Consider the following 1,045,204-nt stretch of genomic DNA (forward strand, 5'->3'; position numbering starts at 1 on the left):
TATTATCGTCTTTATTACAATCTTTTAAACGATCTCTATTGTAGTTGCTTTCTGCATTACGCTAGCACCGCAGAAAGGTTTCTTATACAAATGAGAAATAAATAAAGCTATTTTATGATATGTACATGTCTCAAGTGTGCAGTATTTTTTATGAAATGCAAACGATTGTATAATCACTAGATTATCATGATTAAGAAAGTTTGCGATAAACTATTAGTAAGTGCATTTTTTTACGATATATTTCAAATATCATTGATCTAAAGTTTAGACTGTAAGATTGTCATAAACTAGCTTAGAAATTGTTTAAATAATCTTTTATTATATTTATGCGGCATTATATTTGTATAACTTAAAATATGAAAGTTGAATATAACACATATGACAGATATAAGATCATCAGCATAACAAAAACTATTATTTAATATTTAACTAATGGGCTATTAAAAACCAGGTGCGATTAGCGAAGATTCTTTTTTTTTAATGAGAATCTATTGATTAATTTTATAAATGTACGTTTGAGTCTTGGACCATTATCAGCTAGTAAATCAAACTAAAAAGTGCATACGACTTCCAATGACTCCAGCGATCCTCACGATAGTTAATCGCGACAATTTTTCTTTTGGCTGTAGCTTATAGTTGAGAAAAAAAATACCTGATCACGGCTACTCGATAGTATTACACAACGTCCAAACATTTGATAGTTCGTCGCTCAAACACATTCAACCGAGCATCACAAAGATCAAACTATTAATTGAATTTAGTAACCCATTTCTTATTAGTTAGATATTTAATGTCGCAGAGCCTTAAACTTCGTTTTTTTATTATTTTTAACATAAATAGGCCTAATATTATATTAAATCAATATCAATTCTCTATAAATTAACAAAATATCTATTTTCTTACAACGGATATACTTGCAATAGATATCATTCTCAAAAAATGGAAATATTAAGATATTATAATTTTACAATCAATATACAAAATTGAATATGCACCGTAAAAAATATTATAAATTTATGAGTAATAAGCATAAAATTACACAATAAATTATAGAAATGTATAACATTTTAAATTTATTGTTCATGTAATTTTATATATTATTTTTACAGTAATTATTATAATTATATCTTAATGAACTTTTAAAACATGGGGGGGGGGTAGCAAATCGATAATAATCGATAATAATCGTAAGGCTAATTAATAATTCTGATTATAGATGATGATTTAATTTAAACAGTATTTCGCGGGAGTCTCCTTTCGCTCGAATCGATAATGCCTCGACAAGACTACGAGTTCGTGCTGATACCTGACACATTAATCTTGGGTGGTGCAAACATCCTTAATAATTAGCCACGCTAAGGGAAGTGTCGACATACACTCGACACCGTTATTGCTCTGCGCCTCTCATTCTAACATTTTTCCTTTTAATTGCATTCGCGTATCGTGATCTTTTCGCAATAGCTCCGGAGTGTCAAAGCTCTTGACCATGATCTTAATTTATGCAAAAATTGGAGCTAACGCATGACAGTAAAATGAAAACAGCGTCCTATTTAAGAATTTTTTTTTTAGTTTGAAATGTATGTAGCATGTGATTTTAACTCTAGAAAATTTATAAGTATGTTCAAGATAAACCAATTCGAGTGTTTTACTTGGACGAATAAGTGTTCGTTTTACCAAACGCCTGCCTATCATTAATCAGAGTGAGCCTATAGAAATTTTCATCGGCTTTTAATGACTTCCACGGTTGGAAGTCTGGCGAAATTTAGGTTGATGCAATATCGACATAGCCACATGGCGCTTTGCTTCTGTGAGGCTGCGTTCATTTCGCTTTAAATCCTCAGTTGCGATTTATTAAACTCGAGTTATGCAATGGTAAGAAATAAGTCGTTAATACAATTAATGTGCATCTCTCGTTAACTAATAAATAAGTTATGAATCTCTCGCAAAACACATATATAATTATTTATAAAGTATTTCTAAAATTATGTTATACAACAAAAATTTCTTTGATATATTTAATATTCTTTGATATAAAGTTAAAAATGTCTAAATACATTAAATGTATTATATTAACATAGAACATTTTATTGCATATTATATGTTAATAACCCGTTTTAAACTTAAAATTTTTTGGGGCAAAATATGAATATTTTTATTACAAAATTAAACTAAATAATTTCATATAATTTATTTGTGCCTCTTTGGCATTAATTGCTTTAAATTGTTTTTAAATAATTGTATGAATTAATTGTAATATTTTATTTTAAATATTAAAAATGGGAGACGCTATTATAATGGATATTCCATCAGTATAAGCAATAATATTGTAGTAGTAATTTTATATAACTTAAAATTATATACTATAATATAATTGTTATGCTAGCATAGAAAAATAAAACCGTAGTTAAAGTTGGATTATTGAGTTGGCTTTACTATAGTCGTTCATATCACTGCAACGATCGATTTCCCTTGAAAGTCCGCCGGATGTTCCTCGGTCTTTAGAAATAATAAGCAAAAAAATTACAACGTAAAATATAAATTTAAGGCACTTTCTATTTTCTATTTCTCCTGTAATCTGTACGAATCATTTTTTTTCTCTTGCTGCAGTACGACGTCACACTATTTAACTAAATTCTTGTATTTAGCTCTTTATAATTACTATAATACGATATCTGCTCAGAAGTATAATTGAATAACGAATATCATTTTTTTTCTCAGAGAAAGTTTGCGGAAATAAAGTTTCAGTTATAATATTATTTTGTTCATTATGTTTTTAATCAGTTTTAATAATAATAAATAAATTTATAGTAAATTATACGTATATACAGAGTGTTTCAGGAGGAATGGTTAGTATTCTAGGACATGATTGTACACATTATTTTAAGCAAAAAAGTTTATATAAACATGTGTTCTATTCTGGACGGTTATAAAGATATACCATATTCAGTCTTAAGAACGAATACGATCATTAACTTATTTATATAACAGAACCAAATTCTATGAAACAATTACATAAAATTTTAATTTTATAATATATTTCAATAATTGATTTTAATAAATAAACAATAATTTCAATTATTAATTATTAATAATTTAAATTAATTATTAATAATTTGGGCATGAGTGAATATTAGCCATTTTAATTACAGAAATTAAAAATTTTAAACTGACAGAACTTATCAAACGTGACCTAATGTTTACATTTGTAACCATGGTAACAGAAAACGACGAAAATTTAATATAATTATTTCATAGCCATTTGGTTCTACTAAGTTAATAAATGTATTCGTTCTTAAACTTGAACACATTGTATCTTTATAACCATCCAGAATAGGACACATGTTTATATAAACTTTTTTGCTTAAAATAATGTGTACAATCATATTTTAGAATGCTCACCATTCCTACTGAAATACCTTGTATATATTAAACTTTTATATATTTTCCTTAGAAATTAATTAAAATTCTTACCTTGCTTTAAAAATAAATTTTTAATTATTGATATATATCTTTTATGAAATTTTTACTAACTTTTGAAACGATATATCTTGTAATATAGGATATACGACAATCTATATGTATATTCTTCTTTTATATAATACTCTGTTATAAATCAATGATGATATTAAAATAGTAGTCCAGCATTTTTCAATTTGTCATCGCTCATTGTTTCGAAAGAATTTTATAATATTCCCAAATCATCGAACGATTCGTTAAATATTCATGAGACTTCATCGTGCACAAAAATTTCACATTATGATATGTCTAATCTGATATTCTCTACTATTTCGATTACTTACGGTCATTTATAGACACATATGACATTTTTAAATAAATATTTGATGTTAGGCGGTTATTGATTTATGATATTTTGCGCAAAAGAATATACATATATAGTTTGCGACAAATTGATTAGTCAATTCGTTTTAACATTGCTTTAAGTGCAAGTTAATGATAACGCAAAGTGATTCGATTATTGACTTTATATAATTGTTTAGTCAAATTAATAAATATTTATTGACAATAAATTAAAGTCATCTTATATTCTTTATGGCGTGTTAAGTTAAGAAATGATAAAATTGTCAAAATGATTTAGAAAGTCGGCTATTGAGAACTGTCACCTGGTTATCTAATGATTAAAAGATGTTCTTGTTAAAAATGCAAATTGTGGCGATATACCGTGAGCATGTTGTCAGGGCGATACATTATAGATCATAAATATTTCATGCAATCATTCGCCTTGCATACGATTGCATATTAGTATTTCAGAATATATGATACGCAAGATTCAGGAATAAAATGTTGCCTGGACTGGAAATTTCGGATATTCGGTGATATTTTGCAGCGGTAATCAGTAAACAGCAATGCATTTTTTTTCAACTTTTACCGATATTATTTCAGAAAAGTTGTATGTAATTAAAAAATATTTAATATTAAATGAATTTAATTAATTTAAATAATATTTACAGTTGCGCGTTCAACTAAGTAAGATGTTTATTATAGTGAAAAGACGTAGATTTTTTAAAGTCCTGTTCGCAAAATATCTTTTTTCTTTATTTGTGTTCACGATATATGTTGGAATTTGTTAATTAGGACTAATCAGTTATTAGGACTTTGCTAATTAATTCCGATTATAATTAGAAAACATTCAACGATAACTTTCTTGCTAGGATAAAATAAAATCTTCTACGATAGTATCTAATTTCGAAATTTGTACATGTGCCTACACATGACAAATGAAAAACTTTACTATCGTGCGTCTACTAAACGCAGATCAATGTGTATCGCGATAATGATCTGAGGACACACATTCTCTCTCTCTTGCTTTCTGGATACCTTGTCGGAAAGCTATGATAAAAATGGAAAATCTTATGAGATTCAGTTGAGACATAACCCGGGTGCAACTTTTATGTACTGCTGTCTATATCCAGATTGATCTGTGAGATCGATATATTCACCAGCGTATTTCTGCCGTTCTCAAAGACAGACATTCCGAGTGCTCGATCTACCGTGATCGATCATTACTTCGCCTATTAATCCTCCGTGTAATACAGTCTCGATTTCGTTTTCCCGAAGGAGAATAACGTCAGAGCGAACTAATGAATTTTGATACGGCGACCAGTCGCACTAGAGCAGCTGAATAACTAGACGCGAACAATAATGCGTTACCATAACGTTTATCTCATTATTTACGTATTATTAATGATCGTGAAAATTATCGCTACAGCTATTATGCGGTTGTACACCTCGTGAGAGGTTTTTAATGAGAGGACTATTTTAATCACATTCTTTAAATTATACGCCTTTACTTTCAAATTATTTCTTCTTTCAAATTTTTACACACGCAAAACTTCAATAATTTTGTATCTATAATTCAACTACTATTTTTTACATTTTTCTATACGATTCTGAAGTTTACATCCTGCTTTTGTATACGCATCTGTATAATTATATGATAATTATATGATCTTGCGATTCTTTATTCTAATTATATGTTCTTAGTTGTTCTAGTGCTTCTGTGTGTGTAATTGGAACGAATGTCATTGTCACTTTAAGAATAACCATAATAAAGATAATAATAAGTGGATGTGACCTTAATGCGGAAGTTTCTTCTAAAATATGTGCTTTACGATGCGTAACTCTCTTGCGGTTATAATTTAATAGTTATAATTTAATGAAACAAAAGAATTCTATAATTTCCTCTGAGTAAAATATCTTTTCGAAATTTGTTATAATATGTTAATAAGATAGAAACAAAATTTACGGATTTATTGATTTCATTAAGCAAATTAAATTAAATATAACTCTGCATAAATATAAAAAATTATAGATAACATCTTTTTCAAAAATATTTATTATATATAATATATTAACATTGTGATTGCCTGAATTAGATAAAAACAATATTAGAAAACAGAGGATAAACATTTTTTGGCTAATACAATCAACGTACTATATCTTTGTCCTAGATCTTTTAATATAGGGGTCAACCTTCGTTACAAAAAAGAGAGTAAAAGTGTAGTTGCGCGCATACTAGTGAACTGTCGCAATGATAAATCGATCGTTATATGATTTTATGTATGCGGATGTTAATGTTTTATTTGTTATTATTGATAAATGTGATATTTTATTATACGACAAACAATTTATCTCTGGAATTGATTGCACTTAAAAGTAATTATTGCCGCCAACGATTAAAACTATTTAAAAAATAAAAGAATATGTTTTTAAACATAAGAAAATATTAAAAATATAGTTTTTCGTTTGATAATAAAAATATTGAAAAAACACATGACATAACCTAACGTTATACTGTCTAAAGGGAGACTATAAAATTATGAAAAAATTACTTATCACCGCTAATGATTAAAACTCTTTAAAAATGAAAAAAATATGTTTAAAAATTTTAAAAAAATATTAATAAAATAGTCCTTCGTTTGATAATAAAATATATTGAAAAAACATGTGCATAACGTAACGTTATAATATCTATCTGGCGATCATAAAATTATAAAAAAATCAATTATTGCCGCTACTGATTAAAACTTAAAAAAGTGAAAAATTGTTTTTAAATATAACAAAATATTATTAAAATAGTACAATGAATATTCGTGTAAGCTGATAGATATTAAACGCACAATTATGTATAATCCCTTCTCGAGTGAATACACTTACAGTGCGAATATGAACTATGCCAATAGTTATAGTTTCATGAGCCAATATTCGTCTAGCATTAACTATCGTTTTCTTTGTTTGTCATAATTAACATTCTCTTTATTTTTCATTTCCTATACTTATTCCTGTACTTATATTAGACTAGTTTATTGGTGAAGGTTAAAGCGCGTCGTTCTTCAGTTGCCAAATTAATAACCGTTAGCAACATCATGGATAAATTATATATAACGCTCAAATTAATTCAAATTTCGATTACACATAAATCCCTGATACATTTATATCGAATTTTTACTACGTAACCCTGAAAGTTACAACACTCACCGTTATGGGTGCAATAACGGCACAGTGATCTGATTTAAACTAGGTCCGGTAAATTCTTGGTGGTATCAATGGGTTTCGTATATACGGCTTGACCGGATTATAGATTGACCTTGCATGCATTCTCTTTAGTCTGACTCACAATCAGTTCGATATTGCTCTACCGTTGTCTTGTCTGTCAATCAAAACATCACTCAATACATGTAATTGCTTTATAGAATAGGTAATCCAGGATAAGAGTGACAGTATCGTAAGGCAATCACAAGAACAAACATTACTCACGTGATGGTGTTCTATTGTAATCCTATTGATGACAAAGCAGTAAAATTAATCTTGGCTGTCTGCTTCAAGTGTTATCGTATATTTCGTCTATCTCATTAATTTTTCACGGTGTGTAGATCGCATTTATTTTTTTTTGCACATATTCCAAATTAATTACGATTTAAATATATAACTTATTTCATAAGCATATGTTTATTAATATCTGTTTATTTAATTGTACAATTTCTGGTTATTTCTTAAGTTTCTGTTTCCGAAAATTAGATAACATGTAAGTTTCATCACTCCCTGTCATTATTTATATTGCATTTTATTTTAATAATTAATAACGCTTTTACAATAACGCAATTGTATTAGCGAAGTCATAAATGTCAAATGAATCGGCGCAACAGTATTAGCAGATTCGAATGTCATTACCATTCATGCCTTACTTGGTAGTTCGATATCGATGAATCTTGAAAGTTGCGCAATTATGTTTCCGGAGTTTACATAAACCACGCGCGCACAAGTGCGTGCTTACTATAAGACCTGCTTATAATACTGTAAGAGTTATCTGGCATCTGGTGTGACAATGATTTTACCTACGCAATCTGATCTATTGTGTGCGGATGATCTTATGTAATTCCTCAATCCTCTTTAGTCGTTACATTACTTGGAATATATGAACAGGTTAAAGTTCTTGAATGAATTAAAATTTAATATATGTAAGATCGTATAAAAAAACTCTTTCACTTTCTAAAAAAAAATATAATAATTGTACATATCGTTATAGATTTATATGTATTTCTTTTATAGAGAGAGTCTTTCTTATTAGAGAGAGATTTTACATTAATATTTTTCATCAAACGTGATAAATAATAATTATGGATATAATAAAATATAATAATGTAAAATAATAATAATAAATGTGCATGATGATGGAGAGAGAATTACATTTAATAACTCAATAATTAAAAATAATTATTTTGTTGAAAGTAGCTAAGTTATTATACATGCTCATCCACACACATGTTTACAAGATTTTTATAAGTAATATTTTTTGAAACTATTATACATCATAACAGTCCATCTTCAAGTTGAAGCCAAGACCGTTTGTAATTGTGCAATCGAATTTTTATCCGATTAGGAATTGCGTTGCGTCGTGCAGCAAAAGCGGAGTGTCATTATAGGAAAGCGCTGTTTCCTGAGTACGCGTGTATGATGTTATATGATGTAAAATACGTGAATGTAATGCTTTCACTGAACGTTGATTACTTCCATTGCGGAGAACGATCGATGGGTCAGAGATGTCACGTTCTCGACAAGGTAAAGCATAACTTTCTTCTCAAGGCATGATGACGACTGCTTCTTGGTCGCATCTGACTAACAAGTGTCTAAGCGATTCTTCCAAGCAATCGTATTTAGAAAGGAATATAGCACAACAACATTCATTTTTTGTCAAGGATTCTCTTTTTATCATATGACAGGCGGTCGGAAATCTTGTTGAAAGTCTTTTCTTTAAGTCTCGTTTACATATCAAAAGAATGATTGAAAAGACGAAAGAATAAGTATTAAAGTATATTTATTGATGAAAAAATTGCTAATTTATCTCTCAGCGCACACATTAAAAACTAAATATTCAGAATAATTTAATACGTTTTATAATACTACTAAGTAAGCAATATTTGTTTATCAGTATTTCTTTTATGAAAGCCTTGATGTCATTTAATGAAGCAATAACAATGACTATATAATTCACAATCGGATTTGTTATATTGATGCGTTTTAATGCTTCTTTAACTCAAAGATTTAATAATACAATTTATATCCGACATTGACATTTCCAAAATTTTACCTAGATGATTTATGATCGTATAATTATTATGTACATAAAACGTTTTGATTATTTTTCAAAAGAATTTAAAGAAATGCGTTATAAATTAAACAATAGTTAAACTTTATAATGTCTATGTGAATAACTTTACGAAATTTTATAAAACTTTATTGTTTTTTCTTATTATTATCACTATATATGATTAATTATATAATTATAATAAAAAACAATTAATTAAATTATTTTTTTATAATAAAAAGTGATGAAACGCCTGAAATATGTTTGTATGAGAAACTCGAGTTTTATATCGCTCTGTTTTTTTCGATCATCTGATTCATTATTGAAGAAATAAACTGCGGAGAAAATTAAGAAATATTAAAAATTTTTAAACATAATTAAATTAGATTTCTAAAATCGACATAACGCAAAATAAAATATTACAGAAAAGACACGCTTTTACTAATGTCCAACTAGACCTCGTATTTCTACCTGTATCTTTGACATATGAATACAACAGGGATTCCTGAGTTATACTCACGTGACTTTAACCGACTTGTGACTTGTGATGGAGAAGGTGCACGAGTCTTTATCGACTCGCCATTAAAACCACGACTGTGGTGAATCCGGTGTTGAATAGGTCAATGCACATCTCTCACCATTGTATATTTTACCTAACAGCCACACGTGAGCTGCTTGAGTCGTGTATTAATGGCATATCAAATGCTCGAATGCTCAAAGGCACCTGTGTGTTTAACATTCCCATGCATCTCATACGCAGAATTCTTGTCGCATGAACTTTCCAGGATCTTTCCAAAGTAAGAGAAAAAAAAGAAGATATATATTATTACTATGTATAGTTATCTTCATACTAACATTAAGCAGTATAATCTTTAGTTTTCAAACAGGAAACTAAATTAAATTAGCTGACTGACTTATCATAAAAGTTCTTAGTTTTTGTAGTGAATAATATTCCATGATTTATTTTTTATTTTAAATGTACGGTTATTACATTTTATTAGAAGCATTTTTAAGTACGATATTTACGCATTGATGAATTTCATAAATGCGGAACTTATGAGTCACGTACAAGTGTGATTTTTAATGAATACAGACACATACATATTTAGCATTTATTATGTATTATTTATTGATATATTATATTATATTTAAATTACAATTCTTTAAATAAAAACATAGTTAAGTATTTATTTTAATAAAAAATTTTAATAAAAATAAATCTTAGCAATGCAATGGAATTTGATAGAAACATCTTTAAATACACACACACACACACACACACACACACACACACACACACACACACACACACATCTGTCAATAAAAATTGCGACAATTAATCTGCAAAAGAACGGCGTGGTAACTATTTAAGGAATAGCAATGATAACAGCATTGCACATGATTTATTTTTGAACATGATCATATAAATTATGGCATAATAATAGAACAAAGTCGAATAGATAATATTCGCAACATAAAATACAAAGAGATACGCGCAGATGGCGATGCGTGCAAGGCATAATTAGCAATTGCATGGTATGGAAGTACTTAATATGGATGGTCATAAAGTGCCGCTAAGATGCGTTTAAGCAATAATTTCTATCTTTGAAAGAAAGATTAATTTGAACTGGCCAATGATGTTTTCATCTCGTGTTGCTACCGCTTACGCGCTCATTATTCCAGCACGTGAATGTGCGCTTTTGCTCGCGAGTCATCTGGCGATGCTACGAGCATAAAAACTAACCGTAAACTCATAAAAGATGCGCAACACTTAACGCGATATATAATATTTTTATATTTAGCGAGATTGAGATGTCAGACGTACAGACTTTGTGTCAAACAGTGACATTTTAGCAAATTTAGATACCAGTTGCCTGAGTTTATAAGACAAAGAAAGCCTCTTGGCAGGAGCATTTAATAAAATAAATTATGAATAATTTATAATTACTGAGATAAATTTCAATACACACAACTATATTGTCTTGGAAACAGAAGAATTCTAGTATGCATCAGTGAGCTGAGTGAAAGTGAAAGTACGATTAATGAGACAAATTCGTCTTACTGTGCCGAGTAAATTTCGTTTATTACCAGCGAGAAAGATATAATCACGGACAAAGTGATACACGATGCCTCAAATTGCCAGACGCGCGCAGTCCGCGTATTTTCCTCACCAAACCTAACTGCTTCCTTCATTAGCCCGGCTTTCACGCATGTAGGTAGCGAAGCATCTTTTCCCCCCGCTTTCCATTTTGTTCTCGCGTGCACATCCAATTGACAAAATTATCGCTAGTAAATCAGCGCAGCTATTGATAGTAGTGCAACTTGATCGATCGCCGTCGTTCCTTGAGCGAAAAAAAGAAAGGCTCGATTCCTAGTTTCTCCTTGAAAACAGAACGCGGGTCGATGCCTCTACGTTCGCGCCTATCCGACGAGAGTATCTTATTATCATAATGATGATATTATGATGCCACCTTTGCAGAGGACAAGAAAATGCACGAAACAGATATCGGAGTTAAGAGTCCCTGCATTCTCAACAATCGCCGTCCCAAATGCCAGAACGCTCCTTCTTCCATTTGTCTTTCACCCGCGTGCTGACTCGAGTACCAAAGTATAAATACAATTTTAGCTACGATGCTCGATTCTGTGATCGTTCACCTCAGCGCAAAAGACAGACGGGCGATCTTTGTTTATTACATAGTTCCTTCCCCGATAAATTTGCATAATTGTGCTCACGTGCGGGAATGTATTTCCCTCTTGATGCTGTTAACGCGCGAAGCATACTAATCGTATATACTGACGTATACTTGTACATTCGTCGGGAGAAAAACTTCTCCGTGAATTCTTGACCGATAGCTTTCAACTTAAACGCTCAATCGCGTAATAATCAGATGCGGTTAACAGTTATCTCACGCAAGGATGTAATTTTTTAACAGGATCTTTAGCTGAACGAACAAATAATTCGCGAGATGATGTGTGACTAAACAACTGATACTACTGATTCTGCTGACACTATTTATGAGCATTCTGCGTTTAATTATTGCGATCCGCGTGTAGACGCGAGACGTATATTCAAGTACAATTAATTTTGCTAGAAAAAAATCATGTGTGTTTATAAATGTAAAAATATTACGATAGTTTTAAATTCTTACTTTTCTTACGTTTTAAATTCTTACCTTTTAAAACGAATGAACAATATATATTTGTACACTTTTCATTCTTGAGTCTCATTTTTAATTTCTTTGCGAAATAATTTCTTTTAGTTTAAAAGCCTTTTTTTATAGAAATTGTATTCAGATATCGTTACATTGATACTTGTTGTTAGCAATTATTCGTAGAATTATTATTTCTCATAATTAATCCTGCGAATTTAACGAACAAAATATCTTTTATAATATTTTTAATGCACGATAGAATATGAATGATCAGATTAATAAGGATTTAAAGATCTATCGAGAAGAGCATCGGCATAATAATCGCCAAGAATTATATCGTTAGACAATATCGCTAGATAATATTGTCGATGACAGCTAATCGATTAATAAGATAATATATCGATAATGCACCGACTCGTTTATCCATAATGAGAGATCACGCGTAATAGCTGTACGTGAATCGCTTGCAGACGATATCCACGTGGCGGTCTCGATGCACTTCCTCGAGTTTCTTATCCGATCGCGCAATAAATCGCACTGACGAAGACAAAAAGTTGAAAATTAGAAAAATCAATGACAACCGACGGAATACGCGAGGACGCATACCGATGGGAGCGAGAATCTGATACATGGCATTGTATGTGAGCATTTTAGTTGCACCGAATCGGCATTTAGAACGAAACCTTTTCAGTTGGCACTCCTTCGATCTCTCTAGATGCATCTATTGTTTTGTATATCTCTGATTTCTGTTATTTTCGTTTACTTCGTAATCTATTGGTGGATCAGAAGAAAGTCGGAATTAATAAGTCTTATTTTTTTATATTCGTGATGACTAGTTATTGTACGGTCAACTGAATTATAGTTGTAATGATTATTAGGTTTCCTAGCAGTTATTATGTAAGAAAGAAAATATAATCGCCGAAATAAATATTCGTAACAGGTTACTAGCGTTTTTTTGTTGATAAAAACATCAAGAGCGATGAAACTAATAACTTCTTTTATGATTTTTTCATTTTTTACAACTTTGTTTCAATAAGCGTAGGCAAATATAAGAATAATATTTGGATAAAAAGATCGCTTAGGCAGATTGCGTCACCGCAATTAATTGGTAGTAATTATAATTAGGAGAAACTTTCCGGAGAATTTTTATCGAGATTCCTGACCTGCAGGTTACACTGTCGGCCACTTTATCGAGTCGGAACTCGACTCACCGACTACCGGTTGTGTTTTCTCAGTTTCTGGATTCCAGAGTTGTCGACAGACAGCGGTACACATTTTTCTTATTTGCGGCACGAATGGCAGCACTATTGCGAAATAAATCAGTGACATAAGTATTACATTTATTCGACGTACATCCCCGATGTCTGATCAAATAAAAAAAAATTTATCCTGTGGATGAGAAGATACTCGATTTATTGAATATCTATATAATTCTATATGTACATATATATGTATATATGTATATAATTATAAGAATATATAATAATTATAATATAATTATATATATATATATATATATATATATATATATACTTACATATATGAAAAGTAATTTAAATATACATACATACATATAAATACTGTAAGATTAATGATTACCAAATTATGGCTATTTTCATGATTTCACGCTATTCGTTAGACATTAAAAGTTTATAATTATGATCGATAAAGTTATATTTATGATTTAATTACAACTGGATTCACGTAATTTGTATCACATAGTCTTTGTATATAGTTGTTAAATTAGAATTAATTACTGTAGTAACATATATATATATATATATATATATATATATATATATATAATTATAATAGTTGCTGAAAATGCAACGCGAGATTTAGATTGGTAAGTAAAACTGATAAAATTTATAAGTTTATGTAGAAGATTTATGATGCCTAGTTATGTGACGACACGCACCATTCATAGTAGGTATAGGCGTAATCGTAGAATCGGTTTACTCATTCTTAGACGTAAGAAGGGACCTTCTGGAGATTGCGTCTCGAAACGTTTCCATACAACTGACAGATGTAAACGTACGATGGAATGATCGTATATAGGTGACATTTTATGTCAATATATTTGAGGAATATGCAGATGATATTTGAACCTTGTATTCCTAAATTCGTTTATAATTCAACAATCTAATAAAGAATAAAAGATCTTAGTTGTACGGCTTTTCATTCATACAAGAGCTATCTTAATTACAGAAATTGTATGAAATATTGATTTTAGACATTAATGCTTAGATTAAATGCTAACGTCAGGGACAGTACTGGGAATAGCATGCATTTTGCTTGCATTTTTATTTAAACTTTAAATGCCACATAAAGACGTAAATATATTTAAATGCATCCTAGGAAACCTTGTAAAAATTAATCAAAAAAGGTAATCACATTTACTCTATACAACACTTTCAATTATTTATAAAAATTACTGTCTATTTTACTCTTAATATATTTCAATTTATGTTACCTGCTATGCAACAATATTTATTTTTGATCAGAGAAAAATTTTTACAAAATTTTTCTCTGATCAAAAATAAATTAAACAAACATATTGTAATAATATTTAATATTAGAATTAACAAAGTTTCTCTCATATGTGACAAACATACGGGCATAATTCCACAAGCATGATTCACGTTAAGTGAAGGTAAGAACCTTCCGGCAATTTCACACGGTATGAACGTCGAGATTATTGCGCGATTCCGTGACGCTAAGCTGTTTTTATAGGTGGTACTACGAATTATAATGACAAAGATTACTGCACGTCCTCTTCTACGAGGCAACATGTTGGCAACGACGTCAACGTCAGCGTGATCATTGTTGTTGATTGACGACGTGTCATTTTAAATAGCTCGTGTTCGCTTTTCAGACATATAAGATCAGTCGAATAGGGCCATGGTCGCGGTTAGGTTCGATATTATTGATACTTATTACGGAAGATTTCTTTAACACTTTACATAAGTTGATATCAACGATTGCTATATGTTTTAATTGACCACTCGAGATAAAGACGTTTCTCAGTTTAGTTTATAGTTTTAAGATTATTATTTTTCGAAGTGTGTATATGTGTCAAATGATCGATGATGCAGAAAAATGTCCTTGTCTCGATGTGCCATTAATATGTCCTTTTTAGTTCATGGTTTTTCCCCCACTGTTATTGAATTAAATCACAATAACAGATAATAATTATCGACTACCGAGCGATTCTGCTGACACTATTCATCCGGCGTTTAATTATTGCAATCCGTGTAGACGCATACACAGAATAGTGCTTTTGCAGATGTTCAGCGGTAACCATTTGCAGGAGTGTAATACTCGATGTAGAAATCCGCAAACAAAGAGCTGGCATTTGAATGCCAGCGATTACGACTCGCATCTGGTATGATCGGGTACAGACTTCGTGATCCTCTAGAGAATCAAGACTTCTCTGTTTTAAATTTCCGCTTACAATTTTTAATTTAACTATCAGATATAATCTAACGATAATACTTTAACAAAAATTCGTTAAAAAAGACCTAATATGTAGAATATATTTTTCTGAATAATACGCTGAAAATTGCGCGATATATATATTACAATAAAGTATTGTATATAAAGTATTGTAAAGTATATGGTAATTTTTTTCATTTATTATTTATTATAAATTTTGATTTTATCATATGGAATTATATAATATTCATGAATATTATATAATTTCTTTATTAATTTTCTTTTAAAAATTTTGAAAAGTTATTTAACGCTAATATTTATTAAAAGAATTCCACAATTTGCTTACATATCTGTTCATCCATACGTAAAGCTTTTTTTGCACGTAATCCACTTGTGCAATAATTTGCATATTCTTTTTTTCTTTATCAGTGATAAAAATTTTTTCCGCACACTTATTTCGTATAAGAAATCGCGTGCATCAATGAATTTAATTATACATATATAGACACATATACATATAATATTTGCGCATATGTATATGTATAATGTTTTGTTAGAAAAAGTTGTTTAATTTCTTTTAATAGAACATTTATTTCAATATATAGAATTATAATATATATTAAACGTTATATCACTACTGAAAGATTAATTACTGATCCTAAAAAATCGAATTTGTTCTGATCAGAATTAAGCAAGGATAAAGTACTTATAAACTATTATTGTAACCAGTTTATAGAGAAACAATCATGATTAGCATAATACATAAATATATAATATATATATATACATATATATACATATAATGTTATTATGCGATGGAAATAGAGATGCACTTCATACTTGTCTAAGATAAAGCTTATTATGTGCATATTGTTTGTTATTGCATTTTTTAATCATGCGCGTTATCGCTTATATTATGTATATGCAAACGGTTATTTGTATTTCATCGTTATAAAAACTTGGCACAATTTTTTTCCAAAGTTAAAAAATTGTTCGCGAGGTAAACTCAAATGAGATAAGTGATTCTGTTTCATTTATTACGTTGTATGAGTATATGTACTATTGCAAGCTCGAGTAGTGCAAAGCAAGCAAAAAAACTATTAAAAAGTTTTTTAATGTAATTACACGGAGAAAAAAAATTTTGTTAGTTGTCAGTAATACTATTTGTTGCTATTGCATACATATAAAAAACGATCAAATTATAACCAATTATTCAGTATTACATTTTTTCAGCGTAATAGAAAAATTTTTGCTGACTAACTTTATTTATAGAAATATAAATTCACTGTGAAAGTAAAATAGTCTATTTCTAGTAAGTACTTCTTGCTGTTTATTACTTTGTGATTGTAGGATTAAAAATCACGAAATATGGAGCAAATATATTGCATAGCCAAGAGTTAAAAGAATATAAATGATTCGTAAACACATTTATTTTCTATGTCATTGATTGCTTTAATCAAGCTTTAATCTTAGTTTTTAAAAGTTATCTACATGAAACGCTGATCGACAATTCTATCTATTCTATTATATTTTTCCTATATATATCCTATATAATTCTTCAGCGCAGCTGGTCGATTTTTGGTTAAAATTTTTTTTTTTTAGAGGATACGAGACTATGCTAAACACAATATTATAATATAAACGAAAATTGTTGAATAGTAGAATAATACGAATTCGAAATTGTCATGAAATTAATCTAACTCAGTCAGTTCTTACTTTGTTAATTAAAATTAATTAACATTATATTTCTAAACTTTTTATTCTCGTTGTTGTATTTTTATTTTTTGTGTATTAATTTATTCTCTTTTGAAAACCAAGAGAGAGATATCTTTTCTATAATAATTGCATTTACATATTGTTACATTAATATTTAGCAATATTTCTTAGGTTTATTGTTCATCATCATTGATTTTAAAAAAATTTATTGAGCAAAATATCTTCTGTAATGATTTTAATATGCAAAATAAAATATGGATGATTATATAACTAAAGAAATACTTCTAAAATATTTATAAAAAATACAAAATTACTGCAGTGAGAGTGACTACGTAATGTGTTCGTTTCCTCTCATCAAATCATTTCACATTCATTTCTATTTCCTCGTCATTTTCACCTTTACCACCTACATGCATGCGCATCTGCTTGTATAACAGTGAATAATTTCGTGATGACTTGACCGGCGACCTAACAAACATTCTTTTACTAGAACATATTCCACTAGAAATTGAAGTGCACTCTTCTCTTTGAATCTTTCTACTTAAAGTTTTATGATAGATTAATAGCATTTACATTTTTTGTGAAAAATGCATACTTTTGATAATTGCAATTATTTACATGTATAACTATAATATATATTTATTTACTAATTTATCTAATTATTGTTTTTTTTTAATATTGCAAATAAAGATGTATAATTGCTTTATTTTATGAGAAATTGTGAAAATTTTTTGTATTATTTATGTTTAATAATTAAATAAAATATGAATTTGATGTGATAGCGTTTGTCGAATAAGTTTGTCTGTTTCCACTGTCGATGCATTATTTGTTATCGATAAAGTATCTTCAGTTGGAAGTTAAATGTCTACTGTAGAAATTGTTATGAAATATTCATGAACTTTAAGTTATCTTCAATTTCTTTGGACAAAAAGCTGGCTTTTTAAAAATAAAAAATGCATACTATTTTTAATTTTTGATATTTCAAATATAATCAATATTTCTTTATAAATGATATTTAATAATACAAACGTAAAGTATACGATAATTTTTAAACATGCGTTTTAACATATAATTTATTATTAATTCTATATTTTGCATATTATTACATTATAATTATTCCAACATTTTATAAATATCTCTATTATAATATCATTTGTTTTTTTTCGTAATTGTTTCTTTTATTATAATATTATTTTGGCTTATAAATTTTTTGTTTTATAAATTTATATATGTATATGTATTATTATTAACAGCATATATCTTCAAATTTATTTATTACAATATCTTTAATATTTTTAGAGATAATGATAAATTTTAAAGTATGCTGATTGCCGTAATACATATTAGCAATTCTTAATTTTTCCGAAAAGGAAAAGTTTTGAAAGAAATACTTTAATACATAACGCGTTTATATAATATTTATCATACGATATGAACAATTCTATTGAAAATATAAGTGTACATTTTATCAATTTAATATATATAATAAATTATATTATCATATAGTACTTTTTTACGACACATATAGTTTTAATATTTATATAAAATATAATTTTATTTTAAAAAAAATAATTTTATTATATATTTTTTATATTATTATTATAATATAATTTATCAGAAAAGGATAGTAGAGACATCTCTCTTACATCACTGTAACATTGGAATAACATTTTCCTGAGAACTAGATGGGTATGGATACTGGACATTATTGTAACGTACAATAAAAACACATAGAAGTAAAAATATATTAAATAAATAATTATTTTTATTGCAAATTTTTGTATAAAAAAGTTTATAAATAAGTTCTTAGATATACAATATATAAATATATATTACATTTTGCTAAAGTTATAAATATATAATACTGTGTGAAGTATAAAGATTGAGATTTTTCTATCAATAATGTCTTTCATAAATATTCTATCGTTATGAGTAATCACTTGTCACAAAGGTATACAATAAAATATGATTGTCGCCGTGTGACTGATTATCACAAAATGCAACCGAAAATCTCTAAGAGATATAGTGATATTGGTTACACAATACTTTTCAAAAGGTACAATTTTTTAAATGAAAGTACTGTAAATTCGAATAAATAAATAATTAATAAGTAATCCGCTATATCTACAAGAATAAATACTATGTACTCTAAATGTTCAATTGAGACATGATAATAAATAATAACTTTAATAAATAATTTAGGAAACTTCGATGATATAATGACTAAGGCAACTTCGTAATTTCCAACTTCGAAGTTAATAGTCGCTACGTGATCAACGATTATTATCAATAGCATCGATATTTATATACTGCACAGTTATGCAGATAGTGACGCGCTTTTATGACTATAACAGCAGCAGGTGTCAAATCAATTTACATTGGTTGTATATACTTTCCAATAGCTGATGCGTCTCTTCGCGTGTCTCCGGGTGAGAATAATCGATGATCGTGCTTTAATATTTCTCTTTCTTCTCTCTAATAATTGAATACATGTCTCCAAGCATGTAGGTAGTCTCGGTATTTAAGAAGTACGCCCCAGTCCCTGATGAGTCTTCTCGTGTCATCGACGGGGTTTCGTTCAATACTGTTCATGATACTTCGTTCCACGCGTGTCGGTAGTCGTAAGGACGGTAGGGCAACAATGTGACTTTCAACTTCGCACAGCATCATCGTCAAGTACAATTGAGTCGTCCTAAGAGCGTTCTGAATCTGAATGTTAGGTTCATCTTCGATTAGTTCCTCGAACGCCACAGCAAATTTCTGAAGATCCATGTGCAATTTCGGGAAATGGTTAACAATCTGTAAAAAAAAAATATTAAAATTAGCAAAATTATCGTTTTGCTTTAGATATAGATTTAAGTATTGCGTTTATAATCTGTCTGATTAACATTTATATGCATATTACTTTCTTCGAGATATATGATATATTAATAAATTTGATTTTAATGGATGTAGATTCATCACGTAATTAGAAATAACTTAATTTTTTATTTTATAAAGTAATGTAAGTGACGAACCTGTTAATATCAATCAATTGTAAATACTTTACTTTTCATCCACGTTAGAAATTATTTTATCACATTAATATTTATAAATATTTTGCTCAGTATTATTTTTACAATGTTTTAAAGAAATGTTTAAAATCTTCAGAGAAGAAATTTATAATAGAAAGTAGAGATAGTATAATGTGTAAAAATAAATACTCCAATAATCGTGAATAGAATAATTATTGTGCGATCGATAAAATTTAATTTTTTTGTTTTCGGTTTTATTATCTTTATTATTGCGAAGCGTCTGAGATCTCCATAAAATTCAATTTTCCGAAAAATTTTCCGTACAATTAAAATCACAACGAAATGCAACACCGCGGATCAATGTAGTCCGGTGATCGGGGCGTGGCAGAGAGAGAGAGAGAAAGAGAGAGAGAGAGAGCAGGAAGGAGACTGCGTGCCCGGCATCTGGGCTGGGAAGTCGCGGGTCGCGATATCAGTCTGCGTTATCAGCGTGCTCGCATCGAGGAGGCAGACAAGCGCGATTACGCAGCCGCGCGACCCGGCGAACATGAGTGCATACGTACGGTTCCGTTGCGCGCGCACTGCACGGAAAGACCGCGCTCGCTCCTGTTCGCCTGCTACTTTATAATAATTACCGTCTCATTAAAATTTGTTATTTAACGTTGCGTTAATCAATTGCAACCGGGTGGTCAACGGGCCGGCCGGTTTGAAAACGCGACGGTGGTCTGTGCAACATTGCTCTCTCTTTCCCGCGCGCTCTCGCTATTTATCTTTCACTCGTATGCGATACAGCTTCTTCGCTCTCGGGTTACTCTTTCATTTCTGCTACACGGTAACGACGGTGACAAACGATGAATATTAATGATCGAGAAGAAACTAACGACCTAAGATGTATAACGTTGTTGAGCGATGATGAGGAAATCCGCGTGACGAGAACATCCGAGAGTATGCTGATGTAGCCGAAAATATTGCAATGATAAGTATTATCGTAATATGTAAAATCTTAAAGATTTAATTAAGTTCAGTTTAAAAAAGTTCGTACAAGCTTTCAACGAGAGTTCCGTAATTTTATTATACAACGCCTCTTTATTTATTTAAAATAGATAATTGCAATGTTTTGATGCTAAGAGTACTTGATGAAGAATAAATTGCAGTTTGAAATACTTAATAATGGGAAGCTTAAAACGCTTAAATCGATTCGAAATATCTACAATGTAAAAGAGCAACAATTAAATTCATGCACTTACCGTTTGAGAATTAACATTCTCCAGTCTTTTCACAAGATTTGTGTCCTTTTTGCTGGGTAGCCAGTTGGGTATATATTGGTAATCGTGTATGCCGATTCTAACTCTCTCGTACAAGTAATCGTAGTCTCGATTCAAGTAGTCACTCATTGTCAGCTGATGCTGCAATTTAAGACTCTCGAGATTGGATTTGATGTCTTCTTCCAAATTCTCCAATGAAGTGACCTCCAGGTTGGAATCTTCGCCACATGGCATATGCCATATTGGTAATGTCGACCTGGATATTCTTCTCGGAGCGACGGAAGTGACGGCGAAGATAGCCGAGATGAAGCAAACTTTTTTGATAAACATGTTTAAATTTATTATCGCGAATTTCTTGCGGTTAATCTTTAAAGTTCAATGACGATTCCGTCCAATCGACTTGTAAGATATGCGCGATAAGGCACTGAACAATGTTCTCGATTGATATGAGATCGTGAACTGAGATTGTCAAACTCTCGTTCTTTCTCTTTATATATAGGATTGTGTAAACAATCGAACGTACGCACGCATGTTCGACGTCTCATACGGAGAGCCGGTGGGTTTGCGGCAAAAGTTTCGTCCGCGACTTTTTACTGTTTAGCCGATGAAACTCCAGAAAATCATAGACGAGCCTTCTTCGCTAAAACAGAGATACTTTTTTTAAATATTTTTGAGTCATAATGTCGATACGCCATATGATTTTCTAATGCGTAACGATCGATCGTATAGCTATCTTCGCGTACAATTATCTTTTTCAGTTAATAATAAAATTCTTTTTAATATACTTAATATTAATTTTTTAAAGAAATTTAAAATAAATTTAGAATCACAATTCTTTCTTATACTTTATCTTAAACAATAGAGTGCGTGTATTATTATATGAATGTTTATTTTAATCGATGAATTTACATTTATTAAATATTCTGTATGCATTCAAATTTATCTAAGTGACGTATTCATTTAGACTTAGTAATTACATCTATTGGCTATGCTTCGCGGATCTCGCCTATATATATAAATGTTCCAATTTTCCTCGAAGCATGAACGGTACTTATCATCATGCATTTATGGCATCTGCATGCGCGTCGGAAATACGCGAATTCAGAAATCTTTCGAATGCCACACGCGCTATTCAGACGCAAACACTGTTGTATTTGCATTATGAATCAAATGGGAAAGCCAAGTGTCGTCAAATGAATTGCTAGAGATTCGTCAGCTCATTTCTCTTTCTTTTTTTTAATATTTAAAATAATTATTTCTATTAGAACCTTAATAATTTGCGTAGCTATACTTGAAAAAAAATGGAAAAGAATGAAGCTGAGAAATATTTATAACAGAAGACATCAACTCTTTTTAGCGTCTATTGCATTTATTATGCTCTCCTAACGTTAAGCTATTTCGAGATATAATTATGAAAAATTCGATATATATATATTCTAAATAATTGCAAATTTATTATAGATATAAAAAGTATAAAATCTCATTAAAAAATTTGACAAATACTAAATTGCTACACATTTTTTGCTAAATAGATGATAATATATTTTACTAAATTATAAAAGATAAAATAATTCTTATGCGTATTTCTTTTATCTTGCATATGCAATCAATATCTAACTCCGATCGTCTTCTGATGGCAAACAAGGAATTTTGACGTCAGAAGGTCAATTCTTTCTCGTCGAAACACGAAGGAGATGGTGACAAAAACTTTTGAATGAAGTAGACGTAATGTCTCGAACGTACGTTGACGTATACATATGTACATGATCGTTGTACCGCGTAAAGGATACGCCATAAAAGACGATATTATAATTAGATCGTTCGTGAATTCACCGAACTAAGATTAGAAATCTTCTCACGCCCGATTAAGTTACGACGCGTCGTGACGTATTATTTCGCGAGTGTACATCATGATCGAAGAAAAACAAATAATAGCCCGATTCAAACGCAGACGCGCGCGCGCCATTCTTCGATTTTATATTAAAAAAAATGATATTTAAAAAGAAATAATATAAAGTTTGTTCAGCCGATTAAAACATTAATTTGCTAATTAAATTTTAAAATAATAATATAATAAAAAATTAAAATATAGTAATATGTTGTAAATAATATGTGTGTTATAATACTTTATTTTTGATTAATATTTTTTGACAGAAATCAAAACATATTATTTTTATTTTTATAACATATTATTATTTTTAAAAAAAATTAGTAAATTAACGCTTTAATCAGCTGATTTATGTAAAAAAATATTAATAAAGCGAGAATTTGCTAATTAAATATTCTAGTTTACATATTTATATTTATATTGTGTATGTTATAATGCGAAATAATAAGATTATTCTAATATATGTATGTATTTTATTTGTTACAGGTAGCACTGCGATACACGATTCTGGGGAAGCATCAAGCGACAATGGGGCAACTGTGAGGTATGCAAAATAGAAACATTTTTTCTTGCATTGTTGAGCTGATTATATTACTATTTTAATATTTTTAACATATTATTATTTTAAAATTTAATTAGCAAATTAACGCTTTATTAATATTTTTTTACAGAAATCAGCTGATTAAAGCGTTAATTTGCTAATTAAATTTTAAAATAAAAATATGTTATACAAATTAAAATAATAATGTTTTAAATAATATGTATTATAATACTTTAAATTCTCTCTCTCTCTCTCTCTCTCTCTCTCTCCCTCTCGAATAATATTTTTTGATAGAAATCAGCTTATAACTCAAAAAATATTAATCGAGTTTAAAGTACTATAACATTTTATTTAAAACATATTATTATTTTAATAATATATTCTAATTTTAAAAATTAATTAGCAAATAAATACTGTTATTAACTGATTTCTGTCAAAAAATATTAATAAAGCGTTAATTTGCTAATTAAATTTTAAAATAATAATATGTTACAAAATAGTAATATGTTATAATGTAGCTGCGATTAATATTTTTTAATAGAAATCAGCTAACAGTATTAATTTGCTAATTAGTTTTTAAAATTAGAATATATTATTATTAAAATAATTCTCGATTAATATTTTTGACAGTTATCAGCTGATTTCTATCAAAAAATATTAATCGTAGATAGGCATTATCAAGGACATTATATCATATTATTTACAACATATTACTATTTTACATTTTAAAACATCATATTATTTTAAAATTTAATTAGCAAATTAATGCTTTATTAATATTTTTGACAGAAGTCAGCTGATTAAAGCGTTAATTTGCTAATTAAATTTAAAAATAATAAGATGTTATCAAATGTAAAATAATAATATATATTGCAAAAAATATATTATAATGCCGTATCTGCGATTGATATTTTTGATAGAAATTAGCTGATAACTGTCAAAAATATTAATCGAGTTTAAAGAATTATGACATATTAGTTCAAACATATTATTATTTTAAAAATTAATTAGCAAATTAATTTCTTAATTAGCTGATTTCTGACAAAAAATATTAATAAGGTGTTAATTTGTTAATTAAATTTTAAAATAAAAATATGTTGTACAAATTAAAATAATATGTTTTAAATAATATGTTATAATTCCATAAACTTGATTAATATTTTTGACAGTTATCAGCTGATTTCTATCAAAAAATATTAATCGCAGATACAGCATTATAACATATTATTTACAATATATTATTGTTTTACATTATATATAACATCATATTATTTTAAAATTTAATTAACAAATTAATGCTTTATTAATATTTTTGACAGAAATCAGCTGATTAAAGCGTTAATTTGCTAATTAATTTTTAAAATATAATATTATGTTATAAAAATTAAAATAATAATGTTATAAATAATATGTTGTAGTTCTTTAAACTCGATTAATATTTTTGACAGTTATTAGCTTACTGTCAAAAAATATTAATCGACTTTAAAGTGCTATAACATTTTATTTAAAACATATATATTATTATTATTTTTATAATATATTATTATTTTAAAAATTAATTAGCAAATTAACTTCTTAGTCAGCTGATTTCTGACAAAAATATTAATAAGTTGTTAATTTGTTAATTAAATTTGAAAATAATAATATGTTATAAAATGTAAAATAGTAATATGTTGTAAATAATATGTTATAATGATCTATCTGCGATTAATATTTTTTGACAGAAATTAGCTTACTGTCAAAAATATTAATCGAGTTTAAAGAAATATTATTTTAATTTTTATAACATTATTATTTAAAAAATTAACTCCTTAATCAGCTGATTTCTGACAAAAAATATTAATCGCATAGGTCGCGAAGTCGGAGTTGTCCGGACCGCCGAGCTGAGCCGAGCCGAGCCGAGCCGAGCCGAGCCGAGCCGAGCCGAGCAGAGCCGAGCTCCGCTGGCACGTACGCCGCGATCACCGCCATTACGATTTTGCAACCTTGACGTGCTGCGCGTCCCGTAACCGGCACAAGTCTATTGCTGGTGCATTTTCGGTTGTTCGCGATCAACGTTTGCACGCTCATCGCCGGTCCGTGATAGTACAAGTATGAGTTTAATGTTTCTACATGCTTAATTATCGTACAAAGCCGATCGCGTCGCGAAATCGTGTACCGACATCGTGATCGCGATTGCACGGGCGAGTCCGTTACGCGGGCAACTTCATTACACGGGCGGATCGAATTACCGTTGCGCTTTCGACGCGAATTTCCGGAGTTTTTCGGCGTTGTCGATCCGCGACTTCTACGTCGTTGAATTGTGATATATAAAACATAATGAAATGCAGCGCCCATTTCGTGGAATACCGGCGACTCTTGACCTAACCTAATCTGAGTGCGTCGCGGGGGAGTCGCCGCATCATCGTCGTTCGGTGAGGCCTTCCGGTAAATGGGCCTTGAAAAAAACGGCGACGCGGAAACAGAGCATCGGTTTTATTCGCGCGCGAATAAGCTCTTGCGATTCTCGCGTTTTACCGAAACGCGTCGAAATGTGATATTTAAAATCCGGGCGTCGCCGCGCGTCGCGAACGAAAAAAAAGTAACGCGAATGCAAGTGTTTCGAAGCTTCTTCTGGGAGAAGGAGGAGGCCCGGGGTGGCATCGGGCAACGGCGGAGCAACTACATGGTGAATTATTTATTATTACTATTTTTACTATTAAACTCAATGTAAATAATAATTTTATTTTTCGAAACATCAATTATTTTAAATTTTACTATATAATTTTCATGTATTCATATGTTACAGTTCCGCTGCTGCGCATCGTATCGTCGTGAGAGAGTCACCGCATCATCGTCGTTCGATGAGGCCCTCCGATAAGGGCCTTGAAAAAAGCGGCGACGCGAAAACAGAGCATCGGTTCTATTCGCGCGCGAATAAGCTCTCGCGATTCTCGCGTTTTACCGAAACGCGTCGAAAATGTAATATCTAAAATCCGGGCGTCGCCGCTCGTCGCGAACGAAAAAAATAACGCGAGTGTTTCGAGTGAGTGCCATAAAGGAACGGTGAGAGAGAGAGAGAGAGAGAGAGAGAGAGAGGTCGGTGGCCCAGGGAGGCATCGGGCAACGTCAGAGCAACGATAGGGTAAATATAATTTATAATTTATTTAACTTTTCATTTGTTATTTGTGAGATTATCTATTTATCTTTGCGATAATGATTCAAATTTTACATTGTTGTATAATAATGAATATAAAATATCCTAGATTTTATATTTTGAAATATTTAGAATATTTAATAATAAATATAATCATTTTTAATAATTTAATAATATAATAAATATTTGTATATATACAAAATACAATTTCTACATTGTATCATATTTAAAAGATATGTAGATATAATTATTTATATGTAATGCGTAATTAGATTCTTTGACTATTAAATATTTTAATTAAAATATTTAATAATAAAAATGAATAGTAAAATATTTTAATTTAAATATTTTTTATAATTATTTCTATCTTTCTTTAACAAATATTTCTTTGCAATTTATGTAGTGTTTTAATATCTTAAAGTAAATAACAAAAGTTAACTATGCACATAATATAATCATTTTTTAAAACATTAAAATTAATGTTTAAATTTTCAAATTAATTTTAATATTTTAAAAAATGATTTGAAATATTATAAAATAAATGATTTAAATATTTTAATAATTGTTTTATATAATATTTATACGTTTATATTTTACAGATTAACATGGTCTACAATTCCGCACATCAAACTGGTGAGTGTTGAATTATTTTAAAAAATTTTAAGGTAATGTATTTGTGAAAATTATATCAGAAATATTTTAATACATAGGTATATAAGATAAAAGTATTAGGAATAAACTTTTTTTCTCTGATAATTATAATATAATTTACAATAATAGATGCATCGGTAAAATTCTTTTTATTCTTATTTTAATTCTTGCAAATTGTTTGATATTTAAATTTATCTTTTTTTTATTTTTATACTTATTACACATTAAAAGAATCAAAGTCTCAAATTAATCGTAATATTATATATAAATATATATTACATATATCACAAATTCATTATCTTGAAATGAATGAATTAAGATAAATTATTGTATATGTGTTTAATTTTTGAATGTGTATCATAATAGAGATTTTTTCAACGTGCCTATGCTATAAACATAAAAAATAAGAAATGCTTAATAGTTATTTTATAACACATTTCAATTAATTTAATAGAACGCGCGTTAATAATTAAATTATATCTATTTTTATAATGCGCTAATTTTATTTTTTTCTCCAAATTTATTTATGCAAAATATTTTTAATTTTCAATACTTGGATATTTTAAGAAGTCATTTATTAATAATATAAAAAAAATCGTTATTTTTATAGTAATATCTTATTTTATTAACTATAGTAATAAACATGTAGGTAGATAATTTCATTAAAAAGTAACTCAATATGCTTTTTACAATTATTTTCATGATATAATTTATTCAAATAATGTTATGAAAATAATTGTAAGAAGCTTATTGAGTTACTTTTTAATGGAATTATCTACCTACATCTTTATTACTATAGTTAATAAAATAAGATATTACTATAAAAGTAACGATTTTTTTTATATTATTAATAAATGACTTCTTAAAATATTCAAGTATTGAAAATTAAAAATAATTTTACATTCTTGAGAATTCAAACAAATTTATATCTATTTATTTAAATACATATTCCCTTTCTAAAAAAAGACATGTTAAGTCGATTCTCGCAAGTATTGTTGCATCTTTTCCGCGATGCTGATAGACCGTCTCGATTTGCATTGTGCGTTATATTCGTAGCATCGAGAGGCTGCCATCACGAGGATTAGCAGTTTAACAGTTTGTTTAAAATAAAATAAAATAAAATAATATGTTTTAAATAATATGTTTTAATACTTTAAATTCGATTAATATTTTTGACAGTTATCAGCTGATTTCTGTCAAAAAATATTAATCGCGGACAAAGTATATATTATAGCATATTATATTATTGACAACATATTATTATAATTAAAATAATAATATTTTGTAAGTAATATAATATGTTATAACACTTTATCCGTGATTAATATTTTTTGACAGGAATCAGCTGATAACTATCAAAAATATTAATTGAATTTAAAGTATTAAAACATATTATTTAAAACATATTATTTTATTTAATTTTATTTGGTTTAAACTGTCAAACTGCTAACCCTCGCGATGACCTCTCGATGCTAGGAATATAACGCACAACGCGAATTGAGACAGTCAATCAACATCGTGGAAAAGATGCAACAATACTCGCGAGAATCGACTTAACATGCCTTTTTTAGAAAGGGATTAGTCATACGCTCGAATAAATTCGTGTTATTTATACAATAATATATTTAATAAAAAATTTTATAAAAAATGTCAAACTAAAATTTATAATATAGAACGTGAAATTAAATATAATATTATGATTTATAGTCGATCAAAGTAAAAGAAAATAATAAGTACTTCCGTTCCCAATAGTAAAACAATATGTAAATAAAATATTGTAGAGGATAATTTTTGAATAATTACATATTGTGTAAAATTATGTTGTAAATTAAACATTTATAATTTATTAAATTAATTAGTGGAGTATAATATTTAAGTAAATAGACTGAATTAAGTAGACAAATATTTTAGTGATTTTATGCATTTTACGTAACGAGCAATTTATTAATCCAGTAGCCTCGCAATTAAATTATAGTAGATACATTTAATTTTTATAAACGCAAAGTGCAATGAAGAGCCATTACAACCTATTCACTCTTCGTGTACTCCTATTACAATATTTGATGCGTCTGGGAAATCTTCCTATAGATAATGAAGCTGTGCTATGATGTTGACCTGATCACTTTTACTTACAGAAAAGTAATAATTTAGTGCAACATATATTATTACATAACTTTAAAGCTTTCGATAAAACAGTTACTTAAAAATTCACAATAGTGTGGTAGTTGTCATTATTATAATTACAATTTTGTTATTCTTAAAATAAAATACGGCTGAATATATCTTGTAATAAAAATGTGTTACAAAAAGGTTGTCAATCCTTGTCTAAGATAATACTAAACATCTCTTCTTTTATAAAAAATGATGATCATTTTCGCTTTATGAAAACAGTAATAAAATTGTATGTATTGCAGTATTGCAATATTTATGGCATGTATATACACATAAAGTCTAAATATTAAATGGCAGTAAATATTTAATGGCAGTTATATACAAAAAATTAGCGTTACTATACATATTACTTATCTAATCAACTGCGACTTAAAATATTATTTAAATATCGCTTTACTGCGATGAAAGACAGAGAGAATCATATTTATTGAATTAATTAAATAATAATATTCTTACCTATACACATATTATTTTTCTTTGCTATACATTATGTACACAGAGAGAATTTTCTCTTAGAATTTACCCTAAAAATCATGGTAATCCTGGGATAATATGGTATAAAAACAATTTTATGAGAATTTCTCTGATTAATACTTATCCCAATAAAAATAATAATACCTATTACAATAAAATATAAAATATGTTTGATCAATTTTACTATGGAGTTTAATAAAATTAATCAAACGTGTTTTATATTTTATTGTGATAGATATTATTCTTTTTATTGTGATAAATATTAATCAGAGAAATTCTTATAAAATTCTTTTCGTACCATATTGTCCCACGATTACCATAATTTTCAGAGTAAATTCTAAGAGAAAATTCTCTCAGTGTAGATAAATGACCGAGTTTGCTAAATAGAACGGGAATCCTTCATGTACTCCTGGTACTTCCGGTCAAATGTTCGCTTTTGCACATTCATGTTATTCATGTAAAAGGAGCATTTTACACAATATATCGCTGAATTAAATTATTATGTGAATTATTAAGGTATCTCTGTCATCCAAACTTCAATTCGATACAAAAGACGGGGTTTATTCGAGACGATTACATATAAGAATGACAATAAATAGTATATGCAATGGTAACGTGGTGTATACAATAAATAGAACGCTGTATAAACAGAACGCTGTATAAGTATGCATATACAATCGAATAAATACACTACGTATTTCTACTGGATAAAATGCATAATGTATACTTAAGAGTTTAAGTGCACGTCTACGAGTAATTTGAGTCGCAGCACGTATGCGACAAAATTATGTGTAACGCTAGATAATAACATATTTAAGTATCGTTTCAGTATAAAAAAATCATCAGAAAATTACATATAAATATAAATACATTTTAACCTATCGCAAAGGATCTTGTCACACATGCTGGTGCTCAGGAAAAACTCTAAGTCTCTCGAACGATTCTCTTAAAATTCATAATAATCCTTTGTCACCGCTTTTGACGAACGCTCTCTGATTTAAAGCGAGACGAAAGAAATCATGAAAAAATCCGGAAAAAAAATCAGAATCCTCGGACTTTTGACTCCGCTAAAACGTTTCTCGTTTCGTCTACGGTCATAACGGATTAACTATAAAAGATAAAATTGTCATGTGTTCGCACGACGAGGCGAGATTCTACGGTAAACATATCGAAAAAAAAAGAGGAAAGAATCATCTACGTCTAAATACGTGTCAGTACATATCACGTTATATTTATATATGTATATATGTATGTGAGCACACATATATTCGCCTATGTATAAACGTAGGAACTCTGTACGTCCGCGTACACTCGGGATATCACAGCTAAACAATATTAAGCTCGCCATCTGCTTAGGTATGCTAGGTAAAACTAGAATAAATAGGTTTCACGAACAGCCTAAAAACTCGTCGTTGATCCGTTCACGTTGCTATCGACACCTGCATATATATCTTTTATCTATATATGTCGCAAATTTTGTCGATTTAAGTCGAGTCTCGTGTGTCCGTATGACAAACCGTTTTGATCGTGAGCTTTATAATCTACGTTAGCATATCGATATAAATATCATGCGCGAGACGAGGTCAATCAGACGTGAGAAATGCATTTTTCTCTTTCTCTTTCTCCCTCTTTCTGATACGCATTTCTTTTTTTTCGTTGTCTTCGGATAGCTGAGTGCCTAAGAATGAAAATGGGCTTTTGATATGCCTTTTGCACACGCACGATACGATTACGAGTTTCAGGTGCACTTAGCCGCGGCTGTAATTTATTGGACCGATATTTCATGAATCTATCTCTCGATTCAAGAACATGCACTGGTATTTTGAAACATTTTTATCAATGTTAACTCCACGTCGGTATATATTCTGTATGTTATTAGATATATAATACTGTTCTGAAGTAGATCTTTTAATACTGCGGTCTCTAGTATGCCGTGTATATAAAATATTTGTATTATCATAATCAAAACTTGTTGATCCGACATTACTGGAAAGATATTTATCAAATTAAGCAAAGTGTTCTTCACGGCTCCGTTGAGATATCTAATCTTAATACAATATCAGGCACGATTCTCTATTGACGAAACTTACAGAATATTAAACGAATAAAACTATTTATAAGTATCTGAATGAATGATAGCGACGATGGAATAAATATCAAAATTATGTTAATATGATATAAATATATGTTCGACGCTGTAAAGAGTGGTGTGTCTTTAAACGCTCAACAGATCTTGTCGATATTAAACGCAAAGAAACAGAAAAATGGCTAAAAATAAAGGCTTATCTTAGCTTCGTATTGCCTAAGAGTCCTTTTTTTCATCGCAAAGATTCTTCAGATTCGAAATGTAATGTATACTTGTTTTTACAGATTTTAATTATTCGATAATTAATTTAATTTAATTTAGTTACTTCGCTCCTCGATATTCGATGAAGGAACTATTTCAGTTCAATCTGTTTCCTTATCGTTTTAATCCTCTTTTTCAACGATTTTTTATGTTTTCTCTCGAGAATACACCGTCTTTTAAGTTTTTTCATATGCGTTTCGTTGTGTAATCTAGTTTTGCAAGTGTCGAATTTCGTCGCGTTTAAAACGTTGAGCATTATTAATTTCCAATTAAATAAGAAAGTCTTATAGTTCTTTAACACTCCCGAGTCTTGAATCAACATTTGTGTTACATCTCCCTCTTTACTCCAGAATTTAGATGTTATTATCGTTCTATTTTTCGGTAGGGGAACATCAATTTGCAAATTATACAAAGCGTTCTCGACTTCGCACAGCATCTGCAATGATACAAACAAGGTGTTAATTTTCCACGTTTGCACTTTCACTCGTAAAACACATTTACAAGGTTTATAAACTCAATGCAAACTCAATCGGAATAATAAAAGTTTATATCTCATGCTTGTTAAACGATTAATTTATGAGAGATTCTACCGCGCGATGGAAATGCAAATTTCAATTAATATCGAAGGTGTTGACATAAATCTTGTTAGAATGAGTAATATGCCACAGCTCTTTACCTGAAGGATCTGATTAAATGTTACGTCAATCATCCAGTTCCGAGTGTGTATGATTTCAGTGGCTTCGACACTTGAGTTGAGATGAAATTTTCCAAGTTCATGAAACGTAATGGCTAACCTTTGAAGATTATCGTATAAATGTGGAAGAATACGCTGAGCTTTTCTTTCCTTGTCCAGGCATGAAACTTCATAACAATACCACATGAGCTCCTTCGTAGGCAACCAATTAAACTTGTTCTTGCCATGCATAGCTACAGCATTTTTGTAGATTCCCTATAGAAATATAAAATAACATTTTAATCTCACACATAATCTGATTTAATTACATTACTCCGGATATCTATTAATGTAATAAATTTTTTCAAATTTTTTATAAAATTCTATATACATTTTATCGATTATTTGTGTTACAAGCGTACAATTTATTTATATTTTATTTTGAAGTACATATATATAATTTACTATTGTGCACAAATTATATTCTTGCGCAATATTATATATGATGTTATATTCCATAAATTCACTAAACTGCAGTAATTGTTATATGTATATGAATTATATTTAATGGATATCCGGTATGACATTTGTGGACACAAGTAATTCTTGATTCTGGCATTAATTTCGCGATGGGATATAATCAAATCTGAATATTTATACTGCTCTACGGTATCGGAAATCACGATATCACAAATCTGTGTCTTGGAATGCGATCGCGCATATCCCAGCATAATCTTTAAAGTGATAAAAGTCGATAAACAAAATACATTGCTCTATCCAAGCTGCAATCTGCTGAAATAAACTCGTACGCTCTAGTAGACGATAATATCTGCCATCTCGTTACAACGGCGCGTTATAAAAAAAGTAAAGCCTCTTATATAAATGCATGCCATTCTACGAGGTTCATCAGAACGATATTATAAATACATTTAATAGTAGTCGATGATATTTTTATCGTATATGAGTTTGTTTTGTAACACGATGGAAGCAATTTGTCAACAAGTATAAGAGATGAAAGACGCAGCGCGAGACTCTAAAAAAAGTAATTATGCTGGTTATGCGTGGCACACACCGTAACCAATGCAAATTGCCGACGGAAAGTAGGATTGTGCACAGCAGAGAGACGGGAGACGTGTTGCATTGTGAGCACGTGCGAGTCCCCCTCGAGCAATTGACTGCCCACGCGATTTTACCCCGACGCGATGCCGCGCCGCAATTAATTGCGGAATCGCGGTCGCGAGCGAAGAGCGCTCTCTCGTCTCTCTCTCTCTCTCTCTCTCTCTCACCTTCCTCTCATTTTTGAAACATTGGTAGGAGTAGCGCGCGACTCGCATCTTCATTCGCACTTTCTTCAAGAAGTTGTGCACACTATGTCGCTGCTGCTGTAGATTCGTCGCCACGCTCGTCAGCGTAGTGCCGCAAGGCTGTAACCAGGGTTCCGTGGTGCAGGGCTCCGTAGGGTTGCACTCTACAGAAGTAGGTTGCTCGCACACTGCTGAAACCGAGTTCATCTTCAACCTCCCCAAGATAAGGAAGAGAGTAACTATTCGTGCCACCGAGTCTGTAATCGAAAGTAGAGACCTTCGTCAAAGAAATGTTTAAAGAAAAGTACAGTAAAAACTAAAATTACGAAAATTATTTCTCTTTTTTCTCTCTTTCTCTATTTGTGCGTTGTACATATAAAAATATTGCACACATAGTATTATAATTATTTCAATTTAAAAACTCAATTCATTATTGTTAAGTCAAACTGGATAAATGATTGGCAAATTGAGATATTCGTATAATAGTTGCAATAAATATATAACTCGCTATATATCATGATAAAATGATATTTATATTTATCAAAGTTTACACAACCGATTGTACGATAATTTACTAAAGCCGATAAAGTCAACGGATCACGATTGAAGAAAGGTCGCGCGCTATTTTGTACAACAAGAGTAACAAACGCACATGACGAGAGAAAGAGAGGGATGGAGATCCTTCCGACTTTCACACTCGGCATACCTATATGAATACGTAGGTATCCACCATCGCACCTACGCGTCAATTTAACAGCGACCAATTGCCGCCCCCGCAATAGGAAATGGATTGCAAATCGGAAAATCAAGATTTATTGCATAATTAAACGTCACAGTTAACATCTTTCCTCGTAATACGACACGTCGCAAATTTACCGCGGAGTGGATTTTTCCAAATTTTTTCGCACGCGATTCCGCAACGCTTGTGTGTTAGCCGAGAGAAAACAATATGTGATAATAGATGGATTAAATTATTTCTTATGAGTCTCAGAACAATAACAACTTTATTAAAAGAGCGAGGAGTTGAAAAAATAAAAAAAATAAAAATTTAATTTGTAATCTGTAACAAGAGAAAGAGGAAAATCTCGAAGAAAAGAATACCATATTTTTGTTTTCCCACGCGTATTGTTAAGCTTCGAATGAAATCGGTATCATATAATACTTAGCATTGCGTAAAACGCATCGTATTGAATGCATCGAATCAATTCTTCGATAAATGACATTCAGCATCCGCGAAATCTAATATCGATGCTATAGTAGCGCCGTAAAGACCGACAAAGACTTTATGGACCACTATGCGTGGGCAATTAACGCGGGTTAATAGTTCGTGCGTGCCCACAGAAAATCACGTGTAAATCCATTCGAGGTGACGATATAGACGCTCTCTCAGTTGCGAGGCGTGATGCCAATTCGATGCGATAGTTCGTCGACAATTCGCACGTCGGTCACGCGTGAACTAACGTGCGTGCCACAATCATCGCGCTGACGAAAGCGCACACGCGCAAATAATTGACGTTTCAACGATAGTTTGGAATAGTATCGCGCAGCTTATTCACACTTTCTGTCATTGCCACACACACATTTAAAAATAAAAAATTGCTAAAAATAACCAAGATAAGATATATCAGGCTCATATAAATTAGATTTGAAAAAGTATCTTAATATTTTTTTTTAAGATGAAATATTTAAAAAATCTCTGTTTATATATGTAGTTATGCGATTATCTCATTTGAGTCGATTAAGATTAATCTTAATTACTGTTTCAGTTTGTTGCAAATATCTTACAGTAATTAAAGTAACGAGACCATTTAAATTCGAGATTATCTCGTAAGTTTTTACATGTGATATCGAATTAATCTGGACGGCGTAACAAGTCCCAATTCAATTAACCCGTTAGCGCAAAACACTATAGGAAGTCAGTCGTATGTTGTTGTGTATCTTATCGTAAACTCACGCCTTTTCTTCCGGAATCGCCCCAAGCAGTTTCAAGCATCCTGTATTGTCGGCTATGCACATTGCGTGGGCGTGTGCTAAAGAAGCACCCAATATTATATACACTCTCTAACGACCATCGCCCCCAATTATATCAATTTACGTTCTTACTTACCGATTTCTTGCGTTTATTATCTCGTATCTAAGGGTAGACAGCTACAAAGTATCTTTTGCAAAATTACTTGCTTTTGACAAGCTACGATTTAATTTCGCTTTAGCGCGGTATATCGATAAAATAGATGTATTCTTATAAGAATGAGGTATCACAAATTAGATAATTAGAGATAATTAATCGAAAATTAAAAAATTACTAATCGCTAAAACTAAAAATTATGTCCAAATAATTTTTATGTTTATGTGTTTCTTAGATCTTCGATATCTTGGTTATTACGTAGAATAAAGAGTAATTATTTTTTAAAATAATAGTAGAATTGTCTAAATAAGCTCCTGGCATAAAATAATTGACGATAGATTATAATTAATATAAAATTAATGCAACAACGTGAAAACAAAGCTAAGCTCCGCAACAAAAATAAAATTAAAATGCAATACATTATTTTCTGGTATAATATCCCTGTAATCGCGATCCACCTATGGGTCACTAAATCGCACGCAAGAACCACGTTATTCCTCTATAGGACTTCACCACGTGCAATTATTCGAGGAGGCGCCTCATCCTGTTCTTACTATACACTCTCATTACACGCGATAATATCGATTCGAAACACGCTTCAGAACAAAACGTCCATCATTCATACGGTGAAATTATCCCAAAATATACTTCTTTTCAACCATTCGCATTCCGGGCAGTGTCGTGTCGACAGAGTAGTTGCCTCCGCGGATTTAATGCATGCCTTCCTCGTCCTTCGATATAAGCTCCACCGAGGAGTGGAATCGCGGCTATTCTCCGCGATGGATTCCCCGGATGCCAGTAGTCGGACGATCAGCTCTCGGCCCTCCGGTGATTTGGCGAAAAGGGGGCGGGAAACGGGGAGAGAGAGCGATGCTCTTTTTTTCCGCGGCACAGGACGAAGATTGTTGGTTTTGCAGCACCGGTACCGCGGTGGTGAATGCCCCCAGGGCGGCAAAAGGCGGTTGCTGCTTTCTGGGAACGGATCGGAGTCCCGGCCGCACCAGGAGCGGTGATTGCGTGGTGATTAGCCTCCACCTTCGCCTCTCTTTGGACCGACGAACGTGGAAGACGGTAAAGAGAAAAGGAGCGAAACAGGCGAGGGAGCATACCGCACACACGGGCGGAAAGAGACGCGAGTGAGGGTATCGGGAGATAAAGCGCCAGTATTCATCGTCGTGCGGACTCTGCGCTACGGACGAGTGTGGGAGCGAGGTGCCCGATACACTCGTATCATTCTGGGCTGGCTGCTGGCTTCGTGCATCGCGTATCGCGGAGAGAGAGAGAGAGAGCGAGAACGCCGACGTGCGTTGAAAAGTGCACGCACGCACGGAGATAAATGCGCGGTGAGAAAAGGGAGTAAAGAGAATAGAAGAAATCGCGATATGCGATTAAGTTGTTGCGTATAAGTTGTAAACAAATGTCTCATTTTGCGGAGAGACCGAAATATCATCTATATATGCAATAATTTTCATTGTTCGCCCGAGTGAAATATCGGAGTAAATATACTTGAAATTAATGTTTGAAGAGGCGAGCCATGTAGAAAACCATATTAACTGAGAAATTGTTGCTTGAAAAATAACAAAAAATTACGTTCCGTAAAAAGAAATCATTAGTTAGCGATGACGTATCTTGATAGATATCTAGAGATAGCATACGTGCAAAACGTCACGCGACTGTCATACGCCTTTATCGTGAAAAATGCGCGCCTTTCGTTACTGCAACGTCATTCGTAGAGGTATGTGGGACGCGTAGTCGCGTCTCTTTCTATATTTCTTCTCGAGTGGTACACGCGTATACGTGCTGATATATACGCGTAAGTAATGTTTATGTACCGAAGGAACACACTCTAATTGAACCTGTAGCGAGAATATCAGACGGGTGAACGCACGGCGAGTACCAGATTAGAAAAGATAGAATAGACAGATTATACGTAGTAGCTCGCAACATTTGATATGGTATGCGCATCGGGGATCGTTGGGAACAGTCTACAGAAGTGTCAGATTTCTCCCTCGCTCGAGTTCTGAATCGAGAGGTGATTAAAAAGTCGACGAGAGAGAGAGAGAGAGAAATAAGAAACGGATCCGAGCACATCAAAAGAACGCGACTGAATTAACGCGGCGTGGTATTGATATCGCGGTTAGAGAGCGATAAACACGTGCTAATTACGTTAATAACGAGATTCAATAATATACATGTAAAAGTGATTAACGCGGAGAAATGACATTTGTGTTTCGTTTCCCCAAACGAACTATTAAATCTAAACTGAATGAAAATGATAGGATCATCTGTGACACTCTGGCGCATTGTCTTCAAACTTTGTAATCTCCGATCTTGGACCGGTTTTTTTCTCTCCGCGAGACGCGGTCACCGCAGCTTCCCGCATAGAATTTAGCTTTCGTTGAATATGAATCAGCCAAGGGTGCGTCAGTGCGACGAAAACGTTCGCCAGACGCACAATATCTCCCCCGACTTTCTTCCTGCGAGCCCCGGCCGCAATCATCTCTGCGGACGACTTTGATTTACGAGGTACGCGGGAAAACTCGAGACTCTACCCGCGCGTAAGAGAGTTCGCCAAGTCTCCGCCAATGGGTCCCGACCTCACGGATGCACCAAGCAGATTAGCGGGGAGCGCGCAGATTTGCATTTTGTCTGGTCCAGGGACTACTAGGCGCATCTCGTCCGGGAGGATAGTCTCGGAGGAGGGCGACCCCATCCATAAAATGCCGCTGAGCTGAGGGGTTTTAAGTTGCCAGAGCAGAGAGAGGAGTTGTGCGCGTCAACCTCCATCCTCCTTTACCTCCTCTCGCCAATTCCAGTCTTTATATGCTCCTTTTGTTTTCTCCCTCGAAGGACTTCTAGCCTCGCCACGCGTTCAACTCTCTCGCATCTCTCATCCCTTTAGTCTACCTGCCGCGCGTTGCCGACGCATCGAATTATCGGAGGTGTCTCTATGCTGACGCGTCGTAAAATGTCTGTAATACGCGAGCGAGGCGCCTCGGTGTTACGACGATATGGATCACTGATGTCATACTGACGTCACCCGTCGTTTATATCCAGAGGTGACAACCTACCGTTGGCATCAATGCAAGAGTCGATCTGACACGACGTTCCGTAACATGGGAAAGAGAGATGAGACGGAGGGAAGAGGGAAAACGTAGGAATGCACGCAGTCGGTTAGTATACGGCGTTCAATGTCATCGTTGATTACGTTATCTCGATTCCTCGGCCTGCGATAGGCCGCACACATGTGTATAAGAAAGCGTCCGCGAAGGCTGATTGTATACTATAACGTTAATTACGGTCAAATGGTAGTGCGACGATGGGTTGTAATATCTTTTTTCCTTCCCCTCTCTCCTCTCGCTGTCTTTCTCTCTTTGCTCTGTCATAGTTTTTTTCTCTCCTTCGATTCCTTTTGATAGCAAGGATTACGCAAGTTACGACTTTTTTTTGCCGCGTCAACGAGAGAACGGAGTACTTGCCGTTAAATGACTACTTATGCGTTAGTTCACGTTGCAGGTAAAAGATATCCGATTTGTGAAGTATGCGGGACGCATTTTATACCGTGACGCGCTCCTTGTTTAATCTCATGAATATTTCCTCTGATAAGATGTAAAAGAATACGACGATCTAATCTGACACTGATATATAGACACGTAATAGTGTATATGATATTAATTAATACACAATCTATCTCGAAATTAAAGTATTCGAATTAAGATACGTCTTTTCACAAATCTATAGAAAAATGACGGAAGAAGAAAGAGTCTTCGTTTCTTCTTTTTAATTTTATTCGTACAAGCATATCGAAATTATGATATACTACTATTTCTTTTGTTTTTAGAACGGAAGCTTTGCCGATCGGATTAATTATCTTATCATATTTGCGGCTCAGTGCGTTATATGTTCCGCCGGATCGATATGCATTTATACACAGGGATAAATTATCTTGATCCTAACTTAATAACGGTTTGTAACACATACGTGAACGTAAGAGAAAGCTTGCGCTGAATTATATTGTTAAATTGAGACGGTATAAGAGGATCTCGCGCGGAAAGAAATCGCGTTGTAAGTACATAATCACATTATTACTCCGAACCATTGATGTCTGAGAAGAAGATAATTACGATGTTATATAGAATTATATTCGATAAAATCACATATACAGTATGTAATCCGGAACTTAATTTTTAATGATAGATTTTGTGGCAAATAATTTTTTCTTTTCTTAACAATTTAAAAAAACAATACTCATGATAACAAAAAATGTTTACAATTAAATATTTCTTTAAGAAAATTTTAACATAAAATTCTGAAAAACCGAAAATTTAAAGTTTACAGTTTATTCTTTTATTATATTTTTGTACAAGTTATTATCATATTCTGATGTTGTAACTTTTCACATTTTTATAGAAGAGAAGTCATTTATTTTAATTGATAAGAAACTAACGCAAGTCAGAGACATTAATAATAATAAGATATGTGATTTTAAAAATTCAGATAATTAAATTCTATAATGTGTAAAATCATTTTTAGCATTTTTATATTTAATTAATAATAGTATATATATAATCCATTTCAGTATGTGCCTTTCTGTCGGTCTGGCTCATGCTTAGTTGCGATTTTTCTTAAAAAATATTGAAATATAATAATTCATGCATTTATACATCTATTCAAATAATCATATAAGGAAGTGGCTTATAGCGCAATCTTCAAACTTCCGTTTATCCATTAAATTCGTAGGAAGGGTGCGCACAATGGGTAAGAAACTGGTCGTTCGGTCTCGTCGCAGTCGAGAGTAATTCGCCATTTGTCGCGTAGTCGATTCCGATGTATCTTTTACGAGCGACGGGATAAGGATGCGTTCACAATGCGCAGTCCGTGTTTTCTCTTCTCTGGTTTGTACCATCATCATCGGCTTTGAGATCCCGCGAAAATCATGACTTTGATAACGGCAAGTACACGAGACCAAGGTGACAATATTTCGCCGCAAAACAAGACCGTCGTATACGCGGGACTATAAAAACACGTACATACAGCATGTGTTAAAGAAAGCAGAAACCATCGAGTGACTAACGGCGGGCGGTCTCGGATCGGGAAGGACATAAAATCGAACTCTCACGCCGCGGTCCGTAGAGGACCTTTACGATGATCTCGCGTACCGTGAATATACAGAGACGTCAGCGGGGCCTTCAGATGGAACTAGGTACGTGTATACCACGCCCTTCCGTCGACCCTTTCGACCCTTTACGATTTCCTTGCGTAGTGAAACACGCCAATAACGGCCTCGACCTCAGATCGTAAAAACGGTAGGTTCTGTCATCGCGCGCTCGAGTCACCAAGCATTCGTTAGATTGACAGCAAATACTCCAAGGTCTTAATATACTACGATCGATGAGAGTCAAAGTGACATATATATAGGATATATTTTTTTTGTAATATTATATTAATAATTTTTCTCAATTTTCCTGCATTTAATTAATCCGTGCAACTATTGCATTATAAAAAACAAGCATGTCACGCTCGATGCAACATTTGTGGAAATTCTTATGTACGAAATTCATCACTCAGGTTAATTGATGTTAGAGCCGCAACGTACGTAAGTAGGAGCGCGATCGAGTATGCTGCGAGAGCACGTGATGCCCGTGTGTAATCCGTAATGCACGTGACTCGTTCGGCCGACTAGTGAATTGCGACGCGCGTCGTACATGTGTTTGCGTGAGCGCGTGTTGTACAAGGCTCGTGGTTGCGTCTCGTCGGTGTGTCGTGCCGATCATTGAACCGGCTTCCCAACACAATCGCAGTGAATCAAAGTTGTCGGTGGTCAGGCACGAATCCGGCCCCGCTCTCCACCCACGACATTTGCGCGGAATACGCGAGGCCCGTGTTCGATACGTAACAGATTTTACGAAGCGTCCGCGAAATGAATTCTTTTTGCCGATTCGCTTTCGCAGACGATTGCTGCCTACGCGTTGCCGGCGAGGCTTATACGTATATTGTCTCTTTTTAACGACGCGGCAGTGTAGTCAGTTACGAAACTCGCGTTGCGTTGATAGGTTTAGTCCAAAAGTGCAGATACTAATACAATCAATTCGTTTTCGGGCTGACAAACGGTCGAGACAGATTGTAAAAAATGAATTAAGCATGTAACTGAATATCGTCAGATTAACCCATTTGCAGCGACAGACGTGACAGCTCGTCTGACCCTGAAAGCTATCAAAAAACTTAATCACCTTGCCCAATATTATTTGAAATTATGTAATTTTTACATATGAAAAAGGATATGATATTATATGAAAAAAGATCAAGGATCTATTAAAAAGAAACCTCGACTTGAAACTGGTCGAAGAGTATCAGCTAAACGAGACATCGACACGAACTTTTGCCTATCTTGTATATACAATACTGAATCGGTCCTTTGTTACATTTCATCGCATGTTTTCTTCACCTTCCACCCACAACAGCGCTTTAAGTATCATGACGTCGTGACAATAAGTATCTTCTTCTCCCGCTTGGAATAATAAACTAAGTCGGCCGCGCAGATCGCGGTATGTATTGGTGAACTCACACCCGGTGTTCTACAAAGGATGCGCGATCGTTTTTTGTCAACCTCAAGATCTCGGATCGATCGTTGTGCATCTTGCCTGTGTATCACGACGAGCACATTCAACCCATTCGAGACTCGGCAGCTCCACGTATCGGTATGAATGAACGCATTGCTCATTGCGCGCGCGACCTCAAGGTATAGAGAATAGCAATCAGCCACACGATGGATGATGTCAGGTGGCAAGAGATCACAAACGGGATTTGTCTTCGGCTGTTGCTCAGTGAGTGTTTCGCGATTGACCAAACTTGTCGAGAAACCAATATGCACAGCGATTCTCGTCGTATTTACACAACTAATTAGCTCAATTTTTCCAATTGTGAGAAAATACTTCCAAAGTATTAAAATCGAAGTTTTCAAGAGATGTAGAGTTTACGAGGTATAAACGATAAAAACGTTTTAATCTTACACTGTAAAAAAAATGTAATGTATTACATAAAAATATGTAAAATTACATAAATAATAAGTGTAAAATGTATACATTTTCATTATTTATCGTGTAATTTTACACGTATTATTTATGTAATTTTACAAATTTTTTTGTATAATACATTACATTTTTTTTACGGTGTACATTTATGGCAAGTTGAAATACAATGAATTTTACAATTTAAAACATGCGGAACTAATTAAATCGGAATTAAAGCACGGTAAGCGTTTGATATTACTACTGTGTACGCCCACTTCAGCACGCACTCTACTTCCAAAGCGGTCGGCGCATTAAAGTTTTCCTCTAAAGATGACTGTTTCAAAGAATGAAAGATACGCGTTATAATTTCTACGTGTCGTGCATAGTTGCGGAAGTGAGTATACATTATCGTGGTGTGCCAACGGCAAGCTTCGGGCTCCGTAATTGCTATCGTAGGTGGTGGAATATGAAAGAGTTCGCGGTGGAGCGCCTCGTAAAGCTCGGCTCACCATGCAGCGTGTAATTTAAACATTGCCTCACTTCTGTACCACCCGCATCGCGAACTTCTAAGTTTGTGCGACGAACAAAAGTGTGGTCAACGTAATAGTCTGTTAATGACAATAATTGAGAGTTGATCAAACACATAAAACGTGCTCGTGCGTGTGTATGTGTCTGTGCGCGGATGGAAGATCAGGTTTACAAAATTTCACGAAAGATATGGAGCGCACGTTATCCAATTTAGGATGTTAGGATTCGTTATTAAGCATCGACCGGCTTCAAGCCTGGTTATTAAGCAATCGGTTAGTATATGATTTGCTATAATATCGTTAAATTAAAATCGTCGTTATTTCGATCGGTCAAACACGGCAATCAAGTAAAAACTGATCCCACCGCCTAATGTAATCCTTTAAAGATGTCGGCAAAATGAAGCGTAAAAAGATGTTAAGAAAATGCCGCGGGATATATTAAGAGTCAGAGTCACCTTGAGAAAGCAACGAGAATGATCCGCCGACGCGTCTTAAATGCAGCATAGAAGAAGCTGCCGATACTTAACGCGCTCGTAAATCCGAGTAATTAGCGACTCGTTACGGATAACTAAACCGCGAGTAATTCTAAATTACAATACAGGGAACATTATGTCCTTCGAATTATGAATTAAGTCGAGAGTTCGTTACGATTCTAAAGTAAATCTACCTAACTAACCTATGAATATCTTTCGCGAATGTAGGTAGAAGCAGACGCTAAATAATCAAGTTGTTTAGCTAACGTCTGAGAGCAATCATTATATTTAAAATGTCTGCTACCGACAGAGTGATTGCATAATAGTTTTATTTCTTTTTCAATCGTAGTTTATACACTTGGATATCTAATGTAACTGTTAATATTGTAATTTTGCAAGATAGACGAAAAAATATTTTGCAAAACACGCGTCGTATTTTTTATCTTATACAACAAAGATAATTAAAAAATATCCATTGCATTTTATTTTATCACGTGTATAATTAATTCTGCTACACACAAAGGATTATGTATGTTTATTTCACGCTTATGCGTTTTTGCTCTTTGATTAACATATGCATTATTTGTCGATAATTAGACTTATTAAGTATGATTTTCCCGTTCACGTCACAATGTAATCGCCGGTCCACTTTAGTGTTTGACGCGCGAAGCGTTCATACATGTGCGTTTTTTTTTCTCAGATGTTCGAATAAGATAAAACCATGTTTGCCATGTTTTTCGTGGCATTGCACGAAATCAGCTCAAATAAACGCGTGAGAGATCGAAAACGCAACGCAAAAGTTACCGCGACGTCCGTAAAAATTCCCAACCGATCGCACGTGATCGATTTAATCGAATTGTTTATAAATAATAAATACCTGGAGGTTGTTTCAGAATCGTCATTTCGCGTCCGAGAACGAGATCGAATTTAATTAATAGATAGTAATTGAACACGAGAACATCTGTCAGAAAACTGAATAAGAATATGTATAAAGTTGAAGTTTTATTTCGAGTCTTTGATTTATATATTCGTAAATTATCCTTTCCTGTTTTTCTTTTTCTTTCCACATCTTTGCCTGCGCACGTTTCGCGTCGTTCCTTCGGTTGTAACTAAGTACGATTAACAAATTGCTGCAAAAAGTAACCCCGAGGCCTTGGCCAGATCGTTCGATACTTCATTGCTGACGTATCCCATCAGGATTATATGTAAGCTGACTGCTAATAGATAATTCTTGTGTCTGCAATTTAATTATATTATAAAATTAAAAGAATTAGAAAATTCCAAAATTTTCTAGAATTCTAAAATTTTAATCTAATTTCGAAAAACAAATATAATTAAAGATTGAAAATTAAAAATAATATATGTACTATAATAATAATATACTAAATAGCAAGCTATTAAATAGTCTAGCTGTTTTCTTTCTCTCTCTCTTTCTACATAATTAAATACTTTAATTAGTAGAAATATGTAAAATTTTAATCGATCCGCTTATTATTTAATCGTAATGGAGAAATAAAGAAAAACCAAGGTTATAAATCAAGATGTTAAGTCAACATCTAATGTTAGAGAGAAATATTACTCTATTGTCTGATTTCTATCTTAAATCGGATCTTATAATAGCAGGCATCGGTTAACTGAAAGTCAACGTGATCCTTTCATAAAAGACAATTCGCGGCAGAAAAATCCATTCTATTGCGAGATATACGGTGAATCTTCGACTTTTATATGCATACAGTAATTCTTCGATGTGTCACGCGCGGTCTGAGCGCTGGCATAATATTTTCATTTCACGCTGGAGTGCTCGTCTGTCCCATAATATGTCCAGTGAACCCTGCTGAACCCAAAACCACAACCCAGTACGCGTCCAAGTCGCTCTCGGGACCGTACTTTTCTTTTATTTCCGTTGCAGGACGTAAGTCACTTGGTGACACTAAGGGACGTACAAAAATTTCACGATGTAACTCATCAAAACTTCGTGCTGTGTATTTTATAGGATGTCGCAAAAAAATATCGGCTTAAAAAAAAAAAAGAAAAATTTTACATATCGAATTCAGAAAATGATAATTATTTTGATAATTAGCCAAAAATTGCATCAATCATTACCGTCATTTATCAATCGATCGAAATGAAGAAAACGTCGAAGTGCGCCGCGTCGGCGGAATTAATAACCTTATAATGACTATGAGAACCAGACGAAAATAGAAAATCATAAAATTGCCAGAATTTAAAGCCGGCGGCTCGGCTCGACCTGACAAAAGAGAGAAAGGTTTGCCTGAGAGTTGTTTGACTCTTCCCTCGTTCGTTCCTTCCCACCTCCGTGAGGAATCGCTTTCGTCCCGCGTATACATACGTATATGAAAGTAGTGAACTTCCTTTCGGCGAGGGGGTACCCGCAAGGAAAGACCGCACGACGTACGTGCGACGGACGCGGTACAGACCTGGGACTCCGGAAGACGACCGAAGTGGCGTCGACGCCGCCGCCGTCATCCTCGTCCGCTGGTCCGCATCGTCGCCACTTTCAGCAATGATGGGGGACCACCTCCGGGGCGCGCACGAGTGTTTAATAAACCGGTTAAGGCCCGTCCCCGGATCTGTTTGCCTTCGGCTTTTGTAACTTTACTAGTGTTGTGACTCGAGTCCGCGGAGCCTACATGAAAAAAAAAAGAGGTCCGCGCGATGGTACCCGAGCAAACAGTCCGTGTGTGTCTCGTATCAACACGAGACGCATCTCTATCGGCGGCCGTACCTTCTACAGAGTGGTGGGGAACGTGGAGGTGGAGAACAGACAGTTCTCGGTGACGAATTCAAATTTGTCGTCCCGGAGGTGGTCACCCTTCGGCGGAAAAGTTTTATTAAGTGTAAGAATGCAATTGCATCGCGAATTTGTATGTTATTATATATTTTTTTTAGATCAATGTCTCTAAATACTACTGAGATTATTTAGCATTATTTATATATATATTTAAATCTATTTTAAATAATTTAAGATATAAAAAGAAGGAAAGTACATTTTTTTATATATTTTTTTTATCGACGCAACTCGATATGGGCGAAGTAAATTCTCTTTAACTCTGATTATGAAGTTACTATTGGAGCGTATGGACTAATTATGTGCAGCAAATTAATTGCAAATTAATTCAAGCAATTATTTCTAATGAATTGGAGATCTAAATAAGTATGAGAGATTAAATAGATAGCAATGAGTAAGACTAGTTTGGACGTAGCAATGACGCGGAACAACGGGCTATCGCGGTTGAGAGAACCGCTTTTAATCCGCAGAAAATAGATAGAAATAAATAGATATGATTGAATATAAATTATTCATTGCGGTTAATATCACGTATGTACCAAGATAAGATTGAAAATATAATTAAAATAGCCAATGACATAAATTCTTAGAATTTTTGTCACATATACACTTATGTCAAATAAAATAAATATATAGTTATTCGCTCATGACTTGTTTTCGCATAAATCTATATTATCAAAATATATTCAGTTTATATATGATATATTGGCAATTGGCAGTATTGTATTGTATCATATAAAATTTTGCGTTTTTTTTTTGTAACAAAGATTCGTTTGATAAGAGAGTCAATTCAAGAAATGTTAATGCATCAGTAAATATGTTGACGATATAAAAGGTCGTAGGTAAATTAAACTATTGATATCTATCTTCTTGAGCGCCGGACTGACTGAAGCCAAATAAACACACTGGCAACCTAATCTCATGTACTGACTCATTTTAATGCTTAGTCATTAATTAACGAAACAAGAATATTTTAAGCTTGGAATCACAAACACACTGTAAAATAAAGTTAATTGAAAATAATAAAGAAATAATTAATAACATTTTTTACAAATTATAAATAAAATAATATATAAATATAAAAATAAATAAATATCAATATAAAAATTCTCTGAGAAATGAACACATTATGAATAAAACAAAATATACATTGCACGAATGTTGTATCATTTCCGCAAACAATGACACTATAAATCTTTCGGCTATCAGTCTTTCAGTGTTATATGAGAAATGTTTGCATTGTTATCGCAAGAAAGTAGAGCTTAAATGTATTTGTCGCTTAAGCGCTTGGGATTAAATTAATACAAAAGCTAATGCTATGTCGATTTTAATTTTTACTTTTTTTTCTTCAAAAGAAATATTTTTATATTATCTGCTTTTTTTGAAAATCAACTTAAAATCAAACAAAATTATTTGTATTGTCAACATTGATTAAATGAAATTAATTTTTTGAAATTATCTGATATAAGTATTATGTTTAAAGTATTTATTGTAAAATTATTTTAAATTGTTATCACACAGAAATTATCTGTAATTTAAATTATTTTCTTACTTTAAGCAAAGTTGTGCACCTCACGATAATAATACTTTTAAAGTAATACTTTATATAGTAAATTACTGAAACGTCGCATACAATCAACACCGTAATATAAGCGTAATTACAATATAAACGACGATCTTATATTCTTTTCCTTTAAGTATTACGGGAAGAATAAATGAGAGATGTTTTCTGACAAAAATGACCCTGAATGAAACGAAAAAACAGTTGAGCGCGTTGAGCATAGACTTAATAACCAAAGATTCTAAAGACATGCATTTTTGGTTATAGTTGTAAAAAAGCACGTAAATTCGAAGCGAATGAAAATAATTACATGTTAATGAAATAAATTATAGAGACACGCAGTTGCGCTAAATTATTTTTTCCGTTCGTTATTAAACGCGGCTCGATTATCTTCTTCTTTCTCAATTGACCAGGCAAGATCACTAACCCTCGTTGAATGCAATCGATAAAGATGATAAAAAAAAAAAAAAAAAAACAGCGGATCGTGCGAATTAAGAGAAACGGTATCTTAAACGTTGCGGATTCCTCACGTGTCATTGCGTCATTATATACGTTACAGTAAAACTTGTTGTCGGACGATCGTTTTCTTTCATTCGGTTCCGCGAACTTGCCGCGATAGAAATGCGATTTTCATTCTCCGCGAAAGCGGAATGCGCGATCCTCGCGGAGACGTCAACGCCAGGAGTGAAGTAACGTTTATAATGTATGCCGGCGAGAGAGGAGGAGCGAGACACGCGCCAACGCAGTGTAATATCCGCGAAAACGTTTTCGTCTGTTGTTGGCAAATGTTTGCGCGCGCGTCGAATAGCTCATCTCCGCGAGCGGATGCGAAAGCGAGAAATATATATATATATATATGCGCATTAGAGAAAGTGGATAGAATTCAACAATGTACACACACCGCCTTAGTGTGGCGAGGGCGAAGGCTCCGGCCACCAGCAGATCGAAGATCATCTCTTCCTCGTCCTCCCGCAGATAAGTCCTCGGCTGCTCCAGGCGACAGTTTCCGCTCGCATCCACTCGCGCACTCGTGAATCCCTCCGCGAATCCGGTGATTCCGGAATTGTTTCGAAAAAATGATACTGTTATTGTTCGCTATCGTCCACTGTCACTAGGCGACAAACTGTCACGCGAGGATATCGAAATCCTCGGGATGCACCGAAGTTGCGATACCCAAGAGTCGAAATTACGAAAGATGCACCAAAGTGTTACTGTACATCAGATGGATGTCAAAGTGACATAACAGCGCACTAGAAATCTCCACATCGTCAGAGTTTCCGCAAGATTTTTGCAATCGGTCGGCCTGTTCTCCGTCGGGATGCGACAATTGACACAACGCAACCGGCTGTCAACCTGCGCCACGGTAAGATCCTGGTAGCTGCGGATGATCCCGCCTGTTGACATTCGAGGGGCTAACGCGCGCCTAATCTAGAATCCCTGCTGGAGTTCCCATTGACTCTATGCAGACTTTTCAGAAGAACCACCGGCGCGGTAGACCATTCGGCTTGCCGATCTCGTGGTGACTGAGTGGGTTCCCCGGTTGCGACTTCCAGTTACTCACTCGAGCTCACGGACTCACTATTCACCTCGTCCTCTCGCTCTCGCACGCTCACCGGCACTCGGTCCCACCTCTCTCCCTCTTGCCACTGCCTCCAGCCCCCTTCCGTAGTCCCACCGTAGTCCTCGGCCTGTCAGTACGTCCTCCCTGTCCTCCCACCTGCACGCATGCCACCCTTGCTTCGCGAACTCAGCGTGGGGAGATATACTGTACTCTGGGCTATGCATTTCGACCCCCGGGGGTCACGTCGATTTCATTGCACGAACGAAATGTCATTAGACTCGTCGATCGCTTCGCGGGTCCATGCGATAGATATTTCGAGAGGCGAGGGGGGATTTAATAAAAATTATATAATACAATTGACAGCTAAACACACATTTTTCGAGAATTATCTTATGAAAGATGCGTTAGTTTTAATTAAGCATCAAGATAATTAGCAACAAATTGTAGGTCGAGGATTGGAACGAGAAAAAAATAGTCTCGAGGATTTTTAAAATACATTGATTATAATTGAAGTGCGTGCAAATAAAACATAAATTAAAGCTCGAAATGTCAAAATAATTGCATCTGAATTACTTAGAAACTCGTTGCAAGACAATCAATACGCGTAAAATTTTCGAGATATTATCTTCATATATTGAATGCAATTGTTTCGAATTTGCCGAAGGCATTGTCATATAACGTTAATCAAATGAAGATGTAGTCATTTAGGGAAATAACCGCATCAATATATGTGGAAACCAGGAAAGTAAGTTTCTGTGTCGGGCACGTGGCTCGTAAATCAGTGTTCGCGAAGAAGGTGTATATTCTTGACACAAAATTGATGACTAAGACTTGTTGCGTATATGTGTCTGCTAAAAATGCTTAACATTCAGTCCGTCTAGTCGGTGTTTATATTTAACTTTGCATCTCTCTCTCATTACTTAAACGAGATAATTTGATCATGCTGAAATTAAAATACTTTACACAAATCTTACGCACGCAAATTAAAAATAAAATATCGCGATCGAAAACACCGTGTTACATTGTTGTCAACCATCGTTAAAATTATGCACACACAGTCTCAAATAATTATATAAAAATAGAATTTATTCCGATCATATTATTCTGTTTGCAAATAACGTCCGGTCGAAAGATATCGCACAAGACATGTGATATTTTTATTCTGTTGCTAAGGATGGGAGAGGAATAAAGAATTGCGCGCGCGTGTGCTACGTCATCGATAAGATACACATTCGCGATTAGATGATCGATTTCGATCTCGTCGATACAATTATAACAGCATTGCATACTTATAAATGAAACTACACGCAATATTTCAGATATGAGATGTTTAAGATATATATCGTATTCGTGTTTTCTCGCTATGATTTCCGGCGATTTCGTCCGACACCTATTGAGTTGAATCACTTTTATTGCACGCAAATATTTGCAAGGCGGTATCGTAGCCCGGCGAGAAACCCATGGCCGGTTCCATTAACGCGTGCAAATTATTCGAATATTATGCGCTACAAATTAGACGGCCAGCATCGAGATGGTCCGTCCGCTGTGGGCTCCACGTCGGTGCCGGCAAACGCCTCGGGATTTTAATTTAACGATGTGCGCGCGGTCGCTTAACTCAGGGTCCAGAAACGCGCGGGCTTCCTCAGAGGATCCAGACGTAAGAGGATCGAATTACCGCGCCAATTATAGTGCCACGTCGTTAATTGACCGGTAATCCGTCCTACGACGAAAAGATGTCTGCACGCGAAAAAAAGATGATTTAAAATGCGATTTACCTCGTTAAGATCGAATAGCGACACGATATCTAACCCACAATAGAATTAAAAAGTGTAAATCTAATAGTACATTTCTGAATATTATATACTTTTTTATATGTATACACATGTATAGAGCGATTTGACGTGAAATAGGGAATATATACTTTAACGTAATTAATAAATTAGCATACATATTACATATAATATTGATTTAAAGGTCCAAGGCATCATATAGACAAGAGAAAGTAAAGAATATGTAGTGAAAATGTTAAAACTAATTAAAATTTGTTAATGCACTTACAATTTTAATTTGTCGCGATATATTCTTGCAGTTAAAACTTAATGTATTTTATTAACTTAAATTTTAATTTTGTTAATTTGTTGATATTTTTATCACATATATATATAAATGTCGAATTTCGTCATGTGTATTTTTATCGCGGTTTATTTGCATATCTGAAATACCCTATTTACGTTTTCGCGCCTTATCGAAACGGCATCGAAAGCGGCTGCATTAACGTTATAAAGTTTTCCGATAAGAATCGATGGCGTCGAGGAAAAATTGCGGTGGGCTTCCCCGAGTTTCTGTGTAAATTACCCACTTTTTAACATATTTTTTCCATTATGTAACGTATAACCGACAAAGCTGCAGGCTATTTCCGAGCAACTGGCGCGCTCTTTTTTTTCTCTTTTGATAGGAGAAAATGGAAAATTCTCGCCACGCTCGGCTAACTCTTGAAATCGACCGATCTGTCGACATGAGATACGAGCTTAATCTCACTGTCGATAGTAATGCCGTTTTTGCTAGTGTTGTATACACCAGAACGGAAATGCCTTCCACTCTTGCGATACTTGGTCCTTGGCTCGGTTCACTTATAATTTTTTTATCTATGTCCCACCATCTTTAGAATAATACTCGATCTGATTGGTTAAATCTCATTGCTGACTATTGGTTTTGATTGGTCGGTATTGGATATTATAAGCCTATGTGCGCGAAGGAAGTAGTGTGTGAATGTGTTGCGAGAAATTATTCTATATTATCCTTATTTTTAATTGTCATTTGTTTTTCATTGAATGCAATTTTTTTATTAACTGCTTAAAAGACATTTATAATCTATTCAAGATTTATATCTCATAAAAATTATTGTAATACTTGAAAATAATTATTAGAGATTGACTTAATCAATTGATAAATTTTTTAAATACATATTAACAGAATAGCAGCGCGCAGCTTCGTAAAAATGCTGACAGGAGACTAAGCAGGATTATATGTCAGTATAGAGGGGGCCTTTTTGTTTAATCGTTACTTCCTGCCTCTGTGGATATATCGACTTCGACTTTATTTATCCGGCCTACGATGCGATAAGATTAAGATAAATTTGATCAGTAATTTGATTCACATTTATGCATATGCGTACTTTGCTCATATACTTTGTAATACGTTGCCACGTGAGGAATCATGCGACTTGCATCAATCCGCATCGCGATAAAGACGATAGTCGACAGGTAGCCGTCAAGATGGAATAGGCGCCAAGAAGATGATTCACATAGAGATAAGTGCGACACGTGCAAGTTTATTTATTTATTATGTTATTGTCAATTTATTCAATCGCGTTGATGATGAAGATTTATCTATTACTATTTTGTCGCGGCAAACAATTACGTTACGCAAACGCTGTGCAAACTATTTCATAAAGCCACAAAAGTGAAATTATATATCATCACGATTATGTGAGATACACTGATTGTCAGTAGATGCGACAGAAAAATGAGCGTTTTCAGAGAAACATTGCTGAATGAGTGCATTATACGGTTCTCCTCTTGTGCAAAATCATTCGCACAGTTGCTGTCGGCCGATTTCTTGACTGCAGGCCACTCCGTGGCTTGTTGCAAAGAAAAACGAGATGAAGCGCTGTTTTTCTTTTGACGATGTCGCTTTTCAGAATCAATGCGAGAACAAAGGAACGGCGAGAAATCGCGGTTTCTGCTGGATAACATTAGTGCCGTGATGCTCTGAACGCTTTCCGAAGCATCATGGCGTGAGCAATTTGTCGCAGATGTATTTACGTCAGTCTGATACGAAATGAGCCGTGAAATTTATCCATTCCATTAAAAACGGAGACTTTTTTTCTTAGAGACGTTATTTCTAAAGTGCCGCTATTTCAATGGAGAAAAACGTGCAATTTATACTGAATTATTTGCTGAAATCAGGTTGTTGCAAAGATGCAACATATCGCGATTTAAATGTAAACAAAACATTACAAGAAAGTTTTTTTTATTTACATTTAGTAGACAATTCTTCTTAATTTGATGGCTTTGATCAATATTATTTTATTATATTTTAAAGAAGTAAAATTTAAGTGATCGTGCGATTATTATGATAGTATTTATGATAGTAAATATAAGTAAAGAAGTTATTCATATATGAAATATTTTTTTATTCACACAAGTATCATGTAGGTATCATCAAACGAAAGCATTTTATTACACTATTACGTTTAATTAATTTTAAGAACAATATCGTATTAAAAAGCTTCAACAATGTACATTAAAAAGAATCTTGATTAATAATAAAAAATATTATTTGACGTGCACTCAATAATATTATCATGAATAAAATTACAAATTTATATTCTGTGTATAAAATGCTTACTCTGACGAGACAGGTTCCATTTCTCAGAAATGTTGGTTTGAAACCGAGTATAATCATGCGTCATTCTCACCTAGCCGCATTCTCCTTGCTCGATGTTAATTCCCCTTGTTGACTACTTTGTACTTCTTGATCTCACGTGCCGTAGGACGAGTCACACGCACACGCGGGCGAGTTTAAAGCGGGTCACTCGAGTGATCGAGAGTTGCGATCAGCGCACGCTCCGTAAGGACACTCCCGTCGTATCAGATTAATGAATGACTAGGCTGGAGTGGAACTATGAATGAACTCCGTTTAGCACTAGAGTACTATATATCCGCGCACTTTGTGGGCGTTTTCTGCTCTCGGCCAATAAGAATAAGGCCCTCTACGGAAACTTGCAAACATGAGAGGATACGTCCAAGTTCTTTTTTCTCTTGGAAAATTACACCCAAAACTGAGGGAGAAACAAAAGAAAGAGGGAGAGAAAAGAGAATTGAGATAGAGAGGAAAATCCTTGTATTAATCATCAAATCCTGCAGCAACATCAAACATGTATCACTTTGAGAATATTTTTTCCTATTTGCTAGACTCTGAATTAACTTTGAAAAACAAAATTGTTAACAGAATTACACTTTTTAGCCAAAAATGCAATTGCAATTTTTATTTTAAAGAATTATACCAATTTTACTTCTAAAGACATATGATGCTATAAATTGAAAAGCTGTGATAAAACCTGATGTCTTCGATGATTTCAATGAATAACGGTTTGAAGAATTTATTTACATTTTTTATTTATTTTTCTAAAATTTATTTTAAAAATTTAATAATTAATGCAATATGTGAAACATCTCATGTCTTCTTTGTAATGATTTCGTATAATAAAATGTACATTACTTTTAGAAAAATAACTTCTATTTTACTATATATGTTTCTTAAACTACGCGATTAGGTTGTAGAGTTCAAAATTGTAATACATATCAATTCATTTTCTTTTGCAGAAACTATAAAATTAATATCAAGTTAATACTATTTAGTCATGTATGAATCATATTTATCTTTGCAAAATTTCAGCAGCGTTATCTCGTTATCAGTTACATCATTACTCACACGTACACTGGGTCAATTTCTTAGTAGCGAGTGCATGATAAACATTTTGTCATAGTATATCGTGTGCGAAGTTTATCTTAGAATAAATTAACGTTTCAATTATGTAAAATTCCCATAATTATGCACAACTTCGATTATTCCAAATGGTAGTGTTATGACGCTATTGTATGTTACGACTCTTGCATAATGAATTATTGGAGAAGTGCACGTACATGGAAATATGAACATAACAAGCTATATATGCGCGATTACATATTATAGACATTGCAGTAAATTGTCGGCATTTGTATCGCAACAAATCCTATTCACTGAGATCACCTAGTGATTAAATAAGAGAAAATGTTCCTTGTTCAGTGCAAATGCACTTTGTCTATATATTTAAGTTTTGTACAAAAATGTGAAATATTTAAAAAAATACATTTCAATTTGTAAACATACATAATCTCCGCTAATGATCTCAGGAAGATGAAATTTTGCGAGTAGAAAGTTATTAGAAAAGATAATTCTTAAAATTTAATCAATTAAAAACAGTCAAAATTTTCAAATTAGATTTCTCTTAATAAGCTTTTCTCATCCTGAGATATATACATATGTCGCAGTGCTATATAATTAAGTACTTAATTTTTTTCGATTCTTTATTAAGAGAACCAGCTATATCGAAATCAGGGAAATTACGAGGGTCAGTCCAAAGTAATTTTCTCTATTTTTTTTTCTCCCAAGAAACAACAATGAGCGAACGTTAGAAATTTTTGTTTAAAAAATGAAAAAAAAAATGCAACGGATATCCATTGTCAATATATCAATGAACAAAAGTTTATGGAAAAATGCACGAGCATTCAAATGGTTCGTCGTTGGTGCTCAAGATTTTTGGAAGGAAGCATAGATGTGTGCATGAGCAGTGGCAAGCTTGTCATCGCCACTGGCAACATGGATTATTTGAATGCTCATACATTTCTCTTCAAAAACTTCTGTTAATTGGATGGATATCCGTTGCACTTTCATTTTTTGGCTGCAAAAAATGAAAACGCAATGGATGATCGTCCGTATCTCGTAATCAGACATGCTAAATAAAAATCGCTGGTTTGCGAAAGCGTACTTATAGCAGCGAAGTCGTTTCCGCATTAAATCATACCACTGTTTCCACAAACAAAAATTCCTAAACAAAAGTTTATGTTTTTAACGCCCCAAGGACTCGCCCAGTGTTGTTTCTTGGGGAAAAAAATAGGGAAACTTACTTTGAATTGCTTCTATAGCGTAGAATGCCAAAAAATATTTTCTAACAAAGTGCAGTTCGATTCTCTGAAGGCGGTTTTTTAAATTTCTTTGATCTGCGATTCTCTAGCATGATATATAATATGAGACCACTGGCGACTGCATTATCAAAGTCTATTATATGTCTCCAAGCAAAAGAAGCCTCTCCAGGTTCTCTTGGTTTCCCATAGCGCGATTGTCCATTGTTCTTTCGTTTGTATCTTCTTCAAAGATCTACAGAAAGAGCAGCGATTGGTTTTGCTAACTTATTAATAAATGTGAGGTTTCTTTCTCTTCCCAGTCTTTTCTTCTTCTGCCTGTATAGCCAGATGTTGTAGCGCCAGTATTGTCAAGAATGTTCTTTTCGTTGAAAAACTCAATGGTAGGGAAACGAAAAATCGAAAAAAAATGTTGAATTTTGAAAACAATATTTGAATGTGTAGCCCAGACGAGAGCATCGTCAACATTGTTATCTTTCAGAGAATGTCTTCTAAAGAGTTGCACAAGAAATGCAAATATATGTGTAAAAAATATTCGCACATAAAGCGGATTTTTTATTAGTGATAAATGATAATGTTGACGAGACGAAAAAGAGTAGAGAAATGTTGTGCATAAAATTGATATATATATTGTATGTTATATATACATTTCTAAATGCAACGCGCTTATCGCAGGAGCAAATTACGTCCTGCTGATAAAATTATACTTGATCATCGACGCGTTAACTTGAAATAACGCACGGTTTTAGATCCTGTCGTGATCGCGATTGACTAGGATTCAATTGCTCAGGAAGGCGCAAGATCGTGGCACGTAATAGATTCCACGAACGGATACGGATGATAGGGGTATTGAGATAGTTTGCGAAAATGCGTGCGTTCCTCACGCACACACATACACACATACACACACACCGACTGTTCGGTTAAGACATCGTCCGGCAGCTAGACAGATTGACAGGAGCTGAACCAATTACACGGAATATTATCCCGCCGACGATTTGCACTCCCCTGCAATCACCGTGATTAGTGTTGCGCCGACACTCGCGTACACGCATCTCGTAACGGCGTCTAATTTGTAAACTCTCGTATTACACGCACCTATACACATACGCGCAGTTACGAACTTACATAATTAGATAGGATCATTAGTTTACGGATGCGAAAGAGTTGTCGCGGCCCGAATGTGGCCGCTGCATAACGTAACTGTACGCTGCAAGAATCATTCATTCGTATAAGTGTAAACCTTGAGTATGAAGGCTCTGTCATTTATTTGACTTGATTCCCAGTCTTAATGATTGTTATTAAACAACGTGAGCTGCGTTATGTATACGAATGTGTTTTATGCACCACAGCAAATACGGAATAAGTTTAAAACATGTAATTTTTGTATAAATATAAGCGATGTCTCATTCTAATTATAAAACAATAATTTTATTAACAAAATTATAAAATAAAATTTATTTAATGTATATAAGTTTGCTCGTTTAGAAGTTTGAGATATGTTTATCTACATATATTTAATATAATAATGTGCGAACGCACGTTATAGAAACAAGTTCAAAACAAAATCAATTTTTTTCTTAAAGTTTAAGATTCTAAAAAAATGTGTAAAATATATTTTACTAAAATCCGCATAATTTATACAACTGTACTATTTTATAGAAAATGAGACACAAAAATGAATGTATGTATATCGCGCCGATCTTTTGTAAGTATTTTTTCTTTAAAAAGGTAGATTAGACTGTATCTACTTGTGACATCATATAAGCATTTATATAGGCATATATGTATATTCTTCCAAGTTTGAATATTTTCGAAGAATTATTAAAAAGCACTTTAGAATATGCTCTTATGCTTCTTACGTAAAGAAGATGAGACATTAGTATCAAAAAATTAAGAGAAATATGTTAGAAAAAGATTGAAAAGAAAATTCAATCAAAAATTAAGAAATAAAAATAAAAATTTGTATAGCGATTTTTTTATGGTGATTTAACTTATACGAGCTTTATAGAAAATTTAAAGAGAAGAGAAAATTTATACAGAAATTTTGTTGCACATATTATTAATGCATACTGTATTAAAATTCTGCCATTTTATTTCCATTTATATTTTTAATTATATTTTATTGTAATTCGAATGATGGATATATACTTATATAAATTAAAAATTTATTTGACTTTTCTTAAATAGATATAACTTTTCAAATCATAAAAATCATAAAAGAAAACGTTTTAGACCTATATATATCGTATTTTTACCTAAAAAATACCAATAATTTTGTACAAAATATTAAAAAAAAAACAAATATGTGTGCAAATTTGAAAAATTATATATGCTATAGTATTTCTTTAAAAAATGCTTAAAAACCGTCTTAGAACATGCTCGAAGAATCGAAATTTTTCTTAAAATAACATACATGCGGTTGATTTATCATTACGACGCTTGATTCCGCACATAGCAAAAACCACAAAGTCGTATCGCAAAATCATAGTCGTAATAATGCCAGTGCAATTGCATCGTCTTTCAGTTCGCGACGTTCCACGACAGGCAAGCGAGCAGAGCAGGTACTTACCTGGAAACAGGTAACTACTTATTGTCACCTCTAACGAGGCCGCGGCAAAAACTCAGCTATTCGCAGGTGGGAATGCTGCTAGGTTATGAAAGTATCAATTACCTTCCACGTCCAGTTCCCTAATGAGGGGAACAGAACTACGAAGATTACGAGGGGGTTTGAGAAAACCACGCAGTTGGAGTCCCTAGTTCCGTTTTGATTTTTTTAATCATCGATCGCATTTCAGAGATCGCATTTACAGTCATCGAAAAGCGTTAAGGTTTATTATAATTTTTTAACTTGCATATTTCGCAATTTATCCGAGATATCTAATATAAATTAGATATCTTGGATAATATCATATAAATTAGAGATATCTCGGAGAGATAAATATTATATAATATTACACTATTATTATTTTATGATATATAAAAATGAGCATTTAAATGTATATGTTGAAGGGGGATATAAAATATCTGCTATATTTATCTATTTATAATATAATGATGTCTAATTGAATAAAATATTACTGTGTTTTATTAATATCATTTTTAATTCCAAATTTTGATCGATTTATGACTTCTTCGTGATTTAAATTTCACAATTTTTGTTTCTTAATTTTAGTTAGTTAATGTAATAGGTATAATATGGTATTTATAATGTGTATGATATTATAAAGACCATAAAGATTTTCACATAAATGTTATCTCAAACGACCTACGTAGGTATGGCGTGAACTCTTGAGATTGAAAACCATAGAAGGCAGGATTCGATGCTGTATTCAGTGACGTCATTCACTTTTCTGATGTCCCATTGTTCACAGACAAGCGTATACCGCTAGAAGAAGAAGGCGAGCAAGAGTCGTTGCAATTCGAACTGCAAACCGGTAGGTTTCTGCGGAGAAAGGCGGTAGGTTGGAACACGATCTTTGCGTTGGTCGCATAAACTAATCAGTCAATAAATATTATTAGTAATGATAATGAGAAACTCTCTCTCTGCAAAGTGAAAACATACATATATTGAAAATAAATTGTAATATAAAATATCCGTTTTAAATAGCCTATTTAGATATGTACGATATTTTCGAAGGCAAGATGAAAAGACCAACTTTAATATATAACGAATGCTTATCTCAGGATTAAACTTTCGTAGCATTTAAAGATTATTGGAAAGTTCTCGAATTCGATACGCGTCTCCGATCCAGAATCAATAGAGACCATGACCATGGTAGCGGTGATGTCATCTTCATCAGTGGGAAGGGGTGGGAAGGGGGAAGACTTTCTCTTCCGTGAACTTTCGTACGCGGGCGGTATCTCTCTCTCTCTCTCTCTCTCTCTGTGAGCATGGAGATGTATGTATTTAGCGACACGGAAACCTTTCCATTCATGAATTCAGCCTGTCTTCGGTGGTGGTATAGTTCAATAGCGTGTAAGAGATAAGAGCGTTACGAGATGAATATGCGAGATTGCGTTTAGATCGAGAATATATATGTATGAAACATTTCGGCTGTGCATAATATACTTTACGATGATGTTAATTCTGATATTTTGTCGTAATATTTCTGCGACAACTATATGCGATCGAATACACGCGGGATCATTTCGCGAGACCGAATCGCCTATATATTACTTATTGACATGTCGATTAATGTGCCAAAGAGGTGAGTCAGTGTACTTGCGCGCGACTTTACGACGTCTAGCAGATAAGAGCCGGTGCATTGGCAAATAACGAATGAATCAGCGTTTTCACATTGCTGATGACATTTACGATCTAGTCGTGCGGCGACTTCAGCAGCCACACACATTACGGAAGGCAATAGTAATGTCCTTCCATTTCCGGGTGAGGCATTTTTGGGTCGTAGACATACCGTGTCTACATATATTCGCGTGTCGGTCCTAAGAAAGCAGCGTAGTGATCAAATAGTTCAATATCTGTTTAAACAAAAAGGTTAAATATGAGCTTAATAGAACGTATTATACAGGAAGCGTCAATAATGCTTCCCGAATTAAGCATTTCCGGCTGATTCTTTTTAGAATCAATAATCATGATGCGCGAATATAGCTGTGCACGATATATGTCAGACTCGAAAATGACTAACAGAAGTGGAAGGTATTATTGATGTCTTTTATAAATTACGTCCTATTGATCTTATATTTAACCTCAATAGATGATATAACTGCCAAATTGTTCGATGACGAATTTGACATTGCTGATTCTTCCCAATAGCAGTAGTCATAATGCGCAAATATATCTAAAAACAATGCGTTAGAAAATTATTGACACTTTCTGCAATTTTAATTTTAATGTACGGCATTAGTTTTCGCTTGTTTTACGAACGCTATTAATTCATTGCAATAACATTTAATGCATTTTTTATAGACTTACATATATATAGATTGAAAGACTCTGTCTTTTTTTGGACGAACTCTTGAAAATATTTACATATCTAATCGTGTAAGTGAAAAACCGGTTGGATAATACGGACCATAGCGAGCAATAACATATGGACCCCTTTGAATGCGACTTAAAAAATAAGAAGTAATTCTCAGTGTTCGGTGACTGTACAAATATGCCCGATACATTCTTCATTCGCGACATACGTACATGGATGGTAGAGTTTTATGATGACAGAGTGACGCTATCGATGCGAGCACGGTGGTCGCCGCCGTTTCGAACGCCTCAAATCATTTCATTCTTTTTGATTGTATCAAACGTCAACCGCTATCCAGCCGTCGTCCAACATTCTCAATATCTAATGGCTCGTATTAATCGATACAGCGATTATCTGCATCGCCGGACTAAAGTTGGCCAAGGCACCGATTACGTGACTGAATTAAGTCGCCCGTGGCTGCAATTAATAATGGGATGACACGTCCATTAGCCCAAAGCCGATGCAAATCTGTCTGGATGCCCCGTTGACAAACTTCCACCTCAGATGTATATGTATACATCTTCATAAATATTTTACGGTTTTATATTATAAAGGCAAACATAGAGTAAAATATACATCTCGAATATAGTATCATAATCTACTTCTCTATATAATAAGTAATTTTTGAAAGAACATATCTAATATTTAAAATACTATATAGAACAACACAAGCGCGCGGTATACGCGCGTCATTCTTCGATTTTATGTTAAAAAAGAATGTTTTAAATAATATGTTATAATATATATACTTTAAACTCGATTAATATTTTTTGACAGAAATCAGCTGATAACTGATTAGCTGATATCGAGAATAAGGTATTATAACATATTATTTACAACATATTACTATTTTAATTTTTATAACATATTTAAAATTTAATTTTTACCATATTATTTTAAAAATTAATTAGCAAATTAACGCTTTAATCAGCTGATTTCTGTCAAAAAATGTTATTAAAGCGAAAATTTGCTATTTAAATATTCTAACTTACGTATTGGTATTCATATTTATATTTATATATTTATATTGCAATATAAAAACATTTTTTCTAAACTGTATTGTTTATAGAGATTCGACACACACATATGTATCTACATAATTTGAATATTTTGTTTTCAGATCAATGTGTGCTGTGTACTACAACTCAGCTATTGCACGTAATGGTGAGTGAGAAATTGTTTTTATAACATTTTTATAGCGGTAATGAGGCGTATATAATAATGTTGAAAATATTAAAATACTAATATATTTTAAATATGTTATAATATCTTATCCGCGATTAATATTTTTTGGCAAAAATCAGCTGATAATTGTCAAAAATATTAGTTGAATTTAAAATATTATAGCATCCCTTTCTAAAAAAGGCATGTTAAGTCAATTCTCGCAAGTATTGTTGCATCTTTTCCGCGATGCTGATTGACTGTTTCGATTTGCATTGTGCGTTATATTTGTAGCATCGAGAGGCTGTCATCGCGATGGTTAGTAGTTTAACAGTTTGTTGAAAATAAAATTTAATAGAATAATATGTTTTAAATAATATATTATAATACGTCAAACTCGATTAATATTTTTGACAGTTATCAGCTGATTTTTGTCAAAAAATATTAATCGCGGATAGGGTATAGGGTAAACATATTATTTGAAACATATTATTTTATTTAATTTTATTTTGAACAAACTGTCAAACTGCTAACCCTTGTGATGACAGCCTCTCGATACTATACGAATATAATGCACAATGCGAATCGAGACAACCAATCAGCATCGTAGAAAAGAGGTAACAATATTTGCGAGAATCGACTTAATATGCCTTTTTTAGAGAGGGATTCGATATTTTAATAATTACAATATAAGAAATATGAAAAATTTAAACATGAACATAAGTATCTGAATTCTTTGATTATGATCAAATATAGAAATATTTCTTTTCTATATTGCCAATAACGCAATTATACTTTCCATTCTTATTAATGATATGGTCGTTCCATTATTGTGATAGTGAATCTTGCAATATTATTGCGCTTGAGACTTTATAAGAATAGTCGTACTTTTAATTAACAGCAAGAAGGATTCCGGTCTACGTAACATTAATTAACGTGAATGTATCTTCCGACTTTGCGACGTTAGAACAACGTAATTAGCTTGTTATGATTAACAACGTATTGTCACAAAATTCGTATGAAAAATGTTGGCAGACTCTCTTCTGTCTGTCGGAATCCCGAGTAATTTCGCTACTTCACGTTTTCTCGTTGTAATACGTGAGGCGTGCCAAAGCGCTAAAAATAGATGAAAATTAACGCCGCCGCTTCTCTGCAGGCTGCAGGCATCCCTCGTTGTATATGTATACTTTCGAGTTGCTTGCATGAACGAACGGCTCATCACGGCTCGTTGAAGCATCCTTGCGTCATCGTCGATACGACGTCACGATGACGTCGTGACGACGTTGTATGATCGCGTATAAATATTTGCTCGCGATTGAATCGGATCTTCCGGGAAGAAATTCGCGCACACACCCATTTCACATCACCATAATTGGAAAAGGATCGACCGGAAGCAAAGTATGACACACTCATCCATCTATCATTTCCGATTTTTCACGTAAGACGCAAATTATCGTCTATCTGATAATCTTGAGATACTCGTAGGAAATCCCCGACTTAGCGCATAGCGAAAGAATCTAGCAGTATTCTATTACTATCTGTAATTATGTTGGAGATTCATACTTATGTTATTTTTAATTTTACAAACAACAACTTTTAGCATCATTATATACACGATACTGTACTATTATATAAGAACCACAATTATGATATTTAATTTTACATGTCTTTTATTTCTAATCAAGAGAAAGAATATTTTTTCTGAAAATTATACATTAATATATATGTATGAAAAATAATTTTTAAAGACGATATACGATTATCTTTTAAACGATTTTTTGCACGTAAAGCATCGTATCATAACGTAAAATTCATAAACAGTTTTATATTATTTGCGCGATATTTTTTTTTTAATGAATTTTGCGATTACGACATGATTCTATCGCCTTTGCATGGTGTTTAAGTGCATTGGCGAAAGTCCGCAATCAAGTCTGTGCCGATTGCGTTTAAATGCATAAGTCACTCGTAAAACTAGTCAGCGCTGTATCGTCGCCGCGACTACATAACGAGAATCTCGTGGTAACGTCTCCGTAAAGCACATATTTAAAGACTTTTAAACGAGGCTGATAAAACGATGGATGTGCAACACGTGCGCACTTGCGCTGTGGAACGAATTAATTCCAGACGCGCCGCAAACTAGTTACGATACAACACCAGCGGTCTTGGCAATACACTTGACAGTAGCCGCGATCCTTCACGATCTTCACAATTGATCGGAGAGCTTCCGTGAGACTCCTCTTCAATACAACAGGTTGATTCTCCGCATGGCAGAATACGAGTCATGGGCGCAGGGGCGGATTCACTTCGCGCAGATAAATAATATTTGAGGATTTACAACCGGATATGAATCAAATATATACATTTATCGCTCAAGTGCTTACAATAAAATTACGATAGCGATATATAATCTCTTGGCATATTTTGTCACGCAAATTGATAATCGATTTTACAATAAAATGATAAGGCATAAAGTATCTTATAATAATGAATGTCAGATAAGAGAAGAACGATAAATAATCCGCAACTAGCAGTATTAAAACGTTTGTTAGTATTTGGTAACAATGAATGACGAAAATAAATTCTGTTAATGTTATTAAAAATTACAATATATATATATATATATATATATATATATATATATATATATTGGGTTGTTCGGAAAGTCATTTCGTTTTTTTTGCATGAAAATGAAAGATGAAAAAAACGAAATGACTTTCCGAACAACCCAATATATATATATATATATTTATTTTTTACAGACTTGCGGTAATACTTGTGCGTGATTTTCAGATGCAAAAATTTCGGTTGTCTTACATGGCTTTAAATGGCAAGTTATTTGAAAGATTTTTGTACAAAAAGACTGATGGTGTACATATCGCGTATCTGTATACCGAGCGGTGTGACTGGGTCATCGGCATTTTCGGGTCAAATGCATTATAATAATTGTAAAATAACGAATTTATAATTTGCGTAAATGATACATGATGGTTGCGGCCCTGCAAATTATACGGCATGGCAAAACAATTTCTGTCTGTCATTTTCTCGCGCTCACCGCTCCGCGCGCAGTGGACCCCGTTTTTTGCGCTAATCGTCGAAATTATCCTCGTGAGAAAATCGCGAAAAACGCTACGCTCTCTGTTCAGGTATCTTTCTTTCTCCTCTCGATTCTTTTTCATCCTTTCCTCAGTCAGTGCCGCCGCTACGAGAGAACGAATACGCATAATGATACATCATTTTGCGGGGATTCCTGCTCGTCTTGTTACTCATCGTTTATTGGTGCAAATATTACGGACACCGGATACAAAAGCGACGGTAATGACTTTGGCCAAGAATGTTGATGACACGAAGATAACTTTGTTTTCACAAGAGATGCTGGCTCCTCCCTCGATATTATCTTCCTCGCAATCTGTCTCTCTTGTCTCTATCTTAATTGCACGATCGCTGGACGATTGTCGCGAAACTTTGACGCGATCGGACCCTCGCATCGCTTCTGAAACGACTGACACATTGAAAGAACCCAGTTTGTTCTAGATTTTGTACAAGAGTAAAATAGCACTAAACGTCATAGTCTGACGTTAGTGCTTCGTTATACTTTTATTTTGAAGGCAGAGCCGGGCCTTCGTAGTCTTTACTCGTTTTTTCGTTTCTCTCGCGGATGTGGGCCGGTTGTAATTACATAGGGCCCGTCGGCCGACGAGAGCAACTCCCACTTAAACACACTGCGAGTATTAAATATTAATATGTATTTAAATAAACCTGCGCAATGGAACGCACCTCCAGCGGGCCTAATCTGCGGTCGCCGGAGATCTTCGTCGCGTCGCGTCGCCGAGAGTTCATCATATATAAACGGGCATGCGGGTATTTGAACTTTCCTCGTTGCTCGTTGCACCGTTGCTTGCGGATACGGCGTTTAGAGCGATATTAGATTTACACGACCTCTCTCGCGTCAGGAATTTTATATTTTTATCACGCAGGACGGGATTTTAACGCGCGGCACCGCCGCGTGTTAAGTAACGGCGATGAAAGACGCGTGCGTGTTTCTGTTTAAAACCTCTCAAGGTAGACGGACATATACAGACCAGACATAATAACAAACAAATAAACTGAAGATATATATGCCGTGAATAATAAAAGAAGAGCGATATACGTATTTTGCGCGTTTGCGACATATACATATATGTATTCTTTTCGAATTCGAAAGTACACGTTTTAAACGTGAAAAATCGACTAGTCATCCTTCGGCAGGACGATTGCACGCGATGTTGGGCACGCAAATTGCGCTCGCCAGTGACGTTCTAGGAAAGACCCTGATGGTCTCACGGAATGACGTGCAACCGCGTGAACAATAAGACAAATAATTGCATTATGCAATGCGAATTCGAGATCCCATCTAAGGATTTCCCCTAAGCAAAAGATTCTCGTTACCCAGTGTGTTAAAGATAAATTGTTTAATTTTTAATCCTTTGACGTCATTAATGATTTGTTGACTCTTATTATAAACCCTGTAATATGTATTTTCTTAAAACTTCCCGCAATTATAACAATTATAATTTAGTTCTTGTACGATCATTCTCTAGTGCAATCGTTACTTGCGATGATTTAATATGATGATTAACCTAATATTATAATTTAACGCGTACCTAAATTGTAAAATCGAAAAGTAATTATCACTCGTAATATAATACATTAATATAATTAATAAATTAATAATTAATTTTATTGCTTTGTCATTGAAGACTGATCGAATGATAGCTATAATTACCAATGACGCGTTAAAATTTATCTCCAGACGTCTCAAGATTAAATCTATGTGATTCAGCACTTACAATTAGATCCCTATCCTTATTTAGCGTTGAATGAGGTTGTCTGATTTCAAATCTGTCGAAAATATAAAAATAATAATTAATGTAAACAGAATGTGAACGATTAAACAGCATTCAGCGTTAAATATGTAGAGGAAATGTAGAACTCAGTATTTAGTTGGAGTGTGTGAGATTGATTAATAATGTACGATTTCTCTTAGTCAACGTTTGTATTGCGAGGAATAAACGGAAACGTAAAGCCAGCTGGCAAATAATCGGAGAAAGCCGATCGAGAAATTTGCTGCAATAATAGTTGGTATATCTTACTTTTTATTCTATATTTCCGTAAGTACGATGAGCAACAAGAATAGATGTAAAAACAATAATTGTTGGCAAATGACACATGGTCGATTCGTAATTATTGATTTTCTATCTAGATGCAATCGCAGAATTCTTGGTATGAATGTGTCTGTTAGATTATCAATACCCAATGTATTTGTTAATCATATTCTAAATTAAATATTGATGCTAAAAAATTACTCAATAAATACGAAGCAACGGTACGTAATGATTATCGAGATTTCTCTTTCGTCTTTTACGAACAAGAATCTTGACTTGTAAATATTTAATTAAAAACGATATAAAATCGTCGAATAAATGTTTAGTTTCGTATAGTTGAACATCGATGTTTATATTAACTCTTCAAGAGAAAAAGAAAGTGTTTGTTTTTAATAAAAATTAAAAGTTTAAGTATATAGTGCAGATATATTTAAACACATATTGCTTTTCGAATATTATATAATTCTTTAACATATATGTTTTTATTACATAATTTCTTTCAATATTTTATTTATTATTACTTTATATTTAACAGATTGGTCATTTTCTATCTATCATTCGGTATAAATTTCACAGTAGAAGATACAGAAATGTGGTCATAACTTCTGTAACATCTGGCAAACATAGTCAACATATTTATGAGCGGCTACCACGATATTCTAGTACTCTTACGTCGAAGATGACGATCGTAGGAGATGACGTTGATACGCGCGCCTCGCAATATACATCCGCATAAAGCATAAATGAATCCGGCTAAGCTGGTGGCCGAGAAAAGCGAAAATCTGGAGCCACCTACAATCCCGGTAACCTTCTTGCCCATTGCGAGAATCGATAGTGGCGAACGATCATGAAATGTGAACCACGCTGCGCTGTCGCTGAAAGTATGCGCCCGGTGAAGCAAGGTAGTAGCATTGATACAGAGATATGTAAATTAAGGCCGGCGCATCGGAGTATATAACAGAATAAAAGGAAGGAATGCGAAAGAAAGAGAGATAAAGAGAGAGAAGGTCTCGCGCTAGATGTCTTCCTGGCGCGCGCAAGGATGAACTCGGATAAGAGCGCACTTTATTGCCAGGACGCGCCCACGCTCGAGCTTATTAACCTGCTAACCGTGACGTCACGTCATTAAAATATTTCCCCCCTTGCTAGCCGATTTCGTTCCACGATCTATATAATCTCCAACGGCAACGATAATGTATTAATTTAGTTCTCTGGAAATATAATTTTCTTGTACGCATGCATATTTACCATTTCTTGTAACGACATGAAAAATGACGAAAATTATAATTCTATAAGCAATGTTCATACTTAATCTATAATTCAAAAATTTTATAACTTTAAAATCTACGATTTTATCCTTAAAAAAAAAAAAAAGAAAGAGAGAGACTCCACTCTATACTGCCATGTGAGAATTTTAATGTCAAAAGATTGAAGAAATTATCTTCCAATAAATATGTTTGAGAGAGAATTTTTTTTTATATGAACCTTGAATGTGTTTCATAAATAATTTTTCAACACAGTTTGTTAAATAAATACAATTTTTATTACAATTAAAAAATGCGCGATTCAAATGTCATTTCATCATTCATCATGTCGTTACTCGAACTGTGTCGATCAATTAAACCAGCATCAATATGTCAGGTCCATCGGCGGTGCGCGCAAAAAGAGCCATACGCGTGCCGAGCCCGGTACACGCTGTCGCCGGCGTGAAATATCGTGGCGGCCGATTTTTACGCGCGTCGATGCGAGTTTTATATATTTTTGCTGCCGGCACGGCGACCTCGAGAGAACGGAGAGAAAGAGAGAGACGGCAGCGGCGAATCTCATTCTTATAACGAGGCAACCTCGACGATCTTGCCAATTGCCGCCGGTGGAATAGGTGTTACACGCGCTCCTTCCTCTCGAGTGTCGTAGCGGGAGTTTACGGGCCGACAGTTATTTGTACGCGGCCCTTGGGGCGAGAGAAAGACGGGTCGGCAAAGAGAGAAGATGGAGAGGAGGGTAGCTGCAGCACGCGTGCTGCACACACCCCCTTACGGTATAGCCCCGTCCGCATTCTAGAGATTCTTCAAAGAGTAAATACAGCCGCGCGCGCGCATTGTGCTCGTCGCCGCCGGGCCGATCTCTTCCCTCGTCCTCTTTTCTCGCGAGATATATCTCTCTTTATCCCCTGCTTCCTTCCTGCCATCGTCTCGCTATTCTCTTCTTCTGTGAGTTCACCGGGTTTCTCTTCGGGTTTCTTTTCCCCTTCGTCGCTCTCATCGCGATTATACGCGAAGGCAAACACGACGCTGATTTATCTGCCGGGACTCAGCGGGGACGCGCGCGTAATTTACTGCGACTTAATTGCATTTAATTCAAGCGGCGTAACTGTAAATCACAGAGCGTCGCGCATTGCGCGGGTCAGGAACGCCTGCTGTCGATACGATGTAATTACGTCCATCCTCGCGACTCCGCGAGGAGGCGACGATAGCGATGCCATGCGCGATGCTCGTTAACGAATGATGTATTTTTCCTTTCTATTTGATGATGCATCGATTAATCGCGCGCAGCGTCTTAAAGGAGCGATGAAAATCATCAGAAATTGTGGCGGGCCACATTTCTATTCTGCGGATAATTGTCGCTTATTTTTAATAATTCAACACATGGCAGATTATATCACGTTCTTGCAACACTTTATTGATAAACTTGGTACATATAGTGTAAATTATAAAATGCTGAAAGATATACTAGAATATTTTTCTAGTACTTTTGCGTTCTCTGTGCATTTTATCTTACATTTTATATAATTAATATTCATACGTATAAATCTCTCTAAAAGATAAGAGATTTGAATGAAAATGCATGGTGGCGATAAAACACGTCATCGATTATATAATGATCATTAGCAGTGAAGATTAAGAAAATCCATTAACTGAATAAAGCTTTATATATCGAGATGCAGAATTGACAAACAAAAATTCGATTTTAATACTCATTTTGTTTAAGAGAAAAAAAAATAAAAATATGTTATATTAAATAACTTTAGAGACACAAAAAATTTCTCTAAATTTTTGACAGATATATATTTTTAATTATTTTTTGAACGATTTTATTTATTTGACATTATTAACATGCAACTCCGATTTATAAATCTTACGTGTGCTATGCATCAACGCCGCTCCTTCGCGAGATAGAGCTTCAGCAATGAAGATTCGCGCGATGAGCAACGACGTAGCTCAGCGCGCTTATTAAATTTGCATATCGCAATTTATAGCATGTTGCACGGACATCCACCTCTTCGATCTACGATAGTATTGTCCCACCACTCTGAAAAGAACTCGCACACCATCGCATAACGTTCGGTGCGAACCTGATCGAAAAAAAGTGTGCCGTGCTCCGGTTCCCGGATGGAAGGGTTTTCTTCGCGAATTTTGAGCGTGTCACTTATCGACTGTTCGTGTCAGCGAACGGGCGACAATAATTTTAAGGCACTCTCCTCGTAAATCTAGTCCCAGCGAGAGAACTGGTATCGTACCTCCATTACGCGCCAATTTCTCTTATGGGCAAAAAATGTTGGGATTGGCAACCAATAAGCGATCTCACGGGCGTTACCAAGCTCGAACACGTATATATATGCGGACAGTCACGCATGTACATTTATTTGTATATTTATACGCACACAAATACACGCACATACACATGGATACCAACTGATCTCGATTTGAGCGCAAACGTCGCCTATGCCCGCAAGGGTTTCTAAACTAATTCCATATCGCCGAACGCGCGGCACGATGTCGCTTTAGATGGCGAGAGACTTGACGGCATGCCGGAACTACGGGTGACTTTCAATACGTTTTAACGAGCCCCGACAATTTTTCATAGAATGTAAAATCAGATTGCACTTTCAGGAAAGATATATGCATACGCTCGTAACTGTAATGACACATTTTCATATAATAATTTTACGTGTTAAATGGACTCAACAAGTTTACATCATTATGTCCTTCCGCAATATAATATTATATATAACGTATTTAATTGTCTTGAATTTAATTTTTTTCGAAACTTTTAGTACGCACCAGTGAATGTTCTGAGAAAACTAAGAATGAATATTAACATATAAACTGCTATTAGTTTATTATGTTAATTTTATAGGTGTCACCAAAAAAATTCTTTATGATTTTTTGTGTAACTTCATACTACTTAATATCCTACCTCTATTTCGTATAATATCGATAAATTTTTAACAGTCTCGGAATATAGTGGAAAAATACTTATACGAAATAATTAACTGCGAAAGAGAGTTAGACATGCGCACGTTTAATTATTAATATTTACAATTAATTAAGATTGTGTCAATAAATATAAAGAATGCTTCTAGTGTATTTTTAGTCGTGGTCGTGGAAGTACATACGATTTTGACTTTGACAAATGCATTTGTCATGAACGTTATAAGGAATTATTGATACCGTAACGAGTGTGCGAAATCGCAAAATATCATTAGCGCGTGCAGTAGCGTAGAACGAAAAGAGGCGGCGAATAATTCGTTGGACGCCAAAGGGGACGTAGGCGGCCTCCGGTACCATTTATTTTGCTCTGCGCGCGATAGAACGAGTACTATTCATCTTATCCTTTTCCCTCTCGTCTCGTTTATTCCTTAAGAAGACCGAACGAGATACAGCCGTCGGCGGTGTGGCAATATCGTGGTAAGGTACATATCACAAAGAGCGAAAAGTCAATCGCTAACGGCACGAGCTTTTCTTTGTACGCACGCAATGGTCGCTTGAGAAATCTTCCGCATTTACAGGATTACACATACATATACACATTCGCTGGAAAGTCGATGTATTATAATGTTATCAGGAATGAAATGCAATAAGATAATAAATTCGACTGATACGGATGATTGCAGTAATGCTGATCCCAGTGCGATTGTCTCAACATGTTTACTTTAGTAGGGTATGAGACGCAAATTTATACTGCTCAATAATTTTATTAATATAATATGTAGTTATCTCTTGAGAGATACTATTACAAAGGAGTTGTTCTGTGTCGTAACAAAGAAAATCTTTCAGTAAATCTAGATAGTAGAGACCACGAAATGACTTTATCTTACTTTCGCACCTGTTCGACAATAACCGGATGTCAGGCAGACGACAGTAAAGATACTAAAATAAGAAGGCGGTCTGTCGAATTTTATATGAAAGGGGAGAGGATTGTTTTTATATTAGAAAAACGAGAAAGAGAATCGCAGATTCTTTTTATTACCTGTATATGTCATATATATTGCGCTCTTGAAGTACCGATTGCCATTTTTAATAGGTGTAAAATTGAGTATAGGACACAAATATATAATTGTGATAGATGTGATTGTTGACCGGTAGATAAACTCGTGAATCAGAAATAAATTAGGTCATCGAACGACATTTTCGCGCGGTGACCTCGCTCGAACTTTAGACCTTGGGCCAGATATTATCCTCCAGGATCTCACGATCGATCCCTCCGACAGATGCGACCTTGTTCGTAGGTGCTCCACGAGGTGTAAGGCGGCTCGAGCTAAAAGGGTCGATGACGAGAGAGTTTGGAAATGTGCGTCCCACGTATGTAGGTGAGTTAGTGCAAAGCCATCTTTCCTCGGCGAGTGCGGTCCTCATTCCAGGCCTCGGTATCCAAAGCCGGAGGACTCGGTGCGATTCGATAGGTGTCGTCGGATGACGAAGGGGAGCCGGGGAACACGATGGAAGATGCGGCGGAACGAAGGAGTAAGAGAGATGAGAAGGGTCAGGCTGGGACAGGACGAAAGCTCAGGTGTTCCGTTTCTCGTGCCCGACTCATCCGTGCGACGCACGGTTTGGCGAACTCGTTGTCGGTGAACTGGCGGTCGCACAGTACCCGTCCTCATCTTTGCCCCACTGCTGCATCTCGCGTCCGTCTGCACGCCCACGCCCTAGGAGAAGTCCTTAAGGTCTTTCTCACAGTCGTATGTTGAACTGTTCGCTGCGTTCGTCGTACGGAGTGTCGCTAGGATTGTAAGCGTGGAAACGTCTCAATCTCACGAAAACGAACTTTTGCATCTCAATTATAAAATGCTTTCACAAGTGCGCAAATGTAATGAATAGGTGGAAAAATAATTTTTGAATATGTTTATTTCTCTCCCTTGATTTTACATGGCTTTGTTTAATTGTTCTGATTAATCTTTTGACTTACATACACTGACGTAAGTCTATAAGTACATTTATGTAGATATAAAATGAGCACATATCGATGTTAAATGATTTTGTAATATTTATCATAATTATTAAAATTTCACGAGAATCAAGGTTTAAATAATACATTATGATATTGTCAATCGCATAAGGGTTTAATACAATCAACTGCGATCTCGAACATACAAGTTTTCCGCAAAATACGGAGTGCAAAACCAGTATAATAAAAACTACGGACTGTAACCGGAATAAATGGAAATAAATAGCGAACATGTCCTCAACCAGTTCTTGCAAAATCAATGCGACAAGTAAAGTCCCAGTAGGATTTATTAGATTTCAATCTTCACCGCTGGCATGTGGTCTTTTCTCATTGATATGGACAACCATATTTCTACTTTGACAAACGATTCTGACGAACGTACTAATTACTTGCCGCCATCAATAAAGTCCCTCATTGTGCTCTATACCGGATGTAAGAAGAAACGACTTCCTCGTTGGATGACCTTTTCTTCGTTCGTGTCTTACTCATTAATTTCTTTTCCTTGCGTCTTATAAAATAAAATAAACGTAATAAAATATATCTCGTAGTGTCAATCGGACTTTAGCCTCCAACAAATCGTACATACGCCAACGTCGTCAACACAAACGCGTGTACGCGACCGTGGAGTGTGGATTCACTGCTCGTCGTGCGATTCAATGCGGCCACGGGATATCCGAGAGAAAGAATAAGAGAGAAAGAGCGAGAGAGGGAGGAGAACATGAGCAATTACCACGATGACTGCTCTACATCATCCAACTAGTAATTGTACCCTTACGTGATACGATGTAGTCCTGCACTAATACATAGGAACATGTATCGATAATATACATGTCTTTTGGTGGAACCGGCTGCTTTCGCGTAACTTATTGCCACATGTTTGTACGACGACATATTCGCTAGCGCGTACACACCGTCAATTTGTATATCGTATGAACAAGATATGAAATATTAGTGAATAGGTGTTTAATATTAACAAGGCAGCTAGCAAGATTGAACCGCTCTATATATTGTATGTACATTGAAACTTCATAAAGTATATACATCATTTCAACGCGTCATGACTGGCAATTTCTGATACAATGAAAGCGAAAGCACCGTTATGCTAATTTATTTTCTGAATAATCACTTGCATTACTATTTTTTCAGTTTAATCAGTTTTTTTTATACTGTGTGTTTACCAGGCCATTTTCCTAAATACATTACATATACATAATTTTTTAATTTAATTTCCAACAGAAACTTTAAAAAAAAAAGCTTTGTGAAATATTTATGAATATATTAATTTCTTGCATCATTTTTTTTATTCTAACAATCTAAATTTTAAATTAAATTTAAATGGATCTTATTTGAATAAACTCAATAAGAAATATAAAAAACTGATTTCCTTCACAATAAAATCTCTTAAAGAGCAAGTAATTTGATCTCGTGTGGTTCATATTGTGATCGTATTCTTTCATCGATATTTTATGAATATCTTATGTATCATATACTGTCGAATCCGCTTCGGACGATTGCAATCGCCCCTTTGTGCATACGCCTGATTATTACGCGTCGAAATTGTCGGTAGGTGTTTATCCTTGTAAATTATAATAAACACAAAAGTTTCGAGACGGATCTCTCGAGAGTAACCCGAAACCGCGCGCATCGAGAACGCTTAGAAGGCGTCCGTGAATTGTTCGCATTTACGAGTCGTATATGAATATAGATGGTCGGGGCAGTTTGCTGCATGCTGGATGCATGCGACGAGGTATAATCTTTGTCCTGCACGCAAGGGGACTTTTGAAGAAACGAAAAGCGCGAGAAAGAGTCTGATGAGAGCCGAGGCTGGCACATCTCTCACCGCAAAATTTTATAATCGATTTTAGATCACGTTTATCGCGGTACGATTCGAGGATGTAACAATTTTTTTATATTTATATATCCGTGAAAGAATTAAAATTTTATGTTATTTCTTGCAAATTTAATTTATCGGATTTTATATCGATAAGTTCATATATATCGTAGTTGATATTTTTATAGTCCCTTTTATGATTTTGACTGACGGCGATAACGTTCACCTAAGGCAGATGAGCCATATATCACTGGTGTCCGAAAGAAAATATCTCGCTCAGCTTTATGTCTGATTTTAACCTACGTTTATCATTTGCCGCGTATTTTCTGACACGGCCAATTCATACCCCCACGTACGCTCACTTTTGGTTTTACGATCAATCGAGACTTTATGTCGCTATTACAACGATCACATTACAGACGCGTACACGCGTCTCGACGCAGCCCGGTGAATCACGTGTCCTATTAGCCCACGTGGTCGCCGTCATCGGAAAAAGTTTTGCCGTTTCTTCGATAACGGTGACATTCTCGCAATCGTGACTGGCGAGTCAATTTCAATGCATCAGGAGACATTATGAAGATGTCGATCGCGGATGTGAGTATTCCTCTTACGGAATAAGGGCGCAGGTTATGTCTGCAATTTACATCCGGCTGTTCGTTATGGTGCACACTAAAGTGACAAAAGTAACACGGTTTCTTTCGTGGTGCAAGGCTGAAGGCGGACGTAGATGTATCGCCAGTCGATGAAGATTGCCAACATGTTGTGTGCCTAATGTACTTTCCGCAAGAGCGCATCGAGAGTCTTGAGAGAAAGTTCAATGAATTAGTAAACTTCTGACTATGGAAATTTTCTAATAATAATATAATAGCAAATTAATATAATTTTATACGTATCGGAGAATAATTGGAGAATATACATCAACATCAACTTGTTATCGAAACTATTAAGAATAATATTGCTAATACAAACACCGCTGATTTCACCACCTGTATATGAATGGAAAAAAAATCGACAAGAAAGGGGAATCAGCAAGAGAAGTAGCGAGAAAGAGGAGGAACGATAAAGAGAGAGGTTTGATCCCCGCGAAAGTTGCGACGCCGCAAAGGTACGTGATATCATGTGAGAACATTATAATATCCTCCATTTACTTTCTACAGTCGACGACGCGTTCTCGAGAGCGACCGAGAAGACAGAAATCGCAGTTACGTGCGCCGTGCGTGGACCAATAACAGAAACGCCGTGAAAGTCGACGTTAATTGCCGCTTTTCCCGAATAATAACGAGCGGTCCGGCGCGTAACGCGCATCTCGGGGATAATCATTCGTCGTTAAGACGGATCCATCCGCGCTGCTCTCTTTCGGGATGACGGACCGGATGATCCATATCGCTTCGGTTGCGCCTACACGTCGAGTCTCGCTCCACATTGTCGAGTTTTTACACGCCGGGCCATTAACACTTCCATGACAAATGAAAGCTCCTTCTCTTCCTGCTCGTCATGATGCACCATGCACCGGCACGGATGCAGGCGAGCCGTGCAGGGTATACATACTCATAAACTCATAATGCAACGCCCTCGGAACGAGCAATTACGAGGACGCATGCTCGCGCACGCATTTTGCTGCATTGCGAATTATATCGCGGCGGCACGGATATACGTTATGCTCGAAATTCGCCGCGATAATGAGCGGCTGGGACCACGCGATAACTGCATCTTATGTGCATCTTATGACCCGATTTTATACTCGAGATGTATATGGTACGTCGAGGAGCGACGATGCTCGTAGGTGGCGGTCTCGCACTATTGTATGCTTAAACGATGCTTAAAATTCCAGGGGGTTCGCTATATGCCAAATTCATTCATTGCTCGGAGCAGTTCATATAGTAATAATGTGCATATAGCTTCACCCAGGATATTATGTGTGTAAGTTTATGTCCATATATGTATTTCCATTTTATATAATATTTTGTAGAGAAGATTATTTAACTTTCAATGATAAATAATTTTCGAGTTTGATATTTATTGAAAGTTTGTAACTCTATTGAAATATCTAAAAATATTCTATGTATTATGCATATATTATTCTTGTATAATTCCAACTTAATTTTATCTTGACAATTGTCCCGATGATTAGATGTCTCGCGTTGCACCATAGATATGTAAAATATATACTCCAGTTAAATTAAGATTATAGTAGCTAGGCACATCATCGTTCGATGATGGCGGGACTCTGGTATATGAGATATCTCGGTCCGATGAGTATGGTTAAATTATGACTTCTTGTCAAGATATCAATAGTACTATTACAAGCGGCACGACTTGGCTGATGACATTATCCTGGATAAGTAGTTTGCTGATGGTGTCTATAAATAGGAGTCTTGAAGTATGAAGAGATTCCTCTCGTTGTAATCTAACTGAAAAAATGGCCATCGCAATGCTGTAGCGATAAGTTCATCACTATCATTGATTACGAATCAATAACATGAAGACTAACGAAACTTTTTACACATTCACGAATCGCGATTAAATTTATTAATCAATTGTCTAAATTGCCCTTTTGCGCCTATCTTGTTTCATCCTACACATTATTTGCGACCTCAATTCGTCGATGATACTTTCGCTGAATGACAAATAAATCGCAAGAAAAAAAGGTGAAAGCGCATCGAGTCTTGACTTAAAAATATCTACACTGCATTTATTAATTTTTAACATCTCAAAAGACGAATTTACTTATATAAGTTTTTTTATTTATAATACAAAACGTTCGAAAAGTGTTTCAAAACGTGTTTTACAAAATTTATTATTTATTACAGATGATATTTTTTATTCTTTACATTTAAAAAAATGTTATCTTTGCTTATCTCTTAAATTTTTTATATATATAAAAAAATTACGTTCTTCCTGTTGCACCTTTATTTTTTAACTGTATTTAAAAACAAAAGAAAACACCGCATTACGTATTCCAAAATTTGTAAAATAAAAATACTCATTTGTATGCATTACACGGAGCAGAGACTTATTCTGCTGCAGTATGTTATAGCGCTTTCTGAAAGCGGAGGAAAATAAATACTTTCATCGGGTTTGTCGATAGTTGTGTAATGACAAGGCACTCTTGGATGCTGCAGTTGTTGCACACCTGCGTAATAAGTAACAAGTGATCCGTGCACATTTTCTGCGCCGCGCCGGAGAAACGTTAATAACGCAATGTAAGGGGGACCACCACGCCTTCACTCTCTATGACGTAGTCGCTAACTAGCGAACAACTTCGAAATAATAAAGTAATGAAATTTGCGTAATTTTACATTTAAATATATACAACGATTTTTTAAAAATAATAACATTAGACAGTATAATTTTTGCTTTAAAGAAAAAGAATTATAATAATTGATATAAATATATAAATAAATGTTAAACTTTGTATCTACAAAGAAAGTAGAGACAAATCTGCATTTCATATAATATATTTATTCGATTATAATTATGATTCTAGTAAATATCATTTTTAATATTAAAAGCAATTGCCATAGAAAAGAATTGCTATATCTCAAAATTTCGAACTTTTTTCGAAATTTTTAAATATTTAAATATTAGTCATAAATTTTTAAAATATTTTTTATAGCAGGTTTTAAAGTGATTATTCTCATGTTATTCTTAATATCTACCATTAAAATATATATTTGTTTGAAATACCTTGTACAAAGCTCTTATATCATTCAAATGAAAAATAGAATTAACTTATTGCGCTATTACGTGCAATATTAGTTACAACTTTCACTGTAGTTTTTTAGTTGGTAATCACTTTCAACTAATATATTACAATCAAGCTTAGAAGAATTGTGTGTTGAAGGAGTTTAGTTTCTATTAATAAATTATTTATAAGTTATACGATTTAAATTATGTGCGATTTACTTATTTCCCACGGCAATTTGATCTTTGCGCTAGAAGGTATAATGTTACGAAATGCACTTTTTCAAATATAACTTCACTTATCTGAGCCTATTGTATCCGCACAAGCAAATATTGCGATTTCGATAAAAAAATTTCGAAAAATTTGCAAAAATTCCATTACGATTGATAATTGAGATTATCACCGCCTATCTGCGCACGTTTGTGTACAGAAGGTGTCAATTACCCGAAACGACGGCTTAAAGTCTATATCTACCACGCCTGATAGGATCATAGGATGGATTTTTTGTTATCGAAAGGATCACGACCGGCGATGCGGCCAGACAGGCTGGCAACACATGTCCCCCCCGGGCAAGTGACGTCACTCCTTGTAAACACACATTTTGAATTCTGGTTTCCTACGACGGTCAATCTCGGCTACGACCACGCACCGCATCGGCGATCTTTGAACATCGTATATCCATTAGATCCTTTGATAATGAAAGGCCACAGATTAATTTGGAAATAAGATATGATTTGCATGGTTATCCCGCGTGATAATTTATTTTTCGGGGTCGGGGTTAATAGCTGCGACCAGAGCATCAAGCGAGGGGTTTCACGAAAAATAAACGCAGTAGACAAAACCTGTCAAAATGTTTCATTATTGCAAGCTTGTAAAATAAAATTGCCGATACACATGTTGAAAACAAAATTTTTATTTACTGTATCAGAGTGCAGAATATTTATTATGACATATTTTAGGGAAAAAATTGAACAGCAAAATTACTAAATAAAACAATGAAATGAGAAAAATATGATAAAAAACTAAAAGTTAAAATCTTAAATATTTTTTTTTTATAAAACAAAAATTTATTTTACATAATTACAGAGCGACTTTGTATTGCTAACCGATCACGTATTGCAAGTAATACATCTTGCACAAATACTTCTGCTATTTTATAATCTGGTAATTTGTTGAATTCATTAATAAATGTACAATCACGAGCGGATAAAAATCAGTGTGTACATTTGACAGATTTACAATTTCTGTCTTGAAAATTCAGTAAATTTATTAAGAGTAATTTGATTGAGAAACTGATTAACTGATTTAATTAGCTCTCGGTGACTTTTTAATTAAAATATAATAATAATAACTTAGGCGAGGGATTAATTTAGCGACATAACAAATTGATAGATCGAAATGAATCGCGTAGACACATCACGCGTGTTCGTCAGCCACCTTTGGTACCTCGTAAAATTAGAGCTGATCTAACCGGATAGGATCCCGGTGGCTCCAGTATGCCTACACACGACGGAATCGCGGCCGTTCATAGCACGGTTATCGCAAGTATTGAGTATCAATGATTCACTCTCGGAATCCTCGGCGCGGTGGTCTCCGGTAGACCTGCTGAATGAATCAGCTGATTGCAAAACTAATTTACGCGTTCCCGAAAACGTGGCCGATAAACTAATATTAGATCGTATTGTGTGATCCAACTGTTCGTATGGCGCTATATTTCCTAGTCGTTTTTATGAAGATATATATTTCGCCGATCTCTTTTAAAATAATATATTTTTTTAGGCAATCGGGAAGTTGTTTACTTCTCTTTGATCCTGCCGCCTATCGATGAATACATTGATGCAATCTGACGCAACAATGTGCAGATTGTATAAGTTTATTTTGTCTACTTTTTTGGAAAGGATTAAATTAAGGTAGAACTTGAATCGCAAGGAGATTTGTATCCTAAAAAAAACTGACGATTTAAATGCAAAATTGGAAATATCTAGAAAGATCAGTTATACGATATGATATTATTATATATAAACATCAAAAAACAAAAAAATTAAAGAAAAAAATAATCCCTAAGAGCAATAAAATTTTTTATATATATTTTTAAATCTCTATTTTAGAAGAAGCCAACATTAATTATATCCCAATGCATATTTTTATTATCTTTAAAGATATAAAAGTATCGTTTTGCAGAAACTTTTTTTCAACAAATTGTATCTAAAAAATTTGCGAACTGTTGCAAATTCTTTAGTCTTCGAAAGCAATAATCACACGCGTCATGAATCAGCCGATCGTAATTATTGCGGCAAGATCAGATACGGCTTTCTGCGCCGTTGTTTATCTACGAAAATAAGAATCTGGTGCAATATGTGTTTACGAAGCGAGCCGCGAGCGCTTATATAGCCTATATTGCAGCCATCGTCTACGTTTTCGGCGTTGACAGATTACTGATACGGGAAATATCTAAAGTGATATCCGGTGAACGACGCGACGCATTATGTGCTCAGCACATCACGAGAAATGAAAAGCTTCACCGGGGGTATCCCTGCCTTATTACTTGGAAAAGGGTCGACTTTTTGCCATGCATGCACTTGCGATGATAATGATCGTGCAGGTGACATAGTTCGGACGTGCCGCGATTATGTCATCGGTCGCTCCGGGAACGTTTTGCTGTTACGGTTATACCGCATCAGACTTCCCGTGGATCAGCATCGAGACACCTGCACGAGGCGTTATCGGCTCAGTTTACCCTCTTCTCGCTTCCTCTCATCCTTGGTGCATGAGTCCTTATCGGTGATGTTTACTTTAACTGCGTCATTCATAGCAATGCACCTTAGGCGCTTGCGAATAATCTCGCCAAGCAGAATCACTACATTCTCATCGTATACAATGTTACTGGGAAATCGGTCTAATGATATATAAAATGGATTATCGTTATTAAAACACACCGCGAATAAAAGAATAGTTATATGTTTCACACAAGATTGATGTAACCTCTCGACGAGAATGTTATGACGAAAATTTCGCGGTAGAATGATAAAACTGCAGAAATAGATTTATGATTCAATTCTGTCTGGCGATTGCATGATCGACGTAATAATAGAACGAAATGCTGGTGAATATAGATTGAATTGTACTGGATTCCTGTCGATTTTTATTCGCAACATTTTATTGAATTATCATTAGAAACGCATATGATATATGTATGTTGGCTTATATTTGATGGCTTATTTTATATGATTCATAAATCAGCGCAAAGGTGTATAAATTTAGTTATTTAAGATTTTTATAAAGAAAGGAACGTAACGTTGAAAAATTAATTTATCGATAAAAGATAGCTTCTTAAAAATGTATATCACTCATTTGCTGCAACAATGGCATAACTCAAAAATCAAAAATTTTTGAGTTATTAGTACAGGGATAAAGGTTGCTACATGTACTTATTATTAAATCATGTCTCCTGAAAGATCGCAATTTTTGAGTTATGTCATTGTTGCAGCAAATGAGCGATATGATTTTATATGTATATATATATATATATATATATATATATATATATATGGATTATATGTATATATATATATATATATATATATATGCATATAATTTCGTATATGTTATTTTATATCTGTATTTTATCTATTGTGTATGTATATTATTTTATAAAGTATACAACGCAGATATTACACAATTGCAAGCCGATACCATCACAGTGTAGCTCAAAGCATTCCAAAGCATTGAGATCATTGCTACATCGAATCTATTCATCGATCTTATCAAACATCTCGTATCAACGATTATTATATAGGTAATGTGCGATCGTTATTTGTTATACATAAAGTGAGAGTTGCAATCCTTAGTCTGATAAGCGTCTGTGGAAAATTTTATTTACACGTAATGATATTTGTAAACTCATTGTTATTTGGTTTCCTCGTAAGATTCACATTCGCAAGCAAAGTTTGATGATAATCGGCGGAAGATATGATTTCTTTCTCTCGATTTATCGCAAACGATGATATCGTCAAAACATTCAGACGATCATTGGCCCGGCATTAAGTTTATTCCCTGGTATTGAAAATAGATAGAAACGTATAAAGGAAGAAGGACACACTGTGGACGGTTCACGAAAAGCCACCTGACATGGTCCTAGCATGACGAACTGGTTATATTCACGAAGCGATACTCGATGTCATGCTTTATTTACTCTCCAAACATCTTAATATCGTGCATAGATGTTCCGCCGTCTCCATCTTGTCAGTTATTTCTCTCACGTTTCAGACAGAAATCTTACGATAATAATTAAAATATCTCTTTATACCAATAATTCTGATGGAGAATAGATTATTCATTATTTATAAATAAATAAATATATATACATATCTATTTAAAAATTTAGAAATGTATATATATACATATATATATTTTTATATAATGTGCACAAATTCGATTTTTTTTATCTACATTAAGATTATATATCAAATAAATAATCTTATTAATTAGGTATAGGCTGCAATGATCGAGTAAAAAAAACAGAGAAATTATGCCACTTGGGAGTGATAAAATCTCATTTTTTATCTACTCATATTCAACAATACGTTATAGAAGCATGACGTCATTGTCGTGACTGCACTCACCATCTCGCATTCCTCATGGCTCTCCTCCCCTTCCGAGTTCTCTCGTGAGTGATTATCAATATAAAAATGCGAACCGAATTTTGTACGATAAATCTGGGGGGAATGTGAAGAGCCGCATGTGCCGTCAGGAATACCAATCAGCCGGTCGGACTAGATGTTTGCTCCCGATCTGCATAAAGATCGAGGCACGTCGAAAATTATGCCGAAACACGCTCGTTACGATGCTCTCGTTGCTGCCATCTCAACTTTTTCGTCTTTTTTTTTTATTGGCGCTCAAAGCTTCTCCATCTATACTTCTTGCATTGCCATTAGAAAAAAGAGAAAAAAAATTACATTCTTTTCTTTATAGTTAATTTTTAAATTTTTATAATCTGCAGATGAGATAAAATGTATAGCGGCGTTATTTAATAAAACGGTAAATTTTTGTGAAATTTGCATAATTAAAACGCGAAGAAATATTACTGCAATTATTTGCATCTAAGAAGACATTTTGGTTTTATATAATGAGAGACAATGCTTATATGTTATGTAATTGTTTAGTACTTTTATGTACATGTCTGACCATTCACATTAATGCGCGCATTCATAGGGCGGTACGTGCAAAGTAGGCGACTGTAACCGCGAGTATTCGAAGGCGGTACCAGCTAGTTTGAAATCGTACTTATATCCATCGATGTACAATTATCCAACAGCCATAGTACGCTGCCGAAGGCGAACATCTGGAGCTAGTTGTTCGAGTCTATTTGTCACTCGACGATCATTAAGCAATGTCGCAGACGAAAGGCCGATTGATAAGCAAGCTGGAAATAATTCTTAGTCTCGGATGGGTGTGCCGCAGGAAAAAACAAATAAGTTGTCATAAAAATGTAAATCTTGTCTTAGAAAAAATACTTTTTACTGCAGAGAGAGATCGTGAGATGTGCTAGTTTTTATTGTAGGTATTTCTCGTCAACGATGTGAAGAAGGTGGTTAGATCGACGAAGATAAACAATCTAAATTATGCAAAAACAATATTTTTCATTAAAGTAAAATCAATTAATTATCTAATCTGTTTAATAACTCTCGAGAAAAATGGTAGGGCTGGAGGCAAAAGTCATTAAAATGTATCAGATCGATATTATCGGATTGGAAAGGAGCTTGTAGATGGAAAATTATCCTCTATACACAAGATACATGCTATAATATAAAACACAATTTATCTGGTTGACAAGAATTATTAACGCCTCATATTTGTGAGATCTAGGACAGACTTGACGTAATGAAACGGAATGTATCAGATATTTTTTTAACTTTTTAAACTACACATACTTTGGCATTAATCAAATAGAGATCATTTAAATAATATCTCGATTATGACATGTGGCTTATATTACAACTTTTTAAAATTATTTCAACAAAGTTTAATATATAATTATGATAATTTTAATAAATAAAGAAGATTACAGATTGCTACATGAAACAATTTTCATGGAAATATATTTATACATGTTTATTTATAGGTATATTTACGTTTTTTAAAATTTTAAAGTAACCGTAAAATGATTTTATAGTATTTTTCTCCATTTACTTTTCTAGATTTTACATTCATTTTACATTTATTTAGAAAAATTCATTAGTTCATTTTTATAATTTTTAAAACTAAGAGTTTTATTTTGATGCATATTTGTGTTTATACTATACGAATAATATGCGCGTCTCCGTTATAGAATTCGAAAAGTGCAGTGATGTCGATTTAGACTCTCCATAAATCATGCGATACGTAAAAAAGTGATACTTTTATAACCCACTTGAGGAGACCATCGTCATCAACGTTTGAGCGGATTAACTTAATCACCAGAGAATTCATCTACCTGCGGTTTCTGAAAGTCGAAACGGCCATATGTTAAATCTTGGCCATCGACGTAACTGTCAAGATTTTATTTCAGTAGTGCAAATGTCCAACGTGCGACGAGCCAGACGAAAAGTCATCAAGCGTAAAATGCAAACGCGAGTAATCATCTGCTACGATATCGGCGCATTGCGCACCATTTTTGGTAACGAGTATCATGCGTTTAAGTACCATGTGTGGTGCAATGAAAGTGGATTAGCATTACGTGCACATTGTCATGTTGAAAAACGCGCGACCGTACATTGGACTTTTCGACGCGTAAGAAATCGAGGTTGGCTCAATGGTTCGTTGATTTTACTCTAATCTCTGTTTACGAAGTTCACTATTTTACTCTTTGCATTATATGAATAGCTTTAGGATCGTTTCTTTTATAAAGTACTTTTCCTTGTGCGCAATTCTTATAAGGAATTCAATCGTCTTTCACCGCTGTAACGATATAATGATGAAGATAAAGTTGCAAAAAATAAATGCATAGAGTACAGAAGAATAAATATTGCGATATTATAAATTCTTTATTTCTTTTATACATATAAAATTTTGTTTGTTCTAGCATTTCAAGTAAAATATTGTATATTGTAGGTTCTTGTTAACTTTTTCTCTGCTTTACTTTTTTAAATATAATGATCGATAATAATTAATTATATCTACTCCGTCGACTGTTAAGATGAGAGGACTCAATAATAAACTCTTCGCTGCATTCTTCGAATTTGGGCAGACACAGGATAATTCGATCGGAAGCTCATACAAGTGTGTTAGTAACTAGCAGAAGCTAAAAGAACGACGCGGATCTGGTTCTGAGGTAAAATTCGCTAAGCGGTAAAAAGTTGTTGATTAGAAAGCGGCGTCTTAGAGCCAATTCCGGCCGGCGAGCTCTCGTTCCAATACGGGGAAGAGTCTCAGTTCCGCGGGAGACCAATCACAAAAGAAGACAGGACCGGACGACTAAAGGACCAAGGACATAGCGTAGACGGCCACCCATACCGATTGATCCATGGCCCGGGTTATATTCCCACGTACAGCGCCGCGGGCAGCTGGGTTCTGCCAAAACTTCCAGAGACCCAAATTAAAGCCATTGGCTGCCTCCTACAAACTGTTCATAGCCGGTTCATCGCATTTGTTGCATAATTAAAGGAGCGTCATGTAATTGGAAGCTGCCTTTGTTCTTTCTCTCTCTCTCTCTCTCTTTTCTGTCATTACGCACTTCTCTCGCATTTGTCGATGAACGATAAACTTTAGACAAGTTATTGAAATAGAATTAACAAGGTGAATTAAAAGTAGCGCAATATAAAAGATAGATTGACAAAATAGCGAATTTATTTAGACGCTTAGCTAGAGTGTCTGATCTTGTTGTTTGATCTTTCTTCAAACGCAGACTGGATTCGTGACCTTACAAGGTAGATTTTACGCAGTCATTGCGTGTTCCAACGATTAAAAAGGAGAGAGCGAGCGAGAATATTCTACAAATCATAAAATATGAAATATATCGTTAAAAGATCGTTGAGTTTGGAATCTATTTCGTTGCGGACCGCTGTATAGAGAAAATCATGGAAGAATTTCGTGTCCTTTTGAGAAGGTTAATATAATACTAGAAGCAGCACAAAACGATGACCACGGCTAGGAAAGAAAGATCATCTATTAATATTTTTATTGACCGTAAAAATCACGCTATAACCGAACATCGACTGCGCCATGAAATGGGATTGAAAATGGAGATCTCGATCGTTATCCGTGACAAAGAAGATCGCTGAGAAGTCGATGATCCCCTTATCGGCGAAGCATAAGATTCAAGGTTACAAGCTGTTGAGTTGCTGACTGCTCATTCGTTATGCAGTTTATTATTATTTCGAAGATACGTCGAATTTATAATCGATTGCATTTTAATTGGAATATTGAAATCACTTTCCAAAAATCTTGAGAGGATTAATGCAGTAAATTCTTGTATGATATGATTTTTTGTTGTTGAGAAATGCAGAGAAATTATTAGCGCATTATTTCATTAAACAAAAAATAAAATAAAAATAAAAAATAAATAAAAATTTTAATCATATATATTATATATAAACTAGAACAACACAAGTGCGCGCTACGCGCGCGCCATTCTTAGGTTTTATGTTTAAAAAAGATATTTAAAAAAAATAATATAAAGTTTGTTTAAACTCGATTATTTTTTCTCAGAAATTAGCTGATTAAAGCGTTAATTTGCTAATTAAATTTTAAAATAATAATATGTAAAAAAATTAAAATAGTAATATATTGCAAATAATATGTTATAATATATGTTATAATATCTTACACACACACGTATATACATAATTTGAATATTTTGTTTTCAGATCAATGTGCTGTGTACTACAACTCCGCTATTGTACATATCGGTGAGTGAGAAATTGTTTATTTTATAACATTTTTCTTTAGCGGTAATATGGAGGTGTATATAATATATTGAAAATATTAAAATAGTAACATTTTAAATAATATGTTATATAATATCTTATTCGCGATTAATAATTTTGACAAAAATCTGATAATTGAAAAAATATTAATCGAATAAAAAATATTATAACATCCCTTTCTAAAAAAGGCATGTTAAGTCGATTCTCGCGAGTATTGTTGCATTTTTTCCGCGATGCTGATTGACTGTTTCGATTCGCATTGTGCGTTATATTCATAGCATCGAGAGGCTGTCATCGCGAAGGTTAGTAGTTTGTTCAAAATAAAATAAAATAAAATAATATGTTTGAAATAATATGTTATAATACTTTATCCGCGATTAATATTTTTTGACAGAAATCAGCTGATAACTGTCAAAAATATTAATCGAGTTTAAAGTATTATAACATATTATTTAAAACTAATATTATTATTTTATTTTATTTTATTTTGAACAAACTGTCAAACTACTAACCCTCGCGATAACAGTCTATCGATGCTACGAATATAACGTACAACGCGAATCTTAACAGTCAATGAGCATCGCAGAAAAGCGACAACAATAAACTTCGATATATGCGAGTATCGATTTTACACTTTACGTTATCTTTTTTTATTATATATATATATAAAATCGTTGATAAACCTTCATATCACCTTGTAATATTTGTTGTTTCTAACTTGATTAAAAAATTTTCGATATGATTAAACTTCATTGATCAGTCTTAACACTGTTCAGATTTATGGGTGACATTTAATCGCCGAGTAAAATATGTGTGATGGAACCTAACTTCTCGATGTGACTTGACGTTAGTTGACATATTTGATTATATATACATATATTACACGTTGTATACACGTCGTCAACGCCAGCCGTTGAGAAACTGAGTACATTGAATCCATATATTAGTATGTAAATTATGCAGATCCATGAGACTGTATTAATCGTCGACGTGTTTCTTGGGGGATTTGTCTTATTTTGTTTTGTTACACTTACATAATAAAACACACACACAACAGACTTTTGCTTCCTTATTCATGCGTTCCACTTTGCTTTGCGTATTTAACAATCACGTTGTTAATTATCAACTTTATTTGTCATTTAAATATTGTCTATGTTTATCTTACAACATTGAAGTTCTCATTATGTACATACAATCTATTGTATATCACGATTCAATATCTATATATAAATTTTATTTAAAATATTAATTTTATATAAATATAAATTATCTCTTTTGTGTACTTAAAAAATCGAGATAAGTATTCCTTTAATAACAAGAAAAAAATAAAAATAAAAATAAAATAAATACATAGATAATAGATAGATACATAGATACATAGATAAAAATATATTACGAGAGTTACATTACGAGATAGATCAACTTATAATCTGTAAAACATACTGTTTACATTTTATTGGAGAAGAATCCAAAATACCCAAATTTATAAACATTAATCTCATACTTTATCAAAAGTATATCTTTAATTTGATAAATTATAATATCACAGAAAGTCAACAACCGGAATAAACGTAATAAGCACTCACTTTTCGTGGAAAAAATCGGCAAGGATTTTCATTCTCTCTGTAACACGAGGAAACGATCGCCCATAAAAGTTTTAGGCAAAACGGACCTTTTCGACGATTTATTTAGATCCTTGAACTGGTATCACACGGTCCCGCGTCGTGGAGAAGAGTTATACATATTGTGCGATCTCCCAACATTGGTTCGTGATCTTCTTTTATGAAATTTTAAATCATTCAATTCGGGAATCACGCATTATTTACTACCCATTCGGATACGTTAGGTGACGTGTCCTATGGAAGATCGTGCCCAGGTCAGCCTACACTGCCTGCACAAACCAATGTAAAATATTGTCTTTGGTAGAAAGAGGCAAGACATTTACATGCATTCAACGCAATTTATTGTATTATCGTGAAATCTGATTTATACATCTTATTCGGTAACGCACTGCAATACAATTCACAATCTGACTGGAAATGGGTTTTGCAATCATAAGTATACAGGGCGTATAAGTATTATTCTTTTTTATAAATGAATTTATCGATCCATGGATTGTTTCTTAAATGTTTATTAAATATTCACGTTACATTTTTTCCTGCCTTTTTTTAAAACTGTTATATTATAAAGTTTTTATGCTTTTTTTTTCGCTCTATTTCATATTTAAAAAAACTGTCTCTTTTTTAATAAAAAATTGATGGCTAGCTTTTCATTAATATAAGACGATTTTTAAATAAGAAACCTCAAAACGTAGAAATCTTTATTATCGGTTAAGTATTACATACGATAGTTTCGATGCTTGTCACGGTGGAGACTCTTCCTTGTGCAAGAAGCTTATTTGTTACATATCATAAGTTAAAAAAATAAAATACTCAAATTCTCATTAATGCTTTTGGTTTTTAATTCAATATAGTTATGTAACTAAACGTAAATATTTTAGAAAATCTAATTATATATTGCAATTAATACTTTATACTTTATATTAATGTATTGCATCGTTTCATGTCAGTTAATTGTAAAGAATCATATCAAATATCATTGATATCTCTATACATTTTGTATTCAGATATTTGAATATTAGATTAAGACATTTTCACATCTTAGTAGATATAAAAGATGAAACATGCAATTAACAACAATAATGAAAAATAAAACAACAATTAGAAGTAAATAATTAGCTATATAATATTATATTAATTAATAAAAATATAGCTATGAAATTTTTAAGTAAAGTCATGATAAATGACGATATCCCATGATAAACGATAATACAATCCCACTAAAAAAATACTTTTTTAACCCATAAAAAATATTTAACCCAGAATTGGAAGATATTAATGATGACTATTTATCTATAATTAACATGAATTAGAGATAATCATATGTAACATTAATTTGCAACATAAAATTAACTTTGCATTTAAGCATAATATATTTTATAAGTACATAGATATATATGTATAATAAATAAATAAATTCTGAATAGAGACAAACATAAATGCGTTTAAACCTATAATAACAAAATTAATTTATTTTCATATAATCTAATTAAACATATAAAATTCAGGTCAACATTTTGATTTTAATTTAATTAACAAAGCACACGTATATATATGACGCCTGATACATGCAACCAGATACTCGAAACTGTTTATCAGAAAACAAGTTCTGAGGAGACCTATTATTATAATCGTTAGCAATTTATAGAGAATTGTCTCAAGAGAGACCATTAATATTTAAACACAATCTATGTCACATTTAAATATCAAATTTTAAGTATATATTTACGAAATACACATTATATCATGAAAACATTATTAGAAATTGAGATATTTGTTAAAAAAATTTCAAAAATATATCTTTGCATTATTTTTTACGTATTTATCAAAGCGACTGAATGACAGTAAACTGCTATTATATTTAAGATTATTCAATTCCATCTGCTTTTTTATGACCATACATAGATATGCATAACAGCAACTATCAGTTTGAAATTTCTCACCGGTTACTGTATAAATCTAGTCGATCGCGTCAAGCGCCTTGGGAAAGTATGCCTTATCTACGTTCTTATTTGGTGCCCAGTGTGTGCTTCGAATGCAAAGCTGCCGCCCTTATCATCGCATAAGCATCTCCCGCGAGTTTGTTTTATACGCGATTACTTGATGAGTCATTTCTGTAATTGGGGCATATTTTTTCGAAATTTATTGACGACAGGCCCCAGCAACCGGCGCGGCGGGATTAGCATAAACCGAGGAAGACTTACTCCGCCCGTCTGCCAGCAACGTTTTAACGAGCATAAACTCGCTCGGTTTTATTTATCGTGCGTATTATCAGTCTTTTCTACCTCGCATTTCGCCTTGTGCTCCCACAAGCTTTTGTAACCAGGAGAGAACGCGGCGGCGCCTCTGTTTGACATTTGATCGTACCTTTAACCGACCGACGAGCTTATATCGTAATCTCCCATTTGTGTGTGCATAGCAATATTTTAGAAATTCTAATGTACAATTTATAAATTATGCATAAAGGTCTTTTTTTAAAAATACAAAAATTATAATACAAAAATACACAAATTTTTTCAAGTTATTTATGAATTACTAGGATGCTGGTGTCTAAAAATTATAAAATTGTGATGACAATCATAGTATATTCTTGAAGATATCAAGCGATTAACAATGCATTAACGGTGGCAGGCTAAATACTTAAATTATTATTGAAAAAGAGAATATAATAAGGAGAGAACGTGATTTATATCCGAGAAGATTTCAACCGTGAGACTCTCGAGCCATTCGGAACAGCGACCGGTACTTAACCACGGCACTTTTTCTTTAGCAAAAGTGCTCATCGAATCCGGGGAGATAAATATTCATGTCCTGGGGTCGTTTTCCGCTCATCTTTTGCGGGGTATGCATTAGCGAATGGTCAATCTAGCTTTAGGTCGGTCGATATAAATGGGGTATGAGCGCCTAAATGCGTACAAGGTCGTTATCTTAACGCGGCACCACTAAAAACGGGAAGAAGTGGCAAGAGAGAAGAGGAAGACCGTAAAGAGAGAGATAAAGAGAGAAGAAAAAAGAAAAGAGAAAAGAGAGAGGCAAATAAGAGAATTGGAGGTTGTCGCGTTGGAGAGAGGAGGACTCTCTTGGGATTGAGTTGTCTCAAGGTGCCGGATGAGTCTTCCGTGAGCTCCTCCGGGTAGGTTAGGTATGTTAACAAGTTAGGCGATACTAAGATAAGAATCCTCCGCGATCCTTTGTGGTCTCTCTCTCCACACGGTAACGCGACACCAGAACACAACCTGGACTAAAACCAGACCGTCGCGCCGGCTTCACTCTCTTCCATCTTCGTTCTCCTACTTTGCTGCCTGTTTCGTTCTTTTCTCCCTCTCTTTCTTTTCCACCGACAATCCTCAAAGAGCAGATCGATGTAAGAGCTCAATGAACACGATGCTGGTAGCCGTAGGCAAGCGCCATTTCTCTCATTCATCCTGATGAGAAATCGCGATTCATGAAATTAAATCTTCATTTTTTTGCCGCGTTCTTTTCTCACCACATCAAAGATCTTGATGATGAAGATTTGACCACTTTAATCGTCATCATATAAGTGTGCTATTATTATTATGATAATTTGATGCAGGCTTTTTCAATAATATTAATAAAAATAATTCTGACTACTTTTTATACCATGTATTATATTTTGTAAAAAGCTAATGTTTTACAAAAAGGGATTAAACTTTTTTATAAAACATCGAATGTGTATAAGTCAGTGTTTTATAAAAAGCCTGGACTTTTTGCAAAACTATTGAATTTACAAAAAATAAGCTACATTTGTTATTCAATTTAAAAAAAAAAACACGAAAAATTTCTTTCTATGTATTTACAAAGAAATAATTTTTTTATTGTGCATCTATAAAATATATATTCACGAGCCGATTATTGAGATACAGTATTAATTTAGTAATCGCACTTAAAATATGCACTATTAACTAATTTTTACATTCTCAAATCTGCTAGCACACAAGTATGTTTCCTTCCTAAATTCCTTCTCGAATTGAATGAATTTTAATTTTTTATGTATTGTGTGTGTGTGTGTGTCTGCATAACAAATATTCAAAAAATTTCGAACTGATTGTAATTGAGAAAAGAAAAATAACTCTATCAATAGAGTGATTTTTAAGATCACACCAAGCGGATTTATATATCCACCCTTGTAGATAAATTGCACATGTAAGAAAGTTTCCTGTTAGCGCTTTAAATCATTCTTCTGTACCCATTGAATCAAGTGTTCATTCATTCAATACGATTACTATATGATTTGTCACGTGTATGATAAAAATAGCTTACGATGTATAAAAAATGAATTCCTTAAATTCTTTAAATATCGTAAGTTATTTTTAGCGTATACGTGACAAGTTGTATAGTAATCGTATTGAATGAATAAACACTTGATTTCATTAATGGTATAAAAGGGTGATTTAAAGCGCCAACGGGAAACTTTCTCGCATGTGCAATCCTATGAACGTGGATACATAAACCCGCGCAGCGCAATTTTAGAAATTACTTTACTGATAGAGTTATTTCTTCTCTCTCAATTACGACCGGTAGTTAAAAATTTTTTGAATTTTTATTGTTTTGTAGACACAAAAAATTAAAGTTTATTTAATTTGATTAGGAAGGGAACATATATTTGTGCGCTAGCAGATTTGAGAACGCAAGACTTAATTAACAAATAGTGTGAATTTTAAATGCGAATACTAAATAAATATTGTAACTCAATAATCAACTCATGAATAACTTACCTCTCTGTTAAGTTAACAACTCTACCATCAAAAATCGAAATATCATATAAATATATAAAATACATACATATAAAAATTTTCAATCTATACAAATATATATAAATTTTCAATCTGTAGTAATTGTAATAATTATAAAATGCAAAAACATTACAAAGTATATTACAAAACATATAAAATACAAAAACGAACAAATTAGAGTTAAATCAATTTGAGTCGTCTTTGAAACTAAAGAATTAAAAAGTAAATCATGCTCACTTTGATTTTAAAGGACTCTTAAGAATTCCTAAGCGTAGAAAAAGTCATCGGTTACAGCCATTAAGAAAAATAGATTCGTAAAAGTAATAACATAGAAACATTATTGAATGTTTCAATCCCATAAAACATTTTTTTTTTATGTAAAGCCAAATAATTGAAGATCAAAGAAACTGAAAGCCAGAGTCGCACCAGATATCTGTTATAATTTATTTCAAAATTTATATTTATTTCAAAAAATCATTTTTTATTTCTCATTCAAGTTGATTATCAATTTGTCGTAACAGTACTTTTCACTGCAATTTTGAAAAAGTAGAAATAACTATTTTGTCGTGACAGCTTTTCTCAACGGCATTTTAGAAATCTTGGAAAAAGAAAACACGGTACTATGGACTATTTTTATGGTCTGCTATGAATCGTGTAAATTGTAAATTTACGAGCCTCATAGAAAATAGATCGTCTTCTTGACATCGGCTAAGCATGAATAACGATGTTAACAATAGTGGGAAGTATCGGCATCAAACTGATTTCTCTATTAGCTTTGAGAAGAGAACCCCCGCGGTGTTGACTCACGAGCTCCTTCTTTCTCTTTTTGGGAGGCGCAAGGCCACCTTGGGGCTTTGTGGAATCGCCGCCGCCTTTTGAAACTAAATTTTAATCTTCTTTCTCTCTTTTTCTCGAACTATCAGACACTATAAATTTGTACGTAGGTACCCTCTTTTAGTCACACAGTCGAATAGGAAGCTGGAGAATATCGAATGGTTTGTTGTGTTAAATGTATATATTTTGTTGCACTAAATGCATATTTGTGCTCGTGACCATAATCCGAAGAACGTTAAAAAAGGGTAGGAAACCGAAGAAGAAAGTCTCACCCTCTCGGGAAGACAACATAGCTTCACGTCCCGCCCTTAACCTACCGGTGAGAGATAGTGTTTGGGCTTAAACCGGATCGAGATTATAAGGCTCGATATCGTTCACGATCGCGATGGAACGCGGTCTATTCTTCAGGGGTTAACTGATTTTGACATCCACCGAAATTATCACGCTTTTATGCATACCGCTCCGTCATTGTCGCTCCTGCTTTCTCAGGTACTTTTTTTATCTAGGCATTTAAAGTGGCATCATGCAGTTTGCTTGCAATTAACATGTTTTCAATAATCATTCCGAATCAATCGAATATTTTTCATCTTTTTCTATAAAAGACGTGCGATACTGAGCAATTGATTTCAATATAAAAAAAATTTTATATACATATGTGTGTGTGTGTGTGTGTGTGTGTGTGAATAAAATTGGAGGTGAATTATTGCAATTATTTATTACTTGAAGAAGAGTAGATCGAAAAAATGCAAAAGATAGAAACATACAAACGAGGACGGAGGAAGAGCAGAGGAAGAAAGAAATCAATCGAAATTCCGCCGCCTATAAAAGAAGCCTAGTTCTGTTTGTGTGTCGTGTGCATCCGTGTCTGATCGTGTTTCACGAGATATGTGTTTCGGTATGTGTCTCTCGCGAGTCCGACAACTCAATAGCCGCATACAACAGGGAACAAGGCCCCGTCGTGTTTGGTCCCGACGATGAGATGCCGGGACTACTCAGGTAGACCTCAACAAATCGACAAGGATAACCTGCGAGGATATTCGTCCTCTCTCTCCGGTCTCCGGTGTCTCATCCGAGAGCTAGATCCGACACCCCCTAAACTCACTGGCAGTCGACATTCTCACGCTAATTGGCCGGCAGCGCCCTCCCTGTAATTTCATTAAGGGGTCTCGTGCCCATAGTGAGTTTAAGGCCCCGCCAACGCGCCTTACCCTTATCTTTCTTTTTCCTCTCCACAAATATTTGCCAGCTTTGATGGCTTTACAGAGTTCAACAGAGTCGTGAACTGAAGAATTGGAAGCCGGTATATACTTTACGAGGAGAGTCGTACTTCATGTTAATCCTCCCTAAGCATTTCTATCACTTATTTCCGTTTATCTCGATTCATCACACGCAGATAAATCGACAAATAACGCGATAATCCGCTGAATATATTTTGGATACGTATTTTTAAAAAAGATATTTTATCGATTTTTACTACTATATTGTTAATTAATCTAATTCTTGTCAGTCCGTCTTATGGCGAACGGCATAAAGTCGGAAAGTCGGCAACTACTGTGGACCAATTGATTATGAGCTCACACTACCACATCTGTCATTCTGTCGTCAGGTGAAACGAAAAAGCTTTCGTGCCACTTTACTGTTACATTTTATGTTCTTGTTCTCAGGTAGAAGGCGTATATCTCAATATAGAATGAGTCTTTCTTTTCTTCGAGATCTTCCGGGTTGTGGGGTCCCCTAGGACTCAATGGTGTTCATGAATGGCGCTAAGTCGATATAATGAGTAGGAAAAATATATACTTATATGTGTGTGTGATGAATTATCTTATACTATATTAGATCTTGTACTATATTGAATACGCATTGATGCTTATTGATGCTTTGATTGCTCCGATTTTATGACGATATTTAAAATTTTAAATTTATTTATATCTAACTTCTAATGTTATCGTGATTTCCATTTTGCGCTATTTACATATTATCGCTGAAAAAAGTTCGTGATAACAAAATCTAATTGCTCGACCCATTTGGCTCTCGCGTTAAAAACCAAAGGACTTTTCGCGTCGGATCGTGTGAACAAACGATAAACGTAAATGTTGGTCGCCTCGAAAGGTCTCGCGAATGGGCGATATATGACTTCCTATCGACTTGACTTTACTAAGAGTCAGCGTCATCTCCAGGCTCACGAACCTGTTTATGATTCCTCAAGAGGAGAACCACCAGCAAGATCTCATGGGCGGTCGTTTCGAATGCCTCTTGGTGAACAATGTGCCAGGGTGTGCATACAATTAACCGGCGCGTTGTTGTCGACTTTGCACGTCCTTTGTAATTGCATCGTGTTTTGCTACGTTGTATGGGCCTTCTCGATGTTCTTTTTCACGGTCTATGTGGCCCAAACGTGCCTGAGCATACGATCTGCTTGCTAGCGGAATCGCGAGTGACCATATTCACATCTCACGACGACCGGCGAATGCGCATGGATAAGAATTCTTCGCTTAATATCGTTGCGTTTCTTCTTTCAAATGATGGGGTCATTATTTGGGATCTTTAATAAATAGTCTTGTGTATCGCATATAATTAGTTATTATATTATCATTACATATATCACTGCGTGATATGATATATGTAATATGTAAAATAAAATTTTATTTTAGACGTACATTTTATGGATCCGATTCAAATCTAATGGAAATGTGTATTATTTTAAAACTTGTGCGAATTGTATATTTTTTTACAGCTTTTTTTTTTTTAAGAAAGATAATATGCACATATTTATAATCGCTATTATTTTAATTATTTTAATTATTCCGATTCTACTTATGTAAAATACCTAAAAAGTTAAATTCATTTTATGCTGTACGATAGTTAAGCAAATCTTTTATTTGTACTTTATTATACAGATCGTCGATTCAAACATTCTTCGAGAAACCACCGCCACATTAGGATGGCCTTTAAAAACATTTATTAATGATAAATCTATTATAAACCGGAGATAGCCAATTATTTTGATGATACGGAGGAAATCTTTTCGGGTATTAATTTTGTTCCATGTAATTTCATAAGTGGTTGGCGCCAGTGGATTAAAGCTTCTCGAATGACCGGTCGGCGTTCCTTTTCAGAAAATCGGCAGGTTAAAAATCGGACACAGTCTCCTGGATCTCATAGATCTCAGGAGAAGCATCCGCAACTGGCGAGCCGTGAAATTGCAATTTGCTCGCAGATTATGTTCGCAGATTGTCGAAGTTTGAGAAGCGTGAAACCGAGAGGGTGGAGCGTGACGCCACTTGATGCCGCTACTTAAGCAGCACGAGCGTTTCACGCCATTATGCTTGTGTTGAGAATGTTTTAAGTCATGATGTTTAAGGATATAAATTCATATTAAAGAAATATTACAAACTATATATATATATATATATATATATATATATATATGTATATTATATAGATACGAACAAATACTATAATTTGATGATTAGCGAGAAATTAGTCTTTTTAAATCAAATGTCATATTAAACAATTGTTGTGCATTAAGTGTGAAAGAAAATATTTTTAAATCTAAAAGAAATTTCCGATTGGTGCAACAAATGTGTATAGTAAAAAGCAAGCAATGAATGAAAAAAGATTATTATCAGAGAAAAAAGCAGTATAAGGTATAGCAGTATATAAAAATTAATTAATTATTATTATAGTTACATAACATTTTTGCATTATTTATTAAAGCAAAATAATATCTTCCTTTTGCTTTATTCTCTAGGATTGTTGTCTCTGGATTTTATTAATCATCAAAAAATATAAACTGCCACAAGAGATAGAGTTACAATTTTCAAAATTGTTCTTTCAAGAAAAGTGACAATGATAGGTCTCCGTGTTAGTTTGAGTTATGAATGTATATGTTCGAATCTAGATAATAGGAAGGAAAAAGGAGCTTTAATTCTTTCTACAGGCCGCATTATACTTTACTGCTCGGACCGCTAATATATTATCGCCGCAACGTGATATATTTGACGTGAGTGTCGGAAAAATTAAAGCAATCTTTTTCTGCTGGTATCGCCGGTGGTCCAAGATCGCGAGCCGAAAGCAGGCCTCGTTCATGGTAATCGGAGATGTTGGATACAAATATGTGTGCATTAATAGAGAGCAGTTCTCCTACAACCACTGTTCCACAAGGAGCTCGTCTCAGGTCAGGACGAAGAAAAAAGTATTAATTCGCACGGATGTAATCTTTCTCACTGGTACGCACAATGAATTAAAATTGGGTTCAAATCAAATGAAATTTGAGTACACATCTTAATTCTATTAAATCATCGATATTTCAGGGCAGGGTTAGATTTTACAACAAATAAACAGGGAAAATAGGAGAGAAATAGAAATAGGATAAAACCTAAATCTCCATCGCATTTTCCTATATATGAATTCTGTTTTCTACTGATGGTTTTTTCTTTCATCTCGATTATATATATTTTATCAGACTATTTCTCAAAAAATAAGATGATCAAAATTGTTCGAAAAACTGAGCTCTCCAAGAAATATGAAGTTTTTGTCATTTACTCGAAAAAGATGCAAATAATTTTTATTTATATATTGGCTTGCACCGCGAAAACTTTAGAATAGAGAAAAAAGTGAAATTTCTTATTATAAAAAGGTGAAATTTTATTATGGAATTTTATCTCCACTTTCTCGGTTTAAATTGAAATCTATTTTATATACATACTGCTAGTTTGGCACATATTCGAACTTTACAGAGTCCGCTATTATTTTGTAAATTCTTTTTTTTTATTGTTTTATTTATGCTATATTTATGTAATAGTTAAACAATAAAAAAACTAACTCACGCAGAAAAAAAAAATTGAAATTAAAATTATCAACAGTCTCGAAATATTTAATTTACGATATAATCAAACACTCGAAGATTTGTATAATCTATGCAACGGTGGTCTAGAGCAGTTTAGAGTCTCAATCGCACTTCATGACATGCGTGCTTGTTCGAAACAGCTTTCTCTTTTCGGCTAGATCTAATGTGACAAGCTCTTTGGGATTCCCGATGGTCGTTTCGCGGATGTTAACAAGGCATCAACATGAGTCTCGTGCCTGACTGCGGTCGACAAGTGAAACGATCGAGAGGGTGCGGCAAGACTGACCACGAATGGATGGGATAACACCGATACCGAAATGTTGGATTCGCGGCACATGTTCTTGTAGTTTTTTTTTTTCGTATATTTTTTGTCAAGTATTTTGTCTGCTACTAATCGCTATTTTTGACACGTGTTTTATGATACATCAATCGAGAGTATTTGTTAGTATTCATTTTTCTTGGGAGGTATCATTTGAAAGTGATTTTTATAGGGGCCACCAACAAAGTATATTCATTTCGGACAAAAAGCATTTCCGGACCCATGACATAATTAATTTTTCTTCTCTACATGAAGAATCCATTCCTGAAGTTTTGCCCCGCACTTTTGAAACAACCTGTATATTCGAGCTATGCGAAACATTTCCGCCGCAAGCGCGCTCAAAGAGATTGAATGGATCGCTATTTTCAGAACATAATTTAATATATAATTATATATTCATACATAACACGATTTAGTACTGATGAAACACACACAGCAGCTTATATTGTACTATCGTTTATACATGACAAGATATAATTTTTTGCTAATATTATGTAAAAAATAGGAAAATAAGATTTCCATCGTAATGAGAAGTCGAAAGCATTTTAAGTGGATAAAGATTTATTGCCTTTTGTTAGAATTGTCAAAATGTTAAAAATGAAAGAAAAAATCGATAAAAGGACTAATGCGTATTTACCTGCATTCATCCCCAAGATAATTGTACGCTTTTGTCCCGAAAGACCCCCTATCCCTTCAATTGGCATTTTATTATCTTTTAGCATTATAGTTTGTTTCGTAGTCTTTATCTCATACTTTACGGTCTAAGCACTTATTTATCTGGTTTACAACAGTCACACAACATAGTAAGTTATTTCTTATATATTTCGTTTCGTAAAACGAAATATCCTAATCAAAATAACTTCCTCTAACAATAAAAGAAGGACAATATGAAGGGTTAAGGTTAAAAATATTGATGGCAATTATCTCTTTCTTGATGTACTTTAAAGCACGCAACTTTGGTGGAAATAGAACATACAGAAGACTCTACAAAAATAGTGAAAATTAGAAAGCTTTAAAATTAATTTTCAAAAAAACAACAGTTCTTTGCATTTAATTCAAAATTCTGTGTACGCGTGCTAATTTTGCTTTTGATAATATGTCTTGATAACATATGTATTTCAAAATTATCGAAATCGGGAGGGGTGCCTATCTCTATAATTAACTATCTCTCTCTTATTGTTTCGCAAATATAATAATTCTTTATATTATAAAAAACGATACCGTCATCAAACTGAATGCGTTATCAAATAAATCTCTCTCATACAGAGATACGAGTCTACGAAATTATAGCAAAGAGCACAAACTCAAGATTTTAAATAAAATATTGAAAATTCTTGTTTGTTTCTTTTTATTTTATTATAGCTTGTTGCAAGTTCTATGCATTTTTCGTGCGTTTTCCATAATTTTTTAGCCTTTATCGCAGAAAATCAGATACTTGTGTCAAGAGAAACGTTCTAATCGGTGAAGAATCGTGGTTGCACGTATGTTGCACGTACGAAAGAACGGCAGTAAGGATGTCGCCGTTCGAAAAATGAGAATGCATTACCCCGACGCCTTCTCTCAGAGTTCTTGGCGAGATCGACGTTGGTGGTTCGGCGGATAGCACTGGCGTCTGGATCTGGACGCTATTACTAACATGTGTAGAAGCGAGCAAGAGAGCGTATCGCAGAGCGACAGAGAAAGAGAACTACTCTCCTCGCTCCCAGCATAGGCATTCCAAAACAAAGAGCCCGCGATGCTGGTTCAACGGTGGACAATATGTAAATCAGTGGCTGGCGGTGGTCACGATGTCGCGACCTCGTCGTTCCGCTTCGGGCTACCTTCTCAAACCTTCGCCATCGCCGCTACCAAACCCGCTATTAGACCGACTACATCCTATAGAAGTATAGAAGATATGTAACCATACATATAATGGTCGCCGATGCGAGAAATTTTACAGAGAGACGTGAATGAAAAAAAAAGAGAGAGTGAGGAATTATTTCAATTGTTTAAGAATTATTTCATCGAATGTGGGATTTCACTGAGATCTCAATTACTAATTTAATGAATAATTTTATATATAACATAAATATATTTGATTTCAATGCTTTAATAAATTTTTATATACCAGAATTGAATATAAAAAAATAAATCTTATTTCAAATTCTGATGTCTCATTGTCAGTGCAAACTATAGTTCCTCGCTGGAAATGAATGATATGCATTAAACAAAACTGCTGTTACAACGTAATGTTACATGAAAAGTCACTTTTTCGTGATGCGTTTTACATTGGTGACTTTCGAAAGTGACCACGTTTAATCAATCTTGATGCATCAACTGTAAATTCAAACTGTCTCGTGCATTCATACGATGACGCATGCGCCGGTCAGGATGGCTTTGGTTCCCATGCATTTCGCGAGAATGGTCCACGATATAACAGCTCCATGGTCAACTTCTCGGTCGTCCCTATCTACGGCAATTAGCTGTTAAAAGTGTTCGTGTGTTTCACCAGTTATCGCCGACCCACCCACGTGCCCGAATCTCCCTTCGCATGTTATCTCGCGACAAAATGCATTTCGTTGGACCGGAACAGCTGGCCGAAAACGTGCCCTGAGCTGTCGCGGTATAAACGTGTTCGCTGTACAAGGACGATGCCGAATATTGCGAAAGAACGACATTTCCATAATGCCGATCATTCCCTCTTTATTCGGTCCTTCTTCTTTTTCCCGACCGATATTTACGTCGTGTTCATGCTTCTAGGAAGTGATCTTACGGTTCCCATAAACGGCACCTCTTTTCTTTGAAGCCATCTCACCGCTAACCAGAAGAAACCGCGTCGCAATCACTAACACGGGATGCAGCTCTAAATATACGTAGCTTAGTGTGAGAGAATACTCATTACTTTTAACTTGTCTTTAATATAATGATGTTCGCGAATAAAATATTTTTTTTTTTTTAAATTAGTGTCTTTTTCTCGCTTAAATTCTGACATGAACAAATTAATATTTTTTTACATATTATTAGTATTATATACAGAATTTTACTATAATTGATATTTAATGGGACAATTTTTGGGATATTTAATGTACAACTTTATTATATTAATTGCATATATAGTGGTATGTATTGTACATTACATACATACATATACATAATATCATAATTTCAGATATGTTATAAACAGAATTATATGCAGACGCGCGAAACATATATATCTTGAAAAACGTCAAGTAGTTTAACGTAAAATTGCTATTAATATTTATTAAGTTCTGATGATGCACACATTTCGTTGACGAAGCACGAATAGAGAACCCCTTGTATGATTGTCGACTAACAAGACAAAATTAGTCGTGAAATATATCTAGACTATATTTTATAACGCGTGGTACCCATGATAGGATAGCGAGCAACCTATTAGCACGTCTCTCAATTAGCAGCAGTTAAAGATGACCGTGTGCCATACTCATTTTCCTCAGATTGTGCGAATTAATGATTACTACGAGATTTTATTCCTTAGATATTTTCATGTTTCGTCGTCAAAAAATCAAAATATGATTACTTAACAAAAAAATATTTTGCACAAAAATACGTGTCACAAATTATATTGTCGATTGAATATTTCTGCTTATAAAAATTAAAAAAATTTTTAATAATAAAAAAGACAATATAGTATTTATATAAGATTTTATAAGACGTTGCTGAAAATTTATATAACATATAATCATGAATGAAATTTTTGCTCAAGCGACACTTCATCGGTATAGTGAACTATACTTTTCAAAAGGATACCGCGATGTATCGGTCTTGGGAGGACCGTTCAACTTTTGTCTCGACATTATTGAAAGTTGTTTTAAGGGTCACTAGGAATGTAGCGGGAGGATGCCTTCGGGTATTAGGATAGCGATGAGACGAGGACGGAGAAGGATACAGCGAGTTAGATAGCGAATAACGAAGAAGAATGAAAATAGTGAGTGGCGATTCCCTCTAGCAATCCATGCGGGCGCACTGTCCTAATTACAACGAGGTCTCCTATTTTTTCTTTTTTTTTTCCCTTAACTGAAAGGGACCGAAATATTTGCCTGCGGCAATGGCGGGAGCTAAACGATTTCGGACCGCTCTCAGGATTCATTTAGAGCGAAGTGCAAAAGAATCGTCGTCGATGATAGAACAAACTAGAAGAGACGCCGAAGAATGGTAGAGAGGGAAAAAATAAAAGAGACGCCCTCGAGAAAAAAAAAACGTCGCAGTTTTCAAGCCATTCATATAGCGCCGACCGATCTCTTCTCACGATTCATTCATACCTCGTCGCATGAGAGATTCGATCGTCGATCTTTACCTGCGCCACTGACGGCCGGCGCGCCATTCTTCCTTTAACGCTCCATAGACGGTCTGAAAATTCGGCAGTAGGCGCCGGACTTTAAAATTCCATCGGAGAAGATTCACTGATTCATTCTGTCGATTTCGATTATCTGTTAATCGCTTAGTTTGACAAATATTCTTGGATCTTAAAGTCAGTATTATTAGATGTATTTATTACATTTATTACAAATGGTTGTTGAAGGAATTATACTGTAATATGTAAATCTTATTTTTATTATTTTAATAATTTATACGGGGAAACGTATAAAATACAAAATACACACAAACAAACGCGACATAATATTATAAGTAATAAAAAATATTTTGGAAGAAAATATTTTTCGAAAATAATTTTACAGCAAGAATTTTTCCTCGATACTAAGTGTTATTACGTTTCTTACTTCAAGCAATTATCTCATCTTCTTATACATATATAGAATTCGAAAATCATATCGCTCTTCAGCGGTCAAACGTAGCGTAGGAAGATGGGCTAACGATCTTAATGGCTAGGCAAAACATTGACACCTTGGCGGCGCTCGGGAGACCACCTGGACGAGGATGCCAAAGGGAAGGCGGGCAGGGATCGTTAAACACAGGGTCAGCACGAGAGAAGTGGAAATCCTTATGAGAAAGTAAGTTGGGCGAACGATGACAACGAGCTAACAGCGTGTGCAAACACGGCGGCTTGGGACAGAGCCGTACCCGGTCCGATGATCATGTACTTACGCGTTTCCTCTCAAACACCGACTACGTCGACAGCTCCAGAGACACGGCATCGGACACTGATCATGGGAAACGACAGATTCCGCTTGTTCAGGCTTGGAATGCTTCGAGCTGAATGCTCGAGCAACATGTGCCGATGATCGGAGAATTGTCTCGTTAATATTCAAAAGCAAATAGTGAAATGTGCACAAAGTACATTTACAATTGTATCTTTGGAGCAAGCAAGATTTATTGCATGAATATATTACGTCGATAGTTTCTTTAACTTATCTATTTAGCTTAATAAGCTAATCTATTTGGGTCTATTTTTTAAACATGTACAAATGTTTCGGATACATCTTTTCTAGAGGAAATCGCATTGAGGAGAATGGAAAGAATGACAATGAAGAAACATAACGATAAAATGTTGAACGGTCTTTGGTTTAATATGATACAACTGAGCGGGCATTTCCCGTTCAGAAAAGAGCCCACAAGAGAGCCCACTTCCATATTACATATCCACAATTATAATCCGCAGTTTATTATTATTATTATAGAATCTTATTATCAGATCTGTTCATATACAATATATGTATGAAGCGACCGCGCTGATTAATTTAAATTTAATTTATCGTCTATAACGATGGAACGTGTCTATCTTACTTACTAAAATTTTAGCTTACAATCTTGTATGCGATTATTTTTCATTTATAATTATCGGAACCATTTAATTTTACAATAAATCAGAATATTTACGATCGTATATAGTTTTTTATTTATGTATTACACTTTTTTACAATTGTTCGAGTTGTTTTGAAAAAGACAGAGAGATCGATTGAAGGCGCATGTGCAATAAATTTTGTGATTTTAGAATAAAAAATAATACTTCTGAAATGTGTGAATTAACCTATCATATAAAAAATAAAAATATCACTTTATAATATAAATAGAATATTTAAAAAAATATTATGTTAAATTAAAAATCAGTTATATTTGAAATTACAAATAATAAAGTCACGATACAAAATGATGAATTAAAGCTCGAGATAATATGCCATGTCTTCTCGTTCGTTCTTCTTTTTTTTTTTGCTCTCTTTTTCTCTCTATCTCTTTTTCTTGAAACAAGAGGAAGCAAAGTGGATAATTGTTGTGTGTGGATAATGAATAATTAGTCGCCTGAGGGATGTTCTAGGATGCATATCACAGACGCGATGATACGGAAATAAAAATACACTTTATACGATACGTGTGTGAGCACAAATAATAATTTAATAATGAACGCATTAAAATTGCGTTAATGATAAATGATTGAAACTATGAATCTCGTACGCACATATGCATTTGATTTATAATTTAAGCTTACGAGTTTCTACTAATATGAAAATTAAGTATGATTAGGGGCGTATGACAACATGTGATATCTGCAGGTAATCGCACAGTAACTTTTTCTATTGTGGTCATTCTTTGTGAAAGATAGCCACACGACTACGAGTTATAAGTACAGAATGAATCAATTTTGAAGATTACCGGCATAGGACGTATCAGAATATGACTTTTTCGATTTACAATTACATAAACAAAAATATGTTTATATTACACAACATGTATAAAATATATATCGATAATTATAGACTACAAAACGGCAAAATATTGATCTGTATATAAAATTATAAACTCACATTAAAGAAAAAAATCTTTTTTGATACGCCCTTGCTAATAAATCCTCTACAGCCTCGCATATTATTAAAATGAAAATAATCGATGTAATCGCGATATAAAAAAAGATCGTGTAAAAAGATACTCTTTAAACAGGATAGTATCAAGTAAAACGTATAATACTAGAAAGATCTCATTATGAGTGAAATAATTGCGATCAAAAGTGCAAAATTAACGAGCCTCATTTCTGATTAGTTCTTATACCCTGCGAAGGTATATCGAGAGAAGGAAGCAATATAGCAGCAGCGCGACACGTAAAATGGCTTTTGTCGCATCAATGCGCGTCTTTCTCTTTTTGTGCTATGTTAATTGATATCGTGATAATAAAACTCCGTACACAAATATACATGACCAAAATACGTGTGCACGGAATCTTAATTGTGATATATGTCCTTCTTTCTTCTATACACTAGGCACTTTTAAGCTCAACTAGACACTTTAAATACAAATAATTGGAGTGTATAAAATCTTTATATAAAAATAAAATAAATAATCTGAATAAATATATAGATATACTAATATTATAATTAGTCAATAAATTATTATATAAGATTATGGGGCACACGAATCGCTCGCGAAAAAATCTTTCTAATGATCTTGATATGAAATTCTTCGTCACGTGCACAGCGTAATTTATACACGCAATTTTCTCTGTTCGTTGATCACAAGAGATCGAAAAATACTGTGTTTGATTGTGAACTCTAACAATGTAAATAAATTTTTTCCTATTAAACTATCTTTTTTGCTCAGCTCTTGTTGCTTTAAAGCATTTGAGCACAAATAGAAACTCGTAATGTTAGATAAGTGTTCACATCTTTAAACTGACATGAATTCAATAAACAAAATATTACCTAAATAATTATACTAGATAATCGACTTGAGATTGTTTTATAATGTTTTTCGTGACAGTTCTTACTTTTCTCGAGTGCTCTAATCTCGTGTCTATACTGTGTGTATAATAGCAGGTGATTTTTGCAATATTATTCATATAGAGAGGTATTATAAAGAGAGAGAGTCTCAAGTCTTTAAATGTTTAAAAACTAAACAAATTAAACCGTGCTCGTGTTCAACGTTAATAATCGTAAGAAGAATGTGTATCGAGCGTAACAGATATCACGTTCTTAAAATATTAGATAATCGTGATATGTAGTTGTCTCGAGAGTCATTTGCGTTGAACACGTTGGACGATCGAATCGTTGGACTTATCATACCTACTTTCTTTCTCGCGTATTATAAATCAAATATGAGCGTCGTGGTGTATCTTCGCGCAAAATGATAACGATGTGTGATTATGCGTGTGCATATATGTATATGTATAATCATGAACTATGACGGCGAAAGCCAATGGGCCAATAATAATGCGACTTTTTATTTTTATTTCCCTTTCCCCTTTACGCTGTTCAACTTGACGCATAATGTATCATATTATTAGAGAGTGTGAAGATGGATAGTGAATATTATTGAATTTGTCAAAGATGATCAGGATATTCATCGGTTCGACTATGTTGATCGATTCATATTATCGATCAACAAATAACACGCTTTTTGCTGAGGAGATACATCTCATTAAAATTGTTTCTCAATATGCGAAAATATATCGAAAAAATTCTTTTTTTTTTCAAGGTCTGCCATCTTCCTCTTTATCACCTTAGAAGAGTAGAGCACCCAGCCGCAGTTGCACCGATTTCCCGAGATAGGAGATGGGGAATCGTCGTCTGATAACTCTCTTTTTCTGCCTCGCCACCTTTAGGACTGTAGTAACTGCATGCAGCGCAAGCGTAGGTAAGTGAACACTTCCTTCACGTACTCGAGGCCGTTCATATAGTCACGAAAGATCACCCAGTCTCGCTTGATACGGCACGTCGTGTCACGCCTAAGATTATCTCCTCGATACTCAGGAGGCATGCGGTCTCGATCGACATTTGGCCGTGGCGTTATTCCGCGCTCCATTATAGCATTTTGTATCTCACAGAGAACCTGAAAAAAAAGAAGCATCGAGATATTAAAGATATTTAGAATATTTAACTATATTATTAATTTAATTATAAACAAATAAATATGTAGCGTACAAAAAAATAATATGAGTTTTTTAATAAAAGAGCATCTAGCATTTTAGCAGAAAAATTGCATTAAAAAAATATTTGTAGAATTATGAATTTTGTTAAGTTTATAATCATTAATTTAAAATTGACTACTAAATATATACACTATAAAAGTGTGTCGACGAATATATCTCGTAAATATAAAGGTCAAGATAAACATTGCTAATAATTTTCAATATGCGATGGTTTTTCGCATATTTTTCGCATATTTTTCGCAGTGATGTTTCAGGATTATTATATGCTTTAAAATCGCTGATGCATATAAAAAATAAATACAAAAATACAGAGAACTCCGATATTGTATAAAACTGAGTGCATCGAAAACTATAATAGGAATAGTCGATAAAACGGCATTTTCACCCTTCGGCGATGATCTTTAACGTCTCAAGCTTTACGTGAAAAGCTCGTAAAACTTGGCAAAATACTTTTTATCACACTTGTAGCAACAGAAGAGAAAATCATTCAGGCTGATTGCACATTGGTGCTTGTGACAATTACGTGTACAAAACGATTCTTTTTTTATATACTGCGAAGAGCGACAAATCAAAAATTTGTTGTCCAACTTAATTACTTAAGAAGATAAAAATAAACACTTACACTTCGGAGCTTGAACTCGCATTCCTTGAAATTCTTGGCAAATCCATTGCCTATGATTTCCAGGTCCCAAACCATCTGTTCTAAACCCACCGCGTACAGCTGCATAATTTCGTACGTTTTAACGAGTTCTTCATCCAGCTGAAAATGTATCAATTATGCTATTAATCGTCTGTTTAAAGGCGTTTATTTGTATTTATCAAATGCTTCGTAAAAATATGCATTTCTCAAAAATTATTTTTGTACTATTATTAATATTGTTAGCAAGTTACAAAAAGGGAGCGACATAAAATAATGTTATTGACAATACGTACATCCAACGATTCGAGATATCCCTGATTCAATGGCTCTCCCAACTCCTTGGGTATTGATGAAGGCAGCCAGTGTAAATGTTTTTTTATTAACATCTCGTGAATGCTGTTGAAATCTGTCTTGAAGGTCTCTTTAATCTGCAAAATTAAAGAAGAAAACCGTGGGCGTGATTAGATGCATAGCTTCTCGCAAAAAAGGAGCCGCAACATCGAGGAAAGATGTGCGGAACTATCAAGTTTCCTTCATCGTCATCCTTTTAGTGCGCTATTCTGTGGAAATTTGAGAAAAATTATTCCGCGTAGGCGTGGCACTGTTGCTACTATCGTTCTGCATATCTCTCGTATTTATTACGCACGAGAGTTGATTAAGGTGTATATAAAACAATACGAAATGTGCATATATTTGTGATAGAACGATATATTTGCTTTTTTATTAGGAGTCAATTGTATTTATTATATATAAAAGAGCGAGTCGTTCATTTAGATATTTTATTTTTTATCACCTTTTTAAATGAAATTTCAATTTTATTCTCTTGACAAAAAAAATTAAAAAAAAAAAAAGATTTAGGAAAAATGCAATGCATTTAGCGCTATTTTATCTTGAACAAAGTAGCGCTTGATATTGTAAGAGGATCATTGGATTGGCGCATCGCGCTACTCTTATTGTACTTCCAGGTATTCGTCAATTAATGTCGACACTGGTGCGAGTACTCGATTCGCGGGCTCTCGCTCTAATTTCTCGCGGTAGCGTAGTCGTAACTCGACGCCACTGGATGTCAGCGCGAGTTTAGTCACCGATTACACGTCGTGCACAACACCTTTTACACGATCAGTCTCCCGATATCCCTTGTTCCCGGTACGATGAAAACAGGCAGCAGGCCGTGCGAAACGCGGACGCTGCCTAGTGAATATAACACTCGGCAGTTTGCGTCGGTTCTCTCGATGAGAAAGGGCGCGCGTGCCAGAAACAGCGGCACGCTGACTTTTCGGGAATACCGGGATGGGTCAGCTAACAAAAGCCAGCTTAGTCCTCCTTTACTCAGAAATTACTTGGAAATCCGGGCGCCGGCCGAGACACGCTAATTATCCCATCAGGGATCGCTTACATCGAACGAGTCATTATGAATCATCCACTGAGAGCTGGGAAGTGCCGGTAGAAATAGAAAACTGAGGAAAACACCGTTTTCGCATATTGAAAGTCATTTTTCGTATTTTCTCATTCAGTTTTTTTTTTTTTTTTTTAATATTGTAATGTGATTTGATACAGAAGATTGTTTTAATGTATCTACTTCAACTACGAAGCTTCAAAAAAATTAATAAGAGTCTGCACTGCAATAATTATTATGTAAAATGAGATTTTATCGTATAATAATTATGTAATATGCATTTCGCATTTATTCCGCGATGCGTTCAGCCCTGCAAGCTTGAAATAGGTCATTGGCCTCTTATTATGATAAACAGTTGTGATATGATTCGAAAGATCAAACAACCGTCTTGAAAGAATCACGACATTATTATTCTGCTTTAATACGCTATCCAATAGAGTTTGTGTTTACATGCGAAGAAAGATGATTTAGCATCATTGATCTCGTATCTTGAAGTAATTGTTTTCTGCGCAGATAACACATCGCATGCCCACCATTATCTCAGGCAGGAATGGAAATAATGATCGTATACGATACTACTCTCATGACCTGCAATGCGATAATACGTTCGATCATAAACAACATTCCTGAGAGCTAACACTACCAAAGAACCACGTGTTGCATAGCCTGATAAATCATAAGATCCCAATGTTCTTTGCGCTATCTAATGCATGTATAGTGCCACGACGGAAAAACAAGTTTGTGAGATCATGTGTAGGTTGACGAACGAAAATAGTGGGGCACGTCCGTGAAAAATATAAGTATAATACGTGACAAACGAATTTCTCGAAGATACGACGACGCGGCGCGCAGAGGGTAGCTCATAGTAGAAAGGCGGCATCGCGGTAGTCATTCATTAAATTCATTCCCTCGTTATATAGCATGTTCGATCTCGTGTACCTGCGGGCACTCGTGCGCCGATCGGTGATCGGCCCTTCTCACGCCCCGGTCGTTACGAAAGCATCCAGAAGGATACAAAGATATCTTTTCGGGGCCCCATCACTTTGTATCAAAAAATATTAAATACGATTGGTGGTCGTCCACCGATTGCGTCATCGGCCGTTATTGCTAATAATACCAATAACTCGATATCTCGACCGCAAAGTCTCCTAGACGTGTATAGACGTATAATGAGGGATTTGGTGGGTAATTAAATGAAATTTTACGATAATTTTGTGCAAGCAATCCTCTAATAAATACATTAGCGAGACCTACGTGTCTACCTACGTGTAGAGCTCTCTCTGTTAAGCCCGCGTCTGCCTTTCCTTCTTTCAGGTGCCGAAAAGAACTCGTTTTCATCGTCGCGTTTTATGATGTGTTGGTTACATTCACACAATGATGGCTCTCATTCCGCTCGAGTATATCGATCTTTGGTAATCCTTCGTTTTCACGCGACACCGAGAATGACAAAGTTGCAAAGATAATTATCGTGATCTTTGTTTACGCTCCGAAGAGCTTTGAATCTTTTTCCCTTGTACTTTTTCGCTGCGAGACATATAAATACGAAGAAATTGCGAGAGCAGGAGAGCGAGCAAAGGGGGAGAGGTGATAAAAGCAAGACAAAAAGGAAAGAAGAATTGTCGCTAACAACCACTGGCGGCGGGCAAATCTGTGGCGCGGGTCTTTTGTGCCTCGTAAAAGTCTCGTCGGCCACACTGGGGCACGAATAATCGTAAAACCGAGCTGGAAGCTGGCAGGAAGTAGGCTGGCAAGAATAGGTACGGTCTCTCCGTGCGCGGCGCTGCCGAGGACCCGTCGAAATCAATTAGCCTTTCAGTCTTTCTTCTAGCGCGGCTTCACCGCTGCACCGCTTATTAGAAGTTATAAAATTTCGGTGTGACGGCGATTTCAAGAGCCGATTGAATGGCTCGCAAGTTCGACACATTCTACGAGAAAGATGTAAAGAGAGAGAGAGAGAAATGGTTAAAAATGGGAAATAGAAACTTTCGATCTAAATAAAGTCCTCAGACAACTTTGACACTTTATCGGTAATTTCCAAGGAGCATCACATAAATCGTTGTAGATTTCTTCCGCTATAGAAAAATCGTATCGCGTTTTAATCTCTACAACATTCAAGTAAATTTTTTTTAGAATTTTGTATAGAATAGAGAGATTAAAAATCCGCGATCACGTGCGTTTGAAAAATATGTCATTGCGCAAAGCAGAGACGCGAGCGGAGATCGAAAGGCAGCGGTTATACCATGGTAGAAGAAATGTGTCGTATCGAGACGAGTACATGCACTGGCAGGTTGTATATATCCGGTCTGGGTTTTAGTATGCAAGCGATGTGCCAATGTGGCGTGCCCGTCCGCGGCGGATGAGAGGGGCAGCTTCCGATTCTGATTTATTGGAATCCTTCGCTTCCGATATTTTATCCGATTCTTTCACGTACGAGGATGCAGACGCCGTCGCTCGCGATCACGACGGATTGCAGACGGCCGAACTCGACTTATAAGTTGTTTACAGGCTGTGCATGCAAGGACGTACAATGAACCGTCACGAAACAACGAAAGTTTCACGATAGAGCGAATAAATATATAGCAGAAGAATGAAATGTGCTAGATTCACAATCGAAGATCTACTAGATCAAATGTATTCTAAAGATTCTCAATCATCCAGGAAGCTTCACGGAAAATTCTTTTTTCCAATTGACGAGAGACCGCGACATTTTTTTGCAAATTTTCTTCGCGTTCGCGCCATGAGATACATCGATCGTTTCCTCGGTATCCTTGACTAATCTATTCCTTTCTCTCACAGTCAATAGACGGTTTTTATACTGAACCGATAACGTGTGTCGGAAGATGAAGTCATATTGGATCACTAGACAGTGTGTCGCCGCGTGTCGATATCAAAAGAGGAAGGTGCCCATGAAGTTCTTAGCCTCGTCGTTTCACGACAAGGAGAGGAACCTGACTCTTGTGTCTGCTCAACTGCTATGACTTCACTCCTTTTCCATGCCATTCTTTCTATGTCGCAAGTCGCAAGCGAGAGATTTACACGTGTGCAATTTATTGTCTTTTCTACCAAGGGTAGAAGCGAGTCGCGGATCCATGCGGATATCATATTATGCGCTGACTTGGAAAACATCGGCATCCGGTATCGCTGTGCGATGATGTAACGGGAATGCTTTCTAGCCGCCTTCGGCCGGGGCCCCAGGGCGAGACGGACCCTATAATGTGGAGAGGCATAAATACCCTTTCTCGATGCACGCGACGAATGTTAATTTACTCGGTCATATACTCGCTTCGCCTAGGTAAACACCGTTCGCGCGAGCGGAGGAGGGTCTTTGTGTGGTCTTAACTGATGTTGTTCAACAATCAATCATGGGTGTTTATTTCTGGGTACTATTATTTGGCAAAATGCAGCCATTTAGGAATTAATGTGATTGTTCGCTTTTTCGCGTCTCGTTTGAGAGAATGTGGTTTCTTACACAGCCGTATAACTAAAACATGCTTAGTGAAGATGTAGTATTAGCCTCTCAACTAGACTGCATATGAAAATTATCTCGAATAATCTTTCTCGAATAAAATTTCGCGAAACATCTTCTTTGCTTCTCTGCGGTTTTCAAGTCGATCTCTTTTTTTGAATCGTCTCTAGAGAGAAACCTTGAGGCACCGCTTGGGTCTGGTGCGTGATTTATTGTCCTTGGCCAGAGATAATAAGGTACGATTGGTTGGGAAGATTCTTTCGAAACGGAAATTTTTCTCGCGTATGTATCTGTCTCATAGAATCGATCACATATTACTTTTAAAATTCAAATTGTGTCGCAACTTTTTCCATGAAAATAATAACTGTAATAGAACTTCGTGCAATTTAATAGATGTAATATAATAAATAAAGATATAGAAATTAATTATAAAAATACAATTAATATATTACAGTTTAGCTAAATATCAATTTTTATATTGTAATTTAAAGCATGAATTGTATTGGAAAATCTCTATTGTAGATCTATGCATCTATAAATTTTGGATAATATATTGTATTAATTCTTATTTTTATATTTTTATTGATAACAATAAGAAAAAGCAGAATCAAATTAATGATGCACTTTAAATCAATATGAAGACACGACATTTACAAGATCGAGATCTTTTTCGAAGATCTATAAGACTATGGAACTACGATCGATGTCTGGACGACCGGAAGTACTTATCATAATCACCTTCCGTTTGCAATTCCCTCACTCTATCTGGTCTTCTCCCCCTCTCCCTTATTAATAATTATCGAAAGATGAATTTAATATTGGAGCCAATGATATTGTGATTTTAATCCGCCAAAGTGGATGACAATAATTAAGCACACATGAATAAACTAAAATAAAACTAAAATTCTCGAAGAGGATGACGATGGGAAACAACGCAAAACATCTATTACTTTTATGTATATATTATATTGTATATATTTATTATATATACACTTTCTATATCTATATATATTATTATTCTATTACTTACATAATTATCTCGGAACATTAGCGCATGTGCATACGCATTTGTCGCTTCGATGACTATGCTGTACAGGATTTGATCGTATTTTGGCATAGAGACTTCTTGACCACCTTCCGGATCGTCGGAGACTTCGGAAGGACCACAAGGTTCCACCCACTTCGGGGGACTTTTGATCATTAGCTCTTGAATTATTTCCGGTAATTTTGTTTCACGATAACAAAAATCCATTATTCTTGGATTACCGTGCACCGAAACCGCTAATAGGATCACAATCACACACCCTGAAAACAAAGATGATCGGGTTAGATTTGTCGGCCAAATAATTTTTATGCATACTTTGCATTTAAATTATTGATCATAATGTGGCTTTTAAACTATGACATTAAATATTACGTTAATGAAATATTAAAACATCTCTTTAGTTTCTCTTAAATAAGATTATGATTTAATATCATATATAAAGAATATTTTTATTTTTCTGTGCATGTATGTACAAGTTAAAGTGAGATGAGAATGAGAAATATTTCCTTTCTTGTTCTTTAATTCTCGCATTGCCGACGTGGCATTTTAATGCATATTGCATGGGATATATGTAATAGGAAGTTTTATAGCGATCGCTGAAAACAGTTACGTTAATGCAGGCGTGGCGAATGAACGCCATAAGATTGGAGATCATTTCGCGATGAAGACTTAACTTGCGTAGGGCATTATTAACGGAATTGTCTGCGTATTAAAAAAAACTAAAAGACGAAGATACAGCTCAATATTCGACGGTAATCAACGATTTGACGGTGAGAGCCGCGAGATGCCTGCGTGAAATTATCATTGAGCTTCCGGCTCGTCGGGGCCCTCTACTCTCCTCTGTTTCTTCCACCCTCGGGGATTCACTCGTCGATAGTAAGCGCCTAAATGGTAGATTCCGATCGGGACCGTCTTATGATCATCCGGCAGTTTCAGGATCACCGGTCATCGAATTACGTGCCCGCGAATTCGTCGTCGCATTATTACGCGAGTTACGACCCTTGATGAGAGGCCTCGGATCACGTGCAGCGATATGACGACAAACCATCAACAGTTGCGTACGCATTTGGACGATGTATAACGACGAGAGGCTACCGCATACGACGTGTGTTGTATGCATTTAATCCGTGCCTCTCTCTCTCTCGGTCGCAGTTTCGAAAAGGTCTCGAAAATCCAGCGATAAAGTCGAACAGATATCGTTGCGGAATGTAGCTCCGATTTGAATTCAAATTGTTTCTCGTTCGACATGACACATTTTACGTTTGTCAAGATATTCCAAATTTTATATAATTACCTAAATTTTCACTTCAAATATATCTCTTAAATTAAACATAATTAAAAAAAAAAATATATATATATATAGTCATCATATAATAAATTTATCATAAAAAATATATTTTCTCCCGTTAATTAATTTTATTATCATTACTTAACAAAATATTTAACAATATCATTTCTCGCAAAAAGTGATAATTAGATATGAAGAATGATATTTCTCAAACAGGTGAAAAATATTGTATCAAAGCAAGGTATATCGAAGAGTCGAAGATTCGAGTATCAGATTGACCCTTATCGCTCTCGACAAGATGAATAGTCGCGTGACCAAAAACCGGAGGTGCGTCGTGCCACCCATAGACGCTAACGAATTTAATTTTAATGTGCGTGAACGTATGATGCAGCGTGGCCAGCGGACGCGACGTACGAACAGAGGGAGAGACAGAAATGCAGACGGAGAAAGAGCAAGATGTGGAGAAAACGAGGAGTGGGACGGGGTGTAGGGAGACGCCTCGGACACTTAACGCATATTAATGAGCGGCTCTTAAGTGCGTTTTATGTTGCGCGATGAGAGAGAGCAATTTGCCGTAGGGAAGTTTGCGCCCTAAAGTGACGACGCAAAATCATGTCGGCCAACGACGGCGACACGCGTAACTTTTGACACAAACCCAAGCCACGATAAAATTTTAGTTACACTCGAGAATGCAACGCGAGAATACACTATTAATTTACAAAAAAATCATCACAAGGATGCGATAAGCATTAATTATTGCGCGTTTAATCGTTTGATTCGTTCTGAAATCCGTGCGAGATAGATAGATTATACAATCAGCTGCGATGTGCGAAATAAAACATATACACAGAAGACGAAGTCATATGATCTCTCATATATGTAGGTATATAGTATTGCTGTTGCGTATGAGCACGTTGCCTCGATTTATTATTTGTTTCTATTTCCACAATTAATTGTGGATCGACACACAATGTGTCGATAAAAGTATCTATTTTTGTGCTTTATTTTCATCACGGAAAAAGGGAAAAAATATCTTTGAAGGGAATTGTAGCGGAAAGCGTCCAATTAATGATGTCCGCTAATGATGTTAGAAGAACCATGTACTTACAATGTACTTTTAGTCCATATTTAGCTCGAAAAGGTTTATATCTCGAGAAACGATCATTCACATTGCAAATATTTATATCGTGCCGCAGAGTGTATAGTAATCCATGTAAATCTTAGGGTCTATGATTGTATGTATATATATGTATATCTCCTTATTCGTCGCTCAAAGACATCGTTTACTTTCTCTTATTTCTTTAATTACGCCACCTTGCTCTTTTTTCTCTTAGATACTTAATTGCTGTGCGATTAGTTTTCCATCGGTTAAATTTGTCGGCGGAGAAAGGGATACGAGGTGAAATAGGCGTTCTTTCAGACAAGTTCTTATTCTTGGAGAAAGAAAGAAATTTAAACGGCAGCTAGCTGCTTAGAATTTATTCTCGTATCCACCTAATCCAGGAATGTCGCGGATTTAATTATACTTCGCAAAAGCATGTCGATATGCGGTATGGCGGAAATTCTCATCAATTTTCAGTAGATAATGTATCAAAATAAATTTTTGTATAGAAATGCATAAAACTGAATATTTTTTTACGTATCTCATATTTAGACAAAATATGCAATAGTTTATAAACATTTCAATCTTCTTTTACTCCATTTATTGTCATTCGTGTCATTCTTTCTTACGAGTTTGACGTCATTTTCGAGCAAGCCGATGAACGCATTAGTCATCCGCCTTGTGACGGTCCTCCTTATTGATTCTTCGTTTATAAGTTTGCGAATCTTAAATCTACACTACGCGCTTTATTCTTCGTCTTAACTGTTTTTTACAAAAAACATTCCCGATTCAATTAAAAGTACCTAATAGAAAAACTGTAAAATTTCCTGAAATAAATTTAAAATACATGCCGCGTGTACACGGTTATATTTACTTTTGTCCGCCCACCTGTTGAACCCAGTGGGATTCCTCTACAGGTGGTTTAATGTCAGTTTCCGCAAACTGTTACATGTTCATCTCTTTCAGTCAACTACCGAATCATTTTTCTACTGTGAAATCAAAGACGTTCGACGTCTCACTGCTCATTACAGAGGTGTTAATGCAGCAAAATTTCTTGCAATAAATCAACACTTGTGTAAACTTATGTCAGAAATGATGAGTGAAAGCTTGGGTGACGCTAGATTTTCTTATGGTGATGAAAAATTGACAAAGAATAATCTATAATGAATTGGCATGCGCACACATACGCGTATCACGACCTACCGCAACGCGCTTCGATCCATGGACGAAAAGGGAGTAGCGGGTCGGGTGTAATGGGGTATAATTGTCACAAGCAATGCGAGGACAGTGCGTCATTACCGCATTTTTCACCGTCTTTCTTGCCGGCCGACAGCAGAGATGCGCTTTGCACCGGTGTTCACCGGCTTTGCGAGCCATACTTTTTTCAACGCGGCCGCGAGTTCTTAGGAATTTCGATGGAACGCGTCGTCGTTGAGGTAGGCCCTTGTAATATCGGTGATGTGCAGACGGTATCCGCGAGGAAAAGTATAAAAGAGGGTAAAATGACGTACACGAGTACACCATCTGCTGAATATTTCGTGTCAACATTTTCCTTCAATCAACGTTTATTGATTGATAAAATGTATTCTTTATAAAATAATTATTAGGAACATTATTTATAATGTTACGAAATAAATTTTCTCACTATCGAGAAATGTAGATGAACACACGCAAATAATGGCATGATATTATACAAGAAAGTTGTAAAAGTTGTGATTTTCATGAGCTAATATGAAAGGAGTATAAGATTAACAATTAAAGAAAATATATTTATAGATTTCACAGTGAGTATATTTAAAGCCCGGCATATATATATATATATATATATATATATATGTTCCGAGGGTACTTGTCAGGGAAGGTTCAATGATTAAGATTTCGAGACACACGTGGGTTTTACCGCCAAATCATGATCCGTTTCGGGTGTTTACGCTACTATTATATGTTTAGCTTATCGATATCAGCTGAGTAATAAAAGTTTTTAGTGCTATTTTTGCTTACTAATCAATAATTCTCTCATTCAAGAAAATTGCTCTCGAAAAAAGTTTTCCTGAGTTCTACAGTACATTTGATATTAGATAAATTTTCAAAGTCAGTATGTATACAAGTAGATATATTAGTATATATATATTATATATATATATATTATATATACTGATATATAATTATATCTTTCTCTCTATATATTGCTTGATGTTACAAAAGCTTAATAGTAAGCAAAGGATATAAATGGCAAACTTGATGCAAATAAGCAAATCTTGATACGATTTCTAAATCAATTCGTGGAAAGCCTTGTAACCGGAAAGAGGATACAACTTTTATATTGACATGCTGCGCGAAGATAGAACAGTACATTGTAACAGTCGAAATATTGTTATAATAATTACGTAATGTTATTATGTTGCATTATAACGACCTCGAATTAATGAATGTGTAGCATACAAATATGATAAAATTATTTTTTCATATGTCAATTATATCATTTGCTCGAATTATATTTTCTCCTTTAATATTATTGAACTGTTTCAATACATGATGCTTCTTTTTTAAATTATTATCCGACAATTTTTTAAACGTAAATCTCAATTTAGTTATTTCTCATTAATTGATGTATGTGTTGAAAAAATTAAATTTTAATTATTTTTATAACATTATAAGCGTCAAATATTTATTCCGTGATAAACACAGTTGATAGTAATTTAGACTTACTTAGATACCATGATACCCTGACAGATGTGCTACGAATCGGCCGTATTCCTCGATCGTCATAAAAGGTCGGCGTAAGATGCGAATCGTATGGCAAGAGTCTTTGAGCATGATTATTTCTTTTCGTTCTTGCAATTGTTGCTTCGGTATAACAACTACTTGCAACGTCGTCCTGACATTTAGACGATTTCGACGTTGATTTCGGTTCGTAGCTCTGCGCGGTACGGTCAAGGACCCGATGGGTCGTAGTTCTCTGATCGCGGATGAGTATGACTTCCATCGTTATTGATCAATGGATCATCACGTTTTCCACAATTATCGTGATCATATAACACTTTATCACTCTAGGCGGGCGCGTCTCTCGCGTCAACTATATGTATGTATATGAGTAATAGATACACGTGCGTTATAGATATATGTATATGTACGGATGCCGCGGACGGTGCGTGTGTATGTATGTATGTGTTTGTGCTCCAACGTCCTGTCGTCACCGATTCCGGTCACTTCGCCGAGGGGTTGTCACACTTGAAAAACTGTGCGCACAGAATCACAATCCGTTTGGCACTGGTCCCAGCACACGCGATGCACTGATTCTTATACGACAGGGGACAAGGGGGGTTGTGGGATCCCGAGAGAGAAAGAGGAGGGGGTGGGTGACAAGGTGGCGGGGGTACTAAAGAAGAGGAAGAATCAAAAGGGTACACCGTTAAGGGTGGCCCGTGGAACGCGTTCTCTCCTCTTTTCAGTTTTCCCACTTTTGGTTATCTTTTTCACACCACTACTTTTCCCGCTTTCGACTCCTTTTATCTCTCGTTTCTTCGTCACGCCCTTGCAGCGCTGTTGGCTGGAGATCGGAAAAATAGTCTTGTTACCAAAAATGTCACAGAAGGTCACTAAGGCTTCTTGTCGTTATACATAGGAGGAGCGAACCTCTGTAAGGGAGTGGAAGTGGAGAACTTCTGCCTTGGTCGTACGTAGATCGTCCCTCACTGTTGCACTGTCTTTATCCCTATTCTCTTTTTTTCTTTCTCTCCTTCTTTCTTTTTCTTTCTTTCTGTTCACGACAACGTAACTCTCTTTCACTCTTTCTATCACCTCTTGCGCCAGTGTATGACTGTCAGTGTATGGTACTGTCCACTCAGTCGACCGGTGCCTATATACGATTGTAAAGCCGCCGAAGCACGTGGTCCGCACCCCGCTTTCGGACAATCCTCCCACCATTCTCACCTTCCCTCGATCACCCGCGCTTGGTGTTACTTACTTCTTCCCATCTTCTATTCTTCCTCCTTCTCTTCATCATCAGAGTTGCCGCCACCGCCACCTCCTTTGCGTCCATTATCTCTTTTCCCTCCTCCTGCCTGCTGTTTCTCCAGCGCGGCTCCCTGCCTCCCACCGCCAGGATCTGCGGCGGTTCAGAACTTCGCGACTCATTCATAACTCCCCGCACGACCGACTCACTATCCCCACTCAATCAGCTCCCACCACGCGTACGTAGTAGGCGCTAGTCACCCAACCAAGTGATCCTAACGTCGACTCACAGTCGACCTGTCGTTACATTGTAGTCTCATCTCCCAAATTGGCGATCTTGAGCATTACGAATAGAGACTGGAGAGAAGAGTTTCCTTATACTTGTGCCAATTGATATTCATTGAAGCGGCTGGCGGCCCTTCAATTTTTTGGCTCAAGTATCGCCAATAATTACAACTTTATTCTTTATAAAATTGTCTAAACTATTTTTTAATTTTACATAATTTAGTTCTTTTATCTCATATAATTTTATTTTCTTTATTCTACTGTATTCAATATACGTAAAAGTGAAAATTTAACCCGAAAGAAAAGAGTTTAGATTATATAATTTGAGAAATATATAAAATATATCTAGATAAAAAATCTAATCAAACATTTTAAAATTTTCCAATTTTTTCTTTATTTATTATATGTATACATATATTTATAATATTTGTGTGTATGTATGTGTGTGTGTGTGTGCACACAGTAAATAATATATAATTTGTTCTATGGAAAATAAAATTCACAATACCATCACACAATTAAATCAACATATTTTTTGTGATAGAAAATATATTTCTGACATGTTTACTGATATTAGTATCACTCTAATAATGAGTTAAATATGCAGTTTTCCAACTTTATATTGAAATCATAATTATGTTGTCATTCATGCGAAGATTTTTTTATCGCAGAAATGTATGTAATTGGTCGATTCATATTCTTTATAAAAATCGTGACATATTAATACATATTATTATAGATAAAATAAATTTGTTGACAGAGTTAATTATAGCATAAGATACTCCGATTATAAAGATGTGCGTCAGTAGCACAGTCGTACGCGCGATTCCGCTAATTGTCGCTGTCGACGAAAGCGTGACACCATTCGTTATCCACGGTATGTCGTCGAGAATCTCGTACGTCCGTCGTAGCATCTTTGTAGCATCGAGTTTCGTGATCATTGCGAAGAGTTGATGGCATTAATGAACGGCACTAACGATGGTGAGCAGGGATTCCTTCGCCTTAGCTACGTCAGAACGTGTGCATATACGTTTCCGTAGATAATAACGACACTGACAGTAGACGATGACGTTAATAGCAATTATTACGTTGTTTCATATCATTCTTATGTAATGAGTGTTGATTCGTGTTAGATCGCAAACGGAATGTATTGTTAAAGATTACACCAAGTCTGCAGACTTTTTTGTGAATTTATTGAGCACATATATTTCTTTTTTTTTATCTTGTAATAGAGTGATATCTTATATTGAAAATACTTGTATCTAAGATCGGTATCGTAATTGGCGAATTTTATGTATTTATTTTTTTTTTTCATAGTCCACATTTGTATCATTAATTCGTCATAATTGATATCGTGTTGCGATCAAGTACATCTCGCGCCGATGAAGTTTTCTTACAGAATTGCGGGGAGATTTCTATTTAATCGAGTGATCCAGGTTCTCCTCTCGCGCTTTGAAATTTCCCACTATGGCGTCTGTGCGCTCCCTACTCAAAACGATGTCCATATCCTCTTTTACCTCCCACTTGAAGTCAGTGATGACGTTTCCTTTCACTAGCTCTCGATTGCTTACGCACATCGCTGTACCTTGAACGGATTGAAGTTGGAAGCACCCGCGTATATGACAAGTCCATTTGTACTTAAAGAATTTTCTTACAATGAGTATCGAATCCTTAAAATAGGATATCATCTGACAAATATTTTGGAAAAATCTAGTTTAACATTCCGGATGCGGTTAATTGGAGTTAGACAAAGAGATTTTGGAGAGATTTCTAATTAATTATTGTAATAGAATTAATTCCCATTAATAGTTATGCGCAATGTTGCACGTAAGCTTTTATATATAGTATATATATATATATAGAGAGAGAGTGTAACTGAACAAACATATACGGAGCACATCATCAAATTCTGTGGTCAATTTGGAGATGATTTTTCCTCAGTGAAAATGTCGAGACATCAATAATTTTCAAGTTATCAATGATTGAAAAAAAGAGCTTCTCACAAACTAAACTTTGTAAAGTTAAAATATTTACACAAAACTACATTCTTCAGTTAATTCAGGTAGAGTTTACTTTAATAAAATTTTAATTTAAGGCTTAGTTACAAAGATACAAGATGGTAAAAATTGGGAACATGCAAAAAATGATTCGACATTTCGCTGAGGAAAAATCGTTTCCAAATTGGCCACAGAATCTGATGGTGTGCTCCGTATATGTTTGTTCAGTTACACTCTGTATACATATATATATTTATATAAATTAACTGTATAACAATTATATATCACTTTCAATGTGACGATATGTTACATTTCTATTAACGTTTTAATAATTATTATTGATTATTATTTAGGTACAAGATAAAAATATATTATATGATTAAAAATGATGAAAAGAAACTCATTTTGTTGGCATAATATAATTTCGAAAAAAAATTTTTAACATGCCTATATTAAATAATTATTAAATATTATATAAATAAATAATACAATGAATAAGTAATACAACACATAATTTCTCTGAATTACATCATCAGTCATTTGAAAATGAAGCAGCGAGTGGATTATACCAAACAGTCATTTGTAGTTTTTACTATCGATTGCACCATATAATGTAATCAATGATCAGTGAAATAGAACTTTTATAAGCTAAAATACCTAATTTCTCTCACACTCGATTAATTTTTGATTGATTAATTTTATTTAATCAAATTTTTTAATGTCATCCATCTGTGACAAGTGTTTTAATTACTTTCTTTTCATCTCATTTATTATTTTACTAAAAATTCGTTAAAATGATGACATGGTGAATTTTCTCTCGTCATAGTTATGTAAATCATGATGAAAGTTACAAAACGATTAAAAAACGACTTCTAGACTATTAAGAGATGATCAACAGGTCATGTTCAATTCTCGGTGTTAAGTGTGCCGGATATCAGGTCAGGCTTATCAGGAAATTCCACATATGTAACTATCGAATATAAATTATTACAGATGAGATAGCTTTCATAGAATTCTTATGTAAAACCATTATATAATAATATATAACACATATTAAAGACACATAATAAATTCAATCATAAATTATTGAAGAAATTATAAATTATAATTATAAATTTTTATCTAAACATTCAGCATGTTATATAGCGATAGACATTATGTAAGATAATAATGTTTAATGGTAGTTGGTAGTTTCTCGTCGTCTTAAAAATCAAATTTGCGAGCATTTGCTTGCTTCAGAATTTTCATTTTCTTCACGATTTTGTACGTTTACAAAAAATGACGTTTTGATAATCTTTTGTTTATGAAAACCATATTGATGTGCGGCTACTTATATGCCATCGTATTCGACAAAGTGCAATTCCGCTACGTGACTATCGGTAAGAAATAGTCGTGTCATGATACAACTTATTTAATATTTGCGGATATAGTAAAAATCACGTGACGTTATTGATAAAGCACGCGGCACGGAGGCGTGACCACCGGAAGAGTTCATCAATAAATGACCTAGGTTAATAAGACGACGTCTGCCATTAAATGGCAAACAATGTATGGAATTTATTGGTACAGATTTGTTATGATGAATATTGCCTACCATGTAAGTGTTTGTTTCATATAAAAAATAAGATTCTAATATTTTTTTCAAAATTATTTACTTGCATTTATACAAACATATATCGAAACTAAATTAAGTCATTGAAAATTCTAATAATAATAGAAATAATGTTGCATTTTATTACATTTCTTGTCAAATATGTCATTGTGCAAATTTAATTAAGTATATTTATATCTTTTTAAAGAAATAGGCAAATAATAATGTAATATAAATATTATATATTTAAAACGTGGTTATATTTTTTTTATTTATCGAATTTTTATTAATATTACTATTATATTATATACTAATATTTTTATATAAAATCGGTTTATAAGTACTTGATTTACTTGCACATTGCTTTGCGCATTTAGTTAATAAAGAAGCGTGAGCGAATGACACATTGTATTGAGAGACGCATTTTAATTTGAAGAATGCTCTACGTGACCGCCTTCACGGTTTTGTCTGTCGACTCTTGGCGTAAAATCAAACATTATGAAAGCACTGCGTGATCGTAATACAACGTGATAAAACCGTATATGGAAAAATGATAATGTAATTAAAAACTCGTGTATATTACATAAAAAGATGCAAACGCTTATGAATATTTAAGAGAGAGAGAAGGAAAGAAAGAGAGAGAGAAAGGGGAAGATATATATATATATATATATATATATATATATAATAAATATTTTTTTATAATAAATAATATATATATTAATCATTTTGTGTCCATTAAGTTAACTTAAATTAAGTTTTTGTCAATAAAAATTAGGCAATTTGGAATTTAATAAACATTTAATTTACGGTGAAATATTGCGTTTTACATCGTGTAGGATTTTTTTCTGTACCTTGTTTTTCCATTTTTATTTATCACGCATGATACGATACCGACGTGTTCCCTTCTTCGAACGTACGTGATTTTCTAATAAGAAGGCAAGAATAACGTTTATAACAGCATATATCAAAACTGGGTAGAATATTTAAGGAATTTTCACATAAAAATATTCATTGCAATAGACAGTATTGTCTGAATTTTTATACATTATTGTCCTGAGAATTGCAACATTCAGACAATAAAAATTTTTCTGCGTTATTCTTAGTAATTATTTTTATCATTAATTTTTTTATCATTATGTATATATATTTGCATATATATTTATATCTTATTCAATTTCTAGAAATGATACGGCGAATATTTTTGCTATCTGCCGTGGCAACATATATCGAGATTTATTGTAGGCAAAGAATACATATAAAAATGACAAATAATTTTATTATTCATATGTTTTCTTTCGCAACAATATTTGTTCCAGATCGTATTTTTAAAAGTGATGTTAATCACATAAGCTGGATGGGTCTATATTTGAAGAAATCGATTATATAATTCGTTACGACAATACTATATCCCCTGTTATTAATATGCACGCGTTTCCTTCCGTTTACAGTTCACGACGAAGCAGAATTAAGTGATGACTGGACCGAGTTTACGCAGAAAACGTATACGCAATCGCGTGGTCCAGAAAAAAAATATGAGCGAGAACCAAGCGAAGTTTTTTTTGCTTAATTAATGAGTCAATTTTATCATCTTCGTTTCGTTGGAAACATACGCGTTTTCCGCCGAAAATGAAATGCGCGATGCGCATACGCGAGTTGCGTGTGACGAATCTATCCTTGTCAACTTCTACAAGATTGACACATAGAACTCGTTACTTATGGAAATTAGTCTAATTTCGTATCGCGGTTGGCCATTATGCTCGTATAGTCACGCATCAACGCGTAATGCCCATCATCATAACCGATAATCACTTCGATGGAAATACAAGAGGAGAATCGCGGGAATTGCGCGCAACGGACACGTATATGCAGCGCCGTAGAAAACGGGATATTGTTTCTCAAGGCAATATTGTTTCTCAAAATTTTATAATGCAAGTGTATGTCGAATATACATATCTAACTGTACACACTATCTATCATATACACTTAATCACATGTGTTTCAACCTTTCAATATTAAAAAAAAATTTTAGCATAATTAAAATCTGTTTAATTAATAATGATCATTAATACTGCAATTATATGTCACGTTAATTATATGTTCACATGCAATATTAATTGATACTGCATTATATATATGTAAAATGTGTATTTATTAAATTTTACACAAACAGATGTTATAATAGTAATATAATAATGATGTTTTAATATATTTGCAAAATTTTAGAATCTTATGGATTTCGTGAGTTTTATATATGATTTGTGTATTCGATTCGAATAGCTAGAGATAATCCAGATTTTTTCATTGATGTTTCGTGTATAATGTGTGTGTGTGTGTGTGTGTGTGTTCGGAAATATCATAACTATGAGTTAATCCTCTTTGAGGCGCCATACAGCGAACAAAAGTCTTTTTAGTATAAGATCTTTAGGTATAGGATTAAATAACAAAGATCGTCTGAAAATATGCTTAAAGATAAATCTTAGACATTTTTGGACGAAATCTTTAAATACAAAATCTACCACCTTGAAGACAAGAAAGGTATGACAAATATACAGTAAATAAGTCTTTATTATGTGAAAATATTTTCTGCCGTACCGAATTGCTTTGAAGGATTCCATTCGTAACACAGAATGAAATACTTTCTTTTTCTGAAATTTCTTGTATTGTTCATTTTTCTTTTGAGGAAAATAAATGAGGTAAAATATCTACAAGGCAATACATTTGAAGAGCAATAAATAAGGCAATCCACTTACAGAGCAAAGGAAGGACAAAAATATGATAGAAATAAAATTCAATAATATATTCTCAGTATAAATACGTAATTATTCATTGTTTTTACAACGTACAAAATGCACGAATAATTAATTTATGTTGGTTTACTGTAGCATTTATTATAGTTTACTTATAAAATGTAATGCAAATCTATAAAATTTTATCTTATTTTTTTATAAAGTTGTTTTGTACAATATTATCAATTTGTTTGTATAACAAAACTTTTAAGTGGATTTACATACACACCCATATACACATAAACATCACTTATGTCATGTCTAAGATTATTTATCTATTTAGCCTGGCGCTCTGGATTGCGCATGAATCATGGCATTAATTCTAGAAGAAACGTGCGAGATTTTGAATCATTAATAAAGCAACTAATATAGTAATATTGAATTACAATTGTATGTGCTAGCATAGATTTATACCGCACATATTTCGGATTGCAATAATCTTTTAATCATTTAATCAAATTACCGTGTATATTAAATTCGCAGTTTTATGTTGCTTAAAAAATAGATTATTTTATTTTATAATAACTTGATATGTAAATAATTTTAAAAAAATTGGCATATAGTACACATAAAAAATATTTTTTAAATCCTTGAAAATGTTATTGCTGTAAAATTTTGCTTGCATTAAACTTTTAAAATTGGATTATTTTCAAATTACTAGTTGAAGATACAGACAAGCGGCATTATATTTATTAAAGACAACAACAACAAACGATAAATAGTAATAGATTAGATAAATCCGTGGCGTTTGCAATGCAGAGTTCATTGTACTCGATCGAGTATGATAATCTCAAGTCGCAACCGGTTAGGATTTTGCGCGCGACATTACATTACGCGAGGAAGCGCATTCGAGGCGCGTACAAACGCGCGCGCGCTAAAAAGCGGCGTTTAACCATCCGAAGTGGAAAAGGCGGGGGTAATTTTTCGAAAGAGGCAATTATCGATTCGTGTGGTCCCCGCGATGGCGGCGGTTGCAAGAAGCGGATAGAGACATCGGCCACATTCCAGGGGTACAAAAGGCACGTTGGGACACCGATAGGGACCACGCGGCTTTTTTTCTGTCCCTCTCTTTATCTTGCTCTTTCTACTTAATATTTCGGCCGCACGGGGGGACCACCCATGGACGCTCCCCTAACGCTGAGCGCAATATTCAATGCGATTATACCTGTAGAGGCGAAAACCAAAAAAATATCGGGTCAACCTTTGAAACTCTCCGAGGATTGACCAAAAAGCATACCGCGGCGATCTACGACTTTTGGCAACTTGCCGAACAACCGGAAATATGTATGCACGACCCTTAGAACACACCGATGGTACCTGATAGGCGCCGAGAGAGCAAGTTATGGTGAAGGATTTAAAGTAACATTTAAAATGGCGGCATAAGAAATGCGCACAAGTTTAATATTCAAGATGTAAAAGGATAAATAGTCAGTGATATATTTTGCAATATGTATTATAGACGCATTTCTCTTGCAATATTCTCTCTCTTTCTCTCTCTTTTTAATATTACTAATATTATTAATTTACAATTTATAATAATTGTAATATGTGATGAGAGATTTTATGCAGTCGGCAATTTTGAAAGATGATGGAATTAAAATAGGTGTAAATGAAGAGTTACATCTATTTAAAACATTTCTTCACTTTACTGAATATATCGAAAGGAAAAGCTTGCTTACCGCTTTGAAGAAAGTGAGAAGATTTGACAATTTCTTGACACGTGTCAACAGTCATTAATCCCGCTGTTCATGGCAATGAAGTTTCTCATTTCAAAAGCGTTAGGAATCCTTAACGAAGGAAGTACTCGATGTATCCCAGTAAAATATGTTTAAGAGAATAAGTGATAAATGATATGCAATTGTATGAATTTTGTGGCAATGTAGCAACGCCGTTGGAAAATCCGGAGTTTGAAGGTTGGTAAGGTTCATTTGCTTTCACAAGTCAACGATGTTATGATTACAAGGAAAAAAACAAAAGGGTCGCGTGACGATACATCATACAATATAAAACTCTTATCGATGTTTTGTATTGCGTACCTAATTGCTGGGAAATCCGAATTTATATTTTGATTGGCGAGCGAATTCAATCGCTCATTATCATGTAATTATTTTCTGTAGTCTTTAGATAGATATCTGACATAATGAAGCAAGTTTGTGTGTACATTATTATAATCTTGAATATATATTTATATAAAATTGATAATTAAACATGCATCATTTGGAACGAACTAACATATATTTTTGCAAGCAAGATTATCTAAAAAATTTTATAAATACGTTTAATTATTAAAATTGTTTAATTAATAATAAATATTGTTTAATTAATAAAATTAATGTATGAACTTACGTTCAGATTAATTAATTCCGTTGCTCGATCGAAACATCATTTTCAAAATATGTACGTAAGTCGACTATTTGCGAGATAAGTGCGATATTCTATGTTAACATCCGCTATTTATTGAATGGCACAAACGTATGTACTTTGCGCGTATGCGTCACTATCAACGAAAATTCCATGAATATAAACAATCGGAGAATTTATCCTCCTGATATCACAAGCATTACATATCATTAGTGCATTTAACAATGTTTTGAAATCATACACAATGACGTGTGACGATCAGTGTGCGTCCAGTATCAATCGTGTATTTTTTTGCTATAAATATCCAACGATAAACAAAATTATTTATTTTAAGAATGTCAATACTTAATCATTTGAGAAACTTACAATTAGTTATTCTCAATTATAGCGATCTTTTATTCTTAATATTTAATATTTAATTATCTAATATTTTTTAAAAGCGTTATTTTAAAATATTTTATTGGATTTTTTATTCATGCAAAAAAATATATCATATATTAAAATAAAACTTCTTTAAAAATCAATATTTTTGGGGGGAAAAATTACTAAGTAGTTTTCGTCAAGACATTTTTATTTTTGTTAATAAAAACAGAAAAAATATATTTTGAATGCAACACGTAAATTGTCAATATTAATAAATAATATCGGCTCTCTGTATATCGTGTAGCGGAAATTTGTTCTTGTGGGTTTGATTGGTTCTTATCATACTCTAGTTACAGACGAAATCATGACTTTTGAATTGAACTTCGACTCTCGAAACTCTACTGTCGATTTGACAACAAACTGGTGCCTTATGTGCTATTTTAGTTGATTTCAAGTATACCATAGGTAGGAGGAGGGCATATCTTAGACTTAAAGTGCATCCGCAGCCATGATTGCCAGACATTGCGAAGATATATTTGCATATAATCAAATATAACCGATAAAAATAACTTTAAATTTAAAATATTTTTATAATTATTTAATTATTTTTATATATATTATTTGATATTCAGAAGGCCCGATAAGTAGAAATTAAAACCTACATTTATTATATTGTAGGTATAATTAGCATTAAACATAATCAATTCTCACATCTAATAACACCGTATGAAAAAATGTTTCCTAAACGGAGAATCATACTACGTACAATCATAATACATACAATCTTGTATATAGAAAAAGACTTGAATTAATTTATATGTAGTTTAAATGTTAAAATACTTTATACAGATTTATTGTAACATCTTATAAAGTGTGAATCAATTCTTCAATCCATATATGATATGAATCAACCCTTAACCCCCCATGCTTCCTCCAATCTTTGATTCACTCTCGCCTTCGTCTTGTCTGGTTGTAACCGTCTGCTATTATTTTTAGCGCATGATCACTCCGCCGCGCTAAGACGAGGGGTAAAGGGAAGGGAGCGTTTGTAAGACGGCTCTAATGCCGACTGAGTATATTAGGTCATCCCGCGGGCTTGGCTTGCATAATTATCGGCTCTTCTGTCACCAAAGGCCGACCTGCATATAACGCTGTTGCGTTGCTCTTATACCGCACCCTCAATCGTGGCACTCAGCAACGTGGTATGCGTAAAAATGAACAATGTGCGTGATTTATGAGATCGTATAATAATTTGAGACTTTCTGTTCTATTGAGTAATTAGACATTGGACATTTTAATGAAATCGATTATATGACTACAATTATTATAATATAATAGATTGTGAATTATATGAATTCTTTTTTTACAAACTTATACAAATTTGAATGAATATAATAATATATATTAAATATTTGAAAGAATAATCATTTTATATGTGCATTGCACATACATCTTATAATAAATCGTAATGCTTGAACGTTATTAATCGAAGTTCATTGATTCAAAGGTGTGCAATGACACATTTGGAAACTCCTGCTAACAATCGTTAAATACTCTCTTAAGTCTCGTTAATAAGTCACGAGGAAAGATGCTTCGCTATTCTGTGCAAGTAAGATACTGCAATGTAAGAAAGTCTTACTAGGATTTTCCAATTGTGTCACGAAACAGCTTGTATCAATAAGTATTGAAAAGTCTGGTGCATCAAAGTAAAAAATATGATGTAAAAAATTAAATTAATTATAGTTGATATATCAGCACTTTGTCAGTAAAAAAATCGATTATGATAACATTTTTGTCTACATTAAAAAACCACCTTCTGCGCATACGTTTTGATATATAGTTAAATTTATCTATCGAGAATTAATATAAATTAATATTTATTGATAATATAATACAATATAACTATTAAACAGTTTAATCATTAATATGAGAATATTTTGTAGGTTAAATTAAATATTATTTTTTATGCGAACACTGATGATATTACTTTATTTGCATGTTGCATAAATCTTTAACTACTGGGTTTGCTATATCATAATATCATGAATCTGTAGTACCATGTCTTGATGAGTAAGTCGAGTTCACTCATTAAATTTTCGCCGAAACGTGGAAAAAGCGGGAAAACAGATGAGTCTTGATACATTAGAGCTTTAAAAACTTTCTATTTATACGGACAATGGATAGTATTCTTTTGTATGTCACAGAGTCACGATTTTTGTTATACGGTGTTGTTATATTCTTTTTATATTCTTTTTAATTAGGAATCTCTTTTTCATTTCAATTATGGCATCTAATGATATAATGAATGAAATTAATTTATCTTTATATAAATTTTCAGTTCTAATAGTGTTTTTTTTAATAGGTACCGTAAAATGTAAATATAAAAGTTATTATAAACAACCATGATTTTTTCATATGAAAAATGTGAAGTGTGCAATACAAATATATGAATTTTTGTATCATTCTTTCTCTTAATTCCTATAAACAAATTTATTACGCATATTTGTTATTCGACAGACACATTTAATCTGAAGAAGTAAATAAGTATGAATAAGTTATTGTAATGATATATCAATCAATAACTTGTACTCAATTATTCGCGGAGAATGCATGATATTAACCCATTGCTGAGGTCAATGCAAATGATACTCTCGACGCCTTCGTCTAGACGATATCCTTATTTCCAGTGTTTTTTTCTGAGAAAGTGGTGTTAGAAGTCAATTTTGTGGCTGTCATCTGGTCGCTTCCGGACGTACAATATCCGTCTGTTAGCGGAACTATTCATAAAGATTCTCGGAAGTATAAATGATCAATCGAGGAACCGGATATTTCGAAAGAAATTTACCGTTTATCAAAATAGTTGTCCATCTTAGTTTATAGGTATATATAACTGCATTTTTTTAATTACTTTCAAATAGTTAATAAGGTATTATATTTAAAATATTTTTTTAGGACGAACATTTTTTCCCAGATTAATTTATATATTACAAATATTATCGAATACATTAAATTGCGTGAAATTTATAGTACAACAACCTATCATGATAAATGTGTATTTTCCTATCTATGGGACGCTGTAAGACGATGAAAGGCCACCGATTACCGTGTGCGCTAATGGATATCGCATTTGCATCTCCGATACTGTTGTTTCGCGCGATGCATCGGCGAAGAAATCATTGGCATCAAGGCAAACGACTCACGAGAAAAATTAAACGAACAATACGCGACTCCCTAATCGTCGAAGCTTGACTTCGATGTCACGGATGTCATAATAATAGTACACGTAGCACGTTTTGCGCACTTCGCGCGGATTTTTTTTTTTATATCGAGTGTTTCTGTCTCGTATCTGTCATTTGGCACGCTCCCAATCAATTTCACAGTACGCATCAAACCACAATTTTACATCAACGTCATTCGCATTAGACGCGAGAGAAGATGTTATTTTTCTTCGCTAAATAACGCGACTCATTAAAATGCTATTAAATAATAAAGTAGATTGCGACCGATTACGTTGCGCGATGCTATCACGTAAATCAGAGCTGTCCACGTTTTGCACTTTTCGGCCGATTTCCGAGGCTCACCGCCTAGCGGCCCCCACTTACGCTCGAGACCTTAGCAACTACGGTTATCGGGCCAACCGGGTAACGCGTTGCTAAGGTCTCGAGCGTAAGTGGGGGCCGCTAGGCGGTGAGCCTCGGAAATTGGCCGAAAAGTGCAAAACGTGGACAGCTCTGACGTAAATGACCTTTCCGCAATGTTTGACGTCAGTGCGGTACTGTTTGTGACGGATGTTGCATGATAGATTATGTTACACCGCAAAGATGCTCGCAGAGAATGTGTCGCTGTTAATTCGGCACCGATTCGAGTTTTCTGCGATGCAGAATTCAGATAAAATACGATCGATCGGTCACAAGTGTGACACTTTCGTTTTCCGTGGGCGCTAGAAATGTAGGCGCGAAAATTTCATGTTTCGTGACGACTGCCGCCCACGTGGCCGATCCAACGTCACGAGTGGTACGTCATAGATTTCTCAGACTTGAAGAAGTATTTCGAGCACGTTACCGTTGTCGCGTAACAGTTCTCATCGCAAGAATGTCATCAGCTAACTTTATTCGGTAACGGATGTAAGAGCAACTTTGTCGATTCATTGTCGAAACAGGATGTATCAATGTGTCGTGGAAATTTAATCTCGGAGATAAGGCACAATATTGAGAGGACAGTTATCGTATACACTCGACTGGTATTAATTACACATATAGCATCTATCGCGCGCGAGATAATTCATCTCGCGAAGAATAAGTTTAGATACTTGTGCGTACGCAACTTTGATAAATACCCGTGAGAACATGAATAGATGAAAGTTAAAACAAATAATCATCTTTCAAAATTATATATTATTTGTTTAAAAAAAAATAGCTGACAACGAATGACAACTTTTGCTTTAGACACAATTGTAAAAGAATAATAGCAAAGTATTCAATTGACTTACCTTATCTTCTGTGAAGAAATCTGAGCGGAAAAACGCGATCTGCAACAGAAGAAGATAAACATTGATTGTCGTCAATTTCATAATAGGTTTCTTAAAATATACATGTTTGTCATTGAGTTTTCTCGCGTTGCATGAATTTTTGACGTCTTTCGTCTAGCGGGGATAAACATGAAGATGCGAAGTCCGAGATATTTTAAAGCTTTATGCAACGATTACGTTACACGTCGAGCAGGATATTCTATTGGAATATCCCCCGTTGCATTTATCCTGCGGTCGCTTCGTAAGTCCGTAAGTCAGATTTACCGCTGCTGTAATAGTTGCTTGGCGGAAGAAAAAAAGTAGTCATCCTTCAAGTATGCGGGTATTGTTTCTTAATAATATGCTTTGAATCATGCTCAGTTGGTAGACGAGTCTTCGAGATGCATCGCATTCGATTGTTGTGCCGTGCAATGTATTTATTGATGTCATAGCAAAGGTCAGCTTGCTTTTATTCGTTTTCATGTCCTCTTTCGAAAAAATTATATACCTATCTATAAATTAATTATGTAATAATATAATGTACACTCTTCTGCATTATTAGATGTATTTAAAGAAATACAAAAATACATATACATATACATTATATGTATAGTAATTTTATATTAAAGAAAATATTGAAAGGTGTGTGTGTGTGTGTGTGTGTGCACTAAATTTATTTATATGAGCTAAATAGATTAAATATTCTTATAGCGTAAATAACGAATAGTGGCAAAATTGAAATATATATGAAAAAAGATAAAAAGTAATATTATCTTGGTTCTATCCTAGGCTGGAAGATATTAATTACACACATCGCTTCTTGTCAGATTAATTTTTCTCACGCGAGCAAGACCAGGTGGACCGATAAGGACACTGCAACAGACTCTGTCACATGTGATCAACATCGTAGATGTACTGCACCTGTTTTAGCGACTTCTTCGTAATCACCATAGACTTCTTCAAAGTAAAGGCCAGTTGTGCCTGGGTTTAGGATACCAGTGCAAGAGCAGCGAGTGTAACTGTGTGTATCATTTGTACTTTCCTGACACTGCATACCAAGAAGTCTGTTCTGGTCAGACCATCCGTCTTGATATTCTAACTTATAATGTGTCTCGAATATCTCAATATTAATGTCTATTTTAATTGCAGTTTCATATTTATTCATGTTTATTCTGGTCATATATTTCTTTCGGCGTGCAATTTATGTACATACATAAATATAATTCAAAAAGTATATTCTTTTTCTGTTTGATATTATATTTAAATATATAAAAATATTAATTAATTTGTATATTTATATATAAAAATAATATACATAAATTTTAGTAATGTGTTTAAATCAGACTTTCTTGTGTATGTATGTATAAATCTTATAGATTAAAAGATTTTCTAGAAATACACAGGACACCCTGTGCATGCACACATTACGATCGCACGATGGCACGTGGTCGGAGCAGCCGGTGCACGCTCAAGTATACACTTGTCGCTTGCAGAGCACTGGTATGTACAGATCATTTCCTCCGGATGATTCATCGCTATGCCGATGCCCTTCAGGGTTGAGACGGTGGATCTTTACTTGGGGTCAGAAGATCGCACGATATTATGTTACTCTCTCAGGGTGCACCTGTGCAGCTCACGTCTCAACTCCAATTATACGCGCTTTATTTAGGATGCATTTCAATGGAGATCGTTTCATCCTACTGCCAGTGGTCGTTTCTCTATTTCCTTTTCTTCAGATATTTGTTATTTCTCTCGATAAGATTTCTAGCAAGACCTACGAAACTTGCGCCGCCTTTGATTTCGTACGTTCATTCATGCTTTTATTCAGAGTTAGTCGTATATCGATTAAATTAATGAATTTAAATATTTGTGTCATTGTATTAATTTTTCCAGCTACATTCGTTGTGGTTTATGATGTTATATAATCATGTACAGTTTGATCTCTTAGGAGTCTGTTTGAGTGAACTTTTGTTATCACTTTATCACTTTTGTTATATGACAAACATATAGTTTTGTATTGCTATTAAATAAATGAAAGAACTTGTATTACAATCTTAGTGGCTAGTATTTAATCTTTAATTACGTTATCGATACTCTGGCCACAGTTTGTTATCATCAAAGATCATTTTACTCGGCCGTCTGCTAGCTATCCGTTTCGATACAAAGTGCAAACAGAACTAAGAAGGTTGCATACCAGCGATACGGATGTATTTAAGCCGTTTATTCATGTGCGTACTTATGCAATTTTTTGCATAAGCATCTTTTCGTTATCTAAATAAACTTATTTAATATTTAATTATTATTTAGTTATTTAATTTAATTAATTTAGTTATTTAAATATGAATTCTCAGAGAAATGAAGATAGCCTTTTTTATCTATTTGTTAGTTTTTTTATGGTAAAATAATTTATTAATTTATAAAATAAAATACAAAATGAAGCATATTTCCAAAAATGTTTAAATGAATGTAAAATATAACTTTATTTTTTTTTATTTTTATGAATAGTATAGCTATAGAAAGAATATTTCCGAATGTATATCAAATGGGTGCAATTTTCGTGAGGCGCCGGTCGGCTTTGTCTTCAAGGGCATGCTTGTAAGAGGATTGAACGGCGATAGGATCGCCGAGACCGTTTGTTGATTCATCACGATTCAATTCCAGGAATGCTCCATTCATGTCGGAGCAATGTCTTCGTAAAGGACGCATACACCGAAGGTCTTGCAAAATCGATGTACTAGCTTAAATGTTTTCATAAAGGACGCATAAATAGAAGGTCTTACAAAATCGACGTACCTGTTTACGGAAGAATCATTCTGATCTCATTCCGCAAGCGGTCGTAATCTTAAGGACATGTCTTTCCTAATAACAGAGCGACCAATTTTAAAAATGTCTATTTAGTTTACATTAGCCATTTGGCATAATATCGAAGAAATATTGAATTATCCCTTACATCACGGTATATCGCTATTTTTCGTGTTTTAATTTATTAACTACTAACGTTATAATTAAGTTTAAATAACATAAATGATACAAATATTTTTATTTTGAAAAATATAATCCAGATATGATTATGCTACCTTTCTCAAAGTTATTAAAATAAAAATATATTTTTGTGTAATTTTTGATTACAATATATAAACTATTTTTATTGATTTATATATTTTTTTAAGGTTTCAATAGAATTATTTATTTAATGCATTACTGTCTGTTTTCTAATCGTATACGCATGTTTGTAGATTACATAATAAGAATACGGATTTTCCCTTATTTTATGCCTTCAGACACATGAACTCATTTATGCTTATGATGACGTGGTATACTATTTTTACCAGTCAGAGATTACTCACTCATAGTATCGTAGATTTTCTGTCCATTCAATGGACCTTAAATAAACTTTCAATTATTCTCGTCAAAATTGTCTTCCATAAGTACATGTTTAATACGAAATTATTGCCTGTAATATTTCTGCGTATTTTCACCTACGTAATTGCTTTGGACCGTTTCCAGCGATCCAAGGTATTACGTAGTGTGCCTAATTGTAAGTAAACGGATATAATGTAAAATGCGCTGAAAATTCGGTCGGAACTATTTTGTAAGCCGGAGACGCGGCATGCTTTGAATGCTCTGAATCATTGCGAATGAATTCCCTTCACGATGGGTGGTGGACCACCTTTTTTTCAATCGTTTAGTCACGATACCGCGTCTTTTTGGGATCTTACGCAAGATCGAATCCCGTTACACAGCGCTTCTCTTCTTGATATTTACGTCGCTCTTATGCAAATCTCTTTCTCATTCATGCAATCGTACGTTCCGTCATTCCATGGATATGCGGACATTTCAAGACGGTACTATTGCAAAACATTGTGTAAGCTGTAGATACAATTATTATATTATTTATAATACTATACTAGTAATATTCAGCGCACATTACATTTATTATTTTACTAGAACAACACAAGCGCGCCACTCTTCGGTTTTATGTTAAAAACATGATATTTTTTAAAAATAATATAAAGTTTGTTTAAACTCGATAAATATTTTTTCACAGAAATTAGCTGATTCAATTGCTAATTAAATTTTAAAATAATAATATGTTAAAAAATTAAAATAGTAATATGTTGTAAATAATATGTTATATCTTATTCTCGATTAATATTTTTTAACAGCTGATAACTGTCAAAAATATTAATCGAGTTTAAAGTATTATAACCTATTTTATTTAAAACATATTATTATTTTAAAAATTAATTAGCAAATTAATGCTTTAATCAGCTGATTTCTATCAAAAATATTAATAAAGCGAAAATTTGTTAATTAAATATTTTAGCTTACATATTTATATTTATATTGTGTATGTTATAATTTGCTAATTAAATTTTAAAATAATAATATGGTAAAAGTTATAAAATAGTAATATGTTGTAAATAATATGTTATAATACCTTATTCTCGATTAATATTTTTTCTTTCTAAAGCTACATCTTTTCTTTTTCGAATTTTCTTCGAGTTTTAATTAATTATTAATATTAAGTCATGTATATAGTATCGCGCGCGCTATTAGAATGAAGTTGCCGATGTTTGTAGAATAGCTTCGGCCATTACCGAAACGCCGCGAGTATCAGGCAGTTGGAGCTGCGTCCCGCTGTGATTAATTAGTAAGCATAATCGTTAGAAACGGTTTCTAACCTTTGTATTGTAATATTTATCAATCGCATATCATAATTTCAACGTTAATATGTAGGCGTAATTGTTCGAAACGCATATTTCGCGAAAAATTCGATTCAAAATCTCTTGCCAACATAACCCAACTTAATCTGTAGTCGCGCGCGCGAATGTGTTGCGATCCGTGGATATATTTATCGTTAATTCTAGTTTACATATTTATATTGTGTATGTTATAATGCGAAATAATAAGATTATTCTAATATATGTATGTATTTTATTTGTTACAGGTAGCATTGCGATACACATTGCGATTCACGCGTCGTGTCGGGAGTGTCGTGTAAAGTTTCGCGCGTCGGGAGTGCCGTGTAAAGTGTCGGGCGATCGTAATTATTCGTGTTTTCGTGAGTGCTACCATGGACCAAGAGAGGAGGAGGAGGCCCAGGGAGGCATCGGGCGACAGCGGAGCAACTGTGAGGTATGCAAAATAAAACATTTTTTCTAAACTGCATTGCTTATGAAATGTTCGACACACACATAACATAATTTGAATATTTTGTTTTCAGATCAATGTGCTGTATACTACAACTCCGCTATTGCACGTATCGGTGAGTGAGAAATTGTTTATTTTATAATATTTCTATAGCGGTAATGGGGGTATATATGATATAATACTAAAATATTAAAATAGTAACATATGCTTTAAATAATATGTTATAATATTTTATCTGCGATTAATATTTTTTGACAAAAATCAGCTCTGATAATTGTCAAAAATATTAATCGAATTAAAAATATTATAACATCCCTTTCTAAAAAAGGCACGTTAAGTCGATTCTTGCAGGTATTGTTGCATCTTTTTCGATGCTGATTAACTGTTTTGATTCGCGTTATGCGTTATATTCGTAGCATCGAGGCTGTCATCACGAGGATTAGTAGTTTAACAGTTTGTTTAAAATAAAATTAAATAAAATAATATGTTTTAAATAATATGTTATAATACTTTAAACTCGATTAATATTTTTGATAGTTATCAGCTGATTTCTGTCAAAAAATATTAATCGCGGATAAGGTATATTATAATATATTATTTAATTATAATATATTATTTATTTAAAACTAATATTATTATTTTATTTAATTTTATTTTGAACAAACTGTCAAACTGTTAACCCTCGCGATGACAGCCTCTCGATGCTACGAATATAACGCACAACGCGAATCTTGACAGCCAATGAGAGTACAAGGAAAAGCGACAACAATAAACTTCGATATATGCGAGTATCGACTTTACATATTTTTTTTAGAAAAGGATTTATTAGAAAGTTTTATATGTATTTATATATCAGCAACATTTCTTTTAATTTTCAAACTTTTGCTAAGGTTTGAAAATAAAATTATATACTTAATTAGTAATTCCTTTAATTTTCAAGTTGTCAAATAATATATTTTTTAATAATGAATCTGAGAGGTACATAAATAGAGAACAAATAAATATTTTAAGTAAATGAGCCATTGAGCACTTTCTGATATAGCATAAACATATACATAATTTTGAAGGTAGACCAGAAAAAAAAAATATATATATATATATATATATATATATATATATATATATTAGAGGAAGATTACAAACATATATATTATATATACATATCTCATTTATATATTAACATTAATTTTTAAATATATTTCTAATGCCATTAAAGAAATTCCGAGGAATATATTTAGTTCACAATAACAATGCAATCTCCCAAGATTATTTACGTGTATCGTTGTAATGCATCGCAAGGTCTTTTTTTATCCTATCTGTTATTCATTATAAGGGGAAACACATCTATGTATTATATGCGTAGATGCCAGGCGATCGGTCTTTGCGTAAGACGTCCAGACGATACCGAGGCATAATTATCATTCACTTGAATCATCTCTCCGGCTCTCGCACTGCACAAACACGTCGTTTGTTGCGTCTCAATCCGAGTACTGAGGATCAATTTCGCGGAATTTGCCTTCGACTTTTGATCGAGGCCATTAGAGATTTTATAGCGAGTCGCTCGTAATTTCTGGATTAATTGTTGTGAGTTGACAGAATGAAACGCACGTAAAGATTGTTCGCGTTGTCTTGCGAGGAGAACGAGATTTTTTTTTCTTTTTAAATCGACATTGCGGAGACGACGTAGGTGTTTGGCGCGCAATTTTCACATTCGACATGTCAATGCGGATCGTTGTCTTTTTAATCTCGTACCGACAGATACGAACCGTTTTGTACGACGAATGGTCAGTGACGCGTGACTCACAGGAACCTCAGACTATCAGTGAATTAGCACACCCGTCGTTATTCTCACGCGATTGTAACGTTTGTCGCAAATGTGCGCAGGCCTACATTCCGTTTAAGGACGCATTGTGAGGATATTTTAGGGAAGGGTAAAGTACGATCGATCCTCCCTCTGAGCAACGTAGAGCTGCCTTGCAATCAAATTTGCGTATTCTAAAAAGATTTGATGAAAATTTTTATTTTTGTAATATCTCTGTATTTTATATTTGCAAGGAAATAATTATTTAACGAAAACAAAAAATATTTCTGCACGAGTTATGTAAGACCAAATAATTTTGCTCATTGGCGTTAATGTTGTGACTGACTAAATTGATTAGGATAAGTGTGGTTGAATTAATTAAAAATAAGCTGAATTTGATACAAGCCAAAAAAAGCACAGAGATTTAATCCTATATTATCAACTCAATGATATTAAAATTACTAATAATTATCATAATTTTGTTATCATCATGATTATAAAATCTGTGGTTGTACGATTTACTAGCTGCAGTGCATAGCAGGAGGGTCGTAGGTAAACCCATGCACGCGATTAGCTGAATCATTCCCGCGCGACTCCGAGAAATGAACGAGAGAAGTTTCCCAGTAACCAGATCATCCGCCTTTTAAATCGAAAATATTAAATGCAATCAAGTGATTGTGGCTTATCATGCTCGTCATTATGTTATCACCGTACGAAAGATCGAAAATATAACTTCGCGGGAATAAATAGAAGCATCGTTTACACGTAACGTGTTAAACGTTCGCCCTACTTTAATGCTGTACCAGTTTTGGTTCCTGTTTCTTCTGTCTAGATTCGGTCTTGTCCTTCTGTATAGTTCAACTTAATAGCTATATTTACATTTCACAAATACGAGAGTTTTTCCTTTCCATTTAATATGTTCTCTAAAATGTTCTCAATCTATATGATGATCGCTTCTCTATCAATCAAATTGCACTTCTTTGTTACCTTCATGCACATTACACTTTTGTCTCATAATTTTGAAAATAATAATTATTCAGAAGATTAAAATATACAAATTTTATTATTGTGATATAATTGAGTTCATCAAAATTAGAACAATTTTTCTTAGTTTTCAGATTAAAAATTGAGACAAAAATGCAAAATGAGAAAGGAAATATGTGTATGTGTGTAATAATTAATGAAACGTAACTCAGTGATTGCAATTCATTGAGTAAAAGTGATGGCATACGTGCTATTTCCTCAAACAATATTCCTATCTATGACCTGTGACTCTTTGTTTGCGCAAAGTACAGATGCAACAACACTCGCACAATGCATCGATCTACCGTCCAAATGATTGCACGTCACTATAAATCCACGCGGCCTTGCGACTTGCGCGTGCAACGGCGCAAAAGTTGAATAATACGTTGACTAAATCGTTACGTTAAATAGCTGTGACGTACAGCACGTTATCTCGCAATACTGACCTGTTTTTCGTAATGATCTGTCGGAGAAGGTATTAACATTTCCTAAACTAGTTTATGGACTTATCGCTCGATTTTATGTTTTGTTCGATCACGAACATACAGAGGTTCTATCAGCGCATGTGAATGTACCTGGATAAGTACGATTATCCGATGGGTAAGCAACATGCAGCTAATATATAGAATTATCAGATTGTGAACAATCGCGTGCTAATCCTACATTTCGATCTAATCACTTTTTGGTCTGCAAGAAGAGATAGATCGTGAGTGAAAATTCAGTGTGAGAATTCAAATTATTTAAGTAGAAATTTTCAATTCTTCTGTTGAAGATGGTGGGGGGGGGGGGGGGCTTTTAAACTTATAATTATAAAAGATATAAATAATTATAAAAAAATATGAAAAATATCTATATACATATAGGTATGTATATATAAAAAATTATTCAGTAAAAGAAATTTACTTTTTGTAAAAGCAATATTTCGCGTAAAATATATTAGAAATAGATTTAATTATATATAATTGAGTATTTATTTATTACTGTGAATGAATGCAAAATTATATTGATTCTTTTACTTTAAGTTAATTAGCATAACTATCCTTTCATTCTTAATATAACTAATTAAGTATACTGTAAATTTAATCTAATCATTAGTGATTTATATTCGAATCTGAAACATTTATTAATTCGTTAATGAAATATTGATTAATTCATTAGTGAATAGAAACGTTTTCCTGTCCGTTCGTAGATAAGAGATGGTACTCTTGCGCGGTACTCGCGCGACGAAGAGAATACCAAGTGGCGCTTAAACCCGTGTATGAATCAGTAAGCAAGTGTAACAACCCAATGACGTCAAAGAGATTGCACAAGAAAAAGCATGCCGGTAATCCCAATTCGCCCGATCGATTCCTCGATCGCATGCGAGAGCGATCGAGATTTAAAATTCAGAATGCATCTCCTGGATCCATTACATTGCCCTTCGGGCACCTTCAAAGACTATGATTTAAAGACGCCATAAAAATCTGCGATAGTTCAATCTACAACTAATCTATTAAGATTTATAAACGTGCTTAGTAATGTTGTGAGTTAAAATAATATATTTAATATAATATATTTTAATTTTTTTAAATTATAATTGTGAACTAACGAACAAGAAATTTAATCTACATATGCAAACGTCTACGTATTTATTTACGAAATATTATAGTCAACAAGTTAAAATAATCCCGTATCTTTAATACATGCTTAACACAAACTTTGTTAAAAAAAACAAGATTTCACAATTGAATAAATTATTTTTAATAAAATTATATATATTTAGAGATAATGTTTCAAATAAAGATTTTCTGGAAATTGTTAACATAAAATATGCTTCTTGGAGTAAAATATTGTTTAGAAATAAAAATGCCTGTTGAGCATAGCAAGATGAAATTTTATTGGATTATCTTAAATCTAAGTTTTGTAATTCAAGGTTTGCATCGCGTAAAACCTCGTAGTGAAGGCGGCAATTGTTTTCAGGAATTGCTCCCTGATTCCAATAAATGTACGTCAAATTCTGATATCTCGACCTTTCCTGCTCGCAGTATCGAAAGGTTTCTATTAAAATTATAAAACATTCATGTATCAGTCATAAATTATCGCTTCGCTTCCCACGTTTTCTTAGCAAGACTTAAATGTAAAATTTCCAGCTCGTGGAATCTCCTTTTTCCACAGGAGATATCGTATTTATGATAAGAAAACTGTTCTGACGTCACAAGATCCGCCTTCGTAGATGCTGATTGCGTCGCTATATTTGGTTCATTCGACGAGAAAGTGAACAGAGACAGTCACAAAACAAGTGAAAGTACAACGCAATGAAATCATTATAAATAAACTTTCCAACAAAATCCGCGTTTTACGATCAGTTGAAACACACTTCGGCTGTCAAATCTAAGATTATATAAGAATATGTTCAATTTTTATTGCTAAATTTAAATACTATTTAATTTACTTGTAATAAATTGAAATAAATCAAATTAATCAATATTTACAAATTAGAAAAATATTTTAAAATTTTATATTTTATAATTTTTTTCATATTATGCATACTTTTATATTAAGTTTTAACAGATTTTTGATAATTATAATTTACATATTATATTATTTAAAATGTTTGTGTACATAATTTTTAATTGTTGACATTGATAAGTTTGATCTACCGCAATTTAAATTTCGCTCTAAATACTTCATCAAAACCATACACGAGTAAAATAATATATTGTGGATTAAATTATTAAAGCTCTCTGCAGAAGCGGAAGTCGACGTGCGATCAAAGTATCAAGATTCTTATGACGCGTCTTAGAAGATAATAATACAAAGTTGTGTCACTTCCGCAAACGTTCCAAAGAACTTTGGAAGATTTTGCATTGCGATGTGTCACACGTCAAAAAATTCCTTTGCCTGAACGTATAGCGGCTCTGCGCAATGGAACAGAAGAGCATTATTCATCCATTTACGTAATTAGAATTATCCACATATAACGCAAAATCATTCAACAATCTTAATCGATGTTATTAAACCAGTCGCGATTAAATAGCCATGATATTAACGTGTTAATAACTGAAACTTCTGATCGAGGATCGGAAAACTACAATAATTTTATTTTTTGCCGCTTTTAATTATCCAGGAAACTGCAATTCAGACTGTTATCTTCTTAGGCAACGTTTATTAATATCTCGAGCCGTCTACAAATATTAACGTCATTTGTGACATGTTAGCAACATACCAGTTAGCTTATTGCTGCGTTGCTAATGTCACATTATTGATTAATTTACATGTACAATCGTTTAAAGCTTTATAAGGTGTTTTCTTATCCTATATGAACGTCATTGATCAGGTATTATAAATAGACATAACAAAGATTTTTGTCTTAATTATTGAAGCCTAGATTATACTTGTGTTAAAACATATAAAAAAATTTACGAAATATTATGCGATCTCAGAAGATGCAAAACAGTATATTTGTAAAAAGAGAGATAACTGAAATTTATCATCTTAAGTATACTAATTTTTTCAGAAAACTGAAAATCTTCTGTGTCAATGTGAAAATCAGAAATATATAAAAGATAGTAATTGACACTTAAATTATTCTTTTAATTAATTTCATTGCAGAATTTTTAATTTAGATAATGAAAATAATATAAGAAATAAAATAAAATATATTTACTTAGAATAATAGTATATTAACATTCTTACAAAGAAATGACAAGTTACTCACGACTAATAAATTTTTACAAAAAAAATTAAACAAAATGGAATACAATTGTTTTAAAAAAAATTTTTTAAATTTATAATTATTAATTTTCAAACCTTTTCACGCTTATTTGCGGTTGTGTTCGTTCGTTTGGACCAGTGTTAACGAGCGTTTGTGCGATTGTGCGCATCCACGCGCAACGCATAGGCGCAGCGAATGTGCATGTAGTTAGCTAAAGGCCGCGGTCGAACGCGTGTGCATCGTGCGCGCGTACTCGACGCCGCGCACGCTCTACACGTGTGCGCTTTCTCGCACACGTGCGTCGCACGCGTTCGTGGGTGTGTACGCGCGCGCGCTCGCAGATCGCTTGCTCTTTCCTTCTGTCAGCGAAGACTGGTGACCTTGGCCTCGTGACCATGAGCATCAGTTGATTCGTTATATTAGCGCGAGGGTACTATAGTATTTTATATTTCCTATATATATTCATATTCGTGAAATTTTCTCTATACATATGACGAAAGATGTTTCAAGATGAGGGAGATTTGTCCAAGTGGTTGGAAGGAACCTTTGAAAGCCCCTGTCAACTGAATTTCTCATTTATTAATTCATTAAGACATTTTACAAGAAAAGAATCTGTTAATGTATATAGAATAATTACGAAAGAATCGAAAAGTTATTAATTAATATTTTTTAAGGAATTTGATATTTTATATTTTTAATATGTCGATACTCTGTCTATGCTTCTCACATGAATATGTGAAATGCGAAAGGAAGGAATGATAAGAAAAAATGCAGTAAATTGCTGCTGCAATATGTAAATGATTTTCTTATAAAGTATAATTATATGAAAAAAATTATATTTACAAGCCTGCTTAAGATCAGCAACCATTAGAATCAAATCAGATATAATCGTGTATAATACATAATTTAACATGCTAGATTTCCCATCAGAAATCTCTTTCGAATCTATTCTAATATTAATAGAAAATCGCTTAATTCGCCCAAATTGTCAAATATTCTAAAAAAAGTCATATAAAAATATTCTAAAAAATGTCATATAAAAATATTAATTCGTATTAATTAGTTATACAATAATTATTCATGCATAAAATTTGCAAATTTGCATTTATAGAGAATTTCTCTGGTTTTGGTAATACTAATAATAAGTGTCTAGTAGCAACAGCGAAATGTGATGATTGAGAATAAAAAAACGATCCGTCATATATGTAGGTGGTGATTAGCATGATCGCAGGAATGTAATATCAGGCTGCACAAAAAAATTAGGATGAAACAGGTACAAACTAAGAGTGGCTCGAACGCTACTGCATGAGTCACACTCACGAGTCGTGACTCATGAGAAAATCGCCGGTGGAATCCGTGAAAACGTAAAACTAATCGCGCGCATCCGACATTATATGAATAATATGTACAAACTCTATAGGAAATTTTGATTGTAAACATATTTTTTCCCTCTTTTTTTATCTCTTTTTCTTGTAACGCTGCATACTGATAAACTGATATCGCCTATGCTGAACGAGTAATTCACTTATAATACATTGACAGCGATATATTTCAGATAAAAACAAGAAAATTTGCAGATTACTCGAGACATTAAAATGTTAGCGGAAAAACATGAAAAATGTGAAGAATTGTCTGCATATGCAAAAACTTTGTTATGATGTCACAATCAATTTTATTAAATAATAATAGAGTATACCGTTACACGGATTACTTTTTCGGTGCAAAGTCTTAGGTAATTGCCATTTAGATTTTATAACGGTTTATAATGGTTAAACGCGTTTTATCGAAAAAAATTGTTATTGAAGATTATAATAATTTGCTTTATATTTCATATAAATGTAATTGTATGAATATAAGTTGATTAATTTTAATTACACACTAAATGTGTGTGTATGCTCAGATATTTAAGCGACGCGCAAATATTGAATTTTATAACATGAATCATACATTTATACAATATTATCAATCATATTATTAATCATGCAGATAAATTTATACATATATTATCAATATGATTTATTAAATGATGAAACGAAATTCTCATCTTATGTTGATGCTTGATGCATATATTGATATTTGATATGCAAATTGCATCATGATAAAAGAAAAAAGCTAAATTAAGAATATGTAAATATTTTTACATTTTTTTAACTATATATATTGAAACTATTTTTATTATATTTATATGTTGCATTAAATATTTATATTAAATTTAGCGACTCTCTCTCTAACTAGTTTTTTTTTAAAATTGTATACATAATTAAAAAAAAAAAACTATATATACAATAGAAGTTGTATATATAATATAGACGTTGCCATACATAATATAGAAGAAAAAATTTAATTAGAGTTTAACGAGGATTATGCATTGTCTTTCCAAGATATTAAAGTTTTAATTTAATTTCACTTATTGTTAATAAAGATGCTTTGTGTGAAAATTAAAGTTTAATAGAGGATAGCTTAATAAATGGCGAGGATTCTTTCGGAATTGTTGGATCATCGTATAAAGTATTTATTTTAGCGCTTGGTGTGGCATCATCTGTTGTTTTAATATTTTATTATTTTGCTTATATTTTTTTGAATTTATGTTTTAATAACACAAAATAAAGAAAGAATAGGGAAAGAGAAAAAATGTATTGCTTTATATGATTATTGCAAATACTAACAGAAAGATTCACAGCAACATTTTGCCTAAAAATTTTTTATGCGTTTCCATAAAGCAATAAACGTTTATTCATAATAAATTATTTTTTTATTTATTTATAAAATAGTTAAATAATAAATAATTTGAATTCTGGACCTATGAATGCTTTATGTTGTCAATGGAGACATCTGGAGAACAGATGATTAACCCGTTTGTACACCTACGCAGAAATAGTGAGTCAGATCCTATGCCAGAAGGCACGCATATTAACATAAATAAGAGACGTTTGTATATTTCTGTATGTGTGTATTTGTATGGAAGTTACGTTATAGTAAACTCCTTTACCGATTGACAGATTCTCTTCTATCGACTACAGAAAAAATACGATGCAGCATGAAATTGCGTCGTGAAGAATATGTACATTGTACATACATGAGAATACAAAGTATATACATTGATAGCTTGGTGTTAGAATCATTATCTTTTACGGCGACACGACAATTCGTAATAAATCATGCAGTGCATACTGATAAGCAATTTTAAAAACGCAATATTGATATTACACAGTTACACAAAAGAATTGTAACACAAATTGCATCACTGAGTTACAAATACGAGTTCACTCAAAAGTGATAACAAGCAATCAGACATTGATAATATTCTGTAATTAATTCGAAAGACCATTAGAGCTATATATCGTAAGAATGATAAAAGTAAAATATATATTTATAACATAAAGAAGATATACAAGATATAGAAGATGTGTATAATATCGTATTTTTGCAATTACGTTCAATATTCTAAATTAATTTAAATAATCATTTCAGGAAGTAAAATCGATTCGGTCGATGCTTCAAAAAAATCGCTATAATTAATTTTGCACTTATTTATTAGTAATTTCTTAATAATAATTTTTTAATTGTAGAGTTCAATGTTATATAATTATTAAAATAGAAGGTAGATGACTTGAGTGCATAAGAAAATTATTCTAATTAGAGAATTTTTGACAAAAGATATTAAATTAATCTCAGAAATTTGACTGATGTTGTTGTCGACACAACAAACGAAGATATTGATTCTTACCTTCTTCTAAAATGACTTATATACTAAATGATGTTCTATCTGAATTGATGTAAATAAATAAATGCACAAAAATAGAAATATTACACACTATCCACTAGAAAGAAGAAAAGGGATGAACGCGAGTAGAGACGTCCTGTGCTTACGGCGCCAACACGACGGACTAACTGCATGACATTGCTTCGGGTCGGGCACGACTTATCGATTTTATTCTTGGTGTAGACCTCCGGAAGAATTTGTCCCAATTATCGTTACAGTGCTATCTATTATCGCAATTACTTGTTTAATTCGAATTAAAGAATATCTATTTTTTTTTAATAAAAAACGCGCTAACGAAACGAAAAAAACGAAACTAAATATTATGTAAGAAAATATATACGTCGATAAAGATTTATTTCTCATATAATTGTTGGAAAGTATTATGTACCAATTTGCCAGAAATGCAAGATCGAAGAAAACGTAGGAGGAGTCATTCCGCTCTAGATGATTTTTCTTACGTATAAATATCGAACAAATACAATTAAAATTTTCCGTTGATGTTTCTCTATACTTTTAAATTGATATTACGTTTGTTATGACTTTCTGAGAAGCTATTCGTTTTGTACCTTTAAATATGTCTTAATTGGTCAACATATATCTAGTTCATGTGTTTTTATTCGCCCACACAATATAGTATTAATATATAGTATCAATTAGTAATATCAGAGAAGGTTTCTAGAGAAAGAATTTTCTTTTCGTCATGTATTAAAAATGGACGATATAAAAACAGAAGTAGTTTTAGATAAAAATGCGCACATATATATTTCTTTATGAATTTCGATTTATATGTCATTTCTGACGTAAAACGGAACGTGAATGAGTGAGAAACATTATTTTTACGTGATAATTTTATTATAATATTTTTTGGCTATCACATATTGCATTTAAAACTAAAATTATATATATACATATATTGGTAGGATTATATTATTTTCTGATAATTATTTCCCCTGATTATTTTTACTTCCTGGATAATCTAATACTTTCTTTATACAAGTTTCCTCGCAATTAATCGTCTCAATTTTTTGAATTGTTATGTTTTTGATATACTCTCGATGTATACAACGTATATAAATGTACACATATCACAATACGCAACAAATTTATGAAAATAATTACTGATAAATCATACAAAAAAATTTGATTTTTAACATGTTAGAGATATGAAAATATAAACACACATTGCAAGAAATAATTTTCTTAAGGTCAACATCAGCATGATAAAGCGATACTTGTGATTACGCAAATAAATGGAAACATCCTGAATAATTAAAAGTTGATTTACGATTAGATACGCATATTGAATAAAATAAACTTCTTTTCTTTGTCATTATTAGCAAAATCGCATAAAATTATCGAGTAATTTCTATACTATTCGAGATAGTTTATAGATATTCTGTATAAAGTATATTTTATATTTTCAAAAATATAATAATGAAACAAATTGTGTCGATAATAAGAGTTTTATAAATGATAAAATAAATTAATTTTATATATATCATATCTCTTTTGTATTAGACTAATGTTGCATTATCTTCTGTGTGATTTTGATTTATATTCAATTGTAGATATATTCCTTGACATGCCATGCAATTATTAAATGGTATTTAGGTCGTTCACATGAGACATTTATATTGTCACAATTGAATTCATTTAACATCACTATAAGGTTAATGAATGGCTGCTTTGTACGTGATATCATCTGTGTATCAAAGTCGAAACTAATCGAAAATAAATTTGCTCTTATATAAATCATTAATAAATTTCGAATTTTAAACTACATCTTAAATTTAAATAAAAGCTACCAAGTTTCTAGAAAAACAACAATTTATATTTTTAAGCCTTTTTTATATCTAAATTTTAGAAGTAGCTCTTTTCTATTTTGTTTATATATATAATTAAAAGAAATTAAATCTTTAGCAAATTAAGAAAGCCCCATTTCATTAGTTCCTTATTCAACTGCATTTATTATATTATGTAAATGCTTAAAAAATTGCTTAATATTTAAAAAAATAATATCACACTTTAATTATATATAACTTAGTTATAAAACTTGACTTATTACTTAGTTAGAAAAATTGCAATAATGAATATGAGCATAGATTGGTTTTGATGATCAAGTCGTCAAGTAGTCGTAAGTGTAAAATCAATCACGTGCCAGATCAAATCGATGTCAACTATATATAATTCTTACAATTAGAAACATATATAAATATACAGCACATTTAATTAAAATTCCATAAAATCTTACTTTTTCCTGTATCTCGATCGGATTAGCGTTCCTTGGTACCAAGATTAGTCAAACTACCATAGATCGGAATCTCTTGCACGCAGCTTGAAATCTTCCACGGCGATATGCACAGACAGGAAGCAACCCGACGAACGTGAACGTACTGCGACTTCGCGGCGCGACTCGCGATGTTCCTCACGCAGCTGGGTATCTCCTCAAGGACGGAGTAACGGTGTCACCGGCGCGAACGGCACCGCGGCGTACGATGGATCCACGAGGTGCCTTTTTCACCTTGACCGGTGGACCACGCGGTGATCTTTTCCCTAGGGAGCACTTGCGACGAAAAACCGATACGAGGGCAAAACTTTTTTTTTCGCGAAAGCGCGAGACCCGGAAGTAGCCTAGTGTTGGACTAGGAAGCTCGTGAGTAGCGAACGGAATGATCGTGGCGTAGAATGTACTACCGTGGCGAGAGAGGCCGTGGAGAACAACGCGGTTGAATATATCGGTCTAGCGGTTTGTCGGTATTGGTATGAGCATGTGTAGGTGCCTCCTCCGCGTAATACATAAATATGCGTCTTTAATGTGTGATCGCGTGGTGGGGCCTTCGCACGTGTTCTGTCTCTCTCTGTATTTCTTCTTCTTTCTCTATCTTCCTTCTTCTGAACAAACTTTATATATACATGGAAAGTAGCGTGCAGCGTATGCATGAAACCCACCCACGCAATATATACATACGCGCACGAGATCGTAAAGCGAGGAATGGAGACAGTGAACACGCCAAATTTCTGAATGATAATAAAGTAATATAAATATTTAAATTCGGCTTTTATTTTTATCACAATAATTTTGCTAGAAAACAGACGTTGCGTATAAATTATAGAAGTATGCAACTTATTGTTAGATTGTAAACGTCTAAACATTGCAGATGCTAAATCTCTAAAATGAAGAAATTTGTTATTTAATAACTAAATGAAATAATTTAATTAATAACTAAATGTTTTCTATTTTAATATATTTTAATTTTATGTGATTAAAAATTTATTTAATCCGAATAAACTTCAAGACATTAATAAAAAGATTACATTTTCGCAATTATAGTTTTTTACTGATGAAATATTGTTTATAAAAGCATTTTTTAGAATATCTTTTTCTGCATGTGTAAAAAATGCTATATAATAATGATAATACTATATTTTATTTTAATATCTTAATGAATGCAATCCACATGCAAATAGTACAACAGAGTTGCATAGGAGATGGAAGTTATACCAAGACTTACGTAATAATTGCTAATCAGAATTTACTAACCGCTCTAAAAACATCTATTAACAAAACCGGTTTATGTGCACATAAACTTCCTTATATATATAGTTAGAAACTGTAGAAAAGTTGTGAATTGTTATATCATCTCTATAACATTCAAGATCATCAAAGATCTATATCAGATTAAATTTCCAATGTTTTTTTTTAGTAGATTTAAAATAAAAAAATAATTTTTATTATAAAAAACTTAAATATTTAATTGAATTAATTAATTAAATATAATAATACTATTTAAAGCCAATCGATAAAATATTTAATATTTTTAACAAGCAAAAATTATATTAAATTTAACTACATATTTAAATGTTATTCTCTTTTGTGTTTAATCAAACATGTTACACTTAAAAACTGTTATTATATCTAAAAATTAAATTTCTCAGCAATTAACTATTTGTGGCAGCAATTAACTATTAACTATGTGTTATTACAATCCGTTAATTATTTTCAATTTATAAATATTTAGAAAAAAAAAACTACACGCGCAAACATAAAATCGGTTTGTACAGATACTTATATGAGATATTCCACATATAATTTTTTTCAATTGTTATAAAAATCAATAGCACATTAATTCACTGTACAAAAACATCACAAAAGAAAGAATTCTTATGGTCAATTTAAATTTAAAAATCTGGGAATTTATTTCTAGATAGTCGCTGCTTTTATACATACCTAGATCTAAAATTAAACTAGCACACTTTGAGTCAAACCTACCGATCGTATACTTGGCGTGTTTATTACGAAACGTAAGTAGTACCAAATTAGTTTAGAAAACGCAATAAAATTCTAAAACATAGCTTGTTACTCAATTTGACAAACCAGAAATGTAGGGCATACTTTTTTCATGAGTATATATAATTACATAAATATAATAATACTTTAATAATATAATAACTTCATATATAACTAAATAAATAATTATACAATATTAATTATGTAATGATTATATAAATAAGAAATTTTTTGTTAGGAACAAGAGATAATAAAAAATTTATTTGAGAATATATAACTATCTTGTCTAATCTATTGCATTTTTCTTATATATATATTTTATTTTCGTTTAAATTTATATAGTAGTACTCATGCGACAATAGTCTGAATTTTAAATTAAGGCATAGAGTAAAATAGAAATTGACCATTCTATGCCGCAAATGCTATGTATTGTTCTGTATTGTTCGTGAAGGCATAGACTCTTAAAGTAAATACAATGAATCGCCTAGAGGCCTTCGAAATGTGGTTTCTTAAGAGAATGCTTCGAATTTCTTAGATAGAAAAAGGGATTAACAGGGAAGTCTTATAGAAAGCAAACGCACAAAGCTTCTTCTCATAGTCAAGCGAAGGAAGTTAAACTACTTTGGATACATATTGAGAGGAGATAAATGCCAGCTCCCACAGTTGATAATGAAAGATTGAGGGAATATCCACGAGTGAACCGGGTTTAAAAAGACAGACTAACTTTTTAGGATGGTGGAGAATAGATTCGCATTCGCGCTAGTGATCACTAAAATCGGGGAGATCAGGTACGACACGTGAATAAAGAAGAAGTACTTATATTTACAAATGTAAAATTAGTCTGCGTAGTTATGCGTAGTCATTAATTATTGCGAAAAAATTATTAGTAAAACTGTATTGATCAGATAAATGAGATCAGTACATTCCTGACAAACCTATAATTTTTTTCGCTTGATTGATTTTTCTAGATAATTCTGTTGATATGATACAACATTAGTTATACAATTGTATTTTTGCATGACGTTTTCTATTTTGAATTAAATGGAAATCTACAGAATACAATATTTTATAGGCGTTTTTCTTGAACAATATTGCTGTGCGAGACTGGGGCTTACCTAGCAATTTAATCTAGAAAATCCCATTTGATCTTTGATTGTTGAGATAAACAGAAATAGAAATAGAAATTAATTACGCATGTTTTTCACGTGATCTTATCAGCAATATTGCATCATTAAATCAAACAGTTATTTAATATTAAATTGTGCAATCTTCGATTAATTTCCATATTAATGATTACTTCGATAGAAAAATCAGATGCTGATTAGATATGCTATATGTTTTTATTTGAAATGCAGTAATCAGTGCTTGAATCCTTTATTTTTAGAATAATACAAAATAGAAATAATGTGATTTAAAATTATATTAATAATATCACTGTACTGTATCAATCTCTGCGTTAAACCAATAAGCTATTATTGACGTTAAAGTTTAAATATAATTTTATCATCAAACTTTAGTTAGTCTTTTATTATGTAATAGTTTTAATGAGATCACAATTCATTGTTCGATGCTTACTTCGATTATGAAGACATGCAAATTTTCAAATAATGATAAAAAAATCTTATTTTTAGTACGAAAAAAATTTTATTTATTTTATAAAAATTATTAAAATTTATTTATATATGTTTAAAAAAATTTTATCTAGCCATTATTAATCATTTGCAATAAAAAGTATATAAAATGTACATTTTTCTCAAAGTTGTTAACAAAGTAAAAATTTAAACTATGCGAATTGTGTCGTAAAAATTATATTTATCGAATCTCTTTTCCTTAATTATCTTGATCGCAGTCACACGCGTAGTATAGGTCCGAACCTGTTGATCATTATCGGAAAATGCACGCGCTGCGTATGAATAATTTATTTAGAACTTCAGAACCTAGTGAGCTATTGCCTTATTCGTCAGAAGGCAGTTAGTTTTGGTTCGTTCAGCTTCGTCACTTCGTAGAAAAGCTACGAGGTCGTCTCGTAACTCGATCCCGGGAAGCGATTCCTATGAATTTTCATGATTTGCTAGAATAGACGGCAGTTTACGCGGAACCAGTCCACATTTTCCGCGAGTTTAGTCTCGCACACAGCGCGCGCGGGAAATATCCTATGGGAAATACACCTTGCCCCAGAAAAAAATGAGCAACATTATTCTATATGTACATACTGTTTTCTCTCTCTTTGCATATGCATTATGCAATGCATATGCAATATGTAATAACTGTATTACATGTCAAAATATACATATACATATATACACAGCACATACCCAATAAGCGTATTAATAATCGTTATATTGCTGTGTAGTGTGTATGTTATAATATCTAGTATATGATATAATCTTATGAATAAAATAAATAAATAGGTATATTAAAATATACATGAACAAATATGGTGATGTTTTTCTAGTATAGTAACTTTTTTGTGTGCTCAACATATTAACATAAGCATATAATATTTGATATTACAATTAGAATATTGATAGATATGCAATTTCCTTAAATGCATCAAGTGGTATTATATTTTGTTTCTTTATTCACATATACATTTTTAATTTTTCAAATTTTTTAAGAATACAATTTATAAATTTTGCTCTATCATAAAATATATAACATTGCATCTGGCTGCTATTCTATATGTCAAGTTCTCAGTGACTTTGACGTCGTCATGGGACGATCGATAATATGCTTTTCGAAGAGTACTGTAGAGAATATATCGGTGTTCGTGTATGGTATAAATGGTATAAACCAATGGTAGAACCAGTATTCAACGACGCCACGCCTCAACAGCCTCAGAGAGATCAGTACCTGAACCAAGAAGATGTTGCCAAAGCAGATAAATAATTGTCCTAACAGTCCAGGCCGCTGTCAATACTAATCGTGTCAATATTATAACTACCGCATTTGAATGGTTTAAATGGAATTGTCAAGGAAGTGAGATATTTAAATACTGTAACGGACAAAAACAATACAACATGTAGATTTATTTTCGGGAGAAATATGTACAATGCCTATCAATCTCTAGCGAAGTTTAAAATTAAAAAGAAACTATAGCGCAAATTAATTATTTAAACCAAGATATTCTGGAAGGAAAGACCATACTTCTCCGACGAGCGGAGCGTGCTGCAGAAAATGTGCAACGGGTAGCCATTATTGTTGCAACATCGGAGCAAGATGGTGGACTGCATAGCAGAGCAAAGAAATTAAGAAAATAGGCGAATGATTAAGAAAGATTGACAAGGAAAGGGCTACAAACTGCGAAGGACAAAATTGTAAAGAGAATTACTTAAAATATTTATTATAATAATCTCTGGAATTATAAATTGCAGAACTATAATTATCGAAGATTAAATCTCGTAGCATATTTTGTTTGGTGCGCCATAAGCTTTATTGTGCAATAATAATGCGCAGATTTTGTAATGTTGCAATCAGCATGGTAAGCATTGATTAGTGTTAACAAAGCGATACTATTCTCTTCAGTGAAATCGTTTAAGGTCTCGTGTTGCTCGATTCATAATCGCTGACTCGAAGATTTCAATGTTTCTGGATACAAGTTTATATTTCTTCTGACCAAAGTAATAAAACATGAAATATCGAACATGTTTATATCATATCATACATTTATTCTCAAATAAAAATTCTTTAGCCTAAATATGTGTTTTTAGTAAAAACAAGATAAATATGTTATACTAAAGTAATTTCATATATTTAATTATGTGTAGAATTATTAACTTGTAAAAGTATAAACTATTATGTGCATGTAGTAAAATTAACTTTTAAGAGAAAAAGTAATTAATTTCACATTTGAGAAATAAAAATTAAAAAATTGAAATTAAATATACATTATTTTCGATTTTATTATTGTATGGCAATATTTCTAGTTGTATTTTTTCGATATATAATAAGCTAACCAACTACTTATACATAGTCATACTTTCAAGTGCATTTATGCGACTTTGATTATCACAAAAAATGATATAAAGAGTGGTACCAAAATGGCGGTTGAAGCAAATCATCGCTTATGATTAACACGGACTAACCCGACGGGTTTGCGTGGAATCTGCGGTATGATCTAGCGGTTGTCAGGCGTTTCGCCGAGAACCAGCCGTCTTTCTAGTTCGATACGGAAACATTTGATGTCTGGACCAGCAACATCTTGAAACACACGCACAACAGAGTCTGAGAAAGAAAGTACCAACTACCGGTAGGGTCGATGTCCGGCGAAGGCCGCTAACGATCTTTTCCAAGAAGTTGTCACAACTTGCCGCTCTTCTGGTATCGGGCCGTGTTCACAATTAACAGTAAACTTTGTAATATAATTATTTATGCTCGAAAAAAAGATATAGAGAGATTAATCCTACTGATCGCCCAGCAGTAAATTTTTCAGAATTTTTTTTCGACAGTATAAAGTTTTTTTTATATAATTTTTAAGTTTCTTGTTACACATGAACAAATGTCATATTTTTGTTTGATCCTAAATTTATTCTTTCATCGATATATCAGTTGCCTCATCGATATATCAGTTATCTCATATTAAAAGAAGATATTGATTACAGATGACATTGTGCTATAGATGTTTATACACATAGACGAAGAGTTCACACAAACCAAAAAGTTGTACTTCTCTTATAGCTAAATTTCGTTGCAGTACCTAATATAAATTAGGCTCGTGCACTTGCCTCAATTCTCTTCACTTTCATCAATTCACTTGTTTTCATTTGTCATTATCTTCCTATTAGATGCGTATAGCAAAAATTTAGTACAAGGGATAGCTTTCCATATCAGAAAACTTTATCAGTTAGTTGATATCGTATACAAGAGATAGTTATGTATTACTTTCTTATAAAAAATATCACCAGATTAGAGATAGAAAAAAACTTTGTACTTTTCGTATTTTTTGTTCAATAAAAAAAATTTGACTTAACGATGAACATCGAAGAAATCTCGTACATTAAACATAATAGATCGTCTATCGTGTCTATCATATTTAAGCTGAGGCGTGAATGGTGTGTTATCTACGTCACTTAATTAATTAGAAGAATTAATTAGCATTATCAAGTAGCGTAATTAATATGCACAAGCGAGGCGTCTTCCTCCGGATGTTGATGCACGAAGATGTGATTTTTGGCATCGCCGCACCTTCTTCGACCACCTACGGTGATCGCATCGAATTAATGAGACATCAAACATTACATATCGTAATGCACAATATTAAGAGTCGTTTTTACTGATCAGTGTTGAGTGACATTCTTCAACAGTCTCTCATTCAGTTTCTAAAAATGTATCAATTATTATTTTGACATAGTACAAAAGAACATTTACGCAATGATGCGTACGTGAGACTCCGTCTGATGCCATAGACATGGTATTGCATTCACGATTTACGATGGTTCTCAATGACATTCCATTTAATCTATTCATTCAGCATTCTGTGACAGTTCACTTTATTTGATTTTTATTCATCGATGCAAGCTTTTCTTGTTAAAGCTAAATATAAAATATTAAATACAATAAAATATTGCATAATTTTTTTAATTATCAAAATGTGCGCTATTATTTTGAAAATTATTTATGCATTAAAAATATCGTGCACACAAACATGAATTTTATATTATTTTAATATTGAAAGAGAAGTTATGCTTTGAGAAATATAAGAAATAACATTGATAATAATATATTTTTTTTATAATGACAGATAAATGTATAATCAATGAAATGGCCATTTAACATATCTTTATTAAAATGTGTTCTACAACATTTATTATATTTTATATTAAATCGTTTAATTAAAGGCATTTTCAAATGTAGTAAATAAGAGAGTGTGAAGCCATCAAATATCTTTATATTTTTGGGCGTGGACACACGCACGCGACATTAAATCACATCATTGGAATGAGCACCCATCTTGTGCGAATCCCGACGATCGTTTCCGACAGGAAGTCTGGCCAAAGAGGAAGCCTCGGACTGCGTCAGCAGACGTCGCTCTCTAGCGTACACCTTTCATGCCAGCTCGTGCCGTTTCAACTACATTCAAAACCTTTTGCATTTGCTCGCACGAGTTCGCCGACAAAGAACGTCGCCGCGAAACCCGCGCTGCATTTTTGATCATTCGACGCTCTCTCGTCCGCCTACATAGTTCCTCTGTATTGTTTACTGTTATTTGGAGGTCAGTTGCGACTCGATTAATTCGACAAAACGAACTCTATTTATATTAGTAATTTTCTGTTCTTCCAAATCTCTCAAACATTGAATTGTGAAAAAAATCCTGTTTACTCCGAAAAGAGAAGCTGAATTGCTTTCTCTTTTTTGATGGAATTCGGGTAAGATCGCAAATTCCTGTAAAATTGGCGTTACAAAATAAAGAGTTTTACAAACTATACAATAGACATATGTTTCACGCTCTTGAAGAATTCCGGTGCAAAAATCGGAATAGCCACGCGATTCGCGATCGTCAAATGCCGCCACACCCTTCCGTGCCGCTTCCGCCCTTCGTTGAGAGATGTTTGCAACAAATTGGAATCTCCCTTGCCCTTCCTTTCAGTAATTGGCAAGCGATGCACTGGGCGTTTTTCTCAGTCCGGCCCCGATCCGTAATTGCGACTGACCGACGGACAAACACGCCGTATACACGCATAGATGGAAGTCAACCATCCTGATGTTAAAACGATCAGAAACATTCTAAGCATATTACTTGTTTTCTATCGGCACTAGAAGGTTACAAATAACTGAAGAGCTTATTTTCACAACCAGTTTTATCTATCTCTGCAATTCATTGCTCTATTGCGCAAAAACTTAGCGGTTCATATAAAAATATCCAAAGTATCATCGCTTTATTTAATTTATAATACAAGAATATTTCAAAAAATATATTTCATATATTTTTAAATAATATAATAATGCAGTGGTTTTAATTGGTTGATTACAAAACAGTTTTTTGAATTTCGTTTACTGATGATTGAGAACGCGTTTGCGACAGTAGATCGTTTCATGCGATGACGAGAAAATGCTAGATGAAAACTAGCGATTTGTCGATGCGACTTGTTGTCCTGCGGTTTGTAAAAGCTGCTTCTTTCTTATTTTTTTCGTATTTTTTTTATTTAGTTTGTTTTTCCCCGGATCCTCGACTGGCCGATCGATGACAGATGAAGTGATTGATTTATTCGAGCGGATACAATTGCTTGGCTACTGATTAATTTTTACCGAATGATCTTTTGTGCATAAACTTTCCCGCTTACTTATATACCCCACATCAACTTCTTTTATTCTGACCTAGTGTAACAAATATTAATTTGAAAAATTATTCGAGCGGCTATACATACTGTATAAATTATTATATATTCCGCTTTACATACATCTTTTAGAAAAATAGCATATGTGCTACAAAGATATACGCATAAACAACGAAATACATGATTAGCTCTTAAGTTTCTAAATTTTTTTTTTTTTTTTTTTTTTTTTCAACAGTAATGTCCGTAGCTCATTCAGATCGATCGACATATGATATCGCGCCGCGGCTAGCAATCGCAATGACAAAAACTCGATAAGGTCCAAGTAAAAAGATCACGCACGTGATCGTGTGTGCTGTGCCGTCGTGTATTATTAGCAGGTAGCTTGTTAGGCGGTCGGTTTGTGGATAATGGCAGGTATTACAACACGCGACCGTTATTAACCCCTCTATACATCTCCTTCGGTCGCGTAACGTCACCGTAAGCCCGTCTTTATCTCGCCTTCTCGTTCATTCGCTCTCTAGAGGAACACCCCTATACCGGCACAGACAAGACATAAATCATTATTCATAATAAGCTCTCGCGCGACAAAAAACCCGTACCGACAGATCTTAGCTACGCTAAATAATCGCGGTCGTAGAGTTCTCGCTCCACCGGACATCCCTCCCCCTCTGGTTCTTCGGAAAGTTTCGAGACGATCGTTCCGCAATTAAAGGATGCCGGCGCTCTCGGGATTCGAATGGTTTGTCTTCAACCCATTCTCGAATCTCGTATAAGTGATATTTTATAGAAATATTTCGAAGTAGCACGCGGGTGCGCGCGCTTAATAGAAAAGTTTTGGATATTCTGACATTTTATTCATGTGTTCTTTTTACGTCAGCATTCTTATTTTTATTATGTTAAATTTTTTGACCGATGAAATCAAGGAAATAATTGTAAGTAAAACTTAGGATTAGACTATTAGATTTAATGTCAAATGTCTGTATTTTAGCCGAATACGGTATAAATATAGGTACATCTACTTTCTACAATTCTAATTTGATAGAGTTACTCTCTCGGCGTCAATACGTCTTCGAGTGTTTTCTTGCGGCTGTTCGCGTTTTTTTTTTTTGGACAGACTCCGGGAGAATTCGCGGCAAAGAGGATTTCGTCCGAGCGATTTAGCATGGTGAAGAACACGTCTTTATTTTAGCGGAGGAGGTGCCGGTAACATTCCACGGCGAGGAGGCGCGATGCGGACCGAGAGAACAGAAAAGGACGCGACCCGGTCCACGGCCGCGAGGGGGATCGACGTCCTGGAGGGCGTCGCCGTCCTCGCCGTCTCCGTTCTCCATCACATCGTGTGGGTCCGAGCGTTCCGGACATAGCACCGCGTCCCCGCGATCGTCCGACGTTTTGCTGCATCGCGACCCGAGTTTTTCGCCGGGCTCTCCTCTGGCGGTAACTCGACAGGCCTGGCAAGCCGAGAGTGCATTACACGCAATTAGACGCCAGGGTGGCCCCGAGGTATGTCCGACAAACGGCCTCCTCCTCGCATCCCCCTACTACATTGCGTTGCGTCGTTGCGTTTTCCTCCTCATTTCTCTCTTCGTCGCTTCCATACCGCCCGGTTCCACCCCTTCCCGCTCTCGTTTCCCCTCGGTGACCCTCTCTTATCGGGCTGTCTTTCCTCTTTTCGATTTCTTGAGGAATCGTTTCTCAATTGGACCAAATATTGTAAAAAATTACTGGTGTTTCAAGTCAGCTGTAACATATGTGTACAATTTTATATCTGTCATTTTATTCTATTAAGCAATGTTGCGCCACTCAATAGCTGAATTGCTGATTTTAATTCAAAGTTTATCGATCCCGAAATTTATCGATTTCTTAAAACAAAAACCTGTTCTATAAGTAAATATCATGGGATGCAATATCTAAGTAATCTCTCACAGATTAACAAAAGAAGAAAAATATTCATGCCAAAATTAATGCAAAAATTATTGCGTATGTTCAAATAAGTGTTATGAAAAAAACTTTAAACTGTGCGCATAATTTTTAGATATTTGTTAGATTAAATTATAAACTCGGCAGCAATTTTCCCATCCGTTATTAAACTAAATGGTGGTATTCGATAACTCTAACGCGGTAGTTCTAACGACAAATACGGGTGTGGTATGCGTGTCGGTCTACTGCTTCTGCGTCTACAAAAATAAGAGTCTAATTATATTTGTCTGTGTGCGAACACATGTTTCACGCTTTTGCGGATAGTCAATGGAGGTTGTGACTATTGTCGACTATAGTATAGCACACACCGTGCTGTCGTCGTGTAAGAATGAAATACGAGCTACGTTGTTGAAAGAGAAGAAGAGAAAAAGAGGACGATGACTGACGAGGGACGCGTAGGGAGAGGTGTATAAAAAGCGATGACACCGTTTAGCGCAAAATACACTGATGCGCTTCAAGTGTAATTATCATTGGCGTAATTAATTTAGCTAGAGAGCCGGCATTAATTTACCTCGCTGATTCGATCCTTCTCTCCTTTGCGACAGGAACCCTCTTCTTTTCTATCTTTATACCTGAACTGCAGTTGTGCGCAAGTTTCCTTCTTCCGGGACTGCGCTTTTTTGAGAGTATTCTTTCTCAACCAGTTATTTAAAAAAAAAAAAAACAGCAATAGTTTCTATAAGATAATTTGAACAGTTAGTGTAATATTCTTTCATTGTCATTAAAATGCTTTTTTAATTGTTTAATTATACTATTAAATCGCGTATCATTTAAATATGTTAAACAAATAATTTTTTAAGCATTATTTGTTTAATGGTTTTCTTCCTCTTTCTTGTGTGCAAGGAGGTTCTGATGTACGATTCACATAAAGTTTATATTTACTGTCTATTATTAGAATCTTTACAGCTTATAATCTGAATGACTTTTCTCCAAAGCTATTTTTGTGCAGCACAAATTGATGCAGTGATTGTTAAGTTGCATGCTCGCAAAAACAATTAACAATTTATCCTTTTCACTTGAATGTAAAGGATGTCAATATTTACACGAGTCGAAACGTAGGATACGAAATGACTGTGTAAATAATGTATCGTGAATATATAGATTGCACCATCGTCGACCGATAATTTGCGTTGCAATCTGATTTCCACAATTGGCTTGATAATCGAGGTCGAGTCTACCTTCATTATTAAACGCGTGTATACACTTTACACGCATTGATAAACGAAAACAATTTTTGCAGACTGTAGATGCACGCGATACTTTAACAGAAAAGCAAATTTGCTTGAATGGCGCGAAATTGTGGTTCAGACACGAGACCGTGAAATGCATGTCTCCATGAACTTATTGTTAGTATATTATGGCGACTCATCTCATTGATACTAAACAGGTTGATGAAAGCTTTTTTTTAGCTTTCGTATCTTTTGTTCTGTACGATAATAACTTGAAAATTAAGAAAATTTCGCTTGAGAAATTAATATTGTTAGATTTAATCAGCTATCGTTTTTTTTTTTTTATATTGTAAGTAATAACAGAAATTATAAGATGTTGAAAATAATACTTAACATAATATATTCAATAATAAGTTTAGATAGAACAGTTTATTACATTGAAAAAATAAGTAATACAAAAATAATGAGTCAATACGAGCAAGAAAAGATGATTAATAAGTAAAAATTTTAACGTAGAGTAAGAAAAGGATATTTTTCTTTTCTTTGGCGTTACAGCTCTTGTAAGGTTTTGGCCTAGGTCACACCAAGACCTACAATTTTATCCTGGTTTCGAACAGGCAGATTGATTAGAGTCCTTGGCAAGATATTCTCAGTGATTTGTCATGCCCATTTGCCTGCAGAAAGGCTAACGATCGAATAGATCCAAATGTGTTTCTAACCGAATTTGAATTTGGGTTCTCAGACATAGAGAGCGGACGCACAAATCTCTGTCCCACAGTTGCACATTAAATTTAAGAAAAAAAGCATGCGAAGAATATCTAAAATGATTTATATTATCGTCTTTCAATTGTTTGTATAATATGTATTTGTAACAAAAGATTTGAAATAAAAACTTCGATAACTGTCAAAAATATTAATTGAATTTAAAGTATTATAATATATTATTTAAAACATATTATATTATTTTAATTTTTATAACATATTATTTAAAAAAAATTAATTAGCAAATTAACGCTTTAATCAGCTGATTTCTATCAAAAAATATTAATAAAGCAAAAATTTCCTAATTAAATGTTCTAGCTTACATATTTATATTTATATTTTGTATGTTATAATGCGAAATAATAAGATTATTCTAATATATGTACGTATTTTATTTGTTACAGGTACCATTGCGATACACAGCGCGTCGTGTCGGGAGTGCCGTGTAAAGTTTCGCGCGTCGGAAGTGCCGTGTAAAGTGTCGGGCAATCGTAATTATTCGTGTTTTCGTGAGTGCTATCATGGACCAAGAGAGGAGGAGGAGGCCCAGGGAGGCATCGGGCGACAGCGGAGCAACTGTGAGGTATGCAAAATAAAACATTTTTTCTAAACTGCATTGCTTATGAAATGTTCGACACACACATAACATAATTTGAATATTTTGTTTTCAGATCAATGTGCTGTGTACTACAACTTCGCTATTGCATGTATCGGTGAGTGAGAAATTGTTTATTTAATAACATTTTTATAGCGGTAATATGGAGGTATATAATATGTTGAAAATATTAAAATAATAACATCTTAAATAATATGTTATATAATATCTTATTTGCGATTAATATTTTTGACAAAAATCTGGTAATTGTCAAAAATATTAATCGAATTTAAAATATTATAACTTTCTAAAAAAAAAGGCATATTAAGTCGATTCTCAAGTATTATTGCATCTTTTCCGCAATGCTGATTGACTGTTTTGATTCGCATTGTGCGTTATACTCGTAGCATCGAGAGGCTGTCATCGCGAGGGTTAGTTGTTTAACAGTTTGTTCAAAATAAAATAAAATAAAATAAAATAATATGTTTAAAATAATATGTTATAATACTTTATCCGCGATTAATATTTTTTGAAATCAGCTGATAACTGTCAAAAATATTAATCGAGTTAAAAATATTATAATATATTATTTGAAACTAATATCATTATTTTATTTAATTTTATTTTCAACAAACTGTCAAACTGCTAACTCTCGCGATGACAGCCTCTCGATGCTACGAATATAATGCACAACGCGAATTTTGACAGCCAATGAGCATCGCGGAAAAGCGACAACAATAAACTTTGATATATGCGAGTATCGACTTTACATATCTTTTTTAGAAAAGGATACAATATTACACGGACAATTGAACGACAATATAAATTACTTTAGACATTCTTCGCTATATGCTTTTCTTAATCTACGTCATGGTGAGACACACTTCGGCAAACATAATAAGAACTATATATAATATCATTTAATAGAAAAATCTGTGTAATTGATATTTATTTATTAAGATTGCGCTTAATATATTAAAAAAAAATAAATATGCAAATAATGAGTCAATACGACCAAGCAAAAGTTGTTAATAAATGAAGATTTTTTAAAAAGTACGTAAGATAATTGTTAAAATAATAAACATAAATTTAACAAACATAAATTAAACATTTTGACACTTATTTGTGTCTCTTCTATAAATATATAATATATACATAAAAACTATTCTTTTCTTTTCTGTTATAATAAAATAAGAAAAGAAAATAAAACAAAAATAAAAATAAAATAAGAACAGAAAAGAAAAATATTTATTTTACATTTACTCTATTTTTTTCTTCTTCTTGTCATCCTTATATTTTTTGAGGCAATTTCTTTAGCATTTATTTTCAAAATTTTGTAGATTTAGTTATCTCAAAATATGATCGGCAGAAAATGTGATAAAACAGCTAATCGATTATGCTATACGTTTGAGAGACACAATAGAACCAGCTTCTGATCCAATTAGTGCAGTATCCGATGAACGAACCTATTCGAGGTGGCTGAGCAATTATCGCGATTGAGGCGGCTGTATAAATTTCTCAGTACGAGTCAGGTACAACCGCCGGCAGGTCGGTCTATCTGACCGGACTAACTGTGCACATGCAGTGAATTTTTTCGCGTGGTCGCGCGGTGTTCACTGCCGACACACAGTGTCGCTAAAGGATATTAAATGCCTTCCTTGTAGGCTGGCCGATGATTGCACCGACGACAGTTACTATCTGGAAACTGTCGCCCCCCTCGCGTAAAACGGCAGGGGGCACAAGGCAACTACAGTTAAGCGTTGTCTAGCAAAAGGTTACCTTTGAAGTGACACTGAATATCCGACATATTCTGTGTTCTCACGCCTTTGCTACATCATTTCAGATGATAGCGCAGATAGTATTTGCAAGAGTGTTCGCTCAAGAGATTTATTATGACGGATTTATTATTATGATGAAGCTTTTGTTGAAATCCTTGAGTGACATCTCAAGCTCCATCTTGATCTTTTCAAATAATGTGTATATTTCTGCATTATTTTATGCATATTTTTCATTAAATGTTGTTTGATTAATATGATGTTTATGTGCATTACGTTGTGTATAATATACATGCACAATAATATTTCTGTTATGTATAGCTATTGAAATCGTGGTTTATGATTGTACTTGCATCACATAATCTAGTTACATTGAATATTTTATAGTTGTGTCGCGTTAAGCTTTATTTCGAAATAATACAGTAAGATATATCAAGGTGAGAATTTATTTGGCAACACGCAATGGCACGTGTTTATAGAAAACAACTTTGTATTACCATCGTGAATCTCTGATATTAGATATTATTCGTTATTTGAATCTCGCAGAAAAACGTAGTGATATATAATTATCAATTACATATTACATAGTTCAATTCAGAGTCATTGAAATTGATGACGTTAAAAGAAAGACGTAAGAGAGAATAGTGCTCTGACCTCTTGCGAGCAGAAAAAAATGCAAATTTGCGTAGGAGGATCTGGCTTCTGGCCAAAGATTGCTCTTCTGCTGGCTACTTGGCCAACCGTTTTAAAGTGACTCGCGAATAGCTTTTGGTTATCCTACAACCACCTACAGCACCGCGAGAAGTTATTGTAGTTTGACTAATACGATGTGCGCGCTTCGCCAGAGGCAATATTGATTCGCGTATAGTCATATTGCTATTCGATCAAATGTGTGATCTTCGTGATTCCATGACTTTCGATACGTGAAAATGGAACGAACGTGAAGTTTCTATCACAAATAGAGATTTTTAATCGGTGAATCGTGATTTGTGCGTATTAAATAATATTATTATTATTAAACAATGTGTAGTGTGTTTTTTAAATCAATTTGGAGTAAATGTAATATTTTTTACAATACTAAATAATCCATGGTATGTGAAAACAATAATAATTTTTTGTTAATATAATCTGTGAATGAAAATAATAGTTTTCGTGGGATATAAGTTCGAAAGCAGCATTTATCAAGAAAAGATATTGTCGAGAAAAAATTAATTACAAAATTGAAAAAAGGTATATCTTTAATTATATAATTTTTATATATTTTCGAATAAAGAGAAATTTAAATAAATTTAACATTAAAATAGAGTGCGTAATTTTATAAAATATTTAGAATTATATACTTGACATAAAAACATTCAATCTGACGCATTTATTCAAGTTACTTTTACTATATTTATAATACTAATTATATGGCATGCATACACACTCATGCTTGAGAAAGATTGCATTTCAAAATTTAAGAAATTAGTTCATTAAACTTATGTGTATTATTTCTCTAATATATTTTTTAATTATTTCACAATTTACTCTGATCGAAAAAAAATAAAATTTTTGTCTGATCATGTACAAAACATAGACTAATACACATTACATCATTAAATTCAGTAGTCTATCAAAATTAGATATTTAAATACATTAATATGCAAATGAAACTAAGAGACAGCTAGAAAATATTTGGAAAGATTTTTAACATATTTACTAATATCATGTGTGACAATAGTATTTTATTATCTTCTATATTTTGTTTGAATATTTCTTAGTCAACATATACATTTCTTTATATATTTGCTACTTTGATATAATCCTGATTTGCATCATATATTAGTAGAACAATGCAAAAGTATCGATAATGTTAAATGATTCAAAGCAACTCTGCTAATGATACACGAGCAATCATATTCATGATGATAAAGAATATAAGAATATTCATACTGAAAATTTGTTACCGCAAATTTTATATAGATAATTTATCATTAAGTATACATGAAATTAATAAAGTAATGATTTCTGTTTTATTAATTAATGTAATTAATATTAAATATTATATTAAAAAGATGTTTATTAAAAATAGCTATATTATTAAAAGTTATAATATAAAAGAGAAATGAGTCTTGATTTTACAAAATTTATATAATTTTTTGTTGCGTTGAATAACGCAATATGTTGTAACATACCATATCGACAATAAGACAAGTATTGCGGCGCTCATGAGACTACTGTAAGCCTTGTGCTAAAAATATTTTCTTGATTGTAATGTATAGAGTGCACATAGAGTGATAAAATATAGAACGACTAGAAAATATGCACACATATTAGTCAAAGATGCAATTTGTATTTTTTTTTGTAGTAAAATTTGTGTGGGTGTGTATAATTAATAAATATTTTCATTATTTTCATAATATTCAGTATTTTCATAATATTATTTTTTTAAATTATCATGATTATATTGATTATATAGAATTTATAAATTTTTATATATCAAATTTTTATATCAAATATAATAAATATAATTAATAAATATGTCACACTCGCATCAGTGCTCATTTATAACTTTATAATTTTGTTATCACTATTTTATTAATACGAAAGATATATAAATATACACATTGTTTTTCATTTTTCAAGGATACGTTTTTTTATACTATGGAAGAAGACATTAATTCAGTAAAAAAAGATAATTGTCAAAACTGTAGAAAAAAAGAAAGACCTGGTATAAGAAAATTTTTTAGAAATGGTAAGAAAATACAATTTAAAACATATAATGAGAATAAATATGATAGAAATAGAAAAAAGAAAACAAAAAAATATAAATGTTTTTTTATTAAATAATCAATTTTTTATCATTGTAGTTTGGCGTAGAATAAAGATATTAAATCGTGGAAGCAATCAAAGAGAATCAAATACTAATGAAGTTCATCTGCACTGTATGTATATTTTTGCCTATTTTTTGTATAATAATTGATTTTTTATCAATATTTTTGAAACATGCGTACATTATAAAATGCTTATCATATACTAATAAAAGAATAACAATGTTTATCAGCAGTTGGCACTTAAACCTAAACAAATACAATACAAAATAATTGTAAATTCTTAACTTGCGTATTTATTCATAATTTTGAAATATAATGTAGAATATTTATTAATAAGACTATTAATGTCATAAAATGTTTATTATTTTTTAATAATTTTTGGTAGCATAAAATATTATATATCGCTAGATGTCACTACAAATCATTTTGCTGCGATATCTAATTCTGATCAACAAACGGTAATTAAAATAAAAAAATATCCTTTCTATAAAAAAAATTATTATTTATTTAATATTAATTAACACGTATCAATTCGTATCAAACAAATAATTTCTTATACATGAAGAATAATTTCTCTAAATTACATTACATTAAAATCAATAATTATTATGTGTTTTAATTTTTTAAATTTGCATATACTAATTATTTTTACTATAAAAAAATGTTAATTCTTACGGATTAATATTACACTTTAAGATAAAAAAATACTGCAATGATAGAAAAATTTATAATCTTGTTTTTTTGTACATTATATTTTATAAAAAGAAACACACATCATTTCTTTCTTTATATATCAAATGCATTTAAATAAAACTAACAAATTAATCAGAAAAGATTTGCTACTTGATGTATATTATGAATACACATTAGTATGTTATATTATTTTTCTGCTTTGAAAATGTCTGATTGTGTAAAATATTTTCACTTTTTAATGTTCTACAAATACATGATGCTACTAAAATGCGATATTTTTGATGACATATTGCTAATGATACTACTTCCACAAAACTTTTCAATATATCGATTTATCATTTCTATATGTATATATGTAGAATACATATAAAATATTCAAATATTCCAAAAGTTTAGCACTCGTAGTCGAGAGTTTCCATGCGGTTCAAGTTTGCAGTTATACTTAGAGTACACTGTTAAATTTGTTTATGAAAATCTAATGTAAATAGATGCATAAACTGTTATTGCATCCATATGTAATGTTCCAGACTCGGGTATTTTTTCTATAAATAATAGATTCTAGAAACTAATATAAATATAAATATACATATAATCACAGAATAAAATACGATAGAAAAAGAGAAAGAAATTTCTTTGATATATTTTATACAATTAAATAAAACAATAAATATATAGCAATATTAATTAGAATTATAGAAATTCGTAACAAATACTGAATTTAATATTTTGCAAATTTATATAATTTTTATTTAATTAACTTTTACACATTTTAAACATAATTTTGAAATATTATATATATATGTATTATAATTATTTATTAAATATTCTATTAAATATTTAAAACTTTTTAAAAATAGAACATTGCATATTATAAATACAATAACGTGAATTATATTATAAAGACAATAAACTGGAATCATTATCGCGAAGATAAAATGACCAATTAATCTTTTACAAATAATAAATAATAAAATAAAATAAATTAAATTAAATTATAATAAATTAAATTTAATGGTAAATTAAATTGTTCATCTTAAAGTTGTTCGCTGTTTTTCTGGATTTTTTTTTCTGTTTAGCCTTTATTACATCGTGATTATACTCATGCAACAATCACTTGCGGAAATACAGTTAATAGGATCGCTTCGATACGCTTATCGAGTCATTAATTTATAATTATAATACACATAGGAAATGATTGCATTTCTCCAAGAATAATCCACATTGATACACGCGATGTTCCCGATTGAATTCGCCTCGAATGACAAGTTCAGCATGTTTATCAACAATAACATACTATGTGTCGCAAAAGCCAAATATTGTATGAAAATTAATTCGTTATCACGTTCCAAAAATATTTAACATATTTTATAATATAATATAAATTAGAAATATCTCGATATTTATGCAGTTATAGCTATATTTTACAGTAGTTACATATTTAACAGCACTGTCTGTTTGCTATCTTTATTGCAGAAAAATAAAGTAATAGCGTTACAACATTGTAACTGCCAGTAAAGTCTTTTCCATTTTTTTTCTCTTATTTTTTTCTTGTCCTAAGATATCTGAATTACCAAGCAGTTGCCATGATACTACATGTATTTATCTCCATCCTAGCGGTCTTCTTATCTAACAGAAACGGCTTCCACGTTTCGCCAATAATTCCAACCAGGTGCCACAACTTAACTTCGCCTTTGGAGCGAAAATGAAAAAATCATGTCGATCCTTAACTGTTTATAGCTATGCCTTCCATTGTTTTTTTCTTATCATTTTAGTTGATGGATGACCATAAATAAGGCGAAACGTCATCCGAGAAATTACGCTATTGAAATTCTTTATGTGCCTTATATAGCCTATAAAGATTCCACTTTTTACGATTTCAAGTTAATTTGCATAATTAAATACGGCGTTTGAATATAAAGGATTAAATTGTGCTGTGCACATAATTTACAATTTCTTTCTTAACGATATTTTATATATTTTAATAATTAATTTTTCGAAGCCCTAATTTAATGCCATTTTTCGAACTATTATTCGCATTTTATCTTTCTATGTTTTCAGTCTTAAAATTGAAATATTTATTATTCTTTTAAATATGCATTCTTGCATTATTGCTCTCGTTATTAAACATTGATAGGTAAAAGCTATGTATACATGTATATAAAATAATATAATGTAATCAACGTGCAAATTGCGGAAGCTCAAGAAACTCGGGAATTAGCTTTAATCATAATAATGCTGAATTTAACTAAATAGCAGCAAGTAGGATCGTTTTCTGTACTCAAAGGTGTTTGCGATGTCTCGTATCTCATCTTTGTTTCGCTCCCATCTCCTTTTGACGGAATGCTGTAAACAAGCAACAATCGTGTTACATCCTCAGGGTAGATTATCCTACTCGAGGGTGCTTTTACAACCATGTCGGCCGAGATCTCTGCGAACATGTCGCAATCACATGAGTTTGCAGCCGTTTATGTACTAAGCGCATGCTGAATTATGAAGAGCACTTCATTGTTTGAAAAATTCGTGAGTGAAATAATCCCACGTAAAAGCACTTGAATAAAGAAATGTGTTGTCGTTTATATGTTTATTAGTATTTGAAATGCGCAAGCAGGAAATGGTTCAGTTCTTTGTTACTGCTTTAACAATTATTAAATATGTTATAAAAAGAAAAGTAAAATAAATAGAGATAAAATTTTTTATTAAATAAATAAAATATATTTTTTAATACTGGTGATAATAATATGTTGCGTATAATTTTAAAAGTGATAGATATATAACATTATTGAAATATTTTAATAAATATTTGAAATTACTAATATAAATATTTTTGAAATAAAAAAGAATCTTAACATCTTAACATCTTTTATTTTGTAGCTTTAAATTTGATGAAAAATTATTTGATTAATATTTTCTAAAATATCAATCTATATTTTACACTTTTTAATTTATTCTAACAGTTGCACGGAACAAACTCTAATTGTTTAATCGTCTATCTTTATAATAATTTACAAAAACAATTTTGAAATATATGGTTATTATCATTACAAAAATATACTGTTACGATATAGTGATAAAAATTATTTAGATGATTAAATCAACATCATAATTGACTTTTTGAACGCAAATCGATAATGATAAACAGAATATACTTGTCAACTTTTTATAATAATCAAACAAATATTATGGATGTTAAATTTGATACTTGATGGAGGTAAGGATTATGTCCCCGAGGCCTTTCACGTTTTACGATTTCAATTTCCCTGCTTCGTTGCCGTCAATGATTTTCGCAAAGTGTGCTGTGGCTGACAAAAACCAAATGGAAGTAGAGAATTGCAAAGAGAGATAAGCCATATTCATCCGCTTTTCTCAATGTTTAAGAAATATACATGTAAAAAATATATAAAAAAATATATTAAAGCAGAATCCGTGATCTACTTATTGTCTTTTCTTAAGTGGATTGCCATTGAAGGGAAAAATTTTCATCATATTAAAAAAAAATTGTTTGTGCCATTTTTGGCTCAATAGTTTTGTTTATAAATTCCATTGTATTGTGTAAAACTCACAATGGAATTTATAAACAAAACTATTGAGCCAAAAATGGCACAAACAATTTTTTTTTAATATGATGAAAATTTTTCCCTTCAATGGCAATCCACTTAAGAAAAGACAATAAGTAGATCACGGATTCATTTAGCTTTGGCATCGTGAGAGAATAAAATTCTTTCTTCTAACGCTATTGTTTAGCTTTAAAATATGCTATTTTATTTTTACAAAATTGTAGCTCCTCAAAGTATGTATATTAAACAATATAATTATATACCTATATCAAAGTTTGCAATGGTAACTCACAACAAGAGTATCATGAACGTATCTTGATGTATATACATATATACGATCTAAGATCGCTACCAATTATAATTGTATTCCGTATCAAAGGGAGAAGCGCATTCCATTTGATATGCTGCGGTCTAAATTGGTCTCGTAATTGCCCTGTCATTGCCACGATTCAAATTTTCGTTGGCAACCGGTAGCTTTCACATTAAAGCCACTGCGGTTATCGTAAATTGGGGCAGACCTGAGAGGGTATGCGGCGTTCAGAGATTTTGCCACTTGGGAACTTCCGGTATCGCGGTATGGCAATACAGTTTGAGAGGCAGATTAAAACTGACCCTGGAGGCTTAGAGCATTGACTTCCAAAATGCTTTAACCTTTGCCACCTGAATATTCTACATCTACCCTATTATTATCGGCTTTTGTTCAAAATATATTATTATACGATTCTTTTTTATAAAAAAATGTCTTGCACAATTTGACAAATATAGTAAAAACATCATATTTTTAAATGTATACATATTGTCATTATTTTCAACGTGAAATGTAAATAATATTCCCGATCGGATCGCTGTCAATCAGAATTTGTCGGCTTGAGATTTATTTTATTAGCAGGAATATTTCCACAATACACGACGAGTTCTGTTCCGCGCTCCTCTCGATTTTCTACACAGCTTTAGTCAGCACTTTATCACCTTCATCTCCCAAGAAAACTTTCGCAATTAATGCCGTGACAGCTAGAGAATGTTAATTTGAGTAAGTTACCGTCAACGATAACGGGAACCGTCTTTTCACTCGCGGCACCGATAATGCGATTACGGGATAAGATGATTTGTGTGCCAGGTCTCTCTCTCTTTCGCTCTTCGAACAACTATGTGCCAAAAAATATTTCAGAGCGATCCTCGTAGTTATCGGAAATCGACTTTAAAGTCATCAGGATACTTTTTATTTCTTTTTGAACATTAGGCGACTCAAGATACATATATGTATGTATATTCATGATCGGACCGAGCGATTTTTCGTTATCTTAGTACCGCGTACGTTTCTGGAAGCTCCCCTTTAAACGAGACGCGCGGAATTTCGCTCTACATTTTTGGCGAAACTTCGAACGCCAACATATGCGTCGCGTCGGCGGATTCATCGCATGATGTATTCTAAGCACGAACAAGTGGGCTACGTATCATCGATTTCTCGATGAGAATAAAATCCATGAATATAACGGCAGCGCTTGGTATATATCGAACGTCGCGCATTGCATCTTTGAAAATTGGCGGATGAAGAGAATAAAATGATCGTACAATTTTATTGGAAATCTCGATAGTTATTCGTGCTTACTTAGCCAGACGCAAAATCGTTCCCTGATTTCATCGGATGCTGCTATATCCGTCACCGCAAATTACAGTCTGCCATCTAATGCGCATGAAAAGGAACGACCGTGCAATGAAGTGCTATATTCGTCGACAATGTGGCGAGACAGATGACGAGAAATGTATGAGATATATTTTCGAACTTGCGGATTTGAAACTTTTTAATAGCTACAAAAAGCTAAAAGTTGATATTACTTATCAAAAGTTATTGGTGGTTGGTTATTGATAAATCAATAAGAGTACTTGTTAAATTTTTTTAAATAAACGAATATTTTGATACACGCGATTGTGCTGTTATTGCTATTATTATTGCACGATACGATCATATGATACATTAACATATATTTTTTTAGTAATAAGATACACCAATGTCATATATGATTTTTGAGAAATAATTAATTATTCACATTAGTTTATTAATTAATTACATACTATACAAATTACTATTTATTAATTGCTATCTAATTTGCAAAGAAAAAACACATATTTTTAATTTGCTAAGAGAAAACACATTTTGTTTTGTCATTATTTGCTTGTGATAAGATTATCTTAGGTAGGTTTTATAACAGTTAGTATTATAAATAATATAATTGACAAATATTTTTTATGTTATAAACACACATGCGTGTTGAGTTCGGTGCTGTGTCGCACTGCGCTATGTTTTTTTTTATTATGTAGTTTAACAAATATTTACGTTTGCATATATGTATGACAAAAATTAATTCTCACGCATTTTATATTTTCCCGCACACCTCTCTTGGTATCTATATAAATCTGTTTACAACATAAAATTCAATCAACGTATTTTATTAGATATTGCCCACACTATCTCTCATAAAAAAACTTTTTCGAAAAAATCTCTTCTGGCTGGAAGTGACTTGAAAAATGTGAATAGTGTAATAAAATTCGTTTTATAGTTTTTTATGTTTATATGAAATGCTATTATCTTTATTTATTTTAGACGAAATAAGCTGTTATAAAACGGCATTATTATTTTATTTGCAAACTATGTCAAAGAATATGTATTTCAACATATTAGCATAAATGTGACTGGTTATCAAAAAATGTAATAAAATTGCCTGAAATAATATAAATTCAAGTCACTCTTATAGTAAAATTCAAAAGCAATTAAAACTAATATGAAAAATATATTGATCAACTTTCTGGCTATTCATACGGCCATTGTACGAAAGATATTTAAATTATTTAATCACTACACAAACAGATTGTTTGACATAACATTACAGTGCATCCGTTATTTGAGCTATAGAAATCTATTAGTATCTTTATTGCACATTATTCTAATATCTTTGTCTTAAGGCTACATTATTCTCTTAAAATATATATTAATATTTTAGTTCTATGTGGAAGATTATTTAATGTCTTTACACTATTAAAAATATTGTTTATTTATAATATATATTAAAATATAATTCTAAAGAAAGCATATGTTGAGAATAAAAAATAATAAAAAAACGTCATTTATGTATTGCACTGATTGCGAGTTTCTATCATGTATTATACAGACCAGTAAGTAAATGTCATTACCATGATGGCTGTCGACGTTCTGCAAGAGATTTAAAATTGTGCACACATATGTTCATGTCATAGTGATATGATTCAATACAACTAGGCGTCACGAGTAGAACCGGAAGATAGAACCGGAAATAGACGCAATTTCGTGAAAGATTCGTTTGACAACCTCAAAAAAAATATAAAATTTTTACTGAGGAATGGATCTCGCTGTATGCTCGAGATCCAGGAAATATAAACGGAAATTATAGTGGTTTGGTAAAATTTCGATAAGAGAATTTGCACATACGTTAAAATTGAATTATTTGAAAGATGTCTGGTCGACGTTTGTTTTAATAATTTGGAAAATATAATTTGTTAGAATTTTTAACGATGCAAAGCTAGATAGAAATTTGAATTTCATGTATAGCAAACAATTTCGATTTTGATTTGCAATTCTATAGCATTAAAATCTTGATAGACCCGTAGATTTATTCTGAATGTATATTTTTCAGTGAAATTATTTTTTTTATGTATATCACTATACACAGAGAGAATTTTCTCTTAGAATTTACCCTGAAAATCATGGTAATCGTGGGACAATATGGTATGAAAAGAATTTTATGAGAATTTCTCTGATTAATATTTATCACAATAAAAATAATAATATCTACACGTTAAAATATAAAACATGTTTGAGTAATTTTACCATGCAGTTTAGTAAAATTACTCAAACATGTTTTATATTTTAATGTGTAGATATTATTATTTTTATTGTGATAAATATTAATCAGAGAAATTCTCATAAAATTCTTTCCATACCATATTGTCTCACGATTACCATGATTTTCAGGGTAAATTCTAAGAGAAAATTCTCTCCGTGTACATATTTAATGTTTATTTGTAATAATTTAAACTTATAACTAAATGTAAAACTAAATTTCTTTCTATTTATAGCAAAATTATAAACTGTAAGAAATATTTTGATTATATTTTTATATATGATAACAGATTATAAACTATAAGAAATGTTGATTCATCATGCTGTTATGTTAAATAATGGAAGCACTATTTTATTTGACAAAACAGTACATTCTCATAGTTAAGCGAAACAAAACAGCTTTGAAACAGCAAGTTTCGTAGACTCGACCTTTTGAAAGATGCACGACGCAAACTTTCATCGTGTCATTACTGTTAAATGACATAAATGGAAACGACGAAGTTTGATTTTCTCTCTTCTACGGAACCTCATCCTCATTATTAATTACTTTCCTTTTATCGTTGCTCTATTTTACCTCTCTAATACATACGTATACTGTAACATGTGATAATAAATAATGAAATTTTATGCGATTATCTTAAAAATTCAAATTAATGATTTTTATGATAAAGAGGAAGATCTTTTTGATAGTTAGTGAGTTAAAAATTAGAACAAAATGTTTGTGCTATATTGAATGTTGAGTTTGATTCAACTTATTATATGATTTCAAATTTTAGTATATTGAAGTATAGCTATTCTCTCAGAATTCGCTGTAGAATCTTAATGACATATTAATGACATTATATTAATGACACTATTATATTTATAATATCTTTGTGACATCTCTAAATCACAAAATATTACAAAATTATTGATATTAATAGTATTATTGATATTTTTTGCAAACACCAATATTTATTTGTTATATCAAAAGTATAGATGCTTAAAAATATAAATAATTTATTATTATAAGCTTTATTAAATTATTATTATAACTTGAATTGTGATGAACATTATGTACATAAAGATATTCAAGATGCATTTAACTGTTGCGAGCTTATAGCTACAAAATATAATTCTTATCGTAATAATTGGATATCATTCTCTAATTTCATTTATTTATTTTTTTATACAATATATTTTTTTACATACCATTTTATTAAATATCGGCACTTGGAACAGCGAATGGATGCCTGATTCCTCGTTATATCAGATAATTGAATTTCTCCTTGTTTGGTCTGACCCTAGAGGATTATCGGCAAAGATTCCAATAAATTACTCGGTCTTCAGACTCACCTACTTTTCTTCAGAGTTTCATTCTTTGTGTGAAACTGTTCGCATACCGATAACGATTGGGCGTCATTTTATTGACCATGATAAATCGAATAGAATGTCATATTAGATTATGGCCATTATTCTTCATCAAATTCTTTTGGATCATAATTTCCATAAAATTAGATCATAAGAGATTATTCTTTATTTAATTTTATTTTTAATGTTACTACTAAATTACACGTAATAATTTTATATTTAGCATTTCATAAACATTCTATGTATATTCTAAAATTTTTCCAGCAATTGTTTTTGCATTATAGTCCGTATTTGAAAAACATTTATAAAAAAAATTATAAATGAGAAAAGCGGATTATATTTATTCTATTTATCTATAATTAATAAATTATTTAAAAAAGTCGTAACAATTGTTATATGTAAATGTTATATGTATTTCTTTGCAGACGTCTTATAATTTATATTCCATTTGTGAACACACATACGGACGCTGCATAAAAATGCCGAACAACTGGTCTTAATGCATGAAAATCTGCATTACAAACAACGAGTTATCCGGTTTTTCGAGCAACCTGTATTTTTCGCGTTTTTGCATTCGCATTTGGTGCAGCTGCGAGTCCAAAGTAGATTGTAGTTTTTATTATCACAAGATAAATATTGTTCTCACCAGATGCAGATAGAATGCATTCGAATATCGTATTCCAAATTTTAGAATTTTATTTCAATTGATAATAGTTGACATAGTATAGACGCAATTAAACAACATAGTATACGGCGCAATAAAATTCTATTTTTTTATAAATCTAATAAATTTTCATGTATAAATGCTTTTAAATAACTAATATAAACAGTAATAAATCTATCTTACATATTGTTACTATCTATTCTCTTATCATGATATTATAAAATTTATTAGTCGTTTATAATATATTTTGCATACACCTTTCAGTTTGTTAGTAACAAATGTGTACGATGTTAATAATTTATTTTTCGGATGACAAAACTTAGCATTATAATCGTAAATTTATCACACCTTATTGCCGTGATGTAATGAATGATATTTATTATTTATGTATGGATGGAGCTATATTTTTCAGGGAAAACTAATTTAATGTATTAGAAGATTAATTGTCCACATTTGTTAGATCTAACAAGTTTGCGAATATTGTAAATGTGAGAACACGAGTATCTGACAAGATGACACAATATAGATCTCTTGATTAAAAACAATAGAAGAATTGTTCTAAAAATCTCGTCAATTAAATTTTCAGCAAAAAAGTAATCTGCCTGACGAATTTTTCCAAAAAGTACGTGCATTCATGCGTAACAGTGAGAGCTATAGTTTTGTCATTGTAATGGATAATCGATATTTGCACATCGCATCACGCCAGATGCAACGCGTGCTCAGCTGTGCATCCAACGAATCGCTTAGCCGGATCTAAAACCGTATGCGAACGTGACGATATTGCCGAGTGTGACTGACAATTTGCGAAAGCTTGTGTGAGACCATGGCTTCCGTTTGTTCTCATCTTAGACCGCTATCCAGAACTGAGACTTAGCCTTGCAAGCATAAAGGAATGTTGAAGAAGCGATATCTTTTCAAAGGCATATTTCGCTAGTTTGTGCAAGAAATGTTTGAGCATAAAATGGAAAAGGTTTTTCGTATATACAAGATTAAATACATTTTCTCGATATATTACATAAATATTTAAAGATAATTAATGTTATTAATTTCTTTTTATCTTAATTTGGCATTGAAAACAAGAAATCAAATTCAGATATATGGCATAATTAAGGCTAATTAATAAATAATAATTGCTAATTTGTTGTTATACTTCCAAATTTGTAATTATTTCTACCAATTAAACAATTAATATTAAAGATGTTGAGAGATTTAATATTATGCTAGCATTCCTACATTAAAAAAAAATTATCAGTATTATTATTAGTATTTTTATCTTTAAAATTAATATTTTGTTAATTGGAAAAAGTAATAAATTCTGGAATTAAAGCAATAAGTTGAAAATAAATTTGCATTTAATTTTGCCAACTTTATATCCAACTTTGTCTTTTCATGATAGAATTATCAAATTAGCGAAGAATAATTTATTTTGAACAATCATATTTAAATTTAAACGGCAAATAAGAGCCGTTTTGATTTATTTTTATCACTATTTATTTTGAATTTTTTAAATTGAATCATGTTTTATATGAATTATAATAATCAATATTTTTCAGTGTCTTTTTTATTTAATTTAATAGCATTTGAGCAGAATTTAATTAAAAGCCAAGTTTTGTAAGTTCAAATAGAAGACACTCCTAAAATTACATCACATAAGAGATTTACTTGAAGAGTAGTTTGGGGACAAGAGATTTGTTCTAGTTATCTGTATGCCAAACATGACTCTAAACAATGGAGATCCTTAATTTGATCTAAACTACTGAAATCTTATTATCTACTAACTCAAGTTACCAATGAGTTGATTATTTCGGAAATGATGTAAGCACAGAGTTGTGGAAGTTTTGCTAAATTACATAGCTTTAGTACATGTCTTAATTTTCATTGAAGTTTATAACAAATTATTTCGAATATTTATTATTATATCATTTCGAATACTTATACACTTATATACTTATCTTATTGATTAAATATTATATGTATATATATATATATATATATATATATTAAAGATTTTTTGCGTTTTATGTATTGATGTAATTAATTGCTTAATACGTTTTCTAAACATTTATATGATAATGTTTTATTTCTTATAGGAATTTAAATAAGACATTCTAATATTATATCATGCATAATTATTCATATCTGTTTATGCATACTATCATATATCATATTTAATGATATATTTAACTTAGAATATTTCAAATTACAAGAGTAAGTAAATTGAAATTTCGTTTTCATATTTAATGAGTCATGGCAATGTAAAAATGACGGTAGTCGTTTTAAATAAATGTTATTGTATTGCAGAAAAAACTTTTGTAATAATCAGTGTTTGTTATAATCGGTCAATTAAAAATACAATCATTAATAGTATTAAATATAATATAAATATATCAATATACTATGTTTCGTTGAAAACATTTTCGTTTAATTATATATTTTTCTTGATATTTTATTCTACGTTCTACTGTAACATAATCTCTCGTGAAACTATTGAAAGTTTGTTACACAGAGCACTATTTTACTTCGAAAAACTCTATTTCAACAACGAAAAAGAGAGACTGATTGAGATTGAACTTTCGGCGAGATTGCAATTACGGCTTCTCCGACGTAGAATCCGAAACGCCTTCATAGCACCTCGTAAATGGAAGCTTTATTTAGGGAGTCTGCGTGGCTGACAGTTGTCGTAACTCAATACACGGGCTCTACTGAACTGTTCAGTAGATCAAGTAGACCTCGTATGAGGCGGATGCGCCAGTCCCATTGTCCCATGTATCCTTTGATCGTGGTATTTCACAGGTCACAAGTTAACGGGCTCGCACGATGTTAAATGTTACCATTTCACGAAGTCATTAACCATGCTTTTGACATTTCAAAGTATAGGGCAGAATCACATTCGCGTTTGCGCATTCTCATAGCACCTGATGCAAATTTATAGTCGACCATTTGCTAACAAATTCGCTACCCACATAGGGCTGATGACACGTTGAGCTCTTCTACTAGACGAGAGTCGTATGTATGTAGCCTCCGTTCAAGTAGCCTCTCGTTCAAGAAACATTTAAATCAAGAAACATTCCACTAATTTTGTATTTAATGTGATTAATTGGTGCATACTTTACACATATATCGCATAAATTTAGAATAAATAAAACTAAATTTTGCAGACCGATAAACACATTTATGAATGAAAAACTTTCATTTATTTTTTATGTATACATCGTGAATAAAGATTTACAGAAATTAAATATGTTTTTTTAGTCTCAAAATAAAAAAATACATGTACTTAATTATTTTTCTCGTAGATATATTTGTGATAAATAATTTGTGTATTATATATGTTAAAATAAATTTAAAAAATATCCAAATTTACATTTTTTTCATCTAACACTAAAAGTAAAATTTTTTTAAACATTTAGTTTATTTTATATGCAATAATATGTTTATAGTAATTTTTTTATATTAGTTTTCTCGAAAAAACTAAAAACTAAAATCTTTTTCTTTTGGATGTAAACTTGAGAGTGTGAAATTCATTCTCCTACATCTCGCTGCTGCAGAGTTTTGCTATAAATATTTTTCTTCCTACTTTCCTTCGGTACAACTTTTATTATCTGAAATCGACCGATTTTCATCTTCTCTAATTTTGCCGCTTTTCTCGTCTCGCTTACGTCGTCATGACACAGTGAGCTTTTTCTCTCATCACGTCATATGGACGCCCGTGGCAACAAGTTGCTTAGCAACAGCGTTCCACCTTTTCTGGTTAGCCACTAGAACTATTGCTGACGCCGATATGCTTTCATTCCCATTTATCCTCTCGATCCTCCTTTGGCTATTTTACGTAATTTACACTTCGTATCGACTAGTTTCTCCGACGCAAGCTTTTAGTAATGTGCTGCTGATCGGCGGAACTGTGTTAGCAGACCTTATCACTCTTTGAAATTTGCCGTGTCAGAGCGCGAAATACTTTTACTGATGATCCACGAACATCGTATCTAGATATCACTGACGAGTTAGATGATAAGAAATGATCTCGCTTTCGCAGAGAATGATCCCCTTGGGAACTTTTATGTGCAGGAATGAAGGAAAAGAAGAGAGAGAGAGTTATTTAAGGTTTCTTCTCCGCAGCAGTTTGGTGGAATGAAAGTTTTATCCCACTTTTTTTACTCGTGACCTTAACGGTAATTTAGGAAACGTGACGATTATTTGGCGAGTTTTTAGTTAAAAATACAATAATTAGATTAAAAAGATATAATACTTAGATAAAAATAAAATATAAACTTCATAACCTTCGAATAAATTTCTAAATGTCTGTTATAATATATCATATCTCATAACACAAAGTGAAGATATAAATAACAAGTAATAAATATATTTTATATATTTAATAGGTAAATAATCCTAGATATAAAATAAAATATTGAGATATAAATTATATATATAATATAAATTATAAGATATAATATTTTAATCAAACAAAGAAGTTAAATTATCATATAATATTCTGTTATATATATATATGTATATTGGTGCACTGGCGGATCCTGGGGGGGGGGGGGGGGGTTTAAACCCCCTTGCAAATAAAAGAAACAGTTTTGCTGAATTTGTTTAAAAAATATAAATAAAGAAAAACAAACATTAAAGAGCTATCGACGTCGTTGATCCTGGAATAAAAGCTAATCATGAAACCAAAAATATTAAATAAAATAATTTTGCAATCCCCGCCCCCCATTATCGACGTCAGGATCCGCTAGTGTATTGGTGCATTGGTTTTTTTTCTCAATTCTATTACCAGAAATTATTTCTTAAATCCATATCGACTTTCTTTTACTGTATAACAATAAGTTTTTATCGTTTTGATCAAGTGATCAAATGGTTGCATTTTCTTCTTCGTATTGTTTAAGAAATTTATTTTGATATGTCAGAAGCAAATAATCTATTCACAGAGTAGAAACATAATGGAAATATCGACGAAAAATCCAAGTCATATCGACATTGATATGTTGTTATGTACGAGAATCATGAATCTACCGGAATGCATGAAAAAAATCTGTAAAAGTTTACTTGACAAAGTGCGGTCTACTGTGAAGTCATTACAAAGACGAATTGTTCGAATGTAAAAGTGGGATTGATATAAAAGATATATGACTGTATTTTATAAATCTTCTTCTGTGACAAATTACAACAGATTTAATTCTATATTTATGATCTTCCACGGAATGATATTCTAGCTTCACACACACCTACCATTTCGTATGCTTTATAATATATCTTTCAGCTAATGAAATTGTGTAGTTAAATACATTCTTTTGATCTGACCTCTTTTCATATATTTGTGCACTATCTGTGCAAAATCTCTGCGTATCAAATACGAAATGTCCTGAAAGTATTCATTCACGTGAATTTTATCTAGTAGTTTATCTAGTAGTTAGATTCTATCAGAGAGCTTTCTTATTTTCGCATTTACATAATGATGATTATCTTCCCTATTATACTAATATGGAAAAGGAATTGAAACTATTTATCTTTAAAACTATATACCAACGAAGGAATAAAATGGAATTTTTTGAATTATTTAGAATTTTACCTTTTATTTAAGTAATTTTAATAAAATTTGCCAATTGGAATTTCGTATTAGGAAATTATTAAATTAGAATCAGTTTATGAATATTATGTTTTTCTTAATTGCATTATGTTATTGTTAAAGCGACATATTTTCGATAATTTGTATTATGTCAATGTTATATATAATTAAAAAGATACCTGTATTCTTTTTGTAAAATGTATGCTGTCATGAAACTTTTAGTTTAGGATAGATTGCTCATAAATATATAAATGACAAATGCGGAAAAATGCATATCGTAAAATTTTAGTTTTTATATTAATATTTATATTAATTTAAAATTTTTTAATTTAAAATTTAATTAATAAAAGAACTTGAATTACATATCAAATAATAACGTATCAAATAATAAAACATAAAGTAAAGAAATATTGAGTTAATAAAATAACCATAATTCACGATTTTCCATAATTTATATCAAGATAGAGAATTATTATATGTTTTATTAGCAATGATGATCTGAATTAACAAGAGCTGCTATTCACGGATTTTGCAAAAATCGTACAAGATATACATATCAATATGTGTAAAATCATATTTTGAATGGTATTGTATATTAAAAATCAAGTTATGAGAGAATAAGGATAGGTTCTCATAGCGTACATACTTATATAACTTTATATTCATATTGATATTGAATGGATAAGCATAGCAGTGCTTCTACTGCAATTAGCAGTAAAAGCACTGCGTTAATTTTGTGCAGATTCGAGTAAAGCTGGAATAATATAATTTTTTTGTGTGGTTTTTTTATACTGAGATATGAAAAAAAAGAAAAGAGGAAAATGTATAAAAGAGTACATAATTATATTTTTTATAAGTTCTTTGGATATAATAATTATTATAAAATCACTGAAAACATAACACTTTCAAAACAACACGTTACTAAACCAACTAAACCAAACTAATTCTTATTTGCTCGATGTCAGTTTATAACATGTAGAAGCGTATATACATATATATATGCACTATAAAAAACTATTTAAAAATTTTTCTTTATAGGTCGGTTTCTAAAATTTATTCAAAAGAATGACTTTACATATATTGATAATATAATATCTTCTACCATTCTTGTAAATTTTGTAAAAGTTGATAAAGAGCAGCGCATAACTTTCTCTTGTAAATTATATTTTTATATTATTACAACATATTATGATTGACTTACTTATGTTTTTATGTCATAATATAATACGATTATTAATAACGTCAATAATTATAACATTTACACTTTATATCTAAAATTATGATTTATAAAACATATATTAACATGTTTCTTGTTAATTCGAATTTCTGCAGTTTATCTCACAATCAGTACTTCGTATCTTATCGTAAAAAATTAGTAGCAAAAATTATAATAATTAATGTTTTATCGATTCATATTCTGCAGTAAAACATGTGTGTGTAATACCTAAGTTATTATTATAAAACATTTATATATTGATTTTCAAAGTGTCACATTGCCGTCATACATAAGCGCGGTACACATTTCACTTCGTTAAACACGAAAGATATACGACTACGATAACGATATCTCGTAGGACGTGCAAATTTTAGGAAGCGCGTTACGATACTGGCCTTTTCACTGTATGTAATCGGGTTATGTCAGATTGTTGATGTTTTGACTCATACATCATTGTGAAAGGAAACAATATTTATGACATGCAATATATCGCCATATACCACATGCATTGTAATAAAATCTACATAATGTTTATCTTCTGCATATTTTCATTTCATTGCGCGCAGATTCTATAATAAATTAAAACAAGTGCAACATTTATTTATATGTTACATATATATAAATAAAACCTACCTCTTATTATACATATATCTATAAATATTTACAACCAAATTAATTTTTAAAATATTTTGTATCTAAAAAACAGGTGAATAAAATCTCTATAATTATATACATGCATATACACATTTTATGATATTTTTTATATTAATTTTTATACGTATAATATAGAATATATTATACAAATACATATATAGGTATATATATATATATATGCATTACTTACATACATAAAATTAAAGTTTTATGTTAAATGTATGTAATTATTTCTTTGTCAACAGTTTGAATTTACGTGAAGATTTTAGACATATTTTTCAATTTATAGGATTTTTCCGCGCGCGGGTCTATAATTAGGTATTAATTGCACATGTATAACTGATTAGTAAATTGTTATTATGCAAATACGATACATAATACACTAATTTGCATAAGATATAAAGCTCGTTAGATGCACAAACCAATCATGAAGACACGGATTTCTCTTATGAAAGCTGTCTGATTGCTTCATTCGCCCATCCATTATATCTCAGATTTTATGTAAATGGGTGCAACCCCTACCCTTGCTAGTCCCCTAAACTAGTTATACTTCGTCTTAAATGTTTCGCAAGTAACTAAACTGTTAAACTGTCATTTTGCGTTACATTTGATTCATTAAATTAATATCTCTTGCATAATACAATATTTTATTATATTTTATAAAAAAAGAATTAAATGAACAAACAATTAAATATTATACAATTTCACACAGACACTAAAATAATCTGTTAAATTTGTTTTATATGTAAAATTTTTTACATTTTACATTTTATTTAAAACAATTGTTTTAAAAGAATGTTTTAAAGAATTGTACACTTTTTTAACAGTATTCTTTATTAAAAGAATTAATCAACATTTAATAATTTTTATAAACACAATCTCCCTATTCTCCAATAAATTACAATTTAAAATAAATTTATTTATGATAATTTTACTACGATGTTGTATTTTTCCAGTGCTCTTTAAAAGGAAAACTCATCAAAGAGCGATAAATATTTAGATAATACGCTAAATGGTTTAATAAACGCACGTGGATTTTCGTAATTAATGTTATACATGTGATTAACGGTAATGTAATATAGCAAGACATATATCCGGATGCATATTCATTGTTTCTTATTGTAAGTTTGCATTTAAACGTTGCATTCAAATGCTTATCGTATATTCATAATCTGATCTTTATGACTATCCAAGTAGTACATTCAATTATGATAAAGTTCGAAATCTAGTCATCATCATTTAGTCATGCGTTTTTCTGTTTCTCTAATTTCATAAAATAGCATGTCGATTTTTTAACGTATTTCTCTCCATTCTGTATCGTAAAATATAATAACGTAAAGTTAATTTTGGATATAAAAATAATTTATTTAATTTATTATTAAAAATAAGATTTTTATTTTTGTTTATATAAATAAATATATATATATATATTTACGTGAAGTTTTTAGACATATTTTTCAGTTTATAAGGTTTTCCTGCGCGCGAGAGTATATTAGTTAGGTATTAATTGAGTTGCACATGTATAACTGATATATATTTAACATTCCAATCTTAATTTAAGTTTAATTTAGTTTAATATTTAAGCTGTACAGTTTTAAAACATTTAAAAGCAGCAAATAAATATTAGAATCTTTTTCCTCTTTTTCGTAGCAGGAAGTGTATGTATGTGTGTGTGTGTGTTTGTATTTATGTGTTTGTATGTAGGGTACTCAAAGATACGACAAACATATCTCGTTGGGGACATATTAGTGTAGAAAGTACGACGATAAATCTTTTTGACAGTCGAAATCTTCTCCGAAAAACATTGAAGGTCTCGTTTCACAGGTCATTTATCTCTCGTTATACCGCGTGAAAATCGAATGTCGACACGGAATGCATTTTGCAATTTTCAGTAAAAGTAATATGTTTCATCATATCTCATGTAAAGCCATCTTTCTTATTGTTAATTCTACGAATCTACCTATAATGTTTTATTATGTTTTTCTTTTTTCAACTTTTAAACCCCAAAACTTTTTTAATTTATCGGTAATTCTACTTATTTATTTACAATTATGACGCAATAATCAAATTGTTTGATTTATCAATCTTAAAGACACTGACTACTTTCCTTCTTTTATTTCTCGATCTAATTAGCGTTTATTTACCTCTCGTTAAAGTCTTTCTTATGTTTATATATATTTTCACGAACTTGTTTTTCTTATTCTAACTTTTACGTTTTTCCTCGACGTCTGGAAATAGCTATCTTAATTTCACAACGAGAAATCCTAATACTGATGCGATGTGATTAAGGCGCACGTGGTGCTCTTATTATATATGTCATGTCCCAAAATACCTGAACATTATTGATAAGGTACATTCCGATGACTTTAAGAATAGATATTTTTATGAGCAAGAATTTTTATAGTACAACATATATATAACAGTATAAAATAAATTTTTAGATAAATTTAGTTATAAAATAAATTTTTATCTTATATTTCAACATAATTTAAAACATTTTTTTATTTTCTTTAAAATTATTTTATTTTAGTTACCGTACACGAAGAAAACTTGTCTTATTGGTTTTAATTACTTTTTTGTTTTGGAACATTTATAAATTGTCAACAATATTATATAGCTTTTATTGAAAAAAGAATATTAGAAAAAAGATATAAAAATTTTATAATTTCTTTATTCTTTAGATTCTAATTTATTATTTTCGTAAATTAGTATTCAATTAATTTTATCTTCGTAAATTAATAAATAGTAAATTTATTAGATTAATTTCATTATTATTATTATGTCTGTACAATGGCCTTTTCTACTTTTATTTTTAAATTTTATCGTATATTTAAGCTGTCTAAGCATGTATTAAAACTCAAGTACGTCAGCACGTTCGGAGCACCGCATTATCTTCGTGATAGAGAAGCACTTCTCATTGTGGAAAATCAGCACTCAGCAGTTTGACAACCCAATATACGAGTACCTAGTATATTCTGGATCAGCAAATGCCTTTGACAATGCACATGAAAGAATTAGTATTCTTAAATAAAATATCTTTTGATATTCCCAAGAGCTATACTAAATAAGAGGAGTTATTCTTTTCAAAGATTTTCTATGTAATATTATATATATAAAATAAATTATATATGTATATTAATTTATTTCACGAAAAATAGAATAAATTTTGATGTGAAGTAATTTAAGAAGAAATCACACATCGCGAAAGAGAAAAAGAAAGAGATTTTTGTTACATTATATATTTTTATCTGTTTAAAAATATGTGGAGATATTGATCGCAACTCTTCCAAAGCAATATTTGTTTCACTAAAGTACTTTTACCGTCTTTGAGCGTATCTTGAACTCACAATCAGACTTGAAGCAACTTCCTTCTCGAAAGGTCAAAACTTTGTAGTGGCTAAGAGAATGAAAAACAAGTCCGACAGAGGAAGCATTCGATAAATTACGTAGTTAGAGGCAGGTCGCACGCGCGCTTCCACAGACCTCGACTTTAATGATATTAATAGCATCTGTGGACACTATTAATCATTAAAGGTGTCACAGAAACGAGAGATAAAATTTCATATGTGCACAAGTATATAAGGCGCATTATCCTAATATTTTGATGAGGAATTACTGTGTAAAAGATAATAACTGATTGTACAATTAAGTTTATTACTCACCGAGACCGACGCGCAGCAGCGGAATTGATGACATTGAAGCTACGTTTTTCTGTAACATATAAGTATAAAATTTAAATTATAGTAGCGCTTCAAAATAAATAATACCTTAAAAAACTATTATTATACGCGCCGAATTTTCTATTCAATGCATATAGTAATAAGCAGATATATAATGAAGTAATTTTATAAATTCTGAAAAAATTATTATAGGGAGAAAGAGAGAGAGAGAGAGAGAGAGAGAGAGAGAGAGAGAGAGAGAGAGAGAGAGAGAGAGAGAGAGAGAGAGAGAGAGAGAGAGGCTTTTATAGAATTTTTATATAAAATTATTTTTCCGTAATGCTTTCTTATTTAAATTGTTCAAATAAATAAAAGTTATTATTAATTTACTGCTGAAATATTTTACGTATTATAAAATATATATGTAAAAAATATATACCGATATATACTATATTTTTTAAATTATTAATTATTAATTAAACAATTAATATATCAGAAGGCATTTTATTACATTAATCGTTTGATCCTGCGATTCGTGTCTTGATGTGATGCACGATTTCTCAAGTAGCATAATTAAATTAAATTAAATTTAGATCGCCAAAAAATTTAAAGTGCTAAATATATTTGATTTCAAGCATTGTTAAAAAATAATTATTGTCCGTAAAGATTACAACAAAATAATTATTTCTAATTTTTATCCTTATCGCTTTGATTCGTACTTGAAATAATAAATGAAAAAAAATCGCGAAAAATATGCACTTCGATAAAGATGAGTATGTTATTAAAGTTTGAAATGCACAGATCTTTAAAGTCTCTAAAATATAGCCAAGCACAATAGAACAATATAAATAAAACGAAAAATAACTCAACTAGGATTAAAGCAGAATAGTGGCAACTTAATACTGTTTCGAGATTTCCAAGTGCACGCGTCAGCCATAAACTCTCATGAAGTTCTCTGAAGATCTTAACTTACTATAACTACCATATCTCTATATAGACACTTACCGCACACGCCGATCCAACTATTCACTGTTGCATTACAGACCTTATTCGATCGTACTTGCTCGTTTTGGCCTTTCGCTGTCGGCAAATCTGGCCGTCTAACTTTGGGAATCTGCCAAATCTCTATGGACGAGTAATCTCCATCTATCCTATCGCTTCTCACGTGCGAGGGTAAGTGCTGTTTCGACGTATTCCGTATATCGAAGGATTCAACGCTCTCAATTATACAGAATAACCGATTAGTTCCATATTTTACGAAAACGTCGTTGTGTGTGTATGGCTAGAATTTCGTTCTAATCGTAGATAATCCTCAGATCTCTTACACACTCAAAGTTATGTTTATAGCATCGTGGGAATGCACTTCTGTTTAAGAAGTCATTTTATGACGATACATACATTTATTTTTTTTATAAGAAACAGTTATGATATGATATCGATAATACTTAAATTTGATTCTCATAATGATGTACATGTGACTTAATAAAATTCACGCTTTTATATGAAAATATTGTTATCAATAAATATATAGCATTAATTTATAAAAAAAAATTATTTAATGTATTAAACTTAAAGCTTTATTACAAATTCCTTTCAAGCCTGTCTAACGAGATATAAGAAACACAAATAAGGTTGTGTGTGTGAGAGAGTACTAATATTAATCTTTCGGAAGCCCTTAAGATGTTCCTTGAAAGATAAAATTACTTCCATGTTTTCCCTTCAAATTTTAGGATGTCGCAGAGAAATCAGTATTATATTACTGCTTCGTGACAAATAATTGAAATTTATTAAATTCTTGACGCGGAAATTTCAATTTACTAACTTTTAGCAATTTTAGCTTTTATCGTCTACGAGTTCTTACGCATAGATTATTCATTCATTTCCAAAAGTGAACAGTCTGCATCAGTAGGCGTTGCAAGTAGCAATTTCATCAACATATACTTGCTAGCTTTCTCTTGTTTCCTGTTTCTAGCATTTGCATCGAAATTAATGGATTAAATCTCTGTATGCGCAACACCTGCAGTATAATGATTCAGTCAAACAAAATCCTGATATTATACTGAGATCAAAACACAACTCGCGCTATATCAATGAAAGCTCGCAGCTGTCATCTGTGACCTTTTTCTGTGTCTGTTCGCCACGTAGTTTTATATAATGATACTTGGATTATCATGGCACGAACAAATATTCGCGTGTTTCGATCACGTCAATGCAAAAGATACCTTCGGCATTATCAGATGTTAAATATTTCAAAGATTGAGACTCACAGTCTCTCATATTGATTTCACATAAAAGCAGGCATTAAGAGAAATCCCAAGGCATTAGATTTGGAACAATAGCTGTCACCAGGAACGTATGCGACCGTTTGACACTCGAAAGTGGAACATGGGAATAATAAAAAAGAATGAATATTTTAGACGATAGCCGGGAAAGCGACATATCTTTGTACTTGTCTAAAAGAAAACAGAAATCTAGTAAATTCGATTGGTTAGATAGTGTGATTCAGCAATTGCATTATATATTCTATTCTATTTTATTGATCCAAAACGCTAGGATATATATTCCTAAAATAATTCCGTGCACTTTTATGTTATTTATAATAATAATAAAAAGTTTTAAAATATTTACTTTGTTTAATGGTATATAGTTCGCAAAAACAATTTTTATAGTATTTAAAGTATTTAAAGTATTTACAGTTAAATGTAAATTACTATTATTTATTATATAAATATGAAAACATTTCATTTTTTGATAAGAAAATGAGTAAAAGATCTCTTTATTTCAAATATATTTTTATATTAAAACTTTGATTTGTGAATGACGAATAAGATTGAATTTTTTTTTCTCTTATTAGAATTCTATATCCATCAATATTTAATTTTCATTCAAAAATGAAATTACTCACGGTAAAATGCGGCCATGATCCGATTTGTATCGATTGATCATATTATACACACACGTGCGCTCGCTGTTTCTATGTTTTGCCAATTTATAAATATTTCGAGCAAAGTATTTGTGGCAAGAATAAAAACCTCTTTTTTGTCACAGTGAATTGTGATCTCAATGTCGCGATAAGAAAACCACGAAGAAATTTAAGTTTAATGGAGATCTGATTCTCCCTCGTTCAACAATGCCACAGCAAGTGATAACGAAAGCGTCGCGAATTGTTTCGGGAAAACGATAAGCATTCGATTTCGGATATCGCTTTATTCAATCGAAAATCGGTTTTGGTTTTACTTCCTTATTTTACGGCAGCTATTGTTTCCGATATCGATAAAACCCGATAAAATAAATCGTGTCGTATTCTGTATTATCCGCATATATAGATTGACAGGTCTATTAAGTTACTGTCCGCTTGCTACAGCAGTAATAGAACGTTGTTTACCGCTTCTGATAACAGATATGCCAAAGTAGAATATTATTTTTTTTTTACAGTAGTAACGATATCTTTTCGTGGAGAGGAGTCAAGTTTTATACGCTGCTTCAGATTGTCGTTAAGATAGTCGATAAGACACCCTTTCCTGCAGTTTCCAATTACTTCGAGCTTTTACTAGAAAGAAATGGCTCGTCGATTAATGAATGGATGTGATATTCATAAATATCGGCTTGTGCAATTAAACGTTCCGCGACAGTTCCAGTTTTAGCATTTTTCGCAGTTCGTAATAGCGACAGAATAAATTATATCATGCGCAATAGTAATTTTATTTAAATATATATATATATATATGTATACACATACATATATGTACATAGAAAATATATATACATATATAGAAAATATAATCGATTCTCTCTCTGAACCGATGATGATCGATGGATCCAATTTAAAAGCTGTTACTGCAGCTTTGCAAATTTCTAATTGACTTCAACTTATATGGTCAATAAAATTTGCAAAAACATAACAGATAATATCAATTTTATAAAAATTAAGCATATTGAAAGCAATGAAATAAATCGCATGTAAATCAATCTAATCAATCTGTCAATTGAAGTTTGTTATTATAAAGTTGCACATTATCTCGTAATGTCAAATTTTCTGCATTTTTTAATTAAAATTTTCTGTGGTGTAGCAAGAGTTGAGTTTTTTCTTAGAAAAATTTTATTTTTTAGTTATTAATATTTGATTTAACTATATTCAACATTGATTTCATTAATAGACGTATGAGGTAATTAAGAAGTTCCTTAGGAGAGAAAATGAGAAGTTTGCTGCGCGGAGATCATAATTCAAAGATCGACGAGAGATAGAAGATACTTAAAACTTTTAACCGTGATACTTGCTTCCTCAACTTTCTTTACAGATAGTCTTATTTTGTTTTTTGTCGGAAGTTTAAGATCCGTCCGATAGACTCTGTCGATCGTTAAGTTAAGGTGAAATATCTTAGGATTCGTAAATCGTAAAGGAAAACTCTCTTTTCAAACTCGATCCTCTTTCCTCCAGTATGGCAAGCCCACTACTATAAGCGCACATTGTAACTTACGCTATGGCATACAAAACATCGTAAGAGTGAAAGAAACTTCGATCGGACACGAATGAAACCAATGAGCTTAGCAACGCGTGAAGGGGATAGCCGCTGAAAAGATCCTAGCAGAAAAGTTTACGTGCTCCAGAGAATAATGTGATAAACTGAAAAAAAAAGAGAGATGAATACTGGAAAAAAGCGTGCGTTCTAAAAGTTGCAAACTTTCAACGTTTTTTTTTTTTTTCGCGTTTAAGACTTGTATATTATAGAGGCTCGGGATGCAAATTAGTGATCGAGTAAAAAATTTTGAGTTTTGAACAAAAGCGCAAAGTTTGCACAGCTGATTCAGACGCACTTAAGAAAGAAACTATAGTTAAGATATTGTAAATTAAAATTATTTAAATATTCGTAAAACTACATTTAAAATAACTTAATAAATATGTAATAAATAAAATTTGATGACTAGCCTACGCACAATATATTGATTTTCTCGTGACAAGACAATTATCAGTCAAATCAAATGAGTTGTCGCTTATGGACGTCAATATTAATTACTTCTATATTTATTCGGAAAATCCTATATTATAGTTACTGATTAATAGAAATGAAATATACACAAAATATACATCCCACAGTTAAAATTTTGCGTTTCATTTTTTTTTAGCGATGTATTAATAAATAAATACATAATGACCTGTAAATGTTTCAAATAAAAGAAAATAATATGGGATAGGTATAAGAGTATCAATGGCCTTTGATGAGTAAATTGAGAACTTCCATCTCGAGTTAAATTGATTCAAGGATGTCTATAATTCTCTTATTTTTTGAATATGATACACGTAAACTATATTTGCAATATTTGCATTTCATTAAAGCGATGAATACAGTTTGCTCGTTTTATCGATATTCCTGAACCACTTTCCTCGAAGTAAAAACAAAATTTTTTGTATTTTTTATCTTATATGATTTGAAAGTAAAGGATCATAAAATGAGATAGTTGTCTATATTTGTTATTACTAAATGCAACGAAATTTATCGTAAATATTTTTTTCTCAAAGAAATAAAAAAAAACTATATAAGTTACGTTATTAGTAAAAAAAATATTTTAATTCCGTCTCTTGTTTTCCAAGAAAGAGGAGGAATAAGGTATAATTAAACTGATATATCACAATAGACAGTCGACTATTTTTATCTCCTGATAAGAATCTTTGAAAATACATAAAATATAAAGATTATTTTAAAAGAGAAAACTAAATTATTTTTTGTGTTTAAATTATTGATAAATAAGTATACACTTTTATAGAGAATAAAGCCATGTGGTTGTGTGCAAAGTGAATTCTATTAAGTACATCTTATCGCAAAGTACAAAATCTCCGTCGTTTCGCATTTTCTTGTTACACGTTGAAACTAAAGACTTGGTTAATACGACGAGAGTTAAATAAAACCAGTATAAAAGAAAGTCACTGGAAAGTTGCTAGAATTATTTTGTGGAAGCCCAATAAAATTGTCGACTCCCGTAAAAATGTTTGTGTAAATGTGTATAATACTTTATTTATTTCCTATATTTATATATTTCCTAAAAATCATAGTCATATTAAAACAGAAAAATAAAATATCTATACAAATATAAGGATCAAAAAATAATTTCTATGAACTTATTTGCATGCAATCTAATTTTGTTGATATTAAATTTTGTATCTGACATCAGAATGATGATATATATAATTGGCAACTGTCTGTTAAAATGTTACAATAATAATATATAAATGTTATTAAAAAACATTAATAGTAATATTAATAGTAATAATAATAACATTAATACAAATGTGACTGGATGTGACAAAGCGATATGCCAGGCAAATCAAATTTTAAGTTCGTCCGTGATGAATAAAAAATCAGAGGTCTTTGACAAGAGAAGTTTACCGATTATTTTTGTTTGTAATACTATTAAATTATATTGTAAAGCATTTCACACCAGTATTACGCGCGTGTTTTGCGTGTTCAGTATCAGCAAAGCTTATGTTTTTGCCATTTCCTAGATAAGGGTTATCTGCGCATATCTCTCTCGAAAACCCATGTGCGTTTTCCGGAGCGGCATGAACTAATAACTGGAATGGATAACACTTCGCACATTTAACATCTCTTAATGTCTATTGCACATTATCAGTATTGCGTTCTATGTTTCTTCTCTAAAGAAAACAAACCGTAACACATTGAGTGGTTATTTTTTGCAAAAATTCTTATAGTATCTATTAATTATTCAGTGTTGACGCTGGTGCATATTTATCTTCAGCCACATTACGAACAAATCAAAATAAGACAATGTTTGATTTTAGTTATTTTTGGGTTTGAATTCTCTGGATTATAATTTTGCTGATAATTATAAACAATATTTATTTATGCAGTAATAAAAATGATAAAAATTATAATTTAACAAAAATGGAAAAAAAGACAGAACAAAAAGGAATCTCTTTTCCTTTATTTTTTGTTCTTTTTGTTAATATTTATATCATTAATTATTATTTTTACATTTTATACATATATCCTATATCCAAACATATGTTTAATAATTATATCAAACATTTATATAAATTTATTAGAATTAGAATTAGAATTATATAATAATATCTTTTTTATCAAATTTTCATGCGTTTTGCAAAACGTTTAGTCAACGTTTGTTTAAGTTCTATCAGAATAACAGTTCTCTTTTTTCTTCTAAATACTGCAAAAGTTCTCTGAGTATTTCCTTGGCAGCTATTTCCCGTGATTCGCCACATTCGACTCTTTTGCGATCGTCTTTTTCTGTATAAAAAATGTTTCATTTCTCTCACGATTGCTCTAGTAACCCTTAAACTACCATCCGGAATATCAATTGATTTTTGTTCAACGTTGTTGTATGATACATCGGTCAGATATACTGATATATATAATAATAGTATAATGTGCAATTTTATTTTCTTTAATAAATTTTTCGGGGGCTAAGAAAGAATTCAAGTGTGTGTATAACATTTAATTTTTAGAAAATAGATAGCATTATTTCTCTTATATTATACATAAATTAATTTCTTATTTTTTTCTCAAAAATAATTATTAAAAGGTGGTATTAATTTCAGTTTACTTTCGAGTTTGATTTTATCATGCTTTTTCACGAAACTTTCTACCCTGTTTCGCAAAGTAAAGTCTCAAATATGTTTCAATATAGAAATGATATAATACTTTCGTTTGACCTAGTATGCCGAGCCAGTCCTTTGTGAGGAAGAATTGCGCATTCATGGAAAAAGTAGAGTGCGCCTTATACGAAGGGTAGATTGGTATGTCGAAGTTTTTATGAACGTATTTATGAATTTTTATTCAATCTGACAGAAAAAAATAGATTATTGTTAGATTCTGTACTTAAAAAACGATAATATACCTTTATTTTATTGCTTTATACTGACTAATTCATTAAATTGCAATTATTTCGCGAAATAATTAACGGATCTACGCACACACTAATATAAATACTCATATAATATTAAGAAATAGATTTAATTACGCTTATTGCGCTACACAAAAGACATCGTTATACCTCGGAATACGTAGTAGATGGCGGATTATAGGCTGAGTATTTCACTTGATCGCGCAACGGAATTTCCTTCCGTCCCCATTTCATGGAAATTATATGGCTTCGAGCGACTAGTGATTTTGAAGCGTCTCGTTGACGACGTAAATACCGTAATGCAATTACACGGTGATGCGAAATGAGAATTACGAATGGATTTCATTTCACACATTTTGAGCAATATCATAGTCGTGATGCGGTCATCATGAAAATCCTGGGAGATTTGCATGTGAGGCATCCAATTACCGATATGAGATTGCAAGGGAACGCTTTTATGCATGGACTTTTAGAAAAAAAACTACGATTCTTAAAAAAGAAATGCTTACAATCCGCTCTTTCATTTACACGTGTTTAAGTTATTATCCCAATACGATTGTTGAGCGTTTTTATGAACTTTGTTGCACTTTACATAATTCTGAAAATATCAGAATGCAAAAATATGGATTACTATCTCTATTTCTCAATTGCTATTTCTCAATGCAAGCAGATTATATATTCGGCAAAACGCGAAAAAGAAACGTTTAGAGTACTCAGCTGTATTATACCAAAACCCAATTCAGTCAGTTTCTGGATACGAAGTGCTCCGGGAATATGCGTATGCATCTTACGATAAAACGCCACTCGCAGGCATCGCAAGTGCACTCTGCCACTCTGCGTGAATGCTATAGAGAATAAGAGAAAGGTGTATTTTGTGTGTTAAAATATAAATTTTATATCTCCTTGGATTAAAGTAACAATAATATAAGTGAATACAACCGTGTTAATAGCCGGCTTTTATCTACATCTATTTTGAAATTTTGTGAATCATTAAACGTATATTCGTTTTAATTAATAGACCATTAAAATTTCATAATAAAATCTGAAATTTTTAATTTTTATGTTTAGTTTTTTTTTAGTTGAGTTTTGTATTGCGCGAAATTATGTGTTATTATGATCGAAAGATCATGGTGGAATGCATTTTGTGGTTGACTGTGATTCGAGAAGATTATCATTGATCCCAGTTTATACCAGCTTAAGGGGTGGAAATGGTCTCAAGTGTCTGAGCGAAATCGTTATTGGAAACCGTTCTTCGTTAACCGCTTTAATGGGCTATCTTTTCAGCCAAATTTCCCGACTGCTTAAAATCACCAGAGATCTATCATTACGGAAAATATCTAAAATCAAGATGTCAACTGCTCCTATAATATAATATGAAGAATAATTACGTTTAACTACTATTGTAAAACATACAATGCATTTATTCTAAAAAAATATATTTTGCTCGGTAAATATCTGAATTAAAGTTTGATATCAGAAAAAAAGGTTTCTTTAAACTTTGTAATATATATATATATATATATATATATATATATATATATATATATAGAGAGAGAGAGAGAGAGAGAGAGAGAGAGAGAGAGAGAAAACATCTGCAAAGTTATAGCTTATTGCGACCCCTTTCGTTATCTCTCTCAAACCTTCAAGAAATCTACTCTACTTCGTTCCCAATGGAGCATTTTATTCTCTTCGCCCATTTTCGACACCCCACTAACCCTGAATCACAGATAGCACCGTAACCATCGGTAATTTTGAAGAAAGAATAAGCGCGCACATATTTTTCAGGATTTCTGATATAAAATTATGCTGATTCTCTTGATTTTCTTGATAATAATTTGTTATAAAGATTTATTTAATTTGCGAATATGATTATCAAGGAGAACTCAGAATTTAATCAAATAAAAACATGGAAAAATAGGTATAGATTTATAATAATTTTATTCAAATAACTGTTATCAATATTTCACACAGCTTAGTATCTTTATTCAACATAATATTTACATACATATAACTGTGCAAGATGTTTATTGAGAAAATACAAAAAGTAAACGGAACTGAATTAAAATTGTGGTTGATTTGAGAAATAGATCGAAAACAGAATCGAAGTAAAGAACTGCGAGTCAAACTGACTGAAATAAATCTGATTAAAACTTATCATCTTATTAAGATAATAACATCTTATTAAGATAATAGCATTTGATTGAAAGCAGAGATTGGAGATTCAGTACTTACAATAGTTAATTATAAATGATCGGATTTCTTTCTCACAATTCTAGCTTTTTAATATTACAAACAAATAAGTTAAGAATTTTTTAAGTGGATAAAAACCGCAATTAGACATTATGTTGATGTAGTTAAATTATTAAAAAATATATGTTAAATCAAGTCTGAAACATAAGAAATAATAAGATAACAGAAGCAAATAAATAAAATAAAATTAATCATAAACATAGGACAGTTTTATTTCATCTTTAGCTTATTAATATACAAGATATTTGATTTTGAATTAATAAAAATTTGCATGTAAAAGATAAAATCTTATTAGTGGCTATAATTTTAATTATTTTTCAAAATAATTAATTATTTGAGAAATTCTATATCCGCGGTTTATTTACATTTATTAGTCAAAGGACTAGGTTTAATTAAATGAGCGACTTCGAAAACTTTGAAGCAACGTCGTAGTAACTGTGCCAAAAATTTGGGCGTTTAAGTATATATATACAACTTTAAATTGCCCCTGCATTTTGAACCAAAACCACGCATTCGATATTTCAAACGTTCTGAACCGGAAAATTTTTGCAACGTGATTCAAATTGCAAATCGATGCTGTGACTGTTTCGCGACAAGTAGTAGTAGTATATATGTACACGCGAGACCTGCGTCGACTATTATGCGGTGCCACGAGATTCCGCTCTCGACGAGCGTTTCGTGGCAAGTGGCGGTGGGATTAAATTCGAGGGGGGAAAAAAAAGAAGAAACAGGTAACGCTAAAGATAGATAGCAGATAGATGAAAATGTGGAACGGACTCGTGAGCGAACACCAAGGGGGAGAACACAATTCGAGGTGTCGAGTGCCAAAGGACCGACTGGCCACGCTTCACAGACGTCCCTAGTGCGCAAGGGCGTTGGCGCTGACGACGGTACTGGAAGTGTCGGGGGGGTTCTGGGAGCTTTGGAGCTTCATGACGGGGTCGGGGATGCGAGGGAAAAACGAGAGTAGAGTAGGGGATGGTTTGAGGAAACCGTGGGGTGGGACACAACCGGAGACGACTCTGCTCCCAGTCGCTCAGTCCGCGCCCCGACACGCAATCACACGCGCACTTCTTGTTTAAGGACGACGGAGTGTTATCGTCGTTCTTAGGCTCCGGGGGTTTTTTTTAAATCGGCACGAAATTCCCGCCGCCGTTAATCTAAGATCAGTTCGGGAAAATTTTCGCTTTTCAATTTTCTCGTCGTCGATCCTCGACAATATCTGACGTTTTAATTTCACTGGTGAGTAAGAAGATGATAGTCGATAACGTCGTATCCGATCCGCGCGTCCGTACGAAAAGTAGTGAGACTTGCGGTGCCTTCTACGCGACAGCTGCTGCATAAAAAGTTCAACGAGAAACTTTCCAACTTTTCTAGTATTTCTCTTTATTACGCCGTTCAGACGGCCACGTTTATTTTCATGTGGCTAGAAATATTATGTCGCATTAATGAGAAATTGATCATAAGACGCGGTAAAGCATGATAATTCACTTCTCTTTCATCTTCGTCAGAAAGAGAATCTCATGTTACCCCTAGAATTATCCTCGTAATTATAATGACCACACGTCGTCTCCAGGTTTCATCCTGCTAATGGAAGAACTGGTGGGTTTGCTTTATTCTCGAAAGAAATAAAAAAGTCGTGCTACCGTCCGTGTTAATGAAACTCTTACAATTTCGTGCACGATAAAATTTCAGTGAAAAATTCTCTAAGCAAAATAGATTGTCGTACGATTGTTTAACGACGGTTTTTCATGTCAATACTACTAGATTAATACAAACAATAGAATACATAGTATTTGATGAATAAATAATGTTTTGTTCTGCAAAAGAATTAAATTTAATTTTTTTCTGCATTGCAGTTTAATTATAACATTCTTATAATTGATAAGACAATAGGAACAATTTTGTGTATGTGTTTGTGTTAAATGTTTTTCTATAAGAATTTAGAATAATTATTTTTTTTTAAATAGAGATTACATTATTAAAAAAATATATATTTTTTGCATTTTTATAGATTGTTTAAATGTTATCAATATTTTCTTTTGTATTAAATATTGATGTCTGAACATAACTTGTCTAAATTCTTCATAGAAGTACATAAAAAGACAAGAACTATACACGCAAAAAAATTTCTAGATGTCGCAACAAAAATTATCGCTATTTTTTGTATCTGATAGAATATCGTTTGTCACAGATAGAATTATCGTTTGTCACAGATAGAATTTTTTAGTTCTGTCTCTGTCATTTAGATTGATTACGTGCAAAATATATACGATATTGCAATATGTGCTAATCATTTGTCTACCTCAGTTAATTTTTTGCACCTAAAAAATTTTTGCTACAATTGCAAAACCATTTTTTTGAGTGTACTTATTACGCAGACGCATATGATATTTCTAACTCTTACGCGCGCATTTGTATTCTATCTCTTACCACTTTGATATGTTATGAAATTCGCATATCGAGATTTTAGAAGAAAATCTTATTTTAGGAAGCTTAACAAGTTGATAAATTTCTTACGAAAAATAAAATTAAATTTCACGATAAATATGCTCTCTTATAACAAGAATTTCTCATTAACTTATAACAAGAATAATCCATATATTGTTGGCAATAATTGATATAAATTGATATAGATGTACATTATATGTACATCTATATCAATTTATATCAATTATTGCTTATTCTGTACTTAGGAAAGAAAGAATTAATTAATATGACACATACATATATATAACATATTTACAGTTGCATTTTATGATAATACATACACATTGATAGAAATGTATTTACATGAAAGAAGATGTATTTTAACTCTTGTTTTAATTTCAATTAGAATAACAAAAATAATCGAAATTATTAAATCATTTAATATTGATCTTTTCATAGGAGCTTCTTATTGATTTTTTTTATAGATAAAGTTGTCATGGAAAATAATTTTAGATCAAATTTCCAATATGTTAATAGTGCGAGTCAGAATTACACCGAAATGTGATTAGAATATTTATCCATTTTCTCGTAAAAAGAAATATTAATGGTGTATCGTAAATATATTTGCCAATGCTTTTATTGCATCTGGTTACTTTTGTAATACACACTCATCTCTGTCGTCTCAAATTCTGAAAAATATATTATAAATATTTGCAAATCAAATGCGTGCAAAATGCGTAAGACTAAAAAAGCAAAAGACTTAAAGAACAAATGGCTAATATTGACAAAAATTATTAATTACGATTGATCAGTCACGTCCTAGATTTAAATACAATATTAATTTTCCTGTAGCCTTTGAACTATGTTGATACTTTTTAATTAAAAAAAATAAACTAATTATAATTTGATAAATTATTTATATAAAATTTTGTACGCATTAGTAACAATAAATATATTTACGTTTATTTTATAATAGTATATTTATGATTAGTTGAAGTATGAGAAAATTATTAACGAGTTAGTTCGCCCATTAGTACGGAATGTCTGTCGCTTTATAGTTTCACACGATCGTATTTGCTGCAGAAAATCCATTTGCTAATTGGAGAGTTCTGCCATTTACGAAATCAAATATGAATGGCGAGTAAGATTCGTTTACAGAAATTAGCATTTCTCCGCTAAAGCTTAACATTAATAAATTATTATTGCGCATCGATCAAGTTCATCGACGTGTACGTTGTATAATTATCAGAGATTTGATTTATATGCAGAATATCTTTAGAGCTATCAATCTACTTTCCATTTATATGATACAGAATTTTTACCTTATACAAAAAATTGTATCGAAAGTAAGACAAATGTTTATTATGTTATAAGACTATATCTATGTCATGAAAAAAACTAAAATTTTCTTACACATTTTATGATATTTGTAGTAGTCTTGCTAAATTAATTTTACACACAGTTATTGTCAAAATTTAATAAATATAATAGCACTTTATATATTTGATGATTTCTGCTGGTGCTTTCATTATTTAATTCTTAAAGAGAGAGAGAAATAATTTATATATATTTAAAATGATAAGTTTTATTTACATATATAAAAAGTGGTTTTATTAACATACATAAAGTGCATACGTCCAATCTTAGTTTGTTTTTACGAGCTCGTAGTAATTTTATGGACGGTTGGCAAGCAAAGATCCCAAGTGTAAGCCGGAAACTTTCTTGAACTGCCTCGGACCGCTCATCTCCCTGCTGTCCAAACTTGATTCATCTAAGTTTGCTCGATGAGATTTGCTACCCGAAAAGGCATGAATTTTACGAATTGATTCGAAAATTTGGTAGAATTATTTTGCACGTTCGCAGTTTATTATTTTAAACGAAAGTTTTCGATAAGGTGCGACAGCTGTTTCGTAAACGTGACGTTTCCAATGCATGACGTCAGCTCGTTGATTAAAAAAAAGAGAACGGAGATTTTGTAGTCAAAGATCACGAGTATCACAAAGGGATTGAAAAGAGTGAATCGACGGGTTATTATTGAAAAAGTTATAATTCACCCACGCGCCGTTTGACAAAGCTAATTCATACCACCCGTTTTTTCTCGTCTGATCGAGTATTTTAATTGTCGGCAACCCCTCTTGTTCTCCACCTCATTGTGCTTTCTTTTGCGCTACAGGACTGGCTTAATTGAGTCTCTCCGCTCATTCTTTGTCCACGCAGAGAACTCCACAAAGAGGGGTAGTCCATGTTACAAGTTACAAGTTCGATGACTTTGGAGATTTTATTGTTTGCATCGAGATTTAATTATCATAGAAACAGTTCTTATTGATATATATATATATATATATATATATATATAACTTTTTCAATGTTTTATATTTAGCTCTGATATTCTTAAGATAGAAATTATTTATCATTAATCAATTTGAAAGTTTAACAATAAGTTCTGTGAATGTAAAGTAATGAGAAGGAAAAGAGAGCCAAAATAATTACATTTAAAGAGATTGGCATACTTAATCTATACCTGTAATATAAATCGATAAAAGAGACGAATCAGATCGGGGCCAGGCTCTGAAAACGGTATCACAAATTTAATTTTTAATAGGGAGTCTGGATTTGTTCAATCTTTTCTATATCCTCTCTGCTCGTCTTCCACCTTATATATGCTACTACTTGTAGACCGATTTTTTACAAAAAAAGATTATTATCGTATGACCCAGATCGCTTTAGTATGCAGGTGACACATACACACACACAACATTACTTGAGCAAAGAGAAATTCAATTTCTGAAGAATACGCTCGGGTATGATGTTAATCTGCAAGCCGTTTCCCGAATAAATAAGACCTCTCTGCGATTCCATGCATATCCCAATTAACACCTTAAAGTATTCAAATAATGAAATGTATACTTAAACTGTAAAAAGAATCATTACAAATTTTTACAAAATAGATTAACGCAAATATATTTCTTAATATGTTTACAGTTGTGGAATGAAAATCATAATCATATATTACTGTGTATGCAAATAAAACTGTACATTAAGTTATGCAAATATAAACAGATATTATAAATAAATGAAGTGAAGACAAAAATAATTTTTTTTAATAATAAGTTTTTAAATTAGTAATCTTATACAGTATTAGTATTTAAAGTATACTCAGTCGAAATTTATAATAGTTGACGCTTTTCAAGTTTTTCCTAAGTTATCAATTTAAATTACATAATCTAGAATAATAATTTAATGTTATTGAAGGTTATTGAAAATGAGGCGTTTTTATGGAGAAAATTAGCCAATCTACTTTATATGAGATTCTTAAAAAGAAAGTTAATAAACGGCTTTAGGGATTAACTGTAGAGATGCAAAAAAATTTGTGATTGCAGTTAACTAAAAATTTTACGTAGATTAAATAAGAACACTTATTTAGATTAAATAAAAAAAGCACACATTATTTCTGTCATTTACTTAACATGATTACACTTGCCAAACTTTTATTTTCAATTATGTGAATATTTTATCTTAGAATTATGTGTGCACATTAAAATCAATTTATTAATTTTACTTTAAAATAAGCATTTTATTTGTTATATTTATAGATCGAATCAATTCTTGCATATTAAAACATGTTTTATTTTAATTATCTTCGCGAGCACGTGTACAGCGTTGATAACATCTTATTGTATATTTGGAAAGCCAGTAACTTTAAATATTATACACAAATTTTAGTATTTTGTTCACAGATATACTGAGTATCAAATAAAAAATATTATGTAATTTTTTTAAAATAATATTATATTTGACTTCTATGATTCTTATTTTCTTTTAACATACACTCATTAAATTATTATGTATTTTTATTAATGTAGATTATACATTAAAAAAGTCATTAAAAAAAAGATTATACATACAAATGCATCATACAATTTTTTACTCAAGGAAAGTAAATATGCTTATTTTTATAAATATTATATTTTCAAAAATTATGTATAAACATTTGTTTCACGAGATATGATAATTACAAACAGATGAGATAATTACAAATAAAGTAATATTTTTTATGTGTAACATTACTTTTCTAATGCATCTTTTATAATGAGATTAAATACTAATTGTATATGTATTCGACGCAATATGTGTCTTTTACTTCAATTTCGACAGAATTATATAGGTATATAAATCAGCGCTCCTACTTCTAGAGCGAAATAAGGACGCTATTACTGCGATTGTTACTTCCAATATCCTGTCGAGATTGAGGGTGGCTACTTTGATGAAGATATTTTGCCGAGACGTATTTATGATCTTTTTCTTGAAAAACAAGGAAACTTATATATCGAGAAAACGTTTACTGTCAATTACTTACGATTGAGAATTACGTGATAGTTCTGCGAGAACAATTTTCCTAGCAGGCCATCGGTAGTGTTATCTTTCGTTACGTCCTTTGCATATATTCCAAGGACTAAATGTTCTGATCTTCACTGTGTTGCATAATGCAATAGCTGTCATGCTTCTTGATCGGTCGGTTTTGCTTCTATTTCAATTAATGCTTATTGATTCGATCACGAATTGTGTTATTACGCCGTATTGTAATTTGCATGAAAATTCGTCAGCCTAGCTTGTCACGAAATGTCATTGATTGACGGAATGACAATGGAGACTGTGATATATATTTCCTGAATATTAAATACATTAATACAGATACTTGCGTTATGAGGACATCAAAGTTTCATACGCAATCAATTTGCCTTTCTATTACTTATTATGATAATAACTATTTTTATTTGGAAGCAGTACAAATATAATTATTTATTAAATATATAATGTTTTAAAATTAATTTTAATTTATTTTGCATTTAAAATGCAGGAAAGAAACACAGTGTGTTATATGCAAAAATTATAGAAATCTGATAATTGAGGATGATCTTTTGATCGATATTAATATACATATATACTTGATGTGTTTTTATATTTTATTCTACATACACTCAAGTGGAATATTATAACAATATTTTTACCTAAAAAATAATAAAATATAAAAATAAAACAATAACAGAGGATAACATTTTTTAAATATCTAAGTTTTGTGATATGTTTTATAACATAAAGCAACCCAACACACGGAAACGATCACATTTACCGTCCTGAACATTGAATCGCCAATTAAAGCATTTTATAGGCCATGACATAAACTCAACGAGACAATAGAGAAGATGTCTACTTCGGAGATCTATACCGTAAAGCAAAAATAACAAAATACTAGAACAATAAAAATGAGGTAAAGCTCATACTGCTCGGCTATTTGAGTAAATGATCCATAAAAGCTGTGTACTTCTGACAAAGCATTCCATGTGCAATGCATTATTCGTTCGTCATTCGTAAAAAGTTCGGTTGAAACTGATGAAAATTGATTTAAGATCAGCTACAGTTCACTCTAGAAATTAGTAGAATTTGATAAGAATGCAGAACAGATCTATTGATCTATTGGTCTTTGTTTGATTACAAATACTAGTTCGATCGTAGGCGCAGCATTAAGACGTCAAAGTTCTCGAAGGATTTTATAAGGATTTAGAGGAATCCTGGACCATTCTGTACAGAATACCACTTCGATAAGAAATAGAAACAACGAGCAGAAGCGGAAGGAAGTAAAGCAAAGCGGAGAGCAAATAGAAGGAAGAGAATAAAACGAGAAATAAACAAATCGAGAATAAAATAGAGAAAAATAGAGCAAGCATAACTGAAATGTGGACCGCAGCAGAGATTTTATCTCTTGTACCTCGAACACTGTTCTCGCGTTTATTTCCTTGCCTTCTCTTTTTTTTCTTCTTGTCAACGTGTATGTTTTATTTATAATTATTGCATCGTGTTGACCGGGCATCAACGATTTTAATTATTTATGCATGTTGCACTCGGGGATTATTCGTGCGTGCCGTCCAGCGCGGTGGAATTTTGTCAAATCAAGAAAAAATGTGTACATACACGCGTGCGTCAACGAATGTTTTTTATTGTCTTCCGCAGTTTCATTGGTGTGCATAAATTCCTGGATGGATCGTTCGCATTATTAACGAATTCATCGAAATTATCGAAGCATTATCAACGTTACAATTACTTGAATGCGTATACATGCATATTCATCGTTTCGTATATTGGTACACATCATTAATATTTCCGATTAAACGTCGTTTTGGCGGGCTGTCAGGTACACTGCGTTCGCGTCGTATAATTAAACTCAGTAACGAGGCACTTCGACGATTTTATGTAATTAATAACACATTTGACAGTACGCGTGAACGCGAAGTCGATCGTTGTTGCATTTCTGATTAGCCCTATTACGAATGAGTCGATTTAAAGTTTTTCCGCTGGCCATTCTGTTTTCCGTTGACAGATCTCGCAAGCAGTTGTGAGAAAAGAGAAAGGTAATATCTCAAATATTTATGAATGCCGTTTGTTATGGGAGCCTCTTTGAAACTGAAAATCTTCAAGATTTTATAGGATATTTCCGTCGCACATTTTGCTTGCTTCCTGACGCTCAGTCATTTATATCTGTCAGTGACATTTATACTTTACAAATTGGTACGTAATTTTTTTGCATGCTGCAGAAAATGGTCGTTCTCTCTAATTTTTATTTGAGAGAAGACAAGCTATAATTTCCCCAGTGAATGTAAATTCTGACGTTTTCGTTTGACAAAAAAATTTAATTTATTATATTTGGAAGATGTATAAAAAATATCGTCATATGTAAATGATTTATAATAGTAGTAAAAATAAGTTTATAGAACTTTTGACAATATATTTTATAGAATGATTAATTTCTATGGATTCAATTTTATATAACATCACTGCGGTAATATATTCTTTAAAAGCACCAATTAACTCCTTTTATATAACATATGCGCATAGATTTCGTATGGATATATTTTAAACAATTTCTATCCGAAATATACTACAACTGAAATGCAAAACGGGAACGTAAACGATGATATATTTACTTTTCATGCAAATGAAAAGTACATACACATGGTATTATTTATCTCAATATGGCATAAAACAATACAAAATAACTGAAAGAATATATAAAACGAATCGATGCGTTTAAATTTAATATAAAATGTCAAGAAAGATGATAAATGATGACGAATTCCGGTTAATGTGTCGACATAGGCCGGAGAAAAAAGTTTGAACATACTGTACGAGGAATAATGTAACAGGTGGCTCGCTCTAACTTCGCTAAACATGCATTCACATAACTTTCCCGCACACACACACAAAGACATGCTATTTGTAAAATCCGGCAAATTGATATGAAATTATATATTCTCTGTGTTAATATATCCTGTAAATATATCTCTATAAATATTGATTGTCAAAATTCAAATTTGTACAAACATTTTATTAATATTATATATATAATAAAAAAGATTTCTTGTTTATTATTTTTATTAGGATTTCTTTAGTTATTTATTATTATAAATTGTATTAATGAGTAAAAAAATACTTTATTACAGATATTGAAAATTTTTTGTCATTCACATTGCTTATATTTTAGAAGAATATAATAATTGCACTACATATAAAAACAAAAAATAGTTTTGATATGTAAAAATATTGTAGATATATATAATTTCATATAAATACAATGATTAACGAGAATTCACATTACGAAGCATTTATCAGCGCGCCAAGTATGTAAATATGTAAATATGTACATACAGAAGTAATTTTACTCTCTTCAAAAACAATTTCCACAGAAGATTTCATTAGGCAATTTTGTCAGAAACCTACAGAAGTGTGATTGATTGCGCGCACGCGGATTGCTTAAACATTCATGCGTAAATGTGTACGCGGACGCGCTAAATCCATAGAGGCAGCATTATGTATGGCTTAAGAATGACAGGCTAAAGCCCGAGTTTCCGCCGCTAAATGTTATATCAGGGTAAAAGATAATGGCATTCCTTATAAGGGTAATTCGTAACCATGATTCTTCAAAATTAATGTAAATTGAATTAAATATAAAAAAATACTTTTAAACTTTAACAGTATGTAACAATAATTAATAGTAATTATTATTTGTTCCATCTCACTCTTAAATAAACGAACCGAATAATGCGCTTAAGCGATTTATATATAACAACTGATAGGTATATAAATAAATACATCCAGGGTTGCTTCGTCGGCGCTCGATGTCTCTCTACACATAAGGCCTTCTTTTTCTCTTATATTGTCAGAGTCGTCAGAGTTCGTTGATTCACACGTACTCGCGAAAAATTTATACAGTTTATTACGTGCAACACTTTGCACGACACTCCCGCACTTGAACGCGCGTTATTTTGAACAAAATTCACGATAAAAACGGACGCGACACTTTATATAGCACTCTCGAATTCTACGATCGCGAAGCAATATGCTATTTTGCGCGAGGATCCCATTTTGAGTCGACGAGGTAATTTTGAACAAGGATTAAGCGCAAAGTGGAAAAGAACAAAATCGATAAATGGGATCGACGCAAATGGTATCTGCATCGACTCTTCTTTCAGAATATATTCAGATCTCAAAGTGACTCGAACTCGCTTAGATATGATTTGATGATATCATAGAGGCTTAGAAACGTTATGATATCGCAAAAATTGTGTCAAGTTGTTCTAGCCAGCTTATAGCGAAACATATATGTAAGTCTTCAAGGTGTAGAAAAAAAGAAGCTGTGATGTAGATTATACAGAAGATATCATATAATGACATCATTATGTATAATATTTGATAAGAAATAAGACGGGACTAATAACAATCTTACCCCTATCCTTATAGATAGGCAATCAATCAAATGAACGACTTATCAGAATATAGCATGCTATCATTGAGCATTATTTAGTAACGTTCAATGAGATTCAATCTTATTCCATCGACATCGAAAGTACGACTTTTGATAATAATAATACCAAATTAGGATATCAAAGATGTGACGAACTATTATTACTGGTATACTTTATAACTTATTATTGGTATTATTGGAAAACTAAAGTACTAATATACGCTCAACATATTAAATGCGTTCACTACATACCTATGATTTATTTCCGACAATGCTATGTATTAGGTATATTTAGATTCCTCTTCAGGATATCTTTCAGGTATCTACTGAGCCCTCCCAATAACGTCAAGATGTATTTCTTGAGAAAGTTATATTTTCTTTGTAATATTATATAATATATAATTTATAATTTATTTTATCGTTAAGTGATTATATTTACATCACATTTTAATAATAATATAAAAGAATAAATATATAAATTAAAAAATGAAAGATAAATGTTCATAGATTAGTTACAATAGTGAAATATCTAAAATAGTTAGAATATAATTAAATTATAATTATTTGCCGATTGTTTACACAGTAGATTTCGATTAAATAAATCTCGCGATAAACAACAGTACTTTATATACCGTAAGAAAATAAGCGCTAAATGTAAATTAATTTATTGTCGCCACACACACACAAAATATTATAATGCAATATACAGAATAAATTCATGCGGAATATTCTGTTGCTTGATTTTCAAATTAATTATTAATTAAACGATTGATATATTACTATTTTATATTATTTTAATGTATTTAATTTAATTACTTTAATTAATCATATGATTTGTGTTTTATTACGCGATCTCAATATGAATGATAAATAATAAAATAATTATTATAAAAAGAGATACAAAATAATCTTTATAAAAAATTTTATAATTTATAATTTTTATCTCTGTCACTTCTTCTTTTTCTGTTTGAAATAATTTTACGGAATACGCGCTTCGATAATAATTTGTTAGCGCTTCGAAATATTCAACATTGTTGTAAACTATGTAAGAAAATAAATGGCACGTGTAGAGCGCACTTTATAATATTTTAGTTATTATATAAAATATATGTATATGTTACATAATGTAAATTATAATTTTATCAAAAGTGTTGCGAATGTAGAACTGTATTTGTGTTTATAATTGATTTCTAATATTTCTCACACAAAGATATAACTATTTAGACTGACAATTAGTCACAAGCAGTACAAGTTGAAATTAGTAGAATGAGAAATGCTATTATCCTAATCTCACAAAGTTGTATATTTCATTAATTTTAGTTTCAAACATCAACACATTTCTGCGCACAAACAAGTACAATAATAATGGCTATTAATATATCATTGTTACTATAATTGTAATATCCGAAGAGAATCGTACTTATTCATAGAACTCTCTAGAAAAGCATAAGTTTCATTTCAGAACGAAGTTAGGAACTGTAAATAAGGGCGTTATAAGTTTTCTGAATTTTGCTAGGAGTACTTACAAGAAATGAATCGGAAGCGTCTCTCTTAGATTTTGATAAGCTTTAGATATGTTGTAGTCTAGATCAATATAAGAGATACGTATATTTTATTATTTATTCTAATATGGCCATTAAGGAGTAAAACGTGAAAAAAATCAGTTTTTTGAGCGAATAATGTTGAAACAATAAAAAATTTTTTAAAATGTTTGAAATACAAGTTTTATAGTTTTTAATGTACTTTATAATCGGATTTTTTTGGCAAATATTTTATTTTGCGAAATCCTCCACTCTCTAGAATTAAAAAAAATTTTTTAATCTTATTTTATGATATATCTAATACCAAATTTAATAATATATGTATAATAAAAATATATTCCAAAACTGCATTTTCAGAAATAAACAAAAAATACTTCTATATCGCTATATCTATCCCATTTGTATTTTATTTTATATGGCACATATTTCTCATGGCGATAGCTTTTCTTTGTAATCTCACAGATAACGATGAACAAATAATTCACATATCAAAATTTATGTAAATATATGTATATAATAAGTAAATTTATAATAAATAGTTTCATTGTATAATAAATAGTGTATATTATAAGTAAAAATGTACATATTACACAATTCTTTTATATTATATATTTATATATTATAACAGATATTTTTTAACAATAAATAATTTACATATATAAAAAAATATGTTTTTATGCACTAAAAACTTGAAAAATACTTAAAATAAAAACATATTAATACATTACAAATACTAATCATATTAGAATAAATAAAAAAAAATATTTGTTTTATATTTTAGACTACAATATACCCGTAGCTTATCAAAATTAAAGAGAAACACTTCCCTTGTTAGTACAAAGATAAGGATCTATTTACTTATGGGTGAAAGAAGAGGGGCAATAAAAAGCGAGGGTGTATAAAAGCAGAGAAGTTTCCATAAGCCAGAGAAATATGATTTGATTTAAGATCAGCAAGAATTTCAAATTATGCTAATGTGTGTACGGTACATTGCCGTTGATATGTTGCTGTTACTCTCATGTATCGGAAAGGCGTTATTCAAGATAGTAGATTGCACGCATTAAATCGTGACACCTATTAATTATCAAGGCAACCTATAAATTTTGAACTTTTTTAATGGCAGCGTAAATTTCGAACAATATATTACATGGTGGTCCTGTCAATTTCGAGTGGCCCGCGTTGAGAGAATGATAAATAGCGCGCGTAGGAGCATTTTTTTTACCGAACTTTTTGTGAGTTTCAGCATTTCATTGATCAAAAGTTTAATTAAGTATGAAAAGCAATTGAAATTTTCTCTTATGAATCTCTCGTGAATTGCACATGATAAATTGAATTTATTAAGTTGGGGCTTTCTATTCTTTACTTATTTTAGACATTGCTTGAGTGAAGATTGATTCATCTAACTTTTACAAATGCTCGAGAACTTCTATTTAAAACTTTATTTAATTTAAATTGCAGACATTTCGATATTTTGACTCTCGTTTAAATAATATAATAATTTTGAATGAGTGCGTGTATAATATATATCTGAATTAATTTCACTTCTTTAATTATGAGGAAAAATATTATTTCAATTATTGTCTAACATTTACAAATATGATTTTTTAGGAACTGAAATTTTGATATAATCATGTGATGATATAGTATCGTATCTATACTATATTCTCGTTGCAACAAGTTTAAATATTTCAAAAGTTCACCAAAGCTTATCTTGCCCTACATTTGAACTTCTATACACTTGAAACTATGTCTTTTATCATAAATTCGGCCGAATATATGGCTGTTAAGGGAAGAAATACAGGTGCATATGCATACAAAGGTTATCCTATAAGGTGTTTCTATAATACTATTTTTCTCGAATGTGACTACACAGGTAAAACTTGTTTACTATTACTGTAAATAAAGGAAAAACTTTGAAATTTGTAAGCTTTTGTTATAGAACATTCAAATTCCGAGTAAAATCTATTAAATTTCCATAGAAAAAAAAACTGAAATAAGTTGGTCAACAAGAAAACCTTTATTAGTAAATAATCACAACTATAAATTTCACAACTAAAAAGTAGGTAATTATCTTTAATTTAAAACATGAGTTTGAAGAGAAATATATTTTTATTGTTACTTAACTCGACTTCGAAAAAGAGATATATTATTTTTTTTCTGTTATTTTATCAATGCTTTTTAATTTAAATTCCGTGTTCGAGCAATTTTAATTAAACAGAAAATTGTTTTATAATACAATGCTTCGAGCCAAGTAATATTTAAATTATTATTCTAATATTTTTTATCCAAAGCATAACATTATTATTAAAAATTATTAAAAACAAACAAGAAATTAATATAATGTCTCTCTCCGAAAGTTTGCACGATTATTAAATTTTTGAATATTAAATATGTATTTTCTTTATTCCGTTTCTTTGTATATTTATTTCAACAAATTTCTTTGATCAGCGGCTGCTTCGAATAAACGACTAATTGTAAGCGTAGAAATACAGAAAAGCAATATTTAATAATCGTGCACAGAAATAGACGTGTAAATATTTTTCAGTGTCTTTCGCAAATAAGTATCTCGCGTAAAAATATAAAATATAAAAATTTTCACTAGTAAGCTATATTGATCGAAATGCATCAACACGGATTACATTTCATTCACATTCTTACTATCGTCGTAACATTTGTTACGACTTGTTGTTGACTTGAACTTCATAGCTTAACTGTTTACACTCCGAGAGCGCACTAGCACTTTTTCAATGATGTCTCTACCGCTTTTCAAATATTATAAATTAAAAGGTTAAATATCTATTTTTTGTATAACCTCGCGAGTTATTTATAATAAAATTGGCTCCAGATGGTAGTTTCATTACGCCAGTAACAAAAACCAAACCATTGGCAGCAAATAGAACGCTACGGTAACATATGTTGGTTCCAAATGAAAAACCAGAAATCGCGATACTCGTGGAACAACTGATGGCTAATGTAATCTTCGTTAATTCACTGCGGTTGTGTATTATCAGATTTAATTTATAGCTCCACAAGTATGCGCAGCATGACGCGTAACACACAATTAGTATCGACAGTGGGGTGCGCGAATGGTATTGATTTTACAGATTTATATCCGTTCTTTTGTTCACACGAACGTAACTATTATAAACTATAATAATGTGACGTCAATAAGCAAACATTATTCAATAACGGGAATATTCTATGCAATTTAATCCAAAATACATTTAAAAAATAAATTTTCATAAAAGATATCTTTTACTTACACTTTTTTCCATTTTTTAGAAAATATAAAATATATTGCAAATTGTATTATAATATAGAATATGATACATCTAAAATCATATAAAATACGTATGAAAATGTAAAATCAGAAAACATAATCTTTTCTCAATATAATTTGATTTGTTTTATATTTAAAACACATGTGACAGAGATATATATTTTTATAATCAAAAATTACAAAAATTATATTATAAATTTATTAGCAATAATTATATGAAATATTTAATATGTAATATTTTACATGATATATACATCTTCTGGTATTTATTTCATTAAATGTGCATATACATATACATGTATATGCACAGTATTTTGCATATAGGCATATGTTTAAATTATTTGTAATTAAAAAACTTTCTTTTAAAATCTCTTTCTGTTATCTGCTATCTATCAATCTATAGATAAAATGCAATAAAAAAATATAAGACTTATTTTTATACAATATATGTTCTATTATAACTATTTGATTGGATTTTGGAAGATAAAAAAGAGAGAACAATTACAAAAAATATATCAAATACTTAATAAAAAAATATAAATAATAATATAAGTATTAATTAAAATGTCAGTATTATAGAGCTTTATTGCAAATTTGAATATTAGTATTGCAAAACAAATCAATATTAGAGGATTAGAGGTTTGAATCAAATCTTTATATTTCTTTAACTCCAGTCCACGTACTTTCTTAATGAGAAGAATTATAATATCAAAAGAGAGATATTGGTAATGTTAAATTTCGCAAACAATATATTGCACCTAAAGGAAAATCTTGCATATGCGTTGCAAACCGCGAAGCTAAACTTTGAGCAGACCTACTCCCACGTAATGTTGTGTCGTGAATGTTGGGAATTTATGAGAAGCCGGGATGAGCCGCGTTCCCCTCGGAGCCTTGGAAGCGTTCTCGATTTATCGGGCTTATGGGGAATCTAAGCATCGCCAAGGTGTCGTTCGAACGTTCTACTTTCACTTTGCATGTAAAACTAGCAATCAATTTCGTTTAATTGACACTGTGAGTAATGTCACATCTTTTTACAATATTTCCATAAGAATAATGATTAAGATTTTCATTTTGGACCTTTAATTTTCTTTCAATCTTTACATAAATAATGATTAAAGTTAATTAACGTCAATGAAACCGAAAGCAAAATCAAATAACTTGAATTCAGTTGAAAAAATTAACGTAATATTTATTATATTTATAAAACATATTTGAGTTTAAATTATTATAAATTATTATAAACTTTTCTTTGATAAATCAACTTAAATAATTATATTAACTAAATAATTATAATTATATTAACTAAATATAATAGTTAATATATGATATAGTTTTGTATAAATTTTTTTCGAAGAAGCAGATTTATTTAAGAAACATTTTTGTTTATTTGTTTGAGATTACTTATATTTATCGAAGATTGTTTTAAAGCGTTAAATAATATAAACATATGTTATATTCGCGAATATTTTTGCAAATTATTAAAAAATACGCAACCATGTAAATTTTAATATTATTTTATAAAGTTTTATTTACACATCTCGTTTTCTTTAATAAATATGTTTTTATAAAGCAATGGAAAGAAATAAATTTAAAGAATAATAAAATTATAATAACATAAAAAAATAAGTTTTTTAATACAAACTTTCTCTAATTAGAATTAATTTTATTTTTATCAGTGCGTAAAGCAAACAATGCATCGTTTGCACCGCGATGCTTAATTTTTTTCCCGTTTCTAGGCAACGAAAAAAAGAGAGCTTTCATTTCAATCAGTTCTCGTTGTGGATGAAACGAGGTCGATCGCATGGCTGATAGTATGATTGGGTTTGCGTACCATAGAGTAAAGCCGATCAATGATTGATTAGTCGATTTTTCTACAATAGATTTCGTTATAGAATTGTACAAAAGAGGAATAGAAAGTGAAAATATATACAAATCGTGAAAATTGTCCGTATATCTTTTTGTAAAATAATTTAAAATAAAAACACATATAATGAGTCACAGATTAAGCTAATACTTTGATATGAAAACTATATATATATATATATAACATGCTAGATATTTTTAATTATATTCCACAAACTGAATAAATTGACCTATATCAATGATATTTAATTCTAAACATCCACATAAATGTTTAAAATCAAATAATCAGTCAAATAATGAATTCAACGAGTTATAATTATCAAATAATAATCTCGCTCGTATTGAATATATTGTATTGTCTTAAATATCACGTAATATAAAACTTACCAGAAAAGTGTCGCTAACGTCGGTGATATGTCAAAGTTTTTCAATTTTGTTTTCTTACTCGTGTGTTGAAAATGTCGCTACAGAAACATACGTCTTGGAAGAAACAAATGACGTCGTTACAGGGTATAGACGAACAGGACGATACATCACTATCTACGATAGAAAAATACGCATCACATTTTTTCGTCGTTATGATGACAGACTCAACGGCGAAACGTCACAACGAGAGTTAAACGTAGGCCCCGGTAAATTGACAAGTCAGGCGACAATAATGGATCATGGTAAACGAGAAATTTGTCATGCGGTTTTCTTTAGCTATTTTGTGGTTGATAAATCTCGTCCGTACACGCAACTATATGTAACACCCAATCTTCATTAGCGTCACTAATGTGCCGATGGTTATCGATAATGAGCGAAATGTCACTATGTTATACATCACGCTTCTTGATTCTGCTGTCCAATAATGCGATAGATACACAAAGAAATCCAAATATTTTATATAATTTTTAAAATATGCGTTATTATATAGAATGTTTACACGTATTACGACTTTGATTTTTGCAATGCATCTTTTTCAAGTTTCAACTACAAAACTGCATAAAACTGTACATACTGCAATAAACCGGAAAGAATTTAAGATTCATGGTTTCATCAAAACTTTTGTACTTTAAGTATAAATTTATGTTATATATTATATATTATATATTATATATTATATTATATATTTTATATTATATTTGAATTGAATATGTAATGTATATTTTTATGATAATATTATATATACAATACGGTCTATAATATGAATTTTATTTTCTATCTCCGAAACTTTATACTCAAATCAGTCAATCAGGACACACGTTCATGTTCTTCTATTGAGATTCGTGCATTGCATATGATATACTCATAGAGAAAGATGGAGTATGTAAAAAAGACAAATATGAATTTCAATATGGCATCTCCCGAAAAGAAAAGAGATTTTCAATCTTTTATTTAAAGAAGATGAGCAGCTCTCTCTCTCTCTCTTTCTCTGAAAAATTGCAAAGGACCCCACACCGGTCATAGGGGGAAAATGTCTTTCTGCGGATTTGGCTAATTTTTGGATATGTTGTAGTTCTCGTCATTCTGATGACAATTATTGTTTAGAGTCGTATAAAGACAACGGATGTATGTAGTACAGTCCAATCTATGTGGATTTATAATGTATGTCAATTATAAAAGTGGACATATAATGTGTATGTATAAGTTGAATATATATTTATTGATATTATATATATAGTTTATAACATCCGTTGTCTTTATACAACTCTTAACAATAATTATCATCAGTGCAGTTAAGAATTGAAGAAGAAAAATCCATCCTTCTTTATTTCAAGTCGAAAAACTTATATTTTTACATGTTAAATCTGGACCTTTCAGGGCTTGTAGCACGAAAACGGCTCATTAGATCATTCTGCCCATTATTGAGACATTTGTTCAGAATGACGAGAACTACAACATATCCAAAAATTAGCTAAATCCGCAGAAAGACATTTTCCTCCTATGACCGGTGCGGGGTCCTTTGGCAACATAAAAAAATATGCTTTTTAGCTATATTACTTAAATATATATAAATCTATAAATCAAACTTTGTTTAAAATTACATTTATTAAAAGTGTAGAAATAAATACAATATAGTTACAGCTTTTATAATAACTGTAATTGCGACTTCTCCTATATTTATATTGAATCTATCTCTTTGTAACCTAGTTTTTGCACGACTCGGACTCTTAATAAAAAAAATGAATTACATACACATACACACACGCACGCACGCACGCACGCATTATTATTATTACATTATTATTGTGTGTGTGTATACCGACATAAAAGGCAATAGTTAATATACTTATGCTTATTATTTACGAACAAAATTTGCTACATTTCTATTTAATAGGTATATATAATTTTACATTAATTAATATTAAATAATATTATTACAGCATCAAACCCACTCGTAATCCGATCGTATCAAGCTAACAACACTATAAATAAATAGCTCGGTCAGTAGAATAAAGTGTGACAGAAGAAAATAATATATAATGTATAATGTATAATAATTTCATACTTTTGTATTAAATATTTATGAGGAAACTTTGAAATTGATAGGATCTTTTTTTGGATCTACAAAGCAAATTATTTTTGTTAATTACAGTGCGATTAAAAACTAAAAGTTTAAATTCACAAAGGTGACTCATTATAGAATGAAAACTCGTTAGAAATGCTTTGCAAGTTCTATAATACGATCAAATTATTTTCTAATATGTATTCAAGAACGTTAGTGTCAGCGATAGATAAATTACTATATAGTTTAATAATTTGCGAATAATAATTAAAATTTGCATGAAATATTCTGAAATACTACTGTCTCTCTACATTATTTTACGCTGAGCTTACATTTTTTTGAAATAACAAGTTTTTCGCAATGGTTGACGTTCTTTCAACCATTGCGGGCAGCATGCAAAAATTTAAACGCTTATTTAATTAAATTCGCTTTAAAAAGATTGTCTTAATAATTAAATATTATCATACTCAGAGATATAAGATGTATGAATCTCGAGAGATCATGCGAAATAAACTGTGAAAATGACAATATTATTTTTCGAATGTTTCATAAAATACTATATCTCGTCACTTTGTCTTTAAAGAGTTGTCTTTAAAGAGTTCTATGTACATAAAAGCTTCGAATACATCATATATATAACATACATTTTATAAATAAATAAAAACAATTTTTATAACATGCTTCAAGAATAGTTAACGACACTCTATACAATGTGTCATACAAAATTGAGAGTTTTTAAGCGATTTTATATAATTAATTTCTTTTGTTTTGTTCACTCGAATACAGAAATTACGAAGTTTCTGCGGTATACCGAACAAGAATACATGATAGAAATTTACTTGCGAAGTATATCTATTATGTCCGTCGTATCATTTATACAACATAATGCAGAGTGCATCAAATATCTCTTGCATACATTTATTTATGTCTACTTTTGTTATTATGCCTTAGCAACATTTTCTCGTAATTTGTAAATTGTTGATATCCGTGAATTTGTTGCGATTTGTTACATAACTTGTCTTTATTCAGAAGAAGTGTATGTTTTATCAATCTTCTGCATTCTTTTATATTTGAAAATAATTTTGTATATTTTATATTTATATCTCTATACTAATTTACAAAAATTTCTATATATAAATTTAAACGCAAATTAATAAATTATATCATGTAATATTCAATTAAAATTATTATGGGTTTATTATTTACTGTTATGTTATATTTAATAATAGATTATATCAATTAAAGACAGTTGTTTTAAACCACAATTATAAGTTATAGAAGTATTGTTTTAAATAAAAATATTTTTTAAATATTAACGTTGCATTTTTGCTTTTTGTTTCAGGTGAGTACCGAGCATATATTGTCATCTGGTGTCTAAGACTAAAATATAGTTTCAAAATATTTTGGAAAATACGTAAGATATAAGAATATATACTTTTTAAAGAATGCATGCACGGAAATATTAATGCTACTAAAATTTTCCTGTCTATCATTTTTGACAAGATATTAATGCTAATAATGCGGACAGGTAATGTTGAATCATTTCCATCTCTAAAGTTCTCTGGGTAGATTAAAGTTCATTGAAATGATCGATAAGAATTCGTCGGCCTTGCATTATATACAGCTTGCTGTAGACGTACGATCCTATAAGTCTATCAGAGGAATGTGTCTTGGCTTGATTCCAAATCTAAAATGCACTTCGTACGGTAAAATCAACAAAGGATTCACGATCGAACCAAGACGACTGTTCTTACTCTTCCGGTCGGCTATCATTACCGGTAATGGTAAGACATATTGTTTCGACGATACTTAAATGTCTTGCGTACTTTGTAATTTGCACCCGTATCTAAAATATCTCAATGCACTTTTTGTCATAAAATACTTTCCAGACAAATTGACTATATATATAGATATATATAAACATTCTATACACAATAAACATATTATCTTAATATATGTATTATCTTAACACAAAAGGAAATTATTTTGAGAAAATTGATTTTACTTAGAATTTATCGTACATTATTAATTTATTAGATTTTTCGAATTTGAAATGGAAAAATAAAGATAATTAAATTTGATACGGAAAAAATAAGTTAAAAAAAAAATTTAAACATTTTTATAGATAAATTATTTCTTATTGTACTTCTTTTCTCTTTTACAAATAGTTTCTTAAAAAGTTATTTCAAAAACTCGAAGTTTATGTTTTTGTAGCGAAAAGAAAGCTTTTCATTGATATTATATCTATCAAGTATCTAACAAGTATCGTTAAGTCAATGTACTACGTCACTTAACTTAGCTGTATAACCAGGAAATGGCAGTCAGACAAAACAGAACGCTTTTATTCGAAAGCTCTTAAAATGAGATATATATGAATCTTCTTGAGATATATGAATTCTCTTCTGAAAATATATTTATTACATAACTTTATCTCAATCCGTCAAACTATTTTGAAAACGCAATATTTTTTGTATAACACTAAATATATTTATAAACGATACAAAATTTTAAACTTATAACCATTTTTCTATAAATACTAAAAAATGACTAAAAAATTAGCGTATATGTAATATTCCTATTAAATATATTATTAACTATATTAAAAAGATAAAAATTTTACATACGAGAATTCTTAAATATTTATATTTATTCATAAACTATTATTTTTACAAAATAAAAATAAATAAAACAAAAAAGTAGCAATACATTATTATTGACATATAAAAATATCTAAATAAAAAATGATGAAAAAAATAGTGAATTGTGTGACAGACGTTATTTTTTATTAAACCGAGGTAGAGATGAATGATAGGAGTATAGTAGCAAGTCACCCGTTAGGAGTGCATACTGAACCGATATGCAATATCATCAATCAAATGAGATTTCGGCTTCAACGAGAATGGCATCATATGATGCGTAAAATCATTGATGCAGGATAGATGATCTCTCTGATCTTATATGATGGATTGACTTAACTTTTCTATGTTGCATCAATAATTTTGACATACATTTAACATACATTTTAATTAAGTTTTGTTAGTTAGAATTTCCGGTATTTATCGTTTTATAAAGATCAAGAATTATATAACGCGTTTATAACACGTAAACACCAGGAATGCTCTTGAATATATACAAGCGCTTCATCACGTTCATTAAAGAACTTGCATGCATTCGCAAGCGACTGCGAGACTGAATTGAAGTACCAGAACTTGTTCCGTATGTTGCATAGCTACCATACAGTAATTTTTGAGTCACGAGAGTCTCTCTTAACATAAATGTTGTTATTTGTAAAATTATTACGAACTGCTTGCATAAGCAAATTATAATTTTGCTCTGCTTTATGTACCTATTTCATTTTTATTTAATAGAATTATGGTACATTTACTAATTTTACGTTGTAAACATATGTATATAAAATTTAATTAAACCGAAATACTAAAGAATATCAAACAATTTTTTAATAATTTAATATTTTTACATTATCTTTTTACATTATCTTTATATATAATTATTAAATTATAATGATTAATATTATGACAATGAAAAAGAAATTTATTTCATGTATTTAAAATATATTTATTATAAAAATTGCATATGCTTTTTAATTTGTTAGTTGTGTAATAACCTCGTATAGTGCGTGATATTTTTATTTTCTTTGAAGGACGTATTTTCAAGTAAAGTAAATCGATAAAGGTGCTTGTATACGCAACTTTACTTCTACCACTACATTTTCGCTGTCCGATCGTTTCATATTACGACTTAACAACGCGGAGATTTTTTACAAATCTTCTCACGTCATTAATTTGTGAAAATTGTCTGTTAGGCTTATTTATTGCTTTCGTAATTGAAACTTTAAAGTGAGATATAAATCATATTTAATTATGTCTCTAATAATGTTTAAACAAACGGAGCAGAGGATTAAAATAAAGTAAAAGGACTAACACAAAATTTTAAAATATCTAATATAGTTATCGTGCTCTACACGTTTAGCCACAATTACAATTGTATCAAAAAGTATTTCTTAGTTCCATATATAGAATTATACCAATTCTCTATTACGGTTCAGTAAAATTATTTATTATGTAGCATATATGTTTTTACTCAATCGGAAAAAGTATACTATACATCTAAGTAAATTATTTTTATATAGAGAGTATTATTTGATTCAACAATTATTTAAGATTAATCAAGACTTCTTTTTAATTAATTGTATCCACATATTATTCAAAATATAAATATGAAATATGAAATTGGAAAATTATTCTGAGCAATTCTGATTAATAATATAATTTGCATATATTTTTGGCTATTACGCATCATGAGATAAATTTATCATGCCTGTGCCTTATTGCTTGCTAACCAGAGAACCTGAGGTGTTTATTAGTATTAAACGTCACTGTTACATAGATGGTAACAGACGGGCGCTTAGCGCCATATCTCTATCGTAATCAAGGAACATGTTGCGCCCAGGAAGCAGACTTCACTGAAGATAAAATTGGCTGTGTCGTAGCATGCTGTGCCTAGATGCATGCACGCATGATATGTTCACGCCCATGTTACCTTGTAATTTGTTCCAGCCATGCTCGAGCAAAGGCATGAAAAAGTAAAAGCCCGCGAGATGGAAGAATGATAATATTAGTGGATATAATATAAAAGTAGAGGCAGTACAAATTTTTCTACCTCTACTTGAAAATGGAAATTTTGTTCACATACAGTTCTTTACCCTTCCGTAATACTAATATCTATATCTTTAGTAATCTTTAGTAATCTTTATTATTACATTCTTTAAACTTTATTTCACAATTTAATTAATATAGGTATTGTTACTTAAAATATTTCCTTCTTTTTTAAATAAATTTTTCGATTTTTAATTTGTTTGTGCTTTAAATACTTAAATTTGTTGTAAGCTTCAGTAAAGTTATTTAAATTCTTGGATTAAAGGTTTACTAATTTTTATTTAAATAAATTATGAACATATTTCTTCAATTCTTATTTAGATATATATGGATATGATATAAATATATGTCACACATATATCGAAGCAAAAGAGCATACGCAGTACAAAAAAAAAAACAATAAATATTATTCACGAATGCCTTCGAGATATTTGAAATGATGCATAGAAAAGATAGCAAACACTAGTGATCAGCCGACAGAAAAATGTATTTAAATGAAGCTATTCAATAAGAACACTTTAATCAAAACCTACGGCGCTGTCCTTTGAATTTCCCATACTCACGCCAGCTCAACTCAACACTCGACCTATTAATTTTTCAAGTCAGCAATTTACCTCCCGCTACTTCCTTTTTCTTTTCCATGGCTCACTCTATTTGTTCTTCTCTACGCGAAAAGGCTTCGTCCACTCAGGGTGGTTCTAGAGCAGCACTTAGCCGACTGCCACGTTGACGAAATGAATAAAATCGCATCGTTGAACACGATCGATCCGAATATTTTCATCCATGGCAAATGCGATTTTAACACTGCAAATTCAATAATCTCTGATTATGTTTGGATTTATATTAGAATAAAAATATAACGCGCATGTATGTGTGTATGTCTCTGTGTGTATGTGTATAGTATGATGTGCACAAACAGTGAACATTATATTTAAGAAAAAAAAAACTGAAGCAAAAACTTGCACAAAAAGATTTGATGCATCTTATTCTTAATTTTGATATATTGTTAAAACATCATATTTTTTAATAATAATTGTTTTAATAAACAAAGCTTTGAATATTTTAATCAATAAAATAAAAAATTATTTAACAATATAACAACATAAAATACTAAGCACATAAATGGTGTAGTGTGTAAATTATAGCGTAACATAAAAAACGTGCGTTTATATGTTATTATATCGGTTTAATTTTAAAGCGATAAGTACCATAAAAAAAAAAGATATCGTAAGAGATCTCTATCCACTCTATCTTCCTATACATTTACTAATCCGTAATACTTGGCAGCAAAGTAACATCAACAATAAATGTACTGGCACCTATTCAAAACATTCCTCCTTTGAGCAATTCTCTCTTTGTCAAGTTCTTTTAGTAACCGTTTTAGCGGTTTCTCACATTTCAGATAAATTGTAGACTTGAATACGTAAATACTCTGCGATGCAAAAAAGTGTTATTAACACTAATAGTGTGATATTATTACATGTCGCATAATATCTAAAGCAATAGTCTGATTTTTTCGACATTAAACTACATATGTCAAGTTCAATGCATAGAAACATGCAACTAAATTCTTTTTAATTTATTATATATATATTCCGTTTTGTATAATTTAGATTTTATTTATTTTAAGAAAATAGTTTTGATTATTATTTATTCTGCTGCACAATTGCGCGTTTTTCTTTTGTCATGTTGTATATTTGTAATTATGTAATAATAAAATATTTAATATTCAATTATGCTATTCATGTGTGCATGATCTACATTATCATGATCTCTATATATCTCTATATATCATAAAGCAGATTTCAATTTAATAAGAAAGAATATAAAAGAAAGAAAATAAAAAGTTATTTTAATATAAAACAAAAATAATAGAGAAAATATATGTATATGCAATACTGCGACTATATATATACATTTTTTTATTATGCAAAAATTTCTCTCAAATATTTTATATAATCAAAATTGTTTTTAAAAATAATTTAATATATAGAAGTATGTTTTTTTTTTTCCCAAATATCAGCTCTCGAGAATAATGGTCCTGGAAGTAGCGTTATAAAGCAGAGTAAAGTGTAATATAGTGCGCACTTTCTTAATCTTTCAACAGTTCTATTATTCTTCAGTTTTCACACATTCATATGACAGCACAAGGCAGAAAATGGTAGCGTCCCCCGTTATCTACTCTGAGAATAATATCCGGTAGATTCGAAATGATAATCTTCCTTCAGAGAAGAATTTCACACAGTATATTCCGAGATGAAGGGCAATTCTTTCACCAAGCTATAACGGGAAATAATTCAGTCAATCCGGGACGACGCTTTCGATTGTTCCAATTTCTATATTCTCATTTAAATACACCACTGTACTCCAGAAACAGCTTTACCCATTTTATCGTAAAACACACAAGTTTATACCAAAATAATTAACGATCGAAGATTACAATAGAAAGAGATGACAAAGCATTCACTACGAGTATGCCCTACATATGTACAATAACTGCAAGCAGTTTAAATAATATATAAAACCTTTTCATTAATTTATAAAGAATAAAATACTTCTATAAATATCTATATATTAATTAAAACACAAAAAATAGTTTTAATTCTTAATTTATATTATAAAAATATAATAAACAAATTAAGTATTATTTTTCTTAACATATACACATAAAAATACTATATTTAATATTTTATTTTTTATATAGAAAATTCTAACAATGTAGTAAAATTTATGAAAAAAATTAATTAATTATACAGTCACACATACATAATGTCATGCATGCGATATATATCAAACTTGACGAGAGTTTATAATTTATATATTTACATAAACAAACAGGGAACGATGCGCGAAACAGTATCAATATTACATTAACATATATACGTACTTTCTGTCGTTAGTTTGATGTTACTCTTGTGGTCAATAATTTATTTATGAGACTACAATTCACTTATACATGTTGCGCATATATGTTCGTCAATATAAATTACTTTTCTTAATAATTATAGTCATAACTTTCAACATATTATATATATTGTATACTTAATGCTTATAATCAAGTAAGTATAAAACTACGTGAAAAATACTGATAGATAAATATTTATTTTTTGTTAATAGTGAGCTTGCATGAAAAAGTTGACAGGATAAGAGAGAGTAGGGTCGCGAACTAATCTTCGTCGGGATGCTTTTTCGTAGGTTTTCCACTTTTCAACGGATAATCTTAAATCAGAAAGCGCGAGATCTCAAACGATCATCCTACCTTCGGCTTTCAACCATGCGAGGAGAAATATAGACGATCAGAAATATTAAACCGAGGAAATCCAATATCTCACAAAACCCTTTGACAATTTTTTACGGGAATATACTCTATCGTTTGTAAGATGTATGAATATCAGAATCGATAAAAATGTAAGTCACACATTTGGTCTTCTTTTTTCTTTCCTTTTTTATCGTGACGTGAGGATTCTTTCTGTTTCCTCTGTAATAAAGAAACAATCCTGAAAGGTAAAATTGAACATTTTCAAAAGTTGCCGCATATACAATTCGATGAGAAACGAAGGTTGAAAGCGCGAAACAAGATGAACGTAGGATCCATTTGTCGAAACCGAAAAAAGCTGGAAAAAACGGACGAGACTGATGTCCTCTCATCGGAACATCGATGAAAAATAGTGAAAGCACTCGCAACGTTATGTACAGTCGTTGTCGGACAGAAGTGACGAATTGCGATGAATCGATGCTTTCTCGATCATTACTTCGTTATCAAGACACACAATCAAACTGTCTTAATAAACGCTATTTTAAAGCGTAAAACCCATGATAATATAATTATTTTACACATATTATTTCAATGTACTTTAAATTTTTATTATTTGATAAAAACATATAAAAATATATAAAAATATATAAAAATATATAATTTTTTTAATTCTAAAATGTTTTAATTTGTGTGAACAGTTGTAAAACTATCTTTATTATTTTATTTAACATATAATAATAAATTAATAAAAATTTAAGAGAGATATGTGTGAATATTAATAACATATAATAAATCTATATTTTTTCATTAATTCGACTTTTTTACATTTAGCTTTATAATATTGAAGATATCATATATGAAACATATAATTGTTTCTTTTTCGTTCGGCAAAGTCGGCCATTCGTGGAAAAGGGCGAAAATCCCGAGTGAATTTTCACGGTAGTAAAGTTTGGGTTTCATTCTGCAGGGCATATTGGGTGAGTTTTTATTACCATATACTATACATCTCAAGAACAAATCATAGCTATATGTGTGTTATTGGTCAGTGATATGTACGGAAAGGTAAATATTACACTTTCATTCGTTCTATAGGGAAGCGATTTGGATTTTGTCTTTTCACGAAATCTTGGGTCATTTGATTTATATTACAAACATATTATGTATGATATAATGATGGTTTTGTAAATTTGTACTCAAATCATGATTACAAAATAGTGATACTTTTATACATAAATAAAAGAAGAAATTTTGACAAACTTATAACCATGTAACCGGGAAATGAAGTTTTGTTTCGCTTTATAAAAATCTCTGTGTCACAACAGTAAGGAATATTTTATTTAAGACAGTTTCTGAAAGCTCTCTGGGACTCTCTGTGCTATTCGTAGCTGTTCGTTATTTATAGTACTAGCTTTTACGAAACATTGGCATTGATTCAATTATGATCGACGTTTCAGAAAACAAGTGTTTCTTTAGGAGCGAAATTTTAAAACAAGCATTTCTTTTATTTGATTTGTTTTTTAAGAGATAAGCCAAATCGGGCAAAAGCTACACCAAATTTTGAAATTAGATAGTTAAGTAAAAAATTATTTTTAAATATTAATTATAGCAAAATTGACATATTTTTATTCAATCAAAACAATTACTGTTAAAATATTATGTGTATTATATTATATTTTATGCAAACTTCATGTAAATAATTTATTGTTTTTTTTATTTAAAAATTATAGAAACTGTCTATATTCAAGAATCTAGTAGAAATTATATGTATCTCATAAGGAGTGTCGTATTTCATTGAATCATCTCACAATATTACCTTCTCGTTAACGAGTATACGTATGTTGACTGATAAATAATGCAACACAACTTCAAAGCCAACTATTGCCTTTCTCTCACGTTCTCTTCCTATGCATAATAACTTTAGTTTCTACTTGATTCTGACGTTTGATTATACGAATAAATAATTTCTAGTTTAATGTTGACAAATCTTGATATTGAGTGATATGACGTTATACAATGTCATAATTATGCATATACAATTGTAAGACATTACAAACCGCGTATCAAAAAATTGAGTAATAATTTTTTAATAGTTTTCTCAATTATAATTAAATATCAAGTATATATAAACTTGTGAATTATTTTTCAAAGCACTACACATACATGAGACGAGTAAAATGTTTGTGATTCTGGGCCATAGCGCCGTAGATTCCAGTCATTTTCTCAAATTCTGGGTCAATGCATCAGAATGTGAACACGATTCCTGCCATTATGTCATTTTCACATCATTGTCTGTATGTTTATGTTTATTGTATATTTATTTCAAGAAAACTATATGTGAATATAAAGTAATGATCATAAACTTTATGATCATTATTTTATATTACAATATCTAAGATTATCTTTTTAAAGCAGGGTTTATTGCATTTTTATGGTGCATTTCTATATATGTAGTTTTTCTATAATTATTTGTATATACATATATACAGTATATATGTATAAAACAACCTGATAAAATATAAATGATCGATATGCCTAGTTTATTTTTATGAAAAATATAGTACGTTGATATAGTACTTTAAAAACTGATAATGTTTATGATAGATCATCTATCAATTTTATTTAAACAACTTGCAGTACATTACAAACGATTAAATTAAACCAACATTATAGCTCGATAAATATATTAGATAAATAATCCTTAAATAATTTATAATTTACAAAACGTGAGAAAAAGAAAGATTACTTATTATTTATTGTTTTCATTGCATGTAATAAAATATGTAAAAAAAATAAAATTTTGCAATATCTTTGTGAATAATTCATGCAGCAAAAATATTAGATACTTTAAATTAATTTTAATACATTCACGTATTTCAAATAAATTTTATATATTGTCCAGTTATATATATACATATATGTATACAGTTGATAACTGTTAGACGACAATTTTCCGTAAAGATAGCAATATATGATTCTAGCATAATTATCTCATTTTTAACAACGATTAATGACTATATAGATTATATGTGTGTTTATGCAGTAAAAAAGTTTGAATTCTCTTTATATCTAATATATTAATCATTTTAATTGCTGGCTAAATTACGATGGCATATTACAATGTATATTATATTATACAATGTAAGCTAGTGTAAAAAGAGAAATATTTTCCTATGTAATATGATACAATACATAATAGTATATACGCGTTCTGAATAAAAATCAAGAGAAAGCATCAAATTAATTTTTATTTGGAACATGTACCTGGTCTCATTTATCTTTTTTTTTTTTTACATTGAGAATATATTTTTTTTCTACCATAATAATTCAGAAGGAGACTTTATCACATTTTAAACCATAAAGGGAGTTAAAGTTTTATTATACGAAATAAATTCCATAATCTATGGTTCATACGAATATTGATTTCCTTTTCATAGACGTTTCAGATATTAAAATTATTTTTATCTATACAGAGTAATTTATTTAATCTTATTTAGGATATATATATTTGTGTATGTATGTGTAATTTGCTGAAATGTTACATATCTCTTTACTGATTATATAAATCGCAGTCGCAAATTAAATTGATATAAATTCTCACAGAAATCTCGTACACATTGATATCACGCCGGCACCGTGCATTTTATTGAGCCTCGCAATACTTGAAATCAAAATAGTATTTTTATTATTTATGGATCGAAACGTCTATCACGTAGTAATATTGATAAGCGGTCACGTTAAAAACCACTTTTTCTAAATATTTGCCATGGATAAACATATCGGCATTATTGTACAATTTTTTTTACATTAATTAAAGAAATTAGCTCAAGCTAATACAAGAATTTCACATTTTAAAAAAACGCTACATGTGATACTAACAATAAGTAACATGAGATAATTGAATCCTGAAAAATTGATGAGCAAATGAAAAAATTATTACGGACATATTTACAAAAAGACCTGTGTTTTATTTTACCTTATAAGCAATACATTTTGTTGATATATGACAAAATCAGTCTAAAATGCATGACACAAGCAGCTGTTGGATATTTTTGATAGCACATTTGTCTGCTATAGACAGCTCAATTTATGAAATGTTCGCTTTTCAATTGAAAAGCATTTCCAAAATGAAATGCATTTCAGCAATGATTAACGCACATTCATTGCATTCGGCACATATACCTACTTACCTGATTTATTTTTCACAAATCCATCTGACGCATTTGCGCGCTCAATTTTGACTAAAACTCTATAGATTCGACAGTTTGCTGTGAACAGCGACTAATGCATTGCAAAAGCGTAAAATTCATATTTTCCAACAGAATCTTTAAAATTTTTGTACAAGATAAAATATATTATATTTAGACCGTAACACATGTTAAGTATCTGTATTAAATAAAGTCTATTCATCGATTGATCTAGTTTAGTATTATTTGGTAGCCATAAATTTTCAACATAAAAACACTTTTTTAGATCAAAACAATCATTTTATTGTCTCAAAAAAATTCTTGTACATATGTTTATCGATTAATACTCAATAATTTACTCAAATGCGTATTGCATAACTCGACTGTTTATTCGTAGATCAACGAAGTTACGTTTCGGAAACGTTCGCGAGTGAAACTCAATGACTCAAAAGCCAATCGACACCATTCAATGTTATATTTATCGGATGATATTGCATATAGAGAGATCCGAAATTCGTATCGCGGACGACTGCTCTCCACTCTCGTTCATCCATATAATTTATTCTAATAGAAACTCGGGCGAAAACGCCAGACAAACAGGCAGCAAAATTACATCTCGTCCATCAGAATACAGAAGTGACTGTAATGAAAGGCTGTTTAGCGTTACAAATTAGTTCATATAGATGCGAAAAGTACACAAGCATTCGACTATAAAGTATCCTATAGTGTGTGTAAAAATACTATTTAAAGTGCTATTATACACGAATAATTTCCAAGATTAATATACATATAATAAAAAGTTAAAATATAAAAATAAAAGATACAAAAAGAATTAAGCGCAAAACATAGTTTTTTTGAAGGATTAATGCATTTAGAATTATGTTTTTCTTAAGTTTTTAATTTAAATAAGTATTGAAAGAATAATTTTCAAACATGTGTGTTAAGTCTGCATGATTTCTATATTATCTTATGCATAATATGATTGTTAAATACGATATAGTCTATATATAAGTAAGAAAATAGCGTTATATATAGAATTGCACACAAGTGCAAAGTGTCAGATACCAGAAAAATTATTCACTCGTTAATTTTTTTTACAGTCACGAAGCAAATAATTCCGCTTCCATTGAGTGCCTACACGGGTCATGGCGCAATTAGTTAGCTTCCCAACTTTAAAAATGTCACTCCTTTCTCCTTACCACATCTACGCACAGTCCATGACGCGCAAAAACTGAATGCTTTTTTCTTAATTATTTAATGCAATAAACACATAACTCGGATAATTAACAATGACGTACTGCGTGCGAAAGATATAATTTTTTATCTGTCAGTTGCAATACTCACAGCTTTTTCCAAACTCAAAGAATAAGCTGCGATACAAATAGATGAACATTGCTACATATATACCTGTGCGGTAAAAGATGATATTAACGATATGAACGATAATAAAGACAAGCAAAGTGCTTTTGAATGGTACTACGCTTTTAAATAATTCTAGGAGGAAAATGATGTATGCGGTTTTTTTTTTTTTTTTTGTAGATTTACCTCTCTGCAGCAATTTTGTTTTGAGGTAGTCTTAAATATATTTTGTTAATTTTAAACATTTTAATATAGAATATAAAGTATTTAGTTGAAATATATTAACTTATTACAAAGCTAAAATATAAAAATGACGCACGCGTAACATTATGTGCGTAATATTATGTTATAACGTTATGTGTATGTATAAAAAAAAGATTAATAATTTTGATTTTAATTGCATATCTGCCACCACTAGACCGAGATGATGGAGTTAAATGTGCGCAAAGGGTTAATGTGGAAAATTTCGTATTTAGTACATATATGTATCAAAAGCTAAAAGCTTGCCATGCGAGAGACTTCTTCATTCACAGACACAAAATTTTCATTCGAGAATCTCTTTGCGGACACTTCTTTCTAGCTGCATTATAAATTTAATTCGTTTGATATTTTATGCAAAAAAGGAGAATTGTGACGACATCGAGAAATTTTAGTGCTCGTCTTCATCCATCGTTATGTAAAAGTCCATTAAAATGTCTAGTCCATATGTTGCTTACATATACATATATTCTCGGGGACATCATGACATTTCTATCATCGATTTACGATATATATTTCTCTGATGTCAGAAGTAGGCCGTTTGCTTAAGTGGTTATCGATAATCACAAAGGATCGAGACGCAATAAAAATTTTCATTGTTAATCAAATTTAAAAAAATGTTTTTATAATGCAAAAATATATAGATATGCTGCGGTGGAAATATTAAAACAAAAAATTAAATATTAATAAAATGTATAATAAAATATAATAAATATTAAAATATGTTGTATACCTTTCTTTGTAATACATTAAAATGTTTTTTATTTTTTATATATCGCTAGTAAATTAATCAACAGGGTAAATTAATCGACCACACTAGCCAATGAATTTGTCTAAGTTATGACTTTATCGACCATATGGTTGTGGTCTTTATAAAGTATAACTTGAAATTATTAATTACAAATTTTTTCTTAAGGAAGGGTCTGAATAGCTTAGAGGTAAGAGCAGTCGCCCGGAAAGCGAAAGACTCGGGTTCGATTCCCGATTCAGCGACTTTCGGACCAATATTTTTCTCACTTAAGAAAAAATTTGTAATTAATAATTTCAAGTTATACTTTATAAAGACCACAACCATATGGTCGATAAAGTCATAACTTAGACAAATTCATTGGCTAGTGTGGTCGATTAATTTAACTACCCTGATAATAAATATTAATAAAATGTATAATAAAATATAATAAATATTAATAAAATATTAATTATTAAATAATAATAATTGAAGAGATAATTATTTTTTTCATGTGTATTTGTAATTTAAAAGTTAGTTTTTTTATCAAGGATTATGAAATTACATCGGAATTAGTTTTTTTCGAAATATATTAGCGTTGTTATGTTTGATTATGTAACATAATATTTTAATAAATCTGTTGTTTGTATGACTATTAAAATATACTAAAATTAATTCTGCATTTAGTTGATTAGTTCTTAAAAAGATTATCAACGATCTTTTTAGAGAAAAATTTCTCGTAAAATTATCATTAATAATTAATCCGACAATTAACATACATACATATTGAATTAAAGACTTTTTGCATATTCATGTCATTCTCAACTTCGTCTTATTGCTTTAACTTGATTTATAATTAGTTCGAGAGGCACGCCCTTGGAACAAAAAGTGAGTAACTTTATTCTCTATTCAGACGATGGGCAGTGCTTCCTTACAATTAGACTACAATACGACAAAAGAATGCATTTCATTTCCGACTAATTATCTTCTGCAGAACATACTTTCTACTTAGAATTACGAAACTTTAAGACATAAATAATTGATGAGACTATCGCTCTCAAATGCTCAAGTATTACTAAAAGTATTACTGCAGTTATAAATTTCTATTTCTATTTCCTAATTAAATTATTGTAATTGATAACTAATTAGCAATTTAATTAATTTGTATTCTTTTTGTATTTTTAAAAATTCAGAAAAAATTGTTTTATATCTTCTCTATTAATTTCATATTAATAGAGAAACGTAAAAAAAATAATAAAATAAAATAAAAGAGCAGACTTTAATATTTAGACCAGTTTAGGCTTTACATATAGATATGATCGCGTTTATGTTAATAATTTATAAGATTTCCGTTTTAATCTTATTAAAGGAGCTTTTGGCAAAACAGTTTAATGCGACATTATGTGTGGACAATTTGACCTCGGAATTTCGCGCAAACACTTAACAGTGTTTCGCAACCTCAAAAAACAAATAGGTACTTGATCGAAATCACTTTGCCGAAGGTCGGGCAATTATGTGCGCTGGACCCGAAAAATCAATCCACAATTCACAATGAATTTCGCGTGCGCTTTACGGTGACAACAAAACGATATTACTTCGATCTATGTGTCAATTACAGACGTAATTGTATATCGAGTATACAGTATGTGAGTATTGACTGATATCAATAGCGACGGAATCGTACAATGCAGAGTTATCTATCAGTTAGGCAAAATATCAATGTCACTCGACCGAATTGATACATGTTGGTTTAAATCCTGCTGTCGCCACAATCCAACAATACGTTTAGGGAATGTTATATCGATTATTCACGCACAGCGGAATATCATGTATTTTGCGCCACGTGTCTCCATAAGATATTAAGAATTTATATATTTTCCATATAAGAAAGAAACTTCTTTATTCGTAAGGATAATGTAAATCTCGTATATTCTACTTTGTTAGAAATTTCATTATTAGAATAATAATAAAAACATTTTAATTTTATTTTTATTTGTATAATTTAATTAAAAATAAAATCTTTCACAGATTCACACAATTTTTATTAGAATATTAAAAAAATAAATTTTTTTTATTCTACACAACATATAAACATAGCAAATCACACATTAAATCATAATTAAATACTTCTAAAGAGATTTTTGTTTTAGAAATAAGATATATAATTATTAAGATATCTGAATATACAATAAATTAACATATAATATTGTTGTTATAACTTATTATTAATTCTTATAGTTATATAATTAGTTAATACACTTTTCTAATTTTCGATATATAAGTAAAAAAAATGCACTATTAGTTAAAGAAAAGTAATTGTGTATTTTATATATTTCCAGACATATCGAAATTTACTTTCTCTAAATATACATACGTATAATATTCTTATTTAACGTTATTATTTGTATAAAAGTCACCTAATTCACAGAGACAATTTCAGACAAGATCTTACTTGATTAATTAGCCCATGACTTCTACAAAATTTGAATGATTCGCGCTAGTTAAGCTATATATAGTTTCAATTTATTTTAACCATAAAATCAAGTCGTTTAATATTGACAAAAGTTAAAATTAATAAAGCAGATACTTAAAACACGTGTATACAAATCTTGTGTCATTGTCTTGCAGCATTAAAAAAATATTTGAGATAAATACAATATTTTTTAATTTATTATATACACGATAGAATAACTTTACAATATTTAATATAATTTTTGTTTTATCAATTACATAAAAGTTAATATTCTTATGCATAGGGATTTATACTTAATATTAATAGAACATATTAATTAAATATTATATATCTATATTTTCTCTTTTACAAGATATTATGTTCATTACATGTTACAAAAAATTCAGGGAATTAGAAACTCACAGAAATCAATATTTAATATTATTAATCGAATATTTTATTTATTTTTTCTCTCTTTTATTGTATTTATCATATGTTAGAAGAAATTTAAAGTACGTTAAAAGAAATATCCTAAAAACAGATAAATATAATGTAAAACAATCATATTTTTTAAAGAACATTTATTTAAATAAAATAATCACTATATTAATCTCAATACATTTTTGCTAATGATTTTTAAATAAATAATTTTTATTTTGTAAAAAATCTACAGTTTATGAATTAATTGCATTTTTATCGACTTTTTATTTCAAAATATTTTTTCTTTTAAAAAATTATTTAAATATTTGAAAAAATAAAAATCAATTCTAAATAAGTCTGGCGAGTATGAAAGATGCTATAAAATCTTATATTTCAATTTGTTTAATTTCTCGATAGTTCTTATTAAAAAAGATGTCCTATTAATCAATACTGATTATTTGATTTTTAATTTTTTATATAGTTTTTATGTATTTGTGTTACTTGCTGACAATACGTTTCCGCTGTGATTGAAATTCTATGGTAATAAAGAATAGAATATCTCACCCTTCACAGTCCATCAAATTGTTAGCATCTTTTTTTTTCGAGTGCGGATTAAGCGATTTGGAGCTTCAGCTTTGTCTAGCTACTGTGTAGATAGCTTTCTGTTGTCATAGAGAACCTATTTTTTGTCACAAGTGATTATTCTATCTAAAAAAGAATCTATACCGTTATTGAGAAGAGATGAACTCGTTCAATCTGTTCAATTTATGCTTATTGATCAATTGATGAGGTGCCTACCCATTTGTCAAGTTTTTTTCACTCTTCCAATAACAGTGGCGAGAGATAATTGTATGATAAACATCCAATCTTTCTGCAAGTTATCGTAAAGTTTGGCGAGGATTTTCTTCCACTATACTTTTTAAAATAGCGTCGTTTGAAAGAAACCTCAACATTATCACTTGGTTTATTTTTAAGAGACAAATCTCTGGAATGAATTTTTTAAACGAACGCAGAATACAGTTCATTCATTAGCAGTATTTTCACAAGAAACCTTGTTACGAGCCGCTGCAGTTGCATTATTCTCCAATTTAAGTAAAGTAAAATTTATGTAAAGTTTATGTAAAGTAAATTACTTAAAAAATTTTTTTAATTTATTATAATTTTGTGTGATCAGCTTAAAAACACTCAAATTATAAACTTGAAAAATCAAATTACAGCAGATTGACAGCTTAAGCTTAAACGATCAACTTTTAAATAATATATATTATCTTACATTGTTAAAAACAAGAATAAGTATTGCTAATGTGAAAATAAAAAAATGACACTTGATATGTATTAATGTTTAAAGTTAAAAAATAATTGAGCTTAGCATTTGTTACCCAATTATAATCGCTAGTGGATTGTAAGTCGTACGAGTGTGCTAGAGAGTAAAGCATAAAAGGTAAGATGTCCATAACGATGAGCAAGGGTGGTGAGAACCCACCACCTGTTGCCATGGCTACCGTCGACGAGCACCGGGATTTGCGTCAGTTTCAAACTGTGAAGCAAACGATGCTCCCCTTTGGATCGATTATTCTATCGATCAAAATTTTGTAACAATATCGAATCTTTAATTATTATTATTGCTTCTACATGAAAATAATGTCATAAATACTCTATTTCAAAATATTATAATGTACATTAATTATATATATATATATATATATATATATATATATATATATATACCGGGTGTCCCATTTTAAAGGATCCATTCAAATATCTCAGAAACACTGCGTTAAATAAAAAAATGTTTTCTACAAAAGTTATAGGGTTTCGAGGGGGACATAACAGTAATATTCATATGACCTTGGGCGGCGTCTCCAAGGTCAAGTGAAGGTGAGAATAAATTTTTTAAATGGAAACCCATATTTTTTATTATAACATCTTTTTCTACTAATTAATTTGAACAACTTTTATCTGAAGCATTTTTTTATTTTCTTCAAAATTCATTCTCACCTTTACTTAAGGTTAATCTTCACTAACCTTGGAGACGCCGCCCAAGGTCAAATGAATATTACTATGTTATGTCCTCCTCGAAACCCTACAACTTTTGTAGGAAACATTTTTCGATTTAACGCAGTGTTTCTGACAATGAGATATTTGAGTGGGTCCTTTAAAATGGGACACCTGGTATATACAATATATATATATATATATATATATTTATTTATACATAAATGCATATAAAAATATATAAATATAATAAAATATTTATTTATTTATGCCTTTTAATATATAATTAATTTTATTATAATCGATTATATATCTAAATAATTAATTTACAAATGTCATTTATTTTCAGTCGTTTATATTAAAAAATTATCACTTATTCAGTATTTTGTTGAAGAAATATTGATTCCGAATTCCTAAGGGATGTATTATTAAAATAAAGATTAAATTTTTAAGCAATTTTATATATGTTTAATATATAATATTCTATATTTTTTAAATATAATGTGCACGATGATATGTGCATGGAAACAACAATCTCGCTACAATAGTTCATGTATAAGTAATTTCTACCGGTTTTATCTTATCAGCGAACAATGATATGACAGCTATATAAAGTTATTGCAGCGATGAAATAAGGATTCAAGGAAGATTACAGTACGATCAGCGAAATAAAAGATTTATTATAAGGATTATCTTCTACTCGTTATCAACAGTTTCAGTTTTTTTTCGCATTTCTCTCTCTCTCTCTCTCTCTCTCTCTCTCTCTCATTCACGTTTTACCAATGATTATCTACCAAGATTATCAAACTTACGAAGAAAAAAGAGAACACCGATTTCTCTTAATTACATCGCTTTGCGCTTTCTATTAGTTCCACGAAACCTTTACGACTCGAATTTCATTAACGTATGAATAGAATGCAATCTGTGATCTTGTTTTGATACAGGATTGCAATCAGAACACGATTGACGGCAGACTTTATAAAACCACATAGTCAAGCTTTACACTTTTTTGCAATTTGTCGAAAAAAAGAAACAAAGCAGCATATGATCATATTGCATTCAGATCATATATATAAGGAATAGAACGTCAATATTGCAACACATTATTAAATTATATAAAAATATAGAAATTAAGAAGTAATATAAAATCGTATTTTACCAATAAATGTAATTTTATACATATATTATATGTTTCTCAATTTTCGTGTTTTCGTGTTTTTGTTTGACTTGTACTGAGTTAAATGTTCTTTTTGCTTACGTTTAGTAAATATTTTAATAGAACTTATTTTCTGAATATTTTTAATGGAAAAATTTATTTTATTCGACGCTTTGATTTATCTGAAAATTTTATGTAATTTAATGTGCGTCTACTCTCGTAGTAAATGCAAACTAATTAAGATAAGGCAAAGTTGAGTCTTTTTTACATAAAATTGATCATAAAAAGAAAAGAAGAAAAGAACGCACAATATAAAGATATAAGAAAAGAAGCTGTCAATTAAAATTGCAATTTTAAATTTCACAATAGATAGTTTGCGAAATAAATGCAGTATAAAAATCGCTTTCAAAACTTTAGATGAATTTTGCGAAGTATCAAAAGAACGTGAAAATGAGATAAGAATAGTAGTTATACTCTATAAATGACTAAATCATCTCACAGTAATTACTCGTTTTATAATTCTACCTTGCTTCAAATTTGATTCAGATAATGTTCTTATGCATTTTAAATAAGAAAACGCATATATTATCCATTCTTGCATCTCTAATTTTTAATTGAGTTCTTCATTATCTCATCTTCTTCGTCGTTCATTTTTTATTTCGCACACACATTCGCATTTGATATATTTATATAAATGTATTTGTTCAGTTAGGTAGTTATTCTTATGATAGCTCTCTTCTATTAACTTCTTTTTTAATTATTTTAATTAATTTTATAGTTGTGTTTTATTATAAATTGCATAATTATCTCCATTTAAATTTATACATATTTAAACACTGATTAAATGTCCCTATATTATTATGATTTATTATGATATAATAATAAAATAAAATATTATTATCTTTTAAGTATCACTTTTTTCTCTTACATTTATATTTCTTTCTTAGACTTTTGATTTAATATAAAGTCTAAATTTATATTGTATGGTGTAGTAATTGTATTGTGTAAAGAGTACTATATATTATAATGCATATATATGTTGACCCTAAATCTACTGCCCCTAGATCTCTTGCAATCGTTTGCAGGAAACGCAAGAAGAAATTAACGTTTATTTAGATACTTTTATTAATCTTTATTTATTAGATTTTTTAAAAGAACATTGACAAAAATTAAAATTAATTTTACAAATAATTAATTTATATATTTATGTAGAAAATACATATAGGAAAATGAAAATACAATCTTCAATGTTACAAAAAAGTTAATGTAAATTAATAAGTAATTAGAATTTTATTATATATATGTATATTGTATATACATAAATTTTTACATTTAATGAGATTTTTTTTCATAAAACATTTGTGATAGACATGCTTTGTTAGTTTTGTAAAGTATTTTTATTATAATAATATCTTATAAAACACAATATGCGCAAAATTTCTTGAAAACTGTTTGAAGATTATTTGTTTATATATATATTGCGTATTTTCTTCAAGACAGTTTCATGGTTAATTTCTTACAACATCTTCTGTCTCCCTAGCTTGTGTGTTTTAGCTCAGAAATAGTTGAAAAAAAGGCACTACATAAACTTGAAATAAGAATTTTTCTAGTCGACGAATAACACCTCAACATTTCTCTCTTGCGTATTGAGCGTGAAAAAGTATATCTTTTTCCACGTAGATACATTCACATTTTCTGTGTCGCAAATCCATAAGACACATCTTAGATGCATTGTAGAATATTTACATCCGTGTCAAGATTTACATAGAAATTTAGGTAAATGTATATTCTATCTTACGGATAGTTCCTTTGACCCGAATCGGTAGTGGTAACACGCTTTTATGAGAGCGCCTTTATAGAGAATTCGTGCCCTGCGTTTCATATCCGGATGCACATGACGCGTCTGCAATTGCATATCAATTTGTAGTAGCAATCCTACCAGCTATACTACGCAACGAACCAAGAACAAGGTATCCATAATAATCGTGTTCGCCAGGTAAAACACGATAAGATTTCCATTGCTTATGCCAAAGACGGAATATATCTGCTTATAAAAATTTCTGTATTTCTCTCTGTTTTTCTCTGTTTCTTTCTCTGCAAATATCCTTCATTAGCCTGAACAAAATAAAAGAAATGACACAAAAAGAAAAAGTAAATATCGAGCATTCAATCATTAAGAAGATAAATATTTAAATTAAAAAATTTTGAAAATAGCATAATAAAATGCGTTTGCAAAAAAGTTATAATTTATTCCTGAATTAAACATATCAAAAATCATTTAAAATTATTGTAAAAGATGTACGCGCATGCATAAAATATTTATATATAAAAAAAGTTAGATATCACGTTGCATTTGTAGGATATAGGTATTATAAAAATTGATTTTGTTTTTACAATAATTTTAACTATTTTGTTTTTACCGTGGCTGTGTTTATAAAAAGACTTACAGTATATCTCTACAAAAAATTTCTTTACTTCAGAACATTTATATTTTTCCTTTATACGAGATCCACTCGAGCGTTATCGGAAGTTGCTATTGGTCCGAAGACAAGTGATGCGTCCGTGTTTTAGTCGTGGAATAAAACGGGGCAAATAACTAGAAAGAACGGAAACACAACAGACACACACACAGTATTGCGAGAAATATACAGCAATGGCAATATTTCTAGAGATCAAACGTTCTAAAGAAACATAATTTTTCTGTTTATCATATGAATTATAGGTAAGATATAAGTAAAACAATCTTAAGTTTAAAATTATTTATGTAGATAGATAAAAAACTATCTATATAGAAAAACGATAAACATTTTATAATGCTTTGAAAGATTCGTAGTTTTTATCTGAATCATATTGTCTATATAAATAAAAAAATATGAAGTGTTGATTTAAAGCGAATATTGTTTGACGAAAATATATGATATATTGTCTGTTCAATTATTTATAACATTATCGAAAAATAATGACATATTTGTCTATACATTTTAACGATTTAATATCTTAAGACAAGATATTGAAAACTTTGAAAGTGAATCATTGTTCATTCCACGATGTAAGGAGATTCACAGTTTATATCAACTCTAACAAAAAAGATCAAGCTCAGTGCCAGGGAATAAAGCCTTTACTTAATCTGGCTTGTAAAAGAAAAATGGAGATGAGATATTTTCTCATGAATAATACGAGCATCAAGGAAAGCTTATTATCTATTCAATAAATGCAATTATATGATATTTTCATGCCGATATATTCAGAAATGATGTGATATAATATAATGTTATATATATAATACATGATTGTGTAATCAACATTATTTAAAGCATTGTCGATGACAAATTTTGTAAACTAATTAAAAATTAAATTTTTAAACTCAAATATTGTGTGTATGTGTGTGTGTATTATTACAAATCAGAGAGAGATGTATAAGAAAAATGCTCTACATTTCTGAATTTATTTTTTATTAGTTTGCTAATCTCTCTTAAAAATAAAAATTTGCTTTTATATAAATAATATCAAATTAATTATATATCCTCTGAAAAGCACCGATTTAAATCCGCAATACTTAAGTCGCCTATCTCTTCGAGAATCGACTATAAACCTTGTTCACTTGCCATCCTCGATATGGGAATTTTCATCTTTCTTCTTTCACTCATCTAAACCTTTCGGATCCATCATCAAAGCGCGTCCATTTTTCTGTCTGACGCGACGGTTGGATACTGCGAGGGTCACTTTCGGCATAAATCGAATTCAATGGCCTTTCGAATGAATGAAATAATGCGGGAAAAACTATAACCCATTATCCATTTATTGCGATACAAACAACAATAAATTATTTCCATAACAAACGCGCCCTCTTCAAATTATTGATTTATTTAAAGTGGCTGTCTGATACATCCGCGTATGATTTCATATCTCTGTGTTATATTTGATAAATGCTATGTGTGACGTTTATTTTCATTTTCAATATCGTGTCTGTGGTTGAATGTAAAGAAAAAATTTACACCGAGATCATGCCAAGGGCTACATTTGACAATTTCTTTTGTTATCTTATAAATGTATCATGTTGCGTATACATGACATTATATTGGAAATATCAGAAAATAGTATCACTGATCGTGTAAACTGTTCAGAGTTTGCAATTTTGTAACTCTTTATCTTGATTTTGTGATTTATCTTTATCTAATTCGGCTATAAAGGGAACAATGCAAACCAACGATTTATTTAAGTAAAGAAAATAAGATGCAACACAGGTTTTTGTGATTAAAAATCGAATTCGATATATGTAACAGAGAATTTTATATAAATAACTTTCTAAAATAATAAAAATAAATAGTTTTTAAAAGTAATAGAATAATTAATAATAAGATATTATATTTTATATTCTAAATTAAAATTTGGACAATGTGGAATATATATGTTTATAAAAAATTGATATATTAACACAACATTTTATTTAATAATTTATATTTACATTTAAACTATTCTGTAGCGCTTGTGAGTTTTACGAAAATTACGACATAGCATGTGTATTGTAATTAAATTCAAATAGATTGACAAAGTCAACATTTTCTTAAAATTAAGAAAATGTATATTATTAATATACATATAATGTAATGTTAATATATGTAGGCACATTTTTAGATTATGCTTTAATAGATAGTAGAAGATGTTAATTTTATTTCGTTATTATTTTATTATGTTTATATTGAAAGAAATAACTGGCATTGAACCTTACGTTTGCCTTCATTACCGCTTTAAAACATATTATCTGTAAGCGATGTAAACTTCTTGCTAATTTGTTTATAATACTCTCTGCAGTAATGAGATTCTTCCAAACGCTACATAGTAACATGGTACAATGAAACTCGACTATAATCATGTATTCACAGATAATGTTTACTCTATGCAAATTCAAGAGGATAAACTCAAACCCTTCCTAGGAAGCTATTGTGATATACGAAGTTGATTTTATCTCTCTCATGTTATATTTTGATTTGATTAATTAAATATATTATTTATTGCAAAAATTGTTGTCTGTAAAGAGATAAATTCTCTAAAACTTATATAATATGTGAAAATTATTTTTTATATGTTACTTATTTTTTAATATTTTTTTCTTTATTTTGCAAATGCTTTTAAAGTGCAATTTAAAAATACAGTTTTAATTATGTTTTTTTACAGTTTTATTGTATTTGGTTTCATAAAAAAAAAACAATTTGTTCTGTCAATTTAAAAATAATAAGTTTTAATAATCTTTATTAAAAAAAAAATAAATGCTTTAAAATGGCATATTACCAAGCGATAATGTATATGCAAAAATTGTAATTATATTACAGATTTTTTTATTTTATTGTTTATATATATATATTTTTATATTATTTTTAATTAGAAGCTAAAAGAGATTATTGTGTATTGTGTTATGTATAAAATTAAACTTACTTTTTATTTATTTTATTATTTTGTTTATTTATAATTTATATTTCATATTTTTGATGGTATTAAAAAGTAAAATTATAAATATATTATAATTAAATAAATTTAAAAAATACTACTTTTATTTATTGAAATCTATTTAACATATTTATTGAAATAATTTGAAATATATACGTAAGAAACAAAGTATTGCAATCACGTCTTTTACGAAAGGAAAACCTCGATGTGAATTCATCAATAAAAATTGTCCATGAACCCAACTTTGCAAAGCATACAACTGGCAACTTTCGAATTGCTTCGACCTACATTCATTTAAAATGACAACGAATCAAAACCTCTTTGCAAACTGTGATTTTTTTAGTGAATAATGACAATTGTCTCTATATGTTTAGTTGAATGTAATATAAATTACTTTATGACTGAAATTTACTCTTAAAAAATCATGTTAAATTGATACTCAAATCTATAACGTTCTTTCAAAAATCTCAAAGTTTATTGTTGCTTCTTTGAAGCTCATTGGCTGTTTTATTGTGAGCAACTGTTATCATATAATTTTATTCCTCTCGAAAAATGAAAATTTATTTTTATAAATATACCGTCACTTTGATACGTTTACGAATTATTAATAATGAAAATTGATGACATTGAAGCTACGTTAATCTGTAACATACAAGTATGAAATCCAAGTTATAGCAGCGCCCGAACTAATAAATATTTTTAAAAATTATTATTCTACGCGCCGAATTTTCTATTTGATGCATAAATAATAAACAGAAATAATTTTATTTTTATTTTTTTTTGAATAATTTTATAAATGTGATGGCTTTCTTTTTAAGAGAAACTTTTATAGAATTTATATAAAGTATTTTTTTTCTAATGCTTTCTTTTTTCTGTGTGTGTGTGTGCTTTAAATTGTTTAAATATACAAACCAAATTAATGCACATGCACAATTTATATAACTAGAACAACACAAGCGCGCGCTACGCGCGCGCCATTCTTCGGTTTTATGTTTATTAAAAAATAATATAAAATTTGTTTAAACTCGATTAATATTTTTTCATAGAAATCAACTGATTAAAGCGTTAATTTGGTAATTAAATTTTAAAATAATATGTTAAAATATTAAAATAGTAAAATGTTGTAAAATTGTAAATAATATGTTATATCTTATTCTCGATTAATATTTTTTGATGGAAATCAGCTGATAACTTTCAAAAATATTAATCCAGTTTAAAGTATTATAACATATTATTTAAAACTAATATTATTATTTTTTTAAATTTTATTTTAATAGTACATTGATTACAGAATTATTTGGTACCAAGCAGACACCAGCGTACAAATTTTTTAACTTGATATACATAAAATAAGGTTGCGTCGCATAGGGTCAGCGGTAAAAAGTATCGATTTCCAATATTTTAAGACGAGCCAAAAATTCATCGATTATACATTTTAATAGTACATTGATTACAGAATCTTTTCGTACCATGCAGACACCAGCGTACAAATTTTTTAATACGATAAACATAAAATAAGGATGCGTCGCACAGGGTCCGCGTCAAAAAAGTATCAATTTCTAATATTTTAAGACGAGCCAAAAATTCATCGATTATACATTTTAATAGTACATTGATTACAGAATCTTTTGATACCAAGCAGACAACAGCGTACAAACTTTTTCATTTGCTATACATAAATTAAGGATGCGTCGCATAGGGTCAGCGGCATAAATGTATCAATTTCTAATATTTTAAGACGAGCCAAAAATTCATCGATTATACATTTTAATAGTACATTGATTACAGAACCATTTGGTACCAAACAGACACCAGCGTACAAATTTTTAAATACGATAAACATAAAATAAGGATGCGTCGCACAGGGTCCGCGTCAAAAAAGTATCGATTTCTAATATTTTAAGACGAGCCAAAAATTCATCGATTATACATTTTAATAGTACATTGATTACAGAATTATTTGATACCAAGCAGACACCAGCGTACAAATTTTTTAATACGATAAACATAAAATAAGGATGCGTCGCACAGGGTCAGCGGCATAAATGTATCGATTTCCATTATTTTAAGACGAGCCAAAAATTCATGGATTATACATTTTAATAGTACATTGATTACAGAATTATTTGATACCAAGCAGACACCAGCGTACAAATTTTTTAATACGATAAACATAAAATAAGGATGCGTCGCACAGGGTCAGCGGCATAAATGTATCGATTTCCATTATTTTAAGACGAGCCAAAAATTCATGGATTATACATTTTAATAGTACATTGAGTACAGAATCTTTTGGTACCAAACAGACACCAGCGTACAAATTTTTTAACTTGATATACATACAATAAGGTTGCGTCGCATAGGGTCAGCGGTAAAAAGTATCGATTTCCAATATTTTAAGACGAGCCAAAAATTCATCGATTATACATTTTGATAGTACATTGACTACAGAATCTTTTGGTACCATGCAGACACCAGCGTACAAATTTTTTAATACGATAAACATAAAATAAGGATGCGTCGCACAGGGTCCGCGTCAAACAAGTATCGATTTCTAATATTTTAAGACGAGCCAAAAATTCATCGATTATACATTTTAATGGTACATTGATTACAGAATCATTTGGTACCAAACAGACACCAGCGTACAAATTTTTTAACTTGATATACATAAAATAAGGTTGCGTCGCATAGAGTCAGCGGTAAAAAGTATCGATTTCCAATATTTTGAGACGAGCCAAAAATTCATCGATTATACATTTTGATAGTACATTGACTACAGAATCTTTTGGTACCATGCAGACACCAGCGTACAAATTTTTTAATACGATAAACATAAAATAAGGATGCGTCGCACAGGGTCCGCGTCAAAAAAGTATTGATTTCTAATATTTTAAGAGGAGCCAAAAATTCATCGATTATACATTTTATTAGTACATTGATTACAGAATCTTTTCGTACCATGCAGACACCAGCGTACAAATTTTTTAATACGGTAAACATAAAATAAGGATGCGTCGCACAGGGTCCGCGACAAAAAAGTATCAATTTTTAATATTTTAAGACGAGCCAAAATTTCATCGATTATACATTTTAATAGTACATTGATTACAGAATCATTTGGTACCAAACAGATATCAGCGTACAAATTTTTTAACTTGATACATAAAATAAGGTTGCGTCGCATAGGGTCAGCGGTAAAAAGTATCGATTTCCAATATTTTAAGACGAGCCAAAAATTCATCGATTATACATTTTATTAGTACATTGATTACAGAATCTTTTCGTACCATGCAGACACCAGCGTACAAATTTTTTAATACGATAAACATAAAATAAGGATGCGTCGCACAGGGTCCGCGTCAAAAAAGTATGGATTTCTAATATTTTAAGACGAGCCAAAAATTCATCGATTATACATTTTAATAGTACATTGATTACAGAATCTTTTGGTATCATGCAGACACCAGCGTACAAATTTTTTAATATGATATACATAAAATAAGGATGCGTCGCATTGGGTCAGCGGTAAAAAGTATCGATTTCCAATATTTTGAGACGAGCCAAAAATTCATCGATTATACATTTTGATAGTACATTGATTACAGAATCTTTTGGTACCATGCAGACACCAGCGTACAAATTTTTTAATACGATAAACATAAAATAAGTATGCGTCGCATAGGGTCCGCGTCAAAAAAGTATCAATTTCTAATATTTTAAGAAGAGCCAAAAATTCATCGATTATACATTTTAATAGTACATTGATTACAGAATCATTTGGTACCAAGCAGACACCAGCGTACAAATTTTTTAATATGATATACATAAAATAAGGATGCGTCGCATAGGGTCAGCGGTAAAAAGTATCGATTTCCAATATTTTGAGACGAGCCAAAAATTCATCGATTATACATTTTAATAGTACATTGATTACAGAATCTTTTGGTACCAAGCAGACAACAGCGTACAAACTTTTTCATTTGCTATACATAAATTAAGGATGCGTTGCATAGGGTCAGCGGTAAAAAGTATCGATTTCCAATATTTTGAGACGAGCCAAAAATTCATCGATTATACATTTTATTAGCACATTGATTACAGAATCTTTTCGTACCATGCAGACACCAGCGTACAAATTTTTTAATACGGTAAACATAAAATAAGGATGCGTCGCACAGGGTCCGCGTCAAAAAAGTATCAATTTCTAATATTTTGAGACGAGTCAAAAATTCATCGATTATACATTTTGATAGTACATTGATTACAGAATCTTTTCGTACCATGCAGACACCAGCGTACAAATTTTTTAATACGGTAAACATAAAATAAGGATGCGTCGCACAGGGTCAGGGGCATAAATGTATCGATTTCCATTATTTTAAGACGAGCCAAAAATTCATTGATTATACATTTTAATAGTACATTGAGTACAGAATCTTTTGGTACCAAACAGACACCAGCGTACAAATTTTTTAATACGGTAAACATAAAATAAGGATGCGTCGCACAGGTTCCGCGTCAAAAAAGTATCAATTTCCAATATTTTGAGACGAGCCAAAAATTCATCGATTATACATTTTAATAGTACATTGATTACAGAATCTTTTGGTACCAAGCAGACAACAGCGTACAAACTTTTTCATTTGCTATACATAAATTAAGGATGCGTTGCATAGGGTCAGCGGTAAAAAGTATCGATTTCCAATATTTTGAGACGAGCCAAAAATTCATCGATTATACATTTTGATAGTACATTGACTACAGAATCTTTTGGTACCATGCAGACACCAGCGTACAAATTTTTTAATACGATAAACATAAAATAAGGATGCGTCGCACAGGGTCCGCGTCAAAAAAGTATCAATTTCTAATATTTTGAGACAAGTCAAAAATTCATCGATTATACATTTTATTAGTACATTAATTACAGAATCTTTTCGTACCATGCAGACACCAGCGTACAAATTTTTTAATACGATAAACATAAAATAAGGATGCGTCGCACAGGGTCCGCGTCAAAAAAGTATGGATTTCTAATATTTTAAGACGAGCCAAAAATTCATCGATTATACATTTTAATAGTACATTGATTACAGAATCTTTTGGTATCATGCAGACACCAGCGTACAAATTTTTTAATATGATATACATAAAATAAGGATGCGTCGCATAGGGTCAGCGGTAAAAAGTATCGATTTCCAATATTTTGAGACGAGCCAAAAATTCATCGATTATACATTTTGATAGTACATTGATTACAGAATCTTTTGGTACCATGCAGACACCAGCGTACAAATTTTTTAATACGATAAACATAAAATAAGTATGCGTCGCATAGGGTCAGCGGTAAAAAGTATCGATTTCCAATATTTTAAGACGAGCCAAAAATTCATCGATTATACATTTTAATGATACATTGATTACAGAATCATTTGGTACCAAACAGACACCAGCGTACAAATTTTTTAACTTGATATACATAAAATAAGGTTGCGTCGCATAGAGTCAGCGGTAAAAAGTATCGATTTCCAATATTTTGAGACGAGCCAAAAATTCATCGATTATACATTTTATTAGTACATTGATTACAGAATCTTTTCGTACCATGCAGACACCAGCGTACAAATTTTTTACTACGGTAAACATAAAATAAGGATGCGTCGCACAGGGTCAGCGGCATAAATGTATCGATTTCCATTATTTTAAGACGAGCCAAAAATTCATGGATTATACATTTTAATAGTACATTGATTACAGAATTATTTGATACCAAGCAGACACCAGCGTACAAATTTTTTAATACGATAAACATAAAATAAGGATGCGTCGCACAGGGTCAGCGGCATAAATGTATCGATTTCCATTATTTTAAGACGAGCCAAAAATTCATGGATTATACATTTTAATAGTACATTGAGTACAGAATCTTTTGGTACCAAACAGACACCAGCGTACAAATTTTTTAACTTGATATACATACAATAAGGTTGCGTCGCATAGGGTCAGCGGTAAAAAGTATCGATTTCCAATATTTTAAGACGAGCCAAAAATTCATCGATTATACATTTTGATAGTACATTGACTACAGAATCTTTTGGTACCATGCAGACACCAGCGTACAAATTTTTTAATACGATAAACAAAATAAGGATGCGTCGCACAGGGTCCGCGTCAAAAAAGTATCGATTTCTAATATTTTAAGAGGAGCCAAAAATTCATCGATTATACATTTTATTAGTACATTGATTACAGAATCATTTGGTACCAAGCAGACACCAGCGTACAAATTTTTTAACTTGATATACATAAAATAAGGTTGCGTCGCATAGAGTCAGCGGTAAAAAGTATCGATTTCCAATATTTTGAGACGAGCCAAAAATTCATCGATTATACATTTTGATAGTACATTGACTACAGAATCTTTTGGTACCATGCAGACACCAGCGTACAAATTTTTTAATACGATAAACATAAAATAAGGATGCGTCGCACAGGGTCCGCGTCAAAAAAGTATTGATTTCTAATATTTTAAGAGGAGCCAAAAATTCATCGATTATACATTTTATTAGTACATTGATTACAGAATCATTTGGTACCAAGCAGACACCAGCGTACAAATTTTTTAATACGATAAACATAAAATAAGGATGCGTCGCACAGGGTCCGCGTCAAACAAGTATCGATTTCTAATATTTTAAGACGAGCCAAAAATTCATGGATTATACATTTTGATAGTACATTGATTACAGAATCTTTTGGTATCATGCAGACACCAGCGTACAAATTTTTTAATACGATAAACATAAAATAAGGATGCCTCGCACAGGGTCCGCGTCAAACAAGTATCGATTTCTAATATTTTAAGACGAGCCAAAAATTCATGGATTATACATTTTAATAGTACATTGATTACAGAATCTTTTGGTACCAAACAGACACCAGCGTACAAATTTTTTAACTTGATATACATACAATAAGATTGCGTCGCATAGAGTCAGCGGTAAAAAATATCGATTTCCAATATTTTGAGACGAGCCAAAAATTCATCGATTATACATTTTATTAGTACTTTGACTACAGAATATTTTGGTACCATGCAGACACCAGCGTACAAATTTTTTAATACGATAAACATAAAATAAGGATGCGTCGCACAGGGTCCGCGTCAAAAAAGTATCGATTTCCAATATTTTAAGACGAGCCAAAAATTCATCGATTATACATTTTAATAGTACATTGATTACAGAATCATTTGGTACCAAACAGACACCAGCGTACAAATTTTTTAACTTGATATACATACAATAAGGTTGCGTCGCATAGAGTCAGCGGTAAAAAGTATCGATTTCCAATATTTTGAGACGAGCCAAAAATTCATCGATTATACATTTTAATAGTACATTGATTACAGAATCTTTTGGTACCAAACAGACACCAGCGTACAAATTTTTTAACTTGATATAGATACAATAAGGTTGCGTCGCATAGAGTCAGCGGTAAAAAATATCGATTTCCAATATTTTAAGACGAGCCAAAAATTCATCGATTATACATTTTATTAGTACATTGATTACAGAATCTTTTCGTACCATGCAGACACCATCGTACAAATTTTTTAATACGATAAACATAAAATAAGGATGCGTCGCACAGGGTCAGCGGCATAAATGTATCGATTTCCATTATTTTAAGACGAGCCAAAAATTCATGGATTATACATTTTAATAGTACATTGAGTACAGAATCTTTTGGTACCAAACAGACACCAGCGTACAAATTTTTTAACTTGATATACATACAATAAGGTTGCGTCGCATAGAGTCAGCGGTAAAAAGTATCGATTTCCAATATTTTGAGACGAGCCAAAAATTCATCGATTATACATTTTAATAGTACATTGATTACAGAATCTTTTGGTACCAAACAGACACCAGCGTACAAATTTTTTAACTTGATATAGATACAATAAGGTTGCGTCGCATAGAGTCAGCGGTAAAAAATATCGATTTCCAATATTTTAAGACGAGCCAAAAATTCATCGATTATACATTTTATTAGTACATTGATTACAGAATCTTTTCGTACCATGCAGACACCAGCGTACAAATTTTTTAATACGGTAAACATAAAATAAGGATGCGTCGCACAAGTTCCGCGTCAAAAAAGTATCAATTTCTAATATTTTAAGACGAGCCAAAATTTCATCGATTATACATTTTAATAGTACATTGATTACAGAATCATTTGGTACCAGACAGATATCAGCGTACAAATTTTTTAACTTGATATACATAAAATAAGGTTGCGTCGCATAGGGTCAGCGGTAAAAAGTATCGATTTCCAATATTTTAAGACGAGCCAAAAATTCATCGATTATACATTTTATTAGTACATTGATTACAGAATCTTTTCGTACCATGCAGACACCAGCGTACAAATTTTTTAATACGATAAACATAAAATAAGGATGCGTCGCACAGGGTCAGCGGCATAAATGTATCGATTTCCATTATTTTAAGACGAGCCAAAAATTCATGGATTATACATTTTAATAGTACATTGAGTACAGAATCTTTTGGTACCAAACAGACACCAGCGTACAAATTTTTTAACTTGATATACATACAATAAGGTTGCGTCGCATAGAGTCAGCGATAAAAAATATCGATTTCCAATATTTTAAGACGAGCCAAAAATTCATCGATTATACATTTTATTAGTACATTGATTACAGAATCTTTTCGTACCATGCAGACACCAGCGTACAAATTTTTTAATACGGTAAACATAAAATAAGGATGCGTCGCACAGGGTCCGCGACAAAAAAGTATCAATTTCTAATATTTTAAGACGAGCCAAAATTTCATCGATTATACATTTTAATAGTACATTGATTACAGAATCATTTGGTACCAAACAGATATCAGCGTACAAATTTTTTAACTTGATACATAAAATAAGGTTGCGTCGCATAGGGTCAGCGGTAAAAAGTATCGATTTCCAATATTTTAAGACGAGCCAAAAATTCATCGATTATACATTTTATTAGTACATTGATTACAGAATCTTTTCGTACCATGCAGACACCAGCGTACAAATTTTTTAATACGATAAACATAAAATAAGGATGCGTCGCACAGGGTGCGCGTCAAAAAAGTATGGATTTCTAATATTTTAAGACGAGCCAAAAATTCATCGATTATACATTTTAATAGTACATTGATTACAGAATCTTTTGGTATCATGCAGACACCAGCGTACAAATTTTTTAATATGATATACATAAAATAAGGATGCGTCGCATAGGGTCAGCGGTAAAAAGTATCGATTTCCAATATTTTGAGACGAGCCAAAAATTCATCGATTATACATTTTAATAGTACATTGATTACAGAATCTTTTGGTACCAAGCAGACAACAGCGTACAAACTTTTTCATTTGCTATACATAAATTAAGGATGCGTTGCATAGGGTCAGCGGTAAAAAGTATCGATTTCCAATATTTTGAGACGAGCCAAAAATTCATCGATTATACATTTTATTAGTACATTGATTACAGAATCTTTTCGTACCATGCAGACACCAGCGTACAAATTTTTTAATACGGTAAACATAAAATAAGGATGCGTCGCACAGGGTCCGCGTCAAAAAAGTATCAATTTCTAATATTTTGAGACGAGTCAAAAATTCATCGATTATACATTTTGATAGTACATTGATTACAGAATCTTTTCGTACCATGCAGACACCAGCGTACAAATTTTTTAATACGGTAAACATAAAATAAGGATGCGTCGCACAGGGTCAGCGGCATAAATGTATCGATTTCCATTATTTTAAGACGAGCCAAAAATTCATTGATTATACATTTTAATAGTACATTGAGTACAGAATCTTTTGGTACCAAACAGACACCAGCGTACAAATTTTTTAATACGGTAAACATAAAATAAGGATGCGTCGCACAGGTTCCGCGTCAAAAAAGTATCAATTTCTAATATTTTAAGACGAGCCAAAATTTCATCGATTATACATTTTAATAGTACATTGATTACAGAATCATTTGGTACCAAACAGATATCAGCGTACAAATTTTTTAACTTGATATACATAAAATTAGGTTGCGTCGCATAGGGTCAGCGGTAAAAAGTATCGATTTCCAATATTTTAAGACGAGCCAAAAATTCATCGATTATACATTTTATTAGTACATTGATTACAGAATCTTTTCGTACCATGCAGACACCAGCGTACAAATTTTTTAATACGATAAACATAAAATAAGGATGCGTCGCACAGGGTCCGCGTCAAAAAAGTATCGATTTCCAATATTTTAAGACGAGCCAAAAATTCATCGATTATACATTTTACTAGTACATTGATTACAGAATCATTTGGTACCAAACAGACACCAGCGTACAAATTTTTTAACTTGATATACATACAATAAGGTTGCGTCGCATAGAGTCAGCGGTAAAAAGTATCGATTTCCAATATTTTGAGACGAGCCAAAAATTCATCGATTATACATTTTGATAGTACATTGACTACAGAATCTTTTGGTACCATGCAGACACCAGCGTACAAATTTTTTAATACGATAAACATAAAATAAGGATGCGTCGCACAGGGTCCGCGTCAAAAAAGTATTGATTTCTAATATTTTAAGAGGAGCCAAAAATTCATCGATTATACATTTTATTAGTACATTGATTACAGAATCTTTTCGTACCATGCAGACACCAGCGTACAAATTTTTTAATACGGTAAACATAAAATAAGGATGCGTCGCACAGGGTCCGCGACAAAAAAGTATCAATTTTTAATATTTTAAGACGAGCCAAAATTTCATCGATTATACATTTTAATAGTACATTGATTACAGAATCATTTGGTACCAAACAGATATCAGCGTACAAATTTTTTAACTTGATACATAAAATAAGGTTGCGTCGCATAGGGTCAGCGGTAAAAAGTATCGATTTCCAATATTTTAAGACGAGCCAAAAATTCATCGATTATACATTTTATTAGTACATTGATTACAGAATCTTTTCGTACCATGCAGACACCAGCGTACAAATTTTTTAATACGATAAACATAAAATAAGTATGCGTCGCATAGGGTCCGCGTCAAAAAAGTATCAATTTCTAATATTTTAAGAAGAGCCAAAAATTCATCGATTATACATTTTAATAGTACATTGATTACAGAATCATTTGGTACCAAGCAGACACCAGCGTACAAATTTTTTAATATGATATACATAAAATAAGGATGCGTCGCATAGGGTCAGCGGTAAAAAGTATCGATTTCCAATATTTTGAGACGAGCCAAAAATTCATCGATTATACATTTTAATAGTACATTGATTACAGAATCTTTTGGTACCAAGCAGACAACAGCGTACAAACTTTTTCATTTGCTATACATAAATTAAGGATGCGTTGCATAGGGTCAGCGGTAAAAAGTATCGATTTCCAATATTTTGAGACGAGCCAAAAATTCATCGATTATACATTTTATTAGCACATTGATTACAGAATCTTTTCGTACCATGCAGACACCAGCGTACAAATTTTTTAATACGGTAAACATAAAATAAGGATGCGTCGCACAGGGTCCGCGTCAAAAAAGTATCAATTTCTAATATTTTGAGACGAGTCAAAAATTCATCGATTATACATTTTGATAGTACATTGATTACAGAATCTTTTCGTACCATGCAGACACCAGCGTACAAATTTTTTAATACGGTAAACATAAAATAAGGATGCGTCGCACAGGGTCAGCGGCATAAATGTATCGATTTCCATTATTTTAAGACGAGCCAAAAATTCATTGATTATACATTTTAATAGTACATTGAGTACAGAATCTTTTGGTACCAAACAGACACCAGCGTACAAATTTTTTAATACGGTAAACATAAAATAAGGATGCGTCGCACAGGTTCCGCGTCAAAAAAGTATCAATTTCCAATATTTTGAGACGAGCCAAAAATTCATCGATTATACATTTTAATAGTACATTGATTACAGAATCTTTTGGTACCAAGCAGACAACAGCGTACAAACTTTTTCATTTGCTATACATAAATTAAGGATGCGTTGCATAGGGTCAGCGGTAAAAAGTATCGATTTCCAATATTTTGAGACGAGCCAAAAATTCATCGATTATACATTTTGATAGTACATTGACTACAGAATCTTTTGGTACCATGCAGACACCAGCGTACAAATTTTTTAATACGATAAACATAAAATAAGGATGCGTCGCACTGGGTCCGCGTCAAAAAAGTATCAATTTCTAATATTTTGAGACAAGTCAAAAATTCATCGATTATACATTTTATTAGTACATTAATTACAGAATCTTTTCGTACCATGCAGACACCAGCGTACAAATTTTTTAATACGATAAACATAAAATAAGGATGCGTCGCACAGGGTCCGCGTCAAAAAAGTATGGATTTCTAATATTTTAAGACGAGCCAAAAATTCATCGATTATACATTTTAATAGTACATTGATTACAGAATCTTTTGGTATCATGCAGACACCAGCGTACAAATTTTTTAACTTGATATACATACAATAAGGTTGCGTCGCATAGGGTCAGCGGTAAAAAGTATCGATTTCCAATATTTTGAGACGAGCCAAAAATTCATCGATTATACATTTTGATAGTACATTGACTACAGAATCTTTTGGTACCATGCAGACACCAGCGTACAAATTTTTTAATACGATAAACAAAATAAGGATGCGTCGCACAGGGTCCGCGTCAAAAAAGTATCGATTTCTAATATTTTAAGAGGAGCCAAAAATTCATCGATTATACATTTTATTAGTACATTGATTACAGAATCATTTGGTACCAAGCAGACACCAGCGTACAAATTTTTTAACTTGATATACATAAAATAAGGTTGCGTCGCATAGAGTCAGCGGTAAAAAGTATCGATTTCCAATATTTTGAGACGAGCCAAAAATTCATCGATTATACATTTTGATAGTACATTGACTACAGAATCTTTTGGTACCATGCAGACACCAGCGTACAAATTTTTTAATACGATAAACATAAAATAAGGATGCGTCGCACAGGGTCCGCGTCAAAAAAGTATTGATTTCTAATATTTTAAGAGGAGCCAAAAATTCATCGATTATACATTTTATTAGTACATTGATTACAGAATCATTTGGTACCAAGCAGACACCAGCGTACAAATTTTTTAATACGATAAACATAAAATAAGGATGCGTCGCACAGGGTCCGCGTCAAACAAGTATCGATTTCTAATATTTTAAGACGAGCCAAAAATTCATGGATTATACATTTTGATAGTACATTGATTACAGAATCTTTTGGTATCATGCAGACACCAGCGTACAAATTTTTTAATACGATAAACATAAAATAAGGATGCCTCGCACAGGGTCCGCGTCAAACAAGTATCGATTTCTAATATTTTAAGACGAGCCAAAAATTCATGGATTATACATTTTAATAGTACATTGATTACAGAATCTTTTGGTACCAAACAGACACCAGCGTACAAATTTTTTAACTTGATATACATACAATAAGATTGCGTCGCATAGAGTCAGCGGTAAAAAATATCGATTTCCAATATTTTGAGACGAGCCAAAAATTCATCGATTATACATTTTATTAGTACTTTGACTACAGAATATTTTGGTACCATGCAGACACCAGCGTACAAATTTTTTAATACGATAAACATAAAATAAGGATGCGTCGCACAGGGTCCGCGTCAAAAAAGTATCGATTTCCAATATTTTAAGACGAGCCAAAAATTCATCGATTATACATTTTAATAGTACATTGATTACAGAATCATTTGGTACCAAACAGACACCAGCGTACAAATTTTTTAACTTGATATACATACAATAAGGTTGCGTCGCATAGAGTCAGCGGTAAAAAGTATCGATTTCCAATATTTTGAGACGAGCCAAAAATTCATCGATTATACATTTTAATAGTACATTGATTACAGAATCTTTTGGTACCAAACAGACACCAGCGTACAAATTTTTTAACTTGATATAGATACAATAAGGTTGCGTCGCATAGAGTCAGCGGTAAAAAATATCGATTTCCAATATTTTAAGACGAGCCAAAAATTCATCGATTATACATTTTATTAGTACATTGATTACAGAATCTTTTCGTACCATGCAGACACCAGCGTACAAATTTTTTAATACGGTAAACATAAAATAAGGATGCGTCGCACAGGTTCCGCGTCAAAAAAGTATCAATTTCTAATATTTTAAGACGAGCCAAAATTTCATCGATTATACATTTTAATAGTACATTGATTACAGAATCATTTGGTACCAAACAGATATCAGCGTACAAATTTTTTAACTTGATATACATAAAATAAGGTTGCGTCGCATAGGGTCAGCGGTAAAAAGTATCGATTTCCAATATTTTAAGACGAGCCAAAAATTCATCGATTATACATTTTATTAGTACATTGATTACAGAATCTTTTCGTACCATGCAGACACCATCGTACAAATTTTTTAATACGATAAACATAAAATAAGGATGCGTCGCACAGGGTCAGCGGCATAAATGTATCGATTTCCATTATTTTAAGACGAGCCAAAAATTCATGGATTATACATTTTAATAGTACATTGAGTACAGAATCTTTTGGTACCAAACAGACACCAGCGTACAAATTTTTTAACTTGATATACATACAATAAGGTTGCGTCGCATAGAGTCAGCGGTAAAAAGTATCGATTTCCAATATTTTGAGACGAGCCAAAAATTCATCGATTATACATTTTAATAGTACATTGATTACAGAATCTTTTGGTACCAAACAGACACCAGCGTACAAATTTTTTAACTTGATATAGATACAATAAGGTTGCGTCGCATAGAGTCAGCGGTAAAAAATATCGATTTCCAATATTTTAAGACGAGCCAAAAATTCATCGATTATACATTTTATTAGTACATTGATTACAGAATCTTTTCGTACCATGCAGACACCAGCGTACAAATTTTTTAATACGGTAAACATAAAATAAGGATGCGTCGCACAAGTTCCGCGTCAAAAAAGTATCAATTTCTAATATTTTAAGACGAGCCAAAATTTCATCGATTATACATTTTAATAGTACATTGATTACAGAATCATTTGGTACCAGACAGATATCAGCGTACAAATTTTTTAACTTGATATACATAAAATAAGGTTGCGTCGCATAGGGTCAGCGGTAAAAAGTATCGATTTCCAATATTTTAAGACGAGCCAAAAATTCATCGATTATACATTTTATTAGTACATTGATTACAGAATCTTTTCGTACCATGCAGACACCAGCGTACAAATTTTTTAATACGATAAACATAAAATAAGGATGCGTCGCACAGGGTCAGCGGCATAAATGTATCGATTTCCATTATTTTAAGACGAGCCAAAAATTCATGGATTATACATTTTAATAGTACATTGATTACAGAATTATTTGATACCAAGCAGACACCAGCGTACAAATTTTTTAATACGATAAACATAAAATAAGGATGCGTCGCACAGGGTCAGCGGCATAAATGTATCGATTTCCATTATTTTAAGACGAGCCAAAAATTCATGGATTATACATTTTAATAGCACATTGAGTACAGAATCTTTTGGTACCAAACAGACACCAGCGTACAAATTTTTTAACTTGATATACATACAATAAGGTTGCGTCGCATAGAGTCAGCGATAAAAAATATCGATTTCCAATATTTTAAGACGAGCCAAAAATTCATCGATTATACATTTTATTAGTACATTGATTACAGAATCTTTTCGTACCATGCAGACACCAGCGTACAAATTTTTTAATACGGTAAACATAAAATAAGGATGCGTCGCACAGGGTCCGCGACAAAAAAGTATCAATTTCTAATATTTTAAGACGAGCCAAAATTTCATCGATTATACATTTTAATAGTACATTGATTACAGAATCATTTGGTACCAAACAGATATCAGCGTACAAATTTTTTAACTTGATACATAAAATAAGGTTGCGTCGCATAGGGTCAGCGGTAAAAAGTATCGATTTCCAATATTTTAAGACGAGCCAAAAATTCATCGATTATACATTTTATTAGTACATTGATTACAGAATCTTTTCGTACCATGCAGACACCAGCGTACAAATTTTTTAATACGATAAACATAAAATAAGGATGCGTCGCACAGGGTGCGCGTCAAAAAAGTATGGATTTCTAATATTTTAAGACGAGCCAAAAATTCATCGATTATACATTTTAATAGTACATTGATTACAGAATCTTTTGGTATCATGCAGACACCAGCGTACAAATTTTTTAATATGATATACATAAAATAAGGATGCGTCGCATAGGGTCAGCGGTAAAAAGTATCGATTTCCAATATTTTGAGACGAGCCAAAAATTCATCGATTATACATTTTAATAGTACATTGATTACAGAATCTTTTGGTACCAAGCAGACAACAGCGTACAAACTTTTTCATTTGCTATACATAAATTAAGGATGCGTTGCATAGGGTCAGCGGTAAAAAGTATCGATTTCCAATATTTTGAGACGAGCCAAAAATTCATCGATTATACATTTTATTAGTACATTGATTACAGAATCTTTTCGTACCATGCAGACACCAGCGTACAAATTTTTTAATACGGTAAACATAAAATAAGGATGCGTCGCACAGGGTCCGCGTCAAAAAAGTATCAATTTCTAATATTTTGAGACGAATCAAAAATTCATCGATTATACATTTTGATAGTACATTGATTACAGAATCTTTTCGTACCATGCAGACACCAGCGTACAAATTTTTTAATACGGTAAACATAAAATAAGGATGCGTCGCACAGGGTCAGCGGCATAAATGTATCGATTTCCATTATTTTAAGACGAGCCAAAAATTCATTGATTATACATTTTAATAGTACATTGAGTACAGAATCTTTTGGTACCAAACAGACACCAGCGTACAAATTTTTTAATACGGTAAACATAAAATAAGGATGCGTCGCACAGGTTCCGCGTCAAAAAAGTATCAATTTCTAATATTTTAAGACGAGCCAAAATTTCATCGATTATACATTTTAATAGTACATTGATTACAGAATCATTTGGTACCAAACAGATATCAGCGTACAAATTTTTTAACTTGATATACATAAAATTAGGTTGCGTCGCATAGGGTCAGCGGTAAAAAGTATCGATTTCCAATATTTTAAGACGAGCCAAAAATTCATCGATTATACATTTTATTAGTACATTGATTACAGAATCTTTTCGTACCATGCAGACACCAGCGTACAAATTTTTTAATACGATAAACATAAAATAAGGATGCGTCGCACAGGGTCCGCGTCAAAAAAGTATCGATTTCCAATATTTTAAGACGAGCCAAAAATTCATCGATTATACATTTTAATAGTACATTGATTACAGAATCATTTGGTACCAAACAGACACCAGCGTACAAATTTTTTAACTTGATATACATACAATAAGGTTGCGTCGCATAGAGTCAGCGGTAAAAAGTATCGATTTCCAATATTTTGAGACGAGCCAAAAATTCATCGATTATACATTTTAATAGTACATTGATTACAGAATCTTTTGGTACCAAACAGACACCAGCGTACAAATTTTTTAACTTGATATAGATACAATAAGGTTGCGTCGCATAGAGTCAGCGGTAAAAAATATCGATTTCCAATATTTTAAGACGAGCCAAAAATTCATCGATTATACATTTTATTAGTACATTGATTACAGAATCTTTTCGTACCATGCAGACACCAGCGTACAAATTTTTTAATACGGTAAACATAAAATAAGGATGCGTCGCACAGGTTCCGCGTCAAAAAAGTATCAATTTCTAATATTTTAAGACGAGCCAAAATTTCATCGATTATACATTTTAATAGTACATTGATTACAGAATCATTTGGTACCAAACAGATATCAGCGTACAAATTTTTTAACTTGATATACATAAAATAAGGTTGCGTCGCATAGGGTCAGCGGTAAAAAGTATCGATTTCCAATATTTTAAGACGAGCCAAAAATTCATCGATTATACATTTTATTAGTACATTGATTACAGAATCTTTTCGTACCATGCAGACACCATCGTACAAATTTTTTAATACGATAAACATAAAATAAGGATGCGTCGCACAGGGTCAGCGGCATAAATGTATCGATTTCCATTATTTTAAGACGAGCCAAAAATTCATGGATTATACATTTTAATAGTACATTGAGTACAGAATCTTTTGGTACCAAACAGACACCAGCGTACAAATTTTTTAACTTGATATACATACAATAAGGTTGCGTCGCATAGAGTCAGCGGTAAAAAGTATCGATTTCCAATATTTTGAGACGAGCCAAAAATTCATCGATTATACATTTTAATAGTACATTGATTACAGAATCATTTGGTACCAAACAGACACCAGCGTACAAATTTTTTAACTTGATATACATACAATAAGGTTGCGTCGCATAGAGTCAGCGGTAAAAAGTATCGATTTCCAATATTTTGAGACGAGCCAAAAATTCATCGATTATACATTTTAATAGTACATTGATTACAGAATCTTTTGGTACCAAACAGACACCAGCGTACAAATTTTTTAACTTGATATAGATACAATAAGGTTGCGTCGCATAGAGTCAGCGGTAAAAAATATCGATTTCCAATATTTTAAGACGAGCCAAAAATTCATCGATTATACATTTTATTAGTACATTGATTACAGAATCTTTTCGTACCATGCAGACACCAGCGTACAAATTTTTTAATACGGTAAACATAAAATAAGGATGCGTCGCACAGGTTCCGCGTCAAAAAAGTATCAATTTCTAATATTTTAAGACGAGCCAAAATTTCATCGATTATACATTTTAATAGTACATTGATTACAGAATCATTTGGTACCAAACAGATATCAGCGTACAAATTTTTTAACTTGATATACATAAAATAAGGTTGCGTCGCATAGGGTCAGCGGTAAAAAGTATCGATTTCCAATATTTTAAGACGAGCCAAAAATTCATCGATTATACATTTTATTAGTACATTGATTACAGAATCTTTTCGTACCATGCAGACACCATCGTACAAATTTTTTAATACGATAAACATAAAATAAGGATGCGTCGCACAGGGTCAGCGGCATAAATGTATCGATTTCCATTATTTTAAGACGAGCCAAAAATTCATGGATTATACATTTTAATAGTACATTGAGTACAGAATCTTTTGGTACCAAACAGACACCAGCGTACAAATTTTTTAACTTGATATACATACAATAAGGTTGCGTCGCATAGAGTCAGCGGTAAAAAGTATCGATTTCCAATATTTTGAGACGAGCCAAAAATTCATCGATTATACATTTTAATAGTACATTGATTACAGAATCTTTTGGTACCAAACAGACACCAGCGTACAAATTTTTTAACTTGATATAGATACAATAAGGTTGCGTCGCATAGAGTCAGCGGTAAAAAATATCGATTTCCAATATTTTAAGACGAGCCAAAAATTCATCGATTATACATTTTATTAGTACATTGATTACAGAATCTTTTCGTACCATGCAGACACCAGCGTACAAATTTTTTAATACGGTAAACATAAAATAAGGATGCGTCGCACAAGTTCCGCGTCAAAAAAGTATCAATTTCTAATATTTTAAGACGAGCCAAAATTTCATCGATTATACATTTTAATAGTACATTGATTACAGAATCATTTGGTACCAGACAGATATCAGCGTACAAATTTTTTAACTTGATATACATAAAATAAGGTTGCGTCGCATAGGGTCAGCGGTAAAAAGTATCGATTTCCAATATTTTAAGACGAGCCAAAAATTCATCGATTATACATTTTATTAGTACATTGATTACAGAATCTTTTCGTACCATGCAGACACCAGCGTACAAATTTTTTAATACGATAAACATAAAATAAGGATGCGTCGCACAGGGTCAGCGGCATAAATGTATCGATTTCCATTATTTTAAGACGAGCCAAAAATTCATGGATTATACATTTTAATAGTACATTGATTACAGAATTATTTGATACCAAGCAGACACCAGCGTACAAATTTTTTAATACGATAAACATAAAATAAGGATGCGTCGCACAGGGTCAGCGGCATAAATGTATCGATTTCCATTATTTTAAGACGAGCCAAAAATTCATGGATTATACATTTTAATAGTACATTGAGTACAGAATCTTTTGGTACCAAACAGACACCAGCGTACAAATTTTTTAACTTGATATACATACAATAAGGTTGCGTCGCATAGAGTCAGCGATAAAAAATATCGATTTCCAATATTTTAAGACGAGCCAAAAATTCATCGATTATACATTTTATTAGTACATTGATTACAGAATCTTTTCGTACCATGCAGACACCAGCGTACAAATTTTTTAATACGGTAAACATAAAATAAGGATGCGTCGCACAGGGTCCGCGACAAAAAAGTATCAATTTCTAATATTTTAAGACGAGCCAAAATTTCATCGATTATACATTTTAATAGTACATTGATTACAGAATCATTTGGTACCAAACAGATATCAGCGTACAAATTTTTTAACTTGATACATAAAATAAGGTTGCGTCGCATAGGGTCAGCGGTAAAAAGTATCGATTTCCAATATTTTAAGACGAGCCAAAAATTCATCGATTATACATTTTATTAGTACATTGATTACAGAATCTTTTCGTACCATGCAGACACCAGCGTACAAATTTTTTAATACGATAAACATAAAATAAGGATGCGTCGCACAGGGTGCGCGTCAAAAAAGTATGGATTTCTAATATTTTAAGACGAGCCAAAAATTCATCGATTATACATTTTAATAGTACATTGATTACAGAATCTTTTGGTATCATGCAGACACCAGCGTACAAATTTTTTAATATGATATACATAAAATAAGGATGCGTCGCATAGGGTCAGCGGTAAAAAGTATCGATTTCCAATATTTTGAGACGAGCCAAAAATTCATCGATTATACATTTTAATAGTACATTGATTACAGAATCTTTTGGTACCAAGCAGACAACAGCGTACAAACTTTTTCATTTGCTATACATAAATTAAGGATGCGTTGCATAGGGTCAGCGGTAAAAAGTATCGATTTCCAATATTTTGAGACGAGCCAAAAATTCATCGATTATACATTTTATTAGTACATTGATTACAGAATCTTTTCGTACCATGCAGACACCAGCGTACAAATTTTTTAATACGGTAAACATAAAATAAGGATGCGTCGCACAGGGTCCGCGTCAAAAAAGTATCAATTTCTAATATTTTGAGACGAGTCAAAAATTCATCGATTATACATTTTGATAGTACATTGATTACAGAATCTTTTCGTACCATGCAGACACCAGCGTACAAATTTTTTAATACGGTAAACATAAAATAAGGATGCGTCGCACAGGGTCAGCGGCATAAATGTATCGATTTCCATTATTTTAAGACGAGCCAAAAATTCATTGATTATACATTTTAATAGTACATTGAGTACAGAATCTTTTGGTACCAAACAGACACCAGCGTACAAATTTTTTAATACGGTAAACATAAAATAAGGATGCGTCGCACAGGTTCCGCGTCAAAAAAGTATCAATTTCTAATATTTTAAGACGAGCCAAAATTTCATCGATTATACATTTTAATAGTACATTGATTACAGAATCATTTGGTACCAAACAGATATCAGCGTACAAATTTTTTAACTTGATATACATAAAATTAGGTTGCGTCGCATAGGGTCAGCGGTAAAAAGTATCGATTTCCAATATTTTAAGACGAGCCAAAAATTCATCGATTATACATTTTATTAGTACATTGATTACAGAATCTTTTCGTACCATGCAGACACCAGCGTACAAATTTTTTAATACGATAAACATAAAATAAGGATGCGTCGCACAGGGTCCGCGTCAAAAAAGTATCGATTTCCAATATTTTAAGACGAGCCAAAAATTCATCGATTATACATTTTACTAGTACATTGATTACAGAATCATTTGGTACCAAACAGACACCAGCGTACAAATTTTTTAACTTGATATACATACAATAAGGTTGCGTCGCATAGAGTCAGCGGTAAAAAGTATCGATTTCCAATATTTTGAGACGAGCCAAAAATTCATCGATTATACATTTTAATAGTACATTGATTACAGAATCTTTTGGTACCAAGCAGACAACAGCGTACAAACTTTTTCATTTGCTATACATAAATTAAGGATGCGTTGCATAGGGTCAGCGGTAAAAAGTATCGATTTCCAATATTTTGAGACGAGCCAAAAATTCATCGATTATACATTTTATTAGTACATTGATTACAGAATCTTTTCGTACCATGCAGACACCAGCGTACAAATTTTTTAATACGGTAAACATAAAATAAGGATGCGTCGCACAGGGTCCGCGTCAAAAAAGTATCGATTTCTAATATTTTAAGACGAGCCAAAAATTCATCGATTATACATTTTAATAGTACATTGATTACAGAATTATTTGATACCAAGCAGACACCAGCGTACAAATTTTTTAATACGATAAACATAAAATAAGCATGCGTCGCACAGGGTCAGCGGCATAAATGTATCGATTTCCATTATTTTAAGACGAGCCAAAAATTCATCGATTATACATTTTAATAGTACATTGATTACAGAATCTTTTGGTACCATGCAGACACCAGCGTACAAATTTTTTAATACGATAAACATAAAGTAAGGATGCGTCGCACAGGGTCCGCGTCAAAAATGTATGAATTTCTAATATTGTAAGACGAGCCAAAAATTCATCGATTATACATTTTAATAGTACATTGATTACAGAATCTTTTCGTACCATGCAGACACCAGCGTACAAATTTTTTAATACGATAAACATAAAATAAGGATGCGTCGCACAGGGTCCGCGTCAAAAAAGTATGGATTTCTAATATTTTAGGACGAGCCAAAAATTCATCGATTATACATTTTAATAGTACATTGATTACAGAATCTTTTGGTACCATGCAGACACCAGCGTACAAATTTTTTAATACGATATACATAAAATAGGGATGCGTCGCATAGGGTCAGCGGCAAAAATGTATTAATTTCTAATATTTTGAGACGAGCCAAAATTTCATCGATTATACATTTTAATAGTACATTTATTACAGAATCATTTGGTACCAAACAGACACCAGCGTACAAATTTTTTAACTTTATATACATAGAATAAGATTGCGTCGCATAGGGTCAACTGTAAAAAAGTATCGTTTTCTAATATTTTAAGGCGAGCCAAAAATTCATCGTATATATATTTCAATAGTGTATTGTTTGCAGATTATCTTTGTGCCATAAGCATACTAGCGTACTACCTTTTTGGTCTAATATACGTTATATAAATCTGCGCCGTATGGGATTTGCGGCTTAAAAATTTTAATTTTCGATATTTCAAAACGTGCAAAAAATTAATCTTATATACATTTTAACAGTACATTGTCTGCACATTATTACGAATTATGCGTGACTGCATGCATATATCGCGGAAATATATGTCGAAATTCATTTCTATTGCGCATTCGGAATTCGAATTATATCAAGATTATCGAAAAGTGTCGGACGAAATATATTTGTGACTCTAATTAAGAAAATAATTTTTGTTTTAAAAATTATATCTACGAAACCTTAATTGTAAATTTGTATTCATGTCTCACTTCTATTCTTAACTTAATAAATATACTACTTCTTAATTAAATAAATTTATTAGAAAATATTAATATAGTAAGGTAATTAAATTTTAAAATAGTAATATGTTATAAAAATTAAAATAGCAATATATTGTAAATAATATGTTGTAATATCTTATCCTCGATTAATATTTTTGTTACAGAAATCAGCTGATTAAAACGTTAATTTGCTAATTAATTTTTAAAATAAGAATATGTTATAGCATTTAAAATAATATGTTTTAAATAATGTAATATATAATTCCTTAAACTCGATTAATATTTATAACAGCTATCAGCTGATTTCTGTCAAAAAATATTAATCTAATATTAATCTAATATTAATCTTTTTGGTCTAATATACGTAAAATGAATCCGCGCCGTATGGGGTTCGCGGGTAAAAAATATTAATTTTCAATATTTTAAAGCGAGCCAAAAATTAATCTTTCATATATTTCAACAGTACATTGCCTGCACATTATGATGGTACCATCACCATATCAGCCTACAAACTTTTTGGTCTAATATACGTAAAATAAATCCGCGCCGTATGGGGTCAGCGGCTTAAAATTTTAATTTTTAATATTATGCGTAACTATATACATATATCGCGGTAATAGATGTCGATACTCATTTCTACTGCGCATTCGCAATTCGAATTATATTAAGATTATCGAAAAGTGTCGGACGAAATATATTTATGTCTCTAATTTAGGAAATATTTGTCCTTAAAAATTGCTACGGAACCTTAATTGTTAATTTTGATTTATGTCTCACTTCTATTTTTAACTTAATAAATATATTACTTTATAATTAAATGAATAAATTAAAAAATATTAATATAGCGAGCTAATTAAATTTTAAAATAATAATATGTTATAATAATTAAAATATATAGCAATATGTTGTGAATAATATGTTGTAATATTTTATCCTCGATTAATATTTTTGTTACAGAAATCAGCTGATTAAAACGTAAAATTGCTAATTAATTCTTAAAATAAGAATATGTTATAACATTTAAAATAATAATATGTTTTAAATAATATATTATAATTCCTTAAATTCGATTAATATTTATAACAGCTATCAGTTGATTTCTGTCAAAAAATATTAATCGCACAGATAAGGCATTATAACATATTATTTATAACATTATTATATTAAATTTTATAACATATTTTTATGTTAAAATTTAATTAGCAATGTAATGCTTTAATCATCTGATTTCTATCAAAAAATATTAACCAAGTTTAAACAAACTTTATATAAAAATATTAATTTTTTATTTAAAATCGAGGAATGGCGTAACGCGCGCTTTTGTTATTCTAATCTTTTTCTAAAAAAGACATTAAGTCGATTCTCGCAAGTATTTTTGCCTTTTTTCCGCCAAAATATTAATCAAGTTTAAAGTATAATAACATATTATTTAAAACATTATTATTTTATTTTACTTTTTGGACTAATTGTCAAACTGCTAATTGCTAACCCTCGCGATGACAGCCTTTCGATGCTACGAATATAACACACAACGCGAATGTCAAAAATATTAATCAAGCTTAAAGTATTATCATATATTATTTAAAACATATTATTATTTTATTTAATTTTATTTTAGACTAACTGTCAAACTGCTAACTGCTAACCCTCGCGATGATAGCCTTTCGATGCTACGAATATAACACACAACGCGAATGTCAAAAATATTAATTAAGCTTAAAGTATTATCACATATTATTTAAAACATATTATTATTTTATTTAATTTCATTTTAGACTAACTGTCAAACTGCTAACTGCTAACCCTCGCGATGACAGCCTTTCGATGCTACGAATATAACACACAACGCGAATGTCAAAAATATTAATTAAGCTTAAAGTATTATCACATATTATTTAAAACATTATTATTTTATTTTATTTTATTTTGGTCAAACTGCTAACTGTTAACCCTCGCGATGACAGTCTTTCGATGCTACGAATATAACACACAACGCGAATCGACAGAGAACCAATCAGCATTGCGGAAAAGAGGCAACAATACTTCGAGACTTTCGAGAATCGACTTAACATGCACTTTTTAGAAATGGATATATATAAATATATATAATAATTGTTATAATATATAAATAATAAATATTCACCCTAAAGCAGCTCCGCCGGCGTTTGATGCCTCTTGGCGCTGCTATTGTAAATTACAACTAACGTTTTAATCATTGTAGAAAAACACAATTATTATTATTATTATATAATGAAATATGTGAAAATATTATATTAGTCTTTTTAAGAGAGAATATTAATGTAAATATTAATGTACGCTTAACTATCTTATATTTTAAAAAAATGTTTTATAAAAATTATTCTTTAAAAAATAAGCAACTTATCTTACAGACTTACACTCGAGTATCTTCTTTCATATCACAGCAATATTTTATAGTATAAATTATTAAACAATAATACAATAATTAATACTCTATGTTTTCTATTTGTATAGTAATATTGCATAAATAAGTTTAATATATTTAATATAATAATGAAATAGATATGATATTTTAAATTATATCATAATACATGATATATCAAATTATATATAATTCTAAAGAATATACAAATTATTTAATAAAAGTTGAATTTTCTTTTATCCAAAGAAATTCTGCTTAGAAAAGCGCCTCGAGATTAATCAAAAAGTTCACACAAAGCAAAAAGTGGATGAAATCTGAAATAAATTGCGTATATGTAATTTAATGTTGTAAATTATTGCTGTTCTAAATTTTCTTTGCGTTATAAAATCCTGGCATGGATCCATAGAGAGTGCTGTTCTCATTTTCGTTAGAGCACTCTTTCACTGTAGTTTTCCATAAACATAGCACTTCTCTCGCACTTATTGCATTCATCGCAAGAATCGCATTCTGGATGCACGAGAATGTGTCCTGTAGGACTCGTGGACTATTGGATAACGTGAGAAGCCACGACTGCCATTGGCTTAATGCGCGCACTGTGATAAAGTGCAAGCATACTTGGAATTTCACGATAATGGCGAAAATGTAAAGAAACTTTGCGGTAGAAAAATTTCGCAATATAATATATGTATAAATGCATATAAATTTCACTTTTGTAATGTATTGTTTATGTATAAATATGTTTATGTTAATTAATGTTTAGATATAAATTTTGGAGATTAAAAAATATATTAGCAATTATTCAGAAAAATACATACGTATTGTATCTATAAATTTTAAATACATATAATCACTAGCGGATCCTGACGTCGATAATGGGGGGGGGTGGGGTTTGCAAAATTATTTTATTTAATATTTTTGGTTTCATGATTAGCTTTTATTCCAGGATCAATGACGTCGATAGCTCTTTAATGTTTGTTTTTCTTTATTTATATTTTTTAAACAAATTCAGCAAAACTGTTTCTTTTAATTTGCAAGGGGGGGGGTGTTCCCCCCCCAGGATTCGCCAGTGTATATGTATTATATAGATATAAAGAATTTCTCGTCTAATTATTTTCATGCAACGAAATTATCTCATCATTTCGTCCTATGTCTGACTTAATCTACACTTAACTCCTTGAATGCGTAATGAGTATAATTTACAGTGTATCTTATACTTATATATATATATATATATATATATATATATAATATATATGTAAAATATATATATATAAAATATATATACATAAAAGTATAAGATACACTGTAAATTATACTCATTACGCATTCAAGGAGTTAAGTATAGATTAAGTCAGACATAGGACGAAATGATGAGATAATTTCATGCACGAAAATAATTAGGCGAAAAATTCTTTATATATATATGTAATATATACAATATGTGTGTATGTATAAGATACACTGGAAATTATACTCATTACGCAGTCAAGGAGTTAAGTGTAGATTAAGTCAGACATAGGACGAAATGATGAGATAATTTCGTTGCACGAAAATAATTAGGCGAAATTCTTTATATCTATATAATATATACAATATGTATGTATAAGATACACTATAAATTATACTCATTACGCATTTAAGGAATTAAATATAGATTAAGTCAGACATAGGACGAAATAATGAGATAATTTTGTTGTACGAAAATAATTAGGCGAAATTCTTTGTATCTATATAATATATATTATAAGATATATTATAATATATATTATAAGATATAATATATATTATATAGAGATATAATATATATTATATATATATATATATATATTATATATATATATATATTATATAGATATAAAGAATTTTACCTAATTATTTTCGTGCAATGAAATTATCTCATCATTTCGTTCTATGTCTGACTTAATTTATATTTAACTCCTTGAATGCGTAATGAGTATAATTTACAGTGTATCTTATAATATATACTTATAATATATACATTAGCGGATCCTGACGTCGATAGCTCTTTAATGTTTGTTTATCTTTATTTATATTTTTTAAACAAATTCAGCAAAACTGTTTCTTTTAATTTGCAAGGGGGAGGTCTAACCCCCCCCCCCTCCCCCCCAGGATCCGCCAGTGCATATAATATTGATTTTACTTTGCTTTAATTGTGTTAATGTACAATTTGTACATCAGCTCAAGCAGACTGAAATGATATTTTTGAAATCGTCTCAATGTCATCCCAACATGAACGAGAAGAGTTTGCTAAATTCAATAAACATCAATAATCATAAATGCACATTATAACACTTTATGTCAATTCATGAATTTGAAAGTTTTAAAAGTAAATGCAAAATAATCATAATACTGATACATGTGGTGAAAAAGACCATCTATTGTGTGTAATGACATAATTCCATAATTTATATGGATAAATTATGCATATATGCGCCGTGTATGTGCACTCATTTAACTAGATACTTTCGACAGTTATTATAATGCTATAATTGACAATGAAAACTTTTTACTGCGATTGAGTTTGGCAATTCTTGCATTCTGACAAAATTGCAATCGGATTTATAATGAAACTGCGCAAAGTGATATCGATTCGGCGGAGTGACTACTAAAATTTCAGTGCAGAAGGACGTTGGTGGGTACGTCAGACCGCATTGCCCTTTGTAGAAGAATGTAATTCCACGTTATCGAAGTACGTGATGGAATGAACGAATGGAAAAGAGAAGGAACAGTTTCCAGAAATCTATTATCTTGTTGACTGGCTTCGTTCGAATCTCATTTAATACTTTACACTTTTCACAATGATAATTAGAATGAATTCATTAAAACAAGATTAATTATTAATCGGAAAAATAATTGAATTCAAATTACAATAATATATTATAATAAAGTAATATATATTATAATATAATATATTATAATAAAATAATATATTATAATAAAATTATAAAAATCAATATATTTTTGATTGATTTACATTAGTGTCTGTCGACCAATTTTCTGGAAATAATATATCCAAAAATTTAGAGTTTATATATATGTATATATATCTATATTAAACGCAAATATAATTTATATGTATATACGTATATACGATTATAAGAAAAACAGATGAAGTTTTTAAATAAATTATTTAAAATTCAATATTAATGTATGTGTATGAATTGATAATAAAAATTATTTTACTAAATCATATTGTAAGTCAATTAAAGAGGTAAATTTTTAGCTTAATAATGTCTGCTATGTATAAACTCGATAAACGGTAAAAATGACTCGATAAATATCTTATTACATTACGCAATTGATTTGAAACAGGCAGATGTTCATGATTACACAGCGCTCTAGTATAATTTACTCATCCAAAAATAATTTATTTGTCCGCTCATATTAGATATGCATTTGTCAAAATATTGATTTAATGTGATTTAATTAACACTTTATACTTAATTAATTATATTTAATTAGTACTTAATTATTCAAATAAACTTGTAACTTATTAATTTAGTTCTTCGGACTTTACCAATTTTTTAAACTTTATTAATTTAGTAATTAAAAATTTAAAAGCTTATATTTATGTTACACACACAGATGTATGTGAAAAATATAAAACATGATTTATCAAATAATTTTTTATCAAATATTTAGAAAATGTAAAATGCGGAATATTAGTAGATTATTCTAAAATTAAACAACAAAGAATAAGGTAGAATAAAATTTAAACAAAAGAATACTAAATATCAATTATCTATTAAGTCAGTTTAATACATAAGCTTGTATATTCAGATTGCTTGGTTGGTAATCCTTATTGATTGGCTCGTTAAATATAATACATCATGAATATTCTCCCTTGTTTGTAGTATTAGTAATGAGAGATATTGCTTTGTTAAGACATTATAGCGCATGTAATTAAGCTATCAACGGATTTTTCCCAACTTGTCTTAATTGAGTGTATTCTCGGTTATTTATCAATATATATTATTAAATGTTTTCTATATATAAGCATGCGTTAAGAGCATTTTACAATTCTTAATATAAAATATGATTTATAATACAATTGCCAAAAAAGATTAAATGTAAAAATAAATAGTTTGTCGCAGTTTTTGCTAATATATGTATATTTTTCTAAAACTATTACATTTTAATATAAAAAGTAATAATATAATATCTTTATGAGAGATTATAATATAAAAGTATAAGAAAGTAATTATAATATAATAATACACAATATATTTTTGCATTTTAATTACAATTGTAATATTTAGAGTAAAATGTATTAATGAAGCTATGATAAAACTGAATATTATTATAGCAAATTATTAATATAATAGCAATTTACTTAATAATAGCACTGAAAGTTAATACTATTCTTAATATTAGTAAAAGTTGATTAGTTTAAAGAAGATATAATTTTTGTTTTGTGCCTATAACTGCTTATCTCTTTATGCGAGCAATAAGTCGCTATCATGAACCATTAATTACGTAAACCGTGATATTATAATTAGTTGCCTAACTTTTGAAAGTGCAATCAGATATAATCCGGTAATGTTACGTAAATACTTACTGTTCTACCTGTTGCAATAGTTTTGTAAGCCTATGATAGAACAAAAAGGATTCCACTTCGCTAAAGCTTTTGTCACATTCCAGGTCAACGCGTATACATTATTAAGCATTCCCTCTTTAATCACACGATTTATCAGTTTTCTAAAACTCGTCTGTAAAACTGTTGATCACGATTATTATTTGTTAATGTCAGTTAGATGTTAACATTATTTTAAATTTACATATTAAATTATATTTTTTTGATACATCTTGTAACTTTAATGTTTGATATGATAACTGTAATCTGTCTTTTATTTGTTTTATGTTTAAAATGTGTGTTGAGTATTGTAACATTTCCATAATAACTGCGTAATAGCTCGGACTAGCTCAATGTCAATAAATTGTGTAACTAAAAGCACATTTCCATTATTGCTGATTACTATTATTGTTCGCAATGTATTATTCATATCTCGTTATAAATCGTATAATAATTTACGATTACAAAAACACATTTTTTAATATATATATACATATAATAAAATAATAACACCCATTTCAATGTAATTATTTTCAAAATTTGATTGTAAAATCGGTGTAACAATAAAAAATGTGTTTTTGTAATCGTAAATTATTATACATATATATATTATTGAAATTAAAATACTATAATATTTTTATTAAAATACTATTTTTAAAAATAATAAAATTTATAATTTTTAATAATAAATTAATAATTTTTTAAAAATCTTTTAAAATTATTTTTTTAAGAAGAATTCTAAAAAAAATGTTTTCTTAGAAAAAATATTTTACATTATGACAAAGATATAACAACTTCTATAAGGTAAGATAAGACTATGACAATTGTATAACAGTTACAGATCTTTGCATTCTATATTTAGTGCACCTTCTCGACACCTTGGCAAATGTAGTAATTTCTTGGAACGTTGAGCGCAGTCTCACGTTGTTATTCATCATCTAGAGCGGTTACCCGGCCAATTACGTTTACTGTAGAATAGGATTGTATATTCTCTCGTTTACATTTTACTTACTTTGCTCTGTGGTCATGTAATAGATGTGCTTCAGTGAAGATGCAAAACTCAAATCTAAAGTATTTACGTTTGCATACATGGTAATTATCCATTACTAAAACAATAACAGTTAATACTAGAAAAGAACGTAGTATTGCAGAACTTATATATAATTGTTATATAAAAAGCTAAAATAATGAAAATTGTATGCAAAATTTAAAATAAAAATTTATATATATTTTTTTGACAATAACATTATATTATGTAAAAAAAAACTAATCAAAAATGTTCAAAAAATTTCAAGCGATATTATTGAATGAATTATATCTGCGTAATTGTTATTATAATTGCAATTATTAGGTGCTTGCAAAAGTTATATGATTTGACAATTTTTATTTATTAATAACAAATAAAATAACATATATAATATTTTAATCAAAACATTGGCCGTTTCTATCGACAACTTTTTGTCACTTTTCGGGCAATAATTTAATCCCACGTCGATAAAAAGACTCATCTTTTGAAGCAATCCATTGCTTGACCCATTTTTGCACTTTTTTAGCATTTTGAAATCGTGTATTGGATAGACCGTGTTGCATCGATTTAAATAGTTAAAAATCAGTTGGAGCGAAGTCTGGGTAGTACGCTGATAGAACTTCCCAATCCAATTCGAACAACGTCTCTTTAGTTGCAACAGCAACATGCGGTTTGGTTTTATTATGGAGTAGGATGATTCCATTTTCAATCGCGTTAAATATGAAGTTATATTCGAAATTATGATTTATCAGCCATCAATTCTGATTAAATATGGTCAACATTTAAAAACAAGAAAGCAACTTAAAAGAAAATAATTATTAAGTGACTGCAATCTAATCTAACGCGCCATTTATTTGTAACCTTACGAACTTTTGCAAACACCTAATATATATGTTCTATGAGATTGCTGGAAACAATGCTGTTCTTACTATCTTTGTCGCTATCGTTATGAAGTAGATATGTTTGGCAAGTGTCAAAGATGACAAGCAGTTAACAAGATGACCGTATTTCTTTGTCGAGGGGAGATCGATCGAGGTGAGAATCGAAATTGCGATAGCCTAGAGAATAATTGAGGACGAAGACTCAAATGGTTGAACCACGTAATAGCGGTGAGCCGGCCAATATTGAGTTATGCTAGACCGGGATTGACGTCGAATACTAGATCAAGCGACATTATGCGTTTAGGTATTGCGGATAAAGGTCGCATGCTGACAGTGCTTGATCTTCGTGTCAAATTCTATAAAGATATCTGGCGGATATATTGGTATTCAATTTACAAATTCCTTTGCGTATGTGAATATTGAATGAGAATATTGCGTATTAATCTTCATGCGGACATAATTTTCGTTTTCACTATGTATATGTGTTAATTCTACTATGTATTAAAAAAAACCTCCATTTTTATATATAAAATTAATTACAGCATTTTTATATTACGTATATTACTATATTTAGACAAGCCATAAATTCATCATTTGTATATTTCGATAGTATATTGTAAAAAGATTATTTTTACACCAAACAGATACGAGCCTACAAATTCTTTTATTTAATATACATAATTTATGTATGCGCAGTATAGGGTACGCGGCAAAAAAGTATCGATTTTTAATATTTTAAGGCGAGCCAAAAATTCATCGCTTATATATTTCGACAGTACATTGTTTGCAGAATATTTTCGTACCAAGCAGAAACCAGCGTGCAAGTTTTTTTATTTAATATACATACTATAAGAATGCGCCGCATAGGGTTCGTGGCGACATAGGCCCATATTCTGGATCTTTCTTTATAAAGAAGATCCAGAATATGAAACATTGTGTCGACATTTAATATTTTAAGACGGGCCAAAAATCCATCGAAATATATACGAGCGATGAATTTTTGGCTAGGCTTTAAATATTAAATATCGACACTGGGTCGCCGCGGACACTATGCGGTGCATTCTTATATTATGTATATTAATTAAAAGAATTTGTACGCTGGTTTCTGCTTGGTACCAAAATATTCTGCATACAATGTACTGTCGAAATATACAAGAGATGAATTTTTGACTTGTTTTATAATATTAAATGTCTACACTATGTCGCCGCGGACCCTACGCGGCGCATTCTTATATTATGTGTATATTAAATAAAAATATTTGTCCGGTGGTGCCAAAAATTCATCACTTGTATATTTCGATAGTACATTGTTTGCAGAATATTTTGGTATCATGCAGACACCAGCGTACAAATTCTTTAGCAAATTAATGCTTTAGTAATATTTTTTAACAGAAATCAGCTGATTAAAGCGTTAACTTGCTAATTACATTTGAAAATAATATGTTATAAAATTAAAATATAATATGTTTTTTTTATATAATATATAATATGTTATAATTTCTTAAACTCGATTAATATTTTTGACAGTTATCAGCTGATTTCTGTCAAAAAATATAATTTTTTTAAATATAAAACTAAAGAATGGCACGCGCTTAGCGCGCGTTTGTGTTGCTCTAGTAATAACTAAATTTGATATATGTATTTAAAAACTGATAATTATTAGCAGGAAAAACATTTTAACTTATTGTTAGCACAACCGATAAAGAAAAGATTCGAGTACATTTAATTCAATTGTCCACATGATTTAACTGTCAATATTCGCACATTATTTGACAAAAGATCTCTTTTCAAATACACCAACGATAATATTCTTCTAGCTGCATAGATAAAGATCTTTAAAGTTGATATTTAGGATATTTATACTTTAGAATCTCAGAAAATTGGATTCTCTAAAGTTGCTTAAACTCAATAAGAACGTCATCCGATTTGGTTTACGCAGCGTTATACTACACCGTATAATTTGACAATGATCTAATTAGCATGTACATAAGCTTGTACATTCTGTTGTGTAATTTACACATAGTGAAGCGTAAATTAGGACCCTAGAAAATTACAGCCCGTAAGTTAATTTATAGTGATGCTCATCTTTACATCTCTAATGCAAATGTAGCATAGCGCAGCATTTAGATAATATTTGCAAGGAGTGTTTTAATTAATTAATGATATAATGAACATTATCATATTAGAATTTTCAAAAAATATTTTATTTTAATTTTTTTATTTTATAATCCAAATTATTTTGTACATTCTGCATATTTAATTTGCTTAATCATATTTTCTTATATTATACATATATGTATATATAAATATACTTTTTGAAATATTTAATTATTTTAAATGCATAACATATATAATTATGTAAATATGAATAAAATATATTAAAAGTATAAATATGTGAATCTATAGGTTTCGGTTACACTTATAATCTATTTTTGTAACTTTATCTGGTCGAAACAATATGAAGGGTCCGTGAAAAGGGAATCGATTCGAGAGCAAACTAATATCTCAGCGATCTCTTTTGGTCGTATAAATAAAATCTCTATAATTAAACATATATATATTTAATAACATAATATATCGATAGAATGATTGTTCGATAGAATCAATGTAATTTTTATTGAAACGAATATATTAAACGATACCAGAGATTTTCTAAAATTGAAGAAAATTTTTATATCTTAATATTTACAATCAAAATATATTATCACATATAAAAACAATAAAAGTAATATATTGTTACTTTGTTTTAAAACTGATTTACAATAAATTAATTTTATATTTTAAAATAATCGAAAATATAAGTATATAAAGTTAAAAAATTAATAAAGTTTTTATATAAAATTAAAATTAAAATTTTTTGGGCTAATAAGAGCCAAACGAATGATAGTGTATCAGTTTCAAGGAAAATTAATTTTTTCCAAGAAATTTAAATAAACTTTTCAAATATAAATATAACCACGTCAAAAATAATATTGTACTCAAATTACTCTCTTACTTTGAGATATATTACTTTGACACAATTTTAATAAAGCTTCACGGATATCTATGCCATTTTTTAAGAGCCAATATATTTCTCCAATAAACTGATACTGGTTTAGGATCCATAGTTTGGACGAGCTAGCGAGCATTATGCAGAGCCGTGACGTCAAGATTTTCTCAGCCACGAAATTAAGAAAGAGAGATGTGTGCGTGTATATGTGTGTATGCGATACCAGTTTTTTTCTTTTTCCTTTCTCATTACTTGTACCACGTAAGGGCAATCTTTCGGTCAAAATATCCCCTATACATCTACGTGTAAACAGCGTAAACTGAGAGTGCTTAAATTTTCACATAGCACCGCCCTTTCGTAGTCTCCGTCGGTTGACCTGCGAGAAAATTTATGTACCGAAGGAATACCGCCGTAGTTCTTTTTCATTCTTCCCTTCATGCATTCGCGATGCTTTCACCTACCTTTCATAAACCAACGCCGTTTTATCAACGCATTTTATCGTACTTTTCTTCTCAAGATACGCTGAGTACACACAAAAGTGTTTTTAAAATATTTATAATAATACATGTACACATACTTCTTGAATCATAAAACGGCTTCAATATTACACAATGACATTAACGTATAGTTAGATTAAAAGAATGTTGGTCTAAAATAGAACTAAAAATATTTTATGCTTTGTATGCATCTTTTCTTTAATACATGTATTAATTTGAAATTATAAATATTGTGTATGTGTGTGTATAACAATATGTGTCAAAAAATTATGAAGCTTTTGAGACTTTGTCATATTTATTGACGTTAATTTTTGCATCGACAGTATCAAATAAATAAAAAATAATAATATATAATTAGAAGATATAAAAATATATTCTCTAGAATATATATTCTCTAGAGTCAACATATAGTTCTAATATTTCACGGAATACTGATTTTACTTCCTTTAAGCTAAATTTCGGTAATAGAGATGAGAAACGGAAGACAGCATGTATGCATTGACGTATTGTAGAATACTATAGAAGCTTCATTAAACTTCGCATTGCTTCGCAAAGCTTTGTGCATTCCTAATTCCCTGAAGGAAGATTGTTTAATCTATTATGCTATGTGCATGATTGTCAAAGATTTACTAACTGTACGTAACATTGTCCAAATTTCAACTAACAAATTAATATATACATATATATATATATGTATATATATATATATATATATATATATACATACATATATATATATGTATATATTAATTTGTTAGTTGAAATTTGGGCAATGTTATATTACGTACAGTTAATAAATCTTTGACAATCATGCACATAGCATATATATATGTATATATTAATTTGTTAGTTGAAATTTGGGCAATGTTATATTACGTACAGTTAGTAAATCTTTGACAATCATGCACATAGCATAATAGATTAAACAATATATATATATATATATATATATATATATATATATATATATATATACATATATATATATATATATATATATGTATATGTGTGTATAAGATAACATATAGAAGTAGAATACTTAAATATGTTTATTGTTTAATTATTACGTTTTGTACTTATTTATTACATTATACATTTATTTATTTGCATTTACTCACACACACTTACATTAATTTTTTATTAAAATTACATTGCTTTATTTAATGCTATATATACAACTTACTAAAAATGTTAGGATTAATGATATGTATTTATTATTATCTTCTAAATTTATTAACTTTATAATCAAGAGACACAGTAGTCTCTGACGTCAAAAAAATAATCTATACAAGTTACATGATGAATGAAAATAATGGCGGTCGGTATTTGTATTTCTTGGTAATTATTTCTAAAAGATAAACTTGATTGATATTTGCTAAGAATGGATTTATTGCGAATGTTACATCAGCTATATGTTATATCCTACACGATTGCGCTTCGCGTTTTGAGGTGAACTAATTTATGCGCGTTTAATTCGTCCAGCTTTAGTGAAACGCTACGGTCTACGACGTAACTTATATGCACGTGACGTATCTACGATGTAAATCGTACGACGGGTCTAAGGTACGCGCGCAGTATCTCCGTGTTCTTCGAGACAGGCCTGCTGAAAATTATAGGCCCGTCTCTTCCTGCTCTATCCGGTGTCGAGACCCACCGAACCCAACGCAAAATCGCGGAAGATTTGTTGGAGGTGGCGGGTCGTCTTCCTGACTCGGCCTCCGCGGGGGAGAACAAGTTTCCCGACTCTTGCTCAGGGTCGATTTCGTTCGCAGCACGTATATAAGGGAGTTTAAAGCCTGATTTATTGTGACGACTGAACGGGGCACGCCGAAACGAGAAGACAGGCCAACGTGCGACGCGACAAGAGTACAGAGATGTGATCTATAGGTACTGAGTCTATTTCGGATTATCTAACACGAAGATGCACGTCCGTGTAATGCGTTGATGTCACGAGAACATCGGGATAGTGTTATACTACGTCGACACAAAGCGCTCGTCATCTAGAAGCATGCAAAGTAATCCTCTTACATAAATGTATATATAGATGGTCCTCTCTATTTATATACTTAAAGTTGTTTTAATTTAATTTAAATAGTTATTTTTAAATTTATATTTGTGGTTTCTTCGATCCTTTACGATGTAGGTCTCGGTATGATTATAAGCATTGAAAAGATAAACCAGAAGAGAATATTCAAAGAAAAAAATATCTTCAATAATATATAATATAGTTCAGTGTCTTTTATATTTTATCATATTATTAAACAGATTGACATATAAGATTACATCTATTTCAAAAAATCTCTTTTAATTCCGTTTGTTTTTTGATTTCTTTATTTTTCTATTTTTTTTCTTTAAATATCTCCTCTTGGTTTATCTTCTCAATGCTTATAAGATCGTACCGAGACCTACATTGGTAAGGATCGAAGAAACCAGAACGAAAATTGGAAGAAAAGAAAAGTAGCCAATTGAGATGGTCGTAAGGTAAAACTGAGGGGAAACAGAGTAATATGAAGGGACGGTCTCCCTAGGAAATAAAAGTCGATTTTTAGTCTGCAACGATGAGTGGAAGAGCTTCTTTTTAGATCAGCAAACTCGACGGAATGTTTGCTCACCGGAGATATTGACATTATATGTATAGCATAGAAAAATAATATATAATCATAAACGCACAAGAGATACGGTTTTAGTTATATAATACTGCTGTTTCATCAAAATATGCCAATTTTATTATTAACATTTATTCACGATTATCAGCGTAGATAACTATAAAAAATATAATTCACGTTTTAATATATGTTATATATAGTATGTAGCTAAATAATAATACGTTTTTTAATATATTTTATAATAGTGGTTGACAAAAAAAATTAATATTTATTTTGCAATTTTCTAATCTTATTAAGAAAGACATTTTATTTTACTGTGTGTGTGTGTGTGTCTTAAGAAATTGAGAAATTGAAGAATGAGTTTTTGTAAATTTGTAATATAAAAAAAAATTGTATATTTTATTTCATTTTGCACTTTCTCAATTATTGTGAAAAAATATTTAGGCATTAAAAAAATTTAAACATTTGTATATGTAGGATAAACTTTTTGGCATACATAATGGCAGAATTTTATATTCTTTCATATTTCGTATTCTCTCTATTCTTAAAATTCCACGAGCGTAAGCAATTCGACCAAATCGGAGATAAAAACGATATACGGAGAAACAGGATGAAAAAAAAAAATCACAATCGACAAGCAGTATAATTCTTTTTTTGGTTGATGACCTATCTCTGTAGTTACGTGACACATGAATAAAGTAATGCTTGAATCATTCAGTAATGTCAAAGTTTCTTAAACGCTATCTTACATCACTGTACTACAACTACATCTTGAACTAATTTGATATGAACCTCCAAAGGTCACGAAGTTTGATACAAAGGTGGCAAATAAGCACATACTTCTATCCGCAATACATGCCGCAGAGGACCGCAGTAACTGTTCGTCAAACCTTCTGATATAGGTATTAATAACACCTGAGACACATAAAATACAAAAAGTTAGAGATATTCAATCACATAAATTAGCAAAACTCTATGTAAATTATTTTTAAAAATATTAATAATATAAATGGATTAATATTTTTTTGAAATCTTTTTTATGCAGCATCGTAGAAAACTATCATAATGTATAGTTATCATCATAATCAATAAATTTATTTTAATAATAATATGAAAAAATAATATAATGTATTAATAAAATTTATCAATTTTTTATTATAATATACCTTTCTGCAATATCATTTCTACAATTCGAAATCATAGACTTCTTAAATATTTATCATTATATTGCTCATATAAACTTAAACTGAAAGCTGTGTTATGTGTATTTCCACTTCTATTCTTATTATCTTTCAGTGTAATTGCAGAATCACGAAGAGACGTATCCATCTTCATATTTTATTGAGTTATATATTTTCTCTGTAACGGCTGACAGATAACTAAAGAAAGAGATCTAGGTAGGATTGTAAAACTTCCGGATATAAATATCAATCTCTTTTTTACATACCTAAAGATATAAGTCCATCTTTGTTTTCAACGAACCACAAGCGATAAATTATATTTTTAGGCAAGGGATGCATGACTTTGATACATTTCTTTTTCTCGTAGCTATTTCTTCTTCAAAGATTTCGAAACTCGCCAAACTGCTTCAACTTTATCTCGAACTCGACGAGCTTATTCTCATTTTGTACTTTTCTCTTTTATTCGCAGTATCGCGAAGAGTTATGGCAAGCATATCGAGCACAATTGCCACCGTTTCTACTTAATAATAATGCAAAATTGATTACGGTTTTATCAACTTTGAATCGATTGCACAGCTGGACTTCGATAATTCGCTTATTAACGACGTTGCAAACGTTGCGTATCTTAGACACAGATAGCAAAATTTTATTATTTATTGAATAAATGTATTATTGCATTAAAACAATTATTTTGTGTTGATTCATAAATAAGTTTCGTTTCATTTAATAAACTGAATTTTTATATTTAAAAAGTATTTACAATAAATTTTAATCTATTATATATTCTCCATTATTAAGTACAACTTGTTCTCATTTAGACGATAATTTATTAATTTTTTCTTCGAAGAATTTTCGAGATTTTGATGCAAAAAAGTTTTTTATAAATTCATTAATTTCAGTATTATTATGAAAATCTTTGTCATTTAATGAATTTTGGAATGACCTGAATACATGAAAATCTGATAGGGCAAGATCCGGAAAATAAAGAGAATAAAGTAGAACTGACCATGAAAGCTGCAGAATTTTTTTCTGGATTATTTTAGCCGTAGGTCAGGCGTTGTCGTGTAGCAAAATCACATTTTTGCAATTGATGAGAGAGATAACTTTTTTTGCAATTTTTCTTATACTCGCTGTAGTTGCTGCATATATACATCTACTGTGATTGTTTCGGTTCAATTTAAAAATTCATGAATTCATGGTTTCTCAGAAGTGATTTAATAATTATCTATAACAGAACTTATATATTTATGAACCCAATATATGTATAAGCAATAATTTTTAAAACTTTTCACAAAATGTGCAATAAATTGATATTATGTGTTTATAATTTTTTTATAATATTAGTATTATATTTTATAAAGCAGAGTTATTTTATTATATTTTATTGATTTATTAGTAAATATATAATAGATAACATATATCTGAATGTATACGTGTGTGTGTGAATCAATATATTTTTATATACTTATTTTTCTGATAATTTTCTTTTCTTACACTGCAAAAGTGAAATGATCGACTCTCTACGATTTTTATCTTATCTCAGCAAATCTCTTGAGAATAATGATATTCGTCATCCCCTCTTTATCCTTATCGATCCTTGATCATTTCTTCATTCAGTCGAGAAAGCTCATGTGCATACGAAGCACATAGCTTGAAAGTTCTTCGGTTCAAAGCAATTTCAAAGAACTTTGCTCGACAAGTAGCTTTACGAACGATCTAGTTGCTATTTTATCACCTTCGCTTACATCGGATGGTATAATTTGTAAACTTGGAAGTAGGACTGCAACGACTGTAAAGTACACAAGCATTCGAATATAAATTTTCGAAGTTGGTAGTTACGTTAATTGCTGGCATACATTGTAATCAATCGACAGATCGTAGTTAAGATAAAGGGGCAATAATGTGGTAAGGCGCAACATCGAATTCTATATCTCTCAATCTAGAGAAATGAGAAAAAGAGAGACAATCTGAACCCACTGCTATGTGAATTTATGGGCAGCCGTTATAAAATCCGCATTAAATCCAGAAAAATGAACTTATTAACTTTTAATTCTTCTTTGATTTAACCTCAATTGATTTAACAGAAAGCTAGAGTTATAGCAGCTATTTTGTTCAATCAAGTCAAAAAGTTGTGAACTGTGTAAAATATATAAAATATATAGCTATAATAAATGTGAATTGTTAATATAAATAATATAATAATTTAAATATAATAAGAGAATATATTTTATCTGTGTCAACTTTTACGTTATTATACTTGTAATACTTAAGATTTTTTAATTCGCGAAAATTATACATATATATTTTCATATTTATGTAATATAAATTTTTAAAATTTTAATTTTTCTTTCTTGAAACACAATAGTATTTCAAATCAAATATATGTAATGTGACATATACATATAATAAAATATGTTTTTGCAAGGGAAATATTCCAGCATGATTTTATTAAGGAAAATTTGTTCTTAGAAATAATTGTTTGAATATTTTTAAATAAAACTAATTTCTTAAAAAATTTTATTATTTAATTTTAGTTTATAAAATGGAATTTTATAATTAATATCTTTAAAAAATAATGTAAATATTTTGCTATAAATATCTTTTTTTAAATTTTTATTTTGCAAAACTAGAAGAAGCATTTATATAATTGTATGTTGTCTATAAAAAAAGTTGGAATAAAATATTAATTTTATTACAATCACTATGATATATTCCAGAAATGAAACTGCATTTTCTCACCGACTCATTTTCAATCTTTCTAACGCAGCACAAATACAACTAATGCATGTGTCTCTTCTTTGCCTGTTTCAGATACTAACACAACCGAACTCACAACTCACACTAACCAACTACGACTTTTGAGAACAAGCATTATGATCTCGTCCAGGGCTTCATGCCAACGCCCTAAGTCCTGAATGTAAAATAGGTTTATTGCGCTTTGCGCAATAAAAAACAGGGGCAAGCCCGCACATTATTCAATGAATAAATTGTCAAGCTACTAAATAAATCGTGGGTTATCAAAGTTCAATCCATGGATATTTTATCGTAGGAATTGATTTTAACGTTAAACTTTTGAAGGAAATAGGCGACGTGTTTAAAGTGTTGGAACGCGTGTCAGGGTGAGCATTTGATAGAATTCTTGAATGAGAGAGAAATCTTTCTTCAAATATATTTATTTAATACGAAATCTATTAATCACATAAAAATCGGATATAAATTGGATTTTATCCGTATTCAAGATACACACAAATATACATACGTATATATGTGTATGTGTATCCTAAATGCGGATGCGTCTGATCATAATCCTGCTAATATCACTTGGAATTCATAGATAATGATCAAGCGTATCTTTTACAATTGTCATTTTAAAAAATCAAGCAATATCAGTTTAACAGTAAAAATAGCCTTGCATCAAATGCAAGAGCATTCTTTCTGGAAAGAAGGATTATGCATTAAAATTGTCGCGAGTGGGTGAAAGTGCAGAAAGATGCTTCCGTTCCAATTGCAACCCTTGTAAATTGTTGACCATTTGACGTGAATTTCGAGAGTGCAGGTGTATCCGGCCGGAAAGTATGCTTCTAGAAGCAGCAGACGGAATACAGAAAGCGCGGAAAAAGCAAGAAAATTCGCTGACTGTATATGCACTGTATGCACAGTTTCAATTGAAAAATCGATAAAGTCGCCGACGAAGTGAACAAAAAAATCTCTTCAACAATACACTATTCTGTTACAAAAGTCCGCCGCACTTGTATTCAATAATTGCGTCAAATATTATGTTTATCAGAGATTTAATCACGGTTTTACTAGTTTCGCGTATCTCATCAGCTCAATATACATACTTCAAAAATAGTATATGATATAATCACAAGCACGACGATAACAAAATTACATAAAATTATAATACGGTTTATATTATGTAAAATTACAGCAAAAAAAGAAAGTTACTCGCGGAAGGGATAAAAATATATTTGATGCGCCCTAAAATATAACTGTAAAAGACAAGTGGAAGTTATATCGATAAAACGAGGAATTGAGAAAAAGATGCTAGGGTGACAGTTCTACGAAATACCTTGCAGAATTTCTCTTGGAAGCCTGCGGCGACTTCGGCGACGTAAACGAGCGGGGCCCTTGTCGAGAGAAAGGGGCTCCGCGAGAAGAGGGCCGTGTAAACGTACCTCTGGGTCCGTCGTGGTGTTGTCCGCCGGGGGTGGCGGTAGCAGTGGGGGAGGAGAAGGTTGCAGGCGTCGTGATTTGGAACGTCGATCGGGTGGCGGTCGGGGTGTTCCCTGTCTTGCCACCATCAGCTCTTCTGTCGCAGGAACCGCGGGGGGTTGCGGCCCCGTGGTGGGGTTGCCTTCCTACAAAAAGCGCCAAGGTACTGCGGCATTCTATCACAATTGAAGAGGGTGGAAGACCGAGAATACCAAATAGATACGAAGAATGATATTCCGCGTTGCAACACACAACAGAATCTTAAATTCCATATCTGCATTTATTTAATTTAGTATCTTCGTATGTTTAATATACTTGAAGTTAAGCTGCGTATTTTTATAGTGCAAAAAAAAACAATAATTTTCTTTTTGTGACTTGTACTATTTGTAGCTCTTAATTAATATTTTTTAATAGTAATATTTTATTATTTAAATTAGATTAAAAATTAGAAAACTTTATATTACATTAACACAACTAATTAATTTAAAAAATCACATTATTCCAATTAATCGTAATACATTGTTTGGGTGTACTTTTACACACAGTTATATATGTGAGTAATGCATGCAATTATTATATCGAAGTTATTTTTAAAAAATTTAGAAGCCTTCAATTCCCTGTTTAATTATCCGCGGTAAAATTTGATGGATATACACATATAGATATAAACTCGTGTTATATATTTCAAACTAACGGCACCCTTGAGAATACCTACATATATATATTACATTGCAACGATCTCCCTTCACCATTTCCCATAAACTTCTCAGACGTGAAAGTCATAACTCGATTAAGAACTGAATTGCTCCAATTATAAATTTTTATTGTGTATAACGTAATTAGGACTATAATTACGAAAGAGGACAACAAAATATTTCAAATCACAAGCATAAATTTGTTAAAAATGCGCAATATTTTGAGTGAACAACGAATAATATTATCTACACAAACTCCTAACGTCTCATCATAAAATTGTTCGATCAATCAAAATTTTTCTTTTTATAAAAATACCCTTGGCTTGCTAAATTTAAGCATCGAGATCTGATCATTGTTGTAAACTCTCGAAGGCAGTAGCACTATCTGGGGTCGTGGCAGCCGTGGACGCGGCAGAGATCGCGGGGGCGGCGCGAACCTCTTTGGTTCCGGCGTCGCCCCCGCAAATTACGCACCAGGACTGCAGGGTGTTGCGCCTGAGCTGCGAGAAGTCGTGAACATCCTCGGCGAGAGAAACCAGGCTGGAACTCTAACAGGCGTGGGCCCGCCACCGGGAGCTCTGGACAACGACAGCACGTGCGACGATGAGGAGGGAACTTCTACCAAGAGACCACCGAGACCTCTCTACAGGAGGTTAATTAACTACGTGAGACAAGCCTGGACCGGCGTCAAATTTGCTTTAGGTACATTGTCAGATTTATCGATGTAAAAGTTCATCATTGTGATCGCAAAAGACAAATTTGTTGTTGGATATTATTGTAGATAGTACGTACATGCATAATCCACAATACTATATTTTAGAAAACACGTATAAGTAATGTAATTGCATTTTTTCAATCCATCGAATTAAACGCTTTTTTGAAAAATTAAAAGAGATGAAAAATAAAAAATAAGAGAATTTTGTATGCCTAATATATATCTCGTACTATTTGTACCTCTCTTTCTGAATAAAATTGAAATAATATAATATGCCATAATAAAAACAATAAGTTAAATTTATTAAATAGCCATTAAAAACCAATTTAATTTTTTAGATTTATATATAATCAATAATGTCACATAGAAATTAGTAATATAAATATTCAGTTATGATAAACATATAAAATAATTATGTATATGTATATACAAACATATATGCTATGCCATGAGAAGTAACTTTTCTCTTTTCTGATGTATTCAAGAACCGAGAAGTCCTGCGGGAATAACATTTTACGTTTTATCAAACTAGGATATTCGATGAACTAACGTCACAGTATTTTATACCGTATTTTCTGTTGGACACCCAGTAAAAGAGCGTACATGTTCGCGGAACGTGAAGGCCTCCAGGGTTTTTCTGATCGACACTGCATGCTACTCACATGTTTTACTGACCATCAATGTTGCATGATACTTACTTGCACCAACATAATGCTTGCTTGCTCTCTGCGTGCAAAGCTCATTACACCGTATCTTTTTTCGGATCCGCTGATAAGAGCACAGATCTGTACTGACATGTTTATCAATGTTTTATCAGTAAAATTGGAACAGTTTCCTCAAACTATTATCGATATATATGTAATTTTTTAAATTTAATATTATAATAATATTATTAAAGCTTACAAAAAATATTAAATTTAAAAAATTACATATTTTTAAATACTATTTATGCGTTTAAATGTGTAAACTTTATGAATATTATGAATAAATAAATCTTCTTTTCAGTTATATTTTTGAAATAAGCTCAGTTAATAATAAGTGATAAAAACAATAATAAAAACGATAATAAAAACCGCATAAATATAGGCGCACATAAATTTATCACAAATTAGTGAAAGTCACAAATAAACAAATGCAAACGTTTTGAGGTTTCTTCCTTGGAAGATAAATAGATTACATAAGAAATATAAAATTGTGGCGCAGTCAAGAATAAAAACGTCATACATATGATGCTGTTATTACAAATTAATAAACAAAATTGTTCACGTCAGCAAAATTGGTAATAGAGATGAATAATCTTAAAATTCGGATCCGTTTCTATTACCAATTTTGTTGACGTAAGGAATTGTTTATTGATTTGTAATAACAACGTTATATATTTCTTTATATTTAATTTTATTCTCGACTGCGTCACATTTTATTCCTTGTGTAATCTATAGTTTTTATTATTGCATTGAAGAGGATTCCCTAAGGAAGGGGTCGAAACGTTCACAATTTACGTCGTATATACATACAAGATGTTTCAGGAGGAATGATCAGCATTCTAGGACTTGATTATACACATCGTTTTAAGCAAAAAAAGTTTATATAAACATGTGTCTTATTCTGGATGGTTATAAAGATACAATGTGTTCAAGTTTAAGAACGAATACATTTATTAACTTAGTAGAACCAAATGCTATAAAACAATTATATTAAAATTTTCGTATTTCATAGAATTTAGTTCTAATTTAATGAAAGTATTCGTTCTTAAAACTGAATATGTTGTATCTTTCTAACCATCCAGAGAATAGAACACATGTTTATATAAACTTTCTTGCTTAAAATGATATGTACAATTATGTTCTAGAATGATATATATATATATATATATATATATATAAGATTCTTGTAGAAAATTCTATTTTTTGTTCGCATTTTCTGTTAAAGATTTAAATATTGAATTTATTTGCATTGCATAATTAATAAATATATTTTTTATGCATTGATTGCAATAATAATTTATAAAATATATATATTTTCTCATTTTATTTAATCTAACCAAATATAATTCCTGCACGCGAAGCGAAATATTATTCTTTGATAATAAAATCTTAAAAATTGCAACGCATGCATAAAAATTATTATTGCAATCAATGCATAAAAAATATATTAATTCATTATTCAATGCATAAAAATTCAATATTTAAATCTTTAACAAACAATGCGAACAAAAAAATAGAATTTTCTACAAGAATCTTTTGATCAAAATACCTACGCTTTTATTAGACTCGCGCATACACTCCATATACCCATCACGCTGCGCGGCTCGCGCGAGACTGATCATCATTGCAGTCTCGCAATCGAGATATCTCGCACAAGAATCAGTCTCGCGCGAGACGCGCAGCGTGATGGATGTATAGGGTGTACTAACCTAATGAAAAGGCTAGAAAGAGAGAGATGTTTTCGTCGGGTCCGGTTCATTCTTGGCTGTGAAGTTGGGTTTCGCCGTCAGTTGGCGACACCGCTGCGCAGAATTTTGTGGTCGATGGTGGGAATCAGTCTCGCATGAGACGTGCAGCGTAGTGGATGTATAGGACGCACACGTCTAATGGAAAGGATAGATAGAGAGAGAGATGTTTTCGCCGGGTCCGGGGTCCGGTTCATTCTTGGCTGTGAAGTTAGGTTTCGCCGTCAGATGGCGACACGCTGCTCATTAGAGTCTTGTCTTGCGGTCAGTCGTCAGTCACGCGAGACGTGCAGTGTGATGGACTTGTATAGATGCGAGCATCTAATGGAAGCGCAGGTATTTTGATCGAAAGATTTTTCGTTTGATCGTAGAAAATTCTATTTTTTGTTCTCTGTTAAAGATTTAAATATTGAATTTTTATGCATTGCATAATTAATTAATATATTTTTATGCATGCATTGCAATAATAATTTTTATGTATGCGCGTTGCAATCTTTGAGATTTTATTATCAAAGAATAATATAACTTTGCTTTGCGCGCGTAATTATATTCGGTTAGATTAAACGAAATGAGAAAATAAAAAAAAATATATATACATATATATATATACAGAAAGAGAGATATACAGAATGTTTTAGGAAGAATGTGATCAACATTCTAGGATTTGATTGTACACATCACATTTTAAGCAAAAAAGTTTATACAAACATATGTCCTATTCTGGATCGTTATAAAGATACATTTATTAATTTAGTAGAACCAAATGACTATGACACAATTATATTAAATTTTCTTATTTCTCATAGAATTTAGTTCTAATAAAAGTTAATGAATGTATTCGTTCTTAAAACTGAATACATTATATTTATAATATGTATAACCGTTCAGAATAAGACACGTGTTTATATAAATTTTTTTGCTTAAAATGATGTGCACAATCATATCTTAGAATACTGACCATTCCTCCTAAAACACCCTTGGTTTCTTGAGTTTTCTTATGTAATCTATCTATAGTTTTTTTATCATTGTGTTGAAGAGAGGAAGGAAGAGAAACGTTTGTGTTACGTTGTATGTATCTATGTTTACTTGTGACTACTAATTTATGATAAATTTATCTTATCATCCTCTCTAGCTCTCTCATTTGTTATTTCACTATAACTCTTCTTCAGCAAATTATAATCTATCATCATATGTGTATAATGATTAGTGAATTCTTAATGCTTCGAAAATAAGATGCAAATTGCAAAGTAACGCATCAGAACTTTATTCAATACATATCGAAATTATGCATAATTGTTTATTGCGCACAAAGTAGAAACTTGTAAGGTATAATATAATAAATATGTATTATGGCAAACTCATTATAAAAGTTAGATTTTAAAATATATAAAGTATGAAAAAAAATAGAAGAAAAACTTTTTTATGTGGCAGCTTTAGTTTTCGTACATCAATTGATACATTAATTTAAACATTGAAAGCTGCTTTTTAAAGAAAATAAAGGAAAAATTCTTTAAAGACTGTGAGGCGAAAGAACTATTAATATTAAATTGAGATTGCGCGTAAAATCATCGAATATTTATAATTACATTTCTATATGTACAAAAATAGTTTTACAATTAGCTTATGCTATTGTCTCATGTATTCTGTGGTCACCAAAAGTGTTCTTTCATCACGCAATACTCCGGAGACCTACGGAATACCCACGCAATCTATCTTGGGAATTCGAGGTCGCCAACTTCATGAAAATTCATATAGTCCAAGTGCGGTTTCATTCGCAAATTACATTTTCACAAACAAATTTATGAGAGAAATATCTGGAACCAACGTTGTCATCTGTCCGACATATCAGTGAGAAGGACAGTGAAATACCGTTGAAATAAACGTTTGTATTTGTATTTGCTGTTTGTTTTAGCCATATTTTTATCAAATAGCAAAATCCGAATAATATTGCAGCAAGTTCAGAATGCATAAATGGAATAAATGATAATTTTTTATTTAATTAATTTTGTTTTGATAAGGCAATTTATTAATTACATAAACTTTTTTTATATACATATAATATACAATATGTATTTAATTTACTATTTTTTTGAAAAAAAAATTTTCGTTTTCTTTTTACATTTACTTCAGAGAGGGGGAGAGAGAAAGATTTACAGAATTTGTTTTATATATTTGATTGCAAAGAATTTTTGTATACATAATATATTTGTTTAATGTAATAAATATCTTTCTCTTTATAAATAGATTCTTGTAACAAATGTAAGTGCATACCATGTTGAACACACACATTTTGTTTAATCGTTATTGCATTCAAATAAAATAAAGTAACATATATATTTCGAAGTCAACAACAGAACAATAGAATGTACGATAAAAAGTGATTAAATGGTTATGACGACGTTTGTTGTATGTGTGTGTGTTTCTTGATTAGCATTGTGAATTCATTGCTTGGAGAAAAATTTTAGCATATATGTAATGTTAATTATGCAGTGTTAATTAATCATAAGAGAAGCTGTTCACTCTCCCTCTCATATTAAAAATTCTATTAAAACCGATTAATTTGTTTTGAAAAATATATACGCCGACAGTAATAAATTATCATGATATATGGAAATTATTAAACAAAAAATAGTGATATAAATCAGAAAAAAATATATGTACATATACGTATATATAAGATATTATATATATATATAAAAACAAAGTTTTCGTACATATCTATTTTCATGTATAATTATTTTGTCAATATTTAATTTTATTATTTAATTTATACATATATATATATATATATATATATATATATATATATAAAATAATAGTGCCAAATAAAATTAAAATAATTTATTAGATTCAAAAGTAATTGTAACATTTAAAATAACAAACATTTTCATTATCAAATTTATATAATTTATTACAAGTATACATGGATTATAAAAACGTATGAAAATTCAATAGAATTTTTGTTTAACGTAATCACATTTTCTTCTCGACGCGACTAGTTAAAAAGTCTAAAAAAGATCAGATTTTATGCGGTACGTTGCATGAATTAATCTGATTATGCAAAATCCCATCTCGTTCTTCCTGAAATGCCCGAATATTGGAATAATCTACGATAAAATTTATTTTTTCATAAATTTTAACATTTAAAAAGCCGAGAAGAACGAAGAACTCAGTAAATGTCCCAAAATTTTACGCAATGCTTTATTGATTACAAAGAATATAAATAAAGAAAATAAATCAAAATTTTCTCACGATTTGCCTTATATTTTATATCAATCCATCTTTAAAATATTCAGCGATTCTGCTGAATTGATAAATCTGAATTGCTTAATTTATAAAAGTGTCTGCTGATATCTGAAATTATTTATAAGCCAAATATTCTCATTCAATTTGCAAGCGTATAATAGATTCCTGTGGAATCACTGATATCGATGAACGCATTGACGGAAACTCCAATAGCCCAGCCTTTCATTAGGAAATAGGGAGTGAGTACACGTTGCTTCTCCGTTGGCAACTGATGCATTCCGTGAGGAATGCCTTTCATCTCTTCCACAGATCCAATATTTCGAAAGGAAAGGTAGTATCGATCCTCCGCTATTCTGTCTTCGTCTCTTCTAGATATCATCCAGAATGAGAAACTTAGGGTTGAAGGGATGTTGCCTCATCGTTGACCTTATTTACGCTTGGTCAAACCGATCCTTCGTTTAGGAAGTATATGACACGAAAGAGTAGACGAAGAAGTACGGAAGCAATCTTGTCATTTAGATTAAATTTTGAGGTTCTTTGTTCCTGTGATCATTACGCTGGTATTTAAGGAAGGCAGCGCGGATGTAATATATTAAATTCTATGGAACATTAATTGTAATGGAAAGAAAAAATCCCCTTTAAGAGATAATTTAATTTTTTTTACTATATATATTATTGTTATAATTTTATACATTATATAATGGTCCTTATTATGGTTAATTATTATGAGGTGAGAGAGAGAGAGAGATAAACAGTAGTGTAAATTATGATGATTAAATTCATAAATTTTTTCAATTGATAAGATACTTGCTCTCTCTTGAAGACATTAACAATGATTTAATGGAAAAAATTGCAAAATTCTTTACCATAATGAAGGGATACTGTTTATATTCGAGTGCAGGTTATCATAAATTCTGGAAACATTGTACATCGTATGTTCTTTCTCCGAGTATTTGTTATCGTTCATCGCACGAGAAATCGTTTGACGCTGTGAGTTTTCTCGCCGTATGTTCTCGTTATTATCTTTTACTTCCTGTATCACATTTGTCTGCAGATTGAATCTGTAGGAATTCAGTGCTGTCGGAACAAGACGATTCGATTTAAATTCCAACATTGGATTGCTCTCTCGCCTTCCAACTTGCGCAACCTTTCCTGTAGAAAACATAACATAAGCTTCATATATATATGTAGCAGCGGTGCAAAAGTGTCTCGAATTTCCGCTCTGAATCCAAATCTTCCATACTGCATGTGAGTAGCGTATCGTATGCACGGATCCCGATTTCCATTGCACACTCCTGTACGCGACGGTGTTTCACGAGAGGGATTTCTTGCAAAATCGCTTCATTGAGATCGCTTATGTCAGAACGAAAAATCGTTCACGGTTAAAAAAGACAATGTAACATATTTTTTTTGTATATATGTACAACTTTAACAATGTTTCTTCTAACAATAATATTATAATGAATATTATATTTGTTCACCTTATTCTCTGAATTTTATTTATATGCATATTTTGGCAATTATTTGTTTATAGAAAATAATCAAAACACCATAGTATATTTTATCCATTTTTTTAGATTTTTGTATGTTAATATTTTTTTAATTAATTACTTAATTTAATTAAATTTTTATATATATATAATATATATATTTATATATATAAAATAATAATTTAATTAAAAAACGAAATTAATAATAATAGTTATTCAACTATCTAAATTGTTTAGTTTAAAAACAATATAAAATCCAACAATAATTTTGAAATTATTACATCATTAATTTTTCCAATATGTGACATAGAAATTATAGTCGCAAAACTGAACTTATATATTTCTTTTAAAAAATAAGAGGCTCATATATTATTCTGGTTATATATGAGTAACATCTTTGTAAAATACAAAATCTTTTCATTGTGATGCTGAAATTTAAATCTTTTTAAGAGAAATGTATACAGTATACATGCATCCTATCCTGAGCACGTACGTGCTGTTCTCGTTTATCAAAGAATTCATATATTTTTCGCCCCCTTACGCACACACATCTAAATGATTAAATTTAATTTAAATTTTTTTAGAATTCTTTTTTTACAGTAAAAAATTAGAAAAAAATATATAAAAATTAAAAATTAAAAAGAAAACTATATAGTCTAATATTGATATTTGTAAAATTGTGTTTAAACGCAAAACTGTTCAATGTGTGTGTGTATGTGTGTGTCCCTGTGTGTCTGTGTGTGTGACAGCAGTATTTGAGGAATACATCTTGCAAATCTGTCGTGTACCGTTTCGATTGTCAAGTTTCCACAATCGGTTTGAAGATTCACCTCATCTTTGATCTCACTACGTTGCAACGTCGAATAAAATCTAATAAATATTGTATGAGCCACGTGATATAAAACGAATGGCTTTCAAGCTACAAGGAAGAGCAATTTTTACGAAATCTTGTCGAGCACTATCGTGGATGCTTGTGTCCCAATGTCTTTTGCAGCGGTTTCATAAACGTTGTGCTTTATTCCACTGAAGGTCGTTCCACGTTCAGCTTTCCTAGAAGAGTTCGACGAATTCTTCCTAGAATGAAGAAGTATATCTCTTGGGAAATAAGATGCAAGTAATGCAACACTGTCACTCACGTACTACACTCATGAACAAACGAAACTTCATAAATGTCAGTATATTCCAAGTTGGCAGAATAGTACGCGCGTGTTTTGTTACTCCAATGCATCACTTTTAACAAAAGTACAAAATGTAAGAAATGTATGCACAATTATTATTATCGTGGCCAATGAATAAAGTTCTACTATATATACTATATCGTATGAAATTTGTTTTAGATAACGAAATAATTATCCATCTGATGTTGTTTTGAAACTGCAATATTTTATTCTTGAACACAATCATAAATTTAAAATTATAAAGTAAATATTGTCCCCAATAGACACACATATATATGCATACACACATTTAATGAGCTCTTACATCTGTTTGCATATATAACATTTGCTTGAAAATTGTGAAAATTTAAAATAGGTTTTTTTTTTTAATAATCAAGATATAAATTAAAATTTTTTGAAACTTATTATATTTTTAGGTATTTCTTTTAAACCGGATGTAAGCATTAGAGAGAATGCAATCGAATATTAGAATCTGAAAATAAATTACGAGATTTGAAACTTCGCCGTATTGTACGACGGGAACATATAGTTTTGCAATATTATGCGAAAATTTTAAATCTTGCAATTCAATCTCAGATTTTTACCCGCGATTGCAATATATCATTAAATCCAGGTTTCATGTATTCGTATCGATTGATGTATCGCACATTGAAAAAAAGATTAAAACCGAAATAGCAGCAGAAAAACGGTGCCAAGTTCTATCGAATTCTAGTGGAGCGATAATGTTTGAAAAAGATAGATTATGTCCCAAGTTTATTTTAATGTAAGTTTCATGTATTTAGTGTTTTCATATATGTATATTTAATAAATAGAAATAAAAATTATAAAATATAAAAATCTACGATTTATATTTTATGTTCTAGAACTTTATTTCTTTATATTAATCATTTTATATTTATGTCTGTATATGTGTGTTTATATTTCAAACACAAGCACAGTATCTATAAAACTTTAAAAAATCAAAACTTCTCTTTTGTATGTGCAAAATATGCTCTAACTATAACTGTATGTGTAAAAAAGTTTTATTTTTTCTCTTTTTTGAATATGTTACAGATGTTAACGACACACATTATTCAGACCATTATATTTAAGTATATGTATATTTATACATATAATGTATTTTGCAAAGTAGTGTAGATTTTTTGCATTATAGTTTGGCAGCAAATGTTTCATGTATTTTACGTTGTTGTATTGCTCGTATCCATCTTATACGATCTCGATAAAACATGGCTTTCCGTCTTAAGCTTTCAGAAAAATTCTTTAAGCTTGTTAGAGATTTTAATTCAACGAATTTGCAATACACGAGAGAAATTTCTTTTCCGCGATTAACGCAAATACGTTCTGTTTTTATGTCGCAGACTCAGAATATGAGGAAGAGCAAACACCGAGATACAGGCCAGACTCTTTGGCAAGCCTTTGTCGAGCGACCAGATTCACGGAGGCCGAGCTGAAGAGAATATATCGCGGCTTCAAGGCTGAATGCCCTACGGGAGTCGTCAGAGAGGATACTTTCAAGTGCATCTATTCGAAGTTTTTTCCCCAAGGAGGTGAGATCAGATTTTAGATACAATGATATTCCTGTCATGTTAAACGACATATTACGAGAAATGATCGATCAAACATATTGAACTCTCTGTTAAACCATTAAATATATGAAGATATAAAATCATTAAAAACATAATTTCTTATTCTTCTATTTTCAAATAAAATAATAATAAAAATATCATTAAAAAAATATCGCGTATATTTTACCATTTTACCACTAAAGAAAATAACAAAATTGTTTTTAAATCTTTTATATGGTATGCGAGTATAATGTAATTTAGCCGAGTAAAATTATTTTTTCCCCAAAGAAGTGTGAATACATTATACTACGAAATGGTGACGTCACACGAGTAGAATATTATACGATGTAGTTAAATACTTGAATAGAAAGCTTCCGTAATTTTTGAGTTAAAATTTAAATAAAAAAATTTCTAAAATAATAAATTGCCCGAAAAAATCACTATTATTGTTTTATTATAATTATCTCAACATAAAATAAAACTGCAAAGAAGAGTATCTTTACTTACAATTATGCTTGCGACATATACATATGTGTATATATTTCAACAATAGAATTTTTAATTAACGACAATATCACATTCCAAATTGTCTCCTTTTTTTTCTAAACATACGTTCTTTTATAAACACGATGATTTTTTTAACGTACGATGTGAAAGAATTCTGTAAAAAACTAAAGAAATGTTTATTTTGTAAAAAGAGCGATGGCGGATATATTGTCCGGTTTATTTATTCGCCGCGCATTTATTCGCATTTAAATTTCCTCGCTGCGACGACAGCATCGGGATGCATCGAAGAGTATCACATGAAGAAGGAAAGAGAATAATCCAACAACCAGGATAACGGCCCTTCGCTGAACGCGGTTGCAGTAGCCATGGTAACGAACTCCCCAGATCAAAATGGTACTGCGTTTCAAACGCGTTCGCTTTTATCCATTCGCGTGAGAGATATGGTTATCCATGACTACGCGCGTGTTCCGCGCATTAACTCGATGCAATTCACGTTCTCGAAAATTACATTCTTCGCACCACGTTTTAACTAAAATCAATTATATTCGTTACGATTTATGGAGGATGTCACGTAGTTCATCACTAAATATTTATCATAGATTTCTTCGCGAAATTAGAAAATGTGTTGTTTGCATCTAATTTAATTAAAACAATTTATTATTACATAAAAAAAAATTTAGATTTGAGATCCTTTAATTTCTATTAATTAAAAAATTTTTAATAATACATCATAAAAAGTAATTCAGTAACAAACTAAGATCTTATAAAATTTACAGAATTATAACGAATAAACCGAAAAAAATCTACGTTTAAGATTTATCGCATTTTCGTATTTTTTTTCTCATAGTCCATGTGCGTTAATAATACGTCACTATAACTAACACTATACGCTGATATAAAAAGCGATGCAGCTGACCTTTTGTACTCACAAACTCAAAGAATCGATGAAGCATTTAAGGCTTCCTGTCATCAACAAACTTCTCGTCGGTTTTATACCTGCAACCACAATACCTTGTCGATTTCATGATTTGTTTGTTGCTGGATGTAAAAGGTGGATCATCGCAGATTTACGAGCAATCGAGACCAAAATTCTTGAAAAAAAATCTCTTGCACCGAATAGACAATGGCCCAGATATATGTATGTCCATCTTCAACGTCTACTATTTTACGATTTACAACAATTTATGTTTCCTTTTTCTGAAAAACTTATATATCGTCTTTCTTTTTGCCGACAGAGAGATAAATACGGCATTATTTAGCCAAAGTAATCTCAAGAGAACGTACGAAATATTGAAAACGTATTGAATGGGAACTTAAAGCTTTTTTGTAATGCTAAATGTTTTGTAGAAAAAAAGGAGTTATTTATGCAAACAGACTGAAAATATATATATATATATATATATATATATTATTAAGATTAAATAAAAAATAAGAAAAAGAAAATAATTAATATAAAAAATTTAAAAGGACAACTAATTAAGCATTCTTTGTGTTTACCGCGATCTCTGCTTCAACAAAAGAGAAACAAGATATTTAATCTTAAATTGCAGAGAAAAAACGTTTATAGAGATTTATTTACTGCGCATTGTGTTAATTAAGTACAAATCGAACGGTTGGGCAAGCAAGGACAATACAAAACAGCACACACATGGCATATAAATTAAAAGTTTTAATTAGAGTCTCACATTTGCATTAAGTGTGTGTGTGTGTGTGTGTGTGTGTGTGTGTGTGTGTGTGTGTGCGTGTGTGTTTATGAGCGTACTTTTAGACAATTTGTCTACGAAGATTTTACAAATTATGTTCTTCTTTTGTTTAGAATTAGAAAAGTCAAAGTAATTATCTGTATATTTTATTTCGCATATACAAGATTTATGAACGAATATTCCAATATCAGATCTGTCCCCCATTATAAAGAATATAATGGATATTTATTTTAATATTACACATACATTGATATAAAATTATAGATATTTTATATTTTTTGTTAATATAGAAAAAAATTTTTTTAAATAAAATTATTTGTAAAATTAATAAAATAGATTACGGCTAGGTATAAATGTAAAAATTGTACATCTAATTTTTGTGACATTCTATTCTTATTATTATAAAAAATCTTTTTCTAAATTGTACATTAAATTTTATTAATGCTAATCGCGTAAATCTCTGAAATAAGATAATATATAACAAAATGGAACAATTAGAAGCAATATTTTTTTGAACTTGTCAAATTATATGAAAGTTTGTTATTTTGTGGTGAGATAAAAATAATAGTGTTGGATAAACAAGCAACGGATCACGGACCTAGAGTAAGCAAGACAATGTAAACTAACCAGAAGTTCAGAAATATCTCTCAACCAAATCATGATAAAATGGTCCTCCAAAATATTGTAAATATAAACTGAAACTCCCAAAATCCAGATTAAAATATATAAAACAAGTTTTAAAATATGTCTAATATATTTAATATCTATACTATACACATATAATTTATATTAACAAATAATTTAAAATAATCGTATATCTTGAAAATTTTACTGCTTTTGATGATAAACTTTTGTCTCAAACTAATGAAAATTTTATAGAAATATTTTTGTGTGTGTCATTTGTATATTTAATGATGAAAAAGAAATCATTTAAAAGACTCGAAAATTGTCACAATAAATGTTCGATAGAACTTTTCTTAATACAAAGCGTCTTTTATCAGGAATATATACTTATCTAAAATTCCTCCGGCCAACCAAACTCAAGAGAATAGTGTAAACCTGCATGTGCAATTTCAGCACGTGAAATTTATACCTCTGATATCGAATACGGGGTCGACACAATAAAGGAATATTATCAGAGATCTGTCCCGACAATCAAAAGTCGAATATGTAAAATATGACATCGCGATAAATCTCATTCCCCTAAGATAACAATCCATGATTTGTATTTGTTAGTTCATACAGAGCAATTCGCTTGCTTCAGTACTCTCCCAAGATAGGAGAGAGAGAGAGAGAGAGACTCTCTTCTTCAGATTTGCGTAACTATGTTATGCATTCTCTCTGAAATATGCATGCAGACATTTAAATATGTACGGAGAAATGCTCGCGATATTGAAAATTCATTTAATATAATAAAATTTGCTATCTCTCTTTCGGAAATTCCATATCTACATTAGTTGCAACAAAAAATATAATTGTTTATAATTTTAAAAGTAATATATAGCCTTGTTATATATTTTGTATCTCGTATTTTGCTTTTATGTGCGAAATATATTCTCGATAAGACATCTAGAAAATATTTGAAGTGTCTTATATATCGGCTATAAAGATAGTATAAAGATAGTTCTATATTTTGCGTTCAACCGCATAGTATATACCTAGGTATATGTATACACCTTTATATGATACGTATGCAGAATTTGTACATATATATGTATATGACTCTAGCTGTGAGATATGTGACCTCTCACCTAGAGATTGTAACTTCGCAATTTTCCGAGGACGATGTGATAAAACACGATTGTGTGCACGGATTACCACTGTGACTTAACAATGCAACGGGAAATCTTACTCAGTTTCTGAATTATAAAGGAATATATGCAAAGTCATTTATATTATTCAGATCAATTAAAAGAAGAATCAAACATACAATAGAAATATGTGAGATAAAGAGAGAGAAAAAAAGAGAAAAATATTTCTATGTCATTGTTGCAGTATGTGTTTACATATCTCAAAGTATACGTACAAATATTGTATTTACTTTTTAATATACTTTACTAGTTGGGGACATTTTCAGGTAAAGAAAACTAATTTTCGAATTTTCACATTGTTCCAATTGAACACGTTTTCCACGAAGATGCAGTTTGCAACGCTGAACTTTGACGAGTTAATACACTTTATATTCCAGTCTTTCGCGATAAACTCTCGACGTAGTACAGTATCAAGTATGATAGGAACTGCTACAAATTTTCAAGTGAATCCTTTCGATAAGTTTAGACTTAAGTTCTCAAACAATAAGGACTTTGACATTTTCCATTATGCTATTCGAAAATGTATTTCTATCGTGAAATAATTTTTTAGTGATTGTCCACGTAGTAATGTATTGCCAATGTCATTATATATTTTTTTATCGTCACAATTATTAATTATAACAAAAAAGTCATTTCTTGATAAATAAAAGGCAATTGTAATTTGTCTTTCTTTGAGATTAAAAAGAAATTGTTAGAACATCAAATCTTGTATATAAAAATAAATTTTTGACCAATTGAATATGGATGAACTCAATAATATTTACTATTGTAATTAAAATCTTAATATTCAATATATTATATGTGACAATAGTTATATAAAAAACAATAAATATATAAGTTTTTGAAATCCGCAAATAAATCCTCCCCTTCCCATTTCTTAAAAACTACTGAATATATATTATACAACGTAGGGTAGTAACGGCAATATATTGCTGCGTTAAAAAGTAGTATATCTTGTCCAATTCTTTCTTGTAAAATCTTTACATGATAAATCTTACCGGGGAGCAGCAAAAGGTGCAACCGGCGCAACATGAATATATATGGCGTGATAATTTCTGGCCTATATAAATCTTCGCTTTAGATTTGAAGCATTCGCGTTATCTCGACTGGAAGTTATTAACACACATCGATGGGTATCCAGTTTACGAGCCATCCACAACAGATTCGACGGTCTTTGTAGGTTTTCGTTTAAATTCATTGCGTGTATATCTGTTAAAAAATTGAAGTGTTTTGATGACGAGAGAGATACGCTTCAGCTTTCCAATGAAATTAATGCCAATATGTATATTTTTGTTCGAACTCGAATAGCAATGTCGAATGGAAGAGATCAAATATTACTCATTAAGTACTTAATATCTCTAGTGAGAGTTTTTTTTCATGAAATATTTCTTTTTCTACATCAAATCCTATTTAAATCGCTCCAATTTTTAATTTGCATACGACCTTATATATCGATAATATAATTTATAACTTGTATTATAAAGAAACTTGAATTAATGCTGGTAATAATCAATAAGATATATTTTTGTGTAAAAAAGATTTTATTCAAATAATCCGGACGTAATTATTTGTGTTAATAAAAACTGTTTAAATATTATAATATACCAATTTCCGTACATAATGTGATTTTTAACATATAGTGATATTTATAGTCGTATTATTTTTATATAATCACAATTTTAATAAGAATAAAAAAAATATACACAAAGTTAAACATAAAGTATAATAAATTATGTGAACATATATAGAAAAATAAATATATATTATATATGTGAAAATATATATTTGCTTTTTTTTTGTGTAGCCAATACAAGCCAGTATGCGCATTACGTTTTTAATACTTTGGACCAGGATCACAGCGGGCTTCTCAGCTTTGAGGTAAGTTTATATATAAAATCCATTGTATATATAACATTTATTAATTTTCTGACTAAAACTGAGATTTTTGTATGGCATTGTACCACACAATGCCTTTTATATGATTTTGTATATCTCATAGTTTTGAGACGCAAAGTGATGTTTAATCCTCTTTTCTGCATAATTTGCCTTTTTCTTCTTTTAAGATCGTTTGTGTTTAGCATATTACTTTGAAAGTTGTTGGCATGCATAAAATCACTATCAATTTTATCCTCTATATTTAACTCTTCAGGTCTCTAATGCAGATTAATATTGCATAAGTATACGAAGCAAGATAATATATCACAATTTCGTAAAATGCACACTATGAAAATTGCAAAATAGTCATTTGCAATTTCACAGACATTAACTTTTTTCAAGATTTGCGTGGTTAAAATATAATTTCAGTATATTTATTAAACAAAATACTCGTAATACAAAACTTTTCTTTGTCTATAAAAAAACTTTTTATGTTTAATATTACTTATATAAAAAAAATTTATATTATTAATATTTTTAATATTTATCTGTATAGATTATAATTTTTAATATCTGAGAAATGTAGAAGAATAAAAAAATATCTTGCCTAATATATTTTATTTAAAACTAATATTAACTGCATATAGAAAACAGTATTCGCACACAGTAACTGCTTAGTTGCATTTTTCATTTACACAATCAACACTAATTACCGCATTAAACATGTAATTAAATAAAGCAATTGGAAATTAGCAATAAAATTAACGCCTAACACTATTATTGAATACTCAAGTTCAAATTGCCATAGATAAAAAGCGTAAAATAATACACAAACTCTAATTAATATTTCATATAATTTTAGGATTTAAATAAAATATACATATATAAATATATGCATATATGTATGTGTGTGTATATATACATATATACATATACATATAATGCAACATAAATTTCATGCACTACAAAATTTATCTGTATTATTGAATATCTCTCTCTTTTTAATATCTTTTTGATAAAATATAAAATTCCGCATTATCGTGATTATTATCATTATTAATATTCGCATACAATTAAAAATCTAACACGCGTATTGTAAGCAAACATATACATCGGAAACTAAGCTAATTAAATGTAACATGAACATTCAACATCGTGCATTTAATTAAGTTTACTGAGTGACACTTCCATCATTCGCTGCTATTCGATTCAAGTGTTAAAGTCAATTTGCGAGTGAACACGATACCAATCTACTGAAGATATCCAAGTTCTGAAGAATAATAAGATAGGAGAAAAAAAAAGAAAAATCTTTATAACGAGATAACTATCAGATAATGCAGTTGTCTTCAGGTTTACTAAAGTGGAATTATGCTTTGTATAATTGACATTATCCATGCTTCGCACAAGAAATCATTACATAGATTCAATGCAAACCTTTCTTGCACATCATAAGTTCTTACGTTAATCTGTGATATTATATATATAACTTGCAATATAATTAAGCTATGCTTTAATTAAATTATTCTACTAGAATCTCTGTGTATAATATAATATAATATAATATAATGTACTGTTGAAATATGTAAACGAATAATTTTTGGCGCGTTTTAAAATACTGAAAATTAACATTTTTAAGCCGCGGATCCCATACGGCGCACAATTATATTACGTATATTATACCAAAAAGTTTGTAGGCTGGAATGGTAATGGTACCATCATAATGTGCAGGCATTGTACTGTTAAAATATGTAAACGAATAATTTTTGGCGCGTTTTAAAATAATGAAAATTAAAATTTTTAACCCGCGGATCCCATACGGCGCGGATTCATTTTACGTTTATTAGACCAAAAAGGTAGTACGCTGGTATGCTTATGGTACCAAAATAATCTGCAAACAATACACTATTGAAACTTATATACGATTAATTTTTGGCTCGTTTTAAAATATAGAAAATTAAAATTTTTAAGCCGCGGATCCCATACGGCGCACAATTATATTACGTATAATACACCAAAGAGTTTGTAGGCTGGTATGGTGATGGTACCATCATAATGTGCAGGTAATGTACTGTTGAAATATGTAAACGAATAATTTTTGGCACGTTTTAAAATAATGAAAATTAAAATTTTTAAGCCGCGGATATCATACGGCGCGGATTCATTTTACGTTTATTAGACCATAAAGGTAGTACGCTGGTATGCTGATGGTACCATCATAATGTGCAGTCAATGTAATGTTAAAATATATGAAAGAATAATTTTTGGCTCGCTTTAAACAATTGAAAATTAAAATTTTTAAGCCGCTAATCACATACGGCGCACAATTTTATTACGTATTTTATATCAAAAAGTTTGTAGGCTGGTATGTTGATGGTACCATCATAATGTGCAGGCAATGTATTGTTGAAATATATGAAAAATTAATTTTTGGCTCGTTTTAAAATATTGAAAATTAAAATTTTTTACCCGCGAACCCCATACGGCGCGGATTAATTTTACGTTTATTAGACCAAAAAGGTAGTACGCTGGTATGCTTATGGTACCAAAATAATCTGCAAACAATACACTATTGAAACTTATATACGATTAATTTTTGGCTCGTTTTAAAATATAGAAAATTAAAATTTTTAAGCCGCGGATCCCATACGGCGCACAATTCGCGGGATGATAAGCGTGTGGCGAGAAGAGACAGCCCACTCGGGGGTCCAGAGTTAGCGCTACTCGTATGGAGTTACTGTCTTTTGTAAAGCGCTCCTCTGTTTCTTTTCGCCGCATGCTTAGTAACGACATAAAACTGGGTTGTCTCTTCTCGCCGTCGTCACGCGAATTGATGATCTTTATTAATTAATATCTCTCTTATTATTGAGAATATCGCAAAATGGTAGAAGACTTTTCTACTCGGTTTAACTAGCTCTACCTGCACACGACGGTTGATGCGACTATTACCGGACACCCTGTATATAGACATATAACGATGAAAAGTTAAAACAAATATATTTAAGAGCTATAGGCACATGAATTGTTATCACACATGCTTTAATTTCGGATTTTAATTTTCACGTAGACAACAGAATTTTATAATAAAATAGAACACATTCTCTCAAATATCTAAAAATATTCGCACCCTGATAAAAAACGCTATCATATCGCAAATATATGGAATATATTTAAATATATAAAATTTATTTATTAGAAAATTTTAAAATAAATATTGTAAAAAAACTTGGAAAAAATGTTTTTTATTAATTTTTCTTTTCACAGTAATTAGAGCAAATACATTGTTATGCTAATCCCCAAATTTTTTTAATTAAAAAATGATAATTTCTTTATTTTTATATTATAATGTATGCATGCCATTTTCTACTGTTCTTTAAGTTTTATTTGTAATACTACTGATATACGAGAAGATTTCTATCGCTTCTTCAGTCGCATTACACGTTGGCTCTAAGATCTGCAAAGAAAGAAAGAAAGAAAGAGAAAGAAAGAAAAAACACGCGCGAGACGAAGATTACCATTCCTCTTTTCGAGATAATACTTTACTCGAGTGCACTCGCTCTCAACGCGTAACCCAACAGGACTCCTCCATCTTCGAGGTTTCTCTTTGACTTCCTTTTATTTTTCTTCTCTCCTTATCGCTCTCTTTGGGTGACGACAAAGAATCCGGTGACCATGAGATTTAATCGCATTATCGTCGAGAAATGCATGTGCAGCATTTTTATCTTTAGGTATTATTATAAAATGTGAAAACTCATTTCTCCAAATCCGTCAGCCCTGCTAAAATTGTCAATGCTTTTTTTCCAATTTTATTTTTTTCAAATATAATTTTAACGATATATTACTGCACTTATTATATTAGTATTTATATCAGTATTTAATCTTATTATACGTTTATTACATATTTGCTTTCGAAATCGATATTTATTAAATACATATTAATTAAATACAAGTGCTCGTTCTCCGGAATTCTGCAATGAGATATTTCTAAGATAATAAACGCGCGATTGTAACTAACAGCAGCTGTTATTATGAACCAACCCGAAAACAGAGTTACATCTGCTTCCTACAAGCTTGAATATTTCATATGTATCTAGCAGAGTTGCTCACTATGAAATTTCTTGCTTTCACAGCAAACTGTCACACAACCGGCTTCTCTAGTTTTTGTCAGGATACATGTTTCAATCGTTTGCGCGACCAACATGGCAAGTTGAAATCGAAATCATAAACTGCAACGAGGACAAAAATTATTTAGCTACAACGTTGCATATAATGTAATAAAAAAGAGATTTAGTTACAACGTTGCGCTGTTAAATTTGTATTATAAAAAAATACATACATTGTATGTGTAAAATATATATATGGCGAAATCTGCTTGAAGCGGAGCAGATGACAAAACGAGCATTGCCGGAACTTTTAATTAACTGTGATATCGTTTCTCGCAAAGCTCTCCTCTCTTCCTCTCCCTCTCTCTCTTTTTTTTAATACGACTCATTCTGCGACGAGTTTCCCTTAGCCTCCCTAGTTTCTGACGTTGCGATATTCCCCGCGGATATAGAAGTGTTTTAATCAGGTAGTCTTCATAGAATTTTAAAAACTAATTCCGATTCATGAATGTATTTACATATTTTGCAAAATAAGAAGTATTTTTAGCATCATTAATTATAATGCAAAAGTAATGCTTTTTATTATATAATATGCATTGCGCTTGCTGATGATATCGTATATCATAATAAATGCTAAACGGTGAGAGTTTAAAGCGAAAGGATTAAAAGCTTTCTTGTTAACTAATTATTTCAGTGTTTTCGTGAAGCATTTCTACATTATATTTAATATGAAATATATGTACACATAAAGCCAAATGTTGCATGTGTGATTCTTGAAAAGATAGATACTGAGCTTTTCTTCTTTAAAACTTTGATTACTATAAATATACTAACTATGATTAATTAAAAGCGAAAAATTTGATTAAATCGCACGATGGTCGAAATAATTGTGATCCTTTTAGTGAAAATCATTTGCATATTTCCTTACACGTGAATCTGTGCCAAGCAGTTGGAAAGCATTTCCATGTAAAATATTCAGTTGTTCGTCAAACACAATTCCATTTAAATCCATTAATATCAGAATTGAAAAATGTGAATGTAAAATATATTTGCAGATTATTTTTTTTGTTTGTTATTTAAAAACTTAATTAAATATTGATTTTTGATGAAACGGACTAATACATCTGTTACAAAAAATCCCTATATTTTATTCAATCAAAGCATTTCACATGACAAATACGTGAAACATGATATAATTCTTATTCATCGATCAATTTAATTATCCGCTAATGAGAAGCTTACGATAAATGAAAACTGAAAAGGAATCTACAAATGATTTCACAAATCGGTTTATTCAAACATATGCTATAAATAAATGATATATTATGTTAAACATACCTGACATAGAAAAAGATTCCCAAGTTATGCTTCAAAAATAACCATTTTTATTTGTAAATAAAATTGAAGAAAATAATTTATTTCTAATTTTTAATGAGTTTCTATTGAACTGCTTTACAGAATTTATTCTTTTGGCCTAATTTTTCAACGTTTTACCAACGCTAATATTCGATGTGTATAAATAGCAAAAGTAAATCTTCATTGCTTTCAGTTAAACACCATTAAAAATTTATTCTCACGAATAAAATTTTATGATTTCAAAATTGTGTAGAAAAACGTGATTGTAGTAATGATTTATTATCTTGTTTTAGGAGAATAAAGTCTTGTCTCAATAAAGATATAAAGTTTTAAGTTTAAATAACGATGTAAAGTTTAATTATATTGTGTTACAAACTATATAATACACACACACAATTATTTTAATTATATTTTAATTTTATAATTTCTATTTTAAAGGCCATTATGAATATTTATGTGAATGCAAAAATTAGCCATACGTTATACATATATTCAAACAATTTAATTATTTAATCGTTAAATGTTATATAATGTTATAATGTAATATTACCTAAAAATATGTATAAAAATAATAATGAGTTTTAACAAATGCATTGCTAAAATATTTGAGCAATAAATCATTGTTAATAATAATTATTCACATATCTACAAATTTTGCTGTTTCAGATATTTTATTAATTTTATAGACAGTTAGATACGTCGTAAAATTGTACAAAGCGTAAAAATGTCAAAACATTATTATTATTTTATAATTAAAATAATTTTGTTATAATTTTATTCTCTTAACGATTCTTATTAAATCTTTTTAAATATGCTGGTCTTGAGCAGATTGGGTAAAAATTCGTTAAATTAGTTTTATATGACATTATAGATTCTATGAAGACAAACAGTATGTATAACACAATCTTGCAAATCTTGAAGATGCAAATTCTGAGGAACAAAGTTATACACTTTAAGAGTTAAATAAACATATATTTGAATAAAAGCCACTGCAATCTTTGAATACGTCGAGCTTGTTCATTGTGCGTAATCCCCGAATAATTGAGTAGAGTTCTACTTCCATTTCCTCATTCTAGACATAACCACGATGACCTGGATCAACAATCGATATTTATTCGGACGTTTCACTGTTTACTATTAAGACTGGTCAACCAAATATAAATGCGCTCATATATTTGTGAACTTTGATTTTCAACGCCGATATTGCAATGCATATCGTTATGTTCTAAATTATCTTCGCGTTCTCGCAAAAGTTGATATGTGATATTTATAGCTGATATCATATGTCATAAGAACTTAAAAATTAAAAAATAATATGTATGGAAATTGATAAAAATACTATAATATTGTATAATAGCGTAGGGTACTAAATACGCATAGTTATTTTCAATTTACAAAGTAGTAACATTATTATTAACCCGATTTATCATCAAATGTTATAGATTAAAATAATATAAATTGTGTTAAAAAAATACATGTATACAAAAATAATATCTACGATATAATATATTCTCTTAATAATAATAATAACGTTATTACTTCTTTCATTTATTTTAATTAGCATACTTTTGTTCATAATTATGACGCAACTTGTGTATATATCCGTTTATACAATATTAATGTTTACATATTTAATACATCATATATATACATATATCTGTATATATCCATACAATTGTAAAAATAAAAGATCTCACTGTTATTTTAATTTTTTTATTTAGGTCTCTCTGAGGTGTATATTCATATAATACTTTAATATTTTGCAACTAAATAATTATATAATAAGTGACTTAATATTCATATAATAAAATATTATTATTATTGTAAAAATTTACAAAAGTACTAAGAAAAAATTATATATAAAAATTAAATAAAAATTATATACAATAATAAAACTTATATTAACATAATAAAAAAATATTATTATAAATAATAATAATTAACTTCATAAATTGTATATACATATGTAGGTATATAATATTATAAATATAATATTATTTTTAAAAATTGTATTATATTTGTATTAAAATAAAATAATACGTATTATTTTCGATAATCGAATAACAATTATGTAATAATTTATTACAATCACAATATTTAGATAATTATTAAATTAAAATTAATTAAAATTAATTAAATTAAAATAAAATAAAATTAATTAAAATAAATCCACACATAATATTTATATTAATATTATAAATATTAAAAATAATATATATCAAATACGAATCTGTATATATACATGTTTCTTTAAAAAAATGTAAACAATGTAATTATAAACTTAGGGGAAGATAAAGATTAAATATATGCAAGGATTTTCATTTAGAGATGAAAGAAAATCATACGATAAATGTGCAAACGCGCAAAGCGACACAAGACAAAACTATGGATTTTGTAAGTAAGGTTAAGTGACATCAAGTATGATTTATACCGAAGGATTTGGACCTTTTAGGAGAATTTATACAACATTTGGCAATTTCCTACTCCCCTTCAACTGCGTCATTCTTTCATTACATTCGAACATGATATTTTATATTTCATAACTCAATTTAAAGTTTTATGAAAGAAGACAAAAATGTAAAATAAACTTTTTCAATTTTTAAATAAATTGTTAATATATAATACTAATACATAATAAATTATAGTACTATTATTAATAAGATTTGTATACAATGCTTAATTAAAAAGAGATATATTATTTTGTATTAACATTTTAATTTTTAAATGCTTTTATTTAAACTTCATATTCAGATTATTTTTTAAGGCTTGATTTACTTTTTCTACTTTTTCTACTTTTTCTACTTTATATTCTTGATTTAATAATGTTACGATATACCAGAATGTATCGATATTATATAAAAATCTTCAAAAATTATATTTTTCGCTATTTTAAACTCTACATATATTTTCTATTTTATTTTTAATCTCCATGTATATGTATATAGGTTCTATACTCTTTCTATCTCTATATATATTTTCTATCTTATTTTTACATTTTATCCCAGCTCCAAACTCCATTACCTTTAGTCATTTAGTGTCTACCACCATTTTGTCCCCTCATCTCGCTGACTTTATTTTATTCTTCCTGATCGCTTAATACAATTTGCTAGGTCAACAGCTTTAGTGGATGCGCTTTTAAACGTAGAAGCACCATTAACCGAGGGCAATACATATCATTTTACAACTTGTCCATATAAAAAGAGTGATTAAACGTCTGAAATGTGTACCGAGAAATTCGAGATTTATATTGTTTTATCTTTTCCGAGCATTTGATTGATTATTAAGTAAACAAATTATAGAAAACTAAAGAGAAAGAAATTGAAGTGCGGAAGAAAAGGACATGCATTTGCACGTAAAGTATTTATGTCAAAAAGAAATTTTGTAGATAACAAGATATTATTAACAATTTTATATTTTATTATATTTTATAAAAAAATTAAAACACTTAAAAATTCTTATTCGACTGTATACTTTATACTAAATGACCATGATAAAGTAATTACATCGTGGCAAATGCGAGAGATGTGGAGAGTATTAAAAATACATCGATTAATGAGAAGATGAAAAGTAAAGAATCATATACATACTATATTTATCTTTCATTAAAATTTTTATGTTTACTGAATTATATTACACGTTTCATTAAAATTTTTATGTTTACTGAATTATATTACACGTGTAATTTATTTTCCGTAATTTATACGCGTTGATCATATCAAATTATTATCTAATATTTTCATTACTAGAAGATAAATATATAATATTAATAAGTATTATAAATATTTTAAATTTTTGAAATCGCTCAATTTAAATATATGTATATCATCCCAAGGAAATTATGTTGTGTTTGGAATCAAATCCTATCAAAGACAATTAGCAAAATGATTTCTCCTATAAATTCGGAAGAATTCTGAGAGAATACTATAATGAGTGGAATCCACAATAAGTGGAATAATATTATTTTGCATAATAGTAAAAATCTTATTGTATAATTAATGAAAATTAAAAAAAAATATTTGAATGTGGAAAACATATTTAAATGTAGTAACATAAAAAGATGTAAATATTCTACTCAATTTATTCTCTGTTTTTCTGCTTCAGGCAGATAATTACAAAATTGGATGTGCGAATTAATCATATAGGACGTTACAAACAAAAGCATAAACATATCAGACTCGCTATTATGTCTTAGTGCATGTTATAAAAACTGTTCTCAAATTTGCATGGATATGACAATGCGGCGATGCATTTCTCATTTTATGACGAATTTAAATATATGTAGGATAGTGGAATCTTACTGCAGTTCTAGTTTATTTTATAGTTATTATGTTCGAAATTCTAGACAAATTTTTATAGTAATTGTTAATCTAGAAATAATTACACACATCTCCAATTTTATTACTTAAGGATCTATTTAAACATCTAATACATGTCTGTATTTTACGCGATACACAAACTTCTCGTCTAGGATTTCATGTTTATATGCGTACATATTAATATGTGGCCGGATTTCTGCATCGCAGCTTAGCTGACTGATAGCATAGTTTATCTCCTACGAGGTAATGCTGTCGTCATTATTTGCTTAATCACTATGCACGATTAAATTTAACGCTCTGTCTAAATTGCTTTTGTGCGAGCGACCTATTTCTCCGAAATAGCATTGCTTTTATTTATTACAATATTCTTTTTTTACACGAACAAGATTTACATAACTGCGTTGACGTTAATATAAATGTAAGAATGTTAGTAATCAAACTTGTGTTTTTATCTAATTTTATGTTTTACATATGATTTAGAAAATAAATATGTATTTTTTCTGCTACAATTTTTTTTTAACAATAATATTTTAAGATTTTTTCAGAAATGTATTGTTGTGTTCTATAAAAAAAAATCATTGATTTTTTTTGCGTAAATTGTTTATTTGATTTCTAAAACTGCGACACAGTTTTGAGATAAAAAGATAAAAATAATTTTTTATATACTTTTACTAATATCTAGTAAACAATTTACTAGTAATTTCTAATTAAGAATCAAAGAGTATGAGATATAATAAGAGCATAGATACTTAATAACAACGCGTGGAACAATCATATCTTCAGATCTCACATAACTTAGTAAGTTGCAAATGCATTAACCTACACGACTACAAATCTCGTGTGGTATGTGCTCACATCTGTACTAAGTAAGTATCTTTCTAAGTTCAACGCTGCACCATAATTCAGCCAACGAACTAAAGTTTACTGCCTGACATACCGTTTGCTATCAGCGTTATTCGCTCAATTAACACACGATTAAATACAGTTCGCACAAAAAAATATAACCGATAGAAAAACAAAACTAAAAGACTCTAAAAATACATTTGCCACGTTTACGAAGTGGCAATTTAACGCAGCTCGAACATATCTTTTAGAATACAAGTATGTTCACGCAATGCAGAAAATGTGAAATTTTTCACGACAATATTTACGCTGCTATGATACAATGGTGATTTTTATGTTTCAGGATTTTGTTACAGGCTTGAGTATATTATCCCGTGGCTCAATAGACGAAAAACTTCGTTGGACATTTTCTCTTTATGATATCAACGGGGACGGCTGCATTACGAGAGAGGAGATGACGGACATTGTGACTGCCGTATATGAGCTGATGGGAAAATTCTCTGATCCAAACTTGGATCCCGAAGGCGTACGCAAAAAAGTGGATCGTATGTTTCGGGTAAGAAAACGAAATCAAATCTTCGAATTTCGTTCTTGTATGGAAAACAAAATTTAAAAAATTTTTTATTATATAGTTAATAAAATTTTATTTTTTCTAAAATTAATCCAACTTAAAAATAAAATCTAATTAACTTGTAATTAATCTGTAATGAATTAGATAAAAGCTCTGAATTAAAAGTAATTGAATTAAAAGAAATCGTTCGAAAGAGTTTCAAGTAAACAAAACGTTAAAATTAATGAGTTTTGTGCCTCGTGCGACGGCTGTCGATAAATCGTTCACTTTCAACGAAAGAAAACGAGCGTCTGCAGAAAGTGTATCAAGCAAGACAGAAACGAGCCTTCCTTTTTAGAAGCTGTCACATTGTTAGCTGCGGATGACAATGCCCGCAGTGCACTCATTCTCCCCACCTATCTCCACCGCTACAGGCGAAAAAAGGAGCAACCTGTTTTACAGACACAATTTGCGCAGATGACATATCTTCTCTCTGCTCGATACAAGCTATACGCTTCGTCAACTCTATGACGAATGAAGTTCAAAGAGTTAGCGTTTTTAGAACACGATATATTGTGTATTGATGATCGATTCGCGTAAAACAGATATGCGCGTCTATTGAATATAGCTGTTTCGTATTATTCATAACAAATATTATCCACTTTAAACTAATAGATTGATATTTAAACAGCTTATCAAAGGACATATAATAACTTTCATTTTACCTGTGAAAATTTTTTTAATTCAGAAATATGTTAGACGTGAAATGAAGCTTCAAAGATACGAAATGATAACATAAGTAAATTGCTAATCCTGCTTTGCTTAACGTATGCAATTAATAAATGCTCTTTTACATAATCAAAATTCAATTATACTATCGGAAGATACGGAATTTTAGGTCGGAAGCTTGTTTCGCAGTCTATTACCGGCGCTCACGTTAAGCTGCCATGACTCTAGATCCTCATCTTCGATTCTGTGTAGCCGCAGTTAGATACGTTGACGTGCTTCCTACGCTCTCGCTGACGTTGAAAGGAAACGCAAATTCGACGGTAAAGACGAGGCGACCAGAAAGGTTAAACGCCTTGTTTAGGGTTGCTGCTTCTGAAACATACACACCGATACATGTATGCACATTCGCGGTCGTGTGTACGACGCGGGAGCATAAGAGAGATAGGATTAGCACAACACGCGGAGCTCTAACTCGGGGAACCGCAGTATACGTGCGCACACCTTACGTTCACATGTATATATACGGATAGTTTAAATTCTAATTGCCTGTGGTTTCAGTTTCTCAAAGGTCTCTCACAGGATTTTCTCAAGGAACTAGCTAGCTTCTCAATCTAACTTGCAGCCTCTGTGCGCTGCCACACATTATATAATAAACACAACATTTAAAAGTTTTTAATTACTCTTATGACAAAACCATTAATCTTTTTGTTTGAGGTAGAGTAGAGCACCATTAAATTGTATATAAAAAAAAACTATGTACTTAATCTGTGTAATTAATAATTGATGATGATAAACAGAGAGATCATAAGATTATTATATAAATTTTAAAGTTGTACAAGAAAAAATCTATTATTATTTTATTTAAATGTGATATTAGAAAATAGAAAAAAACATTACATCAGCTCATTTTTTAAAGCTCTGTTGAATCAATGCATCACCTGTGATGTTATTGAAGTTCAGCAAACGATTCGATAATAATAGTAAAACTACTGGAGGTTGCTTGCTATCCAATTAAATGTTATTCTTGCCTATCTGCCGATATTCTATAGCCAAGTCCTTTAATCTACCTGATATAATTTGTTAGTTAGTTGTTTCCAATCAACTCTGTGATTCACCGTAAATCGAAACGTTTGCGCGAACCAGAAACTCCAAAGTTCTATGCGCAGATGTTACTTGTCGGTTAAACTTTATTGTCGTTATATCAATACCATCTGTGCTATGCAAATGATCCGTAACAATGGGGTGCTATCTCCTGGTGCGGCACGCGTGGAAAGAATATTGATGATGAGTATGATGACATTTTAAATCATATTCAATAATTAATTATAAATGCGCAAGTATAAATTCGAGTTCCATTAATACATATGGAACAAACAATATTTCTCGTTAAAGATACATTAATATACATTGCATATATAGTATACATATATATATTTTTTCTTGCAAATTATTAGCCTGTAACAATATTTCATTTTATAGAAAGAAATGAAATCGCACGTGCAATCTACATATAGATACACATCTTAGATATTTTTTCCTTTTGCGAATATTAAGGTTTGGATATGTAGGTAAATTGATTCAAGACTCTCATGGAAAAACTTAAAGAATGCGGCTCGAGACAAAATAGCTTTTCAGATGATTTTTCATCTTCTTGTTTCATGTTTCGAATACCTTAAAATTTTACTACGTACTTTGTCGAAAAAAAGTCTGCGCGACAAAAGAAGTATAATGTGGCAAATAAAATCAAGATATAGTAATAAAATGAAAAATATGGCGATAGAAGAGATTGCGCGTACAAAGAAAAAAATTAATGTACAAAATGAGAAAAGTTTTATTTTGTCATTATATATGCAATGTTTGCACGAGGTGCTTTCAACTTATAGCGAGTGCGATTTGAGATGAAATTACAACAGAGATTCACAATACGTGCTTCAAAAATAAATGAGAAAATAAATGAATGGAAATCAAATGTTTGGCATATATATCTCACGTTACCGATGTCAAGTTTTTACTAATGATTGATGAAGTACTCACATTGCTGATATATCATATTCATAAAAATCCATCGTTTATGGTAATTCACTTTATTAAACGCTTTCATTATTTAGCTTTTTTGTTTTGTTAAATAATAAAAAAAAGTTTTGTGTACCGATCTTACTTCAATGTGCTTATAATTTTTATTTATTTTAAATTTCTTTCCCTTTCTATTTTGTGTCTCAATTTTGTGTACTACACATTTATCTATCACTCTAACTCTAAAATAAAATACTATTTCAATCAGGCAATTAACGCAGAAGAATAAATAAAGTGAAGATATATGAGTGTGCATTAATTGAATAGCTTCTCGCATTTACGTTTAGTAATGTGACAGTTTTCTTAATTATATCAAGAATATTATAAGAGCTATTCTTATCATATAATATATAAATTAATAAGAATGCTAATATTGATATATATAATCTGTATACTATTTTTTATACAAAGTCATTTCAAAGAATATCACAAAAATTACACAGGCCTAATTTAGGAGTTTTCGTAACAAATATCTTTTTATGCAAAATAGAGTCTTCAATATAGTTACAAATAATTAATAAACTTCCTGTACAATAACTAAAACATATACGTCTGTCTTTTTGATCTTCAAACTTTATTAACTTACTTCTTTTTAGCACTATTAAAGTTAACTTCAAGCCATGAATATAAACCACGAATGAAAAATGGACCGGTGGACATTTTATAAACTTCTAACTTCTAGCAGCATAATGGCATTGAACGCTTACGAAGATTCTCAATACATATGCTCGTAAAGCAGTGAAAGAACAGACCTTCTCCTCTATGTATAGAATCCCATCAATATACTTCTGCTTTTAAATTACTTTTTAATATTTAGCAAACATAATTATACATAATTGTTTGAAAAATGTGAATCAACTATTCATACGCTTCTATGTTTATTTAAGTTATATATATTTTAATTAATTGTGTGTGCCATTATATACAATTTTAATAAATATTATTATAATTTATTTTTTATTATAATTCTAATAAGGTGATAAACATAAAAAAATTGTCATGGTAAGAATTGTCTTGTCAAGAATTTTTCAAAACTTTTCACAATTAACTTATTCATATCTTACATCATATCTTACATTATAGAGATCTTATCAATTTCTATCTATTTATATTTTTATATTATTTTAACATTTACATGTGTTCTTACACTCTTTCTCTCTCTTATTCTTTTTTTCAACTGCAATCCATTTTCAATTTTTCGCAACATTTCTTTGTTATATGGATATCTCTGTTTCGATTAAATTGTTGCTAATTAATCACGAGGAAAGAGGTAACGAGTGTCGGTCGCGGAATATCTGCGTTATTCGTAGTACTAATTAAAAACGAGCTTTATTCCAGTTTCGTTCGCTTTAGATCACGATTAAATCCGTCCCATTGTTTCTAGAAACTGCGCACCTAGCTCGCTAGCACTTTTCATCCCAGGAAAATTGGCTGCCTTGCCAATTTTTAATGATAATATCGAAGCGTTTTCATGTTACGTTACGCGCGAACTAAATATAAGAAATAATAAAATATATATGCAAAATGCAAAACATATATATATATATATATATATATATATATATATATAAAATAAAAATATATTATCAGAAAATATCAAAACATATTTAATGATAATAACTGCAAAATTGCTGAAAATTGATTTATCAAAAATTGTTAAAAAGTTTATTCTTAAAACATTACCCGATAGACTTGTAATAGCTTGTATAGTATTGTGATACAACGAATATTTCCTTCAAAGTACAAGATTGAAATCAAACCTAGTTTAAAATGTTTTTTATATTAAAATCATTTCTATATTAAAACGTTGTTCTATTATAATGTCGGTTCTATTATAATTTCTTCTAAATTCACCCAAAATTTTATATATTTCTAATTATTTCTATAATTATTTCTGATTATTATAACTTAATAACAAATCTACAATAATGTACCATAGCATATATATTAGTAAGTCGTGGCACCAATTAATCCCATTCAACGCAATGTACACAGCGACAGACTCCTCCCCCGCGTACATTGACTTTGTGTTTCGCAATGTGAAAGCAGTAATAATTTTGCGATTCTCACCTGCCGATGACCGATTTACTACCGTGCAATCTAAATGTTCATACATGCACACAACACGACTTGAAAGGCCAGCCTCCACTTTCTCGATAATGTTTGTTCTGCAAATTAACTCGATCTGATAGATTGCCATGAATCGCAGATAATTAACATCCGGTAGTGGTTGCGTTTCTGTCCGAATATATTTGAATGAGAGAGAGAGAGAGAGAGAGAATATGTGCAAAATGTGAAACCTACTATATAGCAAACAATTTATACATTTACTTGTATAATTATTTATGATCTGTTATATTAATGGCAAAAGAAAAAATCTGACAATTTTTAAAATAAATCCTAATTTTGTAATGTGATTATATTGATGTTAATGGAATGGAAAAAAATAATACTAAGCTAATAAATTAGTTATATATATCATAAAAACATTGATATTATACATAAATTATAAATAATGCACACAATAAATAGAGAGGGAAAGAAAAAGCGCTACGCAGTAGAAATAGACTTCCAGTAGTCAGACCGTCCGCGTCCGTGGTTGATCAGTTCTACTTTAAGTGACGCATATATACGTGTACATACCATCGCAAAAGTGTGAGAAGACGTTTATGTGCGCTTTTCTTTTTCTTTATAATATATCGTCTTAGGTCAGTAGTGGTGGTCCAATCTAGGTTAACTTGGTGCTTTTTTTCTTCTGAGTTTAAGCTTCATGATAATACTATTAATTTATAGTTCAGTCAATTATGTTAGAGTTGCCATGAGGTTTCGTGTATCTGCAACCCCGTGACGTGAAACAAAGAGAGATTTACGGAGCGGATTTTAGTACTTTCCTCTCTATAGAAAGTTTACATAATGCCATTATAACATTTTACATAATATCAACTTTTTGACGCTTCATTATATAGTTATTCATTGAATATTAAAATGGTTTACAGTTGTATCATAACACAATGTAAATTTAATATTTTTATTTTTATTATTATTTTTATATATACGATAATTATGATTTGTTATACTAAAAGTTATTAAAAGATTATTCATTCAAGCAATTTTATATAAAATATATAATGTGTCTTTATATTTTACTAAAGCACATAACATAATCATTAAAAAAAAATGTGGTCGATAAATTACACATACCACCGTTTTATTAATGTAAATACGTGAACCAATTATCAAATTAGTAATCTGTGATTAATAACATTTTTTTTTATCCCTTTAATTAAACGATATATATTACTTTAAAATTTTTAGCAACATCCATCAACAAAATAATATAATTGGAAATTTTTAATAAACATTAAACGTTATATAGAGAAAGCTTTAAAATATAAATGGACTTTACTTGTTCTAGAAAATGGATGGCAATAGGGACGGCGTAGTGACGTTATCCGAGTTCTTGGAGGCTTGTCGAGCAGATCCGGACATCTCGACCAGCATGGCAGCTCTGGACACTGCCTTCTGACACTCACAGAGTCCGCGATACATACCATGGACCTGAAAGGATCACTCAGTTAAGAAATAAATCGCTCAATGTTGTACCTTAACTCCCTGGACCAGAGGGAAAGGATTCCTCAAGATGTGTCCCGTCGTCTTGAAACGACTGATATGACAATTTCTCAGAATCGATTGTTTCGAGAGACGACATTGCGTCACTTTGCGCATACTAGTTCAACAAAAAAAATGTACTCGGTAAAATCTCTAGATATGCAAGAGAAGAGTTGTTATTGAGAAAAATAGGGAAAAACAAACAAAATGGAGTAAATAAATGGAATATTAAAGCTTAACGTTTGCGACTTGAATATAACAAAGAGCAACAAATATATAATTGTTTTGTGATAGGAGTGAAAATTAAGCGAATATTTGATCGGCGTGTTGTCTGATAGATAGAGTGTTTGTACGATATTAGATATCAGAATCCGCAAATATATAAAAAAAAATTAATAATGGAACAGATTGGGGAGTCGAAGTAACGAGCATGTGTTATAACGATATTTTAAAATAACTTTGGTATTTTGCTTGAAACTTGTTTAGAAAATGATAAAATCGTATACAAATAGCACAATATCTTTTACAAAAAGGATGTATGTAATGAGTAATGAGCCTTCCCCCAGTAGCTCTCAAGTGTCGGCAAAGTGATGTGTAACAATTTCATAAAGCTTTAGTATTAGTCAGTATAAGGTGGGATTAGCGAATAAATGATAAAAGCGATTCTTTGTATCGAGTGGATATTGTAAATCGTAAACGCAAAATGTTTCAGAATGTATTTTAAAGATTTATGCATGTCGTTACTCGCACTCTATTTTATTTTTCTCTTGTGTTAATTTTCATTATGGAAATTTTCAATTCAGATTACTATATATCATTGATATTTATATACATTATTCACGAAGGCAACACACACATCCATATAAAAATATAAAAGATAGAATTATATTATATATATTTTTAATATTCACATACTGAATTAAAGTTTTCGGTATTAATATTATGTTGCTTATACGTATATATTTTTTAATATATCTTAAACGATAGATACATTAATTAAAAGTTAAAAATTGTGTTTTTGAGTTATAATTTATTGTAGCGACAGAAAACACAAGCATACAGTCAGTCACTTTTTAAACAATTGCAATAAAGATATAAATGCTCGTAATTTTCGTACAATTTATAATAACAGCGTGTGAGTTTCGCGTGCATATGGAAACTGCAACACAAAGAACAAAGTTAAATGTGAGAATGAGCGTCGACTCACGAATGAGATATACAAAGTTTATCATGAATCCCGTCATACAGCTGGACATGTCAAGCGGGATTTGTTGTTTCTAGTGCGTAAGCATGTAGATGGTAAGCGATATCAAAATATTTATTTTTGTGACAGGTAAGCGTATTATTGTTGTAAGATTCTAGATCGTAAAGACTGCGTGCTGCTAAAGAAAGAGAGAAGCGAATTAAATTAATCGAAAATGAAAGGTGTGAAAGAAGTATATAGATTGAAAGCAGGGAGCCTCTATCGAATTTGACGTTCGGGTGATCTTGTTGCCGAAAATATACGCGAAGTGTACGTTTTATTATAATTATCCAACGACTCGTGGAGACTGGACCAAGGCTTCCGCGATGGGCGAAGAAGATTTACTTGAGCGAAATATATTTAATCATTTTCTATCACTGCCTACTTCTGGTTAACTATAAATAAGGAGGAATGGACAAGCGAATGAAACGAGAATCTCCGATGCATCTCGAGATTAGCGAATCTGATCAAAATTGTTGATATTAGATTGGAAAAAAAACGAAAAATGTAAGTTATTTATTTTAGATATATATACAAGTATATATTTTTTCGTTACGAGTGCGTTTCTTGTAAAATATATATTCGAGATAACAAGTCGCGCGAGCCGATATTTGAATATTCCTCCGATCTAGAGAGTAATGCAGTACGGCGACTAACTTCTTCAACAACAAAAAGCTGACAAAACTCTAACTCACGCGCTGCATCAATATGTCGAGCGTTGAGAGGTAATATGGAATGCGAATAAAAATAAAGTCAGAGCGAAGTAACAAAGAGATAGATCGTATACACGATGGAATTACAGGCGTAAAGATTTCTTCGATTTTTAGCAGCGCCTATTCATAGAGCATAAGACTTACATGTAAATTGAGATAAACATCGAATGTTGTCTCATATCAACTCGATCACTACCGCATGTCTTTGAAGTTACATAAGTAAGTGTATAAAAGACAGAAACGGGGTAACTGTGTCGCATAGATAATTTCGAACTCGATTGGACATTAGTTTTAGACATGAGAAGGGAAAGAAGCAAGTACTCTTACCCCACGATGGTTAATCGAAAATAAGCTAGATTTAATATGTTGTGAGCTTTTTTATGCGCCGCAATTAGTTTTAGAATAATATTTTATTATTTTTTAACGCAAAACTAGAGAGAAACTGACGGTAAAACTGGAATGTTATTAAATTCACAAGATGTAAAAAGAGAGCATGTGCAAGATAGTAATTGATAAGGGAAGACGAAGTTCTAGTATTTCTTATTTCGGATGTAAGTTCTTTACTATGTCTTAACGCCACTGTGTGTTTAATTCATCTTATCTTAATCATATCTGCGCATGTATTACGCTTGCATACTTTTCCTCTGCTAAAAACATAATTCAGTATACATTTCTCTATAGCCTCGCTACTTCTTGTCACTGTCATTCTAAGATAGTTTAATCTCTATTGTACTCTAGAACTTCGAACTGCATGTTATCTTCTTTCGCAAACATCGAGTTATTTAGAGGAAATGTTGTAAAATTTTAGTAACGTAAGTTCAATCATGGTTTATCAAAAAATTGGGAAAGTTTGATTTTAATTTAACTCTTGCTACACAATAGAAATTATTTTATGTCAACGATAAGAAAACGAGCTACTTGATAATTATTATTGTAAGATAAGAATATATATATATATATATATTAAATATATATATGTATATATGTGTGCAGTAAAAAAAAATTATCAATTTTCGATTTTAATGTGTTATGCAAACAAAAAAGAATAATATGCAGTGCTAAATAATTTCAAAGTTTTTATTTAACTTTGCGATTATACTATGCTGAACTATGAGCTATAATCTCGTACTGTTTCCCTTAGATACTAATAGTTTTATATTATTGGACAATAAAACTTCTTTTTTATAACGCGATCAGAAGTATTCAAAATATAGTTACCTAAAATTTAATCATATTCTACAAATTAACGTTTTAATCAGCTGATTTCTGTCAAAAAATATTATTCGAGTTTAAAGTATTATAACATATTATTTATAACATTGTTATTTTAATTTTTATAACATATTTTTATTTTAAAATTTAATTAGCAAATTAACGCTTTAATCAGCTAATTTCTGTCAAAAATTATTAATCAAATTTAAACAAACTTTATATAAAAATATTCTTTTTGTGTAAAATCGAGGAATATCTCAATACGCTTCTGATCGCTAAGAAATTGAAGTACTTTCATAATATATAAAAGAATTTTCAAAAAAACAATAAATAAATAAATTTATTCAATGTGCAAGCTCAACATTTGCATAAAATTAAGTTATTTTTCGCTATTTTTCACAATATTCAAAAATTCTGTATAATTTAATGCGGCTGTTATATATGTAGTTGACATACTTTTTTTGCATCGGTCTTAAAATTTGTCACACTGTTTCCAACAAACAAATAATTGGAAAAAATGATAGAATAGAGCATATCTTTTCGATTGATTCTATTACGTGGATACTATTCATGTGTAGCTATAACTATTCAGCTATGCAAGGCTCCACAAAGCCGCGAGTACTACTATCTTGACCCTTTTAATGTAGAGACACTATACTCGAATAGAAAATTCAAAGATCTATCAAAATCTATCTCTTCTCTGTAGATAGTTAACCGAAAGTACTTTCGGTGATATTTATCATAGACGTTATAGCTGCTGGACAGAGAAAATATAACATGATTTGATTTGAAAGTGACGCAAAAATGCAAATGGTAGAAGTACCAAAACGGGGAAGTAACATTTGTTATTCACGAAAGTTCAAGAGAAAAAAAAAAGAAAGAGAGCGAGAGAGACGTATGTGTGTATATGTGTGTGTGTGTGTGTATGTGCGAGTGTGTGTTATATTTGAAAAAAGAATTATTAAATAGAAAATAATAAACAATTGTATGGCATCAGGCTATATATACACGTACTATAGAGAGAGCTGACAGATGGTCCAATCATTCAAGAATAGCCTGTGTTATGAAAAGTATGAAAGAAAAGTACGTGCAAAGTTATAATTATATAAAAAGTGTTGTTAAACAGAGCATTGCAGAGACACATTTGCATAATCGTAATAATAAGATTATAAAGACGAATTTTCAATTATTTAATTAAATTTAATAAAACTATCTCTTTTTCATATTTAAAATTATTAAGTTTTTAATTAAATTAATATTTAAATCATAATTATATATATATTTTTTGAATTTTTGTATTGTATTTAAGGTATATAAATAGAAAACTTTTTCAAGGTATTTACATCTCAAAACAAAAAAAAATATATATATTGATTGATTTATATTAAGTTTATTAAGTAACTTTTAATTTGTAATTTTTACTTCCAAATATGATAACTTTAAATGCCTACACTTATTTTAAGCAGTTTATTAATTATTAAAATAGGTGCAGAGTTATGCTGATTATCTATTATAAAGATATTCCCCTATTTTATCCGAAGTTAATTGTTGCATAATTATACGATAAAGTATATGTGTCATGTTAATGCATTACAAAAATGTATTAGATGATTTTTCAAGCATCGTACGTTGAATACAACAAAGTTGAACAGAAATTTTATTATAATGTTAAAAAATGAAGGATTTTAAACAGATTATAAAAAAGACAACAGGTAAAAAATATTCATATATATTTTCAGTGTAAATCAAGTATATATGTGTATATACTTGTGGTAAAGACTACGTATTTCATAGCTTTAACGGTACGCCAATACCTAGGTGGAAACAACTTCTTTGATAGCGATATGTTAATCGTGATAATCATGATCAACGACATGTGCAACGTTTCGTAGTAAAAGGAAGCTATTTAGTCAATAATTAAATGTGTTCTGGTAACAAAGATGGTGTGTTTCCACTCGAGGAAAGGCGTATAAAGGAATAATCGTTTGGATGTTGATTGTTAAATGTTAGGATAGCAGGATACGGCGTTATGTCCTTTCAACCCAAACTAAATACCGAGTCCCTTTAATTGCGTACACACAACTTGCATTTTGTTAATTGATCGTTTCTTATCTATAACTACACAATCAATATTGTGTCATTATTTATTTAATGCAATCTTCAATACGTGTCTGTATTTGTTATGTAAAATGCGCGTATAATTCAGCTCAATATGGCCTTTTCTTGCACGCAGATTTCGAAAAAAAAGTGAAACATTTGCAGTCATTGTCATCACTTTTCCGCAACGAAAATCATCACTTCTCATTTCAAATGTTTCGGCCCCGAAAAGATAGCAATTGAACATACAAGCGAGTTTTTCGTATTATCTATATGAATAAGAATTTGAAAAGATTGTATATTAAACACAATTTTATGTATCGTTATTTAAATATTTTGTTTTGCATTATCTTTTTAATTGTTTCGAAACCTAGTTATTATTGCAATTATATATATATATTAATTATAATTAATTGAATCAATTATTTATTGTATTATTCTATATTTTAAAAATATGTAACTATTTTATAAATAAATAGATAACCAACACATATATCGTTGCTTTATTATTAATGTTATAGTTTAATTATAAGTTGAAAATTGTAAAACAATTAATGGATTATACGATTATATTTATGTGTGTGTTAATGATATCAGAAGTAAAATAATTAATCTATCGAAATATTTCAGAAAAATACGTCTTTATGGAAGAAAATATTATGCCATAATCAAAGCATACAGTATGAATAAGAAACAGAATAATTAAGAAATCATAAATAAAATATCTAATCACTCATCCAATTTGAAAAATTTTTCAATTTCATCGATCTTCATTCTATAATGTTAATGTAACAATCTTAGTTAGCTTATATTAATATTATGTAAAAATTCTGGAATTCCAAATTGATATAAAGGTTATAAATAACATGATCAAAGACTTGCACCTGTTTCAGAAAATACATAAAATGATCAACATAAAAGATAATGCAGGTCATTTTATTTAAATTAACAATATTAGTATAATACATCTCATAGTAATATTAAATTTTACTTAACATAATTTTGACAAGTTAACAAATCCTAATTTTACTTCCAGATAATAAAAGATGCTTTCGTTTTATATAAGCCAATTGTACAAATTACTCTGAGGAAATTTTATCATTATAAACTTGTATAGATAAAGAGGCCAAGATGTATCAACCATATAGATTGACATATAAAAACATTGTCTAAAATTCTTTGAACAATTCACGGTGTAGGATTGCTCTAATTTTTAATTTTAAGGTTCTGTTTTCAATTTTACCTCTAGCTGACTAGCCACATAATTCCAGTATCGCCATCTTATTGTATCATATTTCTTTGACAAATCCTTACATAGCTAAAACATAAGTACATATTGCAATTATATTATATTATAATTATATTATTGTATACACACTATAATTATATTAATGTATACTATAATTATACTATAAAATAAATATACAGAAATTGAAAAAGTATAAACAATTACATTAACAGAAATAATTCATGATATATTCAATAGATCAAAGTATTGAGATTGTCCAAATAAAACTTTAAATGGCAATCCTGAATCCAATAAAAAATAAAAAGAGTAAGAATAATGTAGAATATAGGAACAAGAAATAAGAGAAAGACAATGAAAGTAAGAGAAATGAGAAAAAAAGATTAGCTAAACTTAAGAGATTAAAATTTAGGTATAAAAAGGAATTTTATACACACACACATACACAAAAACTTACTTCATGTGCAGAATTAATGTGAAATAAAGAAGATGGGGTTTCATCAGATGAATATTTTTCCTGACAAATATCAATTATACAGGCCAACAAATGATTAGTGCGACATCCTTCTTTATACATTTCTTCACATTTATGTCTTACTTTTTCATTGTAACCTAAGCCCTTGCTATCACGTAACAGTATTCTAAAAATATAATTCGTAAACAAAAATATATGTATATATTCAAATTAATATTATTTTAATATTATTTTTCTTCTTTAATTAAATTTTCAATATAAAGAAAATAAATATAATTACCCTCTTAAGTAATTCCAAGCACTCTCATTTCCTTTTGATAGTTCTATTTTTTTCAGTGTAAAATCAACTTCCCTATTTATCACTTCTTGCTCAAAGTTGGTCGTATTACTTATGACAAAGTATCGCTGATTCCAAGCAGAATTGTTACGAACATCATCATTTAACAATTGTTCCACATATTCCAATTCATTGTCATATAAACTGTATCCATAATTACATACATATGTGTCAGTATCATATAATAAAAGAATATTTATTATAATTCCATATATACATAATTATATATACTAACTTGAAAGTTTGTATGCACCATTGACGGTGTTGCCAAGCATGATAATTCTTTGCATCCTTACATAAAACACTTTCTGTAAATGCTAACTCTTTACTAGGATCTTGCAGCCATTCAACGATGACTTTTCTGTGATGCCAAACTTGATAATTTTTAGAATTATATTTTATCATTCGATCTGTATATTTTAATTCCTCCTTTAAGTTCTTTGCCAAAGCTTTAAGTATCTCTCTTCTGTATTGCCATACAGTATAATTAGCTGGATTAAGCCATATACAGGCTTCTGTTAAAGCTAATGCACGCTCTGACTTTTCACCCGACTTTAGAATGGCACGGAAATAATCATAGGCATCCTTAACTGAAAATTAACAATAATAAATAATTAATAAATACAAACATATAAAAAAGCTATAACTATATTGACACAAAATTTCTTTATAGGTAATAAATTTATGTATTAATAGTACAAAAAATAAGATGTGAAAATATGTACTGTATAATGTACAATTTAGCTCAATTATGATATAATCCTTAGAATTATATATGCTTACACTTTTCGGAATATGCAATTGCTACAACAGGATGAGGTCCATCATCCTGAGGTAAAGGAGTCACGTCACTCCATTCATCGCGGTCTTTATACAACATCCACGGCGTTTTCTTGTGATTATCGCCACAATTTAATTCGTCGTCAGAACTATCCGACATGCTCTGCTTTAATATTATAGAGAAAAAATGAGATCGCACACAACAAGTTGTTTGACAAGTTCTAACCTATTCTAAACACTTTTCACACTCTGCTCTTCTAAAGATACATATTTAAAGCATATACACATCAAATACTAGTATCAAATCTGACATCAACTCTTTGTAAATCTGTGTTTTATCATTGTTTTTGGAATAAAATAGATGTAAAATGCACGTTAATGTGCGGAAAGAAAAAGATGAAAAAAGATGTATATGTTTATCAGCTGATAGTAAAACCAGATATGACAAAAACGATAATCATGGCTAGAGAAAGAGCTAGAGATGACTCTCTAGGGAATTTTTAAAATAGCTATCTCACGTTATTTTTTTATACAAGTCTCTTTTCAATACAATAATTATGTAAAATACCAGTTACTTTGCAAAGTTAAGAAAATATCATTGAAAATATAGATAAAGAATGGAAATATGTATCAAATTAGTAATTATTGCTTTAAAACTTCAATAAAGTTAATAGCATAATTAATTTTACCCATTAAAATTTAAGAGATTTATTGAATAACAAAACAAAATCATAAAATTGTTTTTTAAAGATATTTAAATAAAAATTCAGGTAAAAGATGGTTGCATTGCATAATACAACAATATTCTTTACAATAACCTATATTATGTATTGTTTACAGAATAAACTTGTTTTGCACAAAATACACACTCATCTCATTCTCTCTCAATTCTATTCTCATATCAGACTCATTCATTTTATGTGCTATATACCTATATAGCATTCCATAAAAGCACAATTGTAACTTAACAAATTATTCCCATTGTTATTGATACAAATCGTTTTACAATCATCACTATTGTATATTAAAACATACAAACTGCTCTGTGAGAATTGAAATTGCTTTTTCTTTTGTAGGCATAATACTTTTTTTTTTTTTAATTTCTAATTTGTCTATTGTTCACACAAATCGTCGAAATTGATCTTATATATAATAAATGGCTCTTTTGGGAAAGCCAAAAAAAAATAACAGATACTTATACAAGTATGTGCAAAATGGAATTTGGTTTTTTTTTTACAAAATATGAATTACCTAATTATAATTAGTTTTTCTCCTCCTTCTTCTCGCCTTCAGATTCCTGTTGTGACTGATTTTGGCTTTCTCTTTCTGCTGCCATCTGTAAAATCAACATATTTAAATAATAGTTCTTGAGATGTACAGAGCACTGTAATCGCGTATATTATAAGTTTATTTTTACATAAACTAAATACCTTCTTGTATGCCATCTCAAAGAGCTTCAAGCTCGCTTGTTGGAGTTCGTTCGTTTCTTTCTTTATTTCTTCAGGCTCAACATCATCTTTCTTAGCCAAAGTCTCTCGTAGTTTGGCAACTAATTCTTTAAGTTTATCGCACTATAAAAAAAAAAGAGTAAGTATAAAGATATCCACATATAGAAATACCAAGAACAATTATTAATAATATTATACCTCTTCTTGTGGTAGTTGTGCTTTGAATTCTTCTAATTTCGATTCTGTATCATGTATAATTCCCTCTGCTTGATTAATAGCTTCAACTCTTTCCTTTTTAACCTTATCTGCCTTTGCATATTGCTCAGCATTCTTAACCATGTTTTCAATTTCATCTTTGCTAAGGCCACCACTAGATTGAATTACAACTGTAATAAAAAATCAGAATTAGAAAAAATGTGTACCTATATAGAAAATGTCATATTATTAATAATAACGACTCAGTTAGTGTAGTCCACATATTTTACTCAATTTTAAAGTAAACTTCGGAGACGAAAAATATAAGCATCATTGTGTTACTGATTCTTTTTCATACACATGAAATTATATAAAAGTTACATACTTTGTTGCTCCTTGCCAGTTCCTTTGTCTTTGGCTGATACATGTACTATACCATTCGCATCGATGTCAAATGTTACTTCTATTTGTGGTACACCCCTTGGCGCAGGTGGAATGCCAATAAGACTAAACTGTCCCAAAAGTTTGTTATCACTAGCCATTTCTCGCTCGCCTTGATGAACTTTAATTTCGACTTGAGTCTGACCGTCTGCTGCTGTAGAAAATACTTGACCCTTCTTCGTAGGTATAGTTGTATTACGAGAGATTAATCTTGTAAATACACCACCAAGTGTTTCAATACCTATACAGAAATATTTAAAAAATGATTTTTTGCCTTAATTAATAATACATAATGTAACTTTATTTATAAAGTTAAATAACTAAAAACTCAGTAAATCAATGTCTTCATTTATACCATCAGAGAGAAGATTAGTCTAACACATCACAGTTTTATATACCAATGCAACAATAGAAGTTTAAACAGTTTAAATAATAATAATTTACCTAATGACAAAGGAGTAACATCAAGAAGTAGAACATCAGTCACATCTCCTGCGAGTACACCTCCTTGAACTGCAGCACCAACTGCTACAGCTTCATCTGGATTTACAGCTTTTGATGGTTGTCTACCAAATATTTCTTGAACTGTCTGTTGTACTTTAGGAACCCTAGTCATGCCACCAACCAATAAAACTTCCCCAATATCAGATTTCGATATTTCGGCATCAGAAAGTGCTTTCTGACATGGTTGAACAGTACGTTTAATCAGATCATTTACTAGACTCTCAAATTTACTTCTGGACAGCTTAAGATTCAAGTGTTTTGGTCCACTAGAATCCATAGTAAGATAAGGTAAATTTATATCTGTTTGGAGAGAACTTGACAATTCAATTTTAGCCTTTTCTGAGGCTTCTTTCAATCTTTGCATTGCCATTGCGTCTTTAGTCACATCTATGCCTTGCTGCAATTTAATGAAATTGTTAATTATTGATATTGATATAAATTTATTTCAATTTAACAACTAATTATATTTAATTGCAAAATACGTGTGTATACCTCTTTTTTAAATTCAGATACAAGATAATTAACTAATGCATTATCAAAATCCTCTCCTCCCAAGAATGTATCTCCATTTGTAGATTTTACTTCAAAAACACCCTTCTGGATTTCTAAAATTGAGATATCAAAAGTACCTCCACCTAAATCATAAACAGCAATGCTGGAAAAAAAAAACAATACAGTAATCACATCTGTTTTCTTTTTTTACAAAATATATAAAATATATTGCATAGCTTTCAGTGAAATATTTCAATATATTTAAGATACATGACTCTTAAAGAGGCAAGAAATAAGAATTACATTTACACGATACTTTTTTCATATTATACAAATCAATTTAAATATAATTTTCTTACATTTTATCTTCCTGTTTATCCATGCCATATGCAAGTGCAGCTGCAGTTGGTTCATTTATAACCCGAAGCACATTCAATCCAGCTATCTGACCAGCATCTTTTGTTGCTTGTCGTTGTGAATCATTGAAATATGCTGGTACAGTAATAACAGCATTTTTTACTGGAGTATTTAAATAAGCTGCAGCAGTTTCCTTCATTTTCATAAGTACAAATGCTCCTATTTGGCTGGGAGAGTACATCTTTCCATCAGCACCTTGTACCCATGCATCTCCGTTGGATGCTTTCACAATTTTATATGTTACACTTTTCCTATAAAAATAGTATTATATAATAGTAAATATTAGCATAAATATAATCATATTCATATATAATAAACTATGTAAATATCAATGTGATACCTACATATCCTTTTTTACTTCAGCATCCTGAAATCTTCGTCCAATTAATCGTTTTGTTGCGTAAAATGTATTAACAGAATTTGTTACTGCTTGACGTTTTGCAGGCATGCCAACTAAGCGTTCATCATCTGAGGAGGAAAATTATTTATTTATTGAAAAAAAAATCAATTAAGATAATGATCAAATAAAATAAATAAAAAATTAAGTAAAAAAAATATTCCAGAAAGTTTTTTTTTTTTTTTTTTTCCATTGCATTTATATATCATATGAATAATTGTAATTCACAAGTTACAATATAAAGAAAGTATAAACTTTTAAATATAATATTAATATGTTGATATTAATATGCTTTAGTACCTTTTGTAAAAGCAACATAAGATGGAGTGGTTCTAGAACCTTCCGCATTTTCTATAACTTTAGCTTGTTTGCCTTCCATTACTGCCACACAGGAGAATGTAGTTCCGAGATCGATACCAATAACTGCACCTTTTACACCTTCGGATCTATGAAAAAAATGTTTATCTTAAACTTATTCTAAATCTAGGAAACATATATAATTGATATGTATTTCTTTTCAATTACTTACTTATGCCGATACTGTTGGAAATCAGTAAGCCGATGTGATACAGTGACTGTTGGAGCTGCAACCTATAAAACATTAATATAAATTTTTAATATACAAATATACAAATATAGAATAATACATATATGCAGAAATATTATATAATCAAAGTAATTATTTTATTGCAGAAGATCATATGTATAGCATTATTAAAATGCTTTGTGGAATAAGTTAGAAAAAATGAATACAACTATAAATACTCAAGAAAGATTTTATATTAATATATAGATTATATATAGATTTTTCATAATATATTTTTTAGTGCAACAAAGTAGAGATTTTGTTATAGAAAAAATCTATAATAAAAATATTTTAAAACAAATATATGATCGATTTTATTAAATAATAGTAATAAAATACTAAGTACAGAGAAAATGGAGCGATATTAAAAAATGTAAAAGCGTTTGCGAGGCGTGAGGTATCCACTCACGTGCCGGCTTTAAAATCGGCGTCGTGACGGAATTACGATGTGTGGCGAGGACTTTTCGCGATGCATAATCGCGAGATAATCTAGAATCTATCGCATAAAACAAAAAGCGCTGCCAATAAAGATGCATCTCTCGTAGACGACGTGCAATTAGCAACGAGCGAAGGCTAGGAAAAAGTATGCGATGTGATATCGCTCTAAATCTATAAAGACTCACATTTTTCAAAATCGTGCTGAACTGTTGCTTCCTCGCGATGTCACACGCCACACCGACGTAATTGCGGTTCAGTAATCTCGCGGCGGTCAACATCTTTCTTCTTTTCCACAAAAACTCAATAAAGAATGGGCAGAAAACGGCGGTATCCTCGACTTCACGTGTAATGATGCAACTCTCGTAGAGATCTGCACGGATATATACCATGTGCCATGCGCGCATCCGCTCGGCGACTGGAGGACCAATCGCGTTAGAGCTCCAGCCGTATGCACCAATAGCGATCGCGTACAGTCATCTCGAGTCGTTTCGCCTATCGTGGCTTGCGTAAGATCCGGAAAGTTCTATCGAACGCGAAGAAGATTACGTCATCGTAGATCGAGATAGATCGATATCATTATCGAAATGAAGCTTGTCGCGAAACAACGCCAATGTTCTCTCTGTAACCTGTAACGGTTTCAGTTGTTACATATGTATTATAAGTGCTTGCAAGAGAGATATAAGTCGGAGAAATAGAAAAATATTCAATAACCGGGACTCTACATCGGTATACAAGAATAATTTCCACATTTTAAACGGTATGTATCCGCGAATATGTATATCGAACGTCATCTAACCAAATATGTCTGAAATCGAATGATGATCCGCCGCGATACAACAGGATTATCTCTTTAATAATATATTTATTTTACATATATCAGTACAAATGATGTTAATATGGCAACTCTAATTTTCCTTTCAATATGAAATTTGCATTATTATAATACAATAGTATCCGTTATATTGTCAAATGTATAAAAACTCTATATCATAAATATTATATTCCGTTAAATTATCATTTTATTTGGCGAGGAGGGGAAGGGGGGAGACGCAACAATACAAGAACACATTGAAATTAGAATAAGTTATAAAGTCTTAAGACTAAACTCAATCGAAATCAAACTGTTTATTGCTCTTCTGAATTATATATACATTATTCGTTATATTTTATTTAATTGAAACTGCAATAACAATTTGCAATAAAATTACAACAAAATGTGTATTAACAAATGTGCGTATTAGAGAAATGAAATGGAGATCATTATATATATTAAACAGTTCTCTTTTTTTTGTATTATTGGTGGTAAAACCATCAACACATATTTTATAAACTTAATTAAATTTTTATCAACAATATATATGTATCGATGATATATTTATAAACTATTTTTTTATATTTTTAACTACTAATATATATATTTACTTCTTTAGCACAGCTGCTTTACTTAATGAAATTTTTCTAATTAGATTTGAAATGAAATTAAACTTTCTAATTAGTTATTATAAATAATTTACATCAAGATGAAATATTTTTACATTTCTGTTTCAACAATATATAATAATTATAGCTTTTTTGTGATAACGAAATTTTTGAATATATAAAAGAATAATAAGTAGAATATTGCTGATTTTAATCAAACATATGCAATCCCTAATGTAGTCAGGAACAATGTTGTTTAATATGAGCAATGTTAAAATTTGGTGACATTTAAATTGCATTTGTCTTTTCCTTCCAAGCTGCAAAATCCATGGTTCCTTTTACATGGATTGTACAATTTGTCATATAATTCCTGAGAAATATAAAAATAGTATTTAATATACTATATTGCTTAGAATTAATGCGTCATTATAGTCAATTATTATTAGTAATATTACTATCTTTGTATAACATAATCAATTTATGAACTTTTGCTAAACAAATTACAATATTTAAAAATTGATAATAATTACAAGAAAGGATCTTTTAGAATGAAAGCTCTCGGTTGCATCCATTGTAGTCTATCACCATTATGACATAAAATTTGCGCCATTGTATTTTTTCGTATTTCTTCCAACTGCTTTAGCGTAAACGATCCCGGAGTATTTCCATTTTCGTACCAATATCTGTCACCTGAATGAAGAAATTGTGAAATGATAACATTTTAAATGGACTGTTCCAAGTTTGCGGCATATAAAGAGTTTAGTTTTAGTATAAACTTAAATATAAAAGAATATTACATAAACTAAAACTAACAATAAGCTACATTTACCTAAACGGATATTCCGAAATGTTCGTCCTAATAAGCAAAGAAATGTCGGCCCGAGAACGGAATCAGATATCGGTGCTTCCGACAGTGCTCCAGTTACTAGATCTATATCCTGTACATTTCTGTAAATTAAACAGAAATTGATTATTACACAGAGAAAATTTTCTCTTAGAATTTACCCTGAAAATCTTGATAATCGTGGGACATTATATGGTATGGAAAGAATTTTATGAGAATTTCTCTGATTAATACATATTTATCACAATAAAAATAGTAATATCTATCACAATAAAATATAAAATATGGTTGATTAATTTTACTATGCAATTTAGTAAAATTAATCAAACATATTTTATATTTTATCGTGATAGATATTATTATTTTTATTGTGATAAATATTAATCATCAGAGAAATTCTCATAAAATTCTTTCCATACTATTATATTGTCCCACGATTACCATGATTTGCAAAGTAAATTTTAAGAGAAAATTCTCTCAGTGTAGGATAACATTTGTAAAATAGTCTAAAGATCGCTTCAGAATAAACTAAAATTATATTGCATCATAAACAATTATTGTGTAGAATATAGAATAATTGATTCATTTTAAATTGCAATCGTAAAATAATGTATAAATTCCAAAAAGGTGATAATCTGTATTACTATATCTCACCCTATATTTCATCTTACTTGTAGACTATTCGAAGTCTCTCGATAGTATCTTTAGCCATCGTGTCTTTAAGATCGTAAAAATCAATGAGATTCGGCAAATCACAGAAGTTTCGCCATTTGACATAGGACGGCAAGCCGTGATCTCTTCCCTGTTGTATAATTTGCGCGGCGTAGTCCACGGCTACATCGTTGGTCTTCCCGTCGTGGAAATATCGTTCCAAGAGTATTTCATTCAAGCCCGGAGGCAGAGGCTTCCTAGAATGTCCCGCTGTCGCGGAAATTAAATCTTGCATCCTAGATCGTCATTAAAATCAAGTTCTCATGGGACAATGTGTATATCGTGTGACAGTAGATCTTAGTAAATGTAAAATAATACACGTGTAAAATTTTGACTTTCTTTGCAAATTTGAACGCGGCGAATTTAAGGAATAAAACTTTCAAGATCTATATGACATCCCAATGTAACAGAGTATTTAAATTTGCTCAAAATTATTTACTTTTTATTATATTTAATATCATTACAACAACACAAGCGTGCGCCATTCCTCGATTTTATATAAAAAAAATGATATTTTTGTATAAAGTTTGTTTAAACTTGATTATTTTTTGACAGAAATCAGCTGATTAAAGCATTAATTTATCAATTAAACATTAAAATAAAAGTATGTTATAAAAATTAAAATATAATAATAATGTTATATGACAGTTATCAGCTGATTTCTGTCAAAAAATATTAATCGCGGATAAAGTATTGTAACATATTATATTTCTCTCTTTCTTTTTTTATGTACCACCTTCAAGAAAAGTATGTCAGTACTAAAGAAAATTTTAGATCGTATAAGAGTGGAATCGTTCTACGAAATAGTTTTGCGAGATATAAAATTTGAAGCAGTAAACCAAACTTTTTCTTTCTCTTTCTTTTTACTCTCAATTGTTCCCAAATGATGATTGGCAGAGGTCTAAGACATGTACAAAAAAGTTTAATATTAACTTTTTACGTTGAATTTCTTGAATCACGCGCGCTCGTAAAATTTCGCAAAAGGCGTCATTGTAATTGCAACGTGCCTTTCACTGATGTGTTACACTCTTTTCCGCTATGTAATTAAAAAGTTTGCGCGTCCCTATTGTTCGTGCAAAGATGGAAGTGTATATTCTGTGAACTTTTGTAAAATCGTCGTGTCGAAGATTCGCGCAATCTTTGCTCGCACAGCCCACTTTCGTTGATGTTTGACTTCGATTGTAAAACAAAACATCGAAAATGATAATTTTTTTGACAACCTACTTCTATGATGATATTCTTCTAAAAAAACGAATCGATATACGAAAATTTCCCTTTTGTAGTAATATCTTCTTTATGATATTCTCATTATTAAAGCGTAACGTTATTGTTTCGAGAAAAAGTGAAAGGTAAGAATGTTCAATAAAAAGTCAAGACAATTTATGATAATTGCAGAAGCGTGTATGCACGCGATGTATGACAATAGTAATCATAGTTAATTTACTTGAGACAACGACATTTCTCTATATCGTTAAACTGTAATACAACGAGAATTCTCGTTTCATTGGAATATACGATGATAGAACACTACATACATCATACGGATGCACTTTTCCTTCACTTAAGATAATTTTCTTAATTTTTTAAATGTTCTTGAAAGCGTGACTGGTAATGCATTGATTTTTATCTTAGGGGGGAAGATACGCAACTAACTTGATTGCCGATATTGTGCAGCTCCTTTGATGCTTAATTGGAATGATATTCACATTAATTGACATTGTATTATGTAAAAAAAATATTTCAAATTAAAGAATAAAATCAGATATAATTTTAATTTATGAATAATGATATAATAATAAGACGCAGTTTAAGAAATTAATCTGCGACGTGAATCTTTCTATTTAAAATTTTTCATATCTTGATATTCATTATCGATTTAAACGCGCAATAAATTAATCACATTAAAATATTTTGTGAAATTATTTTATAGCATTTTTCACGAATATTCATAATATATAACTGTTCTCTCAATTAAATTTTTATCTCTTGTTTTATATTTCAGTATCGCGATAAAATCACGGGTCACACTGGCGTTTTCATTATGTCGAGTGATTTCAACTGACCTGTAGCTCCGACAATCAGCCGATCGATCGCGCCAGCCTCGTAGAGTTCCTGCGGCGAATAAAAGGCCGATAGTAAGGATCTTTCGCCAGACTTCAACGATGATCGTGAGTCAACCAAGTCCAAGGTTTTCGGGGTCAGCGCGGCGACAAAGGAGAGCCCGGCCGACGCCGCCGAATTCGAAAGCGTCGCATCCACGCGGCTGTCGTAGCCACGGAAGTAGCCCCGCTGCGTCAAGCGTAAGTTGAATCTTCGCACATATAACAAATAGAAAGATAACGAACATGATACCGTATATGGATGTGAGTTGCGTCTTAAAAACTGCGGGGGACGATGTAACGTGATGTAATCTCGTTGCGTCATGTCTCCTCTATGATGCGTTGTAGATTTTGGTGGTTCGTGAAAGGGATTCATCCCGACTAAATATAATTAAGTTTTTAAGACGCGCACAACTCTTATTAGTAAAGCATTTAATCGATTAAAGATTACAATTATTGTTTGAGAAATTAATTTGAAAAAAGCACTAATTTGAATTTAAAAAATAATAATTGATGAATTAAAACAATAGGAAAAATAACTCGTTATAAGAATTCGATATAATATTACATAAAATATAACTTAATATACATGCATATGTTAAAAATGAAGTTATGCCTTCGTATATATTAACAGCATTTGATTATATCTTCCATATCGTGTATATAAGCTGTTCTTGTAATGATTTTTTTTATACAAAAACTATGTTTTGACACTAAATGAAACTATCAGAGTATAATGTCAGTTCAATTTACGAAATAATAATATATTAGCTATTAGATAGATTTCTTCATAAAATTATTGCATCAAGCTATTGCGATTATATCGGAACATGATTCTGATGATGCAGCTCTCAGATATACAACACGGTAAACTGCATCGACCCAACAGTAATTAACATATAATTTTTTAGCCTCGCTCCACGTTCAAATAAATGTTATATATGTCATTTATGAGAATTTTTAACGTATTAGGTTTGCGTTTCTTATAAATAAAGTACAATTTAGGAAACATTACATACTTGTCGAGGGCACGCTCTCCGAAAATGACAGGCAGAAATTCGTTATAAGTTATATGCTGCATTTGGGCGATAACAATCTTTCGTGTTTCCTGATATAGTCTTTCATCGTCCCAGTGAGGATTCAATCGTTCAAGTTTTGTAGCTATCCGGTTATGTTCCCGTAAGAATAATACGTGCATCAAAGTAAGACCCGGATTCTCGTTTACTCTGGAATCGCCGCTAAAGAAACACGGGAATGCCTTAGTTGCGCTTCGACAACTCTCGTATCTTGGCGAAGCCATCGGTAAATTCTTCCTCTGTGTATTTAGCAAACCGCCCTTGCCTGATCGTAGGGTCTTAGCCGTCTCTTCAGAACTACCGTAAAGCGGTGACAGATCCAGATAAGAAGACGCTTGGTTGATCTGTTGTCGCGGACCCAACTTGCAACCCTGAATTAAACGATATCTAACGTACACGTGAAACTTCACTGTGATATTTCGTCAGAGCTCTTTTTGAAATATATTAGAAATTCTAAAACTTGTGAGATTATTAATATTCTCTTACTGTATCAAGATTTTAAAAATGACACGCTATTTCTTCACAAAAATTAGAGATAATATTTTTTTCGAAATCTAATTTTTATTTGAAAAAAGATATTGTAAATTCCAGAATGCATTTTACGATCTGTAACGAAAAAGCTTTCACTTTTCTATTTTTTCGTTTATTATCTTTATGAAGAACATTTATATTCAAATAGTTTTTAAATAGCTAATTTTTCAGTAAATAAAATATTATTAACTCTTTCAAACTTTCTAATGACAATCCTTATATATTTCAAAAAAAATTGAAAAATGCTTGGATCGAAGTTCTTGCACATTAATGTAAATAAATCGCAGGAATTGGATATATTTCTAAAAGATTTTATTTATAATTACGTGTAACAAATTTCCTGGATGAGGTGCCGATCTCGAATATTCCATACAGCCGACCGGCTGCTCCGCGCGAATCGGGAAGCATTCTGGATGAAAATTCTCGTAATCGACATTGCAACATTTGAGCCTGGTGCCGTCCGGCAATTCCATTCTGGGCGTATGAGCTAGATCATGAGCGAGAAATTGACTGAAAAGCGCGGTGAGCGCCATTAAATGAGGATGCTTAAGATCCAATACACCGGAATGTATTTTCAAGGAGACTTCTCTCGCACTCGGTAGCTTCATACGAGGCAAGGAAACACCATCCTCGTATTCTGGTAGCAAAAATCTCATGTAAGCCTCCAGCGCTGCGCCCCAAGTCGGATGCAATGGATTGTTGCATCGACCCGTATGTGTCCTGTAACGGACATCCGTCTTCTTACACTCGAACATCATTCGTAGGATGTTGGGCGAGTCGGGACAGAGGATGGCTGCCACCGTCGGTAGCAGCAAGGACGCTTGCTCCGATGACATATTGAGCGCTTCTACGAGCATCACCGCCATCGTCTCGATTCGCAGGGCCTTCCTCGAGAGATTTTGAGCACCCTCGGTCATCTCGTGAGATGCGCCGAGGAACCAGGACGGCGAGTCCCGGCTGAGATGCGTCTGCGAGTTCATGATCGTTTGTTCCGCCTGGCTGTATCTTTCCATAGAGAGGTTCGTGCGCTTACTCAGATCCTGCAGCATCCTGGGTGGCAAGGTCATAGCTCCGGCAAGTGTCATTAGAGCGAGGAATCTGTGAATCGGACAGGATTCTAAAGATTGAAAAATACCTATTTATCCGTGCATAGTTTAGTGCCGCTGAGTGCCGTCGCGGTGAACGCTTTCGAATCGAGATGCGTTCTTGTGTGAACGCACTTATGTCCCATATAGTAGTACATCTACATTGTTACCCAATAATTGTTACGCAGATTTAATGATTGCATTATCTAATTTAGCAATGATGCGCGATACAATCATTGGAAACATAATAATCATATAGGGTTGTACAATGCAACGGTATAAGGATGAGTGTGCGCTTGTATATCCGCATTGCAAAAGGATTAAAATGAATGTCAACCAAAGCATCTTTGCTACATTATCCGCTGCAGACTCATGCAAGTTTTAAGACCACGTTATACTGAGCTCTATTGACCCAGATTATAAACCAGACTTGATTTATCTCTCCATTAGTAAAATGTTACATACTTCGCTATCGTAAATGCTCTTTTGCTGTTTATATTTTAATTATGTTAGAGAGATATACAGATTTCGATAAAATTAATAAGATTAAACGTGTATTTAACATAGCCGGGTTTATGTAAGGCGATTTAAGAAGAGAGAAGAGAAATTTCGCATAATTTGATTCTACCTGACAAACTGATATATTGAATAGAATATATAAATACGTCGTAATTTCGTAATTTATCATGCCATTGCAATAAATTCTAAGAGACCTTGTCTCTCTTCTATGGCATTTTGCTTCACTATATTAGAACTATTGTTCTGAGTTGCGCGCGCGCGTTTACCGTAATAAATTCATTCATCAATTCGAGTATCTGCCGCGTGAGCCGGTTCTCGACTAAGAGCATGTCATTTATTTTTACGATGTAGCATAAGGTCGAAATAGATCTAAGCGACCTCAGAAGGAGGTCGAATGGGGCTGACATTTAAGATCTTTCCTGGTTCTTTTGTGAGATGTTTTACGTAATCTTCTTTATTCCCATGATTAGCGTTCGCGTGAATCGATGGAAACAATCACTTTGGCGCACGAGGATCGATCACTCTCTACAGATTATTTCTGCACTGTTAATCTCCTTATCGACCCGGAACTTTGATGTTGTTGGAACACGAGCGTGCATTTTACGAGTGTGAAGAAGACTTGCGATGATTGAAGAATCGATAGAAGCGACAAGGTAAATTACGTACAATTACATTGCATTACAACATTACTGACATTCTATATATTCTTTTTATAGTAATCAATCATATATACATTGCACATAGAGAAAGAGAAAAATTATTAAATATATTTTACTTTTCTTATTATTAAACTTTTTAATTACTGAAACTTAAATAAAAGTTTCTGTGTAAAATTAGATACAAAAATTTCTTTATTTTTTTATGCTGAGCTTGCAGATTAATTTATCAAAGTCTTTGATTTGATAATTATAAAAATTATAATCTCTCGATTTAATAATTATAAAAAATCTCGAAAATATTATTTTTAGTGTTCGTTTAGTAATTTATTGTGGTTAGACTACTATTGACTGAAAGATTGTATGGTAAGCTTTCAATACCACGTACACTTTCATTTCTTTAGAAAACGAATATGAAAATCATGATTGATGTTCTTAATCTTCTCAGCTTTACATCATTATCTTAAAATAGCATATTCAGATACATAATTTTATATATTATAGCAGAGATTGTGTAATCTAGATATATTGTATTACGTACAGAGTAAAAATATGCAATGTAAAACTCTACCGACATAGTATAGCTAAAAGCAATTGATTACAATAATTATAAAACCATTAGTTTTGTGCCGCCCACACGATGACATTGCGCATCGATTGCTGATCTGAACAGTTCTGTACAACATAATCGTTAACCTTTGGTGAAATAATGAGCTAAGAGAAACGTATCTGACTTCGTGAATGCAAATCGTTGTGCTAAGACATAACACATTCTCATTCGCAAAGTTTCATAACGTTGCCGTTTCACTGTTTACAATCGTTGGGATAGAACGTATGAGCTAATTACTCGATATGTAACATCCCGCGCTTAATCAACCCCTGGTTCTGAAGCGGGTCTAATAATCTTACGAAACTTATACTAGAAAGACATTATATAAGTATTGTTCTTACGAACGGAACACAATTACTTTTACACATTTTATATGTTAGAGAAAAGTTTTTTTGAAGAATAATGAGCTATTCGATTGCGAAACATTAACTCACAAATGAATACTCGTGTGACTGAATTTTAAATTTTGCATGCATAATTTAGAATCCTCTTAATTCTTGATTCTTGCTCTTATAATTTCTGATTTTGCTCACATATAAGTACATTAACAAAATTATTAGAATTTTCAAAGGATATATTTCTTTCTTTTTAAATTAGTTCTATTCTTTGTTCTATTATTATATCTAACAACTATATGAATTTATTGAAACATAATATAAATATATTTTATTTTAATGAATTATAGTTTAGTTCTAATTATAATTTTATTACACACATACACACTATTATTCGATATGTATATTGTATAAAAAAATTGCATTTTTGCTAACGTTATTAAATATTATTATTAAATTATAATTTATCATTTTATATCAAATTAATATAAATTTAAATAAATAGTATTAGTCGTTGTATTCGCTAAGATGTAGAATACGATTGAAAGTACTTACCGTGATATAAAGATGAGCGAGCCACCGGTGGCGATGCTTCTAGCAGGAATCAACATCTTTCTGGAGATAAATGTGTGCGATATCCTTACAACATAAGGATCTCACTCACGTAGTTAATACGCGATGGCATTCATCTGCCTGGAACGATTTCACAAGAGTCGCACGCGCGAGAGCGATGTGCGCGAGAACGCGCAGCGATAATCCTGAACTGAGAGCGATGCTCGAACGAAAGTAAAACTCGAGTCTACCCCGTATGATCTATCCCGGAGTGGGGTCTAGCCAGGATCGCAGCAACGTATGGAATCAATGGTGCACGATGCATCCAAGTATAACATGTATGCAGCTAGTAAAAGTACGTCATTGCACCGGTTGCAGCTGCCGGATTAGGTGTTATGAGCGGGAGCTAAGGTTCGCCTTTCCTCGGCTACGTTATTGGGAATCGCGATACTGTTTCAAGGTCTAATACACAGATACACACTCCGTTCGCACCTTTGTGCTTGCATTGCGGTATGCGCGTTCGTTTGCATAATACTATAACAATAAGCATCGCAGTGCCTATTAATTAAATATGCTTGATGGGCTCGACTACAATGTCATTTGCAGATTAAAATTCCTCGAGACATCGTGATTTATTCAAATAATCGCATACGTTTTTCTCTCTATTACTTTCTCTGTTCCCAATGTCAACAAGATCATCATCAGTAATAAATCGTGAGAGTATGTTGTGCGTGGGATGAAGCAATTATCTGATTTTAATTTTTTTTTAAGGTTTATCTACATAGAAAATTAAAAATAAGAAACACACATATCTACACATAATAGAATTTGATAGCAAAATAGAGCATATAAAAGTAGTTATTAAGATTGCTTTATTTCATTATTATGATATAGACATTAGATTATACTGAATTGCTACAAATAGAAATAGATCTCCAGAAGCAGTAAACTTTTATTTATATTTAATTTGTCATGATTACATTTTTTATCTTTGACCATAATTTTAAGTTCAGAACTTAATAATTTTATTAAGTACAGAACTTGTATTTAGTATTTGATGTGTATTAGCTTTATCTGTATATTAATTTACAAGAGTAATTCAATTTACATTATATTTTAAGAGCGTACTTCATCTGTGTTATCAAGAACTGCCCCACTGTAGGCTAAATCCCAATAATGCTCCACTTGATGCTTTTTGAAATGCTCTCGAGCCATCTTTTCAATTGGGCACACTTTAAACTTAATTTCTCCGAAATGTCGCTGCTTACTTGTACCTTCCCAAACAAGAACACATCTGTTTGGTACATCATTTCCATCATTATCCTTCACTATGTCCTCTTCCCACTTAATACGATGCATCATCAGTCGTTTATACTTAGCTTGTTGTTTTGCTCCACCTTCCACTACAACAACATTACAGTCCCGGAACAACATTACGCAACCAGTAAGATAGAGTTGTTTCGCATTAGTTTCCACTTTAAATTTCTTTGAAGCATTGTTGATAAGATCACGTATTCTGTAAAGATATATTTATATAAGTTATGTAAATCGATATATATATATATATATATATATGTATACATATTTACCTGTAAACAGCAACATGTACGCCAAGGCTAGTATCTTCCTTAAGTTTTCTCGCTTTTTTTTCACGACGTTGATCAGCAGTGAGTCTTCGTGCTGCATTCGCATCTTCATGAGCCTTTAATCTCTTAGCCATCTGCTGTCGAACATGAGCTTCTATTTTTGTAGGATCTTGCACAGCTTCAGTCCCTAACACTCGCATGAGATTAGAGATCCGCAACTTTGGCTCCGGTGGTGGTTCTAGACCTAATCGAATTTTTTCCTGTTCTTCCTTCCATGTTTCTCGTCTATTTTGCCTTCTTAATTTCTTACGTTCCTTCTTTGTGAGAAACACAGGCATATAAAGTGGTTTCAAAGGATCCGCTGTAAGAAGTACCAAAAACAATATTAATTATATATATTAAATACATCAATAAAATAAAAGTAAAATAAACATATATATACTTGGGGGTCGCATTTGTGCTGGATGTTCCACTAAATTTGTAATAGCCGAACTTTTGATTGTCGTGGGCTCATTCTCATTAGGATATCCACTAGTTAATATAACAGAATCCCACCATTCTACATTAGGCACATCTTCGGAGAGAGCTTCAGTTTTAGGTGCAATTAGAGCTAATTTAGTTGCTGAACTAATTCCTGTTTTTCTAGCAATTTGACTGATTTCATTTTGCAATTTCTCTAATTGTGTCTTCATGCGTATTCTCTCTGCCAGTTGTTGAAATTTCCCTGGTTCATGAAACTTCAATGCACGTTTACCACGCATCGCTGGTTTCACTCCTATTCTGTTATCAAAGAACTGAGTATCTTGTATTTCTTCTGGACCTTTCGATTCTTGTAATTGAGCTTTAAATTCTTCTCTTTTCTTTGCACGTATATTAGCTTTTAAAGTAGGCACTACTTGAGTGAGTTGTACTTCCTTGCCTGTTATATCTACTGTTCTACCAGATTCATCTAAGATTAAAGGAGTTGGTTTGTCTGGTACATTAATATTAGCAAGTAATCCCGAACTTAACTTATTTCTGATCTGTGCTTGCAATGCTGCTATTTTTCGTGCTTTATCTGAATCTGTTTTACTCAATAGGCCTTGATTATACATGCTTCCTACTGTGGGTAATGTATCTCGTCCTTTAAATAATGGCTTTGCAGAAACATCTTCCTGCTTTATTGCCTTTAAGGCTCTTTTTCTTTCTTCTATTTCTCTTTGCGCATTAGCCATCATTTGCCGAATCTAAGAATATATACAGAAAATAAAGTTATAAACATGATGAATGTAACAATATAAGTATAATAATAGAAGTAGAATTAATACCTTATCTGCAGAAAGCTGAGTTTCCACAGTCTTTTCATTTTTTGCTTCGTCATCTTTAAATCTCGATTTCTTTGCATCTTTATCTTTATCTTTATCTTCAGAATGCGATCGCTTTTTATTCTTTTGAGCTGCTTTAGTGTCATCATAAATTGTAAATATTTTTTCTGTCAACTTAGAAGCTTTTTTGTCTTCCAGTAAGGCTGATAATTTATCTGTAGAATTTAAAGACCACATACATATAAAATTTTATATAAATATATATATATAATATAGCAATCTACATATATTATTTACTTTAAGTGCTGATGTTAAAAACCATAAGGAGTGCAGATTTATATTTTACTCTTTATTACTAACCTGCTGTTTTACGCTTATCATAGCCAGAAGTGATACAATTGATAGCAGTAGTGACAATTGCTGGTTCACTGAAGCCAAGAAATTTATGAACCGCTTTCTCGATCTGCGGCTTTATTTCGTCTACTTCTTTTCTCGTTAAATACGACATTGTTCTAATTTTTATTTCATTTACTGAATAGCAAGCAATAGCCTACAAATTTATAAACGAAAGGATTTAATATCTTCACATAATATAACCTCTCTTTTTCTCTCTGTTAAGGTTATAAATACCACTCCTCTACGCTCTACGTATGCACGATGCACGGCCTGAAATTAGTCTCGTTCAGAAGCCAATAATCGTACGGCCATTGATGTTCTGATCTCCGCGCATGCGCAGCAGAGAATACAGCTGTATTCATAGTTTACGTACACGCAACATGTTACGACATTTTGGCGGTCTTCAGACGATGATAAAGTGATTAGAGTAAGTAGATAAATTAATACTAATTATTTCGAATTTTAGATTCATATAACATGGAAAAAGTCACAAGGTAACTTTGAGAAATGGAAGAAACAGAAAATAAATGGTTTTTTCTTTATTCTAATTAGATATTTTACTGACGCCGCGCTTTTGCTGTGTACGTGGGAAATCGATTCAACATTGAGCAGCAACATCATTAATTTTCATCTTTGGAACCAGCAAATGGACCCTCAGATAATACAAGATTTGACGATTTGCTTTGCTGAAAGCCGTAACATCGAAGCTTCGATTGGTAAGTAGAATATTATTACTTTCATTTTGCTTAAAATGTGCATAAGACATTGGCAAATTTTTTAGTCAATGAGTTTGGTCAATGGGTTAATTTGCTATGGCATCATAAAATTGCGCGATTGATGCTAATTATATTTGACTAGAACAACACAAGCACGCGCCATTCTTCGATTTTATGTTAAAAAGAATGATATTTAAAAAAAAATAATATAAAAGTTTGTTTAAACTCGATTAATATTTTTTTTACAGAAATCAGTTGATTAAAGCGTTAATTTGCTAATTAAATTTCAAAATAATAATATGGTAAAAAATTAAAATAGCAAAATATGTTGTAAATAATGTTATAATACCTTATTCTTGATTAATATTTTTATTAACATTTCTTTTAAGAAACACAATTTTAGTTATATTAAGTATCTCTATATATATATGTATTTTATTTGTTATTACAGGTAAGCATTGCTGATAAGCTGCGCAGTTTGACTGCGAGATTCTGAAGTGCCGAACAGATTGTTGCTTCGTGTAATTATAGTTTTCGCATCGTTTTTTTTCATTGTACAATGTACGCGAAATACGCGTGCGATTCATGCGTCGCGTCGGGAGTGCCGTATAAAGTTTCGCGTGTCGGGAGTCGGGAGTGCCGTGTAAAGTGTCGGGCGATCGTAATTATTCGTGTTTTCGCGAGTGTCGCGAGTACTACGATGGACCAAGAGAGGAGGAGGAGGCACGGGGAGGCATCGGGCGACAGTGGAACAACTGTGAGGTATGCAATATACAAACATTTATTTTTTTTAAACTGCATTGAGATATTCGACCGTTTTTAGACTTTTAAAACATCCTGTATACACATACACACACACATATGTATATACATAATTTGAATATTTTGTTTTCAGATCAATGTGCTGTGTACTACAACTCCGCTATTGCACGTATCGGTGAGTGAGAAATTGTTTATTTTATAACATTTTTATAGCGATAATGGGGGTGTACGAAGCTGACATCTCATTTTGTAAAAACTCAAATAATTAAGAGTTTTGGCTTTATTTTCAATAGTTCTACTATTGAAGATAAAGCCACAACTCTTAATTATTTATGAGTTTCCACGAAATTATATATATAAGCCAGCTTCACATACATATTATTATTTTAAAATTTAATTAGCAAATTAACGTTTTATTAATATTTTTTAACAGAAATTAGCTAATATAATAAAGCGTTATTTGCTAATTAAATTTTAAAATAATAATATATATGTTGAAAATATTAAAATAGTAATATATTTTAAATTTAAATAATAAGTTATAATACTTTATATTTGCGATTAATATTTTTGACAGTTATCAGCTGATAATTGTCAAAAATATTAATCGAATTGAAAGTATTATAACATCCCTTTCCAAAAAAGGCATGTCGATTCTCGCAAGTATTGTTGCATCTTTTCCGCGATGCTTATTGACTGTCTCGATTCGCATTGTGCATTATATTCGTAACATCGAGAGGCTGTCATCGCGAGGGTTAGCAGTTTGCTAACCCTCGCGATTTTTTCACGAATTTGACAATTTGTTCAAAATAAAATTAAATAAAATAATAATATTAGTTTTAAATAATATGTTGTATTACTTTAAACTTGATTAATATTTTTGATAGTTATCAGCTGATTTCTATAAAAAAATATATTAATCGCTGCTAAGGTATTATAATATATTATTTACAACATATTATTATTTAAATTATTTTTTACATATTATTATTTTAAAATTTAATTAGTAAATTAACGCTTTAATTAGCTAATTTCTGTAAAAAATATTAATAATGCGTTAATTTGTTAATTAAATTTTAAAATAATAATATGTTAAAAATATGAAAATAATAATAAGTTGTAAATAATATGTTATAATACTTTAAATTCGATTAATATTTTTTGACAGAAATCAGCTGAGATAACTGTCAAAAATATTAATCGAGTTTAAAGTATTATAACATATTATTTAAAACATATTATTATTTTATTTAATTTTATTTTGAACAAACTATTAAACTGCGCTAACCTTCGCGATGACAGCCTTTCGATGCTACGAATATAATACATAACGCGAGTCGAGACAGCTAATCAACATCGCGGAAAAGAGGCAAACAATATACATATACTTGATGCAAGAATCGACTTAACATGCCTTTATGTAGAAAGGGAAAGGGATTATTTCCGTCATACGCACATTTTGCTACAATTACAGCTGTAAAGCTGTTATATATAATTACAAATATATAATTACAGTTCACTTATATTAAACTATAAATACGTGCAAATGGCTAAACTAAAATAGCATTTTTATATAATACAGATATAGAATAAATTCTGGTTAAGTTATAAATTAAAATTTACAAATTCTCAAATTCTTCGTGCATTCTCATATGGATTAATAACATAATTATGTGAATTATTTTCCAACATTCTCTTGTCTATTTTGCTAATGATGGTACTTACTCTCCGTTTCTCTTTGGAGCGAGAAAAGCCCTCAAGGGAGATTTAGGTAGCTTCTCATAATTGGCACACATTGATCCTTGACTGGGTTTTCAAGTTTCAGAAGTTATGCACCATAATACTTTAGAGTTTGAACATTATTGTTTCTACACGTGTACTACATCGCGTTAAAAAGAAATTTGCACGCTCCATTATAATATATTTTTTATTATAAAAATTAATGTAACAGAAATTTAAAACTATATATGATATTTCTATATATTTAATATTTTAGAGAAAAATATTATTTATTATAGAGAGACATTGCAAATTTTTTATTACAACAAACATAAAAGTATAGAAAATATTATTTTTTTAGATTTATATTTTTTCTTTAAAAATATATATTAATGATAATAATTTACTTGTAAAAATTTAAGTATGTTGAATCTTTAAACAACAAATGAGGTATTATCGTCAGTAACATATATAAAATGTTTTCTTTATCCGTTTGTAAAAGCGGATAGTAGAGAATCAAAAATATATGAAAAAATAGCATACACAGGAAATCATTTTTATATATAACAATTTATTTATTTGAAAGAATTTTTATGCTACACGTATACTAATTGAAAATAAGAGACATTTGATAATATCGAATTGATTGATGCTGGGCACAAACGTTGAAATTTTCTTATTTAATTACATTATCTGTTATAATAACATCTAATCAGAACATTGCGTGAGAGTCGAGAATTGCTGGATTCCAACGCCCATTCCGACCGCTTTCAATAGTTTCGGCATGCTACCAAAGCGCCGAACAATCAATCACTATGCATCTTACCGTTCGGAGAAGACTTACAACGTAACGTGATGTTGCTAGAACGAAATATACGAAGGTGTAAAGGACGAAAGTGGTTGCGAGGGCGGTGGAATGGCAGTGGACCGACAACCGCAAATGAGAATGGCAGAGGGAACTACGCTGTTCCACGCTTCTCTAGTGACCGATGAGGCCAATTCTGCGAACCACATTTGCTTCGTTCCAAGGCTGTTGCTCTAAACTTTTCTGTTGATTGAAATGAAGGAATTGGAATTCCGCACAGCATTTTTCTTTGTTTGCGTTAAGCATCAATTAGACTTAATTGGCATGTACGGAATGCTATAGAATTATAGAATGTTACTGCGTTTATTTTTCTTGTCGGTGAAATACACTGGAATATAATTATGATGATAATCGCTGATATAAAACAAACATATAACGATTAATATCATGCGGTAATAAATGAGTGTAGCCCAGAAATAAATGTTTTACATTCATCGATAAAACATCATGGAAGTATTTTATTCATTCTTTTGTGTCCGCGGGACATACATTAATCATAGTGTTGCTCTCTTATAGATCTTTTATAAAGTAATTTATAATTGCCTGAATTAAACATTTCTCTATATGCTGAAAACTCATATAAAACTGGCTATTGATATATGTACTCGTAATATATACTTATACATATACATATGTTTTATAATAAAAAGTTTATGTGTACATGTGTGTTGATAATGGTTTTAATTTTCTCCTCTATTTTTTAATGATAGATGTTAATTGCAGCACATATTACGAATACATATGTCGATGGCCAGTTTTATATGAATTTTCAACATACAATTTTTAACTCAGGCAATTATAAATTCATAAAAAAATTGTAAGCAACGCTGTGATTAATGTATGTTCCGCGCAAAACGAGATGAATATAGAATGCTTTTATGATGTTTTATCGATAAAATGTTTATTTCTAAAATACTTATTTATTAATTACTACGTGATATTGTACGAATCAATATTTTCAATAAATTATGATAAAATTAAATAACATAGGCATTGTTAATAATATATTTGCTTTAATGCTATAAAGTTTGAATTTTGAACATAAAAATATAGTAAGCAGAATAAAGTTACATCAAAATTTATAATTGTAGATTTTAAATATAATGTGAAATCTATGTAAACTTTTATCGACACCACAAAATGAAAGATATGTCGTCGCAAACCAGTGTGTCTAGTCACCTAAGTTTAAACTTCTAACTATGGGTACTCATGCAGGTCGCTTGATTTGTATTCTCTAGTAAAAGTTGCACCATAGCTATCTGTTAGGCAAATTACTACAAAGTAACTGGAACTGACTGTTGATACGGAACAGGTTATCTAGCGTGAATGTAACATACAGTTTCTGAATCTAGTTTATAAAATCAAACTTTATCCTATAGCTACAAAATTCAGTTCAGGGTAAAGTCGATCATTGCAAACTTTTCCTGGTGGATGTTTCATATTAAAAAAACATATAATTTAAATTACGGTTTGTTAAAAATTTTTCAATGTTTATTTTGCTAACAAAAATTTTATGTCGGAAAATGCACAGAATTGTGTGAATCATTGAAACGTAAGCAGTACATAAAGTTGACAAACAAAAATAATCGAAAATAATTAATTTCTTAATTTACTTTGATAATATTTACATTGCTTAAATTTCTCTTTGCTATAAAAGAATCATAAACTTTTTTTTATTTATACGTTTTTATTTTATGGAAATTTTAACATGTATAGAAATATATAAAGCATAACTATATGTAGGACAAATACTGTAAATGTTGTGCAAACGTGGTTGGTATATCGCACATATCGATTACAGCCTGATATTAACAGTTATCGTAACTTTTAAGTAATTTACTTATACCGCAAATCGTACATAGAATATACTTTTTTAAGAATCTTGCATTCTCTTAAAACAGGTTCTGTAGACAATGCAGACTTTCCAGAATAATCTTAAAGTACTTTTTTACGATCGTTTTGCCTCGCTCGGTTCTTAACTGTGATTCATATCTATTTCCGCAAAACCATAAAATTATGGTACTTCAATTCCTATATCTTGACTGTACAGGATTCAGATTCTCAATATGATATACACAGTCAACATTTAGATAACGATAAAAATCACATTAACCAACCACATTTGTAAAATGAGTTTAGATCGTTTATCATTATAATTGATGCAACTAATTTTCGCAATTTAGGATTAGGAGCAATAAATAATTGCAAAATTACAATGCAAACAAAAATAATCTCGTTCAATAACTCATTTCTAACAAAATAAAATTTTCTAGCAGATAAAAATTTTATTTAGTCATCGGTTTTTTGTCCTTAAATTTTATCGAATGTAGTCTTATGATGTACAGACAGCCTTGCTGTCCGTAACAATAATATAGTCACTAGCGGATCCTGACCTCGATTTAAAGGGCGGGAGGGGGGAGGTTTGCAAAATTATTTTATTTAATATTTTTAGTTTCATGATTGGCTTTTATTCCAGGATCAACGACGTCGATAGCTCTTTAATGTTTGTTTTTCTTTATTTATATTTTTTAAACAAATTCAGCAAAACTATTTCTTTTAATTTGCAAGGGGGGGTTTACCCCCCCCCCCAGGATCCGCCAGTGTATATATATATTATATATATATAAAGAATTTCGCCTAATTATTTTCGTGCAACGAAATTATCTCATTATTTCGTCCTATGTCTGACTTAATCTACACTTAACTCCTTGAATGCGTAATGAGTATAATTTACAATGTATCTTATACATACATATTGTATATATTATATAGATATAAAGAATTTCGCCTAATTATTTTCGTGCAACGAAATTATCTCATTATTTCGTCCTGTCTGACTTAATCTAGACTTAACTCCTTGAATGCGTAATGAGTATAACTTCCAGTGTATCTTATACATACATATTGTATATATTATATATATATAAAGAATTTCGCCTAATTATTTTCGTGCAACGAAATTATCTCATCATTTTGTCGTATGTCTGACTTAATCTACACTTAACTCCTTGAATGCGTAATGAGTATAATTTACAATGTATCTAATACATACTTTTATATATATATATTTTATATATATATTATATATATATATAAAAGTATAAGATACACTGTAAATTATACTCATTACGCATTCAAGGAGTTAAGTTTAGATTAAGTCAGACATAGGACGAAATGATGAGATAATTTTGTTGCACGACAATAATTAGGCGAAATTCTTTATATCTATATAATATATACAATATGTATGTATAAGATACACTGTAAATTATACTCATTATGCATTCAAGAAATTAAATCTAGATTAAGTCAGACATGAACGAAATGATGAGATAATTTCGTTGCAAAATAATTAGGCGAGAAATTCTTTATATCTATATAATATATATATATATGTATATATATATATATATATATATAGAAAAGTATAAGATACACTGTAAATTATACTCATTACGCATTCAAGGAGTTAAGTGTAGATTAAGTCAGACATAGGACGAAATGATGAGATAATTTCGTTGCACGAAAATAATTAGGCGAAAAATTCTTTATATCTATATAATATATATATATATGTATATATATATATATATATATATATATATAGAAAAGTATAAGATACACTGTAAATTATACTCATTACGCATTCAAGGAGTTAAGTGTAGATTAAGTCAGACATAGGACGAAATGATGAGATAATTTCGTTGCACGAAAATAATTAGGCGAAAAATTCTTTATATCTATATATAATATATATAATATGTATGTATAAGATACACTGTAAATTATACTCATTACGCATTCAAGGAATTAAGTATAGATTAAGTCAGACATAGGACGATATGATGAGATAATTTCGTTGTACGAAAATAATTAGGCGAAATTCTTTGTATCTATATAATATATATTATACGTATAGATATAATATATATTATATAGATATATAGATATAATATATATTATATATATTGTATATGGTATATTATATAGATATAAAGAATTTCACCTAATTATTTTTGTGCAATGAAATTATCTCATCATTTCGTCCTATGTCTGACTTAATCTACACTTAACTCCTTGAATGCGTAATGAGTATAATTTACAGTGTATCTTATACTTATATATATACACCTGCAAATCCTGACGTCGATAGCTCTTTAATGTTTGTTTTTCTTTATTTATATTTTTTAAACAAATTCAGCAAAACTGTTTCTTTTAATTTGCAAGGGGGGGTTTTAACCCCCCCCCCCCTCCAAGGATCCGCCTGTGAATATAGTACATGCGTACGATTGTGTGTATCGTAATCGCATGCTGAACGAGTTATTCAGTCGTTATGTATCGAGTCAGTCGTGTTTCTTCGTAAATTTAACGATTTTGTCGGTAGACGTGGGCACGTCCCGAAATGATGTACGGTTCGTTCGTATGAGTCGGCAGCTAATGCTCTAATATGCGCAAAGGGTGCCATGCCCGTGTCACGCGGATTACCACTAATTGTAGTTTATGCTTTATACTACGCTATTCTCTTGTACGGCCGTTGGGTATTCGATGTATTAACGGAGATCTGCTCGTATATGCGTCCGCACACGGGGTGACGATCGTATATCTACACATCATGCGCGTAAAGATATGTGATAGATCGTATATGCGTATGTGTGTTAGTGAACGCGTATCCATATGATAAGGGTTCCCAAATTTTGATTATCAACCTTGAGCTTGGCCATTTTAAGCACGCACTATTATTTTTCATTATTTATCCAACAAATCCTTGTTCATGATTAAAAGTATTTTTCCAAATGATGAGATATTTTTTTTGTTAATTATACATATATTTATACACTTTTTCTTTAATTTACAAATAAAAATCTTAATGCATCTTAGGAATCAGGATCTTAGGAATCGCATTTGTTATCTTCATTGTAGATACATAATTTTTTTTAAGTTTAGTCGTGCATTGTGATTATATATATATATATATATATATATATATATATATATATATAATGGTATATTTGTTAATAATAGGAATATATCAGAGAATATACGAAAACTTAAAAATAATTGTTATCTCGATCACATTATCTAAACAGAACAGCTGCACAAGGAATTGACTAAACATAATTATTATATTTGATAATATATATTGCTATGTCGATAGGACAAAACAACTGCCTGCCCATTCATAATTATATAAATGCAATATTTGCCATAACATATCGCATGTGTTATCACTATTAATTTTTCAAACAAATATGAAGTTACCCCCTATATGATACATGCTGAAAAAGCTAATAAAAGTCAATCTCAATCTCTCAATCTCTCTCTCTCTCTCTCTCTCTCTCTGTGACGGAAAAAAGGAAGTGACAAATATGACGAAATTAGCACAGCCAAGAAAATGATATGTGCAATGCGACACGTGAGTGGTTGAGCATTACTGTGATGCTGCTGCACACACGGGGTTCGGACTACCTCGGCTGTCATGTCAGCCCAGACTAAAATAACCGGGCATCGCACCTCTGCTTCGCAATTAAGCGCGGGTGTATCTACCGGTTATACGCAACACGCACGATCTCCTATCTACGCAGAGACGTGTACACAGGTGTGCGCAAATGTGCATGGAGGACTGCTTCGCAAAGGATATGCCTTTCACAGTAGCATCCATGACTGCCAGTATAAACCTTGCTAGAAAGATCGTCAGTTCACTTGTTTATTTTCAATTTCGTCGCGCTTTAAAATATAATTGCTCAATTATTCGATAATTGCAGGGAAATTAGGATGGCTTTAAACACTATAGCATACTTAAGCAATGTGGAATAAGTAAGAGTCGCAGTAAACAATTTTTAACCTATTTATGTTTGTTGGAAATTCTTGAAAAACACAGAGAAGATTAAAAGAATATATTGCAAAATGCGCGATATTTAAATTGTTTAGATTCATCTTACGATACGCGTTGGAATATATCACTCTTCTTTCTCTCCAACTGATCGATCGATTCCTCTCCTCTTTCAAATTTGTTTAAATAACGTTTCTGTCTATTTAAAAATATTGTGATCTATGAAATACATCTTTATTTATTGCAAAAATTTTGATTTTAAAAGATAAATACGAATAATTTTTAAGATTAAATATATTGCAATATTGTGTAACTGCGTTATAATTCCATTTTTTTCAATTAATGTTTCGCATGGTGCACGTATTTCCTTCTCTTCGTTTTCACATTCGCCGCGTTTGTATAATTACCTGCGTTGCGGCGTGCAACCCTTATTTTTTTAACAGGCGGAACAAGCGTATACAGCCGTTATATCTCGCGGCTACTATCGATGCGAGCGATGTTTACGTTTAATTACCGTTGAATACAAACGTTTAATTGTTACGCGCTGTTTGTACTTAAAGTTAAATGCTCTTTATTTTCATCATGTAAACAGATGAGAAAGATTATTGCTTCGAAATTATTTTAGCCACGCAAAAAATATGAGCGAGAGAAAATTTGTGAAATTATTAGCAAGTTTAATTTTCTATTTTTGCGAATGCATATTTTTTATAAAAAAATATGTAATGCTAATAAATATGATAAATATGCAACACATATATATATATATATATATATATATATGTGTGTTAATAAATATGATAAATATGCAACACATATATATATATATATATATATATATATATGTGTGTTGCATATTTATCATATTTATTATCATTACATATTTTTTTATAAAAAATATGCATTCGCAAAAATAGAAAATTAAACTTGCTAATAATTTCACAAATTTACCTTCTATATACATATATGTACTTACCTTATTCGCATTTCAATTTCTGCATCAATTTTGTGTCGTTTCTCTCTTAAAACTAATAATTTGGAGTTCAATATTAGTATACATATATATTCTTGTTGTATGCATAGGTATATTTGATTGTTAAAAAGAGAATTCTATCGAAGTAGTGCAGGGTTAACTGGAAAGTAAAACAATAACATACATTTTCTATAATATATTTTACATTATAAACCAACCATACATCATCATAATAATATCTTGTATTCTTAAGCCCTATGCGTGTTTTTTATCCTATATTTTCGTTTATATACTTCCTTCATATTTATACTTTGTTTACTTTTTTATAGTATTTATATATATTTTTATTTATATTCATCATTATTTATAGTGTACTTTATATGCTATATTATGTATATATAATATCATACACGTTCCTTTTTTTCTTACGCACGTCCTAGGGCGTCTCACGGTAGTGTTGTGTGTGTATCGTGTGAAAATTGTTTCTGCAAGTGTACATATTCCGCTGTGTTTGTGTACACACACATCTGTCTCTACTGTCCACGCGCGTAGTACACGGTTCTCGCTCTCTCGTTCTCTCTACATGCGTGTGTGTATGTATATTTTGTGTGCGTGTGTGTGTGTATGTAATAGTTATGTATTGTTGTGCTTATGCGTGCGCCGCTGCGCGCGTCGTTGCAAATTACATGTACATTATACAGCTTTCGCTCGGCGTGTCGCTTTTGAGCTGCATTTCCCAGCTCCTTAACTTAAATATGCAACGAGGCTGCCGTAGGACCCCGCGGGCTATACGTTTAATCGCGGAAGAATCTTACTTAAGTCGCGAGCGCTTGATCGCCACCCCTTTCATCCCCTTCGTCGCTCTTTCGTGATTATGACGCTTGCGCTTTCGTCGAACCTACATTTCGGAGACTGTTTCCGTAATATGTGCATAGTATCGAACGATGCACGATGAATGGATGTCGTACCGGCTTCTTCCCTCGAGCTTTCGCTATGCTGTTCTTGTGATATACAATGCATGTATGTTTTTACTGATGTATGTATGTAATTTTTCCCCGATTATTCACGCGTTCTCCCTATGTTTTTCGCTTTCTCGTTGTTCTCTTTATCGAAATGCATACACACAAAGAAGTGGATAAAGGCACCTAACTTCTTAGCATACGATCGTAAGTGATATGCCGCGTGTCGCATCGAGTTAGGAAGAAGGGGCGCATCTACAAAGCCCCGTAACGCATATGTACTTCGTCAAATTGTACGAAAAGCTACGAGAAAAATGAAGGAACGTCGTAATCTCTGTATGAATCGGACGCGATCATAATTATGGTATTTCTTTTTTTTTAATTTTATTTCTTAACGCTTTCTTTCACTGAGGTGTACTAACAATAAGTAAGATCTCGTTTTCTTCTCCCGCTCTCTCTTTCTCTCTCACTCTCATTCTATCTTTCTTTCATGCCCTTTATTCTTCGTTTCTTTTCCTCTCTTCGCATGCTCGCCCTGTTAATCTTTTTTTTCGCCCCGTTAATCTTACATTACACGCTTTCTTTCATGCACATGCATCCTCTCTTTCTCTCTCTTTCTCACTCTGTTTTTCTCGTTATCGCTCCATACATTAGACGTGCCTATATATTTAGGGGCACGGGGGGTCCGGCAGGCTAGCCACAACATCTATTTCCTTTTACAAGTACGCTTTAATGTGTTTTTCTTATTTCTTACAACTAAAGGTATTTAACACAGTATGTCGCGGGGCGCGCGCATTTATAGGTGCCCCGCATTCGTTCGCTCCCTTCCTCTCTTCGTTAAGCTTATATTCGATATAGCTTCTATCTGTTGGCTAATATTATCTTCTTACACATATATGCATATGTATATATAATATACATATTTTTTTTTTATTATATATAGATGCGCGTGTCTGTTTGTAGTCTTTCTTGTATAATATATATGATTATATACATACATTACTTTATGTTATGCTCGGTATCTACGCTTACGGCTCCTACTTTTGTTTTCTTTCACTGTGTGCTTTTTCTCTTAAACATTCTTGCACTAACACTAAGCTGTTTCCACGGTGCTTTGCATCAGTAAGTATCCCAATTTGGCCCGACTGCTGCCCTCGTCCCGCTAAGAATTATATTAGACTCTCGAGGGGCATCTTAAAATAAATAGTTTAGTTTAAATGCACTTTGCTTTAGAAGGAAAATATACGCGTGTTTAGTTTAGCGATTCACGATCTAAAATTTAGTCTCTTTCTGTTAAAGGACACAGTAGTTAAGAAGAATTTGAAATTAGTTCCGTTTCAGTTAATGATTAATAAGATTATTGGATAAAAAACTATAGATTTGATATGCCCATATCGATAGTCAACACGCAAAGAATTCGGATAACTTGCTGCCTTTTGTCTTTAATAATTTGTCGTTTACAAAGTTTTTCATAAGTGCGAAAGTTAATACTCGTGAATAAAAGTTAAAGCGACGTCTTAAAATTTAAGTCTACAACTCATAAATACAATATTATTTCTGATATCACATTCGAATAACATCGAAATAAATTATTAGAAGATTGTCATATCGCTACGTGTGCGATTCGAAATGATCAAAATAAATGCAGCGTGCAATAAATTTTGCGACATTTCGATTCGTCGTTAAAAAATTTTTTTTTATCTTTAAGCGTCACGGTTCTATTGTCGCGAAAAGAGAAGAAACGTTTTCGCAAGCACACAGTTTAAGTAACTTGAAGCACCAATTGATTAATTGCATTCCATGTCCCTTACTGCAGTTCCTAATTGGGAGTGGTGGGATCAGTTGATTAGCTCGATGATATGTTTCGTGTGTGCATTCGCGATGCCTACGTGTCGATCGATATCAAAATCGCGTTTTGTAGTACACTTGCGAGAGGCAAAAGCATTGCGAACACGATAGGATAGTTAATCGATATACCTTGCTCTCTTACTTTCTCCAGGACCGACACCACCTCCTCTGTCCATTGCCTGCACGAGACTTGTGCAAACATGTCGGTAACGATAATTAATACCTATATAGCCCTCAATGAAAAGAATACGTACAAGTTTCTAAATGTATGTTTCTTCAATGATTGTCGACTATCGTTTGGTAAGTCTCCGCGAGATATAAATCTATCCGGGCGGAGGAACGTGTGCGGTGGCATCAGGACATCAGTCAAGGAAACAAATAAGAGAGCATAAAAGGAGGGAGCGCATGAAAAAAAATCAAAATTTTATAATTGTTTAGATTTTAAGATAAGGGAGAGGAAATACATTTTTTAATACACGTGAATGAATTGGAGAAGTGAAGAAAAAGAGGGATGCATTTTTTTCGAATTTTGTTTTAACCGGAGAATGTAATGAGAAATTCTCGATAAAAGTCGAATAGTCAAGAGCGGTCGCTTGTTAGACCTTAAACGACACGACGGTAAAAATTTCAAAATGGTGTGAATTACACTGTCTGATATACGTTGCCGGGTTATATGTAGAATCTCAGAACTGCGACTTAAGGACGCGGGCAAAGGATGGAGGCAGCAGCCGCAGCACGCGTGTCTCTGTATGTATTTATGTATGTGTACATGTATACATGTATATGTATATCTCTATGTTTCGGTATGTTTGCATATACACGTGTCTTGCCGTTTGTGCTGTGTATAAGGATTCTGAGTATAATTTGCGGATATTAATTATTGCACTATTTCTCATGAACGCTTTTTCTCGTTAACCTAGTTGATCGACAAGCTAGACTAGACTACGTCTAGGGCTTTTGTTAAGTTTCTCATCGCTACAGTTCTACACGTATGCCGTGTGCATCTTGTGTATTTGGTGTTGTGTGTATTTACATACGCGTATATGTTTTTACATCTTGTGTACGCGCGCGCGTGTTTCTTTTTTTCTGGATGGGTCCGTGATTTTAGGTACCATAAGTGAATCTCTTGCTAGTTTTGCGCTGTGGCCTTCGTCTCGAGTTTGTCTCCTTTTTTTTTTTTACAATTTATCGCCCCGCTTTACACTTCCCCGCCGTCCGTCGTTTCCGTCCGCGATTCCACTGCCCCTATTTTTGCCTACTAAGTCAGATTACATTAATAATTATCTATCTATAATTTTATGCTACATTTTGGTTTCCCGTTTTAACGCGATGAGGACTCGCTCGATCGGCTAGCTCCACTCGGTATATGTTCTAGACAACGCATACGGATCTACATTAAGTCAATATACACGCCTTAATGTTAAGGCGCCTTTCTTCAAATACTTTTTACAGGATCGGGCGTCCACGCTGATTCTTTAAAAGAGTGCAGGATCCCTCACTTTTTTTTTCTCTGTCGAAGGTGGAATCGAGTCGGAGTGCATAGCGAGCAATTCGATAAGGGGAGTGATTGACGTAAGGAGTGATTTACGTAAGGAACGTAAAAGTAGAGTGTGTCAGATCCAATTAATTCCTCTTGTCGATTAAACGCTTCCCAGTATACGTTACTGTACAGAATTTGATTGACAGATGCAAACGCACGCGGTAACAGATTCTTATTGCATAATTCGTATTACAGTCTGCTATTGGGTCCCTCTTGCCACTCGAGATCTTCGTTCCCCCTCTCTCCCCTCGCTCGTTCCACCTTTCACAAAAATAACCTATATTTTTATTTCTTTCGCCTAACTAATAATGTACACGATATTTTCTTTTTATACTTATATGTTTTCTCATGTCGCTTTTTTTTCTTAAGAGCTAACTTTCTCACGCACAGTGCTTTATTTTACGCACAACGATTGAAAATAACAGCCCTCGTCGCTGCTGCGCGCACAAGTATATGTATTTATATATATATATATAATATATATATGCATTTTTGTATTTATATATATGTATGTATATATATTTATTTATAATTTTGTTGCTTTCTCTTTGCATACTCGTGCCGTGTCCTCGAGGCTAGTCACCCAATTTCTATCAGAAAACGAGATTCAGTTAGCATGACGATTTTCTTTTAAGCTAAAATTTTAGTGATGTAAAAGTTTTGCAAATCGCGATTGTAACCTGCATTTTATTATAATGCATACAGTATATCTATATATATATTCTCTGAAATTTTTAATTCTTTAAACAGTTTGTTACATATTTGATGCTAAAACACGATTGTTATAAAGATAACTGAGATGAGTGTCGAAAGAATGACATTTGATTATAAGAAGATATAAAAATACAATTATTTTCAAAGTGCAGGTTATATATACGAGAGAACTGAATTGAGAGAAATGATTATAAAACTTGATCATTAACATGCAAAAACTGCAGGAAATAATCATAGTCGCGCTTACATCACGTGCGATCGTGCATAATAATTTATATGTTGCACTAAATTAAAGACATAATAAAATTTAGGATAAGCTAAATGCATTCAATAAGAAAATTATTCACGTAATTGAACATATCTATGAATGAATATATTTCTAATAACATACTGACACAGTAACACAAATTAGAAATCAATCTGGTGAAATATCCCTCGATATTTTTCGTGCGAATATACAAATAAAAATTCGTAACAGTAAACTGTATATAATTCTCTCTAAACACTTTTTTTCTCAAAGCTGCAAATTAAAATGAAAGCAAGGCGACAAAAATGCAGCCAATATTGCGACATTATTATTTTTGAAACATTTTGTCATATGAATGATATGAATTATTGTATCGGAATCATTCATCGCGATTGAAAACGCCCTCTCTGAAAAATGTGGCGGTTTTTATTGTCGAGCTTTCTTTCCAAAGGGAAAGTCACACTCTTTTAGCTGGTTGACGCAAAATCGCGATGGATCGTTGGTAGACACACTCTCTCTTTCTCTCTCTCTTTCTCTCTCTCTCTCTCTCTCTCTCTCTCTCTCTTTCTACTTTCATCATAAAACATCTAAACTCTACGCGATGTTGGGCAGGTTTGATTGTGTCGTTTCTTCACTTTCTTTGTTGCGTTTCGAGCATTCATATGCCGTACTTTGATCATCGATCTTTTTGATTGAGAAACGCCGAACGCTTTTGATTCGCTTAAAACACGATCCATCTGTCTTTTGATTAATAACAAAGTCGTCTATCTCGTTTCTGTCATCATCGACGCACTTTTCTCGCCCCTTAATTACTGCATCTCCCGGGCATCTTTTTCTCTTTTTAAAAAATTTTTTTATTTCTTTTGTTTGTTCCCATAGATAAAATTATGGATTATGTATTTATGGAATGTAATATCACGAAAAATTTTCGTTTGAAAAATACATCATTGTGTTTAAACATTGCCCTTTAAAGCGCGACCAATGACGCTTTCGAACAGTAAAGCTCTTTCAACACAAACAAAAACAGCAATATTGAAGGTTCTTGTCAAATATCGAATTTCAAACATGTTCTATGCAAGGCAGATGACATTTTGCGACTTCAAGCTTATATTTGTTAGGACATAGTGTGAAAAAATAATTATAAAAATTTTACGCGCAACATGTTTAAAAAAAATTATATTTTACATCAAAATTATTCTCATTTTAGAGAATTTTTTGACGATTGAAAACTTTAAGCTTTGGCGTGTGTCAGTTAGTTTTCACATAGATTTATCTCGGTTCTCTACTCACTGCTCCGATATGAAAGCTATCTCAGAAAAAGCAAGGACGACGGTATTATCGGTGCGACGAGCATGAGTTGCGATACTTAAAACCAAAGAAGTGCGAAGAAGCAGTAGGAGCAAAAAAGCAGGACGATGAAGATACAAACTATCGAGCGCGGAGATAAAGGAGACGGATAGCAATAAGTTTCAGCCATTTCTCATTTTTAAAAAAATTTTGAAATTACTTGTGCTATTATCTCATCGATCCGCAGGATGATTTTAACGGCGAAAGAGCGCGTCGATGATGAGATTATATGTATATATGATTAGAGACCTAGAACAGTAGCCGCGTGGACAGGGCACGCGTGGGCAAAAAACTTAACTTATCTAATCTAACTTTCGTGCTGTTTGTGCAATGTATCTATCTACGAATTATTTAATCTCTTTTTTTTTACGTCTCTTGCTTGTGCTGTGCGGCTTATTCGTCGTTTGTCCTTTCTCTCCCTCTCATTCTTTCTATTTTTTCGCTTTCATACCTCCTTTCCCTCTCCTTCTAACGCTTTTTCATATGTACGGTTGCACTCATGCAATTGCTTACACGTTAACGACTTATATGAGTCTCGGTTTCGTCTTTTTTTTTTTGTATCAATTTGGCCAAGTCGAAATTCGGGACATCGGGGAGATTGTGATCGTTTTACTGCTTCTCGGACAATTAAAATATACGCATGCATGCACCGTCTCTTCTAACTATTTTGTTTCTTTATTATTATTTTTTTTCGTTGTTGAGAATTCGTGTGTTTCTCGTTTACGCAATCGAGATTGATTTACAAAGAGACGGATCAATGGATGCCTTCTTCCTTCCTAAGCTTAACGTTTTATTGCTTAAACGTCATATAGTCTCGATTTTCTTTGGTTCTACATAGTCACATCTTATATAAAAATCTAACATTTATTTAAAAACCACGGCGATCTGATCGGTGTTTCGCGCGTTCCGTCACTTTCTCAGTTCGGAATGTGCGCTAAATTTGTCGGCATCTCCCACATCATACCACGTACTGATTGTTTTATAAAAGTATCCAACTGGCCTAAGTGCGTGTCCGAAAGATAGACTCGAATGATAAAAGCGAATGTTGAACTGCTTGCGAAGATTTCATGCATGAATTCATCGTTCGGCCACGAATTATGTATTAACCGAGGTACGAAGTCTTCGCAGGGTGGAAAATGGAATAAGACACGTAGATCCGGTAGTAGTTCCGTGGTTTTCGAGACAGGATAAGAATTTTACATAGGGGCTGATTATTTTGTGTCCCCATAGAAACGCTGCGCTATCGAATATACATAAGATCCATCTCCCCTTTATCGCCGAATTTCGAATCGGTTTCGAGCAACTTTTAATATAATATACCTATCTAACTAGCTAATTGTTGAATTTCGTTTATAATAATTTTTATTCTTTTATGTATATATATATTTTTTATTTATATATATATATATATGTATATTTATATATTTAATATCTCCACGAGTGTTTCTTTCTTTCGATTAATCGATCTTTGTATTTATCATTTATACACCGCGGCCACTCGCCGGCTATCGCATTCGGCTACAAGCATCCCCTTCGACATTACTTCGTTTTTGAGTTAGTATTTTTCGCTGTTAAGCCCAAACTACAAAAATAATGAATCCGGGTAACGAGTTAGAATCCGGCGGTCTGTCGACGTTCTTCTTTTTCTTCATAGGATCAAGGAATTTATACGCATTGTTAAAATGGTGATAAACCGGGTATCACGATCCCGTTAAACGTGTGTGCGGATTCGTGTCCCTCATGTACTCACTGGACGATACAATAGTATGCGTAATTGGCCAGTTTTGCTAAAAAAACGCTGTCAAACCATCACGACTGGCGTATTCGGATGTACTGCCGGATTTCGTGTTCTGTATTGAAGCTTCGGTCACTACTGTAACAACAAATGTTATCTATTTCTTCAAGCCGAGCGAGATACTAGATTATCCTAACGACTGGACGAGAGATATCTCCGCTTAATAATCGGTAGCGGCGCTTTCTCTTATATTGGACGTGAAAACTTATGGGGAGATAGGGATGTTGGATGCATTTTGCGCAAGGTTACCTAGGATTATGATTCTTATTTACTATCTCTTTTTTTATTTCTCACTTTGCTTCTTTGTTTTTACTAAGCGAGTGTTATCTGGTTTTTGTGATTGCTATCTTTCGACTCGCACATTGTCAAGCCGGAAGTGGAATGAGTTTTACTGCTTTTGCTGTCGCGGTGGCGTCGATGATGACGGAAATGTTGTTGTTGTTGGTGGTGGTAGTAGTAGTGGAGGAGGAAGTGATGGTGGTGATGGTGGTGGTAACTGTTGTTGCTGTAGAAGTTGTTCCTGTTGGTGGAGTATACTTGCTTACCATCACACTAGAAGGCTAGGCGTCAGCCAGTCCTCATCCGCTAGCTGGACCGCAACCAAGAACACACTTTACCATTTGAACACACAAACGCTGGTTAAATCTTGGTCCGAATTTCAAGAAAGTAATAGAAATATGCTCGACAATATAATTCTCTCTCTCCCTCTCTTTCACTCGTCTTCGCGCTCGTCTGTGTGCTCTCTACCGTTTGCTCTCTTTCTTTCTCTCGTCCATTCATTCTATCTTTCACTTCTGCATCATTCTTCACTTTTACTTTCGCGTGTTACAGTTTCTCACACTCTTCTACTATATAAATATTCTAATCTGAATCTGAATCTACCTTCACCATGACTCAACCTCCACTACGTGATGCAGTAGTATAAGAACGTCAAAATTTGATAATAATTACATGTAAATATAATAATCATAATGTAGTTGTATTATTTAGCGCATTAAAGACGGTGAAGTGAACGCAAGATTAGGCTAACGAGCTCTTCTGAACTAATTACTGCAAATTTCTTTGTCGTTATCAGATAAATCGAATTTACGTTACTACGAAATCTATGATAAAATATCACGGATTGCTACGCCGATAAAATAGATGCGAATATCGCTTCTTTATTTCGTTTTCTTATCATACATGATTTCTTCCATTCCTTTTCGTGTCGTGGAAATATTATCCTTTTACATAAAAACACGCTGCAGCAAGTATTTTCAGGTTGAATACGAGGTTGAGCCACGTCTATTGTAGATGATGCTAATTGATATTCGAAAGAAAGGATAAGCCAGGCCGTGCGATGATAGTGGTAGCGATCACTGTGCCTGCGAATCGAAATATGTAAATAAAGACAATCTTTTTGATAACTTCGAATATCCCTTCCTGGTTAGCGTAAGAACAATCGATGATATCAATATTCGATCTTAATATTTATAACAACGGATTTATTAAACAAAAATGCACGTGTAAATTATAATTAAAAGTTTCCCGATTAATATAATTTTTATAAAATATTTGTCGAAGTTGTATAATTTCGAAATAGTTATGCAATGGTTGCGATTGTCAAAAGATGATGATATCTGTATAAAATGACAATATAGAAAGTCTAACATCAATATTTTACACTTTACAGAAATAAGAGAAAAAAGAAAATAAAAAGCGCACTGAAGAGATACTCGAGTTGAATTAGATAAAGTGCAAAAAGCAAAATACATGCATGTTGCATTCTATATTCATGCAGGTCAAGATCTACGGAGAGTAAACGACTAGCTTTTCATATCTATATTATATTTATGCGACATCAATTTAATATTAGTTAGTCTCTTTTTCTCTCCTTTCTCTATCTCCTTTGTCTTTAAATTCAATATTCTGCTCAATTTCGTGTTTTACATGTCCTTCTATTTCATTGGTTTTCTGTTTATTGATATACGTTTTGTATTATTAGATATACATTACATTCTAATGCACGACGAATAAATTTGCACGGGAATATTTACATATTCGCAACTTCGAAGCCTTTGGCTCATGACTACAAATTGCAAGCACCCATGTAAATTTGTTCTCTCTTTAGGTTCTATTATGATCAAATGCAGAACTTTGTAACTTTCTTGTGACAAAAGGATATTAGTAAAATAAACGGGAAGTCAACTGCAATTTATTCCGTTGGCGATATATTTTCAATGTTCCGTCTCTCTTTTTCATTGTTTTATCACTACTATTACTAAGAATTCGTGTTCAATTGAAAATGATTTCGATGGCTAGTTTTCAAGCAAGTTTTAAAGTGATATTCGCTTGACATGCAGTGATATAATGCGAACTCTCGGTTTTTCGGAAAGAGATATTTGTGCGAAAGCAAGCTAACTTTTCTTACCGAAATATCTCTTTCGATGCGATCGACGAGCAATCGTACGTAACTTTTACTCCGCTTTATGTGCGATATATATACAAAAGACTCACTAAAGCGACTATAGCTACGTGAAATGTATATATCTTCTTAAGCACATACGGGCGACAGGCCGTTTTACGCACTGCAAACAGCTGCAGATTAATGACTGAAAGCCGAAATCGATACAGCATTTGCAGTATGTTACGTTATCTCGAATTGTTCATAGTCATATTGCTGGTAAAAGTTATCTAAAGATTTTTCATGCGCTTTTATTAAATATGTCAGTTGTTTTGAGATTATCTAGAAATGCTGTGCATGTGTGGGAAAATGTTTACAGTATTTTTACATATAGTTGTTCTCCCAATGTGAAAGAACATACATTTTAATTTTGTAGTCAAAAATGTGTCTGGATGTTCTATAATTAACAATATGAATATATCATCACGTTTTATAATGCTTACTAGCTTTTTATCGTTGATAAAATTAAAGAAAGATTTTTATGGATCATTAGATTAAAGCAACGGTAAATGAATAGAATTGACGAACAAATAAGATTTTAAATCATACATATATGGTTCAACTTACTTTTTAATCTCACAAATTAAAAAATATATTATTTTATATCATAAACCAAAATTAAAAAATACATTATTTTATACCATAAACCAAAATTATTAAAAAACAGGTTTATATTGTTTGATTTAATCATTTAAAATGTATTCATGAAATCATCGTTAAAGAAATGTACGTGTAATCATGGTTAAAAAAATTATCAAATTTACATTCTAAATAAAAATACATGTAATAAAATATTAGCATATATACGCGAGAGCATATAATTTTGCACAACAAAAAATGCTACTATTAATAAGCATAAAGTCATAAATTATAAAACATATTTCTGAAAGGTTTTCCGTTTTCTTAATAAGTGAGAGTAAGGAAAATATAAAGAAAAATAGCAGAGTTAATTTAAAATTTTTAGACTAGAATTTCTTAACGAGCTTTTAAATTAAGATAGTCATTCTCAATCTCGAGATCTCAAGTTGTCAAGTTCAGAAATTGTTCTTGAAGCAAAAAGAACGCGGGGCTTTAAAAGCGGTGCTGAGTTGAAATGCATTTGCTGCGTTTGCCCGAAGCCATCCTTGTGATCTCTTTTCAAATATTCCATATTTTTTGCGGCAATGTCGTTTTTAGCGATGGCGTGTGTATATGCCTGTGTACAGTGTGCACTTTCTTACGTGTGCAGTCCGTGCGGAAAGCAAAATGGTTGAGGTATACTTTTCTGGACAACATAACTACGATAAGTATCATATTTCACCTCACTGCCACAAACCATAATTTTTTGCAACATATCTAAATCTCGAGGACCTCCTATAATCTCCTCTTGTCGAGCGGGAAAACGAGTCTGTCTTGCTCCATCAGTCTGGTGTAAAAAAAAAAATAAAAAAAAATAAAAAAAATAAAAATTGCTCCACTAGAGTACGAATGTAGTCTCAAGAGATTAGAAATTATATATGTATATATAATATATATGTATATATAATACATATATGGTTTAGCATTTGATGACAGTTTATTAATCTCATGAATGATTTACCAATATAATACCAAACCTCATTCTTTGACAAATGTCTTAACAAAAAATAAGCAGTCGATGTTTTCTTAATTTCTATTAATATCTCTCGAAATTCGGTTCAAGATAATAAAAATAATGTTGTATAGTTTTCTCTGTTATTTCTCGCCGTTATGTATCTATTAAACATGCTTAGTACAAACATTCTCCACACAATCACTATAATCGCGGCTGTCATTAAGCATTTTTATATGACAAAACAAATGCATTTTTCGTGACTAAATATACGCAACAAAAATGAGTAACGTGTTATATCACTTATGTTCAAATGTAAGAGAAAAGTACTTACCATTATATTAATGTTATTATAATTTCAAATTAATATGCATGTGCGAATAATGCAATGTGAGGTGAATGTTCTATTTTTACCCAACTCTGTGTTCATACATAATATCGCAACCTTCAATGCAAAAGCACATGGCCCGTTTAATAATAATTTATATTTTATTTATACACAGCAATATTCCTTATTAATGATTAAACAAGCTGTTATTCTATTTATAGCAAACGAATAATTTTGTAGATTGAATTAGCGACGGAAAAATGAATATCGATAACATAGCGCGCAATATATTGAAAGCAGTTTATTATTATTAGTCACGGCAGAGAAAATAATCTTTGTTTTGCAATATAATTTGAGAAAATGCAAATTTTCATTTTTGCATATATTATATTATATAACCACCATCGTAAATAATGCTGGTATAAACTGTTGAAATTAGCATATCGCCGTTGCTCCTGTAACCTCGTAATGAACGTAACTCAAGCCGGAATATTATACCGAATATATGTGTGTAGCTAATTATATCATACGTGTTATACTGTAGCTTTGTTTACTGTTTCATTCGTGCGAAATTGTTCCACGTGAAGCGTACCGTGTTCTATCGCTCGGTCTCTCGAATGATATACAGTATCAAGTTTACGAGGTTTCCTAAGATCACCGACAATATATACGTATATACCATGCGCACTCTTCTATCGACACATGCCTTCGATATCCTTTTGATATCGAATCGAGTTTCCACGTGCAACATTTACAAGCCAATACCGGCACCACCAATGAAATTGCTTTTGGATGTAACAGAGAACAAGATGCAAAAGTATGTAAAAAGCGAAACACACTCCTATATTCGACATCACACAAACAAATACGATGCACACTTGCACGTGTATACAGATGGGGACAGATAAAGTAATGGTTACCTGGAACTGTTGCATCGGGTAGGCCATCATTTGTGCCGGAGGCGGTGGTGGCGGGGGTGCGGCTTGCACCCCTGGGGGTGCCGTGACCGTCGTGGCGTGGTGTGGTGGTAACTGTGGTCCCCCAGGTAATCCCTGACCCCATCCTGCTGCTGTGCCAGCAGCGTGGACAGCACCCATGCCCATTCTACGTTTACAAACAAAAATTGTCGTACAAAGAATTTTACAAAGAAACGGATAAATGTTACGATTTATATTCTGTCTGACATGATTTATATTTGTGTCGTAAATATATTATTTGATATTGTTCTGTTGCTAATAGTTTTCTCGTGAATAATTGAAAATAAATTTAATTGAAAATTATCTAAGCACATTCTGTGTAATTATTTTTATGTTTGATCAATTTAATTAATGTATTTATATTGTGTGTGATACCGTATGTCTTACGGATTTTATATATAGTTATTCGTACAAATTATATATGTTGCTGAATGTTTTAAAGTTAATTCTTAATTCGATATAAAATTGTTTTATAATCTATTGCACCTCGAGCGCGACATAGCCAAAAAAGATGAGGGCAGGATAATATATTCATATTGGACTTGAATCTTCGATTATTCAAAACTTGGTCGTGCAAAACTTGGTGAAAAGAAGAACTTATCTCGTGTGAAAAGCTTACCCCATATATTGCGCCTGTTGATATCCGGCGAACTGGCCGTAGGTGTATCCCTGCATGCCCTGAAGAAACCCACCGGCTTGCATTTGTGTCGCTGTCGTAGGATAAGATTGGGGTGGATACCAGTATCCTAGTTGTCCAGCACTGCCGACGCCACCGACGCCTCCGACACCCGCGACGCCCGCCGCCGCCGCGGCGGCAGCTGCCGCCGCCGCGTAGTATGGGTACGTCGCCGACGATAACGCCTGAAAGAGCACAAGGATCAATGAAATAGAAAAGAGCAAGAACATTGTCTGGATTTTATGCTTAACGATGTCGATAGGGTCAGGAATGGTAATTTCGTTCCGATGATTTGTGTGGTCGTTCGTTTAAAATGGGCGACGCGTGAATCTCAACGCGATCATTTCATTGCCGTCACGTAAATTATCTCTTATTATTTCGTTGTATCTCGTGTGAATTTATTCATTTTTCTACGATATATATATATATATATATATATATAGAGAGAGAGAGAGAGAGAGAGAAATAAAATTGAATTATATATATTTTGTGCCGAATTATCGTAAGAGATCATTTTGTGCAATATACGTTTTTAATTAAATATTTAATAATTTAGTTTATATGGTATTCTTTTTTCGATTTTCGATAAAAAGCTCGAGAAATTCTTAAATTAGAGAACAATATTGGCCAATGTTGCTGCTAAGCAGGGGCTATTTATACATGTGTTGGTTTTTTAAATAATTATTAGCTTTCAATGGAATTTATGGAAATAATGTGCAGCCATTATGCTCTCTTCGTTAAAGCGGCACGATGAACTCGGATATCACGCAAACCAGTTCGATTCCGTTGAATACGAGAACAGGGTATGGCAGGATATGTACTAACGTGATATCTCGGCTCCCCTGGGAGAAGCGCGTTATGGGAATAGAGATCAATTAGAGCGATGTCACGGGCCGAGTAGCAGTGGATGGATGCACGGAAGTACTACCGGGGAGTGCGAGCGGGTTTGGGAAGTACTTCGGGTACCATTCCCAGATCGGGCGTAGCTACCCGTCCTAACGGAGCTAATTGCTAAGAGACCCAGCCCGACACACTTCGAAGAGAGGCACCTGAATAGACCGGAATCTTGCACGATTCCCTGTCTGCTCTTCCTTCCTTCGTCCTTCTCTCTCTCTCTCTCTCTCTCTCTCTCTCTCTCTCTCTCTCTCTCTCTCTCTTTTTCTCTTCGTCTTTATTCTTTCGCCGGACTTTCGAGCCATATACCGATATATCGATAGGTAGAGACACTTTAGCCGCGCGAAACCGGAAGGAACCGGCCGTGTAATCGAATCTCGTAACTACTTCTTTCTTCGAACGCTTTCACTTTTTGGAGACGTGAGTGCGTGCTAGTTTCAGTAACACATATAACAATGGTAAGCTTTTATATGTATATCGAGGAGTTTCTGCCGTGCTTATATCACTCTCACGTAGAGATCAAATTTGATATTAATGCCAGTATATTATTCTCTTTCAAATAATCCTTTCTACATTGCGCAGGCGCTTGTGACTTATATTCACTGATGCGCATAAGGTCGTTGTTTTTCTTCTCATGCATTATGTCGGAAAGAAAATCAGCGGCAATGTTTATTCATGAAAGAAGGTAGAAAAGTTCTCCGGTTTGATACGAGTAGCGATGTAAATGTTGAAAAACACAGAGGACGGAATTTCACGTCGAAATTGTCCTCCCGATAGAGAGAATAAAAATAAAAGATAAAGAAAGAGAGTTTACCTGTCCAGTTTGTTGAGCATTATTAGGATCTCCACTCTCCTTGCCCCAACTGCACTTCACTGTTTGGCCGTTGATGTCTGTGTTGTGTACCGCTACGATAGCGTGCGTGGCCGACTCCTTGGTAGAAAACCTGAAATCGAAGAAGAAGGGGATTTAAGTCTTTTGTGTCCTTTTCGACGTTGATGTTGGTGCTGGTGCCGCGCGCGATGGTGTGTACAAAAAGAAAAATCTCCGGAGCAATGAGGTACTCCTTCCACGAGTTAAACTGGACCTTATTATGGTAGCTTAACGAAATGGTCTCTGCGAATAGTGCAATTTAATTTATGCGAGTTTACTGCGCGCACGAATGAGCACGGTAATTGTGAATCTCGACGAATCTAGATTACTGTAGATGCAAGTATTCAATGTTAAATTCTACACACTGGTTACGCGAGTTTAGTTTCTATATAGTTTGCTAGGATATTATATACTTTTTAGATTAGTAAATTTCACTGTTATTGCAATAAGTAATATAGATGGATTATAATTCAATATTCTGCTCATTTGACAACATTAAAAAAATTAAGAATGTAAAAGTGAGAGAACGAAGTATTTCTTGAATCTCTCTCTTTTTCTTTACTTACATTATTTTTTTTAAGAAATAGATTGACTATGAGAGCCGTACGCGGATGTAGATGCGTTATAGCAGAAATTTTTTATTTTTCCGCTAGAACTTTGATGTGCACAAAGCACGAAAATTTTGCTTGGTTCTTTGCCAAGACTTTATACGGAATTAATTCTCAATTCGAGAATTGTTAATTCCCATATTCCCCTTTGACCCCCCTAATCATTATGTTTTTTATTGCTAGATATTTACGATTTCTGTTATATGAATATTTAAATATAAAAATAAATTCTAATTCTACGTATACCGCGCTCTTCAATTATTTAAATTTGTCATTTCGCGGTAAATGAGTTCATCTTAGAGGACATGGACGTTTTTCGAGAACGTGATTAGAGCACGACGAATTCGGCAAGCTAAACGAGCATGGCAGGGAATTATTGAATTTATCGAGGATTAGGTCACTTTTAACGTTCACGTTCAAGATTGCACAATGGCGGCTCTATCCAGGAGTTTGCCCCTTTCCATCTATCGAGCTTCCATCCACGATCGAGTAGGACGAACGATGGTCATCGTCAGCAACCCCCCTCCCTTCCCTTTAAAACCGAACCTCGAGCGATAACCAGCGGCAGATAAGATTCTTTCTTTCACAGGAGAAGAAAAGACCTCCTTCCCTTATCCACTTTCTTGCTTCCTCATTGTACCTTGCAGTAAGTCCATACGTCATCCCGAGATATTCGTTTCCGGGTTTCCACGCTACAGAATAACGGAGGGAGGAAGAGCAATTAGACGGAAGATATCTGAACGATGGACATTGTCTAGGGGTGGCGGAACTGTGGCGGACGTACGAAGCGGGTGGAGGCTATCGTATCGGATAAGGACGGGCAAGGATGATATCGAACAACGTGCGCGAGAAAGGATAAGAAGTAGAGAAGGAAAGGGGGGAGCGGGGTATACGTATATAAGAAAGGGTTTTTTGTCTCCTTCTTCCGTTCTTGTTTCCCTCCTCCTCCCTCTTATCGTTCGTTCTAGAGCAACCCTCCCGGCAGTCTTTTCTAAGATAGGTCACGGATCCCTAGCCATCGTTAAGGTAGAGCGCTGAATTCGTTTTCGAAAGATATAAATGCTCAGCTGATTTCTTGAATCGTTAGATTTTTTTCCCTATAATTTGAAGATATCGACACATACGATAATAAAATTTATAATTCCTTTTTAAATCGTGATAATTATTTTTTGTCTATGTGTAAATCTATATAGTATAAAATATCATTTTTATTTTGAATTTAACAATTCTTTACTAATGTTTTTGAAACATACATAACTGATCTTGTCGGATACGTGGAGTTGAACTGAAATATATGATCTGCATGGATATAATGGGTAGATTAATGAAATGGAATCCGAGCTTGATGAGTCCGACATGCTGCCATTGACCCGACATGTTCTCGCGTTTCGTGCCATAAATCACAGGCGACGATGGGTATTGATGCACTATTCATACGATTTCCTAATATTTCGTAAAATCTCGTTTGATGATTCGCATTACGCTAGCACCAATCATCGTACATAATTTTGAATAAAATTTCCTCAAGTCTTGCTATAACCACTTGTTATAGCATTATAGTATGTTACAAATATATGTTATATGTTATAAATATAAGATACACTGTAAATTATACTCATTACGCATTCAAGGAGTTAAGTATAGATTAAGTCAGACATAGGACGAAATGATAAGATAATTTCATTGCACAAAAATAATTAGGTGAAATTCTTTATATCCATATAATATATATATAATATATAATATATCTATATAATATATATTATATCTATATAATATATATTATATAGATACAAAGAATTTCGCCTAATTATTTTCGTACAACAAAATTATCTCATTATTTTGTCCTATGTCTGACTTAATCTAAACTTAATTCCTTGAATGCGTAATGAGTATAATTTACAGTGTATCTTATACATACATATTATATATATTATATATATATATATATATATAAAGAATTTCGCCTAATTATTTTTGTGCATGAAATTATCTCATCATTTCATCCTATGTCTGACTTAATCTATACTTAATTCCTTGAATGCGTAATGAGTATAATTTACAGTGTATCTTATACATACATATTGTATATATTATATATAGATATAAAGAATTTTGCCTAATTATTTTCGCGCAACGAAATTATCTCATCATTTCGTCGTATGTCTGACTTAATCTAAACTTAACTCCTTGAATGCGTAATGAGTATAATTTATAGTGTATCTTATACTTTTATATACATATATATATATTTTATATATATATTTTATATATATATTATATATATATATATATAAAAGTATAAGATACACTGGAAATTATACTTATTACGCATTCAAGGAGTTAAGTTTAGATTAAGTCAGACATACGACGAAATGATGAGATAATTTCGTTGCACGAAAATAATTAGGCGAAATTCTTTATATCTATATAATATATATATATATATACATTGGCGGATCCTGGGGGGGGGGGGGGGATTAAACTCTCCCCCTTGCAAATTAAAAGAAACAGTTTTGCTGAATTTGTTTAAAAAATATAAATAAAAAAAACAAACATTAAAGAGCTATCGACGTCGTTGATCCTGGAATAAAAGCTAATCATGAAACCAAAAATATTAAATAAAATAATTTTGCAAGACCCCCCCATTATCGACGTCAGGATCCGCTAGTGTGTATATATATATATATATATACATATACATATATCTTTTATATACGTATATATTAATTTTACCTGATTCGTCTTAAGTCAAATTGTTCGATATTGTGATAAATTTATTCGAACGATCGTTGATGTAAACATATCATCATCTACACATAATGCATATATGGCACTTTAGTATAATAGCTTTGACAAATAATACAAACAATACCTTAAAGATAATATAACATTTCTTGAAAATCGATTGTCATAATATTTTTTTATAACATTGTATTTGATCATTATTATTTTACTTTATTCAAGACAAATAGCTTATAAAAATATACATTTATTTCTGGAAATTGATTAAAGATGATTACGTATTATCTTGTCCAATATTCTGATAAATATCATTATGTTCGATACGCGAATGGGTCGAGTATTTGAGCACTTCAGGGAATAAAGGAACAATTTAAAGTTATTATTATGATATATTGTCAACGAATATTTAAATAAAAGTTCGATTAAATTTACAACAACGTATCACAATAGTAGATTAAGTTTTTATTCTATATTCTCGTTTTCTATAAGGCAGTAAAAAGTTTGAGTAATTAACGAACTTTGATTGTATAATCAGTGAAATGCTTTCAAAGGTTTCATACTAAAGTTCCATTTAATTCTTCACATTCAGAGAATTAGTCTTAAATATTCTTTGTGGAATCTAATGATCGATAAATCAATTTTGTAATTTAAATAGTGATGGAATAAAACGGCTTTCAATTATGTCAATTTTTAAGATGTACAATGATAATCCGTGAAATATATATGCATTGTTTTATTAGAAAAAAAAGTTGTAATAAATTAATGTAATAGTAAAATTTATACACATTTTTTATGAAAAAATTAAGAGAGTAAATGTTTGAAATTATTTTAAGTAAATGTTTTTTAAAAATTAGAATATATAAAAAGGCATAAAATCTGCTAAATAATTTAGTAACTCAAGATATTTTTGTTTTAAATTAGGCGAATAAAATAAATGAAATCTTTAATTATTTAAGCCTATAATTAATTATTGCTAGTTATTTTTAATATATGGGATTTTTTCGTAAAAATAAAATCTTATATACGAATTGTGCATAATGTATTCGCTAATCAATATAATTTATGCTAATATCATGCTAATTTTATGATAAATGTAAATATTATAAAAAGAGAGAAGATAACTAGAGCAATTATTATTTATTATTTTCAATAACCCTGTTGTAACAAAAACGCAACATATAGCGTAGTAACTATTGCATCATGACAATATGATGTATTAATATAAAGACACAATATCTCATTGATCTAATAATATCTACTAATGTTGTAGCTTATTTCTATTTTATAGTTAAAGCTATCACAAAATATATATTATATAGTTTATTTTATTTGAGAATTTATTTTACTTTATTTTATTTAAAAAGAATTGTAACAAAAAATTAATAAGCATATATATTTAATATCATACATTTACGAACATATGTATTATTTTTATAAATATATATATATATATATATATATATATATATATATTATATGAGACACATTATATGCAGATGGAAACTGTTTGATTAAGTTTCCGGAAGTCAATTCCAAAGTGCATTCTACGTTCACGAAATCTCTGATTCGACAACCTCTGAATGTCAGTAATCTATAGTTATAGCCTTAGGGAATTTCCCCTTTCAGGTTACATTGACAATTTGAAAAGCTACTGTTCACGACATGCATCTGTCGTACATTTCAACAACGTCGTTGATAGTCTTCGGGGATATTAAAATTTAAAATTATCAATTTTTTTTTATATATATTAGAACAACACAAGCGCGCGCTACGCGCGCGTCATTTTTCGGTTTTATGTTAAAATAATGATATCTTATAAAAAAATAATATAAAGTTTGTCTAAACTCGAATAATATTTTCTCACAGAAATTAGTTGATTAAAGCGTTAATTTACTAATTAAATTTTAAAATAATAATATGTTAAAAAATTAAAATATGTTGTAAATAATATGTTATAATATCTTATTCTCGACTAATATTTTTTGACAGAAATCAGCTGATAAAACTGTCAAACATATTAATCGAGTTTAAAATATTATAACATATAATTTAAAACATTTATTATTTCAATTTTTATAACATATTATTTTAAAAATTAATTAGCAAATTAACGCTTTAATCAGCTGATTTCTGTCAAAAAATATTAATAAAGCGAAAATTTGCTAATTAAATATTCTAGCTTACTTATATTTTTACTTATATTTATATTTATATTGTGTATGTTATAATGCGAAATAATAAGATTATTCTAATATATGTATGTATTTTATTTGTTACAGGTAGCATTGCGATACACAGTGCGATTCACACGTCGTGTCGGGAGTGCCGTGTAAAGTTTCGCGTATCGGGAGTGCCGTGTAAAGTGTCGGGCGATCGTAATTATTCGTATTTTCGCGAGTATCGTGAGTGCTACGAAGGACCAAGAGAGGAGGAGGAGGCCCAGGGAGGCATCAAGTGACAACGGGGCAACTGTGAGGTATGCAAAATAAAAACATTTTTTCTAAACTTATGAGATATTCGACACGTATATGTATGTATATACATAATTTGAATATTTTGTTATTATATAATATGTTTTCAGACCAATGTGCTGTGGACTACAACTCCGCTACTGTACGTATCGGTGAGTGAGAAATTGTTTATTTTATAACATTTCTATAGCGGTAATAGGGGTGTATATAATATGTTGAAAATATTTAAATAATAATATGTTATAATATCTTATCCGCGATTAATATTTTTTGACAAAAATCAGCTGATAATTGTCAAAAATATTAATCGAATTGAAAGTATTATAACATCCCTTTCTAAAAAAAGGCATGTCGATTCTCGCAAGTATTGTTGCATCTTTTCCGCGATGCTTATTGACTGTCTCGATTCGCATTGTGCGTTATATTCGTAGCATCGAGAGGCTGTCATCGCGAGGGTTAGTAGTTTACAGTTTGTTCAAAATAAAATTAAATAAAATAATATGTTTTAAATAATATGTTATAATATATTAAACTTGATTAATATTTTTGATAGTTATCAGCTGATTTCTGTCAAAAAATATTAATCGCGGATAAGGTTTATTATAACATATTATTTACAACATATTGTTATTTTAATATTTTTAACATATTATTATTTCAAAATTTAATTAGCAAATTAACGCTTTAATCAGCTGATTTTTGTCAAAAAATATTAATAAAGCGTTAATTTGCTAATTAAATTTTAAAATAATAATATGTTAAAAATATTAGAACATAGTAATATATTGTAAATAATGTTATAATACTTTATTCGCAATTAATATTTTTTGACAGAAATCAGCTGATAATTGTCAAAAATATTAATCAAGTTTAAAGTAATACAACATATTATTTAAAACTCATATTATTAATTAATTTAATTTTATTTCGAACAAATTGTCAAACTGCTAACCCTCGCGATGACAGCCTCTGCTATGAATATAACACACAACGCGAATCTTGACAGCCAATGAGCATCGCGGAAAAGCAACAACAATAAACTTTGATATTATACGAGTATCGACTTTACATATCTTTTTTAGAAAAGGAAGGAATGAAGATAAATTACAAGATATTTAATGAGATTCTATTTTGAGATTTAATAAATTTCATCTGTAGTTTATTACATAAAATAAGAAAATAAAAGAAAGAATAGTGTTCTTCTTTTTACATTTTACAAGATGATTTTCTCTGTTTTTGTTGAGTAGTGATAAACAAGTTTGAGAATATATATATTAATATGTGTGAATGTATCAGTTTTTTAAATATGTTAAAATGTATAATTACCTGATGAATGCGTAGCCTTTATCCTTAAATACTCGAATTTCTTGGATGGATCCGAAAGGCGAGAAGGTCTTTTGCATAAGTTCTTCTGTTAAACCATTGGTCAATCCGCCGCAATATACCGTACAGTTGGTCGGACTACTTTGATTGTAAACTTCATCGAACGTGAGCGGCTTTGCGTTCGCTGTGAAACAAAAAGATAGCACATCTTAATCTCTATTCATTTGTAGAACATATCGATAAGTAAACCGAGTCAAGCGTTAATAATTGCAGCTACGACAAATTCCTGAATATATAAGTTGTCTTTCTTGATTCACAATAGAAACATAATGGAAACTGCTGGTAAATGATTTTTTGTACAAGATTCTTGCATATTGTATCGGAAAAAATATGAAATGGTTTAAAAACATTTATTGTGAGAACTCAATTATAGTATGAGCTAAACGAGTTTTGTATTGCGAATTTTTAGATTATATTTACTAGGTTGTCCATGTTTTGATTTTGTTCATGCCGGGGGATTAATTACTCTTAACGAATATAAAATTCAAAATTGTATGGAAGTTTAACAAGTTTACTTTATCATATATCGCTCGCTATATCACAACCTATTTTAACCGACATCGCCGTATCAATTTTTCTCAGATTTTGCGCTTAATTCATTACGCATCAGACGCATTAATAAAATAATGTTTCATTACTCTAAATTATACTCTCTCTATACTCTAAATTATAAGCAAAAATGATTCCTTAATTAGGAAAACGACTGAGGAAATATTGGCTATGCACAACCGCGTGTTACATTTTGCTACGTTTATTTTATTATCAATCAATGCGGCACAATTGTGCCGCTTGATGCACAAGTTCCGTTCGCTTGTAATCGTGATTGGCGCATAAAGAATGAGCATCGAAGCGGCGCATACGGAGGCATTCATCAAAAAACGATCAGAGCGCGGCAGAATGATTATTCCGTTTGCGACATCCAGCGGTGATCGTATATGATCCCGATAGCAATATAAGAAACAACACGCATGTGGAGCCTTGGAAAAGCCATTATTGAAAGTATCTACTACCCCCGACGCGTGCGCGATAGATCTCTCACGTATCCTTTACCTCCCCACTCGTCCCTCGGCATTACTTTTACTGATACTATGAAAGAGGTCGAGCAGGTTTCACGACGTGGTCGAAGCAGGACGCCCGAGCTGCTCGAGATATCGAACGCCAATGCCAAAGAGGTTGAACCCCGTCAGCTAAGTTTACGATCGTACCGTGAAGCTTAGCCTATACGGTGGAGGCAAGCTACGGGTGTAAACGCGACCGGTAAACCACGGCCTGTAATTGCCTCGTTCGGAGATAGAAGGTTCTCTCAGAACGGCAGAACGTCCCGTTAAGAACTTACCGAGGGACGTTCTCTTCTTTTCTCAAAGCTCGGCATTATCTCTTTATTGCTTGGCGAACGTTATTCTCAGTATCTCAGGAATGTCGGCACAACTTGCTCGTCGCTGCCGTCTATGGTTGGCTTTAAAAAAAATTTTGTTTGTTCTAGAATGCTTATTTCGCAAAAAGAAAAGAATTGAAATATCTGCGCTTCTTTTTTGACGCGCTCGCGGAATTGTGGACTTTTAATAGTTTTCCCGTCTTTGATCGCCGATCGTTTCGGGGGGATTAATAATTGAGAATTATAAACGAGTCAATGTCTCTGTTATTATGATATGATGATCGTATATTTAATACGATATTATCCCAAGGTTGTAAAATCTATTTTATTTTATATATACTAGTTACTAGAGGATATTCTAAATAATTCAAAAACTTTTATATGTGAGTGTTTTTCTAATTTGATAAATTTATTAATTTATTTCTCTGATACTATTCTTTTTATGAAAAAGGAATCTGAATATCAAATTTGTACGAAACCATTGTTTCGTAATTATTACAATAAATATGTATAAATGTTATTTATATCAATGCACTTAATGTAATAATAGTTTTGCTTAAGGATTATATACATCATACTGAGTTTTACAAAACTTTCAAGTTAGCAAGCATTTTATATATCAAATATGCAGATAAATCATATTATCGTATAAAAAAGAGATATATCTATTTGTCTATAACTGTTGCAGTTTTATGATCCTACTCAGAACATGCAAAGTTTTTCATTATTATATATATTATAAATATATTATAAACACAAATAAATTTCTCGTAAATTAATTAAATTATAAAAATTTAAATCTTTTAAAAATATTAATTTATTCCATTTCTCATGTTTTATTCATTAATTATGTTAAATTATTGGAAAATAAAATTTTAACTTGGAAAAGTGAGATAATTGAATTTGAGTTTATATAAATGATTGTGTTCAAAACAAAAATTATTTTAAACATAATTATATTATTAATTATTTTATAAATAATTTATAACACGGCAGAAAAGATGCATATAACATACATACAACACAGTTTTAAGAAGATGCTGGATTTATAACTCATATCCTCCTTTTAGAACTATAATAAATTGCTTCCGGCAGAATATTAATTTTATATTGGATTTTAAGCGACACGAGAGGTAGTCACTGCTTTTCAGTCAATACTTGTCTGCCCAGTGGACGCAGTTTTCGAGTAAGCGAGAAAAGATATCGAGATTCAAGATGTCAAGGATCAGTTAAAAGAATTGCTTTCAACATTTTGAAATGATTATATCGAGAATATCTAATTCTATCTTGAAAAATTAAAGAGCTATTGTAGATCTATAAGCGATGGTTTTTGTATGGGAATTTCGTGAAAGAAAAAAATGATTTAAAAGAAAAATAACAAAACTGAAGTCGATTCAAACATAGAATGATACTAGATGAAAGGATAACTGTATACGATTTTTACCGTACTGTATACGATTTTTATCATATTGAACTTCTGATTAATTCTAATATGACATATACTATATATGATAAATAATATATATCATATATATGTCGACATATATGACATATTCAGTATGTGAACACAGAATGAATACTGTGTCATATCTGTAATGTATATAAAACTATGTATTATATTTGAAATTATTATATATTATATTATGCCGTTTTATATACATATATATATATATACACACATACACACAAGTAATTGAGTCGCTCTTCAGTCAATTTAAATCTTAATTTTTCTCAATTAGTGTTATAAGAAAACTTAATTAAAAAACTTCTCGTCATATTAATGAAAGTTTTAGTATATTAGTTAAAACACTAAAATTAAAAAAATGTAAATAAAGAGGATATGAGCTGTATAATTATATATATAATATATAATTTTATATATAATTGTATATATATTATATTGACTTAATATTTATTGACAAAAAAAAACTTTTTTTATTTAATTTATAAACTTGAGGCTTTATTCTAGTTTCTGAATTGTGATATAAATATTAGAATTTTCATGCAGAAAAATGCAACAAAAACTTTTGGGAAATCATAATTCTCAGAACTATTCAACTGTTTGCTTTCTAAAACTGGCTTTACTTTCTCTTTGCAAATTCTTAGTACCTTAATCGAAATATTCCTTCTCGAGATTGGGCTATACCGATCCAAACTGATTTGATTCCACTGAGTGCGATGTTCCAATTTAACCCCTCAGGCATGACTTTCCCGGCGTTTCCGTTTTAAGTGGTCGACTCATGCGTCTACACATTTAAAGTCTTAATACGTTCCTGACCCTAACGTGATTACACGACTTGCACAGTCTTGAGAAGGCTATTTACCAACGTATTATAGTCGCAATTTCACATACAACCGATATGTATAAAGTTCGACATTTTCGAGAGCTGCGCTTGCAGAAATTACGTGTCAGTTTACGCGCGGCAATAAAAGTAAAGTAACTACTTTCAAGTAGCGAACACAGCAGCGCAGTAGCGACGGTATTACAGCGACTAAAAATTCTGTAGAAATTTCCTCTAAACTTTTATCGATCCATATATCTCGGTATTCCGGATCGAACAAGAATTTGTGCCGGTAAGAAAATATCTAAATTCGCTGGTTCTGTCGCTCTTCGAAAATGGTTTGTGATTTATGATCCTTCGGACGTGCCTGGTCGAAGATCGGCCATTATGGAAACAGCCTGTAGTTCTAGATTCGGCTCATTAGGCAGCTGATTACGCGAACGTGCCTAAATCGAAGTTCTATACGCCGGGTCAACGGCAGTTCTGGCGTATTCCTGCGAAACTTTATTCTTATCTAGCGAGAACCACTTGGCGATCGAATAACTAGATTTATCGCACGAATCTAGTAACTTTTTACTTCACTGAATTTCCGATAACTCGCCGCTCCTGAGAGTCAGGAGATGAAAGATCAACAAGAAATTCGGGGGTAAACTCGAAATTTTCTACCGACCGCGCCGGAATCCGGACGCGCTAGTTCCGACCTTAAGTAAAAAAAAAAAAAAAGAAAAAGAAAAAAAAAAGAAAAGGGGTGCGGAATACTGAAGTGAGGAAGGAAAAAAAAGGAAGAACGGGACGGCTTTAGACCTCGGCAATATCTCCTCGCTCTCTCCTTCTCTCGAAAGGGAAGTTTCCACTTTTCTCCGTTTTATGGCGGATGGAATCTCCAGTGGACACGACGATAGAACTCGAATGTACGTATCTCGTATCCCCTTAAATAACGCGGGTACTTGAAGTTTCGTTGGCACTGGTCACCCAAGTAGCGCGCCAATATTCGTCCCGACTAAATTCATGGTAGCGAGCACTAAGTGGACACTGGCTGTCCTCGTAGTCGTTCTCCTTTTTCTTATTCTCGAACATCCATAGATATCTGAATAATCAATGCTCGGACTGATGCATTTGTAACTTTCTGGCCGTTTATGTAAATCAAAGCGAACCGAACGAAATGACGGCTTTTTGGTCTCAATTACTTTGCTTGCTTTCTATTTAGATTGTTGTTAAATTATTTAAAGTTTAAAGATATATTTAAGCCATTGCTAAGTGCCAGTATTCCTATCGATATTAAATTTTTGGAAAGTTGTAAGAAAAAGTTGCAAGAGCGAAGTAGTTCGTAAAACAAATATGAATCTAATTTTCGATAATATGAATCTAATTGATTTCTCATGTGCAGATATATATTTATTATTCTTTTTTATGTCTGTATGAATTACATTATTGCATTACGTTTGCGCGTTTATTATTGTGTTGGTTGGTTATATGTAATTTTGAATTAAAAATAATTTTAATTAAAAATTAGAATCTTGTCAAAACAAGTAACATTAGCGGAAAATATAATAGGGAAAGTATTGAATGAAATACAGTGCACAGTGTATAAAAGTGCACATGTACTAAGAAAGATTGTACATAGTACAGGAGAGTAATGAAATGCGAAATATGCGAAGTATGAATGGGATATCATGGATAAAAGTTGATGGAGAAACGCTATGCACACAATCACCAACTCCATTTCTCTTATAAGAATCCGAGCACTGATTCACTCTGATGATAATAACCAAATTACGTAAAAATATCGACAAGAATGGAAAATTAAATAATGAGAAATATGAAAAATAGAATAAAAAGAGTGAAGGAATTCGATTTTCTTTTACCTTGCTTACTGTACAATTCCCCTCTCATTCTCTTCCCATCGTACTTCTCTTTGTCGTATTCGTATACCTTTAATATCCTTTTCAATTTAGAATATCTTAGGTCCGAAAAGACTTCTCAAACAAGGGGAAGTATACGAGCATGCATATTAAAGCCAATGTATACAAATTGTATTATAAAACGTTACGACATAAAAAAATACTTTAACGAGATTGGAACGATGTCACTACATACGCATATACGTGCATACGTTCCGAGGTGCGCACTCGGTATACATGTATGTACGTACATAAAAGACCATGACACAAGTCTACCAATTTAGTTTAATACCACTAGTCGTACTATAAAACAGCAGTTCACTCGCTCGTGATTTTCAAAAAAATAAAAATAGATATAAAACAGAAAATATTTTCCACAACGAAACATGAATAGAAATGTAAAGTCTAAGTCATTCTATAAAACAAAGTACATTGGTGCATATATAATCTCTTTCTTGATAATTTACAATTTTATGAAATATATTTTTTTTTTTACGAATAGAATAGTTATGAAATTTATTTGAATGCGTGATATATTTAATGTTAACATATTATCACTGTTTTATTTTAAGCGCTCATTAATGCAACGATGTGTTTAAAAAATGTGAACGAAAGAGAGAACGGCTGTATGTATACGAAGAAAAATATATAGAAGCAATAAAATATTACTCTAAATCAACGCGCAATTAATGCCGAAGTGGCAATTATTTTACATATATTCCCGGTTGATCTATCGTAATATTTTACAGCTACAGTGATATATAGCAGTGCTTTTTCTCCACGCAATAATGTATACAAGTATGAAGAGTGAAAATGGAAAGAGATAAGAGAATGATTAATAATTATAATATAGTAATAAATACAACATAGACAGATAATAATAATGTTAAAGGTATTTGAAAGGTTGCGAAGTATAATTATTTAAAAAGAGGTAAGAAGTAAGAAAAAAGTACGAAAAACATATTTTTAATAAAGGGTAAATTAGATATAAAACGTTTGTAGCTAGCTTGCTTTGATTGTGGTACACTTACACACTTGTCTATGTTCACACCACCTCTCTCTTTCTCTTTCTCTCTTTTCTTTGCTATTGGCGTTAACTCCTGACGTATCATCCTCCTGCAAAATATCCGTGTTAAAACGACACGTGCAAAAAAAATTACGTAGCGACGATTCGGATATGGAATATACTCCTACAACATTAATTATGTGTGTCGCAAAAATTATTTGCAACATTCGTTATAGTTGGCAGGTCATCGTTAGCAAAGTTTCATAAATTGTAGTAAACAGTTTTTTGTATGCAATAATTTTTAATTTAAGCATATATCAATGACGTTTAAATAATTGGAAATTGTTTTTCTTCCTATATATAAAACAATTCCTAAACTCTACACCTTTAATCTTTCAAATAAAAGTTCTATTACAGTGGGGGATTGTTAGAAAAAATATTGAGAGATTTCGCGAGGATCTTGTTAATGATAAATGAGTCTGGCCAAGTTGACGTTAGATTTGTATGTCAGAAAACTCGATACAGGTATTAGTGTCAAGCGTAAATTCGAGATACAATAAAGCACGTGAAGAATGGCGGAGCAAATGCTTTCGATCATGAGGGCTTTGTACAAATGTGCTATACATTAAATAAGATCTACGTTTGAATAGATATTCCCCTTTCTTTTTATCCCACTTGCTTACCATTGTGACGATAGTTTGTACATCCTTTATGCCGCTACGGCACTAACGACAATTTAATGGATCTCCTCATAATGACAAAAACTAGGTATTTCCTGACCAGTTTCTCCTATCTCTCAAGATTACACTATAAACTGTACGATGCGTCTTTTTATGGATAGTATAGCCGTATATCGACGCACGATGAGATTGCATGTAAGTTATAACCGTAAGTTATAACTTTTACTATCTACTTATAGCGTATAGTGTTATAGTGAAATCACTTTCAGTTAAGATTTAATTAAGTTAAGCTTAATTAAGTTAATTCTCGAGTTTATGTGGACACATTACAAAATATTTTTGTAAATTGTCAGAATATTGATATCAAATAAGATCTATAATCTACATATATAATAATAATCAGTGAAAGATTGACAAAATTTATTAAATTTTTTATAAATTTTATAAATTCTAAATATATAAGGCAATAATCACTCCGCTAATAAATATTACATCCATCATGTGCAGGTAGAGCGAGTTAAATCGAGTAAGAAAGTTCTCTATCGTTTTGCAATCTTCGCAATAATGAGAAATTAATTAAAAAAGGTCGGCCAATCCGCGCGAGCACAAGTGCGCGGCGAGAAGAGACAGCCCAATATTATTAGGCGTGCGACGAAGCGTTGGCATTAATAATCTAGTTTAATTATTTGTTGCACTTAGTGACTGTATAACAATGGGATGTCTTTTTTTCACCTTACGCTTACATTCGCGCGGTTTAATAGATGTTTTTAAAATTAATTTCTCCTTAAGTATTGCAAAGATCGCAAAACGGACTTTCGTACTCGATTTAACCCGCTCTAATATCTGCATGCGATGAATGGGGCGATTAAACATCCTGTATATAATATATATATATATATATATATATATATATATAATCTCTATACAAATAATTATATAATACATATTAAGAATTTGAGAGAGAATGCGATTAATTAATTGTGTTATTTTTATTTCAAATTGTTTACACACTACATACCATCAAATTATATTAAAAATATATTTAAAAGATAAATCAACAAGAATATCTCTCAAATAAATTACTTGAGATCATGCAATTAAAGCTAGAATCAAGTTCCTCGTGTTCGAAGATACGAGTACAGCATAGATTCGCACAAATCCAAGTTTCACACAAAGACGCAGATGCATAATGCAAATACATTTGTTGTAAGCGCATATACCACGTTAGAGCCCATATCTTCAAGTAGACCCTAACAGTAAACACAGACGCGTGTTCTCCACAGGGACATTATCGGGACTAATAAACCTGCGAGCTAAACCACGGCTGCCATACTTTGCTAAGAAGGCTGAGTAACCGTGGCCGTTAAAGTTTCCGTATAATCTTGGGATAGGCGGTTTCGTTCCGAGGAAAAGCCTTACCTCAAACCCCATGCTCGCACCGAAGTTTGAGCTGCATCCAAATCTATGCGAAAGGGTTACTCGGTTATTATTTATGACTCTTGTTTCGTACTTCCTATATCTCTATCACAATTGTTGTGTATACAGTCGGGTCGCTATCTCTATATCAACTATATAAATTTTCATTTGCGTTACTGTACAACTTAAGTAATATAATTAATGAAAATTATCCAAGTTTTGTTTTATATTATCATTTTTATTAAATTTAGATTGTAACTTATAGTATCAATTTTAACTATTATATAAAAATTTGATATAACATTTTGATATGACAAATTTGATATGACATTTTGATATAAAAATTAAAAATAGGTACTTTCTGTTCGCTTTTGTTTTATATTTTATTTTTTACATTATTCTTTAATTTAAAATAATATTCTATCGGATTGATTTATATTGAATCAAATTACAATATAATTTTAAATATTAAAAATAGAAGTCACAAGAGAGAATGTTTCTTCTTTTTTAGAATGCATTCCATTATTCTACATTATGGTTGCTGTCGTTGTATTTTATAATAGTGCGACTTTGAATATCATATAATAAAAGTCGACAAAAATAAATCAAAGAGCAGATTTGTTTTTAGCTGCTGTGATAAATTATGCATTTCTAATCCAGATGTTTTCGTCGTAATGTATAATAATATCTAGTGCTCGAAGTAGTTTCTAGAATTGAGTCTAGCCTAGTGCTTTGCGCTTTACTCCGTTCCGAATTGCGTTCTCTTCGAGTCGGGCCAAGCTAAGATTTGTAGTCGCGGCTAATAAATTTGAGCTTTCGCCTTCTCTGACTTGCCCTAATAGATTGGTAGCCTCCATAACGGCATTCAATATGTACACTTGTATATTTAGGTATCCTTGGTTTCTGCGTTAATGTTTGATTCGAAACGAACTCGTTATAGCGGCCATTTCATTGCTAAATATTTTTAGAAGTTCATAGGTGTGTGTATAAACCGCGATTTATGATATTGCTCATCCGTAGATTCGTGCAGTTAGAAGTGCGGAATGTACATAGCCCTGATATCTATTTAGATAAACCGTCGTACCATAGCTATGATATACGGTACTGAAGATGAAAGCGGTTTGCACCTTTCAATGATAACACCTATATAATTAATATATAGTAATTAGTTGAGTCAATAATTTTATTAAATTTTCTTTCAAGCATTTACACGCATTAATTGTATTTGCATATAAACGTAAATAGGAGATACAAAATTCTACATCTTTTTATTACATGTTATTTTTAAATTACTTTCCTGTTGGATTTAATCAGTCGCGAATCATCCTATTAGGCGAATCGTCTCGATAATCCACCACGCGGGTTTTTTTGCGAGGATTGAGGACCGGATATAAACGGTGCAGAGAACACAATCGAAGATAAGCAGAAGTTGATGCGCGAAGGTGAACCGTTTTAGATTAAGCCGAATGAAATGGAGATAGAAATAGAAATAGAGGAAGAGAAAGAGAAAAAAAGAAGAGAAGGAGAGAGAGAGAGAGAGAGAGAGAGAGAGAGAGAGAGAGAGAGAGAGAGAGAGAGAGAGAGAGAGAGAGAGAGAGAGAGAGAGAGAGAGAAAGAGAGAGCGAAAAAAAGACACAGGAAGGAAACGAGACGAGGATAGAAACAGAACGATCCAGGGTGAGAGAGAAACTGATCCGAGCGTTTAAAGAGCCACGGGGGTGTTCAACAGCGTTCCGCACTCGACGACGAAATGGTCTCCCGCCTCGCCGAAACGGGAAAACCAATCCTCTCTCTGCACCTTCGTTCGCCTTTCGCCTATGTGCCTATATTACCTTCGATCCGCATCTCTGCAAGCCCTCCGCAGGCTGCATCCCCCGTCGCCACCGTTATCACCGATCCTTCGCTCAACCAACCCCCTTTGCCGCTCACTTCCATTCGTCCTCGACCTTCTACACCCGACGTGGTCGCGGCACCTCTTTCGTTTTCGAACCTGATCTCGCCAAACCGTAGAGTATGTTCGCAGCAGGCGACGCGGCAGCCCTCAGGAATTTCATTTCGTGTGCGCGGCTAATTATACGTCGGGCTTTTACATACGATACTGTCGCTATTTTACTACCGGTCAGCGCGGTTCACGGGCTTCGTGTTCTCTTCGTACTCTACTGACCGTCCACAAAAATCTGTACGATCATTGGTTTCAATTGCGTGCACTTGCGTGTAATAGAGAAGGTTACATCGCAAGATGAAGGACAATTATGCGCGAAATTTCTATTGCAATTACCTTATCAGGTTCTGAAGCGAGAGATCTGAAAGTTCGTAATGATATTGATATAATATATTGCCGATAATTTTTCTTTATAATACGAAACTAGGTCGGAGGAAATATGTAGAGAATTTTTATAAGTGAAGAATTTTTAGTTATTACGATCGATTTTATAATAACGTGATTTTATCGTCACACCGAAGCGAGACAAAAAGGACAAAGAAGAGAGAAGCGCGATAGTCGAATGTTGGCGCGGACTCGCGCAAACAAAATACACGTATACCGCACAAGATTGCGTGCGAAGTTTTCGAGCTGGCGAGGCGTATTCTATTGCGAACGTATGTTCGTGTGCATTGTGCAATTGTCATATCCATCGCGGGCATACGAGCCCGAAAGCGGCGTCGCGTCGCGTCGGTGAGATGTCTGCAAAAACACGTTAGTCCGGGTGAGTGTATTACTGTTGGATCGGTCCCGGTTCCGAAGTGCTGATAGCAGTGATTGCTTGGTTGAGGACTCGGGGGTTGGGTTAGTGGTTGCAGCGGTGACTCGCACGACAACTACTCACGAGTTACTACTACAAACATTGAGTCTCTTTCCCGCTCTTTTTCCCGTGCGCTCGGTCTCTCTAGCAATCTATCTTTCCACGCGGGTTCTCGCGCACCTACATCGCTCATCCCTTTCTAAAATCACCGCCTTATCCGCCCCCGCGCTTGTCTGCCATCATTTACTTTCGACCACTTTCACGATTAAATGGCCGCGAAATTGCGTCTGTTTTACGCGAGCTGGATAGTCTAGTCTACGGTGACTTCACTATAGCGGATATAGGGAAAAGAATGCTGAGCACGGCTGTGGATTCCGGTGTACTCGCATCTGATTCATCTGATCAATTATTTCATGTCGTTGTTTATGGCTTATAAACAAGAAATGAAATATAAGATCTACCTTAGATTTCCTTTCTCTTCGTATGCGATAGTAATCTTATGTAACTTGTCTGTTTTCCACCAAGCAGATGTTGAATAACATTGTTTTTGCATTGCATAATAAATTGTTATACCACAAATGTTGACACACAAGCCCACATATTTTCAGCTTCGGTCTTGGTATTATAGTGCATATAATTTTTTAATCCGGAATAGCTGTCTCTCTTTTTATTTGCTTTTCCGATTTGTGCTTTGTCATAATGCTATATTTCACGTGTGTTTGCCGTAATAATTTTCTCTGGTCGATTCATATGTAAAAACATACACGTTGGCTTCATGCATTTGTGCCCTTTGAAAGTGATGTATGATCTTGATTGGCCGAATCGTTCTGAAGTAGACGTCGTCGAGAGGACAAACGAGCGCCGATTTACATCGGAAATCCGGAGGCGAAATTGCGCGAGGACGAAGTAGGTTTATCGGCACGATTTGTATAATCGTCAAAGTTTTTGGGATTGAAGCAGGGCAGCCATATGCGTACACCGTCTCTTGAGTAAACTCGATCGATCTCGGACTACGGAAATCTAATTTTAGCACGGTACCGTCACTCTACTTTCGTTTGCTGTCTATCGGAATAAATGCTGACGCGCAGAAAACAATTTTTCTTTTCTATCAAAACTTGTATTTTAATTGCATAACATTTTGTTTAAACTTTTATAGCAAAAAGAAAAACATTTTAAATTAAACATAAATATATATATATATATATATATATATTAAATGTTTTAAGAAAAAAATATATACATATAGTGATTTAAAAGCACAATCAACGATAAATCTTTATTCAGATAAGTCTCTATATATCAAATATGTTGTGGCATGACACAGCGTGTTATTTAAATAATATTAAAATATATTTAATATTCTAGCAAAATAAATCGATAATTCATGGCAAAACATGTAATTTATTTTTTATCGCGCATTGTAATTCCACGCAGCATCATTTATTGCCATGTATTGCATGCTTTTAAGCAAAATAACAAATTTTATATATTTTAATCTAAATGAAAAAATGTATATATTTTTCTCTCTTTTACATTTTTTATCTTATTTTGAAAACATCTTACACAATTTGTTCTCCTTTATATCGAGTATCAAACATATCAATATAATTAATCAAGTGCAACATTTAAACGAAGGATCTCGTACTGGAAACTGCCATTAGTATTCCCAAGACAATCATAGATATTAATTTTCGTACGTATTTCGGCTTACTGTGCTAAACGGTTCAACCGTGCGGTTTGATTGAAATGAAATTGTATTTTAACGTGCATTATATTTGCACTAATGTTTATCCTAAATTAAAAATCCATATTTTCCCAAATAGCATTTCCATTACTTAAATGAAATTCGGAACGCATGGATGATCAATACGGCAAATTGTTCCCAATAGCTTTGAATTGCGGACATGCAATAGGAAAGCGAGACCAAGTATTTTAACGACCAAATGGATCTTGCAACGACCGACTGCTGTTAGTACACACATCCAAGAGGAGATGCACGACTAGGATACGCGCGCGTTGCCTCTTGCGCGAAATACATCTCGCAAGTGTGGGTACTCCTCAGAACAATACCTACGAGATTCAGTGTAACATCACAGCCTGGCTTGGAACATTACCTCTTTCGAAACAGGTCACTGAGTACGAACTCGGTGCAATTATAGTGACAATGAAAAATATAACGTCGTTTTCGTCGACTTTTAATGTTTTGTGATCAATAAGTAAGAATTTCAAGCTTAATCCCATAGTTGGGAAATTAAGAGAAGATACAGCACATAAAGTATATAATAGTTATTACTCAACTAATTCCTTCAATTCTTTTTTATCGAGAAAAGTAATCTTATTAATTGTTTATACAATATATTTTATTTTTAATATTATGGATCGAAAGCAATTTCAAGCTTCTTTAATTTTCTTGAAATATTATTATTAAAGGCTGTTGATTTTTTAATATAAAAAACAAGCATGCTAATATATATTTATATATACATATATAAAATGTGTAATTAAATTTAATTAATTAGGGTATCTAGTATCTAGTATTTAGTATCAATGTAAATAATAATTAGTATTGCATTTTTTCTGTTCACGTTTTGTTTTATTTTCAAAATTTATCTTTTCATAAAATAGCGAAAAAAAGGAAAGAAATGCGAAAGAAGGTCGAAGCTTTAAACCAACGTTAAGGGTCTCAATCTCGCCCGGGATCAATTGTAAATAACAAAGCCTCCAATTTCTCTCAATTTGTACAAAAGTATATGGTACAAGTATATGGTACAAGTGGTTATACTGTCTGTCTTGGATTAATTTTCATGGGATATATCGCATTTTTCATCATGACTTTACGTCGTATTGCGAACAGCTGCGCTCTTAATTCGCATCACGCGCGGATTTCGTATTCTGTCCAAAAGTTTCACATCTCGCCACATTGTCGAGTCAGGAAGTCAAAGTGACCCTGGGAGATACTGGGGCAGAAAGAAATTGCTGCTCATCTGTTCAAGAGGCTCGCAAGCGTTGTGGGCATCTTTGTCCTTCGATTAGTTAAATCGTGCGAGCAATATCAAAAAATCGATTTAGTATATATAATAATTTTGCCAAAGAGAAATAGGTCAAGAATCGTTATATTCTTGCCATGTATCATTAATTAATTATATTGCGTTTCTCATGATTCGGGGCTCATTAGTATTATAATTTGAGAAAATTATAAACTACGATAATGCATCTATATCAAAGAATAGATGCTAGTACTCGTAACCTATAATTGCAATGACGACTGATGTTAAACATCACAATATTATAATAATATTTGTTACATGGTAATCAATATATGCCATATCCGTATGTCACAAGACAAACCATGTATTTGGAGAGAATGTATGTATATCTATGCAGCTCATATATGATAATGGGGATATATCATGAATATGCTCTGGTTAGTTGGACAATTTATAATTATACATTCAAAATGTGTAACAATTTACAAATTGATTATGGAACACCATATTTATTAATCTATGATAATGAAAGGTTTAAGGTAATAATGGATAAACCTTCAGGCTAATCAAATTTTGTATGATTATCATACTTTTATGCGATTATTAATTTATATAAATATTTATCTATAAATTCAATCATGATAGAGTTTGATTATTTTAAATCAAAATTGTTTTAATTAATGGCATTCCTTTTTCGTCTATAAAATTTGCTCTGATTTAACATATTACGGCATTAAATCCTTCAAATCAATTATGATCGCGGTCGGGCGTGATCAAATTTGTCAGTCTATGTTTAGTCATTACTAGGTATTGCCCGCGTCATACTCGTGAAATATGATGATAAGATCCGTTTCCATCACGTTATGGTTATGTCAAGGTGTCTTCAGACTCTGTAAATTGCGTTACCTGAAGTTTGATGGATAATCCCGGACGACATGATACTAATCACGTTACCGGTTTGATATCAAAGCCGATTGCACTTTCCGTGTTCATGTAGGAAGGATATGTCTGCATTGCGCGAGTAGCAGTTGATCGCAAAGAGTACGATAATGCTTTGAAACGCCGGGTACACGCGTCCTGTGGCTCGTTTCCTAAGGGATATAAACTTCCCGTTCCGCGGCAATTCCAACCAATTTACTATTCATGCTGCTTCGATGTACGCTTAGCCGCGGGCTGTTGTGATACGGGCAGCCAATCAAAAACTCTCGTCGGAACAACCGACCGGCTAGCCGTCGATGCAACAAGCAGAAACCTCTACTCTCTACAGCCTAAAGCGAGGATGGATGGTCGGAAAATACAGGAGGAAAGGATATACAAGAGAAGAGACTAGGGTGGGTGGGAGAGGACGTACGGAGAGAGAGAACCGTTGGTTGGTTGGTAGTTTCGTTTGTTGACGTTTTATCAGGTTTCTGTAGTGTTGCGTATACATATGTTTAAATGTATACAACGATGTATACTTAACAGGGTGTACCGCCCAGGGGAGAAAAGAGAAGGGTACTTCACTCGACCCTTGAGCTATAAAAGTAATTATCGGTAGTTAACGATTTAACGTACGCGGCCATGCCAGCAATCGCTCTGGCTCTTGCTGGACGCAGTTGTAAATCATATGGGATGGATAGGATAGGTTGCGGAGAAAATCACGAAAGCGGGACACCTTTAATTGAAATCAAATTGGTCTTTGATTTCGCGTAGCTTCATCAAACCGTGACAGTTTGACAAAGAGCTAACCAATGGGATATCAGTCGCTGGCATACGCTGTCAGTGCGCGCGTTCGTTTCCCATTCTCCGATAATTGATAAAAAGATTCGCCGCGGGGGACATTGCCTCGTATTTGGCAATTAAAGGGAACCGTTCAGTTTTCGTTTTCCCTTAGATGTTACGCCGCGCTGCATAAAATACAGTTATATTGCTTTAAAGCAATCTTCTCTATAATAGTTTTTCATCATCTTTAATCTTGGGACGCGCTCGAGAGAGAGAGAGAGAGAGAGAGGAAGAGACAAGATTTTCCCGTGTCTGTAACCAAAAGCCACACGTATTCACCCGTCCGACAGCCTGTCCCACTCTAAGCCGAGTGAGTTTAAGATCACCGTGTAATTTAATACGGAGCACAGTCGAGCACTTCTACGAGGACTTGACGAGTTGTTGGAGATTTCCGTCTAAACTCTCAGCTCCCCTCGATCGTGAGAAAAGCACCGACAACAGCCACGTAATAGAAGCCCCGACGAGCGGCAACGCGTTAAGGTCCGCGGCGCGATAAGAGGCACCCTCGTTCCCGCTTAAGGCCGCCGTATATAGGCGATATATAGATGAAGGGTGATTTTAAAGGGGCTGGCCGACTTCTCGACTCTCTCGCAGCTGGCCGCCTTAAGTTGCGGAACCACCTGCAAGTAGACAATCCATAGCATCGACCGACGGCACGCATACAGCGTATGTTGTATGTACGTTGCTGCATCGCGATGCCGGAGAATGCATCGCGATCTCCCCATCTAGCACCGGGGCATACTTGCGCACTTCAGCGTCGGAAAGCGTGCCGTGTGTTTCCACACAACACGACTCGACATTTAACCCATGCAAACGGACTAGCGCTGCTTATTCGATGCCTGCACGTCGCTCCTGACGGATTAGCCTTCCGATGTGTTAAGATTGCCTTTCGGTATACGACACATTGCTCGCAATTTCCGAGCGTTCGTGACGCACCGACGATTCCGCGCTATCGCTTTGACAACGTTCGAAATAACGAGATATGAATATTAGATGGATATTTACGGGGCGTAATGCGATATATCGATGCGCATAATAATTATGCGAATCTCTATTTCGTTTTATAGCTTGGATGTATATTATTAAGTATCTACTTTAAATGAGAATGTATATATACACATTTCCGTATTTTTATCACATATTATATAGATGAAAATTTTGAACGTTAATGGGGAAATTTGTAAAATTTGATTGTGTTGAAGTGAAATCGAGGATACTTGGTTATTAGAGAATTTCATCTTATTTTATATCTTCATTCACATCCTTCATTACGTAGCATATATTAAAATATTAGTATAAAATATATAAATATGCATAAGTACAAATGAAATTATAAATGATCGTGTCAGGAGAGAAATTATAATAGCATTATATATTTCAAATTAGCAATTACATTGGAAATTGTATTTCTGATATCTATCCAGTTTATTTTACGTAGCATTCGTATATATAGCAACTATCTTCTATTAATTTAGATATTCATTCGCGCGCGCGATAATATTTTTCTTTCCGTGTATTTAGTAAATGTAAAAATTCTTTGTATTTTGAATTATATTTTTTTAATTTATATATATTGTACGTCTGGCTAAAAATTAATCAGCACGTTTTTATTTTATTTCTCTGTTATTATATTGCAATGCACAACCTCTGCAATGCGTGACCTCTAATGTACATTATTGAAATGTATAAGCCGTGCATTTAGCTTACGGAAACTTTATGCGCAGGGCGTGCATTTTGCGTTATTTAATAATGGGGACAGGTAGTAATCATATAAAATGGGTACGCACATTAATATAGATTTCATGTTTGACTCTTATTTACTGAGATTTCCATAATAAAATGTAGTGCGGTGAGCAGGATACAATCATTTTTCGTTTTTACAAATATATTTTAATACGAGAATTTTGTATATTGATGCACGAAATTCCAATTCCATTTTGTAATTCTATATGTTTGAGTTTGTAATTATTCACATTTTATTAGGAAATGTCGCAACGACCTTTACATAAAATAAATATTTTTGCAATATGATAAATATGTTGCCCTCTCTCTTTGAACTAAGAGAAGTGAATTTGAAATGATATTTTTTTGACAGCGAAAATAGATGACAATTTTCTGTTATTGGAGTGCGAAAATTTGGTGTGGAAATTGTTGGCGATGAAAAAGTTATAAAAGCATAACATTCATTCGATTTGGATACGCAAGCGCCACATTTATCGTGATGTATCATGTCGTCAAAATAATATTTATATATATAGGTATATTCGTCATCGTTTCGTTTGGTGCCTTCGCAAGGTTCGACTCTACGTACGATCCGACGTCGGTGGCGATACAAACTTTCGACATTAACCCGCGCCCAAGTTTGTCCTTTCACACGCCAGCAATCATATTTTTGCCTGACCGCAAAATTATCTAATTGCCACGGCTATAAAATATTGGCCCAGTTGCCGGGTAACTTTGAGACTCAGTCAAATTAAATGCTGGCACGACCAAACTGTTCCCTAACTTTCTTTCCATTTTTTTTTCTTCTATGATATTATAACCAAGAATTGATATTACCCACACTAGATCTCCTTGCTACCGTACTCTGCTTCTCATTTATAAGATAAATACGACAGAAACTCAAGCATCCCTCTTCCTAACGTATCGTGTCCATGTTCGCGCGCGATGCAAATAAATTGTGTCGATTTCGTTTGTTTATTCGCGTGATAGCTGTCTTGTCGATGTTTGTCCAAGTATATATAATCCAAGCTTCGATACACGTCTTCCCGTTTCGTCCTTTCGGGTATGCAGATCAGCTTTGACACGGTGGTTATGGTGGAACCGCGCTTTGGATTTGCAGATGAGAGTTGGCACAACCAACCTGAGATGTTGGAAAGATACCGAAGTGAAGCGCAGAGAAAAGTACGGGGCGGCCATATAAACTCCACCGTGTAATTCAGCCGAGTAAAACACTAGTCGATAAACTTGCACTCGGCACTTCTGTTTTCTTTGAATGCATTTCACCGTGGATATGCGTCCGCGTTGTAGTTTCGGGCTTCATGCCTCCCGATATTTTCCGCGGCGTTATTCTTCTTTTATCCCCCGCTCGAACTTATTTACCCGTCTAAGCTTTTGATATCATATTTTATCGCAGGTGGGCGAGTTCACGCATTGTTTGCTCCATATTCCGGTACGTATTACGGTAAATTGTATACGCGTCGCTTGATATTCGTCATAAAATATGATACACGAAAAAGGGGGCAATTTAATTAAACGTGGTTTTATCGTTTATAACCGTTACATTAATGGTTTTTTATATAAGCATCCGTTATATATATGAAGAAATCTGTAGTTTGCAATGCAATAAAAAAGAAATAATGTATTTGTAATTTAAAATTTATAGTTTACATACCACAATTTGAATTTTAAATTAAAATAAAAATGTTAATGATATATATTCATTATAGCAACTTATTAATCGAAAATTAAGAAATTAATTATTTTTTTAGATAAAATCCACAAGTGTCAATGTAACGCAATTGTTTTCTGTTTAAAAATACTATTCAGATTATACTTTATAATTATCCCAAAAAATATTCATGGGATATTTTTCATTAAAATATGATTTTGCTTCAGAATATTAAGATGTACAACATATTCTTTGCACAACTACAGTTTTTTTTATATAAAGAGATGGTTTATTATAATTTTGGGGAATGTCGTCGAGACATTTTCCCACGTCAAAGCGTTATGTCATATTCATAGATATATGCATCTTCTCAAGGAATCATTTTTCCGAAAAAATATGAAACTCTTCTATCTAAAAATTTTAGGTTGCAGCTGTTTATAGGCAAAGTCTTTTCACAAATAATTCCACGCAGGATACTTTAATAACTTTCAAAAAATCTTTAATGAAATAACTTGTCACTTGTTACACAAGAGTAATATAATGTAATCAAATTTATATTCTATTAATTTACATTGAGGACATATATCGCGAATATCATCGCTGCATTACATTAAAAAGCTTCATATCAAATAAATTGCTCGGAATTTAAATATATGAGTTCATATATATATTATACTTAAGAATATATGTAATTAAATATGTAATTAAAAAAAATATATAGTTGAGAGTACACACATATAAACTAAGCAATTTAAATAACATTTTCTTTCTGTACTGTTATATAATTGTTATGCATTTTAAAATACGATTTTATCTATCATTTATTTAGTTTCAAAATTTACAAATTTTTTTATATATATAGAATTGTGATTATGCATTACAAAAAAGTTATGTCACTTTGCGTGTTGTTAACTTTTGTAAAGCAGTTGCAGGAAATTATTATTCAATTATACGACGCAAGTAGACGATATTATAAGAAATGGTGACTTTGAAGTGTGCAAATCGATGTCACGAGTACATCTGAGTACACGTTGAACACGATTGGCTATCGATACAATACAAGAATTTGCCTGAAGCGTGCCAAGTCGTTCACTCGAAGCTCGAGAGTTTTGTTAGAGCTCGTAAGATCGCCAATAAGATTTTATATATTTTCATGCGAATAACGTATTTGAAATAGTATTTCTTTACTCGATGTACACGTAAACAATTTATTAAAAAATTACAAGTTTGGATTAAAAATAATTAAAAATAAATAAATGAAAAAATTTTAAACATATGGTAATTTTTAAATAGATAATTATTTTAATTTTTTTAAAAATATATACGTCGAAAGATTCTTAAATATAATCAAAAGCCAGATTGAAAGACAATTTAATGTAATTAAAGAGTGCTCAAGTTTTCGAGATTACTTGCTAATTAAATTTGAAATCTAATTTGGTGAATCGATACTGAAATATTACTTTAAATAATCGTTAATCATAACTGGTGATTGCTAAAAAAAAATAAAGCTGAGCTCGGAGAATTGGTCAAATCAGATTATATTTTTATTGCATAATATTTACTTGCATTTATGCCATTTACTTATAAATATGTAGAAATGTTTAAACGATTTAAAATACGAGTGCGTTTTCTATGCGTGTATATGTAATTTTATTACTTTAGTCGAAAGTAAAATTTAAATTATTCACGTACCATAAGATAATCAAGAGATATTCTCTTTTGTATTCTACACTAATTTAATTAGAATAAGAAGCATAGATACTATAACTTAATTAGAAATTTGCCTTTATCATAAATTTCTTAATCTTAATATAGAAGAGTTTGAAGAGTTCGAGATAAAAATGAATTTTTTAATTACGTTATGATTTTATTGCGAAACCTCAGATAAATAGATTCGGTTACAAAGTTAGAGAAGAGTAAAAGTTATAAATTGAAAATTACTTTTCTACACGTGGTTGCGTTTCTAATCGCGGGAACGTATATATATTCGCACCAGGGACTGTCACGAGCGCAGGATGTTTACGACGGGGAAGAACAAGGTGAATTTCTTCGAGATCATTATTTTCTCTTATGAGAGATTTAGGGTACGTCCGTCGGGGAATATTAACCGCGTAAAGGTGGCCAGCAAGAAAGTACTTTCTGCGAATTTGGCCTATGCAAATACGGGTGAACAATTCGGGTAGGTCGAGTTTGCAAGCCCTCGTCTAGTGAAAAAGTTTGGACGCCTCGCGACGAATACTAATTAAAGACTTGCGGAATGAAATTAGTTAGCCGAAGGGTCGCGGGGTGACTCTCGAGGATGGACGATGGAGTCCTCGACTCGGCGCGACGAAGAGCCGCTTATGATAATATAATAATACTTACTTGGGGCCTCTCGGAGTGTGCTACCTCCAAGCTCATTATGCGTTTAGTTCATAACTTCAATTGGATTCTTACTATCCCTACTGAAAGAGCCAAGGTTTTCATCTTGCCGTTGTCTCAAACCATCCTAATTATACAAGTAATTACTATCGCGAAAGAGAACATTTCAACTCTCATTCATTGGCCGCAATGATGTTGCATAAGCAAGGACGGTTCATTTTTTTTTGCAATTCAAATGTTATCGGAAAAATATTTGATTAAAATTTATTATATATACATATATATACATAAAATGAAATATATAGTATTATAATTGTTTTCAAAGACTGTAAATATATTCTTATTATTACATTTCAAAATATATTCATTAATTCATAACAGTTGGAATTCTCTTTTGTTAAAATCGTATTTGATTATCTGAATTTGGTACGTTTGAAAGAGCGATTTACGACTTATCGCTAGGCAACGCATTTTCGAAAAAGAGAGAGAAGAAAATATTTGTTGATCCCCATCGCGCTACGGGAAATTTTCACAGAGTTCATACTGTCGCTTGCCGGGCTTTGAAATCAATCTCAGTACTCTGGGAACATGATAGTCCGATGCGAGTAGAACTTCTTCCTTCCTTCGCCTTCGGTCCATTGAAAAAAGGCTCTTGAGTCCATCTCAAGGTATCGATTAACAAACACTCGAACAGCTAGCGTTGCCTTTGTAGAGCCCGCTTTGCAGAGTAACCGCTCGTGGTAAAGCCGTTTCGAGCTTTCCTGAATGGCACAGTGAAAGCTTTCTGTGCGAACGACTCACCGAGTGTTGCACAAGAGGCGGACCTTTCGAACTCCACAGAATAACGCGACCGTGCGCATCCATTTGTGCGCGGTAGAATTTCGCCGACCTAATCGAATTCCGGTTGCGTCGGCGAAATTTCCGCATTCGCGACCGACGAACGCGATATTTAATTTAGCAGCCCCGGTTTGGTATTCATGACGGGGCATGTCGTGGACGTAAATATAACGCTTTGACGAAGTACTTGGAAATATGTATCGACCCTCTGATTTTCTTTTCCGAAAATTGCACCGTCGTTACGGTATTCTATCCGCTAGACTGATTTCGACTTGTCGGAATTACTTCCAACTTTTGCCATCAAAAACTTGTACTTATAGCAAACTTTTTTTTTTTAGAAATGTGTCTGAAATCCTTACCACCAAACCAACTCGTAATCGTTCTCACGTTTTCTGCATTTCGCTTATTGATAATATCTATTCGTAGCAATTATGGCTTTCGCTATACTGTATTTTTCACTCTCTAACTACTGTAAAATTTCAGAAAATAAGACGGTGAAATAAGAAACCTACCGTGAAACCTACTCGTTTTAGATGAAAGATTGCGTAACACGTGTAATACACATTGATTTGCGCTTTGTAACGACAATTGAATACTTTCATCTGCTATGCCAAGGAAACTATTTATCACGATAGTAATCATGCATTATATGCTACACTCTTATATGCAACAAAACGCTCGGTCATGGGAATACGAAGGTACTTACCTTCGGATTTAGGTGCGGGAGGTTTGCGAGTGGCCCAATTTGTCCGAATACTTCTGCCACCGAGCCATTGGCCGTTCATGTTACCGATGGCGCTTTCTGCTTCCTGAAAAAGACAATAACAAGAAAAATCAACATTTTCTACGGCAAATTCTAAAGGGAAAGTTTATATACTAAAAACAAAAAATCGGACAATTTTGTTAATTACTAAACATAAGAAAGTGTTGCATAAATTTAAATATTAATTTTATTAAATTTTGCGTTTATTTTTTTTTTTTTTTTAAATCTTATATTCTCCTTCCTTTTTTGTAATGTTGCGTTTTATAATGTTGCGTTCTCTCTACAGCGGAATATTCTCCTTTTTATAGTAGCTTTACCAACAGATTGAATTTTATTCTACGTTACTGTATTATTCATTAATTCAATTTTTACAGTCAAAGAAGTTGTTGATTTTTACGAAGAACGTTACGGAAATACATACATGGAAAGATATTATATGGAAAGATATTTTTGTATATTGCGATACGTTTATTTTATTTTATAATATCGTTATCGAATGTGCATGTGTATATAAACTCATACAGTTACAGTTAACATTTGCAAAATTCTTATATTGCAATGCTTTATATATATGAAAAAATCTGCAATACAGAACAGAATGTAAGAACAAAGTTGGTAATTGACAAATTTGCATAAAATTCGCATAATGCAATTAATGTAAATTCCACAATAAGTATAATAATTGTGCAAATTATGTAAGATAGAAAGTTGGTGTGTATTTACGTATTACGGAATGCTTCTAAGGAATTTTACTGAGTTGCGAATGAAAATACGCGATGTGCCATGCAGTGTCTCTGCGAAAGCTCCTTTATTGTCTCTCGCAATGTCTATAACAACAATTGCGAGACGTAAGAACCGCGATGGCATTCACGCGAGACGCGGGAGGATAGAGCCGCATTCACACGCAAAACCGCGGATAAAACCAACAGGTATGTTGACGTCAATATTATCCACGACTTATTGTTGATTCAGCCGCGGTATCCCGTTAACGTGGCCCTCGATCCAGGTCAACTTAATATACGTTTTGAAATTTTATTCGATCGACTGCACTTTTGATTCCCCGGATTTTCGCGCAACCGCTCCGGGCGATCCGGGACATTTTCCATCGCGACGTTAGATTTCCTTCTGGGCGGGATGGGATCTCGCCTTTGGCGAGAGAGAAGAATATCGCCGATAGATATATACAGATTTCCGTGCCAACTACATATATATTCGCGCGATCTCTATAAACGTTTTATAACAAAACAGAGCCCATCTACTCAAGCTGGCTATCCATTACGCGATTATACAAAGAACAGGGCGAAATTGTTTTACCGAAACTCGCGTAATATGATAAAGGTGTCGAATCGCTGTTCGGTGACTGATATTCGCAACGTGCCGGCGTTCGTGTAAGGGAAATATATATACGATATGACACGACACACGTCATCGGTTGCAACGTTCGGAACTGACGCGATGTCGTGACGATGGTATGCGGACAGCAGAGAGAGAGAGGATGGAGATCTAAAATTTTTCTCGACGCCAGGAACTCCCCGAAAAAGTTTACTGTTCGAAAAGCTCTTCGAATGTACGTACATAGTAGAGAGACGAAGGAAGGATACATCTCTCGTCCTCCCTCTAACCCTTCTCTACGATCTTCTCCCCTGCGCCTTTCCAGCTTCTACAGCAGCAATCTCTCTCTCTAGCTCCTGCCACGTTCCACTCTCAACCATTTGCGCCATTTGGGGAGTCCTCGGCTTTGCCTTTGCCTCATCTCCAGCCGTTACTTTCTTCCACGGCTACACTTCAGCCAGCGACTTTTCTCTTTCGCTTCCTCTCTTTCTCTCTCTTTTCCTCTTTCTCTTTCTCTCTCTCTTTGCATTGTCCTTATTCCTCGCGGCCGTTCGCGTCTCCCTCCCTGGATAAAGTATTTCCGATTCAAATTTCCATTCTAGATATGTGATGCGGCGCATTCGCGCGGTTAGCCTAGATAGAGCCAGGCGACCGAACGCCCCGTTCTAAGCCGATTCTAAACTTCGGTCGATATCCCCAACGCCTCTCCGACCCGCAACCCCTGAAAACCACCGCTGCTTGCCCCCTTTCGTCCGGCGTGACCAGGGCGTTTACGTGATACCAGAAGTACCACCACTGACTAGCCGCTTGCCGTTTCTACCCCTCCGCGCTTTCCGCTTTCGAACTGTCCAAGCACCCATCAAATCGAATTTCTTCCGCGGCTGGTGATGCTATAGACAGACGGGAGCGCCGTGCACCGACACCCAGCTGTTTTACACGCATTATTAAGTCATGCCCGGATACATGCATTACGCTCCATTGGATTACGTGGCTTTAACGAAACTTCTTTCCTTATCAGGCAAGTCCGATGCAGCAAGTCCAATTGACTTTAAGCTTACATCTTTATTTTACTATTATATCGAATTTTTATCATTTCTCAAATTTTATCATTCAAATTCTCATATATATTTTTGGCTAGAAATATGAGCATCGTTAATAAATTGCGGTACGTAATGAATTGGACTAGTTAATATTTTTAAATAAAAAAATGCATAGGATAAGTATTTTATATATCTTGCTAAAGCAACCAATACACACATATATATATATATATATATATATATATATTATAATTTCGTAAAAAATTATTATTAATCGTAATATGTGGTTCGATAATTTTTATAAAAATTTTTAAATATAAATTATATAAATGATATATTAGATTGTATAGATTTAATTTAAACCATTGTAGGATATATATTTTGCTTGGCACAATTATTTGATATTGATTTTTGAAAGAATAAATAGCGTAAAATGACAAGCAATATTTCTTTGCACGTTACTATAAGCAGTAATATTCAAAATTATTTATTTAATTTATAAATACAATCAAGCTAACTTTTCACATTTCACAATTTTTAATAAAAGCTATATGACTCTATGATCAAATAAAAATATGACTTGTTGTTTCAAAAATTCATCGATTCGATATATATCATATCTATATTGCGTCAGAAAATAAAGACTATTTATTTACACGGTTGTACACGTATATTCAATAACGTGGTCGTTATGCATCCGGTATTTTGCTGCAACCGTAAATAAAATAACGCACATGAAGATGCTAATCAATGCGTCGTAATGATGCCGTAATTGCTTTTGTTTACATACCCAAGAATACATAAATCTATACGCACGGTGATGTGCTTTTGTGTGCTTAAGGTTGTAAGTTATAATAGCGCGCGCGATTTATTGATCAAATGCTGAAGCAACAAAAGTTGACAGTAACTAGAGCGACTGAGAATTAACATAAGTGTACTATAAGTATACTGATTATTATACATAAAGTAATAGGGGCATAACTCTCTTTCTCTCTTTTTCTCTCTCTCTCTCTCTCTCTCTCTCTCTCTTTTATTCTCTTGAACTATTTAGTTGGATCCATACGCATTTAAATAGATGCGACATTGCACTATATATCTGTTTCTGATATAATGTTTTACTTGTACATATATTTCTCTTGGAAATTACAAATCTTACTTTTTATTGTTATCTTAGCAGAAGACGAAAATATGAATTGTCAAAATCAGTTTGCAAAATAAAGAAAAAAATATTTTCCTTTATCAAAATTGAAGAAATATGAATCTATTTGTGAAGCTATATTGAGAAAACTGTTGCCAATATTAACGCATTATTACGCTTAGATAAACGTATTGCATACATATTGTATGCACGAAATACACAGGAACTTAACAGGACATTATAAAAAGCTCGATATTTATTAAATGCAGCATTTGAAACTCAAGACGGTCCCCGAAGAAAAACGAAAATCCTGAGAATTCGTATTTCCTCGTACATCTTAAAAGAGCCAGAATGTTGGATGCTGGGCGATCAGAGTTCGCGATTTAGGTACGTATATCCGGCGGTCGAAGGATATAGGTGGCAGTGGGACTGGTCGGTGGATGCTAGGGGGATGGGGGATGCGGATAGGGAGGAGGGGAAGGGGGCGAAATTTTCGCGTGTTCCTCGAGGTTAACGGAGACACTCGGGAAATTTATACTTCGGCAATAGTAATACCGCGGGTGTGAGGCAGGTGCCGGCGGTGGTCCAGATCGATAGGGCATTAAAACAGAGGGGAAAGGAGAGAGAGAGAGAGGGTCTACCTTCGGGGCAGGCGTCTCCACGAATAACCTCGCCATAAACGGAGGAAAGCCTTCTTTTACTCAGCCGTACATCTAACTTCGCTGTGATTTACGTCGCGGATTTTGGCGGGTCATAGTAAAACTCCGGCCACTCTCCATTTAGTCTCGAAAAATGATGTTGTAAACCGTGACGGTCAAGACTTTCCCCCACTTATTTGATCAGAGAAACTGCGGAAGTGACGAGCGTGTGATTTCGCAGTCGCAGTCGTTGAAGAATACTCGCGTTCTTTCCGACTTTTGGAATCGTCGAAATTAAATGTGATAATTAAAATGCTGCTCGGAAGGGAATTATCTACCTAGTCGTTATGTACCACCGTAAGTCTGATTTACATAAAATGTGCATCGAGAACTCTCTTATCTTCTCTTCTCATAAGTACCCGGACAATTTGTCATTTTATTTTTGACTGTAATCTTTTAGATATAGAGTTACGAATGTTGTTCCTTTAATCAATGCACTTTGCATGCTGCGACTTTCTCTAAAACTATTTTCAGACTTTCTTGAAAGCAACCAGATTTTGGTAAAATGGTATGTCGCAAGAGAAGGTAATGCACAAAGTTTTTCTAAGTCTTGTAAAAGAGATCTGCAAGATCCCGAAGTTAATTCAGAATATGTATATTTTTGATAATTAAAAAAGATCCTATATATTGATTGTGATATATACATGCTTGGATAATGAACTTATCTTATAGGTATATGTTAAACTTTCTCAATGGAAAAACAAATTTTTACTATTAAAGGGAAATGTTTTATATATACATATATGTATAAACAAAACATGGATGAATAACGGAGTTAAAATTTGTGTTTGAACATCTCTAATAAATCAAAATTTTATATTTCTTATGTAAAAATAATTTGTGAGTATTAGCTAGAAGGATAGGTACTATATTTGTTAAAATCTACTTTTAATAAATATTTGTGTAATTAAATAATAACTTTATCTTGCAAAATATAAATATCGTAGCTAAGGCTCATGTGATAGAATCTGTTTTTTATCTCAGCTACGATAATTTTATAATAATTCTGCTACAAAAAGATATAATCGGGTTAGTATCGTGTACTTACCGCTTTTTTGACGAACGAAACGAATCCATATCCCTTGGATTTTAAAGTTTGAGGATCTCTGACGACTCTGCAATCTCTGTAACATAAATATTATATCTTGTAAGATAAAATAAAGTGTAGAGATTTTTAATTCAATTATCAAGAAATCTTATAATAGATAAATTTAGTAGATAGATTTAATAAATAGTCTAAATTCACCATTTTGTTCTTATTATATTAAAGATCATTCAATTAAGAATTCTCTTACATATTTGAATCTTTATTTGATATTCTTGCGTCATTTCTGTGCGATATGATTTAAATATGATTTCTTGTATCGGTATCCAATGATATCTATATAAAGACATGTGATGTATTTAATCTTCTTTTCTTTCTTTTTTGCTAGGAAATAATGAACATTGAAATAATGCACGAGTGTAACGATATTTAATATTTTCTAGGGAATATTCATCCCCTGTCTATGCCGTCATTATCGCAATATTTTTTTTATCGCTCGCAGCGAAAGACCTTAATTTGTTTCAAGCGCAGTTGAATTTCGAAACGCTCATATTCTCTGGAAAAGTACCGGCGACATTGTCGGGCGAATTGGGATCGGGTTGCCGGACCGCCCCCGACGAATTCTTCCTCATAATTAAGATTCCAGTAGCGCCCGGCGGACAAAATTAGGAATACTGGAACGCGCAACGTGCTTTTCCTTCCCCTCCTCCCTCGGAGGCTGCAGTCGTTTCGGCGAGAGCTCGAAGCGAGGAAATATCCTTTCGACCGATGGCGCGTGCGCCACGACTAAAATTCCGCGCTTCCGTTATCCGGCGATTATTTTGAACCTTTTTCGATCGCAAATAATGGAAATTTTTAAAACACTACAGAGTCGCACGTTATATCTACGATACTATCAACTATATACGCGGTGATTGATGTAGACTAGTATTGACGTAGGCGGAACTTTGATATATGACACTTTGGAATTAATTGCCCGGGTAGAAAAAATTGCCGGCGCAAAGATGACAATACTGATCTCTTTCTCTCTTGCCCTCTCATTTGTGATGGATGAAGTGCAAGAAAGTAGCAAGTAATTAAAAAATCGTTGAATATAGCGAATACACCTGTGTATATAGACATTTATATGCGAGGCGTATTTTATAATTAACAAAATATATGATAATTTCTAACTGAAGAATTAAAATAAAAAGAATGACAAATTGGAATGATATTAATAATTGATAAAAAATAAATATTATTTAGAGTTAAAATATATACTTTCGATCTTTCTTTTGTCGTCTACTTACTAAACTGAAAACGTTCAGCTTCACGGGGATAAGTCATTTTAATGCATAATGCGTGAAACCACACAATTTAATGTGTTATGTTTAAAAAGTCTAGCAAACGACGTTTGCCGTGATACACACAGACGGAAAGCGAAGAATAGGCGGTGAAAAAAAGAAAGCAAAAGGACGACCTCGTTTGGCAAGAGGAGGTTTCAAAGAAGGGTTGTCAAAAGGAAAGGACGTAAAAGGGAATAAAAGAGAAGGCAGGCGGAATTACGCGCGTTTCAGGCTGCAGCCGGTCGGTACTTCCACTCTGTGCCTCAATTTGAATGCACACCTGCCGCGGTTCCGTCCGTAATTAAAACGATTAATCGATCAAAGGACGTATCTGAGCGAAAGCGAAAAAAGTGTGAAGAAATTCATACTATGTGTACACCTTTCTAATGAGTAAAGATAAGGAATAAATTAATGATGGCTTTAATATGATAACTTTAACTTTATACGAAACATGTGTACAGTAGTAATTGAATTAGTTTTCAAGTTTGACACGATATTCTTTTGCCATAAGATCGTTCCTTTGCCGCAGATCGTGAAATGAATCAGATGGAGGGTAAATTCCGAACAACGAATCGTCAGTCCAGTCGATTAATTTTTATTGGAAATATATCGTAAGTGTCAACATACGCAGAGAATTTAAGTAGAGTTTTAGTAATATTTTATTAGTAGCGTCATCACACATTCTCCGAGTAATAAATATGGACGGATAATTTTAATCGGCGATGCTTTCTCTCGTGAAGTCGTATACGACTTCAAAGGCCTTTCCGGGAACCGCGATATACCGTTTTCGATTGCTTTTGCGCCCGAATGATCGGCAAACGTCGTAGTTTACGAGCGCGGAATGTTGAGTGGTCAATATAAGTTAGATGTGGAACACGCCGCTGGTCCTGCCAGTGCAGTGCCCACTTGGCTGTGTTGCTCACACCGCGAATCCATCCCCGCGCCCAGTTCTATCGATATAGTTTTCAAGCAATTCAAGCTGTTGTGTGTTTCTATATATGTACCGCGTTTGCCCTCTCTACCCCTTCGGCGTTTCTCTTTTATAACCCATTCCTCCTGTTCGCATCGTCACGTAGAGCGAAACAATTGGCGCGACGACGACGGCGTGGCGTGCGCCGTATGGATTTACGTTCTTTACCGCAAAAAATCATAAATTAATGTACGGTTATTGACGCGATAAATCTCAGAATTTAATTCAGGCTCCGTCGAGTCCTGTCGCGCGACACGCCGTCGTCCCTCCATCCGTCCTTTTTGGCCGGTGATATAGCCGCGACAATGCCAGAGAGGCTCGCACCCTGGCGGGCAAAGCCTCGATAGAATAAAGAGTAAGTCTGGATTTATTGCCATCGAGCCAGTCGAACGCGATGGACGTGTGGATAGAAAAGATTTTGCGTGGGCGGGCGCAAAGCAGGATGGCGATGATTCAAATTGTGCGCCAGGCGTGCATCCTCGCTGTGACGAATTCTCACGCAAATTGTCTCGTTTATTCCATCCATTTTAAAAGTTGTAATTTCGTATAGCTTTATTTATATTCTTCAGTATTAATCGTGATTATTTTTAAAACAACATGAAATAATTTATAGATTATTTAAATCTTTATAGAAATATATTATACATATATTGTATATAATGGCAAGTGTGCAGCGGGAGAAAGGAAACGGCGACATTGCATTGCGAAATTTCCGCAGCTGTAAGAGAATTTGCATCCAAGGATACACCGTAAGTTTGGATTTATTGCCGTCGACTAGGTCGGGCGTGATAGACGCGAGAATGGAAGGGGTGGGGTGTGTCGATGTTTCAAATTGCGCGCTAGGGACGTAATCCGCAGAAAGATTGCAAGCTTGTTGTTCGTTCTATCAATTTCGAAATCTTGTCTCTACGTTTATACAAGCGATATTTGTTACAATTACACTGACAGAAAGGTGCTTACTTTTTTTAAATTAGATTTTTACGATAATTCAATCAATCATATTAATAAAATCACATTATGCACTTTTTTACCACGTAAAAGCGATGTCATTTATTTTAAATAAACGATCTTTAGTAGTTAATATATCTTATGCTAATACAATGTAAAATTATAGTAATACAATATATAACTCTGATTAAATTTATTAACTTAATAGTTATATAAATAATCATTGAAAATTTACTGTGACTCCATTATGCTACATGGAGTAATTTTCTTAATGTAATTAAAATTTTTTTAAACAAGCTAAGATGATTCAAATGTTTAACAAGTTTCTAGATTCCATTCTCTTTAATCTTAAGACAAGTATAGTGGAGCTTGTAAAATTCCCAGTGGTAATTCCTTTTATCTCGCAAAGTAAGTTCCTAAGATTGATAAAAGCTGCTGGTCGGCAGTCCAATTTTGATAATTAACATGCGACCCGTTCGTGCAGTATTTACTTAACAATTGTAGGTTTGCAATGTCTGCTCAACATATTCTGTTCGTAAAACGTGTACTTTTGTCAGGAATGCTCGATGCATTTCAACAACTCTAAACTAGTCCCCTTACCTTTTAAGTTTTATTCGTATCTTTTTCTTGAATTCTTCTAATCTATCTTCTATTTATTTATTTTCTTTCGTCTAGTGCGTTTCTTATTCATGTCTATTTTTTTCTATGTATATTATTCTCTTGTTTGGGAAGTATTCAAATGTATATATATATATTTGATAATATCTGAATTAAATTTTTCTTCGCAAAAAGCTTTTTGCAATTTATTTAGTAATACAGAATTTCGACATCGAAATAAAACTTTTTATTCTTAAGATTTGTTTTCCTCTTCGCGGTCTATTGTTTTTTTCCAGATGTAATACAAATTTAAATTTTGTAAAAAGGTATTCAATATCGATAAAATAAATTTTCTTCATTTCTGATATAAAAATTTTATATAAAGATATTTCTGAATTTTATAAGAACACATTATACATATATTTATATATATGTATATATAATTATGTAGCCTTTAGAATTAAAATTTTTTATAATTCTGCCATCATGCAAACAAGTATTGTAAATCTAAAAATATGATCTTATCAATCGAGAGTATTATTATTTTTTTTTTTTGCGTCTCTGATGAGAATCTTTCATATAGCCTTCTATATTTCGAATATGCGTGTCAGAAAGACTGAGCAATCATTTCCATCAGCCGAAGCCTACGTCTCTATCGATGATCATTCAAGCGTCCCACCTTCATTCTTATTTCGTACAAGAGATTTTCGATAAGGCGGGAATAGCTAGGAAAGAATGAAAGAGAGACGGGGATCGTGAATTGACGAAATCGTGTCACGACCTCATCAGTTTCATATCTTTAAGCCGCGAAACTTTCGCGTATTAACCTCCATTCCTTGATGCCGCTTTTTCATCTTTCATACTGCCGGTTCCTTTGACTACGTGCTGCGCAGGCAGTCTTTCCATTAGCTGCTGGAAAAATTCAAACTCATTAATTAGGCGCTAGGAATGGCGCGTCAGCATGAAAATCTTTGTACTATAGGATCTGGGTCCTTATCGCTCGGGCAACGAAGATTGAAGAACACTATTTTCAAGCGAGCAAGGATAGGAACCGGGAGCGTTCGCGCGCGGGAACAGATTCATCAATCTACCTACAAATAATCGCTGCAGAGTACTATCGTTCATCAGTATTTGATGGTTATTCTCGGATACCGTTTATCGATTTCTGTATCAAGCGAATAACAACTTATCTGTTTACAAGGAATAGAAATATCAGGAATAAAACATTTATAAAGCGTGCGACAAACACAATTTTACGATGATAGATTGATACTATGTTATCGAGAAGATTCACGAGCAAATCACATCAGACGTATCGATTTAATTGTTAGTCGAACGCGAGATTATATTGCGTAAATTATTCGTGATCGCGCAATGTATCAAGTGTTTGTATGAAAAATTATGAGAATATTAATTTTCAACATACACAATTAAAATACTTTCTTAAATTGCTTTATAGATATATATCGTAGATAAAGCGTCGCATGTTTGGAGCACAAATTTAATTTTTTGCTTTAATATGGCTTTAGTCGTACGCTATTTCGGAACATTCGCTACAAGGGGAAAATCCTTTATCGGAAATATTTCGAATTAAAGCAGCAAGTAGTATAGTGCAGTTTTCTATGCTAACGGGGGTTGTTATCTTCTCGCCATATAATGAATCCCGCGAGATGTAAGTTATGAATTTATAACCCTCTCACGGCGCTCCCTCCCCGAGGTTGAAATATTTTCGATAAGAAGTTACTTCTCTCTCTTCGATTATGAATAGCGAAAGAGCTAATCTCAGCACAGGCTGACATATTATTGATTATTATCAAATTTTGTCCCGGGGTTAAAAATTTCCTTATCGAACTTGAATATCATATTCAACATTTTGATCGTTATAACTTGTTGTTATCATCGATTCGTTTTCGCATTCAAGTAGCATGGTTTTGCGAAAAGCATTCTGCATAACTGGCCAAACTGGTTAAAGTTTACACTATCAACAGGGTTAAAAGTGTTTATAAAGCATTAAAGACCAGCATTTTAGCGTAATGTCAGTCAATCAAGTAGCACGATTGTTTACACAACTTTGTTGACTTTAAGTAATGTAGCAAGTAAACTTTATTCACTCGAGAAACAAACTAACGCCTTATATACCTCAAAGTATATTTTCTCTTAATATACCTTTAATGGCCAGACATGCTGATCTTATCTCCGATTGATTTTCGGAAAGCGCGGTCTAAGAATTTACGATTCGAAGCAACGTTGTATAAATTTGTAATTAGAAAAAAAAATTGCTTATATTTCTAATATTTTTTTCTGTTTTCGCATTTAAAATACTCCGCCTAAAAATACCAAGCAATAAGAAGGCAGATCCCATAAAAATCATTTCGCGCATCGATGGAAACGACAGGACGACGAGGTAGTTTACTTAATTCTTACTAAGTGCACTCAATACCGAGCCAGCTAATTGTCGATGGGATAGGTCGGGTCGATGTCGGGTAGGACGGAGGCGGAGAGAGTCTGAGACAAAGTCGGGTTGGCACCGACGCCACCCAACAGCCCTCGAGGGTCCCACAAGGCGAAGCTCCCTTCGATTTTGAGACCGCGACGAACGAAACCGTGCTCGTTGTGAAAGTGTCCACAATTGAACCTCCTCCACGGCACGCCGTACCTACTTTCCTCGCTATAAACCGCTTATTAATGTCCCCGATATGTAACACGCGGCATCAGCACTGGCCATTATCGAGCCTCTTTTCACCCCTGCTCCCGATTTACCTTCCGCCCCTATCATACTCATCCCCCTTACGTGATATTCACCCCTATAACCAAAGGGTTAACCGGCCCTGTTGTAAGCGAGATTATTACCTAGATAACCGGAAAATTAACTGCAAAATGCGCCCGTTTTACCCTGCCGGTGTATGCGAGGTTATGGTACTTTTAATAACATATTTATTGCTCCCTGACTGTCCTCTCTCTTTCTCTCAGTGCCCACACAAAAGGCAACATCGAGCGTTTGTAGGCGAGGGCAGATAACGCGCCACTGATTACGTACGCCGGCGCTATTTTGCAAAGTTCGCCGGAGCCGAATTCGTTCGGGCGAATCGCCAGGTATCGGTAATTTATGTCTTTTCCCTGCAACGATGCATGATATGTATATAATGTATGTAATTTTCAATTCGAATTGTTGCACGCGTAATCTGTTAGCTAACAATGATACCAAAAGCACTGTCAGTTATTATAATACAATCACACAATGTCGATATTTCCAGATAAATATATTGCGATTTTGATGAAATAACGTGATGAGAAATTTTATTGAAAGATCGTGATACTCTCTATAATATTTGAAATTTTGCGATAAAAGAGAAATATAATACGATCAAATTATCATCCTATTATAGAAATGCAGATAATCTTTCTCAGTTATATGTACAAGAATCGTATTTCTTTAAAGAAATAAAATAAAATAACATAAATTATTTGACATTCGGATTGACGGCGTATCCAATTTTGTATAATTTTAAGTACATATTTGAAGTAAAAATATTAAGTATATGACGTAAATATCCATATATATCAATAAGTATATTTTGACGAAAACGCAATAGATTAATAAAGTTTCATAATCTATTTATTTGTCATATTTGTCTCATACGATACTTGAAATTGGAATTGATTAAATATATGTGAAGATTAAAAAGGGGCAAAAGAACCGGCACAATTGAGAAAAGAAGGAGAATTTATAGAGAAAGGTATGATGGCCGTCCATAGATAGAAATATAGAGTAAAAACATATGATAATAAAACTCCGTGGCGCGAGCAACGATGATGGCGGCTCGTAGCCTTTCTTCACGGGTCGAGTAAAACTTCCGGCTGAATGGTAAATGCCCGAGTATTTTCTCCAATCAATAAGCTGCATGGCATCTACTGATCACGATAATAAGCTTATCCTATCAAGCGGCCGGAGACTGTAAGAATATTACTCATAATCAGATATTCTCGTCAATTTCCAGCAGTGAAAATTATATCATCTAATAATTATTTATAATTTGTAGAACAGCTTATACGAGTTATTATTATACAATTACTATACATTTATATCAAAAGCTATTTACATCTTTGCCTGTGTTTCAGAATATTACGTGGTGTAATATTTGCGTTAATTAATTGTTTCACATATATGTCAAATATCTAAAAGATATAGATTATCGCAAATTTTGATATTTTTATTATATTATACTTAGGTGAAAGTATTATGCAGACGAAATATTCTTATCAATATGCTTTATTCAAATAATTGATATTTGAACATATATATTAATCTATTCTCAACTACAAATGAAATACAAGAAGGATCTTTATTTTTCTTATATTTTTCCGTCATCTGTTTTCGATTATATTTTTTTTGTTTAAATTATTTACTAAACTAGAATAACCCAAGCGCGCCATTCTTCAGTTTTGTATTAAAAAAATTATATTTAGAAAAAATAATATAAAGTTTATTTACCGCTATAGAAATAACTCGATTCATATTTTTTTACAGAAATCAGTTGATTAAAGCGTTAATTTACTAATTAAATTTTAAAATAATAATACATATGTTATAAAAATTAAAATAGTAATATGTTGTAAATAATATGTTATAATTTATAATACCTTATCCTCGATTAATATTTTTTGACAGAAATCAGCTGATAACTGTCAAAAATATTAATCGAGTTTAAAATATTATAACTTATAACATATTATTTAAAACATATTATTATTTTAAAAATTAATTAGCAAATTAATTATATTCTAGCTTACATATTTATATTTATATTGTGTATGTTATAATGCGAAATAATAAGATTATTCTAATATATGTATGTATTTTATTTGTTACAGGTAGCAGTGCGATTCACGCGTCGTGTCGGGAGTGCCGTGTAAAGTTTTGCATGTCGGGAGTGCCGTGTAAAGTGTCGGACAATCGTAATTATTCGTGTTTTCGCGAATGTCGTGAGTGCTACGAAGGAGCAATGACGGTCGACCAAGAGAGGAGGAGGAGGCCCGGGGAGGCATCGGGCAACAGCGGGGCAACTGTGAGGTATGCAAAATAAAAATATTTTTTCTAAACTGCATTGTTTATGAGATATTCGCATATGTATATACATATACATATACATAATTTGATATTTTGTTTTCAGATCAATGTGCTGTATGTACAACTCCGCTATTGCCGTATCGGTGAGTAAGAAATTGTTTATTTTCTAACATTTCTATAGCGGTAATAGGGGTGTACATAATATCTTGAAAATATTAAAATAATAACATTTTAAATAATATGTTATATAATATCTTATTTGCAATTAATATCTTTTGACAAAAATCAGTTGATAATTGTCAAAAATCGAATTAAAAATATTATAACATCTCTTTCTAAAAAAGACATGTTAAGTCGATTCTCTCAAATATTGTTGTATCTTTTCCGCGATGCTGATTGGCTGTTTTGATTCCCATTGTGCGTTATATTCGTAGCATCGAGAGGCTGTCATCGCGAGGATTAGTAGTTTAACAGTTTGTTCAAAATAAAATTAAATAAAATAATATGTTTTAAATAATATGTTATAATACTTTATCCGCGATTAATATTTTTTGACAGAAATCAGCTGATAACTGTCAAAAATTAATCGAATTTAAAGTATTACAATATATTATTTAAAACTAATATCATTATTTTATTTAATTTTATTTTGAACAAACTGTCAAACTGCTAACCCTCGCGATGACAGCCTCTCGATGCTACAAATATAACGCACGACGCGAATCTTGATAGCCAATGAGCATTGCGGAAAAGCGACAACAATAAACTTCGATATATGCGAGTATCGACTTTATATCTTTTTTAGAAAAGGATTTATTTGCAGACATATCTTTCACTTTATATGACAACGAACAAATTGTTTGCCATTATTATAAATTATGGAATTGTTTCATAGAATAGAATGAGAGTAAATTTGGTTCTATATATGTATATATACATATATACATATATCCAATTCAGTTATCTACCACAATATGACTATTGCAAAATTAAGTTCTTATTCGATACATGCTGCTCTTCTCGACGTTTGTAGAAGATTCAATGTGAATCACTACCGTGAATAGAGACGAACTGCTTAACGTCAGCGATAAGCAAACGTCCAGCAGATTAAACACGAGAGAAAATGTAATTTTCATAATTTAGTTACATAAACATAATTAAATTTCAAATTATTTACGATATTATTTACGAATTTATCTGACGTTCCAAGGAGATTAAGTTTGTCGCCTTTACTATAACTTATCAACGATGTAAAATCTTGTGATAAATTATTGATACATGTACTTTGCACAATAAGAAATAATACTTCTAAAGTCTTTCGAGGCGCGTTGCATAATTAAATCATAAAAAGGTAATAGGTAGGCTAGTGAGGGCTAGTTAAGGATAAAACGGCGATTGTTACTTTCTGGGCAATTAAAGTAAATTACTACGATGAGTTAACAACGAATTGGCTACAGTTTGAGAAAGTTTGCATCTAACAGAATACAAATGACGGTCGTAACGCGTCAACTTAGAATCTCCTTTCTTCGAATTAGCTTCGAGGGGAGTCAAAATAACGAAGGGTTAAGATGGTAGATACAAGAGAACGCAATGTCTTGTCCTCCAATATGGCTTCGTTAAGAGGATTAGACAGCTTTGAAGTTACGTCAACTGAAATTGTGCTAGATCGAGCGAGAAAGCGTCCGGCTGAATCTAGAATTTTTTTTTGACACTGACAAATGGATTACTGCAGTACGTTTAACATTAAAAAACCAGTACGTGTATGTGCATCCAAACATATAAAATGTAGATTATTGTGCATTGATCGGATTAGTAGGATATAAATTATTTACTAAAATCTGAAATAATTGCTGTAAAAAAAATAACATTGACTCAGTGACATGTAGACAGTTATGATTATTGAAACGTTATGAAAAGTATACAAAGAGCTCTGCAAAAATATTGTGTTGAAATTATTACAGTCGAGAAAGTTGGAACGGTTATCAAAAGGTCATCGTATTATTTTTGCGTTAAAGAAAATTCTCGCGGATATTAAAAGAAGCAGATCCTGAGTATCGAATATATCACATAGTGTCCGTATCTTACAGGCTCTTCTTATTAAACTTGATAGCAGCTTTCTCAGCTATCGTATTTGCTTTAGACATAAGTGTAAGAGCAGAAACTTTGCACCAAACTTAGTCTTTACGTCTTTCTGAAATTGCGAACGAAGAAGACTATCGACATTTCCGTCTTAAGCGTTGATTAAAACACGGTGGTTAATGCAGGATATTGCAGTTGACTTGAATTACGCACTTGAATGTAATGTTTGTTGTATTCTTTGTATTTTAAAAAATTATGTCAATGATTGGCTAAACATGTACGATAAACTTGGATACACTTAATACGTAGATTTGCTGTATAGTCGTATTTTTTTTTAGATAGATATTATAAATTAAATTCGCAATGTACTACACATACATTTATGAATGACGAGAACAAGTCATACTAAAGATAAATAGATGATATATATCTCGCGTACATTTCAATATGTTTCTAACAAGTCGATATGTCTTACATTTATTACATATATTGCATAGGAATAGGTATGCAAAATTTTCTTGAAAATGTCGTGCGCTCTCGAAGTAGCTATAATGGTGGAACAGAACGGTGGTTTACAAATCATTTTCTTATAGTTCTCACATGGAGTGCAGCTATTCTCGCGGCATTTATTAATCCATTTATCCGTAATTTGATGGAGGAATTTTGTTTTATCCATTCACATGCGCATATATTATCTAAACACATGACAAAAAATTCTGTTCAGTCGATATCTGGATTTTAAATCTTATAAATAAATCTTGCTTTGCAAAAATTCTGATATTGCATATAAAAGTTTATTAAAGAATGGATAAATTAATTTTCTTTCCTTTGTTCTGTGTATATTGTGATGCTACAAATATATAAAGACATTTCTTAATTTACTTATTAATCTCATAGTTAGAGTGAAACTTGGTATAAAAACAATTTAAAAATTGCCTTAAGTCTTATTATAATCTTCTTATCCTAAACTTTCTCAATTTGAACAAAAATAACAAGAGTACAAAATATTTAATAATAAGTTTAAGAAAGATATTTTTGATGAACATATAAAATTGATAATCACATTAAAAAATCATTAAAGGATATCAATTTCTGCTTAAATAGAAGAATTTTGAGCGTAATTTTAGAAGGGCAAGATATAATGATATAAGTATAATGAAATAACATTTAAGATAAGAGCAAGCTAAAGTTTCTTGTTTAATCACTTAAGAATCATTTTTAACTTTCAAAGTTTAAGAGGAATTTTCCGAATCAGGAGTGTTTAGAGAATATAGTTATTAATTGGTGTCGCTTCACGCGAATCAAGATTATTTCTTTTAAGTTAAGATAGTTTAAGATAGTTAGAAGGAAGTGAGTATCTAATTTCAAGATACAAAAATTATTAATATAAATACAAAATTGTACATGTTAATGTCAGAGTGCTATCTAAACGTTTTTATTTCTTTCAACTTTCTTTTACTTCATACTTGTTTCTATAAATAAGAGAGAAAGAGAGAGATTTAGTTCTAAATTTTTCTTATAAATCATCCTTGTTGACATTTCATATAAATACTGTAAATTTTGCTGATGCTAATTATTTTTGAAACATATTGATTAGCGAAACATGCATATTGTATTAATAAGTATAGATGTGTCTCTGATAATGTTTCTGATAATATGATTGATAATTAATAACGCATTAAATAGCATTGATTAAACGTATTGATAGAAGATATTTTTAGATAAATTCTGTTTGAAAATTAGTGATATGTGTATGCGTATATACGGATGAAAAAGGTTTATAGTGTTTATAATAACGGCAAAGTATAAATATACTTCAATATTATTGAACCATAGACATGTATAAATATCGCGTGTGTTTATCTATGCAGCAAATGTAAATTTTTCCCAGCTCACTGCGATTCAATAAAATGTTACACAAGAGAAGACAAAGAGAAGAATAAATTGAATAGTATATTAAAACAATTTGCTGTTATTCTTTATTACTTTGTGTATATTTTTATTATATTCAAGTGTAAAATATACACAACAGTTTTCAAGCTATATTTGACAATATTATTTATGCTTCTAATAATACATACAATATGCACAATAATGTACCTATTTATAATCTGCCTTGTACAATTTATACTTCAATCTTCATCGAGTTGTAATTGTAAATCTGAGAAAATAAGAAAAATCTTGGCATCAGCAATGTTATACAGAGATAAGAAGTAAGTCTTCTCTAAAATTTGTCCACTTATTTTGTATTTAGCTCACAGAGATTGTAAATACCGAAACGCGAGTCGTCGATATATATCCCAAACTTTAATCTATAATACATTGGATACATTCGCTATTATTCCGGAAACCTTCCATTTTTGTCTTCACCGAGCACTTATGTGTGCTTTCTATTCGTGCGGAAGATCATCCAATATTTAGTGGTCGTTGGACGGGATAATAAATGTCTATTCGATTGCAATACGTGCACGTCACGAGCGTAGACCCGATTTCGTTCGGTGGCCCAATCAGTCGAGCCGCGCCTGATTTAATGCGTTATTTTATTAGAAATCTATAAAGCTATCCAGATTACGCGGGGAAAGGTTTATGGCCTGCCGCCAACCCACCGAACTCGCCCTCTACCGCCCCTTTCCACTTCGACCTGAACCGCGTTTTCGACATCCAACATACCAGCACCACCACTAACTTCCGACCACCACACTAACGGTCCTAGCCGGTTTGGGCGTCAGCCACCCTTCTTTCGGTTCCGCCAGTTAACGTGTCTGCTCTTTCAATGCGGCGGAAGAAAAAGGACTCCCCGGTCGACACGCGAATTAATTTATGCGCGATTCTTTTTTATTTCGGTCGACCCGCAGTCCGACAATTTCCACTCGAAATAGGCGACACCGTTGCTGTGAGGATTTTCACTACGGAAGAAATGCAGCTGAATCCTAGACACTTTTCCACACGAGAATAATGACGATAAATGTGCGAGATAAAAGAAGTTTGTAAAAAAATTGTGCGAGTTAATTAATTCGCTATTGGTTTTGTAATTTTAACACGATGGGTCAGTCAGGCATGTTTAGATAAATTATTTTCGCGATTAGACAAATTAAATTTCTGCTTGTTAACAAAGTATATCTGAAGCTTGTTGTGGAGAGAAGAGAGAGAGAGAGAGAGAGAGAGAGAGAGAGAGAGAGAGAGAGAGAGAGAGAGAGAGAGAGAGAGAGAGAGAGAGAGAGAGAGAGAGAGAGAGAGAGAGAGAAAGAAAGAAAGAAAATATGAATGTCTAAAAATTATTTTTATGTACATGACATTTTAAGTTTTATATCTATATAACATACTCGTTTATAATAAATTATAAATTTAATATCTTAGTAGAATATTAATGTACAAGAAGTTAGATAATCATTTGTAAAAGAAAGGAACAATGCAAGAATATAGAAAATTTCAAAAGATTATCGAAAGGAGAGAAATTTTTCACTTTCGGCTTTTACGGTCAACGTAGAGTATATTTCAGGAAACGATTGCAGAGGATGCCAGAATTCTCGCCCCGGAAAATTGAATTCTCCGCTTTCGTTCCCATCCATGAATTTCGTCATCATAAAACAATGGACATAATTTTGAATCTCGTATTACTCACAGTTCAAAAACTTTTCTTCCGCATTGTTTTCTGTCTGTAGTTTTCCGCACGAACGCATCAATAAATTTATGCACGAATAGCCAAAGCTTGATTTACTGTTCATCGATAAAATTCGAGATTGAAATTCGTATAAAGTGTACGTATAGCAGAAAAAAGAATGATATAATGATATAACGCACGATCAGATGAGTTCGTCATAAAAATATGCTGCATTATATATAACAAAAAATTTAAAAATATTAAAGAATTATTCTTATACATATATCGTATAATTTTTGCTTCGGTAATTAGCGATTTAACGAATGGTGCAGTTTATTTCCATTAAATCTGCGAGCTGACGTGCTGCATTTAAAAATGCCTTCTATAATTCTGCGATATGGTGTGACTGGTGTGGCGTATTGATTTTTAAGAGGGAAACGAGGAAAGTGCGGTGAAGTCGCGACGACGACGGGCAGCACGTAAAGCCGCGAGAGCATTTGTTAATATCGCAATATTGATTATTTTTAATGAGAATGCCGAGGCGAAACGCGCGAGCAATTGAATAGTCAACACGAGTTCAACGTTTACATCCGTAATAAGTTTTATTACGAATCATTTAAGAAATAGTGCGCTTATGAGAATATTTTTCTATTAAAAAAAGTTATTTTTAAGATGCATTTTATATAACTTTGTTATAAGATGCAATACTTTCGACGAAACTACGCGTGTGTGCAGCAGTGTTTTTGCTTAACTCAACTTATTTTACAAGCATGAAATTTTATATTTATATGGAAAGGAGACATTATAGAATTTTTCTAGATAGAACGTCGTCTAAATATGTATGTGTGAAATGAAGTATTTCGCTCCTTTTCACGTTAAATAATTTTTGTGTCGTATTTATTATAAAATATTTATTTCGAAGTTAAAGTGAGATGTATTTCATGAATTAATAAATATAAATTGTATACTTTTTTTTTAAAGAAAAGTATAATGTATTCAATTTATATACATATATTTAGTCTCTTTCTTTTTCGTTAATTGTAATATTACTATATAGGTCCCAATCCCCCCCCCCCCTCTCTTTCTCTCTCTTTCTACGAATGCTTTTGATTCGACATATATTTTCTAATTAGTATATGTCAGTATACAATCAAGTTCCAAACAAATTTTAAAGATGTATAATATTATACGTGTAGAATATGTATATATATGTAAAATTCCATTCGAAATCAAGAGTTTAAGTTGTGCATCTATATATGATGTATATATACATATATATATATATGATATATATCTTACGTATGAGCATATAAAGTAGAGATTTTCTTCTGACATTTCTACGCGTTTCATAAAAAAACTCGTTTTCATAAATTTTTCAGAAAAAGCAGAAACATGTAAATTATAGACCGTCATTTCTAGTAAATGTAATATTAGCAGTATAAGATTTTTAGTATAAACCATATGTGCACATGGCATATGGAGAAAAAAACATAAAGAAAACCAATACTGTAATAGGAAACGGACACAATATGTATGAAAGCTTATTAAAAAATATAGGATCGAATGTAAATCCTATTCAGCAGACTTGAATTCGCGCTGTCTTCTGTCAGCGTTATCCGCTTCCATATAAAATTTATGATGGAAAATATCTCGTGCACATCGTATGATTTTTTGTTTACGACAATACGTGTATCGTCGAATATTCGGACCGAATTCGTAGCAGTCTATTCATCTCGGCATCGCGATTGTTTTGCAGTTTTAATATCCAAGATGGTGAAAATGCTTTAGAGACTGTGGTGGCAAAGAATGAAAGACGGAGCTTGGTTGCATTTTAATCCTTCCTATATCAGCGTAGTCTACGAGAAGATATGCATCCATCCTTCGTAGCCGAGGGGCGAATCCCGGATCTCCGTGGGGAAGTGATCAAAGCATATTGAATATGAATTTCATCCGGTTGACTTGCCCGCACGGAGCTCGCCTCGTCTTCCTCGTCCTGCGTGAAAAAGGATAAGAGGAAGTTGAGCAGGCAGCATCTGCGGGGAAACTGTCCGACGAATTAAGTGCCGCAACAATTCCCGTAAATTAAGAGAAGTGGATTTGACAGAGGAAGCGATTAAGGGATCAATTCAAAAACTCGCGGGTATCGACATCCAGTTCCGAGACGTAGTCGTTGCTCGGCAGATTATTAATTGAAAGAGGGATATACGAAGATTGATTAAATTTAAAATTATATGATCATTGGTAATCTCTTGTCCAGGATAATTCTCGCATTTATTACAAACGGATTTTGCAACTTTATTATGCATTAAGTGACACGCAATAATCAACTAATATTTTATTATTTGAAATATATTTTTTTTACATTTTTTTTAAATATTGCCATGAGCTGTTTTTATCAGATATAAAATTCATGCGTTAAATTGAATGCTTATGTTTAGCGAATAGTTCAGATTTGCTTTAATTATTCTTAAAGTTAGTATCCAAGGATATGTTTGATTACACTATATACAATCCGACTAATGCATTCTACACGTATTGTATGACGTTCGATCATCATTTGACCGCAAAAGCGGATAGGTATTACGATATAACAATTAGTTCTTGAATTACTAAATGTGTCTATGTGATTAACATGATAAATCAGCGATCGCAGAGATCACAATCGTAACGGAAGCCATATACTGATACCGTCTATTGTACATGTACATAGTTAAGCCTATTTCACAGAACATTTTCATAATTGAATTTGCATTTGCCGCAGGACACAAATCACATTTCCTCTAAACATGAACAAATAAATATTTGATATATCCGAAAAAGCAAGAGCTTACGTGTATATTTCAGATAAGAAAAATAAAGAATAGATATGAATTCCGTTTTGATAGATTTTCAATCGGAACATATTACGGGTTTCCATTAGAGAGACGAAACTCAATTCCGCGATTGAGACGAGGAAAGGTGGATGTGTTGATATCAGAAGTGTTAAAATAATAAAATGGCAAAAGGAACAGATGCTTTCGCGAGCAGTATCCGCAAAAGTCGCTCGAACTTGGTGTACTCGAGACCAGTTCTCTAACCAACCTCTCGTCTTCGCGAACTACAGCCGCCACCGTGAAAGAAACTCTATAGAAAGAGGGGGGAAGGGGGGCGATAAAGGAAACGAGAGCGCGGGGTAAAGAGAGCCACGTTAGCTAGAGCTGCACGTGTATGTGACTTTTAAACCACTCGCCGTACAAGTTGACTTTTATTTGAACGAAGTATCAACAGGTATCGACCCGAGTCTCTCTTCCCCTATAGTATACATCTATAACAGCGCCGAACCTTCTTCTTCTCTCGTGTGCACCTCATACCTTCATCTTCCTCTCAGGCGGCCTTCAGGGCTATTCCCTTGCGGTGAAAATCGCGGGACGCCACGTCTCGGGGAGAAATCGCTCTCCCGCACCGGCACCGGGACTCTTTAGAAATTAACAGCACGTTGTCGGGTTGATCCTCGCGGATAGCGCGGACGAATAGCCCGGCATCCAACACATTTCTTTCCCCGTTCGCGTTGGGGATTTTCGTTTCAACCGCCTCTTCGTTTTATCGGCCAAGTCGAGCGTCGTTCGTCTTTTGCGCTACTTCGTTCCGCGCCCTCGTTCTCCCCCGAGAGCACGGAAATTGGTTACTCTTACTCGCCGCCGAAGATATTCTCTTTTTTTTTTTTTTTTTTTTTTTCCATTTTCCTCCTCTTCTTCCTCCTTCGGCCAAGCAAGGCGGTATTCGGCGCGACTGCTCCGCGCGCGCAATCGTCTTGTTTTCTTTCGGTACACTCGCTGAAAAGCTCCTGAGAATGGTATTCTATCGCGAGAACAGCAATCCGCGCGCTATTCATGGGGGACTTAGGGCTGCTTTAATATAATCTCTCTGAGAGATCGATTCGTAGTATGTTTGTTTTGCTTGACTCACCCAAGGTTCAAAACAGGTAAATTTGATTGAATCACGGGGACACTGTGATCGAGATTGCTTGATCTAGCGAATTGAAGTGGAGAATGGAAGATTTTATCGGTTGACAGAAAAGCGGCTTAATCGTTTAGCCAGGGAATCTTACCTTGTAAAGTACTGTAAATATTATACGAGATTGTAAACTTTACTTTGAGATTTATATCCTAATACAATCAACATCGACACATTTTCAACTTAAATCCTCTTTTAAAAGCTGACACGTTTCTTGTAAGATGTAAAAAAAATGTAGGTCACTCTAAAATCGATATTTTTTCCGCGAGCGTGATGCATCATGGAATAGTCGATACGGACGTTAAAAAAACTGTGATAGTCAATATCCATTATTTATCAACCGATAAGTGACTGTGATTGAGTTATTTCTTTCAGTATTTTATCTATCTATTATTAAAATGTATTCGAATGTGATTAGCATGGGAGAGAGAAATTTTATTAATAAATTCGGGAACTTATGGCATATGTGCACGATACTTAATTAGATCCGTCATACTGAAATAGCGATTGCAATGACATATTTTTTGAAAAAGATTTTTTAATCATCGAAATAATATATTAATCAGAGAGATTCTTTTAATACAAGCAGAGAAGAAGAATTTTTACAAAAAAAAAAAAAAGGAGAAACGATTTTATATATCACAAAAGAGAAAAGATTTTTGCACTTTTGGCAAATGCGCTTTCAGTTACCGAATCGTTTTAAAATTTCCAACGCAGTTATAAAGTCGTTCTAGACAAAGCTATCCATAGCAATTTCTAGTGGCATTCCAACGAAATCCAAAGTCGATCCGGAGATTTCGAGGCTCGACAGAAAGGCGTTTAAATCCATGGTCGATATTCCGATCGGATGAGCGGATGGCTCGAACGTAGGCAGTGATGGGGGTACGATTGGAGGTGAAAACCAGGGGTAATCCCGGGGATTATTCTCTCTGATCCCAGACCAAATATGTGTTCAACGGATGTCCGCTAACCACCACTACCGCCACCACCGCTGCCGCCTCCCTTCGTAACTTCGCTTTCCATCCCCTGCCATTCTCATTATCGTTTCACGATCTTACGTGATATAGGGTGCAAATGTCTTTCCACTCTCTATGTGCGTGACATCGCACGAAAGCAGACGCCGTTAACGCGAAAATTGTTCACTAAAGTAATTATACGACGCAAGACAAGTATCGACAGAGCGGACTCTTCGGATGAGAGTTGTGAAACTTTGAGAGGGCTTGTTTAGATTCTGTACGCAAAGTAACTGGTAACGGTGTTAGTGTACTAAGACGTGGTGTAAGTCTATTGTTGGCTCAAAATCATTTTACGCATTCACAATAATAATATACGAATAAAATACAAAGAAGTATTCTTTTATCATACAATTAAAATAATTATACTGCCTGTTTTTTCCATTATTTCAACGAAAATTATTCTTTGCTATTATATATAATACTCTTCAATATTTATATAATCTTCGAATCTTACAGCTTTTAAAAGATTGATCGTGCTAAGGGTAGAATCTCGTTCGTCGCACAGCGGATATTGTTAATGTCACGTTTTGCGACATCGATCGATCCAAGTATATACCGAGTCGCACGTAATGGTAGGGAAATGTAAAATTTTGCTCGTTTACTCATAGGGGGCTTGTGCCGTCGCGCGCTTGGACAAGCGACTGGCCGAGTTGTCGGACCAAGGAGAAGTTGCACCATTATTTAGCGTTTGAATGCCCGATAAGAGAAATCGCGGCTGTTTCGGACAGACATTGTTTGGCCACGGACAGCCCACGTACATGCACGCAACGCTACCACACAGCTTCTCTTGCACAGATTTACGCGGCGATGTGTACTGTTCACTCCGCTTCCGGCTCTCTCTCTCTCTCTCTCTCTATCTTTCGCTTTCTACTTTTTCTTTTAATATACTTGCTTTCCTTTCTTTCTTCATTTTCTTTTTGTCTGCCTCGTGCGATCTTTTTCCACTTTTATTTCGTTTTCACTATCTAATATATTCTCCTATTTGTCGCTTCTTTACGCAATCGCTTTCTATTTACACATTTATCATAACTTGAGCAAAATAAATCTTGAGCAAAGTAAATCTTAGTATATTATATAAATTGTGTATCATTTTTAAAAACAGATTGTTCATTGGAATTGCAATGAAAAGAGCGTATAGTTTTTTATGACCGGTATTTTGTACATATATATCGTATAATATAATTATAGACATACACATTGTACAGTGTGAGATATTGATTATCATGATGAATCGATATTAAACAAAACATTATACAAATGTATATATCCTAATGTCAGAGAAATTATAAAAGTCAGAGGGAGAAATTCGTATACGTGCAAAATAAAATCATTTCGAGACACGTTAATGCGTAATGATAAATTTATTACGGAGTTGTATTATCATTTAAATCAAATTAACTCAGACTTCTGGCAATTTTCGCATTTAATTGAGTAAAAGATTTTCGCAAATGTGTTCATGCAAATTTAATGAGATGTAATATCAAGTTATCGGAGATCACTTTTGATACGTTTTCTTTGCGCAAAAATTTTTACCTTGAAGCTAATACGATAGTCGAAATGCAAAATTTCGCCTATCGTATTAGCTTCCGTTTAATCAACGAGATTACGGTCATAATTATTGACGCGCTATATATCTGAGAACACAACGGCGATCGCTATATCCTCTCAAAGGTAGGACGTATTCGATCGTTAATGATGCAGTAGAAAGCAATAATCCACTCTGTCGAATATCTTAGGCGAGCCACAGTGTATTTGGTCTGTCTATTACTCAGGTCTCCCGGCACGGGACATTAGGACACTATTGGTACATTATCAGCGAGCATTAATACCGGCAGCCGCCTCGCACTATCGCGTTGCACGCTAAGATAATTACGGGGTGAAATATCGTCCGGTAAGGCAACATCGCCAGTTACGACCACGTTGGGACCACGCTCGGTTCCTCCCTCTCTCTTCTCCGCGCACCCCTGCGCCATTTCTCTCTCTCGCGCTCCAACCACCGACCGACCATCCACCTCTCTTTTTCCATTGTCGGCCGGGGTTCGTGTCTTCTCCTCGTATTCCCCGCTCGTTTCCTCGATTCTTCTTCCACTCTTGCCGCCTGGCGCCTCTTCTTCACGAACGTGGATTTTGGTGGAGCTTTCCCGGTCTGACGATTTCAATTTGTCGACCGGAAGGAAGAAGAGCGGAACTCATTCGAACCGCGGAGAGCCGCCGTTGGTGCCGGAGTGAGTGTGGCTAGTTTTATCCTTCGACCCTATATCCGTCCTCTCTTTATCTCCTTTTCGCTTTCGCTCGTTCCTCTTGCTAGCTACTCGTTCCTCTACAAACCTCTTCGTTCTACTCTTTACTGCTTTTTTTCATCCTTATTTTCGTCTAGCTCGTTCTCTCTTTTTCTCCTCGCGCGACGGAAAATCGGTTGCTCCAGGGCTGCTACGGATCAACGAAATTGTGAGACGCGAACATGGGAGGATGAAAGAAGGGGCTGGAAATTTCGTCAGGTTGTTTCGATATCGTCGAAATAGTTGGCAGATGGTAGTAACAAGGGCGAGAAACGCGCGAAGTGTGAGCCTGATAGACGATAGCGCACGCCAGATGGAGAACAAGACGAGACTGCCGCAGTGGGGAAAGAGCGTGAGGTGGTACAAGAGTGATGCGGGGCAGAGGGGGAGGGAAGAGCGTCAGTTCTCAGGGGTTGATTTACACTTCAACCTACATCCAATGCAGCCAACCTATATATGAAACTCGTCAAGTTTCTCTGGCGTGCTCCCTGGAGTCGATAACTTGAGGATACCAAACTCTTAGCTGTGATGGTATACGACACTCTGAGCAAAGGCAATAGCTTGTTGCCCGGTCCGGCAGCAGCGACTGCCCACTACATCTTCGAGCTTGTATCGGCGATAATATACCCGACAACTTGTTAAAGAGCGAGGTCGCTAACAACAAATTAACGCGGGCGTTATATGTCTGGTCTCAACGGGAAATTATCACCTTCGGAGATACAGCTCGCCGTCTATTTAGGAACAATTTGTGATCGTACCTTGAAGTTGAGACAGTGTACATTAATTAATTCTATCGCTTAATAGCGTATCACTTAATTAAATTTTGCTTCTTACCAATTGCTGCTATCTTTGCTAATATCTTAAAAGAAATGAGTCTATGATATGAATTTCGTGCAAACAAAGATTATAAATTTATCAAAATAATAATATAACGTCGGCTAATTTTATTCGCTGCTTTCCATTCAGTATTTTAGATTTATTCGTTAGAAGTTTCTCATCTGAAGTTAATTAGTTAATTCAGTAAAATTATACAAAAATATTTCTGAAAAGAAAAAAGCTTAGTTTCGAAATAATTCAATAAGCATCGGAGTTTAACAAAAATATATTTGATAGATATAGAAATATTATAAAAAAATGACTATCAGCAATCGATAGGAAGCAAAATACGATCAATGCATGTGACAACTACAATTCTTTTTTTAATATTATGTGTATATTATAAAAATATATATTATAAAAAGTATACAGTATAAGTATAAGACTTTTTTGATTCTCTATGGCAATAATAAAAAAAAAAAATTTTTTTTTAAATAGACATCGTTAATTCCATTCGGTCGCGTCGCGAGATTATGGATTCTTATAGCATCTTCCAGTACACTGTTATCGCCTCTCTTAAGTGAAGTATTAATAATAATAAAAGCGTGAACCTCTTACAAGCGAACGTGCAAGACTTCCGACTATAACGTGACTTAAACAGCCACTCGGTTTTTCATGTTCAGAAGACACGCCAACGGACGTGCAAAAGCTACTAGAGGAGATTGTGGATGTACGAGCTCGTTTGTCGAACAATTTAAAGAAGATCCTACTTAAACGTAAAAGTGCGAGAAGATACGAGTCGCATAAATAATAGATTTTTAATCCGAGTTCACACAAGGAAAAATGAACTACCCTAGAAAGCGACTCCCGATTCATTCTTCTTTTCATGAGGCCTCCGAAGAGGCTGGATGAGGGGCGAATATGCAGGTTCCTTTTTTGCTCGGGACGTAGGAGAGATTAAGATTTCAGCTATTCTCCACTGAGCTTCTCTGACGTTTACGCGCCTGCTGAATCGCAAAGGTACGGCGCCGCCTGAATTCTATTACAAGCGAAAATCGATGACGGAGATGTGAAATTTGGAAAATGCTTCGTTCTGTTTGCCACCTTTTTGTTCAAAAATCGTTCTTAATATAATCTTCTCTCAAATAAACATAAAAATTATTGTTCTTAAATATACATTCTCCCTCAGTACTAAATATTTGACAAGTGTTTGTACAGTGCTTTCATTCTTTTAATGCAACTAAATTAATGAGATATACAACATTATTTTATATAAAAGTATTTTAAATTGATTAACATTTTTATTCAAATAGATTTTTCTTATATTCTTTTATCCTATTTTTATATCAATATATTTGCTTATAAAATAGAGTGTTTTGCTTCACCATCTAATCATTGCATATTCTGCTCTATGTAATCGAAATTTCAGTTACCACGTCCGCGGACGTGCGTCTGAGATCGAATAGATTTCTGTCGTAAAACCAGTATCGGTTTACACGACTCTCCGGCAATACGTTTTGAGAGGCATAAATGTCGCGTGGAAGATTGGAAGTGCTGCCAAGGGAGAGCGTGGGTGTATACTTGAAACACAACAGCGGGGTTGCTCTTAGCGTAAGAAAGGTATGGTATATTGAAACAAACCAGGATCGAGGGTCGCCATAGAAATGGAACGGATGTAGCTTTAGTCTCGAGAGATTCGCATTCATTCGCCGTCCTCTGTAAATCATTCTCAAATCTCGACCCCTTCAAACTCCGTATCCAGCATATCGTAATCTTGTATAAGGTGCATCAGTGTGAAGAAAAGAATAGTGACAAATTTGCTAACCCGAGTAGATAGGATACCGAGTCAGTTAGGCCGATTTGTGTCTTTGACGCGATGCTTGGAATAAGAATATTCCCTTGTGAGAAATGATGTCACATCTAGAAATAGAGGAGAGAATCGGCCAATTGACTTATCAAAAATCAATATCGATTGCTCTTATAAGAAACATTGACAAATGAAGCGATATGTTGAAGTGGGGTATAAGTTAAGTGGCACAAAGTAGCATTTCCATGTGCGACATTTCAAGATGTGCACATATATATGATTCGCGCACAAGTGGAGTACAACTTTTGATATATGCAACGCCAGTGTTGAACATAACTTGATATTTGTTGTAGGTAGATATATCGGAGTATATGTAAACGAACGTCTTGAAATTTCGGATTTAAGTATAAAGATGCTTAAAGTGAATAAAATCGTAACATTACGTAAGTATTAAGAATTTTACTTCTCAATTGAAGAATAATTTTTTCAAAGCTTTTTATCCTCTCGGAATATTGTAGCTTTAATACTATCAATGTAGAATGAATCCTTAAGCTCGAAAGAGGCGGAAAAAAAAACACAATTCTTTTTCACGCGTATCTGTATCATGTAAATCCGATAAATGAATATCAGTAGTTCCCATTACTCGGCGTTTAATCCAATGACAAATGTAAGTAGCTTCCATAAACTTCACATGCTCCCAGCGTTTTATGAATTTGCATTAAAGCTTTCTGTGACATGATCCCGTTCAGAATGGCTCGATCCGCAGACGCGTTGAGCTACGCTTAAACGGCGCCATAGATTTTTCGGCTTCAAACTATTTGAGCTGGTCCATGTGTTCGCGGCGCGATGCAGAACCGAAGCCAATGTGTTCCCGGCGCGAGAGAAAGTCGTTTCAGTTGGCGTTTCAGGACTGGTATTGGTTCCAGTTATGTAGGTACAGATGGGCCAGCGCGCACGGTCGACGAGGCACAAATATATCTATATAGCTGTGCAAACTCTCCGCTATTGCAGGAAGAGCGAATGGGCTGTGGAAGGCCGGAAGGGAGGGCGAAGAGAGATGTGTAGGTGTGCGTACCATTTGTGAATGTCATTGTGCGACACACAGAGAGCCGCGGCTGGACATGAGGGACGGAGGAACTGTGAAATACACGGCTCAATACTTCGCTGGTGCACGCTTTGTCGCGGTCAGCCCCAAACTCACCCGCAATTCTAATTGTTACATGAGGCATTGGACGCCTCGAATATATGTCGATACATGGTGGCGCGAAAAAAACTATCAGGCAATAGGGATAACTGAGCGCATCGCGGTTGGTGTATCCGGAAGTAACGTTGTTACCCGTAAGTGCTGTATCGATGTAAATCTATCGTTTACGCTCGGTTATTTACAGTGGTGGTGAAAATTGGAAATTGAAGCAATTATTTGACCAGATATAATGGATGTTTTTTTTTTCATTAAATAATGTTGACATATTTTCAATAATAATATTTGACGTGAGGCACATAATCATTTTAAGAAATAAAATTTATTTATTATGTGTGAAAAAATATAAACTCAGACTATATTTTTAATTCTTATATCCAGACTAACGATAAAATATATATTGATTTATCATTCATATTAATCACCTACCTTTCGAAAAACATTAATTTTATATATTTGTACAATATAATATTTCAACAATTGTGAAATATTTTTACGAGTGATACAAATTTATTTTAGATTTTACAAACTAAAAAAAACAATAAACACAATTCAATAAATACAAAATAGAAAAAAGTTTATTTCTAAATAAACTATGATATATTATAGGTTTTCGCGGTTACTATTTTCCAAAGATTTTTTTCGAAAAAAATTACGACTGTTCTATATATTTATAAAAATTCTATATATTTAACTATGTCAGCAATATGTTCAGTTCTTTTGTATCTAACGTTGTTCTCGAAATATAAATCTCGATATTTGAAACTGTCCTACTTCTTACATTGTCCCCCCGTACTTATACTTGTACCAATTTATTTCATGTTGGCTCCATTTATTTCAACCTGTTGATAGGTAGGAATTCATGTATGCCAGTATGATCTTTCAGTAGTTCTTTTGTACATATATTCTGACAGTAGTATCTTTCTAACATATGCTGACAGCATGATTCATGGTTGAACGAATATTAAAGAAAAAATAATTTTTCGCCGAGGTGAATTTTTTTCACTGAATTATATGACGTAATATATAACGTAAAATTTTAATTACAGATATATAATATATCAATAAATATATGAATTCCCTTTAAAAAAAGAAAAAATCACACATTTACGATGCATTATAAAATGTATATTTATAAAATTTAAATGCGTCACGTGCATTACATTATATTGCTCAATTAAAAAAAACTGGCTTTATTTTTGCATTTCTCTGAAATATATAATAATAATAATAATATAACTTAGAAATATATAATAAATATACGAATTCCCTCTACTACATCTGTCCAATTTTATTACATATTTGTACGTTAAATATGGTTAACTCATTTCAAAATGCTATATGAATGAATAATTGAATATATATTCATGAGTTATAACTTAGTTAAGTAACAACTATCCTACAAATTTTTATGCTGCATTAATTTCTATTTCCATTGAAAAAAATTAAACATTTATTTTTGCTTAAAACAAAAATAAAGAGAAAAAAATAAAAAATCACTATAAATTGCAAAACGAAATACTTGGATATTACGTAACGCCTTTCAAAAACATAATTTATTGTTATAATTATATATATATTATATAATAACTTTAATATTAAACACATGCGCGCATAGTCTTTGATTCAAATAGTAATTGGAAAAATCTAATGTATTCAATAAATCTTATTTTTATTGTTAAAGCAATGTACGTGTATACATTGATAAAACATATGCACGAAACGAGAGAATAGTTCAACCGAGTCGTGATGGAAAACAATGGAATAAAGCGAAGTGGAATGAAGTGTATGCCTTTTGAATGCCCCGTGGACAAGCCCTCAGGGAGGGAACTTAAAATGTTACGAAAATACGAAACAGGGATAAAGTAAGAGTAGCTCTTGAAGTTGAAATATGAATATACTACTGGCCGTGTGAACGTTCAAAGAGGAGGCAGATAGTGGCAAAGAATATTTTCAGAGAAGGGCAATATTTCAGAGAAAGAGAGAGAGAGGAGGAGAGAGAGAGAGAGAGAGAAAGGGAGAGATATAATAGCTGTTGGAATCGCATAAATATTGAAAAGTATGAAAATGGAAAATATTCTAGATGGTAAATGAACGATAACAGTTTTCATTTCTTACACAGTGTATTACGCATTTCGCAGTAACTTACATAAAATAACGATGTAAACAACAAGATTAAGAGAAAGAGAGCAAATGAGAATTATATTTTAGTGCAATAATGTACCAATAAATAAAAAATAACAATAAAAAATAACATAATATTTTTATTATGTGTCATTCAGATATTTTCAAGATATTTTTCTCACGTATATAATTTATATTTTAATAAATAAAAACATCACATTTCGTTGTATAAATATAAGCACACCCCCTACACACACACGTTGATTTTTATTTAAATGCATCGCTTTTCTCTATGATGGATGCCAAAAATGGTAAATGTTTCTAAAAGGTTTGTGCTTTAGATAACATTATGAAATGTAATTTACAAGTAAATACCGCAAATAATGCAATTTATTCTATGATGCCTCTGAAAAAGAATGTGGAAAGTGTTGAAAAACTAACGCGTTAGTCAGTTTCGCTATTTTCACACGCAATCAAACGAGTTATTTTCAGACGTGTGTACCGGACCAGTTTACGCAACTGAATTTGGTAAACGTGAGCACAATTAATTTTGTACATACATACACAACAGCAATCTGCCTAGTACCTTGTATTTTTTTCCACTTCCATAGTCGGCATGGGTTGGTAAATTCGGCTCGATACAAGAATAGTTCTTCAAAACTCGTTTATTATTACGTGTATTATTTGCTCTGTTTTACATCAATTATTATTATACGAAAATATGATAAGTTAACAGCATTTAAAAAAAATAAAGCATAAATTGTGTCACTATTATTCATTATTATCTAATGCACAAAATATACAAGACAAAGATAATGACAATTGAAGGACTTGTGGCAATATAAATTGGTGGGTTGCATATTGTATATACATATTATCAGGGCTGTTCAAGGTTTTAAAACTTTCCGCCCTCGGATCCATCTTAAACCACGTAGTTTAAATCAAGTCAAGTTCTGCGCGGGTCCAAGTTTTATTTACATAAAATTATGTTTTAACGATGCAACTACAAGCGCTCTGTTCTCAGTAGTTATATCCGAACCCATCGTTATCGCCTCATTATCATCAACTCTTTTCTGGGGAAAATAAACGCTCAGCTCTTGTCTATTCTATCGCTGGTAAAGCGAATTATCTTAATCTGTAAGTTTTCTCACTAATAACTTCTCACTAGCAAACGTTAAAATAATTTTTTATTTTTACCCGTTTATCTTTATTGATATTTATTATACATTAAACACTATCAAGGTGTAAACAATCTATTAATTTTATGATATTTAGTACGAAGGGTTTATTTGATAAAGTATAACATATTAATTAGATAATGCGCAAAGTTCTTTTCAAGTTTCATACGTCGGAAAGTTTGGCTAAGATTTCCTTTAACTGAACGAAAGATCAGTAAATCTCTAAAGTCAAGTTTACAAGATAAATAAAACTAAATTTTTCTACATTTTTAGTAATTATCTAGTAGTAATTTTAAAATCAAGAAAATTGCAAAATCAAGGAAATTAAAACGCGATATTGATTTTTTAAAAACACACTACATTTTTGATTGCGCGCAAAGAATTGAATTAAAAAGTGCATTATATAAAAAATAATAACAGCTTCTTGTCACGCGTCTTATTAGAAATTTCGCGAATCAAATACATTAATAATTCGTATCAACCTGCTTTACATACGGAAGCAGATAGTTCATGGTTCCTTTAATACACTTAATACGGCTTTGACTCCTTTGACGGGCGAGCTTTCTGTATTTTCCGAGCCTCGTTCCCGGATCACGATAAAAGGAAACGCTCGGCCGTTAAACGCGAAAAGCAGCGGCTCTTCGACAGAGCCTTGGAACGCGTCTGTACGTCGCCATACACATGATCTATACGTATCTGTATATGTATAATACGACGAACGTTTACGACCCGAAATTCCGACGAAGACCTCGCCGAAATTTCCGTGTGCGAGACTGCACGTTGAGCATCCACATCCACATCCATATTCATGCGCAGACCGTGGCGGGTGGCGGGTATGCAAATAACAATATATGTTGAAACGCAGAGGGTGCGGGTGTGTGCGGAGCGGAGCCGACATGTGGATAGGGAGGATCTCGTGGCGAGGAGCGAGAGAGGGAGGAGGGAGATGGTCCGAGTATAAGAGGGTTCGGGATCGCGTCAGATGACGGGATTTTTCAAAATGTGAAAACTAATATTGCAAAGCCGCGGCTTCCAACGGAGGATGGGTCATCTCGACTATGACTCACAGACAACGCCTCACCCTCGTTTTGCCTTCATATCCTTCCTTCCTCTCGTGCTATTTCAGTACTCTGCCTCCTTTCTTTACCTTATCCTATCCACCGCGCTCTACGTCGTCGGCCTAGTCCTTCGCTCGCTCATCTTTTTCCCTTTTTATATATATGTCGTCTGCGTGTATATGTATAAAGGGATGTCATATATACTAAAAGACTATACCGTGTAGCTCACTGACAGCTATGGCTATCTATATAGCGACTACGATTCACGGTACACCGCCTCTCATCGGCCTTCCTGCGTTGTAGGAAGGGAGCTTTCTTTATTAAAGCTCGCCGGAGTGACCAAAATATGAGTTTATATCTACTATATGGACCGACCGCCTGTCCGTCGTAACCCTCGTCTGCCGGTCTTCGTCATAGTCATCATAGAAAATGAGGTACAAATATAAATTCCATCTACTTCGTCAGTAGCTGCTTTTTCCTGCGTCCTTTGTTTTCATGTTTATACCGCGTAATTTATTACATACGCAAATTGAGAATAAAGAATAGCCACTATAATTGTATCCATTTACTGAATAACTAATCCAACGTAAACGTTAATAATTAATTGTGCATTCACTTTGTCTGATAATAATGAAGATACGGCTCTCCGTAAATATATTTATGTGTAGATATTTTTGATGTATATAAAGGATCACTATCCTTTATTCATTGTTTAGACATCGTGGAAATCGATTTATTTGGCTCGCATTTAAATAAAGAATTATTTCAACGATGTAACAATAGTAAGTTTAAATTTTGCCACCAACTTTTTTGCACTTTGATATAAAAGCTAAAAATCAATACTCTCTAAGTTTATTTTAATTATTTATATATTAGAATCAATATATTAAGTAAATTAAAAATAGTACAATAAAGTAACAGAGATATACTATATCTTCGCGTTATCTTCTTTTAAAATGTTATCGTGAAAACTCTCACATACTGCAGTACTTGTAATAATAAACTATATCTCGATGGAACTCCAGGGATTTAGAAGAACATTATGGTTAAACAACCATGCAGGAAAACAGAGTGAATGATGCTCTGGAGAGTATCGGTTTTTAGTCGTTATCATTGGCATAATAAAAACTGACCAATAGATATAAAATAATTTAACAATGCATAAATATTTTTAATCGATCGATTGCAAAATTAGAGAGAGAGGGGGGAGGGAACTCAATTAGTATTCAATGGATTAATAATATTGTTTAATCATTAATAGTGTTATACGTATAAATTATTGAAATGAATATACAATATAATTAAGATTTTTTATATGTAATAAAATAAAAATTCGAAAAAACTTTTTTTGTAAAAATAAAAAAAATTATTTTTAAAATTTAATTTTTATTGTGTGATTATCTTTTGCAATATTACCATTGTATTTGTTAACATACAATGACAATATTGTATGTGTATACATATGCATATATGCGTATAAGATTTATATGATATAGGAGCAAAAAATATTGTGTCGAACAAAATTTTATTCTTTCCTTAATGCAGAGGAAAAATATAAAACATTTTTTTCATATTCAATGACGGATCCCGAAAACTTTTGGTTTATATTTTATTATGTAATGCGACAGTTGTGGTTTGCAATGAAAATTCGTAAATAAAGCATACTATTGTACAATCAATGCGAAGCAGATGAAATGATAACATTGCACTTCAAAATTGTACAGTTTCCAAGAGGAACTAAATGAGATGCTTTACAAGTCTTATTGCTAACAGTGCCATAGTCATGCTATAAAAAGAATAGCCTAACAAAAAAAATAGTCACCGTTAGCGAACGTTATTACGTTTTGTATATTTCACAAAAGTGGATATTCCGGGACGTATAATGAAATCTCGATTGCAATATTGGTAATAAAATTTGATTACTTGATATGTATGTTATCTACATGCAAACTAATTGTACCTTGCTACATTTTCTCGATGCTTGGAAAATATTAAAGCCAATGCATACATATTATTTGTAAAATAAAATTTTTTCATAATCAATTTTTTCATAAATATGCATTATGTTGCAGTATTTGTATCATATTGCATTTATTGTAAGTCTCTGCCTTTTATTAAATTTTCATAGTGAAAGATTTTATTATTAGTTAAGAGAATATATGTAATAAGAAATTAAAATAACAATGGCGTATTGAAATCTCATTAAGCAAGTAATAAAATGTTAATTTTTATCGCGTTAATTCTTGAAATTGATTATCACGAAAAATTATTCTTCTTTATATAGTAATATGTATTGATTTTATTCTTTTTATCATTGAGAGTTTTTAATGTCTATATATTTCGTGACGTGATGTAATTAATATAAAGAATACATGAAATTATAACGATTACTACCTTATCTCTGTCGTTGCTGTTTTGAATAAAATGAACCGAAAGCTCGAGAGACAAGACGCGATATAAAGTTCCTGCTCAAAAATAAGTTCGTATAGAAAACAAAGTAAAATGATCCAAAACGAGAGTTTTATAACCGCAGATTCCTATAGCATCTTGTTACGATATCAAGTTGGAAACTTTTCTTCTTATACGTATGTACATCGATTATATAAATTTACATTTTGATGATTAGATATGTTTTAACTATATAATTGATTGAATCATAATGAATTTATTAACCACTAATGAAAAAGAATCATTTATGTTATGATCTTAAAGAGAAGATAATTAACGATTTAGCTGCAATAAGTCGCCAAAGTAATGAATGTCCTATCATTATGTTAGAAGATTTAGGTAAGCTTTTAAGATTTATATAGAAAATAAACAGGTCAGTATGCCGCTTCCAGCTTCATCATATTCGCGACTTTTTCTACATGTAGACACATACAATCACAATCGTCTGTCTGCTCAACTCCATCCATCTTTCTCCTCTCTTTTGTTTTCTCCGACACTCGACCTCCTTATTTCGGCCGCGTTTTCAGAAGTCCAAGTTGCAACTATTCCGCGCTCAAAGCTCTCTCTCTCTTTCTCTGCATCGATAGTTAGTATGAGGTATTCGAGAAGGACTTTTTTAAATCCCTGCAGTATTTAAAGTTATTCTCGTATCTATTCCCCCTCCCCTTTTCTTCAACCCTCCCGATGCCTGGGATGTCTCAGTCCCTTGAGCTATCAGTCTGTCGACCAACGAGTCGACACGAATCGCGGTTGTATTCAAAGAGCTCCCTCTCTTTTTCTCTCTTTCATGCTTCCGCCATCAATCCACCTTCATTTTCCTCCTTTTCACGTGCACATCCCTCAGTCGTCACAGTTGCTTTCTCTCTATTCCTTTACTCACTACCCGATCTGCTGTATAGTCGCGCCGGCTACAGTTGTGTACACCGCGAAGTGTGCGTTATTGGCAAAGCGGGGAAAGACACTTTCATAGAGAAAGGCCGCTGTTTCTGGAGCTGCATCGTTTTACGTGTTGCGTCTGATCGTGAATACCCAACCCACGCCGTTGGTATACCTTTATCTGCTCCTCCGCATCGTACGCTTGTAGACTTCCCTTCCGAAGTGCCTTTGTTCGAACGAGTTGGTCGAGTATTGCGGTGGCCGCGGCGAAAGCCGGTTGTAGCTGCCGTCTCGTCCGTGGAAAAGAATTGTCGATTTAATATCGTGACACATCAGGATGCTAAATCCTTCCATGTATCGAATGCGATATGGCTCGACCAGCTTTGTGCGATTACAAAATTCCTTTTTCGTTTCGTTATCACGCTTTGCGTATATATAATAAAAAAGTCTTTTTTTATTTTATTAACGATTGATAAGATTTATGTCAGTAGAATTATTTCATAATTATTTCTGTTACATCTTTATTTTAAATATTAGGTATGTACTTTTAATATACCATATGTTTTACTTATTTAATACTGAAAAATTACTTAAATTAGTGCAACTTCATTTGCATGGTTATTTTTTCGTATATGTTTTTATTTATTTTAAGCCTGTTATCATGTTCTGACAAATGAATATCGCACTCACATAATCTCATCGCGTTTGCTGAGAGATAAATAATGGTCTCTTTTACGGACGAGACCCTCATCGGCCGTCCAATGCTGCTAAAATTCTTTATTTTCTTATGTTATTAAGTATATCCATTTCTTTTATCATCTCTCGTATATTTTGTGGAATTCTATAACTAATCATTTTTGGAAAAAAGAAATGAGTTTGCATCTATTCAAAGAACTGTTGCAAAAAACACTCATAATAATGAATCTTGATTTAATTATATTCATATTATTCATTATAAAAAGACTGATTACAAATCTTAATTATAATAAAGTGCGATACATTCTGTAAGATTACTTTAGCATTATTTGATAGCTATTCGTAATTAGAATTGTTAACTTAGAAATAAAAAGTTAAACCATTGACATTAGAAAAGCAAATCTTTGATAATAAAATAGCAACAAAACAAAAGTTTTGGTAAATAATATTTTCAAGAGAAAAATACTCATATTATTTTTTATTTAAATAGAAGGAAATACTCCGAGCAATGTTTCTTTTTACATCATTTTACATGTCATTATCACAGCCGTAAACTTAACGTAAATTTTAATTTAATTTTTAATTCTACGGCCGTTAAAACGTAGAAGTGCAGCGAGTAAAAGATACATCATGAATCGCTAACCCTTGAAGTTGCACAAATTTGGTCGAACTCGTACCAAGAACCGAAAGGAAGAACTGCCCATTGGAGAATCCGGAGTAGGCCGGAACCAAGAAGGGGAGAGAAAAAGGATGAGAGAGAAGGAATACGTATTGTTGTGCCGTCGAGTATGCTGAATATTTTATTTGAACGAGTACTTGGGCCCAGCGTCGGCATATACCCACTCTTCCAAGGGTAGTTTTTTCTCTGCGACGTCTCTCTCGAGGCATACAGCAAGTTGACGTAGCAGACAACTCTGGATACTGACCCCAGTCTTATCTCAGACTGCTGTGTATTCTTTCGAGCGTGCGCGCGCATGTATATATACAGAAAATTTATGATTAATTGCACTTTCTTTTGATTATTATTAATAAATTCTATATGAATAACAAAGGAAAATATTTTGAGCGAATGTGAAATAAATTTCAAATATAAAGAAAGAAATAATTAATAAAAATATGTGTCTATATTTATAGACATTGACATACATAGACACTGATAGAATACTCATCATGTTCTTATTTAAATGAAGAGAAGATTAAAAGTCATTTTGTTCTACTCTAAAACTATCAAATCTATGATAGTTCAATAGATCTATATATTTTGTTTAAATATTATTCTTGAATTAATAAAACGTATATTATGCAATTTGTCGGAAACATCCTGTATATTGTAAAAGAAAAGAAAATAGAGGACCGCCGGGAGGCCTAAAGAATATAGAAGGCAAGTAAGAAGCAGCCAAAGTGCCTGAGGAGTCTACTCACAAGAAAGCATACATTATAAGCGTACACTTTTATGAGCTAATGAGCAAAGTGCTCCTCTATAGTGTTATTTGGCCCTAGCGGCCAACTCTTTATGTTTTATTTATTATAATCGAGCTTAGGAGCTTATTTTTTTATGCAGTAGTTCAAAGTTAATACAAATCTAAAAAGATTTATGAGCAAAATGTTGAATAAGTTTTAACATATCACATTTAATATTTGCATCATATTCAATTATAAATATTACATTATATACTTTTGTCAGAGCAAACATTCATTTTAATTTAATTAATTTTTCTTGGAAAAAATGCTGATTTTTTTACTATATCTATTTAAAAATATATTTAAACAAGTTAATGCTTTTATTTATAATCACGAATCGATGCTTGGCTTATATAAAATTCAATATTATATAATTATTTATATGTGATATGTATTAAATAAATATAATTTTAGACATAATATATGAGAGATTTTTATATACGTATCTAATTTTTTTGTATTCATTGTCTTTTCTGGAACGTCATTTTTTTATAATAAAAATAAAGTTTGATTATTATTTCGAAATATAAGCATTAACTTGTTCGATCTTGAATGTCACGTGACTTGAGTGGCAAGTGAGTCGCAGGCGGAAGGCAATGAAACTGAGAGCTTCGGGACAAGACTTGTGCGTGACATTGATTTCGGCAGGTTCGATTCCTGGCAAACGAGATATTGAGCTTCAAAGCGAGACTCGTACGTGGGCTGTATTTGGATGTACTTGGAGTCTACCTTCTCTCTATCTGCGCGAGAGGATAGCGAGGGTATGGCAGGAGATCCTTAGCAGGGTTTACAAAGAGAATGCACGATGCAACCTCTTACTAGATCTCTGTCTCTACTCTTCCTTTCCTCCCTTTTCCCTCCCGCAGCCGCTTCGAAGAGCTCCGTTTTGCTCTTTCCTTGCGCCCGCGCCCTCTATACTCTTCTTCCGTCGCTCGATATTTCAGACTCTAAGCATAATTCTAACCCTGGTGGACTATACGCGCGCCGAGGGAATTCTTCCGGCGACGCAGAGTAGCAGCCTTATTGAAATTTCATACCCGTTGACCTACCTACCAAAACCCTCCACCTCGGATGTGCTTGACTAGTTCACCCGAACATCCGACATACCGAATGCTTCCTTTCTGAGGGAACCGACCATTACACGTCTCCGGCATCATCCCTCTTGTGCTTACGCCATCCCCGTTGAGTTCTTCGGAAAACTGCTCGTGGAAAGAATGGTCCGTCTCGACATTTACTCGAAGGGAGTACGCAACGGTCTGACGCCGCGCAATGCTTACGCGAAGCAGCAAAGTATCTCAAAAGTTGCGAACGAAGTCGGGAAAGTGAAGGAAAGTTCATCGTGTCGAAAGAAGTTTGCGAAGTACCGGAGGTACTGTACTTACCGTCTACGGAACGTTAAGGACGTTAAAGATCGTGATGGTGTTTTAAATTCATCAGGCGGAACGCGCAAGAAAATTGATTATATAGTTACTAATTCTTTTTTTTTCTGCTCCAAGTACTCTACGAAAGAAAAAAAGAACTAATCGCGCGCGTTTCCTGTATTATCGGAATGATATTCAGCGATCCTTCGCGAATTTTTGACGCATCCCTTCGACGCATTATACGAGTCAGCGTACAATTGACACTTTGAAATGGGAAGTAAAAGGAAATCGCCAAAGGCTACTAGACTTCTGAAACCGTGTAAGGCAAGCGAGACAATTTCGAATGCCACGGCACGTAGGTACGTTAAAGGTGGTCATAACTATGTCATAGCTTCGTTGGACCGAATTCTCTTTGACTATTTGCCGAGGGGCGAAGCGTCGGTCGAGATGTAAGAGGAGGTCGAGGAAGATGGCTGGGGGGTGAGGCTAAGTTACGGGGTCAGTTTGTCGAAAAAGGCAAGCTATATAAGGGGTTAGAGGCAGAGAGTAGCGAAGTGGTCGCCTTCTAGAGCGACAGAGTTGGGAAATAAAGAGGAACTCTCGGTATAGTCTCGGTGGTGAGGCGAGAAGGAGGGACGGGGAGGAAGAGGAGGAGCGGGGAGGGAAGTAAGATTTAAACTCTGACAACGTCTCAAGTCCGAGTGCATTGCTCGTTCAGTGGCTTCGGTCGCCAGCGCGACCGGCTACTATTACTACTATAACTGAGCACTGAGATCCGGGATGGAATCCCCCCGGATGTCGGAGCCCGAAGCAGAGGAGCTCCAGTCTCCGGATTTTAAGTGCCTACCGCCGAACCAGCGAGGCGCATCATTCGGTGACTTCCCTGAATCATTTCACGGAATATCGCTCTCCACGACCCTTTCTACGACGTAGTCAGCCGCTCGTACTATCGTTGTGCATCAGAAGGGCAACCGTACGAGTAATACGGTAGAAACGAGCATATGTACTTGTTAGAGAGCACGGAATATACGTGCCGGATTTATCGCGGATAAAACGAGATTGACGTGGAGGTTTTTCACGTGATGCGATGAGATGAGAACGAGATCGCGTCGAGGGATATATCGTATGGGAATAATTTCGCCTTACTTATCGTTGTTTGTGCTTCCAACTGAAATTTTACAGACAGAAATAATTTTTAGTCATGTCATATATGTCGAAAGAATATAGCACATTTTGTTAGTAAAATTTATTACATAAGAATAAACATCACACGTATTAATGAGAAAGAATGTGATAATATAATAGATTAGAAGTCAAAATTCAGTAGTATGATTTCGTTATAGTCAAACTTAAATCCAGACAGTATAATATCGTTATTATATATATAAGTCAAAATTAATAAAATATGTAATATAATAACGTGTAATAAAAAGTGTGACAGTATAATAGGATACAAGTAATTAGAAGTCAAAATTCAGTAGTATGATTCGTTATAGTCAAACTTATATTCAGACAGTATAATATCGTTATTATATATATAAGTCAAAATTAATAAAATATGTAATATAATAACGTGTAATAAAAAGTGTGACAGTATAATAGGATACAAGTAATTAGAAGTCAAAATTCAGTAGTACAAGTCTGTTATGGTCAGACATACATTCAGATCGTTATATATATAAGTTAAAATTGGTAAAATTTGTAATATAAGAATAAATATCACACATTAATGTGTGATAGAAAATGTGACAGTATGATAAATTAAAAGTCAAAATTCAGTAGTATACTTCCGTCATAATTCAGACAGTATAATATCGTTATTATATATACGAGAAAATTAATAAAATATGTAATATAAGAATAAATATATCATATATTAACGTGCAATAAAGAGTGTGACAGTATAATAGGATACAAGTAATTAGAAGTCAAAATTCAGTAGTACAAGTCTGTTATGGTCAGACATACATTCAGATCGTTATATATACAAGTCAAAATTGGTCAAATTTGTAATATAAGAATAAATATCACACATGTTTACGTACAATAAAGAATGTGACAGTATAATAGATTAGAAGTTAAAATTCAGTAGTATAATTTCGTTATGGTCAGTCTTATATTCAGGCAGTATTCTATCGTTATTAAATATACAAGTCAAATTTGGTAAAATTTGCAATATAAGAATAAATATCACACATTAATGTGTGATAAAAAATGTGACAGTATGATAGATTAAAAGTCAAAATTCAGTAGTATAATTCCGTCATAATTCAGACAGTATAATATCGTTATTATATATACAAGTCAAAATTAATAAAATATGTAATATAAGAATAAATATATTATATATTAACGTGCAATAAAGAGTGTGACAGTATAATAGAATACAAGTAATTAGAAGTCAAAATTCAGTAGTACAAGTCTGTTATGGTCAAACATACATTCAGATCGTTATATATACAAATCAAAATTGGTAAAATTTGTAATATAAGAATAAATATTACACATGTTTACGTACAATAAAGAATATGACAGTATAATAGATTAGAAGTTAAAATTCAGTAGTATAATTTCGTTATAGTCAGTCTTATATTCAGGCAGTATTCTATCGTTATTAAATATATAAGTCAAATTTGGTAAAATTTGTAATGTAAGAATAAATATCACACATTAATGTGTGATAAAAAATGTGACGGTATAATAGAATAGAAGTAATTAAAAGTCAAAATTCAGTAGTATAATTCCGTTATAATTCAGACAGTATAATATCGTTATTATATATACAAATCAAAATTGGTATTTGTAATATTTAAGAATAAATATCACACATATTAATGTGCGATAAAGAGTATGACAGTATAATAGGATAGAAGTAATTAGAAGTCAAAATTCAGTAGTATAAGTCTGTTGTGGTCAGACATTTGTTTAGATCGTTATATATACAAGTTAAAATTGGTAAAATTTGTAGTATAAGAATAAATATCACACATGTTAACGTGTGATAAAGATTGTGACAGTGTAATAGATTAGATGTCAAAATTCAGTAGTATAATTTCGTTATAGTCAGTTTTATATTCGGACAGTATTCTATCGTCATTAAATATACAAGTCAAATTTGGTAAAATTTTTAATATAAGAATAAATATCACACATACTATGTGTGATAAAGAATGTGACGGTATAATAGAATAGAAGTAATTAAAAATTAAAGTTCAGTAGTATAATTCCGTTACAATCTGACTTATATTTAGACAGTATAATATCGTTATTATATCTACAAATGAGAATTCAGCGAGATGTATTAAAATCACTCGGATGGAAAATTCCATGCTTATTATTATCCGTTAATTATTCGTCGACGGATTATAATTATTATAATTATTTGTGTATTATAAAGCGATCTTGATCTGTAATATATATATTACGGTTTTCGCTTAGAAATTCCGGACCTTAGATTCGCTCCGTAAACCGTCAGCAGGAAGTCACAAACCACTCAGAAGAGTAACGAAGGTTTCTAAGAGGAAAGAGACTGAGAAAGGTCAAAGAAGAGAGGCGGATTCTGCTCCAGGAAGAGAGTGATAATCTTGAGGAGTAATAAATCAAGTGACCGCACATTCGCAACACTCGCGAGCTATATGGATCTGCGTGGATTTGCGCGAGCAAGAATTGCGCCGCGGCTTAACATGCGGGTTGTGTATGAAACGTTACAGTCTCTTTGTTGTGGATGATGGCGGTACGCGCGAATTGCATCCGGTGTCATTAGCACGAAAATTGTGACATTGACAAAATTGTGAACCGGATATTGTCGTCGACGCCGTCGCCGTCGTCCGCCAGCAAGAAAGATTTTTGAAGATCGTAACATTTTCAGGAATTTCCGCTGAAGTATGCGGGTTCGAAATTCCTCTGACATACCTACTCGGCGTAATTCCTGGTATTCGCTTATGTCAGAGCCGTACTACTTAGGATTGAATAAAATGTATCGACGAATAAATAGGAGTTTACCCAGTATGAGAAATGTACGGTCGCTTTCAGATAGCCAATAAGGGGGTAAGTAAGTACGCAACGCAGGCTAGAGGCTCGTAAGTAATAATTCTCTTCCACCCTCGAAATTCGATATCCGGTGGGGTAAGCTATTTCGTTGGGCTGTTGCTTTGATCCCCTTCGTCTTTCTTACGGACTGGTACTCTGCCCGGGTATGTGCATCGGGAAATGAAATGGATGAGAGCATCTGGTAATGGACATTCATAAAAGAAAGAGAGAAAGAGAGAAAGAGAGAGAGATTGCGCAAGTGACAATCGAATTATATTAGTCGCGATAAAAAACGACGTTTGACCTCCAGGCAAAAATTGAACGGTTTTATACATGTCCGTTCCTGGAAAACTTTTTCATTTTTGTCGCATAAAATTTTCACACCTCTGCGGACGTGCTTCTGTACTATTCTCACGAAGTTTTAAAAAGCTTTTGGCTGACAAGCACGAATGTCGACCACGTGCGCGTTGATAATCCTGAAAAAATTACGGTAGAGTTAGAAGTTACTTTGCGGTAATGCAAGAAAGTGTCTAAGCGCGACGGAGGCGAGGAATACAGTGTAAATGAGAGTGCGCTTGAAGGAGGAAGGAAAAAAAAAATAACGCGTAGAGTGAAAGCTGAGTTATTATGTCCAGACATTACAATTGAACAGTCGTATCCCTTACCTATCTATCTACCTATTCCCCGCCGCCGCCGCCTCCTCGGCGGGTACGAGAAAGTTGTCTGTACTTTTACGGATAAAGATCTCGAGTAAAAGTTACGGTCGTTTGCAAACTAATCGAGCCGTCGCTTTCCCTACAGGGTGTCGAAACTTTCGGAGACTGTCAACTTTTCCAACCGCCCTTGCCGCTACATTTCCCATTCTACTGCCTCCCACTTCTTTTTACGCTTACCCTCGACCAACGCGGCGACGATCTGCAAAGTAAAGCAATCATGCTTTTTTATCCTTTCGACGCTATCTCACACTCGTTTCTTCTTTATAGCCGGGTCGGAGAATAAATAGTAGCGGTGCGAATTCTTGAGGAAAACTGCCGCGAAATATTTCGATCATTATCGGCGTGTTAACTCTTACTTGCGAAGCTTTCGCGGTAATTTATAAGCAAAGTTACTACCGCGAATAAATAAACTTGAGTCGCTATACGCTCTATAAAATAGTTTTTTTTATTTTTTTTCATTATTTACGATATTCCTTCTCTATAACGAAGATTAAAGAGCTAAGTCACGTTACTCTAAATGTTACAAAGAGTAGAGAAAAAACAAGTGTTATCGCGCGTGCATACAGCGTATAATCGATATCATTTATTCTCACAAAGGTTATTTCCCAACATCAGCTTTTATTAGCTCGTATATTATAATTGGAGGTGCACTTACTGCGTAATGAAAATTGAAGAAAAACATTAATGTTTTTTTTATAAATTTTCTAAAAATATATTACTTTTAACGTAGAATATAATCTCTTTTATACATTTAGTCGTACGTAATGTTTGTAAAATTTTCTACATGCAAAAAACTCGCTCGTCACAGAAGAATATTTTATTACTGATCTAAAATTCTGATTTTTTTTCGCGCGCGTACACCTAGATGCACATTCATACGTATGTACACACATACATAGGTGCGTAAAAATATTATCGTTTCGTATATGTATATGGATCAAGTTTAATCTTTCTCGACAATCACACATTAAGTCTATCATGTTACATCGTGGCACATTTTCACGGAATATAAATGGCATGTAACATTTTAACAGATCGTTCAGAAAGGCTAGGACAACAAAAGGCCGCGTAAACTCTCAACATTTAGACTGGTCATGCGTGTTGCTCACCTCGCCAAGCGAAATATTAATTTCAACGCATGTTGTATACATGGCAGATCACGCGTGAAGAGTGCGATAAGCGCTAAACGCATGCCCGGCCGAAACAGTAGAATATGTAGAATCGATCGAAAAAAAGAACTGCAGCTTGTGAAAAAACTTATGAGAAATCTGTATCTGCATCAGAAACGATCAAAATAGCCGGCGATAGAATAGGGAATATTTTCTTAATGAAGGTGGACCGATGATGACGTTCGTTGCCGAACGTGTCAGGGATTACTGTCCGTTGACGCAATCAAATTCGACGCAATATACTTAACTAACGTTACATGTGACTCCAAAAATCCGATTCCACAGAGCGTTAACGAACAACGGACAAGGTACACCGCGAAGCTGATCGGGGTCGATCGGCTGGTCAGTCGAAACTCTTCGCGAGATTGATAACGAGGATCGTTAAAATTCTGTTCGCCGCACCGCGAGAAACGGCTGCGGCCGAAATTTCAATGTGTTCGCGCGTACATATGTTCGTCCTCTATGTCCCCCTACGCGAACCTTGCACACGTGTATAACACACACACTCGCGCATGGTGTATGTGGTCGCACGCACACGTGGTGCAGCAGCATCAGTGTGAGAACGTCTGGCGCAGGTTTCAGCATGGAAACGACTCTCCGGGGGACGGCTATATTAAAATTCCTTAAAACTTTTTAATCTTTCCGCCGTAGTTAAATATTAATAACGAAATCTCGGATACGGTAATGTGTGCGCGGCGCTGCTCGGGGACACGTCGAGCCACTACTCGTTATACTTTTCCCAAGATTCCGCCGACGTTTCTCTCTCTCTCTTTCTCGCGCCGGATTTCCTTCAAGAGTCCTAGATCTATGGATTAAAACTGAATAGTGGCAGTGGACGTGCGAAATGGCAGGAGCCCGATTATAACGATACCTTCGTGTATCATAAGTTAAGCTATGCGCGTCCAACTCTGGAAACGTGTTAGTCACGTTTGCATGCGCGATCGTGCGCGCACGTTTAATAGCGACACGCCTGTACACCTCAGCGTGAATATGTGTATATTAGACGATACGTGTATCGGCGAAGGGCAGTTAAGTTGGGACGAGAGAACGACCGTGCAGCTTACTTAACCACCATTTAAACCTGAAAGCGAGCTTTGGTTTCTCCGCCGAGATCAAGCTGTGACACTAACGGTTTAACGCTGTACCGAAATGCCCAAAATACATGACTGTAAGCGGCACTCCCGAGAGCAACATGCATGAATTGCTTCTTTGAGTATAACCAACCCTACATATGTTATCGTATTATATTTCTATTATACAAGTTTTAATATTCCTAATATTAATATTTCTGAGCTTTTTAATACAAGGCACTATTAGTTTGAATAATAAAATGTTTAATTATCTGCATTACATTGCAGCATTTAATAAACCAGATATTTATAAAAAACTTAATTAACGTCAATTTTATATTTGTTCTATGTATTTTACGCGCAAATTTTTTTGTATAGAATATTTCTTCTATACTTTATCGTACTTTTCATTTATTTTATTGTATTTTCTTAATTCTGTATATTAATATGATGACAGTATGTTGTGTAATAATAATTAAATAAAATAACAATTAATCGTATAGAAGTTTTTATATAAATCTTTAACAGAGAGTAACTCAGCTTGTATTATCCGAAGCCATTTTGTCTCTGATCCTGGTGGCTACTTCGAATCTCCAAGAGTAATCAAGGTGTAAGTGCAATGCGCTTGTATGCAAATGTAGACATAGGTTGAAGCAAGTTGTAGTACTCATGTGAACGTACCATTCCAGAAATCCCTTTCCTATTGTAGCCATTGTAGTAGCTCATTCTAGTAGCTTTCTCTAAGTTTCGGTAGATACTCTTAGTTCCTTTATAAAGAATGAATATTCTTTAACGCTTTATCATCTTACAATATAAAAATAATGTAATAGAAATGTCAACCAATTAAACAAATGTAGAATTTAAAGAGATATCATTAGGTACATTTTATATCTTCTCTTGTATGTGTATCTTATCTATAATATATCTTCTCCAAAGTATATTTATTTCGCTATATTTATTTTGCTATAATTACTATCAGTAATTATGACATCAATTAAAACCTCGATTTATGTTTCAATGTTGCGTCGTTTGCAAATTATGACCGATAATTAATATACATGGTTAAAATTTCAAGTTGCATTGTTAAAATTTCTAGTCAATAGCGGACGAATCAGCAATTTGTAATTAAATTCCTTTGTTAAATATAATTATGCTTTCTATAATATTTAATACGAGAGCAGGCGCATGCGTACATTTCATATATCTCAACGTTTTAAAACTTTCCTAAAACGTTTCCTAACTTTAATTTTCAAATTTAAGAATCGTCTTATCTGTCGTTTATATCTTACTTTTTTTTATAATGCAATTTCTGATTTTAATATATTTTGGCTGAAATTATTTTTTATTTTGAAAATTTATCGACAAGGTATAATTTTTTCGAAAGTTTGTAATCATACATTTAAATAAGTTGTTGAGAGATATAAAAGTCATATTTCTTTCAATTGTTTCTTCTACGAAAAATAGTCTAAAAATAGATGTGGTATTTTTAGAAATAAAATAAGTGATTTTCTCAAGTCACCAAAATATAAAGAAATGTGTTTCATCATGACATTCTGTGGTAACAGATCACACGCGATCATATATAAATATATATATATATATATATATATATATATATGTGTGTGTGTATGTGTATGTATAATATAATATAAAACTAGAATTTATGGCACAATATTCATAAAGGCTTGCTCCCGAAAAGCAGAAGCGCTAAACCGCCTTTCACGCTTGGCAAGCGATATTCGCCAGCATGGCGTTATTCATATTTGAGGGAAATACGCTGACCGGCATGTATAAGAATCGTGAAATTGCTTAGCACGGAATATCGACATAAATTCGCGATAACTCGCTTTCCTGCGTTAAGCTGCGTTTATCACTATAGAAAGTCAAACGGCGCTATCTTAAAGGCAAATTTAGATAGACTCGCCTCTTTGTTATTCGCGTAATATATTTTAGCCCGCTATACAACGATTCCTTGCGGTGTAGTATCAGCCTCGATCGAATGGATCGCACTAAAGATATAATTAATCACGAATGTTTATCGCATCAGGAACGAGGCATGGCAGGCCTTTCCGGGATAAACCAGCTGAGGCGAGGAAGAGCGTGCTTGGGATCGGAGAAAAGAGCGTTGGACGGAGCATAGAGGAGGCGTGAGGAGCATTGGTGTGGTAGAGAAGAGGAGGAAGAAGAAGAAGGGGGCTGGGGAAAAACAAAATAAAAGAGGAAAACCGCTGGCAATTTTTCACTAGCTTTTTAAAGCGCGGCTTAGGTACTCGTGAAGCGAGTTTGAATCGATTTTTCCAGTGGGAGGGGTAGAGGGGCCCATTTTTCTGCCGTCTTCTTGTACACTAAGCGGCGCAAACTGTACCTACCTCCTCCAGCTGTTTCGCCGCCAAACACGGTTGTCGCTCCAAGGCCGAGTTTAGATTGGAATCTGAAATTTCGATACCTTGTGCTCCGACGATTTCCCTTTTTTTTCCCCCTTTATACCCTCGGCAAATGCTCTCGCGAAGTTTCGTCGGCGCAGAGGTGGTGCATCTGCATGAGCCAAGAATAAATCAGGCTGCGAAATCCGAATGGAGATTTCTTGCCGCAAGAGAAACGGATACGAAGATCTATGCTTCGGAAGGAGCGATTTTACCTCTACGATTTTTACGGATTGAGATTCTTAATCCGCGCGAGATATAGAGAGATGATAAAGCGCGGGATGATAAATTGTTGTTAACGTAAATATCCGCCCCAGAGAAATTTCGTGTGAAATAAATGTCTCGCTGTGAAGTACGAGTAATGCCGCGCATAGTTGCGAGTGCATTTATTTCGTTCACTTTGCGGTTTTATCGCGGCGCGAAATCGCGATACTGTCCCTGACTTTCGTCACGTAAAATCACAGGGCGTAGCATAGTGTTTGCAGATACAATCGATCTAGAGCGCAGGCTTACTGACACTTCGCATGCTCGCAAAATGTAAGCTCAATATGTTCCTTTTGTTTTCCTCACGTAATTTCTTTGCGAAATCGAAGTTCTGCCACTTATTATACCTATTCTTAGACTATCACGAATCCTTGGAATATGTATACGCGACATATGTGGCATATAATTTGCCTTTAGAAATAAAGGTAATTCTCTTTATTTGAAAATTTCAGAGCATTATCACATTAGATTACAAGTACATCGTCAACAAGTATTATATTTTTGATTATATCCACTGCAGTTAAATAAAAGTAAAAATAATAATTTTAAATATTTTACATATATCAAAAATTAAAAAAAAATTATAACAGTTTACGTTTTCAAAGTTTTATGTCCAGTTATTATAGTTTAGATTTATTTATAATATTTTATAAAAAATAAAAAATAAAAGAAAGGAAAAAATACTTGAGTATTTTATCAATGATAAGTTAAATTCAACAAGGAATTAATTATATGTATATTAAGATCTGTCTGTAGAGATGCGTAAAATCAATTTTACCGCTAGTTTCTGCTACATAACGGCAAGCGTCTTAGTGTTACTAGCTTATTGATACAATCGATCAAGACTGCGGAGATTGACGCGACTTCACTTCTAGTTCGCAGCGACACCCGACTTCGAAGGGTATCGGTGCTTGCGATATTATCGTCATGCATCTATCGACCGGTGAGTTTAACGGAGCGCAAGGTCGCAGGACTCGTGGTAGCTGCCGCGCGATCGCAGAGATATGCGTTATTATTGTTCGCGTCGGTGCATCGTGAAACGTCTGACGATGATGGAAACTCGTAAAACAGCTCAGTTAGGACGAGAGGGCGAGATCGTTAAAAGTGTAATAAACTTACGGAGCCGGTTGATAAAACGAAATATTCCGGATCTCCTTCTATTGCAATTTCTAGAGATTTGATTATGTCTATTTATCGTCAGCACTGACATTTCCCAATGCGGTGAAGCTGTGGTTTACTACTGCTTTTTTATAAATTGTATTTCCGAAAGTATCAAGATTACAAACGATATTTGTGACTTATAACATAGTATATGTATAAGTTTTTTTTATATAAATATTATAGCTCTTTTTAAGACATATGTCAGATTAAAAAGTCATTCAATTGATATTTTTATAATATTTAAAAAATACAAAAAAAATTTTTTATTTATCTAAATAAGTTATTTTATGTTGTTCAAATGGAGCATTTCTCTCTATTCTACAAGCATGAATGTGCTAAGTCTTTTTCTTAAAGTCTAAATGTGATTTTTATACAAACGTTCCAATGTGGTCTATGAAATTTTGGAGACGATTGTATATTTATTGTATACTGTATTTAAATCTAGAGAAGAAAAAACTAATGTTAAAATTCTTTGTAGATCAGAAACTAAATTCTTTTGCGTCTTTGGAAAATTGGTGGTGACATTATGCCGTTATATTATCGCTCATATAACTCTAGTAGAACGATAAGTCGTCTTTAATGAGCAAGATTAAGAGGACTTACGAAATCTCCCCGAAGGCTGAAAATGCTTCCCTCAAGGTATGTGTCTCGATCTCTGGACTCAGATCCCCAACAAATATGTGATAGTGTTCTGAAACAAAAAATTACACGAGACAATTAGATACATTCTAGAAAAATAAACAATGCGCTGAATTTTTGCTAAAATTTGGGTGGAGAATAATAATGATCATATTTGCGAACATTATTAATTTTAGATACAAACATACCATAAGTTTGAACGGAGAAGAGAAATGTAAATTATTTATTTTATTTTCCCTGTTACAAACATATATCTTTATGATTAAATTTCGCTGTCAATGGTTTAACAAAAACTGTAGATAAAAATTCAATAACTTGATAAAAGAAGTGATTAATGTTTTCCGATGACGCTCATTTAAAAATTATTGCATTTATCTCTGTCAAAAAAAAAAATATTCGAGAGATTGGCTTTTGATATACAACTGATTTATGCAATATCATTTTATAAAATTCGTGTTTATAATTGTGATGTACCCGAATACGAGTAACACGCTTAGCTGTTCTGAAAATATTTCTTCATTAAATTATTAATGGACACTCCTTCGTTTCATGGACAACGTCATGATTCGGTTTAAAATATCTGGCATAAATAAAATGAAACATGGCGGGAAATTACGCGCGAGAACGCTACTCTGGCAATCGAAGGTCTTTCATAATACATACACATAAGATGCGACCTCTAAGATAGACACTTGAAAATAACTCGATGGAGAATAGGAGTTGGTGAAGCGGCACGATTGTAATTTAATCATTTCCTATGAATATAGAGACCAGTTAGCATTGATAAATAATTATCAATTGCAGCTGTTTTTGAACAAATGCTACAGATTGTGGAGCACGTGTGATATGGATAACAATTAATAAGTAATTAATTATTAGTCACTCTCGGTCACACATAAACATTTTGAACGATCAATTTCATTGGAGTTCGTGGAATGTGAATTTTTGAAAATGACGATTGATTGTAAATGTGTTACAAGATGTTTTATTTGCAAAACTGTGTAATAATATGCAACAGTATCATTATTCATTGGAGAAGGCAAATGAGAATTTGTGATGACGTCTGATTACAGAATAATATTATGTTAAATAACGTTACGTAAACATTTATCATTTTAGAAGTGCCGCATTGAATTTTCAAACCGACACATTGTATGACATAACGTACGCTAATGTTATTCCACAAGATTGAATTATAAGTGCTCTAATACATTTGTACTAAGCGCGCTTGCATTTCTCGCTGATCGAAATGCGATTGAAAACGCGATTGCTTTGGGAGTTATGGATATGAAGTCTCGATGTTCTCAAGAGAGGCAATAAAAATGATATTCGTTCATTCTACTCCTATATAATTATGCCATTTTTCTATTGGTGGGCATTTTAAAATATGTTCTATTTAGTATAAATGCATTCCAATTTGTCGATTATTCTACCACATCAAACGATTTCTCTTAATTATATATGCTTTTCATTCCCGCAAAAAAAGCGTGCAATTTCACAGATTAGAGCCAGAGTCGGATGGGCGCAACGAAACGTCGGTGTGCGAAGTAAGCTTTTGGGGGGATAAATTATCGATTCGCATACGGTTGTACAGTCGAGTGCAAGTCGCGGCGTTGCGGTACATCCTCGCATATCGGCTCGATAAAATATGCTTCTCTTTTCTGGAGATTCGTTTTGTCTCTCTCTTATCCATATATACTTTCTTTGATTTCATCCACATTGATTCAGGAATAGATCAAGACGAAGTAGTCGAAAATCGAGTTACCGCCGGCAGATCTCTACTCAGGGGGCATCGGTTACTCTGAATGCGCAGCATGTTGCTAGTAGAAAGTATAGAAGGGTAAAATGGGAGTGGAGTATCGTCAGAAACGAAGGGTGGTCTGATTACAATCGGTTGATGGCCTATCCTTGCCGGTTGGAAGGAGGTTCCGGTGGGCATACACAGTGGCCCATTTTCGTGAATTAGTCTGATCCTCATCATCTTCTTCCCTCCGGACCGGCGCAATCGACACCATCGCATCGCGTCAGGATCTTGGGGCTATTAAGATATCAACAGGAAATTGATGAAAGTTTATTTTGCCTCTCTCTCTCTCTTTCTCTCGAGATTTGCGCACAATCTTGATTGTTCCAACAACACGATATCAACGATATTTTAACCAAGCCCATTCGATATTTTTTCAAATTTCAGATCGAGTTTTAAATAAAACGGACAGTGTTTGTTTTTAATTTGATACGTATATTATGCTTTCTTTTCTTTTTAAATACTATATAAATAGAAGTTACATATCGTACGAACCATTCTATAATTAGATATTTATTTTTTAAAGATAATGTAATTTGTAGGTGTAATTTTGTAAATTTAGACATAGAAAAGTTTTTTTAAAATTACAATTCTGTTATATTTTTTAATTTTAATAAAATTTCTTTTTGCTATTGAAATAAATATTGTTGAGGCAGAGTTCCATAAAACGCTTTGCTTGACACAGTTCTTTTCATCTACGCTGTAGGTTTCTTTAGTTGATTAAATTATCCATGCATTTTTCTTGTCTGTTGAATTTTTCAGCGAGCATCGCATTCATACAGCTCAAAATGACTAAAAAGACTGAAACCTTTTCTGTGAATCAAGAAAGACCAAATACCCATAATTTCACCGAAAAGGATCTTGCACGAAAGTGGTTTTGGAACCAGTTTGCTTTCAACGAAATTTCACGAAATCTATCGAATTCGATATCATCCGGCAGTAAATAGTTGGCAAGATCTGATTTCGTAGGGAGAAGGTTTGTTGAAATATGGCCCGGGTGAATGCAAAGAGGGCGTAGCATGAAAAAGATGTGAGCATTAAAGGATCTTTGATGATGACATCACGCGTCATGACTCGCCCACCGTCTGATGGTTAAACGTGCCCCACAATTTTCAATAAAGTGGGACTAATGGAGCGCCATTTATTATTGCAGCTTTATTCATCTCTCCCCTTTCTTTTCCTCTTTTGCACCCCTGGCACAATGATGCTTCTCTATTCTAGTGTAGAATTGAACATTTTCATCAATGTTAGTAACAACGATAGTTGCAAGGGGTGTAAACATCATTATTATTACCGTCATAATCACGGTCGTGGTATACTGTCACGTTGAAATTCCAATGTGTTATGAATAAATAAGGCTACTAAAATCGTGACACGTGTCCGCGTATTGCATGTTTACGACGTGTGTATGCAGATTGTACACGAGAAAGTATACGTCGAGTTAATAATAAGGGAAGGCCATTTAATTTTGCATGCAGCGTGTCGTTCAATTTTTTTTTATGAAATAAATTTTATGTTTAATATTAGAAAAACTCTTTCGTATGTTTTGACTGCATAAGATTTTTTTTTTTTTTCAAATTTGTTACTTGGGAGACTTGAAGATAAGCAATTTTATCGACGTATATTGTGTGTGAGATATATCTATTTACAATTTGAATGTATTTATTTATATATCCATTTACAATTTGAATAAAGAAGAATTACATCAAATGAGTGTAATACGATTTACATTAACTTGAACAATTTACATTAATTTTGGTAAAATTATATATATTGTATTACACACGAAAAACTTGTTCGTACAATAATTTATATAAATGTACCCAATCGATTTTAATAAAATAAATTGAAAAAAATAATTTATTTAAATTTATTTCATTAGAAATAAATGAATGAAATAAATTATTTTTTAATCAAATAGCTTATATATTTTTTAATCAAATAGTTTGTATTAATTTGCTGTGTACTGTGACTAAATCTTTTCATGTGCTACAGCATATAAGACTTTTATTTTAAACTCAATGTCAGATGCTATGATTAAAATTTGAAATACAACTTTGTATATATATTATTATTCTTTTTATATAATCCATGATTGTCGTAGTTTTATCTCGAAATAACAAAAAAATTTGATTATTGGAGGTACAATTAAAAACATCCATAGCACATGAAGGAAAAATAATTTTTCCCTATAAAATATAATCGATGAGATAAAATCGATTTAAATTTATTCGAGAAGTTGTTCTCCGTGTCACGTCTTTTGTGTGACGATTTCACGCGAGTTGACGACATGAATAGATTCCCTTGACAGTTTCGAAGGTAAAAGATGGAGAGAAAATAGGAAAGAAACGAATCCGAGGGCCGGGGAGCACGGTAGCGAGATCCATTGAAGCAGCACAATGCGGGGGTGGACATACAAAAGTCCGGGCCACGCCGTACATCAGGAATCGAGCGTGGATGGCCCGTAGATCAAGGGTTTCCTTAATTTCGCGGGACAACGGTGAAATGTTGATTTACTGTAGCTCGAAACGGGCCGAGCGGCTTGCACGCACCCCTGTGCACGAGAGAAAATATGCTCTGCGGCCAGGGATGGCGCCTGTGCCGCCAATGGAGACCTCTATTAATTCTCCATGCGGCGAAAACCTAGCGGAGTGAACACAATCGAATCTCAGTTTGGATGACCGCTCCTAAAACTAGTGGTATATATTCGCGCGCAAGTGGATTGCTCATAAGATTTGATCTCGGCCTTACACTCTCCAGAAAATATGAGTCAGCAGTCAGCTGATGCGAAGATTTATAGATTATCCTGTGCTTCATTTGACTGTTTTTGATCGATCGCGGTAGATGAAGACGTTATCTTATATTTTTTTCCTGGCGCACACGCTATTTTTAAATTATATTTTCAAAGCCTGACAATGTACGTCAATATTCGAGTAGACTCGCGCATTCGAGCTGAATAACGGTGTCGGCCGCTAATAGTTGAGCATTACTATAGATGTATCATACGGCTTAATAACATTTTAGGGTAGACTGGTGAAATAGTATCGGTATGTAATTCTACTAGTCTATTTATAGGTCGCGCAAGATATCGCTATCAAAGTACTATATAACGTAGAGCTATCACGGAGATGTTGTCAGACGAGAATTCCAATTTTCGATATTATCATATCGCATTATCGATATCCCGTAATTGTAATAAAACGATATATTTGATAATAAGGGTACAAGTTATTTATAAACGACAATTAATGCAAAACAAAAGATAAATATACGTAAAGCATACTTTAACATACTAAGGCCATGGTCAGAAAAAATTGACAGGATAAAAGATTACATCTAATTCAATAAGTGTTTAAATTGTTAAAAAATATATGTATGATGCAACATTAAATTCTATGATACGCAATATCTCGTTTAAACTAATATTTATATGTTTGCACATCTCGATTAACTAGCCAGTAATCTCTCAATTTTAATTAGAAATATATTGCTTATTATAAATATTTTACGTTCTATTATAAATCTCATTATAAATTTATATTAAAATACAAATTACACAATATATTTTATCTATTTCAATTTTATATATATAATATGCGTATGTAATTTTTAAATTATGTTTATTTAAATTATTTAAATTATATTTTAATTTTAATTACATTGAGAAAAATATAAGTTTTATATACAGTTTTAAATATAAATATATATATAAATTTATAGAAAATAAAACAAAAAATGTGTGTGTAAATACTTAACAAAATATTAAAGCTAGCAATGCCTTGATATAAATTATCTTGTGCAAATTACACGACTGGATTAAGATCTTTGAACAGAATTGAAGAGAGAAAAAGAATGAAGATTTCTCTAATCAGTTTAACGGAAAATCATAAAGAATATCAAATTAAACAAATGGTTTGAACTCTAACTAGACAAATGCCTGAAGTTGATCGAGCTGCTTCCAATCAGCGATTAATTCGTACATTTGTATTCACCATTGATCAAATCCTTCTTTCTGTAAAAGCCTCTACCAGCATGACTCGTTCTTTTGTCTCTCGCGGTCAGTAATAACCAGCTACCTCGTTCCTCCATTGGGGATTTTAACCGGGTTGACTCCCGAAGGTACTTTAGATCTGTTGTTTCTGGTACTAGGGTTTTTCTGCGAAAATGCACAATGTATGGAATGTGCAAACTAGGTATTTTTAAAATACACGTGGTGAATATTTCAATCGTTTAATACCGACGAGCAGCATGATATGAAGTGAATGTTTTTCATACTGATGGCGATTGAATATAAAATTGGAAGATAAATGAAATTTTTAATTAAAAAATTAACTTACTGTCCGTGCAACTTTTATTCCAACCCTTTTGATCGTCAGAAATCAGTCAACTTAACTTTATACTTTTTTTGAGAATACAAATTTAAAATTTTTATTTAATTTACTTTCCAATTTTATATACCTTATTATAATTAACTTTATTTGATATTGAAAGAAAAAGGGGGAAATTACTGTAAATCTTTTTTTTAGCATACACACATATATTACACACATACTGTTCTAATAAAAATTATTCTAATAAGTACAAGAAAATAAAATTCTGTTTTTATTAAAAAATACATACGTCAAATTCAAACTAAATGAAATAATGGACTGAGTATAGTATGTTAATTACCATTGTGCTAGTCACCTTTGGCAATTGCACGAAATGTATTAACCGAGACATACCGGTGCCATTTCAATGCATTCGTAACTGTATCACGAATTGAAAGTGCATTGTTAAACGCACAATGACGGCACTTTGTGACTGATTGTACTCGCCTAGTATATTGGCTTGAAAGTGTTTTCGCGGATTATTATCGAGCACAATCATTATATTTGTGATCCGCTAAAAAAAAAAAAAAAAAGAAAAAAATATATAATTTTATATATCCTATGTGTTATATTATATATAATAATCTTTCAAAAAATGAATCATATATATTATCTGGAATGATAGAATATTTCATAAATATTCACTAGTATATTCTACTTTTCTATTATATCTGTAATAATATGAAAAACTGAATACTCAACGGAGAAAGCTGACACGTTGACCCGTTCTTGGTGCATGATTGGTAGGAAAAAATATGAGCAATTTGTTTGGTGGTGTGCAACGTGTCACAGCAAAGGGAAGACTAGAATCGTTACACTCGACGAATTTTTCCCAACAGTTTTTATTTCGTCAGTGCCGTGACAGGCGAAAGAGCGTAGATTACGTATATACGAGCCGGCATCGATAGCGCGACCAGGCTCAACTGTAAATCGTCGTGATTTAGGGGATGAACGACATATTGGCCAATGCATAGCTCAAACTGCGCTGCAGCCGGTGTGTACTGGCTGCGCAAGGTTCACCGGCGTACCTGCAGCAACGGGATGCATGATGCATTGTCCCTAGACGAGCGTAGATAGCGGCCGAATTGCCGTTGCTACGTTGCACGTCGGATTTCGCCCGTCGATATTCCCCAAGCAGACCTTCACCGATCATTTTCATTGCCAGCGCGCCTATCCATCCCCCTGTACAATCATGATGATGAGTATTGACGAAACAATAGCGCGAAATCGTCTCGCGCAAATGGAATTCGCGAGTTCGCGTTCGTGTTACTCCCGGTTCATTCTCGATTATGCGAGAATGCGGGGAGACGTGCGGGAAGGGGGAAGGGAATCAGCTTAATTAAATAGTTGAAGAGAGACACGAGGGTCAGAGCGGTCAGGCAAAGTGGCGCGTCGGCCAACCGGGGCTCGAATTCGTGCATAACGCGCGCTGGGCACGTAAATCTTTCGTCGAAAGGAGACATTTCGAGGCTGCGGGTCAATTTCGAGTTATGATCATGCATAAAACTCAGATTGCCGGTCGCGGATCGGGGTCAATGCTTTCTTATTTCTTACGAGGAGCCATAGCAGCAACGCCTCGTTTTAAATATACACGTCACGGTTTACGGAGAGAAAAAAATGTACATTAAATTCGACGCCCGTGAGTCCTAATAAATGATTAGCTTGTCGGCCTATCGCGTTACAATTAGTTTCACAGCCGAATGTAAACTGTATCCTGTAACCACATGTTTTATTCATCGCCCTGTCTCTCTATGCACGTGGTAGAAGTTTACCCGTTAACAGTCGCAAAGCCAATAGGCGATTGCTGTAGCTATGAGCCTCTCTAATTCCAGGGGGCATATACCCGGGCCTTTATGGAACTATTACCGAAGTGAGATAGAAAATTACTCGGAATGAGCGGTATTAACGAACATCACATGATTACCGATGAACGTTACCGTAGCCTAGTCTCGTTTACATTGAATCGGCTTAATTAAATGGTCTGCGCGAAACAGCATCTAAAGTGCGTGTGCGTAAGGATTTCCATATGTATTTGTATACACACACACACGCACACACATACATTTATCGTGTATCCATCAGCGTGCGTGGTGGCGCGATGCCAAATTGATGCTGTTTGCCGTTGCTCTAAGCCTCAATCTGCCCGGTTGTACCGGGACGATCCTAACACGCGCGCGCTAAGCTCGTCGCATTATGGATACGTTCTATCCGCCGGCGTATTCAGCCTGTGAGTACCGGGAACGTGGCGCTCGGAAAAGGGGAAGAGGGAGCGAGCTGGTTTCCGAGAGGTGGTTGGCAAGTAGGGTGGTTTACAATCCAAGTATTGTTACACAATGGCATCGTTCTCGCGGGTGACAAACCGATAGGATGCTTCGACGCACAACTTTCGTGAAACATGATTGAGCGTTCCTACATATTTACAGCATCGCATAACAGAAGGAGGTAGAGAAAGTGAGAGAGGAGGGGTAAGTTTGAGGTACGAAGTGAATGGATGAGCTAGAGCTACATTTTCTGATTATGCGCAGCAGGCGTTTCCGCAACGCTTATTTATCCGCATTTTCCCGTATTCCTTCGTTTGCAAACTTTTCTGCGGCAATATGTAATACTGACTGTGCGGAGGGAAACAGAGTATGCTCAGTTTTAGATACATTATATCATAATATTATAATAATATCGCATAATTACGCGCAACAGAGACGCGTTATACTTTTGTATATACTAGATTGCACTGCGGGACAATGCTTGTGGAAATAATTGACTAATAATATGAATTCTGCAGTTGTGCATGACTCGCATATGTACACGGGCGTAATCACATTGGTTTACGTTGAGATGTAGGGAATGTGTTTGCTATGCAGCTATTAAACTCGTGCATTTTATACAGCGTAAGAATTTATCGCGTTCCAAAACAAAGTAAAATTTTTCAGAATTTACGCGCGACACATATTTATTTATTTCAAATAGTGTATTAGAAAGATCGTTCACTCTGTGGCGTTAATAATTTTTTAATGCTTTAATAGTTTTCTCTAAAAGAAAAAAAAATTAGTATAACTTTAACACAAATATTTCTTACGAGAACCAGTTGAGAAATCAAAAACATATTCAATATTATTTCAGCTAATGAATTTTTTGCATATTAGAGGAAATACTTAAGAGAAATAAACTTCTTTATATATGCTAGCATTTAAAAAATTTTTCGAGACGATTAAAATTTATTAAAATTATGCTTTAAAATTATTTGCAGTGACACATTTGTCTCGTATATTAATTAGAACTGAGTACGCCAAGATAACGTGATACATTAGCGCTGATCGTTTATCGTTTGATAAAGTCCAGGCACGCCTGCGGCCAGCGGGTACGCTCGCATGAGCAAATACGTGACACGTGAAAAAAGCCCGAGCGTGTTACTGTCACCGTTCCCGAAGGTCGCTTTAAAAATCACCTGCGCAGCTAAAGCGACAAAAAGGAAAATCGTTAAACCGATGGCACGTTGATCTGAAAGGATCGCTCTTGATATTCGGGGTGTCGACTCGCTCTTGGGATCGGCCGAACGTGATGTATTTTTACTTGATGGCTGGGTTCCGCGGACTGCCGAAGCTTTTCGGCGCGGGATGACGCGGTAAAGGGGAGGAAACGAGAAAAAGAGATCGGGTTGCGTCGATGAGAACACAGCAGAGTGAGAGAAAGAGAAGTGAGAATGGTGGCCGGCAGCTCCGGAGGGATACAAATTCATGTCGATGCAGCACAAAGTGGCGTCCACCACTTCTCAACCCATTCGCACTCCCCGTCCTACCTCCCTACGTCGCCTCATACCATCTCATACCATCCTCCCGACAGCCCCTTCGACACTGGTTCGGGCGTTCCTATCGATCTAGACAGGCTAAAAACTCGTAGAAACCACCGACGGCAGCTTTTGCGGACGCCGCTTAGCGGGACGTCGTGCGGACGCATCGGCGTCGGTGAGATATTGGCAAGAGAGGCTTTTTGTCGCTGGATGTCGAATGATGCCTTAAGCAGCGTTCAATTACTAAAAGTAGATCGGGAAGAAAGATGTGGCAACGACTGCGTGTAACGACGTGTAACGAGTTGGATCGTGAGATCGATCCAGTTTGTCGACGATAAATAGCAATGATAAATAAAAAAAACGTTCGACGAAATATCTTAAGTATTTTTAAGAGATCTTTTTTTTATAGATGTATCGATATATTATTCGATAATCTATTTTCTGTTTTGAGAGCAAAGATTGATCGTCGCCACCGAAATTGTTGAACCAATTTTCATCGAAGTAATATTTACATTTGAACAATAGATGTAATTTGCTGATTGATTCGCGCGTAATTCGCCGTTTATTATTCATAAGACTAATCATTATCGTCGAACGATTCCCTTTGCGAGGAAATTCTCGAGTGGTCGCGTTTAAGCGCGATGTACGTATATGTAGGTGAATGACGAGTATATAATTAGAATATCTCTACACATAGAAAGCTGTCGATATTATTGTGTATATGTGTGGGAATACCAATATTGAGATATAGTACATATATAAACGATGATATATGGCAGTTCAGAAATCAATATAAATCAAAGTATACTTTACAAATATAAAAAATTGAAAATTTTGAGAAAAAAAACTATAAAAATATATTCTTATAAAAATATAATATAAATTTTATTATACAATATAAAAGAAAAGTAGCTATTTAATTGTTTATTATTTAATAAAATATTGAATTGTAGGCATACACATTCGTAAATACAAAATATTGTTGTTATTCGATTTATGCGAAAACCATATTCTGTGTATATCGTCGGCCTTTCATAGTGAAATGAGCTGATTTAGACTAATGACTATACAATTAGCGCAAAACAGCTATAATCACGCGGATCATCAAATTCGAATGTTCACCATAGAACTTAATAATAAATAACAACGATACTACACACTACGAAGTAATACCATTTTCGTATTATTGCCCACCGAAGAAGAGAAGATTAATACTTACCATTAAGCGATTTGATAAATGACACGTTGCTAAACCGTTAATAATATTCCGGAGTATGGACTTAAATTTCAAAGTTAACTGAAACGCTGCCAAGCTAAATATCACGTGATAAATGACTTGTGTAAATGCACCATTTACTGTCTACAGAAAGCGATGTAACCTGACGGATACGTAGAAGTAGGCAAAATAGGTACGGCTGCCTAGATGCAATATGGCAGTATTTCAGAAGGACTAATTGCGAACTGATTGTTTTCCAAGAAGATTGATGCGGCCAACCTTACTTACAGTAAATACGAGCTGCAAGCGTTATAATTACTACAAACCGCGCGCAAACGTTAATGACTATTTTGATATTTACTGCTACGGTTTATACAATTAATATATTTTCGATAAATGAAGAAATATTATCTTATCGCGATTTGTAAAGTTAAATGCAAACTTGGGATGGAACTTCAATGTGAAAAAATTTCAATATTTTCTGTATAAAATAAGAATCGCAGTAGCATGAAAAACTCGCGTACATTTTTCTTTTTTTTGTTTCTTCAAACTTTGCAAAGTGATCTGCATTATAACTCATAATATAAATGTCAATATAAAAATCAAAATCTTTGAATTGCGTTAAGTAATTTAATTCTTATTCAGTCAACAACATAAATTTGAAAGTTTTTTTAATTTCAATTAGATACGAATTTCACAAGTTGGATTAAATGTTTGCATTATCCTTGAAAATTGACGAGTATTTATATAATCGGAAAGAGTACTCCTATCTCTGCAGCGTTCACTATAGAAAATATTGAACTGCGGTAACACAATCGATTTATAATACATTAATTTTTATAACATAACGCTGTTAGAAAGAATAGTATAATAGTTGATAACAAAGGTATAATGGAGCAGTTTTTTAAACTGCATATAAAAATTCAACAATGCACGAATTATAGTACATAATGTGTGTAAAAAATACGCTAAAGTGTTCTATCGTTAGCACTCACTTTTGCTTCATTGTGGCGGTAACCGAGAAGCAATAGAGAATAGAAAACTGTAATATGAAAAATTGATTGTCACTTTGTGATTGACGACAAGATGTCGAACATCATCGGGCTGTATGGCATGCACAAAAGATATGAAAGGCGAGAAGGAGCAAGAGAAAAAGAAGAAAAAGACGCGAAAGAAGTGGTTTAGGAGGGGGTGGCATTCTGGGAAGGGCAAACCAGTCGCGGCCAAGAGTGCACATTCAGCAGCTTTGCTCGATCGCCTTCGGAATATAAATTTGCAACATTATCGTCTTGGAGAGGGCGTTATCCCCATCGGCATGAGTTTTCTGACACGGCTAGTGTACCCGAGGCCAGCACCGCCACTTTGACCGAATGGATTTCGAATTTCTTCCATTTCCATCGACTCCGAATTCCGATAACTCGATTACCAATTTATTCATCGCGATGGAAAATCACTGCTAGTTTATTCGCTAGTGTTGAAGGAAGAACAACCTTGCGGTATTTTTTGGAGGAGATTTCTCGTATTTCCATGCGAACATACATTCCTCTTAAATCGGATTTTCAGTGAATACAAGTATTATCTCTTTCGCCGTAAGCTTCTACTTACTTTTTCATCAAGTATTTTTCTACATATACACTAGCAACGCGTGTTAGGAATTGCGTTATGCTCGATCGATTCTTCTAAAAATAACGTGTATTATTTGAGAAACTGAAGGAAAGTCACAGATAAATTTATAAAAAATATGTGCTCAATATAGTGTAAGTAATATAAATCAGATATAGTCTTTATAGGTAAACAAATTTAAAATTAGTCAAAATAAAAAATTTGATTGTAAGTTTGACACACACAACAATTTTGATAATATTAGAATTTACAAAAATTATAAATTAAAACAAAAATTTATATACATATATTATCTATATGAGTTTCAACAAAATGATACGCCGACTTTGCACATATTTCTTCGAAGCATTAAACTTCCGTCATCGCGATTTTATTCGCCAGAACCGTTCACAGGAAAAAACATCAATCTATTGGATAATAAATTATTTTCTCTCGGACGCTCACGAGTGTGTGCATCGTAATATTTTTTTAGAGACCTGGAAGTCTGCGTTCGCGGTGATAACAAACGGATAGTAGCTTTCGCGCGGATCTTGGACGATCTTTCTTCGATAACTGGAACGATCAGAAAAGTTTGCGTAATGGTAAATGGTGGGTCATCGATAAGAGGAGGTTGAAATTGAGAACAGAGAGCAACGTCGTAAAGTTCGAGACGGCTGCGCTGTCATGTCTGGGTATTCGCGGCAAGACTGATTACTTGCATTGATCAGCAACGCGAGGTACGCGAAAATCGTCAAACTTACCCCCAACACACGACACATCACTCCCCAGACGGCCTACCCTTTCTACGCTCTCACACTCGCTCTCACACTCGCTCCACTCTCGTTATAATTATACGTTAGCGACATACGCTCTTAAACCGCTTTCTCTTAGCAATTTGTCGTAAAGATGTCTGACAGAATCCTGATCCGGAAACCACAATTAACTAATGGACGACCAACTGGGAAACTTATGCGAACGTTAGTGGCCGTATCGAGACTGCTTCGTAACTTTCTGGATTGAGATGTATCTTATAAACCCCAGCACTGAAGTCCTGAGCCCTAAGTTGTCACGACCTTTCAAAGAACTTATACGATCTGTGTTGTCAAACTTGTAAACCTACGGCCGTTCCGATACTCGAATGATCGTTCATCGAAGTTAACGTGCTGCCTTAGTCTGTCATAAGTACCTGCATCTTATCAAGTATCATGAAATATCATATGCCGTTTTATTATTCACTGCAGATAATTGATTGTATTATTTTTTATTTTCATATATATATTGTAATAAATTATTCAATATTTGAATGATAGAATATACCTACAATATAATTCCGATAATTAAGTAGTATAAAATAATTGCTAATGCACCGTCTGTTTTTCTTGAATTACGAAAAACAAGTAATTATTCCAACTATTAGGCTTTCTCTTCAGGTTCAAATAATCTCAAATCGAATAAAACAGCCTTTGAAACACATTCTAATGTAATATCCGAGACAGATGTAATCTTTCTGTTGATCTCATTTCGTCCATTAGACAGTATAATTGTCATTGAAGTCGAGGTAAGAGCGATCCATTCCTCTCGCGGTGAGGGTTTTTAGATCCGTGAGCGACGTTGAGCGCAGCTTCTCACTTCTTGCGCGGCAGCTTCGGCGGCGACGCGCGGCGAGAAGGAACGGGGGGAAGGGTGGCAAAGGGAAAGCGCGTTAAAAAAAGTTGATGAGTGATTTATAATAGGAAGAATAATGGAAAATGGGTTGGACGAGCGCGCGCTTCGCGAAAGGAGCGAGAGGCGCCTTGACGGCTCGTTTATTAGTGGGGCACGTTCTCTCCTTTTACTTTACTACTGGCGTGGCTGGTGGGTCCACGGCCCAACAGAGTTGTAATTAATTACCAAAGTAATTATCTGATGATTTAGGAACCCACCCCACGGTGCTCCGCGTGCGAAACTGAAACGAATTACTATTACCCATATCCGAAAACTAACCACCGGCGGCAGTAAGGCGCGAGTTGAGTAGTAGGAGGAGGGAAGGGGTTGCTGATGGAATCTAACGAAGAGGAAAGGTTTTGGCTTCGTTCGAGTAAGCCACTCAAGTTTGGCGAGCAAGCAGCAGCGTGCGCCGTATATTTGTCCGTATATATCGCTTATGAATATATCGAAACATATTGCGCACATTTCTGTGAGATATGCTTACATATTACACGAACATTGACTTTTCCTGATATTTTGAAACCTCTGTTTTTCACTGGCGCGGGTGCGCCATTTATATTAATTAGTATTATTATCATCAATATTATGATTTAATAAGTAGTTAATTAGTTTTGCATATTTTCAAAGTTTCTATCGCGATAAATATTAAATATAAATATACATAATTTATTTTACTTTTTACATTTAATTTATAACTAATATATAAATATTTATCCTCTAAATCAGACTATAATTTGAATAGATTTGTCTAATTTCCAGCGCACAACATTATTAAATGTACAAACGTAATAATTATAACGCTTTATGTCACGACTGTATTCTGTATTACATGCATATATACATATACGCATATTATATTATCATTAATAACTCATACCGCTATGCTAATAATGTAATATTATTATCATAAAATGTTATTCTATTCTAGGACAATATCGCTTGACTCCAGCCATATCATCAGCATTTGTCATTGATTCTCCCTAGTCGTTTTCGATGAATCATTGGCTATCGATCGATCCGCGATGCACGTATACGTATTAATGATAGTACCGTAACGTGACATACCGTATGTATATATCTTACATAGGTATAACGAAACAAGATATCGAAGTTCAGCGATGGGATATCTATAATTGGCTATCATGTCAACGTTGTACATCATTGAATGCTCGCCGGTTTCGTGTTTCACTGTTACGCACTATTATGAAGTCTTACATCGCAGAGGGTAGCATAATACACGCGACTGCATCCAAAGAAATCGTAATGAGTTATGATCCCGATTATTCTCGACACAGATTATTCTCGACAATTCTCATATATATCGTACTCACTAACGGGGAAAATGTACGCTGTCTAAAATTTTATCATTATTCTTGAATGGCGAATAAAGGCGGCGCCCGAGTCTTGATCCTGCTAATCCCGCGCTGCGGAATAATTTGATAGATTTTACGCACGCGTCGTAAGGATAAATTTAATCAAAATGTATATGCGTTACATTCCATAAATCTACATGACTTGCGAACTTCGCTCGAGGAAAGTTAGTGCAGCGAAAAGTGATTTAATGCCGCGCATTACGGGCATGCGCGGCGAAGACAATATATTTCAAGCGAGATCAGTGATTTTCCGAACGGCGAACGTATCGTTGGCGCGAGAGAGGCGTTTAGAGTTTTCATCTGCTTGTTAATGTCATTAAAAGCGCGTGTACGGACAGCGAAAGGGAGACGAGGATAATAAATAGGCACTCCTACCGCATCCCGGCGAGGAAATTTCTCTCCTTCTCGGCTCGTGATTCGTCGGATCATCAAATAAACTCTCTTTCTCTCTTCCTCTCCCTTCCTTTCTCTCTGTTGGAATCTCGTTTTACGCGAGTTTCGTATTGTACTCTATCTGGGCGCGGCGGATTTGCCGTTAATGAGTGAAACGAAGATCTCGCCGCCAACTCACCATCCCACCTATCTCCTCTTTCTCTTTCTGACGGAGTTCGAGGTCATTAGCGGCAAGGACGGGCGGAATCAGCGGAGCTTATGTCGTTTTCCATTAATCGCAAGCGAGCCGCGGTCCATACCTACCAGGCGGGCGCACCTGCCAGCCTAAGCTACGGGGGTCGGTGACAAACTGCGCAGTACGAAACTTTCAATGTGCCAGGTGGTATGAGGCACGGTGAACGAAGGAGAGTAGGTAGATAGGTAGATAAGAGGAGGCAGCTGAAACGGTAATAAGATAGAGGAAGGGACGAGAAAGGACAGAGATGTACGCGCGTGCGACGAAGAGACGACGAGTAGCGACGCTGAATGAAATTTAAAGTAAACAATGCGAGTCTCTGTGTATATAATCCATCTCTCGTCCTTGTCGCTATATTCTGCGCATCTTTTGCAAGTGGCTTTTAGATGTTTTTAGATGTTGCAGTTATTGTATATGCGACAAGAAAAACAATGCGTAAAAATAATAACACAGTTGTGTTTAGATTCAGATGCCTTTCTGCGAATGAATAGTTTTTTTTTTTGACATATGCAACGAAATTATTTTTTTGCAAAAAAATATACCTGTCTTCTGTTATCTGTCGAATAACAATGTTCGATGTTGCAACAGGCAGGGTAGTGCAATTGAATGACAAAAAAAAAAAAAAAAACGCACACACGGCGAAATGGTAAAATGCAAAGTGTGAAAAGCGATGAAAAACTACTAACATCTTGAGCGGAGAGAGAATCGAGATGTGAAGCGAGTATGAGGGATACAGAAAGACGTCGAGGGCGCGAGAATATTAAGGGTAGAGAGGAGAAGCCCCGCCGCCATAAAGCTAGGAGTTTGATAACGCAAGGGGATTGCGTACGTAGGTGTGTTACGACGGTAAGATAGGAGGAGAGGATCGCGGGGGAAGTCACGGTCATGTATGTGTGTATGTGTAATCTCGTATATAAAACATTCAGAAAGCTGTTTTTAGTTCGGTGCGATTCAATGCATTCTATAGTGAAAGCTTGCCTGCCTGCCTGCCTGCCTGCCTGCCTGCTTGCTTGCTCGCCACATGGTGGCCTCCTACTCGCTTTTCCTACCTACAAACGCAGCGTTACCCACCCGACAACCCGGCTGCAGCCACCAGTGGTTCACCCCCCCCCCCCCATCGTTCCTTTTATCCTTTCGCCGGTCAAGCACGCCATCCGTCTGCATTTCAGATTGATGGATTTACCGAGAGGAAAAAATGGAACGCATAGTTGAGGAAGATAGAAAGAGAAACGCATATATACAAAGAGAGAAAGAGAGGGGGAGAGGGGGGAGAAAGAAAATTTGTATGTGTGTATGTACATGTCGATTTGTTCGAATATGCCTTCAATTTAAATAATTTTGTCTAATCTCCTGATTTGTATTTTTGCCCGTCGACTGTTGACACGTGATTTGTTAATAATCTCTGATGTGCCCCGCTTTTTAGATATAATCTCATTTGCAATTGGCTAAACGATCTGAGAAATTCAATAAACAATTCATTATTACACATTAAAGATGAAAGATTGAAGAGTGATAATATCTTGTATTGATTTATCTGTACACCTGATGTAATAAAAAATATATATAATTGCTAAATCTTAACAGAATTTAAGCAACAGCTTTATTATATCAGAGCTTTATTATATCAGAGAAATTCATTTAACGATATACGTGATTTTCATCCTTATAAATCGTCGATTCTATCTATGTAATTATACGTACATTTAACGAGTTGTAAGTGTAGATAAAATTTGTCTATTTAAATAAAAAAGCCAAAAATTAAGATGATTTTATAAAAATATGTAAAAAAGATATAATACACGCGCTATTTGTTTTTTTTATTTTTTAATATTATTATCGCTATCGCTAACCATTATTCAAATATCATTTTTCATCCCTTAAAGCTTCAATAGTTTATCGATCCATACATGTGCAAATATAGAAAGGCCATTATTATAATATAAGCATTGGATAATATCGTTGTATGTTATTCCAACAATTATAATACATATATGAATATTCATATTATCTTAATTACAACGTTTATTAATCGATATACTATGAGAGAGAACCATTGTTGGAACTCAAATTTTAGTTGTTATATCGCACCTGCATGTTACATGTTGCAAGTTTAAAATCGATATTTAATTAAAGATTCATAACACTTATTTACTCTATCATTAAGCTCGAATTTGTAATCAATTTGTATTAAATGTATCCTTTAATCGATAGATTATGAAAATAAAGTGCATACACTCGACAACACCATCTAATTCTATTTTATCAAGAAATTATGTGAAATTTATTAAGCTAAGATTCTCCAAACTCCTTATAATAATTATGACTAACATTGGATAAACTTCTCCTACTCGAAGATTTAATAATGTTGGAGATTATGAAAACACTTCTCATTTATAAATGTGACGCAAATATCATCTTGGTAATTGTCGTTAATCGTTGGCAATAAGAATAATTCGTACATTATTTCACACTCAAGCGAGTCTACGATTTGAGGATAGTCATGTAAAAGTAATGACCCGAAACAGAGCAAGTTCGCGTTGCAGCAATAACATTCGCAAAACTTCTGCGTCCGAATTTTTTATTCGAAATTTTTTATTCGAAAATGTACACGCGTTTTATATAAAAAAATTTTTATATAAAAAAACGGCATAATATCAAATATATAAGTTGAGATTTTGCCTTCTAATTTTACTACGCTCTCGATAATATCATATGGCGTGGGAGTATCAGTCGATATAAAAATAGCGGTTTCTGTTATAGAAGCTCACGCATCTAAATCATAAACGTGATCATAACGTAATATAGTTTAATCTTCACAACATCATATAAAGATATCGCCATAATTGTTATGTATTAAAATAATATTATGGTTATTAATATAAATATCACATCTGCTATCTGTAATCTCTCAAATAAGTTTATTATTCGACGTATATATAATATATATATTTTTGACAATCTCTCTCTCTCTCTCTCTCTCTCTCTCAATATACTTTGAGATTCGTAATAGTTGGATATCATAAATATATGATGAATAAACTAACTGAATAAATAGATTACGATTATCTCCCAGACATTATCCGCTCAACGAATTTGTATAACGGATAAGACGAAATAAAAACTTCAAGTCAATTTCTCAGTATCGTAAGGAGAGATGGTTATTTCTCGCAAGTGACGAGATTCTACTAAACTCTGGATATATATATATATATATATATATATATATATATATACAGTTATATATATACAGTTACTAAAGTTAACGAAGATTTTGTGATCTTTCAGGAGCGCTTGCCGTTCCTGCCTCAGGCTCGGCTCCAGCTTAGGAAGCTGCCGGATATAACGTAAAACCGCTCGTTTAAAGCCGAACAAAGCGACCCATCGGCGCTCCGCTTTCGCGAGGGTTAATAATGGAATTATGAATTGCGTCGCGGCTAAACTTAATGCGATTTCCCTGTAAGCTGCGCCGTAACCGTTCTGGCCCGATCAATGCAAGCGTTATAAGACGCGGGTATGCGCTTTTCACGGCTTCCTCGTACAGTATCGCTATTTAACTAGTGTCAAAATGCCTATCGTTTATTTCAGAATAAATTACAAGTATAAATATTACACATTTACGTTACATCTTATCGCGTATTAATTTGGCAGATCTCTGCAACGATTATTGAGAGTTACGGGATAAAAGTTCGTTCTTTTAAAGTGATTTAAAAAAAAAAACGATATTGTGATACTGATTTTTTAAAATAGAAAAATACTATTATTTACCAATGCACTCCTTCTTTGTTTACCTTTAAAATATATCAGTTTATCTTTATAACAATATAATGTAACAATATATAGGGATTATTAATCCATCGCACAGTCTAATTCTAACAAAGAGATAAAAAATGTTAAATTTTGGACTGTCCAAATTTATGTTATTAAGTGAAATGCGAACAAAGCTTTACTAAAGCAGCTGTGGATGCTTAGTAAACTTTTTGATTCGAATGCACTTTTTGACCTACTTATTAATGAAAGAAGAAACTCCAAAATTTAATAATACTGCCGCCATAAATACACGAGCAAATCTGCAGGAATGGTAATTAAATGCCCCGGATGCGTTGATCGTCACAATTTCATTAACACAACGGAGGAAAACTCAATAAACCGTAATAATGAAATAAATGGTGATAAATAACAAGCCGAATACAGCCGTTAAATGCGAACGTGTCGCACGTCTTCGTAAAAGAAGCGCTAAAAAAGCCATCGTGCTTGGTGATTTTGGAGTCGACCCGATGTTTCAGCAGGATGTACGTATGCAAACAAATGTGTGTATGATTCGCATTTAACTGTGCACTTGTGGGCAGCAAACTGTATGTAATTTTAATGAAACGATGCGACAATACGAAACGTCCAATAACTGGACATCTGCGGAAAACATTTATGCATCACTAACTTGACATGTAGGGCTCAACATATTCCTGCTTTTTACACAACAAAATGAAATTTGCATTTATATATGCGAGGACGTATAATAATCAAAATTAAAAATTAATAATAACTACATTGAAATTCATATTTTGCATTATACTAAAACATGTACATAAATAAGAGAGGTGTTCCGATTAAACAAAATTAGTCTAATTAGAAATTTTTTCTTACTAAAATAAACAAAACGTAATCAAGGCTTTTAACAATAAATGTTTCAAATTAAATAATGCTACGTACGTCGGGAATCATAATTGATGTAGTTTATCGAGATTTTACAAGATACATCTCATGGCTTTTTAATGATTTAATATAATAAAAATAAAAATTATAATTTTTGCACGTAATTTAGTACGCTTTTGCACGATGTTTCTATAACAAACTTATTAATTATAAATTATTACTAATCTTTAATTAAAACTACAAGAACATTTTTTATAAATATAAAATAAAAACTTGAGTTAATTTAATATACTATGTAATTTTATAACACAATTATATTATTTTTAATTTAATGTTAGTTTGTATTTTTTTTCAATATATGTACTTATTTCGTTGAAAATCTAGTTCGTTGAAAAAAAAGCAATTTTGTCGATCATCGAATGGATTACAAACGATAATTTATACGACGTCCAATCATAGATAATAAAGCTCACTGTATAAAAGGTAATTGAAACACGAAATTTCTATAGAGATGAGAGCGATCGTGCTCAAATATCAGACACGCCGCGAGCCACAAATCATACAGTTTACAAGCTTACCTCCGTTTCACCGGAAAATCCTATGGAGGTCGATGGCGGCTCAGTGTAAGAAGAACTTCGCGCATCCGAAAGTACAACAAAGATTTAATTGGGAGATTACCCCCATCCACCTCATCGACCCATATCAACTGCAAACACGATTTTTATCTTTGATGCGATCGAGTTTCGTTCTTTTTATCGTCTTCGACGTCTTTTCCATTCTCCCCTTGGTGTGCATTGTTTCGTTCGTAGATATTAAAAAAAAAAAATGAAAGCAAAGAAAGCTTCGTAAATAATGCATCTTAAGTGCTCAGAATGCGGAAGAAAATAATGTTGCAATATAACTTGATCAGAGAAAAGTAATTGATCGCCGATACTTCTGTTACGATCTCCTACGATCTATCACGAGCATAATATATTTATAATGTTTTAAAAATAATTTTATGCTAAGATACATTTTTAAAATAATTTAGATATATAGAGAATCTGAATCATATGTCATGCATATGTATATGTCAGATTTATGCCCTGTGACATCTATGACATTACACGGTTTATTTGGAATATAAGTAACTATATATATATATATATATACACAAGTCAAAATTGGTAAAATTTGTAATATAAAAAAATATATATATATATATCACACATGTTAACGTACAATAAAGAATGTGACAGTATAATAGATTAGAAGTAAAAATTCAGTAGTATAATTTCGTTATAGTCAGTCTTATATTCAGGCAGTATTCTATCGTTATTAAATATACAAGTCAAATTTGGTAAAATTTGCAATATAAGAATAAATATCACACATTAATGTGTGATAAAAAAATGTGACGGTATAATAGATTAAAAGTCAAAATTCAGTAGTATAATTCCGTCATAATTCAGACAGTATAATATCGTTATTATATATACAAGTCAAAATTAATAAAATATGTAATATAAGAATAAATATATCATATATATTAACGTGCAATAAAGAGTGTGACAGTATAATAGGATACAAATAATTAGAAGTTACAATTCAGTAGTATTAGTCTGTTATGGTCAGACATATATTCAGATCGTTATATATACAAGTCAAAATTAGTAAAATTTGTAATACAAGAATAAATATCACACAGGTTAACGTACAATAAAGAATGTTACAGTATAATAGATTAGAAGTTAAAATTCAGTAGTATAATTTCGTTATAGTCAGTCTTATATTCAGGCAGTATTCTATCGTTATTAAATATACAATTGTCAAATTTGGTAAAATTTGCAATATAAGAATAAATATCACACATTAATGTGTAATAAAAATGTGACAGTATGATAGATTAAAAGTCAAAATTCAGTAGTATAATTCCGTCATAATTCCGACAGTATAATATCATTATTATATACACAAGTCAAAATTAATAAACTATGTAATATAAGAATAAATATATCATATATATTAACGTGCAATAAAGAGTATGACAGTATAATAGAATAGAAGTAATTAGAAGTCAAAATTCAGTAGTATAAGTCTGTTATGGTCAGACATATATTCAGATCGTTATATATACAAGTCAAAATTGGTAAAACTTGTAATATAAGAATAAATATATCATATATATTAACGTGCAATAGAGAGTGTGACAGTATAATAGAATAGAAGTAATTAAAAGTCAAAATTCAGTAGTATAAGTCTGTTGTGGTCAGACATATTTTCACATTGTTATATATACAAGTCTAAATTGGTAAAATTTGTAATAGAAAAATAAATATCACACATGTTAACGTGCAATAAAGAATGTGACAGTATAATAGATTAGAAGTTAAAATTCAGTAGTATAAGTTTGTTATGGTCAGACATATATTCAGATCGTTATATATACAAGTCAAAATTGGTAAAATTTTTAATATAAGAATAACTATATCATATATATTATCGTGCAATAGAGAGTGTGACAGTATAATAGAATGGAAGTAATTAAAAGTCAAAATTCAGTAGTATAAGTCTGTTGTGGTCAGACATATTTTCACATTGTTATATATACAAGTCTAAATTGGTAAAATTTGTAATAGAAGAATAAATATCACACATGTTAACGTGCAATAAAGAATGTGACAGTATAATAGATTAGAAGTTAAAATTCAGTAGTATAAGTTTGTTATGGTCAGACATATATTCAGATCGTTATATATACAAGTCAAAATTGGTAAAATTTTTAATATAAGAATAACTATATCATATATATTATCGTGCAATAGAGAGTGTGACAGTATAATAGAATGGAAGTAATTAAAAGTCAAAATTCAGTAGTATAAGTCTGTTGTGGTCAGACATATTTTCACATTGTTATATATACAAGTCTAAATTGGTAAAATTTGTAATAGTAGAATAAATATCACACATGTTAACGTGCAATAAAGAATGTGACAGTATAATAGATTAGAAGTTAAAATTCAGTAGTATAAGTTTGTTATGGTCAGACATATATTCAGATCGTTATATATACAAGTCAAAATTGGTAAAATTTTTAATATAAGAATAACTATATCATATATATTATCGTGCAATAGAGAGTGTGACAGTATAATAGAATGGAAGTAATTAAAAGTCAAAATTCAGTAGTATAAGTCTGTTGTGGTCAGACATATTTTCACATTGTTATATATACAAGTCTAAATTGGTAAAATTTGTAATAGAAGAATAAATATCACACATGTTAACGTGCAATAAAGAATGTGACAGTATAATAGATTAGAAGTTAAAATTCAGTAGTATAATTTTGTTATAGTCAGTCTTATATTCGGGCAGTATTCTATCGTTATTAAATATGTATACAAGTCAAATTTGGTAAAATTTGCAATATAACAATAAATATCACACATTAATGTGTGATGAAAAATGTGACAGTATGATAGATTAAAAGTCAAAATTCAGTAGTATAATTCCGTCATAGTTCCGACAGTATAATATCGTTATTATATATACACAAGTCAAAATTAATAAAATATGTAATATAAGAATAAATATATCATATATATTAACGTGCAATAAAGAGTGTGACAGTATAATAGGATAGAAGTAATTAGAAGTCAAAATTCAGTAGTATAAGTCTGTTATGGTCAGACATATATTCAGATCGTTATATATACAAGTCAAAATTGGTAAAATTTGTAATATAAGAATAAATATCACACAGGTTAACGTACAATAAAGAATGTGACAGTATAATAGATTAGAAGTTAAAATTCAGTAGTATAAGTTTGTTATGGTCAGTCTTATATTCAGGCAGTATTCTATTGTTATTAAATATACAACTCAAATTTGGTAAAATTTGCAATATAAGAATAAATATCACACATTAATGTGTGATAAAAAATGTGACAGTATAATTGATTAAAAGTCAAAATTCAGTAGTATAATTCCGTTATAATTCAGACAGTATAATATCGTTATTATATATACAAGTCAAAATTAATAAAATATGTAATATAATAACGTGCAATAAAAAGTGTGACAGTATAATAGGATAGAAGTAATTAGAAGTCAAAATTCAGTAGTATTAGTCTGTTGTGGTCAGACATATGTTCAGATCGTTATATATACAAGTCAAAATTCGTAAAATTTGTAATATAAGAATAAATATCACACATGTTAACGTGCGATAAAGAATGTTACAGTATAATAGATTAGAAGTTAAAATTCAGTAGTATAATTTCGTTATAGTCAGTCTTATATTCAGGCAGTATTCTATCGTTATTAAATATACAATTGTCAAATTTGGTAAAATTTGCAATATAAGAATAAATATCACACATTAATGTGTAATAAAAATGTGACAGTATGATAGATTAAAAGTCAAAATTCAGTAGTATAATTCCGTCATAATTCCGACAGTATAATATCGTTATTATATACACAAGTCAAAATTAATAAACTATGTAATATAAGAATAAATATATCATATATATTAACGTGCAATAAAGAGTGTGACAGTATAATAGAATAGAAGTAATTAGAAGTTAAAATTCAGTAGTATAAGTTTGTTATGGTCAGACATATATTCAGATCGTTATATATACAAGTCAAAATTGGTAAAATTTGTAATATAAGAATAAATATCACACAGGTTAACGTACAATAAAGAATGTGACAGTATAATAGAATGGAAGTAATTAAAAGTCAAAATTCAGTAGTATAAATCTGTTGTGGTCAGACATATTTTCACATTGTTATATATACAAGTCTAAATTGGTAAAATTTGTAATAGAAGAATAAATATCACACATGTTAACGTGCAATAAAGAATGTGACAGTATAATAGATTAGAAGTTAAAATTTAGTAGTATAAGTTTGTTATGGTCAGTCTTATATTCAGGCAGTATTCTATTGTTATTAAATATACAACTCAAATTTGGTAAAATTTGCAATATAAGAATAAATATCACACATTAATGTGTGATAAAAAATGTGACAGTATAATTGATTAAAAGTCAAAATTCAGTTGTATAATTCCGTTATAATTCAGACAGTATAATATCGTTATTATATATATGTATATATATATATATATATATATATATATATATATAAAATATATACAATAGTATATATATATTAAAAAATATTATATTTTTGTATTCTATTCTTGTTTTCGCATATATACTCAGATTCTAACCGTCTACTCTTTTTCTTGCATTCATTGATTTTTCTCTCGCTGTAGTCTCACTGCTGACAGATAGTAGTGCCAAATCTTCTTCTTCTTCGCTTGGTATTTTGCTTTACTATTTTCGTAAAAGTGCAGACAATAGTACTTTTCCATGTGATCCGTTCTAGCATGAATGTTTTCATCTCGACAAGTAATCAAACACGGCATCGCTCGAAACTCACGTACTCAGATCTGATGAAGTCACGATTACGGATAAGCCGTAACTAAGAAAACGCGAGCTCTCGGTCAGGGTTCGAGTGTTTGCCGAATATGGAGAAGACCTTCGATCTTCGAGCGACGTAACCGCACGAATGGATTTCGATTTTGAAAGCATCGATCACAGCAAGGATAATCGTATATTATGCGCACGACGATGGAATTTTGATGTCGTTTCTCGATCGCGCCCGATCCATTCCATATTAAATATGTAAATATATACTATTACATATTTTATACTATATGATAGTATCACGCTATTTCATGTCGATATAAGCGGCAAAAGCTCTGATCTCATTTGCATTTAATATTTTATATTTTAGAACACAACATGTATATTTGTATATTATATATATACAAATATATATATATATATATATATATATATATATACAGTTATCTCATTAAATAAATCTAATAAGGACAAAGCATTTTTTTCTAATACATAGTTTATATATTAAACGCAAAATTTTTTTGCAAAGTTGATTTTTTTTAACTATGTTATATGTTTTCAATATATAAATATAAACTATGTATTTAGAAAAAAAGGCTATTGTCCTTATTAAATTTAATTAATAAAAAGCTATTTGTTAACTGTTAACAAAATAAATTTGAAACGGATATAAGTTATAGTTAAATATCTAGAAACATCTAATTGTTTATTATTTTTTTATATAATAGTATTTGGCTTAATAACAAGAATATATATGCATAATACATTTGCGATGCGATACGTGTATTCCATCGTTTGCATTAATGTGCAGATGACATGTGATCACTGAGCTTTAGACGTACATACGATAATCAATAGACGGTTCGTGAGGAGAACAATTGTGATACTAACAAGCAAAAATACTATGTGCATTCACTTCTCAGGTACGAATAATAATTAATCCATTATTAAAAGTCCAATCATATTTCCTAAATTTTTTATTTTCTGCTGATTATATAATATTTTTTGTTTTCTATTATTACATATATGTTGAAATATAATAATTTTGTACACGGTAATCTTCCTTAATCAATAATAGATGACAAAAAATCTATTTTTATTAAAATCTGTTTTTATTATAGTAAACTCCTTTTCTATTATATTTATTATCCAAATCTTTCTCCATTTCTACATTAATTTAATTGATCAATTTAATCTTCTAAAGTGTTAAATAATATTTTTAATATAATTATTTTGATTAAGATGTTTCAGATTTCTAATTTCTGAGATTTACGTGGAACAATAATAAGATTTACAGTATCATCACAAAGCTTATTAATTACATAAGTGCAAAAGCTGTTGTTTATCCGTAAAAGTTTTCTATTTTTGTTGACAGTTTTCGTCAAACAGTTTTTAAAACTCGACTTATTAAAACACAGAGAAATACGCGCGCCAAGTTAGGTCGGAAACGCGCGCTTCGGGGATTTTAGCAGGTGTACTACGGGATTGCAAAATCTGAGAAATACGTTTCGTTTTGCTGTCGCAAAAATACTGCTAGTACGTGTGCGCCGCCGGCAAAGAGAGCCAGGTTATCTTTAGGCAGTTCGTTTGAAGTAGTACCACTTTTGCCGAAGCTCGTACATTTTCGCTTACGGCAAAAATGTGAAACACGTGGTCATCTTATCGGTATAGTGACTTTACTTTTATAGGCCGCTTTCATTCAAAACGGAGTACAACTTTGCGGAAGCTCTCAACGTCTGGCCATTTTAATGTATCTTTCATACGATCAGTTTTCCAACATTATGATAAATCGCGATAACTAGGACGTGAATATATTTATATTTATCGAGTAAAACGAAACGTGTTCACTCGCTATAATTCTTGGTTCTCTGAGGCAAGTCCACAGCGAACACTTTAACATTACATGATACGTTACTTAAGCGTAAATGCGCAAGTTGCTCGTGAAATTGTAAGACGGATTGCTAACCGTGTGTGTCACAATTCTTTTTCGACGCTGTTTGCCATCGTTTCATCAATTACGGCGGCGATCTGTCTCCGTCGAGTTGCTTACAAGAAAAATCACGTAACACGATGGCTGTCGGAAATCTAGATCTATGTGGATGGGCCAATAAATGTCTTACAAGACACAACATTTGTTATATAAAAAAATTAATGTAAATGCAGCTTATATTTTATAATTGGAGAATTGCAGTCAAGTATTATTATTATTGTTATTAAATTTATAATATTATTAAACCATTGTTTCCACTTATATGCCAATAATGAACAATGTTTATGGTATAATATTATGTATATGAGATTCGCGCTAAATCAATATTATTAAATTTACTGCAAAAAATAAAGGAAATCATTAGCTGTTTACTGTAAATGCAACAAAGTATTCAATGCAATGTATTAAATAGCATTGAACATTTATCACGCGAAAGGCTCAAAGATTGCAGATTGCCTACTTCTCGCATCAAGATGATGTGTCTTCTTCATCACCATGGGACCTTGTGACATAACAAAGTGGAATAAGTATCCCGCGGGACGCGCGCAAGAGACGGCGACGTCATTCCGGGTTCCTTCAGACGGGAAAATAAATTCGTGTCAAGACAAATAAGCGCACTCGACGCCTTCATCTCTCCTACTTATCCGTTTGTCCTGACTCCCCCCTCCCCGCCGTCCTTCTCTTCTCACCCCTTTATCACTAACTCGTTCTCTTTTCCTCCGATATCGCCGCACACCTCTCTCGCTCACTCACTCAGTCTTTCTTTTTTTACAACCACAGTCTTTTCCTTTCTCCTATCTAGTCCTCTTTATCCCAGGAGAGAAACCTCCTGCCACTTCCATTGGCTTCACCGACGGTCCTTCAACTTCTTTCGCGTCACCAGCATTCTCTACCCACCCTCGTTTCGCCTGCCTTTCTTACCCTCTCACTCATGCTCGCCCCGTATCAGTTCTTTGTCCTTCCTAATACGAGCTAAGCGATTTGGTTTTTCCATGAGTTTTTCCTTATCTTTCCGACGACGTTTTTTGCATCAGCCTGAACAAACCCCCCCGTCCTACTTCGCCGGCCGCCAATATTTGCTCTCATCTTTCGGCTTATTGGGGGCTTCGTAGGCGGCCCGCAGCAGCCAACGAAATCAGGAGCCAGCAGCCCGTCGGGTATTGGCTGTTCCATCGGTGAAGCCAATGCTCCTAGAAGTCGACGCTAAGCTAAGTTAGTCTGATTTCGACAAACTCAACTCTTACCTGCTCCCCTGTCGTTTTCTCGCATCGCTTACTTCGTTATAGACTTCGTTGACCATCATTCTTGGCGCTCTCTGCTCTCACGCTGCAGATTTATGCACACAAATTCATGCACATTGGTAACAAACATCGATCTACGATTAATTATATAATTATTGTTGGAAAGTTGATAACATATTGATTTTTTGCTTTTCGAGCTAATTTTCTCTTTAATTTTCCGACTTTATACCGGAGAAGCCTTGCAAAACAAAATATTATATTTCTTTTGTTGAGATAACTTTGCATTTCTGGACATATATCTAGCATATTTCACATTATAATTATAATTTCCAACAAAATTTATCTTTTTAATATACATACATGTTTTATTTGTATTAAATTTTCAGTCTTCTTTTGTAATTTTATTTATACGCGATCATTTTATATTTGACTCACACGTGTGATCGTCAGCACGGCACGGAATCATTGTCTTCGACGATTTGATAAGCTTGCCCTCATTTTACAGATTCATCTTTCCACCGGTTTTTCCACCTTACGTCCCGTGTTTGTCATAGTGCACGGTTTTCGCGCCATTGAAGCGCGTTTGGTCGTTTCTTCAAAATTCGATTCGAACGGTTCGATCGGTCTCCCTCCTCAATAATGCCCACCTATACTCTACCAACGTACCTACCAATGTATCCTTCCGAAGCGAATGCTCGAGATGTCTGCTGAGTAAGACGGAACGGTGGCTCACGATTTTTCTCGACTGGTACGTATTCGAACCAAACGTGAAATCCAATCTTACACTGGCTCTTTCTTCCTTTCTCTCTCTCTCTTTCTCCTTCTCTTTCTCCTCCCCCCTCTCTCTCTCTCTTTCTCTCTTTCTCTCTCTTTTTTTCTCTCTTTTGCTCCATCCCTTTTTAGTGGTAACGATCACGAGCAAAGTCCGTATCACCCGTTACCACAATGGGTGATACATTTCAATAAAAACAGTGTGGATCGGATGGTCGTAAATACACGGAGTTAGATAGGTTTCGCTGGATGTTGTTTTACGAAGAACATTTTATACGAAATAGTATCTGACAGTATATAGAAGAAACTGAAGTAGGACGACCACTTCCTATAGCTCTCAATAAAGCTGTCTTCGTAAGTCACCAAGAGAATATATGTTTAGAAGTAACAAATTTATATCAGGCAAAAATATAACCTTGGCTTGGCATATGTTGTTAAATGTTTAAATATTCACGTAGCTACCGATGTTAATTCCCGTAATAGATCAGATCAGAAAGTCATCGTATCAGAGAAAGTCACTGTAAATTTAATATTATAGTAAGAAAATATTGTATGTGCATTATTATAATAGACATATCATTATGTGTATCTCGTTAGATCGCATCTATATTTTATTATCGGCATTTTTCACAAAATTATGCGTTAGTCAAATTAAATGGCCGCACTATGATTTCGATATCACGTGCGAATGTTATGTATACAAATAGGAAATTCATAGGAATGCGTATGCAAGACTTCGCATACATGACGAACACGTCAATACTGCTAATTGTATATCGGTGTGCACGGTACACAGAACATGTTGATCCGAATACGACAGCAACAATGCACGACGCTCACTAAGCAGACGTTTAAATTCAGCGACACGTAGCCGTCCTGACAGGATTGCCTTTTTCTACGTCCCTTCGGTGGTGCGGTCGCGCCGGCATCAGCGACACGGAAAAATCACGAAGGGAATTCTGGTGACGAGTGGAGGTGGCGGTTGCATGATTTAACTCGCACCCCGTCCCACTTTCCTCTCTCACCGCTGAGATGTAATGATCTGAGAAATTGTGCCCCGATATGCAATATCGACGCGAGTAAAGAAGCGAACGCCCTAGCCGCGGTATACATGCATGATATGTTCGGCGTATCTATAGGTGTCGTACATTCGGATTTATTCATAGCTGTACACGTCTATCTCGCTTCTCGTAATGTCTCTCGCTAGCTCGAAAAGCAGGTGGTGGCTCGTGTATTTGAGAACACGAAACAGAGAAAACAGTGCCCCAGATGAGATATGTGTGCTTTGTAGAAATCTATAGACAACAAATTATGATAAATGAACAGTTTGTTTTGTCTGATATCTAGTTTATATTAAAACTGGATTTTGCTTTCAAAAATCTCGCTAACATTATTTCATCACATCTACTTACGTTAGCATATTATTAAGTAACTTCCAAAATATTATCTTTGAACTAAATAACTTTCCTTCAAGTCATTATTATTTATCTTTATCTGTATATTTCCAATGTGTGAAGATTAGTTATCAAAGACTGTAATGGAAGATTAATTTATAATGAGAAATTCTATTTAAAATTAATGATAATATTTTTTTCGTAATATTTTAATTAATATTAAAAACATATATATAAATGTTTTATATAAAAGAATTTAAAATATTTTATTTTGTATATATAAAATAATACCAAGTTTTCTTTTTAAAAAATGGCAAATAAAATATCAAATAATTTTGATATAAAGCTACTGACAAAAAATTTTCTTTCAATTTATTAAAATCAACAAATTAACAAAATTTATATTCATTATTTCTCATCATGATAATAAGTGAATATAAAAAAAATTGGAAGAGATCTAGTTTTATCACTCAAATTGTTCTTTTCAAGAAAAAGAAGAGAGTAAAGTTGAGAGACACTGTATAGTTAAACCCTCAGCGGGAAGAGGGACGGTAGGGAGGAAACGGTCGCCATTTCCTGGTGACGCGAAGACTCCCAACCCAATCCTGAGCTATCAACCCCCGGCGAGCACAGTCTCACTCTACGGTGAGCTATTCTCTGAATATTTTGGTAAGATGAACGTGGTTTCCGTGATATTAGAAGGGAATGAATTTGCGCCCAGTTTAGTAAGAGAATGTATTGTTCCTTGAAACTGTTTTTCGTCTTTCTCAGTAGAAATATTCTTTAGTCAGTTCTTGAATGTAAACCTCTGCTACAGAAACATTTGCAAATCTAGGACGAATAGTACAAATTTTTGTAGAGAGATCAATTCCTATTTCTTAAAATTCTGATACAGAATTATATGCAGTCTTTAATTTTTCCTTTATTCAAAGTTTTATTTTTAGTAAAAATAGAAATAAAAATATTTAATAAGCATCTTGTTAAAAGCTATAGGTTTATTTCGCTAATATAATTATTTAAATTGCTTGTTAAAGATAAATTTAATTGAATATATTTATAATTAATTTAATTGAATATATTTTTTAAATAAATCGTTAATTTCATCTTTAAAATATGCATTTAAAAATCTGAAAACGGAAGTCTCATTTATATGTGCAAAATATCATTACTATTATACTCATAATAGATTTAAAATGTTGATCGATTGTTAACAGTGGTTTTGTTTGCATTTCCATTAGTCATGTTAAAATAATACTTAAGATACAATAATGTTAGTAATATCGTACATAATATAGCTGTCAATTAGTCTCACGTAGGAAAAATTATTTTTCCAAATATATATTTAAACATATAAGTTACAATTTTTAAAATTTTAAACTAAATTACTTGTTATTATACTGTTTGATATAAAATATTCTCGAAATATTTATCAAATGTATATTTTATTAAATGTTAAGATTATTTTTCATTTTCCAGTTTCTGATTTTTAATTTTGCTATTGTATTTACTCAACTCCCTATACGAGGATATTTATTTTGTAATTTGTTTTACTTTAGAGAAAAATATTTTTTATAACGTTAGTTTCATTATAAACAAGCGTATTTTGCGTAATTACGCATTTTTTCACAATATTTCCTCTGATATTACCGGTAAATAACTGTTTCCATTTGATGTTTTGTATGCAAATGGCATCCAATGGGTGTTTATGATGAACACACGATAAATGTTTTTTAAAACTTTACCGTTTGTGTTTTTGTAACTTTTGCAATGGTTAAATGCCCAAAAGATGGTAGGATTATAAACGTAAATATACATTTGGGTAATGTACAGAAGAAATCTGATATTTTATGAAACAACGTTGGAGCACAGTCCAACAGACAGGAAAAAACATTTTACTCTCTCGCAAATATTCTGCGCGTATATTATATTTTGCAAAACATATAACAAAGAGGAATGGGTACAGAGAAGAATATAAACATGCGATAGTCACATTGAGCAGCGATTTTTTTAACTATGATATTTGTATAACGTTAACGAAAAGCTCAACTGACATTAAAGTTTTTTGGTTTAATCGTGTTAAATTTATCATTGTCATATTAAAATGATGCAAATTTCTATTATATATATATGTATATATATATATGCATATATAAAATGTAAATATACAACAATATTTCTCCTGTAATCACATCAATTACTATCACATTTTAAACTAAATTACCCACTTATTTAATTTTGTTCTTATTCTTATTTGTACTTTACTTTATAATATCAAGTGTTATCACTGTATTATTTAATATATTAATAAAGATTAACATTTTTTTCCCTATCTCATATTCACTTTTCTACACTGGCTTACTGTATTTTTCATATTCATCACTCTGCATTGCAAATACGAAACCGTATCGCAAATTACAATATTGTTAACGTTGCATATATAGTACAGTGTTGTACACATATCGTACAAGTATATCTGGCAGAATATTATCCTAAAATCATTTACAATGCATTATAGCGATTAAATCGAACCATTAAAAGATCAGCTTTGTGCGCGGATTTTCGATTGCAACGCGAACATTTCGTCCCTCATTTATTTAATCCCAGTACGGGGAAAATCCGCGAGAGAGCATAATATCCCGCCCGCGTAATAGCGCGTTGGTCGATTCGCGTTAAGATGCAAAATTGTTATTCTCCCTTTGTCGTATCGCGCGAATAAAGACACAACAAGCGATACGCGATACTGATACTGGTAGGATTTCAAGACTGTTGGCCAGCGAGCCGTTTCAGGACGGTCGTTTCGGTGTATGTCCGGAGCTTTAAAGCATGCTGAAAATAAATTATGCACGCACTTCGCGTACAAATGCGCACGGTTGGTTGGACGGCGCTTTTCATGGGAAAGGGCTTAACCGAGGAAAGGGTAGGGGCGTCATGAGAGAGAGCCGCGGCCGCTAACGGTGGTGATGAGGGGTTGGTATATATAGGGTGAAGCGGGCGGAGAGCGAGTGGGAAGAGAAAGAAAGAGGGAGAGAGAGAGAGAGAGAGAGAGAAAGCACGATTCGGCAGGGGATGAGTCGGGGTGGTCGCAGTGGAGAAACTGCGGGAAACTGAAACGTGGCCAAATCGAAATTAACTCGCGCGTAACAAAGCCGCGACTGAAATATTAATTATCTGAAAATTAGTTGGATATGGGTCACCGGACGATGAGTTATGGGGGTGAATAAGGAGGGGGAAAGGGGAGGAAACGGCAGCGGCGCGAACCTTGTGTGCTCCTCGTAAATACGCGAAACGAGAGTGGCCGGCAGCCACCCTCTCCCGGGGAGCGCTGCTCTTTACAACCCCATAACACGGACAGTGTTCATCAACTTTGAACGGGATCTGAAAACCGCGACGACCACGCGTTGCCGAATGTTGCCGATATAAACTTTCTGACGAGAGACGTTTCACTATCGGTAGTTTCCTTCTTGACGCGGCGCGGCGTGTTGTTGGACGGCGGGGCGCGATAACTTTATCAAAGTCGTTCCCAGGTTTCTGTCTCTCCACATAGCTGCATCCACCTCGTCCGTGACGATTCAATCTGTCGGACGGATTACACCGTACCGGAAGAAAAATATGGCCATGGTTGCTATGGCTTTGGTTGCGCGTAATGAGGAGGGAATTTCATTTCTGATGCTCGAAATTGCTTTCGTATAAAAAACTTTATCTACAATCTATTAAAAAAATTTATGTTGCTTCTCGTTCCACATTTTATTTTGAAACGAATAATTGCTTTGCGACATGTTAAATTTATGGACGTCTTTCATCAAATTTATGAAGATTAATTTCATTTTTTTTATATGCAATATATATATAGAGATATTTTATTTAATAAAATTATTTGGAACAAATGTAATGAGAAATAGATGTAACAAAAATTTACCATTATATTAAAAAGAATAATATACATGTATATATAATTATTGTACAGTCAGCAATGCCTATATATATATATATATATATATATATATATATATATATAATAAGCGCAAATAACAAGTACTTATTCGATTTAGTCGAACTACAAGAACAACTTGATATGTATGTACAACATGTGGCACATGATGTAAAGGACCATTAAATGTTCATTAAATATTTGTTGCGTTCTAAGTGCAGAAATGTAAATGAGATTAGTGATGTGGCTCACGTAAAAAGCAACAATCGCGAAAGCAAAGTTTTGCTCAAGACGTAGATACATCGTGTACACACACGCACATACACATATAGATTTGTAGCAACCGTATGTTAAGTATATAACGGGATAATGTATGTTCGGGAGACTGAAACAAGGGATGGCGCACGTTACAGCCACACAATCACGACCACCACTAATGGAAATGACACACACCTGACTTGCGCTAACTAACATTTAGTTCGAACATGGCGTCCAGGTTCTGTTTGTTTGATTGTTTGCCAAAAGCCCGCAAATATTGGTCGATCCATTTACTATGCACGTTGCGCCCATCCCCAAACGCGTTACAGCGTATTCGCGTTGGCTTTCTCCGGCCGGCGGCGGTAGCGGAGTTTTAAAATATTTGAGTTTCATTATTGCATTGTTTCGGATTAGTAAAGGTTGATTACATTCCGCGCCGTGCATAGTCGTTCGGTTGAAAATCACGCTCCCTCTCGTGACCGTTTCGCGTCTGTTATATAGCATTAAAAAGATTGGCGACGTAATATGAAGTTACTACCGCTCTATGGATACATCCTTTACCTACTTAACCCTTAATGACCCAACGTCGAGTATCACTCGCCGCAGAGCTTACCGCGATATGTTTCCATCTAGGATGGAAGCAAATATTTTTTATACTGCTACTGTGATCAAAGTAATATCACGAAGTAATACATCATTCAATAGCGTTTCTGAAAAGATAATTTATGTCTATTCGAGAATTACGTCACATTTAAATGCTATTTAAGTGATGGAGAATCTACAGAATATTAATAAAATATGTGATTATTTTAAGGAAAGGAAATTCTATAATTTTGAGAAAAAGCTTAAAGAAAAAGAACGAATTAACTTACTGAAACTTAATATTATTTGCATCAATTTGACAACGTTTATCTGAGCATTAAATAATTATTATCTAGAATATTGCACTAAATTGAAATTAAATGAAGACGAAGATTCAGAGATATGGCATAATAAATTTCGTCGTTCCTCTGTCTAACAGATTCTATTTTTGATAATAATTAAGAGGTATGGTTTATACTATATGACGCGCTATCTCGTAAAAAATCAGACGCGCATCTGTGCGGAGTGTTTTTGAGCTGACGATGTAATAAAAGAATTCCGAAATGCAGTGAGTCAAATTACGCCAACGAGAATTTATGAAACGAGCACGTGAGTGCAGCTGGTGCGTCCGATGCGTCGGCTGATAGTCTACATGGTGCTCAGTGCTATGTGCATTCTCGCAAGGGCATTGTATATAGTATCAATTTTTATTTTTTTATGATTACGTGATCATTGGTGATTCAAGTCTTCAGTATTGTCGTTATACTGGTACACCGATAGTAAAGTTAAGTTAAGAGTTCCGAAAAATCAATTGATAAACGATATTTTTCTTTTCTAGTTTAGTTGAACTTTTATAGCAAAAAAAGTTGCGTATTATGCGCATAAAATTTTATTTTTTCTGCATTGCACAAGTAAGTAAAACAGAATATCGTACAAATAACCATCCACTATCTATATTATTATTCTATTTTTTTATATACAATATAAATACATATTATATTGTAATAATTTGATAGTATAATTGAATTTTGATAGTGTAATCAGAAATTAATACAGTTGATATTTTCTAATTAAATCTATATAATGTATTATACGAGAGATGGTTTTATCAAACTTGTAATAAAGAAGCATAAGAGTAGTAAGATTCAATATTGTCAATATAGTTATAAATTCTAATATTAACTAATAATGTAACATAAAAATTAATAATATACATCCTGTTTTTACTGTCGCATTGATATATGCACCGAGGCGTGAAAACTGTAATGTTATTTGATTACACACAGGGTGCATTTGCGTTAATTATTATATATAACGCTTGCTGTAATAGATTTATAAAATATATCATAATAAAACGAAGATAAAATGAGGTCAGGGTTATCCACCACAATCGTTTCCTTACCATTCCTCAATTAGACATAGCATTTCCTGTTCATCGTTCGACTTCGTGACGAACTTTGACAACCATCCGAAACTTTTCGCGACTTCGTTCATTCGTCTAGCTTTCCTCTTAAGTCCTCACAGCTATTAGTTCCAGAGTTCTTAAGGTTCGCTGGAAACTGTCTTCGCGAGCTCGATAAGGTTCTATCCCACTGAACTCGACGGAAATCTCATCCAAATTTCCTCGGCCGTAAAGTCGAAGAGTCGACGAAATCGTATTACATCGGTGCAATAATATAATATTACTCTTTCAAGCAGTGATTGGTTCATCGCTGCACTGCGCAAACTTCTGATACATAGAAAAATTTTGGACCACGATATTGTCATAAGTCACGTTTGCTTATCGCTAAGAGAGTTATCAGAATGATACATCGATAAAATTGTTAAGATCGTACTCTTATTTTTTTTTTTTTTTTTCGTTACCGGTTTCAGTCACTTCGACGAATCGAATTCAGTTATTCTTTGCAGGTCTCGCGAAGTAGAATTGGGTAGTTCGAGAATATTGGAGAAGAGCGAGACTCGCGCTGGCTGGCGAAGAAGAAATACCGTAATACGGTACGGTTAGAAATCGAACGGGGAAATGGGAGGCTCGCGGATGAGAGGATGGAGGGATATTAAAGGTCGAGAGTTGAGACACTGGGTACAGAATATGTGACTGGGATGCGTCTATCCTCACTCATTTGGTATTCCATAGGACGCCTACTCCTCCCTATCTATTACCTCCAACTTTCTTCAATCTACGCGTTTTGCTCTCGTTTTACCGATTTATGGATCCGGCGGGTTCACTACGGGGCTAGCTTTGTTTGAATTACCAACCCGCTAAGATGGTTAGATGGTCGCCTATCAAAGTTTCTAGCCCCCGCACTTATCGAGCTCCGAGCTTCCGAGTAAGGGTATTTTCAAATACCACCCGAAGAAAGGAGTGACGCAAGGACGGTAGGGCCAGTTTTCAACGGGATAGAAGGGAATGGACTATACTACCCACGTGGCTCTTTCTCTCTCTCTCTCTTTTGCTCGTTCTTTTTCTACTCACATAATATCTTCTTTGAACTCGTGATGAAAAACTAGAACGGCTAAAAAGCAACCTCGCCGCGAACTTCCTTTGACCAACGTGAAGTAGACGCGACCGCAGACTTACAAAAACGCTAGACTTACGAAAGCCGATCTTTCACTACTCGCCCGCCAAACTTCCGTATATTCTCATTCGATTTTCTTTTCATACGTCACGCTAACACCGTTCCATCAAATTACTCGTTAAACTCATTTGAGGAAGTTAGCCATAATGTTAATGACAACGGTTGAAATAATTTCATTAAGCGAAGCGAGGTGATTGTCACGTAACAGGGCGTGAAAGAAAACGAAGTTGGTGGCAAATTAAAGCGACACGCGTTAATTTTACTTCCCTTTGAACCGCGCTTTTTTTATCCTTTTGTCGCGGCAAGTGCCAATTAAATATAAAATGGAACGATTGCAGGTGGACAGCGGCTGAAAATGCAAATTAAGAGCGAAAAACCTTTTTTACATTAATATAAAATATTCAAATCTCCATTAAATATAAATTCAAGAGCTAGAATAACAATTGTTGATTTTTATTCACTTAAGTTTTTATATATTATCAGAACAAATATGCGCGATCAAGGCGCACATACGAAACTTTATGTTATGTTAGACATTAATTTAATTCATTTAATATCACGCTTGTCAAATCACATTTATTATAATTATACGTGAAAGATTTTGCGTATTTTGTATGACCTCTATTCATTATCGATGATTGCGGTATGCGAGGGACTAAGGTATAATTGATTTGAACACTGATCCCATCTATATCTCGTTTGCGCAAATATATATAGATCAAAATTGTTGAACAAACAACTTAATAGTAGAGAGAGTAGATCGGTGCCGATCTGCAAGAATGACTCGATTGCATGCCAAAGAGACGAACGGGATTGTCGTCCCTGAAGAGTAAAGCAATTTCGTGCGAGCATCAGCTTTTCCAGTATCTCAGTTTCGTTTAAGATGTCTGCCATGTTCCATACGAGAGGTGAATGACTTTTATTTTTAGATAGCCTTTTGAATAACTTTTTCCTCGATGTTCTATTTTTTCATCAGAAATGAAAGAACTTAATTTGCAGAAACAAGATAAATCATTACTTTAAAATTAACATCACATTAAAATGTTCTTTTGCTCTTATATTTTATATCTTCTTTTTTATATAAATCTATCACAGCCGACAGAAAACTATAATTTTATAATATTCATATTACATAACATGATTGATCACAAAAGTTTTTCGTACAGTAAGCGCCGGATTATTTTATAGTACTTTTTTTTACTACACAGATCAGTTTCCATGACATTATATAGACTTTATTTAGAAGAATTTTTCTATCACGATGAGATGATATATTATTTAAGACATTTATAGTATTATATAAGTGAATAAAGGTATTCAATATTCGGAAAATTAATAAGAATCTAAAAGTTACGATCTAATAAAGTCTAGTGTATCGATTCGATTGAATGGATTTTAAATTTGGCATGCTACGGTGGCGCATGTCCACGCGCGAATTTACGGTAGACGCCGTCGCGCTATTTCGTCATCGAGATTTCGATCAATTTGTAGATTATCCTCGATCGCGAATTTTAATAGCGACACCGCCATGGTCGATAAGCATGCACTGCTAGGTACGCGCACACGTAACTTATACACTTACATCGTACACGCGTCTACACACCAGCGTTGCATTATAGATATAGTACATGTCCGCGGGGAATCCCGCTCCAACAAATTTCGTTGGAATTGGAATAAAAGTAATTAGAGGCATTCGTGTTGTCCTGTAATTAGCTTGTGTGCGCACTTTCCAGCACGCTACGCCCGGCTACGACTAATGCGATTCTTGTGACAGCGTCGTCCAATTTCATGCCGCAGTATCGCAGTCGGTTATTCCAAGGGACACGAAACGCCGTTTATCTATCTCGTGGAATAAAAAGAGTAAAGTGATGAGTTAGGGGGATGAAAAACGAACGTGGTGCGCGCGAGTCTTTGCCTCCTCCCTTTTTCTCAAATTTAATCGTTCACTGGTGAAGATTCACCGTGGCTGGATTGTTCACAATTCGAACATACCGACTGATCTTTATTAAGATTGACAAACTTTTCATCAGTGGAGTCTACTTTTTCCCATAACATAAAACAAGTAATACTGAATAAAAAAAATAATAGCCGATAGCTTAAGCGTAATAAAAAAAAAATGGTTTTTTGCGTATTAATCTCTAAGAGTATGAAATAATAAAACCTTCTCTTCTATTTAACTTCAAGCAAACTGAAGTTTTTAGCAACTTCCGTCGCACCGTGCAACCCGCTAATATTTTATGCAAGTTACGATCCAGAGGTAAAATTATAGGACAGGAAACCTGTAAAAAGACATCTTGAAAAGGAGTCTACACTACGCGTGGAAAAGAGTCGTTGGAGAAAGACTACAGAATGCAAATAGATGTATGCAAGATATATGAAGAACGTATTGTCGTTCTACGTGCTGTTATATAGCAAAGCCTCCTATAAACTTTTTATTACGCTTCCTACATTACACACCTTTTGAATTAAAATGAATTTTTTTCGTTTTAATTTTTTCGACAAATTATATTTAAACTCGTCATATTTAACAATATCAGGCTACGTGACACATTTTAATTAACAAGAAGCGTAATTTATTAAATTTATTAATAGTATCTATCATAGATTTTTAATCGTTCCTTATATATAGGTATATTTGTATAGCAAAATTTTTCGATGCAAACAAGTACATACAAGTTATACAAGAATGCTGCAATTAATCACAGCTGATATTGTTTTTCTGATGATAATTTAACTTTTTATAATCATAACAAAAAAGGATAGTTATGATACGAAATTTATTATGTAAAAATTAAAGTTAAAATTCGATGTCTTAAATATGAAAAAAATAAGAGAAATCATTTCTATTTTAAAATATATATAAGTATAAATATTATTTTGGTATGCTTATAATTGTTAAAAATCCCTCTTTCTCCGATAGATTTTTATATTATATCTGTTTCAGCTTTCTCTATCTATTAGTTAGACTATTCGTGCACGACCAACGCCTGTCTGACTGTGCAAATTACGATACGTTTTGTCCAATACGTTTAACGCTAGTGGAAAAGATCCAAAGCACACAGCCGTGTCAGGCGGCACGGACTAAATTGGAACTGTCCAAACTTCAACATTCCTTTCGTAATTTGTTGCAAATGGTATGCAAGTCTTGACGTTGCTACGCCGCGGTTTTCTATGTTCCTCGTAATTTTCGCGAAAGCTCTTTAATTTTCGCAAAGACTTAACGTGTTCGCCCGCGGCGGCGCGCCGCGATTTTCACTGGGCCACGGTGATTCATGGTCACGCCGCGCCATTGTTTGGCCGCTGTTTATAAATCACTATTAGTTTATAAATAGGACCCGCTGCTAATAAAGTTCCCCGCACCCGGCCAGCGCTCATCACGATGTGCATCCGAGCAATTTAAGGTGTTCATAGTCGACCCCGCGCGTAATTACTCTCTCTCTCTCTCTCTTTCTCTCTCACTCCCTCTCTCTCTTCTACCTTCCATATCTCGACCTTTAAAGGTTAAAAGAATGGCAGCTCATGAGAATGTTCGTCGCTTCGTTGATTTCATAATAAAAAATATATTTTAACTGAGACAAAGAAATATAACTACAAAAGCTCTGAAAGAATCAGAAAATTAATGCCTTACTAACGCTGTAATCACCATGTTGTTGAAAAATAACGTTATAATAAATTAGAGTATAAGTCTCTTATTTGTAAGTGTAAGCGACAAAAATCTAGCAGCATATCGTAATTTGTTGCGACAATCAATAAAGTACATAACATAATAAATAATTAATATATAATAAATATATTGATATAAGCTAATAAAAGAAGAACTAAAATGCGAAAGAATAAGATTTATATATTGATATAAAAAGTTATTATCTCTACGTAAAAGCGTAACCTGAAACACTCGTACACATATAGATGTGGATGCAGTTCTGCTTTCGCATCACGGACTTTATTCAAGTAACATGTAAAGATCAATACGAGCTTATATACACACGCGTACATGTACGTATTGTAATTTAGCTCATCTCCAACCAACTTCTATAATAAAGCCCGGCTCTCGATTTCGAGCTTGAAGCAGACTTAATTTCACTTCGGATGTTGTGGTTACCAGTACAAACGCCAGCCATTCCTTAATCTCAGTTTCTTCGATATAAAATTAAAGAGGAACAAAAAAAAACACGGACAGGACGATTGATATTAATTACATATAGCTGCGTTGAGCGTCAAGAGGCTGCTTCTTTTCTTAGATATCAATGGCAAAGACGAGTAAATCCGTTCCTATTGGACAAGTTGCTCGCGCGACGAATGACAATTGCGGTAGATAACAATGGGATAAGAAAGCGGGAAGGCACGGTCTGTTTGAGTGCTACGAGTAGAAGGTAAGACCAGAACTTGTCCAAGAAAAATCGCCGACGGGTCAGTCGTGTAACCCGTGGACCGAGCCATTGCTACCGCCATTCGGATTTAGAGTGGGGTTGAAGGTGGATAGTTAGGTTTGCCGTTGCTCGCACCGTCGGAAATGGCTTCCCGAAGCCAGGTCGAATCGCTTGATATAGCAGAAGACGCCGGGGCCGTCGATGACGGCAAACCCGAGACGTCTTCCCTTGGAAAATTAGAGAAACAGCGCCCCTGGTATAGGGAACGTGCTAAGGGAAGACGAGCGTGAGTCCGAGCTGAACATCGAAAGAGGATTAAATAGCAAAATATCACTCAGAGCGGTGCACTGAGCGCGTAGTCTGCAAGCTCCGGCATTTGAGAGAGAACGATGGGTACTACGTGACCGAAATATTTATCTTCGAAGTTGTGCGAGAGAGAAAAAGAGAGAATATTAGTGGAAAAGAGACAGCTACAGAGAAAGGGAGAGAAACAGGAGCGAGAAAGAAAGAGAGAAGACGACGAAAGAAAGTGGAGAAACGGCGAGAAACTACGTTCCTGCTCGACCCTGAAATATATAGAGAAAATAATGTTTCTAGTTTAAAAGGAGGACCTTGACCATTGACGTGTAGTTTCTAGTAGAAACGTAGATTTAGTTTTTAAAATTGTGATCGAATTATTGGTGCCTCGATGCGGAGAACTAGTTCTTCGGGATGTGTATGTGTTTATATATATATGGCTTGACATAAATAACGATTTTTACTTTAACTTTTCTTCTTGAAAATAGCACACAATTTGGCAAGTAGTGTAGGAGAAAAGAAACTGCAGAAAATTTTGGCTTTCGCGGAAAGTAGCTTCAAAATGGTTTCATAAAATACAGATACTGTTTAATAAATTAGTACGTTTATTATACATATATAAACACATATTTTAAATTATATTTTAAATAATTACTTTAAATATTTTAAGAGATTTATTCGCAATATTTTAATACCCTCTATCGGATGTATGAGATACATTGAGTATAGTTGAAATATGAATATCCTATATTTGAGGAAAAGTGTAACTTTTTTTCAGCGCAAAAACGTAATAATCGTGACAGTTTGTCAAAGACGCGCGGATCGCGGCACTTGTTAAGATCCAGCAGTAAACCTGCTATCTTCTTGCTATTCTTATCGCGACATCCGTAGTTATACTTCCACCGTATACATTTTACAACGCTCCATTAACGATATGGTCGTGCTAAAGCGCCAGTCTTTTCACCCTCGTTTTTTTTTTTCTGTTATTCCGTTCCTGTTTTTCTCGTTTCCGTTTCGCGGTTCTCAAGAGAAATCTCATTTCCCCGCCTCGCGACGTAACCGACCCGCATTTTCACCTTTAACGAGCATCGCGAAGAATAACGTAACGCGCTAAATTAACAATTAAGACCTAAACGGCTGGTAATTAAGCGAAGACGCTGGAAGACAGCAAGAACAGCTAAGGTAAGGAAACGAATCTGCTGGATGCAGCGAGCTGTAGAAGATCCCGTTAAATTCAAGAGGGGATGAAAGAGGGAACATAAGTAGGGATGAATAAGGGCGCAAAGGAGAATAGTGAAAGAATGAAGAGAAGCCAAAAAATGATGGCGAAGCGAATTTAGCGAAATGAAGAAAACGGAAATGCGAAGGAGGTATCGACTGTTTTCGAGAGAGAAGTGACAGAAAATTTAACATATCAAAGGTGCGATATGTCAAGAATCAATTTATCAACGTTTCTTTGATATGCACATTTTAACACTGAGCATCTATTGAATAATAATAATAATAATAATAATAATAATAGCAATAATCAATGATAATAATAATCAAAAATATTATTATTATTATTATTAAATATTTATTAAATATTATTATTACGTAGTATTATAAAGAAGTTATTTACTGTATGTTAGAAAAAGAAGTATTATGGTAAAGACTCATAAAAATCCGATTTGTCAGAGAATACGAAAAGTTGTAAGTCTTAGGTACAGTTTGTATATAAGATAAACGTTATTATGAGAAAGTTCTCTTTTTCATTGAATATCTAGATTTATTTTAGAAAATTCGATTGTTATATCAAAATCATAAAAGTAATAACGACATTAAATTTCATATAATATTAGAAAAAAATTGCAAGAGTATGAATAAAAGGTGACAAATTGCATTTTTATATAAATATTAATTTTTACTATACATGCACGAAATCGAAAAATGCATTATAATTTGCATCTCAATTTTCGTAATAATTATTTTTATCCTTCGATTTTTAATAGTATAATATAATTTGGAAATTCAGAAATGAGAATAAAAGAGATGTATAGATCGAATCTTTATAACTCCTCAAAAAGCAAATTCAAAAACAAAAGAATAAATAATATATCTATCGATAGTATCACATTTTAAACGTTTAAGGATTAAACTATTAAAATCATTTCTAAAATATATGAGATATAAATTTGTCGAAATAAAATTTAAAAAAAGTTATTTTTACAATTTGCCATGTCAAACAGAGTTTAGTCTATAACTCTCCATACCCCCCGAGATACAAAGTTTATTTAATTGAATAGTTCCAATAATTGCAGTGTCTATTTTGCTAAAATCAATCACACACAGTGCGCGCGAATGATAGTTTCTATTTAGCATACCAAAACATTAATGCTGTTTACACTAGTCGCGAGTTCTCAGATCGATATTGATTTTCCACGTTCGATAACTTCTGAAAAGGGGCGCAGCGCGTCTATTTTGAATGTAAAAAATGACCGACGGCAGTTAGGGGCTTAATTTCACATCTCATAAAACCGCTGAACGGTGGCTCTGGCCCGGCTACGATCTGCCATTATATCAAGTGAAACTCTGCCGCTGAAAAACGGTTTCGGCGTCCTCGTTACTGTTGCGGATGAATAACTTTTCCTATACCTTATTCTCGTGCGCGAAAGAAACATTTTTGTAAATAAACTGCAGGGTCTCGCTTTCAAGCTGTTTGCATAAATTGTTTAAATCTGACAGTCTCCTATTACGCAAATGATATAAAGCAATTAACTGTGAGATAATAACGTTTAAACCTGAAGCTCTATCGCAATATGCATGTATTATAAAGTAATCAACTATAATAGACTATAACGACCGTCGGACACTTACATACGTGCATTTACGATATATCATTTTGTGATTTTGCGAAAAAAAGCGATAAAAATTATATTTCGCTTAATTCTCTATAGACTACAAAAAAAAAAAAAAATTGACGCAAATGTCATTACTCTACCTACATTGTCGAATTACTAGTACTGTGATATCTCGATGAATTTGTATGAAAATTGTTACACGACAGTTTCATGATCGTTTGGTGTTTGCACCGTTACACTCGAGAGATCGTGCCGATACGTATGCATATTGTCAACGGATTTTAGTATGATGCGAGCCACACGTGCTTTTATTTTTACGACGCTATTATTTTACCACCTCAATGTGCGATGCGCTTTTCCCGGGGAACGCCTGTTATATATGGACGAAGTATAAAGGGACAATCTGCATGTTCCCCGTGAATTTCGAATTTTTCTACCCTGGCGCTGGGAAGTAATAACGAAGAAATATTATGTGCGGCTCTTTTTATCTTAACGGGGGAATAATTTTTTTTTGGAGAATATCTTGTATCTTACACAAATACGTTATGCAAAGCAATTTTGAAGAGGTAACCTAGGGGGCTTTCCCGGGGGAGTAATTCGGGCTTGACCTCACAAATATCTGCGAGTATGTGTATAAAATGCTCCCGCACGGAAATTGGATTGTTATTTTAAAACATACAGAGTAGTATTGTACATAGCAACTAAATCGCAAGCTCTTGAGCCGTATTTGGCCACAATAAATTTCCGAAAGTTTAGATGGTTCTCGTTTAAAATATGAAATTGATACGCAACGTAGTTTTGAAACATATATATATATATAAAATACAGAAAAAATATAAAAAATAATTTAAAATTTTTATCCACAAAACAGATCAAATTAAAATATCAGAATTTTCAATGTGCACACATCTATTGATCGCAATCAATTTGATAAGTAACGTTTTTTGACTGCAACTTTTAGGCGCAAAAGAATATTATTGGTATTATAAATTTATAAATGTAGTCGGGTCATGGGCGGAAAATCCATGACGATGATGATACTTTATTGCATCCACGGCAAGCCGGTATCCAGAGGGATTACAACGATTACACAAATACCTATGAAAGTCTCGGGACGTCTATAAGTAGGTAGCATGGCAGCGGCTCTTATCTGGACGTGATTGGCAGACGACTGGTGGGAGGTTAACAAGGTATTGTTTCTGTAATCAAGCAAGATGCTTTACGAGCGACCTATACACGACTTTTCTGTTTTAATTAAGATAAAGGCACGCGGATAACAGACTGGGAGATGCCAACGGATTTCTACATGACACGTAATATTGATCCCCGCTAATCGGTAATTCTATGTGCATTTATAAAATTGACAGATGTTTATTGGCCGCATGTTATCAATTACCGAATGTTGCGTGTTGTGATAAACCAATTTGAATAATTTTGGATAATTTTAATCAATATGTTAATAAGTTAAATGATTAATTTTATCCGTCAACTATTTATGACACTATTTCGTATTTAGTCAAAGTTAATGTTGAAACGTAAAAATTACTTATGAAACTGAAGTATAAATACAAAAAGAAAATAGAACAAAAATTACTAATGTCACTTTTCGTTTAATTCAGCGAAAAAAAAATACTCTGCTCTTTTACGAGTGAAATGCACTTGCCTTTTAGTCACCGTGTATATGTCATGTACATTTTGCTCCAGTCTGCAAGCTCTATAAAGCTATAAGTATGCGGAATCGATCGGTACACTTCGTGTTCGTGAGAACGATGCAGAAAAAATTGCACGTTTGAAGGTATGACACTGGCCGATGGCAGAGTCGTAGCACGAATAACGATAGTACGCGCGATATTGCAGAAAAAATGTACGATAATTATACGAGTGCGCCTGTGAATAATTAAGTGTATGGTAGCACTTACGATACACTCGCACTTGCCTTGAAAAACGTTGGTACACACAGAATATTTCATGAGATTTCGAAAAACGGGGAAAACGTGAACATTCGTTCGGTAAAATTATTTTCACATTTGGATATTTGTTTTAAGAGATCAAACAAAATTGCATATATACTATTTTAACATTGAATTAAATATATTTCCGTTTTTATATTCCGTTTTATATATTGAAATCTTATATATATATCTCTGTAAAAGGTTTAAGTTAAAAAGATATTAATTAAAAATGTAATATTTAATTTTTTACACGTGTCATTACACCTACACATCTCTGTATTATTTTTGATAGCGCAATAATCAATAATTTTATAAATGATTTTACATGGTATAAAAAGAAATAATTATAATTGTACAAAATAAATTAGTAGATAATTATCCACCTTTGTCTTTATGCAATTAAATTTTATTGCGCTTTGAAAAAAAAGTCGATGAACTCGATCGACACCAGAACGAAATCACTTTTACTGCTATGATAATAATCAATGACTAAGTCAGGGCAGTAGGCCTTTTCAGAGACGTATAACAATCACAAGCAGATTAAAGCCGACAGCCGTGCTACAACGACAAGGTGTGTCGCTGTGAAAAACTCCCATTGAGAAAATAAGTAGGCCGGCGAGCGTGTATTGAAAAAGTTTGCAGACATTTCGTTTCCTGTGTTTTTCAACCGGTGCAACCGATGTGCATTCAATATTATAACGGAACGCTACAAATTCTTTTATAAGTAAATGTTGATTTTCATAAATTGTAAATTACTTTTATACGAGTATGTAATCATGTTGATTTTACGTAATACATCTTATTACGCGTATAACAAAAATTACATATATATTTTATAAATAGCATATCATGATTTTGTATGCAAATTTTTTACGTTTTTATTTTTTAAAATGTAGACTTTACATGTTATTTTTATTATAATAAATGAACATAAGTAGAATAAGATATATGTGATATCTCTTTGTAGAAACTTACGAAAGATATTAATAATGTAGCAGAATCAAATCTATTATATAGAAGTTCAAAGCTCATTTATCTTGCCTTAATTATCTTACCTCCGAGAAACACAGAAACACATCTTCTTACGTAACAAAATTCTCGCACAATTGACGAGCAGCAACAACAGATCTGTGCAACTATTTTCACCGAAAAATAAAAGTAATCGAAATGATATCTTCTATTTATCAATGTGAGAGCACGACATCTGCAAATTAGCGCGATTCGTTTCTCGGATATCACGACTCATCTCCAGCCGCGTTGGAACCGGACCGACGCGCGCGAAGTAAAAAGATTGATGACGTGTCCCCGATCCGTGTATATACCATCGCGAAACGGGCGATGCAAAATCTTTCATGACTCGCTAATGTTTTGTAACAGTTCTTGTTCTGGCACAAACGTTGATAGATCGTTTCATTGACCAGCGACGAGATGAAGCTCGTCTGTCGTTCGCGAGAAGAACGATCGGCGCGCGATCGAGACGTGATAGAGATGAATGAAAAAAGAGCGAAGGGAAAAAGCACGAGAAAGAGATAGAGAGAGAAAATCGTGGCAAGGTTGCTGAAGCGATGGGTATAACATAGAGTATATCTGCCTATTATTCACGCGCGAGATAGGTCGAGAAGTGGGGGTTGATCTAGCTCGATCTATGAAAGCCCCGGGGGTGAGGCCAGACTTAGAAAGGTGGGTTAGAGGTTCGTGGCGAATTCTTATAAATCAAAACAGACACGCTATCCCGTCTCATAGGGTGTTTCCACCCTTTCTTACGCCGGCATCTATGCCTTCTTACTTCCTTACCTGGCCGACTGTTGGAAGTAAAGGGAAAGGAAGGAAATAAAATATGACAAGGGGTGCGAAAGCAGGTGTCGGAAAGAATGTTAGAAGGACAAGGAGCGCCACTCGATATCTCGGATGTTGATGTATTATTGAGTTTGTCGCGTATTATCGGTCGCTATCCGGTATCGTTGACAAGGGTGCACGTCAAGAGAAAAAAAATTGTTAGCTCGAGATATCAACGTAGAAACAATGACCAAGAGATGTTAACCCCGCAGATACTGACAAATATATGTACATACACAACGGCTGAATTGACTAAACTACTAAATTAATTAAACGTAATTTTGTTGTATTATCGTCTCTCCAACTTAATATGTCAAGTCGAAGGGTGTGCATTTGTTTCTTCCTTTTCATTTAAAGCAATATTATTGATATTGACTTCTAAAGTAGAATAATACAATTATACAATTTAAAAATGTTGTTTAAAAAAATATATATATAAATAATTTTTCGTTTATCTAAAGACTTTTGCGCAAGTCATCAAAGAAGAATATTCTTCCCCAGACATGTTATGCCCGCGTGACGTGGGATCGGCCGCTGCTATAAGAAGTCTGCCTCGAGTTATGTTACTAAGCATCGGTATTAGCCTATATCGCGATATTATATGTATAGTGATATTCGCCTTTGAAAACAGTTTACTACGCGTATTGCCGCGGCGTACGGTTATGCTCCGTTTTCAGAATAATGTGTACACTGCACTCGCATGTACGCCGTTATGCTGCTATTTCTCTGAATAAGACATCAGCATTGGACGCTTTAGGTAGTGAATATTTAATGTTATCGATATTGCCTTAAAAGTCATTTATGCGGAAACGGACGTAGAACTATTATACACACTATATACGACATTTCGCGTATTACACGAAATTGATTCAAATTTTTTAAAATGTCGCATTTAGATTTGATCTATCTCGTTTAAAATGCAAGTATAATCTCGTGCTGGACTGCGCAGGGAAATGCGATGGCACCATGTTATGAGCAGCGGCATTCTCGCGTTACACTAATGCAATTAAGGATATTGTAATCCTGAATGTAACTCAGTCCGCATGACATAATTATATCTCTCCCTGCTTATGTGACGCAATGTAATAAATGTACATAAATATATTTGCCCGAAATATAATTTCGCATAATCTCGGCCAGAACAATCGTGCTTGTCCGAGTGTGCTAAAATACATGTGTAACATTATAGCGGTTGGCACGAAGCAATTTTTGCCTGGGAAATCGTCTTGATAATGTTAACAAGATCCTTGCTATTAAAACCACGAATCTTTTTATTTTTACAAATTTGTTCATCTAATCATCTTTCTTTCCTCCCTCTGTTTTTTTTGCATGCGCTAATCCTTATCGGTTCGAAACATGCAACCGGAAAGATTCTGCCATTAACTATCCGAACGAGCTCTCATATCTTAGTAACGATAGGACAACGATTTGGCTATTTCTGTATTCAGCACCTAATATCTCATAACTGACGTTAGAACGTGTCTTCTTATAGAGAGCCCACTCGCCTAATTTACATGTGATTTATTTCAGCGAAAAGTCAACTAGAGATTTATTATACATTTATTTATAGAATACTATATCTAAATGCTCATACATGTACATGGTCTTTACACGCGCATACGCGGTTTCTTTCATCGCATAAACTTCTTCATAATCATTTAATGATTATAATCAGTCAAAATTCCTCTTTCCGTGTTAGAGAGCGCAAGAATGCGCCAAGTCGTGGTTGTAGAAATGTTTCCGTGAAACAATTCGCGAGATGCATTACTCTACGTCCAGCAATTCTTCTCCGAATCACAATTCACGTTCTCGAAAGACTGGAAGAAAAATTTAATTGCCGAAACGCGAGAAAATCGAGGGACTCGAACATCTGCAATCGCCATTCGCGTTACCGAAGCGCGCCAGTCACACACAGAAACGGAGAGAAACACAGAAAAGACGAAAAGAGAAAACTTACGGGGGTTCTGGACGTGCACAGGAGACGGAGGGTTGGTTCGCGTGACGACGGCCGGAGGAGGCATCTTGGCGTGCAAGGCGGCGAGGCATGAGTTCGCCACGTCGTAGATGAGATAAGCACCATAGTATCGGCCCGCACTGCCCATTTTCAATTTATTCTTACCGGGCTCAACCGCCATTTTCGCGTATCACGGCCGCAGATACAACCGCATCCACCTGGGGCGCGCCGATTATTACTTCTTTCATTTAACGATGATCGATTATTTCGGTCGGACTAGGTCCGTTCGGATCAGGAAACGCGCGCTGGCTCGTCCTTGGTTTCAAGAATATCCTCAGACGAATTCTACCGTTACAAATGTTGAGGCGAGATACACGCGTCATTTTTTTATCGTCCTCAACATGAATTTCACATTCTCGTTAGAGATAATGCGGAGTATCTTGCAAAGCTTGGAGAAGAGATGGCTTCCGAGTGTTGAATACAAATTAATCGACCGTAGCTTTTTCCATAAATATGCATTGAAAATTAAAAAAAAGAAAAAAAAAACTATGTAGATTTAATGGGAGCTCACTATAATGTAGCGTAGAAATTAAATATTATATTAACACACTCTTTTACAACTCTTTGTCATCACAACATTATTTTTCTCTTTCTTTTATAAAGAATTTCCAAGAATTCTTCTTTCTCTTTACACACAAGATTTCTTTTCTTCCAACACAAAACACACGTCAAAATTAATCGACGAAATTACGAGTTTCTTTTCCGCGCCGCTTTCGAAACGCTGATTATCTTTCAAGACAATGAACCAAGTCATTAATCCTGCATGTCGGACGGTAGGTTAAATAACCGACATTGCTCGCGGATCACATGCACGGCAGTTCGATTCTCCGCAACCACGGCGAATACCACTTGGAACTAATTATCCGGGCCCGCGCAAATATTCCGTCCTTGCATTCTCGTGACGAAGCGCTGGGCACTGATTTCGATACTGCTCCTTCGACAGGCCGAGGTCTCGATACACCGCATACGACGGTCGGCGAATCGGTGGGCTGGGCAGTCGAACGGAAACGGTGCGGTTCCGCGGACCGGAAGCCTGGACCGGAAGCGTCACGAGTCAACGGGCGCCTCTCCGATTGCGCGCCGCGGCTAGATAAAAATGTAGCGTGTCGTTTACGTGGTCCGGTTTGGAGCCGATTGAGATCGCGAATATGTAATTTCGCAATTTCGCGGTCCGATGTCCGCGGCGGATAAAATTGTATTTCTCGCCTGGCGCGCCAAGGAATGGGTCGCGTTTAATAAACGTTACGTTGCGCGGCATTCGAGCACTGTGAGTTTTTAATTGGCGAGCGCACCGCCGCGCACTGACTTCATATTGGAGCAATAGGAATAACTGTCGCCAGCGATATATTATCACGCCGCCGTGCTTCCCGGAAACTTGATACCAGCGCTACATAACAATAGGCGAAAATGGGTCGCTTTAGTCGGTCAATTTCGCAGCGAGTTTACCGCTGAGTTAAACTTGATTTACTCCCATATATATATTTGGTACTTATAAAGATATGGTGGGATTAAGAACGTTGAGCGATTTAAATAGCTTTGCGAGTTGTTTAAATACTAGAAATAATAATAATAATAATACGGACACTTCCTGTTGATATTATTATAAATGAAATTAATTAAAGATAATTATGTAGTCGAGATATTTGTGAAATTTTGCACGAAAACTTGAAGAGTTTGATTCTTGCTATTGTGTTATAAAATATATGGCGGAAATTAAAAATTCAATTGACATCTTAATTAATGTGATTGCAGTTTAATAGAGCGAGAACTAATATTTCAAAAGAAAAATGTGACAATGATAACTATAATAATTATAATAAACATGGTAATTATAGCAATAATGATTATGTATGTATATAATATTGCTGAAAAGCTGGCTATATAAAATGTTTACTTTGTTATGATGTAATTTTATATTAACATCTTTATAAATTAAATCTTTTTTTATCTCGCTGAGAGCTGTGGCGCCAAAATTATTATGTACGGTTCATGCAAAATTATGGGAATCATCTGTATTGATTTTCGAAGCGTTACAATGTATTGTTCAAATTTTAAGTAGTTTGGCTAACCGCCAAACGCTACCATCTATAAATCGGTATATTTGTTAACGCCGCATTTATTAATGTTACTTATTCGCATTGGTTATATATTAGTCTTTCTCTCTGTCTTATTCGTTAAATCGTTTCCAGAATTGTCAAAAGATTATAAATTTTAGCACACAAAGAAAATACCAGAAAGAGATTTTAATTTATATGAATACAATGTATTTTTAAATTCTTTTTTCATCGTTGCATTTACTGATAATATAGCAGTATAATCGCTCGGTATTAAAAAAAAAATCGTTTTATATTTTTAAAAGAGACCCGATTTTTCATCACGGTGCACAATTAAATCCATAAATTGCATTACAATACTGCAACACGAAAGTAGTGCGATTTTAACGAGTTTCAAGGATTATAAATGTGCATAGTCAAAATCGGGTTGTAATGAAAAAGCTTGAAGAGCCTATTGAATCCAAAATGTAATAACACACAATTTCGAAACAATATATATATAATAATCGCCCGTTATCTGAAATTACAATATTTTGCAACGCAAACGCGCAATATTATATATATATATATATTTTATTTTACCAGAGTACTTTGACAACAAAGCGTTTTTGTTCCTACTTTGACGTTTCGCGTTATATTCAAGGCACAAAACAGGCAATATTAATCCGATCCGAATTTTAGATGCGCTTTGTGGCGCGTACAACTGTTGCGCCCAGGCAGACGCAACATCGGATTGCCGTATAAAAAATGTAATTGCAGTCCCAAAATAATCCGCGGGCGAGTTTCCCCGGCTGTTTGTTTCGCTGGCGTGTTTTTCTATCTACCGCGGTATCGTGCAGTGCGTCCGTTTTCGTCTTCAATAATTAATACGTTCATATCCGGTTATATGCGGATGCATTCTACGCGATGCATTCTCTATGCATTCTCGCTGTCCGTCGCGCTCACTCTATCCAAATGGTCATCATCATCATCATCGGCCGGATCCACACACGCGCCGTATGCTGATCATTACCAACTGAAACCAGCGCTTCTGCAAACAATGGGCATCGTCGTATGGTCATGCTTGAGCTATCGCGCCGCGCAATTATCGGAATCGATTATCCATCGCATCGGATGGAATTGGCGGGCGGCTTGCGGTCGGATCGCGCGAAAGTCGAATCGTCGTGTACGGCTTGTATTATTGTAGACTTGCACGTTAGATTTGCGACACGAGACCCCGATGTGCGATTAACGAGATTTTCGCCGATTCGTTCGCGTTATAACGGCGGTCGACGGTGCACTGCGTAGGTGTTTGCTGACAGACTATCGCCGGGCCTCCGAGACACACTTGTATGCTTATCGCTTGTGCATATTATGTGCATGTAAGGCCGTGTGCAAATACAAGAGAGGCGAAACAATCACAAGGAATCAATTCCCGAAGCGCGCATATACATTCTCTCTCTCTCTCTCTCTCTCTCTCTCTTTTATTATTAAATCTAAGTTAATAAATAAGAAAATAATCTGAAAATAAAATGACAAGATTTTATCTCGCGGTGCATCGTTACAATTGCAAGAGTATCATATAAGTTGGAATAAAATAGTAATAAACCACACGGCACGTCCAAATTTTTATTATTAACTTTGTCTCGATGTAGGTCAACTTTTTTTATTCTATTACTTTTGTGTGTATTGTAGAATACTTGCAAATGTAGGATATGACACTTGCAACAAACATAAAGTTTTCTAATAAAAACTTTTCTATTTCACAATATATAGTTGTAAATAAAAAAAGATCTTTCTTCGTAAAAAAAGAAAAAAAAAACTTTACAGTTTTAAAGCTATTCATATATGAGTAAATAAGAAAAATTATATATTCTATAGATTTTTTTAGACAGAGCACGAAAGAAAAACTGAATAGACTCTTAATGAAATATACTTTGCAGAAAAAATCTATTATTAATTTATATATGACAAATATTTAATTAATATTTTAAATTAGCCTTGTAAGTATTCTACAGTTTGCTAATGTATGTCTGATTTAAGGATTTAAGATATTATAATTTTTCAAATTATTAATTTTTTTTAAATATATTCTTGCACAAGCTAAATATATACTCTAATAAAAATATTCTCTTTTTCAAATCTTAGATAAAAAGAAGTATTTATTTATGTATTGTCCACACACTCTCTCCCACAGTTGAGGTACAATTTTATCCCTTACTTCCTACATATACATACAATATATATTTTTCCTTATCTCTCGTTTTTACATTTTATCATATCTCAACTCTGCACGCACGTCCGCTTTCGTCGGGCTCGTCGCTACGTTCTGGTGCGCCTGTTTCAGTATGCACACCCGTCCTAAGTACGGCTCTTCGTAGGCGCGTCACACGCTCGTCGTCGGTGGTATACAGGCGACGGACGGGCATATCGTATCGCACACGGAGAAACGACGCGGCTCGGTTACAACGCGAACGTACCTGCGACAATGGCACCGACGGGACGCGCGACAGGAAGGTGGCCGTATCAAATGCTTAACAGTCGACACAATGCCACGTACATATACCGATACACACCGGTCGCTCCGCAAGCACGATTGTTGGCGCACCGGGCGCGAGCGCACATTGTTACTTCCGTCGTGAAACGTTTGACCAGGGGGCTAATTTCACCGGGAATCGCCGTGAATCGTGAATCTTGAACTGTCTGCGATGTGCTTAGAACAAAACTTCTTCTTCCGTATATATGTATCATTTGTATATATATATATATATATATATTATTATTATATATTATTATACAGGGTTTCTATAAAGTCTGTTGCCACCCTTATATTTCGCAAACGGCTCAAAATTATGAAAAACCGCGAAAAACGCACCCCTTGGAAAAACATCCCCTCCAACTTTCTTAAAAGAGTAGCCCCTCGAAACGTTCGTACACGTATTTCGCGGTTTTTCATACTTTTGCCGTTTGCGAAATATAAGGGTGACAACAGACTTTATAGAAATCCTGTATATATGGACATGTAGTCATATATTATTATACATACCGAGATATGTATCTTTCATTATATTAAATGCGACATATAACAAAACATTATTGAAATTAACGTTTTTAAGTAGAAAATAATTTTTTTTGTAAAACAAATTACGAAAATTGAAAATGTAACTATTTGGATAATAAGCGTAGAATTTTCACGGTGTAAAGATAAAAAAAAATATACATACGACAAGTGACAAAAATATCACTTTAGCCAATTGCAAATTTTTAAATACGCTAAGTAAGTCTTTGCTTGTAGATATGATATTTGCAGATACTCTCTCTCTCTCTCTCATCATAAATGTATAATGATTAATATATATGATCTGTAATGTCCAAACATTACATTTAGTCATCAGCAGATTAAATGAAAGCGTAAATGACGTCAACATTGTCCCGAAATTAGATGCACACAATGCCTGGTATAAATACACGTGCGCACATGAACCAGGGACATTGTTATTCCCCGGTGCAACGCTCGACCACGTTACAACGCTAATTTCAAAGCGTGCCGTTAGCAAGTTGATGTAATTTATGATCGCGAAATATAGACGTGATCAGAACATTCGTGCGTAGCGTTAACAAAAGATATTTAAACGATGTAATCAGATAAATGTAGCTTGAATTACCGTGTTTTTTTGCATGTTTCAACGAGAATATAAAATAACATATCAGCTTTCTCTCGTTTATCTCTGTAAAAGGATGACAGAAAAACAGCATCATATATTTTGAAAAAGGGAGTTATCACATCTTCGCTATATATATCACCCACTTTAACAATTTAATCTATGTGACACATTTACACCATCCTTACACTAAGCTGATCATAAAACAATCTTTAATATCCATTATCTAGAATCGATATCAGCACGGTATCTCGAAAGTTTCGAGGGCCACTTCACGTTACGGTGCATTTAATTGCCAAATGATCGTTAGAAAGACTATGAGACCACGAATTAATGTCATAGATGCATTTATCGGCTTGGAGGGCAGACGGTGAATATAGGCTAATGGTTAAAGTTGATTATATTACCAGTCACAACCGACACTTAAGTGGTTAACAAGACATTATCTTTGCCTAATACATATTAAGCTAAAACAAACTGTAGAATGTTTGCTTGTACAATTCGTGGTTCACTTTAATAGATTTGTAATAAAATATTTTTCAATATCGATTTTATTAAATTCTTTTGCATAAAAATGTTAACTGCTTATATAGAAACTCTCAAATACAATTTATTTATTTACATAAAATCGATAGTATTAAAGTCGATTTTATGTAAATAAAAGAACTATCGACCTCTTTGAAGAGAAAGTTTTCTCACAACTTTCGCGAATTTCAATAAAAACATAATTCTGTCTCTGTGTTTCGTCGTATTTAATAATTCTATCTATTCTGTCTAGCGTTCAGAAATATTTCTTTTATTGCGTTTTTTCATTCCTTTTTTTACCCAACCTTTTTCACCACCAGTTGCTTTCGGGGTTGCGCTCCTTTCATATCGGATTGCATAAACGTCTTTCGAAGTCGTTACAAGGTCGCTCGCATAGCTCTACAGATGTATTGTTCTCGGATTCTTAGATACGAATACACTCGCCCTTGTACGTATGTTACAATTCTCACGAGCGTGGTGTCTCGCCTGTATTTCCTCCAGAAACTTCATCCCCAGACTTTCGCACGTATACGTATCCACTACTCACCACTTACGCGAATACACTCAACAGGTTACTGCGCCCACAGAACTTACTGCTACGGTGTATTCAGCGCGATTTCGTTTTGTTTCTGCAATATACTTCGCGTTTTCTAAAGGTGAACAGGACGATTGGAAAAGTAAAAGTAAATGGAAAAAGTTGGCGCCGACAAAATTAGAGAAAAGCAAGGGATTCACTTCCTGTCCGAGCTTAAACGGTATAGTCGTCCAAATTAAATAAAAGACTTTTATTAAGCGACAATTTATCAGGCGTAATCAGAGTGAGTTTCCATTTATATGATTGTATAGAATATTATTAATATAAATAAACAGTATTGCAGAAAGATAACAACGTAAAATTACGGAAATAATATTACGTTTTTAATTGTAATCATCTTTATAACATGATTTATAAAAAAAATTATTTTTATAAATTATATATATAATATATAACACATACATACATATATATTTTTCCTCAAAATTTCTTATTTATTTTCGTTTAAAAAAATTTGCATTCTATAGTTAGCTTTACATTGTTTTCGTACTCCATTAACATAGGATTGTACTATGACTTGATTAACATCGCGAGTGCTGATACTACGCATTTAAATCACAAATGCAAAATTCCGATCGATGATGATAACAATGGGTAGAGGAAGACGTCGAAAATGGAGTCAGTAGAGATGGTAATTGAGCATTGGTTACAGATTGCGAAGAGCCATGAGAACGGAATGGTCGGGCGAAGGAAAACCGGGTACAGGATCGAAGATAGAATGGGGCAAAGGTAGAAGAAGAGCGAGTTTCGCATTAGGAGTAATAGGCATTATCTCCCATCGATCCCGGCTCACTACCCCGCTTCTACCACCTCGCACATCACCCACCATCTCCCTAGAGCTGGATGGGTGATTGGTTCCTTCGAGCTAACCGGAGAAAAAACGCATGGGAATTCTACCGGCCATGGGCATGGCGGACAGCATCCTGATCGCGAAATGCGGGTAGCGGACTTGGGAAGAATCAAGAAAGACGTGACGTATATTATTGGCAAGATGCTACACGTGCCTTATTCGGAAATGTTGAAAACGAAAAGTTCATTCAAATAATTATTCTTTTCTTAGAAAATAGTTTGTTGTTAAATCAAACTTGTGAATAAATCAAATCTGCATTATTTACTAAAAGTTTTAATAAAAAAATCAATATTTCTTTAATAAAAATTTGTTTCAAGAATAACGTTTTCAATCTAACAGCAATTCAGATTTTTAATAGCATTACTTGTTGTAATTTACAATAAATATCAAATATTATAATCAAAAATCAAAGTTTCATTAATTTTGCGAGTTGCAGATGTGCAGTTTATGCCTATAATTCCTATATATATGCGAATTGATAAAACATAGATTTCGAATTCTCCTCGATTTTACTTAATTCAACTCTGAAAATAGTTTTCGGATCCTGCAATTCCATTTGCCCAACAGCGATAATTAATCAATATAAATTAGGGCATTTCGTTACATAGAATTTCAAAGTCAACGATATACGGAGGGAAGCGTGATACCGTACTGTAGTTTTTACAGTAGTTTTACCACTTTTCCATCACTGCGCGGTGCAGCAGGTGGAAGAAGGATGACGGTGACTAATTGTCGTAAAGGCGATCATGATACGTCCAGCCTCGTAAATCTGATTGGCTACGCTTACTGATCCCGCTCGCAATCTTGCAGCAAGATCGCTCGACGCCACACGTACGTCGTTCGGCGCCAAATTCGGGTCGGAATTTTAGATTCATCGAAATCGCCTGCAGTCTTTTTCACAAAGATCGAGAGATATAAGATTCCTTGACGAGAGGCATCGTTGAAATAAGGACGGAAGACGATCTAGATGCAATTGCAAGTGTGTCTTCAAGTGGAAACTGCAAATCGCAGGAGTTATGTGCGATCGAGGACGGAGAAATAATACGATAGCATTAAAACTCAGAACTGCATTGTCGCGAGATGATGCAGCTTTAAGTATACATCGAATAATGTATAAGACGTAACGATATTATTTTTTTATGAATAAATATATAAAAATAACATATATAACACTAAAAAAAAATTTATTTTTCTTGCGATTTACTTATGTCCAAGTAAAGCAAGAATAGAAAAAGTAATTGAACACGAGTATCAATCAATAAATCTGGCACACAAGATAGAGAGTTCAATGTGTGGAAATGTAATCTCGTTCTACTTTATCTAAGTCCGACCGATTTAAGTGCAAAAAAGTAATTGGGCGCGATCATGAAGGAAACCGGACTTTACATCGCACCGCGCACGCACGCAATGGTAAACTGAAGTAAGAACGGGCAATGGGAATAAAAGAGCGGACTAGGAACAGGCAAAATCGAGAAAATGATGACTGAGTGCATCACACAGTGGAAGCCATATTTACTTGTGTGGCATACGATTCGCTCTGTAGTTTCAAGAAAAGGCAAAAGATAGCGAGATAGGTAATACGATGCGCCAGCAGCATCCCTTATCCAAAGACAATCCGTTCTGTCTTTCCCCGTTTTCCTTCCACTCCCTCTGTTCTTTCTTCTCGATGGATCCGTACTCTCCGATAAGTTAGTCTCCATCGAGATTATCTAGGGAGTTCTGTTAGATTATTACAACGTTTGGGATATGGCAGTCCAAATCTAATAACCGAATTGTTCTCTCAAATTCATTCTCGCGAAAGAGGTTGGTCGCTAACCTGCGTCACCTTTCGAGTGAAAACTCGGTTCCACCGAATTTCCATTGCTTCCATTTCGCCGAGTAAAGCCTTCACATGCATTTATATTAAATCCATTTCGAATTAATACGTACGAGATTCATATAAATAGTTTGGAAGTTTCTAAAATCTTAGAAACAGTTGTCGCTCTGAACGCGTAGCACACATATAACACAGTTGGCTTGAATTCACTGCTATCATAATTAAATGGCAAACGAACTTCCGTGTTTCCGAAGCTTCCATGAAATTTTAGGTGGAATAATATAGAACTCGTAAATAGTTCAGATATCTTCCCTACGTTGTAGATGCTCATTGAGAATCTCTTTCAAGAATTGTGCGGAGTAAATTACGCTTCTAAACAACAGATACGCGAGTAACTTCGTCCGTGAGAATGAGATCTTATTAGTGAAGTAAGAGCACTTCTTCGTCCAACAGCTTCAAGAATAGTCACAAGAAGAGAACGCGACATATATCCCAACTACAAGGTAGCGACGTAAAATTTTTAATAGGAACGCGGAGAGTGTACCTGCAATCCGTAGAACATTATAACGTATATAACGAGGGTAAGAGGCGGTTAGTCTCGCACGAAAGTCTGCCATAATGCAATAGCGAAGATATCATCCTCTCTCTTCCTTAGAAGGTAATAAATACGCAAATAAACTTTGCTCGTTAACCTATCGGACTTCGATAGACTTGGACGATCTTCGTTTAATTTGGTTGCGTGCATCAGATAAAAATGCTGTATTTCGCGGATGATCGCGAAAAAGTCTCCGTCCCGTGAGACGCTTGGTTAATTGCGAGAATGATATAGATATAATGATGTACACTTTTCTGAAAGTTAGACATTCGCAAACTTTATGGAAATAATCTGAATTGTATTATAAAGCGTTTTTCCTGCATGTATATAATTGATGAGCGTTATGTATTATTTGAACGTAGTTTTAGAAAAAATTTTAGAAAAATTGTTAATAGATAACATTATTTCTATCATTTACTCGCAATCTAATTATATGATGACGTTTCACATGATGGAAATATAAGTTTGCAAATTTTTCTTACAGAAAATCTTGCTTGTTTGTAGTGTGTTGTGATTAAGCAATATGTTTAATTAACTTCCTAAAGTAATCCTTCTAAATGAATCTGTTTGCAGGATCTTTCTAAGAACATATTTGCAACAAGCATTGTATTAAAGTCTAAACCGCAAGGTACGTCGTGGTTTTAAAGCACCTACTGGATAATTCAAACTATTTCAAAACTTTCAACGCGCTTGCTGCTTTAGTCCTTGTATATTCACAGTTGAAGAAGAAATATGTCAATACTTTTACGCTTCTAACCTTGATATCTTATATACGAACGTAATATGTCGTTAAACACATTATAACAAAAATGACTCTTACGCGAGGTACGTTATATTTTCCAATATATATTATATTTTATATATCGATTTTATAAATATATATTATGCATTATATTTTACTTGGAAATTATCACATGTGTATATATTTTTATCTTTTACGGATGACATTTCCATCGCGCATTGTCGTGATAAAAAGATATGTGGCTCGGAGAAGCTTTACTTCTATTCCGTACGTCTTGCAAGTGTGCGGCAAAAAAAAAAAATTAAATTTCCTGTCGCGTATACCGGTACACGTTATTGTTTTCACTCGCGACATGTAACATTGGTGTAACGCGTTAAGTGAATGTGCTATAATATTAAGTGGTATCTTATGTAATACCTACCCTACCTATCTTCAAACGTCGAGCACTTCGTTTCACATCGCCTCCTCATTTCGTGCTCTTTCTTCCTGCTGTTATACTTGGTCGTATTCTTTATCCTCGTCCGTAGAACGTAATTCAATTCGTCGAGCGGAGTGGAGGCATCAAAATATTAGCATATTGATCAGCCTACCCGCGACCCGCTCTCTTAAATCTACGAGCGTAAAACGCACTTAATGCGAACAACCACTTTGGCTGTTACTACAGCGAATGCAATATCCGTCGCTCGCAGTAAGCGTCCACGTTGTATTCGTTATCTGACAAGTTTTTACAACATGCATAAAGAAGGCGCCGTCGTACACGCAGGTTCTTCGTTCTTCATTTATAAACGAGACAGGCATACGAAAGTGGTGACAATATACCCGCACCGCATGAATAGATATATTGTATAATGCGCACTTCTGCTAGTCTCCTGTAATGTGCGCAAACTATGTTATATTCCGCATAAATAATGTTGTGTACCGCGTGTGTTGAAAGGATTCTACAGACACCCGGTGGTTTCAGTTTCGCAGCGAGCGTAAAAAAGAATTGAAACGTCATTCGAGTTGAGTGAAATAAATTACGTGCCGGTTATAGAGTGTACATAGACCCTCAATATTGCGTGTCACGATGCTTTTACCGAGTTTATATTGCTTTATATTTAGGGAATGAGATGGAGAGAGACCGCGTTACAAAATAAAATATATAATAAGCGAAAAAAGTATACAAGTTTCAAGTTTTATAATACATATTTAAGATATTTATTAAGTGATTAAAGTGAAAATCGCTTATTTTTATCGCTTTTATATTTAATATTTGCGCAAACAAAAAGAACTGCATGTCTCTTTAAACCGATTTCGCACCGAGGCAATTACGACAAAGGCGAAATATCTCTGAAATCTCTCTGTGAAATAGCTCCAATGAGGGATGCGAGGCGTCCGATAATAATGAATTTTCAAATATCGGCACGTGAACGTGCCTAATGATGGCGCGTTTTAGCGCGGGGACAACGAGCTTTGAAGAGGTACGTTATCCATGCTCGCCCTTTCAAACAACCCTTGAGCGACACGCGACCTTCCGATTAAAGCAAATTTTACGCTGCAGATAATTTCGCGCTTGTGATATTTCTCGGTTGCTCGCAGCCACAGTGGATAGGATCAGTACAGAGCATCTTGTGTGTAATCAAAGTTTTTGTTAAATCGGAAATCATAATTTAAATTACATACACACATTTGTTAAATTATTATTCTTTTGTATAATTATATTATTCTTAGAATATTTTTCTCTAGAATGAATAAAAATATTAAATAGATTTCAAAATATAAAATGCGATCAGTAGAGGAAACAGTTCGATAACATTCAAGTTAAATTAATGGAATTAATATTGACTTACTGCCACTTGTTTTTTATGACAAAATAATTCAGATGTATTTAACGATGCTTTCGACGTAAATTAAATTTTGAATATTGATAAAATACCTATCAATAATAATATTAACAATTAACGTCAATTAAAACATAACTCATGTAGATCATTATCAATTTTTAAATACTCTAAACGATGCAGAATGTAAATATATTTCTCGTGTAGATATAAAGATATTTGCAATGCTGCTTTTTATGCGATTTAGAGATTTCTAAATCTTCTTATATATTTGCATTTACGATTTATATCATTTTATACATATTATATAGTGTGTTTGAAATAATATTGTCAATAATGTATTTTGCTTTATATTTTGCGAAATGCGAATTTTATTTCGAGATAATAATTTTGCAAGATTAAAAAAAATTAGAAGGATTATATGCTAGTTTAATGTGTTTGCTTTATAAATCAAAGCATCCTGGCGTTATTATTACAGTACATCACTTGGTCACTCGGGCAGTCGATTCGATGGCACGTCGAACCAAACGATTTACGGTAGGTCGTGCATCTCGAGGCGCGAGAGCCCGACCCGGTCGGCGAACACGACTTCCGCATCCGGCTTATAGCTGCTGCTTTATAGGGTAGGTAGGTGTACGAGGGAATGCTCTAGTCACCCAGCCAACCAGCGCCGCGCCAGTTAACCAGTCAACCAGTCAGCTAGCTACCTAGCCAAGTACCGACATATCGTAGATGCTATACCAGTTTGACGCTTGCTGATCAGTGAAGCATCCACTATTAAAGGAGAGAAACATAAGAAAGAACTAGTCATAGCTCTTGTATAACATCTTTTAACCGATATAACTGGCATAGTTATACCGGCGTGAACAGTGTATTTCTTGGCTAATAGGAAGGCTAGAGATCAAACGAAGAACGGGATGATTCGCAATTAGATGTTTCTTTCGAATAACGAAAGTGAGCACAATATATCGTTAAAGCAATTCTGCCAAAATTTATAAATGTTTGTGTGTCAAAGGCTTTAGAATGTTTTAGAAATGTACAATAATCTTTAGAATGTTTCAGAAATGCACAATAATTCTAGAGAATATATAATGAATTTTTTTTTGAAAGTAGAGAAGAGAGAAGATTGTACACTCAGTTTTTAAACACAGTAAAATTTTTATGGATATTATATTTATCGATTCGATTCGATCGTTATTGAATAAGTCAGAATTTTAATTCTCAAACGTTGGATTATCAAAGTAACAAAAATAGCCATTTTTGAAATTGAAAAAAATTAATTCCGAATCTGCCATAGTTAATTATTAATTAATATGAGAATTTCTAAAACTTTATTTTCTATCCATATATAGATAATTATTATATTATATAACTGAGTAAAAATTCACTTTGAAAAGGCAAAAGATTTCATGAATTGCAATACATATGTATAATGTTATACAAATAAACTTAGGGCGGCAATCGCGAACAATGGCAAATAAATATCACTTGCGTGATCATTTTCCATCCAATATAATGCACATTTAGCGTCGATCAAATTTTGTGTACCTTTTTTCTCCGGAATCGTCTTTTGCGGGTAAGTCTCCTTGATGCCAAATTTTAGATTTATCCCTCGGTGAGAAAGGGGGTCAGATTTTGCTCCGGTATTCGAGGCAATCGGCCAAGTTGCACGCAAACCCATGCGGTTTTCCACGTGTATAGTACGAGACTTCACTCGTTGTAACGGACGGTAGAGAAAGGAGAGAATTTCGGCGAAGATTCCGATTCATACTTGGTCCACTTCCGCGATGGTATGCTTCTTCTATGTATTCCAACGTCGCCAGTATTGCCGCCCTCGTTCCCTTGGGAACCGTATACGAAGATATCGTCGAATATTTCGAACTCTTTATCCGCGACAATATCTTTCCTCCTCCCTCTTTTTCTCTCACCCTCTCTCGCCCTCGTTCTCTGAATCTCCCTCTCTATACATATAGCGCGCCATTTGAGGGTGCAAGGGAGTAGTGTACGAGTCCGCTTGATATTACCGCGTTGGGTTTTTACGGGAAAATGGGTTCTAAGCACCGACAGCGGACTCGTTCCCGGCTAAAACAATATCATTTCATCCCACGGTACCTTTCCCCACTCCTCCCCGTGCGGATCACTTGTTTGGCCGCGACAGGTACTGCCTCGACTTTTCGCATCGCATCCCATAGGACTACGACCAGCAGCTATTCGGTCCTCTGGGTCACGACCATACTAGAATCCGTACGACTGAGCGTAGAGCAGTGCGGCAGCATAGGGCAGTAGTAGTCGAGCAGCCATACCCCTTCGTCTCCATCAAGTTTAACTTGGCGCAGCGAATTTCCAAGTACCGTTTTACGAGTTTTCGTTGCTACTGGGAATAGACGGATCAGTCGTTACGCCGCTCGGCAAATGTTATTCCCGAAGTGAGTACCCCGTGGTATGCTCTCCCGGCCATCTCCACGGAGAAGGACTGATAATCAATTTTGCAACGCGATTCCAATTCGTTTGCGACGCATTTGAGGCTACGAAAATGTCGTTAGTTGACTGGCTCTCACTCTCGTTCTATTTTCAGACGGAAGTTTTTCGGTTTCTCTTTAAATCGTTCAGATTTCCACGATATCGCCTGATAGATATTAACTATGTTTTTCAATAATTATAAAAAAATAATTAATATGAATCTCGAGGAAGAAATAAGTTTGTGATTTATATATGTATAACGCGTCTCATATGTCATGTGTCGACATATGTATACGTATATCGATCTTGCATTTGTATGTCACACTTGGTATGAAGGAACGTATGTTACAAAGAAATAGAAATTTTCTTCTACAATTTGTAAGTGTCACGCGCCATACGTATAAATTTACACGGTATGTAAAACGCGTATTCTATTTAGCGATAAGTTTCAAACGAGAGTTATCGCTACAAAATCCAATGCTAGGTTTATAGCAAACTGTTACCACAATTTGCATATTTATCATGTCGAGTTTGGAATCGGAAAATACCCATTTCTATGCCCAACTCAGCAGAAAATGAAGTATGACTCTGGTATTTTCGAGAAAGGATACTTCAAGAGGTCGGTTTTTCCTTAACGTACGCGCAAAAAGACAATGTGCGCTTCAAAAGTAGCTGATATTTCAAAGTAGTGCCAAATAGAATAGTCATCCATTTGAATAGAAAGATCCTACTATTACAAATTGATTACAAATACATCGACATTTACTATATCGTGACCTAAATTTTAAAAAGTAAAGTATTAAAAGATTAAATAAAATCTACATATTGCATATGCACAAAATGTTTGTTAAATTCAAGAGATTTAGAAGAGAAATTTTAAATGTAAATAATTGAATTATTGCTAAATTAAAACTTATTTGTATAAAAACTGTATATAAATATATTAATAATATTTCGCGACAAATTTAAGTTGGATGTGTGAAAGAATATCGATATAAGCCTCCGTCTAAAAAATTATTCTTATTTTATCTCGATGTTTGTACATTTCGTAAATAAGAATAGCTTTATTGCAGCTTTGTTTTAATAATGTTTCGTTGTAATTTTACGTCTCAATTGTTGCCAACTACTGCCTTCATTTCACTTCAAAATAGAGCACAATAATACAGACCACCCCAGGATTATTAATAAACATCTGAACTCATAATAGAAAAGATATTCTATTATGACTCTTCTCACTATACTGTAAGAACCGACGCGGATAATACCGCTGGTAAATGAAAGCCGGAGATGTAGGCAAGAGAAAGCTTACGCTTACACTAATGTTTTCGTTGTTTGAATTTTCTGCAATTCGTTATTGATTTAACGCAAGTGAAACAAACTCAAGATTTCATATATTGTTATTGTTTTCATACTTTATTAATATTTTGTTAAAAATAAATTATTTTATACACATAAAGTACAAAAAGTAGAAGATAATGATTATATATTAAAATTATGGAAGCGCGCTTTATTTAATAAGATGAATTTAATCTATTTAATTTATTTTATATGTACATAACTTTTGGAAATGCTATTAGTTTGTTCAATACAAATCCATAAATATTTTGAGATTTATTCTATATATTTTATGCAAAAATAACATTTTTATTTAGTAATGAATGTACATTCGATTTGCATTGTTCTAATATGTAAGAAAGTATTACTTGTGATTCGAAGTGTTCCGGACAAAATATTTTTTCTTGAATTACGAGATTATCGAGGCAATCCTTTAGCTGAGGCTATAGTTTGTAGCTATGTGGCTGTGATATTTTTAGATCTTAACGTGATAATGTTCAAGGTCGGTTTCCCCATGATCAATGCAACTACTAAGCTTGAATTATATTAGATGTAACTAATATATCGCAATAGTAACAAAGGATAATAGCGCAGTATAGCTGAGATAATATTTGCCTAAAATGTTTGTTATGAAAACAACACTCGCAAAATATAAAACTGTACAATAAATTAAATTGTCAGAAGTTTACTGTGCAAACTAGTATATCTTTGGTTTTTATTTCGGGAAATGACTAACATACATGCGAACAATGAAAAAACCTTCCATACAAAAATGTATACAAGAATATATAATACGCTGCCTTTGCGTGGTCCGATAAATTGATTTATTACATGTAGCATGTAAATGTTAATATAGTTAAAGATGTCGACATATCAATTTCAATGTACATAATAATGGATATACATTCTATAACTAATGTACAGTAAGCTTTTTAAGCTTTTTAATTTTGTTGTTATTTAGATTATTGATATATAAGAATAGTATTTTTTTAATTATTAATGCATACGCGCGTAAAAATATAAATTTATTTTGAAGTAAAAAGTATCATGTATAGAGAAAAGAATTTTTTTTTAATTATCAATTTTTATAGATTTTCCTGCGTAAAATGTCTCGCAAATAATACTTTTTAGATTTATTAGTCTATTGATGACAACGATGTGTCAGATAACAATTAAATTAATGATTTAAGAAATTTATAATAACATGAAGCGCGTAGTATGTTATATGATATTTAAAAATGGAACGTATTGTTCGTGTCCAAGCGGTATTATGGAATATTTCTGCGACTATTTAAATACATAATCCCCTCGGTGGTAAAATAAAGTGGTCTCAAAGAAAAAGAATATTTTGAATAATTTACATATGCTTTGATCTACTGCTCTCAATCCCTAGTTAAATACTACAAACAACACTGCATTATATTGAAACATTTATACATTTGTGGTCAATTATACGTCGACAATAGATAACAACTCAAAATAATACCATAAAGTACTTAATACTCGGAATTATAGTTAGTGATACTTGTGACAAAGAGAAGAATTCAATTTTTTAATATAATTTATAATCGATTAACATAAATATTTAATTTAATATTTCTTTAATTCTATCATTCACATTACAATAATATTTTCGTGTATAATATAATGATTCATGATAATCTATCGCGAAATCTGGCATATATAGAGTAAAACTTATAAAAATTAATCTAATCTTTGCAATAGCTATTTTCTTAACTTTTCCAAATTTAGCCTAATAAAAAACTGATTATTCTTGTTGAAATATATAATTATCCGCGTGTATAATTTAATCTATAATATTAAAAATTTAATAAAAGATTATACTTCTTATAGACACAGTCGTAATGTATATTACTCGCAACGAGCCCATCATCCCTAGAGTCAAGAATTCTCTATGCGAGATCAAAATAAACTGAAACAAGATCGTAATCAAAGGCAGGCGTGGAAAACGCGGAAACTTAAGCGCAGCCGAATAAAGTGGCCCCGTAGCGGGTAGTTGGCAAGAGGCCGTGCGGGTGGATGGTGCAGAGAGGGAGAGAGAGAGAGAGAGAGAGAGAGAGAGAGAGAGAGAGAGAGAGGGACGAGGGTGAATATAGAAAGGAGGGTTGGTAACCGCCCCTGTAAGGTACCTACGTGGCATTGAGCGCCGCGGATGGTGGTGGCGCGGGTTGGCGCGCCAACTAAAATTGAATCTGCGAACGAAACTTCGGTAACCTCGTCAGGAAACCGAAGCTAAAGCCATCCATCGCCCGCGCTTTCGTTGCCGGCCCCGTTTGCCGTCGGCACAATCATCGTCGACTTCCGTTTTATCTGGAAGAATTGTTCCGCCTCTTGTTGCCTATTTCTTTGACACTTCTTTCCCGATTCGTGCACCCAAGCGTACTAGCGACATATTCTCGAACGTTCATCGGAAATATCTAGCTACGTGTACTTAAATCTCGCTAAATTAATTTAGGATACCGAGATATGTGATGATTCAATTTACACGAGTCAATTAACAAATTGAAAACGCCAACAGAACCTCCGATAATCTTAACACTGAGTCAGAAGAAAGATTTTTCAAATGATAGAAGTAGTTTGAATATTAGAAGTTCAATAAGTGTGTCGATATATGCTAATGTATATATTTTGCCAAGGTTTTGAAATCTAGCTTTATTATTTTTTAAACAAAGGATTCGATTGCTTTTTGCTAAATAAAAACAAAATAATTTTAGATATTATAACTGTTAATTTTCTTTCAATCATTTTTATATAGCGTGTTTATTTGATTAAAAAAGCGCGGATATAAATAAACTGATAATGTAACAAATACTGTATTATAAAGTTCACAACACAGATTCTTGTTACTTCAAAAATATTTTTCCGCAAACATTTGTGACATGATCATCTCTTTCTGAAATAATATTTTACGATGCAAATCGACGATAAGAAAACCTGAACCTTTGCGCAATTCAATTTATGGACTAGGTCGTTCGCGAATTGCGTTTAAACGAATTTCACGTACTAATGGCCGCCTCCTTGCTATTACAGTATATCGAGCAGACAAACAACTTTACGAGCACTTACCCTTTAGGTGTTAGGGATCTATATGTGGAAGTGTGCATCCACCAGTTTCTAGAGGGTTCAGAAAAATCATTGTCCTAGAAAAGCCTTCCGATACGGAGCAAAAGGGAAGCTGACGTTGTCGTGCATATCGAATAACGACATTGATATATTATTCACAACAATATTTTCGCCAATTTCTTCGGTTATCTTATATACGTGTGTGTGTGTGCGTGTGTGCGTGTATGTGTGATCATTATTATAATATATATTTTTTCTACGTAATAGAGTATATAATTATCACATATATAATTATTTATATACGATAAATATATAGTAGAGAGATATATAATATAATATTACATCATCATAATATTATATCATTATAATATTATTTAAATGCGGAAGTATAAATGTAAAATTTTGTATTAAAAGAGATTATAGAACATTGATGTAATTATATTCTTTAGTAATACTTCAAATATTTTTATACTATTATGATACTATTATGATACATGCAAAACAAGACGTTTTCGTGTTTCTTTTTTAATTATTAAATGACGTATTTATATCAAATTTATGGTAAAAACGAAGACATCGTTAAATGTATTCTGTAATTTGCATTTACATAATCAAAGAGCACTAGTTACTTTGCCAACAGGAGTTTGCAATGAGAAACCATTGACACGTCGACCATTAACATTACGTTGCACCATGTGACTCGCGGCATGCCGAGGTACAATGTAGTACCACCTGACGCAAAACCCATCATTTATAACGTAGTTTTCAGATTGCCTAGATTAATCGTTCTAAAATTATGTCAAAAGTTTCATTTGCAAGCCATATATTAGAATAATATATTCTGATATCATTTCACACACGGTATTATTACATATCATATGATATAGATAATTTAAAAAGATGTAGCTTTATCGATTTTTATGTGATATGTCATTTTGATACTGAATTAATTAACACTGAAATATTATATATTGAAATGATTACAAGAGATTTACAATATATTTGCATCTCTTGTAATCATTATAAGAGACTTACTCTTCTATATAGAAAATATACTTTTATTGCACTTTAAACTTCGTCTGCATAACAAAAAAAGGTTTCCTTTTCAACAATGAGCTTGAATAAAAATAGCATTTTTTGTTTCCTTCTGTAAAAATAAGTTATGGGTCTAAAATGCTATTTGTCCGAAATGGACCCTGATTTAGTTAGAAAATTAGGCTATTCAATTGTTTCTGTTCAATTCTCCTTGGTATATTCAATGCAAGTTTATTGCGGGCTGTAAATAATGAACGGCCTTGCAGCCCAATTCATGTATGAAACGCACCATTTATAAGTCACCATCTAAGTACAATTGAAATTTGCATTTCATAAAGGAACTACGACAATGAAGGAGAAATTGGTAATGGTAAAGGAAGAGGAAGGTATATTCGAGAAACGGATCCTTGGAATCCGCTTTCGGTTGTTTCGTTCGCTGACAATTAGCGCGATTGATCTTAGGGAGAACGGGCAACGAAATTCGCATTCGTCGCACGGGAGGGAAATGTCGTGATGTCTGCTGGTCTTCGATAAATTCAATGCGTCCGACCCTCCCCCTGGTCCCGACGTTAGCTCACGCTATACGCATACTATACGCGGGGCGAAGTATACGAGGGTTGATGCGGCGTGCGCCGCGCGGACTCGCGTCCTTGTTACGCTTCCACGACACGTACGTTCGTGATGTAACGGTAACTACTGCTAGTACGTGCTAAGTGTGCGCGGCTAGGGATTGCCCTATTGGCAGCTGTACGTATTCGCGTTCTTAGGATTACGTACACGTATGCAAACATAGCCGCGTGCGGAAACGTGTACCGCCGGCTACCGCGTCGATATATATTATCGCGACTTTCCGCGTCGAAGGATCGAGAGGAACGCGAAAGATGTTATCCCGATGCGCGCAAATCGGGGCCGATCGTTTCCGCTCGCGTGGTCGACCCCTCGGCAACGGGTTTTTTACTTGAGTGGAGAAAAATTCTGGAGCTCGAGCGTCATTTGAGTAACGTTTACGGCTCTCTGGAGCGGCGCCAAGGCTTTCCCCTGGATTTCGACGCGCCTGGTTTTAATAGCAATTATGCATTTTTAATCGGCGGATAATCGCGGGACTTGAATGCTCGTGACGCGGTTATTACCGGCAGATGTTGTCGCAACGTTCGCTATCCCTAGGACAAATTAACCGGGGGAGACGCGCGCGCGCGCGCGCCGAGGAGAAATTTACTTCTTTAAATGCTGAAATCAATCACGAAGTTGTTGTAAAATAGTTTGGATCGTTAACTGATAGATTGCAACGCGCATTTGAATTTCAATGCGGGAGACAGGCGACCGTGCTCGAGATCTTGTTCCTCCAGCCACCCTCCAACCCCTTGCCCTACCGCGAGAGAAGTTAGCACTTCTTTTATGAGCGTCAAAATTGAAGCGCGAAATGATCGTAGTTTCGCGGAAAAGTGTGTCATGGCAATTATGTATCGAAGAGTTGTTAAATTTGTATCCAGTAGTGGAGAAAAAAATACGTTGAGATAAATAAAATAAAATTATGCATAGCCATCTGCGTCAAAGGATATTTTTTTGCTGTACTTGTGTTGTGCGTAAAATTTGCACACAATCATACAACTACAACAAAAACTTCCTAAATATGAAAAATTACCGTATTATGCATTATATATATAATACTTTCTTGATAGTTTTTCGGTAAACATGTTTTGATCATTACCGTTTCGATTGCACGTTTATTGCAACGATTATATAACAGGATTTATGATTAGAAAAATCGAATTTTATTCATTTCGTGCAATTTCCTCTACTTTTTCTCACTTTTTATAATCGTTAAATTTTATTACAGACGATAAACTTTTTTTACATAATGCGGATGTATGATTTTATGGTATTAAATTTAAATATTTTGTTTTTTTAATATCAGCAATCGTAGTAATTATAAAAATATTTTTGTAAGCATTGAAATTCGTAAGAGAAAGTCTTAGGAATGTTAATCTCCATTCAAGCAGCATGTTTGAAAACTGATCAATAGAAAGTATATGACAGCTGGAATGCAGCTTTTAGATGCGTCTGTATTTATCTTATTGTTAAAACAGCTTTCGACTAACAATACAGAAGAATCATAAATTTCTACGTTAAACTGTTACCTGATTTGTTAACGGGCGTCGCTGTGTGAGTGAGAGTAGCTGCTGTCAACTTAGGTGGTTCTATTTTTTGCGGCACGCTGTGAGCAGGTATCGGCCCCGGATTTGTCATAGTGGTCATTGTTGTTGGCATCATCAGGGTCGACATGGCCAGCATTTTTGTGCCGTAAAATTTGTCTCGCCGTGGTGAAAGTTGCGAAGGACGCAGATTTAAGCACGTGATCCTCCGAAAGGAATTTTTGTAGGCGAATTTTAAAGGCGATGACACTACGCGATCGTCGATCTCTATTAATATCTTATAAATTGTAACGGGTTCTCGGATAACTGAGGGGAAGACAATCAGCGGCGTGTGCGATTCACGCGGAGTAGAAATGGACCGTAAATGAATGTGCCGTAAAATTGCAGCGAACGATTGATCGAAGGAACGACTGCAATTATGATTTTAGAGCACTCGTGTCAGTGTTCCACAATTACGGCACTACTCGATTTATTAATAACTGCGATTTCGCACTGCGAGACGTTCGTAATCGTTTGTCCACGATAAAAGACAATGTTGCTCATCGCATGTTACATTTCACGCGTCGTCACGTAGATTGCCGCGATTCTTCTTTCCCGCGTCATTACTTCACGTTGTCGTATTACCCCGTTGATCTCGAATTTTCGTAGCGGTCAACATTTGCCGCTATCTCGTCCACAACTTTTTCACTCGACTTCCGGACGATAGAATCGCAAATAAACAGTAAGACGTTTACGAAACGACTGCGTTCGCAAAATCTATAAAAACTACAAGAAATTTTACTACTTTCTCGAACCCGATGCTCCTCTTCAACATCGGAGCGCGCACAGTTTTCAAAACGGATCACTCTCAATCAAGTTCGACGATCTTCCTATCTCTTCATTATTTGCGCACTCCTCCGTCTCACTAATGATTTTTTTTCTTTTGCGTCGTTTCTTCGTCCTGCTTCTTCTTCACGTCGTTTGTGCACTACTGTTTCACCACGGAAGAGGCGTTGAAGCGTGCTAGCACACGCGGTTACTGCGTGCAGAGGCGTCGGTGCGTGCGAAGTGCAGCGGCGCGCGTCGCGATGGCAAATACGCGTGCTCCGAAACTGCGAGAACTAAACGAGTCACCGACGAACGAAAATTTGTATGTAGGACACGGATAAATATTTGTCGCACCGTTTATTAAAATGACGTCGACTGTGCACGAGTGTAATCGAGAGGCGGCGATATCGGTGGCTGCAACGACGGCGACGTCGTTTCTCTACGTTCTCAACACGCTGCGCGCGTTACGTCACGTCCGGCCGAGCGTAGAGTCGGAACTCGTCTGGCGGGGAGAGCGCGAAGGGATGCCTGCCTGCCTGCCTTTGCCTGCCAGCCTGCCAGCCCTGGACGCCCGCCGTCGCGACGCCCAGAGGCGCCGGCGTTCCCGAGCGTTTGCGGAATCGCACGAGCTAAGACGCGAGCCAGCAGTCGTTCGCTCGTCGCCGCACCGAAAGGACTGTTCGATGCGGGAGCCAATGCAGCACTTTACGATGATGCGTTTCAAATTATTGACGATATATCTTTTGCATTTAATTATGTAATAGCGGATGGTATGCTTTTAACATGTTATAGGTTAAATGTCGATTAATCTCCGGGTCGTTAAAATGTATTTTTTGATCAATTTGTTTTTTAAGTAATATTTATCGAGTTTTTTATCTCTCGCATATGAATAGTGTTTACCTCTTTTAAATTAATCAGACAGATTTCTTTTAATAGGTATATTGATAAAACAAAATTACTAAAATGGTTTAAATTTGAAATTTTTTGAAATATGAAAAAATATTACTTTAGATTTCCTTAATTGATCCGTTTATTTTTATAAGCATTTTAATAAGCATTTTTACATATTTTTAATTTTGATCATTTGCTGAATAAATAATAATTTTATAATAATTATGTAGTTCTATTTATATTGTTTTATATTTAAAGAGAGAGTTAATTTTTAAAAATATTGATTGTTGAGATGTTTAAATTTATCTCTAGATTTTGTATGTTTTTGCAATAATGTAATATTTTTAAAAAGTTAACTAAATTTACTTATTTTAATTTTCTAGCTTATAAATGTTATAAAGATTATTTCTAATTAAAAAATATGTTTTAATATTATTACTATTGCGTAGACATATTGATATGCATTATAAAAATAACATGTATTGGAAAAGTGATAAAGATATTTTAGAATATTTGTTATATTTATTCTCATATTATACATATATATGTTGTGTGCATTGAAGATGCTTATAGATTTTTTGCATTGAATACTTTTTATAACTCTAATCATTCTGTATAATCATTTATAAATCATAATTAAGCCACAATTCTCTTTATAAGAAAATATATATGTGTGTGGATATGTTATAGATATTTTTGTAATATTTATAAAAAAATTTTGTAATACTTATAAATAATAATTCTTTTTTAAATATACTTATGTATGTATATGTATGTTTATGTGTGTATTCTTATGAAAATTAGAAAAATAGTATATATTTTACCACTTACAAAACATTTATATTTACATAAATATAAATTATAGGTAAAATAATTTTATATAATTATATAATAGGTTATTAGGAGTTTTTAAATTGCTTTTTTATGATTTATGATGATTCAAAATTTCTTTCTAAAAATAATTTAATATTTGTTTTTATCAAATAAAAAAACCTGATTATATATTTTTTATGTCATTTCTTGTTTTTTAAAAAATAAAGATACATACGTATGTAGATAATACTGCACTTCAATCTCACATAAAATGCTATATAGATAATAAACAGATACTTTATCTTTGAAAAGATATATAGATATAGATTTAAGTATATAAAGATAAGATTTAGAGAAAATATAAAGATTTTATTCGTAGATTTAATTTCATAAAATGTAATTTATATAATATTATTTAATATTGCTGCATATTAAAATTTGTAAACATAATTTTTTTGATCGTAACACATGTAAATTATTTTGTCTTGTTTATTTAAAAAAAATATGAAATATCAGAGATACTAGAGTTTAAATTGATAGCTTTTTTGTTGTTTTTTAAAAACTAATTGTTTTTTAGAACTGTGACTAGTTTTTTAGAATTATATGTAAAAAAACATTTTGATATATTTGTTAAATGGAATAATAAAATAACTTTAGCTAAAATTATGTGTGCAAATAAAATTGCAAATATTTGTGCGTGTAATGATAATAAAATTTTGCGTATTTTTACAAAAAAAATGTTATATAACAAGTTTCCAAAAAGTTATTTTTTTACTAGATATTTCTCAAATATTTAATAAATATTTTTTTAGTAAATATCTAAATATTTATTGTATAGTTTTCATAATTATATAGTTATTTAATACAAACATATTTTCTATAATTATTTTAGTTATTCAAAATGCATTTTAATTATTATAAATACATAAATAATAAAACTAGTTTAGTACATAAAATCATAAAAATTATGGCATTATACAATGCATTATAACATTACTTTAGATAAAACTGATCTACAATTTTTTTATTTATATTTATTCTCAAAAATAAAAAGTAGTAAAATAAATAGGAATATTTATATTAAAGCTATAGAATTCAATTTTTATAGGGCTTTCGATATTTTAACAAATTTGAAAACAAAACTCACACATCTCTTTAGCCGAACTATGTCAACCTTCAATACTTATTAGGTTTGAAATAGAACAGTGCAGTGTCTGACTCAATATAATTCGTTACTACTGATCCATTAAGTGGCGCCACTCGCTGGTAGCAGATCGAACTAGGGTGATTGCGATGCTAAGCTTCGACCGAATACCGAAAGGATTCCCTCACTGTTTTCGGTAACATTGATGCAGGGCAAGGACAGGAGTTGGGTTTATCTTATCGAGTCCTTTTTGATTGAAGTGAGAAAAAGAACGAGGACCCGCATTTCTTTTGAACATGATAATTTTGTTTGTCTAACGTTAACATTGATATTACGGTTCACAGAATAAGAGTACAAATTTATAATGATTGCATTTATAACGATCGGAATATATGTCTGACTATAACAGACTTATACTACTGAATTTTTACTTCTAATTACTTCTATTCTATTATACTGTCACACTCTTTATCGCACGTTAATATGTGTGATATTTATTCTTATATATTATTCTTATATATTTATTCTTATATATACAAATTTTACCAATTTTGACTTGTATATATACTAACGATATTATACTGTCTGAATTATAACGGAATTATACTACTGAATTTTGACTTTTAATCTATTATACTGTCACATTCTTTATCACACATTAATGTGTGATATTTATTCTTATATTACAAATTTTACGAATTTTGGCTTGTATATATAACGATCTGAATATATGTCTGACCATAACAGACTTATACTACTGAATTTTGACTTCTAATTACTTCTGTTCTATTATACTGCCACACTCTTTATCGTACGTTAATATGTGTGATATTTATTCTTATATATTACAAATTTTACCAATTTTGACTTGTATATATAAAAACGATATTATACTGTCTGAATTATAACGGAATTATACTACTGAATTTTGACTTTTAATCTATTATACTGTCACATTCTTTATCACACATTAATGTGTGATATTTATTCTTATAATACAAATTTTACCAAATTTGACTTGTATATTTAATAACGATAGAATAATGTCTGAATATAAGACTGACTATAACAAAATTATACTACTGAATTTTAACTTCTAATCTATTATACTGTCACATTCTTCATTGTACGTTAACATGTGTGATATTTATTCTCATATTACAAATTTTACGAATTTTGACTTGTATATATAACGATCTGAATATACATATGTCTGACCATAACAGACTTATACTACTGAATTTTGACTTCTAATTACTTCTGTTCTATTATACTGCCATACTCTTTATCGTACGTTAATATGTGTGATATTTATTCTTATATATTACAAATTTTACCAATTTTGACTTGTATATATAAAAACGATATTATACTGTCTGAATTATAACGGAATTATACTACTGAATTTTGACTTTTAATCTATTATACTGTCACATTCTTTATCACACATTAATGTGTGATATTTATTCTTATAATACAAATTTTACCAAATTTGACTTGTATATTTAATAACGATAGAATAATGTCTGAATATAAGACTGACTATAACAAAATTATACTACTGAATTTTAACTTCTAATCTATTATACTGTCACATTCTTCATTGTACGTTAACATGTGTGATATTTATTCTCATATTACAAATTTTACGAATTTTGACTTGTATATATAACGATCTGAATATACATATGTCTGACCATAACAGACTTATACTACTGAATTTTGACTTCTAATTACTTCTGTTCTATTATACTGCCATACTCTTTATCGTACGTTAATATGTGTGATATTTATTCTTATATATTACAAATTTTACCAATTTTGACTTGTATATATAAAAACGATATTATACTGTCTGAATTATAACGGAATTATACTACTGAATTTTGACTTTTAATCTATTATACTGTCACATTCTTTATCACACATTAATGTGTGATATTTATTCTTATAATACAAATTTTACCAAATTTGACTTGTATATTTAATAACGTTAGAATAATGTCTGAATATAAGACTGACTATCACAAAATTATACTACTGAATTTTAACTTCTAATCTATTATACTGTCACATTCTTTATTGCACGTTAACATGTGTGATATTTATTCTTCTATTACAAATTTTACCAATTTAGACTTGTATATATAACTGTGAAAATATGTCTGACCACAACAGATTTATACTACTGAATTTTGATTTCTAATTACTTCTATCCTATTATACTGTCACACTCTTTATTGTACGTTAATATATGATATATTTATTTTTATATTACATATTTTATTAATTTATTTTGACTTGTATATATAATAACGATATTATACTGTCTGAGTATAACGAAATCATTGCATTTCAAATATCTTTTCACATAATTTTATCAATGTACTATTACACGATACACTATTAAAGTTTCAATAGTTATAAATTATAAATTTAATGTTAATAAGTAAATATATTTTTTACGCAGTATCATTTATGTAAAAAAAAATTGCTATTAATTGCGAAGAAATTGTTATTTCTGGTCACTGATAATTAGACAATATTTATTAAACTTTGAAATTATGATTTATTACCGTTTACATTTTGTATTTGTAGTTGTTTGAATCAACTGATATATGAAAGAGATAATTTCATGTTTTCACGCATGGTCTAAAATGACATTTGTGGTATTAATGAAAAGTTTCGAAATGCTTCATATAATAAAGCTTTAAAACATTGTGCATATTGATATAATTCTGTATTTAATCTCTGATATTGTCGCTAATTACAGAGCTAACCGTTCTGTAATTTGGCGCAAACGCGATGCATTTTATACATGTAATGTTGTAATAAACAGAAACAAGTAAAATTATAAAGCACATTATCATGCGATTAAATGGAAAGTCAATGTTTAGCTTCCACAATTTCAGTATCAAATTACAGTTTCTGTAAGCCATTAATGTACTTATATAAATCACTGAATAGACATTTGAAAACTTGCTTCTAGAGACTTAATTATTTACGCTCAACTTTTTTAGAGAGATCTAATATCAACTATTTTTGTATATTTATTTATATTTATATTTTTTAGAAGATTTTATATTTAGAAACTAGAAATAATGCATTTTACTTTTTAATATTCCTTTAATCTACTTAGAAACTTAAATACCCTTAAATGAGATTAACACTGTATAATACATAATTCTTTGCTTCATGATATTATTTAAAATTAATAAATTTCTTTGTAACTTTAGAGAGTCTTACGTAAGCTATACATGTTTATAATTACGCGAAATAAAATTTAAATCTTAGGAGAGGATATGATTTCACGCTTTCAGCATCGATACGACAGAATGCCATGAGATATTTGAGCAATATTTTGTGGCTTGTAGACGAGCTTTGGCTCATGTTCAAACTTATAAATAATTCCGTTTGCGATCGCAGTACTAGTCGAATACAAGACGTAGAGGACAAAGTGACATGCGGAACGTTAGGTGATGCGATCCTGAGCACAGGGAATCTATGAACCATTGACATTAGATAGCCAAGAGGAAATCTATAGACATTGACATTTATTGCAATACGGATCTTGTTGTCACTCCATTAAAACTACTGTTGCCTTTTCTCTAGCTATCCTCTCTACGCAAGATGACATTGCTATCTAAAGTTCTGCAAGAACCTTTAGATAGTTTAATATTTTTTATTCAATAGACGCGCGGATTCTGGATAGATTGCATATATATTATCTGTTTATAAAGGATTCTTCATTATCTATTATAAACTAAGCGATTGCGATATTATAAACTTGCTTAACTTATTTCGAAAGAGAAATAAGTTTGACGAACATTTACGCAGAGAGGAAAAGATCAATATTCTTGTAGAAAATGTTAACTTGCTTTAAGTAGGTCTTTTTAAATAAAGTAACATATTGGATAAAATATTTCGATAAAGATCCCTCTTGTTATTATATTCATTAAGGAAGAACATCGACCCAAGATATGTTACATAGCGCGGGACAAGATTCCTCATTATCTTGGAATAATGAAGAACGATAACAGAGAGCAAAGCCTACGCGATGCATCACGATGATTAGATTTGTCATACGTTCTTTAAATTATAATTTTGTATCTTTTGTTTCGCGATGTCACCGTACGAGCTGGGCTGATTGCAGATAACATGGCAGAAGAACAATAATATAGCCGGAGAGCAATTTTTATTTTCCGCATATTAGTTTAAATTTCATCATAAATTGGCTCTTTCACGGAAGAGAGCCCGGAGATGGAGCTCCAAAATGGAACGAAGACTGGCGGGAAAGCGTCGAGTTCCGTGATGGAGCGAGCTGGGAGCGAGAGACGAACCGGGCTTACACGCAGATGGAAAATAGAAGGACGGAGGATGAGCCTCGGGCGATTTTGCTCGACATTGCTATGTTGCAGTAATTGCAGCTAATTAAGAGCTTGAACTCTCTCGTCTCTCTTCTCTCTGTCCTAGGGCCCCGTGCCAGCTCTTCTCCAGAGGGCACGCAGTAACCTCTGCACGCTACGTCTTTCTGCCGTCCGCCTAACTGCCGCCGTCGAAGAGACAGTATATATCGCAATGCCGCTCGACTACCTCTCGATCAACGAAGATGTTTTACAAGGACAAATATCGGTTTTTTTCTTTCATTATTTTAGGATAATGTAATTGCCACTATGTCTTACCACCGACGGGACACTATCGAATACATTATTGTAGGAAGTATACTTTGTAGGTGCAATGATTGAGATTAACTACTTACAAAAAGTACATTTACTTGTATTTGACGCAAATAATCAGCTGTCACAAGCGAAACGATTTATATTTATATATCCAAAATTTTAATCTATAATATTTAACAATAATTATATATTATAATTTTTTTCACCAATATTTATAAATTTCTATGTGATTCCATAAGCTACAATTGAGTTCAACATTAATCAATATTCTATAAATATTAAAAATAATAATTATTTTTTAGAAATTTTTTATGTTAAATATTAATATAGAATTAAGACAATAATTCTTGTATTTGACGTAAAAATAATACTTTATTTGCGATGTCTGGCAATTATTTATGTAAAAAAGTGTATACTTTCTACGGCAAAATACGTAGGTCAGCACAGATCAAAATAAAAATGTCATAAATGTTTGTAAATGATAAAGGTCAAAAACATACTGTAGAACAATTTGTAATTTCACGATGAAATTGAAAAGATTATAAAAAATTCAACTTATTGTTATGATCCATATGCATTTATAAGCATTTTATAAATGCAAGTTTTTTTAGTTGATTGTTTATCTAACTTTGGATAATCAAAAGTATTATTTTATATATTGGATTTTTATACATACATTTCTTACTCTTTTTTTCTTTCGATTTCTCTTTTTCTATTTATTTCTTTTTTGTCTTTCCCTTCCCCCCCCTCTCTCTCTCTTTTTCTCGCTCTTTCCCTGTGAGATCTTGAGTGAAAATATAAATTTCTCTACCTTAATTTAAATAAAACATAGGAAGTGCACAACGTTTTGTATTCTTTGTCATTGTACAAACATTTATAATATCGATTGTAAATGACAATTCCAGATATCTAATAATAGTATTGCACGATATGTTCTATTTCTATAGTTATAATAGTGTTTAACAAGTGAGCCTCCCTTCAAGTCGAGATATTGTCTCCTAGAGTTTCGCCGTCGTTACCACGCTCGCTTACGTTTGATCGATGACTCCTCCATTGAGCTGATAGACGACATCGGTTACAACTTGCCTTGTACTAGACACAGGAAGTTCATACGCGTATACACATATGTCAGCCTTAAGATTAACGGGACAGCTTGTCCACGTGGTAATCCATATCTGAATGCATACCCGAAAATTTATAGACAATAATCCAAATCGTTTTCTTTGCATTTCCTAAGATGAGTAGTTTGTCGTAAATCGAATCCGCGAATTCAAAGACACGCGTGTCATTTGAATATCGCCCGTATCCTGCGTAATTGAATTAATCAAAGCAAAGAAAGATAAATCGTGTGGATTATTGGATGCTAAATGTGAGTTCTTTCCTTCACTGACTACCTCGAAGTACGCAATTAGAAGTGAAAAAGTCAAGATTATATGGATAAATAAATAAATATGATGTTTTAGAAGTCGGCCAATAGAGCCAAGCGCGAAAATTAATTTTTAATTGATAATTAATCAAATGGAACTCAGTGATCTCAAACCAAGAGATACTGTTCCGAAAAATTAAAAATTAATTTTCGCGCTTGGCTCTATTGGCCGACTTCTAAAACATCATATTTATTTATTTATTTAATATTGGGAGCCGATTGAGAGGTGTTTCTTAAGTTGATATTATATGGATAATTAAAAATATTCGTTATTATGTATATTTAGTGATTAACTTGTGTTCTTGGGAAAATCTAATAATCTCTTTTATAGTCATAAAATATGATATAGATTCTCTCTCTCTCTCTCTCTCTCTCTCTCTCTCTCTCTCTCTCTCTCTCTCTCTCTCTCTCTCTCTCTCTCTCTCTCTCTCTCTTTCTTTTTCTTTTACTATATTGTATTGTATAATGTACCAACTAGGGAAGAAGAAATATAAGGTCCATTTACGATGGATAATAAGTTCACCTGCGTGTTGAATTTTTCGTGCTTCGTACACTTGCCAGCATGTTTTCTTTTGACGTAAGTTCGTGTCCACGTGGTAAAGAGAAACCAAGATATTATGTGTATGTGTAACTTTGCGTGAGGTATAATACACTCACAATAATTTTGCATATTTTTTAATTCACTGATATATTCTACAGTTGTGTTTTATATGTGTATTTTCTTATCATATCTTAACTGATAATATTTTGTACATAAATTCATATGTATTTACATAAAGCAATAATCAATATGTGCTAGGAAAAAGAAGATTGATGCATGTAATTTACTTGATAAAAAAATATTTGATAAGAGTTTGCAATCAAAATAGAATAAAATAATTAATTAAAAAATTAATTATAATTGATTAAAACGAATAGAAGATTCAATAAGTTAATAAAGTGTTATATTAATTCTTTTATTTCTATGCAATGTATCTGTTATATGAGAATACTAGGTAAGTTTGTATAAGAATATTAGATAATAGATTATTTAAATTCACTATTTGACTCTAATATGTACGATTATGAATATATATTAGATACGATAGTTATGCCATTTCTCGTGACTAGGAACCTTGTGTCCCTTGCAGGAAAATTTCAGCGAATTATTGGATTTCCGTGCACGCATAAGTAAAGACATGCACTGTAGATGTGCGCCATCACGACCAAGATGATATAGCGATCCATCTAAGCGAGTAGTTGGGACAACTTAGTTCTCGTGCGTGCGAGAGTTCCTATGTCTCTGTCGCTCTTACTCCTTCTCCCGTGGGTGTCTATTCTCGCATGTACACAATATACACAACACACATACGCCGAACACACAAATATATATATGTGTGTGTGTATATATACTTTAACGTGACGTACGACTCTGTTCGTGAGGCAGACAGTGGCTAATCTACGTGTACGAAACCATTTAATACACAGTAGACAAAGGTAGACTCCCAACGAGCTTACGCATACGCGTGTCCAGCTTCGAAGGTGTGCTCATGTATCTACAGAGAGAAAGAGAGAGATAGAGAGGGAGGGAGAGAGATAGAGAGAAAAGGGTAGCAAGATAGGAAGCAGTCAATAACTCACGCATTACTCTCGGTTATTATGCTACTGTGGTCTGCTGTGGCCGTATGTGTGGTTGGCGATTCGGCTTTACATTTGCTTTACCGACCATAGTATCGGCCGAATAGCGCATACGCTGATTTACTAATTCGTAATCGCGCACCACGTCCGATAGAACTCTATCAACTTATTCATGGGTGCTCGCAAGAGCAACCAGCGGATTCTTCTCCCGCGACCTCCCTCTCTCGTGTCTCTCGATTTACGCTCTTGCGGAATGCTTACTCGCGAACGGTCCTTACTACGTATATATATCGTCTTGAATTGTTGCGCGTACATATCTGCATGATAATGGAGCACGCGGATACTCCTCTAGCTGCGATCACATCTTTAGGCGGCGCGGTAATTTCCAGCCGTGCGCAACATCGAAATGAAACATTAGACATTTCGACCTAGTTGCAGCCAAGATCGCATCGCTCAGAATGTTCTTGATTCGTTTATATCTGGTCTTCCGCTTAGCTTTCGCTCGCTCGCATCAACACTATGTAACGAAGAAGATAGATGACGATCCATTCTCTAACGATCGTCTACGTATATGTTATAAACGACTTTAACCTGTAGATTAATCAACGCACTCGAGCATCTTGACACTTGTGTGATTGTGCTAAACGAAAGATAAATGTTACTTAGTGACTTTATGTAAATTTGTGTTATATCTTTTCGCAAATCTATTAACTTAATAAATTATTTATATACACGATTTTATAATAATGTTCCTTAACTTTTCTACTTTTTTATGCAATTTTTCTATTATATGTATGTTGTGTCACATTGTGTTATTTGTTTATTAACAAAAAAATCTCCGTCTATACTATTGTCTATGATAAAGGAGATATTTGTCTATTCTTTCTTCTATGTTAAAAGCTGATTCGTGAAAAATTAAAACATGTTTTGCTACTATTATTTACTTCTCTGTGACAGTGAAGAAGAATAAAGCAGCAATGGAAAAAGAAAGATTACTTTTTACTGCGCCTGAGTAGAAACTCTGGCCTGTTTGTCTTACGCTAATTAACTGAACATGAAATATTTTTCACAGATACCTTGAGGTCTTCCAGGTCGGAAGTCGGAGAAGAAAGAAAATACCGAACGAAAAGGAGACTGAATTAGGAGTTGGTTCTGTTCAGCACTTTTTCGGTTGCTTGTCAATTCTTTTTCTAAGAAAAATATAAATTATTTCTAGGTAAACAAGTAAAACAAGAGAAAGCATATAGAATTTATACCAATTATATTTAAATTAAATTTGTTATATTTAAATTGATTATCTTTCTTGAATAATGTCATAAATGCTAAATTTTCTATAACGATTGCTGCAATAGATATATTTTTTATATGTATAACAAGTTTGTAATTTTCCTTATAATCTTTTTCCTTATTTTACTAATCTAATTTAGTTATTTGGTTATTGGTTATATTCCGTATTTCGACGCTCTTAACCGAAGATTCCTTTAAAAAACACCGACAGATGTACAAAATTCTTTTGATGATGATTTTATAACGTAGTGCAGAAGTGCTTTTGTGCATAACTACCATGATTGCGTCTATATTTTTTATACAAACGCCGCGCATTGTTACGGCTATTTTTATAAGATTTTTCTATTTTTATTAAATACAAGTTTATAAAATTCATCACGTAATAAAATACATCCCGAACAACTTGTTAAAACAATAGCATTTTTCTCGACGATAGATCTTGCAAAATAAACAACGAGTCCTCCGTCGTGATTTAAGATCGCTATATGTAAATGAGAGAGAAAAAGAAAAGGAGCGAAGATTATTGCAAGCGCCGAATAAGAAAAAGAACCGTGTTTCATAAGAATACGTATGTAACCAGGAATTCATTTTCTCTTAAAACGGCGGGTCTTTTTCATTATAAATGTTATTAAACGCCGGAGGTTCTTTGAACCCGGCGGTCTTCAACATTTGAAGCGTCCAAGTTTTTTTTACTCTCTTTTGCGAGCTTTTCGTCGCAATTCCCTCTTCTTTACTGACCCTGCCTCTTTTCCAAATGTCATCCTTACCGTCTTTATCTGCTGAAGGTAGCTTCATGCGGAACGTTTGTCTTGACGAAGACATTGCAATCTCGTGCGAGTCGAAGTTTTCCGGTTCGTGCAGCACAATTTTACAATGGCAGTTTCGAAGAATACAGACAGGAGAGAGCATGTATGAGACAATAGTAGGGATCGTGCACGGATATTCGTAAGACTTCGTCTGCCTTTACATTTGATGCTTCTAATTAACCCGGTAACGCGATAATAACAATTATCCGAGTACGAAGTTTCTACGGAAGTTGCTTCATAGCTCGCCGCTTCGCGATATGTGTATGCATGTATGCATCTATGTTTATGTATATGAACGTGCATGTGTCTTATACACATGCACACTCAGTCACGTGTACACCTGTGAACTCTGGCATATACTTGTTCGGTAACGTTTGACGTGACGGCATCGCGCCGCATATGTTTCTCGTAACAACCCTCGCCTATCATCCGTAGGTAGTAAATTTAGGTTTATCCGAGGTATCCACGAGACGTTGTTGGTATGAGAGTTAAACGTCGCCTCGTTCTCCGGTTACGTAACCAACTTTGTTGAGGTCGTAGTTAGAATTACTCTCGTTCTAAACTAACAGGTTGATTAATGAAAACGTTGTATCGATTGTGCTACTGATGAGAAGCATGATTAACAGCAAAGAAATAAAATTTGATTTTATTCTCTTTTCAGATGAAAGAGACAATTATTATACAATAATATATTTATTAAATAAATTTTGAAGAAATCTTTATTAAATATGCATTAGTTTCCAACGAGCGAACCAAAGTTAATATATGATTCATCTCACGGCGGATCCGGGGGGGGGGGAGGTTAACACCCCCCTTGCAAATTAAAAGAAACAGTTTTGCTGAATTTGTTTAAAAAATATAAATAAAGAAAAACAAACATTAAAGAGCTATCGACGTCAGGATCCGCTAGTGTATATATATAAGTATAAGATACACTGTAAATTATACTCATTACGCATTCAAGGAGTTAAGTATAGATTAAGTCAGACATAGAACGAAATGATGAGATAATTTCGTTGCATAAAAATAATTAGGCGAGAAATTCTTTATATCTATATAATATATATATATATACACATTGGCGGATCCTGGGGGGGGGGGGGATTAAACTCTCCCCCTTGCAAATTGAAAGAAACAGTTTTGCTGAATTTGTTTAAAAAATATAAATAAAGAAAAACAAACATTAAAGAGCTATCGACGTCGTTGATCCTGGAGTAAAAGCTAATCATGAAACCAAAAATATTAAATAAAATAATTTTGCAAACCCCCCCCCCCCATTATCGAGGTCAGGATCCGCTAGTAATTCATCTTGATATAGCGGTTGTTTTAAAATAGCGTGTTTTAGACATTTTTAATAGGTAAACAAAAAATCGATGTAATTACTGAACGATACGATAGATTTGCATAGCTTTGAATATTCTCGAAGGCGCACGCGCATGTATAATATATTTGACGATACGACGATGCATTTGAAAAGATTTGAAACTTAAAGTATTGCGATTTTTGCCAAAGGCTGGCAATGTCGGCTTGCGTCAGCGTGCCTGTCTTGTAGAAATCGTACTTTTATCCGGGTTCTGGTTTTACTCACGGCCGAGAGGTAGGGCAAGGAAACAAAACAGAGGAACCGGCAATTTACTGCCTTTCCTTCCTAGAAAAGGTCCGGCTAAATAAGAGAGCCGGGGTCTTATTAGCAGATGATGGGGACGACGCTATGCCCTCTCCCTACACTTTCTCAGGAAACAACGCTGCTTTGAGTTAACGGAACAGAGACGCAGAAAGATGTCGGTGGATGGAGGTAGTTTGTCAACCCAGGGCTTGTTCCCGGTCTGAGCAAACCTAATTAAAGCTGTACATTTTTCTTTCATTACGACTTCTCTATTCGCTAACCTTTCGCCTTTAACATTCACCTCTTTTCTATAGTAAATGGTCCATGTAATATCCGAGACTTATTATTTATGAATTATTAATATTTACACTTCTTATTCCTTTTCTTTTATTCGTCGGGTATTCAAAATCTTCTCGATAATTATTAAATAATTTCTTTACTTGACTAGTATATTTTATATAAGTCTTCCTTTCTGTAAAATTTATTGCAAGTTTTGTGATAGATTCTGTCAAATATTTTAAGTCTTCTTAAAGTTTTTGTCGATTAAAAAGTCGCTTGAAGATTGAGCTATAATGTTGTAATTACATTTAAACATTTTGTGTTATGCAAAATTATTGGAAAAATTATCTTGTATCAATAAATAATCACATTATATTATATAGCAATATCTATAAATTCAACAGTTTTTTGTCGTCACATCTTTCTGCTTTTTCATTACAATAAACGCGGAACCACAAGATGGCAGTGGACAAAAGCATTAATCTTATTGGTCCGCCCCATAGCATTTCTTTGCAGAGAAGTAGCTTCACGCTCCATGTACGAAGAACATAAACGTATCCCTGACACGGAGTTTCAGCCGGGAGTTCTGCGCCTGCTTCGATACGATTCGCTCGATTCGCCTGTACGTTCCACAACTGAGTCCCAGCTTTCGGGTGAATTAGCAACAGCGCGACTAGCTATACTTGAGCAGTCGTGTAATCTCGCGTATAGGCTGTCCCTTTCATAAACGCGCAGAACATTGTCGGTTGCACACGAATGCCTGGGTACCCAGTGGTTACGGTAATGAAATTGCTACGCTACCCCTACAGCTGATATTATTCCGCTTCCAACAGGAATACCGACCATTGCGTCGGTTGGTTTAGGGACTAGCGGAGTGATATTTCGCAAAGTTTCCTCAAGCTATTCGCAAGCTCTCTCGCATTAAGCACGCGTAGTGTCCGCTCTCTATCTGGTAGACACGTTGTATTCTATGGTCGAGTACGCGCGTGATAGTGTCCGAACTACTTACGCTTATACTACTTAACGCTGTCAATTGAGTGTCATCGTAAAGATTATTTTGACACTTTAATCTCGATGGATTATACAATATATTTATTTAAGAAAAAAATAAATAAAAAGAATAATACAATTTTTCTGATACTAGATAAATGTGGCATTAAGAAATGTTTGCACAAAACAAACTTTTAACAATATTGGTGAAAATGTAAAAACAATAAACTGATTCTTTATAATTTTTGTTGTTTCATAATTCATGTTAATCACAACTCTAATCCAGTCTTTAATCCAGTCGTTAATCCACAGAATATATAAGATGTAAGAAAAGTTTTATTTAAATGTTTTCAAACAAATAAACAACGTTTGTCATTTATTAAAACCGGTGGATTGTAAAACAGTGGCTATACAATTACTATTTTTACAATTTGCTTCCAATGATTAGACAAGCATTGAAAAATAATTAATGCTATTCCAACATCGTTTCAATAGATTATTTTATATTTTTTTTGAATATATAATTTGACTTGGGAAATTTATTTTATGCCATAAAGCAAGTTCCTATTTATTTTAAAATTCTGTGAGCGAAGTGAGTAATGTTGAAATATTATGCTTTATAAAATAGCAAGCGGCGTAATATAGGATTGAAAGTATAAATTACAGGAAAATTTGTAAATGAATCATTTGAAACTGAAATATGAGAGTAAGCTGGCTACGGTCGCGTAGTGAACATTCCAGTTCTGTGCCTGCGCAGTCAATATTTACCTGGCAAACGCCGTGCAATGAATTCGTGCAGTCTGTGCAAAATGACGTTTTATGTTATGTTTACATTTTCATTATTTATTTTACGCGGTATCAGCTGTTCACCACGTAGAACTGTTTAACGTAATTCAATGAAAGGAGACGCTTGACTTGACTGTTTAGACGGATAAGCTTAATATGTGAGATCGGATAACTTATTCTGCAAAAGTAACTTACGTTAAACCGTCAATCCAATGAAACGTTTCTCATGTTGTTATAATAAGCTATTTATGAATATTCAGAAAATATCTAGAATTAAAGTAGATTTCTCTCTCTCTTTCTCTCAACAAAATTATAATATTATTCGTATTTCTAGATAGATAACAATAATAGCGCAGCGATGTAAATTTAACAATTCTTTATATTCGAATTATCTTTTATTTCATAATGCAAATATTAAAGAGATAATATTTTACTTTTCTTTTGTTCTTTTATTACTAATTTTTGAAATTAATTTCAATAAAATCTAATTGTTTCTATCATTAATATACGATGGTTAATACTTGATCATCTAGTTTTAATTATGGGGGTTATTCGATATTACCGAACGCGAACAGATGTTGTCAGTCGTCAAATTATTCTCGATATTTAAATGTAACCATCAAACCTAGCGACGTCTATTCAGGTCTGGATTAGTCCTTCGATTAAGCTTAACGCAGTCGCATATCACTCAGAATGTCTTTTAGGGGTAACGACGATTTTATGCAAGGTATAAGACAGTGCCGAGAGAGGATTACTATTCTAAAGGAAAATCGGTAATGACTGAGGAAGTGAGAGCCACTGGTTTCTATCCGTAGCAGTTCAATTACAGTTACCACGCTAACGATTGCGCCAGAAAGCCGATAATGTCGTGATACGGGTTAGGGACTAGCCGCGATTCCTTTATGTTAATGAATGCTTACACACCGAAAGCTCCCGCATAGACAATTATATATTGCATGCCAAAGATAGTAGAGAAATTACCTGCAAATAGTGATCCTCTGTGCTTATTAGAACAGTCACTATTATTCGAGATATTATTAGTTTGTACGCTAATTAAGATTAGAGAAAGCTGTATTACGTGAAGTAAAAAAGATCTATTATGTTAAAAGAACTTTATGAAAGATCATTTTGCATATATTACTTATTATGTTAAGTTTTTATATTTGTTGACTTATATTTCTTAATTTTTATCTATGCTTACTTTTTATTCTATAAATATTCGACAATGTAAAATAATGTTAGTTATTAATAAAAATATGGAACTACATAAAAGTTTATTATTATTTTCAATTTATAATGTGTTTACTGTGATATTTTATAGAAAGAAAAATTTCTTTAATAAGTTTGTGATATAATTTTGCAAGAGATTTTGAAGTATCGTCATCTTATTTCACTATATAAAAATAAAGGAAACATATCTTTATAAATATAAAGAAAAAGTTAAGCGTATACTCTAAAGGTAAACTTAGTTTATTAATGATAAACTTCCTTTTATACAATTTATATATATGTATATATAAATAAGAATATCTGAAGAAAACTTTTCTCATTTATATTAACAAAGTTAACACATGAAGGGTATTATAAACCGTGCGAAAAATATTGTCGACATAAAAGAACAATTATAGCAATTTATGGAATATATAAATTAATATAAATTCTAGTTTAACATATATTGATAATTCATATACAGCATGAATATTATTGTCAATTGTTAATTTAAAAAATGATTAATAATGATGTAGCTATAATTATCTTAAAAAGGAAGAATATGTCTGTCTTATAAATGTTTTATATTTTTATGACAGAAACATTTCGGATTTTGAATTTATTCATACTATAAAATTAATTAAATTCGCTTAATTAATTTCTGTAACGGACCGGTTGAAAAAAAACCATTAATATTTTATGAATACAAAAGACCAGAAGGGAAAATAAACGACTTTGTGGATAGAATATTCAAGATTATCCTGGCGCGTTGAAGAGCGAACGAATGAACGAGCGGCGATCCGATCTCTATACGGCGCAAAGAGAACGGTAACGTAAAAACAGCGGCAGAGAAAGAACGACACTGGTGCGAGCTGACGGGGCGAAGTAGTACTCGCCGAAATTCGCCATTGTGTGTGTCCCGTGGCTCGTCGCTTCGTGCAGCTATTACCGCGATAATATCTCGGACGGTGCGCAGCACAAAATGCCCAATTAGGTATGAAGAGCGCGAAAAAAGAACAAGTCGGCCGACGAGAGAAAGAGGGTAAAATAGAAGTGAGAGACGATGGGGTCGGAGGTGTGACAGTGAGAGATAGAGAGGGTTATATCCGAATAGGCAAACGGCAGTCGACGAAGAGAAGGAGAAAGCGGATCGTATATGGGAAAACGCGCTGGTAGAAGGAAGAAAGGATGTACAGGGGGAAGAGGATGCAATGTAGAGGTAGGTAGGTGGTAGGATGGTAGATAGGTACGTAGAAGAGGGTAAGGGTAAGCGCACCCCTTCCCCTGTCTGCAACCGTCAGGAGGTGAGAGAGTGGGCCAGTCAGGGGGTTTTGCGCAATGCGCCCGCTGGCGCTGCAGTGGAGTTTATTCCTGATCTCTGCGTACGTTCCTCTCTGTTTGCACGCCATTGTGTGTCACAGGCTGTTGCAGTTCGCAACTTTTTATGTGCGGGTCGTGATCCCTCGTTGCGAACGCGCGCGGGGTGAAATAGGGTAGCCGCCGACTTGGCTTTGCTTCTTTCTTGACTTCTTCGTTCCCCAGACGAACGATCACGATTGCCTTACGACATCGCAAAAAGAGGGAACGCGGACGAGCGTACTTATATTTATAGCTCGTATACTTTACGCAACTTGATATCAGGGTCTGGTGAAAGAACTCTGAGATCGACTCTCCGACGTTTTCTAATTCGTACGATCGAATGTTACACAATAGAATGACGGCGCTCTACCTACCTACCACGCGTCGATCTCACTGAAGAAGGATTGTTCTGCCGCCGTTTTCGCTGAGTTTATTGTCTTTTATTCGCATTGTTATTCATATTAGAAAATAAATTATTAATCATCTATTTTTCTCATTATCGACAATGTGCCATCAGCTCGTAATTATCAGCTTGCAGAAACAGTTAATATAAATGTTTGGTTAATGGCTTAAATAAATTACATATCTCGTTCAATTTATTACTGTAATGTATTAGCAGATTAATTCAGTCAAGTCATATAAATTAAAATTAATAGCTTTGTTTGTAATATTTGGTTAGTTAATGATATTTACATATAAGCTTACAAATATATATATGTATATATATTTATATATTATATATATATATATTGTGTATATATATATATATATATATAATTATTATACGAATTATACATATATATCCATATATATTATATACAAATACATTATGTGTATGAGTGTATATACATATATTTGTATGTGCATTTTAAATGTGTTTCATGTGTTTATGATTTGTTTTAAGATTGTATGTGTATGTATATATATGTGACAAATGTAAAACTTATATAACTATAATCAATAATTAACTATAGCATTAAACTCTCTTGTATAATTATTTTTCTTGAATTTATTATTATTATTTTATATGTATATTAATAAAATATATGTCTTTCATTGAATAATGTAGAATTGCATTCAAATTTAAAGATGTGATTTACATCTGTATATTAGTTATACTGTGATACATTGCTAAATGTAGAAAAACGTCAGGGTTACAAATTATGGATATTTACGACGCGTAACACGCGAAAATACATTGCTGCGGTATTGCATGATCGAATATGCATTTACCTGGCTTTTAATATGACGTCTTTTCCATTATTAAATGGCACTCTAAAATATCGTCTGGAACATGACTTTTCACCTCGAAAGTAGCTGAAAGTGGCTTACAGTACCTGGTATAAGTTTCTTCCGTCGAAATTCTAAACCACTTGAAAGATGAGAAATTTTATTCAATCGAGTGCTATTGAACGCCTCGAATGCCTTATAAAAGTACATGGACACGTATTTATTCGACTTTAAAGTTCGATAGCCAAAGATCAGAATTTTATAATGAAATAAATATGCTTGAATATGTTGGCATTCCAAATGCATTCTTGGTTAAATTATGTATACATTCTGATTTATTAAATTTATTTTTTATTTTTAGATTACTGTAAAAAATGTTTAAAATATTATTATACGATTCCTATCATATTAAATTATTATTATTATTATATAGTAACATTGGAAAACAATATAAATCTCAATTACTTAATTTAATAAACTTTGTGTAGATAGATATTTAATATATGTGTATTTCTGTTAAAACTTGTTTACTGTACGTAATATTGATCGTTATTAATTAAATTACTTATTGCAAAGGTTGTTTATTGTTGATTATTGTTACATTTTATATGAGGCTTCCGATTGTTAACGTATGTAAAATAAACAAGAGCACTAAGTAATTAATATGTATAGGCATACGCCAAAACTTTCTACATAAATTATAGTCTTCCATTCTTTCAACCGCACATTTGACAAGCGCCATCTTTTTCGCACCATTTTGCCGACAATACAAAACTGTAAGTTGTGTGATATTCGTAATGTGCGCTCTCGCGAAAAAACATTCGGATGCATCCTAATTAATATAATCAGCCGTGAAGAAAAAAAATGAGGCACTAAAAGTGGTGCGTGTTGCGCGCAGCACGCGAGCGATGTGCAAAGGGGAGCAAAGCATTTTTATCCTCGCCACGAAACTCTCTGTTTCCGCAAAGTGTTACTGGCGGACTAAAGTCCATCAAATGCAATCTCAGTCGAGCGTTTTAAAAAGATTATATGAACGGGAGAAACGGACTCGCGGGAAAAGTGAAATGGAAAAGTCGCCTTTCGCATTATCTGTTGACAATTCATTATTGGATTCGATACACCCGCTTTCGAATTCCAATAGGAAAGTTTCCTATGCCGCGCAACCGTGTCTATACGTATTGTATCAACAAACAAACACGCAAACACACGGCCGCGTAGCGACCTGCGCCGGTTATACGTATGTGCACTTATACGAGTCCTCGAAATAAACCCGACGCCGAAGGGAAGAGTGGGCCCTGCCGGTGTGTTTGTTTAGAAAATAAGAACGCGTCGTTCGAAACTTGTATACTCAACTCACCCGACTCTCCCTCTTCTCGCTACCTCGTCGTCCCTATCCAACCCGTCTGCCACCCCCGTTCGCCTCTCCGTCGTTACCGGGTTCTGCCACTGGCAATCCACATTCGCCTCCGTGTGGGTTCTCGCGTATTTTTCTTCCCACATTCGAAACGTCCCCTGCTTGTAGTTTTTTCGTTTCTTTCTATGTATATTTGGTTCCGCAATATTTTAGCAATAGCCCCAACAATGCTCGCGAGGAAAGTGCATAGCAGCTGTGGGGACGCAACATCGCCAACACTGTTATTTATTTTTTTTTTTTTTTCATAAATAGCATTTATGTGTTATCTTCTTGTTCTGCTGAAGTTGCAGTCGAGAAAAAATACATGTTTTATATCAAATAAAAAATTACCTAATTTTTTAGTTATAGTAAAACATTTAAAATAAAACCGCGTAAAACATATTATGATTAAAGAAAAAAAAAAAAAAATTAAATCATCACATTGCTATAACTATAGCAGTGTCAAAAGTATAAATTGCAATATGACTATTTTATTTTTTTTATCTTACTAAATTATTAGGAGCCTTACAGCACACAAATTCTCTCTCTCAATTTTAGAATGTAATGTCAAAACTTACGTCATTTAATATTAAAAAAAAATGACTATTTAATATTGTATTTGCTATTTTTCCTCATTTTCGTTATCAAACCTATTAGTTGCTTTTTATTGTACCACTCTAATTTCAGTATTCACTGAATATCAACAGACATATTTTTGCATCATATCACGTTGCACGCTAATGTATTATTTTTCTTCATATTTTAAATATTCCTCGTTTATGTCTTTTTTTTCAGTCGATCCTACAATATTTCAGCGACAGCGACAGTCCCCTTCCTCCATAGGATGTTATGCTTGCAGGTGCATAATGTATATGCAATATTGGCGGATCAGGCACTATCCCTCCCTTTTCGATATCTTTCTCGCGCATCTTCTTTCCACGATATTCCTCTACACACCTTTCTTCTAACCAGCACAATGTTGTTCTTCCATCTCTATTGTCCTGTTTCTTCAACGGTGCGCTTACTGCGCCCTACATATCGTCATTTTCGTGCTATCCCATTTTCCACCGTCAATTTTTATCGTTTATCTTTACACACAAATGTACATTGATATTCCATATTTTTATCATATCACGCAACATATCAACCTTCGTAGTAAGATGTACGATAAACATATCGACTCCAGTTAGGTTTTCGAAGCAATCGGTCTACGTCGGCATCCCCGAATAATTTATTTAAAACCGGTTTATTAATAATTCAGAGTGCTCGGTTCCCGTGCGTGCGACAAACATTGGAGAAAAAAAGGGGGTGGATAGAGCGAAACGTGGGTTGCACGAGGAAGGGTGAGCGGGAGAATGTTCATTAGGGTACAGGCGGTCAAATACGCCCGAGGGATGAATAATGCTGTGACGATGTACAATCGCATACACAGAAATTGGTTGTACCTGCCGTTTCGGTAAACAAGCGCAGAAAGATCAGCTTGAAACAATAAAATTGTTCGTATTGCGACGCAGCTGTTTTGTCGGCTATCGGGGATATTATTGTTATCTCGTTAAATTACTAATTACGTCCCTTGTGGCTTCCTCAGAATGGTCGCATTCACACAAGCCCATTGCTGAGCTTGAAATCATGATATTAATCGCACAGTATCATGGTGATATTTAATAATTTAATTTAATTTTTAAAAGCTATAATAAAGTCCGGTGTCTGGTCTCACTTGGCATAGTGCTACCGGTACGCCTAAAGCACTTTTGAAAGTCAAACATTCGTATTCATTAAATTGGAAAATATTCCGCGTAAACGTTAACCAAATGCATTGTGATCGCAGCTTGTAAATGGCACTGCAATGGAACGGAATATCAACAAAAGTATCGTTTTCAGTTAAAGTTTATTCCCGTTAATTAAATTAAACCTGCTTCAATGTTTTAAACGTAAAATGAATATACAGATTATATAAAAGCATTTTATCATTAATTCGAAAAATAAATTAAAAATTTTTTTCTCTTATTGATCTGATATGTTTTTTTAAAATTATTTTATCTATAATAATTTTAATTAAAGCAATTTGTGCACTTTTTGTAACATCTTACATTAACATTTTATTATTTTTATTCAATAATGATGCAATATCTATAATTTCATATATAACTTCCGAGTTTGTTGAATCATAGAATTTAATCGCATGTGTGAGCATTGTTTCTTCCATTCGCGAATAAACTATGATATCAAAGAATACAATTTTTATAAGACAATTTCTGAACGGCGGACTTGGCGGATTAAACGTGCCGATTTTATTGCGTGCATCGCGTAAAATTTCCAAGGTAGCTAGCTCTCGACTATCTCGTGAGGTCGGGATAGAACAAATAGTATGTATGCAAAAGCAAAACAAAACAAAAAGGGAAGCTGTGATGACCGAGTGACGACAGAGCGGTATGCTAAAAATGCACATGCGCATAACTCAGCGGTTTAATCGCGAATGCGACTACGGCACGCGTAATGAAAGCGCCTCGAAAAACAAGCTGGCAGCAGCAGCAGCAGCGATGGCTGCAAAGCTAGTAGTAACAGCAGCGATAGCACCGGCACGTAACACACGCGGGCAATATTTAGGAGGATAGGGAAGGGTATAGTAGACAACATTCTTGTGGTGAACTCTCGTAAACACTCGCTCGACCCAGGGGTGGGAGAGCAGTCCCATAAATCCAACCTCTCCCAACCGTCTGGACATTAGGCCGAATTAAAAAGTTATTTTTTTAGTGGCTTCACTGGCTTCCTTTCCTTCATTGCTTGAACACTGCGCTTAGCGGGCATACGTGCTTGCCCATTTCTAAGGCATCTCTCTAGTTTCAGCCATAATGGAACGAGAAATGACTAGCGTGGAAAGTAGTTGGTTACTTTTCCAGAATGCATCTTGCCGGCTATGTATTTCGGAGGCGTTACTTTGTAAATACGTAACAAATATATTTTACCTGTTCCGGACTGCTTTGATTCAATATAAAAAGGGAATGCGACAATATTGTAACTTTATAGCATTTCTTAATTTTGTTATATTAATCAAATTCTTAATTAAAGTACCGAATTAAAGGGAAAAATAAAATATATAAATATTAATATATACATAATAATTTTAGGAAAGTGTATTTTATAATAATTTGTTATCTCTCTCTTTTTAAGTCGATCAATTTATGATTTAATATACCATGTAATATGATTTATTTTAATTAAAAAATATTTCTGTATTTATTTCTTTGCAATCGATTGACTCATTGCGTTAGAGAACTGTGCAACTTGTAATTTTATTTAATAAACTTTTCCGGCATAATAGCATAGAAAAAGATATTAAAAATGCAGTGAGCTAAAAGAATCGGTAATTCTCGTGAGAGAAATAATAAGAAAAAGTCCGAACTTTTCTCAGATCGCTTCGTTGTTGAGGTTTTAAGTATGTAACAAGTCATCTGCCCATTGCCTACGTCTGGCTTTGTCTGGGACTTACTCCGCCGCGCAGAAACAAAGGCAGAAACAAAGGTTTCTTTTGTATTAAGTTTGCCAGCTCCGCAGTAAAGCTGTTAGTTTACCCCGGCACTTTATTAATTAACAGGGGAACTCGGGAGTGCAGTGAATGCCGTCGGTAGGTACTCTTGGTTTGTTCCGACTTTTGCCTGGTTACTTCGCTGCTAATCGTTGTTAAATACGCAATATATACGTGAAATATATGTATATGTAAAAATTTTAATGTTTTGCTTGCTTCTCTTATACTCTTAATATAAAGTTTGTAAATTCAAACATATATTTATGATAATGCTGTTATCTGAGTAAATCCATTTTTCTTGCAACCGAGATATGGAGAAGAAATATAAAAAAAAATACATAATCGAAAAATGCATTTAAAAATAATGCGCATCATTAAAAAAATGGAAAAAATCTAATATAATAAATTTTTAAGATAATAATTTTGTAAACATATATAGATGAAAAATTCAAAGTCATATTTTGTTGATGAAAAATTCAGTCATGTGCTGTCTTTTTTATGTATTAAATTTATATTGTACGATATTTTGAATAATAACAGGAAAATATGTATTTTTATGCGCTGAGGTTTTTAGAAATATAATTTTTATTGATGCCTAAGATGCATTTGTACGACCAGACGAAATGGACAGTGACGGAGTACTTGCATATTTCATAAGCATCGCTGGCGGGGAGAGGAAAACTCTGAAGAACTGAGTGTTTCGGTGATTAGCATGTCAGAGCGCGCGCCACCCCGGTGAGGCTTCATCTAGAATTCTGTTTAATTTCTGCGCGCATTAGCCCGCTGCACTTTTCCTCTCTTTCTCATCTCTCTTTTTTTCGTTCTCGTTTTGGAACTCGCGCAACTGTCTACGGTCCTAAATTTTTCGCGCGATATATGACATAGGAAGAGGTAAACTAAAAGTAGTCACGTTGTAGCTGGCCGAAAGTGGATGCATGGCGGATAGTGGAACGTGTTATTGAAGAAGAGGCGAAATGCCGGAGCCCCGCTAGGGAAATTAAGGGACTTTTTAATCCCACAAGACGAATCGCGAGCATCTCAGAGAAAATTTCATTTTCTTGAGGCATAAACGGATGATAATAAAAGTAAGCAGCTAACGCTTAACATATTACCTGTGATGCAACACTGGAGACCTGTTCTGATCTCTATATAAGCATCTTATCGAGTATTATACCCGATGTATCGTGCGCTGTAGTATCTAGGGAAATGCCGCAGATAAGATCATTATGCAAGATTAAGATTAAGATTAAGCGACACGTTTAATTCAATTGTTTCAGATGATAATTGAAAGTAAGCATTTTAAAAAATACAGTTAGTTTTCCGACCATTTAAAAAATAACGTAATATATTTTTTTAAATTTTGTTGATTATTATATGTAATAAACTATTTTTATCATTCTGTTCTTTTTAAAAATTGAGTCCACAAGAGGTATCCCTCTTTTCGTTTTACGAAGCATTCGTCTCAAATATGGCGTTATATGCAAGATACTACGTAAGATATGTATAGCATGTGAAGAAAGCAGGCGAACGAATAACTTTTGGAATGTAAAGCATCGAAATCGCTCAGAGTATCAGAAATGTCGAGTGGTATTTGGTCTCTCTTTTGGTTCCCGGAAAACGTCGAAGAGTTTTCCGCAGCGGAAAAGAAAATCGACATCAAAAATGTGTGGAACGATATAAAATGACTAAGTGCTTTTCGAACGATTCATGTCGCTTACGGTATTTTTGCATAGTAGAAATATTCTTCTTAGGGAACAAATTGACAATTCAGTTTATTGCGTTTATGTCATCAACATTTTACGCTTTCAATTCAAAGTACACTACACAGATATAAGGAACTGTCGATTTGTTTGATTTAAACATTAACAATGATTATCAAATATATCTTCATACATTTTAATTGCTTCTTATATTTTAATAAATATAAGAGACAATTATATTTTATAAAAACATTTACAAAACAAAGTACTTATTATAATATATTTAATAAATTTAAGCTTTAATTAGATGTTTATTATAAAACTAGACAACACAAGCGCGCGCCATTCCTTTTCTAAAAAAGCGTGTTATATCGATAGTCGAAAGTCTCGAAGTGATTGTTGCCTCTTTTCCGTGATGTTGATTGGCTGTCTCGAATGCTATTGTGCATTATGTTCGTGCCATCGAGCGACTGTCATCGCGAAAGTTAACAGTTTTGACAGTTGTTTAAAATAAAATTAAATAAAATTAAATAAAATCTTTAAATCTTTAATCTTTATTATTACTCTGTCATGAGCATAAAATAATAAATACGAGTCAAAAATAATAAAAAATAACACGCAATTTATATATCATAATTTTATTATTCATAAAGTAAGAATGTAGATAGATTAAGTAGTACGAGTCAACAATTTCTTACTACGTTTAGCCTTTTCGTCGCGCAATTATTTAATCATTAACATAAAATCATAAATGCGAGTTAAAAACAATAAAAAGTAACACGCACTTTATATATCGTAATTTTATTATGCGCAAAATAAGAATTTAGATAGATTAAGTAGTACGAGTCAACAATTTCTCAGTACGTTTAGCCTTTTCATCGCGCAATCACTCAGCTATTAATATAAAATAATTAATACGAATCAAAAACAATAAAAAATTATATGCATTTTATATATCATAATTTTATTATGCGCAAAGTAAGAATATAGATAGATTAAGTAGTACGAGTCAACAATTTCGCACTACGTTTAGCCTTTTCGTCGCGCAATCATTTAATCATTAACATAAAATCATTAATGCCAATCAAAAACAATAAAAAATTATATGCATTTTATATATCGTAATTTTATTATGCGCAAAATAAGAATTTAGATAGATTAAGTAGTACGAGTCAACAATATTGTTGACTCGTACTACTTAATCTATCTAAATTCTTATTTTGCGCATAATAAAATTACGATATATAAAATGCATATAATTTTTTATTGTTTTTGATTCGTATTAATTATTTTATATTAATAGCTGAGTAATTGCGCGACGAAAAGGCTAAACGTACTGAGAAATTGTTGACTCGTACTACTTAATCTATCTAAATTCTTATTTTGCGCATAATAAAATTACGATATATAAAATGCATATAATTTTTTATTGTTTTTGATTCGTATTAATTATTTTATATTAATAGCTGAGTAATTGCGCGACGAAAAGGCTAAACGTAGAAAGAAATTGTTGACTCGTACTACTTAATCTATCTAAATTCTTACTTTGCGCACAATAAAATTACGATATATAAAGTGCGTGTTATTTTTTATTGTTTTTAACTCGCATTTATGATTTTAGGTTAATGATTAAATAATTGCGCGACGAAAAGGCTAAACGTAGAAAGAAATTGTTGACTCCTACTACTTAATCTATCTATATTCTTACTTTATGAATAATAAAATTATGATATATAAATTGCGTGTTATTTTTTATTATTTTTGACTCGTATTTATTATTTTATGCTCATGGCAGAGTAATAATTAAGATTAAAGATTTAAAGATTTTATTTAATTTAAACAACTGTTAAAACTGTTAACCTTCGCGATGACAGCCGCTCGATGGTACGAACATAACGCACAATAGCATTCGAGACAGCCAATCAACATCACGGAAAAGAGGCAACAATCACTTCGAGACTTTCGACTATCGATATAACATGCCTTTTTTAGAAAAGGGGAGATTTGTTTTTTTTTTATTTGTCTTATTTAATTTTTTTTATTTGTAAAACAATATGTGCATGTTTGTATCTATCATTTAGGGTGGTCGCATATTTATTTACGGTAAAGTGAAATGGAGATGCAGCTGTACGAAAAGCGAAGGGAACCAGAAAGATGTAGAGACAGAGAGAGAAAGAGAAAGAGGAAGAGAGAATTGAACCGAGGAGTTGGGAGTCTGCTTGGAACGATGTTCGCCCTTGGGCGTGTAATTACGCGCTTCGTTTCTCGAAAGCCTTCAGGGTCACCGCAAATGCGTGCTGGTAGTAGCACAGAGAATACCGTACCCTTCTCGTATTCGTCACAACATTGTTTTCGCGACAAACCGATGACTCTTTCCTCCCTATCTTTTCCCCTGTTTACAATCCTCTCTCTTGCACTCGTTCGTTTTTGCTATCCTTCAAAACTGATGCAGTAAACTGGTGCATGTAAAATCTATTTCACTTTCTTTCACTTTCCTCCAATGTCAATTTTGCCATGTTTTATATTAATAGATTAAATAATCGGTTGCGATACGTAGGGAAAGATATTGTTCGCGATAATATACATTTATCTTCTCGTGCTATGTGATATTGGTAGATATTGTAACATGTTGAAATATTGTTAATATATAAAACACTTTATCGAACTTATCTCATGTCGATTTGGAAACTTATTGAGAATCTCACGCGTGAGATTGCTTCATCTCCGAGCAGCGCGAAGAAACTCATTAAAGCGGCGAATTCAAAGACAAAGACGAGAATTGATAATATCCAATATCGACTCGTAATTAGCGAGCTAATAAGTTTTTTTTTGTCTTTTCGTCCAAGCCTCGAGCAGTGGTACGTCGAGGAGGGCGAAATGTATAAACCAACTACTATCGTCTCCACTGAGCAAAAGGAAAGAAAAAAACAAGAAATCGAAGAACGTCAAGTACAGAGCGAATACAGTGGCATTAACGTAAAGTATCCTTTGTGAAATACTGCGCGGCTTCCGCACCACCGAGTTGGAATATAAGACCTGGCCTCTGCAAAAGTCAGTTTTCTACCTTTGGGTCGACCATTGATCCTTTTCTTGCTTCTCTCCGACGCTATTCCTCCTCACCCGCATATGGCTTTCCGCTACACGTGCACTATGTTTACGGAGCTTTTAAGCGCCCGCAGCATAATTCTCATAACCACGGACAAAGAGGACGAGAAGGCGGGTTTGCGCGAACGGGATAGACAAACGGGCAGAAGAACGGTGAGATCGACCGTACGAGATCAAGCAGCGGCAACCGCGAAGTCGGAGCTAAGGCTATGCGCTTCTGAGCATGTTTTGCTTAGAGAGAACATAATGCATATACGCGGGCCGGCCATGCCGGCGGACGGAGGTCGAGGGCGACGCAGGAAATGCTCTGCAAGGATTCGCCGTGGGGCTTGCCGTGGCAGAATTGCAGCTACGACTTCCAGATGTATATAAAGGGGAGAAGGTAAGGGGGGAAACTACTAGTCGGCTCAGGTTACCACAACATGCCGGGGGCCTCTCGAGAGGTTGGACATCCCCAGTAGTTTAGCGGGTCCCTATAACCTTCCCTTTACAGCGCGCCATGGCGTCCCTCCCACGCCTCGTCCTGTGTTTGCTCACAAAGCCGGCAGAGAGAAAGGGCGAGGTTAATTAATTAACGAGTTTTTACTTAGGCCACAACCAGGCGAGGCCGGCGAGGCCGCGCCCCGCGTGTGTTTGTTGTATTCTCGGCTTGTTGGTAATTGTTAGTCATTTATGTAAACGTAATTTGGGAAGGCTTGGGTGGCGGCTCTAGCCGCGGGCAACATTCCGCGCTAAATCAAACATAGCTGTATTCCAACAGTAAGCCGCGCGCACGAACAGCGCGAGGTGGATGCTTCGTAAGCGTACGGAGCGACACGTACAACTCGAATCTAGTATAAGCGGAAAGTTTATCACCTGCGGATATATAGCTATACGCACCACCGCACCGCATCGCCTTCAGCTGCTACCGAGAGCGCATTTGAGGAATAAAACCTCTTGTTAATATAGATCTCGCAACTGCACAGATCTAAATCGCTGCTGGTACAGTGCAGGCAGTCTCCGGAGAGCTTCTTTCTCGTAATTGCACTCTTACTATTCCTTTATTTTAAATAGAGTTTGAGCAATGAGGCAAATTGTGAGATTGGCATTTCGACAATTTTATATACATGATTTTAATACTCTCACACATTTTAGTTGTAAAAATGCGAATTTTAGCACGCATATACATAATTTTTTTTATTTTGTAACACGTTATAATAAATATCAATTATATATGTTTTAAATTTATTCTAAATTTAAAATATTTATCTATAAAAGCTCTATAAATCTATAAAAACAATCAATAATTATTAAAAAAATTTATTTATGTATTTTCACAATTTTTAAATTATTCTACAAAAAGCAATGAGAGCGAAAATATGTCCAAAAATCATACTCGATAAATCGATTACCTTCAACGACACAATACGCGCATGCCGCTTTGGATATGGATGGCGATCGTGGGAAAGCTGGCGCTGAAGCAACATCAAGTGCCCCGCGGTGAATAGACTCTTTCTCTCTTCCTCCCCATGCTCACCCATGACTGGCAAATCAACGCGGCCTCTCTCGTCGCTGTATGCTCACTTTATTTACGCGCGAAGCAACAAATACATGTATACACCAAATGCGATGCCATAGCCACCATAAAGGCTTACGCGCACCCATAAATCCCAATTACAGCTACGAATGCTGCAGACCAGCGGCCGTGACACGCCGCAAAGTGCGGCCCGTCCATAAATTGTGCCGGGCCGGACGTACCGAATTTTCCATGCAATTTGAATAAGAGATACGCATTTGGGAAAATATGCGCGCGCATGCGAGCTTTCGTCCGTGCGCGGCCCTCATCTCGCCGGTGCACGTGAAATTTTCAGAGAATGTTACGCTCGATCTATCCGACGCACCCCTGTTTATCGCGCGCGTAGTCGGACCTATTTTATATTCATCTCCTAACAAAACTAAAAAGAATTCGGGAATGCAGCGTAGTGTTTATCGGATTCATCTTCAACCGCTAGAAATGTAATTTTATATGACGTTGCCGGTTGCGTTGATAGTTTAAGATGGAAAAGTTTGGAGAAAAAATTATATTAACGCATTTTTTTCTCTCTCTATATGTTTGTCATATGACAATCTGAAGATTTATACGACGAGGATTTTCTAGGATTTTACCAAAAAAATTTCTCTTTGCAATTTTAACACAAAAATATATTTCCACCTGTTAAAATTCAAATCAAATCAAAGAAGAAAAGAATTATATATTCGCGAAATTTTGTAATATAATTTATTTAAAACCATTAGGTCGAGGCAAATGGAACCGCATTGGAGAGCATGTGGCAAAGCCAGTTACATAGATATGAAACATTTACTCGTTTTATTACATTAAATTTTCACTTTTGTTGTTGCGTTGTTCTCCATTTCGCCTGGCCGCTCTTTATTTTAGTTTGCTCGGAATTTTTTCTCGCGCTCGGTGTTTCTCCGGCTACCTTCTGTAGCGTATTCTTTTTCTGCTTTTTTGCTTTCTCTTATAGTCTCTCGCTGGTTCCCGTGTTAAACAAATAACTCGAAAATCGAGCGCTCTGTGATGTTCTTTCTCATCGAGTAACGATGTGGAAGTTCGCACATTACTCGGCTACATTTCGTTTCGCGTACACGGGTCGAAATAAAGTGAGCAGAAGACAAACATGTGAAGAGTATAATTGCGTGCGTAAAAATGGTCATAATCGTCAATTAACACCTCAATATGTATAAGAGAGACTGTGCGCAAATTGTACTGCTGTTGGAAAAAAGCGAATATCGATTTTGTATAACTGAACAAAGAATGTTTCTTTTTTAATTATATATAAAACGTATAATTGCAATTTTTATATAAAATATGTATGTATTACGTATGTTAAAAAGCACAGATTTCTTGTAAATTTAGTTTTTTTTCTAAGTTTTTATTTAAAGTTTTCTTTAAAGTTTTTATGGAAAATCATACTCTATAAAACTTTGATATTTATGTTAGTATATAAAACTAAGAAATCAATCTTTTTATAAAATGACTGATTTTACAAAGATTCTACAACATATATGCAGACAAAAATTAACGACAAAAAATTATTCATATATGTCCATGATATAAGTTTATTAATATTAATTTCAGAATAAAAGGAGCGGTAAAGATAAAAATTTATCGCATAATGTTTAATAATTGAATTAGCAATATGAGAAGAGATATTTAGTACGAACGATATCGCATTGTTGAGATGGACAGTATCAATTCTGATCAAGTATTCTCTTGGCACTTTGAGGGCATAGTAAATGCATACATATATTCGCACAACAGTACTCTGAAGCAAGTAACGAATACAATCAATGGGACATACTCATATTGAACGCTATTAACGTGCTTTATTACTATTATGTGAGAAGAGAAACACAAGTGCGGGATAAATCTCGCGCTTCAGCTTGTCACGTATATATGCGGCGAAAGCACATGTAAATACAATGTATAATGCATAAGTTATTAATCCGATTGTATTAATAATTAAAGATAATGCATACTCAAGAGTGATGGAAATGAGAGAAGTATCTCTCATATATCAGAATAATATGCTGAGGCGAAATACCGCATAAAGCAGCTAATCCGCGACATGAGCTTTGTGAGATTTGATTCTTATCCTAATGTAAATTACAAGTACGAAAGAATGCGGTATTTAGAAAAATTTTTCATCTCTTTTTCCGTCTCTTTGTGTGTGTTATTTCTTTTTGTATTTCAAGCTTTTCTTCTTCGTGCAATGTGGTTTCAAATCGATGGCAAGTGAAACATACGGGAAAGACTTCAGAAGTAATAGCAGCCTTGCGGGGATTCACCGAGGAAAAATGATAATCCTGTCCCACATGCAAAAGTATCCCTGCATCCTGGCGAGCAGGCCAACGCATAAATAACAAAGTGGATTTCTAGATTTTTCATGCGACCAACCTCCCTGGATTTATCGATCTTCTTGCACAGTATACTGTGAGCATTTCGAATGCTGCAAGTCTCGATTGTCTCAATCATATTTTTTCTTTTTTATTTCTAAGAAAAAAAATGTAATCAAATAGTAATGTAATTTAAAATAGAAGAGTAATATAAGAGGATTATTAAATTGTGTTTTTCGCGCGCGCGAGATATATTTTATCTTTTAAAATATAATATTATATATGCCTTTATATGTATATTTAAAAATTTAAGTATTATGAAAATAATTGATCGCACGATATTTATATTTATTTTAAACAAAATGCAGTTATTTATAAATGTATTACATCTTAATACACATTAATACATATTCTTGATCGTGATAAAGGAAGCCCATGACAAGAACTCGATTGTGATCGTGTTGACACTTTTCGTTACTATACATTATCGACGTGAATAATGTGGCGCTACAAGTTTATAAAATAGGAACGACGAGTCTGTAACGACTATGCGACGAGATCTATAAAGCTATTCGTGCACGTGAGCAACTGTCGGGTAACGGATCGCGTTTATTACGAGCCATAGCGCAACAAAGCACCCCCGACACGATCCATCTAACCGTTCGTAAGGTTAAGGGGCATTACATTAATGTGCGCTTGTCGGTAGACAAGAGAACAGTGGGTTCTAAGTTTGTGCAACCCAGTAAGGTTCTGGAAAAGCTGGCAACACGTATAACACGATGGGAGACCACTACAAGCAAGCCTTGCATTTTTATAAGAAATATAGCTTATAGGCTCCATAGCTTTTGTAGTTCACTAATTAAATCATTCAATATTTAAAACACTGTTCCGTGCATAAACATTTTTTATCAATATATTTTTTTAGTTTCTTAATATAGATTTTATTTAAAAATATTTTTTCTTTCTATTTTGAAACATGTGTGTCCTCATTCTTAGTTTTCATTCTTATTTCGATTCCCTTAGTTCAGTCACGATTTCGCTATGTTATGAAATCACGCTGGCTTCAATTTCTCTATACATATACTGAGAATTTTTCCTTTCTTCTCTCCCAGAACTCGGAAACTTCTTTATCAATTATGAAACGAAAAATCTCCGGGAAGCTTATATACATTCGAAAATCCATATTCAACCGGTGAGAAAAAAGTGCGGGAATTCCTGTCGTGTAAAATTGTAGTATACTTTTTTTTTGCTACCCCTCAGTCTCCTGGCCCGGTCCCACCCAAAACCACCCTCCAGGCGCAACGGCGGAAATGCGTTGTGAAATATTTAACCTGGTCTATCCCGTCGCCACCCCCAGCAGCAAACCCCTTCCTCTGTTGGAACCCCTCCCATTTGACTCTCGCTCTTCCGCTCTCCCCTTCCTTCTTCCTCTCCCTTCCCATCCATGCTGGCTCGATAGCTAGCTACGAACATCCGGTGTTTTGCATTATTAAATACGCGACACCAGCCTCTCAATACTCTGATTTTATGGGAAATTCGTGAATGAAATAATTCGTTTCTCGTTATGTCATAGCTTCTTTCCAAGCGTTACGTATGAGCGGACCGTGTCGAGCTTCTTCGTGAATCCTGCAGAAGGTTTATTTCTCTTCCCCATTACACAGCCCTCTATCAAAAGATTGTATTGGTTTAGATGATAAGATTGGAAAGGGTGTGAAACAGCGTGATTTCTAAGTTTCGATAAAATAGTAATTAGTTGTTATGTTAATTTGAACAATAAGTTTGATAATGAAAAAAAACGATTTAAAAATAAATCTTTGTACAATCTTCTGTACAGTTTCTTTACAAGAATACTAACATGTTATAAATAATTTTTTTCAAATAATTTTTATTTAATTAAACGTATAAAAAACAATCGCCAGCCAACTTCGACCGCGCGCTCGATGGGAAAGCAACACGCCGCGAACGGAGTTGATCAACATCACAAAACAGCTGTCAAAATACAATACAAAACAAAATATACAGCCTTTTAATATATTATTGCAAATTCGAAATTAATCTGTTACAGTTTTCTTCAGTTTTCAAAACCAATATATAAACTTGCATTAAATGATTAAAATTATTCATACACTATTAATTTCTTCAATATTCTAATTATATACCTGTCAAATTATACGCTCAACGACAGATTCTCATAAATGCGAAATAAATCACAGCTCATATAATTCATTAAGAAGTACTTTCAGCAGCACTTTTTCATTATAACAGGCAATGACAAGTTTATACACGTTTATTCCTTATTAATGGAGTTGAACGTGCAGATTCGTGAAATAAATATGCCATAACTATAGCTGCTGTCATAAAATTTTGCTTTTACGTTGGAATCCTTTCTTATTTATGAGACGGAAATATGCAATAAATTTACAAATCCTCATATACAATATTATGTAGCATAAATACCGTAAATATTATATTTTTATTTTGCTTAAGAATATTTCTATCAGTTACAAATTCAAAAGGAGGCTATATGGAGCCACGCGTAGGGTGTAGGTACGCAAATATTAAAAACAAACTTGTTGGAATAACAAATTTATTGAATCTAAACGTTTCGGTCCTTTCTTTGGACCTTCTTCAGTAAATTTAATACAATAAATTATAATGGGGAATCTACATACTATCGCACGCAGCGCAAAAGCCGTGAGCCCCCCTGTCGATATCCCATTAAATAGACAAAGTGAACTAATATGTCATGAGGTACTCAAAAGTGGACTCTAATGAAGAGTATAGTGAGGAATTTCCGAAAAGGGGCTCACTCTTACTCACACACTCATCCATCGCACGTTCACACGACCGTACGCGGACGATGGATGAGTGTGTGAGTAAGAGTGAGCCCCCTTTCGGAAATTCCTCACTATACTCTTCATTAGAGTCCACTTTTGAGTACCTCATGACATATTAGTTCACTTTGTCTATTTAATGGGATATCGACAGGGGGGCTCACGGCTTTTGCGCTGCGTGCGGTAGTATGTAGATTCCCCATTATAATTTATTGTATTAAATTTACTGAAGAAGGTCCAAAGAAAGGACCGAAACGTTTAGATTCAATAAATTTGTTATTCCAACAAGTTTGTTTTTAATATTTGCGTATCTACACCCTACGCGTGGCTCCATATAGCCTCCTTTTGAATTTGTAATTTATCAATGCAGGGAGCCTACATTGTTACTTATTATTTCTATCAATGTTATTGTATGAATTGTTATTTATGAAATATATATTAATGTATTAATGTATTAATATATTAATGTAATATATATTAAGCTATAAAATAATATAATATTTAAATTTTATTTTATCTATTTAGTAAGAAAAAGAAGTTACTTTGCTAATTTATTTCATATATTAAAATTTTTCTATTTAACATAGTATTATAAAAATTAAATGTATGCTGTATATACATAGATATATTGTATATAGATTAGTTAGCACTAGATGCTTGTTAATAATAGCAGATCTTTTGACATATACCTTGGAACTGTTTAATTATACCGAGAGTATTTTAACTATTTTAATGTAGACAGATCTAATGTCTCGGGAGGTTTACTACTGCATTTGAAATGAAGCGGTGATAAAGTTGTACGTTAATGTAATATAGCGCTAAAACATTTAAATGTGTAACTCAGCAATTTAAATTAAGATCATAAATAATTTACTAATGAATATATTGTGTTTAATAACATACAAATTTTATATACACATTTGTTAATACTTATTAACGTGCACGCAAATATGATATGACAGAAAAAGAGGAAATAAAATTATATATACTTTAAAAATTTTAATAAAAGATAATATTCGATCATTATTTATTTGATATACTATATTTGCTGATATTTAATAATTGAATTTATTTTTAAACAGATTAAAGTTTCGTTCTTGTTTTGAATATCGTATTTTAGCTTTTATAAATGAAGATAAATATATAATATATATAAAAACGAAGATGAAAGCGTACGTTATTTTCGCATTTTAGGATTCATGTGCTGACGTCCTTCACGGATTGATAAACTGTCCGCAATCTCAGAAAATCGAGCTTCTCGATCTTCTTCGATACGAAAGGTAACAGATTGACGAGGTCGGCCTAAAGTCATTAATGATTCAAGAAATTGAAGGTAGATTGAGAAGGGTTCTGCAGTCAATAACACTATACTTCTAAACCACATTATTCTTCTCGTTTTTACCTCAACCACACTATCTCGTTCATGCTCTATTCCTAACTCTAGTCCGATTTTACCTGGTAAGATTGACTTTAATTTTGTAGCAGTGTTAATACTGTACGATCGGTTGTTGGATACTGATTCGATTTTCCATTACTTTGGCGTGCTTCAAAAATTGATCAAGCTAAACATATATTTGTTCTAATATATATAATTCTTATATTAATTTATTTATTCTTTAATTCATGTAAAAATATTAAAATAGAAATTTATTAAATAATTAACTTAAAATATAGCGTATGGCGTATACATAATGTATTAACAATTTTACGAAACAATGTAATGTGCCTATTAATTTTCATATTTTAAACAAACTATAAAAGTATAATTTTCCTATAAAGCACCTAATTTGGCTTGCATTTCTCGAAAAATTGGAGTTTGTATAAAACAAAACCGCACTAATAATTTTAACAGAATATTGACATCGAATATAGCTGAATATTCTCTTATCGGTTATGAAATATACAATTTTTTACGGAAAATTGCATGTATAATAAAAGTGCGGAATGTCAATCAAATTTATGAGAATAATAATGGTGATAAGATAGAATAGAATAACGCTTGAAATAACTGAAATCAATCCAGAGAAGTGTATATGCGGGTTAGTTCATATATTACATACAGGTATAAATGCACGATATGATAATCGGCCTTAGCTGTATGTGTCATAATTACGCACTGTTAGTCGGATACAAAGAACGGGAGTAAACTAATAGAGGAAGAAAGATGGAGATAGGAAGGCCAGAGCGTGTGAGTAACGGGAGAATGAAAAGGGTGGAGGTGTGCAGCAGCTTAGACGAGAAAAGTTTTTGCCGTTTTTATTGCTACGGCAAGCGTAGATTCAGGATATACGCGCGCGCTCCTATTATCTACCTATCTGGCGTGCGACCCCGGCTAAACAGTCATAAACAGTCACCTATCCAAGATAACATACACGATGGCGCGCTTTGCTTCTGACCGTTCGAGCGTGTATAATGATATTAATTATTAAAAGCAGAGCAGAACGACAACAGGCAACTCCGTCAAAGCGGTGTCGGTGATGACGGTGCCTGCGGCTTGTTTCTCGTGCTATTATATTATTTTTCGTCGCGACCTTTTCCGCGCTTCGTGCAGCCGGTTATTAAGGCGAGGTGCAAAGTGACAGCAAGGGGCAAAGGTAAGGGAGGTTAAGCACAGTAGTTTTTCGTGTTATCCGGAAGTAATTTGATCTGTGTACGAGCACAAAGAAGATCCCTAATAGCACTGGATTACGGTGTCATATTGCGTGTCTTCTGAAACCACGTGAATGGGACGTTCAGTAATACGACTAGTCATGCTGTAAATATCAATGAATTTGTTTCAAAAGTATTACAAATTTTCTTCAAATTAGAAATGCAATTACTGAAGATAATATTAAGATATAATTTGCTTCCATGTTTCTTTAACAAAAAAAGAATCAAATCTGATTGAATTACAAAATGTTGTAGAACATTCTGATTAAAATCTTGTAACGCGCGACGAAAAATTCAGTCGTTGATAGACATTAAAGTACATCTTAACCGTTCGCGAAAGAAAAAGAGAGAAAAGAAAGAATTTTCATTCCTTCCCTCATACATTACGTGTGCAACACCTACATTGGTCCGAGTGGTCCGGATAATACGACAAATGGGGAATGTGCAGTACACATTCACAGTTTCACGTGACACGGGATGTGGACGATGAAGAGAAGGGGAAACGGGGTGAAAAGGAGGTGGGAAAGGGGGGGCCAGAGAGTCTCTGCCACCACACGAGGAATTCGGCATTCCTGCCGAGACGCCTAATTGCTATGGGTCACGCACACGAGGAATTAATAATTAAAATAAAATATTGCCGCGAACGGGTCGCGCGTCTCCCCTCTTTTATCCGACCATGAGGGTGTCGGGTGAGACGAAGCGGGGTGCGACGCGACACCGACAGTGGCGGCGGCGGCAGTCGTGCTCTGGTTTTCAGCCCCACAGGCGGTAATATACATAATTAAACATACGTGACTTATCTGCTGAAAAATGTTGCGTTTAACACCCACCTCTGCCCCTCGAGCTGTGCTCCCTCGTCCTCCCTTCTCTTTGCGCGGTCGACTCTTCTCATCCGGCGACCTCGTTGCCATTGCCCCAAACCAGGACGCGTGACACACTGCGCGTGGTTCTCTGCAGATACCGGTGTATCGTGCGTCTGCGGTTTCTCAAATTATAGTCCTTTTCCCTTTTATTTTATTTTTTTTTTTTTACAGCCCCTATCTCCCAGAAAACTTTGGTCACGAGCCACTTTCTTGTCCCTTTTTTCTCTTCCGAGGAAATATATATATATATTTATATATGTATTTCCCCTTCATGTCCTACTAGGGCGTTTGCTCGGCTATATTATTAACTAACGTGCAATTCCATGCAATGAAAACGCCGCGAGATTCTGGAACGTCTGTCCGTTTTTTTCAATTTTGCCGGAAGCATTCGGAATTATATTTTTTTTCGCCCGACGTTCCTCTTTACTCGTTTTATTCCTCCCTTCCCCGTAATGCGTCGTGTACGTTTGGTGTTTCTGCCTTTATTTTGTTCTCGTTCGTACTCTGCCGGTAGCAGGACCGGTTAACGTTCAATTTGCCGATGCGGAGAAAAGTTCAAGATCCCAAAGTAGCTCGTTTCCTTCTCAAATTTCTGAGAAAGTTCTCTCAAATCATAGTACTTACTTCGCTCGTCTTATCGTCTACCTTAAGTCCCTGACTTCTCTATTACTTTTCTTTTTCTCTCGTATCGTCCTATGATATATTTTGGATATTTTCTTTGAAGCCTTATTTGATTATTTTTTCTTTCACTACATTTTATATAATATTTTTTAAATATAATATAATAAATCGAGAATCTCTGAAATATCCTCTCTCGCAAATTTCTGAAAATTTGTTAAATTCTTAATTTTTAATTTTCTTTTTTTTAATTCTCTTCTAATTCCGTTGACGTACGTTATTACTACCGTATGCATTTTTTAAAAATTTCTTTTCATTCTCAATATTTATATACCTATATTACTTCTTTTAATGTGACGTATGAGAGTTATTTTGATTGCATGGTGTTATTACTTCACATAGAATATATTATAGGCAAGATCGCTTGCATTTACAAAATAATTTCTTTCACAGTATATATATTATGCAGAAATATGCTTTAAATAATTATATTTTTAAAATTTATGTAAACATAAAAATAAATGCTTTCCTTAACTTTTAGCATTTATTGCAAATTTTAATGTCTATCAAGGAATTAAAAAAACTTGAGAATGTAGGAGTTTTTCACAATTTTTGCGATTTCTTCTACTTTCCTTTGAAATCTGATTAACTCTTTTAATCCTATTATCAAGCGAACGCTCAATAGGCACACCGTGCCATGTCCTTTACGGCATAATTAGCCTTCCTGAAGCGCGAAATAAGGAAAGACAACGCGCAAAAACTTCTCTGAACAGCCTTTCGTTTTATAGCGACAAAAGAAAGGAAGGATTATGGGTTGTACTAATAATTGCTTTGTTCGTATTTCGTGAATAACTTGCGATAATTAAGTTATTTAATTAAGAAATTAGAGTAAATAGAGTATAATACGAACGTTTATTTGACTACAGTGACTTGCGTTAAATTTTATTTATCGTATTTATCGTATTTATCGTATTTATCGTATTTATACGCATTTATAATGTAATAAATTTCACTTTTCTTTTTCCCGAACGTATCGTGTGTTTTTTAAAGCAACTTGCTTCTCTGATTTTGTCAAGTAGTGCAACGCAATTACATACGTTACATAAAAGTGTAAATACATGCGAATTGTATGGGTTAATGAGAATGCTTCATAACACGTGCACATACGACTTAGGGGCAGCCTATAGTTTCCCTCCTTCCGTGCATATAAATATCTGTTTAGAATATCTCGACTTACGTGAGGTCTAGATATGTATATAATCGATGAATGCATGAATACAAAAAATCAGGTTTCTTAATCTCACCAACTTAACGCCGTCTGTAAGACGCAGAAAGATTTTAGAGAGAGAGAGAGAGAGAGAACTTCGGACACTAATAAATTCCAAAAAAAAAGCATACAAGCAACAGTAACGTTACATCAACGAAATGTGTAATTAGACGCTTTGTTATACACGTTTGTATTTATTGTCTGTGTATATACGATGGGAAAATTCGATCGAACGATTTATCGCGTTTCAGTGACAGCTACTGAATGGTCAATAATAATGTTATAAATAACATTTGCTATTAATACGTCCATTAATGCGTATCTATGTCATTGTCCATTGGACGTATCGACTATTGTAAACCCGGGCATATTAGAGAATGAATTATTCGCACACTTAACATTACAATGCGCAGTACCGTAACTAGGCAGGGGCAACAGGGGCACAGGCCCAGGGCCCAGAACAAAGAGGGGGGCCTTGAAATGAAACTGAACAAAAAAATTGTTCAAATATATTTTCAAATTTTTAATTTTAAATTGGAGAAGAACGATTATCCAATCTTTCCATAATTTCGATTGAATATAGTATTGTTAAAGATATTAATTATGATGATATAATCAATGAATTTGCTGCAATGAAAGCCAGAAAAGTGCAATTAAAATAATTATTTTTATTTATAAATATGAAATAAATATGAATGATCTTATATATATCTTATCTTATTTCTTGTATATACACAAAAATTATTTATAAACAATTGTTATATCGTTTTCGTTTTATTATTATTTTTCCCCCAAAATAATTAAGGGATTCAAAAATAAAACCTTGCCCAGGGCAAAAAGCTAGTTACGGCACTGACAATGCGTATCACACGCGTTTCAAGTCTGCTCCACTTTTTTCTCGCGTAGAAATCGAAGCAAGTAACTGTTGTATATAGTGACAGAATTATATAGGTAGAAGATATAGAGCGTATACATAACTTTTCCGTGCCGCTCGCAATCATATTCTATAAATGGAGTATCTATACTAATACCTGATTATCCGCGCGATTCATTATACGACGTTTATTACATTCAGCAGCCAAGCAGTAATAGGCAAACTCATGAGCGATGATCGTTCGACGCTGTTTTTTTGCCTCTTTTTTTCTACCTCTCCCGAGAGGAGCTTTTTTCCTGGACATTTTAACAATGCAATGGGGGACCTAGGCTATCTCGGCCAGTATTTCAACGCGATACGAGTCTATGACAAATAGCTACCGATGTAATGAATATGAAACGCAATCTCCCTCCTTCTTCCCCCCGTAACTCGCGCGCGGCAACCCTTTAACCCCACTCTTTGTCCATAATATGACGCATGACGTTGTACGCTGTAAAACATTAAAGCAAAGTATTCTACTTACTCTCGTTGTTCTTTATGCCAACTATTCGTTTCTACCGTTTTCCAACAGTGGGTCATAACAAGAGGAAAATTGGATGCGAGAGCATATTCTCACTTTTCCGTTCGCACGTTAAATAGATTTTTTTCCCCGTTGGTGTAAAAGTCCATTTACATCCCGTTTAATTAACCTTATATGATTATTTTAAAGTAGCATTTTTTTATTGTTTCGTTAGCGATGTATATTTCGTTTTCATAGAGAATTTTTTAATATTATATATGTATATGTGTGTATATAAAAATAAGGTATACGTAATATACGACATGTGGAAAAAGATAAAATAAAGATATTGAGATTTTCCTCATTATGCTTTGCAACAATAGTAAAAGATGATAATAAAATATAATATAATATCATACATATTCTTTGCTAACTTGCTTAATTCATCTGCACTAATGAGCTAGAAATAATCATGTTCGGAAAAATAAATAATAGCACACGCAGATGTTCTTGTATTTTAAACAAACAGTATTCTCTACTCTCTCGTGATCCATGTTTACTGTCTGTAATAAAAGATGCTCTGAGAAATGTAAGCTACAGACTTTACGAATATTAATATTCGTTTATTTTTCCTGCTTAACGATAATCATGGCGAGCTCGCGCAATTGCGAAAGAGCAAGGCGTTAATAATAAGAGCAACGGTATGCGGCAAGGGCGTGTGCAACATCTTTATGCGATGTGTGCGGAAAGATTATCCCATGACAAATGAACAAACACACAGCCCCCATGTTGCTTCCCCTTTCCTGTTATACGGTTAATGCCAAGATACCGTCCTTCCTCGGCTACATCTTGGTATCACGGCTTCTCACTCTTACACGTCGCATAAATACGTGCATAACATTGCATGCTAATTGCTCAGCTGGCTCAAGTAAACCCCCATGAAATTACAAGAATGGTATTAACATCAACAGTGCCGTGTCGCTGCACCCGATAATGGCTAAGTCGAAAGTTCCCGTGTAATTAAATCTCAACGGCATGTCGCTTAAACTTATCGTTTTCTTCGCCTAGCTCTTCTGCATTAACATTCAGTGCGCGGACGTTTCGTAGTCACTAAAATTTAAATGCAAACTTCAGATTTGCGACATGATCCATTAAACACGAACACTATTATATTTGACTCATTATATATATATTTGATTAACATTATTCTGAATGAGCGATCATTCAGAAAATATTAGATAACACAGAGTGAGCGTCGGCTATTTCAAAATTCTTGAATATCTTGAATACTTTTAAATATAATTTCAAGAATAGTTATTATATTCAATATTGTTAGAATTGGATACATAAACTTTTTATTGATATAGCGGAGAAATTTCAGAAGTAAGACAACTGTTAAGATAACTGTTCTTGGAAATTCAATCTTGCTTTTATGTGCTGAAACATACTGATCGTATCTACGATTCTGACAAATGTTGCGCGGATATATTAATGAATAATATCCGTGGCGGAATAGAAAAACTAGGGCAAAATTGTTCATATTCGCATTCGCAATATGGAAATACGTACACAAAACGTTTATTCGCATATGTTATATTGGCTGGCGTTTCATTGCAGCCGGATTTGCTATATTTCCTTGCTCTCCTTTTCGCGGCGCCCAGGATCCATGCGTCAGAAGCATGAAATTAAATTCATGTCAAAGATAATTGTCACATCGCAACGACGCGACGTCACTCAAGCATTTTGCTATCACGTACACTGATGTTTTCGCATACCTATGGACGTATTACGCATTCACATATACGTGATCGGAATTAAAAGAACGCAGGTATAAATGAGAAGCGGAACTGTGAGTGAAAGATATATATATATACATATATACCTATATATCTATATAACTTGAAATTTTGAGTAAATTTGTACTGACAAAAAAAAATTGTTCCTTAGAATGGAAAGTTTAAATCAATTGGAAATACTGTCAAACAAAATATATAAATTAGCTTGTTGAAATTGTTGAAAAATATGCTTGGTGGAAAAATATGAAACTTTATAATATTTTATAATTTGCATCATTTTACTCGATAGATTGTTTTTTTATTTTTACATATAAAAAACAAAATTTTATACATTCTGAATATCACATATCAATTTCAAAAGAACATAATACTTGATTATTTAATACGATATCCGATTTAAAAAGTATTTTAATCAATTTTTAAAACCATCCGTTTTTAAACAATCCGTTCAAAATAGGAATAGATAATAAGAAATAAGAAAGTTTTTGACATTATCTTATTTGTTACAGATTTGCTTTTTTTATGCCTCGGCTTGTTACAAACAAAAGATTCTATTAATTTATTATAAAAAGGTGTAAACATTTAGATGAGATTCTACTCATAGAAAGAGAAGAGAGATGCGGAGGAACGTATAGTGCGAAACAAAATAAGTTTTCTCTACATGTATGAAGATAATATTAACTTCTCAGAAATGAAGATTGTCATAATAGAGTCACGTGAGTTCAAATTGGATAACTTTAATTACGTATCGCGTTGAGAGAAAGTTAATCAAAACTTCTTACTGGTAATTATGTAAGATTATGCATTACATATGCAAAGATTAATTTTTAACATTAGTCTAAAATTAAACAGAGATATTTTAAATCATTCTTGCTTATTTATAATCACAATAATTTTATAATTAATCTATAATATATTTTATATAATAAAAGTGTGCGCTTCAGCATGCAAAAAATTGTCTCAACTTTTAAAATATATGTAAAGATTATTTAAATGAAGTTCTAATCTTTCCGGGATCTTAAGTATCATTAAGATATTGTGCTGTTTGGAAATGGTGTTCTAAATTTGCATCTTACTCTACACTATGTCGACAGAACAAGCAGACAGCAATAAGTTAACAGTATATTAGCGCCTGGAGATCCCCAACCAGCCATTAATACGATAGTACTGAATATCAACGATCGAATGAAATTCGTGAACGCGTGGCGATGAACGCTTGACTCTCTAATCAAAATTTGCGTAAAATCCCCAAGAGCGAAGCAAGGCGCTTATAGCGCTCTACCATCTACTTTGTCGCCGACGATCGATTTTCAAAGCGTACTTGAACCCTCTTTAACCCTCTCTTGCGGTCGATCGATCGCGCGAGCGGTCGCGCCGAGAGAAACGCGCGGGTTTAATGAATATTGGCATTCAAAAGAGACTCGAGAGTGTCGATCTTTCGTGATCGCACTCTGCTCGGACGACAATGCAAAGAGGAGAAGCTAGTGTTCGCGCAACGTAATTCTAGAAGCACGTCTTGGCGCAGAGGGATACGTAAGAACGAAACGGGTTAGTGACAGACATATCGGAAGAAAAGAGGATGAGAAACATACACTGGAGAAGCCGATGGGATTGGCGGAGAGAGAATGGTCTCCCCTGAGTATTTTACGAGCGTCACACAAAGTGTACACATTGTGTTACAAGCAGTCGAGAAGATGGTGTATACGAGCGGTCATGTGTACGCACCCGGTCTCATTGTGTGCTCACCCATGGTCTCGCGCCACAATACTGTCGGTTATAGGAACGTTTATACACCGTGCCTACAGTCAACGTTAGGAACCTCGGCGTAAACGTCATCGGGCGCAGTGGCAGATTACGGCGATACCCGACATGCATCAAATCCAGAAGCTCGAGATATCGAGCATGCCGCCAGAGAAGGTTGATTCTCATGCGACGTGCTTTGATCTACAACGATGGCCTAAAGGATTACGTATGCATCGTATTATTCCACATGAGCTGATATAGAGGAGGGATCTCGAAGAACTTTTCAGTATATCATGAATCGAACGCGCATAAACCTTTACATATATTCTATGGGAAAATATATTTGCGAAATGTAAGCGGTAGGTACTGCCCCAGGCAAAACAGTCCTCTAGTAAGTTATTATAACAATGCATTTAATGCAAATTGAATGATTTTGCATGACGTCTCACATTAATGTTACAAATATACAATTTTTTATTATATTTTAATAATACATTTCATAATATAAATCATATATATATAATGCAAAATTTATAATAATTAATACACAGTTTAATATGTGAGAGAAAAATATGGATTTTTAATTTTAATAATACATAAGTAATCAAATTAATGAAAAAATAAAAACGCGTAAATAATATGTTAGTAATTTCGAACACAAGCGATTTCATGATCAATATTTTGCGGTATTATTAAAAATGTAACACAATATGTAAAATATAAATATATATCATATATTTTACATTGCATTATATCGCTCGTTTTTAATGATGGGATTTATTTAAATATCTTTAAAAAGTCAATAAAGAAGAACAATATGTATTCTGCTTCTTTTATGTACTATAGTATTATCAAGAATTGCGTATGTGAAAATGTTTAATAGTATGTGTATTTATTATATATATTATTATCAAAAATATGATTATTAAAATATATTAAAAAAGAGAGAGTGAAAGAGAGGAGGGGGATTCACGTATTTATAGCATTAATTGTGAAACGTATCAAACATTAAATAACGATTATAATTGATGAAAAAAAGCTTATCGTGAAAACTGAGAACAAACCTGTTGTTTTGCTTTTTAAATTTTTTTTTCATTGAACTTGTAATTCAAATTGAAAAAAAATGTTAAATTGTCTTATATGGGTTACAAGGTAGAAAGTGCAATGGCAAAGCATTTGGACAAGGTTGCAAAAGTCGTCGTACGTTTAATTAAGAAAAAATCCCATAATCCACTAATGGACGTAACGATGTCGCCGAAAAGGGACATAGGCACCGCAAAGAATAGGAAGAAGTGCTTTTTCTCCCTGGAATTTGCACGGCTACAAGCAAGCCTTTGCCCTTAATTCCGTAATACGAATATATGCACCTACCGGCAAGAGAAACAGAGAGAGAAGGAGGGGGAGAAGAGAGAAAAAGAGAGATAAAGAGAAAGATAGAGAAAAAGATAGAGAAAGAGGGTGGGCATAATGCACGCTCGTCTGAGTACAGTCTGTAATTATGAAATAATCCCGGACCCTCTTTACGCTTCTATTATCATAGCTTTTTACACCAACGCCAGAGAAACCACGGCAAAATTTTCCGTGCCCAGGGCCCGCGCTCCGAAAAGTCGTTTCCCATTTTCCTTCCGGTTGCTCCCTTCCATCCCAATTGACTGTAAAGCAGGGAAAAAGAGAGCGAGTGTATTCATAGTTGTCAAGCCAACATCATCATTCGTGTTGTTTCTAACTAGACGTCATTTTTCGCGTGTGACGGGAAAACTCCTTCGCGAGTTGTGTATCATTCCTTGTTGTGCTATGAATATCTGGGGTACGTATAATTAAAGAATATTATATATTATAATTTTTCCTTTACATTATGCTTACGAAGCAGTAAACCATATATAAATTGTATATAAATGAATTTATATATGCATTTCCTACGTTATTATCATCCTTTATTTATACATACCAGGCTATTTAAGAGTATATTTAAATGATGAAAAATGTAAATACCTCCTCATTCTTTATTTTTATAGCTAAGAGATATTTTTATATCAGCTAAAAGATTTTCATATTTTTATGAAGATATTTTTTATTTGAAATATCTATTTTAAAGTTTAAAATTAATATTTTTATGATAATTAAGTACTTTTATTATATAAGTATGTATGTGTAATTACTTCAGTACATCTCGTTCTCAAGATAGGTATAATTTTTCCTTGTGGATTTTGAGATTTCCAGTGGCCCGATTACATAAGCGCATCGTGCCGCTCCGATCCTTGAATTATTTATGCCGACTTTGTTGAGGACCGTTGCGCCGCAGAGACTGAACATTGTGCATTCACAATAAGACGAGGGCAATGTATTCTCTAATGGTACGTATGTATAGAGATGCATTCAGAAACAAAAAGATTAAGTGACACATAAAGATTCTTGTCAATAATAACGATAAAAAAGATTTTGATATGCACAACACACAATTAATTTATATACAAAATTTGTATATACACGCGATATACAAATAATTATATATATAAAAAAATTTGTTTTGTTTTTAAAGATTTCAAAATTTTTCTGTTTTAAGATTTTTTCTATTTGGAATAAAATTCTTTCTGTACGTTTAGTCGCATCATTTGGATTATTATTTACTTTCTTATATAAGATTTTTAAATATATTTATATATGCTATTTTTATTTGCTTAATTTGTACCTTGTACTAATTTCATAAGATTGTCCCTCGACTTAATGTGCGAAACGCAATTTGATTTTAAAAAACTTTTTGAAAAAACGGATTTTTTAGCTTTCCATTACAAGTTTGGAGCTTGTGATCTCTTAATGCTCTTAATTCTTCGATACTCGCAATGCAAGTATTACAAGGAAGAATTACCGTCGGTTAGACGATACAACCGTTGGCTACACTACATGTCCACGTGGTTTACAATACCTACGCAGCGTATTCGCGTGGCCGCTTCAGCGGTTAGCAGTTACATCGTGTTTCGCTAACACCCTATTCATTACCCTGCTCACTCCATCGACCTCGGCGTACACGAGTCGAGTTCGCGTTTCAGTCTGCTCGCATTAAAGCTCTAAATACTGTGCGACGAGAGCAAACAGCTCTCTGCCACATCAGGATGTTAGTATCTACTTCCTACCGTTTCTCCACACATGACCTCGAGGTGATATACATATATGTATATATCTCTTTCCGCATCACAACTGCATTCTACGCTTGAAATTTCTCCATAGACGTCCCCGTCGCGACGGCTATGCATTAAAATCTGTAACTACTGCACCGTAATTCGCGAAGTTTACGCGGTCGCAAATTAATAGTTTACCGTCTGTAATTTTCAATCGGTCCAAGCTAATGACATTAGTTGACGTATGTTCTAACTTACAACAATTGGAATACTCGTTTTTCAATACTTTTCAATGCATTATTTTGTAATTATTTCTTAGTCTATAATATTTTAATTACATTTACGATTTGTATATAATATATATACATATGCTCATAGTGAAGATGTTTCTTTTGCCTTTTTGTATTATGTTTACATTTTCACGTACGCGCCCTTCTATATATTCCGCATCTATTGTAGAGATAAATATAACTCAGTTGCGCTTGACACTGGCGCTATGCAAGTTGGAATATTTCTGCACGTAAATTTCAGCTACCGGGTTTATATTTATAAAGTTACCTCGCATTAACCTTCTCTCGTGGTTTTCTGTCGAATATTATTAAAAGCTATTATGACATGCATACTCCAATGCGACTGCAATGCATTAACACACATTCGTCGCTGTTCGCGGTTTTGTCATTGCAACACAGATATGCTTTTAAAAGGTTTTGTCTATATTACATGTTGGCAATTTTGATCAGCGTGTTTATCGCAGTTTTTGTTTGGTTTATTTGAGCTGTTGATTGACTGTGTAACAGAAATACCGTATTGAAGCATCATACTTCGGCAATATATGCTACATCTATGCAAGACAGGACAAAACAAGGCCACCAAATTGAAACAACATTGTTTCCATGAAATATTCTCAATTAATCCATTAAGGTATAATAATATTGATGCACATTAATGATCTATAAACGTATCTAAATGCACAGTACCCTCAAAAGATGAAATTTCAAAATAGATATGTCGATTTATTGCTTACCGCCAATAAAATCGAGTTTGTAGTATATCTAGTTTAATATTTAGAGTGACAAATGTTTAATTAAATATCTTATAATTTATTATATTTTTATAACGTTTTTTCGTACAATATATTATTAAAATAAAATAAAATATTTGCTAGAAATAATAATTAGTATGCCTGATCACATTATTATTAATGAATACGTTTATAGGCTTAATACGATTTATATGTTTGTTAAAACCTCGCGATGTAACCTTACAACGTGGAACTAATACTGTTTTAAAATTATAACTCGATGAAATAAATTGTTCTCATAATATAAAAATAATTGTGAAATTTTCTTATTTATCACTTTCTTTATTCTTTATTGATTAGCATTTTTTATATTCAGCAAAAGATTAATTTTTCGATTCACATATGCACGTACATTTCTGATGATTACTTTTTACATATATATATGATCTCTTTTATATGTATACATATATTACCTTGCATTTGCAATAAAAAATAATTATCACTCACCATTACGATGCGCAACATCGGAGTTGTAGTACACTACGTTGATCTGTAAAATACAAATATCGAAATTATATAAAGCAGTGTCCATAATAATTAATATCTTAAAAAATAATTATTGTTTGAACCTGAATTTCTTTTATCCATTAAATAGATTAATAAAAGAAATTATGTAATTTTCGAAGAAAAATTTTTTTATATACATATATACTTTTTAAATTATATATGATAAATAGGAATTATACAATACATTAATGCTAATAGAGATAAACAAGAGAAATTAGCTTCACGAATAATAAATAACGAATAAGTTAAAAAATTGCTTACCCCACGGTTACTCCGACGTCGCCTGATGCATCCTCGATCTCCTCTACTCGTTTTTATCCCTTGCTGCTGTTGCTCTCGCACACACACTCACGAAAATACAGTTAATTATAATCGCGCACGCACTTATCAAAAAGGATACAACGATCGCGCGGCACTTTGCACGGTATTCTCGACATTAATTGTACGCAACACGCATTTTCATTACATCTGCGACGAGAGAACAACGTGATAACTATGCACGAAGTTACGATCCGTTCGGCGTTCGAAATTTATGCTCTCTTTCTCTCTGTCTCTCTCTCTCTCTCTCTCTCTTTCTATTCATATATTAACATTTATATATATATATATATATATATATATATATACATATATATAAATGTTAATATACACTCGTATTTTAGAACAGTTTTATGATTTCGCATTAAAATAATACAAGTGTACAAACAGTACAAATTAAAATTAAATTTAATAAACACCTGCGAATTGCAATATCCAAAAATATGCTTAGGTTTGCCGACTGTGTTCCCATAGATTTTAATGAAATGAATCTCGTGAAATACGCCTTTTGACAAATTACATCGATGTACAAACTGCGATTTTTATTAAAACACAAAATTAGTAACGACTGGTTAAATATTCATTTGAGGTTAAGTCGTGTTTCGTCTTATACTTGCAATGTTCTATCAATGATTGAAAGTTGATAATAACGTCAGCATCCAAGCATCGTGAAAAAACAATTATTACGCATTAAAATCAAGTAATAATTTATCATTTCCTGTTTATTATATATAGTCCCTTATTTTTTCTATATATAGTTTCGATTCGTACTCAAATGTATATACATTTCGATTAACGATTTATAAATCGCGTGAAATATCTGCTTGAATAAATCCTTATATATACCTGTTATATATATGTATGTGAATGATTAATCGCGGGAATTAATAGCGCGGATTGATAATTGCCAGTTTGATTGATCGTAGGAAATACTCACACGTCCTTCCGACACAACTAGTCGCGATCGCGTCTCGCGGTATAATGACGACTGACGACTGACGACGACGACGTCACACAGCGCCGTAACCTTGTCGTTCGAGTCTCGCGAGTTTTACGCGAATAATAAACAAGATTATTGAAATAATACGCCGTGGAAAACGGGTGCCGAATATACCGTGTGACAATCGATTCGTTGCTACTACGAAATATTTAACATATTACAAAATAAATGTATGCGAACGATTCTGTTTTTCGAATTTTAAATGAATTATTTACGAATAATTGATTACAGCTTTTCGTTACTTTAGTCACTTGATCCTACATTTAATAAAATATTATCGCACGCTCTCTCAATCCAAAAATGATTAACAAATTATATTTAAATGTGCGAAAAATTTAAAGCGCGAGAATGTAATTAAATCCAAACATATTTTTAGAAAATAATTATCGCGGATAATTATCGCAATCTAAATAAAATCATAATTTATAATTCTTTGATTTTAAACACGCGATTGATTAATTCTTGCAATCAAAAGTAATAGATATTTATTTGAAGTAGAAATCGTAATGATATAGAAAATGGGAATTATAAATAATTATTTTATCGCGATATTTACGGACGATAATTATTCCTTTAAATATGCTTGGATTCAATTACATTTTGCTTTGTGCTTTAAATTTTTCGATAATTTATATGTAATTTGCTAATCATTTTTAAACGTATATATATGCGAGAACACATAATATATAAAATATTAAACTAACACTATAGATTAAAGATTAAAGTAACGAAAAGCCATAAATTATTTTTTTTGTTATTAAATCATTAAGTGAAGAAGTTCTCAATGTATAGAATATAATATTCGATATATAAATAAATTTATTTCGTAGTGCGACACACAAATATATTTCGTAGCATCAACGTTAGATGTGTTCGGCTTTGCATATAGAGCGCGGTAATTGTTATATGCCTTGTCATTCGCGCGGCGAGACTCGAGCGACAAGGTTGTTGTGACGCGTCGTTCTCTCCGTACGTCGTGAGATTATCCCTCGAGACGTGATTGCGACATACTATATCGGAAAACGTTAAACGTGATCATCTCCTATGATCATCAAAATTGGCGATTAACAATTCACACGGTTTATTCATTCCCGTGATCATAACCATTTGTATATCGAACAACAGGTATTTATCGCAAAGCAGATATTTGGAGCGATTTATTTCCAGTACGAAAATCGAAACTATATAAGAAACAAAAATTATAAATTATTATTTCATTATTGTTTTTTGATCGCTTGTTTAACGATGCTTGGATGCTGATTATCATTAATAAGTTTCGATCATTGACGAAAAATCGCGAATACGAGATGAATAAACTTGGATCGAGCATAGCATCGCGACGCGTTTATAGGTTAGTTTCTCGTTACCTCGTTCATCTCATCATATTACAATTCTTTTAACAAAAATCGACGTTCGTACATTGTTGATTGTTGTAGTGCCAAAACACGTATTTCGCAAGATTCATAGATTACATTGAAATCTATCATGCGAACAAACATATACATGATGTTGGTTAACATAGTTTCGCATATATTGCATCCGCGGGTGTTTATTTTCAATTTTAATTCGTACATTTGTAATTTGTACATCTGTTATAATGCAAGATAATAAAATTAAAGCCTTTAAATACAAGCGTATATTATGTATTAATAATAAATATATAGAATCGTTGAATAATGCATAAATTTCGAGCGCCGAGAAAATCTTCGTGCGAAATTCTCGCGTTGTTCTGTCGTCGCAAATATTAATGCGCATTGTATACAATTAATATCGGGAATGCGGTGCAAAGTGCCGCATGATCGTCGTATCCTACTGATAAGTGCGTGCGCAATTATAATTAACTGCGTTTTCGTGAGTGTGTGTGAGCAGCGGCATAAACAGCAGCAAGAGATGAACACGACGGAGAAAATCGTGTGAGGCATCAGGCGACGTCGGAGCAACGTGGGGTAATCAATTTTTTTATCTATTTATTATTCGTAAAATTAATTCTCTCGTTTTATCTTTTCCATAATGATTCATTTGCACCATTGTATAATATAATTCTAATTTAACATGTTTTATAAAGTTTACATGTAAAAAAATTTTCTTCTGAAAATTACGTAATTTTTTTATCTAATATTTGTTTAATGTACGAATGTAGAAAACTCAGTTTTGAACAATAATATTTTTAAGACATTAATTATTACGGACACAGCTTTATATAATTTAGATATTTGTATTTTTTTACAGATCAACGTAGTGTACTACAACTCCGATGTTGCACATCGTGTGTTGGTGAGTGATAATTATTTTTTATACACACACACACACATAAATATATATATATAAGATAGATATTATAAATAAATCGAGAAATTTAGTTTTTTTGCTAACACAATTATCAATATATAAAAATAGAATTTACATTAATATAATAGGTGCAGCAATAAAAAAGTATTCTATAAAAATTAACAAGAATTAATCAGCGCAGTTCAGAGAAAACCGTTAAGAAAACTATTTTTTTTACAGTTAATATATTTTTATTGAAATACTACATTACTTTTTAAATAGAGATAGAGAATATAAAATCAATTTAAAACATTTTCAAAATTTTACTTGTGTGCACAAATATATGATTACAAAATCCTGGCAGTTATTTCTGCGTTTCCTGCCACAAAATACAAATATAATAGTATTGTTTAAGATTCCTTGTGATAATGAAAAAATAATTGATCAAATTACGAAAGATTTTATTTAACTCGAATATTTTTACTGATGTTTACGTATACGTATGATTAAAAATTTCTAACAATTATTCCTGCATTCTTTTGTATTAAAATTGCAAGTAGCACTTTTTAGAATTTTTAATAACAAAGAAAAAGCATATTGCTAATAATTAAGATTTAAAAGAGTTCTAGAATTCTTAAAAATAATATAGTTATTAATATAACTATTTCTTGCCATATAGCGTCCAATTTTCGTAAAAGTTTTGAGATGTTGACGTTTTTAGCATTGTTGTTGGTCGCTTGGCTTCAATTTCGTGCAATTTTTATTGAGTCTAATTGTAAGTGTAAACATTTCTACAGATCTGCTTAGTATTAGCAAATTTAAAATTTGTATCCTAAGAATATTTTAAATTTTCGTAAGATTATTTTATATAACGGATAAAACATAGATAACTATTTCATATAACAGATAAAATAAAATATCAGATTTTATCACTGCATATTTTGATTTTATATACATTTTATCAATATTTTTACATAATGGTATATATGTTTTGTTTTTTCTGATTTTAAGTTTGCTAAAACTGCAGAGTGCCAACATGAAATCAAACTGTCAATGTTTCTTTAACATGTTTTGTTTATTATGAATACGATGTTGCCGCATATCTTGGTCTACTAAAAGACGTAATATTTTCCTTGATAATTCTGATTCTTGAAGCATCGAACGATGCTTTTGAAATTCATGCAATCGTCGCATATTTGAAGTATTTACCTACCTGTTGCGCATTCACTATTAAAGAAAAATACATTAAATTTATATTTCTTGTAGCTTTATCGGCATCTTTACTAGATCAGTTTTTACTAGATCAGTTTGGTCTCTTATTTACATTTTACGTTTATAAATGTAAATATATACATACATACATATATATATATATATTAAGATTTCGCAATTTAAATCGCAGACTTGCAGATGACAAATAATAGACATTTATACGAAATGGCATAAAGAAGTTGCGAAAGAGGCAAAAATATTCTTCCATTTGTATGGATAAACAGATGCGCGTATACACCCAACACCATTTCTTTCCACATTATTGCTGCATTGTACTTTTTAGACAGAGCGCACAATAAGCGCACGCGACTATTGGGGGGAAAACTACTATCGCATTTAAAAAATTCTAATCTTACTTTTGTCAGAGAGCTTGTCAGCACTCGCGAGACAATGTGAAGCATTGGGCTTGACGATACCGAGTAGACAGAGGCGAGAAATTCAAAAGGACGAGATTAGTCGCGTACACGGTTGCCGTTGCCACTTAGAGCCACGTCGCACCATTTGCTTTGCAAATAATCCCCCTTTCTCTTCTCTACCCCCGTTTTCTGTGCCACTGTTTAGTTGCACACATTCAGCCACCCAGCACACGTTCCGTCATAAATATGTATCATCCGGATGTACGAACGGATGTAGCAAAATGCACACATATTTACACGTGAGTCGTACACCGACGTCAACGCCTAATCGCTCGCCGGTTTGCCCTCGTATACCGCGTATTTCTATAACGTTTTGCTACCAGGCATGGTTACGTCTACGTGCATGTACGGGAACATACGCGTGCATATGCATAAATATACGCACACTACGAGTAAGGAAGGCACACGTCCGTGCAGTCACAGAGTGGACCTGTGTATGAATAATTAAAGCATGTTCGCCGAAAATTATTTTTAATACGTCTAATTAGAGAGAGAGAAAGAGGAAAATGATTTTCGCGGAAGATAAATGCGTTTAATAAACGGAACGTTCTGTCGACCTGCGAACTTCCCCGGAAGCAATGCGCACTGTTAGGCAGCATATGGAAGTGACGTGTGTCTAGATACGAGCCGCTCTCTTGTCGACCTCCGTTGCGCGTACGAATACGGATAATTATCGTCGGCGAGATGCACTTTATACACTATCGTGTCGTCGCGATCTCGAATGGCTAGAATTCTATACCGCCAAGTGAACACACAGTGGTGTTAAAAAAAAATAAAATAAAATAAAAATGAAAGTGTTAATATGTAAAATAAGCGAGTAATAGTTTTGGGATACAAATATACTTTATTAATTAAATTAAGTCAGCTTCGCGCGTATTTAATATTGTCTATTCTATCGCTATTTAATATCATCTTAATGACTCTAGAATCTCTAGATTATGGTCTTATCTTATAATTAATTATCTATAATTAATGGATTATATGAGATTAAGAAATTTTTTTCCAATTATTTTATTATTGATATATACATACATAATAATATCTTAGAAGTCAGTCGTTAAACATATTAAATAAGTATCAAATCAGCTATACGCAATATAATCTTTGATGATTTTGTACGTTAATAATACAAATATTAAATAATTTTGTAAACTTTTAAATTACATTTATATATTGTCTATTCCGATAAAAAAAATCTATGTTACCTATATATAATATTAAAAAAAATCATTTTACGAATTAATTTAACTCACAGATGTGTATTTGTCACGTGAACGTAAATCTTTGTTGACTATAAAACGCGTTTTGGCTACCCCTTCCTCTTTTTTATTCATTGAATAAAATCAAGCCTATCATATGCATTGAAACAAGAAAAAAAGAAGCGAATGCCATCGCCATAGGACATTTTGGACGGGTACGCTGTCGCACGCGGACTTGCGCGCTACTTTGTATGAAAAGCAGGAACAATTGGCTTTGCATGCAGGAGAACACATCCATCCATTCGATGCGTCCGTGCGCGCGGGAGAGGAGTCAGGCGGAGCGTGGCCGAACTGCCGTCGATGCTACTACTGCGTCACGGTGCTGCGGAAGCGCATTTGCATACTCACTGGTTTATACTTTTTCGATATCGAACCGCGGCCCAACGCAGTTGCTCTCGGTCTGGGGGTGCGAAATTGCGCTATACTTCGGGGCTTCCCCCAGTATCGTCGGTACGTCGTTGCTAATTTAAGGGCCTTGGCGATCTAACGGCTCCCCGTGGCTTCGCGTACCCGGCTCTTTCGGTTGGCTGCCGCCGTCGTTATTCCGGCCGGATATTGCGATACGATGGCCTCTAACTGCTGCCAGCGATGCTGTGGCGTTCGGTTACCCATCGTCGCAGCGCTTTTTGCAGAGAGGAAAGCGTTTTTCCCTCCCGTTACCCCTACGTACGTAATATCCCGCTGTATGTAAGAGTATTCGCTCGGAGAGACTGAGAAAGAACACTGCATCGCGTCGCGAGAGAAGCGGCCAGATATCGCACACTGGGGAGTGCATCTAGTTAAGCTGTACTTCTCTCGAGTATCGACTTAACCGTTCCGAAATTCTTTATTATCTTTAGAGAGTATATAAAGTGAGGCTGACCGAGACGTATATAAAGAAGAAAAATGCAAGGGAAAAGATGTTTATGTGAAAGTAAAAGAAGCAGTCCATAGAAAATGAATATTGTGAAATCGTTGGATCTCAGCTTTCATTTTTTAATCGATTTTCTTAAATAACTCTAAAATATTTGGAAATAATCCGTTAGCAGAGATTTTGTAGAAATATTAAAACCATAGAACATATCCATAAAAGTTAACGTAATTGATTATAAACGTTTATTCAATTATACTTTGCGAGCAAGCTTTGCGTGTAAGCTCATTAACTACCTGTCGTATATATACACACTGAACTGGCATAAAGTTATCGATTAGTACGCGAGTTTTTAATGACTGAGGCACTTAATTGCGATATGTGAGATTTACCTAATCGGTGGAGCAAAGGAGTAATCAAACGAACTGTTTTAAAGTGCCTCTTAAACACAGAATTTTACGAGGTATGAATTATCAGAGTACGTAGTTGCCATATAATATGCAATAACGATAATTTATTGCAGCTAATGGCAAGTAAGTTCACAAGCTTCCATAATCTACTCACAATCAGTCTAAAATTTAATAGACATAAACTGTTTTTCTCGCGTTTTTTAATAAAATCGTTCAATTGTATCATTCAATTCTACTGTTTATTTGCTTTTAATAATTTATTCGCATTTATAAATAATGGCATATTCATAGCTACTTAAATTTTGCATTTTTTAAAAATAGCTATAATTTGCATAAATTTTTTGGAAACTTTCACGCAAGGCATATAAAAAATTTAATATATTTCAACAAATATTCTATTAAAAATGTTTTTATTATATAATAATTAATCGATTTTAATTTTGAAGAATATATAGAACATATCAATTATTAAAAATTCTCAATATTTATTTATTGCCTTCAATATTTATTTGTATTACAATATTTTATTAAAACTATTCTATTTTTTTAAATATTTTTTTTATATCTGCAGAATTAAATGAATAGTTTGTTTTATAATATTGTTAAAATTGTGTAATACATCGGCATATAGGCAAGATTTATTTTTGCTGTTCAATTATAGTTGTTGGAGCACAATACAATAAAAATTATTACTGTTTATCAAACGCAGTACACAAAACGATATTCGTTGATATTTTCGAAAGATACATTTATTGTTTTTTCTTTTCGCCGTTTTTGGAAACGAGTCACGTTCGATGCCGATGAAATTTGCATTTTTACCGAGTTGAGTTCGATGCAAATTTCTGGCAAAATTTTTCCCATCACTTCCCCCTAAAGCGGTCATATTTCGCTAATCCACAGGTTCACTTCGGGAAATAGTCACGGAAACATGAACTAGCTTGTGGCATGGCCGACGGTGGTTTATTTAAAACATCTATGCGGTTTTTGTTAACCATGCATACGGCATATGAATTTATATCATCAGTTTGGCCGCTTCCGAATGAGCAACTGGCGTTTCAATTGACGCCCGCAGCAAATTTCGAGAAATCAGAATATCGCAATTTAAAATCATGCGCGCTATACTTTCAACGATGATATGATTAATTTGCGGAGCATAATTGCCATTACATTAAAATTAGTCAATAACTTGGTGTAATGTATGTGTAATCAAAGTGCATAAAATTCGATAGTTTTGTAAATATTTCTGTCATGAATATAAAGCAACGGAGAAACTAAACTAATTAACGCAAGAATTAGATTACACCTAACAGAATTAATTTTACACAATAAAAATCACAATAAAAAGGAGAATTATTTTATAGAATCACGTAATAAATATAAAAATATTGAGCAATTGAAATATTTCATGCTTTCAAAGTAGAATTTATAAATTCACGTGTTATATGCGAGTATTTTTGTTCCAGATTTTATCCGCAATGTAATTTAATTTTAAAATAATATATATTTATAATTTATAGGTTTTGTGCAGTATAATAACATCATCGTACGTTACATACACTTTCGGTATAATATTGCATCTTTGCAAAGTATGATGCTACCTATCTCGTCTTATTGTATATATCATCATTAGTTGTACACGGAACTTCGTTTTCCTTCTACAAAAATTTGCTCTGGTTAAAATGATATACACCATTTTCCTTAGGTAGACGGTCGCAAGCAAAGCAATAATTAAGCCCTTTGTAATACATTAGATGCGTATATATATATACTGCACAATTCATATTCATAGCAAGAGAAAAATTATCGTTTCCTTAACTTTACATATCAGGGCTTACATATCAGAATATGCGCGAGAAATGTTTCTTACAATCGCGACGTATCTGAAAATCTCATTTCCGTACGGTACGAAGTCTTTTACTCGAGAATAATTATTTGTTTTCACGTACGAGCTATTAAATATTTCTATCATAATGAGTAGATAAAATACGTTTATCGCGATACGCTAATTAGATATTTTTTTCTAATATATATATGAAATACAGAGAGATCTGATATTATATTATTTCATGTCGCTCATTATGATTAAATGTCGCCGTATAATATAACTGTTTGACATAAATAACTGGCTAAATACGTATCTATAACGTTGGTAGTTGAGCCGTCGACCAACTTCTTAATATAAATCAAATGTTATAATCTGTAGTCGGCTGTGAAAGAACATGAGACTTTAAGAGAATGCTCTAGAAAGCATATGCACGACAAACTCTCTTTCTCTTCGCGCGACGTAATCTTTATAACTATCCATAAACTCTGTTTTTCATATCGTTCGCAAGCTCTTTACCCTAACCCCCTTCTCTGTCCCCCCTCCCCCGGCGTGTCACGACGACAAAATAATTTTCTCTCGGATAAGACTTCCATCCCGCAGATAAATTTTGTATTTTAAAATTATTTGCTATCTGGTAAGATATAGATAAACACCAATGTGATACATTTCTTCGCTTGCGCCGTATTTTTTGCGCTGTGATCACCACGCGAGCATCTTCTCGTAAATCACTTCATTTTCTTTCTATAAAACTTACATGTTTTCTAGTGCCTTTTTAATCTTTTTAATATCCTCGTTTAATATCGCTCGCGTTTAGCACATATACTTAATCATGCGCGTATAATAAATCGCAATATAGAAAAAAATATTGATTTGTTTACCAGTCTTTACTGTGTGTGAATACTAATCTTTAATGAATCACTATTCAAAGTGCATGCAATAAATACAATAAATGTAATGTAAATAAAAAAATTATATATAAATTATATAAAAAATTCTTGATTCCATTGTTGATCCGTATATCGCAAAACGAAGAGATTTTTATAAGAAATTAGCAATGATAAATTTTAATAATTTTAACAAAAATATAAATATTAAATTATAATATATGCGCGTGTTTAAGAAAAAATAAAAAAATAATTGTATGTTTCGAATATATTCTTTGCTGTTTGTAGTTTCCCTCGGGGGATTCCAATTTGTCGTATATTTAACGAGGACTTGTGGGACAATAAGAGAATGTTAAATCACGGATATCTATCTTTATGGCGCGCACACATAGAAAGGGTCGCGATGAAAACATCGGCGGTGTGTTATAACACAAATGGCGGTACATTAGACCGAAGAGAGGCCACCTTATTCATGGTACTTGAATTATCGCACACGGGGGACCGCGGTGATTCTCACTATCGAATATTGCACCGTTGTCCATTGATTGTCCACCGGCCGCGAAACAATGGCAAACGACAACCCTTATTACTCTCCTAAGGGAACTCTTAACATACTACTACAGTTCGGTCACCGGACGAGATTTGAAATCGCGCGTCCATTTTCACCGTCCGAAACTTTTGTGTTTCTCGCGGAAAATAATGCTCGCTTCTCTGTGCCGAACAAACAGGACGATCCCCCGCATCGCTATACGTGAAACGTACGTAACGACTACAAATACGGGGATCTCTTTTTTACAGTATCCATTGACGTTTTGAAAACTATGCGAAATTCAAACAAATCCGTTATTCCCCAGTGCTTTTAACGATGGCGAGTTATTGACATTTCATATTGTTCTCTATATCTAGCTATTGTTTCAGCACGTTTATGCATAATCCTTTTTTATAATTGGCGCAAAAAATCTTCGTATTCTTTAAAAGTCGCGCTACGCTTTTATTCAAAACTCTTAACTCGACTGGAAAAATGTGATTGTACTATATAAATGTGAGATCGCGACATTATCGCACAACACAGACAATAATAATTATCTGATTATATATATAAAATCTCATATATGTATATATTGTACATTACATATGAGATGGAAAGAAATATTTTGCGAAATACGGACAGTATTTCGTCGAAATCAAGAAAGATGATGCTCCACAAATTACCACGTCTTTATCGTAGAGGACATGCGTCACGACCAGAGATTTATTGTACGGCTGTCATCGCGTACGAGTAAGCGATTTGGCCGAAATTCGGATTACACGTCGTGACAAACGTTCTGGTCGCGCAACGCGTCATCCTTTACGTCTGATAATATTTGTTGAAATACACGCACAACGCGAGCAGGAATGTTGTGTGTTTTCCTTGACATGAAAAGCGCGACGCGGGATATAGCCTCGCCTCGTTTGCCATGCGTTGAAAAAGTGACTCGAAAATTGGCCGGACATTTTTCTTGAAACCAATTTGCAAAAAACACGCTCTCGTAGAAAGCGAGCTCGTAGTTCGAAGTTTCCAGTTGGTATACATACATACATACATACATATATATATATATATATATATATATATATATTGTATATACGGTGGCACCGTTTCCCAAAGTGTGTATCGCACATAAAAGTTATCCCACGTGTGCACGTGCTCTACGTGTCAGACATGTATGTACACGCGGAGGTTGGTACAGGCGGCAGTGCGAGACGAGGGTTGGGGTAGGGCGCGTGGTTGCATTAACTTGATTAAAGCGCGTATCCTTCCATCAGCGGGAACGCCGATGGGCGCACGTGAAAATAATCCTTAAAGCTCGGGACCGAGAGAGCGCGGGAGTAACGAATTTTCCTCGCTCGAACTTCCTTTGTAACGGTCGCAGGCTAGAAATTGCATACGGATCTGATTGTTTTCGGAGCACGGTCGCCCGGAAGCGGAATATAATAATTTCTCGCGTTTGTTTTTGCGTCTCGGTAATTACATTCAAACGTGCGGAACGTAGTAAGCTTTCCCCCGGTGCATCTGTGATTACACACCAGCGAGCCAGCGTGTATGCTGGCCGGTGGATGTCTGGTGCTTTTACGACAAAGCGGCAGTGCTTCGTTTGACGTGTAGTAAACATTGGCTGGCATCTGGACGGCATTATGCGGAATATATGATATATGTATATATACATATATATACACATTTTTTTTATCACGATGAAAGCTCCGTGTGTTTCTTGTACTTCATTAATTAACTCTTTTACCGACGAGCGGAAATCTAATACAGCATGCTATTATTTAGCGCTTTTTATGATGGAAAGTTACGAATATAAATAGTCTCGTGAAGAGGGAGAGATTTAATAAAATGAGTTTGCAGAGCAGTTTCCTTTTGCACGTGTCCTTTAATGCTTACGTTCGCCCATCAGCGAAACGTATCACAGGCATACTAATTGAATGCGAAACAATTGTATGAAAACAGCTGGACATTAAAATAAAAAAGACTTTTAGAATTATTTCCTTCATACAGAATGTGTCACATGCGTCGTCTGTTTGAAAGATCTCGCGTTGCCATCGGCTTTTGATTATCGAATCAGTTTTGTGTCTCCGAATACCGGAAGCAAATCCTCTCATACTTATTAGCTCATGTATGATGCCGGCGCAAGATTCGATTTCGATATGATACCACATCGTGGTTTACCGATTCTCCCATCGCATCGGCCATGAGCTGTCCACAAATGCCAACGGCAGGGCTCTTGCCGCACAATGCACCACGAAGCGTCGTTACACCACAAGGTTTGGATCGGGCGGAGGTGGCACGCGGAGGCGCGCGTACATATTTGTGTCTATGTTTCATGTATGTATACGAGTGTGTCTGAACGAGGGCTTTGATGCAACAGCGCGAACAAAGAGAATTCACGATGCACTTGTCTCCCCCGATACATCCTATTTTCTCGGTCCGTTGATCCGCATCGTGTCGCCGGTTAAATCGCGGATTCCTCGCGAGTATATATGTATACGTATATATGTATACGTATATACATATACGTACGTTAAAATATTTGCTTTCGAGCGATCTCAGCAGTTCATTATAATTGATACCGGGTCGCGTCGCGCTGCACGTAAAAATCGCGATAGGAATTTTCTCTCCCCCGAAATTCTATTCGAACGTATTTCCGTAATCTATCGACGAATCCCGGCGATGACGAATCGCCAAACATGAATCAGATTTACAACGAATCGGCAGATCGATGCTATCTTTACGGGCCGTAAAACATAAATCGTTGCGACGCAAGAGAGAGAGAGAGAGAGAGAGAGAGAGAGATAGAAATGTTGTTTCGATGACGCGAGATCGTGGAAATGCGAGAGATACTAAGGCAGAAGCGAATGCGAGAAATAGGGCTTGAACAAGGGGTGTCTCACTGTGGCAATACATGTACATTTTTTCTGGAATTACTTACGCATTACTTCGCATTACTTCGCATTACTTCGCATTACGTCGTATTATTTCGCATTACGTATTACTTCGCATTGATTTACAATTTTTTTGAGAGTCAAATTTATGATTATTTATTAATATTTCAGATAAATAGGGGTAATAGTCGCAGAAAAATAATTTTTTAAATTTAATAAAATAAGTTTTGTATGTGTGTGTGTAAAATCAAAGTTTATTCTTGTATGTACTGCGTACATATGCACTCAGTGCTTCGGTAGTAGTGCACATGTACGCGTTCTCGCTTCTTTTATTCGTCTCTTTTTCCATCACGCGAGGAAGACAGAAGACTATATAAAAAAAATTAATTGAAAAAAAATACAAAGAACTAAAGAAAATATATAATGACTAACTCTGTAATGACTAACTATGTAATAAAAATGTATAATATATAAGCTAACTAATATATAGACCTACCTATATAACATGCTACCTAACTAAAATATATATATGTAAACACAACTCTATACAAATATATGTATAACAAAATATTATAATTTATAAAATCATTAATAATTGATCAGATCAGGGGGTCGATCATGTAACTTTTCTTTAGAGCGAAAACGTGAAAAGTGAATAATTTCACTATGGAAACCAATGCGTGATTGGCGGAACAGAGCAAAATTTTTCACTTTTCACGTTTTCACTCTAAAGAAAAGTTACATGATCGACCCCCAGTATTAAAAGTTTGTATTTTGTGTTTAAATTCGTATAAAAGAAATAAAAATTTAATATAAACATATAAATAAATTTTTATTAAAAATGTTTTTAGTTGACTTTTTAAAAATTTTTGAATTTTTTAGTCAGTTTAAAATAATTTTTTTTCATTTATTTTTATTTATAATCGGAAACGTCTTGTTATATATTAAGTATTATACATATAGGGATATCTTAATTTGGGTGTTTCAACTAAAAAATATTTGTATGATAAAAAATATTAATTTTGAATTTTTTGCATAATATGTATATCGATTACATAATTAATAATAATATCTTATACATTTATTTCTCTTAATATCGTTCTCCATTTTAATTGCATTTTTCTTTGCTAAATTAAAGTTTTAGTACTAACATTTGAATATATTGTATTTTATTTGAAAAGAGTTGATATTATTTTCGATGAAATCAGAAACGATACATAAAATTTTATAAAATGTTATTACATATCCTATAATATTCTGACATTTTGCAAAACTTCTAAATAGTGTTTATTTTAGTAAATAAAGAGGAATATTTAATTGGAAAAAACTGCAAGATACTCTATATATTACTTACTGTATTTGTAAAACAAAAAATGATAAACAAACATATCGAATTACTTTAGAATTACATGGAATTACTTTAGCATTACATGGAATTACTTTATATTATCTTATATTGCATAGTATTACATGGAATTACTTTATATTGTTTAGTATTACACGTAATTCCGCCGCATTATTTATAATTACACGGCGCATTACATGGAATTACTTGGAATTCCCGATAATTCGCAATACGTGTACAAATTTTTGGTGAGTGAGACACCCCTTGGGCTTGAACCTTGTTAATAACGATAATAGCGGCAGTAATGCGCGTAAACAGCAAAGACGCATGCGGCTTATGGTTTAAACGATAAACGTTTCTCGCCGCGAATAAACGGAATATGGAAGTGTAGAACTCGGGGTGTAACCCCTTTGTGTCGAAAAGCCTCGTAAATACTGGCACGATTATCCCTTGGCGCGATTCATAATGCAGGAAAAACGATGAGCGATTACGCAGTCAACTAGCCAAACTCAATTCGGAGCTTTTCGCCACGACACTACAATCCTCTTTCTCTGTTTATCCTTTCTCTATGCTTTCCAGCTGTTTATTTCCCTCTGCCTCTTCTTCAAGTATCCTTTCTGTTAACAATCAAAGCAGAAAAGGAGAGAACGGGAAAACTTTTCTTTTTTTCCGAACTTCCTTCTTTTATACCTGGCGACGGATCGGTATCTATTTGTAGCTGGAACGATGTGGGTGCCGGAGATTACATGTCGCTATTAAAGGGGTTCGACGTGAAATTGATCTATAATATCGGGGTTACTATCACTATAAGAGATTATAAGCAAATCTGCATAGAGATTGGGATAATTGAAATGGCAATTATACAAACTGCAATTATGCAAATGCTGCTCGGCTGTCGCTTTAAGTTTCGAGCATTGCTAATTTTAATGAATTTCAAATGCCCTTTCGAGAATATGTATCTACATGTACATTTATATGTTACATTTGTATAAAAGATTATGTAAAATACGATTGCGTACACCTACATAAGAAAATAGGATTTATAATAATTTATCTTTAAAACTATAAAGATGTTCTGCTTTAACGTCACAAATAAAACTGTTATTTGTTTTAAGTAAAAATTATGAAGCTTTATTTATTACTTATACGAGCACGACTGCGTTCTACGGTAAATATATTGTGTGACATGAAAGTCCAAAATATTTTACCGCAATTTGCCGTTTGCACTATCGTCGTTTGTGCTTTCATAACAGGCTATCTTCGGCCGCTATATTTTCATCTTTGCGGAATATACTTCGCGTTAGATATCCCACGACTGCGTATTACGTTATACGACACTCGCATAAACGACCGGTCTTATAGTCACAGTCGACCAGCTGGTACTAACTTAAAATTAATACATCTGTAATATTGCAGAGACATTTTGCAAACATTATATCCCTGTATCGTTTGAATTCTGAACAAAAGCTACTATTTTTGGCTTTTGATTGTAAAATATTGTTTGAAATTTTACGGCATATATTATAGACGTGATTAGTTTATCGAACAGTTATCAAAATTTTAATTTTAATTCGACAAGATTTACTCTTTATATGAGTTACTCTTGTTTAATAATAATAATAAAATTATAAATAATGTAAATTTTAAAATCTGTAGTTATAAGAAAAGTGATCAACGATATAAATATCATGTTAGAAATAAAATAAACTTTTCTTAAAATATCTAAACGAATTCTTAAACGAAAAGATAATAATATAAACGATATTTTCTAGTCTAAAGGTTTCTTTTTAATCGAAAATTCTTTAAATTATTTTATGCCTCGTTCAATATCACATATAATACTATATAACATTTTGAAATAAATTGTTGCGTCATACAAACGAACAGAAATTGCCAACATAACTGTCAGCATGTGACGCGCAACGTAGTAGCGAATTTTTAAATATTACGATTTTTCAATTCGGGAAAAGAAATAAATTTGAACACAAGATAACAATTTGAGCACAAGGAACAAAACAGGCAGGCATTTGACACACGTTAGGATTCCTTTCCTATCCTATCGCGTTCTTCTGGACGAACATATTCCTATGTGCAAGCGCGACGTAAGAGTCACAACCGGATGCGCGCAGGTGCATCGGAGTTTACTAGCAATCTCTCGCGGAAAAGTAAAACAACCCGTCGTCCCAGTTGCACGAGACCCTCGTATCCATTCGTTGAATGCTGTATATGTATGATTGGGAGGAAGATGGCGAAAGTAGACACGGGTGAGTGGAGAGAGAGAGAGAAGCGGAAGAGAAAACGAAGGCGGGAGGAAAAAGGTCTGGCCACTCTGTATAGTTATACCATATTTACAGAGGGCATAGAAGAGATACGTTTTAGTTTTGCATTTGTCGCCGTGGTGAATATAGTACTTGGAGAGAGAGAAGAGTGCTCGTGTAGAGGGTAGGTAGAGGTACGTGTGGGTGGGTGGATGGCGACGCCGAAGGAAAAAGGGAAGCGGAAAAGGTGATTGTAGAGAGATACACGCGCGGTGGCGAACCGTCGACCGGCGATAGGAAAGAGGACGATACAAGGGAAAGAGATACGAGATACTGCCATCTAACCGCGTCAGCGGGTGTGAGTCGGGTTCGAGAGTAAGGGGATGCAGGTAGAGTAACAAGGGGAGGAGGGCAAAACGGCAGGGACGAGGGATAGGAGGGGTGAGACGGCGGGATCGGGTCCCATGTGCCTGTCACGGTTTTACAAGTCCATAAAAAGAGGAATTTCAGACTGAGTTAAATATTGCTGCCGCTCTCACTGAATTTCAAGCACGCACACGCGTACAAGCCGCCGCCGCCGCCGTTACATATATAATAGGGCGCGCACGGAAACGCGACCGCGCACCTTTTCACACGTGTAACGAGCGCGGGGAATGGGGTAGAGGGAATCTTCCTGAGATATTTATTTGGCCGTCATGCGTGCCTGTTAAATTATTTCAAGCCGCCCGTTTCGCGGGCATGAACGTCGATGCCGAGGGATTTGGTCACGTAACGGGTGGATTTTATTTTATCATTCATATTATTCGCACACTATTATAATTGACAATAAGTTGTATGTCAAAATTTGTAAGTTCGTCTCGTGTCCGTATTATTTCGGGGATATAAGGATGTTTTTGTATAAAAAAAAAAAAAGAGAAAACTAAAAAAACCTTAATTCATACAGCTTGCATTGTAATCCGCATTCATATGCATCAACCTTCCTATGCGCGCAAGCATATAGAGATTGTTGGAAGAAAGTAGTTATGACGGGTTTCGTGGTTTATGGCTGATTCCCCGAGGTACACAGACACAGGAAGCAAAAGAGATTATTACAAGGGACGTACGCTAATCCCGAACTACCGCTGTACCGGACAGCCTTACGCGTACAAGTTATTCTAGAAATACATGGAACTGTTACACCAAGTCCCATTTCACTGAATATCCTATGCTTTATCTACATATACACAAAGGCTGAAATAATAAATTAAGCAAAATTATAACTGTGCACTTCAAAATCCACGATGAAATTTTTAAGAAGATCTCTCGCGCAACTACGTTTGCAAGAATTTTATGTAACACAACATTTGTTACATATTTTCATACATTATTTATTCTGCTACATTGTAATAACTATTGCTCGCTCTATGTCAGAGTATCTATGGCCCAAATTAAAAATAGAAAATTGCAGATAATAATCATTATCATGACGGATAATCAATTATGAGCATTGTTTGTCGATTGAATCATATTCGCTGTGCATTTCAGTAAGTAACGTTCCAACGATTTCTCTCTTCTCAACGATAAGAAAACTGGAACATGTTTTATTGACGCTGAAAACTATTCAGTGCCACGAGATGCTAGAAAATCTATTTCTAACACGTTGTATCGAATACAAAAGCTATAATGGCTTGTCGGATCGTGACGATCCGCGAAATTGGCACTGCTATATATGCACATAGGTATATATGAATTTAGATACTAACCAAAACAACACATTTTTATTTTATCTATACAGTTACCTATAAATCTTATGAAACTTGTTTTCTCTCTCTTTCTCTCTTCTAATATGTTGTCAAAAATTTGAAATAAAAATAGTACAATAAAACAATAATATCGTTATAAAAGAAGCATAATATAAAAAAAATATTTGTATTTATTATCAATTTCTTTTAATTTATGAATTTGTATTGTGCATTAAAATTTCTATATAGAAATTCTTGTTGCCAATGTTACTAGTTAATAAGAGTCTCACGAACATCAGTTCACATTAAACATTCGATTCAATTAAACATACGAGTAATTGTAGTCGCGTGGAATCAAGGTAGAACAATGTTATTAATGATGTATTTAATAAATGCTTTTTTAGTAAAATATTAATTTAATGTCACTGGTATTGAATTATTTTATTCCAGTCTGCGTAAATTAGTTTAATCTTTATTCCACGATAATGGGCTTTGTGAAATAATCATTAAAAGAGAAAATATGATAAAGGTTTTATAAAAGCACATATAAAACATTTAATATGTAAAATAAATATCTTCTTGCAAGATTGATTTATAAATCCATGTTTTATCTAAAAATTAAAATTGAAATAACACTAGAGAACAAAATTAGAAAAATAAGCATTTGAAATATTTTTGAGAATATATTCTAGCTACTATAACATTATTAATATTTGTACTTCTAAATTTCAATGAATATGTTATTTATAGTATTGAATTACAGTTGCGAGTCATTGTAGCATTGACAAATAATTTATAAAATTATATGTTACTAAATTATATATTACAAACACATAATAGAAATAATAAATTAATTGTCACGATTTAATAAAATAAATATATATGTATTTCATAAAGACGTTTATTAATAGATAGAATCGAGAGAACAAATATTGTATTAATATAACAATGTAATGATAATAAATGAACTATAATACTCAATTAGATTATAATAGAGTAATAAATTTCTATTAGAAATTTCGTAAATTAATAAAGATATTACTGCTTTATTAATGTTGCTAGGTTTCATTAATGTTATAAATAATATTAGATTAATATAGAAATATGTTTGTTTGGATCGAATGTATTCGAGCACTTACTGGGAGGTTAATATGTTATTATTCAATGAAAAATTCCTAATATTTTTCACATAATATATATTATATATATATATATATATATATATATATATAATTTATTAAAAATTTAATTTGCTCTGTGACGAAAAATGGCTTTAAAAATTCTCTTGTAGAATAATTCTCTATTCTGTCTAATTAGTGTGCGAGTCCAACAAGTCAAGCAAGTATAGGATCAAAGGTAAAACGTACGATGCTAAATATTTTTTTCCGTGTAAAGATGAAAATCTGAAAAGTGGGTGTACTTACTGCTCGTGTCCTGCTTTGGTTGGTTACCCGGCGACGTCGCCCAGTTAACTTTCATCTCCTGAAACATTTAAAAAAGACAAAATGCGTTTAACATGCTATATAATAATGCAAAAGATAAACAACATATTTGAAGCTTAAAAAACATTTACATACATAAATATAATGTGTTGCAGAAATAGATGGCCAACTTTAAGAGCATTTTCTACTCACCATTAGAATGAAAAGAAGGTATATAAATATTGATTCGAAAATGCTTTCTGTCTAAGTTATGAACACTTTATTTACAACAAACTGTGGTAAGAATATTTATTATTAAAGAAATTATTGGAAATAATTTTCTTCTGTATTAATGCATACCTCGCATCGATGTTTTATGAATTGTTGAAGATGTTTAAACATTCTCGAAGTATTTTATATTTTCACAACAAAGCGATAATAGGCTTTGCAGGAGCACTTTCATAATAGCAGGCCTGACATAAACGACACGAAAGACTAAAGATATCTCCATAAGTTAAAATCTAAGAGGTTTAAATCGGGAGATTATTGTTTACTTTTAATGGAAGGTTAATAGAAGGATAATCTATGAGACGTCGATGCGAGACATGTTATCTGTTGTAAATAAAAAGTGTTTATAACTTGGAAAGAAAACGTTTCCAGACTTATGTTTATATGACTTTTCATCCTTATAATGAATAGAATATGCTCTTAAAGTTTGGCTATCTATTTCTGAAACACTTTGTATATATGTATAAATATATGTACTATGTAGCCAAAATTGACGCGTTAAATCGTTATTAATTATACACATTAACATATAACAATCCGGTTTAAATTTAAATTAAAAATTTTTTCTTTCGTTAAGAATTATTTTTGATAATTTTTTGACAATTTAATCTTCATATCAACATTGTATATAAGTTTTGCTTGCTTAATATATTTTATATTTATATTTCTGCATTGCTATTAAGTTTTGGAGCTACAGAAATGTCTTAAGTCAAACTTAGAAGAATCGATCACACATTACTTCTAAATCGGATCTGCAAATTCCAGTAGCGAGGAAGTGGTTTCACTTTGGAGAAGACGTCGGGCGGCGGAAATGGGACGTGTCGGGTATCGTCGAGTTCTAACAGATGCCGTAAACTGGATTCTTTATGCATCGTCGTATACCGGCTCTCGTGGCGTCGCAGATATTCGATAGATAGTAAAAGTCATTTCGTTGGAACCGATCGCGTCCCGGGAAAAAATGAAGACACGTAAACGCTGCGAGATCCACGAACGAGTCGCGGAATAAGTTTTGCCATATTGAATTTCGCGATGTATACGAGATATTTGCAAAACGCCAACGGCTAACTCAACCAAGTTATTATCATTACGCATGTATAGCATTCATCATTGATTTGATATTGTCAAAATGTCTAACACAGAGAATACAATTACGAATGATAGAAATCCATTGATTTGTATTGACAAAACAGCATCGTTCTTCCAGGACAGTGCTGTGTACAATATGTCTCCCTTGTAAAACGTTTATTGACAATTAATAAGACCTCCGGCAAAATTTCATGTAAAAACATGTATCGAACCTGTAGCTATATTATTTGTCTATTCTAAAAAAAATTCTTATTTTAATATAAGCTTTTCAAAAATTCCGAAAAAATATATTGTCTCTTATCACTAAAATTTTTTTTGTTATTAGCAATATTAAGCATGTGTATTTCTCATTATTTTATTATAAATTATTAAATCTAAAATTACTTTGAAATGCTTTGAATGTCGCGATTTCATTTTTTTATACGTAATCTATTGCCAATTAATAGTGATAGATTCCACGAGCATGATATAAGCAGGAAATAGTAAAACGTTACGGTCGAATGCACGCGAGTAATAAAAGTCACGTGCACGATACGCAGAAAATGTAGACAGGATTAATGGAAGAATGGTGTCACCAACGTGGACGACACACCGGACGTATCAGTACGTGTTAATTTGGTACACGCAACCCGTGTGGCGTTGATATTGAATCGTTACTTTTCATTTTCTTGGTTGTTGGCACGGCTGACTCTCGGCCAACTCTCGTCGTTCGTGCAGCTTCGGACAGCTATTTAACTCTTCTGGATTATGAGAGTTTATGAAATTGGCGTATAGGCTGAGATAGAAAAGCGTTTTAAGACGCAAGTAATTTTAGATTAACGATATTATTTCAATAAAGACCAGCTTTAAGTATTTTATATTTTTATATTTTGATTTGGCCACGTTTTCATTAATATTTAGAATAATTGATATGAATATATAATTTATTAAAGTGTATTTTATATAGTTAAACAAAATTTATAAAATTACATATTTTCTACTTTTGTACTAAAATAACAATAAAATGATTTGTAAAATATTATAATGCACAAAATATCGTATTAAGTCTTTTAATATAAAAACGCCATATATTGATTAATGAATTGATGAATCTATTATTTTTCCATTAGTAATTTTTGAAAGCAGTTTTAACAATATATATGAAGTTGATTCAGCGCAATCTGATATAACAAATAATTTGCAGCTATTAGTTATGTATAATAAAAAAGTTTCATTACGAAATATAGGAGAAAGAAAAATTCGTCATTAATAGACTTTATGAATTATATGCATACTGAAATTATCATGCTACATATTATTATATGATTTGTATTTGATTTAACTGTTCGTGGGATTTACGTCTTCAAACAAATATATTTTTCACAATTTCGCAAACCCGCATTTGCACGCTGATGCTAAATGCACATCTCTAAAATCGATATGATAATAATTAAACCGAATTATAGAGAAATGTGCGAACAGAGGCAAAATACTCCGTCTCGCTTGATAAAGCATTTACGCCCACGTGCGATGCTTTGTACGATTACCAGCCAGCCGCGCATCGTAAACTATTTTACAAAATATATTTGGAAGCGCAGCATTGGGACGCCACAACTAAACGGTAAACTAACCGTAGCAAATAGTCTGTCAGATAGTATATCGGATATCAGTATGCGTATAGAAGTTAAATAAACGACATTATTGTATGTCTATTATGTAGTACATAACATAAATATGAATTATTTCTAACTAACTGGTATGATTGTTAGTTACGAGTATGTCCGGGAATAATTATAAGCGAGGTTCTAACGAACACAGTAAAGTATGCTTCTGCCGTCTTGTTACTTCGATACACACAATATCCAATCTCTTCTTCGGGGTTTTTTCGCTGGACTAGCTATTCCGGAAAAGGGGAATGACGGGAACAAGTAATGTTAACCGAGGAAAACCGCGGCACGGAAAAGTGTGCGGAGGATAAGGAATACGAGGGAATAAGTAAGTAAGCGAGTGACTATATAAGTAAGGAAGCGCGCACAAGTAAGTCTGGTAAGTAAGTTAGGACAGGACGAACGCGCGCGCGAGTGCCCAAGACGGCCGGTATGCGAACACGGGGGCCCGCAGTGTGTCTGCAGCAATTTGCAACTTTTAATAGTTAGCCTGGGCTGCGCGAAGTCGTCTACCGGTCCAGAGCCCGTTGTTTTATGGTTTATACAGGAGGAAAGCAAGTTTACATGTCGTAGTTTTGAACAGTTAATGCACACGCGCCTTATGCTACGGAACCACCACACCTTCCGCCATATTTATATATTAAAAGGGTGAAGTTTTCCGCGTCCGATACACCACCCTCGTATTACCTCACGCGTATATCTAAACTTGCGTTTTAAATAACCTGCTCGCGAAATGAGGCCGACCCGGCATTTCTCTCAGTTGCTCGGGAAGGAATGAGCGACTATCGATACTATGTATTCCTGTCAAGTAATCACATATGCGTGAGTTTTATGAGTTTTCTCATCTGCGTCTACCTATAGAAACTATATATTCTCTTGACTTTCGTTAAATATAGTTATTTGTACGTGTTGTGAACAATAAGAATATATTGTTTAAATAAATTGAGTAGTGCGTATTTATAAAGACTCTAAAAATGTTCGAATCTAAGAAATTTCAAGAAATTTTATGATTGATCACACATTGACGGTTTTAATATTTTAAATAAATTAATATATATATACAATACATATAATGCTCTTTTAGAAAAATAAATAAAATATAGATACATTTTTTTATCTGTATAGCATTAAAAGTTACAATAGAAGAAAGCTCGTTAAAAGCAAAATATATAATTAATATTATAATTATAATAGTTAAATGAAATAGATTAAAGATACGAAGTTTAAATCATTAACAATAATATTAAAATGTATATATATAATGAATGAAACAAAAAATAACTTATTAAGTATTTCACTGCGTAATTCTCACATAACAGAAATTTCAAATAATTCTAATGCAACTTTATAATGAAACGTGTCGATATTTACGAATGGAGTCGACATGAGAAAAATCCAAAATTTTTATCGCCTTCATACCATCGCGTAAACAAAATCGAGAAATTTTCTGGTTGGCCAAGTGCGAGATTTATTTCGCCTTTTGTAGTCTATGCATACGAATTTATGCATGAAAAACGGCAAATCTCTCGTCTGCAGACCATCAAACTCTCGCATACAATATCGCGTATAGAATATTGCGTTCTTCGACATTGAAAAGAAACGGAATAGATCAACGTGGCACTTTAATGTAAGACTTGGATCGCGTAGGGTAGGGGCTTAGATAGCGATTACATATTACAGATGTGAAGGTTGAATTATTGCGAGCGGGTATCGGCAGGAAATCGGGCAGAAATTGCAAGCTGCTGCACTTTTGACCTTAGCCAGTGCAGTCGCCTGCCGGTCAGATATTTATTGTCCTATTATCGTGATTGATGCGCGGTTTGGCTGCCTACCGGTCAGTGTGGTATCTTATATAAGTACATTTAATGTACTTATAGTAGTAAGGCCGTTTCGGACTTTCGCATGACGAAGGGTACCGGTCTTATATTGTCGTTTAACGTTATGGCCGACGCGACCACCAGTACAGCGAGGTGGATTTGTAACGTTTTCTTACTTATGCCTTCTTATTTTCCAGCCACATGGCGCCATTAGTCGACGCGGCACCACTAACGTTTCTCGCCTGCTACGGTAATAAGTCACAGAAATGCTATCGTAAGAAATTTACGGAACATTCGCTTACTTTCCGCGCGCACATGTACGAGACGCATACTCGCAAACCGGGATCTTTAGTAAACCCCCATGACAATCCTCCGTGTCGGCTCTATCGTTAATTACGCTGTAAATATCGGTACTTCGAACGTTCGAGGTATATTAATCTTGCTTGTTTTTATAGTGCCGATTTAATTGATTCTTTTTACCATCGCGCGAACACGTGCGACAACTATTTTATGCGAAAAAAAACTTAAATGTTCTCGCGAAATCTCGTTTAATATTGCAAATTACTATTTTCGAGAAAGATAACTTTTTTTACGCTCTGTTCCATTGCGGAGAATAACTTAAACTTTTTTTTTACAGCATCTTTTTTGTTCTTGAAAAATTATATATCAGATACAATGCAAGGAAATTAATACAGGGAAATTAAAAAACATATGGTTTATTGTATATCTACTGAGAGAGATAACTGAAAGATATTCTTTTATTGTTGTTATATTTAAAATTTATGGTAATATAATCTAAAATCTTTCTGTATCATTGATTATTTATGCACGAGCCAACTTACGTAGAATGCGTTTTATGAAAATGATTTTTTGCATTTTTAAAAATTTCAAGAGAAAAATTAATTCAACTTTAATATTCATTCTGAAGTACGTATTAAATTGAAGGAGAAAGAAAAAAATAATTTACAAAGTTTTAGTATTTTTTAAGTTCAATATTTTTCTTATAATGTGCATGCATTTCACTAGTATTTCATTAAAGTAATAATTAAATGCTTATAAAATATTTCTCACAATTTATATGTAATAATGTCTAATAGCTGTTATGAGAGATGAGAGAAAACAATATCTAGGGTAATGGAGTCAATATTTTGTGTATTATGTTAATTATTAATTAACTCTGATAGGAACGAAAACAAATCGTACATTTGCACATTACGACAGTTAGGACAATCGATTTTCCGTCGAGACATTGTAAGCAGAAAATTGATTTATAATGACGTCATTTTCGGTACGATTGCTACAACCGTTATGGCTTCGATAGTGTTTGAATTTCAATTTGTCTATTATTAATTGATTATGCTGATTGTATATGAAATCGATACTATATGCTTCAGTGACAATTTATGAGTTACCCGGAGTTACCCTATAATCGATGCAAACGCTCATAAATATATACCTACAGATAGATCAAGTAATCTTAATAATCATTTTCCCAATTCCATCATGATTACATTTGATTCACAGAACAATACGCAAGCTCTTTTATTCGGATTATATAAATAATAATAATAATTTCGAAAAAGAATTCTGTGTGTGTGTGTTTACTGTATATATTATTAAATACAATACACCCTTCTTAAAAAGTATTTTATTATATATAAAAATTATTTTATTAAATATATATTATATAATAATTATTATAATTAATATATTTATAAACAAATATAATTATAAAATTATATATATCCTATACTATCAATTATTATAACTCATTAAGAATATAACACACATTAATTACTCATCTTGTTGTTTAATTTCCTATTGCTTGTTTCTTACGAAATAATATAAAATTTATAAACAGCAGATACAGAGAGAAAGCTGATTCTGTAGAAATGAATAAAGATTTAAAAACGAATAATATGCAATCTTAATACAAAATTGTTGCAATACTATTCCGTAGAAAGTTTTCAAGAAGATTTTTCCATTCCGTTTTGTTTACTTGCAAGTTTTAAGTTTTTATAATTGGATAGTCAGATTTCTTTATTCCACCACACAATTTTAGTTTCTGCTTTATATTTTTTATTAAAAATTTAGAACTTGCAAAATAATTATATAATTAATTAATTATTTAATTATTTAATTTTTTAATTATTTAATAAAATAATTTTTATTATATTTGTCTCATTATAAGATTATCATTTTTATTAGATTAGATTATTATTGCTTTCTAATAAGATTGTTCGCAAGAAAAACTTTCTTCTTGAAAAAATGTGTGCGTATGGATCTGTGTGATGTTATATATATGTGTGTTGTATGTGTCCTTGTGCGTGTGTGACATAAAATCTTAAAGATACTTTGCAGTATTATTTTTTTGCGAAGAAAAATATTTTTACTGTGTACATACATCTCTCCACCGAGATTTAGTTGCCATGAGAAACGTGCGATTTTGTTGCTCTATGCATTTTAATTCTTAAACAGCACTTTATCACAAAGTTCATACCTTTGATATCTTAGCGAGCTTTTCATCACATAACTACATAACTACATTAATACAGATTGTGTAATGAATAACGCAGAACTTTTATAAGTAATTATAATGTCGAAAAACTTTACTTAACAAAAATATAAAATCGGAAAACTAACGTATATATATAGAACTACTTTCACTCCATTTGAAATAATACTTCATATACTTGAATTTTGAAGTTTTTAATTAGAGTTGAAATTTTTTATTGATTTTGTTAAATGTTCACGGAAAATTGCCTCTAGGCTAAAATCGTATCCATTTTTTATTCACATTGGCTATAAGTCAACGGCAGTACGCTCTATGTTACTGCGTCGGACAGCTCCGTGATTACTGCATCTCCAGATACACGTGTATGCCACGAGATCCAGAAGCGTTTTAGTACGTCAAGTTTTCCCCTGGTTTTCTATTTATTCATTGACCAAACCGTTTACTTCACACGGGCAGTGTCGCCGTGCGCGCACGGGAAGTTTCCTTCTGGCTTTCTTGCTCGAAAAGTTAAGGGAACAGCACCAAATCCCTCGTGCACACGAGGCCGCACGAGCGTTTGTTTCGAATGCGGGTGTTTGCCGCATATGTGTACTCCGTAGCGAAGTTTAGTCGGTGGTTGGGTAGGCAATATACACGAGATAGAGAAAGAAAAAGAGAAGGAAAGAGAGAGAGAGAGAGGGAGAGAGAAAGAGAGGGAGGTAGAGAATGAGGAATGATGAGGAAGAAAGGAGAGTGCATGTGTTTATGCGAAGACGACGTAGTTGTGATGGTGATAGTGATCCCGTTGTTGCGCAAGCGGACGCACACTTATATAGGTATATATATATTTCAGCAGCACTTCTCTGTGTACATGGAGGAATATTTCGCCACACCGCACTAATCTATGATATATGATTATACCGCATGCGCCCTCGTATCTTATTATATATTACTGCTACCGCGCGTATACAACCTCACTCGCTCGCTTAGCTTGGCTATCTTGAGGACCGAAGTGGTTTCGGTTTGTCCGCCTCTCGTGGGTCCGTCTGCCTTTTGTCGAAGTGCATTTGAATGCGAGAATCACGATTATAGATGTGATATCAAATGGACAGTACAAAGGCCGAGGAAAAGGATAAAATATGAAAGAAAGATATACGTATAAAATATAGGAAAATAAAAATATAAAACTAACTCTGACCAAACTAAACTTTCATCGATTTAAAAAGCTTTTGAAGCGGCTCAATATACATATACATATATGTAAAAGTATTAATTTATTTTTAACTATTAATTTATTCTCTTTGCTTTATTTCTTATTTATTTTATTAAATAGTTTTAATCTGAATTATTATATCAGTATGGATCGTTGCATTAGTTCTCTTAAAGCTTTCATTTTGATAATTATTCGGTTATCGATTCTGTTCTATGCGCAAGCGATGATTTAACTGCCTTTTTGATGTGTTTGTGGGGTTACAAACCCGCCTGTCGTATATTTAATCGAATGCCAAACGCGATGATCGTCGTTTTTGTATTCTCTTACGCGAGTAATTGCTACATGATTTCAAATAGTCTTTCAAATGCCTGGCAGCGATCGCCCTGATGCAACTGTAAACGAAACTCTCAAAATTCAACTGTGATATATATATATCGATATAGATAGTGTAGTGTTAATAAAATTTGGTAAGTTTGATAAAACGATATAGGATTGATGTAGACTATTTTGATCGAGATCTTTAATAAAATGATCAACACAAATTTTATTTTGAAAACAAAAAGATTTATTATGATTTATAATATATTAATATATTATTTAGCATTATCCATTGAGATAATTATTAACGTTTTTTTGGTTTTTTAGCAGCGTTTAAAAAGTAAATTAAAAATAAGATGATAAAAGTAATATTTTAAGTATATTATTCATATGCTTTTGTACGTATTTTTATTTATTTGATCGTTGAATAACATTGTGTATACAGGAGAATAATAACAAAATTTTGTTTAGCGGAACCTTCATTTCACGGAGAAATTTACAATTGCCCTTGAGGGAAACATCGGTTTGTGTACAGTAGGTCACCAGCAAATATGCATTCCATGCATATCCGAGATCGACCATAGCTTAAATAATAAAAGATCAATCCCCGTATATTACTTTCCACTAGCACGTCCCTCGATACGCACGTGAGTTATGCGTCAACCTAAACCATTCCAAAGCTTGTTTGGTAAATGATATAGAAGCAGAAACGACTTGTTCCCTAAGAAACAACTATATACAATATATGTATAATCAAATATTTGTGGCAGAAAATTTTTTTACTTGTTTTAATGAAATAGACGTGCTTGTAAAGTGGATCGTACGAACAAAGTAGGGAAACGTCAGAAAATGGCCTTAAACGCAGATCCTCTTTCATCGAGTGAATTTTGCATGTTACACTCTCGGTGACCCGCGTAAAACGCAGTTTGGCCATAGTTGCTCCAGTAGCTCGACGACGAACGATGCGCTAGGCATTCCTGACAGAAAGCACGTACGCGTTCGCTAAGGTTAAGCGAGAAGGCTGGCGCAAGCTTTTGGAAGCCTCTCATCGTGAACACCCGTCCCGTGGAATGTGTACCTCTTCAAGTGGCTCTTCGTCTCGCGAAACATTCTAAACGCGTGGCCCGAGAGTCGCTCCACGTGCAGTCGGAGAAGCGAGTGTTTATTTTGTCCGAGAAATGTGTTTTCTGGCTCTACGCATCGCGTATGATACGGGATATATTTAAATTGTTCGAGTACTATTGACATTTAATTTATATTATATAATTTTATACATACACACATATGTGTATATATACATATATATTTTAGAATTTATTTTTTTTAATTTCATGTAAAACACTGCGTGTTTTGACATTCTAAAACGCCTCTTTTCAGGAATTAATTCTATTCTATTAATTCGCTCAAGGATTAGTTTCGGATTAGTCATAATTAATCCCATAAAAGAGAATCTTTAATCTCATATTTCGATATCTTTCTTCTTTCTTGATAAGATGTTTTGACACCAGCGTTTATGAGACGCTTAAATTGACGCAATCATGTGTGAGTATTGGAAATTCATCTTTATAACACGGCGGTACATTAATTTTCTGTAGGAAGTTATTGCCGTTTGTAAAATTTAAAAGAATGTAGGGAAAGACTAAGATAGGTCGTAGCTATTATGGACGTAAACGCGCGATCGCGTCGTATAGGCGCGCAAGTCACATGAGTTGCGCATCTTTGCAAGTAGAACATCCGTATCTTTGATCAGACGAGTCATAACGAGTTGAAATAGTATATGAAAGCATAAAGTGTAGCGCAATAATAATTTGCTTTACATTATTATTTAATGTAATGGATATATATAATACTATATATGCCGCGAATATTATATATTATATAATTTTACAATATATCTCTTGTAATTTATTTTATAATTAGAAACATATTTTGTAATGGCGAAAAATGAATTGAGGTTTGAAATTTGATACTCTTGTTTTATTTTTAGAACATATCTATTTTTTAAATGCATTTTTTATATTATCGTATTTATATTTTGGTTGATAGAAAAAAAGAAATGTATGTAAAATATAATGTTTAATGATAAAAATATTTTATTAAAAATTTTAAATTTATTATATTTATAAATTTTTAAATCTTTATATACAAATAATAATTAAAAAAAGAAAAACATTTTTAAAATAAAAGTAAATATAATTATTGTGTACAAGACACATAAAATATTAGTTTCGATTGAGTTTTATAAAACAATTTTAAGATATGAACGATGAGTGATTCGATGTCAGCGAAGAATTGAAATGGATAGGCTAAAATATTATAGTCTGGATATATAATCTCTGAATCTTTCACTTGAATAGTGTACGCATCTGACAAATGACTTTCATGTCTCACGATCATAAACAAGCGTAATGTCTGCCTGCAATGATAATCAGCTGGTAATAAGAGTTTTCTCTCCGCTTTGATCTCTGATTAGAATTGGGCCAAAAGAAATACGAGCAAAATATTCTGTTTTTTAGATTCTGCTTAATGACAGAAAGTTATCTTTTATAAGAATTAAAAAAAAAAATAAAAAACATCGGGTACATATAAGTAAAATCTCTTACTTCTTATTTTTGTATACTTGTAAACTTCTATTTGTTGGATACAATTTGAAATTTTTTTTATGTATTTGGCATGTATTTCTTATCCTTCTTTACTTTAATATATTTGACACTGCAGAATTTTTCTACATCTAAGATACTATTTCTTTTATCATGCTTTGAACGTGTAAGATATATATGAATAGGAAACTGTTTGCGAATCAAGATTGCTGTGGGATTTCTTCGTTTGTATGTTTAAAGCCCGATAGAATGCATATATCGTCATTTATTGCTTGGCTGAAGTCAAGGAACAAAAATAAGTTTGCCCAAGAACTGTGTCTCGGAATTGAATTCGAAAATTCTGTTTAACTTTAGTTGATCGACTTCAATTTACTTGAACATAAATGAAATATTTTATCAGATAATAATAAATGGTGGTAAACCAAAAGTTTCAAACTATAGCAAAATAAAGAAGAAAATTTAAAAAGAAAATCTTACTCTGTGCGTGAGAAATTATCAAAGTAGTGCAAAGTAGAGAAAAGTATTGTCTTTAGTTTGTTCTGTCATTGCTATCAATTGAACATACTATTAAGTTTTTATTCTTTTCTCTATGACTCTTAAAGCTTTTAAAAGTAAACTTTTTTATTAAAACTATATATATAATCAATACTTGTTTATATCGGCACAAAGATAGACAGTATCGCGCCAAAGCGTTTTTCTTGTAATATGACACAATTACAGAAATCGTATTTACGCTTCTTGGACAAGTCTGAGAATATATATAACTTTATATTGTTCGTAATAACGTTACAATATCGAAGATATTATGTCAAAAGCTATTAAGCTGCACAGAAATTATCTGTTTATATTCCCATAGGAGAAACTAACGATCTGTTGAATCGATTACATTTATTATTTAGAGGATATAACGTCGCATATTATTATATAATTTTATCTCATATTTAAGCTGCTAAGCTGATAATTGTCTGATTATGCACGAACACTTCCTTTAAATTTTCTCATTTTTGGTAAAAATAGAAGAATATAATAAATGGATAAATTTAAACTATATAATATGCATGTTCTCTTAAGAAACTATAACAGAAACAAATTTATGTTTTTATATTTTTGTCCATTTGTAAAAAAATCAAAAATGTATGCACTAGATAAAATGCACGGATAGAAATGGATAAAAAATACATTGTTTATTTAGGAATTTTTTTATTATAACATATTTATGAAAAAAATTATTTCGCTGTAAATATTCTGCAATGTTATATTTATATGACATCTTATATTTTATTATTTATGTATAAAATTAAGAGAGAATTAAGAGATTGTTCCTATTTAGTCAAAATTATTTATAATTATTTATATATTGATGACACTCGAAATTAATACGTATAATTAATACGTATATTATTAGTTAGTGCGTTTATCATTAACAATAATTATTAATTAGTGCTGTTATCATTAATAATTAATAAAACGATGTCGATACATTTATTCGGAATGACAGATCTCTTCAAGTTTGTCTTGAACATACCTTTCTTTAACGAGACTTAGAGAACAAGAAAGCAAGACAAACCAAGGCGAGAACTTTAAAACATTCGCATGTACTTTTAACAGCCTTTTTCCAGAAAGACGCTGACAGTGGATAACTTCTTTGTTTCTTTCTTCGGCGCTCTCTCTCTCTCTCTCTCTCTCTCTCTCTCTCTCTCTCTCTCTCTCTCTCTTTCTTTCTTGTCTTGCCCTTTAGCAGTCGCACGAAGAAAAAGCGACAGCAGCGAACGAGTCTTTGAGTGGCAGCGTCGAGGGGAAAAGGTGGCGAATGCAGCAGTTACGGGAGTCAAACGCCGAATACTTCCGTCGATATTTAAATTCCGCGTCAGGACGACGACGACGACGACGACGACGAAACCGACACAGACGGGTCACGGACGTCGTTTCTGTGACTTTGATCCCCTTGGTAATTACATTCTTTCGGTTCGAAGGCGCATGGCTGTACAGAGAGAGCCCCGAGACGTCTTCGCCTTGGTGCCTTTCCCAAAAATCTCTTCTCCGTCTCTCTTGTGGCGTACGTGTATGTAAACCGCCGGCACCTTTGTGCACGGCTACACGTATTCACATGCCATGGATCCTGCCATGTAATCCTTTCCTTACATAAGGATATTGGTCTCGCGTTTCAAAACGAATTCTTGTGCCTTTTTTCGAATTTTATAATTGGGATGCTCTGTACGTTCTATTTTTTTTTTTTTGCAATGAACAACGTATTATCTTTGCATTCTTTTGTTTCATATACAGACATGACATATTAAATAATTAAAATTAAATATTTAAATTAGAGAAAGGGAGAGAAAAGAGGAGAGGGGGAGAGACTGGAGTCGATTGTAATAATTGAAAATTATAGTTTAATTCGCGAATGTTACAATCATTATTACAATTGACTCTTAATTTGCGCTTTATGTAAAAAAATAAAATCGTATAGTATACTCGTTGATCAAGTTAACTAATGTTAGATATTGATAGCTGCTATTAGTATCGAGCTGATATTAGTATCAAAAATTATTTCTATATTATTATTTTTTTCTTATAATATCTGTGTAATGCTTCTAATTGCAAATTGCAAGAGCCAATGCAATGTAACCTAACTATTTGATTGTAATTTAGATTTTATATTACCAAAATTGACACGTAGATTAATCGTCTCGTAAGCGCCATTTAATAACGTAAAGTCGTTAAAAGACTATCGCGTGGCTGATTTCCAATCAGTTGTGAGTGCACTTGACTTAATTACGCAATCACACACATACATTTTCTCTTAAAAATCGATAATATTTGCCCGATAATGTAAAATAGCCGATAATATAACCGATAATGTTGCATAAAATAAATAGCGAATATTGAGTTGCACAAAACAAATGATGATAATTTTTGAATGAAAGAATAAATCATGCGTGTCTTAAGCTATATAATATATCATTCGCAATAAAGTATCAGCACGAAACGGTTGTTTCAATGTGTATGTCGCAGTGCGGGATTCAGTACCCTGGCTTCCCTTGAGACTATCGATTTACGAGTTTTCCACCTGGGCAAACGAAAAGTTTAAAAAAGGCTAAGAAAGTTCCTAACCATTATCTTTTCTCTGTCAGACGCACAATATGATATCGTTAAGAGTTGACATAAACTTCGCAAGACAGATTACTGTTGTGTATGTAACGCAAAATAACTTACTATAATTGTCAATTTGGAGATGATATTTAAATTAATAATGAAAAGTAAGATGTTTTGTCTTATTATATATTTTAACTATCACTAATAAAATAAAAATAAGTATAATCGATAGTAACATCAAAGATATATTTTTATTATAATTTTGCACGTTCCACTCTTTATGTCGACTTTACATTGTAAATTGCATTTTAAATTGCTTTACTTACTCATCCGTATGTTATTTCTAAATGGCAATAAATGGTCTCATTTACATCAGACAATTTAATTATGAGAAACTGCAACACATTTTAATACCGCTTTAAAAGCTCTTGAAATCGAATTTTATATGTTGGAATATATTCATCTTTAGTATTCTTTGGAATACTTATTTAAAAATGTTAGATTCCTCATACTGCAGTTACAGGAAGTGCTTGCAGTCTTTAATGCAAGATTAATAAATTTGCATGCAATGTTAATAGTCTGAATAATGTGTTATGAGCATTAAAAGTCAATAAGAGATAGAACTCCGTGTTAGGCAATTCTTTTACAAGAAAAACTGTTATGGTACTTAAATGATGTTGAAGCTTTAAAGAATTCGTCGGTCTTTATCGTGCATGCATTCTGTATATTCTTGAATTATACTGAAAGTTCAATGAAAAATGGTAAGGCGTAAAAGATTGAGACGGGAAGCGTAGAACCGATGAAGGCATAGAAATAGAGGAAAACGAAGGAATGAAGAAGAAAATAACCTACGAGCTGATGAAAGAGAAAGAAAGAGAAAGAAAGAGAGAGAGAGAGAGAGAGTGAGAGGGGGGGGGGGGGAGAAAGAAGAGCGAGAGAAAACAAAAGAGAGAAAACTGTACACTCCACAGCTTCTCGCGGATTGCAAGAGAGCGAGATTGACGTGAATATCCGCTCTATGCTCAATAAAACACGCGAAACAAAAAGCCATCGTAAAACATCGGTTTAAACTTTCATGCGAGTCTGCCCAGGTGCTTCCGTCGCTTTCCTCTATTTCTACTCCGCTATCCTCTCAACAGCCTTTATCCATACTTCCCTTGATTCCATAGACTTTACCATGAAAATTTTTTCTGTGAAAAAATTGCCGAGCCTAACATAAGAGCTCTGTTACTTTGTGTCTATAATATTGTTCTGACCGCAGGTATTATATGCAGTGTGCTCTAATCCGAAAGAAAAATGTATGTAATATTATTGTAAAAAAAAAATTATATTGCTTGAAAATTGTATATTGTATGACAACGTGGCTTGTCATAATACCATTGCTATATGCGAATATAAAAATTCGATTGAATCCTTTATTTATTAAAATTATTAATAAATATGATTTAAAATCATATACATATATTTAAATTATTTATTGTTTTTTAGAATATTGAAAAATGAAGTATATTTTGAGAGATATAGTCTCTGAGACTTTTTTATACAAATTTAATGGTGATAGAGGAAATATTACGTTATTATATGTATTGTGAAATTTATTTCTTGTTATTTTTATACATTCATTACTACGATGATATAATATAATACGATACGATAATGCTCGGCACAAGTATCTATCAAATTCATCTGCTGAAAACAGAAGTATATTATAAAACGCAAACATATATTGTATATTTACATATATATACGTTTTATTAATGGTGTTTCTACTAACTATTAAAAACTATTAAAAATCATGATTCTTTTACCAGATAAAATAAATCTTATATGCATTAATTCATTTTGTTCTGATAATCTATACATTTCGATTATACGAATACATTAAATAACGTATCGAAAATGATACAGAACATTTATTCCATTACGTTTCTATCCCACTATGTTTCTGTTATTTTCAGGACATGAATTGGGAAAATTGCAATTTAAATTTAAATTTTACAAATACATATATGTATATATAATTGAGATTTTTACATTAAATTATATCGGCAAATTGTTCACTAAGTCATGATATATTATTCGGAAATAGATCAAAGTACGTTCTCGCAAATACATTAATGTATCTACGACAGCCCGAAAAAAATGTCTGGTTGTCCTAGTTAACCGCAAGCTTTTGTACCTGAAACAAAAGAAATTCTATCTCTAATCTCATGGGGTGTTTCTTAACTAACTGAGGCAAATGAAGAAGATAACGTCTAAACGAGAAGCTTCCTTTAGAATATGAACCTCTCTTTTGGTAAGAAAGAGCCGGAATCTTTTGTCTGCAAAATTAAATGATAAAAACATGTCGTACTTTGCATCACTTGGGTGAGCCTGTCTTTGCCTCTCTTATTTACCTTATTCGTGCTACCTCGTGACTCAGCTCTTGATCTCTTATTTTAATAAGAGATTACGTGAAAGCACGAAGTCGTGTGCGTTCTTGCTTTCATTCTCTCCAAACTAGTCAACTGTGCGCTGCTCTTAATATCGTTCTATCTCTTTCGTACAGTGAAGCGGAAAATGCATAATTAGTTTTATAAGACGCATGAGTATTTGTGACTGCGCAGCGCGGAGAACTGAATGAAGATCATAAGTAAAACTGAGAGAAGATTGATCTTTGAGTCTGTGATATACATATCACGTAAAATAGATATTTAACAAACACGTCATGAATAAACAAAAAGTTATACGCAGATTAGATATATTTATATGTATATGTAATTGATGTTTTCATATTGTTAAGTATTTTATGTGATATTACTTAATCCATTTATTTGCTTTAGTCAAGTAAATGTGAATCGCAGTTATATTCCATTTATAAAATCTATTGGGGTGAAAATATATTCACTTTGCACAAATATAAAAACAAAATTTTATAGGATGAGGGCATTATATACAACGATTATACATTCAAGCTTTTTTGTCTTACCAAAGGGTTTGTAGATTGATATTAAAACAAATGTATTCTATTTTATATCTCTTAAATCGTTAGTATAACAAATCATATTAAATGAAAAAATAAATTATGCTATCAGTATGAAGTAGTGTCGGCCATTTATTCTTAAATAGAGAAAAGCACTATTACATATTTTCGTGTACTATCATATGTTTTTGCATTTAATACTTCATATGTCGATATATATTTTTCTACGAATTCTTATATGTTACTTATGTGTCTCTAAGGTACATTCGATAATATCAGAATTCGCGTCCTTTGAATCGTCCTGCAAACGAACGTTAACAAAGACGGATTCGAAAATGTAAAAAGATTGTGATTCAATCAAGAAACGTAAAATTGAATTGGTAAAAGAGAAGAGCTACTGTAGACAACACTACGGTATAATGATTGTACATGTACTGCTTCTACCGAGAACATGTCTGACTCTATTGTCCATATCTATTGCTGTCTATCTTAAGCGCGGGTATCTTGTATTCGAAGTTTCTTCTGCTTTGAATTTTTCTTGATTTTTTTGTAGTGATGTACAATCAACGTGGCTTCCATTTTTGTTTATACACATCAATGTATATACAAGATAAGTTTATCTTTTGTATATATCACGAAGATGTTAGAGAATGTATGAGATCTACAGAGACGATATTCGTATTGACTATTTACTTGATATATACAAATATTAAATTACACATACGTAATAAGAAATATAAAAAAAAGTACAATGTAATTATTTCTTTAGAAAATTGATTTGTAAATGTGATGTCTAATAACTGTACTTGATAATGATCAAAAGTATTTGGAATTGTAGCATAAAATAGAAGATATAAAAATTTAATACACTAGGCGAGTTTAATCGCAGTTTAAAAAAATATTTTCATTGCTGTGTAGAAGTATGACTGTTATCATTAATAAAATCGCTTATAGAAAGGAGGAAGATAAATAACTGCCATGAAATTGGATGCTTCGTATTACAACCACAAGCACGGAAAATTCAGTCATAAAAAGAGAAAGATCACCGGAAGAACAGACATTTCCTGAAAATATCTCGTCTGTGAAGTTAGATTCAACTCAATGAAACGTTTGTTTTTAACGCATTGACCGTATCTTTGTTTTCCAACGACCCAGAATAATTTGTATGATCGCTCAGGCATGATAAAGCAGCTTAAATTATTTTCTCAGGAAATTTAAATTGTAAGCAACATACGGAACAGTTACCCCGCAAACAATATTGTAATGCTTTCGTTTATAGCAAATATTACGTCACATTTTTAATTGTATATACAAACGTAAGAACAAGACAAATTAAGAGATACAATTGAATATTTTATTTTAATTTACTTTACTAACATAATTTGATCCAGACACAGATTTGCTTTATCAAAAAATCGATCGATATTTAACATTGGTATATACATGTATATATTTATATATATACATATTATGTAAATATAATATATAAGAGATAAATGTATATGTATATACATACATATATACGCGTTCGAGTAAACGTCTCTTTCAATAATTTTATGCTATTTTATGAGAAACTCTAGTGCATAAATTTTACATGTTCGTGGGGGGAGCACGGAAATAGAATTATGAACTTCGTATGCATTATTACACTCAATGTGGCTAGCTACATTTTTATATATTAGTTCTATGTAAAAAATAGTATAACTTATACTGATTTTTAGTAATATTTTAGTTTAATCTAATATATCGGTGCTTATGGAAATTGAGATTATATTATCTTTTATGCTGTAGTAATCTAGTGTGATGCGTACAATAAAATATTTGTTAAAATATTTTCAAAAATTTATAACATATATATTTTGTCCTTATATAAATATTGTCAATAAATAACATCATGCATAGACACATTTCTAATATTTAGTAGCTATACTAATATAAACATTAAAATTTATTAAGTATGTTGAAATAAATGAAGACATGCGCTACAATTATATTGCAAGTGTTCGCTCCCAGTTGAGCTATACTACTGAAATAAATAGATAATACTAATGATTTCATAAGTATTATTGACAGTGAAATACTGCAATACGACTGCATATAAATTTAGTGTATTTAATCAATCTTTTAATTTGATACATAGCTGTTTCGATAAATTATCGTCGAATATTATTATTTCTTTTCTTTGAATAAAATAAAATATCAATTACAGATAGAATAAATTTGAACATTTAAAGACAAATTCCGAGGCCCTTAGAAATAGAGTTGACAAAATTAATATAACAAATATATACATTGTGTTTTTCATTTGATATATGAAATTGCTACTATTAGATTTTTGCATTATATGCATAATGGAACAATTACAGAAAAACTATGTAAAAAAGGATGTGATATTTAAAGTATCAAATTAATTAAAAAACAAAGATTGTCAATAAATAAAAAACTAAAATTATGAATGATGGCAAAGAAAATGGAAGAAAACGGAAAGTAAAAAAGAGCAAATATGGAAGGAGGAAAACATGCGAAGATTTTACTACGCACAACAGTCGCGCGCTGCGAATTTTCAAATGTGGATCGTAAACGCAGCTTGCAGCGTGACCGCATGGAAACGCGTTTTTCTGAGCGTTTACCGATTGGACCACCTTGGAGGCTGCGCGGCTGGGTCAGTTTGATATTGGCCGGCGCGCCAGAAGACAAGCAAAGCTCTGTGCTTTGCTATTGGCGAGGGGCGGAGCTTGCCGAAGCTTTCATGAAAGCTTCTATGCTCTCTCACTCTTATTCACCCTCGTCTCATCCTATCGCATCATGTAGCTTTCACCATCTCTCGCTCTCACGCACATTCCCACTTTCTGTCTCATATACACACGTCAAACATTTCTTCTCTCTCTCTCTCTCTCCCTCTCTTTTTCGTACTAGCATGCAAAACCTCTTCCCTTTCCGTTTTTTCTCTCCCCCGTGGCACCCTTTAGTGATCGTGCAGTCAAGGATTGCTACCGAAAAAGAGAGAGAAAAACAACTGTACAATTTAGGTCACAATAGCCGTAACATCTTTTTTTTCTCTCGAAGATTTTACGCGTTCGCACAGGCTGTTAACTACCTCTGTTATGCACCGGATGCTCGATATGTCTGCCGACCAATCGTTCGTTTCCAGGCAAGGCTCAACGAACAAAGCTGACCAATACGCCGCGCTCGTCATGGAAGGGTCAATTGTTTTCTATGTTTTTTTTCCGTTTTGTGTATTTAAAAACTTCGTCGAATATCCGGCTTTCTACCGGATTGTCGCAATAATATCAGGCATTCTGATAGCGTCGACAAAAACATCATTTACGAGATGAAAATAAGATCTACGATGATATATACATATAATCGGCTGATGTGTGCTTCGACGAGAATTTATCCAAACGATTATTTATTGATCTAGTACATTGATCAAATATATTGAAAAGTTACATGCAGTTATACTGAAATATTTTACTGCCAATAGTATTGACCGATAATAATCGGACGTTATCTGTACTATAGTCATAGTGTACCTTTTTATTTATTTCAATAGTATAGCCCAACTGTGAGCAGACATAGCTTGCAAATAATTATAATATACATATATATATATTTCTATATTATTAGTAAACTTTGATGTTTAATACAAATCCGTTACACATATAAAAAAGAAATTTTTGTATAAAAAAAATTATATTTTGTAATTATATAACTTGTGCCTAAGATTGTCAGTAGTATTGACCGGCAATAATCGGACGTTATGTGTACTACAATCATAGTGTACTTTTTTATTTATTCCAGTAGTATAGCTCAGTTATGAGCAGACAATGTCTGATAATAATTGTAGTACATATATATTTTTAATTTATTTCAATACATTTAGTCAGCTGTGATGTTTAATACAAATCCGTTGCATATCTAAAAAAGGAATTTTTATATAAATGAAAATTGTATTTTGTAATTATATAAATTGTGCCTAAGATTGTCAGTAGTATTGACCGGCAATAATCGGACGTTATGTGTACTACAATCATAGTGTACTTTTTTATTTATTCCAGTAGTATAGCTCAGTTATGAGCAGACAATGTCTGATAATAATTGTAGTACATATATATTTTGAATTTATTTCAATACATTTAGTCAGCTGTGATGTTTAATACAAATCCGTTGCATATCTAAAAAATGAATTTTTATATAAATGAAAATTGTATTTTGTAATTATATAAATTGTGCCTAAGATTGTCAGTAGTATTGACCGGCAATAATCGGACGTTATGTGTACTACAATCATAGTGTATTTTTTTATTTATTCCAGTAGTATAGCTCAATTATGAGCAGACAATGACTGATAATAATTATAGTACATATATATTTTTAATTTATTTCAATACATTTAGTCAGCTTTAATATTTAATACAAATCCGTTGCACATATAAAAAAAATGAATTTTTATATAAATGAAAATTGTATTTTGCAATTATATAACTTGTGCTTCAAATTGTCAGTAGTATTGACCGGCAATAATCGAACGTTATCTGTACTACAGTCATAGTGTACCGTTTTATTTATTTCAGTAGTATAGCCCAACTGTGAGCAGACATTGCCTGTAAATAATTGTAGTACATATATATTTTTAATTTATTTCAATACATTTAGTCAGCTGTGATGTTAAATACAAATCCGTTGCATATCTAAAAACGGAATTTTTATATAAATGAAAATTGTATTTTATAGTTGTATAACTTGTACCTAAGATTGTCAGTAGTGTTGACCGGCAATAATCGGACGTTATCTGTACTACAGTCATAGTGTACCGTTTTATTTATTTCAGTAGTATAGCCCAACTGTGAGCAGACATCGCCTGTAAATAATTGTAGTACATATATATTTTTAATTTATTTCAAAATATTTAGCTTTGATGTTTAATACAAATTCGTTGCATATATAAAAAAGTAATTTTTATATAAAAGGAATGTTTTGTAATTATATAACTTATGCCTAAAAAATAGATTTGAATAATTCTTTAATAGATACAATGATGTTTTCCAAGATAGCAAACCTCTGATCCGAGGTGCAAATTTTCTACTACGTCAAAATACAATTAAGTACGTAAAATTAAGGTAATTGGCGCCCAAGGTAATTTTAGCGAAAGCGCTGCGATCGTTAATTGAATCCAAATTGCAGCACGAACTTTAAAATTCTGTTTGCCGAAGAGCTTTTTGCAAATGAGCATGAATATCGTATGGTCGTCATGCTTCTGGCATATCTCTTTGGCTTGTGATAATTTTGTGCGATGATAACACCTCCAAAATGCAGAATTTTTACAAGCTCCATGACGAGTTGTTATACTACGTAAAATTGCAAAAAGCTCTTGTTAATAAGTATTTACAAACCCATATTAAAAAATGTAGAAAGCTTAGTAAGATAAAAATTTGTTATAAAAAATACAATAATATTGTATTATTAATAATAAATTGACCGACATTTATATAATCACAAAAGAATAAGTTGTAAGAAAAAAATAGATATATTAAATAAAATTTTAAAAATTTCTTTACGGAAAATTATAATATTTAGTAGATAGAATCATATATATACATGTAAGCTCAAAACAAACTTGGAGACTTATTTTCTTTCTACTTATTTTCAACAAAAAGAACTGTCATCTGCGTAACAGGAAAGTGCGTATAATTATGTTAAATGTTAAATGTGTACAATTAAGTTATATAAAGATAATAAATTACTCAAAAGATTTCTTGCGTGGAACAAAACGGATCTTAAAGAGCTCATTGTTAATTCTAAAGCGTCGAGCTTGAATTTGTATATTGTTAGTTTACCATTGCCAGTTTACGCTCACACGCACAGCCGATTACATTATTATATCTAACTCGCGCGGATTGGCTTATGGGCGAAACTTTCTCGTGACTCGGCTATGCACCGGCTGCGATTATATGTACACGGTGGGTATCGATGCTGATGTAGAAGCTCCAAAGTTAGGGAGTAGGGAAGTAAGTGCGTAAAGAGAAGGTGAATGTTGTGTGACGGCTCGGCGCGAGAAGGTGGGAATAGTCAGTGCGATAAAAGGGGAGAGAAGGCGTGCGGATAAGTTCGAAGCGCGCGGACGCGGAGCTTTGCTCGCTCGAGGTTTTTAATAAATATATTAGTAGCTCTTGGGAGTTACTCTTGAGGCAAGCCTTCCCATTCTCTCCCGGGAGCGAGATTGCAACCTCCGACGCCGCAAAGTATGCTTAAGATAATCAAGCTTGTCAATAATGTAAAGTACGGCGCGCAAGTGTGGACCCGCGCCAGTGTATATAATCTCGACGATGCTTTCGACACTTTATCTCGCCTGTCCCCATTCTACGTAGGACACTCCTTCTCCGTATCCTCGACGGACGGTACCTCCTTTGTTCGTTAACTCGAGTCACTTAATTTTGATTCACCGACGATTCGTGCTGGTGTCGCTTCGTTGGCCGCATGTTTTATTCACAGGCGCGGCGAACTTTTGTCGTATCACCTAAATTCCGTTCGCCGGCAAGAAGAAGAACGAGGGGAGAAAACAGTTGAGCGTATAACGACGGCGAGCTCATTAATCCACGATGAGAGAGGGTAATGGTTGACGACGCTTCGTTTCGAACGAAGTTAATAAGGCGGCTCGTTGAATCGATCGATTTAATTGAATTCCAAATGCGTGGCGCGATTGTCGAGGAGCGGTTCGCCGTGGTTCGAAAAGAGCTACATTTTCCTTTGATTCATTAAATATGCGCTAAAGAAATGTGGAAGTCTGTCCTGACTATCGGACACGAGTTTCAGGTAGTTGGAAAGTCAGTTAGGCGAGATATAAGTAGTTCATTAACATTAAGAGATAGTTAGATTACTTGCATTGCATTAATTCGAACAAGTGGAGATGATGTAAATCGGTTATGAGGGGCACCTAGTTATCGAGATAATTAAGTTTACGCAGCGAACACTTGACTAAATTAAAGGAAAACGATTTAATATGTTTGCATACCGGTTCGGAAGATAGGGCATCGCATTCTTCTGTTTGCGCTATATTTTACTAAATAAATATCAACATCGCGAGATATCACAAAATTAAGATTTGTGAATATATGAATTTACAATAGCAGAAAATTTAAATAACGCAATGGAAATGTTTTTCAAATAACTTTGAAATTATAAGCAGTACATGTGCATAAACATGTGCAATATTAAAAAAAGATAAAATTTTTTTAAAAATGAAACGTATGATTAATTAAGTTTATAATTGCAAATTATAAAAGTATTGTGCAATTTGTAATAATACTTATATATATACATTTTATTCTCTATTTTAAAAATTATTTAGAGCTAAATACGATAGCAAAATAATTTATAGTGTAAAAGAAATATTTTATGCTTTTTAGTTCTTCAGAAATTTTAGTTTTACATTGCATATATACTATATCCTGTAATGCCTAATGTTGGTCGTACAATTAAACAATAATAGTAAATATTATACAAGGGAAAGCACACATATATTATTTTGGCTTAAATAACACGCAATGTCACATATGATTACACAACATTACATATTTGCACAACATAATCCATTTAAATATATACAGTTATATTAAGCGGTAAAGGAATTATTAAATCATATTATTATGCATTTATCTGTATTATACGACATATATACAATTATACGCTTATGATAGATTCTCATTGTTGACATTGTCTGCCAAAAATTCTCTCAAATTTATCTTTAGAGATTTTTTTTTAGAAATAGATGGGTGAAATTTGTCTCATGCCTTGATAATAATAATTCATGCGTATATTAAATCAGTTGTAACAATTGCATAAGTTTGTGCACACAATACTGCTAAATAATGAAAGATTCGTATATTGAGAAAATAATTTAACGAGAGTTCGAAAATATCTCAAGGATAAAATGTGCAAGTACACATAATAAAACGTATAATACGACGTTTCTCGTAGAATCCGAACATTGTGTCAAACTTTTAACGCAAGTTGGCACTAGTCTTTCAAGAGCGATTTTAGTTGAGTCAAGTTACATTAACAAAACCCGTGGACGTCTACGATTTCGTATATTCCCCTTAAGTAGGAAGATGTTACATGCTTGTGCCAGAAACTCGCCTAACAATCTACCTATTTCAGCGTTGATACTCGACAGCTTACTTAACTTTGTGAGACGCTATTTTGCCAAATTCACTTCTCGGATAGTCTCGAGTTTTACGATAATGAATGCAGTATCATTCTGCAGGCGAGAGCCAAGGTACGCTGAGACTTTTCTTGATATAATATAGGTATGACATAGCGTGAGCTTCGAATGTTCTCTAATACGTTCTAATTCTATCTCGTTCAGCCTGTTTTTCTATGCGTCCTTTATATATATGTATTATATCGCTATAAATTATCTTCTTGCGACCATTTTATATAAGATTTTTTTAATATGCGGTTTTTGCGTTTTTTTGAAATTTTTTTTGATAGAACGCAATCATAGACATACATTGTTAGGACGCAAGTAAAACAGTCTTTATGGTCAATGTAATTCAACGGCGTGAGACATAGTTAAGGTTACAACTATGATAAAAAAGTTTATGTGCACATTACATATACATTTTTTACAATTTTTTAAATTTTTAGATATATGAGGTAATTATAAATAAATTTAATCTTATAGAATATAAAAATTTCAAATGATATGAGATAAAAAGTTTGATAAAATTTAACATCATGTAATACATTAAACAATAATGTATTATCGTGATCTTGGAATTTATAATATAAATATTGAGTGTTTCGTAATAATAAAAATAAATAAAAAATTTCCATTTATCCCCATAGAAAATGTTCTATTGTTATCATTGCGTTTTTAGTCACTCTTCCGATATCACGAATATGTGACGTTTATATCAATAAAAAGTTTCAGTGCTCGCTGCAATTCAGTTAAACCGTAGGTCAGTTGGAACATTTAATTAAGCTTTTATACATTTTTAAAGCATGCAGCATATTAAATCCATGTGGAATTTTATGTTCGTCAAACTCATTTAACTTTTGAACTCGCTACACGAGTTGTAAATGGATAGCTTGTCTAGCGCTCATTTAACGGTGCATGATTGCATATCTCGTTGAATAAATCAATCTTTAGAAATATTTGATATTAATAGAATGATACTAAACAATTATTTAAATAATATTAATTACTCTATTTTATAAAAAATTAATTTCTTATTAAATATTATCTATAAGACATTCTTTTATAAAATTGACTTATTTTTTTATAACCTTTCTCTTGTAACATACTTGTAACAGATTAATACATATGAAATCGGACTTAACAAAAATGTTTTAAATGTATACAGTCATATGTTACAATTAATAGAAATTTAAGTTAAAAAATGTCAACGTGTCATTCACATTTTTATATATTATTCTGTGAATTTATTTTTATTATCTCTACAATCCTCTATCTTTTTTTTTATTGAAACTACTGATATTTCAGTTTACTCGAATCATATCGTTTTGTATGTGTATCTAACATGTTTGGGACGCTCGACCATGGCAAATTTCATTTCCCAAATATCCCGTAATACGACAGGACATGACGCTGTGGACGCATCGCAGTTGCGAAGATTAACAGAAAATCAGGATCGGCAGATGTGCCAAACATATCCAGGATGCAAGCATAGACAGGCGAAACGGGCAGGACAAGCCCGAACAGGAAGATCGGTAATCCGTCTCAGAGCTGACAAGCTTCGCGCTGCGTACTACGAAAGCCGAGGTGGCAGAGCTTTCATCCTAGTCCATGGGAAAGACTAATGCTGCTCGGTTATCCATCTGGCCTCGGGTTCTGATCCGAACTTAGTGCTCGTATAAATATATAACGCCCATAAAAGGCATCGGTCACTTGTAACTCTCTGTAACAGTAATGAATGGTGTTCGCCGTTTCGTAACGTAAGTGTATAATATTATTACATGTGTCGAGCATATATAAAACACGCCGCGAAAAATCTCACGAGCTATACTACGAGAAGCATAATTTTCTCGTTTTAAGGCTATTTTATATCAGTAATGTTTTAATCGTCGTTGTACGAGCGCGATATCGCGCACGGTCTGAGTTGTTACTGGCCTCGCGCCCATATACTCGTATGTACATACACACGTCATCTCGCATATCACGTTATACATGCTATTAACTATAATATATATTCTTTGATGTACGGGGATAATCAACGTTGCACTTACACGTTTCTTTTCGGGCGCGTCGTGGTTTTTCGAGAACATCGTTATTTTGTAACGCGTTTAATCTATCGATCGCCGATAATCGACCATAAAAATGCGTTAGCTTTTTCTCTCGTTTCAATGTATATACGATGTGACATAAATAGAATGCAAATTAGAATCTTTTAGAAAAATAAACAAATATTCCATTTACGGGAAGAACGAAATTTAAATAATTTTAATATTTGTTTTTATAAGGCTATTTTATTTTTATTTTATTATTATTATTTATTATTATTCAATAATAAGAACCGGATACATTTTTACAGAATAAATAATAAAATAACAGGAAAATACGTTCTGTTACAGCGTAACAGGAAAGAAAAAGAGAGAGAGAGAGAGAGAGAGAGAGAGAAGCGAGATTAATTATGCACAGATTCTTAATGAGAATATTCCTTGTTCTAGAAATAAAAATTCAATTTTACTTTCACAGAAGCTTTTAATAGAAATAAATAAATAATGAGATTATTCCGTGGGCAAACAGTAATAATTAATATTTTATAAACATAGATTACATAAACTTCGCAGCAATTTTATTTTTTAGACGTTTCTTTTATCGTTTAATATAATTGTATGTTATTATATATTGCATTCATATCCACATACTATATATATGTATGTATATATTTCATATGTAGTATATGTATAGTATATCATGTAATATAATACGATTTATAAACTTTATAGTCATATAAAAACACATTTTTTCAACGTTAATTTACTGTTTACAAAATATTTTTTTTATATTTTAAAATATATAAAATGCGCACGTTAAGTCTGCAAATATTGTAGTTAAGGATCCATTTTATATCCTGGATATCATAAATCCTATTTATTATTAAATTATTTATATATGTAGGTATATAGATGTACATATTTTCTCTAGCATAATCCTTGCATTCACTGCAACAAATATGCATTAGTATGAAAATATGCCAAGTATTATACCCTATAGCATTCATGAAATAAATACACATTAGGTATTATATGGTACACCGCGTCTGCACGTGTATAATATTAAATATATTTATAATGTGATATGAAAAAATAATTATTGCAAATTGTAAATTATTAATTTGTAGAACAAAATCCATTATACAATATCCATCATATTATATTGCTATGTGGTAAGATTTCGTTGTAATCTTACATTATAGTTTTTATAAATACAATTTTAACATTTCAGAGTTTATAATATTTTTCTTAGTTATATATACAAATATTATTATGCAGAAGAAATTATATTCATACGATTATATTATTTAATTTTATTTATTCCGAAAGATAAATCATAGTATTATAGGAAACAGCGATAATCAGATTCAAAAAAGTATTATTTTCTTTGAAGGTGTTAGTCTGTATGATGCATATCATGCAAAGCACTTATCCGTCTGCTTGTCTATCCGCGTGTGTATGCTGTAGCCTTGTGAATTATTTATGAAAATTGTAATATTTTTACGTTTTTATTCTCTCATTTTGCAATATTATCCAAAGAACCTTATACCCTTGGCATTACTTAGAAGTCGTTTAGCAAAAGCAGAGGCTGTATATCAAAATCACTGCGCTATAAAATACGCATAAATTTTTTCATGTGAAATTATTACACATAAAACATAGAGTTATTGTCGATATCTGTCTGCATAATTATTTATTACGAGAGTAACCCGAAAACAGAAAAAATTCTTTAATTTAAATATTAAAAGATATTAAAATTGTGAACAATTTTATATGTATATATGATTGAAATTGTGACTTCTAAAGATTTTTAAGTAATTTACTCATATGAGTTTAAATTGGGGAATAATGCAGCTGCAATGATACGTAATATCAATAAAGTTTTTCGTAAAGGTATTGCTAATAAATAAATATATAGCATAGGTTTAAAAAATTTTGTTCCGAAGATTTGATCTGTGAACAAAAATTATGTGATAATATTGAGATTTCTTTACATGATCTATTTTGAAAAGTATGATGGAAGAAAAATTGAATGAGAATTTGCAAAAAGATTAAATGTGTGTTATACAAAACTATCTTTTGCTATGTTGCTGCGATTGAAAAAGTGAAAAAAAACTTGACAAATGGGTACCTCATAAATTGACCGAAAAGAATAAATTGAACAGATTGAATGTGAGAGTTCGTTTCTTTTCAATCGTAACAGTACAAATCCTTTTTTCGATCAAATAGTCAGTTGTGACGAAAAATGGATTTTCTATAGCAACAGAAAACGATCTGCACAATGACTAGATAAGGATAAAGCTTCGGATGGCGTTTGAAAGCCTAATCTGCACTCAAAAACGTTAAAAAGTTATGTTGACAATCTGATGTGAACTGCGAAAGATGTGATAAACTATTCTTTTTTATTATTCGGAATTTTAATCACAGCGGAAACATATTATGAGTAGATATCAGAAATACATAGAAAATGAAAGATCTAACAACTAGCATTGATTAATATAGATGCGGCTCAATTCTTCTTCATGATAATTCGCGCGTTTGCTTTTCAAGAACAACTATCAAAAAATTAAGCGAATTGAAATATAAGATTTTCATAGCATTCTCCATATTCGCCAGTCTCTAACTAATTTTCATTTTTTCAAACATTTAAATCATTTCTAAAAATGAAAAAATATTTTGAAATAAAGAGTCGGTAAAAAATGCAATCAGAGTTTATCAATTTAAAGACTGTAGATTTTTTAAAATAAGGAATACATTCACTTGAAAGTCGTTGGTAAAAGTGTCGTTGGTTAAATAGTGATTTGATTAAATCATTATTTTAATAGTGATTTGATTAAATCATTTTTTTAAATATAATTTTATATATTTTTATTTTAAAAATCCGACAGTTGATATGTACCAAAATGTGTAATTAATATATATGTATATAGTTAAAGATTATTATGTCTGAATTTCCAGTTTAGACATATCTTTTTATATATATATAGAATACATTTCCATTTTTGCTAACTTACATGGTACCTTAAAAAAAGACTTTTCTTTTATATATTAATTAACATTATATAACTTTAGAATTTCATGATAATAAACGGTAATCATATATCTGATGGAAGCACCCGCAACAGCCAATAGAAAATAATGGTGATTGAATTTTAAAAACAGATAATTCGAGTATTTCAAAATGGATTTTATTAATGGTAATCAAAACATATGTGGACGCCAATTATCAGTTAACGAGCAGGGAAATATTACTTGGATCAGTTATAACGAATCGAAATATGTTTTCCATGAGAGCAATTTATTGAGTAGATTCTGCATTATTCGTAAAAGAGACATATAAACTGGACATCGGATGATGATTTAATTTATTCTTTTCGATTGACTTAGCGATTTAATATTTGTGAATCTAAATTGCATCATGTAATTTTATCAGTTTTTTAAGATCTAATATTTTAGGAATTAATATTTAAGTGTGTGTGTGTGTGTGTGTCTGTTTTATATTTCTTATATAAGTCATTAATTTACAAGAATCATAATTAGTTTTATCAATCACATCAAATGTAGCAACAAATATATCTTCGTTACATATTTGTAAAAATATCTACATGCAGGGTTATTAGAATTGTACACGAAATTGAATGTTACGAGCATATTCTAGTATTTAAAAATCAATAGTTGTTGCGTCAAATTCATTTCTATCTTATAACAATGTTCTTATTTGTTGTCCGGTTCGGTGTAGGGCACTTAACCCAATTAGCATATTATAACTTTATTATAACAGACAGATACATACACGTATGTATTCTACGAGCTTGCACATGTACATGTTCGTACGTGTCACATCATACACACATATTAGCGTAAGAATATAAAGCGAAAGAGCGTGTACGGTCTTGCATTAATTTAATTAATATCACGAGCCATACACGCGGAGTACAATTACCGAAATGAAATTATAATAAGTGGCCTATCTTCCAGTGTTATTCTCTTAGTTCCTTCAACATTTCCTCATACATTTTTTTACGTAAAAGATCGGGAGAGACACGAAACCACTAATAGCAATATAAATGTGAAAAGAGAAAACTAAAGGATACGGATCAAGTTTACTTTCTCAATAAGCGGAAATCCTTTGTCTTGTATTAAAGAAATCATATTATAAGAGAAATATCTTCCAACTATCATAATTCTTATTGAATTTACATCTTTTATGTGATGTAAATTATAATATTAATGTAGTGCATATACATTAATGTCATACATTTATTTCTTTAAATTAAAAACGCGCAACAAATGATACGACAAGTTCATTAAACTATATCTTGCGAATATTGTTTATTTATTATTTATCATTTAATTCTTACGAATTATTCTTACGAAATATGGTTATTTTTAGTGATTTGCATTCCAAATGGATATTCTTATGCGTTTCAAATTACTAATGCGAAAGGGAAGAGAAAGAAGACGAGATATAAGATCTGGGTAGACAAATGGAAGAACGGGGTAGGTGAGGGCAAATGAGTGAGTGAGTTTTATGTTTTATGCGGAGCGTAACGTTCCGGGATTAGCATAGTACATGATTGTAAAACCCCCTTGGCGACCTGGAGAAACCACAGACGCGTCATCTCCCCTACTACTTGATACACAGTTTCGTTTTACAGTTTCAACTTTGCCATGTTTTCCGTTTTTTTTTTGGCACATAAATATTTTTGTAATTTTTTACATCCTTAGAGCCATATCTGTTTATGTAGTTAAAAGTAAGCAATCCCATAAGATTTGAAATCTTACAATTAATTATTACATAAATTAAAGTTAACGTGCGATTGACAGATTATTATAAGATATCATATTTTATGGACTTGTTTTAGTGAAGGATTTCTATCTTACAAACTAACTATATTAATATATTAATATAATGTTTTATTTTGTGTATGATTATTTAATTTAAGCCACATACACACAGCATTTCAATATTATAAGTCAAAATTTAATATATTGTGTTTGCTTTTATATTAATCTTAAAATATTTATATAATTAATCTTGATTTTTCTCCTGAGACATAGAATGTGAAAGGAATAAGTAACTTTAATCAGATTCATCTTACGTCATTTACGATAGCAATGAAAGCAATTTAAAGTTAAATAAATAATAAAAAAATGTTTTTTTTTTGGTATAAATGTTAATTTCTCTATTATTTTGAAGGCCTTAATTAGATGATGCTACTGTTTACTTAATCACATAATATTTTAATCTAATGCTTTTTATTGCAAAAAATTTATGCTTGCCAGAAGAAAATGTAATAATAATTTATGAGAAATATTATTCTTAGAATTAAATAGAGAGGAAGAGATAAAAAATTTTATGGTTTGCCTCTCTTTCTTTCTCTCTGTAGATACCTATTTCTGGTACGTTTGAGAATTGCCGTATATTTGGAAATTACACAGGAGATCGAAACAAAAGAGTAATGTTTTGTTGGCATAGCGCCACACCTGACTTCAGTAGCCTTTGTAAATTACTCTGTACATACATTGCATTACAGTAAAGTAAAATTTAATACAAGTATTAAAAATATTGTGAATTAATAGAAATAAAATAATTATGCTAATATATAAAGCTTTCATTATTCGTATACAAATCATAGATAATAATAAGAAATAAATAATTTTACTATAATTTTACTATCTTCTAGATTGTAATAAATGTTGCTTTTACAATAACATCGTTGCTATTTACAGTTTATAACATTCGAAAGCAAATACGGCATAGCTGTAACTCGGTAAAAGTTTCTTGACAAATGTTATAAATTCGCGCCGCACCGCAACAACTTTGCGCCAAGTGCAACTTTCCTCATATATAGAAATAGCGAGCCATTTCGCACTATTTAAGTTTTCACAAAGGAACGGATTGTACATTTGATCGGTAACAATCAAGGCATCTGTACATCGATGCGAGAGTTCGAGTGAGAAATTTCCTCTAATTCGGCCCGATGGGAAATGGACATCCGGCGGTAGGTACAGAGTTGGAACTCGTGCATCGCATCGTATCCTATCGCGGAAAGCATCGCGTGGAGCGCTCTCTCTCTCTCTCTCTCCAGCGTCCGCTTTATTGTTCCATGGAAAAAGAAAACGGGGGAAGGATGGCGCGGAGCCGCGCGGAGGCAATCCGCGACCGGAAATTTAAAAAGTTGCGCAAATACACGGGTCGTGGGTGGGTTAGATGAGAGATGCGGGGGAGCTATATAGCGGAAAGGCGGTTACTTGGTAGGTTGGTGGGTCGTGGGGTAAAAGTATAGCCGGAAAAAGGCTACGCAAGACGAAATTACGTAATTCCGAGCAATTCGTAGTCGAATGATTCGTATATGATCAAAGTGCTCTGGCATGCTAAAGTGGTGATATGCCCCAAGTCGATACTGCATCTGCATCGGTGGGATTACCGCAGATTTGTACGGTACATTAGGTTTTAATCATCGATCGGTGAAAGCAATTGCATGGCAGTCCGTCTATGTTACGGTTTTTTCCGTATCTTTGCCTTCTTCTTCTTTTTCTCTTTTTTCTTTTTCTTTTTTCTTTTTTATTATTTTCATTCATACAGAGAGAGGTGACAAATTATTTCGCAAAGAAATACTCTGGCTATGAATCACCGTCCATTCGCGTCGCATCATACTCCTTTTTTCTTGCATTTTGCACTATCGAATAACAATTCATTTCTCCATCACCGTAACTCGTAGAGCTAAAACAATAAGAGAACAACCGCGATATCGCGAAGATTTATTGGCAATAATTTTACCCGCGCATACATTCGAGAGCGACTTCTATATAGGAATGACGGCATTTTTAGTGCTAAAATTACATTACCACGTTTCTATGAAAGGTTGGCCTGTGTGTCCATTGAATTCATGTTTAGAGCTTTAAATTTGCTTTCTAATTCGAGAGCAAAATTATTTTGTCTTTATTTAACAATTAAAATTCAGAACAAAATAATATTACTATAAGTATACTGCAAATATATAATACATATTTTGAAAATAAATATATTGTTTCATTTATTAAATTATTAAATTATCAAATTATTCCTAACCATCTGTTTTAAATTATGTATGTTAATATTCTGCAAATGTGCATATGCATATTATAATTCTTATTAGACGTTCTGCATTTAGTCCATAAATTTAGACAGACTGTGAAGCGTTAGGAAACTAACAAGAGAAATCAGCGTAACATACCTTGCGGCGAAGCTGGTATATGACATGCGTACACTTTCTGTAAGCAATATACAATATAATTTAATGTTTAGTTATCCATTGAATTAAACATTTATTTCAAAATGTTTCAGATAATAAACGAATAGAGATTATTTGCAGCTGATTGTTTGTGATTTCTGATTGTATATATTTCTTGAAAATTATTACAATCTACTTTTTGTAGTCAAAGGATATTTTTTTAGTGAAAGAAACTGCTGAAAACTCAAGACAAAATTAAATTTACAAAATATTTCTTTTTTAGATTAATTATATTTTCAATAAAAATATAATTTATTATAAAAATATTTTCCATTTGATCATCGCGTTCTTAGATACAATTATTATAGTGCATAAAAGAAAAATTACACTTAATAATTTTGTGAATAGTATTTTTTTTAATTATAAGAACAGGAAATTATAAACGGCAAGAACATTTAGTTCAGAAAATTAATTTATACTTAAATGATTAGATGGTTCGTAGATTACCATATTTGCATGTACTATTCATGGAACACGACTGTATTATAATACGATTGAATTTATATATACATATATGTGTATCACGTTTGCATAACACAATTACAATTCAGTTACACACAAAAACCGATTAATTTAATTTGGATAAACCTAATTTCAGTATTTATATTTTTTGAAGAATTTTAATATCGTATTTTAATCAGAAAAAAGTCTTCTTAACATACAGATATTACTACATGTAATTTTGTACGTTTTTTTATAGCTTTATCTCGCGCGATTCGCGATAACTTAAATGATTAACCAGCGAATGGCAAATGGTGATTTTATGCATACGTAATTTTGACCTTTATTGCTAATTCCATTTCTCTAGCCTATTTTCAACGACGCAAGATGAAAGCTGAATCACAGCACAGTACGTAGTGTAAGTTGAATTGTGTCCGTAAAAAGACAGACTCGCTGCGTCATGGAGTTCTAACAAATTTCTCGTAATGCATCAACGTCTGTACTTTATATCCAAGCTTGTGCCGCCCATCTGTGAATCGCCTCTGACGGCCAGCAAATTAAAAACCGTCCAAGTTTTCAGACCGAACGTGTCTCAACGAAACGATGCAAAGTAAAGGCCGGAATAAAGCAGTACGTAAGGAAGTAACGCTTTAATAAGGGTGGATCACGCCAGCGTTGTACTGGCAGACTTCTGTCATGCTTGAGTGAAATTCCGATTTATTATATGAATGTGTTATATGCGTACAAATAATTATACTTTTTATTATATTATGCTTTTCTCATATCAAGACAAAAGTTTTGAGATATTACCGAAATGCTAAATAATGTAAAAGATTGAAGACAACGCCTGTTACAAAATGCCAGTTTATTAAAGTATGCCGAAATATTAAGTAACATAAGATTTGTAGAGTAAAAGCTTTAATCATTTTTAAAATATTTTTTATTAATACATTTACATACAGAATAAAATAATTGAATAGATAATTCAACAAAAGAAGATTATATTATATTATTATCTGTTTTTAATGTATTCCATTTTAATATATATGTATATATTTCTTTTTAATATATAAATATATTTTATCTTATTAATATCTTATTAAATAAATTTTAGCAACATAATTGTGTATGACAAACAAATATTTACTGTGTGTGTGTGTGTATATATATGTATATATATATATAATTTTTTACAAGAAGATAAATTTTATTGTAATTGTGCCCATATTCAAGCTGTCGTATAATCGATTATCGCAATAATAAAATGAGACAGTAATAATCAATTTTAATTTGATCGTTAGCTTTCAACAGCAGGCAAAATAATACTTCAGGCTATAGAGAGAGAAGAACGCCCGTTGCATTTTGTCAGGTCTTTGTTCTCTCTGACTTACATTAGGTGGAGTCATATTTCTCTTTAAACGGACAGTGCTGTCAAGCTCGAGACGGTCATCGTTTATAATCAAGCGTATAATGAGTCAGAGACAAATCTGTTGGTTTTTAAGTCTCGCTCGATCATGGGTATTGCTGAACACTCGTGAAACCACCTTTGCAAATTCTCCGTTTTTTTCATTCTTTATTTTTCTATTTTTTCATGAATATTCAGCAGCTGTTTTCTACCGCGTCATGTATATTTTTCTGTGTGTCTGCAACGTATTAAATCTTTAAACCCGGACTCTCGCCTCTGAATATAAACTGCAGCTAAAAATGGATCATATGTGGATTTTGTCAAATGAGAAAAAGGAGAAAATAAGTTGTTAAAGGAATAAAATATTAAGTATTTTGTTATCTCTTGTAAACACATTGGAAATTACATGTAATATACTCTAGACATAGCATATTTTTTTTATTACTTGATTTAAAAATTTTTTTATTATTCCGCGAATCACACTTTAATTTAGAGTCATAAAAAAAATTGTAATTTGAATACAGCTAATCAAAAGTAGAGTTTCTTATACGCAAACTTTAAAAGTAGACAGATTTTTGTTGAAAATGTATCATTTATTATTTCAATTTAATTTATTTATATTTAGGGATTAATTGCAAAACTATTTAATAAAAGTTAATTGAATATTAAAATATAAACACAAAATGATGTCATATTTGACTATAAATAGATCAATGTTAAATTTGTGTAACGTAATTTTATTTTATTTATTTTCATTTCATTTATTACATTTTAGATATTTAATGTAATGTTTAATTATTATTTAATAAATATAATTTCTATGTAATTTCGACGCTACGGTCTTATTCAAATAATTATACAACGTTAATCTAGCATATTCATTATTCTGGCATATGATTTCATTAGTTAGATATTTCAAATTCGTGCTGCTATTATGAGTTCTTTTACTCTATCAAACCTTCAGACAATACATAAACATATGACAATTATTTAAAATATTTCTAACTACATTTACAAGCCATTATTCATTTCTGAATTCTAATGCAAAGTGTAGATATTGTAACCAATCATATATGCTTAATGCACTAACTTTTTTATAATTGTACATGACTAACTAATTCTGAGTTATATACAGTGCTATACATTTCTAATAATTTAATGAAAAATGTTTTGGATGAAAAATGTATTTACTTTCTAAACTCAATTAATTGCTTGATTGTTCAATTCAATATTCTCACAATTACAGAGACTATATGTACATTTAGTTCATGTACGTTTATATGAATATATATGTATATAGGTATATGGATATGTGTTTCATATTTGTTTCAGATATACATATGTACACGATACATTCATATATCTCTGCTATGTGTTTTAGTTACATATGACGTGTACACAATACACATATTGATTAGTTACGCTATTAACAAGTAGTATCTAATACGGCTATATGTCATAATTCTCTAATTGCTTGACATAGGCACATTAACGCTAACGCGATAGATTACATACGTATATACGTTGGCACAAACTTGTCTCTAATTTAACCGATTGACATTTACTTATACGTTATTCATTTTTAGACGTGTCTCTGCATCGTGATATTGAAGATTGCAAGAATTCATCTAGAAAATAAAGTAATTGATAAAAATCTCGTAACTATGACAGACTGCACGTTACAGAACTTGTATAATTTGCAAAAATAACTCTGGTCAATAAATCAGATTTTAACGCATAAACCGTAGTGAAGTAATTTCATGAAAGGCTGACTGTAATAAGACAATACGAACTCGTGAAACGATTAAACATCTGGAAGACAAACACATAGCGAAGAGTTTTCGAGATGTTTCATTTTAATTTGAGTTCCTCACCGAGTTGTTCTTCAGTGCCTCCCTGTACTCCTGAGGGAGGCTCCTCTTCTCATTAAGGAGATACATAAGCATCGACCTTGTAAGTTAGTCTCGACTCTTGATTTCAGAGACTTCCTTCACACACGTCTTCTCTCTTACTTGTACATTTTCTTTTCGTTGTATCGATATAATCTATCATATAGCTCTCTAGCTATATATATTTATTTGCTCTATAGGACCTTACAATAATCTTACGCAAAGACAATATAAATTAATTATTAAAATTATAATGAAATTTTTTTCCTTAGTATTATTAGACATCACGTGTAAATATTTTATTAAAATAATTTATGAATTAAAAAAAAATTGTGATATGTTCAGCGACAATTTGATAAATATAAAATAAACAATTGTACACATAAATGGATATTAGAAATTAATATGGGTCACCAAACACTTTAGATTAAAATTGAATTATTTTCTTGTGATATTTTAACACGCAGTCAAATTATTTTCTGTAACAAAATACCTGTATATGTAATATGCTATTTCTCATTCGATAAGATACCTCTGTCACTTGAAAGCTTCTGTACTTTGACAACGCACGCGGCGTATATCGCATAACAAGAGTCGTGTGTACAACGATTGTAGCCTCAGGCTTCGTATACGTTCAGCTTTGCTTTCCATCAGGCACAGAAATAATAACGAAAATAACAAGAGAGTTTCGTGAAAGAGGAGAAGCGCCCCGAGATAAAGTAATAAGATACGTCGCGTATGCTCTGACCCTTTATGCTTCCTATTAAACATGCTTCCATTCGTTTTGTTTCCAGCGCCTTCGCGTATAACTTTAAACAAGTTTGTCGTACTTTTCATATAATTTCTACGCGCTCGCGCGGCAGATTCGTATATTGAGATGCATTAGCGTTAATTAGCCATGCTGAGAAAATAGCAGTTACTTTATTATGGGAATAAAAATACCTTAAGTATAAATATAAATATATAATAGAGGCGCGTCGTCCCTCTGCATTTTCATTGGAAAATAATATAAGCGTACGTAAAATTATTAGAAAAGAAGAAGCGTTTGCTGAGAAACATATTGAGTCAAACATAGTATAGGTAGAAATGTGAAAGCAAGTAAAAAGTATGAGCAAATGGCTCAAGTAGGAGAGAACACTCCCTTGGGTGCTATATTTATATTTCATCGCTTTTCCATTCAGCTACCACGATATTGGACGATCTACTCCACTCTGCTCTGCTCTGCTCTGCTCTGTTGTCTACCTCGTTCGTACGAAGTCGAAGGAGGAAATATATGCGTTTTCATTACGGAAGAGAGATTATTTCATCTAATATAAAAAAAAATCAAACGATACAGTTTTATATATAAAATTATTATTGATATTGTGCAAGCATATATTTATACAGCGATTTGTTAAGTGCATTAATATTATCGTCAAAGCAAATATCCATCGTAATAAGAAAATATGAAAGATTAAGTTTATTTATGTATTTAGTAGGAGGCGAGTTGTCTCATTGTAATAATACTTTACGTTTCTTTAGGAAACGAAAATACATTTCTGCTGAATAGATCAAGATTACTTTTACAAATACTTTGACTAGCGGAGAAAATAAAAATTTGCATTACAAAAGCGTGAATAAGAAGAATATTAAATAATATATCGCAGATCTCTTTTTTTCTCTCTCTTTTTTTATCTCTTAATTTCTTTCTAATATTTTAAAATAATAAAGCCAAATGAATATATATGAAAAATGTCACATACTTGCATAGAATCAAACAAGAAGAAACTACGTTATTATTTCCCATTATGAATTCTTAGTAAGTGACGAATCCCCCCGATTACAACCGGAAGATGATTAGTTGGAATTGGAAGTGCAAAGGAGCGAGGAAAGTTGGGCAATGTTAGGACTGTGCCGAGGCTTGCCATGGGGCTGATATGTATTTAACTCACGTGCCTGCCTATGCCCGGAAATCAATCGGTTCTCCCGTACGAATTCCAGCATCCGTCGGACGAATCCTACCTGACGAAAATCAAAAGCTCGCTGCCGAGTTGTTAGCTGTTCCGAAATCGGCACGCCGGGCCTCTTCTTTCCTTTTTGAAGTGTACACACCGCACGCGTGTGCATATGTATTAAATTACGTTGGACGGTTTTCAATTTCTGATTGTTTGCGTTGCCGGAGCAAAACAACAAAGAAAATATACCGCGAATACATTCTCGAATGACAGTTACAGGTGTAGGATCACAATTAATTCTGAAGAAGTGCGTGGTTGCTTTTCTATCGTTAAAATGAAGTATCGCGCTACAACGATATCATATAATATATACATACATCCCTCGAAAGATTTCAAATTTCATTTCCGATGTCGTTTCTACATACCGCCACGAATATTCTATATGTTGAGATACTTACAATATTGCATTTTTATATTTATTTTATTTGAAATATTTTACATATTTAATCGATTGTAATAATTAACGGTAAGAGACAGTATATGCTTTAGAAGCTTGCTATACATATAACTTAAATTTATATTTACTAGACAACACATTTTAAAATTTAATTAGCAAATTAACGTTTTAATCAGCTGATTTCTGTCAAAAAATATTAATCAAGTTTAAACAAACTTTATATAAAATATCATTCGAGAAATTTTATATAAAATATATTATATATTTTATATAAAGTTTGTTTAAACTTGATTAATGTTTCTTGACAGAAATCAGCTGATTAAAGCGTTAATTTGCTAATTAAATTTTAAAATAAAAATATGTTATACAAATTAAAATAATAATGTTATAAATAATATGTTATAATATTTTAAACTCGAATAATATTTTTTGACAGAAATCAGCTGATAACTGTCAAGAATATTAATTGAGTTTAAGGAATTATTTAGAACATATTATTTAGAACATATTATTATTTTTATTTTTATAACATATTCTTATTTAAAAAATTAATTAGCAAATTAACTTTAATCTAGCTTTAATCAGCTAATTTCTGTCAAAAAATATTAATAGTGTTAATTTGTTAATTAAATTTTAAAATAAAAACATTAACGCTTTATCAATATTTTTTGACAGAAAGCAGTGGTATCAACGCAGAGTACTCTAATTAAATTTTAAAATAATAATATGTCAAATAATTAAAATAGTAATATGTTGTGAATAATATGTTACAATATTTGATTCTCGATTAATATTTTTTGAGTTTAAAGTATTATAACATATTTAAAACATTATTTAAAACATATTAATGTTCTAATTTTTATAACATATTATTTTAAAAATTAATTAGCAAATTAATTTCTTAATCAGCTGATTTCTGACAAAAAATATTAATAAGGTGTTAATTTGTTAATTAAATTTGAAAATAATATGTTATAAAATGTAAAATAGTAATATGTTGTAAATAATATTATAATGACCTATCTGCGATTAATATTTTTTGACAGAAATCAGCTTACTGTCAAAAATATTAATCGAGTTTAAAGAAATATATATATTATTATTTTAATTTTTAAAAATTAATTACCAAATTAACTCCTTAATCAGCTGATTTCTGACAAAAAATATTAATCGCATAGGTCGCGAAGTCGGAATTGTTCGGACCGCCGCGCCGCGCCGCGCCGCGCCGCGCCGAGCCGAGCCGAGCCGAGCCGAGCCGAGCGGAGCCGAGTCGAGCCGAGCCCAGCTCCGAGCTCGCACGTACGCCGCGACCACCGCCATTACGATTTTGCGACCTTGGCGTGCTGCGCGTCCCGTAACTGGCATAAGTCTATTGCTGGTGCATTTTCGGTTGTTCGCGATCAACGTTTGCACGCTCATCGCCGGTCCGCGATAGTACAAGGGTGAGTTTAATGTTTTTACGTGCTTAATTATCATACAAAGCCGATCGCGTCGCGAAATCGTACCGACATCGTGATCGCGATCGCACGGGCGTGTCTACTACACGAGCGGATCGAATTACCGTTACGCTTTCGACGCGAATTTCCCGAGTTTTTCGGCGTTGTCGATCCGCGACTTCTACGTCGTTGCATTGTGTGATATATAAAACATAATGCAATGCAGCGCCTATTTCGTGGAATATCGGCGACTCCTGACCTAACCGAACCTAACCTGAGTGCGTCGCGGGGGAGTCGCCGCATCATCGTCGTTCGATGAGGCCTTTGGATAAGTGGGCCTTGAAAAAAGCGGCGACGCGAAAACAGAGCATCGGTTTTGTTCGCGCGCGAATAAGCTCTCGCGATTCTCGCGTTTTACCGAAACGCGTCGAAATGTGTGATATTTAAAATTCGGGCGTCGCCGCGCGTCGCGAACGAAAAAAATAACGCGAGTGCAAGTGTTTCGAAGCTTCTTCTGGGAGGAGGAGGAGGCCCGGGGTGGCATCGGGCAACGGCAGAGCAACGATAGGGTAAATATAATTTACAATTTATTTAACTTTTCATTTGTTATTTGTGAGATTATCTATTTATCTTCGCGGTAATGATTCAAATTTTACATTGTTGTATAATAATAAATATAAAATATCCTAGATTTTATATTTTGAAATACTTAGAATATTTAATAATAAATATATAATAATTTTTTAAATAATTTAATAATAATAAACATTTGTATATGTATAAAATACAATTTCTACATTGTATTATATTTAAAAGATATGTAGATATAATTATTTATGTAATGCGTAACTAGATTCTTTTACTATTAAATATTTTAATTAAAATATTTCATAGTAAAAATAAATAGTAAAATATTTTAATTTAAATATTTTTTATAATTATTTTTATCTTTCATTAAAAAATATTTCTTTGCAAATTATGTGGGTTTTTAATATCTTAAAGTAAATAACAAAAGTTAACTATGCGCATAATATAATTATTTTTTGAAACATTAAAATTAATATTTAAATTTTCAAATTAATTTTAATATTTCAAAAAATGATTTGAAATATATTATAAATGATTTAAATAGTTTAATAATTGTTTTATTTAATATTTATACGTTTATATTTTACAGATTAACATGGTCTACTCCGCACATCAAATTGGTGAGTGTTGAATTATTTTTAAAAATTTTAAGATAACGTATTTGTGAAAATTATATCAGAAATATTTTAATACATATATGTATATAAGATAAAAATATTAGGAATAAACCTTTTTTCTTTGATAGTTATAATATAATTTTCAATAATAGATCGGTAAAATTCTTTTTATTTATAATTTAATTCTTGCAAATTGTTTGATATCTAAATTTATCTTTTTTTATTTTTATACTTATTACACATTAAAAGAATTAAAGTCTCACATTAATCGTAATATTATATGTAAATATATATTATATATATCACAAATTCATTATCTTGAAATGAATGAAGATAAATTATTGTATATATGTGTTTAATTTTATTTGAATGTGTATCATAAGAGATTTTTTCAACATGCATATGTTGTAAACATAAAAATAAGAAATGTTTAATAGTTATATTATAACACACTTCAATTAATTTAATAGAACGCGCGTTAAAATAATTAAATTTATATCTATTTTTATAGCTTCTTAGAATTATTTTTATGATATAATTTATTCAAATAAATTATGTCATGAAAATAATTGTAAGAAATTTATTGAATTACTTTTTAATGGAATTATCTACCTACATGTTTATTACTACAGTTGATAAAATAAGATATTATTATAAAAACAACGATTTTTTTATATTATTAATAAATGACTTCTTAAATATCCAAGTATTGAAAATTAAAAATAATTTTACATTTTTGAAAATTCAAACAAATTTATATATATCTAAATATCTGTTTATTTAAATACATATTCCCTTTCTAAAAAAGGCATCTTAAGTTGATTCTCGCAAATATAGTTGTTTCTTTCTCGCGATGCTGATCAGCTGTCTCGATTCGCGTTGTGCATTATATTCATAGCATCAATCGCGAGGGTTAGCAGTTTGACAGTTAGTTCAAAATAAAATTAAGTAAAATAATATTAATATGTTTTAAATTTGTTATAATACTTTAAACTTGATTAATATTTTTGACAAAGATCAGCTGATAACTGTCAAAAATATTAATCAAGTTTAAAGTATTATAACAAATTTAAAACATATTAATATTATTTTATTTTATTTTATTTTGAACTAACTGTGAAACTGCTAATCCTCGCGATGAGAGCTTCTTGATGCTATGAATATAACGCACAACGCGAATCGAGACAGTTGATCGCGAAAAAGAGGCAACTAACTTGCGAGAATCGACTTAAAATGCCTTTTTTAGAAAGAGAATGTGAATTTAAATAAGTAGATATTTAGGTATACATATAAATTTGTTTGAATTTTCAAGAATGTAAAATTATTTTTAATTTTCAATACGTCGATATTTAAGAAGTCATTTGTTAATAATATAAAAGAATCGTTATTTTTATAGTAATATCTCCAATATCTCTAAAAAAAAAAAAAATTACTATTTATTGCGTGTATCATTTAACGCAATATCAATATAATGAAAAAATGACATTTGTTCGAGCTAATCACAATTTGTGTTTGGTCAAGATTTCTCGATAATATTTATGTTAGGATCTAAATGTATAATAAGTTTTGAAGTTAGATAGGGTATTTACCTAATATTATGTTACATTATATCTTGAAAATTTTATAGAAACTGACTTAGGTATACGATATATAGTTATAACAAACAGATGCGTAGTTTACAATTATTAAATATCGTATTACTCGTCTTCTACATCATTATTACTGTTTAGCAAATAGAAGCGATATAAAATCGTCAAATCTCAATTTTCAATCACGACAAATTTACATACGCGTGCAAATGCATTCTTAACCATATCTTCTATCCTTTGACATATCGTGTCGATTGATCGCGTCGGAAATGATCGAAACGACGTTCCGAAAGCAGGCGGTGCGATTACGATGATCATTTTTCACGTGAGCATATCGCATCTAGCCTGTCGTAAATGCCATCGCGACGCGAGTTTCATATTGTGTTGCAGCTGGTAAGTTGGTAGATAGGTAGACAGACAGAGATTGTCTACGAGAGATACATACGTGCGTGTCTGCGTGTTTATGCGTGTGTGTGTGTGTATGAATAAGTACGTCGATCTCCCAGGTTGTGCGCGCGCTCCTATGTCACGCGAATTCATCCCCCGTACATAGGCCGCATATATTCGGTTCACGGGCATTAAAGTTAAGCCTGTATTTTATTGGACGCGCGTATAAATCAAAAGCTTCAGCTAGTCAAATATTGGGAGGCTCCGTTGTTGTATATATACGCCGATGCTCGGCTGTGTGATGTATAAAACACCGAATACTCTTGCCTATCTATATCGATATATTCATGATTCGTCCGCGCTCGCTTGTATGTAAGTAATCAGCATACGCGATATGCCACGTGTATCTCAACTGTTTATCGCGACGGAAACAAAATCCCGTTCGCTTACTTTACGGATAATAATTAGTCGAACGGCATATTTGTGCGGGAAATTATGTATTTTTATCTCGCTAACCTGTCTCTCTCTCTTTCTCCATCCCTCTTTGCTGCTTCTCTCTGTACGCTCTACATATATATTTCGCTGTCGACTGGTGTCGATGTGCACTGTTAAAGATTTTATCCATTATTTCCGCGATTAATAACAGATATTTTTGGAAATGAATTAATTGCAGTATCACATTTATATATTGTGTACCGTATATATCATACTATTTATATATTATGTTGGCCATAAGAAACGTTTAAAAAAAATATTTTAGATTAAATAAACCTCAGAGAATATAGAAGACAAGAAAAAGATTTGAAAAAAAAAGGAATTCTAATTTTATTTTATATGTTTTATTTTATATGCTTTACGGAAATGTTATATTCACTTAAATATGTTTTATATGCTATGTGAACCTAGCACCCGACTTTCTAAAAATTAATTTTTTTAAACAGAAAATGATAGCATTTCGTTTGTAGTTGTTTGTAGTAACAATAATTTTATTTGTAGTTTTATCAATTAATAAATAAAAAAAATTTTTTAAATGACGCATTCGACATTGAGATATCGCAAATCCGCTTGCGCAGTCTTTTTTTAAATCGTTTGTAGTTGTTTGTAGTGATTTTCCTTTCGTTTGTAGTTGAGCGGTTCAAAAGTTATAAACAATTGTTTATTTGTCCAAGAGGTAAATTTGTTAATTTTGAAGATATCGCAAATCCGCTTGCGCAGTCTTCTTTTGAATCATTTGTAGTTGTTTGTAGTGATTTTCCTTTCGTTTGTAGTTTAGCGGTTCAGAAGTTATAAACAATTTGTTTATAACTTTTGAACCGTTCAACTACAAACGAAAGGAAAATCACTACAAACAACTACAAACGATTCTAAAGAAGACTGCGCAAGCGGATTTGAAAAATCTTAAAAATTGACAAAGTTAGCTCTTAGACGAATAAATAATTGTTTATAACTTTGGAACCGCTCAACTACAAACGAAAGGAAAATCACTACAAACGATTCTAAAGAAGACTGCGCAAGCGGATTTGCGATATCTTTAAAATTAACAAATTTATCTCTTGGACGAATAAACAATTGTTTATAACATTATTAATGCTATTATCGCGATATTTGTCGAAATTATTCGAACGAGGAATAAAAGCGTGCAAGGATGAAAAGAGTTCGGACGCGTTACTATTGTCGCTTATATCGGACGGATAATCACTGAAATCGGCTGACCAGTGCTACTTTCTATCCCTGATTAATCGCTAGACTCGAAAAAAATCACTTTCTCATTATTATTGCATATGTACATTATATTGCATATTATATGCGCGTATAATATGATTCATTTGAGCGAGATTTGTTAAATAATTTTGTCGAAACGCTCATATATACATGATGTCATATGATATAAAACTTTTTAGGGATAGAAAGTAGCACTAGTCAGCCGATTTCAGTGATTATCCGTCCGATATAAGCGACAATAGTAACGCGTCCGAACTCTTTTCATCCCTGTACGCTTTTATTCCTCGTTCGAATAATTTCGACAAATATCGCGATAATAGCATTAATAATGTTATCATTTCTTACAATTTTTTTAAAATTTTATTTACAAATATTTAAATAATAAATTCCATTGATAAAGTAAAATATTATTCGCACGACGAGCTATGTGAACCTAGCACCCGACTTCTTAAAAATTAATTTTTTAAAACGGAAAATGATAGCATTTCGTTTGTAGTAACAATAATTTTGTTTGTAGTTTTATCAATTAATAAATAAAAAAATTTTTTAAATGACTCGCACCCGACATTGTGATATCGCAAATCCGCTTGCGCAGTCTTCTTTAGAATCGTTTGTAGTTGTTTGTAGTGATTTTCCTTTCGTTTGTAGTTGAGCGATTCAAAAGTTATAAACAATTGTTTATTCGTCCAAGAGGTAAATTTGTTAATTTTAAAGATATCGCAAATCCGCTTGCGCAGTCTTCTATAAAATCGTTTGTAGTTGTTTGCAGTGATTTTCCTTTCGTTTGTAGTTGAGCGGTTCAAAAGTTATAAACAATTGTTTATTCGTCCAAGAGCTAACTTTGTCAATTTTTAAGATTTTTTAAATCCGCTTGCGCAGTCTTCTTTAGAATCGTTTGTAGTTGTTTGTAGTGATTTTCCTTTCGTTTGTAGTTGAGCGGTTCAAAAGTTATAAACAATTGTTTATTTGTCCAAGAGGTAAATTTGTTAATTTTGAAGATATCGCAAATCCGCTTGCGCAGTCTTCTATAGAATCGTTTGTAGTTGTTTGCAGTGATTTTTCTTTCGTTTGTAGTTGAGCGGTTCAAAAGTTATAAACAATTGTTTATTCGTCCAAGAGCTAACTTTGTCAATTTTTAAGATTTTTCAAATCCGCTCGCGCAGTCTTCTTTAGAATCGTTTGTAGTTGTTTGTAGTGATTTTCCTTTCGTTTGTAGTTGAGCGGTTCAAAAGTTATAAACAATTGTTTATTTGTCCAAGAGATAAATTTGTTAATTTTGAAGATATCGCAAATCCGCTTGCGCAGTCTTCTTTTGAATCATTTGTAGTTGTTTGTAGTGATTTTCCTTTCGTTTGTAGTTTAGCGGTTCAGAAGTTATAAACAATTTGTTTATAACTTTTGAACCGTTCAACTACAAACGAAAGGAAAATCACTACAAACAACTACAAACGATTCTAAAGAAGACTGCGCAAGCGGATTTAAAAAATCTTAAAAATTGACAAAGTTAGCTCTTAGACGAATAAATAATTGTTTATAACTTTGGAACCGCTCAACTACAAACGAAAGGAAAATCACTACAAACGATTCTAAAGAAGACTGCGCAAGCGGATTTGCGATATCTTTAAAATTAACAAATTTATCTCTTGGACGAATAAACAATTGTTTATAACATTATTAATGCTATTATCGCGATATTTGTCGAAATTATTCGAACGAGGAATAAAAGCGTGCAAGGATGAAAAGAGTTCGGACGCGTTACTATTGTCGCTTATATCGGACGGATAATCACTGAAATCGGCTGACCAGTGCTACTTTCTATCCCTGATTAATCGCTAGACTCGAAAAAAATCACTTTCTCATTATTATTGCATATGTACATTATATTGCATATTATATGCGCGTATAATATGATTCATTTGAGCGAGATTTGTTAAATAATTTTGTCGAAACGCTCATATATACATGATGTCATATGATATAAAACTTTTTAGGGATAGAAAGTAGCACTAGTCAGCCGATTTCAGTGATTATCCGTCCGATATAAGCGACAATAGTAACGCGTCCGAACTCTTTTCATCCCTGTACGCTTTTATTCCTCGTTCGAATAATTTCGACAAATATCGCGATAATAGCATTAATAATGTTATCATTTCTTACAACAATTTTTTTAAAATTTTATTTACAAATATTTAAATAATAAATTCCATTGATAAAGTAAAATATTATTCGCACGACGAGCTATGTGAACCTAGCACCCGACTTCTTAAAAATTAATTTTTTAAAACGGAAAATGATAGCATTTCGTTTGTAGTAACAATAATTTTGTTTGTAGTTTTATCAATTAATAAATAAAAAAATTTTTTAAATGACTCGCACCCGACATTGTGATATCGCAAATCCGCTTGCGCAGTCTTCTTTAGAATCGTTTGTAGTTGTTTGTAGTGATTTTCCTTTCGTTTGTAGTTGAGCGATTCAAAAGTTATAAACAATTGTTTATTCGTCCAAGAGGTAAATTTGTTAATTTTAAAGATATCGCAAATCCGCTTGCGCAGTTTTCTTTAGAATCGTTTGTAGTTGTTTGTAGTGATTTTCCTTTCGTTTGTAGTTGAGCGGTTCAAAAGTTATAAACAATTGTTTATTCGTCCAAGAGGTAAATTTGTTAATTTTAAAGATATCGCAAATCCGCTTGCGCAGTCTTCTATAGAATCGTTTGTAGTTGTTTGCAGTGATTTTCCTTTCGTTTATAGTTGAGCGGTTCAAAAGTTATAAACAATTGTTTATTCGTCCAAGAGCTAACTTTGTCAATTTTTAAGATTTTTTAAATCCGCTTGCGCAGTCTTCTTTAGAATCGTTTGTAGTTGTTTGTAGTGATTTTCCTTTCGTTTGTAGTTGAGCGGTTCAAAAGTTATAAACAATTGTTTATTCGTCCAAGAGGTAAATTTGTTAATTTTAAAGATATCGCAAATCCGCTTGCGCAATCTTCTTTAGAATCGTTTGTAGTTGTTTGTAGTGATTTTTGTTTCGTTTGTAGTTGAGCGGTTCAAAAGTTATAAACAAATTGTTTATAACTTTTGAACCGTTCAACTATAAACGAAAGGAAAATCGCTATAAACAACTACAAACGATTCTAAAGAAGATTGCGCAAGCGGATTTGCGATATCTCAATGTCGGGTGCAAGTCATTTAAAAAATTTTTAAAATTTTTTAATTGATAAAACTACAAACGAAATTATTGTTACTACAAACAACTACAAACAAAATGCTATCATTTTCCGTTTAAAAAAATTAATTTTTAAAAAGTCGGGTGCTAGGTTCACGTAGCTACGTTTTATGTATATAACACTTTTAAATACTTGGATTTTGTCTTCTTTATACGGCGTTTTCACAGTTTAATATATTTTATCATTGTTCTCACAGTAACGAGTTCTTTGCTCGCGCATTTGTTAACACATCATGTTATTTATCAAAATTTTCAAGTACTGCGAGAGCAAGAGCGCGCACGGTTTTACGCTGTAAGCTTGAATTGTTTCAAGAGCTGCATTGCTGGATGCTTTACATAAAAGTACTCGGGTTAATTTAGACCGGCTGTATACGAGTACGCGTGGCTTAATTTCGTAATTCTGTATAATGCCAGCGACCACACCAGAGGCGCTAAAAACACTAGAACTAAAAAGGAAAGGAGACTATATCCTCATTGCGACGAAGGGTAGGGCTTAGAAAACAACTGAGAAGGGTCAGACTATGCTGACAGTAGAGCGTTTTTCTTGTTTTGCTAAGTACGCCGGACCTGCAATATTACAGGAATAATTATTAAGGAAAGTAAGCAAGAATCGGGCGTGCAAGCCCAGGAAGAAAATATGGGGAAGGAAGGTTTTTGCGTTTCTTTTAAATGTCTCATACATTTTTTTCGCAACGGATAATTTGCGTATTTTGCTTGTAACAACACAGCTAACTGACCATTTACCATTCTTTCGAAATTCATGCTTTTCTTATATATTTTCAATCCACCGAGTTATTTCAACCTTTTAAAAATTGTGTTGTATAAAAATGTTTTATAATATAAAATAATTTATATATTTAATTTCCAGTTTGTGCACTATTTATAATAACGCCATTATATAAAATCTTGGCTAACATTTTATATTATTGTATATTAATAACATTTTTAATTAACATATTGACATTATTGCAATTTATAATATTCGTGGCAATTTTATTATTATTCTCAAAATAATAGTATAAAAAAATGTATAATTGTTAATATCATAAAATAATTATTTTATTACGTGCTGCGCGTAATTAATAAAAATAATTTTTGCTGAAACATAATATTACATATGTACAACACACACACACATACACGTTATATTCATTTTTAAATAACAATCAGCTTTTATAATCATATGTACAGTTAGTATAAAACTTTTCCATCTCCACCCCTGCTTTTATTCCTGCGCAGTTCGCGCTTCGAGTTTCTTTCTGCATTCGAAATCTTGCTTCGAAATCACTTTGTGTGGATGAGAGTATGTCAGGTTTCGGCCAAACCAGATAGAAAGTCAATTTGCCATGATTCGAAGTAAGTCACGCGCGCGAGACTCATCTGGCGACTTCCGGTTAAAACTTCCGGCCGACGGGCAACCAGTTTGGTCAGTTTATTACGAGGCACGTTGCAGTAAATATGTACACGGTGGTTCACGTGATATTAGCGTGCGGTGTATCTCTTTTGTGCTGTTTATTACAACATGGCAACTTACATTAATATTGTAAGGTTTTCATGCATTTCGTATAGCTGGAATAATGAACAACAAAATTTCTTGCTAATTAACAAACATATTCTGCTGTTTAAAAAGTTTACCTTCGTGATTAAAGCGGCCGATGTATATAACCAACCTTGCTATTATTTCAGCCATGTTTATAAAGAACTTATTGATTGTGTATATTATAGTCTTAAATAAGTGAATTTATATACTAAAATTATGTGTATATATAACATTAATTCGCTAGTTGCAGTAAATTCTATGTAATATTATGTGTATATGTGTTTATTTAAAGCATAATATATTATAATAACTCTAAAATCTTTTACTGTTGACTCATTCGATACGTGTGCATTTTTGTGTTAAAAACAAATAGAAATATCAAAACTAAATGTTGGAATAAATGTTTGGACCATTCAAATATTGGTGCTTCCATTAAGCACGTAATTATTCTTTTATATTATGTACAAGATGTAATAAATAGATTGCTATTATATTCCAGATGAGAATGTCAGATAATATATATACGCTATTACTGCGTACTATAAATTATATCGACTAAATTTCATGCAACATAACCATCATTTCACGATTTTAATTACTAAGCTGTGATCTGGCAACAAGAAAATTTTTTTATCTATCGTAATTAATCTTTAGTTATGCTTGAAATAACTGATAGCTATATTTGGATTATTAGTAAAAAATATTAAATGACAAAACAACGCGTTACAGAAATTAGATGTATTATGCAATGTTAATAATATTTAACTTATTTCAAGATTATAATGTTCAATGTACATATTTTATATATCTGACTAGCATCTTAAATATTTATTAAGTCGCTAAATAATTTGCGACTGATTTATTTTAAATTTTAATTGATTTCTCTCAGCCAATTTTTTCCCGATAATCTAACAATCTGTGTTTGTGTTGAAAAAAAATTTGAACACAGGAAAAATTATGCATTTTTGTTATTGAAAAGTTTGTGTTTCTCGTTTTAAGTCAAGCACAACTTCTTCATAATACTTTTCTCTTGAATCAGTATCAAATCAATAATTGTGAAAGAATGATAGTTTAGAATCTATAATAAAAAAGAATTTATATATTTGTGCATTATAATAAAATTATTGCATGTTTGTTATAGATATTTTAATTTTAAAACTTGAAATAATTTTTATTTTTTATATATATATTTATATAAAAATACATTCGCATTTAGATTGTAAATATAAAAAAAATGCCAAAATTAATTAATTTACAAAATTGTAAATAAATAACGTAACTCGTTTAATATCGATCTATTTCTCCTTATACGATATTAATTTTATGGAATATTATATGTTATTTTATTCGTACAACTTGGACAAAAATCACATACTTAAAATCCTGCATAAACTTTGTAAAATGCGATATATCTTAAATAGTTGAATCAAGGGTTGAATCAAGAAAAAAAAAATATCGGGCCACGACTGAAAATAATAGAAAGGACTCACTCTCTTTGTAATCGGACATTTCTTCGATAGCTGCGAGGAAAGACGGTCGAAAGATGCGACGTGTCGTATTTCGAAATACGCGACCGGAATTCGGCGCGATGATGCGTCGGGGTTGGAGGGTAACTGCCGGTTCGTCGGCGACAATGACGACAACGACGACAACGACGACAACGACGACGATGATGACACTTCTAGTCTACGTACGTGCGCGCTTACCACCCTATACACACACACACATACACACACACTCGTGACACACATGCAGCATGCTGCTCCGTGATTTTCATTTCGCGCGTTATACCACGTACGTGCAAGGACCGACTCGCGGTTTCTGCGGTACCACGCGCCCCTCCTATATCATCGTTTAAAATAATATTGCATCCAGAGGGGCATTCGGCGCTCTCATATCCGCCGCGACAAATCACCCTCGCACGGCACCTAGCGCCTACCGCTGGCTGCCGGTAGAAACGAGTGCGATATAGCGGAGAACAGGATGAGGTAAATGGAAAGACACGGGTGGGCAGAGAGGGTTGAGGGATGGAGGAAGCAAAGGAGGGAAACGCAGCCTGCGCGCGAGAGAACCTTCGCCGGACCCGTTATTTACACTCACGCGCTTATTGCTTGATTTGATTAATAATTCGCGGCGCGCGCGAGACAGAAGAAAAAAAGGATGAATCTGCGAAAGAGGAACGAACGAATATCTTGGCTTTAAAAAGAGAAAGAGAGAGAGAGAGGGAGGGAAAGAGAGCGGATAAATTGCGGCAATGGCCATTGCCGAGTTGGTGGTGTGTGTTGTCGTAAGTTCGATAATTTCTGCACTACTGCGGATGTCGGTTGTCAGTAGATACGGTCAGCAATAAGCGAGATTGTGAGCGCGTACGTTAGTAAAGCCGGTTTTCGTAACTTGATTTATAGTCGGATCCAAAGCGATTGTAACTGAAACTGTAAGAGTATAACTGTATTCTGACGTAGCTGAAGATATGAATAAGTTAAGGTAGGTTAGTATGCGTATACAATGTGTACGTTTAATGCCAGATATGTTACTCTAGGGAATCTTGGAATCTTCTCGCTTAAGTTTTGCCATGCATTTACAAATATAGCAAAGGGATAGTAAATGTAATGTTTTGTATTTTTTAAAGAAATGAGATCGTATATTCCACGTATAGTAACTTACATCTTTCAGAAAAATTTTGAAAAATTATGATAAAAATTCTATAAAAAAATATAGATAGTTATATATATAATATATGTATACATATATGAAAGTTTGCGAAAAACTCGATTTTCTTTCCTCTTATCGAAAATTTTCATTCAGTCTACTTAAAACTCTTGCTTATTTGCGTAACATTAAACGGAACCGCAATGAACGGCAACTGCCGAACATCATTGTCAGCGTGAAACAAGACTTTAACGGCAGTTGCAGTCAACGTAACTGATAAGTACTGCACGTAGGTTGATCGTTAAAACAACTATAACCAACACGCAACAATATAATGTTAATGAAGCAATTTCGGTATCAACACATTTTCCGTAATGATCGCGTTACGCCAGACCACTCGTTGCGGATAGAACATAAGTAGAAACAAATGACCTGGTACCGTCGTCCGTAAACGCGAAACTTTTGTCCCCCTACCGGTTACAGGGTTCGTAGTAGTTGCCAACTACTTACCTCCGTGGCTTCCTGACCGCTGACTTCTTTTTACTGCGTTTAATCTAAATCTAACTAAGGTCTTACAACGGCAAGGGATCGCTTTGACCCTCTTGCGCCGCTACGTTCTACCGCTTTGGAATAACGAGGTTCCGACTAAATGACGAAGCTATATCAAATGAGGCTCTACCCGCCGTAACCCTTAGGGAATTCTGAAAGTTTATCTTCGTGAATTAAACGGGGGTTAACGCGGGGGCGATAAGTATTACAGTGAGATTCCAATTTTTGACCCGGCTGAGTTTCATCTCAGAAGAATCGTTGAAAAGAAGAATGCAAATTTGTTTCAAGTAATACCATTCTCAAAGATTGTACAATCGTTTAATATTAACGCGTTTACTATATATTTTATTACATTAGGTTTATGCAAATTTTAAAAATCCAAAAGCCTTTTATAAATGCATTAAACTCCAATTATTTAAACATGCAATATTATAAATATCATGTTATTGTGTTAGCAATGCAGGAAAAAGAGTAAAGAAATATTTTAAATAATAATAATAAAATATAAATAGAATTTTAACTATTATCATAATTTGTAAAATATGAGAAAACTGTAAGCATTTTCAAAAATTTATTTCTCATAAATCAATAAATTATTTATATCATTGTTTATATTTAATGAATTAATAAATCTACTTACATGTAAATCCATAATACGAAAATGGTATTGGAGCAATTAGAGATGATAAATGTCAAATATAGTCGGATCACTATGACCAGCCACTCTACGCACAACGTTGACAAAGAACTGTCTTTGACGGATATCGATGCATGAAATGTTCACCGGAAGAGGTCATGAAAAGTCGATCGTTTCCATACAATGCCTCCGCAATACTCAAAGCGTTGGCTAATTATTCGAACAAATTATCGGACAGGATTAAAGCAATTACTCGTTGCGCCTGATTAGTGCGTAAAATTGAAATTACATCGTTCTTCCACATGATCGTTCTCTCTGTCTCGTTTTATATATGTATATATTCGTATCTCCCTCGCCTATTTTTTCGCTTTCATCCATCGCTCGTTACCTAGTGTGTCTGTATCCCTCTTCCACGTCGCACATTCTCTCTTTATCATATTCTTTATCATACCCTTTCTACATAGGTATACGCACGTATACGCATGTTGCTCTCAACCAATTCCCGTCCCACTGCGCACATATATTCGTCTGCCGCCAATGCTAAATGAGTGTATTGTAATATCGTCGATGTCAAGTAGTATAGGGGTATCATATATTAGTCGCGCGCGCGGTTCTGGACATGTTAATTAATTAAATATCTCCGATAATCATTACGAGAGCCGCCTGCAGACCGAGTTGCGGACTCGCGCTTTTGTTTGTCACCACTAAATTGTCCCCGTGCGTTGTTAACGTGGCATTAACATTAATGGATATATTGTTAAAACTAGCATGCATTTCGATTAACTTGACAAGCGCGTTTGTAATCATTAACGATCATGTTTTTCGCGCGTATCCGTGCCTTCATTTCTCGCGTTATTTTCTGCATAAGAGAAACTAAAATCTTTCCCGAATAATTAAAAATTATTTGAAAAATATAAAGAACGAAAAAGTTTATTTATAAAACAGCTGTAGAAGTTTTAGTATCTTAAGTTAGAAATAAAATATCTTGTAAACGAAGCATTAATGCTGTGACTATTAATATAAACTGTCTTAAGCAAATTCATTGGCAATTTAAATGGGATCAGCTATGGCGGTGGATTTTATTTACGCGCAATTACATCTTGACTAATAGTTGTCCACTCGAGTCGGTCTTTCCATAAGTTTCCCTTGAAAGTACTAGAGGGTGCGTTTTCCTAAAGCTTGCACTATAAAAAAAAGAACAGTTTCCTCGTAATTTTTATGTCATGAGGTTAGTTAAAAAATAATAAACGCAAATAAGAATTATGCAGGGTGATCGAAAAGCATAAATGCAGAGATGTGCCATTTGTTTTCCTCGAGAAAAATTTGATAATATAAAAATTTTAACTTAAAGAGAAAAAATTTAAAATTTTCTTCGAGAAAAGATAACGCTCGGATTTTATAAAGGCGTTGTGTGAGATTGGCATAAGAATTTACCAGTTTTATTGCATGATAGAAGAAAATGAAAGGCGTTGACTGATAGAGAGATCAGGTCAAATTGATGTGCTGCGCTCAGATATGGGGACAGACATCTGAAAAACGAGCGTGTGTCTGGTTCCGTATTACTTCCATTTTTCTTGCTCATAAACGTCCGAGCATTATACACGTATGAATTGCGCGTTCCCGTTTTTATTCATAAACATACCGATAAATATAAAAAATTTCTTGCAGCAAATTTAGTTATTAGTATACAATAATAGTAATATAGTGTAAGCGTGAGATATAAAATAACATGCGTTATTTAAGTTTGTTAAAAAATATTTGTAATTAAAAAGACTTACTCCACAATTTTGCTTTTAACCCAATCGTTAGATGAATAGAGATCGGTCTTAGAAAATCGCAAATAACTTGAAAGATTATTTCCAGCTGCTAATATAAAACAACTGCAATATAAAACATATATTCTTCCGAGTTTCTTCAGTTTGTTGTCGAGTTTATCGTGATCGAGTATCGACATCTCGGGGGGACATAACAACTGTCACGTGCATAAGTCACCTAGTACCTCGGCATTGCTAATAGATGCAACCTCCTTGCAGTCACGTCATTCGAAAATTAATTACAGTTGGTCGCAGGGTCGTAAAGAACAAGGCCTGAATAATTAACGTGACCGTTGTATCGCGCCCGGAGCTAATTATAGGCCCCTCCTTTTCTATTCGCCTGATTAGCATATTCGTTAATTATCGGACTTACGTACCGGCAGGTAACATACTTATGCAAGCCGTATACTGGTCCGTATAAGCTTGCGTGCACTAATATTCTGCGCAAACGTGCGTGTCGCGGATCGCGTATGTACATACACGTTTGCGTATACGCATATATGCAAGAGGTTAAAATCCTATCCAGAGGGTCAAATACGCCACGTAAGACGTCTCTCGTTCGCAAAACTTTTAAAACGCGATGTTAAATTGTGAATCTTTGCTGTATAAAAGAAACTCGGAGCGAGCTCGATACGGCTCACCGATAAAGATGTCATTAAGTTTTTAATGGCTTTACGTTACAGCCCCGACGTTTTTTAGAGTGTATCTATCGAACACGATTTCTTTTTATAGAGGTAATCGTGCATGGTTTTAAACTTGCGTAAGCGATTTTATGGAAAATTGTCAAAGAAGAGTGTGTGCTGGCATCTTTTTCTCATTTTTCTTGTCCTCTATTTAAAATAAATTTTTCACCTTGTAATTTGTGTGCCGATGTCCGCACTATTTAATATTTTTGCTATCACTCTCTCACAAGCATCTTTCTATTATTTATAGTTGTAAGATTTGAGGCTTCCGAGTTTATGTAGCATGTTAAAAAATAAAATAGAATTTATTAGTAAAAACGCGAGTTAGTAATTTAACACAATTATCAGCAATACGTGCACGTTTTCGAATAACTCTAATAATAATAATCATTACTAGAAAAAGCGATCGTAATAATATTAGACATATATGTATGATATTGAATTTTTTAACATTTTTTTATTCAATCTGTTATTTTTTTTTGTTATGCTATACAAGCGTAGCGTATTCGCTATCGTATCATTTCCAGTGCATACTGTTACATCTATCATTTCTTGTGTCAGCATGATGTCAGCGGTTCTGTTGACGACGATTGATTTGAGTACGACAATGAGGGTAACCGTGGGCTCGTATGAAGACGTATAAGCTCGGCAATAGTATAAGGCCAGGTTTACGCGTACTCGAACGTTTATCGCGCCATGTCGAGCGCGGCACGCAAACCCGACGTTACACCCTCTGTTGTATTCGCATGGCGGAAATACTACCGGGCTGTAATCCTCCTTGATCGTGTTTACGAGCGTGAACTTTCGAAAGTTCCAATCGCGGCCTCGGTTGGTTTCGGTGTTCTATACAGATTGTGCGCGCTGGAGCGTATTAGAAAATCATGTTACGAATGTGGCCGCTGCGGTTAAGTACTATATCATGTGTATTTCATGCTGATTAGATTAATCTTGTAATATCAGACTCAAAGCTTTGTATCGGGGGAGGGGAAAGGGGAGAGGGATGACGATCATTTGTTGCAATATCGTTAACATCGTAGTTGTACTTTAAGCTGCGTTTCTTGCAGTTCTATCAGTACCGCGAATGATTTTGACATGCATATATATGCGAGCGTTAAATTATTCATAATTATGGCTGATGGCTTTTGAGCATTATGTGTTGCTAACAAAATTATAAGTTTTATAATGAACAAAAGCAAACGCGATTAATTACCGGAAAGAAGCGTAAATGCGCATTTTCCACTTTTTCTCTCACTGTATAAACAAACACAAAGCATGACCTAAATAAGGATTAAGGGTGTTTTTATATGCTTTCACGAGTTTCGCAATGCAAAGTACTTTTTACGTATTTAACAATACATGAGATCTCCATATAACGTAAGCAGAAACGCGCCGCGGTGTCAAGTTTGGAGGTAGCAGTTACTTCAATCCGTCCCTTGATAAATGGGTGATAATGATGGTGAGTTGGGGTAATGTGGTTCCGTTTAATACCGCCACTATTTCTTTCTTCAAGTATCGTTTCTTTGGGATTAACGGCTGCTAACTGACTCACACGTATATAAGTAGCTACGGTATCGCACGAAAGCAAAATATACAGCTGTGCCACGAACGAGAACATTTTTCCATTCCGTTTAATTCTCTAACGACTCACTTTCTCTGACTCTACAATAATCGTAGTAATAACATGCAACGGCTTGCCATTTAATATCACTGTATACACGCAGAACATAAGATTAATACGCAAATCATATATATGTTTAATTTGTTTAATTAATCAAATATCATTTTTTATTTATTCGTTTGATAATTTTATTTTATAAGAATATATGTATTTCTCACATAATTTCTTGACCGATATAAACTTATTTCTCCAGATTGTGAAAGATGACTTCACGTATATTAGAAATATCGTTAAAAATATCGTTAAAAATCAAATTATATATATTTTTTGCAAAATTATACTTAATCGAATTAACTTGATACTACAAAAGCACATCAAGTAAAATGAAAAAAACTGTACTTTCAAACATGTATGATCATAGACAACAGTTGGATAGAGAATCATATCATATTGAGCCTTTTGCTAATAATTTCACTAAATAATGTTAGTGATTTGAGGTAATGGTTCCGTTTAACGCGTTCGTCCGGCATTGCTGCTTCAGCTGTAATGGGAGCTAGCTACTTAGTATATCGGTGGCATGTATGTATCACACGATAGCAATGATATTACGTGCCGTACGTGTGAGATAAATTGTGTGTAAATTAATAAAAGATTCTGCCTATATAATTGTTTCTCTACACCACGCAGCGTATAATAAATAATATTTAATGAGCACTGCGCAGTCTAACTGCCAGAGCTATTAAAACATATTACTGTACATAATTGTAAATAATACTATAAATAAATAATAATATATTATTTAATTACGTATAAATTTTGCATAATCCATTTTTTTCTTACTCATACAATATAGTGAGTACGGGCTTAGCGAACCCGAGGTACCCAAGCTACCAAAGCTACGAGGTATTCAAGCTGTGCTTAGTAGTTTTCTTAATCAACGCACCTAAGTCTTCTGAATAAAAATATAGAAATATATAAATAAAGAAATATAAAATACTTTTATATTTTGAATACAGTTCTCTTGTTCAAAAATTCAAAATTATAACATTTGAGTGTGTTTTTTAATATAGATTGTTTCAAATCTTTCATTTCTGATGTTATTTATGCGCTACATGTGTGTGAAACAATTTTATTGAAATTTTTTCCCATAACACTATATTAGATATTTATTTAATATAATCAATTAAATGCAAATATACGTAATTATTTATTATATAGATTTTTCATAAAAAAAGATCAGAAAAAGACCTAAAATGTTATATTTTTTATTTATAACATATATCTCACATATTATACAACAAAACGAATTTAACACAATAATGTACCATAGGAATTATATTTTAATCAAATATTAATTTTTTTCTATATTGCTTTTTATATTTAAAAATAAATACGATTTCTTATTATATACATATTTTATCTCAATTGCAAGATTACATAGCAAGACGGTTTATTAACATGATTTTCTTGAACAAATATGAAAATGTCCTTTGCAGTGAAGTTTCACCACAAATGCAATCTTCTCCATTTGTGCCCCTACCTCTATTCTTGCATCTACGTGCTTCGGTTTAACGCCACGCTATAAAGTTTTTGTCACTGTCTGCAAAATGGCAGTGAGAAACGAGCGAACCTGTCGTGCCCGCGGCTAAAATGGTAGATTAAACGTTCCGCTGTCAGCTATTTGAGATCGATTCGTTGCACTTTTGCTTCGCCTTTTACTGAGATTAGATTTATCAAGAAATAATAACTAATTATGGATCGTGGCAAGCGTTATAATACGACATATAACATTATTATTTCGTTCTACACATTTCTATCTTTTTATTATTATTTCCGGCCCCTTTACAAATAAGTTTTCTCTTTTGTCGGAATTTTTAGACAACCGTAAGATTGATGCTCTTTAAAAATGATAGAGGATTACATATGTGAGATTTTTATTTTGCATATGCTATTATATGCTAAATTGGCGTATTTCCCCAATTTTTGCCACGCTGCTTGTATGACACGATAAATTGCAGAATTTATGTGGCACCGGTCAGAACATTTTGTACTCGTATGTTTTTATACACCAAAACATTCCCGTATTAAAATATCCAGGAAAAAGTGCAACCGTCGCGAGCTTAATATTATGGAGACTAAGCCTCCGTTCAAACGCTTCCGTTCTAATAGAGCATCTATGTACACTGTTTTAGTACCGTGCTATAAACTTTTTGCTGCTGTCTGCAAAACGGCAATGAGAAACGAGCAGAGCTGTCGCACTACGCTAGAATGGTAGATTAAACGCCTAGCCAACGTGATCGATTAGGTTCTCTTTTGCTTCTTGTGCATCAGCTCACTGTTCCATGAGTCAATTAAAATCTCAAGGATAATAGAAAAAAAGCCGTACTTGCGCGGCATACACGAAAGTGCGGTTAATCGCGACCACTATGTCTAGTAAGCATCAGGTGAAAGTTAGATTTAAATTGGTACTTTGATTATCATCGACAAAAATTGGGTTTTCACACAGGAAATTCATTCTCAGACTATTTTATAAGCGATTTTTATAAATGATTTGCTAAATATACAAAAATGTACTGTACGAAAATATAAGAGTAAGTGAAAATTATACACTATACAGAATTATATTAAACGAAAACATACTCAAAATCTAATTTATTAAAATATAGATATTATTTTAATAAATAGTACAAATCTTAGGCGGAATGCAATTTTCCACGGGAGATGCATTCTTTTCGAACCGATGACAACTAACAACTTTAGCAAAGCATCGATGAGTTACTGCGCCGATAATAATTATCGTGAACGTGTCGCGAAGTATCGGCAAAACTATAATTGGACAAAAAGAAAACGCGCAAGCGAGACAGGCGGCACAGAAAATTGAAACATATATATACCTACGTTTTTACTGGAAGAGTATGTATATAAGTTCCTCCATAAGGTGCTCCATAAGAAGCGACAAAGAGCAAAGTTTTTGTATTTTTAAGAACAAACTATAATATTCTATTAACTTTTTACATACTTATAACAATAATAAATGTTACGAGAAAAATAATTGCTAGAAGTTCTTAAGGCATTCCTGTTGACAATATGTAGCAATGTTGCTCCAGTTTTATTTATCGTAAACAATTATACATAAATTAAACATTTAAAAAATTTACATATTACAGAACGTGTTTTTTTCTCTTTCTAATTCTAAATTTTAATAACACTTGCTTATATTTATATATAAATTACAATAAATTTTGATCTTGTGATGCTGCATCTAAAATGTCCATTACTTCAGGAAACAATTTGTTCGTAGAAAAAAGAATTTTCTTTTGCAGTGGAAAGAGAAAGGAAGAAAACATTGCCTTCGAAATTAAAATAGACACCCTGTATATTGTATGGTATGTATCGAAGGCATCCTTTTGAGAGTGCAGTTACGCTTTGTCGAGCAGTCAAGCCTTTCCTGTCCTGTACCTCCCCGATCGCACGATCATGTAACCTTTCAACTGCATTCTGTCGCGCTGACGTTTCTGTCCTCCTCCTATTTTCCGACTCTCCCATTTAAAGTTTCGCTCGCACCGTGATATCCCGAATCCGCGTACGTGATTAGGTTACGCCGCAAAATCGATAGCTCGACTGGCGTTATAACCATCGTCAGGTTAAAAACAATTCATACGTAAAATCTACCGAGAAATCCGACGCCAGGTATCACATTTCGAGCCGCATCGATGCGTCCTTCTACTCTTTAGCGTAGCCGATCCCATTTTCACAGCGGATCTGTTTTTACCTTTTGCGAAAATGCGATACGGAAAATATTCGTCAGATATCTCCAATTTGAACATTGTTATCCGATTTTAATTGTGATCAGAAAACAGCACCGCGTCATTGCGGAAAAAGGGATGTAGAAAAATTCTTGTAAACAAGAAAATTGATATTTCAATTATTGTTAGAAATTTAAAAAGTTTTTTTTAAATATATTTATACATACATTTATAAATATATTTAAAAATCAAATTTCAAATTCAATTTTACTATAAAACTAAGTTGCAGTTTATTTTATTTAACTATATTCTGGAATATAAATTATGATATGTGTTTTTGATATGCGTCGATATATTATCAGAGAAAATAATTGCATATAAAATTAATATATTAAAAAAAAGACGGGAAAAAAGACGAGATAGAGAAGATCAAGTTTTTATATAGTTACTGCAATTAATTTAAATAAATAATATTTTTATCATAAATAACACTTAAGATGTAGAAAATACAAGAAAATCGCTACTACATTCAATGTTAATTTTTGGTTTTATCCCTTGAAAAAAATGTGTTGTATTAATTTTCGAAGTACAACTATCTTTAATACATTATTCACGATTATTAAATAGATAAGTGTAGTACGTCATTCTATGTTCTTCAAAATATAGTATAAGAGATAGAGATAGAGAGAAGGGAAGAGAGACAGGGGGGGAGAGAGAAAGAGAAGTCGCTCGACAATGAACTCGTGGTAGGATTCCCAGATCTGAATTTGGAATTCCCAGCGTTCCGAAGTATCCCGCTTTCGTTCTACCGTGAAATAAGTCTGGGACCTCAGAGCCCTCTCCAAAGCTGACTATTTGCACTTAGCAACTAGTGGTATGGCACCTGGGTGCTCTCAAGTAAAATACTACTTTCCGTCGACTGCCTTTTCCACGCTAGTATAATGCATACATTTGAAGATTGACTCTTTTCTACATAGAGAAAGAAGAGAGAAAACGTTTAACATACTATATCAAAATAATCAATATGTTTTCTATATGCTGCATTCATTTTTATAAGAGCATCTACAAATATAAATTTTAATTTTCTCGCTATCTGACATTTCAAGTTGCCACTATAATAAAATAAATAAACGCTGCTTTTAACTCGTTGAATTTGAAAGATAACGAAGCGAATGGATTAGTATACAGCGTACAAATTACTGTGATAATTGATGATAAATGATGCACTTTGACCTAAGTTTCTTTCCATTTGTCTCCAGACATGTTACCCTAAATCATATGCGAGTGGTGCGTGCGTTCCATGCTCTTAGTTTCACGTGTCAGGACTACATCGCGTTGCGATGCAAAAACACGCGTCACCGCCGAAACTCGTATCCACTTTGCCGGAACATCGACCTGAGCAATTCATTCAATTTTCACGAACGTCTACGACATACACGCTTTCCCTTTGTAGCATTTCGTCGCCGGTTACACCCGCGCGTTTTTGCATATGACTAAAACAAAGAGACCGCGCGATGAATTTTGAGCGATGACGCGCCAGGAAGAAGACGCAAATTCGCGGCGGGATGCGGACAGAATCGCAAATAGCGCGGACGTTTCTGTTTACAAGATGAGCGTCGCTGGTTGTAAATCATCACAGAGTGCGATGGGTAGCACGAGCGCGTGCAGAGGGTGAGCGTGTGGGTGGGACGGGACGCAAGAAGAGGAATGTTCGCAAAGTGGGCGAGAGGGCAGAGGGTAGCGCGAGCAAGTCTGTTGGGAAATAAGGAGGCAAAGTTAAGCTGCTACCCCTTCTGCATCTCATCGCACTCTGCCCTCGGCAGATAGCTACGTAACCCTACCGTATCCCGGCACTATCGCGCCAGCATTACACCCGTCCCGGTGTTACATCCGTTGTCCGTACCAACATGACGAAGCCGCCCTCTCGAACGACATAACCATCTATTCTACCTACCATTTATACGTTTCCTTTGTAGAAACGAATTTGTTATAGTTTCATCGACCGTTTTTCGGCGACAAGATCTCGTGTTCCATTGATCAAACAGCAGTCACAAACGTGAATGATAAATTACTATATCCGACCCGCATTATATGGTGATTTAAGAGTGATAAAAAAGCGATCACACAAAAATGAATGCCACTGAAATATTCACGGAAATATATAGTGCGGTCTTATCATCATCACTCAGTGTAGTTTGTATAATCGTTTTTAATTTAATTAATGCATTGACTTGTGGAAAGTAAAGACTCCGCTTGTTCGTGTTCAGAGCTGATTGATCTTTTCGTTATATAGTTCTATGTATTTTATTAAAACTACGTACGAATGCAAATAATTTTAATGATAATTGGAACAAAATATTTTAAAATGCTTAAGAATAATTTTAATATTATTTTATTTGCTTGCATTTTCTCGTCAAATAAAAAAAATAGAAATAGATTCGATTTTATATAGTATCAAAATTATGTATAATTTTAGAAAGAGAATTTTAATATTTTACTCAATTCTCATATTATTTTATACTGTAATAATTTTCACACGAGTTTAGCCTCGTTTCGTGATGCTCATTCACGTTGAGTGTACTTATATTCTAGATTTATCTGACTTACATCTGTCGTCCAGAGAAAACAGTTCTTTCCCTCGTCCTAGCCATTAAAGTAGCGTACGTGCCTTCTTTTTCTTGGCGACAATTTTCGAAAATTTTGCCATTACGCGGCTCAAATAGCTAATATGAACGTACAAAATGAAAAAAAGATAGTTTACCCGTACATGTGATCAAACTTAGTAAATATGAACAATAATTCATATGCTTGTTTTTAATTTGGTATGGTTGAAGTTTTCCAAAATTAAATTCTTTTGCCGTGCAATAAATTCTTTTTTAATCTCACGAGAAGATAAATAACGTTTTAAATCACAAACAAATATTATATTGTTAATCATGCAAAAATTTTTGAAATATGATATTGAAGACTTAAAAATATTACAAGATTTAATTTTTCTTAAAGATCTTGTTTTTGATATAATTATTATTATGATTTATAATTGAACTTTTTATTCACTTTTGAAACTTGTAATAAATATTTAAGCATTACATGTATCTTGACAAAAGGGAAAAATATATATTTAAAAATATATAAAACGAATGAGAAAATATCCCGCAAGCTTTTTTTTTCGTGTTACTTGACTTATAATGACTATATAGCTATATGAGTATCACTATCAAATTCAGTACGCAGCACTTACAAAATCCTATCTCTCAAGTATGTATGGTGCATCGAGACGATCGGCAATTTTCGACGCCTTGGTAAGTGAATATTTGCATGTTAATACGATTACGAAACTCCTGCCGAGCAAGGAGGATGCGAGAAAGGAGCATGAAACCATTGACGGAGGATGGAAGATACATTTGCACGATGTGACGAAGGGAGACGCGAGATAAAGCAGAGAGAGAGAGAGAGAGAGAGAGAGAGAGAGAGAGAGTAAGTGTCATCGTGCGGGCAGGGAGATGAAATGAAAGTAAGAGAGAGAAAGGGAAAGAGCGAGAGCACAAGGAGAGCGAATAGGAGGGAAACGCTACCGAGGGGTTCGAGGGAAATGAATCACATCATTATGAATAATAATATGCCCTACCCGTGGTGTTCTCTCTGTCTGGTTATTAATAGTAATGACTTAGCGGGGGATTTTGCGAGAATAGTGGGGGTTGTGTGTCGCGTGAAGCACGCACTACTACCCTGCGTGACTCCCGCAGACCAGCTCGTACACCCACTGCTTCCCTAAGTATACATGCATACACGGTCAACGGTACACGTATCCATGTCGGCACGTCCCACGTCTCCTCCGTTACTCTATCTATCTCCACTATCACGTACATATGTTGTATGCAATGCCGGTGAAAAAAAAAAGAATAAAAAGAGAAACATGCAAAATATTTTACAATTTTGTATCGCAACAGCTATCACCAAGGTTCTGTCCATTGATTCTGATTGCTACAGACGTTAAGTACACTGTGAAGCGCTCATGGGTATACATAAATACACATAACTTGCGGTTCATTTCTGTCAACGAAGCGCGTGCATTCGCAGTCTTTTATAAAAAATAACATATATCCCGGTTGAGATGTTTAGCTTTTGTTACGGTTTGTTTTTTGTGCAACAATTCGAGTTAGACTTTTCACAGCGTTGCCGTGTATGCCCTTAATACTAAATTAACAGATGTACATTATATCTTTAATAATAAATCACAAAAATAATTAAATAAAAACATGAATTTTTATATAAATTATTTTTGTTAATTATATATATTTAATCTTTATTTGATTAATATAATATTAATATTTAAAATAAGTATTGCAATAAATTAATATATTTAAAATATAAGTCGATGCAAGAGTCGCTTTCAACATTGCATCTAATTCTAGGTCATTTGCTTCATATTTATTTGCATGAAATTTCAAATAAATGCGGCAATGGATTAATACATATAACGTGTACTATAATATTGAATACAAAGCAGTTGAAACGCGATAAATTATGAATGAATTATCTCAAAAAGATGTAATTTTTGATCGTGATTAAAAATAATTTTAGAGATCGAACTTTAGATCTGATTTGATTTGTTCTTCAAATCTATTTATTATCTGCTATTTACGTGATTATAATATATTAATTTTTAATAATAATTTTATACTTAATTTGATAAAAGCATTATTATTTTATAGTTTATTATTTGCATATTTCAAATTTATATAAATTGCTTTTAATTTAGAGATATTAGAGTTATAACAAAATTGACATAGAAAATGTTTCTCGGATGAGGCCTATATCTGTCTGCCTGGAAAATACAGAAAATACAAAAGTTCTCATTCTCACATTCCCGTGACGAACAGCATTAGATCTTTCGCGTATACATTAAATTCAGACCTAAAAGTAATGATAGCGTGTACCGCGAAAAAATGTTAAAAGTAACTGCGAGCAGCAGACAATCAGCAGAACATCACACTGACAAAGTGGCTTGGAGGGGAATTGGTCGCGAAGAAACGTTGCAGGGGGATGAAAGTGAGAATCAGGCACGCTCGCCGCATTACTTTGTACAAATAACGCACGCCGCTGTAATTTGCGAAATTCCCGTTATTTTACATTTTAAACTAGAAAATAAAACGGCCAGGCTGGCGGTTGCTTATCCGTTCGGCGGGATCTCGATGCTATCGCCCCCAGTCACGCTTACTCTGTTGCAAGCAAGCCGAGCACGAGTGCTCTGAAAATTACTGTAGTCCCGTACGTGGCGTGAGTATTATTTTTTCCAACCCCCTTGCGCCCTGACCCACCGCCTATCCGTATATATCCCACGCGCGCTTTTCTTCCTCCCCTTTTTTCACGTTCGATCCCACATGTTTCTCAGGAAGCGAAGATTGCACGTAGATATGAAACTATTGCGCGGTATGCGCGCACAAACTTTTCAACCCTATATCAGAATACCCACCTTACCAACGAAGGGGTGTATCTTGCCACGGAATTTTCATCGAAAAAGCAAATACTGGCGTCATCCTACGGACAGAACTTGAACTATGAATGTAGCATTCAGGGTTGAAGGGGTGATAGGGGTGATAGGGGTTTCACTATACTACTGGTAGAGAGGGATGTTGGAAAGGGTAGGAGTACATTGTACAAGCCCATGTTACACTCGTCGAGAAAAAGAAAGAGAAATTTGTTTTTAGCACAAGTTTATTTTTGAAAGTACAAAGACAATAATTATAAGCTTGTAAAGTTTTTAATAATGTAAAAAATTATTAGACATCTTTACAAATTTTCACTAATAATATTAAATAATATAATAATTTGTTATAATCATACGAAAATAATATATTATTGGAAAGAGTTACAAAAATACCGAAAAAAAGCAATATAAAGATGTAGCTATATGAAAACTTTTTATATTGAATATTATGGAAAAAGAAGAATATTACCCTTTTTACTAGATAATATATACTTTAGAAATATTATAAATGCAGACGATTTCTTGAATAATGATTTGAGGAATAGAAGAATCATTCATTAACTGAAAGCCATAAAATCGTATATAAAAATGTCAAAGATTATACATGATACGGCGTTTTTTTGAGTGTAAAAAAATTTGCCTCGTGAAATATGGACTACCGGCTGCGTATCCCACCATGGAGGGATAAGGGCACGGTGGGGATGAATCGATACAGCCGCGATACAACAGCCGAAGCTTCGAAACTCGAAATAGGAATGCGCACGCACCCCCTTCCATTGCAACTCTATTGAGCCTCGGAACAGTGTAACGCGAGGGAATCATTCGTGGCGGACAGGTGACTCTTCCAGCTCTATCCACATACGCGCACATCGGATGTATATATTTTTAAGCTTGACGAGGCATCATTTACCATTGAACAATGTAAGTTCTCCATCTCGATTTCCTCTCTCAAAATCCCTCTGATCATTTCGTGCTATCAAATTCGTTTATTTTCTGCTCATTAAATTCAAGTAGAATACACACGATTTGCTTAATTATTTGCAGTGTAGTTTGGGAAAAAAAGTTAGCGATTTATAAATTACGAGATTACAGTATAATAATAGAAACAGTTTTTAGAACTTTACACTTTTAATATAGATAGTTATGTCTTGTCTTCCGATATTACTTTTTTCAATCATTAAAATATAAAATATAAAATATAAAAATATAATATATATATATTATAAAATTTTCTCTTCTCTCTCTTCCAGTTTGTATCATAATCATTCTTTTTAGTACAAAGTTTGAAACAGCAAAATTACAAATTAGAAATATATAAAATAAATTATTATATTGTTATTATTATAAATTAATTATAATTATAAACATTATTGTAAAAATGATACAAGATTTCAAGATTTATAGCTAATTTTTGAGTTTTTTCAGAGTTCTTCACACACAAAGAAATATTATTAAAGTAATATTATATCGTAATTTTTGAAAATGATTGATAATCCTTCAAAGTGTAATTTATCATCGGAAATTCATGGCCTAACATAGATAATTTAAAACTTAACAACAAGAATAATCAATGTTTATACGAAATAATATATTGTGAGATGGCTGGCGACTGGTTTATCTTCGCAATATTTCGTCATTTGTTCGATCACCATCCATCAAATTTTGACATTGACAGATTCTAAGTTTGATAGAAAGGACGGAGAGCTACCGTAAATTTTGGTGTGTACATCGGGAGTTTTATCAAAGATAAAAATTGGTATTCTTTAAATTCTTACATTCTTCATTTTTCTTTGCAAACCTGATTTATTTCTTTTAATTCTTATTACATAAAAATTATAATTATCGATGTACACACATATTAGTGACATCAAATATTATTTGAATATATATTAACACTGCACTTAAATTTCAGATAATTTACTAAATGAAATATTGTAGAAAATAGTGTGAAGAAGTCTGAAAGAAAAATAAATTATTTGAAAGTTTTTCTAATAAAAAATTAAAATAATATTTTGCAAATGTTCATTTCAAATTAATTATATGAAGATATTAAAGGTTCGAAAAAAATAACTTTAGGACTTTTTTTTATTCAAAAAATGTAAATTTTATTATATTTATATATTTTATAATTGAGATGGATGAACTTTTTAAGAAAAAATAAAATTAAGAATAAATCAAGAAATGTACTGATAAATTGATTGAACATAACAAATTGATATATGATAATATACAAGATATCAGAAATAGAGTTAAGATAAATTTAATGTATATATGCCACAGATTATATACATACTTTTGTAGTTTTGCGGAATTATATGCATATCATGTGATTGTATTTGGTTTTTCGTACCAAAGGCATTCATTTGTTTATCTTTATACCAACAACATAGTAAGTTTTCAAATCCATCATCGTTACTTGACTGTGACTAACGGCTGATATATATGTACCGGACACGTCGGTCAACATAGTCTGGGTTAGTACGATGAATATACTCTTTCACGCTGATGAATCGGTAGTCCATAGCAGTTTTTTTATATCAAGACTTAACACAAATATGTTATGATTATTCCATGATTAACTATTAAAGTTGCTCTATCGCTGACATTAGGTAATTTTTAATTTCTGAACATTGTAATCTTATTATATTATATATTATAAATATGCAAATATTCTTGCGTGCACAAAATTTTATATTTAAAAGAGAGTGAAATATATATATCTTCTTTTACATCTTTATAAAAAAACGATATCTTAATTATTATGTTTAGCGGTAATTTTCAAAACGTCATTAAGTAAGAAATACCGCGTATTATAGAGAAAGTTACATTTGGAAAATTTAAACTTGCATCATGTTTTGTGTCCCAGATTGCTATGATTAGGGCAATCGATGAACCGACGATAACTACGAGCGTTTTCGTGTGAAGTAATAACCGAACTTGCGCGTACGTAATCGACGCCTGAAGCTCTAGCTCAAGTTAACGATGTAAGTTCGAGACGTTGTCAATGGCTATCGAGATTTAAGGATCCGAAGCTCTTCATGCAAGCGTGCGACGAGCAAGGGATTACTCGGTATTAGACAGAACGAGTGTATCGCGTCGCGGATCAATCGATCGTTTGGTCGGTAGGTCGATTGAACTTGGACGTGACGTAGATTCGTGAGAGAGTGCGGGCGGGCGGGAGGGTAAGGGTTGACGCCGTACCTATGGGGACAACGATGCACGTCGTATAACGCGCCGGGTATGTAGAAGGGGTGAGAGACAGATTAATGTGACCCCGTCACCGTTCGAACAAAGCTTCGCACAATGGCCGCGCACCGGGGACATTGGACTGGCGGACTGAGCGGAACGGGGGTTGATGATGGTGTGTGGGGGTGGAAGCAGAGAAGGAAGGGGCTTGACTGCACTGGATATATTACCCGCCACTCGTGGCTATCACCAATGAGATTCAATGCGCGATCACGTACTTGCACCGCCGATACCCGGAAAAATCTTGTCCCTAGAATTCTTTCTTTCTTTCTGTGCTTCCGTCATGTATGCGCGGATGTCCCTATCGGGTTATCTATATAGATTTTCAATTTTTGTTCCGTTTATCGTTCACATATCACTCATCAAGTCTCGCACCACGATAATATGCTTAACTCTGCGCGTTTGCCTCGAAAGTGATAATTATGATCGGATGGAGCGTCGTCCGTGAGTTTGACAATGTGTACGATTTATTGAACAAATTTGAGCTTTAATAAAAATGTTGTATGATATATATAATAATTTAACATATAATAGTAATAAAATATTATTTTTTTAGTACATTGCCATAATAACAAAAACTGACAAAAACATGAGAAGAATACTAACAGTTATGTGTAATTATGGAAAAATTTAACTGAAGAAACTGGTTAAACTAACACTTTCTAAATAATTTTTTTGTTATAATATGAAATTATGATATTATTTTTTTAATTTGATGCAAAATCGACATTTTACATAAATTAAAACAAATTAATAATATAAGAGACATGCTGTTAATTATCGATAATAATTAATTGAATAAATTTATATCTATAACTTTATCTATTATAAAAGTTATTAATATCGGATAATAATCACATGTAATTTTTGCGTTTTTAATTTGAGAGCAAATCTGGATATAGTACATGGGGTGGAACAGGGTGACCACACCTCCCGTGGGTGGATTCCAATGCGCGCGCACAATAATCTTAGTTCTTATCGAAGAGATTTTCTATAGTTATCCGCATTTGGTGAGAGAAAAGTGCGCAAGAGACATGAAATATTTATAGGGATAGACAAGAATCCAAATTTGCATTTTATCGAAATAATAGTGTGTGTTTATGTGTGTGTATGTGTTGTTGCTTTTCTTATCTTTATAAAATAAATTAATTTTTCACGAAAAATATATATGTATTACAAAACGTACGAAAAATACTACTAAAATCTGATTATATAATATTTTAACCTGAATTCGTGTAAAATGGGATGTAAAGAGTGATGAGTTCAACGAACTCGCTATATGCGACCGCACACAGATATACATGTATAGATTATTAAATTTTATTCGCCGAAAAAATCAGCTGGGTGACTGACAGTAATTATATATCTGTAACATTTTTGCTAGAGTATCCTCGTTAATTTTATCTCTTGCATATATTCAAATGATATGTAGAGACGCAAAAAGACATTAGATTTCGAAATTATTTTATATATATTTATATATTCGAAATTATATATTTTATATATATTTTGTGATTATTGTATAGATAAAAAATGAAGAAAATCTACGATATACTTATATTTCCTTGAGGGTAGATGTTCTTAAAGACTTTCTATATCTATATCAAAATTACTAATTCTAATCTTATCTATGTTGATCAAGTTGCGATCTACAAATGCGCTTTCACCCCCTCTAACCTATGGAGGTATGCGAGATCCATTAACTGCTTTACCTGGGGATGCATTCCCTGGTACTCTACGGCATAGCAGCAAGATAGATAGGTGGGTCAATGACATGCTCTAGGATACAAAGTACAGGAACTCCGTAGTAATTTGCCGTTACAATGACACAAAATAGGGCCTTACCGGCTACGGCGTAAAATCAATGCCCTCTCGCTGGTAATCGTTTTTATGAGTACATGAGATACGGCTTGCATGTGCCCGGTATTTTGGTGGGAGCTCCATTAAATCACTGTGAAATCTGTTCCACCGTGAGTGCCACGGCTGCCACGCCACTGGAGAATAAAGAGGGGCTTATTATAAGCGACGGTAATTCTCGAATAAATAACCGCGGGCTTGTGCGAAGATCGAGAAGAGGGCTGCTAGTGCGCCGGTAGAGACGGAGGTGGAGAAGGAGAGGCAGTAGTGGAAGAAAGCAACGGAGAAAAGGGAGGTAGAGCGATATGCCGTGGCGGTGAAGGAGGAAAAGGAGGTGGGGACGTAGGTGGCTGATTTATTTCGGCGCCGCAAAGATCTGGATCCGCGTACGTGCTCCGTGCCTCAAATTACCAACTTATAAACTCTGACTCTCTCTCTCTCTCTTTCTATCTCTTCCTTCCTTCACTTTCTACACCCTCTTCTCTCTTCCTCCTTCTTTCCTTTCTTTCCTTACTGCTTTTCTTTCCTTCATCTCTCTTCTACTATGTTATAACCATCCCGCTTGCATTCACCCCCCCCCCCCCTGCCTCCTCTTTCTCTATCTTTCTCTCTCTTTCTTTCAGTTTGTAGAACCCTCCATACATCACCCTATTCATCGACCAAGAAAGTAGGAAAGTAATGCGCGCCTTCGTCGCCTCGCCGATGAATCGGGCAGGGCAGAGCATGCTTTGGGATAATCTGAGATATTTATAGATTTTAATGCAGCCTACCTTTTCCGATCGCGTAACCAATGGCAGTCATTTTGTATATATCCCTCGTTAGATATAGTTCTTACCTGGAAATGAATAATGCTCAATTAGAATTAGAATAATAAACATAAGAAAATCAAAATTATTAAGAGTATTAAGTGTATTTATTTCTATACACAATGAATTTTTGGAAATATCAATATTCATCTTGAAATAGCTGGCATTTTTCTATGCATCTTTAAAATAGGATGAATATCAATTATACGGAAATAGAAAATAAGAGGCAACAAGGAAAGAAAGAAAAGGTTGCAAGGAAAGGATTTATTAAAGATACACAAATCTAAAATTGAACTTGAAAGATAAAAATCTCGAATAAAATCAAACTTTTTCTTTTAGCAGTAGCATTTAATTTATTTCGTGATAATAGGATGGCAGCGATATGGTATGCGTGAGAAAAGAGATGGAAAGGTGAAGGACACAGACCCTTATTAAAATTCATTATTTTTTCCTACTTATGAAAGTTTCATTTTTATGCAAATCTGAGGAATAATCTGAATAAAAAAATCAAAATCAGCTGACTTTGAATGAATCACACATGTGCGATTATTTGCTGCACGAGATAATCATGTTATACATATATAAAAAAACAAAATTAATTAGTAATTATTACATACGTAATTAGTAATTATTACATTAGTAATTATTACATATTACATAGTAATACATATGCTTACTGGCGGATCTGGGGGTTAAAACCCCCCCTTGCAAATTAAAAGAAACAGTTTTGCTGAATTTGTTTAAAAAATATAAATTAAGAAAAACAAACATTAAAGAGCTATCGACGTCAAGATCCGCTAGTGTACATATATAACATGAGATACACTGTAAATTATACTCATTACGCATTCAAGGAGTTAAGTATGGATTAAGTCAGACATAGGACGAAATGATGAGATAATTTCATTGCACGAAAATAATTAGGTGAAATTCTTTATATCTATATAATATATATATAATATATATATGTATATATATTATATCTATATAATATATATTATATAGATACAAAGAATTTTGCCTAATTATTTTCGTGCAACGAAATTATCATCATTTCGTCATATGTCTGACTTAATCTACACTTAACTCCTTGAATGCGTAATGAGTATAATTTACAGTGTATCTTATACATACATATTGTATATATTATATATATATAAAGAATTTCGCCTAATTATTTTTGTGCATGAAATTATCTCATCATTTCATCCTATGTCTGACTTAATCTAGACTTAACTCCTTGAATGCGTAATGAATATAATTTCCAGTGTATCTTATACTTTTATACATATATATATATATATAATATATTATATATTATATATTTATATGTATATATATATTTTATATATATATTATATATATAAAAGTATAAGATACACTGTAAATTATACTCATTACGCATTCAAGGAATTAAGTATAGATTAAGTCAGACATATGACGAAACGATGAGATAATTTCGTTGCATGAAAATAATTAGGCGAAATTCTTTATATATCTATATAATATACATATATATATATATATATATATATAAAAGTATAAGATACACTGGAAATTATACTCATTACGCATTCAAGGAGTTAAGTATAGATTAAGTCAGACATACGACGAAATAATGAGATAATTTCGTTGCACGAAAATAATTAGGCGAAATTCTTTATATCTATATAATATATACAATATGTATGTTAAGATACATTGTAAATTATACTCATTACGCATTCAAGGAGTTAAGTATATATTAAGTCAGACATAGGACGAAATGATGAGATAATTTCGTTGCATGAAAATAATTAGGCGAGAAATTCTTTATATCTATATAATATATATATCTATACATATATATATATATATATATATATATATATATATATATACCGGGTGTCCCATTTTAAAGGACCCACTCAAATAGCTCAGAAACACTGCGTTAAATCGAAAAATGTTTCCTACAAAAGTTGTAGGGTATCGAGGGGGACATAACATATTAATATTCATATGACCTTGGGTGGCGCCTCCAAGGTCAAGTGAAGGTGAGAATGAATTTTTTAAATGGAAACCCATATTTTTTATTATAACATCTTTTTCTACTAATTAATTTGAACAACTTTTATCTGAAGCATTTTTTTATTTTCCTAATATTTTTTCTTCTTTTCAAAATTCATTCTCACCTTCATTTGACCTTGGAGACGCCGCCCAAGGTCATATGAATATTACTATGTTATGTCCCCCTCGAAACCCTACAACTTTTGTAGGAAACATTTTTCGATTTAACGCAGTGTTTCTAACAATGAGATATTTGAGTGGGTCCTTTAAAATGGGACACCTGGTATACATACACTGGCGGATCCTGTGGGGGGGGGGGGTTAAACCCCTCCCCCTTGCAAATTAAAAGAAACAGTTTTGCTGAATTTGTTTAAAAAATATAAATAAAGAAAAACAAACATTAAAGAGCTATCGACGTCGTTGATCCTGGAATAAAAGCTAATCATGAAACCAAAAATATTAAATAAAATAATTTTGCAACCCCCTCCCCCCTTATTATCGACGTTAGGATCCGCTAGTGCATATGCCTATACCTATATGTAGTGCTATCAAATTTTATATGTTTTGTGTAACGATTTCTCAAAAGAACACTTCTGTATTCAGATCAGAGAGATAAAAATATTGTATAAAAGAATATAGTTTGCTTACATAATAAAAACAAAATAAATAAAATAATTAAAATTTATAATTACATAATATTCATGCTATGCTATCAAACCGCTAGACAGGTTTCGATAGATATTTGGCAAAATGTTCGGTAACGACCGGACGGATTTGGCGTGACAGAAATCTGGCGCGACATGCAATGAGTGATCGCGTGTTCCCGGCGGTAACCTCAGGAGGAGCGAAATTTTCCGACCGACAGCCACGTCAAAGCGATTTGTCGTCGGGCTTCCGCAGAGAAATGCGAGTTGCTTCCCTCGCCGTATAGGTACGCGAAACGACCATTTCGTATACGTCTTCAGGAATCGTCCGTGCCTTATGTATGTATACAACGTACGCTATCCGTGGACGCGCAGAGTCGCACGAGGCATTGTGCCGACCCCCGACCCCGAACCGTGCTATCTATCAGTTGTTATTTATTTAGATCGAGCGGATGAATCTCCCTCGATACCTCTACCGCGAGCGAGACGGCGGACCGAGCGCGTTTTACGTCGCAGCCTCCTCAAGGAAATATACATGCCGTAGGTGAGGGCTTATCGCGTTCATGCAACATTAGGCTTCCTCGTTATTTACCGTTTTCGGGCTTTCCATTTTGCCCCGTCCCATTCGCTGAGCCTCTTTTATTCGCGGCAACACATTTCGCTAAGGCAACTGCCATGAACAGAGACAAATCTGAAGTAAAGCAATGCGGTTTTCGCAGTTTTATATTTTTGGCCACCGAAGAGAGCGACTCTTTATTTTGCTATATGTTTATTTTTCCTTATAAGTTTATCTAAGTTAATATTTATTGTTAGTCCTCTTGTTTTCTCTAGTCAAAGTTTGTCCATCAAAATTAACAAACGATCACAACTCTCTCGCGTTATTTTTTGTTTATAATGCGCTGCTATATGTGATTAATTTGATTTCCAATTATATATCGATTCGCAGAGCAAAATTCTTTACGTATTTTGAAAGTGTATCTCCTTAAAATATGACGAGTTTTGTGCTTCTTGAAGAAAAAAGTGTCCCGTCGTGAAATATTTTCTACAATTGCATATTAAATATGTGCTCATTGTTATTTACAAGTCATTAATATTTGCCCAAACGCTGCTGAGTATTTTTCACGAATACAAACAGAAAATATCGTGTTTACTCGAATCAACGTAATTTAATTATCGCAAATTATCATTAGCTTTATTATTTTAGCGTTTAAAAGGAAAAAAAATGAAATATTCAAGGAATTTTTGCATATACATAAACTCGACTAGATTTTCGTGTATATATATATATATATATATATATATATATATATATAGCGCGGCCGTTAAATATTTGCGCACTATTTCGGCGTTAATGGCCCGAGATAGCAGCATGATCGAATCTTACAGTGCCGAAGCGTAATTTAGTTTGCATATTTCGCGCTGAAATCGATTCTTAGTGTGGCTCGGGCGATCGCTCTTGCGAACTTTATGCTTCGGCGATTATGTTAATGCGGATAACGAAGATAACACGGGCGGCTCCGTGCTGCACAGAGCGTGCGCTGGATATATTTTTCGAGCAGTTTTTCGTCTTTCTCCTTTATGCACCCACCCTTCACGACGTCTCGTCTAGAACCGACTTCGGTACGCATAAAAATATGCAGGCCTTCCAGGCGGCACGAGTTCGCTGCATAATCATGCAGTCAATGAGCGCGAAAGAGCTAACCATGCGAAAAAGGAGAGCGCGGAAAAAAAATTTATGGCAGTATGTATTAGGGTGATAGCATGCTGCCTCTTCATATAGTATTCACCCTCCGTTATGTATTTTAAGAAATGTAAGCAAAGATAAATCACATTTATACTGATAACGCATGTCATATTGATTCTTAAGGCTTCTGGGAATTTTAATAATCTTCTTTTCAATCTTTTCATATTCTGAATTCGAATATATCTATGAAACGTTATTCTTTGCTCTTTATGTTAAATATTTCGTGAAAGAGTTAATCTTAAAGTCAAAGATTGTACTCCTACGAATTAAAGTAGCCTACTAAAAAAAAAAAAAATTATTTCTTACAATGGTACGTTTTACAATGTTTAAATGTACAGTAGTACATTTAAACCGATTCTTTTTCTACTTAAAAAGATATGAAACGGTCGACGTCAAAGTTAAAAGATATCTAAGCCGGTGAGTTCGACGATCGATTATCCGTTTCCTTCTGTCAAAACACTACATTCAGCACAGTTAACTTCTTTCTTAAAAGACGTGGGCTATCCCAAGGGAGGGAACTTAGAATGGAACAAATGGGGATAAAGTGACGAAAGAGAGCTGTCAATTGATTTTACTTTATCATACTCTTCATATATGTATATAGGTATATGTTCATGTATGTATGTTGTCTCTGTAATTGTAAAATTAGTTTATAATATTATTTACTATCCTTTTAAACAGAATAATATATTTAGAAAATTTAATACAAATTTTTGCTCTAATTGTAATTTTAAGAGTTAATTATTTTATATATGAGTCATTCTTATTTAAATAAATAAATATTTAAATAACTAATAACTAATAACAATATGATTAATAGAATAAATACATATATATACGTATGTGTGTATGTATATACAGTTTATAGTTATATTATCAATCATGGCATATAGATGATTTATATTAATTACATACAGCGTTATTTACAATTGACGGTTCATTTGTATTCACGAGTTAAAGCGGCACTGTAGATCTCCAACATGATTCATTACACCGTCGCATTCTCTCTTAGTGGCTAATTAATAAAAGTTAATAAGTTATTTAAACACACAGATACTCATTTTCTCTACGGGAGACTGTTTTCAATCTTCACTCCTTACTCTTAATATTTCATTCGGCCGTCATGTCAGGGCAATATCTCAGCGCTGGGAGCTGAATATATAAACAGCGGAAGGTAATACCCGTATAATATGCGATTCTTACGATTTCACGGACAACCGAACTGGTGTACGGATAAGAGTGGATCGCTATAGCAGCAGAGCCTACTCTTATCGCGAGAAAGCCGGCGGCGGAAGAAGAAACATCCCTCGTAAATATAGAAGGTATAAAAGCCACCCTTTTGATGGAGTAGGCTCTTAAGGATCGAGCTGGTATCGGACGGTGCGTTTGCCGCAAGATGACCAGAAGGATCGACTGGGTGGAGAAGGGAAAGGGGGACAAGAGAGCGAAGGATGAGGCTACTGTGAACGTAGGACACCGACCGTGCTTAACGATCGCTACACGAACTTCGTATTTTGTTTAAAAGCTGCCCATAAAACGACCTTTTGGCCATGTCGTGAAATCCCTAAGATCGATGCATTTGATCGTTTAAAATATGTTAACATTTTACGAAAAAAAAATTTCTAGCATTAACTCTAAAATTAATCATCCTGATCATAAAAAGTATTACTTATTGATCAATATCTTGCTATATCAATAAATAGTAATAATAAATAGTAATAATTGTAAGCAAATAGTAAGAAAAATTTAATTGTACATTAAATGGCAAATTAATTCTTTCAAATATAAGAGAAGAGATTGCTTTTCTAAATAATCATCTCGATCGTTCTATATTAATTGCGTTTTTAGTGTTTCGTCAATGTTGAACTTCGTATTTGATGCGACTTTTCTAAAATACACAAATACGTGCGCATCGTATACTCTGAACGATTTGATTTAAGAAAAAAAAAAGCGAATTCTTTCCCATTTCCACTTTACATATATTTGCGACTATTTGTCTCGAAAACCGATTTCTACGGATACAGTACGATGATAGAAAGCATCATCGAAATTCAGAAGGAAACGCCACAAGATATTCCCATTTCCGGCGCGTCGTCTCGGTCATATGGTATTGCGTGTCTTCATGTTTGCTTAAAGATATCAACGAGACGGTGTGGGGACGGAGCTACTTGGGGTGAATAACTTATGTTTATTCGCACGCATTTTCATACTTGGCGCCGTTTAAACATGCAACTTTATATAATGTATACAGTGTAAACCGATATAAGACACATATTATATTTATTTCGAGTTGACACTTTTTCAAACATGTTTATTTTCTTAATTATATTTGTTTTTTATATATTTTTGTTACTTTATTTTTTATGTTTCTTATATTCTTGCATATAGACGTACATAGAATATTATGTTTTGATTTAATTTATAATGTTTCTTTATATAGATTTCTTTATATAGATTGTGAATTTATAATTATTTAACGTCATAATTTAATTTTACAGCAATCGTCTTTTACGATGTAACTAAAATTGGCGCATAGATTTTATTTATATGTTAAAAATTCTCAAATATAACTTACTCAAAATACAGTACGATAATTCTGCTATCCGTTACGTTAATAAATCACAAATGTTGATATAGACCGACCACAAATTATTCAAAAAAGTTAACGTTTCGCGTTCAAACCATGTTTTTTACTTAAAACTTGATGCGAATAAGTCGAATGATATAAAACAGTATAACGATATTCAAGCAATATATGTATAGAGAAGCATTCACGAGCGTAAGAGGATGTAGCGTACTTGAGCGAGAAGCTATTACCCTAACCCAGACGATGCATTTCTCACTTACTATTTGCACTTCTACTCACCCGATCTCTGGAGTCATAAAAGAAATATTTTGTTAATACTTCCTGCGCATTATAAACGCGATAGGTAGGTGTATATGCGGGGAAGGATGGAGTAGACATACCGTTGAGACATTATATTTTTGGGAAGTAACCAGCCGTGCAGAGGCTCGCATTGGCCATAAAACTGCTTTATTTCTACTAGGGTAGTTTTAAAATTCCGTTCCTGGAATGGCGGGTGAGATAAAGAACGCCGGGAGGAGATCGAAGGAACAGCGAAAAAGAGTGGAATAAGCGCATGAGGAAGAAAGGAAAGCGTGTCGATGATAGAGAGAGAGAGAGAAAGAAAGAAAAAAAGAGGGGCAAAAGAGCGCACGCGGGAATAAAAAATATATATGTACATTACGTTTCCTCCCGCGTTCATAGTTGTGGATTTGCAGGAGCGGTTCTCATACATATGGGACCAATTTAGTAAAATTATTCAAAAACCGGGAGATTTCAGCCGTGCCCACCTATCACCCCTCAAAGCGCTGTAAACGCGTATCATTGTCAAAGGATTTGAGAGATTTCGAGAAGCAGGGAAAGAAGTGCGTGCCGAATGGTCCGTTAAAATAGGGTATTAGGCTTCATACAAAATGTTCTCAACGTTTACGTGAACTGCAAACAATCGTCGCTTCTTTCTTGCGTACTCCTACACCAGATTGGTTTACTTCCTGCGATCTTTTTCGCCTTATCTCGTATTCAAAATTTGGTTTCCATAAAATATGAATCTTTTTTTCACAATATAATTTATATGTTGCCGTTTAAAGAATAAGACGATTTATACAGAACAAAACATATTTAAAAAAATATATTAACGATAAGCTTTAAAATTACTCTTTAAACCATCTATATTTTCTCTATAACATATGTATATGTTATAAGGAAAGCAAAATGTGTTTAGAGCGTCTAAATGTAATTCAAAGATGTGCATCATTATTTGAATCAATCTGTAGAACAATTTTGGTTTTTGTTTTTTAAATACGAATTGGCGAGGACATACATATATATAAACTAAATAAACAAAGTGCAATGTGTGAAAGGGCAAGGATCCGGAATTTCAAGAAGTAAAGAACCGAGAAGCGTCTAGGCATGTAGGAAAAGTGAGAAGAACGACAATTGTGAGTGTAGAAAAGAAAAGCACGCGAGAAAGGGTCGGAATTGAGAAGAAAGAAACCCCCGCAGGTCACTCGTCCGACTTTGCGAAATAAAAACTCGCTTTACAGGGAGCTTTTATTGCGGGTACGGCGTTCTTTTTGTATCTCTTTGGACACGCGGTACAGTGCCTTTCAATCGGTTCAACGAATACATAGTTCCCCCCAATGGTCTCGTTGGGAATACCACACTTGCCTCTTTTTTTTAACAACTATCTTCTGCTTTCTACTATTTTCTTCCTTCGTTTCTTATTTCTATCCCTTCTTTAGTGCCCCTTGCCGCTTTCCTTCAACAAATAAAACAATCTTAAGCGGCCTTTTATAACGAGATTATGTATTGCCTTGCAAGAAGGTATCTCTGCTCGTTTGTAATGAATATTTCTGAATAAATCAAATAACATTCTATATTGTATAATTAACGTAGTATTGAGAAGAATATCCTAAAAGAAATTATAAATATTCTTATAGGCATTTTGTATGAAACTGTTATTATTAAATTCTTCCTTGTTAGAAATATTTTTTTAATTATCTTACAACATTATTTAATTGGCATAAAATAGCTATATATTATTATATGTTTTTATAATAGTATAACAACTATTTTCTTATTTAAAAAAATGAAAAGTACAATGAGTAATATTTATTTTCTATTAAGATTTAGTTATTTATTAAGTTGTCATTTTCTTATATATATCCTGTTTTTTATATATCTTTTATATATATATGTATATATAAGATATAGAAGAAACAGGATATTATGCAAGTTCGCAATTAACATCTCAATAGCAGTTTTAAATTTATGTCGGAAAAGTTTAAATTTAATATTGTTATGTGATAATATTATATGTTTTTAACCTGCTATATGCAAGCACAAAGAGTATAACATATATACATATTATACTTTTATTGAATTTTTTAAATCTAAAGGTATACATAAAATGCAAGCATTTTACCAACTTTGAAGAGTAGTTGGTTTTAGAGAACATGGATATTAATTTTTCATGGTTAATTTGCCGATTAATTTGCCGGGAGGAAAAGTGGTTCTTACATCCAGCTGAAGGAGCCCTGTCAAGAGCACTGATTGAAATATAGGGTAGGAAAGTCTCAGGACGCGAATTCGAGGATGGAATATTGGAGATCGGAAAGAACGTGAGGACGAGGGGCGAATGCGGATGATTTAAAGTATCTAAAAATAGTTTACCTCAGCTTATAAATTACGTATACATACATACATGAAGCGACATGAAGTATTGATATTTTATTATTAATTTTCTAATTATATTAATATTTCAATTATTTATTCATCACAGTTTTTTACTAAACGACATTTGATTGATAAATAAGTGACGTTATGTCAAACTTTCTTAAGTGTTTTCGAAGTTTCAGATAATAATATATATTCAATAGTTGATCCAAAAATTTTATGATGAAATATATATATATATAAAACCTTTTGATTTTCTCTGATTTAATTGCAATATGTATTAATTGCCTCGCAACTTGCGTTTGTCTGCTTTATTTTTGTAATTTTTTAAATTTATTAAATTATTATGATCATTTATACTTTGGATTTATACTTTGTAAATTTTTATTTGTTTATTATTTTTTTTATAATTTTTGAATGTATTATATTAGAAGAAAAAATTTGAGACACGATTTCTTTGTCGTTAAATGAATAGTGTTTGCGGCGGAATTCGCAATTAAACCGTACGTAGGCACCATACACGCTATATGTACTTTAGACGCGAAATGTGCAGGTAAAACCCGTTGTTTTGGAAATTGCGTTAATTTGGCGAGCGCAGACGAGCTGATTTCGTGAGTGACGTGGCAATCACTGCGCAATCACCGAGAACGAACAAATCGCAGAAATAGGATTGCCGCTTCTCTATACATATATATGAATGCGACAAACGCGAGTATATTCATTTTAACAATTGTATATGTGAGATAATGATGCATCATGATAAATGCGTTGGTTGCAGACTATTCTATATCAACATTTTTCAGACTTTTAAATAGTTCTACATATATAGCATATGTAGAGCAATATATGTTTTGTATTATACGTAATGGATTGTGTGTTATACAAGATTGTGACGTCATACAAGATTGTGACATTTATCAAATAAATATATAAATTTCTCTTTCTTTGCATTTTAAGATGCGTATAAAGAAAAAAATCAGGATAAAAAATAATATAAAGAATATATTTACAATGCAAATATTACATGCACATACAGATACATAAACATAGACAACATATCTAAACATAATTTATCAATTAACTCATCAACATTTTTTATATGATGAATCTGACTACCGTGTAGCTAAGCGCAAAAGTCTTGCTAATTACAAAGCCGAGTGGCAGAACAACAGGCCGCGGTAACCAGGAGTGGCAGGAGGTTAGCAGAAAATTCAAAATCTCATCCTGATAATTAATCATCTATTAATTGGCAAGAAAAGGTATGCGTCATCCTACGAAATTACTTGATCTTGAAGAGACGAATCTCTCGCGTACATAAGTTAAACGGCTCTACTCATTATTTATAATTAATTAATATCCGTTCACATTTGGGTATTAATTTCCGTACCCTCAATGTTGGCATGCCGAAAATAACGCACATTGTTGTATACTTTAGGATGATAAATGCGGAGATGACTATGTGAAATAAATCTTAGTTTTACGGTAGGATACATGGAATTCATATTATAACAGAAACAAAGATTTACGCTGTGAGAAAATTAATTCAATACGTAACATTATGACATCTGTATAGAATGTAAATTATGATTGATTATATTTATACAAAGAATATGTCTGAAAACACTTTTTCATATTTTTGAAAATACATATTTTTGATAATGGGAAAGATATACTTATGAATGTAAAAATATGCTTTTCTTATTTTTCAATATTATTTAAATATTGTTTAAATTTTGTGTGCAAATAACTATTCAATTTTTATCTTTTAGTTACGCACATATTACATATATGATTTTATAATTATTTGATTTTTTATATGATATATCATGAGTTTTGCAAATTGCTTTCTAAATTGCTTTATTCGACACATATTATTTGATTGTATAAATATTACAATGTAATATCGATAAAAAATATGATATTAATGTGATAATATTTTTAATGCTCTTAAGTCTAGACTGTATTATTTAATTGTAGGTATATTTAGTATCCCATTATATTGCTGAAAAATGCACTTGATATTTAATCAATATTGAAAAATTGATTTAATGTAAATTTTTTCATGTATTTTTCTATATTTTATCTCTCGCGTGAATAATATTATGTTTTAATAATATATTATTTTCTTTATATAAAAACATTTTTTAACGTTTTTAACATTTTTTAACATTTGTTAACATTTTTTAACATTTTTCTTTCTGACTCAATATTAATAATAAATTAGGACGAAATAACTCTAACTTATTAATTTTTTTCATGTGGTTTAATATATAAAATTTTTTACGAAGTTAATATCATCACACAGGGGAAGAATGTTATACCACAAACAGTAACTGAGCAGACAGACTATGTACTGTATTTTTAATGTATATATTTTATTATTATATGTAAATGATAATTTCTATTTTTGTTCAACGAAACCGTGTGCACAATATTTTGGATATGACCAAAGCGTGTTTGAGGGAACACATGTAGTTTATTTTTCAATTTGTACCATTCGCTGACAATTTTATGGTAGAATATAGTTTTTGCGAAATCAATCACGCGTTATTTGCTACCACGTGTACCGTTATACAGAAGCAGACAGAAAGAGCGGTAACCGAGAGAAAGGGGAAGAACGAAGGAAAAACGCGAAGAGAGCTAAAGATAAAAAAAAACAAATCTACTCGTATCAGCAGAGAACACTCGTAAAGCGGCTAAAAAAAGGATAGAAAATTTATTAAAAGAAATCTTTTGGATTCTGATGATATCTCATTTAATGTTAATGAATTAGATTTGCTCGATGGTGAAACATTTGTATGTAATATACATATATAAAAGCGTAAACTTAAATAAACTTAAACTTAAATTACTAAATAAACTTAAACTTAACTTACTATTAACAATAAAGATAATAAAAAATACTGTATAAAATTTAATACTCAAATATGTATATCAAACTTATTAATAGTAATATAATTGTTTTGATATGCACAAATGTACAAATGCACAAAAGCGAGCAAAAATGATCTTAGATAGTGTCTTGACAGAAGATATTTATAATTTTGCTCACTATATAAGTGATTGGAATCTTTGCTCATTACTTAAAAAAAAAAACATTAGTCGCTTTATTCTATTCTTCCAATGTTCTCATGGATCTAGCGTTGTACCTTAACTGCACGGACGTGTTTCATGTTGAAAGAATCAAAGGGTAGGTAGCCCGGAGGCGGGGTTGAATCTAACCTTCTCCACACAGCAATTTACTCCGAAATCATTTACCCTCCTACCGTCCGTGATAGAGAGAAAAAGCCGAGCGGAGAAAGACGAAAAGAAAGGGGTACGTCGGAGGATGGGAGGAGGGGGGCATTCGAAAAATTGCGCCAGTAAATTTTCGTGGCAACTACCATCATTTACCTAAACTCCGAGGAGCTATTGTGAAGCGGAGATAGAAACGGCCTCACAGAATCGCAAAGACAATTGTTTTCCCGCTATAGTAGTAAGCAGAGCTACTGAAGCTGTGTAAAGTCAGTTCGAAGATGTACAGTAATTGTTTGCAATTATTGGCTTGCCTGGGGCTAACTTAGAGATCATCTCGATTTGCGCAGAGTTACTATCTTCGGTGTAACTAGTTCTCTTCCTATTCACATCATTCTAATATTTATCATTTATTTATTTTTAAAATATTTGTTTATTTTATAGTAATACTAGTACATACATATGCACTCTGCGGTTTTATATATTTAAACTGTTTTATTATTTTAGTTATTAATTATATATAAATACATATATATATCATATATAAAATGTTAAAAGATTTATATTAAATAATAATTTTTTGTAAGTAACATTTTTTCAATAATGTTTATTTAATTAAATGTATGAAAATATTCTAAGATTTTATTTCTCAGCAACATTTGTTTTATTTCTTAAATTATTGTTTTACTTTGAATTTTTATTAAGTTTTGGTCTACAAGCATTTATAATAAATTTTTTATTTTATGTTTGATGCTTGTTATTAATCATCATACGGATTTAATTAACAATTTAATTTTTTAAAAGCTTCTAATATTTCTTTATACTTGCATATAAAATATTTTAATAGAATATACATAACAAGTTCTTTTATTATTAAATTATTATTAAGTGATTATTACGACTAGTTTTTGAATGTTTCATGATATTCTCAAATTTTCATTATTTGTGATAATTTGGTAACTAATAGCGTAATGAATAGAGGTTTGTTAGATTAAAATTTTCTCGTAGAATTTATAATAATTTCGTGTTAATGATAAAATCAGTAGTAAGCATTTGAAACATAAGAGACGATTTATCCATAAATAGAAAAGTAAAGAAAGAAAACGTGAAATAATAGGAAGCACGTCGGAAAGGAGAAACGTGTTGCAGAGTATATTCATATGGTGCTCAAATGGTATGTGTAGAGTAACGAGACTCTGCATATTCATAGTGTACAACATGGTTTTGCAAATTTAATTCGCAAGACTCTGTTCATTCACTCCCTCAAATACGGTCTCTATCACGTTTTATATATTGTCTGCTTCTATCTTTTCTTTCGTAGTTCTTTGTAGCTGATAAAAATATATTAACAAATAACCCGTAACGACTATATACTGTCATAAAAAGATAAATATATAAATAAAAATAATAATAACAATAAATAAATAAAAGTATAAATTATACTGTAACAAAAATGAGAATCACAATATTTGTTATATATTTTAGCAAGCATAAGAGGAGATTGTATTAATTTTAGATGCTACCTCTCAAAATAAAAATAGGAAAATTTTGGCAAACGTAATATAGAGTTAGTCATAATAAGATGAACGAATGGCAGAGGTTAGTAGAATATCAACACTTCGAACTATATATTCACACTCATGCAATGCCCAAAACCAACCTTCATTTCAGTTATACTATTTTGAGGCCAAACCGCGACCCAATGGCGTAACGTTCGAGAATAATATATTTTGTTATATTTTCAAAACTGGCATTTTTGTATAGTGTTAACAAATGTAACTGTGACATTTAATTTAAATTATTAAAGGTAATTTGTGCACAAGTATAATAAATTTTTTATTATACAATATTGTAAAAAAAAAATATAATTTTTATTTTAAAATTTGTATTTATTATTACACAAATATTATATGAAAAATATCATAAATATTTATAATACTTAAAAAGATTTATAATCGACTTATAATATTTATTTATTATACATATAATATTTATATTAATAATAATATTGTTTAGATTAAGAATTATTAAAAAATATGATAATTAGACTAAAAATCGTACAATTGCAGTAGCACTTAAAATAGCTGCGTGGTTTTTTGACTTCAGTAGCTTGTCTCGGCGCCGTTGTATAAGAATAATACTCTGTAAGATAGGGGAGGACATCGGGGATTTGTCGACAACTATCTAAAATCAATCCAGTTATAGTAGTCAACCTCTCCAGGATAAGTCAGAAGGGAAACTTAACCCTTAGTAGCGCCAGTCTGTCGGCTGTGTCAATAGCTGATAGCATTAGTGGCACCTATTCCAAGGCAATGTCATATATTAGAGTTCCAAAGGTTCGATTTGGGCAAGTAATAAAAGCAGACCAATCCAAAGATTATTCTCGTGATCACAAATATCTTATAACGTTTATAAAAAGCGACGATAAGGACTAAGGAAACAATAGAGAGAAATATAATGATCTTTAAAGGATGTTATAGAAAATGTCTGTGTTTACTTGATAATATTAATATCAATAATCATACGCGTTTAATTTAATTTGTAATTTAATATGCATCTTTTTAAATCTAAGATTGATAAAACAAGGTATAAAAAATTGAAGTAAATATGAATATATAACTGTATCTTAAAAATTAAGGTATTGATCGAAATGATGAACAATACGTCCAATCGATTTTTTATATGCGTATGCATTTAGCACAAAAAAATTACCGGAAGACTGCTGTAATAAATGCGGATTTCAAATATTGAAATAAAGGCCGTTGAATTAATACTCAATATTATGCTGGATGCTTTTTAAGCTACTTTTCCACACTGGCAATATTACGTTTGAAACGGAAGAGCAAGAAGCAGCTATTAAAGGTATCCAGCCGCTTTTTGCCAGCGGAAATTGAACATTTCTCGATACGCGAATATTCGAAGAGCGCGATCCAATCGCGGGAAACCGAGGTTTCCGGTCTTCGATGCTGGCCGGGGGCGACGATATTTTTCCATCGTGAGCTGCCGACCCCTCCTAGCGAACCATGGCGTGGAAAATATCCAATTTGGTACACCGATTCCATGGCTTAACCGTTCGGACTTGGCCGAAGGCTGTTTTCTCGCAAGCGTCATACCCGGTCACTATAAACATGTCCGAGATGACAATAGATATATGTATGGATATGATTTTGGGTTAGATGCACGTAGTTTGAACACTTTGCAACTAAATATTTTTGTGCATAATTGGATTTATCCAACTACACACGGTCGTCGCATTAATATGTATAAATTACGATACAAATTGTTAAAGTTTGAAAATTATTGTATTTTATGCGAGATAACAATGTTTTTCATATATCGCGTATTTTTAATATATCCTACACATGATACTTTTTTAATCAAAAATGTTTTACTTAACATATAATATATAATATATCTTATTATAATTTGAATAAAATATAAAATTTCCACAAAATATATATTTGGTGGAAATAATTGCTTACGATAAAAACTTGAGAATTAATGATTTTAAATGTGTACGCGCAGAGAGAGTTTAGTATTTCCAATATTTATCAGCGTTGAGAGAGAGAGAGAGAGAGAAAAAGTCGTGCATACTACCATTGAATATAAAAATTTTCAGTGCGTACGACGCATTCATGCAGAGCAAACATTTGCAAATAGAAACGGTTCTCCGTCGTGAAATTGTTTTTTGCAAAATGATAAATATATGTTTTTTAAACAATTGTTATCTGCATATCTCACAGGCCACTGGTGTGTTTGTAGCGAAAGAGTTTATTTTTTTTTTCTCATGTGTTTGTTGTGTGGTGAATCCACTACGCTGCGGTGAATCTATTACGTATGAATGATCAAAATACAACAACACAAATATAATTCGCAGATATATCTTTTCAAATTTATTTTACGTTTACTTGTTTTATATTATTTAATCGTGTGTATTCAAACTTAATTTAGTTGATACAGTTAAACTTAATATTTGTTATTATAATACTACACAATTTTTTTGAAATATGATATAAATGTTTTTTTCCAGAGAATTATACATATGTGAACATAAATCATAAATATACATATATGATATATGTATATGAGAAAAATTAACTTTATCAAAATTTTATACAAATGTAAACTTTTAAAGTATTAATTCTATAGAAAATAGAGATATTATACTATATTTCTTTATTATCCTTCTCCACACTTTTTAAAGTAAAACGTAAAATAAAAATAATTTCCTTGTTTAAAAAGAAATCGCAAAAGAATTTAATTTATTTGGCGGAAAGAGTGGGTAATGAGACGGAAATAAAGAAATAACAGTATAGTTAAATGACATGACAAAAGAAAAACAAGAAAGAAAGACAAAGTAAAAGGAAATTGAACGAACTGTTATAAGAAGTTACAGAAAAAGCACATTTTTGTTATTGTATTAGTATACAAAGATTCCATATAACGTATATCATTACTTTGACTGTGTAACTTTAAAATTTTTATTGTAATGTTTTTATTTTAATGATTTTTACTGCCTTTTGATTTTAATGATTTGTTTTTGCTCTTTTATTTTAATAATTTGTTTTGATGTTCTTAATTAATTTTATACTTTCCGAAACGACAGAGAATTGTATGCTATTTGGCTATTTAAAAACTTGATCAGCAATAATTTAGCAAAAAGAAAAGAATTATCTTTTCATTCCTTAATTTGTTTGATATCGATAAATATTGTTTTAAGACAGCTATACGTATTCGATATCTCGAAAGTTTGTTGTTTTTCACGTATAAAGACCGCGATGGATTTCGGTCACATTGTAGGCATACTTAATGATATCGTGAAAGCTGCTCTTTACTGGCTCCAGTTCGCTAGCCACCCACGATAATAGAATTCAGCTCTATAATCTTGTGCTTTACGAGTGCCATCGGAGGGAGGTAAAAATGGCAGGCAGAACGAGGGATCTGGTGAAAAAGAGAATAAGACAGACTGATAAAGGGGGGTGGGGGGGAGGGGACAAAAGACGCGTGAAAAAACAAAGGGCGAACGATAGGCAAGAGACTGCGGGAGGACGATGGCAGAGAAGCTTGTTTTCTGGGGAGATAAAAATGTTAATTTAAAAATAAGGCGCTAGTTGGGATTAATAGGGTAATAAAAAGACTCATTCTCCGAGAACATTTTTCTTCCTCTTCTCTTCTACTCCGTTTCCGTCTACCGCCTGTCTCCGACTGCGAAATAGGATAATTTAGTATTATTGCAAATTAGGGAGCCAGAATGCCACGTTGTTTGCGAATAATAAAGGTCGTCCCGCGGGACGTCGGAAATCGGATGAAGAAGATCAGGTTACTTTCAAGAAGCTGCCTTAGACATCGCTGGGCGGTGATCAATGCTATAACATCACAAGAGTATACTACGCATGTCGAGGAAATTTCGATAAAGTTGGATTACATCATGTATCTACATGTTAACATACACTATTCATCATTTTCTCTGTTTTAAATTAGTTTTTAAATGTTACATTTCTGAAAGGTTACATTTTGGCATAAACTTGGTATTTAGAAAAAATTAATAATCACAAGCAATATAAAATGATAATACGACGGAAGAATTCACGACTCGCGATATAGCAATGATCGTATATTTTGCCTATTGCGAGAATGCGTTATCGAGATCTCAGGTGGATTTTTATATTTCGTTTTGTAGCCGAGCGAGAAAAGTTGTAACAACCCTAGTTCTCGAGGGAGCGCAGGACACGAGTCCACAGAAAGTGACTTCTCGGATCCTGATGCCCCCCGTGGTACGAAAAGTATAGCGCGAGAGAGGTACGAAAGTACAGGTAGATAGCGTTGTGCAAAAACGGCAGGCGAGGAAGCACATAGGAAGAAAAAGACGAAGGTGACGTAGTAGAAGAACAGTTTCTGGATAGGGGCAGCGCGAGGAACTTGGAATGCAGTTTTCGCTTGTACATCGAGCGGGGTATCTTACTACCCCTAGGTTGTTGAAGCAGGTAGCCTCGGCTCGGTCGGCGGGGTTAACTTTTAGTGGCCCTTGTCTATTGCAATAGAGAAAAGTAGCGGGTAGATATCTACACCGATGCGACTTGCTCTCTCTCTCTCTTTCTCTCTATTTCTTTTCTGTTGTTCGGATGCTGCGACAACGTATAGGCGCCACGGTAAAAATACGTTGTATGGTATTCTCCCAGAGCTCGCAGAGGGAGGGATAACATTTTCGTGCTACGAGAAAGGCGAGCCACGAGCTGTTTGCTATTCAGGCCGCGATCGGTGCTATCTGTTTATTCCGAAACAAGCGCATCTCACGAAACACAGTCTGCCCCTTTCCCCTTTACGCTCGCTCTTTCCCGTCCGGATGCGGCGTATCTTCTCCTCGTGCGCTTTTCGTACCTGTCTTTATCTATCTATCTATTCGCCTCTATGTCTCTTTATTTCCGTCTACCTATCTCTTTCGCGGCCACCGTATCTCTCTTTCTCTCTCTCTTTTTTTTTCCGCGACGTCCCACGCCCGCACGCCTGCCTACGTTTCTCTTTTATAAAATTGATCGCATCGACGAAACCGAAGAAACACGTAGTATGGGGCGTAACACGAGAATATAGAGTGGCAAGCACGGAAACGTCGACGGGCCGTGACAGCAGATGGGCGATGCCGAGCATCGGTCTGACCGGACACCGATACGCACCACTTTGACACTCGATCGGAGAGTCTCTCGAGACTGTTTGAATCATGTGATTCGTATGGTAAATACATATCTTTTTCTGTATCTGCGAATATATATATATATATACGTATATATATATTTAATATTCAAATTATTTTTGTTATTAATGTTTAATGTTTATTAATTGCTGCACGCAATTGCATTTTATACTCCGATTTGCCATTCAGTAGTATAGTGTTATGTAACATCTGTGTATGTGTGCGTTAGTATTTACTCGGTTGAATAATATTATGGAATATAATGGAACTGACATCAAAATATACATAATATTTATGTAAAGAAATATATCGGTTATTTACTGTTTCTTGCGATAAAACAATTTTATATGTTTAAACTACGTAATGATGAAAATACGGTAATAGTAACATAATAATATAATTATATGATATACATCTTTTTTAAAGTTTTAAACACACCTATAAAAAATACGATAAGAAAGTTTTTAGGATTTATGAAAAACGTCACCCTTGTATATTTCCGTATCGCAATATTCTGTATCAATGATGTATACTCGCGTCTTTGTGGAACGTTTCTCCCGCACGCTCAAGAGAAAACATGAAAAATATAAAAATACCGAACGTGTACGAATGGTCAGTTGGTAGTTTTTACGGACCAGGCATCGAAACCTAACTATCAAAAGACGAAAGGAGCTAAACTTGTCCATTGAACTTGTAAGAAGCCACTGGAAGGCCACGCACGTGACCGGAGAGCTAAGCACGCGCGGTAAAACTATTGTCCGCGTCCTACAAAGCTGCACAGAAGCGATGAGAGTACGAAACGAAGGATGGAAAGAGAGGAAAGAGAGATGAGAGAGCGAAGGAGAGAGATGGGGAGAAACTCTCTCGCTGTCTGGACAGAGAGCTCACGTTCTGATTAAATTCTCAGGGAATTTAGGTGATTCCAAGTAGATTCGATTGAAGGCATTTCATAGACGAACAGTCACGGATAAGGGGCAATAAAGGTGCGTTTGTCAGGAGAAAATATCCGAGCTTAACACTCTGTAGCCAACATCGCTTCGTATCCGTTTAACAGAAATTTCCAACATACCGCGGATACTTGCAGGCTTGTCTTCGGAGCTGTGATTACAAGAGTTTTTGAGTTGGAATTTTATATTTTTATAGCCATATAATATTAAAACTTTTTAAAGTAAAGAATTATCAACCAAAATAATACTACACTAGAATTGTATTTATATTAATTTTTCTCGTTTTATTACAAAAAAATGTTATATATAAATTGTTTTATTTGATCTAATTTTTAATAATATAGCAATTATTTTGATAGTTTTTTTAGTAGATTTTCTGCAATTTTTATAGCTTTAGGCATAGCTTTTTAGGTTATTATATACATAGACCTGTCAAGCGTTAAAAAATGGTCAGGGTATGTATACATATATACATGTGCATTTTACGCAAGTCAGTGATCGCGTTTATACCGATCAATCTATGGAAAAAGAATCGTTTTCTTGATCACTCCCGATGGACTATCGCGATGACAGGTTATAGAATAAAAACGATCGGTCGAACGGCCGTGCAGGAATGAACAAATAGCTGACATTCAAACCGGCAGAACGTAGAAAACTAAATCAATGGACCGACCAAACTTGAATGCACCTGCGATCGGAACTGGCGCTACGCTTTCATGCAAGGAAAAGCCGCGTGTACAAAACAATCGATGCCGCTCGCCGTGAATCATGCGAATGGTAACGATGACGCGAATGTAAAAGGGTCACGTCAATCCGTTGACGGTTTGAAAGGGATGTAAAATATGGGTTTCAAAGAAATCGCGCCGGTCGGTATCGGGTGCCGTTTATTTTAATAAACTTTGCCCCTCCTTCCTTTTTTTTTCGCGATACAAAAGTCCCTGGATATAACCAGAAGTTCTGGCCGAAGCCCGAGCCTATCATAAACTTCATATTTGTCGGGAGTCCGTCGGAAAGATAAACAGAAGTAAAAACTGGATACTAATATTCTCGTGCTCGCGCTATAATTGGATATTGCCTGATGGTTGAACTAGAATTTTAATTTCGCTAACTCTCGCGCCGGATCGATACCGCCTCGTTCTCCCTTTCGGTCCAGCGAACTGCCGCTGGAATCCCCGAACAAATTATTGTTCGTACTGCAAACTTCGGAACGTTTAATCCAAATTCACGCGGGAAAAGTTTGGAGAAAAATGAGGCGACTAGAAGAATATACTCTCCCGCCGGTCGTAGGTACCCACTATTTTCACTCTCGTTCTTCTCTCGCGTTCCCCTCTCTCATTTGCAAAGTATCGTCCTCTTTTCACCCACAATAAGATTCTCTTCTCTGTCTCTCCTCTCATTGTCTCCGCTTTTTGCTCTTTTACGCCATTCACGGTCGACGAAGTGAGCACCGCGTGAAAGCTGAAATATGCTGACTTTTACAGACCGATGCAAGGGCAGACGACGAGAAAACGAAGGACATGGAGGGACTAGACCACAAAGGCTGCGGTCGGCTTGATTTTACCGGCGCAGACATGTCCTCGGCAATTATCGAACTTTTAAAGCCCGAAAGGGCCTCACTGCTCGTTATCCAGCGCGAGACACATTCATTGTAAAATTGTCGGTTCTTAATGCCATTACGTATACACATAAACACAATTAAATAAAAAAATATATATACATTATACCTATTACATATATATATATATATTACATCTATTCATGTCTACAGCTAAAAAGTCATAGTGAGTTAATCAAAATTTTACTTTAGATTATAAAGAAAAGTTTTGAAATTATTTTATCCTTTTAGATAATGAATTATTTTATGTAGATCGAAAGCGTGACATAAATTCTTCCTTCTTAAAGAAAAAAATCTTTTCTGTAGTATAATTGAAGTAATATATTGAAAAATATATTGGTATTTATGAATAATTTCAGTTTATTATATCTTATAAAACGATACGTGAATTAGATGATATCTCATCGCTTCGAGAATGCAGAGCAAATAGGATTCTCATCATAGACTTGTCGTTCTAACGTATCTTATGTACCGTTACTAATTCGCCCGCCTCGGCGAACCTAAGCGCGAAATTCCACGCTTGAGTAGGTAGACAGAAATATATATACATGCGCGACGGAATGCACGTCCCTAGTTTGCAAACTAATCGGCAATTCTCTCTTCCAAGTGTTATATACATGGGCGTTGGTTGAAATGGTATGGACGGTTGGCCCCGGGCGAGATGCATGCATATTTGGCAGCCAGGGCAGACTTGTACTTCGATATACCTTGTACCAGTAACGGCTCGGTAACGGCCCTGATATGCAAATATATTCATTACGTACCTTGGCCATATCCCCTTTAACCTCCGCCTCCTCTGCAATGGCCAAAAACCTCGGCGGTAAAGGCGCGATCGTGTCGGTGAAAAGCAAAAAGATCCGTCCCACGTGTATTTCTACGACTGTCTTATATTCTAACGACACCGCGCCAAACGAGCGTACGAAATTGACTTTTTGTATAATTTTAGGAGCACGATATAGACAAATATTTTTATTAATGTTTTTGTGTAATTAATGTGTATTTGGTAATATTGAAGTGTAACAAAAGTAAACTTTTTAAATTAATTAATAATTAAATTTTAAAAAGTGACGTTTATTAGCATCGTCAAAAAATACTGACAGTCTTCTTAAAGTCACGAATTTTTAATAGCGTCACACACGCATGAACTAATATGAACGATCAAGTTACAAATTGCCTATACTTTAGAGTCTATTCGTGATACACGCATCAAGCCGAACACGTGTTCACGAGTAATCTGGAAACGGTGTGTGAGCGGCTGGCAAACTTTGGTGCGAAAGCCGCATACATACCAACACAGACATGTGTTTGCGTAGCAGAATCTCTCGAAGTTTCTCATTTCTATTGATGAGTTACCTCGTTTAATTTATTCATCTAATAATTATGTAATAACTTTCTTCGATATGCATTTTTTATGCCTTCTCTTATTTATTTTGAAATGATACACAGGTTCAGTGATAAGAGAGTTTTGATGAACAAATCCTATATATAAAACAAAGCATTAAAATATAATTTTAATTTTTACATTAGATAAAATATTTTTACGTGATACTTTACATTGCATAATAAGCGTTTTTATGATTGTAAAGATAGTTATTTATAAAGATAATTATTCGTAAATATTACAATAAAATAATATTTTTTATTACACTAAATAGGTTGTTCAAAATTCAGTATTTTTTTAAGTGTATAATGCGATATTATATGTATATCGTTGTTTATGCACGATCATCTTGTTATCATTCGCACGGCGAAGCTCGAAGGGGAAGATAATGGCACGAAGCGCTCCGTGTGTCTATTTCTCTATTATCTCTCTCGAAATACGCAATAAATATAAGGAAATATTAGATTATATTTCATATATGTATATATCGCGATTGACGAGTCATAAGCATATCAGAATGATGATTATTTATTTTAAAGCAAATATATTTCAACATGAAAATTATAAATTACTAGAACAACATAAGCGCGCGCTATACGCGCGCTATTCTTCGATCTTATGTTAAAAACAATAATATTAAAAAAAAAAAAGTTTGTTTAAACTCATTGATTAATATTTTTTCACAGAAATTAGCTTATTAAAGCGTTAATTTGCTTATTAAATTTTAAAATAATATGTTAAAAAATTAAAATAATAATAATATGTTGTAAATAATATATTATAATACCTTATTTTTTATTATAATATTTTTTGATAAAAATCAGCTGATAACTGTCAAAAATATTAATCGAGTTTAAAGTATTATAACATATTATTTAAAACATATTATTATTTTAATTTTTATAACATATTATTTTAAAAATTAATTAGCAAATTAACGCTTTAATCAGCTGATTTCTATAAAAAAAATATTAATAAAGCGAAAATTTGCTAAATAAATATTCTAGCTTATATATTTATATTGTATATATATGAGATATTCGACACATACATATGTATATACATAATTTGAATATTTTGTTTTCAGATCAATGTGCTGTGGACTACAACTTCGCTACTGTACGTATCGGTGAGTGAGAAATTGTTTATTTTTAACATTTTTATAGCGGTAATGGGCAATATGTTGAAAATAGTAACATGTTTTAAATAATATGTTATAATATTTTACCCGCGATTAATATTTTTTGACAAAAATCAGCTGATACTTGTCAAAAATATTAATCGAATTTAAAATATTATAACATCCCTTTCTAAAAAAGGCATGTTAAGTCCATTCTCACAAGTATTGTTGCATCTTTTCCGTGATGCTGATTGACTGTTTCGATTCGTATTGTGCTTTATATTCGTAGCATCGAGAGGCTGTCATCGCGAGGATTAGTATAGTTTAACAGTTTGTTCAAAATAAAATTAAATAAAAATATGTTTTAAATAATATGTTGTAACACTTTAAACTTGATTAATATTGTTGATAATTATCAGCTGATTTCTATCAAAAAATATTAATCGCGGATAAAGTACCTATATTATAACATATTATTTACAACCTATTACTATTTTAATATTTGTAACATATTAATATTTTTAAATTTAATTAGCAAATTATTGCTTTAATCAGCTGATTTCTGTCAAAAAATATTAATAAAGCGTTAATTTGCTAATTAAATTTTAAAATAATAATATGTTAAAAATATTAAAATAGTAATATATTGTAAATAATATGTTATAATACTTTATCCGCGATTAATATTTTTTGACAAAAATCAGCTGATAACTGTCAAAAATATGAATCGAGTTTAAAGTATTACAACATATTATTTAAAACTGATATTATTATTTTATTTTATTTTATTTTGAACAAACTGTCAAACTGTTAATCCTTGCGATGACAGTCTCTCGATGCTACGAATATAACGCACAACCCGAATCTTGACAGTCAATAAGCATCGCGGAAGAGGCAACTTGCGAGAATCGACTTAACATGCCCTTTTCAGAAGGGAAATGTTTTATTACGATATTTATACGAGAAATAATTATTTTCTAACAATATTCAGTTTTAAATTTATCTCGCATTATACAATGAATTTTACACCAGTTTAAATGTAATTTGTCAATGTAATTATAGCTTTAATATATTGAGAGCACACAAGTAACACACGAATTGGCAATCTCAAGTGATTAAAGTAACGAAAAGCTGTGACATTATTTATTAATAATTAATGTAAAATTCCAGAAATAAAATATACTGCGCATGTGTAAATTTATATTCTATTGTTAAAAATTAAATAACAAAATTAAATAATTAAACAATTATTAAATTAAACATTTATATTGTTAAGTATTTCATATTTTTATGAATCAACTAATCAATGTACATAACTCGAGTCACAGTGTGCGAGGCTCGTTCCTTCGTGGTATATAGCGCTCTATTTACATACTGTGTGCGTGGTCTTGTTGTCATCGTATGTTCTCATTCATTCATACGTCGAGACTCGAGCGAGCAGGCAGCAAGACGCGAGCCGCTCCGTTGACGTACATTTCGAAATGCAGTCTTTTTTTAAAATTATTATAATTAGCTTATAATTAGCTTATAAGATTATCAGTTTTCACAATTGATTTTCGCGATATGTAAGAGAGAATCGCGGTCATATTTGATTCAAGTAATAAAAAGGCATCAAAGAGAGATATATCGATTATTTATTAATAATGCGTTGTAAATTGCTTGTGGAATTTTCGCAAAATGTACTATGAAATATTGAATTTGGTTTTTTTTTTAATTTTTAATGATTTATCGCATCTTAACGAGTTATTAACTCTCTTCGTATAATATCAGGATGAAGACGATATCGTCTTTGTGTTTTTCAGTTAAATAATAATAAAACATTGCGAGTAGGATACGGATCGACTTTGAAGCAAATGACATTTTATTAGAAAATACAGTTAATTCCAAATTCCTATATATTAATTTATATATTTTTATTTATACACATTTATCAATCACATAGTATATGAATTCGGTATTTGTATATATCATTAGAATTCATCATGTATTTTGCGGTACTTATTTAATCAAAATCTGTCAAACATAAAATCTGCGAAAAATCCGCGAACTCAACTATATTTTCGAATATTATGAATGTTTAACTTTTCTTTTAGTTTTTGCATATTTATCCACCTATTATTATAACGAGAAATAATGAAATTGTCACTTGATGCGAGCATATTATACTATTCATTAATTCGTTAATAATAAAGGTAGCATTGTCACAGTAGTGGTCCATGAATTTGACTGGATTTCAAATGTCGAGAATCGTAGTTTTTGTTTTGTTCTCCCCGTCGCAATATAATAAAGTGTGCGTCGCGTGCGATTAACGTCGGGAGCGTCGTGCAAAGTGCCAAGCGAGTGTTGTATTCTGCTGATTAGTGCGCGCGTAATTATAATTAACGGTATTCTGTGTATAAGCTCGTATGAGTGCTATGAAGAAGCAGCAAAGGGTGAGCAAGAGAGATTAAGGGTGACATCACTCGACACCGGAGTAATAAAAAAAATGATTGAGAAATTTACAACTTATTTAATTGTTATTATTTATTTGTTTTTTTATTGTTAAAATAATTGCTTGTTTATCTCCGCGGTAGTCATTTATTTTACATTATCATTATAATGTATGTACTATAAATATAGTAAATATAAAATATTTTATATTTTATTTAAGAAAAGATTATATATATAAAATACTTTATAAAGTATATATAATAATTAATATCTTTTTATAGATATATAAAATATTCTAACATTATTTATAATTATTTAGATTATTTAGATTATGTTAGAAATTTTTTTTATTATATTATTATATTATTATATTTATTATATTTATTATTCATTATATATTAGAAATTTTAAGCATTTTTATTTATTTTATTTTATGAAAGTTTTAATAACAAAAGTTTTTTTAAATGATGCAATTATTAAATTAAACATCATGTAGATTGAATGTGCATGTAGATCACGATTTACTTGCTATTTGCTATGCGTAAATTTGCTACGCGTAAATTTAGTGCGTAATATCGTATTTCTTGATATTTACGAAATATATATCTTGATTCTCTTCTGTAAAACAATTCGATATATTTCTGGTGTATGCTAAGCACAACATACGGCATTGATTTTTAGATTCGGATAAGACAATACTATATACACACATCCATAGATTTTTCCATACGTATATGTACGTTGGCTAGAATGTGTAAGAGAAGAAATATATTCGCGGACAGTTTTCAATCGCGCGACAGTATCACGAACGGAAAAGTGACGTATATGTTTAAATTTTGTACAAAGATTGGGGCGAGAAAGAAAAAGAGAAAGAGATGGAAACGTGGCTTGAGAAAATCAAAGAGAATTGTGGAATCTATTTTCTTTAGCGATGTTCCGCACCACGTAGCTCGAAATCTTCCTTGTTTCCTTGTTTTTTGTTATTTCTTTATCGGGCTATCCGTCCCGTTTTGCGATGTGTGTGCAAATACACGTCACGCTGAAAGAAAGCGGATCTTGTACGAGAAAATGCCTGTAAGCCGATGCTTAAGATAGTTTGTGCCAAAACTCGAAAGAAAGCAACCCGTGCAAATGTTTCACTTTAGAACTTTTATCTCACATATGCTTGAATATATTTCAAACTATTGGATTGATGCATAGAAAAGAAATTATGTTACTTATTTTTTTCTCGAATTGTATATTATAGGAAAAAGACGTAAATATTTGTTATAAATTTAAATTAAACACGATGTTTCTGTTATTTGTATTAAATTATGTACAAATCAGAATATGTTCATTTATATTAATAAGCTTGTATCATATAAAAATAATGCATCACTTAAATTGTCTACAATTAATAATAATAATTATATATTCTACACATTTCATATAAAGTAACAAGGAATAATTTCGTAAAAATCTTTTAATTATATAATCGGAAAATGAATACCTTATCATGCCGTTGAAATACTCCGACTTTACACTAAGGATAGGAAAGTTCTGGATGAAACTTTTTCACTTCGCGAGATAGTTTCTACCGAGTTAATAACAATATTTCCGAGAAAGTTTTCTATTTATAGAAACTGAGAAATTTAGGAAGCTTGAGATATATAAATGTTGGGATATGGGATACGAAGAGCTTCAGTAAAATATAAAATTATTTAATAATATGGTTTAAGATAGATGTAAAAAGAGTCTTAAAAGTTTTGCAATATATATGTAAGCTTATTTTTATAGTAATGATCTTTTTTATCTTTATTCAGATTTAAAAAATTCAGTATCTTCTATCTTCATAAATATTAATGGAAATAATAGTCTTTCTCTCTCTGAATTTTGTTGCAATCAAGCACATACAATCAATAGTTCGAATTACGCTAGCAATTCGAATCTTATTTATCGTTGCAAAATCTCCTCGGTTATACAGTCTTATCTACATCCCAGCTGCGCTTCGTCCCGATCTCAACTGCCGGGAGAGAAGTCACTGTGTGCAGAAGGGAATCTTGCCCAAGCTGCTGCCGACCCCGAGGGAGTTTCGACTAATTTCCCGTAGGTCCAAGTCGAAATAGACCGTTAACACCCCCGTGGAAACGTAGAACACAAATGTAAGACGAGAGAAGGTAAAGCGAGGGGGAAGGTAAGGGAAAACGGAGGAACCGAAGCGAAACAGTGAGTAAGTCGAAGCGAGAAAGATGCAAATAGAGATGAATAGGAGAACGATGTGAAATAAGAAGAAAAAGAACAGGAAGGAGAAATCGCAGCAAAGAGAAATTTTCAGAATGCAAGTGGATAAAAGTGAGGAAAGGCCGGGTGTCTCCAGTCAAACTGAAATTTGCCCCTTTGGCTCCCGAACTACGCGTTCCTTTCATCACGGTATAGCGTTCCCTTCGACGCCCGTAACGACCGGAAATTTAGAAACTTGATACTACGAAGCGGATTGGGACTACTTGCGAGGTCACTTCGAAGTTTCTCTACCAGACCACTTTGTTCACGAATGAAATCATTCTACCATGCAATCCTATTTTCGCTTAACTATACCTTCTTGGCTATTCACTTTCTCTTTCTCTTACTATTCACTCTTTTTCTCTCTTTTTCTTTATTAATTTATTTCTTCATCTCTTTGCAACCTTGGATTTTCATGGTTTCTTGCGCCGATGTATATGTTATGATGTATATATACGCGGAATTATTACCGTTTTGACGACACGGGAAGAAAGACAGATAACGATGAAATTAAGAGGAAAGAGGCACACAAAAAGAAAACCGTACATTCAGAAAGGGTAGCACTTTATAGCAGCGCGATGGAAATACAATGACACTCATTCTACCGACTTTCTGTGCTTGCCAGTCTGCCACTCCCGGCTCTCGCACCCTCTCTTGCCCACCTATGTAACTGGAAACTTTGCATAAATATACTATAACTATTGTTTCGTAAGAGCCGTTGAGAGAGAGAGCGCGGTTATTTATGGTTGTGGGTTAATGAATTTCTCCTTTCAGACTCGATTTATTGGCTAATCAGCCTTACTCGATGCCAACTTTCTTCGCGGACAAGTTGGTCCCAGAACCGCCAACAGAGAAAGTAGGGGAGTTAGAGATTGTACAATCACTTTATGACAGGAAGGCTATCGAATTCCAACTCTGTTATTGTTAGCTTTTCTTTAGTATCTTGTGTGTTAAAAAATAAAAAAAAGATAGGAAATTGAAGTTTAATTTAAAATTAATCATAAAATTATAAAATATTTGTGAGTTTTTATTAATCTCAATTATATATAATTGATTTTAATAAAAATTTATAATTAATACACTAAAAAAAATTGCGTGAGACATAAATCATTTCTTATGCCATTTCTCAAAACGTGATTATTTTTTTCTTCAAAATATTAGCAATTAACAACTTGTACGATTAATTATCTTTACGATTAAAAAATTAAACGTATCCAGGCGATAACTATTTATAAAAAAAATATATATATACTTCGCGCAATTTATTTACTCAAAGTTGAAATAAAATAAGTAAAGAATAAAAATTCTAAAATACGTTTATTATAAGTTTCATTGTGCCATATTTACAAGTGATAATGTGGAAGTGTTGCACGTGTAAATCAACGAACTCTGACGACTTTGATAACCATATAGCACTGTTTTTTTTTTTTTTTTTATGTCAACGATATCTTGATATTTTTGACGCTCGTTACTATCTTATTACAAATAGTAAGCCATGTATATTTTCATTGTTTGCGATTGCGAATAATGGTTGAGAGATTCTTAGTCGCGGAATTTCCGATGTCGTGATTTATAGCCAACGTTAACTCATTTTCCTCGCTCATTCCATTTTGCTCGTAACAGATTGGCGCCGGAGAAATCCGCGCTGGTGTAAGTATTGTCCTTCGACAATTCGCGTCCGCTGCTTGCTACTGGTTTTGTCACGGACACACCGGGGATTCCAACAACTTCCACGGTCTACTTTCACCAATGCTCTTATTATCCCAGCTTTTAGGGTGGAAAAGGAAATCGCGTTTGACGGGAAATAATTTCTACTTGTGTCCGATAAGCGTGTCAATTTATTAAAAGGTGATGTCACTTTATGATCGCATTTTTTGTAGTGTTTATAATGGATCAGCGTAAAAAAATATTATTTTAGTATCGTAAAAAATGATTATTTCAAATGTAGGTACTCTCGGTCAATATATCGATACGAATAATTGCGTTCGCGTTTCAACAAATTATTGTAAAAAAGCGAAAATATAATTCAAAGTGTCTTTGTGTATTTATTAATACGCTAATCTTTCTTTATTATTTTTTATTACATTTGAATAAATTCTTATTTATTTGTTCGTAATTTTATTATTATTAGTTGATACAACAATATAATATCATATTTATTTAAAAAGAAACACTTTGTATTATTAATTAAATGATAAGTAATTATCAATTAAATAAATGTTATTGATTCCATTCCAACTGCATATATAATTAATCATTCGGGCGACAAAACACAACAAACTCGAATGATTTGTTTTATCGATAGCGGTGTTTCGAGTGTGTTTTGAATGAAATTATAAAGACGGAGGGGGATTATAATACCGCGCCGAGATTGCTAATTAATAAAGATCGTTTTAACTCACAAAAGAGTATTACGAGAGGCAGACCTGTCGGTGTGTTGCTTTCTCTATTTTCGGCGTGTTAATTGTCAGCACTCACTGCTGGCACACGTGCGGCAAAATGCTTGGCTATTCATGCAAACAGTTTTCGAAAGTTTAATCGGTGCATCCGTCGGGTGGGCCGTACGGTCGTATGTTTGGAGTTCATGCGAACAGTCTGGAGAAATAGAGAGGAAGGGAGGAGGAGAAAAAGGAGAGATAAATGCCCGAAACAAAGAAGGAAGTAGAGGAAAAAGGATAGAGACGAACGAACGGAACGAAGTGGAAATGACGACGAACCAGAGCGAGATGCGAAGGAGGAAAGGGTGAATCGGTGAAAGAGAAAGAGAGGGCGAGAGAGAGAAAAAGGGAGGGAAAGACGAGGAGCGAGAGAAAAGTTGTTATCTACCTCACAGGTGGTGATAAGGCCGCGATTTGTTTCCACGTGAGCTTGCTAGGCATAGATTAAAACTGTTTAAGCCCTGGCCATCCCGAGAGGCGCTCTGTTTCTCTCTCTACTCGAGTTTAATCTAACTCTACTGCTCCCTCATGGTATCTATCCTCCGCCTTTCCAAGTTTGCTCACTTTCACGGAATATGGCATATGATATGCATTTGTAAATGCATTTACGCAATCGGGATTATGACAGGATTATGACAAAACCGGCCCAAAAATTATGTTGAATACTTGAATTTTATAAAAACGTAATCATGCATTTGGTTCTATGTATAAATATGAAGATTAACATAATGAATCTTCATATTTATAGAGAGAGAGAGACGCGTTGGAAGAATTAATAATAAGTTATTTAAAGCTAGTAATTTTTGTTGAAGTTTATGCAAATTGCTACCTTTAATATGACTCCGCGATAGTTTTATCGACTGTTTAGTATCTACGAAGTTGCATGCAACAAACAGTTAGTCGAATTAAATATGTACATATATGCTCTCCATACATACATACAATACATAGTATGATACGTAGAAATAAGTTTATAATGAACTCTAAAGCATTTCGAATAAAATTACAAATAATCTTCTAATATATAAAATATTGCATCTTATCTTTCTCTTGCTATAAAGTTATAAAGCTATTAAATCTGTTAATGATATATATAAGCTTATCAAATTTTGTTTAATATATCGAAAAAATAGATAATATAAATGTCAATTTATAATTTGTTTAAAATATAAATATAATAACTTATACATCAACTACGCGCACATACGATTCTAGTTATTCATTAAAGAATGTTAATACATAAATATAAATATTATGTGACAAGTGCGGGCGAGAATAATTATTTCTCGAGTTTGCGTAATGTTGATCGACATATTGCTCAAGAAATAATGGCATTAGAAGCGTCAAAGATGATGACGGAATAAAGGATGCCTTTCACCCCACGATAATTTTAGCCCTTAACCCGCCCCCGCACCCATTTCCTCAATTAGGAGGGCTAGAATCGATGCGATGATGCGCAAGGGATGTTTCCAATTATCGTTAACTGTCCGTATAGACGAGACGCATAGCATCATATATCGACACGCGTCTAGAGCTTATAATATACCTCAATTATAATATAATTCAATCACTTCTATAATTCGTGAGCATTTTAAATCGAATGAATTTTAGTTTTTGTTGTGGTTTATAACAAAGTATAATAAAATGTATAATAAAATAGTAACTTTATGATTAAAAAATTTAAAAACATGTGCGATGTGGAATGAATTAAGTATACAATTTTTTACATTTTTTCCCTTTAACTTTGATGCATTACGTTAATCTTCTATTTGCAATGTTAAAACGTCGCAACTGCGTTAAATTATTGGGAGAGAGAAATTTAATTTAAATATTGAAGATAGTATCAAGCAGAAGATATATATTCTCTTTTTCCCACTCTCTCTCATCGCTTGTCAATAACGAGGGACCAATGAAGTGCGTTTTACGTACACTTCAACGGCAATAAATCAATTCTAGGCGATTCACTTCTCTCTCATTTATCCCTCCCCCAGCTTTTGCGATCAGACATGCGATGTAACAATTACTGTTCGCGCTCAGCGTCATTCATAATATCTATCACTCTCAAACTTAAAGGGGAACAAATCCAAAGGCTGTAATCGTTCTTCCATCCAGTGAATATGTCACAAAAGAATGTATCATCTTTTGTTTCTTTACTATCAATTTTTATGCTTTCCAAGTATATAAGTTTTATAAGACAGCTTGGATTTAATTGTAACAAGAGATAATTTCAGTAAAATATAAGCTTATTAATTATACATATATACCAAAAAAATACAAAATTAGATTTATTACAATGTAATGCAAAACAAAGTTAATTTTTTTTTCAAAAAACATCAGTCTTAATTTGTTTTTGAACCATTGAAAAAATGTATTCAAACTGTTATAATTAAAGTTAACTTTTTATTGAGATAAAAGAAAGTGGGTCATATTTGCATGCATAATTAAGCATTTTCGTATTTTCGTAAACGTAATGTGTAACATTAAATGTATTTGCAAAAATGCAAAATGTTTTAGTACCAAGGTTTCAGGTCATGATCATTAAATACAATGATAATGACATAATCGCAAAAGGATTGAGCTCGCGTGGTTTACGTATGGGCGGAAATGAGATGCTTAAATACCACGAGGGTCGAGATTTCTGCTTTGCTAATTACACGGCATTTCGCGGTTCTTATGCGCCTTAGTAGGTAGATAGGTGGATGGGGCAATAAATTCTAAGCAACGCAGGCAACGACCATAGCGAGAGAACCTGCTCCCGAGTTAGAAAGGAGAATAATGTTAGTAGGTACATAGGTGATGTAATGGGTAAACACATTTGTACTGATGTACCCATATATGCGAATGTGGACAAAGAGTAAATGCAATTGCGTAGGTCTCGAGGAAAGTTTGATTATTAATTATGAAAGCTCTGGGTAAACAAGAGTAAAGATTACAAATCTCAGAATCTTTTACCGGATAATTACTTCTAAGCTCTATACATGAACAATATATGATTTGTATATTTATAAGAATTGAAAAAAATTATTCGGATGTGTTTCAATTAAAAAAACACGTCGCACAACAAACTTGTTAGTATATTATAAATATGTATCGCATTTTCAATTAAAATTCGTACAAAAATCGAGGACTAAATTTGTACAAGTAAAAGATTTTATATATTTATTTTTTTTACATATATTTAAAATATAAATGCAACATATTTTGTATGCAACAATAACATCATAATATAAAGTACATTTTTATTTGAATAAATAATTTAATTTCTTTTTTTCACTTTTTCTATTTTAATTTCTATTTTTAATGTTTGTTCAGCCTCTTAAATATTTTGGTGCAAAAACAAGAGCGCTAAAATGAGTGAGTGAGAAATATTTAATGTAGTGTACGGTCAACTGCACTACAGGTGCATGACAAGAATGGGAATCCACTGAGCGAGCATTGACTTGACTATCTCTTGATCATCCTGCAAAATTAATGCGATATTTACCGTAATGGCTTTAAGTGACCTGGAAAGGAAACAATATATGTTGTCATCTGTGAAAGTTTCGATTGACTACGTACTCATAATCCATGACAACCAGTCATAACACAAATTTACTATGTATAACGTGTATAGTTAGAGTAACGCGATTTTTATGAGAAGAGAATAAAAAATAATATTATTGACTTATAATACATGCAAGTAAATCACACACACATACAAATATATATACAATGCAGCACGAGAACTAATATCGATTTATAGCTAAGCTGTATTATCTAAAACATGATGTAAATGTAAATCTGCGTTAAACAATTTTTGTTTCATACGTGTAATAAATGTCAATGTTTGTTGCTGTTAATATCGATTTAGCGGACTCGCAAAAAAAAAAGCACAAAGCACTATGTGCGGACAAGTATTGTTCCGGATTTTCATGAATTTTTGTGATTACGCGACGTCACGTAAAACACATCCCATTTCGTGAAAATTGCGTTAGTTGGATTAATCTGGTCGCAGAGCGGATGCCTCTCTTTTATGACGCGGCGTCGCTCTAGGAAACGCCCGGAAAATCCCACGTGCAGCGCTCATCGCATGCTGTATACAGTCGGGGACCCTTAATAAATCTCCACGCAGCTCCGAGCGTGTTCTCGTCCTGGTGGATTCCGGCAAATAATCTGCCCAAGTTTTAATTATTCCTATTTTCGCATCCGCCAACCGGTCGCGTCGCGTCGCATCGCATCGCGGCGAAGGCAGAGGCGCACATTCCAAGATTTAATTATGCAAATCGCGAGGCCACTAGACAAAACCAATATTTGCTCGAGTTCTTAGATGGGGACGAATCTCGCAAACGGTCGGAAACAGTCGACGAGGGGGAACGGGTTAACAGAAATGACACAGCGGCGAGTTAGGTAGAATTTCACGACTCACACGCGTGCGTACACATTACACATACACATTACACACGCTCATACACAATTAGAAAGACTCGTTTGTCTGGGTAAATAGAACCGTATAATATTTTTCTCTCTTCTTTTTCAAATTTTTTTATCCTGATAAATGTTTTTTTTTTCCGTGCAGGATGATGGGCAGCGCGCTAATTAAGGTTGTCAATCAGTTTTAATTTTGTTAATACAGCGCAGATTATAACTCAAACCACAATCTGGATTATTGTTTTATGAACATTGTTTGCGGTTATAGTTATTATCTTTGAATTTTATCGAAAATATGTTTAAATGTATTATATTAGAATAAATGTATTAAATGAGGAAATACGTAGAAAAATTTTAAAAATTGGTTACATTTGCAGATGCTATTTTTAAATTTTCTGTCTGCGATACAGTTTTGATATGATAGTTTTTACGATATAAGTTTTGGAAAATATTATATGGATTGTACAATAATTATAACCGAAGCAATGTAATAATATATGCTTACAAAAAAGTTAAATTACAATAATTATAAAATATATAAAAATATTCACTATTTTTATTGGTATAATTTTTATTTTTAAATATTATACAGTTTGTTATAAAGTTTATTTTTAAACGTATCGGATTTTCGAGAAATGTATTTGAGAAATAATTAGAGTTAATAAAAACTTAAAATCTTAATTTTTTCGTTATTATAATAACATTATTTAAAATTATTAAAAAGTATTATAAAAAAGTATTATAAAACATCTTTTAATTAAATAAATTATATTAAGTAATATGCGCAATATTGTAATTACTATTACGCAATTCACGATTAAATGCAAATAGAAAGATGCCTTTATATTTATCTGTTGCAGATCTTGTTCCGGTACTTGAGAACTTTTGTAAAGTAATTTAACTTTTATAAAGGAATAATTTTATTCATTTGTTCAAAAGTTTATATACGTGTCTCGAGTAAAATGGATTTATAGCTGCAATATTGATAGATATTGTTATAAAATTGTACTTTTATTAAAATGTTTATAAACTACTTATCTTTACTCTTTGAAAAGAGGAAGTATTTTATTTCACGATAGAACGCGCAACATATTTTATACATTTTATTAAAACTAAATTCTATTAAAGAATTATTCAATTATATATATGTGTGTGTATATATATGCATATTATAAATGCGCGTAAAACTTTTGGAAAGTTTTAATTACAATAGGTACTTAATTGACCGATCGTAAATCAGGATCTTAATAATGAATAAAAAATCGATCAATAAAGTTATGCAACAAGCAAACTTAAAAAGCCGGTGTAACGCGATGCTGTTGGAAACGATAGTACAATGCGATGCGAAATTTGTCGCGCCACATCTCGAGGGGATCGTTGGCTGGTGTGTCTTCGTAACAATGGCCGTAATGACGATCCTCGCGACTATTATTCATTATTTTCCCCCAGTTCCTCCATGAAATCTCTAATAACGGCGGCTGCGCCAACCATAGGAGTTTAAAAGCCCGGGCCGTGATAAAAAAGGAAAGGCGGTGGTAGTCAAGCAGGTAATGTATCCAGTTAAAAGTTTTCCGGAGAGGGTGGAAAAGTTTCCGCGGGGTAAGGAGCCAAGGTGCCAGTAGAGGCTAGAGATTGTGCATTTGTTATTCATGGAGACCAACGCTTCAGTTGGCTTTAACATTCCGTTACACAGAAAGTGGCCGCACCTCTCGTCGTCGCGTCCAAGTGATCTGTAAGGAAACGCGGGAAAGAAGGGTCGGCTGACTTAGTGATAACCGAGGGCTTTTAAACAAAATTTCGACTCCTGCGAAGCGATCGATACACCAATCTCCATGTAAAGTTGGATGGAAAACTTTTACGGTGCGCTTATCTCTTTTGAGCTCGTAAGAACCGTCTAAACCGTTTCGAGTGCAACCAAGGGCTTTGAAAATAATCTATTACACCCCTTCGTTTCTCTTGACAGTATTTCGTTTTCGCAATTATATCGAACCAATGTTCGTACGTGTAGATTTGCATAAACATTTCGGTGAAAATGCAAATCGTAGAACTAATGGCACACAGTACATGTGCTCATCTATCCATAATATTAGCATTAATATTCGTGCGTATCGTAAAGTATTTAAGTAATGTGATATCAATCGACAGGGGAGATACCACATTTAATAACAATAACAACAATGGTATAGTAAACAAATGACGCCCAATGACGGAGTCTGTTGAATACTGATCATTTAGCGGGCAATAATCGTTTTGTTTAATGCGCCGTGTATAATAACGTTATTCGCGTGCTCGAAACATTATCGGTACATTATAGCCGCTGATATTCTATCTATGATATATATCCAACTATGGACTAATGTCCAAAATCATGCATAACGATTATTACTGTGAAAACTGAGCGTGAAAATTGCATGTATAGTACGTCTTTAAAAATGCTAATTATTTATTCTATCACTTTTTAAATTCGAAGATATATATTTGCAAGTTTTTTTATTGTGATTATTTTGTGATAATTAATTTTGCAATCTTTTTAGTTTTTCAAAGGTATATATGATAAATAAATATCACGAGGCAAATAATTTTATTATTAATGTCAATACATAACAATAACCATTGTTATATATTAATAAATCATGGAATAAGAGATTTAGTAACATATTATATGTTGTTTTATTAATAACGTTTATGCAACAATAATTTAGTGCAATTTATACTAATGAATCTTTAATATAGAATGATATAAATTTTGCTGATACCGATTTTAGCGTGGCGTCACTCAGTTATTATAAATCCACGCCACTCGATTTTTCGTAAGAGCACACACATGCGATATTCAATGGACAGTAGCTGTCGATATTTTCCCTCGTACATCTTTCCCGGGGTGTGCTCCAAAAACCAGCCTGTATGAGGGGTTGGTCGCGGAACATGGGTGAATTGTCGGTGTGGAACGTACGAGTAACGATGAGGTGAAATCAGTGTAGCCACAATTAACACCGCGGCTTGATTTTTGTCGCGTCGGTTTTGCTGTTGACACGATTGTACTCTGTATTAAAGTGCGATACGCGTCGGCCACGCTACGCTGACACATCGCACACCGCGCCTATTGTTGAGTGTCGTCTAAGTACCTTTATTTTAATTTTTCGCAGTACCATTGGACAATTCAATCGCAAAAAAGTTGTAATATAAATCACGATTGGCTTGATGTTGTTGTCGATCAAATTTCGTAAGGCATATTTCCAAATATATACTCAAAACCTGTTAATCACATGACATTTTGACGTCTTAACATCTAAATCTCGTAATTTTATATCTGCTATTATAAAATATATACAAATCTTATAAGAAAATTTGTAATAAAATTAAATTTGTAGCACACAAGGTGGCAATATTAAAAAATCGTCATCATGCAGAACGTAAAGTATATAATTCTTCTTTTAAAAGCTATATAAGTTTCGATTTGTTTGGTTGTGTTCATGTGTCATTATAACGTTTTTTGTAAATGTGTAGTAGTAGACCTCCTCGACCATCGTGATCGTTATGGCGTAACAAAATATGGAACAAAAATATGCGATAAAGTTTTATGTTAAATTGAAAGAGAACGCCACGGATTGTTATGAAAAGTTAAAAAAGCATTTGGCGATTATCACGTGTTCAGGTTTTCGAAAACATTTTGTGCCACCGAAAAAAAAAATCAAAATTTGTACTCCTTTTAAAGGAAGGATTATACTTTACATTCTGCGTGGCTATGACTTTTAGTGTTGCCCCATTTGTGCGCTATAGATTTAATCTCATTATTTTTCTGACAGACCTAGTATATAGCTAATAAAATTTGATTAAAAAAATAGAAATAAAAAAAAGAGAACTGAAAGAATTGCCAGTTAACTTGTTTCTCGACTTTTATTTTAAACAAAAACTAGTTACTAGTCGCTATGATATAATTATTGAGTACATATTTTATTATACGAAGATGCGATCTTTTAGAAAGCATCCTAAATTCTTCTGCGACGGTTTTCTTGTGCCACTTGTGCCGTTATGAAAAAGAAAAAAAGCGGCGCTCAGGTGCGTTCTGCACCGACGATCTTACTCGAAAGCGTCGAGGGTGACGATATGAAATTCCCCCTGTTTTCTTGTTTTTATCGCTTCATAAGTTGCTCTCGTCCCTTTTCCGCCTTCTTTTTGCGTCGTGTCTTATCCAAATAGGTTTGGAAATAATATATGTATTTAAATTTTACAAGAAACTATCCTCCAAGTAACGCGCTACTTTGTTAATTAAATGTGATATAAAAAAGGCACGATTTTTCTTAGTATTTATCGCACAATAATATAGGTATATTTTTATTATGCTTATTTAAATAATTATATTAAATAATTATATGCAACATAGACTTTAAATTCTATTCAATGTTGCCAAAGTTAAAAGAATGTTTAGACATACTCGTCCAATTATGGATCAAGCGTATTAAAATTTGGTGCAAAATATTAATTTAAAAAATTAACGAATATTTAATTTTTTATTTTATATTCATTAAATAATTTATATTTAAAAATTCTTTTATTAATTATAAAACTTTGTATAATAATAATAAATTATAATACATACACACATCTACATATAAGAGAGAAAGAGAGAGAGAGAAAGAGAAAGTTATAGTTATAAAACATACACATTGAGATGTTATAAAATATAAATATAAATATGCTGCAATATTTTATATATAAATATGGAAACATTATAATATGTAGCAATTTCAAGAAAAGTTGCCGTAAAACACACTCAAGAATATTAGAGCGAAGATATACCGACGTTATCAAATACGGTTCGCAGGAAATATAAATTCAGCTCTTCGCCAATCCTAAATTTCTATGCAACGGCGCATAAACTACCAACACAACCATGCATTTATGGATCACCATCGCACGATATAATCTGTATTCACGGTTATACCGCAAAGTCGATAGAACTGGAAGTTGGGCGACGGGGCAGGAGGATTGTGGCTGTTGCGGGAAGCAACGTAAATCGTCTGTCCAGACTGCGAAAGTAAGACTGTATGAACACAGAAATGTATTAAGCATAGACAACGTTTGTCACGGATTCTATTATGCCGCAAAAGATATAAAATTTCTTTCAAAGATTTTCATCCTTTCTGTCGTCTCTTACGCGCCTTTACGCCTTTCATTATACCGTGCAATAACTGTGGAAGCTTAATATTAAAAACACACACGAGTTAATTCCATACACATATATGTCTAAAAATATAGAGGAAAATTCAATAAAAATATTTAAATAAAATATTTACAAATTAAAAATATACAAAAATTAATCCTACATTTAAAAGACAATTGAGCAATTTTGATCACTCTGGATTTTTATCAACTAGATATAATTCGAGCACATTTTAGATGCAATTTAGCTATTTTATAAGTTTAATTATAAATGAGAACAAAAAAGAGGATCATTAATTGTGAGACATCTGATCTTCCAATTACTATAAACAATGTCGAAAGTATTACTCCAAAGTTCAAAGCAAAAAAGCAAAAAAAAAACAGGGACTTTATGATGTTTACATTATTTGTTACACTCAGAAAATCCATTTAAAAAATGCGAGAGCTTACGAAGTTACACAATCTGGCGTGTCTCGGAGTGGGCGTAACTCACCACTGTGTAAGGTGCTCAGGTTACATCTGTTATTCCGTCGCGCCAGCTAGGCGGAGGGTGATACCGAAGAGGACAGGCGACGGCATAAAGGGGTGAACCTGCTGGATTAAGCCGGTACAGCCACCGACGCGTATACGTCTTGCCCAAGCTTAACGGATGATTAATCTATTCGCGCCCTCCGCAAACAAGTACCTGCTATCTACCTGCTCACCCACCTACCTACGTAACTACCCACTGAGAGCGTAGCACGATGGCAAAAACGACCGCTTCCAATTACCACGAAACCCGTTCGAAATCTCGCGCTAATTCGAATCCGCGCCTATCTGCGTTTTCGCTGCCACGGGGGAAAAGTGAGCCGTGGGCTATCGACGAAATTTTTGCAAGTTGAATACCGGAATGCCACGTGAATTGATGTGTTGATCGAGAGAGTTGGTAGATGCATTTAAATATACTATATATAGATGTATCATGAAAGCGCGTGCTTAAAATGAAGAAAAGAAAGAGCACATATTAATCTTACGAGTTATTGATCACGAGGACTTTTATCGCGATGTTATTGTATCGAAATGAAGTGACGCGAAGCTTAATATTACATTGAATCGTAACAGAGAATCGCGCGATTGTATTGCTCGCGAACAGGAAGGCGATCAGATAGATCGCATGAATACTGCGGATGTCGTGCGGTGTCCGGACCTCGTATATATCCGTCGACGAGTCGGACAGACAGCGGACGTTCCAGCGGGACACCATCAACCCTGATTGACAACTCCATGCATGGAACTGCGCAGCCGAGATTATCGGGTCTCCAGACCGGAAGCTCGTTCTGCTGACCACCTCGAAGCTGAACCGAATTTCACCTCCCGCACTATGTACGATTTCCGCATGCAAAAGGGATATCGAGCGATGCCCATTCGTATCGACCAGACCGTGGATAAGGATATTTTGTGACATATGAGCTCAACTGTCGCGGATGACGGCTTGTTTCATATGTCAGAGAAATATCTCAAATATTCGACAGCTCTAAAAATTAAATGCTATAGAATGTCTTTATATTAATTGTTCATTTTTGTAGCGTTATTTGGAGGACGATGTAATCATGATTGATATGACACACAGATTGTATCTATTGTTATATAATTACATTAAACAATTTATATATTTTAGTAGAAACACTAATTTAAGGAATAGAATAATATAAATAGAAGTATAATTGCATACATTATTATAGAAATTATTAAAGTTACTTTACACACACACACACACACACACACACACACACACACACACACACACTCATTTACTCACTCACACATGCGCGCGCACCCACAAAAACAAGAAATATTTTGAGACATTAATTTGTTTTTATATTTAACTTAAAATATTATTTTTCTTGCATTAAAAAATATATTCAAAACAAAAAGAAAATTGTTGTTAAAAACTAATATGATGATTTAAAAGAATTTTTTTGAAATAAATATATACAAGAGATATATATGCGAGATTCACCAAAGTAGCACGACCAAATCATGCGCTGCGTCTGACCACGTGCAGACCGTTACTACTGTCTGGTGCCGATCCGCCGGTAACCTCTATTTTACTAACCACGTGGCGATGTCCGCATGCCAGGAGATATCGAGGGTAGACTGGTTGCGCCGTCCAGACAATGGACAAGAATATTTCACTGAATTTACTCTGAGAGCTGAGAATATGCGAGATGAGAAGAGGGAGAGAGGAAAAGAGGATGGAGAGAGAGAGAAAGTGAGAGAGATCATAAGGTAAAGCGAAAGAGAAAGTGTAAGGGAGCGAGTGGTAAGAGGGCACCCTCCAAGTACCTGAGGATAGTTAACAAGGGGGTAGCAGTGCGAAAAGGGGGCACCAATGTCTTGGCTTGGGAGCTTCGGGGTCCTCCCGTCACCCAATCACGTCCTGGCGAAGCTCGCCATATTTCGCGGGGCGGAGTTCTCTTCTCACTCTCCTCGTGCGACCGACTCAGCCGCTATGTTCTACTATTATTTTAAACCCTTCGCCACCCCTTTCCCCCCCGTCTTCGCCGCCGACCCCTTTCTCCATCTGAACCCCTCTCGTTCGCCAGTTTCATTCCCCAGTTCTCCTTACCACCTCCGCTCGACACCCCCGATCCAGCCTCCTTCTTTCGCCACCTTTCCAGAACGGACCTCCAGCTACCCCCTTGCCACCCCACCATCGCGTCTCGTGCCTTCAGGCGGAGATGAAAATTTCCAGACTTCTCGCGATCGAAACCGAATTGTTATTTCACGAGGTAGTCGACCCTCCGCTATCCGCCGACCCAACTCTCTCTTTCTCCTTTGCCCTTGGGCAGATGTATCTACGTCGAAAGTCCCCTTGTAGCTTCTACTCTTTTTTTCTTTCCCTCGAAAAAAATTGTTCCATTTCTTTTTACGCAAATGATTGACGAAGAGCCTATAACATTTACCGCGACTTTGTACAAGGGCATAAATAGGTATTATAAAACTTTAAAATATATGTAAATGCTATTCTAATTTTACGAAAAGTTATCAGATTTAAAGCGATTAATCGCATGAACAAAAAGTAAGAGAATTCTAGAATAATTGCGTGATATTAAGATAACACGTGTAGCTATATACATATTTTATATTGCATTTGCAAAAGATGAATTTATTTGATCCTTTAAACTCAATTATTATACCAGATGCTCCAATGTGATTTCACATTTCAGAAGAATTATCATTGTAAACTTGATATAAGGCTGTAAAATATTATATTTAAGAAATAAATTATGAATAAATTAGTTGTATAGACACATAACACTGGATATCTTTACACACATATAATAATAACAAAATTTATAAAATGATATACAAAATATCTCTATTAAGTAAAAAAGTATTTTAAGATAATTGGAAAATAACTATATAATAAATATATATTAATTTTTCTATTAAAAATAAATTGCGGTATGTCATACGCACGTTTAACCATTGATTAATTTTCTTATAATAATAGTGTAAATAGTCACTAAATTGCCAATAATAAAACATAACATAAAACTATAAATTAAAAATCTATAATCTAATACATATATACATAAATGCGTGTTAATATACATATAAAATTATAAAATATAATAAAAATTATTAGCAAATGTATATTTCTAATACTAAAGATAGGCTAATACTCAGATAAATTAAAACATTTTATTTAAATTTTTATGTTACTTTTCACTTCTTAATATTTACTTTCAGCAAACATAATCTGCTGTACCGTAAGCGAGAGCATATACATGTACATTTTGATGATGCATGTCTAATACTAACGGTCTGCCAACAATGGCATGCTACCGGCGTTCTCTATAGAAGTGCATGTACCGAAAATTGTAAACACGGGTTCCTAACTTTGCATGTAACTTTATGTACTCACATACAGCAGATGTGATACAATATCCTTTAATTGCCAATATAGAATGCCAATATAAAAACTTTGTTTATTAATATGCATTATTTAAATAATAAATTATATAAATGTTTTTATACAAAATTAAACTATATATTGTGTTATATAATTTTATTATTTCTCTAATTGTAAGATATGTAATATTATCATATAACATGTAATGAGAGAATAAGATATGTACACATTTTTCTATATGAAATCTGCATAAATTCGGCTAAAGTTTATATCTCAAAATATTAATATAAATCTAATATTTACATTTAACATAAAATTTATTAAGTTAATTTTTATAATTATCTAAAAAATTATGTGTTTGTTCTTCCTTTTTCTATTTTTTATATATAATAGTGTGTTAATGAACTTAATTACAATAAATTTACTACCATGGTAGTCACCCAATTGATAGTCTCAATTCTTTTTAACATGTAATTTAATTCATACTAGAACAAGCCATTCTTCGCTTTTATGTTTTAAAAAATGATATTTAAAAAAAAATAATATAAAGTTTGTTTAAATTCGATTAATATTTTTTCACAGAAATTAGCTGATTAAAGCGTTAATTTGCTAATTAAATTTAAAATAATATGTTAAAAAATTAAAATATAATAGTAATACGTTGAAAATAATATGTTATAATATCTTATTCTCGATTAATATTTTTTGACAGAAATCAGCTGATAACTGTCAAAAATATTAATCGAGTTTAAAGTATTATGACATATTATTTAAAACATATTAATATTTTAAAAATTAATTAGCAAATTAACGGTTTAATCAGCTAATTTTTTTCAAAAAATATTAATAAAGCGAAAATTTGCTAATTAAATATTTTAGCTTGCATATTTATATTTATATTGTGTATGTACTGTATGTTATAATGCGAAATAATAAGATTATTCTAATATATGTATGTATTTTATTTGTTACAGGTAGTGCGATTCACGCGTCGTGTCGGGAGTGCCGTGTAAAGTGTCGCGCGTCGGGAGTGCCGTGTACAGTGTCGGACGATCGTAATTATTCGTGTTTTCGCGAATGTCGTGAGTGCTACGAAGGAACAATGACGATCGACCAAGAGAGGAGGAGGAGGTCCGGGGAGACATCGGGCGACAGCGGGGCAACTATGAGGTATGTAAATAAAAACTTTTTTTCTAAACTGCATTGTTTATGAGATATTCGACACACACATATCTATATACATGATTTGAATATTTTGTTTGCAGATCAGTGTGCTGTATACAACTCCGCTATTGCACCTGGTGCACCATCGGTGAGTGAGAAATTTGTTTATTGTATAACATTTCTATAGCGTAATGGGAGTGTATCTATGTTGAAAATATTAAAATAGTTATATATCTTTTAAATAATATGTTATAATATCTTATCTGCGATTAATATTTTTTGACAAAAATCTGCTGATAATTGTCAAAAACATTAATCGAATTTAAAATATTATAACATCCCTTTCTAAAAGAGGTACTGTAATTGTAAGTCGATTCTCGCAAATATTGTTACATCTTTTCCGCGATGCTGATTGACTGTTTCGATTCGCATTGTGCGTTATATTCGTAGCATCGAGAAGCTGTCATCGCGAGGGTTAGTAGTTTAACAGTTTGTTCAAAATAAAATTAAATAAAATAATATGTTTTAAATAATATGTTGTAATACTTTAAACTCGATTAATATTTTTGATAGTTATCAGCTGATTTCTGTCAAAAAATATTAATCGCGGATAAAGTATATTATAACATATTATTCACAACATATTGCTATTTTAATATTTTTAACATATTATTATTTTTAAATTTAATTAGCAAATTAACGCTTTAATCAGCTGATTTCTGTCAAAAAATATTAATAAAGCGTTAATTTGCTAATTAAATTTTTAAATAATAATATGCTAAAAATATTAAAATAGTAATATATTGTAAATAATATGTTATAATACTTTATCCGCGATTAATATTTTTTGACAAAAATCAGCTGATAATTGTCAAAAATATTAATCGAGTTTAAAGTATTACAACATATTATTTAAAACTGATATTATTATTTTATTTAATTTTATTTTGAACAAACTGTCAAACTGTTAACTCTTGCGATGACAGCCTCTCGATGCTACGAATATAACGCACAACGCGAATCTTGACAGTCAATGAGCATCGCGGAAAAGCGAGAACAATAAACTTCGATATATCGACTTTACATATCTTTTTTAGAAAAGGAATCAATTTAAAAGCACTTATTTTTTTTGGAGCAATTATGAAAAGCTTCAGAGATTGATTCATCGAAGAGGTAAAATAGTAAAAGAAAAAAATGAAAAAGAAAAAGAAATTAATCTTTTTGAAGCGAATCTCGCTGAATGATATATAATGAATAAGCCATCTCATTCTGAAAAAAAACTTGTATTTTTTTTATTTTAAAAAAACTTACATAATATAAATTTGAATTTATACAAGTACCACATAAGTTTGCGCGCGCACGCTTTATCATATTTATATTTTTTACTTCATGGCACCTTCTATGTTGTCCGTATCCACAATGATAAAGAAATTATTCATATTCATATTTTCGCGAAACGTGCTAAAAGTATCTAGAAATACGCGTTGAGAAATAGCCACTTTATATGTTGATTAAAATTCAAGCGTTTTCCTGTTGAAAATTCAAAGCCTCTGCTAGAAAGCCAAATAAGTCCCGAGTATACGTATAATTCATATTCTTCTTTCTGTCTCCGCACCATCTGCCGAGATTTAACTTTCAACCAAAAATCTCGCGTATCCTCTCTACGAAAAAATGTCATTACGTCGACTGATCCGGACAAACAATTTTTCTATTTATCTTCTAATATGTAGCTATTCAGGTAAATGTCTGCGTAATAAAAATTCCATGTTTAATTCTGTCATTTGACTGACCAAACTGGCTATATTCATACATCTATGTCATTCTCTAACAATCAATTTGTTGCCTATGAAATTGCGAAAGAGGGTATAGGTATACACAAACTACAATCAAACATAGCAGGGTTCTAACTATACACACACACATATAGTTTCAGTTTCCCGAGACCATTTATCATGTAATAGTTAATATTTGAACGGTCGGACGGATTTATGCGCGGACGTTAATAAAATACCACAAGATCCAAAGTCTTCTTCGTATGGATTTCGTTTACGATAATTCGTCATGAAATTAAAAAGCTTAAAGCCTCATAAAGATAAAGATATTGTTCGCTCTACAAAGAGGCGAACTTGCGCCATTATATATAAGCACGAAATGTATAAAACGACACCGCATAACGACCAGACCGGAAAGTTAACATCTACATCACGTATTTTCCGTTCGAATCTTTCTCTCTCTGTTTCTTTGTACTATTTTCGCAATCCAATACCTTGTGATCCAACTTTTTATGATTATTGCTTGCACGAACATTACAAAAAAAAAAATTGTTGATAATGAACTTATAATAATATACATAAGTATAAAAATACCGAATATTGCTATGAACAGAGAATTTTTCATCAGACATTTGGACATTTTCTAGAAAGAGATTAAAGCTTTGAATCAAACATATGTATTAATATATATTAAAGATTATTAATTAGTTGACAAAATTAATAATTTATAATTGATATAAATAATGATTTTTATGAAGATATCGTAATACGTGTGTGTGTATGTATAATGTGTATATATGTATGTATATACATTTATAATAATTGATTATAATAAATAAAGATTAATTAATCAAATTTAAAGTGTAAGAAAATTATGTAATATTTTACATAATTGTTAAAATGTTTTTAATAGTATATTAATATTTAATATGGAGTATAAAATGTAATTATGTCGTCCACACAAAGAGACAAACAAAATTGATGTTTAAATTTATTTGATGTTAGAATTTCTATAAAATCAGAAAAGTACACATGGTCACTTCCCGTTTCGTAGAGTATTTCCAACCATCGATCACGTGTCCGATGCAAGACAGAGTAAATTTAGAATAAATTGAATCTCTGCAATGGTTTCCCTTCCTGTTGCTGGCACAATTCATTAAGAGCAATTTAGACAATATCAATTGTTTGGTTACTCTCAAGCTAAAAATTGTGTTTCGTACCACAATAAATAAATTTCCTCATATTTAATTATTTACATTTATCTATTAATTCACAATTTTACTGTAGAAATGTCGTTATACGAGTGATATCAATTTTTTTATCTCGTTGTATAGCTGTTTTATCTCGAGTATATTTTTGTGAAATGTGAATATAAAATATGAAGCTCAATTGAATAAAACGTTAATGTTTGAAAATGCTTGATAACTGAATAATCAATAGGAGGATGGACTGAGATTTAGACCAACAGGTAGAATTACTGGCACGGGAGCTTGGTTGGGGATAATTCATCGCTAATCGAACATGGGAGCGGGCAGGTGCGCAAGGGTTGGTTTTCACCCTTGCTGTCCTTAGCCGCTGTTGTACGTGGTCATGCTCTATAATCGGTTGCTTGTCTTCATTTAACGGAATTATGTGTGAATGGAATTTAGCATATTCATTATATCTCACATAAAAAGTGCTATATTAAAAAATTACAATTAAAAAATTATACATTTACATGCAACATGACATTTTCTGTATTGAACATCTTTATTTTAAGTTATTATAATGACTGATTGTATTCATATAATTTAACGGAAAATTTAAAGTGCACATTGAAATATATATTTTTTTTTTTTAGTAATTGTTTGTCAATAGAAGAAAAAGAAAGAGGAAGGAGGGAATTTAAATATGTAAATTATAAAATTTTGATCTGTAAAATATAAAATAATTTTCACAAGTGAAAGAATATATACAATATATATAATTCTTTTATAAATACAAAGATCAAATATCTCAATAAATAAAAACTTAAAAATCGATTATATATTTAAGCTACTCTCTCTAATGTAGGATCGATTCAATTAGTTGGAGTTAAAAAATAAACTTAATTTAAGTTCGACATTATCCAATCAGCTCGTGGGATTTCAAAGTTAAACTAGGTTTAACTTTCTACGGTTTGCAGATATATATATATGTATAGACCCACGACTGGTAACATTGTCTACAGCAATGACAAGAAGTAAATGGATAAATGTTAAGAAGAGAAACAGAACAGAGTATTGCTATATAATATATTAACATATTTGCATATACGTGTGAACAGTACAGAGTAATATAATATATGATATATGGCGCTAATATATCGGTACGATAATGATTTTATTCAAGAGTAACATTTACAGTTGCGTCTATGCGAGCAATATCCGAGGGATTATTGAAATTAATGATCCACGTTAACTGCGTTATAAACTAAAATCATGTAAAATGTATGAACTCGAGCCGTGATTTACGTCCCTAATGCTTCGCTACGGAGTGAAGAAAGGTAATGTTATTCATGTAATAAAAGCCGCGTCATGAATATTCAAGTACTTAATATCAAAGTTTTGGTTAATGCAGGAAAAAGAAAAAGAGAGTTATTTTTTTTAAGACTCATAATAATTATATTCTTAATGTAATATTAAACACAAAGTTAGAATTAAACAAATGCATAAATGGCATGCAATTGCATAGAGTAGTTCACGAATTTGAATACGTAAATTTTTGCTCACATGAGTAACGCTGGATCATCTTTGTAATGGAAAATAGTACGTCTTATATCGGCTGTCTTACCTGAAACAAAAAATAAATTTTTATTTTTTTTTGTACCTTCGACTCTTCCAAAATTTCTAAAAAACAAATTTATTACTATTTAACTTTGTTAACATTGATATATTTTAAAAATTGTTTAAATAAATATTAAAATAAATTATATATTTTTTGCATTTCTTAATTTATAGAATGATTTTAGATTGTTGTATATAATAATTGTTGATTATAAGAGAACAAATATTTAATTTTTTAAAAATATTATTCTGTCAATATCACTGAAATGCATAAGCTATACTATATCTAATTAAATTGTAAGCTATTTAAAAAAAAACCGCTATAGTTCACAAGAAAGAAGAGACAGTAGATAGATAAATTTCATTTTACCAACTGATTTTAATTTAAGACACTCATACACATAAAGCTATTTACGGTAAAATTTTACTTCTCATACTTTATCTCTTGCTTATAATAGCCGTTAGTTTATGGAAGCCGAATATGCAACCGTATATAATTTCGTTGCCTTCGCAAATCCTAGTGTGAAATTAAGGCTAAATTGTAGTGTTTTCTAAAAGATCGTAAAAGCAGTTGTTGAATGTCCCTTTCTTACTACATGAAGATATATCGTCCGTTGACTTGAGTGACTGAGAGGAGTTCGGAGTTAGACAAGGAAGGGTAACAAAAGAAGCAGAATAAAAAGAGAAAAAGCCAACGCGTGATGTACAATATTGTTAAAAGCATAGAAATAGAACAACGTGGAACGTCGGTCTGCACATTCGAGGTTAGGCTGACAATGACAAATGATATCGTGCACCGTCCTCAAATTTTCTTATTATCCCACATGTGTGTTTTTGCACGATTGTACTTTGCAATTTACGCTTCCCTTGGAGCGTCTGGTCCAGCCAATAATTTTATAGATTTATTTTGAATTTTGGCTGCTGTTTTGTAGATTTTTCTATCAAATGCATAAGCATATAACATATATTATATATATATTTTAAATATTATGCAAATAAATGACATTGCTAAAAGTCGGTATATAGCCAATATATTAACATTAAGTGTCTGGAGTAACAATTAAATTGCAAATACAAAATAAATTTCTTGATTTACATTTTAATGTAAACCATACACTAAGATTTATCTTATACTAAGAAGAAATTGGAAACCACATTATATTGCCTTGGAATAATCGAATATTTTATCGAGCTTCTGTAAATTGAAAGGGTCGTAATTATTGTTTGAGAAGGAATAATTTCCAACAGCTTTGTAAACAGAGAGAATTGAAGCTCGAAAGCGCACAGAAGATAATTTTAGATTATAAATAAAAGTGCTTATAGATAAATAATTATAAATATGTCCTTTCAAAAATATTTATATTGTTCTTTTTAATGTTTATATTATTACTAAATGGTTACTAAGTATTTTGATATTGAAGATAATATTTTGCAACAAGTATAGTTTGTGTTAATTATGGATTAAAATTATGTTCGATAAGAACGTTATTCTTTCATATATCGAGTTCTCTAAATTTAATTATTTATATAAAGAAAGAGAGAAACATATATCTGTTCTCTATATAGATTTACTGATTATATTCCAAACTATTTATAATTTTATGTTATATTAGGAACACGTAAATTATTCAGAAGTTAAAGTTAAACGGTTCTTTTGTTGTTTTCAAGTCCACCACGAGTGCCTCTCGTATAAACTCTCAGAGCACAGTCTCGAGAGAAAGCTTATACGACCTTGTCCGTTGCTTGTGCGTGTGCATATACATATACATACATATATAGGCAAATGTAGACACGTATACTCGTGCTTGTAAAGAGAGCGAAAGGGGACGAAGAGTATATATACGACTATGGCTTTCTGCGAGACGCGGTATAGGCAGGTACACTCTGGGGAGGGATGGGCGCGGGAGTCCCGCGGAGAGCCAGGGATAATAGGGATGAGTGGGCCAAGGGATATGAATCAAGCTGAGCAAACATTGAACTTGGAGATACGGTGTCGCCGCACGAAAGCTACATACCGTGGGCAAAGAGGGGAACGTACCTCGAGGTACACCTTCGCGATTACAATTCTCGATTTCCTTCTCTCCACCCCTCTCGACCCCGATGTTCTCTCTTTCCTTTGCCAAAGAGGGAGAAGGGAAAGAAATGTCCCTCGTCGACCGTAACTCTCCGTCCCTGGTGTCGAAATATGCATATATACCAAATATTGATAATGCGAGAGACCGAGTGTTTGCGGGGACGTCAGCTGTCGCATAAAATTTTCCGCTGCTTCGAGTTGGAATGGGGCCGATGAGAGAAAGTGTCGACCATAAGGAAATTACTGGGTTGTGAGATAGCGCTAAGCTATTTCGTGTCTATGAGACGGAAAAATGATAATTCGAAAATAAGGCCAATATAAATTTTATTCTAATTTAGAACATATAATGTTAGTTTAGAGAGAGAGAGGGGGGGGAGGGGAGAGAAAGAAAGGGAAGAAAGAATCTATTCAGAAGTCGGATAAATGTGATATTGTTCGATATATACATAGTGAACTTTTATTCACAAATGTATTCATTCATGTTATTTTATTCATAAATGTGTTATTCATAATGGAAGCACAATTTAAATTCTTTTGTTAATTAAAATATAATGTGTATACGTTATACGTGTACTTTCTTGACCGGACATAGCATGACAATTCAAATTTAATCTGTGTGCACATATTCACATAAATTTCTGCTTTGACGATGGGAGAACTATGTGGAAATTTATAATCTAATTGCCTAATAGTTATGTGCAAAGGGTCAAAACTCTCTCTGCGCCGAGTCGCTATAAACAAAGAGTTTTGTTAGCTGAAGACCCTTTCCCCCGACCCATCGACATAGGGGGCTGTGACGCTTTGAGATAAGGTCGCGCATACGACATAGCGAAACGCAACGTCTCATCCCGAGGGATATCAGGGAAGTGGCCTCTCCGTCTCCGTCTCCTTCCCGATGTTTTAGTTAACCCCAGCCATACCAGACCGGAATATCTTAAACGGGCAGGGACTTTTTAAGCAAAAACTTTATCTCGTATACGCCGACGGCGGCAGGCAGCAATCGGGATGACCGGGAATCGCGCAGTCTGCCAAAATCTCCGGCAATAAATCGTTAATATTCTAATTGGCAAAAAAGAGAGAGAGAGAGAGAGAGAGAGAGAGAGAGAGAGAGAGAGAGAGAGAGAGAGAGAGTGAGTCGGGGCTCAACGCGGGGAAAAACGGTAAAATACGACTACTCTTCAGATTGATTCGGAATTCGCGCAAATTGCTCGTGAAAGCAGCGGTTACAGCGGCTCGTTTGTATCGCAGTTAAATCGATTTGTTTAAATGGAAAACGCTAATTTTCAACGGTGGCGCGATATCGTATCTCTTTCTTTACTTTGTGTCAAAAGCGGGTTTGCTGCAATGCGTGTATTACAAATTTCAGCGGTATAGCAATTGTCAGTCTCTCTTTTGTAAGCGAGTGACACATTTGCGTATTCCCGCGTATGAAAAATGACGTTGAATAATTCCGCTGTTGAAAGCTCGTTTCGCCGAATAATTAATTCTATTGAACATTGTCCTCTCGCGAAATATTTTCCACAAAACTGATTGAATTTTTAACATCTTCATGCATTAACGAGAGCCGCATATATTTCGCATTCCGGCAGGAATTGTCGTTATTTATTGTTACGTTTGTTATTATTTATGGAAGCTTCAAATGGATATTTCTCGTATGATCGATGCCGCCGAAAGGTTTCAGTGCGTATAGATATCCACCTGAATTTATAACTTTTCTATGATAGCTCCATAAAATGCGATAACTATATTTCAAATGCCAGCACATATTTCAACATTGTAGAAAGTCACCGATATTATTTATATAATTCTTTATTATATGCGCAAGATTTGAAATTGAACGATACCTATCTATAAATAAAATCTGGCTTCCCTACACCTAAAGCACTTTTATTTAATCTAATTAAATTAATTTATATGTATCAAGATAGAAAGTCTAAGAATATCTAATAAAGATGAAGAGATTAACAACATAATAGATAGGCATACTCCGAGATTTTATGCAAAACTTTATACAACACATTTCCCAATACATTGTCATATATCAGCGAGAGACAAAGCTAAAGTTCGTCGGGAAGAAAGAAGATACGGCTCACAGAGTAGAAGGTAGAGAGAGAGAGAGAAAGAAAGAGAGAAACAGAGGAATTGCAAAGAGAACAAGGAAGGAAGAGAGAGAATCTTTGTGCGAGTTGGCACACAATGGCAACGCGAAAGTCAACTCCCTGCCGGGCCGGAAGCCGACGGTCGGCCATCTTGGCAACCGGATGTGCATCCTAAATGTCTCGCTAGGTTTGTACGTATGAATTGTATATGACATTCTCCTTGCCTTCCCATTCCCGCCCTCATTTCGCTACCCTTCTCTCCCTCACGCTGGTGCCCTCTATTATTTTACCTTCCCTCGTTTTCCGCGGCTCCTACGCGGCATTATTATCATCACCGAGTTTTAACTCGGTGGGGAAAGTCGAGCGAACGGGCTCGTTGGCAGGACGAAGGCGCGACGTCGACGACGACGAAGATCAGGAAAACTTCATTCAAAACGGCGTCGTAGAGAGCACATCGGCTATGTACGCACAGTAGGTGTTACGCATTTACTACTTACGACGATACCTCGCGGCGCACATGCACGCCAGCAATATGAAGGCAAATGCGGAGAATATAATAAAAGCTTTCCGTTGGAACGAAAAGTACGAGGAAGCATTAAAAAAAGTGCTCTAGTGCTTTCTTCTGTCCGTTTTCTTTTATCTATAGGAGACCACTGGTCTCTCGTGGCGATGAACGCTCCTTCTTGTTTTCTTATCGTTTATGGTATATTTTTTCTTCTTTATCTCATGATCGCATATCTGTGATCCCGTGTCGTATCTTTCTTTGAAGCGGTTATTGAAACAAAAATTTACGTTATAAAACATAAACTGACTTTAATAAACAAACGTGTAATTGATTGAGTCTTGAGGTATATAATCTTGCGATTCAAGAATGATTTAAAATGTAAAATAAAATGTAAAATGCGAGGAATATTAAAATATTTCTCTCAATAAATGGCTTTCCGACAAGACCTAAACAAGAAAAGAAAGAAAGAGTGAGAGAATTTATTCATAAGATTTTATTTATGTAGAAATGCCAAGAATATCTTTTACTTTCCTTTTTTATATTGGTGATATTATTTATAATCATCTTTGCTCGTTTTATTTATTTATTTATTTATTTTTTTTTTTGTCTTTTCTCGCTCACTAAATTTATCCGATATTTATATATTTCTTTAAGAGAGTGAGGAGAACACAAAGTACGGCTCTTCGCGGCTAACTTTATCAAATTTCATTACTATTACCCTATCCAACGTCGTGCTTGCGCAGCTTTATTGTCGTTACTTTACGCCGCGTAATTTGCGATGCGATAGGATTAGTTGGGTTTGATCGATGAAATTGATGCGATACTGTCAGACGAGTGTGCTTGATAACGCGTCATAAACAATAGGGTAACAGAAAAATAATAGACAAAAGAAAAGACAGAGAAAATGAAAAAGAAAAAGAAAGCGGATTAATGAATATTAGTGAATGTTAATTAGTGAATATATTATTTGCATAATCTTAAAAGAATCTACTAATACTAAAATTATATTTAATATTAATTGTCAGATAAAATAATGTGTATTATCTGTGTCTCATCTTTCTGCAATTATAAATATTACTGTCAAAAATAATTTATAGATAAAATAATTAATGTATAAAATAAAAAAGGTATAAAATAAAAAAATGATTTTAATGATCTCAGAGCAAATACAGGAGTTATCTCGAGGCTTAAATACCTAAGACTTTTACGAAAAGAAAAGGTTATTAACTATTCTATTAAAAAATAATTTATACTATTCCACACTGTGAAATCGCGTAATTACGGAAACCAATCCAACAGGTCGAGCGCCTAGTGCTTCTATTTACACGGTCGAAATCGATTTGGGGCACGTCAAGTGGCGACGCAATTCGCGAGATACTAGTGGAATAAAAATTTCTTTTTCCACTCGTGATACTTCGTCGTTATCGGTTTCAATTTTCGCCGGAGCAATAATAATCCACCAAGGTGCGCGGTAACTCGCTCGAACGTAACAGAGCGAAACAGTTTAGAGAGAGCGTGATAACTCGCGCGTACGGCCGTTTAAAGTTGACCGAGATAAGGAACGATAACAAATAGTGGGAGAGTTACGAGGCAACGGAGAAACGAGGTCGAAAGATCGGTAATACCCGGGGGAGAGCTTTTTCTCACGAAGCAAGTCTTCGTGAGAGGGTACGCGCGAGAGTGAGAAAGGGAGAAATAGCGGAAAGGCAACCGCGCGCACACGCCGAGTTCCTGAGAAATATTCTACAAGAGGTTACCGAGACCGTGCATTTGCAGTATCCTGGGATTGCACGTCGGTAAATCCGCGAAATTCTTTGATTTAGTTTACCATTCCTGGTGTGTGCTACCCCGCGCGTACACACACATATACGTAAACACACACATTGCCAAGGGAGAACGACCGCATGCACACATATATATATATATATCGCGTAAATGCAAAGATAAGCTCCGCGGAAAGGGATCACTCTGGATCAAGAAGCACTCACGACACGCCTTATTTCATTGTGTGCCTTCTCTATATTTCTGGTAATCTCCGCTTTGCCGTAGGCTCCTTTCAACCGTCGTCTTTGCGCGGAACTTTTTTCTGCAGAACGTAATTAAGAAAGTTTATTACGATATTAGATAGGTGAATGGCGCAGAATGACACATTGATATTCACAATCTTTAAATACGTATATAAGTGAGCCAGAGTACTAGTTGTAAAATTCACCCTCCGATTATTCTTACATCTGATTTTGTGCACGTATCTGAAGAATGGAAAAATTAATATTATTTGCGAGAAGCGCGAATTTATTCGCGAGAAATCAAGAACGACATTAACTCCGCTATTTGTATGCACCTTGTACGTGATCTGAGAAAGAGAGAGACCTATATAATCTCATAACAAGCAGCATGTTACTATTGCGTTGCCGGTTTAGGGATTCTATTAAATAGCAGAGCACGTACAACGGTTATCGCCGATGTGTTGGCCCGAAATGTACCTGTTTTTAAAGGATCTTTCTACTCACCAACAGCGATAGCTATTAACCCCCCGCTATTTCGTTTGTTGGTTTGTAACACAGCGAGGCTTCCAACGGACAAATTTAATGAAACGGAGTGCTGCCCATAGCGAAACTCCTCGCTGTTCATATTAAATTCCGTTTGATATTGCGCACAACGTCAATTTCGTTATACGCTTTCAATCCGTATTTTATGCAAATCCTGTCGCAATAAGGGACGTATGAGCTTTCACATGCTGAACATGCATGCCTTTGTGTGACTGGTGAGTTTTCGTATGATTTTTGTTTCGAATTGAGATGAAACGACACACCGGAATTGTATGTACATATATCGTATGATGTCTTATTTGAGAAAAGGCGTTTTTATAAGGAAAGATCTCTTCTGAAAAACGGAAAAATAAACTCTCTATCTCCTCCTTCTCTTCTCTTTCTCTTCTTCTTATCTTAAATTAGCATGTAAAATTAGTTGTCTGACAAAGATAATCATAACATGTGGAATAGCAGCGTTCATTATACAGACAGCATGTGTTCATTTCGCTTATTATACTTTCATTCCAACGCATATAGAACGTATTTGCCATTAAAATTCAGGTTGACACAGCTACCTTTCGATGTAAAGAAAGAAAATGACTTCATATGAACAATGCAGATAGACTGCTTACAAACTGCTGATAAGAACTATTTGCATCTTTTTTCCGATTTAAGTTAAACGAAAATGTAATGATCTGAGAGATTTTCTGAACGATACGTAGTTTTCATTTGCAACAAAAATAAAAATTTAATTCAAAATACAAATAGAGAATTTGACAAAATATATATCTTTGATGAATTTTTTCATATAATGGCATGTGATATTGCACAAAAATAATTTACACTTGAATGAATATTTCTAATTTTTTTTCATATGATATAAAAAAATTATATTTTTAATCGAGGCAACGTAAACAAGAAACATCGTGGCGCAATTTTTATATTTTTTTCCTATTCTTCTCTCTCTGTCTTTTTCCTGTGACTATTCTCTTTGTCTCGCTCTAACCTGGCGTACAAGCGAAAGAAAATTGTAAAATGCGGTGAGCGACTTTTCGCTCATTCATATTCCTTCGGTGTAGCGCAGCAATGCGATTGGCTAACTACCCTGCCATACGTACTATTGGATACCCTACCATTTCCCTTCGTCTCTCATTGTTGCCGCTCTCAGAGACTCTCGCTTTTACCTTTTTTTTTTCTTTTTCATTTTTCACACAGATACGTGAGTATACATATATACGCGAGATCGTACTTCTTCTTCCCGCGCATCTCCTCTTTCATCTTTTCGTGATATAAATTCATCCCTCTAACTTTCTCTTTGCTCCCCTTTCTCTCCTCTCCCCGTCTCTCTTTATTTTCAGTCAACGACTGTTCTGTGTAACGCATCGATTCGCTTCTAACTCACTCCGGGTAAAACACCCTCCAAAACTACCCCGCCTTCTCCCCCCCCTTTTACTTCATTTCTTCGTTCTTTTGCTCCCCTGCCCGTCATCGCTGCCAGTTTACTCTTCCTGATTAGGCTTGAGGGATGAAAAAAGCCTCGTCTACGCTTCGAAGAGCCGTATAAAGACGTTAATGCCGCCGGTAGGTGGATTGGAACTCGCGGAATCCGAGGACGGGAGTGCGAGGACGTGATTGCGAGAGATGGTACGTGCCCGAGACGAGAGGAGAGCTCACGTCGAACACACGAACGCAGTTTACGCGAGTCATAGCCTGATCAATTGCGCGTCGAATCGAATTATTTGAACGATGCACGAGAGCATATTATATTATCGTCTATGGTGTATACCGGTAGGATTTATCGATCATTACGATAAATAATTGCTTCTTTAGACTGCTTTATTATGCAAACACATTGGCACATTGTCGGAGCATCAGTTTGCACATGCATTAGCATAGAGGCGTACTATTGAGTTTGTTAATACTTGAAAGAAAATTATTATAAAAAAACATAGCATAATAATATCGGAATAATCAGTTTAAAAATTATAATAAGAACATTACTTTTCTCATTGGGTACATTTTATACAAGATATATTGAATTTAATAATTACACACATAAAATAATGAAAGAAATCATATAAATTGCTAAAATTTTGCCAAAACTTTTAGGAAGAATTTTTCTTTTAGGCACAAAATATTTAAGAAATAATGATGAGAATTATAATATATAGTTTTCATTCATTCCTATCAACGAGAAAAAAATGTTCCAAAGTGTTTTACATATGACAATTTAATTAGCTATTGGACAAGTTATAAAAAGACGTAGAATTTAGGCTTTAAATAATTATTTTAAAATCCGAACAAAAAAAACAGCACACAGTCGATTATTTCATATAATCAATACTTAATATAAAATTCATCTGTGTCCTCTTTTGAATTTTGTAACTACAATAAAATTTGTAATTACAAGGGGTGTAGAATGAGAAGAATATCTATCTTTTAATACATTAAAGCGCGCGCGCATCGCAGAAAATTGCTCACCACTCGTGGGTGAGACTATCCATCGCCTGCCAGCCTGTAATTACTCAAGCGCGGTTAAACGGAGTCCCTATTGTGCCGCGCGAAAAGAAGTAACATTACACATCGGGCCGCGAGCGCATATATATAATCGCTTTAAACCGGGCGCGAACGTTACCCAGTGATATACGTGGCAAAAACTTGGCCACTTTATTCATATGCCTCCAGCTCCGTGTTCATAACCTTCCACGGCGAGAGAGTATATAAAAAAGCGGGTATGCAGCCACCCCCGGCAGCAACTCTCCGTCCTTCTCCCCTTTGCTGCGGCAAGTCCGCCTCGGTGAACGCGCCTATATTTCTTCCCCGCGTTCCGGCTTAAATATGCTTAGATTCAGGGTAGCTTGATATTATGTTGCTTGCCCGGATAGGAAAGGGGGGGATCAGGGGGGAGCGAGGCTTTCCGAGATATTTCAACAACGGCTGCGTTTCGCATAGCCCGAAAACTTTCCGCGCGGCCGTGATTCTGACGCATACTTCATCGGCATTCGACGCCGACGAATCGAAGGGTGGAAACGGCGTTTCGGAGGTGAGTTGTAGATGCAAGGGAAGGTTGAGAGAGGAGGGGACAGGGGTTGGCGAACGCGCAGAGCTCTTCGCGTTTTGCAAACGCTCAAGGCGCTCGACTGTCGAGCCTCCGGAACTTATTAAACTCCGTAATTAAGGGGTTCTTGATCATGCTGGTTTAGATTTAATTACGTAGTGCTACGTCGGAAGTAGGACATTAATTTGCTCATTCTTCGCAAATTTCTTTCATCGAATTTGCACGGTTTTTTTTTAACATGTCACCTGTTGCGATTACAAGAATAACGTTGATAAATCTATATTTATATTTATAAACTACAAAAATGATATTTTACTCTCTTTATATATCATCCATATGTTTTAACGTCGGTTTCGCGCTCGATTGACATGTTTCATATTTTAGATGTTTCAGTCATGCAGCGACAGTTCTAAATATGTACAATGTTGAATAAAAAAATTTTTTTACGGATAAATTAAAAGAGAGAAAAATGCGACTTGTTTGTCAAAGCGCAGTATATTACCTTACTTGTTATTTACCCGTTAGAGCATAGTCGTACTGCCGAATATTTTATTTCAATAGAGCCGATATTAAAATGAGATTATTTTTGACCCCGCATAGAGAATCGTAGCACAGAGCGGACTGAGTGGAATATTAAAATCTGGGGAAAAATCAAAACGAGAGAACGAGATACGGTAAAAAGAGCGAAGCGATTCGCGATATTCGAACGGGAGATGAAAGTCAAAAACCAAGAATCCGGAGATAAATCACGTCGAGGGTTGAAAGGCGGTAGTGTTGGAGTCAATGGCCCTTGCCCGTAGTTGCTCGGGTTTTTGGTTTTTGCTATGGTATCCTCTTCCACCCGACTTCCCGGCCTCCGTAGTGTCCTGGGTAATGGACTAGAAGGATAATAATGCTCTGTTTTACAGCAGCGGAGTGCTACCTCGGTTTCTCCCTCGCCGCTGCTGGGTGTATATGAAAACATCCAGCAAAATATCCACCGGATACCCGCCTCCGTAAGTTTGAGAGATGGTTGGTGTACATACACTCTGTCTCTCTTTCTTGCCATCTTCCTCTTTCTTTTCAGCATTCCTTGGCTCTTTACTCTTTTCATGTGTCCCGCTGTGATTCCTGTCTTTCTGTCGTTCGTGTAACCATTAATTCTTTCGCGCTTTTAGATATTTATGTGAAACTAAATTTGTCTCATTCTCGTAAAATTAATCGATAAACCTTGAAATAGACTTAATCAAGTAAATTTTATTATAATTTATTGTGGAAAAAATAGATTTTGAATTAATCACGAAAGAATATTTTTTACATCAGGATGAAGCAACCTTTCATATGTCAACGCATCATATGCTGAAAAGTTTCATATATCGACGAGTGCCGTTACGAAATGGTCGCCGCGGTTACGTTTCGTCGATGCAGCTTTTATTTTCGTCGTTTACTTTATAGAGAAAGTTTTGCGGCAAGCGGGCCGAATTCGAGGCGGCGAGAGGTAGTGATAGATACGGCTGGAATATAGCACGAAAAAGGCGCTGTGGAAGGAGACAGCAAAGCAATAGTAACGTTTACGGGAATTGCACTTTCCAAAGAAAAATCCTACAATCTCTCCACGAATCTCCCTCGCTTTTCTTCGAGAAATGGTGAATGATAACATATGTATACAATACACATATGCGCCTCCGAGTATACAAAATATGTATTATTGCCAAATTAATAATGAAACAATATCTATAAAAAGGATGCAGAAGTATGATTTAAACAAAATAGTAATAATTTTTAAATAAAATTTTTAAATAATTATTTTTATATACAATTGTATGTAAACGTTTTTATATACGTTTTCAGAAATATTTTATGTTTTATATCCATATTTGAATAAAAACTTATTTATTTAATGCACACTATAGCCATATAAAATATTTTTGTTGCATATGTTTTAAAAACTTTTATATTTTACTAAAATTACATTTATATATGTATATATTCCTTTCTTCTAGCAAATAAATATTTCTTTTTAAATACGTTTCTTACACGTGAATGCATTATGCTATCTGAAATACTTCTGTACATAGATATTAGTTTGCATATAATATTTGTTAAATCTAGTCAACCATAAATATAAACAAAATTCGATATGCTCTGTATTCTGTATTATTAGCGAAAAATGCCTGCATAGGTATCTTTACATTTTATTCGTGAATTTGAAAACGATCAAATAGAACAAATTCTACGGTATAAGTAACTTAATTTATACATGCAAAAATTTTCACACAGATATATAAATTGAGTGATTTGATTGACATATAATTTGCATGTTATATAGAATAGATGACGGTTTGCATGCAATAGTCTTTTGAAATGACCGTCAATAGGATACTGCTCGTTTCAATAAAATGGATTCAATTTCATCGCGACATAGTTGTATGACTGTGACAGAGAAATTAAATAGGTAGCCAAAAAAAAGAATAAAAAATGTAGAAAAATTATTGCGTTACTGCTGAAAATATTAATCGCGCGATAGTATTCAAATTAAGAGAGAGGAGGAGAGATACGCTTTACATATTTAAATTATAAAAAATTGAGATAATAAAAAATAGAAATAGAAATAATGATTTTTGTGCACGATTCTTCCTTTTATTTTGCTAAATATGCAACAAATATTTATTACTTTTAAATAAGCATAAATTTTTCTTGTCATATATTTTGATATTTTTTAAAAACTCTACTATTTGCTACAAAAACTACGAAAGTTCTCATACGCTGCTCAGCATTTTATTTCGTTGATTAGAATTTCTGGATAGTATTGTAGACATGATATGCACGGTATATATAATATATAAGTTAACATTGCCGTATTGTTTAGCTATGTTTGCATTCACGCCAATTGTGTCTAAAGATGGTTTTACTCGAGTGTAGGTATCTGGAAAAATGAAGTAGCGCTTCTTCCCACCAGACCTCTTTCGCTCGCTTCGCTTTGCCGTTTGAAAAACAGAACGCGAGGTTAAATCATGAGGGCGACCAATGAGCCGGAAGGGAGGAAAGGAAAGAGTAAGAGAGAAAACGCCATCATCCCACTCCACCCCGTTACAACCACTCGACCCTACTTATTTCAATAGCTTTCCCCTGCTTCGTTTGAATAATCTACGTCTCTACTATAGTATACACATACATGCGCTCCTTTTCCAAATGTCTGTACTTGTCGCTGACAAAGCTCGTATGCACATAAATGCAAAACTTTTTAAATATGATACATATGTTTTATTATTCGCTCTAACGTTTTATTGCGCTAGATACTTATGCGATCGGATTTTAGCGAAGTAGATCTTACGTCAATTGCACACATCATGTGTCAGAAGAATAGCAGATCATCCATTTCGTCTGGATTATTTCTGAGAATAGCGCGCAATTTATATGAAAGCACTGGAGGCCGATATTCACAACCCTCCTTTCATCCACGAATACATACTCTCTCATCGCCCTTGAGGGCGACCATAACCGGACTGCAAAATTTCCGATGCCTGGCACTGAAGTATTTATGAAGGTATATACCCACTCTCGCATCCTTTCCCGCACTTCGCGCAGCCCTGCCTCTCTCCTCCCGGTCTTTGTATTGCACATTCTCTTATTGCTCGTTCTCGCTCTGTCTCTCCGCTCTTTATTTCGCCTATATAGTCGATCTTATTACTCTTGCGAAAAAGCCGCGGGAGTTAATTTGAAGTCTTCTCTCTACGCGGGGAAGGAAGGTGCAAAAAATGGGCGAGGTACCACCATCCCCTTCGTGCACTTTTTTTCGACCTCTTTCCACGCTCAGGTTACCGGTGTTGGCACTTGCGTCTAATCTTTATCCGATATCTCGATTCGCGTTCTGTTGGTCGCTTAAGCGCACAACGGGCGATGCTCGTTGTGTAAGTGTGGGGTGAAAGGTTGTACCGGACGACCGAGTGGGAGGAGAAACGGTGAAAAAGTGCGGCGGTAATGCACGCCAGCATGCCAGCACTCGCAGAGGTAAAATGGCACCTGAGCAGGTGAGCATTTTTAATGATACCACCGCGCAACCGGTAATAATAAACCCGACGCGACGTATCCGAGAAGTTTCTGTCGGATCTGGGCTGCGATAATCACATCCGCGATGACTGTGAGAAGGTATAATAATTTGTCGTGGAAAGTGCCACAATTCATTTGCATCGTATGCCTGTGAATGCTCTTGGACAATGATATATTCACGCTCTACATTGCATTCGCGCAACGATGTAAGTACAGCTACGTGGGGAATGTATATATGTATATGTATATCCGTAATTTGAAGAAGTGTGTACGTGCATGTAAAATGATAAACATCTAGCCTCTCTCATGCAATTCAATTATCACCTTATAACTAAAGCAAGATTAAAGCTGATCGTTAAAAAAACTGCACGAATATTTAATTAAATCTTAACTAACGCGTATGTTAAATAATATTAATCTCTTTCACGTATTATTTGTCGTACGAAAAATGATTTTTTAATGGATTAACAATTTATCGCGGTCAGCACTATATCTGCAACTAAAAATGCGACTAAAACGCGTAGAACTACACGGTACTCGTTGGAAATGTTGAGTAACACGTTCTCTGGAATACTCTTTGGAAAGCCGATGACAGCGGTTACACGCGGGAAAAAGAAAACATTGGTGGACCTTTCAATTTGCGGATATCTCGGACCCGAAGCAATTCAAGGCTATGGGCGATGAATGAAATCTACAGAGAGGACTGATTTCAGATCGGCGCGACACCCATGTATGTGTGTGCATGTGTGTGCATATATACGTATGTGTGGGCGGTGTGGGCGTGGGTGGGTCCAGCGCAAAACAAACAAGGCTTACCGCATTGATCGCGGTAATCCCGAGCATGTACGTAGTCTCTCCGCCTGTATACCTCTCTCTGCCTCTCCTGACTCTCACCGATGTGTGTCCCGGGGTACCCTCTCCCGCTAAACCCCTCTACCCTAAACCCTCTTCTATGTCGTACGTCGTCTCTCTTGGTACATGTGCGCTCTATATATCTGTGCGGTTGCAGAAGTACGAGTCCGTACGCGTTAACCTTGCGTGCGTGTCTTTGTGCTTGCGCGCGGATGGATTGTCACAACAGCCGGAGACACTAGACTAAACACTCCAACGATCGTAACCACCGACACAGACGTCGTGTTTCCATTGCACGAGTAATATCCGTGACAATATTATCCTTCGTCTATTTGACGTTGACAGTATACATCGATGGTGCTGGCGATGATTTGAGAAGGATGCGGAGAAATTTATGAAAACTCACCGAAAAAGATTTCTAAAAGAATCAGTGTTTGTAGAAAAAATAGACATGCGCAATGTGATATAAAATATTTAAAAAAATAAATCGCAAAATTTTATACAATAATATTTATATTCTGATTATCATTTGTCTTATAATTTGCTTTTAATGATGTAGACTATTATTATATGTATATTTAGAACATAGTATTTTAGATTTAATAGATACAGCACAACTACACCGTTTAGCACGATTTTCTGGGTTAAATTTAGAGCGTTCTGGCTTGGAATGCAATTGTATTATATAACTCAAAATAATTACACAGTAATGCAAAATAGTTAATGAGGAACAGATTGGATCCAGACAGAAAGGGCGAGAGAGGTGTTATAGTCCGTAAAGCGAAACGAGTAATTAAGGAATTGGTTAATTTTAGGGTCATGTTTTATGGTACATTTCTTGCTTTTCCTCTCTGAGCGTACAATGCAAAGAGAGGGTTAAAAACCGTAGGGTTCGCCAATGATTTATAAACGGGGGAGGAACGGAAACATGTGCTACATATTAAGCATTCTCTATCTGAAATTAATAATATTCAACAATTTTGCACACAATGTAAAATAAAATTACACTAACATAATTATATTAATATGATTTGCTTTAATTGCTGTGACATTTTATTGTGATTTAATATTTTCAAAACTAGGTAAAAATATACAAATTTCATATATATATATATATATATATATATATATATAAATTTTCTAGCAACTGCATTTACTAGCAACTGTAACTATTTAGTAACTGCATTTTAGCAACTGCTTTGTATACATATATATATACAAAGCGTTTTATTTCATTTTTGTCTTTTCTTGTTTTATAATAAATATCTTTTAAGTAGAATATATTTCGGGAATTTTGCTTTTATTATATTATGATTTAACATAAATTGATTAAGAAGAAATAATAATGAAGGCAAAAAAAGAAATATATAAAATATATTTAATAAATTTCATTCCTATATCTATTATAAATAATTATTCTTGTCGATTGAAAAAAGTTCCGAAAAGCTTATATTTCAAACTTTTCAGCTTTTACGCGTACAATATAGTTAGTAATTTTATCGAAAGTTGGAAATTCTTGTGCTTTTATGATAAAACTATATTTCAGTGTAACATAATCAAGAGCTATTATTATATTTATTTTTTCCGGAACAAAAGAAATATGCTTAAAGAAGATTGTTACATCAGGAAGTTTTAGAGAATTATTATATACTAATTTTATTCGATTCTCTCTTCGACATAACGATTAGTTTTTCTTCCGATTTCTTTTTCAACGCCTGATGACGCAAGCTGCTTCTCAACGTTCGTGTTCCTTTTTCGATATTTCTCTTTATTTCCGTTCTTTGTCTACAACGGCATTTAACGTCGCACGAAGATCGGAGGCGTGGTAGGATTATTCGCAGATACCGGATCGCCTGGGATACCCGGAGAAGCTCCGAATATCCGGTTGCCTCAACGCGATATCCGTGACTCGATTTCCAAGAGCACCTCGTTGAAGCGTCTGTGTATATATATATATGTACTTACATATTTCCCTATTCCTTTCCGCCCTGCAACCGGGACGGCTTTGCTATAGTCCTTTCAGATTTATCGTAAACTCGATTTATTTGGCGGTTGCATATCACTCGCTCGTCAAATATCGTGTGCATTCAACGCCGAAGGTGCTGACACGTCTGTGCTTCGACGTCGAATCCATCCGACGAAAACTGCGTTTGAGATATTGCAAAAGCGCAATAGATAGGCGATATGAATGCAAACGAGCGAGTGACGAATCATCCCATTGTATCTCGCAAGGGGTAGGATAAATTCAAAACTTTCTGCAAGTTTTTTGATTATAAGTTTTCTAATAAGCTTCAAACTAGAAGCTTTGTCGATAGTCCTGTCGTGTAAAATGAGCTTTGTGAAGAAGCCAGAGTAATAAATCGTTCCTTAGAAGCCGTAATTACGTAACGCATACTGCATACTCTTAAGAATATATAATATATAAGGAAAAATAGAATTTGAGAGAGAGAGGAGTGGGAGGGTTGATTTTTCTGAGCGTTCTATAATAAAAGTGGCAGAGAAAAAGCAGAGTAAAACGGAAACGATAAAATACAGAAAGGTATATATATGCACGGTGGGTGGCCCTATTGGTTTTCATCTTCTACACCTTTTCTGGCCGACTATCAGTACGATTCCACTTGTTCATTTATTTCAGATCTTCTGAAAAGCTTCTTTTGCGTGTAACCCTCGTATCAGTATTTCTTGTTGTTGTTTCGTATATATATATATTTCTTCTTTTCTCTCTCTCTCTCTCTCTCTCTCTCCGAATCTTTCTTAATCGATTACGTAAATGTCCGACATTGTATCATTCAAATTTATTCTTTAAAACACCCTGTTAATTTTATAATGTCGAATGTTATAATAAAAAAATTTTATAATTTATGTTAACGTTAAAAATTATCAATTTTCACGACATTGTTTAGTTTACAGATTTGATAAAATGTAAGTAAAAAGATTGACGATTTCGCCGTAGAGTGTCGTGGGTGATTGCAAAGTTCCTCGTAGTAGTATTCGTGTGGTCGTATCGTCTGACGAGGTCAAAGGTACGTCGCGAGCAAAAGAGAGAGATAGTGAGAGAGAAATGAGAGAGGGAGAGACGGAAAACGACAGGGTAGTTCAGGTTGGCTGCAGCGAGGGTTGATAGCCAGGGCTCCACGTTTCATTAGCCCCGGCGGCTAACAGTTAACCGACAATTTAAACAATTTTTAACTTCGGAACTTTGCCACGTTCACCCTCGTCTCCTTTCTCCTCTGCAGCCTGCGGCGTGGACGACAGTGAGTTGGACAAGGCTCGTCAGCGACCCGAGCACAGTTTGGCTCGGGCCGTAAGTAGAAAGAGGTATGCGGCGCGACCAATGGGTGAGGGGGAAGCAGGCGGAGGAAGGAAAGAAGGACACGGATCAACTTCGCAATATGTGATTATAAGGATAGTTAAAGTTTTAAATCGGTGCGGAACACGGTAAAACTCGTGAAACAGCCGAGCTAAGTCATCGGTGCTAGTTTACTACAAGTATATACTGTACATACACACACACATACATACATATATACACACATATATACATATATACATATAAGCACAAACACACACATTCAGACAGCAAAACGCGACGATGACGTCGCATCGCGCAACCATTGAGTCACGTGTGTGTACGCTTTTTAATTTCACCGTATATAACTTCGTTCGTTTACTCACGCTGTATGCGCAGCCGTATGTCTGGCTCTCGACGAAAATTCAATTGGTCGCGTAAAATGTACGCGCGCTGCACCGAACGCTCGTTTCTCGAGCTCTTTGCACGCGACGTGAACGAAAAATTCTCTCGAAGACATTGGTCAATTGGTCCGTGATGTTACACACTCAAACCGTTTTCCAATGGGGAGAATCGGAACACGCGGAGAATTGTTCCCGCGAAGCCGCGTAACATCTCATCGGTCGAGTTTTAATTAACAACGGTATATACAGATTTAATAACCAGCGAACACAGTGGTTTAGGGAAAGACCATTTGTGCTGGCGCGATTGAAAATATATATACGGCGTGTGACTACCTGTGTATATGAGTATTAATTAACATAATTTATGTTTATCCCGGTAATGCACTTTTGTTTAGTTAATAATGGTTAATAATACATGGTAAAGCGTTCAAATTAATTAAAATGTACTGCAATGATCACTGTTAAGCACTCAACCGATGTATCCATAATGAAGAATTAATTACAACTTTTTGTCTTTGTGGTGCAAATTATCAAAGATACAAGAGTAACATACGGGAAAGCCTCGATGCATTTTGTATAAATATTAAATGTAAAAAGATGAAAGTAAATCGCGTAATGAGATATGCAAGTTGAAATGGATGTCTGCCTTTACGTAACTATAACTACTGTATAATTTCTTATGTTAGAGTTTTGAAATGAAACATATAGAAATTACGAATAAAATACAAACATCGATTATAATTATCAAATATTAAAAAAAAAGTAAATTATGTAACGAGATGTGGAAGTTAGGAAAGAATGTCTGACTATATGTAGCTATAACTACTGCATAATTTCTTATATTAGAGTTTTGAGATGAAACATGTGAATACTACGAATAAAATACAAGAGATAACAAGTATCCAATCATTAAATATAAAAAAAGTAAATCATGTAACGAGATATGGAAGTTGAGAAAGAATGTCTGACTATATGTTGCTATAACTACTGCATAATTTCTTATATTAGAGTTTTGAGATGAAACATATGAATATTACGAATAAAATACGAGGGATAACAAGTATCCAATCATTAAATATAAAAAAAGTAAATCATGTAACGAGATATGGAAGTTGTGAATGAATGTCTGACTATATGTAGTTATAACTACTGCATAATTTCTTATATTATAGTTTTGAGATGAAACATGAATAAGCTATGTGAACCTAGCACCCCACTTTTTAAAAATTAATTTTTTAAAACGGAAAATGATAGCATTTTGTTTGTAGTTGTTTGTAATAACAATAATTTGGCTTGTAGTTTTATCAATTAATAAATAAAAAAAATTTTTTAAATGACTCGCACCCGACATTGAGATATCGCAAATCAGCTTGCGCAGTCTTCTTTAGAATCGTTTGTAGTTGTTTGTAGTGATTTTCCTTTCGTTTGTAGTTGAGCAGTTCAAAAGTTATAAACAATTGTTTATTCGTCCAAGAGCTAACTTTGTCAATTTTTAAGATTTTTTAAATCCGCTTGCACAGTCTTCTTTAGAATCGTTTGTAGTTGTTTGTAGTGATTTTCATTTTGTTTGTAGTTGAGCGGTTTAATAGTTATAAACAAATTGTTTATAACTTTTGAACCGCTCAACTACAAACGAAAGGAAAATCACTACAAGCAACTACAAACGATTCTAAAGAAGACTGCGCAAGCGGATATGCGATATCTCAATATCGGGTGCGAGTTATTTAAAAAATTTTTTTATTTATTAATTGATATAAACACAAACGAAATGCTATCATTTTCCGTTTTAAAAAATTAATTAAAAAGTCGGGTGCTAGGTTCACATAGCTACATGAATATTACGAATAAAATACAAGCGATAACAAACATTGGTTCCAATTATTAAATACAAAAAGAAGTAAATCATGTTAGGAGATATGGAAGTTGAGAATGGATGTCTGACTATATGTAGCTATAACTACTGTATAATTTCTTATGTTAGAGCTTCGAGATGAAACGTATCAATACTACGAATAAAATACAAGCAATAACAAGTATCCAATCATTAAATATAAAAAAAGTAAATCATGTAACGAGATGGAAGTTAGGAAAGAATGTCTGACTATATGTAGCTATAACTACTGCATAATTTCTTATATTAGAGTTTTAAGATGAAACGTATGAATACTATGAATAAAATACAAGCGATAAAAAGTATCCAATCATTAACAATGAAAAAAGTAAATCATGTAACGAGATATGGAAATTGAGAATGAATGTCTGACTCTATGTAGTTATAACTACTGCATAATTTCTTATATTAGAGTTTTGAGATGAAACATATGAATACTGCGAATAAAGTACAAACGATAACAAATATCGGTTCCAATTATTAAATGCAAGAAAAAGTAAATCATGTTAGGAGATATGGAAGTTGAGAATGGATGTCTGATTATACGTAACTATAACTACTGTATAATTTCTTATGTTAGAGCTTTGAGATGAAACGTATGAATACTACGAATAAAATACAAGCAATAACAAATATCCAATCATTAAATATAAAAAAAAGTAAATCATGTAACGAGATGGAAGTTAGGAAAGAATGTCTGACTATATGTAGCTATAACTACTGCATAATTTCTTATATTAGAGTTTTGAGATTAAACATATGAATAGTATGAATAAAATACAAGCAATAACAAGTATCCAATTAAATATAAAAAAAAGTAAATCATGTAACGATATATGGAAGTTGAGAATGAATGCCTGACTATATGTAGTTATAACTACTGCCTAATTTCTTATATTAGAGTTTTGAGATGAAACATATGAATACCTCGAACGAAATACAAGCGATAACAAGTATCCAATCATTAAATATAAAAAAAGTAAATCATGTAACAAGATGTGGAAGTTAGGAAAGAATGTCTGACTATATGTAGCTATAACTACTGCATAATTTCTTATATTACAGTATGAGATAAAACGTATGAATACTATGAATAAAATACACACAAACAATAACAAGTATCCAATCATTAAATATAATAAAAAGTAAATTATATAATGATATGGAAGTTGTGAATGAATGTCTGACTATATGTAGTTATAACTACTGCCTAATTTCTTATATTATAGTTTTGAGATGAAACATGAATAAGCTATGTGAACCTAGCACCCCACTTTTTAAAAATTAATTTTTTAAAACGGAAAATGATAGCATTTTGTTTGTAGTTGTTTGTAATAACAATAATTTGGCTTGTAGTTTTATCAATTAATAAATAAAAAAAATTTTTTAAATGACTCGCACCCGACATTGAGATATCGCAAATCAGCTTGCGCAGTCTTCTTTAGAATCGTTTGTAGTTGTTTATAGTGATTTTTCTTTCGTTTGTAGTTGAGCGGTTCAAAAATTATAAACAATTGTTTATTCGTCCAAGAGCTAACTTTGTCAATTTTTAAGATTTTTTAAATCCGCTTGCACAGTCTTCTTTAGAATCGTTTGTAGTTGTTTGTAGTGATTTTTCTTTCGTTTGTAGTTGAGCGGTTCAAAAATTATAAACAATTGTTTATTCGACCAAAGGTAAATTTGTTAATTTTAAAGATATTGCAAATTCGCTTGCGCAGTCTTCTTTAAAATCGTTTGTAGTTGTTTGTAGTGATTTTCCTTTCGTTTGTAGTTGAGCGGTTTAAAAGTTATAAACAATTGTTTATTCGTCCAAAAGCTAACTTTGTCAATTTTTAAGATTTTTCAAATCCGCTTGCGCAGTCTTTTTTAGAATCGTTTGTAGTTGTTTGTAGTGATTTTCCTTTCGTTTTTAGTTGAGCGGTTCAAAAGTTATAAACAATTGATTATTCGTCCAAGAGGTAAATTTGTTAATTTTAAAGATATCGCAAATCCGCTTGTACAGTCTTCTTTAGAATCGTTCGTAGTTGTTTGGAGTGATTTTCCTTTCGTTTGTAGTTGAGCGGTTCAAAAGTTATAAACAATTGTTTATTCGTCCAAGAGCTAACTTTGTCAATTTTTAAGATTTTTCAAATCTGCTCGCGCAATCTTTTTTAGAATCGTTTGTAGTTGTTTGTAGTAATTTTCCTTTCGTTTGTAGTTGAGCGGTTCAAAAGTTATAAACAATTGTTTGTTCGTCCAAGAGGTAAATTTGTTAATTTTAAAGATATCGCAAATCCGCTTGTTCAGTCTTCTTTAGAATCGTTTGTAGTTGTTTGTAGTGATTTTCATTTTGTTTGTAGTTGAGCGGTTTAATAGTTATAAGCAAATTGTTTATAACTTTTGAACCGCTCAACTACAAACGAAAGGAAAATCACTACAAGCAACTACAAACGATTCTAAAGAAGACTGCGCAAGCGGATATGCGATATCTCAGTGTCGGGTGCGAGTCATTTAAAAATTTTTTTATTTATTAATTGATATAAACACAAACGAAATTATTGCTACTACAAACAACTACAAACGAAATGCTTTAATTTTCCGTTTAAAAAAATTAATTGTTAAAAAGTCGGGTGCTAGGTTCACATAGCTACATGAATATTACGAATAAAATACAAGCGATAACAAACATTGGTTCCAATTATTAAATGCAAAAAGAAGTAAATCATGTTAGGAGATATGGAAGTTGAGAATGGATGTCTGACTATATTAGTAGCTATAACTACTGTATAATTTCTTATGTTAGAGCTTCGAGATGAAACGTATCAATACTACGAATAAAATACAAGCAATAACAAGTATCCAATCATTAAATATAAAAAAAGTAAATCATGTAACGAGATGGAAGTTAGGAAAGAATGTCTGACTATATGTAGCTATAACTACTGCATAATTTCTTATATTAGAGTTTTAAGATGAAACGTATGAATACTATGAATAAAATACAAGCGATAACAAGTATCCAATCATTAACAATGAAAAAAGTAAATCATGTAACGAGATATGGAAATTGAGAATGAATGTCTGACTCTATGTAGTTATAACTACTGCATAATTTCTTATATTAGAGTTTTGAGATGAAACATATGAATACTGCGAATAAAGTACAAACGATAACAAATATCGGTTCCAATTATTAAATGCAAGAAAAAGTAAATCATGTTAGGAGATATGGAAGTTGAGAATGGATGTCTGACTATATTAGTAGCTATAACTACTGTATAATTTCTTATGTTAGAGCTTTGAGATGAAACGTATGAATACTACGAATAAAATACAAGCAATAACAAGTATCCAATCATTAAATATAAAAAAAGTAAATCATGTAACGAGATGGAAGTTAGGAAAGAATGTCTGACTATATGTAGCTTTAACTACTGCATAATTTCTTATATTAGAGTTTTAAGATGAAACGTATGAATACTATGAATAAAATACAAGCGATAACAAGTATCCAATCATTAACAATGAAAAAAGTAAATCATGTAACGAGATATGGAAATTGAGAATGAATGTCTAACTCTATGTAGTTATAACTACTGCATAATTTCTTATATTAGAGTTTTGAGATGAAACATATGAATACTGCGAATAAAATACAAACGATAACAAATATCGGTTCCAATTATTAAATGCAAGAAAAAGTAAATCATGTTAGGAGATATGGAAGTTGAGAATGGATGTCTGACTATACGTAACTATAACTACTGTATAATTTCTTATGTTAGAGCTTTGAGATGAAACGTATGAATACTACGAATAAAATACAAGCAATAACAAATATCCAATCATTAAATATAAAAAAAAGTAAATCATGTAACGAGATGGAAGTTAGGAAAGAATGTCTGACTATATGTAGCTATAACTACTGCATAATTTCTTATATTAGAGTTTTGAGATGAAACATATGAATAGTATGAATAAAATACAAACAATAACAAGTATCCAATTAAATATAAAAAAAAGTAAATCATGTAACGATATATGGAAGTTGAGAATGAATGCCTGACTATATGTAGTTATAACTACTGCCTAATTTCTTATATTAGAGTTTTGAGATGAAACATATGAATACCTCGAACGAAATACAAACGATAACAAACATCGGTTCCATCAAGCTAAACCTGTCAATTCTTGCCCCTACATCGTCATAACAGCGCCGTGCTTTTCTCCCCCCGGCGCAATCGTCCCGGCTGTTACATTACTTCCCCCGGTTATATTTCGAGCGTATTTTGTACCAATTCCGCGATTTCATTCGATAGAATTCGAAAATAACGCACGTCGGAGCCGCGCGGTACGGTTCGCGGCGTGCCATATTGAAATTTTTGTCAGAGGGAATACCAGGTACGTGCGTTTCTCCCTTTGCAAAGTACGACAGAGAGACAAAGAGAGAGATAGCTCGATGGAGTGGGACGGTATTTCGATGGCCTGTTGCCGGCACGCCGCACGCCAGTAATATGCAAATAGCACGACTGAAGCGCACCTACACGATGACAGTGATGCTGGGGGAAGGGGGGGGCCGGGGATGCACGAGATAGAAGCCAGGGAGGGGGTGGTGGAGGGAGGAGGAGGCGGCAGGGAAGAGGGGCGCTCAAATGTACGTAACTATACACGTCGGCTTTGATCAAGTGTAACAGCCCTCCGCGCTGGAGTGAACTCGATGAACGTTACGCGTGTAACCATGGAGTGGAAGAATTCGCGTTGTAATTTTCCCGAAAATTTCGGTACACCCTTGTACCGCCGCGCCGGAGAGGTATTCGGGCTCGCTGAGCGGAGCGTTCTCTCGTCGCTCGTGGTCGCGTTAGTTCAATATACCTACCTACATTAATAGGCATTCTGATCGAGCTAATTCAATTTGAAACAATTTCGTAGTTGCAGCGACTCGAACTTTTACGCGCCGTAGGGTTTTTGGTCCTGTAATTGGAATATTAATACGCAATATTGCCAGGTATTACTGTCTGTGTCAGCTGTGTCTAGAAAATTACACATTTTTTTTTACTAGTAAAGTTCGTGAATTAAACGTCGCAGATCTTTATAACGTAGGGAATTAATGTAGATTTTTTTTTATTGTAAAAATTCTATTTAAAAAAAATATATATACATAAATTAATTTTTAATTACATATAATAAATAGAGATAAAATACGAGTTGTTTTAAAGGTAATGTTAAGTTTTATATTATTAATATCAAAAAGATATAGATATAAACTATATCGTATTTTTTCAATATGGCAATATAATAAGTTAATCTTTTTAACAATTTAAATGTTTGCTACAGTCAACATATTGGATTAAAAATTTATAATGTAATTGCTGTTATAATATATATTTTATCGTTATTATAATCACATACGTATTCGGAATTTTGCAGGACAATTTTTAATTTAAACAATAATCTTTTCTCTTCTCCCGATCAATACCTCAAAATGCAATATTAAAAGCATTTAAAAACGTGAAACCTTTAATTTTTTCAAAGCTTTACAATTTTATTACAATTCTCTATTAAAACGACAAAATGTAACGAGTAATCCTACCATCAATATATCGTATTAAAGTCTGGAAAATAAGATGTGTATTATGTATATGAATGCATGATAATTTTCTCTGAGATTTATTATTTTTAAAATTTCTATAAATTAAAAAAATTTATATATTTTTTTTACGTTATCTGAATATTATCTATATTGAATTTTATTTATGATTAATTTTATTTTAGCTAATGCTTGTCTTGCATAGTATTTATGCGAAATTATTTAACTGGTGGACCGATAAAAGCCAGGAGTATAGCAGTTGGTGAATCAACTTGCAAGGGAATAGAATAGCAACAGAGTTGTAATTAAAATAGTTTACGAACGCGTCCTTTAAAGGTAACCACGAAAGATCCACACAAATGATCCTTTGATCAATGAACTCAGTATGTGCGTTTGTACATGTATGCCGATTACCGCTGACAAATACATAGACACTTCCTTTGTATCATATAATTGGGAATCGATATATCAAATACGATGCTTGAGTTTAGGTCGTGATTAATGTTTTTTATTTACCTGTAAATAATGAAAAAAATATAATTTTCAATCTAAATTATAGCCAACAAATCAGCAAAATTAGAAATTTAAAAGTGTTACTAGATTATTAAACTAAATGTTAAAAATTAAAATAACACAGATATAAATTATCGCTAATAGTATAATTAAAAATTGTTGTTAATCGCGTAATACAAGATATTAAAATACACTAAATTTTTATTGATATTTTATTTTATATAAAATATTTTTAATTGGTTTTGAGCAATTAATTTAATAATAATCCGTTCTTTTTTCGAAATTATATAGAATCGTAAAAAATTAATATAATTTTATGAAAATACACTAATTGATAATTTTATTCAAGTCAAAATTTTGTTTATATAAATAACTATGACAAGAATATCACAACAAAAGAAATCTATATAAGTCGAAAATTTGAGTAAATAATTGATAGCGAGAAAATATTTGGCAGGATTGAATGCGACAAGAGTACATATGTATGCAGATCTGTGTACATGTTGCCTAGTGTGTATCTCGTGTTACGAAGGGAACGGAACCAACTGAAGGCGAGACAGAGAGAATACAGACGGGAGGGAATATAGAGATGGAAGGCAAAAGATAGAGAGAGAAAGAGAACGACGGCGGCAGACGATCCGAGCTCTGTTAGCAGCATATTGTAATGCGTCGAGAAGTTGGCGAATAAATCGAAGAAGCGTTGAGAGTAAAATTAGATAACAACTCTCGTTCTGGCTGCTGCCGGTAGAGAGCGGCTCTTCCCGAACTTTTAAGGACCATCCTCTTATTCCCCATACCTCAACCATCGCACAGCTCATCTCCCCTTTCCCTTCCTTCAGCTTGCTTTTCCTGTCTTGACTCCCGGTCGTACTTCTTCCTGGTGCGGCAGTTCCAGACATCCGATCTCTCTCTTTCCCTCTCTCTCTCTCTCTCTCTGTCTTTTTCTCACTCCCTCATTCGTTGGCGCGATGAGGGTCTTCAGCTACTCATTTATTTGGAGCTTACATTATTAGGCGTTACTCCATTTCAACATTTGTCCATTTCAAAATAATAGATTGCTTTAGGGAAAAAAATAACCACTTCTTGATTTGTTCTTTTGTTATGAGAATAACTTTGAGTGTTTGTCATAAATATAAGTATTAAAGTGTAATATGTTGAAAATTATTGTAATGATTGTATATGCAGATAGCACAAATCATTGCATTTTTTTTCATCGTACGATAAATATAATGCAATGTCTTTTTTTCTTTTCTTTTTGTTTGGGTTTTGTTTGGTAAACATGTGTGTGGGAGAGAAAATAAAAATATTATATATTTTAACATTACCTAGATTTCTATGATTTCGAAATTCAGTATATTTATATTAAATTTTGTATCGGAGTACGGACAATATGCAGATGGGATTATAAGTTGAATGAAAAGCTTTAATATATGATTTAATATATAATAATCTCGATTTAGATGTATTTATTGAACCTAATTAAATCGAGGAGATTAGTGGTGAATTATTGCATAAATTCAAGTGTAATGCAACACTATAATAAGTTTTAATCTCTCTTGTTGATGTAATTATATACATATACAGTGTACTACAAAATGTGTTTAAATAATATATATTTATTTATTAATTTAAAGAAATTGATATAAATATATATATTTAAATATGTGTGTATTCTAATAGTTATTGTTTTTTGCTTTATTTATATTTTATTAAAATAAAAATAAGTTTATATATAATCATAGATTATATAAATATAATATAATTATATCATTATAATTTAAAAATAATTATAAATAAATAATGATACTTTTTACATACGTAATATTTTCTATTAGTTTTTATTTGTAGAGTTATTCCACATACATAATTTTACACAAAAAAGAGAGTTTTAAACTTTTAAAATGTTGTATTAAAATAATAGTCTTAAATTAATATACTGTGCACTACGATATCACATATAATTATCTACCAATTTTATTTTCACAATTTTTATTTTTTCATAAAAAAATAGGCACTTTTTTGTATCAGTCTCTGTCTCTCGGTATTACACAAAAGAGCAGTAAAACAAGATGTTTAATTTGCATCAGCATATCTTTCAACAAAAGGCTTGAAAGTCTCCGAATTCAAGTACAATATCTCGAGAAGCCGTAAAGCTCGTCTCATCAGTGCACCGTTGGATGATGCTTCTCGCAGCGAACGAGCGCGACGACTAAGGGCGGAACGAAAGGAGAGATGAGACGCGATAAAGCGAGGCAAGACTCGCACCATGAAGCGGATGTCCCGATCAAACGAGCTATTAGACCCGTGTTACGGCAACCTTCGCAGCACCGACCAACCCTTGTCCACCGGACTCAGTGTCGCCTCTGGGCCCCCAGGGAGAAGCAACGGTCTGCCTATTACGTTCCACCACCCACTGCCTGCAGCGTAACAATCATAAATCTTCACGCAACGCCCAACCCTTTACTTCGACTCCGTATCCAGACCTGTCACCTTGTCGAGGTAAATACCTTACTCCTTAATCTTGTCGCTGCGGTAAACTGGCTGTCACTTGCTTTTGCCAGGCGGTGCGCTTCGCTGAATGCGCGACGTTTCGCGAGTCGAATGTATAAGGACGTGTGAAACTGGAACGCGAGTGGTATCTGATGTGATCCTTGTGAGAATTCGATTGCGGTTAGCAGTTATTCGAGAAATAAGACATAGGCATATGATTTTTGCACAGTCTATAGAATCAATAACACGTTTTCTTTTGCAAAGTATTTAAAATCTTTAAGAAATACTATTGCACCTTTTTTTTAATTGTATTGTTATATTATATATTACGTATAATATGCAACGACTGCTTCTGTGAGATCGGTAATTTTCTTTGTAAATCTTATTTCGTAAAAATTTATAAAATGCGTTCTGTACTAAATTATAAGAAATTATTGTGATATCTGAAAATTATTAATGCAATTTTCACTTAATTTTCGACATCTCTCTATTGCTTTATCATTTTTAGTAAATTTAGTTTATTTTCACTTTGACACACATATAACAACAAAATAAAAGTTTTACTTAACTAAATATAAAAAGACGGCGCTCTCCGTTTCTGAAAATCAGCAGATATTTCCGTGATTCTATAAACGGCAGTAACGTATGTCAATTTCAGGTGCAAAAGTATTTTCGTGATAACGAATTCCCAAACGGGTTGACGTGAGGCTAATTATGTTTCGGGTGACGAGATCAAATAGAAGGTCGGAGGGACAGTTCTGAACGCAGGAATGAACAAATGAAAGAGATAGATAGATGGATAAATAGATAGATAGATAGAGAGGGAGGATACGTAACGGCATAGAATACGCGGAGGTGGTCGGGGTGCCCTGCAACCGGGGAATGGCAAGCGCGGCGGTTTGCGGAAAACCGCAGGCAGGCTGAACCCGACGGATCTGGAATAATCATTTGCAGCCTGAATACATTACCCGTGCAATTTATTTTGGTTTGTTTCGGTTTTGTTTCCATGATTTAGTGAAGCTGGAAGTATGGGTCACAGCGTACACTATGGGCAGAAAGAGAGCGCGCAAACGACAGGAAAGGGGAAAGAAGGCACATATGTGTGGAAGAGAATCGGTGAGAATGCGCGGTGACTCTCTCCGTCTCTTCTCATCGTATAACCTTCCTCTCTTTTTCTCGCTCTCTCGCACGCACGCACGCATACACATACACATACGCACGCGTGTGCTCACGCACCCTCACATCGCAATCACATCGGCTCTTTTCCTCGTTGATTTTCGATCCGCATCCCTCTCGATCTGGCCGACCCTGGCGACCTGCTGTGCCGCGACCGAGCGTCTATTGATTTCTGACGAGAGAGTAATGTTCCTCCATTAATGATCATGTTCTGAATAAATCATTCGATAAAATGGACCGTTGTTCGAGCGCACCCACTACGGGCCTACGTCAAGCCGACTGGAGGACAAGCGCCAACAAATTGGCATCGCCCCTCGGCGGCATGCATGCCTCGTGTTGTACGTACGCGGAAGGGTGAGCTACGCTTCCCTCAGATTCTCTCTTCCGCATTGTAATGTTCGCGAGTCTTGGCTTCGCGATTTTGGAATTTTCCCGAAACACTCTCTATTAAATATTAATTAAAACTCGGAAGGACATCTTCTGACTAAAATATTAATAAATAGATATCGAAAAAGTAAATTTAATTAAATATTCAAAAAATGTAAGTATATTAAAATATAATATTTCATATTTAATAATAAAATTTTTATTACTACTTTTGAATATTATTTTTTAATAAAAAAATATGTATGTGTGTATATAATTTTAATATTGCTTATATTTTCATTAATGAGAATTTTACGTCCTCGCGTTATTGAAATCAAAATTTTAAGCGTACGAAGAAAAAGATGCTGCACCTATTAAGAAAAAAAAAAGAGATAAGTAATATGATCACAAAAAGGAAAAAAAGCGACGAAAGAAAATGCACGCGTACTTAACTGCAGCAAGTAAATCTCAGGAGCTTTCGATGCATTTCGCAATTGGAATTGGCGTCTCTTGAGATGTCGGGAAATGAGCCTGCATTGAGACAAATGGCATGGGAACGATGAATCATCGTACGTCAAAAGCAGGAAGTGAGAGCATCATTTTGCAGCGGCATGACGGAACTTCGTGAAACATAGCCTGTGGTATATATAAAGAATCGTTTTTCTCTTCCCTTTTCCTATCTTTTCATTGAGCCGAGTCTGCGATACCGTATCTTTGCACAGCGAATACTAGACCGATGCGATGATTGGAAAAGGTAGATTACAAACCGGCGCAGTCAACAAAGTCGTGGAGAAAAAAGTAAATAGTGTAATAGCGTGTAATATGACTTTAAAAATATGTATGAATGTAAGAGACAAAAAAATTTTCTTTTTCTAAAGTAAGATCTTGAATAAAGTAAGATCTTTATTCACGATAAAAATGCTTTTTTCTATTTAGATTTTTATTTTCTCTCTCTGTTTCTCTATTATAATATTAAGTTCTTAAATAATACAATATTGTATCTTTCCACACATAAGATATATTTTTAATTAAAAAAGAAAAGATACAGATGATAAAATACTGTATATACTGTTTACTAAACATAATTGTAACGAACGATAATATATTTAGATATATTTGAAGAGATTTTCATGCGCATCTGTAAATAATGCTGTTTATCTTTTCGCGAAGTAACATCTTCAAATGTTTAATATTTATCTTGAAACGCTTCCAAACAAACGCGCTGCTTTTTCCAATTCAAGTCAGTTGTCAGAGATAACAGTGCTCTCGATTACAGTTTATTTCAAATACCCATACCAGAAGAATCCTTTATAATTAAAATGTTCCAGAAGGATTACTTAAAATAGCAAAACGTTAATGTTATTACACGTTAATGTTATTACGCATATCAATAAAAAAAAGCAAATTCTTCACTCGACAACTATGAAAACAAAAAAAAACACAACAAAAACGAAACGAGCACAACACAAATAAGACGACATTAGAAGAAAAGCCTTAGGTGGCGATTCGTGTATATATGCTACTCGTGTACCGGTGGACTAGTTTCAGCCGGCTCGTTAACGCGCTCCGACATCCAGACACGAGAGAGAGAGAGAAAGAGCGGAGAATGCTGGAAGGAGGTCGAAGCATTTTCCAATTAGCGTTAAACAAATATCCGCACGCCTTTCACTCGGGGTAACGCGAGGCAATATCCACGTCTGCAGCTATGTACCTTCATGAACGCGGAACACGAGCAAGAAAAGGGGTAGAGCTGTACGGAGATGTGGGGAAACAGCAGGGGATGGGTGGCGAAGGTGGAAACAACTCGTTCGCCGGTGGAATAAGAAGAGCGGAAGAAGAGGACGCCAAGGATGAGGAACGCGAGGGCTGGAGCCGCCGCGCCGGGTCTTGGAGCTCGAATTGACGAACGCGAAAGAACTGAGCGGAATTTCGCATTTAATCAGGCGAGCAACGAGACTACGAGACTCGTTGGCTCGCGGAGCCAAGGAGGAAAGCGCGGAGGAATAAAGCGTAGAAAGCGCTAAATGGTATCTGAACTGGTTCCTTTCTGACGAGCGCGGGGCAAACAGCCATTTGGTCGGCGAGTAGTCGGGAAGATGGTGAGATCGAGAGCGGGAATGGAAGCGGTGGTGCTGCAAGCAGCGGTGGGTGCTTTTAATCTTTCGCTCGTGCGAGGATGCGCCCATTACTGCAAATTAAACTCCCTCGGGAGCCCCCGGCGCGGCGTGTGACTACCGGGAGAGAGAGAGCTACAGTAATCTGTCCACGAGCAACGTGTATATATACGTACGGCATCGCGTCTGGTGAAAAACGGTCGGAGAACCAGATGCCCGTCGTCCTGGATATAGGATTTATAGCCGTTGCCCGTACGACATGCTGCGATCGTGAATGAAAGAGATTAACTTCTCGCGAAAATGGCGGTGTTTCCGTACCTATAGCAATTACGCGCCGTGTTATTTTGACCGACAGATTTGTGCGATAGAAAGTTGCAAAAATTTCAAATTATTTATTTTTTTTTAGTAATCAAACAGAATTTGTATACAAAAATGAATAAAGATATAATTATGAAATTTTAACTCGGAAAGAAAATAATTGTTTCTCGTTACACATAGAAACAATTTATATGACACACATCTATAAATTTTCTCGTATTTTTAATAATTTTCAATTACATTTATTCCTCGAATATATTGTAACGGAGATATATGAATGTATACAGCTACACAGTTTTCAGAAAGACAAGTTGAGGTGTCGACGCATCACGATGTACGAGGCTCCTTCATGCGCGTTCAATCGCACTTTTCTGCTCCCCTTTTTCCATTCCTCATAGGCACGCCGAACGAACCGGTAGTTCTAATTGAATATCAGGCGAAATGTAATTACGGTTGGAATTCATGCTTCGTCGGAGCAAATAATTTGCCATGGCACGGAACACAGTGGAATGGTAACGAGGGGATAGGGGACGCGGAGGGTGTGTTGAGAGCGCGCGCGCAGGAGCGCGGAGGCGGCAGAGCTCGATGCGTTATCAAAACTTTGATAATCCAATCGATTACCAATGCAATAATTGGTGGCCGAGCCGACGGAAGAGGGTGGGATTTTCGGTCGTGCCGGGATTCGGCGGAGAGGGTGGTGCGCCGGGGGGAAAGGGGGGTTAAGTGGAATGGGTGGATACTCGTATGTCGGGGTGATATCGGGGGTTGATATGGGAAATGGGTGGTGGGAAGGGGGAGGCGGTAGAGAGTAGAGGGTGGCAGGGAGAGTAGGTACCATTGTAAATTAACGATAAACGAACTGGCGCTCATCAAAGAGCCCCTGCGCTCGTAATATCTGTCCGGCTAATCCATTTACCGACAACGGTAATTCTCTGCTGTCGCCGCCGCTGCAGCCCTCCGGCCATCTAGTCTTCCACGAAACAGGATGTTCATCCCCGCAAAATGGAAGAGGCAGGGCCACGTGATCGTAAACGAGTTTCGATGCAATTCGCGACGTTAATCCTGGTATCGTTTCTCTGATCCTTACACACGAGCCGAAAAGATAAGACCGGAGTGCAAACCGGTATTACTAACTTGTTATAAGCCGCCAGACGGCGCCGATATATGCAAATATGTATGAGCGGAATCGTTAAGTTTCTCGTCATCATTAATAATTCAACGATGTGTCAGGATTTTCATCGTCAAGCGATAACTTCATTAATTAAAACTATTTAATTAAACGAAAATAATCTATAAGCTTCTATATATATTTTATTATCAAATATTATGATTAATTTTCGATAATTTCGATAATTCAAAAATCTTACAAAGTATGAATTTAATATAATAGTGAGGTTCTAATATAAATGCATTGTGTGTGACATCTTATTGTAATCTTGAGAAAATAATTTCTTTATTGATAATCATATATAGATATTTTACAAATCGAGTTGTTAAGACAGAAGAAGAGCAGAGGCACCAGTGAGCAGTTAATTTTATTATATTTCTGCTTCCGCAGTTTCCAAACTTTCAATAATCGGATTTTCCGGTAAAATTCATTCCAGAATTAGAAGATAAAAACTCTGATAAAATTAACGATCCCGAAGGAGAAGAAATTTATATTTTATAAATAAATTTTTTTCTCTTTTTTATTACATGTAGAACTTGATTGATGATTTATTTCGCACATATATCTTATGTGTTTTTATGAAGTTTTGAAATAAAATTGAGTTTTAAAAATATTTTTAAATATATTACAGCTATGTGTTATAGATACAATTTAATATAATTTTTTTGAGAAATTACTCGATTACTCTGCGGCATCATATAAAGTCGAAACAAGTTCATTTGATTACTACCAACGCATTCTACCGATAAACGAATCCTAAAGGGCGAAATTCACATGAGATTGAAGAAGATAGTTCAAGGGCGTTTATACTCTGCAAGCAATTGAACATCAAAGGTCTTTAGTCGTTTGACGCTTCGTATGTTTACATTCAATAGAGGCGGTGCAAATGTTCTGGATACTATTAACAACCGGGCGTTTGGTAAATGTACGATGGATTGATCCGCATTTAATTAGCAATTTTCGGTTTATACAACAAAAAATAAATATAATATACGATAATACACATACATTAATATACATTGTTTTTTAAGTAAATCTGCAATAAGAGATTTATGTATTTAAACAAACTTATTTAAACTCGTATTTCTTTTAAATACAATAGAGAATAATTTTTGTAAACAACCATAGATATGTATGTATGTATATGTATATGCAGCACTATTTTCCTACAGCTGAATTTGCCGTTTGAAAGAAGATGTGTCTCTAATGTCAAGCTTGATGTAACCGCGTTCTATTTGAAATAAATCCAACATATTAGAAAGTTATCATTCTCTTTCGCGACGTAGAGCTGGAACCGCAAATTTCCCGAAAAGCACTTTGCGGAATATGAGATTCGCTCGAAACGCTAATGAAATCCGAAGGGCAACGAGCAATTTCTGAAGGTGGCTTACTGGCCACGGCTTAATCTAACTCGGAGCCAGACTTTGCGCCGCGGGAGTTTCGTGCCGTTGGCTCTCGAGGAAGCCATCTCCGAAACTTGTCCCCTAAACGGGGAAGCATACGTCACCAACAATGAAACTTAGTTCGATGAGAAAGCCTGGGGTGTCGATTCGTATAAGTCGACTTAAAAGCGTAAAATATGAAAACTTATGTTATCTGAAAGTACTCTTAATGAAAATACATTTTCCATCTAAAATTATTACATTCTTACTCTTACAGCCTCAATTATGATAATTTTGCATTTTTTTTGCATTTTATATAAATATTTAAGGATGTATATCGATATATTATATTAATATTGTAAGTTTTTAAATATGCTACATTTAATTACGCTAAAATATATTTAATTCTTTAAATAATCTTTGGATAAGAAATTATAGCTGAATAATTTTCTAAATAGTTTCGTTAATGTCTTTTACAAGACAGATATATTAGACTAAACTTGATGTTTACGTGACATATAATCCACCTTAATCCTCATGAATATGAAATACTCCAAGCAGTAGAGTTACCTGCCATAAGACAAGTAATTGACATTTATATTTATAGAGAGACATTTATATATACTGGTATATACAATGAACGCTGCGAGCGCGCTATTCATATATTTCATCTGTTTTATTATTTTATATTATTGTACACATACACACACATAAATGTCAAAAAACTTATATTACAATTTTTCTACACAGAGAGAATTTTCTCGTAGAATTTACCATGAAAATCATGATAATCGTGGGACAATATGGTATGGAAAGAATTTTATGAGAATTTCTCTGATTAATATTTATTACAATAAAAATAATAATATCTATCAGAATAAAATATAAAATATGTTTGATTAATTTTACTAAACTTCATAGTAAAATTATAGATAAATATTAATCAGAGAAATTCTCATAAAATTTTTTTCGTACCATATTGTCCCACGATTACCATAATTTTTAGGGTAAATTCTAAGAGAAAATTTTCTCAGTGTATATAACGTATACAATAAGTAACATTTTCAAATAATTTTTATTTTATTCGTGTATAAATATAAATCTTCTAAATTTCTTAGCAATATTTCTTTTTTTATATCTTGACCAGATTTTAGTGCAAGTGTCTTTAATAGATTTTATTTTATTTTTGATTATTAACATTAATTATAATATCATTTAAGTGGTTTCACTCACACAACACTGGCATCTCTATTTTTTTTAAACATTAATTTTAATATATTTGTTTAAGTAATCTCTGTATTTAATATTTAATCGATAGAAGCAATATATCGCGAATCAATTTCAGCCGTCGCGCGATCATCGACGAAATTAATAAGTAGAATAAATATTATAAAGCGTTGATTTCTTGGACAGTAATCGATTATTTATTTACGCATGATATATGCTATATGTATTTCAATTATATTATCTAACAAACTCGTGTTAAAAAGTACGAATATTATAAAAAAAAATCTTTGTTCTGCAGGATTTATCATTTTGCGTGTATACTCTCTCTTCCCTGCTTGCGCAGTAGTCGCGGTTGCGATGTGCTCGGCCACAATTTTTCCCAGCAATTTGTCTGGCAAACCATAACACAGATCTAAAGGGGCAAGAAAAAAATAGCAGGCTACGGTTTTCTCAAAAAATATAAATTCTCCTACGGTTAGAAAAGCAAGAAAAAATTATATTAATAAAACTTTGATAAATAAATATAAAAGAATATTTATTAAAATAATAAAAAAACAGTATCATATTTTGCAATACAAAATCAACTTATTAAAATATATAAATACAAAAAATAAACCAAAAAAATTGAAATTTTTTTGAGGTCAAATAATTAGATATTAATCTTTTATAAGAATATATATATATATATATATATATGTATATATATATAATTTACATATTATTGTAAACTATTAAAATATCTATTATTTGTATCACATTTTTAGAAACAAAAATAATTTTTTTAATTATGCAATATATATACGTATATTATATATATGTATATATATTATACATATGTGTAAATCATAAATATATATATTAATGTTAATTCTTCTTATAAATGTTGTATATTACTTAATTACTAAAGTAAAGTATTCTTTTGATTATGCCATTTATGTGCATATAAACGAATGTTTTCTTTATCTTCTCAATATATTCATTTATGATATTACTCATTTATGATATCGCTCGTTTATTACGTTTTAGCGTTCAACCTACGATCGTCATTTTCTATCGAAAGTAAAATTCTATTCACATATATTGAGCTTTTGGCTATCAAAAGCTTTTATCGCCCATGGCCTGCTGATTGAAATCAGGCAACCGTTTTTATTTTATATATATAAAAAAACGTGAACGTGATTCGAATTGTGCGATTAAAGAATCTGCATTCTCATTCATTTATAAGAAAAGAAATGCACCATTAATGTATATCGCATATATATGCTATCTATATCAATATTTCTAAAATTATGATTTGAATTATTGTAGTAAATACAATGCAATAATTCATAAACATGTATATAATCAGATATTATAATTATATTAAAAAAGTATAGCATTTATTTATATTCATCTTTTCTCTCAAATAAATTTATTAGGTTGCAACATTTACGAAACCATACCTTTGAGACATACGTGCTATTCGTTATCATATAGAAAAGAATGGTTGCCTTTCTGGATATGGCCTCAGGGCCGTTTGTTCGATATTTATTAGAGTTACACATAGGACGTAGGGGGGCATATCCGGTATAATAATATCTATTTTCCGGGCAGCGCGCGGACGCGGGATGAGTAGAAGTACGACGAGAAATCCAGCGGAATGGAACGGCGTGGACGACTACACGATGACGTCGATGTCGACGCGGTGGCCCGTCGTAAATGGGGCCGCGTATGGTAGAAATGAAGATAAATAAAATGAAACGAAGGAAAATAGAATGGCCGAAGAACAGGGGAAAACGTGGATGCAATGTGATGGTGGTACCGAAGGTGTTACGTGAATGTAATGCCGATTGACTAGACCGGATGTGTCCTTTTCATCGACTATGTCGTATGTTGGAATCGATTATACGCATATTGTCGATTCAATTAAATATTTCTTCTCTTTTATTTATGCATTTTAAAATACATCATAAAAGTAAAAAGTGTAATTATAAAATGATTATTAAGTTTAATTATAAATATTAAATTTATTATAAATTATTTCAAGTAAAAAAGCATTGCTTATCTATTTATAAATTGATAAATTGATATATTTATGATGCTATGCAGATGCATGTAAGCGCATTTTATTTTTTAATCGGGAATACAAAACAGGAGCGTATACGAAAGCGGCTTTTACATAAAATAGCACAACTGTATTATCATAGATCAAACATAACTCGTCGAAAGAATAAGTAGCTTTTCTGTAACAGGTGAGGAAAAATACAGTCGTAATATGGGGAATTTATATTTTACTCGTGCGATATAAGTAAAATCGTTAAACGGACAGTCACCGAGCATCGAACCATAGGTTCCCTGAGACAGGATTCAATGCGCGAGCGCCAAGTTCTTGACGTACATTTCATAAACGCATCATCGCTATGTAAGATCGTCGAGGAAGCGAGAGGAGCGAAAGAGCTCGTAATGCGCACGTGACAGATACAACTTAAGAATATAAAAAAAACCCCAGGGAGAAACAGAGAAAGTCATCTATCGTATGCGAGTTACGCTGCACTGAGCTGTCTCATGTTACGGTAAAACGTGACGGTGGAAGAGAGCACAAACGAAGATGACGGCGGGCGAAAGAGGGAGGTCAATAGCTCCCACGTGCCAGAACATGCCGCTGGAATTTAAATGTATTTTATTTAACAGCTGAAGCTCTCTGAACTCGCGCGCTTCAGCCGTTCGAAGCTTTGAGCCTTTTTCCCTCGAGAAGGAGCCTGCTCATCGTCGCGCCCTTTTCTCCCTGTTCAACCACCTCCCTCCTCTCGTCTTATTGAGAATACTCGTTAATTACATGCGCCTCCCTCTGAGGTACCGTTTTTCATGATTCGACTTTGCTCCGCCAGTCTCTGGTCTCTCGGTTTAAACGTAGAAATTTGCCGTCTTTTTCCGAACGCGAATTAAAAGCGTGGAGGAAGCGGAGCTTTCGTGTTTTCAGGTGAGACCAGCTGGAAAAGAGACGGCGGAATATTCCCGTTCGATGAGCATCGGTCCGTTCTGTCAAAATACTTCGATACGCACTCTTATATTGCTATCCCCCGTTTCGCGGCGGATGGTCTATTCAATAAATCATTGATAAATGAAATTACGCGTCGACGCTTTTTTTATCGTCGTTATTAAATGTCCGCTATCCCATCGCGAAAAAGGAAAAATTTATTAAATTTTTAATTCTGTCTGGATTACAAGAACTACACGGCATTGAATCTGTTTTTAAAGAGAGAATCACATAATTATAATATATGAATTATATGAAGCGATTTATATAATGTGATATATAATAATATATATATATTTACATCCTCTTCATATTTTCAAAATCACATATTCTACAGACAATTACAGGCGGTTAGTTTGGAAGATTTAGAATCAATGTGGTTTTTAAATGGGTTCTTTTCTTTCTATAGAAACACGCAAGCTCTTTCTAACGTTATCCTGCTATCTGATATTAGCATACGCGCCTTCAAATGTACATAAACCCATCGCAAAAAGCGAATGTCAAGAGGTGAGGTAATGGATTTGACAAGATACTCCCCGAACAACCATTATTCGGTACGTCTACGGTAGCAACAACACCGATATCAGCCTTCTGAAACACTGAGTGCGAGAGAAAGGCTACCATCCATTTATTCATAGCGCTTCATAAATAAATGTATGAAAGCGCCAACGCGCGGGGCGGCAGCCACTGGGCTAGCGCTCTTCTTTTTCCATCGCTGGCCGCGCTATATAGGCGGTATAAGCTACCTTTTTCGAGTTGTATACATTTATTGTGCGATAAGCAAGAAATCCAACAGGCGTACGCTTAACGTACTACAGGTGAGTTACAAGACGGTCTATTTACGCGAGATTGCGCCCGGCGTCGGCCAACAGGGATTAAAAGCGCGATAGAGACTGTGTGTGCATACGAGTTATACATTTTACGTGCATGTCACGCGGCTGAAACTTTGAGATATAATTCATATCCGAACACACGTAGAGCTGATATGAACCTTCACAGAGATAGATGCCATAGTATGCTCAAACTGCCATGTGCGGATAACGCTTTGTTGTAGATTGTGGATTACTGCTGGGAATGCTGAAACTTTTGTATTATCTATGAAAAGTTTACAAAGAGAAGAGAAATTTTTAGCCAATTAAATTAATTCATTAAAACGCAATAAATGCATTCTTTTTGTCGCTTTATGTAAGAAGAGAATATAATTGATTTTGTTTAATTTGCTGATTCGCAGGAAAAATTATAAATGGATATATTTGAATAAAAAAAATGCCACTGATTATGATTATCAGAAATAATATTATTATGTTTATTCAGACCATCTTTCCAAACTCATTACTCATCTTGAGTAACGAATTAGAACTTTTACCATTGTGATTTACAACTTTGTATGCGTGATGGCTGACGACGAAAGACAATTTCTCATTGATTGCATAAATAATTTAATTAGAAGACAAGAGGAGGGCGATCGATAAAGGAATGCGAAAACGGATTCTTTTGTTTCGTGATTCAAGAATTCTGTAAGGACAGATTAGTCCGGGATATCTTTCCACTCTCGTGGAAGAACGAGACGATAGGAAGGAAATGAAGTGCGAAAGAATGACAAGTATAGTAAGAGAGTGACGCAAGACAGAAAACTTGCTTGTTGTGTACTGCCTAGTTTACAATACAGGATTAAGTTGGCGCGACCGCGCTTCCCTAAACCTACCAACATTTCTGCAAGCGAAACTTAAAGCTCTTGATAAGCTCTCGCGTTCTCCATTCACCTTCTCTACCACGCCAAATCTTTTGCTTCCCGAGGAATTAATGCTTTGTCTCGATTTTTATATACTAAGTCTCCCAAGATCTACTGAAAAAATATTTTAATGGCAGTAAAAGCTCCTTATCTATTCCACCACATAAAATTTCTTTCGCGAGCCGCTATCAGCTGCTTGCATACTTTAAGAATAAATGAAAAATCGTTTAAAATTTATACTGCGATTCTATGTAAGTTTCGTAATTCATATAACTTATAAAAAAAAATAATAATATGCAACTGTAAAATCATTAGTTAGCTTTTGCTGATCGCATATTTATCTTAATGTAAATGATATTTCGTAATTGTTCGAATTAATTTAGTCAACATCATACAATCTCTTCATACAAAATAAATAATGTAACTTTACACATAGACAGTGTCTTGGCAAAAGAAATACACATTCTCTGCCCAAACTAAAAAGATTCGAAAGAATGATTCGTCGTCTGAAATTATTGCGAAACTCCAGAGAGAAAAATAAGCTAGAGCTAACTCAGACATAATACTTTGTGGTGGTGGTGGCGTTACCGAAGGGTGGTTCGGCATACATGTCCAAAAGAAATAGTAGATATACAGTGTATGTGGGATAGATATAATGTTATGGTACGTTGACCACCACGGCCCATGTACCTCCTAGCGCGCCAGTACTGCCACGCTACGTTGGATTTACTCCTCTTCCTTTCGCCCGCCTTTCGTCCACCCTCGTTTTTACTTCTACTACCGGCATACGACTACGTATACCATCCCTTTTTGTATTCTTTATTTCCTCCGTTACCGTGCAAATTGTACTCTAACAAAAATATATGCTTTAATCAGCTTATTTCCGCTTCGATAGAAAATATGGCACCCCGGCAGCGCTTCTGTAACTAGAACGCTTTTTGCGATGGTAATTGTGATTGCCGACACGCGTTGAATAAAGTTTCGTTTTTCAAACTGTTCTTTCTCCTTTTTTAGAATAGGTATTATTGTCACTCGATTAGAACTAACGGTGCATTGCATTTTACTGATAAACAGAAATACTGTTTGCACTTTAAATGTGAAACTTTAAAGATTAAATGTGAAACAAAAAATGAAATTCAAAATCAAAATTAATGATTAATTCCAGTTTTTAGTAGCTAGTATATTTTATATTGTTTATCATTATTTTATATTTCATCATTTTATATTTTTAAATAATTTTCTAAATAATATCTATATTTATATGCATATTGCATAAATTATTAAGGCACATATTTTTTTTGCTAAATTTTTATCTTTATACATGTTTCCTCCGAAATTAATACTTTTTAATATTTGATATCAAAACACATAAATTTAAATAATTTATTTTGACTACGTTATTTTTAATCATATTATTTAAAACAAATTTAATTTTGGTAACAATTTTTGAGTTGAAGTTTTAAAAGACAGCGCAAACTTATCATTTCTGTCTATCAGGATCAGTCCTGGTGTTTCTGCTTGTTCGATCTCGCTTGACACCATTGGTTGGAGTATTCGCTAGAGGCTTACGTCGTATCGGTTCGCTCACCCTCGGCGTATACGTCGCTTTAATTTGCATTCCTACGACCTTCGTAAAATAAAGGTTATCCCGGGCGCGAAGCACGTTTCGAAACTGAATCCGCTTCCCAACCCTCCAATCCCACCCCCTTTTCCAGCTCCTCCTCACACTACACCAACGACATATCCTGCTTTCATGCTGCGAAAGGCGAACTGTTATTGCAAATAGGCGAAATCGTCCTGGCGATCCCTGCTATGGAGATATCATGCGGTTTGCAATATCGAGGTGAAACGACACAGAGGATAATTTTCCCATAGGAATCCAGCAGGAACACTATCACGACATTTGAATCCGGAAAGCCGTCGAGCCGTTCTCAGGACGACCGTTTATGGTTGATGTCACGTGCGAGGATGCTGAAACCCGATCTCTGTCTCCCACGCAAAGTTGTTCGCGTGTAAATATTGGATTTTCAAAAAGACATTTAGTATAATCTTACGTATGTGGAAATAAAGGCGGAGAACATTATACGCTCGCAAAATTGTTTGCTGTTATTTTAGAAACACATCATCCTAAATGTAAAATCTTAAAATAATTAATTATAATTTAAGGTTTCATCATCGTAATATTTACCAATTGTGTTAAATATATATTTTTTTAAATATTATTGTTAAATATGTTTTAAATATTGTATACTTTTTTCTCAAAATATCTTGCAGCGTGAATTTGGTGAAATAAACTTTGCTCGGGGAGTCAAATTTGATATACCGGAAAGCTCGTTCCCGCGTAAAACTCGTTGATAACGACCGCTCGCTCGTTCAGCAGACAGCGTCGAAACATCTCCCAACAATCACTCCGGCAAATTCCTAATTCCCATACATCACATTCGCGGGTATTGAAAATTCAATCAGATCCAAAAACGCGCCGCGCGAAACGATTGGTCAGCCTAGCACGTATTTTTGACGCGTTGTACCAGAGCTATAGAGTGTTCTGTGTGAGCGTGTGTCACGGTTTGACCGATTTACCGTGTTAACCGTGTATGTGCACGCACATGTATGCGCATTTGTCGGTGCCGCCGACACGACGACAATGACGACGATACTGTACCGGTGGTGATGGTGGTGGTGGAAGGCAACATGCCAAACTGTCAGACAGCTAGCAGCATACAACTCGGCTACACGTGTTCACGGGGGCCCTTCTGTAACCATTGGTATGCCAATACGATGCAGCAGCTCGTCCTGCATCCCTCGCCACCCTTTCTAGCCGAAACACCTTACGGTTAAGCTATCTGATAACCCTTTAACGTCACTGTGACCTAGTATGCTGCATCTGCACGTACGCGGACTTCCAGCCACCTACCGCTCGCTCTTAATTGCTTTGAGTCTACCTTTGTTGTTTCCCCTCGGTAGATAGTAGTCGGTGCTACGAGGTACTGATGTGTTGCCGCGAATGTTTCCGCTTATCAACGCGTGTCGTGTTTATTCGTCAAATACGCAAGACACTAAATAATTTATATAAATTTGGTTACGCTAATTTCACAAATATAAATGTAATACGATTTTGTGAAATGATTCATTTGTTTTGCGCATTTCTTTTTTTTTCTGCATTCTTATTGATAATGTACGCATACTCAAGTTTAATCCAAAGCTTAGATTTCAAAGATTTATATTAATTTTATGATTTTATTTTATAATTTCTTGAAAAAAAATTATTTAGTCATAATGCTATTATAGAAACTAAAACTATTCACTTATTAGGGAAAAAGCAGTATTTTTTGCAATGCAAAACTTTCTATCTGTTACATATTATAAATTTAAGAAATTTTATTGCATTTTAGGTTATTCTAGTTTGAAATGCAAACGTTTACAATTTAAAAAGTTAACTGCATGTTTATTTAAAACATGTAGTATGTATTAATTACTACTTGAACACGAATATATTCAAAGTAAAGAATTGCGAATAGATCGGTGAATGATTACTCGGCTCTAAATAAATTTCAGAGAAATCAGCTGAAACTGTGAAAAACTGAGAGCTCTGATAGTTAGCAAGAAGCTTTGATAGTGTCACCAATGACCAAATGATTGATCACCACTCTTATAAAAGGCAAGCAAATATTTAAAAGTACATTTGAAAAGCGCACATTTCTTTAAAACTCTTTCCGTAACCTACATGCGGGTAGAAAGAAATACGCGCTTTACAGATTCTGCATAACCATAAAGCTTATTAGCGTGAAATGTAGAGCACAAGTTTGAGATATACGCTGAAAGCAAGTAATTGTGAAAAGGAAACATTTCTACATTTACTACTGAATCTAACAGTACAATATCTTTGATGTTGAAAAAAGGGAGAATAAATTCAGAAAATACATTTTAGAATAAAAGAAAATAAATCTTTTCGCGTAGTTGTACCAGATCCTTGCGATAAAAATAAAATTGCTTTTTATATCGTTTTGTTTAAGACTGAGAAAAACAATACTGCAAATTAAAATATAGTTATTCAATTTTAATATAATTTTAACTTATATTTATTTATCATATATTATATGTTTTCTACAGCACACTTTTCAATGTAACAAAACTTTCTGATCAAGAAGATATTTTTAAAGCAAATTTTTATTTAAATCTTTTTGTTTTTTACACACTTGATTAATAATTTCTATCACAATTAAAAGTGTAAAACAATATTACACACAATTTGCTAACATTTTTATTTCTTTTGTAAGTAGCATAATGAATTGTTAACTTCAATAGATACCAAAGAAATCAGCTGAAACCACATAGAAACATAAAGGGATTGGGAAGTTTTAATAGAGTCAGCAACGGCCAAGTACATTCGCCACGGCGAGAGGACAACGCTCGAAAGGTGGCAGAATCGGAGACCGTTAGTATCGAAGGGGCGAGTATAGTTATTGCTATGCATATGGTGTCCTGAACAATAAAACGGAATAGCCATGGTGCAAGCCGTAGAAGGGTGTAGGGGAGAAATGGGATTTTAGAGTCGGTTTTAATCGGGCTCCGGTCGAACGTGGCGGGGGCGAATTGTACTGCGAGAACAACTCTCTCCCGTACGTTTCCCTTTACTCCTCACGATCCGCCCCAGGTCCCCCTCACAATTTCCCTCTTTCTTCCGTTACCTCGCGAAATTCTCAGTCCCACTCCTCACATTTCGATCCTGTTCACTCGCCATCCTTTTACACGTCGACGCGGAGAATCTACCGATAGGCGAAACGCACACTTGCGTTCACCCGTGTACAATGTATACGTTTGTGCACCTGACGATGTCGTGCTTGTTCTGCCTGCGCGTCGTCCAATGGAGAAGGTTAAGGTAAAACGATAGAGAGAGAGAGAGAGAGAGAGAGAGAGAGCGGGGAGAAAGAAGCGAAGTTAAAGGGAACCAAGCGGATACAGGGTTAGGCGCCGGATTGTATCTACTCGAGCACGAAACGGTTTACATTTACTAAAAGTTTCCAATTGCATGGAGCGCGCCGGATATCCACTCTACTTTCCTCTCCTTCAGAGACGTCATTTTACTGCAGGCGATAGTCGGAGAGATGCAAGCAAGAACGGTGGCCTCTACCTCTATCTCTTTTACGCTCCGTACTCGTCCCTCGCTCGCCCAACGATTTCAAAGTCGTAGTAGAGAATCGTTTCGCAAATCCTTGGAGGAGGCGCATCGAGGCCGCTTCGTACACCGGCACTTCGATCTCACTTCGTATCGCTCCTGCTCGACTTTGTCTCTTTCTGTCTCTCGTTATCTATAATGGGTTTTCGTTGTTCCTCAGCAAACTACGAAAATCTTATCGGCTGCTTAAACTCGTAGCCACGTCATATAATTACACACATACAAAGCTTTCTATGAAATTGCGTCGCTCAATGTGAATCTTCACTGTAAAGGTTTAAAAGTAGTAATACCCAGTGCTCTCTGTTGTGAACATGATAATTACTAGATCCAAAGACTCGTCGAATAATGTAAGCCTTTTCAGAGAGACAAATAATTAACACATAATTTGTACATTAAAAATTATACTTTATATATATTCAGAATATTTAAAGATTTTTGAAACGTACACACTCGTCGTATAACAAAGAGGACGTGTTAAAGCTGAAAATGGAAAAGAAACTGTATTTTAAAATTGGAGGGTCAAAAGTAAACATCGATAAAAGCCAAAAGGATATCACAGTTGAATCGAGGGTTATCAGAATGTGAACGTGTATAGCGAGGAGAGACGACAAGGAGACGAATTTTTCGGCGAAACATGTGAGAAAGACAAAGAAAAACAGAGAATGGGAAAAGGCAAAAAAGTGAAAGAGAGAACGAGAGAAAGGGAGAGGAGAAAGAGGGAGAAAGAGCGACGAACTGGTTACAAAGTTGCGAATTAAAAACACAAAGAAGGACGAGTCGGACGAGAAGAGGGGGCGAGTGTCGGGCCAGGGAAGGGTAGATTTGAGACAAAGGGTGCCGCGGGAACAATGGCTTGTAATCTCGAGCCCTTAGAATAGCCCTGTCCTGCGCTGCTCCGTTCAGCATGCCTTTCGCTTTCCCAACCCCCCGAATCGAAACCACGGTGCACGATTTTCGGTTCCCTAGTCTACCCTCCGCCCGCCCAACGAGCAGCTTGTCAGATCTGGCCGAGTACAATGAGCGGGTTAAACGAATCAATTTTTGCGCGACTCTACTCGGAAATTCCATTTCCGTGAGCGACATCCGACTCAGGAGATGCAGGAAGATAAAGGACGCGGTGAGCGCCCCGACGATGAGATCGTGGGCGGCGACGGGCGGGCTGGAGTCGTAAAAAGGTAAAGAGATTTCGCGGCCGCGATCGTATTTCCACGAAGGGACGTTGTGAAGAAGTGTTTCGAAAGGTGGCAGGAAAATAAGAAGCTTACACGGTATTAGCACCGGCGCTTTCTACCCGCCGCTGAGAAAAAGCATGTCTCGAAAGATTGAGTTTGAAAATCTCAGCATTAACACGATACAATTTTTATTGGTATGCCCTATTTGCGACAGTAATTTGTTAACCGAAAGAAAAACCACAATCGTGGCTAAATAAATCAAGTTTTATGTGTGTAAAAAAATCTTGCATTATATGACAAATCTTAAATATTTATAATTAGAAAATAAATATTATTAAAAAAACTAATATTATATATGTATATACTCGTAAATTAATGTAATGTTGTTAAAAAAAATATACAAACGCGCATCACAGTATTTAAAATTAATTATGATAATTGTAATAAACAACTATTACAATTTGGAGTTATTAAATGCAAATTAAGTTTGGGAAAATATTAATGCATTTATGAAATATATACAAGGCAAGTTCTCTCTGTCTCTCAATAGCTACAGAAACGGTAAAAGAAGAAGAATATTGTCAAACTTTCGCTGTACCGCGTTATCGTGTTACTTAGCTTCTCAGTCTCCGTTGCTGCCTTACTACTCATTGCCCCACACCATCACTCCCTTTTCCCGTTTTACATCTTCTTCGCAGTCCATCCACAAAGAAGAACTTCCGTGGATTACCATCTCGTCGCGGTTCTTGTTAATATTTATTAGATGCCTAGCGTTGGAAGGCTGCTCGGATCGAGAGGATTGCGTCGTGTAAGGGGCTACGTGAAACTTTCGTGCTTCAACTCTGCGTCTTTTCAATGAGAAAGTGATTACGGACTAAAATAAAAAGCGTGGCACAGAGTCTCTCTCTCTCTCTCGGATTTCGATCCGCGAACACGGCATCATTAGAATATTTAATGACTTTACGTTATACAGAATTGCGATAGTCATTGCACAATCTCAACTCTCTACTTTTAATTCACGTGTTAAAAAGTCTTCAGTACGATATTGAATAAGTACATTTTATTTAAGTAAGTATTCCAAATCAGTGTAATAGCATCCGTCATTTAAATATAATTCAAGAGATGTGAGACATATATAATACGTCCAAAGCAGATCACGTGCTTCAAGTTAAGCGCGTATCTCATAATCTAATTAATTGCGATGCTAATTAACTTTTACCTTAATTTGACTAATATTTCTCGGGAACGCGGGGAAATGTTAAAACTCGCAGTCGCGGAGCTCGCATTCTTCCATCATTAATGCAAATAACGTCATTAAACGTATATCAGTACACGTGTACTTCAACGCGGTGGCGATGGATTGCAATGTTCTGGTTCTCAGATAGCGTGCAGGAAGGAGGGGGGTCAGGGGCCGTAACGATGGTCGACGGTCCTCCGGTTTGCATTTCACAGCAGATATACGGTTATCTTGTACACGTCCGTGACAAAGCCCGTACGTTCTGGTTAAGCGCTATCTAACCCCGCACCCTCGAACGTCCCCCCAATCTGTGTCCGTATTAATTACGGTACTCATTAAGATATCCGGTAATTCGTGGCGAGGCTGCACCACGTTGCGGCCGCAGCAGCATCGCACGAGCATCGGGGAAGCCTGGGGGGGAAGCCGCGGCGCGGAGCTCTGTCTCTCTATCGCACGAGCATACGTAGAAACAGTCCCGGTATTAATTTAGCAAGAGCGTAATTTTCGTTAATTAATTGATAGATTGTCAATCGAGATAGGCAGGCACAACCGCACCGCGGTGCATGCTGGCGTAGTAGTAGTCCGCGAAGCGACTATGGCGGGGACTCTAGCGGAGAATGGAATGGAAAAGCTCTGATGGGGGAATGGAGGTTGGTTCTCTCTCGGTCTACGTGGCGAATTACTGTACGCGATCATCTACGGATTAATTAAATTCGATGTAAACGCGCGCGCGGCGCCCGTGTCACGTTGGGTTGCTGTATATAGCAGGAAAATTGCAGTAAACGGTGATTCGTACGCGCGGATCGATCGCGAGAAACTTCCTGTGATTACCAATGTTTATCATATCTATGTCGATAGAATGTTAATGCGTTTATAACGAGAATGAGCTTTTGTTTCAGTGAGAGATATATAGTGTATAAATTATAGTATGTTTATAAAATAAGATATCAATCAGTTTTGTTGATGCTATTTTTGCTTCACTTTTCACATTTTTTTTTCGATAATATTTAAATCCTTCGAGCTCGAAAAAAAATGCAAAAATAAAAATATCCCCCAAAAACTTTTATCGAGAAGTTTTATCGCTATGTCAGCTGAAAATTCTGTCAGCCGTTTTTGAACGTAGCACTTTTCTGAATATTAAACATAAATCATTCCACAATATGATACGGATTGTTATATATATTAAAACAAGTTAACACTAGGTAGAATTTCGTTAACGGATAATTAATTAATTTGTATTACGTACATGAATCGAGATAATAATTTGTGTAATGACTAAGAAGCAGGGTGGTCAATAACTCTTTATCATTCACGTACCGTTACACGAGCTAAAAATAAAATTAATCTGATAGAATATAATTTAAAGGATAGAAATAGCGCTATCCTGATGAAATTGCTCCACGCTTTATTTAAAGTTTCGTAACCACAATGTGCGCCAATTTTCTACCATGCTGCCAGTACGCCTGATCGATGATGCAGGAACGACATTAATAAGCACCCACGGCACACTGTGTACATGACGTATAATAATCTCGATGAATACTGTCGGGTCACATGCGAGAGTCACAAAAGCGGCCTAAATTTAGTATGCGATGACATGTTGCGAGTTTTACGAGGTTAGATTGTCGGTGCACCAAAGTCTTACAATGCATTAACTGGCTTTCGATTATGCATTAAGCTATTTGCATCTGTATATCGGCAAGATTCGCTGTGTCGGAATGTAATCACGCGAAATCATTTGCACATGCGTGCTCGTATATACGCGGTATTTGTACGTATATGTATGTGCGCGTATGCGGTTTTCAGGACGACGGCTATATACGGGCATACAAATCACAGGCACGCTCCGATCGTTAATGAAAAAGTAATTGATTACTTTTGGCCGGTGCATTTTGGTTACGCGAAATCGGCTTTCTCATTCGCGGTATGAAAAATGGCCGAGTTAACGAAGTTGAACGATCAGCTCACAGTGGTGGAAGAGAAGACAAACCCGGCTCTGCGGTATTCCTGTAAACCAGAAGTCACGACACCATATTATAACTTATAACATCAGTAGCTTTCCTTCTGTCGAGTCCGCGACACTTGCAAGTCTTTATGTATTCCGCTTGTATATTTGCTGTCTTGTCAGCATTTACTTTTTTTCGGCGCGTTATTTAATTAATTAGCTTTAATACAAAAAAAACGTACGTTTACACTCGTATATTTCTTAATTTTACATTCTGTAGGTATTGCGGAAATTGAAATTAACAAATATTTTTCTTGTTTGCATTCATGATATATATTATTCTTCGTTTATCTTATAAATATGCCATAATTATTTTTAATAAACTAAGTTAGTAGGCTATACATTCATTTATCATCTATCGCGTTTCAATTGTTTATTTCTTTATTTTTCTCTTTTGCTCTCATTTCTAATTTAAAATCCCCATCCTCTTTTTCATTTCTCCCTTCTTTCCCGCTTTCGTCTACTTTGCAGGTACTCCAGCATTTTCATTACTTCCGCCTTTCTCCACTGCGGATTTCTCTTCCATAACCACACATGAACCCTTCTCGCATCCCTTGCACCTCCCGGGAGGGCGGGCGCTTAAATTCATAAGAGCCGTGAAATGCGGTGCGAATTTGCGATGTGCTAAAGTTAATTCTTGTCGGTTTTAAAGAGGATTACATAAGTTGACCGCACTTGGGCCATCTTTGGGATAACACCGGACTGCTTTCCCCTATTCATATATTTAAAAAAAAGAAATTCCATTGGCACTTGAATTTAGCAAAATTTATGTCATATAATATGAATAACATTACATACATTAATCAAATAAATAAAATTAAAAAACATAAAAGTATACTATATATAAAATTTACAATTATTGCGCAATTTATGCGAATTCGATTTAATTGATAAATAACAAAAGATTACGATAAAATTCTTTTATTTTAAATAATTTTAACTTTTCTTTATATGTATATACTAGAACACAAGCGCGCGCTACGCCTGCACCATTCTTCAATTTTATGTTAAAAAATAATATTAAAAAAAAAATAATATAAAGTTTGTTTAAACTCGATTAATATTTTTTGACAGAAATCAGCTGATAACTGTCAAAAATATTAATCGAGTTTAAGGTATTATAATATATTATTTAAAACATATTAATTTATTTTAATTTTTATACCATATTATTATTTTAAAAATTAATTAGCAAATTAACGCTTTAATCAGCTGATTTCTGTCAAAAAATATTAAAAAAGCGAAAATTTGCTAATTAAATTTTAAAATAATATGTTATAAAATAGTAATATGTTGTAAATATTATGTTATAATATCTTATTTTTTATTAATATTTTTTGTGAGGTATGCAATATAAAAACATTTTTTTCTAAACTATTGTTTATGAGATATTTGACATATGTATATATACATAATTTGAATATTTTGTTTTCAGATCATGTACTGTGATGCTGTGTACTACAACTCCGCTATTGCACGTATCGGTGAGTGAGGAATAATAAATTATTTTAATATTTTCGCGCTCCCACGCGATCTTCTCTTTTCACGCGATTTTTTCCCTTCTGTGTTATTTCTTTCTTCCTTCATTCATTTGTTCGAAAGAAAATCTTAAATTGAGAAAAAATGCGGTCGAAAGAGATCACGATTCTTTCGCCGCTCGGTTGTCATCTGTAAGATTGTAATACATGTGAATGGTGCGAAGTAAATATGGAATAAATTAATCGATGGCCGATCGATCGGCCTGACTTATATCGACTTATGACTGAATTTTGATATCGCGTACATACGCGATACTTAAACATTTAAGGGTTGATTGGGAAAGGGATGAGATACATGTGGCTATATGGTTATATGATAGGGGAACCATCCGATGTGCTATGAACTACCCGATTTTAAATAATATGTTATAATATCTTATCCGCGATTAATATTTTTTGACAAAAATCAGCTGATAATTGTCAAAAATATTAATCGAATTTAAAATATTATAACATCCCTTTTTAAAAAAGTTAAATCGATTCTCGCAAGTATTGTTGCATCTTTTCCGCGATGCTGATTGTCTGTTTCAATTCGCATTGTGCGTTATGTTCGTAGCATCGAGAGGCTGTCATCGCGAGGGTTAGTAGTTTAACAGTTTGTTCAAAATAAAATAAAATAAAATAATATGTTTGAAATAATATGTTATAATACTTTATTTGCGATTAATATTTTTTGACAGAAATCAGCTCATAACTGTCAAAATTATTAATCGCGGATAAAGTATTATAACATATTATTTCAAACATATTATTTTATTTTATTTTATTTTGAACAAACTGTCAAATTGTTAACCCTCGCGATAACAGTCTCTCGATGCTACGAATGTAACGCACAACGCGAATCTTGACAGCCAATGAGCATCGTAAAAAAGCGACAACAATAAACTTCGATATTATGCTACTATCGACTTTACATATCTTTTTTAGAAAAGGATTAATTATTATTTAAATTTGATTAAAATATTATATTGTATATTATGCGCGCTTTTGGAGAAAAAATAAAATCTAATTTTTATATAAAAGAATCGATATTATTAGAGTCTTTGGCTGTATATCTATTTCTATGCGATGCACAAATTCGTTACTTGATTTATGATTCAGTTACATCAAATTATATCACGTCGCTGGAGCGATTAAATTTTGCAACAATTCTTGCTACATATCTCCTTTCGTGACCATAAACCACGTAGAATTTCAAATTCTGGTTGATTATTAGTAGATGCGACACCTCTACACTCGTCCTGGCTTTCCCGGGTTTACTCCTCCTCCTTAACTCCTTCTCGTCACTCCTGGCCGCATCGTGCGCTGATGTATGATTTAATGCTGGTTTCGAGAGTAGACCAAGCAGAGCGCAAAGCGGGTAGACTGGCAGTGGTGTAGAGGGAAGGTGGGCCTTAGGGTGGTTGGGGGATGGTATAAGGGTTTGCACGGTGTAGTGTTGCAGTGAGCTCATTAATTTACTAGCAAGCGCCAAAGGGTGGCTTAACAAGGCGCTACGTCCCATTTTATTAGGTAAAATTGAAGACACGCTCCAGGAGACCTTTCTGTTACGCGGTAGGATAACGTATCTTCGTAAATTAAAGAATGTTTTGCGAGGATTATGATAATTGAAGTGATAATTTAAATTAACTCTCCTGATATTTACTACAGTATACAATTTTTTAGAAGAACACACATTCTGTATTAATTAATATTTAATTAATTTTTTAAATATAATATAACGTATACCAAAAATGTGTATATTTGTAATAAATTTAGATTTAATATAGTATTTGCACAAATTATATTCAATTTAAGGGCTTCAATTTGAATGTAATTCCATTATGTATACCGATGTGTGCCATCACTCGATTCTTGACATGGTTAATTAACTCGGCTGATATTCCGTGGAAGGAAGTACTCGTAACGCGCTTTAGTGCCGGAAGATAAATACGTATAGGGTTAATGTATGTCCTACCACGAAGAAGATCTCTCGGTTGCTGAGCGAAATAACAAGATTCCTGTATTTATCCTTGGCTTAAGAGGATTCGAGCCTTCGTCACATTCTCGTGTCTATGGCAATTTCTCAAGAGAAACTTTCCAATCTTATCTATTCTCCATTCGTTCTCTTCTATCGCGTGGTCTATTTGTCACGTTGCAACAGCCAGCTATTTTCTATTCGTTAGGAATCTATTATGACTTTTTAAATACTTGTATAAGATTCTTGTACATTTGCAATAATATTAATAGATATATAAATAAATAATTTTACTTAATTGTAATAAGTTCAGCTACAAAAGGGCTCTTGCTCTTCTCTTAGATGCCTTCTTTGATGATCTATCCATTTGTATAGAACGTATTAACCCGAATGATTACTGGGGGATGTGCCGAAAAATATAAAACGTTGCATCAAAGCACGCTTTGTGTGTTTTCGGGCAATTAAACATTTCCATTTTCAATTTCTCGTTGGCGTCGAGTGCTCGGGTTCGATCGGTGGTTAGCCTGTGGCTGACGATCGTTGATTCGTTTATCGCTTATCTCTCTTTCTCTCGCTCCCTCACTCCTCTTTTCTGCCTCTTTGTTGCTTCAATTTTTTTCGTGGTTTTCCATTTCGCGCAACCTCCCTTCATCCTCGTTCCATCGACAACCCTACCATTCGAATCACCCTCGAGAATCGAACGGATACCAAGCAATTATTTAACGCTGCGTACTGTGGCTTTGGTTTGTCTCGTTGAAATACGGCAGAATCCCGCCTATCGAAACGCCTCTTGTACGAGGTGACAGTTTCATCGATTATCCTATTATCATCGAACACTGAAAGCCAACTGTATATTGATGAAATAAATTTGGACTTTGCTAACGATTATCTGATTATTGCGTAGAGCTCCTAGTGTGTTAATGTATTCAAAGAATTGTAATTTTGAATTGTTTAAATACATCTTGCTGCTCGTTATTTAACATTATGTTGCAAGTTTTAGATTAAAATAATTAAAATAATTGGAAATATATTTTATTGATATATATATCACTATATATATAAAATATATCAATAAAATATAAATAATATATATTGTAGTTTACTTATGTAGTATTGAAAGAGAGATATTATTTTGATAAATTATTTTTTTATTTTTTAATATATGAATCAAAATTGATGTGTTGGTAATTCTTTTATAATAAATAAAAAAATTTTATGATAACGCTTATCGTCAAACCGTATACGTAGTGTGTGTGCAATAGTTTTCGAATGGCTAGTTTCTAGTACAACGCGCATGATATTGCGTTAGGACCAACTTGGGAGCAAGCAGGTGCTCTAGCTTTTCCCATAGGAGATATCACATCCTCGCAAACCAGAAAATATGTCTCGTAGACAAACGTTAGCTGCGACGCAGAAAACTCGTAAACGGACGAATTGTTACGATGGAAATACGATTGTTCCGAAAGACTGAGCGCATTAACCATATAAATCTGCGTGCATGTTCTTTCTTTTTTTATTTAAAATACACATCCGCCACGTGTAATAGTTAAATTTGAAATAAGAATATAAAAAATAAAATAACAAGAAAATTTTATATTATCGAATTAAATATCTTATATTAATATGCAAAATTTTTTTAGAAATCCAATGCTCATTATGTGAATTAGTCTTTCTAAGTAAATTATCTAAGAAATTTTAATAAATTAATAAATTCAAATTTTAAATCAATACAACAACTTGAAGTACAATTTTTTAGAAATTATTTAAAAATTAATATTATAATTCTCATACTTTGCCTTTATTACTTAAAAATATTTCATAGAATCTTCGTAATTGCAGTTGTAATTACGTTTCTTATTGCAAATAAAACAATTTGTATTCTTTAGATATATATATATATACACTGGCGGGGTTAAACCTCCCCCCCTTGCAAATTAAAAAAAACAGTTTTGCTGAATTTGTTTAAAAAATATAAATAAAGAAAAACAAACATTAAAGAGCTATCGACGTCAGGATCCGCTAGTGTATATATATATAAGTATAAGATACACTGTAAATTATACTCATTACGCATTCAAGGAGTTAAGTATAGATTAAGTCAGACATAGGACAAAATGATGAGATAATTTCATTGCACGAAAATAATTAGATGAAATTCTTTATATCTATATAATATATATATAATATATATTATATAGATACAAAAAATTTCGCCTAATTATTTTCGTACAACAAGGAATTATTATATTCAAGGAATTAAGTATAGATTAAGTCGGACATACGACGAAATGATGAGATAATTTCGTTGCACGAAAATAATTAAGCGAAATTCTTTATATCTATATAATATATACAATATGTATGTATAAGATACACTGGAAATTATACTCATTACGCATTCAAGGAGTTAAGTGTAGATTAAGTCAGACGTAGGACGAAATGATGAGATAATTTCGTTGCACGAAAATAATTAGACGAAATTCTTTATATCTATATAATATATACAACATGCATGTATAAGATACATTGTAAATTATACTCATTACGCATTCAAGGAGTTAAGTATAGATTAAGTCAGACATAGGACGAAATGATGAGATAATTTCGTTGCATGAAAATAATTAAGCGAAATTCTTTATATCTATATAATATATATATATATATACACTGGCGGATCCTGGGGGGGGGGGGGGTTAACCCCCCTCCCCTTGCAAATTAAAAGAAACAGTTTTGCTGAATTTGTTTAAAAAATATAAATAAAGAAAAACAAACATTAAAGAGCTATCGACGTCGTTGATCCTAGAATAAAAGCTAACCATGAAACCAAAAATATTAAATAAAATAATTTTGCAACCCCTCCCCCCATTATCGACGTCAGGATCCGCTAGTGTGTATATATATATATATATTGTTGGAAATATTTATTTTCATAACGTGTTTAAATTAATAAGGGGGGTTTTTGCCATCAATTGATAAATATATGTTATATATATAAATACACGTAATACACAATGACCGACACAATTGGGGCATATATTTCATCATTATTATACCCTAACTACTCGTGCTCGGTTACGTTGGTTAGTAACAGGAGCTATGTAACCTTTAAAAGCAACAATAGCTGCTGCCACTCCAATTCAAAATTCAGAAAAACAATGCAAAAAAAACGAAATATAATATATTATATTACTGTAAATTAGTTTTCATAGTTTTGAAATATCAATAAAATACATGTGACATGAGAGAGCTTGATTTAATAAAGATTGCTGTTTTCATTTGCCTTTTCTAACACACTTTATAAACCCTATTTCGATTCTTTCGTGCATTTGTCGAGATGGGAATCTCCGTGTATGATGGCGAATCAGATGTTTTACATAATTTTGGTAAGATATAACTTCATGTTACTTGTATAATCGCCACTACGTTGAAATCACATTGATGATTAAATTACGGTGAATTTATCTAGAATCGTACTGACAACTTGACATATACAAGCGCGCGCATATAAACATAAATAATAATAAAATATCACTGTCTGGAATCGTTCTAACGGACACACAACCTACATACAAACCTTTTATCATGCACCGAGTTATACATAAATATGCAAATACAATACGAGCGAATATTTTATACGCGGCGAGTACTTGACAGAAAGAGCGGTCACGCCAAAAGAAAACTCGAGTGAGGCAAAGGCGACGGAGAGAAGGGTGGTAACCGGCAGGTCGAGAGAAAAAGAGAAAAAAAGATGGAGAAAAGAACGAGCAAAGCTCGGACGGCTCTGCCTGTCGAGCCGGCATCGCATTGCACGCAGGATTAAAAACCTCAGCAAGAAATATAGCCACTGCAAAAGCTCTCATTTGCAATCTACTCCCACCGCCCTTAGTTTTCTACCGTCGCTACTTTTCCGCGACAAGGCGGTGGAACGAGACGCCGAAGGGAAGCAAAGGATAACACGATGAAAACCCGCGGCTCTCCGCAATGGTCGACGCAAGATGATACGTTACGAGAGGATACACCTGCGATCACAAGAAATGGCTTAAGACTCACCAAACAACTGTGTTTCTCGATTTTTACAGAAAATCTACCCCCTATCCACATATTTTTTACTTTGTTAGCGAATGCGCGCAAAAAAGCATTATATATATATTTTTTTATTATATATTTCTAAATTAACAAATAAATAAATCAGTTTTAAATATAATAATATTTTATATTTTGTGTATGTAGGTACATTTAATATAGCTGGTATTAGAAATTTTTCTCTCATTTAATTTTCTTGACTATTGCTTCGTATCGTAGAAAGCAAACAGCAGACGTTTACATCTCTAAAAAGATTTCGGATCCGTGACTATGGAAAATGCTAAACATCGCATCTCACGATCCACCCGCGAATTCAGTGAATGGCTTTACACGCACGGATACCTCTCCTCTCCATGATCTTTATTTTTATTCCGTCTCCCTACTCTTTTATTTTCTTTTGTTCGTTCACGTCTCACCTGAGATCCAGCTGCCCGTGAAAGGGGTTCGAGGGCAGGCATCGACTCTGGACGAGGGTCTGCATGTTGTTGCAGAGAGATCGACCGGTGGAATAGCGCGGAAAGGGCGCGGAGAAGGTGGGGGTTAACGACCCCGATAGTCGCGGCAGAACGTGCGTGAGCCCTCGCACGACTGATTACGAGTGAGCGACCCTTTGACGATCACGATCGGCCAACTCGACGCACGAGAGAATGTAAGAGCGACAGAGAAAGAGCGGAGGCGGCGGCGGCAACACAAGAGAGCAAGTATATGTGATCGATCGGACCATGAACGGCGAAGAGAGCATCGCCTTAGGGGCCCCACCGGAATGAAGGGGTTAGTTATACCGATGTGATACGCGGCTGCTATCATGTATCAGCGTCGATAAATCACCGGATGTAGGTGCTCCGATGTGGACACGTTAGGAAAAGCGTCGCATTAATGTTTTTTCCTATGCGGCCATATGGAACGATTACGCCAAGATTTATTTGCGGAAGATGAGACGCGAATGCGGATGCTCCATTGACGTGAAATATCGCGGAAAAAAGTTATATGCACAATTTAAGATAGCTTTTTGGCTCATTTATTGGATTATTACTCTTTATGCGATATTGTAACAAAATATAAACAACAATCGTTGATCCCCTTACAATTAGCTTTTTAGATATATCTACGAAAAAATTAACTACAGAATACTACTGTCTCTGAATTTTAAACATTAGGTTAAAAGATATTAATTATTTGTTGAATAAAGTTTATAATGGAATTTAATATCAAATATATGTGGCTATTTGCTAAAGTATTCAAAGTCGCTGCAGAATTCTAGTATAGTGTGCTGCTAATTGTAAATTAAATGATTTATGTTGTATACATAAATCTTTTTTTTTTCAACAGCATAAATAAACTATGGAATATACTATGCTACAATATTTGAAACCATGCTACGTATTAAACCATGCTATGTGTTAAAGTTTTTAAGCCAACTAACTAACTCGCCTCTAATTGCGAGTATTGTGCTCTCATTAATGAAAAATAAACTTTTGCTTTTGTGAATAACTCTTTTCCATTTATATACAGGGTGTCCGGTGGTTCGCGTTTCACCTGTCGTGGACAGATTCCTGGGATCATTTAGAGACGATTTTTCCTCAGCGAAAATGTCGAGGCACCAATAATTTTCGAGTTATAAGCGATTGAAAAGAAAGGGTTTTTCACAAACTAAGCCTTGTGGAAATAAAATATTAACAAAATCACATTCTTCAGTTAATTTCAGATAGAGTTTACTTTAATAGAATTTTAATTTAAGGCTTAGTTACAAAGATACATGATGACAAAAATTGGGAACATGCAAAAAATGATGACCTCTCTCGACATTTTCGCTGAGGAAAAATCGTCTCCAAATGATCCCAGGAATCTGTCCACGACAGGTGAAACGCGAACCACCGGACACCCTGTATATATATATATATTTATATATATTTGCAATTTTTATAACAAAAAATCATGCATTTCTAAAAGCTAGAAAGCTCTTTGACTAACGAAATATATTGTATTATAATGTAATAATCAGAGCTAACGGTATTAATTCAATTATCATCTGTTTACAAAAATTTGTATATAATTTGCACATGCTATAAATAATGCAAAAAATGTAAATATTATGTTAACTTAATTTTTATACAACTATTTGACAAGTTTTATTATTTTTTTTACAAAATGTAGCATTTTACAGAATGAGTTTAACATAAAAAAAATCTTTACAAGCATTTTTATATATATATAAAAAAAAAGAATATGTATACAATATTGAAGATACATTTACTTAGCGCAACAGACATGCTTATGCAATCTGTCGTACTTCGATTCATTGACATTTCAAGCTTCCTTCCTTGATTTGATAATGGGTAAGTGGTGCAGGGAATCGGATGGTGGTCAGTAACTAGGCGTAACAAGAGCACCAAATCGCCAGCGATGTCAGGCGGTATATAGTAGCCTGTGGACCCTTGAATTCGTATTTATGTTTGTACCCGCCGTTTGGCAGCGGCGGTGGCAGCGCGGTAGCGAGAGTCTCGCGGAATTGAAATGCAAATAGTGGGATCCCGGATGCAAATTCCGGTTGCACGGGGTAACGCCAGCCAGCCATCCTGAACGAATGAGCGGACGAACGAACGAGCGAGCGAGCGAGCGAACAAACGAACGAATGAACGAACGAAACGAAACACGGCCCGGCGCGGTGCAGGCACGGATCAGTTCAGAACGGAACTAAAAGGAACGGAACCGGAGTGGACCGCGGGATAGAATGGGGCTGAGTGAGGCAGAGGGTGAGCGATGAGTACGGCTGAAGAAGAAAGACAAAAAATTGATTGCAATTCGGCGCCACTCTCGGCTTGCCCGAGATAAAAGTAATGCGTTTCGTGCATAACGAGTCGCTCCACCGCTCTCTGCCGCCACCGCCCAACGCCCACTTCCACCCTTCAGCCCTCGTATGTTGCCCACGTTCTTTCCCCTTCCGACCTCTTTTAGTCGGCGCCGTTTTGTTTTCTGCTGCTTTCTCCGCCTCGTATTTTATTTTATTTTTTTTTCGTTAAACTACCATGCGAAGCGGATATACGTCATGCGGCGTCGATCAAATTAACAAACGATCTGCAAGCACCTCATTTAACTGAAGGAAAATTTTCTATTGTATCTTAATGACTTATAGATTCTGATGAATGTATAATGAATATCTCTCTATTGTACCGAGAGAAACGACCACCGCACGCGTATGAGTTAAGTTTGTATCAAGTTTAATGATTAATGCAAAGATTTTCGTATCAATATTTTTTATAGATATTTAGTACATACATATTATAGAATATAGCATTGCAAACGGGAAACTGTTGCAGATATGTGAAGAATACAAGATCAGTTAAAAGATCTACTAATGACTTTAGTGTAAACGTTTAGTAATCTTCTACTTTCAACCCTCTTTGACTTGAACAGAATTGGATCGATACTTTATAATTATATTAAGTAGAGTTGTCGGAGGCGACGCCATCGTTGCATCGCTTATTTCGAAGGTAGAAGTATCATTGCATCGGAATGGACGACAATCGGACGGCTAACAGGAAATAATTGGACACTCGTAGTTATCAAGCAGCCAAGCATATCCGTTATTCTCTGAATGGCTAAGGATCGGTTGTCAGTATTAGCTAGAGATATCGTTCAGATATCTACCTACTTGGATACACGGAACACATCAATTTTCTGTCACGTTTACCATGTTGATCGAATTACCGATCACGCACGACGTACTTCGTAGCATGGTATTGCTCGATGGACATCGGAATTTAAACATGCTATTTAGCATAATTGATAGTATCATGTGTCAGTTTTGCTTAAAATTATCTTGACGCTCTATCCGATACTCGTGAAAAATCTTTGTTTTCTAATAATATCTCATAAAGAATTGATTGAAAAATCTGATAATTTGTACAACTTTATTATAAATATTATCGAGTAAATAAAAATATAAATAAATATAATATTTCATAAAAAATGCTATGGAACCTTTCTATCAACTTATATAAAATTTATTTTGTAAAGTTTATATAACTTATTGTATATTGTATATAATATATATAAACTTCTATTTTACATAATTTCTTTTTCTTCTTTCTTTCTTATATTTTTAATTTTTACGGATTATCAAAAATCGAATTATATTCTGTTTATTTTATTAGTTCAGTTTTATTTCTTTTTAGTTGTTTAGTTTATTTTTTATATTAAAAATACAAATAATATTCTTATTAAATAAAATTATTTTATGTATATACATATAAATAGTTTTGTTTTTTTAACATTTTAGCCAATTTTTGCTCTTTTTCTTGAAAGATCGTTTGATTTAAATTTTGAAAATCGAGGTGAGTCAGACGTTTCCTGTCAGACGCCGCACCCTATGCATTTAAAGCTTCTACTGATCAGTTTCACGCGATGATTACGTCTTTTATGAAAGTCACGTACAAACGTTAGGAGTTGTTGAAACGAATAAACCGTTTCTTATTCCAAACAAATTTAGTGCAGTCAAATCGGACAATATAGATATACGTACATGTATCAATATAACCCCAGTTCTGTAGTCTATTTTTTAAAAATCGATATGTTTAACGAAGTGATATATCAGTTTATTTCAAAATTTGACGATTCAAGAAACAATTTTTTAAATTGGACATGCAAACTTGAGTGTGACGTGTCGCTTTATATAAATGAATCAGCGCTAGCACAACGATTGTTTTTCAGTAAGATATTGTTAGATAGAATGGTAAGGGCACATCAACGAGAATCAGCATTGAAACGTGCAATAGAAATGCCATTAATTACAGAAATTAACATTTAAAAGTGGAAAATTTGCAAGTGCCGAGAAACCCGGAAAGCGAAGCTAACGGCGGGCCGTACATATTATAAGTTGCGTACACGTGCGCCCTCGTTATGCCGGATGCAAGCGATCCATGCACAGGAGAGAAGAGAAAGAAAACACGAATTGTATTGGTGAACGAAAGAAAAAGAGAGAGAGAGAGACAAAGCGTAGAGGAAGCTGGTGACGAAGTGAGGGGATGAGTGGAGGGCTCTCTCGGTGTGGCAGAACCCTCGCTGCTAAATGTAAATGTCCGGCATTTGTTACTTTGTCTGTATGACTCGCTGCTGTTTGTTTGTATCTGCGGTACGCGCGGGAGTGCTCCGGGAGGTTCCGGAGATGCAAAGAGGAAATAGAGGAAGAGCGGAGAAAGGGCAAGCACTGCCAACGCGCTATTCGGCTTTTGCCCCTGCTTTTGGTGCACGTCGCGCTTTTTTTTTCTTTTTATTTTGAGTCTCCCTCTGTCTACCCCCCGCGCCTCTACGTAAGCCGCCGCCGTCGCTGCCGCCGCTTGGGCACACGCTCATTTGTAAAATTTTATGATGGCCCCCGCTGCGCGTTGTATCCATTATGTTGTATGCATTACGGACGGTGTGCGACCGTTCTTTTTTACGAATTTCGTTTTAATTACTGGCTCATCCGGCCGGCGTACACCCTTCGGCGCGCATACACGATCGCGTGTGGGGTGAGAGAGGGAGAGAGAGAGAGAGAAAAAGAGGAAGAGAGAAAGGACTCTAAACGACTTTGCACATCGATCTGAGAATATTACCGCATATTGAAATCACAAAAAATTGCGCGGCGCATCATCTCTCGCGGACAAAACCGAACGCAATTCTGATTTTCTCCGCGCTCATCGTCGTTAAACTACGTACATACGAGATAGGGGGGAGCGATAAACGGCGAATGGATGGAAGGCCGAAACAAGGACATTAAAAATACAAAGGCCTGTAAAATTTATTCTACCGGTCAAAGGTGTGCCGGATTTAACGAGTTTCGAGTTCGATATAATTAAAAACAAGGCGAAAGCAATTTAATCTAGTCCCAACGTACATCGTATGTTTAAAATTTCTGATCAAATCTTTTTGATAATAATTGAAATAATTTGCGGTAAAAATAATTAACAATTTAAAGTGTTGCGTGTATTAATTTACACAAAACTCAGCCGATTTTTCTACAAATTTATATTTTTTCTCGCACTTTGTATATATGTGTGGAAAAATTAAATTTTCTTTATTTCTTATATTTAAAAATAGAATTTTATACAAAAACCGTGCAAAACAAACTAATGTAAATATTGTTATGCGTTTATCGCACATTCTATAGTCTAATAAATTATTATAGTGTTAGATAGATAGAATATATTTGCATATATGTATTACAAATTACTCTATATAATATAATGTCTAAAAATAATATCTGTTTTCTATTTTGTTTATAGGATAAAGGAAATTTTTTACTTGATTAGCTTTTATAATCTTTGAAGAAGAAAAAACCTATATTAATCCATTAAAGATATAAAACTTTCGCACAACAAATCAATAACATCGTAAACAGCTCACATGTAATAATCGATTTCTAAATGATAGTGCTTATTGACCACAGATCAATCTAAAGTTTTTTAAATACAATAGAGCAACAAGTTTCGACATTTGTTCGGATCCTGCTACGGCGGGAGTTTATTTCGACAATGGCAGCTTGAGCTAATAATATTCCTCCCTCTGGGTAAATAGAGCAGAGTTTGAAATCAGAAATGCGAAAGGTTGCCTCGTGCGCGCTCCGACTTTTTCTTATAGCATTGTATTTCCCCTCTTCTACTTCGTGTGCTTCGCCAGTCTCTTTAGCCCGGTATAAGAAGAGCGCATTGTGCAGAAAACTTCCGCGCGCGCGGACGCCGAACCGCGTCGCTGACTGCCATACTTGTGTGAGACCGCCACTCTTTTGATATTTCAACGTAGTAGACGAGTGGCGTGTCGTAATGAAATCATCTCCAGTACTTTGATCTTCTCCGCGTGCGGCGCACCCCCTGGCCATCGCCGGCGCTTTCCCTTGAAAACACGAGGCCACCTCCGCACACCACCCTCGCGAATGTCCCACTCAGCCGGCACCGCGCGGTTCTACTAGCACCCTTCATTCGCATCCCCTCCTAACGCTTCGCACGCACAGGTAGGCAGGCACATGGTCCAACCTACGTACCCTCTCATAATGAGTTCCTTTTGCACTTTCTTCTTTGCCGCAACACATTTTTATCATGTGGAAAGCAATTTTGTAATTATGACAAGTACCAGCCGATTATCTTCTGTCGGATGCATCTTTGTTACTCTTTTTCATTACGTTCGTTGGCCAACTCGTAATTATCTTCCTGCACGATCTTCTTTCCCGCACAGCGGTGCTAATAAAACTCGACAGCGGCGAAAATGAGCGTCGCATAGCCTAACAAGAATTCACGTATAACGCGATATTGTACGGTGGCAATTGTGGGATATTTCCTTTTCGCGAAAAATAACGATAAATGGTGACGATGATGAATGTCGGGAATTGTGGAGTCAAAGGCAATGCGAAGAACATGAGAAGATAAAGTGGCGCGAATGAGTCGCCTTTTTCTTTGCTATGATACGAGTAAAAAGCGCCTTCGATAACGCTCAGTGCTTGTCTCTCGATTTAACACCTTGTGGACACGCGATATTATATTGAATCATGACAACGTGGAACAACATAACTATATAATTTTATTATATACAGTTAAAATAAAAAAAACAAAGTTATGCAACTTAAAATAATACGCACAGCCTATATTTCTTTTTTCTGTAACGGCAATAAATATAAACGATGAAAATATCACTAACCAAGGAATAATTCAACAGTATCAATTAAAAATGTGGTAACTATAAAATTATAAATTTTCAAGAAAATTGTTTCTACAAAAAAAAACGTGCGAACAACATACATATGTAGTTTCTTTTTAAATTATTTTTAGTTGAAATCAACGAAATACGAGAGTTTAGAATATCATAGTTACATAGATTATTGTTACACTTTTTTGAAGATATGCTATTTATAACATTACATTAAAAAATGATTAACTAAAAATATCAAAAAATGGTAATTATTTTTATTTTTGCATTATTTTCTGCTAATAACATTTAGTAACGTACTTAACGAGTTTGCTTTCCTAAGTTTCTTACTAATTTTCCAGCTTACTAGCATAATGAAGTGTACTTATCAGGAACCAATAATTTAATTAATGAGATGATACTTATATAACTGATAATTAATAAGATGATACTTATATAACTTAAACTGAAAGATTTAAATATAAAAGTTTGATAATCATTTTATTTGGTACAGAGTTGTAATTAGTATTTCTAAAATATCGACATTACTGTCTAAAAATAATTATTTATTTTTATAAAATTTATTGTTATTTGTGAGCAAAAATTTAAAAGTTACACATTTTGAATTACTATGCAAGGCAAAAAAAAAGAATAGACTAAAATCTGCATATATAAAAAAAATTAGTTACGCATGCGAGAAAAAAACGACAGTATACATGAAAACAAATAACACAAAATACTATTTATTACAATGGATAGTGACGATGATCAATACGTGAATAAGCGCGTTGTCGGAGGCGCCAAGAAATAGAGAGAAGAAAAGAGACAAGAAGGCTTGTTCTTTGTACGATAGAACCATGACCGGCTATATAAGGTGTATCGAGCAACAAGGACTAACGGTCTTTAATTAATAAAGTTACGCGAACAACTCTCAAAGTCTTCCTGCTACCCGTGCCCACCCACCTGGATAGCAGCTATTTCCTTCGCTTTAGAAATTCTGGTATTTTCCCTCACTCTCCCTCCCCCTCATTGCTTCTTCATACTTTGGTCTTCCGTAAAGGCCTACCTGCGAAGTTGTAACCCTTTATTGCACGAGAAAGCGTCTTCCGCTTATTTTACAAAGATATTTTTCTACGAATTTTCCTTCGATACCGATAATTATGCTCACATTTTAAATGGCATTTTAAATGGCATTTAATATCAAATTATTAAATACTGAGAGAGAGAGAGAGAAAGAGAGAAAGACATAGTACATAATTTATGTATAGATATAACGATAATCTCAGTTTAATATATTTTCTATTTTATTTATTTTGCTCATACTTCTTTGCATTGAAAAAATAGTAAAAATTATAACGAGTAGGAAAACATCATTTTTTTGAACAAAGATGTTGTAATTATTGATTCTATTATTTAAATACATCCCGTAAGTTTATATATGTATAGGTTTATATATGTACTTCTAGTAGACGACGACAATATATATATACATATATAGAGATACATATAAGAGAAAGAAACTGCAGAGCTCTGATCTTTAATTGAACGTGGATTAATTTTGAAACAACTAAATTCTCATTTAAAGCAGTAAAATATAGTAAAATTGAGAAACAGAGAATTATCATTATATCAATTTAAAAGTTAACCGAGAAAGGCAATGCACAACGAAGCTTGCATTAAATAAGGCATTTTAATTTGTTTTATAAAAATCAATGTGAAAAAATTTATAACATTTCACATCTCTTTTGAGCACATTCAGTAATATTAGTTTATAGAAATTTATACGTATAGTTCAAGAAACGATGTACATAGAGTGTGTACACATTTTACAGTCACGTGGAGACACTTTGAATTTGTAATACATACGGATGTCGTGACTTGCATATATAACACATATATGTATATGTATACAACAGAGTATATGTTACTGCTACGTAAATTATATAGCACATACACGTATATAATGCGTAAACGTTGCTCGTAATAATACACGTATGGGGAGCTTCGCTACGTATATTAAGTCAGTGACATTTTCACGTGTACTACGCGAAGCGTATTTATATGTATACGACATAATGGAGAAATGTGTAGTATGTTCAACACAATGAACATGGAGTGACGTGAGAGTCACTTCACACATCGTTTATTGATCAAACGTTTCACATAGCATATGTTAAATATACGTAGACATTTTCACTAATTTAGAATCTATTAATTTTTCTACATTTTAAAATCCTGAAAAAATATCTTAAAAGAAAATTTTTTTCAAAATTTGAAAATTTCTTTTAATATATGTTTTATTTAGAACTGCAAGTAAATTTAATATTTTTTTGCGCGATTGTAAAGATTAGTAAATTTTTAATTTATTATATTAAGACAATATATGCAATTCTCTCTCTCTATATTTATAAAAATAATATTAATATAAAAATAAATTATAAAATATTTAGATAGAATTAGAATCAATGATATATGTATATAAGTTAATAAAATATTGTTTTATATATAAGAAGAGAAGTCTATAATAATTCTCAATGTTCGGCATGTTATAATTAGTAATTTGCACGAAATCGTAATACATCTTATCGTGGCAGCGCCAAAAGCAGAAAGAGTTGAGAATCTTTTCAAACTGTGCTACGCGAAGACGGACTTCCGGAAAAGGAAGCATCACCCGTGGATTGCCAGATTTCAAGAATTAAACCGTGTTCCCGCTGCCAACCCCATGATGTCTACTGTAGCGCATCGGCCGCCGTGCTTCTCGAGAGAATCTTCCGACAAGTTATGGCTTGCTAAAGAAAATTGACTTGAATCTACGCCAGGATAATAAAAGCGCATAGCTGCGAGGAAGCGCGAGCGAGAAAAATGAAGAAACAATCCTGACACCATGGGCGATATTGGTAGGGAAGAGGTCGTTTGGATACGTAAAACGGCCAGAAAGGAAATCCTCGTTATATACATATAGATTATAGATCGTAGGGCTGTCGGCGCCAATGTTAATAAATATCTATTAGCAGTTGCGTTTCGAAAACTTGTATCGCGATACTGATATTGCGAACGATATTAAATGCAACACGGATATTGCGTTATTTTCATGGGAGCATTTGGCCCATTTCGTATACGGTGCATCTAGAAAATTTACGTTAATGTCTACATGTCGCACAATTTTGGAATATTAAACGAACGATATGATTTCTCATATTCGATATTTTAATTTTGTATTAATGTTAATAGACACTGCTAATGAAACGTGATTATCCATAAATATATCAAATTAAAATTGCATTTTTTTATAGATAAAAGATGATTCAGAAATGTATCTGCATATATAGCTATATATTTAGTAGTTATTTTATTAACGTTACTTTATTTATAATAAATTTTAACTGAAAAAAGAAAATCTTGAATTTATAATACATATTTAAATTATGAAATATTATATTTTATATATTTATTTTAATATATTAAAAATATGAAATATTTTTCTATTTAAGTTATAGAGTTTCTCGTAATAACATGATGATAAATTGACATTGACACTATATTAAGATTTGCATATATAATATTTTTTAATTATCACACACATAATTAATAAGCTATATATATCTTATTATTTTATAAATTATATAATCAGGTTTATCGATAATATTGGCTAATATGATAACAAGATATACTGGAATTATCATCAATATGACTTAAATGTATTCCATTGCATTAGGAAACTAATTGTAAGTAACAGCTTTAAAATCAAGCGCTTTTGTTTCGCGGTCCTACTTATGTGCAGATAATCACATTATATATAATAATCAGCTATTATTTCATTATCTATGCGATAGCGCCCTGTTGATTATAATAGCTCTTCTGCTAACGCATTGGCGTGTCTAATATAATTAACATATGTATGAGTAAAATTCAAAATAGTATTATTATGATATTTGCCGCGTCTCAATCACTATAAAATGTATTTTATTTTCCCAAGCAATGCAATGGTTGGATACTTTTGTAAAATTCTTTTTGCACACATCAGTCGCATCACACAAGCAATTGAGCAATTCTTTTACCTTATTCGGTGTTGTTGCTTGCTGCTGCGGCGAACAGCTGGTGCTGTGTATAGTCGGCTGATTGGTCGTCGCCGGCACGATGCCCTGATGATTCAGATGACTCAGCTGATTCAGCTGCGTGAGCTGCTGCGGCTGCTGCGCCGGATTTTGAGTGTTGGCCTGCAGTTGTTGATGATGTGACTGATGCGCAGGATGAGTCGTCTGATGATGCGTCGCAGGGAAGGTGGGTACCGTGAACGGGACGAACAGCATCGGGCTGCCGAGGATGTGCGCACCACCTCCACCCAATGCCCCCGTCTCCTCCCTACACCTTTTTCGTGCGTTTTTTGTTTTGGGTAACTTTTTTTACTCCATCAACCGTGTTTTTTTTATATATTTGTTTTAATTTCGGCGTACTACTACGCGTCGTATAGATCGTTACTTTTATTATATTATTTTTGTCAAGTACACTGCCGATGACGATGACGAGCAGAATAGAAGCGTAGCAGTAGCACTAGTAGTAGTGGTAGTAGTAGTGGTAGTAGTAGAGGTAGAAGTAGTGGTAGTGGTATTAGTAGTGGTAGTAGTAGTAGTAGTAAGGAGTAGTAATATACGTGTCGAAGTGAAGCTACAATGTATATTTAATGATTTATTATTACCTGCACTCCTGCCCCAGCCCCTGGTGCTGGGGATGGGCGTAGGGGGCGGCTCGGACGGAGGTGGTGGACGCCACCCTCGCTACCCTCAGCGATAGACCGCCCCGTTGACTGGTAAGTTGGACCGAAGCTGGCTGGTGATTGCTATGCGCGCAGCAACAGGCACGGCAGCCGATCGGCTGTTGTTGGTTAGGAATAGCCTGGAGATGATGACTTAGGGGGCCCCTGGGCCCCGTGGAGGAGGGAGAACACGGGTACACCCCAACCAGGCAACCCACCACCGCAGCCCCGGGGCCCGGTGCGCTCGGTGCCAAGGCGCCTGTGGACGAGGCCACCCCAAGCTCGCTGGCCCTTCGGCAACCACTGCACCACTGCACCCACCCTCCTTGTTGGGGGGTTTGTTGATACGTCCTGTTGACGTTGATCGTCGAGCCGGGCTGAACGACCTCAACCTGGGCCTCTTTAAGCTTACGATTGCCTGCGGGCGGGATTTTGCTACTTTGCTGTTTACTTGAGGTGATCAACTCTAGACTTGCGCGTGGCAGACGCTGATTTTCAATCTGTTTCAAATTTTCTTCACTTCCTTTGCTTCACGAACCTTTGCTTCACTTCGACTTTATTTCTTGATTTTGTATCACAACACTGACGCACGTGAAGGACTGCTGATTTTAAATAAATCAGTGAAAAATTACAATCCTCGCTGCAGTTTTATATGTTACGAGAGAAAAATATGAGTTTTAATGTATTTGCAATTATATATTGATACTTCCAGTTTTCGAGTTTCGTTAATTTTATTACCACCGATTGTGTGTTATTCACCACAAAGCGATGCAATTGTGTCAAAAACTACTCTTCACGTTTGTCACAATTTCTAAAAAGATGTTTTTGAGAAATATGCTGAGTTCTACCGAATCCCGTTCTTGTGGAATGTGTTTACCGTATACTCTTGGCGCAGTCGACGCTGACTTCACGGCCACGTGGTCGACTCGAATAAGATTCTATGTCAATCTTTTTGAATGCCGGTATAAATGCGAATCGCAGATATATTTGTTTTTTGTGTATAAAATGCGTCACCGCTATTAGAAAAGTCCGCGATTTTTTGTTCTCAAAATATTTTTTTTTTCTGTTTTATTTATTGAAACGAATATCTAAGACAAATGATCGCGTATAAGCAAGTATTATTAAATATTAAATTAGAGATGAGATGAGCTTCAAAATTTAATTAATACATGTGGATAATCGTTATGCTAGTTGTAATGTACGACAATTGAACACGTTTTATCGCATTGTATAAACTGGTAAACTGATATCTTCTCTCTATAATTAACAGAGCACGCGTTTCAACGATCTATAACGAACGTCCGATGTCACTCGATTCGGCAATACAAGTCACAAAACACGTGTTTTGCTTTATAATTAAAAATACTGCAGCATATGTCTCTACTGTAAGTATATCGGGTACAAGTATATATAACTTGCACAACTGTACCTTTCGTGAATTTATTAATTAAATCTTCCAGATGATGAATAGATTATGGTGAACAACACTCGTTGCAACGTAGTTGCACGCGTCGCATGAAGGCTTTCGCTTACGAAAAGGTACGATGTTCGCGGTCACACGCACACCTGGAAGAACGGTAATCACTTGATCGTTCGAACAGCACCTTCTTCGTTTTCTCTTTCTAATGCTTTCCTAGCTATCTTTCAGATGTGACGGGCATTAATCATAGAAATTTGATTGAACGTTATTGCCGCGCGAATAACATACGAAATAAAATGCAGCGGATACTTGCGATTTTTGTACGAGGATTAACACCCGTATTTGCGGCGACTTTTCTCTCCTTCCTCCACGGGTAAATCAAACAAAGCGGCCGGTCCTCGCGATCGTACAAATGAGATTAAAGACACGACGGGTGGAAAAAGAGGGAACCTAACCCGTAATGTTGGAAGGTCGCTCGCCGACTGACTAGCACTTCCGCTCAGGCTGTTGTGCGATTCAGAGTGGGGGATGCTTCGTTGAGTTGTTGTGTGTAGGGGTTGGTGGCGGTGGGTCGACTCGTTGGTTGGTTGGTTGGGGTAGTTGTGTGTGCTTCGCTCTTGCTGTGCGCGGGAAACCAGGGGCTTTCAAGCCTGCAGGATCTGTGCGGCCCGGCGAAACAGCGACCAGTTTCACGTGGCTCGTACTAGCTTGAGTTCAACTACTTTCACCTTGCGTCTCGTTGTCAACGTCGCGCCCCGAAGTTTTCATGAAATCTCGATCCCGTGAATTTTAAGTAAGCCCCGCGCGTCGTAAATTCCAGAAATGTTAAGCCAATATTTATTTATATGTTAATGCTGAAACGCTGATGGAATGATGAGGAAGCGTCTGCTTATAACGATCGTTTTTCACTTGAAACAAAATTGAATGTACTTCGTCGTTTGTGCGTTTAGAAATTTAGTCGTCTTGCGGCGAGATGTACGAGCGAATAATCAAGACAAAAGGGTAGAACATGATTCGGTGAGTAAATCGATTAAACGATGAGAAGAAGTCGAGATGTACAAGAGACTGCGTAAGGTATCAGGTGCGCGCTTATCCTGTCAATCGAATTATCTAGGGTTTGTCGCAGCTGCTTCAAAATATCCTTTTACCTTGATAGGCATAAACCAGATATCAATCAACGTTTGTTGTTGAATTTCCGAGGATGTATAAAACAAATGGTTCTCGATATATCGAAATTATTTACCAGCCGAATAGATTTTTTTACACAAACTTATGTAATTTATCTTTCTCCGCGAATAAATTTTATTCTTTCACGATAATTTATCATCGTAAGAGTACGAACGAAACGATAGTAAAGTATAAACTTGAAGTCGGCACTGTAATTATTAATATCACTGAAATTCTCAGAGACTTTCGTATTTCTCGCTAGGCCATAAGAAGATGCTCGGCCGACGGACACGAGCACTATTCGGCGGACGGATTTTAATTCGATGGCGTGTATTTCTAGAACAATTCACGTTAGACCTTGCACCAAAAAAATCACTTAAGAATACATTCGAAGCACCTGTCACAATCGTCGAACTTGCCGTCACTCACTGTCAAAAAATGTCACTTTTTCGCGAACGCCTGTTTTGTTTGAAGGGAAGGATTCTCGAGCGGGGCGCCGGCGAACGATGGGGGCTCCGGTTCACCGTAAGCGTGGTTGTTTGTACGCGTGCGTCCTAGTACAGGTTGTGTTTATGCGGCCGGCAATCGTATGTAAGTGTTGGCGCGTGACGGTGAGGGGAAAAAGTGTCTCGGCGCGAGTTACAAGCGGCGGATAAAAAATGATAATGGCGGATGAACAAGCGGATATATGCGCGGGGGTACTGGTGCGACGCGGTGTCTCGTAGCCTGGTGCGTAATGGGCTATGGATTTGGTGGAGCGCTGGTCCTGCACGTAGGGTAGGTAACGTGGAGACAAGAACCCTGTATCGCAATGTATCGCGGCGGCGGTGGCGACGACGACGGCGGCAGCGGCGGCGGCGGTGGTAACTGGAGGGGTGATCTGTCAGGCTGGAGGGGCGAGTGGGTGGTAGAGGGTAGGAGTCTGGCTCGTTCCTTCCTTCGTTCGAGGTGGTGGAAGAGAGGGTAGGTCAGACGATCTCGAGACCGAGGGCGCGCAGAGCGCCGTTTCTCGTACGGGAACAGTTACCGTTGCTTCCCTTGCTGATGTTGTCTTGTCACGTATATCTATCGTCTTTTGACGCTCGGATCCAGTTTTGTATCCTTCTAAGACGGCATGAATTCTCTATTTTTTATCGACGCTCAATTCTAGAGTTGTGGTATCGACAAACAGATCATTATTTATTATATTATATTCACATACAAAATATATAAATATGTAAGGAGTTTATATCACAGATTAATCGTACATCATTTTATGGCGACAAGTTTTATATACAAAATATTAGTCAAAGTTTTTTATGCATTTTAATAAATTTTAAAAATATGACAGCGTTTCTACTAAAATTATTCATTAATGTAATATTTAAAAAATATTTTTTTATTATATATACATATAGTTTATAGGAGAACAAGGGATACATACGCAAATAATTTATTATGAAAAGAAAACAAAATTCAAATACAGTGGAACTTTATTTATTTCTTTTTTATTCACATTTTAGTACTACGACAGTATAGTTCTTTATTTCTTAATAGAAGAAAAACAGTACTTGGAAAGAAAATTTTCAAAGTTATAAATAAAATTATTCTTTATTTTGTTATAAAAGTCTAGGAAGATAATATGAATATTTTTCTCTTTATTGTTAGTTCACTAAAAGAAGAATATAATCAAAGGCATGTGGTTAGAGTGCCGATGAATCGATCAGTACTGGTCATTTGGCTCCCTTTGTCGCACGTGTTAATTAAAAATTGCTGGCGGTTATCGTCGTGGAAGGAATCACGTATATACCTGTAATTAATTTATCGATAAATTCTCATCAACCATCGAGCAATCTCACAGCATTTACTGGCCGTGCTTTCAGAAATTTTGTCTTTTTGAAATTAATAATTACTGAACAAGTTATTAATTAATTATATTTTGTGCATATAACATTTACGAACCGTTCGCATTTGTGGTTAGGTAAATAATCGCTCTACAACTACTGCATGAGACAATTAGAATAATGACAGTATACATTCAGCTGTTTATAGCATTAGATTTGATTAGCTTTTGTGCTCTGCGAGACGTAATTACCAAAGTAACATATGACAGTGTACGATATTGGAATGAAGCGTTTGCTTTATTTACCGAGCAGATTTGATTAAATAATTAAATAATTTTCACGTGCTTATATAAATTTAAATAAATCTATTTTTTTATATGAAATGTCTATTGATTTATATTTTCTGTTCTCACTTTGTATATCAATATATTTGAAAGAACAAAAATTATATATATATAAAAGATATATTTTTTTCATAAAATTACTATCACTAATGTAGTTGGCATCGAACGGCAAAAGAAAAACACAGCGACAAAGACAGATTAAAAGCAAAGTCAACAATTGTAAGAAGTTTAAATGCGATTTGCAACTCATTTATAATTCAGAGTCCTCGCGGTCGGCAATTTTCCATCGGGTCGCCATCAACGAGCAGGCTCGCAGGCATGACAGATATGGTGTACACATTGCGCCCAGGAAATTTCGTATTTTCGCGGCTAATGACTGAGGAACGAGACGGTAATGTATTCTATGCGGAACATCTACTATGCGCTCCCCATTAGCATTTGTAATGCGCATCTACCCCCTAACTCTCGGGGCGCAAGCGTTGACGCTCGGCGCAAACCCATCAACGTACCATTTATAGCGCCGTTTCGTGCCCGCGTATGCGAAGAAAAGAGTTTACTACTCGTTGCTGGTGAATATGTTAATAGGATGCACCCGCGCAGCGCGTCCTCTTAGCAGCGTCCCGCGTTATGACGCAGCCGTGTTGCTTGCTGGAAGATTACTGTCGTGCCTTAGCGTCGAGATATTTTTCCGTGCGGCTCCCAAAGGCCGCGATAATATGCGGAAGTAGACGCATTATTAAGAGGCCTTTCACATGTCGTCGCACATGTGCCGCAATATCGTTGTATCCGCTTGCCATCGATATGCTTTGTAATTCTTTTTTTCTTTTTTTTTTTCCTTGCCAACCCCAGCGACCAAAGCGATTCGCACTTATCGCTTTTACATGAAGCGCCCTTATCGACTTCGCCGAGTTTTGCAGATAATCGAGATCGACATATCTATCGCGTGCATGCGTTCGACCGCACAACCAACATGTGTGTTTACACTTCTGCGCATTTGCCCCGAAATATTTTCTCTACTATAAATCGATACGCTCTAGCGGCGATACAATGGAGAATGCTGAATCATTCGTATCGAAGCGCGATATATCTATGAATTCTCTTTTGTTTATTCATAACGACATGAGAAGAACTTGCCTTATTTTAAGAGTTGTTTAAAAACATTTAATTTATTTTTATTTTGCATATTTTTATAAAAAAATAATCGTAAGAAATAATTGTGGCAATCTATTCGACTTTTGCACTGATATCTGACGGTCTTTCAAGAATGTTTCGCGCGAAACACCAGCCACAACATTCCGCAATGGTGTTGCCGTAAAATCCACCAAGAAATGTTCAATAAACAACGTGGCTTCTGGCAGCGATAACGCCGTAATTAACACTTCAGCCAGTGTGCCGTGCAATCTCGCCGGATATGTTTCGCGGAGAGAGGTACCGGAGCTGCTATAATATCCATGAAAAACGCTTGTTCAGAGCCGGAACGACCGTCGAGACCTGGAAACGTCCCGAAGCGCGGAGCTAGTGACAGCAAAGGCGGCGAGCGCAATAACGGATAAGCGGAGCAATCGGACAGTTTGTGAGCGGCCTCTGCTCCTGATGGGCTGGACGATGGAGAGACATGGCTGTAGGGAGTTGGTATATTTATAATGACCCTATATGTATGCAAATGGCCGCATATCGTACGCTTCTATTCCGCTCGCATCGCTCGCATTCACACGAGAGAGAGGAAGAGAAAGAGAGAGAGAACTCTGATCCACGCATCATCTCCGCCTCTCTGTATATGACCTTCTCTTGCTCTCTTTCTCTTTAGCATTTTCCGAATCCGCGAACGTATTCACGTATACGCGAGCTTGTGCACGTATACCGAGATCGCGTGTGCAATTACGAACACGTAGAGGCAAATCGTGAGATGAAAATGCATCGATTGTGCGTAAACGCGAGTCAACGCAATTCCACGAGAGACCGCGGTGCAATTTTGCAGTTCACCAAGTCTTTTTGGCCATTATACACAAACTCACGGCATATTCCTGATAGATGCGACAGATCATTTCCCGAACGTAAACGTTCTCTAACTTGACAGCAAATCTAGTGTAACTTTCTATAGGTTATTTGCCATAAAGGAGGACAGAACACGTACGACTCCATTTATGAACTTTCCGACAGAACATGTATTTTATCTTGTCTCTCAGGAAAGTTTAGTAGAAGCCTACCAATCAACTTGATAAATATATATTTAAAAATCTGCATCTTGTAGCACATAATTTCAATTTATCAAATAGCAAATAATTTCAATTTATACATAAGAATTATGCATAAAATTTTAATTATTATTTGATTTTATCAATTGCTGATGCACAATGAAAAAGTTATATATTGTGATTTTATCTTCATTCCCAATTATCTATATATTTTACAGTTTTATTAAAATAACTATTTATTTTATAAACTGTCAATACAATTATATTTTTAGTTATCTTTTTAATCTGGCACGTCAAAAATCAAGGCAGAATTAGACATAATTAATAAATGTATTTTTATGAAAAGAATGCGTTTATAAGCACCCGATTAGCAATTTTATATTCTCTAAAATATTAGATTACTGGAGGATTCAAAGCGCAATCAAAATATATTATTATGTGTGTTTCTACATAACAATGCGAGAAGTAAAACACATTCATCTCTTTCTGACCTAAAACTCGGCTCGCGTAAATGTCGATAGGGCGCATCGCGATGCACATAAATTATAACGATAAACATGTTATTTATAGACCAACATAAATTGGCTATGCTAATTTCTGCTGATCAGCAGGAAACTGCATTGGGGATGCCGATCGCTATAGTCGCATTCATTGAAAACAAATTGCAGCTTATGCCGATGTCGCAAATCTCGCCGTTTAGCTAATGTGCAGCGAGAAATAAAAATTTATTTCTCATGTAACAATAATCTCTTATGCTTTCAACTATATAATTCTTATAGTTTCTATCTAGTTACAATCACATAATTGTAAATAATAAAAGTTATTATAAAAGAGTGATTATTTATATTGTACATATGTATATGTGTTGTTAATTATTACAACATAATTAGTATACAAATTGTTTTACAAATTACATATTATACATAAAACAAATAACAAACAAAATTATTTCACAAATAAAATATTATTAATTACTATATTTTATATTAAAAAAAGAATAAAATTATACAATCTTGAGTAACAGAAAAATTTTATATATACATATATACAATATCATTTAATCTCGATAAATATGTATTATAAAAAATATATGATAAAAAATGTAACAAACTTAAGGTATCGTTGAAATGCGTTTAAAGCTTATAACATTCCATCCTTCATATAATCTCATGACATTAGTACAACATGCAACAATATACCAGGATAAAATAGGTTCAGCAAGAAACAGCAGCAACAGTCGCCAGTTTCGCGCGGTACTAGTTTCCGTCTCCGCGGTCTTGTTTTGCGGCATGAAACCGTGAACTACCTTAAATAATTGCAAGCTTAAATGTGTTTTGCTAGGGGCCGACCGAAGGAAGCGAGGCAATCAAAGGAGAAGACTGTCGAAAGAAGGATAAGCCACTACAACAGAAAGTTCGCAAAGTGTTTGAGCGTATTCGTTCATTTCACAAGGTCCAGCGATCTCTTTCAAACAAACTTTTGAACCGATCATTGATTGTAAGCAGATGATTGTACAAAATAGTGATAAGACAATTATTCTTTGCTTTACATATGATGGACATTAAAGTATACGATTCGAATATTTAAAATATTTGTATTTCTGTGAGATTTTTAACAGCATACAATCCGCTAGAAGTAATTAATATGTAGATTTTGATAATAAGGTAATTTTAATAACTGTCATGAATATTATTGACTGAATAAGGCAGTACAGATGTGAAATTTATCAACAAAATTAATTTATCCTAAATGCAAAACTCAGCTAATATGTATATGTTTATGAAAATTTGAATAAGTCTATCAAACCGCTAATCGCGCGATCAGAATTCACAGCGGAAAATACAAAATTGGAGGCGTAATATAGACGTCTTATTTCTGGATATACGTAGAAGAGCATGACGAACGGTCGACCCCTCGGTAAAGTCCTTTGCATAGCCGGAGGGAGAACGCCGAAATTCCAGGGAAGATTAAGACGTGCGGATTTGGGGGTAGGGCAAGCGGAAAAACAGGAGCTAAGGGCAGGGAGCGGAACCTTAGCTCGCGGCTACAGAAAACCGTAGTCGGCTCGTCGCAGAGAGACGCGAGAGAAATCTCTCCCACCACTCTTCCTGCACGATCTCTCCGTCTTCGTATCTATTCGTCTCTTTCTATTTTCCACATTCTTTGCCTCTCCCCCCCCCCTCTCTCTCTCTCCTTTCCGCGTAAAAGCAAGAAAGCTTAATTTCAATTTCGAGTCCCGAGGGTGTCGTTCCGAAACGAATATAATTATACGGAATAATTCTGACACGGGGACGATGAGAGAGGGGAAGAGGTTGCTAGGCGGTTTGGCATTGGGTACAGAATGGCGGGAGGATTTCGGTTGTGAGTCGCGTTGAGAAGGAAGTCTCGTTCAAAAAGGGTAGCAGCGGTGGAAGTGCAGAAGAAAGTGGATGGGTGTGTGTGCGTGAACGAGGGTGTGTACAGTCTAACTATTGCGTAGACCGCAGTTGTAGACATGCTCTTTATGTTACGCACGACAAACCCGCCAAAAGATAGCGAGTTGCTTAATGGCTTGAAATTCCTGCCAGCGAGGAATGCCCAGAATGAAAATTAAGTCAAATGTTCTTATTGGACTAGCCTCAACCTTATCTTGTGACGTGCAGTTCTCGAAATGCGACTTTTGGCTATCGAATGACATTTTTAAGCAGTATTCTATATTTTCGCAATGTTAGAAAGATATCTCTCTTTTTTTATTCAGTTTTCTTTTTTAATTTAAGCTTATAAATATTTACTTCAAATTCTGAAGCATAATATTTGCTATCTTTATTTATAAATTAACTAATATTTAACTTACCATATATATATATATATATATATATATATATATATATATATATATCTAATTGTAATAAAAGGTAAAACATAATTTTTTGCATAAATAAAATATAATATAAAAAATATAATTAATATATATAAGATATTTATAAAAAAAATAATAAAGATATAATTATTAAAAATATTTATACAAATTTGTTGTTTGAATTGTTAAATGCGAATTATGTATATAATATGTATATAAAATAGAATGTGCTGCTTACACGTGGAAATTAATGAAGCATAGCTTATTTTAACTTTATATAACTCGTTTTATTTATTTGCTGAGGAAACATCATTAAATGATTATACATTTGCACCGTCTAAAATGAATGTGTTATATTTTAATTTTGCATGACGAGAATTTATCTTTTAATTCTTTTTTATTGTTTTATCAATTGCTTTTCGTCGCGGCTGACTTCACATTTTCCAACCTTGCGCTCGTTGTCTTCACGCCCTTATTTCATCCCTCTGTTCTCTCACCCTTCTTGAGCCCGATGAGACGAAGGCACCTCGTTTCATTATCCGGATATTAGCCATCGGGGACCCGAAATTGCTACAACTTAAACAATTTGTTTTAATACAATCGTCGATTAAGCGTTTACTGATTACGTTCTCATTGATTTCATCTGCCTGCAATTTCATCTATCGAATCTATTTTCGCAAGACAATTTTTATGCATATTTGTAATCCATAATGCAAGTACTCTTGCTTTTGTGATAACTCTTTTGCCTTAAAAAATATTTTTATTGTAATATTCTCCGGAATAATATTTTTGATAATGTAAATAATACATTTAGAACATATTTACAGTAAAAAATATAGATGACAGAAAATATCCATTAGCGTAAATAAAACGATTTAATATTGTCTCATACGCCTTTTGATTTATAAAATATTAAGTTACACAATCAATTTATACGAATTACAATAAAAATTATATTTACTATTCTTTTATTTTTTTGAACTAATATATATTAGGTGTATACATATATATTTGATTTAAATTTACTTATAAAAAATTTTTAATATATAATTAATTAAATAACAAACATCAAAATTCCATTTATCATATAGTTATAATTACAAAATATGAATAAAAAAATATAGATTTGGCTGACTGATGTTCGGTTACATTCGACTGATCTCAGTCGCATATGAAAATTATATGACATTAAATGTGGCACGTCAAACGCAGATACCAACATTCGCTCATTCGAAATGGAGATTGAATGTATTGGCATACGAGGAAGAGAGCCCATAGCTGTCGATAGCATCAATATAAAATATTTACGTATATACATATACGTAACCGTTTTCAATTATCAAATTGCGCAAGTAAATCAAGAACGAATTAAGATCTGCTAGAAGCGTACACAAGTAGACGGTAATTAACTCATCTGGAAATTATGAAAGTCAAGATGAAGAAAGTTTGTTAAAACTAAAATAAAGTAAACTTTGAAGCGTTACTTGTAAAAGGTAACGTAAATTTGCCGCTGCTTCAAAGGTAACTACTTGCTATTTATTCTTTTTATACACTAAATACTTTATAGAATTATTTTTATAAAAACGTACATTGAAATGTTTATTAATTATAAAAAGGTTATTTAATTATAAGAAAAAAGCCTTATACCTTTATCTAATATTTCTTGTTTTATTTTACTTAATTATTACAAGTCAAACAAATTACGTTGAAAAGTCGCGTAAAATTCCATCTTTTCAATTATACAGCAATCACTTTGTAAATGATATTCGCGGAATTTATCGGTGTCAATGAATGCGCGGAGAACGGGACGATTTATAAATCCTACAAATGCGCGACGGGACTGTTTTTTTTTTCAACAGTAGTAGAAAGACTGATCGAGAAAGTTGAAGGATACTGCGTATAGAATCTTAAACGATTCGTTTGCCATCCGACCTGCCTCCCCTCGTTTTTCGTCCGTTCTGCTATTCGCGCTAAGCGACGCGTGCCATGCTGCAATCTAGTACCTTCGTCTCAGTAGTCTGCAGTGGAATCCCTTTTCCGTAGATATCCTCGAAAGCTCCAAAAAGCACGATAATTCCGTTTTGAAACCGTTTTCGTAATTTTCTCTGGAATCTCTTTTTCGAACGTATCCACCCTACGCAGAAGCTCCAAAAACTAAGATTTCAAATTTCACATTGAAATTTTTTTTCACATTTTGTTCCAAAGATATTATCACGAGTCTAGAAAACGTAATAATCTTCCTTCAAAGTCTCGTATCAAAGCTGAGCTTGAGAATCGTATAATTCCAAAATGATGCTTGTCTTCTTATCGTTGGAAATCCTTTGTTGTGAAGACATTATTTCTTCAAACATATTATAATAACATTTTAATATCAAGAAAAATAACATTTCCATTTCCTATTGAGGAAGAATACATAGATAATTATAATTGGAGTTTATCATCGTTATAATTATATGCTAAACTGCTAAATGGTATAATCAACTAGAAATAATTTCTGTACTGCAATGATTAATCAGCACATTATTAAAAGTACATATAATTAGATTAATATTAGCATTAAATTACTGCATTTATTATAATAATAGTGTAATACTATTATAACATCCAATATATTTAACAGTAAATAACGTTTTACGATCGCAGATAGAATTAAACTTTTGTTTCCATAAGTTATTAGAGTAAACGAAATAATTTGAAGATGAACAATTGATAATGACAGACAGATTTTTGGCACGTCTATCCGCTGTACGTGAAACGCTGTTCTTAATTAATTTTCGTATCCAGCCGCTAATACCTCACGAATCACAAAAGGGGAGATCCATGCTAAGAATTCGTGAAGCTTTTTAAAGTTCGAATCGGTCTCGTCGCGAAGGAAAGGCAGGAGGATGGAACGAGGTGGTTGTGCAGACACAAAAGGGAGCAGGGAGGATAAGAGAGATGGCGATGGAGGTAGGAAAAGAGAGGCGAAGAATGTCGACGGCGGTAGAGGAAGAGACGGAAAAAGATTGTGAGCGAGCAGAAGAGGAAAGAGAGATGTCGTCGCGCGGTGATTTAAGATCCGGTGCCGCGCGCTTAGTTCTCTAAACATTTTAGCCGACCTTATTTCGCCTGCATTATTTCAACGTTAAGACAAGGCGAGACTTCACGTCGCACAAAGACCAGGAGGTCCACGAGAGGCAGCTCGAGAGAGAGAGAGAGAGAGAGAGGAGCTTACGAAGAAAGCTACCGGTTAAGTGGACTGATACATAAATATACAATTAATCAAGTCGACTCCTCGGTCGTAGATATATCGCATTCGTTCTCGGTATCCAGCCTCGTCGTCGCATTCTTGCATCATTTCCCTTGCATTCTTTTCTTCTCTCACTGACGCCCTTCCTTTCCCTAATAACGTATAAGCTCGTTTGTGCTATATATAAATGAAAATAAATAAAGCTATTCGATTGAACGACGCCCAATCATGTTTATTATGCCGAGCCCTGCAGCGGACGAAGCACTCATCGTGGGACAAATGACTCGTAAAACGAAGCGCAACGGCCATGCTTTTCTGACATTTGCTGCACGCAAGCACAATCGTTGATATCGTGTTACATAATTCGTATAATCAGCATTTTTGTCAGATCTTTCGAGTTTCCATTATGCTATAAAATCATTTCCATATTGATGAGCTTCAATATGTGTCTATAAATAGACGTGTCCATCATATTTTTACAACATACAATTAGTAAATTCCGTCCTGTTCATTTGTAAAAATTGTGAATGAAAATATGTTATAATAAGGAGAGACAGATGTGAAAAATTTTTTTAAATTTTGTCAAGATCTGTCTCTCTTTCATTAAATTTTTTCAAAAGATATTTATACAAATGTACATATGTAAAAGAGAATTTCTTTTCTGAGTTATAAATCTTTTTGCACGTAGAAAATTTCAGTAGAAAAAGCCAACTCGCAGCACATATCGTATGCGGTTGCTTATTTTCAGGACGTGTTTTTAAAGTGTAATAAACTTCTCTCAAAGCAAAAACCTCTCTCTTTTGAGATCAAAGCAAAAAAATAAGTTTTGGTTATTACCGCATCTTTTTTTACAAAAGATAAAATAAGTTTTCTCGGCCTTAGTTTAAAAATTTTTTAATGTTTTATACATTTAAAAGTTATTACAGTTTGCACAAATTTGAATGTATTTATCTTTAATGCGCTTTATCGATATATATATATATTGAAAAAGCATATTAAAGAAAAAAATTATACAATTATATTAATACATATATTATATAGTAACTTTTGTAGTCGTTGCAAAAATCGATTTTGTTACATAAATTGTTTATGCAGACTTTATATTAAAACTTAGGTTTGCAATGTGTGTGTGAATAGAATAATTATATGGATAACTCGGATTCTCTTGTTACTAATCGATATTAATATATTGCTAGCCGTCGAAGGATTTATTGTTTGTTATTTACACAATGTGTGTTTCGATTAATGGATATTTGCCGTCGCAGTGATATTTGCAAGGTAAACATGGTTTGTCGTTTTAACAGTATCAGCCATACATTGTGGTTTCTGTATCAGAGATACTAGTAGACACAAATAATTTTACGTACGCGAAAGAAGAAGTATTTATCATTATATAAAGAAATAAAAAAGCAATATGTTTATACACATTTGATATAAACTACATAAATACTAATAAAAACAATATCATCATAAACGCGAATAAATCTAGAAATAAAATTAATACTAAGATACGTACAATTTAAATACACATATTTCTCTCTCAAAAAAAAAACTAAATATAATTTTAATATGCATATAAAGTTTTATATAAATTATATCTAATTCTGTTATGCGTGCGATAATTTTTTATATTTTTTATAAAAGAAAGTATAACAGAAAGAAGAGAGAAAGAACGAGAATTGTTTTACTAATAAGATAAGTTTAGATGTGTACATCTATGTGTTTATATTACATACATATATATAAGTAATATGCAAATATCATAATGTAAAAGTGTATTGTGCATAATGCACGTATTACTGAGCAAAGGGAAACACGAAACTGATATATTGCAATGATCATTTACGCGAAGTTATGTACTAAGAAGCAACCGGAGAATTTGGCAAATGCCACTGCTTTCTTGTGCTTCCGTTAAGAAACCCTGGCTTCTATAGCATGACATAGATATAGTTTCTGAAACGTCTTCTGCACGCGGGTATCCACATTGAATTTACCGAAATCCAAGAAATTTATCATCCGTAAATCTTTGGGTATATAATAGATATTTGTAAGTTGGACGAATAGAATAATACAATCTTCTTCTTCTTCACATGCCATGCCCGTCTATTCCGGACTTAGGCGACTTCTCTTTCATATACATGTGTTGCGCATGTGGATTATACACATTGTATATACATTATGTATTACTATTATGTAATAATACAATGAAGGACAATATTACTCGTAAATATATATGTTATATTTGACACGCAATGTGTGCGTAATAGTGAATTTCATGTTCACACATTATTTATTTTTAAGAAATTATGGATGTAAATCTGTAAAAAAAAAGGAAATGCGAGATGTAGCTGTCAGCACGAAATCCAATAAACGTTTAAGCTTCTCTTTTATTTGTAAAACATTTCCGATGAGTGCCAACGTAATTTGCATGTTATTAAAGGACGGTTTTACTAGTTGCGTGCAAAATTCGAGAAATGCATGTTTACGTGACACTGAATAACGCGTTTTCGCATTACACAGGCAGACGGATATGCATACACGTAAAACGGCTCGAAGAAAAATGCTGTTAAAAAAGTTTTATGTAACTCTGTGAGAAATTCTATTTGGAAGATTAATGTTCCACAAATCTTGATGGATACAACTCTTTCCTGGATAAGACCATCTCTTAGGAATTATAGAAAAGTGAAAACGTGTATGGGTGTGCATAAGTGTGTAAGTATGTGTGTGTGTAAACGAAAAAATTATTTTAAGTAAAAAATTCGGTAGTGTTTTATACCGCGAATTGTACAAAATATAAATAAAAATTATTCTACTATTAAAATTATTAACGTTTAATCAAAATTATTAAATGTAATTTGTTCTTTACTAATTAATCATTAGGTACCACATAATTATTTACTCGTGTTTTTTTTTTTTTTTTTTAGATAAATGTAACTTTTCTTTTAGAATATAAAACCGCTATCACTTCAAATCAATAAATGTATTTGGAATAGAACTATTTGGTCCGAAATGAATTATACTTTTCACAGGTCGCTGCTAGCTATCGTCAATAGAACTGGGTTATCAGAACGGCTTATATTGTATATCGTACGCGCGTTTTATCGAGAGATCTATAGATATCCACTTGATGTTCAGCGTAGATCGGATAGACAGATATTCAGTTTCCTGATGAAAGTCCAATAGCTATAAAATTTATTGTGGAATGGCGACTATTTTTAAATATTAAAATTGTAGCTTCCCCCGACGTAAATGATATACGACGCGGACATGCATCAAATATTCATTATCGTTTTGCTTATACGTAGATGTATCAACAACCAGAGATAACCGAAAATAAGTGTACAAACCGGGCTATATATACGACGCTCGGTGCGATCAAGATTACCGTAGAATCCTCGACGTGGCACGAAGAACAATAATTCACCTCGAAAGTGGTTGCCTAAAAAAATAATCTCCGCAGCTTGTCCTTACTCGGTCTCGTAAATCAACGCGCACGATTGTGTTCTGCATAGTGGGTCACGGAAGTCTACGGAGCGCTGCGAATCAAGGAAAAAGAGAAATAAAGCCGTCCGGTTCTCTTCTAATAACTTGGTAGGGGGGCCGTATTTTCGTCCTGCATGTATCCACGAACGAATTTCGCGCGAGTACATCTCTGAATCTCTCTTCGAATGTGTTTCCTCGTAAAACGCGACGAGCGAACCTTTGCAAATGAATCGTTAAAGCCGAATGTCAGGAGAGCCCCGCGTCAGAGGAGGAAATCAATGCTCGAGTAAATGATTTCCCGTACGCCCGTAAACGTCCGCGCCTCTTTGCATGTATGTATATATATATATATATATATATATACATACACGCGAAGATAAGCAACATAAATCTTCGGGATGCGCGTGTGCGCATGAAAGGGTCGCGAGCGAGAGGTGGTTTACGCGCGTGTGAGCGAAACCCTCTCTCGGACGCGCCCGTTCGAGCTCGTCGAGCACTCGAATGATGGCCGTACGTACAGCTTTTGCACCTTTAATATTGCACGCGTCAGTGTTGAAGTATTTACGGCCACGGGCGTATAAAAGCACCCGGGGTTCGGTCCTTGAACTCCCTTTTGCAGCGGCTCTTCCGTCGAGAGATTCAACCGTCCCGCCTGATGCTCTCTCGCTGCACCCTTTCCCCCCATATACACACACACTCGGCACACGATACTCTTATTACTGAATATCGCTGTGGCATTGCCGTAGATCACGGCGAAAAATTTCCTACCTAGAACGAAATCCAATATGCGCAGACATTCGATTGAAAGATTTTTCAAATGTATATATAAATATATGTATAATATATCTTCAAAGAATGTATATTAAAATTTTATTTTGACAGTTAAGTACATGTAGAAAATATCTGGATGATATTTGATATTAATTTCGAGATGACACATTAATAGGTAAAACAACATTAAATATCGAAACATAAATACGTAAAATGGATAATTTATTCATATTGCGGAGATTATTCATATATGATTAAGCTATGATTTATCGGTGGAGATCCCGGGTAATACAAAATTGCAATTTCTTGTACTCTCTCGGTTTATTATTATTCGTGCATATAACGCGACAGTGTCATCGAGTGCGAAAATATATGTTTAAACGCAATTTTGAGCGGTCGCGAGGTAGAAGCGTAGCGCGAGAACTGACATAAATATTAATTGTACAAGATTACATGTAAATACACGCGACAGCGAGAGCGGTGAAGTGAAAGGAGGGTACTGCGGCAGCACGTGCATCCCAAATGGACCATTATTCCATCAGCGACACAAACTGTTAGCTAACTCGGTCAAGCGAAGTGACCGTGGACTCTCCTCCTTTCGGAAACAAGTTGTGGATGGCGGGACGATGCTAAGCGGGGTCAAACTAACCGGCCGGCGGGGGAGGAGGAGCGGTTTAATTTTTACGGGTGGTTGCCAGAAATAATCTTTTGCTCTCGGCTCGGCAGAAGCTGCTTGTTTGATCTCGACAAACTTCGCCTATTCACCGGCGATTTGGCCATCGTTTCTCCCACGAGTTACTCGTGGACTTCAGAAATTACGCTGTTGTTCAACGAACTGTCCTACGCGATCGGCATACTAAATTTACTATGAATTTACTTTTGTTTATAATATGATTGAATACATCATTGCGCGAGTGTGTCGAATCGTATACGCTTAGAAATGCCCAAGAATGCAGCGTAGCGTGAAAGTCATTCTTTTGAAAGATTTTTTTTCTCTGCATTTCTCTCTCTCAGCAAAAACAATATTTGCAGAACATTATTAGCTTTTTGGTATATTTCAGTAGAAAGGAGAGGATTCTCATTTGTGATTCTCCGCTTTGATACGTATGCATATATACATAGATATTATCATGTGCATACGATGCAAACTTAGATGCAACATTTTCCCCTCTTCCTTCGCACTGACGAGTTTGCTTAATTGTGCTCACACTGTCACAAAATGCCGAATTGACGGTAATTGCTACTTAAACTTCGCGTTGGGCGTTTGCAACCAGGGATATTCAAAATTTACATCTATTTCGCGGCAGCAGCGTTGTGCTTTCGCCAACACACGTAACATAATGTAACCGCGGCCGTTGAAACCGCGAACGCACAGAGAACGAAAACCTTCCCCGCTTCGAATATCGTAGGAAATCGTGGGAAAACGAAGAGGAAGACGATGCTGGAGGAGCGGGCGAGAACGGTAAGACGAAGGTGACGGTGAGGTACGGTGGAGGGAGGTTACGACCGTTAATATGGAAGACAGGATGAAGGAGACGCGGCAGGATGTGCTCGAGGCGCATTTCACACAAAGTTCCACGGAGTAGGTTGGTACAAGTTTTAGCCCGAACAACCCGCTCCTCACTGCTACGCTCCTTAATAGATATCTACTTCGCGGGACACACCTACCGTCAGCCAGTCACCTCGTCCCTCCCGTACTTGCTTTCCATCCCCCTAATGCCCTCCGCTCCAGGTTCAGAATTAAGCTACCCCTTGGAAGCTCCGAGTGTAGAAGCCATCGAGGTCAACCCAAGAACGGACGGAGGCTAAGTATGACTCGCCGTTCAAGTCTTTCGGATAATAGCGCTCGTGGACTAGCCAATGCATCGAGGGATTACGGTAGCCAGATGCTCTTCCTTACAGCTAGTTTGTTGTACGCTTCTCCAGATTATCGGTTTACAAATACTTTGCACGATGCGTTTGCATGTAATGCGAAACATGCAGAAGAGAAATCTTATGTATATATTATATACTTATTACATGCAATCTCTTTATAATCTTTCCCAATTCTCAATAATCTTCATCTTACAGGAATATTAACACACAAGTTAAGAAAAGTAACAAAAACAAAATTAGCTAATATCTTTTAAGTATTACGTTTTTATGAATGTAATTTGTAATAGAAAATTGTTTTTTCCTTGTAGCTTTTTTCGGATTGTTTAATATTTAGAAGACGTGTTCGAGAATAATAAGAAATTTTATAAAAAGATATATTACTTTTGGATTATTATTAATTCGGACCTAATCTAAAATTTTTAGGCTAATGCAATACAATTTTCTATTAAAAATGCGTGAAATTTCCTTACGATTAACTTTCCTCGACAATGCGTTTCCGTTTTCAGAGTAATTTTCTATGGTGAATTTTAATGATTGTGCATTGTCCGTAAAAGCAGGGGAAGAAGATAAAATCACGCTGCGTCTAAGACCAAAGGGTTTTTTAATAAGCGGCTGACACCCTTCCGGCGCGATCCGCTTACCAACCCTTTCTTCGTCGGATAGAGACAAATATTCAGCGAAGGGAAAAAATAACGTGGCGGCACTAGGGTTGCGCCGTCGAGTCTCATCTATTCTTTGGACTGTGATAAATGCATCTGGTTAATAAAAAAAAACCAAGTCCTTGCGTAAAAGAGGAAACCCAAAAGAAACCTGAGATCAATTTGTAGCTCTTGTTTGATTAACGTTATTATATTTTTAATTGATATAAAATTGTGCATATATGTATGTATATACGTTTCTCCATATATTTTTTTCTTAATTATTTTAATACGTTTTAATTATTTCTTAATAATATCACAGAACATAAAATATTTTTATTATTTTTTGTTTTTATTATTTATAAACTTTATAAATATGTTTTTTTTTTTTTTGTCTTTCTCCCTTTCTCTCTCTTTCTCTCTCTCTCTCTCTGACGTCAAACTTGACATCAATACCTCGTATCACTTGAAGATATAAATAGTTAACGTGACCTGTTTGCAATATAAATAACTTTGTAGAAAATAATTTAGACAATTAAGGAATTAAAATGCATTTATAAAGAAAATTTAAAATATTTATTCTATAGCGAGATTTTATAAGAAAAAAAGGAATTAGAATGCTAAAAGGACTAACCCTACCAAGTTTTCAGGATGAAGATTATGCAGGAAATTATTCAGAATAATTAAAATGCAGATGCGTCGCACAAATCTTCCAGATTTTTCGGTGCGTTAAGGAGGGTAGTCTAGCCTTCTTTCTTTATTTCTTTTTTCGCAAAAGAAGCAGTGGAGTTGAAGTCGATTCTATCCAAAGAATATATATATATATATATATATATATATATATATATATATATATGTATGAAGGAGCAAACGAATGAATGAATGAAGGGATGAAATATACTCTGAATAAGAAATGAGAGGAATATTTAAACGTCGTACTACGATATATTTCCGTTTTCTCTGATTCACCTATTGATACTAAATGTATGAAATAAACCGTAAAAATTCACATCTCTAATCATTGTATGTACATAATTGCACGACGCGTATCATTTAATATTGAAATAAATAAGATTAATAATTTTTTGCATTGATTTTATTTCATTAATGTTTAAGTATTTTAATTATAAATGTTATAAAATTTTGTTAACATTAATTTAGATTAAATAGTTTCTACAACGATAATATTTTTTATCTGGATAGAAAAAGATGTCTGAATATATTTTATTAGTGTAGTTATAAATATCTATTTTGCTTTAGTTCTATATGAATGATATAATTTCGATATAAGCGGATTGAAAACACAGATTTATTTAACATCTATATGTAAAGTTGTCCTATAAATATAATACCGTTACAAATACGACAGTTTGTAATATAACCAAAATATTATAGAAAGAGAATAAAATAAAAAATTATTGTTCAATATAAAGTTTTTTAAACATGCATAAAGTACAATTTTAGCCTATGTCAAACAAATGTATTCAAATAAATTTTATCAGAGTAAATAATTTTATATATAATTCAGCAACATACTCATATATGTATATAAATATACTTTAGTTTTTTACGAATAATAAATATTTTTCAAACAAAATTTTTATAGTATATATTATTATTATTGATAAACACATACACACATATATCATGATACACATACATAAAATTAATATTTACAAAATAGCTAAAAATATGCAAGGTATATTTTTAGAAAATAATATTTCTATGCTGTTTTATATAAGGACTCAATTCCTCAAAGGGAAAATGCTTGCTCGATTCAATCCCAACTTTATAACCATCTCAACCGCTTTGGATTTAGCGAGCTTTAAAGCGAACGCAAATGTCTACAAACGATACCACGGATACGAAAAAAAATAGCTTTAGCCCAAAATATAATCGTACTGAATTCCGATCCAACGAATTGATAGTTAATTACCGGAAAACGGGGGTTTGGATAACGGATGGGACAAGCCGTCGCTGTAATTCACGAGGAACGGATTTTCGTGTTCCTTTATACGGGACGTAACGCGAGGCGAGCGACATCGAGGGCCGCACCCTTCCTGAATCCTTAACCCGCCGGAACTGAATATTTAACCTATCCCGACGAACATAGAAAGAGAAGGCGAATAAGGATGAACAGAAGAGAGATATCCCATCAAAGCGGATAGATCCGTGTTCACTTTAACAGGTCCGTCGATTCCTATCCTGCAGAAATGCTATCATCGCCTTTTCTCTCGTTCCTTGATAAATATTCGATCAGTTTTACTAGAGTAAGGACATCACAAGGAAATAAACATGCGAAACAAAATCGAAGATTTACGCGAATGTTCGATCTATAAAGAACTACAGTTAGCAATCAATCAATACTAAATATTTTGCGTGAAGAGAAAAAAATGTTTAACACCACAAAAGAAAATTAATCAGGAAATGCTTTAGGAATTAAAATGTGTTTAACTCAACAATGTTAATAACAAAATATTATTACATACATTTTAGCAATGGATAATCTATAGTAATTGATATTGAAATATAAAACGAAATATGTATACATTAAAGATATGTATATAAACAGTGCCCGCTTAGCTATGCCAATGAAAGTAATGTTTAAGATCTGGAGGAAGTTCTGCGGAATGCAGAAATGTCAGTTCGCTTCATCTTGATCCCTCTCCCATTTATCCACTCTTCTTCCGTCGGCTGACATCTCGCCGTTTCTCATCATCCATCAGCAGAGCCCACTCAAGTTGCAACAACTGTAATTAATTTTCTTTTAATTCTCAAGATTAATGGATCGACGCAGTCCACTTCGTTGGCATCGAGCGGAACCCGCGCTTTATGGTGTTTACGGATCTATTTAGAAATTTCCCGACCGTTAGGCACTCGGCCAAATAAGCATGGTCATCAATAAACTGAATGGCATAGCGTGTGCTGAAACTTGGAAAAATCAATAGACAATAAGAGGGAACATTACAGGTCAATAAAGTGCGATCAGTTATAAATATCTCTCGTCACTTTTTTTCTGATTTCCTGTGCTTAACAAAACAACCTTAAAATAATTACAAATACTATGCATATACACAAAATATTTTAATTAGTATCAGAATAGAATTTTATTAAATTGTGAAAAGATTGTATTAAATTTTATATTCAAAATATTCCGCAAGAACGAAATAAAAGGATGCATACTAATCAAAGCATCCATATGCACAGATATTACAAAAATAACGATATATGTATGTTAAATAATAATACAAGATAATATCACCGCAGCTGTCACATGTAATTTATTCTGAACATTTTTGTAAAATTTGCTGTTATTAAAAACTTCTTCGCGTGCTGTTCTAAAACTGAATTGCATTCTTTTAAAAAATTTAAAATCGATTACTTCAAAGTTGTTGCCCTTTTTAGCCGATTGATTATTTCCATGTGCGCTGTACGTTATTTGGTATAAATGAGGATTTGTTGTTGAGCAAACGTGAGTTAGAATATTGAAAAAAATAGTTGTTTGCTTAAAATAACTAATATTTTTGAAAAAAACGAAGAAAATTGTGATATATTTTGATAAAATTAAGAGAAAAATTTTTTTAACGTCAAATTAAATTTTTTTTTTTTGAAATTTCAAAATTTGATAAGACGTAAAATGTGAGAATACTAAATTAATTTATACAAATAGCTTATCGATAAAATAAATTTGAATAAAATAAATTTTGTTCTTCGAGTAAACATTAAATTTTGTTTACGACAATAGTTTATTAACATTAATTTGAAATATAAGGTACAGAATATTACGCGTTAATTTATATTATGCAGTAATGTATATATGTATTATATAATGCATACAATGCATTAATTAGAAATTAGAAATTAGAAATTAAAAATTATAAGATCTTTATATAAAAATAATTTTTCTAAATTATGATAAATTATTAAAAATGTTTTATTACGATCTTTAACAAGAATTAATTCTCTAATTTTCTAACAATGTTAAGAGTCAAATATATTTCATCCGATATTTAAAATTCTTTGCCGATCTAAATATAATTTGTCATTTGGATTGAGCTCATGTAATAAAACACAAATTGCAAGATCAATTAAAGTAATTAAATTAAACGCATTAAAATATATAATATATTAATCGTTTAATTAATAATTGGTTTGAAATTTAAGAAACAGAATATTTCGCATAAATTCTGTATTGCAATATTCTGTATTATAATATAATATATATTATATTTCGTGATGATAATAAATTAATTTATTTTACGTTTAGCCCTCATTTCTTACAGTGTATAACATACTGTTGTTAATTGCCAAAGTTGATGGAAATTTATTGTATAAACGATCGGGAAATCTAATTATCACTTAAATTTTGTAATTCGCGAAAATTTATATATATTTAATTTTAACTTATATATTTATCTAGAACAACATAACACGCGCTTGCCATTCTTCGGTTTTATGTTTAAAAAAAAATAATATAAAGTTTGTTTAAATTCGATTAATATTTTCTCACAAGAAATTAGCTGATTAAAGCGTTAATTTGCGAGAAATAAATTTTTAAATAACAATATACCGCCGAACGCCGAACCGAGCCGAGCTCCGAGCTCGCACGCCATTCTTACGCTCGACCCCCACCACTACGACTTGGGACTTGGCCATCTTGTCGCACGTGTCACGTGTTGCGCGCCATGCGCCATACTTACGCTGGACCCCCACCACTACGACTCGGCCATCTTGTCGCAACGTGTGACGTGTCTGGTTGCGCGTCCCGTAACTGGCAGTGCCAGTCCGGCAGTCCGACACTCCGTATCAGTACTGCTGTTGCTAGGTACATTTTCGATTGTTCGCGATCGACATTTGCGCGCTCATCGCCGGTCCGCGACAGTACGAGCGTGAATTTAGTGTTTTTAAGTGCTTAATTATCATATAAATCCGATCGCGTCGCGAAATCGTGTACCGACATCGTGGTCGCGATCGCACGAGCGAGTCTATATTACATGGGCGAGTTTACTACACGGGCGGATCGAATTATCTGCTGTGACGCTTTCGACGCGAATTTCAGGAGTTTTTCGGCCTTGGCGATCCGCGATTTCTACATCGTTGAATTGTGAAATATAAAACTCTTGAAATATCGACGACTCTTGGGAGGCTTGACCTAACCTATAAGTACGTCGCGGGGGAGTCGCCGCGCATCATCGTCGTTCGATAAGGCCCTCCGATAAGTGGGCCTAGAAAAAAGCGGCGACACGAAAACAGAGCATCGGTTCTATTCGTGCGCGAATAAGCTCTCGCGATTCTCACGTTTTATCGAAACGCGTCGAAAATGTGATAGTATCTAAAATCCGGGCGTCGCCGCGCGTCGCAAACGCAAAAAAGTAAGTGTTTCGAAGCTTCTACGAGGAGGAGGCCCGGGGTGGCATCGGGCGACAGCGAGGCAACTGTGAGGTATGCAAAATAAAAACATTTTTTTATAAATTGCATTGAGGTATTCGACCGTTTCCAGACTTTTAAAACATCCTGTACACACGCACATGTATATACATAATTTGAATATTTTGTTTTCAGATCAATGTGCTGTACTATATCTCCTACAACTGCTATTGCACGTATCGGTGAGTGAGAAATTATTTATTTTGATTGAATTGAAAATATTTTAACATCTCTTTCTAAAAAGCCATGTTAAGACCATTCTCGCAAGTATTGTTGCATCTTTTCCGCGATGCTTATTGACTGTTTCGATTTGCATTGTGCATTATAATCGTAGCATCGAGAGGCTGTCATCGCGAGAGTTAGCAGTTTGAGTTTGTTCAAAATAAAATTAAATAAAATAATAATATGTTTTAAATAATATGTTATTATAATACTTTAAACTCTCGATTAATATTTTTGACAGTTATCAGCTGATTTCTGTCAGAAAATATTAATCAACTTTAAAGTATTATAACATTATTTACAACTTATATATACTACTATTTTAATATTTTTAATATATATTATTATTTTAAAATTTAATTAACAAATTAACGCTTTGTTAATATTTTTTACCAAAATCAGCTGATTAAAGCGTTATTTTGCTAATTAAATTTTAAAATAATAATAGGTATGTAAAAAATATTAAAATAGTAATATGTTGTAAATAATATATCATTATACCTTATCCGCGATTAATATTTTTTGACAGAAATCAGCTGATAACTATCAAAAATATTAATCGAGTTTAAAGTATTACAACATATTTAAAACTGATATTATTATTTTATTTAATTTTATTTTGAATAAACGGTCAAACTGTTAACCCTTGCGATGACAGCCTCTCGATGCTACGAATATAACGCACAACGCGAATCTTGACAGTCAATAAGCATCGCGGAAGAGGCAACAATATTTGCTAGAATCGACTTAACATGCCTTTTTTAGAAAGGATAACTATTTTTGAAAAACGAAGAAAGTTGTGATATATTTTAATAACATTAAGAGAAAAATTTTTTAACGTCAAATAAAATTATTTTTTTTTATTTTTAAATTTGATGAGACGTAAAATGTGAAAATACTAAATTTATTTATACAAATAACTTATTAATAAAATAAATTTGAATAAAATAAATTTTGTTCTTCGAGTAAATATTAAATTTTGTTTACGACAATAGTTTATCAACATTAATTTGAAATATAAGGTACCGAATATTACGCGTTAATTTATATTATGCAGTAATGTATATATGTATTATATAATGCATGCAATACATTTAATTAGAAATTAGAAATTAAAAATTATAAGATCTTTATATAAAAATAATTTTTCTAAATTATGATAAATTAAAAATGTTTTATTATGATCTTTAACAAGAATTAATTCTCTAATTTTCTAACAATGTTAAAAGTCAAATATATTTCATCCGATATTTAAAATTCTTCGCCGATCTAAATATAATTTGTCATTTGGATTGAGCTCATGTTATAAAACACAAATTGCAAGATCAATTAAAGTAATTAAATTAAACGCATTAAAATATATAATATATTAATCGTTTAATTAATAATTGGTTTGAAATTTAAGAAACAGAATATTTCGCATAAATTCTGTATTGCAATATTCTGTATTATAATATAATATAAGCTATGTGAACCTAACACCCGACTTTTTAAAAATTAATTTTTTAAAACGGAAAATGATAGCATTTCGTTTGTAGTTGTTTGTAATAACAATAATTTCGTTTGTAGTTTTATCAATTAATAAATAAAAAAAATTTTTTAAATGACTCGCACCCGACATTGAGATATCGCAAATCCGCTTGCGCAGTCTTCTTTAGAATCGTTTGTAGTTGTTTGTAGTGATTTTCCTTTCGTTTGTAGTTGAGCGGTTCTACAAACGAAAGGAAAATCACCACAAACAACTACAAACGATTCTAAAGAAGACGCAAGCGGATTTGCGATATCACATTGTAGGGTGCGAGTTATTTAAAAAAATTTTTTTTATTTATTAATTGATAAAATTACAAACGAAATTATTGTTACTACAAACAAAATACTATCATTTTCCGTTTTAAAAAATTAATTTTTAAAAGTCGGGTTTAATATAAGCTAGGTTTACATAGCTCACACGACGTATAAAACTCTTACCGTTTGATGTTTGAAATCGAGGAAAAAAAGAACAGAAAATTTTATATCATATAACATTATGTATATATTAGCGTTTCGACAAAATTATTTAACAAATCTCACTCGAATGAGTCATATTATACTCGCATATAATATGCAATATAATGTACATATGCAATAATAATGAGAAAGTGATTTTTTCCGAGTCTGGCGATTAATCAGGGATAGAAAGTAGCACTGGTCAGCCGATTTCAGTGATTATCCGTCCGATTTAAGCGACAATAGTAACGCGTCCGAACGAACTCTTTTCATCCCTGCACGCTTCCATTCCTCGTTCGAATAATTTCGACAAATATCGCGATAATAGCATTAATAATGTTATCATTTCTTACAATAATTTTTTTTAAATTTCATTTACAAATATTTAAATAATAAATTCTATTGATAAAGTAATAAAATATTATTCGCACACGAGCTATGTAAACCTAGCACCCGACTTTTTAAAAATTAATTTTTTAAAAGGGAAAATAATAGCATTTCGTTTGCAGTAACAATAATTTCGTTTGTAGTTTTATCAATTAATAAATCAAAGAAACTTTTTTAAATGAGTCGCACCCGACATTGAGATATCGCAAATCCGCTTGCGCAGTCTTCTATCTTTAAAATTAACAAATTTACCTGTTGGACGAATAAACAATTGTTTATAACTTTTGAACCGCTCAACTACAAACGAAAGGAAAATCACTACATACAACTACAAACGATTCTAAAAAAGACTGCGCAAGCGGATTTGCGATATCTCAATGTCGGGTGCAAGTCATTAAACAAATTTTTTTTATTTATTAATTAATAAAACTTCAAACGAAATTATTGTTACTACAAACTACAAATGAAATGCTATCATTTTCCGTTTTAAAAAGTTAATTTTAAAAACGTCAGGTACTAGGTTCACATAGCTTACAATATATATTATATTTCGTGATGATAATGAATTAATTTATTTTACGTTTAGCGCTCATTTCTTACAGTGTATAACATACTGTTGTTAATTGCCAAAAAATTTATTGTATAAACGATCGGGAAATCTAATTATCACTTAAATTTTGTAATTCGCGAAAATTTATATATATATATTTAATTTTAACTTGTAAATTTATTTATTTATGTAAAAATACGCGCGTGCGATATAGATATAATCTCTTAATTATAAATTATAAATTATATATTGTATAACAAAAATTATATAATATAATCCTCCTAATGACATTGATGAGAGGATTCTGTATCTGGAAGGTTTATCCCGAAGGAAAATCTTATACCTAAAGTATTCACACTACATACATTGTGTGTGTTCGGTTAGGTGTTTCTACGGATGGTTGGTTCATTGTGTTTTTCCGCGATATCTTGATTTCGCACTTTTAATTGTCACCAAGAATTGTAATTTTGATGAAAATAAATATCTTATTAAATGTTGCTGTACAATGCTCATTGACAGCACGTTTCGACAAGCAATTCGACTCAAATTAATTAGAGTTCGGTCGATTACTCGATAAGAACAGGTATAGTATCGTTGTTTGGGGAGATTCTCATTTATTGTCATATACACCATATGTCGCCATATCATGTCTTCGTGCATAGCTTATTGAACACCACTGCTTCCTTTTTCCTACACCTTGAAGACATATATATTTCGTTTTTATGAATTGGCTAGAATAATTTAGTACGATTTCTGTAATATATTATAAAGTCTATAAGCCGCTATAAATGTGCCTTATTAATTATAAATTATCAACAGTGTCTACAACGTCTTCAATCGATAGAACTTTCTTAACATCTTTCTTAACATCTTAATAGAAATATTAGAGCTATTAAGATATTATAACATTAAATTTAAATTTATATAATAAATATATTTTTGTCATACAATTATATTTTTGTCATACAATTATATTTAATTAATTATAAAATATTATATTCTTATATTAATTCTTAACTATAAAAAATATATAAACAGCTTTATAATTAAAGTTAAAATTTTACAATTTATAATAATTCTTTTATTAGATTAATATTGTTTCGCACAACCAATTTTTTATAAAATAACACTTTTAATATTTATAATACTTAAATACATTAATTTTTATTTTTTCAATAGTTGACGCAATTTTATGTGTGCATAATATTATTATTTTTATAGACATTAAAATAGCATTGTTACGTAAAACGATATATTGCAACACAATATTATTATTTATAATTTTTATTTTATTTAAAATAATATTGTTCTATAATAATTTTTTACAGGCGCGCAGACTTGGCGCCTTTTTTACTTGTTTTAAAATTATACTAGAATAACACAAGCGCTACGCGCGCGCCATTCTTCGGTTTTATGTTTAAAGAAATGATATTAAAAAAAAAATAATATAAAGTTTTTTTTAAACTCGATAAATATTTTTTCACAGAAATTAGCTGATTAAAGCATTAATTTACTAATTAAATTTTAAAATAATAATATGTTAAAAAATTAAAATAGTTATATGTTGTATAAATAATATGTTATAATACGACCTTATTCTCAATTAATATTTTTTGACAGAAATCAGCTGATAACTGTCAAAAATATTAATCGTGTTCAAAATGTTATAACATATTATTTAAAACATTATTTTAACTTTTATAACATATTATTATTTAAAAAATTAATTAGCAAATTAACTCTTTAATCAGCTGATTTCTATCAAAAAATATTAATAAAGTGAAAATTTGCTAATTAAATATTCTAGCTTATATATTTATATTTATATTGTGTGTGATAATTTGCTAATTAAATTTTAAAATAATAATATAGTAAAAGTTATAAAATAGTAATATGTTGTAAATAATATGTTATAATACCTTATTCTCGATTAATATTTTTTCTTTCTAAAGCTATATCTTTTCGAACGAATCTCCTTCGAGTTTTAATTAATTATTAATATTAAGTCATGTATATAGTATCGCGCGCGCGCTATTAGAGTGAAGTTGCCGATGTTTGTAGCCTCGGCCATTACCGAAACGCCGCGAGTATCAGGCAGTTGGAGCTGCGTCCCGCTGTGATTAATTAGTAAGCATAATCGTTAGAAACGATTTCGAACCTTTGTATTGTAATATTTATCAATCGCATATCATAATTTCAACGTTAATGTGTAGTCGTAATTGTTCGAAACGCATATTTCGCGAAAAATTCGATGCAAAATCTCTTGCCAACATAACCCAACTTAATCTGTTTTCACGCGCGCGAATGTGTTGCGATCAGTGGATATATCTATCGTTAATTCTAGCTTACATATTTATATTGTGTATGTTATAATGCGAAACAATAAGATTATTCTAATATATGTATGTATTTTATTTGTTACAGGTAGCAGTGCGATTCACGCGTCGTGTCGGGAATGCCGTGTAAAGTTTCGCGCGTCGGGAGTGCCGTGTAAAGTTTCGTGTGTCGGGAGTGCCGTGTAAAGTGTCGGGCAATCGTAATTATTCGTATTTTCGCGAGTGTCGTAAATGCTTCGAAGGAGCAATGACGGTCGACCAAGAGAGGAGGAAGAGGCCCGGGGAGGCATCGGGCGATAGCGGAGCAACTGTGAGGTATGCAAAATAAAAACATTTTTTTAAACTGTATTGTTTATGAGATGTTCGACACACATATATGTATATATATAATTTGAATATTTTGTTTTCAGATCAATGTGCTGTGTACTACAACTTCGCTATTGCACGTATCGGTGAGTGAGAAATTGTTGATTATATAATATTTCTATAGCGGTAATGGGGATATATATGTATAATATGTTGAAAATATTAAAATAGTAACATATGCTTTAAATAATGTTATAATATCTTATCTGCGATTAACATTTGTTGACAAAAATCAGCTCTGATAATTGTCAAAAATATTAATCGAATTTAAAATATTATAACATCCCTTTCTAAAAACGGCATGTTAAGTCGATTCTCGCAAGTATTGTTGCATCTTTTCCGCGATGCTGATTAACTGTTTCGATTCGCATTGTGCATTATACTCGTAGCATCGAGAGGCTGTCATCGCGAGGGTTAGTAGTTTAACAGTTTGTTCAAAATAAAATAAAATAAAATAATATGTTTGAAAGATATGTTATAATACTTTATCCGCGATTAATATTTTTTGACAGAAATCAGTTAATAACTGTCAAAAATATTAATCGAGTTTAAAGTATTATAACATAATATTTAAAACTAATAGTATTATTTTATTTTATTTTATTTTGAACAAACTGTCAAACTGCTAACCCTCGCGATGACAGCCTCTCGATGCTATACGAATATAATTAACGCACAACGAGGCAGCCAATTAGCATCGCGGAGAAGAGGCAACAATACTTGTGAGAATTGACTTAACATGCCTGTTTTATAAAGGAATTTTATTTAAAATAATATGTTCTATTAATAGTTTTTTTTACAAGCGCGCAAACTTTGCGCCTTTTTTACTTTTTTATAAATAATATATGAACAACGCTTATATAACGCGGCACTATAAGCTAATCTACATGAAAAACTCTTTACTTATGTATTAAATAAAAATCTTAGATATATAGATTAAATTAAATATATAAATATTAATTCTTAAAGACGTTAATATGGCGATTAGTCGATACATTTACGCAGCTAATAATTCTGATATATTAGAATATTGCTGCAATTACTGCTGCGACAATGAATACTATTGCGATGAAATAATTAAATCATTGCATTAATTTACGTTATCAGTAGCGCACGAATTCCATGAATCTGAAGGATATAACATGTATTCATGCTAGAATACAATTTGTAATTACACCTCCAATCTTAGACGTAACTGTAGGGTAAGCATAGAATTTGTCGAGTCTCTTGTAATTGTAGCAACAGAACTTTCTGGCATATACTGATGTTGCACAAAGCAATCGCTGAATAATCGGCTTTTATATTTGTAGTTTTCCATATTATATGTATAGAAAACTTATCGTAAGCAGTGTAAATATTATACAATTGTCGATTACTTATGATAATTTTACATTTTCTTTCTTTCTGTTACAACTTTCGTTTTTTCCAACAATATACTTTTTACGTCAATTTTGCATTATAAAAAAGTAACCCTGTTAAAAAATAAACATCTTCGTATTTAACATTTTGTAAATATATTTCTACTTAAAAAAATACAAAAGAATATAAAGCTAAGAAAACAATAAAATTATAAATGTTTATTACTAATTCGACCTGACTGGCCAGTACAAAAAGTTTGATACAACGACGTTTCGGCCCTTGGGTACGGGAGTAACTACACATCTTTCATATTGACACCTCAAAAGTAATAACTTGAAAAGGGCCCGTACCCAAGGGCCGAAACGTCGTTGTATCAAACTTTTTGTACTGGCCAGTCAGATCGAATTAGTAATAAACATTTATAATTTTATTTATCACTGGCGACTTTACTTTAATGATTTTATGTTAAAAACAATAAAGTTAAGTTAATTGAAAGACAAATATATATCATGAAATGATCAAATTAAATATTTTACTATGAAGTAAAATCCTGTATGATGAATAATTTCTTTTTTATTTTTATTTTTTTTTTGCACAATTGTTTGTAACGTTACACAAAAGAATTATTTAATTATTTACATAATTAAAATAAAATAAAATAAAATCATTTTAATATCTCATAAGATATCATGTGATATCTAACATGCCAATTCTTTCATAATGAAACGCAAAGATTTTTCAATGCCGCGAGGTGATCCGGCATCACAAAAAGAGCTCTATCGTCGCAGTCTTATTTTATTTCTTTTTACGCGCAAACGATTGAGAAGAACGAACTTTCATGCAAAAGCTCGCACACGGATGATAATTCGAGATTGATGGCCGCGAGCTCGCGGCAGGAGAGCAAAAAAAGAAACGAACAAGAAATATACTCTCCTCCTAGGAGGTAAAGGGATGGGTCCTTTATATTCTTCTGGTGAGGCACCGAAGTCTGTCCAAATGAAGTGTTGAAGAGCTCTGCCAACATGAATGCGAGCGGGTAAAAGTAACACGCGCTTTGAATTGTACGACTACAAAGAGCCACCGCCGGGCTAATTTGTCTGAATGAGCGAGCGATGGACTATGGGGGTACCACGGGGGTTGGACCAGAAACGGGAGTCGGACCTAATTCTGGATAAACACCCTTTCATTATTTCCGGGCTGCGCCGGAGTCTACCGTTTTGACGATCCGCCGTGCCTTTGGCCTTTGTTCTCTGCGCGTTGTCTTATTGCGAGACTGCGAAGGCTGGACTTGCTTTGCATTTACTGTCAGAAACCCATCAGGAAGTGATCTTCCCATGCTGTGCAATCATGTCGTTAAACGTTCTCTCCTTTCATTGCTGTAATTGATCAGAGGGTACGCTAACTTTATGAGTATAAATACATTTCAAATGAAACACTTTGACGATGTTGCTCTAACTTCTTATTGAAATATATACCAAATTATTCCAATCGCTTACATAAATATCTGAAATGTCCCATTTTAGACTTAATTGCAAATACACAATTACATTTCTATAAATACTAATTATTCTTTTAAATGGCAGGATTACAAGACTTTATTTTTTATGTGACTTAAAATTGTTTATCTAATATTAAATAAAATTTATATAGAAATACAAACATTTTTATAAAATTTTCTGTCAAAAGAAATTTATTTTAACATTATTGTTTTTTATAATTTCTTTCTAAAAAAAAGTTTAATTATTATCTGTATTTTATATAAAAATCTGACATTATTGATATATAGATAACTTTTAACTGTATTACAAACGTGGAAACATTTCGGATTAAGGACAACGATAATTCCTATTCATCGGACTAAAGGACGAATTATATAGCGATCTCTACAAGGCAAAGTTTCAGATATTCCGAGTTGCAGAATTACGCGCAAATAGATACAGAGCTTGTATATATGTACTCACACATTTGCAATATATAAATCGACTGATTTAATTAACATGGATCGTAACAGGCCGATCCTACGTATTTAATGATGAGAGCGGCTGCCGGTTCACTCACGTTTTCTGTTGCTCTGTGTCCCTAATAAACAAACTCCTACCTTAGCGATACTATGCACAGCGACACAAATACTAACAACCTCTCAGAGAAACTTTATTGTTGCCAAATTTTATTTCTATTTTTTGAGTAAAAATTTGTTCACAAAATAAGATAAGAAGTATATATAATATTCGAAATAATTTTGTATTTTAACACATACACACACATAGGTACACATATACACGTGCACGCAAAGATATATCAATTATTTACACAACAAAATTCTATATAATATGAATATCGAAATTGTTGTTTCCGAAAGTAATGGATGATTATATTGAACGGATATACAGATACTGAACGCGGACGCAGTAGTAATAGAGTCGTTTAGTCAGACGCGAATCAAGCGTCGAGCCGAAAGCAGTGGATACAAAGATAAGAGTGATTTGATACAGAGCGACAAAGGTGGAACTTCAATATTCAAAATAAATTTTGAATTGCAATAATGTAACATTATTTCCTAAAAAATGTTAATATTTAGACATATACATATAAAAAAAAAAAAAAAATATATATATATATTAACAGATTTTAAATATATTAAAGAAATTAAATATTAAAAACACAACAACTAATTCGATTTGCATCTTGTCACCAGCTCAATGAGAAAATAACTCATTAGATTCTAACTGCTTATCGCTATAAATTGGAAAAGTAAGGTGGCGAGAAAATAAATGGTGGTAGAGTGACAATGAATGGTACGGAGGCTCGAAGAAGAAATTCAGGCAAGACGGCGAAAAATTAAAGTAGCGTCCTGAGAAGAAACGGAAGGATGAAGGCGGAAGAAAATGGTCGGGCGACCGTAAAGGCACGTCGAAACAAGCGGGCGTAAAAAACGGGATGCAATTGGCGTGGGCTTAGAGTAAGTCCTCCCGCAGGCCAAACTCTTTCTCTTTCTCTCTCTTTCTCCCTTCTTTTCTCCCCCTCTCTTTCTCTCTCTATCTCTCTTTCTGTTTCTCGTGATACGGCACGGAGGGTGGCGGACCCCTCTTTCCGAGCCACCCTCCGTAATCGATCAATTGAAAACCGTTCGAACGACAATCGATTTCAAATCAATTGGAGCCACAGTGTAAAACTAACAGGATACGTATTTCTCCGGTCGCCACCCCGGCCCACAGTCGACTTCCACTTCTCCAATTCCTCCATTTCTACGTCGGCCCTCCCGCCGCCTGCATCCTTTCACCCTCAACCCCTTCACGTCCCAACCACGAAACGAGACTATCCTCCTCCTCGTTCTTTCCTTTGCCGCTCCCATACTCTCTATATCTCCGCGAACCTTCTCGCGTGACTCTCTGTCTCTCTCCATCTTTCTTTTCATGCCACCAGCCGTTCCGACGTAGCAGTCGCCGCGCCGGCTCTTTGTTTTTCATCAGGCGAACACAATTTTGGGTTACAGTTCATTCGATTCTCTTTTATTTAATTTCCATTAGAGGTCCAACGGCCATCTGCCCATCCACCTTTCTCGTTGATGGACCGATCCTAAAGTTCCACCTTCGCCCCTCTGTATCAAATCACTCTTACCTTTGTGTCCATTGCTTTCGGCTCGACGCTTCATTCGCGTCTGACTAAACGACTGTATTACTACTGCGCGTTCGCGTTAGGTCCATACAGTCATCTATTATTTCGTCACTGGTGCAATAATTTATGCTAATTTTATTCGAATAAACAAAAATTTTTAACATCAATAATAAGTTTATAATAATAGAACTTATTTTTATTTAAAATCGTTTCTGTAATATTAATGTAGGCGAATTTTATTTTGTGCTCAAGATTGAAAAATATGAAAAATTATTAATATATTAAACTTTATAATTTATTAACTTATTACAAAAATTATTAAAAAGTTACTGTATTAGTAACTTCTTTAATAATTTAATACTGCAAAAGTTATTATCTGTATCTAATTTACAAGCTAAACACGATCGATAAGTGAAGTAAAAATACAAAGTTGTAAAAAAATTAATAAAACAATTAACGAAACAAGATATACAATAAAATCTAAGAATTAAAAGGAATAAACGGTATAAATAATTGAAAGCAATATAAATAAGAGATATTTAGAATTTAATTAAAAATAATACTTTTACTTTCTATTTTGTCGATTTTTCTCTCTTTCTCTCTTTCTCTCTCGTTTTGTAAGAATTGTAGAATTATGTCAGATTACGAAATACTTGATAATTTAAATCAAATTATCATATAATTCCAAAGTGTGCTACATAAGCAAATGATTATCCGATATTATCAAGAGACTTTGTTAGAAGTTTGTAAAAATAAATTTTACTTAACGTTAATTCAAAAAAGTATTGATACAATAATTGAGAAAAACTGTGTAATGTTCAAGTGCTACAATAAACTAATGAGTTATATAATTTTTGAGAAAAAGAGGTCTAAGATAACATTAAAAATATAACTTTTTCATAGTCAACTCTCTTTTGAGAAAAGACAGATGGTAGGTGAGAAAAGAGATACATGACAGGATGGAAAAGGGGTACGGAGTTGGTAAAAGAGCGGTAGGAAGGGGGAGTTAATGAAAAGCGTCTGACGAATAGACCAACTAATTGTATCCGAGAGGAATTAATAAAAACGCCTGACGGGCCGGCTGGTGTGTCGGCGAGGGGTGATTCTCCATCATTTATTTCATTTTCCTCAAAGTGCCGTCGCTTTTTTTCCATCCTAGAGCACTCATATCCTCCCATTTCATAACATATTACTATCTTCGTGCAATATAATCTTTCACATCTGGGACTGGATATTTCATTTCGTTCTTCCAATATACGTACGTAATGTAATATTTAAGTAAATCAATATCACTGATATAATTACCTTTTAATTATTTAAAATATCACCGATATAATTACTCTTTGATTATTTAAAAAACCATGTAAGTACCAACACTAGCAAAATTATCGATTAGTTAATTTTAATTAATGATTACAGATTTAAATAAAATTATTTAAATTAAAAACTAACAATAAATTATTACTATCCTTATGCAATCTAATTACTTTTATATGTAATATATGATAATAAGTATTAAGAATGATACATTAGACAATATATAATTTTTATCTTAATATAATATAATCTAATGTCACATAACGTTTACAATAACGTTTTATTTTGCGTCGTCGACTTCCAGCGAATGCAGGAACGTCGAATTGTAACACATAGTCGTTGGAATCCAATAGATGAACGACCGTTTATTGGCGCGGGAAATCTTTGCAATTCGTCCGTCATTGAGTGCGGTCCCCGGTTTCGCAGAACGGCAAGGCTTTTTGCGCACTTGAACTCGGTCACACTAAATTTCTGGCCGGGTAGACTCCAAGTTGCGGCGAGCGGGAGACCAAAAATAATGGCCACCACAGCTAAAACCAAAAATAATCGGGCGCCGCCTGCTGTTCCCTCACTAAATCACCGTTCTCGGTACTACGGTGACCAGTTTCCGTCTCTATGCTTGCACCGCGCCCGCTCGTTCTTTTCCCCGTTCGTCTCTCGCGTCACTTGCCTTCGGCCCCTACCATCGCGCCGTCTCATTATTTACCTTAATTGGCGGCAATTAACAAATAATTAATTGCGAAACGCACGGACATAGCGTACTCAGAAATAATTGTTTGAAAACCTGCCTGAAAATCCTGTCCAGTTTCCGGGTTAAAATTTGAAGTTGGTCTTGAATGAATAATGCGCTCGCGGAAGTACTAAATTTTTATTATTACCATATTGTATATATACATATATATGTATATGAGAATAGCGGGAATTTTTTAATATCCGTATATGTATGCCGAATATGTTGCAATGTAGCAAAGAATACGCGTGATCCGAAATATAAAGAGAAAAAGGAAAGCAACGCAAAAATATAGATTGTAAATCCGTTTTGCAAACAGAGCTGTTTTTCAGTTAGATTAAAAATATATTTTAGGATTATAAGAGTAATGGAATTCAACACATTGTTCTCATATATGTACAATATACATACATAAATCACAATCCACAAATACTGTTAATACTTAACTGTTGTTTCTCTATAATCCTCGTATGAAAGTAATAAATTATCTAGCTCTTTCATTGTGTTGTAGATTAAAGTAAAAATGTAATAAGAAAATATTTTAATTTTTTTCACTTTAAACAATTTTATTACGAAAATTGTCAAAGGATCTACATTTACACGAGCATGACGTAAAACTATTGGCTGTATTTCAAAAACAAACGGATTTGCAAAACAAGATAATCTGAAACTTTGCATCTGTTTTATAAGCTCATTTTTGATAAATAAATTTTTTGAAATAATTTTTTTTGAATGTATAAATTTTATATTATTGACAGATGTGCTCACCCGGCAAATAAAACATTTATTCCCAAAAGGATGTTTACATTTCGATTGAAACGTTCAATATCAGAACACAATTGAGTATCTTTTGCAATATTTTATTATCAGCTTTCAATTTTTAAACAACAATGGTTTTTATTAGAAGCGAACGTTTTCTACAAAATTGCGGGTAATTATAAAACGCGATACTCATCACGTCGCACATGTATTCGTCCGGTATAATAATACCCTAAAAAAGTCGCATTTATCAGATATGTAAATTACGCTGTGTAACAGCATTATATATATATATGTATATATATATATATATAACGTATTGACGGTGTAACTGGTGCGCGCCGCGACATTAAATAAAAACGTACGATAATAACAACATGCCGCGTGACGACGTGGAACGAGCCAGAAACGTCCGCAACGCTTTGGCAAATGCATCTGTCAGCGAGCGAAAGCGGCGCGGGAATGGCTTTCCTCCTCCATCGCTGGCTTCGACACCCTCTCCCTCTCCCTCCCCCTAAATATACCCTCGAAAACCGTCCAGTCTGCGCCTCACCCATCCATTCGATTCCCTTCTCGCGTCCCTCCCGTGCCCTTTCGCTCAACGCCTCTCCCTCTAGTTCGTTTCATCTCACTTTCGCGCCATTCCCTCCGGCAATTACTATAAATCAGAATCGCAGTCAATATTTAATCCTCGTGGAATGGTGTTCGGCTCGGACGAGGAGACTGGCCGACGCGAGCGGGGGTGGCTGCACGTTCAGTGGTGACCGCCGAGGTGCAGCGGGGGCTGATGCAACAATGCCAGTAATGCGATAAAATATACTACGTGTCGAGCCGGGGGAAAAAGGGGCCGAGGGGAAATGGGTGAAATGTCCACTGTTCGTGCTGCTGACCATCGTTCGTTCGACTCTCTCTCAACCATTCCCCCGATAGAGTAGTTTCAGATAGCCATTCGTCGCAAAACAAGGAAACGTTAAACATTGAAGGGACGCAGCTGTAATCACGACTAGGAATCGTAAAAATCAATCAAATCTAGGTTTCTCATTTCAAAATTCCCTGCTTAAAAAAATAAAAACACAAGAACACATTGTTTTCCCAAATAAAAAGAGACTTTTTAGAGTGAAAAGAATTTGTTGCGTAATGATGTATTAGTTGTAATTTATTTATATAATTTCATTAGTTTATTCATTCAATTAAACTGGTATTTTGTATTTTTTAATCTTATACTTGTCATATTAAACAAAGTTACTGAAAAATACATTTGATACAATAACGTTGATAATGTTGAATAAGTATCTTTTACCGCTTTTCGCGGTAATTGTTCGCAATCATCTAAATTCATCGAATCGAAAAGGCTCTCCTCACGATCTCTCTTTAAAACAAGTAGCAGCTAATATTTACAATGCGAAGTGCAGTCGCGTGCCTCCTAACCATAAGCGACGGAATCGCAGCAACTTGTGTTTTATTAGGGAAGCAGATCGACCAACGTACCAATCCGAATGTCATTATTGAAGTATAATAGCGGTTCGTGACCTTATTACTGTCATTATTATTGCTATCACGGAGAATTCGTCTTGTTCCTAAATCGAGTACTATCGTCATCTTAAAAATATCTTAATATTCTCTTTTAGGTATACCTGTACTTAAATAGATATATCAATATTTATTGTATTGATTTATTTTAATTTAACATTGAATAACACTTGTTCGAACTGTTGATATTGTATTTTTAAATACAGTATAAAACATCTACAATATAATATTTTAAATTTACATTAAATACTTTTACAAATATTTTTATTTTTCAAAATAAAAAAAAACATAACTTTATAGTACATTATTTCGTTTAACGACTTTATATTGTATATATTAATTGATACTGACATATCGGAGAGATATATTTATTAATATTTTAACATTATTTAAAATAAAATTTTAATAATTTTAATCTATTTTTCAACAAAATTTTAATAAATTAAATCAGTGATTTTTATAAAATTGGCCTAGTAATTTGTAAAAAAAAAAAAAAAAAAAAAAAAACAAGAATTTATTGCTTTACGTGTATATGGCATATATTGTTGGAAATAGCGAAACGCTCGCAATGGAGATGAAATAGCATAAAGGCAGGGCCTCATTGTGGGCAGAAGAATGGAATCTCAAGGGTTGAGTCCTGGGGGAAATCAAAAGGCAGTGGGCCTCCGGGATAAACCAGCAAGATCTCAGTGGAGATTCGCCAAAGTAGCTTGTCAATAACTTAAATCTCAATCGTAACTTGGTACTCCCAACTGATTTCCGTTTCTGCGACTCATATCTGCGTCTCGTCGATATTCATAGTTGACGTATCTTCCCACGTTTGGAAAAAGTATGTGCTTTCGGAAATCCATTCATTCCTTGTGCTTTTCTTTCTTTGCTTTATACTACTATCTATATGCGGTACTTTGATAAAAGACAATGCAAAAGTTTTATGTTTATATAACTTTAAAATATATTCCACAATTTTTAACATGATACCGAAGTATCATGTGCATACGTTAAATTTGAACAATAAAAAGACACTATAAAAATATAATATAATAATATAATATAATAAATATATTATTTACATGTAATATATATATGTATATTATATATAATATATTATTTAAATAATAGATAAGTTTTGCTCATTTTGTTAATTTTTTTTTGCAACAGAAATATTTTGTTAGATTTTTATCGGTTTTGTGAATTGACTAGGAAATAGCTGAAAAATATTTGAGAGCAACTGAGGAGACAAAACACCGCTAGTATTCACAGTGGTTGGCTTCTACCATTCATAATTTCGACACATTCTCTGTCAAAACGTTAGTACAGATTGTCAACCGTTACATCATCAGTTATTGAGTACAAAGCGCGTAATGCCAGTAAACACGCTTCTACCCACGTTTCTTTTTGAACGCATTGTTCCGAAAGAGTGGAAGCGCTACCCTAGATCTCGTTTCTTTCGTCGAAAGCATAATGTAGCTTTGACTTGAAGTCGAATAGAGAAAGCATTAGCAGCAAAATAAAACATTACTTTTATCTTTAATCGCGCAATTAAATTATTTCAATATAAAAAATGTTAATACATTATTATTTTATAATGTTTCATTAGAATTTTTTATTTATCTTATATTTTATAATTTTTATAAAATTAATTTTTCATAACTTTAACATAACACATTATTAGTGGAATATTTGCTAAAACATTAATTGAGAAAAAGATATAAAGTAAGGTTTTCGTGACAACATTTCTTGAAGACGTAATCAATTTGCTAAAATATTCCGCGCATTTCATGGACCTGTATTTAAACTAGAGTATCAATATCCTCGATACTATATCCTCGATTGCTCTTGTTAAGAGATTGGTGCAATTGTCAACTAAGCTCGTATTCAGAATTCTCCTTCAGCTGATACACTATATCACTCGCAAACAAGACAACGATGATATCCATAAACAAGGTAGAGAGCGAAGCCAAGCTAAAGTTACGAGACCATATATACCTTACTGTCCCCCTTCTTACCATCTGCGTCCGTTGCTGTGATCACATCACAGAATGGAATTGGGAAACCATCTATTCGTCATTTGATACCAATATTTGCTGTGTCACTATACGAGTTATAGCTGAGAATACATTTGTTGGCACACAGTTAGGTGTAGATGTATTACACAGAACAATTCATATTTCTAAGATACCTTGTAAATACAAGAAACAATTAGATATATTAAAAATAACAAGCCCATTTTATTATACTTAATACTCTCACTAATTTATTGAGAAAAGTATACATTTAAATAAAGAACGTGTATAATCACATTGTAAACATTGCAATGCGATTTTATGCATTAGTACATCAGGAGAAAATCATGATTGTATATACGATGCATTTATATATATATTTGACGCGATAATGATTAAATTAATAATTGAAACGCCACTAGAGACCATTAACAAACAATACATTATTACACAGAGCTATGAGTGAAAGTTACAAACATCAGCGTGACAGCCAATAAGTCTCTGCAAACAGTCGGGAGAGAATTTACATCTTCCTTAGTACTTGGAGGCTATTTACAGCCGGTACATTACGGTGTAAAGTTCCCGAGCAATCGACGTTTCGATACATTACCAGCAAGAAAGACAAATGTTTCGCCCACGCGTGGGTAATTGATACTATCGGTATCGATTACCATTACCGCCGGAGCTAATTACCTCCGGCATCGTAATCGAATACAATGAGGTAAACAGCGGGGCTATTCGCGTTGCAGCTGTAATGTCGTTTACACAAAGGCCCCTACATCAGTCCGCGGGCGCGCTACGGTCACACATTAGCTAAAATACCTCACGATGCGATGCGGGATTAAATGCTGCAGATTGAGAAACGAGGCGCATCGTATTAATAACACCGGACCGGGGAATTACTCGCACTCGATCGCGCCCGGTAAAGCGTTTCCGGCGTAGAGTCACGTGCAAGTATAATTCGAGCTAACGAGCGATGCAGAGAACTACTGTATATATATGTATAGGGAAGGCTTGCGGAAGACGGGGAGGAAACAGTAACGACAGCGGTGGTGAGCGGGAGGGTGGTACATTCGGTAGTGGGTATGGGACACGCGGGTAGGTAAGTAAAGTAAAGTCGGCGGCTGTATCGCGCTTAAACTTGGGGGTTAATTCCCCTCGTTACATAGCGAAATGCCGGCGCGCTTTCCTTAGCGATCGCGCCGCTCGGCTGCACGCTTAGGACCGCAATGCGGAATCGGTACTTTGCTGTGTATAAGAAATTCTTCTTTTGGCCGAACTTTTGCCCCCGACTTACTTCCGAATTCCTTTCCAGCCAGGCGCGAGGCTTGTAAGAATTTTATTTTTCACGTTAGAAATCTCGCGAGGTCCTAATGATCTCGGGAAATAAGAAATCTAGTCGAAGCACGAAAGGGAGATTGTTCCTGCGATTATCGCGGTTGCGAAGAACGGCGAACCCCGGTAATTTACTTAATTTAAGCAAATTTCTTCAGTCAATCTAATCAAATATAATTTTAGGATTAATTATACAATATTAACGCCGTCTTTTAGCGTCCGTGTAATATCTGTAAAAAGTTTTAAATGAAAAAAAAGAGCGAAAGAAGCATATCTCTAATGTCACATCTATATACATTTGAGCGCAAATGAGAAACTATAAAGAGCAACCATTTTTCAAGAAAGTTTAGCTACCACGTGCTCCACTTACGCTCGTTGAAGTGTGACATACGCATAGAAACGAGTGACAGTCGGTGCAGAGAGCAAGGGACGAAGAACGAAAGAGGGGAGAATGGACGAGTGAAAGGGGTTAGTCTGCCACATTAGTTGACATACTAAAGTTCCAGGCATCCAATCTATTACGACCGGTTCGGCATTAGTAATGTGTCGGCAGTAATAGCGAACTCGACGGTTCTTTGGAGAAGTACGCAGGAAGACGGAGGAAAAGAGAAACAGAAAGCGAATCAAGAGAACGGCAAGAGAGTAAGAGAGAAAGCTTGATTTATATACATATATGTGTATGTATATATGTATGTGAAGATATAAGAGAGGAAGCTTACCTGCAAGGAAATGCTAGAGAGTGACTGTAGCATGGAAGGTAGCAGGCTTCTCGAAGAGTGTTCGGTGGAGAAGGTTAGAGAAAGATAGACGGTCGGAGAAGATCGCGGGATAGGCGTGCACGACATCAAAACTTGCTTGAGCGAATCTAAACTAACCGAGTAACTCTCTGCGTTACGGGCTACGATATACGTCCTAGCAGGATGGCGAATTGGAGGGTGTTGATGGCGATGTGGTGGTGTATATGAAATCGAGGCCGCGAGAAGCCGCGAGCGAGAGAAGGAAGCGAGGTCAGGAAGGACCTCGTGGAGATGAGCGAACGAGGTAGGCACGAGGAATGGAAAGGAAGATAGGAGAAACGGAGTAAGAGCAGGAGAAGAAGAAGAAGCAGCAGGGAGGTGCATGGTAATAGGAGGGCAATAGAGGAGAGAGAGAATGAAGTAACTTGGCATATATATCGTGTAGCATGTATAATTCTGACCACATCCCACCAAACTATGACATATTCGAGCATTAGCTATTCCAGCCGGATCCCAATACCTTCTCTCAACCTCTAGCGGACGACCCCACGACTCCGCTTCGTCCCCGACCGCAGACTTCGTCCTCGCGCGCGCCGTCGTTGATTCACTCGCAACCGCCGTCGACGTTCCCCATGAACACTAGGTGGTAACCGTCAACCGGCGAACTTTAACTGCACGTGGAGTTCGAATATGACGCAGGAAGACGGGAGGACGTGAGAGGAAAGACGAAAGCGGTGAAGGAGGGAAGAGTATGGTCAAACGCATTTCATTCTATTCTACATCGATAGAGTTTACAATTATGTTTGTAACTTACGACTCTTTCGTGGTCTATATTGCATATAGGCAGATCTACTAAATCGATATATTTATTTTCAGTCGTGTCTTAAATATACTTTACAAAAGCAAAAAAATTAAATAAAATTATTTTTTCGATAATGAATGATAAAAGAGAAAAGGCAGATAAACAAATTGTCAAATGCAATGATACAGCATAAATGCAATACTTACCTTCTCTAGAAAAAGTCGCTGAATGAAAGTTGTCAACGCCGCAGAAGTTGTTATGTGATCCACAAATGCGTAGGGATCATTTCCAAGCTAAAATAATAGAAATTTTGATTTATATTTGGATAACATAATTTGTACAAATATAGAAGAGTATTAAAAAAATCGTATATAATATAGAAATAATACTATATTTTTCATTACGTTTTTTACGAAAAAATATAATTATATATAATTGCTCTTTCACAAAGCTTTATTTTTTTCATTTAGATTCATTTAGATAATTATTTAAACTAAAAGTGTTGAAATCTGTCAATCTTACGCAGTATCAGTAAAGAATTATAGTAAAAAAAACTTTTATTAAAAGCATACAAAAATTGTATTAAAACGTACAAAAGACGTAAACTAAATAATACGCAATATCTGAAAGATATACAGAAAAAACATCGCTAGACTTCCCGGAATGATGGACAGAGGTAAAATCCTACTGTGATTTAAAGCCACTCATCGAGCCTCACGAACGGGAGAATAAATCCAGGGTCCTGCTTTCTTTTTTATTTTCTTGGCTCGGATTCCTATTGCCGTACCCGTGACATTAATGCGACAGCTTTATATGGTTACGCTATAAAAGGCTGAAGAGTTACGATGACAAGTATTGACAAAATTACAATCAAAAAGCGAAACACATCTAAGACGTCTGAACGTATCTTATTAATATCATAATTATGTGACATTGTATTTTATTGAAAATTATTGATAATAATATTTGATAAATTAATAAAAGTTCAAGAAATGAATACGTATATGACAACATGGCAAAATTAGCGATGGAAGACTTCTAAAGTGATAATTTTTCTGAGGATTTCTTTTGCAAATTAATTATTCCTTATTTATTCTGAATCTCTGTCAAAAATAAATGTCATAAACTTTAACTTATATTTCTCTCAGCGCGTTCTTGAATATATTTAAAAGACATAGAATATAATATATATTACACACAAGAATATATATATATATATATATACTGGCGGATCCTGGGGGGGGGGGTAAACCCCCCCTCCATTACAAATTAAAAGAAACAGTTTTGCTGAATTTGTTTAAAAAATATAAATAAAGAAAAACAAACATTAAAGAGCTATCGACGTCAGGATCCGCTAGTGTATATATATAAGTATAAGATACACTGTAAATTATACTTATTACGCATTCAAGAAGTTAAGTTTAGATTAAGTCAGACATAGGATGAAATGGTGAGATAATTTCATGCACCAAAATAATTAGGCGAAATTCTTTATATCTATATAATATATATATAAATATATATATATATATATATATAATATATACTATATAGATATAAAGAATTTCGCCTAATTATTTTCGTGCAACGAAATTATCTCATCATTTCGTCCTATGTCCGACTTAATCTACACTTAACTCCTTGAATGCGTAATGAGTATAATTTACAGTGTATCTTATACATACATATTGTATATATATTATATATATATAAAGAATTTCGCCTAATTATTTTCGTGCATGAAATTATCTCATCATTTCATCCTATGTCTGACTTAATCTACACTTAACTCCTTGAGTAATAAGTATAATTTCCTGCGTAATAAGTATAATTTACAGTGTATCTTATAGTTTTATTTATATATATATATTTTATATATATATTTTATATATATATTATATATATATATATATAAGTATAAGATACACTGTAAATTATACTCATTACGCATTCAAGGAATTAAGTGTAGATTAAGTCAGACATACGACGAAATGATGAGATAATTTCGTTGCCTGAAAATAATTAGGCGAAAGTCTTTATATCTATATAATATACATATATATATATATATATATATATATATATAAGTATAAGATACACTGGAAATTATACTCATTACGCATTCAAGGAGTTAAGTGTAGATTAAGTCAGACATAGGACAAAATGATGAGATAATTTTGTTGCACGAAAATAATTAGACGAAATTCTTTATATCTATATAATATATACAATATGTATGTATAAGATACACTGGAAATTATACTCATTACGCATTCAAGGAGTTAAGTGTAGATTAAGTCAGACGTAGGACGAAATGATGAGATAATTTCGTTGCACGAAAATAATTAGGCGAAATTCTTTATATCTATATAATATATACAATATGTATGTATAAAATACACTGGAAATTATACTCATTACGCATTCAAGGAGTTAAGTGTAAATTAAGTCAGACATTGGACGAAATGATGAGATAATTTCGTTGCACGAAAATAATTAGGCGAAATTCTTTATACCTATATAATATATACAATATGTATGTATAAGATACATTGTAAATTATACTCATTACGCATTCAAGGAGTTAAGTGTAGATTAAGTCAGACATAGGACGAAATAATGAGATAATTTCGTTGCATGAAAATAATTAGGCGAGAAATTCTTTATATCTATATAATATATATATACATATATATATATATATATACTGGCGAATCTGGGGGAGGGGGTTAACCCCCCCCCTGCAAATTAAAAGAAACAGTTTTGCTGAATTTGTTTAAAAAATGTAAATAAAAAAAACAAACATTAAAGAGCTATCGACGTCGTTCATCCTGAAATAAAAGCTAATCATGAAACCAAAAATATTAAATAAAATAATTTTGCAACCCCCCCCCCCCCTTTCCATTATCGACGTCAGGATCCGCTAGTGTATATATATATATATATATAAGAAGTAATGTAAATCAACAATGTCTGTAGATAGTTATATATCTATATAAACAGAAATCAAAAGAGAGTTTTTTAAATTGTTACTTTGGTTAATTACATCAGTAAATTTTGCAATTTAAACGATGGATATATTATATACTGGATACAAAAGTTGTCTATATTTTCACTGAACATTTTTACATTTTACATTTAAAGGGAACGTAATTCTATTGTAACCTAAAACGAGGGATGCGGCAGAGAGTCAGAAATTTTATCTTTTTTCTTTTTTTTTTTTCTTTAGTCCGCTGTCTAACAAAATCAGCATTGCGCCAGAAACCAACGCTGGCTTAATGTTGAAAAATAGGTGATAATGGGAAAACGTACGTAAGTTAATTACAAGCAGGTACTTGCGGAGGTACTAATTACTTATTGTAACTTTTGCGTTAATTGCTCTCGGTGGTAATTGGTTGTCCTCCCACCTCATTTACCTAGCCAACTCTGATGGTCGTAAGACAGTAAAATTTTGAAGCTTCAAAAATATTCACGAGTCGATTATTGAGTTAGAGTATTTATTTAATAATCGTATTTAAAATTTGCACTATTTGTTAATTAATTTTTACATTCTCAAAATCTGCCAGCACACAGATATATGTTTCCTTCTTAATTGAATAAGAATAAATTTTAATTTTTTGTGTATATTCTGTGCCTGCATAACAAGTATTCAAAAAATTTCGTATTATTTATTGTAATTGAGAGAACCAAATAATTCTAAATTTCTAAGATCGCGTCTCGCGGATTTATATATTCATGCTCATAAAATTGCACATGCTTAAAGTTTCCCGTGCGCTGTAAATCATTCTTCTGTACGTATTGAATCAAGTGTTCATTTATTCAAATTGAATACGATTTGTCATGTGTACGATGAAAGTAGCTTACGATTTAAAAAAATTAATTCTTTAAATTCTGTAAACTATTTTTAGCATACACGTGACAAATCGCACGGTAATCAATGAATGAATACAAGTATTCGAAAAAAAAATCTCAAACTACTGATAAGAACAACCAAGAGACAGAAATAACTCTACCAATAAAGTGATTTCTAAGATCACGCCTAATCGTATTGAATGAATGAACCCTTGTGATGGATACAGAAGAATGATTTAAAGCGCTAACAGGAAACTTTCTCGCGTATGCAATTCTATAAACGTGAATATATGAACCCGCGCGAGGGTTCTTAGTGTTTTAGAATTTCTTCTCTATTGATATGGTTTTATTTTTGTTTTCTATTATGATCGGAGTTCGAAATTTTTTGAATACTTGTTATGCAGACAATACACAAAAATTAAAATTTATTCGATTCAATTAGGAAGGAAACATCTATGTGCTAGCAGATATGAGAATGTAAGAATTAATTAACAAATAGTGCGAATTTTAAATGGAGTTACTAAATAAATACTGCAATTCAATAATCAGTTTGTGAATATTTTTCAAGCTCCATCTAAAATTTCATCCTCCAAATCGCCACGTTGAAATCGTATTTGCTGATACAGAGTGGCTAAGTTGCTAAGTTCCCTATAATTTTCTGTAATGTCTTGAGACCGTTTAATGCTGAGTAAACTCATGATCGCACGATAGACAGCATTTAGAGCTGGACGTCAAGCACGGGACGTCCAATTTCATGAGTTAGAAGATCAAAAATTATCGCTAACTTGTTTGACGGGGTTTTATTAATTTTCAATTTCTTTAGAACAACAATGATGTCTTTGTTTACATTTGATGACAACGAAAGTCATGAGAAGCAAAAATAGAAATAAGGAAAATAAATCTTTTAACAAACATGATTCTTATATGAATAAATTATTCATGATGACGATTTTAAACTATAAATGTATTTTTGAAATATTTATCAGTGCTATAAATTTACAATATGGCTTATAGTAATGTTACATTTTAATTAAATTTATATAGAGCAACTCTTTTTTACTTATAACTTTTAAAAGTACTACATAACAAGCTTTTATCTCGATGCCCATTTTTATATGAAAAGTAGCTGTTATTATTTACGAGGGTTGTGCATATTATCCGGAAAATATGCGATATTTGGCGCCATTCGTTTGCAGCGTCCATTAATTTGGACAATGAAAATTGGCTTGCATTTCAAAAGGAACCCTCTGCCTACCTATATCCCTGTTATTCCTACCTATCTCAGCTTCATTGTCTGTCGGTTGAAATGCTGTTTCAAACTATAGAGTAATATATTTTTTTTATTATAACTGGCGGATTACTCGATTTTCGCTTTGTAGCCAATGCGAATGCACGATAAAATGCTTCCTGCTGCGGGCAACATATTGCAATTTATAACAGCATATGTTTACGAAAATAATTAACTAAAATGTTATACATATATACATACATATATATTTACGTTCACACGCTTATACTTAAACGATGAGACTAAAATTAAATTCTCCCTCGCAATAATATTCACAAGCTAAATAATACCCATGACATAGAGTTTATATGTTTGTTGAAATATTTATATACATATATATATATATATATATATATATATACATATATACTTATATGTATATGTATATTAAAATAACGTACATACATCATACATTGCGTACATCAAAATTTTATGTATAATATCATATTTGCAAAATGCAAAACATATAGCAATTTTAAATTTGCAAGACTGCTTTCAGATGTCGTTAATACTTTGTCACAGATGTAAAATTTTATATTTTCTGAATTTATTATTTTAATCTTAATAATTTTAATTCTTAATAATTTTGTATTTTAGAATGTTATATATATGTAAATACATATCTGTATATTGACATTATATGTATATATAATATATGTATATTTAACATTTTACTAATCATTATCTATATATTTTCTTATATATATTATTATTATATATATTTCAATTGGTATATAAAATAGAGAAACTGTTTCATTTCTTTATTGAATAGAACATAGGTATAATACACATATCAAAGTAATTATTTCTCTTTTTCATCTTTATGATCAATTTATGTTCGAGATAAAGTCCATACGTTCAAACACCAAAAAATTGCAAAAAACTCTGTAAATGGGGATCGGTGTAAATCAGCCTACGTGAATGGGAGCGAGCTATTATTCGTTTTGCTGTTGCAAGCAATCGACCGCTCTGGCAGCAGTAGATACGACCAGACTCCTAACGGCCAGCAATATCGACAGATATTGACAGAGCGATGTAAGGTGCGATCCGGCAATCCGTGTTTCGGTGTGATGGTGCGCATTAGCTTCACTATTTGTATTTGAATAGAGAGAAGCGTATAGGCTATTGTAATTAGGCACGACATATCGCGCCCTTGGGATCCGAGCTTCGTCTCTCTCTCTCTCTCTCTCTATATATACACACACACATACACACAAACACACACATTCATTTCCTCGATTAGTCAGTCTGTTTTGTACTAAATTTTATTCTTATTCTTACAAGCCTATAGTCATTAATACCTTTTTTACTACAAATAATGGATAACAAAAAGGCTTATTGTTTTTGTGTGGAAAAATACTGTATGCGTATTTCTAGATATTCTAGTTAGTTTCCATGTTCAAAGCAATACTTCTTTAAATTTCCCGTTTAAAAGAAATTTATAAAATATAAAAATAATGTTTCTTAATAAATAAATTTTATAATATGAGAAAAAGCCTAAGCTGTTATATATGTATATACGATCAACAATACAATCTCACGGATATGCACCTTCATATATGAGATTTGTGCTAGTGTCGATAGTGATGGTGTGGCGACGCGTGGAAGCATAGTGTGGCTAGTATGGCACTGTCTGAACGGTGGCAGAGAGTGCTCGGGGACCGTCGAGCTAAATCACTCCCTAATGGATCGAGCCGCTAATCTCTGATAGACTGCACGCTACCAGGGTTCCTCTCCTCATTCCGCTGTATTCTCCCTCTTGTATTCCCCTAAATCCTGCGTTACATTACCCCGCTTTGTATAGCGAACTATGCGTCGATACAGCGAAATCAAACTCGCGCGCGAGGTGAACGAAAAGTTTATAGCAAACGTATACTGAAGAAAGATTATAAATAATCATTATGAGATGTTTTATTTAATTTTGTGTACGTATAATTTTTTATTTAGTAATAATCAATTCTTTAAATTTATCTTTTTATCAAAATATTCTATCGCTAATTCTATTCCAATTATGAATATTCTATTACAATTTATTTGGAATATATATATCTATTATTTCTGTTTGGTATCAGTAGTAATAATTAATTGCCGCAATTTGTTAGTATTAATTTATTATATTGTGATTACACTTCTCATAATTTATGTAAAATGATATGTCGTAATATTTTCTATAATTTAAATTATTATAAATATAGTATTATAAATAGTCTTAAAAAATGTATGTAGAAAATGAATAAAATAAAAAGGACGCTGGCAGCTATCGCGTTAAAAAATAAATGTTGGAGTATTCGGAGTTTTGTGGAGCATAAGCCGCAAGCTTAAAAAGCTAGCCTAGAGTACACGAAAATTTCGGAATAAAATATCTCTACGCCAACTACGTCATACGATGTAACATTCCATAGAGACTCCTAGACAGAAAAGAAAACTTTTGCGCGGTCGGGTCGCTACTGCACAATTTTTTTTTCTTTTCCATTCCATAGATGTGATTACACGCACATCTCGAAAGTACGGTACCGCGAGTACTCTTTCATAGAACGCACTCGAAGGAGTTGGCGTGTCGATGGACAGTAAATCCTCCTTCTATGTGCAAGACTTGCATAAAATTTTGCAAACAATCAATTAGCCCGGAGGAAGCTTCGATAATCCGTCCGGTCAATTTGGACGATGTTTGAATTTGAAACTTCCTCTCACGGAAGCGATCAGGAAGCTACTATACAAGGGATAATAGGGTAATCCCTATTCTTATCATATTTCCGATTGTACAAATTACATATACTCGTTGAATATTAATAACTATAAAATTGTATGTATATTAATATGACATTTTGTGAGTTAAAAACGTGAAATCATTCAGATAATAATTAGAATATGATTGACAAATTAAATTACGTATATGTAATTACGTGAATACCCGCTAAATTAATTTTTCAACAATTATATTAAACGCATAATGTTTTTTAAATGTTATCGTAAAATAAAGAAATATATGAAACAAGATTAGGGAAAGATTAAGGAGTTTTAATAATCTTTGAATATCATGTAAAACTATATTAATTTCATAATATTGTTTCAAGAATAGACTCTCTCGCCACATTCTGACATTTAATGAGATTTTGTATCTATCTAAAAAAAATATTTAAGGAATTGTTTGCATTTATTTACTAACCGATGAAAATCGTGAGTTTACTACAATATCATCGATGCACATCGATCGAATGCAAGATAAAATTTCATTCGGTTATACGATTTGCCTCAGTTCCGTGCACACGCGCACGTACGTTCCGTTGGGTGCGAGAAGAGTGAAATCGCGCCGGTAAGATGATCCAGCAAGGGCGGACGGACCGAGATCTGGCCAGGCGATCTTTACTACTGGAAATCCATTATTTTTCCCATTAGATCGTCCGGCCCGATCTTCCGGGGCAGGCATTTTCGTTTAGCAGTTTTTCTTTCGATTTACGTCGTTTATGACTAACCCAACCTCCGGGGACCAGCGCTATCCACCATTCTATGCCATATACTACGTACTACCTATCTCACACCTTCAAAAGCACCGGCCTGCGCTCGCTTCAAGCTAGAGAATCTCGTCGATCTCGCGTTCCTACTTCTATCTTCTCTTCTACCTTCGTTTTTATAGCCGGCGAACGCTATAGAACGTAAGCAAAACAGTCCACCTATCCTCCCTCACGGATTTTTTTTCTCGTGTCAAGAATTTAAAGCAGATCGCTTTGTTTGGCGTAAAGCGTCACTCAGAGACCTTTGCATTTCCGTGTTAAACGGGCATCTAAAGATACGAAATGTGGAACGAAGTGATAAAGATGACAAGATCTTTAACAATTGAATAGATACATAGAAAAGATACATAGAAGAGATACATAATCAGTTAACTAAAAATAATTAAAAATTTGTTAGAAGAATATAAAATATTGCAATTCTCTTTTATAAATATTTTTAAATTATAAACGAACATAATTAACATTTTTAATTATAAATAAATTTTGTATGAGCAATATAAAATAGTGCCCCACAATATTATTATCGATTCTGATAAAAATAAATAAGAAACTAATGCTTTGCCGAGCAAATTGATTAAATAGATTTGCTATTGAGAGAATTGATTGTTCGTGTTTTTTTTATTGCCGCAGGAGATAATTATGTTATCAAAAAGATCATAGTAACTACTGATTATCGTCATATCATCGCAATAGCTCATCATCTTAAAATATACATATATATACATATATAGAAAAGGAGAGTCATAAACATTTCAGATAACTATCACTAGTACACGGAAATGCCTTATACGTTTCGAATTGCGCTACGCGATATCACATTGTAATTTAGACAAGACGAATATCGCGCTCGTAAAGATTCGCTCTTCGATATGACTGCACATCACATTTTCCTTAATGTCTTTACAAATGAATTGGCAGTTATATATTCATATTCATAATTATTTAGATATCATGAAACACTAGATAATGTCTGCATATTAAAACTAATCACACATCAAATATTATAAGTTTTATATATTCCCCAAAGATACGTTTAAAATCAATAATTATTTTCAATATAATAATAATATACAATTATTAATATTTTCTTCCGCAAACTTATACAATATGTGCTTGATAAAAAACACAAACAAAATATTATTTTAATAAAATTTTATAGTATTTTTTTTTTTTAAGATTTTTTTTATTTTAAAAAGTATATCTTCTCTTATGATTTTATTAAACACTTTCTAAACTAATACATTAATGATAAAACGAAGCAAAGCGCTATTAAGAGTTCCGTAATGCAAACGATAAAAGCATGAATTACATCACTTTGCAACCTTCTTGCGCGCTTTTGTTTCAACGTATAATAATCTAAAGTTAACAAATACACGTTCATATATATAGTAGATTTTTTGTTTGCTACACAAATATTATATAGAAGAAAGCAATAAATTTTAAAAGGTAGAACAAAATATTTAATATGATTAAATCTTTTTTAAGATAAAGATTTTGTATCAATGTGTATCTACATATAAGCTTTCCTTCCGCATGTGAATTCTTAAGATATTTATTTTGTAATGTAATGCACACACACACAAAAAATACGTCATGTAGATAATATAATAATACATCGTGCAATGAGAGTATTACAAATTTCATGCTATTTTTTATGCATGTTTTTAACTGCATCAGTAGTGCAGGTCTCGCATAGGGTACTCAGGTCGGCGACGACACGATACGACATACAGGTATAAAATATTATGAAAATACGTAATATCTGATAATGGTTAAACCACAGATACGAAGCCGGTGCTGCTGTCCACCCACCACCTACCGGGAAACAGGCTTTTATGGGGTTTTTATAACGTCGTGTTACTGCGTATATACATGGTACGAGCTCATGCATAATATTTGGCCGACTATAGTCCCAGACTGAAGAGCAAAAAGGCGTAATGAAAAATGGTGGTGCTGTGGTTTGAAATGCTCGCATTATGAACTGTATCTAAAATGGGTCTCTCGCTAGAACGCCTGTCATTCACCTCGTTTTAGGTACGCCGTTTAGGTGTGTAAATATGTATGCCGGCGCGGCAAGATAAAACGTACGTGACTTTTACTTGGAAAATGCACGCATATCCCTTTTGAGGCTAGATTTGTTTTTAAATTTGTCCGAATAATTCTGATAGCAAGCCCTTCATTAGCATACCAAAATGGTGAATTTATAAAATTATCATAAAATATTTTTCTTGATATTTTCTTTTCAAAAAAATATAATACAAAAATAATACGCCTTATTAAAAAATGATTATAATGATATAATGATTAATGATATAATAATAAAATAATACAACGATATAATGATTGATACAGACTCATTATCAGTAGAATTAATAATATTTCGAAGTATATAAATTGCGCGCTCTGCACATATATGTATAGCTGCACAACCAATACTAAATTGTGAAATCGTGCAGTATCAGTTATTATAATATCAGATTCAACTATAATAATAATAAATCACTGGCGTAATGTAAAAGCATGCTCTGTTTTAGGAGAAATAATTACTGTCATAACCGGTATCTTTATCTGATAATATTGATCGCATCGTGCATTCTATGTGGTTCAGCAAGATGTGCTACGTTGCTCCACAACGTGCGCCAATTAAATTTCAAAGTAATGGCTCGCAACAAGCTATCCATATACGGTTTTCGATACACGTTGGATATACAGCGCAAGACAATACACGCGACACGATACGTTATATGCCAATTAGAGACCGAGTAATTGCCTGCAAGCGGTCGTATGCTTTTTATGCACGGAATTAGGCACGTGCGATTGGCTTTCATATCGTAACGATACAGATATATGAAATGCATAACCGAGGATTACCGCAAAACGGACAATCGTTCTAAACTGCGACACATAGGATAGAACGTGTTGAAAAAAAAGGAGCACGCATATATAGTTGCTGCGGTTATAAAGCAAAAAATTATATATACAGTTTAATTTAAAAAGAAATTGCAATTTATTTCACGTGACAAACCAATATACTACTCCATACAACTCGTGATAATTTACGAAAATTTAATAATTCCGAAACACTCATAGTATATAATAATGAAAAACATAAATTTGATAATAATATATTTCTTACTTATTATATTCTAACTAAATAATTCTATTTAATTTTTTAAATATTTTATTCTCTTTTTAGAAAAATGACAATTTAAACGTATAAAAATATATATAATAAAGTTTTGTATAAATAATACAAAAATATAATTCTCTTAATTGTGAAAAAATGTATCTATTATTTTTTATTATTTAAGGTATGATTATTTCGAATTTAGAATATATTTAGCTTTAATACAGAATAAAAAATAAAAACTTTACACATGCACAGATACACAAGTTCGTATATTTTGATCAAAATAAGAATGCCATGAAGAACAGAATCGTCGGTGCTTCAGGATCGTCAGTACCGATAAAAGTATCGGCGTTTTTTCTCCCCTACTCTTCCATCACCCATCCCTTTGCTATCGTCGATCCACGCAACATCTTCCCATCGGGAAGGTTCTGTAACAACCCGGCAAGCACGCCCATCCTCCGGCGAGTCTCGAAATCTAAATGATTCGGTTATTTCTGGAAGGTTGCTCGAGGCGCTTCTCTTCCATCGACCTCATTGCAAAGTGATTTTCCTCGTACCTGTAATCCTGAATTCGATCGATCGTGCTCCTCGTGTCGAGATAAGCAGTGCCGAACGCAGAGAGAATAGTTACAAAGAGAGCAACAAAACGTTTCGGTTGCGTTCGTAAAACAATAAGAGTACAGATTAACGCTGTGAATCCATCAAGTTCCATCCTTGCTAATTCTAATAGCTTAGTTATTTTTTTATTTTAATGTAATTTGGCAGTTAGAAATGCGAGAGAAAAAATATGACATAGTAATGTTACAACATATGCAAAACAATATATACAGAAATTGTAGCAAGAATCGAGTACAAGATTACATATATTGTAGCAGATAAGTTTAGGAGAAAATTTACATAATAAAAGATATTTATTGATACAAACAGTTATATTCGGTTTTAAATCATTATTCTCAATTAATGAACAAATATAATGTATCAAAAATATACTATTTATTAATAATGAATCTTGATTTTGTACCATAATCCTTCGTCAGAAATGGACTAATACTGGCCTTATGTTCCTGACAAACATATATAAATCACGTAAGCAACTCTATCCCATATAAATTATATTTCCAAGCGCGCAGCTGTCACAGACAGGACCAGACCGATTATAAGAGAAATTCGAAGTGTGAGAGGAATAAATATGAAGAGGGACATAAGATAAGGATATTTATATAATTAATGTTTTTAGCTACTCATTTCCTATAGTATACATTAATATTGAACACATAATATTGAAATAGCCTTAAATATAAATGTTATTCTATGATGAGAAATATTATAGTAATTTTTGTATATTATTGTGGTTAGTTTCCTATCCATCTATTATCTGACGAAGTCAGTATAGATAGCAAGTGAGTTAAGTGGGAGAAAGATTTTGAATATATATATATATATATATATATATATATATATATACATATACATACATGTGTGTGTGTGTGTGTGTGTGTGTGTGTGTGTGTGTGTATCTATACATGCATTTTTTAGGCAGAGTCCAGCCAAATGTCTAGAATTGCCTCGCCTCTTCCGTGTTAGTGTCCGGTGCGATTCATTACCTCTCTATTCATCGACAGTACCGACGCAACGTTCTACCGGGTCCTCGAAAACCAACCTGTGTCTCCTATTTCCCGCTGCCTTTCGCCTCTCTTTGTCCTTTAACACCAACCCTATATCACGTCCTTCAACATCACTTCTACCGCCCGGATCATCCATCCAACTGCAGAGAGCCATTGACCGACAGCAATATCCTTCAAATTTTGCGTTGTTAACAAGTACTTAATATTGAAAATTAACGATTGAAAGTGTGGATCAAGAAGGCAGTCGCTCCTTCATGACAAAAGATGAAAGTATCGTCCAGTGATGAAATATATTAAGTGACGATTGAGTATTCTTTTCGAGCCATCTGATATATATATTTTTTTTTTCCTAGAACTTTTCATCGTTTCTTTTAATTATTCCCTCGAGGCTGTCGAAATTTATTACCGGCAATATCAAATCGCATCATCTTGCGTTTACGTCGAGCGCTTACGGCGGAATAAAAGTACTAATCTTCCATCTAGTAAAAAGAACGACGCCTTTAGTGAAAAACTCAAATAATAAGCAGTTGTAAGCAAGGATGCTTTACACCTCTCTCCAATGCGAATCCGTCGTTTTCATCGAGATAGTACAATGAACAAATATTAAAAACTATAAATTCATTCATTTCTCTTCACGAACGAGAACAAATCTTTTCTCTCTCTCTCTCTCTCTCTCTCTCTCTCTCTCTCTCTCTCTCTCTCTCTCTCTTCCTTTCTTTCCCTCTCTCTTTTTCTCTTGCCATCCACCTCTTCGCTGCTTTTAATGAAATTCACACCAGCGCGCAGCGGCTTGGCTACCAGTCCCGTAGCTTCTAACAACAATCCGCCCTTACTTACTCCAAAAGCCTTTTCACGCAAATGAAAGTTTTTCGTCTCGAAATTACCTCGAATTATTCAGCATTTAACCGCGCTCTCTCATTTATGCATTTATTCAGTGTTCTGATATGATTTACTCCGCAATGTATTTTGATATGCGTCCCTTATTCGCGCTTTTATTATATAAATACACGGTTGTACGATAAACGTTGTCACATTACCTCTATGCTTCTAATTATTGGCGAAATAAATTTCACATTTGTATATTATTCGCACAAAATTACCTATTTAACAGTGTAAAGATAATTTATGACGTGTTTAATAAGATCTCATTATATCAATCCATTATATCGTTATTATCTGAATCTTTTTATATGTCATTGGTGTTAATTTATGTTCAGATTCTCTGAAACCTATACGCGGTTCAATTCCTTAAAATGTTCATCGTATTGAGAAAATAATACCGGGGTCGCTCTCTGCCATTTTAGTCGATCGAATACGTTCGTGCCACGTGACGAGATTTATGCGTCTATTATTTATCGTCTTCCTTTCGATGAAAATAGAAAATATGCTTAAAGAAAGAAAAAAAACGAGAAGAGAGCCGATGGCAGACACGCGCATCCACATGCAATATACACCTACTTGCGCGATAGATATACTTAAAATCTCATTTATATTGGTTTCGCTATCTAATAGTACATAAATTTACCTATTGGAAACGGATCTTGTGTGTTATATAAATGCACACCTAGTTTATCGTAATCGGTGGTTGTATTGTTGCGAATGCATAACTATCAAAAATTTAAAGAACAACAAATCGTAAGTGAAACGAATTTTTAAAAGGATTGACTTAAATAATATTTATATCGTTTATGTCATTAATTATACATTATACAATTATCATATAAATTTATATAAAATAACATTTTATTACAATATATAAAATAAAATATATAAATATATAAATAAAGTTTTTGTTTATACAATGAAGCTATTTCTTTAATACAAACTCGACAAGAGAATAGTTTACAGTAGAAGATGTAATAGCATCGAAATAAATAAAGGAAACCTATTTAACGTGCGTGTGGAGTAAGGATCCGGTCTGAGATGGTTTAAAACAAGGTTGGCTGCTCTGGGTTCAGGTGCTGTTGCAACTAATATCGTAAATCCAGATCGAATTGGAGGGAGAACAGAGCTCCGTCGCCTTTTCCTTTATAGCCCTCGCGCAGCTAGTTCACCTTTTGCATCTGCGCAATATCTCCATAAAGTAAAGAAATAGGATTATGAACGCGGATTTCACGCGGTTGGCAAAAGTGGAAATAGCTTTTGAATGCTAAAGTGCTAACTTAATTCTTAAATATCGAAGAAAAACATAAAATATATTAAATAAAAAGATTAATATTAAATAAATGTTTAATATTAATCTCATTTATAATATTGATACAAAGAAACTTTTATAATAAGCATGTTATTTGTATTTAACAATTATGCGATTCTAATGAAGAAAAAGTTAATTAAATAATGAAAAATCTAAAAAATTACTGTAATATTGTAGATATTAAAATGCGTAGCAAAATAATAATAATGCAAAGTAGTATAAATTCCGAAAATATATATATTATGATGGAAATAAATATTTTATTTTTGTTTAAGTCATTATATATATACTTTTAGTTTGACATATATTATTTACAGTACTTTTCAAAAATAATTTAATCGCACGTTTTATTTCATAGATAAAATATAATATACATGCTGTATAGAGAGAGAGACATAATTGCCTTTAAAGAACATATCAATTCCTAATATCATTCCTGTCGATCAATTAATGTGTGAGTTTCAATAATACGCTGGATTGTTATCAGCACCGTACATAAATCGGAATATCGCACAACGTACTGACGATAACCGATCGAATTTTAATCGTAGTCCCTGCAGAATAGCTGACGTGTGATCCCCTTGAAAATTCCGAGTAAATCCCGATATGCCAAAAATCAATCTCACAGATGTCATCATCACTTTTTGTTTAATAATATTAATTACTATTTAACAAGTAATTATAAAACATATGAGAAAAATATACAATACGACAATTTATTCGTTTTTAATAATATAATCTATAATTTATGTAATATATTATTTATTGTATAAATATATAATATGATGATATGCCATATTACACCAAACACACATGTATAATATAATATGTGTGAAATAATTTTAGATAAATCTGTCACATATTCCCAACGGTATTCTTAACGTTTGACATTTCGCATGTGATAACATTATGTGTAATATAATGCGTAAAACCTGTATTGATATGCATTAAGATTTAAGATAATAGATAATATTGATTAAAATCTAGATTTGTCATCGAATTTTAAGTGCTGATAATAATGAGCAAAATTACTCGATATTATTTTAGTATATTGTTATAATGACGATCATTCATGAAAATCGATATATTAAAACCAGCTTAGGTTTTAAACATGTATCGCTTATGTTTTAATAATTATAGAATTAGCACGTAAATCATACATAAATGCTGAGCTCTTACAAATTTTTAAATTAAAGATAATGTTTCTAAAAAATGTATCGAACTGACCAATGCCGTTGCGAGTTTACGCCGTGATCTTCGGACCGAGAAAATTGTTTTCGGTCAAACGGAACATTTATAAGCCATAAAAAGCATGCCGGGTCGAACGATCTATTAAATTTTTATGAGCTTTTTGTCGGAAACCTCACAGCGCGCGTTCGAGCAGCGCGCTGAGAACTACTACCGTTAGCTCTAAATTTCCAGCCGTGCTTGCATATAAAAGAATGTTATATAAAAATTTGATACACGTTGAAGTCATATAAAGTTAATCCCTATCTGATTGAAATAAAAGAGTTATATTACAATTTCTCAATATCATTTTCCGCAGCGATGAAATATTCTGATAGCGCGACACAGCGATCAGATATAAGGTATCAAACTATTGAATTAAAAAGATATACAATTTCAACGATATTATTCAAAGCCTCATTACGTAAAACTAGATTCTTGCATAGTCTATTATTATAAATTTATAGCGTCACGATCACAAATTCTTCGATCGATCGAAGATCCATAAAATGATTTGATTAGCTTTATCGTAATAAATGGTAATAGTATTAAATATACATTATAACATTTTTATAATTATAAAACAATATATTTTTTAAGAAAATTTAGTTATATTTTTACAAACGTAATATATTATACATATATATCATGTGATCGTATCCACATATAAATTCTAATTAATTAGCGAAAAATTTATATTTGCGGAAGAAAGAGGTGAGGAGATTTTGCGCATCAGTTCTTCAAATCAAATTCAATAGTTTACTTGTGTAAGCAAAAATGTGCTACTATGCTCTGTAAAACTGGATCTATTTCGAGAATGCTACTGTAGAGAAACGTGAAGGTAAAGACACAAGAAGTGAAGGACGAGAGATTCAGAAGCGAGGGGGGAAAAGAGAGAGAGAGTGAATGCGCCTCCAACTCCGCTTGTAATGAACTTGTGAATATTTAGTGGGGTAATTGCCTTTCGTGGCGAGTCTCGCTTGCGTCTACCGTTGTAAGGGGTGTCCGCCAAATCCGAAAGCAAAACCAATATCAGTCGACCACCTGTGCTCTTAGCTCGCACTTCGTCATATATACGTTACGTGCGCGCATCAGCTTCACATATATCGATAATTTGATTTCCTCGGGGACATCGCAGGCCGATTGCCAGCCTTTCGGCCGACTACTCTACTTTCCTATTCTATAATATGACAAACAAAAAGATAACTTTACTTCTCATAAGATTTTAATCACGTTAAAGAAAAATATGCTATCGAATTCTCATAATCTCGAATGAATATATATTTTAAAAGCTTTTATTATGAGAATATTCGATATTTTTTTCTATATCTCGATACATCGCAAACATTTTACAATCAAATCTAAAAAAAAGACTTGTGAAGAAACATGCTAGGAACCATCACGTAGAATAAAAAGTAGAATATTTTGCTATCTCCGTAAAATTTCTTCTTTAAAATACAGAATATGTTATTTTATAAGCATCTAATAATATTGTTTCTTAACTTCTTTATGTTTCGTACAGTCTATGTGTACAGACTATGAATAAAACACATATAGTACAATTAAATTAATGCAAGTACTTAATTGTGCAAAATATTCTAACAATAAGAACTGATCACTTCATATTATATGTCAAATTGTATCTGGTATATAAGATAAAAGTACCAATGCTTGGACATGCACCTATATCTGGACATTCGTATTTTTTTGGTTTTTAAATACGGATATCTAAACTTTTAATAGAAAATGTATATACATATATATGTATATTAAATATACGTATATACGTTCATGGCTAAAAGTTTAAATATCCGCATTTAAAGACTAAAAAAATACGAATATCCAAGCATTGACACTTTTACCTTAACAGAAAATCTAATCTATTTATTATTTAATAAAAAAATTTTTAATTTTTTTACTGTTTAATCATAACTTTTATTCAATTATTTTTAATAACGCAAGTAGAGAGAGAAAGAAAAAGAAAGAGGTGAGGAGAGAAAGAGAGAGACACGATTAAAAGAGAAATACAATTTGACGTCAGTGATTTGAAACTATTCAATAAAGAAGCAAATCACATAACAAATGTACAAGTCCAAGGAAACACGCAACAAAATTGTAATCTGCTGACGGGCAAAGCCTAAGCTTACTGCACGTCTTGTGTAAGGGAAGTCTTTGTGTTCTTTGCACGCCATCTGAACGTTTTATAATCACTATACTTCTCTTCTTCCTTCGTTTTATCCTTCCTCACTTTTATATTCTCTATCTTCCTTAGTTAGAAAAATGTCTGGCTATTAATTTATCCTCACCTCCTGCCGCGCATAACATCTTGACAGAATGTACCACCTGGTAAAACAAGCTGCATAAATTAAACGTTGTGTGGATTATGTATTCCAAATTTCCTTTATTTTCCGAACAACAGAGAAGAATAGCGCAAATGAGTAAAGATTAGATCCAGCTTACGTTAAAATATAAACTCGTAATTATGAGCAACATTCACATTTTGTGCGAAGAATAAATGTGAGCTTCTTATAAGGATTATAAATTGTTATTACACAGTACTTTTTTTCATTATTTATAATCACCAAAACACTATTGTGTTTTATGCCCATTTATTAATGAAATATGATAGAACAACGAATATGAAAGAACAGTTTTACAATTATAACACATGGTAATATTATTATTATTTTTTCCTCCGAATGCCAAATTAGAACTGCATTTAGACGAATTAATAATAGTATATATCCAGACGTCTATATTCGTCGTGACGATTAAAGACTAGCATGTCTCGGCAATTATAGGTTCTCTCTCGCTTCGGTGAAACTGTCGAAATGTACCCCGGATCGATCATCGGTACATACCTATCTCGCGAAACATCTTATGACAACGACGGCAACCAATCGATTTCCAATTTGATACAGAATAGAATCCATTAATAGCGCCCTTGTCGACGGCGCTTCCCACCGACCGGATACATTTCGGCGAGTGTCAAAGTGGGAAACGACAGAAGTAAAGCGAGAAGCCGGCGCGGAAGTAAAACGGAAGAAAAAGGTATTGCCGACGAGAAAGAGTGAGAGAGGCTGCAAGAAGGGGAGAAACGAGGGATGAAAGGGAACATACGAGATGCGCGCGTAAGCGAGCCGGCTGGTAGCTGACTCGTACCGATAAGAAGTCTCGATCTGTTCACTTCCGCAGTTCTCTCTGTCCGCCTCGCTTCGTTCCTTCCTTTCCTTTTCACGCGCCTCTTTCTCTCGTGCTCCTTTTTTTGCAAGGAGAATACGACATTAACTGACGGACGGAGAGCGACGTCAACGCGACGCCGCGATCTAGCGACGACGGCGTAGAAGATGAAGGCGACAAACTCCATTGGAGCATTCAGCTCAAAACGAAATAGGGAATTTAAGTGTCACCGTTTCTGTGATGAGGTCTTTCCTTCGCGTATACTATCCTTCCTTGTGCTCCCCCTTTCCACTTATCCCTTCTCGCTTTCGTTCTTCTTTCAGTTTGTCATTTTCCTATTCCACGTACGATGGCAATAACCTGAGTATTCAGGATTCTATAATACGTTGGGGCTTAATCGATATTCTATTAATATAGAAATTTGTATTAAAAAATCTTAAATATATATTAATATACGTAAAATGTATATATATCTAAATATTACATGTCTGCGTTATTAATACTCCCTTAAAAAAATTGTAATAAAACATAAAAATAAAAGACTCCACGCTTTAAAAGGAATATGTGCAGAAAAGAATATGTTATGCAAATCTAATACAGAGACATGTACATTTATGGTTTACGTATTATATATATGTATATATGTACATGCAAAGAATAATTTTTAAAGGTTTTTAATCTGATTTAAAATACTTATTCTAAATGACAGTTGGTGCGCGAAAGACTTTCTATGTACAGCAATTCCGGAAAAGTGCGAACAATTAAGTAGTAAATTCCACATGCGGCCTAACCCTTTCCCCCATTCTCATCCATATGCATGCAATTACTATTCCAAGTTTATTCGCTACCGACCGTTACATCTCTCGTAAAACGCACTTGCACACCAGTGGCAGTTTGACAATACAAACAGCCCGTTAAATTGTTGCTGTTAAATTGTGTCAAAGTGTTCGCACAATGGGAAGATCTCCGCCATCACTTGATATGAGATATATATTTCCATGCCAAACACGCCTTCAGTTTCGAAATGTGCCAAAATAGTTTCTCTGTTATGCCCATAAAGGCAAATTAACGCATGCAAGTTTACGCATAGTCAAAACACTTCTCAAAGTATAAATATTATATCCTGTAAGAAAATTCTTCATATTCGAGCTATAAAATTAGACGATACTATTATTGCGATAATTCATCAAAATTTAAACGTTGACTATTTAAATATAAAAAAATAATGAATATTCTAGAATAAATGTTCTATATTCTAGTAATAAAAATAATTATCAATTTATAATTATTATATAACAGTCTGTTGTGTTTTCACTTATAACTTGCAATCTTACTTTACGAGAGAGATGAGAGCAGATTATAAAATTAAATGATTTAATCTTTTAATCAGTTGTCACACACACACACATTATATATAGAAATATACAATATATCTTTTTTCTTAATCAAACAGTATCGACATCGCACGTCAATTACTGATAAGGTATTTTAAATTATATTATTATATAAAGTATTATAAATAAAAATTTACTAATTAAAATAAAATAGAAACACAAAATACTATAATTTTAAATAAAGAACATAAATTTATTCATTAAAATATATATATATATATGTATAAGTTATAAATAATATAATCGTACTTAATCGCATTATATGAGTTGATTAACTGTGCATTCAGCTTGCCATGAAAAATCGCAAACTAGTTTTACGGGATTGAAGTGCAAACCATCAGGACACTCCATCACGATCGCTCGTCCATAGTCACAGACGAAGTAGTGTTGGCAGTTTGTGGGGTGAGGGATGAGAATAGCTTCCTCTCCATCTTTTGGCCCTCTATTTGGGCATTCGACCTCTTGGGCCTGGGCGTAAAAGACAGACAAGCACACCACAAGTGCAAGGAAGAGCATGGCTAAAATATATTAAACAGAGGCAAAATAATAATTTTTTAGAAATATAACAACAAGATAATAATTGATTGATATAACACACACAATTTTAGTTTGATAGAAAATATATTAAATTAGTTTCAATTGTAGATAATCATGCTCTCATCACATACTCGTTATTATGACGTATTTTACAATAATAAGCAATGTTGATTCCATAATCATTCAATAAAATTAAATTGCACAATAAATTTAATTACTCACCTTTCATTTTGCTATTTGAAAAAGGTTCTTCAATAAAAATTTCACTTCCTTTACTTTGATGCGAATCAAATCAAATTGCGTGCTCGATTGTCTAGGGTCTCTTTATATACCCCCGACCAATGGATCCTTTTTATCAATCTATTTAGATCGCTATATACCGACCCAGTCCTCTTGTGATATTCGCACTCTTATCAGTTATGCGTAATATCATGATAAGCCTGTGATTCGTATAATGTTTCGCGTAATAATCACGAACGAAGACAGTTTTGTCGATATTCACTGGACTGTTATAGATCATAACTGACCCAGATATTAAGAAGACGAGGATCATAATAAAGCGAATAAATGCAAAAAGAAAGGATTTATGAAAAGTGAAACGAAATGAACGAAATGAACGAAATGTAAGATGAACGCGAGTGAGCTAGGGATAGTGAGAGGAAGTGAGAGAGGAGAAGGATGCTAGCTGACACTCGGACAATGCTGGCGTGGTGCTGTCGCGTTCGGTTCCTGGTTATGGCGGGTGCACAATGCCTATTGTCGAGCAACCTACCATACAAACGTGTGTGCTGACGCTTTCACACAACGGCTAGCTCCTACCTCCACCTCTGTCTCGTTCGCTTCGGTCTCTCTCTCTTCTCATCGCTGTACTTTCGTTTCTGTCGAAGACGAGTATAGAATCTTTCTCTTTCTGGTAACGCCGTCGTTTTCTCATAAACTCGCGGCTTTCGGCAAGACCAATAAGATACCCCATGTGAAGAACAATATTGATTTTTTTTAAATGACACTGTAGAAATGAATTCAAGAGACAAGGCGGAAAGGTGCGAAGATAGGAAAATTGTATTTGATCGGCATAAATTCATATTGATTTATAATCTTAATATGAAAACATTTATCTCTCTGATATATTTAATATAATACAGACAATAAAAAGAATGGAATATAAATTACAAATTTTAATATTAATGAAATTGTAAAAATGTAAATAATATTTTTATTAGGAAAATTATTTTAAGTAATATTTACGCATAAATATTTAGATAAATAAATATTAGATAAAGAAATAAAGAGTTAAAAGCCAAAATTGAGTACGTATTTATAACTTCGGAATGATATCGTTATCTCAAGAGCTAATATCAATTTGCCGTTGTGCACTAGAGAGCATAATCGCATTATCAAATTTTTATTACAACACACTATTTGCTTTATTAATCGTATTATATAGAGCGATTTCTATCTGGCAAATTTAATTTCATAAAATCTATTTCAAAGATTATTATAACACAGTTTTTTTTGTGTCAATCGTCGTTGATGTTAATCTCTCGGGCTTTGTATGATACAATACATTGCTACATATCGTAGTATGAAAACGTTACTTTAAATTGAACATTGTGATTTAAAAAGGCAACTTTTAGTTTTAATTATAATAATATAAATTAAAAATTTTAATATATTTTAATATATTTTAATATAAATTTAATTTAAATTTATAATTTTTTTCCATATTACTTCGAAGTTTAATATAATTACATCTTAGTAAAAATAAAGAAAAAGAAATATTTTCCTAGAAGAGAAGGAAAAGACGAATCCGTTCTAGCACTTCATCAAGAGGTCCATAATTTGAATTCAATCATTTGCAAATCACGATCTCATTCATGTCTTATTCCCGATTGTTTGAAACTGTGCGGAAATTGGGTTCACTTTAGGAAATGAGACATTTCAACCAACACACAGAGACACAATTGTTTGAAAATGATTGTACATTTTACGAACGGAAAAATGTTCTTTTTCTTAAAACGTGTTAAAATGTTAAATAGCTACCAGAGTAGTAAAGACAATTCGACATATGCAAAGATATTTTATTTTTTAATTTTGTGTTAGTTTGTTGTTATTAAAACAATGATTATTGCAACAATCTAATAAAGTCAAATAAGTAGTATATAGTGATATCAATACAAAGTTAATATTTAAAAAATTGCAATACATAAAATTATTATGTGTGTGTGCTAATCAGGAAATTTAAAAATACTATGAAACGTAAAAACATTAATATTTCTATTTTCTGTCGTTTGGCCACCTAAAAAAGAAAGAAAGAGAAAGAGAACCCGGTCTCTCATACTTACCATATTGGCGTACACGCCGTCTGCGTTTTACGGCCATATTCAGCGATTTTGCATATCGAGGCCAGGCATGTGTATGTGCGTACATTATAGGGCAGGGAAAAAAGAATGAAGAGGAAAGAGGAGGGAGAACCCATCGTCGTCCTTTCTTCTCTAGCGCCATCAGAACTGCTGCAAGCCCATTCACCTTTTCCACACCGATTCACATATATACGGCAATCGCAGACCTTCTTGAGAGCTCAATTTATCGCGGAACGGCCTTCGCTGGTACAAAGCGTGCCGGTGTGTGTGCGGGACGTATATAGATACTCCCTCCTTCGGAACAAATTGTCATAATTGAATAACCAAAGAGATAAGCGAGCTATGCTTTGACCGTAAGCGCACTCGTGTAACTTTGGCAATGGCCTCGATACGGGTCGATCCATTTAACTCTGAAGTGCCTCGAGTCCATTTGGTATTTTAGTTCTAAACTCCCTCTCTTGTTTCGTGTGCCTACACGCATTCGTTTTTACGATTGAATCAGTTAAATCGATCCGCACGTTAAATTCTACGCTTCATTTGTCTTTATGTTTACATGAGAGAAATTTATGAAAATTCGTAGAATTCTGGACAGTGGTTATAATCGTACAATAGATATACTATCATTCGAATGTATTATCAATCGCATATAGACGTTAAACTAGAAATAATAATGGCAATCTTAAAATTTATCTATTAATAATAATTATACATACAAAGTAAAAGACATTAGTTTAAAAATTTATCTAAGATAAGATTTAAAATCAATTGAGATTATCGCAACTTTTTAATAGTACTATTGTAGGGATAAAACAATCGTATAATTGTGCGATTTATTCTGATGATCAGACGATCGGAAGGAAAAGACGAATATAAAAGAAACACTTGATGACGCTGATGGAAAAGGTTGATACGAAATAAACGAGATCGAACGGAAACGGAGAATGCGGATATCGAGGATAGCTTTAACGGTCTTTTGTTTAGCTGACTCCGCCGTTTACCGGCATGCCGGTAATTGCCACAATGCGGGGTGAAAAGCCAGAAAAAGTGCAGCGCAGTTGAAAATCAGAGAAAACAGCTAATCGAATGACAAGTTGATCGCTAATTTCACTCTTGAGACTTGTACATATATCTATTTGTTGTATATGTACTCAGAGAAAAGTTGTGTATTGTCTTATAAAAAGAAACGTCATATAGTTGTATTTTTTAAATTTTATTTTAAATTAATACACACATAATAAATTTTATCAGAAGCTTTCTATCTTTCTCTCTATCTCTTTCTTCTTTTATTTTTATTTTATTTCAACAAACAGGATACATCTCAATTGTTTCTTTTATCACAGCAATCAGGAGCAATTAAGATTGATCAACGGAAGCTCCGAATTGGAGATATGTACATATCGACATTCGCATTAGACAACAGTTAGAAACTTGTTGCTGTGATTTATAATCATGGGGCAGGCAAATTGGAGAGCAGTCGGGAATATGTCATAGATTTGTGCCTATGAGAAGTGGTTGCGGACACAATTGCTTCTGGCGCGAGGAATGTAACATGTGGTCACGCGATACCGTTTCGATTGCGCTTATTACGGATTTATTACATACGTATTCTCCATCGTTCTTATTTCCACTGTACAAAGAGCGAAATTATTAAACGTGTCTTATGTAGTATCCGAAAAAAATGCCATTCATGAAACATATGTTATATTTTATACAACATAAAAGTTTTAATCTTCTCAAAATATTACATTTTTTAAAAAAGAGGAAGCAAAAATTGTGCAGAAAGGCGAGATAAATTCCTATAAAATGTATATGTTTATGAAACTTTACAATCAAATCCCTAATTTTTACTATAATTATTACTATTACAATTGCAATATATGTATAAGTAATTATTTTGATTCTTAATATTTAGAAGAAGATTCTTTTTAATTCTGAAAACAATCAAGTATTATTAAAATCAGTATCAGATTTCCCATTCTTCGAATAATTTTTGTTTTGAAGATCAAAGAGACGATGGAAAAGAGTATGGATATCTGATTCAGTAAAAGAGTTAGTAAAGGAGTTTCTCTGTGGTCATCTGATATTTATGAAGAAGCGTAAGTTATGAAAACCGCATCCAGTGAGTTGCAGACCCTACTTTGTATTACAGTGTAGTATAATAAAACATTTGCAATTTAAATTGGAGAAAGAAATAACTTGTATAGTTTTTCTGCTAGTGTACAGAATAAGTAAGAAGTAATGGTGATATAGATATGAATTCATCATTGCAATGCTTTCATTATAACTTCATATTTTGAATGCAATAGATATAAATATAATTTTACATAGAATGCTATAAAATATGCAATAATATAAATTTATACATTGTAACTAAAGTTATCGCCATTTCGGTTTATATAATTTATTTTTTTAACACAGGCTTGTTTTGACGACACAGACTGCATATCAATACAAATCAAATATCTCTTGTCTATAGATTGTTATTTCAAATGAACTAAATATTAAAAGAAAAATTAATATAACAATGAATACTTTTAAGTATCTAGCTATGATTAAGTTTTTGAATAATTAAAAATGTCACTGGCACAGAGCTCTTCGCTTTTACGATCTCAAGCGGAGGAGGTTCCTCTTGAAATTTGCATAACTGCTTCAACGATAGGAGCTTGCTTGAAATATGACATTTTATTATTTTCGAGGCACTTCACTTCCGGTTAAATGTAGGGAATGACTAAAAGGTGAGTGCAAGAGGATCGAAAAAGCTATAAGAAGATAATTTTATTTAGAAATCCTATGGAGAGACTGCACACATACAGACACAACTCTTTTTTTTTTAATATATATACATGTAATTTTTTTAAAAACATTATTTTCAAAATATATACTTTTACAATATTTGTACATTGTTTAAGACATAAAACAATGATATGTATCTTGAGTTTTATTCAGTTTTTTGTTAAGAATATTATGCACGAAAAATGTACGATAGAAATTGAGAACAATAGTTGCCAATATGCGAGATTGGCTGACCAAGGTAGAAGATACTACTGCTACTACTAGTGCTGTCGGTGCAGCAGATATAAAACAAGGGTCTTGATAAAGTGACGACGTGACGTTTATCGCACATGTTCCACATGTCGGCACAATTTCGAAAAAATAACGTTTTAGCAACGTATGGCCTCACTATACATATAAAAAAACGTTGTAAACGTCATACTCTAAAAAGATATGTCTTAAAAAAGTCATATTACTGTATCTGAAACTGTGTGACAATTAATAACATGCATAGATGTTATTTATTTTATCGGCAATGCAATTTAGATAACTTATACAGATTATGCTAATGTAATAGTAATTAATTACGACATTCGGCAAATATATTAGGAAATATGTTAAAAACGCACATAATGAAGATTATGGTCGGGTCCGCAGCATTCACTTGTTACGTAAATATATACCGTTACATAAGTAAGTGTAATTACACGAATAATTATTTATTTGTGGTGTCTTTTATGTGGAATTTTTTACGACTTAAGCTCACATTTCATTATGTTTTCATTGTTAGTATTTATATCCGACTTTCAAGATCAGTTTGTAAATTAGGAATTTCGCCTTTCTTAATACCTAGCAAATTTCCGCACCATCTTTATTAAACATCTCAGTGTATTCTAATGAAATTCCAAAGAGAAATGAACTATTTATTCGACCCTTGCGATTTTCGTCCTCTACATTCTTTATTTACTTATTCTTTTTTTTTTTGCATTACCAGAAGTAATCTTTTTCGATCTTAATATTATTGCTCTGTTTTCTATTTATTCTTTCTATACTTCTTTACTATTTCTGATTACGTTCGTTTTCTACCCACATCCTGCAAAATACACTTATAAAAAACAAAGTTTAGTATATATATTATACGCAGCTCTATTTTGCATTATTTTAGCACAACAAAATAACATCATTTAATTACTTGCTCTACTCAATTATTTATTATATGTTGTTTTGAATAGAAATATTATTTATATGCTTTTACTATGTTATTATAAGCAGTCTATATCAGCAGAATTATCATTATCGTGACTATTTGAGAATAATACAATTTTTTCTCAAAATTAATATCACAATAATCTTGAGAAATGTATTTATAAAAGACAGTTATATTGAGAATATTGGGTCTTATATCTATAAAATACTCAACAAGAAATATTTTTTACATAAATTTTTTGTCGAACGTTAAAATTTCACCTCTCTATCGTTATTATCCTTGCCGCGAGCTCGCAGAAACTAAGTAGCAGCGTATTTTCCGGACCGGCCGCGAGGAGAAACAATGAAATGAGCAAATAACTAGATTCTCACGCGCAACGGAACAATAATGGCACCGGGGGGAAATTTTTCACGGACCCGTGGGCAAAATAATTTGGCAACAGATGCGTCGCGTCGCGTTTTCCGAGCCACCCGACCAAGAATAACGGAGCAGGAGTGGAGCGGAAAGGGTGGAAAGGCGACATAAGCGACGGGGTGCTTCGTGCAGCAGGAGAGCCACATCGAGGTGACATATTTTCGGGGTCTGCAATTGCAGCATTCTTGCTATCGCAAAAAAAAGCGCGAGATAATATTAAAAAAGCTTAAAAAATACATGTTTGTTGAAAATTTAATTTGGTTTTAATTACACACTAATATGTCATCCATAAATCAAATGTTACAAAACATTCACTTTCTTAAATTATATAAATGATATATGTACACATATCAAATTTTTTAAGAGCTTTTGAACCAAGTTTTAGTATAAAATCCTCTAATTACTATAATAATATAATATATATAAATGACATAAATATACTATAATGTTAGTATTTATTATATTATTAAATCGAAAAATTAACTTGATGTTTTTAAAATCATAATAAGTATATATCGTGTAAAACATTTATTTCAATGTGTGATAATAATAGCTTTTTGTAAATGCTTATAAAATACTAATTTATTTATAAGTTATTTAAAGATAAAAGATAAAATGATTTCTTGTGGTTTAATATATAAGATGAAATAATATAACATCTAGTTGACACAAGATATTTATAACAAGAGTCAATTATAATTTAATATTGTATGTTTTTTTATATCTCTATATACAAGCAATAAAAATATTTAGTATATAGCTATTGATTGTTTGAGCATTATGATAGTTTCAAAATTATATCTTTGCAAAGATTAGATGCAAACATATTCAAAATTATTATCCATGTAGTTAATATCTTGTTCAATTTTTTATTCTCATTCTATAAAAAGAAATTAAAATGATACAAGAATAGGACATTTTTTGACGTTTAAAATTTTCTTAGAGATTTCTGCATATAATATTGAAATATATATAAGTGATATATTTGGCTCGTTTTAAAAAATTAAAAATTGACACTCTGTCGCCTTTCCACCCTCGAACACTATACGGCGCAATATTACATATATTAAATAAAAAAATTCGTACGCTCGTATGATTATAATATAAAAATAATTTGCAAGCAATGTATACTATCGAAATATAAAGGCGATGAATTTTTGGCTTCTTTTAAATTATTAAATATCGATACTTTTTAGGCGTGGACCTTATACAACGCAGAATTATATTACGTATATTAAATTTAAAAAAATGGAAGCTCGTATATTTGTGATATAAAAATAATCTGCAAACAATGTACAATCAAAATATCCAAGCGATGAATTTTTGGCTCGCCTTAAATATTAAAAATCGATACTTTGTTGCCGCGGACCCTATGAGGCGCATTCTTATATTATGTGTATTAAATAAAATAATTTGTACGCTGTCTTGACAGCCAATGAGCATCGCGGAAAAGCGACAACAATAATCTTCGATATATGCGAGTATCGACTTCACATTCTTTTTTAAAAAATGATTCTATAAAAAGAAATTAAAATAATACAAGAATAGGGCATTTTTTGACGTTTAAAATTTTTTTAGAGATTTCCGCATAACGATACATTACATTAGATAAATACTCATAAAATTTAATTTTTATCTTCAACAATATTTTTCGCACGAATAATTGAAATCGTCTTCTAGTTAGTAGTGTATATCTCTACAAAACATGGTTTCGCAAGTTCGAAGGTTGACACGCCGCAAGGATAAGAAAGACCGCAGACGAAGAAGTGGAAAAGAGCCAAGAAGGGAGATGGGGTTCAACTTAGAAATAACAAGGCCGAATGACAAGAAAACAGAGAAGAAGTTCAGGTTTAGGGAGTGGGAGACCGGTTCTCCGTTAGAAGAGGGAAATATCTCGTGGTAGAAACGATGTAGGAGAAGAGGAGGAGGGATAGAGGAACAGAATCGCTTTGACGAGAATGCGGGCAGGGGGGCGGGTGGCAGGAGAGGCAGGGTGTAAAGATAAGAGCGTTACGTGAGCGACTCATTAAGGGATGCAAATTAACCGGTGCCAACGACGTTGCCTAGTTCCCTCGAAACTTCGGGCCTGAGCGCCCTAAACCAACCACCGGCGTTACTTGCGGTAGTCGCAGTTTGCCGGAAGTGCAACGTACTTCCCGAAGCCCTATTCGAGTGTCTTTCGCGTGTATAGTACTTATCATCTGCGCGCTCTTGGTGGCATCTTCGCGAACAGAAACGGAACGATGCCGCGACGGTGCTCCAAGCACCGTATCCGCAAAGAAGCACAGATTTATTTGAATGCGAAAGAGAGAGAAGAGGGTGACTGACCGAATGGTTGTTGTTTCACGTTTTATCGTGCACCATACTGCGCATTCGTTTCACGATTCTTGACAGTATTCTATCTTTTACAACGTTGTGGTAATAGAACCTATTATTCATCAATCTGCAGTGAAGTATATCTTGGTACTTACCGTATTGTATACACGACACATACGAATTTTTTATTAAATGAAATAAATATAACATATTTCGCGACTTATAATCAACATTAATAATTATAGAAGAAAAACATATATCTTTCGAAGCAATATAAATTTTTTGTAATAAAAATTCGACCAAGTAAAAATACAAATTTGACTATAAGAGAAAGATAAAGTTCTTCTAAAGCATCAAAGTTGCTGATTTAATTTTCCAATTGTTTAGAAACACAGAACGAAGAAAAGGCAAAAGCATCCAAACGATTCGTCACTTGTAACTTGATGAATTCGCAATCAACGCGTGTAAACAGCTCGCTTGCGCAGAATTCTGTAAAAAGTTAAAAGCAAGGAAGCATGAAGTCTTAGTAGCAAAGAACAGAATTTCTATTTTGGCTCGCGCGCTTGTACTAGCTTTTCTTTTTCTCTTATATTACAGCAGCTTTTCTGCTAAACTAAATAATTTCAAGATTTTCAATTTACCAACTGATTAATTTACTTGATTTTATATTTATGCGCATATATGTATATATTTTGAACATGTGTGTGTTACGTGTCCCTAATTTTCGAAGGTTCTAATGTTTTATCGTTATTTTTCGTCCTTTGAAATCTCTCTGTGTTGCTTTTTATGGTTCAAGACAGCTCCGAGAGTTCGAAAGGCTCCCTTATAAATGACTGTCCAGCTACCCTATGATTTATAACAGCTTTTAGCTTGCACGGTCGCAAAAAATTACGCCCGAGCAGAAATATATCCGCGGACGGAGGCAAACTTTTCACGAGAGACACGATCTACCACTGTAAAAGAGAATACTAAATTGAAAGATTTCAACGTTAGAGGCAGACACTCAGGCTACGAATGTCGAGCAGCGAAAATCCATTTGCTGTCATCAGCTACATAAATTTTATACCTTGCGTGTCGAATGAGATAAATTCTAATTGTTGCATAAATGAAATAATTACGCGTGCACTAAAGCGCGCATTTGCGAAATTATATTGCATATTGCATTATTCGAAGTGTTTACGTAGATAACAGTTATTGGTTACTATTTGTTGTAATTATGTTTCAATCATTGTTATCATTATCATGAGTTATTAATGGTCGATCGATTCGGTTGTGTAACGTACGCAAATTCATTTGCTCTAAAGAGAATTTATTATTTCCATCCTTAGGTTGGTAAAAACGATACATATTTCTCGGATTAATCGGTAGAATTAGCTGGATTCGCAAATACGAGTAAATCGTGCTCTTGCAAGGGAGCCTAATCAAGAAGGGATGCATTTGATATTAGTACGCAGTACGAGCTGATGGGGAACTGGCGTTCCACGACTGCTGCCGAGCGTTCTTAGGGAGTATTAGTGACCACTCTCGAGATCACCCAAGGGCCTACCCTACGAATTTCCGGTCTGAACTACTACGGTTCATTCTCCCAGTTCCCACTTCTCGTCGTTAATTTATCCCCGGTAGATTGACTAAAGATACGAGGGATTCGTCAACTAATGCGCGCGTTCAACTGTGTAAAGGGAAGGTAATTTACGTATATATAATAGCACTCCATTGTCTCCACCGTCTACACACACATTAAACGTGACATCTTCTAAATGTAGACATGCAAAGCAACACGTATATTCTCCAAAAGTTCGAGATATTAAAGTTTAAATTAACTTAAATTATAATTTGGCTTTTAAATCGCACGAGATGATTAACAAATATTAGAACAGCGTGAATCTATTCTTTACTTCAAATCTATTAATGTTTAATTCTTTTTGATTCGACAATGATTTATTTTTGAAAGAAAATTTTGTGAACGTTTAAAAAAACAATAATACGATTAGCGAATAGTTAGTATTCTATTTTAAAACTTTCGTATCACAAAAAACTTTTAGGAAGGTTCCAAATAGGCCGTTAAGTGGTACAGATGTCCCCAAGTTTTCAGAGACAAGCGCTATTGGATCGTCAACGCGGCGTCAGGCCGCGTTATAGGGGGATCGTTCGTCTGGTAAAGAACGCTGATGGAAAATGACATTATCTTTTGGTATAAGTCGGCCGAGTCACCGGAGGGGACGATTCGTAATTGCTTAAGTTAAGGAATGCGCACCGCGCTCGGACGTACTGGCGAAAGCGTGGCAAGAGGAAAAAGAAGGGATTTGGAGTGGAAGATGCGCGGGCGGAAGAGAGGGTGGAAGGGGAGGAGAAGGGGAGAAAGAACAGGCGGGTAGAGGAGAATAAGTTCAAGACCGTGGGGTGGCTATGAATTTAAATTTCTCTAATTAGGACGCGCGGGAGACGCAGTGACGCTGTTGGTAGCTTTCCCTTCGGATCCCTCACTCTCCTTTCTATCTCTCTGTTTCTTCTCCTTCCGTTCGCCTACCATCCGCTTATATTCTCTCTTCCTCGTCAAGTCCCTTATTCTCTCTCGCGTGATCCTTATCTCCGTCATTCTTTCTCTCTCCCTCCTTCCCTCCCCCTTTCTTTCTCTCTCTGACTCTCTTGGTCGTGCTCTCTTTTGCTCCTTAGTGTCTCGCCATAATACTATACTAGCCGCAAAACCCCCGCGCTGAAGTAACTCAAGTAAGAGGTGGCTCGCATTCGCCGTAGTTGACACCACCTGACTCAGATTTGTTGCTTCTCACGTTCTAACCGAAATTTATTTGAAGCTCGCTAGCGCGGGTTAATTAACGGTTCCCCGGGGGTAGAGTTAGTCGGTCCGTGCTGAAGCGGCGTGCAAGCGGAAATCGCGAGTGCATACAAAAGCGAAGCAATCGAACACGCCCGGGATGTGTCGTGTGAGTAATTGAATGGCTAGTGGTATAACTCAGCGTGCGAGCGGCCGATGTTTGAATCGAGATTGCTCGTATAGTTTCGATTCGCCGGCTTCTCTTTTATCTTTTATGCTATTTCATTCCGTTTCCAAAAAGCCACATTGTCTATGGAATATTTGCTCATTTACTTATTTCGTGCGGGAATGTTAGCGTTATATAATTTTGTATAAAATAAATATATAGACTGTATCTGTATAATTAAAGTTTCGCGAAGCCCGAAAGTCTCATCTGACTCGTGTTAAAAAATATATAATTGGCAAGAAGCCATAAGTATAGCAATATTAATTATATATTGTAAACAAAAAAAATCGGAATAATTTCGATAGACCAATCTTCTGTTATCCATCTGGGTGAGTAATCTGAGCAGCAGTAAAAAATTGTCAAGGAGTTTTAGCAACCATTAGCGAAAAAGGGACTAAGCCAGCGATTTAAAAAAAAGTTTCCATGGTGCATACATTAACCCGCGTGAGTGTGCGCTCTTGCGTCGGTGTACGAATCTTAATTCTTTCTTTGTTATCTCCTTCCACTAATTCACGATGATGGCGAATAAGGGGAAACGGCGAACAAAAAGAATAAAGTTAAAGGGAATAAAGTTAAAGCCGCAGCTACAGCTAACGTTTTTCGTCACCTTTGTCTTGAAAGATTAAGAGCTTAAAATGTGTTCACAATCATTACATTCTATATATTTTGTCATCAGGAATTTTTCAATTACATTAATTATTCTTTAAAAATTTATTGATAATTGTATCAACTACACAGAAGAGAGCTATAATGTTATTTCTATTAGTGATTATTAATTTCGATACGTAGCGATTCTCTTTTTTCAAAGAGAAGATCTTATCGCATATAATTTATTTTATAATTGCCAATGTTTTTTCGAATATTATTATCAATAAAAAAAACCGTTAAGCAATATAATGAGAATCTAATAAATTCACTGGCGGATCCTGGGGGAGGGGGGGGTTAAAACCCTCCCCTTGCAAATTAAAAGAAACAGTTTTGCTGAATTTGTTTAAAAAATATAAATAAAGAAAGACAAACATTAAAGAGCCATCGACGTCAGGATCCGCTAATGTATATATATATATATATATATAAGTATAAGATACACTGTAAATTATACTCATTACGCATTCAAGGAGTTAAGTATAGATTAAGTCAGACATAGGACGAAATGATGAGATAATTTCATTGCACGAAAATAACTAGGTGAAATTCTTTATATCTATATAACATATATTATATAGATACAAAGAATTTCGCCTAATTATTTTCGTACAACAAAATTATCTCATTATTTCATCCTATGTCTGACTTAATCTAAACTTAACTCCTTGAATGTGTAATGAGTATAATTTACAATGTATCTTATACTTTTATATATATATATTATATATATATAGATATATATGTATATATAAAAGTATAAGATACACTGGAAATTATACTTATTACGCATTCAAGGAGTTAAGTATAGATTGAGTCAGACATAGGACGAAATGATAAGATAATTTCGTTGCACGAAAATAATTAGGCAAAATTCTTCATATCTATATAATATATACAATATGTATGTATAAGATACACTGGAAATTATACTCATTACGCATTCAAGGAGTTAAGTATAGATTAAGTCAGACGTAGGACGAAATGATGAGATAATTTCGTTGCACGAAAATAATTAGGTGAAATTCTTTATATCTATATAATATATACAATATGTATGTATAAGATACACAGTAAATTATACTCATTACGCATTCAAGGAGTTAAGTATAGATTAAGTCAGACATAGGATGAAATGATGAGATAATTTCATTGCACGAAAATAACTAGGTGAAATTCTTTATATCTATATAATATATATTACATAGATACAAAGAATTTCGCCTAATTATTTTCGTACAACAAAATTATCTCATCATTTCGTTCTATGTCTGACTTAATCTACACTTAATTCCTTGAATGTGTAATGAGTATAATTTACACTGTATCTTATACATACATATATTGTATATATTATACATATATATATAAAGAATTTTGCCAAATTATTTTTGTGCATGAAATTATCTCATTATTTCATCCTATGTCTGACTTAATCTAAACTTAACTCCTTGAATGTGTAATGAGTATAATTTACAATGTATCTTATACTTTTATATATATATATTATATATATATAGATATATATGTATATATAAAAGTATAAGATACACTGGAAATTATACTTATTACGCATTCAAGGAGTTAAGTTTAGATTAAGTCAGACATAGGACGAAATGATAAGATAATTTCGTTGCACGAAAATAATTAGGCAAAATTCTTCATATCTATATAATATATACAATATGTATGTATAAGATACACTGGAAATTATACTCATTACGCATTCAAGGAGTTAAGTATAGATTAAGTCAGACATAGGACGAAATGATGAGATAATTTCGTTGCACGAAAATAATTAGGCGAAATTCTTTATATCTATATAATATATACAATATATATGTATAAGATACATTGTAAATTATACTCATTACGCATTCAAGGAGTTAAGTATAGATTAAGTCAAACATAGGACGAAATAATGAGATAATTTCGTTGCATGAAAATAATTAGGCGAGAAATTCTTTATATATATATATATATATATATACACTGGCGGATCCTGGGGGAGGGGGGGGGGGGGTTAAATCTCCCCCCCCCCCTGCAAATTAAAAGAAACAGTTTTGCTGAATTTATTTAAAAAATATAAATAAAGAAAAACAAACATTAAAGAGCTATCGACGTCGTTGATCCTGGAATAAAAGCTAATCATGAAACCAAAAATATAAAATAAAATAAAATTGCAAACCCTCCCCCCCCCCTCCCATTATCGACGTCAGGATCCGCTAGTGAATAAATTATAATAAAATAATACAGACTAATGATCTAAATAATACAATATAAATTATTCGTACAATTATTTCATTAGATAAATAATTATTAGATAAATAAACTTACAAATTATAGAATGACGAAATTTGTCAAAACGCGACTGAAACGGACCGCCAATTTCCACACAGACACAATTCAATTAAAAGCTAATTATATAATCGAATTCATAAAAATGTGATAATTAAAAATATTGATTATCGAAAAGCGAACGATGCAATTGAGCGAGGTGGTTCCGTACATCTGTTCATTAGGTAATGAACTTATTAAATCAGGGAAGCGCGGTGTGGCGGGAAATTTTATGTATATCTGCGATCTCCCTTTGCTCGTTATTCGTTTAATTATCTGGAAACATTGCAAAGGTTAATTCTAATTGGAAATAATAACAAATTGTGTGTTGTTTTTACAGAAATGTGATTACTCATCGACCGAAAAATCTGACATTTGTATAACGTTTAAAATAATAAAATAGATAATATTCATTAATATTGTACAGAAATAACATAAATTATTTTAAACAAAAAATAATATAAATCATTTCACGAGATGTTGATTAATTTTTCTACAGTGCAACAGCATATATGGTTGAATAATTTTTTACATATATTTCTTTCAAAATTTAATCTTTAATTTCGCACCATGAGAAGGACCTCGAATCGCTAACCCGCATAACCGAATTAACGTGGGGAAACGTTCGCGGTACAGGTTTACCTTGCTACAGTTTAATCCCGCGTTCAGAATGAAGCGGTGATGGTGTTGGTGCACGCGGCGAGGGCGAGGAGTGACGTAAAATTTAAGAACCACCCGCATTAAAATCACTGCCTCTGCTAGTATTTCAGCGGCTCCTTCCTTGTCGTTTCTTCGCGCGTTCCTTCTCTCGCCTCTACGTGTTACGTTCTCTCCGGTCTGGCCGAAGGGTGAAAGCGTCGGGTGAGGAACAGAGAGAGAGAGAGAGAGAGAGAAAGGTGGAGGAGGCGGAGAGCGGCAGTATATAAAGGGTTCGCAAAGTGACTCGAATTGCCGCACAGTCGACTTTACGAGACGGGGTATTGCTAATATCAGAGCATAAGGGCCACCCCCGTCCTCTCCCTTTCGATCCGGCAGTCACCTTCCTCTCGAGCTCTTTACCGCCGGCAGCACGACGGCTCTGCCGAAACTCCTTAGCCATTCGACCCTCCGCGACATTTTTAGTGGCCATCAAAAACCGACGCCGGCTTAATTATTAGGGCAGGAACGCAGGAACTAACGCCGTACCTTCTAGCCACGATCTCACAACCGCTACTTGTACCATATCGTTCGTTCATTGGCTTCGTTCTTGATAGTCCTCCGTGGTTCAACTACGTGAACGGCTTAGAGAATCTTTCCTGCTTTGAAGAATCTTGAAAAGTTGATAGAAACTAAAGAAACGAAAAGTGGGATACACCGAGAGTGTGCTTTCTGTTATGGTGTACTCTGTTCTACTGAGAAATGATCAAGTGATGGATTAAGTGTAATAACCAGCCAAGTCTACTTTCTCGATAGTTAGTGTAGCAAAAAAGAAATTATTTGAGAGCTTTTAAAATTTTTATTGAATATTTTGTGTATGTGTGTTTTGTTGTGTAATAAAGAAGTAAATTAAATGATAAAAATTTTACACTTTTTATGATACATTTTTAAATGTATGTATGTAAATATTAAAAAATTATAATAATATATAATAAGTATCATATTTTTACTTTTAATTTATCTCTGATATAAAATATTTCATGCAAAATTAATTATATATAAAACAATACTTTTCTTTATATAATAAAATCGCGTTACTTAATTAATAGACGCTAATATTTTACAGTTAAAAGTGTCAGTGTGTAATTTACTGATTAACGAATGTGACTGATTAAGAGACAATCCGACTCACGCTGTAGGAAAAAAAAAATAACGAACAAGCAATTCGAGCGGAATGATTCCCTTTTAATTGCACGTGACAAAATCAGCCATTAGTACGTGATGCTTCCCTTTCGCCGAGTCCACACAAAGCTTTTCTGCCATTCGAAACTGTCGCGAGTTCGGTTGATGTTTCGCATCATCATCCCGCCCTTGGCACGAATTATAAAGGGGATCAACCTCATACGAAGTGTAAAACGATCACACACACGGCGACGCCCTCCGGGGACTGTCTATTCTGCAAATAGTCAACAAAAGAAATTCACATATATCTGTCTGTCCAAACTGCCGATCGAAATTGTCTTTGCATTAAAGTAAAAATCGCATAACAAAGTTGGAAATATATACCCTTTGATCTTTGATTTTAATTGATTTTTTTTTAAACAAAAGCTCGATTACACATTTCATCTTTTTGCAATAATTTTACATTTACAATATTTTTACGACTAAATTTTAAATAAATATTTATTTAATGTAAAGAATGCATATATATTCTAAACAGCTTACTCTCATTCTTTTATGTCGGTTGAAAGCCTTAGCTATGTTTCAATTGTAGAAAATGCGGCAATTAGTTACCTGCTAACGAATAGAACTGTCAAAAAGACAAAAGCATTTCATTAGAAATAATGAATGACCCTTAGCACGCGTTATATGCTACCGCAGCATAAAGCTTGTGAAGAAACGTGTGTGAAGTATATATACATGTGTTCTCAACACCAACGGCGGAAACAAACGACTCAGCATAGCCAAATGAAAGATCGTTTTCCAGCTGCTAAAGCTAACACGGCCGTAGCGAAATTACGAGGAGTCCCGCTTTTTAGCAATGGGGATACGACGATGAAAATTTTATCAGCCATTTCGAATACTCTCATTCGCACCGGACAAGCTACAATTCTCTCTCTTTCTCTTTTTCTCTCGTATAGAGAATGTTAAAAGATTCCCCCGTAAGAAATCGCCAAGTGTCAGAGGTAAAAGGCCGGAAAACGCTGCTGTAACACTTGTGCACGCCCGCGAGCGTGCATATTGCGGGGAAAATAGCTTAGTTTCGCCGTGGGACCGAAATTAGATTTCGTTCGGGAAGACGTTCCAAATGTTCGCTCTCTAACCTTCCTTTCCTTTATCTGTCCTACGCCGCTTCCCCTCGAGATACCCACCCATCCTGCATTCATTCTTTCGCTTCTCCTCTTCTTCCTCCTCTCCGGCGTGAGTTTCCTCGCTCTTCCTTCTTTCCGTGCCGAGATTCCGGTTTCCCCGGAGACGCTCGACGACGTCGCGACGCTTCTCCACGTTCCGCGGTACTATGCATATTTCACCTATTTTTATGGAATTCCTCGTAGACTTCTTTCCGGTCCCTACCCTCGGCGATTCCTTTTTGCTCCTTCTTTATTTCGATTACGAATGTATCTTATTTCTTTTTTACTCGTTTAGTACTTCTTTTCTCACTTTTTTCTTTGCGTTTTGTCCTCCTGTTATTTCTTGGTTTACATTTATATTTTTTATTAATATTCATTCCGCTTCTTATCTATAACGTCACATGTACATATCTTAATAACAATATAGTTTCGTTTGAAACATTATGGAATTATGAAATTAGATTTCAGATACACATTTCTTTCTATTTATTTTTCTAAAAGCAAATTTTTTTGACAAAACAAAAAGAAAAAACGAATTGAGAAATTAATCTATGTAAATCTTTCTGATTTTATAACATAAAACAATTTTTCAAATTTTATATTCTTTATTTGAATAAATAATTTATTTTTATTTTATTTATAATAACTCTATATTTTATTAGTAAAAAGTTTTATAATTAAATATTAATTTTGTATGAAAATTATTTATAGTAGCTAGCAATAGCTTATTATATGTTGCAGTAATCACATGTTAAAAGTTAATGTTTCATGACATACTGATTGCATATGCCCGTTTAGCAAAAGACTTCAATATAAGTACATATTAACAAGTAGACTGTAGGCGTAAATCGTTACTTTTTAATCGTGTGGAATATATAATCACACGTTATCTTTCTTCGCTCTCACGCACGAAGGTTAACGCTTTAATAAATTAATTATATGTGCGAAACTACATGTTACTAATCTGCTAACCTAATTAGGAATTGTGCATATCCTATAGCATGGATCACTTGTGTGTGTCATATCTATAAATATCTGCTATTTTATGCAATCATAAGAGCGATCACATACTTATGATTGCAAAAGATATGTCAATCTACAGACCATAGTTAATTAAAACGGATAACTGTATAAATATTTTATATATAAATTTAATATATGCAAAGAAGTGTTTTTACTATTATATTTAGCTAAATAATTTGGAAAAATTTTATGTGAGATTTTTCTTCTATTTCGCTTGTTCTTTTTCTACACACACACACACACACACACACACACACACACACACACACACACACACACACACACACACACACACACACACACACATTATAAAGAAAATCAATTTTACTTCTCGATATGAATAATACGCATACACTAACATTATAATTCTAATTTACAAATAATAATAATTAGCATAGAAAATTCTAAAGGCAAAGATTAATATCTCGTTTGTAAGTCAACTTTAGATTTCACACATCATATAAAGACTTTCACTAGGAGCACGTTAATATTAATAACGGCAATATTAATCAAGATTTAATATGAGATATATTAATATATATATGAGATCTTTTTTTTTTTCATTTAAAATAGAAAAAAGATCGTCTCTTTATTTCATGCATTTTACTTTCTACTCTTATTTTCATTTACAAAACAGTAAAAAGGGTCGTTATTTCATACATTTTATTACAGTTTCCTTTTTTATTATTAGATTTTTGGAAAAGTCAAATTATTTGCAAGATATTGTCGAAATCCTTCCGATACACATCGTCTATCACCTTTCTCACTATTTTGCTATGCTCTCTTTTCATGAGATGGACCATAAAATAGCATATGCAATATAAATCAAATCGTGTTTCATCTAATACTTTTATATCTAGCAATTACTACATTTTCCCCAGTAAATATTAACATTCACTTTTAATTAATAAAAGAATCAAGAAATAAAACAAATATATAAAAACTATTTTTAAAATAGAGTAAGAAAGATAGGTATTAACACAATCTAAAAAAAAATAATATGCAAGACATTTTAAAATTGTCATGTTTTTTTTACTTACAGATTATTTGGCCAATTTAAAATAATTTTTTATTAAAAATTTTTTAAAGCCTTTGTTTAACAACCTTATTTTATTTAAAAATAAATGTAAAAAATCTAATAAAAAAGAGATAGATTTCGATCAAATTTAAAAGAAATTGACTCATTTGTCATCTGAACAATGACAAAGTAATATTAATTACACTACTTTTCGTAACAATTATACTCGCGTGGTAACACAAATTTGTGTCAGAGACCCACTTTTTATTACGACGCGAGTATACGGAAAGAGCATAATATGTGAGAACAGTGCTAATTTAGCGGCTTTATAATGACACGTTACGTATTGTTTTAAATCGTGACCACACGTACCGAATTGCGAGAGATAACTATGCTTTTTTGCTTGATACGAAAAGGTATCCCGTGTGCATAAAAAAAAATATTATTTCGATTAAATCGAATCAATGACGAAGATAAGCCAGTTTTAGAGGCATCCGGATAATTTAAGTATCATTATCGTCCAATCGTTTCCTATATAATCTCGTTCGGTTTTTCGGCGACCTCGCTTTCAGCAACTGTTTGCTATTCACGGGAAAGACAATTTTGCCTTCGGCGATGGAGCGACGTCGGGCATACCAGGAACGATACATCGGAGACTCCGCTTGTCGACTTGCCTTATATTCCGTATATATCGCCCATGAGGCAACAACGTGCCTCCTGAGATCAGTATGACTGTCGGTGTGTACGGATACGACGTCAGTATGGAAATAAAGCACTTCCGAGCTTGGCGAAAAATGCATACGTTCCCGCTGGCTAACCCTTGAAACCTTCCTTCGAGATCCCATCCAATCCCTCCTCGTCGCCGAAGCTAGTCTCGAAGGACCGGCAACTCCACGCGATAGGATGTACGATTAAAATTGCACCAGAAGGAAGTCGTTACGCGCCTTCGGGGGAGAGATCGTCCGAGCGCTAATAAAATTCGCTTCGTCTTTGTAGACATCAACTATTTTTTTTTTCCATAGCAAACGCTGTAATGTCTCATGTAGGTTCGATGAATTTTAACGAGTTCCGGAAATTATTATCACCCGCTAAATATATTCGTTCCTCAATACCTGACGTGTAATCTTTTAAACATGAAACGAGATAACCTTGTTATATTTTTTTATGATATTATCTCTCTTTCGACCTTATAATAGATTTTATCGAGGCTACTTCTTTTAAGTGCGGCGATATAAAAAAAGTTTTGATACAGTATAGTTTATGTAATTTTTTTTTTCTTTTTTTCTTTTATAAGTGTTAGTACAATTGTTATTTTATTTAGATAACTATAAAAATATATATGTATAATGTTTTGTAATTGTAATATTAACTAAATTAATCAAAAGCAAATCTTTTTATTATAAATGTTGTAGAGTTTAACAATTTTCAAGCTAAAAAAAATTTTCTTATAGAAAAGAAATAAGATTTTTGAGTAAAATCTGCAATACACTTGTTTCGTCGCACATTCCAACTATTTATTGATATAGTTGCATTTAAAATTAAAAAACATATAATATCTAGGGTATCACCGTGAATCAGTTTATTCAGCGCAACCAGCTGATTTAACACGAGCAAGCTTGTCTCTCCAACAGAAAACGTGTGAATATTCTCATAGCGTCAGATTACACAGGAAGTTTCATGATCATATTGTCTAGTAATGCGTAGTCGTAAGTAGTGGAGAGGAAGCGAAGGAAGACACGTGAAACAATGAAGAGACAGTGGAGAAAGAAGTCGATGAATACTGACGGCGTGCGGATCCGCACGTGGAAAATCTGCGAATAACGATTTTAGCACTGGGCGCTAACCATTCTAACTCGAAGGCGAGAGAGGCAGGTAGCGTTTCATTTACATAACCCTAATTCTACTTAGTGGCAGATACCTAATTCCCTCATACGTTTCCGTTTCTCCGTCGTGCCAGAATTCGTGGTATTTAGGCGACCGCCGATTTAGCCGAGCACTTTCTCGAGACAAACACTTTCGGATGTGCAAACTTGTAATCCACATTACGGCGGGCCAATCTCTGCAAATGGACTCGAAAACAACATGTTTCTGTAATATCTTAACATTAATGCTTACTAATGTTAATATTTACGGCTTAGTACAATACATGCAAATAAAGAATAAATCATATGACATCGAAAAAAAATACGTATAAAGAGAAAAATAACATACACGAAAAAAATTTTACAATACAAATTACATGAAAAATTCGTTTTAAAACATCTATCGTAAAGCTGAAATATAACGACATTAAGATATTTATTTATTACTATAAAATTTGTAAATTGTGTGCACATTTATTTTATTGTTTGTTAACGATTATGCATTTGCATGTGCATCGAAATATTTAAATAACTACAAATACTTCTTTGTAAAATATAATACGTAAATAATGTTATTGAATAAAAATATATCGTGATTTTTCTTGTATGTTAGTATGTTCTATACGATTATAAAAATTATATTGGAATTTTTATTATAATATTATCTCCGTGCATATGAATATTGCAATTGTAGGTTTTTATTGTCACATTATAGCCAATTGCGATATAATAAATTAATGCAGGATCTAGGTAACAAGGAGAGAGCAGAATAAAAATCGAACTCTATTTACAAAGTATTCATATATTTACATACGGAGCATATAAAAGTTCACAAGAAGCTAATAAGTTCGTTATATCCGGCGAGTGATAGCATCGATTGCTCATCGGATATAAGCTAAGTAAGTGCCTATACACACACATACGTAGAGAACATCGCATATATAAAATAATAAATTAAAATTCTAAAAAAGTAGGTGGAGATGTGGGTTAGGAGCAAGTGGATGCGTTTTATGGCTTGGCAGTATCGTAACTGCGTACTTCGTAACAATGAGCGTCTCTCCCTTAAACGTATACGCTCTACTTATTTTACGTATCTGCAATACACCAAGTTATGCATAACCGTTTGCCAGGCGAAATCATAAAAATGCAAGAGCTTTAAGATTACTCGGGATTTTAACGGCGCGCTTTCGCAATATACGTACTCATTTTCAACTTACGCGCGGAATTGCGAATCGTGAGTCGCATAAAAGATCGTTAATACGCGCGCGGCGGAAGGAAATAACATTTCGTTGCTTACGGTATTCTCGTGCTTCTTGATAATATCGACGTTTCGCGATTGTTCCGCATTTCCGCCCTAAGCATGCGTGGTACGACCACGCATTTTTTTTCTCTCTATTGCTTTCGCGCACACGTAGGTATATAGCAGTAGTAGACTAAACGTATCCGCATCCATTCGGTTATCTGGTGACGAGGACATGCAAAACCGAGCGTAACCGCGCTTGAACACCCGCAGAGAGACGAGCAATGCGTTTCACTCGGAATGAAATTCTCATAGAGAAGCTCGGCACTATTCCGCCGGGTCATTAAACGAGGTTTTGAACTTTCACCTCGGTTGAAGGCTGAAACCGCGAAAGATACCATTGCCGCCGATCACGTTCCACCGACCGGAAAACGTCCAAGCGATTTTACGCGGATATGCCATGTCGCCGGCTATATATGCACTTCGCATAAGAGCGGTGCCGTATAACCTATTGACCTACATGAATATTAATAAACGCGCGTAATATCTTGTATAGGTATACTGTGCATATAACGTTTTCATACTTCGTGACAAGAGAAGCGAATGCTAAGTTTCGTCGGATTAGACCGAAAGTGGTGGCATCGATTATCCCGACAAAAAAAATCTCGTTCGATATTGAATAATTTCCTTAAACCTCGTTTTTTTTTTTGAAAGGATCATCGAACCGACGAAATTTCCATTCGCGAAGATAAGCCGCTGACGCGAGGACACGGAAAAGTTGAAGCGTTCTGGATCCTGTCTTGTTCGGATCTCAGTAAATGTTTGACCCGATAACACAGGATCATTATTTATGGATGCAAAATCTTCTTACACGATAAAAATATCGATGATACCCGCGTCTATTTCTACAATCACTCTCGCAATCCTGGTAGGAGATGAAAAGTTCTTGTGCAAGCAAATGATTCGTCTAATAACCTGTTATCGATATACTGGCCAATAAGTAATTATTACTTTCGCTTACTTTTGAGAAAATAAGAAGAAATAGATTACATAAACTTTCATTGCACGGTTTATGCCTTCTAATTCTAGTTTTCAGCTAATCAAGCTTTTTTGAAGAGTATCATTACTTGAAATTGTATAATTTTAGATTTTTGCTTAAATAATTTTTAAAAAATAAAGAAATAAAACAAATTATTAAAAAATTTTAACATTAAATTGCAAAGCAATTTATTTGAAGATAAAAATCTTAGAGTTTGTTGATACGTAGAAATATAATTGTTTGTATTCATGGCTGTACGTTTAAACGAAAATATCACCAAAAAATGTGTAACGCTTCAAATATCGGTATGCAAGAAATTTAATATTTTATCGCGAATATCGTAGATTTAAAAACTTTCACCAAAATATTTTATTGGTAGACCGCAAGCAAAGAAAATAAATGGCATCACGTTAACAGCAATATCTTTTCTTGTCGGGAATCAAAAAGTCTTTGCGAAATGAATCAGAGCGATTAAAATTACTATTTTAAAATATACACTCAAATATTTTTACAAAGGCACTTATTATGATTTAGAAATTGGGAAGGAATTTGTTTTACTGTTATTTTGTTCACTTGCCTTTGCGACCTGCATTTCGCTTTTCGACACAGACCTGATTTCCTTTCTCGTTTCACCGTATTTAGTATCAAAAAATAAAGCGATTGAAGGCTGATTTTTCATATACTTCGCGTCTTCGCGTTTCTCGCTGACTTTTTCGACTTGATTTTGCAATTTGTTCTGTTCTTGACTATCTACGGTGATAAAATGACCATTAATGACACCGGTCTCTTGCGGCAGATCAGGACCAAAAACTTTTTCCAATTGTTGAACTTGCGGCAAGCCTTGCAGTTGTATAGGACCATTCCCCGGCTGTTCTATAGCTGCCAGTATATCCTGAAGTAGGCCATCAGACAATACCTGATCGTGTCTAATACTGCCATCCGAGTTCTCGGTGCCCAGACCTCCGTCTGCTGCTTGTATCTGCAATCTGTAAGTGCCCTTGGAACCTTGAATCTCAAAATCATCAGCATTGTCGGCGGTCAGCCGCTGCGCCAAGGACAATGCCTCGCTACCCTCGCTCGATTTCAAAAATTGACTAGCCTCCACTCCGTTTAATTCGAGATTCTTCTGTTGGCCGAAGGCTTGCGCGGTCAAGCTTGCTGTCAGCGCTGCAGCCGATATTCCATTCGAGCCTTGCTCAAACGTTGCCGCGGAATAGCTATTGTGGGACTGACTAGACGGATGCGCAGGGAGCTCGTTCGAAACATCCGTGGTGGACGCTTGAACAGCTCTGGTATCGCTTGCTTCATTGGACGAATCGAAAGTTAATCCTATGGGATTCCCGTAACTGTCCTTGAGATTCGTCTTCTGTTGTTCGTTATGTTCTAAATCTAGCGTATTCACCGGCGGACCTCCCAGGAAATTATCTAGCGGCTTAATAAGCGGCAATGAATTGTCCGTAAAAATGGAATTTTGATGATTATTTTGAGATAAATCGCTTCCCGCGGAGTTGACGAAACTCGTAGGCAGAGAATTTGTAAAAACTGGTCCGGGGCTTTCTACGTTCCCACCAGAAGTTCCTACATTTTCGTAACCGAGCTGTAGCTTGCCGCTAGAATACGCGCCTCCATGCGTGGATAATCCAGCATCCAATGATAGCCTCTCGCCCGAGGGCACTTCACCGCCCGAAGATAAGCCTCCACTCAAGTGCAGCTCTCCGCTGGAATGCGATTCTCCGCTTGAAGCTAAACTACCGCTTAAAGGTAACTCTCCGTTCACGGACAATCCTCCGTTTGAATGTAACGCTTCGTTCACAGGCAACAGTGGCTGCAAAGAATTGCAATCGTGACCGCCGCCGATTGATAACGGCGCGTTTACCACAGGCGTGCCATATGTCGTTGTCAGCGCGTTATTAATCCCGCTATAGAGATTACTGCCGAATCCGGAAGACGTTGAGATGAAGGAGGTTGGTGGACCAAAGTTAGGCGCTCCATAAGTTAAATGAGGCGCCGGTGTGTTAAAATCAGTAAACGATAACGGCGTTCCGTATTGAACATGCGGCGCGGCAATCGGAGAATTTAAATTATGCACGTTAAACGAGCCAGACGACGCGAAAGAACCGGAGAATAAATTGCCCGATCCCGATGTATGGCGAAAAGATACCGGCGCGTGAATGTTCGGCAATTGCTGTTTCGTAGGCGGCGGTAAGTATCGATTAATATTCGATAAGAGCCTTGTTGGTATCGGTTCCCTGAATTTGACCGGTTCTCGGTTTCGCGGTGGTATCAAGGAACCGAGAGGAAATGGCGGCGGCCTGAAGGGACCATGAAGTCTGTGATGATGCAGATTTTGCTTGTTAAAAGAGCTTCCGAATATTCCGAATGACGAAAACAGTGGTCCACCTCGTCCTCCTGGCGCTGCCGAATAAGGTCCAGTGGGCGAGTAAGAAGACAAAGGTGGCGCGCCGTAAGAATCTAAAGGCGGAGGAGAAAGCAAGGATGTCCCTGATATAAAGTTAACGGGTTTTCCAAAAGTTGTGGTTGTTAAGGGCGCGCCATAATCGTTCGGTGGCGTCTGCTGCGGTAGCTGCTGCAAGGACAGATCGTTCTCTATATTCTGAAATCCGTGAGAATCTCCACCATTGCTTAAAGCGGCAGCGTGAGATTTTTCATCGTCCGATTCCGAGTGAAGCGAAGCGGAATTGGCGTTAATCGAATTCGAGATATGATTGAACGACGAGACGTCGGAAGTACCACCTGATAATGATAAACCTGAGAGATCTCCGTTCAAAGCGCCCGTTGTGGGCAATAGTTGAAATCCTACTGTTTTTACGATAGATAACGGTTCGATGTTTGGCGTTTCTTGCTGTAAGTTTTGTAATTGTTGGCGACCGAACTGATGATCGGATTGACTGGTCGTAACGATGACGCCTGGGCCTTGATTGTTGTGCAGAGGTTCGTGTTCCGGCAACGCCGGCGGTGGTAATCCGTTGCTCTCCGAGGAAGCCGAGGATTCATGCACGGACGTCTTGAGATTGTGATCCTCGGGATTATTTAACGGCACGCCGTAAGAATCGCTAGGCACATTCGAATTCGCCGCGACACTCAGGGCAGCATGAGATAATTGCGATCCCAAAGGGGATGAACTTTCGATATAATTGTGCCTTGCGTCGAGGGCAGCGGCATATGTATCTGTCGGTGGACCACTTTGTTTGGGAGAAGTGGCCACTCCGGCGATAGGCTGCCATCCATCGTACTTTATGTCAGGTGGTGTGGGTGGCGCTGGAACTCCTGGCGGAGGTGCTGGTGGCGGAGGTCCGTATAAATCACCAGCCGGTGGACCGTATTGCGGTTGCGGCGCGGATACGGGCGGCGGCGGTGGACCGTACTCGTCATTGGGCAGAGGATTAAATTGAATAGCTAATTTCGGAGGCGGCGGACCATAAGTCTCGAGCGATATAGGAATAGGTGGTCCGTGACCCGGCTTGGACGGCCCGTGTTGACTCGTCGGTAACGGCGATATATATTGCTGGCTCGATGAACCAATGAACTTCAGTGGCAGACCGTATTGAGGTTTCGGTGATATAAACGAAGGGAACAAAGCCGACGGTGGCGTAAAATGTTGCTTCGGCGGCCCATAATGAAGCTTCTGCGGACTGTAAGCAGGCTTCGAAAGAACGGGGGATATTGCCAAACCGAAACTTTGTTTCGGTGGCCCGTATTGTGGCTTAATACTTCGTGGCGGCCCGTATGAAACGGCCGGTGGTCCAAATACAGGTGGCGGCAATTCCGGCGGTGGTGCTGGATAAATGGGCGTTGGTCCAAGGCTGCCGACTAACTCCGGAGGTCCGTATATCGGCACCGGTCCATTAAAACTCGATCCTAACGGTGGCCCATACTCGTCAGACGGAGAATCGAAAGTATTACTAATTCTATCATCGGCTTTGGCCTTGGTAGGTTTCTCTTCTTCCTTGGTTAATGGTACTTGCGAGGTCGCCTTGTTGACTACCGCTTGTACATGATGTCCAATCAACAGAACGCAGAACAGCGCGATTAGCATCTAAAAGCAGAACGGGTTGACTAGAATCGGAGAAAGTGACTTCGCGGCTTTTACAATTAATATTTTGTTTCTCTATTTCCCACACTATCGTCACGTTTATAATTATACTGAAAAAGAAACTTGTAGCATAATATCGAATTATGTAAAGATATAATACGCATTACAATTTCGTAATGAAGATTCGTAATATGTTTTTATACATAAATTTGATTTACATATGTATATATGTTTATATGATTTTAATTTATATTTAAATATAAAATATGTAATTTAATCAGATAGTAATTACGATTTTAATACTGCAAACACATACGAACACATACACATATTATATTACGCTTTAAAAGGATCTATAATTAGATCCACTTGTTCAATATTAAGATACAAATTGTTTCTGCTTTTATATACTTTTACTTTCGCACTTTTACTCTTAATTTCCTAAAATAACCATGGTAGAAAATATTAAAGTATGCAAAGCATAATAAACACATACACACACATATAACATATCATAAGATTATCTATTCCATCATATAAATATTATTACGAAAAATAATAAGGAAGTAATTATGCCCTGTGCATATATTCATTCAAGCATCTAAAAAATCAAGCAGTACGTGTTAATTAGTTTGTTGGACGCTAAGAATAGTTTCGCAGTACTTACGGAGATCACTCATGCTACTCGTTATTGTGTAGCAACTATATTAGAGGCCGTGAGAATTTCTGTATTATTCACTTAAAATCAGGGAAGGGATCACTGGAGCATATGTGAAAATTATGTAAAACTACGTTTACGTATTCCGAGCATTAAAGAGGCGTGCACGAATGAATAATTACGTTATAATTGTAACCGGAATAGCGCATGTTGCATAAAGACGAGTTACGAAAATTAGACAAGTGGTATAGTTTTTGAAATGCTAACACTTTACTAATTTAAGTAAGTATTAATTGATAACAATTTTTAATACAAAAAAATTATATACATACATATTATGTACATATTACATATATACATACGTCTGTAATCTTATCAAGTACATACATAATTGACGTACGTTCTAAGAAACAACAAGATCTATTTACCTCATCGATTGTAATTGTTAAAACGATCAGCTAAGTATTCTCTCCATGACATATAAAACTAAAGACAGCTATGGAATGCGCAAAATTTGTGTGCGATTTTCATTTCATCATAAATATCTGTTGCAAAAGAAGCTATTATTTATGCTAGAAAGATGCTTACTTTTTGAGTATATTACTTCTATAATATTGACAATGAGTATTAAATTATGAACGCGTATAGTAATATACATAATTTAATATCACATGTACATTCACATATACATGCAATAGAATTTTAAAATTATTTTTACAAAAATCCAGTTAAGAAAATTTTAAAACTATTTTTACAAAAACTCAGTATACAACTATTTATTGTGTACAACTATTTATATTGTTATAAATTATATATAAAACGGTACTATAACAATTAATCGCGATAGCATTTTTCTGTTTCTTCTAAAAAAATATTAGACCGATGAAAAGAAGCGATGAGAACGAACAAGCTCATCGTCTGTCATTGCCGGCAAGAAACCAGCAACTTCTTCTTTTAAGTGGCACGATGGCCGAGATGCAAGGCTAACATAGTCACCGTACTTTCTCCAAAGACCACGAGAAATGCTTGCAACCTGGCAATGTATAGCAATAATTGTAATTTCAAATAATTGCTTTTTGGAAAATGCTTTTTTTTCTCTCATTTTTATTTTGATATTTAATTATTTATGTTCGAATAGTGTTTCTTAAGTCATCTCTCTCTCTAAAAATAGCTAAAGAATTCGTAATAATAGAGAAAATAATGAAAAAACCTGAAACACACATATTATACATATGCAGTTAAATATATATCTTTATGTTTGCAAATGACAAGTACATATTTTTTTCTCATTTTTATTTTGATATTTAATTATTTATGTTCGAATAGTGTTTCTTAAGTCATCTCTCTCTCTCTCTAAAAATAGCTAAAGAATTCGTAATAATAGAGAAAATAATAAAAAAATCTGAAACACACATATTATACATATGCAGTTAAATATATATCTTTATGTTTGCAAATGACAAGTACATATTTTATTGACAGCTTTACTGTCATAATATGATTATTAATAGTTATTCGCTCGTCAAAACTTTCGATTAATCGGTATATTATACGCAACCGGTTTTTGATAAAATTTATGTATCGCCAATAGTCTATTATACAATATCTCTATCATATATAATTCTGTACATATTTATAAAGATATATTAAAATATAAAGATATAAGAAAAAAATAAAATGAATTTTTAATTTGTAATATTATTGTAAATTAATTTTGAAAATTTTTAATTGCTCGCAGCTTATTATATGTATATCCGTAAATAATATTAATCAGTTTTTAATAAAAAAAGAGGGGGATTTTTGATTGATAAACGCATATAATCTTGTGAATTATTATAATAATATCAATACATTTTTTAAATTTGGTTTATAATCATCAAAATAAAATATAATAATATTTTTTGACAACTTTCATAAACAGCAAATACAAATTAACAAAACAACATACACATAATGCATCAAAATGTATTTGAAATATATTTTTACATGAATCTTGATTTAGATTATTAAAAATATAAAATTCTTCAATTATCAGTTGTACAAAATACTAAATTCATAATATGGCTTATAAAAATATTTTACTCATTTTTATATACATATATCTTACATTTTTATGTATTATATTATTATTGTTGAACATAATGTGTAGTAAAATGATTTAATAATATGCTGTGTAGCGTTAAGAGTAATAATATTTATAAAAAATTTAATCGTATCTAAATTTTGATTGTAATTTAAAATATTTATGTTTCATGGTTACAAGCATTGATTATATGAACATAATTAAGTAAAAAGTATTATTTCTTTAATAAAAAAATTAATATATATGTTTTTTTCTTAATTGTAGACAATCATTTTTACATCTATAAAATGCTTTTACATACAGATGCATTCTTTACCCGTATGGAAATTCTTTTGTCTTATAAACTTTCGTTTTCATGCATATTTCATCACGCATGCGGGAATACGCAATGATCTATATTTCTTAAATTATTATTATTAACAACTTTTATTTATTCATTATTATATTTTTATATCTTTTTGTGATATACATGTATAAGGAATGTGCGTCAAAATTATTTTACTTATTAAAAGGCTAAATGGTTCAGCGAATGAATTAGAAGAATTGATTCAACCAGTATCTCAGATTAATCACACACACACACACACACATACACACAAAGACCGATAAGGAAACCAGAAATTACTTAATCTTTGGTTAGAAATCGTCGCAATGCAATTATCGATATTACGCCTAAGATCTCTATTGTGCGCTTTCTTTATAATACATGTGCTCCTCCTTATTAGTACGGAAATTTATTCACATCGGGGTAATGTTATTTCAGTCGTGGAGAGATTTCTACCACTAAAATGCTGTATTCATTTTTTTCGTTTCTAAATAAAATTGAAATGCCGATCCATATACATATTTGAAAAGCCGATCAATTAAAACACGTTTGTTTTATCGATTACATAGATATATATACATGTACATGATTAAATCAATAAAATATTATACAAGATTATACAAATATTATAAACCAGGATTTAATAAAATTTAGAATTTTTACATAATTTTGTAAGAAATTCTAATAAAATTCTTATTAAATTAGACTCTCTATTTTTTCAATAATTAATAGCCGTGTTAGAAATAACAAATCAAAATAGTTTATTACTGTTGAATAGAGAATATTTATATAAACAAACGTAAATGAGACACTAAATGACTCGATAACTAATTAATATATGAAACAATATTTATGAATAATTTTACATATGAGAAAATGAATATATAAATATAATATTTATTTTAATTACTGTAAAATATAAATTATCACGCGAGGATGCAAGTACTACTTCAAAGCGTTAAAAGCATCATGCATAATAAGAAAGAACGCAATTATGTTAATGAAAATTGCAACCAATGCAGTAGTTATTTTTTCAAATAAATTTATTATTTATCGACATTTTAAAATGCACATCGCACATGTTGTATCGCTACAAGTATTTTCAAATATATATATATATATATATATATATATATATGCGTGCTTATATTTAAAATAAAATGTACATTAAAATCGTGGAGACAATTAGTTTTTAAATGATGATTTAGTTAGAGCATCTGAGACAAAATCCATGTAAAAAGATATAAAGACAAATTAATAAAACTTGCATTTATCGCATATATTTTCAAAACTAGATTTACAGTTCTCCGCTAAACCAATTACACATGGAACGACATACCGTAAAGTCATAAATATACTTGTAATTGAAACACTGTGCAAGCTCTAAAGCAGAGAAGAAAGATTTATTCTTTGATGTAACTGTATTCATGTCACATTTTCATTAATTCCTAAGAAGATAAACGTTCTGAGCGAACCAAGCACGATAATCCCAGACTCGCTGCGACCTACCTTGAATTTAACCATGACACACGCGCATAAACCGCAGTCTCGGCACTACACACAAATTATCCGACACTACTCCGAGATTTCCTTGCTCTTGACGCGCTCTGTCTACTTTTCGCCACCACACTTTAAAGGAAATCGCGTCTACTCCAAGCTCGTCGTATGCGATTTAACGGTGGCTTTTCGTATCACACGTCGCGCACACCATACTGGCACTCGTCGGCCCGTAGCCTCTTTGACAGACGAGCGCCACGACTCGCCGGTACTAACACAAAAAATGTTCAGCCTCGTATGAAGACTCTGCTTATATAGACTCCGAGTCGGAGGAGTTGTCGACTGAGGTTGTCGGGTGAATCGCGGAAAGGAGACCCGGGAAGAGGAGAGAGTGAGTGCTCGCCTAAGGGTACCGAGAGAAGAGAGAGAGAGAGAGAAAAAGAGAGAGGGCACAGAGAGAGATGACGGCGACACGAGGAAGATGAGAACGCGAGAAGAGGGAGCCCTCCTCACACATCGTTTAAAAATTCTCTTTGTAGAGAAAGTAGGCTAGAGCCCTGCCTCTGTCTCGTCGAGAAGAAGTCGAAGATGCAGCTTGTATATATCTCTCGGTCCCTAGTGATTACGATGCGCTCGTCGCGTGAAACTGGTTGTAAATCCTTCTGCGGCACACAAAAGGTACCTTGAAAGGCTTGGTCAACCAGGTATCCGATCCTATGCTCACATCGACAACAAAAATCGACGTGAGTTATCGGCTACGTATCTGCTGGTATCTTGGAAACCCCTCCAAAAAAATAAAAAGCAGTATGACAATTTGCATAAAAATGCAAGTGAAACTTGCGGTAAACTTTCCATGTATCGTACAATCGCGAAATAAATTCTATAGATCCAGCTCGCGTTGACCAAAAACTGAACGCTCTGACACGGCAATTGTAGTAAGCTTTATTGTCTCTTTTCATTTTTATTCTTGTTTAAGACATTTGTCGACGCCTACTTTAAAGATTGGCCAAGAATCAGATGCATCAATGAGTCGTAAAGGATGTACATCAAGAGTATTGCATCGTATGTATGCACAAGAAATCTTATGCAATGCGACGTAATAATTTGTACTATGGTGAATTGTAGATTGATGTAATCTTTAATCATACTCATTAACTATCGCAATGTGCTTGGAATGCGTAAGAATACGCGCAGCGATATTAAAACGCGATATAAGAGAACAACTTGTTCTTTTTTTATCAATAAAACTTGTCTTTCACCGGAAACATAATTATTGCTCAAATTTTCATGTGAGTAAATGAGTGAGTAAATGAAGGATGATCATTAGTGATTACATTTTCCAAAGTGAAAAGAAATTTGTCGGTAGAGCATATAATAAAATTATTCTAGAGATCATCGGGATGCGGTAGTAATTTACTTTTCTTGGTATGTACGCTAAATATAAATTACCACCAATTAATTGCATAATCGATAATACCATTTCCTTTTTGTATCCTTATTATTAATATTATTATTAATATACAACTTATAATTAGAAAAATAATTAAGAAAATAAGACTAATATACTATATTATCTTCCTTATAGAAAAATGTTATAGTAAATGTCTATTTTTTTGACAGCATTTTTTTGTAGCAACTTAAATAATATATATATTAATCTCAATGTTAAATAATTATTTAAAAAATTATTTAATGCTGTAATAATTTGCAAATAGTTAAAACTATAAATTATTATTATTATTTTAGTAAACAAACTTGCTGAAATTTTGTTACCAATAAAATTCATATAATTATTCTCTTCAGCATCAAAGATGTATTAATTTGTAATTAAATAGATATTTTATTCGATGCATACGATAAAATAAACTGTGCTATGTAATTGACCTTCGATCATTTGTACGAATCTCGGCCACTGTCAAGAACGGGTGAAATTTAACCGGTATCATGCACATGCGAGCACACATACACACAGCCACACACACACACAGCCACACACACACACACACACACTCAATCTATTCAGTTTATGCTACACACATTTGCACGCAATTGTGCGGTCATATAATGGAAAATCCGGTGTAACTGATCTATCGAAATATTGAGTCCAATTACTATCCAAATATATACTCCATTTCTTGTAAAACTCTTTTATCAAACATAAAAATTACAAGATGTCGAATTGATATAACACCTGATAATTATTTGTTCAAGTATTACAACTAGTAAAATTTTTTTTCAATATATTTGGTAAATTTCAAATCTATTCAAATAAAAATCTTAATTGTAGAATTTCAATAATTTATTATTTCCTTTATTCGAATATGATAACATAAATTTGAGATGACAAATATATTCAATAATTCTTGTATATTTATAATTTATTTTTCGATGTTTTTTTCTAAAAAAGAAGAAATTTTATAATATATATAATTCAAAATTCTAGATACGTAAAAATATAATAATTATACTTATAAATATAGAAAAAAACCTACATATTTAATGATCACGTACATACACACGCACACACAACATTAATAAAATACTTAATTAATAAAATAATTAATATAATATAAGTACGCTACGATTAGATTATTAATCTATACAATTTTTATAAAGCAATACAAATTATTTTCTAATAAAACAAACAAGTCCCTTAATAAAAGCAAAAATCTCTTTCACCCAACTAAACTTTTATGCATTATTTCATAGTTTATTTTGAATATTATTAAAATATCTTCAAGCTTTTAATCATGTTCCGGAGTTTCATCTGCTGTAGAATAAATAGACAGAAGAGAAAAAGAAAGAGAGAGAAAGAGAAAGAGGGAGGAAGGGAGCGAGAGAGACAGAGTAGCAGTTTCCGTATGTGTGCATACCGGATGCAGCAACGCATACACACGCCTGGCCCATTGAGATCCATTACGTTGTCATCAATAATTCAGCGGAAAAGTGCCGCCCCTCGTGGTCTGGCTTTGCTTGTCTGTTGGCAGTACCATCTACCTCTGACGCTGTTACTGCCGCAAAAATCTCGAAATAACGAGAGACCCTCGCAAACAAAATTGTTTCATCCGAAAGTCTGCGCGGAACGGTATAAAGGTAACTAGTTGCGGTACGCGCGCTAGAATTAATTGTCCAACGACATCATCCATCGGAATTTTTCAGCCATTCTTTATTCCTTTCATCAAGTCGAATTTCCTCCACATTGTTAAAGCGACCATCAATACATTATTGGGATTTCTTCATACGTAAAACTTTTATACTCTTTTTCCATGTTTGAAAGTATTCATTATATTAAATATAATTTAAAACACTATTATTATTGTAATATAAATTCTATTTTATTAGAACATATTGTATTTTCCATTTTATGTTAGAAGAAACTGGACCTGTTAGCTACAAATGTTATTAAAGTTATACATCATACACCTATTCTTTTAACATGAGCTTGCGTATATCTCACGTTAAATAAGTGATATATATATTTACAAAATTATGTAAAATATATAAACTTCTATATATGCAAGAAAACTTAATAAAAAATATACGTAAAAAATTTTTAATTTAATTAAATTTAGAGAATTTCAATACGTATCTCAGTAAAAATAAGTCTCTATAAGAAAAATGTTATTAATAAGACACATACATGTACTATATAATACTTTAGAAAAATGGTTTGAAAACAATACATTTATATAAATACAATCACAAAACTGCAACAAGAATTATAAATCCATTCTTTAAGTCATGCACTTTAAATCACGCGTGATATTAATACAAAGACTCTCTATGTTGTTATATGCAACGAATCGTGCAGGGAATAATTAACCATGAAAGGGAAGTTATCAGTTAAAGCAAGATCCATGGTCAAGGTGAATGCTCGAGCATTAAAGTTTTAGGGTCACGTTGAGTGGAATGCGCGCAGGTGCGGCAACATCTCGTATCGCCAGGTAGAACTTTCTTCTTTCTTTCGCTCGAGGTCAGCATGGTGACATACGTTGAGAGAAATCAACGAATGATGCGTTCCTCCAGCGGCGTACATTTCTAAACTATATGAATATTTTTAGAATAACATCTTCCATCACCTTCGGATAATTTATGCAATGTATTAGAGGTAAAAGTATACTTTCTTCGTTACATACACGCCAATAGGTATCATAAACGAGGCATCTATAAAAGAAAATTTCGAAACTCTTCTATAATGATTCATGTTAATAAACTTGTTTTGCGCCGATTTCATCTTCAAAGAAGAATATATTTTTTTTATTTATATCCACGTAAAAAAATCATCATAAAATACATTTAATCATACAAAATCTTTCTGTAGGAATCACTATTTTACTGCCGCAATTTTTATTTTCTTATCTAATTTATCTGCAATCTTAATTATTTGTTTTCTGGAATAATTATATAAAAGTTGATAATATACACACACACACAAATTAATGTAATATAATATTTTGTATTAGTTACATATAATACTTTACTTAATTTTCGTTCACGCGCGATGTATGCGAATACACAATAAGATACATAGACTTCTCCAATGCAGTATTGGGTATTTCACAATATCTCAATGTGCACTTCATATATTAAGGGTTAATAGCCACGGGCAAATGGCAATAGTATTGGAAAATCTACTAAGTGTCGATCTGTACGATTTATCAGCCCCAGTTGGCTTGTCACACCTGATCTCCTGCTAAATCGTCCACATATTCGGCAATCGGCATATACCACAGCTGGCTCGATTTTAACGAGCAACCAGAAGTGACTCAGTAAATTAACATTTGCTTGCTCATAAGCATCGAATAATGCATAATAAATTACGTTGTAATAACAGAATTATATACTTCCTTACTATAATTTACATACAAATTTTCTTATAATAAAATTTAAATAAAATTTACATAAAAAACTTTCAGAAACATTGATCATTCCTAAAAAAAATTAAACTCTATTAAAATAAAGTAATATATACAAAATAATGTATATATTTTTATAATTTTGCTGTACGATAACAAAAGTGATTGTTACATTTTATAAAACTTAAGGATCGATATCTCGAAAAAAAAGCGTTTCTTACTAATAAAAATAATGAATAAGAATAATCTCTGCGCAGTCCTTTGAAATAGATTTACATATTCAAATTTATGCAAGAGACGTGAATGCATAGCGGGCTTTCCTTTCAATCGACTGATGACTTTTTTTTCCAATCAGCTGACTGACTTGACAAACCTCACTTACATAATTAAGGATGCTTTCAAAGCAAAATGCTCGATCCTCTATTCTTATGGGATGTATATAGATGTTGTTTCATCAATGACATCTATTACATTGTGACAAACGTTTTCACTAATACATAGTAATCGTGACGAATCGACGCCAATCTTCTGCACGCATCTCCTCTGATGAAACTAGGTATTTATTCAAGCTACGAGGTATGTCTCAATATACATGTTACACCAGCTAATTACGCCAGTTACGTTTTCATCATCGTTATGAATGACTTATTTTTATAATATATATATTACTATAAATGTAATAAAAGTTATAATAATACATATAAATTTCTACATTAGAAAATAACATTATCTCGAAATTTAAAATATAATATTTTTTGATTGTAAAAATAAATTATTTCTTGAAAACTTTACAATTTATTATTATTTTTTTAAAATTAATTATAATTTTTCTTAAATTTTATTATAAAATACACAAGAGAAATTATATGATGCTTCTCTCTTTCTCTGTCGTTTTTCATCATGGACATATTGGATATTTTGCTTTATTAGTACTTTTTTAAATTTTATATTTAAATCGAAAATAATAACTTATACTAAATTGCGCAACGAAAAACATGTACCTACTAAATCGCATTAAGACAAGAAAAAGTTAATATAATTATATAAAAAAGAAAAACTTGTAAAACAATGTTATAACTAGGAAATACAATAATTCTCTAAAACTTATGATATACATATATATAAATAAAAGCGTGTATACGTATTATGAACAAATAGCGAATACGGAGTAAAAAACGATCCTGCTTTTATGACAAAAAGAAATACGTTGACCCGCGAATATCTCTCTCCCATAAATCCATCATCATAAAAAGGAATGGCCGAATTTTCGTAATACGGCCACTTCCGTAAGTGGGCGTTGAAACGAAACGCTAGAAAACATCACAATACAGCGTTGAGAATTCGGTGCTTCGAGTGCCTGTGTGCCGTTTCTCTCGTATTTCGTTTGGGCTGATCTCCGCAATTTCGTAAGCCTGACAAATACAAGCCGCTCACGCTCGTTCGAACGATACATTCGCGACGTATTCCGTTCACATCCTCGTGAAAGCAAAATTTACAGTAGAAATTCTTCTTTTCCCGCGATCTTTACAATTACGACCCGAATAAAATACAGCCATTTCGAAATATCGGCGAGAGTAACAGCTGATTGTAAAAAAAAAAAGAAACAAAGTTTACAGAAGAAAAAAAAGCATTAAACCGAAACGTAATAAAAAGTTGAAAATTTCCTACTGTAAAAAGTTTGCGCCGGTTTCTCACGGCGCATCGTAATTGCATTTTTTTTCTTATAAAGTCATTCCATCGAATCGATGACTGGGAGCTCACCTTCGCATCGCGTTTTCGTCTCTTTTTCTGTCCTCTCGTCGTCGCGAACGGTATATCAGGTAATGACGCGGGCGCGAAATTGGTTTGATGTCGGCCATTATCGGAGAAAGTTTACAGCGTTCGTGTTTTACCGGAGTTTATCATCTCAGTTTCTCCCCTTCCTACGTAGGACTATCAGCGTCTACTCGCCTCGACTCAGGTAGTCGCGAATTAGGATACTCCTGCGCGCCGAAATGTTTCTCGACCATCAAAATTTATCTACACTCGCCAAGTTCCAGTTAAAAAAAAATCGTAATCCTTTATGTCTCAACTTATCTATTCTTAAATTTAATAGTTGTAACGATAATGTTTTCTTTCTATAAATAAATATTAAAAACATTTTCTTTTTTATTAAAAAAAATATATTTCCACTAATTAAAATAAATTCATTAATATGGTTTTACCTTTTCAGAGCTGGTCTTCAATATATGGTTCTAATTGATCTACTGAATCTACTGAATCTTTTTGTCTATTCTTAATTACAATTTTAAACAGAAAAATAACTTATAGTTAAAGTTATAACTAAAATTGTTTGAATCTATGTTAAAGTAGCCATTAAAGGTTTATACGCTAAAATAGGATACTGCAGATGATTTGAATTATACTGACTGAATAAGTCAATGCGTGCGAAAGACCTATTTGTTTATTTTACGCATCATAATAGCGGTCGACGAATGCATGAACCATTCGTCTCTCGTGCTGTTAACCAATAATAGAACTCATACTGCTGCTTGTTGAAAACGGCTCTGTAATCAGGTTTCACTATAACTTTGCTTCCACCTATCAGAACCTCATTCTTCTGATTACAGGTATCACGAAAATCGTCGCTTCCCAGCAATGTTGCCAATCAGAATTGTGCTCATTATCCTCCTCGAAGCTCCGGCAATCAAGTGTCGCATGAAATCAGTGCGTTCTAGCTTTGTGCTATAGTAAAAATGTTATATTGCCGTGTTTCGATAAAATATATGTTTTCCCCAGTTTAAATCAAAATTACTTTGCGCATAGCGTTAATATTAATAATTTATATTATAAATAAAGGAAAAATAATATCACACACACACTCTTATTTAAATAACAGGAATTATCGCGTAGAAAATAACAGGAATTATCGCGATTAGTATGTTAGTAATTCTTACACTCTACATCTTCGACGTCTATTACGGCTACATATGTAATATACGCGTCATGTAATAAATGTGTGTTGCAATAGAATTGTAACACTGTAACTCGGCCCATTTACATCAACTATATCCGGAGGAGAACTTTCTCTACAAATGAACATACAGACAAATATATATGCAGGTGTAACTGGCAATGACCAGCATAATGATTTTATGATAATATAAATATCTCTGAAATCATATGTCATATTTGGTATCGTTGGATGCACCTACGCGATTGCGTGTCACATCGCGGAGTTCTTATCCGACGGTTGTGGGTCAGATCCTTAATCGGATGTGCATACGGAACGAGCGGAATCGAAATCTGCAATTTAAACGGAGAGTAACGTCAGAGTTTTCACTCGGATGAATCACCAAGTGAAATCACGTATCTCTGCGTTTCGATGGTACTACGTATCGTACTTAGGGACACCAAAAATTCGTAACACATAAAAATCCTGTTTTCATTCTTGGAATTTGAATCAATCTAAAAAAATTTACTTACGTCATGATCAGAGAAGAACTGTTCCCATTAAAATTAATTTTAATGTCATTGGATAAAAATCCAATAAATTATTCCATCTATCGCATTCTCATTCTTTATGCTATTTTAACTTTGATATCATCCGTATATATTATATAATACATAATATAATACGTATTTTGTTTAAATCATATCAGTATACATAAGAATACGATAGAAAAAGAATAAGCTAATTTTTAAATAATGATGAGACTCTTAATCTAATAATTTAAAAGTTAGTTTTTTTTAACTGTCCAGTTAGGCAGATTAATTGAAAACTAAATATAACTTAAATTCGTTATTAAAAGGTCATCTCGCCGCGGATGACTATATCATATATATCTAAGAAAACATTCCTGTAAAAATTCTTTTATATTTCCATGGAATCTCTAAAAAATTCCGAACGTCCCTCGATTACGTACACGTTGAAGCTTTTCCGCTATGCTCTTCCTATAACTCAACGAAGCGACCATTCGCAGCGGGTCATTAACATACATTCCTGTGGATAGGCTCATCTTCAGGGCCGTCAGATCGCGGTGCACTTTCTCTCGAGATTGAACTTCGAGCGTGGGATATACCGAACACTTTGAACCGAGTCTTCGCACAGTAACGCACATAATCGCGTAAAATGAGTAGACGTTAATAATCTACCTGGATCACGTTAACTGTGAAGTTTGCATCTCACATTGCGGAGCTCTTCAAAGATATGGAAATGGGATTTTGCAGAGTCACGATAGAAAAGGACAGAAAGTGGAAAGTGGATTAATGAATAATTCTGTCCCATTCATATGATCTGTTATGAAAACGGTTGCCACGTACTATATAAATCATAGTCGTGAAAATAATACATCGTCGTGCACGAATTCTTTGTACAATTTACTTACTTTTGTGCGCTTTTGTTTAAACATAAATATTTTATAAATTATATTTTATAAACGCAGCATACAAGAAAAACAGCAAGTTAATTCAAATTACTTGTTTATATTATCTATTAAACCTACTTCTCCAATTTACATTTAATATATTATATTTGATTTAAATATAAATCTAATTGATTTGTATATTATTTTAAAAAAATCATAAACAGAAATGAAGATTTATATAGAATAATATGTATTTATGTGATGATACGATACATATAAATAACCACTCTCATACAATATAACTATTCTTTTAATTTATAATAATTAAGTTTACAATATAATATTAATTGGTATGTAAAATTAAAGCATTAATTTTTAATAATTAAGTTTAGAATATAATATTATTTGGTATATAAAATTAAAACATTGATTTTTACATTATATGCAATAGAAGCCATACGTTTCATACATTTTCTAAAGAGTAAAAGACTACGTGACACACACAACATTAAGCTGAAGTGATTGTCAGAGTCCCGTGAAAGCGTCCTTGTCGCTTGAACTTCCGCAACGTCTGTTATGCATCACGTCTGGCCATTATTAGCTAAGTGAAACGGTGACGTATCGTTCATCAATGAACACTACATCGCGATTCCAAGTAACATCTTGATATTTAAGAATAGAAATACTTATTAAATATTAAATAATATATCTCCATAAATTTTGCTGTTATTTGTCTTCCCTCTTCTTTCTTTTCCTTTCTTTCTCTCTCTCTCTCTCTCTTTCTGCTAATTATGTAATCGTAATTTCATATATAAATATAAATACATATTTACAATGAAGACTAATATCCTGAAATAATATATCTCTTTTGTATCAGCTAAATTTAATTGTTTAACATTATATTTTTTATTTACGTTTATTTCTTATTCTTTCTTTTCTACATATATTTCTATTTCTTTATTCTTAAAACAAACTTCCTCTCTTAAACGACATAGCTAGTTCAATATTGACTTTCCTTCGTAGTGAAACAGCCTTGCCATTTATACGTGCAACATTCCGCGATAACACGAATAGCGTCAATGATCCTGAAAAGTCCACAGAAAATACTTCCTAATCGACCGTAACTATCGGCAAGAAAAATTATTGCATAAGTCTCTCCTTTATAGAAACGAGCCGTAACGAAAAATCTAAAAGGTCTGTGTAAAGAAGGGCGCAACTTCCGTCAGAAGTGGGCAGAAACGATGGAGCCGCGATACGTCGCCGACTTGTCAACTTGTCGCGCGGCCGCTCCGAGTGGAAAAAGAAGCGCGACTCAGACCACAAGGGAGTGCGGTTGCACTTTCTAAAGCGAGCAAGCGAGCGTGATAGATCTCTGATCGGTAAATCGCCGAGTGATTACGAGGCGTGGAAGCCGTCGCGGCTTCGAGTTCGAGGTACCTACGCTGCGTGCAAGAGGCGATTCGTTCCAGTCGGTAGACGAAGGAGCCGGTAGTGGTAGTAACAGTTCCCTTCTCCGGAAAATCCGGTCGCCCGACAATTGTGACCTCTCATCGCGGAAAGGAAATCCCGAGCGAGGAGAGGCAAGAACGAATGGACGAGAGAGAGAGAGAAAGAGAAGGAGAGAGGAGATTGAGAATCCGAGGAGACTACTTGTTTCGATACCTTCATCTTCTCCAAGGTGCACTTGAGACCAACTGCGTTAATTATTCGGAGTATAAATTAGTCTGCTTATTTTATAGGTATAGCGTTGCTTTAAAGAGGAATATTGATTTGTAATTTGTCTTAAAATATTGTAACTTTGCGATGCAAGAAATCAATAGGATTCAAAATATATAGGAAGAATTAACATTGTCTATTAATGACTCTAGATGTCATTCAAATTTTGCTTAAGCAATTTAAGTTTAGTTATATTATATTATATAATTAATCATTGCGAAAGTATGATGATCGAATATTATGTAAATAAATGTAAATATAAATTGGCTAGCACGCGACTATAATTGCATAATAACATAGGTCAGAGAGGTTTAATCGCAGATTAAATTAAATTTTTACATTATACTGCACTAATCTTTAATAGAAAATTTATAAAAATAACCAAAATTAATTTTTTTAAAGTTATTTAGCAGATTCTATGCATCAAGCAAAATTTATCTATAATTAATCGTGATAAAAAAAGCATATATAGGCGCAACATCATTGAAGAATCTACTTATCTGGTAATACGAGTACTCGTCATGAAAAGGAAATGCCAACGAATGAAGAGATAGGAAGGAGAAGATGGAAGAATGGGTAGTCACCTCGATAAGAGAGACCTTCAGGTTCGTTCTCCTAGTCACAAACTTGTTTGAATGCATTGCTTCCGAATGCAAATTGCAATTTGTCGCTGACGAGAAGAGAAACGGAAATAACCTGGTGACGCAAAAGCGAAGAAGAACGTTTCTTTGGGCGGTTTATGGCGTTCATTAGAGTTCAAGATCGTAGAACTTAATTTTACATAATTACTGGTTGTTTGAGCATGTTGGCAATATTGATTGCAGTTTATCCATTATTTATAATCGATGTTTTTACATTAACAAAAATGAGACAAATTATATTTTGTTTCTTTAAGTAGTATAAGTTCTTTTACAATCTATCAATTTTATTTTATTTAAAAATAAGTCTAAAAGTAAAAGTATATTTAAAGTTTAGATATAGTTATTATATGTTAATTGTTGAGCCATAAATATTATTGTAAATGTATTTCAAATATATTGATTGTAAATGACTGTTAGCTGGAAAAAAGCATAACAGAATTCAAGCTTAAAGATAAAGCGAGAAAAGAGATGAGCAACCATCTGAATAGGAAAAACCGTCTCTGTTAACCGCAGGGAGTTGCTTCCTACTTCCCTTTTCTCGACGTTCTTGAATGCATTGATTCAACTGCATATCTCGATATATTGACAGTGAAGTGGAAAACGAAGGTATTTCATCTATTGATAAAACTGACCTTTTATTTCTTCCCAAGTTTCGAAAAAATATTATTAATTATATATTTACAATAATATATATTATTATCTATATACCTATATTATGATTGTCTATATTTATCTTCTTTTTAAAACATTTTTTAATTGAATGCATTTGGTTACAATTGATGTTGGAATAACAATAATTTATAAAAACTTATTTTAAAAAAGAAGCAATATAACATTCTTGTTTTTGAAAATAAAAAATAACAATACAGTGTAATATGTGTAAGTAATATATTTATATTATATTTTAAATAATTATAATACAAGGAAACAATAATTAACATATATTAAAATATATATTATTTTCGTTCCTACATTTTTATGTTTTATGAGTTCTGGTTTTAAATTTTTAATTTAAATATCTCATATAAATATAATATATAATATCAAGAAATATATATTTTAATAGTACTTTTATTTAAACGAGATATGTCATGTCGGTACACGTAAAATTATACGAATGCTGCAAACGAAACACACTATCGATCTATGCAACACGAAAGAACGACTGCAATACGAATACGGGAATACATCTATCGTAATTTCGATGACAATGTCGACACCGTGTGAAAGCCAACGAACATAACTTATTAGCGTCTGACGCATGTATGCGCTCCTACACATTAGAATCGCGTAGTATATTAGAATAACTGGCGCATCTCCATGGAATTTGGTATCAGAGAAATTCTGTCGATCGATGACAGGAACGCGATGCGCGCTAGTCAAACTTTCGTTTCAACTAGTTCTCTACCCCTCGTTGAATCGGCAATATCTTCCTGAATTATACGACTGTGCATTGCTATGCATTCTGCGCGGCCGTTGATGCAACGCCAGCGCGAGAGTGTACGAAGAGGCGCGTATAGGGCGTATATTTCGCACACTGCGATTGAATCGTCTCGTTGACGCGAAATAATAAGACTAGCATTTTGACTTTTCCCTAAAATAGTAGAATGGATGTTATCATAAAATACAAAATTAATAGATATTAATGGAAAACGATAAAATAACAGAAATTGTTAATACTGGATAATTGTAATGTATAAATATACTCTTAAATAATAAAACATGTAAATAGAAACATATTTCAGATTCTAAAATAGAATTACAATTTAATGTTTAATTTATTAAGAAATATGTGCGCAATATGTTTTGGAATTTTATTTTACAAAATACAAGCAAATATATAACCGCAATTCTAGCGTAAATATTTCACTCAAAATATAGTATATGTCTGTTAATTTACTGAGTTATGGTCCCGCGAAACACTGTTTAACATTACAGAATGAAACAGAAAGATATATCAACCTGTTACACGACTTTACAACTTTGTCCATGAAACACGTTTAATTTTGTAATCCCTAAGGTAGGTGGAAGATGCTAGGAGAGATCACTAACCATCATTAATCCGAAGTTTACAACCCTAATTTATCTGAGTTCAACACAAAGTTCATATTACATAAAATTTCGAAAGGCATTTATTTTCTGTACAACACAAACACATTTTTAATATCTAAAATTATATTTAAATTTAATTTAATTTATATTAAAAATGTATTTAAGTTATGAAAAAGAAATGATTTTTACGTAATGTGAATTTAGTGTATTCAAATAAATTTTAAAAAAAATTAAATTAATTTAATTAAAACAAATTTAATTAATCTTTCTAAAGACTGTAAATGTGAGTATATAGTATGTTTTAATATACTTTAAAAAAAAATTTTTTAAGTACTTTTAATAAAATAAAAAATATTAACATTTAAACAATGTAATATAAAATATTTATAAATATATTTTACAACATATTTTAATAAAATAAACCAATTTATATTTATAAAGAAATTAATAATAAACTAATAAATTTTAATATAAATATAAATTACTTAAGAGAAAGAAACTTTAATTATTTAATTATTTTGTCAAAGTAGTGCTCGTATTTACCTGATCTTTTTAATATATTATTGAATAACTAATGCACCAACAAAACTTTTTTTTATCTATTAAAAAACTACTAATAATAAAAGTATATTTGGTTTCTACATTCTTTTCCGAGAATCTCAAAATTAAATTGACACATTATTTTGTGTTACTGGCCTTGTGTATGGACCACTTTCTTTACTGGTGAAGGCCCATTCACTTGAAGCGATATTTCTGACATATTCCTCGAGGCCTTTACTGACCGACTTACACACATATACATTCAAATTATCGATTTCTTTAAATTAAATTAAAATAACAGCAATTGTATAACTCTTTTAATGTATAGAAAATAGATCTCCATATTGTTTAATATACAATTTTATTATATATACTCAGTTTGTGAATATAAATCCTGCAAATTAATTAAAATTTATAATAATATATTATTCTAAACATACATACATACATTAAATTATGTACAATATCATGCATTATTTCTCAATCATAATACTATTCAATAATAAATTGATATGCTATGCAAATCGATTCGAATATGATCTAGGAACCTCACAGTCACGTAATGACAATGTAGAAGGCCAAGGTGTCGAGCTGTCTCACGTGGTCGAAAGCCTAACTGATCGTAACCGCGTAACCAGACAGTCTAGATTCCTATGCCCTTCCGATATCCGATGATATGAAGCGTGAAATCGAGTTTGCGTCGTTGCGACGATGAGATCAACGCATGACAAAGCACTTGGTTCAATGACCCACGAGTTTACGTAACAAGCTTATATTTATACTTATTTATTATCAATGTTTGTATCATAAAATAAATGAAAAAGTTGTTGCGACCGATTGCTTTCTTCTTTCTTACATGCGCCCATACCTATGTGCAAAGAAATCCTCTTATATATAATACACTAATATAATGTATGTTTTAAGCATACAGTTAAGTCAACAGTTAAATAATCTTATTTATTCTAATTTATTATAATTCTAATTTATTGATTTGAATTATGTATTAAATAAATCGTCTATTAACGAAATAATAGTATAAACGGTAGAAAGAGTGGCGTTTTTATACGAATAAAAATGAAAGTTTTTACAAACAATTATTCGCATGATACGCAATCTACTGGACATGCTTTATCGCGCGCAGATAAGGATGTACGAGTGGTGTGTGACGATATTTCTTTAGAAAGTTATGATTGTCATAAATGGAGATACTCCAAGAGAAAAGCTAACTTTACGTGGGACGATGGAGTGTTGCGGAGGAGAAAATCAGTCGTATATGATCGGAACAATATTTTATAATATAATGATAGCTTTCAGCATAGTAGAAGCAATTATATATTTACATATTGTGTGTGTATATATTTTCTTTCATTTCGTTTTATAGATTTTCTGGAATCTTTACATTTTTTAAGATAAATAAAAATAATCACACATTGTTACTCTCTCGAACTTTATATCTACAGTATGTATTCTGACACATTTGTCGACATTTCTTATAATTTTAATTATGCATGTTTTTTCATATTATTTCACGAACTATATTCTTTTCACTTAACACACATTATACATATATACAAAAAAACAACACGCCGCAAATGGACTTAGCCGCTGCGCGCAAAAATAAAATGTTGCTAATAAACTCTTGGTCGTTTTTGAATTTCTCAATATAAATCACATTTTAAATGTATTTTCATTCTTTTTATTATGTATTTTGTACAATAAATAAATGGATGTACTTATATTATATGTATATTATTCGATTTTTTTTAACTTCATCAGATTTACAACCTTAATTCTGAAAACGTAATCGTCATTAAAACGACTTTTAAAACGAGTTTTTAAAACGTCGTTATTAAAACGAATAGAAGCCACCAGGAAAAACGCTATCGCGACATTCCCAGAACAGTTTTATATCATAAGCTTTCAACAGAAGAATAAGCAACTTTGCTAATCAACGGTATACTATGAGAATAAAAGTTAGATACCACAATCGGCAATGTTTCTCTAACGCTTTGCACGATATCTCTTTCTTTATTAGCTTATGCGTAAACCAAACTCATAAAAGAATACAAAGTCAGCTATTATCCTTTGACCACAAATCGCTTACTTTATGCCGGGAATTCCGCTTCGAAAAGCAGAAGACATCTCATGCAATCTAATGCTCGACGACTGGAGAAAGTATCTTACTCCACCTTTAACCGATATCTCATACTTATACAGAAGAGAATCTTATATTTACACACTCAACTTTGACAAATACAAAATTTCACAAATTTATATATTTTTAAGTAACAAAAAGATTTTTACGAGATTCGATTATATGGAGAAAATATTGAAATAATAAGATACGTAAATATTTATCGTATCGTAAAATTGCTAATCGCTATTAAAATGTAGTACATGCTCGGAAACTAAAATGAGAATTAGATCGTGCTACACTTTTGCCATCGTTTCGTGAATCAAGAGATAGAACCTACTACTCTAGTCACGCGCAATCAGCACGCTACGCGCCAAAAATACGCCCGTAGCAAATTTGAGGTGATTATCGACGAAGTGAACTAACAAAACTCGAAATAACAAAAACAAAAAATTATGCCAATTACCTTCTCCAAAGATACATTCTAATCAAATTATAGAATAAATATAGCAAATATAAATAGCATGTAGTGCTTTGCCAATAAAAATATTATTTTTATATTTTTCTAACAATTAGGATATTAGCGCAGCATAGATTATATATATATAATATTATTAATACATTTTAATATAAAAAATATTAAAAATGTATTTGTTTTACATATTTTTCATATAAAATTAACTTATATAACATACACAATAAAATTTATATAAAGAAAATTATTATTATATAAATTATTATTATATACTGGTTAAGAATGTTATATATCGTAAGTTTATAAATTTTAAAATGCAAATGAGAATATAGCTAAATAATGAGTAAAAGCTTATATTAATAGCTTATGTTAAATGGAGCATCTAATAATCTATCTAACAATAGAGCAGTTAAATGCTATTATCTTGTGCAGGAATCCAACCATAATTAGAATTTCTCTATTCTAATGATAAATTGTAGTACATATTTTAATATAGAAATTAATCAGTACTTATTATCTACACTCTTCTAAAAACAAATTTATCTACATACGCGAGATATAATTAGTAAATAGAATAAATGCAATTGTTCTCCAATTAATTGTATATGTACGTTTCTCAGAGAATATTATCATCACTTTTACTTAATTATATGTTTAGTGCACATTCTGTTCTCTTATAAATATTTCTGTAAATTAAGATTTTATAAGATAATAGTTTTTATGAGATAATGAGATAACAGAATAATTTTTCTAAACAGATACGATGTAAATTATCTGCTAAATAAATAAAAAATATTATACTATTATCTATATTTTATAATATAATATATGTTTATATTATAACATAGCTATATTTTTAAAGTAGGTATGTATCATTAAATGTTATATTCGAGTGATTCGTCTTATATCAACCGTAACTATCAATGTAATCTAGATGAATACTGCAATTCGATCAATAAGCTGAGTAAATATGTGATATGACGGGAATAATTTGAATTGCACGCCATTCAATCGTAAACTCACTTTTGAATCATAATTTATTGAATAATGTAAATTACTATTTTTTTTAAAAACTGTTATAGCTGGTTATACATTATAACTGATATACAATATACATATATGTATATTACATTAACATGTAAAATATAATTTTATAAGTAAAAGAATATATTTTACATACATATATATTATTTGCAATATGTAAAGCAAGTAAAAGAGAAGAATGTCTATATAAGTAATCAATAATTGTATGCAACTCTTTGATTGTACTCGACTTTTCTTGCCTCCTTTCATATATCGAGGTCATACATGACTTTGTTTTGAGCGCAATGATATGTAAATTTCTTGGCTTTGCCTGTACGGGTGGATGAGGCATGCCGCTGATTTCCTGGAGAAAATGAGCAATGAGTTAACTTTTCTATTATCGCACAGAAGATTAATCGATACGCTGCACTGCGGTTGTTAACGATCACGATGACAACAGCTGCATTAGCGATTAGTTATGTAATAAATTGTCTGAGAAATTTAATTACGATAAAACGCTATTTCTTCACAAACTTGCGAAATAAATATTTATCAATGTTTTCTTTAATTTTTCAAAATTTTCAAGTTTTTTATTAATATATCATACTTTATTATAATAAAACACGCGTTATCTCAATAAGACATGCATAAACTGTCAATCTGGAAATAGTATTATTGTAAATTCTCGATAAACGACACATTACTTTTTAAACGAATATTTCAACGAAAAAGAGATTATAAAACTATGTCGAGTTGCAGCGCACGTTTTATGTTATTTAATCAAATGAAACGGGTCACACGTCACTAAACTTGGCTCTCGTTACTATATAAGGACAATTTTCACACCTTGCATTTGCATTAGGTATAAAAAAGCAATTCGTGTCGTACCATTTTTTACTTTCGCTCCTTTGAGTATACAACTTTATTACAAGGAACACGTGCAAATCTTAAAATTCTCGGCGTCACATGAAATAAGATGTAAAAGTGTTTCTGTAAAAAGCGCACAGCGCAATAAACTTAAAAAAACTCTGAGCTTATTGATACTTAAAAATTGCCGGTGTTGCACAATATGAAGAAATAGAAAATACGCACATAAGATGCATATAAAACGCTTCAGGTGTATTTACAAATTTAACAAAAAATATATCTCGATATCCAATTTTACTGTAATGCTAAAAATTTTTACGACCGAATTTCTGCTTAACACTAAAGACATTAAAAGTGAAAAGTGAATACTTATTATTCATAGATATTCATATAAGAATCGGTTACTTCCGATACTTAAATAAGAAAGATTTATACTTTTAAATAAACTGTTATTGAAATCAATTACACATTTTGTAAGATTATTAGCAGTAAAAGAAGACTACAATTAAGTATTTTTTATGAAAGTTTCTTTAAGTGTCATTTGTTATTGTGAAAGTTAAGAAGTTTCTATTTAGTTCGATGTCTTGTAATTTTAGAGATAACTTAATATTAATCAGTGATCATTATGAGTTGCAGTTTTACATGTTTCGGTCTCACCATAATTAGCAATGTTATTACTAGGAATCTAAACTTGAAGAGAATCGTATATCGAGCCAAGGAAATGTTCCTTTCTCAACGGAGAGATTGTCTCCGTTACGTATCCGCATAATTAACCTTAATTAGGATTCGCGCAATGATAATTTCTTCATTCTTTCCTAAGGAATATTAAAGTTCAAGGTTTTGACACAGACCGAATGCGAATGCCATTAGATATATAATTTGTGTCTCATTATTACATTATTATTATATATATATAAAGAAATTAAATTATAAATTCATATTTTACGAAAATTTATTTCAAAATAGTAGCACAAGAAGAAATGATAATTATATTTCCGATTATATAGTTTAGTTTATTAAGCTAATAACTAAAAATTTTTTCAATATTTATTCCTACATTATTTAAATTCAGTGTAGTGCTAATATATAGCTACAATATTTAGCTACAATTTATGCTCTTTACTGTATTATATCATATTTTTTCTCATAAATTTTTTCATATTTCCACGTAGCTTTTCCTTGATATTCGTTAGGTATGATCATCGTGTTACGTTGACCCTCGAAGGTATACACGTAACATGCGATGTCCCGCTTGGAATGATGAAAGAGCATGACCAACGAGTCGATGTCCAGCGAAGCTCCGAGGCGGCAACAACGAGGATGAGTTCTTCTCATTCGGGCCGCACATATTTCCCGGACCGTTTTCTCGTCGTAAAATGAAACTATTACTTTATCAGTTTCCTCCTCGCATCGCCGTGTCCGGTCGACGAAGTTCCACGTTTCCTCATTTGTCTTTTCGTTTTCTTTACTCCTCTGTCCGTTCCGCGCCTCGACGACCCTTCTCGCGTGTCTTAACCCAAGTTCACGAGGATGCTGTAGAAGGGAACAAGGCTGTATATACGAGAGGGATGTACAGCCGTTGGCTGCTGGGATACCAAAGATTCCTTCAGAGATTGCGGACGGAATTTCGCTGCAGTGACGGACGAACTCCTCTCCACGTCTTGTCTTATCTTACCTCTGTCGGGGTATTATAGCTTCGTCCCCTTATACCCCTCCTAAGGCAGAGGTATCCTACCCAGACAGATAAAATTCCAGGAAAAGCGAAAAGGGCCTCCTCTCCAACTCCCTTTTCCTCTGGAAACAGGAACCTCTACGGGAGCGAAACTACGCTGCCGTATCCCATATCCCGCGACGTCGGAAGGAGACTTTAAATCGAAAGATCCCCGTTTAGATGGATCCCCCCGATGCTCGAGGTGCTGGATCTCCCGTCATTCGAAATCGATTCGGCATGTCGGCAAACACTTTCCGCCGTCGAATCGCTCTCCACGCGCCTCACGGCTAAAATCACTTTTTATGTACGTAGGAATCGCGTCACAGGCTAAAATAATAATCGATAAAGCTACATGCAATGTTTTCTTATCTTTACACGTACATTTGTTTATTTATGGATTGTATACTCAATTTAAAGTTGATATTACAAAAAAATTATGTTATAAAGCATCGACTATTTTTTTATGGACTAATCTAGCTGAATCTAAAGAATTTTATACAAATACAATTTAGAGAATTCTATTTTTCATTCTTCCCTTAAGTAAAATGCATTGCACAAATTTCATCTGGTGATATTATATTATCTATCTATTAGAATTATATATAAGCATTTAAACGTTTATCTCCAAAGAGTAAGCTAATAATTTAACTAATTACAACCGTGAAACAGTATATTCTTTATGTAGAAAGTTTGCTAAATGGCTTCGCAAACTTGGAAATTTATGCGTGCCTAGGATGTCAAAAGTAAGTAGAACGAGCAGTGAATGTTATAAGGTAAGGGATTACATTTTACTGAAGTAAAATTTGCCAACTTGCATAGAACTACGAATATGAGATACGTACTCAAAACATGAAAATATACATATATCAGAGCAATACATATATTACAATAAATATGTATTTTATTGATACTATCGTTCTCTTTGTGTAATTAACTTTACAATTATGCTATAGAAATATAAAATTGTACAAGTTAGACATAAGTTTTATAATATTATTTTTATTAATATCAACTAACTGACTACTGTAATAATTAATAATTATTGCTATAATTATCAACATAAAGAAAGAACAATCAATCGATCAAGTTTAATTAAAATTGGAGATTATATCGAGAGACTCGAGAAGAAACTCGAGGAAGTTACATTAGTTTCTGGATCACGGCCGGCGTGTCAAGGTCAAACACCCTTCATCGATAAAACCTGTTTGGTACATGAAAAGAAAGTCGATGGCCCAAACCTGACTCTTGATCGTCGATGCTTGAACTTTCATCACGGCCTCCTTTTCGAATATCCCCGATCTTCTGCTTCTATCTCGCTACGTTTTACATTTATCCTTCTCTGAAGATCGTTTGATAATTTATTGTCATGCCCATTCGCTCTCACCATTTCGCTTAAAATTCAAACGATAAATTGGATACACTACACCAATCTGATTAGCGTGCCTTATTAGAAATCAAAAACAGAGATCAAAGAGAAATGGGAATAATATTTATAGAGAGCATGAAAATCACACTGAATGAGACAAACAGGAAATAATAAAAGATAATCAATGTGAGGTATTTTAGAAATTGGGATTCTTAAGAAATATATATACTATAATTATACACTATATACTATAATTTTCACACAATAACAAAAAAGTTTATACAATTAATTACAATTAACTCGTTCTATTCGATTGAACATATTATTATAGTATAAGAGCATTATGTGAAATGTTTTAATTATTAATTAAATAATTACTCTGCAATATAAATTTTTATGCGCGTTAACGAAAAGAAAACGTGTGAAATGATGTTAGAATATAAGAAATCTATGTAGATTTTAGTAGACAAAATATCTATCAAGATGAAAATTACTAAAAATTGGGGACATGTAATTAATTAATTCTAATCGCGTCACAGCATGCACAGCTTGCAAACGGCAAACCAAGTTATTGCGCCGCGATACGTGCTGGTGGAATCTGGCAATAAAATTTGCATTAATCGTTCTGAACCGGCGGAGAGCATAAAAAACGAAAGCGTAGAAAAGTAGGATATGCAGTAATGTATGGGACGAGAATTAGAGAAAAGAAAAAAGAGATGTCGCGAAATATTAATTTTTTTGTAGTGATAATATTTCATATATATGTCCGGTAATCTATCAAACAAATAATAATAAAAGCAAAACATTTTATAAATACACTTTCGATATCAGCAATAAATCATCAGTAATAATAATTAACTATACTAATAAAGAGACTCTCGAGGAACGTAGATAGAATCTTCTTGTTATAAAATCAATTATTCTAATATTGCCGATCGCAAGAATATAAAAAGAGGCATATACAAATTGACAAAAAAGTAAAAGAGAAGGGCACCAAGGAACTGAAATGAGAGCGAACGTGGAACAAAAGTGGAGCAAGACACTTAGATGGAGGGCGACGAGCACGAGTTTAAATGCCGCGAAGACGACGACTATATTTATGAATTATTTGCCGTTCTGTGATTTACGACGCGAATCTTCGCTTACTATGTATACGTAAATCTAGGTGGCGGCTGGTACAGGAAAGTCGAAACGACACGTATAAGAAGGAACTGAAAGCTGTATGAGGCGTAGAAACGCCTGGTGAGGAGAAAATAGGAAGAAGCCGAAGAAAAGATGCAAGCAATTGGCAACCACGAAAACCGTCCCCCAGTGACTGCTCGTTACTCTGGCGCTTCTCCAAATTCACTCTTTCTCTCTCGACAAGCTTTTTCTATTTTACTTCTTAGTTTTCTATTCGCCTGATTTATTGTTATATTGCGCGTCGGCTCGATTGTACAACAGTCGCCATCATTCGTGACAGTGGCTAACGTCCGATTCTTTAAATAGAATGGGGTTCTTTAATTTTTTTGTCCGCGATAAATTCCATTTTTAATCATATCAATTTAGTATCATGTAGAGGAAATTGTTTTATTAATTAGATATCGGCAAATGTTGTAAGCATGATACAGCAAATAGTATTATTCACAATTTTAAATATAATTAAACACATTTGAAAATAGTTAATTTGTACAGGATTGCACTTGTAAAATATGTAACAGAAAATTAAAGTAAAAACATAATTTTTTACTTATTAGACCAAATAATATAAATGTTGTTAAATATATAATCAATAATTTCTGTCTTAAAGGCTACAAATATATAATTGTATAAATATAAATATTACAACATATAAAAAAGAAATAAGAAATAATTAAACTTTTATCAAAGAAAAATCGCAACTAAATTGGCTATAGAAGGCTATAGCTAAAAAAAATTTGTGTTGAACATTTAATATACTTGCTTTGCATATTTTGCAGGTATTTTAGCAATTACCAGATGAATTAGTACAGTGCATCCGAGATGAAGCTTGTACATAGATTACGCGCAACACATCCATTATTAAGTCGCATGTTTGTCCGTAATGGTGCTTCGCAAACGGCCCGGACAGTTCCAGGAGCGTGCATCATCCGCGGAAATAGTTGAAATTCTCCGGGTAGAGCCGCCGGAAGCGTGAAAGTATATATCGCGCACGTACAAAACGCGAACGAGTGTGAGAGTCTCCGGCTGCCGTATATCTTTGTAATAAACTCAGGCGACCCCCCTTTCCCCAACTCATTCGGTCGCGCGCTACCCTTATGACCCGTCGACGTTAATTACCAGAATAATTGCCCAGGATGGAAATCCAAGCCTTACGCAGACGTGTTTTGTGGTGTTACTCGGACAGATCAGGCAGCACGTATGATCCCTTTAGCACGCTGATCTACTTGGACTGAATGAATAATAAACGTTTTTATTTTGTTGGTGAAAACATTTATCGTCATTTTCTCGTGTATATAAAAAATGTTTAATAAAATACTAAGATGATATGTTAATCGGAAAACTCTTATATAAAAAAGATCAAACATCTCTATGACAAATATAAAAGATGTAAAAGTTTTGTAAAAAAAATAAATAATTTAATTTATATGAATTGAATGGTTATATATATAATCACATAAATAATTTACAATACAATAATGCTTATGCCTTAATCAGTTTAATTTGTTGTAATTATTGACTTTATAATATATATGTAATAGTTATGTATAATTATTATTAATGGATTATATATATTACTATAATGATTTGTATATATATTTCTGGAAAAATATTAATCTATACACAGAACTTTAATTTTCCGTATTAGAAATAATAAGAAAAAATCTCTCTCTCTCTCAAAAGTTTCGTGATCATGTCTTTCACTCGTGATCGAGGTTTTACTGTCATTCGTGGAGAATTCAGACGATCGTCGTTCACGGAGCGAAACCGACAAGGAAGAGACTCGTCTCCTTGGAGGGTCGCCAAAACCGTGGCACCAGCTCTCAATTTACTAGTCAGTTTGACTTTCTACGTGTCCAAAGTATACATACCTCCGTTCCTTTTGACCGAGAAAAACGCATATACGTGCTATCACGACATTTATCTTACAGATCCGCACGTGCGAGTAGCGATAAAAATTCAAGAGATTTAAGTCTTTTTTTATTTAATAGTGAACAGCAAATAAATTACGAACTCTGATTTGTCAATTTTTTTAAGAGAAACTTATCGATATTTTTAGGACTTAAAAATGTTTTTTTTAAAATCATTATAATATATAATTACGCTACAATCTGAACTAAAATTGTTCTACTTTCCATGCTTTAAAATTTGACAATATTATTTTATAAATTTAAGAAATGTAAAGATTATATTTTTTGATCGCAATAACTATTTATTAAAAAATCGTTTTTAATAAACTGTAAAAATCTGTAAGATCGCGGTTCTTTGCCAATAATGGTTTCTCAAATAATGGTATGCGGTGCTTCATCTGTACTCGGTGCCTCGGTTGGCAGATATTCGGAGGAAATATCGGACACTACTCTTAAATCAGAACCAACAATAAAGCGCAGACTGCTTCCTCCTATTCTGCATTCTGCGATTACAGGACGGGCTGTGCGCGCATCTTCGCGAGTGGGCCACACGTGTGTATTTACATGCTAGCGGGATAAGTATATCGCGGTCCAACTCTTCTCTCTTCATCACGAGCTTACGTTTGTAACACGAAAGTGCAACGGGCTCGGCACCCCAGGACAGAAGTTACTTACAGAATTGGAGACATACCCTCCCTCTCTTATACCCCGTCTGCTATGGTTACCCACAGGGTAACATCCTGTACTGCGATTCTTCTCGCGCAAAAAGTGAAAGACGACCAGGAAGAAAGATGTATGCGGACGAAGAAAGAAACGTTAGGGAAAATGGAAAGGAGGAAGGAAAGAAGAAAAGAAGGAAAAAAAGGAGAGAGGGAGGAGGAGGGTGAAGGAATGTGCTCTCGCATAAAATTCTCGTTACCCCGCGTACTATGTATCGAGCAGCTCTTGAAGCGACACACTGATCCTCACTCCTTCTCATCTCCTTCTTAAACCTCTCCCTCTCTCTTTCCCCTTCAAACCCCGACATACCGCCGCTCGTCCTCGAAATTGCATTTCGCTCGACTGTCGCGGCTCGTTTACTCGAATGCGTCGGAGCTACCTGGGAATAGGCTGCCTTTAACTTGAAGATGCCGGAAGCGGCAGCAGCGAGAGCGATGGTGATGGTGGAGGGCGCAGTTCTATTAATTCCAATTACGAGAACGGACTTTACATCACACATCGTGCGACATCTGTTTAATTGCGATTTCTAGTTAATGTATCGAAATACACGAGCTCGCGCGAACCTCTCGTACTCGTGGAATATGTTGAGACATTGGGCAAAATGAGAATATATGCACATGTGATCGTTAGATATATGGTTCGAATATATGTTTTGCAAACTTCCAACTAACGTCGGCGTCTAAAATTTCTCAATATTCATTCGATATTTATTATAAATATATTGGAAAGAATATTTTGAAAGATTATCTTCAAACAATATCGACAGCTTTGATTTATTGCTAAAATAATTCAGCAAACTTTTGTTATTTTTACAATGCGCCATGACTCTAAATATGTTTGCAAACACTCACAGATGAGTTTCACACGGGACATGTATCACATAGAACAATATATTTTCCTGCGGCAAGAGGCAGACCATTTCATTGCCACATGGTATATAACTCTCTATATAAATCAAAAAGAAATTGATCGCGCTTGTACGTATGAATTATGAGTTATCACCTTTCATATTTCCTTGTTTCCCGATCGGCGCGATTTTATAAAAATAAAATATACTTTGCATTTTGTTACTTTTTAAAAGATATCTGAGAATATAGATAATTTTAATGTGGATGATGAAGATGGTCTTAACATACACACACATACACAATTGCCAGTCAGAACAATTTCTAGTCAATCCTTACAGCAAGATAAAACTGTCTCTAGATTGCGTTACGTGCATACCTGATTATGCAAAATAAAGTTTTGCAAAATAAAAATTGCCACAAACTTTACAACTGTCGCGAAACTTTGATAAATGGAATTCCTAAAAGTTTTCAGCATTAATGTAAGTAAAATTTCCATATTACTATCATATTTATACGTATAAGAGGACTCACACACACGTTACATAACGATCAATTGTGCCGAAAGCAACCGCACTTTGCGTTTTTTGCTAACGTTGCGAAGAAAATAGTTTGAAAGTCTTCTCAGGATTCACTTCCTGTGACGTTTTCCATGTTCTCTGGACCCAACGTTATGCACGTTATGCGGAATGATGAAGGATCTTTTCTGCGCATCCTGCATAAATGCAAAACGCACACAATGTCAATTTTAGCCGTATGTATCAAATTTGGCGACGCACTGTCGTTGCTTGAAAAGTAAACTGATATTACATACATATATGTATTTATAGTCCTAAATAAAATTTTAATTATTTTATATTTTAAATATAATTTTAATAATTTTGAATATTTGATATATTTCTTAATATTTTATGCTATAATATATGTTATACAATAATATATAGTAATTAAACTTTTCCATAAAGTTATAGTATATAAAATATATTCTTGTTATATTTTTTTCATAATATATCATAAGAATATTTTAAAAAATTTTAGAAATAAAAAAATTAAATTATTACGTTCATTAAAAATCATTTTAGCATAAACTTACTTGATTTTTAGCACAATGAGTATAGTATCTTATAATTATCAAAGATATCAGAGATTGTTTCTTCGCACAACTATTTGTATGAATGATGTTATATACTGTTATTACAGATATGTATATACTAATCTAACATCATTATTGCACGTCCGAATACATCTTTTATTTCAGCTGCGTTTAATTAAGTAATGGAAGAGCGAAATATACGGCATCAGGAATACCAAAACAGAATCGCGTTAATTATATCACCTGGTACAACAGACAATGAAAGAATCCACCTAAGTGTTCCGTCTACTTTAAGAAAACTGCTCGAACAAAGCACGTTCCAAATATCTTGCTAAAATATTTAAAGAATATTCGCGTTTCTTTTAGTTGAAAGGCATAATTTAAAAAATTAAGTGTTTAAAGAAAAATGTTGCTGATTAAGGCAATAATGAAAGAAACCTCTATAAATCAAACAAAATTGAACCCGAAATGGTGCTCTTATATTTAATTTAAAAAATTTATTAATTTTTCTACAATTTTATGTAAATAAATCGACTATCTAATTGACTTGTACTTTCTTGCTGCAAAACAAATTTACAAAAATAGATCGACACATTACAGAATGGTAATGCACATTATTTTACTAACAATAAATATTACAAAGATTAAATCTGCCGTATGTAAGCGTTTAACACTCTCTCTCTTTTCCATGACAAAATATAATGCACAAAAATCTTTCGTCTCACCATCATTTTCACGGAAAATGCGCGGCCCATAAATCCGTCCCGCAGCTCCAAACCCCACCTGCAGGGGGTTTATAGCTAATAAACGCAAATACCTACTGCGCTGCTTATGCGGAATACGTAAAATATTGATATACATTAACTATCCAAATGATACCGGGGACGATGGCATCGCTGTGATAGCAATGACAATTCGATATATCGCAAGACTGAATAATAATTTTAATAACTCGAACGGAAAACAGAGCTCGTTTATTTAATACAGAGTTATGTCAGCTATGTTTTTCATTGAAAACTTTTCTACTATTAATCAGACAGTATTTTACATATGTGTAAGTGTATATTATATATAATATATATATATATATATATATATATATATATATAATATTAATAAATGTAAAAATAATATTACTTAAATAATGTATCTTTAAATGTATATTTGCGTAGCCGATATCAAAGATATTGGAAAGATACTGCGCTTTTATTTAACAGATCATGACAGTGTGCACAACCATTCGGCATTGGACCAAACTGAAGTGAAAAATAAGAAAAATAAGAAAAACGTTCGTGTTAAATGTCACATTATTATTCAAAAAAACCGCATTGAAACTGAACCTGCTAAAACGAAAGTGAATAATCCATTTAGCATTATTGGCAGTAGCAATTAGCATTATATTATATAGGTACAACTATAAGAGAAAAAGTGAAAGCTTACACTCTTCCTACTTTTCGTCACGTAAATCAGGAAGCAAAATTGTCTCGTGTCAGTAGAAAGCTTCGCGGACTTTAACCGCTAAATATTTTTCCATTTGCAGATTCATTAAAATTTAATTAATAATTATTCTAAAAGCTACTATATATTAAATTTTAGCTATATATTACATAATGCAACCACAACAATATTACAATATATACTCATCTGTAATATGATTTCCTTAAAAAAGTATCATTAAAATAATCTTTAAGATCATTAATAAATTGAGTTCTCTGAGACATTAATCCGCATTATAATGTATAACACAATTATTTTAAATTATTTTGAATAATGAGAGAGAATTGTAGATATAACAATATTTTCTACGAAAGTATAATCAAATAATTATCTCACTACGCTTATTAAAGAAAATGTGACAGTTAAGTAATTGTATTGATTTTGATTTTAATAGAATTTGTTTCGTGCCATATATGTATGTATGTATCTCTTTCTCTATTACATCCTCAATCTTGTTTAGTTTAAAATATGATTGTTCGAACATTATCCTTTTTGATTCTTTTCCAATTTTATATTTTATGTCGCAGTGATAATTTCATTCTATAATAATAAAAATATATGTGTCAGTAAAGGATCAATCTTATATAATGCTTCGACATTACTGTTATTGATCATTGTTCATCACAATTGCGAGAATTAGAATCAGCATTTAAATTATTTAAAGTTTTGGTAATATTTATTAGTAATTCAAGAAAAATAACAACTATTTTAATTTTTTCAATATTTAATTGGCGAATATTCTTTCGGGGTTAGTAATATCAACAATTTGGTTTTACTGGCAATATTTATTTATCGAATTGAGGAAAGAGCACCCGTAAAATTCATTTGTACTGTGATTGAATTTTTTTATTGGGCATCAATATTGGTGTACGTACATACATATGCACATATAAAATTGTTGTTTTTCAATAATGTAAATATCATGATATATAAGTACGAATAAATTGAAAAATTTATAAATATTATTTATAAACAACACATAAGAGAAAAAATTTATTTAGTCAGAATTATTAATTATTTAAATATGAGATATAATATATATAATTTTCAAAATAATCTATATAATGTAAATGTATATGCTTCTATATATGCAAAAAGCATGTACATTATAAGAATCGATAAAAAAGTAGCTTACAAAATGTTTTGAAAATGTTTAAATGAATGATATGCTAGAAACAAATAAAATTATATTACCGTTTTAATTTATATGCGAGATTAAACTATATTTAAAATGAAAATTTTTTTAAATAAAATAATATAAAATATATTTTATACAGATATGCAAATAAAAATTTTGTAAACTTTCTCGTATAGAAATTCAAATCACTAACTTATATTGCTAAACATAAGTGCTTTTTTCTAATTAAAATACTAATTTAGCTGAAAATTTAGCTGAAAATTGAAAAGTTATCGGAAAAGCAATAGACATAAAAAATAATTTAGTTTATAAATGCTGTTATCCATCCTCTGCCAACTGCTCCTTCATCTTTAATCGCAAATATGTACGGAAAAAAAATGAGACTGACGTCTCTTGCTAATATTACTTCCCAAGCCACATAATATCTTCCGTGATAGACAGCGCATATCGCTTATATACTTGCTGCTTAATGAAGGGAGGAAGAAAAAAAGAGCGCTAGGAAACAAGGGAAGAACAGTGACGATGAGGAAAAAAACTTTGTGTGACGTATACACGAAGGTGGATGATGAACAAGTGTTACGTCGCACGAAACCGCACCGTGCAACGAGCGTATATCTCGTGGTGCATGCAATCTACCAGTATAAAAGAAAAATAATATATAACAAGCCGAGAAAGGTGGAGTGAAATAAGTGAGAGGCTAAATCTTATGAGAATTAAGGAGAAAAGTGTATGAACCTCAGCGTTTGATGATCTCGCTGCGTCCGCAAGTTTCGCAATTACATTCGTGGGCGTTTGCCTCTCTGTCTGGCCATTGTTTTTGCGTGCAATCATGTAAGTGCGTACATGAGTGCACGCTTCTGCAAAATGTTAACGTCCTTTTGAGTAAAGAAATCCACTAATCCCTGTTTGCGTGTGTATATGTGCATGTGTGTATATAGTTTTGTTGATGAATTGCAAGTCCTACTTTTATTCAAAGACTGTTAATTCTTAACTTGCAGCGCTATAACGTCTTCATAATTAATTCCCGATAATTGATATCCTTTGATAAAAAATATAAAGCTATAAGTATTTTTTATAGTATTATCCAGAAATATCTTAATTTAATATACATGTTTATAAATAATGATCAGTGACAATAGAAATAAAAGAAATGTGTGAAGATCCTTTATCTCTTATTTAATTTTTATATAATATAAAGTATTTTTTATTAAATAAAACTATTTCTATTTTTATTTTACTTTTAATTATTATATTTTTCTAGGAAAAATTAAAGTCAGCATTATTGATTGCTTTCAATTAAAAAAAAATGGGCGATGTATCAGAGTGATGTTAAACGATAGAAAGATCATATTACGTTCTGAGAGTTAAGTGACTATTAATGCAACTATGTTAAATAAGACGTATGTTCACCTACTGCTCGCGATTATCGATATAACGACAGAAGTGCTTGCCTTAATGCGGGCTTCCGTGCAAACGATACGATCTTTGAAGGTGGAGTTCGCAGATCACGAAAGAGAAACTGGCTTGTCTCGGTCCGCGTTCCGATCATGATAACGTATCATGTAAATGACCACAATCGTTCGGGGAAGGTGTAACTTTGATGAGTCAGATATCATCAAAATCGATATAGATAAAAAAATAGTGTATTCGTTACTATTGTATAAAGGTTAAAATATATTATCATATATAATACGCTGCATTGCTCGATAACTCTCTACAGTCGTCAAGTTCTTTTGATATTACGTTTCCATTATCAATTGCATAATAATTTTACATAAAATTTTTTGAAATACAAAGATTATAGTTGCGAAGGAGATGCAATAACGTCTTACCTCTCTGATGATTTTGCAACTACTGACGGTGCCGATGTACGAGAATAGAGCAGATAATAAAATCTCCGACACTGCACGATCCAAGTTGTCAACATATCTAAATTAATAATCAAAGAAGTAAAAGATCTATTATTACGTACATTTGTAAAAACAAAAAAGACAAAAACATTAAATATGTATACAATGAATTAAGAATTTATATAATGTGTGTTTCAGGAGGAATGGTCAGTATTCTACGATATGATTGTACACATCATTTTAAGCAAAAAAGTTTATATAAACATGTGTCCTATTCTGGACGGTTATAAAAATACAATGTATTCAGTTTTAAAAAAACGAATACATCCATTAACTTATTAGAACTAAATTCTATGAAGTACGAAAATTTAATATAATTGTTTCATAGCCATTTGGTTCTACTAAGTTAATAAATGTATTCGTTCTTTTTGAACGTTCTTTATAACCGTCCAGAATAGAACATATGTTTATATAAACTTTTTTGTGCTTAAAATGTAATGTTTACAATCAAGTCATAGAATGCTGACCATTCCTCCTGAAACACTCTGTATATATTTCTTTTTCTATATATATATATATATATATATATATATATATATATATATATATATTCGGTTAGATTAAACGAAATGAGGAAATAAAAAACATATATATATATATATATATATATATATGTTTTTTATTTCCTCATTTCGTTTAATCTAACCGAATATAATTACGCGCACGAAGTAAAGTTATATTATTTTTTGATAATAAAATCTCAAAAATTGCAACGCATACATAAAAATTATTATTGCAATGCATGCATAAAAATATATTTATTAATTATGCAATGCATAAAAATACAATATTTAAATCTTTAACAGAGAACAAAAAATAGAATTTTCTATAAGAATCTTTCTTTCAAAATATCTACGCTTTCATTAGATTCGCGCGAGACTGACCGCAAGACTCTGAGCAGCGGTGTCGCCGCTCAAAACGTCTCTCTCTTTCTAACCTTTTCATTAGATTAGTACATCCCATACGTCCGTCACGGTGCGCGTCTCGCGCGAGACTGATTCTCGTGCGAGATATCGCGATTGCGAGACTGCACACTGCACTGCAATGATGATCAGTTTCGCGCGAGCCGTGCAGCGTGGCGGACGTATAGAGACGCGCGAGTCTAATGAAAGCGTAAGTATTTTGATCAAAAGATTCTAATAGAAAATTCTATTTTTTGTTCGCATTTTCTATTAAAGATTTAAATATTGAATTTTTATGCATTGCATAATTAATTAATATATATTTTTATGCATTGATTGCAATAATGATTTTTATGTATGCTTTGCAATTTTGGAGTTGCAATTTTATTATCAAAGAATAATATAACTTTGCTTCGCGCGCGTAATTATATTCGGTTAGATTAAACAAAATAAGAATAAAAAAATATATATACATATTCAAGTATTTCAGGAGGATAATATATGGCTAGCATTCTAGGACATGATTGTACACATCATTTTAAGCAAGAAAGTTTATATAAACATGTGTTATATGTATTATATATTTGGTACCATGCAGACACCAGCGTACAAATTTTTTAATACGATAAACATAAAATAAGGATGCGTCGCACAGGGTCCGCGTCAAAAAAGTATCAATTTCTAATATTTTAAGAAGAGCCAAAAATTCATCGATTATACATTTTAATAGTACATTGAATACAGAATCTTTTGGTACCATGCAGACACCAGCGTACAAATTTTTTAATACGATAAACATAAAATAAGGATGCGTCGCACAGGGTCCGCGTCAAAAAAGTAGCGATTTCTAATATTTTGAGACGAGCCAAAAATTCATCGATTATACATTTTAATAGTACATTGATTACAGAATTATTTGATACCAAGCAGACACCAGCGTACAAATTTTTTAATTTGATAAACATAAAATAAGGATGCGTCGCACAGGGTCAGCGGCATAAATGTATTAATTTCTAATATTTTAAGACGAGCCAAAAATTCATCGATTATACATTTTAATAGTACATTGATTACAGAATCATTTGGTACCAAACAGACACCAGCGTACAAATTTTTTAACTTGATATACATAAAATAAGGATGCGTCGCATAGGGTCAGCGGCAAAAAAGTATCCATTTCTAATATTTTAAGACGAGCCAAAAATTCATCGATTATACATTTTAATAGTACATTGATCACAGAATCTTTTGGTACCATGCAGACACCAGCGTACAAATTTTTTAATACGATAAACATAAAATAATGATGCGTCGCACAGGGTCCGCGTCAAAAAAGTATCAATTTCTAATATTTTAAGACGAGCCAAAAATTCATCGATTATACATTTTAATAGTACATTGATTACAGAACCTTTTGGTACCATGCAGACACCAGCGTACAAATTTTTTAATACGATAAACATAAAATAAGGATGCGTCGCACAGGGTCCGCGTCAAAAAAGTATCGATTTCTAATATTTCAAGACGAGCCAAAAATTCATCGATTATACATTTTAATAATACATTGATTACAGAATCTTTTGGTACCAAACAGACACCAGCGTACAAATTTTTTAACTTGATATACATAAAATAAGGTTGCGTCGCATAGGGTCAACGGTAAAAAGTATCGATTTCCAATATTTTAAGACGAGCCAAAAATTCATCGATTATACATTTTAACAGTACATTGATTACAGAATCTTTTCGTACCATGCAGACACCAGCGTACAAATTTTTTAATACGATAAACATAAAATAAGGATGCGTCGCACAGGGTCCGCGTCAAAAAAGTATCGATTTCTAATATTTTAAGACGAGCCAAAAATTCATCGATTATACATTTTAATAGTACATTGATTACAGAATCTTTTGGTACCATGCAGACACCAGCGTACAAATTTTTTAATACGATAAACATAAAATAAGGATGCGTCGCACAGGGTCCGTGTCAAAAAAGTATCGATTTCTAATATTTTAAGACGAGCCAAAAATTCATCGATTATACATTTTAATAGTACATTGATTACAGAATCTTTTGGTACCAAACAGACACCAGCGTACAAATTTTTTAACTTGATATACATAAAATAAGGTTGCGTCGCATAGGGTCAGCGGTAAAATGTATCGATTTCCAATATTTTAAGACGAGCCAAAAATTCATCGATTATACATTTTAACAGTACATTGATTACAGAATCTTTTCGTACCATGCAGACACCAGCGTACAAATTTTTTAATATGATAAACATAAAATAAAGATGCGTCGCACAGGGTCCGCGTCAAAAAAGTATCGATTTCTAATATTTTAAGACGAGCCAAAAATTCATCGATTATACATTTTAATAGTACATTGATTACAGAATCTTTTGGTACCATGCAGACACCAGCGTACAAATTTTTTAATACGATAAACATAAAATAAGGATGCGTCGCACAGGGTCCGCGTCAAAAAAGTATCGATTTCTAATATTTTAAGACGAGCCAAAAATTCATCGATTATACATTTTAATAGTACATTGATTACAGAACCTTTTGGTACCATGCAGACACCAGCGTACAAATTTTTTAATACGATAAACATAAAATAAGGATGCGTCGCACAGGGTCCGCGTCAAAAAAGTATCGATTTCTAATATTTCAAGACGAGCCAAAAATTCATCGATTATACATTTTAATAATACATTGATTACAGAATCTTTTGGTACCAAACAGACACCAGCGTACAAATTTTTTAACTTGATATACATAAAATAAGGTTGCGTCGCATAGGGTCAACGGTAAAAAGTATCGATTTCCAATATTTTAAGACGAGCCAAAAATTCATCGATTATACATTTTAACAGTACATTGATTACAGAATCTTTTCGTACCATGCAGACACCAGCGTACAAATTTTTTAATACGATAAACATAAAATAAGGATGCGTCGCACAGGGTCCGCGTCAAAAAAGTATCGATTTCTAATATTTTAAGACGAGCCAAAAATTCATCGATTATACATTTTAATAGTACATTGATTACAGAATCTTTTGGTACCATGCAGACACCAGCGTACAAATTTTTTAATACGATAAACATAAAATAAGGATGCGTCGCACAGGGTCCGTGTCAAAAAAGTATCGATTTCTAATATTTTAAGACGAGCCAAAAATTCATCGATTATACATTTTAATAGTACATTGATTACAGAATCTTTTGGTACCAAACAGACACCAGCGTACAAATTTTTTAACTTGATATACATAAAATAAGGTTGCGTCGCATAGGGTCAGCGGTAAAAAGTATCGATTTCCAATATTTTAAGACGAGCCAAAAATTCATCGATTATACATTTTAATAGTACATTGATTACAGAATCTTTTGGTACCATGCAGACACCAGCGTACAAATTTTTTAATACGATAAACATAAAATAAGGATGCGTCGCACAGGGTCCGCGTCAAAAAATTATCGATTTCTAATATTTCAAGACGAGCCAAAAATTCATCGATTATACATTTTAATAATACATTGATTACAGAATCTTTTGGTACCAAACAGACACCAGCGTACAAATTTTTTAACTTGATATACATAAAATAAGGTTGCGTCGCATAGGGTCAACGGTAAAAAGTATCGATTTCCAATATTTTAAGACGAGCCAAAAATTCATCGATTATACATTTTAACAGTACATTGATTACAGAATCTTTTCGTACCATGCAGACACCAGCGTACAAATTTTTTAATACGATAAACATAAAATAAGAATGCGTCGCACAGGGTCCGCGTCAAAAAAGTATCGATTTCTAATATTTTAAGACGAGCCAAAAATTCATCGTTTATACATTTTAATAGTACATTGATTACAGAATCTTTTGGTACCATGCAGACACCAGCGTACAAATTTTTTAATACGATAAACATAAAATAAGGATGCGTCGCACAGGGTCTGCGTCAAAAAAGTATCGATTTCTAATATTTTAAGACGAGCCAAAAATTCATCGATTATACATTTTAATAGTACATTGATTACAGAATCATTTGGTACCAAACAGACACCAGCGTACAAATTTTTTAATTTGATAAACATAAAATAAGGATGCGTCACACAGGGTCCGCGTCAAAAAAGTATCAATTTCTAATATTTTAAGACGAGCCAAAAATTCATCGATTATACATTTTAACAGTACATTGATTACAGAATCTTTTCGTACCATGCAGACACCAGCGTACAAATTTTTTAATATGATAAACATAAAATAAGGATGCGTCGCACAGGGTCCGCGTCAAAAAAGTATCGATTTCTAATATTTTAAGACGAGCCAAAAATTCATCGATTATACATTTTAATAGTACATTGATTACAGAATCTTTTGGTACCATGCAGACACCAGCGTACAAATTTTTTAATACGATAAACATAAAATAAGGATGCGTCGCACAGGGTCTGCGTCAAAAAAGTATCGATTTCTAATATTTTAAGACGAGCCAAAAATTCATCGATTATACATTTTAATAGTACATTGATTACAGAATCATTTGGTACCAAACAGACACCAGCGTACAAATTTTTTAATTTGATAAACATAAAATAAGGATGCGTCACACAGGGTCCGCGTCAAAAAAGTATCAATTTCTATTATTTTAAGACGAGCCAAAAATTCATCGATTATACATTTTAATTGTACATTGATTACAGAACCTTTTGGTACCATGAAGACACCAGCGTACAAATTTTTTAATACGATAAACATAAAATAAGGATGCGTCGCACAGGGTCCGCGTCAAAAAGTATCGATTTCTAATATTTCAAGACGAGCCAAAAATTCATCGATAATACATTTTAATAATACATTGATTACAGAATCATTTGGTACCAAACAGACACCAGCGTACAAATTTTTTAACTTGATATACATAAAATAAGGTTGCGTCGCATAGGGTCAGCGGTAAAAAGTATCGATTTCCAATATTTTAAGACGAGCCAAAAATTCATCGATTATACATTTTAACAGTACATTGATTACAGAATCTTTTCGTACCATGCAGACACCAGCGTACAAATTTTTTAATATCATAAACATAAAATAAAGATGCGTCGAACAGGGTCCGCGTCAAAAAAGTATCGATTTCTAATATTTTAAGACGAGCCAAAAATTCATCGATTATACATTTTAACAGTACATTGATTACAGAATCTTTTCGTACCATGCAGACACCAGCGTACAAATTTTTTAATACGATAAACATAAAATAAGGATGCGTCGCACAGGGTCCGCGTCAAAAAAGTATCGATTTCTAATATTTTAAGACGAGCCAAAAATTCACCGATTATACATTTTAATAGTACATTGATTACAGAATCTTTTGGTACCATGCAGACACCAGCGTACAAATTTTTTAATACGATAAACATAAAATAAGGATGCGTCGCACAGGGTCCGCGTCAAAAAGTATCGATTTCTAATATTTCAAGACGAGCCAAAAATTCATCGATAATACATTTTAATAATACATTGATTACAGAATCATTTGGTACCAAACAGACACCAGCGTACAAATTTTTTAACTTGATATACATAAAATAAGGTTGCGTCGCATAGGGTCAGCGGTAAAAAGTATCGATTTCCAATATTTTAAGACGAGCCAAAAATTCATCGATTATACATTTTAACAGTACATTGATTACAGAATCTTTTCGTACCATGCAGACACCAGCGTACAAATTTTTTAATATCATAAACATAAAATAAAGATGCGTCGAACAGGGTCCGCGTCAAAAAAGTATCGATTTCTAATATTTTAAGACGAGCCAAAAATTCACCGATTATACATTTTAATAGTACATTGATTACAGAATCTTTTGGTACCATGCAGACACCAGCGTACAAATTTTTTAATACGATAAACATAAAATAAGGATGCGTCGCACAGGGTCCGCGTCAAAAAAGTATCGATTTCTAATATTTTGAGACGAGCCAAAAATTCATCGATTATACATTTTAATAGTACATTGATTACAGAATCTTTTGGTACCATCCAGACACCAGCGTACAAATTTTTTAATACGATAAACATAAAATAAGGATGCGTCGCACAGGGTCCGCGTCAAAAAAGTATCGATTTCTAATATTTCAAGACGAGCCAAAAATTCATCGATAATACATTTTAATAATACATTGATTACAGAATCATTTGGTACCAAACAGACACCAGCGTACAAATTTTTTAACTTGATATACATAAAATAAGGTTGCGTCGCATAGGGTCAGCGGTAAAAAGTATCGATTTCCAATATTTTAAGACGAGCCAAAAATTCGATTATACATTTTAACAGTACATTGATTACAGAATCTTTTCGTACCATGCAGACACCAGCGTACAAATTTTTTAATATGATAAACATAAAATAAAGATGCGTCGCACAGGGTCCGCGTCAAAAAAGTGTCGATTTCTAATATTTTAAGACGAGCCAAAAATTGATCGATAATACATTATAATAGTACATTGATTACAGAATCTTTTGGTACCATCCAGACACCAGCGTACAAATTTTTTAATACGATAAACATAAAATAAGGATGCGTCGCACAGGGTCCGCGTCAAAAAAGTATCGATTTCTAATATTTTAAGACGAGCCAAAAATTCATCGATTATACATTTTAATAGTACATTGATTACAGAATCTTTTGGTACCAAACAGACACCAGCGTACAAATTTTTTAACTTGATATACATAAAATAAAGTTGCGTCGCATAGGGTCAGCGGTAAAAATTATCGATTTCCAATATTTTAAGACGAGCCAAAAATTCATCGATTATACATTTTAACAGTACATTGATTACAGAATCTTTTGGTACCATGCAGACACCAGCGTACAAATTTTTTAATACGATAAACATAAAATAAGGATGCGTCGCACAGGGTCCGCGTCAAAAAAGTATCGATTTCTAATATTTTAAGAAGAGCCAAAAATTCATCGATTATACATTTTAATAGTACATTGAATACAGAATCTTTTGGTACCATGCAGACACCAGCGTACAAATTTTTTAATACGATAAACATAAAATAAGGATGCGTCGCACAGGGTCCGCGTCAAAAAAGTAGCGATTTCTAATATTTTGAGACGAGCCAAAAATTCATCGATTATACATTTTAATAGTACATTGATTACAGAATTATTTGATACCAAGCAGACACCAGCGTACAAATTTTTTAATTTGATAAACATAAAATAAGGATGCGTCGCACAGGGTCAGCGGCATAAATGTATTAATTTCTAATATTTTAAGACGAGCCAAAAATTCATCGATTATACATTTTAATAGTACATTGATTACAGAATCATTTGGTACCAAACAGACACCAGCGTACAAATTTTTTAACTTGATATACATAAAATAAGGATGCGTCGCATAGGGTCAGCGGCAAAAAAGTATCCATTTCTAATATTTTAAGACGAGCCAAAAATTCATCGATTATACATTTTAATAGTACATTGATCACAGAATCTTTTGGTACCATGCAGACACCAGCGTACAAATTTTTTAATACGATAAACATAAAATAATGATGCGTCGCACAGGGTCCGCGTCAAAAAAGTATCAATTTCTAATATTTTAAGACGAGCCAAAAATTCATCGATTATACATTTTAATAGTACATTGATTACAGAACCTTTTGGTACCATGCAGACACCAGCGTACAAATTTTTTAATACGATAAACATAAAATAAGGATGCGTCGCACAGGGTCCGCGTCAAAAAAGTATCGATTTCTAATATTTCAAGACGAGCCAAAAATTCATCGATTATACATTTTAATAATACATTGATTACAGAATCTTTTGGTACCAAACAGACACCAGCGTACAAATTTTTTAACTTGATATACATAAAATAAGGTTGCGTCGCATAGGGTCAACGGTAAAAAGTATCGATTTCCAATATTTTAAGACGAGCCAAAAATTCATCGATTATACATTTTAACAGTACATTGATTACAGAATCTTTTCGTACCATGCAGACACCAGCGTACAAATTTTTTAATACGATAAACATAAAATAAGGATGCGTCGCACAGGGTCCGCGTCAAAAAAGTATCGATTTCTAATATTTTAAGACGAGCCAAAAATTCATCGATTATACATTTTAATAGTACATTGATTACAGAATCTTTTGGTACCATGCAGACACCAGCGTACAAATTTTTTAATACGATAAACAAAATAAGGATGCGTCGCACAGGGTCCGTGTCAAAAAAGTATCGATTTCTAATATTTTAAGACGAGCCAAAAATTCATCGATTATACATTTTAATAGTACATTGATTACAGAATCTTTTGGTACCAAACAGACACCAGCGTACAAATTTTTTAACTTGATATACATAAAATAAGGTTGCGTCGCATAGGGTCAGCGGTAAAATGTATCGATTTCCAATATTTTAAGACGAGCCAAAAATTCATCGATTATACATTTTAACAGTACATTGATTACAGAATCTTTTCGTACCATGCAGACACCAGCGTACAAATTTTTTAATATGATAAACATAAAATAAAGATGCGTCGCACAGGGTCCGCGTCAAAAAAGTATCGATTTCTAATATTTTAAGACGAGCCAAAAATTCATCGATTATACATTTTAATAGTACATTGATTACAGAATCTTTTGGTACCATGCAGACACCAGCGTACAAATTTTTTAATACGATAAACATAAAATAAGGATGCGTCGCACAGGGTCCGCGTCAAAAAAGTATCGATTTCTAATATTTTAAGACGAGCCAAAAATTCATCGATTATACATTTTAATAGTACATTGATTACAGAACCTTTTGGTACCATGCAGACACCAGCGTACAAATTTTTTAATACGATAAACATAAAATAAGGATGCGTCGCACAGGGTCCGCGTCAAAAAAGTATCGATTTCTAATATTTCAAGACGAGCCAAAAATTCATCGATTATACATTTTAATAATACATTGATTACAGAATCTTTTGGTACCAAACAGACACCAGCGTACAAATTTTTTAACTTGATATACTTAAAATAAGGTTGCGTCGCATAGGGTCAACGGTAAAAAGTATCGATTTCCAATATTTTAAGACGAGCCAAAAATTCATCGATTATACATTTTAACAGTACATTGATTACAGAATCTTTTCGTACCATGCAGACACCAGCGTACAAATTTTTTAATACGATAAACATAAAATAAGGATGCGTCGCACAGGGTCCGCGTCAAAAAAGTATCGATTTCTAATATTTTAAGACGAGCCAAAAATTCATCGATTATACATTTTAATAGTACATTGATTACAGAATCTTTTGGTACCATGCAGACACCAGCGTACAAATTTTTTAATACGATAAACATAAAATAAGGATGCGTCGCACAGGGTCCGTGTCAAAAAAGTATCGATTTCTAATATTTTAAGACGAGCCAAAAATTCATCGATTATACATTTTAATAGTACATTGATTACAGAATCTTTTGGTACCAAACAGACACCAGCGTACAAATTTTTTAACTTGATATACATAAAATAAGGTTGCGTCGCATAGGGTCAGCGGTAAAAAGTATCGATTTCCAATATTTTAAGACGAGCCAAAAATTCATCGATTATACATTTTAATAGTACATTGATTACAGAATCTTTTGGTACCATGCAGACACCAGCGTACAAATTTTTTAATACGATAAACATAAAATAAGGATGCGTCGCACAGGGTCCGCGTCAAAAAATTATCGATTTCTAATATTTCAAGACGAGCCAAAAATTCATCGATTATACATTTTAATAATACATTGATTACAGAATCTTTTGGTACCAAACAGACACCAGCGTACAAATTTTTTAACTTGATATACATAAAATAAGGTTGCGTCGCATAGGGTCAACGGTAAAAAGTATCGATTTCCAATATTTTAAGACGAGCCAAAAATTCATCGATTATACATTTTAACAGTACATTGATTACAGAATCTTTTCGTACCATGCAGACACCAGCGTACAAATTTTTTAATACGATAAACATAAAATAAGAATGCGTCGCACAGGGTCCGCGTCAAAAAAGTATCGATTTCTAATATTTTAAGACGAGCCAAAAATTCATCGTTTATACATTTTAATAGTACATTGATTACAGAATCTTTTGGTACCATGCAGACACCAGCGTACAAATTTTTTAATACGATAAACATAAAATACGGATGCGTCGCACAGGGTCTGCGTCAAAAAAGTATCGATTTCTAATATTTTAAGACGAGCCAAAAATTCATCGATTATACATTTTAATAGTACATTGATTACAGAATCATTTGGTACCAAACAGACACCAGCGTACAAATTTTTTAATTTGATAAACATAAAATAAGGATGCGTCACACAGGGTCCGCGTCAAAAAAGTATCAATTTCTAATATTTTAAGACGAGCCAAAAATTCATCGATTATACATTTTAACAGTACATTGATTACAGAATCTTTTCGTACCATGCAGACACCAGCGTACAAATTTTTTAATACGATAAACATAAAATAAGGATGCGTCGCACAGGGTCCGCGTCAAAAAAGTATCGATTTCTAATATTTTAAGACGAGCCAAAAATTCATCGATTATACATTTTAATAGTACATTGATTACAGAATCTTTTGGTACCATGCAGACACCAGCGTACAAATTTTTTAATACGATAAACATAAAATAAGGATGCGTCGCACAGGGTCTGCGTCAAAAAAGTATCGATTTCTAATATTTTAAGACGAGCCAAAAATTCATCGATTATACATTTTAATAGTACATTGATTACAGAATCATTTGGTACCAAACAGACACCAGCGTACAAATTTTTTAATTTGATAAACATAAAATAAGGATGCGTCACACAGGGTCCGCGTCAAAAAAGTATCAATTTCTATTATTTTAAGACGAGCCAAAAATTCATCGATTATACATTTTAATTGTACATTGATTACAGAACCTTTTGGTACCATGAAGACACCAGCGTACAAATTTTTTAATACGATAAACATAAAATAAGGATGCGTCGCACAGGGTCCGCGTCAAAAAGTATCGATTTCTAATATTTCAAGACGAGCCAAAAATTCATCGATAATACATTTTAATAATACATTGATTACAGAATCATTTGGTACCAAACAGACACCAGCGTACAAATTTTTTAACTTGATATACATAAAATAAGGTTGCGTCGCATAGGGTCAGCGGTAAAAAGTATCGATTTCCAATATTTTAAGACGAGCCAAAAATTCATCGATTATACATTTTAACAGTACATTGATTACAGAATCTTTTCGTACCATGCAGACACCAGCGTACAAATTTTTTAATATCATAAACATAAAATAAAGATGCGTCGAACAGGGTCCGCGTCAAAAAAGTATCGATTTCTAATATTTTAAGACGAGCCAAAAATTCACCGATTATACATTTTAATAGTACATTGATTACAGAATCTTTTGGTACCATGCAGACACCAGCGTACAAATTTTTTAATACGATAAACATAAAATAAGGATGCGTCGCACAGGGTCCGCGTCAAAAAAGTATCGATTTCTAATATTTTGAGACGAGCCAAAAATTCATCGATTATACATTTTAATAGTACATTGATTACAGAATCTTTTGGTACCATCCAGACACCAGCGTACAAATTTTTTAATACGATAAACATAAAATAAGGATGCGTCGCACAGGGTCCGCGTCAAAAAAGTATCGATTTCTAATATTTCAAGACGAGCCAAAAATTCATCGATAATACATTTTAATAATACATTGATTACAGAATCATTTGGTACCAAACAGACACCAGCGTACAAATTTTTTAACTTGATATACATAAAATAAGGTTGCGTCGCATAGGGTCAGCGGTAAAAAGTATCGATTTCCAATATTTTAAGACGAGCCAAAAATTCATCGATTATACATTTTAACAGTACATTGATTACAGAATCTTTTCGTACCATGCAGACACCAGCGTACAAATTTTTTAATACGATAAACATAAAATAAGGATGCGTCGCACAGGGTCCGCGTCAAAAAAGTATCGATTTCTAATATTTTAAGACGAGCCAAAAATTCATCGATTATACATTTTAATATTACATTGATTACAGAATCTTTTGGTACCAAACAGACACCAGCGTACAAATTTTTTAACTTGATGTACATAAAATAAGGTTGCGTCGCATAGGGTCAGCGGTAAAAAGTATCGATTTCCAATATTTTAAGACGAGCCAAAAATTCATCGATTATACATTTTAACAGTACATTGATTACAGAATCTTTTCGTACCATGCAGACACCAGCGTACAAATTTTTTAATACGATAAACATAAAATAAGGATGCGTCGCACAGGGTCCGCGTCAAAAAAGTATCGATTTCTAATATTTTAAGACGAGCCAAAAATTCATCGATTATACATTTTAATAGTACATTGATTACAGAATCTTTTGGTACCATGCAGACACCAGCGTACAAATTTTTTAATACGATAAACATAAAATAAGGATGCGTCGCACAGGGTCCGCGTCAAAAAAGTATCGATTTCTAATATTTTAAGACGAGCCAAAAATTCATCGATTATACATTTTAATAGTACATTGATTACAGAATCTTTTGGTACCAAACAGACACCAGCGTACAAATTTTTTAACTTGTTATACATTAAATAAGGTTGCGTCGCATAGGGTCAGCGGTAAAAAGTATCGATTTCCAATATTTTAAGACGAGCCAAAAATTCGATTATACATTTTAACAGTACATTGATTACAGAATCTTTTCGTACCATGCAGACACCAGCGTACAAATTTTTTAATATGATAAACATAAAATAAAGATGCGTCGCACAGGGTCCGCGTCAAAAAAGTGTCGATTTCTAATATTTTAAGACGAGCCAAAAATTGATCGATAATACATTATAATAGTACATTGATTACAGAATCTTTTGGTACCATCCAGACACCAGCGTACAAATTTTTTAATACGATAAACATAAAATAAGGATGCGTCGCACAGGGTCCGCGTCAAAAAAGTATCGATTTCTAATATTTTAAGACGAGCCAAAAATTCATCGATTATACATTTTAATAGTACATTGATTACAGAATCTTTTGGTACCAAACAGACACCAGCGTACAAATTTTTTAACTTGATATACATAAAATAAGGTTGCGTCGCATAGGGTCAGCGGTAAAAAGTATCGATTTCCAATATTTTAAGACGAGCCAAAAATTCATCGATTATACATTTTAATAGTACATTGATTACAGAATCTTTTGGTACCAAACAGACACCAGCGTACAAATTTTTTAACTTGATATACATAAAATAAAGTTGCGTCGCATAGGGTCAGCGGTAAAAATTATCGATTTCCAATATTTTAAGACGAGCCAAAAATTCATCGATTATACATTTTAACAGTACATTGATTACAGAATCTTTTGGTACCATGCAGACACCAGCGTACAAATTTTTTAATACGATAAACATAAAATAAGGATGCGTCGCACAGGGTCCGCGTCAAAAAAGTATCGATTTCTAATATTTTAAGACAAGCCAAAAATTCATCGATTATACATTTTAATAGTACATTGATTACAGAATCTTTTGGTACCAAACAGACACCAGCGTACAAATTTTTTAACTTGATATACATAAAATAAATTTGCGTCGCATAGGGTCAGCGGTAAAAAGTATCGATTTCCAATATTTTAAGACGAGCCAAAAATTCATCGATTATACATTTTAACAGTACATTGATTACAGAATCTTTTCGTACCATGCAGACACCAGCGTACAAATTTTTTAATATCATAAACATAAAATAAAGATGCGTCGAACAGGGTCCGCGTCAAAAAAGTATCGATTTCTAATATTTTAAGACGAGCCAAAAATTCACCGATTATACATTTTAATAGTACATTGATTACAGAATCTTTTGGTACCATGCAGACACCAGCGTACAAATTTTTTAATACGATAAACATAAAATAAGGATGCGTCGCACAGGGTCCGCGTCAAAAAAGTATCGATTTCTAATATTTTGAGACGAGCCAAAAATTCATCGATTATACATTTTAATAGTACATTGATTACAGAATCTTTTGGTACCATCCAGACACCAGCGTACAAATTTTTTAATACGATAAACATAAAATAAGGATGCGTCGCACAGGGTCCGCGTCAAAAAAGTATCGATTTCTAATATTTCAAGACGAGCCAAAAATTCATCGATAATACATTTTAATAATACATTGACTACAGAATCATTTGGTACCAAACAGACACCAGCGTACAAATTTTTTAACTTGATATACATAAAATAAGGTTGCGTCGCATAGGGTCAGCGGTAAAAAGTATCGATTTCCAATATTTTAAGACGAGCCAAAAATTCATCGATTATACATTTTAACAGTACATTGATTACAGAATCTTTTCGTACCATGCAGACACCAGCGTACAAATTTTTTAATACGATAAACATAAAATAAGGATGCGTCGCACAGGGTCCGCGTCAAAAAAGTATCGATTTCTAATATTTTAAGACGAGCCAAAAATTCATCGATTATACATTTTAATAGTACATTGATTACAGAATCTTTTGGTACCAAACAGACACCAGCGTACAAATTTTTTAACTTGATATACATAAAATAAGGTTGCGTCGCATAGGGTCAGCGGTAAAAAGTATCGATTTCCAATATTTTAAGACGAGCCAAAAATTCATCGATTATACATTTTAATAGTACATTGATTACAGAATCTTTTGGTACCATGCAGACACCAGCGTACAAATTTTTTAATACGATAAACATAAAATAAGGATGCGTCGCACAGGGTCCGCGTCAAAAAATTATCGATTTCTAATATTTCAAGACGAGCCAAAAATTCATCGATTATACATTTTAATAATACATTGATTACAGAATCTTTTGGTACCAAACAGACACCAGCGTACAAATTTTTTAACTTGATATACATAAAATAAGGTTGCGTCGCATAGGGTCAACGGTAAAAAGTATCGATTTCCAATATTTTAAGACGAGCCAAAAATTCATCGATTATACATTTTAACAGTACATTGATTACAGAATCTTTTCGTACCATGCAGACACCAGCGTACAAATTTTTTAATACGATAAACATAAAATAAGGATGCGTCGCACAGGGTCCGCGTCAAAAAAGTATCGATTTCTAATATTTTAAGACGAGCCAAAAATTCATCGATTATACATTTTAATAGTACATTGATTACAGAATCTTTTGGTACCATGCAGACACCAGCGTACAAATTTTTTAATACGATAAACATAAAATAAGGATGCGTCGCACAGGGTCCGTGTCAAAAAAGTATCGATTTCTAATATTTTAAGACGAGCCAAAAATTCATCGATTATACATTTTAATAGTACATTGATTACAGAATCTTTTGGTACCAAACAGACACCAGCGTACAAATTTTTTAACTTGATATACATAAAATAAGGTTGCGTCGCATAGGGTCAGCGGTAAAATGTATCGATTTCCAATATTTTAAGACGAGCCAAAAATTCATCGATTATACATTTTAACAGTACATTGATTACAGAATCTTTTCGTACCATGCAGACACCAGCGTACAAATTTTTTAATATGATAAACATAAAATAAAGATGCGTCGCACAGGGTCCGCGTCAAAAAAGTATCGATTTCTAATATTTTAAGACGAGCCAAAAATTCATCGATTATACATTTTAATAGTACATTGATTACAGAATCTTTTGGTACCATGCAGACACCAGCGTACAAATTTTTTAATACGATAAACATAAAATAAGGATGCGTCGCACAGGGTCCGCGTCAAAAAAGTATCGATTTCTAATATTTTAAGACGAGCCAAAAATTCATCGATTATACATTTTAATAGTACATTGATTACAGAACCTTTTGGTACCATGCAGACACCAGCGTACAAATTTTTTAATACGATAAACATAAAATAAGGATGCGTCGCACAGGGTCCGCGTCAAAAAAGTATCGATTTCTAATATTTCAAGACGAGCCAAAAATTCATCGATTATACATTTTAATAATACATTGATTACAGAATCTTTTGGTACCAAACAGACACCAGCGTACAAATTTTTTAACTTGATATACATAAAATAAGGTTGCGTCGCATAGGGTCAACGGTAAAAAGTATCGATTTCCAATATTTTAAGACGAGCCAAAAATTCATCGATTATACATTTTAACAGTACATTGATTACAGAATCTTTTCGTACCATGCAGACACCAGCGTACAAATTTTTTAATACGATAAACATAAAATAAGGATGCGTCGCACAGGGTCCGCGTCAAAAAAGTATCGATTTCTAATATTTTAAGACGAGCCAAAAATTCATCGATTATACATTTTAATAGTACATTGATTACAGAATCTTTTGGTACCATGCAGACACCAGCGTACAAATTTTTTAATACGATAAACATAAAATAAGGATGCGTCGCACAGGGTCCGTGTCAAAAAAGTATCGATTTCTAATATTTTAAGACGAGCCAAAAATTCATCGATTATACATTTTAATAGTACATTGATTACAGAATCTTTTGGTACCAAACAGACACCAGCGTACAAATTTTTTAACTTGATATACATAAAATAAGGTTGCGTCGCATAGGGTCAGCGGTAAAAAGTATCGATTTCCAATATTTTAAGACGAGCCAAAAATTCATCGATTATACATTTTAATAGTACATTGATTACAGAATCTTTTGGTACCATGCAGACACCAGCGTACAAATTTTTTAATACGATAAACATAAAATAAGGATGCGTCGCACAGGGTCCGCGTCAAAAAATTATCGATTTCTAATATTTCAAGACGAGCCAAAAATTCATCGATTATACATTTTAATAATACATTGATTACAGAATCTTTTGGTACCAAACAGACACCAGCGTACAAATTTTTTAACTTGATATACATAAAATAAGGTTGCGTCGCATAGGGTCAACGGTAAAAAGTATCGATTTCCAATATTTTAAGACGAGCCAAAAATTCATCGATTATACATTTTAACAGTACATTGATTACAGAATCTTTTCGTACCATGCAGACACCAGCGTACAAATTTTTTAATACGATAAACATAAAATAAGAATGCGTCGCACAGGGTCCGCGTCAAAAAAGTATCGATTTCTAATATTTTAAGACGAGCCAAAAATTCATCGTTTATACATTTTAATAGTACATTGATTACAGAATCTTTTGGTACCATGCAGACACCAGCGTACAAATTTTTTAATACGATAAACATAAAATAAGGATGCGTCGCACAGGGTCTGCGTCAAAAAAGTATCGATTTCTAATATTTTAAGACGAGCCAAAAATTCATCGATTATACATTTTAATAGTACATTGATTACAGAATCATTTGGTACCAAACAGACACCAGCGTACAAATTTTTTAATTTGATAAACATAAAATAAGGATGCGTCACACAGGGTCCGCGTCAAAAAAGTATCAATTTCTAATATTTTAAGACGAGCCAAAAATTCATCGATTATACATTTTAACAGTACATTGATTACAGAATCTTTTCGTACCATGCAGACACCAGCGTACAAATTTTTTAATATGATAAACATAAAATAAGGATGCGTCGCACAGGGTCCGCGTCAAAAAAGTATCGATTTCTAATATTTTAAGACGAGCCAAAAATTCATCGATTATACATTTTAATAGTACATTGATTACAGAATCTTTTGGTACCATGCAGACACCAGCGTACAAATTTTTTAATACGATAAACATAAAATAAGGATGCGTCGCACAGGGTCTGCGTCAAAAAAGTATCGATTTCTAATATTTTAAGACGAGCCAAAAATTCATCGATTATACATTTTAATAGTACATTGATTACAGAATCATTTGGTACCAAACAGACACCAGCGTACAAATTTTTTAATTTGATAAACATAAAATAAGGATGCGTCACACAGGGTCCGCGTCAAAAAAGTATCAATTTCTATTATTTTAAGACGAGCCAAAAATTCATCGATTATACATTTTAATTGTACATTGATTACAGAACCTTTTGGTACCATGAAGACACCAGCGTACAAATTTTTTAATACGATAAACATAAAATAAGGATGCGTCGCACAGGGTCCGCGTCAAAAAGTATCGATTTCTAATATTTCAAGACGAGCCAAAAATTCATCGATAATACATTTTAATAATACATTGATTACAGAATCATTTGGTACCAAACAGACACCAGCGTACAAATTTTTTAACTTGATATACATAAAATAAGGTTGCGTCGCATAGGGTCAGCGGTAAAAAGTATCGATTTCCAATATTTTAAGACGAGCCAAAAATTCATCGATTATACATTTTAACAGTACATTGATTACAGAATCTTTTCGTACCATGCAGACACCAGCGTACAAATTTTTTAATATCATAAACATAAAATAAAGATGCGTCGAACAGGGTCCGCGTCAAAAAAGTATCGATTTCTAATATTTTAAGACGAGCCAAAAATTCATCGATTATACATTTTAACAGTACATTGATTACAGAATCTTTTCGTACCATGCAGACACCAGCGTACAAATTTTTTAATACGATAAACATAAAATAAGGATGCGTCGCACAGGGTCCGCGTCAAAAAAGTATCGATTTCTAATATTTTAAGACGAGCCAAAAATTCACCGATTATACATTTTAATAGTACATTGATTACAGAATCTTTTGGTACCATGCAGACACCAGCGTACAAATTTTTTAATACGATAAACATAAAATAAGGATGCGTCGCACAGGGTCCGCGTCAAAAAGTATCGATTTCTAATATTTCAAGACGAGCCAAAAATTCATCGATAATACATTTTAATAATACATTGATTACAGAATCATTTGGTACCAAACAGACACCAGCGTACAAATTTTTTAACTTGATATACATAAAATAAGGTTGCGTCGCATAGGGTCAGCGGTAAAAAGTATCGATTTCCAATATTTTAAGACGAGCCAAAAATTCATCGATTATACATTTTAACAGTACATTGATTACAGAATCTTTTCGTACCATGCAGACACCAGCGTACAAATTTTTTAATATCATAAACATAAAATAAAGATGCGTCGAACAGGGTCCGCGTCAAAAAAGTATCGATTTCTAATATTTTAAGACGAGCCAAAAATTCACCGATTATACATTTTAATAGTACATTGATTACAGAATCTTTTGGTACCATGCAGACACCAGCGTACAAATTTTTTAATACGATAAACATAAAATAAGGATGCGTCGCACAGGGTCCGCGTCAAAAAAGTATCGATTTCTAATATTTTGAGACGAGCCAAAAATTCATCGATTATACATTTTAATAGTACATTGATTACAGAATCTTTTGGTACCATCCAGACACCAGCGTACAAATTTTTTAATACGATAAACATAAAATAAGGATGCGTCGCACAGGGTCCGCGTCAAAAAAGTATCGATTTCTAATATTTCAAGACGAGCCAAAAATTCATCGATAATACATTTTAATAATACATTGATTACAGAATCATTTGGTACCAAACAGACACCAGCGTACAAATTTTTTAACTTGATATACATAAAATAAGGTTGCGTCGCATAGGGTCAGCGGTAAAAAGTATCGATTTCCAATATTTTAAGACGAGCCAAAAATTCGATTATACATTTTAACAGTACATTGATTACAGAATCTTTTCGTACCATGCAGACACCAGCGTACAAATTTTTTAATATGATAAACATAAAATAAAGATGCGTCGCACAGGGTCCGCGTCAAAAAAGTGTCGATTTCTAATATTTTAAGACGAGCCAAAAATTGATCGATAATACATTATAATAGTACATTGATTACAGAATCTTTTGGTACCATCCAGACACCAGCGTACAAATTTTTTAATACGATAAACATAAAATAAGGATGCGTCGCACAGGGTCCGCGTCAAAAAAGTATCGATTTCTAATATTTTAAGACGAGCCAAAAATTCATCGATTATACATTTTAATAGTACATTGATTACAGAATCTTTTGGTACCAAACAGACACCAGCGTACAAATTTTTTAACTTGATATACATAAAATAAAGTTGCGTCGCATAGGGTCAGCGGTAAAAATTATCGATTTCCAATATTTTAAGACGAGCCAAAAATTCATCGATTATACATTTTAACAGTACATTGATTACAGAATCTTTTGGTACCATGCAGACACCAGCGTACAAATTTTTTAATACGATAAACATAAAATAAGGATGCGTCGCACAGGGTCCGCGTCAAAAAAGTATCGATTTCTAATATTTTAAGAAGAGCCAAAAATTCATCGATTATACATTTTAATAGTACATTGAATACAGAATCTTTTGGTACCATGCAGACACCAGCGTACAAATTTTTTAATACGATAAACATAAAATAAGGATGCGTCGCACAGGGTCCGCGTCAAAAAAGTAGCGATTTCTAATATTTTGAGACGAGCCAAAAATTCATCGATTATACATTTTAATAGTACATTGATTACAGAATTATTTGATACCAAGCAGACACCAGCGTACAAATTTTTTAATTTGATAAACATAAAATAAGGATGCGTCGCACAGGGTCAGCGGCATAAATGTATTAATTTCTAATATTTTAAGACGAGCCAAAAATTCATCGATTATACATTTTAATAGTACATTGATTACAGAATCATTTGGTACCAAACAGACACCAGCGTACAAATTTTTTAACTTGATATACATAAAATAAGGATGCGTCGCATAGGGTCAGCGGCAAAAAAGTATCCATTTCTAATATTTTAAGACGAGCCAAAAATTCATCGATTATACATTTTAATAGTACATTGATCACAGAATCTTTTGGTACCATGCAGACACCAGCGTACAAATTTTTTAATACGATAAACATAAAATAATGATGCGTCGCACAGGGTCCGCGTCAAAAAAGTATCAATTTCTAATATTTTAAGACGAGCCAAAAATTCATCGATTATACATTTTAATAGTACATTGATTACAGAACCTTTTGGTACCATGCAGACACCAGCGTACAAATTTTTTAATACGATAAACATAAAATAAGGATGCGTCGCACAGGGTCCGCGTCAAAAAAGTATCGATTTCTAATATTTCAAGACGAGCCAAAAATTCATCGATTATACATTTTAATAATACATTGATTACAGAATCTTTTGGTACCAAACAGACACCAGCGTACAAATTTTTTAACTTGATATACATAAAATAAGGTTGCGTCGCATAGGGTCAACGGTAAAAAGTATCGATTTCCAATATTTTAAGACGAGCCAAAAATTCATCGATTATACATTTTAACAGTACATTGATTACAGAATCTTTTCGTACCATGCAGACACCAGCGTACAAATTTTTTAATACGATAAACATAAAATAAGGATGCGTCGCACAGGGTCCGCGTCAAAAAAGTATCGATTTCTAATATTTTAAGACGAGCCAAAAATTCATCGATTATACATTTTAATAGTACATTGATTACAGAATCTTTTGGTACCATGCAGACACCAGCGTACAAATTTTTTAATACGATAAACAAAATAAGGATGCGTCGCACAGGGTCCGTGTCAAAAAAGTATCGATTTCTAATATTTTAAGACGAGCCAAAAATTCATCGATTATACATTTTAATAGTACATTGATTACAGAATCTTTTGGTACCAAACAGACACCAGCGTACAAATTTTTTAACTTGATATACATAAAATAAGGTTGCGTCGCATAGGGTCAGCGGTAAAATGTATCGATTTCCAATATTTTAAGACGAGCCAAAAATTCATCGATTATACATTTTAACAGTACATTGATTACAGAATCTTTTCGTACCATGCAGACACCAGCGTACAAATTTTTTAATATGATAAACATAAAATAAAGATGCGTCGCACAGGGTCCGCGTCAAAAAAGTATCGATTTCTAATATTTTAAGACGAGCCAAAAATTCATCGATTATACATTTTAATAGTACATTGATTACAGAATCTTTTGGTACCATGCAGACACCAGCGTACAAATTTTTTAATACGATAAACATAAAATAAGGATGCGTCGCACAGGGTCCGCGTCAAAAAAGTATCGATTTCTAATATTTTAAGACGAGCCAAAAATTCATCGATTATACATTTTAATAGTACATTGATTACAGAACCTTTTGGTACCATGCAGACACCAGCGTACAAATTTTTTAATACGATAAACATAAAATAAGGATGCGTCGCACAGGGTCCGCGTCAAAAAAGTATCGATTTCTAATATTTCAAGACGAGCCAAAAATTCATCGATTATACATTTTAATAATACATTGATTACAGAATCTTTTGGTACCAAACAGACACCAGCGTACAAATTTTTTAACTTGATATACTTAAAATAAGGTTGCGTCGCATAGGGTCAACGGTAAAAAGTATCGATTTCCAATATTTTAAGACGAGCCAAAAATTCATCGATTATACATTTTAACAGTACATTGATTACAGAATCTTTTCGTACCATGCAGACACCAGCGTACAAATTTTTTAATACGATAAACATAAAATAAGGATGCGTCGCACAGGGTCCGCGTCAAAAAAGTATCGATTTCTAATATTTTAAGACGAGCCAAAAATTCATCGATTATACATTTTAATAGTACATTGATTACAGAATCTTTTGGTACCATGCAGACACCAGCGTACAAATTTTTTAATACGATAAACATAAAATAAGGATGCGTCGCACAGGGTCCGTGTCAAAAAAGTATCGATTTCTAATATTTTAAGACGAGCCAAAAATTCATCGATTATACATTTTAATAGTACATTGATTACAGAATCTTTTGGTACCAAACAGACACCAGCGTACAAATTTTTTAACTTGATATACATAAAATAAGGTTGCGTCGCATAGGGTCAGCGGTAAAAAGTATCGATTTCCAATATTTTAAGACGAGCCAAAAATTCATCGATTATACATTTTAATAGTACATTGATTACAGAATCTTTTGGTACCATGCAGACACCAGCGTACAAATTTTTTAATACGATAAACATAAAATAAGGATGCGTCGCACAGGGTCCGCGTCAAAAAATTATCGATTTCTAATATTTCAAGACGAGCCAAAAATTCATCGATTATACATTTTAATAATACATTGATTACAGAATCTTTTGGTACCAAACAGACACCAGCGTACAAATTTTTTAACTTGATATACATAAAATAAGGTTGCGTCGCATAGGGTCAACGGTAAAAAGTATCGATTTCCAATATTTTAAGACGAGCCAAAAATTCATCGATTATACATTTTAACAGTACATTGATTACAGAATCTTTTCGTACCATGCAGACACCAGCGTACAAATTTTTTAATACGATAAACATAAAATAAGAATGCGTCGCACAGGGTCCGCGTCAAAAAAGTATCGATTTCTAATATTTTAAGACGAGCCAAAAATTCATCGTTTATACATTTTAATAGTACATTGATTACAGAATCTTTTGGTACCATGCAGACACCAGCGTACAAATTTTTTAATACGATAAACATAAAATACGGATGCGTCGCACAGGGTCTGCGTCAAAAAAGTATCGATTTCTAATATTTTAAGACGAGCCAAAAATTCATCGATTATACATTTTAATAGTACATTGATTACAGAATCATTTGGTACCAAACAGACACCAGCGTACAAATTTTTTAATTTGATAAACATAAAATAAGGATGCGTCACACAGGGTCCGCGTCAAAAAAGTATCAATTTCTAATATTTTAAGACGAGCCAAAAATTCATCGATTATACATTTTAACAGTACATTGATTACAGAATCTTTTCGTACCATGCAGACACCAGCGTACAAATTTTTTAATACGATAAACATAAAATAAGGATGCGTCGCACAGGGTCCGCGTCAAAAAAGTATCGATTTCTAATATTTTAAGACGAGCCAAAAATTCATCGATTATACATTTTAATAGTACATTGATTACAGAATCTTTTGGTACCATGCAGACACCAGCGTACAAATTTTTTAATACGATAAACATAAAATAAGGATGCGTCGCACAGGGTCTGCGTCAAAAAAGTATCGATTTCTAATATTTTAAGACGAGCCAAAAATTCATCGATTATACATTTTAATAGTACATTGATTACAGAATCATTTGGTACCAAACAGACACCAGCGTACAAATTTTTTAATTTGATAAACATAAAATAAGGATGCGTCACACAGGGTCCGCGTCAAAAAAGTATCAATTTCTATTATTTTAAGACGAGCCAAAAATTCATCGATTATACATTTTAATTGTACATTGATTACAGAACCTTTTGGTACCATGAAGACACCAGCGTACAAATTTTTTAATACGATAAACATAAAATAAGGATGCGTCGCACAGGGTCCGCGTCAAAAAGTATCGATTTCTAATATTTCAAGACGAGCCAAAAATTCATCGATAATACATTTTAATAATACATTGATTACAGAATCATTTGGTACCAAACAGACACCAGCGTACAAATTTTTTAACTTGATATACATAAAATAAGGTTGCGTCGCATAGGGTCAGCGGTAAAAAGTATCGATTTCCAATATTTTAAGACGAGCCAAAAATTCATCGATTATACATTTTAACAGTACATTGATTACAGAATCTTTTCGTACCATGCAGACACCAGCGTACAAATTTTTTAATATCATAAACATAAAATAAAGATGCGTCGAACAGGGTCCGCGTCAAAAAAGTATCGATTTCTAATATTTTAAGACGAGCCAAAAATTCACCGATTATACATTTTAATAGTACATTGATTACAGAATCTTTTGGTACCATGCAGACACCAGCGTACAAATTTTTTAATACGATAAACATAAAATAAGGATGCGTCGCACAGGGTCCGCGTCAAAAAAGTATCGATTTCTAATATTTTGAGACGAGCCAAAAATTCATCGATTATACATTTTAATAGTACATTGATTACAGAATCTTTTGGTACCATCCAGACACCAGCGTACAAATTTTTTAATACGATAAACATAAAATAAGGATGCGTCGCACAGGGTCCGCGTCAAAAAAGTATCGATTTCTAATATTTCAAGACGAGCCAAAAATTCATCGATAATACATTTTAATAATACATTGATTACAGAATCATTTGGTACCAAACAGACACCAGCGTACAAATTTTTTAACTTGATATACATAAAATAAGGTTGCGTCGCATAGGGTCAGCGGTAAAAAGTATCGATTTCCAATATTTTAAGACGAGCCAAAAATTCATCGATTATACATTTTAACAGTACATTGATTACAGAATCTTTTCGTACCATGCAGACACCAGCGTACAAATTTTTTAATACGATAAACATAAAATAAGGATGCGTCGCACAGGGTCCGCGTCAAAAAAGTATCGATTTCTAATATTTTAAGACGAGCCAAAAATTCATCGATTATACATTTTAATATTACATTGATTACAGAATCTTTTGGTACCAAACAGACACCAGCGTACAAATTTTTTAACTTGATGTACATAAAATAAGGTTGCGTCGCATAGGGTCAGCGGTAAAAAGTATCGATTTCCAATATTTTAAGACGAGCCAAAAATTCATCGATTATACATTTTAACAGTACATTGATTACAGAATCTTTTCGTACCATGCAGACACCAGCGTACAAATTTTTTAATACGATAAACATAAAATAAGGATGCGTCGCACAGGGTCCGCGTCAAAAAAGTATCGATTTCTAATATTTTAAGACGAGCCAAAAATTCATCGATTATACATTTTAATAGTACATTGATTACAGAATCTTTTGGTACCATGCAGACACCAGCGTACAAATTTTTTAATACGATAAACATAAAATAAGGATGCGTCGCACAGGGTCCGCGTCAAAAAAGTATCGATTTCTAATATTTTAAGACGAGCCAAAAATTCATCGATTATACATTTTAATAGTACATTGATTACAGAATCTTTTGGTACCAAACAGACACCAGCGTACAAATTTTTTAACTTGTTATACATTAAATAAGGTTGCGTCGCATAGGGTCAGCGGTAAAAAGTATCGATTTCCAATATTTTAAGACGAGCCAAAAATTCGATTATACATTTTAACAGTACATTGATTACAGAATCTTTTCGTACCATGCAGACACCAGCGTACAAATTTTTTAATATGATAAACATAAAATAAAGATGCGTCGCACAGGGTCCGCGTCAAAAAAGTGTCGATTTCTAATATTTTAAGACGAGCCAAAAATTGATCGATAATACATTATAATAGTACATTGATTACAGAATCTTTTGGTACCATCCAGACACCAGCGTACAAATTTTTTAATACGATAAACATAAAATAAGGATGCGTCGCACAGGGTCCGCGTCAAAAAAGTATCGATTTCTAATATTTTAAGACGAGCCAAAAATTCATCGATTATACATTTTAATAGTACATTGATTACAGAATCTTTTGGTACCAAACAGACACCAGCGTACAAATTTTTTAACTTGATATACATAAAATAAGGTTGCGTCGCATAGGGTCAGCGGTAAAAAGTATCGATTTCCAATATTTTAAGACGAGCCAAAAATTCATCGATTATACATTTTAATAGTACATTGATTACAGAATCTTTTGGTACCAAACAGACACCAGCGTACAAATTTTTTAACTTGATATACATAAAATAAAGTTGCGTCGCATAGGGTCAGCGGTAAAAATTATCGATTTCCAATATTTTAAGACGAGCCAAAAATTCATCGATTATACATTTTAACAGTACATTGATTACAGAATCTTTTGGTACCATGCAGACACCAGCGTACAAATTTTTTAATACGATAAACATAAAATAAGGATGCGTCGCACAGGGTCCGCGTCAAAAAAGTATCGATTTCTAATATTTTAAGACAAGCCAAAAATTCATCGATTATACATTTTAATAGTACATTGATTACAGAATCTTTTGGTACCAAACAGACACCAGCGTACAAATTTTTTAACTTGATATACATAAAATAAATTTGCGTCGCATAGGGTCAGCGGTAAAAAGTATCGATTTCCAATATTTTAAGACGAGCCAAAAATTCATCGATTATACATTTTAACAGTACATTGATTACAGAATCTTTTCGTACCATGCAGACACCAGCGTACAAATTTTTTAATATCATAAACATAAAATAAAGATGCGTCGAACAGGGTCCGCGTCAAAAAAGTATCGATTTCTAATATTTTAAGACGAGCCAAAAATTCACCGATTATACATTTTAATAGTACATTGATTACAGAATCTTTTGGTACCATGCAGACACCAGCGTACAAATTTTTTAATACGATAAACATAAAATAAGGATGCGTCGCACAGGGTCCGCGTCAAAAAAGTATCGATTTCTAATATTTTGAGACGAGCCAAAAATTCATCGATTATACATTTTAATAGTACATTGATTACAGAATCTTTTGGTACCATCCAGACACCAGCGTACAAATTTTTTAATACGATAAACATAAAATAAGGATGCGTCGCACAGGGTCCGCGTCAAAAAAGTATCGATTTCTAATATTTCAAGACGAGCCAAAAATTCATCGATAATACATTTTAATAATACATTGACTACAGAATCATTTGGTACCAAACAGACACCAGCGTACAAATTTTTTAACTTGATATACATAAAATAAGGTTGCGTCGCATAGGGTCAGCGGTAAAAAGTATCGATTTCCAATATTTTAAGACGAGCCAAAAATTCATCGATTATACATTTTAACAGTACATTGATTACAGAATCTTTTCGTACCATGCAGACACCAGCGTACAAATTTTTTAATACGATAAACATAAAATAAGGATGCGTCGCACAGGGTCCGCGTCAAAAAAGTATCGATTTCTAATATTTTAAGACGAGCCAAAAATTCATCGATTATACATTTTAATAGTACATTGATTACAGAATCTTTTGGTACCAAACAGACACCAGCGTACAAATTTTTTAACTTGATATACATAAAATAAGGTTGCGTCGCATAGGGTCAGCGGTAAAAAGTATCGATTTCCAATATTTTAAGACGAGCCAAAAATTCATCGATTATACATTTTAATAGTACATTGATTACAGAATCTTTTGGTACCATGCAGACACCAGCGTACAAATTTTTTAATACGATAAACATAAAATAAGGATGCGTCGCACAGGGTCCGCGTCAAAAAATTATCGATTTCTAATATTTCAAGACGAGCCAAAAATTCATCGATTATACATTTTAATAATACATTGATTACAGAATCTTTTGGTACCAAACAGACACCAGCGTACAAATTTTTTAACTTGATATACATAAAATAAGGTTGCGTCGCATAGGGTCAACGGTAAAAAGTATCGATTTCCAATATTTTAAGACGAGCCAAAAATTCATCGATTATACATTTTAATAGTACATTGATTACAGAATCATTTGGTACCAAACAGACACCAGCGTACAAATTTTTTAATTTGATAAACATAAAATAAGTATGCGTCACACAGGGTCCGCGTCAAAAAAGTATCAATTTCTAATATTTTAAGACGAGCCAAAAATTCATCGATTATACATTTTAATTGTACATTGATTACAGAACCTTTTGGTACCATGAAGACACCAGCGTACAAATTTTTTAATACGATAAACATAAAATAAGGATGCGTCGCACAGGGTCCGCGTCAAAAAAGTATCGATTTCTAATATTTTAAGACGAGCCAAAAATTCACCGATTATACATTTTAATAGTACATTGATTACAGAATCTTTTGGTACCATGCAGACACCAGCGTACAAATTTTTTAATACGATAAACATAAAATAAGTATGCGTCGCACAGGGTCCGCGTCAAAAAAGTATCAATTTCTAATATTTTAAGAAGAGCCAAAAATTCATCGATTATACATTTTAATAGTACATTGAATACAGAATCTTTTGGTACCATGCAGACACCAGCGTACAAATTTTTTAATACGATAAACATAAAATAAGGATGCGTCGCACAGGGTCCGCGTCAAAAAAGTAGCGATTTCTAATATTTTGAGACGAGCCAAAAATTCATCGATTATACATTTTAATAGTACATTGATTACAGAATTATTTGATACCAAGCAGACACCAGCGTACAAATTTTTTAATTTGATAAACATAAAATAAGGATGCGTCGCACAGGGTCAGCGGCATAAATGTATTAATTTCTAATATTTTAAGACGAGCCAAAAATTCATCGATTATACATTTTAATAGTACATTGATTACAGAATCATTTGGTACCAAACAGACACCAGCGTACACATTTTTTAATATCATAAACATAAAATAAAGATGCGTCGAACAGGGTCCGCGTCAAAAAAGTATCGATTTCTAATATTTTAAGACGAGCCAAAAATTCACCGATTATACATTTTAATAGTACATTGATTACAGAATCTTTTGGTACCATGCAGACACCAGCGTACAAATTTTTTACGATAAACATAAAATAAGGTTGCGTCGCATATGGTCAACGGTAAAAAGTATCGATTTCCAATATTTTAAGACGAGCCAAAAATTCATCGATTATACATTTTAACAGTACATTGATTACAGAATCTTTTCGTACCATGCAGACACCAGCGTACAAATTTTTTAATACGATAAACATAAAATAAGGATGCGTCGCACAGGGTCCGCGTCAAAAAAGTATCGATTTCTAATATTTTAAGACGAGCCAAAAATTCATCGATTATACATTTTAATAGTACATTGATTACAGAATTTTTTGGTACCAAACAGACACCAGCGTACAAATTTTTTAACTTGATATACATAAAATAAGGTTGCGTCGCATAGGGTCAGCGGTAAAAAGTATCGATTTCCAATATTTTAAGACGAGCCAAAAATTCATCGATTATACATTTTAACAGTACATTGATTACAGAATCTTTTCGTACCATGCAGACACCAGCGTACAAATTTTTTAATACGATAAACATAAAATAAGGATGCGTCGCACAGGGTCCGCGTCAAAAAAGTATCGATTTCTAATATTTTAAGACGAGCCAAAAATTCATCGATTATACATTTTAATAGTACATTGATTACAGAATCTTTTGGTACCATGCAGACACCAGCGTACAAATTTTTTAATACGATAAACATAAAATAAGGATGCGTCGCACAGGGTCCGCGTCAAAAAGTATCGATTTCTAATATTTCAAGACGAGCCAAAAATTCATCGATAATACATTTTAATAATACATTGATTACAGAATCATTTGGTACCAAACAGACACCAGCGTACAAATTTTTTAACTTGATATACATAAAATAAGGTTGCGTCGCATAGGGTCAGCGGTAAAAAGTATCGATTTCCAATATTTTAAGACGAGCCAAAAATTCATCGATTATACATTTTAACAGTACATTGATTACAGAATCTTTTCGTACCATGCAGACACCAGCGTACAAATTTTTTAATACGATAAACATAAAATAAGGATGCGTCGCACAGGGTCCGCGTCAAAAAAGTATCGATTTCTAATATTTTAAGACGAGCCAAAAATTCATCGATTATACATTTTAATAGTACATTGATTACAGAATCTTTTGGTACCAAACAGACACCAGCGTACAAATTTTTTAACTTGATATACATAAAATAAGGTTGCGTCGCATAGGGTCAGCGGTAAAAAGTATCGATTTCCAATATTTTAAGACGAGCCAAAAATTCATCGATTATACATTTTAACAGTACATTGATTACAGAATCTTTTCGTACCATGCAGACACCAGCGTACAAATTTTTTAATACGATAAACATAAAATAAGGATGCGTCGCACAGGGTCCGCGTCAAAAAAGTATCGATTTCTAATATTTTAAGACGAGCCAAAAATTCATCGATTATACATTTTAATAGTACATTGATTACAGAATCTTTTGGTACCATGCAGACACCAGCGTACAAATTTTTTAATACGATAAACATAAAATAAGGATGCGTCGCACAGGGTCCGCGTCAAAAAAGTATCGATTTCTAATATTTTAAGACGAGCCAAAAATTCATCGATTATACATTTTAATAGTACATTGATTACAGAATCTTTTGGTACCAAACAGACACCAGCGTACAAATTTTTTAATACGATAAACATAAAATAAGGATGCGTCGCACAGGGTCCGCGTCAAAAAATTATCGATTTCTAATATTTCAAGACGAGCCAGAAATTCATCGATTATACATTTTAATAATACATTGATTACAGAATCTTTTGGTACCAAACAGACACCAGCGTACAAATTTTTTAACTTGATATACATAAAATAAGGTTGCGTCGCATAGGGTCAACGGTAAAAAGTATCGATTTCCAATATTTTAAGACGAGCCAAAAATTCATCGATTATACATTTTAACAGTACATTGATTACAGAATCTTTTCGTACCATGCAGACACCAGCGTACAAATTTTTTAATACGATAAACATAAAATAAGGATGCGTCGCACAGGGTCCGCGTCAAAAAAGTATCGATTTCTAATATTTTAAGACGAGCCAAAAATTCATCGATTATACATTTTAATAGTACATTGATTACAGAATCTTTTGGTACCATGCAGACACCAGCGTACAAATTTTTTAATACGATAAACATAAAATAAGGATGCGTCGCACAGGGTCTGCGTCAAAAAAGTATCGATTTCTAATATTTTAAGACGAGCCAAAAATTCATCGATTATACATTTTAATAGTACATTGATTACAGAATCATTTGGTACCTAACAGACACCAGCGTACAAATTTTTTAATACGATAAACATAAAATAAGGATGCGTCGCACAGGGTCCGCGTCAAAAAGTATCGATTTCTAATATTTCAAGACGAGCCAAAAATTCATCGATAATACATTTTAATAATACATTGATTACAGAATCATTTGGTACCAAACAGACACCAGCGTACAAATTTTTTAACTTGATATACATAAAATAAGGTTGCGTCGCATAGGGTCAGCGGTAAAAAGTATCGATTTCCAATATTTTAAGACGAGCCAAAAATTCATCGATTATACATTTTAACAGTACATTGATTACAGAATCTTTTCGTACCATGCAGACACCAGCGTACAAATTTTTTAATATCATAAACATAAAATAAAGATGCGTCGAGCAGGGTCCGCGTCAAAAAAGTATCGATTTCTAATATTTTAAGACGAGCCAAAAATTCACCGATTATACATTTTAATAGTACATTGATTACAGAATCTTTTGGTACCATGCAGACACCAGCGTACAAATTTTTTAATACGATAAACATAAAATAAGGATGCGTCGCACAGGGTCCGCGTCAAAAAAGTATCGATTTCTAATATTTTGAGACGAGCCAAAAATTCATCGATTATACATTTTAATAGTACATTGATTACAGAATCTTTTGGTACCATCCAGACACCAGCGTACAAATTTTTTAATACGATAAACATAAAATAAGGATGCGTCGCACAGGGTCCGCGTCAAAAAAGTATCGATTTCTAATATTTCAAGACGAGCCAAAAATTCATCGATTATACATTTTAATAATACATTGATTACAGAATCTTTTGGTACCAAACAGACACCAGCGTACAAATTTTTTAACTTGATATACATAAAATAATGTTGCGTCGCATAGGGTCCGCGTCAAAAAAGTATCGATTTCTAATATTTTAAGACGAGCCAAAAATTCATCGATTATACATTTTAATAGTACATTGATTACAGAACCTTTTGGTACCAAACAGACACCAGCGTACAAATTTTTTAACTTGATATACATAAAATAAGGTTGCGTCGCATAGGGTCAGCGGTAAAAAGTATCGATTTCCAATATTTTAAGACGAGCCAAAAATTCATCGATTATACATTTTAACAGTACATTGATTACAGAATCTTTTCGTACCATGCAGACACCAGCGTACAAATTTTTTAATACGATAAACATAAAATAAGGATGCGTCGCACAGGGTCCGCGTCAAAAAAGTATGGATTTCTAATATTTTAAGACGAGCCAAAAATTCATCGATTATACATTTTAATAGTACATTGATTACAGAATCTTTTGGTACCATGCAGACACCAGCGTACAAATTTTTTAATACGATAAACATAAAATAAGGATGCGTCGCACAGGGTCCGCGTCAAAAAAGTATTGATTTCTAATATTTTAAGACGAGCCAAAAATTCATCGATTATACATTTAAATAGTACATTGATTACAGGATCTTTTGGTACCAAACAGACACCAGCGTACAAATTTTTTAACTTGATATACATAAAATAAAGTTGCGTCGCATAGGGTCAGCGGTAAAAAGTATCGATTTCCAATATTTTAAGACGAGCCAAAAATTCACCGATTATACATTTTAATAGTACATTGATTACAGAATCTTTTGGTACCATGCAGACACCAGCGTACAAATTTTTTAATACGATAAACATAAAATAATGATGCGTCGCACAGGGTCCGCGTCAAAAAAGTATCGATTTCTAATATTTTGAGACGAGCCAAAAATTCATCGATTATACATTTTAATAGTACATTGATTACAGAATCTTTTGGTACCATCCAGACACCAGCGTACAAATTTTTTAATACGATAAACATAAAATAAGTATGCGTCGCACAGGGTCCGCGTCAAAAAAGTATCGATTTCTAATATTTCAAGACGAGCCAAAAATTCATCGATTATACATTTTAATAATACATTGATTACAGAATCTTTTGGTACCAAACAGACACCAGCGTACAAATTTTTTAACTTGATATACATAAAATAATGTTGCGTCGCATAGGGTCCGCGTCAAAAAAGTATCGATTTCTAATATTTTAAGACGAGCCAAAAATTCATCGATTATACATTTTAATAGTACATTGATTACAGAACCTTTTGGTACCAAACAGACACCAGCGTACAAATTTTTTAACTTGATATACATAAAATAAGGTTGCGTCGCATAGGGTCAGCGGTAAAAAGTATCGATTTCCAATATTTTAAGACGAGCCAAAAATTCATCGATTATACATTTTAACAGTACATTGATTACAGAATCTTTTCGTACCATGCAGACACCAGCGTACAAATTTTTTAATACGATAAACATAAAATAAGGATGCGTCGCACAGGGTCCGCGTCAAAAAAGTATGGATTTCTAATATTTTAAGACGAGCCAAAAATTCATCGATTATACATTTTAATAGTACATTGATTACAGAATCTTTTGGTACCATGCAGACACCAGCGTACAAATTTTTTAATACGATAAACATAAAATAAGGATGCGTCGCACAGGGTCCGCGTCAAAAAAGTATCGATTTCTAATATTTTAAGACGAGCCAAAAATTCATCGATTATACATTTAAATAGTACATTGATTACAGGATCTTTTGGTACCAAACAGACACCAGCGTACAAATTTTTTAACTTGATATACATAAAATAAAGTTGCGTCGCATAGGGTCAGCGGTAAAAAGTATCGATTTCCAATATTTTAAGACGAGCCAAAAATTCACCGATTATACATTTTAATAGTACATTGATTACAGAATCTTTTGGTACCATGCAGACACCAGCGTACAAATTTTTTAATACGATAAACATAAAATAATGATGCGTCGCACAGGGTCCGCGTCAAAAAAGTATCGATTTCTAATATTTTGAGACGAGCCAAAAATTCATCGATTATACATTTTAATAGTACATTGATTACAGAATCTTTTGGTACCATCCAGACACCAGCGTACAAATTTTTTAATACGATAAACATAAAATAAGTATGCGTCGCACAGGGTCCGCGTCAAAAAAGTATCGATTTCTAATATTTCAAGACGAGCCAAAAATTCATCGATTATACATTTTAATAATACATTGATTACAGAATCTTTTGGTACCAAACAGACACCAGCGTACAAATTTTTTAACTTGATATACATAAAATAAGGTTGCGTCGCATAGGGTCAGCGGTAAAAAGTATCGATTTCCAATATTTTAAGACGAGCCAAAAATTCATCGATTATACATTTTAACAGTACATTGATTACAGAATCTTTTCGTACCATGCAGACACCAGCGTACAAATTTTTTAATATCATAAACATAAAATAAAGATGCGTCGAACAGGGTCCGCGTCAAAAAAGTATCGATTTCTAATATTTTAAGACGAGCCAAAAATTCATCGATTATACATTTTAACAGTACATTGATTACAGAATCTTTTCGTACCATGCAGACACCAGCGTACAAATTTTTTAATACGATAAACATAAAATAAGGATGCGTCGCACAGGGTCTGCGTCAAAAAAGTATCGATTTCTAATATTTTAAGACGAGCCAAAAATTCATCGATTATACATTTTAATAGTACATTGATTACATAATCATTTGGTACCAAACAGACACCAGCGTACAAATTTTTTAATTTGATAAACATAAAATAAGGATGCGTCACACAGGGTCCGCGTCAAAAAAGTATCGATTTCTAATATTTTAAGACGAGCCAAAAATTCATCGATTATACATTTTAATAGTACATTGATTACAGAATCATTTGGTACCTAACAGACACCAGCGTACAAATTTTTTAATACGATAAACATAAAATAAGGATGCGTCGCACAGGGTCCGCGTCAAAAAGTATCGATTTCTAATATTTCAAGACGAGCCAAAAATTCATCGATAATACATTTTAATAATACATTGATTACAGAATCATTTGGTACCAAACAGACACCAGCGTACAAATTTTTTAACTTGATATACATAAAATAAGGTTGCGTCGCATAGGGTCAGCGGTAAAAAGTATCGATTTCCAATATTTTAAGACGAGCCAAAAATTCATCGATTATACATTTTAACAGTACATTGATTACAGAATCTTTTCGTACCATGCAGACACCAGCGTACAAATTTTTTAATATCATAAACATAAAATAAAGATGCGTCGAGCAGGGTCCGCGTCAAAAAAGTATCGATTTCTAATATTTTAAGACGAGCCAAAAATTCACCGATTATACATTTTAATAGTACATTGATTACAGAATCTTTTGGTACCATGCAGACACCAGCGTACAAATTTTTTAATACGATAAACATAAAATAAGGATGCGTCGCACAGGGTCCGCGTCAAAAAATTATCGATTTCTAATATTTCAAGACGAGCCAAAAATTCATCGATTATACATTTTAATAATACATTGATTACAGAATCTTTTGGTACCAAACAGACACCAGCGTACAAATTTTTTAACTTGATATACATAAAATAAGGTTGCGTCGCATAGGGTCAACGGTAAAAAGTATCGATTTCCAATATTTTAAGACGAGCCAAAAATTCATCGATTATACATTTTAATAGTACATTGATTACAGAATCATTTGGTACCAAACAGACACCAGCGTACAAATTTTTTAATTTGATAAACATAAAATAAGTATGCGTCACACAGGGTCCGCGTCAAAAAAGTATCAATTTCTAATATTTTAAGACGAGCCAAAAATTCATCGATTATACATTTTAATTGTACATTGATTACAGAACCTTTTGGTACCATGAAGACACCAGCGTACAAATTTTTTAATACGATAAACATAAAATAAGGATGCGTCGCACAGGGTCCGCGTCAAAAAAGTATCGATTTCTAATATTTTAAGACGAGCCAAAAATTCACCGATTATACATTTTAATAGTACATTGATTACAGAATCTTTTGGTACCATGCAGACACCAGCGTACAAATTTTTTAATACGATAAACATAAAATAAGTATGCGTCGCACAGGGTCCGCGTCAAAAAAGTATCAATTTCTAATATTTTAAGAAGAGCCAAAAATTCATCGATTATACATTTTAATAGTACATTGAATACAGAATCTTTTGGTACCATGCAGACACCAGCGTACAAATTTTTTAATACGATAAACATAAAATAAGGATGCGTCGCACAGGGTCCGCGTCAAAAAAGTAGCGATTTCTAATATTTTGAGACGAGCCAAAAATTCATCGATTATACATTTTAATAGTACATTGATTACAGAATTATTTGATACCAAGCAGACACCAGCGTACAAATTTTTTAATTTGATAAACATAAAATAAGGATGCGTCGCACAGGGTCAGCGGCATAAATGTATTAATTTCTAATATTTTAAGACGAGCCAAAAATTCATCGATTATACATTTTAATAGTACATTGATTACAGAATCATTTGGTACCAAACAGACACCAGCGTACACATTTTTTAATATCATAAACATAAAATAAAGATGCGTCGAACAGGGTCCGCGTCAAAAAAGTATCGATTTCTAATATTTTAAGACGAGCCAAAAATTCACCGATTATACATTTTAATAGTACATTGATTACAGAATCTTTTGGTACCATGCAGACACCAGCGTACAAATTTTTTACGATAAACATAAAATAAGGTTGCGTCGCATATGGTCAACGGTAAAAAGTATCGATTTCCAATATTTTAAGACGAGCCAAAAATTCATCGATTATACATTTTAACAGTACATTGATTACAGAATCTTTTCGTACCATGCAGACACCAGCGTACAAATTTTTTAATACGATAAACATAAAATAAGGATGCGTCGCACAGGGTCCGCGTCAAAAAAGTATCGATTTCTAATATTTTAAGACGAGCCAAAAATTCATCGATTATACATTTTAATAGTACATTGATTACAGAATTTTTTGGTACCAAACAGACACCAGCGTACAAATTTTTTAACTTGATATACATAAAATAAGGTTGCGTCGCATAGGGTCAGCGGTAAAAAGTATCGATTTCCAATATTTTAAGACGAGCCAAAAATTCATCGATTATACATTTTAACAGTACATTGATTACAGAATCTTTTCGTACCATGCAGACACCAGCGTACAAATTTTTTAATACGATAAACATAAAATAAGGATGCGTCGCACAGGGTCCGCGTCAAAAAAGTATCGATTTCTAATATTTTAAGACGAGCCAAAAATTCATCGATTATACATTTTAATAGTACATTGATTACAGAATCTTTTGGTACCATGCAGACACCAGCGTACAAATTTTTTAATACGATAAACATAAAATAAGGATGCGTCGCACAGGGTCCGCGTCAAAAAGTATCGATTTCTAATATTTCAAGACGAGCCAAAAATTCATCGATAATACATTTTAATAATACATTGATTACAGAATCATTTGGTACCAAACAGACACCAGCGTACAAATTTTTTAACTTGATATACATAAAATAAGGTTGCGTCGCATAGGGTCAGCGGTAAAAAGTATCGATTTCCAATATTTTAAGACGAGCCAAAAATTCATCGATTATACATTTTAACAGTACATTGATTACAGAATCTTTTCGTACCATGCAGACACCAGCGTACAAATTTTTTAATACGATAAACATAAAATAAGGATGCGTCGCACAGGGTCCGCGTCAAAAAAGTATCGATTTCTAATATTTTAAGACGAGCCAAAAATTCATCGATTATACATTTTAATAGTACATTGATTACAGAATCTTTTGGTACCAAACAGACACCAGCGTACAAATTTTTTAACTTGATATACATAAAATAAGGTTGCGTCGCATAGGGTCAGCGGTAAAAAGTATCGATTTCCAATATTTTAAGACGAGCCAAAAATTCATCGATTATACATTTTAACAGTACATTGATTACAGAATCTTTTCGTACCATGCAGACACCAGCGTACAAATTTTTTAATACGATAAACATAAAATAAGGATGCGTCGCACAGGGTCCGCGTCAAAAAAGTATCGATTTCTAATATTTTAAGACGAGCCAAAAATTCATCGATTATACATTTTAATAGTACATTGATTACAGAATCTTTTGGTACCATGCAGACACCAGCGTACAAATTTTTTAATACGATAAACATAAAATAAGGATGCGTCGCACAGGGTCCGCGTCAAAAAAGTATCGATTTCTAATATTTTAAGACGAGCCAAAAATTCATCGATTATACATTTTAATAGTACATTGATTACAGAATCTTTTGGTACCAAACAGACACCAGCGTACAAATTTTTTAATACGATAAACATAAAATAAGGATGCGTCGCACAGGGTCCGCGTCAAAAAATTATCGATTTCTAATATTTCAAGACGAGCCAGAAATTCATCGATTATACATTTTAATAATACATTGATTACAGAATCTTTTGGTACCAAACAGACACCAGCGTACAAATTTTTTAACTTGATATACATAAAATAAGGTTGCGTCGCATAGGGTCAACGGTAAAAAGTATCGATTTCCAATATTTTAAGACGAGCCAAAAATTCATCGATTATACATTTTAACAGTACATTGATTACAGAATCTTTTCGTACCATGCAGACACCAGCGTACAAATTTTTTAATACGATAAACATAAAATAAGGATGCGTCGCACAGGGTCCGCGTCAAAAAAGTATCGATTTCTAATATTTTAAGACGAGCCAAAAATTCATCGATTATACATTTTAATAGTACATTGATTACAGAATCTTTTGGTACCATGCAGACACCAGCGTACAAATTTTTTAATACGATAAACATAAAATAAGGATGCGTCGCACAGGGTCTGCGTCAAAAAAGTATCGATTTCTAATATTTTAAGACGAGCCAAAAATTCATCGATTATACATTTTAATAGTACATTGATTACAGAATCATTTGGTACCTAACAGACACCAGCGTACAAATTTTTTAATACGATAAACATAAAATAAGGATGCGTCGCACAGGGTCCGCGTCAAAAAGTATCGATTTCTAATATTTCAAGACGAGCCAAAAATTCATCGATAATACATTTTAATAATACATTGATTACAGAATCATTTGGTACCAAACAGACACCAGCGTACAAATTTTTTAACTTGATATACATAAAATAAGGTTGCGTCGCATAGGGTCAGCGGTAAAAAGTATCGATTTCCAATATTTTAAGACGAGCCAAAAATTCATCGATTATACATTTTAACAGTACATTGATTACAGAATCTTTTCGTACCATGCAGACACCAGCGTACAAATTTTTTAATATCATAAACATAAAATAAAGATGCGTCGAGCAGGGTCCGCGTCAAAAAAGTATCGATTTCTAATATTTTAAGACGAGCCAAAAATTCACCGATTATACATTTTAATAGTACATTGATTACAGAATCTTTTGGTACCATGCAGACACCAGCGTACAAATTTTTTAATACGATAAACATAAAATAAGGATGCGTCGCACAGGGTCCGCGTCAAAAAAGTATCGATTTCTAATATTTTGAGACGAGCCAAAAATTCATCGATTATACATTTTAATAGTACATTGATTACAGAATCTTTTGGTACCATCCAGACACCAGCGTACAAATTTTTTAATACGATAAACATAAAATAAGGATGCGTCGCACAGGGTCCGCGTCAAAAAAGTATCGATTTCTAATATTTCAAGACGAGCCAAAAATTCATCGATTATACATTTTAATAATACATTGATTACAGAATCTTTTGGTACCAAACAGACACCAGCGTACAAATTTTTTAACTTGATATACATAAAATAATGTTGCGTCGCATAGGGTCCGCGTCAAAAAAGTATCGATTTCTAATATTTTAAGACGAGCCAAAAATTCATCGATTATACATTTTAATAGTACATTGATTACAGAACCTTTTGGTACCAAACAGACACCAGCGTACAAATTTTTTAACTTGATATACATAAAATAAGGTTGCGTCGCATAGGGTCAGCGGTAAAAAGTATCGATTTCCAATATTTTAAGACGAGCCAAAAATTCATCGATTATACATTTTAACAGTACATTGATTACAGAATCTTTTCGTACCATGCAGACACCAGCGTACAAATTTTTTAATACGATAAACATAAAATAAGGATGCGTCGCACAGGGTCCGCGTCAAAAAAGTATGGATTTCTAATATTTTAAGACGAGCCAAAAATTCATCGATTATACATTTTAATAGTACATTGATTACAGAATCTTTTGGTACCATGCAGACACCAGCGTACAAATTTTTTAATACGATAAACATAAAATAAGGATGCGTCGCACAGGGTCCGCGTCAAAAAAGTATCGATTTCTAATATTTTAAGACGAGCCAAAAATTCATCGATTATACATTTAAATAGTACATTGATTACAGGATCTTTTGGTACCAAACAGACACCAGCGTACAAATTTTTTAACTTGATATACATAAAATAAAGTTGCGTCGCATAGGGTCAGCGGTAAAAAGTATCGATTTCCAATATTTTAAGACGAGCCAAAAATTCACCGATTATACATTTTAATAGTACATTGATTACAGAATCTTTTGGTACCATGCAGACACCAGCGTACAAATTTTTTAATACGATAAACATAAAATAATGATGCGTCGCACAGGGTCCGCGTCAAAAAAGTATCGATTTCTAATATTTTGAGACGAGCCAAAAATTCATCGATTATACATTTTAATAGTACATTGATTACAGAATCTTTTGGTACCATCCAGACACCAGCGTACAAATTTTTTAATACGATAAACATAAAATAAGTATGCGTCGCACAGGGTCCGCGTCAAAAAAGTATCGATTTCTAATATTTCAAGACGAGCCAAAAATTCATCGATTATACATTTTAATAATACATTGATTACAGAATCTTTTGGTACCAAACAGACACCAGCGTACAAATTTTTTAACTTGATATACATAAAATAAGGTTGCGTCGCATAGGGTCAGCGGTAAAAAGTATCGATTTCCAATATTTTAAGACGAGCCAAAAATTCATCGATTATACATTTTAACAGTACATTGATTACAGAATCTTTTCGTACCATGCAGACACCAGCGTACAAATTTTTTAATATCATAAACATAAAATAAAGATGCGTCGAACAGGGTCCGCGTCAAAAAAGTATCGATTTCTAATATTTTAAGACGAGCCAAAAATTCATCGATTATACATTTTAACAGTACATTGATTACAGAATCTTTTCGTACCATGCAGACACCAGCGTACAAATTTTTTAATACGATAAACATAAAATAAGGATGCGTCGCACAGGGTCTGCGTCAAAAAAGTATCGATTTCTAATATTTTAAGACGAGCCAAAAATTCATCGATTATACATTTTAATAGTACATTGATTACATAATCATTTGGTACCAAACAGACACCAGCGTACAAATTTTTTAATTTGATAAACATAAAATAAGGATGCGTCACACAGGGTCCGCGTCAAAAAAGTATCGATTTCTAATATTTTAAGACGAGCCAAAAATTCATCGATTATACATTTTAATAGTACATTGATTACAGAATCATTTGGTACCTAACAGACACCAGCGTACAAATTTTTTAATACGATAAACATAAAATAAGGATGCGTCGCACAGGGTCCGCGTCAAAAAGTATCGATTTCTAATATTTCAAGACGAGCCAAAAATTCATCGATAATACATTTTAATAATACATTGATTACAGAATCATTTGGTACCAAACAGACACCAGCGTACAAATTTTTTAACTTGATATACATAAAATAAGGTTGCGTCGCATAGGGTCAGCGGTAAAAAGTATCGATTTCCAATATTTTAAGACGAGCCAAAAATTCATCGATTATACATTTTAACAGTACATTGATTACAGAATCTTTTCGTACCATGCAGACACCAGCGTACAAATTTTTTAATATCATAAACATAAAATAAAGATGCGTCGAGCAGGGTCCGCGTCAAAAAAGTATCGATTTCTAATATTTTAAGACGAGCCAAAAATTCACCGATTATACATTTTAATAGTACATTGATTACAGAATCTTTTGGTACCATGCAGACACCAGCGTACAAATTTTTTAATACGATAAACATAAAATAAGGATGCGTCGCACAGGGTCCGCGTCAAAAAAGTATCGATTTCTAATATTTTGAGACGAGCCAAAAATTCATCGATTATACATTTTAATAGTACATTGATTACAGAATCTTTTGGTACCATCCAGACACCAGCGTACAAATTTTTTAATACGATAAACATAAAATAAGGATGCGTCGCACAGGGTCCGCGTCAAAAAAGTATCGATTTCTAATATTTCAAGACGAGCCAAAAATTCATCGATTATACATTTTAATAATACATTGATTACAGAATCTTTTGGTACCAAACAGACACCAGCGTACAAATTTTTTAACTTGATATACATAAAATAATGTTGCGTCGCATAGGGTCCGCGTCAAAAAAGTATCGATTTCTAATATTTTAAGACGAGCCAAAAATTCATCGATTATACATTTTAATAGTACATTGATTACAGAACCTTTTGGTACCAAACAGACACCAGCGTACAAATTTTTTAACTTGATATACATAAAATAAGGTTGCGTCGCATAGGGTCAGCGGTAAAAAGTATCGATTTCCAATATTTTAAGACGAGCCAAAAATTCATCGATTATACATTTTAACAGTACATTGATTACAGAATCTTTTCGTACCATGCAGACACCAGCGTACAAATTTTTTAATACGATAAACATAAAATAAGGATGCGTCGCACAGGGTCCGCGTCAAAAAAGTATGGATTTCTAATATTTTAAGACGAGCCAAAAATTCATCGATTATACATTTTAATAGTACATTGATTACAGAATCTTTTGGTACCATGCAGACACCAGCGTACAAATTTTTTAATACGATAAACATAAAATAAGGATGCGTCGCACAGGGTCCGCGTCAAAAAAGTATCGATTTCTAATATTTTAAGACGAGCCAAAAATTCATCGATTATACATTTAAATAGTACATTGATTACAGGATCTTTTGGTACCAAACAGACACCAGCGTACAAATTTTTTAACTTGATATACATAAAATAAAGTTGCGTCGCATAGGGTCAGCGGTAAAAAGTATCGATTTCCAATATTTTAAGACGAGCCAAAAATTCACCGATTATACATTTTAATAGTACATTGATTACAGAATCTTTTGGTACCATGCAGACACCAGCGTACAAATTTTTTAATACGATAAACATAAAATAATGATGCGTCGCACAGGGTCCGCGTCAAAAAAGTATCGATTTCTAATATTTTGAGACGAGCCAAAAATTCATCGATTATACATTTTAATAGTACATTGATTACAGAATCTTTTGGTACCATCCAGACACCAGCGTACAAATTTTTTAATACGATAAACATAAAATAAGTATGCGTCGCACAGAGTCCGCGTCAAAAAAGTATCGATTTCTAATATTTCAAGACGAGCCAAAAATTCATCGATTATACATTTTAATAATACATTGATTACAGAATCTTTTGGTACCAAACAGACACCAGCGTACAAATTTTTTAACTTGATATACATAAAATAAGGTTGCGTCGCATAGGGTCAGCGGTAAAAAGTATCGATTTCCAATATTTTAAGACGAGCCAAAAATTCATCGATTATACATTTTAACAGTACATTGATTACAGAATCTTTTCGTACCATGCAGACACCAGCGTACAAATTTTTTAATATCATAAACATAAAATAAAGATGCGTCGAACAGGGTCCGCGTCAAAAAAGTATCGATTTCTAATATTTTAAGACGAGCCAAAAATTCATCGATTATACATTTTAACAGTACATTGATTACAGAATCTTTTCGTACCATGCAGACACCAGCGTACAAATTTTTTAATACGATAAACATAAAATAAGGATGCGTCGCACAGGGTCTGCGTCAAAAAAGTATCGATTTCTAATATTTTAAGACGAGCCAAAAATTCATCGATTATACATTTTAATAGTACATTGATTACATAATCATTTGGTACCAAACAGACACCAGCGTACAAATTTTTTAATTTGATAAACATAAAATAAGGATGCGTCACACAGGGTCCGCGTCAAAAAAGTATCAATTTCTAATATTTTAAGACGAGCCAAAAATTCATCGATTATACATTTTAACAGTACATTGATTACAGAATCTTTTCGTACCATGCAGACACCAGCGTACAAATTTTTTAATATCATAAACATAAAATAAGGATGCGTCGAACAGGGTCTGCGTCAAAAAAGTATCGATTTCTAATATTTTAAGACGAGCCAAAAATTCACCGATTATACATTTTAATAGTACATTGTTTACAGAATCTTTTGGTACCATGCAGACACCAGCGTACAAATTTTTTAATACGATAAACATAAAATAAGGATGCGTCGCACAGGGTCCGCGTCAAAAAAGTATCGATTTCTAATATTTTAAGACGAGCCAAAAATTCATCGATTATACATTTAAATAGTACATTGATTACAGGATCTTTTGGTACCAAACAGACACCAGCGTACAAATTTTTTAACTTGATATACATAAAATAAAGTTGCGTCGCATAGGGTCAGCGGTAAAAAGTATCGATTTCCAATATTTTAAGACGAGCCAAAAATTCATCGATTATACATTTTAACAGTACATTGATTACAGAATCTTTTCGTACCATGCAGACACCAGCGTACAAATTTTTTAATATCATAAACATAAAATAAAGATGCGTCGCACAGGGTCCGCGTCAAAAAAGTATCGATTTCTAATATTTTGAGACGAGCCAAAAATTCATCGATTATACATTTTAATAGTACATTGATTACAGAATCTTTTGGTACCATCCAGACACCAGCGTACAAATTTTTTAATACGATAAACATAAAATAAGGATGCGTCGCACAGGGTCCGCGTCAAAAAAGTATCGATTTCTAATATTTTAAGACGAGCCAAAAATTCACCGATTATACATTTTAATAGTACATTGATTACAGAATCTTTTGGTACCAAACAGACACCAGCGTACAAATTTTTTAACTTGATATACATAAAATAAGGTTGCGTCGCATAGGGTCAGCGGTAAAAAGTATCGATTTCCAATATTTTAAGACGAGCCAAAAATTCGATTATACATTTTAACAGTACATTGATTACAGAATCTTTTCGTACCATGCAGACACCAGCGTACAAATTTTTTAATATGATAAACATAAAATAAAGATGCGTCGTACAGGGTCCGCGTCAAAAAAGTGTCGATTTCTAATATTTTAAGACGAGCCAAAAATTGATCGATAATACATTATAATAGTACATTGATTACAGAATCTTTTGGTACCATCCAGACACCAGCGTACAAATTTTTTAATACGATAAACATAAAATAAGGATGCGTCGCACAGGGTCCGCGTCAAAAAAGTATCGATTTCTAATATTTTAAGACGAGCCAAAAATTCATCGATTATACTTTTTAATAGTACATTGATTACAGAATCTTTTGGTACCAAACAGACACCAGCGTACAAATTTTTTAACTTGATATACATAAAATAAGGTTGCGTCGCATAGGGTCAGCGGTAAAAAGTATCGATTTCCAATATTTTAAGACGAGCCAAAAATTCATCGATTATACATTTTAACAGTACATTGATTACAGAATCTTTTCGTACCATGCAGACACCAGCGTACAAATTTTTTAATATCATAAACATAAAATAAAGATGCGTCGAACAGGGTCCGCGTCAAAAAAGTATCGATTTCTAATATTTTAAGACGAGCCAAAAATTCACCGATTATACATTTTAATAGTACATTGATTACAGAATCTTTTGGTACCATGCAGACACCAGCGTACAAATTTTTTAATACGATAAACATAAAATAAGGTTGCGTCGCATATGGTCAACGGTAAAAAGTATCGATTTCCAATATTTTAAGACGAGCCAAAAATTCATCGATTATACATTTTAACAGTACATTGATTACAGAATCTTTTCGTACCATGCAGACACCAGCGTACAAATTTTTTAATATCATAAACATAAAATAAAGATGCGTCGAACAGGGTCCGCGTCAAAAAAGTATCGATTTCTAATATTTTAAGACGAGCCAAAAATTCACCGATTATACATTTTAATAGTACATTGATTACAGAATCTTTTGGTACCATGCAGACACCAGCGTACAAATTTTTTAATACGATAAACATAAAATAATGATGCGTCGCACAGGGTCCGCGTCAAAAAAGTATCGATTTCTAATATTTTGAGACGAGCCAAAAATTCATCGATTATACATTTTAATAGTACATTGATTACAGAATCTTTTGGTACCATCCAGACACCAGCGTACAAATTTTTTAATACGATAAACATAAAATAAGTATGCGTCGCACAGGGTCCGCGTCAAAAAAGTATCGATTTCTAATATTTCAAGACGAGCCAAAAATTCATCGATTATACATTTTAATAATACATTGATTACAGAATCTTTTGGTACCAAACAGACACCAGCGTACAAATTTTTTAACTTGATATACATAAAATAAGGTTGCGTCGCATAGGGTCAGCGGTAAAAAGTATCGATTTCCAATATTTTAAGACGAGCCAAAAATTCATCGATTATACATTTTAACAGTACATTGATTACAGAATCTTTTCGTACCATGCAGACACCAGCGTACAAATTTTTTAATACGATAAACATAAAATAAGGATGCGTCGCACAGGGTCCGCGTCAAAAAAGTATCGATTTCTAATATTTTAAGACGAGCCAAAAATTCACCGATTATACATTTTAATAGTACATTGATTACAGAATCTTTTGGTACCAAACAGACACCAGCGTACAAATTTTTTAACTTGATATACATAAAATAAGGTTGCGTCGCATAGGGTCAGCGGTAAAAAGTATCGATTTCCAATATTTTAAGACGAGCCAAAAATTCATCGATTATACATTTTAACAGTACATTGATTACAGAATCTTTTCGTACCATGCAGACACCAGCGTACAAATTTTTTAATATCATAAACATAAAATAAAGATGCGTCGAACAGGGTCCGCGTCAAAAAAGTATCGATTTCTAATATTTTAAGACGAGCCAAAAATTCACCGATTATACATTTTAATAGTACATTGATTACAGAATCTTTTGGTACCATGCAGACACCAGCGTACAAATTTTTTAATACGATAAACATAAAATAAGTATGCGTCGCACAGGGTCCGCGTCAAAAAGTATCGATTTCTAATATTTCAAGACGAGCCAAAAATTCATCGATAATACATTTTAATAATACATTGATTACAGAATCATTTGGTACCAAACAGACACCAGCGTACAAATTTTTTAACTTGATATACATAAAATAAGGTTGCGTCGCATAGGGTCAGCGGTAAAAAGTATCGATTTCTAATATTTCAAGACGAGCCAAAAATTCATCGATAATACATTTTAATAATACATTGATTACAGAATCATTTGGTACCAAACAGACACCAGCGTACAAATTTTTTAATACGATAAACATAAAATAAGGATGCGTCGCACAGGGTCCGCGTCAAAAAAGTATGAATTTCTAATATTTTAAGACGAGCCAAAAATTCATCGATTATACATTTTAATTGTACATTGATTACAGAACCTTTTGGTACCATGAAGACACCAGCGTACAAATTTTTTAATACGATAAACATAAAATAAAGATGCGTCGCACAGGGTCCGCGTCAAAATGTATCGATTTCTAATATTTCAAGACGAGCCAAAAATTCATCGATAATACATTTTAATAATACATTGATTACAGAATCATTTGGTACCAAACAGACACCAGCGTACAAATTTTTTAACTTGATATACATAAAATAAGGTTGCGTCGCATAGGGTCAGCGGTAAAAAGTATCAATTTCCAATATTTTAAGACGAGCCAAAAATTCATCGATTATACATTTTAACAGTACATTGAATACAGAATCTTTTCGTACCATGCAGACACCAGCGTACAAATTTTTTAATATCATAAACATAAAATAAAGATGCGTCGAACAGGGTCCGCGTCAAAAAAGTATCGATTTCTAATATTTTAAGACGAGCCAAAAATTCACCGATTATACATTTTAATAGTACATTGATTACAGAATTATTTGATACCAAGCAGACACCAGAGTACACATTTTTTAATTTGATAAACATAAAATAAGGATGCGTCGCACAGGGTCCGCGTCAAAAAAGTATCGATTTCTAATATTTTGAGACGAGCCAAAAATTCATCGATTATACATTTTAATAGTACATTGATTACAGAATCATTTGGTACCAAACAGACACCAGCGTACAAATTTTTTAACTAGATATACATAAAATAATGTTGCGTCGCATAGGGTCAGCGGTAAAAAGTATCGATTTCCAATATTTTAAGACGAGCCAAAAATTCATCGATTATACATTTTAACAGTACATTGATTACAGAATCTTTTCGTACCATGCAGACACCAGCGTACAAATTTTTTAATATCATAAACATAAAATAAAGATGCGTCGAACTGGGTCCGCGTCAAAAAAGTATCGATTTCTAATATTTTAAGACGAGCCAAAAATTCATCGATTATACATTTTAACAGTACATTGATTACAGAATCTTTTCGTACCATGCAGACACCAGCGTACAAATTTTTTAATACGATAAACATAAAATAAGGATGCGTCGCACAGGGTCCGCGTCAAAAAAGTATCAATTTCTAATATTTTAAGACGAGCCAAAAATTCATCGATTATACATTTTAATTGTACATTGATTACAGAACCTTTTGGTACCATGAAGACACCAGCGTACAAATTTTTTAATACGATAAACATAAAATAAAGATGCGTCGCACAGGGTCCGCGTCAAAATGTATCGATTTCTAATATTTCAAGACGAGCCAAAAATTCATCGATAATACATTTTAATAATACATTGATTACAGAATCATTTGGTACCAAACAGACACCAGCGTACAAATTTTTTAACTTGATATACATAAAATAAGGTTGCGTCGCATAGGGTCAGCGGTAAAAAGTATCAATTTCCAATATTTTAAGACGAGCCAAAAATTCATCGATTATACATTTTAACAGTACATTGAATACAGAATCTTTTCGTACCATGCAGACACCAGCGTACAAATTTTTTAATATCATAAACATAAAATAAAGATGCGTCGAACAGGGTCCGCGTCAAAAAAGTATCGATTTCTAATATTTTAAGACGAGCCAAAAATTCACCGATTATACATTTTAATAGTACATTGATTACAGAATCTTTTGGTACCATGCAGACACCAGCGTACAAATTTTTTAATACGATAAACATAAAATAAGGATGCGTCGCACAGGGTCCGCGTCAAAAAAGTATCGATTTCTAATATTTTGAGACGAGCCAAAAATTCATCGATTATACATTTTAATAGTACATTGATTACAGAATTATTTGATACCAAGCAGACACCAGAGTACACATTTTTTAATTTGATAAACATAAAATAAGGATGCGTCGCACAGGGTCCGCGGCATAAATGTATTAATTTCTAATATTTTAAGACGAGCCAAAAATTCATCGATTATACATTTTAATAGTACATTGATTACAGAATCATTTGGTACCAAACAGACACCAGCGTACAAATTTTTTAACTAGATATACATAAAATAATGTTGCGTCGCATAGGGTCAGCGGTAAAAAGTATCGATTTCCAATATTTTAAGACGAGCCAAAAATTCATCGATTATACATTTTAACAGTACATTGATTACAGAATCTTTTCGTACCATGCAGACACCAGCGTACAAATTTTTTAATATCATAAACATAAAATAAAGATGCGTCGAACAGGGTCCGCGTCAAAAAAGTATCGATTTCTAATATTTTAAGACGAGCCAAAAATTCATCGATTATACATTTTAACAGTACATTGATTACAGAATCTTTTCGTACCATGCAGACACCAGCGTACAAATTTTTTAATACGATAAACATAAAATAAGGATGCTTCGCACAGGGTCCGCGTCAAAAAAGTATCAATTTCTAATATTTTAAGACGAGCCAAAAATTCATCGATTATACATTTTAATTGTACATTGATTACAGAACCTTTTGGTACCATGAAGACACCAGCGTACAAATTTTTTAATACGATAAACATAAAATAAAGATGCGTCGCACAGGGTCCGCGTCAAAATGTATCGATTTCTAATATTTCAAGACGAGCCAAAAATTCATCGATAATACATTTTAATAATACATTGATTACAGAATCATTTGGTACCAAACAGACACCAGCGTACAAATTTTTTAACTTGATATACATAAAATAAGGTTGCGTCGCATAGGGTCAGCGGTAAAAAGTATCAATTTCCAATATTTTAAGACGAGCCAAAAATTCATCGATTATACATTTTAACAGTACATTGAATACAGAATCTTTTCGTACCATGCAGACACCAGCGTACAAATTTTTTAATATCATAAACATAAAATAAAGATGCGTCGAACAGGGTCCGCGTCAAAAAAGTATCGATTTCTAATATTTTAAGACGAGCCAAAAATTCACCGATTATACATTTTAATAGTACATTGATTACAGAATCTTTTGGTACCATGCAGACACCAGCGTACAAATTTTTTAATACGATAAACATAAAATAAGGATGCGTCGCACAGGGTCCGCGTCAAAAAAGTATCGATTTCTAATATTTTGAGACGAGCCAAAAATTCATCGATTATACATTTTAATAGTACATTGATTACAGAATTATTTGATACCAAGCAGACACCAGCGTACACATTTTTTAATTTGATAAACATAAAATAAGGATGCGTCGCACAGGGTCCGCGGCATAAATGTATTAATTTCTAATATTTTAAGACGAGCCAAAAATTCATCGATTATACATTTTAATAGTACATTGATTACAGAATCATTTGGTACCAAACAGACACCAGCGTACAAATTTTTTAACTAGATATACATAAAATAATGTTGCGTCGCATAGGGTCAGGGGTAAAAAAGTATCGATTTCTAATATTGAAAGACGAGCCAAAAATTCATCGATTATACATTTTAATAGTACATTGATTACAGAATTATTTGATACCAAGCAGACACCAGCGTACACATTTTTTAATTTGATAAACATAAAATAAGGATGCGTCGCACAGGGTCATCGGCATAAATGTATTAATTTCTAATATTTTAAGACGAGCCAAAAATTCATCGATTATACATTTTAATAGTACATTGATTACAGAATTATTTGATACCAAGCAGACACCAGCGTACACATTTTTTAATTTGATAAACATAAAATAAGGATGCGTCGCACAGGGTCCGCGGCATAAATGTATTAATTTCTAATATTTTAAGACGAGCCAAAATTTCATCGATTATACATTTTAATAGTACATTGATTACAGAATCATTTGGTACCAAACAGACACCAGCGTACATATGTTTTAACTTTATATACATAGAATAAGATTGCGTCGCATAGGGTCAACTGTAAAAAAGTATCGATTTCTAATATTTTAAGGCGAGCCAAAAATTCATCGTATATATATTTCAATAGTGTATTGTTTGCAGATTATCTTTGTACCATAAGCATACCAGCGTACTACCTTTTTGGTCTAATATACGTTATATAAATCTGCGCCGTATGGGATTTGCGGCTTAAAAATTTTAATTTTCGATATTTCAAAACGTGCAAAAAATTAATCTTATATACATTTTAACAGTACATTGTCTGCACATTATTACGAATTATGCGTGACCGCATTTATATATCGCGGTAATATATGTCGAAACTCATTTCTACTGCGCATTCGGAATTCGAATTATATCAAGATTATCGAAAAGTGTCGGACGAAATATATTTGTGACTCTAATTAAGAAAATATTTTTTGTTTTAAAAATTATATCTACGAGACCTTAATTGTAAATTTGTATTCATGTCTTACTTCTATTCTTAACTTAATAAATATACTACTTCTTAATTAAATAAATATATTAGAAAATATTAATATAGTAAGGTAATTAAATTTTAAAATAGTAATATGTTATAAAAATTAAAATAGCAATATATTGTAAATAATATGTTGTAATATCTTATCCTCGATTAATATTTTTGTTACAGAAATCAGCTGATTAAAACGTTAATTTGCTAATTAATTTTTAAAATAAGAATATGTTATAACATTTAAAATAATATGTTTTAAATAATGTAATATATAATTCCTTAAACTCGATTAATATTTATAACAGCTATCAGCTGATTTCAGTCAAAAAATATTAATCTAATATTAATCTAATATTAATCTTTTTGGTCTAATATACGTAAAATGAATCCGCGCCGTATGGGGTTCGCGGGTAAAAAGTTTTAATTTTCAATATTTTAAAGCGAGCCAAAAATTAATCTTTCATATATTTCAACAGTACATTGCCTGCACATTATGATGGTACCATCACCATATCAGCCTACAAACTTTTTGGTCTAATATACGTAAAATTAATCCGCGCCGTATGGGGTCAGCGGCTTAAAATTTTAATTTTTAATATTATGCGTAACTATATACATATACCGCGGTAATAGATGTCGATACTCATTTCTACTGCGCATTCGCAATTCGAATTATATTAAGATTATCGAAAAGTGTCTGACGAAATATATTTATGACTCTAATTTAGGAAATATTTGTCCTTAAAAATTGCTACGGAACCTTAATTGTTTATTTGGATTTATGTCTCACTTCTATTTTTAACTTAATAAATATATTACTTTATAATTAAATGAATAAATTAAAAAATATTAATATAGCGAGCTAATTAAATTTTAAAATAATAATATGTTATAATAATTAAAATATATAGCAATATGTTGTGAATAATATGTTGTAATATTTTATAGTCGATTAATATTTTTGTTACAGAAATCAGCTGATTAAAACGTAAAATTGCTAATTAATTCTTAAAATAAGAATATGTTATAACATTTAAAATAATAATATGTTTTAAATAATGTATTATAATTCCTTAAATTCGTTTAATATTTATAACAGCTATCAGTTGATTTCTGTCAAAAAATATTAATCGCACAGATAAGGCATTATAACATATTATTTATAACATTATTATATTAAATTTTATAACATATTTTTATGTTAAAATTTAATTAGCAATGTAATGCTTTAATCATCTGATTTCTATCAAAATATATTAACCAAGTTTAAACAAACTTTATATAAAAATATTAATTTTTTATTTAAAATCGAGGAATGGCGTAACGCGCGCTTTTGTTATTCTAATCTTTTCCTAAAAAAGACATTAAGTCGATTCTCGCAAGTATTTTTGCCTTTTTTCCGCCAAAATATTAATCAAGTTTAAAGTATAATAACATATTATTTAAAACATTATTTTATTTTACTTTTTGGACTAACTGTCAAACTGCTAATTGCTAACCCTCGCGATGACAGCCTTTCGATGCTACGAATATAACACACAACGCGAATGTCAAAAATATTAATCAAGCTTAAAGTATTATCACATATTATTTAAAACATATTATTATTTTATTTAATTTTATTTTAAACTAACTGTCAAACTGCTAACTGCTAACCCTCGCGATGACAGCCTTTCGATGCTACGAATATAACACACAACGCGAATGTCAAAAATATTAATTAAGCTTAAAGTATTATCACATATTATTTAAAACATATTATTATTTTATTTAATTTTATTTTAGACTAACTGTCAAACTGCTAACTGCTAACCGTCGCGATGACAGCCTTTCGATGCTACGAATATAACACACAACGCGAATGTCAAAAATATTAATTAAGCTTAAAGTATTATCACATATTATTTAAAACATTATTATTTTATTTTATTTTATTTTGGTCAAACTGCTAACTGTTAACCCTCGCGATGACAGTCTTTCGATGCTACGAATATAACACACAACGCGAATCGACAGAGAACCAATCAGCATTGCGGAAAAGAGGCAACAATACTTCGAGACTTTCGAGAATCGACTTAACATGCACTTTTTAGAAATGGACTCTTTATGATCAATCCAATATGTAAACTGGAAACAAAACATGATCTAATAATTTTAATAATACACATCAAATATTATTTCTCCTGATTTCAAATTATATAAACTTGTGTGCAAAAACTCTATCTATTTGGAAACAATCTGGATCCCACACACATATTAACGTAACATACATTATAAAAAAATAACTATTAATTTTAAATTCAGAATTAATTTGAAATTCAAATTCGCGATCACCATGTTGATAGTAGTATAGTCACGAAGCGGCGAGTTGCTCTAGAAAATATAGCGGGGGATGGATACGTGCCAGAAATCCATATGTCCGACGGCCGAATTAGAACGGAAATAGGCAAAAATCCAAATTTCCGAAATGTATACCGTACACGGCGTTACGTACAGCACGATAAATTCTAAACTCGTAGCCGGAGCTCGATTTCCGTAATAGAAGAACAATGAAGAGTGCTTCAGGAAATAATACGGGCGGCTGTTACGTGAATGAGTAAGAATAGAGAAGTAGTAAACGTCATCGGAGTCGCGCATAAAGTTGCCATTAACTCGTTATACGTATCGTGGAATAAAACGCACCGCAATACGGACATACATAAACTAAGTTCGGATGACCATAATAAATCCTTTATTTAATCACTGAAAGAGGAGCTTGATGCGCGGAAGAATATTAGGAAAAACATTAAATTAACTACATAATAATCTAAGAGAGTTGAAAAGAATACTCAAATGACAGACTAGAATTTATCTTAAACTATGAGTATTGTATGAAATATCTATAAACATAAAAGCGAAATATATATTATTAAAAAATAGCAAAACGACAAATAGATCAAATTAAAATAATCATAAATATTTTTACTACAAAATTATGTAAATTTGATTAGTGTTTGTGTTTAAATATTATACAAAAAAAATTACTACTACACATTTACGTATATTAAACTTTATATATGACATACATCTAATATTGTTTCAAATAATTTTTAAGAAGATTTATTACTAAAATAATTTAAATAAATTTTTCTAAGATAAAAATGTATGCAAATGCAAATGTATTAATAATGTAAATTAATAAAAGATATATTACAACTGATGTATAAGTAATTTATGCGCATTGTATGCCTTTTCTTATAAGCACAAAATGTGCACAAAAATGAATTATTTAAAATATATTATTATAAAATCATAGACAATGACAACACAATACTTACAAAGTTCTCAGCGTTCTGGTATCGTTTGACATATTGACACTCAAAACTATTTCATGATACGACACGAGCTGCTAAGTGCAGCAGCTTTTCATATACTTGCACATTTAGAATCGTATAATTTCATTTAAATACATCTTATGCACAACTAAAGCATAGAAAGTCTAAAAAGTATCCTAATAATGCAATTGCAAGCTCTTAGCGCGTATTTGAATAATCTTGCACTCTGCCAAATAGTCTGCTAAAATAAAGAATAGGTGGCAAATTTTAATTATGAATTATATTTTCTAAATTAAAAGTATGTGATTTAATAAACTTATATATACTTTTAATTCTAGACTCTAAAACTTTATTGCAACATTTTGAATAAAAATTGCCAGTTTTATTTAAATGCATATATGTTAATTGCATGTATCATTTATATATAAAAATTTATTTCTTTTTTATATTTTTATATTTTTTTTATATTTTTATTTTTAACATTTTATATCGTGAAAAAAAAAGAAACATTTTAAAAAGTTTTTCAAGCGCTAGCAATTTATTGTTATTTGCATGCAGCTTCTAATCATACATTTGACTTAATAGATATAGTACAGTATTTTAATAAAATCATGTCAATGTGCGATATCTACTTTACCAATTTTTTTCGAAAAACGAAGATAAATATATCTTTCTTGTGAAATTTACGCTGCCATGGCTATGCCAGATGCTATAAATAATTCGTGAATAGCTATCGTAAATGTCGTGAAGTTTTCCGAAATGTAAATCACTCTTACTAAAGGGCTTGTTGTAAAATCGTATCCTTACCTACTTTATATAACTGCCATTGAGCGTAAACGTCTGTCTTGCAATGTATGTATAAGTAGTATCTTTCCGCATGTTGAAAAGGGAAACATGACTACGTATCATGCACACAATGTAGTAAAGCATAACGAATGGTCGGACAGCCAGATTTGAATTGCATTGTGTATAAAAGTAATATGTAGGATAGTATATTTTAAAAAGAAAAAAGTAGATTATATATATATATATATATATATAATATCTATTCTATATTATTATTCTAAATAGAAAAAAAATGATACAAATAGTAATCTTTATAAAATTTATATTTTAAATATAGTAAATTAATATTAAAATCATATGTGTGTGTACATTCTTATGTTAATGCTTCTCTTAAATGTTATACTTTACAAAAATATTTCAAGCAAAAGAAACTGCATTTCTATAAAATTTTTAATTAAGTTTTTGAATATAATATAAATATATTATTTATTCGATATTTTTTACAATTTGAATGCAAGGTAATTTATTCATTTTTATAGATGTTCGCATGTATTCTCTTATGTAATAAAGATATTTATCTTTAAATTGATGTGCATTTCAGATAATTATATTAATATTAATGTGTTAAAGAGAAGTAACATGGACTTTGCATGTCTATATAGTTTCACGATTCTTGTTATAATTTGACGAAATTACAAAAAGATTGATGTACAACGTGACTTTTCGTGTGCATGATTATTCGCGTGACAATATGGGTTCGGCCGGTACGTATTAAACGCCGTCACGTAAAAGCCGGCACTTAATTTCTCCGCAATTATAACGTATGCGGGTCACCGTGAAACGTGCCGACCGAAAAATCCCTACGTCGAAAGATTCGAAGGAAACATATTTCAAAGTCAGCCCGACTAGATGGTGAGGATATAAAATAGTAGTCGATCAGCGACGTCAACTTTACGGATCGTGCCCACAGCGACCACAGTTGCATGTCGAAAGCGGTGGTGCCTTTCGGAACCGCCGAGAAGCCACGAAGTACCGCGAAAAACTTAGTTTTGCGAGGACGATAAATCATCTTGAAATTCGCCGGGGCTGACAGGCATGTAGTTTTACGAGAGCCTGCACGCAAAATGCAAAGCAGTTTCGAACCTGGTGGGCTTGCACCGCAATTAATTAGCGTTTCGTGATAGCCGTGCATGTGCCGAAGCATTCTCCTTTTTTCTTCTAACCCCCGCTAAAGCTGCTCGCGCGATAAGGTGACGCTATTCGCTGATCCGATTGGACATGTAACACCATTTTAAGGAACATATCGGCACTGCTCGACTGCACGATATCAAGATTATTGCCCAAGTTTTCCATTATTCTGTCACGTGCCGCTTTGCTATATACCTGAAATGCACTTGGAATTTACTGGTAATATCAATCGAATGGCGATTTGCGATAGAACATATGCGTAAACTTGTAATCGAATTATATGAAGGAGGATAAAGTCGCGAAAATGTAAAAGAATACAGTAATTTATTAAAATTCGCGCATACATAAGAATGAAAATTAGTGTTCCTATAATCCGTTTAAACGAATTATAAAAATTTATATAATCTATATTTTTATTCAACTATAAAGTATGTATATTTACATGTTATCTCATATTTACGCATTTTCGTCCCAATATTTATATTTTGTCTATCCAACATTTTATACATACCTTCAGTCATACAACCACAATTGCATATCGTTAAAGTATCAATAATATGTATATGCAAATAAACGCAATAAACAATTAACAATTATTTAGACGATAAAAATTATCAATAAATCAAATTATTCTTAACATTTCTTCATCATTTACACCTAATAACTGATTTGCTGCTAAACTCAAGTCGTCAGAAAGATCGATCACCGATAGGCCGATTTTGTAATATAGTGCAATTAATATTTAATAGATATAAATCTTAATTAGTGCTTTAGTGATTTTACAAATAATACAAGAGCACTGTAAAATACAAAGTTTGATTTTTCTTCTGCATTCTATTTTTTTTCTTTTTAATATTGATCGCAATTTAATCTTTTTATTTTAAATACAAATCAAAAGTAAATTTAATTTCTCTCTCATTGCAATTTATTATTGCATTGACAGAGAAATTAATTTTACACTTCTGCTATATATTTAAATTAAAAGAGTAAGATGGGAAAGTTGTTTTGTCAATCATAATTTTGGTACAAAACCAGTCTTAGGTGGTGGACCAACAGATCTGCTGGATATAGGCACTGTAGGATCTATTCCCATAACAGATGTTCCTACGTTACTTTCATTGTTTGATAACGCAACTGCTAAATTCAAAGATGGCGAAGGAGACACTCTCTCAATTGACAATGTCTGAGGAAGTTGCGCATCTGTCTGAATATCTTTAGATCCATATATTTCTTTCAGTATCAAGAGCATAGTATCCTCGGATTCCCTAAAATTAATCAAATAATATAAAAATTAGTGTGCATAAATATAACGTAATATATTTTTCGCAACAAATATATCGCGAGATTTACCAGTAACAGATATGGCTTGTAAGAGCAAAAATATATTCATTAATATATTCGAAAGGCGCTTCTTGAAGAACGTAATCTATCCTTCGACCACCGTTAAGTTTTCCTATTTTTAAATTGGCACCACCATCATCGTTGTTATGTTGCTCTGGTACAGTAGGCTGCTGCTGTAACTGTTCCTCAACAACTTTATCGATTTCACGTTCCAGAGCTTGATTGTCTGGCTTGTGAAATACGGTTAACTGATAGAAAGAGTTCCACGTATGTTTCACGGAATCAATTAACTTTTGTTTCAAATCTGCTCCGACTCGTGCCATCGTTTCCTTTAATTCTGCAAATTATATTTATCAATATTAATAATTTTTTCTTCGTTAAAGTTTATTATTATACATATTATAAAATAAACAATTTTCAACTCACCTAAATGCATTCTTTTTCTGCCTTTGTGATGTGGTATCAGCATAGGTCGAAATTTGTGAGCTTCAGGATTAATCAAAGATTCCATTCTGTAAGCTACCGGATCAAAAGGATGAAAGATGTTGAAGAAAGCCGGACAAGTGGGTAGAATAAAATTTTCTCCGAGAGTATCGATCCCGCGAACCGTTACAAACATGCCGATCGGACTGCCGAGAGCAAAGAAGGCACGCGGATGAAAATTGAGTTGCGGATAATGTATGTAAGGTTGACCAGTTCCTGCCGCGCCTGTTACAACGTAGCTAATCCTTCTACTAAGACGTCTTTTCAGAACAGCCGCCCGCATTGGTTTAATGGGTCCAATATTGTCATTTTCCTGCGATAGCGCGATAACGTTTACTACTTAAATATTTCAAGTTGAAGTAAAGTATTCAAATTATCATAAGATCGAATTAAGAAGATCGAGTAATAATTTTTTTTTTACTTACACCGTCCTGATCGTCGTCATTGTCAGTATTGTCATTGTCTTTCTCTTCTTCTTCTTCTTTCTTAACGGGCTTTTGATGGCACAGTAGATCGAATAAAATTAAACTGCCCAATGAATGACCACCTAAGTATATATCTCCATCAAAGGTAGGATTTCTTTCTTTGAATAGAAAGTGCAATCTATTTATCTCACTTCCAACGGTGCGCATAATAGTTTGACAATATACGGGACTGGTATAGAAAAGTATATCGAGCAAAGTATCATTAGTAAAATGTCGTAATTTTGGAATACTCTCTAATGTGATAGATTCCAGCTTTTTGTCGATTCCCGTATCCTCGGAATGCAGCGTTGCATGCCAGGAGATTGGCAAAACTTCTATTCTGTTTACAATTCCTTGTTCGCTCGCGGTACGATAATGTGACTGTACCAATTGAAATGATATACTTCGAAATTCATCGACTGTCATAAAAAAATTTTTTAATATTAATATCGAAATTATATTTCGATATTTTTGAATTTAATAAGTGATTATTATAATTAATTTATTAGCATTTAACATTACATTTTTTACAACTTACCAACTTCTTCTACAGTGCGAAATTTCAGATCGCAAACACTACCAATACCATGAACGAGAAATAGAAGATGATCTACTTGTTCGGGTTCACCCTCATCTATATTGAATTCATCGACTCCTCTTTTAACAACTCTTGGTTTAGTTGAAGAACCCTGTAAATATGTACTGTCCTCTGAACCCTGTAGAAATTAGGATCCACCATTTCAAACAGAACCATGCGTGTAATATAAAAAAACGCTTACACATCTTAAATAAATTGAATTAAAAATTTGATTATTGAAAAAGTAATATATTTTAAAACATAACAGCGTACATCGAAAATAATGTGTGTAGTATAAAATAAAATATAATTTTAAAAACAGTGAGAATATAAAATGTTATTAAGACAAGATTAAAAGCTTAAATGTGAATAATAAAGCAAAGCATTTTTAATAATTTCAAACTTAACTTAACTTCACTTAAATTACGTAACAAAAAGAATAATAATTTTTAACAGTGCGTTTATTCCATTTTAATGAAATATAATTAGTGACACTGTCAACAAATTATACAATATTTGAACAGCAGTAAAAATCTAAAAAACTATAAACAAACATTTTAATATAAAATTCACGTAATTACATATCGTATATTAAGCAAAACTTTTATAAAACCAATTAAATATTTTCAAAATATAATAAACTGTTTCAATTGTTATAAAATTTTATTTTATCGTGTGTGAAATTTGTTATAAATAGCTCGTTTACTTACTGCACTATTTCCCCAAGATCCTGCCAAATCGGGGGAAGTCGATTGTAAATAATGAACTTGGACTGTTGCGCTATGGAAGACAACATATTCTCCGTTATTCAAGTCAACTCTTCGATTCCAATTGTTCGCAAGGCATGCTTGCTTATATTCCTCTTCGAGTTTTGCAGCAGTGCTCTCACTGTAAGGAATGTATCTCGATTCAGATGCTCCTTTGAAGAACCAAGAACATCGCCTAACTTCGGTAGATGCACCAGTCCAGTACACGGGCGCTCTTTGACGACGCAAAATATCAATGTCATAACGACCACCCTCAGTAGCAACTGTAGTTTCAGGCGTAATATCGGTAGAATTATGTACTTCTTCTAACTTTAAACTATCCTGCATGGAGAACGGAAGCCATAGTGTTTTGTTCTCCACCTCTTTGCGGTAGAACCAATGATGATATACCGATCTGTACTGCATATGTTTATCGGGAGATCCAGCAGCCTGAAAAGTATTTATTTTTTTGTAAATATATAATAATATATTTTCGTACATTTTTTAAATAACAAGATAGCAAATAAAAAATATAGCTAAAAAATGTTCCATTTATATAAATACAAGTACAAATATTTTATCTGAAAAATTTATTAATAAAGAGAAAAATATAAATTAATTATATACAAATATATATGTATAATAAAGAAAAATGATCAATATATTATTAGTAATTCGTATTTTACAATATTTTACGATATTCTTGTCTAGTCTTATAAATAAATTAGAAATATAATATGCGAGATATTTTTACCCAATTTTGGAAACTTGGTGGAATAGTATCTGGTGGAGTGCGATTAATCGGTGCATTAACTGACATTTGAATAGGGCTAAGTGTGGCTGATCCGGTTGGTTCAGGTATTGCCGTTACCATCGAGATTGCAGGCGAAGAATATGCGGTGCTATCTTCATGAGCAGCGTAAGATTGCTGTAACCCACTGGTATTTCCGTACAACGATGGATTTTGATTCGATTGCTGTTGAGAAGATTGTTGATCGTATGTATGTGAAACAGTCAATTGTTTAGGCAATTCAGTCACAAATTGAGCAGGATTATAAAATGTTAATGTTGGCGATTGGCTGGGCGCTATATATCCTGGCTGATTGGATGTAGTATTTAACACCTGCGATTGAGAAGATTGATCGGCATTCCAAAACGGTGCGTAAGCCGTGGAATCGATCGCTGTAGAACTAAAAGCTGACTTTTCTTGAACCTGCTGCAAATTATTTGTCGCATCAACTAATAAAGTGCTTGGTTGACCAAGAGAAGGATTTATATTTTTTTCTTGAGAAAAATTTGAAAATTTCTCCGGTTTTGTCGAATCGAAGAACACACTTGTCGATTGCTCCGTTGGTTTTGGCGTATTGTAGAAATTGCTTTGCGGAAGTTGAACAGGCGGTACGTAATTCAAGCTTGATCTTTGATCTGCGGGCCTGTCTGCATAAAAAGCGGAGCTTGGCATAGATGTCGATTGCAATTGAAAATATTGAGGCAAATGTGTGTTCAATTCAGCCGTTTGGATATCTGTTACAATCGGAATGTGATCGGCTGTATGTACTTTCGGGCAGATTACCGATTCCGCCGCTGGCTCTTGCCCAAGAAATACGTCACTCCAAGTGTCACTTCCAGGCTGAGCGGTTTTCTCTTGAACGTCATTCAACTTTGCCTTGTATGATTCATCGATGAACTCATTTGTAGCCAACGGCGTCTCGCTCTGCGGCTTGAAAGATTTCGTTAATTCAGTAGTGACACTGGATGAAATCTCATCAATTTTTGAAAAAGTTTCGGAAGTTGTTACGCAAGAAGAATCTTCTTTTTGCTCTGCAAGTAAATTTTCCAACTTTTCTGTCACCTTGGCTGCTGATACCGGCGTAAAAGTCGCTTTTGTCTCCTCTGATATCAATGACGGCTTATGCGCAGATTCTGCAGTTATCTCGGAAATACTGTTTCTCGAAAATTCCGACGATGAATTTAATTGATTTGGGTTCCTAAACGCAGCCACTTCTCTATCTAAATTAGATGTCGGTAAGACATCTCGATTTACGTAAGGTGTAAAGCCAGGAAATGAAACGTTCGCCGGAGTGTTTTGTGGCGTTGCGGGCTCTAATATTTGCGCAGGTATTGGTCTTGATAACGACGAAACAAATTGCGATGGCGTAGATGTGGAAGAACTTTCAGAAAATTGATTCTGAGTTGTGGATGCTACGGATGAGTTATACGCTGTTTCTGTTGCGACTGAATTGGATTGAAATGAGCTACGAAGAGAATTATTTCCCGAAAGCTGCTCAAACTTTGGAAGCTGTTCGGGTAAAGAACTAGTCTGCTGTACGCTCGAATTGTTACCCTCTACCGATCCCTCCGACTTGAATGGATTTAAGATAGTTGGCGGCGCAGACACATTTTGAGTAGGGAAGAATGTTTGTACCGTTGGGCTCGACTTTGCGTTGTTGGACGTTAAATCAGGTGGAGGCGCATACTTCAGGCGTCGTTGATTGCCAAGTCGATAAGAAACAGGCGCTTTAAAAAAAAAGATAATTAATTTTTTAAAAATGCGCTTAAAGCATAATGTTCTTGATATATTATATAATAGAGGAATGAGTCAAAGAAAGAAATTTAATATGTGTATGTAAACAGCACTCAGACAAAATTAATATTGAAAAATTGACTTTAGGTTTCTATTAATTAAGATTTCTTGGAATTGCTTTGTATCAGATTTCTACGTATTTTCCTTTAATCATTTATTCATATATTCATATATTAATTGATTAAAGATTTAATTAAAACTTATTAACACAAAAAATTATGCTAATTGTAAGTTGTTAGTATTATAATATAATTATGTTAATCGAGACATAATTTTGTTTATGAGTAATTATACATAATTATATTTTAAACATTAATATATGTATAATTTAGACACTTACCATAACCAGACTGAGGTAAATTCGGCGGAACTGCTGCGGGCTGCGGAGAATTCGATACAGTATCAGTGGGACTGAAAGCAGTAAAACCTGATAAGTTTGTACTTCGAGGATCCTGAGAATTAATCGCTAAGAATCCTGGTATTTCCGATTGAGAACCATGATGCCCTTGGGAAGATATGTAAGAATTAGGTTCGTGTATCACTTTGCTTGAGGTATTCTCAGGTGTTTGATTTATTTGCGATCCCGCGCCGCTATTATTTGATGACAGCGATAAGTTTGGTAGAGAAGAAAGGATCGACGTGAAATATCCTGATTTTGCTGGCTGATTCACTGTATCCTTGCTCTCCTTTGACTGAAAAGATGCATCCGTGGGCGGATTCTCCTGTGCCTTTGATGGAGATTGGGATTGAATATTAGCCGGCTCCTGTCCTATGAAGTTGTCGAGCTCGGTATCTAAAAAAAAATAATTTAACTTACAGTAATCGATTTCTAATGTATTATTTTTTTAAATATACTTGATTCTCTAATATATTTATATATATCTGTAAGCAAAAAAATATATATTTTTATATATAAATATATATAAGAAAATATTGTTTCTATATAGTTATTGCAAACATTATTCGTATAAACGTAGAAAAAAATACTTAAAGTAAAAAAAACTGATAAAAATAAATTTTTCTTAATAAAATTTTTATGAATGTTTTATTTCCAAAAATTAGAACAAATTCTTAAGATAGTCAGAAATTGAAAAATATCATATATTTAATCATTCTTAGTTAATCAGATATAATAACGTGTCCATAAAATGCCTTCCTTTAAACAACTGAATTTTCCATGTTATTCATGAATTGTCAATATTAGACAGGATGCAATGAACGTAAGAACCAATGACAAAGATAATGCTAATCGATAATACTCTTATACTCTTGTAACGCAGTTGGTTAGAGCATTCTGAGAGACTTTGAATTATTGTTTGATGTTATTACATTGATACATTTTATTTTTAGGCACAAATCCTCAGGTATAATTCACAACAATTAACAATAACATTCACGAAAAAAATTAAGAAAAACTTATTAATAGTTTTTAAACATTACACATTTTTATTATTGGATACTAATTCTCTTCATTAAATTATTATAAAAAAACAAATAATCGGTACATTAATAAAAATACTGTTGCTTGTATCTATTCAATAAAAAGATTTATTTATGTTATAGGGTACATAATCGAAAAGAGAAATGTGTACAGTATCATTAGATTTAATATAAAATATAAAATTTAATTTGATACATATTATTGATACATATTAATATAAAAAAAGTATCTAAATTTTGTAAAATTTATTATAAATAATTAATTTATAGAATTTTTGTTTTATACTTTTTGTTTTAATAATGAAAAATGTTTATCACTTTTTCTCAATATAACTTTGGAGGACGAAAACGCGTTAATATACTAATCCGATTATTTCAATCATGAAGCATTTATATCCGAGATAATCAGGATATTAAATGCTACAATATTTATAAGTTTATTCAACTATTGTGTATCAAGCTTTACTCATAACGAGATATCTTCGATTGTGCAACTACGCACGTTAACGCCTAGATTTACTTTTGCGCTTGTGTTATCGTCAATGTAACTGAAGACATGTTACCTCTTTTGTAAACTTACGCGGACGCGAAACTTTATAAGTATGCCGCACATTTTTACGTCTAGTCTTTCCGTCGAGTCTTTTCCCTGCACTTTACAGCATGGAATCACGCGTGTTCTCGCTTTTTGTGATATGTTGTGTGATTTGCATTCTACAAAAAAATGCATTCGGTGAATCAGCATTCGCAAAAAATTCCACTTCGATTAATAACATTTCTCAATCGGATGAGGAAATACTCAAGACAGAGAATATACGAACTGCGCAATCAATCGAGACGGAAACGAAATTGGATGGAATTACTCTAAAAAAGATTGAATGCTCTGAATTTGAGATTCCATTAGAATCTCCGAAGAATCTGTCACAGATGATGAAAATTTCGAGCGATTTTTTGAAAGCAAAATGTCCTAGGTTTGTTATATCAATTTATGTGATAGATTTATGTTTTAATAATTAATAACAAGAATATTTATATAAAGGAATTTTTCGTTATTTTTATCACGTTTCAATTGCTTATAAATGTTTATTAAATTACTTATAAATATTATTTTAATATGCACACAAATATAAAACTACAATAAAAATATTATTTTAAAGAAACTAATATTTTTTTAAATTAAAGAGAAATATTTCTGTTGAAAGGTACTGCATACAACAGGTGGAAACTGGTAAAAATAATTCTGTTATTAAAGATATTAATCTTTTCTTGTTATTCGCCACAAATGAAAGTGAAGGGGATGATAATCTCAACATAACAATATTACGTAAATAATTTTTTTAGATTATGAATAATATTGACATTGCTTATCATATTTGATTGAATATTGACGTATATAAGTTCTACAAATTACGCTATTGCTCTTATTGCATAATTAAATTATTTTGAATTTTATATTATTTTAAATATAAGAGATAAGATTACAACATGACATATAGTAATAATAATATGATTTTATTATAAAGAGTATGTTGAAAAAGGCATATGTCGTAACAAGTTGATTTCAAATATAACTTAAATATATATAAGTGAGAATATAACTTAAATATATATAAGTGAATATATATAAGTATCATATAATTATTTTATATAATTATTTTTACATTTTAGATGAAAAATATTGTTTATTGGATAATAACTCGAATATGAAGATAACAAGACATATATTTATATATAATAGAAATATAACTGTTTTATACAATTGTGAAGTAAGTTATTTTTAAAAAAACGTTAATTTTAATAAATGTTATCACGTATCTATTAATTATATATTTATTTTTATTTGATCTATAATATTATGAATATATAAAAAAGTCGATCGATCAATGAAATTATCATGACAAATTTTACTTATATTTAAAATTTAATCAAAGCGTTGAAACCTTCCAAGATTTATATTTTAATGTATTTTATATATAAAAAAATTCTCGGTAAATACACAAATTCATGCATTAAGAAAGAATATATAAAATATATATGCATTTTATTGCAGAAAAAAAAATTAATACACGGAGTTAATTTGAGCGAATATACCAAAATTTACATAGATGCTAATGTAGCTGAAATTATAATCAACATTTTGGGAAACTTTACGCGTGAAATTTTGCCTACAAGTAAGTACACACATACACACATGCACACTCATTTTCTTTATTTTTAAATACAAGAAAAATATAGATTTATATTTTTATTTTAAATGTGTGCGTTTCTAAATATTTATCTTTATAATTCCATATACATCCACATATATTTATCCATTCATGAAAAGCATTATGTCAACATTTACAATAAATTTAAAAAAATTTACTTAATATGAAATATACATGATTGATCTTAAATAAAATTAATTAATTTTATTTTAATCTTGTAATTAAAATAGCACATACACGCGATTAATTAATGTAATATGAAAATTTGATTGCATCAATATTTATTATGTTTATGCAGTTGTGGATTTTCTAATACATCCTACATCACGACCCTCTTCTATTTACAAAAATATCTTGTATGCAAAAAAAGTTTTATCTAAACTGTCTAACAAATTGTACGTTGTATCATACTTATTTTTTTATTGATTTATTTTTCTATTATTAATATGTATATAAAACAGTGTGTCGCTACATCCAATGTCTAACCTTTATACACCAAGGACAATATTGATCGGACGATTGCTTGCTTAGTATTCGTTGTATTACACTGAATGACCACACCACACAAGAATTCATACTTGCACTTATTAAAAATATTTTAATTATTATCTTAATAGACAATTTATCTTCTCTATCACAAAACTCTTACAATTGGTAAATCAATGCAGTTTAAAATAATGCAAAGATAAATTTTAATAATTCTCTTTTCAATTAATTATGATCTTTTATCATCAATTTTAATTTATTATCTGAGTCAACGAGATGTTTACTCCAAAAACGATTTCCACTTCCAATATGCACATTAACAGACAAGATGACGCGGAAAGCAAGAATGATGTTGTTGGCATATACAATCACGAATACAGACACGAAAAGGGGTAGTTATCGACGCGCACAACCTGCCACCAAGAGGGTGGTGCAAGAAACTAACAAGGGTGGGAAATTTAAAATACTAAACTTTGACGTAGTCGCTTCCTTTGGAACGGATAAAGATAATGTCACGAAGAATATTAAACTAACGAATCATAATCGAAATTACAAACTTTGATCATATAGCAATATAACATAAAATTATAATCTTATTTTTTTATTATATATATACATTTATAAACACTTTTTAAAATTTGTATTAATTAGTTCTTGGTATAAAATAATCAACTGTCTAATGACAAGAATATGTCAATTATATATTTTTTCTTTTGCTTTATAATCTAGTTATAAATAGTTGAAGAAACTGAAATAAAAATCGAATATACATAATAATAATTCCAAAATTTTTTTACTGATTATTTAATTTTAATAAAAACTTTGTGTAAGATGCAATATAATTGTAATTTCACAGTAAAAAGATCTAAAAGATAAAAAATATTATATCACACACACATTAATAATAAAAGATCAAATTTTGTAATGCAAAACTTATAAGGCAATCTTGTAATACATATTTTGTAATTCAAGTTGTGTTCCGAAAGGAATTGAAAAATAAATAAATTGCGTACCAATTTATTGCATTATCTACATAATGCTAACTAATAATAGAGCTAGAAATCGAACGAAACGACATACGTCTCGCAACTACACTTTTCTACAGTTGTGCATAAGAATCGGAAAAATTCACGTATCACAATGACTAATAATCGGGTTTTTTTTCAAAATCAGAAAGAGAAGACACTCACACTTTTATTTTACACGAGTAAAATCACGATTCAACCGTCAATAAAACACGAGTTGCTTTCGGGTCCACACGCGGCTGCCAACTTCCTCGTAATACAGCAACCGTCTTACAACTGCCAATCCGTTGGTTTCTAGCTCGCAGATGTACACAACATTATGCAATTCACTCGCTGCTCTTTGACCATGGCTCTCGCTAATTTCCTCTCATTTATTCTCGCTCAATTTGCATTCTTAGACGTGCCAGCGCGTGCAAAAGAAATCAAGATTTTAATTAAAATTATTTTGTGTTTTTTACCGTGACATTTAGATAGAGCTAAAGAAGAGAAGAAATTGATATGCGTTCAATCATAACAACTGTACAATCGTTAAAATTTACGGGCGTTTCTTGCAAATAAAATTTATACTATTCTCGGCCAGGCCGTTGAATCTCTCGAACCTTTGCCAAAGTTATTATTATTCGCGTGAATATATTTTTAGTCAATCTACGAAGTATCCTTGTTGGTGTGTTTTTAGTAAAATTAGTTGTAGTTTTGAAAAAATGATTATAATTATTTCAATGCTTATCTCTTATCGTATAACTTCTTAGAATTTTCTTAATATTTATGGCTTTGTATTACATTTTTAATTATTCTTTGCTTTCCAATACCGCAACAAACTTCAATAGAATTATTGCTTTCACTTTCACTGGCATCAGGAAATTAAATAAAGCCTTTGCAGGTGAAATTTCTGATTATGCATCAAAAGGATAAATAAAATGAATTCCGGTTGGAATGTTGCGTGCAGCATTTGGCAAACTTTTTAAAAATTTATATAATACGTATAATATTCATGTGCGATAACAAAATATTAAAAGAACTTTAATATTATTTATTTATATATTTAAAAAACATTATAAATTCTTAATTTATTATTTCTTTTAGAAATCAATAAGGGGGAAAAAGTTATTAATAAGATAGAAGACACACACACACAAAGCAAAACGACGACTGTGAGTAACAAAAGTAAAGAATTCAATAATTTAAGAAAAGTTAGTTGAATAGGAACATATCTTTTTGCACATGATTATTACATAATTAAGATATTACTTCACATTATTAATCATTCAAAATCATTAAAATTATGTATATATATTCTATAGGATGCTCAAGAGAATATTGGCAACAAAAATCAAACCAATATATATGCAATTCCTTTAGTAAATTCTAAAATTAACAAAAGACCAAAAGGAAAAGAAATCGTGCGCGTATTCGAGAGATCGGCAGAAATTATGGATGAAAAAGAAATAAATAAAAGAAATGACGATGAAACTATGACAAACAATTTCTCTGATGTATTACTATCTTCGATCGCGTCTGTAGCAAGAAACATAAGTTATTCTCTTTTCTCTCTACATAATAATTCTTTGACTAGTTATGGTGATTTTAAAATTCCACAGAATGTATCAAAAAATAGCAAGATATTCAATGGAAAAATATTTGCCCTAGTAAGGATATAAATTTTGATAAACATAAAATACGAGTATTATTTTTCTCTTTCTCTCTCTTTCTTTCTTTTTCTTCGTTACTTTGCTACAAAAAAAGAGTTATAAATATAAATATAATATGAAATAAAATTTTTACTGTGCAGGAGAGCGACCAAAAACAGAAAATTCAACCGCGATCATCAGAAATTGCATCTTTAAACGAAGATATCGATATGAATGATATGAAATTATCCAATAGAGATAATATATTGATGCAAATACAAAATAATGACCAAGATTTTTCATCGCAATTTGCTCAAAATATTGGAGATGTTTCTTTTGAAAGAAAAAAGATATTGTTAGATGTTAATGTTAAAAGCAACTTGATTGCTGCACCAGGCACAACACCTAGAGTGCTATTTGATTTGACAAATAATTGCGTGCTTCCAGTGAGATATACAGTTCAAGCAAGAAGTTCGCCATTTAGAATAATTAATATACAACCAGTTAAGTAAGTAAATCAATTAAGAAAAATAAATAAAAATTAATTTGTTTTTAGAAAACTTTAAACAAGGATATATTGGCCAATACTATAACAAATGAGCACTGATGTATACGATGTATAGTATTCATAATTTAGATACGTATAGTTATTCACAGTATTTACAATAAATACCAATATTCACAATAAATATCAGTATTTACAGTAAATATTACAATAAATATCATTTCGATTCTTATTCAAGTTTTTTTCAATCAATATACAAATAGTATCTGTCGACTGAATGAAAAATGCGGAACTATACATATATATAGTCTTCAATACTAATTCAAAATTAATAGTAAATGACTTTCGACATTTAAGCAAAAGAAGATAAGTAACATTTACGTTACATAAATTTGTCGACTTACACTGGCTTGTATATCCTCTGTTTAAATGAATGAATTAATACATTGGAATTAAATTGGAATTAAAACATGATTAACTTATTGATTCTTAAATAACATGGATTATATATTTTAAAAGCAATTTGTAATATTAATTATATTATTTATATATTAATTTTATTATTTGAGTCTAAACATTGTTTCTTTGTTGCGTGTGTATAAACTTTTATATTTAAAAAATTTAAATTTAAATATTAAATTCTCTCAAAAAAGCAAGCTTTTTTGTATTAAAGCATCATATTTAATACGAGCTATGAAGAGAAATATTATATATATGAAAACATTTGTATTATGATGCTTTGCTTTTGAAATCTGTGTTTACCTTTGTTAATTTATATGCAACAGCTTATGGTTATATCCAGGACAGACAAACTATGTAGCCGTGGATATAGTTGTACCAGTAGATACCCCAGACGCTAGTGTCAACACGCTTACGTTGTCGATTTTAGGTACGGAAATACCAGAGAAGACTGTAAATATTTATGTTCAGAAATATGCAATTTCCAAAATAAAAGTAAGTAAAAGAAAATATAGCCAATTATGTATACAATTCAATTTTTTGAATTTAAAGAAACAGTAATATAAAAAAATAATACAAAATAATAGGAGAATCATATTATAGCAATAAATAAATCGTTACGATAAATAAATCAGGCGCGAGTTACGATATATTCTAATGTTATATTCTAATGTTACATAAGAGATTTATATATTTTCTACTTATTACTATTATATAGATTTTATTACTATTATCTATATAATTTTTTTCTATTTGCATTTAGAATGATGATATAAAACCAACACTTGAATATTCCTTTAACAATAATTGCGCCGGTAAATTGGATAAAGATCGTTGTGAAAAAACATTTTGGAGTGCTGATATCATCGTTCAAGATTTTGATTCAGGTATTCGACGAATATTTGACAATATGGATGGATAAATAATATACATATATATATATATATATATATATATATATATATACATATAATTAAGAACTGAAAAGTTCTATTTAATTGAATCAACGATTTTTTCTTCTTAGGCTTAAAACGCGTAATATCGACTCCGAATGGACTATATTTACACACAAAATTTACAAGCGGCACGAAAGATCGTGTCACATTTTATTATTTATCGAATTGTTGCTCCACAACAGCTACTATTACAGCGATAGATATTTCAGACAATCAGCATGTCCGTTCTATCGACGTGACAGGTATAGTTTTTTCATTAGTTGTAGTAGTTTATTATAGTATAGTTAGTTTTAATATATTATTTATTTTAATATTATTTTATAGTCAATAAATTTCTCGTATATTTGACACATTAATTTAATAAAAATTTATGATAAATATAAGATGCAGTAAATGTAAAAATAATATGACTGTATAATAATATCAAAAGATCAAATGTCTAACATTTTTATAGCCTGGGACAATCTATCGCAAGGAGAAATAGCAGCTATCGTACTTGGTGCATTACTACTCCTTTTTCTTATAATAATCCTTGTTATTGCAATAATTTATTGCGTACGTAGAAAGAGTAGTCATGATCTGCCTTATACACAAAGATATGGTTCGAGACCGCCTGCTAGATCCGAAAGAACAAGTTTCTAAAAATATGTTTGAAAATTAGCTATCATTATCACAACTATCATAAAAATTGTATATTAAATTTTTAAAATATATTTAGTGTATATATAAAGCATTGAAAATAAATTTATATTATAAAATATAATTGTAACACACATACACATACACATACATTTTAAGTATTACAAAATGTAACTTACATTACTGTATATTAATAGAAAATATACATATATAAAAAACTGTAACTTTCTATGTTTATGTTTTAAGTTGGATCGAAAATTATTCATTTAATTACTATTTAATTACAATTTAATAAATAAAGTAGCAATTTAACTTATATTAAACATATTCATAAATCTTCTTATGTTTATCTAGATGCTTGCAAATTCGTCTATGCTAATTCGTTTAAATTGATAGCATATATTAAGCTTAAATTTTTCTTTAATATTAGACATTTATTTGCATAATTAAAGAAAGCATAAATGACATAAATGACAAAATTTTTTTATATATTGATCTTTGTATCATTACTTGAGTTTTTATGCATATGCTTTATCTTTATGTGACTATTAAATTAAATCCGGGTATGACTAAATGTGGGTATGACCAAACAGATATATCACATCATATATCTAAATGGACATACATGTTATGCTTACGATTCAGGGACTTTTGTCACACACACTGTCACTTCTCTCTGTAATATCGACTGCACAAATGATGAAGGAATAATAGATGTTTGCCAACGAATACATTCTGACAAATACAAAGACACGATGCGGAGAAGATCAAGCGCAGCAAAACGGAGCACAAGCGAAGTAAAAAGAGTTACTTCTTTGAAGAGTTATTTCTCATGATTACTCCCTTGCAAATCTCACTTCGGAATCGATTGCTATCTAATGTTCTGTATTATCAGGTCAAATAATATGCAACATTTGCTGAACCTCGCCCAAAGCTTATCGTTGAATAAACTCACCATTTTGGAGCACGGCTGACGCGGGTCTAACTGGTACTAGTAATGTATTCTCCGCGTAACTGTCGAAGGGAAAACCAGGACCAGCAGCGGACAACAACGGGTTTTTCACTTTACGTGATGAGTTGTTCATGTTCACTATGATGTAAGAACCCACACAGTCCGCGGTGGGACTGGCATTTAAGCGTAAATAAACACGTGGGACTTTAAACCCCTTATCAAATGCAAACCCACGCTACCTTATTATCCACGTAAGCATATGTCAGCCTATTTGATAGTGAACACGTTGCGTTGAATTATGTCTCTTCGTGCGTCTCTTATGGAGCGTGTGACTTTCTTGGACAAGAACGTCGACTACATTTAGGAAATTTTGTATGTCCCTATTTCTACATTGGTATTATATCTAGGGTATAAGATGGCGTTAAAATTCACCATATTTATATATCAGTCAGTAGATATGCAAAAATAAAAGAAAGTACATATGTCAAATGCTCTGAGCCGAAGATACAAGTTTTATTGACTAATTATAAATGAAAACAGCAGAAAATAATAAAGAATGGAGAATTACATTTTAATAATTTATGGAAGTTATTGTTATACTATATTTCGTCATGTAAACAATTAAGCAAAAAATAATTTAATGTTGTAAACATTTTTTCTGTTAATATTATATATAATATAATATATTTTTACCTCCTTATATATGTTCAAGACACTTAGCATTAATTATATACTCTCTTTACTTATTTTTAAATTTGAAAATTCGCACAAAAATTAATTATAGTACGTCTATAGTGTCAGCTTGTATAAATAAAAAACTAAAATTTTGATAGGCTATTAGAAATATAAGTCCAAAATTTATAACATATTGTAAAAATATAAATATAAATAGAATTGTTTTAGAAAAAATAATATGTATTTATATAATATTTTATACATTCAAACAAAAATCGTTAAAATTATATTTAATGCGCTATCTATCTTCACCGACTATCTAACAATTAAACACAATGAATTAAAAATTCAATTCAAACTTAACTATCACTGATAATAACGATTCCTATTTCTTTAGCAGCCAGTCTCAATGAAACCTTGAGAGATGTCTAGATTTGTTTATGACAATTCTGCTTTTATTTCGTACTAAAAATTAATCCAAAATTTTTTTATTGAAATATTCAAAATTAAACGCTAGATTTAATTGAATTTCTCTAAAATTAAAAATGTATGTATAAAAATTTATATAAATTATAATACTACTTTGAAGACACTTCAAATAAATGGATATTCTTTGAAAAGATTTTTCATAAGAGTAATATTGTTTGTTTTTAAGTACACAATAATTTATGTTCGCAATATTCGTAATGTAATATATATGTACATATAGTTTTTATTATAATGACGTAATAGAATGTATTTTTTTATGCAAATCAATAATTACGTAGAAAAATATACATTATAGCACATAATATATTTAGCTATTTTATATATGTATATATAATAATAGCTAAAGTGTTATCTTCTTTCGTCTGGCACACACACACAACATATTAATATTTCGAAATGATACATTTATGATCTGTTTGTTGCCCTCATTAATCAAGAATTACTTTAATCAACGTACTTTGACTTTTACAGGTTCATGTAGGAAAAGATTAAACATCGGAATCCGATTTTCAGTTTAATCCTTTTTGAGAGAAGAGCTTACACAAAGATGAAGGCATTAAAACTTCAAAGCGCCACGTAATTAGTAACATGTGATACAAGTATTAAAGATTTATGTCCCTTACATGATAAGTAAATCTTTAACCCTTTGCGCATCCATATTCTTTTCGATATCTATTTATTAATAAAATAATTATTTGCCTTAAGGAAAAAATGTAAAAAACAAAATTTATAAACTTGTTATATTAGACTAACAATAAATAATTTAAAATACAATTTTTTCTTATCTTTTATCATTCTTCCAATAAATATTATTTGTATTGTATAGAAGTTTTATTTAGAGAAAAAATAATGTTTTAAAATTTTACAAGTTGATGTAACATTTGATCTTATATCAGTTCCGTATATATTTTTTTTATTTAGAATATTTTGAAATTTTATATAGATTTGCTATTTTGTTATTTGTTTATTCAAAATAAATATATATTAAATAACTTTTCTTTCATCTCAGAAACTAAAATATTAGAAATATTGACCAGTTTACATATATGTTCTTATACTGTTGTACATTATACTTGAAAAGATTTATAATATGTAAATGTTTATCTATAAAGATAAACATTTACATAATAGTGTTAATTAAAATAAAGCTGACGCTTAGCAATTCTTTGTAAATTTTTGTATATTCAAGTATTGTATTCGTCAAGAATTTATGACACATATTGAATTGACAAAAAAAAATAATATTCTTCGACCCCCCGATGTCGCGTTGTAGATGACATCGCTAAATATTGCCTGGTCGTGCATCCTTGTCCACTAATCTGTCTAATCTGTCCCAAAATGAAATAGTTGCGATTCTTTCAGTAGCACCCTTCGGATGCACGAAACGACGCAATGAGAGAAAACACTTGACCTGACTAGGAAGGGTGACCCTTGAAGTGGTTTACAACAGGGGGATTATATTTGGGGCAAAGTGACTGTCGAAGTACGATCACATCGTCTTTCTAATTAGTCACATAGCGAATCAAGCCTTTGAAAATCAATTCTTTCAAGCGCTTTATTTTTAGCGTTTCTAAAACAAATTTCGTTAATAAATATCTACTATTATAATTATTATAATAATAAACAAGTTGCAAAATAATATATTTATCTCAATCGCTTTAAAACGAAACTCTACAGACTATCTATCATCATTCAAAGCACAAAGTACTTATAAAAAAGCCATTTTCAATAAGAATTTTCTATATAAATTTAATTATATAAATTTCCACTTTTTTTACATTTACATTATGATCCAAAATATAAAATAATTACATTATATCTTTAATAATTATAAAGTACATTGTTTTTTTATTATAAAAAAGTATTTGTCTTTTAAATTGCTAAATTTCAATCAAATTTTCCAAAAAATATATAAAGAACATATCAATATATATATATATATATATATATATATATATATATATGTATGTATGTATATACATATATAACGACATCTCATGAATATGCCACATGCCTGCACGAACAATACGATTCGCAACATTCCTCTTTCTCTTCGCTTTTTCGACTCACCTACGCATTTCTACGTCCTTTTCCCTACTTCCCTGCGTTCTTCTGGGTATCCAGGCAGAACGAGGGCGACGTAGAAAGGGAGCGGTGGGAGCAGGGTGCTGACTTTTATTACCCTGTCTGATGTTATGAATGCGACCTGTATGCAACCCCTCAGGCGTACGTTCCCCTTCCATCGTTCGTCCTGCATAGCGGTTATGCTTTTTACGGCATGTATATTCGTGGTCATGATTAGTGACGGCTACAAACACGCGTCTACGATACCCTCATTTAGTCAAATGCCAAGCATCCCCAAATCTCGATTATTTGCCGCTCGAATATAAATTACAAATATTTATGGATTATGCTAGGTTTGTACTCTACTTATCTTCAGCATCGTAATTAAAAAAAAAAATTTTTTATTTTATTTTAAATAATTGTATTTATAATAGTTTAGTCAAATTTTTATATCTTTTGAATAATTTATAGTAATATATAGAGAAAATAATATATAATATTCTCTAATACTAAATTTTCTTTTCTTTAAATGTCAAGCATTACACGTTTACTTTGAAAAAAAAATAAAAAATGGAAGATATAGCAATGCTATTTTCATTTTTGATGCAACAATACATTTCTAGCAGCATTTAGCACACAATGCGCAAAAAGTATGGACCATTCATCCACTTGTAATCAATTAGCTACAAATAGTCAGATATTTTTGTAAAATATTATATTATTTTTTACATGATTTTTTGAAGAATTTCGATTGTACGTTTTAATTTCCATAAAAGCTGCACAAAATTCATCACAAGCACCACTTTAGCTACATGCATAAAAGTATTTATCTTTATCGTACTTTGATATTTAAATCAATCAATTATATACGCATAAATACAAAAAATTTTAATATGCTTAGATATAAAATTATTTAATAACTGTATTATCATACATTTCCGATGATTATTCTATGAATCAATGCATTACTATATATAAAACATTGTTTGACATTTTCTTTTATTTGCCAAAAAATTTTGTAATTGAGCTACCTTTACAATGCATAATGCACATTACATAATACTAATAAGATACATTATGTAATCGAGTGAATTAATTATAATCAAATATTTAAAGCTTGATTGAGAGATCGTTCATATTCACTACTAATTAATATCTAAATGAATGGGATTTATTATTATATTAAAACAAATCACATTATATTGAAGTTTGTCATAGTCAAATAGAAGAATAATGATTGAAAGTTACGATGTATGATAATGACTATAAATATGCAGATGTAATCGGCTAAACTTGGTGACAGGACGCGGCTCTAATCATTACAAAAATATTTGCGCGGTTCTCGCTCTTTAATAACACAGGCATCGCTCATGCTACCGACCGATGAGAGACATTCGCATCTAGGAAGAATATTGCAATTGCGACCAGTCGTTTCGTCGCGTAATAAATTATACTCGACCGCTCGTCGTCGTGTCCGCAATATTAATTAGATGCTGAAGCGCGCTACAAACGTTCGAGATTTCTGTAACCTTTTGAATCATTTTGCAAAGCACATTATGCCTTTATTGTATTGCACAATATGTTAAAATCATTGAAATTAATTAACAATTCAATCCAAAACGCGACTTGATTTTTATTAATTTTCATATTTGTTTGTAAAATATAAAGAGAATTTTTGCGTTATTTTTTACTTATTTTTTAAAGAGTGAACCTACTTAGAAAATATATATTGCTATTAAGTTTTAACTATTTATTATATTAAAACGATTGGTTTTCATGATAAGAAATACTTAAAAATATTCTGTTATTAATATGAGTTCATAGATTACCACATACAAATTTATATGCCAATTCCAGAGATAGCGCGTTTGATATCAATCTAACAGTGAGATAAAGTGAAGATTGCGTATTTCGAGCATAGGAATGCCCCCTTTGATCGTTCCCTCTGAGAAACTTGTATCATGCACGATTACTGTCCTTGCATCACTACAAGCTTTTTTTTGCATAATATTATTTTATGCAATAATTTTATACATATTGTGTGTTGTGTAGACAAAACTTTATATTGTGTTTTTAAATTGTATGAAAACATGTATCAAATATTAAATTATCGCGATATCTTATTATTTTATGGCTTTTATATTTTTGTAATAAATTTAAATTCAAAGAAAAAAAAGAAATTTTAAACATGTTTAAAAAAGACAATTTTAAATTTTAATTAATATTGTAATTATTGTAGTTAACATGATAATAATATATATTTAAATATTAGTATAAAATAATTTCTTTAGTTACAAATATTCGAGAAAAGAGTGAATTGCGAAAATATGAAAATGTGGAGGAGCTGGTAATGTGCATGCAAATGGCGGAACGATGCTGAATACACATCACACTGACGATTTTAATATCCGCGAATGATAAACAAAGTGGTATCTAACGAAGTGGGATAGAGGCGCGCCGTAATAAAATTTGCGTTGCGCTCCGTCGTGACCGAGTCGGGGGTGAAACACCACGAGCGGTTTTCTCCGATTTCAATTACCCCGAGCAACTGGTGTATATGGATGTCCGTTTGAGTAAAAACGCGAAAGGCCGAGGGAAACGTCAAGAGTCGCTTTGCAATACCAATTTGTCATTCGGCCGCCGAGAATATTGAAATCTGCTTCGCCATATTTCTGAATGTCTTGAAATATATTCCAGCAAAATTGCATTTTTTGGAATCTTTAAAGAAGCAAATAACGCCGTTCTTTAATCCCGCAAAAAAACTTACGATATTTACATATTTGGCAAAATATATAATTTATTCTTTCTCCCCTTGGATTTTATTCGTTCTGTTAGTGTGTTAAAAAATTGTAATCTAATTATTATATGCAATACTTTTATCGCACGTATAAATGTTGCACAATATTGTTTGCAATTATATTTTTTATCATTATTAAATTATTTTTTATTATTATTTATTATTAAAAGTAATTGATTATTAATTTACAAATATATTTGAACCGCCCATAAGAATTTGTATACCAGTTAAAGGCAAGCAATGTAATTCGGTCGTTTTACCAAAGTGCTCATGCGTTTATATGAATCTCGTTCGTCAAAGAAGAGGGTTCACGATTAAAACTGCGGTTAATCCCATCCACCCACCTCTGTTCTCTCGTAACGGCCGCTCTTTACCGTTGCTTGGTTTTATTTCACTAAAAACCACCCGCGAATGAAGGACGCAGAATATAACGTAGAGGAGGCGGAAACGATTCAGTGAGAAAGGGAAAAAGATGAAAAGAGCAACAAATATAAGCAAAGAGATAGTAATGAGCAAAGCAAAGAGGGAGAACTTGGAAGAAAAAAGACGCAAAGAAAGAAGAGAGACTAGGTAAGGATATATAAAAGAGATTTTTTTAAGATTGTCTATACTTTTAAAGAATATAAAAATAATAATTTGATAAAGAAAGAAAAAAAAAACAAAACAATTATATTAATATCTAAGAAAATTTGTGTATAATAGTTTAGACATAACTTGCATTAAATCCATATTTTTATTTTGCGTTTACTAATGTGTTAAACGCAGTTTTCAAAGTCAAGTACAACATATATTTCTTGTCAGAATAGATAATTCAAATGTGATATAATTTTATATAAAAAGAAATTGTATATATGAAACACACGCGTATCATGTATAAAATAATGCATGGAAGACTGTATGTACATATAAGCGTAGTGATTTAGACAGAAAGATAAATATATGGAAAGTGCGATAAAGCAGATAGCAAGGCAGATAGATAGACGAACAGAGAGAGGGTGGTTAACGAGATAGAGCGATAGAGAGAGAACATGCGAGTTTACTGGGGGTAGGATGAGACCCCACAAAGGCAGTGGGGCTCTTTTGATTCGCGAGCTAATTGGAATGCCACGGATGCCAACGACGATGGAGCAGGGGTTGGGATACCCTCCGTCGAAAGGTAGGGGTTGCAGGGCTCTTGGAAGTCCCGCTGTAACCGAGAGATAGGCGGAGCTTACATCTCGCACAGGGTTGTAGCGCGAGATATCGAAGCTCATCTCGCCTTCGTTCTTCCTTTTCGTCTCGTGACGATTTCGATCTCATCGTATAGCTTTATTTACGCATGAGTTTCTTTGTACGATGATCTGTCGGTTTCTAAGAATTTTGCAACTTATAAATTTATTCGAAAAAAAAAACAAGAATAAAAGATATAAAAAATATAAAATAATTATATTTTATTTTTTATTTTTCTATATATTTCAATTTCACCCATTTTTTAGAGAAATATCTTTATATAAGAGTTTAAGAATACCTTTTTTACACAGTACCGACACAATATAAGAAATGTTAAATTTTTTATTTGCTTAATAGATTATACATAAAAAATAAATAGGATATAAAATAGTCACGTACTATCTTCTTTAATTGTAATAAAAAAATTATAAGATGGTTTTATCATTATTTTCCATACTTAATTAATTTGCTTAATTTAATTTAAAAAATAATTAAGGTAAAGTTATATTTAATTTATTTATATTTTTAACACACATTTATATTTTTAACACGTATAAAAATTTATGATTTACCGATAATGACTTTTAAAATATGCATGATGATGTTAATTACGATGAGGATTTCGTAATGGTAATAACCATATTAATTGATTTTGGATAAATGAAATTTGTGATGAAATGGTATATTATGAATTGATTGATATCTTTCCTCGTATCTCCGTAATGGCGAAGTCTACATGATTGTGCGTCAAAAGCTTTTTGTGATGCTTTGACACGGGTCGTATGCTAATTTATCACGGTGACAATGAGGCTTTCGCATAACGAGCGAATATTAGTTACTAACCATCACCCATGTCAAATTTTTATATAAAAGAATAATATGCGTGATCCACATGTGCATTAATAGTCTTTCATTTTTGTAACAATGTGATATTATTTTTCATTTAAAGATTATATTTAACAATTATTAAAATTTAAGAAATCTATCTGTCATAATAACTATATGTAAATTATCAAATTGTTATTTGTTTATTATTTCTTATTTGTTTATTTATCCTTTGATGTTTATTTATCCTTTGAATAAAAGAAATAAAGGTAGTATTTTAACATATACTACCTTCATTTCTATTGTTCAAAGGACAATATTTTTTATAATATAAAATGTGTTATAAATAAACGTCAGATATGTTCGTATCTTAATGCAAATACAATGTGTGTTCATTGTACAAAATATTTAATTTATAAAAATCTAAATTTCCTATCATCGCATCTCTTTTATAATAAATAACATCCACTTTCATTATTGTGTTAAAGTAATAAAGACATTAAGTTTAATTGAACAAAGACCGTAATCTTGCTACGTTATGTATGTTAGTGCGACATAGTTTCTGAACGTTATTAATATATTTAAACAAAAGCTTCAGTCGGAGCTTTTCCTTTGTGTCCGGCTAGTAACCACATAAAAAGCTTATACTTCCTCTTCCGACTTTGATCACGAGTAAAAATTGTTTTAAACTCGTGTAAGATATGATAGTAATTTTTTTTATTCATATTATCCGAGAAAGTTAAGAATATTATCCATGTTTTATAACTACAAAGTTTAAACAAACTTATATTTATCTATTTCTTTTGGCAGTATTAAATTAGTTATCAGATGATACTTTTTGTGTTGCAAATTATTTTATTTTTTAATGTAAAAAGATATAAGTATAACTTTGTCAAAGTATATTATCGCAAATTAATATGGGCATTAATGTAAAGGTATGGATATTAATTTGAGGTCACACACAATTAAACAGACTATTTATGTTTAATGTACAATTTGAGAGTTTATTCTCCATTTGACATGTACGCGTACGTCTATTGTATAGTTAATTAAATTATAATATCACATATTTACAGTTAATTTTTTTTGTGCGCCAGTGCTAAAAGACGTAAGATGGCATTTGTCTCTTTATAATTAAAAATGAGTAAGATGTATATCGCTTTGACGTCAGCTTTATTGGCTTTACTCAATTTGTATGTACATTTGCGAAACTAATTTTCATGCCTTCATAGCATAAACTTTTATCGTTTAAACTACACAGAATACATCTACACGATTCGAAAGACAGTTACAAAAATATATATTGGACAACCGGTAGAAGGGAAGTGATTGAGAATAGAAGCATTATTATTAGCGTCTGTGATTGTTACAAGATGCGATCTCTGATTTGCATCTCTCATTGTGTCAACTTTCGATAACTTTATCTTTTATCAGACTCCTCGTCATTTAAATTATCTAACATTATGATTCAGTGAAAGATAGTTTCAAAGCAGCAATATTCACATTTAGAAAAACTTTGCTGTAAATATCTCTTTTTTTGTGTAAAGCATAAGATATTTAATCTTTCTTAATAATTATCGGAATTAGTGTCACATATTGTAACATGCAGCGAGTTACTTCTAAAAATTATTTCAATAGTTTCATTTTAATAATCGTTATTCCTGTTAAACATAAGAAGCAAGTTTCGATTTTTCTGAAGATATATTCTTGGAAGACAATTTATCCTAAGAAAAAATTTTACGTATTTTATCTGTAAAACATTAGTTTTCTTAATTTTTCCTTTATAAAAGTGACAAAATTAGAGAGGAATGATTTAAGCATCATAATGAACGGACATTCTAGTTGCACCCTGTGCTGTCTGCGCAGGGTGTCTGGTCCTATCGCGTAAAATATTTGGTGTGTCTTTGGTATATCTAGATGATATCCGTGCGAATTTATGTGACAACTCGTCCATCGCATGTTTTCCTTCCAACGTTTCGTACATTGGTATATTAGAGTCCCTGTGTCGCGTTTTCATCGAATACAAAGCCGGTGATGGAATTTCACAAGGTCCCATGTTTTCTACAATGTGATATTTCGGCTTACAATATCCGCACCAGGATTGATCGAGGATCTCGGCATCATCGCCTGAAATAAATGATAATGTTATTAATAAAGATATTACAGCTGTATCTCTCTCTCGGATAATATTTATATCAAAATCTATATAATAAAATCAAATAATTGTAAATCAAACTAGAAATCTAATTAATTAATTTAAAAAATAATTCTTTTAATTATTATAAATAATAACAAATGTAATTATTTTAATTCTAATTTATAGTCTTTAATTACAATGGTTTTAAATATGATTTAACTTTTTTTAATGTTAGAACGTCTCGCTTACCATAATGCCTTTTAGTCGAAAAATTAGGGTTATCTTGGAATCTACAATTGTTTCTTTTGGAGATTTCTTTTGGATGTCTCCTAATCGAGACATTACCGCAACGGCTACATTTTCTTCTCTCGACAAGTTCTGCTTCCGTGAAGGACTTTATTTCTGGTCTCGTATGCGCTCGGCGGCTTGACTGTTTTGGCGAGGTTATTGTTTCATATCGATCGGTTGAATTCCTTTGCGGAATCCAATTTTGATGATAGCCCGCTGATAATCTTCGAGGAGGATTTTTCAACGCTTGAGCCGTATACAGATCTTCTTCCGACATCGCTTCATGGATATCGCGATCGGGTACGTTGCGATAATACCTAATCACATGGGTACTTCGCAGAAAATTGTCATATCGATGATAGAGTGTATATGATTAAAAAGAATATCGAGCCAAAAGCATAATGTAGATGATTTATCATGGAGCTGTTTAATTATTACGTATCCCGTTTATAATGTGCTTTATGTCTCTAATTTCTGATTCATACTATACTTTGTCATGTATAATTCATTTAGTTCTCCATTAGCTTTGAATAGACCATCCACGTTATAGTATGATTATACTAACAATAAGATAAATTGAAAATTAGCATGAACCAAATATATATAATTAAAATAAACTAGTTATAATTTTTTATAAATAAAACAAAAAATATAGTAAAACAACATGCACAAATATATTTTTTTATATAAATTTTCAATTTCTCAAGAGAGATAAATTACAATAAATCTTGTTTTTTTTTTCTAATAAAGGTATTAGACATTGTTTACTAAATTAAAGATGTTTTAAATAATATTAATGTATATATTTTATGGATTTATACTACAAACCTTGTTGGTGAAGGATGAGTTTGATACAGTTTTGGTGGATATTGAGAGTAATGAACTCTATGCGGATTTTGTTGTTGATTAATTATTTGCATTCGTTGCTGTGTTCGCAGAGAAGCATCTTTCTTAACTGGATTTCGTTCTATTGCGTGTGGTTCACCTGGTGCATCAGATTCTTCATCTATCTCATCGTCTGCTTCCTGTTCATCGTACTCCTTGTCGAGAGACTCACCGACTCTTTCTTGATCGTTTTCTGCTGTAGTAATATATTTTGTTTTGATAAACTAAATCGTCACAAAAAGATATATATATGTATATATGGTTTTGTGTTTTTCATCATGTTTTTCATAATCATATATAATTATTTTATAAATTAATATATATGCTATTTTTTGTATAATATTATTATTAATTTTTTAAGGATTAATTGCTTTTATGATTCTTTTATGTTTTATATGTTCATATATATGCAATAATGATTAAAATAATTTGTAATAGTTTTTATATTTTTCTACCTATGTTTAAACTATAATATATATATTTGAATGTATCTCTTAAAATGTGCATAATAAAATTTTGTAGAATAAAGGAAAATCAATTTTATTTTTACATTTCATACCTTCCTCTTCAACATCATCCTCTAGATTATCTTCCGTAAAATTTCCTAATTCTTCGTCAATGTATTCTACGTTGCTTTCATCTTCCTGCCGATTCTTATATCGATCTTTGTTTACCACAGCAACGTTATTAGCATAATCTTTATTTTTACCAGATTTTGTTGTATCTTGTTGATATCGCTGCGGTACTTCCGTAAGATCAGAGGGATATTTCAAGTGCATCGAACGTGGGTAAGTATTATGTTTAAGAGTCTTGTAAGAATTTGCGGAGGAATAATAGCTCACCGTCGGTTCTGATATAGGATTTTGATGGCGTCTAAAAATGGAACTGCTCTTAAATCACTTTCATTAAATATTTAAGAAAAATATGGTTGGGTTTAAGATTAATATTTTTTGTATAAATTTAGATATTGAATCTTTCGCGAATATATATATATATATATATATATATATATATATATAATATAATAATATAGAAATATATTATCAAAATTTTCGATAAAAATATCATATATACATATATATATATATATATATATATATATATATATATATATGTGTGTGTGTGTATGTAGAAGTTTGCATATAAAATTATATATATCGCATATTTCTTCCCAAATTAAAAAAATTTGTTAAAAATTACCTAGTGTTTTTATCAGTTGTGTCTTGATTGTTTCTTTGTGGATATTTCCAATATGCGTCGGGTGGGACTCTAGCATCAATAGGTTTTTTAGTAGACCACGAAGATGTATATGGTGAAGTGTATTTTGTCTTATTTCTTCCAATTTGTTCCATTTTTGTTAGATATAGCTTGTATAGATATTTAAACGTTGTCAAAAAATGCGTTCAATTTTTCTCATGCTTCACAGTATCTTCATTAGATTTTATTCCTTATGGTTCATATATTTTTATTCACTTTGTTTATCTCTCTCTCTCCCTCTCTCCCTCCTCCACCCCCTCCCCTCTCTCTTTGGCACAAACTTTTTATTAACGTTTAATATGTTTTTAAATTTAATTTAAATTTGATTTACACGTATAATAAAGTACGCAGTCATTGATTTATGAATACTTTTACAATTTTTTTTAATCACAAGATGGCTCGTTAAAAGTATCAATTTAACGTGAAAATTTTAAACTAAAAGATGAAAAAACGATTAAACAATTAAAAGCTTACTTTGGCACTATCAAGATCGTTATTTTTTTTTGCCATACACAGTTCTTTGTCACGATTTGCAATCCATACGATTTCTTCAAAGTCTGCTCGAAGTTTCGCAGGATGATATCAAAGACTGACACTGATATAAGAATGAAGAAGGAGTGACACGCGCGGATGTTGACAAAAAGTTATCAAAAACGGTATTTTTTCAGAAGGTTGACAAGCACACGTTCAAAGTCTCGTTTACGATTATATTGGTGTGGAATGATCTCTCGGTTTCCTAGTACAATAAAATGAAAGGAATGGAACAAGTGCGTAGTTAAACAAGAAGAAATAAAACGGCAATATCACGATAAAGAAACGCGCAGATCATAAATTCCTATTTCACCATTTGTCGGTCTCGTTGCTATCCTCGGGCTCTAAAGAGGTATTCAAAGTGCGTTGAAATTCGTGCACCCTCTGACTCTGTTGCTCGTGATGTAACTTTCGCCACTTAATGCGGCGATTCTGGAACCAGACTTTGACTTGAGCCTCGGTCAATCGAAGTGCGTGAGCCAAGTATAATCTTTCGGGGCCCACCATATATTGTTGACGTGCAAATTCGCCTTCTAGGCGCTCCAATTGCTCCGCCGTGAAGATTGTTCGCACCCTCTTTACTTTTCCGCCCCCACTAGAACCGGAACTCGAGCTGCTATTTTTTGTTGTGCTTTCTTGGCCTAAAAAAACACCAAATAAGCGTAAAAAATAACGCACTAAAAATAAGAACTAATTATAAAGAGATCTAATTATAAAATTGTTTAGACGAAAAAAATTGAATAATGTTGAAATTACAAGAAATATTATGAAAGACATAAAAATACAATATATGTTATATGTTAGAGATAATTAGTATTTTTTAATAAGGTTAAATTTTTCTGTATACGTCAAAGCTTATTCTAATACATTTAAAAATTGTAAAAGATAGTTCTATAGTTTATAAAATATATAACAAATCGTACCTCAAGTTTCAAATTAAGAGATTTTAAATATTGTTGCTTTGACATAGGAAATTTAGATATTTGACAGATATTTGCCTTCTAATGAAAACTAAAATTTATCTGAAGTCAGTTGCACATACACACAGATATTCAATGATCATAGCTTAATATATGTACAAAGAATTACGATTGTTTTTTATTTAATTGAATAATATGTTACATTGAATAATGTAATGTTACAGAGTGTTTTATTCGAAATAAAAGTTTACAATATTTCTATACTATTTCTAAGAAACTAGTTTTGGTGCAAAATAATTTGCAGTTTGCTTTAAATTTGTATTATATATTATATATATTCTTTTGTATAATACATATTCTTTTATAAAAACTTTTATAAAAGCATTTTTTGCTTGCTCATAATTTATATTTAGAATATTTATTGTTATTATAGACAAGGTTATAATAAATAAATATAATTTGATATAATAATTTGTTATACGCCATAAAAAAGATAAAGCAAATTTTAAAAAATGCGTTGCGTTAATATTACATAAGAAAAAAGTGTTGCGCATAATTAATTAATTAAATTAAAATTTCTTTCATTTTTTTACATCTTTGATTACATTAAAGTTGATTAAAGGAAATTATAAAGATAAAGAATTTGCAGTCGGCAGACTCAATAAAAAGCTTGATTAACATTAAAATGCATAATTGACACCAAATATTATAAATACCCTGATGTTTTCTGTACTGTTGTTGTTGACTTCGCTTCTCTCGCTGATTATTCCTCAGGCCTAAAATCGCATCGATAGTGAAGGACTTGGCTTGTTGCTGCTGCTGCTGTTGAGAGTGCTGCATATGCGTGATTGAATGCGGATGTGGCACTTGTGTCGACAGGCTTTGCGCGGATAATTCCGTACCCAGGAGATGCGAGCGTCTCATGCGTTCCAATGCTATGGTTTCGAGGTCTGGGTTCCTTGGTTGCACTTGCAAGTTCCTGAATTCCTTGTGTTCCAGCATGTTCGGATTCTCCAGCAAACCGGCGCCGCCGCGCAACCTCTCCAAAGCTAGACTGCTAATGTGGCTATCTCTCATTCTGTCCAAGGAAAAATTGAATTCCTTCATGCGATCGAGACTGTAATTCTTAAGCAAGCCAAAATCCTTCATCTCTTTCTCCACTACAAAATTGAGATCCTTGCTATATCTGTCTAAGGAGGATAATGACGCATGAGGACTCCTTTGCTTAGTTTCGCGCAAATTAAACAACACGTTCTTGGAGCTGGAGTTTTTGGATCTGCAAAGCGTCGTCGTGGCATCTGACGATTCTTCGTTCTCGTTCAATCTGTCCAATGGATAATTGATTTCACTCAAGTTATTGGCGGAATAACCGAAATCTTTAGTCTTATTCAGTGTCATAGTCAAATTTCTCGTTGGATTTTCGCATGAAAATTCATCGAATCGAAGGGATGTTCTGCCACCGCCTTCGAGGCTAAGATGAAAATCCTTTGGTTCCGTTGATGTATCTTCTTTAGTTTTATCAATAGACAGATTCAACTCTTTGATGCGCTCATAACTTTGAAACGCTCTTAATTGCGATTCCGAATGGCTACTGTCGCTTATACAATCCGATAAGTCTTCCGCCGTTAATCTGCCCGACGGGTCGTTCGTCTCCATTGTAATTTTTGAAACTATTCTTTTTTCTCGATATATGTACTTGTTGCACGTTAATTCTACAGTTAATATTGTTCAACATTCATCTTCTTTTGATTGAAATTAACCATCCATTAAATTATTTCACTATTTCGTAAAGAATGCATTAATTTAATTTTAGAGTTTAATTATGAAGTAATTTATAATTATAGCCGTAAACCGCGAATTTTGTTAAAACATTATATCTGCATAAATATTAATCACAAATTCTTTTCTCTTTCTTTTCATTAGTCGGCTGAATATTCAGTTTTTCTTCTTCACCATAATCAACAGTTTTAATCGTCACTATCAGGGTTACTGTCAGAAAAAATCACTTGTATCTCGTCAATCAAACAAATTACGTCATTCTTATCGTCACACTGAGATTTACTTCAATGTACAATATCGGAAATTCGAAAGATGATTAAATCACTATCACAATCACGTTCATTGTAACTATTATTCCGTCGTAAAAAATTAATTTGTTCACTATCACGATTTTTGTAGATTCACTGAATAACAATTAACTGTACATCACTCGAGCCGGATCAATGGATTAATACGAACGAGATGAAGGAGAGAGCGAGGAAGATGGAAAAGCGCGAGAAGAGAACGTAGCAGTATCGAAAGACCGAATTGCAAAGGCGCCTGCGACGAGATATGGTCGGACCGCGTTGGCGCTCCGCAGCATCCAAGGATAATGATGTCAAGCACGAGGATCACCGCTATCGGATAGGGTTGGCCAACGGGACCAAGGATATCCAGCTAATGATCCCGTACGTGACGAGGAGGGTATTCACCCGCCGCCTCATGAGCCCCTTTCGCCCGCCTGCCACCCTTAACAATCAGTCGACCGTTATGTTTCACCTCCGCAACCCCCAAATGGACCGCAGGATACCCCCTCGTACGGTCAATATTTTTTTATTCGATAAGAGAAGGCCGGGGTGCGCGTCGTTCCCGGATCCTGGTTGGCCGGATTCTGCCATCACTCCGTCTCTGAGACACGCCTACCGCGAGCATCGTGGGGGTTATTTGCGGGGAGTCTGTTACTTTTTTCTACCCTCTATCTCTCGAGCCATCCAGCCAGCATCTACCACCGCCGGCTCGCAACCCGTTCTTCCTCGTCGTCATCCTGCGAAAGCACCCCCCCCCCCATCCTTCCTTACAAGCACCCATTAATAAGCTTTCGCCTAGACCGATGTAGCTCACTTCGAGATGCTCGTACCGACACCCCCAAGCTTCCTAGAAGGCATACCTGCGAAGACGAGCGCGTGCGTGGGCGTAGTTAGCGCCTTGCCTCGACCGCTCGTGTCATCCGCGGCAGCGCAGTGTCATCCGCGTCTAAGACCTTCCGGTAATTAGGTCCTAATGATGATGAGGTAGTTTAATTTTGTTCGGATGATCTTTCTTACGTCGTCTTGGATTGAGATAGTCTTCAGCATCGAAGAGTTCACTCGCTATGGATTATTGGGAGGAATTTCACGCAATTTATCTTGCGAAATTTCACGCTGACTTGAGGAATTCTTGAGCTAATTACATGGAAATGATACTATTATAATAAACGTAAATTAATTATAGAAAATTATTATAAAATAAGATCATATAAAATATATTTATCTACAGAATTATTAACGCAAAATTATATGTATATATGCAAATAAGCTGCAGTATTTTTGCGATTTATTTTTATGTACCTAATTTTAAAAAATTTGTAATTAATAAAATTTTTGAAAGTATATATATTTTTCTTTTAAGAAGTAAATTTTTCTTTGGATTCTAAGATATTCATCTAAAATCAACATACAATCTTTAAGCATTGAGAGAAATATATTGTGACATAAATATAATATTTATCTGCAGCTTTTGTATAATTAAATTAAGATTGAGGCATATGACTGCGCAATGGCGATCATCATTATTAACATATTCTAAAGATGTCGAGGTAAGTAGGTTCTCCTTAATTGCCTCATGCCAATCTGAAACTTCATTCACAATCCCCTCATTAGACGTTGACGGGTATGCGGGAATTTCAGTACCTTGGAAAACCTCTAAGGAGGTTACACTCGAGAGTAAGAGCTTAATTATATCAAGATTTTACGTCATGTTGACTTTCTGCACACATAGTCTTATCTTCTCGTTGACATAATGAAATGCAATGTCTTAATAATATACACAAGTGTTTAATTTCAAAATTTAATTAATTAAATTAAATGTAAATAATTTTATATTAATTTTATGTTATAATATAAAGCTTAAACTGATGTATATATATGATATGGAAAATATTAAAATGTGTTTAAATATTTTATATTAGGGAATGAAATTGTTCACGAAGTATAATATAAAGTATTCAAACATTATTTTAACAATATAAAATTTATATTTACTCATATAAAACATACAATTATGTACAATTCTGCATTCATTAATAAATTCATGTATTATGTCTTTCACAAAGTAGATGTACGCGTGAATAACATCCCTGATAAAAGTTTTACGCTCAAAGAGTCGTTATAAAGTTAAGATTAAGCTATAAATTCCAAATTTACCTCAGCTATTCTTTAACTATTTCACAGACCAGTTCGTAATTGCATCGTATATTATATTTCTTACTACACAAACACTTTGCTATAAACTTTTATCAATGATTCTAATAATCTTTGTCTTTTATTTTTTTTCGCAGATCCAAGAAAATCTATTTATTAGATAAAAAATTTGTTTTTTTGTAAATTAAAAATATTCATATATTTTATCTAAATTAAATTGAAAATAATTGAGGCAGCATTTTTAATTATCTTATATTTTTGAAATATGCAGATTATTATGTTTTATATAAATTATATTCTTCTTCATAAAAACACATTAAATTATATACATTAAATTTGCTATTCAATAATATACATATATAATTTCGACATATTTAATATTATTTATACATAATAATCCCTTTTAGAAAATAAGAATTATATACATATACATATATGTAAAATCTTCAGAAAAGAACGTCATCAGGTTAATTTCTCCACTATCTTATTTTCACAGTTCTCTGATAATTATCAGCTTTTAGATAAGAAGATTCTCTCTCGAGGGAAAGCAAAAGCAGGGTCGAATAAAATTGGCGACAAATGTATAAATTAAATGGTAGTCCGCGCCGTGGTGGGGGTTCGAAAGAATTTCTATTGAAGCTCGATACCCACCCTCTTGATCTCCGACCAAATGACTTGCGACTCACCCTTATTACGGCCTGAAATTTATCACGGAAATTTCGTGGAGTATTTTACCCGGATAATTGCTCCGCTTTATAAGAGCCACCCTTACGAGCCAATATATAAGACAAAGACGATCTGGCGAGACTTCTATTCGCTTCAGCAAGTTTGATTCGATGTGCAGGCAACTTAATGCTTAAATAACAAATTTTATAACAAGAATATTTCCTATTTTACGATGCGACCTATTAGAGAAAATTAAATTTTTTAAGAATTGTGTATATATTTGTGTGATTTAAAAAAAACATATATATATTAAGTCAATTGCGTAACCATTTATTTATACTTTATGTATATATAAAATAATCAGTTTTACAATAGCTAGAATAAAAAAATGTTGGAGAATTTAATTAAAAGTTAATGCTATATAAATAATGTACAAATGCAGTATACTTACTATTCTATATTATTAAATTTTAAAGTCAAATTATATATTTAAAAATATCATTCCAATTACGATAACTAAAATTAACTCTCGCATCTATAAAGTTTTGATATTGTATCAATTATCGATTGATTCGAAAAATCTATCAACCATTTTTTCATTCACGATATCTGCCGGTCGTGATAACGAGAAGATCATTACAGAACTAAATATCAATTTTTATGTTAAGCAATATGCTACAATTTGTGCTATCTATTGTTTCTAAATTGAATCTGTATCTGTATGATCTATAGCCTAAACGTACGCTCGTTGCCGCATACGCGCGGATGCCCGTGTAAAATTCGCGAACGCATAGTGCCGTACGCACCCCCGCTTTGCTCCTTCCTTCCCTTCCCAAGCAGGAACGTAGGAACGTAGGTATTGCGATCGACACATACAAAGCAAGCTCTCCCTTCCCTGGACTCGACAGCATTCTGCTGCCTTACAACCGACTACCATTCTCCCCGGTCCCTCTTCACCGCCTTGGTTCCCCTTTTGCCGCTTCCTCTTCTTCCTCTAGCTTTCATTCCACATGCGATATTAAAGCCAAGGCAATTAGCGGTGGGGGTTGTTGCGAGAGATGGCGAGGGAGTGCGACAGTTTCAGCCGGGTTTCGCAGTCATCCACCTGGTGGGGTTGTCTCGGATATGATTGGTTGTCAGCAGGGGTTAATCCCTGGGCCCGGCCACACCCCGGCATATCTCAATCCACCCCCGCGAATCCGGCCGGCCGAGCTTTCCGCCCGGAATCCGCTGAAAACGAGGGTGAAAACGCAAGCAGGAAGGATATACCGAATATTTCCAAAGTGTTGGATAAGTCGAGCTCCTTAAGCGCGAAGGAGATAATTTCGAATAGATGATAGCATTATTGGGCAAGAAAGACGGTAAGCATATGCTTGTTTTTAATGATGCAATAGTTAATATTTCATTACGCGAATAAGAAATATGCAATTTTATTTTACGAAAAATTGTATAAGAGAAAACAGATTTGGATCTTAATGAAATCTGTTCTACAAAATATTTAAAAAATGTAACTAGAATAAAAAACAATTAATTAGTATTTAAAAATATTTTTAAATAATTATTATAATTATCTCACACTACTAATTGTATAATAAATATAAAATATACGAATAAAATTTACAAATTGTTAGAAATAACGTTCTTATTAAACTGAATTATAATTTAGAGTTATTGAAATCTAACACCCAATTAAATGAGATTATTTTTAAAGAGATAAATACTTTATTATTATTTGACAACAAAAAAACATAAAATTATATCACAAGCTTATATATATTTTTTGGAACTTATAAATCCATATCATTAATTTGGATATAAGAATATAATTTATTCTACGTATAAAATAATATACAAAAAATATATTAATAAATCAAGCATTAATTAATATGTATACGAAATGATTTTCATATATTCTATTACACTTGTTTGCATAATTGGAAAAACTTGCAATTTATTTAGCTTCCTAAATATAAAGACAAAATTACTTTGTTCCAACTGTTTTTATAAGTGGCAAAACTCAATATCGAACAGCTAGAGCGTAATTTAGATGAAAACTGAACAAAGTTTACAACTTTCATCGACTCTAAGAAGATTGTAATAAAAATTCGATGTCAGAAAAAAAAAAGATTAAAATATAACTTGATGAGTAAAGGTTGAATAAGTAAAAAAAAAAAAAACAGTAGCATATCAAAACAGATTCTAAAAAAATTTTTCTTGTAAGATTAAATTCTGATTAATTAATTATTATATTGCAACATGTGTATTAAATATATTAATTATTTAACAAATAAAATTTTCGATTATTATTATAATAATATAATTTTCTACTCATTAAACATTTTGTAATATCACGATTTACGAAAATGTTACGTTTATGTAATATATATTAAAATCTTATATAAAAATAATATTTTTGAATAAGAGTTCAGATTTCAGTACAAGGTATTTTTTAATAAAAAAACCATTTATTTTGTACGTTTCTGTGACTACTGCGTTTACTCTTTTGTTATCCTTTATCTTAAACACGCGATTAATTTCTATGCAATTACGGTTTTGTAAAAATAAATTTTATTTTCTTGTATAACAGCAAGATTACTCTACATCATCATTAATCGCGGCGCGCAGGATCAATATTTTTGCATATTTCGTGCTTGAGCTCCTATAGAGAACAAAATACCTCAAAATGTTGCAATTAAACAACTTTACTCCTTTTATTTAGTGTCAGATTTCATACATTAAATGCCATTCTCGATTTTTTAGATACTCATTAAAAATGGAAAAGAACAAAATTAGAATTAATACCTCAGAACATGCCGAAAAAATTCGAACATTGCTATATCTATCTAATATCGAGTTATCATCTCACTTTAAGATTTCTCAATTATATGTAAGTTTAATAAAATAAAACAAATATATAGATTGACTTATACATCTACGCAAAATTATTTCCATTGTCAGTAAATTGTTATGAGAGTTAATTAAATTTTAATCATAATCAAACTTAAATCTGTCGCAATTATTGTTCTTTTGCCGAAAAGATATAATTTACAAAGTATTATAAGTCGTACTGGAGTATTTAAGTTTTTATATTACCGTGTCACGTATGTGACTTTATATTATAGAGTCAAGTAAGGTTAATTAAATTTCTTCGTAATAACGACGTATACAAGCAATTTATATACTTGCGGTTCTATGAATATAATTAATATTCACTTTCCTTAGAACTCTCTTATAAGCATATTATATTAATTACACTTTAGTACCCTTGTGTGAAGACAATATCATCATTGTATTTTTTCTATGAGAGAAAAAATATGTAATATATATATAAACTTTTCTTGTAACAATACTTTATTAATTTATATGTTTTGCGTAATAACTCACTTTCTATAATTGTAATATTTAAACAAACAAAAATTTTATAACAATTATTTATTATTTTTTAATATATGTATATATCAAAATTTTTTTGTAATAGTAAAAATATTATATTTAATTATTTCACAAATAAAAAGTTTTTATATAATTATTATTAATATTTGATATCTCTATAATTAATAATAATATCAGTGCGTTATATAATATGCATTTATAAATTTTTATATTATGTATTTTAATTCACAAATATACAAGATAGATAGAAAGAACGTAAAACACAACACATATTAATTAAAGAGTCATACTTGCAACATATCATTATGCAATGCCAGATGTTTTAAACTGAGAATTTTATGCAATCCTTATTTGGTATTCAAATGATTATTAGTGTAATACTTTCTATATGAAAGTAAAATATAGCTATAATCTATTTGCTTTACGAATAGTATGCAATTGATAATAATTAAGAGATCTCAACGACACATTATGAAACTAAGTGCACAAATTTAAATCTATACAAATATATCTACGCATTAT

General features: G+C 32.7%; 16 protein-coding genes, 2 long non-coding RNA genes and 1 other non-coding gene across 34 annotated transcripts; 5 read left to right on the forward strand and 14 right to left on the reverse strand.

Annotated features, from left to right (window-relative positions):
* Positions 1 to 19,675: 19,675 nt before the first annotated feature.
* On the reverse strand, positions 19,676 to 22,134 carry LOC145944643 (uncharacterized). The gene is made up of 2 exons (XM_083053166.1): positions 21,668 to 22,134; positions 19,676 to 20,205 (listed from the first exon to the last, which is right to left on the reverse strand). The coding sequence occupies exons 1-2, from the start codon at positions 22,013 to 22,015 to the stop codon at positions 19,882 to 19,884; spliced, it is 672 nt and encodes a 223-aa protein (XP_082909292.1). The 5' UTR covers positions 22,016 to 22,134; the 3' UTR covers positions 19,676 to 19,881.
* An 8,069-nt stretch (positions 22,135 to 30,203) lies between these two features.
* On the reverse strand, positions 30,204 to 30,264 carry LOC145945483 (U6atac minor spliceosomal RNA). Its single transcript, XR_014426866.1, has one exon. It is a non-coding gene; the product is annotated as a U6atac minor spliceosomal RNA (small nuclear RNA).
* A 533-nt stretch (positions 30,265 to 30,797) lies between these two features.
* LOC145944634 (uncharacterized) lies at positions 30,798 to 55,600 on the reverse strand. 3 transcript variants are annotated; one of them, XM_083053143.1, is made up of 4 exons: positions 55,418 to 55,600; positions 34,854 to 35,128; positions 33,571 to 33,843; positions 30,798 to 33,330 (listed from the first exon to the last, which is right to left on the reverse strand). In XM_083053143.1, the coding sequence occupies exons 1-4, from the start codon at positions 55,425 to 55,427 to the stop codon at positions 32,986 to 32,988; spliced, it is 903 nt and encodes a 300-aa protein (XP_082909269.1). In that variant the 5' UTR covers positions 55,428 to 55,600; the 3' UTR covers positions 30,798 to 32,985. The 3 variants fall into 3 exon arrangements, with proteins under 3 accessions (XP_082909269.1, XP_082909258.1, XP_082909279.1); XM_083053132.1 differs by lacking the exon at positions 55,418 to 55,600 and adding an exon at positions 50,276 to 51,166; XM_083053153.1 differs by lacking the exon at positions 55,418 to 55,600 and adding an exon at positions 35,578 to 35,736.
* LOC145944651 (uncharacterized) lies at positions 44,762 to 295,631 on the forward strand. Its single transcript, XM_083053178.1, has 9 exons — positions 44,762 to 44,806; positions 63,786 to 63,829; positions 89,555 to 89,596; positions 142,558 to 142,745; positions 142,834 to 142,875; positions 168,919 to 169,097; positions 169,186 to 169,227; positions 294,223 to 294,530; positions 295,491 to 295,631. Exons 2-6 carry the CDS (start codon positions 63,790 to 63,792, stop codon positions 168,961 to 168,963), a joined length of 357 nt encoding a protein of 118 aa, XP_082909304.1. The 5' UTR covers positions 44,762 to 44,806; positions 63,786 to 63,789; the 3' UTR covers positions 168,964 to 169,097; positions 169,186 to 169,227; positions 294,223 to 294,530; positions 295,491 to 295,631.
* On the reverse strand, positions 107,452 to 124,253 carry LOC145944624 (uncharacterized). Its single transcript, XM_083053094.1, has 5 exons — positions 122,469 to 124,253; positions 117,355 to 117,629; positions 111,756 to 111,890; positions 111,445 to 111,582; positions 107,452 to 110,722 (listed from the first exon to the last, which is right to left on the reverse strand). The coding sequence occupies exons 1-5, from the start codon at positions 122,743 to 122,745 to the stop codon at positions 110,492 to 110,494; spliced, it is 1,056 nt and encodes a 351-aa protein (XP_082909220.1). The 5' UTR covers positions 122,746 to 124,253; the 3' UTR covers positions 107,452 to 110,491.
* Positions 171,988 to 227,407, forward strand: LOC145944660 (uncharacterized). The gene is made up of 4 exons (XR_014426713.1): positions 171,988 to 172,114; positions 173,510 to 173,618; positions 173,734 to 173,808; positions 226,803 to 227,407. It is a non-coding gene; the product is annotated as an uncharacterized LOC145944660 (long non-coding RNA).
* On the forward strand, positions 295,468 to 336,128 carry LOC145944740 (Kv channel-interacting protein 4; the record flags this gene model as incomplete). Its single annotated transcript, XM_083053297.1, has 6 exons — positions 295,468 to 295,789; positions 296,694 to 297,023; positions 306,758 to 306,946; positions 312,790 to 312,863; positions 323,819 to 324,031; positions 330,243 to 336,128. Coding segments are annotated over 6 exons (1,239 nt in total), but the record flags the coding sequence as incomplete, so codon positions are not given.
* A 507-nt stretch (positions 336,129 to 336,635) lies between these two features.
* On the reverse strand, positions 336,636 to 338,981 carry Fnta (farnesyl transferase alpha). Its single transcript, XM_083052846.1, has 5 exons — positions 338,543 to 338,981; positions 337,995 to 338,349; positions 337,703 to 337,903; positions 337,405 to 337,588; positions 336,636 to 337,019 (listed from the first exon to the last, which is right to left on the reverse strand). Exons 1-5 carry the CDS (start codon positions 338,697 to 338,699, stop codon positions 336,921 to 336,923), a joined length of 996 nt encoding a protein of 331 aa, XP_082908972.1. The 5' UTR covers positions 338,700 to 338,981; the 3' UTR covers positions 336,636 to 336,920.
* A 362-nt stretch (positions 338,982 to 339,343) lies between these two features.
* Hsc70-5 (Heat shock protein 70 cognate 5) lies at positions 339,344 to 343,869 on the reverse strand. The gene is made up of 11 exons (XM_083052858.1): positions 343,643 to 343,869; positions 342,963 to 343,024; positions 342,734 to 342,879; positions 342,381 to 342,504; positions 341,979 to 342,287; positions 341,620 to 341,782; positions 341,068 to 341,524; positions 340,568 to 340,864; positions 340,186 to 340,373; positions 339,970 to 340,110; positions 339,344 to 339,875 (listed from the first exon to the last, which is right to left on the reverse strand). Exons 1-11 carry the CDS (start codon positions 343,859 to 343,861, stop codon positions 339,801 to 339,803), a joined length of 2,181 nt encoding a protein of 726 aa, XP_082908984.1. The 5' UTR covers positions 343,862 to 343,869; the 3' UTR covers positions 339,344 to 339,800.
* Positions 343,870 to 344,744: 875 nt separating this feature from the next.
* LOC145944509 (peroxidasin) lies at positions 344,745 to 354,242 on the reverse strand. Of its 2 annotated transcripts, XM_083052871.1 has the most exons (8): positions 353,898 to 354,118; positions 350,464 to 351,235; positions 349,550 to 349,977; positions 348,495 to 348,742; positions 346,392 to 346,641; positions 345,706 to 345,824; positions 345,407 to 345,566; positions 344,745 to 345,246 (listed from the first exon to the last, which is right to left on the reverse strand). In XM_083052871.1, exons 1-8 carry the CDS (start codon positions 353,951 to 353,953, stop codon positions 345,165 to 345,167), a joined length of 2,115 nt encoding a protein of 704 aa, XP_082908997.1. In that variant the 5' UTR covers positions 353,954 to 354,118; the 3' UTR covers positions 344,745 to 345,164. The 2 variants fall into 2 exon arrangements, with proteins under 2 accessions (XP_082908997.1, XP_082909006.1); XM_083052880.1 differs by lacking the exons at positions 344,745 to 345,246; positions 345,407 to 345,566 and having other exon boundaries at positions 345,709 to 345,824; positions 346,375 to 346,641; positions 353,898 to 354,242.
* A 578-nt stretch (positions 354,243 to 354,820) lies between these two features.
* On the reverse strand, positions 354,821 to 357,493 carry Prp3 (pre-mRNA processing factor 3). Of its 2 annotated transcripts, XM_083052961.1 has the most exons (6): positions 357,415 to 357,493; positions 357,145 to 357,334; positions 356,788 to 356,999; positions 355,923 to 356,706; positions 355,484 to 355,841; positions 354,821 to 355,410 (listed from the first exon to the last, which is right to left on the reverse strand). In XM_083052961.1, the coding sequence occupies exons 2-6, from the start codon at positions 357,290 to 357,292 to the stop codon at positions 355,011 to 355,013; spliced, it is 1,902 nt and encodes a 633-aa protein (XP_082909087.1). In that variant the 5' UTR covers positions 357,293 to 357,334; positions 357,415 to 357,493; the 3' UTR covers positions 354,821 to 355,010. The 2 variants fall into 2 exon arrangements, with proteins under 2 accessions (XP_082909087.1, XP_082909079.1); XM_083052953.1 differs by having other exon boundaries at positions 357,145 to 357,462.
* Positions 357,494 to 369,738: 12,245 nt separating this feature from the next.
* Positions 369,739 to 815,191, reverse strand: LOC145944593 (cytotoxic granule associated RNA binding protein TIA1). 8 transcript variants are annotated; one of them, XM_083053014.1, is made up of 11 exons: positions 814,606 to 815,191; positions 813,968 to 814,277; positions 616,943 to 617,000; positions 468,550 to 468,637; positions 420,216 to 420,291; positions 414,903 to 415,005; positions 391,402 to 391,582; positions 384,195 to 384,324; positions 382,430 to 382,671; positions 381,754 to 381,937; positions 369,739 to 372,650 (listed from the first exon to the last, which is right to left on the reverse strand). In XM_083053014.1, exons 2-11 carry the CDS (start codon positions 814,217 to 814,219, stop codon positions 372,579 to 372,581), a joined length of 1,386 nt encoding a protein of 461 aa, XP_082909140.1. In that variant the 5' UTR covers positions 814,220 to 814,277; positions 814,606 to 815,191; the 3' UTR covers positions 369,739 to 372,578. The 8 variants fall into 8 exon arrangements, with proteins under 8 accessions (XP_082909140.1, XP_082909168.1, XP_082909150.1 ...); XM_083053042.1 differs by having other exon boundaries at positions 369,739 to 372,979; XM_083053024.1 differs by having other exon boundaries at positions 369,739 to 377,081.
* On the forward strand, positions 522,626 to 529,037 carry LOC145944671 (uncharacterized). 2 transcript variants are annotated; one of them, XR_014426720.1, is made up of 2 exons: positions 522,626 to 522,670; positions 528,653 to 529,037. It is a non-coding gene; the product is annotated as an uncharacterized LOC145944671 (long non-coding RNA). The 2 variants fall into 2 exon arrangements; XR_014426721.1 differs by lacking the exon at positions 522,626 to 522,670 and adding an exon at positions 528,130 to 528,223.
* A 66,287-nt stretch (positions 815,192 to 881,478) lies between the features above and the next one.
* On the reverse strand, positions 881,479 to 882,200 carry LOC145939554 (peritrophin-1-like). The gene is made up of 2 exons (XM_083043957.1): positions 882,069 to 882,200; positions 881,479 to 881,827 (listed from the first exon to the last, which is right to left on the reverse strand). The coding sequence occupies exons 1-2, from the start codon at positions 882,073 to 882,075 to the stop codon at positions 881,568 to 881,570; spliced, it is 267 nt and encodes an 88-aa protein (XP_082900083.1). The 5' UTR covers positions 882,076 to 882,200; the 3' UTR covers positions 881,479 to 881,567.
* Positions 882,201 to 904,579: 22,379 nt separating this feature from the next.
* On the reverse strand, positions 904,580 to 915,006 carry LOC145944548 (uncharacterized). The gene is made up of 2 exons (XM_083052940.1): positions 914,695 to 915,006; positions 904,580 to 910,122 (listed from the first exon to the last, which is right to left on the reverse strand). The coding sequence occupies exons 1-2, from the start codon at positions 914,707 to 914,709 to the stop codon at positions 906,589 to 906,591; spliced, it is 3,549 nt and encodes a 1,182-aa protein (XP_082909066.1). The 5' UTR covers positions 914,710 to 915,006; the 3' UTR covers positions 904,580 to 906,588.
* A 90,177-nt stretch (positions 915,007 to 1,005,183) lies between these two features.
* Positions 1,005,184 to 1,022,676, reverse strand: LOC145944690 (uncharacterized). 2 transcript variants are annotated; one of them, XM_083053233.1, is made up of 9 exons: positions 1,022,333 to 1,022,676; positions 1,012,376 to 1,012,828; positions 1,010,206 to 1,011,968; positions 1,009,416 to 1,009,901; positions 1,008,667 to 1,008,817; positions 1,008,090 to 1,008,547; positions 1,007,608 to 1,007,977; positions 1,007,191 to 1,007,518; positions 1,005,184 to 1,007,105 (listed from the first exon to the last, which is right to left on the reverse strand). In XM_083053233.1, exons 1-9 carry the CDS (start codon positions 1,022,460 to 1,022,462, stop codon positions 1,006,853 to 1,006,855), a joined length of 4,392 nt encoding a protein of 1,463 aa, XP_082909359.1. In that variant the 5' UTR covers positions 1,022,463 to 1,022,676; the 3' UTR covers positions 1,005,184 to 1,006,852. The 2 variants fall into 2 exon arrangements, with proteins under 2 accessions (XP_082909359.1, XP_082909351.1); XM_083053225.1 differs by having other exon boundaries at positions 1,005,185 to 1,007,105; positions 1,008,667 to 1,008,844.
* Positions 1,014,056 to 1,021,520, forward strand: LOC145944703 (uncharacterized). Of its 2 annotated transcripts, none has more exons than XM_083053241.1 (11): positions 1,014,056 to 1,014,443; positions 1,014,675 to 1,014,796; positions 1,015,141 to 1,015,238; positions 1,015,523 to 1,015,643; positions 1,018,274 to 1,018,380; positions 1,018,492 to 1,018,836; positions 1,018,980 to 1,019,326; positions 1,020,109 to 1,020,277; positions 1,020,546 to 1,020,669; positions 1,020,807 to 1,020,980; positions 1,021,193 to 1,021,520. In XM_083053241.1, the coding sequence occupies exons 1-11, from the start codon at positions 1,014,136 to 1,014,138 to the stop codon at positions 1,021,378 to 1,021,380; spliced, it is 2,103 nt and encodes a 700-aa protein (XP_082909367.1). In that variant the 5' UTR covers positions 1,014,056 to 1,014,135; the 3' UTR covers positions 1,021,381 to 1,021,520. The 2 variants fall into 2 exon arrangements, with proteins under 2 accessions (XP_082909367.1, XP_082909378.1); XM_083053252.1 differs by having other exon boundaries at positions 1,018,274 to 1,018,341.
* Positions 1,022,677 to 1,031,457: 8,781 nt separating the features above from the next.
* LOC145944710 (uncharacterized) lies at positions 1,031,458 to 1,035,240 on the reverse strand. 2 transcript variants are annotated; one of them, XM_083053275.1, is made up of 5 exons: positions 1,034,899 to 1,035,240; positions 1,034,258 to 1,034,571; positions 1,033,642 to 1,033,894; positions 1,032,775 to 1,033,130; positions 1,031,458 to 1,032,515 (listed from the first exon to the last, which is right to left on the reverse strand). In XM_083053275.1, the coding sequence occupies exons 1-5, from the start codon at positions 1,035,048 to 1,035,050 to the stop codon at positions 1,032,202 to 1,032,204; spliced, it is 1,389 nt and encodes a 462-aa protein (XP_082909401.1). In that variant the 5' UTR covers positions 1,035,051 to 1,035,240; the 3' UTR covers positions 1,031,458 to 1,032,201. The 2 variants fall into 2 exon arrangements, with proteins under 2 accessions (XP_082909401.1, XP_082909392.1); XM_083053266.1 differs by having other exon boundaries at positions 1,034,258 to 1,034,583.
* A 1-nt stretch (position 1,035,241) lies between these two features.
* LOC145944717 (uncharacterized) lies at positions 1,035,242 to 1,038,814 on the reverse strand. Its single transcript, XM_083053278.1, has 2 exons — positions 1,037,123 to 1,038,814; positions 1,035,242 to 1,036,127 (listed from the first exon to the last, which is right to left on the reverse strand). The coding sequence occupies exons 1-2, from the start codon at positions 1,038,060 to 1,038,062 to the stop codon at positions 1,035,796 to 1,035,798; spliced, it is 1,272 nt and encodes a 423-aa protein (XP_082909404.1). The 5' UTR covers positions 1,038,063 to 1,038,814; the 3' UTR covers positions 1,035,242 to 1,035,795.
* Between the last annotated feature and the right edge of the window lie 6,390 nt (positions 1,038,815 to 1,045,204).

This window comes from Prenolepis imparis, unplaced genomic scaffold (assembly GCF_030444845.1).
Source record: "Prenolepis imparis isolate NDT839.2.m4 unplaced genomic scaffold, iyPreImpa1.0 SCAF_1, whole genome shotgun sequence".
In the NCBI taxonomy this organism is placed as follows: domain Eukaryota; kingdom Metazoa; phylum Arthropoda; class Insecta; order Hymenoptera; family Formicidae; genus Prenolepis; species Prenolepis imparis.

What these genes read in the sequence shown, in the direction of transcription:
- LOC145944643 (XM_083053166.1), bottom strand. Translation starts at nt 22,015, where the DNA reads ATGTTTATCAAAAAAGTTTGCTTCATCTCGGCTATCTTCGCCGTCACT. An exon ending in AGAATGTTAATTCTCAAACG is followed by an intron (nt 20,206 to 21,667) that starts GTAAGTGCATGA and finishes TTTTTTTTACAG; the next exon opens with ATTGTTAACCATTTCCCGAA.
- LOC145944634 (XM_083053132.1), bottom strand. Translation starts at nt 50,330, where the DNA reads ATGATCTTCGATCTGCTGGTGGCCGGAGCCTTCGCCCTCGCCACACTA. An exon ending in GTTTCAAAAATGAGAGGAAG is followed by an intron (nt 33,844 to 34,853) that starts GTGAGAGAGAGA and finishes ATATTTCTATAG; the next exon opens with GGAATCTACAAAAATGCTGT. An exon ending in CATTTAATCAGATCCTTCAG is followed by an intron (nt 33,331 to 33,570) that starts GTAAAGAGCTGT and finishes GTATCATTGCAG; the next exon opens with ATGCTGTGCGAAGTCGAGAA.
- LOC145944651 (XM_083053178.1), top strand. Translation starts at nt 63,790, where the DNA reads ATGTGTGCTGTGTACTACAACTCAGCTATTGCACGTAATG. An exon ending in GACAGCGGAGCAACTGTGAG is followed by an intron (nt 142,746 to 142,833) that starts GTATGCAAAATA and finishes TTTTGTTTTCAG; the next exon opens with ATCAATGTGCTGTATACTAC. An exon ending in CTCCGCTATTGCACGTATCG is followed by an intron (nt 142,876 to 168,918) that starts GTGAGTGAGAAA and finishes TATTTGTTACAG; the next exon opens with GTACCATTGCGATACACAGC.
- LOC145944624 (XM_083053094.1), bottom strand. Translation starts at nt 122,745, where the DNA reads ATGGAAGTCATACTCATCCGCGATCAGAGAACTACGACCCATCGGGTC. An exon ending in CAGGGTATCATGGTATCTAA is followed by an intron (nt 117,630 to 122,468) that starts GTAAGTCTAAAT and finishes CTTTGTTTTCAG; the next exon opens with GGTGTGTGATTGTGATCCTA. An exon ending in TAATGTTCCGAGATAATTAT is followed by an intron (nt 111,891 to 117,354) that starts GTAAGTAATAGA and finishes TTAATTTTGCAG; the next exon opens with ATTAAAGAGACCTTCAAGAC.
- Fnta (XM_083052846.1), bottom strand. Translation starts at nt 338,699, where the DNA reads ATGTCGGATAGTTCTGACGACGAATTAAATTGTGGCGATAATCACAAG. An exon ending in AATTGCATATTCCGAAAAGT is followed by an intron (nt 338,350 to 338,542) that starts GTAAGCATATAT and finishes GTTAATTTTCAG; the next exon opens with TTAAGGATGCCTATGATTAT. An exon ending in ACATTAATTCTGCACATGAA is followed by an intron (nt 337,020 to 337,404) that starts GTAAGTTTTTGT and finishes CTTATGTTTTAG; the next exon opens with CTATGTAAGGATTTGTCAAA.
- Hsc70-5 (XM_083052858.1), bottom strand. Translation starts at nt 343,861, where the DNA reads ATGCGCGCATGGCACATGGTATATATCCGTGCAGATCTCTACGAGAGT. An exon ending in GCTGAAGTAAAAAAGGATAT is followed by an intron (nt 342,288 to 342,380) that starts GTAGGTATCACA and finishes CTATTTTTATAG; the next exon opens with GAAAAGTGTAACATATAAAA. An exon ending in TTGAGATGGCATACAAGAAG is followed by an intron (nt 339,876 to 339,969) that starts GTATTTAGTTTA and finishes TTGATTTTACAG; the next exon opens with ATGGCAGCAGAAAGAGAAAG.
- LOC145944509 (XM_083052871.1), bottom strand. Translation starts at nt 353,953, where the DNA reads ATGTTGATTCCTGCTAGAAGCATCGCCACCGGTGGCTCGCTCATCTTT. An exon ending in TCGCTCATCTTTATATCACG is followed by an intron (nt 351,236 to 353,897) that starts GTAAGTACTTTC and finishes TCCGATTCACAG; the next exon opens with ATTCCTCGCTCTAATGACAC. An exon ending in AGACTTCGAATAGTCTACAA is followed by an intron (nt 345,825 to 346,391) that starts GTAAGATGAAAT and finishes TTTAATTTACAG; the next exon opens with AAATGTACAGGATATAGATC.
- Prp3 (XM_083052961.1), bottom strand. Translation starts at nt 357,292, where the DNA reads ATGTCGTATTTAACGAGAAAAGAAGTAGACGAAATAAAGCCGCAGATC. An exon ending in AGCACAAATGCGACCCCCAA is followed by an intron (nt 355,842 to 355,922) that starts GTATATATATGT and finishes TACTTCTTACAG; the next exon opens with CGGATCCTTTGAAACCACTT. An exon ending in GTACATGTTGCTGTTTACAG is followed by an intron (nt 355,411 to 355,483) that starts GTAAATATGTAT and finishes ATATCTTTACAG; the next exon opens with AATACGTGATCTTATCAACA.
- LOC145944593 (XM_083053014.1), bottom strand. Translation starts at nt 814,219, where the DNA reads ATGCTGTTCGTCCCGTTCACGGTACCCACCTTCCCTGCGACGCATCAT. An exon ending in ACCAAAGCAGGACACGAGCA is followed by an intron (nt 468,638 to 616,942) that starts GTAAGTACACCC and finishes TTTTTGTTTCAG; the next exon opens with AACACTATCACATATTTGTT. An exon ending in CAACAGGCGCAATATATGGG is followed by an intron (nt 381,938 to 382,429) that starts GTAAGCTTTTCA and finishes TTGTAAACGTAG; the next exon opens with AATGGGCATGGGTGCTGTCC.
- LOC145944703 (XM_083053241.1), top strand. Translation starts at nt 1,014,136, where the DNA reads ATGGAATCACGCGTGTTCTCGCTTTTTGTGATATGTTGTGTGATTTGC. An exon ending in ATTAATATACAACCAGTTAA is followed by an intron (nt 1,019,327 to 1,020,108) that starts GTAAGTAAATCA and finishes TATATGCAACAG; the next exon opens with CTTATGGTTATATCCAGGAC. An exon ending in ATGCAATTTCCAAAATAAAA is followed by an intron (nt 1,020,278 to 1,020,545) that starts GTAAGTAAAAGA and finishes ATTTGCATTTAG; the next exon opens with AATGATGATATAAAACCAAC.
- LOC145944690 (XM_083053225.1), bottom strand. Translation starts at nt 1,022,462, where the DNA reads ATGAACAACTCATCACGTAAAGTGAAAAACCCGTTGTTGTCCGCTGCT. An exon ending in GTCAGCCGTGCTCCAAAATG is followed by an intron (nt 1,012,829 to 1,022,332) that starts GTGAGTTTATTC and finishes ATTTTTTTTTAG; the next exon opens with ATACCGAGCTCGACAACTTC. An exon ending in CACCAAGTTTCCAAAATTGG is followed by an intron (nt 1,009,902 to 1,010,205) that starts GTAAAAATATCT and finishes AATACTTTTCAG; the next exon opens with GCTGCTGGATCTCCCGATAA.
- LOC145944710 (XM_083053266.1), bottom strand. Translation starts at nt 1,035,050, where the DNA reads ATGGAACAAATTGGAAGAAATAAGACAAAATACACTTCACCATATACA. An exon ending in ACAACTGATAAAAACACTAG is followed by an intron (nt 1,034,584 to 1,034,898) that starts GTAATTTTTAAC and finishes ATTTAAGAGCAG; the next exon opens with TTCCATTTTTAGACGCCATC. An exon ending in ACTCATCCTTCACCAACAAG is followed by an intron (nt 1,033,131 to 1,033,641) that starts GTTTGTAGTATA and finishes CCATGTGATTAG; the next exon opens with GTATTATCGCAACGTACCCG.
- LOC145944717 (XM_083053278.1), bottom strand. Translation starts at nt 1,038,062, where the DNA reads ATGGAGACGAACGACCCGTCGGGCAGATTAACGGCGGAAGACTTATCG. An exon ending in ACAGTACAGAAAACATCAGG is followed by an intron (nt 1,036,128 to 1,037,122) that starts GTATTTATAATA and finishes GTGTTTTTTTAG; the next exon opens with GCCAAGAAAGCACAACAAAA.